We start from the raw sequence: 1,153,433 nt of genomic DNA, 5'->3' as shown, positions 1-1,153,433 counted from the left end.
TAAATCGAACTAATAAATAAATAAATAAATAAATAAATAAATAAATAAATAAATAAATAAATACAACAATTGTACATTTTTTAATGCCAGATTACATTTCAGTGTCTCTGCTTTTCATCAGTGAGCTCAATTCAGCTTTTGTTTTTCCAAAGAATTTTATTGCCTCCCACCGGCCAGTACGCTCTCATAGAGAGGGACTCCTCCGGGTGCCGTCAGCCAAACAGTGTCGACTGGCGGCCCCTAGGGGGAGAGCCTTCTCTGTTGGGGCACCTACCATCTGGAATGAGCTCCCCCCGGAGATACGGAGGATCCCGGATCTGCGCTCCTTCCGCCGTGCTGTGAAGACCTTTTTATTCCATCAAGCGGGCTTGGCCTGATCTCTTCCTTTTTTAAATATGTAAATTTTAATCTGTTTTTAAATTATTGGGGTATTTTAATTTGTCTGGGCCAAAAAGTTTAATTTGATTTTATCGGGTTTTTAAATTTTGTGTATTTATGTATTTTATTGTTGGCTGTTCACCGCCCTGAGTCCTTCGGGAGTAGGGCGGTATACAAATCAAATAAACTAAACTAAACTAAACTAAACTAAACTAAACTAAACTAAACTAAACTAAACTAAACTAAACTAAACTAAACTAAACTATTGTTATTTACTTTTATTCATTAAACATGAAGCTCAGTCAACTGAAAATTTAAAAATGTATCACAAATATTATTGACTGGCACTGATGGTTGATACGGATTGCTGATGTATGATGTTCTGAGTAGTGCAGTATTTTGCAGTTTCACTGGTGTTATCGCAGGAAGCTGTAATTTCTTGATGTATTTTGTAAAATTCTTGGACATGGTGCCAAGTGCCCCGATGACAATGGGTATCACTGTTGTGTAGTTTTGATGGCCAGGTCACAATATTTTGTGATTTTTTTCCCACTTCTTTTTCTTTGACTCTGGCGTTTCCTGGTACAGTGATATCAATAAATTGTACGTTTTGGTTTTCGATGACTATGATATCTGGCATGTAGTGTTCTAAATGATGATCCATCTGTTGTTATTATATCTATTTCTTTCTTTCTTTCTTTCTTTCTTTCTTTCTTTCTTTCTTTCTTTCTTTCTTTCTTTCTTTCTTTCTTTCGACTTGTTAAAGCCACCTACTCCCAAAGACTCTTGATGACTTACAACATACAATTAAAAACACAACCAGATATCATAACAGTCTGGACAAAAATAGCAATAACAACAACGTAACATTAACTCACGTCTAGGAATAGAAGCTTCCAGAACCCTAAGAAAATGGGTGCCATCTGACAGCACTAAATGAATGGTACTTATGACAGGTCCTCAATGTTCTGGCTATGTAGTGTCCCCACAGTTACCTGATCACAATCTGGGCACTTAGCAACCAGCTCATAATTATTATGTTTCAGTGTCCAATAATCACATGATCATCATTTGTGACTTTCACTGCCGACTTCTGACAAGCAAAGTCAATGGGGAAGCTGGCAGGAGGTTGCAAATGGTGATGGTGTGAAATTGTGCTTAATGACAGCACAGTTTCACTCCATGATGGCAACTGGAAGTGCCAGAACTGTCATAGCTAAGCAGCATAATCACATGATGTTGAACTTTATGAGCAAAGAAATGAGGAGATTCTGATCCCAATTGCTGCCATTAACATCTACAGGACTACCTGTAGATGTTAAAGAGGAGGGGTGAGAGCACTGAATCCTGAAGCAACAATGTAGGGAGGGGGGGCTTGTTTGATCTTTCTTCCCCTTGTCAAGCATGAAAAGACCATCCACAGAGAAAGGAGAACCACTGGAACATAGTGCCTCCACTCCCAATTGCTACAGCTGGTCCAGAAGGATATCATGGTCAACAGTATTGAAACCCTCCAAGAGATCAAGTAGATCTCAAGTCCATCAACAAGTACTACTAAGGCCATGTTAGTATTAGGATCCATCTTGAAACCAGGCTGAAAAGGTCTGGACAACGTTAATACTTCAGTACCTTCTGAAGCTGTCACTCAACAGTCTTCAACAAAAATGGAGGCTTCCATTTTGGCAGATTTCACCATTACATATGGAAAACATTTAAAGATGTATTATATCCTCAAATACCTGAAATATATTTCTACACCGTACAAGTGTCACATTCTATAGCCCAGTGGTGAAATCCAATTTTTTTTTACTACCAGTTCTGTGGGTGTGGCTTGGTGGGCGTGGCTTGGTGGGCGTGGCAGGGGAAGGATACTGCAAAATCTCCATTCCCACCCTATCCAGGGGAAGGATACTGCAAAATCCCCATTCCCACCCCACTCCAGGGGAAGGATACTGCAAAACCCCCATTCCCACCCTACTCCAGGGGAAGGATACTGCAAAATCTCCATTCCCACCCCACTCTGGAGCCAGCCAGAGGTGGTATTTGCCAGTTCTCCAAACTATTCAAAATTTCCACTACCGGTTCTCAGAACTGCTCAAAATTTCCACTACTGGTTCTCCAGAACCTGTCAGAACATTCTGGATTTCACCCCTGCTGTAATCCCAACAATAGTTTTTAACTGTTGCATAATAGCATTAAAGTTAGTTTGACATTTGAGAATTCTCCCTTCAGATTATTAGGATACATCAAGTTAATTTTTTAAAATTGCCACTATTTATTCATAAAACAGTATAAGTATCAAAAACCTGGACTTTTAGGGACTTGAAGCCCTGCTTCTGGTTTTTCCTTTAAGAAAAATCTGATTTCAGAAAAAAAATATGATTGGGTGCTCTTTATGGTAATACTGGATACTGCTAGAATATAATGACTTCCTTACTATTCAGTGCAAATGTGATGTAGGCAATCAGTGTGCATTTCCTCTCCACGTTCCCTGCAAAGTCTTCTCACATTCCTAAAAGCATCCATGAGCAGAGCAGTAAAGTCTTCCAAAAAGTCATTTATAGGAGTTTGATCTGTCTTGAGCAATTGGCCATTTCCTCCTAAACTTTGATACACATAGCTGACACTCTACTTAGTTGTAAGAGGTTGACTCAACCTTCCATCCTTTCTAAGGTAGGTGAAATGAGGACCCAGTTTGTGGGGGCAATAAGCTGACTTTGTATAAATATACAAAAGGATGAAGGCTATTGCTGAGCACATTGTAAGCCGCCCTGAGTCTTCGGAGAAGGGCGGCATATAAATCAAATTAAAAAAAAAAAAGATGAAATCCCTGCATTTTGATGGGCTTTATTGATTGATGGAATTGATACTGTCTACTCCAGCAAAGCAAAGTACCAGAAAAAGCATTCTGATCAATCAAAAGGAACCAATCAGCAATATAGTTCACCCTTGGTATGTTTTTTATAAAGAGCTGCCTATTTGGAGAATATATATAGGAAGGGAGGGAGGGAGGGAGGAAGAGGGGAAGGAAGGAAGGAAGGAAGGAAGGAAGGAAGGAAGGAAGGAAGGAAGGAAGGAAGGAAGGAAGGAAGGAAGGAAGGAAGTCCTGCATATTGCATAAGATGTTTTGATTTGTTTGTTTCATTGGTGACGTAAACTGGGCTGTTAACCTTGCTCTGGAAAGCTTCATACAGTTCAGGGTTTCCTAGAGTTTAATTTCAGAAATGCTAGCATGTAGTCTGTCTTATTTGGCTCAACCCTAATAGATTAAACTCGAAGAACTTAGTTAAAAAAGCCCTGGATGTAGGTATTTTTTCAATGTTTAACTTCAAAGGAGGTGCCAATTTCTATTCATTGACCTAATTCTATAGCATCTGTGCCAGAAGTGGGCTGTTGCCGGTTCAGACCGGTTCGAGTGAACCGGTAGTTCCAACCACCGTCTGGGTCCGCCCACCTGCCCTGGCATTATCGCATCCTATATATTTCACATTCTGGCTCGCTCGCCCGGCCCACACAGCCCAGCTGATTTCTGCGCCTCGCCTGCTGTATTCACCACGGCTGACCAAGAAGGTGCGCTGGAAGCTGCGCGCAGAAAATCACTGTATGTTTGAAGCTGCGCGCAAGCTCACATTTTCAGTTCTGCACTAGGCGAACTGGTTGTTAAATTATGTGAAGCCCACCTCTGATCTGTGCCATATCTGGCAAATACCAGTATGTTTCCGATATGGAAACCAGTATTGGAAACCAATACTGGCACATTAGAAATTCTGCTTGTGTGCTACTGATCAAGATGTCACAAGGTGCAACAGGTGTGTGCTATTCTCAGAGCAATTTAAAATTAGCACACAGGTGGTAGCTTCAAGTCAATCAAAAGCCTTCAATATTCTCTGCAGTTTGTCTTCCAGTTTTTTTCCCCAGTTTCCTTGTAATTCTCAGACAAAAGGTTCTTGCTCTCATCTTCTAACATCCACTCTGCTTTTCTAGGATTATTTGCTCATCTATATTCAAATTGAGAGTGAGACATCTAAGACAGTCACCAGTTATAGTCACTAAGGGCACCGGAGGTGGGGTCAAAAAACATGCAGCTAAGTCAATATAATGCCTGTGCCCATATAATTAAGATCCTGCTCTTTTGGTACATGTGGTGCATGCACAAGGAAAAATACACAGTCTATACCAGATTATTCAATCATAAGCACTAAATTAAAAATGTAAAAATGAACAGAGGAAAACAATCAGTTCAGATTCAACAATCCTTGCCTCAATGTTAAAGATATATTTATGTATATACATGACGGGGAATATACCTCCCACCAAAAAATCAATATCAATCAGAATATAGCTGGAAGGGGCCTTGGAGTTCTAGTCCAATTCCCTGCTCAAGCAGGAGATCCTATACCCAAAATGGAAAACCTATGGCATGCGTGCCACAGCTGGCACTCAGCCCTCTCTGCGGGCACGTGAGCCATCGTCCAGCTCAGCTCCATTGTGCCTCCCGCCGGCCAGCTGATTTTCAGGATGCGTGGGGGGCGAGGCGCATGTGGGAGACATGAACACATGTCCAGGGGGGTCGTGTGCACATGTGTGCGGGTGGGGGTCAGGTGTGCATGCGTGGGGGTGAGGGGGGGTACGTGGGGGTGCGGTGTGCTGCCCACAACCCTTTTTTGGGCCCAGGAGGCTGCAGGGAGGCCTGCTAGGCCCAAAACGGGGTGTGGGGGAGTCACATGTGCATGCACGGGGGAACAGGGGGACTGTGTGGGGGGGGTCACGTGCCCATGTGCAGGGGGGGCACATTGCATTATGGTTGCCGGCACGCATGCGCACTTTCGACACACAATGAGAAAAAGATTAGTCATCACTGCCCTGTACCATTTCAGATAGGTATAGTACAGTGATGGGTTCCTCCCGGTTCGGTCCGGTTCGGCCGAGCCGGTAGCGGTGACGATATGACATCACCGAACCGGTTCTCCCCCCCGCCCTCCCACCCCCCCACCCCCCCACGTTATTCTTACCTTTTATTTGGTCCCACCCCCAATCTATTGCTGCCTCCTGAGTCCCAGCTGATGACTAGAGGGAAAAAAACTGTTTAAACTCTTGCCGCGGGGCTTCAAAGGGCCGTCCTACAGCTGATCAGTGTTAAAAGGAAACAAATGAGTCAGGTCGTAAGTGCGAGGACTGGTCGTAAGTGCGAGGACCTTCCAGAAATGACTCTGACCAGCTAGCCACGCCCACCTAGTCACATGACCCCCCCCAAGCCACACCCACAAAATAAGCCACGCCCACAGAACCAGTAGTAAAAAAAATTAGAACCCACCCCTGGTATAGTACCTACAACTTCTGAAGGCAAGTTGTTCCATTGCTAAATTGTCATCACTGTTAGGAAGTTTCTCCTTAATTCCAGGTTGCTTCTCTCCTTGATTGGTTTCCATCTATTGTTTCTTGTCCTAACCTCTGGTGCTTTGGAAAATAAGTTGACCCCCTCTTCTTTGTGGTGGCCTCTCAAATAGTGGAATACTGCTATCATGTCACCCCTACTCCTTCTTTTCTCTAGACTGGTGACACCCAATTCCTGCAACAATTCTTCATATGTTTTTGTCCCCAGGCCCTTAATCATCTTAGATAATTGCACAGATCAGAAGACTTAATAAAGACACAATCTTTTCAGATACAGGTCATTTAGTACAGTTAAAAATCACCTAATCAGTTTTCAGATTAAGAATATTTTTCAAAGAATTGCACAAACAAACCAGAATCCTTATAGATTTGACCAAATTTGAAAAATGCAGAAGAAACAAAATTCAAAATATTTGTTGAAACTTATTTAATGCTGTTATTGAATTACAACTCAGAAGCCAAATAAATTAAAGGTTGCATTATTCAAATAAACAGATTTTAAACAGGTCAATTGATGTTCAACAGCGAGAATATAGATCAGGAGTGTCAAACTGGCAGCCCATAGACTGGATATGTCACGCACAGGCCATGCCCACCCCAGCTCCGCGAAGGGGAAAAACGTCACGATACATCATGTGACGGCAATGTGACACCAAGAGTTTGACACCCATGATATAGATGAAAGGCAAAAATTAAATATTCTGGGAATATTAACACTTAAACTATTCATTTTTTAAAAACTGTTGTAAATGCAATAAGGTCAGATCAATCCTATATATTTTGTTATAGAGCCCAACAATTCTGGAAGATGATTTATTACAGAATGAAACAAATTTTAAAGATCAATTTCTTTTTTTCCTGTCAGCTGTTTTTATTTCAAACATTACTGAACTTTATATCCCTACAAAGTATACTGAGGTAACAGCTGCAAGAACAGTTTATATCTTTTATTGACAAATCAGACAATTTGCTCCTCAGAAGAATGATAAACTAAGCTGGGAGAGTATTTATCAGTGACAAAAATAATTTCAGGTTTGAAAAACAAGCCTGATGCAAACTTTAATTCAACTTGCAAACCTTTCGTGGGTTATAACTCTACTTATCGACTAGTACTGCATCTAAAGTTTGAGCTTTTCTTAACACAAAGCTTTGCCACATCAACTTTTTCTTTACCAAGTTCTTGAAATAGGAATTTCAAAACCTCATACACAAAATATACTGCTCAAAAAAATAAAGGGAACACAAGCAGAAGACATCCGAGATCTGAATGAATGAAATAGCCTTATTAAATACTTTGTTCTTTACATACAGTAGTTTATACGCTGCTCAAACAACTAAAGGGAACACAAAACTACTGTATGTAACGAACAAAGTATTTAAAAAGGCTATTTCATTCATTCAGATCTCGGATGTCTTCTGCTTGTGTTCCCTTTATTTTTTTGAGCAGTGTATATCGTACTAATCCACTGTTATTTTGAAAATTCTTTTTATTTTTATATAGCCTGTCATTTTCTTATGATTTTATATTTTCTTATTCTTTTTTCAGAATTTTGGGCTATGGTTTTAACTACTAAAAGAAATAACTGTTTAACAATAGGTTACCTTTTGATGGTGGTGTGATGGCTTGCTTTTTAAACCCCCTTTGCAGAGCCTGACTAGGTTGCAGACACAGCTTGTTGATCAGAAAGGTCGGCAGTTCGGCGGTTCGAATCCCTGGTACAGGTCTCCTGTTGAGCAGGGGGTTGGACTAGATGACCTCCAAGGTCCCTTCCAACTCTGTTACTGTTAACTGTTGACCTCTATTTACATGTCCACTTGAGCTAGTTGCAGCTAGTAATGTTGTCGGAATCACCTCACATTCCCTTAGCTTAGAATGCTCTACTTATGTTGGGCTTCCTGGACTGAGCTCAATGTATGCAACAGTTCTGCAGTATCACGCCCATAACCAAGGCATTTTATGGAACAGAACAGAAAAGTGAAAGATGTAAAAGCCTAACTGTCTACAAGAAATGTTAGGGCATAGAATTCCTTCTTATCTGAGCACCGTCAACCCTTATTCTTCAACTTGCTTGTCAAAAACAGATCATGCCAGACTAATCTTATTGCATTCTTTGACAAAGTGACAAAATTAGTGGACCAAAGGAATACTGTCGATATAATTTACTTGGACTTCAGTAAGGCATTTGATAAAGTAGACCATAACTTACTACTAGATAAAATAGAAAAATGTGGGTTAGACAGCATCACCACCAGATGGATACGTAACTGGATGACCAACTGCACTCAATGTGTAGTCCTCAATGGAACTGCATCTACATGGAGGGAAATATGCAGGGGAATACCCCAAGGCTCTGTTTTAGGCCCAGTACTCTTCAACTTCTTCATCAATGGCTTGGACAGGGGGATAGATGGGGAACTCATCAAATTTGCAGATGACACCAAGCTGACAGGAATAGCCAACACTCCAGAAGATAGGCTTAAGATACAGAAGGATCTTGACAGACTTGAACATTCTTGAACCCTATCTAACAAAATGGAATTCAATGGTGAAAAAAGTAAGGTTCTACATTTAGGCAAGAAAAACAAAATGCACAGGTACAGTATATGTGGTACCTTGCTCAATAATAGTAACTGTGAGAGGGATCTTGGAGTCCTAGTGGACAATCATTTAAATATGAGCCAGCAGTGTGCAGCAGCTGCCAAAAAAGCCAACACAGTTCTAGGCTTCATAAACAGAGGGATAGAATCAAGATCACGTGAAGTGTTAATACCACTTTATAATGCCTTGGTAAGGCCACACTTGGAATACTGCATCCAGTTTTGATTGCCACGATGTAAAAAAGATGTGGAGACTCTAGAAAGAGTGCAGAGAAGAGCAACAAAGATGATTAAGGGACTGGAGGCTAAACCATATGAAGAACGGGTTGCAGGAACTGGGTATGTCTAGTTTAATGAAAAGAAGGGCTGGGGAGACATGATAGCAATGTTCCAATATCTCAGTGGTTGCCACAAAGAAGAGGGAATCAAACTTTCTCCAAAGAACTTGAGGGCAGGACAAGAAGCAATGGGTGGAAACTAATCAAGGAGAGAAGCAACTTAGAACTAAGGAGAAATCTCCTGATAGTTAGAACAATTAATCAATGGGAGAACTTGCCTCCAGAAGTTGCGAATGCTCCAACACTGGAAGTTTTTAAGAAGATGTTGGATAACCATTTGTCTGAAGTGGTGTACGGTTTCCTGTCTAAGCAGAGGGTTGGACTAGAAGACCTCCAAGGTCCCTTCCAACTCTGTTATTCTATTTGAAATATTAGGGCATAGAATTCCTTCTTATCTGAGCATTCCCACCCCTTATTCTTCAACTACTGTAAGTGTGATATTTCCAAGTGAAGGGGAATCGGAGTCATTTTGGCAGCTGAAAATAAAATCCATGCATAACTTCTGTCTTTTGTTTTGATGTGTAATATCAAACTATTACAAATATTTATAGTCTCTGAACTATTTGGCATAAGAGATTACAGTTAACGAGGCAGAATTACCAAAGGAGTGCTTAGCTGCACATTTTATATAATACTAAATTAGGCAACGCTTAAAAGAATAAACTGTAGCCCTTAAATGCCCATTAGGTATTTGACATAGTCTTTTCAAAAAGAGGTGTTCTTATACTTTGAAAGTATTTACATTTCTTATTTAAAAGGCTCCCTTACATTTCTTGTTGTATTTGGGGGTATTTGACATGTTAATTTAAAATTAAGGTACAAAGATGTATTTGGGGAGAAAAAAAAGGTATGAGTGAATTTGTATTAAAATACAGAAACATATCAGATGTGGCATTCAGGTAATCTTCCTCCACCTCCTATATTACAACAATCAAAAGACAAACAGGATTAGCCCCAAGAAAAACCTGTTTTCACATGATGTTGTTTTTGTCAGTGGAACTTGAGAACTCATAAAATCAGCACTATCTTTTGTAGAACTATATCAGGGGTGAAATCCAGCAGGTTCCGACAGGTTCTGGAGAACCGGTAGTGGAAATTTTGAGTAGTTCGGAGAACTGGCAAGTGCCACCTCTGGCTGGCCACAGAGTGGGGTGGGAATGGAGATTCTGCAATATACTTCCCCCAGGAGTGGGGAGGGAATGGGGATTTTGCAGTATCCTTCCCCTGCCACACCCACCAAGCCACACCCACCAAGTCACACCACACCCACCAAGCCACGCTCACAGAACCGGTAGTAAAAAAATTTGAATTTCACCACTGAACTATATATCTTTTTTTAAAGGATATAAACAAAACTGAATAACGAAAACAATTAACCTGATACAGAATAAAATATATACAGGTAGTCCTCAGCTAGTGATGATCTCAGACAGAGATTAGTTATGACAGTTATAAAAAAAGAAGTAACTTTGCAACCAAACCCCACATCTACAATCTTTGCAAGTCTGTCTCAGTCACCTGTTCACCATTATAATCAGTTGTCCTATGCGGACACATTTTTTTTCCTTCCCATCTCCAACAGAACACAGATATTGTGTAAACAAGTAGTTTCTTCCCAGGCTGCTTTTCTCCACAGCATAGCACAGCACACCCCTAAAATGTGCTAATTGCAAATTAATAAGCTCAGCTGTGATCTCAAATTAGTTTGGCCAGTTTCAAGCTGCTGCCTGAAATTGACAAGACCCTAACCAATTTCATACTAAAAGCTTTTGATTGCTTCCTAACTCTGCAAATAGCTGGCACTAGTGGATTCCTTTCAATGAGTGTTCCCCATTGTGTGCCTCCTTACTCTCTTGTAATCCCTACCTCTCCAAGGAATTTAAGATGAACATCAGTTCTCTTCTTAAGAAAGAGAGAGAGAGAGCCAAAGGGAAAAAGCAGGGATGAAATCTACTTACGTTCCTTCCTGGTTCAGAAGTGCATGTGCCACCCATGCGCATCACATGCATGCACAGACCCTCTGCGCATGTGCAAAATTTTAGCAAAACAGCTGAAATAAAATTGTAAGCACAGTTTCACTTATCCTTTTTTCACTTAGCAACCACTTCACTTAATAACAAGTCGTTTACCCCAATTATAATTGTTAAATGAGAACAACCTGTATGCAGTGTATATACAATAAACAATGGTGGATCCCCATCCACCCTTAAAATTGTTTCCATAGCTGTTTGTCCCAAAACATTTCCCTCATGATAAATCTATTTTACATGGACATTTCTTTATCATGCATTAAAAATGTCTTCGTTTTGTATTTATTGAATCTGTTGGTAATCAAAAATATAGAGATTTCCCTGAAAATGTTAATTTTCTATTCAAGCAGAGTGCTTTCCCTTGTCCTTCATGTGATATGGATGGAAAACAATATTATTTGATTGTTGAATTTTTGACGGTTGGATTTTTTTTCCCAAAATGTCCTGCAATTTTATATGTATGTATGCTTAGGTGAATGTATGTATTAGGTCAGGGGTCAGCAATCCACAGCTCTGGAGCTGCATGTGGCTCTTTCATCCCTCTGCTGCGGCTCCTTGTCGCCGATCAGCTCCACAATTGATAGGGATTTCGGTTAGGACAGGTAAAGGAAAAAGGACACAACGCTAGTAGGAGACTCTATGGTGGGGGAACTGGACTTCCGGTCGGCTCCAGAATTGAATGGGGGGGCTTCCAGTTAGGATCTTTGTGGCTCTTTGAGTGTTTAAGGGTGCCGACCCCTGTATTAGGTGATACAAATAATTTATCAAATTCCATTATATTGGAACAAAAGTTAAGGAAAATAGCGCACCTAATTCTGGGACCATCCTAATATCATCCTAAGGCCTGGGAAGCAGTAGTTCCAACAGGTATTAATTTCCATTCCATGATATAGTTCACTAGGGAAGTCACCTTGAGCTTCCTTGCCTTCCTCAGAAGGTTCCTTTGAAGATATAGCTTTCATAAATCTATGGACTGTGTAAAATTCCCTGTAGGAAATAAATACACGATATCAGCACCGTTGGTCTATTTAGCTCAGCTTGAGAACTGATAGGGATAGCAGCAATTCCTAGGAGTTAAAGCAATTTTCTAGAAGTACAGAAGGACAACCAGGGCCTTTTGCAGGGGTGGGCTGCTGGGGGTTCGCAGGGGTTCAGGAGAACCTCTAGCTAAGATTCTGTGCAGTTCAGAAAACCCCCAAATCCCACTCCTGGCTGGCCCCACCCACCTAGCCCAGTCCCTCCCAGGAGTCCCCACGCGGCCCATTTTGGATGCAGATAAGTGCAGCACATGTGCAGAGGCTCAGGGAAGATGAAAAATAGGCCTACTGGAAGTTCAGGAGGGCCTGGGGAGGCGGTTTTCACACTCCCAGATGCTCAAGGAAAGCTTCTGGAGCCCAGGCAGGGCAAAAACGCCCCCACCACCACCATGGTGCAGGAGGCCGACTAGGCCACCCCCACCATGGCCACCCCCATCCAGCAACTGGGTGGAGAACCCCTTGCTAAAATTTTTGAAGCCCACCCCTGGCCTTTTGTCTGCCAAACATGTGCTCCACATTGAGCTGCATCTTCTTGTAATCTTCTGGCCTGAGGATCAACTCAAGTGAAACAATTTCCCATTATTTCATTTTCCCATTAAATATGTGTGCCACCAAGTGTTGAGTACTCACCTGGTATGTAGGTTTCAGGAAAATTGCCCATTTGTTTATCCATTCATTACTTCACTTGTTTCTCAGAGGCAGATTGCAACTGACTTAATCATGATTCCATGAGGGCTGAAGGAAGGGCTGGTTTCTACTTACCTTTACTACTGGTTCGCATCGCACCTGCACGCACTCTTCCGCACATGCATAGATCTACTTTGATGACATCCGGGTCAGTGGGCAGAGCCTCCCACCAGTTTTACTACTGGTTCTTACAAACCGGTCCGAACTGGGGGTAACCCACCACTGGCTGCAGGTCTTTATTGGGGAATTCTTTCCATCTTGTCAAATCATCATAATCTAGACAGGGGTCTCCAACCTTGGCAACTTTAAGACTTGTGGACTTCAGCTCCCAGAATTCCCAGCTTTGCTGGCTGTGGAATTCTGGGAGTTGAAGTCCACAAGTCTTAAAGTTGCCAAGGTTGGAGACCCTTGTCTAGAGCACGAATGTCAAACTCGCCATGCCACTTTGCCATCCCATGATGTTTTGTGATGTTTTCCCCATTCATGGAGCTGGAGTGGGCATGGCCTGTGCATGATACATCCAGCCCACAGGCCACCAGTTTGACTCCCCCCTGGTCTAAAGAATGCATGACAGTTTTACTCATATATCATCAGTTTAAAATAGCACTAATTTGATTCTATTTTAGTGACCACTATTGGGACTGCCAACTTGGTCATTAAGTGAAGTTGTCACTAAGTGAAACTACAACTGTGTTTACCACCTTACTTCAGCTTTCATTTGCTTTACAAACCTACAAAAGTCATTAATGCAAGCATAAGGTTACTTTTTCATTACCATTGTAACTGTGGGTGGTCATTTAATGAGGCAGTTGCCAAAAGAGGATGTATGGCGAGGCAGAACTTTTTCAAATATCAGAGTGTGACATTTTTGACAATTATATTTTTTGAGTTTGTAGGACCTGCTCTATCAGCGTGAGTTGCTCAGCCATGACCATTGCTGACTCAGGTCTTCTGGGTGGCTGGCAAAGAAACGAAATGAAGATAAAGTTTAGGTTTAGAACTGAGCTAATACAGCTATTAAATTACCTTGAAAGTGATGACACTAAGCCATTCCCCAGGAGAAGAGGAAGAGGAAGGAGGAGAAGAAGGGGAAGAAGAGGAAGGTTACCAAGCACAGATTCCTTTAGGTATTCTTATATATTGTAGTAGCTGGACAGCTGTGCTTTGCTACGAAACTATGTGATCGGGCATGATAAATTGACACTTAAAGCCTGAAACTTAATGTAGAATGTGTAACTCCGTAGCATCAGTGTGTGTTAATATAAGGGAACTGACAGTTGGAACAGAGGGGGATGGGGAGTAGAATGTCCCAGTCCACAGGCTGGATGAATCATGCACTGGCTACGCCCATGCCCGGCTTAGTGAAGGGGTAGCATCAGAGCATGTTAATATAAGGCAACTGGCAGTTGGGACAGAGTTCTTTTCAGGTGGAGAGGGGGAGTAGAATGTCTAACTCCTTAGCATCAGAGCATGTGAATATAATAGTGTATATGAAATACTGATGATCTGATGGTCATTTTGAAAAATCCTTTTCTAACAAGCACCTAGAAGCCAAGAGGAACATACGTGCCAAATTTCCAGTTTGTAGGCTTTACCGTTCTGGAGATTTCGTGATGAGTGAGTGGTATTTGGCTTTTATATATATATAGATTTACCCAAGAGAAAAAAAGAGTGAATGGAGGGGAAACATTTGTTCTGAGTTTCCAGGGAAAGCAGATCCAGTAGAGGAAGTCTGAAAACATAACCATAAAATCCATAGAAACCTGCAGTAGGATTTTGTGCGCAGAGCAATCATCCATGTTATGGAGTAATTTTGAAAACAGTTTGTTGATTCTATAGGATTCCCTTGGTATTTGGTGAGGATTGTAAGTGAAATGCAATGTGGAACCATTCTTTGTCCCAAGAAAATGAGTGGGATGATACCATAGCTAGGCAGAAATACACATTTGTAACGCAGGAAAACAAACAAACAAAATGCTCCACCGAGAGCCGTTGAAGTTCTGCAATTTGGGGAAGCTTTATGGAAATTGAGTCTGAACCATTTGCCTTCCAGCCAAATTCAGGCTGACAGGCATTTGTCTCCCACGGTTTTGCCTGACTCTCATTTTTCCAAAATGGGAACGGTTTCAAATCGCTCTGAGAACCAAATGGCATCTTTGAGAACATTTGGGGAAAGGATGTGCCGTTCCCTACTGCTATTGGGATAAATGGTTCTTGGCGGATTTGCCCTCTTGCACAGGAAAGGAGTTTCTGGTTTCATCCTGAATTATTCCTTTTAATTATCCTTGAAAGTTGCTCACAGTCGTGGGTTTCAGATGATGCTCTTTCCTATCCCAGCTTTTTATGACCTACCCAGTCTCAGTTACATCAAAATGCTTCAGGAATAGCACTCAACTTCATAGCTGGGCCTTGGAATGCAATAAAATATAGCACAGGTAGTCTATGACCAGAGGTGGGCGTCACATACTGTAACAACTGGTTCACCCAGAACTGGAAATGTGAGCGCGCGCACGCTTGCTTCGCTCGCTCACAGCGCCATCTGTGCATGCATGCAGCGTCACAAAACATGGCAATTCGCTTGTGTGCGCCATCCAGACATGCATGCAGTGTCAAAAACACGGCGATATAGGATGGGATTGCACCCGCAGGTCACAACTACCGGTTCACCCGAACTGGTCCGAACCGGCAGCATCCCACCACTACTTATGACTTATGATGGAGCCTGCCAATTATAGTCATAAGACATGATGGTCAAAGTAGGTCATCACTTGATGGGACATGATTTTATGAGGGTTTTTTTTTTGTGACGGTTGTTAAACAAACACGGCTGTTCTTAAGTGACACCATGGTTGTTAAGAGAACCCATATTTCACTATGGGGGTGTTTTTCCTCTGGAAACTGGAAGTGAATGCCAGTTTCCAGGAAAAAAAATATATGATGTAAATCACAGTTAAGTGACCACAGTACATTGCAAATGGGCATAAAGGAAGACTGGTTGCCAAATGCCCAAAATTTGGGCACATGGCGGGGAGAGGGGGGGAAGATGTTGTAACTTCAGACCTAGGTCTTAAGTAGATTTTGGGGTGGCCATTTAAGATTCTTCTCCATTTCCCTCCTGTTCACCCCCATAATATCCTCCCAGTTGCAGCTCTGAAGAAAATCCCATAGAAAAGGGGTCCCCAAACCCCAGGCCGTGGACTGGTACCAGGGGTGCTATTAAGCAGGTTCTGACAGGTTCTGGAGAACTGGTAGCGGAAATTTTGAGTAGTTCAGAGAACCGGCAAATACCACCTCTGGCTGGCCCCAGAGTGGGGTGGGAATGGGGGTTTTGCAATATCCTTCCCCCAGAAGTGGGGTAGGAATGGAGATTTTGCAGTATCCTTCCCCTGCCATGCCCACCAAGCCACGCCCACAGAACCGGTAGTAAAAATAATTGAATTCCACCACTGACCGGTATTGATACCAATGTGTGCCCTGTTAAGAACTAAGCTGCGCAAGTGTTGGACAAGTGACTGAAGCTTCATCTGCACATGTGTGGGATCTAAGTTGCTCTCAAATCCATCCTTCCCCCAGTCCGTGGGAAAATTGTTTTCCACAAAACTGTTTCTTGGTGCCAGAGAGGTTGGGGCAGTGGTGAAATCTAAAATTTGTTACTACCGGTTCTGTGGGCATGGCTTGGTGGAGGGGGGGGGTAATGTGACTGGGTGGGCCTGGCCATTTTTTTTTTAACTTTTAAAACCATTTTTCTACAACTTCTTTGGCGAAGAGGTTGTAAAAAAATGCTTTCAAAAAGCTCTGACGATCCCAGCTGAGTTGCCTGATTGGCAGAAGCTTTTTTAAAAAGCCTCTGCCAATCAGGCAACTCAGCTGAGATCGTCAGAGGCATTTAAAAGAAAAAAACCCTCTAACTCTAACTCTAAAAGCCTTTGACGATCCCAGCTGAACCATGCAATCATCAGAGGCTTTTTTTTTTTTTTACTTTTAAAAGCATTTTTTGGCTGAAGAGGTTGTAGAAAAAATGCTTTTAAAAGTAAAAAAAAGCCTCTGATGACTGTGCAGCTCAGCTGGACATGGCGGGGGGGGGGACACAGGGATTTTTGCTATTGGTTCTCCGAACCACCCGCCTCCATCGCTACCGGATCGGGTGATCCGGTCCGAACCGGGAGCATTTCACCCCTGGGTTGGGGACTGCTGCCTTAGAGGAACTGGTGGTCCAATGCAACCTCATTTTTCATTGCAGGTTTTTAATGATTCTCATGCAGAATTCAATTCTTCCTACGCATTTCACGTAATTTATCAGTAGTATACAGCAGCATACTGCAAATTATTACAGTAATTTCTCTATGGTTTTAAATCAAAAACACGATATTATGTTTTATCTCCAGGTTTTACAATGTTCTCTGCTTTTAATTGACATTCAAGCCTGAGTCACCAGAAGCACCTTTTTTAATCGTTCCACTTGTCTAATTCGCCCTGCGCTCAGAGGAGTTTGAAAAAGTATAAAGACATTAGCATTTGATTCATTAAACTACTTGGCAGGTGTGAAGGGAATGATTAACACAAAGCATTGAAGCAGAGGGATTTTACAGGGGAAGGGTCAAAAAAAGGACCATTAGGTCAAAGTCCCCGTGACATGAATAAAAAAGGGGGTGAAGAGTCAATTGTGCAATTGGATTAGTTACCAACATAACCCCCCTCAAGACTTCAATCACACTGCACACACAACCCCCCAAAAAATCCTTGTTGTTATAGAACTCAACCAGTTGATAAGATATTCTGGACCTATCCTGTATAAAAGTTATGGCTTTTTTCCATATTCATCAAGACTTCAAAGATGGATTCCAATTATGGCAAGATATACCCACACACATGAACATCTATCAACAATCTGATCAGTGGTGGGATTCAACTGGTGTGACAACTGGTTTGCGGAGTGTGTTTCAATTAAGCTGTAAAATTTACTTTCTACTGCAGCCCTGTTGAGTAAAACAGCTGAGACGCAGCTGTTGTGACCCAGGCCCAAGTAGTTAGTATTAAATACAAACAGTTCGAAAACAAACAGACTTTATTAGAACAACTGAGAACTAACTCATTCTCAGTGTAGTCCAAACTAAATTAAAGCAAATTCTTCAAAACACCATTCCTCAGTTTATCACCGACCTTGGGATAATTAGGCAAACTGCCAAAGGCTTTTCTTGGAAAAAGTTCAGAAGCAGAAGACGCCAACAAGAAATGAATACAGTGAAACAAGAAGCAAATCTCTCAAGGTTGTTTTCCGGCAAAGAAGCCAAGAGCCGTTGCTGGTCTTTTAAGCCTTATGGGAGGGGCCAATCATCTCTTGGCCTTACTCCCGAGTCGTCCTCTCTGCTTTAGCTGCTCTTGCCTTCTGGCAGCTCTTCTCATACGTGCACTACGAACAGGCTCCTCCTGTTCCTCTGCCTCTCTACTGTCAGCCTCTGGAGGCTCCGAAGTCCGCACATCACTCCCTGATGGCCCTGGGCCCATCTCTGCCTCCGATGCAGAGCCCCCATCCGGGTCTTTCACAGCCTCCAGGACTGGCCCATGTTCTTCCTCAGCCTCATCACTGTCTGACTCCGCTGCCAGCTCCACAGGCTACGGGCGGACCACAACAGCGGCAATCCATTTGCCACACGGGTCAGTTGGGCTTCAAACAAAGGGAATAAAGGTAAGTAAAGTGCAGGGGCGGGCAGGCAGGCCCAGCTGAACATTGGATCAAACTGGTTCACTCCCAGATGATTGTTGGAGCTTCCGGTTTGCCCAAACTGGTCCCACCCCTAAATCTGACTAAAAATCTATGGATGAAGAGTACCAATTTGACAAGCTGTTGCAGTACCATATTAACATTAATACTTATTAGGTTTCCAACAGATCTGTTGAGGTAACTATGCCGACCATAGGCAAGGGCTGGGTGAGAATCTAGGGTAGGAAAGTCATTTCCAAATAAGATGGTCTAGCAGAGAACTTGAAGTAGATTTTTAATAATCATTTGTAATCACGATTACAAAGTGAGACAAAGGAGTTTCATTATTCTCTGCAAATATTAATATTCCCAATTTTGGACATTTACTGGACTGTACCTAAGTTCAATGGGGATGTGGTGGCTCAGTGGCTAAGACGCTGAGCTTGTTTATCAGAAGGTCAGCAGTTCAGAGGTTCGAATCCCTAATGCCGTGTAATGGAGTTAGCTCCTGTTATTTGTCTCAGCTTCTGCTAACCTAGCAGTTCAAAAGCAGGTAAAAAATGCAAGTAGAAAAATAGGGACCACTTTGGTGGGAAGGTAACAGTGTTCCGTGTGCCTTTGGCATCTAGTCATGCCTGCCACATGACCATGGAGGTGTCTTCGGACAGCGCTGGCTCTTCAGCTTAGAAATGGAGATGAGCACCGCCCCCTAGAGCTGGAAATGATTAGCATGCATATGCAGGGGAACCTTTACCTTTACCCAAGTTCATCTTTTCTTACTTTTTAGAAGGTGTTGGAGTTGTTATAGAAAGGCTTGTCCTTTTGGAAAAAAAAAATATTCTGCTTAAGACAGTGCCTTTCTTGGCCTGGTTTCCAAAATGTCTCATTAATCACTTTGGTAAGGGAGCTCACCCTTGTAACAAGCATGTAACTTGGAGGCACTTGCTAAATTGGAGTGATTTGCAGCAATTCCTCCTCCAATCCTTTTTCATATTAGTCGTCTTCTACTACTATTAACATACTTCATGTTTCAGTTCAATGTGCGGTTTTGCTCTGCGATTGAAAATTTCGTCGTTGCACTGCCGTTCTCATTTTAGCTTCACCCAAGGGTTTTAAAAGAAGAGCTCCATTTTTTTTTCATTGTGCGTGCGCATAAATTAGATCTCTTTCCCAGGACTGCTGTCTTGGCATGGTAGAGTTAGGAGGATAATTCTTACATATATTATAGACCGACTCCCTTTGAAACCTGAGCTCATTTGTGTTTGCATGATGAATGAGATCAGTTTGCCTGGACTAATCGGAGCCAGTTCTGGCTAGTGTCACATTGGAGGAATGTCTTCATTTGGAATAAAATACCATTCCTGAAAGTGTTATTTTTATGGCCATTTTCTTAAATTTTAGCATATTACAGCATTTCTTTCCCCTACAAAATATTGCTGAAATGGACATAGCCTTCTCATTTTATCTTCATAACAACTTTGAGAAGTAGAAGTAGGGGGAAAAAAACCCACACGTGACTGGCTTAATGCTATCCACTGCATGTCCTAGTCAGAGGTGGGTTTCACATATTTTTTACCATGGGTTCGCCGCATGTGAGCACGTGCCTTCCACACATGTGCCCTAACGTGGCTAAATAGGACAGCATAGCGCTGGGGTGGGTGGCACCAGGCAATCGCCGCTACCAGTTCGCTCAAACTGGTCCGAACCAGCTGAATACCACCACTGGTCCTAGTTTTATGAAAAGTTGAACTTTAGGGCTTCATAAACCTGGTTGGATGCTCTAACTAGGCCATATTAGGGCTACAGTTCCCAGAATTCCCAGCATTGTCATCTTTCAGGTACCAGATTAATGAATCTGTGTTACTATTCTGCTACCGGTACATAGTCCCCTTTTTAAACCTTTTCCCCCAATATCTTTCATTTCCTGTGTATATTCAATTGCAGTTCAGGATAGATGTGTAATCACTTATACTACTTGTAAAAGCAAGTGCCTTCAATATACCCCTTAGAGAACAATCCGATCCATATTTTTTTACTTTCAGCGTCTAACCATGGGCATTTTTAGGAAAAGTTGAAAACCCCAAGATGTTGGCCATGGCGAGCAGATCATATTGATGGATTTTTTTTAGATCCCCTGCAGAAACCGCTGAGGTTGATGTAGCAAATCCAAATGGCAAACTGAAAACACTACTTTATTATTTGCAGCTGCTAGAAAATAAGGTTGTAAGGAGCAACACTTCCATTTCTGAACTTTGGACATTACCATTTCAGATGTTTGCGCCTGATTCCACATCATGCATTGTGATCGCCAGTGATATAGTCTAGTGAATGTCCTTGAAAAGGAGTGGGATTATTATGAAAGATGAAAAGGCAACTATTTTTTTTAAAAAAAATATAACACCAATAAAAGGAAGTGTTTTATTTATTGAAGTAAGAAGCAGTCCAACTTTTAATAATTTGGTCTCGGACCTGATTACTTTTACATACACGTACCTGCGCTAGTCCAGTTTTAAAAGTCATCTTGTACCTCACAGTGGTCCCTGATGCTGAAATTGAACTAGAAATACAATGTCTGCTTGACAGGCCTTCACAAGTGAAACATTGGAGAGCTAATCTAATTTGACATTCACCCACAGACTCCTATATCATTAGTCTGAACTTTTAAAATGCTTTGCTCCAGATATGAGTGTTCCCTGAAGCCATTTAGGGATGAAGGCAGGGAAAATGAGTTTTGTTATGAGTAGCAGAAAGAAAGCTCGAGATCAGCCCTGGATTACTTTCTTTCTTTCTTTCTTTCTTTCTTTCTTTCTTTCTTTCTTTCTTTCTTTCTTTCTTTCTTTCTTTTTTAAAAAAACAGGCATAAGTAAGCAATAGAGAATGCTATTTGGAAAACTCAACCGTGGAGAACGTACCAAAATGGATGCGCCACTCAGGAGCCTGAGTGACGCAGCAGACTAATGCTACTGTTAAAGGTAGTATTTAGCTTCCAGCTGCCTGCAATTACTGCGAGTTCAATTCTCACCAGGCTCAAGGTTGACTCAGCCTTCCATCCTTTCTAAGGTAGGTAAAATGAGGACCCGGTTTGTGGGGGCAATAAGCTGACTTTGTATAAAATATACAAAAGTATGAAGGCTATTGCTTAACGCCTTGTAAGCTACCTTGAGTCTCCAGAGAAGGGTGGCATATAAATAAATAAATTAAAAAATCTAAATGGTGAGTCCCTGGAAAAAACAATGGAGAGCAGAAGTGAAGGGTCAGTAAAAACAAATTACAGTCCATAGACATGTAAAAATATAACTTTCTCTATTTTGTGATGGAAATTTAATAATGAGCAGGAAGGAGATGCTGGAGGTATGATGGATATCATGGAAATGAAATCCATTATGGATATCTTACAGGAACTGGTTATGGCTAGCCTAGTGAAGAGAAGGACCAGGGGAGACATGATAGCAGTCTTCCAATATCTGAGGGGCTGCCACAGAGAGGAAGAGGTCAAGCTGTTTTCTGGGACTTCCGGTTGACGTCACAGCGGGAACGGACTGGAAAATAGTGGGCTCTGATGAGCTGCGCGAAATCCAGCTGGACGAACTGCTGCCGAGAGGCTTTCAAGCCATAGCCAACTTGTAGGGACAGTGAAGAAAGGAGAGGCATTTCATGGACCGCGAGGAATTGGCAATTTCCTCGCTGGAACAGAAACAACTCTTCTGAAGTGGCAGTGTGGGCAGCGGCCATCTTATGGTGACCGTCTTGAAGCTGGGACAACCGGACCGAAGAATTGTGCAGAAGTGGCAATTGGATGGAGTGCTAGAACTGGGTGAGATAAATGCCAATTTATACTTAAAAAGGTCGAAATTGAAGTTTTAAAAGCTTTCCCGAGCGTGGATTAGCGGCTATCAGCCTTTTTTGGGGGGGAACACACACACACACAGAACAAAGAGAAGGCATGGATTGTGATATAAAGAAGCTAAGAGAAAGCTTTGGATTTGGAAAATTGGGAAAAGCAAAGATTGTTAAAAGGAAAGAATATGATTTTCAGAAGAAAATAAAAATTCATAAGAGAACTTTGGAAAAATCATTGGACTTTTTGACAAACAAATGGATAAAAGAGTCGGCTTTGTAATGGAGTAGAAACAGAGAGTGCCATCTGCTGGAGGAGCGAAAACGTTTGTAACATTCTATTCAAATAGACAAAACAGAAGAAAGAGCCTTGATAGTACAGTGGTCTAAGCACCCTGTTATTAACACAGCTGCCTGCAATTACTGCTGGTTCGAATCTCTCCAAGGCTCAAGGTTGACTCAGCCTTCCATCCTTTCTAAGGTAGGTGAAATGAGGACCCAGTTTGTGGGGGCAATAAGCTGACTTTGTATAAAAATATACAAAAGTATGAAGGCTATTGCTTAACGCATTGTAAGCCACCCTGAGTCTCCAGAGAAGGGCACCATATAAATCAAATTAAAAATAAAATAAAATAAATAACAGCTGGAAATTTTGACCTTGGCCATATAGAAGAAGAATTGGACACCATGTGAAAAATTAAGGAGTGACTGCATTATACATCTGGGTGGTTGTTTTACTTTCCCTCTCTTCTGGAAGATATTTTCTACTTGGATTTGACTGTTGCTGAACTGGGGTAATAATTAATAATTGAGAAGAGCATTCTGACTGTAAAGAATAAAAGAATAATTGGAGCAGAAAAGAAGAAAAGAAGAGGAGAAATAAAAAAAATAGACTTAAAATTTGGACTAAGTGTACAGAGATATAATTGTGGGAGGTATTAGTAATCTTTTAAATTGTTATAAAATGGAATTGCAGATGTATGAAGAGTTATTTTTGATGCTCAAAAATGTGCATGAATCTCTAATAGGCAAAAAAGAAATGGAAAATTCACCTAAATGTATAGAAAAAGAAAATGAAGGGAAGCTGGAAGAGGGAAATTTGAATGAGGATCAAGAAACTAATAATAGTGAAGAGAAAATATTAAAAAATAGAAATCAGTAGAAAGGAAAGGGGGAAAACTCCTCCTAAAAAGAAACAGGAAAAAGGAAAGAAAAGGAAAATTTGGAAAAGACAAGGGAAAGCTTTGGGGAGGGAGGTTCAACAAAAAAAAGATAAATGGAAGCCAGAAGATGAAATGTAACATATTTAAAAAAAAATAAAAAAGAGAATTGAGAAGTTAAAGTGAGATAAAGGGTCATGCAAAAAATTATTAGAAAAGACAATGCTAAAAAGATTTAGAGATGATGGTTAAAGATGAAGAATGATGGGGTAAAAATAGGCAAGTATAAATGAGGTAGATTAATAAATTGGAAGGGGAAAGTAGACAATATAATAATAATAATAGTATTTTTAATAGTTTTTAAAATTAGAATGGAATTTTAATTCTTATAGTAGGGTAAAAGAGAAGAATTTTACGATAAATTGTGATGTTGGTTAAAGGAAAGCATTGAAAATGAAATGATAAAAAAATGTAAGTTTTTAAAATTAGAATGGAATTTTAATTGTTATAGTAATGGTAAGAGAGAAGAATTTTAGGATATACTGTGATATTAACTAGATGAAAGCATTGAAAATGAAATGGCAAAGAAATATGTAAGAATAATATGGTAGAAGTGGAAAAAATAAGATATGGTGGAAAAGGACTATAAATGAATATATGAAGATGAATGAATAGAGTTTGTCTACACTAAATTTTAATAGAAATGTGAAAATAAGTAATTTGACAATATTATTAATTGTGATATCAATGTAAAAATGTTAATTGTAAAGAAAAAAAGGCTGAAATCATGAAGGTGACTATTTATGCAAAAAAGAAGGAATATAACATGTTTGTGACAATCCACAGCAGATGAAAAGGTGAAAATAAGTAATATAAGAATATTATTAATTCTGATAATAATGTAAATTAAGATGAAGATTTTATTGTTTATGATTGAGAAGGGAATTAGAGAGACATTTCCGGAAATGAAAGAAGAATGTAAACAACGGGAGTGATTGTAACAGAGAAGAAGGACAAAGTGTAAAGTGATGTTATTTAAAAATAAAATTGAACAGGATAAAAAATGATGGAAAGAAAATAATATGGCAGAAGTTGAAATAAGAAGAGATGGAGAAAAATGATAAATTTGTGACAAAGGATGTATGATTTTGATTATATATAAGATGTTACCTGGTCAGCACTCTGTTCATAAAAATATGTATGATGAAAAGAAAAATGTTTCAATAAAACTTGTATATATATATATAAAAAAGCTATTTTCCAAGGCAGCTGAAGGCCAGAGAAAGAATAATGGATGGAAACTGAAGAAGAAGAGATTCAACCTGGAAATGAGGAGGAATTTTCTGACAGTGAGAACAGTCAACCCATGGAACAGAAGTTGCCTTCAGAAGTTGTGGGAACTTCATCACTAGAAGCTTTCAAGAAGAGATTGGACTGCCATTTGTCAGAAATGGTGTAGGGCTGAGATGGCGACCCTATGGCACACGTGCCACAGATGGCACACAGCACCCTCTCTGTGGGCATGCAAGCAGTCGCCTCAGTTCAGCTCCACTGTGCATGCGCACGCACCTCCTGCCGGCCAGCTGGTTGTCGGGTCTCTGCTGCACATGTGCGGGGAGCGGGTCTCATGTGGGGGACCGCACGTGCATGCACGGGGACATGCAAGGAGCAGGTGGGGGTGCCCATGCGCGGGGTGGGGGGCATGCACAGGGCTGCATGCACATTGCATTTTGGGGGTTCGGGCACACGTGCATGCATTCACATGCACACGTGCACACTTTGGGCACTCGTTCTGGAAAAGGTTAGCCATCACTGGGGTAGGGTCTCCTGCTCGGGCAGGAGGTGGACTAGATGACATACAAGGTCCCTTCCAACTCTGTTAATCTAATCTAATATATGGAGAATTATGAGGGATATTTCGCTTTCTCTATTCACTGCACCCTTAAGGTGCTCCTATCAAAATTATAGGCTGTACTACCGATCAGGTAGTATACTGTATATGCTATCCACCACTGAAACACTGTGAAAAGAGATAAGAGAGCTGCAGGATGGAAAACTAGTGACCCAGCTAAAAAAACATCCCTGCCTTTGGGCAGTGCCCAGGTAAAATCCAGGCATTTGCCTAAAAGGAAGTAATGGGCAGTAGGTAAATCAGGCAGAAACATTTCTGCTGGCACAAGCTGAAAAAAAATCCACTGCTTTCAATTTGGAACAGAGCAAAATGATTGCATTTGCAAAATGGTGGGAAAAGATGAAATTTACGTTGTCCTTTTCTGTCTTCCAGGAATGGTTAGTGCCCATGATTGTGCTGGAGAAACCTGTGATGGGTTATTGACATGGAGAGGTTGTGTGCAAGTAACTTGCCACTTGGACCTATTCTGAACCCAGAAGTACCTACCTTCTGAAAGACTAGAGACCCTTCTCAGGAAAATAGCTCAGCTGGTAGGGAAATGGGCAGATAAAGGGGTGAGCTAAGAGTGAGGTGGGCAGAGCTCCCTCCCATTGAAGCTTGGGCCTGGCCTTTATCAAAATGAATGGCGGCCATGGAAAAGTCCTTCTGAAATCTGGTAGGAAAACAGCAAAAACTTGTCCAAGCAATTGCCAGGACTTAACATTGACTCAAAGGCATGCACAAATGTATGCGCCCACCCACCCACACAGAGTCTTCTATGTAAACACTATATCTACCTATATACAAACAAAGGTGGGATTCTACTGGTTCGGACTGGTTCGGGTGAACCGGTAGCTCCGATGATCAGCTGGGAGCGAACCAGTTTGCTCCGACAATCAGCTGGGCCTGCCCACCTGCCCCTGCACTTTACTTACCTTTATCTTCGCAGCTGATTAGCACGGCAGAGCGGATTGCTATGCCTCAGCTGTTTTAATTCCCTAGCACTAACGTGGAAGGTGATTTTTTGTTGAACTGCGAAGCGTGCGATCACCAAACCGGTTGTTAAACTGGAAGGATCCTACCACTGTATACAAAGCACATTTAATGCCAGAATTCACACATATGAATGCCCCTGCAGAAGCCATCAGCTGGTCACTCCCAAAACTCTAGTTTTGTAAGGACTGAAATGACATAAATGTCAAGTTTCGAGGTCATCTCAAATAAATTGCATTTCTAACAAGTCTTTGAAGAAAAACTCCTATTTATTAAGCACGACATTCTAACCTGACTCCAAACGAAGCCAACACTGACTTCCAGCCCCAAAACCCTCCCTTTCCGTTCCCCACTCCCCTGCACTCATTGGCCATCTTCCAAGTCATTCTACCCCTAATCTACTCCAGCTCAAAGGAATTCCCCCCTCCCATCTCATCTCCTAGGGGATATTATCTCCAGGGAAAATAAGTAGGTAAAAAGTCAAAGGTCCCTTTCCAGACACCTTCGCTTCTCCTTCTTATGTCAGCACTAGAGTAAAAGCAGGTTGAAGTGCTGACAATAAAAACATGCCAAATAAGTATATGCCAAACTAGAGGGAGGGGGACCACGCCTACCCTAGGGGAAAGTGGCCAAAGGAAGAAGAATCTCCCTCTGATTCAGGGGTGAAATCTACTTACCTTCCTTACCGGTTCGAAAGCACACACGCTGCACATCACATGTGCACGCAGACCTTCTGCGCATGAGCAAAACCTTCTGCACATGAGCAAAACCTTCTGCGCATGCACAGAAGGTAAAAAACACATTACTTCCTGTTTAAAACCAGGAAGTAATGATACCAGGGCGAGTGGGTGGAGCTTTGCTCCGCCATCGCTACCAGATCGCCGAACCACCAGCTAAGATCGCTACCAGATCGGGCGATCCGGTCCGATCCGGGAGCATTTTACCACTGCTCTGATTGCTTCATCACTAATATCGTCACTAAGGTGTCATAGACTGTACAAGAAGACTGCATTGCAAGAAAATGAGAAAGGACATTGTGAACTGGAAATAAAGATAAATGTGTCTGCATTGGGCGAGGTATAAGGCAGAGCTTACATCATGAAAACATGTCCTCTAAAAATGATTAGCAGATCATTTTTGTGCTGTAGCTGGCAAAACATGACAATGAATCTTTTGAGAAGAAGAGCTCCAATGATTGCAGTCATTTGGATGAATGAACTGGAAGGTTAGAAGACCAGAGAACTAAGCCGAGGAGTTGAGTCCCACTTGACCAAACAATAATACAGTCCCTCTGACTTGTGAATTCAATCTTTTCTGGATCATTCAATCCACTTCAGGTCAGTTTTTGTGTGATAAAATATGGGATGTAATTGCGGGTTGAAAGCCTGCCTGTTAAGATTTTATGCATGTGAATCTGATGATATAATTTGGATGTCGCAGGGCCATAATCCAGTTTGCAAGTGAGGTGGAGGGGTGGGGGAAGGGGAACAGATTAACTTCTGCAAAATTAATGGAACGTAATGGATCAGGGGAGACAGACAACTTTCTAAGAAGCTATGAATATCAGGTTTGCCGCTGGCAAAAATTGATTCTCAGTGTTCCTAAAGTGTATATTGAAGATATTACACCTTGTATTTTTAAAATCGAGAAAGATATCTGTGATTTTCTAATAAAGGGGGTAATTGTCACATGGTAATTTTACCCTGTCTTTAACTCTAAAAAAAACCTGTGGCTTTTATAGAAGTTAAAATAGAATAAATTTTCTTGTAAGTGATGTTTAAATAACAGGTAATAATCTTTACAGCGTAAGTATTTCATTGCAGAGGAGGTGACCTCAGAAAAATTCATTAGTCCCTAGTATTTTAGGGACAGAAACTTGTCACTCTCAATGCCTCTTTAATTTTTATGCCCCCTTCCTCACAAAAGTTTGCAGGTGCCTGTGCACAGAGGTGGGATTCACATAATTTACCTACCAGTCCGCCCAGCACTGAAAATGTGAGTGTGCACATGTGCCTACCTACGCGCATGCACCTGGCCTTCTGCACATGCACTTTGCTCACACACGCCTCAAGAACCCGCCTAAATAGAACAGTGTAGAGCCAGGGAGGGTAGGCAGGTTCACCCGCAATTCCGCTACCAGTTGGCCCGAACCGGTCCGAACCGCCCGAATACCACTTCTGCCTGTGCGCCTTTTAGGTGTTGTACTCAAAAATGACGTAACCTCTTTGGTCAAACTCACAAAAAGTACTTTGCCTTCATTCTCTGATACAGTGAAATATTCATTCCACACCCCCATAATATTTTTTTTTAACTATTCTGACAGAATGCGAAAGGCAATCTGTCACAGTACGTTATTCAGTTAAAGTATTCCTTCATCACTTGGTAACCACTTTTCACATCCTGTTCCCACTTGGGTCGGAGGCACCATTTAAGGCATTTCCGGGTTGAAAGGATTAGCCAGTAATTGTTCACATTATAGAGTTCTAGCATTATTTTTACATTCTATTTAAAACATTCCTATCAACTTCTTCTCCACCGCCTGTGGAGATGTTCCATAAAATAATAAAATGTCAATAAAAACTAAAATAATAATGGACTTAACACCATTGATCGTGCTGCCATCATTGCCATCTTCACTTTTTGCCCCCTTCTGTGCATGTTCTGTCTTTTGCTCTGTTCTTGTAGTGATTTATCCTTAAAAGAAGACTGACAAAACCAATCTGGCAGACTTTTCAGAAAGTGGACTGCCCTCCTTAAAATAAAATACAGTAGTATTTTTTTTTGTTTGTTTGTTTGTGTGTGCTTCATCTCTAAATTCCAAATCTTGGAAATTAAGTTTTCCCAAAGACAAATATAGAGCCAGACATTCATGGAATTTCTGCAGAAAGACCACATAAATTTTAAAAAAGAAACCAGCAAGGAATAAAATATATCAGAATTTGTATTAGTGTGTAAGTTTCTGATTTAAATCCTTTAAGTAATGACATAGAGTTATGTCATTACTATGTTTTTTAACTTTTACATGAACAACCTCAGCTTATTAAAAAGGAATCACAGATACCTCTATTTTTATCTTATTCTTAATCCCACCAGCCAAAATTGTACTATTTTTAATTTGCTGTTTTTTTAATGATTTAAAAAAAAATCTAAATTGGCTTATCTTGGCCCATTAAAGACAGAATTTACTTAAGCACCTTAATGAATGCAAACCGACTGCTTTAAAATCTCAGACGTAAGGAAAGATTATTATTTTTTTTAATTTCACATTATACTAAACCTCTTTTAATAAAATAGTCCTTTCAAAATTATTATGGGGTTTCGTAACTTGTTTTTACCTACTTCTGTAATGTGTTGTAATCTGCTAGGGTGACTTACGTAGAGATTCATGGTTGAATATAAAATGATTTTACACGCCGAGTGTTAAAGGATAATGACATCTAGCCATGTATTAAAAAGATGATGTTTGACATTTAAAATAAAATCCACAATAAATACAATCGTGAAAAGTGTTTTTAAAAAGCCATTGATAAAAATGTTATGTTGGGAGGGGAAAAGCAGCTCTAGCATGATTCCCTCTGAATGAAAAAGTAGGTTGCGTAGATTGAAGTTCCTGTAATCTGACCTCAGGCTATTATTTCATAGAACTGGAGAAAAGAATTGAGCCTGCAATGGGGAAGGCAGGCAAGCAAGTGCAATGAATCAAACTGAAAGTTTTAGCTTGGGAAATAGACACTCTTATGCTATTGAGAGCTGGAGGAAACAACTGGAAACTTCTTGTTGATTTGGGAAAGGGCTGGTGGGGGTCCTGGTTAAGGGTGGGCTTCAAAAATTTTAGCAAGCGGGTCTTTCCCTGGTTGCTGGGTGGGTGTGGCCATGGTGGGCGTGGCCTAGTTGGCCTCCTGCACCATGGTGGGAGGATGTTTTTGCCCTCCCCAGGCTCCGTAGGCTTTTCATGGGCCTCCAGCAGGGCGAAAATGGTCTCCCCAGGCTCCAGAGGCCCTCTGGAGGCCAGAAACAGGCCCATTTCCGGCCTTCTTGAACTTCCAGTAGGCCCGTTTTTCGCCTTCCTCGAGCCTCCACACACCTGCACATACCTGCATCCAAAACAGGCTGCGTGGGGACTCCTGGGAGGGGAGGGATGGGCAGGGCCAGCCAGGCGTGGGATTTGGGGGTTCTCCAAACTGCACAGAATCTTAGCTAGAGGTTCTCCCAAACCCCTGCAAACCCCCAGCAGCCCACCCCTGGCATGCTATATTAAATTAGGATCTGTGTTGGTACCACCACTGCACACAGTTTTTAAAAACCGCAAACAAGTAATAGCTTCCCATTTGTAAATGTCCAGAAGCAGAAATGCCATAGCAAGAAATCCATGCTGCATTTTTTTAATGTTTAATAAAAGCAAAAATAAGCCACCTGTCCTCCTAGATTAGAAAAGCAGCATTCGGAAGAATAGTTCCTTCCTAAAATTCAGAAAATTCAAATTTTCTTTGCGAAGTTGGGGGTTCAGAATGAATGATAAAGACATCCGGATGATGTAGTTTCCAAAGCCAGAATAAATCATTCTGCTTCACCCCTGTTACAGAAAGTTGTGTTCCATCTATTATCTAAACCCTCGCTTTATAGGCAAGATGGACAAATTTGAAATAATGAGGTAGGTATAACTCCTTTCCCCACTCACAGTGGGCAGATATGTCTCATTTCATGTTTGTAATATTCTTCTTTTTTCCAAATGCACATTCTTTCCATATCATTCCATGTAGTCTGCAATTTAATATAGTCTGCCTCCAGATACTGTTAATGCAATTTCCCACAAAATGCTTGTTTTTGCAAGCAATCCTCGTGTCTTCAGCCAATATTTGTCAGGCTGAATTAGGATTGTCAACAGTTTTTCCTGACAAACTGTTCAATTTTAAGACTGTGTGCAGGCAGTTATCACACATGCTTGGACTTGCTGAAAAACCACTTGCTTCTGGCTACATCACTAGAAGCATGTATCTCCCGAGGAGGTCAAAAAAGGCAAGATGGTAGTCATGCTGATGTGTCCAATGCCCTGAATCCTTTGTATCATGCATTATACATGCAGATAAAGGCACGAGGCATCTTGCATTTAAATCTTGACTTTTTTTTTTTTTTGACTCGTGGTTTCAAGTGTCACCATTTCTATGAATTTCCGTTGAGGTTGAACTCAATCTTTAGTTATTAGCTGAATCCAGTCCCATCTGAGTGAGGTTTTTTTTAAAAAAAATATTTTTCCCTTCTGTTTCATTAAAACTGAATGAAAGGCCTAGTATTAACTCCTTCCTTCAATTCTTCCTCCATGTAAATGTATTTCACGAGATTCCTACATTTGAGATTCCTCTTAATCTTTTACAATTATGACTTTCTTTTTACCTGGGCATCCCACGAATCTTGGTGTTTTCTTTTTAACTTCACCTAAAAGGTTGCCAGATTGTTCATTTGTAAGCACAGGTAGTCCTCAGCTTACAACTGTTCATTTAGTGACCATTCAAAGTTACAATGGCACTGGAAAAAGTGACTTATAACGGGGTCCTCACACAGCATCCCCATGGTCAACACAATCAAAATTCAGGGGCTTAGCAATTGACATGTGTTTACAATGGTTGCAGCATCCTGGGATCATGCAATCACCATTTGTGTCCTTCCCAGCCGGCTTCCAATGGGCGAAGCTAGATTTGTTTACTGACCATGTGATTCACTTAACAACTGCAATATTTTGCTTCAGAACTGTGGCAAAAAGGTCATAAAATTAGGCATGACTGACTTAACAACTTGCCCTAAGTCAAGGACTACCTGTACTATCACTGCTTTTGCAAAATCACAATATTCTCGATACTATAGCCACTTGTTACCTTTCTTACAGAAGCAGAACAGTTAAACCACATTTTCTTGTTGAATATCAAAATCTAGGATAACTAGCTCTGATGGTAAATAGCAATAGCAAATAGGATAGGATAGGATAGGATAGGATAGGATATGATAGGATAGGTTGGATAGGATAGGATAGGATAGGATAGGATAGGATAGGATAGGATAGCATAGCATAGCATAGCATAGCATAGCATAGCATAGCATAGCATAGCATAGCATAGCATAGCATAGCATAGCATAGAATAGAATAGAATTATTTATTGGCCAAGTGTGGTTGGACACACAAGGAATTTGTCTTTGGTACATATGCTCTCAGTGTACATAAAAGGAGAAGATACATTCATCAAGAGTCATAAAGTATATGATGATACCTTAATGATAGTCATAGGGTACAAATAAGCAATCAAGAAACAATCAATATCAATATAAATCGTAAAGATACAAGCAACAAAGTTACAGTCATGCAGTCATAGTGAGAGGAGATGGGTGATAGGAACGGTGAGAAGACTAATAATAATAGTAATGCAGCCTTAGTGAATAGTTTGACAGTGTTGAGGGGATTATTTGTTTAGCAAATTGCATTTGGGGGAAAAACTGTTCTTGTGTCTAGTTGTCTTGTGATCTATAGCGTCATTTTGAGGGTAGGAGTTGAAACAATTTATGTCCAAGATGCGAGGGGTCTGTAAACATTTCATAGCTTTATACGGCTTTATATATATATTTATAGTGCTTTATACCAGTTTACAGTGCTTTACAGCCCTCTCTAAGCAGTTTACAGAGTCAGCATATTGCCCCCAATAATCTGGGTCCTCATTTTACCCACCTCAGAAGGATGGAAGGCTGAGTCAACCTTGAGCCTGGTGGGATTTGAACTGCCAAATTGCAGGCAGCTGGCAGTCAGCAGAAATAACCTGCAGTACTACACTCTAACCACTGCGCCACCACAGCTCCAAGCAAGAACTTCTGAATTTGCAGGCGGCTTAAAAATGCAATTGTTTATCTAGCCATCAGATCTCCTAAATGAGTTGATGTTTCTTATTTCTCTCTTATAAGAAACTTGGACAAAGATGGACATTTTCTAGATCATTTTAGATCCTGTATTTATATTGTAATAATTACTTCAAGGTGGTGAACATATCTAGCAGTCCTTCTTCCTGCTGTTTTTCCCCACAACAACAACACTGTGAGGTGAGCTGGGCTGAGAGAGACTGGTCCAAAGTCAGTCAGTTGGCTTTCATGCCTAAAATGAGACTAGAACTCACCGTCTCCTGGTTTCTAGCAGGGTGCCCTAACCTACAATGGGTTTTTATTGTGCTTATAGAAGGCTTGAGGCAACCTGAGCGTAAAACCTTTCTGCATTCTCTTGCTTTGCTCTATAGCAGAGCTTCTCAACCTTGCAGCTTTAAGAGATCTGGATCTCCATTCTGGCTGGGGAATTCTGGGAATTGAAGTCCAGGCCTCTTAAAATTGCCAAGATTGAGAAACACTGCACTTTCAGGATTCTTCTTTCTTCTGTGAATCTACCAGTTTTACCAAAGCTCATCCAAGCTCATAAGGGTAAATAGCAGCTCAGTCCTGCTCAGCGATATCTGCAGGGAGGGGTTTACAAAAGTGAAGATCACAGTCCCACCCATGCAATTGAGGCCCATCCTTTTTAGCAAGCACCCTGACCAGAGGTGGTATTCAGACAGTTCTAGCGAACCGGTAGTGGAAATCACGGGTGGGCTTGCCCACCCACCCTGGCGCTATACCACCCTAGTTAGCCACATTTTTTAGTCCGGGCGCATGCGCGGAAGCCATGCGCTTGAGCAAAGCACTTGCACGGAAGGTGCTCGTGCGTGGCGAACAAGTGGTAAAAATAAGTAAAACCTGCCGCTAATCCTGACTAAAAAAAAAGGAGCAAGGTTTTAATCACACCGTTGTGGCCACCATCCGGACTTCTTTCAACCCCTCCCTGCGGACCTTCCTGTTTCTGCCTGCTTTGCATTCCCACTTTGACTGTTTGTCAATCTCAGTCTGGTTGATTAACTCACTAATCCCTGTGTGGCATTGGGCTGAGGAAATCATTTTTCTCTTCTGTCATCATATCATTGTCTGCGACTTTATGGGCTTATGTAAAATACACATTTTAAAACTAGAAATGTTTGCTTCAGTAATACTAATACTTGGAGTTTGTCTGCCTGATGCACTCAATTTTTGATATGGAATGCTGGGAGTGATCTTTTTCTTTTTCTTTTTTAAAATTTGATTTATATGCTGCCCTTCTCCGGAGACTCAGGGCGGCTTACAATGCGCTAAGCAATAGCCTTCATTCTTTTGTATATTTATACACAGTCAGCTTATTGCCCCCACAACTGGGTCCTCAATTTACCTACCTTATAAAGGATGGAAGGCTGAGTCAACCTTGAGCCTTGGCGAGATTCGAACCTGCAGTAATTGCAGGCAGCTGGTCTTAATAACCAGCTTAATAACAGGGTGCCTTAGACCACTGTACTACCAAGGCTCTTCACTAATACTTGGGTGTTACCAAGGATCATTTAAAAAAAAAAGTTATAAAAATTCTGAATATGCTTTTGTTACCTGCTCTGTCCATATACATGGTATATATTAACAATATATTAACAGCGCTTCCTTATATTGATTTGAGGTTGGGGTCTTTTGGAGGGGGTTTGAGTCATTCTTTGATTCCTGGCAACTGCCTGGATTAGCTCTTTCTTGGCAAGATTTCAGAAGTGGATTGCCATTGCCTGCTCCTCAGGGCTGAGGGAGCAGAGGTGGTATTCAACCAGTTTGGACCAGTTCGGGCGAACTGGTAGCGCTGATGATCAGTTGGCCCCACCCACCTGCCACCGCTCTACCCCGTCTTTTATTTCCTGCTTTGTGGCTAATCTCAATTATGCAGTACAGATGATTCTCCACCCCCCACTGTTCTACTTACCATTGCTATCTTGGAAGGGAAGCAGCTGAGCTTCTAAATGCTCCATTTTCAGTGTTGCCTGCAAGTGCGCACTCACCCGAACCGGTTGTTAAACTAGCAGCATTCCACCACTGTGAGGGAGGGTGACTGGTTTAGGGTTCGGGTTCGGGTTTGGGTTTGGGTTTGGGTTTGGGTTAGGGTTAGGGTTAGGGTTAGGGTTAGGGTTAGGGTTAGGGTTAGGTTTAGGGTTAGGGCAGAGGTGAAATTTAAACTTTGTTACTGTGGGCGTGGCTTGGTGAAGGGTTCTGTGGGTGTGGCTTGGTGGGGGGTTAATGTGACTGGGTGGGTGTGGCCAACTTTTTTTTTTTTTACTTTTAAAAGCATTTTTTCTACAACCTTAAGAGGTTGCAGAAAATAATGCTTTTAGAAGCCTCTGACGACCAGGCAAGTCAGCTGGGATCGCCAGAGGTTTTTAAAGGCATTTCTTTTCCTACAACCTCTTCAGCCGAAGAGGTTGTAAAAAAATGCTTTTAAAAGCCTCTGATGGTCCCAGCTGAGCCGCGCAATCATCAGAAGTTTTTTTTTTTACTTTTAAAAGGGTTTTTTCAGCCGAAGAGGTTGTAGAAAAAATGCTTTTAAAAGTAAAAAAGAAAAGCCTCTGATGATCATGCGGCTCAGCTCGGCATGTGGGGGGGGGCAGGGATTTTTGCTACCAGTTCTCCGAACCACCCGCCACTATCGCTACCGGATCAGGCAATCCGGTCCAAACCAGGAGCATTTCACCCCTGGGTTAGATTTAGGGTTAGGGTTAGGGTTAGGGTTAGGGTTAGGGTTAGGGTTAGGGTTAGGGTTAGGGTTAGGGTTAGGGTTTATTTATTTATTTATTTATTTATTTATTTATTTATTAGATTTTTATACTGCCCCCTCTCCCGAAGGACTCGGGGCAGTGAACAGCCAAAAGTAAAAACACACAATACAAACATTAAAATACTATAAAACGAAATTAAATTTATCTTTGGCTTCCCCAATTTAAAACCCCTTACCCATAAAATTCCCCAATTAAAAGATTTTTGACCCAGCCCGGCTTGCTGAAATAAAAAAGTCTTCAGGGTCCGGAGGTCCGGGATCAGTCGTATCCCTGGGGGTAGCTCATTCCAGAGGGCGGGTGCCCCCACAGAGAAAGCTCTTTCCCAGAGGGTCGCCAGCCAACATTGCCTGACCGACGGCACCCTGAGGAGGTGGGAGCGTATTGGCCGGTGGGAGGTTATCGGTGGCAGAAGGTGGTCCCGTAAATAACTGGTCCCTAAGCCATGGAGCGCTTTGAAGATGAGAACCAATACCTTGAAGCGCACCCAGAAGATTAGGGTTACCCAGCTGGCTTTGTGCCTAAGGTGGGAGTAGAACTCCCGGTCTCCCAGTTTTAAGCCAGCCTGCCTGCCTTTACTTCTAACCAAATTGCCAGCCTGCCTGCCTTTACTTCTATACCAAATTGGTTCTCTAGTGAAAGTACTTACTCAAGAATTGTTGTAACCAATGATAGGATAGAGTATAAATCTACGGTATTGCAGGGAAGGATTTGGCCTCTGCATGTCATCCAATTCTTGTCAAGAAAGGGATTTTTCAGGGAGAAATGACATGCAAGATCTGACCTGTTTAAAGGGTCAAGGCATGAGAAAATCCAGTTCTTGAAGTTCCTTGGCTAGCTCCAAAACTTTGTCGCTCCATTGGATATTATAAAGTTGGATGAGTTTTTGTTGATTTGGATGCTTCTTTTCCCCCAGATGATGCAAAAATAAACAAGTGCTCTATGCTGAGTAAAAGAAAGGAAAAAAAAAAGAAAAGTAGCTTTCAAGAGAGCTGATAGTTCTCCCTTTTACAATTTACTTATAACAATAAGAGACTGTAGCTTCTCTCGCTCTCTTTCCTTTTATTTCTTTTCAGCTCATGCACTCTAAGGGTTGAGGACCACAAAGCTGAAGAGCATTGAAACTCTCTTCATTTCCCTGAGGGGATCCCCCACCTCGTGACTCGACCAATTTTTTTCTACTCTCTGCTAAGAGCTGTTGCAGAGGGACTGGGAAATAGAACCTCCCTTTAGCCTTTTGATGACTGAACAGCTCTACTTTGAATAGCTCAGTGACAAGTTAGGAAAAGATAATAACTCTCTTGAGACTCCATATCTAGGACTTAAATAGTAAGGCAATTACTGGATTCCAAGGGGATTAGCAGAAGAAGCAAGTTCACATACACTCAAGTGGAAATTCAGTCTGAGAGAGGGCTGAGGCTTTACTGTAAATGAAGCAACTATCTACAACAATCAGCCCTTCCACAATTAAATCAAGCAAGCTTCTAGTGTCATTAGGAAGAGCAAATCCTTTGGTAATAAAACCTGCATTTTAAAACAGAGTCTCAACTGGTCTAGGCTGGCCCTGGCTAGGAACAAAGAGACCCAAGATGTGGGGCAAAATTGGGGAAAACTCAACTGTTCTGTCCCTGTCCCACACGCACACACACCAACAGACGTTCAAGAGTTAAAGACCAAACCAGCCGACCAAATCCTTTTCCTTATGATAACGGAACTTGGCAACAACCTAGTGGCTGCCTGCCAAGAGTTTATTACTTACGAAGAGGAGAGATAACTTCTCCCCTTCTGATACATCAAAAGAAAGCAGCTCAATAATTACAGAGTAAATCAAGTCCAAAGATAATCCAGCAAAGTCTATAGCAAAAGTCCGGCAATGCAGAATGGCGTGGAAGCTTTCAGCTTTGTTCGTCACAAGGTTTGACTGGCCACCACACTCCCTTTTATACCCTGTGGGGTGTGGTCCAGTGACTCAGCCTAATCTCGGGCACGCCTTTTCTTCTGTTGCGCGCGCTTATCTCTGCGACGCTGGTGTGGATCCAGCCAAGACTCATTACTCTCATCACTGTCCACCTGTGGCTGTGTGAACCTGCTTGACCCAGCCTTATCTCTTGCCCTTCGGTGGACACCGAAGGCATTGCCAAAGAGGAGGGTCCTGGAGAGGGAGGCCTTGCCAACTCCTCTCCTTCACTCTCGGAGTCCTCTCCTGCCGATGACACAGGCTCAGGTAACGGAGCCACAACATCAACTTTATTCCCCACAGACAGGCCGGAGCCTCAGAACATGATGAGTCCCGTGCAAAGTCAGTGCTGGGAGCATTCGCCTCCCAGTGCTCTTTAAGGTCTCCGGGCCCCACCCTTGTGCCATCCAGCTGGCCATGCCCACTGGAAACAACCATCCAGCAGCTGACAGTGCAGCCCCACATGTCCGGCCACCATGGTAGCTGCCCTGACTGATGCCTATCCAGCAGCAACAATCCTCTTCGCTGCCCAGAACAGCCTGCCAGGTAGTGTGTGGTTACTGTGAACAGCTGCTGGGCCTGACCAGCTGGGTATCAGGGAGCCGGTGGGGGGACATCGCAGCTCTCAGCTGTTTGACGCCATCTGGATCGGAACGCCACCAATGAGCTGCTGCCTCAGGAGTCACTCCCACTGCTTCTGCTGCATCCCCCCCCCCGCCAGGTATGGCGAGCCCCAAGCCGGGGCTCGACACAGAGTCTCAGTTAACAAGTAGAAACAGTGTTGGAATAAATATCTTTCTCTGATTGAGTACTGTTTTGAGATCTAGATCCTCAGTCTGCTTATCCGTTGATAAATGTTGTAATAGTGATAGTAATTCTTTATGTTGGTCATTGTCCAGCAAAATTTAGATCTGATGCTACAATTAAAGCCATCCGGTTATGCCAATAGTTTATAGTATATAGTTTGTCTAGAATAATTGGGATTTAAAGTGCTAACAGATAAATGTTGGGATGACACTGATGGCTTTCCAGAATGTTCTTCTTCAAGCTGAATCTGCCCAAACGTGTCCTTCACAATAGTTACTCCAAACTATGGTGTAGTCTCTCCTCATAGGTACGAGTGCAGGAAAGCATGGGTGTTTATTTGCATTGAGACATTTACTGATTCCTCTCTGATTCCCCTACAGGAAAATGGTATAAAAAGTGCTCTGGGAAAGGTAGGTTATTTTGAGCTTGGTTTGAATTACAGTAATGGCCAAAATTGTGGAAACCTTTTGGGAAAAGTTTAATTTTGAGGTTTGATGGCTAATAACACCACTTTTTTTTTTTTTTGAGTTTCAAGATAATTCTATTCCACTGCTGGAATGGCCTGGGAATAGCCCAGACCTTAACCCAATTGAAAATCTATGGAGCCGACTAAAGAAACTTGTTAGTCAGAAGTAACCCAGCAATAAAACCCAGTTAATAGAAGCAATAATTCAGTCTTGGTTTCACATTATAACAGCTGCAGAACTAAAAGACTTGGTTTACTCCATGGGAAGACGTTGTAAGGTTGTAATTGATGCTAAAGGTTACCCAACTAAGTATAAATTGACATTATAACTTTTGTATAACTTGTTTTTTTCTATGATGATATTTTTTGTATATCTCATTTTTTTTCTACGTGTTTCACTTTCCTACTTTATACTGTAACTGCTGTTCTAATTACAAATCCTTCATAAAAGTTATTGCATTACATTCTTGATTAAATTATCTTTCCATTAATATATAATTTTATGGTACTACTCCAAAAAAAGGTGGTGTTATTAGCTAGTTTTAGAAAATACACTTTTCCCAAAAGGTTTCCACAATTTTGGCCACTACTGTATCTGGTATGAAGAAGTACTAACAGAGAGATGCCTTTTTTAAAAAAATGAGGGAATCAGTTTTTATTGTTTTTAAGTGTGTTACTGAAAGACAATATTTGTGAGTTATTAAGATTAAGTTATATATTGCGAATCCCTTGATGCCATTCTGCAGTCTGGTGGTATTCATAAATTAATAAATTTCCAAAACAAAGGAATCATTTGGAAAAAAGTTAACATAATCCTCTAAATAATGTTAATGTAAATATGAATGTTGCTATTCTATATTCAACTATTCTTTTAGATTCCACTGAAAGATTTCTGGTGAAAATCAATCAATCAATCAAATGTGGAAATCTTAACATTTTACCTTATCGAGTGAATTTTCTTCAAGGAAAGGTTCTGCCAAGATACATAATATGTCATTGGGACCAGAAATCCATCATGCTTGCGGTTCCTCCGTGTCTTAGCTGGTAGCTGCAGCCTTTCCTTCATGGCTGGTTTATCATCATCTATTATTTGTATTTTTATACTAACTTTTACCTAAACACGTAAAATAAAACAATGAACAACGTTTAAACAAAAGACCAAGACAAGTCATTTAGACAACTAAATTGAAGAAATGCAGCTTTTTGATGATAGATGAAAGATGATAGATGGATGGATGGATGGATGGATGGATGGATGGATGATTGATAGATAGATAGATAGATAGATAGATAGATAGATAGATAGATAGATGATAGATGATAGATGATTGATTGATAGATAGATAGATAGATAGATAGATAGATAGAGATATAGATGATAGATAGATGATAGATGATAGATATAGATAGATGATAGATAGATAGATAGATAGATAGATAGATAGATAGATAGATAGATAGATAGGGTAGGTGGGTAGATGGGTAGATGGGTAGATAATAGATAGGTAGGTAAGTAGATGGGTAGATGGGTAGATAGGTAGATAATAGATAGATAGATAGATAGATAGATAGATAGATAGATAGATAGATCTATCTATCAATCAATCAATCAATCAATCAATCAATCATCTATCATCTATCATCAAAAAGCTGCATTTCTTCAATTTAGCTATCGAAATGACTTGTTCATCACAGTCTTGAAGAAATTGGATGCCACAGTTCCGAGGTGACACAAAAAGACCCTATCCTTTATTTCTAGCATCAGATTCTAAATAACAGCATCCTTGTGAGGGCCTGTCATGAGGCTTTAGGATATCAGATCAGACACAGTAACAAGGATGTTTTTGTCAATGATACACTTTTTATATTTGTTGCCTATCAAGAATAGAGCAACATTACGGATAGACAGACTATTTCAATCAGATAATGTTGCAAGCTGCAGGGCCTGCTGGCTTAGCAGAGTGATAGCATTATGATTAACACCAGCTGTCTGCAACTACTGTAAGTTCGAATCTCACCAGGCTCAAGGTTGACTCAGCCTTCCATCCTTTCTAAGGTAGGTAAATTGAGGACCCAGATTGTGGGGGCAATAAGCTGACTTTGTATAAATATACAAAAGTATGAAGGCTGTTGTTTAACACATTGTAAGCCGCACTGAGTCTCCGGAGAAGGGCGGCATATAAATCAAATTTAAAAAAAAAAAAAAAAGCTGCGTTCCATTAATACCTACAAACAGAGCTTCAACTTGCCATTCCTCCTGGCTTCTGGCTTCAAAGAATTGCAACAAATTGCTTTTATGACCTGATTGCTTTACTATTTTGAGATTAATTACTGCATTTCTCTGCCCTGAATAGCAGTGTTTCTATTAATAGGATCCTGTCCCTGTCCTGTTAAGTGCGTAGCTAGTAAGTGAATAAATTCCCCAGTTAATCAAAAACTTTTATTTAAAACTTTGCTGGCAATGCCTTGTGGCTGATAGAACTTTGATTTTTTTAAAAAATGTCTTTGGTTCCTCTTTTCCCAAAATAAATAAATCTGTACTCGGTAGACAGGCCTTTCACTGTATTATTATCCTCCTTGATGATTCAATCCACCTGGTCCTATATCCTTTCAGCATCCTCTACTTCGTTCCATCATTTCTTACTAACCAATTTTCTTCTTGCACTTTGAATTCAATTCTAAACATACCTGGTTTTCTCCCCACTCTTTCTCAACTTTAGGTTATTATTACAGGTATACTGGGTAGGTCTGTTGGGCAGATAGATCTCCATTCTGTCACAGGAACCCTTCTGTTTATATTAACACTTGGGCAGAGGGAAACTACCCTTAGAGCACCTCCACTGTTGGAGGTTACCAACAGGAGTAAGGTAAAGGTAAAGGTTCCCCTCGAACATATGTGCTAGTTGTTCCTGACTCTAGGGGGCAGTGTTCATCTCCATTTCAAGGCCAAAGAGCCAGCGCTGTCCGAAGACATCTCTGTGGTCATGTGGCCAGCATGACTAAATGCTAAAGGAACATGGAATGCTGTTACCTTCCCACCAAAGGTGGTCCCTATTTTTTTACTTGTATTTTTTACGTGCTTTCGAATTGCTATTTTGTCAGAAGCTGGGACAAATAATGGGACCTCACCCCGTTACATGGCAATAGGGATTCGAACCAACAGGAGTGGTTATACTTAATTGGCTGAGACTGAAGGGACCCTTCTGGCATCTCAGCTTCTCAAACTGAGGACTCTAGCTACTGCATTAAATCAGCGCTATACATGAGCTACAACATACATACATTAATGTTTTAGAATAGAATAGAAGAGAATTCTTTATTGGCCAAGTCTGATTGGACACACAAAGAATTTCTCTTGGTGCATACATTCTTGGTGTACATAAAAGAAAAGTTACATTCCTCAAGAATCATAAGGTACAACACTTAATGATAGTCATTGGGAACAAATAAGCTGTTAAAGAGAGGTCCAATTTGGAATATGGAAAAACTTCCTGATAGTGAGAACCATTAATCAATGGAATGCTTGCCTCCTGGAGTTGTAGATGTTCCATCACTGGAGGTTTTCAAAAAATGGACAACCATGTGACTGGAATAATGTAAGGCAGGAGTGTCAAACTTGATTTCATTGAGGGCCGCATCAGGGTTGTGTTTGACCTTGGGGACTGGGGTGGGCATGACCAGCTTGATGTCACTCGTGTTGGGGGCATCTGTGGTGGCCTGAGACCTCTTCCAGTTTCCAGTGAAAACAGGCTCCCTAGCTCCATTTTCAGCCACGACGGCCTCCTGCTGTCCTCTGCCAGTGAAAACAGAGCTCGAGGAACCACCACCCCCTGAGCTCTGTTTTCACTGGAAGAGGGTGGCAGGAGGCTATTGTGGCTGAAAATGGAGCCTGGAAGGGCCATGCGTGGCCCTTCTGAGCTCCATTTTTGCTGGCAGAGGCACTACGGGCCAATCCTTTGCAGGCCAGATTTAAGTACCCAATAGGCTGTATCCGGCCTCCAGGCCTTGAGTTTGACACCCCAATGTAAGTCTTCTGTTTTGAGTAGGAGGTTAGACTAGAAGATCTCAGAGGTCCCTTCCAGCCCTATGATTTTATGTTTTATGTAGTTCTATTATATAATTATTTTATTCTGTTCAGGCAGCTCCATAACTTCTTTCCTTATGTCCACTTTTATTCATTCCGTTGGGAGATTATATGGCTTAGGCCCAGGGTACCTGCAGGATCATCTCCTGCCATCATCTCCTGCCATCCTCCCATCGTCCAGTGCGCTCACACAGAGCGGGCCTCCTCAGGGTGCTGTCAGCCAGACAATGTTGGCTGGCAGCCCCCAGGGGGAGAGCGTTCTCTGTAGGAGCGCCGACCCTCTGGAATGGGCTGCCCACCAGCCTCAGGACAGCCCCTGACCTCCCCTCCTTCCGCCGCGAATTGAAGACGTGGGTTTTTCACCAAATGGGCTGAATCCATAGGGATGATTTTAAATAATTTTAATTAATTTTAATTAATTTTAAATTGATTTTAATGTTTATGTAATTTTTTGTTCGTTCTTGTAAGCCGCCCTGAGTCCTTCGGGAGAAGGGCGGCATATATATTACATAAATAAAATAAATAAATAAAATAAATTAATTAATCTTGTTCTGGCAGAAGAACGAAGCTCAAGGCTGAGTAGGAAGAAACTTTATTTATTGAACAAATGTTCACTGGCTTCCAAACATCAGGGAAAGTGGAACATTATCACAGAGGGAGAGTGAGTTAAGTAGAAAATGCGAGTTCACTGCAAACTAGTGCAATTGTCATGGACCAGCTATTTTTAGGATTTACAAGAAAAGTCTACTTTGATTCGATAAGGAACTGTAATGGTAGAAAGTCGTTGCTTTGATACAGTCAAATGTGGAAAAGTTTTAGTGGAAAATTCTTGCTTGAATCATTGTTCCTTCAGCAACTATTAGTAAATGCGTAGGATCTTGGAGGGGATAATTATTGCTATAGATCTTAAAACATAAGAGTTGGAAGTGTCTCTGGAAATCATCCAACCTCTTTCCGGGGAAGAATCCAATACTGAAGCATTCATGCCACCCTATTTTCAACTCACCAAGCATCACTGGCCTGCTCTTGAGCTGCCATAGGCAAGGGGGATGGGAAACTGACGAAGCAGCACAGCAGCCAAAAACAGAAGCATATTCCAGACATATCTCTCTCAAGGCTGTTTCCCATGGTTACCCACAGCGGCCAGAGGGGAGTGATCTCTACAACCCACAAAATTGCTCCATTGGTGAATGTGATTGATGACACACCCTGGGGGGAGGGGGAAAACAGAGTCATGATTGGGGCGTACATTTCGTGAAGTCAGAGTTGGCTTCACTTGGAATTTGTCATTCCATTTTCACTCCTTTTTTATTCATTTCTTTCCTTCTCTTCCATGACTCCTTTTCCCAAGATCAGTTCTTTACTGTACCAAAAAACTGTTGTTTCCCATGCTCATAGCCTCTGATCCCCCCCCATTCCCCACTAATTCATCATAATTACAATTTTATTATAAATGGTCAAATCCAACATGCTTTTTTTTTGCTTCATTCCTCTTCTTTGTGCATGTATGAATAGAACTTTCGGTTTAAGCATATATTCAAAACAAGCAGAATTTTCCCTAAGGTCACCAAACAGTTTGTACTCCAAACTGTTACCATTTTCATTCATTCTTGGATCCTCAAATAGTTCAGCAGTTCTTATTCTGCAATGTCTTAATTTTATTCCTATTTATCCATTCCTGTTGCCCTACAGGCAATATATATCATCTTCCCTCACCCCATGATCACATTCATTCAGAAAGTTATGTACTTTCCCCCCAGAGCTCATCTCTGATTTCTTGATTATTATCATTCAGTGGAGCATATCACACCATTAAGCTATCATTGATATATGAATTCCTAGCTTTTATATGCGTCTAAAACTATGTTGTTTTAACTACTATGTTTTAATTAGCGTAATCCAGTTGAAACACATTGTAGTAGAAGGTAAACAAATATCTCTGAAAAAAAATTAATAAAAATCCAGATGACACAAATATATACTTTCTGATCTGCCTTGTAACCATTTTGTTCATAATTAAACTTGCAATTATTATCTCCTGAATGTATTAATTAATCCCACTCTACAAGATCTGACCACCTTCATTCAGATCCTTTCCAATAATAATAATAATAATAATAATAATAATAATAATAATAATACAGATGGATAATAATTTGAATACAGATTGATCGTCATTTGGCACACAACACACTAGATATCACGTCAAAAACCGAAATGTACAATTTATTCATATTGTGGTACCAGGAGATGCCAGAGTCGAAGAAAAAGAACTGGGAAAAAAATCATGAAATATCGCAACCTGGCCATCAAAACTATGCGATTATGGATGAAACATGTAACAGTGATACCCATTGTCATTGGGGCACTTGGTACCATGTCCAAGAATTTTACAAAACACATCAAGAAATTGCAGCTTTCTGCAATAACACCAGCAGAACTGCAAAAAACGGCGCTATTTGGAACATCGTATATTTTAAGAAGGTACTTGGTTGATACCTAAGATGCTGGCAGCAACCCGTATCAACCATTAGCACCAGTCAATGATATTTGTGATACATTTTTAACTGTTCAGTTGACTGAGTGTTAGGATATGGTGTAAGCCTAACAAGTTGTCCAGGCAATATATGTGTGCTATAACTTTAAATGTATTCTGTAACTTTAAGATGTAATGCTGAGTAATTGTACTGATGAGTCATTGTAACTGACTGCTGACTGACTGCTGACTGCAATTATCCTAATTGTACTGTTGAGTCATTGCACTACTGACTTCACTTATCTTAAGTGGATAATTACTAGTGTAAACTGTATATAAGGAGAGAGCCGAACTATAGCCATTGCTTGCTTGACTTATTGCTTGACTTGCTGGTTGGAACTGTTACCGTCGTGTGTGAAGAAGTGGATGGATCTGCTACCATCATGATTTGTTACCAGAGTTGAATTGCTGTTTATTACCTACTGCTGTTTGTATGGTAAGAAGATATCTGTAATTTCGGACTGATTTGAATGGCTAAAGACTTGGATTGACTAAAAGACTATGCAATTGTTGTTCACTACAAACTAGTGTAGCTAGTTTGTTAAAGCTTTGTTAAACCAGCTTTGTAAAAGCTTTGTTAAACCAGTTTGTATGTATTGTATTCATTGCTCTCAGTACCGTTTCTCTGTGCACTTACTGCTGGTTGGTAACACAACAATATCCTTAACACTGAGTTTCATGTTTAATGAATAAAAGAGATGATGATGATGATGATAATAATAATAATATATATGTCTGTTTTTTCATACAGTAATTTGTTTATTATTTCCTCCTCTTACATTCCAAGGCACAATGTTCCATATGCTGTGGTCATCAGCAAATGGGTCTATAAATATTAACCTCTTTAGCCCACCATAGCTTTGATCAATTAAGGCATTAATGCACTCTTTTAGTAAAAGAACAGAAAAGCAAACCAGGTCCCAACCTTAGTCATCTCATGCCACATGCAGCATTTGTTGCTAATAATAATGATAACTCTCATCAGTCTGATACATTTTAGCTTGTACATTACAAGTGCAATAAAAGATCAGTTTTATTCCAAGCATACTCAGACTCCCTTAGGCAGGCTTGGATCTGTAATCTAGCAATTACTTTTCAAGCCAACATACCATCTGTGTGACCCACCAACTAGAAGATTACCGTATTTTTCAGAGTATAAGACTCACCTTTTTCCCCCAAAAAAAGAGAGTGAAAATCTGGGTGCGTCTTATACTCCGAATGTAGCCCCGCCAAGCTTCTCAAATGGAGGTTTCAGAGGCTGAAAAAAGAAGCTTCAGAAAAGAAGCCTTCAAACATGAGCCAAGGTGGCACAGTGGTTAGGGTGCAGTACTGCAGCTACTTCAGCTGACTGCTAGTTCAGCAGATCAGCGGATCAAATCTCACCGGCTCAAGGTTGACTCAGCCTTCCATCCTTCTGAGGTGGGTAAAATGAGGACCCAGATTGTTGGGGGCAATATGCTATTTAGTATACTGTCTTTGGTGTAAGCCGCCCAGAGTCCTCGGAGAGTGGGCGGCATAGAAATATGAATAATAAAATAAAATAAATAAATTAAAAAGAATTGTTTCAAAGCTTAAAGTAGGTAGAACCTGATTCAAATCCAGCTCCTAACCATGGAACTAACCAGCAATTTTGGGTCAGTCACAATTCCTCAGCATTGATTCATTGGAAGAGAAAAGACTAACATTGATATGTTAATCTAACAAATGGAGTAAATTGCTTTTAATGAGTGAATAATTTCATGCACAAGCTCTTTTATTTATTTATTACACATAAGTATCAACCAATCATTACCTCTGCTACTAACTAATTACTTCAGCTCCATCTTTTCATTAGAGAAAAGGGATGTTGAAAGATATATATGCAAACCCATTTATTTCTTTAGTAGGGATTATAGGCATAATCCATGGAGTCCTCAAGACAATTTATAAAACACTTTCCAATAAGAGGATTAAAAACAGTACATCAAAATGACAAAAGACAAAACAGCTAATTATGATTGCAACAAACTGGTGCCAGTGGAATATGCAAAAGTAGCCCATGTTGTAGCCATTCCCCTCAAAACAATCCCCCCACCTGCCCCAAGCTTTTGAAATAACCAGAGGCTTTACATCTTCTTGGAATACTGATATAGAAAAAAAAAATACTTTTAGAGTTGGAGGCTGCTACTACCTTCCTGGCAAATAGATGGGGAAGAAATGGAGGTAGTGACAGATTTTATTTTCCTGGGCTCCAGGATCACCGCACATGGGGACTGCAGCCAAGAAATTAAAAGACGCTTGCTCCTTGGGAGGAAAGCTATGGCAAATCTAGACAGCATACTAAAAAGCAGAGACATCACCCTGCCAACAAAAGTGTGTATAGTCAAGGCTATGGTTTTCCCAGTTGCAATGTATGGCTCTGAAAGTTGGACCATAAGAAAGGCTGAGCGCTAAAGAATTGAAGCCTTTGAACTCTGGTGCTAGAGAAGACTCCTGTGAGTCCCTTGGACTGCAAGGCGATCAAACCAATCAGTCCTAGAGGAGATCAACCCTGACTGCTCTTTAGAAGACCAGACCCTGAAGATGAAACTGAAATACTTTGGCCACCTAATGGGAAGGAAGGACTCACTGGAGAAGCGAGTGTGCACATGCACGCTCACATTTTCAGTGCGTGGCGAACTGGTGGTAAAATTATGTGAAACCCACCTCTGTACATTATCAAATAATGGCACATGAATTATCGAATTTAAAAACATGTCCAGTAATTTATTCATATAAATTCTAGTTGTATTATTTCTCTCTCTCTCTCCCTCTCTCCCTCTCTCTCTCTCTCTCTCTCTCTCTCTCTCTCTCTCTCTCTCTCTCTCTCTCCCTCCCTCTCTCTCTCTCTCTCTCTCTCCATGACAGCTTGTGTTACCTAAGAAAATAGGGGTTGGGGGTTTTTTTGGTCATTTTATCATTCTTGTATTTAGATATTACTAGCTTAGCTATGTCTTTGATAAAGTTTCTCATTAGTTCCAGTTATCTTTGATCTGTGGAACTCAGGAGGAAAAAAAGGGGGTTTTGTGTACCAAACACTTAATCGTGCAACCAGTAATGATACACGATATATAAAACCAAGTGTTGTATGTGCAGGTTGCTCTGATAACAGCCATCATGCCTGTGGTGGGATTCAAATAATTTAACAACCGGTTCTCTGCCCTAATGACCAGCTGGTGGTCATGTGACCGTATGGGTGTGGCCAACTCAACATCACTCATGTCCATGGGCGCTTCGCCTTAACTGTTACAATGTAATAAGGGTTAACCAGAGAGGCAGTTTCTGTAAGCAGGGCAATAAATATTAGGCTAGAAACAACACCAGAATGTTTCCTTCCTGCCTTCCTTACAGGATTAGCCCTGTAAAGTAGAAAAAACACAAAAGGAGATTTCTTCCAACAACTGGTTCTCCGAACTGCTTAGAAAGTTAACAATCGATTCTCCCGAATAGGTGCGAACTGGCTGAATCCCACCACTGCATCATGCTGGATCTAGCATCTGCTTAGAGGATAGGACTAAAGTCCGGAATAGTATAAGGTCTCTGCTTGAGCAGAGGGTTGGAGGAGAAGACTTCCAAAGTTCCTTCCAAGTCTTTTATTCTGTTAAATAACTTGTGAAAAAGTTCCCTTATGATTCAGACCTGCTGGGAGAGATAAAAGGGGTCTATAGATCTTCTATAGATTTACAGATTCGACAGATCTCATACAGAATGTCCCTGAGAAGTTGTCAAGCAGGATGGCAGGTTAATGATTAGCAGGTTAAGGATGGCAGTCTTCTCCATTCTGTTCCCCACTTATGGATCATGAGGACCAATCTAGGATTAAGTAAATTGCAGGAAAAAGAACTGGAAAATGGCTTCCTTCTTTCATTTTTGCCTCTCATGATGAAACATAGGGCAGGACTCTGGAGCTCCGCATGCATGATTTCTGCAATATATCACAAAGTACAGTAGTGGCCAAAATTGGGGAAACCTTTTGGGGAAAAGTGTATTTTCTAAACCTATCTAATAACACCACTTTTGGGGGGAGTAGTACCATAAAATTATATATCAATGGAAAGATAATTTAATCAAGAATGTAATGCAATAACTTTCATGAAGGATTTACTATTAGAATGGCAGTTACAGTATAAAGAAGAAACGTAAAACAAGTAAAAAAAATGAGATATACAAAAATTATCACCATGTCAGTTAATACTTAGTTGGGTAACCTTTAGCATGAATTACGGCCTTACAACATCTTCCCATGGAGTGAACCAAGTCTTTTAGTTCTGCAGCTGTTATAATGTGAAACCAAGATTGAATGATTGCTTCTATTAACTGGGTTTTATTGCTGGGTCGCTTCTGCCTAACAAATTTCTTTAGTCAACTCCATAGATTTTTAATTGGGTTAAAGTCTGGGCTATTCCCAGGCCATTCCAGCAGTGGAATAGGATTATCTTGAAACTCAAAAAGAAAAAAAGTTGTGTTATTAGCCACCAAACCTCAAAAACACACTTTTCCCAAAAGGTTTCCACAGTTTTGGCCATTACTGTATATGAGTAGCCATGTTAAGTTATTGTCAAAGTTATCTGCTTTGTAAAATATGTCTTTCGTATGGTAGTTACTTTCCAGATTTAAGTGTCCACCTCCTCAATCAGCATAGCCAATTAAGGATTTTTATTTAGATTATTTATCCCATCCATTTGTTGCTGGGAATTTAGGATTTCATTTTTGCAAAAAAAAAAAATGTAGCAAAATGTTGTAGCAGTGAGAATGAGACAAGGAAATGAGTTACAACAATGTAAGGAAAAAATGCTATTACAAAACTTTAAGAAAACTGCATTCCTTGAGAACTTTGACCCCTGGAAACACTGATATTTGTTATTATATTCAGGACAAAGGAATCACCCCTTAAGACTGAAATATATATTGTTTAAGGAAACACACTCTGCTAAACAAGCAATTTTCAGGCTGTGACAAATAGTGTTATTTTTATCCACTTACAAAAACTGTCTAAGTAAAGAATTGCTATTATGAAACCTTGCATCATTATAAACTGCATATTTAATGTATTGTGCTGCAGTTCCAACCATTTCATTTTTGAGGCTAATTTCTGCCTTCCATAGAGATGGAAAATATTTTTTTATCGGGTTGTATTTCAGGGAGAATTTACAAAATGCTTGCTTTTCAATGCCATTCAATATTCATATTTCCCAGTATGTTAGGATGAAGGTCCTCAAAAAAGACAGTCTGTTTTATAAAGGTCACAAAATAGTGTGAATATATATATATATATATATATATATATATATATATATATATATATAAATATATATATATATATGTGTGTGTGTGTGTGTGTGTGTGTGTGTGTGTGTGTGTGCAAGTTTTGGTGTATATATATATATGTGCAAGTTTTGGTGTATTAGCGTCTTTGCAACATTTCGACAAGGTCCCATTTGTCATCTTCAGGCTGGTGTCTTCAGCTCAGGACATTACATCAAAAAACTCAGGATATCACAACACTAGAACTCAGGATGTTAACAGACAGTCCATTACCCAGGTCGTTAAAACACGAAAGACTAATGGGCACACATCAAGGACCTCCGACACAGGATGTTACGAAACAGCTGACTAATCTGCAAACATCAACTCATCAAGATGTAACAACACAGCAACCAACCTGCTCACAGCAACAAAGCAGCACCCCACACTCCCCACCAGTATTTATAGAGAGACGGCAGCTCCAATCACGTTTTCCTCGCACAAGCACAAAGCCGAAGACACCAGCCTGAAGATGACGAGTGGGACCTCATCGAAACATCGCCAAGATACTCTCAATCTTACACGGGAAAAGACCCGAATACACCAAAACTTGCATACCTCTACCCATGAAAATCTATGAAAACATATATATATATGCCGTCTTGCCTGATTTCCAGCTCTGTCTTCCTAACCCTAACCAAAGGAAATGGCAGAGACCACCTGCGCATGCGTTTTTAAATATTTTTGGGAAGGGTTTTTTTTGAGGGGGGAGGGCTTATTTTCAGGGGAGGACTTATTTTGGGGGGAGGTCTTATTTAAACAGGCAAAAGTGCTGTGGAGCAGACTTAAGAAACTGCAAAAGGGAAGCTAAAATTGGTACATCTAATTAGACCTAAGCTTTGTGCCCAAACTTAATAGGGCAAATTGATTTTGTGTAGCAGATGAATACCAATATTATTCAAACAACTCCTGATGCCCACTGGTGAAATTCTTGCTTGAATTAAGGTTGTGAAATCACTCAAAACTAATTTGCCCCCCCTTTTCCCCCTGAAACTTCAGAATCAGGGGTGCCTCAAGATGCACATTTGAGCTATTGCTCTCTATGACAGCTAGCAGGACAACTTTTCAATATATTTCTCTACTTTCATTTTGTGTCACAGTTACTCTTTTGCTTAAGCGAAAGGAATAGAAAGCTGAATCCAAAACTTAATCCTAAAAAAATGAAATCCATGCATTTCTCCCAGGAAACAAACACCGCATATACTATATTAAAAATTATCCTGGTCTATGACTGTAATAAAAAGTGATTTGATTTATATTAAAAAGCTAATTTGAGAAGGTTTGTGCTAAGTGTTGTGGCTCCGTCCTCCGTGCCTATCTTATCGGAGGAAGAAGGCTCCGAACATGAAGGAGAGGAGACGGCCAGGCCTCCCTCTCCAGGACCCTTCTCTCTGGCAATGCCTCAGGTGTCTCTCAAAGGAGAAGAGATTGGCCAGGAGCCAGGTGTTTCCGAGCGGTCGGATAGTGATGAAGAAACATTGTGGTTGGACCCACGCCAGCGTCGGAGAGACAAGCGGACGCAGCAGAAAAGGAGGCGTGCCAGAGATTAAGCTGAGTCACTGGACCACACCCCACAGGCTATAAAAGGGAGTGTAGTGGCCATTTGGACTCTGTGACGGACAAAGCTAATCTCTGGCGAGGCACTTTGCACCTTCGGACACAACACCTATTTGCTGTGGATTTAATTACAAACTGGACTATTCAAACTGTGTATTTTTGTCTGTGTTATCGGAGTAAAAGTTCTTGGCAGGCAGCCACGGAGTTGCTGCCAAGTTCCTTATCACTGACGTTGAGTGTTTGAAGAGTTTATTTAACCCTCAGCTGGCTGGTTGGGTGTGTGTGTGCGTGTATGGGGACAGAACACTAGGCTTTTGATTTTTCTTTCTTTCTAGGTTTCATGGCTTAGCATAGATGGCTGTTTCCTAGAGTCATGGTCAGTGGGGTATCCGAGGCCTTCAGGATGTTGCTGATCAATCATCTCCAGCAACTCACTGGCCTGTGTGATAGACAGTGAAACCTGCAATCTTGCAAGCCACAGTTTCCACTTCCCTAGCTGGTGGAAGGGGAGAGATTGATAGTTTGTGACCTCTCTGAGTCCAGTTTTAGAGGTCTCATACAGTTTTAGAGTTTCCTCTAAAATGTTGCCACACGACAAAACAACGGACATAAATATCTGAAAAGAAGGGCAGTGTCAACTCTCTAAACGACTCTAGCTGAAGCCATATTTTTCTTGCTTCGTTTCTTAGTTGCCATGCTTAGGGAGGATGGGGGGCTTATGGAATGTAGTATGTTTCCCTCCAATCTGCCAGATATAACAACAATAAGGCTCCTGAGAACCAAGGCCAAATCAACGTGCCCTAACAACGGCAGGAGGGAGTGCTGAGAAGTTCATCACCTGCTTGGTTTTATCCCCTCCTTTCATAAATAAACCCCTAAATATAAAACCTGTTGCACTCTCGATCCATTTTCTTCTTGAGCTATGTTTATATGTTCCTAAATACTTAGCTAGAGTCTTAAGAACAGTGATGTTGACTATATCAGCTCAAGTAATATTCATCTCTTGGAAGCTTTATGAATAATGAATGCAATTCTTCTTTCCCCTTTAGGATTCATTTCTTTAGGGGAATGGAGCAAAAGTTTCCCCTTGTGTGGCAAAACCAACAAATACTTGCTTGAAATGTAGATACAGAACAATTGCTCCTTTTTATCCTGCAGAAACAAGGCTGGAAAACAAACAGATCTTATTCTGTTAAGGGGCAGCTTGCATCTCAGAAGCTGTGGTTTTGTAAATAAATTTAAAGCATGAAGATGCTGTGTGCCATCCTCTCCCAATAATTGACTGAGCAGGGACTCGAATAGCCAACCTCTACATTATTATTATTATTATTATTATTATTATTATTATTATTATTATTATTATTATTATTATTATTATTATTATTATTATTTCCCTTTTCCTCACATTTTAGGCAATGAACCAGGTTCTAGCTAAGCTTTTTGCCTAACCAGGACGGCTAACCAGGACGGCTAACCTTTTTGCCGTCGCGTGCCAAAAGCAGGGGGGGAGTGCAGGGGGGGACGGCCGCATGCCCACACCCGTAATTTAATGTGGCCCATCCCCCGCGCATGTGTACATGACTCCCCCATGCATGCATGCATGACCCCCCCAAAGTTCCCCCTGCTTTTGGCACGCGATGGCATGGTGGGCCCAGTAGGTCTGTTTTTTGCCCTCCCCAGGCTTCTTGGAGCCTGGGGAGGGCAAAAATGGCCTTCCACACCCCCCTGGAGGCCCTCTGGAGGCCGGAAATGGCCCATTTCCTGACTTCCGGTGGGCCCGGAAGGCCCAAAAAACAGCTGGCCGGTGCATGCATGCGCACTGGAGCTGAGCTAGGGCAACGCTCGCATGCCCACAGATATGGCTCCATGTGCAACCTGTGGCACACGTGACATAGGTTCGCCATCACAATTCTAGGTGCTTCTCAGTATGATTCTTTTGTAATTACAGTATTTTTCGCTCCATAAGATGCACTGGACCATCTTCTAAACATTATTTATTTTTATTTCGGTTATCAATCTACCTGTACCATTTATCCCACACCACATTGTATTCTGAATCCTATTTTCCTTTTAGTTCTAAAGTTAATTTGTTCATTTCGGCATATTTGAATATTTTTTGAATAATTAATCCCTCTGGTGGTACATTATTTCCTTTCCAATATTGCACATAGGCAATTCTCGTTGCGGTAAGTATGTGTAAAATCAAGTACCTTATTTTTTGTGTGTGTGTTTGGTTTTTAGTTAATCCAACCTGTCTTTTGGGAAAATGACACTGTCGGTTCGATTATGTACTGGAATTTTGAAAAAGAAAACTATAATAATAAAAATATATTTTAAAAAAAGAAGAAAAAAGAATATTTTTTCTAAAATATTCTAGTCTGCGCAGCAGACTAAAGCACTGTTATTAACATCAGCTGCCTGCAATTACTGCAAGTTCAAATCTCACCAGGCTCAAGATCGACTCAGCCTTCCATCCTTTCTAAGGTGATAAAATGAGGACCCAGTTTGTGGGGGCAATAAGCTGACTTTGTAAAAAATATACAAAAGTATGAAGGCTATTGCTTAACGCACTGTAAGCCGCCCTGAGTCTTCGGAGAAGGGCGGCATATAAATCAATTTTTTTAAAAAAATATATGAATCTGGAGCACCATCTCCAAAGATGGGATTCACTTCCCTTCCCTTCCGGTTTGCAAACGTGAGTGCACATGCGTGCCCTCACTTCGCTCGCCTGCACTGCCTCTGCACATGCACACAGCCTTCCTCACATGCGCAGTGCTCGCGCATTATGTCTGGGCAGGTAGTAAAAAATTTGAATTTCACCACTGATATACATAGAGATTAAAGAAAGCAGTATGCATTGATCCTCCTTTAGGTTGATTTACACTTAATTTATTATTATTATTTTTTATTTATTTGATTTAGATGCCGCCCTTCTCCGGAGACTCAGGGCGGCTTACAATGCGCTAAGCAATAGCCTTCATACTTTTATATATTTATATAAAGTCAGCTTATTGCCCTCACAAACTGGGTCCTCAATTTACCTACCTTAGAAAGGATGGAAGGCTGAGTCAACCTTGAGCCTGGCGGGATTCGATCTTACTTTAATTGCAGACACCTTAAATTACAGAGCTCAGTCTGTATCCAGGCTAATCTTAATCTTAATCTTAATCTCATCTCGGAATCAAGCCCATTATTATATTGATGCCAATTTCAGGCTGGGATATGTTAAAGATTCAGCCTGTCCAATGGTTTGGTGGGCATGGCAGGGGAAGGATACTGCAAAATCTCCATTCCCACCCCTCTCCAGGGGAAGGTTACTGCAAAATCCCCATTCCCTCTCCACTCCTTGGGGAAAGCTATTGCAAAATCTCCATTCCCACCCCACTCTGGGGCCAGCCAGAGGTGGTATTTGCCGGTTCACCGAACTACTCAAAATTTCCACTACCGGCTCTCCAGAACCTGTCAGAAGCTGCTGAATAGCACCCCTGATGTATATGCGACTTAAAGATGCTTTTCAAGACAAATTATAAATATAGGTTTACTGGATTAGCAACAATTGCCAAAGCAACTTTCTGAGATTTTTCAACCAAAAGCTTGTTCCATTTTTCTTTATTTTCTTTTTCATTTGTGAAAAGTCTGCTTTAAACTTCATCTGGGCCAGCTTTCGCTTTATATGCAGTGACATTTATGCCTGTGCCTGTTCTCTGTGCATTCTTCCTCGTACATTAATCTCTCCTTGCCTTTTTTGAGAGGCAAACTGCACTGAAAAATTGTGGAAAGCTCCTATTTCAGCATATCTATGCGTTTTGGCTCGGGAGGCATGAAATAGGTAGATTGCATTTTAAATATGAAGCTGTGGAATGTAGCTGCACTACACCAGCCAACAATAAAGCAGAGCAAACCATTGTGAAGAAATCCCTTCAATCAATAAAGTCTTATGAAGGAACAGGACTTGTAGAGGAAATGATGTTTTATTAAGTTTACTAATTCAAATAATTGCAGCTGGCAGTATAGTAGGAAAAATAGCTTTTTCCCAAATGCCATCACTCTGCTAAACAACTAATTCCCACAACACTGTCAAATTATTTACTAAGATTGTATTACTATTATTCTTCTCATCCTTCCTACTGAGATGGACTCAGGATAAATAAGAGAAAATAAAAGGTGAATAAAAGAAATAATCATTCCAAGTCAGATATATAAAGTCAGATCAAATCCTATGAACTCTAAGCAACCTTTGAATGAGCTCATCTATTCACTTAAAGATACGTGCTGGCTAAAAGCAGCTGGACTGCCTTATTAGTCAAATATATCTTCTGATAAGGCTCAGCTGTCATCCAGCAGAAAAGTTAAGAATGGAGTTTGGTGAATAGAACTGAGCAATTAGTTCATGGATGTTCCCCTAATCACTTGACCTATGGCCCTGTGTCCAACTCTCTGATTCTATACATCTTCTTAACAGAATCAACTGTGAACATCTGGACGGATACAGGGGATGCAAAAAGTTATTTATTGTTTAAAAGTATAGTCATAATTTCTGCATTTACACATTACAGCTTTTAAGGAACAGTAGTAAAACATGAAGTGATGGGTTAGTTAAGGTATAATGGTTAAATCATGAAGTAGTGAAAATGTATAGCCAAAATAATTGTATTAAGTAGCATGTAATAGTTTGATAATTAGTAAAGTGTAATGTAAGTGAAATGTATTTTTAATGTAACCATATATGGAAGCCGGAAAAGGCTCATGGGACTCTTTGTCTTGAAAACATATTTAAGTAATAGAAAAATGACCAATCTTCATTCAGGTTGCAACTTTCAAACAAAGCCCTGAATCTTTGCGCAAATAAACAGATCTGTCTGACCCAGGAATGTGCTTCAGTTCTTTATTTCTACAACACTACGATAGTAGTACCTATCTCTTTCCACTTATGACTATAACCATGTTGCTTGTATCTTTACAATTTATATTGTTTTATTTGTTTCCTAGTGTGATTTGATTGCTTATTAGTAACCTATGACTATCACTAAGTGTTGTATCTTATGATTCTTGATGAATCTATTTTATTTTTTCAATATGTATACTGAGAGCATATGCACCAAAGACAAATTCCTTGTGTGTCCAATCACACTTGGCCAATAAAGAATTCTATTCTATTCTATTCTATTCTATTCTATTCTATTCTATTCTATTCTATTCTATTCTATTCTATTCTATTCTATTCAAAAACAATTGTCTTTTAAAAGAGACACCCAGACTTCCAGTTTGGCTGTTTCAGGAATTCTGGGAGTTTATTTTTATTTTTTATTTATTTATTTATTTATTTATTTATTTTTATTTATTGTTATATGCCGCCCTTCTCCGGAGACTCAGGGCGGTTTACAATCCGTTAAGCAATAGCCTTCATACTTTTGTATATTTTATACAAAGTCAGCTTATTGCCCCCACAAACCGGGTCCTCATTTTACCCACCTTAGAAAGGATGGAAGGCTGAGTCGATCTTGAGTCTGGTGAGAATTGAACTCGCAGTAATTGTAGGCAGCTGGATGTTAAATGCTGCCTTAGTAGGAAGCATTAGCCTCCTATGCCACTCAGGCATCCACAGGTTGTAAAAGAGCCACAATTGCCCACTCCTGTCATAACCCATGTGACTTTATTAAAGTACGTGTAGAACTCCTGTGCCCTGGAACTGCATTATTGATAGAGAATCTGTATTGAATTAAATATAAATTAAACATTTAATTTACTAACTCCTGATAGAATTAAGTGTTTCAGTGAATGGATTTTTAGAACATGGGGAAAACTCTGTCACAAAGTTTACAAGAAAGGTAGCTTGAAATAAAGCTGTGTATGTGTGTGATATTCTCAGAGGGGCTTTTTTGTAAAATTTAGCATTACATTTTTGCACAGAGGTTTGTCTGCAGACACCCTGATGGACAAGTGTTAGCTTTGTGGGAACAAAGGAGGCTTTCGAGCCATACAGAGAAGAATGTAATTTATTTTAATTTATAATCAACTGACTTGTCATGCTCACAAGCATTCAACTCCCTTTGGCAGATCTTCAGATGGGATAAATCAACCAAGCTTTCATAGAAACAAGGTTGTGAGTTATTAACTGCATAGAGCTGGAGGAATCTACAGTGTTAAAATTCAGGCTTCTAGTCAGAGACAATGTCTAAAAATCTTATTATAGGTGGGAGGAGAAAATGGTCCTTTCTCTGTCTACATAAATGTGGGACTGAAGGGGAGTTATGTCATATAAAACTGGCTATACAGGAAGGGGATAATTAAGAAAAAAAGATGGCCATCATTTTTTAGAAGTAATTACTTTCTGAAAGCAGATGCTCCAAAAGCTATTCTCATCTGTACTATTTCCTCAGAATGTGGAGCTCCAAATTACCTGATATATAAAAGCATCCTCTATTATTCCGTATTTTGATTTTAATGCACTTTTTAGATGTTTTCCTCCTCTCTTGTATCAGTTCCAAAAGTTTTGAAGACACAGACGCACGAGGTAGGGGAGAACGGTATTGTGTTTTATCCTTGTAAAAGGAATATATCTGAGGAACTACAGCACTGCACTCAAAAGAATTATAATCACACTTGCACCAAGCTTACTTTTCCCCCCACATTGTTTTATTAATATGTGTGAATAACTTCAAGGGGATGGAAATGTGTTAATTGCACTAAGCAACTGAAAACCACAACAAACTCTGGAATTTCCAGTTCGGGTTTAATATCTTATAAAAACCAAAATGGGATCTATTTCCAATAAGATGTTTTCTAAGGATCTTTGATCCTTTCTAACATCAAAATCTTATTTAACATTTTGCTATTTATTTCCAATTCTTAAATTTGGGGTTATCTTTTTTCTTTCATTCAGGATTAGAGGCAGATTCATCAGGTATTGTTAGAATAGAATAGAATAGAATAGAATAGAATAGAATAGAATAGAATAGAATAGAATAGAATAGAATAGAATAGAATAGAATAACATAGCATAGCATAGCATAGCATAGCATAGCATAGCATAGCATAGCATAGCATAGCATAGCATAGCATAGAATAGAATAGAAATTTTTTATAGGCCAAGTGTGATTGGACACACAAGGAATTTTTCTCGGTGCATATGCTCTCAGTGTACATAAAAGAAAAGATACGTTCATCAAGAATCATAAGGTACAACACTTAATGATACTCATAGGGTACAAATAAGCAATCAAGAAACAATATCAATATAAATCATAAAGATACAAGCAATAAAATTACAGTCATAAGTGGAAGGAGATGGGTGGTGGGAACGATGAGAAGATTAATAGTAGTGCAGATTTAGTAAATAGTTTGACAGTGTTGAGGGAATTATTTGTTTAGCAGAATTATGGCATTCGGGGAAAAACTGTCCTTGTGTCTAGTTGTTCTGGTACTCTATAGCGTCATTTTGAGGGTAGGAGTTGAAACAGTTTATGTCCAGGATACGAGGAGTCTGTAAATATTTTCACAGCTCTCTTTTTGACTCGTGCAGTATACAGGTCCTCAATGAAAGGCAGGTTGGTAGCAATTGTTTTTTCTGCAGCTCTAATTATCCTCTGAAGTCTGTGTCCGTCTTGTTGGGTTGCAGAACCAAACCAGACAGTTATAGAGGTGCAGATGACAGACTCAATAATTCCTCTCTAAACTGTATTAGCAGCTCCTTGGGCAGTTCGAGCTTTCTGAGTTGGTGCAGAAAGAACATTCTTTGTTGTGCTTTTTTGATGACGTTTTTGATGTTAGGTGTCCATTTTAGATCTTGCGATATGGTAGAACCTAGAAATTTGAAGGTCTCTACTGTTGATACTGTGTTATATAATATTGTAAGAGGTGGAAGTATGAAAGAGTTTCTCCTAAATTCTACTACCATTTCTATGGTTTGGAGTGTGTTCAGTTCCAGATTGTTCCGGTGCAATTATGCAAAAATCAATATGCAATTTCCAAACGTAATTAGAAAGTGAGGTTTGTGAACTTAGTGTCCTTTAAAAGTCTCCACTGTGGTGGCAATCAAGATGATGGCTAATCCCATGGCTAATCCCATGGCTAATCCCATGGCTAATCCCATGGTCTCTTGGCACTCAAATCTGCAGAAAATTGCTGTCCTGTAGTATCCTTGTGGGGAACAACTGTCCAGAGCACATGTGTGCGATAAACCATCCTCTCTTTATCTGAAGAGGTTTCAAGGAACTGGCCTACACACCAGTTCCTTGGCCTTTGCCACAGTCATTGGCTCCGCTTTCACAGAGTCATCTTCAGTTCGCCATATCTCCCTCACAAGGTCCACAAGAGACACCTTATTAGGCCAGTTGCATTTGGTGCACTTTGCAAATCTTTCGTTCACCATGGCACACCAAGTATTATTTGCAAGGAGTGTACTTAGCATAGAGATATCACTTCCAACTTCAGCACATGTAAATTACTTGAAAATGTTATCCAGTTCCAATTATTTACAATCAGATATTATTGCACATATTGGCCGTTAAAAATGGGAGATGGACTTAGCATCTTAAAAAATAATATCATTGATCTCTGATTTAAATAATCCTAGAACTAAATCTTTCAGACTTGTGCCTGTTTAACGTGGAAGAGTGGAAGTTTAACCTCATCTATTAAATCTCATCTTGCTGTTGTTAGTTGCGAAGTCGTGTCTGACCCATCACGACCCCATGGACAACGTTTCTCCAGGCCTTCCTGTCCTCTACCATCCTCTGGAGTCCATTTAAGCTCACGCCTACTGCTTCAGTGACTCCATCCAGCCACCTCGTTCTCTGTCGTATCCTTCTTCCTTTGCCCTCAATCTTTCCCAGAATTAGGCTCTTCTGCAGTGAGTCCTTCCTTCTCATTAGGTGGCCAAAGTATTTGAGTTTCATCTTCAGGATCTGACCTTCTAAAGAGCAGTCAGGGTTGATCTCCTCTAGGACTCACTGGTTTGATCGCCTTGCAGTCCAAGCACCATAGTTCAAAGGCCTCAATTCTTTGGCGCTCATCTATTAAATCTTATCTATTAAACCTTATATATTAAACTGCAGCCATTTCTTGTGTTTACACATAGAAAATGACTGAACCTCACCTGAACTGTATTTGGAAGTCAATGCAACCATTAATCAGGGCAAAAAAAGTCAAGGTAATAGTCAGAACACCATGACTGTACTCATGCCATGTTTAAAATTTATCCTTTAATTATAACCTATCATAAGTATGTATAAGTATGAAGAGGTCTCAAAGAGACATGTTTCTTATGACTGATCTTCTTCTTTGAAATTTATAGCCTAATTTAAACTTAGCTAATCTTTTCCAAAACATTTTTGGGAAGATAACAATTATTTCAATTGGACCAGTTGGCCACTGAGTCTTATCAATCTGAGCCTTTCTGACCTGTTGGATTATGATTTCTAAAATTCCTGTTAAGGATGGTCAAAGTCTGGGAACAGTAAGAGATGCCCTATTATGGAGTCACTGGGTGGAAATAAATACAGCACTGCAAGAATTAGCTATGGCTGACTGTCCCCGTCCCCTAAACTTCCACTGTTCTAGTATAAATTTGTCATATCATATTGGCTTCTGTACAGGTGTATCCAGTTTCTGTAATTCACAGATTTTTCATTGGTTTCTATCTCTTTTCAACATATGTGTTCTAAATTAGTTAACAATTTTAACCTGTTTAGAAATATTCACTTTAGTACCATTCATGTATCCCACTGAAATGCAAGTCATAATTCATGTGAAGAGTAACAAAGCATTGAATGCTAACTCCTCACTTGATTCTCTCATCTGCATCAATTTCAAGAAAACCATTATGTAGGGGAAGGCTTAACCTTTCTCCTTGTGCAATGCAATCCCAAATGTGATGTTACATGGATCAGGAAAGGAATTTGCACTCCTGATGTTAAAAAGTGAATTCAAGAAATGTGCTCCTTATTGATTTTTTAAAAAAATGTTTTTATATTGTAAAGATGAAAAGATGATGAGGAATTACTATATGGCCTAGGTTCAAGAATATCTGACAGGACACAATTATTTCTCTGTTAATATTATGTGAATCCTTTTTTTCTTTTTTCAATGTTAATTCACTTTAAGCACAATTACCGTATTTTTCGGAGTATAAGATGGACCTTTTTCCCCCCAAAAAAGAGGGTGAAAATCTGGGTGCGTCTTATACTTCGAATATAGCCCCACCTAGCCTCTCATACAGAGGTTTCCGAGGCTGAAAAAAAGCCTCTGAAATGGAGCTTCAGAAAAAACCCTCAGAAACGAAGCTTCAGAAAAAAACCTTCAGAAACAGAGCTTCAGAAAAAAAACCTCTGACGCTCTGTTTTGGAGGCTTTCAGAAGCAGAAAAAACAGTTTTTTACTGAAACAGAGTTTCAGAAGTTTCAGAGGTAGAAAAACAAGCAAGGCACAGAGCTCACAACCTGTTGCTAAAATTCACCTCTCAGAACAGCTGATTGGGGGTATTCTGGGAAGCTGATCCACCTGCCAATCAGCTTTTTTCTTATTTTTCTCCCCAAAAACTAAGGTCCGTCTTATACTCCGGTGCATCTTATACTCCGAAAAATACGGGATGTATTTATATTTTAAAGTATGATTGTTGGTTTATTATTATGTTTATTTCTTTGGTATATTATATTTTCATTGTTATATTTCACAATGTTACTGTACATTTGTTATAGTTATTATTTGTTATTATTTTTGCAAAGGTTGCTACCCTTACAACATTGGCTGATTGTTGTGCGGTTCACTAAATCATCAGTTGGCAGAAAAATATACCAGTATAACATTTGCTATCCTCAATCCTCATCAGTGAGGCTGGCAAACAATGCTCAAATCTGGAAGCTCAGGATGTGTAGCAGGGTCTCCTTAGAAGATCAAACCAGTTGGGTGGGTCCTGGCTGTCTTTAATACACTCTAGATCAGGGGTGTCAAACTCACATTGTCATGGTGGCATCACGTGACATATCAGGACTCCCCCCTTCGCTAAACAGGGCATGGGCGTGGCCAGCGCATGACGCATCCAAACCACGGGCTGTGAGTTTGACAGCCCTGCTCTAGATCGTTTCTCAACCTTGACAACTTTAAGATATGTGGACTTCAGCTTCCAGAATTCCCCAGCTAGCCATATATGATAGAGGAATTTCTGAAGTCTGCACAAAGTTGCCCAGGTTGACAAACATTGTTCTAGATCTATCAAGGTATTTATAGGTCCTCCTGATCATGAAAAGGTAAACCCAAAACAAAGGGCTGGGATACAAGCTGGAGAAACAAGGTCTCACCTGCTATAGCCTGCCCCACCCATCCTCCCTCCCTTCCCTCTCTCCCTCCCTCCAGGGGTGGTATTAACTTACCTTTGTTACCAGTTCGCAAATGTGAGTGTGTGTGTGTGTGTGTGCACTTCACTCATGCGTGACACTCTGTATATGTGTAGGACCTTCTGCACATGCGCAGAGCATCAAAAATGGGATGTGATGACATCCCGGTGGGTGGGCGGAGCCTTCCACAGCCACCGCTATCAGTTCGCCCGAACCAGATAGAACCAGCTGAATATCACCACTGCCTCCCTCCCTCACTCACTCACTCACTCACTCACTCTGCAAAGTGCCACATGCATCAGCAGTACTCCCTGGATACCTAATGCGTGTGATACATTTGCATGTGGCATTTTCTTGGAGAACAATTGCTGAGAATAATTTTGAGAATTACAGAAGTTGATGTTCCTCTCTTTTTCCATGACAAGCCGTACTAACAATAGGCCTGTTGCTGACAAGCACGCCTGACAATGATTAAAGTTCAGAGCCCTGTTACAATACCTCACATCATCCTCAATGGTCCTGCCTGATTTCAGCAAGCATGTAATCAGAGTAATAGAGAGGAGGGGAAGGCGATGCTGTTCTTGTGTTAATAAATAAAGAAAGCCTAAAAGCGTGAGGGGGAAAATTATTTGGTTATGTTCTTTCTGAGTAAAATATGTTTTAATTTTTCCATCTGCATTGCCGCAGCAGTGATTTAAAAGCCGGATCACGTCCACCCAGTCGCGTTATTATAAAACTGGAATTAAGGCACCACCTACTCAATCCATCTGTATCGTAAAGCAGTCAAGAAAACTGCTGATGGTGGTTGCACACTTGATGGTTTGTCGGGGTTTATGAAATAATGGAGTGTAGATCATCAATTACTAGGTTAATAATGGATTTACAGAACCGTTTTTAAATAAAGGGATTGTATAAGGAAATGCCCGAGTGACTGATTCATAAGGACTATAACTCTTCCCCTAACATATGTGTGGGCACATTGGCACACTTGTGCCTACTGAAAATTCTGAAGAGTAGAATTCACTCGACTGTAGGAAATGGGATTTTGAACAATATACAATATTTCACTGAAGCACACCATGCCTAATTGTTATTCTTTGCTTGAAATTAAGCACTTCTCTCTCTCTGAATGACGTATTTGTTTTCTCTGTTAAAGAAGGTGGTATATATTGTGTATGCAGCAGTGAAATCCAGCTGCATCTATCAGGCTCGCGCGAACCTGTAGCGTCGGTGGTGGGAGACTCCGCCCACCCACCAGGACATGATTACATCCTGTTTTTGACCCTCTGCGCATGCGCAGAAGAGGCATGCACACTCCCATTCCCGAACTGGTAGCAAAGGTATGTGGATTTCACCACTGTGTGTATGCGAAAAAGAGACAAGGAAAGGCATATAGTCAGTGGTGGGATTCAAATAATTTAACAACCGGTTCTCTGCCCTAATGATTTCTTCAAACAACCAGTTCACCAAACTGCTCAGAAAGTTAACAACCGGTTCTCCCGAAGTGGTGCGAACTGGTTGAATCCCACCACTGCATATATTCTTAGCTTTCTCTCTTGGGTTGAGAAAGAACAAACTCTTACAAGAAAATTTGAGATGTTATGATATTTGGGAAAGAGGATAATCAGTGCATCTGCATTCTGACAGGTTAATATAAAGGAGGGATCTTTCAGGCCAGGGCATAGTACAGAGACAGCACCGATCATGCCTATGTGCCACCTGCGATGGAGTCAGAATGGGAAGGTACCACATTCCTGGTATTTCATAATCTTTCATTGTTTTTCAAGACCCTGATCGATATGGTTCCTCAGAGCTTGATTCTCTCACCTCTCTTATTTAATGTTTACATGAAGCCTCAGTCAGGTTGTCTATTGACTGGGGGTCAAGTAGTATCATCAATTACAATAAGGATACTCAATTGTACATCTCATCCCCAGCAGTGGCAACATTCAAATTTTTCCGTACTGGTTTTGTGGGTGTGGCTTGGTGGTGGTGGATCCTGTGACTGAGTGGACATGGCCAACTCAATGTTACTCATGGCCATGCCCACTTAGTCACATGACCCCCCCCCACCAAGCCACACCCACAGAACCCGGTAGGAAAAAATGCGTGTATGAGCACAAGAAGGGCTCATAGTGAATTCTGTGGCAGAGAGAATCCTAACTTTTCTCCTTCCATTCACAGTGGAACTGCTCCTCCCTTTATGGTCCCCCCTGGCCCCCTCCCTCCCGGGGGTCAAAGTACCTTAAAGGGACAGACTGCAGCAGCTCCACTGTGAATGGAGGGAGAAAAGTTTGGATTATCTCTGCTGCATTTAATGTTGAATTCTGTGGAATATTAAGCGTTTGGAAGAGGTGAGCGGGCGGGCGTGGGTGGGGCCAACCAGGGGTGATTTTTACCAGTTTGGCAAACTGATTCAAATCATCCCTACCGGTTCGTCTGAGCTGGTCTGATCCAGTCGAATTTCACCCCTAATCCCCAGGCCAGCCAAGTAATATTGCTGAAGTCATGATCCAGTGGCTGGAGGCTTTCAGGATTTGGAATGGGTGAAACAAGTTCAGAAAAGAACCCTAGCAATACTGATAACTCTTGGTGCTAGGGACCTTCTATTTCTGTTCCTGAATAAGGTTGAATTCAGATCTAGTGTGTAATCTGGGGATCCCTCTAAATTTGCAGCTTGAAAAGCAAGTGACAGCTGTGGCCAGTGGTTCTTTATTTAGGATAATCTTGGGCCCAACTATGCCCATTCCTGGACTGGGAGGCTACAGACACTCATTCCTTGGTTACCACACATACAAATGAACTATATATAAAGCTGACCTTGAATACCGTTCAGAGCGAGAACTGCCAAGTACAGAACCCAACAATATGTGCAGTGATGAGTGGACTACACTGTGGCCACAAAACAGCACTGCTCCATGGGCTGCACTGGTTACTAGTTGGCTTCTAGATAAAGTTCAAGGGACTAGTTGCCATTTTGAAAGACCTACATGACATACGACCCGTTATTTAAGAGAGAGAATGTCTCCCATGGTTTCTGTACATCTGGTAAAACCTTGGCTCTTACCTGGTCCCATTAATTAAACAACAGAAGGCTTTAGATCTGTGATGGCGAACCTATGGCAAGTGTGCCACAGGTGGCATGCACAGCCCTCTCTGTGGGCACACCAGCCGTCACCCCAGCCCAGATGTACCACGCATGCGTGCATGCCTTCCGCTGGCCAGCTGGTCTTCGGGTCTCTGCCGCACATGCATGGGAGGCAGGGTGCATGTGGGGAACACATGCACACATGCATGGGGGCAGTGGGGCACATGCAAGGTGGGGTGCAGGTTGGTGCAGGAGGCTTTCCAGGCCCAAAATGGGGCACAGGGGGGCCTCGCACTGCACCCCCGTGCCCCATTTTGGCTTCCAGGTAGGTGCAGGACGCTTTGCAGGCCCAAAATGAGGCATGGGGGGCCCTTGTGCAGCACCCCCATGCCCTGTTTTGGCTTCCAGGTTGGTGCAAGAGGATTTCCAGGCCCAAAATGGGGCACGGGGGGCCGCCCCCGTGAGCCATTTTGGGCCTGGAAAATCACCTGCACCAACCTGGAAGCCAAAATGGGGCACGGGGGATGGGGTGCATGCACGGGGGGGCAGGGCACATGCACAGGGGGTGCTCGCATTGCATTTTGGGGTTTCTGGCCTGCATGCAAATGCACGCGCACGTGTGCGATTTGGGCACTCAGCACCAAAAAGGTTAACTATCACTGCTTTAGATGATGGCTCTTCTATGTCACAACACCTGTCCCCCCGAAACAGCATCACATGCCCTGCCTCATCACTCTTTTAACGTTAAAGCATTAAAACCTTTTTCCAGGCCTTTGGTTACAAGGAGCTTTTGTCTGGTTTTTTTTTTTTCCCTCCTTCTATTCTTCCATCCAGGATGGAAGAGAGATTCACCCTTTTCTCCCTACAGATGAGTATGTCTTTTTTTGGGGGGTGGGGGGGGTGGGGAGGGGGGTATTCTGTTTATGTAAATAATTGGAGTTGAACGGCCTAGACCAGGGGTGAAATCCAGCAGGTTCTGACAGGTTCTGGAGAACCGGTAGCGGAAATTTTGAGTAGTTTGGAGAACCGGCAAATACCACCTCTGGCTGGCCCTAGAGTGGGGAGGGAATGGAGATTTTGCAATATCCTTCCCTTGGAGTGGGATGGGAATGGAGATTTTGCAGTATCCTTCAACTGGAGTGGGGTGGGAATGGATATTTTGCAGTATCTTCTCCTGCCATGCCCACCAAGCCACAGCACCAAGCCACGCCCACAGAACCAGTAGTAAAAAAAATTGGATTTCACCACTGGCCTAGACTTCAAATATAAATAAGTAATAATAAATGAACAAATAAGTCGAGTGTTGGCTGAGGAAAAACGACCCTGTTCACACACTACATCATTTCCCTTTGCTGGCTTGCTTTCTTCTGCCCAACTTCGCATTCCCAACGGTAAATGTTCTAATTCAGTGTTTGTCAACCGTGGGAGGCTGAAGATGTGGGGACCAACTCTCAGAATTTCCTAGCCAGCCAGAATTCTGGGAGTTGAGGTTCACACATCTTATAGTTGACAAGATTGAGAAACATGCTCTAATTCAGGGGTGTCACCAAATCTCGTTGTCACAGTGGCATCATGTGACATCAGAATTCTTTTTGCTAAACTGGGCGTGGGCGTGGCCAGTGCGTGACGCATCCGGCCTGCAGGCCGCAAGTTTGACAACCCTACTCTAATTCCTTCTGTCTCCTCACGGATGGGATGGAGGGCCAGGCAGAACTGATTGTCCTTTTCAGGCTACATTTCTGGGTCTTTCCTAGGTCTAGATGTAGATCCTAGGTAATTGTCCACCTGGGGGGGAAAATGTAGGGTCAATTTAAGCCTATACTACAAATATGATTGGAAATCAAATTCTTTTAGACATTCTTTAGACAGGGGTGGGTTTCAGCTGGTTCTGACCAATTCTGGAGAACCGGTAGCAGAAATTTTGACTAGTTTGGAGAACCAATAAATACCACCTCTGACTGGCCCCACCCCCATATTTTCTCTGCCTCCCGAGTCCCAGCTGATCGGGAGGAAATGGGGATTTTGCAGTAACCTTCCCCTGGAGTGGGGAGGGAATGGAGATTTTATAGTATCCTTCCCCTGCCATGCCCACCAAGCCGTGCCACGCCCACCAAGCCACACCCACAGAACTGGTAGTAAAAAAATTTGAAACCCACCACTGATCAGAGATCAGCAATAGATAAAACCTGATAAAATCAGACGGTTAGATGGAAAAAGAAAAGATGGTTGTGTTTGTTGCTGGTTGCTGCCTGGTTTTAACTGCTGCGACAGTAAACTTGCCTATTGGGTAGGTGGTTTCATGCTTTAAGTCAAACAGTAAAAAGTGGGTATTAAAATGTTCTGTTTTCCCAGGTGAACATAGTAAAAAAAAGGGGGGGGTTCTTCAAAGAGCCTTATAAAAGTTGCAATAAAAAAGGAGTCGTAAGAAGTGCGCTGAGCAAGGGGAATCTTGGTATACCTACCTGATAATAACATGGATAGAAGGACCTGATGTCTGGCCCTGGAATATCATTTCCTCCAGCTAAGGGGGTGGAGGAAGGGTCTACAAATATCTTTCAAGTCCCCAAAATCCTGTGTCTAGTATTCGCCTGGGGCTCTGAGAGAGTGAGCTGGCTTCAAACTGACATTTGATGTCATCCAGTCTTTGTAACACCAGCTTTCAGCCTGAATGAACTCCAGAGTTAATAAAGAAACTACAGACACTCTGCTGTTTTAATCCAGAGTGAGAAAGAATTGTCAGCTAAGGCTAGCAGTGGTATCCCTGTAGGAAAACATTTGTACTTTAACCCTTATGCCACCACTAGTCTCTATACCCGTGATGCCAAACCTATGGCATGTGTGCCGGAGGTGGCACGCAGCGCCCTCTCTGATGGCACATGAGCCGTCGCCCCAGTTCAGCTCGCTGCACATGCACGCATGCCTCCCGCTGGCCAGTTGGTCTTTGGGTCTCTGCCGTGCATGCGCAGGGGCAGGATGTGTGCGGGGGGGCATGCATGCATGCGCGGGGATGGGCTGCAGGGGGCCACATGCATAGGGGCATGTGTGTGGAGGCCGCGCGCATGCAGGGGGATGCACAGACATGCAGGGGGCTGCTTCCTTGACATGCACAGGGTGGGGCGGATACACGGGAGTTCACTCATTGTATTGGGTGGGTTTGGGCATGCATGCGTGCATTTCTGCACATGCACGCACTTTGGGCACTCAGTCTGGAAAAGGTTAGCCATCACTGCTCTTTACTGTGTGTTCATTTCTGGGCATCCCAGTGTTATAGTGAGTGCTATATTGAGGATGCACTGGGGTGTGGCAGTCAGAACCTTCCAATCTTGCTTTTTATTCTCTCTAGGATATTTTGCTTCATGGGTAGATTAATCTGAGCTGCATGTAGCATTGGGTTAGTGTTTCAATTTCACAAAGACATAAGTAAGCACCATTTCCATTTCATGGAATTGTGAAACCGAGGAGACATTTTCTTGAAATGCAATAAACCCTTAAACATGAAGCATGGTGTATAAAAATAACGTTTTCCCTTTAATTTCTCAGAAATGATTTTTTCCTTCTTGTTGAATTAAAATATTCTGAAACTTCATGTCACAGAACCCTTTGTGCATAAAGGAGCTGGTGTACAATCTGGGAGTCTTCATGGACTCACAGTGGCAGCTGTGGCTAGGAAGCCCTTTGCAAAGGCCTACCTTGTGTGCCAAGAGTGTCCTTGTGCACCAGTTGTAATCAACCTCTGGATCGAGAGGTTTTATTCATGGTGATTTATGCCTTAGTTACCTGCTAGGCAGGTGGTACAATAAAGATCCATGCACTTTACATCAGATGGCGTTGTTTTATTAACGGCACCAAGAACTGTGCCAACTGAGCTAGATTCTATGGAATGATCAGCAAATATGGAAGACAGGCACTTCTTCAACTAATCAAGAACTATGCCTTTTAGACAGCTGGCTAAAAACCAGCTGTCAATCCTAAAGTAAACCTGGCTGAAGCCATCTTGGAGGCTTCAGGGTTACTACATTACTACACAGCAGTGGGAGGGGGAAAATAGTTAGATGGGGTTTTGTAGCCAAAACAATCACGTTTTCCTGTGGGAACCAAGAACATTCTCACAGGTGCCTGGCCAGCATCTGGATTGGACAGCGTAGCCAGTGACTTGAGGGGGAAAGGAAAAACTTTTAATTAGGTGAAAGCCATGGGAAATCTCAGAGTCGGCTTTCACCAGTTTGTGCCAATATGATGTATCCAATAAACTGTTCCTTGAGGAACTCGAGTACCTCCGAGTTTGTTTTCTATGGGTGCATTACTTGGAACGCTGACACCAGCCCTATGATTTGCACCCTACTGGTAACCAGTGCAGTTCCCAGGGCAGCGATATTAGACAATCATACTGAGACATGATCATAAATGTCCATGCTGCCTTATTTTGGACCAGGTGTAGCTTGTGAGAAGTCTTCAGGAGTAGCTCCATATAAAGTGCATTACAACAGTCCATTTGTGAGGTTATCAGACCATGAATAACTGCGTAAAAGCCTCCAGGTCCAAATATTTTACATTATTAATTCTCTAGCATACATTATCTTCATATTTTACAATATAGACAGAATTATACATCACAAGAGAGAAAATGGGCTTTGCAGGATGGAAAATGTAGGAATGACACAGAAATGTAGGAAGAAAGGAAACAGAGATGGTTGAAATATGAAGCGGGGGGGCATCTCCAGGGGAGAGGGGTAGCATATAGGTTTGAAATAAATGAACAAACAAATAAATAATGGATAAATATATAAATAAACAAACACTCAATGCTTACAGAAAACAGAGTTGCTGCAAAATAAGGTTGTTGAAGAAATAAGCTAATACAAAGCCTGATTTTTGTATACCGTGTTTTTCCGAAAATAAGATCCTGTCTTATATTTTTTTGAACCTTGAAATAAGCGCTTGGCCTTATTGCCATGCGCTCAAAAGCCCGATTGGACTAATTATCAGGGGATGTCTTATTTTGGGGAAAACAGGGTATAAACTATACCCATCTTGCTTTCCAAACTTTCTATACTTTCATTAAATCAACATTTGCCTCTAGAATGATTTAAAATGGAGATTGAAATCATGGTATCATGGGGCGGTAACAGTGGTGGGCTTCTACCGGTTTGACCTGGTTCGGTAGCAGTGATGGTGAGCTGACAGTGAACTGGTTTGCTCTGACCATCAGCTGGGCCCTCCCGCCTGCCCCTGCATTATACCTACCTATATTCGTTCATTTTTAGCCCTGTTCTGAAATGCAAAGCGTGTGCGTGTTACACTGTTTGAAACCCACCACTGGGCTGTAGGGGACCTTGGAAGTCTTCTAATCCAACTCCCTATCCAAGGCAGGAGATCTTATTTCATCCCGGACAAATGGCTATTCAACCTCCAGCAATGGAGTACCCACAAATTTGGGAGACAAGATGTTTCACTGGTTAATTGTTCTTACTATCAGGACATTCCTCCTTATTTCCAGTTTGGGTCTGTCTTTAATGAGTTTCCATCCATTGCTTCTTATCTTAGGAACTTTGGAGAATAGGTTGACCACCTCTTCCTTGTGACAGCCATCATTGTGTCAACAATTACTATATCTACTGGATCCTAGCAAAGGTTTTCCTAAAGATTTTTCTGTCTCATTCAAGGGCATTGGCTTCAGTAGCCAGTTTTATCCATCTGTACTTACCTGTCATGGTAACAACCTACCACATACTGTGACAGCAGAGAAGTCTGGATCTTGCTGGAGGTTCTCCAGGGAGACTGCTCTGATATTGACCTTCTTCATGTGACCTGAATGTCATAAATTTCTGGGACATTTTTTTCCCCTTAGCTATACAAGTCTGAGATATAAAACAAGACTGTCACATTTTGGTCAAGGGACACGATTGGATTAACTAGCAAAGTTTTAGAAGCTGTGGAAAAAAGGAATTAATATGTAGAAAAAAGATATGCAAACAGGAGTTTTTGGTAGGTAAATTAAGCTTCAAACCTGCGGCAGGAAATCTAATATCTATACCTATTTATAGATATATAGATATATATATCTATAAATTGCAATTCCCATCATTCCTCTTTCATTGGCTAGTTTACTGGGTATGATAGCACTTAGCAATAGCACTTAGACTTATATACCGCTTCATAGTGCTTTACAGCCCTCTCTAAGCAGACTTACAGAGTCAGCATATTGCACCCAACAATCTGGGTCCTCATTTTACCCACCTCAGAAAGATGGAAGACTGTGTCAACCTTAAGGCTGGTGAAAATCGAACTTTCAAATTGCAATCAGCCGGCAGTCAGCAAAAGTAGCCTGCAGTACTGCATTCTAACCACTGTGCCACCACGGCTCTTTGATGGAAGTTGAAGCCCAAAATATCTGAAGAGCATCAGGCACATCACCTACTCCTATGATTACTGATCACCTCCAAGAGCATCACTTGCTCTTATGCTTACTGATGTGAAATAACTGGCGATTGTGATGTCACCACGATGAAGTCAAGCTGCATCCATGGCGATGGAACTGGTTTCTAGGGAGATCAACTGCCAATGTGGTTTTGATCCCTGATTAAGACTAACCTCAAAATGAATGATCCTGCTTCAAAACCTGCTCTGATTAAGACAATGAAGGCACTATAGATGAGGATATCTGGAATTAATACCTCTATCTGTTAGCAGAAAAATAGAAGCAACCTAAAAATAAGGAGAAATTTCCTGACAGTTAGAACAATTAATCAATGGAACAACTTGCCTCCAGAAGTTGTGAATGCTCCAACACTGGAAGTTTTTAAGGAGAGGTTGGATAACTATTTGTCTGAAGTAGTGTAGGGTTTCCTGCCTAAGCAGGGGGGTTGGACTAGAAGACCTCCAAGGTCCCTTCCAACTCTGTTTATATTATATTATATTATATTATATTATATTATATTATATTATATTATATTATATTATATTATATTATATTATATTATATTATATTATATTATATTAATTATATTATATTATATTATATTATATTATATTATATTATATTATATTATATTATATTATATTATATTATATTATATTATATTATATTATATTATAATAATCCATGAAAATATTCCAGTAATAGTGTGTGGGCAGATAATCTGATGATTCCTTCTTTCTTAGACTTGCCAATCCTCAAGAAGATGATTCCAGAAAAGTGATCACCATAAATTCAGAGGAACTGAGAGGTAACTACATAGAAAATATTTGCTTCTATTATTCCCATCGGTTTACCAAATGTAATAATTTCAATCTACAATTACTGGCCTAAGTGTGCATTATGGGAATTGAAACTCTACACATCTGGTGGATGTCAGATTGGGACCAGCTGCTTCACAGATGGCTGACTAAGAATACTTTACAAGCAGCATGATAATGATACAAGAACATTCAATTTTATTTGGAAATAGCTGTCTACCAGCATCTGGAAATTAATAACTTCTTCATTAAAATGTGGCATCTGTAGCTTTTTTTTTTAACAGTCAAAGGTAATCCTGGGCTTTTTGCAAGGGTTTGAAGACGGGTCTAGTCAGCCATCAAACTTTGAGGAATACATAAACAGCAGAGATGACAGCGATGATGGGGAAATCAAAGGTCTGTGTAGCTTAGTTCTATTTTTTTTTTATTTGCTGAACTGATAAATCCTTTGAAACATTTTGTTCTGGCCTACAACTGTGAATAATAGCCAGTGGGAAGCAGATGGGCTCAACAAAAAGAAAGCATTTAGTAATTACAATTTATCCCTTGGGGAAGAGGAAAAAAAGAGAGAGAGCTAGTGCTGGTTTAATTTATAATTATCAATATGGGAAATACAAACCCCACATTGACTATCTTAGAGGAATGGGCTTTGAGGTAAAGGCCATCCAAAACTGAGCCTGAATTGAGTTGCTTGCAATGATTGCTTTATGATTAGATTATGGTACTGATAAAAAGCCATAATTTAAAATTATTTCCTTTTAATACGTTGGGAACGGTGAAGAAAAGCAAATGTTAGATATTTCAAAGTCAACTCCAAACCCATTTTTCTAATCTACATTGTGGGTGATTATGAGTGGGTGGGTTGTTGCAGACAATCTGCTTGCAGAGTGATTAAATATCTGTGTAGGGCACCTCTTTTATCTACAATATACTTACCCTCAGCAGAGACATCATCCTGCCAACAAAAGTGCGTATAGTCAAGGCTATGGTTTTCCCAGTTGCAATGTATGGCTGTGAAAGTTGGACCATAAGGAAGGCTGAGCATCAAAGAATGGAGGCCGTTGAACTATGGTGCTGGAGAAGACTCCTGCGAGTTCCTTGGACTGCAAGGCGATCAAACCGGTCAGTTCTAGAGGAGATCAACCCTGACTGCTCTTTAGAAGGCCAGATCCTGAAGATGAAACTCAAATACTTTGGCCACCTAATGAGAAGGAAGGACTCACTGGAGAAGAGCCTAATGCTGGGAATGATTGAGGACAAAAGAAGAAGGGGATAGCAGAGAATGAGGTGGCTGGATGGAGTCACTGAAGCAGTCGGTGTGAGTTTAAATGGATTCCATAGGATGGTAGAGGACAGGAAGGCCTGGAGGGAAGTTGTCCATGGGGTCGCGATGGGTCAGACATGACTTCACAACTAACAACAACATACTAACCCTTATCAACTCCATGTGGAGGGGGATGCAGTAGCACAATAATCATTTATCCCCCTGCAGAGCCTAAGAGCCGAGGTGGTACAGTGGTTAGAGTGCAGTACTGCAGGCTACTTCAGCTGACTGCTAGCTGCAATTCAGCAGTTCAAATCTCACCGGCTCAAGGTTGACTCAGCCTTCCATTCACCAAGGTGAGTAAAATGAGGACCCCCATATTGGGGGCAATAGGCTGACTCTGTAAACCACTTAGAGAGGGCTGTAAAAGCACTATTTAAGTCTTAAGTGCTATTGCTATTCCTACAGGTAGATAGACTTATAAAGATGAGTAAAAGGCTCTGAATCAGTGGTGAAATGTAAAATTTGTTACTACCGGTTCTGTGGGCGTGGCTTGGTGGTGGTGGGGGTAATATGACTGAGTGGGCGTGGCCAACTTTTTTTTTCTTTTACTTTTAAAACCATTTTTTCTACAACCTCTTCAGCTGAAGAGGTTGTAAAAAAATGCTTTTAAAGCCTCTGACAATCCCAGCTGACTTGCCTGATCAGCAGAGACTTTTTTTTTTAAAGCCTCTGACGATCCCAGCTGACTTGCCTGATCGGCAGAGGCTTTTTTTCCTTTTAAAAACATTTTTTCTATAACCTCTTCGACTGAAGAGGTTGTAGAAAAAAACGCTTTTAAAAGCCTCTGATGATCCCAGCTGAGCCAAGCGATCATCAGAGGCTTTTTTTTTTTACTTTTAAAAGCAATTTTTTTTCCGGCCAAAGAGGTTGTAGAAAAATGCTTTTAAAAATAATAAAAAAAAGCCTCTGACAATTGCACGGCTCAGCTGGGCAATGGGGGTGGGAGGCGGGGATTTTTGCTACCGGTTCTCCGAACCACCTGCCTCCATTGCTACCGGATCGCGTGATCCGGTCCAAACCGGGAGCATTTCACCCCTGCTCTGAATGTTTAGGTCCTGAAAAAAAAAACAAAGCCTAATGTGGCTCTATAACAGAGAAATGGGTTGTGAAAATTGTGTTCGCTGCCTGGGCTATAAGATAAATCAGGGCATTGTTAGCATCACCAAGAAATAATGCTAGGCAATCCTAAGTGCATTCAGTAAGCCATCCAGATCCATCAGATACTTAGGCTGGATCATTTTAACTGGTCTTCCATCCCTTCAGAAACATCTGTGGCAGGGCTAAAATCTACTTACCTTCCCCACCAGTTTGGAAGTGCAGGCGCCATGCAGGCGTGCTCGCTATGCGTGTGTGGGCCCTCTGCTCATGCACAAGCCCTCCTGCACATGCGCAGAGGATAAAAAATGGTTACTTCCTGGTTAAAACCAGGAAGTAATGACGGCCGGGCGGGTGGGAGGACCCTGTCGCTCCTGTCGCTACCGGTTCTCTGAACCACCCACCGCCATCACTACAGGTTTGGCCAAACTGGTCTGAACTGGTAGCATTTCACCCCTGATCTGTGGCAGTCAGATGAATACTGATCTGGGAATGGTCTGTCTGTAACAAAGGAGTGGTGAAGATATCCAGTATCCTCAAATTATCAATGTCACCCACATAGAAACTCAGATCCAACCTATGTCTTTCTGCATGTGTAAGGCCAACTAGCAGAGGTTCATGGTTGTTATGGTGTACCTAAGTTGCCGGTACAATTTAGGATATTGAAATCCTCTAGAACAAGAAACCAAGATAAATACAATCCCGGAAGTAAGATAACCCCAGCTTGCTCAGGAAAAGGGCTGCTAGGCAGTGGGATAGCAACCAAGATGATGAGGGGACTGGAGGCTAAAACATACGATGAATGGTTGCAGGAACTGGGCACAGCTAGTCTAGTGAAGAGAAGGACCAGGGGATAGCAGTGTTCCAATATTTGAGGGGCTGCCACAGAGAGGAAGGGATCAACTTGTTTTCCAAAGCACCTGAAGGCCAGACAAGGAATAGTGGATGGAAACTGAACAAAGAGAGATTCAACCTGGAAATAAGGAGAAATTTTCTGACAGTGAGAACAATCAACCCATGGAACAGCTACCCTTCAGAAGTTGTGGAAGCTATGTTTAAACCCTTTCGCCCTCTCACTCTGCTCTGTGGGAGAGATTTTATTTTTATTTTTATTTTTTTTTAATTTGATTTATATGCCGCCCTTCTCCGAAGACTCAGGGCGGCTTACAATGTGCTCAGCAATAGCCTTCATCCTTTTGTATATATTTATACAAAGTCAGCTTATTGCCCCCACAACTGGGTCCTCATTTCACCTACCTTAGAAAGGATGGAAGGCTGAGTCAACCTTGAGCCTTGGCGAGATTCGAACCCTGCTGTAATTGCAGGCAGCTGGTCTTAATAAGCTTAATAACAGGGTGCCTTAAACCCCTGTACTACCAAGGCTCTTAAGTCTTCCCTGTCATGACACGTGCCAGGTTTTCCCTATTTGGAAAATAGATATTTTAACCAGGGGTGAAATCTACTTACCTTCCTTACCGGCTTGGAAGTGCGTCACATGTGCATGCAAGCCCTCTGCGCATGTGCAAAACCTTCTGCACATGCGCAGAGGGTTAAAAAACACATTACTTCCTGGTTAAAACCAGGAAGTAATGACACCCAGGCGGGTGGGCGGAGCCTTGCGCCACCATCGCTAGCGGTTCTCCGAACCACCCGCCACAATCGCTACTGGATTGCCCGATCCAGTCTGAATCGGGAGCATTTCACCCCTGATTTTAAACCATAACTGTTAAAGACATTAAGCAGCAGGATTTTGAGTTTGGAGGGGGGTCACCATTACTAGCACTCTGACCTCTTGGCTAGGCTGCAACCTGGAGGAAGAGAGCTCAGTTGTCTTTTTTTTTTTTCTGAACAACAATCAGATTGCAGCTTCCTATGTATTATCCTCTGAGGGTCACACAATATTATTGTTTGCTCCCAGGATGATGGATTTGAATTTCATGAAAAGACGGACTAAATTGAAAGTTTGTCCAAGATACAATATGAGCTTCTGCTATATAGAAATACATAATAATGCCCAGATCTTCTTTGTTGCTAATATTTCCACATCCCCTTCTGTAGGACCTCCACATGCATCTTATCAAGAAGGTTTTGTTTGTGGTGTACTCTTTTTTTTCTTCTTAACTTCATAAGCCTGGATGTCCCTCATTTCAAAGAGTCCTGCATTCCTTCATATCTCTTGCTACAGAACGAGATGTTCTGCCATTTATTCTTCTCATTATCTCACTCTGCAGCTCCGTGGCTGAACTAGAACAATTCATTTGGCAAGCTCTGTGCTGCACTATGTATTTCCCTTTTGCTCCCTGCCATGCTAAGGAGCCTTGTAGAAGCAAATTTCTTACAAAGGTAAGAAAAAGAAAAAACAGATTCATGCAACAGCTATCCTGATATGCAGAAAAGAGCGTTGGTCACTTTTAACTTTCTCCGAGTAATAAATAAATCTCTGCTCCTCAACTTAAAAGCAATCACAACTGGTGTAAAAAAAAAAAAGAAAAGAATTAGAAAGAAAAACTCTACTCGAGGTCAAGCACAGCAGTGTCTTTCATAAATATCAGAAATGACATTAAAACTTTTGAATAGCTAGCCATGCTGAAAAGTTTTAGTCTCTTGCTGGTTTATAATCTTATTCTGCAGTCTGTGCGCTTTGGGATGGTGTCAATGTTATTTGTCAGTTGCAGTGGTGACAAGAAAGGGTCACAGCAACTCAAGAAGTACAAAAAGCCATAAATTTTAAAAAAAGGAATTAGTCTTGTGTCTACGAAGAGCGATTGGGTAGGGATGGATGGATCAGTACAAATCCATTTTGGATTAGTGTCCAGACTAAGGGTATGTTTTATTCAATTTTTTTCCTATGCATTTCTTTTAATATCAGTCCATTGTTTGTGATTTTCCTCTGAAACATAAAGCATTTGCACAAAATAGTCTGTTTTAATGTACTTTTCCACATGATTAAAATATATATTTAACTAGCATTACATACACTAATTAATCTATATGGTAAAGGACGTTTCTCCCATGAATGTTTTTTTTTAAAAAAATAAAACTACCCTTGATTATACCCTTGGAAAGGTAATATATCCTCATCCCACACCTAAAATTGTTTCAGATATGTATTTCATAGGCCAGTTTTTGTCCAGAGAATGGCAGGTGACGGAAAAGTCCATTACTACCATTCATACCACAGCGAGTGCAGTCCAAGGGTTAAATCCAGCAGGTTCTGACAGGTTCTGGAGAACTGATAGCGGAAATTTTGAGTAGTTCAGAGAACTGGCAAATACCACCTCTGACTGGCCCCAGGAGTGGGGAGGGAATGGGGATTTTGCAGTATCCTTCCCCTGGAGTGAGGTGGGAATGGAGATTTTGCAGTATCCTTCTCCTGCCACGCCCACCAAGCCACACCACACCCACCATGCCACGCCCACAGAACCGGTAATAAAAAAAAATGGATTTCACCCTGTGCAGTCCATGTGGAGTTGGGCAACCTATTTGACATTGAACAGGCCATTATTGTTGGGGGCAATATGCTGACTCTGTAAATCATTTAGAGAGGGCTGTAAAAGCACTATACGTATATACCGTATGTTTTAGAGTATAAAACGCTCCAGACTATAAGACGCACCTACCTTTTTTGGTGAGGAAAACAAGAAAAAGAAATCTGCCTTTGCCTCTGCCTCTGCCTCTGCCTCCCAGCAATTTTGCCTCGTTGCAGCAAACAGCAAATAGCCTGCTTTACTTTCATTTTCCTTTTCAGCATAGCTTGATTAGCACAAGAAAAAAAAAATCTGCTCCCAGCAATTTACCTCCTTGCAGCAAGCAGCAGAGGCCCGCACAGCAATAGGCAATGGCAATCCCTGTAGCCTGAAACAGCTGAGAGTCGGGAGGCCAATCCACTGGACAATCAATTTGTGCTAATTAGGATGTGCTGAAGCTGAAATGGGCTGTTTTCTTCTTACTGCAAGGAGGTAAATTGCTGGGAGGCAGAGGCCAAAGGGTGGGGGCCAGTGGGTGGGCAGGACTACATTCGGTGTATAAGACGCAGCCAAATTTTCACCCCCTTTTAGCGGGGAAAAAGGTGCATCTTATACTCTGAAAAATATGGTAAGTCTAGGTGCTATTGCTATTATACAAGCTCAGAACTTTAAGGCTTCCATGATGCAAGATGCAGCACATTCAATTGATAGTTAAAAAAAAAAACCCCAAGTGTAACAAAATACCCTGTCCTGATCCAAACTGAGAGAACAGGAGTTAAATCCATAGTTAAATCCTCCATATAGAAATTTGAGTAGCTAGAATGAAATGGCAGATCTTCATGAATTGAGAAATAACAACAAGGAGACCCAGAAGGCTGCTTCTCACATCCAATACAGCCAGAGTAAGCTTAACTTTTCTTGGAAAATGCATCAATCAAAGCTGATACTGTTGATGCACTGGCAAAAGATCTCTAGGATTACAGCTAGTGCTGCTTCTTAAATTTTACATGGACATAGTTAAAGTTGGGATTTGTTGCTTGTTCTTCAGTTCTATGATGACCTTCCCCTGTTCATGTTGATGGAAGATAGAGCTGTAGGAATAGACTAAGCAGGGGCGGGCAACTATGGCTCCTTTATGACCTAAATTGGGAGGAAATGCTTCTTTAATTCAGGCAAGCTTGTGCTTTGAAGAACTGTGAAAACAATCAGGAGGTCTACTTCTATAGCAGGGGTGTCAAACTCAAGGCACGGGGGCCGTATCCAGCCTGCTGGGGGCTTAGATCTGGCCCACAGGGCTGCCCTGGAAACAGCAAAGGATTTGCCCACAGTGCCTCTGCCAGTGAAAATGAAGCTCAGGAGGGCTGCCCATGGCCCTCCCCAGCTCCATTTTCATTGGCAGAGGGTTGCAGGAAGCCGTCACAGCCGAAAACAGCACGGGAGTGTGTTTTCACTGGCAGAGCACTTGGGCCACCACAGGTGTCCCTGACATGAGTGACATCGATCTGGCCATGCCTACCCTGGCCACGCCCCGCGCCTCCCCCTCCGAGGTCAAATATAATCCTGATACGGCCCTTAATGAAATTGAGTTTGACACCCCTGTTCTGTAACAATGTTGGATGAGCTGTTTCTCTCTTCACTAAACTTTCTTGCAATCTGAGATGTTTGAGGAGTGAGAGCTATTGGATTACTACATCAACGCTTGAATGAAATCCACACTGTTCAAAGGCATGGAATTCTGGAAAATTGGAAGAGACGTGTTGTAGATTTGCTACTTGGACCATGACTACAACAAGGAGAATTGATTGATAAAGTTTAACTGAGACATTTCATGGAGAAAATAGTATAGGAGATGACCAGGATGAGCCCAAAGAAGGGGTCAAATATGTCATCAGTCATGAGTCCCTTCACACCCACAAGAGATCTAAATCCATCCCACCTTAAATTCCTTCTTATCTCCTACTAATTTATCTTGGCTGTTAGTAGTTCAGATTCTTGTAGAGAGCTTAAACTTCCAATAAATCATTATACCCATTTGAACTGTCTTATTTCCTGATTTTCCTGGCACTTGACAAATGGATTATCTGTACATAGAAAACTAGTATTCCACAGTCTGGCTTCAAATTTATTTTGTTATAAAAATGAAATATTTGATCACACAACACATCCTCAAATAAATGCACACTGATTGGGCAGAACCCAGAAAAATCTTCACTGTTTGTTGACTGAATAAACAAACTGAATTGACTGAATAAACAAAACTGAAAAAAAAATTCCGAGAGAGGGCTGCCCATTTTAAAAGAATCATATGTTTGAATGAAGAGCCATATGGAAATGAATTTATTTTCCTGAGAAAAGAGGACATTATTTGCTAATTTCAAAACACTGAACTACTGAAGAACTATTGAAATAGATATGGAAACCATCTAAGCAGAGGTGGGATTCACTTACCTTTCGGTTCGCAAATTTCAGCGCTTGCTGGCAGAGCGTGGACTGGCAGAGGCTCATTTGACTTGCATGCACCTCTTCTGTACATGCACATTTCTTTCTGCGCGTGCTCTTTGCTTGTGCATTACATCCGGGCAGGTGGGCAGAGCCTCTCACAGTTGCCGCTATCCATTCACCCGAACTGGACAGAACCGGCTGAATCCCACCACTGTGTCTAAGTTGAAATATTCTAAAACAACAGAGCATGGTTTTTTTTTTTTTTTCTGGATTAATGGCACACATTGTCCTTCAGAGTTTTGATAGTTAATTAGATAAGTCTAAGTAGCAGAACCAAATTCAAAGGTGCCTATCAGCCGGTTCTAAGTATCAAGTAAAGATTAACACGGGTCGGAAGGTTTCATCTCTTCTTCTTTAGCATGATTGATAAAAGTATCACCCTCTACTTCCCATTGAAAAAAATATGCCGTATTTTTCGGAGTGTAAGAGGCACCTTATTTTTTGGAGAGGAAAATAAGAAAAAAGCTGATTGGCAGGTGGATCGGCCTCCCAGAATAGCCCCTGTCAGCTGTTCCCAGAGGTGAATTTTAGCAAAAGGTTCTTTGGTTGTGAGCTCTGTACCTTGCTTTTTTTTTTGCTTTTTTTTTCTGCCTCTGAAACTTCTGAAACTCCATTTCAGAAAAAACTTTTTTTCCTGCCTCTGAAAGCCTCCGAAACAGAGCTTCAGAAAAAAAGCTCTGAAGCCTCTGAAGCCCCCTCTGTTTGGGGGCTTCTTTTCTGAAGCTCTGTTTGGGGGCTTCTTTTCTGAAGCTCTGTTTGGGGGCTTCTTTTCTGAAGCTTCTTTTCTGATGCTTTTTTCAGCCTCTGAAACCTCAGTTTGATTTTCACCCTCTTTTTGGGGAGGGAAAAGATGTGTCTTATACTCTGAAAAATACGGGATGTTTCTTTTGCTAAAGCTGTTGCAATCCAGAGTGTGTTTATGATGCTCTTTGAGTACCTGAGTCTGTACATTAAAAAGAAGAAACTCCATGAGGAGTCAGTAAAAATGACATATCTCTATATAAACAGGAGATTTTCCATGGCAGGCTGTTAGAGGTTGCAATGCATGAAAAGAGAAATGAAAGTAATCCATTTAGTATCTGTGACAACAACCTTATCTAAAAGGCCAATACACTACATTTTTAAGCTTAAAAGAAAATACAGTGAGGAGGACAGAAAGGACAGTTATAAAATCAAAGACTGGATTACTTCCTTTTTTACTACTACAAAGTCTTCCATTTTGAGCCGATTACATCTCAAGAATATAGATAGCAACAACAAACCCCGTGGAAAAACAGGGTCCAGTGGCAAGCATGTGCTTCAAGAATTCTGAAAATTAATCTGATCTCCTATCAATGATTTACTCCTATTGCAGATAAGAGGAGCGACTGGCAGAGAGGGTGAAAACTGAAAGAGAACAAACATGGTCAAGTGGAAGCAAAGTGGAAGCAGCATGAGGCAGATTTTAAGGATTAGAGGGTGTAAGTCAACACTTTTCAAACTTAGTAAACTTTCAATTGCGTAGATCTCAACCCCAGAATTCCAGTTTGAAAATTCTGGGAATTGAAGTCCATACATTTTAAACTTGCTGAGTCTGAAAAACCCTGGTTTAAGCTATAGAAAAGGGGTGTCAAACTCAAGGCTCACAGGCCAGATCCAGCCCACGGGGTGCTTAGATCTGGTCCACGGGGCTAATCTGGAAACAGCAAAGGACCAGCCCGCAGTGCCTCTGCCAGCAAAAATTGAGCTCTGTTTTTGCTGTCAGAGGGGTGCAGGAGGCTATTGTGGCTGAAAATGGGGCATGGGGGAATGCATGGGGGGCTGCACAGGGGCTGTACAGGGGGGGCACATGGGGGGCTGCACGGGCGGCCCCTCCGTGCTCTGTTTTCACTGGCAGAGGGCTATCAAAACAAACTAAAAGCAAAAGGAGAAATGTTTCCCTTTTTGCATTTGAGCATGCAAGAAGGGACAGGAAAGGAGAAAGGGAAAGAGGAAAGACAAAGAAAAAGAAGGGAAGATGGGAAGAGAGCAAGGAAGGAAAAATAAGGAAAGAGGGGAAGGAAGAAAAAGAATGAAGAGGAAAGGAAAAAGAAGAAGGAAGGAAGGGAGGGAGGGAGGGAGGGAGGGAGGAAGGAAGGAAGGAAGGAAGGAAGGAAGGAAGGAAGGAAGGAAGGAAGGAAGGAAGGAAGGAAGGAAGGAAGGAAGGAAGATTATAATGAGAGTGAGGGAGAGTCTCAGGGAAGTCCTGCCTTAGCAATTGGCCACCACATGTGCCCTGACACATGTGACATCGTGCTAGCCATGCCCACCATGGTCACACCCACCCCTGGCCACACACCCACCCCAGCCCTCCGAGGTCAAACACAACCCTGATGCGGCCCTCAATGAAATCGAGTTTGACACCCTTGCTATAAAACATGCTTGCAGACAGTACCACTGTTTCAGTACATTGGAGAGCTCCTAGGAAAAAAAAAGCAGAAATTTCTCCTATAAGACTAGCACCAACTGAACAACCTGTGAGCTTCCAGGATTGTTAGCAGAATAATCGAATACCAGTACTAACAGGTCACATGATCTTGATTCTATCCCTCTGTTAATGCAGTCTAGGATTGCATTGGGGTTTTTTGGCAGCTGCAGAATACTGCTGGCTTATATTTGTCTACTAGAACTCCAAGATCCCTCTTGCAGTTGAGACAAGCTTCACCTAATTTGCAACTGTATATTTGATTTTTCTTGCCTAACTGTAAAACCTTAGCTTTCTCTACATTGAATTTAATTTTGTTAGATAGTTCCCAGTGTTCAAGTCTGTCAAGATCCATCTGGATCTTGAGCCTATCTTCTAGGGTGTTGGCTATTCCTGCCAGCATGGTATTATCTGCAAATTTGATCAGTTCTCCTTCTATCCCCTCACCTAAATCATTTATGAAGATATTGAAGAGTACTTGGCCTAAAACAGAAACTTGGAGTACCTCACTGCATACTTCCCTCCGTATAGACGCAGTTCCATTAAGGACTACACATTGAGTCAGCCAGTTACAAATCCACCTGGTGATAATGCTGTCTATCCCACATTTTTCTAGCTTGGCAAGAAGTAGGTTGTGGTCTATTTTGTCAAATGCCTTAGTGAAATACTATATCCACAGCACTTTGCTGGTCCAATAATTTAGTCACTTTAGACTAAATTAGTGGACCAGCGAAATGCTGTGGACATAGTATACTTGGATGTTATAGGAGTAGAAGCTTGTTTATAGTCATGAATTCCAGCATTTCTCAGTGGCTATTCTCTTCTCTGTTTGTGAATCATGGTGCATGAGGATACTGGCAATTTCTGTCTACTAAGTTCCAGGTGAATCTATACTTTATAACTATAGTAAGTATGGCATGAAGATACAAAGAAGAAACTTGATCTATCAGTTTTCTCATGCTGCCTTTACTTGTAAGTATTTCATACAGTATATTCTAAATATTAATCCTTTTCTGTATGATTTTATTATAACAAATTTTACCACTGAGAAAGCTGGCAGTAGCTGGAGGGCTACAACTTCCCTACACCATAGAAAGAAAAGCAGCAGATAAGATAAGCTATCCCATGCCAATAAGTAAAAGACAAATGGAATGAGGCCAGAGGACAATAATGTTTTATATCAGATATAAATGGGTTATGGTTGTTGCCTACTTCCTATTCTTCTCTGGCATCAGCAAAAGGTACACTTCTGAGTAGAATCATATAGGGCTGCAAGGGATCTTGGACATCTTCTAGTCTCCTTCTCAGGAGACCTTATTGCATCCTGGACAAATGACTATCCAGTCTTTTCTTGAAGATCTCCAGCAATGGAGCACCCAGGATTCTGGGAGGCAGGCTGTTCCATTGATCAGTTGTTCATACTGTCAAGAAGTTTCTCCTTAGTTCCAGATTGGATCTCTCTTTAATGGGCTTCCATCCATTGTGTCTCATCCTGCCCTCCAGTACTTTGGAGAATAGGTCAGCCCTCTTCTCCCTGTGACAGCCCCTCAAGTGCCAGAAAACAGCGATCATGTCACACCTAATCTTTTTCTTCATTAGGCTAGACATACCTAGTTCCCTTAACCGTTCATCCTACATTTTAGCCTCCAGGCCCCTTATCATTTTTGTTGGTCTTTGCTGTATTCTTTTGAGGGCTTCAGCATCTTTTTTGTATCATGGTGACCAGAATTATATTCCAAGTGTGGCTTCAGTAGTGCAGCATAGAAGGACTATCACCTCCTATATCATATCATATAAACCCTATATCATTTCAGACAAATGGTTGTCCAATCTCTTCTTAAAAACTTCTCGTGTTAGAACATTCACAGCTTCTAGAGGCAAGTTGTTCCACTGATTAATTGTTCTCACTGTCAGGAAATTTCTCCTAGGTTGCTTTTCTTCTTATTTATTTATGTATTTATTGGTTCGATTTATATGCCGCCCTTCTCCGGAGACTCAGGGCGGCTCACAATGAGTTAAGCAATAGCCTTCATACTTTTGTATATACCTTCTTGATTAGTTTCCATCCATTGCTTCTTGTCCTGCCTTCATGTGCTTTGAAAAATAGGTTGACTCCCTCTTCTTTGTGGCAACCCCTTAGATAGATATTGGAAGACTGCTATCATGTCACTCCTAGTCCTTCTTTTCATAAAACTAGACATACCAATTCCAGCAACCATTCTTTATAAGTTTTAGCCTCTGGTCCCCTAATCATCTTTGTTGCTATTCTCTGCACTCTTTCTAGAACATCAACACCTTTTTTGCATTGTGGTGACCAAAGTTGGATGCAATATTCCAAGTGTGATCTTGCCAAGGCATTATAAAATGGTATTAACACTTTACATGATCTTGATTCTATCCCTCTGTTAATGCAGCCTAGGACTTTTGGCACGCGATGGCAAAAAGGTTACTGGTGGGCCCAGTAGGCCCATTTTTCACCATCCCCAGGCTCCAGAGGCTTCTTGGAGCCTGGGGAAGGTGAAAACGGCCTTCCCCAGCCGCCCGGAGGCCCTCCGGAGGCTGGAAACAGTCCGTTTCCCAATTTCTGGTGGGCCCAGAAGGTCCAAAAATTAGCTGGCCAGCACATGCATGTGTGCTGGAGCTGAGCTAGGTCAATGCTCGCATGCCCACAGATATGGCTCACATGCCACCTGTGGCACGCGTGCCATAGGTTCAGAATCACGGACCTATACTATACTATTATTATTACTATTACTATTACTATGATTACAATTACGATTACGTTTACGATTACGAATGCTATGCTATGCTATGCTATGCTATGTTACACTAGAACTTTATTCTTTTCACCATTGAATTTCATTCCAGTGTTCAAGTCTGTCATGATCCTTCTGTATCTTAAGCCTGCCTTCTGGAGAGTTGGCTATTCCTGCCAGCTTCCCTCCATGTAGATGCAGTTCCATTGAGGACTATACGTTGAGTGTGGTTGGTTAGCCAGTTACGAATTGATCTGGTGGTGATGCTGTCTAACCCACATTTTTCTATCTTATCAAATAGTAGGTTGTGTTGTATTTTATGAAATGCCTTACTGAAGTCCAAGTAAATTATATCCACAGTATTTCTCTGGTCCACTAATTTTGTCACTTTGTCAAAGAATGCTGTAAGATTTGTCTGGCATGATCTGTTTTCTGAGAGAGAGTGTGACTGGCCCAAGGTCACACTAGCTGGCTTTCGTGATTAAGGTGGGACTAAAACTCACAGTCTCCTGATTTCAAGCTTCGTGCCTTAATCACTAGTCCAAACTGCCTCTTAAAAATCTGATGACATAATAATAATCCCTCCTCCCAAATCCATATCTTATTTCTAAGAAACTCATTGCTCAGGCATTGAACTAAAGGTATTCATCTCTGTTTCAGCTGCACGTATCCACTTCTGAAAAATGATGACTGGATTCACACATCATATCAAGATATGGCTAGTTTCACCATTTCTTGAATAAGCAGAATGGCTGAGCTCTCATATAATTCTTAGTATAAACCACACTTTTCTTACTGCAATAGCCATGCTTATACACTAAAAACAAACTGCAATATACAAGCTCTTAGAAGCCACTGTGGATGTCTATCTATGGATATTGACTCTAGAGTAGTTCAGAACAGCATTAAAATGTGATGCAGGTAAAAACTCAACGTGGTATTAAATTTTAAGAAGTCTTTCCATGGTGCTCTGGCTCCAGAGAGATTGGCACTTCATTCTCATACCCACTTTTCTTTTTCTAAAGCTGTTATTCTGCTCAGAAAACACAGCTAGATCTTGATTACAGTCCTTATCATTTCGGTTTTTGTATTGCTTATGAAAAGAAATCTGTCCTCTTAACTGTAATTTATAAAGCATTATGCAATTTACTGCTACGGTGAACATGCAGAAAATTCTTTTTTTTTAAAAAAAAAAATGAAAGTATGGGACAACTGATTTTTAGATGATTAGTTTTATTCTTTTTTTTCCCCTTTTCCCCTTCCAGTCATTTTGTAGAACAAATTCTTACTCAGTTGCTTTTTTTTTAATTACAAAGTTATAAAAGCAATTTATTTATCAGCAAAAATCTGTTCATCGTAGTATATTTAGTCATTCATGAAATGGCATTTTACCATGGTGGGGTTGATCGCTCGTAAATATTTTAGATTCCATTTTAGGCTATAAATAAAATACACCAAATATTTTTTGATTAACAAAAATGAATCATTTAATAATTATGACAGTGATAGGTAGTATTCATTACTTGCACTGGTTAATACACCATAAGTTGCATTGATTTTTTTTGCGGCACCATATATTTTTTTCTTTTAATTAATTATCTCATAATTCAACTTTTTACGCAATGCAGCATAATACAAAAATGAGTTTCTGGATAGTGAATAGGCTGCTTTGAATGATATTCTGAAATTTCAGTTTCCTGATATTCAAGTATAAGAGCCTTGCTGGTACAGTGGTCTAAGCACCCTGTTATTAACACAGCTGCCTGCAATTTACTGCTGGTTCGAATCTCTCCAAGGCTCAAGGTTGACTCAGCCTTCCATCCTTTCTAAGGTAGGTGAAATGAGGACCCAGTTTGTGGGGGCAATAAGCTGACTTTGTATAAATATACAAAAGTATGAAGGCTATTGCTTAACGCATTGTAAACTGCCCTGAGTCTCCGGAGAAGGGCGGCATATAAATCAAATTAAAAAAAAAAAGTATCATAGAAGTATATATACTGTATATATATTTGTCTCCAGAGAAATGGTTTTATGAGTAACAAAGAATTTTTATCCAGCCCTTTACTTTCTTAAATATTATTTTTAATGTATTTGTGGCAACTATCTACATACAGCTGAACCCTAACTACTTATAATCCCTTTCTTTGTTGATCAGATCAAGTAAATCTTCACAAACATTGTAAGCACACAAAGAGAAAATATTAAAGTGCTCAAAAGTGGAAAACCCACAAAGACTAAAAGCTATGGGGCGTACATTCTTCCTAGCAACAAAAATGAAAATGTGCTACTAACATATTATCAGTACAGCAGAGTTGAAAGATTAATAATGGAGCACCAGCCAAAGGAGCTAATGCAGCCCTAGGGTACATCAATAGAGAGATAATCTCAAGATCATGTGAAGTGATAGTGCTGCTTCATAAAGCACAAAGGAGATCACCCTTGCAATACTGCATCCAGTTCTGGCCACCACAATTCAAAAATGATGTTGATGATATCTATAGCCAGTGGTGGGATTCAGCCGGTTTGCACCACTTCGGGAGAACCGGTTGTTAACTTTCTGAGCAGTTTGGTGAACTGATTGTTGGAAGAAATCATTAGGGCAAAGAACCAGTTGTTAAATTATTTGAATCCTACCACTGTCTATAGTTATCTATCTTCTGCCAGGAACTTTACACTGCCACAAGTCATAAGAACAGTCTTTCCCCAAGATTACTTCTTCAGTTAACATATTTGCAAAAATCAGTGCTGGAAAATAATAAATGATATCTATAGGTATAACTATACATGATATATAGTTACAGCTATAGATGGTATAGAATAGATGATACAGCTAGAGCTATAGATGATATAGATAGATATAGATGATATAGTTATAGCTATAGATGATATAGCTATAGATGATATAGCTATAACTATAGATGATATAGATATATACAGAAGTGGCCAAAATTGTGGGAACCTTTTGGGAAAAGTGTATTTTCTAAAACTAGCTAATAACACCACTTTTTTGGGGAGTAGTACCATAAAATTATATATCAATGGAAAGATAATTTAATCAAGAATGTAATGCAATTACTTTTATGAAGGATTTGCTATTAGAATAGCAGTTACAGTATAAAGAAGAAACGTAAAACAAGTAGAAAAAATGAGATATACAAAAATTATCACCATAGAAAAAACGAGATATACAAAAATGATCACCATGTCAGTTAATACTTAGCTGGGTAACCTTTAGCATGAATTACGGCCTTACAACATCTTCCCATGGAGTGAACCAAGTCTTTTAGTTCTGCAGCTGTTATAATGTGAAACCAAGATTGAACGATTGCTTCTATTAACTGGGTTTTATTGCTGGGTCGCTTCTGCCTAACAAATTTCTTTAGTCAACTCCATAGATTTTCAATTGGGTTAAGGTCTGGGCTATTCCCAGGCCATTCCAGCAGTGGAATAGGATTATCTTGAAACACCACACACACAAAAAAAATGGTGGTATTAGCCATCAAACCTCAAAAATACACTTTTTCCAAAAGGTTTCCACAATTTTGGCCACTACTGTAGGTAGATAAATATAGATGATATGGATATATATAGATACAGATGATATAGAATTTCAGGTATGCAGGACCTGGTGCTGGAGAGGATACCCTCTGGTTAGTGTTAAGTGGAGAAACAACTCAGTTGGCCAAGTCCAGAAATTCCAGCCCCAGTAGGAACACCAGAAGGAGAATCCTTGAGGTGCTTGTGAGAGCTTGGAAAGACCAGGAGGGCAGACTGTACTGCATATGGAGAGCCAGATGTTGGTCCGTGAGTTGCAGGTTTTGTTTGGCAGCAAGAAAACAGCTGGAAGAAAACTCACACACGCATCCAGGATCAGTAACTGAGATAAGGAGGGGTAGAAGAAGACATAATAAAGGATAGGCAGAAAGTGAGGTAAAAAGACTTGAGAAAAAAAAGAAAATTAAGCAGGTCAAAACAATGATTATAGTAAATATTATTATATTTTATATAGTATAAATAATATTAATTATATTTACTAGATAAAGTATATAACAATAGTAATATTTTATAGTAATAAAATATTTGTTCTACTATTCTGTACATAGAAACACCTACTGGCTTTGTAACTAGTGTCTTCACCTGTACATATTATTTGATCATACTACTTTACTAAGTGGGTATAGTGTCCAGACCAGGGGTAAAATCCAGCATGTTCTGACAGGTTCTGGAGAACCGGTAGCGGAAATTTTGAGTAGTTCGGAGAACCGGCAAATACCTCCTCTGGCTGGCCCCAGAGTGGGGTGGGAATGGAGATTTTGCAATATCCTTCCCCCAGGAATGGGGAGGGAATGGAGATTTTGCAATATCCTTCCCCCAGGAATGGGGAGGGAATGGAGATTTTGCAGTATCCTTCCCCTGCCACGCCCACCAAATCATGCCCACCAAGCCCCGCCCACCAAGTCATGCCCACAGAACCGGTAGGGAAAATTTTGGATTTCACCCCTGGTCCAGACTATAGAATGTGTTTAAGTTCTCTCTCTCTCTCTCTCTCTCTCTCTCTCTCTCTCTCTCTCTCTCTCTCTCTCTCTCTCTCTCTCTCTCTCTGTGCACCCATATGCCATATGTGTGTGTATCAATTCCTATCCAAATGTAAACATCTTTAACTGTTTTATCAAAGCAAATTTAATTATCTATACAGCATAATGACTTCTGCTCTGTGATTCCATCAACTCTATCGGACAAGGATCATTCAAGGAAGAAGGAAAAGAGATTAAATGGACAGGATCCAGCATATCCCACATAACCGTTCCAAACTTGATTGCAGAAAATGTGACTTCAGCAACAGAGTGGTCAATGCCTGGAATGCTCTACCTGACTCTGTTGTTACAGCCTCAAACCCTCACAGCTTCAACTTCAAACTGTTTACCATGGACCTCACTCCCTTCTTAAGAGGTCCGTAAAGGGGCATGCATAAGTGCACCAGCGTGCCTATCGTCCCTGTTGCACTGTACCCCATTTATTTGTATTTACTTCCTTTGTTCATTTTTATGTTCATACTTGTACTTGCTGCTTTGAACACATTTGATAAACAAATAAATAAAATAAATAAATATCCTAAGTAGACCTCTGTTTAAGGAATAGTCTCTCACAGGCCTTCTCCAAATTCTTCCAGGTCTGTTCTAGTGAGCCAGGGAATTCTTCCCAGAGAACAGCATCCAAAGGAGCAGCTGCATTAGAGGTTTGTACCCAAACAGCAGATGTTCCAATGGAAACCAAATTATTGCATAAGGTTTTGTGGGTGAGAATTTAATATTCTGCACAGGATTAAGTGGGCAGTGATTCGTAAACATTTCTGGAGAAATTAGGCTATAAATCAGCCAAAGATTTTCGGAAAGTTATTTTTTTTCTCCCAGAATTATTTTTTCTCTACAGAATAGTCTGGAGGGGAAAGGAAGAATTCTATTGTATTGTATTGTATTGTATTGTATTGTATTGTATTGTATTGTATTGTATTGTATTGTATTGTATTGTATTGTATTGTATTGTATTGTATTGTATTGTATTGTATTGTATTCTATTCTATTCTATTCTAATTCTAATTCTAATTCTAATTCTATTCCATTCCATTCCATTCTCAATAAAGATCCTATCTTATCCTATCCTATCCTATCCTATCCTATCCTATCCTATCCTATCCTATTCCATTCCATTCTGTTCTCAATAAAGATTCTATTCTATTCTATTCTATTCTATTCTATTCTATTCTATTCTATTCTATTCTATTCTATTCTACTCTACTCTACTCTACGCTACGCTACGCTACGCTACGCTACTCTATTCTATTCACTAGCCAAAAACGTATTTTCAAGAGCATCCCTATGTCTGTCCATGTGTATATATGATACACAGACCTTCTATATCTAACTTAAAAAGGGGTAAAATAAAGGAAGTTTTGCCCCATTTTGAGTTTGTGTAGGGAACATTCAGCCCCTCCTCTAGAAACATTTCTCAGAGCCTTTTGTCACCAGAAACCTTATACACATATATACGTGTTACAGAGATGGAAGGATAAATTAGCTTAAATTCAGAGATTAGCAGTAGCTCATTTTTGCTTCCAATGCTACACTAATATTAAATGCTGAATATATTTAGAAGCAGAATTTGGTGTCATTAAAATTAGGTGTGAGAGGCTCATTTCAGATTCTGTTGTCAATAGCCTGGATGGAGCAAGTGACCAACAATTTTTTTTTTGCCTGAGGTGGTTAATTACCAGGAAAAAAGCTTTTTCTCTTATCTGGAAAATAGTATTACATCATTATTAATGGCCTGTTATGAAATGGGTGCTAGCACTTAATTTGATTAATAGACAATGGAGTTTTTAGATTTGTTTATCAATTTTAGCATTGTACTTAATAAGCTGTGAAACCTTGTCTATTATGAATTTTTAAATTAATCTGATTTATTTATTTATTTTAAAGAGAAAAGGAGCTTCTCGTATTTTCTAATAACCTACCCTGTTTCCCTGAAAATAAGACCCAACTGGAAAAGAAACCCTAGCATTATTTTTCAGGATGCTCGTAATATAAGCCCTACCCCAAAATAAGCCCCAGTTAAGATCGTCAACCAGACGGAGGTATTTAGTACTGTATTTCCCCCAAAATAAGACCTAACCGGAAAATAAACCATAATGCGTCTTTTGGAGCAAAAATTAATATAAGACCTAGTCTTATTTTGGGGGAAACACGGTATCAAACCTGGCAATGTCCTGATTATATATGTGATGTGGAACAGTTTTATGTAATGCAATGTTTTTCAATTTTGGCAACTTTAAGATGTGTGGAAATGTGAAAACACCAACATAAACAATTCATATATGACATGTCTTATTGTCTTAGTAAAACCCTCTTGGAGTTTTTCAGAAATAATGAAACTTTCTTTAAGAAATATTTAGGCTGCAAACCTGCAGCATGCTTAGCCAGGCAAGGTGCCCACAATGATTGTTGGGAATTTTCAACTGTCAAGGATAGCAATAGCACTTAGACATATATACCGCTTTACAGTGCTTTACAGCCCTCTCTAAGCGGTTTACAGAGTCAGCATCTTGCCCCAACAATCTGGGTCCTCATTTTACCCACCTCGGAAGGATGGAAGGCTGAGTCAACCTTGAGCCTGGTGAGATTTGAACTGCCAAATTGTGTTCTGTCCCCGTCTCACACACGCACACCAGCAGTCGACCAAGAGTTAAAATAAACCAGCAGACAAGAATTTCCTTTGATAACAGAATTGGCAGCAACCCAGTGGCCGTTTGCCAAAAGTTTTTACTTACAAAGGGAGGTTTTTCTCCTCTGACCGAAACATCAAAGTAAGTCCACGAAAGCCAAAGAATCCAAGTCCAGTCCAAAAATCAATCCAAGCAGAGCATATAACAAAGTTCCAGAAATGCAGAATGACTTGCTAGCTTTCAGTTTTGTCCATCTCAAGGCTTGACTGGCCACCACACCCCCTTTTATCCCCTGTGGGGTGTGGTCCAGTGACTCAGCTTAATCTCTGGCATGCCTCTTCCTCTGCTGCGTGCGCTTATCTCTGTGACACTGTCAGGGGTCCAGCCAAGACTCATCTCCATCGCTGTCCAACTGCGGCTGCTCTGAAATGCCTGGCCCCTGGCCTATCTCTTGGCCTTCGGAGGACACCTGAGGCATTGCCAGAGAGGAGGGTCCTGGAGAGGGAGGCCTTGCCAACTCCTCTCCTTCACTTTCGGAGTCTTCTCCGTCTGATAAGACAGGCTCAGGGGTCGGAGTCACAACAAATTGCAGGCAGCCGGCAGGCAGCAGAAGTAGCCTGCAGTACTGCACTCTAACCACTGCACCACCGTGGCTCAATAACTGGGCAATCACCTCCTGGCCTTTTGTACATTCTCGTTATTTAACTGTCCATCAGTACCTGGAATTTGAAGCCAGTTCCCCTTTGCTGTGGACTTTATTAGAACCAGGTGAATTAAAGGCATCTACACAACATGCTAAACCCGGGATTGTTAACCTTGGTTTGTTTGTTTTTGTTGCTTAGCCTCTATGCAAAGTTGAGGATTTGGCAGTCACAGTAGTTTATTGTTTGGTTGGCAATGCATATTATGGCCTCTTCTGCTCAGTGGATTCCTGGTGATCTGCCCAAAATCTTCCTTTGCCAAATGGGATGGTGGAATTATTGCTGATTGTGGGAGGGGAAAAAAAATCTGAGGGTCTTTCGGATAAATGGGTTGATTCCTCAGAGGGGTTCTAGTCATCCATAGTAATAACACACGATTTATTCTATAAATGGAATCCACAGTTTTATATTTAGTCAAAGAGCAGCATGATCGCGAAAGGAGCCTCTGTTCTCTACATACATTTTTAAAGACTACAAATGTGCATATTTAAAAAGCATTTGAACAGAGTTTAAAATTACCATCATTTGGCTAGACAGCTCACCAAGTTTTTTTTTTTTTTTCTAAAATGTTACTGCAAACACAAATAAGGGCCTGAGTTTGATTTTTTTTTTTTAATGCAATATGCGGCTGATTTTAGAATCCATATTTGCCTAGAGCTCCCTTAATATAACCTCCCATTGCAGTAACTTCTTCAATGAGAATTATTCTTCACTGTAACTTTAGAAAATGACTTGAATGCCTGGAAACAGCAGAAGGGAGTGATGTCTTACAAACGACAGGCAGTGTAGTTAGAAAGTTAAATTGGCACTAAATCAGAGGTGGTATTCACCCGGTTTGGACCGGTTCTCCCAAACCGGTAGCAGAAATTGTGGGTGATGTGCCCACCCTCCCTCCCCGGCTCTATGCCATCCTATTTAAGCATGTTTTTGAGGCCGGGCGCATGTGCGGAAGGCACGCACCAGTGGTGGGTTGCCCCATGGTTTGGACCGGTTCACAAGAACCGGTAGTAAAACTGGTGGGAGGCTCTGCCCACTGATCCAGACGTCATCAAGGTTGATCTGTGCATGCGCGGAAGAGCGCATGCAAGCACGAGCAAAGGGAGTGAGCGCGCACATGTGGGCGCGATGCAAACCGGTAGTAAAGGTAAGTAGAACCCATCCCTGGTGCGTGTGCCAGCAAAGCACATGTACAGAAGGCCGGGTGCATGCGTGGACGGGGCATGTCCACGCACATTTGCAAACTGATAGGGAAAGTAAGTGAATACCACCCCTGCACTAAATGTATTAACATGTATCACTACTGGAAGGAAAGCTGGGGAAAATGTTTGCTGATCAGGGTCTAGCACAAGGGACTGTTCATCCCTTTAAAATAAGCCTTAGAAATATTCTGAGGCATGGAAGAGAAGGGTAAAAAAAAAAAATCAAAATGGCAGCCATGACTGTGCCAGGTTCATGAGCTATATGTGCCACAAAAGGGGCAGGGCTTCATTTGTAAGATTACATCCACCATCTTGATTTTTTTGAAGGACACTCCCTCCCCTCTGCAGCTGTCCTATAGATGGAAATAGAACAACAGCTTTAAATTGTTTCTTGCTGTTGTGGTCCGCCAGCAGCCTGCGGAGCTGGCAGCGCAGTCGGACAGTGTGGAGGCTGGGGAGGAATATGGGCCAGTCCTGGAGTCTGGGGAAGGCTTGGACGAGGGCTCTGTATTGGAGGCAGAGAGAGGGCTATCTGAGAGTTATGCACGGACTCCGGAGCCTCCAGAGTCAGACATCAGAGAGGCAGAGGAACAGGGAGAGCTTGTTCCTAATGTGTGCATGCACAGAGCTTCTAGAAAGCAAGAACAGCTAAAGCAAAAGGGATGACTCGGGAGTAAGGCCTGGAGATGATTGGCCCCTCCCATAAGGCTTAAAAGAGGAGCAAAGGCACATGGGCCCTTTGCAGGAAAGCAACGTTATTAATTCTGTTCCCAGTCGGCAACTCTGTTTGATTATGGACTCCGTGTGGCTTTGCCAAGTAGGTCTTTGGCAACGTGTCAAGGGAGCTAAAGGTTGGTTATTATCCCGAAGGACTTTTTGCAACTAATTGGGACTCAGCTGTGAATGAACGTAATTCACAACTGTTGCAATAAAAGAGGTTTTTGGGACTACTCCTGTGTTTTAATGACTCAGGAAGCCTAGATCACACCACTTGCCATTAAAAGGGCAAAAGGAATCAAACCTATACATCAAGTGAAACCTCCAACAAAATACAGCAACTGCGAGTTTTAAGTTTAAAGACTATTCTCTTCTGAAACTTTTCCCATCCTCCAGTTTATCTTTTATGCTATTTGATGTTATTTTGTTGATTCTTCTCTTTGAAAAGTGTGTTTGAACATTCTATGTTGGTTTTGTCTGACGAACTTTGCTCATTGGGGTTTTGAAGGAGATCCACAGGGTGCTTCCCCAGAGACAAAGTTAGCAGGTGTTGGAATGCTTATCCACGCCCCCAAAAAATCTACAGTTCTACATTGTCAGCCAGTGTTTCTTAACCTTTGCAACGTTAAGATGTGTAGACTTCAACTATCAGAATTCCCCAGCCAGCCATTGTTGAGAAACATGGCTCTAAGCAGTCAAGGACAAATGATTAACTGAGGCTATTTAGTCATTCTTGATCATAACATTATTACGCTATGTTACAAAGACCAATTTTATGCCTGTGCTAGGTTAGCCTTCCTGGATGGCCTGAAAATCTGTTGTAGAGCTTCCAATTGCAGGATCTGTCAAAAAGATGCATGAAAAAAATATCTGAACTGCAGGGATTAATAAAATGAAATTTATGAAAAGATAGTTATCATTCTACCCATTGGAAATTATGTCACCAGCTCACTCTACCTACAACTAAAAATGACCAAGAATTCTAATCAGACACAATAATATACACATAATGTGCAGATATCGCATCCCTATTGAGCTCAATAATTTTCAAAACATCGAGGAAAAACAAATCAGCCTAGATATCTAATTGAAGGAGATATAAGATAAAAAGGTAAAGGTTCCTCCTCACACATATGTGCTAGTCGTTACTGACTCTAGAGGGTGGTGTTTATCTCCGTTTCAAAGCCAAAGAGCCAGCACTGTCCAAAGACATCTCCGTGGTCATGTGGCCAGCATGACTAAACGCCAAAGGTGCACGGAACGCTACCTTCCCACCAAAGGTGGTCCCTATTTTTCTACTTGCATTTTTTATGTGCTTTCGAACTGCTAGGTTGGCAGAAGCTGGGACAAGTAACGGGAGCTCACCCCATTACACAGCACTAGGGATTCGAACTGCTGAACTGCCGACCTTTCGATTGACAAGCTCAGCGTCTTAGCCACTGCGTCCCTTGAAGGAGATACAAACATGTGTAATAAATGTATAATATACACAAGCTATATCTTTCTTGATAAAAAAACTAATTCCAATCAGAATAGAGCTGGAAGGGACCTTGGAGGTCTTCTAGTCCACCCCCTGCTTAAGCAGGAGACCCTATCCCAGAGATGTCAAACTACCAGCCCGTGGGCCGGATGTGTCACACACTGGCCATGCCCATGCCCGGTTTAGCAAAGGGGGGGGGAAGTTCCGATACATCACATGAAACTGCTGTGATGACATGAGTTTGACACCCCTGCCCTATTCTATTTCAGACAAGTGACTGTCCAGTCTCACCTCCAGCGATGAAGCACCTGCAACTTCTGACAGCAAATTTACACTGGTAAATTGTCCTCACTGTTAGGAAGTTTCTCCTTAGTTCCAGGTTGCTTCTCTCCTTGATTAGTTTCCATCCATTGTTTTTGTCCTGCCCTCTGGTGCTTTGGAAAATAAATTGATCCCCTCCTCTTTGTGGCAGCCTCTCAAATATTGAAATATTGCTATCATGTTCCTCCTAGTCCTTCTTTTCTCTAGACTAGCCAAACCCAAATCCTGCAATCGTTCTTCGTATGTTTTAGTCTCCAGCCCTTTAATCATCTTAGATGCTCTTCTTTGCACTTTTTTCCAAAGTCTCAACATCTTTTTTTTTGTAATGTGGTGACTAAAACTGGATGCCGTATTCCAGGTGTGGCTTTATAAAGTGGTACTAATACTTCATGTGATTCTCATTCTATGCCTCTGTTTATACAACCAATGATTGTATTAGTTTTTTTGGCTGCCGCCGCATACTACTAACTCATGTTTAAGTCCACTAGGACTCCCAAGTTACTGTTTTTGAGCCAGGTTTCACCTAATCTGTACTTATGCCTTTGGTTTTTCCTGCCCAGGTGTAAAACCTTGCTTTTCTCCACATTAAATTTCATGTTGTTGGATAGGGCCCATTGCTCAAGTCTATCAAGATCTTTTTGGATCCTGAGCTTGTCTTCTGGGGTGTTGGCTATTCCTGCCTGCTTAGTGTCATCTGCAAATTTGATGAGTTCCCCTTCTATTCCCTCATCTAAGTCATTTATGGAAATATTGAAGAGCACTGGGCCTAAGATGGAACCTTGTGATAATAACCCATTGCTTCCTTCCCTCCATGTAGATGTAGTACTCTTAACAACCACTCGTTGAATACGGTTTGTCAGCCAGTTCAAATCTATTTGGTGGTGATGCTGTCTATCTCACATTTTTCTAGTTTACCAAAAAGTAGGTTGTGGTCTATTTTGTCGAATGCCTTGCTGAAGTCTAAATATACTATGTCCACAGCATTTCACTGGTCTACTAATTTACTCACTTTGTCAAAGAATGAAATAAGATTGGTTTGGCATGATCTGTTTTTAACAAATCCATTCTGGCTTTTAATTATAACTTTATTGATTTCTAGATGTTGGCAGATCTGGTTTTTTGTTTTGTTTTTTAATGATCTTTTCCAATATCTTCACAGCAGTGGTGAAATCCAATTTTTTTACTACTGGTTCTGTGGGCGTGGCTTGGTGGGCATGGTGTGGCTTGGTGGGTGTGGCAGGAAAAAGATACTGCAAAATCTCCATTCTCACCCCACTCCAGGGGAAGGATACTGCAAAATCCCCTTTCCCATCCCACTCCAGGGGAAGGATACTGCAAAATCCACATTCCCTCCCCACTCCTGGGGGAAGGATATTGCAAAATCTCCATTCCTCCCCACTCTGGGGCCAGCCAGTGGCATTTGCCAGTTCTCTGCACTACTCAAAATTTCTGCTATCGGTTCTCCAAACTGCTCAAAATTTCTGCTACCAGTTCTCCAGAACCTGTCAGAAACTGCTGGATTTCACTGCTGCTTCCCAGGTATTGATGTTACGCTGATTGATCTGTACTTTCCTAGTCTGTTTTCCCCTCCTTTTTTTGAAGATTGGAACCACATCATCTCTTTTCCAATCCTCAGGTAATTCCCCGTTGTTCCAGAATTTTTGAAAGATTTGGTACAATGATTTTGAGATAATATCTGCCAATTCTTTCAGAACTCTAGGATGTAATCTATCAGGCCAAGTGATTTATATTCATCAAGATCAGGCAGGTGTTCTCTTTCCATTTTCTTGCTTATTTTAATTTTTATATGAAAACATGATTTGAACGGCTTTTGCAGACTGAGAGAATGAGTGTATTTCCGTTCATATTTTATTTCTTCAAACAACAACTTCTATCCCATTTCCATATTCTATTATTAAATACCTGTCTGAGTTTGTATTTTATTTCTATCTCTTTACATGAAAAAAAAAAACCCAAAGCATAATACATTTTGGAAGTGGTAGATAATTATGTTCTGCTCAGCCCATCAATCTAGAAAGAACAGATAAAGTCAATTTTTATAAAAATTCATGAAATTGACCTTTCTTGAGTATGCTTTGTAAGACATTTGAAAACTGTGTCTGTAAGTACCACTTTACACAATTTGATTCTGAATGCAGGGGGAATGTACAGTATATCACTGTTCCAAATAACTTATAATAAAAACACTATTTTTACACTAACGTAATTTCCAAAAGGAGGGACGTGGTGACTCAGTGGCTAAGATGCTGAGCTTGTCGATCGAAAGGTCAGCAGTTCAGCGGTTCGAATCCCTAGTGCCGCATTAACGGGTGAGCTCCCGTTATTTGTCCCAGCTTCTGCCAACCTAGCAGTTCGAAAGCACGTAAAAAAAATGCAAGTAGAAAAATAGGAACCACCTTTGGTGGGAAGGTAACTGCATTCCGTGCGCCTTTGGCGTTTAGTCATGCTGGCCACATGACAACGGAGACATCTGCAGACAGCACTGGCTCTTTGGCTTAGAAACAGAGATGAGCACCACCCTCTCAAGTCGGGAACAACTAGCACATATGTGCGAGGGGAACCTTTATCTTTACCTTTAAGTTCCAAATGCTATTCTTTTAATATATAATAATCCTAAAACTAATCAAAATACAGTTGGAACAGATATTATTTCCTTTAGAACTCTAATGTACTGTTCCTGTGGGTGAACACACTTCATGTTTCAGTTAATAATGACATACCTATGACAGCGAGATTCTCATTAATTTTTCTGTTCTTGTGAGATCTTTCACATCCTAATTGGCTATTGGTTTCCTAGAAAAATACAAAAAGGAAGACAATGTATACAACAGAACAGTTGTTTTAAAACTTGTCAGACCTGCCCAGTCTGATCCCTTAGGAAAGTAAAGCTCTTGACTCCATTTGGTTGAAGTGAAAAGGCTGTCATGCCTGGAAGTCATCTTTTGCATTGGGCCTTCAGGCCTGCCACATTTACTACTGTGGGAAACTGGGAGGGGGGATTGTATGGAGCCTATGTATGATACATAGTCATAATAACATTCCTTTCTCAGAGAGTCAAGGACATCTTGCCCTGTACCTGGAGGGCTGGAACTGGGAGGCATTCCTGTTGGGACAATGCTTGATTGGACCATGTGATGGACATGTGAGCAGGAACTTGGACTTTCCTTTGGGTGGCGAAAACCTGGAAGATTTCAGATTCAGGTTTTCCCAGATGTGCCAATATGACATCTTTAATAAAATGGAACTTTGAGGAACTTCAAGCCTTGGAGTCTTCTTTCGTTGGGGGTGTTACTTGGAACCCTGACATTAACCCGAATCTCCTTTAAAATTCAACCAGCTCCCCAGATCCTGGGTTGCTGTCCGGGGTCCTGAGCCCTGAATGTCAACCCAAAACCGGGTGGCGTGAAGACTCAGGGAAGATGGAGGAAAATAAAGCAGCCACGGAGGGAGCCACAGGACAAAGGTACTTTTACTAAGAGATGCTGATTGCAGTAAAGTCAAGTGGAATCTAAAATTCCCACGTGCCAATAAAGAACTTAACCCATGGTTTCCCCTATGCTTCTCCCAGTGGTCCATCCATGTGTAGCCAATCCAGCCAAGATGTTTTGGGAAATACTGAGGTATTTGGGTTGGTGAAATTCCACTCTCAGGGCAAACAGCCTTGAAGATGCCAGTGTGCCAGAATGAAGCAGATTCCCAAACACTCTGTTCTTTCTCAATTGTCAATTCCCCCCTCCCAATTTCCCATCATCAAGTGATACAGTAGTGGCCAAAATTGTGGAAACGTTTTGGGAAAAGTGTATTTTCTAAAACTAGGTAATAACACCACTTTTTTTGAAGTAGTACCATAAAATTATATATCAATGGAAAGATAATTTAATCAAGGATGTAGTGCAATAACTTTTATGAAGGATTTGCTATTAGAATAGCAGTTACAGCATAAAGAAGAAAAGTGAAACACATAGAAAAAATGAGATATACAAAAATTATCACCATGTCTGTTAATACTTAGTTGGGTAACCTTTAGCACAAATTATGGCCTTACAATGTCTTCCCATGGAGTGAACCAAGTCTTTTAGTTCTGCAGCTGTTCTAATGTGAAACCAAGATGGAATGATTGCTTCTATGAACTGGGTTTTATTGCCGGGTCGCTTCTGACTAACAAGTTTCTTTAGTCGGCTCCATAGATTTTCAACTGGGTTAAAGTCTGGGCTATTCCCAGGCCATTCCAGCAGTGGAATATGGTTATCTTGAAACTCCAAAAAAAAAAAAAAAAAGTGGTGTTATTAGCCATCAAATACACGTTTCCCAAAAAGTTTCCACAATTTTGGCCACTACTGTGCAGCTTTATTGCCCATAGGTTCCTCCCTTCCTTCCCCAATTGGAGGCAGAATGCCGGCAAGGTGCTAAGGTGAAGCTGTTGGATCTGACAAAACCAAATCTAAGACAAATGAAAACAAAGACTCACAAGCAGCTACTTTTATGGCTACCTGATCAAGTAGGAGAATGATTTAAATAATTACTGAAATCTGGTCCAAGTTTCAGTAATTTCAAAATATGTCACTCCTGAGTTTTGAACAACAGTCAAGGGAAATCATGTTCTGCCTCTTCCTTCTCCTGTTGTCATTATAGTTTAAACAGAGTCTTCAGGCTTCAAAACCTTCAGATAGCATCTGAACCATGACCAAGAGACCAAGACTTTCTGAAGACATGGTTTTGATTTATATCATTGTGAAACTTGTGAAGTTTCATTGGATTCAGAGAAGGTTGCTAAAGTACAATCCAATTGAAAGAGACACCAACATTTGAAAGCCCAGGCACAGAAAAATAAGAAAAAGGTCTGCTTACAAATAAAAAGATAGTTGAAATGAATCAGTCTGTTCAGAATGACAAATGATTTCCAGATGGGATAAAGCTGGGAAGCGGCTTTCATAAATTCCTTTAGATCCCAACAAGCCAGCATCTTAAGAGATTGCCCACTTCTCCAGAACCTGACCGCATAACTTCTTCATTCCTAGATCACTTCTATAGAAAATAACCAGGCTGAGCCCAAGGGCAGAGTCAAGTGCATCATCAGTTTGGAATCAATATCAGTTGAAGGCAATAATTCCTTTTTCATCTCAAGCTATTCTGGTTGGGTGAGGAGCCCCTGGTAGTAGAGAGATCTTTTACAATCTTTTATTACATGTTTGTCCCAGGGGTAAAATCCAGCAGGTTCTGACAAGTACTGGAGAACTGGTAGCGGAAATTTTGAGCAGTTCGGAGAACAGGTAGCGGAAATTTTGAGTAGTTCAGAGAAATGGCAAATACCACCTCTGGCTGGCCCCAGAATGGGGTGGGAATAGAGATTTTGCAACATCTTTCCCCTAGAGTGGGGTGGGAATGGAGATTTTGCAGTATCTTTCCCCCAGAGTCAGGTGGGAATAAATAAATAAATAATAAATAAATAAATAATTTTATTTCTATACCGCCCTTCTCCCGAAGGACTCAGGGCGGTGTACAGCCTATTTAAAAACACAAAAACACAACAACAATTTAAAATTTAAAATCATTAAATAATTAGGCTCCAATTAAAATCCCAGAAATTTAAAATACCCCAATTTAAAACGTTATGTTAATAGCCCTGCCTGGCGGAACAGCAGGGTCTTCAGAGCGCAGCGAAACACCCGGAGGTCGGAAATCTTTCGTATTTCGGGGGGCAGTTCATTCCACAGGGCTGGGGCTCCCACAGAGAAGGCCCTCCCCCTGGGTGTCGCCAGCCGACATAACTTGGCTGATGGCACCCGGAGGAGACCCTCTCTGTGGGAGCGGACTGGTCGGTGGGAGGCTATTGGTGGCAGAAGTCGGTCTCAAAGGTACCCGGGTCCTATGCCATGGAGCGCTTTAAAGGTGGTAACCAACACCTTGAATCGCACCCAGAAGACCACTGGGAGCCAGTGCAGCTCGCGCAGGAGGGGTGTCACGTGGGCGCAACGGGTTGCACCCATAACCACCCGCAAAAAATAGAGATTTTGCAACATCTTTCCCCTAGAGTGGGGTGGGAATGGAGATTTTGCAGTATCCTTCCCCTGCCATGCCCACCAAGCCACACCACACCCACCAAGCCATGCCCACAAAACCAGTAGAAAAAAAAGTTGGATTTCACCATCGGTTTGTCCTAAACCTTTGGAACTAAACTGATACCCTTCCTGTGTGAAGGACATTGTCTGATCAGCAATATTAAAATACTGTCCACCTACTATGTAGATCACCTTCTGATACAGAATTGGAGAGGCATTTTCTTGTCCTTTGAGACAAGGGCTGAGATCATGGGTGAGATCACTGTGGGTAAAGCAAAGCAATGGGAATGTCTCAGTAACAGGTATCTACACTAGGTATCAAGAAATGATTGGCAAGAAGATGCATTTGGAGATTGTAAAATGTAAAAATTGTAAAATATTGGCTCATAACCAAGGCTTGTTGAAGCTGCTGACTGTGGAATCATTGGTTATCTATTAATTGTTTGTTTGGCACCATGCTGCTGGTAAAAGGATTGATAGCACCATGCTGCTAAGTTTCCATTTTAAAAAAGATGGACAGGATAAATCTCTACAGCATCTTTAATATGGTTATACAGATGCCGTTTTTCATTCCATGGCCCCGAGCTCTAGGTTTTCAATTAATCTTCCTTTGTCTATTTTTGGGTTGACCATTTGAACTTCGTCTATCAGTTTGCAACAAAAGTGGTGTTCAGCCCTACTCTGCAGAAACAATAATTGAATGTGCAAAAATTCCATCTGAACAACTGGATTGGGTGTGCTATGCTCTAGATCTGTGATGGCGAACCTATGGCACGCATGCCACAGGTGCACATGGAGCCATATCTGTGGGCACACGAGCATTGCCCTAGCTCAGCTCCAGTGCTCATACGCACACCAGCCAGCTGATTTTCGGGCCTTCTGGGCCCATCAGAAGTTGAGAAACTGGCCATTTCCGGTCTCCAAAGGGCCTCCGGGGGGGGGGAAAGGCCGTTTTCGCCCTCCCCAGGCTCCAAGAAAGCCTCTGGAGTCTGGGGAGGGTGAAATACGAGCCTACTGGGCCCACCGGGCAATTGCGTGCCAAAAGCGGGGGGGGGAGCGCAGGGGGGTCGTGCATGCATGTGGGGGGGGCAGGGTGCATTAAATTATGGGTGCGGGCATGCACACGCATGACCCCCTTGTGTTCCCCCTGCTTTTGGCACATGATGGCAAAAAGATTAGCCATCAATGTTCTAGATATATTGCAAGTGTTGTTAAAACAAGGGGATAGGAAAGTCTTTTTCTTGGATCAAAGAGTGCACCTCACAGAGCCTCCGTCTCTCAGGTAAGCTCATTAAAATCTTATCAGTCTGTAACCGAGGCCTGCTTGAGAACTATCAGTCAGATCCCAATGGGCTAGACTTGGCATGGCTCCCGTGGATTTAGCATGAGCTGTTAAAGAAGGAAGGCACCAAGTTTTACGCAGCTTGATTTTTTGTGTCTTTTGTAGACTCTGAAAAATGAATGGCCTTCTTTAATGTATGCAAATGGAGAGAAAGTAGTAGAACTCTAAGCACTATATTTTATGAGGGCAAGGCTATATTTCACTCTGGTATAAAAAAAAAAACAGCAATATTGATAAGGGAGGAACATTAGCAGAATGGATGAACTGCACCTCTTAAATACCTGGCTATACACTTGAGGTATATAACTAAGGTTACTCAACATTTTTGGCTTATGGTTATTGGATACAACATCCAGCATTGGATACAACCAGAGATGGTATTCAGGCGGTTCACACCAGTTCGGGTGAACTGGTAGCAGAGATCGCGGGTGGGCGATCTCTGAACTTTAAACTCTGAATTTTCTAAACCAGGGGTCAGCAACCTGCTGCTCCGGAGCCACATGCGGCTCTTTGGGCCCTCTGTTGTGGCCCCTTGTCAGGTGATCCCATCACTGGCTGGCCCCGCCCTTCACCCTCCCCTCCCAGTCACTCCTCGCCTGGCCTGAGAAGGTAAGGGCGATGGTGGGGAATGGAGAAGCGGCCATGGCAAGGACAGAGAGATACAGAGAGAGGGGGAGAGAGAGAGACATAGAGAGATACAGAGAGGGGGGAGGGGGAGAGGGAGGGAGGGAGAGGAGAGAGAGAGAGAGATGTCAAAAGGAGTTTATGGTTCCTGGTGTTTTTTAGCAACTGGTTCTCTGCCCTAATAACAAGCTGGATAGGTGTGGCTAGGGGGTCATGTGACTGATGGAAGTGAGTGACGAGTTGGCCACACCCACCCAAGTTTTGAGGCTCCCGGTGTTTTCTTTTCTGAGGGAAACAGGTCCAAATGGCTTTTTGAGTATTTAAGGTTGCAGACCCCTGCTCTAAACTAACAAAACTGAATTCCTTTCAGTTTTGTTAGTTTACAATACCATAATTCCTTGCCAGAAATGGATAATCTTCTGGGAATTTGGGAAGGTGAATTCCACATATTGAGTAGGAACATGGTGGGAGAAGTAAGAAGACTATATTTCAATCAGCCATCGCCCAAGTAATGACTTACTTGACAACTTTTTGGCTTAAAAGAACAGATGGTCAACTTCATGACTACCCTTAAAACTAATTTGGAAAAACCAATAACACATTTTATTTTTTGATCTCATTTACAAAACACATGCTCATGGACAGCCCTGGAGGAATAATATCTATCCTTTTGCTTAAATTGGGCTGAAGCTTTCAGTAAAGAATGTGAAATCCAGTAAAGTTAGAATATGCAGTAAAAAGTAAGATACATATTATTATATAGTTCAACCATAACAGTATATTTTTTTTTACAAATAATTTTATTAGAGATCACAATAAAAAAAAATAAAAGCTATACAAGCTACAAAAATATAAAACATGCAATGTAAAAAAATAAAAGAGAAAAGGGTAATTTTCCTCCTCTATCCAGTGGTGGGATTCAGCCGGTTCTCTCCGGTTCGCGCGAACCAGTAGCAGCGACAGCAGGAGGCTCCGCCCACCTGACCTGACCTGACATAACGTGTTTCTAATGCGCATGCGCAGAAGGCCGTTCACATGCGCATGTGCAGACAAGGTGCATGCGAGTGGAGCAAGCGCGTGTGCGAGCACACTCACATTTGTGAACTGGTAGGGAAGGTAAGTGAATCTCACTGCTCCCTCTATCCCTATATACCGTTTAAGCAAATTGATCGCCACCCCTTAAATTAAAACACATAGTCTCCTCGTCCTGTATCTCATCTCTTAAGTAAAAAACAAAACCAAAATCCTCAACATTCATTCCTTATCAGCAAATGTCCAGTAAGGTTTGTCAGACACAATTAATTATCTATCTGAACCTTGATCAAATAAATCAACCTTTTATTCTTTCCCTATCCTTTTTAACAATCTTAATTCTTCACCCCTTCAAATAGCATCCCACAGCTTAATTTCTTATCGTCTTTTTGTACTGTTTCCCAAAGATGCTTCGGCAAGTCTGTTTTGTAAATCCAGTAAGACAAATTCATCTTTTTTTCACTTCTAAGAAAGTCCTTCAAAACTTTGACAGATCTCTTTTGTATATCCAGTAATATATAAATATCCATCTCTCTTTTACAGTTTAACAGTTGTACATCTTCTTTTGGCATTGAAGTATCATCCACTTTCATCTGAAAGTCCGTTTGATCATTTTTGGCATCTTTCTTATTTCTTGCCAGATAGATATCCACATTCAGATTAATTTCAAACTTACTCTGCGTATCTTGTTCTTCTCCCATTGCATCCGTAACTGTCCATTTATCAATCATTGCTGAGAGCTCAAAGACCATTTGTCATCAACTTTCACAAAATTTTCACAATTTTCTAAGAAACCAAATATTTCCTTACGTTCTTTTGTTATCCTCTAGCTCCCTCTGGTATCTAACATTTGAAGTCCCGTTATCTTGTTATGATTAAAGAAAGAATAAACAATGCCACTTTCTCACGAGAGGTTTCCCCCACCTTAAAAAAAAGTTAAAATTATAATTCCAAATCAATTCTAATCCCTTTTCTGTTTAATCTGGAAAATAATATTTTTCAAAAAAAAAATTAAACCATTTAAAATTCTTTCTCTAAGGAAAAGGTGGCTTACATAATGAATGCAATATGATTTGTTTTCCAAAGAACCTTGATTCTTCTAAACCAAAAGCAAAAAAAAAAAAAAAAAACCCACCTACAAATCCATACTGATTAAGAATTGAGGCTCGGTCAAGCATAATGTCTTTTAAAAAGACTGCATTAACAACTGTGAAATATGGTTGCTTCCTCAATTCATAGCCACTCAACCCATAGGCAAACCATGAAACAGTGATTCCTATGGTTTACTCACGAGAAGCATCAATAAGGAGTCAGGTGGCTATCAATAAGAAAGAGTGTAGAGAAAAGCAACAAAGATGATAAGACAGGGCTATCAAACTCCTGGCCCACAGGCCAGGTGCGTCATCCACTGGCCATGCCCACACCTGGTTTAGGGGGGAAGGGGGGGAAAGTCCCGATATGTCACATGACACCGCCATGACGCCGTGAGTTTGACACCCCTGTGATAAGAGGTTGGGAGGCAACCATATGATGAATGATTAAGAGAACTAGGTACATGCAACCTAATAAAGGAGGGTCACAGTGGCTCAGTGGCTAAGACGCTGAGCTTGTTGATCAAAAGATCAGCAGTTCAGCGGTTCGAATCCCTAGTGCCGTGTAACGGGGTGAGCTCCCATTATTTGTCCCAGCTTCTGCCAACCTAGCAGTTCGAAAGCACGTAAAAAATGCAAGTAGAAAAATAGGGACCACCTTTGGTGGGAAGGTAACAGTGTTCCGTGCGCCTTTGGTGTTTAGTCATACCGGCCACTTGACCACGGAGACGTCTTCAGTAGTGCTGGCTCTTTGGCTTTGAAATGGAGATGAGCACCGCCCCTTAGAGTCAGGAATGACTAGCACATATGTGTGAGGGGAACCTTTACCTTTACCTTTAGCCTAATAAAGAGAAGGTTTAAAGGTGTCAGGATAATTGTCTTCCAGTACTTGAGGGGTAGACAGTTTAAGGTTGCTAATGGTGTGACTCAATTTTTTTAAAAAAATAGTTTTTATTAAACAGTTTTCTTCATTTTATATCACAATTTCGATCTTAACAGCGCTCTGATATCAGTATATTTCCTAAGTACATACAAATTATTTTCGCTATTCTTCCTTTCCTTTTGTGTACGTATCTATTCTATACAATGCATTGATATTGCAATTACATACTTATATATATTAGCCTTTATTGTCACAACTTAATTTAGTTTTACATCCTTATTCTTTACTTCTATTCTCTAACCAGTTATACCATGTATCCCAAATCAGATAGTATTCCGTTTCACCTTTCTTTTATTTCCATTGTTAGCCTGTCCATCTCCACACATTCTAACACTTTTTTTTATCACCATTTCATCAGAGGGAGTACTATCATTTTTCCAGTATTGTGCGTAGATGATTCTAGCTGCTGTTATTATGTGTAATATGATACACTATAGTTTTTTTTACTATAATTTACTATACTATAATTTCCCCTTAATATACCTAATAAGAATAGTTCTGGTATTAGATCTATTTGTTGTTTAGTAATTTCCTCTAGCCAATTTCTTATCTTTGACCAGTATTTCCTTGCATCTGGGCATCTTGCATCACATGTGGTAATATGTTCCTTGCCTCCTTTTCCACTGCCAGCATTCCGCTGGTCTACTTGGGTACATTTTTGCCAATCTGGTTGGGGGCAAATGCCAACGATAAAACATTTTATATATATTTTCTTTGTATGCTGCTGACATTGTCAGATCAAATTAGACAGAATACAGTCTGCAGAAGACATGGCAGCACTGAGGATGCTCCAACACTGAAGGTTTTAAAGAAGAGATTGGACAATGTACAGTGATAGGGTATCCTGATTGAGCAGGGGATTGGACTTGAAGACTTCCAAGGTCCCTTCCAACTCTGTTATTCTGTTATCTTCTAAAGCAGTGCTTCTCAAACATGGCAACTGTAAGACATGTGAACTTCAACTCAAACTTGTCAGCTTGATATATGTGGACTTCAACTTTCGGAATTCCCCAACTTTGAAAAACATATTCTAAAGAATGTTCCTTCAGAGATGAGTTTCTTCTAACACATATCACCCTAATTCTACAATGAGTAGTATATAACCCTTTATAAGCCTTAATAAATTAAATCAATCAACTTTAGCATAAATCAGTTTTCATTGCAGCATGGAATCCAACTGCAATGACTGCAACTGTAGGTTGATTTATTCCTTAATTAGCATTTATTTTAGGCACGTGAGAGAACTACAAAGCAATTATTTATTATAACAATATGACATCTATCAGGCTACCAATGACATATCTCCAAAAGAATGTATGCAGCCATAAGCATATGGTGAAAGGCAAATTATGTAAATGATATCAGATGAAGGATGCAATACAGCATCATGGAAAACTACATGATTTGCATTGCCCATATGACTGACATGATGTCACTTGTCCTCTTGCCACCCTCTTCCCATAGGTGCCTATACCTGCAATCCCAATTGAAGTTTTCCTTTACTAAGTTTTCCTTTACTACTACTTTTTCCTTTACAATCTGCACCTCTGTAAATGTCTGGCTTGGTTCTGCAACCCAACAAGACAGACACAGACTTCAGAGGATAATTAGAACTGCAGAAAAGACAATGGCTACCAACCTGCCTTCCATTGAGGACCTGTATACTGCATGAGTCAAAAAGAGGACTGTGAAAATATTTACAGATCCCTCGCCTCCTGGACATAAACTGTTTCGATTCCTACCCTCAAAGTAATGCTATAGAGCACTGCACACCAGAACAACTAGACACAAGAACAGTTTTTTCCCGAACGCCATCACTCTGCTAAACAAATATTCCCCTCAACACTGTCAAACTATTCACTAAGTCTGTATTACTATTACTATTAATCTTCTCATCCTTCCTATCACCCATCTCTTCCCACTTATGGCTGTATGACTGTAACTTGTTGCTGTATCCTTACGATTTATATTGATTGTTTCCTAGTATGATTCGATTGCCTATTTGTACCCTATGACTATCATTAAGTGTCATACCTTATGATTCTTGATAAATGTATCTTCTCTTTTTATGTATACTGAGCATATGCACCGAAGACAAATTCCTTGTGTGTCCAATCACACTTGGCCAATAAAGAATTCCATCTATCTATCTATCTATCTATCTATCTATCTATCTATCTATCTATCATCTATCCTAATTGCATCTCCAAAACATGCAGTTTCAGCACTCTCACATAAGATTTAGCAAAAGTTTGAGTGGGACTGTCAAAAGCCTCAAGATTTAGTATTTTCTAAGAATGGGGATGAATTATGTAGACCCCGAGGCTTTTACACAAGAACATGTCATAGCTCCAGACCAGGAAGTCTGCAAGGAATGGTCAAGAAAATTAATTCAACCCTTCCTTTATTACATTATGGAATGTCCAAAGCGGTGAACTGGTTTAGCTTCATGTCATAACATCTCAGGTTTTCCAGCTCAAATCCTGAAGCACCCAGCTCCAGAACAATTTCTACCTTCTTTTCCACTCGTCCACATATTTTTCTTGTTTACTAAATGGAGTGGTTTAATCAGAGCCAAGATGGTTCATCTCCAAATTAAAGGCGAAAAAAGATGAGGAGAAGGAGCTACAGCACACACCCTGTTATATTTAGGGATATCTAGCTACAATTCTGTGCAAATGTATGAACAAATAACAGTGGCAAATAGAAGCAGTTGCAGCTGCTGAAGCATTTGGCATTTCTCTGCACTTCTATAAAGGTGAAAAGCCATCAAGCAAATCCACCCGCTTTAAAATAGGATTTGGACTGTTGATTAAAAGAACTCTCCAAGTTGGGTTGGTGAGATGACATCTAGGACAAGACATATCATGCATTGATTGACTACTCAGTGTTCTGGGTTTTTTTCCTCCCTTTTGATGGCTGATCAGATTTTTACAAAGCAAGATCATGCCCAGCATTTCAACAGTAGAATACTTACCAGTATACTTACCAGTATACTGATATAAAAAGTGGATAGGTTTAGCCTTTGTTATAGAAAATATATTTATGGTGACAAAAAAGCTTACATCAAGTGGGATTTAAATATAAATCAGAACAATAGGCGCAATACTGAAGAGTCCATTCTGCTATAAATTGGGGGCGGGGGGAAGTAACATTATAGTAGAATACCAAGTGCTCATCTTGACTGGATTCAAAATGTATTTTATGGGGCTCCACTAAACTGTATAGAAGTGTCATATGATATAGAGGGGGAACGTATTCTCATCTTTGCCATTCGTTGCTTCAGGGATATCATTTCATGCAGAGGTGGTATTCAGCCAGTTTGGAAAGGTTCGCCCGAACCGCTAGCGGAAATCACGGGTGGGCCCACCCATTCTGCCGCTATGCCATTCTATTTAGGCACATTTTGAAGCCATGCGCATGTGTGCAAGCCACATGCGTGAGCAAAGTGCATGCGTGGAAGGCCGCGCACATGCGTGGGAGGTGCGCGCTCACATTTGCCAACCGGTAGGGAAAGTAAGTGAATAGCACCTCTGGTTTCATGTGATTAAAAGGTTCCATAGGAGGTGTTTTAAAAAAAGTCAAGATGGCAGCCACAACAGGATGTTGAAGCTTTTTTTTAATGTGTGATCCTAAATAACAGGCGGAGCTTCAATCAACCGTTGCTGCTGCCATCTTGATTTTCTTGACCAGACCCTGAAGATCAAGGGTGAGTTCTACTTACCTTTACTGTCAGTTGGCAACAGGGCCGTGCACGTGCGCTTGCTTCGCTCATGCGTGCATGCTCTTCTGCGCATGTGCAGAAGCTTCTGGACCTGCGCAGAGGCATTCTGATGATGTTGGGGTCAGTAGGCGGAGCCTCCCGCCAGTTTTACTACCGTTCTATAGAACCAGTACGAACTGGGGGCAACCCACCACTGCTGCAGACACTTCTGATCTCTTCCTGATTGGACCTGGTATTTTTTTTAAAGAACTACCATTGCAGATCTGCAGGGAAGAAGCAATTACAATGGCAGTTTGCAGAAGGGGAAGGGGGCAGATTATTAATTTATTTTTCAAAATTCGGGCAGGCTTGGATTTTGTTTCGCTCTGTTTCCTTTCCTCAACTTATCCTGTTTCCTTCCCTCAACTTTTAACTAGGCAAAAATGAGTCTTACTGCTTCATTTCCTTTGGAGGATTTGGGGATATTAAGAAACATTTCATTGATACTGAAAGCATCTGGGACCACTTTGGGTATTTTAGAAATCTGTTTCTAATGTTTTTTCTCTTTATTTATCTATCTTTGCTTTTCTTGCTATGTTTATTATGACTCTTTGGAGGCCATTAACAACTCTCAGCTGCTGAAGCTCCATTTCTAAATGTATATATTCAGTTGCTGGATATTATAGATAAAAGGGGCTTAATAGTTATTCCTAAGTAAAAATCAGATGCATATTCAGTAATAGACTTTTAAAATACCTTTCCAGTTGGGATAATAACTAAATATGATCAATACAATTTTAGATCAGAGCTAATTTCTATTTAGCATTTTGTTGTTTATTTCAGACTCTTTAAATTTTCAAGATTACGATTACAAGCTTCTTTCATTCAGGATTGAAATCAGACTCACCTGACATTTTCAAACTTGCCATTCCAAAAGTTCCCAATAGTTTAAAAGCAGTTAATGGGCAATTTCTGAAAGTGATTAGAAAGTGAAATTTGTAAACTTAGTGTCCTTTATAAGCCTTCCCTGTGGTTCAGTAGTGAGTTTCAATTTTGTTTGCTACCAGTTTGCTTGTGGGAGCGCATGCGCAGAGACGTGCAGATGGGCAGAGCCTCCCGCCACCGCCGCTACCAGTTCGCCTGACCTGGGGCGAACTGGTAGCAACTCACCACTGTTGTGGTTCCAAGATGGCTAATCCTGCCATCTCCTGGCACTCAGATCAAGAGAAAACCACTGCCCTGTGGTCTTCTCATGTGGACCAAGTCTCCAGATCATATGTAGGAGATTTCCCATCTGCTCCTTATCTTATCCAAAGAAGTTTCAAGGAACCAGTCTACCTTCCTGTTCCTTAGTCTTTGCTGTGGTTATTGGATCCACTTCAGTTCACCACTTCACTTCCCCTGGAAGTCCAAAATAAATATGATACAGGACTGATCTCTATATTTGCATCAACATATAAGAAGTATGGCTTTTTAAAAAATATTATTTAATATTATTATTTAATGTCTATTGTTAGAAGCCAAACTCTGGAATAAAATACATTTATTCTTGCATTAATGGATTTTAAAGCATGATTTTTAAAAAAATGGGCAAATTAGTAACAGCAATGAGTAACAGCAATGTTGAAAAATAGCAATAGCACTTAAACTTATATACCGCTTCACAGTGCTTTACAGCTCTCTTTAAGTGGTTTTACAGAGTCAGCATATTGCCCCCAACAATCTGGGTCCTGATTTTACCCATCTCAGAAGGATAGAAGGCTGAGTCAGCTTTGAGCCTGGTGAGATTCGATCTGCCAAATTGCAGGCAGCCAGCAGAAGTAGCCTGCAGTACTGCACTCTAACCATTGTGCCACCTCAGCTCACCTCAACTCACCTCAAAAATTCTGGAATAAAAATCTTAATCAAATCTATATATTATTACATCTATTTTTCTGATAGGTTGTCCCTTAGTGACACAAATATAATTTCAGGTATATTAAAAGTTGATATTAATTTGTGTACTTTTTTCAATTGTATTTGTATTAACAATTCTTCACCCCAAGGCGTAAGCTTTATTTATTTTTTTCTGATTCTGCTTTTGGGTTGGTTTGTTTTAGTTCATTTCTTATTATTGTACTTGTTTAACTTAAAAAAATATATAACAACAAAATAAAGAATAAGATTTTATTAGATTTTTAGTCCCCATTTTTGGTCAAGGTGACAAACACACTAATTCTCCCATTTTTCTCCACAACAACAACAACCATGTGAAGTGAGTTGGCTGAGAGAGAAAGAACAGCCTAAAGTCATGCAGTTGGTTTTCATCCCTAATGAGACTAAAATTCATAGTTTCTAACTTTATACCTAATCCACAACGAACTGAGTCTCTAGATTATTTTAGGAGAAGAGAGGCTGTCCTGAACAGATAGACCTGTGTAATTGGTATAATCTGTGTAATTTCTAGCATATCATCATCAGTTAGGATGGCCAAATCCTAATTGTTTCCCTCTTCATTTTAGTAGATCAGAAATGAACCACTTGTAGCATCCGGGACACAGGGCCCCTTGTATCCCTTCTGTCAGAGATCCCTGGAAAGGAAAAGAATAGTGTTCTGTCTTTTTGAGGTTGGAAATAGTTTACAATGCTAGTGGAAGTTGTAAAAGAGAGTATCCCTGTTGAATAGAATAGAATAGAATAGAATAGAATAGAATAGAATAGAATAGAATAGAATAGAATAGAATAGAATAGAATAGAATAGAATAGAATAGAATAGAATAGAATAGAATAGAATAGCAGAGTTGGAAGGGACCTTGGAGGTCTTCTCGTCCAACCCCCTGCCTAGGCAGGAAACCCTACAGCACTTCAGACAAATGGTTATCCAACATCTTCTTAAAAACTTCCAGTGTTGGATCATTCACAACTTCTAGAGGCAAGTTGTTCCACTGATTAATTGTTCTAACTGTCAGGAAAATTCTCCTTAATTCTAAGTTGCTTCTCTCCTTGATTTGTTTCCACCCATTGCTTCTTGTCCCACCCTCTTGTCCTACCCTAATGAAAGACCCCAAATGCCTCACCCAAACTTTGAATGCCCCACCCATTTTTGAGCAGTGCCGTCTAATGTTGTGTGCCTATGGACACCGAATAATTGCCGTTCCTATTCTAACATGTACTAACGGATTTGAAGAGAAGCTAAAGGAATCAGGAATGCATTTTTCATTCTAACTAAGCTCTGTATCCTATGCATTAAAAAAAATCTCTTAATTACTAGGCTGCAGTTAGTGGTTCTTGTTCTACCAGAACCAGGCAAAGAACCAGATGTCCACATATTCCAATGCTTCTAGAATATCTGTGTTGGAAGAAATGTCCATCTGGGTTCAATTCCAAGTGGGGAGAAAGACACTGGAAACATGGAGATTACTTGGAAGGATTGTTTAATGGTGGACAGGACCAGATGGGTTTGAAGTCCTGGGTAGCTGACCACATGGAAGAGAGAGAGAGAGAGAGCTTTATACCTTCTCTTGGGCTTTGAAATTGAGCTTTTCCTATTGGTTGCAGTCAGACTCCCATGGGGCTATGCAGTCATAGTTGAGGCTGTCTGTGTCTCAGACTTGGTTGAATCTTGCTGGGTAATGCAATGAAGGGCAATTTCCTATTGTGGCTGAAATGGCTTTGCCCTGAAGGATAATCCTATCATCCTGGAGCTGAGGTCTTTTGTTTTGTAGCTAGACTGGCCCATTCTTTTGTCTTGTAAATAAACTGGCACCAAAACATCTGCCTGGGGCAGGAAGCTGGAGTCTTTTGTTTCTGTTTCCTTTAAGATTTTTTATTTCTCTTTTAGGGGAAATATTCTGCCTTTTTAATATTTCCTAGAATATTTCATTCTTCTAGGAGAGGGGCGGGTGCTAACTTTCTACACCTGGCAGGTTGGTTTGTTTGTTTTTTGGTAAGAAGATAAATAGCAACAATAACGCTCCAATATGTAGCTGAGAATCCAGGGAGCTGTGTTTCTTCTCCCTCATAATCTTCTACCTCACAAGGCTACCACTGCAGAACAAAAAGGTTGCTGCACACAGCCTCACAACATTAATATTTCAATCCATACCGCTCTAGCAGCATTTACACCTACAAGATTACATGAATGGGGAGCCGAAGGAGAATATATGCAGCAAGTTCATGTTAGATATAATGCAGGCCTGGTTACCTTCTATTTTTCCGGACTATTACAGCCATTATCAAAACCTTGACCGTTGTAATCATCAAGAGAAATGTTATGATTTCTCAAGCCTGGTAATGAGCATTTCAGCTACCTGTTCTCCACCGATGCACTCAATAAGCCTTTCCTTAATGTTGAATGTGCTTATATCTTTGTGGTGAATTATAAATTGGAATAACACATGTTGATGGGAGATATCAGGAGTAACACCAATCTGAAGTAATAATGAAGGTCTTTCTCCTTCCCTTAGAAGAATGGCCTTCTACACATTTTCAATAAACTCTCATTTTTACAAAAGAGATAAGGAACTCATCCTTCCATCAGGTTGGCCTCTGCTTCTGTTTGACATTGGCAAATGCTTATGACTGATGCAGTGGTGGGGTTCAAATAATTTAACAACCGGTTCTCTGCCCTAATGACCGGCTGGGTGGGAGTGCCCATGGTGGGCATGGCCAGGGGGTGACAGGCAGCACTCGGCCTCCCTGCAGCCTTCTGGGAGCAAAAACGGGCCATGGGGGAGGGGTGCCACACCTACCCACACCCAATTTTGGGCCTAGTAGGCCTCCCTGCATTTACCTGGGAGCCATTTTGGTCCTCAAAGGCCTCCCTGCAGCCTGCTGGGAGCAAAAATGGGCAACTGGGGGGGGCGCACCCTCCCATACCCAATTTTGGGCCTAGTAGGCCTCCCTGCACTTACCTGGGAGCCAAAATAGGGCGCTTGGGGACTCCTGGAAAGGGTGGGGTGGGGCAGTTCAGGGCCAGCCAGCTGTTGTATTCTGCTCTCCAAGGTGATTCGAACCGTTGAAAACATGACTTGCAGGCAAAGAATGAGGTTGCAAACGGGTTTACTTTTCATTTCTTGGAGCAGTCACACACGAACATTATTGACAAGATAAAGTCGGCGTTGGGAGCGGCCGCCTTCCAACGCTCTTTATACAAACTCAAAATAAACCGGGCGCCCTATTAGCCAATCGGCATTGCTTCCGGGTGCCGCTCTTTTCTGGGACGGCGGGCGATGACAGCTCCCTACGCTGCCCCGGCCGTGGGGTGACCGTCCGCCTCCGAGTAAGGTATTAACACCTGCCACCCGCCCTTCACCAAAAGTGCACAGCTAACAAACCCCCACCACCACCAGACATCGTCGTAGCAGCCCGCTTCTTGGATTTCTTCGTTAGGTAGGGTTTTCCCCTGTCAGCAACGGATCTGCAGCAACTCCCCTCCCCATGTTATGTCGAGACGGCTTGAATCTCGATACCAGCAATTTAACAACTAGTTCATCTGAACTGGCCCAAACCAGCTGAATCCCACCACTGGAGTAATGCCATCATAATAAACTATTAAGAGTTTCAAGGAAATGGCCTTTGTGTGGGTTACAAAGATTATCAGATTATTGTTTTGCAAGAAATATTAAACCTCTTGAAGCAAGATAAAGTAAAATATATTCAATATTTTTTCCATCTCACTGCTTCTCTAAAGATTTGTTTTTGAACTTCAGTGTCCTTCCCATGATCACCTGACCATGGATGGTGCAATTCGTTCCATTAGCAATGTCAGGTTTTATCATCTGTGCTCTTTTGTCATTCAGAAAATTTGTTACATAGCCAATGTCCTTTCTTTACATTTGCTGCACATTCTTCCTTCTTCTTCTTCTTTTTTTTTTTTGGCCAACTGCCTGCTGTATTTGCTTCCATCAGGAAATAACCAAGATGGGAAACAATACTTTTGATTGATTGGTGGAACAGTAAAAGAGTATATTTGGAGCTCAGATTGAAATAAGGGTCCTTGATGCTCTCTGAGCTTGGTGTTTTCTTGCAGACGTTTCATTACCAAACTACGTAATATCAGTGCACCAATGATGTTACCTAGTTTGGGTAATGAAACATCTGGAACCAAACAACTAAGCTCAGAGAGCACCAAGGACCCCTGACTGGTGGGACTGCAAACAAGCCATTCTCAGTAATTGTTCTATACCAGGGGTGTCAAACTTAATTTCATTGAAGGCTGCATCAGGGTTGTGTTTGACCTCTGGGGGCCGAGGTGGGTGTGGCCAGGGTGGGCAGGGCCAGCTCAATGTCATTCATGTCGGGAGCGCCTCTGGTGGCCTGAGCACTCTGCCAGTGAAAACAGACTCCTGAGCTCTGTTTTTGCCTGCGACGGACTCCTGCAACCCTCTGCCAATGAAAATGGAACTTGGGAGGGCCACACACGGCCCTCCTGAGCTCTGTTTTCACTGGCAGAGGCACCACAGGCCAGTCTTTTGCTGTTTCCAAGGCGGCCCTGCAGGCTGAATCTGGCTCCCTGGCCTTGAGTTTGACACCCCTGTTCTATACTGAGAGCCTTGCTTTTAAGAAATTCTGAATAGCATCTTATGGAGTTGATTTTCCTATTTTCTGCAGTTCTTCAAGTGTCAGGATATCAAATAGGGGTATTCAGGTTGGACAGGTTCTATTTTCAGTTTAAGACACAAGCCATGCAGCGTAGGTCTAGGTTGTCCTGGATTTTGCAAGTCTTCTCGTTGATGGTAGAAATGGCAAGGCTATTGACTATCTTTTGAAAGCTATAGGTTAAAGCCATATTGTCCATCTGGCACCATTTTTCTATTGACAGTGCCAGAGACATTATATATTAAGATAATTTCCATCTTGATTGTTCATGTGTTCCTTCCATCTCACTTAATTTGGAAAGGTCTTGCCTGATTTGAAAAGCAGGACTGAACTTTTCTTAGCTTCTTGGAGTACCTATTATTTTGCTTGCTTTGGTTTCTGGCTGTCAGCTTTGTATTTTGGTTTCTGGCTTGCCAGACATTATGAATGCAAGAAGAATTTTGTGCAGCTGTTTCTGAGATCAGTTTTCCTTGTAATGTGATTGCTTGTTCCTCTCCTGTTTCCAAATGCACAAGGGACCCTGAGATTTTTATTTCTTGAGATAGCATGACACATAAGGAAGCCTTGATTTCTTTCTCTCCTACCACATCCTAGATTTCTCTCTCTCTGTGTGTGTAGGAAAATAGAGATGTTACTGCACTTAGTATAAGCTACATACCCACAGAGGTGAGTTTCCAATATTGTTACCACTGGTTCACCCCATGTGTGTGCATTCCGTGCATGCACCCAGCCTTCTGCGCATGCACTTTGCTTGCTCGCGCGCCTTCCACGCATGCACCCAGCCTTGAAAACATGCCTAAATAGGACAGCATAGAGCCGGGGTGGGTGGGCTAGTTGGCAGGCCAACCCGCAATCTCCGCTACTGGTTGGCCGAATCAGTAAGAACCGGCTGAATACCACCTCTGCTACATAGCACAGTAGAGGTAAGTAAAGTACTTAGTACATACTGTTGTGGTCCGCCAGCAGTCTGCGGAGCTGGCAGTGGAGTCGGACAGTGAGGAGGCTGGGGAGGACCAGAGGCAGAGGCAGAGATGGGGCCACGGCCATCTGGGAGCGATGCATGGACTCCGGAGCCTCCAGGGGCAGACAGCAGAGAGGCAGAGGAACAGGAGGAACCTGTTCCTAGTGCACACATATGAAGAGCTGCCAGAAGGCAAGAGCAGCTGAAGCAAAAAGGACGACTCAGGAGTAAGGCCAGAAGATGATTGGTCACTCCCATAAGGCTTAAAAGAGCAGCAACGAGCAGTGGGGTTCTTTGTAGAAAAGCAACGCTGATTCCAGTGCTTCTTGTCAGCGTCTCTTGAACTTTGTGGGTTTTTTGCCAAGAAAAGCCTTTGGCAGGTTGCCAAAGACATCAAAGGTTGGTGATAAGGCCATAGGACTGATTATGAAGAATTTGTTTTGGACTAAGCTGAGAATGAATTAATTCTCAGCTGTTGTAATAAAATAAGTTTGTTCAGGACTGAATTGTGTTTGGTAATCACTACGTGGGTCTCGGTCACAACACATACTTTTCTAATATGATACATGCTTATCTTACTATGACTTCATTTTATCCTTGTACAGAGTTGCTTGACACCTAACTTGTAATCAATAATCTGTTTGTAAATTGAGGCTCTTTGTTCTTATACACCAGGGGTGTCAAACTCATGGGCAGGGGGTCGGAGGCCCCGCCCCCATCTGGTTTAGCAAAGGGGGGGAAAGTCCTGATATGTCACGCAACAACACTGTGATGATGCAAGTTTGACACCCTTGCTATACACTATAGTAGATATATCATGTCTATGGTGGTAAGTTTGATGTAGTGGTAAAGGCTACAAGGGATAATAACTTCTAGTCCCACCTTAGTCACAAAACCAGCTGGGTGATTTTGGCCAGTCACTCTCTCCCAAAGGACTTGAAAGCAGATAAGGGCACACCACTTCTGAAATCTTGCCAAGAATATTGCAGGGACTTGTTTAGGCATTGGGGGAGGAAGTGGTTTGGTAAAGTGTGTCTTTCACCTTGGGAATGTTGTTAATGTCCTTTGCGTGATAGATGAGGCTATGAAAATCTTTCAAATAAGCTCTTTGGAGACTGGTTCTTGGATTCATGATCTTGACTGAATGGACAAATAGACTGGGTTGGTTTCACCATAAAAGTTTGGGGGGGGAGTGAGAACGAGCTGAGGTTCTTATGATTTGCTCCAGCAAACTGAAGAGATCCTTATAGAAAGGACATAAATTTTCCTGTATATATCTTCAAGTTTAACTTATTATAGCGTTCGCTAATTCTTTCTTACTCTCCTTTCCAGTAATGGGCATAATTTTTACCCCATAAGCTTGGGCCCTGTAGGGAAATAAATGTGATCTTCACAGGACACATATGCTTTCGTTACTTAGCCATGGTTTTAGATTAGATTAACAGAGTTGGAATGGACTTTGTAGGTCATCTAGTCCAACCCTCCACCCAAGCAGGAGACCCTGCCTACACCATTTCTGACAAATGGCAGTCCAATCTCTTCTTGAAAGCCTCCAGTGATGAAGCTCCCACAACTTCCAAAGGCAAACTGTTCCATGGGTTGATTGTTCTCACTGTCAGAAAATTTCTCCTTATTTCCAGGTTGAATCTCTCCTTGGTCAGTTTCCATCCATTATTACTTGTCTGGCCTTCAGGTGCCTTAGAAAACAGCTTGACCCCCTCCTCTTTGTGGCAGCCCCTCAAATATTGGAAGACTGCTATCATGTCTCCCCTGGTCCTTCTCTTCACTAGACTAGCCATGCCCAGTTGTGGTAACAGTTCTTTATATGTTTTAGTCTCCAGTCTCCTAATCATCCTGGTTGCTCTTCTCTGCACTTTTTCTAGAGTCTCAACATCTTTTTTATAGTGTGGTAACCAAAACTGGATGCAGTACTCTAGGTGTGGTCTTACTAGGGCTTTATAGAGTGGTATTAATACCTTACGTGATCTTGATTGTATCCCTCTATTAATGCAATTTAGAATTGTGTTGGCTTTTTTGGCTGCCACCACACACTGATGGCTCATATTTAATTAGTTGTCCACTAAGACTTCAAGATTCCTCTCACAGTTACTGCTATTAAGCCTGGTTTCATCCAGTTTATATGTGTCCTTAAAATCTTCTAAAAATCCTTACAGAGCACTCTGCAAGGTCCTTTAAAACCTCAGCTAAAATCCTACCAGTATTTAAAAAAAAAATTCTTTCTAGCAATGTTTCGACAGGCTCACAACCCTGTCATCTTCAGGCTCTTGTTTCGTTTAGAAGCTATGGGTTCTCTGTTGCGAGGTCGGAGCTGTCGCTTATCTATATTTGCTGCTGCTGACGTATGCTGGCTAGCCTGCAACTCTGTGTCCCGATTGGAGGACAGCTGTTTTTCTTCCTGCTTCCTCATCCTAGCTGCTTGGCTGCGTGTTACAGACCCAGCTTTCTCAGATTCTCTATTATTATCTGTCTGCTGTAGAGGGGAAAGGATTCTGGTAGGCATCACAGCATCCTTGATTGTTAGTTGAGATCTCAGTCTGTCTTCTGGCTCGATCCTCTCTCTCTCCCTATTGCTAGCCACCCTCTGCAGAGCGGGAAGAATTCTGGCAGGCCTTGCAACATCACTGGTTGCTTGTTGGAATCTCTGCCTCTCTTCTGATGTTAACACTCGAGTTTCTCTCAGTGCAGGTCCCCAAATACTTGATAACCTAGAGGCGTCGTCTCGTCTGTTCATATTCTGCGGCCTCTTTTCAATTTCGATGGCCTCCCTGATTATTCTTTTGTTGAGATGTTCCTCTTTTGCCACTGTTCTGGTTTTATTAAAATCAATATTGTGTCCCGTGGCTTTCATGTGTTCTACCAAAGAAGAAGTTTGCTCTTCTTTCCTCACTGCATTTTTATGTTCTTCTAAACGCACACTTATTCGTCTATTTGTCTGTCCAATATAAGATGACTGACAGGAGGCACATGGCACTTCATATATCCCCTGGTTTTCCAACTCAATTTTATCCTTAGGGTTTCTCACCATCATCGATATTTTTCTATCTGTATGGAACACTGTTTTGTACAAACAGAGCTGTACAAACAGAGCTTAAGACCCTCACAGAAGTATTAATGGAAAATGGGTTCCACGAAAATAGAACTATAATCCAGCAAGGGACAGTAGGACAGAGCAAAACCCAAGAAGAACAGAATATGGGAACTGCCATCCTGCCCTATATAAAAGGGACCACCGATAAAATTAGTAAGATATTACGGAAACAAAAAATAAAAATAAAAAGGCGAAAGGCCTTATGATTTTATTGTACTTGTTTCTTAACTTGTGTTCGCCGCCCTGAGTCCTTTGGGAGAATGGCGGCATATAAATACATTTAATAACTAACTAACTAACTAACTAACTAACTAACTAACTAACTAACTAACTAAATATCTCACTCACTGATATCTATTGTCATCCGCACGCTACACCTTTGCATCCAAGTTATTAATTTTAAAAAATTGAATGCATGATCCCAGTCAGCATCTTTCTCCAGTTTGATGAGAAATTATTGACAAGCATTCTTAGGTATTATTTCTGAGCTCCTGACATTCCCCATAATTATGCCATTAATTAGCCCACACTTAATTAGCTTGCTAATCAGGATGTCACGGGGCATTTTGTCAACTCTTTTGCTGAAATCAAGATACATTACATGTGCAGCAGCCCCATATTTTTATTTGAAAGTTTCCCTGCCAATGCATGGGAAAAGATTAGTCTGGCAAAATATATGTTTATTGATCTGGTAATTATTATCATGTTTTGAAGGTATTATTGATAGGTCTTTTTTAAAGTTTTGCTCTTGAATCTTCTCATGTATCAACGCCAGCTTGGTCCATAGTTTCCTGGATCTTCCTTTTTCTTCTTTTAGGAGAAAGTATGTGCTGTTTGCCATTCTCCAGAATTTTTCAAGTTAATATATAAGTTTGTGGCCAGAATACCAAATAGATCCTTCAGTACACAAGAATGCTGTTCATCTGAGTCTGAAGATTTAAATTTGGAACATAGAATAACAGGGTCTGAAGGGACCTTAGAGGTCTTCTAATCCAACCCTTGCTCAAGTTGGAAACTCCATATCATTCCGGACAAATGGCTGTCCAAATTCTTCTTAAAAACCTCCCAGTGATGAAACACCCACCATCTCTGAAGGCAAGCGGTTCCACTAATTCAGGGGTCGGCAACCTTAAACATTCAAAGAGCCATTTTGACCCATTTCCCACAGAAAAGAAAACACCGGGAGCCACAAAACCCTTTTGACATCTAAAATGAAGATAACACTGCATACATACATACATACATACATACATACATACATACATACATATTTTCTCAGGTTTTCGCGGGTGTTTGTATGTAGGTCTTTGGTTATTCGGGTCTTCTCCCACGTAAAATTGGAAGTGTCTTGGCGACGTTTCGACAAAGTCTCATTCGTCATCTTCAGGCTGGTGTTCTCGGCTTCGTGCTTCCAGGAAGCACGAAGCCGAGAACACCAGCCTGAAGATGACGAATGAGACTTTGTCGAAACGTCGCCAAGACACTTCCAATTTTACGTGGGAGAAGACCCGAATAACCAAAGACCTACATATGTATGTATGTATGTATGTATGTATGTATGTATGTATGTATATATGTATTAAAAATCTGTATAATGTGTTGCATTTATGAAATCAATGAACTGCTACAGAGAACACAAATTTTTATTTCTGCATGCAACAAAAGCATTTTGAACTCCGGAAAAAAAAGATGGGTCAAAAAGCTCAATAAAGCTTGTGTGCTGGCAGATGTCGCACGTTGGCGGTTGTGATGCATATCTTGAGCCACAGGGAGCTGGAGCAGAGGGATGAAAGCACCACATGTGGCTCCAGAGCTGCAGGTTGCAGACCCCTGCACTAACTGATTGTTTTCACTGTCAAGAAATTTCTCCTTAATTCTGAATTGGATCTCTCTTAGCCTAGATCCCTCTCATAGTTGCTATTGTTGAGCCTGTTATCATTTATTCCATAAATGTGCATTTGATTCCTGAGCATGTTTTTCAAATATCAATCCTGTCCTTTCGTCAACTTTTTACCATTGCTTCGTGAAATGCATATCCTCTTCTTGGAGAAAATAGAATCCAAATAGAAATGGAATAATTCTACTTTATCTTTGTGTATGCCTATTAACATTTTAGCCCAGGGGTGAAATCCAGCAGGTTCTGACAGGTTATGGAGAACCGGTAGCGGAAATTTTGAGCAGTTTGGAGAACCGGCAAATATCACCTCTGGCTGGCCCCAGAGTGCGGTGGGAATGGAGATTTTGCAATATCCTTCCCCCAGGAGTGGGGAGGGAATGGAGATTTTGCAGTATCCTTCCCCTGCCATGCCCACCAAGCCACGCCCACTAAGCCACACCACACCACACCCACCAAGCCATGCCCACAGAACCGGTAGTAAAAAAAAAATTTGGATTTCACTACTGCTTTAGTCTCTTTACTGATACACCTCCCTTCTGTTTATTTTGGATTCTCCTACAAAAGGCCTTTTGGATTTTGTTAGCATTAATCAGCTACCTATCTCTCCTATTTCTGCTCTTCTCTTGATCTTCTATGGGTGCAGGGGTGGTATTCACTTACCTTCGCTACCAGTCTGCAAATGTGAGCGCATGTGTCACCTCCGCATATGCATAGAGCCTTCCGCGCATGCGCAGAGAGTCAAAAACAGGACGTGATGACGTCCGGGCAGGTGGGCGGAGCCTCCCATAGCAGCTGCTACTGGTTCACCCAAACTGAATAGAACCGGCTGAATACCACCACTCTATGAGTGGCTTTGTTTTTGTTTTTAAAGTTTTTTATTAATAATTCAAATTTAAGAACAATGGACATGGTTTGACATCTCCGATTTCTAACATTTCAGTCTAATTCAAATTAATAAGTAATATATTCTTTAATCTATATACAAATTGACATATATATTACTTCATTACATGTCAAGCATACTACGTAATTCCTGCTAAACAGCTATATCCATATCCAATAAACCTATATCTCACTCACAAGTTCAATATACATTGACATTACATTTCTAGACATTCACTACATCTTCTTCTTGGCATTCTTCCTCTTGTCTAAACATTCATAAAATTTAGTCCAGATTTCATAATACGTTGATTCACTTTTATTTTTGAGTTCCAAAGTGAGTCTGTCCATTTCTGCACAATTGAAGATTTTACATAACACTTCTTCCTCTAAAGATGTTTCTGTACTCTTCCATTTCTGAGCAAATGCTATTCTTGCAGCTGTTAATATATGTAATATTAGGTAGATTACATTTTTATTATATTTACCGTCTGTCATTCCCAGTAAGAAAAATTCTTGTTTGACTTCTATTTTAACCGTTAAAATCTCTTCTAGCCAGCTCTTTATTTGATGCCAAAAACGTTTTGCTTTTAGGCACTCCCACCACATATGGTAATAGGACCCTGGGACCACCTCACCTTTCCAACATATTGAAGAATATTTTTTGCTAATTTTTGCCAATCTTGTGGGTGGGAAGTATGGGTAACTTTGTTAAATGAATATGAACATGAAAAGTTGGTTATTTGCCAGCTTTCACATTGCCTAAATGTATTGTTAAGCATGTCTCAGCTAGAAAGAGAAAGAGATGTGAAAGAGGGAGATCTTAAAATGTAAATGATGATAGAAAAGAATATGCATTTATATCACAATAGGCCAGTGATGACTAACCTTTTTGCCGTCGCGTGCCAAAAGCGGGGGGAGCACAGGGGGGTTGCATGTGTGTGTGCCCACACCCATAATTGAATGCGCCCCACACCCCCATGCCTGCTCATGCTCACCCCCCACTCCCACCGCTTTTGGCATGTGATGACACGGTGGGTCTGGTAGGCCCGTTTTTCACTCTCCCCAGGCTCCAGAGGCTTTCTAGGAGCCTGGGGAGGGCGAAAACAGCCTTCCCCACCCCCCCGGAGGCCCTTTGGAGGCTGGAAACAGCGTGTTTCCTGACTTCTGGTGGGCCTGGAAGGCCTGAAAATCAGCTGGTTGGCACACGCATGCGCGCTGGAGCTAAGCTAGGGCAATGCTTGCATGCCCACAGATATGGCTCCATGTGCCACCTCTGGCATGCGTGCCATAGGTTCACCATCACAGCAATAGACTATACTTTTAGAAATCCGTATTCTGAAAAAAATGCAGCACAGGCTTCAAACCTATTGATAATAATTTAGGCATATTCCTGTTGCACACAAAATTTCCCTCAGTGACATAACCATATTATCCTTACAAAAGTGGAACTGCCATGCAAGACCATTTTAATAAAGACAGAAAAATCACAGAAGAAATACAGAATTTCTCACTCTTCCCACATTGACTGAAAAGTCATTTTTATGCACTAAAATGTTGAATTAATGAATTGGCTAAAAATGAACCAAACAAGTGACAGAACTCAATATAGTAATTTTAGATTAAGCAATTGGGACTGAAGTCCTATTTCCCACAGCAGATTTAGACTCTTTTGACCCTTCATTTTCTTTAAAAAGGGAAGGAAAAAAAAACCCTTCAGTAACAAAATACTAAATTACCAAGATACAGTGTAAATGATTACAAATAGTAATATTCTGGTCAGTTAATATAAACGTGTGGAAATATTAATTTATCCAAACAAGCAGATCAAAATATTAATTAAATAAGACCGAACTTATATTTTAACATGAATGCCAGTATGATTTTGGAAAATTAAGAAATGGTTGAGGGGAAAGTCCATATTGACGTACCTTGTGAAATCAGTTTTATTTACAGTTTTAAAAAATACAGTCTTAAATATCAGCTGGCTACATAGATGGTATTATTGAGAAGAATTTGGATTCCATGATAGTGGAATATTTCTGGGATGCTTTTTAAAGTCTTATGGTAAGAGAGAGACTACACTTTCTGAAGGATCAGAAGGAAATGTATGGCAGGCACCTCTCACCAGGAGAATACAAAACTAGAACAAAAAGCCTAAAACTGAATATGAGTTATCAACTGCGAACAAGAAAGAAGAATATAAATGGAGAAGAAGGAGGTCAGCGTGAGTACTCAGAATTTTGCAGGAAACTACAATGATAAAGTTGGTAAATGATGCCACTCAAATATTTGGATTTTTCTAAACCAATAAACAGAGTATGGGAAATAAACATGGAGTATTAAAAATTCTAACCAGGAATGAATGAATGAATGAATGAATGAATGAATGAATGAATGAATGAATGAATGATGGATATACTGTATATTTAGATATGGATATATATGTATATGTATATGTATATGTATATATATATATATATTTTCTGATAATAAGCACATAGAAATAGAAGGAGGTCTACCTAAAAGAAGTATTTAAAAAAAACCCAATATATGGGTTGCGAAATTACACTGTATATAGAGCTGAGATGGTGCAGTGTTTAGAGTGCAGTACTGCAGTCTGCTTCAGCTGACTGCTAGCTGCAGTTTGGCAGTTCAAATCCCACTGGCTTAAGGTTGACTTAGCCTTTCATCCATCCGAGATGGGTAAAATGAGGACCCAGATTGTTGGGGGCAAGAGGCTGACTGTAAACCGCTTAGAGAGGGCTGTAAAAGCACCATGAAGCGGTATATAAGTCTAAGTGCTATTGCTATTGCTATACAAATAAAATGTACTTGCACAGAAAATCAGGAATCACATTATAGAAATTCTATTCAAGGTATCTGGGTTAAAATAAACAGAGAGAAAAATAAATGTGAAATTATTAATTGTATTTTTTATAGACTGCCTGGCAAATGACCAGTTTTTGAAAGAGGCAGGCAATATAATTATAGGGGATTTCAATTATTTTGACATCAGCTAAGGAGCTAAGTCTGCCAGGGGTCAGAGTTCATGCAATCTCTTCTCTTGCTGACAAGTTCATTTGTCATAAGATGGAAGAAAGAACGGGGGGGGGGGGGGTCTTCTGTTCATGATCCTAACCCTCAACAATAGAGAAAAATTGATTAAAGAGGTGAAGGTGGCATCTTGAAGGAAAATGATCGTTTTATCTTTGAATTCATGATACCCAAAGAAAGAGTAACTTACAAATAAGAATCAAACACGCACGGCGAGCTTCAGAAAAGTAGATGTTGAAGAACTCAGTTAGGAAAATGTCAGATCCAATGGCTTGAAATCTCTATAGACCAGGGCTGTCAAACTCCTGGCCCGTGGACTGGATGTGTCACATGGTGGCCACACCCACGCCCAGTTTAGCGAAGGGGGGGAAAAGTCCTGATACGTCACGTGATGCCGCCGTGACGCCATGAGTTTGACACCCCTGCTATAGGTAAAATGATGGGGGAAATCCAGAAAGATGGGAAATCCTACAAAATGAGATTTCCAAGATAGGTATCTATCTTGAACCGAGGTGGTGCAATGGTTAGATTGCAGCATTGCAGGCTACTTTAGCTGACTTCTAGCTGCAGTTCGGCAGTTCAAATCTCACCGGCTCAAGGTTGACTCAGCCTTCCATCCTTCCGAGGTGGGTAAAATGAGGACCCAGATTGTTGGGGACAATATGCTGACTCAGTAAACTGCTTAGAGAGGGCTGTAAAAGTACTATGAAGCAGTATATAAATTAAATGCTATTGCTATTAATCCATCATCCAAGTAATTTATAAATACATTAAACATCACAGATCCTACAATGGAACCTTGTAAAATGCCTTTTAACCCTTCCACCCACCTTCCTTCCTTCCTTCCTTCCTTCCTTCCTTCCTTCCTTCCTTCCTTCCATCCATCCTTCCTTCCTTCCTTCCTTCCTTCCTTCCTTCCTTCCTTCCTTCCTTCTTTCCTTCCTTTATCCCTCCCTCCCTCCCTCCCTCCCTTCTTTCCTTCTTCCACTAAATAAGACAAAACTGCTCATGTTACAGAAACTGTGATTCTATGAATGCTGCTTTAAGTGACACTAATATTTTTCCACTGCAGCAAACATAGTGATTTGCACTGGCTTCTTCCAAGATATTCTGCAACATTTCAGTTGAATCCAGATCCCAGCTCACATTCACTGATGGTCTCCCATCCAAGTACTGAGCAATCTAGATTCTGTTTAGCTTCCAGTCCAGAGAGCTTTGACCTGATGTCACCATCTGCTGAGATCATCTAAATCACTTTGTCAGACTTCTTTGCTTAAAACAGTGTGGATTTCAGCTCCCAGAATTCCCCAGTCAGCATATGGAATTGAAGTTCACACAGCTTAAAGCAGCCAAAGTTGACCATGGTCTAAATGAACAGACTCTTCTCTTAATCTTATAGTATATATGTATTGTTTTTAATGCTTGTCAATCCATATGCATGTGCTCAAAACAGGGGAAGGAAAGAGAAAAAGTATCAGTATACTAGAGGTGGGCTTCACATATTGTAACAACCGGTTCACCCAGCACTGTAAATGTGAGTGTGCGCCATCCGCACATGTGTGCAGCATCACAAAACACGGCTATTGGCTCACTTGTGCTGTCCACGCATGTGTGTGACATCAAACAATATGGCAATTCACTCACATGCGCCATCCATGCATGCATGCGGCATCAAATCTATCCCTAACCCAGGGGTGAAATGCTCCTGGTTCGGACCGGCTCGGGCAAGTAGGTAGTGATGGCAGTGGGCAGTTTGGAGAACCGGTAGCAAAAATCCCTGCCCCCACCCCCCATGCCCAGCTGAGCCACGCGATCATCATGCTCTCTACATGGGGCTCTCCTTGGGGTGCACCTGGAGGCTGCAGTTAGTCCAGAATGCGGCCGCGCGGGGGATTATGGGAGCGATGGGGCGCTCACATATGGCACCTCTCCTGAGTGAGCTGCACTGGCTTCCTGTGGTCTTCTGGGTGAGCTTCAAGGTGTTGGTGACCACCTTTAAAGCGCTCCATGGCTTAGGGCCGGGGTATCTGCGAGACCGCCTTCTGCCGCCAATAGCCTCCCACCGACCGGTTCGCTCGCACAGAGAGGGCCTCCTCAGGGTGCTGTCAGCCAGACAGTGCCGGCTGGCGACCCCCAGGGGGAGAGCCTTCTCTGTGGCAGCGCCTGTCCTCTGGAATGACCTGCCCCCTGAGATACACACGATATCAGACTTCCGGACTTTTCGTCGGGCCCTGAAAACACACTTATTCCATCTAGCCGGGCTGGCTTGATCCCATCCTCTCAGTTTTAATTGAATTCGGTTTTAATTGGGTTGTTTTAAATCTTGGGCCGAAATTATTTAATTGTTTTTTAAACTGTTTTTAAATTTTATATGCAATGTTTTATCTCGGCTGTACACCGCCCTGAGTCCTGCAGGAAAAGGGCGGTATAGAAATAAATAAAATAAAATAAAATAAAATAAAATAAAATAAATAAATAAATAAATAAATAAATAAATAAATAAATAAATAAATAAATAAATAAATAAATAAATCAGAGGCTTTTTTTTCTTTTAAATGCCTCTGATGAGCCAAGCTCTGATGATCCCAGCTGAATTGCTTGCCAATCAGGCAACTCAGCTGGGATCTTCAGAGCCTTTTGAAAGCATTTTACATGGTTTTACATGTAAAAAATGGTTTTAAAAGTAAAAAAAAAATAGCCACACCCACACAGTCACATTACCCCCACCACCAAGCCACGCCCGCAGAACCGGTAATAATAAATTTTAGATTTCACCACTGCCCTAACCTAATCCTTCAGGTGATCCAAAGGTGCATCCCTTGTTACTGTAGCCAAGTCCATCCACCATGCTGCTGCTCATCCTCTTCTTCTCTTTCTTTCCACCTTTTCCAGCATCACAACCTTCTCTAGGGAATTAGGTCTTCATTTAATGGATTAAAAATATGGTAATTTGAGTCTCAAGGCTTGTGTGCCTTGAGTGATAATTCTGGGTTCTTGTTCTATGATTTATTTGTTTGTGGGTTTTGGGCTGTCTACGGTATTCTCAAGAGTCTTTCCAACTTCTTCAGAAACATCAGTTTTGCTTTTCTCTCGCTTCTTCAATGTTTGCTTCTGCAGAATGTGACAGGGAACATTCAAAACACTGCACAGTTCTGAACATTGTAAGTCTTGGTGCATCACAAAAGTTTTTTCCAAGGCCTCAGTAGCCAGCTATCCTACCAAGTGCTAATCTATAGGGTATTTCTTTTTTTTTCTTTTTTTCTTTTTTTTTATTGAAAAAGTTTTACAAACATCAATTTTCCCCCCATTTTTCCCCCTCCCCATCCCTCCCTTAACCCCCCAAGCCCTCCCCACCCCCCATGATATAGGGTATTTCTCGACTGCTAGTTTCTTTACTATTGGTGGCCAGTCCTAAAATATAGAAGTGACTCATCACTTAAATATATTCATTATAAAGTATGCACTTAGGCTCATGCAAACTGCGTCACGCATACATGAATTGACATATATTTAGAAAGTGTTTGGTTATCATGTAGAAAAACGAAGTGTGGTCTTCATCTATTTCTTTACTTATTTTCCACCAACCTATTCATATTATGTTACTTGGGAGGTCAAGATAGCAATAGCAATAGCGCTTAGACTTATATATCACTTTACAGTTCTTTACAGCCCTCTCTCTGAGCGGTTTACAGAGTCAGCCTATTGCCTCCAACAATCTGGGTCCTCATTTTACCCACCTCAGAAGGATCAAAGGCTAAGTCAACCTTGAGCCTGGTGAAAATTGAACTGCCAAATTGCAGGCAGGCAGCAGGCAGCAGAAGTAGCCTGAAGTACTGCACTCTAACCACTGTGCCACCGTGGCTCATGATGGGGGAATTGCAGTTCTCCAAATCAGCAGGAAGCTCCTTCTACATTCAACCATACCTATTCTTCAAACATAATTACCCAGGAATTAGTTTTTAGATTGGATCAGGAGTACAGCACGTTAAAAAAAAAAAAAAGTACACAAAGGACATTTTGAGTGAATTGACTCAAATAAACAAAAAGCTCCTCTATTGGGTAACCATTTCATAGCATAATAGTCACCCCGAGGAAGTACATGTGCCACAGCAAGCAGTGGAGAGTTTCAGCAAAAGAAAAGGAGGCAACATTAAACAGCTCTGCATTCACGGACACTGCAGTTGGCTTTGTTTTATATGCCTGGCCTGTAGTTTGGTGATTGCACAATCTCCAAATTTCTTTTTTTACATTCTGAACAGAGGAAGAGCTTAGGAGGGAGAGGGAAATGGCTGGGGATTCAGAAAACAGCCAAGAATCCTGATGTGATTACATTCACAAATGTCCGTGTTAGTTACTGATGCTGGGAAATCTCTGCTTATGCTGCTCAATGTGGCTTTTCCGGAACAACCACAGAGTTGGAATGTCTGTTAAACAAATTGATGTGGCCTATTTCCATAGCCCACCAAGTGACCTCTACCATGAAAGAACCATGCGAATACCAGTGGTGGGATTCCAAATCTTTTCCTACAGGTTCTATGAGACCATGCCTCATGCACACAGACCCCAATATAACTCCAAAGGTGGCAAAATTTTTTGCTGCAGTCGTGGCTGAAAAAAAATGGGGGAAGAGACGGGTAACCCCTATGGCAGAGGATCGCTAGTACTGACAGTACAGATTGTATCTGAAGCAGTAGATGGTGTACTGTCACATGATCTATTTATATTTGTAAAATATACTCCCCTTCTATGTGTATTTTAATTTGGTCTCTGACTGCAATAAAAGCTTACTTACTTCACGCGCATGCGCGCAGCACTCAAAGACTGTCCTCGGTGTCAGCGCTGGTGAGCTGAGCTGTTGTTTAGCTCAGCTGAGGCAATCAGCTCTGCCTGAATCAGCTGAGCTAAAAAACAAGGGAATATAGGACAGGGAACGGCAGGGGTGGGAGGGCGGGGACAGACAGAGGTGGTATTTGCCAGTTCTCCGAACTACTCAAAATTTCTGCAACCGGTTCGCCCGAACTTGTCCGAACCAGCTGAATACCACCTCTGGTGAATACAGTTCATAATATTCATGACTAATATTAAGGTACTAATGGAATAGCACCCTGTACTGCAGATGAAGGAGGTTTATCTTTCAAAGGTTAAACTGATTTCCCTGCGTATTTTAGGCTCTGGAAGAATCTGCTTACTCTATTGATAAAGAGAAGAGAAAAACAAATAGACAAAATCTTACCATGTGGATGAAAAGGCTGTGATTTGGAGAAATGTACAATGCCTCAAGGCTTTTTTATATGGCTCCTATCCATATTTACTATTGAGTTTTAATCAATAAATTGAGATGAATCTCAGTGATTAAGATGGTGTTCAATGGCAGGTGAGGTTCTGTCCTCTTTTTGAAAATATATATGCTTGGGAAATATATATGCTTGAGTCCAGCTTCCTGGACTCCTGCAGGCTAAAGCATATAAAGAACAGTTGCAGGAATTGGGATATCTAGTCTAATGAAAAGAACATTGATATAATAGGAGTCTTCCAATATCTAAGAGACTGCCAAAAAGAAGATGTATTCTCCAATACATCTGAAGGCAGAACAAGAAGCAGCGGGTGGAAATTAACCAAGGACCTTGGAGTACTCAACTGTAAAGATCTAAGTGCCGGAGCTCACTGTAACAACATTGCCAAAAAGGCATTAAGAGTTATTAACCTAATTTTGTGAAGCTTCTTCTCTGGTAATATTATAGTACTAACTAGAGCATACAAAACATTTGCTAGACCAATTCTCGAATATAGCTAATCTGTCTGGAAACCGCACTGCATATCAGATATTAATAAAATTAAGAGAGTCCAGAGATATTTCACAAGAAGAGTCCTCCACTCCTCTGCTCGCATTAGAATACCTTATGCCACCAGATTCCAAATTTTGGACTTAGACAACTTAGAACTATGCTGCCTTAGATCTGACCTAAGTGTAGTGCATAAAATTATCTGCTACAACATCCCACCTGTCAATGAGTACTTCAGCATCAACTACAACAATACAAGAGGTCACAACAGATACAAACTTAAGGTAAACCGCTCCAAACTCGATTGCAGAAAATACGACTTCAGTAACAGAGTGGTCAATGCCTGGAATGCACTACCTGACTCTGTGGTTTCTTCCCCAAACCCCCAAAATTTTAACCTTAGACTGTCTACTGTTGACCTCACCCCATTCCTAAGAGGTCTATAAGGGGCGTGCATAAGCACACCAATGTGCCTACCGTCCCTGTCCTATTGTCCCTTTTTATTTGTATCCATTTCATGTATTCATAATCATGTTTATACTTTTATCTGTTATCTTATATATGCTTGACAAATAAATAAATAAATAAATAAATAAATAAATAAATAAATAAATAAAATAATAAATAAATAAATAAATATAAAATAAATAAATAATCAAGGAAAGAACCAATCTAGACCTAAGGAGAAATTTCTTGTCAGTAAGAACAATTAATCAGTGGAATGGCCTACCTGCAGAAGTTTTGGGTACTTCATACCTGGAGATTTTTAAGAAGAGATTGGATAGCCATTATTCCAGAATGGTATAGGACCATGATGGCGAACCTATGGCAGGTGTGCCACAGGTGGCACATGCAGCCGTATCTGTGGGCATGCGTGCGTTGCCCTAGCTCAGCTCCAGCACGCATGTGTGTGCTGGCCACCTGGTTTTCGGCCCTTCAGGGCCCACCGGACATCAGGAAACGGGCTGTTTCCGGCCTCTGGAGGGCCTCTGGGGGGGTGGGGAAGGCAGTTTTTGTCCTCCCCAGGCTCCTAGAAAGCCTCTGGAGCCTGGGGAGGGCGAAAAACGAGCCTACCAGGCCCACTGGGCCATTGCGTGCCAAAAGGGTGGTAGCACGGGGGGGTCATGCGCACATATGTGGGGGGCATGGCGCATTGAATTATGGGTGTGTGCATGCACCCTCTATGCTCCCCCCGGTTTTGGCACACGACAGCAAAAAGGTCCATCACTGGTATAGGATCTCCTGCCTGAGCAGGGGCTTGGACTATAAGACTTACAAGGTCCCTTCCAACTCTGTTATTCTGTATTCACACAAGTTTTCTGTTTGATTTTGTTGCCCCCTTTTGAAGATGAATAACTATGAATCAGTCTAAAAAAACAGAGAACACAAGGGACTTCTAAACCAACAGAAGGTGGCTTCTTGTAGCAGCAAAGGCCCTTTTTGACCCAAGCAGGAGTCAGGAGAGTTCATACTCAGACAGATGTCACTTTCACCATGCCTCCATGTCTTGGTTGCATAATCAGAGACTCTTCAAATGCTAGGAACTTGCTGTTCACAGAAAGAAAGTTTGATGTGAAATAAATGTTTCAACGTTTAAAAAACTAATCCAGGAGCATAAAAGGATTCCTGGAGAAGTAATAATTGAACCAAAACAACTCATAATTCATTCACCCAAAGGGTGTCTAGTGACACATATAATGAAGGTCCTTTTCCCCTAACAAGCCTCTCTCTTGGAAGATGCTGGGAATGTTGCAAGATTATTGTTTTAAAAAGGATATGGTAATAGTGAAAATGCTTTGTGTTCATTCCAGAGGTGGTATTCAGCAGGTTCTGACCAGTTTTGGAGAAGTGGTAGCGGAAATTTTGAGTAGTTCAGAGAACCAGCAAAAACAACCTCTGACTGGCCCCGCCCCCATCTATTCTCTGCCTCCCGAGTCCCAGTTGATCGGGAGGAAATGGGGATTTTGCAGTAATCTTCCCCTGGAGTGGAGAGAGAATGGAGATTTTACAGTATCCTTCCCCTGCCACGCCCAGTAAGCCATGCCCACCAAGCCATGCCACGTCCACCAAGCCATGCCCACAGAACTGGTAGTAAAAAAAATTGAATCCCACCACTGGTTCATTCATTCTCGGGTTATACTCTCTGGTTAGACCAAGAGCAGTTTGGGGTGAAAGAAGCAAAGCATGAAAAGGAGCAATGAGAAACCATATTCAGATATTAAGCGTGAATTGGGAATTTCAACCCACTAGGATGGGGGAGGCTTATCATCAGCTGGCCAACTTAATTAATTGTTCTCACTGGCAGGAAATTTCTTGTTAGTTCCAAGTTTTAGTTTTAGTTTTAGTTTTTATTGAATTTGTATACTGCCCTACTCCCGAAGGACTCAGGGCGGTGAGCAGCCATAAAATAAAACAATATAAATACAAAATTTAAAATAGAATAAAACAAATTAAATAATTTGGCTGAACAAATTTAAAACCCCAGTGCTTTAAAACCCAATTTAAAATTCCATTTAAAAAGGGGAAAGACTTAGGTCAGGCCAGCCTGATGAAACAAGAAAGTCTTGAGCGCGCGATGGAAGGTACACAGATCCGGGATCCTCCGTATCTCCGGGGGGAGCTCGTTCCAGATAGTAGGTGCCCCCACAGAAAAGGCTCTCCCCCTGGGGGCTGCCAGTCAACATTGTTTGGCCGACGGCACCCGGAGGAGCCCCTCTCTATGGGAGCGTACTGGTCGGTGGGAGGCTATTGGTGGTAGCAGGCGGTCCCGTAAATAGCCAGGTCCTAAGCCATGGAGCGCTCTAAAGGTGATAACCAAAACCTTGAAGCGCACTTGGAAGACCACCCGGAGCCAGTGCAGTTGGATCTCTCTTTGACTAGCTTCAATCCATTGTTTGTTGTCCTGCCTTCTGGTGGTTTGCAAAATAACTGAATCGCTCTTCTTCTGACAGCCCCTCAAATACTGGAAGACTGCTATCATGTCACCCCTAAAATTTCTCTTTGTCAGGCTAGACCAGGTGTCAGCAACCCGCGGTTCTGGAGCCGCATGTGGCTCTTTCATCCCTCTGCTGCGGCTCCCTGTCGCCAGTTGGCTCCACAAGTGATAGGGCTTTCGGTTAGGACAGGTAGAGGAAAAAGGATGCCGCGCTAGGAGGAGACTCTATTATATGGGGAACCAGACTTCCGGTTGGCTCCAGAATTGAATGGGGGCTTCCGGTTAGGGCCTTTGTGGCTCTTTGAGTGTTTAAGGTTGCCGACCCCTGGACTAGTTCCTTTAACAACCCATTGTACAATTCAGCCTGCAGACTCTTTATCATCTTTATTGCCCTTCTCTGCAATTCTTCCTAGGGCCTCAGTATCCATCTATCCTACTCTCTTCTGCTGTTTTGAGAAACTTCCGAAGGGTTGACTGAAAGGGCACAGAATTTTGCCAAAGTTTGTTAACCTCGATAAAACCAAGTTCCCACCTGGGGAGGAAGTGTCAAAGCTGATATAGTTTACAGTAAAAGGATGTAAATGCCCCCTTAAAATGCTCTCATTTAATAAAGGAAAATCTTGGATGGAACAAGTATATTGAAAACAAAGCAGAGGTGGGCTTCACATAATAAATGTGAGTGTGCACGCAAGCTTAGTTCAAACGCAGACCTTCCACGCTTGCGAGTGGCTTCAAACACACAGCAATTTTATGCGCGCAGCTTCCAGCACCCCTTCTCGGGCAGCCGCAGTGAGTAGAGCAGGTGAGGCGCAGAAATCAGCAGGGCTGTGTGGGCGGGGCGAGCGAGCCAGAGAGTGAGATATATAGGACAGGATAGCACTAGGGTGGGTGGCGGGCCCAGCCAGTGGTTGGAACTACCAGTTTGCCGGAACCGGTCCAAACCAGCAGCAGCCCACCTCTGCAACACTGCATATAAAAATATACAAAACTTATTTACTTTACTGGCCGTGTTGATCGAACAGAATGCTACTTTAGAGGATTTCATATTTACATTGTTAGTATCCTCTAATACAGTGATGTCTAACCTTTTTGCCATCGCGTGCCAAAAGTGGGGGGAATGGGGGAGGTCGCACATGCACGTGCCCATACCCACAATTCAATGTGCCCTGCACATACATGCACAACCCCCCCTGTGCTCCCCCCCCTTTTGGCATTTGATGGCACAGTGGGCCCAGTAGGCCCGTTTTTCTCCCTCCCCAGGCTCCAGAGGCTTTCTAGGAGCCTGGGGATGAAGAAAACGGCCTTCCCCACCCCCTCCAGAGGCCCTCCACAGGCCAGAAACAGCCCATTTCCTGACTTCCAATGGGTCCAGAAGACACAAAAATCAGCTGGTCGGCATGCGCATGCACACTGGAGCTGAGCTAGGGCAATGCTCATGTGCCCACAGATATGGCTCCGCGTGCCACCTGTGGCACGTGTGCCATAGGTTCACCATCACGGCTCTAATATATGGACACATGCACTTCCAATTGCTAAACTGCTTAAGAAGCTTTTCTCTGCTTGTTTGCTTTTTAAAAACAAGTAAATCAAATGGGTTTCATCCTTTGATTTTCAGAGCATATCTTTGTTCAGACATTTTGCATTTATGAGTATGGGATTTTTAATTAGGCTCCGATAAATCCTACTGCATCTGAATATTGAGCTTCACCAGAAGGGATGCACGTTGGGACGGTGGCGGTGCCACGATATTTAGTATGATCACACAATCAAAGCCCTGCCTCCTTTTATATCCTTAATGCTCAGGCACACATGTCAAAAGTGGGTGGGGCTTTGTTCATGTGGACATTTTACCTGAAATGCTACCTTAGAAGACAATTTAATGACAAAGAGGTTTAAATCAGGTGTCCCATTTTTCCCTCAACACTTTCTTGTATGAAATGGCTTTTCTTTGCATGCTTGCATATAGTATGGCTAGTTAAAGCTTTGTTTTCCTTAAAGTAAATAATTATAACTCTTAACTGGTCATTTTCTCATGCAACACAGTCCTGAGCCACCAAAAAGAGAGCCTGAACATGTCTTTTCCTGTTCCACTTCTAGTGGTTTCTTCTGGCCAAAATCAGGCCATTCCCAGTGATAGGATTCAACCGGTATAACAACCAGTTTGCTGAGCATGCGCTTCACGGACGGTACATTTCAAAACAGCTCTAAAACTTACCTTCTACTACAACCCCAGTGAGTAAAACAGCTGAGTCATGGCAATCCACTCTGCCGTGCCTATCAGCTGGGCTTCAAACAAAGGAAATATAGGTCAGTATAGCACAGGGGCAGGTGGGCAGGCCCACCTGATCGTCAGAGCAAATCGGTTCGCTCTCAGCTGATTGTCAAAGCTACCGGTTTGCCCAAACCGGTCTGAGTAGGCTGAATCCCACCCTTGGCCGTTCCATATGGGCCAGTAGGTGTATTAGATCTCTCCTTCCTATCAGTTATCTCTCCAATTCTCACACCAACTCTGCCAGATCTGACAGCAGATTCATGGCTTGGGGCAATGACCTAAAGTGAAGGGAGAAGGAACTTCTTAGCTTCCAATTCTCCTACCCCATAGAGAAGTTGTGTGGGATCAGAGAATTTTTAGGGGTGGGGAATGGGGAGGAATCATAGTTGTCATGTGAGAGCCATAACAGAGAATTCCTGGTTTTTGTTCATTCCATTAAAATTCAATCACAAATTTATTCAGCCATTAAAGTGGAAACTATCTGGATATTGCTTTCCAAATGTATATCAGTTTTGGTGCAATATTGATTTTCATCACACTGATTAATTTATCCCTTGATATCCTCTTTCACACAGATAATATAAATTGAACATTAGATCAGATAGCTTCTTAAGCAAATTAGAGCTTAATGTTTTATTTATATCTTTAAGGATCTTTTTATCAATAAACACACTTGTTGCACTTGTTCCAGTTTATTGTATATCCAGTTTATTTGCCATGTAGCTGTAACATTTCTACATATTTAGATAAAGATATTTGGGAACCAAGGAAAACAAATAACAAAATAATGTGATTTGCATACAACGGCAAGTTATATTCAAATTCAGTTGAATGCATTCCCTGGATATCATCAATTTGTTTTGTTAGGCATGCCAAGAGTTCCCACAACAAATGGAAAATTCAGGGTGATAATGTGTATCCTTGACATGTTCTGTGTGACATTTTAATTACCAGTGAGCTAATCTCACTAGTATTACACAAACAGAGGGATTGGAAGAGTAAAAAGGTATCCAAAAAAGAGTCTATAAGCATCCTCACTTGAACTAAACATGTAATTTGCACCAAATTTAGGGTTTTCTCTGCAACCAACTGTTGGAAGGAAAATCCATCTGGTTCAGTTCCAAGCCAGGAGAAAGATGCTGGAAACAAAATGGAGGCTGGAGGCTGATTGGCGAACAGAACCACCAGGGTTTGTGGTTCTGAGCAGCTGACAAAATGGAGTTTAGAGTGGGTGGGTTTTTATACATTCTGGATTCCTATGGGGGGTGGTCATGTAGTGGTTATGTAGGGCTCATAGCTGGCTCTATAGGGAAAAGAGGAAATGCAAATCCTAGGTGCTTGTCTGAGCTAATTTTGTCAATCTTTTGTTTGTTGCTTATCTGGAGTTTCTATCTGACCCAGTCTTTCTGAATGGATTACTAAATCTGCATTTTTAAAAGCTAGCCTCCTCAGTTTCTGCTTGGGGCAGGGAAATTAGGGCTGGTTTCTGCCTCCTTTAAGATTTTTTTTTATTTCTCCTTTAGGTGAAATATTTTATCCTACCTTTTTAATATTTTCCAAAATATTTCATTCGTCTGGGGGAGTGGGGGGGCTTCCTACACAACAATGTCAAAATTTCTTTTCTTTTTTTTTAGTATTTTTATTTATACATTTTTCTTTAACTTATGTAGGTATTTAATAAACAGTATATTGTCTGGGTCATTTTACATATACATAATACTAGTGATAACAATATTCTTTGCTTATATACAATAGTATTCTCCCAACTTCTAATTTCTACTTTTATTATCTAACCATTGATAAAACAAATCCCAAGTTGAAAAATGTTCTGTATCTTCTTTATCCTTTATCTTTAATGTTAACCTATCCACAAGTAAAATAAACTATAATAATTTGGGCTAAGAATTTTGACTATACAATAAATTTTGAGAGGTGGCAGAAATTATGGAATAGAAATCATAAACTCACAATGTCAACAGCGTATAAAGAAAATCTCTATAAAATGTTTTATAGATGGCATTATTCACCTGCAAGATTAGCGAATATGTATAAAAATAAATTTGTTAAATGTTGGAAATGCAACCAAATACTAGGCTCATATTATCATATGTGGTGGACATGTCCCAAAGCAAAAAAAAAAAAAAAAAAAAAAACCTAGAAGAAAACACACATAGTGCTGGAAACTATTTATTTTATTTATTTATTTATTTTATTGAATTTCTATACCGCCCTACTCCCGAAGGACTCAGGGCGGTGAACAGCCATGAAATAAAACACACATATATATACAAAATTTAAAATCGAATAAAATGAATTAAATAAATTTGGCTGAATTGATACCCATAATTTAAAATACCCATATTTTAAAATACAGTAAAAATTTAAAATTTACACTTAAAAGGGAGAAGATTTAGGCGAGGCCAGCTTGATGAAATAAAAGAGTCTTCAGCTCGCGGCGGAAGGTGTGCAGATCCGGAATCCTCCGTATCTCTGGGGGGAACTCATTCCAGATCGTCGGTGCCCCCACAGAGAAGGCTCTCCCCCTAGGGGCCGACAGCCGACATTGTTTGGCCGACGGCACCTGGAGGAGCCCCTCTCTGTGGGAGCGTACTGGTCGGTGGGAGGCTATTGATGGTAGTAGGCGGTCCCGTAAGTAACCAGGTCCTAAGCCATGGAGCGCTTTAAAGGTGGTAACCAGAACCTTGAAGCGCACCCGGAAGACCACCGGGAGCCAGTGCAGCTCGCGCAGGAGAGGTGTTACATGGGAGCTCCACGCTGCTCCCATAACCACCCGCGCGGCCGCACTCTGCGCCAGTTGGAGCCTCCGGGTGCACCTCAATGGGAGCCCCATGTAGAGAGCATTACAATAGTCCAGACGAGAGGTGACTATGACAAAACAACACACAGATTTGAAACCTGAGACATTCTTGTTGGGCGTGCTTCCAGGAAACAATAATAAGGGTAGCACATATTTAATTTTACATGTCCTAACAGCATCCAGAATTGTATATGGAAAATACTGGAAAAATCCAGAAACCCCCACAGATGATATTATAATCAAAAAAATTCTGGAATGTGCAGAAATGGATAGGTTAACCCTAAAAATCAAAGGAAAAGAAGACTCGGAATATTTTATAACATAGGAACTATTCTACAAATGGTTAATTGACAGATACTGAGGTTAGAGGAGTGGATTTATGTGAAATATGGACTACATGAGAAAGAAAAAATGATGAGTAAATATGTTGATGGTTATATAATTGATACTATAATGGAAGATAGTAGACTTTTCAATAACGATTGATATTATCGCATATATGTTTATGTATATATGATTATAATGATTATGATGATGTTTATATGTTAACACTTTGGACACATAGAAAACACACTGTTCAACATGGAATATGTCATAAAAAACAATAAAAAATATTTAACAAACCTATCCATTTCCGCACAGTCTAATATTTTTTTGATTACATTTTCATCTGTAGGAGTTTCCTCATTTTCCCAATGTTCTGCAAATACAATTCTCGCAGCCATCAAAACATGCAATATTAAAAAGACATTCCTTTATTATTATTTTTTTCTGGCAAAATACCTAAGAAGAATATTTCTGGCTTTAAATCTATATGTTGCTTTATCATTTTCTCTAGCCATGTATGTATTTTCATCCAAAAATGTGCAAGTCTACCACATATGGTAATATGAACCCGGTATCTGGTTGCATTTCCAACATTTGGCGGACATGTTTTTAAACATCTTTGCTAGCCTTGCCAACAATGTCAAAATTTCTTATTCATACTTATCAGTATGTAAAGCAGTGGTGAAATCCAAATTTTTTTACTACCAGTTCTGTGGGCATGGCTCGGTGGACATGACATGGCTCGGTGGACATGACGTGGCTCGGTGGGTATGGCTCGGTGGGTGTGGCAGGGGAAGGATACTGCAAAATCCCCATTCCCTCCCCACTCTTTGGGAAAGGATATTGCAAAATCTCCATTCCCACCCCACTCTGGGACTAGCCAGAAGTGGTATTTGCCAGTTCTCCAAACTACTAAAAATTTCCGCTACCGGTTCTCCAGAACCTGCTGAATTTCACCCCTGATGTAAAGGTATTATGAAGACAATCAGTTTGATGTAGTGGTTAAGACATCAGTCTAGAAACTAGTAGACTGCCTCCTTCCTAGGGATAAAAGAAAATAACAAGCCAAAGGTCATCCATCTGGCTTTGTGCCTAAGGCAGGATTAGAACTCATGGTTCCCAGTGTTTAGCCTGCTGCCTTAATCACTACATCGAGCTGACTCTCTAATTAAAAATCAGTTGCATTTTAATCACTATGAATTATGCCCACAGAAATGCTCATCATGAGCAATATTTGTTTTAAATGTTTCAAATGAGAAACCAGTAATTTCCCAGTAGTTTTCCATCTGCTAAGCTTCATTTGTTTTAGAGAATGATTTTTATTCAGAGCATATAACTGATCAAGCTGTACAGATTAACAGAGTTGGAAGGAACCTTGTAGATCATCTAGTCCAACCCCCCACCCAAGCAGGGGACCCTACACCCGTGATGGTGAACCTGTGGCACATGGAGCCATATCGGTGAGCACATGACCTCAGCTCTGGCACGCATGTGTGTGCCGGCCAGCTGATTTTCGGGCCTTCTGGGCCCACCAGAAGTCAGGAAACATGCTGTTTCCATCCTCTGGAGGGCCTCTGGGGGTGGGGAGGCCGTTTTTGCCCTCCCCAGGCTCCTAGAAAGGCTCTGGGGCCTGGGGAGAGTGAAAAATGGGCCTACCAGGCCCACTGTGCCATCGTGTGCCAAAAGCGGGGGGAGGGTGGGGTGCATAGAATTATGGATGTGGACATGCATGCGTGTGACCAGATGCTTTTGGATCAATTAATGTGGAGCTTCAACCAATGGACCAATGGAATAGAAGTTGTCTTTGGGAGTTGTGGGAGCTTCATCACTTGATGAAGCGGGGGGAGGGTGGGGTGCATAGAATTATGGATGTGGGCATGCGTGCGTGTGACCCCCCCACATTCCCCCCGCTTTTGGCACGTGATGGCAAAAAGGTTAGCCATCACTGCCCTACACCATTTCTGGCAAATGGCAGTCCACTCTCTTCTTTGAAAGTCTCAAGTGATGAAGCTCCCACAACTTCCAAAGGCAACTTCTGTTCCATTGGTCCGTTGGTTGAAGCTCCACATTAATTGATCCAAAAGCATCCAAAATCTGGTTTCTAGCATATACATTGGCTTACTTCATTTTCTAATTTTCAATGCTTTAATTCATATATTTTTCTGGAGGAAGCATGCGTTATATCTTTGTCTATTTCTTACTTTATCTTCCTTATTCAATAAACTAAGAATTTTAAACTAAGAAAAGAACCAATTCTATTAGTTTTTATTAGTTTGTTTCTGCAAAAACAATATTAGTACTGAATGAACAGAAATTAAAGAGGTACCAATATTTCCTTCCGAATTAAATTGGTCGTTGATTGAGAGATTAGAAAATATTCCAGTCTTGAGCATATGTCACATGATAATTGCAAAATTATATGCTTGCATATATGGATTAAATTATCCCCATACATAAATGGAGAAATAATAAATTCCTGATGTACACATGGAGAACATTCCAATTTTTAGTTGTTTTATTTTTAAACTTGAAGTAAATCCAATAATGGATCCAAAATTAAATTAAAATCACTAGCAATTATCTGGTTAAATTATAATTCAAAAAATAATTACAAAACATTTAGGACAAACATAAGATTTATTTCTAGTTGGGCCATAAAATGTATCCATACAGCCCAGCAACTTCTCTTTTTAATACCAGAATTATGTAATATTTTCTAGAAACTAAAATCTCATCTTCATTTCTAATTTTAGACATTTTAAATAAAATCATAATTCCTCTGGCAAATTTTTATTTTCCACTGGTATTAGATCAATTTATATTGAAAAGATATTTTTTCTTCAGAAATAAAATGAATGAAAATAAAAGTAAAAATCAGTTGCATAGTCTTCATCTTATTAAAACAACTATGTTGCTCTCTGGTCTTTAACCAGGGGAAGGAAGGAAGGAAGGAAGGAAGGAAGGAAGGAAGGAAGGAAGGAAGGAAGGAAGGAAGGAAGGAAGGAAGGCCGATAATGGAGTGTGGGGGGGTGGCACATCCTCCCCCCGTGGCCCGTTTTTGCTCCCAGGGGGGTGCAGGTGGCCAAGTGCTGCCTGTCACACTCCCTGGCCACACCCACCAAGCCACACCCACAGAACGGTAGTAAAAAAAAATCGAATCCCACCACTGGGCACATCCTCTCTGTCTTTGCTAGCTGTTTGATAGGTAAGAGCTTAATCCAAATTTATAGACCAATTGGGAGGTTTGGCAGAGGATATCTAAGATTATTTTGTAGGAAACAAAGTGTTTTGATGCAAACCAAGATTCAGTCTTGCCGTTCTGCATGAGACATTTCAGCACTTTGCCATAAACAACTTTTATTTATTTTTCTGATAGCAATTCTGCCTCTTGGTGCTGTTCCTGAATAACAAAGTAAAGTATCTTAAATATTTGCTCCCTTGTTCAGTAACAGCTTCAAAATCAAAGGAGATGATAGTCAAAATACAGGTAATCTTCAAATTATGACCATTTGTTCCGATACTTTTTGAAATCAGAGTGGTGCTGAATAAAGGGACGTAGGGCCAGTCTCTGAAGTCATGACTGTTGTGATGCTCACACAGTCACATGTTCAAAATATGGGTGCTTGGAAGCCTGCCCACATGATTACGTAGACCAGGGGCGTCAAGCTGAAGGCCTGGGGGATGGATCCAGCCCATAGCGTGCTTAGATCTGGCCCACGAGGCTGGCCTGGAAACAACAAAGGACTGGCCCTCAGGGCCTCTGCCGGTGAAAATGGAGCATGAGGCCCTCCTGAGCTCTGTTTTCACTGGCAGAGGGTTGCAGGAGGCCGCCGCAGCCAAAAACGGAGCTCAGGAGCCCATTTTCTCTGGCAGAGTGCTCGGGCCGCCACAGGCACCCCTGACATGAGTGATGTTGAGCTGGCCACACCTACCCTGGCCATGGCCACTCTCCCCCCCCCGCGAGGTCAAATACAACCCATGGCCCTCAATGAAGTCGAGTTTGACACTCTTGGCATAGGCCCTTCAAACTCCCCCTACTTGCCTATCTCCTCCTCCATCCCATAGCTCAACCATCTCAGTTGACCTTTCCTGTCTTATTGCTCCTGCTGCTGACCAAGCTTACCCTTCATGAGGCAGCTGTTGGCAGCATAGGGCTTTCATCCACAGGTCATGCATAGTGGTTTCCTCATAAGACCTGAGGAAAATGGCCTCGCACAGCCAACAGATGTCTTGCAAAGGGCCAGGCTAGGCACGTCTTGTCAGCAGAGAAAGTAAGAAGACAGTGAAGGTCAGCTGGGACAGTAAAGCACAGGGTGGCAGGAAACTCAGAGTGTAGGGGCCTTGGAGGGGGATGGTGGCTGAGACTGAGCTGGTGTGGCTACAGCCATGTGGCATACTACTGGGCAAGGCTGGACTGGGCTTCTTGTAGTCCCAGATCCAGAGCATGCTAAAAACCCCTCATCTGAAGCATGGGAAGCTGCCAATGAGCTATGCGGTTATAGGGCTGTTTGCCACCCCACAAGGCAGGGTATTGGGCAGCCAAAAGGGCAGAGATGGGGAGAATAGGCAGTTGGGGTGAGTTGAAGGGGAGGCAGCCTTTTACCTTACCTTAGACTTGGGAGTGGAATAGACCATGTCAAGAATGGCTTGAATTGGGGTGGATCTTTGGCTGACAACCAGACCACTTTGGTTAACGATGGCAACTGGGAGTGCTGGGATTGCCATCACTAAGTGACTAAATGATGCTTTATGACTTTATCATTTAGCAGTGGAAATTCTGGTCCCAATTGTAGTTGTGAGTCAAAGACTACTTGTATTGACACTAGGAATGAAGTCCATTGTTTGCAGTAACATGCAAGCTTTTTATTTATTTATCGCAATAGATAAATTACTGTCTCCCCCAAATCTCAAATCAGCTTATGAATAGTAAAAGCATAATATAAAATTGTAACACAAACCAAATAACCAGTAATAATAACACCCTCCAATAAGAAAACTATTTCAATAACAACCATCACCTTCTTACAATTGAGCATCCATCAAATTACCAATCTGGGAAACCTTTCTAAAAAACAAAACAAAACAGGTTTTAGCAGTTCGGCTCTAAAGTATAACATTGCCATCCACCAAAATGCCTTTTTTTAATGCCATGATCCAGTGGGCTAATAACATCTAACCAGGGTTTACCCACTAGAGCAGTTTATGAGCTGGGACTCCTTTTTATTTTTATGTAACTTCTACCATCTCTAGCAAAGCAAAGCTGTTAAATGTGTCATACTTTATTAAAAGAAAGTATATTGCATTATTGTAGGAGCCAGTACAAGAAGTGCAAATACAATTCCCACTAAATGCTGTCTATAAGTCTGGGGTTTATTCAGTTCACTTTAATTCTGCACAAAAATTAAAGCTAAAAATATACTAGGGGTCAGCGGTGGGTTTCACATTTTGTTACCGCTGGTTTGCCGCGTGCAAGCACGCCTTCCGCGCATGCACCTGGCCTGTGCATGTGCTTTGCTTGCGCGCGCGCCTTGTGTGCATGCGCCTTGCCTCAAAAACGTGCCTAAATAGGATGGCTCTCGGCTTTCCCTAAATGCCTGTCCTGGCGCCGGGCAAGTCAATCAAACCAAGAACAACACAGATGATGCAAACCCGGTTTTAATGTCAGTTACTCGACAGCGTATGGTGAAAGCCGGACCGCTAGAATGAAATAAAGTCAGAGCTCAGGGCATCTGCCCCTCGGCCCGCTTTATACTTTCTTCCATGTTCCCGATTGGTCTCAGCTGTTGTTTGAATCCACCTCAGAGATGCTGTAAGAGATGCACCTTTGTCACATCATCTGTCCGCGCTGCTCAGTCGGCTCGCCACCGTGGCACGGGAATCGCACCGCTTGTCTGCCCGCAGTCTGCCTCACTGCCCCACTAGTCATCCATCACCAACACCTGAATGACCTAATGCATGTAGCCCAGCCATGTTGCCGCCACCAACACCCGTGCTCATTGTCGTTTCTTTCAGCGTTGCTGTCATCATCTTTGGCATTGCCCGGCATATTCCTCTGGCTCGCCTCACGTTCGACCACCTCTCCCACCCACCCCCCATCTGTATGGTGTTGAGGGATACTTTGACACTTGAAAATGGCATAGAGCCGGGACGGTTGGGCGGGTCACCCGTTATTTCTGCTACCGGTTCAGGTGAACTGGTCCAAACCGGCTGAATACCACCTCTGCTAGGGATATGTAAAGGATTTTGAGTGGCAGTTCGTAAACTATGTTGGCACAAATATCCCTCACTCAAGCACAGCAGCAGATGCATCTTCTGCAAGAAACTTTTCCAGATCATTTCTTCTTGTCTGTTTCTGCCCAACACTGCTTCCTGTTCATACCAAAGTAATTTGCAAAAGCTCTGAACAGCAATAAAACATATTGTGCTATTAAGCACTGCCTTACGATTCCAAAACTCTTCCCATCCTGCCAAGAGCCGGAGCATATAAAAAAAGTGAATATTATGGATGTTCGCATTTTACAAATAATGCAACATGTTGAGGATAGTTTTCGTCAATGTTGATTTTAATCCCAGAAATTCCTTCAGGGTGTTTTTATGTTACAAAATGCATTGGGGAAAATTACTTTATTAAAGTAAGGTAAGAAATTCACATTAAATGAAGGATGCCAATAATTTTTTCCAGTAAAAAAAAAAAAAAAAACATATCAAGGCAAATTGAGAATAAATAAATAATAATAATAATAAATAAATTTGTAATAAAATTGTTACCCACTAAAACTTTATGTTGATTTTCACTTTTCTGAAATGTTGGTATGAAGAATGTGTTTTATTTATTTATTTTCCAATTTATATAGTTACCTGTCTCGCTTATGTGATTCTAAGCAGCTCCCAGGTTAAAACAAATTAAAACAATTAACCTGGAACATTAAATGAAACATGACAGAGCATCAACTCACAAGCAATTGAGTCCTCTTGCAGCCTCTACATTTTCATGGACTGATGGCACAGTTTTGTCTTAAGAGACTGGACAAGGTTAAGTCCAGTCTAAACTCGGTGTGTGTGTGTGTGTGTGTGAGGGAGAGATTGCAGGTACCACAGCTGAAACGGCTCACCTCCCAAGTGCCAGCAGATGGAATTCCTATGAAGATGAGATTCATAAAATGACTTTTCTTCCAATCCTGATAGGATGGGTAGATGTGATTGGGGGGGGGGGGGTTTTCTCAAATTCCCAGGCCCCATGCCAAGTAAGATTTTGTAGGGGAGGGGTTGGCTGGCAGAGTGCTGCAGGAGGCCATCCAGGCCAAAAACGGGGCATGGAGGGCCCCACGCGGCCCCACACGCCCCATTTTGGCTGCCAGAGGGACCAGGCCAGCCCCGCAGGCCAGATTTAAGTACCTCGCACAACCCTAACCCTAATATTCACCCACCCAGCCAGCCCGCAGAGAAGAACTACAATGCTGATCTGCCCCCCCCCCTTTTTTTAAAAAAAAATTGATTTATATGCCGCCCTTCTCCGGAGACTCAGGGCGGCTTACAATGCGTTAAGCAATAGCCTTCATACTTTTGTATATTTATACAAAGTCAGCTTATTGCCCCCACAAACTGGGTCCTCAATTTACCTACCTTAGAAAGGATGGAAGGCTGAGTCAACCTTGAGCCTGGTGAGATTCGAACTTACAGTAATTGCAGACAGGTGGTGTTAAATTACAGTGCTTAGTCTGCAGAGCTATCCAGGCTCCTATCCAGGCCCTTGAAGAAATCCAGTTCGACACCTCTGATCTATAGTCCTATATATCCTAAACAACCTACAGATTGCAGCATTAAAGACCACAAAATTTATATAGGCTTTAACAGAAGTGGTATTCACTTACCTTTGCTCCTGGTTTGCAAATGTGAGTGCATGCACCACCTCCGCGCATGCACAGGACTTTCCGCGCATGCACAGAACATCAAAAACGGGACGTGATGACGTCTGGGTGGGTGGGCGGAGCCTCCCGCCCCCACCACTACCGTTCGCCCGAACCAGATACAACTGGCTGAATACTACCAATGGGCTTTAACTTCACTAATGAAAATCTGCAGACAGTATGATTCATGAGGGGAAAGCTTTTTGCAAATGAATTTTATCTCCTGCAAAGGCAACCTTGTTTCAGGCATTCTTCCTAGTATGAAGGGAATAAAATGGGAGACAGTCACCTTTTATGTAATTGAAAAGTGCTGAGTTCTGACAGCAGAAACTCAAGATCTAGAGTTTTGAAAAAGTAAAACTTTCCTGGGTTCTACTTTGAAGAGTAGTTGGGAAGGTGAGGGATGCATGTTTATTGTACCCTTCTACATCAATAGATACAGTCCTTTTCCCAAGAAAACATAACTGGGTTAACAGAAATGCACCTGGCAGAATTCCATTAATTCAATTAATTAACTCTCAAGAGGTTAAACTGAGGCCCAAATAATCCAGTTCACTCAAGCAACAATCCAGTGGTGGGTTTCAAATTTTTTTACTACCGGTTCTGTGGGCTTGGCTTGGTGGGCGTGGCTTGGTGGGTGTGGCAGGGGAAGGATACTATAAAATCTCCATTCCCTCCCCACTCCAGGGGAAGGTTACTGCAAAATCCCCATTTCCTCCCGATCAGCTGGGACTTGGAAGGCAGAGAATAGATGGGGGTCGGGGCAGTCAGAATTTTTACTACCGGTTCTCTGAACTACTCAAAATTTCTGCTACTGGTTCTCCAGAACTGGTCAGAACCTGCTGAAACCCACCTGTGCAACAGCCTTGAAAACACTAAGTGGTCATGCAGATGTTTGCATGTCAGATCTGACAGCTCTATCATATAGAATGTAGAATAATAGGGTTGGAAGGGACCTTGGAGGTCTTCTAATCCAACCTCAGGCTCAAGCAGGAGACTCTATCCCAGACCTGTGGTGGTGCAGTGGTTAGAATGCAGTACAGCAGTCTACTTCTGCTGACTGCCAGCTGCCGGCAGTTCGATTCCCACTGGCTCAAGGTTGACTCGGCCTTCCATCCTTCCAAGGTCAGTAAAATGAGGACACAGATTGTTGGGGACAATATGTTGATTCTGTAAACTGTTTAGAGAGGGGCTGTAAAGCACTGTGAAGTGGTATATAAGTCTAAGTACTATTGCTATTGCTATTCTGGACAAATGGTTGTCCATTCTCTTCTTGAAAATATCCAGTGATGGCGTACCCACAATTTCTGAAGTTGTTAATTGTTCTCACTGTCAGGAAATTTCTCCTTAGTTCTAAATTGGATTTATTTATTTATTTATTTATTTATTTATTTATTTATTTATTTATTAGTCCAATTTATATGCCGCCCTTCTCCGTAGACTCAGGGCTGCTTACAATGCATTATAGCAATAGCCTGCATACTTTTTTGTATATACCTGCTTATTAAGGCTTTCGGGGGCCCCTACACGGTGTTGTTCTATACAAAGTTGGCTTATTGCCCCCACAATCCGGCTCCTCAGTTTACCTACCTCGAAAGGATGGAAACTTGAGTCAACCTTGAGCCTGGTGAGATTCGAACTTGCACCAATTGCAGGCAGCTGGCAGCTAAGTGCTAGCACTTAACAGCACTTTAGTTCGCTGCACCACCAATTTCTCTTTAATGATCTTCTGCTCATTACTTCTTCTCCTGCTGTCGGGTGCTTTGGAGAATAAGTCTACCCCTTTTTTTTTCTGTGACAACCCTTCAAGTACTGGAAAACTGCTATCATATCACCCCATTAGACAAGACACACCTAGTTCCCTCAATCGTTCATCATATGGTTTTGCCTCCAAAGCCCTTATCTTCTTTGTTGCTCTTCTCTGCACACATTCTAGGGCAGTGATGGCGAACCTTTTTGGCACTGTGCCCAAACCGGAATGCGCACATGTATGCATGTGCATGCGCCAAAGTACTAGAAAGCTGGTCTTCAGGTTTCCAGAGCTCCGGTGTGTGCAAAGACCAGCTGGTGATGGTGCGTGTTTTCACAGAGAGGGCTCTGCGTGCCACCTTTGGCACGCGTGCCATAGGTTCTCCATCATGGTTCTAGGGTCTCAGCATCTTTTTTGTATCATGAACTGGACACAGTATTCCAAGTGATGGCCTCACCAATGCAGTATAAAGTGGTACTATCAGTACTGTAATATCGTATATATCCTGGATTGCCAGAAAAAGGGAAAAATACATAACTAATTTCTCCTCTGACATTTTCAGACCATGCTATGTGCTTCTGTCAGATTCCTCTACAAGAAAACTTGAGGGTACATTGAAGAAAAAAATGCTTGGCCATTGTGACACTATTGTTTCTGTATATATAAACTCCTTTTGAAAGCTGTGATATTCAGAGGTGGTATTCAACCGGTTTGTACCGGTTTGGGCAAACCGGTAGAGACAACGGTGGGTGGGCCTGCCCACCCACCCTCCCTGGCGTAAGATGTCCTATTTAGCCACATTTCTGAGGCTGGGTGCATGCACAGAAGGCGCGGGCACAAGCAAAGCACATGAATAGAAGGCCGGGCACATGCGTGGAAGGCACACACGCATGGTAAGAATTTGTGAAACCCACCGCTGGTGATATTGGTATGACAGTTGAATTTTCTGACCAAGGGCTTTTTCCCAACAGCTGCAACCATGATTGTAGGTTTCAATGTACAACCACTTGGGTGAGAAGAACAAAGGGGAAGAATGGCTCACTTGAGCCCAGAGGCTGGGAGGCAGGCTTGTTAGGCTCAAACCATGTCCTAAATCATCGTTTGATGGATTTGCTACCATCGTGGTTTATTATCAGAGTGAGTTTGTTATTCTAACCAGCTACTGTTTGTGTTGTAAGAAGATCTTTGTATTACTGGACTGATTTAACTGGCAAAGACTTGGAATTTGTTTAAAGACTATGAGACTGTTTTTCTACTATAAAGTAAACTTTTGATAAACCAGTTTGCACATCTCTTATTCATTGCTCTCAGCAATGTTTCTCTGTGCTCTACACTCTGCTGGTTGGTAACACAACAACAATATCCTTAACAAGGCTAAAGCAGGAGTTCATGCAAAGGTGCTGATAGTCCATGTGCTTCCCTGCACACGGAAATCAAACCCAGCATCTTTTGTACAGGAACTGTGACACTGATGAGAAAGATGAATCTCATTGGTAAGGAAATTAGAAGGGAGCATCAGGGTAAGGCAGCAGAAGGACAACAGCAAATCATATGTACAAATGAAAAACAGACAGCATTCGGTCCCTGTGGAACTCCAGCACTGCAATAATCTGCTAAAGTTTAGTGGTCCAAGAAGGAGGCCATTGTAAAATCAGCACACATACCATATGCCGAGGTGCAGTGAGATGGTGTCTCAGTCCATGAACATCTACATTTTATGTAGGTTTCGTGCCTAACAGTCAGTAAGACTTTCTCCTTGCATTTACATCCAGTTTTAAACATCTAATATGATGATCACCACCACTTTGGACAGCTAATTCCATAAGCTAATTACTCTTCCTGTCTCGGTTTTCACAGACAAGAAATACAGACTCTGCCTGGATTTGTAATTAAAACAAGAAGGGCTGGTGGGCAATTCCTATTCTGAAACTATTCCCTTGTCTTTCCAAAAGGGACAAACATTACTTGGCATTCTGCAGAAAAGAGGGAATAGAATAAAGGGCTTTGATGTTAGAAGAGAGCAGTCACTTTTAATCATTTTACATTCCAAGGATTTAGATTTTAGCCCTGTGAATTTTATCTGAAAGTTACAAGTTTGGCATTGTGTCATGGTTTCAGAAAGTCCCAGGGCAATGGCATTTAAGGCAGATCTTTTATCTCACATACTTGCCCAAATCCTGAAGGACTCAGTCACGTTTTTCAGCTTTAAAATGGAATTTTAGAGCCAATGTTACATATTGTGTGGCACATAGTGTTCCCTTTTATTTTATTTCATTTAGTTAGGCAAGGCAGTCAAGAGGAAGCATGCACAGAGAGAGGGGAGGGAGGGAGAGAGGGAGGGGGAGAGAGAGAGAGAGAGAGAGGGAGAGAGGGAGAGAGGGAGAGAGAGACTGACTGCTCTTACATGATATGAGTGACACAAAAGAGTTCCATTTACCAAGAATGGCTATTTCAATTGGAAGCAGGCATATCAGAGGTGGCATTCAGCAGGTTCTGACCAGTTCTGGAAAACCGGTAGCGGAAATTTGGAGTAGTTCGGAGAACCGGTAAATACCACCTCTGACTGGCTCCGTCCCCATTTATTCCCTGCCTCCCGAGTCCCAGCTGATGGGGAGGAAATGGGGATTTTGCAATAACCTTTCCCTGGAGTGGGGTGGGAATGGAGATTTTACAGTATCCTTCCCCTGCCACGCCCATCTATCCACGCCCACAGAACCGGTAGTAAAAAAAACCTGAATCCTATCACTGAATATGAATAGATATATTTGCAATCGATACTCCTGTCTCCCATGTGCTGTGATGCCCCTCCTTATATTTCCATAGTGATTATTATTTTGAACAACATTATGCAATAAATATAATAACAGCCCGTAATTCTTTAAACTGAAAGACCAGGATCAAAACAAACTTTCTCCAGATCTGAATAACCACCAAACTGAATTGAGATCAGTTGTGATTCTGATAGCTTTTTAAAATTTATTTTGCTGTCGGTGGTAATGGGGATGCTTTGAGTCCTGGCAACTACTTGGACAAGTCCCTAAAGTTTTCTTGGCAAGATTTCAGAAGTGGGTTGCCATTGCCTCCTTCCGAGGGCTGAGAGAGAGTGACTGGCCCAAGGTCACCCAGATAACCTTGTGCCTAAGACAGAATTAGAAAACATGTGTCCCATGATTTCTAGTGGTGAAAGCATTATGCTTTCATCAAATTGGCTTTCAAATTCTGAGGCCCTTTGAAATCCACAGTCTCACTAGTCATATCTCTGGCCTCTTTGCTGTTCCAACTGTGGCTTCGTCTCCTTCTTCACGCTGCTGAATATTAAATACATAATTCCTTTAGTATATTTTTCTGGTATGATACTCAACAGAAATATTTCTGGTTTTAAATCTATATGTTCCTTTATCATTTTTTCTATCCAAGTATGTATTTTTGTCCAATATGTTTTTGCTTTTGGGCATGTTCACCACATGTGGTAGTAAGAGCCCGGAGTCTGAGTACATACAACTTCTGAAGGCAAGTTGTTCCACTGGTTGATTGTTCTTAACTGTCAGGAAATTTCTCCTTAGTTCTAGATCACTTCTCTCCTTAGACCAGGAATATCAAACTCAGGTTGTCATGGTGACGTCACATGACATATCGGGACTTTCCCCCCCTTCGCTAAACTGGGTGTGGGCATGGCCAGCGCATGACACATCCAGCCCACGGGCCAGGAGTTTGACAGGCCTAGCTTAGACAATTTCCATCCATTGCTTCTTGTTTTGCCTTCTGGAACTTTGGAAAATAGGTTGACCCCCTCTTCTTTGTGGCTGCCCCTCAAATATTGAAACACTGTTATCATATCATCCCTAGTTCTTCTTTTGAATAGACTAGACACACTCAATTCTTGCAACCATTCTTCAAATGTTTTAGTCTCCAGCCCCCTAATCATCTTCAGTCTTCAGAATCAAGTGCACTTGGAAAAAAAATCTCTTGCTTGATGCTGGTGGGCACATTTTGATTTGAGGAGATTCCTCATCTACTCAATAGCCTAAAAAAATTGTGATAAAATTGCCATCTAATGTATACTGTATTTATACATCTATAAACTTTTATCAAAATTATATTAAAGATATAAAATGCTTTTTTTAAAGCTGTAGTTGTTTTAAACGATAAAAGTTACTATTTTTTTTACTTTTGTGAGTTGCTTAATAGATACACAACATTGCAGTCTGGCTAGTTCTTTTGGTCATTTTAGTTAGCCTTTGTAGACATTGCAGGGGTGAAATCCAGTAGGTTCTGAAAGGTTCTAGAGAACTGGTAGCAGAAATTTTGAGCAGTTCGGAGAACCGGCAAATATCATGTCTGGCTGGCCCCAGAGTGGGGTGGGAATGGAAATTTTGCAATATCCTTCCCCCAGGACTGGGGAGGAAATGGGGATTTTGAGGTATCCTCCCCTGGAGTGGGGTGGGAATGGAGATTTTGCGGTATCCTTCCCCTGCCACACCCACCAAGCCACGCCCACCAAGCCACACCACACCCACCAAGCCACGCTCACACAACCGGTAGTAAAAAAAAAATGGATTTCACCACTGAGCCATAGGTAGGTATGTAGGAAGATGATATTGAGAGATGATAGATAGACAGATGGACAGATGTTTGATAGATGATAGATGATAGATAGATGGATGACAGACAGACAGACAGCTAGAGATAGATAATGATAATACTGTAGGTGGAGTCAATAGATGATGTGTATGAGAGAGAGAAAGAGAGAGAGGGAGAAAGAGAGAGGCAGAAGGAGAGGGAGAGAGATAAAGAGATGATATAGACAGAAGTCCATAAAATTGAGGCATTTTATTTTAAAATGCAGACCAGTGAAATAGCAACCAAACACAGCCTAGAAAAATCCTAGTTTAATTTATTTCATCTAAAAATTGCTCCAAGGAAAATTATCCATGTCTATAAAATTTTTTAGTCCTACAGCAACGTTCTGCTCCTTCGTATATTTGTATCAAATTTAAATAAACGATTCTCAAGAAAGACTATATTCTTCTGAAGCATAGTCTCAAAACGTGTGGGTGCCTGTGCAGAAATGCCATTTCAAATAGGGCATTTCATAAATCCATTGAGGTTATAAAAATAGGGAAAAAGATGTCGCAGAAGAATACGTATCAGTAGGAAAGCTATTTTATATATATATATATATATATATATATATCCAAAAATCCAGGCCAATTCATATATTACAAATTTCATTATAGCCAATTCTATTATAAAATCCATTCGCTGGGTATAGCCAATAATTGGAAAATGAAAAGCCAACTGGATTTAATAATTCATTCAGTGGGGCCCTTAAGATACTTGTGTTTGCCTCAATGTAATATAGCAATTACGGAAGAGATACAATAAGCGACCATTTTAAATGTCTGTGCCTAAGGAGTTTTCTCAAAGATGTTATTTTTAGGCTCTGTGCATTCGATACACCCTCATATGAAAATAAAATAATTTGCTAATGACTCAGAGGTGAACCTCTCTTAAAGGGAACCTTTCATTTATCCAAGTCACTATGCTTATATAAAATATTTCAGCGTTCTGCTAAACTAAGAAACAGATGGCTCATAAAAAAGAGGTTAATAAACTCACTTTGGTCATTTTGCATCAGGGTAAAAGATTTAAAGGTAAATATGGGTTAAATAAGGGACGCGGTGGCTCAGTGGCTAAGATGCTGAGCTTGTCGATCAGAAGTTCAGCAGTTCAGCGGTTTGAATCCCTAGCGCTGCATAATGGAGTTAGCTCCCGTTACTTGTCCCAGCTTCTGCCAACCTAGCAGTTTGAAAGCACGTAAAAAATGCAAGTAGAAAAATAGGGACTACTTTGGTGGGAAGGTAACAGTGTTCCATGCGCCTTTGACGTTTAGTCATGCCGGCCACATGACCACAGAGATGTCTTCGGACTGTGCTGGCTCTTCGGCTTAGAAACGGAGATGAGCACCGCCCCCTAGAGTCAGGAACGACTAGAACGCATGTGCGAGGGGAACCTTTACCTTTATGGGTTAAGAAAGGTAACACCATTATAAACATTTTAAAAGTGAGCAATGGACTTACCTTAAATTCTGGATTATAAATTCTTCTTTTGCCAGAAATTTAGCAAGCCATTAATGGCAGATCTGGAGAATTCTGCAGAGATGTTCCATCAGTGCACTTGCTTCTCTGATCAGAGAGAGCCATTAAAAGTTCCCTTTTAAGAAATCTTTTTTTTTTCTGCAAACGCAGTCGAACAATTTTTTCTCACCCTTCCCTGCACCAAGAAGGGATGAGTTTCATTTCCACCACTGCCAACCTCCTTGCTTTGCGTATTATGTATTCTTTTTTAAAAAAAAACAAGAAAACTAAAAGCTATGCTATGGATTAGAAAGCCTTTGAAAGGAAGCATGCAGGCAGCAGAAAGTTATATATGTTTATATATGCTTTATTTAATATTTAACGTGGAACTGAAATTATTGGCACAAATGCTAATGCATAAAGGAATAATAATAATGAGAAGAAAATCATAAACAGTGGGAATATTGAAAACTGATAAGAATGGAGATATAGATAATAGTGAAGGGACGCGGTGGCTCAGGGGCTAAGACGCTGACCTTGTCGATTGAAAGGTTGGCAGTTCAGTAGTTCGAATCCCTAGTGCTGCGTAATGGGGTGAGCTCCCGTTACTTGTCCCAGCTTCTGCCAACCTAGCAGTTCGAAAGCCTGTAAAAAATGCTGGTAGAAAATATAGAGACCATCTTTGATGGGAAGGTAACAGCGTTCCGTGCACCTTTGGCATTTAGTCATGCCAGCCACATGATCTTGGAGATGTCTTCAAACAGTGCTGGCTCTTCGGCTTTGAAACGGAAATGAGCACCTCCCCCTAGAGTCAGGAATGACTAGCACATATGTGCGAGGGGAACTTTACCTTATAGATAATAGCATTTGTTCTTGAACAGTTTCTAAGAAGTTTCTGTATATGAGAAACTTTGTTATTATTTGCCTGTTTGGAAAAAAAAATCCACAGGATTAAAGTGAATAGGCTGGAATAGTTGAATGGGTTTTGCATGTACAGTATGTGAAATTGAGTCCTGCTTGTGGAATGAAATAAAAGTAGCTTTGCTTGTTTGCTTGCTTCTGTGCCAACAAGTTGTTTTTGACTCCTAGTGACCACATAGATTGATTTTCTTGATTGAATGACCTGGTCATTGAAGTCGTCCAACAATGCACTCATTGCCTCTGTAACTGAGTCCCTCCATCTTACTGCTTGTTCTCCTCCATTTCCTTTTTCCTTCTGTTTCCTATCATTAAAGCCTTCACATAATGTGTCTAAAGTAAGATATTTCAAGACTGGTCATTTGTACCTCTAGAAAGAACTCTGGATTGATTTATTCCATGATCCATTTGTTTGTTTTCCTGGCTGTCCATGTTAGTCTCAGGAGTTTTCTCCAATACCAAGAAAAGGTCAAAAGCATCAATACTCTTTCGATGCTGTTCCTTTAAAGTTTTCACCTCCACAGACTATCATAAAGGGATACCATGATTTGCAAATTCTGATGTTTGTAGGTATTAAAGCAGTGCATGATGGAAATAAATAATGCAGCAGAAGAGATGAAATGCTTAGCAAATGATTCAACACTGAACAGAGAGAAAAACAATAACGTGTGTTGCATTCTGTTGCTTAATTATGAATAAATATATAGGGAGCATTTGTAGTGACATTTGTAATCACTAGAATAGAGTAGAATAACAGAGTTGGAAGGGACCTTGGAGGTCTTCTAGTCCAACCCCCTTAGGCAGGAAACCATACACCACTTTAGACAAATGGCTATCCAACATCTTCAAAACTTCCAGTGTTGGAACATTCACAACTTCTGGAGGCAAGTTGTTCCACTGATTAATTGTTCTGTCAGGAAATTTCTCCTTAGTTCTAAGTTGCTTCTCTCCTTGATTAGTTTCCACCCATTGCCTCTTGTCCTGCCCTCAGGTGCTTTGGAGAATAGCTTGACTCCCTCTTCTTTGTGGCAGCCCCTGAGATATTAGAACAGTGTTATCATGTCTCCCCCTAGTCCGTCTTTTCATTAAACTAGACATACCCAGTTCCTGCAACCGTTCTTCATATGTTTTAGCCTCCAATTCCCTAATCATCCTGGTTGCTCTTCTCTGCACTCTTTCTACAGTCTCCACATCTTTTTTACATCGTGGTGACCAAAACTGGATGCAGTGTTCCAAGTGTGGCCTTACCAAGTGGTATTAAATATATGTATACTTTTATATGGAGATAATGACATGAACTCTAATGATTTATAAAAAATAAATGTACTGAAGCTCAAAGTAGTTGTGTTTGACAGGGAAAATTGAGTGAATAATTATGTCTGAGTTATGAAGAATTAAAACAAGTAAAGGAATTTTTGTACCTTGGTAGAATGCTTCCTAAAGGATAAGAGATGTAAATGCGAAAGAAAGATAGGCAATACGAGGTTTGCTGTAAGGAATGAATGTTTGTCAAAAGAAGTGGCTTTGTACAAGATGTATTTCTGCCCAGTTTGTAGAAATGAGGGTTGGTGAATCTAGAGATACATGTACATTGAAGGCCATGAGAATTTAGGAAGTGTGCAAAGTATAAACAAGTAAAAAAAAAAATGTATAGTCTGGACTGAATATGTTCTGAATATATAAGTTAAGGATGTTGAAGTGATTTAGTCATGCAAAGGATTGTAATTTGAAAAGATCAGATTACAAAGGGGAAAACCGACTCATGTCTGAATGGACTTGACGTGATTGTTAAGCTTGCATAAACTTGGCAATAATTAAGCCTAGCATGTCTGACACATAGATGTATGGATAGCCACTTGAGGGCAGCAATAACTTTCCTGTAATTCTTTGCTACCACCTAGTGGTCATGAGAATCTTTACAGGATACGTAGATTAGTAAAGTGTTGGACAAGGCTAAGGGAATGATCAGGTGATGTCCCCCAGAATGAGCTGAATCAAACCATATACGGTAGATAAGTTGACCACTTGGGCAAAAGTTTTCCTCTGCAAAAAACGTATGAACGGTTGCAGGAACTGGGTATGTCTAGTTTAATGAAAAGAAGGACTAGGGGGAGACATGATAGCAGTGTTCCAATATCTCAGGGGCTGCCACAAAGAAGTGGGAGTCAAGCTATTCTCCAAAGCACCTGGAGGCAGGAAAAGAAGCAATAGGTGGAAACTAATCAAGGAAAGAAGCAATTTAGAACTAAGGAGAAATTTCCTGAAAGTTAGAACAATTAATCAGTGGAATAACTTGCCTCCAGAAGTTGTGAATGCTCCAACACTGGAAGTTTTTAAGAAGATGTTGGATAACCATTTGTCTGAAGTGGTGTAGGGTTTCCTGCCTAAGCAGAGGTTGGACTAGAAGACCTCCAAGGTCCCTTCCTATTCTATTCTATTCTATTCTATTCTATTCTATTCTATTCTATTCTATTCTATTCTATTCTATTCTATTCTAAAACACATTCCCTTATCTAAATATGAACGGCTATACTCAAAAGCCCATCTCCCTGACTTATCTTCAGTAATGCCAAAAGAGAGATTTAATCAAATCCCAAAATCTCAAAGGCGATAACCATTTGTGACTGGATAATAGAATCTATACAGCATGGGGTATTTTAATATATTGTGAATTTTATTCTGGCTTGAGACCAAGGCTGCTTTGACCTTTAATAAAAAAAAAATCCTTGTTTTTATGATGGATTTTACATAACTTATCTTCTAACAGATAGAAGCCCTAAGGCTACCAGTAAAGTCACAAAAATTTTGCATGCTAGGAATAAAAGTATAATAAGCTCACTCTTCTGCCAGAGAAATAATTAATACATACAAACAGAGAGAATATATTTGAAATTGGGTGCATGTAAGTATGTGATCATAGTATTTGTTGACTGCGTGTAATGGTTGTTTATTTAAATTCTAATCTATAATAACATTTCAAAATAATAATTTTATTAAGTGTTATAAATGAAGACAATAAAAATTAATATAAATTGCAAAATATACAAACAGAAAAAATACAAAAGGAATAAAAAGGGATGCTAAATAGAAGAAGAAGGAAAAGAGGAATGAGAAAGGGAAAAAAAAACAGTAGCTTCCTGTTTCAACCCATCAGGTAAAAACATTTTAATAACTTACCACCATCACTAAAAAAAACATTATCTTTCTTCTCCCCAAAACTCAGAAGGAAAACAAAGCCCAAATGTATCAATCAATCAATCTTAGTCAGCAAAAGTCCATTAAGGGCAACTAGATGTAATTGTTTTCGTCTTTTAACCCCAGTTGAATAAGCCGATCTTATAAACCTTCTCTGATTTTATTAAAATTATTCTTTAACCTCGTCAAAAAAAAAAAAAAAAAGTCCCAGAACTAGTTTGCTACTCATCTTTGTTTCAAAGTGAAAATCCTTGGGAACTTTAGCAAATTTTCTTTTTTTTTTTCTCAATAAAAATTTATTCTTTTGTTTGTCACTTCTAAAAAAGTCTTTCCAAATTTTAGACGAGCTCTTTCAAATATCCAGAAGAAAAAAATAATAATATCCAAATCAGTTTTTTTGGTTTAATATCTATTTATATCCTTAAGGGAACCATCCATCAAATCCATTTATATAACATTTAAATCAGCGGTGAAATCCGGCCGGATTTTATCCAGCTCGTGCGAGCCAGTAGGGCCAGCAGCGGGAGGCTCCGCCCACCTGCCAGGATGTCGTCATGTCCCATTTTTGATCCTCTGCACATGCACAGAAGGTTCTGTGCATACGCAGAAGAGGTGTGTGCGCGCTCACATTTCCAATCTGGTAGCGAAGATAAGTGCATTTTACCACTGATTTAAATCCTTCTTATATTAATTTCATAGACATCTATTGCAACTTGTTCTTTTTTTATAATTTCATTAGATCCTGTTTTGTCAATTTTATCAAGCATTTGATTCATTCTGTCCACTTGACTGAAAGGTATTCAAAGGTTTGCATTAAGGATTTCTACTCAATTTTCAATATACCCTGGCCCTAATTTCCAGCCTCCTATTTCTCCTTATCAGAAAAAAAAATTCCACCAAAACACAAAAGCAATCTCCATTTTCCCAGGAGAAAATATCATCTAAATAATTCAAAACTACAATTTCAAATCCCTTTGGGGTTTAATCTGCTATTAACTTTCCAAAATCCATGTAAAGGTATAGGAAATGTGTTCCCTTTGCACATATGTGCTAGTCGTTCCCGACTCTAGGGGGCGGTGCTCATCTCCGTTTCAAAGCTGAAGAGCCAGCGCCATCTGAAGACGTTTCTGTGGTCATGTGGCCGGCATGACTAAACGCCAAAGGCACATGGAGCGCTGTTACCTTCCCACCAAAGTGGTCTCTATTTTGATACTTGCATTTTTTACGTGTTTTCAAACTGCTAGGTTGGCAGAAGCTGGGACAAATAACGGGAGCTCACCCCATTACGCGGCACTAGGGATTCAAACTGCTGAACTGCCGACCTTTTGATCGACAAGCTCAGTGTCTTAGGCACTGAGCAACTGCGTCCCAGTTAGAATCCATATACTAAGCACTATTTTGCTACATAATCCAAAAAAAAAAAAAAAAAAACCCTAAAAAACCCCATACATTTTGAAAAGTTTTAAAACAATTTTACACCATCATTTTTAAGGCGGTTGCAAATCAGCCAATGATTACAGAAAAAACCTTGCTGGTCTGAAATGCTTTAATCTCTCCAGTAAGCAAAATTAACAAAAGATGCAAAAAAGTGACATGAGATATGAGTTATAGGATGTGATGATAGAACAGTGATGAGTGATATGATATAAAATATAAGGCTTGGTGAAGCTTAATGTTTTATAAAAGCTGATTTGCGAATGTGAGCATGATGCAGTCCCAACACTCAGCCACTCATAAGCTGACCATAAAAATTTCAACGGTCCACTCATGAGTAGCAATTGTTCAGAGTCAGATGGATGATCTTTAGTTCTGGAGAGATTACATACACAGCTCAGATCTAGCATCTAGATCTAACAATTCCCTTGCAAAAGCAGTCTTGTTAGCCATCAAAAGCCATCAAAGCATCAGCTCACCATGGCGCTTATAGGAAGTGTGTCTGGCTACAATAAAATTTCACTGTTTTGATGCATTGCCATTTGTCCATTACATACAGTATATGAAATGCATATAAAAAATATTGGCTAAATTTATATTCCCCCTTTCTTTTAGATCGGGGTGTCAAACTCAAGACCTGGGGGCCAGATCCAGCCCGCAGGGTGCTTAGATCTGGCCCAGGGGTGAAATCCAGCAGATCTGACAGGTTCTGGAGAACCGGTAGCGGAAATTTTGAGTAGTTTGGAAACCGGTAAAGGAAATTTTGAGTAGTTTTTTTTTTTTTTTTAATTTGCTTTATATGCCGCCCTTCTCTGGAGACTCAGGGCGGCTTACAATGCGTTAAGCAATAGCCTTCATACTTTTGTATATATATATATATATATATATTTTAATTTGATTTATATGCCGCCCTTCTCCGAAGACTCAGGGCGGCTTACAATGTGCTCAGCAATAGCCTTCATCCTTTTGTATATTTATACAAAGTCAGCTTATTGCCCCCACAAACTGGGTCCTCATTTCACCTACCTTAGAAAGGATGGAAGGCTGAGTCAACCTTGAGCCTTAGCGAGATTCGAACCCTGCAGTAATTGCAGGCAGCTGGTCTTAAGCAGCTTAATAACAGGGTGCCTTAAACCCTTGTACTACCAAGGCTTATACAAAGTCAGCTTATTGCCCCCACAAACTGGGTCCTCAATTTACCTACCTTAGAAAGGATGGAAGGCTGAGTCAACCGTGAGACTGGTGAGATTCGAACTTACAGTAATTGCAGACAGCTGGTGTTAATCACAATGCTATCAGTCTGCTGAGCCACCAGGCCCTAGTTTGGAGAACTGGTAGTGGAAATTTTGAGTAGTTGGGAGAACCGGAGAATACCACTTCTGACTGGCCCCAGAGTAGTTGTGGGAATGGAGATTTTGCAATATCCTTCCCCAGGAATGAGGAGGGAATGGGGATTTTGCAGTATCTTTCCCCTGTAGTGGGATGGGAATGGAGATTTTGCAGTATCCTTCCCCTGCCACACCCACCAAGCCACGCCCAAAGAATCGGTAGTAAAAGAAAATGGATTTTACCACTGACCTAGCCCGTGGGGCCACCCTTGAAATAGCAAAAGACTGGCCCACAGTGCCTCTGCCAGCAAAGCAGGTGGCCCTCCTGAGCTCCATTTTCACTGGGAGAGTGCTCGGGAAACAACAGGGGCCCCCAATGCAAGTGACATCGAGCTGGCCATGCCCGCCCTGCCCCCTCCAAGGTCAAACACAATCCTGATGCAGCCCTCAAATGAAATTGAGTTTGACACCCCTGTTTTAGATGATAATTTGTATTACTCCTCCATTTTCTCTTCACAACAACTTACCAAGCAACCTGGCTGAATGAATAACTGATGTAAAGTCATTGAGTGTACTTCTGTGGCTGAGGATGATTTGATGTTGAGTGTCCTTGGTGCAAGTCCAACCTTACTACAAAACTAGGCTGGCTTTCTTTTTTTAAAAAAAAATGGTTCTAGAAGAACATGAAAACACATCAGCTCATTGTTAGATGCGTCTCCAGCTTGTCAAGTTAAACCAATGAAAATCCTATGTGAACATAAAAACCACTCGCAAATCTTTAGGGTTTTTCAATCAAATAAAAAGCAAATGTTAAGGAGTATAAAGTGCAACACAATTGCATTCTTCAAAGATCTGAAGGGCTGTCATGCAGAAAATTGAGCAAAGTTGTTTTGTGTCGCTCCAGAGCACACAACTGGAATCAGTAGGTGGAAATTGCAAGGAAGCAAGTTTCAGTTTATGAGAATTTCTCTATTACAAAAAGGGTTCAACATGGAGACTGGTCCAGCGGACATATTAAAATAGAGGCTGTTGGACAGCCACTTTTGAGTGATATTGCAGCACTGATCACCTCTGCACTCTCATTTTAAGGTCTCTTCCAATTCCATTTCTATATGAGGAAAAATGCCAATAATCTTGTTGTTGTTGTTTTAAATGAAACAAAACAAATCACAGTATTTCATTCTTAACCGCTAAAACATTTGCATTTTTTTTGGTTTGGTTTTCAGAAATGGTTGGAAAAATAGGTGTCTTTCCTGAGTGACCAAGAAGGAAATCATGAAGATTATCAAATATTGTCTCTCCTGAATTCCTGCTGATTTTCCCTTTCATGAAAATCTAAGTCCTTCTAGAAGACATCCAAGGTTTTTTCCAATTCTATTCTATGTGCTAGGTCTGAAAATTTTAGCTTTTGTCACACGATTATATTTATTTAATATTTAATGTTATTAAAATTATCATAATATAAAATACAACTGGAAATAAAGATAGGAAAAGGGGGACGAAAGGTGTGCATACAAGATGGAATGAGGTGGGGGGAAGCATTGACTTCTCTCAATTTTTTACACTACCAACTTAACAAGTACTAGCAATGCCTATAACAGCAGAATGTATTAATCTGCAAAACTCAATGTCAAGAGTTCATTTTTTTCTGTTTTGAGCACGTAGTCCAGAAGTGGTTTCCAAGGAGAAACAAAGCTGATATGTATTTTCTCTAATTAAAATAGGCAATGTTGCCATTTCTGCTAGCTCCATCACTTTTTCCATCCATTCTTTTCTGGGGATTGCTATATCTTTCCATTTCTGTACATACAGAATTCATGGTGCAATCAATATACTGTATACAATAACAAATTTTCACCTTGGACCTTTTTTTCCAGTCCATTGGCACTCTTGCCATAGAAGTTAAAATACTCTCACATTATCTAGGCCTGTGACAGTGAACCTATGGCACGCGTGCCAGAGGTGACATGCAGAGCCCTCTCTGTGGGCACACTTGCTGTCGCCAGCTGCTCTTCTGGTTTCGGGCACGCAAATGCATGCCAGCCAACTGGTGTTCACGTGTGCTGGAGCACCAGAAAACGGCCAAAAAATGTCCTCTATTAATAATTAATATATCAATTATTATTAAATTAATATTAATATTAATTAATATTAATAAATTAATATTTTTGTGACAAATGTTGATCTACTAATATATATATATGCTCTCACTCATGTAAGAAAGTTTGTGCCACAGTTCATCATCTTCAAGGCTGAAAATCTACAAGGCCATTCTAAATTATCAAAGGCTTTCCCTATATCTAGAAAAAAATATAACCCCTTGCTTTTCTGATTTATATTATGAATAGCATTCAAAATATATTTAGTGTTATCTCTTGGGATTAGTTTAGTCTGATCAGGATGTACTAATGCAGTAAAAAAGCTGATTAATCTCTGTGCAAATGATGCCATTAAAAAAGCTTGCCATCTACGGTATATTCAATTAAAAAAACTGGATCATAGCCCTGTTTATAAATCAAAGAAATAAAACTTGTCAAGACAGAGGGAGTACTTGATATTGTTGAATGTCACTCATTACTTTTTATTTATTTATTTATTTATTTATTTATTTTCAATTTATATACCGCCCTTCTCACTGAGGACTCAGGGCGGTGCACAGCCAGAATTAAAAACATGAAATACAAATATTAAAAACAATTAAAATCTATATAAATTTGGCCCAAAATTTAAAAAACCACAAACCAATTAAACATTTAAAATTTTTTTAAAATTTCTTCCTAAGCCAGCCCGGCTTGCTGGAAAAAGTGGGTTTTAAGGGCACGGCGGAAGGCACTGAAGTCTTACTTGAGATAATTGCTTAACAAGTACTTGAGATAATAGTTTAATTTATTTAATATCAAAATTATATTCCAGAAAAGGCAGCTGGCCTTCAATTTCCATTTTTGCACTGCTTCTTTTGGTTCATCTTTTGAAATTGATTTGTTAAGGGCTTCCTGTTGTTAATCTGTATATATCTGTAAGATATATTGTATGCAACTTCCTTTTGATCTTTAATGTCTGTTTACTGTATAATTGAGAGTAATCTTTAACAAATTGATCCCTTATGTCCTCTACTATTCAAAATATTCCTGTTTCTGTTCAAACATAATTATTTTCTCTTGTTCCTTTCAGGGTTGGTAAGCGAAAAGCATGTCTGGTTTAGTACCAATATTTATTGCAAGCAAAATTCTTGTTCTTCAAAGTTTCACATTTCCATTACTATAAATCCAGTTGATTATGAATCAGTTAAATCTTTTGTTCTACATCAAAGACTGGGTTCTTTTTAGGTTTTAATTCTAGTTGCTTCAATTTATCAGTATTCCTTTTGTCTTCATAAGGGCTTTCTTTCTCTTAAACAGACTTCTCATAAATGTTTTGCTTGAACCCCATACTTTGGCTAAGGAAGCATCAGGAGCTGAGATGATACTGATATGGGCCAGATTATCATTCTTTAAAACAATGGTGAAGACCATTGTTTTAAAGGGAATTCTGAAGTCTTCTAGGAATTCTTCTAGGAATTCTGAAGTCCTGTTAATTTCAATAGTAGACAAGCACGCACTAAAAACTTCCAATGAATTGGCATTTCAGCTGGGTTAGATTGACGGTGTGCAAAAATAGTGGTAAGGTAAACAGATTCATTTTTATTATGTTCTAGTATTTATTTTCTTGGTATTGTAAATTTTAATACACAGGTATATGTCACTTTTCAGGAGCGTGGTAGACATACATATGTGAATATAAGTATGAAGAAGTGAGGGGGAACAAAAAGAAATATGACCATCAAAGCATCTTTTCTTTGGGTTTTGATTGCCAGTACATCACTTTTATAGCTGCCTATAAATCCTAGTCTGAAAAGAAGCTGAATAATGTTTTATCTGCTCCATTCTATTGATGTACAGCTTAAAAAAATAGGCAGAGTTGATGTAAATACAAGATGATGAATACATGCCACTCACATTTGCACTGGCACTGTCCAAAATACTAAACAGGGTATCTATTCCTATTCAATGCTAGACTTGTTCCCACTCCATTTGCGTCTTCGTAAGAGCTTCAGGTATATAGGCTTCCTGGCCAAACCAAATGATGATGATCCCACTGGCTGAGAAGAGACGCTGCCTTAGTCGAGATGGTTTTGAAATGGACCATCGATGTATTTGAAATTTGGAATTTGCAAATGGTTGATGAGAACTAAGCTATCCCATTTCCTTGTGGAATCTCACATCCCCAGAAATTCTGTCTATCCAATATGTCTATCCAATATGTATTTGCGAGACCGCCTTCTGCCGCCAATAGCCTCCCACCGACCAGTACGCTCCCACAGAGAGGGACTCCTCAGGGTGCCATCAGCCAGGCAATGTCGGCTGGCGACCCCCAGGGGGAGGACCTTCTCTGTGGCAGCTCCTGCCCTCTGGAACGATTTGCCCCCAGAGATACGAAGGATATTGGATCTCCGGGTCTTTCGCCGTGCCCTAAAAACTTTTCTTTTCCATCAAGCAAGGCTGGCGTGAACCCCCCCCCCCTTTCTAGCTTTTTTAGTTTTTTAAATTGTCAATGGGTTTTAGTTTGAATGTTTTAAATTTTGGGGCCAAAGTTATGAAATTCTTTTAAAAAATTTTAAATTTTGTATTGGTATGTGTTTTAGTTTTGGCTGTGCACCGCCCTGAGTCCACCAGGAGAAGGGCGGTATACAAATTGAATAAAATAAAATAAAATAAAATAAATGTCAAAACTCTGTCTATCCACTGGCGATACCAGGTTTTCCACAGTTTTGGTGGCTTAATAGGCTACAAAATAGATATTGAATGTATATGAATTTCAGCAATTATATTTTTGATGAAGGCAATGGATGAGCTCTAGGAGAACTCTAAAATGATTGCTTTGGTTCCACTCACTAAAAAATAAAATAAAAAAATCAACTACTGTAAGCGAACCTCTTCACATGGCCTTGCTGGACATTAACTGCAGTACCAAATATTGGGACCTTGGTATTCTCTAGTATATTGATTGCAATATGATAGTTTATTCTTCTCAGCTGGGAGTGTCAAACTCAAGGGTTTGGTTGGATCCAGCCCATGGCGCATGTCCCAATGCGAAGAGGAAAGATCTGTCCAACATAGCTGTTCTGTCCCCGTCCCACACGCACACACACCAACAGACATCCAAGAGTTAAAAACCAAACCAGCCAACAAAATCCTTTTCTTTATGATAACGGAACTTGGCAGCAACCTAGTGGCTGCCTGCCAAGAGTTTATTACTCACGAAGGGAAGAGATAACTTCTCTCCGCTTCTGGTACATCAAAGTAAAATGTTCAATAATTACAGAGTAAATCAAGTCCAAATATAATCCAGCAAAGTCTATAGCAAAAGTCCGGCAATGCAGAATGGCATGGAAGCTTTCAGCTTTGTTCGTCTCAAGGCTTGACTGGCCACCACGCTCCCTTTTATACCCTGTGGGGTGTGGTCCAGTGACTCAGCCTAATCTCGGGCATGCCTTTTCTTCTGTTGCATGCGCTTATTTCTGCGACACTGGTGTGGATCCAGCCAAGACTCATTACTCTCATCACTGTCCACCTGTGGCTGCGTGGACGTGCTTGGCCCTGACCCTATCTCTTGCCCTTCGGCGGACACCGAAGGCATTGCCAAAGAGGAGGGTCCTGGAGAGGGAGGCCTTGCCAACTCCTCTCCTTCACTCTCGGAGTCCTCTCCTGCCGATGACACAGGCTCAGGTAATGGAGCCACAACAATAGCTTCGGCCCTGTCTACCCAGTGCGAAGAGGAAAAATGGCAGCAGTTTGGGGAGTGGTGTCAAGCTGGCCACGCCCACCCAGTTGGCTACATCTACCCAGTCAGCCAAACCTGGCCAGCCCCTCCAAGGTCAACCACAGCCCTGATACGGCCCTCAATGAAATTGAGTTTGACACCCCTGTTGTAGGCAAATATAAGAACACAGCAAATGATTGAAACTGCAGCCCATTCAGAGATGATTTCAACACTGTACAGAGAATTGCCTTAGGAAATAGTAACACAAACATCACTGGGCATGTGTTGATGGCTTGTTGCATATAAATAATGTTAAGCTTGGCATATGTAAAATACAATTTGAGTGATATCATCATGGATTCATCTTGTATCTTATTATAAGAACAACATTTTGTGATAACTGCAGCCAAAGAAAAAATAGTAAGTCAATGACTAAAGAAGAGCCTTGGCACAGAGATTACGTGAGAAGAAAATTGAAGCACTTACTCCCAAAGAATAAGAAAGAAGCTGAGGACATGACAAATGGACTTTATCAGACGTGCATTGAGGCAGAGAGACACAGTTTCTAGGACCTCATCTGGAAACATGGACCTTAGAAGAATTGGTAAAGTGATGGACATGACCAGAATTTTGGATGTCACCTGAGGAAGCCAATGGGGGTACCTGGAGAAACACTGATTTGAAAACGAAGATTTGGCCCTGTTCTCTTAGAGCTTTGTTTTGACTTCAAATTTCTACATATATTAATACAATTTTGGGGAGAAATACTTTAGTTATCAAAATATGCTGTTAAAACAACAATTTTGTCATCTCATAAAGACCTTTAGCTCCACTGGGTCAGGGGAAGTTAGGATAATTGTATATAATTGGAAAGAAAATTATTCTTTGATATTAAGGAATGGATCCAAGATACGTATTCAATATCCATTTTCAAAAAGTCTCTGTGTTTTAAGCTTGATGTTTAATTTATAGTTATTATATGAATTTTTCTGTTGATTAGGTTTTATTTTAATTCCTATAATATAGTTTCTGCTATTATTATTATTATTATTGGTTAATCTTTAGTGAGATTCAGAGCCTTTGAGGCTGGTTAATAGCTCAGCAGCTCGAGTCCTAACCAAGGACCTAGGAACTGTTAAGGTATCGTCGGAGGATGTAAGCTGTTCCGAGTAAGGTGGTTTTTTGTAGAGTCAAAATGTTCAAGTCTGGCAAATTTAGAATTTCTAAATAGTGGGGTAGCCCTTTGGGTATTGCTCCAAGGGCTCCAATTACAATCGGGACAACACACAATTTCTTTTTCCACAGTCGCTCAACTTCAATTGGCAAGTTCCAGTACTTTGTGATTTTTTCTTGCTGCTTATCTTCAATCCGTGCATCACCAGGTATTGCAATGTCAATGAACCATACTCTTTTCTTTTCAATTATTGTTATGTCAGATGTGTTGTGGACCAAGTGCCTGTCAGTCTGAATCCTAAAGTCCCACAAGATCTTCAATTTCTCATTCTCTAAAACTTTCTCAACCTGATGTTCCCAGTGGTTTTTGCTGTACTCAAATCCAAACTTCTGGCACAATTTCCAGTGAATGATCTTAGCAACACGGTCATGGCGTTGTAGGTAGTCAGTTTGTGAAATTTTGCTGCATCCACTGATCAAGTGGTCGACTGTCTCATCTTTCTCATTGCAGAGGCGGCATTTGCTGTTGGTGGTAACATGTTGAATTTTTGCCTTCATGCAGTTTGTGGCTAGGGCTTGTTCTTGAGCTGCCAAAATAAAGCTTTCTGTTTCTTTTTTCAGTACTCCTGATCTTAACCAGTTCCAAGTTAGTTTCTGGTCAGCTTTGCCTTCAATACTTTTCAAGTATTGGCCATGCAGAGCTTTGCTTTTCCAATTTTCAGCTCGCTGCTCAATTACTTCTTTCTTATATTCTGCTTTTGTTTTAGTTGTCTTTAAAAGGCCTCTTTTATTTACTTCTTTAATCATTGGTTCTTCACTTTTCTGGATATAATCATTCAAGCTGCGTTTTTCTTCTTCCACAGTCTGCTTTACTTGTAGGAGTCCTCGACCACCCTCTGCTCTTGGTAAATATAATCGGTCAACATCACTTTTAAGGTGCAAGGCATGAGTCATTGTCATAAGCTTCCTTGTTTTTCTGTCCAAATTGTCTAACTCCATCTGGGTCCAGTCAATTATTCCTGCAGAGTATCTAATCACAGGTATAGCCCAGGTATTTATGGCTTTTATTATGTTTCCTTCACTCAATTTGGACATTAATATCTTACGAATTCACCGAATGTACCTGGCTGAAGTTGATTCCTTGACTTTATTATGCATTAAGTCAGAGGCTTCTAAAATCCCCAATTATTATTATTATTATTATTATTATTATTATTATTATTATTATTATTATTATTGTTATTGTTATTATTAACTTTATTCATTAAACATGAAACTCAATCAACTGAACATTCAAAAATGCATCACTAATATCATTGACTGGTGCTAATGGTTGATATGGGTTGCTGCCAGCATCCTAGATATCAACCAAGTACCTTCTTAAGATGTACGATGTTGTTATCATCATCATCATCATTATCAATTCTAATTGTTATTATTGTTACGAATGTTCACTCCAGTAGATTCTGAGTAGCTCACAAAATTTAAAAAAGCATTAAAATATATATCTAAAAAATAAAAAAGAACATTAAAATATAAAACAACAAAGCCAGGCAGGCCTAAAACAGCCATAAGAATTGCAAATAAAACATGCCAGATATTCCACAGATACATTAATGCAAAACCTAGGACCAGAATCATGTCTTAAGGACTTTCTGGGACCCCAGGAGAGTGTCATCCTTATCTTTGTGGGGATGCTGTTCCAGAAAGCAGGGCCACCACACAGAAGGCAAGTTTTCTCAGTTTTGCAAACTGTTGTTATTGTTGCTGTTGTTGTTTCTTTACTGTATTGCCTACTCTTGAAACTGACAGATATACTGTAGATTTCCATAGGAACAAGAATCCAGCAATATTGGAACTCCTGCTTGCATAGACATCTCTGTATAGCAATAGCAATAGCACTTACTTATATATCGCTTCACAGTGCTTTTACAGCCTGCTCTAAGTGGTTTACAAAGTCAGCTTATTGCCCCCAACAATCTGTGTCATTTTTACCCACCTCGGAAGGATGGAAGGCTGAGTCGACCTTGAGCCTGGTGAGATTTGAACTGCCAAATTGCAGGCAGCTAGCAGTCAGCAGAAGCAGCTGCAATACTGCACTCTAACCACTGTTCATATATGGTTCATATATGGCTGCATACATGGATATCAAAAAGAAGATCTCTGTTACCTGTACAAAAGAGAGCACAGCGATTCATTGCCAGGCCTTGCACTTGGCACGAAGTCAGATCTGCCTGGTTCTTTTCTTGGATGGGAATTATGCAATACTTTCTGAAACTTTGTGTGATCATCATTGTTGGGGATTGTACCTTGCATTTCTATAGCTGAAGGGCAGCAGGTTATAGGACGTAAATCTAAGTAGATAGGGTAGGAATAACTGAACAATTTTATCTAAAAAATTTTACTTTCAAATTCTAGTGATTCCATTACCTTAAGTGTGGCCACAATTTGTCATGTAAGTGTCAAGCCCCAGTCTGGGGCATGCAATACCTGGGAGGGGATGCAGTGGGAGCAACGGGAGCAACGAGCGAGGTGGTGGCGCGGTGGCAGCAGCCAGACTTCTGGCAGCGCCAAACAGCTGAGGTGTTCCTTGCCGGACCCATGCCACCCAGCTGATCAGTCCCAGCAACTTTCCACAGCAACTATGCGCCACCCGGAGGGTCGTTCCGGGTGGTGAGGAGGACTGTTATAGTGGATGGGCATCAGCCCAGACAGCTACTGCAGAAGTCGAACATGTGCAGTCCCAACAACACTGGCTGCCGGATGATGGTTCCCATCGGGCATAGTTGGCTGGATGGCCAAGGGGTGGAGTCCAGGGACATTAAAGGGTGCTGGGAGGTGGACGCTCCCAGCACTGATTTTGCAAGGGACACATTTTCTACTCATCGCATTCTGAGTCTCCGGCCTGTTTGTGGGGAATAAAGCTGAGTTTTGCCATGTGTCTTGGCTCCCTTTGTTCCTAACCAGGTTTCGCCTAGATTGTCTGAGAGTAAGTTATAAGATGCACAGCAGTCTGACTGACCTGTTTATCTAATTGGATAATCAATATTACCTACACGTATGCAATACATTTTATGGGCTGGACATTGACTGAAGTATTTTTTTTTTTTTTTTGGGCCTTTGATCTAGGTAGAAATACCCACCAGGGTGGTATGAAATGATTTTTTTTGGTTTCTTTTCTCTTTTGCATTAGTTTGGAAGTCCACCTATGGTATAGCAACTGTCAAGAGGACTTTTTAATTCCATTAATCCAATCTTACAGTCCGTCAAACTTCTTACAACGGTATTTATCGGACTGAGGTGATTCCGAGAATAAAGCTATAATTACTCAAATTATTGTGGCCATTTTGCTCTTGTTCTCTTCATTTTTATAGACCATTGTTGTGTGGCTAAAGGCAATAATTGAAGGGAATTATATTAATCAGGATTCATTGTACCAGTTCTGCTCTCCCTCACCCTCTAGCATCTGCTTTTGCCATACTTGCCTTCAGTATGTGTGGCTGACAAGAAAAATATAATTGGAACATCACAGCCAAGTGGCGGGAGGTTAAACGTCTTAAGTTGTTGCCATGTGCAAAATAGGAAATGGGAGCATAGGTGTGTACATAGTCTTGAGCTGACAAAAAAAAAAAAAAAAGGAAGGAGAAATAGAAATAAATAAATAAAAACTTATAGATACTGAGATAACCAACTTATGAAACTAGACAAATCTAAATTTGATTTGAATTATTCTCTCATCTTTTTTTCTTCTTTTTGTAGTTGGTTGATTGGTATTGTTCGGTCTTGGCAGAAACTAATCTAGCAGCATTGCTGTAGAGCAGGGGTGGCAAACTCAAGGCCTGTGGGCCAGATTTGGGCTGTGGGTTGCTTACATCTGGCCCATGAGGTCTCTCTGGAAACAGCAATGAACCAGCCCATGATGCCTCTGTCAGTGAAAATGGAGCTCGGAATGGCCATGGGCAGCCCTCCAGAGCTCCTTTTTCGCTGGCAGAGGGTTGCAGGAAGCCATTGCAGCCCAAAACGGAGCTCAGGAGCCCATTTCTCTGGCAGAGGGTTGCCGGAAGCAATTCTAAAGCATATTAAAGTAAACATAAATTCAAAGTTTCCCTCCTGCCTAGCTATATAGATGGATAAATGAATAGCCTAAATGAATAACTTCAAGAAGATGAAATGCTGCTTCTGGAAACACTCAGAAAACGATTTCTTGCTACCTTGGTGGGATTTGTGAGTATACTGAAAAGCATCATTTCAACACACATGACCAAATATAAATCATGGCAACTCATGCTTTCTCTATAAACTCTGCTCTGCCTTGATTTCAGGTATTAGGATGGAATTACAGTAAATTATTTTTAAAATAATGCCTTTAACAGTTGTCAGGAAGAAGACATTCCAGATGAGCTATATGTGGTAATATCCTTCTTGAAGTGCAGATGGATATTAAAATACGGGAACAGAGGTGGTATTCAGCAGGTTCTGGCCAATTCTGGAGAACCGGTAGAGGAAATTTTGGGTAGTTCGGAGAACCAGTAAATACCACCTCTAACTGGCCCTGCCTCCATCTATTCTCTGCCTCCTGAGTCCCAGCTGATCGGGAAGAAATGGGGATGTTGCAGTAATCTTCCCCTGGAGTGGGGAGGGAATGGAGATTTTACAGTATCCTTCCCCTGTCACCAAGCCACGCCCACCAAGCCACACCACGCCCACCAAGCCACAGCCACAGAACCGGTAGTAAAAAAATTTGAATCCCACCACTGTATGGGCACCTAGCTGCAATTTAGCTTTGAAAGCTTAATTTTAGTCTAATCAGTAGCCAAAATTACCACACCGAGTTATTATTGTGGAAAAAGATGGAGATGAGAATGCTATGTTTGTTGAGCTTGAGCTCTTAGAGGAAAATCAGGTCATACATTTATTGAATAATATATGGAATATAATAATATGAAATTTATATTATATTATCATATTATAATTTTTATGTTATTTGTAAACATAAGCATCATAGGTAATAATTCATAAGTTCAGGAGTCTGGTTGCTAGTAGTTGTTTCCTCTCCCAGAGTGGTTCCAGCAAATTGATAACTCAAGAAATTTTAGAAGGGAAAATGCTGGCAGAGAGCTAAAATGGAAACCATTGAGTTTAAACACACTTCCCAGAAGCCCAAATAATAAAAAAAATCCAATTGCCAGTGTTTCTAGCTACTTAGGCTGAGAAAATTAGCCTCTGGGGAGCCCACCTTCAGCTCAACAGCTGGCAATCAGATGTTAAATTGCAGTAGATTAGTGCATTATTAAATGCCAGATCATCAAGTTTTGCAAAGTTCAGACTAGCTCCTGTGAATATGTGCAAACATCTATTACCTCCCAAGACCGACAGTCACATACTTGGTCTACTCACCCTTCCCTATATTTGACTGAAATATCAACTGCCACCATTTTAATGTTATGTTTTAACAATTATTCCAACATTTGAGATTCTTGTAGAGTCTTTGGCATATTTATCCTCATATTGCTAATTTGCTACCCTTTAGTTTGAATACCCCCTCCTCTTTGGGGATTTATTTTATTTTTGAGCACTAAATATTAGACCTATAGAATATTGATAGTGTTGTATTATTTATTTCTGCAGGTTTACATTCATGGTGCTCGTGGGGGATGCTTCTTGCTGTGTTTTGTTTGTCTGCATTATCTTTTTCTGGTCATAACTTCATTGGCACAAGAACAAAATTTCACCCATGCATCAAAACAAGAGTTGTAGGTTTTATAGGGCATGGAAACCAACATATTCAGCTGTGTGTCTTGTGTTTGTTTACAGCTTAGCCTCTAACCTTCTTATACTTGTTCTTCATCTCCCTGAGGACTGGGAAATGCTCATGGAAATCGGAGGTCAGGTTATCTCACTGTCCCAGAGTGCATCAGCAATTTCTAGAAAGTCTTTACAGTGAATGATGTATCTGTCCATATATTTGGGGTGCTCTGGAGCAGCGTTTCTCAACCTCAGATCTTTAAAATGTGTGGACTCTCAGAATTCCCCAGCCAGCATGCAATGTAAATCAGAGTCATGTGAATCTGTTCACCTCCTGAGATTATTGGTGAAATGTCAATTAAATCCAAATATACCATAAGAAGTCAATGATAATAAAGATCCCTATACTGCTTAAAGGTAAAATTCCCCTCGCACATATGTGCTAGTCGTTCCTGACTCTAGGGGACAGTGCTCATCTGTTTCAAAGCCGAAGAGCCAGCACTGTCCGAAGATGTCTCCGTGGTCATGTGGCCGGCATAACTAAAAGCCAAAGGCGCACCAAACACTGTTACCTTCCCACCAAAGGTGGTCCCTATTTTTCTACTTGCATTTTTTACATGCTTTCAAACTGCTAGGTTGGCAGAAGCTGGGACAAGTAACAGGAGCTCACCCCATTAGGTGGCAATAGGGATTTGAACCACTGAACTGCCAACCTTTCGATCGACAAGCTCAGCATCTTAGCCACTGAGCCACCACGTCCCTTCTATATTGCTTAGGTACAGATAATTGGGGATTTGATTTAAATTAAAATGGAAATAACTGAGGGAACATTTTAGAAAAATAGAATTTGTAGAAATTAAAAGGCATTGAGAAGAATCAAATCTTTGTTTCCAAGGATCAAAACTCCAACAATTTCTAATATTGTTCCCTGTGGGGAAATTATGGAAGCTTGAAACAAGTCCCTTATTCTTTTGTTTTTCACTCTGTGACCACAAGAGGTGTTGGGGTGAGAGATCATGCTGACTACTACAGGCCAACAAATCTGTAAAAAATAAATGGTCAAAGAGATGGCTATGCTGCCACTCAGGAGACAGAACCCTATAGAAATAACACAGTCCTATAGAATAACAGAGTTGGAAGGGACCTTGGAGGTCTTCTAGTCCAACCCCCTGCTTAGGCAAATGGTTATCCAACATCTTAAAAACTTCCAGTGTTGGAGCATTCACAACTTCTGGAGGCAAGTTGTTCCACTGATTAATTGTTCTAACTGTCAGGAAATTTCTCCTTAGTTCTAGGTTGCTTCTCTCCTTGATTAGTTTCCACCCATTGCTTCTTGTCCTGCCCTCAGGTGCTTTGGGGAATAGCTTGACTCCCTCTTCTTTGTGGCAGCCCTTGAGATATTGGAACACTTGCTTTCATGTTTCCCCTAATCCTTCTTTTCATTGAACTAGACATACCCAGTTCCTGCAACAGGTCTTCATATGTTTTAGCCTCCAGTTCCCTAATCATCTTGGTTGCTCTTCTCTGCACTCTCTCTAGAGTCTCCACATCTTTTTTACATCATGGTGACCAAAACTGAATGCAGTATTCCAAGTGTGGCCTTACCAAGGCATTAACCAACCCATTAATCAAAAACCCCTCACCCTTTCTTCTGTGACCCAAAGCATCTTGTAGGCTATAGATTTTGAATGACACCATAAATGAAGCAGTTAGCCAACAGCTAGAAGTATATTTGCCCAAAGCTACTTTCTGTTGTTGTTTTTGATTTCCCCAATTCAACTTGGAGGCAAATTTCACTTCACTTTATTATATAATGGACAAGCATCCTTCTCGCCTTGGGCTAAACCTGTTAACTGCCACCTTCCCCCTGCTCTCCGTTATCCAAGATTTCAAGAAGAGATCTTTCTTCATAGGCAGATCTCTCAGTTTTGCTTCCCATTGTTGTTCCAAACCCACAAACCTCAACAAATGCCTTTCTGTCAGGCAATGTTTAATTGTAAAATCATTTACATTTTACCTCACAAACCCCAAAAATGCCGTGCCTAAAAGAAACACAAGGGGCCGGTGCATATGTGCCAAATAATATTTATTATACCTGATTAGAGACTGTGTTTTATCACACGGAGTTATTCAATGACTCATAAATATCAAAGTGGGAGGAAATAAAGGTCTTCCCAAGAGAAATCCAAGACTTTAAATAAAAGGACCGAACAAGATACAGCAGATGCTTCCTTGTGAAATTCTAATGTTTGTATGATTGCTTGTACACATATTTGTTCCAGAAATCACCTTCACTCTCCAAAAAATGATGCTGAATTGTTTAAATCAGGGATCTCCAACCTTGGCAACTTTAAGACTTCTGGACTTCAACTCCCAGAGTTCCTCAACTCTGGGAGTTGAAGTCCACAAATCCTAAAGTTGCCAAGGTTGGAGATCCCTGGTTTAAATGATATCTCTGCATGATCCCAAGCAAGTCTGAAATCAGGAGAGAACAATCCCCATAAGACCCATTGATGTTCCCCTTGTGTCCCCCTTATTAAATAATTTTGACCATCTGATCAGGGAGCCATTCTGATCCAAGTATTCTCCAGCATCAGAATTTGCGGCTTGCTCATCTAACCAGGAGCCCACCTGAGGTATCCTGCCAACAATTTTCTCCTGACCTGGAAGCCAATCTCCAGCTCCACGAAGTCAAACACCTTTCAGCAGTAGTTCCATGGAAGATCAGAAGTTGGGGTGTCAACTTAACAAATAAGGTGGTGTGGCTATCTGGGGGGAACCCCTGCTCTTCTGCTGCTTTCTCCTATGTAATAAGAGTCATATTTCTGTAAACTGAAAAGTCAGCACCAACTTTTCATTTATCCTAACAGTCTCATGGGGTGGGAAAGAGGTATGGGAGGAAAAATGAAACGTGTTCCAATGACCTTGACACAATAGCTTCCCCTCCTCTCCCCCTTTCTCCCATGGCCAGAAGCAGCTGATTTAATATTTCTTCATTCCCAACCAACTTCTACTGGCTGCTAACTAATCACAGGAGCACTGAGGGCCAGCAAATCTATTACAATTTCTAGAATATTGTTATCAGTTTCCTAGCAACCACTGTAACAGATGTAAAGCTTTGTTGTGTCAGAGACTTAAAAACTCAAAGGTAAGTAAGTGTTCCTGTAATCTGCTTAAATTGGGGAAGGTAACTATTGTATTCTGCCATCCATACTATTTTAACCTTCACCCTGTGGTATGTAGTGTAATGAAGAATCTGCAAAGAGGCATCTGCCATAGGATAAAGACACAGAACAGATGAGATGAGAACAGTCATCATTAAATAGAAAAATCAGGTAACCCATTAGTCTTTCATGCTAAAATCAGTTATGCAGAAGTTATGGGTGTATTGCTGGTAGGGGAGTGAATTAGGTATAGTTAGTGCCAAACTCTGACATTCTCAGCAAACATTTCTCATGGAATATTTCTCTTCTCTCTTAGAAAAAGGAAGTCATCAAGTAATGTCTCTAGATACTTTTGCTCTGATTCTTTCCACAATTTTTTTTTTCTTATAGAAACAGGGGTGGGATGTGTGTATCAAAAAAGTGAAGAAAATGGTGGCCACAACCACATAAAGTAGTGGCCAAAATTGTGGAAACCTTTTGGGAAAAGTGTATTTTTGAGGTTTGATGGCTAATAACACCACTTTTTTTTGGAGTTTCAAGATAATCCTATTCCACTGCTGGAATGGCCTGGGAATAGCCCAGACCTTAACCCAATTGAAAATCTATGGAGCCGACTAAAGAAACTTGTTAGTCAGAAGCGACCCAGCAATAAAACCCAGTTAATAGAAGCAATCATTCAATCTTGGTTTCACATTATAACAATTGTTTCCACAATTTTGGCCACTACTGTAATTGAAGCCTTGTTCTTTTCTTACGTTTTCTGTGCTTGTCGTGTGGATTACAACAGGGTGGGAATCACAGAGTCATAGCTGCCATGTTCAGTGTTTTTTTTTTTTATGACTCCATCACTACCACCAACCCAGATTTTCCCCAAGCTGCAGAAAACCTCGCATTAACAGAAATCCTCTTGCCTCCATTGCAGAGAAAAGGGGGCTGGAGTCCCCTAGCTTGGCCCCATTGCGCTTAGGGTGTTGGCAAAAGGAAGGTGTGTGATATTGGCAAACTCTTTTCCAATGTACTCTCTGTTCCTTTCTTCTAGCTCTTGCAAGGATGACAAGGCCAGGCAGCTTTAGAACTTTGCAGCTCTCTCTAAAGCCCTAAAGCTCAAGAGGAGCCTGGTGGAGCAGCAGACTAATAGCCTGTTATTATCATTCAGCTGCCTGCAATTACTGCTAGTTCGAATCTCCCCAGGCTCAAGGTTGACTCAGCCTTCCATCCTTTCAAAGGTAGGTGAAATGAGGACCCAGATCGTGGGGGCAATAAGCTGACTTTGTATAAATATACAAAAGGATGAAGGCTATTGCTTAGCGCATTGTAAGCTGCCTTGAGTCTCTGGAGAAGGGCGGCATATAAATCAAATTAAAAAAAAAGAAAAGAAAAAGTGGAGCCGAGACTTCTCTTCAATGGAAAAACTGAATCACAATCTCCCATCCCCAAAGAACAATCACCTTTAAAAAAAAAAAGAACAAATTAATTTTACCTTAGATTGGAATAAATCAGCTCTCTTCTTCAACGTTACTGACATTCACAGTGATGAGCTACAGCATCTTCATAGCATCACTCAGTCATTGTTGAAGTAATATAAAGGCAGCCTCCATTACTATTGCTTTGGCACAATAATGGTTGCAAGACACTATAGGCTCTAGTGCAGAAATGATAATTATGGAACCCTGAAACCTGACTCTGCTTTCCAACTGGCTTAGGATCATCATGGGACAATACCTTTAGGTCGATCTTGGTGATGATCCAACAGGATGGTTGGTATTCACTAATGGCCCATCCAGGTGAGGCGGGGCAGGAGAATGATAAACCTCAGCTCAAGATCTATTTCTTTGTTTCTTTCCATACTAATGTCAACTCACAAAGCATCTCTGGCCTACTCTCAAGTTGCCATAGACAAGGAGGGTGGGAAAATGAACTTTGCAGCTGCAGCAAGGGAGCACTTCAGTCAAAACAAAAGCACATTCCAGCCATCTTTCTGTCAAGGCCATCTCCATGGTTACCCACAGTGGCCAGAGGGGAGTGATCTCTACAATCCGCAAAATTGCTTTGTTGGAGAATGTGACTGATGACACACTTGGGTGGAGGGTGGAAACAGGGTCAGAGCCGAGACGTAAATTAAGTGAGGTCAGAATTGGCTTCACTTGGAACATGCCAAAATGAGCTCCTAATAAATAACTGGATTTCTTTTGAAGCTTGGCTCGAGGCTTATGATTTAATTAGGGCATCAGTCGGAGCCCTGACAGCTATGTTCAGAAAGTCATCTTTCTGGTTTCAGAATGTTACAGCAGTTAGTAACATGGTGGAGGTATTGACAATGAAATCTCTGACTATTTCAACTACAGTATTGAATAAAGGATTTTAAACCGTTTCATCTTCAGTAAATGCTTTGAAAACACATTCATCTAAACAATTTCATTTTGCAAACTGTCAAATTTTGACAATTAGGACACCCACCTCTGGGATGTTATATTTTCAAAATGTTAAAGAGGTTATTTTCAAGTACTTAAATATATTTTAGAATCACAAATAATGATTCCCCCCCCCCTTAATGCTCTGTGTATGAAAATCAGTGCAAAATAATCATTTTTTTTTTTTTAATGGAAGGAATTTAGAATTGAGGAGGAAAAATTACAGTTCCAGAGATGGTGGTACTACATTTCAATCAATCAAAAATATGTTGATGCTGAAATGAATAATGTTTCTTTAGTAAATACTAATTTGTTATCATGACAGAATTGGAATAGGAATTTGGTATTTTGGAGATGAGAAAGAGAGCTATAGAATATCACATACTTAGCAACTGGATTGTGTAACCAATACCTACAACAATTCTTTAGCTGTTACGGTGTGTGACCTAATCACTGGGGATGGAGAAAATCTAGCAGGAAAACAGAAAAGAAACCTACTTTAAATTAAAACTGTATGTTCATGCTTTTAGCATCTATCATAGTAATATAGCATCGCATTCAGTTGTTGAGCTCAGGTTGGGAAGATGCAATCCCCATGCAGTCATGACAGCACAATAGAAGGTCTGGGGACTAGTCATGACAGCCAGCATTCAAACACGCTAGTTAAAAAGTTTGGTTGGCATCAGGAAGACCAAGGTTCAAATCCACTCTCGGCCATGGAAACACCTTGGGTAGTTTTGCACCCCATTTCTTCTTCCCTGCTTTAGTGTGCAGAAGATAAAAGAGGGGGAGCACTCTGTGCTATGCTTTGAGATTTCAAATGTAAAGTGTTATATAGGATATCTAATTGCATCTTTGAATGGGATGTATCAATGGTTAATCCTATATACCCGGGATGGTGAACGTATGGCACGTGTGCCAGAGGTGGCAAGCAGAGCCCTCTCTGTGGGCATGTGCACCATTGCCAGCTGCTCTTCTGGTTTCAGATACTCACATGTGTGCTGGCCAGTTGATCTTCACAAGCACTGGAAAACTGCCCGAAAAACGGCCAAAAACAGTCTGTTTTTCGGGCCGCGTTTCAGGCCATTTTTGGCTGTTTTTCAGACCAAAAACAGCCCAAAAAATGGCCTGAAAACAGCTTGAAAAACAGCCTGAAAGCAGCCTGAAAGTAGCCTCAAAACAGCCAAAAAAATGGTCAAAAAACAGGCATGCACACGCCAGCCAGCTGGTCTTCAGGTTTCAGGCGCTCCTGTGCATGCACATACATGTGCATGCACGCGTGGACCAGTTTGCGCAATAGGTGCCGAAAAGATTCACCATCACCGCTACAAATATAATCCTATATATAATTGTTTGTTTGACTTTGAGAAAGACAAAGCTATTTACATGAAATAATTCTAGAAACCTTCTAAAAACAAAGACGAACCAAAATTTCAGGAGGGGAATGCCTCTAAAGACCAGTTCTTCTTTCCGATCTTGAAGCCCTACAACTTCTGTGCCAGCATCCATTACCAACATTTGAACAGCTGGACTAATTACACAGGAAGCTGTTGAGTTTTTATCTTCTTCTTTTTTTTCTTGATGTGGGATTGCAGCAATTCAACTCAGCATTGAAATAAATTGCTGGTGAGGAGAACCAATTTGTCCCTAGGAAGAAGAACCGTGGAACGGGAGGATGTCCACAGCATCCTTTAGGAAGCAAACAAAAAGATTTTTGGAAGGAATGGAAGGAAGAGAATTTTTAATGTGAATATTGTGGGAGCAGAGCGAAATGGAAATAAAACCCAGACATGGACTGTCCTGGAAGGACATCATGATGGAATAATGACTGTCACAAAGAGATGGATCAAGGTCAGAGGTGGGATTCAGTCGGTTCGGACCAGTTCAGGTGAACCGGTAGTAGCGACTTGTAGATGGGACCTGCCACCCAACCCGATGCTATGCTATCCTACTTAGCCATGTTTAACCACGTGCAAGCCCCCCCCCCCCGAGCAAAGCACATGTGCAGAAGGCGTGCACACACTCATGTTTTCGGTGCTGGGCGAACCAGTTGCTAAATTATGTGAAGAGGCGTCTGATCAAGGTAGCTGTTTTAGAGAAGAGTCTGAGGTTTTACTGCTTTTTCCCTCCTGATTTTTATCCTTGAGGGAGGAAGAGTGAAGGTCCTTCTCCAAGATCTTGGCTCTAGATAAAGTCTCCCATGGGACCATAAAGTAGAATCGAAAGGGAGAGTCTCAAAGAGCTTGTTTGGCCAGGAGAGCTCCCAATCAACTAATGATGGGCACCCCAAGACCACTGAGGGTACAAGATAGAAGTGTTATATCCATAATCCCTTTAGACAGCTAGGTTTTTTTTTTAAGCACTCAGTAATGTTCCACTTAGTCAATATTCAATAAAATGAAACAAAATCAGTCGGGTGTGGTAATTGTCTGATTATGTGCCATCAAGTCAGTGTCAGTTTTTTAGAGGCTACATAGAAAGACCTTCTCCACAGGATAATCTTTTCCCCAATCTAGTGCTTAAAGTTTTTTTTTTTTTAATGGAGCATCCATTCCTACCGTAACTGAGTCCATGTATCTTGCTGTTGGATCATTTTCTTCTATTTCCTCTCACCATTCCCAGCATTATAGACTTTTCAAGGGAACAGGTTTTCACATAATGTGAAATGTGTCCAAAGTAGTTTAATGTTTGCCTAGTTTTTTCTGCTTCAAGTGAGAACACTGGATTTATTTTTCTACCATGCATTTATTTTCTTGCCTAATCATGGTAGCCCCAGGAGTCTTCATTAACACTAGTTCAAAACCATCAATGATCAAAATCATCAATCAAATGCAGGAACTGGGTATGTCTAGTTTAATGAAAAGAAGGACTGGGGGAGACATGATAGCAGTGTTCCAATATCTCAGGGGCTGCCTCAAAGAAGAGAGAGTCAAACTATTCTTCAAAGCACCTGAGGGAAGAACAAGAAGCAATAGGTGGAAACTAATCAAGGAGAGAAGCAACTTAGAACTAAGGAGAAATTTCCTGACAATTAGAACAATTAATAAGTGGAACAACTTGTCTCCAGAAGTTGTGAATGCTCCAACATTCCAATTTCCAAATGGAAATTTTTAAGAAGATGTTGGATAACCATTTGTCTGAAGTGCTGTAGGGTTTTCTACCTGGGCAGGGGGTTGGACTAGAAGACCTCCAAGGTCCCTTCCAACTCTGTTATTCTGTTTCTATTTCTATCTCTATCTTGTTATCCTGCTCCTTCAGAATCTAACCTTTGATTCCATACAGCAGTGTATCTCAATCTTAGTAACTTTTAAGATGTATGGACTTCAATTCTCTGAATTCCCCAGCCAGAGTATCCAGGAGTACACTAGAAAGATGACACCCAAAGATGACCTGCAGAGAGACTGGCTGAGGCAACAGCAGAAATGGGAAGAAGATCAAACAGAGGAAGTGACATGCAAGACAGTGTACGGGCCAGACCCTCTCAGATGCGAGATTCCACAGAAAGTCATAGAGAATAAGAAGGCAGTGGTAGGAATGGACCAGAATGTCAATGTATGAGAAATTATGAGCTGGGATAGCCATAACAACAAGTCAGCCAATGAGAACTCTTTGGTGACTAAGAAACAGGATCTATTGTGAGCCATGGGAAATGGCTCGGAGCCTGGGCATGGCTTATCTTAACTGTTCTGTGTATATAAGCTTGCTTCTAGTTCTGGTCCTCTTGTCCTTGTCCTTGCTACCATGTTGAAAGAGCTGCATGGGTATTGTATACATGCATCATGTTTTATATTATTGTATATAAAGAAGTTTCTTCTATAAATGAATCCTGCTGAATTATTTACTTGTGTGCTGGTTGGATCGCTGCAAACTCTAACAAAGAAGACAATGGGTATGATATATGTAGTAGTGCCAAGTGACAGGAACATGAGGAAGGAGTATGAGATGCTGGAAAAGTACCAAGGCCTGAAAGGGAGAAGTGGAGGATGTGGAAAGTAAAGGCCAAAGTAGTCCCAATGGCACTTAGGGCCATGATTCCTAAACACGGAGAATGGCTGAAACAGATCCCAGGAACAACTTCAAAGCTCTCTGCCCTGAAGAGGGCATGGCTAGAAATAACTAGGATACTGTGCCAAACTCTTAAACTCCCAGATCTCTGGTAGAGTAATGAGATTATAGAAGACAGATACCATCCATAGCGGTTAGACATGACCCTTTTATGTGTCTATTCCCGTGATGGCACGCGTGCCCAAAGTGGCGTACAAAGCCATGTTCCCCAGCATGCGGGGCCTTGCCTGTTTGTCTTCTGGGTTACTGGTGCACATGCGCGTGCAATGATCAGCTGTCCTTTGCTCACATGGCAGTGCCAAAAACCAGAGTGCACATGTGTGCTGGCCAGCTGATTGTCAGGTGCGCATGCGCACCAGAACCCGGAAGTTCAGCTTTTATGGAGCAAAATCCCTTCGCGCCCACGGCAGTGCCGAAAACTGGCCTGCACATGCACGCCGGCCAACTGATGGTTGTGTGCACATGCGTGCTAGAACCCGGAAGTTCAGCTTTTCCGGGGCATGGTCCTGACGAGCGCGAGCACGAGCGACGTTTCCGCATGACCTTTTCATCACTGATCTATTCCCTTCTACAAAATGTCAGACTCCCAACCAGACTTTTGCTGACAAATACTGAGATATGATACATGTGAGCAGCTTTAAATTTTGAGCAACATTTCACATGACTAAGCCTGGCATATTATGATCAATTAGTAGCGCAACATATGTCAATATTTTCATGGCGTATGCAAAATGGGGAGATGCCAAACACACCAGTGAGTGATCAATACAAAAACACAGTTAAACGTTTCAAATAATGTGCCGAAAGCTCCTCTTAAACTGGGTGGGAAAACTCGCAGATCCTTCATCACCTACAAATGAAGTGACTTCATGTAACACAATGTTAAACACACACCCATGTGAAATGTTAGTGCATTCGTGGCATTAAAGTAGTGGGAAAAGTAAGGTTTTGATCTCAGCAGCCTCCTCATCTAGGCAAGCTGTGCAATGAACAGAATAACGATTTCAGGGTATTTCTCTCCCTCTGAATTCACTCATGATTTGAATGGGGTGGATCTTCTTCTTAGCTGAACCTCTCCTGACGGCTGCATAGATTTCCTCTGGCTTCTCTTTCTTAATCAAAGGTTTCTTTTCGGGAGCCTTCATCCGCCACATCACCACAGGATGTCGCGGGCCAGCAGGACTCTGAATTCGGATAATCTTTGTGGAGGCAATGTAGGACATTTTCACCGTCTGCACCACAGCATTCATCAGGTTTTTGGCAGCTTGAATCAGCGAAGTCACACTGTCTAACTGTAAGCAGAAACACAACTATTATAATCTCAGAAATGCCTGTTGTTTCCTCTTGTAGTACACTTGAATGCGCAGAACATAAATTTGATCGTGTCAAAAATAGCATGCAGTGCTGGATAACAGAGATAAGGAGGGGGGGGGTCACTTTAATGAGGTCCAGTTTAGAGTTTCTGAAAGTCTTGTTAACAGGTCAACCTAAACACAATACCGTGTTTCCCCAAAAATAAGACCTTGTCTTATATTTTTTTGAACCCCGAAATAAGCACTTGGTCTTATTTTCGGGGAGGTAGACAGGGCTCCTCTTGCCATCTTACCTGATTTCCAGCTTTGCGTTTAAATATTTTCGGGGAGGGCTTATTTTCAAGGGGACGCTTATTTTAGCACATGCGCTCAAAAGCCCAATTGGGCTTATTATCAGGGGATGTCTTATTTTCGGAGAAACAGGGATAACATAATTGAGAGCTGCAAAAACAAGTCACCCAATTTTTGTAACAAACATGAACTGGATTATACTTTTGTTTAGAAGTAAAATTTCACATGTTGCAATCCCAGATTTTTGCAATTCCAAAAATCTGTAATTTTGGCAAGACATTTCATTTTCATTTTTTTCATTTTATTAGATTTCTATACCGCCCTACTCCCGAAGGACTCAGGGCGGTGCACAGCCAAACAATAAAAACACATACAATACAAAATTTAAAAAATAGAATAAAATCAAATTAAATAATTTTGGCCCCGACAAATTTAAAACCCCAAACTTTTAAAACCAATTTAAAATTGAATATATAAATACTAAAAGATATTTAAAATTTTAAAAATCTTTTATAAAAGAGGGGGAAAATTAGGCCAGGCCGGCCTGGTGAAATAGTAAGGTCTTTAAGGTGCGGCGGAAGGTGAGCAGATCCGGGATCCTCCGTATCTCTTGGGGGAGCTCGTTCCAGATAGTAGGTGCCCCCACAGAGAAGGCTCTCCCCCTGGGGGCCGCCAGTCGGAATTGTTTGGCTGATGGCACCCGGAGGAGCCCCTCTCTATGGGAGCGTACCGGCCAGTGGGAGGCTATTGGTGGTAGTAGGCGGTCCCGCAAGTACCCGGGTCCTAAGCCATGGAGCACTTTAAAGGTGGTAACCAAAACCTTGAAGCGCACCCGGACGACCACCGGGAGCCAGTGCAGCTCGCGCAGGAGGGGTGTTACATGGGAACGCCATGTCGCTCCCATTACCACCTGCGCGGCCGCACTCTGCACCAGTTGGAGCCTCCGGGTGCTCCTCAAGGGGAGCCCCATGTAGAGAGCGTTGCAATAGTCCAGGCGGGAGGTGACAAGGGCATGAGTGACCGTGCGTAACGAGTCCCGATCCAGAAAGGGACATCCCAACAAAATAGTGTTGCTCAGATAGCTGTCAGTCACCTACCTGAAGAAGACAGAAAACATGAAAGAATTGGAGATAATAATTGGATCCATGCTTTTTTTTTTTAAAAAAAAAAAAAATCTGAATGCTTGAGAAAATGTTTAAGTGTACTACTTTCAGTTTCTGCGGTGGCAAAAAATGCAACTATCCAAAAGACATTGGGAATATTGATATCTATTAGAACAATTCACAGGCTGGAAACAGTTCAGCTTCAAGACAGAGAACTTGGTGATGCAGTGAGTTATTACAGATAGTCCTTGGCTTACAAACCATTCATTTAGTGATTGTTCAAAGTTACAACAGCACTGAAAAAGTGACTTATAACCGGTCTTCACCTTTACGACCATCACCATTTTCCAATATTTTACTTAAAATACTAAAGGTAACTGTTGTGACCTAGGCTTACCGAGTCATTAAAACACATGAGTAGTCCCAAAAACCTCTTTTATTGCAACAGCTGTGAATTACTTTCATTCATAGCTGAGTCCCAATTAGTTGCAAAAAGTCCTTCGGGAGAAGTCCTTCGGGATAATCACCAACCTTTATCTCCCTTGCCAAAGACCTACTTGGCAAAGCCATACAGAGTCCAGAATCAAACAGAGATGCCGACTGGGAAAAGAATTAACAACGTTGCTTTCCTGCAAAGGGCCAACGTGCCTTTGCTCCTCTTTTAAGCCTTATGGGAGGGGCCAATCATCTCCAGGCCTTACTCCCGAGTCGTCCCTTTTGTTTTAACTATTCTTGCCTTCTGGCAGCTCTGCGCATGCACACACTAGGAACAGGGTCCTCCTGTTCCTCTGCCTCTCTGTTGTCCGACTCTGGAGGCTCCAGAGTCCACACATCTCCCAGATGGCCCTAGCCCTATCTCTGCCTCTGATGCAGAGCCCTCATCCAAGCCTTCCCCAGATTCCAGGACTGGCCCCATGTTCCTCCCCAGCCTCCTCACTGTCCAACTCCGCTGCCAGCTCTGCAGGCTGCTGGTGGACCACAACAGTAACATGCATTTCTTTTTGTATAAATGTTTTGCTTATTAGTGATGGTAAGATTTCCCCTCTGATTGTTCAATGTGAAACAGGATGCTTGAGTAGATGGGCTTATGATCTGATCCACTTTAATTCTTCTCACGTACTTGGGCTTAATACTTTTTATTATATGCAAGACAGATGGAATTCTGGAAGTGTTCTTAATATATAAGGTATCAGTGTAAAAGGAATCGTATGATGTGTAACGTAGACTGCATTGCATTTGAATTGTATCATATTTCATTTTGTGTATGGCCCTCTAGATGAATGTTAAATTCTTTAGCGTTCCTTTCCTTGTACATCTACAGCTTAAGCTTCCTGTGCTGTTATTTCACATTGAAAAAATTGAAAAAAGGATAAATATACTGAAATGTGGACCAGTGGCTTGAATGAATAATTTTCTCGCTTCTAAGAGTCTCTGTGCTCCTATTTAATTACAGGGCTGACCATTTCAATTTAGAAACGCATTTCCACTTCAAATTATTTTAAATAATGCCATATGCTTCGATTTATATATTCCCAATCTTCACACGGGAGCAAGCGCACGGACACACATCAAAAATAGACCTGATTATTCTGATCATCTTCTGAACTTTGATGGGGAAAAAAGAGATACCATGTGCAGCTCCTTGACGTATTATTTTTTTTTCCCAAAAAATCATTCAGTGTAGAATTAAGACTAAGAACACCTTGTGCTGAATTGAAAATAGATTATCGAGATCATTTTTGTCCTGCTTGAAAGGTTCAGAATAGAATAGAATAGAATAGAATAGAATAGAATAGAATAGAATAGAATAGAATAGAATAGAATAGAATAGAAATAGAAATAGAAATAGAATAACAGAGTTGGAAGGGACCTTGGAGGTCTTCTAGTCCAACCCCCTGCTCAGCCAGGAAACCCTACACCACCTCAGGCAAATGGTTATCCAACATCTTCTTAAAAACTTCCAGTGTTGGAGCATTCACAACCTCTGGAGACAAGTTGTTCCACTGATTAATTGTTCTAATTAATTAATTGTTCCATGTGGCTGGTTCTTTCCTGCTGTCTTATGATCCAAAGCAAAGTCAACAGGCCCAGGACTCACTGCAGGTAAAGTTGACTCCAAAGCAGCTAGAGCAGATGCTCCCAAATATATCTAGCCATAATATTATTATGGGGGTTTAGACTCCAGATTTGAAAGACACCTCATCTTCCCATGCCTACAAATACTTATTTCAGCACTCCAGAAGCCTTGCCAAGCCTTCTTCCTGGTTAGAGTTTAAACCGGACAGGAACAATGGAGGGCTGCAGCAAAACCATAGATTTGCCACAATACATTTATTAATATAGGTAGTCCCCAAATTAAATCCAGTTGTTTAGTAACTATTTAAAGTTACAATGGGCCCTCTCAAAAGTACTTAAAATCTAGTTCCAAAGTTCTGACAGCTAGCTCCTGCCCGTGATCATGAGACTGCAGGTTGGGCGCTTGGCAACTGGCCCATATTTGCAATCATTTGCTGTGTCCATGGTCATGTGATTATGGTTATAGTCAAAAACTGGGAAATAAACCAACATTTACTTCTGGGCAGTGGTGAAATCCAAATTTTTTTTTTACTACCGGTTCTGTGGGCGCGGCTTGGTGGGCGTGGTGTGGCTTTGTGGGCATGGCAGGGGAAGGATACTGCAAAATCTCCATTCCCTCCCCACTCCAGGGGAAGGATATTGCAAAATCTCCATTCCCATCCCCACTCTGGGGCCAGCCAGAGGTGGTATTTGCCGGTTCTCTGAACGACTCAAAATTTCCGCTACCAGTTCTCCAGAACCTGTAAGAACCTGCTGGATTTCACCCCTGCTTCTGGGTTTTGGCAAAAATGCCCCATAGCAAACAATATGTTCACTTTACAATTCCACACTTGCTTTGCAACCATCTGGTTTGCTTAATGACATTTGCTGAAAGAAAGGTTCTAAAATTGGGTCAGTCACTTTATGACTGTCATAACTTAACAACCAAAAAGGACAGGCTCCATTACGCTTGTAAGTCAGCGACTACCTGTAGTAAGGCAAATTTGCGTTGCATTATTTTTTTACGTTCTTATTGTGAAAAAAGAAAGGAAAATGCAAATCCCCAAAATAGTATTCTATATATATTTGACCTTTGAAATGAGTCCTGACTATATGAAATAATATTAATCAGTGTTTCCACGGTGTTGCTGCAGTGCCAATTTATAAAAAGAAATTATTACGTATCTCTAGCCATCACTGTAAGTAAATCTTATATTTCTAGCACTTGAAAAGTCTTCTTTCTCTGCGAATCCACATGCCATAACATAGCCATATTTTTTTTATCTCAAAGACAGTCCAACATTTCAGTACGTAATTTAATTACATTTGCAATCTTTAAACCACAATGATCTTTCGAATACCATTAAAACAATTTTGTGAAAGCAGCCCAGGATGGGATATTCATTTTAAAAAGACTGTATTTGTAAGGTAACTGTTCCCTCATCTATGCAGACAGTCCTTGTTTAGTGAGGCAACTTAGTCCCCCAGTCCCAAAACAGTCTCAACTCGTTGAGGTTGGCAAATCAGTCCCTAAGTGAAGAGGTCATTAAGTGAAAATACAATGGTGCTTACAACCTTACTTCAGCTCTCCTTTGCTTCACTGACCAGCAGAGGTCATGAATATGAGGATTGGTTCCAATGTTCCTTTTTCATCACCAACTGTGAGAGTCGTGAAATAAGAATGTTGCTAAATGAGTAGTGCAATGCACTTGCAATATCCTGACATTGGCAAGCAACAGCAGCAATAGCAATAGCACTTAGACTTATATACCGCTTCACAGTGCTTCACAGCCCTCTCTAAGCAGTTTACAGAGTCAGCCTATTGCCCCCAACAATTTGGGTCCTCATTTTACCCACCTGGGAAGGATGGAAGGCTGAGTCAACCTTGAGCCTGGTGGGGTTTGACCTGCCAAATTGCAGGCAGCTGGCAGTCAGCAGAAGTAGCCTGCAGTACTGCACTATAACCACTGCACCACCGAGGCCCTTAATTTAAAAAAAAAAAATTAAAAATTAAAAAAGCAATCCCTTTTAAACATTCTGTGAGGAATGTGACAGACAAGGTTAAGAATATTTTGTTGCATGAAATTGACCTTAGGGTCTTAGGAGAAACACACAGTATTTTTAAAACTTAACAGGTTTAATGTATAACCAAACCCTCACTCAGCTAATAGCATTCTTTAGCATCCATTTGCTCCACCACTGACTACAACACCAATGGCCACACCTTGAGATGCTTCCCGTCCCGTCCCCCGCTTTTGGCTCTAGTGCAGTGATGGCTAAACTTTTCAGCACCAAGTGCCAAAACTGGAGCACACATGGGTGCTGGAGCGCCGGAAGCCAGAAGAGAGCAGCTGGCTGATGCGTATGCGTGCGCGGCACCCAGCTGCTGTTCCGGGTTTTGTTGTGTGCATGCACACCAGCCAGCTGCTCTCTTCTGGGTTCCGTCATGCGCATGCACGCCAGACAGCTGGTCTTTGCACAAAGACCAACTGTCCGGCACGCATGTGCATGACGGAACCCAGGAGACAGGATGGTGACTGCGCACGTGCTCACAGAGAAAGCTCTGCATGCTACCTCTGGCACGCGTGCCATAAATTCGCCATCACGGTTCTAATGGATGAAAGCCAAAGGACAAACCTTCTCACCAATTGTTGAATGGACCCCCCTGGTCTAGTGGGTGGCAAGGAAGTTCACTTCCAGAACTAACACTAGAAATTCACATTCCAAAACGTTTAAATTCTCCTACAGCCATGAAATTTTCCTTCTAGGAATAATCCGTCATTATTGAAAATACCATTCAGAACTTTCGTGCCATAATCATAGCTTGTTGTAAGTGGAGATGGAAGAGAGATGAGATTTATTCAGTCCCCTCTCTCTTGTGGGGGAACTTTGCGTCAATTTATGTTCCAAAGCACCTGAGGGCAGGACAAGAAACAATGGGTGGAAACTAATCAAGGAGAGAAGCAACTTAGAACTAAGGAGAAATTTCCTGACAGTTAGAACAATTCATCAGTGGAACAGCTTGCCTCCAGAAGTTGTGAATGCTCCAACACTGGAAGTTTTTAAGAAGAGATTGGATAACCATTTGTCTGAAATGCTATAGGGCCGTGATGGCAAACCTATGGCACATGTGCCATAGGTGGCATGCAGAGCCATATCTGTGGGCACGCGAGCATTGCCCTAGCTCAGTTCCAGCGTGCATGCGTGCGCCGGCCAACTGATTTTCGGGCCTTCCAGGCCCACCGGAAGTCAGGAAACAGGATTGTTTCCGGCCTCCGGAGGACCTCCAGGGTAGGGAAGGCCATTTTCGCCCTCCCCAGGCTCCAAGAAAGGGTCTGGTATAGGGCTTCCTGTCTGAGCAGGGGGCTGGACTAGAAGATCTCCAGGGTCCTTTCCAATTCTGTTATTCTGAATTCTATATTTCCCAATTCTTCACTTTCAACACATATAAATATTATTTCTTTTTGATGAAAAATCTTTTGTGACGGCTTCTGCTTTGTAACCCCAATTACTGCAGATCAACACAGTTGCTATTTTAAGTTCCCTTTAATTACTCGTTGTTGGCCTCTATTTATGACTTTTTAAATATTAGTTATTATATTTAATACCAGTTTTAATATCCCCCTTTCCTTTTTACTTTGAAGTATTTTGTTTAGAATATATTGCATTTCTTTTCATTAAAAATAAATGCGTAGCTTGAAAAACATTCATTATAAATCTAATATAATAAAGAACAAAAGCAGTACAACAATGCAAAATCATAAAACCAACAATTTAAATATTAAAAGGACAGTCAGGAAGGCAACTAATAAAATCAGCCACAAGCTAATAAATATATGTTCAGTTTCAGATACTCCATTTTGTTTACAAGTTGAGCATCACTACATAAAGTACCCACATTTACCATAGCTTGATAAATTTTGCTTATAAACTACTAGAAATGTATTGTTACTTTTGACTTTATTCTTCCCCTTTAAAAAAATCTGAATACAAAATTAGATGGTGTTTTTGCCAGTTAGGTTTCCCATGGAAATTAAAATAGAATAGAATCATAGGGCTGGAAGGGATCTTGGAGAACTTCTAGTCCAACTTTCTGCCCATGGTGGAAAACCTTATTCCATTCTGGACAAATGGCACCCACAACTCCAGGAAGCGAACTATTCCATTGATTAATTATTCTCTCTGTCAGGAAATTTCTCCTCAGTTTCAGGTTGGATCTCTCTTTAATAAGCTTTTACTCTTTGCTTCTGGTCCTACCCTCAGGAGGTTTGGAGAATAAGTCAAGCCCCTCCTCTCTGTGGCAGCTCCTCATGCGGTTGTGGGATTCAAATAATTTAACAACTGGTTCTCTGCCCTAATGACCAGATGAGTGGGCGTGGCCATGGTGGGCGTGGCCAGGGTGTGTGACAGACAGCACTCGGCCTCCTGCACCCTCCTGGGAGCAAAAACAGGCCACGTGGGAGCGTGCTGTACTCCCCATGCCCCATTTTGGGCCTAGTAGACCTCCCTGCACTTAACAAAACAGGGCGTATGGGGACTCCTGGAAGGGGCGGGGTATGTGGGGCAGGGCCAGCCAGCAAATTAACAACCGGTTCTCCCAAACCGGCCTGAACCGGCTGAATCCCACCACTGCCTTGATGTACAGAAAGACAGCTATCATATCATCCCTAATTCTTTTCTTCGTTAGGCTAGTTCCCTTAATAATTCCTCACATCAGTTATCCTGCACATATTAGTTGAGTTCTAGTTGCTCTGTAGGACATTTCTTAATTCATTCTTTAGGCATTTCCATTGTTCAATGGGCCTTGTTCTACTATATTGAGCTTAATGTTTTGCTATGAAACCTTAATACTTAAGGCAATGTTCACTTAGACATTTTGTTTTGTTTGCACTACAAACAATATCTTTGTTTCAACTCTTTTCTATAGGTTCCTCAAGGCCTTTTACCTCCATAAGCATGGAAAACTCATGAAGTAAGAATCTATGCTGCAGCTGCCAAACAGCCAACACAGTTCTAGGCTGCATTTTTATTTATTTATTTATTTGTTTCAATTTCTATACTGCCCTTCTCCAAATAGGACTCAGGGCGGTGAACAGCCAAAGTAAAAAACAGAACATACAAAATTTAAAAACAGTTTAAAATAATTAAATATTTGGCCGTGAATTAAAACAATCCAATTTAAAACCAATTTAAAATTTAACTCAAGCCAGCCCAGCTAGTTGAAATAAATAGGTCTTCAGGGCCCGACAAAAAATCTGGAGGTCTGTTATTGTACGTATCTCTGGGGGGAGGTGGTTCCAGAGGGTGGGCGCCGCCACAGAGAAGGCTCTCCCCCTGGGGGTCGCCAGCCAACATTGTCTGGCGGATGGCACCCTGAGGAGACCCACTCTGTGCGAGCGTACTGGCCGGTGGGAGGCTATTGGTGGCAGAAGGCGGTCTCGTAAATATCCCGGCCCTAAGCCATGGAGCGCTTTAAAGGTGGTCACCAACACCTTGAAGTGCACCCGGAAGACCACCAGGAGCCAGTGCAGCTCGCGCAGGAGAGGTGTCACATGGGAGCGCCTCGTCGCCCCCATAATCCCCCGCGCGGCCGCGTTCTGGACCAGCTGGAGCCTCCAGGTGCACCCCAGGGGGAGCCCCATGTAGAGAGCGTTGCAGTAGTCAAGGCGGGAAGTGACGAGTGCCTGAGTGACTGTGCGTAGGGAGTCCCGATCTAGAAAGGGGCGCAACTGGCGTATCAGGCGAACCTGATAAAAAGCCCCCCTGGCCACGGCCGTCAAATGATCTTCTAAAGACAGCCGTGTGTCCAGGAGGATGCCCAAGTTACGAGCCCTCTCCGTGGGGGCGAGTGATTCACCCCCAATAGCCAGCGATGGCATCAGCTGGCTATATCGGGACGCCGGAAGCCACAGCCACTCGGTCTTGGAGGGGTTGAGTCGGAGCCTGTTTCTCCCCATCCAGGCCTGCACGGCCTCCAGGCACGGCACGGCCTCTGCATAAACAGAGGGATAGAATCAAGATCACGTGAAGTGTTAATACTACTTTATAATGCCTTGATAAGGCCACACTTGGAATATTGCACTCAGTTTTGGTTGCCACGATGTAAAAAAGATGTCGAGACTCTAGAAAGAGTGCAGAGAAAAGCAACAAAGATGATTAGGGGACTGGAGGCTAAAACATATGAAGAATGGTTGCAGGAACTGGGTATGTCTAGTTTGATGAAGAGAAGGACTAGGGGAGACATGATAGCAGTGTTCCAATATCTCAGGGGCTACCACAAAGAAGAGGGAGTGAAGCTATTCTCCAAAGCACCTGAGGGCAGGACAAGAAGCAATGGGTGGAAACTAATCAAGGAGAGAAGCAACTTAGAACTAAGGAGAAATTTCCTGACAGTTAGAACAATTAACCAGTGGAACAACTTGCCTCCAGAAGTTGTGAATGCTCCAACACTGGAAGTTTTTAAGAAGATGTTGGATAACCATTTGTCTGAAGTGGTGTAGGGTTTCCTGCCTAAGCAGGGGGTTGGACTAGAAGACCTCCAAGGTCCTTTCCAACTCTGTTATTCTATTCTTCTTATATGGGTTAAAATATTTGAAAGCCTAGACTTTTATCTTTCAAGAATGTTTCCTTAGATGATGTCAGCCCCCAGCAGAAGAAAATGCATACCTCTTACATCTCTACTTCCAATATGAAAGACGGGAAATTATCTCATGCATTCAAAAGGGAAGAAAACTCTGATTTGTACAAGTTTGACATTTCAAGACTAAGTCAGTTATTTAATACCTTCTAATATTGAAACATCATCAGGGCATTTCTGGAGTTATAATATATGTGGTACAATTGATGTCGATGTGGACAAACCCTATTTTTGGAAGCTTATATTTTTAAACATACAAAACAGAATCCAAAGAAGAAAACCGGGAAAGGATTGACAGTTCCACTTAAACCTGTTTAGGTGGAAAGAACTTCCAAGAGAAAACTCCTAATCTGAACATTCAAACGTCACTTCATAGGCCTTTTATCTTTCCGACTTTGAGATATGTTTCCCAGGTATGAAAAAGAAACAAATTGCACAGAATTTTAAATGGAAAACAGCATTACTTAGGCCCAATCAGTCCCAAGGGTGAAATCCAGCAGGTTCTGACAGGTTCTGGAGAACCGGTAGTGGAAATTTTGAGTAGTTCGGAGAACCAGCAAATACCACCTCTGGCTATCCCCAGAGTGGGATGGGAATGGAGTTTTTGCAATATCCTTCCCTCAAGAGTGGGGAAGGAATGGGGATTTTGCAGTATCCTTCCCCTGGAGTGGGATGGGAATGGAGATTTTGCAGTATCCTTCCCCTGCCATACCCACCAAGCCACACCCACCAAACCACACCATGCCCACCAAGCCACACCCACAGAACCACTAATAAAAAAAATGGATTTCACCACTGATCAGTCCCTAATATTTTTGTGAATGAGATAGGACAAGTGCCCAATAAAAGTTGTCCTGAGGTTCCCCTGGAGTTAATTTCAAACAAATTGGGGTTGGATCCTTATTGCAATATAATGAATTTAACAGGATAACAAAAGGAAAATTCTATTTTCTGGTTCTGCATTCTCGTCATTTCTACCTGGCTGTAGAAAGACATCCTGTGTCTTTAAGAAAATGGTCGCCTGGTTCATATTACCATATGTGGTGGACATGCCCAAAAGCTACAAAAATATTTGACAAAAATATATACTTGGTTGGAAAAAATGATAAAAGAACACACAGACTTGAAACCAGAGATATTTTTATTGGGCATGTTACCGAAAAAAATATGATAAAAGGACTATATATTTGATTTTACATGTACTGACTTCAGCCAGAATTATATTTGCAGAACTATGGAAGAATGACGAGATCCCGACAGATGAGTGTGTAATTAAGAAAATATTAGAATGTGCAGCAATGGATAGACTAACGCTTACTATTAAGGATAAAGAAGCAAATATTTTTTTGATATGGGACTTATTTTATCATCAAAAGACATCAAAAGAGGAAATGTTAAAATGGAGAGTTGTTAAAATAGATAATGTTGAATATTATTGTTATTATATTATCAATGTTATTGTGATGAATACTATTGTAAACATTTGGATTATGACTGTTCAAAACAACAACCACAATTGTACCCAGATCACACACTGTTTGATGGAAATTGAATTTTTATGTGTTATATAAATAATGTCAAGTTTCGAGGTCGTCTCAAATAAATTGCATTTCAAACAAAGTCTTTGAAGAAAACTCCCATTTATTAAGCACGACATTCAAAGCCTGACTCATCATAGCCAACACTGACTTTCAGACCCAAACCCCTCCCTTTCTGTTTCCCACTCCCCTGCACTCATTGGCCACCTTCCAAGTCACTTTACCCCTATCTACTGCTCCAACTCAAAGGAATTTCCCCCCTCCCATCCCATCTCCTAGGGGATATTATCTCCAGGGAAAATAAGTAGGTGAAAAGTCAAACGTCCCTTTCCAGACGCCTCTGTTCCTCCTTCTTATGTCAGCACTAGAGTAAATGCAGCTTGAAGTGCTGACAAATAAAATAAATTTATTTATTTATTTATTTATTAAATTTATATACCGCCCTATTCCTGAGGGACTCAGGGCGGTGAACAGCGAACGATAAAAAATACATGTAATACAAATGTTAATTAAACAAAAACCAATAAAAATAAAATAAAATAAAACAATAATAAAGAAGAAGAAGATGGGAGACCACGAAGAAATTTTAGAACTATATATTAGACTGAAAAGCACTTTTCAAGAATCCTGAGAGAAGACAGAGGCAGTATTTCCAAACTGTTGAAGAAAAATTCTTTAGGAATATGTCTACCAGGAGCTGAGGTCAACTCAAAGGAGGACTGACTGTCACTGTATGATTCACATGGTGGCAACCCAACCAAACGTCTCTCTTGCTTTAGCATCAAATTTTGAATATACAGAATGTATTGTGCAGTTCTTTATACTGGGATCCTGAGTGATATCAAACTTTGTTGAGTGTCAAAACATACTGAAATATGTTAGTAAACATACAACCCTGGGATCAACAAATATCTAAATAATGTCAGAGAGCAAGCAGTATTAATCTTGCTTTGGAAACAACTTTATAGTACGCATAAGTATTGCCATACTCTTTTATGCTTCATATACCCTGTGAACAGTCAGGAATCTTTTATATTTTACATGATTAAAAAACAAAACAAAATACCAAACATTTTCAATCATTTTAAGTACTGTACTTAAGTTCTACTGAGTATCAGTTCCAAGACAAGGAACATTTCAATCTAGTAAGGAACTCTATTATAGATCTCAAAGTAGCAATCATGGAAAAAAGGAGATAACCCCTAGCACAGTTGAGTGGGAGATTGCTGAATTCACATACATTAAAAGTTTTCAGGCTATCTCAGAAGGTCTCAACAATCCCATGGATTTTTAACGTATTATGATTGATAAGGTAATTTTTATCTGTGTCACCCCTAATCTCCAATCTCACAACCATCCTGTTTTCTCTTTTCTCCCGCCCACATCACCCACCGCATGGTTTAAATTTAACATCTGTCCAGCCATCTCTAGATTAGATACTTTAACAACATTTGTTAGTTGGGAAAAGTGCCACCTGATTTTCAACTCCAAAACTGAATATGGAATATGGCAAGGGAAATTGTTTATGCAAAACTATCAGAATTTTGCTGTTTGCATAGGATAATTATAATCCAACATTTTCACTTTTCTAAATGTTGCAATGGCATTGAGTTTAACAGTTTTATCCCTCCCATGTGACCAGGTTGACTCAATACTCTAAAAAAAAAATCCTCCATCATCTGAATCTGAAAGTTACAGCACAGTTTCCCTCAATTATTCAGAATATACAAGTCAGGAGGATTCATGTTTACATGGATGAGAAACTCTCTGAAATTGAACTGGTATGGTAGAGAGAATGGGTACCCAAAGGTAAATAAATGTTCAGTTTTGTTGTCTGCCATGTCTGTTTCAAAAAAAAATGAAGCTCGTTCTTCATCTTACGAAGAAAACGATCAGTTTTGTTAAATAGATAAAATTCCTAGGTGTGAATGACAAACACATTGAACAAAAGTGACCTTTGTAGAAGAAATTATGTTTGGTTTATATGGGTAGACCCAGAGGTGGGCTGCTGCCGGTTCGGACTGGTTCAGATGAACTGGTACTTCTGATCCATGGCTGGACCCCCACCCCACCCCAGTGCTATCCTGTCCTATATAATTGCCATGTGTTTGATGCACGCACGCTCACATTTTCGGTTCTGGGTGAACCAGTTGTTACATTATGTGACGCCCACCTCTGGGTAGCCCAGTTGGTGGTGGAATAGCTAATACTGTTAGTATTAGGGCCTGGTGGCTCAGCAGACTAAAAGCATTGTGATTAACACCAGCTGTCTGCAATTACTGTAAGTTTGAATCTCACCAGGCTCAAGGTTGACTCATTTCATTTTCATTTCATTTTATTAAATTTGTATACCGCCCTACTCCCGAAGGACTCAGGGCGGTGAACAGCCATAAAATAAAACATATAAATACAAAATTTAAAATAGAGATAAAACAAATTAAATAAATTTGGCTGACTCAGGCTTCCATCCTTTCTACGGTAGGTAAAATGAGGATCCAGTTTGTGGGGGCAATAAGCTGACTTTGTATAAATATACAAAAGTATGAAGGCTAATGCTTAACGCATTTTAAGCCGCCCTGAGTCTCTGGAGAAGGGTGGCATATAAATCAAATTTTAAAAAAAAAAATACTGGTTGATGAAAAAAACAAACCCACAGATTTGGACCTGATGATATTTGCATGAGAAACCACCAGATAATCCAAGGTTTGCAAGCTACCCAGAAAGATGAAATCCCATCACAGAAGGCAGAAACAACCACATCCATGTCGTAAACTTCATGGAACAGTTCATGGAACTAATCAAGGAGAGACGCAATTTAGAACTAAGGAGAAATTTTCTGACAGTTAGAACAATTAATCAGTGGAACAACTTGCCTCCAAAAGTTCTGAATGTTCCAACACTGGAAGTTTTTAAGAAGATGTTGGATAACCATTTGTCTGAAGTGGTGTAGGGTTTCTCTTTCCTGAGAGCTGAACTGGGGTGACAGCTCGCATGCCATCAGAGAGGGTGCTGCGTGCCACCTCTGGCACGTGTGCCATAGGTTCGCCATCACGGCACTAGAATCTCCAGCTCTCTCTCTAGAAATTGTTGATCACGCCATAATTGCTGGGTTAAAACAGAATAGCCTTCAGAAGAAGTTATCATATATTTTGTTGCAATATTTTCAGGATCAGACTCAATAATGATAATAAGAGTTAGAGGTTTAAATATATTTCTCTTTAATTATAACAGGCATTCTATATTCACTGAATATTCATAGATAGAAGCAAGGAAAATGGTGAAGGTGGCTCCTTATATATACAAGGGGTGGAGCCAAGAATGGGAGTGGTGAATTATGAATACATTAGGAACCAAAGAATGAGTTAACCCCCGATGTCCCATATATACATTATTTACACATTAGGGAATAAGGCATTTACATCTCACAAATCCCCCTCTAAATGCCGGTTCGCTATACAACACCAATTACATTCAGATTCAGGACAATATAAGACATATAATTTTGATGTTAAATATTTGTGCTGTTTAGAAGGTAAAGGCTTCGTCAATATGTCAGCTAATTGTTCAGAGGTATCACAATGCACTGCTTTGATAAATCCATCTTGAGACAATTGTCTCACATGCTTAAATTTTATATCTATATGCCTGGACCTTTGTCCAATGGCATCGGATCTGGATATTTCAATGGCTGCTTTATTATCTTCATGCATAACAAAAGGCAAAGCAGGTTTTTTCCAAACATCTGAAATCAAATCATTAAACCATACAAGGTTATTTGCAGCTTTGGACAAACAAACATATTCCGCTTCTGTGGTCGAAGTGGCTACCAGTTCTTGTTTACCAGTGTACCAGTAAACTGGACAGTCATTTAATAGAAAAATATAACCAGAAGTGCTCTTTCTGCATGATATATCTCCAGCCCAATCCGCATCTGCGTAACATGTAAGTTTTGGTTCTTTATCATTACTAGGTTCTAATACTAAGCAAAAGTCTAATGTACTTTTCAGATATCTTAGAATTCTTTTGACTGCTTCCCAATGATACATTGTTGGTTTGCTAACATATCTTGACAATAAGTTGAGTGGTAATGCAATATCTGGCCTGGTCCAATTAGATATATAAAGAAGTGAACCTATGACTGATCTATAAAATGTATTATCCTTGAATTCAGGGGAAGATTCATCAGTGTTTCTAAGGAAATCAGTTTGCATAGGAGTGTCACAGGGTTTGGCATTGTTTAAATTGCATTTGTTCAGAAGTTCAATGATTTTATCTTTCTGAGTAAGTTTGAATCCCCTTCTAGTTTTGTTAATTTGTACACCAAGGTATTTGTTTACTTTACCTAGAGATTTCAACGAGAAATGTTCGTTTAGCTTATTTACAAAGGTTTCTCTTCTCTCCTTGTGTTTTCCTATATATAAAATATCATCTACATAAATTAATACAAATTCAATATGATCATCACTCTTTTTTACAAAGAAACAGTTATCAGCAGTGGTAGCGTTGAAATCCATGGTCTTAAGTACTTTTACCAAGCAATCGTACCATCTTTTGCCAGATTGCTTTAATCCGTATAGACTCTTGTTCAATAGCCAAATTTCATTCTTATTAGTGTATTGACTGTGTGGTGCTCTTACATATATTTCCTTATCTAGTTTTGCGTGTAAATACGCAGTCTGTATGTCATATTGAAATACATCAAGATTGAGTGCAGATGCCACTACTAGAGCTGTTTTAACACTCTCTGTTCTCACTGTGGGGGAGTATGTGTCAGTGTAGTCCTCCGGATATTTTTGTGCATAACCTTGTGCAACCAATCTAGCTTTGTATAGAGTATTGCCTCCTTCTAGATTCTTAATTTTATAAATCCACCTGGTACCTATAATCGTTTTATCTTTAGGTGCAATCGCAGGTGTAAACACATTTAATCCTTGCAAACTTTCCATCTCTTTTTTCATAGCTAGTTCCCATTTTTCTTTTTCTTCACGAGGGAGTTTTAATACTTCCTCATATGTATTAGGTGTCATTTGTTCACCATCCATATGCATTATGTAATCTCTGTATTTATTTGGTACTTGATTTCTATTGTTTCTAATAGCTCTTTCGGGTTTGCTATGGTTATCATGCAAATATCTTGCTTCCTTTTTTGTTAATGTGTCTGTCTTTATTTTGTGCTGACTATTTGTCCAAGTTTTGTTTTTGTTTTTATTTTTGTTGATATTTTGATTTTCTATTGTCCCTTCCTCACAAGATTTTGTATCTTTGCATTTATTTGGAAATATTTCATTAAGATGTAATTTAGACCAATTGGCCTGTTCATGGAACACAGCTGTTCTGGAGACTATAAATTTGTTATTATTATCAATGAATCTGTACCCTTTGGTGCCAGTTTCATATCCCATAAATCTTAATCTTCTGGATACGTTTTCTCCCTTTCTTCTCAACTGCTTAGGTATGTGTACGTCTGCAGTGACTCCAAATATGTGCATGTGTGCTAATTTGGGTTTCCTATTATACATCACCTCATATGGTGTTTTATTCACAATACTGGACCAGGTTCTATTTTGAGTGTAATTTGAATAATGTAAGGCCTCTGACCAAAATTGTTTGCCTAAACCAGCATCCTCTAATGTGCACCTAATCATGGTTTGTAGTGTGGAATTCTTTCTCTCTGCAATCCCGTTTTGGAATGCAGAAAATGGACTAGACGTGAAATGTAGCATTCCTCTATCCTTTAACCATTGGGAGAATTCTTTAGACATGAATTCACATCCCCTATCTGTCATAATTTGTTTTATTCTGATATTATGTTGTGTTTCTATGCGTTTGTAGAATTCCTTAAATTTCTGAAAGGTTTCATCCTTGTGTTTTAATGTGTAAACAAAACCATAGCGACTGTAATCGTCTACTATTGTTAGGAAGTAACGTTTTCTATAAGTGATTGATGGAGTTAATGGACCAACTAGGTCCATATGTACTAAGTCAAAAATTTTGTTAGTTGATCTGTTGGATTTTTTTGGTCTGGGACTAGTTTTTAGTTTAGTGGATTTACATACTGAGCATTCCAAATAATTTTCACAATTTTTTATTTTGACACCTTCTGCGTGTTCAGTCATTTTTTGTACTACAGGAAAACTTGCATGTCCTAACTTCCTATGCAAGATGTGAGCACACTCATCATGAATTGGTTTACCTATTCTTGGTTTCTTCTCATTGTGTGTATTTGCGTGATCATGAGATATTTTACATTCATCATTGTCACTGTTACTAACATTTTCATCATCTGCCTCAATACAATCTTCCATATTTGAATCAATGTTATGTAACCATCTTTCTTTTGTTATTAGATAGGGTAGGCCTCCTTTAATCATCACAGTGCCTACATTTGTTTTGTCCTTCTCTAAAGTTGCTTTCCCCTTTGAGAAAACTATATTGATGTCAGAATCTCTGCTTAGTTTTATGGCACTTAGTATGTTATGAGGTATTTCTGGAATTAACAATACCCCCTCTATTTTTCCTAGGCCAGGCAAGGTCACATTTCCTCTGCCTAATACTTGAACCTTTTCTTGATTAGCTACCTTTATTACAAATTTATCTTCTGTAAATGAAGACAATATATTTTTGTTATTAGTGGTGTGGTTGGTTGCCCCAGAATCAATAAGCCAATTATTGTTCTCATTTTGTTGTGTTTTAGTGCTGTCTTGTTTATTTAGTCCATTCAGTGAACCAGATTTTCTCTCTTTTGAATTTTCTCTACCCCCTCTACTATCTCTGTAATTTGGTGGGCTTCTATATTTATGTCTATCTGTGGAAGACTGTCTATAATTGTATTTGCTCCTATACTCTGACCTATGTCTCTCCTTTGAGATTTTGGGACAGTCTCTTCTATTGTGTTCCCTGGACCCACAATTATGGCATTTAAAAGCTTCATTGTATTTTTCTTGGAAAGCTACCTTCCTAAAAGATTTGTGTTCTGTGTGATTGCTGGAACGATTTTTTCTTGAATTGTCTTCTGCTATCAATTTGTTAGATAGACTTTCTATGGATAAATATCCTAGATTGATGGTGTCTAAGTGTGACATAAAACTATCCCATGATGAATCAAGTGAATTGATAATAACACTTTTCATTGTTTGATCTGAAATCACTTCCCCCCTCAAATGCAGCTCAGCTCTTATTTTGTTTAGAGATATCAAATGCTCACTTATGGAAACCCCTGGTTTTACTCTGGAAGAAAAGAAATCCTTAGACATTCTTGTAGTGGTAGCTACACTATCGCTGTGAAACAGATTAAACATGCATTGAATTATTTCTGAAACAGTTAGGTTTGGTTTGATGCTATGATACATTGTAGGAGACACGCTAGATATTATTAAGAAAAATGCTCTATGATGTAAACAATCTATTTTTAAAGTCCAAGGTCTTCTTGAAGGACTAGTGATAAAGAATAGCAAATTTTCTTTCATAAAGACAACCTGGAGCTGTTGATACCATTCTTGCAAATTAATGCCATCAACTCTAAGTTTTGGGAAGTCACTGGGTAAGTTTCCCACATTATTTTGTTCATTACTTACAACCTGAGGTAGTCCGTGGTCTCGCAAGTGCAGGAAATTGCAAAACGGCATGGGGATGCTCGCAACGAGTCTGCGCGGTTCTCTGGCCAGTTCAAGTCTTTCCGGACCGTCTACGTAGTTTCGCACATGCGCGTTGCTCATTTCTTCTTTGGCGTCGTCGTGGAAGGTTCTCTCCATTGCAGCTCGCTCGCTCCGCTCCTCTTCAGACGAGTCGGTTTCTGGCTCGGTTTTAGGAGTTTTGATGGCGGCGACTGCTCTTTTCTTTCTTTTGTGTGCGTTGGTACTTGATCCGGTCTGCGGTGTAGGGCGGAATCGACATGGCTCTCTGGGCTCGGGCGTCGTCGCTCTCGAAGTCAGGATGGGAGCGTGCAGGTCTTGAGGTATCGGCTTGTTCTCTAGCTTCTTCGTTGTCGCTTTGGAAATTTTTAATTTTGGCCCAAATGCAGCAAAAAGCGTCTTCATTGCTGACTTTACTTGGGATTTCGTTAAGTCGTCTTCGCTTTCTGATTCTGGTTCTTCTGATGAGTTTGAATCTTCCTTTTCGCTTTCGTTGTCTGATAACGTTTTTCGCGCCAGAAATTTTGAACTGAGCATTTTGATTGGCTCTGCTTCGCTCACTTTGGAGGCTTGTTGGAACCAAGATGGCTGCCATTCAAAATTTCGCGCGGGATCACATCTTTTCTTTTTCATAACGACTTTCTCTGTAGTCATATCACTCACAGTTTTTTGGTCTTTGGGTTTCTCTTTAGCAATGTTTTTCTCTCTCGCTGCTCCGCTGTTTTTCAGCATTTCTTGGAGATTCGTGATGAGGCTTTCATCATTCTTCTGGCTTTTTAATAGTTTTAATATCTCTGACCTGAGTTCGTTATTTTCTATTTCGATTTCCTCCTGGTCATTATTTTCATTTATTAGTTCTTCTTCTTCAGTGGTGTATTCTTCGGATTCTCTCGAAATCGCGTTTGTGGATTCGTTGATTATTTCTTGTTCAGTTTCTATTTCTTTGCTGTAGGCCCTGGTGTTGGGCCTATCTTTCTTAGACATCTTTAAGTATTTATTGAGTCAATTAACCATCCTCTGCTACCAGCTTGTTGCAATATTTTCAGGATCAGACTCAATAATGATAATAAGAGTTAGAGGTTTAAATATATTTCTCTTTAATTATAACAGGCATTCTATATTCACTGAATATTCATAGATAGAAGCAAGGAAAATGGTGAAGGTGGCTCCTTATATATACAAGGGGTGGAGCCAAGAATGGGAGTGGTGAATTATGAATACATTAGGAACCAAAGAATGAGTTAACCCCCGATGTCCCATATATACATTATTTACACATTAGGGAATAAGGCATTTACATCTCACATATTTATGGAGTAGATAGTTAAGATTAGAGAATGGCTTCATTTTACAATTTGCTTTATTCCTCTCTTGGTCTCACTCATTCATTCACGAGGGGTTGGTTTTGTTTTGAATGTGTACGTGTTCTAGACAGCAAATTTTTGAGAGCCCTTTTATAGAACTGCGACAGAGGTGGTATTCAGCTGGTTCATACCAGTTCAATACTGGAGATCATGGGTGGGCTGGCCCACCTGCCCTGGCTCTATGCCATCCTATTTAGACACAGTTTTGAGACTGGACACATGCACAGAAGCCGCGCGTGTGAGCAAAGTGCATGCGAGGAAGAGCGGGCGCATGCATGGAAGGTGCACGCGTGTCAGGTTTCAGTGTCGTTTCAAATAAATTGCATTTCCAAACAAATAGTCTTTGATGAAATCTTTCATTTATTAAGCACGACCCTCTGGCCCCGACTTCATCATAGCAACACTAACTTCCTGACCCCAAACCTTCCCTTTCCGTTTCCCAATTCTCTGCGTCTCATTGGCCATCATCCAAATCACTCTCCCCATATCTACTACGTCAGCTCCCAGGAATGTCCCCCCTCCCATCTCCTAGGGGATATTATCTTCAGGGAAAATAAGTAGGTGAAAAGTCAAACATCCTCTTGCCAGCTGCCCCCTCTTCTCCTCCTTATGTCAGCACTGGAATGAATGTAGTTTGGAGTGCTGACATTGCACATGCAAAATGTGTGTGCATGCGAGGGGTAAACCTGTGGTAACAAAATGTGAAGCCCACTGCAACTACACAGCTTGGGAGTGGCAGGTCTTGAGAAAGAAAGAGCTTTCAAATGAAAGAACCTCTCTTATGATGCGGTTGATAATTCTAGTCTTAAAAAGATGATCAGAGCCTTTCCCTTCATTTATTTTTCCTTCCAGCAAAAGCTCACAAGTCTGAAGATCATGTCTTAAACTCTGGCATCTTAAACCTGCTCTCAAGAGCAGATATTAGCTATGCAACACTTCAAAGAGAAGGGAAATTTCAGTGTGTTAGTATGCAAAGGGAAAAAAAAACACTCCTGATCTCTGTGTGTGTTTGTGTGTCTGTGTGTGTCAGGGTATGTAATTGGGAAGAAGTGTAGAAGAAGATGGAAAACTCAGAATACCGACAGAGCTGCCTGAAGTAATTTCTCCCCTCTTCCCCCTTGCCTTTTGCTTGCCAAATTGATTTTCTGTCCAATATTCTCTTCTGTTTAGCAGTTCATTTGTCATTCTGCCAGCGGGGGGCATTTAGAATGATTATGAAAAGCTGCCGAGGTTATCAGTTTTCTATTTACTTTGCAGCCTTATAAGAACTTTATTAGAGGAACCTGGGAGGTGATTGGAAGGGGCAGGAGGAGGAAGACGGCTCTCAGCTTTGCGTGGTCAAGATGGCTTCCAAGTAAACTTGGCTCAGCCCCCTGCCCCATCCCCTTCCCCCTTAACCATGAAAACAAGCAAGATTAGTTTCTCCATGCAGAGGCCTAATCTGATTCAGCATTAGCATTCCTACACCAGCATTCTAGGCAGAGGTGAAATGCTACCGGTTCAGCCCGATTCGGCCGAACCGGTAGCGATGGCGGATGGTGGTTCAGAGAACTGATAGCAATGGCAGTGCGAGGCTCCACCCACCCACCTGGAAGTAACCTGCTTTTTACCCTCGGTGCATGCCCAGAAGAGTTTGCGTATGTGCAGAGGGTCCATGCATGCACATGAAGGGTTTGCGCATGTGTAAAGGGTCCGCGCGTGCACTTCCGAACTGGTGGGGAAGGTAAATAGATTTCACCCCTGATTCTAGGCCAACCTTGCAAATAAACTGATACAGAAAAACAGAGCTGGAAGGGACCTTGGAGGTTTCTAGTCCAGCCCCCTGCTCAAGAAGGAGACCCGATGCCATTTCAGACAAGTGGCTGTCTAGTGTCTTCTTAAAAACCTGCAGTGAGGAGCATCCACAATTTCTGAAGGTAGGCCATTTCATTGATTAATTGTTCTCACTGCCGGGAAATTTCTCCTTACTTCTAGGCTTGAGCATGTGGTGGGATCATGCCGGTTTAAGAACCAGTTCGGTGATTGCATGTTTTGCGCACATGCACAGTTTTAACAAAACTAACTTTCCACATTACTTCTGGGGAGTAACACAGCTGAGGCACGGCAATCTGCTCTGCCACATGAATCAGCTGAGAGGATAAAGGTAAGTAAAGCGCAGGGGTGGGCAGGCCCACCTGATCCTTGGAGAGAACCGGTTCACTCCCAGCTGATTATCAGAGTTACCGGTTCGCCCAAACTGGTCCGAACCAGCTGAATCCCACCCCTGGCTGGATCTCTCTCTTTGACAAGTTTCCATATGCTACTACTTGTCCTGCCCTCAGGTGCTTTGGAGAATAGCTTGACAGATTTTTCTCTGCGACAGCCCCTCAAATATTGGAATCCTGCTATCATGACCCTCCTAATCCTTCCTTTCATTAGATTAGACCAGGGGTGTCAAACTCAAGGCCCAAGGCGGCCCTCCCGAGCTCCATTTTCGCTGGCAGATGGTTGCAGGAGGCCATCACAGGCAAAAATGGAGCTCGGGAACTCGTTATCACTGGCAGAGTGCTCGGGCCACCACAGCCCCCCCCAACACAAGTGACGTCAAGCTGGCCACCCCTACCCTGGCCATGCCAACCCCGTCACCCTGAGGTCAAATACAACCCTGATGCCGCCCTCAATGAAATTTGAGTTTGACACCCCTGGATTAGACCTTCAAATCTATGCCATCCTCCACTCCCTTCTATAAAACTTGATCTATGTTCTGTCCCCATCCCACACACGCACACAAACAGACAGTCAGGGGTTAAATAAACTGGCAGACAACCAATTCTTCTGATAAGACGCTTGGCAGCAACCCAGTAGCTGCTTGCCAAGAACTTTTACTCAATAAACAAAATACACACAGTCAAGAATTGTCCATTTCGTAAAATAAATCCAAGGCTGATAATGTTGTTTCCAGAGATGCAATGTGACTCGATAGTAGTTAGTTTTGTCCATCACAGAGTCTGAATGGCCACCTCACTCCCTTTTATATCCTGTGGGGTGTGCTCCAGTGACTCAGCCTAATCTCTGGCACGCCTTTTCTTCTGTTGCGCGCACTTATCTCTGCGACGCTGCTGAGGATCCAGCCAAGACTCATTACCCTCATCACTGTCCACCTGTGGCTGCGTGGACGTGCTTGGCCCCGGCCCTATCTCTTGCCCTTCGGCGGACACTGAAGGCATTGCCAGAGAGGAGGGTCCTGGAGAGGGAGGACTTGCCAACTCCTCTCCTTCACTCTCGGAGTCCTCTCCTGCCGATAACACAGGCTCAGGTAACGGAGCCACAACAATCTAAGGCTTTCCCGTGTAAACAACACAAAGGAAACGTCTCACTTCCCTGCACACACACACAGCTGCTAATGTCAGGCAGCCGCTCATGAAGCTTGGATAGGTGAGATGCAGCCATGAGAGATAAGTAGCAAGCAGAAAAAGGTTGAAATTAATCATCAGGATTTTTTTTTATGGTGAGTAAATGCAAATAGATAACAAACCCCACTTGCTATTATGTGAAATGCTGCTTACTACATTCTCGAGGTCAGGTTTCCCCCCCCCTTCCTTATGCACAGTTCATTTCCCAATGTGGCAGAGCCAGAAGGAATGTGGCACGTCTTGCCATATTGCAGCTTAGCATTTTTTCTTGTTTTTTTTCAAGGACAGCAGATTCTGTCACTTTATTGGCAAGATTTGTTTTCTCTAATGAATTTTCACTGAACAGATTCGCCAAGTATTTATTACCATCACAAATGACAGGAGCCCTTAAAGCAAAATGTCTTTTTTTTTTTTTTTTACATTTTTGATTGCGGGGGCAATTTGTCTGTTTCAGTTCCTGGAGCACTTGAATATTTTTCCTGAGGAAGATGGTTTGCTTATTTAAAAGACATTGTTTCCGTGGACTGAGCTTGATTCCTCATTGTCCAAAAAGTGCTTTGCAAAGGCAAGTGGATCTCCTCTTCCTCCTCCTCCTTCTTTTCCTTCTTCCTCCTCCTCCTCTTCCTCTTCCTCCTCCTCTTCTTCCTCTTCCTCCTCCTCTTCTTCCTCTTCCTCCTCTTCCTTCTCTTCCTCCCCTTCCTCCTCCTCCTCCTCTTTCTCTTCCTCCTCCTCTTCCTCCTCCTCTTCTTCTTCTCCCCTTCCCCCTCCTCTTTTCCTTGAAAACCTTTTGCTTCTTATCCAAGAAGCTTCTTTAGTTCTGACTGCATGGTGCGGGATGGTTGATTCCTGGTGATTTCATGGACATAATCCATTCTCTTGTAAGTTTTGTATGTTTTGCTGATACATTTTAATGTGTGGTTAGGCATCCAGAGTCCCATTTGCAAGAAGGGTAGCCTATGCTAAAGTAAATTACTTTAATAAATACAACAAATACAACAACAAAGTTTTATTGAAATAATGCTGATTGGTATTGCCTTCTACTGCAAGGGTATGTGATTGATTGATTGATTGATTGATTGATTGATTGATTGATTGATTATATATTTATTTCCCAGTCTAGCTGCTCTGCTTTTTTCTCTCAAGAATTGAGAAAGTCAACAGTAACATAGTTGGAATGTCCTTGGAGGTCATCTAGTCCAACCCCACTGCTCATGCAAGAGACCTATACTAGGGATTCGAACCACCGAATTGCTGACCTTTCTGATCGACAAGCTCAGTGTCTTAGCCACTGAGCCATCTAGCCAGTCAGTTAGGTGCTGAGCAATTGCCAAATAGAAGCCACCAATTACACAACAACGTCACTTCAAATAAAAATCAAGATAGGATCATACGTCTAATAATTTTAATTAAATTTGAGTATCATGGTTTTGTTCTTCTATTCTGGTCCTATACTTTGCTGTGCCATAAATCAGCCACATCTGAGGCATAACTGTTCTGGCAGACAGTGCTAGCTTCCAAAGATCAAAGGAAACCAAGCAATATTTCTTTTAACAAAAAGAAGCCATGCATATTATTGTTTCTTTTTTCAAAAAAAGGAAACTAAAATTAATATTGAAATAAAGGCATATTCTTTGGTCTCTTTTAACATTTAATAGAAGGGGGAAAAAAATCCTCTTCAAGATATCTCGGCTCCCAGTGACTGTGATATGTCACACCCATGCACTGCTCCTGGCAGCAACAATGGAAGAAGTTTGACACCACTCTCTTTTGAAATTTTTTCTCAGCTTCTCACTTAACCTGAAGAGCCGAGGTGGCGTAGTGGTTAGAGTGCAGTACTGCAGCTACTTCAGCTGACTGCTAGTTCAGCAGATCAGCGGATCAAATCTCACCGTCTCAAGGTTGACTCAGCCTTCCATCCTTCCGAGGTGGGTAAAATGAGGACCCAGATTGTTGGGGGCAATATGCTATTTAGTATACTGTCTTTGGTGTAAGCCGCCCAGAGTCCTCGGAGGGTGGGCGGCATAGAAATATGACTAATAAAATAAATAAAAAATAAAACCTTCAGTTCTAAGATCTTCTGATGCACAGGATGTAATTTATTTATTTATTTATTTATTTATTTATTTATTTATTTATTTATTTATTTATTTTTTATTTATTTATTTATTTTTTATTTATTTATTTTTGCGATTTATATGCTGCCATTCTCCCGAAGGACTCAGGGTGGCTTACAACAACAATCAATAATACAAATCACAAAATAACAAAATAAGTTAAAAAACCCTTAAAAACCATATTTTAAATTATTACAGTTTGTGCAACCCCTAGCAGGTCAAGTTATTTGATGGAACAGCCATGTCTTCAGTTCGCGGCAAAAGGAGAGGAGGTCAGTTGATTTGGTCCAGGCTGTAAGACCAATTTTGCACATTGGCAGCGAAGACAAATACTGTTTTTTTCCCCTGCTTTCCAGGAAAATCTGCAGTGCATTTGACAAAGAGGAGGTTTTGTATGAACAAAGAGAGGATTGCATACTAGCCATTTCGCCCTCATATAGTAGGTAAATGTATTTCTTTTTCCTGGGTTTACAAAATATGTCGAATTAATCAAATGAGCTGGGTTTGCACCACATGATGAAGTATGATATCAAAAAAAAGCTAGCCAAAGCTAATTCAACTTTGAAATGTGCTAGAAATATATCTACTAGATCAGTGATGGCTAACCTTTTCTGGACAGAGTACCCAAAGGGCGCGCGCCCATACCCCCAAAATGCAATGTGCACCTGGCCCCTGCATGCGCCCCCTGCATGCATGCACCCCGTGCATGTGCACACCCCACACCTGCCCTGCACTCATGCATGAGCGCACCCCATGCGTGTGCCCCGTGCATGTGCCCTGCCCCCCATGCATACGCACACGGCCCCTACACACACGCCCTGCCCCTGCGCTTGCATGGCAGAGACCCAAAGACCAGCTGGCCAGTAAGAGACGTACGCGCATGCACAGCGGAGCTGAAATGTGGGTGAAGGCTCACATGCCATCAGAGAGGGCGCTGCGTGCCACCTCTGGCATGCGTGCCATAAGTTCCTTGATGGTACAGTGGTCTACGCACCCTGTTATTAACACAGCTGCCTGCAATTTCTGCTGGTTCGAATCTCTCCAAGGCTCAAGGTTGACTCAGCCTTCCATCCTTTCTAAGGTAGGTGAAATGAGGACCCAGCTTGTGGGGGCAATAAGCTGACTTTGTATAAATATACAAAAGTATGAAGGCTATTGCTTAACGCATTGTAAGCTGCCCTGAGTCTCCGGAGAAGGGCGGCATATAAATCAAAATTAAAAAAAAAAAAAAAGTTCGCCATCACAGTACTAGATCTTGAACTGACCTAACTAAAAATGTAATGTGGACACCGCTTTAGAGGTGATGTAATATTCAGCCTTTTCAGTCTGTTTTAGTATTTGATCCTTGATCTTAGCTGCGTGAGTGTTGAATATGTACTTTCACAAGGGTATGTCATGTATTTTTGTTCATCTGTCAATAAAAGCGCGTAAGAGAGAAAAGGCAATCTGAAGGAAAAGTCACTAGAACCTTCAGCACCATTTTTCTTAAAGCTCCCACTCAGTGTCTTTGTGTGTGTGTTTTAATTTTTGTGTTTGATCATAGAGCTGCCATCATCGTTCCTGCCCTCACAGATACATACCTCAACGGATCAACACAGAGACACAACTCTTGACTCTCAGAACTAGTCAGAGAACACTGTGGTTCCATAAAATGTACTTTAGGAGTCCCATTATCCCTTATACTCACCTGGGGCTCTTTTGGATCGACACAACTTTTGAGCTTGGCACAATAGCTGACTGGGGAATTATGGGAGCGGAAGTCCATACATCGTCAAGTTGCCAAGGTTGAGAAACACTGGTCTAGACCAGTGATGGCTAACCTTTTCCGAACCTAGTGCCCAAAGCCTGCACACCTGAACACCCAAAATGCAATGCATGTGCTGCCTCTGTCCATGCACCCCACCACGCATGTGTGCACGGCCCCCTGCATGCACCTCCACATGCATGTGTGCACCCCCGCACCCACCACACCTCCGTGCATGCATGTGCAACCCCTGTGCACACACCCTGCCCCCTGTGCATGCGCACATGGGGCCACCCGCATGCACCCCTCTCCCTGCATGTGCAGCAGAGACCCAAAGACCAGCTGGCTGGCAGGAGTTTGCGCACATGCACAGCAGAGCTGAAATGGGGTGATGGCTCGCGTGCCATCAGAGAGGGCGCTGCGTGCCACCTCTGGCACACATGTCATAGGTTTGCCATCATGGGTCTAGGCCATTACAACTCAAGCTAGTTTAGATGTACATTTTATAGTTAGGTTCTGTGGTGGGCTGCTGCCGGTTCGGACCGGTTCTAGCGAACCAGTAGTTCAGACAACCAGCTGGCCCTGCTCACCCGCCCCCGCCCTATCGTGTCCTATATTTCCTTCTTTCTGGCTCAGCTGATTCACACAGCACAGCTGATTTCTGCGCCTCCGCTGTTCTACGTATCAGGGCTGCCTTAGAAGGTAAGCAGCTGAGCTTCAAACTGCTGTATTTCGAACGCTGCGCACAAATACGTTAGGTACACGTGCAAAGCACACGCTCACCGAACCAGTTGTTAAACCGGTTACCGCCCACCACTGGTTAGGGTCCCTATATTATCAGAAACAGAACAGACAGTCCAACCAGATATTGCAAGGATGGACAGGAACCGAAATCCACAACATATGTAGAATATTAGAGTGTTTGTTCCTGTATACTACCCGTCCCTACTGGTACGAGTCTGAGCAGAATTTGCATGGCATTAAAGACTGTCAGTTGGAGGGGACCAGAAGGTGAGTTTTTTTCCACACTGGCCCCTCCTCTATGGAACATCCTACCTTTGGAGATTAGAATGGCCCTAACCCTGTTAGCCTTTCATCAGCTCCTAAAAACCAATGCCTGGGGTGCTGAATGTATCAAGGGCCTCATTTTCTGGCTGTATTAACTGGCCAAGTATCTTGTATATTTCATCTGGATGTTTTTAGTGTTTTAAAATGTTTTAGTATTTTTAACTGTAATATATTTTTTTGAATTGTAAGCCATTCTGAGTTATTGACTGAGATAGGCAGCTTACTGAAATTGAATGAATGAATGAATGAATGAATGAATGAATGAATGAATGAATGAATGCTAATACTTGTCTCTTTTTAAAAATGTAAATATTTAGTTCATCATTGTAGTTCATCATGTAGCTGAAAAGGAAGGTAGCTGTAAACTTATGGGAGATAAAAGGTTTGCAAAAGTGCAAAAATCTTTTATAACCCATAACCGCAGGTAATGATAGTAGCTATGAGGGGAAATAGAAATTGGGAGGGTAAACAGACCTGAATGAAATAGCCCAGAATAATTAAAAAAAACAAAAACAGATCTGAACAGGGATAATATATATATCAGCTTCTTGTTACAAGACCCACTTATTAGTATTATAATTTATGTAAAGAAGGCAAAATCAGAAAATAGGGACCTACATTTTTATATTATACAGAGCAGCCTTGCAAATCCCTTTATTTCCATAGTTAATCATATAATTCTTCAATCGTGCCAGGATGATAGAAATGTAACTTCAATTTTTTTTGTGAATGGAAATGCGAAAATGAATAATAAATATGTGACAATTTACAACTATATTAAAACCCTAGCATTCATACCCACGATGAACTTGTTCTGGCAGGATTTAAACTGGTTCACCCACAAGAGGCTTATATTTCATTTCAGAGACCCATTGACTCACTGGAGAAGAGCCTAATGCTGGGAATGATTGAGGGCAAAAGAAGAAGGGGACGACAGAGAATGAGGTGGCTGGATGCAGTCACTGAAGTAGTCGGCGTGAGCTTAAATGGACTTTGGGGGATGATAGAGGACAGGAAGGCCTGGAGGAATGTTGTCCATTGGATCACAATGGGTCGGACATGACTTCGCAACTAACAACAACAACCAGGGTCCAGGTTGTACCTGGAAGAGAACAGAATCATGTAATACATTGAGGACAGTTTTCACTTACTGCTGACATGATGAGCTCTCCGCCTAAGTTCTGGATTTCAGCTTTGACTTGGCTGCAGATTTTGAGTTGGTGGGAGTAGAGCTTGATTTGTTCCAGGTAAGCAAGTAAGTCTTGCTTACATGACCAGTCTGGACACTAAAAAATAAAAGCAAAAATGCATAAGTTGAGCTAATTACTTTTAACATCAGGGATCCCAAGAAAAGTGAGCTAAGAGGGTGCAATAACTCCCCCCATTTTCCTTTCTTTTCCCCATTTTCCTTTTTTCCCATTTCCCATTTTTCCTTTTCCCATTTTCCTTTCCTTTTCCCATTTTCCTTTTTTCCCATTTCCCATTTTTCCTTTTCCCATTTTTCCTTTCCTTTACCCATTTTTTTTTCCAATTTCCCATTTCCCATTTTTCCTTTTCCCCATTTTCCTTTCTTTCCTTGTGGTGTAACCTTGTGGTGCAACCGGAACAATCTTGAACTAAATACACTCAAAAATCGTAGAAATTGTGGTAAATTTTAGAAGAAACTCTCCTGTACTATCACCTCATACTAGACAACACAGTATCAACAGTAGAGACCTTCAAGTTTCTAGATTCTATCATATCTCAAGACTTAAAATGGACACCTGACATCAAAAATGTCATCAAAAAAGCACAACAGAGAATGTTCTTTCTGCACCACTCAGAAAGTTCAAACTGCCCAAGGAGCTGCTGATTCTACAGAGGAATTATTGAGTCTGTCAGCTGCCCCTCCATAACTGTCTGGTTTGGCTCTGCAACCCAAGACAGACACAGACTTCAATGGATAATTAGAACTGGAGAAAAAACAATTGCTACCAACCTGCCTTCCATTGAGGACCTGTATACTGCACGAGTCAAAAAGAGGGCTGTGAAAATATCTACAGACCCCTCACATCCTGGACATAAATTGTTTCAACTTCTACTCTCAAAATGACGCTATAGGACACTGCACAGCAGAACAACTAGACCAAAGAACAGTTTTTTCCTGAATGCCATCACTCTGCTAAACAACTAATTCCCACAACATTTGTCAAACTATTTACTAAGACTGTATTACAGTGGTGGGTTTCAAAATATTTTTACCGGTTCTGTGGGCGTGGCATGTCTTGGTGGGCGTGGCAGGGGAAAGATACTGTAAAATCTCCATTTCCTCCCCACTCCAGGGGAAGGTTACTGCAAAATCCCCATTTCCTCCCAATCAGCTGGGACTTGGGAGACAGAGAATATATGGGTGTGGGGGCCAGTCAGAGGTGGTATTTACCAGTTCTCCAAACTACTCAAAATTTCCACTACCGGTTCTTCAGAACTGGTCAGAACCTGCTGAAACCCACCTCTGCTGTATTACTATTATTCTTCTCATCCTTCCTATTATTACCTATCTCCTCCCACTTATGACTATAACCTTGTTTCTTATATCTCTATGATTTATATTGTTTGTTTAATTTGTTTCCTAGTATGATTTGATTGCTTATTTAGTAACCTGTGACTATCACTAAGTGTTGTATCTTATGATACTTGATGAATGTATTTTTTCCCTTTTCTTTTTATGTACACTGAGAGCACATGCACCAAAGACAAATTCCTTGTGTGTCCAATCACACTTGGCCAATAAAGAATTCTATTCTCTCTTTTTTTTTTAAACAGATATCCATACTATTTAAACTGATTTCAGAAGAAGCTCTTATGCATTTCAGAAATGGCTTCTAGGTGCCTGGAGGGAAAGGTCAGGGAAATTGAAATGAAAATGAAATATTCCTGGAGGGTGAGCAACTAATTGTGCAGTCCTCTGGGTTTTGGCCATCTCACAATCCTGTTTACGCCTTTCCGTCTTTCCTCCAGGCATCCCAAATCTCTTACGCTCCTTATCAAGATTTATGTAACAAAGCATTGCTTGCTCGAACTCAGATGCTGGGTGAGCCTCATAAATTTACAGTTGCTCTTTTGTACTGCTGCCAGTTTACTTATTTGATAGCGTGGCTGTTTTTGCAAGAGGTACATAATAATGAACTCCATGTTGTTTTATGCATCTAATACCTATGTGGGGGTAATGGTGTTGTTTCAACTTCTTGTTGTTGTTTTTTTATGTCTGGAACAGCAAATACAAATGTCCCCTTCAGGAATAAAATATTATGGAGCTGAATAATCACCCATACTTGTCATTCTGCAAAACATTATGAATAGTATCTTCAGTGTGTGCTCTCCTATTTCAATGAGTGAGTTTCTGTGACCTGAATATGAAAAAAAAAAAAGACAACTGACAGCGTTTTCACATGCAGCTGCTTCCACTACTTGATCTCTCCAAGACAGTTTGAAACTGACCCTCCATTGTCTTCAGTTCTGCTGAAGTCCCACAGAAAAAAAGGGAGATATCACCATGAGGTCCTCAGTACTTCCTCCAACTGATCCGTGAGAAGGTGAAAATTAATGAAAGAAGCAAGTCATTCCAGGAAAACATCAGAGTTGCCTTCCCCTCATTCCTTGTTAAAGATAAAAAAAAATCTCTCTGTGAGCTTCCAGGCCAGAATAGAATAGAATAGAATAGAATAGAATAGAATAGAATAGAATAGAATAGAATAGAATAGAATAGAATAGAATAGAATAGAATAGAATTTTTTATTGGCTAAGTGTGATTGGACACACAAGGAATTTGTCTTTGGTGCATATGCTCTCAGTGTACATAAAAAGAAAAGATACGTTCGTCAAGAATCATAAGGTACAACACTTAATGATAGTCATAGGGTACAAATAAGCAATCAGGAAACAATATCAATATGAATCGTAAGGATAAAATTACAGTCATACAGTCATAAGTGGAAGGAGATGGGTGGTGGGAGCAATGAGAAGATTAATAGTAATGCAGACTTAGTGAATAGTTTGACAGTGTTGAGGGAATTATTTGTTTAGCAGGGTGTTGGCATTCGGGGAAAAACGGTTCTTGTGTCTAATTGTTCTGGTGTGCAGTGCTCTATAGCGTCGTTTTGAGGGCAGGAGTTGAAACAGTTTATGTCCAGGATGCGAGGGGAAATGCGAGAATATTGACCGTTCTAGAAGCTCAGGAGCTGGTGGAGAAGAGAAGCCAGAGATTCCACTAGTCCTCTGCAGCCCTGAAAGGATGTAGGAAGTTAGCACCCACCCCTCTCCTAGGAAAATGAGATATTTTAGGAAATATTAAAAGGGCAGAATATTTCCCCTAAAAGGGAGGCAGAAACTCACCCCCCCTTTTTTTTTTGTCAATGTGCCATTAAAGCCTGGGCTAGTCTATTCTGCATAACAAAGATCTACCTCCTTCAGGCAGAACCATTGTTGTGGCCCCGCCCTCTGAGTCTGTCCCATCGGAGGAAGAAAGCTCCGAGCATGAGGAAGAGGAGTCAGCCAGGCCTCCCTCTCCAGGCCCCTCCCCTCTGGCATTGTCTCAGGTGCCGGCCGAGGGAGAGGAGATTAGCAGGGAGACAGGTGGCTCGGATCAGAGTGACGGAGAAACATCATTCCTGGACGCACGCCTCCGAAGACGTGATAAACGATTGCAGCAGCTTAGAAGGTGTGCTAGGGATTAGAACTGAGTCACTGGACCACACCCCAGAGACTATATAATAGAGGGTGGTGGTCAGTGATCCTTGTGACGAACAAAACTAACCTTGGATAGTCACTAAAGCCTCGTTCGGAACTGCTGAGAGAAATATTTATTGTTGTCGGACATTTGGAAGCTGAGTATTTATCTTTCTGTTTTTCTGTGAAAATAAAGGCACTTGGCAGACGGTGTGTCTATCGCTGCCAAGTTGGAGATAAAGAAACTGGGTGTGTTCCAAAGTGTTTCCTTAACCCTCGGCTGGCTGTGTTTGTGTGTGTGTGTGGACGGGGACAGATCAGCCATAGTAGGAATTGCTCAAAGCCCTTTCATTACATCATCACCCAGCAAGAGTCAACCAAGCTGGGATTCAAAAGACAACCTACAAAGTTACTCCTGCTTGTCCCCATGGGAGTCTGACAACCAATCAGAACACAAGCTCAAATTCAAAACCCAACAGAGGGCATAAAGCCCAGGCACTCTCAGCATCTCGGCCCTTTTTCTGCCCAGGATTTCAAGCCATGTGATCCTGCTCATCAATAAATCTTCTTTCCAAGCAACTTCCATGAATCCAGTGTTTTTCCCCCCACTTGGAACTGAACCCAGAAGGATATTTCTTCCAACAAGGAAGCATCAGCTTTGATTTCCTTTCTCATAAACTGCTTGCATGATTGGTCGGATCTGGAGCTGGTTTGGAATCAGCTCAAAGGGCTCAAGGACAAGCTCCTTGAATGCAACTTTCATTGGAAACAGGGGTGGGAGTGGGGCGGAGAAGCGCAGATTTAACATTGTCAGTACAGGCAGTCCTCAACTTACGACCACAATTAGGATCAGGATTTCCATCGCTAAGTAAGGTGGGTTGTGAGTTTCCCCCTGTTTTGTGATCATTTTTGTCATGGGAAACACTGCAGTTGTGAAGTGAATCATGCAGTCGTTAAGCGAGTCTGGCTTCCCCTCGATGATTTTGCTTGTCGGAAACCAGCTTGGAAGAGGCTAAATGGGGATCATAGGACCCTGGAAATGCTGCAACTGTTGTAAATACATACAGGTTGCCAAGCACCCAATTTTAAACACAACCGTGGGAATGCTGCAATGGTCAGAAGTTACTTTTTTCAGTGATGTTGTAACTTTGGTTGCTAAATGGATAGTTGTAAGTGGAGCACTACCTGTAAAAGGTTTTAAGACAGGGGTGTCAAACTCTTCTGTCAGGGTTCCGACAGATGCCCTAATTAAATCATGAGCCTTGAGCCAAGCTTCAAAAGAAATCCAGTTATTTATTAGGAGCTTCATGTCGGCACATTCCAAGTGAAGCCAACTCTGACCCCACGTAATTTATGCCCACAGTCATGACCCTGTTTCCCCATTCCCCCCATGGTATGTCATCAATCACATTTGCCAACAGAGCAATTTCACGGGTTGTAGATATCACTCCCCTCTGGCCGCTGTGGGTAACCCTGCGAGACAGCCTTGAGAGAGATATGTCTGGAATGTGCTTTTGTATTTGCCTGCCATGCTGCTTCATTGGTTTTTCCCATCCCCCTTGCCTATGGCAACTTGAAAGCAGGCCAGGGATGCTTTGTGAGTTGACACTCACATCGTCACATCATCATGTGACGTATCATGACTTTTTTCCTCTTTGTTAAACCAGGGGTGAGCGTGGCTAGCGCGTGACCCATCTGGCCCGCGGGCTGCCAGTTCGACACCCCTGATTTAAGAGATAGGAAAGATTACTTCATATTTGGATTGTGATTCTAAAATCATTATAATTTTGTATATTATATTTTCCTTTGGATTAATATATATTTTCCTTCTTTTTAATGGGTATCACAATTGAAACAGAAATAGCGATCTTATCTTTTTCACAATATTAGGTAATGAGCTGCCATATTTTCTAAAGGCTGTGGCAGAATAATTTGGGAACAGACCGAGATCCAAAATTCAGAGCTTTACATACACTTTTCCTACAGAGGAGGCATCTCAAAATATTATGATCCTCTATTGAGACTGAAAGATTCCTGATGAGAATAAAGACATGCACCATGCAGCTAGTTTGAGAAAAATCATATTTGTGCAATTGCTTCCTTCATTTTTCCCTCACTAGTAATTATGCAGAACTAAAAATTGTTTACATCGCTAAAACGTTGTACATGTTTTTATAGTAATACACTCCATTGAATCAATATGCTTTGTCCCAAGTAATTTAGTTGCACCCGAACAATGCAAGTTTCCTTCATTTTTCAGAAAAGAAATCTATATACAGCCTATTCCTCTGTGTGTGTGTGTGTGTGTGTGTGTGTGTGTGTGTGTGTGTTTATGTCTCTGTGTGGCTTTGAGTCTGTGTTGACTCCTGGCAACTGTCTGGACTGGTCCCTGCAGTTTTCTTGGTCAGGTTTTTCAGAAGTGATTTGCCATTGCCTGCTTCCTAGGGCTGAGATGGAATGACTGGCCAAGGTCACTTAGCTGGGTCTGTGCCTAAAGCAGGACTAGAACTCACAATCTCCTGGTTTCCAGTCAGGAACTTTAACTACTGCACTTAATTGGCTCTCAGACTTGAGGTGGCGCAGTGGTTAGAGTGCAGCACTGCAGGCTACTTCAGCTGACTGCTAGCTGCAGTTCGGCAGTTCAAATCTCACCAGCTCAAGGTTGACTCAGCCTTCCATCCTTCCGAGGTGGGTAAAATGAGGACCCAGATTGTTGGGGGCAATAGGCTGACTCTAAACCGCTTAGAGAGGGCTGTAAAAGCACTATAAGTGGTATATAAATCTAAGTGCTATTGCTATTGCTATAGCCTATTCCTAGATCACTACAGACATCCTATTCTGGGGAAAGGGTGAGATCCATCATCAATGACATAATATTCAACACAGAAGTAATGACAATAGCAGGAATTCGAAAAGAGATCTCGGTGCTCTTCTACAATAAACAACACAGGCAGGCACTAAAAACATTAAATGGATCGTAATTCCACGCTTATGGTGATTAGAATCTATAAACTACTAAAACCTGCTCGTCTATTTGTAACCTTCGATTAGCTGAAATGGTATGTCACAGGATAACAATTTTTGAATCAAGGTAGCTCAAATCTGCTAGCTTTACAGAATGTGTGGAAAATCCAGGCCCCATTAATCCTGCGTAATTTAAATTTTAAGGACCTTCAAATCCAGTTGTATTTGCAAATTTGTGACTGCTTCAGCCCCACTAGTCAGCTATGGTCATAGGATCATAATTTCCAACACTCCCTGCCAGTTTCCCACAAGCAAAGCCAATGGGAAGCTAGCAGGAAGTCAGATCCTGCTGATCCTCTCAGATTCACCTGGCTAGGTGGCTCAGTGGCTAAGACGCTGAGCTTGTCAATCAGAAAGGTTGGCAGTTTGGCGGTTTGAATCCCTAGTATAGGTCTCCTGCATGAGTAGGGGGTAGTGAGTAGTAGTGAGTAGGTAGTGAGTAGGGGGTAGTGAGTAGATGACCTACAAAGTCCCTTCCAACTCTGTTACTGTTAATTTGATGCAAAAGATGCAGAGGTTCTACTGTTAAAGATCCGGTCCCACTGCTTTTTTGTCCAGCTGGAGTCATCCTATTTATCTCTTTCAGTAAGGAAATATTGACGAAAGAAGATCCAGTAATAGATTATAGGTTGTCTGGTTGGAGCTAAGTGAGAAATGGTATTGTCATTTAACACTTTGCAATAAATAAGAGAAAATTTGCTACTTATTCATAATTCAAAACGTTAAACAGAAAACTGAAAAACAATAGAAAATCCCTCTAACTGTATTTATTTATTTAAGAAAAATTTTATGGCCACTCAATTCACTCTCAGTGACTCTGGGCAGTTTACAAGGATATACTGTTATTAAGTAAATCTTTCTTCAGTTTCACCTCAGCAATTTTCAAAGGAAATACATTTACTTCCCTTGTTCTACTGATTTCAGAATTTACAACACTAAAATCCATGTTCAATAGAGTGAAATATATATTTAAAAAAGCCATGGAAATCTACGGTAGATGGATTTGACTGCAGCACCGATTTCAGTGGGGTCTCACTAAAGAGCAGATAAAGCGGAACCAAATTTATAATATTCTAAACAGCCAGACGAGTATCTTAATTGGCCTGATTGTACTTATCATAATCATATTACTGTAATTTTTGTCTCAATCATCTTAACATATTTAAAATCTTTTTTATGGTAATTTACTGATATGCAATAAGACAGAATCCTAATAAAAATAATGTCTTAATTAGAATTTGCTTTGTAAGTTTCTGACTTCTTACAGTTTTGTAACATAAGCAAAAAATGGATTTTTATAACATTCTGTGATCAGCTTTTTTTTCTTCCCCAAACTGATTTCTAGTTAACATTAAGGAAGATGGTTTGATGTTTCTTCAACAGGCACTAATGTGTGAAAGTTTTCTTCCTAAGTATATAATTGAGTTGAGGGAATGGGGGATGGGAGGTGAGAAAGCATTTCATGGGAAAATAAGATAGCCAAAAATTCTGCATTTGGGATCCATTTAAATTACTCAATTGAATGGCATGCCACACCATAACCAATTGGATATGCAATTCATTGCAAGCTGTTCCCTATGGAGGAAAAACATCTATATGGATCTCAACAAATGTGGAGTATAAACTACTTTCCTGAACTTTCAGAAAGAAGAATAGGAAATCAACCTTCCTGGTCCTAAAGCCAAGAAACGTGCCTTAATTTAATTTAATTGATTTAATTTATTTATATGCCGCCCCTCTCCGAAGACTCAGGGCGGCATAAAGCTTCCTCCTGGTAAAAATGGTATATGATGAAAAGAACAAGAGATGAGAATTATATTTAAAGTAAAATAATAGTATCATGTACAATAAAACAGGTGCTATAGAATAGAAGAGAAGAGGAGGAGAGGAGAGGAGAGGAGAGGAGAGGAGAGGAGAGGAGAGGATAGAATTTTATTGGCCAAGTGTGATTGGACACACAAGGAATTTGTCTTTGGTGCATATGCTCTCAGTGTACATAAAAAGAAAAGATACATTTGTCAAGAATCATAAGGTACAACACTTAATGATAGTCATAGGGTACATATAAGCAATCAGGAAACAATATCAATATAAATTGTAAGGATCCAAGCAACAAAGTTACAGCCATACAGTCATAAGTGGAAGGAGATGGGTGGTGGGAACGATGAAAAGATTAATAGTAATGCAGATTTAGTGAATAGTTTGATAGTGTTGTTTTTTCTGCTGTTATAGGAAGATAGTCCCTAGTGCCGTGATGGCAAACCTATGGCACGCGTGCCGGAGGTGACATGCAGAGCCATCTTTTCTGGCACATGAGCTGTCGCCCAACTCACCTGCAGCTGTGCATGCGCACATGCCACAGCTGGTGTTTGGGCCTTCGGTGTGCATGCACGCAATTCAGGGGACCCAGCTGGTCTTCGGAGCTCTCCTGCATATGCGCACATGTTTGTGCATGCGCGCAAGAATACTTGTGCACAGCACACGCATGCGTAGATGGCTTTCGTGTGCGAGCATTGCACGTGTGAAAACCGCACACATGCACAAATGGTGCGATTGCACATGCAGTGCACAGGGGAGCCGCGTGAAATCTGCGTGCATGCGCAGATGGTGTGGTTGCACACACATGGGGGGCCATGCACGAAAGCCGTACGCATGCACAGATGGTACGGTTGTATGCGCAGCGCACAGGGAGGAGCCGCACATTAGCACAGATAGCAAGCGTGTGCAATGCACGCAAAGCGCGTACCTGTTCGACACTCGGTGAGTAAAAGGTTCACCATCACTGCCCTAGTGCAATCAATCTTGCTTTCCTCCACTAGAAAAGGACCCAGATTGTGGGGGCAATAAACTGACTTTGTATAAAATATACAAAAGTATGAAGGCTATTGCTTAATGCATTGTAAGCCGCCCTGAGTCTCCGGAGAAGGGCGGAATATAAATTAAAGCAAAAGAGAGAGAGAGAGAGAGAGAGAGAGAGAGAGAGAGAGAGAGAGAGAGAGAGAGAGAGAGAGAGAGAGAGAGAGAGAGACAGGAAAAGAAGCAGGAAAATATAAAAGAATTGTGAAAGTCAGACCAAGCTGTGTGAATTCCCCCAGAGCTGGCCAGTAAGAACTCCATGCTTCAGACATGGAAATTGCATAACAAAATACAGCTTTGAGGCAGGAAGGGAGGTTTGTGTATAGTTTTATTAACTACTGGAACATTAGTATCTTGCCTTTCAATCAAGGTAATCATGAGCCTTTATTAGCTTAAGGAAAAGGACAAAGAGTTTATTAGTGAAATTATTCTCGATTTTAATGTCTTTTGGCTATAATAACAACAATCCAGAGAGGAAGAAGTGAAACAGCAAAAGGCCCTGGTGTTTTCTCAATGAAAACAAGGCCTGTGGCTGTGCTGCCAAATGTCTTACTTCCTGGGGCGGTGAAAAGCATCTAAGAATATAATTAAAACAAGAAATTGGCAATATAATTTGAATGTAGAATAAACATTGGTTTCCAATGTATTTTAAGTGATTTGAGGGAGGCTGCATGATTCTGTAAAAATTATGGTGCGGTTTCTTCGTTCATGTAGAAGTTGGAAAAAATTAAAACCCCACAAGAAAACAATTCTACCGTGTTTGCCTGAAAATAAGACCCTGTCTTATATTTTTTTGAACACCGAAATATTTGGGGGGGTCTTATTATTTTGGGGCACATGGAGCAAGACGGGGCTCCTCTTGTCATCTTATCTGATTTCCAGCTCTGTCGCTCTAACCCAACCAGAGGAAATGGTGGGGACCGACTGCACATGCATTTAAATATTTTTGGGGAGGGATTATTTTCAAGGGGGGATTATTTTAGGGCATGCGTTTAAAAGCCCGATTGGGCTTATTATCAGGGAATGTTTTATTTTAGGGGAAACAGGGTACCTGCTTGCTTGCTTGCTTGCTTACATATTTTTGACTAAGAGATTTCAACTGTTGAAGTAGATTGGCAATCAAAATGAAAAATAAGTCTTTTCCCCAAAAACATTTAACATGCGCTCAAAAGCCCGATTGGGTTTATTTTCCAGGGAGGTCTTATTTTCAGAGAAACAGGATATGTTACAGAGAAATACAGCCAGAAGACATCGAATAGTAAAATCTGTACTTGTCGAATTACTATTGACAGTATACATGGAAGCAACCTCTTTCTAGGTATGGCTTCCCATGGATTTCTAATTAGATTTGCATAGTCCAACTTTGGGAAAAAACAAGTAACTCAAACTTTATTGTCACCAAGAGATGAGGATTATATTTAAAGTAGGAATAACAGTCCAGGCACAATTTTGCATGGAAAGTGATATAGGAGGACAGTTTCTAATGTGATCAATTTTGTTTCCCTCCACAAGAAGAAAAAAAGAAATAACCATAAGGAAAACGTAAGAGAATTGTGAATGTGAAACAAACCATATGGGCACTTTCTCACCACACCAATAGAATTCTGGATTTGAGACAGGAAAATTATATAATAAAAGCCTTATTTTGAAACACTTATGGGTTATAAGGTAGGATGAAAGATGGCTTTTGATATGTTGGAAGAAATATCCTTCTGGGTTCAGTTCCAATGTTATGGTCCACCAGCAGCCTGTGGAGCTGGCAGCGGAGTCGGACAGTGAGGAGGCTGGGGAGGACCCTGGGCCATTCCTGGAGTCTGAGGAAGGCCCGGATGAGGGCTCTACGTTGAGACAGAGATGGGGCCAGGGCCATCTGGGAGTGATGCGTGGACTCCGGAGCCCCCAGAGTTGGGCAGCAGAGAGGCAGAGGAACAGAAGGAGCCTGCACAAAGTTGTGAGAAGGAAAGAGCAGCTAAAGCAAAAGGGACGACTCAGGAGTAAGGCCAGGAGATGATTGGCCCCTCCCACAAGGCTTAAAAGAGCAGCAAAGGCTCTTGGGCTCTTTGTAGGAAAGCAACGTTGCTAAATCTGTTTCCAGTTGGCATCTCTTGTTTCTGAACTTCATGGGGCTTTGCCAAGAAAGGCCTTTGGCAGGGTGCCAAAGAAGATAAAAGTTTGTGATAAGCCTGAAGGACTTTTTCTGAAGGACTTGTTTTGGAATTAATTTGGACTAAGCTGGGAATGAAGTAATTCTCAGCTGTTGTAATAAAATAGTTTTGTTTGGGACTAATTGTGTCTTGTAATGATAAAGTGAGCCTAGGTCACAACATCCAAGTGGGGAGAAAGACACTGGAAACAATGGTGGCTGTTTGGAAAGATGGTTTTTAATGGTGGACAGAACCACATGGCTTGAGGTCCTGGGCAAAAAGGCACATGGAGTAGAGAGAGAGAGAAAGAGATTTATACCCTCTGTTGGGATTTGAATTTGAACTTGTATTCTGATTGGTTGTCACACTCCCATGGAGCCACACGGGTAACTTTGTAGGTTGTGTTTTTGAGTCCCAAGTTTGGCTGACTCTTGCTGGGTGATGATGTAATGAAAGGGCTTTGGGCAATTCCTATTATGGCTCTGCCTGAAGGAGATAGATCATTGTTATGTAGAATAGACTGGCCCAGGCCTTAATGGCCCATTGACAAAGGTAAGGGGGGGAGCTGAGTTTCTGCCTCCCCTTTTGGGGAAATATTCTGTCCTTTTAATATTTCCTAAAATATTTCATTTTTCTAGGAGAGAGGTGGGTGCTAACTTCCTATAGATACATCTGTATCTTGCCTTTTAATTCTAGTTTATTCTGCAAGCCCTTATTACTACAATTTTGTAGTGAAATTATTTCAATAATTATTTCACATGGAAAACAGTGGGAATATTAGAAGAAACCAAACTGAAAAATGCAAGGGAATTTTAATAGGAGACTTCAACCAAGCATTGACCAACAGACTCATAGGCTTACTTTCTTGATGGACCTATCAAAAGACATAAGCAAACGCCCAGTTTGAATTCATCAGTTCAGATCAACATACCACATTCTCCCCATTGTGCAAAAATCAACCAATTCAATGATCACAGGGAAAGAATACCATCCATCAGACATCAATGTTAGCCATCACAGAGAAAGCAACCGATACAAAGATAGAACAGCCATCTTAGCAGCTGAATAAATAATCTACCAATAATTAGGTAACAGTCACATTGCAAAGCAACATCTGCTCACAGAATTACTTAACAAGTATGTTCAAAGCAGGCAAGGCAGAAGAAGAACCATTGCAGGAACTGGGTATGTCTAGCTTAATGAAAAGAAGGACTAGGGGAGACATGATGGCAGTGTTCCAATATCTCAGGGGCTGCCACAAAGAAGAGGGAGTCAAGCTATTCTCCAAAGCACCTGAGGGCAGGACAAGAAGCAATGGGGGTAGAAACTAATCAAGGACAGAAGCAACTTAGAACTAAGGACAAATTTCCTGACAATTAGAACAATTAATAAGTGGAACAACTTGCCTGCAGAAGTTGTGAATGCTCCAATACTGGAAAATTTTTAAGAAGATGTTGGATAACCATTTGTCTGAAGTGCTGTAGGGTTTTCTGCCTGGGCAGGGGGTTGGACTAGAAGACCTCCAAGGTCCCTTCCAACTCTGTTATTCTATTTCTATTTCTATCTTGTTATCCTGCTCCTTCAGAATCTAACCTTTGATTCCATACAGCAGTGTATATCAATCTTAGTAACTTTTAAGATGTATGGATTTCAATTCTCTGAATTCCCCAGCCAGAGTATCCAGGAGTACACTAGAAAGATGACACCCAAAGATGACCTGCAGAGAGACTGGCTGAGTCAACAGCAGAAATGGGAAGAAGATCAAACAGAGGAAGTGACATGCAAGACAGTATATGGGCCAGACCCTCTCAGATGCGAGATTCCACAGTAAGTCATAGAGAATAAGAAGGCAGTGGTAGAAAAGGACCAGAATGTCAATGTATGAGAAATTATGAGCTGGGATAGCCATAACAACAAGTCAGCCAATGAGAACTCTTTGGTGACTAAGAAACAGGATCTGTTGTGAGCCATGGGAAATGGCTCGGAGCCTGGGCATGGGTGACATGGCTGACAGTTAGAACAATTAATCAGTGGAACAACTTGCCTCCAGAAGTTGTGAATGCTCCAACACTGGGAGTTTTTAAGAAGATGTTGGATAACCATTTGTCTGAAGTGGTGTAGGGTTTCCTGCCTGGGCACAGGGTTGGATTAGAAGACCTCCAAGGTCCCTTCCAACTTTGTTATTCTATATAAAATCCTCACATCTGCAAAACTCCTGCTGAAGGAAATGTCTTATATGATAGAGCTAATGTTAAATCACAACATATCCCCCCCCCAGGCAACAATCCATATTGCCTAATTCAATGGTTTCACATTTTGATGGTGTGAGATGGCATGAAACCTAAATAAAAGTCATTCATTAGAAACTGTTCTACTTTATGAACTGGAAAAGGTCAAAGATATGCAACACTGAATCTTCATTACAGACTGATTGCTTATTTCAGGCACACTTTCACATTAGAGCGGGGGGAAAATGTATTTTTTTTAAAAAAAACTTGTTTTATGATGGAGGTGTTGACTGGAAGGTGGTCTCAGGCTAACAGAGCTGTGCTTTGAAAGGTACTGTGAATGATGAACTGTGTTCCACTGAAATGACATTATTAGCTTTGGCAAGAAGCTAATTCAGCTATCTCCCAGTTTTGCCAACCATAAAGAAAATCTTTGAAAAAAGATGTGTCCAAACTGCAGAATAATAAAGCACCTAGCCCACAGTTCACTGGCAGGCAACAATCGTTGTTATGGAAAGGTGTGCATATAGTGGGAAGAGATAATCGGGAACGATGCCAAGCAGCTATTTCAGCAGACGTCTCTGTACCCTTGGCTGCTGATTTGGCGCTCTCAGTTTTCTGCCAGGCTACCACGTTCAACACGAGCAGCTGGATCAGGGTTGCGAAGACACAGGGTTGAAAGAGCCTTGGTGGCGCAGCAGACTAAAGTGCTGTTAAATAGCACCAGCTGCCTGCAATTACTGCAAGTTCAAATCTCACCAGGTTCAAGGTTGACTCAGCCTTCCATCCTTTCGAGGTAGGTAAAATGAGGACCCGGATTGTGGGGGCAATAAGCTGACTTTGTATAAAAAAGAACACCGCTTAGGGGGAGGGGGCAAAAGCCCTACTAAGCAGGTATATACAAAAGTATGGAGGCTATTGCTTAACGCATTGTAAGCCGCCCTGAGTCTCCGGAGAAGGGCGGCATATAAATCGAACCAATAAATAAATAAATACATAAATACATATGAAGGAAACTCTAGTCCAAGGCTGTCAAACTCATGGCCCGCGGGCCGGATGCCTCATGCACTGACCACGCCCATGCCCGGTGTAGCGAAGGGGAAAAAAAACTCCCGATACGTCACGTGACACTGCCGTGACAATGTCAATTTGACAACACTGCTCTAGGACATTATTAACATGTACACTTATAGCTTATTTTACTGACACACTTTACAAAGCAAAAAAACCATTGAAGTCCAGACAAGTGAGTTAAACGTACCCCATGAGTTAATTTATCTTTAGTAAGAATATACTCAAAATGATATTTAGTTATTTAATTATTTAACAATACCTATCGCCCAATCCACTCCAAATGGACTCCAGATGGAATCTACCCAAGTCCAAAGATGTGCACTAAAAGGCAGGGGTGAAATCCAGCAGGTTCTGACAAATTTTGAGTAGTTCAGAGAACCGGTAGTGGATATTTTGAGTAGTTCGGAGAACTGCTGGCGGAAATTTTGAGTAGTTCAGAGAAGTGGCAAATATTACCTCAGGCTGGTCCCAGAGTGGGGTGGGAATAGAGATTTTGCAATATCATTCCCCCAGGAGTGGGGAGGGAATGGGGATTTTGCAGTATCTTTCCCCCTGGAATGGGGTGGGAATGGAGATTTTGCAGTATCCTTCCCCTGCCACGCCCACTCAGGGGTGAAATCCAACAGGTTCTGACAGGTTCTCGAGAACCAGTAGCGGAAATTTTGAGTAGTTTGGAGAACCGGTAGCGAAAATTTTGAGTAGTTCAGAGAACTGGCAAATACGACCTCTGGCTGGTCCCAGATTGGGGTGGGAATGGAGATTTTGCAATATCCCCCCCCCAGGAGTGGGGAGGGAATGGGGATTTTGCAGTATCTTTCCCCCTGGAATGGGGTGGGAATGGAGATTTTGCAGTATCCTTCCCCTGCCACTCCCACCAAACCACGTCCACCAAACCACACCACACCCACCAAGCCACACCCACAGAACCGGTAGTAAAACAAATTGGATTTCACCACTGGTCTTACTTGAAAAAAAATAAGATAGCATTCCTGTTAAACAAGAGGTTTTATTATGAAGCCAATTACGGGGTTTAAAATGCAAGTTACCAAGATAATTTTAGAATGGTGACAAATGATGAACTGGTGCATCTGGTTTAATAATTCATTCTCCAAGAGCTGTAGTAAATTTTTAGCAATCTGCTTGACAAAGAAAATAGGCACCTGACAAAGAATATAAAATATATAATAGTATTTGGAGCATGGGGTCAGTTGTAACACAAGACGTGTTATGTTCTCCCTGTTTTCTTACCTGATTAGAAATGAGCCTTGCAAGAACATCCATCCTAGATCCTGACTCTGAGATCATTTTAGCTGCATTAATCACATCTGATGTATTCTTCAGTGGTCCTCTGCCCCTTTAATTAGAACAATATATATATGATGAATATTAAACATCTGGTACAATCTTAGAATAAATATGAGCATACAATTTCTTTTGGTCTTCTAAGAATGTCTCTGTTGCATTGGAAAAGAAGAGATGTCTCTGCAACCATGCGATCACATTTTATCTATTGCATGTGTGATGACTCTGATTCTCAAGGTGGGTTTCAGCAGGTTCTGACCAGTTCTGGAGAACTTTTGAGTAGTTCGGAGAACCGGTAGTAAAAATTCAGACTGGCCCAGCCCCCATCTATTCTCTGCCTCTCAAATCCCAGCTGATCAGGAGGAAATGGAGATTTTACAGTATCCTTCCCCTGCCATGCCCACCAAGCCACACCCACCAAGCCATGCCACGCCCACCAAGCCACACCCACAGAACCGGTAGTAAAAAAAATTTGAAACCCATCACTGCCTACAATCCACTATAAAAATATTTTAAATCAACTTCTAAAAGGTAAATTAGCAACAACACCCAAGAACTGTGCATGCTGTCTGGATGAACAGGAAATGAAGAGAATTATTATAGCTACACACACACACATATATAATGAAAACAAATAATCAAGATAGCTGCACAATCTTCTCGGAGCAATAGCAATTGAAAGAAATTTGGCAACCTTTCAACAAAGTTTGCTGAGCTGCTAGAAAAGGAGACAAGCAACGTCCTCATCCAATCTTGCATGACTCTTAAGACCAAATGAGATGTCATAAATTCAACACGCCTCATCATTTAAAGACCTTACCTTTAGGAGAAACCCTTCCATACTTCCACCTCTTTCAATACGAGACAACACAGTATCAACAGTAGAGACCTTCAAATTTCTAGGTTCTATCATATCGCAAGATCTAAAATGGACACCTAACATCAAAAACGTCATCAAAAAAGCACAACAAATAATGTTTTTCTGCACCAACTCAGAAAGCTCAAACTGCCCAAGGAGCTGCTGACACCGTTCTACAGAGGAATTATTGAGTCTGTCATCTGCACCTCTATAACTGTCTGGTTTGGCTCTGTAACCCAACAAGACAGACACAGACTTCAGAGGATAATTAGAACTGCAGAAAAAAACAGTTACTATCAATTTGCCTTCCATTGAGGACCTGTATACTGCACGAGTCAAAAAGAGGGCTGTGAAAATATTTACAGACCCCTCGCATCCTGGACATAAACTGTTTCAACTTCTACCCTCAAAACTATGCTATAGAGCACTGCACACCAGAACAACTAGACACAGGAACAGTTTTTTCCCAAATGCCATCACTCTGCTAAATAAATAATTCCCTCAACACTGTCAAACTATTCACTAAATCTGCACTATTATTAATCTTCTCATCGTTCCCACTACCCATCTCCTTCCACTTATGACTGTATGACTGTAACTTTGTTGCTCGTACCCTTACGATTTATATTGATATTGTTTCCTGATTGCTTATTTGTGCCCTATGACTATCATTAAGTGTTGTACCTTATGATTCTTGATGAACGTATCTTTTATGTACACTGAGAGCGTATGCACCAAGACAAATTCCTTGTGTGTCCAATCACACTTGGCCAATAAAAAATTCTATTCTATCTATTCTATTCTTTGAAAAGGGCATTGAAAGAACATGTGAACAGTTCTATTTTCTTTAAGGGGCAAAACCAAAGACATTCTTGAATGGGAATGGGAATCAAATATTGATGTTGAAAAGGAGGCAAAACATTAAATCTGCTTCGGATGTCAAGGGATGTTGGCTTAGTAACTTGCATGAGAGAATGGGCTTCCAAACAGATACCCAAATAAGGTGGTTATTTTTTGGAGGCAGGGAGGTGGGTTTACAAGTCCTGCTCAATATCTGCATTGAGGATTATTGTGAAAATGTTAAAACCACCCTGTCTTCTGATTTAAAATGGAAGTTTTACAAAATGATGTACCATTGATGTATGATGCTAGAGAAATTATCTAAGAAGAATAACTTCAAATCTCTGTTGGAAATGTGAAATAGAGAGATTTTAAAAATTTAAAAATGAATCAGATGCAACTGGACTTTTGTTACATGCATCAAGCATGCAATGTGGTGGTGGAAAAAATGCCCATCTGGGTTCAGTTCCAAGTGGGTAGAAAGACACTGGAGGCTGTTTGGAAAGATGGTGTAATGGTGGACAGGACCACATGAGTTTTTTGGGTCCTGGGCAAATGAGCACATGGGAGAGAGAGAGAAAGAGAGGTTTATAACCTCTCTTGGGATTTGAATTTGAACTTCCTGTTCCTGTGGCAAGGGCATGTATTCTGATTGGTTGTCAAACTCCCAGGGGGCTATGCAGGGGTAATTTTGTAGGCTGTCTTAAGCCCCAGGCTTGTTTGAACGTTGCTGAGTGATGCAATCTTCCCAGGTGCCATGTGGTGAGATGGGTATAGGGCTAATCCTATTATGTCCTGAGGGTGAAGGTCTTTTGTTTTGCAGATAAGCTGGCCCAGCCTTTTGTCTTGTAGATAGGTTGGCACCAAAATATCTGCTGGCGGGGAGGGTGGGGGGCAGGGAGCTGCAGCTTTGAGTTTATGTCTTAACATGTTTCTCCTCTAGGGAAAATATAATATTCCTCCTTTTTATTATTTCCTAGAATATTTCATTCTTCTAGGAGATGGGTGGGTGTTAACTTTCTACAGTGGGAAATAGGCTAGGACTTATGGACAGTCAACTAGAAAAAGCCTGTGGATTATTGGTTTTATATATGACAACTGCAGCAAGGTTATTATAAGCACAAAGATGGGAGAATACAGAAATACCTATCATGGAGGAAGGGATTGTGAAGATGGCAGACCTTGCAGAATTGGCTAAACTGACTTATTTGATGGACAGAACAACAAATACTTTTAAAACAGAGTGGAAACCCTTATGGACTTTTTGCTGAAAGTGGATAAAATGAACTTATGCTTTCAGGGTTTATTAGTTAAAAATATTTATGGGTAGAAGCAGGGTGAAATCCAGCAGGTTCTGGCAGATTCTGGAGAATAGGTAGCGGAAATTTTGAGTAGTTTGGAGAACCGGCAAATACCACTAATGGCTGGTCCCAGAGTGGGGTGGGAATGGAGATTTTGCAGTATCCTTCCCTTGGAGTGAGGTAGAAATGGAGATTTTGCAGTATTCTTCCCCTGCCACGTCCACCAAGCCACGTCCACCAAGCCACACCACACCCCCCAAGCCACGCCCACAGAACCGGTAGTAAAAAAATTCGAATTTCATCACTGGGTGGAAGAGAACTAAATATACCGTATTTTTCAGAGTATAAGACGCACCGGAGTATAAGACACACCTACTTTTTTTGGTTGTTTTTTTTTAAAGGGTTTTTTTAATTTTTTAGACAAACACACATACAAACATACAATGTATTTTCTTTGAATAGAGTATTTGGCTGGTTCACAAATTTAAACAGTGTTTAGTCATTTCAATTAAATTTACAATTTCTATATTTCCTTTTTGCCATATTTATTCCTCATCTATTTTTTTTAAAAAAAAAACAATATTACCCTTCATTCTCATCTCTAATTTTAATCAAATTCAATTTTTCCCTTCTATTCTATATTATACTCTTTTCCATTGTCATCTATTTTTATATCCATCTTCACATTGGTTAATTATTTAATATTACAATTGTTTAATACAAATTCAACATTTTAATATAAATCAATTAGTTATATAACTATCTTTTTTGTATATTAATCAATATGAACATGAATATTCCAATTATTTCCATGCAATCCAATTTCTTACAAATCAATTAATTATATTTACCAATAATAATAAACAAATAATTTCCCCCATATATTCCTCCAAACCACAACTTAACCATTTCTGCTTTCAACACAATATACAATTATTAGTATCTCAATTATTACAATTTCCTAGTTAAATAGAGCTTTTTTTCTTTTGTGTTTTAAAATCTTGAACTCTCCTCTTTTGCCCTAAATTTCCCATTGTTTGCCTACCCTTTTTGGTGAGCAAAAAGAAAAATAAATCTCTCCCTGCCTCATGTTGCAGCAAAGAGCCTGCTTTATTTTCAGTTTTGTTTTTTCAGCATAGCTAGGGAAAAAAAATTCTGCTCCAGCACTCTTTGCAGCAAGCAGGAGAGCCCCGCCCAAAACAGCTGAGAGCAAATTAGCTGAGAGTCGGGAGGCTGATCTAATCAACTTGTGCTAATTAACCTATACTGAAGCTGGAAGGGGCTGTTTTTTCTTGCTGTTTGCTTGCAAGAAGGTAACTGCTGCGAGGCACAGGCCAAAGGGTGAAGGCCAGTGGGTGGGCAGAGCTACATTCGGTGTATAAGATGCACCTAAATTTTCACCCCCTTTTGGGGGGTAAAAAGGTGTGTCTTATACTCTGAAAAATACGGTACATAATTTGGGAGGGAGGAAATGTTAATTTCTGTGTTTGCACTGCAGCAAAGAAGATAAGAAGTCACTTCTTTAAACATTTATTTTTGTTTCTCTTTTTGTTATCTTTCACTTTTTCTTTTGTTTTTTCGTATTTCTTTATTTTTTTTTCTACTGTTACTTTGGAAATAGAAAGTTATGTAAAGTTTTCTTTTAATAAAAAATATACCTTTAAAAAATTATATTGAGGGTGCATAGTCTTACATCCCGGCAAATTCCTTTTTGGGCCAAGGGAAAACAGAAAGAACAATGATTTCTAAAAGATACTCTGATTTGCCTGTTAAGATCATTTGTCTCCAACCTCTGTGCCAGTGATACCATTGATCCTTGCTTATGTCCAGAACTGATTAACTCCAAATTGAAAAGAAAAAAAAAAAAGAAAAAAAATGTGGGGTGTTGCCCCCTCACATGTCTTTTTTTCCCTAAAAAAATATTTTTAGTAAATGACTGGTCCCCAAAGCACACTGAATTAAGGTTTGGTTTTAGCCGTTCTTATCATTCCTTTGGAGGAAAGAATTAAAATTTTCTTTGCTATATTTAAAAGCAAACATTAGAGCTTGAATTTCCAGCAGCCAATTACTTTACTGAAAATAATCCTGTAAAATAAGTTTGGTTAGATCATTTCATTCTCAAACAAGCCCGTTTTTAAATTAGATAATTTACATGTCTTGAATTCAGTCTTTACAATTGGGAATAATACTTAAAATGATTCTCTTAGTAATACCCAACACATCTGGATTTCTCACAATTCTTCAACTCTCAAAATTTTTAGAATACAATTTTAACCCAACATTAAGATCTTTAACATAAATGTTTTGTATAGTTTTTGATACAAATATGTCAGAGTTCGTAAATCCAGAAAGCACACACAGATAAACTGATTCAGCAGGATACATTAACTTCTTTATATGCACAATGATACATGAAGTAAGTTTACAATATCAACATATAGAGCTGGCAGTGGAGTCGGACAGTGAGGAGGCTGGGGAGGAACATGGGCCAGTCCTGGAGTCTGGGGAAGGCTTGGACGAGGGCTCTGCATCAGAGGCAGAGATGGGGCCAGGGCCATCTGGGAGTTATGTGCAGACTCCGGAGCCTCCAGAGTCGGACATCAGAAAGGCAGAGGAACAGGAGGAGCCTGTTCCTAGTCCGCGCATGCGCAGAACTGCCAGAAGGCAAGAACAGCTAAAACAAAAGGGACAACTTGGGAGTAAGGCTTGAAGATGATTGGCCTCTCCCATAAGACTAAGGAGCAAAGGCATGTGGGCCCTTTGCAGGAAGCAACGTTGTTAATTTTGTTCCCAGTCAGAATCTCTGTTTGATTCTGGACTCCATGTGGCTTTGCCAATTAGGTCTTTGGCAGCATGTCAAGGGAGATAAAGGTTGGTGATTATCCCAAAGGACTTCTCCCAAAGGACTTTTTGCAACTAATTGGGACTAATCTGAATGAACGTAATTCACAGCTGCTGCAATAAAAGAGGTTTTTGGGTCTATTTGTGTGTTTTAATGACTCAGGAAGCTTGAGTCACAACACAACAGCAGATTCATAGTTTCATTTCAGCTGAGATCAGCAGACAAGTTCACACACACTGGTTTCAGTTTCTCTTTTCTGCACAGAATCAGAAGCTGCAGACTAAGACATGCCCTGGCTCCAATCTGTCTCAGTTCCCAATTGGCTGACTTAATTGCTATGCTTATTCATTGGCTGACCTTGTTACCATGTCTTCCCAGTCATGAATATTTTGAGAAAATATGATGTGGAATTTAGTTTTAGACATTAATTCCATCAGAATGAAAGCACCTCTGGTTTTTTAGAAGCAGCCAAAGCTCCTGCTTCATACTGAACTCCGGGACGTGCTTGAGTTGATTGTATTATCACTGTGGAGAATTAGGTTGGCAATATTCCATCTGAAGTCTAAGGAAAAAAAAATCCTTACAGCAATCGTTGCAAAGTAATTGATTTTAAATTGATTCCAGATTCCACCCGGTTTTCAATTGAACGTTTTTCGCTCTATTTTTAAACTAGAGTTCTTCCATAGTTAAATATTCATGGGGCAGTTGATATCCACAGGTCAGATAGATGTGCAACAACCTTACATTTGCAAGCCTGAGACCTCTTCCGTGTATGCCCTATTTCTCCAACACATGAGATGCCAGTGCAATCTTATAATAAGTCCCATCAGAAATGCCACGATCCTATTTCATACATAATATTTCATGAATCAAGAAAGAAAAGGTCTTTCAAAAAGAAAATCTGACATCACATCTTCTGCATTTCTGAAAGCAATTAGCACCCACACAGTTGCTTTGGTAGTTCCACCTTGCTGCTCAGAAGTTTGTGGAAGCAAATGATAACATAAGAAGAAGATTATGTTTTGCCACCCACCTCCAGTTGGAGAGAAAAGAGGGGGAAAAAATCAATCAAATGGACAGCTTAAAACTGTTAATGTTTTTAGCTGGGAAACCACAAAAGAGAGAATACTAATTTCCTTCAAATGTTGAATATAGGTATAAAATACTTGGCTTTGTGGAAATGGATATTTACTGAAAAACATAGCTTTGGAGGAATTCTAGGATTCTATCCAGGGGTGAAATGCTACCGGTTTGGACCGGTTTTCCTGAACCGCTAGTAAAAAATGCTACCAGTTCAGCCAAACCGGTATTTACGATGATCAACTGGGCGACGATCAGCTGTGACATGCGATTTATATTAGCTAGAATCATCGGATTTCCAGCTTTCTAGCTAATCTAAATCGCATGGTACAGCGGATCCCCCCCTCACTACCTACCTTGGAGACTGGAAAGCTTAAAAATATTCCTTTTTTAGCGTTGCGCAGGTGCGCCTCAGGCAGGCATGCACGCACAAAGTGTGTACTTGGTAGCAGACTCACAGTACCGGTAGCAAACTTCAGTGGATTTCACCGCTGGTTCTATCTAAAGTATGGCTCAGTCTTTGAAAGGAATGGCTTAGTGTTGAGATTTCAATTCAGTAAAAGTGGCCATTTAAAATGAGCCAGTTTGGTATATTGCAGTGATGGTGAAGTGATGTGTGGAAACATTGTGTGCATGTGCATGCGTTCATCGGGACCGCGCTCTGGAGAAGCCGAAATTCCGGGTTCTAGAGTGCATGCATGCCCAACAATCAGCTGGCAGGCACATATGCACAGGCCGGTTTTTGGCACAGCCGCACGCGCAAAGGGATCGCGCTCCAGTAAAGCTGAACTTCCGGGTTCTGGAGTACATGTGCACTTGACAATCAGCTGGCCGGCATGCATGCACACACCTGTTTTTGGCACTGCCACGTGCGCAAAGGACAGCTGATTGTTGCATGCGCATGCATGCCAGAAACCCGGAAGAGAAACAGGCAAGGCCGCGCGTGCCGGGCAACATGGCTTCGCGTGCCACTTTGGGCACGCGGGCCATAGGTTCGCCATTACGGGTATAGTGGTTAAGGCAACAGGCTAGAAACCAAGAGAGCATGAATTCTAATTCTGCTTTAGACATGAAACCCACTGGGTGACCTTGGGCCGGTCCCTTACCCTAGGAAGAAACAGACAATGGCGATGTCAGCGTTCCAATTTATGATCTCCTCCAGCGCTGACATGAATGAGAGAGGAAGAAGCCTTGCTTTAATGCTGAGATGAACTTTCACTTAGTTTCCTGCTCCTTGGTAGATAACGTTACTTAGGAGATAGAGGGAGGGGGGAATTCCTGTGAATAGAAAGTGCTTGGGACAGAGAGATGGATCTGCACAATGGCCAATGAGGGAGGGGTTTGGAAGGAGGTGCCAGTTTTGGCTGCATCCAGATTCATCAGAGACTTTGCGTTTGAGAATGAAGTTTATTTAAGATAACACCAAAACCTGACAGGCAAACCACTTCTGAAAAACGTTGAGAAGAAAACTGCAGTAAATTGTCCAAGGGAATTCTTAAAGTTGCCAAGATTGGACAACCCTTTCCTTAAGATACTTCAGTGCTTAGTGTCTCCACTCAAGACTAATTTTCTGAATAAAAAAGAATGGAGAAAGAATTACAATGATAGAGGAAACAATGAAAAGACAAGATCTGTAATGGGTGGAGAAGGGAAGCCACAGGAGCCTTCTGTCCTCCAGGCCATTTGGAGTTCCTCTGACAGCTCCAGTGGCAGAAGATGGAAAATAAGAGTCGGGGGAATGAAGCAGAAACTCCGTGTCAGATACCATCTCTTCTTCTATTTTTGCCAAATGTCAAGGGGAAAAAAATCTATTTCCAGCTTTGTCACTTGCGACTTTGAACAATTACTCTTCAGCTTTTCATTACAATTTTAATGCCTATTTCATTCTAGCCTCATCTTGTTTTTATTTATTTTTATTTTTCTTCTTGTACACATCACCGATCACACATCGCAACAGTCCATCTTGCTGGGTACTGAGAGCTGCACAGTTTTTTTCACCTCCCCCACATTTGGAAGATTTGCTTGATCAGCTATTTTGGCAAGAGAAGATCATTTGACTGCAAATTATCCATCCTGAACAGCATCCCTGGCATGAAGTAAAATAAAGCTTCTTTTCACCATCCCAGTGATAATTTTGAGTATATGTGTAGGAATCAATGTCTGCATGCACAATTCTTAATTCCCAACAAGGAAAAAGCTGAAGTATTTAGAGTTGAAAAGATTGATCACTTCCACAAGTAAATAAATAATTTCTCTTAAGAACCAGCTGATACCTTTGAATTTACTATAGTGATATATATTCATCCAAAACATATCTTCTTATTGCCTTAAGGGTATTGTACTGACTTTGAATGACTTAAACAAAAGAACTAAAGAGTGCATTTTCTGTTAAATAGCATGTTGACTGGGAGTATGGTGAGAACGTATTATATATAGATTTTCATTTTATTGGCTGTTTCTTTTTTAAATGTCATTTAAGCTGTCATATCGTGAAAGCAACTTCTAAATTAAAAATCTTATTCTGAGAAAAAGATATCACATAAAATATATCAGAAAAGATTTTGGAGAAAACGTGATGCTGAAAATACTGTTAATCATTTTCCTTTGAATCAAAGTCAAAGAAAGAGAGAAAGAAATTATAATATAAAAACATGATGAAATAGAATTCAAAAGTTTAAATGTTTTTGGGGAAAAGACTTATTTTTCATTTTGATTGCCAATCTACTTCAACAGTTGAAATCTCTTAGTCAAAAATATGTAAGCAAGCAAGCAAGTAGGTACCCTGTTTTCCCTAAAATAAGACAGTCCCTGATAATAAGCCCAATCAGGCTTTTGAAAGCATGCACTAAAATAATCCCCCCCTCTAAAATAATCTCTCCCCAAAAATATTTAAATGCATGTGCAGCTGGTCTCCGCCATTTCCCTCTGGTTAGGGTTAGGGAGATAGAGCTGGAAATCAGGTAAGATGGCAAGAGGAGTCCCATCTTGCTCCACCTGCCCCAAAATAATGAGACATCTCCGAAAATAAGGCTAAGCACTTATTTCGGGGTTCAAAAAAATATAAGACAGGGTCTTATTTTCGGGCAAACACAGTAATATGTAAGTAAGTAAAACATGCTTGTGTTGTAAGATAACTGTGAGAAGCTGGAAGAATTATCGGTCCAGGTATAACCTTAAAAACGTCTGCTACTAGTTTCTCTCTTTCCTAGGAAAGAGTGAAAGACCTACTTGATGAAAAACATCTTGAAAAAAGATGACAATGGTAAATCACTTCTTTGTTGTTGCCAACAAAACTATGCAGGTGTGTTCATGAAGACAGCAGGAATTGAGTTTTTTTTTTTAACACACCAGTGTCCTTACTTGGTGCCTTGCTGATGAGCTGAGGTGCACCACTGCTAACCCTAGTCTAGAAAGTCATTGCCACTAGCCTGTACAGCAAGGGTGTCCAGACTTGGCAACTTTGAAGAGCTGTAGATTTCAACTCCCAGAATTTTCCAGCCATCTCCCAATTCTGGGAGCTGACGTCCACAAGTCTTAAAGTTGCCGAGGTTGGACACTCCTGCCGTACAGAATCATTGCACAATTTAGAATCCTAAACAGTTCCAAATTGAAAGAACATCTTCATGGAGAGGGAAACTCTTCACTGTACAAAGTTATCTGCTATTTATGAAGGACAATGAGGGCAGAGGAAAATTTTGTTAACATGCTAATCTTAACATGCTAACATGTTAACATGCTAACTAGACACAAGAACAGTTTTTTCCCCGAATGCCATCACTCTGCTAAACAAATAATTCCTAACACTGTCAAACTAGTTACTAAGTCTGCATTGCTATTACTATTAATCTTCTCATCGTTCCAATTACCCATCTCCTCCCACTTATAACTGTATGACTGTAACCTTGTTGCTGGTATCCTTAAGATTTATATTGACTGTTTTCTAATAGGATTTGATTGCTTATTTGTTCCCTATAACTATCATTAAGTGTTGCATCTTATGATTCTTGATGAATGTATCTTTTCTTTTATGTACACTGAGAGTGTATGCACCAAGACAAATTCCTTGTGTGTCCAATCACACTTGGCTAATTACAAATTCTATTCTATTCTATTCTATTCTGTTCTGTTCTGTTCTGTTCTGTTCTGTTCTGTTCTGTTCCCTTTTTCTGCAGGTAGAGTTTTCCTAAATTTGAAAGGGTTAGGGTTAGGGAGGATTAATGAAGCAGACAATATTGACAATAAAACTATTGGTTAGTACTGTGCTATTACCACTTGCTCTGAGGTATAAGCATACTGCTAGCTAAAAACAAACCAATATATAAGCAATGCTTATTGAAGATAGTGTCTGCCAGTTCCAGAGTTTCAGCATTTAGAGAGGAACACATTGGAAAGTTTTTATTTGCAGGTGTTTTATTTATTTATTTGTTCAACTTGTATGCCACCTTTCTCCGAAGACTCATCGTTAAGAACAATGTAAGAGATTGTGGCTGGGTTTCAAAGTTATTTGGGGATGTTAGAAAATGGAAAAGATGTGGCAGGTTTCATGATAACTTTTATAACCGATAGAAGCTATTGGATTTCATAGAAATGGCTGCAACAGTCATTGGATTATGAACAGTACTTAAGCTACTAAAATAGTGATTATTTTCTATTCAGCTTGTAGCAAATAACATAAAATGTAATTTTAGACCTCTAGAGATAATAGTAGCTCTCTTTTTGCTTTCAATGAAGGAAAGACCTCTGAAGACAGTAGGAAAAATGATCTAGCCATTTCTGCATCTATGGAATTTGTACTTGTGACACAGAGTGACCTAAAGATAATACTATAGGTAATACCAAAAGTGATATTAAAAGGGTGAGGGGTGAAGGAAAGAGCAAAGCTAAAGTTAGATGCTATTGCAAGGCAAAAATAGGATGTACAAAAATTGGATACAGTGACAATTGGATGAAATAATTAGTGTGCAATTAGATAACTAATTAAATAACTGTATAAATTAGATAATTAGATCAGAGGAACGTGGTGGCTCAGTGGCTGAGCTTGTCAATCGAAAGGTCGGCAGTTCAGCGGTTCGAATCCCTACTCCCGCGTAACAGGGTGAGCTCCCGCTACTTGTCCCAGCTTCTGCCAACCTAGCAGTTCGAAAGCACGTAAAAAATGCAAGTAGAAAAATAGGGACCACCTTTGATGGGAAGGTAACAGCGTTCCGTGTGCCTTTGGTGTTGAGTCATGCCGGCTACATGACCACGGAGATGCCTTCGGACAGCGCTGGCCCTTCAGTCTTGAAACGGAGATGAGTACCGCCCCCTAGAGTTGGGAACGACTAACACATATGTGTGAGCGGAACCTTTACCTTTACCTAGATAACCAAGGAGCCAGCAACACCAAATCTCAAAACTTTTAAGTACAAATATCTTCATATTTTCTGACTGGAAAGCCAGAGTTCTTTTCTGAGTTCTTAAAGTAAAAAAAAAAGTCCATTATAAAAGAACACCCTGGATGAAAGCTAGATTTATAACTCTTCTTGCTAGCGTTTTCCACTTATGGACAGCTAGGGAAATGGACAAAAAAAAAAAGTCCAACACATTGAAAATAGAGAGGGCAGTAAAAACTTCTTTTCATAGCTCTGATCCCAATGTTGACCCTTGGAATCAGTTTCAGTTACCTTGGGCTGCTGCAAGTTCATTGAAACTAAAACTTGTCTGAATCTCCCAAGTTCATTTAATGTTGACTTAGATTTGTGTTTTGTCGGAGGTACGTAGACAGGTAAATGGTGGATGGTATATGTCCACAGCAGGAGAGAAAAAGAGTAAAAAAGAATAAAAACCTGGTGCTATCTATTAAACTGGACTGGAGGAACATATACTGTATAGTATAGACTCCATGGCTACTCAAAATAGCAGGATGAAAATATTTTGCCACACTGACAACCTTCGATTGTGACTTCAATCTAACTCTTCTTTTTTAATTTATTTATTTTGATTTATATGCCGCCCTTCTCTGGAGACTCAGGGCGGCTTACAAGGCGTTAAGCAATAGCCTTCATACTTTTGTATATTTTATACAAAGTCAGCTTATTGCCCCCACAAACCGGGTCCTCATTTTACCTACCTTAGAAAGGATGGAAGGCTGAGTCAACCTTGAGCCTGGTGAGAATTGAACTCGCAGTAATTGCAGGCAGCTGGAAGCTAAATACTACCTTTAACAGTAGCATTAGTCTGCTGCGCCACTCAGGCTCTTCTAACTCATGGAAGCCAGAACAGAATTTGTAGGTGAGATCAGCATTGCTGGAATTTTTCAGCTTAGTAAATTATCTATTTTAAGTTCTCTTTCATTAGATTGAATGGGGAAATTAGATACCTACTCCAAGCTTGCATGACCTAGGGCCCACTCCTCGTTTTTCTCATGACAAAGGATAGGCTTCTTCCATTTGATTCAAAATTACTCTTCCTCTTTAATCCTCAAAATGTCTCACTTTAGGATTCATTACCACAGACATAGCAAGAGGTAGAAGAAAATGGCTTATCTGACTTGTAATCCTTTTAAAACCTGGTAAATTACCTGCAGGGCTCAATATAGACAGAATATAAGATGGAAGATGAAATTCATTGATCTCATTGCTTATATTGCGGCTAAGCAATAAAAATATTTTATGACAGAAAAACAGGACAATTACTAGAGCATTCATTAAGAATGACAATTAAAGCTTAGTTTAACCTTACCATTAGTTATCCTCTCCCATGGAGTAGAAGTGTACATCAAGGATAAGAGGAGGGAAGAGAAAGAGCTAGAAAAATATTCTATTCTAGATGAGGACAGAGTTGAAGAGACAGCTAAAAACCAATTGAAAGCATGGGAAAAAAACATAGGACATAGTTTAAATTTTAATGAATGGGAAGAAGCTTTGAATAAAAACTACAAATTGACCAGAGCTGCGACGTATAAGGAGAATCAGTATAAAATGCTCCACAGGTGGTATCTAGCACCTGCCAGACTAGCTAAGATGTTCCCCAATATGCACCCAAATTGCTGGAAATGTGACTATGGTTAGGGCACCTTCTATCACATGTGGTGGACATGCCCCGAAGTGAAAAGATACTGGAACAGAATTTGGAGATGGCTACAAGAAATAATTGGAGAGGATATAGAATTGACACCGGAAATATTTCTCCTGGGAATAGTAAAGAAGGGGTATGGAAAAAAAAAGATTCACCTGATAATACATATAACCACAGCTGCTAGACTGGCTTATGCACAATTCTGGAAAGAGAAAACCCTGCCACCAGAAGAACTTATAATTAAGAAAATACTGGAGTGTGCAGAGATGAGTAAATTAACGTATGAAATAAACAATGATGAGAACTTTTATACCGTGTGGGAAAGGTGGCATGAATGGATGAATGATAGAATTAAAGAAGGAATATAAGATGTGTTAAATAAATAGCAACAAATAGCTTAAGTGACACCAGATATATTCTATGTATATATGTATAAACACTGCATATCCGATGTTAATAGAAATGAGATTTTTTTTGTATGTATATAAATAAAGTATATTTAAAAAAATATTCTTTTCCAGCATTTATGCAAAACTAGAAATAATTTGAATATTATTTCAAAATTGAAATAATATTTGAACACAAATATACATGTTTCTGAGATTTTATATAACTTAATCAACAGTATACAGTACTAACTTTGAGTGTATATGGGGAAAATAATTTTCAGAGATTGACTGGCAATTTTAGTTAATTTATTTACATAACCATTACCTTTTATTGTCAAGGGAGGCTGTTTAAGCTTTCAAAGAAAGAACATTTTAGTTAGGGTAAGTAGAAACACATAATTTAAAGTTTCTATTAACAGCTAAGAAAACTCTGTTTTTTTCCCTCAAGCTTACATAAGTGATCAGCATGAAACTGCTGTGACAAGCTAGTAGAAAGGAATATATTAATGAAAAGAGTGTCATTATACCTATTTCTTAGCTTGTAAAACAAGAATTAAAGGCCTTAGGAAGGTTGACCGTTTCCATTTAGGATTTCATAGCTCATTTTGTTGAACAATTAAGAAAAATCCTGCTGTTGGGATGATTAAAAGAAACCTTAATGCCTCTTCTTGAAAAGAGAAAGACCATCAGCTGAACTGAAAGCAGTGGGCCAGGGCAGTTACCATTTCACTAGACAATGGCAAACCAGGGATCTCTCTACTCTCCACATTATTCATCCTTAGAAATATTAAATGAAATGAAATAGTATGCAGCAGAGGTGGGTTTCAGCAGGTTTTGACCAGTTCTGGAGAACCGGTAGCGGAAATTTTGAGTAGTTCGAAGAACCGGTAGTAAAAATTCTGACTGGTTTCACCCCCATTTATTCTCTGTCTCCTGAGTCCCAGCTGATCGGGAGGCAATGGGGATTTTGCAGTATCCTTCCCCTGGAGTCGGGTGGGAATGGAGATTTTACAGTATCCTTCCCCTGCCACGCCCACCAAGCAATGCCACGCCCACCAAGCAATGCCACGCCCACCAAGCCACACCCACAGAACCAGTAGTAAAAAAAAAATTAAACCCACCACTAGTATGCAGGCAAACTTTAATTGTATTATTGCACCACAGCTGTCAGGCCTGAGGCTGGGATACAAAAGGCTTTATCTATTTTGGATTAGGATATTTATCACTTTGCTTATGAACTGACACTGCAAGCAGATAAGCATGACATAGTATTTGTTTTCTGTGAGGAAAAAAAACCTATCCTAGGACTTTGACATGGCACATGATTTGCCCGATCAGCTGAAAAACTGGGGAATGGGTGAGTGAGGTGAAAACATTTGTAAGGAACCTTGCTCTGAGCCCCAGCCAGCTGCTAACTCTAGACTGAGAATTTGCCAGAAATTATTTTGTTCTCAAAGTCATACTCCAAAGACTTTTCAGCAGTTTTACAGTATATCTTGTCTGTATTTCATTTCATCTTCAGTTTTTCCTAACCATACTTTTATTTGGACTGTGAAGCTAGGTTTCCCTTTTCACAGCCTTTGTCAGTTTGTTTATTCAGTATGTATCTTCCTTCCTTGAGCCTTAAATCTTCTCCATCAGGGAAGACTCCATCAGCTGGTGCATTTTCTATGGGGGTTTCCAAAACTGTCATGGAAGTGTTGAGTGTGTATATTCTACTAAGAACAGGGGGGAGCTTGGCTCTTTTTCCACCTTGTCCTGCTCAGTTATGAGTTGCTCCAATAGCAGGGGTTCTGGAGAACCTCTAGCTAAGATTCTGTGCAGTTCGAAGAACCCCCAAATTCCATTCCTGGCTGGCCCCGCCCACCCTGCCCCTCCCCTCCCAGGAGTCCCCACACAGCCTGTTTTGGATGCAGGTAAGTGCAGGGTGCGCATGGAGGGTTGGGGAGGGCAAAAAACGGGCCTACCAGAAGTTCAGGAACTTTCTGAGGGCCTCCAGAGCCTGGGGAGGCAGTTTATGCCCTCCCAGAGGCTCAAGAAAAGCCTCTGGAGTCAGAGGAGGGCAAAAACGTCCCCCCCCCATGGTACAGGAGGCCGACTAGGCCATGCCCAGCATGGCCCCGCCCACCCAGCAACAAGGCAGAGAACCCCTGGCTAAAGTTTTTGAAGCCCACCCCTGCCCAATAGATATTTTCTCATCTGTCCACCGTCTTCTGATCTCCCTACCTCTACGTGAGACACATACTCCAAGTTGAATTTGAGGGCAAACTGCCTTTCTTTCCTTGTCACTAGTGTCCCACTTGCCATCTCTGCAATCAAGTGACCTGCTTTCGGAGGTACCTGCCGAGAATTGAATTTTTTTCTAAGCTTGTATGGTAACAGTGCATATTATTTTTTCAGCTACTTGCCGTCCGTCAGATTATCTCTCAAAGTGAGCCCAGTTCTGGCAAGCCCTTCCTATTAACCTCTCTCTGTGCTGTATTTGGGACAATGCAATTATCTCTGTTACCTTTTCTGCTTGGTCAATTTGAGCTATGCTGCATTGCTGTACTACTTATTTTCCAATATTCTTCACCTTCTGGTTACTGTTTTGTTGCCCACATTCTATGGCTTGGTTCACTAAGCAGAGAGGCCACTATACCTGCCATGTGCTATAAATTGGGGCCTATTTATTTTTTCTTGTTTGAAACAGCCCAGAAAGAAAGAGGACTATGTCCTATAGAAACATTCATGCTACATCAGTGATGGCTAACCTTTTCCGGACTGAGTGCCCAAAGCGCACTCAGTATCCCCAAAAATGCAATGCCTGCGTTGCCCCTGTGCATGCACCCCCCCTGTGCATGTGCATGCCCCACTGCACCTGCCCCGCCTCTACGCATGTGCACCCCCCACACATGTGCCCTGCCCCCTCACATGCAGTGCACCCCCCTGCACCCCCCCTGCTCTTGTGCATGCACATACGTATGCGCAGCAGAGCTGAACTGGGGTGACAGCTCGTGTGCCATCAGAGAGGGTGCTGCGTGTCACCTCTGGCACGCGTGCCATAGGTTCGCCATCACAGTGCTACACCATAATTCATCATTCAAATAAAAAAAACAAAACATTACAATTAACATTTAAAAAATAAAAGCTTCTTTGATTTACACAGAAAGGAGGCAAAGGGGATATAACATAGATCTGACATAAACCTCAAAGGCAGTTGATCAACCTGCAGTGAAAATAAGACCGGTAAGATCCCACAGAGTCGGTCTCCTCCGGGTCCCGTCAGCTAAACAATGTCGGCTGGCAGGCCCGTGGGGGAGGGCCTTCTCTGTGGCTGCCCCGGCTCTCTGGAACCAATTACCTCCTGAGGTCCAGACCACCCCCACCCTATTGGCCTTCCGCAAAGCGGTGAAGACCTGGCTCTTCCGGCAGGCCTGGGGTTGTTGATCTCGTTATAATGATCTTGCGAGACCCGGCCACAAATTGGAGTGCATGTGTTTTAACGTTTTTAAAGTTTTAATGTTTTAATGTTTTTCTTTTAACATTTTTTATGGGATTGTTCGCATTGTTTTATTCTTTGTTGTAAGCCACCCAGCGTCCCTTGGGAGTTGGGCGGCATAGAAATGTGACAAAATAAATAAATAAATAAGACAGAAAATGAGAACATTGTTACTGTTATTATTTTTCTAATCTCCTCTTTTGTTCTCTTAATTTCTGATTGATCGTAAAACAACAACAGCAACAACAACAACACAAACCCTCTGCTCTGTGGTATTCTCTCACATGCTCTTTTGCCTTTCCAAAGACACATTAAAGCATGCCAAATTATTTACCTGCCACTTCACTAGACTTCAGGTATATGCATGATTTCAATATAAATAGCTAACTTAACATAATGGAAATAAAAATATCGGCCTTGCAATTAATTGCCTTGCAATTAAAGTGTACAAGTGAATTTTTTAAAAAAAGTTCTTAACTAAGATCTAAAATTATGCATAGTTTAAAGTAGTAGCCTTACCTGACTGAATCCTAAAGAGCAAACCACATTTTTAAATCTAAGGATCTATCCACAAATTCCTCTGATTGTAAGGTCCTTGGTACTCTCTGAGCTTGGTGGTTTTCTGGCAGACGTTTCATTACTAAACTAGGTAATATCATTAGTGCTAGAAGCTAGGATCCCACTTCCTTCTAGCACTGATGATTTTACCTAGTTTGGTAATGAAATGCCTGCAAGAAAACCACTAAGCTCAGAGAGCACCTAGAACCCCACAGTTCAACCCTGAGTTACAAATATTGTCTTCTGTTGGTAACCATACATGGGCATCGAACACTTCAGAAAGCATGAAAATAGGAGAAAGTTGCATGTAGGCACATTACCACCGAGGAACAGCTATTTTCCCTGTACATATGCCTACAACAGCATGCCCTGCCCACCAGTTTCAGATACAAACCTCCAATAAGCAAACCCATGGTCACAAGTGACTCATATTTATGATGGTTGCAATGTTCCAGGGTCGTGTGATCACCTTTTGCGACCTTCCCACAAGCAAAGTTCATGGGGAAGGCAGATTCACTTAACAGCCATGTTACTAACTTAACTGTGGTAATTCATTTAGCAATCGTGCCAAGGAAGATCATAAAATAAGGCAAAATTCACTTAACAACCGTCTCACTTTAGCAACATAAATTTTGGGCTCCGTTGTGATCATAAGTCGATGACTACCTACATTGTACCATTATTAAAGATTTAAACAAGAACACGTATACCAGGGGTGTCAAACTCGATTTCATTGAGGGCCGCATCAGGGTTGTGTTCGACCTTAGGGGGCTGGGGTGAGTGTGGACAGTTTGACATCACTTCTGCCGGGGGTGCCTGTGGTAGTGCGAGCGCTCTGCCAGTAAAAACGGGCTCGTGAGCTCCGTTTTCGGCTGCGACGGCCTCCTGCAATCCTTTGCCAGCAAAAATGGCACTCTGGAGGGCAGCACATGGCCCTGGTGAACTCCATTTTCGCTGGCACTGTGGGCCAGTCCTTGTTGTGGCCCATCAGCAGCCTGTGGAGCTAGTAGCTGATTCCAACAGCGAGGAGGCTGGTATGGTGCTGCACCAGCAGCCTGTGCAGCTGGCACTCAAGTCCGACAATGAGGAGGCTGGAGAAGATGTGGTGCCAGAGGCAGAGATTCAGCCAGGGCCTTCAGAACCTCCAGAAGCTTCCATAAGTGAAGAGGAAGAAGAGGAGAAGCCTCTTCTCGATGCACGGGCGCACAGAGCTGCCAAAAGGCAGGAGTGGCTTCTCAGGAGGAGGTCTCCTCGAGAGTAAGGCTTGGGGCTAATTGGCCACTCTCTTAGCCTATTTAAGGAAGGACGACAACTGAGGCAATTTGCAGGGAACAACTTCGTTCACTCTCCTTCGTGTCTTGTTTGTTTGTTTGTTTGTTTGTTTGTTTTATTAGATTTATATACCACCCTACTCCTGAAGGACTCAGGGCAGTGAACAGGCACAAAATAAAACACATAGATACAAAAGTTAAAAGACATAATTAAAACCAGATTAAATAATTTAGCCCGAGACAATTAAAAAATCCCAATAATTTAAAACAGATTAAAATTTTGATTTAAAAGAATTTTAAAACAGGGGAGAAAATTAGGCCAGGCCAGCTTGTTGGAATAGGAGAGTCTTAAGAGCACGGCGGAAAGTGCGCAAATCCGGGATCCTCCGTATCTCTGGGGGGAGCTCGTTCCAGATAGTGGGTGCCCCCACAGAGAAGGCCCTCCCCCTGGGGGCCACCAGTTAACATTGTTTAGCTGACGGCACCCAGAGGAGCCCCTCTCTATGAAAGCGTACTGGCCGGTGGGAGGCTGCTTGTGGTAGTAGGCGGTCCCGTAAATAACCAGGTCCTAAGCCATGGAGCGCTCTGAAGCTGGTGACCAAAACCTTGACGCGCACCCGGAAGACCACCGGGAGCCAGTGCAGCTCACACAGGAGAGGTGTCACATGGGAGCGCCATGTTGCTCCCATAACCACTCGCGCAGCCGCACTCTGCGCCAGTTGGAGCCTCTGGGTGCTCCTCAAGGGGAGCCCCATGTAGAGAGCGTTGCAGTAGTCCAGGCAGGAAGTGATGAGGGCATGAGTGACTGTGTGTAGATCGAGAAAGGGACACAACTGGCAAATCAGGCGAACCTGATGAAAAATCCTCCCGGTCACGTCCGTCAAGTGCTCTTCTAAAGACAGCCATGAATCCAGGAGGACACCCAAGTTGCGAGCCCTCTCCATGGGGGCCAGCGATTCGCCCCCAATAGTCAGCGATGGCGTCAACTGACTATATCGGGACGTCAGAAACCACAGCCACTCGGTCTTGGATGGGTTGAGCCTGAGCCTGTTCCTCCCCATCCAGATCCGCACGGCCTCCAGACACTGGGACATCACTTCAAGGGCATCGTTGGGGTGGTCCGGGGTGGAGATGTACAGCTGGGTGTCATCAGCGTACTGGTGGTACTTCACCCCGAAACCACGGATGATCTCGCCCAGCGGCTTTACATAAATGTTGAACAAAAGGGGCGAGAGGACCGACCCTTGTGGCACCCCACATATGAGGGGCCTCGGGGTCGACTGCTTCCCCCCTGCCAACACAGACTTCAACTGGTCGGAGAGAAAGGAGGAGAACCACCATAATACAGTGCCCCCCCACCCCTAACTCTTCCAACCGGTGCAGCATGATACCATGGTTGATGGTATCAAAAGTCTTGATCTTAGTTCTCTGCAAATTGCTTCTGGGCTTTCTGCCAACCATAGTAAGATTACAATTATTTATTCTTTGGATTTTTGTAGGCCATTAAGAAAGTTAATTAACAGTCTTTATTTGAAAAATACTGATTTAATTTAGTAAATTAAGGTTTATACAGACTTTGTGTGTGCTGTGTTCTTTGGGGTCCGTAGCTGGGGCAGAACAGTCCTTTGCTGTGTCCAGGGTGACCCTGGAGGCCAGATCTAAGCACCCCGTGGGCTGGATGTATACCATTTTTTAAAAAAAAGATATTAAGTGCATAATATCCATTCTTCATCCAAAGGGGATAGACTATTTTATATAAAGTGAGTTTACTGCATTTATCACCGGAAGATATTTCCAATTTTACTTCTCCTTTTCATGTCAACAATTGTCACAATTAAATTTATGCAGTTAGAGAAGACTGTTTTCCATAATACTTCCAGTGGATTGGTATAAAAAGTATATTAGGATTTTGTGTTTTATATTATCCATTTAGAAAACTTCTGAAGAATTTTTTTTTTAAAAAAAATGAATAAAATTGATTTATCTCAGAGTGCTCATTGGCAGTTTATTGAACTTAAGCATTTGTTATTTGATTTACATGCTCCAAGTGCTATCACTGCTTATGAAGTTCCATACCGATAGATGTTTTGGAGGAATTAACTGGCTCCCAAACCAATACATTCTTTTTGTAGGACTCTGATAAAGGAAGGTGATGGAGATACAATATTAACTCATTTATTTATTTTGGACTTATCGTGTGATTGCCACATTTGCGCCTGACATCAGTTAGATTGATAATACGACACTGAATCAATCACCATGGGTTAAAAATGTAACGTTCTTCTTGACTTTGTGTTCTGATTTGAAAACCCATGGACTTTTCAGACATGGGGATCGGCTAAAGGAGTATTCATATAACACTGGAAAGAAAAAGTAACACATGGTTTGCATTAATACCCTGTTTTCCCCAAAACAAGACATCCCCTGATAATAAGCCCAGTTGGGCTTTTGAGTGCATGGCAATAAGGCCAAGTGCTTATTTCAGGGTTCAAAAAAAATATAAGGCAGGGTCTTATTTTCGGGAAAACACGGTAGGTTGTTGATGGGTATCAACATGAATGTATCTACAAAGGCTACTAGAAAAATGGTGACATATGGCTGATAACATAATATCATACAAATACTGCAAGTAACATTATTGGGTGAAATGCAAGTAGCTAATGATGCAGTTATCACTTCTGTATGGCCATTTTTTGTCACTGGGATTTGCTGTGGTTGGTTGCTGCATTTTATCAACATTTAAATTGTGATGGCATTTTTGTTTTACAACAAGGTAAGAAAGAAGACTTTAAAAGTAATATGGTTGAGGCTTCTGTTTGTTTTTAATATTTTACAATTCCTTCCCTCGGGTTTTTTTTTTATTATTATTTTCTGACTTTTCCACTATCATGGTTGAGGCTTTGTTATTGTTTTGTTGAATTTCATTTCATTTACCGTGTTTCCCCGAAAATAAGACCCCGTCTTATATTTTTTGAACCCCAAAATAAGCACTTGGCCTTATTTTCAGGGAGGTCTTATTATTTTGGGGCACATGGAGCAAGATGGGGCTCCTCTTGCCATCTTACCTGATTTTTTTTAAAAAAAATTATTTATATGCCGCCCTTCTCCGGAGACTCAGGGTGGCTTACAATGCGTTAAGCAATAGCCTTCATACTTTTGTATATTTATACAAAGTCAGCTTATTGCCCCCACAAACTGGGTCCTCATTTCACCTACCTTAGAAAGGATGGAAGGCTGAGTCAACCTTGAGCCTTGGAGAGATTCGAACTCACAGTAATTGCAGACAGCTGGTGTTAATCACAATGCTATCAGTCTGCTGAGCCACCAGGCCCAGCTCTGCATTTAAATATTTTCAGGAAAGGCTTATTTTGTGGGGGGGGGGAGGCTTATTTTAGGTCATGCACTCAAAAGCCCGATTGGGCTTATTATTGGGATGTCTTATTTTCAGGGAAACAGGATAGTAAGATTTGTATGACCACCCATTTTAAACACCACTCGATGTCACTCCTGTCGGGGGGCGTCTGTGACGGCTCGAGCACTCTGCCAGCGGAAACAGGCTCCCGAGCTCCGTTTTCAGCTGCCACAGCCAGAGGCAGAGGGTTGCAGGAGGCCATGGCAGCTGAAAACGGAGCTCAGGAGGCCGTTTTCTCTGGCAGAAGCACTGCGGGCTGGTCCTTCGCTGTTTCCAGGGTGGCCTCATGGGCCAGATCTAAGTACCCTGTGGACTGGATTCAGCCCCCAGGCCTTGAGTTTGACACCCCTGTCTTAGTATATCAAATATGCCCAATGGCTCCAAAAGGAGAGGGACTTCTGGATATAATAATAATAATAATAATAATAATAATAATAATAATAATAATAATAATAATAATAATAATAATTATTATTATTATTTAATTGTCATTGTACGTGTATACACAGTATAATCATACAATGAAATTCACTTAACACCCAAAGACCAGGTTCAACACACATAACAATCCCCAAACACACTCCCTCCCACCACAAATTCCCCACCCCTAAACCACCCAAACATCCACGCAACAGACCAAGTAATGCTGTCCAACAGCTGGTGGCCCTTTAATTCATTGTTGAGTGCAATTATAGCTCTGGGATTAAAAACTATTCAGAAAACGTGTGGTCCGAGTTTTAATTTAAGGAAACATCCTTAACATAATAAGGGAATTTGTAGGTTTTCTAGTCCACCCGCCTGCTCAAACAAGAGACCCTGTACCATTCCAGACAAGTGGCTGTCCAGTCTCTTCTTAAATGCCTCCAGTGGTGGAGCACCCACAACTTCTGAAGGACATTTCTCCTTAGTTCTAGATTGCTTCTCTACTTGATTGGTTTCCATCCATTGTTTCTTGTCTTGCCTTCAGGTGCCTTGAAAAATAGGTTGACCCCCCTCTTCATTGTAGCAGCCCACTCCTCTACATCAGTGGTGGGTTTCAAATTTTTTTACTACCGGTTCTGTGGGTGTGGCTTGGTGGGCGTGGCATGGCTTGGTGGGTGTGGCTTGGTGGGCATGGCAGAGGTAGGATACTGTAAAATCTCCATTCCTTCCCCAATCCAAGGGAAGGTTACTGCAAAATCCCCATTTCCTCCCGATCAGCTGCGACTTGGGAGGCAGAGAATAGATGGGGGTGGGGCCAGTCAGAATTTTTACTACCGGTTCTCTGAACTACTCAAAATTTCCACTACCGGTTCTCCAGAACTGGTCAGAACCTGTTGAAACCCACCTCTGCTCTACATTCTTCTACAACCTTCTGTAGCTGCATCTCAGGAAATAGAACTACAAATAGGTTTTTTTTTTTTTTTTTTTTTGTAGTTGTTGTAACAATCCCATACCCTACTTTTGGTTAGCCATTTTCTAAACATTAGCAATTTTAATCTCCTGAAAAAAAAAAATAAACATCATGATTCATTTGTATGCTAATACTCTGAATCTATCTGTTTTGAGTGTTCCCTTACCTAAATCTGGATATATGTCTGTGAATATTTCCAATTTGTCCCTCATTTAAAAACACCATATGCTCTCTATTTGGAAGGGCTGCCAGAAGTCACATACCATACTCTCATGAGCCAACTATCCAGAGACCCGCATTTATGATCATGGTAAATTACATATATATTCCAACTCTCTTTCTGTTTTTCTTTGGGGAACTATTTTTATTTATAGTCCACGGAGCAGTGTTTTTAGAGGCTGCTGTTAAATTACCTAGTCCAGAAGGCCTTTGTTCATTTAAGAGATCATGAGAGAACAGAATGATGGATGTGATAAGCCAAGACACTGACTTTCTATTCTTTACCATTCGTTCTTTTAAATCACCTATCCATGAAAGTTTAAATAAACTGAAATATTTCCAAATTCTTAATTAGTATTGATTTGTCAGAAATTAGCATCCATCAGAGGTTGAGAGCAAACATTCAATAGGAGTTACACCAGGGGTGGGTTCTACTTACCTTTACTACCAATTCGCAACAGGGGACGCGCACGCTGATGACATCTGGGTCAGTGGGTGGAGTCTCCTGCTGGTTTTACTACCGGTTCTTGAGAACCGGTCCAAACCGGGGGGGGGGGTGGGCAACCTACCACTGAGCTACACCCTGTTTTGGAGTACACGGTTCATAAATTCTGATCATTATGATTGTGTGTTAAAAATTATGGAAATCGTGGAAGACATTAGCTCCCTTATCTTACAAAACTTGTGGCATGGCAGATTTTGCTGTTCTAAAAAACTAAGTATACCTCGATTATTTTTGCTATACTTGCAAGGATGCTGGGATATAGTTAGCAACTGGAGTGCCACTTGTTGCCAATTCTAGCATAAGGTATCACAAAAGCCCTATATTGGTAAATTCTGTGAATGTACGTGTGTGTGTGTGTGTGTGTGTGTGTGTGTGTGTGTGTGTTATTAGCTTACTGATCCATCTGTTAAACTTATGTTTCACAACTAATCAACCAATTAATGTTTTTCACTGCAATAACTAGGAAGTGTGAAAGCTGCCAGTCACTGGCTAATTTCCATGAACATTTCTGTACTGTATCATTTCCCACTGCCAAATCCTCAGAAGGCAGTATGAAACTGACCAGCTTTTATCTTCTCTTCTCCTAGCCTTGAAATGCTGAGATAAATCAGGGAGCACCACAAGTCAGTCAACATTCACCTACAGCTAGCCAACAGCATCAGCTACTGAGGATCCTGGAATGACAAAAATCACTTTGTTCCTTACTCACACGAGGAGGAAATACCGTAAGTGAATTGTTAGCACCTTCCATATCTTTGTATCTATTGGGTGCATCTGCAAAGTCTTGGGTGTGTGTGTGTGTGGGGGGGGAATTGGCTGCATGAGGAAAACTTTCCAGCTGCAAAGTTCTCTTCTCTAGGGCATTTAATGCCTCTTGCAAGTTTTGCCAAGTTTTGCCAGTTAACCCAGTTTTTCAAAGGCTGGGATTCAACTGGGATATCTGGTTTTTCTCTGAAGACGTTTCACTTCTCTTCCAAGACGCATTGTAAGCTGCCCTGAGTCTCCGGAGAAGGGCGGCATATAAATCAAATTAAAAAAAAAAAAAAGACATTTCTTCAGCTCTAAAGCTTCTTGGATGAGAAGCAAAAAGTCTTCAAAGAAAAACCAGACAGTCCAGTTGCCTCTTGAAAAAGCACCTTTGGGATAACTATGACCTGAATGACTGAGAATCTCCATAGATATTTTGCCAGTGAAATGATAACATCTTGGCGTATCTGTAACCAAGGCCCTTTTCCTGATCTCATGGCTGCATAATTGCTCCAACAGCTGGAGTGGAGGAGGCATATTTGAAACATCTCCTACAGCCACGCACAGGGAACAAATTCTGAAGCTCCTCGCCAGGTGACTTGAACTCCTGCTGAAGCTCTGCAGAACTGTGCCATTGCAGTAAATGAGACCAGCTTTGTTCTCCTCAACATTTGATTTCTGTGAATACATGGCAGAAATCAACATTCTTGCAGTCTCTTGCAATCAGCTGCGAATTGCAGGTCCCATTGTGTTCTGAGCTGTAAATGCAGTCTTTTATAGATTCAAGAATTGATCAAAACCTTATCTTTTTAATCACAATTTATATTTTGAGACCTCCCAGGTAAACTAGAAAGCAAACATAATAAGATGAACTGACTGTACTTTATTATAAGGGTATATTAATAATATTAATAAGGGCATATTAATGGAATCTTGAAAATCTAAAGACAAAAACTTCTCATGGCCAGTTTTAACTGTTTAATCCAGGGGTCACCAATTTTTCGGACCTCGGGGACCACTAAATTCATAATTTTAAATCCCGTGGGCCACTAATATCATCTGCCTAGTGACTGGCTGGCTGGGCATGGCTAGGTGGTCATGTGACTGGATGGGCCTGGCCAACTTGATGTCACTCACGTCGAGGGGCGCCTCACTGCCCTCTTTTCACCCCTTCCCTCGCAGCCACTCCTCGCCTGCCCACCCGGGCTCCTTAGGTCCCTAACAGGAAGCAGTTGTTGGAGCTAAGTATCCACCATGAGAAAGAGTTGGCAAAACAGCTGGCTCAGTCCAAATTGGATCTGACCAAGAAGAAGACTCAGCAGAAGCACCTCACTGAGGACTACGAGTATAGGCTTTCCAAGCAGAGGGAAGACCTGCGGGAGTGCAAGGCCAGGTACCAGCGCCTGGAGGCTCGCCGGGCTGAGATGGTCAGCCAGTTCCAGGCCATGATGCAGTCCCACTGGAACAAGGCCCTCTGGCTCTTCACCATCAGTGGCGCTTCCCTCCAGCCTTTGCCCAAAGCACCAGGAGGCTGAAGCAGACTCCAACTTGGAATTTCTGCCCATCCCCGACCCACACAAAAAGACCCCAAAGAGGAGACTCTCTGCAGTAACACAAGTGTTCATTGCACGTATCCAGCCCAAGGGCCGTAGTTTGAGGACCCCTGATTTAGTGCGATATAAAAAATGCAAATAATTTTTCTGCGGACCACCAAAATTTTCTCATTGACCACCAGTTGGTGGCCGCTGGTTGAATCTATTAAGGCAGGTGCTTCCTAAATTTCTTTCTCTGATTGTTAAGAAACCGCCTCTCTTGATGGTTTCCTATGCAGCATTTCTTCCCCTCATTTCCCAAGGTCATTTCCACATTCCATTGTGACTGCCTCTTTACCCCAAGTCTCCAAATAGCTGGGGGAGTTTTCTTTCAATCTGTTTAATAAAAAAAGAAAACTACCTCTTTTCAGTTTTGTAAGATTTTTATTTTCCTTTTGTAACTTCTTGCAACATGCAACAAAGCGGTGGCTCTAGAGTTGTTTTTCAAGCGTTTAAATACTTCGTGAATCTGATTTAAAGAAAGATTTTGAAACTAATTAGAAAGATCCTCTAGAGTGGGAAAAAATTGTTTTGCTTACATTTCAATGCAAAATAAGACTTTGAAGGGCGACTAGAGAGCACCCCATAGCTTTAAAGCTTAAAAGTTTTAAAGAAAACTTTTAAACTATGGGCATAAGAAGTGCTTGAGGAATTTAACTTTTCACTGGAACTAAAAGTTATTACTGAAGATGAACAAACTCCTTAGAAAGGGGTTTGAAAGGGACTTTAACATGGACTTACAAATTATAACTTATAAGAAAGAGATGGAAATACTGGATTTACAAGTGGAATTGCACAATTATTTAAAAATCAAAAACATAGGAGTAATGTACTCAAAGAGCAAAGGGGAGCATCCTTTTAAATTGAAATACAAGAGATTTATAGAGTGAACTTGGATAAAGATAATAACTTCAAGAGAAGAGGAAAAGAGACTAGAAGAAAATAGGAGTTAGAATTTTATCTCTGAGACGAAATAATGGGATGCTATTTTTGGTGATATTTAATGGTTATCTGGGTTAAATAGCTTCTCTTTTGTAAACGTTCAGTGGTATAATGAATTAGTTTGTAATATTTACATTATGGTTTTTGGATATTTAAATAAGGAGTTATTTCTGGTAATGTTCAATAGCTTTCAACTTTATATATTTTGGTAATGTTTAATTGTTAAGAGAGGATTAGGGGTTTTAGACTAAATGGAAATGGGGGATTATATACTTATGTTGTTAGGTATTTTTATTAATTTTCATTGGATCTTTGTTGATTACTAAGGAAAGCTGAAGATTCAGAAATGAGTTTATAGAAAATGGGATTGGGTATGGAATGAAAATGCATCTCAGGGGTGAAATTCAACAGGTTCTGACAGGTTCTGGAGAACCGGTAGTAGAAATTTGAGCAGTTTGGAGAACCAGTAGCGGAAATTTTGAGTAGTTTAAAGAACCGGCAAACACCGCCTCTGGCTGGCTCCAGAGTGGGGAGGGAATGGAGATTTTGCAATATCCTTCCCCTGGAGTGGGGTGGGAATGGAGATTTTGCAGCATCCTTCCCCTGCCACACCCACCCAGCCACACCCACCCAGCCACACCACGCCTACCAAGCCACGCCCACAGAACCGGTAGTAAAAAAATTTGGATTTCACCACTTATGCATCTGGTTTTATTTTAAGAGACAGGGATAAATTGTTAATATTTATATGCTTACTGAGGATGAAGAGAAAAAGTTTCTTTTTCTTATTATCTGCCTTGTCCTGTTTTTTCCTACTTCCTTCCCACCACATTTTTCCTTTTATATATGTCTATGTTCATCTATTAGGTTTCTTTGTTAGTTTTATCTTTTAATAGAATTCTTAATAAAATTATTTTTTAAAGACCTCTTGATGAACTTTTAAGGATCCTGGTGGATGTTTTAAATTTCCCCTGTAAGCCAGAGAGAAATATCTATCGGTTTAAGAATCCAAATTGTATAGAAATACATAGACGAGTTGGAGAGGAGCTTGGACAGTTTTTTTAAAAACATCTGTATCTTGCCTTATTACAATAAAGTATGTTCCAAGTATCTGTGCTGTCTGTTTCCTGAACTGGCCTACTTCAAAAAACCAATATCAATCTTGAAAGCCACTTTACTTTCTCATATCTTTCTCAAGGTCAGCTCTAAGTTCTTTTACAGCACCCAGCAGAATATTTAAAGGGGAACAGCGCTGGGCAAAATGTTTAAATCAATTTCAATTTACAAGTCAATACATTTATTAAAGAATTTAACAGACAGAATCAGAGATGGCCAGTTGTTATTTAAAATAATATAAAAACTAGCCTTATCTCTCGAAAGTTAATAGGATTCTGATTTCTGTAACTCAAAACAACTTCAAGGCAAATCAGATTAACCCAATGATTACTACTGGGTTGCCTGATTACAATTACTTTCTGAGAGAATGATATAAAAGCAGAATATAAATAAATGAATAATAAAATTATCCACAGGGTCTTATAATTAAAAGATTGAGTAGGGACTCTTTCTGTCATGCAACACTTTATCACCCATAATTAGTGGTGGGATCCAAATAATTTAACAACCAGTTCTTTGCCCTAATGACCGGCTGAGTTGGGGTGGCCATGGTGGGGGTGGCCAGAGGGTGTGACAGGCAGCACTCGGCCTCCTGTACCCCCCTGGGAGCAAAAACGGGCCATGAGAAGGCCACGCCACACCATCCATGCCCCGTTTTGGGCCTAGTAGGCCTCCCTGCAGCCTCCTGGGAGCAAAAATGGGCTACGGGCGGTCCGCGCCGCACCTTCTCATGCCCAATCTTGGGCCTAGTAGGCCTCCCTGCACTTACCTGGGAGCCAAAATGGGGTGCGTGAGGACTCCTGGAAGAGGCGGGGAGGGACGGGGCCAGCCAGCAATTTCACAACTGGTTCACCTGAATTGGCCCGAACCGGCTGAATCCCAGAACTGCCCATAATCCTCTCAATGATGCATGGCTAAGAATTCCACCCAACTAGCCTACAACAACCTAGGTGATGTTGGCATAATTTGAGAAAGCATGTTGAGATGATCAGAAAAGTTGAAGGTAACAGCAAACCACTTCTGTAAACCATGGCTGGGAAAAAAAACCTACAGCATCCGAACACAGCCATATTGTCAAGGATCACTGAATGCATTTGAAAATGTACTTTTAGCCAACTCTTCCATATGACTTCAAAGATAGAAGTCACATGAGAATAAGCAGAACGTACCCCTTTAAGTGTCAGCCATTTTGTTGAGAAAGGTCAGTTCAATCATAGTTTCAATGTTTGATGCTTATCATTTTCTTTTTGGTTGCTGACAGTAACTAGATAAAGGGGCTTAGGATTTCCAGTTGATTTTCATTGTTTAAAAGAATTTTAATTTCAAAAGGCAAAGGAACTCATAAAAGGGATAGAGGAATTGCCACTTTGGCACTGACTATCCATGCCCATGCTCACCAGCTTCCAGGGTTGAAGACCTTATGAGTAAGGAGACATAAGAAGAAAGACGTTCAATTTGAAGTCATTTGGAAGTCATGAGTTCAAGCCACAAATACTGTAAAAGCAGTTCGGATGTGCACTAGTTAAACTTTCAGAAATAAAGAATTTTTTTTCTCCCCCAAAAGCGAACTTTCTACCTTTCCCAAAATACTTGCATTTTTTCATAAAACCTTTGAAATAGAACAGAATAAAAAATAAATTGCATGATACATAATGTAATTAACAACACCATGAAATATCTTATAAATTTGCATTTGATACCTTCTTGGAACATCTGTTATAGAGTTGTGACAGGTGCTTATTAATATGGATGTCTAATTACATTTCAAAGTTCCTAATACCTTAGTAATCCACTGTTCAAATATATGTTTTCATTATATATTACAATCATTTACCCAAATATTTCAATCTGTCTTTTTTTCCCACATACTTATCTCTGACCCACCAGGAAAATATCCTCTTCAACAATATTTCAAAGGCTAATGTGTTCTTTTGATTATATTTATTTAAATCAATTTAAATGACTGCCTATCTTACTAATGTGACTCTGGGTGGCTAATGAAGATTTTTAAAAAAGTACAATATAAAACTGTGTATCGAAAATGACATATCAAAAACAAAAAGGAGCTACCATGCATCACCAAGAAGGGCCCAATTAGTCTCCCTATTGTAGCCAGTTCTTCAGGGCTTTCCAATAGGTGAACAGGATTGGAGCCAACCTACCCTCAGGTGATCCTGTGTTCTAGAAAGCAGGTACAGCTGCAGAAAAGGGATGATCCTGGGTCCCACTAGTGACAAACCCTGATAGAAGGGACTCATTATGACCTAGGCTTCCCCAGCAGCACGAAGCTGAGACCTTGTCCCGATAAACCCCTTTTATTTAATTTACAGTGAATTCCTCGCCAGCAATTCCTCTCCCACAGTCTTTCAAGATAGTTCACAATTACTGACCTTTATCAGGCTTGGAGAGTGGCCAGGCCGATATCTTTCAGATGCCGTAATACTTGGCAAGAATGCAAGAATGAACTAATTGTCGCCTGCAAACACCCCTCCCCTTTCGCTCTTCTTTTGTTCCCTATGGGAGGGACCCTTCACCTGTGGCCTTACTCCCAAGTCGACCCTTGTTACTTAGCTGTTCCCTTCATCTGGCAACTCTGCACATACACACACTGGGAACAGGTTCCAGCTGTTCGTCTGCCCCACTGATATCTGACTCCAAAGGCAACTGATAACTGTCAGACTGCCCTGGCCCCATTTCTGCCTCTGATGCAGAGCACTCATCAGAACCTTCCCCAGACTCCAGGACTGGCCCATGTTCCTCTCCAATCTCTTCACTATCCGAATCTGCTGCCAGCTCCGCTGGCCATTGGCGGGCCACAACAGGACCCAGAGCAGGGAAGAGGAGAAAGTATAATATTAGGCAGTCCTTCAAATACCTTGAGTCCATGCCATATAAATATTTACAGCATGGCTATCAAACTCCTGGTCCATGGGCCGGATGAGTCATGTGTTGGTCACGCCCATGCCTGCTTCAGTGAAGGGGGGAAAAGTTCCAATACGTCACGTGACGCCACCATGACGACATGAGTTTACCCACAGTTGCTCACACTGCTGGATTATGGACCAAGTGAAGCTTCTGGATGCTCTTCAAGGTAGCCCCAAGTAGAGTAGATTGCAATAAACCATTCAGGAGGTAACCAGAGAATGAATCACTATGCCCAGCGCCTCCTGATCCAGGAAAGGGCAGAATTGGTGCATAACATGAAACAATGCAAATCTCACATATACCCTTACTCGTCCATAACTGCCACCTTCTCTTCAAACAGGAGTTGAGCCCCACATTGTGTACTGGTTCTGTCTTGGGGTAGTCTTGTCTTTGATCCAAACCAGGACCGGAAAAAGAAAGAACCTGGATCCATCCTAGCCACACTAGTTTGCTGTGGTTAAGCTGATACTTTTTCTTCCCTATCTGGGCCTCCACAACAAACACTGTGTGATAGAAGGTGAACCTGGAGGTCAAATTGGGGAGAACTTTAACAACACAAAGCTTTTCTAAAGAGGCCCTGGTTAAGAGACTGCACAGTCCCAACTTGGATGGAGAAGGGGAGGGAAGAGGTTCAGGGAAGCCACACCCTAGAATCTCTCAGGATCTATCACGTAGGTAAGAAATGGCTTTAGTCTGGCAAAATTCTGTCCATTGGGTGTGTATAAAGGACTGGAGTTGACTGGATTTTGCAACATCGTCTCTGGGCTTAGGCCCGACTTGAACCTCCTAGAACCTCCACAGCATCACTTAGTTGGATTTATTGTTCCTATGGGAAAATATTTAATAATGTGGACCCATGGCTATTATTTCACAGAGATTTACATTGTAAATATACATCTCAGGAGATGTGAAACTTTGCATAATTATGACAATTATTCACTAAGAGTGTAGAAAATATGTGGAATCCAAATTGTTTTAAGTTTGAAATAGGCTGTTCCGATCTCAAGTAAAATATCCCAGCTATACTGGAAGTATTTCAAGCTTGAAACAGAGACGCTCTGAATTTGGAACATCTCTGACGTGCGTTTGTGTACCACTGCAATATTTCCCACAAGCCAGAAAAGAACTTCCAAGCTCAGAAGGGAAATTTTGTCTTTGAAAATTTCCTATCTAAAATGTTTTATCTATCATGATTACCATATTTATGTCCAAAGTGGGAAGATTCTGTCCTCCCAAATGGTCTCAATATTATGTTACCAAGATTTAGTGGCAAATTCCTGAACTATAAGGCTTCAAAGTTCTGTTGTTGTTGTTGTTGTTGTTGTTTTTAGAATAAGCAATAAATAAATGTCTTCAATAGCCACAATATGCCTGTTATATCCAACTATTGTGAAAAGGAGAGTCAAAAATTCTGCCTCTTGCAGATTCTGGTAGCCATAAATACCAGAATAAAATGGTATATTCTGGTATATAAATACATAAACAAAAAAACAAACAAGCAAGCAAGCAAACAAACAAAACAGCCACAAGCAGGGAATAAGCCGGAATGACCTATAAATTGGCTTGACAACGTAGATAGTTTCACACAGATTTTAAACAATGACTCTGCTTTATCCTATTCTCCAAACCTAAATGTAGTTTATAAGCAAATTCTTGCTTTATTAATTGGGTACATTATTTAATAATTGGGTACCTTAATGTGAATGTATTCATTCTTCATTAATCCCAGCAGTGTTTGCTGGGGGATTAAATTGTTAAAATGGTAGCCATGATCATGTTAATATAGTTGCTATTATGGGGAAAATGTGCACTTAAGTGCTCAATAGCACAAGAAACTTTATTTAAAGAAAACCTCTGGAGCCTGGGGAGAGTGAAAAACAGACCTTCCGGGCCCATCGGAAGTTGGGAAATGGGCCGTTTCTGGCCTCCGGAGAGCCTCTGTGGGGGGGAGGCTGTTTTTGCCCTCCCCAGGCTCCTAGAAAGCCTCTGGAGCCTGGGGAGAGTGAAAAACAGGCCTTCCGGGCCCATTTGCCATTGTGTGCCAAAAGTGGGGGGGACACACATGCATGAGTGTGGGGGGGTCACATTGAATTATGGGTGTGGGCATGTGCATGACCCCCCCAAGCTCCCCCCGCTTTTGGCACACGATGGCAAAAAGATTATCCATCACTGCTTTATCAACTTAGTCTCCTGTGCGAGCTGCACTGGCTCCCAGTGGTCTTCCAGGTGCGCTTCAAGATCTTGGTTACCACCTTTAGAGCGCTCCATGGCTTAGGACCAAGATACTTACGAGACCGCCTTCTGCCACCAGTAGCCTCTCACCGGCCAGTACGCTCCCATAGAGAGGGGCTCCTCAGGGTGCCATCGGCTAAACAGTGTCGACTGGTAGCCCCCAGGGGGAGAGCCTTCTCTGTGGGGGCACCTGCCATGCTCTTAAGACCTTTTTATTTCAACAGGCTGGCCTGGCCTAACCTCCTTTTTAATTGTTAATTTTAAATTTGTTTTAAAATAGGATTGTGTTTTAAATTGTTTGGGCCAAATTATTTAATGGGCTTTTATATTGTTTTTAAATTGTGTATTATGTGTGTTTTATCTTTTGGCTGTTCACCGCCCTGAGTCCTTCAGGAGTAGGGCGGTATATAAATTTTAATAATAATAATAATAATAATAATAATAATAATAATAATAATAATAATAATAATAATAATAATAATAATAATGAGAAGGAGAAGGAGAAGGAGAAGGAGAAGGAGAAGGAGAAGAAGAAGAAGAAGAAGAAGAAGAAGAAGAAGAAGAAGAAGAAGAAGAAGAAGAAGAAGAAGAAGAAGAAGAAGAAGAAGAAGAAGAAGAAGAAGAAGAAGAAGAAGAAGTCATCTGGACATATTAAAAAAAACCTATAAAACTAATACAGAGAAAACAGTAGGACATATTCATAGTAAATCTCATCCTTACAGTTAACCGCAGTCTGTTATATAGGTAGTCTGTCCTTTTTGAAATTGTCTTTGATAGAAAAACTGCAGTCTTTCTAGTAATGTACAGATTCATTCCCTTCAACTCAGGGAATGAATGCCCCAGGAGTTGTTGATAGTTTTACAGAGGAATCATTAAGTCTGTCATTTGTACTTCTATAACAGTCTGGTTTGATACAGTAACAAAACAAAACAGGACAGATACAGACACCAACAGATTGTTAAGAACAATTGCAACCATCCTGCCTTCCATAGAAAGACTATATTGCACAGGTCAGAAGGAGGGCCGAGAAAATATGTACATATGGCTCACACTCAACTCCTCCCCTACGGATGCCGCTATAGTAGGGCCTATCAAATTTTTCAACTTTCAATTTCCAAACATTAGGAGTGCTCAAAAGTTGTGACATGCCTAGGGGATTGTAAAGACATTTTGTTTAGTTTAATATAATGTACCAGTAGATGTGATTGGTAAATAACTACATACAATAAATATCATAACTTTTCAGACCAGCAATTCCCCAGCAAACAATTCAGACCAGCAATTCCCCAGTACCATCAAAGAAGAACGTTATTCTGTGTGCAGTGAGCCAGGTGGAAGATGTCATTTCACTCCTGAGAAAGGCTCAGAAACGAAAACCTGTCCAAGTAATTGCAGATAATCTGGTTCTCAATTGTCCAAATCCCCAGGCCTTGCGAACACGGAAACAAACATGCTCTGGAACCATTGGATACAGGTTTATTCAAGCCTGAAGCTTGGCACAAATGAGTACGTAGCAGTCCGTTGTAAAGTCAGTGCTGGGAGCTATATAGGTAGGACCATGCCCCTCAGTCCCACCCATGCAACCATCATCTGGCATTGGCATCTAGTTCCGTGTTAGCAGTCCACTATCCGGTGCTTAGGCCCCACTAGCACGCCATTACATCTGACGCCGATTAGCTGGGTCCCGGAAGGCCACCAGTCAGCTGTGTGGGCAAGAATGCCACCACTGCCTCCTTCGCTGCCGCATCTGCAGCAGTTGGAGCCGACGCTGCCCCAGCCGGGCACCTCATCAGCACCCAGGCCACGACACGATGTACTGCCACATGGCTGTTCCTGCCACCGTGCTCTCCAATTCCCCCCTCCCCCCAGGTATGGCAAGCCGGTTGGGGCTTGACAGTGGTGTATTTCATGAAGAAGAAAGGCATTGACAAAAGCTTGAAAGCCATTGGAGGAGATTCTACAAATATGATTACTGGCTGTGAAGGTGGTGCCGCACTGGGTAGAGGTCAAGCCAGAGCATCCACTCTGCTGGAGCTGATTGACTAAATGTATATGAGCCAGCTTTGACATGCAAACTGACTACAGCAGAAATAAAGAAGTTCATTGACGAACCAATGCAAGTACCACAATGGCCCAATCAAAAGAGAGATCTGTGAATCAGGTCACAGAGGCAGCAAGCAGAGCAGTGGTGGTTTGCCCCCGGTTCGGACCGGTTCACAAGAACCGGTAGTAAAACTGGCAGGAGGCCCTGCCCACCGCCCCGGATGTCGTTATCAGCGATCTGCGCATCTGTTGCGAACCAGTGGTAAAGATAAGTAGAACCCACCCCTGAAGCAGATTACATACACATGAGAAGTGTGAGGGTTATATCAGAGACCAAGAAGCAGGTTGGTGGCTGATGTCGAAGAACAAATCAAAACAGGACTTGATAAAACTCACTTAAACATTTTTGTAACTCAGATAATTGCTTTCTGATGTTAGTTTATGGTTGCATGGATCTTTGCTTAGCTAGATAACCTTCATGCAGAAAAAACCTTAATTTTTTTGTAGCACAAGGTGTAATTTTGAGAAGGTAAAGTTAACAGTGTTTGTGGGGCATATGATCAGATGTGGATTTTTACCATACCAAGCTAAATGTGCAATTGCAAAAATAACAGCAGATTTGAATTCTTGGTTTAAAGACACATATTTTAGAACCCCTTTGAAAAAACTTGCAAAAATTAATTCTCACCCCATTTAAATGACACGTCCTACTTCTATAGGGCATTGTTTGACAAAACAACTACAGTAAACACAGAGACAGTTTGTTCCTTTGTGCCATCCATCTGCTGAACACCTAATTCTCCTTGGGCTGTCTAATGTCTAATGCCGTGATGACAAACCTATGGCACACGTGCCACAGGTGGCACATGGAGCCATATTAGTGGGCATGCCAGCTCAGCTCTGGGGTGCATGCACGTGCTGGCCAGCTGATTTTTGGGCCTTCTGGGCCCACCAGAAGTAGGGAAACAGGCTGTTTCGTGCCTCTGCAGGGCCTGGGGGCGGGGTGGGGAAGGCCTGTTTTTCTTTCTTACCTGGCTCCAGATCCTCTCTATGCATCTGGGAAGGGCGAAAACAGCCTTTCCCACTCCCTTGGAGGCCCTACGGAGGCTGAAAGGGCCCATTTCCCGACTCCCGGTGGGACAGGAAGTGATGTTTTTTCCTGTCCCCAGCCTCCAGAGACTCCTAGAGAGGCTCCTAGAGTTGGGAAATGGGCCCTTTAAGCCTCCGTAGGGCCTCCAAAGGAGTGGGAAAGGCTGTTTTCGCCCTTCCCAGATGCATAGAGAGGATCTGGAGCCAGGTAAGAAAGAAAAACGGGCCTACCAGGCCATCATGTGCCAGGAGCGGGGGTGGGTGGGGTTGCATGCGCATGCGCGTGGGCACATGCATGCGCGACCCTCCCCCCCCTCTCCTGGCACATGATGGCAAAAAGGTTAGCCATCACTGGTCTAATGTCTAAGTATATTTACCCATATAGTGTGGCTGTTGTATTATCATCTATCCTTCTTATTATTTTCTTTAATCCCTCCTCTTATTGGTATGATGATGGTGGTGGTGGTGGTCGTGGAGGAGGAGGTGGTGGTGATGATTCCGTTGCTTTGCATGAATATTGAGAGCTTCTGCATTGGAGACAAATTCCTTGTGTATCTAATCACACTTGGCCAAATGAAGTCTTCTTCTCTTCTCTTCTCTTCTCTTCTCTTCTCTTCTCTTCTCTTCTCTTCTCTTCTCTTCTCTTCTCTTCTCTTCTCTTCTCTTCTCTTCTCTCCTCTCCTCTCCTCTCTATTCTATTCTATGTACTATGCCCCCCCCCAAATGCAAAAGAACCCTAAGCCTGAAAGGTTATAGATCATATGTGCTCTGAAATAATAGAATAGAATAACAGAGTTGGAAGGGACCTTGGAGGTCTTCTAGCCCAACCTCCTGCTTAGGCAGGATACCCTACACCAAACAAATGGTTATCCAATCTCTTCTTAAAAACTTCCAGTGTTGGAGCATTCACAACTTCTGGAGACGAGTTGTTCCATTGATTAACTGTTCTAACTGTCAGGAAATTTCTCCTTAGTTCTAAGTTGCTTCTCTCCTTGATTAGTTTCCACCCATTGCTTCTTGTCCTGCCCTCAGGTGCTTTGGAGAATAGCTTGACTCCCTCTTCTTTGTGGCAGCCCCTGAGATATTGGAACACTGCTATACCTAAGACAATGCAAATGATAACATGACCTTTATAAGGGGGATGTTGAAGTTGATAACAATATGGGCTGACCTTACCGTAACTGATCCGGTGCCTCTCGAGTCTTTTTTTCTAAGAAGGCTTCACACTTGCCATTTCTACTGATAACTAGCATCCTCAAACATAAACTGTGCCTTTTATTGTATTTCTCTGCACAACACCTTTTTTTTTTTTTTGTTATCTATCGTTTCCTCCTCTAGGGTCCTCAGGCAGCTTGCAAATTGCCTGCTCTGGCTAATACGCACTTCAGAATCATATATGCAAGGAGAGGATACATTTTTTCCCCCCACTAAAGGAAATTATGGCAGGATTTAGCCAGTGGGACTTCATGCAGATGGCCACTCTACCTTTAATGAGTGATACAGACATTCCAGAAAAAAAAAAATGACAGCATGATAATTATTTTGTATGTATTATCAGGTCCCAAAGAAAAAAAGAGGTTAACTGCTTTATTAATTAAGCAACTGCTTCTGTCTGCAGATGTTTGGCTGCTAAGTCTTCAGTAGGAAGCCTCTTTGCCTCATGCACTTTCGCTTACTCTTTAGTTTGTTCTGGAAGGTAGAACTTTCATGCAATTCTCCCAATGAAAATAATAAGTTCACCTCTGCTGTGTTTTTTAAGGAATCTGAAAGGAAAGTTGGATGTCATCTCTGCAGGAGGCAGCAATTTTCTTCCTAGTCTTGTGCCACAGTTCTAACAACTGTAACTTGCTGCATTGAAAATGGAAATTTCTCAGAGTCTCGTCCTGTACGGTTGATCCAAACACATTGGGAAGGGCGCTTTTGAAATCCAGATATAATTTCAATCATCGGTTACTTTGATGTGAACCCGGGAAGTGAATCTATGCGTCCATGTCATCAGCTTCTAGCAATACCTTTCCCCTTTTAGATTTAGATTTAGATTTATTAAATTTGTATACCGCCCTTCTCCCGAAGGACTTAGGGTGGTGAACAGCCGAGATTAAAATACATACAATATAAAAATTAAAATAAATTAAAACAGAATTAAATCAAATTGGCTTCCCAAAATTTAAAACCCTTTGCCCATAAAATAACCCATAAAAATTTTAAGCCAGCCCGGCTTGCTGAAATAGGAAGGTCTCCAAAGCTCGACGGAAAGTACGGAGGTCCGGGATCAGTCGTATTTTCCTTTTAAGTAGGCAATACCTGCACCGCTCTCGGAGTTTAGGGCTGAATTGATGCAGTGTTATTATTAGCTTGAAGGAAAAGCTATTGATATAGCTTTAAAATTAGAGACAACAGAAGAGAACCTCATCAGAACATTCATAAAAAAAAAACATGTTTATTTATACAACAGTTTGCATATTTTCCATCTCTTTTTTGTTATTTTTAAAGTGTCTGATCAAGTAAATATTGATCAGAACTCCAAGGTAATTACCGTATTTTTCGGACTATAAGACACACATTTTTGTCTCCCAAAAGGGGGTGAAAATGTCTGTGTGTCTTATAGACCGAATATTGCAAAAACCCCACTCACCTGCCAGCCATTTTTTTTGGCCTCTGCACGGTCTATTTTTGGACTTTTTTTTTTTACCTTTTTCAGGCTTTTTTCAGCCCATTTTCAAGGCTTTTTGGCCTGTTTTTTTTTAAAAAAAAACAGGCCAAAAAAGCCTCAAAAATGGGCAAAAAAAGCCTTGAAAACGGGCCAAAAAAGCCTCAAAATGGGGAGAAAAAAGCCCCAAAAATGGGCTGAAAAAAGGGCTGAAAATAGGGCATGCGGAGGCCAAAAACTTTTTTTTTTTTGTTATTTTCTTGTTCTAAATTTAGGTGCACCTTATAGTCAGGTGCGTCTTATAGTCCGAAAAATACGGTATTGTCTACTCCTGCTCTGTATAAGACAGATTGCTCTATCTGAGGAGAAAGTTTGAGATGATCTCCTCCCCATCAGCAATTCAGGAAAACATGAACTCATAGAGACATTGTCTGTATATCACACAGAAGGAAAAGCCATAACTGTCCCTGGAGACACATCGGAGCTCCACATAACTGTTTACTATTCATCATTGACCTATGAGAAATAGTACAACACATCTGGCTGCCTTACAAAGACTTGTTCCTTACAACTGGGTCCCTGCCTCAAGTTTGTTGACGCAAAGCCAGTTTTTGCTTTGCAGTTGGAGAACCTGAGCCTACTTCCAAGTTGTAGACCCTCTGAAATTCAGGCCGTGGCCTCTTAACATCCACTAGTGAAAGTGTCACAGAGGCAAACCAGGTTGGCTTAGTTTCCACTGGGAATCTTTTGTGAAACCATTATTTACACCAATATTTGGCATAAGGTCTCCTGCCTTGAACAAGGGGCGGATTAGAAGACCTCCAAGGTGCTTTCCAACTCTGTTGTAAATCATAAGGCTGTAGCAGGGGTGAAATCTACTTACTTTCCCTACTGGTTCGGAAGTGCACACGCCGTCACATGCGCACCAATGGTGAAATCTAAAATTTGTTACTACCGGTTCTGTGGGTGTGGCTTGGTGGTGGTGGGGGTAATGTGACTGGGTGGGCGTGGCCAATTTTTTTTTTTAAACTTTTAAAACCATTTTTTCTACAAACTCTTCGGTGAAGAGGTTGTAAAAAAATGCTTTCAAAAGGCTCTGACGATCACAGCTGAGTTGCCTGATCGTCAGGGTTTTTTTAAAAAAACCCTCTGCCAATCAGGCAACTCAGCTTGGATTGTCAGAGCTTGGATTGTCAGAGGCATTTAAAAGAAAAAAACTTTTTTTCTTTTAAATGGCTCTGACGATCCAAGCTGAGTTGCCTGATCGGCAGAGGGTTTTGCAGATCAGGCAACTCAGCTTGGATTGTCAGAGCCATTTAAAAGAAAAAAAGCCTCTGATGATCGCACGGCTCAGCTGGGCATGGAGGGGGAGGGATTTTTGCTACCGGTTCTCTGAACCACCAACCTCCATCGCTACCAGATCGGGCGATCCGGTCCAAACCGGGAGCATTTCACCCCTAATGCGCACGAAGACCCCCTGCACATGCGCAGAGGGTACAAAACAGGTTACTTCCTGGTAAAAACCAGGAAGTAACAACAACCGGGTGGGTAGGTGGAGCCTCATGTTGCCATCACTACTGGTTCTCCAAACCACCTGCCGCCAGCCGAGCCGGGCCAAACCGGTAGCATTTCACCCTGGGCTGTAGTGTGTCAATCAGTGGTGGGTTCCTCCCAGTTCGGTCCGGTTCGGCCGAGCCGATAGCGGTGACGATATGACGTCACCGAACCGGTTCTCCCCCCCGCCCTCCGACACCCCCCCCACCCAGCCACGTTATTCTTACCTTTTATTTGGTCCCACCCCCAATCTATTGCTGCCTCCTGAGTCCCAGCTGATGACTAGAGGGAAAAAAACTGTTTAAACTCTTGCTGCGGGGCTTCAAAGGGCCGTCCTACAGCTGATCAGTGTTAAAAGCAAACAAATGAGTCGGGTCGTAAGTGCGAGGACTGGTCGTAAGTGCGAGGACCTTCCAGAAATGACTCTGACCAGCTAGCCATGCCCACCTAGTCACATGACCTCCAAGCCACACCCACAAAATAAGCCACGCCCACAGAACCAGTAGTAAAAAAATTTTGAACCCACCCCTGGTGTCAATGCTTTTTGAGAAAGAAGGAAGGCATTGTCCCTATATGCTCAATTAGCAGCAATCAAACGTCTAACAATTGTTATCCTCAGTGCTGTGGGTTATATTCCTTTTAAAGTTCTGTTATGTTGCAGTGTGGTAGAGATAACTGCCTGAGGGTTATACACTTAAAGTGACAAGTTTCAATATTTACTTAAATCCTGAATCCATTCCTCATTTTGTAACAATTGTCTGTGTAATTTATTACTATCATTATATCCAATCTTCTGTCTTACTGAGTTCTTTGAACTGTATGTATTTTACTTAATCTTCCTTAATATGTTTATTTTACTTACGCATATCACTGAGAGCGTGCTGCGGCACTTTTGCTGTTAGTAATGAATCCAGCTGGTTTTTCTCTGAGGGTCCAGATGCTACTCAATTCGTCAGCTAGAACCAAACTCTAGATGATTCCATCACAAATGGGAAAATGTGCACCCTTCATCAAGAACATATCACAGATCTCTAGGGCCAGCTATTATATTACTTATAAGGTACAGAGTAGCCACTGTGATGTCAAATTTGTAAAAAGCAATCTAGGAAATATTGCAGAAATGACAATATAAATTATATATAAGAGCCAGAGAATTAAACGTTTTGAAAAGTCTGTGGAAGGAATTAATATGGCTTCAATAATATTGCTTAATGCATTGTAAGCCGCCCTGAGTCTACGGAGAAGGGCGGCATATAAATCAAATTAAAAATAAAAAAATAAAAAAAATAAAAATAAAGGTAAGTCCTGATTCACTAATCTTTTGGCATTCTCTGAAAGTGTCAGGAAGCATAGAGACTAGGCTGCTCAAAATGCTTTAAAATGTTCCAGGAAACAATGGGAATTGTCTCCTGGAATATTTTAAATGCTTTTTATAAATTTCTCACATACAATACTCAGCAAATTCAAGAAACTTGAGAGTGGTAGGTAGTTAAAAGAACAAATAATATAAATAATGATAGCAATATCACTTAGACTTATATACTGCTTCACGGTGCTTTACAGCCCTCTCTAAGCCGTTTACAGAGTCAGCATATGGCACCCAACAATTTGGGTCCTCATTTTACCAACCTTGGAAGGAGGGAAGGCTGAGTCAACCTTGAGCCGGTCAGGATTGAACACCTGGCAGTGAGCAGTGAGTTAACCTGCTATACTGCATTCTAACCACTCCACCACCACGGCTCTACCAAATGCCGGTAGTCAGTGGTGAGATTCAAATAATTTAACAACTGGTTCTCTGCCCTAATGACTGGCTGGGTGGGCGTGGCCATGGTGGGCGTGGCAGGGGAAGGATACTGTAAAATCTCCATTCCCTCCCCACTCCAGGGGAAGGTTACTGCAAAATCCCCATTTTCTCCTGATCAACTGGGACTTGGGAGGCAGAGAATAGATGAGGAGCTGGGCCAGTCAGAATTTTTACTGCCGGTTCTCCGAACTACTCAAAATTTCCACTACCGGTTCTCCAGAACTGGTCAGAACCTGCTGAAACCCATCTCTGGCGCACACCGTCCACATATGCATGCGGCATCAAACCACACAGCGATATGGGGTGGGATTGCGCCCAGTCCGAACCGGCAGCAGCCCACCACTGGTTAACCCTCATATTAGCAAGATCATCTTATGTGCTTGTATTATCTGCAGAACAGCCTGTCACCCCGGTGCTGTTTACCTGTTGCGGCTGCACCAATATATTTACCTATCTAAATTTAAGCACATTTACTTTCCAACCTTGTTCGACTTAAAGGCAAAGTGCATAATTCCTTGCAGTTTTTGTTTACTTTGCTTCATACAAATGGCTTATATCAATTACGCAGATTAAAATGTGATCCTAAATTAAAAAATGGAGTAGGAACAAGATGAGATTTTTGTTTCTCCCTAGCTTTGCTGAAGAAGCTATCAAAGGGGGGGAGGGGGAATGGCAGCTACATTATTTTTTAACATTTGTCCCTTCCAACACCTGCTGCTCTTCTAAGGAAAAGAAATGGCCATCGTGATTTGTGTCTTCATCTTCTCTTATTTAGTTTACAATGGACACACTTTACAAATGACTACCTTTGCTAAATGGAGGTACAGGTGGTCCTAGACTTAAGACCACGTTTGAGCCTGGAATTATAGTTATAAGTTGTCGTGGTCTTTAGGTGTGGCACCTATGCGATTGCCTCACTTAATGACCACGATCCTGGCTCTTCTCGTTGCAGAATGAAGGTGAGTTGGTGAGGCCAAGCTCTGTAGTGCGGCACTTCCCCAGTCACTCATGGCCTGCCCTCGGCCTCCCAGAGTCTCCCTCACCCTCGGAGGCAGCACTGGGATGGCTTCCTCCCCATTGGGTCCCACCCTCTTGGGCCTCCTCCCCCATCATGCCTTGCTCCACTTATCTTTCCCGAATGAGAAGCCTCGCATGGCCTTCCTAGTCAGCTTTGTGCTATTCCAAGTGGGCACCAGTTTAGGAGTGGCCACAATTCCCCCAAATGGAGAATTGTGGCCGCTTTCAAAATGGCAGCCACTTCGGGGCACCACACGGCCTCTATCTAGAAAGACTGTATGGCACATCGGCTGCTTCTCCTTGAGAAAGGCAATCTTTGAAACGCATTATGATTTCCACTATTAAGTTGATAAATAGTTTAGTTAAATTGCAACAGTTGATGGTGGAGATGAAACATTAATGCAAAACCAGAATGTTTCAAAATGTGAAGTCATTTGCTCTGCAACAAGATGTTATTAAAACATACCTTATTTCATGAGATAAAAAAAAACACTATTGCTATTTGAAATTTTAGACTTATCAACTATATTTTTATTTGTTCCCAAAGGGGCTAAATATTCACAAGATGAAAATGACAAATTTTCAGTTCTCCTTATATAGCTTTTAGATTTTAAAACATCTAAAATACATAAAATATGCATTACATTTATCTTTTTTTTTTCTTAACCTTGTATGATATGGATGGCATTTCTATGAAATATTTTCTTTTCTCCAGTATACTAGATTACAAAAAAAAAATCCTTTTATTAACCCAGAAGAAAGAGAGGGTGCTATTAGTGGGCAACTTCAACCTTTTACCTTAAAAAAAAAAATCTGGAATTTTGGAACTCTCGAATCAAGAGGAGATCACATTGCATTAGTGCCAGAAGCGCCAAGGCTCTTCTGGGTTGAAAGCAGTGGTGGGATTCAGCCGGTTCGGGCCGGTTCGAGCAAACCGGTTGTTAAAATTCTGACTGCCCCTTCCCCTCCCCCCCTGCCCCCTCCAGGAGTCCCCACACACCCTGTTTTGGTTCCCAGGTAAGTGCAGGGAGGCCTACTAGGCCCAAAGTGCGGGCTGTATGGTGCAGCCCCCCTGCGGCCTGTTTTTGCTTCCAGGAGGGAGGCCTATTAGGCCCAAAACGGGGCATGGGATGGCGCTCCCCCCCCGCAGTCCATTTTTGCTCCCAGGGGGATGCAGGAGGTTGAGTGTTGCCTGTCACATCCTCTCGCCATGCCACGCCCACCATGGCCACGCCCACCTAGCCAGTCATTAGGACAGAGAACTGGTTGTTAAATTATTTGAATCCCATCACTGGTTGAAAGGATTAGCCAGTGACATCATCGTTTCCTGGAGGATGCCCAGTTGGGGGCCCCTTTCAAATCCCTGGCAGGAGTTGGAGTGAAGGACGGGAGCTCAACCCTGCCCCACAGCAGCACTTGAGTCTCAAATGTGGGCTTGCTAACCTCCATCCCAGCATCCTAACCATGTGAGCTGCTGTGCTCCCCAGGAGGTCACATGAAACAAGGCTCCTGGATGGCTATCCTTGGATGCAATGATGGTGGAGAAATATTAAGATTTCCTCACCCTTACTGCCATGAGATAGGCCCTAAAAGCAGATCAAACTTGGATTCAGTCAGATTAATTCTTCATCATCCTCCAGGAGTGCTCCTGATGCCTCTTCACCTGCTTCATCTAAATCTTTTTTTTTTTGCTTTTGTTACGCAACCCAGGTATTTATGACATAAAAAGATGTAATCTTCTTGTGCCTTTTTCATGTACCCTCCCTTATTACCAGAATTATCTTTGATGTGATAGCACAGTCAAGATGGTGGCCACACCAGAGCAGGGGTGGGATTCAGCCGGTTCGTACCGGTTCAGGTGAACCAGTAGTTGTGACCTGCAGGTGGGCCCGCCCCCTCCACGGCGCTATGCCGTCCTATTTAGCTGCATTTTTTAAGCTGCACGCAGGTGTGCAAGTGCACGCACAAGCAAAGCACATGCGTAGAAGGCAGGGCACATATGCGGAAGGCATACAAGCGAGTAAAGCGAGCGTGCCCACACGCTCACATTTTCGGTGCTGGGGCGAACTGGTTGTTAAATTATGTGAAGCCCCCCTCTGCACCAAAGCCCCTATTTTACAACATACATATAACATAGCACAGTTATGGCTACCATCTTGACTTTTGAATATCCCATTTGCAACAATCAAAACTAAAAAGATCTGAGCAGATTCTGAACAGATCCAGCCTAAACTACAATTAGCTTGCGCTGAAATCAATGCACCAAATCAGAGTTAATTGTCCAGTAAAGTCCAAGGCCATTGAAGTTCATGGCCACTTAAATACAGTTTATTATGGATCAAAGTCTGCTTCAAATCACTCTGAATTGAACATATTGCCCTTTATGTAATTGAGTGATAAAAAGTGTTTGTGTATCCTAGTATTTATATATAACTGATTAGAGAAGACCAAGCAGGGAAAACGTTTACCTGGAAGCATTCTTTTACAAATCTCCTTCCTCCTTCGGTTAGAGTAGAGTAGAGTAGAGTAGAGTAGAGTAGAGTAGAGTAGAATAGAATAGAATAGAATAGAATAGAATAGAATAGAATAGAATAGAATAGAATAGAATAGAATAGAATAGATTGGACACACAAGGAATTTGTCTTTGGTGCATACGCTCTCAGTGTACATAAAAGATACATTCATCAAGAATCACAAAGTACAACACTTAATGATAGTCATAGGGAACAAATAAGCCATCAGGAAACAATATCAATATAAATCGTAAGGATACAAGCAACAAAATTACAGCCATACAGTCATAAGTGGAAGGAGATGGGTGGTGGGAACGATGAGAAAATTAATAGTAGTGCAGTAGTTCCCTTCATATTCCAAAAATCTGTTCTGGAGAGTTTGGGAAATTTGTAGATCAAGGTGGGAAATTGCCCTGCAGCTTGGATTGTGTAAGGCAGGGATGTCCAACCTTGGCAACTTTAAGCCTGGCGGACTCAAACTCCCAGAATTCCGCAGCCAGGTTGGACACTCCTGTTGTAAGGGGAATTCTTCCTGACAAGAAATGTCGTGGCTGCAGCATAAACCCACGTCCATTTCCCTACTTCCTTTTCTGTCAGCACCATTAAAAGTGATACAGGCAGTAGGAGAGAGGTTCCAAGATTCTGCTTGTGAAACTAACTATATTTTGTGGAAACTTTTTAATACAAGAATCCTTTCTGGATACCCTTTAGTGACTTTGAATATTAACAGATGGGAAAAAAATGTTTACTGTATATACAAACGTATTGATTCAGGCTATGTATTACACAGCCTGTAACAGGTTATTGTTTTTTTTTTTTAATTTGATTTATATGCCGCCCTTCTCTGGAGACTCAGGGCGGTTTACAATGCGCTAAGCAATAAACATTAGCTGTGATGTTTTTTTTTTTGTTTTTTTTTGCAATAGACCAAAAATTTAGTGTGAAAGTGTTTGGCTAGACAGCAGTGGTGGGATTCAAATAATTTAACAACTGGTTCTCTACCCTAATGATTGGCTGGGTGAGTGTGGCCATGGTGGGCGTGGCCAAGGGGTGTGACAGGCAGCACTTGGCCTCCTGCATCCCCCTGGGAGCAAAAACAGGCTATGGAGGAGGCGCACCGCACCCCCCATGCCACATTTTGGGCCTAGTAGGCCTCCCTGCACTTATCTGAGAGCCAAAACAGGGCGTGTGGGGACTCCTGGAAGAGGTGGGGTGGGGCCAGCCAACAATTTAACAACCGGTTTGCCTGAACCAGCCTGAACCAGCTGAATCCCACCACTGGTCTTAAGTATCCGTCCATGAGGCGTTCAGAAGAGACAGAAAAAGGGTGTTCTAAACCATTTTGTTTTTCTTAGGGAAAAAAAGAAGCTCTGTGTGCACCCATATTTAGGACTATGTAGTTAGATTTTTCTTTTACCAGAATTATTTTCAGAAAGCTGACAAATAGTTAGGGGTGTCCCCAGGGTAGGGTCAAAAAAGCCAAGGTGACAGGAGCTGTTTTGAGTTCCTTTTTTAAAAAGAGGACCAGAAATTCTGGGGGTGGGGAAATCTTCTAGCATAGTCATGGTAGGTAGTAAATCTATAAATCCTTGTAAATACAAATGTGCTGAAATGGAAGCTTCCAGAAAAGTACTATGATACATCATTGTGTGACAGAATAGGTTCAATTTCTAGAGAGAGAGAGAATGTTTCCTTGTCACCTTTAAATGATTATTTTATTTGATAGGTGGCTGAAGAGCACTGAATGCCTACAAAATAAGGACATCACATCTTTTTGAATCAATTATCAGCAACAGGGAAAGGGAAACAATTTTAGTAATTTCGCTATCATCATCATATTAGTCTCTTGAATCTCTTTCTGTATTTCTCCAATCTTCTAAATCAAATTAGGGATTGATGGAGATTTATAAAAACTTGCCATTCTCTATACTGCATCAAAATTGGTATTGTATCAAAGAATATGTCAACTCGCAAAGCATCCCTGGCCTGCTCTCAAGTTGCCATAAGCAAGGGGGATGGGAAACCGATGAAGCAGCACAACAGCCAACAACAGAAGCACATTCCAGACATATCTTTCTCAAGGCTGTCTCCCAGGGTTACCCACAGTGGCTGGAGGTGAGTTATCTCTACAACCCATGAAATTGCTCCATTGGCGAATGTGATTGATGACACACCCTGGGAGGAGGGGGGAAACAGGGTCATGATTGGGACATAAATTATGTGGGGTCAGAGTTGGCTTCACTTGGAACGTGCTAACATGAAGCTCTTAATAAATAACTGGATTTTTTTTTAAGCTTGGCTTAAGACTCATGATTTAATTAGGGCATCTGTCGGAACCCTGACAGAATATTTTATACAGATGGATACAAACCATTATTTGCAGAAGCTATTACTAGCCATGTGTTAGTTTCAATATGTTATCTTTTGATAGTCTAGTGTTTTATTTAGAACATTAGAGTTGTGAGAAGCTCTAAACAAAAACCATATCTACACAACCTATTAACATTGCTTGAATGTGCATTTCCTCCCCCTTTTGAACTGAAGTGTTATTTCGTCCTAGAGACCTCCATGCCTTCCATTTGCTTTCTTCATGGTTCATTGAGAAAATCCATGGCATTTCAATTAATGCAAAATTGATTTGGATTTCTAAGACAGACATGGTCAAAGATCACAATGAAAAGCACTAAGTGAGTAAGTTCCATGTTTTTCAGTTGTCATATAAATTATTTCTTAACCAAGGGTCTTCTTTGTCTTAGATCATTTTGTTGTATATCCATCATAAGAGGGTTACCCAGAGTAAATAATCATAAGCAAAATAGAAGGGAATCAACAAGGACAAACATCTCACTGTCTTTCTCCAAACCAGCATATACTTTTAAAGCAAGGGTATCCAACTTTGGCAACTTTAAGACTTGTGGTCTTCAATGACTCCCTGGGAAATTCTGGGAATTTAAAGTTCACAAGTCTTAAAGTTGTCAAGGTTGGACAACCCTGCTTTAAACAATCATTGTGACACTTCAATATTTTACAGTGAACATTTCAATTTGCAGTTCTATTAGTTTTGACACGCACTTGTCACCTATCGTCATAAAACCTTTTCTCTTTTCCATTTTGAATGTGACAATGATTTCCAATGCTCAGAAATATATATATTTCTTTTAAATTCCTGCTTTTACCTTCTTTTAAATTACCTTGTGAAGTCTGTCATCTCCATCATAATCACACACATCCTTTTAGCGAGAACGATGATGTCATTGCTGGTGTCATCCCATATTTCAATCTCCTTATCAAGCTCACTCTTGACTTTCTTAAAATCAGCTACTTGTTCGGCTATCTTTTCTTTCTCCGCCTCTGGCAACTGAGTCATCTTTGCCTGCAAAAATCAAGATAATTTGATCTGCAAAACATCTGCCGCTATCAGAGGACATCCTCCTTTTACAGATTGGAAGGGACTTTAACAAATTATTGCTGTATAGGAAGTTAGGACCCACCCCTCTCCTAGAAAAATGAAATATTCTAGGAAATATTAAAAATGCAGATTATTATATTTCCCTGGATGAGAAATGGGGAAACATGTTTTTTTAGGCATGAAGCAGATTCACTCTTAATAGCCCCCACCCTGCTCAATAGCCCACAGCAGATGTCAGCAGTTAAGAGAGAAAGAGATAGCTAGGTCTATTTATAAGCAAATGCCCTCACCCAAGAGCCAACAAAGATAGGATTAGCCCTCTACCCATCTAGCAACAGAACTCACCACATGGCACCTGGGGAGATTGCAACACCCAGCAAGGCTCAACTAAACCTGGGACTCAAAAGGCAACCTACAAAGTTACCCCTGCATGGCCCCATGGGAGCTCCCATTGTGAACCAGTAGTAAAGGTGAGTAGAACCCACCCCTGACAGGGACGGTAGACACGCTGGTGTGCTTATGCACACACCTTAAAGACCTCTTAGGAATTGGGTGAGGTCTACAGTAGACAGTCTAAGGTTAAAGTTTTGGGGGTTTGGGAGAGTCAGGTAATGCATTCCAAGCATTAACCACTCTGTTACTGAAGTCATATTTTCTGCAAACAAGTTTGGAGCGGTTTACCATAACTTTGTATCTATTGTGTGCACATGTATTGTTGTAGTTGAAGCTGAAGTAGTCATTGACAGGTAGGACATTGTAGCAGATAATTTTATGTACTACGCTTAGGTCAGACCAAAGACGGCAAAGTTCTAAATTGTCTAAGCCCAAAATTTGCTTTTATTTCTTCCTAATCTGGCTATTTAACTCATGTATTGAATTAATCAAAGGCAACTTCCTGGTGAAATTGTACAGCGTAGCAGTTAGACTGCTAAGTAAGGTGTGGTGGTAAGGTGTGGTAAGGCATTTCTCTTCACTGCCATCTAGTGGTCATTCAGGCTTTTCTTCCCCAAAGGGCTCCATTATCTGAAATATGCGTGTGCAAAGCCCGCAATCACCAAACCGGTTGTTAAATCGGCAGCATCCCACCTCTGGTCTCACCCATCATTTCATGTCACTGAACAGCATAACTTATTTCTCTGAAATGCATTCATCCAAAATGTTGTACAATTTACAACATTGTAAATGTTCTACAAGGGCTACTTCTGTTTTTTCCATTCACTGGAACCTAACATGCAACTATTACCAATCTATACATTTTTACTTTCAGATCATGTAAATGGTATGTGGTTGTATACCACTATACCAGGGGTGAAATCCAGCAGGTTCTGACAGGTTCTGGAGAACCGGTAGCGGAAATTTTGAGCAGTTCAGAGAACCTGCAAATACCACCTCTGGCTGGCCCCAGAGTGGGGTGGGAATGGCGATTTTGCAATATCCTTCCCCCAGGAATGGAAAGGGAATGGGGATTTTGCAGTATCCTTCCTCTGGAGTGGGGTGGGAATGAAGAGCTTGCAGTATCCTTCCATGCCACGCCCACCAAGCCATGCCCACAGAACCGGTAGTAAAAAAAATTGGATTTCACCACTGCACTATACATTCTAAAAACAACATAGATGCTACCAGTTCATACTTTCTGATACTTTAGCTTATTTGTTCATAACTCAACCAAAATGTTCAGTTGAAATATTTCAACTTCCCACTTTCTTTTAGTTTTACAGATACCAAACACAAGTAGTTTAGTTTAGTCATTTGTAAATTAATGCTCCATTCCATGTCTTCCTTTTACCATTACAGCAGCAATCTTCCATACACTGTATACTTTGGTGAATATCAATTGAGTCTTTAGATAATGACCTCTGCTGCCCATTTTAGTTTTGGAAAACAGAGACTTTCCCTAATTTTGCAGTCAGTGTACACATAGAGCTGCTGTAAAGTTGTTGACTATGGTATTGAACTAGGATGGGAAACTTCTCACTCATACAATCTCACTTAGTGATGCTGGACCAGGTATTCTTTCTATATTCTGAGCATGTCCAAGCCTAATTATCCTAGTTCAGACACATTATGCAAAGATCCAGCACTCTGGGAAAGCAACTAATGCTGAGGAAAGTGGAAGGAAAGAGAGGAAGATGATCAGAGGTGGATTTCACATATTGTTGCCACCGCTTTGCCACGCGCACATGCGCCCAGCCTTCTGTATGCTCACTGCACATGTGCCTTCCGTGCATGCAACTGGCCTTCCGCGCATGCACTTTGCTCATGCGCACACCTTCCACGCATGCATCAAAAACATGTCTAAATAGGACGGTATTATGTCCAGGCGGGCCCACCCGCAGTCGCCGCTACCAATTCACCCAAACCGGCTGAATACCACCTCTGAAGATGATGATTAGCAGTAAGGGGGATAGATTTAATTACAATGGTGATGAATGCACCATTGAAAGACTTGGAAAAAAAATCTACCTACAGTATGTGGTCTCTATAAATCAAAAACAACTTGATGGCACATAACCAAGCAATCCACCACCCTGGCTTGTCTATGCATGGCATGAGCTAGGCTTGGAGTACAACTGGGCTTTGGTTATCCTTTTAGTATAATGTGCTCTTAGTTTTTGTTCTGGGCTAATTATTTTCCATCTCCTGTGTTAAGGATATTGTTGTTGTGTTACCAACCAGCAGAGTGTCGAACACAGAGAAACGTTGCTGAGAGCAATGAATAAGAGATCTGCAAACCGGTTTATCAAAAGTTTACTTTATAGTGAAAAAACAATCTCATAGTCTTTAAACAAATCCAAGTCTTTGCCAGTTAAATCAGTCCAGTGATACAAAAACTCTTCTTACCACACAAACAGTAGTTGGTTAGAATAACAAACTCACTCTGGTTCACAAACCACGATGGCAGCAGATCCATCCAACGATGATAGCACAATGGTAGCAACTCCTCACACAATGGTAGCTTATCATCAACTGAATACTTTACAGTACCTTTCTTAAATATGTTTACAACCAGTGATTATCTAATTACAGCATAACTCAGCATTACAATGAATCAGCAGTAAACCTTTAGAGTCACACAATACATATTCATATTAAAGTCACAGAACACATATATTGCCTGGACAACTTGTTAGGCTCAAACCATATCCTAACATCCTGAATTCTAGCCCTGAAATGTGGAGTGCTGTAGACACATTCTTCTAAAACACCTTTTAGAAGAATGAAATATACTCCTCATTTATAGAAGGAAAGTACTCCAGATGGAGAGACAGAGACAGGAAGGGTGCAGTGGAAGCTGGATCCACAACTACTTCGTTCTATTGCCAAGCAGACTACCTGGAATTTGAATACCATCGAAGGAATAACTTATATGAAGACACATTGCGATTGTTCCCCAAGGCATGACATATGAATATACTAGTCAGTCATTTTTAAGGTCCATGTTCAATTCTCCCTTCTAGTTATGCTTTAATTTCCAGGAATTGCCTGGAAGCTCCTTTTTAATGATCATCCTCTTCTTTGCAGCTGTCAAGGATTATACCATCTGCCTTGCCAAAAGGCGATCAGAATGAATTGCTCTGAAATTGCAGTGGAACTGTTCAAAATTTTAAAATAGTAAAAATGCCAATGTCTGACATGTTCAGAAGGAAGATGGTAGCTTGAAGATACAAAAAAAATCAGTTGTTCAGTTTACTGCCCAAAAGCAAGCTCATCACCGTTTGGAACTAAAAAAGAAGAAAAAAACCCAAGAGAACATGACCTCATTCTCACTTCTAAGTTTACTAGAGATAGGGAGCAACTAACTCTTTTCCTAGTGGTTTCCTAAGGGCACTACAATAAATCCAATATCTGAGGGGCTGCCACAGAGAGGAAGGGGGTCAAGCTATTCTCCAAAGCACCTGTAGGCCAGACAAGGAATAATGGATGGAAACTGATCAAGAAGAGGTTCAACCTGGAAATAAGGAGAAATTTTCTGACAGTGAGAGCAATCAACCAATGGAACAGAAGTTGCCTTCAGAAATTGTGGGAGCTCCACACTGGAAGCTTTCAAAAAGAGACTGGACTGTCATATGTCAGAAATAGTGTAGGGTCTCCTGCTTGAGCAGGGGGTTCTACTAGATGACCTACAAGGTCCCTTCCAACTTTGTTAATCTGTTAAATCCTCTAATATAAGCAAAGAACTGTCCTATTAGGGATGTTATTTAAAGCAGACAACAACCTCAAGAGCCTACATTCTTGAGCAAGCAAGACCTAGAACAAGCCAAGTATCAGAAGGCAGAGCTTGTGGGTTCAACATGTTCATGGATGGTTTCCTACATTGGAAGAAGTCACCTCTGATAATTGGCTTTCTGCGCAATGGGAAACTGTGCCCATCTCATGCTTAGTTCGCCATGCTTCTGGGTGTTCACTGGTGATAAGGATTGCCATCACCTTTAACCATTCTAAGCACATTACAGTATTTTCCATGATAGGCCATTCAGAGCAGGGCCCCATTCCACAGTAGTGGCCAAAATTGTGGAAACCTTTTGGGAAAAGTGTATTTTCTAAAACTAGCTAATAACACCACCTTTTTTTTTTCTTTTTTTTTTGGAGTAGTACCATAAAATTATATATCAATGGAAAGATAACGTAAGCAAGAATGTAATGCAATAACTTTTATGAAGGATTTGCTGTTAGAATAGCACTTACGGTATAAAGAAGAAAAGTGAAACACGTAGAAAAAACGAGATATACAAAAATTATCACCATAGAAAAAACAAGATATACAAAAATTATCACCATGTCAATTAATACTTAGTTGGGTAACCTTTAGCATGAATTATGCCCTTACAACGTCTTCCCATGGAGTGAACCAAGTCTTTGAGTTCTGCAGCTATTATAATGTGAAACCAAGATGGAATGATTGCTTCTGTTAATTGGGTTTTATTGCTGGGTGGCTTCTGACTAACAGGTTTTTTTAGTGGGCTCCATAGATTTTCAATTGGGTTAAGGTCTGGGCTATTCCCAGGCCATTCCAGCAGTGGAATAGGATTATCTTGAAACTCCCCCAAAAAAGTGGTGTTATTAGCCATCAAATTTCAAAAATACCCTTTTCCAAAAAGGTTTCCACAATTTTGGCCACTACTCTAAAATAATAATAATAATAATAATAATAATAATAACAATAATAATAATAATAATAATAATAATAATAATAATAATAATAATAATAATAATAATAATAATAATAATTTTATTTCTATACCGTCCTTCTCCCGAAGGACTCAGGGCGGTGTACAGCCTATTAAAAGCACAAGACAAACATCAATTAGAATAATTTAAAATTATTAAATAATTCGGCTCAATTTAAAACCCCAGAAATTTAAAACACCCAATTTAAAATTATTATGTTCATAGCCTGGCCTGGCGGAACAACAGGGTCTTGAGTGCACAGCAAAATACTCGGAGGTCGGAGATCTTACGCATTTCCGGGGGCAGTTCATTCCACAGGGCTGGGGCTCCCACAGAGAAGGCCCTCCCCCTGGGTGTCGCCAGCCGACATAACTTGGCCGATAGCACCCTGAGGAGACCCTCTCTGTGGGAGCAAACTGGCCAGTGGGAGGCTATTGGTGGCAGAAGTCGGTCTCGAAGGTATCCGGGTCCTATGCCATGGAGCGCTTTAAAGGTGGTGACCAACACCTTGAATCGCACCCGGAAGACCACTGGGAGCCAGTGCAGCTCGCGCAGGAGGGGTGTCACGTGGGCACAACGAGTTGCACCCATAACCACCTGTGCGGCCGCATTCTGGACCAGTTGGAGCCTCCGAGTGCTCTTCAAGAGGCACCAATGTTAATAACATTAACATTGGAACAATGGCATGTCCATCCCTCTCTTCTGTTCTGGACTATTAAATTTTTCTCTTGAAGGATTGGGGACTTTCACAGGAAGACCTGGGTGTAGTTCAAAAGACAAAAGATAATAACTTGAGAAGGTTGAAACTCTTCCCCAAATCACATCTCATGCCCACTTTGAGGTTTTCTAGGAATCAAAAATATGTAGGTGAAGAAGACAGAATTTAACCTATTTGTAGATTTAGGTCCAATCCTGCTGTTCTAATTTTAATAGTACTGGTAAGTTTAAACATTATTTCCTTCATATATTTTGCAGTTTATTATTTGTTGTGTTTCTAATGTGTTATAATTTCTTCTTATATCCCTTGGACTATAATAAAATATCTATCCACCTATCTCTCTGGCACTGGATGTGAATTAATATTGCAACGGGAGGCAAAAATACTCACAGTTCACCAGAGCTAGTTAAAAATACATTAAAATATGCTTTCCTTGGTTAATTAGCTGATTAATTTGAACACAAATTTCATTTTTATTTTAAGGGATCATGTTTATAAAACTGTATATGATGCTTTCTTTTTTTCTTGCTACTATTTCCAGTATTTGCCCGTGTACGTACAATACTTTGTGGGCAGAACAAGTGGTGGAATTCAGCCAGTTCGCACCACTTCGGGAGAACCAGTTGTTAACTTTCTGAGTTGTTTGGCAAACTGGTTGTTGAAAGAAATCATTAGGGCAGAGAACCGGTTGTTAAATTACTTGAATCCCACCACTGGGCAGAACTGTCCCAGAATTATAAACCTGGTAAAAAACAGAAGGAGCCCACCCACCTTATGATGGAAAGCCTCACAAACTTTAGGAACACAGAGGGAACAGCAGTACAATTATAGACAGAAATGGGACCCTTGCAGGAGACATTTTTGAATCCAGGGGAGAGGAAAAGCAGGAGACAGAAATTCAAAATAAGTCAACCTTAATTACACTAATTTTTGTAAGAGAATCGCTTTGGAAGGATTTCAAAATGTTGTTATTTTATGCTACCAGCCAATGGTGGGATTCAGCCGGTTCTGTCCGGTTCGCACGAACCTATAGCAGCAACTGTGGGAGGCTCCACCCACCCGTTATTTATTTATTTATTTATTTATTTATTTATTTATTTATTTATTTATTTATTTATTTATTTATTGTCATACTTATATGCCGCCCTTCTCCTAAGGGACTCGGGGCAGCTCACAGAATAAAATAACCCAACAATAAATAGAATTAAAATATTAAAATCCGATTTAAAAACCCCAAATTCCCCAAATTAAAATGCACGGCAGATCAGGGAATTTGCTGAAAGAGCCATGTCTTTAGGTCGGCGTGGAAGGTGCAGAGGTTGGGGGCCATCCGGAGCCCAGTGGGTAAACCATTGCAGAGGGTCGGTGCGACCACAGAGAACACCCTCATCCTGGGGGCCGCCAGCCAACACCGTCTGGCTGATGGAACCCGGAGGAGGGCAGTCCTATGTGAGCACACTGGGCGGTGGGAGACCCTGCAAGTAATGCATGCGCAGAAGGCAATGCACATGTGCAGAAGTGGCTCATGCGAGTGAAGTAAGCACGTGAGTGCGCGCGCTCACATTTGCAAACTGGTAGGGAAGGTAAGTGAATCCCATCTCTGCTACCAGAAATAAAAATCTTTCCAGAAATCCAAGTGACTCTTGTTCCATGAGTTTGCCAGTCTCTTAGAACTTGACATTAATTTTGAAAAACCACTGGCATCAGAGAGACATCAGTTGCTGCATTCTGGATCGAGACATTGGCATCTTCTGATCCTCAGATTTCCTCACTGTTGGTAAGGCAAGTGGCAAATGGCAGCAGAGTTAGGGTTGTTTGTTTGTTTGTTTGTTTGTTTGTTTGTTTGTTTGTTTAATTTTTATACCGCCCTTCTCCTGAAGGACTCAGGGCGGTGAACAGTCAAAATAACATACTTATAAAAATGTGAAATAAAAACAATTTAAAATAATTAAACCAATTTGGCTCATCAGTTAAGATCTTCAGCATAAAATTTAGACAATTTGAAAAATTTATGCCAGCCCGGCTTGGTGAAACAGAAAGGTCTTAAGTGCACGACGGAAAGTACGGAGATCTGGGATCATTCGTATCCCTGGGGGTATCATGTTCCAAAGGGTAGGTGCCCCCACAGAGAAGGCTCTTCCCCTGGGAACCACCAGTTGACATTGCTTTAGTGACGGCACCCTGAGAAGGCCCACTCTGTGAGAGCATACTGGTTGGTGGGAGGTTATCGGTTGCAGAAGGTGGTCTCGTAGGTACCTAGGTTCTAAGCCATGGAGCACTTTAAAGGTAAGAACCAACACCTTGAAACGCACTTGGAAGACCACCGGGAGCCAGTGCAGCTCGCATAGGAGAGGTGTTATATGTGAGTGCCAAGTCGCTCCCAATATCACCCACGCGGCCACATTCTGGACCAGTTGGAGCCTCCTTGTGCACCTCAAGGGGAGCCCCATGTAGAGAGCATTACAGTAGTCCAGTCAGGAAATGACGAGGGCATGAGTGACTATGCATAAGAAGTCCCGATCCAGAAAGGGTCGCAACTGGTGAATCAGGCGAACCTGATAGAAAGCTCCCCTGGCCACGGCTGTCATATGTTCTTCTAAAGTCAGCCACGTGTCCAGGAGGACACCCAAGTTGTGAGCCTCTCTGTGGGAGCCAATGACTCGCCCCCAATAGTCAACGATGGTATCAGCTGGCTATATCGGGACGCCGGCAGCCACAGTCACTCGGTCTTGGAAGGGTTGAGTCGGAGCCTGTTTCTCCCCATCCAGATCCGCACAGCCTCGAGGCACCGGGACATCACTGCAAGGGCATCATTGGGGTGGTCTGGGGTGGAGATGTACAGCTGAGTATCATAAGCATAAAGATGGCACTGTACCCCAAAACCACGGATAATCTCACCCAACGGCTTCACATAAATGTTGAACAAAAGAGGTGAAAGGACCAACCCTTGTGGCACCCCACAAATAAGGTGTCTTGAAGTCGACCTCTGCCCTCCTGCCAACACAGACTGCGACCGGTCGGAGAGATAGGAGGAGAACCACCATAGAACAGTGCCTCCCACTCCCAGCCCCTCCAGTCGGCGCAGCAAGATACCATGGTCGATGGTGTCAAAAGCCACTGAGAGATCTAATAGAACCAGGATAGAGGAGCAGCCCCTATCCCGAGCTCTCCAGAGATCTGTTGGCTGTTCACTGCCCTGAGTCCTTCGAGAGAAGGGCGGTATACAAATTAAATAAAAGTAAAAAGTAAAGTAAAGATCACCAACCAATGCGACCAATGCCGTTTCAGTGCTGTAACAGGCCTGAAGCCAGACTGGAACGGATCTAGGTAGACAGTTTCATCCAGGTACTGCGGGAGTTGCTGTGCCACCACACTCTCAACAACCTTTGCCATAAAGCAAAGGTTGGAGACAGGACGGTAGTTTGCTAAAACAGCAAACAGTTAGAGGTCATGGGTTTGCACAATGCCATGATTTATGTCCTTCAAGATCGGCCAAGGTCAAGGAACAGGCAGGGCAGGAGTTCCAATGTTGTGAAATACCGTACAATAACAGAATCTTAAAACCTGTCCAAGTTTCTCTCTGCCCCACTTTATAACCAAACAAAATTAAGGGGAGGCGTTTCTCGTGTTTCCATCTATTTAGGGTGTGCGTAATCTTTTCTGCATTGCTTGCTCAATCCACCCCTTTAATGGCTTCCTCAATCCTTCTTATTCTCAGCCAGGCCTGAGGAGAGGGGGGTTCAGCCGGTACATTGTTCCAGGGCCCATGGAGCTCAAAGGGGACCCATGAAGGGGAATTTTTTTTAAAAAAAAATTACGAAACCAAATTTTTAAAAAGAAAAACAATATTGGAATATATTTTATATTTCATTTCAGTTTATGAATGGTTAATTTGTGTAGAAATGGTCTTTGAGTCTCTGTCATGCATGCGTGGGGGTGGGGCGCATGCATGGGGACTGTGCACGCATGCAGGGGGCATGCATGGGGGGTGCATACACATTCATGGGGGGTGGGGGGCCATATTAGTTTTGTTCCAGCACTTAAAAATCCTATTTGGCAGCCCTGTTCTCAACACCACAATCCTTCAGATCCTGACAAAGAAAGATTGTTGGATGTGGCAGCAGACATATACGTGCCACACTTTGTTTCCCACTTCCCAAGGAAACATGACAGAGTCACTCACCTTAATTACTCTCGTAATTACATAATTACTCTCTATATAAGCTGCGTTGGGCTATTATTTTGATAGGCTTTCAGCACTATAAGGTATGCAAAAGCTGGCACAATTAGAGGGATAAAGATGTATCAGCATCTTTGGGGCAATTTGGCAACTCACTCACTTGTGGTCCGAAAATTATCCCTTCAGTCTGGAAAAAAAACAACAACAGCTACTTATGTGTGGCTGTCTATCCTTCCTCCATGATGCATGTGCCAAGCAGATAGGTTAGGGATTTGCATCCTGTTCATGTATCACTGGAGCCAGAGGTGGTATTCAGCCGGTTCGGACCAGTTCAGGCGAATCAGTAGTGGCGATTTACGGGTGGGCCCGTATTTGGGATGTAATTATATTGCTGTCAGCAGTGATCATAAGATTGTCAGATGTCCAACTCAAAATGAGAGATTTTAATGGTGCTTTATTTAATCTAGATGTAAATGATGTCAAATATTTTTATCTTGGTCCCATCTGCTTCGTTCTCCTACTCTTTTCCACGTTTTAGAAGGCCAAGGATTGCATATCCTTGCCATGTGAGAAAAGTGGACAGAATGTGAAGACATACCATACTGTTGTGACCCCAACTCCCGAGCCTGTCCTAACAGAGGAAGAGGACTCAGAAGGTGATGGGGAGGAACTGATAAGGCCTCCCTCTCCAAGACCCTCCTCTCTGGCAATGCCTCAGGTTCCATCCGAAGGCCAAGAGGAACAGTCTGGGATATGCCAGGAGGAATATATATCAGAACAACAACAGATAGGGAGCGAGGATGATGAATCCTGGCTGGATCCCAGGCAGCGTCAGAGGGAGAAGCATGCGCAGCAATGAAAGAGGCGTGGGAGGGCCAGAGATTGAACTGAGTTACTGAGCCACACCCCACAAGGAATAAAAGTGGGTGTGATTGCTCTTCAGGCTTTGTGACGGTCAAAGTTAAAAACCTGAGAGTCACATCACGTTACCGGAAATCGGGCTTGTGCATATTTGGATTGGACCTTGGCTAACTCTTGCTTCATGGATTACTTTTTGCTAGTGAACCGGACTGAGGATAAACTCTCTCTTGCTGACTGTGAGTGAAAACTGACTTGGCAGGCATTTCGCAATTTACTGCCAAAACTCTTATCTGCAAGGGTTTCTAGTCTGATTGCTTAATAAAATCTTGGCAGGAGTGCCTGGTTGTGTGTTTGCCTGTGTGAGGAAGGGGTACAGAACACATACTTGTTTGCCCCCTCTGTTTATAGTATGCTCTAACCTATAAGGTTATGGGTCCAGCAGAAGCTATGATGGCATCATGTGTGTCATGATGTCATTTCAAAAATTATGAATGTTCTTGTCAAGCACAAACAACCAGAGTCATTCATAAATAACTGAAGCAAGCCACTTTAAAGGAGAATATTTGTAGCTCAGGGTTGAAATGAGGGGTCCTTGATGCTCTCTGAGCTTGCTTGTTTTCTTGTAGACGTTTCATTACCCAAACTAAGTAACATCATTAGTGCTAGTAAGGAATGCAATTTGCTGTCAGTTTATTTTCTAGTTGCTCGCCCTGTCAGTGTTGGTGTCGATGATCTTAGAGATTTCTCGGTTGGGCTGTTTACTGTTAGCTTCTTTGGCAGTTTCTTGATTGGGGCATTGTTTACTTGATTGGTGGTCTAATGTTAATCAGACATTAATACAATTGAGAGAGTCCAGAGATATTTCACGAGAAGTGTCCTCCACTCCACTGCTCTCAGTAGAATACCTTATGCCACCAGACTTGAAATTTTGGGCTTAGACAACTTAGAACTACACCGCCTTCGATCGACCTAAGCGTAGTACATCAAATTATCTGCTACAATGTCCTACCTGTCAATGACTACTTCAGCTTCAACCACAACAATACACAAGCACACAATAGATACAAACTTAAGGTAAACTGCTCCAAACTTGATTGCAGAAAATGCGACCTCAGCAACAGAGTGGTCAATGACTGGAATGCAATACCTGACACTGTGGTTTCATCCCCAAACCCCCAAAACTTTAACCTTAGACTGTCTACTGTTGACCTCACCCCATTCCTAAGAGGTCTGTAAGGGGCGTGCATAAGCGCACCAACGTGCCTACCGTCCCTGTCCTATTGTCCCTTTTTATTCGTATCCATTTCATGTATTCATAATCATGTTTTATACTTTTATCTGTTATCTTATATATGCTTGACAAATGAATAAAATAAATAAATAAAATGAAATAAATAATCTTGGAGTTAATCTATGCTGATCAGGGTGCTGATTGCTGGTGGAGAAGTGCTGGAGTCTTTTTATTTTCTTTTTGCTGGTTGATTGTCTCTTTTGCATAGTCTATATACGTTGTTAATGTCTAGCAATTTTATTGTTCTTTATTGTACAGAAATCTCCTCAGACTATTTGCCTTTCTCTGGGAACGACCAGATAAACCTTCATGATTCTTGGGACTGTGCAAGTTTATGCTTTTTGCACCACAATGACTCTAAGCTAAGCCCATGCTTGACCCCCACTTCCAATCTAGTTGGCAGTTTCCCAACAATTATATTCACATTAATTGCATGTTATGATGTGAGTGACTTCATTTGCTACCTCTGGCACCCCTCAGATGTTCGTATTTACAGAAGCCAATATCTATTTGTCAAACCTATGAACCTGTTATACCCTGTTAATGGAAACTGGCCTCATTTAATATCATTTACATTTTAAATAACTTTATTAATTCAATTCTTTATTAATAAGGGGAACTTTAAAAATCTGAAAAGAGTAAAGTGAAAAAAATAAGGCTGCCGAAAGCCACTGTCTTTTTTTATTGCACATTTAATTTCTCCACAAATGAGGGTAGTTTATGTGAATGAAAAGGTAAACGCGGGTAATTTTCCAATGAATTCTGAATATGTTCTATACATACGATAGATTAATTATTTCACCTGATTCGCCAGTTGCGTCCCTTTCTGGATCGGGACTCTTTACACACAGTCACTCATGCCCTCCTGGACTATTGCAACGCTCTCTACATGGGGCTCCCCTTGAGGAGCACCCGGAAGGTCCAACTGGCGCAAAGTGCGGTCACGCGGGTGGTTATGGGAGCGACATGGCGCTCCCACGTAACACCTCTCCTGCGCGAGCTGCACTGGCTCCCGGTGGTCTTCTGGGTGCGCTTCAAGGTTCTGGTTACCACCTTTAGAGCGCTCCATGGCTTAGGACCTGGCTATTTACGGGACCGCCTACTACCACAATCAACCTCCCACCAGCCGGTACGCTCTCATAGAGAGGGGCTCCTCTGGGTGCCGTCGGCCAAACAGTGTCGACTGGCGGCCCCCAGGGGGAGGGCCTTTTCTGTGGGGGCACCTACTATCTGGAATGAGCTCCCCCCGGAGATAGGTAGGATCCCGGACCTGTGCACTTTCCGCCGCACTCTAAAGACCTTTCTATTTCAGCAAGCCAGCCTGGCCTGACCTTTCCCCCCTTTCATTTTTTAATCTTTTAATTTTAAATTTAAATTTAAATTTAATTTTAAATATGTTCTAAATTTTTGGGATGTTTTAAATTGTCTTGGGCTCAAATATTTAATTTGGTTTTAATTCTGCTCTTAACTTTTGTATCTATGTGTTTTATTTTGTGCCTGTTCACCGCCCTGAGTCCTTCGGGAGTAGGGCAGTATACAAATTTGATCAAATAAAATAAATTTAAAATCATGCAAACTGTGGAGTAGAATATACTGGTAGTTTTAGAATTCCAATTAGCTTTAGGCAAGAATGATAAATACAGTATATTGCAAAACATGTGCTATACATTGGGGCAGAGGTGGTATTCAGCCAGTTCGTACCGGTTCGGGCGAACCAATAGCAGAGATCGCGGGTGGGCCTGCCTACCCACCCTGGCGCTATGCCATCCTATTTAGGCCCATTTTTGAGGCTGCAAAGCATATACGTGGAAGGCCAGGTGCACGCGCAGAAGGTGTGCATGCATGGCAAACCGGTGGTAAGAAAATGTGAAATCCATGTGAAATCTAGAAAAATAACAATATACCATTAGAAGACAATGTGATTAGAAAAATTATGGAGTGTGCGGAAATGGATAAGCTCACGAAGGAGATACAAGAAAAAGACGAAACAGAATACTATCTAGTCTGGGAGAGATGGTATAAATGGTTGGAGGAAAAGGGAGGGGGAAGGACAAGGGAAGAGTAAATAATGGTTAAATTAGGTGGAGAAATATAGGAAGAAATGGGAAGAAATAAAAATTGTGGAAAGGAAATTAGGTACATGTTTATGTCAAATGTAAATAAAATAATTAGAATAATATAGTATATTATAATGGTATATATATGATATATTAGAAATATATATATAAAAGATATATTAAGATAAGAAAGAGAAAATGTATAAATATGGATTACTGACGCAAAACTGTTGAAAAGAAAATGTAAATATCTGTTTTTGTTTGTTTTTTAAAAAACTGTTTAACAAAATATATTTTTTTTAAAAAATGTGAAATCCACTGCTACATTGGGGGCATTTGAAAGATTCATGACCTTTTTTTGTTCTACAATTACTGAGCTGTACATTTAAGAACCTAACAAGCAACACAGTTAGAAGCAACTTTCTTTAGGTCAAGTCATTCATTCTCACCTATTTAATAGCGCTGGGCCTTCCTGCTCATAAATCATACATGATAATCAGACTCAGGAACTGATCTCAGCGGTAATCTTCTCTGATGTCTAAGTCAGAGGTACAAGGACTTTTCAATATAAAGAGGATAATGTGAAGACTATTTTCCATAGAAAAAAAGAGCTGAGAACCTTTTCAGCGACATTTGACTGAAGTTTAAATTTCAGCTAAAAGTAATTTTCTAACCTCCTATTGTTCTTTTGGTCTTTTGTGTACTTTAGTAATGAAAATATGTTATAAAATTCTGTGGCTAAAATGGATTGACAAATCAGTTTATTGATCCCAAAATAAGGTTGGATTCATCACAAATCCATTCCATCCCATTACTGCAATTTCTTTAAAAGAGTTGCAACACATATAAAATATTTTTTTTTATCATTTCCAAAGTTTAACACAGAAACGTTCAATCTTTTCTAGCATGTTCCTATATGTACAGAATGGAAAATATGTACAAATTAGATCTCTTCAGATAAAAAGTAGACTAAATTAAACATTCTTTCATTTCAAGCTGCAAGTTATGATTTCCCCCTTTTTTAAATTTTTGACCACTGCTTCAGCAGCTTGGATGTAACATAGTACGTTATCCAACGTATCTTGTCTTTTATGTACACTAAGAGCATATGCACCAAGACAAATTCCTTGTGTGTCCAATCACACTTGGCCAATAAAAAATCCTATTCTATTCTATTCTATTCTATTCTATTCTATTCTATTCTATTCTATTCTATTCTATTCTATTCTATTCTATTCTTTTGCTCAGTTGTTTTCTGATCTGCAGTAATTTCTATTCAGATGGGTGACTTTCCTGTAATCGTGAAATTTAACCTGGATCCTTAGCATGCAATGAGAGCACATTTGGTGTCGTGATTTAATACACCAAACTAGAAAGTAGGAAAAGATAAGTTCTAGTCCCTTCTTAAGCACAAAGCTGGATGGATAGGTTTCCAAGTAAAATTCAAAATGTTGGTCATTATCCAGAAAACCCGCACAATAAAGTTTAATACAATGCACTTTAAATCCATATACAATGTGCATGTATCTATTTTTCAGGTACAAATCAGAGTCCAGATCAGTGGTGGGTTGCCCCCGGTTCGGACCGGTTCTCAAGAACTGGTAGTAAAACTGGTGGGAGGCTCCGCCCACTGACCTGGACGTCATCATAGCTGATCTACACATGCACAGAAGAGCGCGCGCATGATGCGAACTGGTAGTCAAGATAAGTAGAGCCCACCTCTGGTCCAGATGGAAATGGATGCTTACCTATTTCTTCCTGTTATATATTAATTGCAGTATTTCCTACACAGAAACCACATGGAGAATCCTGCGCAGAATCTATGGGCTAATCTATTGCTAGGGCTCTGCTCTCTGAGAGCCACAGAATCAGTACCGATGCACATTCCTGATCCATCCCATGACTTAGATCTTATGGTCCACAAGTCTTTGGCTATGCCAATGTTGCTTCAAATGCTGAAGTGCAGTGGTCAAGGGGAGCATCTAACACTTTATTTTTAAAATGAAGATGAAGAAAAATAGCCAAAGGTAAAAAAAAAAAAAAATCCCTATGGATTGGCTCCAAAGTTACTAGGCAAATTGTTTTTGAAAGAAATCAAGATCCTGGTGGAGTTGCCAGTGGCATTTAAACCAGCTGTTAAAATTCAAGGACAAATGGAGTATTTGAGGACTACAATTATTATGATGTTCATAAGGGAGGTAGAAGGGCAAGCAGAAATTACTATGAAATGATTCATACATCTTTTGCTAAATAAATAATTAATTGAATTAAAGAATTCACGGCAAAAACAGTCCACGTTTCATAAGAAGCCTGCCTGTGAATTTATCGGTATCTCCATGTATGGCAGATCAACTCTGAATGAAGGACAAGAAAAATCTTGAAATAATATTTTATTTAATTACTTATTAAATAAATTTATTTTAATAAGTAATGCAGTAATTATTTAATTACTGCAGTAATTTATGTAATTACTGCAAAAAAAAAAAAATGCTACCAACCTGCCTTCCATTGAGGACCTGTATACTGCACGAGTCAAAAAGAGGGCTGTGAAAATATTTACAGACCCCTCACATCCTGGACATAAACTTTTTCAACTCCTACCCTCAAAACAACGCTATAGAGCACTGCACACCAGAACAACTAGGCACAAGAACAGTTTTTTTCCTGAACGCCATCACTCTGCTAAACAAATAATTCCCTCAACACTGTCAAACTAGTTACTAAGTCTGCACTACTATTAATCTTCTCATCGTTCCCATCACCACCTCCTCCCACTTATGACTGTATGACTGTAACTTGCTTGAATCCTTAGGATTTACAGGTGAAACTCGAAAAATTAGAATATCGTGCAAAAGTTCATTTATTTCAGTAATGCAACTTAAAAGATGAAACTAATATATGAGATAGACTCATTACATGCAAAGTGAGATAGTTCAAGCCTTGATTTGTCATACTTTTGATGATTATGGTTTACAACTCATGAAAATCCCAAATTCACAATCTCAGAAAATTAAAATATTGTGAAAAGGTTCAATATTCTAGGCTCAAAGTGTCCCACTCTAATCAGCTAATTAAGCCATAACACCTGCAAAGGGTTCCTGAGCCTTTAAATGGTCTCTCAGTCTGGTTCAGTAGGAATCACAATCATGGGAAAGACTACTGACCTGACAGTTGTGCAGAAAACCATCATTGACACCCTCCATAAGGAGGGAAAGCCTCAAAAGGTAATTGCAAAAGAAGTTGGATGTTCCCAAAGTGCTGTATCAAAGCACATTAATAGAAAGTTATGTGGAAGGGAAAAGTGTGGAAGAAAAAGGTGCACAAGCAGCAGGGATGACCTCAGCCTGGAGAGGATTGTCAGGAAAAGGCCATTCAAAAGTGTTGGGGACTTTCACAAGGAGTGGACAGAGGCTGGAGTCAGTGCATCAAGAGCCACCACACACAGACGGATCCTGGACATGGGCTTCAAATGTTGTATTCCTCGTCAAGCCGCTCCTGAACAACAAACAACATCAGAAGCGTCTTACCTGGGCTAAAGAAAAAAAGAACTGGACTGTTGCTCAGTGGTCCAAAGTCCACTTTTCTGATGAGAGCAACTTTTGCATCTCATTTGGAAACCAAGGACCCAGAGTCTGGTGGAAGAATGGAGAGGCACACACTTCAAGATGCTTGAAGTCCAGTGTGAAGTTTCCACAGTCTGTGTTGATTTGGGGAGCCATGTCATCTGCTGGTGTTGGTCCACTGTGCTTCATTAAGTCCAGGGTCAATGCAGCCGTCTACCAGGAGATTTTGGAGCACTTCATGCTTCCTTCCGCAGATGGGGAAGGAAGTGGGGGGGAGCACGTGGGCGGGGCAGGGCGCATAGAATTATGGATGTGGGCATGCGTGAGTGTGACCCCACCGTGCTCCCCCCGCTTTTGGCACACGATGGCAAAAAGGTTAGCCATCACTGGTATAGAAGATTCTCCTGCTTGAGCAGAGGGCTGGACTAGAAGACCTCCAAGGTCCCTTCCAGTTCATTCTATTCTATTCACTTAGCCTGAACCCAGTTTACAAGGGGAAAACCTTGATGGCCTGTTAGGAAACAACTGCAGGACATGTTTTATTTATTTTTATTCTGAATATTATTGAAATTTAGACTTGCTTTTTCTTCATGAGGAAAATCATCTAGACTTTCAGGATAATACGATTTCAAGTAAAATAAATCTCTCAAAGAAAGTTATTGTGCAATGTATACACCATTCTTTCATCTATATTTGCGAAAATTTAAAGAAGCAGCTACTGTAGTGTATTTTGAGGAAATCCTGTTTGTCTTGCCCTTCAAGTACAGTAATGTTAAGGCATAATTTAGTCTCCAAAGGGGAGTGGCTCTACTTTAATTGCCAGCTATTTTGTTTACTCTTCCTTATAGGAAACAATAATTTCACACAGTATGTTCTCAGGTTGGATGAATTTCAAATGCAATTAAACTCTTTGGCTTTCAATACAGATTCTTTTTGATGTCTCCTGTTCAGCATATCTGGACATTGACCCCACACACTGTATGAATCATCTGTGCAGAGTTTGCATAAGATCCAGAGGTGGTATTCAGCCGGTTCGGAGTGTTTCACCTGAACCGGTAGCAGAAATCCCGGGTGGTCCTGCCCACCCGTCCCGGCTCTATGCCATCCTATTTAGGCACATTTTTGAGCCCGGGTGCATGCACAGAAGGTGCGTGTGCAAGCAAAGCGCATGCACAGAAGGGTGGGTGTATATGTGGAAGTCAGTCACATGTGTGAAGTGGGCACACACGGGGTGAACCGGTAGTAACGTAATGTGAAACCCATCGCTGATAAGATCTGCTAACATGCTTTGATTACCAGTTGGCAGCATGAAATGGGGAGAAGGCTACTTCACATGGACAGAAGAATTGTTGCTCCTTCGGAGTTGGTAAGAAACAGCTGCTGATCAAGGTACCCTTTTGCATCATTGTTTGGTGGCTCTCCAAAAGAGTGCCCAAAGTAATGGCCAACTGGCATCTCTTCAGCAGCCCTCTGGTTAGAGCCAATGTTTAGCCAACTCATGTCATTATCAGTGGAAGAAATGCCTGTGCGGCAGGTGAGTTCACCTTTCTTATTATAACCATCGTTGCAATCATCAGAATGAATTTACAAGAGTTGTCTACCACAATGAAAGATCAATCCACTTGCTTTGCTCACAACCTCTTCCTGATAGGTTAGGTCTAGAGAAGGATTGGGGTTTTTTTTTTTTAATTATGTGAAAAAAAAACATGTTTGTTTCTAATCCCCCTCTCCTTGCTGGAGAATGTTAATTTCCTCTTTCCTTGGTACAGTAGGGGCCAAAATTATGGAAACCTTTTGGGAAAAGTGCATTTTTGAGGTTTGATGGCTAATAATACCACTTTTTTTTTTTTTTTTGAGTTTCAAGATAATCGTATTCCTCTGCTGGAATGGCCTGGGAATAGCCCAGACCTGAACCCAATTGAAAATCTATGGAGCCGACTAAAGAAACCTGTTAGTCAGAAGCAACCCAGCAATAAAACCAAGTTAATAGAAGCAATCATTCAATCTTGGTTTCACATTAGAACACCTGCAGAACTAAAAGACTTGGTTCACTCCATGGGAAGACGTTGTAAGGCCATAATTCATGCTAAAGGTTACCCAACTAAGTATTAACTGACATGGTGAAAATTTTTGTATATCTCGTTTTTTCTATGGTGATAGTTTTTGTATATCTTGTTTTTTTCTACGTCTTTCACTTTTCTTTATACCGTAAATGCTATTCTAATAGCAAATCGTTCATCAAAGTTATTGCATTACATTCTTGATTAAATTATCTTTCCATTGATATATAATTTTATGGTACTACTCCAAAAAAAAAAAAAAGTGTTATTCGCTAGTTTTAGAAAATACACTTTTCCCAAAAGGTTTCCACAATTTTGGCCACTACTGTAATTATTCAGAGAAATATACCTCCCCTTTGGCCCTTCCCCAAAGAAGATAGCTTTGGGATTAATCTCTCCTCCTTCCATTCTTCCTCCCTTATCCCATCTTTCTCTTATGAGGGAAATGGCATTTCCTCCCTCCTCTTTCTAATCTGGTGAAATAGTTGGAAAATAGTTTGCATCGTTGTCCTCTGTGCTGCAATTTGCACTATTAGCCAAGACTAGGGGTCAGCAACCCGTGGCTCTGGAGCCGCATGTGGCTCTTTCGTCCATCTGCTGTGGCTCCCTGTCGCTCAAAATATGCGTCACAACTGCCAATGTGAGACACCCAGCTATGCACAATTTATTAAGCTTTTTGACTCCTGGAAGGCCACCCATGGATAAATCCAAGAAAAGAAAAGTTTCAGAAGAAAACAGAATCCTTAATTCAACTATATATGCTAGTCTTGTGGACGCTCAGGAAATAGTCAGGCACAGGAAGGGGTTTGTGGCTCCCTGTGTTTTCTTTTCTGTGGGAAACGGGTCCAAATGGCTGTGTTTAAGGTTGCAGAACCCTGGCCAAGACTCATTCAATAATAAGTTTATCCTCAGAATTCTGTCTTAATTCTCTTTGACAGAAGAGTGGACAAATTTGGCAGACATTCAAGGTTCTGTTATTATACTTTACAATAATAGACTTCCAGTAATTCTTACGGTGTATTTTCCTGACATGGCCTACCCCAATCTTGAAAGCTTCAATACAGTACTGTTTAATAAAAAGAGCCTGCCTTTGCTTGTGGAAATGGCATCAGTTCCTCAGGGCATCCTTCCACCAGCAGAATAACTTGTTTAGTTTAGTTTATTTGATTTATATACCGCCCTTCTCCCGAAGGACTCAGGTATAGTTACAACATTAACAGGAAAAGGGATATAGAAATAACCTGTAAAATGTCATGCTACAGCTAATCAGTGTTTGGAACTAGGGATAGTTCATCCAGCGGTTCAGCAGCCTGCAGCCCAGTCAATATGTCTTTCTTTTCATGGGAGTTCCAGTGGGGAGTTTCTACCGGTTCACACGAACCAATAGTGGTGGTGGTAGGAGGCCCTGCCCACCGGCCTGGACGTCATCATGGGCGCTCTGTGCATGCGCAGAAGCGCCACACGTGTACGGTCAAAATTCCAAACCGCAGGTGTGGATTCTACTTACCTTTACTACCGGTTCACAATGGGGCTGTGAGCACTCTCTCGTTTCACTCGTGCATGCTCTTCTATGCATGCACAGAAGCATTTTGGTGATGTCAGGGTCGGTGGGCGGAGCCTCACGCCGGTTTTACTACCGGTTCTATAGAACCGGTGCAAACCGGGGGCAACCGAACCAGTAGCGAAGGTTAGTGAAACCCACCACTGGGGAGTTCACCGGAAAAGTTTGTGGACTTTTGCAACTCACTGTGAACAGTTCATGGTGGATCAGACAGCAGGATTTCTACAGCCAAAGTGGCTTTTAGTCTGAGTCTGCTGAAAGAAGGAGCAGCCAAATAAGCCGTGCCCTTCATCGAGGGCAGTGATCCATTACTGAACAATTACCAGAACTTCATGCAAAGATTTAGAGGTACAGCTAATGATTTGGTTGGGGGAGCAGCAGCAGCAGGAGCAGTTGGAGAGGTTTGCAAGCTGAAACAAGAAACCACAGAGTTCATGAGTACTTATTGGATTTTCAATTAAGTGCCAGACTGGATGATCTTGCTCAGATTTTAGGAAGGACTGGCCGATGAACTTGAGAAGTGGGTCAGAGAGACAAGGCATGCCAGCGAATTCGAAAGAACCTTTCCAACTTTGTATGTGAATTGATGGAGAACTGGAAAAGTTTGAGGCACAGAAGAAATATTAAGGTTTTACAGCCTCTCTCCAGCACTGCCTCCCCCTGTGTCTTACTTGAACACTAGGTTGGAAAACCCATGCAAGCAGGATAAGTACAAAGACCCTAATCCTCAACAGAAACAGACTTCAGTTGATGTTCCTATTGTGGATCCCTGGAACAATAAATCAAGATTGGCACAACTAAAGTATAGATTTCTGAGTCAACTGCAGAGTGCAGCACAGTGCTGGGATTCAGCCGGTTCGGGCCGGTTTGAGTGAACCAGTAGTTAAATTGCTGACTGGCAATGCCCCTTCCCACCCTGCCCCTTTCAGGAGTCCACACATATCCCATTTTGGCTCCCAGGAAAGTGCAGGATGGCCTCCTAGGCCCAAAACGGGGGGTGGGGGGCAGTGTGCCCCCCCACGCCCCCTTTTTTGCTCCCAGGAGGCTTCAGGGTGGCCTGTTAGGCCCAAAATGCAGCCCATTTTTGCTCCCAGGTGCAGGGAGTGCTGTCTGTCACACTCCCTGGCCACACCCACCCAGCCATTCATTACGGCAGAGAACCGGTTGTTAAATTATTTGAATCCCAACACTGGTGCAGCACCTGTGGAACTGCAGACATGTGCCATGTGGCAAACAAGTGTCTGAACCCCTCCAAAGCCTTGTCATTAAGAAACTTCCCAGGCTTTCCTCTGCACAACTCAGCAGGAGAATCCTCAGACAGTTAAGAAGAGCTCAGACAGCAGACAACAAGCTTTAAAGCATAACTCTGTTCTGACCCAGCTCCCCAAACACAACAAACCCTCTGAAGTGAGTTCAAAGATTCATTTAATGAGGAGTGCTGGCAGGCCCAGCACAAAGTTTCTCTTTCACCGCAGGCTAACAAGTCCGTCCGGCTGGAAGATGAATAGTTGTCTGCCACATGTGCTACTCATCTCCGCCCCCCTGCCTTTTATCCCCAGAGCTAGGGTAGGGCTTCACGACAATGGTGGGTTGCTCCCCGTTTGCACCGGTTCGCAAGAACCGGTAGTAAAAATTTGTAGTAGTTCGGAGAACCGGTAATAACATTGGCTGGCCATGCCCCCAAGATGGTCCCCGGCCCGGTCGCCGCTCACTTACCCCACCCACCTCATCAGAGGCTTTTTTTTTTTTCACTTTTAAAAGCATTTTTTTTACAACCTCTTCGGCTGAAAAAATGCTTTTAAAAGTTTTTGAAAAAGCCTTTGATGATCGTGTAGCTCAGCTGGGATCGTCAGAGGCTTTTAAAGGCATTTTTTCAGCCGAAGAGGTTGTAGGAAAAAAATGCCTTTAAAAGCCTCTGACGATCCCAGCTGAGTTGCCTGATCGTCAGAGGCTTTTAAAAGCATTTTTTTCTGCAATCTATTAAGGTTGTAGAAAAAATGCTTTTAAAAGTAAAAAAAAAAAAAAAAAGTGGCCATTTATAAATTTAATAAATAAAATAAAAATAAATAAATAAATAAAAATAAATGCCCACCCAGTCACATTAACTCCCCACCAAGCCACACCCACAAAATTAGCCACGCCCATGGAACCAGTAGTTAAAATTTTTAGAACCCACCCCTGCTTCACTAGCAGTGGTGGCTCTTCCTTCCCAAGGATCGGCCCATGGATTTCCACTGCTCTCCTCTCCTCTGCCTTCTGCGCATCCGTACATCAGGCACTGGACCCAGCTGTTCCTCCCTTCCTCAACAGCCACCTCCAGCCCTGAAGGCTGTTGACTCTCCATCTGAGGGCTGATGGACAGCTCAGGCTCCGTCTCTGTCTCTCTCTCTGCCAGCTCCACTCCCTCTTCCCCCTCGGAGCTCTCAGGTTGCCTTGATGCTGATCCTGACTCCCACGCCTCCTCCTTTTCTGATTTGGCTGCTGGGGGCCAGTGGCTGATAGGCCACAACAAACTCTCTACTCTTTTAAATTCATAGATGAATGCAACAAATTAATTTCCTCATGCATATTTGTTAGAGAAACCTATGCTGATATAAACACTCAAGAGACAAGCGCTTTGAAGTGGTTCTGTTGTATGACACACAACTCTCTTGCTATTGACAATAAACAATCATACATTCTTGATATTTTATGTCACAGCTTGCTCACATGTCCTTATTGTGCTAAGCGTTGATTGTCTGCAAACTTGTGATTCAGATTTTCATCCGGAGCGAGGAAGGGACAAACTCAAACTGTCAACAGCCACATTTGCAAGCCTCCCACTCTTCTCTATCTCTGTCTCCACATGGATTCATCATGTGTTGAATCCAGAAAAGTATTTAGAGTTTGTGGATGTATTTGGAGAAGAGGAAGCAACTGCATTGCCTCATCAAACAGGAGATTGTACTGTCACTGGAAGCTGACAGCTTAGATCCCAGTTAAAAGACAAGGTCTCAGGTCTACCTGAGAGTTAGCGACTTTAAAAATATTTCTAGGTGACAATGTGAAAAAAAGATTTCATGCATCATCTCCTTCTGCAACCTTCATATATATATATATAGCATATATAAAACAATATATATATATTGTTTTCTCAGGTTTTTGCGGGTGTTTGTATGTAGGTCTTTGGTTATTCGGGTCTTCTCCCACGTAAAATTGGAAGTGTCTTGGCGACGTTTCGACGAAGTCTCATTCGTCATCTTCAGGCTGGTGTTCTCAGCTTCGTGCTTCCTGGAAAGAGCTGGAAATAGATCTATATAGGTCTCCCACCTAGCAGGAAGAGCTTGCTGGTTGCTAGAAAAGAAAAAAGCCCAGAATCGAGTGGATGTGATTCTACTGAGCTGGGGCTGCAGAAAAACCTTGGTTACGTAGGGAAAACCTGGCTAGAAGATAAACACACACACACACACACACACACACATATATATGTATGTATGTATGTATATATGTATATATAAAGATATATTCTTCTTCAATGATTATAGACTATAGAAAGATGGCCATGAATATTTAACTGCCTTTGATCTCAGGCTTCTTACTATAGCAGTTTTGAATAGCTGATGAGGTGATTGTGGAGCAGTCTTAACTCTGATTGTGATGCTTTCAACTGAAAGGAACTGTGGCATCTTCCATAAAGATTGCTTTTGTGATAAAAGCAGTATTCCAGCAGTTTGGAACACCTACAAAGGACATGATTCCCCATGCCTGGTCAGGTCTGACGAGCACATTTTTTTCACCATTTAAATTTTTATCACATATATTTCTGGTCTACAAAACAAGCAACCAGATGGACTAGAACTTGAAGGTGAGCTTGCATACTCTTACTCCATACAACTTGGCCACACAGGCAGGAAAATATTGCAGTAGGGCAGGGGTGTCAAACTCAATTTCATTGAGGGCCGCATCAAGGCTGTGGTTGAACTCGGGGGCTGGCCTGGCCTGGCCTACTGGGTGGGTGTGGCCAGCCTGACATCACTCACTGGGGGTGGCCAACTGGGTGGGTGTGACCATCTTGACACCATTCACTGGGTGTGGCCAACTGGGTGGGCATGACCAGTTTGACGCTACTCTCCAAACTGCTGGCATGTTTCCTTTTTGCACTGGATAGACTGGGCCTCTGTCGGAGTCTGACTCTGAGATGGAAGAGGAACAGCTGACAGAGAGCGAGAGAGTGGCTCCGTTGGTTGTGGAGGAAACTGGGAAAGGGCAAAGTCAAGCTGGGCAGAGCACGGGAGAGGTAGAACAAGGGAAAGGGGGTTCTGATGAAGACCAAGGCCCAACTCCTTTCACAAGATAAACCTGGAGCCGGAGTTTAAAAGGGAGGCAAATGGGGGAGACGGTTGTCGGGAACAAACGCTGAGTTAGTGTTCGCTTTATCTGAGTTCCTGGCATCCTGCCAACTGGTTTGATTTACTGCCGTGCTACTTCAAGTCTGGACTTCTTATCTTGCTTGCCCTGCCGGATTAATTACCTTATCTTGCCCTGTTGGATTTATAGTTAGAAGTTCTGTCTGCTTACAGGTTTGTGGAAGAGTTTTTCTCCAGACCGGAGAGTAAAGGGATGTTGGGGACCATGTTTGGAGCTAATAAAGGGACTTGTACTTATTCTCTGGCTGTGTTGCCTTTGTGCCATGCCCTGGGTCATCACACCATGTGGGCTGGGTCCTTACATTTTCCAGGATGTCCTTATGGGCTGGATCTGACCACATCTCTCCTGCATGAGCTGCACTGGCTCCCAGTGGTCTTTCAGGTGCGCTTCAAGGTGTTGGTCATCACCTTTAAAGCACTCCATGGCATAGGACCTGGATACCTTTGAGACCATCTGCTGCCACCAACGACCTCCCACCGACTCGTGCGCTCCCACAGAGAGGGCCTCCTCAGGGTGCCATCGGCCAAGCAATGTAGACTGATGGCCCCCAGGGGGAGGGCCTTCTCTGTGGGGGCACCTGCTCTCTGGAATCAACTGCCCCCAGAGATACGAAGAATTCAAGACCTCGGTGCCTTCCGCCGTGCCCTGAAGACCTTCCTTTTTCAGCAAGCCGGGCTGGCTTAATGCTTTTTAAATGTTTTTTAATATGTTTTGTTATTGTTTTTTAACTTTGGGGCCAAATTTATATATATCTTTTTAAATTGCTTTTAATGTTTGTATCTATGTTTTTTACTTTGGCTGTACACCGCCCTGAGTCCTTCGGGAGAAAGGCGGTCTATAAATTTGATAATAAATAAATAAATAAATAAATCTGGCCGCAATCTTTGTGTTTGACACCCCTGTAGTAGGGAATCTTTAAAAACATATTTCCATTAAGTTTTCACCTTCTGTCCATATCTGTCTAAAAAGATGGACTCGAAACTTATTGCCCTCCCCCTCCCCGGTTACCAAGAAAATGATCCCAATGACCTTTCATTTTAAATTGCCTGCTTCAATAAAGTCGCATCCAGTCTTCCATTTGGTGTTGCTTGTTTGTGAGGAGTTCCTTGCTGTTTATCTTCTAAAATCTATCCCTTCCTCTTCTACACTTGACCTACTTTGAAGGACTGACACTACCGTGTTTCCCTGAAAATAAGCCCTGCCCCGAAAATAAGATCTCCTCTGAAAATAAACCCTCCCCAAAAATAAGCTCTCCCCAAAAAATAAGCCCTTCCCGAAAATATTTAACTGCATGTGCAACTGTTCCCCTCCACTTCAAGGTGCTGGCTCTCGCCTATAAAGCCCTACATGGCACGGGCCCAGGGTACTTGCGGGACCACCTTCTACTGGCCTCCCACTGCCCAGTGTGGTCACATAGGGCTGCCCTCCTCCGGGAGCCATCGGCCAGACAATGTTGGCCGGTGGCCCCCAGATTGAGGGCATTCTTGGTGGCCGCGCCGACCCTCCGGAATGAATTACTCACCGAGCTCCAGACAGCCCCTGATCTCTGTTCCTTCTGCAAAGATCTTAAGACCTGGCTTTTTACTCAAATCACCTGATCTGGTTGGGTTTTTTAGTTAACTGGGGGATTTTAAATTGGATTTTTAATGCTACTTAGTGATATTGTTTTTATTGTCATTTTGTACTTGTGAGCCGCCCTGAGTCCTTCGGGAGAAGGACGGCAGATAAATTTTAATAAAATAAAATAAAATAAAAAATTTCCTCTGGTTAGGGTTATTGAGACAGAGCTGGAAATCAGGTAAGACGGCAAGAGGAGCCCCATCTTGCTCTACATGCCCCAAAATAATAAGACCTCCCCAAAAATAAGGCCAAGCCTTATTTTCGGGGAAACATGGTATGTGATGAATACTCTCCCTTTTTTTATGTGCATCATATGGATGACATATCACACGTATGACACAAAGGACTTTGTGTGATCATGACTGACATCTTCATATTTTTTTTTTTAATTTGATTTATATGCCGCCCTTCTCCGAAGACTCAGGGCAGCTTACAATGTGCTCAGCAATAGCCTTCATCCTTTTGTATATTTATACAAAGTCAGCTTATTGCCCCCACAAACTGGGTCCTCATTTCACCTACCTTAGAAAGGATGGAAGGCTGAGTCAACCTTGAGCCTTGGCGAGATTCGAACCCTGCAGTAATTGCAGGCAGCTGGTCTTAAGCAGCTTAATAACAGGGTGCCTTCAACCCTTGTACTACCAAGGCTCTTGGTAGTACATTCTCTTGCTTTTACATTCCTTCCACCTTGGGTATCACTTGAGGTTCTCCAGATGAAAACAGCCTTCCAACTCATATTCCCCATCCCAAATGAATGTTTGTGACTTGTGAGGTGCTTATTTAATGATCCCAACAGCAATAGCATTTAGACTTATGTACCACTTTATGGTGCTTTACAACCCTCTCTAAGCAAATTTACAGAGTCAGCCTCTTGCCCCCAACAATCTGGGTCTTCATTTTACCCACCTCGGAAGGATGGAAGGCTGAGTCAACCTTGAGCCTGGTGAGATTCGACCTGCCAAATTGCAGGCAGCTGAAAGTCAGCAGAAGTAGCCTGCAGTACTGCACTCTAACAACTGCGCCACCGTGGCTCATATCAATATAATGTGTTAGGATTTAATGTTTTTACAATAAACATTTCAGAGAGTGCCAATATATTTTCTGCTTGAAAGCCAAAGAGCTTAGCAGAGTCTTCTGATTTTTGCTATCTGATCATTTTTCTTATAAAAGGTCTCAGCTAGTGTTAATATATAAAAACAAAGTATGAGAGGTTAGATTTGGATTCAAAATGTCCCAAGATACAAATAAGCATGATTAAGTGCCTTTATTCCATAAATATAGCTACAGTTTTAGCCTGAAAGCATTTTACTATCCCATTAATATATGAACGTGATTTGGAGCAGTGAAAACTGCTTATAAATAATTATGATCCATCTTCAGTTTTATTCTATGTGGGGTTAAAATTGAAAGTATTATTAACTACTTGAGAGGATAGCAAGTCAGTTAGCTCTTGTATATTAACTAAGATAAATTCTATGATCCCAAGAGTTTATATAAATAACATGATTATCTCTGTAGATTTCTTAAAGAGTTGCGATAGTTGCGTTGTATTGGATACAAGATATATTCTATGATCATAAAAGGTTTATATAAATAACATAATGTCCCTGTAGGTTTCTTAAGGAGTTGTAGTTGCATTATATTGAACACAAGATTATTATACAGGGTTTTTTTAAAAATTTCTGTCATGAACTAATGCAAACACATTAAACCAATCAACCAATTGACTAGGGGCAATTGTTGAAGGAATGCTAATGTTGTGTTATTCTTTTTGATGCTGAGTTTTCTGGTAATTTTCTGCAGTAAGGAATGGATCTGAACTGCGTCACACACTATGTTCCACCAGAATTTTTTTTTCTTATATTCATTGTCATATATGTACTGAGGAACTATAGAAGCTAAATAAAGCCAATTCGGATGATACAGCCATAGGGTTGAATTACATTGTTTATCAAAGGACGTTAAGGTCAGATTAAAATGTTTTTATTTTAGTTCTGGTATTTCATTCTATCTGCAAGAGTGGTGACATGGCCTAGAGGTGAAACTTTCGCCTCACAATCAGGAGGCTGTGAGTTTGATCCTAGGTAGAGGCAGATATTTCTCTCTCTGGGCACAGTGAGAATGTATCTGCTGAACATAACTCCACATTGGCAACAGGGAGGGCATCCGGCCATTAAATACTCTGCTAGCTCCATTGCCCAGACTCTACCCCACAAGGGATTATGGGATCATTAAATGATGATGATGATTTCATTCTATCTGCAGCCTGAATAGCCCAATCCCAAGCACAGTCACAAGTCAATTAGGATAACTTTTAGGAAAAAGTTTCTTTAGAAACCATTTAAAAGATTCCCATTTATCTATAGCCAACTGAGGAATTCTACCTGCTAAGTTAGGGAAAGTCTGAGGTAAAATGATTCACTTTACAAAGGCTTGTGTTTGCAGAACAAAAAGCAGTTTCTACTTTTCCTCTTTCAGATATATATTTCTTTATTTGAACAGGCTCCCGCCTCCCTCAAAAAACAGGATCGGAATTCATTTTCTCCCTTTCAGCTTTGCATCTGGAGAAAGGATCTACGTATTTCTGGTTTTGCCCATGGATATTACATGAACAAAGACAGGAAGCTTTAAAACATCAAAAGGCGTTAGGAAGACTTTAAAGAATCATCTCACTTTCTGCCTGTTTTGAGCTATGAGATCAAATGGCCAAGAATGGTGCCGTTTTCCTGAAGGAGGGTCTCTATTTCACAAGGGGATTTTCAGCTATCGTGTAGCACCAAGACATCAGAAATTCCCCTTCAGGGAAATTATGCAGTCTTATTCTGCCCATTTCCTTTCTTTCAATGTACTTTGTGTTTTATTATAATACTGCAGGAGGCATGAATTTTTAGTGAAACAGACTTTTTTTCTGTTTTCCCCAGTATCAATTCCATGTCCTCTATTCTAGATTTTAAAGTCAAATGAATAAAGACGATATCCGATTTCTTCTTCTCCTGAAATTGCCAGCACTACGCACTGTGGGGAATTCCTCATACCAAATCAGATTGCTTTAATGATGCTAACAAGATGAAAATCACACAAGCAATGACCAAATACAAACACGACGCTGTAATGATCATATAAAAGCTAAAAAATTTAAGTCTTAATAAAGGGATAGCTTTTCAAGGACATCGTTGCAGATGGAAACTTAGTAGCTCAACCAGAAGCATTTGTCTGAATCTCATTTCTATAATCACAAGTATTCACTGATAATTATTACCATGCAATCTATATTATTTGAATATGCATAAATACATATAATAAATGCCATGCAAGTATTGTGGACTATGAATGGAGGAAGTGGGGGGGAATTATATATAAAACTCTGTTGAGAAATTAGTCGTTTGGAAAGCTGAAAAGCAGAAGCAATAGGTAGGCTCTGAGTTGTCAAAAAAGTAATAGCAGCAACACTGGTATCTCAAAAATAATGACTTCTCTTTTGTTGTTGTTGTTGTTGTTGTTGTTAGTTGCGAAGTTGTGTCCGACCCATTGTAACACCATGGACAATATTCCTCCAGGCCTTCCTGTCCTCTACCATTCTCTGGAGTCCATTTAAGCTCACACCGACTGCTTCAGTGACTCCATCCAGCCACCTCATTCTCTGCCGTCCCCTTCTTCTTTTGCCCTCAATCGTTTCCAGCATTAGGCTCTTCTCCAGTGAGTCCTTCCATCATATTAGGTGGCCAAAATATTTGAGTTTCATCTTCAGGATCTGGCCTTCTAAAGAGCAGTCAGGGTTGATCTCCTCTAGGACTGACCAGTTTGATCGCCTTGCGGTCCAAGGGACTTGCAGGAGTCTTCTCCAGCGCCATAGTTCAAAGGCCTCAATTCTTTGGTACTCAGCCTTCCTTATGGTCCAACTTTCACAGCCATACATTGCAACTGGGAAAACCATAGCCTTGACTATACACACTTTTGTTGGCAGGGTGATGTCTCTGCTTTTTAGTATGCTGTCTAGATTTACCATAGCTTTCCTCCCCAGGAGCAAGCGTCTTTTAATTTCTTCTGTGGTGATCTTGGAGCCCAGGAAAATAAAATCTGTCACTACCTCCATTTCTTCCCCATTTCTACAAACCAAATAATTTACTGAAGATTGGAAAGACTTATGATATGAAACAGCTCAACTGACCAACACTAGGCTTCTGGAGCTCCCTAAAGCATAGAACTTGAGGAGAAATCTGTACCTCCATCGATAGATATAATGCTGCCAAGATAAGTAAATTGTTCGACTTGTTCTATAACCTGGCCAGAGACTGTCTAGATGGACCATTTAAAAATGGAAAACCTAGCCTATTCAGGCTATTTGCAAGATACCCTTCGACTTCTCAGTAATCTGAGATTATGCACGACATTGTGTGTGTGCACATGCGCGCATCTGGTTGTCTGTCTATATCAGAGGTGTCAAACTCGATTTTATTGAGGGGTGCATCAGGGTTGTATTTGACCTCGGTGGGATGGGAGGGGCCATGACCAGGATGGGGGGGCGTGGCCAGCTTGACATCACTCATGTCAGGGGTGTTTGTGGTGGCTCGAGCTCTCTGCCAGCGAAAACTGGAGCCCAAGCTCCTTATTTGGCTGCAACAGCCTCCTGCACCCCTCTGTCAGTGAAAACCAAGCTCTGGGGCTGTGCACGGATCTGGCCCGCAGGCCTTGAGTTTGACACCCCTGGTCTATATGTATGTGTATGGGTGGGTTGCAACTTTAATATAATAATTTGTTGATTATTAATGCAACTTTTCCTAATGTACGTATTTTCTGCATTGCAGAAGAGTTAATTCAGAGACTGCAAGTTGATCAGTCGCCTTAAAAACCCACCCCAAACGGACTTCTTCCTTCCCACTGATATGCACTTCTAACATTAAAATCATTTCAAACTCGTTTAAATTGGTAGCAGGATATGAAGCTCCTTAATAGTAATAATATCCAATTTTTTTAGGCTGGCTAGTCGAAGTAAAACTCATGGAATAGAACAGTTCTGTATTTTGAGCAGACAAATTTAATTAAACGTTTAGTATTTAGACTTTCAATCTTTTTCCTGTTCATTATGCATCTATTTTGCTGTAACAATATGTTACGCTGTAACTGGTGGAAGAAGATAGCAATATATTGGCATTCTGTTCAGCTATTTTCCGTACTTACCCTATCAGTTTTTCCTTCTGTCTGAATACTGGTGCGACTGTGGGCATCATGGTCTTCTTCAAGGTCAGATACATCTTCTAACTCTTCTGGGCTCTGGAAAAGAAATATCACATTATCATTCAATTCTGCCATGGAAAGTATCTAGTTGGTGGATTATTTCTTTTGGGCATCTTTTATTATCACTTAACCACATTTAGTCCAGATCAGGGGTCTTTGGGAGTTGAAGTCCACAAGTCTTAAAGTTGCCCAGGTTGGAGACCCCTGGTCTAGATTTGCAAAAGGAATTGGAGAGGTTGTTCTAGGCTGCTTCTGCTATCTAAGAAGCATGAATATTCTTTATCCCGCAGCCAGTGGTGGGTTCCAACCCGTGTTACCACCGTAACATGCGCTTCGTGCACGCGCTTTGCGCGCGATCGCCACTCACATGCTGGCTTCGCTCGTACGCGCACCGAACTTGCACTCTGTGCAAGGGCATTAGGTTTCTGCCCAGCTGAGGTGCGGCAATCCACTCTGCTGCGCCTGTCAGCTGGGCTATAAAACGAGAAATAAAGGTAGGAATAACACGGGGGTGGGCGGGAGGGCCCAGCTCCCAGTCAAAGAGAACCAGTTCGGTGATGTCACATCATCACCACTACCGGCTTGCTTGAACCGGGCCGAACCGGGAGCAACCCATCACTGCCCGCAGCATTTTAGAGATTTAGAGTACAGTAATAATAACACGTGTTAGGTTTCTCATAATTGTACAAGGTTTGTACCTACTTACCTTCCCAACTGGTTCGGAAGTGCATGCGCCCCACATGTGGACCCTCTGCGCATGCGCAAATCCTTCTGCGCATGTGCAGAGGGTAAAAAAACAGGTTACTTCCTGGTTAAAACCAGGAAGTAGTGATGACCAGGCGGGTGGGAGGAGCCTCGCACCACCATCGCTAACAGTTCTTCGAACCACCAGCCACCATCGCTACCAGTTCAGCCGAACCGGTCTGAACTGGAAGCATTTCACCCCTGGTTTGTATGCTGATATTATCAAACATTTCATCATTATGGTATTATGGTAAAATTTCATTTTATTGACTAACGTATGAAATGTACTATTTCACCAGATTTTTCCAAAAAAAAAATAATAATCAAAAAAACCTTCTAATTCATTATTGTATGAGCTCTTGTTTTTCTTCCCCTACAAAATATACAAAATGACATTTCCTAAAATCAAAATGTGGCTTGAAATGTGCTGGTTTTTTTTTTATATATTTAGAGAATTATGTAAGACATTTTTCAAAGCAAAAAATACATATGAGAATAGTGCTATAAAGATGATTGTGTTTGTGGAAGAGGCCCATAAAAACAATGCTATGTTAATCTATTCAGAAATGAATAGATTAGAAAACTTCCAGAAAACGTGAAAGCCTATTTTAGATTTCTTTCCGACTTGGGTGTTTTTTAGGAAAGGAAACAAAACAAATGTAAAGGAGGAATAAGGACATGCACAAATGTATAGTTTTTGTTACTCCTACCACAGGGTTCCCCAACCCCTGGGCCACTACTAGACTGTGGCCTATTCAGAACCAGGATGGATAAGAAGTGGGTGACACGCCTGAAAGCCCTCTTTTTCATTGGATCTTCAGACCTGCCACATTTACTACTGTGGGAAATTGGGAGGGGGGAATTGTATGGAGCATGGGTGATATATAGTCATAATAACATTCCTTTCTTAGAAAGTCAAAGCCATCTTGCCTTGCACCTGGAGGGTTGGAACTGGGAGGCATCTCCAGTCGTCACGGTGTTTGGATTGGACCACATGTGGGTTAGTGGTGAAGCGGTGGCGGCGGCGGTGGGAAGCTCCGCCCACCCACTCGGACGCTTCTGCGCATGTGCAGAAGGGGCGCGCATGAGCGCGAGCAAATGCACACCCACGAGCGAACTGGTAGCGACGGTTTTTGAAACCTGCCCCTGATGTGGGTGTTCGGCAGAGTCTTGAACTTTCCTTTGGGTGGGGAAAACGTGGAAGCTTGGGGTTTTCCCAGATGTGCCAATATGACATCTCTAACTAAATGGAACTTTGAGGAAACTCAAGCCTCAGAGTGTCCTTTCGTTAGGGGTGTTACTTGGAACCCTGACAGTGGGCTGATGTGCACGCACCATTCGTGCGAGTGGCGCCCCAAAGACTTGACTTTTCTCTTGCATGAGTGGAGCTGCATGTGCGTGCCAGCCCATCTCTTGGGCAGCCTGGTTCCCCTCTCCCCTCCCCCAGCCAGGCCACCAAGCCACCTGCTCCCAATGCTCCCAATGTAAACCAGTGAGAGCAGAGACTGAGTGGGATATCCAAACTTTGCTCAGCTTTGCTGACTCAGCTTTGCTGACTTTGCCTGCACAGGACACCCAATCCGTTTTTGGAGCGTCGGGCAGCAGCAGTGAGTCTGAAGGACCATGAGACCATGCCCCCCAAGGCTTCTTTTCTCCACGCCAAAAGCTTCTGCAAACGGCCGAAAGACTTTGGGGTAGCAATCTCATGCTGCTTCAGGCCTTCCATCCTTTTGCAAAAGCTTTTGGCATGGAGAAGCCTGAAAGAGCGTGAAACTGTGCCCCAAAGGCTTCTCTTCTCACTTACATGAGTGGAGTTGCACTTGCATGTGTGCACCCACTAGCTTGAGGAGGATGAACAGAAAAATCTGTTTATCCTCCTCAAGACTCAATAAGAGTTTATTAATCTTCAAAGCACTGGTCATGTTCTGATGCCATTTTTATTGCTGTTTGATTTTTCAAAACAGAAATAGAAAAATCATTTTTTTTTTATTGTAGAGCAGTGGTGTCTTTGTGATGCTGTTTCTTTTTCTCTATTCTCCTGAGTCAGAAATCCCTCCCCTCCTCTTTGCTTCTCCTCCCCTGCAGAGGTGGTATTCAGCTGGTTTGGATCCGTTCGGGTGAACCGGTAGCGGAAATCGCGGGTGGGCCCGCCCATCCAGCCCGACTCTATGCTGTCCTATTTAGGCACCTATTTGAGGCCGGGTGCATACGCAGAAGCCGGGGTGAAATCCAGCAGGTTCTGACAGGTTCTGGAGAACCAGTAGCGGAAATTTTGAGTAGTTCAGAGAACCAGTAGCGGAAATTTTGAGTAGTTTGGAGAACTGGCAAATGCCACCTCTCGCTGGCCCCAGAGTGGGGTGGGAATGGAGATTTTGCAATATCCTTCCCCCAGGAGTGGGGAGGGAATGGAGATTTTGCAGTATCTTTCCCCTGCCACACCCACCAAGCCACGCCCACAGAACAGGTAGTAAAAAAAATTGGATTTCACCACTGCATGGAAAGCACGCGCGCTCACATTTTCGGTGCTGGGTAAATTATGTGAATCCCTTCTCTGCTCCCCTCCTCTCCTTTCCTCTTCTCTCTTTTCTTGGTCTAATTCCTTTCTCTTTTTTTTTTCTCCCAGGAAGTTACACATATACAGTATAAGAGATGCCATTACCTCACTACAATAAGTTTTAAACAGCAATTAAATGAGGCAGCAAGAGTTCATGCAGGGTCATGTTAATAGGCTGCCATCTTGCTTCTTACTCCACTTTATTACTGTTATAACTTATATACTATATACTAAATTATTACTATATTAATTTAATTTTATGTAGTGTTATTGCATTTTAAGTCTATTTTTTAGCTTTATTAATAATTACAAGTTTATAGATTTTTTTTAAATTATAGTTTTATTTTATTCTCTGCCCTAAAGGCCACAATAAAGTTTCATTGTGTAATTGTATAATTTTACTTCTATGGAATGATTACTCATGAGGAAGTGCTAAATTTTGAGCTAACAGGAAACTAATTTGATTACACTATTTTGTGCCTACTCAATTGTAAATTTCCTTTATAAGTGCTGAAGAACATAACAATGGATCTGTTTTCATAAGACCATTAAACAATGTTTGAATGCACCTCTCACACATTTTGCATATGCCACTTAGTGGAAATCCAAAAACACATTAGTACAAGATTACTTACCACATATAAAAAAGAACCTTTTTAAAAAAAGGTTGGTTTATGCAGTGATTATTATGTGTGGCATTTACCAAAAGTTGGCCACAATACCTTCCAATATCAATGAAATTCAAATGGCATCATTTTTTTGCTTTTTTTTTTTTAAAAAATTGCTTTTTAATTTGTTGAAATAGGGGGTATAAGCAGCAGCTTGTGTATATATATATATATATATATATATATATATATATATATATATATATATATATATATATATATATGTAGGTCTTTGGTTATTCGGGTTTTCTCCCGCGTAAAATTGGAGGTTTCTTGGCAACGTTTCGACGAAGTCTCATTCGTCATCTTCAGGCTGGTGTCTTTGGCTTCGTGCTTCTAGGAGCAGTGTGTGTGACTCCTAGAAGCACGAAGCTGAAGACACCAGCCTGAAGATGACGAATGAGACTTCATCGAAATGTTGCCAAGAAACTCCAATTTTACGCGGGAGAAAACCCGAATAACCAAAGACCTACATACAAACACCCGCGAAAACCTCAGAAAACAAATACATATATATATTTGCTCCTGGAAGCACGAAGCCGAGAACACCAGCCTGAAGATGACGAATGAGACTTCGTCGAAACGTCGCCAAGACACTTCCAATTTTACGTGGGAGAAGACCCGAATAACCAAAGACCTACATACAAACACCCGCGAAAACCTGAGAAAACAAATATATATATATATATATATATATATATTATATATATATATATATATATATATATATATATATATATATATATATATATATATATAATTTTTCATTATATTTGAAAGTACGTAGTACTTATATTTTTAAAGAATACTTGGCTACTCTCCACAATATGTATATATTTGAAGCGGATCTATTATGTATCATTCATAAAGAACATAATCTGAATCTTTAAAAAAAAAATGGAAATATTATTCTCACATGTTTGCTCTGTTTGCTTTTCAAAATATATTTGATGACTAAATCTGAAGCAGCTTTTTCATATGCTAGTATGATTGTAACTTTTACTGTTATCTGTCCCCTGGACAGATAGCTTTCTGCAGGAATCCTAGTCCACAATGAAAAGAGTTTAGCATTATTAGGGACTATGAATACGTTTGAAGCAGAGGTGTCCAGGATGAGGAAGGGGTCAAAAGTCAGAATAGCACCTGTGATCATGTGATTTGGCTCAAACTCAAGCTCAAAGTGCCCAAGGAGCTGCTGATCCAGTTCTACAGAGGAATTATTGAGTCTGTCATCTGCACCTCTATAACTGTCTGGTTTGGCTCTGCAACCCAACAAGACAGACACAGACTTCAGAGGATAAACTGGAGAAAAAAGAATTGCTACCAACCTGCCTTCCATTGAGGACCTGTATACTGCACGAGTCAAAAAGAGGGCTGTGAAAATATCTACAGATCCTTCACATCCTGGACATAAACTGTTTCAACTTCTACCCTCAAAATGATGCTATAGAGCACCAGAACAACTAGACACAAGGACAGTTTTTTCCCGAATGCCATCACTCTGCTAAACAACTAATTCCCACAAGACTATTAAAACTATTTACTAAAACTGTATTATTATTATTCTCATCCTTCCTATTACGTATCTCCTCCCACTTATGACTATAACCATGTTGCTTGTATTTTTACAATTTATATTGTTCTGCTTGTTTCCTATTATGATTTGATTGTTTATTAGTAACCTATGACTATCACTAAGTTGTATCTTATGATTCTTGATGAATATATTTTTTTTTCTTTCTTTCCCTTTTATGTACCCTGAGAGCATATACACCAAAGACAAATTCCTTGTGTGCCCAGTTGGCCACACTTGGCCAATAAAGAATTCTATTCACTGAGCTTGTCGATCAGAAAGGTCGGCAGTTCGGTGGTTCGAATCCCTAGTATAGGTCTCCTGCGCGAGCAGAGGGTTGGACTAGATAACCTCCAAGGTCCCTTCCAACTCTGTTGCTGTTAAACGGTTGTCAACATCAGCTTCCCACATCATATCATATGTGCAACATGTATAAAAAAGAAGTGGGAGCCCTGTCATGGAGTCAAGATAGCCAACATTGACTTTTTCGACCTACATCTCCACAACATCTCTTACTGACTGAGAAGAATCAGGAAAACCATAGTTCCCATCTTGTGTTCATGATGCATACCAAAGATCCCCTTGATCTGTTACAAAAGAACTGGATAGTTCTCAACGTATTAGCTGAGCTGCTTTTAAGTCACTTGAGTGGATCCCATTCCCCGGAACTAGAGGAACGCATCCATGTTGTTCCCTCTGCAATAATAGGAATGTGGTTTCCTCTTGCATTGTTTTGGGAAGATTTCAGGGGGTTTTGGCCCTAGTGTAGTGTTTCAGGGTACTACTAAGTGTGACATTTTTGACAATCAGCCATGTGATGCTTTATATCTGTGTTAATGGTGCCTTATGCAACAATCCTCAGTCTCTTCTGTTACAGAATTTAGGACAGTTTGCTTCCCATGGGATGGGATGGTCAATGTGATTTTTAAGTTATATTGGGATAACTGCTGAGTAAACAAACAGTTAAGCATGTGATTTTCCATAATAGGGAATAGAATAGAATAGAATAGAATAGAATAGAATAGAATAGAATAGAATAGAATAGAATAGAATAGAATAGAATAGAATAGAATAGAATAGAATTCTTTATTGGCCAAGTGTGATTGAACACACAAAGAATTTGTCTTGGTGTATATATCATGTATAATTATAATTTGGGGGGCATAAATGTTCCTGTTTTACGTTGCAGAATCCACTTTAAACTATCTTTTTTTATTTAAGTAAGAAAAAATTAAATTCACTATTCATAGTGAAAAGTAAGATGATCCTCAATGTATCCAAGAAATGAATAATCTTCATACCCAGAGCCACAGCTGCCATACATGTAGTGTAGAAATAACTTGAGTAATGTAAACCTAGAATTTGGCTGGACTGCAAGGATGTTTAAGTTTCATTGTGTTTTTCAAAGCTGACTTCAGTTCAGAGGGCACAGTCGAAGCCAGCAGACAGAGATATAAAACATAGATGGGGGAAAGTTGTTGGAGAACATTGTATTTCGCAGCTACCAGTTATCAGGTAGCTATGTGACATACAAAATATGCACATACAAAAATGACAACAATACATATAAAAAGCGACTCCTAAGATGCTTTCATCTCTTTGAAACCATCATTTCTAGAATGGAATAGATCAATTTTGCTAAGTATAGCAATGGTGGTCTTTTGGGGTATGGACAGAGAAAAATACAGATTGCACAAATATTTACCTTTTCCATTTTTGAAATTATAGGGTATGCTCAGAAATTGTAAAGCATGCATGGGTTTCTTCTTAACTGCAGAATATTTCTTTGCTTTAAACTTGCTAGGATGAAGATCCTCCAGAATACCTTAAATTTCTGGTTGTCTGGTGACTGGAGTAGGCTTTTCTATAAATGTGTGGGTGTGTGGAAGAAGACACTGACTGAGCCTCTCAGTCCAGATCCCATCATGGGGCTAGAAAGGACATAGGACCGTGATGGCGAACCTATGGCACGCGTGCCACAGGTGGCACGCAGAGCCCTCTCTGCTGGCACTCCAGCCGTCGGCCCAGCCCAGCTCCACCGCGCATGCACGCATGCCTCCCACTGGCCAGCTGGTCTTAGGATCTCTGCCGTGCCTGCGTGGGGGTCGGGGCACATGCAGGGGATGCACGTTCATGTGCAGGGGGTGGGGCACATGTGCGGGGTGCAGGTTGGTGCAGGAGGCTTTCCAGGCCCCAAATAGGGTGTGTGGGGGGGTCTTGCTCTGCTCCCTATTTTGGCTTCCAGGTTGGTGCAGGAGGCTTTCCAGGCCCAAAACGGGGCCTGCCCCCTCCCCGGTGCCTCATTTTGGGCCTGGAAAGCCTCCTGCACCAATCTGGAAGCCAAAACGGGGTGTGAGGGCCTGGGCTGCATGCGTGATTGACACGTGTACATACACGGGGGCAGGGGGCATGCACGTGGGGCACTCGCATTGCATTTTGGGGGTCCAGCCACACGCACGAGCATTTGTGTCAAGTTTCGAGGTCGTCTCAAATAAATTGCATTTCAAACAAAGTCTTTGAAGAAAACCTCCTATTTATTAAGCACGACATTCTAACCCGACTCCAAACGAAGCCAACACTGACGTCCAGCCCCAAAACCCTCCCTTTCCGTTCCCCACTCCTCTGCTCTCATTGGCCATCTTCCAAGTCATTCTACCCCTAATCTACTGCTCCAGCTCAAAGGAATTTCCCCCCTCCCATCCCATCTCCTAGGGGATATTATCTCCAGAGAAAATAAGTAGGTGAAAAGTCAAACGTCCCTTTCCAGACGCCTTCACTTCTCCTTCTTATGTCAGCATTAGAGTAAAAGCAGGTTGAAGTGCTGACAATTTGCTCACAAGTGTGCATTCTTTGGGCACTCGGCACTAAAAAGGTTAACTGTCACTGACATAGGGCATTTTCTGTCTGTAAATCTTGAATCTCCAGTCCTGTGATTCTGAAAAACACTCCAAAGCCTTTCAGCTTAAGGTAGTGCCGGCTGGGTGGGATTTTTTTGGAGGAGTTGAGGATTTGCTTTTTTAAAAAAACAGCATGAAGTATTTGTTAGAGAAGCATTACAATTTGTGTAGGTTCTTACTCAAAATGGTGGAAACTGTGCCATGAAACGGATTTTCAGCAACTGCAGTCAAAAGTACTCCATGGTGTAAAAAGGGAGGTCAGAATCCATATGACGCCCTGAAGCTTCATCTTGCTGACCCAATATTATTCTATGCGAAAACTTACACTCCCTGTTCCAGCCAAGAGTTTAAAATGTTTAATGTTATAGCCTCAGCAGAAGAAAGTTTTAGTAGTGGGCTCCAGTGGTGGGTTTCAAATTTTTTACTACTGGTTCTGTGGGTGTGGCTTGGTGGGCGTGGCTTGGTAGGTGTGGCAGGGGAAGGATTCTGCAAAGTCTCAATTCCCTCCCCACTCCAGGTGAAGGTTACTGCAAAATCCCCATTTCCTCCCGATCAGCTGGGACTTAGGAGGCAGAGAATAGATGAGGGTGGGGCCACTCAGAATTTTTACTACCGGTTCTCCGAACTACTCAAAATTTCCGCTACCGGTTCTCCAGAATTGGTCAGAACCTGCTGAAACCCACCTCTGGTGGGCTCCAAGATTTGCCTAAATACAAAACCAAAAGAGGAAACATGGGGAGAAAAAAAACCTGTAAAAGAAGGGAACTTAAGCAGGGCAATGAAAACTATATGTGCCTCACCAGCCACAAAACTCTTGGGAGTCCATTAAATAAGAAATGAAAAAGGGTGTCCCCATATAGGAGTGTTAGAAAGGAATAGTAAAGAAAGTTCAGTTGTGACTGTGCAAATGAAACATTGCCCTCCTTTTACATGCATCTTGGCCAGTGGTAAAATTCAATTTTTTTTACTACCGGTTCTGTGGGCGTGGCTTGGTGGACGTGGTGTGGTGTGGCTTGGTGGGTGTGGCTTGGTGAACATGGCAGGGGAAGGATACTGCAAAATCCCCATTCCCTCCCCACTCTGAGGTCAGCCAGATTTGCCAATTCTCCAAACTACTCAAAAATTCTCTGAAGTACTCAAAATTTCTGCTACCAGTTCGCCAGAACCTGTCAGACCCTGCTAGATTTCACCCCGGATCTTGGTAATTCCAATTGACAGTTTCACCCTCCCCGAGATGCCTGTGCCCCTACCATAACATTTTATTGTGACCCTTGTTCACTTCCACTATTGGAGGGACGTGAACATTTATTTTTTTTCAAATTCATTGCCATTCATTCTCAAAAGACTAGAGTAAGTAATTCTTATGCAGCATGTAAACGATTGGCCTCTTCCCCCCCCCCAAAAAAAAACCCACTTGATTTATATAAATACAATAGCACTCTCTACAAACAAGAGAGAAGAGTGCTTGGGATATGCTTAAAAGCTCATCCATTTTTCCCTATATAAACAAGGTACACACTTTGTGGTGATATGATATTTAATGGCTTGAATGTGGAACATCTTCACTATATACAACTGAAGTTTTTAGAGTATTGTCATCGTAATCATTTTAGCCATTCTCTATCTTAGTGATGGCTAACTTTTATGGCACTGAGTGCCGAAACTGGAGCAAGTGTGAGCGCCGGAACCCGGAAGAGAGCAGCTGGCTGGTGCACATGCGCGCTGCGGGCAGCTGCTCTTCCAGGTTCCGTCGTGTGCACGCGTGCTGGACAGCAAGTCCGGCATGCATGAACACCAGCTAGGTGCTCTATTTTGGGTTCTGGCACTGGCGCAAGAGCAGCTGGGTGGCGCGCATGCACGCAATGGAACACAGAAGAGCAGCTAGCGACGGCACGTGTGCCCACAGAGAGGGCTTTGTGTGCCACCTCCGGCACATGTGCCATAGGTTTGCCATCATGGGTCTATCCACTGCAGGATGAAAGCCTCTTCCGTTTGGTTCCAACCAATACGGTCATGAGCTTTTGCCAATTGGGCCCGCAATACTTGCTGATGTCATCGATCATCAATTGTTTTAGGTCTCTTTCATGGACGCTTTTGATCAAGTGGGGTCCATTCTATGACTGTCTTGGTTCACCTGTTCTTCTTACTATCTGACCAGTCCATTTTCATTTCAATTCTTTTACTCTCTTGAAGATACGGTACACTTTCTTTTGTTCTCTAATCCATGTGCAGATCTTTCTATCCTGTCTGGTAATGCTGAGCATGTATCTTTCCATGACTCTTTGCTCCACTTGTAGCTTTTGAATCAATTGTGAGGTTAGTGAATGAAGGAATTTCAATATATTTATAGTTTGTCATATCACATTTGATCAGTGGTGGGATGCTGTCGGTTTAACAACCGGTTCGGGGATCGTGCACTTTGCACGCACACACGCGCACAGTTTTACAAATACTAACTTTCTCTGTTACCATTTGGGAGTAACACAGCTGAGGTGTGGCAATCCGTTCTGCCGTGACAATCAGCTGAGAAGATAAAGGTAAGTAAAGCACAGGGGCGACTGGCGGGCCAACCTGATCGTTGGAGTGAACCGGTTCACTCCCAGCTGATCAACAGAGCTACCGGTTCGCCCGAACCGGTCCGAACTGGTAGAATACCACCCCTGCATTTGACGTATAAAATATTTCACTGGACTAGTATTTCAGAGGTGTTTTTACTGAGTCCCTTAACATTTCATTGGTAAGGTTTATCCCTGCCCTCTACCCTTTAAGCTATGATTTCTTGGCACCACTAGAACATGTCTACGAGCCTTGGGTGAAGAAGTAAAAATGTCATTATTCTGAGAAGTTCAAAATTACTTCTAAAGAAATGTGAATATATTTTATATAGATTCTCGAGCTTGAAATAAACACATCATGTTATAAAAATGTATTTTGCTAATTCATCACCTTTATATGTAAGAAAATCCTGGTGGATAAATAGAGGATGAATTAAAATACGATGAAGGAATTTTCTGTAACTATCAGCGTACTTGAGTGGAGATGTGTGTCTAATTTCTGTGCTCAATTCATGAGATTAATATTTGTTAAAAGTTGAGTTTGAATCAATTATGTGTGGAATTTTGGTGCCAATGTATTTTTCTGGCAGGTTTCTTACCTGTTGAAAGCTATTGTTAAAAAACTACATTTAGTGATGTACAAATGAGCAAGTCTATTAAAATCTGCTAATTCCTTTATAAAGAGGTAAGAAACAACTTGAATGAGGAGAAAGACTTTTCAGGCCATCCAAGAAATGGACTCCATGACAACTGTTGGCATTCTACTTTTAGTTTGCAGAGCATAATTACAGAATTTATGAAAAATGATGAGGGGGGAATTATGACAATTCCCCCCCTCTTCTTATAAAGGAGAAAATCAAGGTGGGTCAATTTTGAGTGTCTTTTTCTCCAGCTCATCTCTTTAATGCTTCAGCAGGTATTTATATAACTGCCCTTGCATTCTTTCTTCAAGGTTATGTTCAGACTCATCTGCAGGATGTTGTTGATTTCATCTCACTTCTCATTTCTTCTTCATTTGTTTTTTTTTTTTTAAAGAAGAGATTGCACAGCCATTTGTCTGGAAAGGTATAGAGTCTCCTGCTTGAGCGGGGGTTTGGTTGAGGAAGCCTCCAAGGTCCTTTCCAATTCTGTTATTTTCTATTCTGTTCCTTTAGCCCAGTGATGGCTAACCTTTTTGTCGTTGCATGCCAAAAGTGTGCACACACAACAGCATGCGCATTCCTGCACCCATAATGCAATGTGCGCGTGACCCCCCCACGCTCCCAGCACATGAGTTCATGACCCCCTGTGCTCCCCCGCCCCCTCACGCATGTGTATGCGACACCACCACCCCATGGCCCTGTTTAGGGCCTAGTAGGTCTCCCTGAAGCCTCCTGGGACCAAAAATGGGCCACGGAGGCCTGTTTTTGGTCCCAGGAGGCTGCAGGGAGGCCTGCTAGGCCCAAAATGGGCCACGGGGGTGAGTGCTGCACCCCCTGTGCTCCTCCTGCCCACTGCGCATGGGCATGTGACCCCTTCCTGCTGCCCGTGCCGCAGAGACCAAAAATCAGCTGGCCGGCTGAGCTGGGTGATGGCTCACATGCCCGCAGACAAGGCTCTGTGTGCCACTGCGGCACGCGTGCCATAGATTCACCATCATGGTTTTAGCCTTTCAGGCACTAAAGAATTGAGCATCTGCACTGGAAAACCTTTGTCTGAGCTGCATCCCTGCCTAATTCTGAAATCTCACACAAGATTCTAAACCAGACAGGAAGTCTAAATAAATAAAAGAAAAAAAAATAATAATCTTCCAACTGTGAAGACAGATGCCAAGGAGGAAACTGAGGCTATAGATCTGACAAGCTACTTTCCCTTTTCTCCCACAGGTCTCACTTTTTTTGTGTGGGATGATTCTTCCAAACAGACTCAGACAATCTGCCAATATGATCTCAGTGCAAATCATCAAAGTGACATAAGTAGAGTGGAATAAACTTTCAAACAAGCAATATCAGATTTTGGATGTAGAGGATGCTGTCAGACAACAGACTTAATCTGATGATTGAATAGTCCATTGCCTAGGATAGAACAATGCACTGAATCATACACAACCGGTAATCAAACAGCTGAGTTCACACTACACACTAAACTACAAATCAAAATGCAGACCAAAATAAAACAACCATCCCACCCCCTAACCCTAATCAAACTTAGCTCTCAAGTCTTTGCTCTTTCAAGCAAATTTACAAACACAACAATGTTAAGGAAAAAAGCGAGGAAGCCTAATTAATGAGACCACTGAGCTAAGTGATTTCTACTTCTTGTGCATTTCTTAACAATACGCCATACAAGACTTTAGTAGCAAAATATGGCAACCCCCCCCCCCCACCTCCCACAAAGTGCTGTAAGTATGGGTATTAAATTAGGGCCAGAGCAGTGTTTCTGTCAGGAACAAGAAGTCAGGAATCAGAACAGAGTTCAAAAATATTTTTTCATGCTACCTATACACAATAAACTAAATTCCTAGCAGCCAAGGTGAATTGGCATGAGAGAAGAGTCAACTGACTTGACTGGACTTAGGTTTCTTATGAGGGGAGCTGCCTAAGGAATTCTTGGAGTTGAAGTAGTCCATGCAATGGTGCAGGCATTGGTTTTCTCTGTGGTACTTTATAGAAGTGAAAGTGAATTTGGAAAAAGCAGGACTGAAAGAGTATTGACATTTTTTGAATTCTGCTGTTGGAGAAGACACCTGAGAATATACCATGGAACATCAAACAAACAAACCAAAAAAAAAAAATTCCAAGGCACCCGAAGACCAGATAAGAAATAATGGATGGAAGCTGATCAAAAAGAGATTCAACCTAGAAATAAGGAGAAATTTTCTGACAGTGAAAACAATCAACCCATGGAACAGAAATTGCCTTCAGAAGTTGTGGAAGCTTCATCACTAGAGGCTTTTAAGAAGAGATTGGACGGCTGTTTGTCGGAGATGGTGCAGGGTTTTCTGCTTGGGCGGGGGTGGGGGTTTGGACTAGATGACCTACAGTACAAGGTCCCTTCCAACTCTATTAATCTGTTAAATCTTCCAGTTATCAAGTGTTGAGATACAATGATCAAGAGCATCATATGAACAACCCCAGACGAGGTCACATTACTAGTCATCTATTATAATCGTAATGATGCCTCTAAAACAGTGGGTCTCAACCTTCCTAATGCCACAACCCTTTAATACAGTTCCTCATGTTGTGGTGACCCCCAACCATAAAATTATTCCTAAAACCATTGAAAATATGTGTTTTCCGATGGTCTTAGGCGACCCCTGTGAAAGGGTTGTTCGACCCCCAAAGGGGTCCCGTCCCACAGGTTGAGAACCACTGCTCTAAAACAAACACAAGGCCCCTGGGAATATCTTTAGTTTTGATTTTGCTTGACATCTTCACGTGATCATTGATTCCTATGGAAGTCCCTGCATTCTTATCATAATATGAGAATATTTATATTTAAATCTAATACTGATGCATTTCCATCTAGTTCACATATTATTTACCATTACCATACGTCCCTGATTATAAAGATCAGTTCTTTAGTTCAGAAAGATTTATTTAAATTTATTTATTTTTCAAAAACTCACTTTTGTCTTTCATTTTGGCTAATTAACTTTTCCCATACAAACAGTATCACTTAATGCAGTCTTTTTCATTCATGTGAAAGATCAGGAAATTGAATTGTATTTCAAAAATAAAATGACATACATTGATTTTATATACCGTATTTTTCAGAGTATAAGACGCACTTCCCCCCCCCCTAAAAGAGGGTGGAAATGTTGGTGCGTCTTATACACCAAATACAACCATTTTTGGCCTCCTGAAGCCCCGCCCCGCTCGTCCCATTTTTGCAAAATGGGCCCTTTTTTCACAAAAACAAGGTGTGCAGAGGGTTTGGGATGCCTGCAGAAAGCTCTTGGGGGATGAGGAGGGCAAAAACGCTCCTGTTTTTGCAAAGAAAAGGGCAAAAAACGGGCCCGTTTTTTGCAAAAATGGGGACATTTTTGCCCTCCCCCAGCTCCCAAGAGCACTCTGCAGGCCTCCCAAACCCTCTGCGTGCCCCGTTTTTCACCCATTTTTACGAAAAACTGGGTGAGCAGAGGGCTTGGGAGGCCTGTAGAATGCTCCTGGTGGGCGGGGAGGGCAAAAATGGCCTGTTTTTGCAAAAAGTGGGACACGCAGAGAGTTTGGGAGGCCTGCAAAGTGCTCCTGAGGGCCAGGGTGGGCAAAAAGCTTTTTTTTTTTTCCCTTATTTACCTCTTTGAAATCTTGGTGCGTCTTATATACCAGTGCATCTTACAGTCAGAAAAAATACTATATTTTTATTAGAATATTCATGCTTCTATTGCTTTCTAGATTTTGCTCATTAATTTTCCTGTGTAAAACCAAGTTCTAAATAATAATGATTATTAATACTTCTATTTTTATGACACAGATTTGCGCCTTTTTCAAGTTTGTCCTTTATTTTTTCCAAGAAAATATGGTCATTGTAATTATACTCTAAGCTGCTATAGGCAGTTCAGCCATGACACACATAATTCACATCTACCTATGAATCAGCCTTGGCTGAGTCCTTATTTCATATCCTCAGAATTTGATTTACTAGTAGCATTTGAATAGCACAACCATGAAAACTGCTTAAGGCTGGGCAGCTCTTTTTTTTTTTATTGCAAAAGTTTTACAATTACATTTTCACCCCCTTTTTCACCCCCCACCTCCCACCCCAAACCTCCCATCCTCCCTAACCCTCCCTAACCCTCCCCCCCCCAGACTTCCCTATTACTTACTCATAACTAATGACACTAATATATAAGCCTGAACCCGTCCCTCCCCCTATAAAATTTTTCCTCTTTATCCCTTTGCATTAAAATATTTCTAATACATTATTTTCAAATAAAAGCTATTTGATACTTTCTAGTTTGATATTTGTTCTGAACATATTCTATCCACCTTTTCCATTCCCATTCATAAGTCTCTTGTGAACAATCTTTTAAATACGCTGAAATCTTCGCCATCTCTGCAAAACTGGCCATCTTCACAGTCCATTCCTCGATAGTGGGCAAAGCTTCATTCTTCCAGTATTTACCTATCAACAGTCTTGCTGCTGTTATCATATACAATATCAATTTTGTTTCACCCAATGTAAAACCCTTAACTATACCCAATAAAAACAGTTGTGGAGAAAACTGAATTTTTTTCTTCAAAACATTCTGCATGACCCACCAAATTTTTATCCAAAAAGCCTTAACTTTCCTACAGGTCCACCAAACATGATAATACGTAGCATCCAAACATTCGCATCTCCAACATTTTGGCTGAACATTAGGGTACATACATGACAACTTTTTGGGATCTAAATGCCATCTATAAAACATTTTATAGAAATTTTCCCTCAGATTCTGCGACTGTGTAAATTTAACATTCTGAACCCAAATTTTTTCCCATGTTTCCAACATCACTGGTTCTTCAAAATTTTGTGCCCACTTAATCATACAATCTTTAACTAATTCGGTTTCTGAGTCCCTTTCTAGCAAAACATTATAAAGCCTTTTAATATGCATTGGACCTTTCTCTTTTATGTGTCTAACCAATTCTTCCTCATGCAACATAATACCAGTTTTTTGGTCCTCTTTCCATCTCAATTGTAATTGATTATATTGTAACCAAGTTAGATTAAGTCCTTCATCCAACAGTGTCTGTAATGTCTTCAGCTGCCATCTGCCCGCATCTGTAAAAAGAACCTCTTTATATAAAAACCCCCCGAGTGACATTATATTTGTATTCCACAAAGTATGACCAAGATCCAACCATAGCGGTATTTTGTAATCCCATTTGAGTCGGTGCTTCTTCCAAACTCTCATCAAGGAGTCTCTAAGTATATGGCTTTTAAATACTTTATCTACTTTGTCGTCATAAAATAAATAAGCATGCCATCCAAATTCGAGATCAAAACTTTCTGCGTTTAGTATTCCAGTCTTTTTACTTCCAAACCAATCACTTGTTAAAGTTAAAGCTGCAGCATCATAATATAACTGTAGGTTTGGGAGTTTAAGGCCTCCTCTTTCTGGAACATCTTGCATAATTTTCAGTTTCACTCTCGGCTTCTTCTCGTTCCAGACAAACTTATTCACACCAGACTGCCAAACTTTCAATTGTTTATCACTTTTAAGCACCGGAATCATTTGAAACAAAAACAGAAGTCTTGGCAAAATATTCATCTTAACTGCTGCTATTCTTCCAAGTAAAGACAGTTGCAGCTTTTTCCAGGTCTCCATATCTTTCTGAACCTCTCGCCACAACACCTCATAATTATTTTGAAACAATTTCAAATTTGATTCTGCAACCTGAACTCCAAGATATTTTACCTTAGGTACAATTTCAAAACCTGCCCTCCTTTCAAGCTCATATTTACGATCTTGTGTCATATTTTTAACTATCATTTTGGTCTTTTTTGAATTCAGTCTAAAACCTGAAACTCTACCATAATCTTGTATAATGTCATTCATCAAGATTATTGATTCCATTGGTTGTGATAGGGTAACCACCAGATCATCTGCAAATGCCTTTATTCTGTAATCCTCTTGCCTTATCATTATACCTTTCAAAATTTTTGAGTCCCGTATTGTGTTTAACAAGACTTCCAATGTTAAAATAAATAAAAGTGGGGACAACGGACATCCCTGTCTTGTTCCTTTTTCAATTTTAAACTCTGTCGTCAAACTTCCATTAATAATAATCTGTGCCTTTTGCTCTTGATAAATTGCTGAGATTGCCTGTATAAATTGGTCCCCAAAGTTCATCTTTTTTAAAGTCTTTAATAGAAAATTCCAATCCACTCTATCAAAGGCCTTCTCTGCATCCAAAAAAGCCAGCACTGCAGGAATCTGTTTATTCTTATCAAGATATTCCAATAAGTCTATTACTTGCCTTACATTGTCCTTCATATATCTGCCTTCAATAAATCCCGCTTGGTCCTCATGAATCACCTTTTGAATTACTGGCATCAATCTGTTGGCTAATACCTTCGCATAAATTTTATAGTCTGTATTCAAAAGAGATATTGGTCTATAATTCTCTGGTTTTTTAGGACCAACTTGTTCTTTTGGTATCAAAGATATATAAGCAGTTGTCCAAGATGGGGGTATTTTACCCCCTTGTTGAATGTTACAAAATAAGTCTCTAAGTTGTCCCACCATTTCAGCTTGCAAAGTTTTATAATACACTGCAGTCAGACCATCCGTGCCAGGAGCTTTGGCTGTTTTTAACTGTTTAATTGCTGCTGTTATCTCCTCCTCTGTTATGGGATAATTCATTCTTTCCTTTTGTTGATCGGTAATTTTTGTAATTCTCTTATCATTTAAATATTTTTCTATAAGTCCATTCTGCACCTCTTCTTTAGCATATAATTTAGTATAATAATCCACAAAAGCTTCTTTAATTAATTTTTGTTGAAAGATTTCTTTCCCGCCAATATCAATACTATCAATAGTCCGTATACTTTGTTTTTTCCTCAATGTGTAAGCCAACCATCTGCCCGGTTTGTTAGCGTTGCAAAATGTATTATGCTTCGCATATTGTAGGCTTGTTGCAACTTGTTCCGCCATAAGCATTTGAAATTGGTCCTTCAAAAGTTTTATAGCACCTCGAATTCTTTCATCTGTTGGATTTTTAATAAGTAGCTGTTCTTTATTCTTTATTTCCATTTCCAACTCGATTCTTTTCTTTTGTCGGAACTGTCTATGTTTAGAGTTCATATAGATAAGTACCCCTCTCATATAAGCTTTACTTGCATCCCAAACAATTTCGATTGGAGTACCTTTATTCAAATTTATTTCAAAAAATTCTTTCAAGTGCTTTTTAAGTTCTATTATATTTTTTTCGTATCTAAACAAGTTCTCATTTAATCTCCAGGAGCGTCTCTCAACCTTATCCATCTCAATTTCTATCCATACAGGGCTATGGTCAGTCAAAGTTCTTGGAAAAATCTTTGTTCTTTTGGTCTTAACAAGTAGATCATTTGACAACAGGATAAAGTCAATCCTAGAAAAAGATCTATGTCTATCAGAAAAAAAAGTGTAATCCAATACATTTGAATTATGTATTCTCCAAACATCTTTTAATTCCATATCTTCTTTCATATCAAAAAAAGTCTGTGGTAGTCTAATTCTAGACTTTGCCAAGCTCTTTTTATCTAATTTAGAATCAATTACTCCATTCCAGTCTCCCATAATTAAAATAGATCTATAGTCCCATTGCAATATTTTAGTATATAATATCTTATAAAAATAATCCTGTTGTTGGTTGGGAGCATAAATTCCAATCAAAAGAATTGGTCCATTTGCTGTAAGCAATTCAATTGCTACAAACCTACCTTCTTGATCTGCTTCTATAACTTTCGCTGTTAATTTTTTATTTACATAGATAACCACACCATTCTTTTTCTGCGATGTCGAAGATATAAAATGTAATCCTAATTTTGAGTTTATCAAATATTTTTGATCTTGAGTAGTTATATGCGTTTCTTGTAAACATATTATATCATTATTAAATTGTTTCAAATATGTAAATATTTTCTTCCTTTTCTGTGCTGAATTCAACCCATTGACATTCCAAGATAGACACTTAAAGGTCATCGGCCTCTTTCTGGAGCGCGGAGCAATATCTTTGAAGTTCCTCCGAAAGCTTCGATCTCGCTCCTCCCATAGCGCCACTCTCTTGTACGGTACTCTTAACTGCCTTCTTGTCTTGTCTTTCCTGTTGTTGTTGTTGCTGTTGTTTAAATAGCTTAGATTGAGCTCTAGTTATACGTTGATCTTTCACTTCAGCCAACTGAATCAAATCCAAAATTGGAGAAGAATCCAGCAAGGGCTCACTCAAAAAACCTCCTTCTGCACCTTGCACTGTTTCTAATTCCTGCTTAGACTGTTCTTCCAATTGCCTCTCTTCACTCTCCTTAATCTCCAAAACTGTAGATGTACGTGGAGATGGAGTTCTTTCCTTAAGTATAGTACTATAAAAATGTTGTGCCTTCTCCACGGTATTCAGCCGATATCCTTCTCCCTTGTATCTAAAAATTATCCCAGCTGGTGCATCCCACCGGAAAGGTATCTGTAAATTTTTCAATTCCTTAACAAGAAAACCAAATTCTTTTCTAGCTTTCAGCATTTTAGGAGGTAATTCTTTAAAAATTTCAAGTCGTGAGCCCCCCACTTATATAGAAGTATGAAAAGATTTTTGCAGGATATGATTTCTAATTTCTCTATCAGTGAAATATATCACCACATCTCTAGGCAGTTGTCTTTGTCTGGCCACCCAAGAGTTGACTCTGTAAATTTTATCTATTTTGTGAAATACCAAATCAGGACTAGCTTGTAAAATCTTAGCCAAGGCTTCAGAGCAAACTTGTCTCAAGTCCTGTCTCTCCTCCTCTCGAATTCCCCGAAGCCGTATAGCAAATTCCATCGCCCGGAATTGTATCATAACAATCTCATCTTCAATTCTCTGCATTTTATTGTCAACTTCATCAATTTTATAATCATTGTCTTTCATCTTGACATTAACTTCTGATTTAAATTCTTCAACTTTAAAATCAACTTTCCCAATAAATTCTACCAGGCCAGACGCCACTTCTGATATTTTTTTGGTCACCTTTTTTTGATTCTGATTCACCATGTCTTTAACTTCATTAATTTCCTGCATAAATTCCTGATGTGATTTTTGAAGTTTATCATCTATCTCCTGTTGGGATTTTTGAAATTTGTCATCCAAAGTTTTAGAAATAAATTCTTTTAAATCTCCCACATCAAATTCTTTTTTCTGAGTTTGTAACTGTTGAGCAGGGGGAGGTTGCTTTTCATGTTTGTGTGTGGGGGATCCCCCCCCTGACGCCTTCCCTTCCTGCTTCTTTGAAGCCATCCTGGCTCGTGATCTAGTTTTTCTGAAAAGGGAGGTTCCTTTTCCTTTCCCTCCTGCACAAAGACTTCTAAAAAAGTCCCCCAGATTTAATCAAATAAAGACTTGAATAAAGCAAAGTCCAGTATTAAAAAAGGAGAAATTATTGTTTCTCTTTTAACAAGCAGGGCAACTTTGTAACAACTTGGAAACTTTGTAACAAAACAAGATAACTTCACCAATCCACTTTCACTGGCTCGTTAACTCAGAGGCTAGGCGCCATATTTTTTTCTTTTCAAAGCACTTTCACTCACTCGCATTTCTCAAATTGAAAGTCAATAAAGTGCTGATACTTGCGTTTCCAAATTTCAGGCTTCAGATAGTTTCGCTGTTTATTAAAGCCGGTTCTTTCGCTTTAAGTTTCCTGCAGCCGGCTTGTTCTGCAGAGGCAGAATCGTCCCACGTCGCCCGGAGTTTCAGCAGGCTGGAAGGGAGCCACGCCTGTTCTCTCCCCAGAAACTTCCCTGGGGGGTCACAGGGGCTCAACCAGTGCCCTGCGATCTCTCTTCTTCAATCCTTTAGGATCTAGAAGTTTTCGAGCCGCTTCTTCGTTTCGAAGCGGCTCTACAGGCGGCGGGGCTGGCGGAGCTTCAAAGAGCGCCGCCGACGCCGGAGACAAGGAAACCGGAAGTTTCAAGGCTGGGCAGCTCTTGTTCCAGTTAAATTTCAGGAAACATGATTGCTTATTGATATTGTCTAAGGTTGTTATAAAAACGTAGAAAGCTGACATAAGCAAGGCCAAAGCTCAGGAACATTGTTCTGCATGGAAGATATCTCAGCTGCATTATCAGCAATTCTAAATAAACACAGGGAAAATATATATATATATATATTTCCTGCTTAAGAACGTGATCCAAGAAGGATGATCAACAGTTAATGCATCAGGAGAGATTTGAAAAAAAAAAATATAAGCGTGAAAAATTGTGATTTATGTTTCATGATTAAGATCAGGGGTGAAATCTACTTACCTTCCGGTTCAGAAGTGCGCATGCGCAGAGGGTCAAAAACAGGTTACTTCCTGGTTAAAACCAGAAAGTAATGACATCCAGGCAGGTGGGCAGAGCCTTGCGCTGCCGCCGCTACTGGTTCTCCGAACCATGCACCGGCGCCGCTAACAGTTCAGCTAAACCTGTCTTTAGAAGAGCATATGACGGCCGTTGCCAGGGCGGCTTTTCATCAGGTTCACCTGATTCGCCAGTTGCTTCCCTTTCTGGATCGGGACTCCTTACGCACAGTCACTCAGGCACTCGTCACTTCCCGCCTGGACTACTGCAATGCTCTCTACATGGGGCTCCTCTTGAGGAGCACCCGGAGGCTCCAACTGGTTCAGAATGCAGCCGCGCGGGGGATTATGGGAGCGATGGGGCGCTCCCATGTGACACCCCTCCTGCGCGAGCTGCATTGGCTTCCAGTGGTCTTCCAGGTGCGCTTCAAAGTGTTGGTTATCACCTTTAAAGCGCTCCATGGCATAGGGCCTGGGTACTTACGGGACCGCCTTCTGCCGCCGATAGCCTCCCACCGGCCAGTTCGCTCCCACAGAGAGGGACTCCTCAGGGTGCCGTCAGCCAGGCAATGTCGGCTGACGACCCCCAGGGGGAGGGCCTTCTCTGTGGCAGCATCTGCCCTCTCGAACGACCTGCCCCCAGAGATACGTACGATACCAGATCTCCGTGCTTTTCGCCGTGCCCTCAAAACTTTTCTCTTTCATCAAGCTGGGCTGGTGTAACATCCTCCCTCCCTTTTAGATATTTTTAATTGTAAATGGTTTTTAGTTGGGAGGTTTTAAATTTTGGGCCAAAATTTGTTTAATTCTTTTAAAATTTTAAATTTTGTATTGGGATGTTTTTTATTCTAGGCTGTGCACCCGCCCTGAGTCCAGCAGGAGAAGGGCGGTATAAAAATTTAATAAAATAAAATAAAAATAAAATAATAAACCAGTCCGAAACGGTAGCATTTCACCCCTGATTAAGATACCATTGTTAATATCTTCACAGGCAGTTCCAGGAAGCCTGCTCTCAAGCAAATATTCTTGACATTGTTATTAGAGTTACTCAGAAGCTAGGATTCACATTTTATACTTGTCCCAGAAGGTGAGAAATAACAGTGATCTGCCTTATGCGGTACCCTTTACAGAAAATATAATATGCCACAATGTGAAAAAAGCAGTTCTGTATTGCACAGTTCATTGCACACATATTGCAGTTCATTGCACACGTATTGGACCAACAGCCTTTGGATTTTGAGCTAGTTCTCTTCAGCTAGAATAGAAACATATATCCATAGTCCTTCCTTTTTAGATCTTTTTCATCTGTGTTTGTTAAATTTTGGATTATGCTTTAAAATTTGAAAATCAAAAGCATCGGTTAAGAGAGACATAAAAAAACTCCTATGCTGCAATTTTCAAAAGTCGTACATGTGTGTTGCACCACAAAAAACGAAATAAAGACACTTAGAAATAAGGCAAAGGAATTAAGTAGCAAGTAAGGGAGACTGTTCTGAGTCAAATGCAAAAGCTAATTGAAAGGTAAAAAGATCAAAGGGAGATTCCTAATATAATTTTTCTCAAGAGAAGGAGCAACTCTTTTAAATCCACTTAGTCACACTATAAGTATATTTTCAGTTCTGTAAGAGAGGAATGTAGGAAATTCAGTATCTCAATAACACTTTAGCAAAGATGTTCCATTCATCTGGGACAAATCAATAGCTACACCTCAGTAGTACCAATGAGTCAACCTCTAGGATGTATTAGGTACCACAAGCTCTGTTTAGACCACATATTAACACTTTGCTTCCTCTTAATCTAGATACAGTTCCATCTATCTATTCAGAGAGATGCAGATAAATTGTCAACTTGCAAAGCATCCCTGGCTTGCTCTTGAGTTTCCATAGGCAAGGGGGATGGGAAACCGGTGAAGCAATATGGCAGCCAAAGACAGGCACACATTCCAGACATGTCTTTCTCAAGGCTGTCTCTCAGGGTCACCCACAGCAGCCGAAGGGGAGTGATCACTACAACCTGCAAAATTGATTGATGTGATTGATGACATACCCCAGGGGAGGGGGGAAACAGGGTCATGATTGCGGACGTAAATTACGTGGGGTCAGAGTTGGCTTCATTTGGGTACATGCTGATATGAAGCTCCTAATAAATAACTGGATTTGTTTTAAAGCTCAAGGCTCATGATTTAATTAGGGCATCCGTTGGAACCCTGACATAAATATTCTAATGTGACTCAACCTGAGGCATGCATCTCTACCATCTTTATATAGAGATATCTGTTCCTACAGATGAAGCTCTTACTTGATCAGGGCAACTAAATCATGAGATTAAAGATAATAGCTTTAGAATTGTTACTCTTTCTTGGTAAGAAAGTCCAGTTGCCTTTTGGAAAAACACCTTTGGGACAACCATGACCTGGATGATTGGGAATCTCCATAGACATTTAGGTTTGGAATTGTTTTTTTTAAAAAATCAGTAACCTCACCATAGCAGTAGGATCGCTCTAGTTTTCCGTAATCTCTATTTAGCTCTCATCAGCTAGCCATACCCTTACTCAGATTCGAACTTGGGATGCCTGCATATTAGACAGTTGTATTAACCTCTGAGCCACAAGTTCTCCTCCCTTTAAATATATATATACATACATACATACATACATACATACATACATACATACATACATATATATATGGTAGCTCAGTGGCTAAGACGCCGAGCTTGTCGATCAAAAGGTCAGCAGTTCAGCGGTTCAAATCCCTAGTGCTGCGTAATGGGGTGAGTTCCTGTTACTTGTCCCAGCTTCTGCCAACCTAGCAGTTCGAAAACACGTACAAAATGCAAGTAGAAAAATAGGAAACACCTTTGGTGGGAAGGTAACAGCGTTCTGTGCGCCTTTGGCGTTTAGTTATGTTTAGCCGGCCACATGACCATGGAGATGTCTTTGGACAGCGCTGGCTCTTTGGCTTTGAAATGGAGATAAGCACCGCCCCCTAGAGTCTGGAACGAGTAGCACATATGTGTGAGGGGAGCCTTTACTTTTATATCTATATCTATATCTATATCATCTATATCTATATCTATATCTATATCTATATCTATATCTATATCTATATCTATATCTATATCTATATCTATATCTATATCTATAAAACTTTTAATTCATCTAAAATCTTAATCATTTTTTCTTTGCCTCCTCAAATTTGTATGTATGCGCTTCATCTTGTGGAAGAAGTACCGTAATTTAAAATATGACACTCCATTAAAATGTTCTTTGGAGGTCTGTAAACATTCCAATGATATTTCCATTAATTACATATAAGAAGATGTTAATTCTAGCACACTTTGATAAACAGGATTTTTGTCCTTCCACACAGTCAGAAGAATTTTTAAAATTTATTTTTATGTTCCATTTGCCTTATGTTTCAGATGATGGACATGTGGATCTCAAGAACTTTGGTTAAAAGGCTTTTTATTAGTAATGCTGAAGGCTCTCCCAAGATTGCAGTTCCATATCTCACTAAAGTATTGACATAATAATGAAATCATGTTTCTATCCTGCTAAACAACACCTGAATGACACTCCAATAGAAGGTAGCATTTGTACAATTAAAAATGGGAATAAGTCCAGATTTGACGCTTGCTTGCTTTTTCCAACAGGTACATTGTTATGAATGCTCATATTACTCTGATCCTTATGTAAATATTTTAATCAATTTGTGGGATGGAAATTGGGTTACACTAACTGGTATTATACCATTGAATGGCTCCTGATTATACACATCCACGTTTAAACCATTGAATTGGACGTGTTCTGTCAAAGCGCTGGCATTATGTTCCTAAATAGGAGTGCTACAATTTGGACCAACGATGATGTCTGAATCATCTTAAAAGGCAATGTCCTATACAGTCTGTTTTCATTTATATGTGTGGTGATCACTGTCACCAAATTTTTCAGTCTAGGAAAGGTCACAATTGGTATACCATCTGAATCTGGGTGAAGGCCTTCCTGGCCAAAATCTGTATCCGATGCTTGAACAAGTGCTATGAGTCCATAGCACTAGCTCTGAATGAAGCTGTTAGGGTGTGTGTAAAAAGTATTTGTTGCTTGTGCAACGAGCAGAGCAAAAACACACAGGGAAGGAAATAAACGTGCAGCTCGTGTGAGAAAAATACTTTATATACAAGACAATAAGCAGTCTCGGTGTAGGTAAAACAGTCCAAGGTCATAAACAGTAATATCAGTCCAGTAAGTATCTTCCCTTATCAAAGCAAACAGACTTTAGTAACTCTCGGTATACAGTACCATATAACAATCCAGTCTAACACCAATCAGCAGAAAGACGCAGGAAGCAACAGGAACAGGAACAATCAGGAACAAGGAACGCTTCTCTGCGCTGCTTATTTATGCACTGTAGCCTAATTACAGGGTTCAGCAAACCCTGATTACGTGGCTCAGTTGTTTCTTAAAGAAACAGATATATTGCCTGACCAACAAGTTAGGAGTAAGCTACAAGCTGAACCTAACAGAAGCCCCATTCAAAACTAACACCGGAACTAAGGGAAAACAAGATGTCGTCAAGTAAATAGTAAGTCTGTTTTGTTGGGATTCAGTTTAGGCCTAATCTATCCCATTCAGTTCCTCACTCTCTGTAGTTATAAAATAAAGACCATTTTGTGGTTCCCCACATCCCAAAATGCCTTTCCTAGCAGCCACAGACTTGACTACTCTCCACCCATAACAACTGACTGGAAGCTACCTTTGCAGCAAATAGCCCAGGAAGATACCAGAGATAGCAAGTTCAATCAGTGATGGGTTGCTCCCAGTTCTGTCCAGTTCTATAGAACCAGTAGTAAAATCGGTGGGAGGCTCCACCCACCGGCCCGGATGTCATAAATGGCAAACTGTGCATGTGCAGAAGTGAGCAAAGCAAGTGCACACAGCCCCGTTGCGAACTGTTAGTAAAGGTAAGTAGACCCCACCCCCTCAGTTGAATGCTACTGAATGCCTAACAAAACCAAGTGGAGTATATGGCATCCCTCAGATTCCAATGAAGTGTATCCATCATGAACAATGCTGTTTCCATTCTATGACCAGGCCTCATTTTTGACTGAACTCTCAACATACAAGAAATAAATTAATTAATCGCATTAGGAATGTAAATAAATCATTCTATTCTGTAGCTGGAGGCTAACAAAATATTTTTATTCCTTTCTAATGGTCTAAATCTTTTATTTCCTATATTAACTGTTTATTTATTTATTTATTTATTTATTTATTAATTAATTAATTAATTTATTTATTTATTTATTAGTTCAATTTATATGCCGCCTTTCTCCGAAGACTCAGAGCGGCTTACAATGCACCTATAGCAATAGCCTTCATTCTTTTGTTTATACCTGCTTATTAGGGCTTTTGGCCCCCTATAAGTGGTGTTTCTACAAAGTCAGTTTATTGCCCCCACAATCCGGGTCCTCAATTTATCTACCTCGGAAGGATGGAAAGCTGAGTCAACCTTGAGCCTGGTGAGATTTGAACTCACACTAATTGCAGGCAGCTAGCAGCTAAGTGCTACATAACAGCACTTAGTCCGCTGCACCACCAAGGCTCTTGTCTGCTCAGTGAACTATTTTTTTAAAACTTAAAATTAGAAATAGATAATTTGCATGCAAAGTCACACAGCCAACAAATCTCACTATAAATTTATTGAGGTACATTTATTTATTTATTGAATTTATTTGCTGTCCATCTCATAGCAAATGACTTACATATACCGCCAAACTTTGAATGTTTTGAACTTCTGAATTATGTGGTAAAATAAGGGATGTGTTGACAACGTTAAGCCTGATGCCACAAATAAAACCACTGCAAATAACTACTCAACTATGCAGAGGTCAAGAGCAGCCACCATTTTTTCAAATTCTTGTTTTTCAGAAGCTCTGAAGAACATTTTTCAAAATGTGCAATTTGCTTGACCTTACTCGAATTCTATAAAAAATTCATCTATGCTTCATGGACTTAACTTTCAAAATATATTTGGATTTCGGCTATGTCTCTTTGTTCCTGTGGAAAAAAATATATTCTAAAATTTGGTCCTCTGAAAGCACTTATATCAACAAAGCTTTGGAGATGTGATTGTTTAGATGCTACATATTATCATATATAGTGGATCTGCAAGAAAGCGAAGGCTTTTTGGATAAAAATTTGGTGGGTTGTGCAGAATGTTTTGAAGAAAAAACTTCAGTTTTCTCCACAACTGTTTTTATTGGGTATAGTTAAGGGTTTTACATTGGGTGAAACAAAGCTGATATTGCATATAGTGACAGCAGCGAGATTATTGATAGGTCAATATTAGAAAAATGAAGCTATGCCCACTATTGAAGAATGGACTTTGAAGATGGCCAGTTTTGCAGAGATGGCGAAGATTTCAGCATATTTAAAAGATCGAACTCAAGAGACTTATGTATGGGAGTGGAAAAAGTGGATAGATTATGTGCAGAATAAATATCAAACTAGGAAATATCAGATAGCTTTTAGCTGAATGTATTATGTAGGGATAAATTAACTGAGTTCTATGAAGATATAAATAGTTCACAGGGGGTGGAGGGGTTTAAGTTTCAAAAAATGTAATTTTGATTTGGATTTTATCCTGAGGAAGTCATGGGGGGAGGGGAGGGCTAGGGAGGGTTGGGGGGGGAATTTGGGGAGAAAATGTATTTGTAAAACTTTTTAAATAAAAAAAAAGCTTTGAGGGATGATTAATATTTTAGAGGACAGAGAATAGATTCAACAAATAGATGACTTTGAACCGAGAGCTGGAATGAGTAAAATGGAATTTAAATGTAATGTAAAGTAAAACACAAATATAGAATGGGAGAGACCTGGCTTATCCATAGTAGTTTAGCAGTAGTATGTGTGAAAAGAATCTGGATTAAGTTCTTGTTAAGCATGTCTTGAGAATCATAGAAAGTAATTATTTTCCTGTACTTTGTCCTAGTCCGATTGTGTTTGGAATACTTAATCCTGTTTTTGGCACTACAGTTAAGAAAGGACAGTAACAAACTGAAATGAGGTCAGAGGAAAGTTACCAAGACTATGATAAATCTGAAAACCAAGTTCTATCAGGATCAGTTAAATAAATGAGTATATAGTTTGCCTACAGAAGAGAAAACTAAGGGCAGTGATGGTATTCAGCCAGTTCTATCCGGTAGCGGCGGCTGAGGGAAGCTCCGCCCACCTGCCAAGACATCATCATGTCCTGTTTTTGATGTTCTGTGCATGCGCGCGCGCTCACATTTGCGAACTGGTAGCGTTGTTAAGTGAATACCCCCCCCGGCTACGGGGATAGGTAATAACACTCTTCCAATATCTCAAAGGGCTACAAAAGAGAGATCTGGGTTGCTCCAAGGATAGGACCAAACCAATTGGTTCAAACTACAACAAAGTTGGTTCAAGTTAGACATCAGGAGGAATGTCTATGCTGTTTATCACTGGAACAAGTTGTCACAGGTGAGAAGATTTCCTTCACTGGATCTGGATGGTCATCTAAGAGAGATGTTCTAGAACAGGGGTGTCAAATTGGCGGCCCAAAGGCCGGATGCAACACATGCAGGCCACGCCCACCCCGGCTCTGCAAAGGCAAAAAACCCCATCATGATCGAGTTTGACACCCGTGTTCTAGAAGATGTTGCATTGAACTGGGGATTGAAAAAGATGATTTCTAAAGTTCTTTCCTATTTTGCAAACATTTTGATCAAGTACTCGACTGAGAATGTTTTGCTTTGTGATTTCTCTGCTGCAAAAAAAATATACAAGGAGAGGTGCTTGAAGAATTCACATTGTTTTTGTTTCTTTATGAATTCTGATGCAAATTGATGTAAACTAGGGGTATCAAACTGGATTTCTTCAAGGGCAGGATCAGCATTGTAATTCTCCTACGTAGGCTGGCTGGGATGGGGAAATGGGATGGATGCCTCCTGTCAGCCAAAATGGGGTGTGGGGCTGTGTGTGCCCCCCCATGCCCCGTTTTAGCCGGCAGAGTGCTGCAGGAGGTCATCCAGGCTGAAAATGGGTCACTGGGATACCCCCACACAAACCCCATTTTGGCTGCCAGAGGCACTGTGGGCTGCTCCTTTGCTTTTTCCAGGCCAGTTCTGCAAGACAGATTTAAGCACCCCTGATGTAAACTAATATATGGATTGGAATATAATTGATTGATTGAAGCCCTACATGGCATGGGCCCGGGGTACTTGCAGGACCACTTCCTACCGGCCTCCCACCGCCCTGTGCGTTCACATAGGGCTGCCCTCCTCCGGGTGCCATCGGCCAGACAATGTCGGCTGGTGGCGCCTAGGATGAGGGCATTCTCTGTGGCTGCACCGACCCTCTGGAACGGGTGGGTTCTAAATTTTTGTACTACCGGTTCTGTGGGCGTGGCTTATTTTGTGGGTGTGGCTTGGAGGTCATGTGACTAGGTGGGCATGACTAGCTGGTCAGTCATTTCTGGAAGGTCCTCACACTTACGACCAGTCATCGCACTTACGACCCGACTCATTTGTTTGCTTTTAACACTGATGAGCTGTAGGACGGCCCTTTGAAGCCCCGCGGCAAGAGTTTAAACAGTTTTTTTCCCTCTAGTCATCAGCTGGGACTCAGGAGGCAGCAATAGATTGGGAGTGGGACCAAATAAAAGGTAAGAATAACGTGGGAGGGCAGGGGGGAGAACCGGTTTGGTGACGTCATATCGTCAACCGCTACCGGCTCGGCCAAACCAGACCGAACCGGGAGGAACCCACCACTGCTCTGGAATGAATTACCCGCTGGGCTCCAGACGGCCCCCGACCTCCGCTCTTTCCACACTGGCCTGAAGACATGGCTTTTTCAGCAAATCTCTTGATCTGCTGGGAGTTTTTAGTTTTAATTGTTGGGATTTTTAATTTTGTAATTGGACTGTTTTAGCATTAATTTATTGCCTTGTGTTTTATTGTTCTGAGCCGCCCTGAGTCCTTTGGGAGAAGGGCGGCATATAAATGTGAGTAAAATAAAATAAATAAAAATAAAGTAATTTTCAGCTTCTAGTAATCACATAGACAGATAGATATAATTATCCTTCCAATATTCTATCTCTCCAGGTTTGAAATTCAAAGTTGCCAAAAAGATACATATTGTATCTCAGGATAAAGTTTACAAATAGGTGCTTCTGAATTTTTAGAGTTGAGTTAATTTTTATCAAGCAGATTGTTCAAAGATTGTTCTTAGAAAATATCTTTTGGCCAGAAAAAGAAACTATTGTGCAGATTTTTTTTCCCCTGCAAATTTTGGGAGGGAACTGCCATTTTCCTCTGACAATGCACTAGAATGATTTTATATCTGGAACATTATGAAGATTGCTAAGTGATGAATAAATTGGTAATATAATTACTGTTGATATTGTTTGTGATAACTATTAGGGGCAAAAAAAAACAACAACACCAAATTGCAAATGCAATATATATGAGAAAAAATGATATGTTATCACAAATGCTTATGGGTCCCCACTCACAAAAACTATTGGGATAAATTCCCTTTGCCCTGGGAAAAAAAAAATGACTGAAATTCTTCCTCTCCCTTGTTTGTCAGTAATTTTTCCCATGCATAGAAAGGAGAATTTTTACGCCTTTAGAGATTTTAAATAAACTTTAAAAGAACTGTTCAGAACTATTTCTGTATGGTTGCTTTTTTAAGAAATGCAACTGGTAGTGCATAAAAAGATTAATACAACGGGTCCCGTAGGCAACTAGTACAGTTTGCACTTCTCCGTTTTTAATACAGTATTTTATTTTCAAGTTAAGCCTCTTACTGACCCCAATCCTATCTCTAAACCACTCTGTCTCTTTTTACCTTATTGCATATTCTCTTCTACTCGCTTATTCCACCATATACAAAACATATGAATGTTTTTACTCCCCAGGTTTACGTGCCGCTTTCAGATGTTGAAATTGTTTCACCGGTATTCTGTCACAGCAACCTTGAGAAAAGCTCTTAACTAGGCAGACAATCATTTGTTTCACAGTCCCCTCACAGCCTCCATTCACTCTTTGAAAGCACACCTGCAATTTATGCCTGTACATGTGAACAATGATTGCACACACAGAATATAATGCAGAATTCCAGAGGTTGGAAGGGACCTTGGAGGTCTTCTAGTCCAGCCCCTTGCTCAAACAGGAGACCCTATACGGTTTCAGACAAGTGGCTGTCCAATTTCTTCTTTAAAAGCTCCAGTGATGCAGCACCAGAAGTGAAATACTCCCGATTCAGACCGGATCGCCCAATCCGGTAGCGAGGGCAGCAGGTGGTTCGGAGAACCAATAGCAAAAATCCCTGCCCCCCCCCGACCCCCATGCCCAGCTGAGTCGCACAATCATTAGAGGCTTTTTAAAAAAAAATTAAAAGCATTTTTTCTACAACCTCTTCAGCCGAAAAAATGCTTTTAAAAGTAAAAAAAAAAAAAAAAAAGGCTCTGATGATCGCGTGGCTCAGCTGGGATCCTCAGAGGCTTTTCAAAGCATTTTTTCTACAACCTCTTTGGCCAAAGAGGTTGTAAAAAAAATGCTTTGAAAAGCCTCTGAAGATCCCAGCTGAGTTGCCTGATTGGCAGAGGCTTTTAAAAGAAAAAAAAAAGCCTCTACCAATCAGGCAACTCAGCTGGGATCGTCAGACCCTTTTAAAAGCTTTGCTGAAGAGATTGTAGAAAAAATGGTTTTAAAAGTAAAAAAAAAAATGGCCATGCCCACTCAGTCACATTACCCCCCCAAGCCACACCCACAGAACCGGTAGTAACAAATTTTACATTTTACCTCTGTGCAGCACCCACAATTTCTGAAGGCAAGCTGTTCCACCGGTTAATTGTTTTCACTGTTAGCAAAATTTCTCTTAGTTCTCTCTTTGATTAGTTTCCATGTATTGTTTCTTGTCTTGCCTTCTGGTGCTTTGGAAAATAGGTTGACACCCCTCGTCTTTGTGGCAGCCCCTCAAATATTGCAATACTGCTATCATGTCTCCCCTGTCCTTCTTTTCACTAGACTAGACATACCCAATTCCTGCTCCCTAATCATCTTTGTCGCTCATCTCTGCACTCTTTCCAGAGCCTCAACAACATTTTTATAGTGGGGTGACCCAAAGTGGATGCAGTATTCCAAGTGTGGTCTTACCCAGGGGGTGGGCTTCAAAAATTTTAGCAAGAGGTTCTCTGCCCGGTTGCTGGGTGGGCATGGCCATGGTGGGCATAGCCTAGTTGGGCTCCTGCACCACGGTGGTGGTGATGGGGCGATTTTGCCCTCCCCGGGCTCTGGGAGGGCGAAAACAGCATCCTCAGGCTCCTGAGGCCCTCTAGAGGCTGGAAACGGGCCCGTTTGTGCTAATTTCTCTGATGTTTGTCTGTGCTATACAGTCCAACATGGACTGCTTTCAAAGCAGATATATCTCTGAATATTTACCTGAATTTTTAAAGAAATTACCAAGTACATTGGAAGCTCTTCAATTGTTGAAGGCATTGAGGAATCTGTTAAGGAAATATTTCTGAAATAATGGATTATGGATTGTCTAGTATCTCATTAAAAACTTGCTTGGCTCTGCAGTCCAGTCGAACTGTGCTCCAACTAAAACAAGATAATAACAGGTCTCTCATGTTATACTTCTATATAATTAGAATGTTCTGGTAAACATCTAACAAACCAGCCTACAGAGTTATAGCAGCTCACAAGAAACTCATAAAATGCTCTAAAACGGGGGTATCAAACTCAAGATGGTGGACGAATCCGGCCCATGGGATGCTTAAATCTGGCTCGTGGGGCTGGCCTGGAAATAGCAATGGACCGGCCCATGGTGCCTCTGGTAGCCGAAATGGGCCACAGGTGGCCGTGGGGAGCTCCCCCCACCCACCCGTGGCCTGTTTTACCCAGCAAAGTGCTGCAGGAGGCCAGCTGTTCTGTCTCCCCCAATTTCCCCCCTGGCCGGCCCACGGAGAATTACAATGCTGATCTGGCCCTCGAAGAAATCCAGTTTGACACCCGTGCTATAAAGATCTCCTTGATCTCTGAATGCGTGTTTATTCGGTTGATTAAAATCCAGGGCTGTAACGATATAAACATAAGTCAATCTTTGTTATTCTCTAAAGCTTGGCTGTTATTTTCAGTTGTATGAAAGCTACTGAGCTACCATACAGCTGAAAATAATAGTCAAGTTTTAAAGAATAACAAAGATTGACTTCTGTTTTCATCATACAATTGTGTCTGCTAAAGTACAAAACTACTGATGACATTACAATATCAAATATGTTCTATTTGTACAAGGACTATAAATTTAAGTTCATTTCAGTATACATTAGAGCACTATATGAGTTGTAATGCTAATTAGATCCAGTAATTATTATTGCTGCATATTGTGACTTTCCTCTAGGACTTATTATTGGTTAAAATAGAAAAAGACATTTTAATTCACAACAATGCTGAAAATTCATTCTCCTATGATCAAAAATTTTACTGATAATGTTATATGGTTCACATCATAAATTTGTCCATCAGCATCAAGAGCCATGTTGGCACAGTGGTTAGAATTCAGTACTGCAAGCTACTTCTGCTGACTGCCGGCTGCCAGCAGTTCAGCAGTTTGAGTCTCACCAGCTCAAGGTTGACTCAGCCTTCCATCCTTCCAAGGTCCATAAAATGAGGACCTAGATTGTTGGTTGCTGACTCTGTAAACCGCTTAGAGAGGGCTGTAAAGCACTGTGAAGCGGTATATAAACCTAAGTGCTATTGCTATTGAGTATTTATTTTTATTTATTTTATTCAATTTGTATACCGCCCTTCTCCTAGTGGACTCAGGGCGGTGCACAGCCAGAACTAAAACACATACCAATACAAAATTTAATTTTTTTAAAAGAATTACATGACTTTGGCCCAAAATTTTAAACATTCAAACTAAAACCCATTGACAATTTAAAAAGCTAAAAAAAAGGGGGGGAGGGGGTTCACGCCAGCCCTGCTTGATTGAAAAGAAAAGTTTTTAGGGCACGGCGAAAAACCCGGAGATCTGATATCTTTCGTATCTCCGGGGGCAAATCGTTCCAGAGGGCAGGAGCTGCCACAGAGAAGGCCCTCCCCCTGGGGGTCGCCAGCTGACATTGCCTGGCCAACGGCACCCTGAGGAGTCACTCTCTGTGGGAGTGTACTGGTCGGTGGGAGACTATCAGCGACAGAAGGCGGTCCCGCAAATGATTAAGGATTGGTATTATAGTATTCACAATTAGTTTGTTGCATCTGATTGTAGGCCAGAGTATTTAGAGGAATACTGTATTTTTTTAAAAAAAAAAATATTGTTCACTTCCTTTGTGATATTTAGTTTAATGCTGAGTCTTTATTGACAAGTAATGAGACAATGTGCAAGGCAAGACTGTATACCTATTTATTACAGTTAGTGGATATTACTATTATAAATATATATGCCCCAACTATAGACATAACAGTGGAAGATATTTAGGTATTCTTCAATTAATGGATGCTGCTAAACACAACCTTAAAAAAGATAAATGGAACGCAAAATTTGGAATAAAGGAAGAAACTGGAATTACAGGAAGATTTGATTGGATAAAGGCAATACAGTAATGCAGAAAATAGATTAGTAACATTTTGTGAATATTGTTTTCTGTTCATTGATTACCTCGTAATTATTAAATGGTCAACTTAGCTTCCAGTGAAGCTTGTAAGAGAGACCATGAATTAATTATTGGCCTCAGATACATAGCAGGTAAGCTTAGAACTTTTAAGAGAGTAACAGCAAGATTGACCTCAAAGATGCCCAGTCAGAATATAAAATCAATGTAATTAACAGATTGGTATACTCATGAAGATGAATGAATGAATGAATGAATGAATGAATGAATGAATGAATGAACGAATGAATGAATATGATTTTGTAGCATGTTTAACTCCAGTTAATTTCTGAGCTGCATAGACTTCATTGGTATTCAGCAACTTAAGTGTAACTCTTTTTTTCAAATATCTGTTTTACTGGTCAATGGCCAAAATAAAATGACTGACTGAATAAATAAATAATTTTTAAAGACTCCAAAGAACCACATGAAGAAATAAGATCTTGTGAAAGCTGAAGCAGGAAAAAAAAATTCCTGTAATTTCAAAAATGCAAAAATCCAGAGTTTTCAGAACAAGTAACCCAATGGCATAGGGCTATATATCCTTCTAATTGGTAAGAGACAGTTAAATTGTTAAGGCATTTTTAATATTTAATCATTAAGATCATGTGCAGATAATAATAATAATAATAATAATAATAATAATAATAATAATAATAATAATAATAATAATAATAACAACTTTATTGTCATTGTATGTGTATACACAGTATACCCATACAACAAAATTCACTTAACACCCAAAGACCAGGTCCAACACACATAACAATCCCCAAACACCCACCCACCCACCACAAATTCCCCACCCCTAAACCACTCAAACATCCACACAACAGACCAAGTAATGCTGTCTAACAGCTCACTGATGGTGGCCCTTTAGTTCATTGTTGAGTGCAATTATAGCTCTGGGATAAAAACTATTCAGAAAACGTGTGGTCCGAGTTTTAATTGTTTTGTATCTTCTGCCAGAAGGCAACAGTCCAAAAAGATTGTAAGCAGGATGGGAAGAGTCTCTGAGAATGTTATGCAACTTCCTCAAACAGCTATGATACAACGGTGGGTATATTCTTACCACTGGTTTGCCCTGGGCGTGAGCCTTCCGCATATGCGCTTTGCTCACTCATGCACCTTCCACAGATGTGCCCAGCCTTGAAAACATGCTTAAACAGGAGGGTATAGAGCCAGGGCGGATGGGCAGGCCCACCCGCAATTTCCATTACCGGTTCGCCTGAACCTGTACGAACCGGCTGAATACCACCTCTGCTATGATATTAACCTTCTACTGCTAATTAAATATTCAAGGAGTTTTTTTCTTGAAGGAAGAAATGAGAGTGAAGTAGTTATTCCACACAGCACATACACAAGTTAATCTTCGGTATACAGTAAATAATGGTTGTATTATCCCCTATCCAAGTAATCTGCAGAATACACAGCTTTCAACTGCACACCATACGACATCAGCATTCTTTTCCTTCTCTTCTCTGTTTGAGCCAAGAAGCTGGACTGTAAGACACTTGGTGCCAAGCAGCCCAGCAATTTGCTGCTGCAAATCTTTTAATTCATATCCTTGACGTCTTAGGGTATACAGCTTTATCAAGGGAGAAAAATGAGTTGCCAGAATGGATAAATGTCCATTTACACTCTAAAAGACATAATGCAGCCACCTTCCCATCGACATTGCTCAAGTAATTTTCTGACCTTTTTCTTCGTATGAATTATTTTAGACATAAACATCTGACACAAGAGGATGCATATCCACAGTGTACGAGCTTCTTTCTGATGTTAAAAAAAAAAAAAGCCAGATAATTCTTTTACAGGTTCTCTTACACACACACACACACACACACACACACACACACACAAAGAGGGGGGAGGGAGGGAGAGACAGAGAGAGAAGTTTGCTATTTTTCCATGTTATTAAGAAAATGGAGCAAAATTCTCCTTCCTTAATTATGGAGGTACTAGCTCTATTTCTTGAAATCTCTCCAGTTAAATAGCATTGAAACTTCAGAGTGCCACTGCTAGTAGGAATATAACGACATTAAGATAAACAAAATAAAGATGTAGATATCAAAGATCTTGATATTTACTATCTTCTACTATTTAGACAAAGATATCTTGTAGGCCAGTATGCTATGGGAAGCCTTAAAAATATGTTTTGCTAGGATCATTATCATCATCAATCATCATCATCATCATCACCATTTCAAAATAGTGACTTTGTGTTGGCTGTTAAACTCCATTAACTCAAAAAATGGAGGAAGAGAAATCATGTATTTCCATCTAGGATAGGGTAGTGTAGTGTAGTGTAGTGTAGTGTAGTGTAGGGTAGTGTAGGGTAGGGTAGGGTAGGGTAGGGTAGTGTAGGGTAGGGTAGGGTAGGGTAGGGTAGGGTAGGGTAGCGTAGGGTAGGGTAGGGTAGAGAGTAGAATAGAATAGAATAGAATAGAATAGAATAGAATAGAATAGAATAGAATAGAATAGAATAGAATAGAATAGAATTTTTTATTGGCTAAGTGCGATTGGACACACAAGGAATTTGTCTTTGGTGCATATACTCTCAGTGTACATAAAAGAAAAAAATAAAATATATTCGCCAAGAATCATAAGATACAACACTTAGTGATAGTCATAGGATACTAATAAGCAATCAAATCATACTAGGAAACAATAAAAACAATATAAGTTGTAAAGATACAAGCAACATGGATATAGCCATAAGTGGGAAGAGATACAGTAGGTACTAGTAAGTATGAGAAGAAGAGTAGTAATACAGTCTTAGTAGTTAATTTGACAGAGTTGTTTAGCAGAGTGATGGGATTTGTGTCTTCTTGTTCTGGTGTGCAGAGCTGACTTCAGGATGATTTGCAAACGATGATGTCGTTTTGACGGTAGAAGTTACTGAATATTTGAATATTACTCAAAATTTCCGCTACCGGTTCTCCAGAACTGGTCAGAACCTGCTGAAATCCACCTCTGTCTAGCCCCCTCCTCCTAGCACAGAAAAGGGGTGCTAGCAGGGCAAATCCCAACCAACCCAGGCAGAAAGACAGGGAACTTGATAAGTGCCAAAGAACATTCTAGCAGGCAGGTGGTTCCCTGGAGGTCAGGCAACGCACAAAGTTTCTGATTATTTTACCCTTACTGTCCTAAAGCTAATGAGATAGACAAATGAATAATGAAATCATAAGTAGTCATGCCTAATTAATTTTCTTTTTGCTTAGCAGGCAAGCTTACTGCAACCCCAAATCATTTTAGAAAACGTGTCTGTGAAACAGCATAGTAAATGTGAATTCAAATTTTGTTTTAAGTAAATGTATACTTCAGTGATTCACCAAACTCTCGCAGTATTAATCTTATATTAATCTGCTTGTCTCATTAAATTATCAATCAAAGCATAATATGAGTGAAAGTTAAAAACAAGTTTCCCACTGAGTCCAGAGATAAGAAAAGAGATACTTCTGTCTTGCAAACCAGAAACAGATTAATCTTCATTAAAATATATTAGACTGTCATATCATGTCACACCATGTGTGATAGTCCTATAAAATTTAAGACCACAGTGTTCTAAACTTATGTCAGGTAAACAGGAGGCTTAGCAAAATAGTTTTTGGAGGATTGAAGGTATGCTGAGATTGTAATCAACATTGCAGCAAACACTTATTTAGGAATAAATCCCATAAAAACTGAATTCAAATTATTTTTTAATAAATCTGCAAAGGATTGAACTGAATATTATAGTAGATTAATACATATAAATTCTAGTACCTATGAGATCATTCAGGGGAAATGCCACAAGCATGTAAATAAATGAACACTACTTAGTAGACATAGAATCAGTGGTGGGATTCAGCCGATTTGTGCCAGTTCGGGCAAACTGGTAGTTAAATTGCTGGCTGGCCCCTCCCCTTCCTGCCCCGCCCCTACCAGGAGTCCCCACATGCCCCATTTTGGCTCCCGGGTAAGTGCAGGGAGGCCTCCAAGGCCCAAAACTGGGTGTGGAGATGGTGGCCCCCCCCACAGCCCGTTTTAGCTCCCACAGGGGTGTAGGAGGCCGAGTGCTGCCTGTAACACCACCTGGCCACGCCCACCATGGCCACGCCCATCCAGCTGGTCATTAGGGCAGAAAACCAGTTGTTATATTATTTGAATCCCACCACTGCATAGAATCATAGGGTTGAAAGGGATCCTGGATGCCTTCTACTCCAATGCTCTGCCCAAGGCAGGAGACCTTTTTGAATGAATACCCAATCTTTTCTTGAAAACCTCCAGTGATGGAGCATCCAAAACTCTGTGAAGTAAGCTATTCCACTAAGAGTAATTGTTGTTGCTGTTAGGTAATTTCTCCTTAGTTCTGGCTTGGATCTCTCTTCGATGAGCTTCCACCCATTGCTTCTTGTCCTGCTTTCAGGTGGTTTTAGGAGAATATGTCAACCCTCTCCTCCCTGTGATAGTTGCTCAAGTACTGGAAGATGGTTATCATAGCGCCCTAATCATTTTCTTTAGAAATACCTAGTTCCCTTAACTATTCATCACACTTTTTAGTCTCTTAGACCCTTTATCATCTTTGTTGCTCTTCTCTGCACACCTTCTAAAGCAGCGCTGTCAAACTCAAGGCCTGGGGGCCAGATCTGGCCTGCGGGGTGCTTAGATCTGGTCCACAGGATGCCCTAAAAACCACCAAAGTGCCTCTCCCAGAGAAAACGGAGCTTGGGGAGCTGTACACGCCCCCTGCAAGCACCGTTTTCACTGGCAGAGGGTGGCAGGAGGCTGTCATGACTGAAAATGGATCTTGGGAGCCCGTTTTCACTGGCAGTGCATTCGGGCCACCACAGATGCCCCTGACATGAGTGACATCAAGCTGGCCATGATCACCCTGGCCACACCCAGCCCACCCCTGAGGTCAAACACAACCCTGGTGCAGCCCTCAATTAAACTGAGTTTGACATCCCTGTTCTAGAGTCTCAGTATTCCAAGCATGGTCTTAAGTATAGTACAAAGCAGCACTATCATTTCTCGTGATCTTGATGCTGAGAAATCTTGATCTGTTGATGCAGCCTAGGAATGCAGGGGTGGGCTGCTGGGGGTTCGCAGGGGTTCAGGAAGACCTCTAGCTAAGATTCTGTGCACTTCGGAGAACCCCCAAATCCCACTTCTGGCTGGCCTCGCCACGCCCTGCCCACCCTTCCCAGGAGTCCCCATGTGGCCCATTTTGGATGCAGGTAAGTGCAGGGTGTACACGGCGGCTCGGGGAGGGTGAAAAACAGGCCTACCAGAAGTTCAGGAAGGCCGGAAACGGGGCCATTTCCAGCCTCCAGAGGGCCTCCGGAGCCTGATGGCGCAGCAGACTAAACAGCTGTTAAATAACACCAGCTGCCTGCAATTACTGCAAGTTCAAATCTCACCAGGCTCAAGGTTGACTCAGCCTTCCATCCTTTTGAGGTAGGTAAAATGAGGACCCGGATTGTGGGGGCGATAAGCTGACTTTGTATAAAAAAGAACACCGCTTAGGGGGGGGCCGAAAGCCCTACTAAGCAGGTATATACAAAAGTATGAAGGCTATTGCTTAATGCATTGTAAGCTGCCCTGAGTCTCCGGAGAAAGGCAGCATATAAATCGAACCAATAAATAAATAAATAATAAATTTCCACCCTCACAGAGGCTCGAGGAAAGCCTCTGGAGCCCGGGGAGGGCAAAAATCCCCCCCACCATGGTGCAGGAGGCCGACTAGGCCACGCCCACCATGGCCACGCCCACCCAGCAACCAGGCAGAGAACCCCTTGCTAAAATTTTTGATGCCCACCCCTGTAGGAATGCATTGGCTTTTTTGGCAGCTGCAGCACACTGCTGGCTCATACTTAAGTGGTTGTTGACTAGAACGCAAAGATCTCTCTCATAGTTACTACTGTTGAGCCAGGTACCACCTATAGCATATCTGTGCATTTGGGTTTTCTTGCCTAGGTGCCGGACCTTCCTTTTCTCACCACTAAACTGTATCTTGTTGGACACCGTTCATCAGGGATGAGTATACATCTTTTATTCTACCAAGGGAGTCACATAAGGCAGTTCCCATTCTTTTTCAGATGAGCGAAAATGCCTTAGCATTCCAGGTTATCTGCCTATGCCAGGCTCGAATGCTTTAATATTTTGGCAAAGTTTCAATATATTAATGAATTCGGTATACAAAAAAATAAAACTTCACTGAAGCCGATTGCAAAGAGATTTTCAGGATCATTTCATGTAACCACACTGGGTTTATACTGTAATTATTCAAAATGTCTTTGAATCCTTTTAGCTATTGTTAGAATAAAGACACGAATGCACACCATGAAAAAGATGAACTTTTCTGCATAATAGGATGAAATGAAAGAAAGTTTCTCATCATATTTTGAATTACACAAAAGAAAAAAAAATGACGGATGAACCAGAAATACATATAAAAGTATGGAGTCTAGATACAAAAGGCACCTAATACATGCATACATTTTCCTGCCTGCTTTTTGAACAGGCCAAATGGCAACTACTGGAATGTACGTTTACCTATTTTGAGTAATCGTAATTAAATTAATTAGTCTTTCAGAGTCTTAGGACGCAGTATATAATTTATAGACAATAGAAGATATAATTTAATTACCCACTTTACAAATAAAGGTGGATTGATGAAGTTTTCAGAAAATGTGTCTAGATGCAATATTTCCACCTTAGTTTTCTTCTTCTTCTGCTAATGTACAAAACGCCTATGGTATATGTGGTATAATAAATTCAACAATGATCCCCATTCAAAATGTATGAATATTTTGTGTTAATGAAACGGAAATGGCAACTATCATAATAGAAGCACGCATACATTGAAGTTGTTTTTCAACTAAATGCTTAACATGAAGAGGGAAAACATTTATTGCACTTCTCATATCCCTTTCATTTTAATGTAAATTATATTGAAGCAAATGAGCATCTAAAGTCATGCCACATGCAAGATATCCATAAATCAGTAAGAACGCCAGTAAACCTACTTTACAGTAATTTTCATTTAAGAACAGTAAGATGAGAACTGCTGCTTTTGCCATTCTCTTTTGCCTTTCTTTCTTTCTTTCTTTCTTTCTTTCTTTCTTTCTTTCTTTCTTTCTTTCTTTCTTTCTTTCTTTCTTTCTAACCTACTTAAAATTCACTGCTTTTGCCAGGACCCCCAAAACAACTGCAAATGTTTTATTTGCCCAAGAAGATTTTGGATCTTGGTTTAATAAACAACAACTGGAGGCTAAAACATATGAAGAACGGTTGCAGGAACTGGGTATGTCTAGTTTAAAGAAAAGAAGGACTAGGGGAGACATGATAGCAGTGTTCCAATATCTCAGGGGCTGCCACAAAGAAGAAGGAGTCAAGCTATTCTCCAAAGCCCCTGAGGGTAGAACAAGAAGCAATGGGTGGAAACTAATCAAGGAGAGAAGCAACTTAGAACTAAGGAGAAATTTCCTGACAATGAGAACAATTAATCAGTGGGACAACTTGCCTCCAGAAGTGGCAAATGCTCCAACAGTGGAAGTTTTTAAGAAGATGTTGGATAACCATTAGTCTGAAGTGGTGTAGGGTTTCCTGCCTAAACAGGGGGTTGGGCTAGAAGACCTCCAAGGTCCCTTCCAACTCTGTTATTCTGTTCTGTTCTGTTCTGTTCTGTTCTGTTCTGTTCTGTTCTGTTCTGTTCTATTCTATTCTATTCTATTCTATTCTATTCTATTCTATTCTATCTCTCACATGTTATGGCTTACACTTCGGCGACCCTCCTTGCTCTGTGAGATGCCCCCCTCTCGCAGACATGGCCTTCGAATTTATCGAAGGCCTACCTCAAGGACGGGTTTTGGAACCCCGAGTGGTGGCATGCTTCTAAGCGTGGTTTGAGGGGTTTTTTAATTAATGTTTTTAATCAAATTTTAAGGGGACCCGGGAGGCGGGTGGTAAGGGTTGAGCCGGGGGCGGCTCCTACGGTTCAGCAATTGGGCCCGTCGGATGGTTGTGGGGGGAGGGAGGGAGGAGGAGGGAACAAAGAGGCTCAGTGGAGAGAGGGTCTTCCAATCCTTGTGACAGTTGGGAGACGCAGAGGTCGGGAGAGGGGGGGCTAGGAGGGCGCCGCCGCTTCATTCAAGCGGTGGCGCCCTCCTGCCCCCTCAGCTCATCCTGCTCCCCCGACGGCAACAGAGTGCAGAGCCCTGGACTCCGTCTGGTGTACTTAAATGCCAGGTCCGTGGTGAACAAGACACTCCTCGTCCGAGATCTTATAGACGAGGAGGACGCGGACCTGGCTTGTATCACTGAGACCTGGCTGGGGCCGGAGGGCGGTGTCCCTCTCGTGGATTTGTGTCCCCCAGGTTTCCGGATACTACACCAGCCACGACTCCAGGGGAGGGGCGGAGGAGTGGCGGTAGTTATTAAGGAAAGTCTTAGGCCTGGGGAGGTCACTGTTCCTCAGGTTGGCGGGTGTGAATCCCTCCTTTTGAAATGGGACCCTGGAGTTCAGTCTGGGCTGTTGATCACGTACCTCTCCCCCAGCTGCGTGACCTCAGCCGTGCCCGCACTACTAGATGTCTTAGCCGAATTGACGGTGGAACTCCCCAACCTTTTGGTTGTGGGAGATTTCAATCTGCCATCAGCTGGTGAGTCATCTGAGTTGGTGCGGGAGTTCATGACCTCCATGACGGCCATGGACCTGACTCAGATTGTACAGGGCCCAACTCATATTGGAGGACACACACTCGACCTTATTTTTCTCTCTGGACAGTGGATAAATGATCGTGGGGAGGGGACTCTATCTATTGACCCTCTGTCATGGACCGATCATTCCCTCCTTAGACTCGACTTTTCCTCCGCCATCCCCCGTCGCAGGGGTGTGGAACCAGTAAGATGGTTCCGCCCCAGGCGCCTGATGGAACCCGAAAGTTTCCTGATGGAGCTTGGGTCATTTCCCGCCTCCTTAGCCCACGATTCATCTGAGACCCTTGTCGCGGCCTGGGAACAGGCTGTGGTGGGGGCCCTGGATCGAATCGCGCCTTTGCGGCCTCTGATCCGACGCAGATCCCGGGCGGCTCCTTGGTTTACTGCGGAGCTCAGGGAAATGAAGTGTCGGAAAAGACGCCTGGAGGGTGGTTGGAGATCCTCCCGATCCGAGTCCGACCGAACACAACTAAGAACCCATATTAGGTCTTATCTTGTGGCGATGGAAGTAGCGAAACGTAACTATTTCGCCACTCTCATTGCATCTGCAGAAAATCGCCCAGCAACCCTGTTTAGAGTGACCCGCTCCCTCCTTAATCAGGGAGCGAGGGAGGACCCCTTACAGGGCCATGCTGAGGACTTTGCACAGTTTCTGCAAGATAAAATCACTCAGATTCGGACCGGGTTGGACTCCGACTGGACAGAGTCCGTTGAGGTGACAGGGCCTAGTCTCGGTGGAGACATCTGGGTTGAGTTTGAGCCTGTTTCATTGGATGATGTGGACAGGATTATGGGTAGGCTGGGGTCTTCCACATGTTTACTGGACCCTTGTACCTCCTGGCTTGTTTCGGCAGCCAGGGAGGTGACTGGAGACTGGATCCAGGCTATTGTCAATGCTTCACTAAAGGAAGGGGTCTTTCCCGCTGCGCTTAAAGAGGCGGTGGTTCGACCCCTCCTTAAGAAGCCTAACCTGGATCCTGACGTACTTAACAACTACCGTCCAGTCTCCAACTTTCGCTTTTTAGCGAAGGTTGTTGAGTCCATGGTGGCACAGCAATCCCCTCAATTCCTGGAGGAAACTGACTAACTGGATCCTTACCAATCTGGTTTCAGGCATGGCCACAGCACAGAAACGGCATTGGTCGCCCTAGTAAATGATCTCTGGCGGGCCAGGGATGGGGGTTGCTCCTCCATCCTGGTCCTTCTTGACCTCTCAGCGGCATTCGATACCATCGACCATGGTATCCTGCTGCAGCGGCTCAGGGGGATAGGGTTAGGAGGCACTGTTTTACAGTGGTTCTCCTCCTATCTCTCGGGCCGTCTGCAATCTGTTTGGGCGGGGGGTCAGGGATCCTCCCAGAGGCCTCTCACTTGTGGGGTGCCTCAGGGCTCGTTTCTCTCTCCTCTGCTCTTTAATATCTATATGAAACCGCTGGGTGAGATCATCCGTGGTTTTGGGGTGAGGTATCATCAATATGCTGATGATACCCAGCTTTACATCTCCACCCCTGACCACCCTAGGGATGCCCTTTCCGTGATGTCCCACTGCCTGGAAGCGGTGCGGGTTTGGATGGGGAGGAACAGGCTTAGACTCAACCCTTCCAAGACTGAGTGGCTGTGGATGCCGGCATCCCGGGATCTGGAGGTTCCATCCTTAATGATCGGAGGTGAAACCCTTCCTCTCTCCGACAGGGTCCACAACTTGGGTGTCCTCCTGGATTCTCGGCTGTCTTTAGATGACCATCTGACGGCCGTAACCAGGGGGGCCTTCGCACAGGTCCGTCTTGTGCGCCAGTTGCGCCCGTTCCTAGACCAGGATGCCCTCGCCACGGTCACTCACGCCCTTGTTACCTCTAGGTTGGACTACTGTAACACCCTCTACATGGGGCTGCCCTTGGGATGTGTCCGGAGGCTTCAGCTAGTCCAAAATGCAGCCGCGCGGGTAGTTACGGGGGCGTCTAGATACTCCCGTGTAACACCTCTCCTGCGTGAGCTGCACTGGCTACCGGTGGCACTCTGGATACGTTTCAAGGTGCTGGTGCTCACCTATAAAGCCCTTCATGGCTTAGGCCCGGGGTACTTGCAGGACCATCTCCAGCCGTTCTCCCATCATCCTGTGCGCTCTCACAGAGTCGGCCTCCTCAGGGTGCCGTCGGCCAAACAATGTCAGCTGACGACACCCAGGGGGAGGGCGTTCTCTGTGGGAGCCCCGACCCTCTGGAATGGATTGCCCACTGAGCTCAGGACAGCCCCTGACCTTCTTTCCTTCCGTCGCGAGCTGAAGACGTGGCTCTTCCGCCAATTAAACTGATCCGTTTGGGGGTACACTGGTATAATTTTAAATCGTTTTTAATTGGGTTACTGATTTTAATTTGGTATTGTATTGTGATTTGTATTGAAGTTGTCATTTTGTAAGCCGCCTTGAGTCCCTAGGGAGAAAGGCGGCATATAAATCGCAATAAATAAATAAATAAATAAAATGTCAAAAGACTTATGAAAATGAAAATCAATTTATAATATGGCTCATCGCATGAATTTGATTTCCCCCAAAATGGGGGGGGGGGAGGATGAAGGAATGATGGGGGGGGAGGATTATACTTAACCTTCAATGTAGTTCGGTGGATTACCTTTTGATTTCCAGGGTAGTAAGCAGGGGTGAAATGTAAAATTTGTTGCTACCGGTTCTGTGGGCGTGGCTTGGTGGGGGTTTTTTAAATATGGCTGGGTGGGCGTGGCCAACTTCTTTTTAAAAATTTTAAAAGTATTTTTTCTAATACTTTGAAAAGCCTCTGAGGATCCCAGCTGAGCCGCGCGAACATCAGAGGCTTTTTTTAAAACTTTTAAAAAAAATTAAAAAGTTTTTTTTTTTTTAAATTTGATTTATATGCCGCCCTTCTCTGGAGACTCAGGGCGGCTTACAATGCGTTAAGCAATAGCCTTCATACTTTTGTATATTTATACAAAGTAAGCTAATTGCCCCCACAATCTGAGTCCTCATTTTACCTACCTTAGAAAGGATGGAAGGCTGATTCAACCTTGAGCCTGGTGAGATTTGAACTTGCAGTAATTGCAGGCAGATGATGTTAATAACAGTGCTTTAGTCTGCTGTGCCCCCAGGGCTCTTTTTTAACTTTTTCTTCGGAAGAGGTTGTAGAAAAAATGCTTTTAAAAGATTAAAAAAAAAGCCTCTGATGATCGTGCGGCTCAGCTGGGCCTGGTGGGAGGAAGGCAGGGATTTTTGCTACCAGTTCTCCGAACCACCACCCGCCATCGCTATCGGATTGGGCGATCTGGTCCAAACCAGGAGCATTTCACCCCTGGTAGTAAGCCAACATTAAAAATAGCACAGTAAGATCTGCAAGAAGCTTCCATTCCCTTCCACAAATTGTGTAAAGGAATGTGACTCTTTAAATTATCAAGTGCAAATCCAGAGAATCAGCAGGGTATAATGGTGTATGTCCTCTACACAGATTGAGGAAACTGAAAGAAAATACTACACAGGACTTGGGGAGGCAATCAAGAAAAGGAAGAAGAAAAAATAAACCCTTTGCAGACATATATCAAAAAGGCTAAATGTTCTCCCACCACTTTAGGATCTCTATTGCATCACTTCATCCTAACATGGTGAGACATGTTGGACTGAAGATGCTGTAAAGTGAAGAGTATTGTTTGTGTTACTGCTCTGTGATGTGAAAAGATCCCTAAATAATAACTTACAGCATAAGAGCACAATAAAAGTTTCTCTATGTTGTGCTATCTTGGTATCTGCAGGAACAAAATGAGATGTGTCATAAAACAAATAACCTGTCATCTACCATTTATAGTGGTCCAAGTCAGAATCCTGGTTACTTGTTCTGTGTGGTAATGTTAACATCTGAGACACCACCAAGTTCAAGGACAATAACCTTGAGTTATAGGTTCAAGAAAAGAATCTACACATTACTCAGATGTTGAAATAAATTATGTCACCAGCATTGCTTGCAAGTCTTCTAGAGACCTTTCAAAGGGTATAAACCATTTGTGGGAAAATGCTACATTAAATTCCTCCTGTGCCTCTATAATTTCACAGCTTGAGCTCCTGAGCTGTTGCTTCCAAGATAGCTTGGCGCTCCTCTGCCAACAGGCTCATCAATCATATCCTAATAGGGCTCATTAGTGCCCACAGACACAGTCAATACCTGTGCAAAGTTGAAGGGCTACTTGTTCATTGGTGAGCACCTGCTCCCATAATTGATGCATTACTCTACAGAATGGAAAGTGTATTTTTGGAGAATTATGAGGAGCAGTTACATTGAGCGAAAATGATTATTTCACAGAAACCAACTAGTAGCAGCCGTGGCCTTTTTCCTGATGCTTCTGGCTGGGACTGTCAACATTTCTTTGTACGGACAATTCATATTTTGAGAATGAAATTAATAAGAAGCCTCTGGGATTTTAGAGGGAAAGGATTCATTTAGTTCTAAATAAATTTTCAGAAATAAATACATTTTCATAAATTCTCATTATTTATTAATGTAATCTGCATACAAGGGACACAGTGGCTCAGTGGCTAAGACGCTGAGCTTGTCGATCGAAAGGTCAGCAGTTGAGTGGTTCGAATCCCTAGTGCCACGTAACGGGGTGAGCTCCTGTTACTTGTCCCAGCTTCTGCCAACCTAGCAGTTCGAAAGCACATAAAAAATGCAAGTAGAAAAATAGGGACCACCTTTGGTGGGAAGATAATAGCATTCCATGCATCTTTGGCATTTAGTCATGCCAGCCACATGACCACGGAGATGTCTTCAGACAGAGCTGGGTCTTCGGCTTTGAAATGGAGATGAGCACCGCCCCCTAGAGTCAGAACCTTTACCTTTACCTTTACTAATCTGCATACCCAATTTGCTGCTGTTTCATACTGTTAAAGTATGCTGGATAAGTTCAGCAAGATACTCAAAGATGTATATGCCTATACTTCCTTTGTTGAAGTATAGCACATAGTATAGCAGTATAGGAACTGACCCCAGTAAAGACTTATGACATTTTCTATTATGTCACAAAATATTTTTCTATTAAAAAATGTTTTATACAATTTAATTCCTTGGGAGTCATGAGTCCCAGATTTTGAAGGCAGTCTGTAAATTAGTCCATCTGAGGTACCTTGGCTGAAAAAGTTTTGCCCTGTGATGTACCTCTTCACCCAGTTAAAGGTTACACAGAAAGAGGAGAGTTTTAGTACATAATTATATAAATTGTAGGAGAGAGAGATAGAAATCAGAATTGATTTTCTGTGGCCTGGCATTAAGGAACATGTCAAAAATGGGGGAAACAGCATGAGGAAATTGGCCTGGTACAAATACACTGAAGTAATAATCATCATCAAGAAAACATATGGTGACAGGCCTATTTCATGGAAAGGAGGGCAGGACAATGACATGTCTCACTTCCTTTCAGGTTGCAGCCTAATTAAAGAAGTCAAGGTGACAGAGATGGTGGCCCCTGAACCTATTGATCTGATGTGATATCCTGGAGACCAAGCTGCCTCAAGTGAGGAAACTCACTCCTCTAGTTTAATTTTCCAGGCTACTCTGTGCTGCAAGGTGTCAATTGTCCCACTGGGTTAGATAGCAAAAGAAACTCCCGGGACATTTTTTTTTACTAAGAGTATACCTTTACTGAAAATGTATTTACTCTGTTACTGGTCACTTCCCTTGCTTCAGGGCACAGATACAGGCTTACGCATACTGGGCCACCATGGGGTCTTCAAACTGCTCTCACAGGGCTTGCATGAAGGTCTTGAGGTCATCCAGCTCTGGAGCATTTTCATCATGCAGCTGTTGTGGTCCGCCAGCAGCCTGTGGAACTGGCAGCAGAGTCGGACAATGAGGAGGCTGGGGAGGAGCATGGGCCAGTCCTGGAGTCTGGGGAAGGCCTGGATGAGGGCTCTGCGTCGGAGGCAGAGATGGGGCCAGGGCCATCTGGGAGTGATGTACGGACTCTGGAGCCTCCAGAGTTGGACATCAGAGAGGCAGAGGAACAGGAGCAGCTTTTCCTAGTGCGCGCATGCGCAGAGCTGCCAGAAGGCAAGAGCAGCTAAAGCAAAAGGGACGACTCGGGAGTAAGGCCAGGAGATGATTGGTCCCTCCCATAAGGCTTAAAAGAGAAACTTGGGCCTTTTTTCAGGAAGACTTGAGCCAGGAAATGGGTTGGGGGATTGAGCATCCATCAAAGGGTGGGTGGCTGGTTCTCCTCCCATACCAGGACAAACTCCTGGGGCAGAACACCGGCTGCTGCCACTAGTGCCAGTGCTGGGATTCTAGCTGTGGCTGCTTGTGCCGACTGTAGCCACGGCTACTGGTGCTACTGGCTGCAATGGAGGTGGAATAGAGAGGCTCACTATCACCACCATCTATGCTGGGGCCTTAACCACAGCCAGGGACATTGGTGCTGCTGGCTGAAGAATAGGAGGGGAAGGAGTAGCCAGGACCACTGGGGGTTTCATGACTCCTGGCCTGCCGATGAATCTCCATCCTCCCAAACTTCTCCCTCAACTGTTCCTAGTTCAGGTTTTAGATGGAGTTTGGGAGCTTCAACTCAGTGGGGTCATTCCATTGGGCTAGCCACCCCGTTTTCAACTTGCTACCTCCATATTTCCTTCTCAAACCTCCTTTAGATTCCAATGCATTCCCTCCAATGGTGGGTTGCCCTCGGTTCGGACTGGTTCGCAAGAACCAGTAGTAAAACAGGTAGGATGCTCCGCCCACTGACCCAGACGTCATCAAAATAGATCTCTGCATGCGCAGAAGAGCGTGCGACCCCAATGAGAACTAGTAGTAAAGATAAGTAGAACCCACCCCTGATTCCCTCCCCCCTCCCATTACTGTTGTCTGGTTGTGAGCGGGGCTGCATAGCAAATCAACCATGAGACAAGGTAAAATTGGGAGAGAAAACAGTAGAGTTGATATAATTTGTAGAAATTCTGTCTCACTGATCAGATACTACATTCTGCAAGCCACAAGTTTTGTGTGAATCGCGCTGTATATATGGATGGACAGGCCAAAACAAGGAGAGCATAAATATACCATCCACCCCACAAGCCAGATTGATTTTAGTATGGTGCAAAATTGCCCTGGAGGATGTTCAGTCATCAATGACTCAGGCTTTCTCATCCTCCATGACAACCATGGAGTTGTCCCAACAAATATTTGATCTTGATTTCATAAATGAAGTAGAGCAGTGGTTTTCTGCTCTATTTCATTTATGAAATGTTTTCTGACTCCATTGTCATGAAGAAATCGTCTCTAGTCAGCTTTAGATTGATGGCCAGTATATACTCCTACAAGACTGGTGGATAACTTGCTCTAGGGCAACAATCAGGAGGACTGGATACACCGAATGCAAAACCTGATAAACTTTCTTCAAGATTTTATTGAAAATATAAAAGATATGAGTAATATCAAAGGCAGATGGATAGAATGAATGACAAATAGAACTTAAATTCTTTCAGCCATTAGAAACAGCAGATGTACCTCAAAGCTGTCTTGGGGCCAGTCCTGTTTCAGGATCTCTGTTTAGACAGAGTTTATCTCTAGGGATAATTTTAAAAAAATATGCCTTTCCATCTGAATCATTTCTATTGTTCTGGGAAAATATAAGATAAAGCCATGAAAAAGAAACCTAAATATTTTCACTTCTCTAATTATGTAAGTGCTACTAGAAAATAAGAGACACTAAAATTTAGTTCAGTAAATGCGTCTTTCAGAATCTCTAGTGAATGTTAACTGTAGCTGAAAATCAAGTAGTTTAAATTCTTGGACTCAGTAAATAGCCCACATTTACAAGTAGCCTTCCAACAGTTTCTGTCATTAATGCTAAATCCCAGAGAGGGTGCCTCTTTTCTCTTGCTTTGATTTCCCTGATTAGATTTACAATTTTTGCATTGTTTTACTGTCTGTGGCCACACAAAACTGCTTATACAAACAAAAAATAAAATATTAAAACCAACACAATAATCATGGAAGCAGTTGTTTAGTGCAGAGGTAGAATTCAGCCGGTTCAGACCGGTTCAGGCAAACCGGTAGCTCCGATGATCAGCTGGCTCCACCCACCCACCTCCGCCCAATCCTGTCCTTTATTTCCTGCTTTCTAGCTCATCTCAATCGTGCAGCACAGCTGATTCCCCCCCCTCGCTGTTCTACTTACCATTGCTGACTTGGAAGGTAAGCAGCTGAGCTTCTAAATGCTCCATTTTCAACGCAAAGCGTGCGCTCACTGAACCGGTTGTTAAACCAGCAGCATTTCACCACTGGTTTAGTGGCTAAAAAACAAAAGGACTATTCTTTCTCTGAGTGATCTCTGGCGATGGTCAAGTTAACTCCTAATTGAAAACAAGAGTTTTAACAATGCAGGCTTTCTGATAAGAATCAAATTCTCTCCTCTATCCAATCATCCGGTATTTGATAGAAGAAAAGTGGCTTTAAGTCCATTCGAGTCATAGGATTACTCTGGCTCTATCAATATTTAGTGCCATTTAGTGCATGGCATTAGACAGCTATTATTTTTATTCATGGAAAAGGAGGCAATTAACACAATTTCTTTTTCCATATTTGCAGTTACGACAGTGAATTAAAATATGAACTTAAAGTTAATAATAAAAAAAAACAGGTGGGATCTTTGTACCATCATGGTTGCTACCTTGTCTTCTTTCTGATCATTTTCAGAAATGGCTCATTAACTACTCCTAAGCTATTAGAGACCTTCCGACCAACAAGTATGAAACCGCCAGGTGAGTCTGCTTTCAATCCTGGGTAAAGAAACATTGTGCAATATTTCTAAATTATGACAGATGCAATGACATCTCAAAGGAAAGTGCTCTCCCTCTGACATTGATTTATCCAATATGACAAAAAAAAAAAAAAACTTTCAAAAACCTGCTCCCCTGCCCACCCCACCAAGAAAAAGAACTTGTAACTTGAAGTACATGAGAAATTTCAGCTGCTGTAAAAAAAAAAAAAAAAAAAAAAAAAAACCAGAGGGAAGTTGTTAAGAAAAAGAAAATTGCATAGGTTAGGGTACAATGTTAGAAGTCACAGTGTGACATTCATTTTTTATCATTGCCCTACTGTGATATTTGACATTTTATATCCCAGCTGAAACAAGAATTGAGCAAACATCATTCAATTGGGAACAAAAAAAAAAAAAATCTAATTGCTTTCTGGAAAAAACTGGCGCTTTTAAGGAACACTCTCTGCCCTGCTGTTTGAAAAGCTGCAAATGAAACTAGATGAAATAGAAGCAAATTGCACAATGAACTGGCAATGTAAGGCAACTTGGTGTATCATCCTTAGTGCAGGGGGAGGGAAAAATACTACCAATTCTGGCTCTCATTTTCAAAATGTGTTATATATTCTGAGAAAAGTTTACTGTAAAAAAACTGGGAGTAAAAAAATCTGGTTTGGACACCCTGGAAAAAACCAGGTGGTGGTGGATGCTGTAATTGACTTTAATTGATCCCTCAGGCATTTTCTAAAAGTGATCCCATGGGCTTCAATTCAACAATCTTCTGTCCAGATCATTCAGTGGGCCAGCATGTTTTGATGCCTAGGACAGGGTAAAAGACAGCAAGGCTCTTGCTGATTTAGTCATTTCTAAATTGAAGTTTGCTGATGGACTTGTTATTAAAGCAGAATTGTGTTAACTGTTTTTATCATCTTGCCATTTTGTTTAACTGCTGCGAGGCTCCAGGAATAGGTATTATTTTTTAAAAAATCAGAAATAAATAACTAGCCTCACAATTTATAATACAAATTTAAACAATTTGTTATTTTTCGGAATTGGAGATGAGTGAGTGAGTGAATGAATGAATGAATGAATGAATGAATGATGAAATTTATATATACTGACATTCAGTATCCTTGCCCTGAGTAGTTGCTTTCAAGACATGGTAGAGGACAATTATATGAAATGAAACTATCCAATTAAAAATGGCTGATTGCCACCATGAAATTATAAAATTTTAATACTTCTTTGGCTATGCCCTGCAGACTGCCTGATCCCTATTCACAAGGGAAGAAAAATCATGTGGTAGCTACGATGTCAGCATATAACAACAGTTTTAAACAGACAGATTAACAGAGTTGGAAGGGACTTTATAGGTCATCTAGTCCAACCCCCCACCCACCCAAGCAGGAGACCCTACACCATTTCTGACAAATGGCAGTCCAATCTGTCCTTGAAAGTCTCAAATGATGAAGCTCCCACAACTTCCGAAGGCAAGCTGTTCCATTGATTGATTGTTCTCACTGTCAGAAAGTTCCTCCTCATTTCTAAGTTGAATCTCTCCTTGGTCAGTTTCCATCCATTATTCCTTGTCTGGCCTTCAGGTGCTTTGGAAAATAGCTTGACCCCTTCCTCTCTGTGGCAGCCCCTCAAGTATTGGAAGACTGCTATCATGTCTCCCCTGGTCCTTCTCTTCACTAGACTAGCCATGCCCAGTTCATGTAACCGTTCTTCATATGTTTTAGTCTCTAGTCCCCTAATCATCTTGGTTGCTCTTCTCTGCACTCTTTCTAGAGCAGTGTTTCTCAACCTTCGTTGCTTGAAGATGGGTGGACTTCAACTCCCAGAATCCCCCAGTCAGCAGTGCTGGCTGGGGGATTCTGGGAGTTGAAGTCCACCCATCTTCAAGCTTCCAAGGTTGAGAAACACTGTTCTAGAATCTCAACATCTTTTTTATAGTGTGGTGACCAAAACTGGATGCAGTATTCTAGGTGTGGTCTTACTAAGGCTTTATAGAGTGGTATTAGTACATCACTTGATCTTGATTGTATCCCTCTGTTAAGCAGTTTAGGATTGCATTGGCTCTTTTGACTGCCGCTGCACACTGCTGGCTCATATTTAACTGGTTGTCCACTAAGATTCCAAGATCCCTCCCACAGTCACTGTTATTAAGCCTGGTTTCGCCCAGTTTATATGTCTACTTTTGGTTTTTCTTGCCTAAGTGTAGGACTTTGCTACATTCACTATTCTTTTCCTACAAAGTGGAGATGGTATCAGAATTTTGGGATTGTAGGAGTTGGAGAATCCACAAAGGTGTGAGGAGGGATGAACTGCAGATACTGGTCCCTCCAGTGGTGGGATTCAAATAATTTAACAACCAGTTCTCTGACCTAATGACCAGCTGGGTAGGCGTGGCTCGGTGGTCATGTGACCATGTGGGCGTGACCAACTCAACGTAACTCACGTCGATGGGCACTTCGCCTTAGCTGTCACAATGTAATAAGGGTTAACCAGAGAGGCAGTTTATGTAAGCAGGGCAATAAAGATTAGGCTAGAAACAACACCAGAATGTTTCCTTCCTGCCTTCCTTACAGGATTAGCCCTGTAAAGTGGAAACAAACAAAAGATTTCTTCCAACAACCGGTTCTCAGAACTGCTTAGAAAGTTAACAACCGGTTCTCCTGAATAGGTGCGAACTGGCTGAATCCCACCACTGGGTCCCTCCCTCCTCCTCTCCTGGGAATGAGGAGCCCCTGAAAAGAGAGGCTTTGCTTTTCTGTCCTCTATGCAGGGCACACGGCCTCTGACCAGAGCTGTCGGTGCTGATGAAGTGTCTTTTTTTCAATGGATTCTAGAGACGGGGAAACCTTCTTAGATATAAAATAAAATCAAACTTTTTGCCTGTTTCATCTAAAGCAATCTCTCCGCTTTTCCAGAGGTCCTGCACTCATCCTCAAATATTAAATTAATCCCTGGTTCCTTTTCATCCCACACCTACCTCAAAGCTGCTGGCCTGAATACTTAAGCACATTCAATTTCATGTCTTTGAAAAGAGACTGTGATAGCCTGGAGGCATCTCTTATATTCTGGACTTTTTTTTTTTAATTTGATTTATATGCCGCCCTTCTCCGAAGACTCAGGGCGGCTTACAACGTGCTCAGCAATAGCCTTCATCCTTTTGTATATTTATACAAAGTCAGCTTACTGCCCCCACAAACTGGGTCCTCATTTCACCTACCTTAGAAAGGATGGAAGGCTGAGTCAACCTTGAGCCTTGGCGAGATTCGAACCCTGCAGTAATTGCAGGCAGCTGGTCTTAAGCAGCTTAATAACAGGGTGCCTTAAACCCTTGTACTACCAAGGACTTGATTTAGGTGAGAGGAAAAAAACAGAATAATTACTGTGGTGTTCAAGATGAACCTCACATCCAGCTTCTTGTCTAAGGGCTCCCTCACTGACCCCACTTCCTTTGGTGCGCTCGGCCAGGCTTTGACCGTGGCAACATGAGGGTTGTGTTCAGTACCAGCTTACCTTCAAACCACCATTTGAACTTCTGAGCTGCTGCCCAGGAGCCCGGTAACATGGCAGTGATTCTTTGGGGAGGCCTCTGACTGCTGGTGCCCTAAGCTGATTCCAACCCTGAGGCAGCTTTTTATTCCCCAAAACTGCACAACGCAAGAGCCAATATAGCAAGAATTACCCGTATTTTTGGGAGTATAAGACACACCTTTCCCCCCCCCCAAAAAAAAGAGGGTGAAAATCTGGGTGTCTTATACTCCGAATGTAGCCCTGCCCAGCTTCTCAAACGGAGGTTTCAGAGGCTGAAAAAAGCATCAGAAAAGAAGCTTCAGAAAAAAAGCCCCCAAACAGAGCTTCAGAGGCTTTTTTTTTCTGAAGCTCTGTTTTGGAGGCTTTCAGAGGCAGGAAAAAATGTTTTTTTCTGAAACAGAGTTTCAGATGTTTCAGAGGCAGAAAAGAAAAGCAAAAAAAAAAAAGCTAGGCACAGAGCTCACAACCAAGAAACTTGTTACTAAAATTCACCTCTGGGAACAGCTGATTGGGGGTATTCCGGGAGGCCGATCCACCTGCCAATCAGCTTTTTTCTTATTTCCCTCCCCAAAAACTAAGGTGCGTTTTATACTCCGGTGCATCTTATACTCCAAAAAATACAGCATAAAGCAAAACAAAGCTTTCATATCTCCCCCACTTGAGATGGAGCAGCCTTATAAATATGGACTCCAAATTTCTCCAGACTTTTTCCAGATAATTTATATTACACTCTCCCACTCTCTCCCTAACTCCTATATACGGGTGTGTTACGTGTATGTGTGCATATGTGTATGCATACACATCTTGATTTAAGATTGGTTCAGTTTTCTTTTATGTAATCGACACAATGATTTCTGCCCTCTGTCTCAATCTTAGCAATTACTGGAAAAATGCTGGCAGCAATTGATGCCTAAGCTGGAGTCATAAAAACAAACTCAATAGTTACAACGGCAATGTATGCACTTTAAGAAACTGCTATTATTTTCTAGACAGCATTCTTGGCAGCTTTATTGACAGTGTTTTATTAAGCAAATGATTTCTTTAAATTATGAACTAAGAAAAAGCTTTTACTTTCAGTTAAAAGATTGACTAAAGTCAAATTTGCTTAATGTGTTGAAATAACTAAATTTAAATGAAAACAAAAACATCGGGGCTAATGCAGACAAAAATTGTGATGATTGGCATTCACGTTGATGATTGGCAAGTTTTCAGGTAGCACTGCAGATCTGCAGTGCCCCACTATTATTTTACCCATAGGTCACCTGCAAGTTTCCTTCCCAACCACCCAACGCAGGTACACCTTGCATGTTGCCAAACTCTCTGGTTGCGTCCATTTTATCTACCTCTTTTGATAGCCTGATGTAGCCATTCCTAAAACTAACAGCATGTTGTGCCTTTCTACTAAATGCCCTCATGCTTTTTTTTTAAAGACTCCAATGGTCCAGTTTTTTCTTGCTTCAGTGAAAACAGCAACTGAGGCTATCCAACCTGACCTCACACTGAAGCTGCAGGTCTGAAAGAAAGAAAGAGATGGCCCATGTTGACATCATGCTGATGCCCCTCCCCACAAGAACTGGTTGAGTCAGATGCCAAATGGTCTGATGCTGCCAGTTGGAGGCAATGGAAAAACTTAGTTTCCTGATCATAAACTGTCAAGCGCCGCAGCCCCCCGTACCACATTTTGGGCCTAGGAGGCCTCCGTGCACTTAGCTGGGAGCCAAAATGAGGCACATGGGGACTCCTGGAACGGATGGAGTGGGAAGGGACGGGGCCACCCAGCAATTTAACTACCGGTTTGCCCAAACTGGCTGAATCCCACCACTGATACGTACGTACATAAGTACGTACGTACATACATACTTACATACATACATATTCGCAAAGTAAATATACATTAATTTTTATCTTAAGTTCTCTCCTACACATACAACTATTTAGGAGATACATTCATGCAGAGTTGATTATTGACTTGGCAATAATACCCTTATCTCTACTATTAACCTTCCCAATATTATAATTCAGAATAAGGGACATGGACCTACCATTATGCAGGAGGAGGACTTCATCACAGGAGAATTAGGTTGAGGGGTTGTGACAAAAAACGCACTAGGTTTTGCTTTTGTGTTTTTGCTCGAAGGGAAAAGGGAAGGGAGGTCCAGGGGCAAAATAATTTGGCTGTCCTTACACATTGAGAGAACAGTATGGCATTTATTTATAGCAAATATCTTGGAGATTTTCCCCTGTGATGTTTATATCTATTTTCTGCTTCAGTTGGAAATACTGGTTGACAATCATCACCATCACCACAGCCTTCTAGCCAAGGTTCTTTTTGTAAGCAATGTCACTTGTTTAAGAAGGATTGGTGAGGCTGTGTGTGTGTGTGTGTAAAAAGCACTGTTGTCAATAAAAATATTTGACAGTTTCTCATAGCTAATTAGCCACGGCCCTCAATGGGAAATGTCAAAAAATCAAGATGGCAGCCATGACAGCATGAGTAAAACCTAGGCCCGTTTTTTTACATGCCTAATCCTAAAAAAAATGGTCAGAACTTGAATTGTGTGGTCATAGCACACAAGAGCCCTGGTGGTGCAGCAAACTAAAGTGCTGTTAAGTAACACCAGCTGCCTGCAATTACTGCAAGTTCAAATCTCACCAGGCTCAAGGTTGACTCAGCCTTCCATCCTTCCGAGGTAGGTAAAATGAGGACCCGGATCATGGGGGCAATAAGCTGACTTTGTATAAAAAAAAGAACACCGCTTAGGGAGGGGCCAAAAGCAGGTATATACAAAAGTATGAAGGCTATTGCTTAACGTATTGTAAGCCGCCCTGAGTCTCCGGAGAAGGGTGGCATATAAATCGAATCAATAAATACAATAAATAAATAGCTGCCATCTTTATTTATTTATTTTTTGACCCCCACTGCCTGCCGTGGATGCCCTGGACTGAATTGAGATAGTTGTGGGAAAGTAATGATGCTGCTTATTTCCTTTTGAATTTCTTACTGAAATCTTATTATTAGGTATTGAGTTAGAAATCATTAAGTTCTTTCACTCAGGACTGTTTCATGCCATCAGACCCTAAAGCAGAAAGCAGAACTATTTTTCTCCCTTTTTGCGAGGAAACCAAAGACATGATTTTTCATTAGCTCGTTCTTTGCAATATAGTTTGTATCAGAAACTAAGATCACGGATTACATTTAAAGGGAGAATATTTGCCCAGTTCATGGTAAAACACAAATATCTCTCCCTTTCATTCTCTTTTGTAACTGCAGGGGCCAAGAAAAGGTAAGGGAATGCAAAATAGAGATGCTTGACAGAAATTGCCAACAGATTTGCCCCTTTTTCTCAACCTACTGTGCAAATAATTATTAAACTGATGGTCAGTGAGCCAAAAAATTTTGACATATTTTTGATCCTTTCTGTGCTTCTTGCATTGATATTATTTCTAGTTCCTCTTATGTGTAACATAGCTAGAAAATCTTTAAAAGAAACCACACACCTCTCTATCAATGGTCCTTACGCTGAAATCTGTTATCCATATGTTACTTTTCATCAAGTGCAAATAGTTTTTTTGGAAACCATCTGGCCCTCCAAGCTACATGCTGTGAATGGGTTTAAGAGATTATCAGGTCCCTGTGTTTATGCAGTACATCTCCTGTTTGTTTAAGAAGAGTACCTACGGGATCGCCTTCTGCCACCAACAGCCTCCCACCGACCAGTTCGCTCCCACAGAGAGGGACTCCTCAGGGTGCTGTCAGCCAAGTTATCTCGGCTGGCGACACCCCGGAGGAGAGCCTTCTCTGTGGGAGCTCCTGCCCTCTGGAATGAATTGGCCCTGGATATTCATAACATTTCTGACCTCCAGGTTTTTCGCTGTGCCCTCAAGACCCTACTGTTCCGACACGCGGGGCTGTCAAATTGAATGATTTTAAATTGGGTTTTAATTTTGGGTTTTAAAATTCGGCCAAAACTATTTAATGATTTTAATTAATTTTAACTAGATATTGTATATTTGTATATTTGTATTTTAATTCTGGCTGTACACCGCCCTGAGTCCTTTGGGAGAATGGGCGGTATATAAATAAAATTATTATTATTATATTGGTTAATCTTTAGTGAGATTCACAGCCTTTGAGGCTGGTTAATAGCTCAGCAGCTCGAGTCCTAACCAAGGACCTAGGAACTGTTAAGGTATCGTCGGACGATGTAAGCTGTTCTGAGTAAGGTGGTTTTTTGTAGAGTCAAAATGTTCAAGTCCGGCAAATTTAGAATTTCTAAATAGCGGGGTAGCCCTTTGGGTATTGCTCCAAGGGCTCCAATTACAATCGGGACAACACACGATTTCTTTTTCCACAGTCGCTCAACTTCAATTTGCAAGTCCCGATACTTTGTGAGTTTTTCTTGCTGCTTATCTTCAATCCGTGCATCACCAGGTATTGCAATGTCAATGAACCATACCTTTTTCTTTTCAACTATTGTTATGTCAGGTGTGTTGTGGACCAAGTGCCTGTCAGTCTGAATCCTAAAGTCCCACAAGATCTTGAGTTTCTCATTCTCTAAAACTTTCTCAACCTGATGTTCCCAGTGGTTTTTGCTGTACTCAAATCCAAACTTCTGGCACAATTTCCAGTGAATGATCTTGGTAACGCGGTCATGGCGTTGTAGGTAGTCAGTTTGTGAAATTTTGCTGCACCCACTGCTCAGGTGGTCGACTGTCTCATCTTTCTCATTGCAGAGGCGGCATTTGCTGTTGGTGGTAACATGTTGAATGTTTGCCTTCATGCAGTTTGTGGCTAGGGCTTGTTCTATTATTATTATTATTATTATTATTATTATTATTATTATTATTATTATTATTATTATTATTATTATTATTACCACCGTATGTGGACTATCCTGTTTCCAACTTCTATTCACTAACTACTGAACTAGTGGTAGCCAGTGGTGCGTTTCATATTATGCTGCTATTGGTTCGCCACGGGTGTACCTGGTTCACATGTGTGCCTGCCTTCCGCGCATGCACCTGGCCTTCCGCGCATGCACTTTGCTCGCATGTGTGCCTTCCACGCATGTGCCCGGCCTCAAAAACATGCCCAAATAGGATAGCATAGAGCCAGGGCAGGTGGGCAGGCCCACCCACAATTTCCGCTACCGAACCGGCTGAATACCATCTCTGGTGGTAGCTACTTCTATTTATAACTTAGGAATTCTTATCTTGGTTCCAAGAGTTCCAAGTTCTTTCTGGTTTCTGGGTTTCGCACAACAGTTCTGAACCTGTGAAGACTAAGAAAGTTTCTAGTACAGCTTTAGGACAGGAAAAGGGTTCATTCTCTACCCTGCTGTGCAATTTCCAAGAAGTATCTCCTGCCCTCGTCAGTTACTTTCAAACACTATAGTAGTAGCTTTGTGGTCAGCTCTTCTTTTTCCCGTGAGACTCTTTTGGTCTTTTCTGCTTGCAATTGTTATCTCATTTCATTTTATTCTTTTTCTTGACAAGGAACAATGGAGTTTGTTCTCTTTCAGTCTTCACCTGTAGGAAGTTGGCACCCACCCTTCTCCTAGGAAAATGAGATCATTTAGGAAATATTAAAAGGGCAGAATATTTCCCCTAAAAGGGAGGCAGAAACTCAGCCCCCTTCACACACCTTTGTCAATGGGCCATTAAGGCCTGGGCCAGTCTATTCTATATAACAAAGATCTACCTCCTTCAGGCAGAGCCTTAGTAGGAATTGCCGAAAGCCCTTTCATTACATCATCACCCAGCAAGAGTCAACCAAGCCTGGGACTCAAAAGACAACCTACAAAGTTACCGCTGCATGGCCCCATGGGAATCTGACAACCAATCAGAATACAAGCTCAAATTCAAAGCCCCACAGAGGGTATAAATGTCTATCTCTCTCTCTAACCTGTTTTGCTTTTTTGCCCAGGACCTCAAAACCATGTAGTCCTGTTCATCATTAAATCATCTTTTCAAGCAGTCTCCACATTTCCAGTGTCTTTCTCCCCACTTGGAACTGAACCCAGATGGACATTTCTTCCAACACACCCCATAGTCCTGAACACCCATTTTCAAAAGTAGAATAGGTATACAATAAATGATCTATCCTTAATGTACTGTAGTCTTACAGAATTTCTGATTGAAAGGCAGGATTTCAGTCATAATATAAATAAATGTCATGCAATTTAACAATAGAAAAGGTATTTATTGCCCAGTTCTGTAAAATATAAAGCTAAAATTATGAGCCTTCTATTCTGTGGGACACAGCGTACTTGTCAAGAGGCAAGATCTTTTGAAATTCTCAAATTTCAAAAATCCAAATTTTTGAGATTTAAACTCCAAATCCTGCATAGTGTGTTTAAATTATTATTTTAATCATTGGAATTTTGGATATGAAGGTATGGATTTGTGTCAAACTAATGGGCTTGCCTGACTTTAAATTATATTTTGCAGCCTGCCATTCAGTTTGGATGAAACAGTGGTTACTTTTGAGAAATAAATGGATATTAACACTAGAGGGTCATAATTTCAGATTTGGGTGGCATGGCTTTTTATGTTATGATAATAGTAATGTAGATTTTAAAAATCATTATGTTAGAAATGTCATACTGAGACTATGAAATGGTGCCAGAAGTTCCCTTTGTTAGTTTCAGCACAGGAAGCATATTATATAACAGAATCAGAGAGTAAGGAGAAATGGTTAACATACCAAGATACGTTAATTAGGGAACATGATGAACTAAAAACGAAATCAAGAGAACAATTAACTGTAAAGGGATTTAGTTTTCAATGGTTCTACAATTTTCAATGTATACAATTAAAAGAAAGGCTTAATTTAGACAAAAAAACAACTGGAAATGAGTTATATAAGATGGAATTTGAGACTGCTTTATGTACAAATGATGAGAATGTCATTGCCAAAATACATAAGCTTTTACTAAAATTTGCAATGGAGGAAGAACAAGTTAAAGAGTGTATGATAAAATTAGCTAAGAACGTCATTTATAATATACAGCTGGACCAATGGCATGGTTGAAAGGACTGAAATATGCTTTATAATTTAAAAGAGAACTTTTGTATCATGGTTATATGACATCAGAAAAAAATTATGTAGGATATATAAAACTCTAAATTTATGGTGGAAACATGGAAAATTGAAGGGTCTTCTTAACATGGTGGATTTATAAAAAAATCTAGAAAATTCTGGATCCAAAAAAATTCCTGCCCCCCCCCTCCCCCAATGCTCAGCGATACGAAGAATTTTAAAGATCAACATTCAGTCAAAATCACAATGGGTGTGTGTGTGAAATTATAGACTATCCATTAGAAAAAAACATGGAAGATTGTTTTTTATACGTGCAGCAGCAAGATAATTATATGCACAAAGCTAGAAAGATCTGGAAATACCAACAATGGTGGAATGGCTGATGAAGATGACAATATTTGCAGAAAAAATCAAAATTGTCTTGTTTGATTAAGGACAAGACAATTATATTTGTTAGTGAATGAAAACCTTTGTGGGATTTTTGTTGGAAATGGAAGAAAAAATGTGATTTATGGATTTGATTATTAGAAAGGGTAAAATATGTTTTTTTTTTTTTTTTTAATGAGAAGGAAGGAGTCACTGGAGAAGAGCCTAATGCTGGGAACGATTGAGGGCAAAAGAAGAAGGGGACGGCAGAGAATGAAGTGGCTGGATGGAGTCACTGAAGCAGTAGATGTGAGCTTAAATGAACTCCAGAGCAGCAGTGAAATGTAAAATTTGTTACTACCAGTTCTGTGGGCATGGCTTGGTGGTGGGGGACGGGTAATGTGACTAGGTGGGCGTGGCCAACTTTTTTTCTTTTTTTACTTTTAAAAGCATTTTTTTCTACAACCTCTTTGACTATAAGAGGTTTTCTATAAGAGGTTATAGAAAAAATGCTTTTAAAAGGCTCTGGCAATCCCAGCTGAGTCACGCGATCATCAGAGGCTTTTTTTTTTTACTTTTAAGAGCATATTTTCGTCTGAAGAAAAAATGCTTTTAAAAGTAAAAAAAAAAATCTCTGATGATCGTGCACCTCAGCTGAGCATGGGGGGGGAGGCAGGGATTTTTGCTACCGGTTCTCCCAACCACCCGCCACCATCACTACCGGATTGGGCGATCCGGTCCGAACCGGGAGCATTTCACCCCTGCTCCAGAGGATGGTAGAGGACAGGAAGGCCTAGAGGAACGTTGTCCATGGGGTCGCGATGGATCGGACATGACCTCGCAACTAACAACAACAAAAATATGAAAAGAAAGGAATCAAGATATAGTCTTAAAGAGGGAAGATAAAAATATAACTGCTATAAAGAAGATTGGAAGCTGTTTCTTTACATTTATTTCTGGTGCTTCAGAAGACATTAAATACTGAAGCTTTTCTATGAGCTTTTGGTGAGGATGGAATATATGGAAACTGTTATTTTTTTTATTCTTGACATTTACGGTTTTTTTTTTTAATTTCAGAAATAAATGTTACATTTAATTATCTTAATGTGGGTTGGAGTGGTTATTTTTATATATTGGCTTTCAATATTCACTTCCAAAGATGACATGATTGGGTAGCATGGAAATAATGTAAATAAATACATGAATGAATCTGAATTTCAATTTTGTCCTTGGCTCAACTCTGCTTTATAAAGGCAAATTACAGTAGTTTTTCCTTGTATTCTGAATATCAGAAATATGATCCCTATGTTCTCATATGTATCTGGGTACGAAAATAAGAGATAAAATCATTTAAATTCAAACATATGTCTATGTTTTATTTGATAATTCCTTACTTATGACCTGAACAGATCAAATTGCATTGGTTGTTTCAATCATCTCTCTTGTAATTGCCAATAATCTTTTAAATTACTTATGAGTCATCATTCGCAAACGTCTGAAAGGACCTAAACTTCCTGTGAAAAAGGTAAGGTATAAGATAACAGGGAATAGAAAATATGCTAAACAGTGAATAAAGAAATTATAAAAGTATCGGAGCACTCTGGCATTTTTACAGAAAGCTTAATTATTTTGAACCAATAATCTAGCAGGGGACTAATTGTCATTTTCAACAGATCATCTTTCAGAATAATAATGGAGTCTGAAGCAAGATGCTTGTCAATCATTTGACATTCTGCTGTTACCACAAGAATATAGTATGAATTCATGTTCAATTTCATTTTGCTCCTAAATATTTACTTTTTCTGAGGAATTGCTTGAATTTTGAACATCACAACCATGTTTCCCCCAAAATAAGACCGGGTCTTATATTAATTTTTGCTCCAAAAGACCCATTAGGGCTTATTTTTTGGTTAGGTCTTATTTTGGGGAAAATACGGTACTAAATGCATCCATATGGCTGACAATCTTAACTGGGACTTATTTTGGGGGTAGGGCTTATATTACGAGCATCCTGAAAAATCATGCTAGGACTTATTTTCTGCTTGGGTCTTATTTTCAGGGAAACAGAGTATTAGCAGTCTGAGTTAACAACATCAGCTGACAGAGTTCTGTGTAGCACACACGCAGCTCCTTGTAGTTACAGGGTTAAAACTTCCATTGAGAGTGTCTCTTTCATGTTGGAAGGAAGCCTCATGAATTGATGTTGTTCATCTGCCTCTCCCAGTTACATTTTGATCAAGAATCTCTGCTCACATTAGCACTGGATTCCTTGTATAATCAGAAGCCTGATGCATCTGGCAGAGAATCAATGTATCCCAGCCAGCAGCTGGCTATAATGCATGCTAATTTCCTCACCTTGGCTGCTGTGGAAGGTTTACATGCCTAAATAATGCACAGATATGCCGAAATGCCTAATACACAGCTTAAAATAAATCTAGGATTGATTGTCTAGTACCTAAGTAAACGCATCCCTCATTCCAAATACAGGCTTTCTCCTGGCATTGTCCTTTTTTGTTGATCAAAATACCCACCCTAGTTTTGTGGGAATGAGGTCAGTGCTAGTAGTTAGTGGGCCTTGTGATATTAAAACAAACCCTGCTATGTTGAAATTTAGGGAACAGAAATGTTTTGTTGGTTTTTCTCAGAATTCAGTTCTCTAATATACCCTGTTTCCCTGAAAATAAGACATCCCCTGATAATAAGCCCAATTGAGCTTTTGAGCGCATGCGCTAAAATAAGCCCCCCCCCTGAAAATAAGCCCTCCACGAAAATATTTAAATGCATGCACAGCTGGTCCTTGCCATTTTCTCTGGTTTCCTCCATGTGCCCCAAAATAATAAAACCTCCCCGAAAATAAGGCCAAGCGCTTATTTTGGGATTCAAAAAAATATAAGACAGGGTCTTATTTTGGGGAAAACACGGGTAGATAAATCATGTTTAACACTAAGGCCTTGGAGCTTCATGCCTAATCTGTCTTCCTACCAAGTAGTGTCACTTGCGTGCCCCCCCACCCCCCAGTAGATAGAGGAAGGAGAGAGATAATATAGTATTTTGGGGGAAGGAAAGAAAGTATGAGAGATTAGTTTAGGTTATTTATTACTTGAAGGTTTATGAATATTAGGAATTGTCCCCTGGGGCACGGATCAGTGGACTATCTACAGCCATCTTGGAAAGTACATTGAAAAATAAAAAAAATAATATTTAATGGCTTACAGTGACCTACACTAGAGGCCAAAATTGTGGAAACTTTTTGGGAAAAAAATGTATTTTCTAAAACTAACTAATAACACCACTTTTTTTTTTTTTTGGAGTACCATAAAATTATATATCAATGGAAAGATAATTTAATCAAGAATGTAATGCGATAACTTTTATGAAAGATTTGTTATTAGAATAGCAGTTACAGTATAAAGAAGAAAAGTGAAACACGTAGCAAAAACGAGATATACAAAAATGATCACCATAGAAAAAACGAGATATACAAAAAATATTACCGTGTCAGTTAATACTTAGTTGGGTAACCGTTAGCATGAATTACGGCCTTCCCATGGAGTGAACCAAGCCTTTTAGTTCTGCAGCTGTTATAATGTGAAACCAAGATTGAATGATTGCTTCTATTAACTGGGTTTTATTGCTGAATCACTTCTGACTAACAAGTTTCTTAGTCGGCTCCATAGATTTTCCACTGGGTTAAGGTCTGGGCTATTCCCAGGCCATTCCAGCAGTGGAATATGAAAACTAAAACTTAAAACTCAAAAAAAAAAAAGTTAAAAAAAAAGTAGTGTTATTAGCCATCAACCCCCCAAAATACACTTTCCCCAAAAGGTTTCCACAATTTTGGCCACTACTGTATAATTTCAGCAGATACTTCTACAAACTCGCTTGCTTCCAGATTAGTGTGGTGCATTTTCAAGAAACACCAATTATTTTAATCAGCTGGAAATACTGCAGCCATACATACTGCTTTCTCTCTTCTCAAGAGACAGTGATGCTACAATTGTCCTTGTTACTGAGCTTCACACTGACATGCATCGTCTAACACATAGCACAGCTCACTGGAAGAGATTTCTGTCCTGAAACAAATGCTCATGCCTTCAGCAACTGCTCTGATTTTTTTTTTCTAACTCAACTAACTGCATTGCAAAAATAATAATAATAATAATAAATAAAAAAGACAAATCTTCCCATTCTTATCAAAAAAGAGTTTGTCGACAGCCCAGGAACCCTGATCTCACTCTGCCTTGCATCTGGATAGCATTTTTTGCTCAGATACTTAAAGGGATAGTGATTTGACAGGTTCTCCTTCTAAGCAACTGCTCAGATTGTGTTTGCATGCAACCAGAAAAAACGCACATTGCGCTGTTATTTGCATTTTTAAATGAAGCTGGAATTGATCTGGGCTGATTTGACTCGGAGATTCTTGCCACTGTTATGAAGTTCTTGCAAGTGAGGAGAAGAATGGCAAATTTACAGTAGATCTATCAGCTTTCATTCTCACTCTAGAAGGGGACCTAGCTGGCTTTCTTGGAACAGAAAGATGGAGCTGGAACAGCGGGGATAAAACGTGATCATAGGTCTTGTATACAGGCTTTGTTTAGAAAATACATTGTCATTATCTACTACTGACACTTTAGCAAAAACCAATGTGGGGACAAAATTCCCACCATGTGATTTGTTTCACTATTGTAAATGCCGAATGAAGAACAGTACCTTAGTCACTTTAGAGCAGCGGTCTCCAACCTTGGCAACTTTTAAGACTTGTGGACTTCAACTTCCAGAATCCCTCACATAGCAAAGCTCAGGGATTACAGAAGACAATTCCTTAGCTCAGGGGTTTCCAACCTTGCCAACTTTAAGACTTGTAGACTTCAACTCCCAGAATTCCTCCTGGCTGAGGAATTCTGGGAGTTGAAGTCCACAAGTCTTAAAGTTGCCAAGGTTGGAGACCCCTGCTTTAGACTAGAATAGAATAGAATTCTTCATTGGCCAAGTGTGATTGGACACACAAGGAATTTGTCGTGGTGCATACACTCTCGGAGTACATAAAAGAGAAGATACATTCATCAAGAATCATAAGGTACATTAGAGCCACTGCTTAGATTATTTTGCAAATAGCCAGTCAATATCTTCTGGAAAGCTAAAGCGGGGGTGGGGGGCACAGAAGATAGACTTTCTACAAGGGTTTATGGGAAGCCCGCCCCCCTGAAGAATGAAATATTTTGGGAAATATTAAAAAAAGGCAGAATATTATATTTCCCGAAAGAAGAAATGGAGAAACATGTTTTTAGAGGCAGAAAGCAGCCCCCAAGTCTTTCTTAATAGCCCACAACAGATGCCAGCACTTAAGGAGATAAAGAGCTTATTAAAAGAGGAAGCAAACTATCTAAATGACTCCATTCATAAGCAAATCAAACATTGTAAGCAGAAATCCACTGAAGACAGGATATTTGGGAAACTCCTTGCAGCAAAGTTTGACAGCAAACAAAAGCAGAGCGTGGTAGGATTAGAACAAGCAGACTCTTGCCCAAGTTCCAACACAGGACGAAAGCCATTAGCTACAATAGGGAATTGCCCAACACCCTTTTAGAAACACAAAGCCTATATTGCACAATTCTCAAACTTCAAAGTTAAAGAAACTATAAAGATCCATCCACCTATTCAGTCATTTGGTCAGCTGCCCCAGAACCGCAAACCCTGGTTTATTGGTTCTGTTCACCAATAAACAGAGTCTTTCTTTCCAATCAGTCTCCATGTTGTTTCTGGCGTCTTTCTCCCAGCTTGGAAGTAAACTGGATGGATTTTCCTTTTGTGTAGCAGATTAGACTGAAAGTTGTAAATCCTAAGAACAACTTACTATGAAGAACGTTGGCAAATACTTTCAGATGACCAAATTACACATAGATAAATTAGGGAATAAGGGATTGTCTTTTTGGTGGAGGAAGGGCAGGTTGTACCTGCTAATTTTCTGGACAATGACAGCAAGAGTTCTTTTCAATCTGAGAAAACTCTTGCATCCTCTTTGCTTGGAGGTGGGGATATTTGAAGGGAGGGAAGGAGGGAGAGAGAAGGAGGTCTTCCATGTGTTTACTGAAGCTTCCGTGTTTACTGAAGCAGGCACATTTTCATACACCCTCTGTTCTAATTCATTTTAGACAATTTTCTTACATTTTTGGCTTCATCACATTTGTGTGAATAAATAGCTACATATTGATTCTTTTACTAAATACTACAACTATGCAAATTTTTAAAAAATGGCCAATACACCTAATCTATGGTTATAAAGTCAGTGATAATAACATTTAGAAAACTGTAAACAGCTTATTTGAAGTTTGTAAATTTAATATTTATAAGTTTGGTTCTGAAAACCCCAATGTCACTTAGTCCCTACAAAATCAGCCTAGTATTTTGCAACTTCTCTTGGAAGAATTGTGCAAAAAAAAAAATATTTACCATTGTATAGTAGGCTAATAAAATTAAAATGTGTTTCTTAGAAGGACAACTTGTTTTTCTTTCCAAAGATGAAAGTCAACATTCCTTAGAAATATGCATTGATGAATTTGCTCATCTAATAATAAAAGTGTTCATTCTGCATTGACGAGATTCATGTGGGTGCAGTACTTGAAAGGAATGCGTCAGTTAGCAAATAATTTGGGGTTTTTTTTGATGTAGAGGCAAGAATCTATTTTTCTATAAAACTTCTAAAAAGCTTTTATAACCATGAATGACATACTAAACTTGCCTATCATCTCTAACTAATTTGCATATAAAAATCAAAGGACTCACTTCTAGCACTGAATCTATTGGATTTGAAGAGTCTAATATGGCCTCCTCAGGTGTCCAACATCTCTGCCTCTGCCTCAGACAGATAAAGCCAGCTGGTGTCCTTGCTAATCCAGAAAGTGTTTCCCCATTGGGCAACTTGGAGATGTGTAGATTCCAACTCCCAGCATGCTGGCTGGGAAATTCTGGGAGTTAAAAGTCCACACATTTTCAAGTTGTCAAGGTTGAGGAACACTGTTGCAGAGGATGTTGACTATTGGTCAGTTGGGAGGAGCAAGACAATGGCCTTCTGTATTTGTAGTAGTTGTTGCAGTGGCATCTAGTAAAGAATGTGTTTGTGCAGGAAAAAGACATGAAAAACAGAGCACCTGAAAATAGGACCCAAAAGACAGAAGTATGAATAGAAAATGGAACACCCATGAGGAGAGATTATGGGTGACAAAAGGGAGCAGCAATGAAAAGCAATGAGAAGTGAAGTAGGATGAAAAGTCACTGTTACACTATAAAGTGCTTCACATTTTAAGGTTTAGCTCTTTCTTTACTACATACTGCCTTTGTTTTCTGTGAAATGGAACAGAAGGCTGGAAGAGGAGCCTGATTTCAAATAAATGACTGCATGGGAAGGACTCTGATTCCATTTACCTCAGTCTCATCTCAGGCTCAGATTCTGTTTACCTCAATGTAGCCCCACCAGTTTGTCTTTCAATGTAGATCAGAGAAGAGGGTCTATGGAGATTCTCAGTCATCCAGATCATGGTTGTCCCAAAGATGCTTTTTCAAGAGGCAACTGGACTTTCTGGTTTTTCTTTGAAGACGTTTCACTTCTCATTCAAGAAGCTTCTTCAGCTCTGAAGAACTGAAGAAGCTTCCAGAGCTGAAGAAACTTCTTGGATGAGAAGCAAAACATCTTCAAAAAAATATCAGACATTAATACAATTGAGCGGATCCAGAGGTATTTCATGAGAAGAGTACTCCATTCCTCTACTCACAATAGAATCCCTTATGCCACCAGGCTTGAAATTTTGGGCTTGGACAATCTGGAACTGCGCCGCCTGTGGTCCAATCTAAGCATAGTACACAAAATTGTCTGCTACAACGTCTTACCTGTCAATGACAGCTTCTTCAGCTTCAACCTCAATAATACACGGGCAAACAATAGATACAAACTGAAGGTAAACCACTCCAAACTCGATTGCAGAAAAAACGACTTCAGCAACAGAGTGGCCAACGCCTGGAATGCTCTACCCGACTCCATTGTTACATCCTCAAACCCTCACAGCTTCAACCTTAAACTGTCTACCGTGGACCTCACCCCATTCCTAAGAGGTCCGTAAAGGGGGCGTGCCTAAGAGCACCAGCACGCCTACCATCCCTGTCCTACTGTCCCCATTTATTTGTATCCATTTCATTCGCTCATGTCCATGTTCATATTCATACCTGCTATCTTGTACATGTTTGACAAACTAATCAATAAATAAAATAAATAAATAAATAAAAACCAGAAAATCCAGTTGCCTCTTGAAAAAGCATCTTTGGGACATCAGAGAAGAATATTCACTAATTTTCAGTTTCAAGCACCATGCTGCTGGGTGTCCTGCCCCAGCTACGGACCCCAAAGAACGCAGCACACACAAAATCCGTACAAACCTTAGTTTACTAATTAAGGACTACTAATGAGCTTTCTTAGTAGTTGTTCAAACACAAGTACAGTTTAAATCAGTCTTTTCTGAACAAGGGCTGTTAATTTAACTTCATTAACAGCCGACAAGAATCCGAAGAATAATAACTCAATTCTGAGGCACAGTATTTCAGATAACCGTAATCTTACTGTGGTTGGCAGAATGGCCAGAAGCAATTTGCAGGAAAACTGACAAGAGAGAAACAAGAGCCGAATCAAACGTTTCTGGAATCAAGACACGAAGGAATATGAACGAAGTTGTTTCCTGCAAATTGCATCAGTCGTCGTCCTTCCTTAAATAGGCTAGGGGAGTGGCCAATTAGCCCCAAGCCTTACTCTCGAGGAGACCTCCTCCTGAGGAGCCACTCCTGCCTTTTAACAACTCTGCGCGCTCGTGCATCGAGAAGAGGCTCCTCCTCTTCTTCCTCTTCACTTATGGGAGCTTCTGGAGGTTCTGAAGGCCCTAGCTGAATCCCCACCTCTGGCACCACATCTTCTCCAGCCTCCTCATTGTCTGACTTGAGCGCCAGCTGCACAGGCTGCTGGCTCAGCACCACACCAACCTCCTCGCTGTCGGAATGAGCTACTAACTGCACAGGCCGCTGACGGGCCACAACACTGGGAGTGAATCTGAATACGGCCCTAGCCCAGTGCATGGCCTGTGGGTATCTGAATCCCAGTGATTGATTTATACATTACTATAAGGGCAGGATAGCCTCTGCTGTACCCACATGCTGATTCCATGCGGGGAGTATTTAGAAATAAGATACATTTACAGTTTGAAGTGCTATTTCCCATCATTATTTATTTACAGTATATCTTTAAAGAAACAAGAAAAGTCCTGGGACATCGGAAAGAAATTTACAGTGCATTTCTCTTACCTGTAGTAGATATAGTACATCCATGATGCAATAATATGATTTTATTCAGCAGCATTCTAATACTTTTTATTATACTGAAAAAATACCCTTGAAACTGCTATTTCCACATTATTTTTGTTTAGTTTCTGCCCGTATTAATGTTGCATAGCAATATTAATGACACATCTGTTAATTAGAAATGAATGAAAGAATCAAACACTTACCCGAATCATCATAACTGAACATCTAATGTCATGAACTGTGTCGTAAATCTTCTTAGAGATGTCAACAAATTGATTATCATCAAACAGATGAATCGTATTCCTGCTTAAGTTTTCCAGTGCAGTGTTGACTTGAGTAATAAATTCAGGAATCACTGTCAAATAAATGTTTAAAAAGGTAGTTGTTGAATGACTTTTAAACTCTTCTCTCTTAATTTTGAACTGCATTGAGTTGAGACTGGCTTGCAACTAGCATGCTCAAGTTTATTTTGCCTTTTTAAAACCATTCTTCAATTTAATGAAAATGAAATTTAGTTGAAAAGCAATTGATGAAATGATCATCAGTGTTCTTGCACTTCCCTTATTTATAAGCTGTCCTAAATTGTGTAAAAACACACACACACACACACACACACACACACACACATATATATATATATATACAATTTAGGACACACACACACAGACACAGACACACACACACACACACACACACACACACACATAAAAATTTAGGATATATATTGTACAAAACTTTCTCTGGCACTTGGCAGGATCACTGGTGCAATTCAGTCCCCAGGGAAGACATTTTAAATGATCTCTTCCTGCAAGCTTTTTTCAGGTCAAAAAATTTGGTAATCAGGAAGGGTGCACAAACAGGTAGCATAAAAAAAACAGGAAGTACCTGGATCCTCTATACTTGACGGTAATAAAATAAGGTTATAAGCATTCTTTAAAAATCTGAAAGGCCTCCGAGAATGCTTCACACATTTGAGAGATTTTTTTTCTTCTTCTAATAATTACATTTCATTTTCAATTTTACTGACACATACTGACACATGACTTCTACTATCTTCTACTATCTACTATCTTCTACTATCTACTTCTACTATCACCCTTCAATTCTAAACCTTCTCATAGTTCTTCCATCCATTGTATCATCTTAATATCTGTTTTTACTATTTTTCCCCTCTTATTTCTACCTCTATTTTAGCCCTCTTTTTTTTCCCCCTTCACCTTTCACTCCAGTAATCAAAGACGTGGTGTTAATCATTTTTTACATATTTTAATATTTTTTCCAATCCTTCAATCCTTGTAATTCTACTATTAATACATTTGTTTTCATTAAAATATATCCTGTCTTTATCTATTCTCAAATTACTTAGTTCTAGCTTTTCACTATTTGAGAGAAATTGAGAGACAAGTATATGTACTAGATCAGTGGTGGGTTGCTACCAGTTCGGTCTGGATCTTGCAAATCAGTAGTAACGGTGGTGGGAGGCTCCACCCACCCGCCCTGACGTCATCACGGATGCTCTGCGCATGCGCAGAAGTGCCACACGCGAGTGAAGCGAGCATGCGCATGTGCGTGCTCCCGTTGCGAACCGGTAGCAAAGGTAAGTGGAACCCACCCCTATACTAGATTCATTATATAATGTAACATATTAATATTCAATTTATTCACAAATTTTGATGTAAATTGATAACAAATCACATGAGTCAATCAGCTTGTGATTTTCAGTGGGATCAGTCTGAAATGGCTGTTCTTGGGCTCCCTATTCATATCTTTATCAGTCTTAGATCAGAAACTTAAGAAAAAGGGGCAAAATAGTGTAGAAAAAGGAGGTAAATTAAAAGGGCATATGTAACACAAATAGTATATATACTATCTTGAAGCTTTTGAATTCTTCAAAAATGATTTAGAAGATGTATTTTGGCTCTCCTGCATATGTGAGCATAGCACTTTTCCAAGAGCCAATGTATATATAAATTTGATGGACTATCTTCCTGAGATTTAGCTAAAGGACATCAAAGAATAATAGCTTTAGGCAAGTCCTTGGGTTAATAAAATACTTTGTCAGCTCAGTTGAAGAGAGGGAGGATCAGGAATAGATCTATTTTTGTTCCTGAACCTGAATACTGCATATTAATCTGATTATTGTATCTGGGCAATTTGTCTTAGCTAAATTTAAAAGCATGCCACCCATACCTTTCCTATATACCTCCTCTTATTTATTTATTTATTTTGGGGGGAAGAGAAGGAAGTAATGCCAGAAACATGAAAATAGGTCATGGAATGAATATACAGGCATTAGTAGAGACTGTACTGAAATTAGATGAACAAATAAAGGTATAGAAGGAAAGGGCAGAAATGAAGAGGTTTCTCCTGCTGTCTCAAAAAGAAATATTCAGAATTCTGAATTACAATGTAGTTTTGTTAATATGAATTATTATGTTTTTTTCAATAGGCCCGTAAATATCATGGGCATAACAAAATTATTTGTTTTATTGATAGTAATAAACCATTAGTATTAAGAATTAAGGACTTTCCGAATATTAAATTTTTATTTCTATTTATTTCTTTGATCAGTTGACTATGATCTTAACTTGTCTTCAAGAATTCAGGCAGAATAAAATACAGTTACTATGACTACTACTTACCAATATTATAACCACTACCATTATAATAGAATCATTTAGGAAAAATAAAAACCGAATTTAATAATAACAACAAAATACCTGTAGAGTACATTCATATCTTTTGAATTTCTGAATTCTATATTGCTAACAGGAAAACAATTTTTAAGGCAATGATAAAGAAAAAAATATGAATAATACAAATAATAACAATAATAGTAAAATAATTATTCATTGATGAGATCTTTAAAACTGTTGCTGTTTTGCTATTTTTAAGATAATGCTATTTCCCACACTTTAAAATACCATTGAGACAAAGAAAATTTAGAAAGGTACATAAAATGGATTTTAAAAAATTGTTCAGAACTTGAAAAAAAATGCCTTCACTTGACAAATTTCTGAGAATTCCATGTTTCTGAACCACAAAGTTCAAAACATTTTGAGTAATTCACCATACCAAATAATGTTAACAACCCTTGTTCCTCTGTTGTTATTTGTTTAGTTCAGGGGTGTCAAACTCAATTTTATTGAGGGCCACATCAGGGTTGTGTTTGACCTCGGAGGGCCGGGGTGTGTGGCGTGGCCATGGCGGGCATTTGACAGGCTCAAGATGCATTTTTTTCCTTCTCTTATTTCTTTCCACAGTTCTTTATTATAACCATTTTCCTATCTCTTCTATCAGATATTGCTGGCAAATATTTATTACTTATTCTTGATACTCCACTAAACTTTTTATTTCTAAATTTATACCCCATTGTTTAATAGTAAATTGCTTTTCCAGGCCGAAAAGCTATTTATACTATTGTATTTTTATTGTTCAACTAAATAGTATAAATAATATGATAATACAAGACCTAACAGCAGAGGTAAATTTGCAGGATAGTAAATAGAAATGGCTGTCAATTATAGATTTGTGGATTATAGATTAAATGGACCTACAGTATGTAAAATCTGGCATTAAACTGTAGAATTAACATAGGATGTTGCTGGTTTTCAGATCAGGCACTTCCAGGAGGCCACATAATTGTAACGCAGTCCAATCCAGTCCTCCTGCAGCACTCTGCCAGCTGAAAGCAGGCCATGCAGAAGCTCCACGCAGCCCATTTTTGGCCTTCCTAGCCTCCAGCAGCACTCTGCCGGCCAAAAACGGAGGCCGTGCAGAGGCCGCATGTGCCCCCCCCACAGCCCATTTTGGCCTCCCTAGCCTCCAGCAGCACTCTGCCGGCCAAAAACGGAGGCTGTGCAGAGGCCGCATGTGCCCCCCCCAGCCCATTTTGGCCTCCCTAGCCTCCAGCAGCACTCTGCCGGCCAAAAACGGAGGCCGTGCAGAGGCCGCATGTGTCCCCCCCACAGCCCATTTTGGCCTCCCTAGCCTCCAGCAGCACTCTGCCGGCCAAAAACGGAGGCTGTGCAGAGGCCGCATGTGCCCCCCCCCAGCCCATTTTGGCCAGGAGAGGCACCATGGGCTGGTCCTTTGATATTTCCAGGCTGGCCCTGTGGGCCAGATTTAAGCATCCCGTGGGCTGGATCCAGCCTGCGGGCCTTCAGTTTGACACTCCTGCTTTAGTTCTAAACCAACTACAAGAAGCACAACGTAGAGTGTTATTATTTATACAAAGTGATTAAAGAAAGCCATAAACAGTTTTAAATTCCCCTAGCCACAATAAAACAACATTTAAGAACCCCTCTGCAACCTGATCTGCCTTGACAAATAGAACCGTGAACGGCCAACGAACAACATAAAGCAGCATCAAATGTCCCTCATTAATTGTATGCATAGTACACCTTTTGTCAGCCTGACCCAAAAGAAGCAACTCTCAACAAAGAGCCCAAGTAAACACAATTCAAGAAGGCTCAACAGATAGGGATGGTATTACATTAAAACCAGGGGTGGGTTCTACTTACCTTTACTACCGGTTCACAACGGGATCACGCGCGCCTTACTTCTGCTCATGCGCAGAAGCTTCATGCGCAGATCACTTCTGATGATGTCAGGGTCAGTGGGCAGAGCCTCCCGCCGGTTTTACTACCGGTTCTATAGAACCGGTCCGAACCAGGGGCAACCCATCACTGATTAAAACAAAATTGTAACTTCCTTGTAGCAAGGAATTTAAAGCAGCCCTAACCTTCCCTACCAGGCTGATAACAGCGTTTTTCTTAGAGCATAATAACTTTGTCCTTAACTGACTCTCCATCATCCTTGCTCATCTTCAGTGACATCGGTGATAAAATGATGCTTGCTATTTTATTAGGTAACATAACATCGTGGCGCTATGAATTTTATCAAAGCCTATAACAAACCAATTGAAAGATGCCTCAGTGTTAGAAGCAAGTTGATAGACCCTGACATTGAAGCAAGAAAGAAACAAAATGGGGGTGGTGGGGTTTTTTTATTTCATATTCAAGACTTAACTTTTGAATGTGGGATGTTTTGTCATATATACAACGTTTTAAGACTGAGAAAATATCAGGAGAAACTAATTGCCAAGCACAGTTGAGTTTTTTTTTTCAGTTTCTTCAAACTTTAAAGCAAAATAAAAAATGCAATGGCCATCGCTACTCAAGGTGATAAATCCAGGGGTGAAATCCAGCAGGTTCTGACAGGTTCTGGAGAACTGGTAGCGGAAATTTTGAGTAGTTCGGAGAACTGGCAAATACCACCTCTGGCTGGTCCCAGAATGGAGTGGGAATGGAGATTTTGCAATATCCTTCCCCCAGGAGTGGGGAGGGAATGGGCATTTTGCAGTATCCTTCCTCCAGGAGTGGGGAGGGAATGGATATTTTGTAGTATCCTTCCCCTGCCATGCCCACCAAGCCACACCCACGCCCACCAAGCCACATCCACAGAACCAGTAGTAAAACGATTTGGATTTTACCACTGGATAAATCTAGACCAATTTGATTACAATACCTCATCTCCCCCCCAAAAAAATGTGGCAATATGATTTTAAATGGAACATGGTTTATTGTTGTGGTCCACAATAAACTGCTTTCAAAGGGGAAAGGACATTTTATGACAAATAGTTCACTAGATTTAGATTTAAAGTTCTCTTCCCATGAGTTTTTGAGACTTTGAAGAGAACTGGCTATATATGCTATGTGTTTTTTTTATTATCATTATGTTACGTCTTATTGAAATGGCTCATTTGATTTTAAATGAACATACATTTCTTCCTGATCTTTTGATTGGTTTGAGTTTAAGTAGATACTTTTCTTATTCAAAACCAAAATGGCATTTGTACATTATTCTGCACTTTCCTTTTCTCTTAGTAAGTGCATGTATGTGGATCACAAAGATTTCTCACAAATAATCCAATCTCTATTGTACTAGAGTAATGTAAGACCTTAACATTATTGTTGCCTGTAGAACTTTTTGATCCGTATCTAAAAGGAACCCTCTAGCTTGAATGAATGACTTGCTTTGAATGAACAATTTTTATTCCTTCTTGATACTGTAGTAAAACAACAACAACAAAAGAAAGCTTTTATCTCCCTACACGAGTTAAAAGGGATGTGAAATCAAATATAAGATAGATTCTTTAGGAATTTTTTGCATAATAGAAACTTAGCATGTCAGGCACAAACGAAAGACCTACCCTTGAAGAATTCTACTAGCTGTTTGAGGACACTTCTGTTCTGCCCCAGCTCCGGATTCCCGAGGATACTGACACACACCAACAGTACTTATCAAATTTATTAAGTAGCAAGAATAAACCAAAGTCTGGCAAAGGTTGGCAACCAGCCCAGAAAACAAGATACGATAAGACTTTTCCAAAAATGCTCTGATGATAATTACAAGTTGTTTTCAGCAAGAAACTTACTAACGGCGTGTGACTTAAATAGGCCAAGGGAGTGGCCAATTATCCTTAAACCTTACTCTCGAGGAGACCTCCTCCTCCTGTGTAGCCACCCCTGCCTTTTGGCAGCCCTGTGTGCTCGAGCATTGAGGAGAGGCTCCTCCACTTCGCTCTCTCCACTTGAAGGAGCCTCTGGAGATTCTGAAGGCCCTGGCTGAGTCTCTGCCTCTGGCACCACATCCTCTTCAGCCTCCTCGCTGTCCGATGCGAGCGCCGGCTGCACAGGCTCTTCGTCATCGGGATCAGCCATGATCCGCGCAGGCCACTGGCAGGCCACAACAACTTCTCACGAAATATCTCTGAATTCGCTCAATTGTTTTAATAGTGCGGGATCCAGACAGATGCGCTGTATTCGAGAATTGGTCTAGTCAGATTTGCTTTGAAATAAACAGATCTTTAGATACATTGGATACTGACTGTGATGTCTCATAAAAGGAAACTCCTTTGTGTTCTTCTTTGTCTTCTTCTACACCTGAAGTTTGTACTTAAACTGAGTTCGGGAAAGCTCTAATTAAATCAAGTTTACGCAGAAGGTATTAGGAGGAAACAATAAATTAAGAAAGGGAAGTGAAATTGAATGATGTCCCAAACCATGAATATACATCCACACCCACACACAAATGTTGAAGACAGGGCTGTGTTCTATCTCAGTCAGTTACACATGCACAGAAGTCCTGAAACTGCTGCCAAAATTCTATGAGTTCTGACAAGATTTCCTGAAATCAGCTTAGTCAAGCCGGCAAGAGCCCAGGACAGGAGCAGTTTAAGCAGTAAACACAGATAATGCCTGCAACTAATACAATTTAAAACAGGAATACAGCTTTAATTTAGCCACATGTGCAATTAATAAAATTGTTCTCTCGGTTTGATTAAAGATTATCTCTTACTCATTGCAAATTAATCAGGATGAAAGCGGCTACCTGCTGCAGTCTCTTTCAGCCACAACCAATTTGAAGCATGCATTTTATCTGATGTAGTTTTCAGATTGTCTAGCGCTTGAATTTTTTATTTTTTTTTTTGAAGATAACAATGGATTAGAAGGTACAAGCAGAGCAAACAATATGACTGCAATGAAGTCATATCACTGCAATGAAGTATTGACCTTCAGCCTTGCCTTGAAGTTTCACTTTCTCCTGGTTTTCTCGTAAGGTTTTAGTAATAGAATAACAGAGTTGGAAGGGACTTTGGAGGTCTTCTCGTCCAAACCCCTGCTCAAGCAAGAAACACTATACCATTCAAGTGGCTATCCAGTCTCTTCTTAAAACCTCCAGTGATGGAGCACTTACTACTTCTGAAGGCAAGCATTGGCTTTTTGGACTGCCGCAGCACACCGCTGGTTCACATTAAAGTGACTGTCCACTAGGACTCCAAGATCCCTCTCACGGTTACTCTTATTGTGCTAGATTCAACTTATTCTATAGTAGCAGCCCTAAACGCTAATTAACACAGCATCACCTATTCCCAATAAGATTAGTTCAGGGCCTGGGCAGAAGAGGGTAGAGGTGGGAGAAATATTTAGACTGAACAGCCAAAAAGCAGAGGCAGTCAGAGATAAAGATCCAAGAGAGGAATTTGGGAGGCAAGTCAAAAAAAAAAAAAAAAGCATAGCAATTAAAGTAATGAAGCAGGCAAGAGACGATGGATAGATGATTTCTCTTTTTTGTTGTTGTTCTGATTTGCTTCTCCTTTTCTCTCTCCTTCTTTTCTTTTTTTTTTAGGAAGGTGACATGAATAGCAATTAGGTAGGATAGAAAGAAAAAGTCTTTTAATAAAGAGTGACATGATTAAAAGTTAGAATAAGTGATAGAAATAAGAGAAGGGGGAATATATATATATATATATATATATATATATATATATATATATATATATATATATATATATATATATATATATTAAAATAAAAGTAATAATAAGAGAAAACATGGAATAATCGAACAATGACAGATTGCAACTTAATATAAATGTATATATATAAATATAAATGTAGGTCTTTGGTTATTCGGGTCTTCTCCCACGTAAAATTGGAAGTGTCTTGGCGACGTTTCGACGAAGTCTCATTCGTCATCTTCAGGCTGGTGTTCTCGGCTTCGTGCTTCCAGGAGCAATGTGAGATCTCAGCTGTCTCTTCCTTTTAACTGCTAGTGGGGGTGTGAGCTGATTGGGTGGGGACTTGGCTGTGTTCTGATTGGGTGGAGGTGTGTTCTGATTGGTTAGGGGCTTGGCTGTGCTCTGATTGGATGGGGGGTTGGTTGTGCTCTGATTGGATGGGGTTGTGTTCTGTTTGGGTGGGGGCTTGGTTGTGCTCAGCTTAGTCTGAGTTGCAGGGGGATTTGAGCTGGTGAGCTGCGTTGTTGTTGTTTGGCTTCGTGTTTGTGGCCGTGTTTTTACGTGGGAGAAGACCCGAATAACCAAAGACCTACATACAAACACCCGCGAAAACCTGAGAAAACAAATAAATATAAATATATATATATATATATATCTAATTACATTGATTGAATGTAATAACTATGATTAATTCTAGTTTTAGTTTTAGTTTTATTTGTATTAGAATGTATGACACCCAGGGTGCCACACTGTTCACGCATTGATTTGATATATTTGAAATAAATAAATAGATAGATAGATAGATAGATAGATAGATAGATAGATAGATAAGTTCTTTCACCATATTTGCTCCACCACAATTCTTCAGAAAAATCAATATTTTATAGCATAATGTATTCCTGTTAACCTTTTATAATATATCAAAGACCTGGTTGTTGCTCCAGATATTAGGTGAGCTCTGTTTGTGATGTTTTTTTTTTTTTTGGGGGGGGGGGGTGTTATTTTAACTGTGGCATCCTGGCTTATATATTGTTATGATGGCTTTAATCTTTGTACACTGCAGAGAATCACAGCAGGGATCTGGGTGGCTCATACATCATTTCAACAACTACATGTGAGCATGACATGAGATTTCAGGAGAGAGAGGAGATTCAGAAAATATAGCCACCTTCAAACTTAATGCATTTTTTTTAACCTTTTTATAGGGGATGTTTTTTGTATCCTGGAAGCATTTAATTTTAACTTTTTTTTTTTTTTTGCTATATATTTTTGAAAATTGTGTAATTGATTTCGCTTAAACCATAAGAGGAACTAACAGTTAGAGCATGTCACTGAAACCTAAGAAATAAAGCAGTGATAAAAATATTCCTGTCTAAAAATAGCCTGGGTTTCTGATAGGAACATGGTTTTCATGAAGAAAGTTGCAGATTAAATTTTCACATAAAAGGAGACCAGGTAATAATGAAATGGAGGAACATGGCAAATCACAATAAACCCATCACTAGGCTTAAAATAAGAGTGGGTGCAAACATTACATACACATAATTCTTACCCCAAAGGAGAAACTGTATATTTTCCTGTGTTCCACTCTACTCTTGCATGGCAAATCCATCCTTACAGTACGATAGATGTGTGTGTGTGTCTGTGCCAATGGTGGGTTGCCCCCGGTTCAGACCAGTTCGCAAGATCCCGTTGCGAACCGGTGGTAAAGGTAAGTAGAACCCACCCCTGGTGTGTATGTGTCAAAGGTGGGTTTCAGCAGGTTCTGACCAGTTCTGGAGAACTGGTAGTGGAAATTTTGAGTAGTTCGGAGAATCGGTAGCAAAAATCCTGACTGGCCCTGCCCCCATCTATTCTCTGCCTCCCAAGTTCCAGCTGATTGGGAGGAAATGGCAATTTTGCAGTAACCTTCCCCTGGAGTGGGGTGGGAATGGAGATTTTACAGTGTCCTTCCCCTGGAGTGGGGTGGGAATGGAGATTTTACAGTATCCTTCCCCTGCCACACCCACCAAGCCACGCCCACCAAGCCATGCCATGCCCACCAAGCCACACCCACAGAACCAGTAGTAAAAAAAATTACTGATGTGTGTGTGTTTGTGTTCACTAATTACTAATCAAAATCTAGAATTTTAAAATCAGTTTTTAATGGCCATTGGTCCCTTCTTTCATTGGAAATCTAAATCTGAACCATCATCTAAGTCAGGGGCCTGATATTTTTTTTTGTTATTGTTGTTAGAGGCTCTTTTAACATCCCGTCTATAATTTTAGCTTTTCTGTGGGTTTTTTTTTTTAAATCTCCTCTATCCTTTAATGTTTTTATGTAAATACTTAAAAAGGAATCTTCTCTCTTCTCCCTTTTTTTAAAAATGAAAGTTGATTCAACATAAACCTTGTAAGAGTGATCTACAGTATCTCTCAAACAAAGGGAGCTATCAATTTCCTTAATCATATCCCTAAACAGGCAGGGCCAGGAGGTGGTGTGATAGCAGTAATTTCCTTTTCATTGTTTTTTTTTCCCCTCTTCTGCCTGCATAAGGAGTAGAAGTCCTATCTCTTTTGGACAAAGGCATCCCTCAGGAAGATAGATAGCAGCTGTGAAAAGTACCAATTTGCTACATCAAGGGAGAAAATAAAGTCAGGATGTGAGCATCCATAGGATTTCTGAGAGAGGAGGATTGAGATCTTAAACTATTTACCCTTTAGGTTTAGCCCTGCCACTACACAACACTTTCTCTCATGCACATATGTTATTTATTTTATTTTATTAAACATTGTCAAACATGTACAAGATAGCAGGTATGAATATGAACATGGACATGAATGAGGGAAATGCATACAAATAAATGGGGACAGTAGGACAGGGATGGTAGGCACACCCCCTTTATGGACCTCTTAGGAATGGGGTGAGGTCCATGGTAGACAGTTTGAGGTTGAAGCTGTGAGAGTTTGAGGATGTAAAACAGGTAGAGTATTCCAGGCATTGACCACTCTGTTGCTGAAGTCATATTTTCTGCAATCGAGTTTGGAGCGGTTTACCTTGAGTTTGTGTCGATTGTTTGCCCATGTATTATTGATGTTGAAGGTGAAGAAGTTGTTGACAGGTAGGACGTTGTAGCAGACAATTTTGTGTACTATGCTTAGATCAGACCACAGGCGGCGCAGTTCCACATTGTCCAAGCCCAAAATTTCAAGCCTGGTGGCATAAGGGATTCTATTGTGAGTAGAGGAATGGAGTACTCTTCTCGTGAAATACCTCTGGGCCCGCTCAATCATATTAATGTCTGATATACAGACATATATTTCTTTCTTCCTTCCTTCCTTTTTTTCTTTTTTCTTTTTCCTTCTTTCCTTCCTTCTTTTTTCTCTCTTTCTTTCTTCCTTCCTTTCCTTTCTTTCTTTTTTCTTTTTTCTTTTCCTTCCTTCCTTTTCTTTCTTTCTTTCTTTCTTTCTTTCTTTCTTTCTTTCTTTCTTTCTTTCTTTCTTTCTTTCTTTCTTTTGTTCCTTTCTTTTTCTTTCCTGCAACAGTATCCTAATTTGCAATTGAATTAAAGATTGATGGTTAATTGTTTCCCTTATACATGCTAGACTTTGGGGAATACGGGAGAGGCATGTTTTCAGTTTCTAATTAAGAAAACTTGTTTCCAAGGTGTTGTGAAACACAGGTCTATCCACTATAGAATATAAATGATGTATAAACTGCAGATATCATGCTTTCTAACCTAAGAACAATTTTTAGCATGATTTTTAATATATTTCTGTCTATATTCAAACTCTGGATTGCTAACAACAATGAAAAAGAAATTCAGCAGAGGAAAAAAATGTTACAAATATAGTCACCCAGCAACTGAAATAAGCAACAACAAACCATCAATACAAATACAATACAAATATTTCAGTGAAACTAATTCACAGGCTCCAATGGTCAACATCTAAGCCTGGGAATGCAACTATGTCTTCAGAGCCTTGAGAAAGCTGAGCCAGTAGGTCAAGATAATCTGATTTCTAAGGAGATTGTTCCACAAGGCAGGCACAGGGACAGAAGAGGCTTTCTTCTTGGTTCCTTCCACATGACATGGTTTAATTAGCAGGACCCACGATGCCTCCCTGTTCTGACCTAGGCATTCCCAAAACACAACACAAAGTCCTTGTGCCGACAAAAAAACCCTTTTTATTAAGTTACTGTGAATTTCTCACATTCACATCCAACGAAGTCTTTCAAGAGAGCATTTACAGACACAGACCTTGGAGAGGTGCCAGGCCGATATCTTCAAAACTTGGCAAGGAGTCTCGGAGAATCACGAACCAAATAGGTGAACTACTTGTCTCCTGCAAACTCCCTTCCCCGTTCGCTCCTCTTTTATTCCCTACGGGAGGGGCCATTCATCGTCCACCTGTGGCCTTACTCCCAAGTCAACCCTTGTTCCTCAGCTGTTCCCTTCATCTGGCAACTCTGCGCATGTGCACACTGAGAACAGGCTCCAGATGTTCGTCTGCCTCACTGATGTCTGACTCCAAAGGCAACTGATAACTGTCAGACTGCCCTGGCCCCATCTCTGCCTCTGACAAAGAGCCTTCCCCAGACTCCAGGACTGGCCCATGTTCCTCCCCAACCTCCTCACTGTCCGAATTTGCTGCTAGCTCCACTGGCTGCTAGCAGGCCACAACACTCTCCTGCAGATTTGATGGGACAGGTAGCCAAGATTGTGGGGGGGGGGAGGTGATCCCACAACCAACCAAACCCCATGCCATGGAAACCTAGAAGGATCTTGAGCACTGGGCTCTATCCAACAAGATGCAGTTCAGTGGTGAGAAAAGTAAGGTTCTGCATTTAGGCAGGGAAAACCAAATGCACAAGTACAGAATAGGCAGCACCTGGCTCAATAGGAGTACCTGTGTGATAGATCTAGGTGTCTTGTGTGGAATATGAGCCATTGTGATCCTAAGCTGCATCAATAGAGGGATAACAATATGAGAAGTGATAGTACCATTTTATAGTGAGGCCACACTTGGAATAATGGAATAACGATGCTGAGGCCCTAGAAAGAGTTCTGAGAAGAGCAATAAAAATAATAATGAATCTGGAGGCTAAATCATATGATGAACAGCTAAAGGAACTAGGTGTCAACTGGCGAAGCTTTCCCAACCTGCTTCTGAGTTGCCATAGACAGGGGTATGGGGGGATCGAGCCTCGCAGCTGCATTGAGGAATTTGAGTGACTTCTACGACCCACGAAATTGCTTCGTTGGGGAATGTGACTGATGATACATCTTGGGGGGAGGGGGAAACAGGGTCAGAGGCAAGACACGAACTGAGTGGGGTCAGAGCTGGCTTCACTAGGTCCGTGCCAACATGGCGCTCCTAATAAAAACTGGATTTTTCTTGAAAACTGGCTTGAGGCTCCTGCTTTTATTAGGGCATCGGTTGGAACCCTGACACAAAGTATGTTTAGCCTAATGAATAGAAGATTTAGGGGAGACATAGCAGTCTTCCAAGACTCTAAGGACTGTCACAGGAAAGAGGGTGTTGATTTATTCTCCAAATTATCTGAAGGCTGGACAAGAAGCAATAGGTGGAAGCTCATCAGAGGGAGATCCAACATAGAAATAAGCATGAATTTTTGACAGATCAATTAATCAATACAACAGCTTGCCTCCCAGAGTTATGGGTGCTCCATTGCTGGAGGTTTTTTTTACAAAAAAAAAGTTTGGACAACTATTTGTCTAGGGTAGTATAAGGACTCATCCAGAATTCTTTTGAGTTGCTTCAGTCACCAGCAGAGGACTCGTCTTAAGGTCAGAGTTCAAGTTGAAGTAAAATCTGAGCAACTTTATGCAACAGATGCTGAGCATATTCCTCACAGGTGCACTGCATGTAAATTTCTTAATCCGTTCTCCTCAGTTCTCCTCAGAAGGGCCCAGTTTATCTCTAACTATTTGTGAATGCAATAAGAGCAAAGTAATAATGGACTTTCACAGCCATTACCAGCATGAAGTAGGCCCTAATAGCAGTTCTACCTCAGGCTTAGTTGGATTCACTTCTTGTTCTTCTTCAGTGGTGCTCTAGCCAACTCTTCATGTGTTTCTTCTCCCTCAATTCCTTCATAAACCAAAGGGAATTTCAGGATCCACAAGAAGAAAAAAGAGTTTACATGAATGCCAACTGCCTTCAGTCAAACCATGCAGCAACATTCAGGGAGAACCCCAAGTTCCCTCTGCAACCCTAGACATTTCACATAGACTAATTGTACAGGACCGGCCTCCCTGCATATTAAGTTGCCATTTAGATGCAGTTACAAAATCAAGCTACAAACTGGGAGGTTGTGAGTTCTAGTCCCCCTGAGGCACAAGGTGACCTTGGGCCAATCCCTTTCTTTCAACCCTAGCAACGAGGCAATGACAAAGCACTTCTGAAAAATCTTGCCAAGAAAATTGTAGAGATTTAGTTAGGTAGTGTTCAAGAATTAGACATGATGGGAAGGTAGGAAAAAAAGTCATCATTCTTTATTAGCATAGAACATAGAATTCATTCCAGGGCAGATTACTATCAGTACTACATAAATTATAATTACAAAAGCAATAATCTGTTCAAAAATTATAATAAAGAAGGGGACAGTAGCATTAATTCAGTAGAAAAGTATTTCCCCAATGTTTTAGCTGCCTGAAGCAGGCAATCTTTCTATAGCCCAAAATACAAGGATCTTTATCATTAGTCTTTTCAACATGGTTCAGAATAGGAAAATATTAATTTGTTTCTGGGTTTTTGTCATCTGTAAACAAGTTTGGTATTGGATGATGAGATCCTCCCCTAATCAGAAAACATTATTCTTAATTATTGGGAAACCATGTTGAATTTTCACAAGTAGCTCTCATTATTTTTTTCCAAAAATAGATCATGTGAGACAAATCTCGCTTTCTTCTTTGAAAGAGTAACTAATCTAGTGGGCAAAGTGGTAGATGTAATTTTTCTGACTTCAGCACAGCTTTTGACCAGCTTCCATATAACATTCTCATTTTCCAAGAGACAATGAAAAGTTAAGAAAGAAATAAAAAGCCAGAACACATCCTCTCCAGAAACCAATATGCAGGTAAGCAGGAATTAAAACCAGACAAGCAACCAAGGAAAAAATAATATGCTCATCAAGGAACTACAATCAAGGAAAAAACTACATCCTGATTGTTCGATTCAATGATGGAAGAGACGGACACAGCTTCTTTAGTGACAACAGCTCTTTATTAGTAGACCAGTGCAACCCAACAACCTGCTTGTCTGGCAGTGTCCTCTTTTATAGAGAGCTGCCAGACAGCTTAACCAATGAGCTTCAAGTATTTTCCCGCCATTTTGGAAGGACTGAGTGAAGTCTATGGCTCACTCCTTATATGGTCATATCACTTCCTATGATACATAACACTGATAATAATAGCCGGGTCACTGTAAACCTCACACTTACTCCCACTCCCACTCCCATTGATGATGTTACCCAGTTGGGTAATGAAACATCTGCAAGCAAACAACCAAGCTCAAAGAACAGGAACCTACTACAGCTCAACCCAGAGCTACGTATATTCTCTACTATTGGATTCTCATTACCAACCTATCAAGCATTGTTTCATTGGAAATACAGTAAGGTAGTCTCCAAACTGGCAGGCGAACTGTACCTACCATTAATGGTTTTGTATGAAACTGAAGGGCAATAACCAATGGAGTCCTTTATAGGGATTCATCTCAGGGACAGCATTATTCAATATTTTTATTAGTCATCTGGATAACAGGAGTTGTTTATCAAATTTGGACCAGTGTTGGACCAGCGAAGGTCACACGGGAAAGAAAAACTGGACAACTTCCTCACACACCTCAACAGCCTAGACCCCAAAATACAGTTCACCATGGAAACAGAAGCTAACAACCAACTTCCCTCCCTGGATGTCTTAGTCCAATGGCTCCCTAGGGGACATCATCTACCAGAAGAAAACACACACAAACCGCTATCTGCACGCAGTCTCACACCACCACCCAGCACAGATCAACTCCGTAGCCAAGACACTCATCTCCAGAACAAAATGCTTAGCTGACGAACAACACCTAAAAACTGAACTACACACTCTCACTAACGTCTAGAAGGGAAGTTGTTCTAGTAATTAGAATACAAACATTGCAAGAATGAGGAACTAGGACAGTGATGGCTAACCTTTTCCGGACTGAGTGCCCAAAGCGCGCGCATGTGCGCAAATATGAGCATGCCTGAACCCCCAAAATGCAATGCATGTGTGGGCTTCATGCATGCGCCCTGCTCCCATGCATGTGCGTGTGATCCACAACAATGCCCCGCCCCCACGCATGCATGTGCGCCCCCCCACACCCCACACCCTGCACATGTGCACACGGGCCCCCCGCATGTGTGCCTCACCACCCCACACATGCACGGCAGAGACCCTCAGACCAGCTGACTGGTGGGAGGCATGCGCACATGCGCGGCAAAGCTGAAATTGAGGCGATGCTTTGCGTGCCCACAGAGAGGGCACTGCACGTCACCTGTAGCACGCATGCCATAGGTTCGCTATCATGGAACTAGGAATTACAGCAACAATTGAATTAAGTAAATACAGTAGAGCAGGAGATAGGGAGGAGACCTGTCTTAAATATCAAGATTTATTTTAAAGGACATTGAATCAGCTATATAAAATAGAAATAGAAAACAGAAAAGTAGCTGTTTTCAATCCAGTTAGATACAAATGCAAATTGTGAGATAGAAAATTATTTATGCAGAATATATTTGTTAAATATAAAAAATAGCAGACACTCAAGTGAAATTTAACATGGAGAACATATACAGTTAGACTATAAGATAAACATAAGGCATAGATTCAGTACACTTAAACAAATGAGAAACCAAGAAGTTATAGAAGGAGAGAAGAACCTGTGGAACAAGAAGCACAAAATAAATACATAAATAATCCCAAAATAGCAAAGAGGAAAAGCTTTCAGAACAAGTTGTCATGACAGCCAGGGAAAAATGGAGAAAAAAGCCTTGGGTAGTAATAAGAACGTAAGAGATCTGAACAAAATCTTTCAACATCAAGAAGGAAAGAATAAGGAAAGATACCCCAATTGAGAATGTCAACAAATAGAGGAAAGTCAGTAGGAAAAAAAGAGAGATGTTTTTAAGATCAGATAAATCACAGGACAATTTACAGCACTTTTCCAAAGAAAAAAAAAAACCCCAGTTACAAGAGGCAATTGAGGCTAAAGGAATATGGAGAGATTAGACAGTCATCTTGATAAATGGGATTACAAAATGATAGAACACTCATAGAAAGTGAATATATTCAGGATCTGACTTGATTAGAACGTGAGGTACAACGGTAATCAAATACAAAAGCAGAAGTTGCAGATGAAATTTCACGACATGAAATACTTTCTGAAGGGCAGAAGAAGAAGCAATCCAAGTGGTAATAGCTCCTTACAGGCAAATATAGAAGAAGACTGTGTGGCATGAAAACTGATGTATAAATGGCAGAATAGAAGAAAAAGAATTGGAAAATATAGCAAAATACAAAGACTTACAAATAGAAATAGAATGATTGTGGCAAATGTAAGCAAGGGTAGTACCAATAGTCATAGGTGCCTTGGGTGCAATCCCAAAACAACTGGAGTACCACTTGAACACCACTGGCATTGACAAATTTGCCATTAGTCAATTGCAATTTTGACATCTTTACTTGGAACAGCTTTCATCCTGCAACAATATCTGTAACACCATCAAACATCCAGATTTGCCTATCCCAGGTCCTTGGTAAGGACTCGATAAGGTAGACAAAAATGCCAAACCCAGTTTGAACATTTGGCAGACTGTGTGGTGATCAATAATAATAAGCCTATGTATTTGAATATATTTTTGTTTGTATAAATATGTATTTCTGCTACTTGCCAAAAATATTTTCATACGATGGTTCCAGAAAGGTATTGGGTATACTTTTAAGATTAATAGACAAACTTAATTAAGATTAATAGACAAGCTATTGCTTAACGCATTGTAAGCCGCCCTGAGTCTCCAGAGAAGGGCGGCATATAAATCAAATTAAAAAAAACAAAAAACTTAAAGGTAAAGGTAAAGGTTCCCCAGCACATATGTGCTAGTCGTTCCCGACTCTAGCAGTGCTCATCTCCGTTTCAAAGCCGAAGAGCCAGCACTGTCTGAAGACATTTCTGTGGTCATGTGGCCGGCATGACTAAATGCCAAAGGCGCATAGAATGCTGTTACCTTCCCACCAAAGGTGGTCCCTATTTTTCTACTTGCATTTTTTACATGCTTTTGAACTGCTAGGTTGGCAGAAGCTGGGACAAGTAACAGGAGCTCACCCCGTTACGCGACACTAGGGATTCGAACCGCTGAACTGCCAACCTTTCGATCGACAAGCTCAGCATCTTAGCCACTGAGCCTCCTTTATTATCTTTTAGAATATGAACACAGATAGTTTTCCTCTCTTACAGTATTATCTCTGGTACTCCATGTATCATCTCCAAATATTCTTATGTCATTGTTTGTACTTTTGGCAGAAGACCAGGGTGATCTTCTCTTGAGTCTATTCTAGAGTTTGGGTAAACAAAGCAAATGTTTTTAAATGGTTTAAGACGAGATGCTTTTGTTTTCATTTTTGAAATGCCTTGTTTTCAAGGCATCTCAGAATTTATTTTTTTCAAATTTAGGGGAAGTAGCACTTGTTAGCTTAAAGCCTTGCTGTGAAGGGCTTTTATATCTGCTTTCTTTGTAAAATGCACTCATTCCTTCATTTGTAACCCCTTCAACTCTTCACAGTTACTGAAATGAAAAACTCCCTGGGAGGAATTACCTCTTGACATTATTCCTGGATGGGTCTGAAATGAGAGTGACAACAGTCACAAGAGATGATTGAAGAAAGAGGATATTTATGTACAAACTACAGGCACCTGATTCTTGTGGCATGTGAGAAAAAAACATGACCTATTCAGTGAAACACCTCTCATTGAATTATTTAAAAAAAAAAACATATATAACGTGAAACCATAAATGATTATAACATAATAGATAAAGGTTTCCCCACACATGCGTCTTAGTCATTTTCTGACTCTAGGAATGGTGCTCCTCTCCGTTTCAAAGCCGAAGAGCCAGCACTGTCCGAAGACATCTCCATGGTCATGTGGCTGGCATGACTAAATGCCAAAGGAGCACGGTGATCTGTCCCCATCCACACACACACACACACAAACAGAGCCAGCCGAGGGTTAAGGAAGCACTTGGCACACACCCAGGTCTTTATCTCCAACTTGGCAGCGATATACACACCATCTGCCAAGTGCTTTTATTTCCACAGAAACAGAAAGATAATATACTCAGAGTACAAGAGTCCAACAGAAATAATATTCCTCTCAGCAGTTTCGGATGATGCTTTAGTGACTATCCAAGGTTTATTTTTGTTCGTCACAGGGATCACTGGCCACCACCCTCTATTATATAGTCTCTGGGGTGTGGTCCAGTGACTCAGTTCTAATCCCTAGCATGCCTCCTGAGCTGCTGCAATCGTTTATCACGCCTTCGGAGGCGTGCATCCAGGAATGACGTCTCTCCCTCACTCTCATCCGAGACACCTGTCTCCCGGCTAATCTTCTCTCCCTCGGCCGGCTCCTGAGACAGTGCCAGAGGGGAGGGGCCTGGAGAGGGAGGCCTGGCTGACTCCTCTTCCTCATGCTCGGAGCTTTCTTCCTCCGATGGGATAGGCTCAGAGGGCGGGGCCACAACACACGGAATGCTGTTACCTTCCCACCAAAGTGGTCCCTATTTTTCTACTTGTGTAACTGCTAGGTTGGCAGAAGCTGGGACAAGTAATGGGAGCTCACCCCATTACACAGCACTAGGGATTTAAACCGCTAAACTGCCGACCTTCTGATCGACAAGCTCAGTGTCTTACCCATGAGCCACCACGTCCCATATAACATAATAGCGATATGCCAAATCGATCTTTTATTTTATTTTGGCCTTTAAGAATAGATCATCTGTTCTTGAGATCCTTTAGATACTGTATGTTTTAAAAAGCTGCTTAAAACATATCCATACTAGCATACCTTTTGGATATAACTGGCTTAAATGAATAGAGACACCAGGCAGCAGGAAGTCTCAGAGTAAAAAAAAAAAAAAGTTTATATTTTACAGCCAGTTTACAAGCTGAAGGCTTGATGTGCTGCAAAACCCACAATTCACTTCACAGTTATGGAAGATTCGGTCTATATCTCTTTACCATCTTCCTTCTCCTCACTTTGTAATCTGGTAAATAAACTGTGAGATGTAAATGCCTTATTCCCTAATGTGTAAATAATGTATATATGGGACATCGGGGGTTAACTTATTCTTTGGTTACTAATGTATTCATAATTCACCACTCCCATTCTTGGCTCCACCCCTTGTATATATAAGGAGCCACCTTCACCATTTTCCTTGCTTCTATCTGTGAATATTCAGTGAATATAGAATGCCTGTTATAATTAAAGAGAAATATATTTAAACCTCTAACTCTTATTATCATTATTGAGTCTGATCCTGAAAATATTGCAACAAGCTGGTAGCAGAGGATGGTTAATTGACTCAATAAATACTTAAAGATGTCTAAGAAAGATAGGCCCAACACCAGGGCCTACAGCAAAGAAATAGAAACTGAACAAGAAATAATCAACGAATCCACAAACGCGATTTCGAGAGAATCCGAAGAATACACCACTGAAGAAGAAGAACTAATAAATGAAAATAATGACCAGGAGGAAATCGAAATAGAAAATAACGAACTCAGGTCAGAGATATTAAAACTATTAAAAAGCCAGAAGAATGATGAAAGCCTCATCGCGAATCTCCAAGAAATGCTGAAAAACAGCGGAGCAGCGAGAGAGAAAAACATTGCTAAAGAGAAACCCAAAGACCAAAAAACTGTGAGTGATATGACTACAGAGAAAGTCGTTATGAAAAAGAAAAGATGTGATCCAGCGCGAAATTTTGAATGGCAGCCATCTTGGTTCCAACAAGCCTCCAAAGTGAGCGAAGCAGAGCCAATCAAAATGCTCAGTTCAAAATTTCTGGCGCGAAAAACGTTATCAGACAACGAAAGCGAAAAGGAAGATTCAAACTCTTCAGAAGAACCAGAATCAGAAAGCGAAGACGACTTAACGAAATCCCAAGTAAAGTCAGCAATGAAGACGCTTTTTGCTGCATTTGGGCCAAAATTAAAAATTTCCAAAGCGACAACGAAGAAGCTAGAGAACAAGCCGATACCTCAAGACCTGCACGCTCCCATCCTGACTTCGAGAGCGACGACGCCCGAGCCCAGAGAGCCATGTCGATTCCGCCCTACACCGCAGACCGGATCAAGTACCAACGCACACAAAAGAAAGAAAAGAGCAGTCGCCGCCATCAAAACTCCTAAAACCGAGCCAGAAACCGACTCGTCTGAAGAGGAGCGGAGCGAGCGAGCTGCAATGGAGAGAACCTTCCACGACGACGCCAAAGAAGAAATGAGCAACGCGCATGTGCGAAACTACGTAGACGGTCCGGAAAGACTTGAACTGGCCAGAGAACCGCGCAGACTCGTTGCGAGCATCCCCATGCCGTTTTGCAATTTCCTGCACTTGCGAGACCACGGACTACCTCAGGTTGTAAGTAATGAACAAAATAATGTGGGAAACTTACCCAGTGACTTCCCAAAACTTAGAGTTGATGGCATTAATTTGCAAGAATGGTATCAACAGCTCCAGGTTGTCTTTATGAAAGAAAATTTACTATTCTTTATCACTAGTCCTCCAAGAAGACCTTGGACTTTAAAAATAGATTGTTTACATCATAGAGCATTTTTCTTAATAATATCTAGCGTGTCTCCTGCAATGTATCATAGCATCAAACCAAACCTAACTGTTTCAGAAATAATTCAATGCATGTTTAATCTGTTTCACAGCGATAGTGTAGCTACCACTACAAGAATGTCTAAGGATTTCTTTTCTTCCAGAGTAAAACCAGGGGTTTCCATAAGTGAGCATTTGATATCTCTAAACAAAATAAGAGCTGAGCTGCATTTGAGGGGGGAAGTGATTTCAGATCAAACAATGAAAAGTGTTATTATCAATTCACTTGATTCATCATGGGATAGTTTTATGTCACACTTAGACACCATCAATCTAGGATATTTATCCATAGAAAGTCTATCTAACAAATTGATAGCAGAAGACAATTCAAGAAAAAATCGTTCCAGCAATCACACAGAACACAAATCTTTTAGGAAGGTAGCTTTCCAGGAAAAATACAATGAAGCTTTTAAATGCCATAATTGTGGATCCAGGGAACACAATAGAAGAGACTGTCCCAAAATCTCAAAGGAGAGACATAGGTCAGAGTATAGGAGCAAATACAATTATAGACAGTCTTCCACAGATAGACATAAATATAGAAGCCCACCAAATTACAGAGATAGTAGAGGGGGTAGAGAAAATTCAAAAGAGAGAAAATCTGGTTCACTGAATGGACTAAATAAACAAGACAGCGCTAAAACACAACTAAATGAGAACAATAATTGGCTTATTGATTCTGGGGCAACCAACCACACCACTAATAACAAAAATATATTGTCTTCATTTACAGAAGATAAATTTGTAATAAAGGTAGCTAATCAAGAAAAGGTTCAAGTATTAGGCAGAGGAAATGTGACCTTGCCTGGCCTAGGAAAAATAGAGGGGGTATTGTTAATTCCAGAAATACCTCATAACATACTAAGTGTCATAAAACTAAGCAGAGATTCTGACATCAATATAGTTTTCTCAAAGGGGAAAGCAACTTTAGAGAAGGACAAAACAAATGTAGGCACTGTGATGATTAAAGGAGGCCTACCCTATCTAATAACAAAAGAAAGATGGTTACATAACATTGATTCAAATATGGAAGATTGTATTGAGGCAGATGATGAAAATGTTAGTAACAGTGACAATGATGAATGTAAAATATCTCATGATCACGCAAATACACACAATGAGAAGAAACCAAGAATAGGTAAACCAATTCATGATGAGTGTGCTCACATCTTGCATAGGAAGTTAGGACATGCAAGTTTTCCTGTAGTACAAAAAATGACTGAACACGCAGAAGGTGTCAAAATAAAAAAAATTGTGAAAATTATTTAGAATGCTCAGTATGTAAATCCACTAAACTAAAAACTAGTCCCAGACCAAAAAAATCCAACAGATCAACTAACAAAATTTTTGACTTAGTACATATGGACCTAGTTGGTCCATTAACTCCATCAATCACTTATAGAAAACGTTACTTCCTAACAATAGTAGACGATTACAGTCGCTATGGTTTTGTTTACACATTAAAACACAAGGATGAAACCTTTCAGAAATTTAAGGAATTCTACAAACGCATAGAAACACAACATAATATCAGAATAAAACAAATTATGACAGATAGGGGATGTGAATTCATGTCTAAAGAATTCTCCCAATGGCTAAAGGATAGAGGAATGCTACATTTCACGTCTAGTCCATTTTCTGCGTTCCAAAACGGGATTGTAGAGAGAAAGAATTCCACACTACAAACCATGATTAGGTGCACATTAGAGGATGCTGGTTTAGGCAAACAATTTTGGTCAGAGGCCTTACATTATTCAAATTACACTCAAAATAGAACCTGGTCCAGTATTGTGAATAAAACACCATATGAGGTGATGTATAATAGGAAACCCAAATTAGCACACATGCACATATTTGGAGTCACTGCAGACGTACACATACCTAAGCAGTTGAGAAGAAAGGGAGAAAACGTATCCAGAAGATTAAGATTTATGGGATATGAAACTGGCACCAAAGGGTACAGATTCATTGATAATAATAACAAATTTATAGTCTCCAGAACAGCTGTGTTCCATGAACAGGCCAATTGGTCTAAATTACATCTTAATGAAATATTTCCAAATAAATGCAAAGATACAAAATCTTGTGAAGAAGGGACAATAGAAAATCAAAATATCAACAAAAATAAAAACAAAACCAAAACTTGGACAAATAGTCAGCACAAAATAAAGACAGACACATTAACAAAAAAGGAAGCAAGATATTTGCATGATAACCATAGCAAACCCGAAAGAGCTATTAGAAACAATAGAAATCAAGTACCAAATAAATACAGAGATTACATAATGCATATGGATGGTGAACAAACGACACCTAATACATATGAGGAAGTATTAAAACTCCCTCGTGAAGAAAAGGAAAAATGGGAACTAGCTATGAAAAAAGAGATGGAAAGTTTGCAAGGATTAAATGTGTTTACACCTGCGATTGCACCTAAAGATAAAACGATTATAGGTACCAGGTGGATTTATAAAATTAAGAATCTAGAAGGAGGCAATACTCTATACAAAGCTAGATTGGTTGCACAAGGTTATGCACAAAAATATCCGGAGGACTACACTGACACATACTCCCCCACAGTGAGAACAGAGAGTGTTAAAACAGCTCTAGTAGTGGCATCTGCACTCAATCTTGATGTATTTCAATATGACATACAAACTGCGTATTTACACGCAAAACTAGATAAGGAAATATATGTAAGAGCACCACACAGTCAATACACTAATAAGAATGAAATTTGGCTATTAAACAAGAGTCTATACGGATTAAAGCAATCTGGCAAAAGATGGTACGATTGCTTGGTAAAAGTACTTAAGACCATGGATTTCAACGCTACCACTGCTGATAACTGTTTCTTTGTAAAAAAGAGTGATGATCATATTGAATTTGTATTAATTTATGTAGATGATATTTTATATATAGGAAAACACAAGGAGAGAAGAGAAACCTTTGTAAATAAGCTAAACGAACATTTCTCGTTGAAATCTCTAGGTAAAGTAAACAAATACCTTGGTGTACAAATTAACAAAACTAGAAGGGGATTCAAACTTACTCAGAAAGATAAAATCATTGAACTTCTGAACAAATGCAATTTAAACAATGCCAAACCCTGTGACACTCCTATGCAAACTGATTTCCTTAGAAACACTGATGAATCTTCCCCTGAATTCAAGGATAATACATTTTATAGATCAGTCATAGGTTCACTTCTTTATATATCTAATTGGACCAGGCCAGATATTGCATTACCACTCAACTTATTGTCAAGATATGTTAGCAAACCAACAATGTATCATTGGGAAGCAGTCAAAAGAATTCTAAGATATCTGAAAAGTACATTAGACTTTTGCTTAGTATTAGAACCTAGTAATGGTAAAGAACCAAAACTTACATGTTACGCAGATGCGGATTGGGCTGGAGATATATCATGCAGAAAGAGCACTTCTGGTTATATTTTTCTATTAAATGACTGTCCAGTTTACTGGTACACTGGTAAACAAGAACTGGTAGCCACTTCGACCACAGAAGCGGAATATGTTTGTTTGTCCAAAGCTGCAAATAACCTTGTATGGTTTAATGATTTGATTTCAGATGTTTGGAAAAAACCTGCTTTGCCTTTTGTTATGCATGAAGATAATAAAGCAGCCATTGAAATATCCAGATCCGATGCCATTGGACAAAGGTCCAGGCATATAGATATAAAATTTAAGCATGTGAGACAATTGTCTCAAGATGGATTTATCAAAGCAGTGCATTGTGATACCTCTGAACAATTAGCTGACATATTGACGAAGCCTTTACCTTCTAAACAGCACAAATATTTAACATCAAAATTATATGTCTTATATTGTCCTGATTCTGAATGTAATTGGTGTTGTATAGCGAACCGGCATTTAGAGGGGGATTTGTGAGATGTAAATGCCTTATTCCCTAATGTGTAAATAATGTATATATGGGACATCGGGGGTTAACTTATTCTTTGGTTACTAATGTATTCATAATTCACCACTCCCATTCTTGGCTCCACCCCTTGTATATATAAGGAGCCACCTTCACCATTTTCCTTGCTTCTATCTGTGAATATTCAGTGAATATAGAATGCCTGTTATAATTAAAGAGAAATATATTTAAACCTCTAACTCTTATTATCATTATTGAGTCTGATCCTGAAAATATTGCAACATAAACATTGCAAGTATTATTGTGTCTCCAATGCAGCAACATCTTCAAGGGTGACGTGGGGGATATCAGCAAGATGGCAGATGGCATCACACCCATATTCAGAAGGGGCATGGCTTATGTCATGCATCAGGGCATTACAGTATTTTTCGGAGTATAAGACGCACCAGAGTATAAGACGCAGCTTAGTTTTGGGGGAGGAAAATGGGGTGGGTGGGTGGGAAATCTGCCTGCCAGGTATTCATCTGGCTAGTGTCCTTAGTCTGGTCAGCTTCAGCACATTAGTTCACTGGTTTTTATCTCCTCCTTGGGGATAAAAAACAGCTTCTAAAGCACAACCGATCTTTGGAGAGAGAAACAATGAGAAAAGCAGGCAAACCACGGAGATCGCTTCACTCGCTAGCACCTCCTTAGGGCTGAAAAAAAGCTTCACAGCTGAGAGTCGGAGGGAGCAGGCAAAGCATGGAAAATCAGTTCCCTGAAAAAAAGCTTAGCACGGAGATCGCTAGCACCTCGTTAGGGCTGAAAGCTTCGAAAAATCTACATTCGGAGTATAGGACGCACCCAAATTTTCAGCCTCTTTTAGGAGGGAAAAAAGTATGTCTTATACTCTGAAAAATATGGTATTTTCAATTTTACAAATTTTGACACACTGCTGCACTAAGGACCGCCATATTGGTTCAAAGGGAAAGTCCGTCACTATGCAATCCTTTCATTAGAATCCCATACAGCATTGCTAAAGAGTATGAAAGCATGGTCCTTAGAGATAAGAAATTTAAAATAAACCCCGAATTATTCCCCGTGACCCTAATGAGCTTACAGTTTTACACTATGGGAATGGTAGATTGAGTGAATTTCTCACCAGGCATTGCAAAGTATTAAATTATAGACAGCACCGCAAAATGTTGCCGATTCTGCAATTTATAGTGCCACCACATGATTGCTGTGTGCTTAGCAAAAGCTTTTTTGCTTTATCCCTAGAGCTGAACAAAACCTTCTAATTTCCTGAAAAATGAAACTTGAAAATGTTGATGGGATGCGCTGTAGCATTTTGCAGTTATTTCACATATGGATGTAGTAACTGCATGGCTTTGTATATTTTAATTGGCATTGATCATCAGTCAACTGTTGTTACTTCTACCCAAAGGATATCTTCAAACCTTAGGAGCCTGGATAGCTCAACAGACAGAAGCACTGTAATTTAACACCAGCTGTCTGCAATTAAAGTAAAATCGAATCTCGCCAGGCTCAAGGTTGACTCAGCCTTCCATCCTTTCTAAGATAGGTAAATTGAGGACCCAGTTTGTGGGGGCAATAAGCTGACTTTGTATAAATATACAAAAGGATGAAGGCTATTGCTTAACGCACTGTAAGCCGCCCTGAGTCTCCGAAGAAGGGTGGCATATAAATCAAATTCAAATAAAAAAAAATAATAATAACTGCAAATCCATTAGTACGAAGACAAAAGTGTGTGAAGCTTGAAGACGCTTAATCCCTACATCTCTTTATTCATTGTTCAGTTTGTCTGGAACCAGTCAAAAGCAGAACTAAACATCATCCTTAATTAAACTAGGAAGTATAACTTTAAAACTTAAAAAAGAAAAAAAAATATGCTTCTTTTTGATGTTTTCACTCACAACTAATCCCAGAAATTCTTGGATACCAGCAAGAAGAGAGAAACAGTCGATATGGAGACAAAGGAACATAGATATTTTGTTTAAGTTAAACAAAACAAAACCAGAAAAAGGATCACCCACAAAGCTCTGCTTATTGAAGATATTTGGAGCTTGGGAGATAAATAGGAACAGATTGTCTGGATTTCAGGAGCCCATAGGAGAAATAATTATAATAGCAGTAGCAATAGCATTTAGACTTATATACTGCTTTACAGTGCTTTACAGCCCTCTCTAAGCAATTTACAGAGTCAGCATATTGCCCCCAACAATCTGGGTCCTCATTTCACTGACCTTGGAAAGATGGAAGGCTGAGTCAACCTTGAGCCGGTCAGGATCAAACTCCTGGTTGTGAGCAGCGTTAGCCTGCAAATACTGCATTCTAACCACTGCACCACCACGGCTCTGACTGAAAAAAAGGACCTGAATTATTTGCAAACAACATTTAGCAGTGTAAATCATCTGGCAGTCATCATTTCACAAGTTTGTTAACAAATCAGTAGCAGAAATAGCTGCATTACAATTGTATAATAAGTACAAATGGGAAAAAAAAAACCCACAACTATTTGTAAATTAAAAGATATGCAAAGTCTAAGAATCTAGAGTCCTAATGGGCAACCACTTAAATATGAGCCAGCAGTGTGCTGCAGCTGCCATAAAAGCCATGAGTAAGGTGACCAGACGTCCCGCTTTTGGCGGGACAGTCCCGCTTTTGAGCAATTTGTCCCGCGTCCTGCGGCGTTTTAAAAAAGTCCCGATTTTTCATTCTGCCTCCTGGTTCCCGGCTGCCTCCTGAATCCCCGCTGATGGCTAGAGGGAAAAAACCTGTTTAAACTCTTGCCGCGGGGCTTCAAAGGGCCGCCCTACATTAATTAGCTCGGCTTCCCCCTCTCAGCTGATTTGCACAGGGCTCTGCTCTTGCTAAATTGCTCAGTTTTTTTTTCCTCTTTGTGCAAACCAAGCTCAAAACGAAACTGAAAGTAAAACAGGCTGTTGGCTTTGCGGTTTGCTTGCAACGTTGGAAAATTAGGCAGCAGATTTATTTTCCTTTTCCTCACCAAAAAAGGTAAGTGCAAACAATGGAAAATTATTTAGGGCAAAAGAGGAGAGTTCAAGATTTTAAAACACAAAAGAAAAAAAAGCTCTTTTTAACTAGGGAATTGTAATAATTGAGATATTATTAATTGTATACTGTGTTGAAAGCAGAAATGGTTAAGTTGTGGTTTGGAGGAATATATGGGGGAAATTATTTGGTTTATTATTATTGGTAAGTATAATTAATTGATTTGTAAGAAATTGGATTGCATGGAAATAATTGGAATATTCATGTTCATATTGATTAATATACAAAAAAGATAGTTATATAACTAATTGATTTATATTAAAATGTTGAATTTGTATTAAACAACTGTATTACATAATTACATAATTAACCAATGTGAGGATGGATATAAAAATAGATGACAATGGGAAGGGGTATAAAATAGAATAGAAGGGAAAAATTGAATTTGATTAAGATTAGAGATGAGGATGAAGGGTAATATTGTTTTTTTAAAAAAATAGATGAGGAATAAATATGGCAAAAAGGAAATATAGAAATTGTAAATTTAATTGAAATGACTAAACACTGTTTAAATTTGTGAACCAGCCAAATATTCTGTTCAAAGAAAATACATTGTATGTATGTGTGTTTCTAATTATTGCTATTTATTCATATTTGTTCTCTTTTATTCTTTAAAGTTTAACAATTCATTCTTTATCTTAATATCTTTATATTTGTTTGGGGTTGGCTTTCTTCCCTTTCATCTTTTTTATTGTACAGCAATCTTTCTCCTCAAACCTACCACCTCTCTTTTCTTTCCTTCTTACTTTCTCTTCCCCCCCTCTTCTTCTCCTCCCTACTTCCTCTTCCTTTCTCCTTCTCCTCCTCTCTTCCTCCCTCTCTTAACCGTCACTCCTACTCTAATTTCCCTTCCCTTCCTTCATCCCTCTCAATTACTGTATCCTTTTATGCATCTGGACTACTCAGAGGGCTGAAAAAGTTATTTTTGACTGGTCCTCGCACTTTTGACCAGTCCTCGAACTTACGACTGTCCTCACGTTTTACATTTTTGCCCTATCTTGTCATCATGGTGAAGAGAAGCAGTTGTGAAATGAGTGACATGGTTGTTAAGAATGCTGCACGGGCATAAATGTGAGGATGGTCATAAGTGTGAGGACCAGTCAAAAGTGTGAGGACCTGTCAGAAATGACTTTTTTCAGCCCTCTGGTTAGTCCTTTTGTGCATCTGGACTACTCAGAGGGCTGAAAAAGTTATTTTTGACTGGTCCTCGCACTTTTGACCAGTCCTCGAACTTACGACTGTCCTCACATTTTACGTTTTTTTCCCTATCTTATCACCATGGTGAAGAGAAGCAGTTGTGAAATGAGTGACATGGTTGTTAAGAATGCTGCACGGGCATAAATGTGAGGATGGTCATAAGTGTGAGGACCAGTCAAAAGTGTGAGGACCTGTCAGAAATGACTTTCCAGCCCTCTGAGTAGTCCCTATACACATAGCCATGGCCACCCGGTCACATGACCAGCTAGCCACGCCCACCCAGTCACATGGCCTCCAAGCCACGCCCACACAATAAGCCACGCCCACAATGGTGTCCCTCTTACCAATGTTAAAATCTGTTCACCTTACCCTATACACATAGCCATGGCCACCCGGTCACATGACCAGCTAGCCACGCCCACCCACTCACATGACCAGCTAGCCACGCCCACAAAATAAGCCACGCCCACAATGTCCCTCTTTACCAATGTTAAAATCTGGTCACCTTAGCCATGAGTATAGGGGCCCCATACTAATCTGTGTATGTTAACCCTTCAATGCACCTTGTATCATATAAATACAAGAGCCTTGGTAGTACAGTGGTCTAAAGCACCCTGTTATTAAGACCAGCTGCCTGCAATTACTGCAGGTTCGAATCTCGCCAAGGCTCAAGGTTGACTCAGCCTTCCATCCTTTCTAAGGTAGGTGAAATGAGGACCCAGATTGTGGGGGCAATAAGCTGACTTTGTATAAATATACAAAAGGATGAAGGCTATTGCTTAGCGCATTGTAAGCCGCCCTGAGTCTCCGGAGAAGGGCGGCATATAAATCAAATAAAAAAAAAATACAGCAATATATTTATTACATTTTATTGCATTTTTTAATTAATACCAACATGCAAATATATGTTTAATTTTATCCACCATTTACATTTTTCTTCCTGTGAGTAGATGTCATAGGGGCCTCAGTACACTGCTTTGCCCGGGGCAAAGACGGCCCTAGGTGCTTCACCACTGCAGGCTTTATTTGTTCAGAATAGTATAAGGTCTCCTGCTTGAACAGGGGGTTGGACTAGAAGACCTCTAAGGTCCCTTCCAATTCTGTTATTCTATATTCTGTACAAATCATCACATTGATTTTATGCAGAGGAACATAGAAAAAAAAAAAAACTCTGAATGAGGTGGCGACTACAGTAAATGAAGTGAAATACAAAATTAATTCGTTTGTATTTTAATGTGAAATTATTTGAGTTTATCTTTTCAAACCAATTTATGGAACACCCCCCCCCCCCCATTTCTTCAACTTTGAGAGGAAAAAAGTTGCAACGGAGTTTCCTTATTTATTTATTTATTAATTTATATCCCGCCCTTCTCCCCGAAGGGACTCAGGGCGGTGAACAGCCGAGAATTAAAATAACATACAATATAAAAGTTAAAATAATTAAAAATAAATTAAATTAAACGGCTGCCCCAATTTAAAACCCCTAGCAATACAATTAAAAAACCCCTAAAACCTATTCAGGCTAGGCCAGCTTGCTGAAATAAAAATGTCTTCAGGGCCTTAAGGAAAGTGACAGTGAGCATTGGAAGTATTCCTTCCTTCCCTCCAGAGGTGGGCTTCAGCAGGTTCTGACCAGTTCTGGAGAACAAGTAGCGGACATTTTGAGTAGTTCGGAGAACCAGAGATTTGACATTATCCTTCCCCTGGAGTGGGGAGGGAATGGAGATTTTACAGTATCCTTCCCCTGTCATGACCACTAAGCCACACCCACAGAACCGGTAGTAAAAAATTTTGAAACCCACCCCACCACTGCTTCCCTCCTACCCTCTGTCATTTCCTCTCCTCTCCTCCCTCCTTTCTTCATTCCTCCCTCCTTCTACTCCCTCCGTCAGGGCTGACACTGCCTCTTCCGCCTTCCCTTTCCTTCCCAGCAGACAGGTAAATGGCTGTTGCCAGATAGGGGAGGGAACAAAGGAGTGTGTGCATGCACAGAGAGGTTGCACTCCTTCTCCTTTATTTATTTGATTTATATGCCGCCCTTCTCCGGAGACTCAGGGTGGCTTACAAGGCGTTAAGCAATAGCCTTCATACTTTTGTCTGTTTTATACAAAGTCAGCTTATTGCCCCCACAAACCGGGTCCTCATTTTACCTACCTTAGAAAGGATAGAAGGCTCAACCTTGAGCCTGGTGAGAATTGAACTTTCAGTAATTGCAGGCAGCTGGAAGCTAAATACTACCTTTAACAGTAGCATTAGTCTGCTGCGCCACACAGGCTCTTTAACAATAAGTTAAAGAGCCTGTGTGGCGCAGCAGACTAATGCTACTGTTACTGTTTAACAATAAGTTAAAGAGCCACTCAGGCTCTTTAACTTATCTCTTTGACTTATTGCCTGAAAGCTTTCCAGAAGCAAAGACTTTGTTATGGGGAAGGTGGCAAGCAGCATCAGAAATTGCACCAGTTCCTTCCTCATCCCCCATTGACTTATCCGGTAACTGTCAAGGAACGTTGAAAATGAGGATCATGGGACCGCAGTTCCCTACAATGGCAGCAGTGAACAGCAGCAGTGCAACAGAACTGAAGTGGCAAAAGCTTCCCAAATTTCATTGCTTTGGGAATAATGGCTCCCACCATTCTGCCCAATTGAGGTACCATTGCTGACAAAATTTTGCCCGATGATGCAGCATTTCGCCCAATTGAAGATAGTTGTTGTTGTTGTTAGTTGCGAAGTCGTGTCTGACCCATCGTGCCTCATGGACAACTTTCCTCCAGGCCTTCCTGTCCTCTACCATCCCCCAGAGACCATTTAAGCTCACGCCGACTGCTTCAGTGACTCCATCGAGCCACCTCCATTCTCTGCCATCCCTTTCTTCTTTTGCCCTCAATCGTTCCCAGCATTAGGCTCTTCTCCAGGGAGTCCTTCCTTCTCATTAGGTGGCCAAAGCATTTGAGTTTCATCTTCAGGATCTGGCCTTCTAAAGAGCAGTCAGGGTTGATCTCCTCTAGGACTGACCGGTTTGATCACCTTGCAGTCCAAGGGACTTGCAGGAGTCTTCTCCAGTGCCATAGTTCAAAGGCCTCAATTCAACTGAAGATTACAATTTATCAAACAGACACAAGAGTTTTAGTAGCATATAGATTTTTACTCACAGATATTATATATGTTTTTGTCATGCTAAGTGTAGCTAAATTCTGTTTTATTATATGTAAAATTTGTAATCAATTGACCGATACAGCCAATTAAATTTATGATTTGTACTTAAGCACATAAAAGCAATCGGTTTCACATTAGTGAGTTTTATTAGGTACTGGTCTTTGACCACAATAAAGGTGTTCAAGTTCAGAAATGCATTTAAATATACACAATATGTTTTATTTTCTTTCATTTTTATATTAATTCCCAGACTTCTCTTTATGCTACTACTATAGAGTAGACTTAAATTGCAATGCTGCTGTAGACAGATGCACTTGAGAAACGATCTGTCAGGCCTGGAAGCCATCTTTTGTATTGGGCCTTCAGGCATGCCACATTTACTACTGTGGGAAACTGGGAGGGGGGATTGTATGGAGCATGGGTGATACAGTATATAGTCATAATAACATTCCTTTCTCAGAGAGTCAAGGACATCTTGCCCTGCACCTGGACGGCTGGAACTGGGAGGCATCTCCAGTTGGGATGGTTCTTTGATTGGATCACGTGATGGACTTGTGGGTGTTGGACAGGGACTTGAACTTTCCTTTGGATGGGGAAACCTTGGTAGCTTTCAGATTCAGGTTTTCCAAGATGTGCCAATATGACATCTCTAATAAAATATAACTTTGAGGAAACTCAAGTCTCATAGTTTTCTTTTGTTGGGGGTGTTACTTGGAACCCTGACATGATCATTGAGTTACTGAGTCATCTGGCACATACCAGTCATAGCTCTGAGTCCATTTCCAAAACTGGAGTAGGTTCTGTAGTAACCGTTGAATGCTTTTATAATTGTGATACCCGGAAGATGGTCACTATCAGATCAATTGTCTAGATAACATTTTTGCACAAGAGTAATTAAATCACTCTTTAATTAAATTAAATTACATGAGATTAACATGGGATTTAATCAAGGGAAAGTTTTAATCCTACCCACTGGGAGAATTCACCAGGGAAATCATTTCTGGTAGAGTTAGTCAATAGATATAAATGTAGCTTGTTAATCATTTGTAATAAATTCAGCCATTTGTAATCCACTTTTGAATTTTTTATATTGCTGAGTTGACAGAATTGGGATTGTAACTATTTCTAGACCAGGGGTCTCCAGCCTTGGCAACTTTAAGACCTGTGAACTTCATCTCCCAATTTCTAGAGGAACTCTAGGAATTGAAGTCCACAAGTCATAAAGTTGCCACGGTTGGAGACCCCTGTTCTAGACGGTATTGGAGGAACTAAACAAAGAGTCACCTAACTGATATATTGGGCATCATATAATTTCAATCAATAAATAAAACTGAATAAAAATGCTTAATCCTTTGAAACCACCCTTGTGTGGTGGATGCCAGAAACGATTACATAAACAGTTAATAAATATTAGGGTACTTATGCATGCTTTGAACATGGTCCATAAGCTGTTCAATTGGGACCTATTTTGAAAAGGTGGAAGATAGATATTGACTAATAATAATAGAGTGTTGTTAAACTTTAGCATCACAGACATTGCATAGCGCTTCATTGAGTTTAACTGTATAATGTTTGAACATAGATTAACTGAAATTTGTATACTGAAGCCACCACCGAATCTATTTTGCTACACTGCCTGTAAAATTAGGCAGACTTTCATTACCCGTTGATGAACCCAACACCAATTGTAATATTTTATCATGTTTTGTTTTTACTTTATTTTTATTTGTTATGTGTTTTCCTTTGCAATTCTGATCAGTGACCATAATAAAAAATATTCATCTATGTGATGCTGAAGTTAATGAGCTCATTATCATGCGGAGATTTTTATTGTCCCACAGAGAGCAATGTGAATGCAATGAAAGGAAATGTAAAGCAAAAAAATCTATAATTTTAATTCAGTGTGAAGTTTAACTACATATATAATAGGATATTGCATCAGATAAAGGAAACTGTCTTAATCTCTGCTTTGAAAAGTCCAATAGATCTTAAACTGTGGCTTATTCAATACAATTTTATATCTTGGTCTTATTGGATCCCTTTGCATTTGCATAGAACATGTATTAGTTATTGTGATCCATGCCTGCGGAGCTGGCAGCAGAGTCGGACAGTGAGGAGGCTGGGGAGGAACATGGGCCAGTCCTGGAGTCTGGGGAAGGCTTGGACAAGGGCTCTGTCTTGGAGGCAGAGAAAGGGCCATCTGGGAGGTATGTGCTGCCTCCGGAGCCTGGCAGTTCCTCAGCGAGGCAGAGGAACAGGGGGAGCCTGTTCCCAGTGCGCGCATGCGCAGAGCTGCCAGAAGGCAAGAACAGTTAAAACAAAAGGGACAATTCGGGAGTAGGGCTTGGAGATGATTGGCCCCTCCCATAAGACTTAAAAGAGGAGCAAAGGCACATGGGCCTTTGCAGGAAGCAACGTTGTTAATTCTGCGCAGTTTAAAGTCTGAAGCTCTGTTTGATTCTGGACTCCATGTGGCTTTGCCAATTAGGCCTTTGGCAGCGTGTCAAGGGAAATAAAGGTGGGTGATTATCAGCCTTATCCCGAAGGACTCTTTACAACTATTTGGGACTCATCTGTGAATGAAAAGAATTCACAGCTGTTAAAATAAAACAGGTTTTTGGGACTATTACTGACTCAGGAGGCCTAGGTCAGAATATTAGTAAAGCACTGTGTTGTTAGCCATGTGGTGAGACCAAAATATACATTTTTGCATTGACCTAAAATTATTATATTGTGGGAAAACTAATATTCCACATATTAATTTGACTTTGAGACTGGTTTTAATATTTTTAAATGTCCACATTCTTCTGACTTACGTTCCTAAAACATGGAAATTGGAAGTTAGACATTATAATTGTATCTCCTGGTCCCTTCTTGATGCCACAAAGCTAATTCTTCAAAATAGAAACATGAATGTATGGGTCCATTTACTCAATGGATTGAGAAGTTGATGTCACCTGCAGTTTATGAACAAATTGCTTACAGATGGAAAATATGTTAAGATACTATGTAAGAACACACATATTAAAGAACATAAAGAATGAGAAAGATCTCATTCTGTAAAGAAAAGAAAAATAAATATTTCCTTATCAGTCGTGTCTGATTCTAGGGCACGGTGCTCATCTTCGTTTCTTACCCAAGGAAGCCAGTGTGGTCCAAAGACATTTTCTGTGGTCTTGTGGCCAGCATGACTATCGCCAAAGGTACACAAAATACATGGTACATATTAATGTATTCGCATTTGAATGCTTTTGAACTGCTAGGTGCGCAAGAACTGAGGCAGAAATGGGAGCTCACCCTGTCGCACAACACTCAGGTCTCGAACCCAGTCTGTTAGTTTTACAGCTGGCAAGCTCAGCATCTTTAACCACTGAGCCACCGTGCCCCCTCTCATTCTGTAATACAGTAGTGGCCAAGATTGTGGAGACCTTTTGGGAAAAGTGTATTTTTGAGGTTTGATGGTTAATAACACTACTTTTTTTTGGAGTTTCAAGATAATCCTATTCCACTGCTGGAATGGCCTGGGAATAGCCCAGACCTTAACCCAATTGAAAAACTATGGAGCAGACTAAAGAAACTTGTTAGTCAGAAGCGACCCAGCAATAAAACCTAGTTAATAGAAGCCATCATTCAATCTTGGTTTCACATTATAACAGCTGCAGAACTAAAAGACTTGGTTCACTCCATGGGAAGATGTTGTAAGGCCGTAATTCAAGCTAAAGGTTACCCAACTAAGTATTAACTGACATGGTGATAATTTTTGTATATCTCATTTTTTTCTATGGTGATCATTTTTGTATGTCTCATTTTTTTCTATGTGTTTCACTTTTCTTCTTGATACTATAGCCGCTATTCTAATAGCAAATCCTTCATCAAAGTTATTGCATTACATTCTTGATTAAATTATCTTTCCATTGATATATAATTTTATGGTACTACTCCAAAAAAAAGTGGTATTATTAGCTAGTTTTAGAAAATACACTTTTCCCAAAAGGTTCCCACAATTTTGGCCACTACTGTACAGTATAATTAATATCTCATATTAGACTTCATATTAGACAAATAAGAAACAGAAATCAGAATGTAAGGATTCGTTAGGAACATAAATACTTATGTATTTATGGCTTGGGCCCTGGTTACTTACGGGACCGCCTACTACCACCAATAGCCTCCCACCAGCCAGTACGGTCTCATAGAGAGGGGCTCCTCCGGGTGCCATCAGCCAAACAATGTCGACTGGTGGCCCTACTGTGGGGGCACCTACTATCTGGAATGAGCTCCCCCCGGAGATACAGAGGATCCTGGATCTACGCACCTTCCACCGCGCTCTCAAGACCTTTTTATTCCACCAGGCGGGCCTGGCCTGATCTTTTTCCCCTTTTTCTCTTTTAATACGTAAATTTTAATCTGTTTTTAAATGTCTGGGCCAAATTTGTTTAATTCGGTTTTATTCTGTTTTTTAAATTTTGTATTTATGTATTTTATTGTTTGGCTGTTCACCACCCTGAGTCCTTCGGGAGTAGGGCGGTATATAAATCAAATAAAGACTAAAGACTATGTGCAACAAGTTGCAACAACATTGTCAAGTCTATTTAAGGCAAGACTTAACAAGTGGAAAATAGTTAGGCGCTGTACTTTATGCTTTTATGGACAGGTGCATAAGAGAATTCCTGTTATGAACTCCTACCTGCCTCCCACCAAGTGATTGTGTTCTGTGAGAAATCGATACCTGCACAATATAATTTGGACAAGAATATTAGCAAATCAAATACTAAAAAAGAAAAAGCATTCGGTTGTATACATAAACAAAATGAAAAGTAGCCAACAGCTCCTTTGACAGAAAGTAATCTATATTCCTTATGCTAACTTTGACCCAAGTATCAATAAATATCAAACTCAGAAAGGGCTGTAAAATATAGGGTCGCAAATTTCTTACTTGATTCTTAAGAAAAAAAGTTAAATTATTACTTGACTTTTAGATAGTAGACCTGTTCCAGAATGTGGAGGCTGGTTGCAAAAGAAAATTCTACAGAGAGAATACAGATATTTGCAAATATGATTTTATCCATGTAAATCTAGTGCAAGAATGGGTTCCTCAGTAAAAATATTTGACCCAGCAATATTTTACAGCATGAGAGACATGTTATCTCTAGTTATCTGAAGAAATGGAACATTCACTATTGTAGGAAGTTAAAACCCATCCCTCTCCTAGAAAAATGAGATATTTTAGGAAATATTAAAAGGGCAGAATATTTCCCCTAAAAGGGAGGCAGAAACACACACCCCATCTTTGCTAATGGGCCATTAAGGCCTGAGCCAGTCTATTCTACATAACAAAGATCTACCTCCTTCAGGCAGAGCCATTTAATTGCCCATTCATTGCATCACCCAACAAGATCAACCAAACTTAGCACACAGACAACCTGTAAAGCTAGCCATGACCTCTGACAGCAACCAAACGGGATACTCTTCCTGTGCCCCAGGAAGTTCAAAGCCAGAGAGGGTCTAAAACCCAGGGACTCTCAGCATCTGTTCCAGTGGTGGGTTGCCCCTGGTTCGGATTGGTTCTATAGAACCGGTAGGAAAACCAGCAGGAGGCTCCACCCACCGACCCCGACGTCATCAGAATGCTTCTGTGCATGAACAGACTGGTGCGGCATGCAGAAGAGCATGCGTATAGCCCCATTGCGAACCGGTAGTAAAGGTAAGTAGAACCCACCCCTGATCTCTTCCCTTTTTTTGGCCCAAGATCTCCAAGGCATGTGATCCTGTTCATCAATAAACTTTCTTTCCAAGCAACTTCCATGAATCCAGTGTCTTTTTTCCCACTTGGAACTAAACCTAGATGGACATTTCTTCCAACACTGTTAAAGAATATTAGACTAAGTAGATTATAACACTAAAAGTAATCCTGAAGTCACTGCAGTGACTGGAAAGAGACAGCTTAATTATTGATCTGATTGTGCAAACGCAGTGCTGTGCCTCCCTTATTATCAACGCCATCGAAGAAGATCCAGGAAATGTACCTTCTCTGTTAAGTGCCTGCCCTCTGGAACCCATAAGCCCGATCATTCAGATGGCTATGACTTTGCTGGCTTTTCATAAACTCCTGAAATTCTGGACTTTCCCTGGGGATTTCGGCAGATTATGATGTAAATCCGGTGGTGGGGTTCATCTGGTGTGGAGAATTCATCTGTACCAGTGGTGGGATTCAAAATTTTTTACTACCGGTTCTGTGGGTGTGGCTTGGTGGGCGTGGCAGGGGAAGGATACTGTAAAATCTCCATTCCCTCCCCACACCAGGGAAAGGATACTGTAAAATCTCCATTCCCTTCCCACTCCAGGGGAAGGTTAATGCAAAATCCCCATTTCCTCCCGATCAGTTGGGACTCAGGAGGCAGAGAATGGATGGGGGCAGGGCCAGTCAGAGGTGGTATTTGCCGGTTCTCCGAACTACTCAAAATTTCCACTACCGGTTTCCAGAACTGGTCAGAACCTGCTGAAACCCACCTCTGATCATTACATATTGAGGTGCTTTAATTGCTTTAGTAGCTTACTTATTGGTTATTCCATTGTTTGTTAACTACCAGAGTTACTGGTCAACTGAACACCATAGAAATCTATACAAATAAATAAATGCTGGTCTAATTAATCTTTTGATGCTATTTTTTATTATTTTAATTAATATTTCTTGTCTTTGCTTCCATACAGGGAGAGATGCAGATCATCTGCATCTGAAATGACCAATATGTAAAATTGTTGTGGAGGAAATAAAATTGTCCATTTTAAAGAAAAAGAAATAAGATTGTGCATGAAATATTTGATACCACACCCACGTAAACAGATTAATTGAAAGTCTCTAAATTGTGGGAAATAAGGATATATTACTTTTTTTTAAAAGCCAATAAATTTCTGAATTCTGACAAAGAACAGATTTCAGAATAATGATTTATGAAATTAAAAATGTGTATAGTTAAGGAGTGAATATTTCCCCACTAATATTTCAGTAGTTTAAAAGTAATGGGCTCAGCCTGAACCTTGCTGAGGTTTATGATTACATGGTGGATGAATGCTTTTGTGAAAATATGAGGAGAAAAAAACACCTAATTGTGTTGATCTCCAAAATATTATTTTGGTATTATTCAAGAGAAAGCTCATCTCCCTCACTTAACTGTATTAATAAGATTCTTTAGAATACATCATCTGCCTTAGTTTATACTCTTTAGCATCAGAGGACAAGAGAAAGACTGTTGTTAATTTTAAAATCACTTTTATCTTTATGTAAAGGCAAACTTATGAAGCAATAGCTACAAATCTTGTATAAATAATAAATTACGTTGATAATAAAGGAAAGTGGCAATGTACCCACACCAGAAAAATCAATAGGATGAAATATTTCTTCAAATCCATAAATGGATTAGTACACCTTTAGTGATTCAGATAATAAACCTGAACAGTGTTTTGCAACCTCGGCAACTTTAAGATGGGAGGACTTCAGCTCTCAGAATTCCACATCCAACCTAATCCAAACCTTTAAAGCCCTTTATATAGCATGGGACCAGGCTATCAGAAGGACTGCCTCTCCGCAGTTACATCAGCCCACCCCATTTGATCTGGCAGAGAAGGCATATGGTGGGTTTCAATTTTTTTTTTACTACTGGTTCTGTGGGCGTGGCTTGGTGGGCGTGGGGTGGCTTGGTGGGCCTGGCAGGGGAAAGATACTGTAAAATCTCCATTCCCACCCCACTCTACGGGAAAGATACTATAAAATCTCCATTTCCTCCCCAATCCAGGGGAAGGTTACTGCAAAATCCCCATTTCCTCCCGATCAGCTGGGACTTGGGAGGCAGAGAATGGATGGGGGTGGGGCTAGTCAGAATTTTTACTACCGGTTCTCCGAACTACTCAAAATGTCTGCTACCAGTTCTCCAGAACTGGTCAGAACCTGTTGAAACCCACCTCTGGTTCCATAGGCTAGGGACCTTCATTTGGAGAGTCCCAGGAAATATATTTTATTCTAGATAGATAGATAGATAGATAGATAGATAGATAGATAGATAGATAGATAGATAGATAGAGGTATAGGTATAGGTATAGGTATAGGTATAGGTATAGGTATAGGTATAGGTATAGGTATAGAGATAGAGATAGAGATAGAGATAGAGATAGAGATAGAGATAGAGATAGAGATAGAGATAGAGATAGAGATAGAGATAGAGATAGAGATAGTTATAGATAGATATGTCGGAAAGAGATTCAGCCACAGTATTTTAACTTTCAGAGGTAACTTCTTGGCTGATTATAGATTCTAGTACCGGGGTATTAGATACCATTGGATAATCCAATGGTTTCGAAGTTAAAGAATTATTGTGGTCCACAATTAGACTCAAGTGTCATGCAGACATTGAAAAGCTTCAGGGCTGATTAAAATACTAAATTCAGGATCATTTGCCTTATAGCTGTAAACATCAAAAAAGAGCAGATTAGATCTTCAGGCTTGTCACATTTACTACTGTGGGAAACTGGGAGGGGGGATTGTATGGAGCCTGGGTGATATATAGTCATAATAACATTCCTTTCTCAGAAAGTCAAGGACATCTTGTCCTGTACCTGGATGGCTGGAACTGGGAGGCATCTCCAGTTGGGATGGTGCTTGGATTGGACCATGTGATGGACATGTGGGTGCTGGGCAAGGACTTGAACTTTCTTCTGGGTGGGGAAAACCTGGAAACTTTTAGATTTGGGTTTTCCCAGATGTGCCAATATGACATCTCTAAGAAAATGGAACTTTGAGGAAACTCAAGCCTTGGAGTTTTCCTTTGTTGGGGGTGTTACTTGGAACCCTGACATTAACCAGAATCTCCTTTAAAATCCAACCAGCTCTCCCGGAATCTGGGGTGCTGTCCGGGGTCCTGAGCCCTGAACATTGACCCGAAACCGGGCGGCATGAAGACTCAGGGAAGATGGAGTGACAGTTGTTGCCCTAATCAAGGCACCAAAGAATCTTAGACCATACACCAAATTCACAACTAATACTTTGCATTCCTTATAAATTAAAAAATACGAAAAATCAGACCAGGAACAAGCAAAAAAATATTGAAAACAGGTGAGAGGAATAGTTATTTCCCATCCAATTTTATGTGCAAATGCTACAATGTGCATCGTTCTACACATTACTGCGCACTATGGATAGCTGCAAAATTCTTTGCATAGTTATAGTGATCAGGATTAGGGTGGGAACAGCAATTTGCTACCTTGACATTTTAATGCAAAGTTATTTAATTTACATAGCCAGAACCAACACTGGATTAAAAGGCATGCAGATATAAATCCACAGCTGCACTTCTTCACATTTGGGGATTCAGATTTCCAATTAATACATACCAAAATCTACATATCACAGAGAAAATGTATATTAGACAAAACAAACTATAAAATGCATTATATTACAGAACATTGGTTGCAAAAATGTAGTTTGAAAAGAATGGCAAAATATAAAGTAGAAAAAAAATAGTGCATGCAAAGAACATCTAGAAACAAAATAGCGGAAACAAATCTAACATCATCATTGCCTTTATTAGATTTAAAGAATACAGATAGAATCATAGGGTTGGAAGGGATGTCAGAGGATTTTAGTCCAATCTCAAGGCAGGAGCGGAATGGGACTTTTAGTCTCTGACTTTTCATTCTCCTCGGGCATTTCTCCTCGGGCGATTCTCCCCCGACTTATCTCCTCAGTTGGCACGCCTCCAATCATTGGGGAATGGGCCACCGGCCTCTTCATCCCAGACCCTTTGACACCCCCCATTCACAGAAAGAGGGTTGTCCTGGGTGTTCCGCCCTCTGTAACAGTTAGCCCCCAACCAATTGGCTAGAGGGGATGTAATAGAAATCCAGCCAAAGGAGAGAGGTGTAAAAGAATTTGCCAAAATGCCTGACTTTCTTCCTTCCTCCCTCTCTCTCTCTTCCCCCCCACCACACACACAACCAGTACAGGGACACTGTTACTGAGCGGGCTAAAAGCCTTCCTCCCTCCCTTCAACCAGTTAGTTAACCAAGTCTAGAAGAGTCCAATAGAAGTCTCCTTCCTTCCTTCCTTCCTTCCTTCCTTCCTTCCTTCCTTCCTTCCTTCCTTCCTTCCTTCCTTCCTTCCTTCTTCCTTCCTTCCTTCCTTCCTTCCTTCCTTCTTCCATCCATCCATCCATCCATCCATCCATCCATCCATCCACCCACCCACACACCATAACAGCATAACATGGCAACTAGCCATGTTTGACGCTCCTCTAGAGGGGTGGAGTTCCTCAAAACAACATCCATCTTCCTTTATTTTATTTTATTTTCCCCCACCCCCCAATAGCCTGGTCTCCAGTTCGAAAGAGGAACCAACTGCTCTCTGGAGTGTGATCGAGTGAAATGGCCTTTTATCTCTGCACCTGCCTTCCTTTCCTTTTTCACAGACACACAGACACACACAGACACACAACCTTTGCTAAGCTCCACCCCTCTAGAGAAGCCTCAGACATGGCTAGTTGCAAAATCTCCATTCCCACCCCACTCTGGGGCCAGCCAGAGGTGGTACTGCTGGTTCTCTGAACTACTCAAAATTTCTGCTACCAATTCTCCAGAATCTGTCAGAACCTACTAAGTAGCACCCCTGATTTTTAACTCAGCCTTTTATGCATCTCTTATAAAAGTTCTTCACCTTTGCAACCAGAACTGGACTCAAATGAGACTGATATTCAAAGCTATATTCTTCACCTGGAGCCCACATTACCAAGGCTACAACCAGATTTAAAGTTGGGCAGTGGCATTCTAAGGAAAGAAGGTAAAATATTTAAAAAGAAAAACACTATTAAAAAAAAGTTGCCTAAATAACACTAGTATAAACATATATTTCTTTCATACAATGTTAATAAGTATAAAGATGGTAACTATTTTAATTCCAGAGGCTGATCATCTCATAAGCCTTTTTCTCTCCTCCGCCATCTCTTGGGCAGATATAATAAATTAAATTGAATTATTAACAATGTCATATCTTTTTATCGCTCTTCATATCAACTGCATAATAATATGCGTAATGGCACATCAGATCCTTTTAGTGAATTTCCCTATGGGAGACATTTATCTACCCACTTAGATGCTCTAGAGCCAGGAGGAGGAAGCTGAACAATTCTAACAAGTCATCCCACTCTTAAAAGGAGATATTGGGGTAAAATAGCAAATGGCATTTATTAGTAATAATGATTAGGAAATCAAGACTTGAGAAAGACATGTTGCATAGGCAAATTTGCCCAAGTTGCAGTATATTTGAAGAATTCTAGACATGTTGTCACAGCCCACCTCATAATTTTGATGATCCTTTGAAGAAGTCATGATATTTTGTTAATGCAGGTAGTCCAAAATGAATCTTAGGTTGGCATACTGTTTAAGCAGGAGACTAAACCTTCACTTGGCTTGCCTAGACATTTTTGGACATGCAAAACAGTACAATCGTTTTATGCCTTTGTGGATCGTGAACTTCTTGCACAACGTATCAGTAAAATCTAGGCCAGGTAAAAGAGGCCAGTAATAACATTTAGAAGCCCATGTGTTACTATATCATGCAATGAAGACTTTATAGTTGTATGGCTGAGGAGAAGCGTATTTAGTAGATTTCTAAAGGTTTATCTGGCCACACATTTGGCATAAATGACACCCTTGAAAGTGTTGAATTTTTAAAAATGACTATACGTTTAATAAAGTTTTATCTTTGATCATGGCAAGTAATTGAATTTTATTGCTATGGTAGTATCGCTGCTTTATTAATCTAAACACATTCTCAGTACAAAAACTAAAACTAAAGAGGCTTTTCGTAAAACATTACTCAGAAAGAAAAGAGGCCATGAAGTTAACAAGCAGGTCTTATCTACATTGATTTCCGAGTAAACATACAACAGATGATTCGGTATGAATTTCAAATCCAATAATTAAAAATACTGAAAATATTTTCTAAACTCAATAGCACTAAAGGGGGGGAGGGAGGGAGAGAAGGAAGATAGATAGATAGATAGATAGATAGATAGATAGATAGATAGATAGATAGATAGATATGTACGTATGTAGACAGAGGTGGGCTGTTGCTGGTTCGGACCGGTTCGCCTGTACTGGTAGTTCTGATCACTGGCTGGGCCCGTCCACCTGCCCCGGTGCTATCCCATCCTATATATTTCACTCTCTGGCTCACTTGCCCCGCCCACGCAGCCCAGCTGATTTCTGCGCCTTGCCCCCTCTATGCACTGCAGCTGCCTGAGAAGGTGTGCTGGAAGCTGCACATGAAATCGCTGTGCGTTTGAAGCCATGCACAAGCGCGGAAGGCGCACATGTGACCGAAGCGTGCGTGCATGCATGCTCACATTTTCGGTTCTGCACTAGATGAACCGGTTGTTAAATTATATGAAGCCCACCTCTGTACATACATACATACATACATACATACATACATACATACATACATCTATAAACTGCTAAACCATTTCTCTTTCTTATATGTGAAAGCTATTTTCTTCCTTAGAGAACACAACTCTTAAAACTTGTTTGACTGAGCCTTTCCCCAAGTTTAACATGGAACCATTTATTACAATAGATTTATGGCTCTCAGGTCAAGGATTGCGGATATTTGCAATTCTATTAAAGTGAGGTTTCTCATTAAAAGGAATAAGTCTAGCAAATAATTCTGCAAATATACTCCATGTGTAGTGGGCATTTATCCTACAAATATGTTTGTTTCTACTTAACTGGAGTATTTACACATCTGAAGATGATTCAGCAATGTGGTTCTTCTCTATATTGTAAATGCGCAACATACTTGAGTAATATTTATTTATTTATTAAATTTCTATACCGCCCATCTCTCCTAAGTGACTGAAAGTGAGATTGAAAGAGTTTTATCAGAAATGAAGTTATGAGTGGTAGCTCTGGTTCTACAGAAACCACTAAGTTCCAACCTAACATTGTTTAGGTCAGGCTTATTTAGCAGACTCTCCTCAGCAGCCTATTTTACAAACACCTGTGCAAATAGCAACTTTCCCTATAGCTAGGTTCAGTATGCTGTCTTCATAATTGTTAGAAAGAAGATTTCATGACAGTCCTCTTCAAGAAATATAGCTGTCCATTTTGGCAAGTTGAACCAATTGCCTGTTGTGATCTAGGCCCAAGTAGTTATTACCAGACACAATCAGTCCTAAACAAATATATTTTATTAGAACAGCTGAGAATTACTTCATTCTCAGTTTAATCCAAATTAATTGCAAAACAAATTCTTCATAAACAGTCCTTCAGCCTTATCACCAACCTTTGTCTTCTTTGATACGCTGCCAAAGGCTTTTCTTGGCAAAACCCCACAAAGTTCAGAAGTAAGAGATGCCGACAAGAAACAAATGTAGCAATGTTGCTTTCTTACAAAGATCCCAAAAGCCGCTGCTGCTTTTTTAAGCCTTCTGGGAGGGGCCAATCATCTCCTGGCCTTACTCCCAAGCCGTCCTTTTTGCTTTAGCTGCTCTTGCCTTCTGGCAGCTCTTTGCATGTGTGCCCTAGGAACAGGCTCCTCTTGTTCCTCTGCCTCTCTGCTGTCCAACTCTGGAGGCTCCGGAGTCTGCGTATCACTCCCAGATGGCCCTGGCCCCATCTCTGCCTCTGACGCAGAGCCCTCGTCCGGGCCTTCCCCTGACTCTAGGACTGGCCCATTGTCCTCCCCAGCCTCCTCACTGTCTGACTCCGCTGCCAGCTCCACAGGCTGCTGTTGTCCATATCCTTCTCTAAGGGTCAGATTAAAGGACTGAATTCGGCCCTTAAACTAACTTCCATGAGTATTCCGAAGAAGACTTTCTTGTTATCCTTTAGCAAATAAATCAAGCATGATATTCAGGACAGCAGCATTTGTTCAATCACCATTTCACTGTTTTAGAGCAGGGGTGTCAAACTAGTGGCATCATGTTATTGTCACATGATGTATCACGACTTTTTTACCCCTTCGCTAAACCAGGGTGGGCATGGCCAGCATGTGACGCATCCAGCCCACAGGCTGCGAGTTTGACACCCCTGTTTTAGAGCAATTCAGGTGCTCCCAAAACAATTTTAATCATATTGCTTTCAGGTTTGGTTTACAGGGCATTCAGGTGACATAACATATGTTATGTGATCATTGACGATCAATAAATATATAACATTATAACCTTTCTTATCAGAAGACTGCAATGTGCTCTAAGTAAATAAAAAACCCATTGTGGTTTTGCAATCTAGTGCTGTTATGTAAGACTCTGATTGTATTAATCTGAAAATTGGGCATTAATTTCCTAGGAACTGGTCCATGGATATTCAATGACTCAGGCTACAAGCTCAGATCAAACAACACAGAGTCCTTAACCTCCTAACAACAAGGAAAAAACTAAGTTGCTGAACAAGAAAGTCAATAATCAGATTAGTAATACTGAAAGTTCATGAACCAGATCTCAAAGAGTGACTCAGTTGCAGAGTAGGAGGATGCTCTGGAGATACCACTGACTAAAAGAGATGAAACTTTATAACTCTGGAAACTTCCAGTGCTACTCAGACTGCAGATGTCTATAATCATAACACAGCTGGGCAACTTTTGAGCCAACTTGTGTCTGATTCAGAGCTGGGAGATGATGGCTCTCCTCCAATTTCTCAGCAGCGGAGTTGAGGGTACACTGAAAAGAAGGCATGGAGCTTCCAGATTCAGAAAAGATTCAGAGAAATAAGCAAGCATCATGGGAGAACTAGAAAAAGACAAAGCAAAAAGAAGTACCCTATATAATTTCAAGCATTATTCTTTCTATTTCCTTTTCCGATATTATTATACTCTTTGAAACCTTTGCCGAGCAGATTATTAGTTTGCTTATTTTTTTTTCCACCCTGGCTTGATTGTTGATCTGAAAACCAATACATTAGCTGGCTTGATCAATCATGGTGAAACTTTCCCACTTGCAGCTTTGGACAAGGCAAAAAGCTGGTATTTCACAGGAGGATTAAAAGATAAACCAAAGTTTATACTTTGGTTTAAGGAGGTTTAAATGGCATATAAGGAACCAAACAAAACTAGAGTCCAGTCCTGTACCATTTCAACAATACAGGTGCAAAGTACACACATATAAGATCATAGCAAACTTATAAAGTAGTTGCAAAAGCCCAGAATTGAGGATTTTAAGCCTCAGCCGGCTGAGAATAACCAACGAGGGAACTCCAGAGTATTAAAACTCCACAGCAAAGTTTTTATTTAAGATTATTTTCCTCTCCTTTAACTGGCTCCCTGTCCAGGATAGCCATACCTAGTATTTTACTGGGATTTAGCTAATGAGAAAAGGGCCTGTTTGCATCCCTGCCTGCAGGAACAAATATTCCACAGGCCAACCCTAATCTTCCCAGAAACAAATTGTTACACAGGTTCTGCCCTCCAAATTACATATTCAGTATTCCATTTACCAAATCTAGAGAAATTCTTGATCAAATACTAGAGTTCATTTATACCAAACTTTTTCATATTTGATTTGTTTGTTTCAGTATATGTATGTATGTATGTATGTATGAGTGTGTGTGTGTGTGTGTGTGTGTGTGTGTGTGTGTGTGTGTGTGTGTGTGTATTTTGTTCCAGAGACTCTAGAAAAATGCAGAGAAGAGCAACAAAGATGATTAGGGGACTCAAAGATAAAACATAAAAAGAACGGTTGCTGGAACTGGATATGTTTAGTCTTATGAAAAGAAGGACTAGGGGTGACATGATAGCAGTGTTCCGATATCTCAGGGGCTGCCATAAAGAAGAGGGAGTCAAGATATTCTCCAAAGCACCTGAGGATAGGGCAAGAAGCAATGGGTGGAAACTAATCAAGGACAGAAGCAACCTAGAACTAAGGAGACATTTCCTGACAGTGAGAACAATTAATCAGTGGAACAACTTGCCTCCAGAAGTTGTGAATGATCCAACAATGGAAGTTTTTAAGAAGATGTTGGATAACCATTTGTCTGAAGTGGTGTAGGGTATCCTGCCTAAGCAGGGGGTTGGACTAGAAGACCTCCAAGGTCCCTTCCAACTCTGTTATTCTATATTCCAGGCATTATGGAAATTGGTCCAAACCTAAACAAAAATGACAGAATATGCTGCTGTGGTTGCATTTCAGGAGTACAAAGCAGAAGTTTTCTTGAATCCCATTAAACATATAGTGATATGGCTTATAGGATAGTTAATCTGTAGGATCAATTAATCTTGATCTGAACTAATGCAATTTTAATTTGCTTAAAGCAGGATTAGGCTGTGCCAAGAAATACAGTAGACTCCAATAGCTCCTTTGGGCATTGATACAAAAGGCCAAGAATCATTTGATGAGGAAAAAAAAGTACATATTCTTTAACACATCAAACAAACAAAGAGATAATAACATATGAGCAAAAACGAGATAAATTATCCTCCAGGCACTGCTCTAAAAGAAAACAAAACCCAACTGGATACTGAAGAAGGAAGATTGCCAAAGGAAGGACATTGCTACAAAACTTATTCATTTCCATATTTAATGTAGTTTTATATTCCTGGGATTTTGTTTACACATCAACATAAAATGCTGAATGGATCCATACGAGAATGTTTTAACAGACGTATCCTAGATTATGATGATCTAGTAATACAGTAGTGGCCAAAATTATGGAAACCTTTTGGGGAAAGTGTATTTTTGAGATTTGATGGCTAATAACACCACGTTTTTTGGGGGGGGGAGTTTCAATATAATCATATTCCACTGCTGGAATGGCCTGGGAATAGCCCAGACCTTAACCAAATTGAAAAACTGTGGAGCTGACTAAAGAAACTTGTTAGTCAGAAGCAACTCAGCAATAAAACCCAGTTAATAGAAGGAATCATCCAATCTTGGTTTCACATTATAACAGCTGCAGAACTAAAAGACTTGGTTCACTCCATGGGAAGACATTGTAAGACTGTAATTCATGCTAAAGGTTACCCAACTAAGTATTAACTGACATGGTGATAATTTTTGTATATCTCGTTTTTTTCTACGTGTTTCACTTTACTTCTTTCTACTGTAACTGCTATTCTAATAGCAAGTCCTTCATAAAAGTTATTGCATTACATTCTTGATTAAATTATCTTTCCATTGATATATAATTTTATGGTACGACTCCAAAAAAAAAAAAAAAAGTGGTGTTATTAGCTAGTTTTAGAAAATACACTTTTCCCAAAAGGTTTCCACAATTTTGGCCACTGCTGTATAATCTGAGATATTACAAGAAATATTTATAATAATTTATAGCCTATATTATTGCATAAACAAGAAAATTATCCCTACATAAACTGTTGCTTAACTCCTTCAAAACATCACCAGAGCGCTGGTATTATTTAATCAAATCATGAAACGCCTCCAAGCAAACAGCCAAATGCAGAGAGCACCAAGGATTTCACAATCTGACCCTGAGCTAGATATAGTCTTTTCTATTAGAATGCCCTTCAAGTCACAGATTATGTTAAAAGAACAATTATGGAATGTGCTTTTTTTGGTGTGCTTCTGATTTTCTCTTTAGAAATCTGTCATTTTATATGAAATAATTGGCACTGACAGACAAAACAAATGCCATATAGCTAACAGTCAAAATAGAGAATGATTTACATACACAGAAAACAATGTTTTCTGATTGTAGCATGAATGGGCCTTTCAGCATAAATTTGCCTAAAGTGGAATCAAAGATTTGGCACAAATGGACCTTAGCTTTCTTTACCAGTTAGAAATGGACTCTGAATAGGCTGCTACAAAAAAGCAGCATACAACAGTTAATCTTAGGCCTAATAGACATTATATTAATACACATTATATTAAACATGGACTACCGTTAAAAACACATGAAGAACTCTGCCGGAAAAGTGTAAAGTCGACCCTTTCTCAAAGTAGCAATGATAACTTTTGTGAGCTTGAGTAGGACAAGCTGATAAAAAATCTCTCCCAGTGTTTTTCTAGCGAATATTCTTTCGTTTTTATTCTATCACTCTGTGTCTATATAAATGAAACTCATGAACCTGAGCAGGGGTGGGCTTCAAAAATTTTAGCAAGGGGTTCTCTGCCCAGTTGCTGGGTGGGCGTGGCCATGGTGGGCGTGGCCTAGTCAGCCTCCTGCACCATGGTGGGGGGGGTGTTTTTGCCCTCCCTGGGCTCTGGAGGCTTTCCTTGAGCCTCTGGAAGGGCAAAAACAGCCTCCCCAGGCTCCGGAGGCCCTCTAGAGGCTGGAAACGGGCCCGTTTCCAGCCTTCCCGAACTTCCAGTAGGCCCGTTTTTCGCCCTCCCTGAGCCTGCACTTACCTGCATCCAAAACGGGCCGTGTGGGGACTCCTGGGAGGGGTGGAGTGGGCAGGGCCAGCCAGGAGTGGGATTTGGGGGTTCTCCGAACTGCACAGAATCTTAGCTAGAGGTTCTCCTGAACCCCTGCAAACCCCCAGAAGCCCTGGGGGTTGGAACCTGAGGTTCCATTGTTCACCGTACACGTGCGTGCGCCTCCTGCCATCCAGCTGATTTTTGGGTCTCTGCTGTGCATGCATGGGGAGGATTATGCATGTATGCACCGGAGCAGGGGGAGCGCAGGGGGGGCGGCACCCCCCATGGCCCATTTTTGGTCCCAGGAGGCTGCAGGGAGGCCTGCTAGGCCCAAAATGGGGCACGGGGGGGGGCACATGCGGCACGCACATTGCATTATGGATGCCAGCACTCATGCACACGCACACTTTTGGAACACGAAGACAAAAAGGTTAGTCATCACTGGCCTAGTCTATACCTGTGCATTTGGTTTTTCCCTACTAAGTGCAGGACCTTACTTTTTTCACCACTGAACTGCATTTTGTTGGCTAAGGTCCATTGCTCAAATCTTCAAGATACGTCTAAATCTTGAGCTTACTGTATCTTCTAATATGTTAACAATCCTCCCCACTTTAGTGTCATCTGCAAATCTGATGTAGCCTTACAATAAAGTAGTTATTAATAAAGTAGGGAAGGTTGACAAGGAAGACAATACATGGTCACAATGGAATCAATGAATAATATTGATTAGACTTTGTGGGCAACCCTTTAGTAAGCCGGTCCTTAAAATTTATGCTCCAACCGCCCATATAGAAGAAGAAGCAACTAAAGAGGTTTATGATCAAGTTCAGTTTAAAGTCAACATGCAAATAAGATGTGCTGCCTGTGATTGAAGACTTTGGCATTCTAAAGTTGGAAATATTAAAAAGGAAAATGTAATTGAATTATATATCTTAAGAAGCCAAAATGAAACAGGAGAATCACTTATCCATTGCTACCACTCCAATGTTTTCTTCATAGCTATCAATGTCTGTCAACAACCAAAATGATGCCCGTTTACATTGACATCAGTAGTTGGAGTACATAGAAATCAAACTGTGTGTATTATTGCTAAAAAGGTAAAGGAGCTTAGTTATAACAACAAAGACATGGCCAGGGGCTGAGGGTAAAACAGATCATGAACTTCTCATATGATGGCTCCAAGTTGAGCTACAGCAGTAGGAGGAAGACAACCAGTTTCAACAACATTCCCCACATTTTCAAGGAGAACATCAGGAATCACTTTGAAGTCCTGAATCTCACCAATCAAAAATCAGAACAACTCTGGGATGAACTTAAAATAAGTACTGTTAAGGAGGAACGTGAAAACAGATTGTCAAGGATTAAGAAACAGAAGAGAACAATCTGGATGTCAGAACAAATAGTGGAAATGCCAAGAAGTGCTGTGAAAGATAAGGCTCTCAGGAAGAAACTCAACAAAGAACTTCAGAGAAATGTTCAAAGAGACAAGACTACAAAAGTATCTGTAAGGACACTGGAAGAAATGCATACAGAAAAACAGTCACAGGAAAAACTAGATTGGAAGAGGATGAATATTGCTTTGAAACTGAAGGAAGAAACAAGAGGTGGGTTTCAGCAGGTTCTGACCAGTTCTGGAGAACTGGTAGCGGAAATTTTGAGTAGTTCGAAGAACCGGTAGTAAAAATTCTGGCTGGCCCCACCCCCATCTATTCTCTGCCTCCCAAGTCCCAGTTAATTGGGAAGAAATGAGGATTTTGCAGTAACCTTCCCCTGGATTGGGGAGGGAATGGATATTTTACAGTATCCTTCCCCTGCCATGACTACCAAGCCATGCCACGCCCACCAAGCCACACCCACAGAACCAGTAGTAAAAAAATTTGAAACCCACCACTGGAAGAAACATCAGTAACCGGAATTGTATTGATGAGACCATTCTGACAGCTGAAAATGCAAAGCATCTGCAAACTCTAGTAAGAAAAGTCAAGGAACACAGTGAAAAAATGGAAGTCAAATCAAATATAAAGACAACCAAACTAATGAGAACAGCGCAATACATTCTGGAGAAGGAAGATAGAAAGAAGGTAGATATTTTGAACATATTCTTAATCAATCCATCACTATGACCAGATGGACTAAAGACAGCTATTCCAAAGGATATTTGTTTGTGGAGATAGTGACAGTACGGATGGTTGCTCTTTAAAAAAAAAAAAAAGATTCCAAGTGCATCAAAATACGTACATTGCAAAATGATTTCACATAAATTTATGAAAACCCAAAAATATATCACCCTTGATCAAGTTACAATTAAAGTACTCCCCATTGAAAGCCATATCATTCAACTCCTAAGGCCAGTTAGAAGACATTGAAGTTTCATAGACTTTCTGAGTGTCAGAAGGAAAGGGGCCATTTCAATGTCCGGGGGGGGGGGGAGGTTGTTATTCCAAAGGAAAAGAGCAAAAGGCATCCTTCCGTTGCCCTTTGGTGTGGACATATTTCATTGAGATAAAATAAATATTTTAATGGGATATATAAACAACAAGGAAACAACACTTCCTGGGAGAAGTTAATTGTAAAATTATGCATTTTAGAAAAATGCGTATGAAAATAAGTACAAATTGTTATGCCAGCCTTTTAAAAATAATGAAGTGATGCCCCATAATGAGGTAAAAATGGAGAAAAGAAAAATGGGAGACATTGAAATTAACATGTTTGTATATCCCTCAGGACATAAAGGGAAATAAATTATTTGAACGAATATCTCTACGGCCCATTTGACTCTTATATTACATTTGTGGTGAGAAAGAGGAATGTGTTGCTCACAATTCCAGCAGCTACATTTTAACATAAATCAAGTAATAATCACAGTTTTTGACAGAGGAATTCTAGCTTAATAGTAGACTACAACAATTGACACAAAGAGCTATGTTTCTAATTTAATCCTATTTAAGCAGATTGGATACAGGTGGTAGTAGGAAATCATCTGCCTGAGAATCTGAAGGGATACCTCCCACCAAAACAGAAAAATACAGAGTTATAGTTTAAAAAATTGTATGACTGGTAGAAAGTTTGGTACGACGATGAAGTTGCTGCCCTAGAAACCAGGAGACGGTGAGTTCTAGTCCCAAGTTAGGCATGAAAAGTGGCCAGGTAACTTGGGGCCAATCACTCTTTCTCAGCCCACCTTACTTCACAGGGTTGCTGTTGTGGGAAAAATAGGAGGAAGAAAGAATATTATGTAAATTCTCCACCTTGAGTTATTTATACAAATAATAAGGTAAAGGTAAAGATTCCTCTCACACATATGTGCTAGTCGTTCCCGATTCTAGGGGGCTATGCTCATCTCCATTTCAAAGCCGAACAGCCAGCACTATCCAAGACGTCTCTCTGGTCATGTTGCCGGCATGACTAAACACCAAAGGCGCACGGAATGCTGTTACCTTCCCACCAAAGGTGGTCCCTATTTTTCTAGTTGCATTTTTTATGTGCTTTTGAACTGCTAGGTTGGCAGAAGCTGGGACAAGTAACAGGAGCTCACCCCGTTACACGGCACTAGGGATTCGAACCGCTGAACTGCCAACCTTTCGATCGCCAGGCTCAGCATTTTAGCCAATGAGCCACCGCGTCCCTTATATACAAATAATAAAGATGGATAAAAAAGCTGATGAATAAGTGAAAAGGCTTATTCTGTTTTCATTGATGTTAAATAGCTATTTCAGGTGTTCAAATTACTTCTTCATAGATACAATCTCATCCTGAGAATAAAGTGGATCTCTTATGGCCACCTACTAAATGAGCTTTTTAGCCAGTGGCTTCCCAGTTCCCACTCTTAATTTTCATGTACTCATACATAGAGTTTTCACGCATAGTGGAACTTTGATTCTATGTGCCACTATTTTGAAACAGCAACATTAGACCCCATTCTACCAATATACAGATTGAAGCAGAAATCCAATATTCTTGCTAAATCCAATGGCCAAATATTGCCCAACCATAGGCAAAGTATTTATATGAGAAAGTATTAATGTCCTAATAATTTTTATATATAGCGAGGAACATGTGAGAGACAGATATCAAACATAGAAAACATAGGTCTCCTACTGCACACAGAAATCTAGGCAAATATTCCTTAATGGACATCTTTAACTTTTGTAATAAAATACACGAGTCAACTATAATTTCAGTTTTAGTGAATTGGTTATATTCCTTGTGGAAACACAACAGAAATTAAGAACCTAGGAAAAAATGCATATCTACGTACCAGCATTTGAGAGATAGCGCACATTTCTCATCACTCCTTCAGTGTAGGCTCCAGTCTCATAATTGTCCATCTCACCAGAGACAATGTCCACCACTCTTGCTGCCCTCCCACGGAGGGCACCAGCCGCACGGTCCAGTTCGTCGGGATTCTGTTCTCTTAAGGCAATAATGCACTTGTTTACATCCTCCAGAATATGACTTTCTATGAGAAAATGAGATCACACAAGGTTACTTCGACCAAGTGCCTTGACTAGTTTCTTTTCTGCCAATAAGACAAATGAATGAAACCAATTGATTGAAGTTATAGCCCACAGGTGTCAAACTCAAGGCCCAGGGGAAAGATCCGGCCTTGGGGTGCTTAGATCTGGCCCACAGGGCCACCCTGGAAACGGGGTTGGACTGACCCAAGGTGCTTCTGTCAGTTAAATTGGAACTTGTGAGGGCTGCATGCGGCTCTCCTGAGCTCCTTTTCACGGGCATAGGGTTGCAAATTGCTATTGTAGCCAAAAATGGAGCTTGTGAGGGCCAAACACGGCCCTCACTAACTCTGTTTTTTCTGGCAGAGGGTTGCAGGAGGCCATCGCAGCTGAAAACGGAGCTCGGGAGACCGTTTCTCTGACAGTGCACTCGGACCCCCACAGGTGCCCCTGACACGAGTGATGTCAAGCTGGCCATGCCCACCCTGACCACACCCACTCCCCCCCACCGAAGTCAAACACAAACCTTTTGCGACCCTCAATGAAATCGTGTTTGACACCCCTGTTATAGCCAAAATTTCATATGCAAGTACAGGTCAATACATAAACAATATATTGTACTAATATAAAGGAATTCTTTAAAGATCTATACATAAATGTGCATGAACTCTTATGGACATTTTGCTAAGTTTTCCTTCTTTTTCTAGTTTTTGGAAGCATATGTTGGTATTTGATTTTTATAATAATATAAATGCAGTACTTAATATGGTATAAGCACATGTTTCAATTGTTTATTTGGTTTATTATATTTTCAACCTAATCTATCATTTTTAATTTCCAACTCCTGAGAAGGTCATTTGAAGGAAAATTACTGTTCCAATAGCACCCAATAGACTTTGCACCTAAGTAAATGTAAAATCCTCAAGTTAGTATTATATATTTTAAGATTGGCTACAACATGCTATAGTCAGAAGGAAAATCTATACCAAGCCTCCACAAAGGTAATTAAAATTAGAATAATTAATCAGCAGCTCATAATCTTTTTGTAGCGTTAATTTCCTGCATTGTTCGTGTTCAATCATCTCTATATAAGAGCCTCTCTTCAGACCAAATGTCGAACTTCATCCAACATATTAATCTGTAATACAGGGATTACAGACAACTTTTCAGTTGCTCTACGTAATTAAAAAGTGTTCAAATCAGAATGTTCACTTCAGTCTACAAAACAACTGATTGACAGAATTGTGAGAAAGCTTCAATTCAATTCTAACGGGTAGACACTTTCTGTGTTGGCAGACATAATCTGTGGCAAGCAGAGCAGATTCAACTAACAATATATATTTTTTTTAAAAAAATTGATTTATATGCCGCCCTTCTCCGGAGACTCAGGGCGGCTTACAATGCGTTAAGCAATAGCCTTCATACTTTTGTATATTTATACAAAGTCAGCTTATTGCCCCCACAAACTGGGTCCTCATTTTACCTACCTTAGAAAGGATGGAAGGCTGAGTCAACCTTGAGCCTGGTGAGATTCAAACTTACAGTAATTGCAGACAGCTGGTGTTAATCACAATGCTATTAGTCTGCTGAGCCACCAGGCCCTTAATTTGTGCTGATAGGGAGAAAAACCCATAGTAGAGAAAGCTAGGTTTCTGTAGATCACTAAAATTTCTGTCCTTATCTCTTCATTTACTTCCTAAACACCCTTCTTGTAACACTCCCCTGCAGCAGAACAATAATGGGTTAAAAATTAAACTATAATGTCAAGGGAGAAAACACACTCCCACAGCAGGGCAGTATGAAGCCAACAGTTCTGGCTTCACATCGTAAAACATAGATTAGTGCTGTGTTCTGAGATGTCTTTGATAACAAACAATGCGTCAAGCGCTGGGGAAACTAGGAGATTCAGGCCATTCAAATGAGTATAAAGATGTTTTGCAAGCTTAAACTGTCAACAAGAATCTGACCAACTAGCGGTCAAAGAAAATGAGGGGGAGATAAGAGAGGTATTCAAGGTGAGCTGGTGTTAGATCTCTTGCCGCACATGGACTTGTGACTTATGTAGAGGTGGTATTCAGCCGGTTTGTACCGGTTCTGGCGAACTGGTAGCGGCAACTGTGGGTGGGTCTATTTAGCCACGTTTTTGAGGCCGGGTGCATGCACGGAAGGTGCTCGCGCGCGAAGCACACATGCATGTGCGGGGCAAACTGGTGGTAAGCATATGTGGAACCCACTGCTGGACTTATGATATGTTTGACCCCTCCCTCGGGCTCAGCCTCCTACATAATGACTAATCCTACATCACTCTAGCTCAGTGTCTTTCAACCTTGGCAACTTTAAGACATATGTACTTCAACTCCAGAATTCTGAGAGTTGAAGTCCACATGTATTAATGTTGCTAAGACTGAGAAACACTGCGGTAGTTACTTAATGCCTCTGATGAAGGGAGATGTAGGTCACAAAAGCTTATGCTTTCTAATAAAGTGGGTTAGTCATAAAAGATGCTTTCAGATGTCTTCTGATTTTTAACAAAAAAATAATAATTTTAAAGTGAGTGATTATTAACAAAGAAATTCACAGAACCAAGGGACGTAGTTGGTTTACGCACATAAGTCCTGCTCTAATTAAGAAATGCATATCATAACCTCTGCTGGGTTTTAATATTACCTCGATAGAAGAAAATGAGCCAGGCATGTTGAATAAGATAATAAAACAATTGTTCAGTAATAGAACAATACAGAAAAGGGCAGAGCTCACAGCAGCACTTATCTGGGAGTTCTAAAGTACCTTCATTATATTTTTTAGAGAATTCCATAGAAAAGCCAGATTTGATAAAGAACTTCCCCACAGAAACACTACAGCAGCTTGCAAGATAGAACACAGAATGTAAGATAATAGAATCAGAAGGGATATTAGAGGTCTTCTAGTCCAGTGATGGCTAACCTTTTTGTTGTTGCGTGCCGAAAGTGTGCGCCCACACCCATAATGCAATGCATGTGTGATCACGCTGTGCACCCTGCCCCTGCACATGCACGCATGACCCACCCACACTCCCCCCGCACATGCGCACGTGACCACCTGAGCTCCCCTCGTGCCCCGTTTTGGGCCTAGTAAGCCCCCCTGCAGCCTCCTGGGAGCAAAAATGGGCTGCGGGGGGCTGCGCTTCACATCCCGTGCCCTATTTATTTATTTTATTTTATTTTATTTTATTTTATTTTATTTTATTTTATTTTATTTTATTTTATTTTATTTTATTTTATTTTATTTTATTATTTTATTTTATTTTATTTTATTTTATTTTATTTCTATACCGCCCTTCTCCCGAAGGACTCAGGGCAGTGTACAGCCTAATTAAAAGCACAAAGACAGACAAAATTTAAAAATAATTTAAAATTATTAAATAATTGGCTCAATTATAAACCCCCCAAATTTAAAATCCCATATTTAAAACCAATTAAAATCTTTACATTGATAGCCCGGCCTGGCAGAACAACAAGGTTTTGAGAGCACAGCGAAATACACGGAGATCGGAGATCTTACGAATTTCCGGGGGCAGTTCATTTTGGGCCTGGTAGGCCTCCCTGAACGTATAACCCATAATGCAATACATGTGCAACCCCCCCCACTCAGGTGTGCACATCTCGCACATGCGCCCCGCCCCCTGTACATGCGCAGCAGAGACCCAAAAATCAGCTGGCCGTCGGGAGGCACATGCGCATGCACACTGGAGCTGAGCTGGGGTGACGGCTTGCGTGCCCACAGAGAGGGCTCTGTGTGCCACCTGTGGCACGCGTGCCATAGATTCGCACTCACAGTTCTAGTCCATTCTATACCATTCCAGACAAATGGCTGTCCAGTCTCTTCTTGAAAATCTCCAGTGATGGAGTACCCATAACTTTGATTATGGCATGTCATTCCATTGATTAATTGTACTCACTGTCAGGGAATTTCTCCTTACTTCTAGGTTGAATCTCTCTTTAATGATCTTCCACCAATTACTTTTTGTCTTGCCCTCAGATGCTTTGGAGAATAAATTGACTCCCAATTCTCTATGATAGGCCCTCAAGTACTGAAAGACAGCTATCATATTATCCCTAGTCCTTCTCTTCGATAGGCTAGACATACCAAGGTCCCTCAATCATTCATGAGATGGTTTAGCCTCCAGATGTCTTATCTTTGTGCTGTTCTCTGCACCGTTTCTAGGATTTCAACATCTTTTTTGTGTCATGGAGACCAGTAATGGTCACGATGTCCTCACAAAGGGGATGCAAATGATGTAAAAAAAACCTTTTCACAACAGGCTCTGCCCAGGGCCCAACTTGATGGCAAATCTAGACAGCACACTAAAAAGTGGAGACATCAGCCTGCCAACAAAAGTGCGTATAGTCAAGGCTATGGTTTTCCCAGTTGCAATGTATGGCTGTGAAAGCTGGACCATAAGGAAGGCTGAGCGCCAAAGAATTGAGGCCTTTGAACTATGGTGCTGGAGAAGACTCCTGCGAGTCTCTTGGACTGCAAGGCGATCAAACTGGTCAGTCCTAGAGGAGATCAACCCTGACTGCTCTTTAGAAGGCCAGATCCTGAAGATGAAACTCAAATACTTTGGCCACCTAATGAGAAGGAAGGTCTCACTGGAGAAGAGCCTAATGCTGGGAAAGATTCAGGGCAAAAGAAGAAGGGGACGGCAGAGAATGAGGTGGCTGGATGAAGTCACTGAAGCAATTGGTGTGAGCTTAAATGGACTCCAGAGGCTGGTAGAGGACAGGAAGGCCTGAAGGAACGTTGTCCATGGGGTTGCGATGGGTTGAACATGACTTCGCAACTAAGACCAACAACAAGGGCCCAACTTGACATTCTAGCTCTTCATAGTAAGTTCACTAACAGGATAGAATGGAAAAAGTAGCGTGCCCTTCACGATGCAGCAGACTAAATGGTAAGAGATGGGAGGGAGGTGGAGTAGATATGTAAAGCTGAGTTGATGAGCACCTTGTAGTCATAAGTACGAGCAGGATGCCCAGCTCCCAGATTTTGATCACATGATTACAGAGGTGCAGCAATGGCCATAACTTCAAAGACCAGTCATAACTACCATTCGATCTGTCATACAGCTGCTCAATAATGGGACATTATTCTGGAATGTGGCTTTATCTCCCTCCAAGATTAGACTTGCCCAAATCCTATTAGTCTCCAGGAAGGTTTTGAAAAATCTGCCTGCTTCTTTCCATGTTAGGGTTATCTTGCCCCCACAAAATGGAGTGTATATTGGGGTGTCCTGACTATGTTATTGATTAATTTATCAAATTTACCTAGCTGCCCATTTCACCAGAAGCAATTCTGGATTGTTGTGTTTTCTGCTGTTGAAATTCACTCACCTTCCTTTGAGAATTAAGTCCTCAATTAATCCTTTATTGCACTATGATTTTTAATCATACAGTTTTGAAATCTTTTGAACATTTAAAGCGTTCCACTCTTTGCACACTACTCTTCCCACTGTTTTAATTATTCACTTATGTGTTTTCATTTCAAAACCACCTCAAAATGTACATTTTCTAAAGCAAGTAATTGTTTATTCAATCATGTCTGTTGACATAGAGGGAAAAGTGATATGTTGATACCCTTCACAGGAATATATCATCTGTGCAAGCAAACTTAATATGACACATGCTGAGTCAAGCTGCATTGTTTTAATTATTAGTATACTTATATCTGACCTTTAATTATTAGCTGAAGATTCAGGCCAGGTGAATTTTACATACAAAATAGGCGGATACCATGCTTCTCCTATCTAGAGAAAGAAAGAACATGAAGTGACATCAATTATCATATTTGCATTACAGGGTATGGATAAGGCTACCAAGTGTGTTACTAAAGACAGGGAGTGCTAAATTTTGTTTGTTTTTCTTTTTAAGTCATTAAATGTTCCAAATAATATCTCAAGTGAATGATTTGAATAAAAAAAAATATCTGTGTCTTATTGAGGTCTAATCAAGGGAGAAAGAGGCAGTAATAAAGAATTGTTTCAATTGGAGTCATTTCTAGAAGATGTTCAAATGGTGAGCTGCTAAATCAGACCTTTAATACTACATGAATCTGCCACTCAAAAAACATTATAATATAGATGCTATACTGCTTTTTCCCATGGTTGTTTTCAGTGGTGGGTTTCAAATACTTTCACCACCAGTTTGTCGAAAATGTGAACATGTGCACAAGGCTTCCGTGCATGCACGCAAAGCTTCCACACATGGCTTCCATGATGCACGCACAGCTTCCGCACATGCACGCACGGCTTCCACGCATGCGCACACGGCTTCTGCCACACAGCGAGGCTCAATCGAGCAGCTTTTCGGGGCCTGCTCCTCTCCACCTCTGCTCTCTGGGGCAGCGGCTGCTTCTCTCCACACTGCTGGGAGAGCATCTTGTGCAATGTAGCAGCTATGAGCTGCTGCTTTCCTCTAAGTCCCATCCGGACAGCGCTGTGGCAGAGAAGCAGCAGCCATGTTGAATGCTGTGGTGTAGCCAGTAGTGCGATTTGCCGGTTCTGTGAACTACTCAAAATTTCCACTACTGGTTCGCCCGATCCGGTCTGAAACAGCTGAATATCACCTGATTGTTTTCTTGAAACAAATCCTGAAAATTATGAAAGAAGTTTTCCACTCATCTCGATAGTGTTGATATAACTTTTCAATCAACAGTTGAATTTTTTTTAGTTAATTCTGTACTTTTTAAAGACTAGACGTGGGGGGGGGGAATAAAAAAGAAAGACAGAACACTAATATTTTATATGTATTCTCCTTGCTCTCTTAATATTATATGAGTGCAGACATGCCTGCAACGTCTGCAAAGTGAATATAGAGTGACTATTACATTAGATTATGCACAACTAAGTGCCATCCATTTCAGAGATGCCAATAAAATATTGTCAGAAGCTAATGGCCATCTGCTCTTCCTACATAATTGCTCAGGTGAAGACATTGTTTTGGGGAAATATTCTATTGTATCTGCTATATATCTGCTTTACCAAATCCTGCTTTACCAAATGGAATGGCACTGAAATATGTCCTCCACTGTATGTCTTTCTGAGATACCAGCTGGAAACTGATTATTTAAGTTGCAATTTGCAAATCACTTACACAGCAGACTTGCACTTAATCTGGATAGCCTTGTCTTTTCCTTGAAAATGTCTGTAAGGTGTGTATATGTGTGTGTGTGGGGAGGAGATAGAAGCAGAGAAGCAGTGGGCAAGGGCAGTGGTGGGATTCAAATAATTTAACAACTGGTTCTCTGCTCTAATGACCGGCTGGGTGGGCGTGGCCATGGTGGGCATGGCCAAGGGGTGTGACAGGCAGCACTCGGCCTCCTGCACCCCCCTGGGACCAAAAACTGGCCATGGGGGTGCTGCTCTGCCCCCCCGGTGCCCCAATTTGGGTCTAGTAGGCCTCCCTGCAGCCTCCTGGGAGCAAAAATGGGCCATGGGGGGCATGCTGTTCCCCCCTGCATCCATTTTTGGGTCTAGTAGGCCTCCCTGCACTTACCTGGAAGCCAAAATGGGGCACGTGTGGACTCCTGGAAGGGGAGGGGAGGGGCGGGGCCAGCCAGCAATTTAACAACCAGTTTGCCCAAACCAGCCTGAACCGGCTGAATCCCACCACTGGGCAAGGGGTACCTAATCATTTTGGTATTATAATGTAGATTTCATTATTATGCAATTTAAAAAACAGGAGCAAGTACAGCATACTACTAATTAGACCCAAAATGGGAGATTGGCACCTAGCTTAGAACTGAGATCTCAGAATGCAGAGAAGAGGAAAAAAGGAGCTGTACTGGTGCATAATTGAGAACCATATTAAGAAGAAGAGCTTCTGCATCGTTAAGATTATGAATGCTGTTGCATTGTGTTCCAGAGGGAGGGCATCACAAAAGGAAAGGCTCTGTCAATGTTCAACAATACCCCCATTGCAGACAGAACTCCAAGGCAGGTTGATTCCTCAAAGAACAGCTTTATTAGGAAGTATCATCTTGGCACAACTGGTGACTCTAAAGCCAACTCTAAAAATTCCCGCACTTTTCACCATATTAAAAAGCAAATGTTTCCTGTTTTCCCAAAACAATAAATCACATGGTCCAGTCTGGATACTAGTTGGTTGCCTGGTTACCTCTCTCCTCCTCCTCTGGCCAGCCAGCTGTTGGAATGTCCCTGACTCATCAGAAAGCTATGTTGTTTTGATTACAAACCCACATCTACCTCTATCCCCCTTCAATTCCAAGCTGTGTCAGCCTAAAGCCATGTGGAAAGAAACCCTGATAGGAAAGACCCTCCCCCCAGAAAAGAAAATGGGCCAGGTCAGCTTCAGGCTTGACAGGCTCTTTTTCTGGGTTGTGATGCAGGTGGACTCTGTCTCAGAGCATGCCTCTCCTGCTGGATCTAGCAAGATGGGCAAATATCACTGGGAAGAAGCTCCATGCCATGGAAAGGCTACATATGATAAATATGAAAGTAGGAACCCAGAGATGGCGAACAGTTCAAGTTTGGCCTCAGTGTACAGTGAAAATTGGCGGAATTTGCATTATGACATCCCAATGCACGCTTTATAACTTTTCTCTCACCAATCACTGCAGATATCAATGCATAATGAATATACATTTATGTACAAATACAGATATTTGGCATTGACTGCTGAAGAATAAAGCATTTACATGCCTGACAGATCAGTATTTGAAAAAAAAAATGCTGAAGACATTTCTGTGATCATGTGGCCAGCATGACTATCCACCGAGGCATACGGAACATTGTTACCTTCCCACCAAGGTGGTACCCATTAATCTACTTGCCTTTTCATACTTTCGAACTGCTAGGTGGCAGGAGCTGGGACAAGTAACGGGAGCTCATCCTATCACACAGCGCTCAGGTCTCAAACCTTGACTGTCAGCTTTCCAGCTGATAAACTCTGTGTCTTTAACTGCTGAATCATTGTGTCCCCTTCACCACTGAGCCATTGTGCCCCCAATAAGAAACATATTTACTGCTATATCTGAATTAGGTTCCCCACAAATATTTTTTTTAAAATGTAGAGAACAGCTGTCTCATCAGCCCCTACTTTTGCCTGACCTTGTTTTATCATACCATCTAATCAAACTTGATTGAGAAAAATCGGTATGATTTCCTGGGAAGACATTTCTTGCTTTTTCTATTCTAAGTTCCATACTTTGCTTGTTTTTGTTCTGCTACATCCCCCAGTTATCTTTACTAAGACTGAACGTAATGTTCCTGGTTTGCTATCTACAGTTCCTATTGCATTGCCTATTATTTAGATTATAAGTCAATTTGCTTTATCCGGGCAACCTGAAGATGGAAAACATCTATTAGTTGATTAATCTAGGGAAAGTCAATAGAATTAAATTGGATGCATTCAGTCTTACTCCTATAAATCAGATGTAATATAAACAGCAATCATTTTATCTACCTTATCATTCAGAATGTAAAAATACTGCATTATAGTTCAAAAAGAAAAAAAGGAAGATAGAGATTAAATTGCAGGACTTTTGGTGTCTTGTTCATAGTTTTGACTTCAAATTATTTTACTGCTAAGTATTTATACAGTGCTTTGAAAATTCAGAATGCTGAAGACATATTTGGCATAAATATTCCCTCACGTAGCTAACAAAATGGATGGGGTGGGGAATGGGATCACATCTGCTAAGCATGATCCAGGCAGCAGTGCCCTAGCTAGTGACACACTTGTGACAGCTGCTACGTGTTCTTTGTTTAAAAGGATGGATAGAGCACTCAGAAATTGTTGAAGGCTACTTATTGAATTCATCATAACGATTATGAAATTCAAACAAAGAATTTCCCTTGGCTAAAATACTGTAATTCATATATTAGCATATTTACAACACCTGCAGATATTATCTCTCACTATTCCTACATATTGCTCAATCCTTTAGAAAAACTCAAAAAGCCCATTTTAAAAGTGCATAACATGATTACAGGACAAACCTTCATTGCGAGTACACGTAGTATTAGGGCCAATCCTGGATGATTAATATACTTTTCATCCAAGATCCAGTTTATTGCCACTTTCATCATCCCAAAATGAGAATATGCCAACTAGCTTTCAGACTGGCATCTAGTTCAATATTTCTCTCTCACCTAAATCATTTATTTAAAATTGCGTGGAACAGTGTTCTTGGCATTCAGACTGACACGAAACTGATAAAAATGCTATGCGCATTTTTCCTTCATTAATCTCCTTCAAGTTCTCCATTGCATTAGTAAAATAGTAACATATGTCCAAATGTAAGGAAACGTCTATGGCCTGCAGCTTATCACTAAAGCAAAAAGCAAACAGTAACAATGACAACAACAAAACCCTATCTATAAAAACCATGCATCACAAGAATATTTATGAAGGTAAAAGATATCAAGACAACTTCTATTATGATCGTAATTCTATATATATCTACTTAGAAGCATTACAACAGTCAATTGCTTCAAAGTCTGTATCTGTAGACATATAGAAGCATGCTTTTAATTCTGTTTATCTTTAGAAGCAAAAATAACCGTTTATAATTTATATATAGTTTGTCTAGCTCTCTTGATTCTTTGCTTACTTTGAGAAAAGGACCAAATAGAGACACCAACAAGCAACACTTGAGACTCCCCACCTCCCCAGGGTGGGTTCTAAATTTTTTTACTACTGGTTCTGTGGGTGTGGCTTATTTTGTGGGCGTGGTTTGATGGTCATTCTTTAGGATTTAGCAGAGGTACTGGTCTACCAGGCTTTTAACTGCTTGCAGAGCCGTACTGGTCTACCCATTTGTTTTTGGAGCGTTCCGGTCTACCCATTTGTTTTTGGAGCACACTGGTCTACCACCACACCGCCTTTTACCACTGATCAGCTGTAGGGCGGCCCTTTGAGTTTAAACAGTTTTTTGCCGCTCTGCCACCACCGAGAGCATCGGAAACCGCTTTCAGGCAGCTTGGCCTCAATTGCCAATCTGCCACCACCGAGCAGTTTACAAGGAGCGGATCAGTTCTAGCCGATCAGTTCGGAGGCTTCTTGGCTTCTCAATTTAAAGCTACGGTGTCTTGTTTTTTTTCCCTCTTCTTTGTCAAGTGAGCCCTGATTTTTTCCTTCTAGCCGATCAGCTGGGACTCGGGAGGCAGCGAATAGATTGGGGGCGGGGCCAGGCAGAGTGGTATTTACCGGTTCTCCAAACTACTCAAAATTTCCACTACCAGTTTGCAAGAACCGGGGAGAACCGGTAGCAACCCACCACTGCCCCCCCTCCAATTTACTCTTTGCAGACTAAGACTTCCAACATACAGGATGAACACTCAGAATGGGTCAAGAACTCCTAAATCTATCATTATTTGCTCACAATCCATTGGAGATCTTAAATCACCCCAGAGCAATTATACACCAGCATTTTCTTGCTAGCTAGAATAAGAGAGGAACCTCATTAATATCCTCTATGTTTGCTATTATGCTCAGCTGCAGGGAGTTTAATAAAAGTATCTCTTAGTCAATGATTAGCTTGTAGTGTGTGTGTGTGTGTGTGTGTGTGTGTGTGTGTGTGTGTATGCACAGGCATACTACAGAGAGGCAAAATAAAACATATCCAGATGGTTCCTTTTAAATTTTTGAAGAAGAAAGCAGGACTGGAGAGGGAAATTGAACAACAGAGCAAAATCTATTTTGAGAATTTAAGATTAATTTTTGAGAATCTATTTTTAAGGAATTCAATTCTCGTTGAACTGAAATTCCCTTCCTCGAGAATAATGGAAACATGGCAAACTGGACTCAACTATTTTTGAGTCCGGATTGCCACGTTTTCACTATCCTTTCAATTCAACAAGAATTCAATTCCGTAAACATCAAAGAATTGTGTGAAACTGCTACACACAGTCATGCTTAAATGGCCTGAGGGGTGTCAGACTAAAACTTCAGATATCAGCATTCAGTGTTGCTTACTATAAGATTATACCTACTACTCGGTATAAATGAAGGCCTCCCTACGTCAAGCTGTGTTAATCCAATGGAAAAAGGACAGCTAGTTAAGAAAGAGTAACATGCAACTTTTGAAAAGCCAACCAGAAATATAAATGAGGAATTTACAGTCAAGTTGTCAAGAATCCCACCTGTGGCTCAGTTTGCCAGTTTCTTCATAAATATTTTAAAGTAGAAGAAGAAATGCTGCCCCAAGTACTTTCCACCTTGTTTGCTTCTCCTTTTCTTCCATCTTGCACATGGCCCCATTGCAAGGAAAATGAACATTTCAGGTGAACATCCCTTCCACATACATATTAAATGCTGTTTGTGTTACTTTTGAAAATCAATACATTTCAAAAGATTACATGCATTCTTAGCATCCAGTCAATTAGCCAATAAGCACCTTTCCACGTTCCTGTATGGGGATGATCTGACAGCTTTTTCAGGAACCCTAATGAGCCTGAAGGGACGTGGTGGCTCAGTGGCTAAGACGCTGAGCTTGTCGATCGAAAGGTCGACAGTTCAGCGGTTCGAATCCCTAGTGCCGTGTAACAGACTGAGCTTCCGTTACTTGTCCCAGCTTCTGCCAACCTAGCAGTTCGAAAGCACATAAAAAATGCAAGTAGAATAATAGGGACCACCTTTGGTGGGAAGGTAACAGCGTTCCTTGTGCCTTTGGCGTTTAGTCATGCGGGGCAGATGACCACGGAGACGTCTTCGGACAGCACTGGCTCTTTGGCTTTGAAACGGAGATGAGCACCACCCCCTAGAGTCGGGAACGACTAGCACATATGTGCGAGGGGAACCTTTACCTTTTTAATGAGCCTGAAGGTAATCCTTCCAGCCACCATTTCCTACAAGTCATTAATCATCCAAGGCAAAGCTGTTACTTTTCACCAACACTCTAAATTTACAAATGAAATTTGAACAGAAATCATGCACAACAGCTGAAACTTTTTAAATATTCGTGGTCTGTTTTCCAGGAACCTAGTTCATGGAAAGGATACTTGAAAAATATAACAGAGATTGCTTAGAAATCCCAGTATTGCTATTCTTAGATTTTATGAGACCACAGGGAGACAGCATTTATCAGCAGCCCTAAGGTTATTTAATGCTAAAGCCAGAGCTCAATGGTGCTAACTCTGTATTTGTAAGGATCACAATTCATTAGAGAAGATCTAATTTTTTTAAACAATTATGCCATCCATTGTATGTAGGCTATCCAATGGAGGTTTACATCTCCATCCCAGACCACCCCAATGATGCCCTTGATGTGATGTCTCGCTGCCTGGAGGCCGTGCCGGTCTGGATGGGGAGGAACAGGCTAAGACTCAACCCATCCAAGACCGAGTGGCTGTGGCTGCTGGCGTCCCGATATAGTCAGCAGGTGCCATCGCTGACTATTGGGGGTGAATCTTTGCCCCCCACAGAGAGGGCTCGCAATCTGGGTGTCCTCCTGGACGCATGGCTGTCTTTAGAAGAGCATATGACGGCCGTGGCCAGGGGGGCCTTTTATCAGGTTCGCCTGATCCACCAGTTGCAGCCCTTTCTGGACCGGGACTCCTTGCGCACGGTCACTCATGCCCTTGTCACCTCCCGGCTGGACTATTGTAATGCTCTCTACATGGGGCTCCCCTTGAAGAGCACTCGGAGGCTCCAGCTGGTCCAGAATGCGGCCGCGCGGGTGGTTATGGGCGCAACTCGTTGTGCCCGCGTGACGCCCCTCCTGCGCGAGCTGCACTGGCTCCCAGTGGTCTTCCGGGTGCAATTCAAGGTGTTGGTTACCACCTTTAAAGCGCTCCATGGCATAGGACCCGAGTATCTTCGAGACCGTCTTCTGCCACCAATAGCCTCCCACCGACCAGTCCGTTCCCACAGAGAGGGTCTCCTCAGAGTGCCATCAGCCAAGTTATGTCGGCTGGCGATGCCCAGGGGGAGGGCCTTCTCTGTGGGAGCCCCAGCCCTGTGGAATGAACTGCCCCCGGAAATACGTAAGATCTCCGACCTCCGGGTGTTCCGCTGCACACTGAATACCCTGTTGTTCCGCCAGGCAGGGCTGTCAATATAATAATTTTAAATTGGGGTATTTTAATTTTTAGGGTTTTAAATCAGCCAAATCTATTTAATTATTTTAATTTTTAATTATTGTTGTGTCTTGTGTTTTTAAATTGGCTGTACACCGCCCTGAGTCCTTCGGGAGAAGGGCGGTATAGAAATAAAATTATTATTATTATTATTATTATTATTATTATTATTATTATTATTATTATTATTATTATTATTATTATTATTATTATTATTACACCTGGAGTTAGGATTGCAAAACATCAAGGTTATAGTTTGGCAATGTGCCTTTAATGATTGGCTAAAATTATAAATCTCTGAAAGAAAGATTTGTAAGAAAAGGACCCTTCTAGAGGTAAAAAGCACATTATACTACCAAAAGGTTGAGAGTTGGAAATAGCTTCTCTTTAAAGGTCCAATCCATGGGTGCTATTCAACAAGTCCTGACAGGTTCTGGAGAAGCGGTAGCGGAAATTTTGAGTAGTTCGGAGAATCGGCAAATACCACCTCTGGCTGGTCCCAGAGTGGGATGGGAATGGAGATTTTGCAATATCCTTCCCCCATGAGTGGGGAGGGAATGAGGATTTTGCAGTATCCTTCCCCCAGGAGTGGGGTGGGAATGGGTATTTTGCAGTATCCTTCCCCTGGAGTGGAGTGGGAATGGAGATTTTGCAGTATCCTTCCCCTGGAATAGAGTGGGAATGGAGATTTTAATTTAATAATTTAATTTAATAATTTAATATTTAAATTTATATACCACCCTTCTCCCGAAGGACTTAGGGCAGTGAACAGCCAGAAGTAAAAAAAACATCAAATACAAAATATAAAAACAATTTAAAATGAATTAAACAATTTGGCCTGGCAGTTAAAATCCCCCATTAAAATCCAAATTAAAATACACAATTGGAGAAATTAGGCCAGCCCGATATTTTGCAGTATCCTTCCCCTGGAATGGGATGGGAATGGAGATTTTGCAGTATCCTTCCCCTGGAGTGAGGTGGGAATGGAGATTTTGCAGTATCCTTCCCCTGCCATGCTCACCAAGCTACACCATGCCCACCAAGCCATGCCCACAGAACCAGTAGTAAAAAAAAAAAGTGAATTCCACCACTGGCCCAATATGATCGTCTTTCAGCATCTCCTGTTGTAACTCATGATCTTATTGCTGGTTTTCATGTATATTGCATGGTTTTTTGAAGATATGCTATATTGCAGTGGGATCAGATTGAATTCTGCAAATTTTTATGGATAAACTACACCGGTATTACATTTTTATTCGTCCTACCAACAAGCTTTACAGGCTCTAATGTTTCAATAAAGGATTCTGAATGATTACTTCTGACAAGTTGCATGCAATTGCACTCAAAATATACCTAGAATTAGCAGCATGTGGTGCATTCATCTGAAAGGTGATATTATAATGGCAGCAATATAATATTAGTCAGATCTATGATAAGAGCTCAATCATCTTTCTACCATTTGCTTATTTACAATAAGCAATTTAATTTGAGTGACTTGAATTTATGAAATTATGATCTTAATATTGGCAACAGGTCAAGACTAATTCGAAACATGAATTTGAGCATAAGCTAAAATTTATTGTCACATAATCTTGTTGTCAAAGCTCCTTTACCAGCACAAATTCTATTCATGTATTGTAGATTTGCAATAGGAAAGTTAATGTTTTAATACAATGATCTGGCAGATAATACTTTAAGCAGCATTGTGCAAACTGAGCTCCCCCTCCTTCCCCCCCGCCTTTCTATTTATTTAATGTTTTAGAGGGAAATTTCCTAAGTGTAGCATTAGCATTTCGGTTTGGGATATTGGTGCCCGAAAGCCTCTTATGGACTTTTTTTGTGTAAAAATTAGAAAAATGAACTTGTGATTTATGGTTTTGATGATTTGATTGGATAGTTTATAGAAACAAGAGATGTAACCTTAGAAAGATTAATATATGTTTCTACTTATAACTGTTGTAAAGAACATTGGATTGGAAGCCACTTTTTTATATCGTTCTTTTTTTTTTCTATTTTTTTTGCAGTTTTTCCTTTTCCTTTGATTTCTTTTTTCTTCCTTACTTTCTTCCTTATTTTATATTAGTTTTTATCTTCTTGTTTAAAAGTTTTCATTAAAATATGCATTGTTGTTGTTGTTAGTCACGAAGTCACGTCCGACCCATTGTGACCCCATGGACAACTTTCCTCCAAGCCTTCCTGTCTTCTACCATCCTCTGGAATCCATTTAAGCTCACGCCGACCGCTTCAGTGACTCCATCCAGCCACCTCATTCTCTGCCGTTCCTTTCTTCTTTTGCCCTCAATTGTTCCCAGTATTAGGTTCTTCTCCAGTGAGTCCTTCCTTCTCATTAGGTAGCCAAAGTATTTGTAAAAAGTATAAAATATGCATACAGGTATATACATACATGTATACACACACACACACACACACACACACACACACACATTCAATATTGGCAGTCCCTCAATGACCTTCTCTGAGCATAGAAACTAAGCAAGGTGAGGCTGGTTGGAATTCAGATGGATGATACTTCCACGACAGCTGCAACAATGTGAATTTAGCCCCACCCGTTTTCTGGAAACATTCCTACCTTTCCATTCTGCTGCCAAGAGAACTTCATGGAATGGAACTCACTATTGAATAGCCAGAAGTGGTATTCAGCTGGTTCGTACCGGTTCGCCCGAACCAGTAGCGGAAATCGCAGGTGGGCCTGGCTCTGTGCCATCCTATTTAGGCACATTTTTGAGGCTGGGCGCATGTGCAGAAGGAAGGCGCATGTGCAAACCTGTTCTGCCCCAGCTTCGGATTCCCAGAGAATGTGACACACACCAAGCTTCGCAAACACTGTTTAATTCCGAACAAACCCCTTTCAAGAATGCAGGCTTCCCGTGCAAAGGGTCCTTATCAAAGTTATTAAGAACAAAGTCTGACCAAGGTTGGCAACCGCCCGGAAAACCAGATATGAGAAGTCGTTCGCTCTCCAAGATGCTCTGTAGTAATGAGACATTGTTTCTAGCAAGAAAGCACTAGCTGCATGTGACTTAAATAGGCTAAGGGAGTGGCCAATTATCCTCAAGCCCTACTCTCAAGTAGACCTCCTCCTCCTGAGTAGCCACTCCTGCCTTTTGGCAGCCCTGCGTGCCCAAGCATTGAGGAGAGGCTCCTCCACTTTGCTCTCTCCACTGGAAGGAGACTCTGGAGGTTCTGAAGGCCCTGGCTGAGTCTCTGCCTCTGGCACCACATCCTTTTCGGCCTCCTCGTCGTCGGGATCAGCCATGATCCGCGCAGGCCCCTGGCGGGCCACAATAAAACCGGGCGTGCACACAAAGCGAGGGTTTGCGCATGCAGCGAGCCGGTACTAACATAATGTGATACCCACCACTATGCATGGCCAGTACATTTAAAAACAACAACAGTCCAAGCAGATAACAAGACCTGGCAATGGCTCAGAGCAGAAAAGCGAAAGAAAGACTGAGTGGCTAATTCTGGCCTCATAAGACCAAGCCTTGGGAACAAATAAATACAAAGCCAGACTTGAGAAGATAGCAACAGATAGTAAATGCCACCACTGCAAAGAAGCTGAAGAAACAGAAGACTACATAGTTACTTTCTGCAAGAAGTTTGCACACACTGAGTACAATCAATGTCATGTCAAACAATGGCACAATGGAAAATCTTCAAGAAATACCATTTGCTTGTAAGCAAGAACCGGTGGGGCACAAAATAGACAAAGTAATTGAAAATTAAGAAGCTAAAGTGTTCTGGGATTTTAGAATTCAAACAGGCAAGACCGAAGACTTAACAACTGTCGATAAGAAAGACCAAAAAAATTCTACATAACTGATGTGGTAGTACCTGGAGACAGCAGATATTACACACAATGTACAAAATTTTGCTACTTTTGGAATAATACATTTAATCACGCTCCTGCGTGAACTGCACTGGCTCCCGGTGGTCTTCCGGGTGCGCTTCAAGGTGTTGGTTATCACCTTTAAAGCGCTCCATGGCATAGGGCCTAGCTATCTCCGAGACCGCCTACTGCCACCGACGACCTCCCACCGACCCGTGCGCTCCCACAGAGAGGGCCTCCTCGGGGTGCCATCAGCCAAACAATGCAGGCTGGTGACCCCCAGGGGGAGGGCCTTCTCTGTGGGGGCACCTACCCTCTGGAATCAGTTGCCCCCTGAGATAAGGAGAATCCATGACCTCAGTGCCTTCCGCCGTGCCCTTAAAACTTTCTTTTTTCAACAAGCCGGGCTGGCTTAATTTCTTTTTAAGGGTTTTTTAATTGTTCTGTTTTGCTTATCGTTTTAATTAATGGGGCCAAATTTATATATATTTTTTAAATGTGTTTTAATATTTGTATCTGATGTTTTTATCTGGCTGTTCACCGCCCTGAGTCCTCAGGGAGAAGGGCGGTATACAAATTCAAAATAAAATAAAAAAAAATAAATAAAAAATCTTGATTATTTAATAGATGGTGCAGATAAAATGCCCTGGAAGTTTAAATAAAAGAAACATAATCAGCTCATGGTGAATGTCCCTGTAGAACTGGCAATGCAGAAGACTGTGTTTTCTTTGGCATCCATATCAAAGGGGCAGTACTGGGTTTCATATGGGGTTTTCCTGTATTTTGCTTCCAGGACTGCTGTGGGAAGATCTGTGTTGGGAGAAATATCCATCTGGGTTCAGTTCCAAGTGGGGAGAAAGACACTAGAAACATGGAGGGTGCTTGAAAAAATGGTTTAATGGTGGACAGAACCACATGGTTTTGAGGTCCTGGGCAAAAAGGTACCTGGGTGTGTGTGGGAGAGAGATTTATATTCTCTGTTGGGCTTTGAATTTGATTTTGTGCTCTGATTGGCTGTCAGACTCCCAGGGGGTGGGGGTCTTAGCTAACTTTGTAGGTTGTCTGTGTCCCAGGCCTGGTTGAATCTTGCTGGGTGATGATGTAATGAAAGGGCTTTGGGCAATTCCTACTATGGCTCTGCCTGAAGGAGATAGATGTTTCTTATGTAGAATAGACTGGCCCAGGCCTTAATGGCCCATTGACAAAGGTGTGGGGGGGGGGGGGCTGAGTTTCTGCCTCCCTTTTAGGGGAAATATTCTGCCCTTTTAATATTTCCTAAAATATCTCAATTTCCTAGGAGAGGGGTGGGTTCTAACTTCCTACATTTGTTATGAAAAAAAAAAGGAAGGAAGGAAGGAAGTACCAATAATAATAGGCATGTTGGGTGCTATCCCAAAACAACTGGAACACCATCAGCATTGACAAAATCACCATCCATCAATTGCAAAAGGCAGCTTTACTTGGAGTTTCACTTATATCCTGTGACAATATCTTCAATGCCATCAAACAACAACATCTACCCATCCAAACTCCTTGGGAAGGGCTTGAAAAGTGAATAAAAAAAATGTCAAATCCAATCTGAACCTCCAACTGTGCCATGAATCATCATCATAATAAAAAACATTTACTCTTCAGACCCTCTTCAGCCAGCATTTGAAGCTTCTCCAGGTGTAGACCTGGCATGGGCCTGGGGTACTTGCAGGAGCACCTTCTCCCGGCCTCCCACCGTCCAGTGCGCTCACATAGGGCTGCCCTCCTCCAGGTGCCATCGGCCAGGCAATGTCGGCTGATGGCGCCCAGGATGAGGGCGTTCTCTGTGGGCGCACCGACCCTCTGGAATGGGTTACCCACCGGGCTCCGGATGGCCCCCAACCTCTGCTCCTTCCACAGGGACCTGAAGACATAGCTCTTCCAACAAATCGTCTGATCTCCTGGGAGTTTTTAGTTCTCTAAGGGTTTTAATTGGATTATTTTAATTAACTTAAATTAACTTATTAACTTATAGTTCTGTGGTTTTTATTTTTGTGAGCTGCCCTGAGTCCTTCGGGAGAAGGGCGGCATATAAATATGATTAAATAAATAAATAAATAAATAAATAAATAAATAAATAAATAGACAGTAAAGACGTCCTTGATGGATAATATGACACACAGAGAGGAAGTACCTAACAATAAGAGCAATTGAGTAAGAAAACTAGCATCATAACAGATTGGGGCAGCCTATAAAATTTATATAATTGTATAAATCTATATAAAATATACAGGGACGCAGTGGCTCAGTGGCTAAGATGCTGAGCTTGTCGATCAAAAGGTCGGCAGTTCAGCAGTTTGAATCCCTAGTGCCACGTAACAGGGTGAGCTCCCGTTACTTGTCCCAGCTTCTGCCAACCTAGCACTTCGAAAGCACGTAAATAATGCAAGTAGAAAAATAGGGACCACCTTTGGTGGGAAGGGAACAGCGTTCCATGTGCCTTTGGCATTGAGTCATGCTGGCCACATGACCACGGAGACGTCTTCGGACATTGCTGGTTCTTCGGCTTTGAAACGGAGATGAGCACCGCCCCCTAGAGTAGGGAACAACTAGCACATATGTGCGAGGGGAACCTTTACCTTTACTTTATAAAATCTCACAAATTATTAATTGTTGTGTACTTCCCTTCACAGGGTGTGCTGAAGTAGAGGCCAGCCATTTTCTGTTAAGGATCCTTTCATTTGGATTCCTGCACTGATAAAAAGGTGGGATTTGTTGGTTTAATTAGTACAGCTCTAAAGCGATATGGATTCTAAGGGGAAAAGAGGATTGAAAACACAGCAGCATTCTCCTTGAAGAAGTCATTTATTTTCCCTGGCTTCCTGCAGCTGAGTTTATGCAATCCCAGAAAGACGTGTACTTGGTATAAGGAGGTGCCAACAGGTGCTAAGTGAGCAACCAATGTGCTGAGAATAACTTATTCTCTCTCCAGTTCAGATTGGTGCACAGCTCTTCCAAATAGTTCCTTCCAGTTCTATGAAGCCGGTCATATAATGAGCATTTTAGTTCATTCAGATTCCCAGTGGCTTGCCTCAGACTTGCTCTAGTAATTAAAAAGTGCTATGATTTCTCAAGCATTACGTCCCAAAGTTTCACTATTGTTGGAAGAAATGTCCATCTGGGTTCAGTTCCAAGTGGGGAGAAGGACACTGGAAACATGGAGGCCGATTGGAAAGATGGTTTATTGATGGACAGGACCACATGGGTTTTTATTTTTTATTTATTTATTTATTTTAAATTTATATACCGCCCTTCTCCCTGAGGACTCAGGGCGGTGTACAGCCAGAATTAAAAAACATAAAACACAAATATTAAAAAACAATTAATATATATATAAATTTGGCCCAAAATTAAAAATACAAACCAATTAAAACATTTAAAATTTGAGGTCCTGGGCAGCTGACCAGATGGAGCTGAGAGTGGGGATTTTTCATACCCTCTCTTGGGCTTTGAACTTGAGCTTCCTGTTCCTGTAGCAAGGGCAGGGTATTTTATTGGTTGCTGTATGGGTGATAGCTAACATTTTAAGTAAATGTTCCTCTCGCACATATATGCTAGTCGTTCCCAACTCTAGGGGGCGGTGCTCATCTCCATTTCAAAGCCAAAGAGCCAGTGCTGTCCAAAGACAAAGTGGTCATGTGGCAGGCATGACTAAATGCCAAAGGGGCACGGAACACTGTTACCTTCCCACCAAAGGTGGTCCCTGTTTTTCTACTTGCGTTTTTTACATGTTTTCAAACTGCTAGGTTGGCAGAAGCTGAGACAAGTAACAGGAGCTCACCCCGTTACGTGGCACTAGGGATTCAAACTGCTGAACTGCCAACTTTTCGATTGATAAGGTCAGTGTCTTAGCCACTGAGCCACCACGTCCCTTAGCTAACTTCTTAGGTTGTCTGAATTAAGTTTGGTTGAAGCCTGAGATGAGAGACTCTCTGAGATGATGTAATAAGGAGGCTTGTGTCCTGAAAGGGTGTTGGGTCATTCCTGTTGTGTCTTAATGGCTTTCCCGATTTGGATCTTCAGTGAGGGCTGAGCCTACCATTCTACATAATTCTGCCTTTTGTATAAAATATACTGTCTCCAAGCTTAGTATCTGCTTGGAGGCAGGGAACTGTGGCTCTGAGTTTCTGTCTTTAAAAACATATTTCTCCTCTAGGGAAAATATAATATTCTGCCTTTTTAATATTTCCTAAAATATTTCATTTTTCTAATATTTCATTCTTCTACACTATGATGTAGGGAAAAAATTATCTTGTGTCATTGTCAATCACCTTTATTTACTAAATGTATGTTTGGTTCCCCTTTTCTTGAGGAAGGGGTTCCCCCATTTGAGCCCACAAATCTAAGGGAAATAATTGATTCAAAACCACTTGGTTATCTCCATGGTCAAACAGAGACATAAACTTTGCTCTCCCTGGTTAAAGTCCAGCCAGCTGGCTCTCTGTTGTTTGTCACAGTTATTCTTGGCTTCAAAAAGTAAGAAAAATGAAAGTTGCCTGAGGGGACTGGTTGAAAAAAAGTCTGGGGCATTATGAGGGATAAGAAAGCAGTTTCTGAGCTCTCAGATTGAAGGAGTCACAGATTGAACCAAATTCTTTCTTTAATTAAAATACGTCACATTTCCTAGTTAATTTAAAGCAAACTTGGAACATATCATACATTTCTAACAGAGGTGGGTTTCTGAACAGTTCTGGAGAACCAGTAGCGGAAATTTTGAGTAGTTCGGAGAACTGGCAAATACAACCTCTGATTGGCCCCACCCCCATCTCTTCTCTGCCTCCCGAGTCCCATCTGATCGGGAGGAAATGGGGATTTAGCAATAACCTTCCCCTGGAATCGGTGGGAATGGAAATTTTACTGTATCCTTCCCCTGGAGTGGGGTGGGAATGGAGATTTTACAGTATCCTTCCCCTGCCACGCCCACCAAGCCACATCCACCAAGCCATGCCATACCCACCAAGCCAGAACCGGTAGTAAAAAATTTTGAAACCCACTACTGATTTCTAACTTCAAAAGTGGCCATGCTGTCTCTAAGGGAAGGCTGTGTTAATATTACTGATCATTTCTCCAATCTTCTTGGTAGTACAGTAGAGCCTTGGTAGTACAGTGGTCTAAAGCACCCTGTTATTAAGACCAGCTGCCTGCAATTACTGCAGGTTCAAATCTCGCCAGGCTCAAGGTTGTCTCAGCCTTCCATCCTTTCTAAGGTAGGTAAATTGAAGACCCAATTGTGGGGGCAATAAGCTGACTTTGTATAAAAATATACAAAAGGATGAAGGCTATTCCTTAGCGCATTGTAAGCCGCCCTGAGTCTCTGGAGAACGGCGGCATATAAATCAAAATTAAAAAAAATAAAAATAAAAAAAATCTTCTGAGGAGCCATGACATTGGCAAGAATGTGATTTGAAAATTACTGGCTTACATATGTAACCCTTCCACCTTCTTCCTCTGCTACATAACTGTGAGGGAAGAAAGGCTACAGCGTTCAAACACCTTTTTTCTTTTTAAAGTGGCAGAGAATTGACTGTGGAAACCATCCATTTAAGTGCCCTGTCAATACTGCACCAAATCTCTCATCGCTATGCGGGCCGTAATCAAGAAAAGATAAATTGAAAATGATTTTTTTCTTGTTGTTTTAGTTTTCATGCATTATGTTAAGTTGAAGACTGCCAATGACATGCCTTTAGAGAACATTTTCGATTACAGGAAAAGCTATTCTTTTCAACCCATATCAGTTACAACCTTCAATACAATGCAGCAGGAGCTACATTATCAAAGAAAATCCATCCAGAAAGCCCCAGCTCCACTGAACACCACCTTCTGCAGAAGCAGAGTTGATGGCTCATACTGGTTAATAATGTTATCACTTTTAATTGTGCCGTTTGAAGCTACTATAAACCACCTAAAAACAGAAATGTAAATGGGGAAGGTTACAGTTCATAGTAAAGCTAAAGAAAAGCACACAACCCTACTTGTTTCCATCATGCTAGGATGAGGGAGCTCATCAAGGATTAACAATTATACCACTGTTCTATATAATCTTCTTTAAATTAGCAAAGGTGTGTGTGTCAGTGGTGGGATGCTGCCAGTTTAATAATCGGTTCGGTGAGCGTGTGTGCACGTGCTTAAGGCACTGGCACACAGTGTTGAAAATGGAGCTTTTAGAAGCTCAGCTGCTTACCTTCCAAGTCAGCAACGGTAAGTAGAACAGCGAGGGGGGAGGATCAGCTGTGTCGCGGGATTGAGATGAGCTACAAAGCAGGAAATAAAGGACAGGATAGAGCGGGGGTGGGTGGGCGGGGCCAACTGATCATCAGCGCTACCAGTTCGCCTGAATCGGTCCAAACCAGCTGAATACCACCTCTGTGGTGTGTGTGTGTGTGTGTGTGTGTGTGTGTGTGTGTGTGTGTGTGAGTGTGCGTGCGCGCACGCAGTAATCACTGGAATCCTACAGTACAAAGAAAAGGAATTTAAACCTTCATGCTGACTACGATTTCAGATAAAAGTTCCTTCCTTCACAAGGAAATCAGCATAAGGAATTACAATCTTCTGTGAGATGTGATTACTCCCTTCCCTTCTGACATGTAATATTTATTTTTAAAATCTGATATGATTGCTAAGTGTGCATGATTGTGCTTAAACCTCACCCTGAAGCTGCTCACGAGCGGTCATGTACTGTATGTTTGCCCTAGTCCGGGGCTTTGTGAAGGTTCTTGTCATTTGAACAAGACACGACTATTTTAGGCCACTTCTTCCTATTTGGGCATCTCCTGGCTTAAGCTTTCACAAGTAGGCTGCCTCTACTTTCTTTATCAGTGGGCAAAAGAAGCCCAGAAGGTGTGGTTGAGCTTCTCTGTGGACTGGAACCTGTTCTGCCCCAGCTCTGGATTCCCAAGGATTGTGACACACACCAATGGTCCTTATCAAAATTATAACGTACCAAGAATAAACAAAGTCCGGCAAAGGTTGGCAACCAGCCCAGAAAACAAGATACGATAAGACACTCACTCTTCAAAAATGCTCTGTAATAATTACACGTTGTTTCCAGCAAGAAATTACTAACTGCGTGCGACTTAAATAGGCTAAGGGAGTGGCCAATTATCCTCAAACCTTACTCTCGAGGAGACCACCTCCTCCTGAGTAGCCACTCCTGCCTTTTGACAGCCCTGCATGCTCGAGCATTGAGGAGAACTCTCCTCCACTTTGCTCTCTCCACTTGAAGGAGCCTCTGGAGGTTCTGAAGGCCCAGGCTGAGTCTCTGTCTCTGGCACCAGATCCTCTTCAGCCTCCTCAGTGTCCGACGCGAGCGCTGGCTGCGCAGGCTACTGGCATGACCCCACACCAGCCTCCTCCTCGTCGGGATCAGCCACGATCCGCGCAGGCCACTGGCGGGCCACAACAGAACCAAGCAAGGAAACTTCATCTGCTCTCCATTTATCAGAGCAGAAGCCAAGAGAAGAGAGCGTGGCCTGTACATGGGTTTATTCTTCTCCACTAACACTCGGCAGCTTCGTGTTAGTATAAAAGCCTCTTGATGCGGGTGAAGGAGGAGAGTGCAAAAGTTGGCTTGAAACTCAACATTAAGAAAACTAAGATCATGGCATCTGGCCCTCTCAATTCCTGACAAATAGATGGGAAAGAAATGGAAGTAGTGACAGATTTTATTTTCTTGGGCTCCAAGATCACTGCAGATGGGGACTGCAGCCAAGAAATGAAAAGACACTTGGTCCTGGGGAGGAAAGCTATAGCAAATCTAGACAGCACACTAAAAAGCAGAGACATCACCCTGCCAACAAAAGTGCGTATAGTCAAGGCTATGGTTTTCCCAGTTGCAATGTATGGCTGTGAAAGTTGGACCATAAGGAAAGCTGAGCACCAAAGAATTGAGGCCTTTGAACTCTGGTGCTGGAGAAAGAAGACTCCTGCGAGTCCCTTGGACTGAAAGGCGATCAAACCGGTCAGTCCTAGTGGAGATCAACCCTGACTGCTCTTTAGAAGGCCAGATCCTGAAGTTGAAACTCAAATACTTTGGCCACCTAATGAGAAGGAAGAACTCCCTGGAGAAGAGCCTAATGCTGGGAAAGATTGAGGGCAAAAGACAAATGGGACAACAGAGAACAAGGTGGCTGGATGAAGTCACTGAAGCAGTTGTGGCCTGAGCTTAAATAGACTCCAGAAGATGGTAGAGGACAGGAAGGCCTGGAGGAACTTTGTCCATGGGGTCGTGATGGGTTGGACATGACTTCGCAACTAACAACAACAACAAAAAGACCTCTTTGACCCTTTGCCTCTCAAGAGCAATGGGGAGGTGTGTGTCATCGAAGCAGCATTTGTACTTCTCTGGAGAATCCATGTTGAGGTAAAACAACAGAAAACAGGATGTATGAAAATGCATGGAAGGCTCTCAAGATACAAAGGATAAATGAGCAGACAGTTCCTGTGTGTGCAACACAGACCACCAAAATCTATGGGTAGATATTATTGAAGTTTATGCATCTTATAAATATAGGGCATGTACACACACTACACATACACACACACATGAAACTGGAATGATGGGTAGCATCTTTCTTACGCATTATTCTTTTCAAGGCAATTTCTGATCAAGCTGGTAATAATATTACACATGCCCTGTGAACTCCAACTTAATTCTACTAAATTGAGGTTAGTTATATTTCTCATCCCAGAAAAACTGATAGTAAGCTCATTAAGCAGCAGTAAGATTATGTATAGCTCAAAACTGAAAATTGCCAGAGGCTGTAAAAATGTCACACTGCATTCATAAATGTGAGATGTAGCAGCCAAGACTTAGTTGAATGAATTTAAGTAACAAAACAAGATTTTGGATATACCGTATGAGTAATGAAGCTAGAACAGATGTCAGCAACCTGTGGCTCTGGAGCCACATGCAGCTCTTTGGGCCCTCTGCTGTGGCTCTCTGGTCTGGTAATCCCACCACTGGTTGGCTTCGTCCCTCACCCTCCCCTCCCAGTCACTCCTCACCTGGCCTAAGAAGGTAAGGGTGATGGCGGGTGATGGAGAAGTGGCCACAGCAGAGACAGAGAGATACAGAGAGAGAGGTGGGGAGAGAGGGAGAGAGGGGGGAGGGGGGAGGGAGGGAGAGAGAGAGAGATGTCAAAAGGGTTTTGTGGTTCTTGGTGTTTTTTAACAACTGGTTCTCTGCCCTAATGACCAGCTGGGTAGGCGTGGCTAGGGGAATCATGTGACTGGTGGAAGTGAGTGACATCCAGTTGGCCACACCCACCCAGGTTTTGTGGTTCCCGGTGTTTTATTTTCTGTGGGAAACGGGTCCAAATGGCTCTTTGAGTGTTTAAGGTTGCAGACCCCTGAGCTAGACCATACGAGTAGTTGGACTAGATTCATAAAAACAGAAGGACATATGTCATACACAAAAGGACAAAAATGGTTGATAGTGGGGAAGTACATCTACAGTAGAATTTAAATCATAATTATTTTTTCATTTGAGTCTAGAAACTTTGAGTTTCTAACTTTGACACTAACTATTCATTTGATAAATTAAGCAAATCCTTTGTACAATATATTGTGTTGTCCTCCTTGCACTTTGTTTCCTTTCTTTTGATTTTTTTTAAAAAAACAAATCACATTCAGATGCTGAAAACTTGATCTGGTATGTTCTGTTAAATATATAAATGAACGGGTTTGACATTAACACAAGATCTTAAGTTCAAAACACAGAATATGTATAATATTTTTGATAACTTACTAGTGAGTGAAGATTATATATATATATATATATATATAATTTATATTTTGCTGATAAAGAAATAAAGAGAGACTAGTATAGATCTATTTCAAGCTATTTAGCTTTCATCAGCTAGCCATACCCTTACTCGGATTCGAACTTGGTCTTCTGAGTAAGGGTATGGCTAGCTGATGAAAGCTAAAAAGCTTGAAATAGATCTATACTAGTCTCCCTTTATTTCTTTATCAGCAAAATATAAATTTGGTATAAAATGGTTTGTCGTGAATGCGACTGCTTGAGGGCTCCTGGATTGGAGCTGAAAGGCGAAAGGGAGCAAAATGCCCACTCCCACATGTTTCTAGGCTTTTTTCAAGCAGCCAGCAAGCAGGAAGAACCTGGCTAAAGAGAAATACACATACAGTCAGGTCCAGAAATATTGGGACATCGACACAATTCTAACATCTTTGGCTCTATACATCACCACAATGCAGTTGGAATGAAACAAACACAATGTGCATTAACTGCAGACTGTCAGCTTTAATTTGAGGGTATGTACATCCAACTCAGGTGAACGGTGTAGGACTTACAGCAGTTTGTATATGTGCCTCCCACTTGTTAAGGGACCAAAAGTAATGGGACAATTGGCTACTCAGCTGTTCCATGGCCAGGTGTGTGATATTCCCTCATTACCCCAATTACAATGTGCAGATAAAAGGCCCAGAGTTCATTTCAAGTGTGCTATTTGCATTTGGAATCTGTTGCTGTCAACTCTCAAGATGAGATCCAAAGAGCTGTCACTATCAGTGAAGCAAGCCATCATTAGGCTGAAGAAACAAAACAAACCCATCAGAGAGATAGCAAGAACATTAGGCATGGCCAAAACAACTGTTTGAAACATTCTCAAAAAGAAGGAATGCACCAGTGAGCTCAGCAACACCAAAAGACCTGGGAGACCATGGAAAACAAGTGTGGTGGATGACCGAAGAATTCTTTCCCTGGTGAAGAAAACACCCTTCACAACAGTTGGCCAGATCAAGAACACTCTCCAGGAGGTAGGTATATGTGTGTCAAAGTCAACAATCAAGAGAAGACTTCACCAGAATGAATACAGAGGGTTCACCACAAGATGTAAACCATTGGTGAGCTTCAAAAACAGGAAGGCCAGATTAGAATTTGCCAAACAACATCTAACAAAGCCTTCACAGTTCTGGAACAAGATCCTATGGACAGATGAGACCAAGATCAACTTGTACCAGAGTGATGGGAAGAGAAGAGTATGGAGAAGGAAAGGAATTGCTCATGATCCTAAGCATACCACCTCATCAGGGAAGCATGGTGGTGGTAGTGTCATGGTGTGGGCATGTATGGCTGCCAATGGAACTGGTTCTCTTGTATTTATTGATGATGTGACTGCTGACAAAAGCAGCAGGATGAATTCTGAAGTGTTTTGGGCAATATTATCTGCTCACATTCAGCCAAATGCTGCAGAACTCATTGGGCGGCACTTCACAGTGCAGATGGACAATGACCCAAAGCATACTGCAAAAGCAACCAAAGAGTTTTTGAAGGGACAGAAATGGAATGTTATGCAATGGCTAAGTCAATCACCTGACCTGAATCCCATTGAGCATGCATTTCACTTGCTGAAGACAAAATTGAAGGGAAAATGCCCCAAGAACAAGCAGGAACTGAAGACAGTTGCAGTAGAGGCCTGGCAGAGCATCACCAGGGATGAAACCCAGTGTCTGGTGATGTCTATGCATTCCAGACTTCAGGCTGTGATTGATTGCAAAGGATTTGCAACCAAGTATTAAGAAGGGAAAGTTTGATTTATGATTATTATTCTGTCCCATTACTTTTGGTCCCTTAACAAGTGGGAGGCACATATGCAAACTGCTGTAAGTCCTACACCGTTCACCTGAGTTGGATGTACATACCCTTAAATTAAAGCTGACAGTCTGCAGTTAACACACATTGTATTTGTTTCATTCCAACTCCATTATGGTGGTGTATAGAGCCAAAGATGTTAGAATTGTGTCGATGTCCCAATATTTCTGGACTTGACTGTAAAGGCCTATGAAAAGAAAAGAAAAGAAAAGAAAAGAAAAGAAAAGAAAAGAAAAGAAAAGAAAAGAAAAGAAAAGAAAAGAAAAGAAAAGAAAAGAAAAGAAAAGAAAAGAAAAGAAAAGAAAAGAAAAGAAAAGAAAAGAAATACTGTACCTTTACAGGGAGGATACATGGGATGAGGGTGTGGCTAACTGATGAGGACTTATAAGTCCAAAATAGATCTATCTTAGTCTCCTTAGTCTCCCAATGGGCAGCAGAGTGTTTGCTGGCTTCCAGAAAAAAAGCCTAGAAACTAGTGGATTGTGATTTCACTGAACTAGGGCTGCATAAAAATCTTGACCACTGAGGCTCAGCTCAGTGTATGGACAGTTACATTCTTATTCAATGAGGCTTCAGCTAAAGTGAGAACACAAAGGTTTGTTAAAAGCATTGGAATGACATGGCACACATCAAATTGTTGCACAAGTAAGCTCTGTGATGACATCATAATGAGCATGATGTCATTGCACCTCCCTCACACAGCTATCAGGCATAATAGGGATGTTGATGTATTTTGATTCTACAGAGGTGTTTTGATGCATACAGGAGTGTCTGTGGAAGCAAGGCACTCTCGTTGGCAAACTCATAGACTTTGTGTAGTCAAGAGGTCTGGTAATCAAGGATCTCCCATCACATGAAAAGAGCATCTTTTTTAATTTCTTAATGAATGAAAAACTAAAGTTAGTAAGCCGTGGTGGTACAGTGGTTAGAGTGCAGTACTGCAGGCTATTTCTGCTGATCACCAGCTGCCAGCAGTTTGGCAGATCAAATCTCACCAGGCTCAAGGTTGCCTCAGCCTTCCATCCTTCTGAGGTGGGTAAAATGAGGACCCAGATTGTTGGGGGCAATAGGCTGACTCTGTAAACCGCTTAGAGAGGGCTGTAAAGCACTATAAAGCGGTATATAAGTCTAAGTGCTATTGTTATTGCTAGTGAGTATTAATAGGCCAACTTCATCTTTTATTTGTATTCAAACATATTGAGTAGAACTTTTAACTGATTTATTCTGATCCAGATGATTCCTGTTATCTAAAATATTTTTTTTTCCTATTTACCAAAGCTGGTGGCATTAAGAAATCTTTAAATATTCTAGCAGATATCTCAATAATGGAAAAAATATAGATAAGCATAATGGAAAAATACAGATAAGTAAAAAAGTAATGAATCAGGATATTAACACTACACACACACATACACATATACTGAGAAACAGCTTATTCATGGAAACGGGGAAAAAGTATTATCAAATAGAACTAAAATAAGACAGATTTTTAATGAAGCAAAAAATGATGCCAGAGAGGACTCAGATCTGATCCAGAGAGGATCAGATGACAGAAAAATGCAAAGTGAACAGATCTTTGCCATTGGCATAGGAGACAGGAAAAAAAGGCAGATGTGATTTTGAATTACATCTCCAACTATGTAAGAATAGAATAGAATAGAATAGAATAGAATAGAATAGAATAGAATAGAATAGAATAGAATAGAATAGAATAGAATAGAATAGAATAGAATAGAATACTTTATTGGCCAAGTGTGATTGGACACAAAAGGAATTTGTCTCCAGTGCATAAGCTCACAGTGCATAAGCTCACAGTGTAGATATATAAACAGCAAGAAATAGGTCATAGGTTATAAATCATAGTTACAATCGTTAATTATAAGTTAAAACAACAATCGATAAATCATAAGAAACCAATAGAAGAAGATAGTAAGAAAGATGAGAAAAGATGAGAAATGAGACAGTGCTGTAGGAATTAAATGTTCAGCAGACTTTATGTCTAGTTGTTTTGGCATGCAATGCTATACAGTGGTGTCCTTAGGGGAGAGGTTGAAATAGATTATGTCTAGGATGTGAGGGGTCTGTAGATATTTTCTTAGCCCTCTTTTTGGTTTGTGCAGTATACAGAGCTTCAATGGAAGGCAGGCTGGTTGCAACTGTTTTTTCTGAAGTCCTAACTATCCATTGAAATCTGTACCTGTCCTGTCTGGTTGCTGTGCCAAACCAGTTATTGAGATTCAAATGACAGACTCAATAATTCCGCTGTAGAATTGCATCAGCAGATCCTTGGGCAATCTGAGTTTCCTGAGTTGATGCAGGAAGAACATTCTTTGTTGTGCCTTTTTAATGCTGGTTCTAATGTTAGATGGCTCTTTCAAGTTCTTGGAGATAATAGAACTAGAAACTTGAATGTCTCCACTGTTGATACCATGTTGCCTAATATTGTAAAAGATGGTAGAATAGGAGAGATTCTTCTAAAATCTACTATCTTCTCTACAGTTTTAGTTCAGTTCCAGATTGTTCTGGATGCACCACAGCAGAGGTGGGTTTCAGCAGGTTCTGACCAGTTCTGGAGAACCGGTAGCAGAAATTTTGAGTAGTTCGGAGAACCGGTAGTAAAAATCCTGATTGGCCCCGCCCCCATCTATTCTCTGCCTCCCAAGTCCCAGCTGATTGGGAGGAAATGGGGATTTTGCAATAATCTTCCCCTGGATTGGGGAGGGAATGGAGATTTTACAGTATCGTTCCCCTAGAGTGGGGTGGGAATGGAGATTTTACAGTATCCTTCCCCTGCCATGCCCACCAAGCCATGCCACGCCCACCAAGCCACACCCACAGAACTGGTAGTAAAAAAATTTGAAACCCACCACTGCACCACAGGGCCAGTTGATCTTGTCTATATGCAGACTCATCATCATCTCAAATGAGACCAATGACTGTTGTGTCATCTGCAAACTTCCATATTTTAAGAAAGGGATCCTTCAAGATAGCAAGAGCACACAGCCCTGGAGGGCTCCTACACTAATTAAATGGGTGTTCATGTGATTTTCCCTAGCTTCACCTTCTGATTCTTTGTTAGAAATCTTATAATCCAGGGGAGTCAAACTCGTGGTGTCACATTGTCATCACGTGACACATTGCAACTTTTCCCCCCTTCGCTAAATCACATATGTATTCTGTATGTGTGTATTTTAAAACCACATATTTGGGTTGTTGTTTTTTAATGGAACATGTGCTATATTCCCCATAGAGTTGATCTCTGGTTGGGAAAAGACTATGTTTAATTATCTGTTCTTTGAGTATGAAGTGAGTTGCGCTTTTCCAGGTCCAATTATTTACATCCAAAACGCCACATGCAGATGGAAATTATTATCCTGGCTTTTATCTCTATAGGTAGCCTTGAATCACAGAATGATAAAATAGAAGCATAAGATCTGATTTTCTGTCCTTTTCGCTAGGAGTGAATTCCCTATATTTTGTAAAGATTATGTAAAGGATATATTCCCTCTCCTCTGGAATAATGAAAAGCCCTATTTGGCATGGAACTGGGTTACTTGAGGGACCCTTTCTTCAGGGGTGAAATCCAGCAGGTTCTGACAGGTTCTGGAGAACCAGTAGTGGAAATTTTGAGTAGTTTGGAGAACCGGCAAATACCACCCACCTCTGACTGGCCCCAGAGTGGGATGGGAATGGAGATTTTTTTTTTTAATTTGATTTATATGCTGCCCTTCTCCGGAGACTCAGGGCGGCTTACATGCGCTAAGCAATAGCCTTCATTCTTTTGTATATTTATACAAAGTCAGCTTATTGTCCCCACAACTGGGTCCTCAATTTACCTACCTTAGAAAGGATGGAAGGCTGAGTCAACCTTGAGCCTTGGCGAGATTTGAACCTGCAGTAATTGCAGGCATCTGGTCTTAATAACCAGCTTAATAACAGGATGCCTTAGACCACTGTACTACCAAGGATATTTTGCAGTATCCTTCCCCTGGAGTGGGGTGGGAATGGAGATTTTGCAGTATCCTTCCCCTGCCATGCCCACAAAGCCACGCCCATCAAACCACACCATGCCCACCAAGCCACGCCCACAGAACCAGTAGTTAAAAAATTTGGATTTCACCACTGCTTTTCTCTCCAGTTACACGTATTCATCCCAAAGGTGTGGCAAGAGGGGGGCGCTTCAGGTCCTATCAGCTGTGGAGTGTCATCTGGCAGGACACATGGCACCAAGAGTGGGATTCTACCAGTTCAGACCGGACCAGTAGCTTCGACAATCAGCTGGGAGTGAACCGGTTTTCTCCAATGATCTGGCTCACCCATCCGCCCCTGCGGTTTACTTACCTTTATCTTCTCAGCTGTTTGGTGTGGCAGATCGGATTGCAGCGCCTCAACTATGTTACTCTCAAGTGGTAACACAGAAGGTTAGTATTTGTAAAACTGTGCATGTGCAAAACGTGTGATCACCAAACCGGTTGTTAGACTGGCAGCATCCCACCACTGCATGGCACCCACTTGGAGATCACCTTGGCCCCAATTCTGCTGGCCCAAACCGTCATTGGGACCCCTGAAGGACCAATGCAGAGGCTGTAACTGATTGTTTTGATGAACGGGATAATCTTGGCCTGTGAGTTTTATGTATTTTATTAAGGTATTTTGTTTGTTTTTATAGTGGTTTTTTAAAATTTTAAATTGTATTGGTTGCAGATTTGTTTTAATTTTCTGTAACTGCAGAGTCATACATATGAGATGGAGGGTGATATATATGAGAATTATAAATAAATAAATAAATAAAAACATTAAAAAAAAACACACCTCAGGGCTGGATTTGTGCATTTAGAAAAAAAAAACCCCAGATCTACCAAAATTGCATATTTGGTAAGGAGCCATTTTTCTAAGGAAAAAAAAAATCGAACAATCTTTTATACAGAAGAAAAATATTAAAGGGAAGTTTCAGAGGCATTTGCAAAAATGTCAAAATAGTCATAGCTGTATTACCAAAACCCCAACTTGAATTTTTTTTGCCTCCTCTCCCCTGTAGAAATTACTGAGATTTAACAGCGCTTTTCAGTCTTAACTGTCTTTAGCAAACTGTGCTGTTAGTATTAACTTCTATAACATTTCAAGTAGTTTGAAATTTTCTGTGACTATTCACTTTTTTCCGACACTTATATTCTACCCAAAAATCCCTCATCACCTTTTGATGCTGCGATTTTGATCCCTTCACGACATTTAAAAATTCCAGCGCCAATGATCCCTTCAAGTTACCAGACCAAAAGCTCCGTTAGTTTAGTTTTGACAGTTCAACTGAAGCTTTACCATTTTTTTTCCCTCAGAAGAGATTCTGATTCATTTCCTTCATCATTGGAGTTTTGTCTTAACTCCCACGTTTTTCCAGTGGATGCACATGAATCTAGAGAATAGCTCTTCCATCTCTGAAATGTATCCTTTCATATTGACAGCAAATGCCTTCTGAGTTCATATTAACTGTGGTCTAATAATTATTTGATTCTCCTCACCATCCTTGGCTCCTATGATGACTGCTGTCTTTGCCACTTCATTGCTCAATTGCTTCCACTGTGATGGAGAAACCTTAATGATAAGTCATACAAGTTGCTATCATTCCTAAAAAAGGATTAACAGGCGTGCTTTCATTTTGACTTTTTGCTCTCCCTGCATGAGAAAATAATTCCACTTTGATATAAGTGGCCAGGCAAAAACATTCTTTTTCTTAATCTGGCTGTCAGTTTGAACTACCTGCGGTTAGGCAGTTGGCCATAATATTGAGGTGAAGGTGGATTTGCTTCTTCTCCTCTTCTCTACAATCACCGTATTTCTTCTTCAATGTTGGCAGGATAAATCTCTTCTTCCAGGCCTGTATCATTGCCTTCCCTGTATAACTCCTATTTGATGTCAACATTCTGGCTATGTTTGCAAATACTGGAATATTGGCATATTGGACCCACTATGTTATAAGAAGACGCAAAATGCTTTATGATTAATCACAGTGTACCTTGTGTGACTGAGTGGTTATCATTAGCTCTATTCAACTAAATCTCAAGAAATCATATTTTTAAAAAGCAGAATGATTTACACGTAAAATGGCTATGGTACATCTCATTTTATAGCACAAAATGGACATTCCTAATGCCCAGTGTAGGGCATAATGAATTAATGGTTAAGCATCTATAGCAGTGGTGAAATCCTCTGAAGTCTGCTACCGGTTCTGTGAGTCTGCTACCGAGTGCACGCTTTGTACACACATGTGTGCCTAAGGCGCACCCATGCAGCGCTAGAAAAGGAACATTTTGAAGGCTTCCAAAGGTAAGCAGAACAGCAAAGGGGGGGAATCTGCTGCACCACGCGATTTAGATTAAATCACGCGTCACAGCTGATTGTCACCCAGCTGATGGTCGGAAATACCGGTTCACCCACACCGGTAGCATTTTTCCTACCGGTTCTCCCGAACCGGTCCGAACCAGTAGCATTTCACCCCTGATCTGTAGTGATTGCCCTTCTAAACAGAGTGGCCTAGTGGTGAAGATGCTGGCCTCCCGCTCAGAAGATTGAGAGCTCAGTCCTAGATAGATGTTTTTTTCCTAGGGCGCAAAAAATAATAATATGTGAATTTCACATGGCGTCAGGAAGGGCGTCTGTCCAGTAAATGTTCCGCTCTGTCTAATCGCCTCGACTCTATCCCAAATAGGGGATACAGGGTTGTAAAAAAGGGAGTGATTGCCCTTCTAAGCATAATTCTATAAACTCAAATAAGATCCTAAATAGTTTAGATTCCGTTTTTGCTAGGGATCAAAACATTCCCTCTGCCTCATCCCAACCTCTCAAATTGAGTTGCTGGCATTTCCTTTCAAATAGCAAACCCTTCCTATCATGTCATATCAAATTACCATCTGCTTTCAGAACTTCCCAATCCACTTGTTGGCATTAGCCATTTCCATAGAGGATAAGGTTGAATTTGCACTTGTGCAGAGGATTGCGGCATGAGCACCCTGGCGATGTGCCATGTGTTCACACTTTGATTGCGCACTGCTACCCACACGGGCCTTCTAGTACAGCTACAGCGCTTATTCATCTATGTTTACCAAAGTGTTTTACTTAATGCCTCAGCTTTTCATCGGCAATTTACTTTCAACAAGTCGTCAGACACAAACAGCAAGAACACTAAAGAAGCAGTGAATGATGATTTTAATCAGTGCTCCAAGCCTTAGAAAGGTCAGCATGTACCAATGGCTATATCTTGTGTGCAACTTGAATAGGATTTAAACTGAAAAATGGCCATATTAATCTGTTATCTATTGGGGAGCTTTATCCAATCTGATGCCTTACAAACCATTTAGATTTTAACTCCAAATTTCCCAGAAAGCATCAACAGAAGCTGGGTTGGCTGAGGAAGATGGGATTTGAAATGGAGCAACTTGGGGGGGGGCATCAGGATGAGGAATTGTACAAGGCAATTGTTCCAGGGGTGGTATTCACTTACCTTTGCTCCCGGTTCGCAAATGTTCTGTGTTTGTGCGGAGCATCAAAAATGGGACATGATGACGCCTGGGAGGGTGGGCTGAGCCTCCTGTAGACGCCGCTACCAGTTTGTCCGAACCAGATAGAACCAGCTGAATACCATCACTGAATTGTTCATTGTCAGCATAGGTACCCGAGAGATCAAGTCTCTGAAACTGCTATAATTATGATAACCTACTCCACTGATTACGATTTAAACACAAAATATACAATCCCTAAACTTATATATATACATTATATAGATTGTTTATAATTTGTACTTTATCCTTTTGAGAATTTCTAAATATTTTCACTGATCAGCTATTATTAACCATCTCATTAGTTCTACCACATCTTCTAATAAAATAGGTTGCCACTTTTTTTAAAAAAAAATTCCATTATGGAGTAAAGCAATGCTTAAACATCAGTCTCGCTGTACCGTCAAGTGGAAAATTTTAATCGATTCTGCTTGATTTTGTTTTTAATTTTAATTTTTTACTTGTTTGATGGAATGTCACCTTCCAAAATGATTCCCAATGTGTCATCTTGAATACTGATATAAAATAGCTATCTCAGTTAACACAAATGACTTTAAAGAGCTCCTGCAGTATATAATAAAATTAAGGAATAAATCTGTCTCACTGAAAGATTTGAGAGTACATTTTTAGGCTAGAAAACAATACAGTTGCTCAATTGATCTCAACAGCAGCCATTTTGAAGACTTGTTTTAGCAACCCTATTAGCACTCACCTGCAGACTCTTTTTTTAGACAACAGTCATATAAATATCAGATTTATTCACTTATTTGGTGAAAGAAAGAAGCAATATGTAACCATTAATTTAGAACAGTTTTTGAACCATCTTATTCTGGATGGAAGGTTTTTCAACAAGTAAAGGATAACGAGAAAAAGAATAGCTTTGTTTCCATCCTGCCTTCAGCCTTGGTGATGAAAATATTCATAAATGACTCAGTTTTCATTCAAGGCTATTTAAAAACTTTTTTATACAAAGATTGCTGGAGATGGATCTTTGTAACGGTGGCTTCTACCTGGAAAATCACACACCAGCATTAAGACCAGAGGTGGGTTTCACATGTTTTTACCACCGGTTCACCCTGAGTGCGCCTGCTTTCTTCACGCATGCACATGTCTTCCGTGCACGTGCCCGGCCTCAAAATTGTGGCTAAATAGGACAGCAGAATGGAGGGGCAGGTGGGTGGGGGTGGGGATGGGGCCGGGGCCCACCCGCAGTTGCCGCTACCGGTTTGCCTATATCAGTCTGAACCGGCTGAATACCACCACTGATTAAGACAATACTTGAAGAATAAACGTTTCTCTATAATTTAGAATTCTTGCCACAGCATGTCAGATCAGAATCTTATATCAGCTGAAGAATGTCCTTTCTTGTGAAAGCACATTTCCATTCTGTGCCAAAAGTCCAACATTTTGATTCCTTTCCTATAGCCTAATTATAGCTCTTATTCACTGTCTGCATTTTCACAGAATTTTCACTCCCAACTTTGAGTGGAATCCCAGAATTTCAACAACAATCAAAGGAAATTAATTGTTCATATTGTAGAAAAATGAAATTATTGTAGGAAATATTTCCTAAAAGGGAGGCAGAAGCTCAGCCCCCCCCACCTTTGTCAATGGGCCATTAAAGCCTGAGCCAGCTTATCTGCAACACAAAAGGCCAAGACACAATAGGACCCATCTAGAAACAGAAACTCACCACATGGCACCTGGGAAGAGTACATCACCCAGCAAACCTACAAAGTTAGCTAAGACCCACCCCCACCCCCGCTTCCTGGGAGTCTGACAGTCAATAAGATACATTTTTGTACAGGAACAGGAAACTCTAAGGTGGGGTCCAACAGAGGGCATAAAACCAGCGCACTCTCAGCATCTCTGCCCTTTTTCTTCTTCACCCAACATCATCAAAGTATGTGATCCCGTCCACCATTAAAATCATCTTTCCAAATAGCCACCATGTTTCCACGGTCTTTCTGCCCACTTGGAACAGAACCCAGAAGGATATTTCGTCCAACAGTGCAATGGAGACATTTTCTTTTTGATTCTGCATGATGTTGTATTAAAATTATCATGCCACCCTTCCCCCCCCAATCTATTCTATACCATAAAATCCCCCCTGCAGAGAACAGGGGAGCCCTTGCATTTCCTTCCACCTTCAAGGAGCATCCTCTCAAAAGCTTCCTGTCTGACCGAGAACTTACCGTTTGCAAGTGCCATTGCACAGCAGCAAAAGCCTTTCAGAAAGCAATGCAGGGGGACTTCCGTGCATAATGAACCCTGCACCACTGCATTATATCGTTTATGGAATAAAATACATAATCTAGTGGGTTTTGTGGGAAGGGACAGTGCCTCAAATGGTTATGCTCATCTTACTTGCTTTGTGAATCTGTAACGTATACTCAAGAATCATTACTGCCACCTCCTCCCCTATTAAATGTCAGCAGCTTGGAGAGAGTTGGTTGCAAAAGACTTTACACCTTGTTAGATTGGCTACAAAGTTTATTTCCCTAGAAAGAGCACCAGAAAGAGACACACAGAAAATACTGTAGTAGCTGTCATTTGAAGAAGTTATTTACAATCTGCTCAGGCCCAGGCAAAGCTCTCTTTCCACAAGCCTAGAAAAATCTGCAGTAGTTTCATTGTGAAATGATATGACCCTGCTCGAAGTTATGGCTGCTACAACATGCCATGGACGTGTGAACAAAATTGGGGTGCTTGACAATGTGCCTGCCTTTACAATCAACTTCAGAGATACTTTAGTGCCCCCCACCATCTTCCCCCATCCCACCCTGCTCAGTCTCAACGGGTCTTTTGTATGCTTCCCACTCTTGCTGTGTCCCACACTCTTCTGTCCCCATCCCACACATGCACACAAACAGACAGCTGGGGGTTAAATAAACTAGCAGACAACCAATTCTTCCAATAAGATGCTTGGCAGCAACCCAGTAGCTTCTTGCCAAGAACTTTTACTCAATAAACAAAATACACACAGTCAAGAATTGTCCATTTCGTAAAATAAATCCAAGGCCGATAATGTTGTTTCCAAAGATGCAATGTGACTCGATAGTAGTTAGTTTTGTCCGTCACAGAGTCCGAATGGCCACCTCACCCCCTTTTATATCCTGTGGAGTGTGGTCCAGTGACTCAGCCTAATCTCTGGCACGCCTTTTCTTCTGTTGCGCGCGCTTATCTCTGCGACTCTGCCGAGGATCCAGCCAAGACTCATTACCCTCATCGCTGTCCACCTGTGGCTGCGTTGATGTGCTTGGGCCCAGCCCTATCTCTTGCCCTTCGGTGGACACCGAAGGCATTGCCAGAGAGGAGGGTCCTGGAGAGGGAGGCCTTGCCAACTCCTCTCCTTCACTCTCGGAGTCCTCTCCTGCCGATGACACAGGCTCAGGTAACGGAGCCACAACACACACCCTCCTCCCCATCTCTCCAACACAACTCATTCACTTACCTTTTCCATAGAGCTCGTTTGGATAATTGCTGCTCTGTCGTACAGCTTTCCTATACAGAGCCCATGTGGTGCCACCTGGGAAGCAGACACCAGTAGGGAGCAGGCACCATTTTGGGAGCAACTTCAATTAATTGTGGCCACTTTGAAATATTGCCTGCCTCTGGGATGCTACCATGCAGCTCCGTACTGTACAGGGAGGCTGAGGGGCAGATCAGCCAACTTTGCTTCCCAAACACATGGCAGAGCAACTGCTTCCCAAAGGAGATCTACAGTAGGGTTGTTAAACTCCCGGCCCGCAGCCCAGATGCGTCACTCGCTGGCCACACCCACACCCGGTTTAGCGAAGGGGGGAAAAGTCACGATATATCACGTGACAATGCTGTGACGATGAGAGTTTGACACACGTGATTTATAGGAAAATGTAGGTGTTCAAGACATGATGGAGGGTGTGGAGGATGGTGTGGGACCCAGTGAAGTCCAAGGTCTACAGGAACATAGGAGGGTAGCAGTGGAGCATGGGGTCTGGGGAAGCCCTGAGGGGCCCATGTGAGCTGAGGATTCAGTTTGGGTCTGGGTCTGTACTAGGCCTCATAGGGCCAATCCACCTAAGACACTTCATCGTCTGTTTAACAATTGCAATTGGAAGAGAAGGGATTAGGGTTATTAAGCAAGGCAACCACATGGACACCTCAAAAACCATCAAGACTTGCAGGGGCAATCTCCATTATGGTCATAAGTCAAGGCTACCTGTATAGTGTTCTCATTGTGTTACTAATCATTTGGGAGTAGGGTAGAAGTTTAGTAAATCAGTGAATTCAAGAAACGGCAACTTACCCTGATATATCAAAGGAAGCACATGAAAAGGAAAGCTAGGGTAGAGCATACTGTGATAATAATTGAGAGGATGTGTTTTGGCTTCATATGAGTGACAACACAGCCCTTTTTGGCTCTTCCTTAATGTAACCTTTTTTTCCCCCCTCAGGCCTTCATCCAAGCCTGAGAAACAAAGACGCCCCTGCTTTAAGGACGCCTTTAAAATATTGGGCAGTTTTAATGAAAAACAGAGGTTGTTCATATGCAAGTTCTAAAGTGGTTCTTAATCAATGTTCAAAGGTGTAGAATCTTGTTAACCTGTATTTCAAAAGCCTCTGATGGGCTGTCTACTAAAGTAAAGCAAAGTCATGGCACACACTTGAAAGTAAATCAGGAAGCCTGTAATTGTGGAGTCTGTCTGGCAAGAACAAAGACTGCTTATTCACAGGAAATATGTGCATGTAAAGCTTGTAACAATTCTGGATATTCTTAGAAAGCTGATAAAAGTAACAAAGAGTTAGGCAACTTGCAGACCTCAGCTAAAATTTAGGAATAGAGATGGCCTGCAGCAAATAAAATGTGTATTAGATAACTCCTGAGGCATTCATTAGCCAAGGTTTAGGAATAGGGACAGCTAGACCAATAGAACAAATTGTACGATTATTACTAAAATGTTCCTTAGATGATATTTCTTATTATCCCGCCTTGTCCCGCCTTCTTCTTTACTGAAAATGTAGAAAGCTTTCTTAATCCTTTGTTCTTGGCTCTTGGCATTTTGGCCAGGAGCCCTTTTCCTTAGTACTTCAATAAAAAGCAATCAAAACTTGCACCTCATGTCTGGCATCCTTCATTGACCTCAGCACCAGGCTCAGACCCGAATTGGGGACAACACCTCCTCCACAGCAATTCTCCCTTTGGACATAGATATCTTCATTAATCTGCAAATTCACTTGGTGTCCTGAAATCTTGACCTTAACATCTCCCATATCCTCAGTGTTGTATACCAATGATATTTAATTATATGCCATTGAAAGTATCGACTATTTTCAACTTTCCTTCATATTGTCTTTTTATTTGGTGTTTTCTGAACAATCATATACCGTATTTCCCTGAAAATAAGACCGGGTCTTATATTAATTTTTGCTCCAAAAGACACATTAGAGCTTATTTTTGGGGAAATACAGTACTAAATGTATCCATCTTAACTGGGGTTTATTTTGGGGGTAGGGCTTATATTACGAGCATCCTGAAAAATCATGGTAGGACTTATTTTCTGGTTGGGTCTTATTTTCAGGGAAACAGGGTATTTCAAGGACAGCTATTTTATAAACCCAATCCTGATGTAAGAAAAAAAAAACCTAGTAGAATTCACTACTCTGGTATCTGCTTATTTCCAAATGTATGCAATGACAAAGACCTGGAAAGCAGCTTTAGTGTTCAAAATTGATAATATGCCCCTTGAGTCATCATAAAGTTTATTCTTGCGAGAAAGCAGCAACAACAATAACATGGTCCCTTTCCCCTCATTTTCACTTGCAAAATTGTTTCGTACAACCCCTACCCAGCCAAAAAGATCTATAATAAATTCAAGCAACTGATTCCTACCTGCTTTCAAAGGCCATTAAACAAATACCTTCAGCTTGTAAATGAAGATCTGAAGATTAGTTTGTAAATATGTTGTTGGAAATGAAGCATGCAACGATATATTTGCATGATCTTTACTGGAAGAAGTCAAAGCAATTGTTTTAATAGAACATGACGACAGCATTTCAGTTAAATAATGTAAGGCGAATCCTTAACATTCTTGCAGTCCAAAGTATTGGAAAAGGAACTTCTTCAAAATTTGATCTCAGTGGAGAGTATTTAAAACTAAGCTAAAACTAGTTGCCAACGTAACAGTAATAGAGTTGGAAGGGACCTTGGAGGTCATCTAGTCCAACCCCCTGCTCACACAGGAGACTTATACTAGGGATTTGAACTTCTGAACTGCTGACCTTTCTGATAGACAAGCTCAGTGTTTTAGCCACTGAGCCACCTAGCCAGGCTGTTACCTACCTAGCCAGTTCTAGGTTTGCTGTTGTGCATTAAGACTCTGAAAATTACTGCTGGTTATAATCAATTTTTGTAAAAAAAACAAAACAAAAACAAAACCTCTGGACAAGGATAGGATTGAATAATTTTGAGAAAAATAGATAAGTAACACTCAATTGGAACAGTTAAAGGTCTCAAGTGACACAATTATTCATATTTCCAACACATATAACATTCTTCTATTTTTAAATGAAAATCAATCCAAAAATAGAATGACTCTTTAACTAGGATAGTTGTGCACTAGTCTTGGGACACGTTGCCGTAACAGTATGCAAGCACAACATGTTGCGGTGGGTAAAGGACGTGGGGCAAACTTTACTATTAGTGCTGTAGAAAATGTACTCTTTTTTCAAATCTCTGCAAGCAAAATAAATTCAGAGGAAGTTTTCCATACTGCCAATGAAAACAAGAGAATAAAGCATATTTTCCACTTTCAGTTGGCTTCTAAAGCACCCTACAGTCTCAAACGTATGGTTGAATTTTCACACCTAAAACACATGTCTTTCATCCTGACTTCTGGATAATTAGCAAGCAGACTCCTACAATGTATTCTATTTCATACAGTCTCATTCTTCCAACACAACATTCCAACATTCAGTACCATTGAAAGGTTGTATATGACTTGTGCAAGGATTAGCAGTTCATGTTCACCAGAAACCATAGAAACTAAGACCATCAACTATTGTTGGATCAGGAATTATTCAAGATTGCACATGCTCCTAAGTCTGTTGTTTTGTTAATAATAGAAGATAATCTATCTATCTATCTCTCTCTATATATAAAAGCCAAATACCACTCACTCATCACGAAATCTCCAGAATGGTAAAGCTACAAACTTGGAATTTGGCACATATGTTCCTCTTGGCTTCTAGGTGCTCGCTAAGAAAGGATTTTTCAAAATGACCATCAGATCATTAGTATTTCATATACAGTATTATACTCATACACTCTGATGCTGAGTTAGACTTCTACTCCCCCTCCCCACCTGAAAGGAACTCTGTCCCAACTGCCAGTTGCCTTATATTGATACGCTCTGATGCTAAGGAGCTATACATTCTACTCCCACCCCACCCAAAAAGAACTCTGTTCCAACTGCCAGTTCCCTTATATTAACACGCTCTGATGCTATCCCTTCGCTAAACCAGGTGTGGGTGTGGCCAGCGTGTGACTCATGCAGCCTGCGGGCTGAGACATTCTACACTCCTTCCCCTCTGTTCTAACTGCCAGTTGCCTTAAATTAACACACTCTGATGCTACGGAGTTGCACATTCTACATTAAGTATGGTAGATCAGGCTGTAAGTGTCAATTTATCATGCCCGATCACATAGTTTCGTAGCGAAGCACGTGTGTCCAGCTACTCTTCAATATTTTGAGGTTGAATTTTTCACTTATTTCAAGGATTAACTCAGAAAAGACACAATGACAAAACCAAAGGGTGAACAGCAGAGCAGCAGAGCTCCACCACCTTGAATTGCACCTAGAAGCACATTAGCACCCAACTCAGTTCACAGAGCAGAGATACAATATTGTGCCCTGCTCAAGGAATGCACGTAACCAACCAATCATGCCATCTCATTTTGTACTAGCTGCAGCTTCCAAAGGCTCTTCTGAATGCTTTATATACAGTGCATTACAGTAACCCATTCAGGAAGTAAGCAGGGCACGAGAAACAGACAGCAGAGCCTCCTGGTTCAAGACAGGGCAACAGTGGCACACATATTTTTTTTTAAAAAAAAAAAACATCAAAACAGAAGGAAACGGATTTTACATAAGAAACATGGAGCAAACTGGCATTCCCTGATTAAATGCAGAGCAAAAAATCTCACAGAAAACGTTCTATTGCAGTCAATGCCATGCATTTAAATGTTTTATCATCGTTCCTGAATACTGTTTCACTGTTCATTTTCCATGATTACATATTATCTCTCTGAGATTCAGTTAAAAATATGGGTTTGGTATTTTTATTTGATTTAGGGAGCACTTCAAAAATAAATAAATTAAGTCATCAAAGCACAATTATAGACATATCTATACCAATCCCTGGAACGTTATCTAAATATACACTTAATGAACACTTAATGTTCATCTGGATTCGGTTTAAGACTATGTAACCTTAGACAAACTGTTGAAAACAAGGTTTGATAAATAGGGCCTTGTTGCTTCTGAATTATATTTAATGAATGGGCGTTAAAGGTTCATTTTTGATCCATTTCGCTCTACAAATCTAATGCTACTTCCAGACTAATATTTTAAATACTGTTTCCCATATTTATCTCGAAGGTTTCGGAAGGAGGTTTTGTGATATCTGAAGCCAAGCAACTATATTCTGTAACAGCTTTGTTCCATATAGTATAAACCTTGTTAACTCTCGACTGTTTTTTTCCACTATGTGTTCAATGCGGATTATGATTCATACAGGTTTTGGGTTTTTTTTTTCTTTTTGTTTAACTTGACATTTTTGGTTGTTGGTGCTGTTATTATATTATTATTGTTATACTAGGGATGGTGACATTATTCGATGGGTGGCATTTCTTCTTTTGAGAGCCGGGCATTGGGATTTCATTTTAAGGTGTGCCATTGTGCATAAAGGTAAATGACAATAAAGATTATTTTATTTTACCTTACCTTGTCCTGACCTTACAGATTAACAGAATTAGAAGGGACCTCGTAGGTCATCTAGTCCAACCCCCTGCCCAAGCAGGACACCCTACACCATTTCTGACAAATGGCAGTCCAATCTCTTCTTGAAAGTCTCAAGTGTGGAAGCTTCCACAACTTCTGAAGGCAACTTCTTTTACACTGGTTGATTGTTCTCACTGTCAGAAAATGTCTCCTTATTTCCAGGTTAAATCTCTCCTTGTTCAGTTTCCATCCATTATTCCTTCTCTGGCCTTCTGGTGCTTTGGAAAATAGCTTGACCCCCTCCTCTCTGTGGCAGCCCCTCAAATATTGGAACACTATCATGTCTCCCCTGGTCCTTCTCTTCACTAGACTAGCCATGTCCAGTTCCTGTAACCGTTCTTCATGTTTTACTCTCCAGTCCCCTAATCATCCTGGTTGCTCTGCACATTCAACATCTTTTTTATAGTGTGGTGACCAAAACTGGATGCAGTACTCTAGGTGTGGTCTTACTACAGCTTTATAGAGAGGTATTACTACCTCACTTGATCTTGATTGTATCCCTCTGTTAATTCAGTTTAGGATTGCATTGGCTCTTTTGGCTGCCACTACACACTCTTGGCTCATATTTAGGCTTTTGGCTGCCACTACACACTCTTGGCTCATATTTAGCTGGTTGTCCACTAAGACTTGTGACACTAAGACCTGTGACACTAAGACCTGTCCTGTCTTATCTCAATAATCACAGAAGAGATGGTATGGTTAGCAGATATTGTGGCTGAAAGGTAGCTGGATGTGAGATCCATACTGCTGATAATTCTTCCTGGTGTAACGAGGGATCTTGAGATCACCCTTGTGTATTCTGGACAGCTGGGTATTTTTGTCAGTTGACCGCAGAGACTGAGGGTTTCGCAAATGTTTCTGTTCAGCTGGGAATTTCAGGTTCCATCCTGCCTTGACCTATTAATGTAGCTTTTTCTAAGAAATCAAAGTTTAACCTAGCCCAGGGATGTCAAACTTGATTTCATTGAGGGCCACATCAGGGTTGTGTTTGACCTCGGGGGGGCTTGGGGGTGTGTGGCCAGGATGGGCGTGGCCAGCTCAATGTCACTCACGTCACGGGTGCCGGTGGTGGCCCAAGCACTCTGCCAGTGAAAATGGACTCCCGTTTTCAGCTGCAACGGCCTCCTGCAACTTTCTGTCAGTGAAAACAAAGCTTAGGAGGGCTGCACGTGGCCCTCCCGAGCTCCATTTTTGCTGGCAGAGGCACCATGGGCCGGTCCTTTGCTGTTTTCGGTTATAGTATTCAATTAGACAAATGGGAAAAACTATGGAAAATAAATTATAAAATGACAATGTCTGTATCCTATAAAGAAAATCTCTATAAAATGTTTTATAGGTGGCACTTGCCACCAGCCAGATTGGCAAGAATGTTCCCCGGCATGCCATCAACATGTTGGAAATGCAACCACCACAAAGGCACCTATTACCATATGTGGTGGACCTGCCCAATGGCGAAACAATATTGGCAAAGGATCAAAATACAAATAGAGGAAATAACACACCAAAAGATAGAACTAAGACCAGAAAGCTTCTTATTAGGCATAGTGAATGGATACTATGAAAAAGAAACAACCTATTTAATTATACATATGATAATAGCAGCACAAATACTATACGCACAACACTGGAAGAGTAGTGATATACCAACACCAGATAAAGTAATCAATAAAATTATGGAATGTGCGGAATTAGATAGACTCACAAAGGAATTACAAAATAGGGAAGAACATGACTTTTACTTATGGGAAAAGTGGTATAGTTGGTTGAAAGATAGGAAAGAGATGAAGCAATAGGAAGTAAATAAAATGACCAAATATAATATGATGGAAACAAAGAACAAACATAGGTTAACAAAGATCAATATTAGATAGATAAAAGGGAATGACCAAATAAGGAAGAGTCAAAATATAAAGAGAAATGTATATTATAGTTGCGACAAACTGGACATGTATTGAAATGGATGTTTATATGTTTTTATGTTTTGTACGTTTCATTGTTCTGTTTAGTTTATACTTATAAATAAAAATTGGAGAAAAAAAAAGAAAAGAAAATCCTTCAATCTTGCAAACTTTTTAATTTGCTGGATGAGCCCTTTTTTAATCTATTTACGAAGAAAGAGAAAGTATGTGTTTCCAGTTTTGTAATATTTCTTTTATTTTTTGTAATATGCAGCAAAAGAATGATTATACGTTGTCTTTGGAAAGTTTTTAAATGTGAAGAATTTGGATGAAATTGATTTGAAGAAAGATGTGGAAGTTAACTAAAAATATTCTCTACTGTGGAAAAGAATTTCTGTGTTTATAAGTTGCTGATAAGAAGGCTTTGAAGCTAAACTACTAGAAAGCAACAGATGGCCAAGTTACAGAAAATTTACAATCTGTAGACTGAAGAATGGTGTGAAGTACTTAACTCTATATTGCAACCAAAAAGAACTGGATAGATCAAGCTTCTTTGAATAAAATTGAAAATGATATTATTGAGGATCCTAAACTTTTAAACTACAAGTAATAGATGGAAATATTGGATTTAAACATGGATCTGGAGGTCTCTTTTAAAAAACAACAACAGAGATATACTAATAAGATATCAAAAGAATGATGTGTATTATTTATTTAAATTGAAATATAAGAGATATACTGGGAAGGCTAGATTGACTCTATCAATGGATTTTGATAAAGATGACATGAATTTTGAGAGAAGAGATAAAGATATAAGAAAGCAGAACGCTACATATATGGGATTTAAATATTGCTGGAAGAATGGGGAAAAAACGTAAAATTGGTTTGTTTGATTATATTTATATTATAGGTTGTCACTTGTGGTATTGTTTAATGAATATTTTGACTGATTGTAAAGGTTTAGTTTTCAGTATCTATGCTGTTACTTTTGGCATATACAGTAATGGGCTATTATAATAATGGGTCAATGGCTTTGGTGATGTTTAATGCCTATTTTGACTGAATAATTTTTGCTTTGGAACTGTTTAATTGAGTGCAATGGATTGGTTTTTTAAAATTTATGTTAGTATCTTTAATATACAAATAAGAAATAATTATTATTTCTGGTAATGTTTAGCAATTTTTAATTTTGCAATGTTCAATTATAATTGAGATTGGATTTTTATTATTCTAGAAAGTCATTGGGAGATTAGGTTTTAAATAGAAGTGGGGATATATATTTGTTAATTAGTTTTGATAAGTTTTACTGAATCTTTCTTGACTAATAAACTGAGCAGAGGATTTAGAAATGAGTTTATAGAAAATGAGCTAAAATATGGAATGAAGGTATATCTGGTTGTACTTTAAGAGACAGTGCTAAATTGTTCATAATGAATATATTTACTGTGGAGTTTCTTTTTGTTATTGTTAGTCTACTAATATAATTATAATATGTATAGTATAGTATAGTATAGTATAGTATAGTATAGTATAGTATAGTATAGTATAGTATAGTAAATATAAATATAAATGTAAATGTAAAATAAAAAATAGACTAGATATCATGCACAACCAGATTCACATTTGAAGATTTCAATTACAGTAACTATTTATTGCTCATGCCTAAAAACAGGAATTTTCTCAGACTGACCGTGTGTGTGTGTGTGTGTGTGAGAGAGAGAGAGAGAGAGAGAAAGAGAGAGAGAGAGAGAGAGAGAGAGAGAGAGACTTTACCTTCTTGTGCTCAGTAGGAATTCCAGACTAATTCCACATTTGACTCCTCCCTCTGGCTTAGCCATTCTCTCTCCAACAGAGGAGCTATATAAGGTAAAGGTTCCCCAAGCACATGTGCTAGCCGTTCCTGACTCTAGGGGGTGGTATTCATCTCCATTTCAAAGCCAAAGAGCCAGCACTGTCTGAAGACATCTCCGGGGTCATGTGGCTAGCATGACTAAATGCCAAAGGCGCACGGAACACTGTTACCGTCCCACCAAAGGTGGTCCCTATTTTTCTACTTGCATTTTTTATGTGCTTTCGAACTGCTAGGTTGGAAGAAGTTGGGACAACTAACAGGAGCTCATCCCGTTACACGGCACTAGGGATTTGAACCGCTGAATTGCCGACCTTTCGATCGAAAAGCTCAGTGTCTTAGCCACTGAGCCACGGCGTCCCTGAGGAGCTATATAGCAGTCTTCAAAATTTAAAGAGTTGACAGACAGAAAATGGAATTATTGTGCCAGAAGCAGCACTATTACCAATGGGTTAAAACTGCACAAAGTAGAGTCAGCTATGCAACAGGAATGACTTCTTGACTGTATGAGCTATTACCCATGTAAGGCTATCAAAAGAACTCCAAACAAAGGCTGAATGGTCCTCTGTGATTAGATCTCACACTGAGCAGTAGATTGGACAAGATGACATCTAAGATACTTTCTAACTCTATTGTTCAACGATTCCATGACTCCAAAACAAACAGAATCCTACGACAGAATTAAAGAGGTAAAAGCAAATGGCAATTCCTTCATTTCATCACATTAAGACTTGCATTACAGATTTCTTGCATTAGGAATCTGCTTGAAATAACATAGAATCATATATCCCCTTTACAGTTCTGGGGTCTTTCAGGTTTTATTTAAATCTCTCAGTTTTGCAGAAAGAGATTTCAATGCAAGAACCTCTTTAGAAAATTTTGTATCAGGGACTGTTCTAAACACATACACTTTTTTTTTCAGTCTCTTGGGTTGCCAATCATATCTTTGTTTATATTCCTCTATAGCTGGCACCTTAGATAAACCTTTCCCTATTGTCACCAGTAAAATTATTTATTATTCTTTTAAAGCCTTTTACCCTGTTTTTCATTTGCCAAGTCTCTCAAAGTGGCTTGGCTCAACTAAATCAGAACAATTTCTGCACTCTAGCTTATAAACTAAGAAAATAACACAAAGGGGAAACCATTGGGGTACAGAGAGAAAGAAAAAAAAATGAAAAACAGATTCTTAAAACTTAAAGAGTTTACAACAACCAGGAAATATGAAAACAGTCAAGTAGAGTGGTAGCTGAATACTATATGTAGGAAGAGAGCCAAATTAGTCTGTGGGTAGCCCAAAATCAGGACGTGCTATAATACTGTTTCAGTCTAACAAATTTTATTAAAAACATAATAAAGCATGACACAGCATTTCCTCTGATATATGATCACTAAATGAGAATTGAATGTGTCTCATCTCTTAGAAGAGCCAATCAAATCACTTTGCTTCTCTCCCTCTCTCCACTGCAATATGGTTCTTGCCAAAACTTGCTAAGTTCCATGGGGTTTTACATTTCTATAATTTCTGGATTGATTTTGCAACATTACAGGTGATTCCATGAAAACCATTTTATCATGTTAGACTCACTGTCAACAGCAAAGTCTTTAGCTTATATGCATACAAAACCTTTGCCAGACCAATTCTTGAATACAGCTCATCCACGTGGAATCCACACTGTGTATCGGACATTAATGCAATTGAGCGGGTCCAGAGGTATTTCACGAGAAGAGTACTCCACTCCTCTACTCACAATAGAATCCCTTATGCCACCAGACTTGAAATTCTGGGCTTGGACAATCTGGAACTGCGGCCCCTGCGGTCCGATCTAAGCATAGTATACAAAATTGTCTGCTACAACATCTTACCTGTCAATGACTTATTCAGCTTCAACCACAATAATACACGGGCAAACAATAGATACCAATGCATTGGTCGCATTGGTGGATGATCTCTAGAGGGCCCGGGATAGGGGTTGCTCCTCTATCCTGGTCCTGTTAGACCTCTCAGCGGCTTTTGATACCATCGACCATGGTATCATGTTGCACCGGTTGGCGGGGCTGGGGGTGGGAGGCACCGTTTTGCGGTGGTTCTCCTCCTACCTCTCTGACCGGTCGCAATCTGTGTTGACAGGGGGGCAGCGGTCGACCCCGAGGCACCTTGCTTGTGGGGTGCCACAAGGGTCGGTCCTCTCGCCCCTTCTGTTCAACATTTATGTAAAGCCGCTGGGTGAGATCATCCGTGGCTTCGGGGTGGAGTTCCATCAGTACGCTGATGACCCCCAGCTGTACATCTCCACCCCAAGCCACCCCAATGATGCCCTTAAAGTGATGTCCCAGTGCCTGGAGGCCGTGCGGGCCTGGATGGGGAGAAACAGGCTCCAACTCAACCCCTCCAAGACCGAGTGGCTGTGGCTTCCGGCGTCCCGATATAGCCAGCTGACGCCATCGCTGGCTATTGGGGGCGAATCACTCGCCCCCACGGAGAGGGCTCGTAACTTGGGCGTCCTCCTGGACACACGGCTGTCGTTAGAAGATCATTTGGCGGCCGTGGCCAGGGGGGCTTTTTATCAGGTCCGCCTGATACGCCAGTTGCGCCCCTTTCTAGATCGGGACTCCCTACGCACAGTCACTCAGGCACTCGTCACTTCCCGCCTGGACTACTGCAACGCTCTCTACATGGGGCTCCCCCTGGGGTGCACCCGGAGGCTCCAGCTGGTCCAGAACGCGGCCGCGCGGGGGATTTTGGGGGCGACGAGGCGCTCCCACGTGACACCTCTCCTGCGCGAGCTGCACTGGCTCCCGGTGGTCTTCCGGGTGCGCTTCAAGGTGTTGGTGACCACCTTTAAAGCGCTCCATGGCTTAGGGCCGGGGTACTTACGAGACCGCCTTCTGCCACCAATAGCCTCCCACCAGCCAGTACGCTCCCACAGAGTGGGCCTCCTCAGGGTGCCGTCCGCCAGACAATGTCGGCTGGCGACCCCCAGGGGGAGAGCCTTCTCTGTGGCGGCGCCCGCCCTCTGGAACAACCTCCCCCCAGAGCTACGTACAATAACAGACCTCCGGATTTTTCGTCGGGCCCTGAAAACCCATTTATTTCAACTAGCTGGGCTGGCTTGAGTCAAATTTTAAACGGATTTTAAATTGGAATGTTTTAATTACGGCCAAAATTATTTAATTATTTTAAACAGTTTTTTTTTAGATTTTGTATGTCTTGTATGTATGTCTTGTTTTTACTTTGGCTGTTCACCGCCCTGAGTCCTACATTGGAGAAGGGCGGTATAGAAATTTAAACAAATAAATAAATAAATAAATAAGATACAAACTCAAGGTAAGAGCCATGGTGGCACAGCAGACTAAAGCACTGTTATTAACATCAGCTGCCTGCAATTACTGCAAGTTCAAATCTCACCAGGCTCAAGGTTGACTCAGCCTTCCATCCTTTCTAAGGTAGGTAAAATGAGGACCCAGATTGTGGGGGCAATAAGCTGACTTTGTATCAATATACAAAAGTATGAAGGCTATTGCTTAACGCATTGTAAGTCGCCCTGAATCTCCGGAGAAGGGCGGCATATAAAATCAAATTTTAAAAAAAAAAAAACCCGCTCCAAACTCGATTGCAGAAAATACGACTTCAGCAACAGTGTGGCCAACACTTGGAATACTCTACCCGACTCCATTGTTACAGCCTCAAACCCTCACAGCTTCAACCTCAAACTGTCTACCATGGACCTCACCCCATTCCTAAGAGGTCTGTAAAGGGGATGTGCATAAGCGCACCAGTGTGCCTACCATCCCTGTCCTAATGTCCCCACTTATCTGTACTTACTTCCTTTGTTTATGTCTATGTTTACACCTATTCCTGCTATCTTGTACATGTTTGATGAACAAAATAAAAATAAATAAATAAATAAAAAGAGTAATCTTGCTTCTGGGTCTGTGTGGAGTTGGGTAATACAATTTGATGACACTCACTCTTTAACCCAAGTGGCAAAGTATAATTCCAACCAGCAGTATATATTTCATTGAAAGAGGCAGCCAGTGATGCGTGGAAACTAATATCCAATTAGTTTTCATGCATCATATCAAGGTTCAGGCTAACACATGCCTGAAAGTTAAAGGAGTTTGCTTGATTAGATGTTTTCTAAATTGTTGACTGCAAAATAAATCTGTGAGTGAGGAAAATATGCCAAGAGAAATGAGCTGAACCATAAAAGTCAACCATGGGACAAATTAAAAGTATCTGCCAGATCCATTCTATAGTATGCTATTCGTTAAGCCTTTGAATTGTTAAACACATTGATGAAAACACAATACAGAGGAATATTATATTGTAGTAATAGCAGCAGTAAAAAAAAGGAGCAAAGAATGTAATCCAATTTGGGCAGTTTAAAAAGTAAAATATTGTTTTTCTGAGAAGTTCTAATTATTTCAGCACTTAGCAGACTGCTCCATCAATATCAGCCCAAACAAAGCAAAATGAAAATACTTTTAGAGAACAATCCTGCAGTCTTAAGCTCATTTTCTTCAAAAAGTCATGCTAAATTCAGTGGAATTTATTTCTGTCAATACACGATTGTACCATATCACGCATTACCCGAGTTCTCTCATGCAAATTTGCCAATGTTGCAGGTATTGCTCTCAATTAATCAGAAGGAAAGAGTCACAGATGGAGAAATAAAGTAGAGAAATATTTCCCCAAGAAAATGGGATGGATCCAATTTTAGTTGTTTGTAACAGTGGATTTACAGACGACTGTTACGTATAAGTTGGCTTAACAAAATCAGAAATGAGGAGGTGATAAACCACCTGGGAAAGCCAAGGGAAATCATCAAAACCATAAAAAAGCAAAAGTTAGAATATTTTGGACATGTGATGCGACACCCAGAAAAATACAGCATACTTCACTTAATCCTCCAAAGAAAGATTGAAGGCAAATGAGGTCCAGGCAGAAGAATTTCATGGCTTCAAAATCTAAGGGACTGGTTTGGACAAAACTCAGCAGCACTTTTTCATGCATCTGTTGATAAAAATAGGATCACCAACATGCTTGCCAACATCCAATGACGGATATGGCACAAGAAGAAGACGATTCAAATCGATTGACTAAAGTTAGCTATTTTAGTTTTGGTGAGCTTACTCTTAACAGAATGAAGTTTGCATCCTACCCAAAAAATTTCCTTCCTTCTTCTAGTCAACTTAGATAAAATAATGAGAAACTGAAGGCACAAATATTTATCTGTGGCAAATACATAACCTTGGCAGTTTTTTTTTCTACATTTGTTGAAAAAAAATGACAAAGATGACATATGAGCAAAATGCACACATTGGATTTACACAGATCCCTAAGTGTGGGCCAATAATTCCAAAGAGAAAGGGAAGAGCTTTTATTCCCAAATTCTTTATCTTGTTTCATCTGAATTCAATTTTCTAGATATTTATCCATGTTTTATTTCCTACTTTGCAATTCTGACACCTTATTAGAAAAGCAATCTGATCAAGGAGAGGAACTAAAATTGAAGGCATATTTGCACTGTCAGTTGCCTCATTAGAAATCCAGAGTACTAACCATTTTTTGAAGGCAAGATAATGATCTCTTCTGCTTACCGCTAGCCCACAAATGCAATTTCTACCTATGTTTTCCTGCTCTAATTTCAAAACAGTGTTTTCCAGTTTGAGTCGACTCAAAGATGGCTGTTTGATTTGCCTGCAGCACTTAACGTTGATCTAACACAGTGTTTTCCAACTTTGGCAACTTTTAAGATGTGTGGATTTCAATTCGCAGAATTTTGAGAGCTAAAGTCCATACAGTTGCCAAGAATGTAACACATGGCTTTAGAGAAACCCTGCGTTTTGGTTGGCTACTGCACACAGTGGCAGGGGAGCCCTTATCCTGGTCAGAGGGTCAACAATATCCTCTCTGTAATAATCACTGTAGCTGCATATCTACTGTATGTTAGTTATCAGTATGTCAAAGTAGGATTGTGGTTATAGCATTTGCCTGATATGCAGAAAGTTCAAAACTTTTTTTTTAAAAAAAAACTTTTTTAAAAAAAATCCACTTAAGGTATCCATTCCCTGCTGGCTTTTATTTTTTATTTTTTAAAAAAAGGCCACTACTGCAGGGGGCTGCAACCTTAAACACTCAAAGAGCCATTTGGATCAGTTTCCCACAGAAAAGAAAACACCGGGAGCCACAAAACCCTTCCTGCACCTGACTATTTCTTGAGCGGCCACAAAACTAGCATATGTAGTTGAATTAAATGTTCTGTTTTCTTCTGAAACTTTTCTTTTCTTGGATTTAACCATGGTTGGCCTACTGGGAGTTGAAAAGCTCAATAAGAGCCTTGATAGTACAGTGGTTTAGTGCACCCTGTTATTAACACAGCTGCCTGCAATTTCTGCTGGTTCGAATCTCTCCAAGGCTCAAGGTTGACTCAGCCTTCCATCTAAGGTAGGTGAAATGAGGACCCAGTTTGTGGGGGCAATAAGCTGACTTTGTATAAAATATACAAAAGAATGAAGGCTATTGCTTAACGCATTGTAAGCCGCCCTGAGTCTCCGGAGAAGGGCGGCATATAAATCAAATTAAAAAAAACAAAACAAAACTGAGTGCTGGCGGGTGTTGCACATTGGCGGTTGTGACGCATATTTTGAGTGACAGGGAGCCGTAGCAGAGGGGTGAAAGAGCCACATGCGGCTCCAGAGCCACAGGTTGCTGACCCCTGCACTAATGCATCATTGAAACACTGAACTTCCTTTATCTCCTCCCTCACTCCCTCCCTTCCCTCAGATAGCCAAATAAATAAGTTCCACAAAGTCATTTGCATCTCACAGAAACAATAAAATGATGCATTAATAAATCTGTCTATTGGGTTTTTTTGTTCACTTAAACGCATAATTTAGGGAAAGAAAAATAGCAACTAAAAAAAAATCTGCTGTGTTTTGGCCAATGACATTCTATATCCGGGCAAATGTTTTAACCACTATCCTACTGAGAGATACCCACAACCAGAGGTGGGTTTCACATATTTTTGCCATTGGTTCACTGCACGTGCACATGCTCACTTTGTGCACGTGCGCGCATTCCGCGCATGCGCCCAGCCTCAAAAACATGGCTAAATAGGACAGCATAATGCCGGGGTGGGTGGGCCCATGGGCCCACCCCAGGGGTGGTTCTACTTACCTTTACTACCAGTTCGCAACAGGATCATGCGCGTGCGTGCGCTTTGCTCGCACATGCGCCTTGCTTCTGCGCATGCATGGAAGCTTCTGCGCATGCACAGATTGTTCTGATGACATCAGGGTCAGTGGGCGGAGCCTCCCACCGGTTTTACTACCGGTTCTATAGAACCGGTCCGAACCGGGGGCAACTCACCACTGGCCCACCCGTGATCTCCGCTACCAGTTCACCCAAACCGGTCCGAACCGGCTGAATACCACCACAGCCCACAACAATGACAGAAACGGACATTTATCAGTCAAACCTGGAAAAATGCCAGAAAGAAAGAATTTTGTTATTTTTTTTTAAAAAAAAAAGATTGTTGTGCTGCCTCGAGAAGGAAAAACAATTTGCAGTTACTTTCTTGGCATGGAAAATTGAGAGGCCCAGCAGGAGGGGAGCTATCTGTGGGAGGCTTGTACCTGTAGTCATCAGCAAATTATTGTCTTATCAGCAAAAGTCTCCCAACCTTCAAACTATTTTGTTAAATCAGTTTAGAATTCAACCAATATCAGAATAGGACAGGCACGGGTTAAGAGAACAGTGAGGATATGCCCAAAGTGAGGAAAATACAAATGATGAATAGGGAAATCTAAATTGGATAGCATCCAAATATTGATCTATTCTGTTAATTAATTTATTTAAAAGATCACATACATGTTATATGAAACCCCTTCATCAAATTTCTTGAATGTACACACTTTGTGTATGCGAGACAGAGGTGGGTTTCAGCAGGTTCTGACCAGTTCTGGAGAACCGGTAGCGGAAATTTTGAGTAGTTCGGAGAACCGGTAAATACCACCTCTGACTGGCCCCGCCCCCATCTATTCTCTGCCTCCCAAGTCCCAGCTGATCGGGAGGGAATGGGGATTTTGCAGTACCCTTCCCCTGCCACGCCCACCAAGCCACGCCTGCTAAGCCATGCCACGCCCACCAAGCCACACTCACAGAACTGGTAGAAAAAAAATTTGAAACCCACCACTGATGCAGGACCAAATCACACAAGTATTTGCATGAACCCTGAACCAGCCTATCTGCTGTTTTCTCCCTGGTTGTACTATATCTGAAGAACACAATTCACAAGACACGAGTGGGACTTTCTCACACCCATATTAACTTTTAAGAAAACTTTACAAACAGTTTCAATTTGCCCACAGTATTTAACTGCTTGTCTTAATACATTTAAACCTCTTACCACTTTTTAAAAAGTTTTAACCAGGTAAGTTTGATTCTGTTCCTACATAAGATAATACAATTTGTATATGTCCTGTATGTTTTAATTGCGTTTAATTAGTGTTCCAGTGTCCCTCACATATGAGACCTTGGTTAAATTCAACATCAACGCCCAAGTTGCCTAAATTGCCATTTTTATTTTCTGAGATTAGATTAGATTAGATTAGATTAGATTAGATTAGATTAGATTAGATTAGATTAGATTAGATTAACAGAGTTGGAAGGGACCTTGTAGGACATCTAGTCCAAGCAGGAGACCCTACACCATGTCTGACAAATGACAGACCAATCTCTTCTTGAAAGTGTCCAATGATGAAGCTCCCACAACTTCCAAAGACAAGCGGTTCCATTGGTTGATTGTTCTCACTGTCAGAAAATTTCTCCTTATTTCTAGGTTGAATCTCTCCTTGATCAGTTTCCATCCATTATTCCTTGTCTGGCTTTCAGGTCCCTTGGAAAATAGTTTGACTCCTTCCTCTCTATGGCAGCCCCAGAAATATTGGAACACTATCATGTCTCCCCTGGTCCTTCTCTTCATTAGAGTAGCCATGCCCAGTTCCTGCAACTGTTCTTCATATGTTTTAATCTCCAATCCCCTCATCATCCTGCACTTCTTCTCTGCACTCTTTCTAAAGTCTCAACATCTTTTTTATAGAGGGGTGACCAAAACTGGACGCAGTATTCTAGGTGTGGTCTTACCAAGGCTTTATAGAGTGGTATTAGTACCTCACTTGATCTTGATTGTATCCCTCTGTTAATGTAATTTAGGATTGCATTGGCTTTTTTGGCTTCGGCTAATGGTTTCTTCTGAACTTTGCTGCTAATGGATATTATTTGAAGTGCACCAAAACATTTACTGTACCATATGGCTGAATAACTCTTTCAGAACATATTTACAATTATGTGCAATTAATAATTACTTTTACCTTAAAATTCAAGTGTGAATTGGATCCACTAATTAGCTCTCCCCCCCCCCTTAGGATACATAAAGTATCTCAAAATTGCTTGGGCTTGGTACTAATTTTTATTAAAAGACATCCCACAGTATGTTAGATGTTTCAAGGCATGCTGTGCTTCCTCTAGTAGAGGACAGGTGAAAGGAGCCAAGAGCTTCTGCTATTTTTTGTGAGCTCCTTTGGGTACCAGAAGCAATTCCATTCTTCTGTCTTCAGACTCACTTTCCTTCACACTAATTTCACACCTGGCTAGGTTCTAGAAGGTGGATGATACATCTCAGCTTCCTAAGGAATTATGCCATCTCTCAAATAATCATTAAGAGGGGTAAAAAAGGGTATTTCAAAGAGAAAAGAAGACACTGAAAGAGGCACACCTGATACTCCAAGAAAGTCATCAATGCTTGTAATGTCATCCACAGCTTCTGTGAGTACACGTATGTGATTCTCCCAGGTGGCTTTATACATTTCCATGTTGCTTTTTACCACTTGGCTTTTGGGCTTGGCCGCAAGAGCTATGGCAGCATTGATAACCTATGGAAAAATCAATAGACTAACATGTTGAAAAGATCCTAGGATCAGTCAGAAAAGCACTTGATTATAATAAAAGCACCATGTACACAATTATGAACATTAATTAAGGAAATATATATATATTGAAACAACTTTATAAACCCCCAAAACGGGGTGGGGGGGGAATGCATTTTAATTTTCATGCAGAGTAAAAGTACAATGTCATACCATGTTTCCCCGAAAATAAGATCCCCTCTAATTTTTTTTTGAACCCTAAAATAAGCGCTTTGCCTTATTGCCATGCGCTCAAAAGCCCAATTGGGCTTATTATCAGGGGATGTCTTATTTTTGGGGAAACAAGGTAAATAGATAGATAGAAGATAGATAGATAGATAGATAGATAGATAGATAGATAGATAGATGATAGATAGATAGATAGATAGATAGATAGATAGATAGATAGAAGATAGATAGATCGATAGATCGATAGATCGATAGATAGATAGATAGATAGATAGATAGATAGATAGATAGATAGATAGATAGATGATAGATGATACCATGTTTCCCCGAAATTAAAACCCTGTCTTATGTTTTTTTTGAACCCTGAAATAAGTGCTTGGCCTTATTGCCATGTGCTCAAAAGTCCGATTGGGCTTATTATCAGGGGATGTCTTATTTTGGGGAAAACAGGGTATATAATAATCTTCTCAGCAATTTAAACTTGAGTTATGGATAATGGCAGGACACAGTGAGTCAAGGATCCTGAACCAAACAAGCTGGACGCTGGATTGAAGCCCTTTGGCTTCTTTGGTATCTTTCTGGTAGAAAAAGAAGCTTTCCATCATATTTACAAGGATAGCCAGAACATGACACTCTAACTGCCAGCTCAGAAAGGAATCAAGTGACAGAAGGCCTCCAAACATAGTCTGGAATGAATTATAATCCTGGCCTGGATCTGCAGGTACCCGTCTGCCAGACAGCTTCCTGTTTCTCATTCACTTCCAGATATAGTCAAGTAGAACCATTCTTTAAATAATCAGCATTGTAAATAATCTGGTATTGTAAACACTACACTTGAGTATCAGATAGCTCCCTATACTTTTCCCCCCATAGATAGAGTTTGAAGTAATGTATATTACTTCAAAATCTCTTTTTTTTCTTTTCTTTTTTGAATATATGTTTTACTGGTACATTTTTTCTTTAAAAACATAAAAAAAATTCCATGTCTATCTGAACAGCGTGTTCTCTGGGCATAATTAATTTTGAGTAAAAGTACAACAATAACCATAATCATACTAGTAATCTTAATAAATATATCAATATTAATCATAAAATAATAAAACAATTAGTTTATGCCTCTCACAGTATTTTCAATACAATTTTTTGTTATCTTTTTAAATTCTTTTTAAATTCTTACCTCTGTTTGTGTTCGTTAACCATTGGTAAAATATATCCCATGTTAAAAAGCATTCTGTTTATTCCTTTTCTTTTATCTTAAGTGTCAATCTATTCATCTCAGCACATTCTAATATTTTTTTTTTTTATTAACACTTTCATCTGTTGGGATGTCTTCATTTTTCCATTGTTGTGCAAACACTATTCTTGCTGCTGTTACTAATTAAATTAAATGTGTTCCCTTTGTTATACTGTTCTGGTAGTATCTCTTGTCATGACCTTTAACTGGGCAAAATGGTGAACCATAGAGTGATAAATTTTGAACCAATGTACCTTATATGGGCTAACTTACAGAATGTGTCCAAAATCCCATTAGTCTTGAGGAAATGAAATGTGGGGAAATTCTAGCTGTTTCAATGCTACTAGCTGTTACTGCAATCAGGTTATCTTCATTTTCAGTGTTACCTGCCAATTTCCCATCTAGTTTCACAATCTCTTATTTCCTCCCCCACCCAGCAGCAGCCACCTTCCCTGCCTGCTGAAAAGGAGGGAGAGAGAGAAAAGAGGGAGGGAGGGAGGGAGGGAGGAAGGAAGGAGGGAAGGAAGGAAGGAAGGAAAGAAGGAAGGAAGGAAGGAAGGAAGGAAGGAAGGAAGGAAGGAAGGAAGGAAGGGTTTCTCATGCTCCCTACCAACTTTTCACAAGGAAACTCAATGAGGAAGCCAGCAGGAAGTCAAAAGTTGCTCCTGTCCCTAGTGGTTTATTTTTCCCATCTGTGATCATTCTGTTTCTCTGTTTATGCAAGGAAATATCTCCTTGATGACCTAACAGGGCACAGATTGTCTAGTTCAGGAGTGTCAAACTCAAGGCCCACTGTTCTGACCTAGGCTTCCTGAATCAGTAAAATACACGAGTAGTCCCAAAAACCTGTTTTATTTTAACAGATGTGAATTCTGTTCATTCACAGATGAGTCCCAAATAGTTGTAAAGAGTCCTTCGGGATAAGGCTGATAATCACCCACCTTTATCTCCCTTGACACACTGCCAAAGACCTAATTGGCAAAGCCACATGGAGTCCAGAATCAAACAGAGCTTCAGACTTTAAACTGCACAGAATTAACAACGTTGCTTCCTGCAAAGGCCCACATGCCTTTGCTCCTCTTTTAAGTCTTATGAGAGGGGCCAATCATCTCCAAGCCCTACTCCCAAATTGTCCCTTTTGTTTTAACTGTTCTTGCCTTCTGGCAGCTCTGTGCATGCGCGCACTGGGAACAGGCTCCCCCTGTTCCTCTGCCTCGCTGAGGTCCGACTCTGGAGGCTCCAGAGGCAGCACATATCTCCCAGATGGCCCTTTCTCTGCCTCTGATGCAGAGCCCTCGTCCGAGCCTTCCCCAGACTCTAGGACTGGCCCATATTCCTCCCCAGCTTCCTCACTGTCCAACTCTGCTGCCAGCTCTACAGGCTGCTGGCGGACTACAACACCCATGGGCCAGATCCAGTCCACAGGGTGCTTAGATCTGGCCAATGGGGCCACCCTGGAAACCGCAAAGGACCAGCCCATGTTGCCTCTGCACAGCCCTTTCTCAGTACCCATCAGTTTTACTGTTCGTTATATCTTCTGGAATGAAATACTGGCAAGTACCGAGGTATCACTGTACTTTTATAAGTTTGATTTGGGAAGTCCATTGTCCTTCGCACATTGCATTGCTAAATCAATGCATAAACGGTATGGAAGCAAAATTTAAATATATTTCATCCCAATGAAAAGTAAAATGAAAGGTTAAATAGCACAAAAGTATGCATTACACATAGCCAGTTTCTACTGTAAGACTCTATCATCTAAACTCTTTTTGTCTTTCAAGAAATTTAATTAACAAGACTGTGAGAATAAAGCCTTATTGGATGATAATAAAGCAACTGTAAGGGGATTGACAAGTACCCCAGGTTTAGCTGGAGGATAGTTGTATTAAAAATGCTACACAAAAGAAGATGTTGATTTACCAGAGTTAAATCAAGATTCCCCCTTTCATAAAATTCATTGATTGCAAAAGGTTCTCTTTGTAACTTTGAATTAAAAAAAAAATCAATTGATAAAATAATCTATTTCAAAATATGCTAGAAGGTCACACTTTCCATATCCATACAATAACTGGAAGAGAGCCTCTTCTGTCATTGCCCTTTGGAATATCACCATGCCCCCCCCCCGGAGGGGAGGCAGCCCCTCCCCCCACTACTCTCCTGTCCTTTTAGAAAACTTTGATGACTTGGTTCTGCAGATTTACTTGGTGCTCACAGAGGAGCACACAGCCATGTTATTGGGAAGTGCCTTGAAGGTCTTCCCAGCTTTTAAAACTTTGCCTTTGATATATAATATTTACCATGCACAATTTGTATGTTTTTATATTTTCATCGTACGATACTCAGAGTCACTCCGTGAGTGGGACGGGCAGTTTCTATTTGATTTGATTTATATAAACATGTGAAATCATAGCTTCAGCTAGTGATGACTTTCATATGCATTGAGTTCTTCCCAAGAACCTAGGACCATGATGGCAAACCTATGGCACGCATGCCACAGATGCCACGTGGAGCCCTATCTACTGGCACGCGAGCTGTCACCCAGCTCAGCTCTATCATGCATCCAAATGCACCTCCCGCCAGCCAGCTGATTTTTGGGTCTCTGGTGCGGGGGTGGGGGGCATACGGGAGATGCGTGTGCATGCGCGGAGGGTCATGTGTACATGCGCAGGGGCGGGTGGGGTCATGCACACATGGTTTAGGTCCCAGGAGGCTTCAGGGAGGCCTGCCAGGCCCAAAACAGGATGGGGGGTATAGCGCGCCCTCCCCGCAGCTTCTTTTTGGTCCCAGGAGGCTTCAGGAAGGCTTGCCAGGCCCAAAACAGGCTGGGGGGGGTCATGCGCACATGCGTGGGGGAACGGAAGCATGGGGGGGTCGCACACGCATGTGTGGGGGCAGGGGAGTGTGGGGTGCCACATGTGCATCCCTGAGGGTGTGAGGGATGGGGGGGCCCTCACAAATCAATCCACAGTGTTCACTTGAAGCACAAATGAGACGGCTGAGATTGTTACATTTTGCACACATTAAAGGAAAAACCCAGTTCCTTTGGAAAATCCATAATCTTAGAAAAGGTAGAAGGACAAGGAAGAAGAGGAGGAACAGTAACAGGGTAGATGCATAAACCTAGGATGAGTTTGGGGACAAATCATTGTGGGGTAAGTCTATTTCTGCTATGACAAGAGTCAACTCTTATTTGATGGCCCATAATCCATCCATGAAATCACGTTCTACAAATTTCTACAGATCATTTGGACCCTAGTTGCAATTAAAAGATACCATCAGATTTGCTAACAGAAAACAGTTGCACCCAGAGGTGGTATTCAGCTGGTTCGGACCAGTTTGCCCAAACCCATAGCGGAAATTGTGGGTGACCCCGCCCGCCTGTCCTGGTTCTATGCCATTCTATTTAGGCATGATTTTGAGGCCGGGCTCATGAACGGAAGGCACACGCGCCAGCAAAGCACATGTGTGGAAGGCCGGGCGCATGCGTGGATGGGGCACATGCGTGCCAAGCGAGTTCACATTTTTGAACCGGTAGGGAAAGTAAGTGAATACCATCCCTGGTTGCACCCATTATGTAGCTTCAACAATTCTTTATTGATTTAGCTGGTTTTGGACTGCCAAGCTTTTGAGTCAAGTCTATACATAAAGATTCATTGCTAAACATTTGACTTCTCCCTAAGTGAAGAATTCAGCACCTATTTGCCTAGAGCAAGCTTGGTTCATCACATTTAATATTCCATCAAGGGGCGCATGTGGATCAAAGATAAAGGCAGAGCTGTTACTTACGGGCTGACTAGGAGAGCCCAGGGATTTCTTATTATGCTCCTACAGATGTTGACCTTTAAGTCAAATTCCATCCTGCATCAGCTGTAACATCCACACCTGCACTGTTTTCTCTTGGTTAACAACTTGGTTCTAATATTTGAACAGAATTTCCCTGTGTTTTGTGAAATTTATTCTCTGATATATGGACAGAGACTTAAAATAGTCATAGAAACGTACAGTTAAGAGAACCTAAATGCCACCAGGCCAATTCCTTGCTCAAGTGAAAATCCATATTGCAGGTTTATAACTACAGGAGGTCCTCGGCTTACAACAATTTGCTTAGAGACCGTTTGAAATTACAACGGCACTGAAAAAAGTGACTTATGACCAGTGGTGGGATTCAGCCGGTTCTCTCCGGGTCGCACGAACCAGTAGCGGTGACTGTGGGAAGCTCCGCCCACCCGCCCGGATGTAATGTGTGACTACTGCGCATGCACAGAAGGCTGTGCACATGTGCAGAGGTGGCACCTACAAGTAAAGCGAGTGTGCATGTGCGTGCGCTCGTTTTTGCGAACCGGTAGGGAAGGTAAGTGAATTCCACCTCTGCTTATGACCATTTTTCACACTTTTGACTGTTGCAGCATCCCCAGGGTGACGTGGAGTTACATTAGGATGCTTGAAAACTGACTCACATTTATGACAGTGTCCTGGGGTCCTGTGATCCGCTTTTGCAACCTTCCGACAAGCAAAGTCAACGGGGGAACCAGTTTCACTTAACAACCGTGTTACTAATTTAACAACTGCAGTGATTCGCTTAACAAATGTGGCAAGAAAAGTCATAAAATGGGGCAAAACTCACTTAACAAACTTTTCACTTAGCAACGTAAATGTTGGGCTCAATTGTGGCCGTAAATTGAGGACTACCTGCACATGCAGGATATAATATATGAGTGTCCAGCCTATTCTTAACTACCTTCAGTGAAAGAGAACTGTCTATCCCCTTAAGGCAGGGCTGTCAAACTGGCGGTCTGTGGGCCGGATGCATCACGCGCAGGCCTTGCCCACCCCAACTCCATGAATGTGGAAAACATCGTGTAACGTCATGTGATGGCAAAATGACATGGTGAGTTTGACACTCGTGCCTTAAGGCATTTGGTTTCCCAGTCAAACAAATCTTAAAATTAGAAATCGACTTTTAATAGCCCGAATCTGCTTCCTGCAATTTCCAACCATACATTCTAGCCCTGATTTTTGGAATGGAAAATAATTTTATGTAACAATGCTATAATATTTCCCCTTAACTCATTTTTTTAAAGATAACTACCTTTTTCCCCGAAAATAAGACCCAACCGGAAAGTAAGCCCTAGCATGATTTTTCAGGTTGCTCGTAATATAAGCCCTACCCCAAAAATAAGCCCCAGCTAAGATCATCAACCAGACAGAGGCGTTTAGTACTGTATTTTCCCAAAAATAAGACCTAACCAGAAAATAAGCCATAATTAATAGCAAAAATTAATATAAGACCCGGTCTTATTTTGGGGAAAACACAGTAGTGCCTGATTTCCAAACCTACAATATTCTGGTCACTTTAATTTGGACAAGTTCTAGTTGCCCAATGTTTATTACAAAATGTGGCACAGAGAATTGAACATGTTTCTGGATGTCACATGGAGTTATTTTCAAACCAGCACAGAGAGCAAAACTATAACTTCTCATGAAGACACAGCCTCAATCTGCACTCCCTTTTAAGCAACCGCATTTTAATAAGAATTGCTATTTGTAATTCAATCCCTGCACCTCCTTTTTATTAATAATTAAGCAAAACAATTAGTTTTGGTTATTAATAAATAATTACACTAATCAATACAAGGGCTGAATGAAAAGTAATGACCCAATGTTGTAAGTCTCCAAAAGGTGTTGATCAGTGGTGGGTTTCAAAATTTTTTACTACTGGTTCTGTGGGTGTGGCTTGGTGGGCGTGGCATGGCTTGGTGGGCGTGGCATGGGAAGGATACTGTAAAATCTTCATTCCCACCCCACTCCAGGGGAAGGTTACTGAAAAATCCCCATTTCCACCTGATCAGCTGGAACTTGGGAGGCAGAGAATAGATGGGGGCGGGGCCAGTCAGAATTTTTACTACCGGTTCTGCAAACTACTCAAAATTTCCACTACTGCTGAACCTGCTGAAACCCACCTCTGGTGCTGATGTACTAGATGTTCTCCTGTGCACTTTAGCATTTGTTCTTTCACTTAGTGGGACATTGTTGGGAGAAAAAGGTTAGGTTGCCATTGTTCTTGAAATGAAAACCTGCAGTGAATACTTTGTCAGTGTGCTTTAAGCAATACACTGTGATTGAATTTTTTGATTGCCAGGAGTCACTTCCATTGAAATTCATTGCCAAATGCAAGTGGACTGTGTTGCTGTGAGTGTCAATCCTAGCGTGCAGGCCCAAAATGTGCAAAGATGGGAAGAGCTGATTTGCATGGTCAAGAAAAAGGAGATGACTTGTAACAACAGTTGATGAGTTTCAGATGACAGTGTTTGATGAATTAAGGACCATTAGTGGGTTACTCAAATGGAAGTTGCTGTCTGGCTGGTTTGATATGTGTTATTTTTAGGCCATTTCATCTGGCCTGCCTGTGTAGTTTGAGATTTTATCTGTTGTTGTTGGAGGGTTTTTTGTTGTTGTTGTACACATACACATACACATACACATACACATACACATACACATACACATACATACATACATACATACATACATACATACATATATATATATATTTTCTCAGGTTTTCGCGGGTGTTTGTATGTAGGTCTTTGGTTATTCGGGTCTTCTCCCACGTGCCAAGACACTTCCAATTTTACGTGGGAGAGGACCCGAATAACCAAAGACCTACATATATATATACATACATATATATACACATACATATACATATATGCATATTCTTTCTAGCCAGGTTTTATCTACGTAAACTTAGTTGTTCTACAGCCCTAGTTTACGTAGGTAAAACCTGGCTAGAAAGAATATGCACATAAAAGCCTACGAAAAAGGGAAAAAAAATATACATATATATACATATACATATACATATACATATACATATACATATACATATACATACATACATACATACATACATACATACATATATATATATATATATATATATATATATATATATATATATATATAATTTAAATGTACTGCCTAGTCAAATAGCAGAGAAATAATTGCAAGACAGAACGTGCAACAGCAACTATTGAAGGAGACTATGGTCAGTGATTCAGAATTTCACCAAAAGATCTAATAAGGACCTTTTTTAAAAATATAGGGACAGTTTTTTCCCGAACGACATCACTCTGCTAAACAAATAATGCCCTCAACACTGTCAAACTATTCACTAAGCCTGCATTACTATTACTATTAATCTTCTCATTGTTCCTATCGGCCATCTTCTCCCACTTATGGCTGCATGACTGTAACTTTGTTGCTTGTAACCTTACGATTTATATTTATTGTTTCCTAGTATGATTTGATTGCTTATTTGTACCCTATGACTTTCATTAAGTTTTGTACCTTATGATTCTTGACGAATGTATCATGTCTTTTTATGTACACTGAGAGCTTATGCACCAAAGACAAATTCCTTGTGTGTCCAATTACACTTGCCCAATAAAGAATTCTATTCTGTTCTGTTCTGTTCTGCTCTGCTCTGCTCTGCTCTGCTCTATTCTATTTTTAGGTTCCAGTGAACATCTACCCAAACAGCATTCCTCCTGACCCAATCTTGCCCTTCTTAGGAAAACCATGAAGAGTTGACTTTTTCAATAGATCCTATGGCTGGGTGATTTGTGATCTGGCCAATATAAGCTGTCTTGTTGTTGTTTCCCAACATGGATGATTTATATTTGGTTATTGTTATTAACATGCTTTAGATTATTAGTTTATCTTCAAATGCAATACAATGTCCTGCCTACAAATTAAGTAGGCAATAAAATGTCATCACTCATAGTAGTCTTAGACAAAGTAAGGTATCTGTGTGCAAGTTAATACAGGAGTTTGGGGTCAACTTCCATTAATCTATGATCTTTAAGGTAATGTAGTATTTAATAGTCGAAAAGAAATATTTGTGGAGACAAGATGCAAAGGTGAGATAGACAAAGATATTAAAAGTCAAAAGAACTAAAGCAGGCTTCTAGAAGTAATAAAATACGAGGAAGCTGCCTCATGATGGGGGGGGGATATATTAAAAATTGTGACTAAGTATATAAAGCCCTAATGGTGGCCAAACAGAGAGAGAGAAATTATTTTCTTGGAACTCAAGAATAGTGAAAACTGAAAGTAGCTTCTTGCCATGAATCTCCCTGATTCAAATGGATAGGATGAAAAGAAGAGTCACTGTTTCCAAGAGAAGATAATGATAGGAGAGAAATTTTCTCTTCTGGCTAGAATGTGATTGATTCAAAGGAGGAAACTCTAGAACTGTTATCTAAGCCAAGAACATGCCATGATTTGGAGTTGCAATGAGATGGAATTCAATCAAGTGGGCAAAAGTGCAGATGTATCTATGTTGACTGGACCAAGGGCTGGAGTGTATAAAACCAGACATATCGTTAGAAGGCAAAAATCACAAAATCCCGCTTCACTGATTTTTGGTCATGTTGCACAATCAAACTTACTAGAAAAAGCAGTCATGCTCAGATGGTTGGTGGTCTAAGGAAATGAGGCTGCCCAAAACACAGTAGTTAGGCAGCATCAAAGCTGACACCAATCAGAGCATAAAACAATTGAAAGAAACCATACAAGATCAGAAAATGTGGAGAAAGCTTATTCGTAGAATCACTGAGAGTCAGACACAATTGAATAGATAGAGTCATCATCATTCATGACAATCAGAGGCTGAGCTTAAGAATTCCACTTTGAGAAACAGATGAAGAATTATATCTTTTAAATTTCATGAAATAGAAGCTGGAATAGAGGAGGAGCAAAAAAAAAAAAAGGAAGCATCAGCTATATGAATATATCTCAAAATTCAGTTGCTGAAATTCAATTGTATTTGATGCTTGAATGTCACTGGCACTGGACTGTCTAAATAGTTTTATATCCATATCTTGATTCCTGTTTTCCTCTTGTTCTGTTCATGTAAACTTTGGATTTTAATTTTCATTTAACTAATAACCAGTAATTTTTACCACTTGTTTATAGAACTTTTTTTTAAACAATATAGAGTTTTGAGCAGGACATTACAATCATACCTGCATAAAATGTATAGTAATGAACTGAACAGTGAGTATAGTTAAGGCTATGTTTTCCCAGTTGCAATGTATGGCTGTGACGGTTGGACCATAAGAAAGGCTGGCCGCCAAAAAATTGAGGAAATATGGTGCTGGAGAAGACTCCTGCGAGTCCCTTGGACTGCAAGGCGATCAAATTGATCTAGAGGAGATCAACCCCGACTGCTCTTTAGAAGGCCAGATCCTGAAGATGAAACTGAAATACTTTGGCCACCTGATGAGAAGGAAGGACTCACTGGAGAAGAGCCTAATGCTGGGAACGATTGAGGGCAAAAGAAGAAGGGGACGGCAGAGAATGAGGTGGCTGGATGGAGTCACTGAAGCAGTCGGCGTGAACTTAAATGGATTCCAGAAGATGGTAGGAAGGCCTGGAGGAACGTTGTCCATGTGGTCGCAATGGATTGGACACGACTTTGCAACTAACAACAAATGAACTGAACAAACATTTAAACATTTGCTACTTAACTAGATAAAATCAGCATGTAAAAAAAAAAAAACTTCCTGGTTCTATATAGCAATGTCACATTTCTGTCCTTCAGCATTAGAACTACTAGGATGGCTCCAATAAAGTAAATAATTGTCATTGATATTCTGTCTGAAAGCAGAAAAATACAGTTTAACCAGCCACACAAGACAAATGCAGCTGTGGGATCTATGACAAAAATAGCCAGAACCTTTTCCAAGGCTGAAGTGGGTAAAATAACACCTAAAACATAGCTGGAGGACAGATTATATTTCCTGCAATCTGCCCAGGAACTGATATGGTTTGTTAAACTCCAGGCAGTTGTTACCAGTCTACTTCTGGGTCCAATTCAAGGTGCTGGTTTTAACCCTTAAGGCCAGTGGTGGGTTTCTACCGGTTCACCCCAGTTCAGGCGACCCGGTAGTGGCGGCGGTGGGAAGCTCCGCCCACCCACCCGAACGTCATCATGAATGCTCTGCACATGTGCAGAAAGTTCTGCACATGTGCAGAAGTGCCACATTGCGTTCACAGTTCCAAACCGGTAGCGAAGGTAAGTGAAACCCACTACGGCTTAAGGGCCTTCATAGAATGGGACCAGGTTACTTGAGGAGTGACCTCTTTCTGAGTATATCAGCCTGTCCCACCATATCTGGCAGAGAAGGCATGCTGCAGGTCCCAAGTGCTAGGAACGTGACAGGTGCCAGAACGAGGGGTTTCTCTGCCATAGCACTCACTTTATGGTGAGGTTAGCCTCAGAATCCCAGGGAATTCTCAGATGGCTCCACCATTGTGGTTAATATTCATTCTCTCTTGTGCTTTGTGGGTTTTTTTTTTTAATATTTTAAGAATGGCTATTTTATATTTTACTAGCTGATAACCTGGCGTTGCTCGGGTATTTAGTTATCCCAATCTTGTATTAGGATTTTCCCCCTTACCAGAGGGAGCCCCTTTGTGGAGTACTGTGAAGCCGTTACCATGGCAACTCCACTGTGCTGCACAGTAGACACCATTTTAAGGCACAACAGGCTGTATTTTAACAGCGAGGGCAGGGGGGAAATCCACTTACCTTCGCTACCGGTTTGCAAATGGGAACATGTGTGCGCTTCACTTCACTTCACTTCACTTGTGTGTGACACCTTTGCATATGCGCAGGACCTTCTATGCCAAAAACGGGATGTGATGACGTCCAGGCGGGTAGGCAGTTTTATTTTTTATTTAATTGTCACCGAGTCATTTCTCAAGAGATGGGTAGCCATATAAATTTGATACATCAATAAATATATAAATAATTTCCCAGAAACAGCTCAAGGTTTCCAAAAGATGGAAGGAGTGAGGCAGGTATACCCATATAAAAGCCTTTTATCAGCTTACATAAGAAGATGCCGATGAGCTGCTTCAGGTATACACTTTGGGAGTTGAGAAAAGACTAAAAAGTAAAAATTGGATCTGCTAGTTTCAGTGTCCAATGTCGAACTGCAGAAATAGTTAAAGGGAAAAGGCAAGGAGAGATCTGAAAATAAGCAAGGTAAAATCTCCTGAAGCGAAAGAATCCTTTTAATTCACAAGATGAAAGAAGATCATCAGAGTTAGTATGCAAAAATGGCTAGCAGCTACAAAGTTGGTGAGATTTCACAAACAGGTGAAAAATGTTTTATTGGAAAGTATAGGGAGAAGCCAGGATAATAACTTTAAATCTAGTATTACAAAATTATTATTTTAAAGATTTTTCTTAGCTTCAATCTGAATTTGGTCTCCCTAGTTCAAAAGAGAAGCAGTATTTTCAACGGATGTATCTTTTGATAAATCGATAGGGGCCACATGCTTTGCAATTTCAAAGGTACCTGAGTTACTTTCTCATTTAATGGATACCATGATGGCAATTAAACCCATGACATATCTTTATCAAAAGTTAAATAATATTTCTAACTCAATTACCAGTTGGATTTATCAATCATAGGCTAAAGCATTGGGGCCTCCGATAATGCCACATCAATCACATCAATAGTGCAAGTTCTAAAAAAAAAAACATTAAATGGCACCAACAGATTTGAAACTAAAATTGACTGATCAAAATTTGTATTTTAAGTTTGCTGGACTCCCCAAAATGCACTTAAATGGATAGACAGCATTTCAAAAAATGTTATTTCCATTTTAGTAATAATTAAATATTGCAATCCAAGTAAGTTAGTAGCTTCCTACTAATCAAATTTCTTAGCACTTTCCTCGTTATAGAAGTTTAACAATGAAATGAGAGCAAAACTTATGGACTAATTATTTTCCTATATTTGTTCCAGGCATCAAAGTATTCCCTATTATTGCATTATTTTTTTATAGGTTGTTTATTTCTGTTTGCATCAACCCAGAGATGTTTCTGCAGGACATCCATAGAACCACAGAACTAACCAGACCAGTGGTGCTATTCAGCTGGTTCTATCTGGTTTGGGGAAACTGGTAGAGGCTGCTGGAGGCTCCACCCACCAGCCAGGACATCATCACGTCCCGTTTTTAAAGCTATGTGCATGCACATACTCACATTTGTGAACCGGTAGCAAAGGTAAGTGAATACCACCCCTGAACCATTCCATAAGAAGGGAGCATGATAATATAGTTTAAGGTGCAGAACCACTATTCCCCCTGTTTCTTTTAAAATAATGTAAAATCTTGAATTTAATCCTTGGATATATATTTTTTTAATTGGTCCACGTGTAAGTTTATTACTTATTGATGCCACTCATTGCCTTGATTTCAATACATAGGAATCAATTGAAAAAGAAAATTAAATCAGTAGTACATAAAACAAGATATATAAACAAAACTATAATATATGATCAGAAAAAAACCCATAAAGAAATCACTTAACCTCAACAGTGTGTTAATGACATATAAACAATCAACACCTTGGTCTATATACCAGATGAATGACCCATTGGGATCCCCATATCAAAACAACTTACCTTCTGTGCGGCCAGAATCTGAAAATAACATTTAACTTAAGCAAAATGGTTCGGTTGAGATCGGCATATGTGGGACTGATTGGGGTAGATTGCAGGAGTGACACCGAAATATTTAATTGTTCTCATGGTCAGGAAATTTCTCCTTAGTTCCAGGTTGGATCTTTCTTTAACAAACTTCTACTCTTCTTGCCCTGCCCTCAAGTGCTTTGCAAAATAAATCAACGTCATCCTCTCTGGGACTGCCCATCAAGCAGTGGTAGACAGCTATCATATCACCCCTAATCACCCTTAACCAACCCCTAAGCATTAATATTGATTGATAGACACTGGTACGGACATTTTCAAAGAATCTGAGAAGGAACCTAGGGCTATCCATGGATAGCATCCTGCAATCTCAAGAGTCCCATTACTCAGCAAAATCATTGTATTGGAAGATTTGTACTTCAAAGAAGTGGTGAAATCCTCCTTGGATAGCCACCGGTTTGCTGCCCACATATGCGTGGTGCACGCCAAATGCGTGCTTCACACAGAAAAAGAAGACCTCACTAGGTATATAGAACAGCGAGCAGGGGGAACACCTGTGCCGTGCAATTTAGCTTTGCTAGAAAGCAAGATTTCCTGCTTTCTAGCTAAGCTAAACCGTGCGTCACAGCTGATTGTCGGAAATACCTGTTCGGATGAACCGGTTAGACCAAACCGGTAGCTTTTTTAACTACTGGTTTGTCAGAATCAGTAGCTTTTTTTAACCGGTAGCATTTCACCCCTGCTTCAAAGCCTCTGTCTCAGACTGTGAATTCGCAATACCAAAGGAACCGTTGTGCTCATTACCAAATGGTAGTACCTTGGTAGTACAAGGGTTTGAGGCACCCTGTTATTAAGCTGCTTAAGACCAGCTGCCTGCAATTACTGCAGGGTTCGAATCTCGCCAAGGCTCAAGGTTGACTCAGCCTTCCATCCTTTCTAAGGTAGGTGAAATGAGGACCCAGTTTGTGGGGGCAATAAGCTGACTTTGTATAAAATATACAAAAGGATGAAGGCTATTGCTGAGCACATTGTAAGCCGCCCTGAGTCTTCGGAGAAGGGCGGCATATAAATCAAATTAAAAAAAAAAAAAATGGTGCCCAAAGATAGATCAACTGATCATGTGACTCGCTTGGTAAAACTTAGCAATGAGTGCTCTTCTCAACAATATGATCTTCCACAAGCAAAAATCCTAAAGGAGGCTATCAGACAAGATTATCTTACTGATGTGCTTTGCATATTTTCAAAACAACATCTTCGATTTAATAGTCTGTGGCACAGGCAATGCAGAGCTTGCAAAAGTAGCGTCTTAGCTGTGAAAACACTTCAGAAGAAGAACAAACGGCACTAAAAGTGTAAACAGACTTACCAGTTAAGTTATATTTAAGAGTACATATTTAATGGATAAGGAAGACACTAATGCTGTAGCACTCAAAACCAAACTGTACATACAATGGAATGAAGAGGAGTTTTTCTTATCACACAAAGGCGAAAAAGCACAGCTCCTAGAGTTCTTCCAACCGCTTTATCAACAGTAGCCATGGGAACCATCTATGGTTGGTTTCTTCAGTGTAATAAATGAATGTGCTGGATTTGTGCATGTCTCCATGTATTGTTGGAAGAAATGTCCATCTGGGTTCAGTTCCAAGTGGGGAGAAAGACACTGGAAACATGGCAGCTGTTTGGAAAGATGGTTTAATGGTGAGCAGATGGACCTCGTGGTTTGAGATCCTGGGCAATTGAGCACATGGGTGAGAGACAGAGAGAGAGATTTATACCCTCTCTTGGGCCCCACTTTGGAGCTTCCTGTTCCTGTGTAAGAAATGTATTCTGATTGGTTATCAGACTCCCATGGGGCCATGCAGGGGTAACTTTGTAGGTTGTCTTGAGTCCCAGGCTTGGTTGAATCTTGCTGGGTGATGTAATGAAAGGGCTTTGGGCAATTCCTATTATGGCTTAATGGCTTTGTCCTGGTTTGGATCTTGAGTGAGGGCTAATCCTATGATCCTGGAGCTGAATGTCTTTTGTAGATAAAATGGCCCAATCTTTTGTCTTGTAGATAGGTTGGCACCAGTCTTTCTGGGGCTATTAACAAAGCTGGGGGGTGCTTTCCAAGAGCATGTTTCTCCTTTTCTCATCCAAGGAGGTATAATATTCTGCCTTTTTAATATTTCCTAGAATATTTCATTCTTCTAGGAGAGAGGTGGGTGCTAACTTCCTACAGTATCTTGTGTCTGTACACTTTCTCCCTAGGATCTAATCCCAATGTGTGCTTACATGTTGCCTCTCTGTGTGGGTATATACGAGGGTACTTATGTGTTTACTTGTGAGGATTTAATTGTGACAAATATGCATTGGATGTGTGTATGCTTCCATTCACCCCTTGCATTGCATCTCTGCTTTTCTGTACAGCAGTGATAAAAAATATACCCAATCCTTCCATTTATTATCTTTGTAGGCCCATAAAACAAAGGAAAGCTGAAATAAGTGGAGTCACAATTTGGTTTAGCAAATGCTCCGCTTAACAACCGAGTTGCAGGTCCCAATTGTGGTTGTTAAATGAGGACTATCTATTGGCAAATACAGGGTGAGCTGCATATACTCTACACTAAACTGAGGGTTTAGAAAGAAGGCATTAGTAGAATTAATGCCTCGCCATGCAGTGAGGATTTTCTTTTTCTTCCATATTTTACGTCACAGCCTTTGGCCTGCTCTAGCCCATTATTCAATCTCAGTCTTTTTCTTGCTGGTCTTTTTCATCTCACTGTGTTTAATTTTTTAGAGACTTATCTATGGACAGACAAATAGATGGAATCCCAAGCAGTGGTGGTATTCAGCCGGTTTGGGCGAACCTGTAGCGGCGATTGCGGGGGGGCCTGCCCACCCACCCCAGCGCTATGCCATCCTATTTAGCCACATTTTGGAGGCTGGGCACATGCGCGGAAGGCACTCACGCAAACAAAGCACATGCACTTAAGATCAGGCGCATGCCCGGGGCGAACCAGTGGTGAAACCCATCTCTGGTCCCAAGCCCCTTTTATGTTTCCTTCCAACCTTCCACTGGTCAGCCAGCATGCTTGACTTGCTACTCTACATTGTCCAGTTGTGCAAAACGTGTATTTGTGATCCTTAGAGAACCCAGAAAGGAACCTATATTTTGGCTCAGATTTCTGAGCTTTAAGAGTATGCAGGTATGTGAGAGACCGCTGAAATATTTGGGTGTCGATGCAGAACGGTGGAATCTTGCCTTCCAATGGAAAACAAGCCAGATTCAAAGCCGGTAAGCCGATGTCTGCTATCTATGGAATACAGGGGCCCATATCCGGCTTTCTATTGCAGCAACACGTATGATACAGATTCAGCACATCTTGCTTGTTAATTGTTTCCGCTGCAAATCTGTTTTCTATCAGCAGTTGGCAAATGAGACATTCCAAGGAGGAGTAATAAGTGTTCTTGCAAGAATGTGGCAATGTCAAATACATATTGCAATTTAATTTATATGCTAAATTTGCCCATCTGGAATTGTTTGATGGCTATTGTGGAAAGGATAACCATTACCACACGTCAGCTGGTTTATTGTCATGTATTCTTCTGCCGTTCAAAATAGACTCGGGAAATGCAAGCAAAACTATGGCAATTTATAACCTCTATCCTCTTGTCTTTGTTAATTATTGCTATAGCTTGCTTCAGTTATATACTTGATACTATTCAATGTTACCTTGTGAAACTGTGACATTGGGTCAGGTTTAAACTATTATTCAAATGGAATTTCAGTACATATTCCTGACCCTTTCCTTTGAATTAGGCTTTTATTTCTTTTTAATCTAAACAGATTTACTAAGGACAGCTATAGTTGGCCCAGGATCATTGAGTGTAATCCTACAATGGAGCACATATAATAGGAAGAAAATAATGGTATCAACTATGTGCACTCCCTGGAGTTGGTCAGTCAATAAATTTAAAGAAATAAACATACTTAACCATAACCAAAGTACTCAAACACAGGTGTTAGGTGCTCAAAAGCAAGACTCAGATATAAATCACCGTACCTTCTAATTTTATACAGTTTAGCACCTTAGGTTAAGTCTTGGCAGAAGTCTCGTAAACATAATTTAGCTAAATACAAAACTTTACTGTAAACAAAAAAGGCTTCCATTGTTGTAAACAAATAGTAGTAATGCACTTGATTGCCCACAGCCATGTCAGAGGTAGGTTCTACTTACCTTTACTACCGGTTCGCAATGGGGCCATGCACACACCTGATGATGTCGGGGTCGGCTGGCAGAGCCTCCCGCCGGTTTTACTACTGGTTCTTGTGAACCGGTCTGAACCGGGGGCAACCCACCACTGGCCAGTGTGACGGTTCAATCTCCCATAGCACTTTCAACCTGATAGTTTTTCTTTCTGCCTTTCAACAGGCTTTTTGCTAGGGATTTGCTGTCTTTGAAATCTCAAGGGTTTAGAAAGTTGGCCTTTGAACTGCTATTGAATTCTCTCAAAGACTCAGCCCAGCTATATGAGGACCTACTCAACAACTGTCCAAGGTTGCTCTTGAATGCACAGGGAACATGTTCCCTTGGATTGCTACAACAGTGCCCTCCAAATGATTACACAAATCATTCAGTAGAATGTATACCTTTGTCTACACTAACAACAGCATGGGTGTAGTAGCCAAATTCTTCCTGGATGTTAGATTTTCTCACATATAAAAAGAGAAAGGCACTTTGATCTCTTTCTGATCAACTGATTTTGCATTTCCAGGACTGTCATGGACACATGACTGATGTCTGAAATCATGTTGCCAGGGATTGGTTTTACCCTCTCATCCATATGATTAAATAATACTTAATCAGGAAACAGGAGATATAATTACTCTCCATGGTTACACTGAAGGCCGTATTGAATTTATAGAGGGATTCAATACAGTACCTTTGGATAAAATGCATCCATATGATGTCTACCGAAATTCCAACACCACATTAAAGAATTTAATGAAGAAGAGGAAAACAATAACAGAATAGGCTGAGTTCACCAAAGCAATGTAAAACAAACAAACAAATACCCTGTTTTCCCGAAAATAAGACCCAACTGGAAAATAAGTCCTAGCATGATTTTTCAGAATGCTACCCCCAAAATAATCCCCAGTTAAGATCGTCAGCCAGATGGATGCATTTAGTACCGTATTTTCCCCAAAGTAAGACCAAAAAATAGTCCCTAATGCATCTTTTGGAGCAAAAATTAATTTAAGACCCGGTCTTATTTTCGGGGAAACACGGTAACACCTCCCAAACCTCATGTCTTGTAGTATCAGCTGAAGAGTTTTGGTTTTACATTATTACGAGTGAGACTATTTACTTGACGTTCCATTTTCTACAAACCAGCCATAGCAGGAATAAGAAATCCATATTGGAAAACAACCAATTATCCAATTAATCTAACTTAGAAATATATTTGCTAATTAAAAACTTTTCTCAAATAAACTTACAGTTCTGGCCATCATTATTTTGCTTTAATTAAATATAGATTTACTAAATTCACTTATACCACTCAGATTAGAAGTTGAAATAGGCTTGTTAATAAGAGCAAAAGAACAACCCTTGCATTACCATTCACTATGATTAAATCTAAGCTCCTAATGCCACCAATTATACAAAGATTTCCATTTTAATATGACTGTTTAGAAGTGGAATAAAAACAGCCTATCGCAAGCTAATTTTTTAATTTAAAGAAAAGCACTATGATCCTAGAGGCATGAAGTTCCACGATAGATGGACTTTAAGAAAGAGGAAAATGAATACAGAAATCTTTCTTTCCCAAGGCTTCTGACAAACATGAAAGAAAATGTGACCTGATAAATGTGCAGAGGCTAATTAAATTTGAGTGCAATTACCCTTTAAATATACCGCTACACCTTAGAACTGCCAAGGGTCCCTCCTAATATCCCCCAAACTGTAGCACAAATATAGCCTGGTACAATAGCGGGTTTCAATTTAGTTTGCTACCGGTTTGCTCGTGCGGATGGGCGTAGCCTCCCGCCGCTGCCGCTACCGGTTCAGCCAATCCGGGGTGAACCGGTAGCAACCCACCACTGGCCTGGTAACTGTTATAATAATAATAATAATAATAATAATAATAATAATAATAATAATAATAATAATAATAATTTTATTTATATACCACCCATTCTCCTGAAGGACTCAGGGCAGTGTACAGCCAAAATTAAAATACAAATATACAAATATACAATATCTAGTTAAAATTAATTAAAATCATTAAATAGTTTTGGCCGAATTTTAAAACCCAAAAATTAAAACCCAATTTAAAATCAATCAATTTGATAGCCCCGCCTGTCGGAACAGTAGGGTCTTGAGGGCGCAGCGAAAAACCCGGAGGTCAGAAATGTTACGAATATCTGGGTGCAATTCATTCCAGAGTCCAGACGGGACGTGACGAGGGCGTGAGTGACCGTGCGCAAGGCGTCCCAGTCCAGAAAGGGACGCAACTGGCAGATCAGGCAAACCTGATAAAAAGCCCCCCTGGCTATGGCCGTCATATGCTCTTCTAAAGACAGCCGTGAGTCCAGGAGGACACCCAGATTGCAAGCCCTCTCTGTGGGGGGCAGAGATTCACCCCCAATAGTCAGTGATGGCACCAGCTGACTATACCGGGATGCCGGTATATGCAGTTCATACGGTAGTTGAGGCACTACGTTTAAGTAACAATTTAGTAGCAATTTTCCACTTACCCCAACGTGATTTCTACCACAAAGCCAACCTAATATGCTTGATGATCAGTTGGGGGCTGGGATCAGCCCAACTAATGGATGCTTTAGACAATTGTAGACATACAGATGGGATCCTGCCCTTTTCAAATCCAATCAAACCTTTATTGTCAATGCACAACATGCGTACAATGAAATTGAATTGGTGCAGCCCTCCTGTCTGCCTGTTTTCCCTTGAGTTTGCAGGGCAGAATGGACATCTGGGCTTCCAGCGAGGTGTCTATCTATACAATTGACTGATCTGCATTTTCTGAAGCACGTGTAAGCTTTTGTACTGTTTGATATTACTACTTACTACAATTTATCCTTATAAACATCAAGCCCTAAACTTGGGTATAGAAAACCAGATCTACAGTAGTGGCCAAAATTGTGGAAACTTTTTAGGAAATGTGTATTTTTGAGGTTTGACGGCTAATAACATCACTGTTTTTTGTTGGAGTTTCAAGATAATCCTATTCCACTGCTGAAATGGCCTGGGAATAGCCCAGACCTTCACCCAATTGAAAATCTATGAAGCCGACTAAAGAAACTTGTTAGTCAGAAGCGACCCAGTAATAAAACCCAGGTAATAGAAGCAATCCTTCAATCTTGGTTTCACATGATAACAGCTGCAGAACTCAAAGACTTGGTTCACACCATCGGAAGATGTTGTAAGGCCATAATTCAAGCTAAAGGTTACCCAACTAAGTATTAACTGACATGGTGATAATTTTTGTATATGTCATTTTTTTTCTACGTCTTTCACTTTTCTTCTTTATACTCTAACTGCTATTCTAATAGCAAATCCTTCATAAAAGTTATTGCATTACATTCTTGATTAAATTATCTTTCCATTGATATATAATTTTACGGTACTACTCCCCAAAAAAGTGGTGTAATTCGCTAGTTTTAGAAAATACACTTTTTCCAAAAGGTTTCCACAATTTTGGCCACTACTATAGCAGCCTCTTCATAGAACAGGAGTCCTGTGCTCCACACTCAGTTTAAACCAGGACCCATCAGAACCAGTTTTTTAACTGCATGAAGAGACAACTTCGCTCCCCTTATATCTGCCAGATCCCAAGAAAAGGGGACTTATTGGTGAAGGCTCTAGAAAAAAACAGAACAGGATGAGTTTTCCAGGGATTCAAGTGATCCTAGGAAAGCAACTGGAGCAAAGGGCAAAAAAACAAATATCAAGGGATATCAGGAGAGAAGGGGCTGATGAATTTTGACCTTGCCTGTGTGAGCACCAGAGGTGGACAATGGGGGGTGTAGCTAACAATTCTACCTCCAGTGTCTTTGCAGGTTGCTTACTGCTTCCAATGAGTTTACTTCCATCTCAGCGCATACCAGACTGCTGACCTTGGTGTAATTTCATTTCCAGATAAATGGACATTTGATTTGGCTGGATTCTTCCTATGCGTGTAAGATGTACAAAGGTCCTCTCAGGCAAAGCAGAGCTAGTAGGTCATGCTACATCAAGTGGGCCCTTAGATAATGGGTTGTCCCATAGACCAGAGCCAGTAAGTTACTGCCAGCAAGGTGCCCAGCACAGGGTTCTGCCTAGAGCTGTGATGGCAGACTTATGGCACGTGTGCCAGAGTGGCACGCAGAGCCCTCTCTGTGGGCATGCACGCCATTGCCAGCTGCTCTTCTGGTTTCCGGCACAGCCAGCTGATCTTTGTGGTGCTGGAACTCTGGAAAATGGCCAAAAATGGCCAAGAAACAGGCTATTTTCTGGGTCATTTTTGAGGCCGTTTTTCGGGGCGTTTTCAGGCCAAAAACAGCTTGAAAAACGGCCTGAAAACAGTCCAAAAACAGCCTGAAAATGGCCCGAAAAGTGGCCAAAACAGTCAAAAAACAGGCATGTGCACGCCGATCAGCTGGTCTTTGGGTTTTCGGTGCTCTGGCATGCACGCATGCACACACATGCACATGTGTTCCAGTTTGGACACTTGGTGCTGAAAAGATTCACTATCACTGGCCTTGAGTTTCCCTACTTCCAAGCAGATAAGAAGAAATGCAGAGGGGCAGCCCTTGGATTCCTAGCTTCCCTTGCCAGCCTTTCTGATCTCCCTCAACTCAGCATAAGCCACCCTTAGTAAAAAAGGCATATCTTGCTGCCAATGACATGAAAAGGTAACTCAGCAGAGAGACAGTCTTTGACAGTCTCCACCACTTCAACTCTTGATGACTTCTCCCACTTCTCCAACAGGTCCCTCCCCTATTCCTGCAACCATGTAAAGCAGGCTATTTTGGACATAAGTTTAGCAGGTATTCGAAAATGCATTCTCAAAAATAGTCCAGCCGAAGAAGTCATGTTTATATTCCACTTTATTGCATGAAATGAAGAGAGAACTTTTAACATGAGGCAATTCAAGTTCCATATCAATGGATGATGATGATGATGATGATGATGATGATGATGATGATGATAATAATAATAATAATAATAATAATAATAATAATATTGATAATGATAATGATAATAATAAATTGTGTTTTCAATTTATTAATTGAAAACACAAAAGAATTCAGCCAAGACATCGGTATGCAGTTTGGAATTGACAAATGTGCAACAATAGCAACCAAAGCAGGCAAGATCATAGAAGAGGATGGAATAGAACTAGAGAATGAAGAAATGATAAAGGCAGTAAAATCAGAAGAAGGCTACAAGTACTTGGGGATTTTAGAAGCCTCTGACTTAATGCATAATAAAGTCAAGGAATTAACTTCAGCCAAGTACATTCGGCGAATTCGTAAGATATTAATGTCCAAACTGAGTGGAGGAAACATCATAAAAGCCATAAATACCTGGGCTATACCTGTGATTAGATACTCTGCAGGAATAATTGACTGGACCCAGATGGAGTTAGACAATTTGGACAGAAAAACAAGGAAGCTTATGACAATGACTCATGTCTTGCACCCTAAAAGTGATGTTGACCGATTATATTTACCAAGAGCAGAGGGTGGTCGAGGACTCCTACAAGTAAAGCAGACTGTGGAAGAAGAAAAACGCAGCTTGAATGATTACATCCAGAAAAGTGAAGAACCAATGATTAAGGAAGTAAATAAAGGAGGCTTTTTAAAGACAACTAAAACAAAAACAGAATATAAGAAAGAAGTAATTGAGCAGCGAGGTGAAAATTGGAAACACAAAGCTCTGCATGGCCAATACTTGAAAAGTATTGAAGGCAAAGCTGACCAGAAACTAACTTGGAACTGGTTAAGATCAGGAGTACTGAAAAAAGAAACTGAAAGCTTTATTTTGGCAGCTCAAGAACAAGCCCTAGCCACAAACTGTATGAAGACAAAAATACCACCAACAGCAAATGCCGCCTCTGCAATGAGAAAGATGAGACAGACCACCTGATCAGTGGGTGCAGCAAAATTTCACAAACTGACTACCTACAATGCCATGACCGTGTTGCTAAAATCATTCACTGGAAATTGTGCCAGAAGTTTGGATTTGAGTACAGCAAAAACCACTGGGAACATCAGGTTGAGAAAGTTTTAGAGAATGAGAAACTCAAGATCTTATGGGACTTTAGGATTCAGACTGACAGGCACTTGGTCCACAACACACCAGACATAACAATAGTTGAAAAGAAAAAAGTATGGTTCATTGACATTGCAATACCTGGTGATGCACGAATTGAAGATAAGCAGCAAGAAAAAATCACAAAGTACCGGGACTTACAAATTGAAGTTGAGCGACTGTGGAAAAAGAAATCGTGTGTTGTCCCGATTGTAATTGGAGCCCTCGGAGCAATACCCAAAGGGCTACCCCGCTATTTAGAAATCCTAAATTTGCCGGACTTGAACATTTTGACTCTACAAAAAACCACCTTACTCGGAACAGCTTACATCCTCCGCAGTGCTGTGGAGTCGGAGTCGGAGTCGGAGTCGAGGAGTCGGAGTCGGAGGAAATTTTGGGTACCTGGAGTCGGAGTCGGAGTCGGCAAACAATGCACCGACTCCGACTCCGACTCCTACTAAATTTAGATTGGAATTTTAAAAAAAGCAAGTTTAAATGTCCCAATTCACAAAAAGTTATAATTAATGACTTCTCTACTGTAAGAATAAAGACCAATGCATGCAGTGCCTCACGTAACCGCAAAATGAACACGTTAAGTGACCGTGAAGAAGCATGCTTTTCATGTGCTTCACTATAAGGCATGCAACGCACAATTAGGAGTGGCAATATTTATACTTTCCATAGTGTTGTGTTCTGCTGTTACAGGGAACGCAGCGCCCATGGGTAACCTAGCCTCTCACTGATAAGGGATTAAGTAAATATGTTTTTTGCAGGACTAGAGACACTTGCATAAGTGAAGGGAATGGAGGGTCAATAGTTCAAGACTGAAGCTGTAAACCATTGGAAAAACTGCTGTCATTCAGCTAAGGCTATAAAAACTTGTAACTCTGATTGTTAGCTTAAACTTTAAACATGACTAAACACTGTTTAAATTTATGAACCGGCCAAATACTCTGTTCAAAGAAAATACATTGTATGTTTGTATGTGTGTTTCTAATTATTGTTATTTATTCATATTTGTTCTCTTTTATTCTTTAAAGTTTAACAATTCATTCTTTATCTTAATATCTTTATATTTGTTTGGGGTTGGCTTTCTTCCCTTTCATCTTTTTTATTGTACAGCAATCTTTCTCCTCAAACCTACCACCTCTCTCTTTTCTTTCCTTCTTACTTTCTCTTCCTCACCCTCTTCTTCTCCTCCCTACTTCCTCTTCCTTTCTCCTTCTCCTCCTCTCTTCCTCCCTCTCTTACCCTCACTCCTACTCTAATTTCCCTTCCCTTCCTTCATCCCTCTCTATTGCTGTATCCTTTTATGTATATGGACTACTCAGAGGGCTGAAAAAGTTATTTCTGACTGGTCCTCTCCCTTTTGACCAGTCCTCGAACTTACGACTGTCCTCACATTTTACGTTTTTGCCCTATCTTGTCACCATGGTGAAGAGAAGCAGTTGTGAAATGAGTGACATGGTTGTTAAAAATGCTGCACGGGCATAAATGTGAGGATGGTCATAAGTGTGAGGACCAGTCAAAAGTGCGAGGACCTGTCAGAAATGACTTTTTTCAGCCCTCTATACACATAGCCATGGCCACCCGGTCACATGACCAGCTAGCCACACCCACCCAGTCACATAACCTCCAAGCCATGCCCACAAAATAAGCCATGCCCACAGAACCGGTAGTAAAAAAATTTAGAACCCACCCCTGGTTGGGGGTCACCACAACATGAGGAACTGTATTAAAGGGTCGCGGCATTAGGAAGGTTGAGAACCACTGGCTTAGAAGAACTTGGTGGAACAGCTTCTTGGATTCAACTGTAAGTGTTTATATTGTATAGGACAAATCATGTCTAGGTTTAGTGCTGGGATATATAGCTTATTTGTTTGTATAAAGCCATGTACGTACAACTTACAAGACTGTGTATGTTGATATTAAAAATCTAATTATATGCCAGTTAGTATAACATATTTTATATTTTAGGGAAAGAGGCATCCTAAACAATGGCAAAAAGACTGCTAACAACAAACACAACAAAGTCTACTGTTTATGAGCACTTTGCATTATCAAGTGATGGAAAACATTACGTGTGCCAATGTATTAGAAAAGATGATGATGGTGAAAAACAATGTGATGCAAAAATTAGCAGTTTCAGTGGGCCTGATAAAAATGCACCTACAAGAGCATCAAATTTGAAAAGACACTTACAGCGTTTTCATCCCAAAGTGTTAGAAGCCGTGAATGAGAAAGATAGCAATGAAAACATTGCATCTACTTCTGTGACAAAAAACGTTCAGAAATCTACTGGAGAACAATCACAAATAAGAAAATTCTTTATATCTGACAAAGTTACCATAAGGATGACACCAGAAAAATTCAAACACCACATTATTGAAATGGTAGTAAAGAATAGTGTACCACTATCCTTCTTTTCACAGACAGCCTTTTTAGGCCTAAATGGAGAAATGGCAAAAAAACTTGGTGTTTCTCTGGAAAGAGAAAGTATAAGGAAACTTATAATTGAGGAGGCCAAATGTAAAAAGGAAGAACTACAGAAAGTTATGAAAGGACGTTTTGTCTTCCTTAAAATGGATGCATGCACACGTCACAGAGTCAATTATTTCGCTATTAATGTTAGATTTGTGGATGAAAATAACAAAACAATAACACGGACCCTCGGAGTAAAGGACACTCAGGCACATCACACCAGTGATTACCTTCAGAAGTTAGTGGAGGGTGTTTTAGAAGATTTTGAAATTAAAAAGGAACAGATTTTATGTGTTGTGACAGATAACGCTTCTAACATGTTGAGCACAATTGAGAAGATGAAGGCAGATGAAGAAGGTATCAAACAGATATTAGACTTAGAGGAAGACAGCTCTGCAAGTATTAGAGAAAGTTTAGAAACTGAAGAGAATGCTGACATTTTTTTAGACAACTTTGTTGAAGAAGCATTGAAGCTTGCTACTATTCATCATATGCGATGTGCTGTTCATACACTGCAACTTGCCATAAGAGATGGATTAAAAGATCGCCATGCAGCTACATTAATTGGCAAATTACGGCAAGTAACTGTTGCAGCCAGGGCCCCAAAAACAGATGCAATTTTGAAAAGACGTGCAGGAAAAGGAGCCATTTTGGATCAAACAACTCGCTGGGGAAGCACTTATTTAATGGTGAAGCGTTTGCTTGAACTTAAAGACTTCATAGAAGAAATGGACAATGAAAATCTTGCATTAACTGCAAGCCAGTGGACACAAACAAAAGAGCTGGAGAACCTTCTTTCTCACCCCTTCACTGTCACCAAGAGGTTGCAATGTGATGATCTAACCCCGGGTAAATTCCTCTTGGAATGGAAGAGCCTGTTATATCGCCTGAACAAAAATGGAGGGTTAATAGCTGAGGGCATTGCATCTTCAATGATGAAAAGAGAGAGTCTTTTGCTGGAAAATGAAATCTTGTTAGCGGCTATTTATGTCGACCCAATGAGCCGACTTTTATTGAACAGTAAACAGATTGCTACTGGGAAAAAGGCCCTCTATGATGTAGCAGTTCGCATGAAGGGATTACGACCTGAAATACCTCCACAGGAGGATGGAGTTCTTTTAAGCAATAGTGGTAACTCAGAATCATCTTCTTCAAACGAAGAATTAGACTTTGATTCCTTCTTAGACAAAATGGAAGTTGCTAAAGGAAAGCGACGTCGCATAAGCGTTACAGAACCAGTAAATGTCCAAATAAAAAAATTCCAACAGGAGTTTTATAAAGCACTAAAAGAAGTTGAAAAGTATGATCGCTCATCAAAACTTACTGTTGAAGAAGCCATCCTTGTTTATCCAGAGATCGTTAGTGATGTGGCCAGAATAGTTACTGCAATGCCACCCACCCAAGTCAGTGTCGAAAGATTATTTTCAGCCCTAAAAATAATAAAGTCTGACTTAAGAGCCTCTATGAAAGAGGATCTGGCAGAGGCAATTCTCTTCCTTAGAACTCTACATTGAATTGATTTGCATTTGCTAAGCCTATAACTACATTTCAAGATTAATATAAACCATTTCTAGGTTTTACAGATTTTGTTTTTGGTTCATATAGATAAGCTTTGTTTTTGTTCTAAAACAACCAAATAATGTGGTTTGTATTTTTGAACTGGTAAAGTTCCTGTTCCTGATGTTTATGCCTGCTGCTACTATCCAGCAACTTGATTAATTAAATTAATAAAAAAAAATTAATAAAACTTTGTTGTTTTCATTGTGTTTGTCTTTTGCTTAAACTGTTCAATACAGTAGACTGTTGGCTTCCCAGCCAGTAGTCCTGTGGTAATGACATGTATGTTGCCTTTCTTTCCTTCAAGGAATGTATAAAATACATTCGCATATTAATACAGAGGAGTCGGAGTCGGGGAGTCGGAGTCGGAGTCGGAGTCGGAAGTACAAAAAACTGAGGAGTCGGAGTCGGAGTCGGAGCCGGAACATTTATCTCCCGACTCCACAGCTCTGATCCTCCGACGATCCCTTAACAGTTCCTAGGTCCTTGGTTAGGACTCGAGCTGCTGAGCTATTAACCAGCCTCAAAGGCTGTGAATCTCACTAAAGATTAACCAATAAATAATAATAATAATAATAAACCATTTTCTCTGCTCAGGATATATACTACACTTTTTTTTTCTTTAACTGATGGATTGGTTCCCAGCCCTTCTACTCTGCCAATTAGTCAAGATGAATAATAAAAATTTAAAGGCAAAACCAATATAATGTCAAACATACAAGTAAAATAGCGCAGAAAAATAGTTACAAAACTATTTAATCTAGTGAAATCTAGTAAAAAAGAAAGCGTATCTTAACTCTTTCACTCCTAAAAGAAAAATAGAAGACTGGATCTTTTTTTCCTTCCAGATAAGTTTCTGACAAAATAACTGCCACAGGTTAGGTGGCACAGATTGGATGTGGCACAATACCACAGAACCACACGGATTTGTGTCAATCCTGGTTTAATCCTATGCCTATAGAAATATTCTATGCCCTGCTCTCTTATCACTTGCCATGTTTGAAATGATATTATTTTTCTATAGGTAAAGGTAAAGGTTCCCCATGCACATATGTGCTAGTCGTTCCCGACTCTAGGGACGGTACTCATCTCCGTTTCAAAGCCAAAGAGCCAGCACTGTCCTAAGATGTCTCTATGGTCATGTGGCCAGCATGACTAAATGCCGAAGGCACACAGGACACTGTTACCTTCCCCCCCAAAGGTGGTCCCTATTTTTCTACTTGCATTTTTTACATGGTTTTGAACTGCTAGGTTGGCAGAAGCTGGGACAAGTAACGGAAGCTCACCCCATTACGCAGCACTAGGGTTTCGAACCGCTGAACTGCCAACCTTTCAATCGACAAGCTCAGTGTCTTAGCCACTGAGCCACTGCATCTATAGAATCCAACAAATGATCAACTAATATCTCTATTTGTTCATTTATCAATATATCCATTGTAGTTGCTTTTACCATTTCTGGGGGTTTTTTCCCCCTTGCTAATTCTGCTAACACCTCTGAAAGCAGTCATATCATATAAATGTACACATACCTCAACTGCCTATCAAAGCAAAGTTTATGTATTATATATTGGCTATATACCAACACAGAGCTTAGACTTGGTCTGTAATTTGAAATTGAGTGAGAAGGAAAAAAATCTGAAGAGGAAGCACAGATTGTACTATCTCAGAATGCAGAAGGAAATCACATTTTTGAATGTTCCCTCAATAAAGCAAATATTTCTATCAATTGTAAATAAGCCCATAAAATTCCAGGCTTTGGGGTGGGCAGTTCCATAGGACTTCTAGAAGTAAAGAATGCAAAAGTCCTCCCAATATAAGGGAGGGCTCTAGAAGCTGCCCACAATGTGCACACTGCCATGTCATTTCCCTATGGAAAAAGTGTCTGGCTTACTTTTGATACCTTTTAAGGGATACAGGATAAGATCCAAAGTCAAATGAGTGGCCACATCTGTACGACTGAAGCACACACAACACACAAAACATGGATGGAGCTTTAATCACACCCTTGTGGCCACACTTTTGACTGTTTTGAAGGTATCTAAATCATAGGTGGTATTCAGCCGGTTCGGGAAAACCGGTGGTATTCAGCCTGTTCAAGCAAACCGGTGTGGGCGGGGGGCAATCCTATCCTATATCGCTGTGATTTTGACACCGCACGTATGCACAGATGGCACATGTGAGCGAATTGCCATGTTATTTGACATCAGACAGAAGTGTGGACGGCGCACCTGTGTGAGTTGCTGTGTTGTTTGACATTGCACGCATGTGCGGATGGCGTGTGTGAGAGTGAAGCAAGTGTGCGCATGAGCTCACATTTCCGGTTCCTGGCGAACTGATTGCTACAGTATGTGAAACCCACCTCTGATCTAAATCCAAGGTTAGAGAAGGGCTGGATGTGGGACTTTGTTTGCTTGAGTACTACAGGCCCTCACAACTTAGAGCCTACAAGGCACCATGATGCCTACATAGAGCAGCAGGGATTTCTTCATTATTTTTCACTCTGCCTGCTCTTTGTCAGAGCAATTGCTAATCTCAGAGGCTTTCCTCCTTGCATGCTTGCTCTGTAACTGATAGGATGATAGCTAGGAGCTAGGCTTTGCTTATCCACCCATACATTTCCTGTCATAAGTCTTTTGTCTATTAAAGATACAAAAAAGCTGCATCGGGAGTCTTTGCTCAGTTTTTTTGCTCTTCTGGAGCACAACGCAACAGCTTCCTCCAAGCAAGAAGATCCTAATGGAGAGATTTCTCTAGTAGCTGGAAACAATTTGGAGACTTTTTCCTCCTTTCAGAGGGACAGAACCAGGGCTGGGCTGCTGGGGGTTCGCAGGGGTTCAGGAGAACCTCTAGCTAAGATTGTGTGCAGTTCAGAGAACCCCCAAATCCCACTCCTGGCTGGCCCTATTCACCCCACCCCGCTCCTCCCAGGAGTCCCCATGTGACCCATTTTGGATGCAGGTAAGTGCAGGGCATGCACGGAGGCTCAGGGAGGGTGATAAACTGGCCTAATAGAGGGCCTCCAGAGCCTGGGGAGGCTGTTTTTGCCCTCCCAGAGGCTCGAGGAAAGCTTCCAGAGCCTGGGGAGGGCAGAAATGTTACCCCCCCCATCATGGTGCAGGAGGCTGACTAGGCCACACCCACCAAGGCCATGTCCACCCAGCAACCAGGCAGAGAACCCCTTGCCAAAATTTTTGAAGCCCACCCCTGGACAGAACTGAACCATCCATCCATCTTTCCAAATCATGAGGTTGTGGGATCAACAACACTGTTTCATTCTCTTTCTGTTCTGGCTGCTTCTCCTTTGTTTATGTTTCAATATTATATGATTGCCAAACAAATTAAAAAAAAATCATGACACAAAAGAGGTACCCTAATGATATGCATCGCTTTGAATAAGCAAGTGTCAAAGGCATAATTTGTTCATAACATAAGTGATATGATTGACTGTTTGGCTAAATATAGAAATTAGCTCCAGGTAAGACATCTGTCCCCAGTTATTAGCAGGAAAGGAAATGCAGAACTCCATGGCTACAAACAGGAACAAAGAACATTCAGATGCAGGCAGACACTCTAAACAAAGGATAAGAAATTTGTTTTGTTGAAAATATTCCAACTGTAAATGGATGTTCTGTAAGCCATGATCTCTCACAAATATTTCTGTACATTACAACATAGAGGGCAGTAAGTAGCTAGTAATTATGATTATGGAACATTTAATTCCAATCAATACAGATATCCATGAACATGACATATTTTGTATTGGATGCATCATCCCCATGCACCAAATTGTTCCTTTAATGATGCACAGTAGAGGAGGGATCATCTGATATCCTACTTTCCTTTTCTATTCCAGTACTGCTATGCCTAGAGTAGAGTAGAGTAGAGTAGAGTAGAGTAGAGTAGAGTAGAGTAGAATAGAATAGAATAGAATAGAATAGAATAGAATAGAATAGAATAGAATAGAATAGAATAGAATAGAACTTTTTATTGGCCAAGTGTGATTAGAAACACAAGGAATTTGTCTTTGGTGCATATGCTCTCAGTTTACATAAAAAGACAAGATACATTCGTCAAGAATCATAAGGTACAACACTTAATAATAGTCATAAGGTACAAATAAGTAATCAGGAAACAATATCAATATAAATCGTAAGGATACAAGCAACAAAGCTACAGTCATGCAGTCACAGTGGGAGGAGATGGGTGATAGGAACGACGAGAAGACTAATAGTAATAGTAATGCAAACTTAGTGAATAGTTCGACAGTGTTGAGGGAATTATTTGTTTAGCAGAGTGATGGTGTTTGGGAAAAAACTGTTCTTGTGTCTAGTTGTTCTGGGGTGCAGTGCTCTATAGTGTCGTTTTGAGAGTAGGAGTTGAAACAATTTATGTCCAGGATGCGAGGGGTCTGTAAATATTTTCACAACCCTCTTTTTGACTCATGCAGTATATAGGTCCTCTGTGGAAGGCAGGTTGGTAGCAATTGTTTTTTCTGCAGTTCTATTTATAAAATTGCATATAGAAGAATATATATATATATATATCATGTAGATTTCTGTCTCTTTGTGTTGTTCATTACTCTTTCTCCCTGCCTTTTGTCCTGTTTTGCCAGTTCTGTTCTTGGGGTTTGCTGATGTTCAATAAATAAACATCAAACTTTATTTTTGATAGCTAAAAGTAGATTGATGTACCTGCTTGCTTTGATCAGGATGTGAGAACTGACTCGGAGTCTGCTGGGTGCAAACTAGACTGGAAATTACACATAGCAACTTTCAAACATTTGGACCCAGAGGAGTAGGGAAGAATGGATTCTGGGTCTGCCTATGACAAAAGGAAATTGACGACTAGATGTAGCCTTGTTATTTCACAACCACTGGCTCTTTTGGATTCGCATTCAGTCCCTTAGGTCTTATGATCAGCTCTAAGAAGAAAGCTTTCATCTATACGTGACTTCTAATTTAATTGATCAACTAGGAGTAATCTTTATGCAATATGTATAGTGTTTGTCTATGTGTTTGTGAGATAGATACTGTAGATAGATAGATAGATAGATAGATAGATAGATAGATAGATGAATAGATAAATAGATAGATAATAGATGATAGATAGATGATTGATATAGATAGATGATAGATAGACAGACAGATAATAGATGATAGATGATAGATAGATATAGATAGAATGATAGATATAGATAGATAGATTGATAGATAGATAGATAGATAGATAGATAGATAGATAGATAGATAGATAGAATGGTGGGTTTCAAATAATTTCACCACCGGTTCACTGAAAATGTGAGTGCGCACACATGCACGCATGGCTTCCATGCATATGCACATGGCTTCCATGCATGCACACATTGCTTCCATGCATGCATGTGGGCATGGCTTTTGCGCATGTGCACATGACGAGCGGGAGGAGGCTCTGGGGCAAAGCCGGAGCCAAGGAATGGCGCATTCCCTGACCCAGCCAAGGCAAACAGAGATTCCGGGGCAAGGCCGGAGCCGTGGAATGGCACGTCTCCGGGCCCCAACCCGAGGTGAAGGGTGAGCAGGTGGCATGCTTACCTTTGGTGAGCAGAGTGGGTGAGGCCCAGAGGCGAGGCACAGAGATTAGCTGGGCCATGTGGTGAAGGCAAGATATATAGGGCGGGGCGGGGTGGGCGGGGCCAGCCGGTGGTGCAATTTGCCAGTTCTCCAAACTGTGCAGAATCATTACTACTGGTTCGGTAGAACCAGTCCAAACTGGCTGAATACCACCTCTGGATAGATAAATAGATGATAGATAGATAGATAGATAGATAGATAGATAGATAGATAGATAGATAGATAGATAGATAGATAGATGGATGGATGGATGGATGGATGGATGGATGGATGGATGGATGGATGGATGGATGGATGGTAGATGGATGGATGGATAGATAGATAGATAGATAGATAGATAGATAGATAGATAGATATAGATATTCAGTGATGCTTCTCATAAGAACGAGTCACTTTAGATGAGATTGTTCGCAGCCCTTGCAAGATCCTTCAAACAAATCTATGCCTGTAATCTCCACCAAGCCAGCTGTCCTAGAGGAAGCCTGTTCTCTGCAAACAGATGTGTGTGCATGCAAGTCCTCAGGAGGCCATCAAGCGGCAACAGTGACTCTTTGATCAACTGTGGTGCTTCACACTTTTGAAGAACAATCCCAGAGGGGCACTATTGTGTGATGTGCAGCAGTCTAATGTACAGCAAGAGTAGAAAGGGGATTTTGTAGATGATTATGTAAATTGCAATTACCAGTGGGATCCTAATTTGTTAATGGGATTTTCTGTGAATTGGGGCAAAATATTACAGTGGTCCAGTGTGTAGTGAATTATACCGTGTCACACACAATTATCATCCCTTTTTATAGACTATAATAGCCACCTTTTTATTCAGCTTCAGAAATTACTAAGTGTGAATTAACAGCTATTGAAATTATTATGGAATATTGGCTGAAAGCAGAATTCAGTAATGTGACCTAATGTCACTATAGGGAATTTAAGGGGACTCAGATAGTTACACAACACAATTATCGTAGCCATGCATTCCTTTTCAGCCATAATATTCAGAGGAAATGTGTTATTATTGCCAAAAGCCACATTGAAAGCAGTATCATCTCAATGAGTTCAAGGTGACAAAAATGTTTAGATTTGTGGGTTAAAAAAGCAAGAAGGATCCAGGAAATTTTCCAGTCTATGCAAATCCTTTTCCTTTCCATGGATTAAAGAATCCTTACATTTTATATAAATATATCCAAACTGGGCCTGGAGTTCTGCATAAGCAATGCAGAGTTTCATTTCTCCTTTCCCTCTGCACACTGACCCCACCCCCAAAGCCCTCCCCCAAAAAATATTGCTGAATATCAAAGCAAGTACAGGACCAGAATCCAATGATCCACATAGACCTCAATAAAAAAGAAAGCATGACAGTTGAAGAAAGTTAGCACCTACCCCTCTTAGAAGAATGAAATATTTTAGGAAATATTAAAAAGGCAGAATATTATATTTTCCTGGATGAGAAAAGGAGAAACATGTTTTTAAAGACAAAGCAGCCCCCTGCAGCTCCCTGTCCCCAGCAGATATTTGGTGCATATTAAGACTCGGCCAGCCTATCTACAAAACAAAAGACTCCAGCTCCAGGGTGATGGGATTAAGACATGACCCTCCAGGACATAATAGGATTATCTATTAGCAGAGCTCACCACATGGCTTAGGGCCAGGGTATTTGCGAGACCGCCTGCTGCTACCGATAACCTCCCACCGGCCAATACACTCTCACAGAGAGGGCCTCCTCAGGGTGCCGTCGGTCGGGCAATGTCGGCTGGCGGCCCCCAGGGGGAGAGCCTTCTCTGTGGGGGCACCTGCCCTGTGGAATGAGCTGCCTCCTGGAATACAATTGATCCCGGACCTCCGGACCTTCCGTAAAGCCCTGAAGACGTTTTTATTCCATCAAGCCGGCCTAGCCTAAATGGTTTTTAAATTGGGATTTTAAATTTTATGGATTTGGGGGTTTTAAATTGGGAAGCTAGTGATTTAATTCTTTTTAATTATCTTAATTTTTGTATTTGTATGTTTTTTTTTAATTTTGGCTGTTCACCGCCCTGAGTCCCTTCTGGGAGAAGGGCGGTATACAAATTAAATAAATAAATAAATAAATAAATAAATAAATAAATAAATAAATAAATAAATAAATGAATGAATGAATGAATGAATGAATGAATGAATGAATGAATAAATAAATAAATAAATAAATGGCACAACCAAGCCCCTTCATTACATTACCCAGCAAGGTTCCACCAAACTGATTCAGACAAATATGACTCCAGATGGGAGTCTGCAACCAATAGAATACATTTCTTGCACAGGAACAGGAAGCTCAAGGGCAAGGCCCAAGAGAGGGTATAAATACCACTTTCTCTCAACTCCATATGTTCAGCTGCCCAGGACCTAAAACGGATGTGGTCCTGTCCATTAATAAAGCCATCTTTCCAATCAGCCTCCATGTTTCCAGTGTCTTTCTCCCCACTTGGAACCGAACCCACATGGACATTTCTTCTAATACAGTCTTCCTGTCCCACCCCATCTCCCCTCTGCAGGCAAAAGCCCTTTTTTTTAAAATTTGATTTATATGCCGCCCTTATCCGGAGACTCAGGGCGGCTTACAATGCGTTAAGCAATAGCCTTCATCCTTTTGTATATTTATACAAAGTCAGCTTATTGCCCCCACAAACTGGGTCCTCATTTAACCTACCTTAGAAAGGATGGAAGGCTGAGTCAACCTTGAGCCTGGTAAGATTCGAACCTGCAGTAATTGCAGGCAGCTGTGTTAATAACAAGGTGCTCTAAACCACTGTACTACCAAGGCTCTTTCCCGACACTTTTGATGTTGCTTCAAATCCAATCACTATGCAGGGCTTTGAAAAGACAGAATGAAACATCATAGAAGCATTATTGACAACGGCCAAAGTAGTATTGGTTCCTTACAGTCATATTACCGCTACATTCAAAGAAGTGCATAATAAGATGTTTTAAATAAACCGATATGATATTTATTTTCTAGGGGGCCAAAGGAATTCATATACATTTAGTGTGGCAGCAACTGGTTAAGAAAAATCCAAATAACAAGTATATCCAAATGCTAAGCCTATCTGAATGGGGAGGTTGTTATAAATAAAATATCCATTATTACTACATTCCTAGATCATGTGAGAAGAAAAAGACTTTACAAAAAGATAAGCACGTGTTGTAGAAAACAAGATTTCATAAATCTTTTATGTTCTAGATAAATAGTATAGAAAACCTGAAAAATATTAATGAAACACTGTTTTTACTGCTAATTTAGATAACACTGTGATTTCTAACTGAGAAAGCCTTACCATATGACCTTTAATTAAATGTCACTTGGATATGCTCCTTTATCCTTTCAGATAAATTATCCCCTGTAACGTTGCTTAGTTTTGATTTCACTTGATTTGTCTGCTGTCTCACATTGTGGTAAGTCTTGGCTTATTTCTTTAAATTAGATATTCAGGTTCATAACTGAACTACTTCAATTTTGATATGACTGAATATTTGACTTACTGTATGCATGGTCCCCAGAGACTCTTATCCTGATGACTCCAACTAATAAGTAACATGTAATGGATAATGCATAAAGTAAAGATAAAGGTTCCCCTCGCACATATATGCTAGTTGTTCCCAACTCTAGGGGGCAGTGCTCATCTCTGTTTCAAAGCCGAAGAGCCAGCGCTGTCCGAAGACATCTCCGTGATTATGTGGCCGACATGACTAAACACCAAAGGGGCACGGAATGCTGTTACCTTCCCACCAAAGGTGGCCCCTATTTTTCTACTTGCATTTTTTATGTGCTTTCGAACTGCTAGGTTGGCAGAAGCTGGGACAACTTCTGCCAACCAATGGGAGCTCACCCCATTATGCGGTGCTAGGGATTCGAACCGCTGAACTGCCGACCTTTCAATCGACAAGCTCAACATCTTAGCCACTGAGCCATCGCGTCCCTATAATGCATATATGGATACAAATATAATAATGCATATAACACAGAGCATTATAAGAAGTCTTTCAGTGCTCCAGCCCACAGTGGATTGGTTATCCTTATCTGTAGTAAATTGAATAACTTTTCTTGAGATTAAGTACCAAGGAAGGCATTTGCTGGAGGCTTTTGTTCTCAGAGTCTTCCTGAGCAACTGGAAAGAAAGAAAAGAAAAAAAAAAAAACCCAGAGCCCAGTCCGGTTTATTACACAGTGAGAATTTTGCAAGACTCAGAAATGGGTCGATCATGTGCAGACTCCATTACTACAAGATGGTACTAAAATGGCAATCCTTTTAATGAACATTGGACAATTTGCAGAAAATCTAGGATGGTAGATTGCCAACCCTTATCTGACCTGAACATCATCCTAACATTTTAAGTACCATTGGAACTTAGAAAAGAAGAGATAATACGAGTCTGTCACCAGTTACTATTGAAATGAGAGGCCTGATGGATACACACAAGAAGAAATGACATTGCTTAACTCTTAGGGTTAAAACATATGAAGAACGGTTGCAGGAACTGGGTATGTCTAACATAATGAAAAGAAGGACTAGGGGAGACATGAGAGCAGTGTTCCAATATCTCAGGGGCTGCCACAAACAAGAGGGAGTCAAGCTATTCTCCAAAGCACCTGAGGGCAGGACAAGAAGCAACGGGTGGAAACTAATCAAGGAGAGAAGCAATTTAGAACTAAGGAGAAATTTCCTGACAGTTAGAACAATTAATCAGTGGAACAACTTACCTCCAGAAGTTGTGATTGCTCCAACACTGGAAGTTTTTAAGAAGATTTTGGATAACCTTTTGCCTGAAGTGGTGTAGGGTTTCCTGCCTGGGCAGGGGGTTGGTCTAGAAGACCTCCAAGGTCCCTTCCAATTCTGTTATTCTGTTTTTTTTTTTAAGGAAGTATTTGAAAAATGTGCTAAATATCAGAAAATCGACTAATTTACGGGTGCCATAAACCATTCACCCTCACCTTCACTGCTGTGTAACCAGAAAACCTTAAGCCATCATAGCCTGAAACTGTGTATTTCTCTCCTCTAGTAAAATTTAATCATTTTCTGAAGAAGGTACCAGCAATTTTATCACTGAAGAAATCAACCTGGAATTGTCCCTGGGATCCTATGCCATTATAAAACAGCGCTCAGCACTAGATGAGGTTCATATTCTTGCTTAAAGTAATAGCTAGTTTGAAAGACTCATAACCATAGAACAGTTTTATCAAGGTGTTTGCTCCAGACATTTAACAATGCTGATCATCACAACACAAACCACAAACCTTGGCAACTTTAAGATGTGTGGACTTCAACTCCCAGAGTTCCCCAGCCACTCATAACATAAAAGACATTCCTAGCTAAGGGGAGAAAATAAATCATGCTGATGAGCAAAAGAAGCTAAGGAAGCATCACTCTTTATCTACCAGACAAATCTGGTGACCAATAACTGGTATTGCTGCCTCCCCTCTCTCAGACTAGTGTGCTCCGATCTAATCAGGTCTGTTTGCAAACTGAATTTAATTTGCTCCATAAAGACTGGTGGTTTGGGCAGAAGAGGAATAATTAAGTCTCTAGGTAGCCTGTTAAGATGTAATCAACAAGCTATTGATTGGAGAACAATAGTTTAAAGTCCGAGCCTCCTACTTCAGAAAGGGATTCTCCTTACTTACAGGAAACAATTTAATTTAACAATGCTGCTGTATATAAAAGTTGTTTGGGGCCTACTTCTTTATTATCCCCAAAAGAGTTTTTAAAGATCAATTTTTATAGCTTCTCCTCCAAGACAGAGTAAATAAGGAGACACATGTGTTCCACTGGAGAGCAACAGGCCTCACTCAACCTTAGTGCTTCAAGCACTCAAGCATCTCCCCCATATGCTGTATGAGTTCAGCAGGAGGGCTGTAATGAATGGACCATATAGTTCACACTCTAAGATTACTGTAGTGGGAAGGTTTGTCAGAGTTAGCAGCAGCAATCACATCCAGAAAGCACACACAAGTAACTGATTCAGCAGGATTCAATAACTTCTCTTTATATGTAATAGAACACATGAAGTAAATATGCAATATCAAAAGCAGGTTTTTCCAACGTGGTAGCAAATACAAGCAAAACACAAGCAGAGGAGAGGAGTTTCAGTTGTTTGTTTCAGAGCTCAGCACAGCATGCATGCATATTTGTACAGAAAACCTCCTATATACAAGGCAGTTAAGCTAAGCCATGGCCAGGCTCCTAGCTGTCTCCAGCAAATACTGTTTCAGTTTCCAAACAGTCCCCACTGGCTGACCTGTTGCCATGTCTATGAACATACTCTGACAAGGTTTGTCTGCAAAGAGAGAGGCTGCCATCTGCCTTAAGTTAACCCTAACTATAGGAAGGTTTTGAGAGCAGGCAGAAGCTCTAAATGCTGATCAACTTGAAACATCAAAGAGTTAAGGATAAAGTGCTGCCACCCATTCCACTCATCACTTATAGAGCCGGCATAGACAATAGCTTGAGTAATTGCCCAAAGGTACAAGAAACAATCTCTCTTCTCACAAGAAGGACATCATCCATTTTAAAGGACTCCTCTAATTTCACTGAATTACCTGCTGACTCTTAAATCACACAGACTTGTGTCCATTTTATGGAATAATCCAGGTTTTCCTATATTAAATATTTTGAAGAATCTATCCAATTTTGATTTGCCTTTTCTGCAAAAGACTTGGGCCATGGGATAAGAAGGTTATCCTGGTGTCAACTGATGATTGGCATCTGAGAGCAAGGCAAGTAGATACTTTAAAGATAGGACAGCAATTTTAATTAGTGTGGGATTGGAAACAAACCATTTATCTCTTTCACCCTTGGAATTCTGGGTGGTAAATTCCTATTCTTCAAAGAGATGGAAACTGTTATATATAATAACATCCTCCTCCACTTAGAATACAAGCACAGATCGTCCTCTGTAGGAAATGAATCAATAATTATCTGACCTCTGTACTGAATCCCCTGAACCGCAGCCTCAGTTTTAAGAGACTCCCATTTGAGAAGTTATGACTTTATAGTAATACTAACAACAGCATTCAGTAAAGTGTTAGCCAGGCCAGTTGAATTGTTCCCTCCCCATTTATTTTATTTTATTTTTATTTTATTTTATTATATTTCTATACCGCCCTTCTCCTGTGGGACTCAGGGCGGTGTACAGCCAGGATAAAACATAGCATATAAAATTTAAAAACATTTTAAAAAACAATTAAATAATTTTGGCCCGAATTTAAAACAACCCAATTAAAACCGAAATTCGATTAAAAACTGAGAGGATGGGATCAAGCCAGCCCAGCTAGATGGAACAAGTGTGTCTTCAGGGTCCGACAAAAAGTCCGGAGGTCTGATATCATGCGTATCTCAGGGGGCAGGTCATTCCAGAGGGCAGGCGCTGCCACAGAGAAGGCTCTCCCCCTGGGGGTCGCCAGCCGGCACTGCCTGGCCGACGGCACCCTGAGGAGGCCCTCTCTGTGTGAACGAACCGGTCGGTGGGAGGCTATCGGCGGCAGAAGGTGGTCTCGCAAATACCCCGGCCCTAAGCCATGGAGCGCTTTAAAGGTGGTCACCAACACCTTGAAGCACACCCGGAAGACCACAGGAAGCCAGTGCAGCTCGCGCAGGAGAGGTGTTATATGTGAGTGCCCCGTCGCTCCCATAATCCCCCGCGCGGCCGTGTTCTGGACCAACTGCAGCCTCCGGGTGCACCCCAAGGGGAGCCCCATGTAGAGAGCATTGCAGTAGTCCAGGCGGGAAGTGACGAGTGCTTGAGTGACCGTGCGTAGGGAGTCCCGATCCAGAAAGGGACGCAACTGGCGTATCAGGCGAACCTGATAAAAAGCCCCCCTGGCCAGTTAGAGAATTATAATTATATACATTAGAACATGGGTGTCAAACTCGATTTGATTGAGGGCCGCATCAGGGTTGTGTTTGACCTTGGGGAGCCAGGGTGGGCACGGCCAGTTTGACATCACTTATGTCGGGAGCGCCTGTGGTGGCCAGAGGCCTCTATCAGCAAAAACGGGCTCCCAAGTTCTGTTTTCGGCTACGACAGCCTCCTGCAACCCTCTACCAGTGAAAAACGGAGCTCAGGAGGGCTGCCCACAGCCCTCCCAAGCTCTGTTTTCGCTGGCAGAGGCACTGCAGGCCAGTCCTTCGCTGTTTCCAGGGTGACACCACAGGCCAGATCTAAGCACCCCGTGGGCCGAATCCGGCTCCAGGCTTTGAGTTTGACACCCCTACATTAGAATAATAAGAACACAAAAAAATAAGTAAAGTGTCTACCCACTATGAAAATCTTCATTGGTTTACTGACTCTGTACTGGCCCCCATCTAAGATGTATAGAGATGTTTGAACAGCTTAATGAAGCTAATGAAATTTTATCTGGGACAGAGAAAAGACACAAATGGGTCAACGAAGACCATAAATTGGTTGTGTTGTTTGACCATGAATGTCTATAGATTTTTTTAAAAAATGTTTTTCTACTAGTTTATAAACAGCAGCCTGCTTGCTTCTTTTATTTTCTTTTTAAATTGTATTTTCTTCTTTTATTTTCTTTTTAAATTGTACTTTCTTCTTTTCTTTTTAAATTGTACTTTCTTTTATTTTCTTTTTAAATTGTACTTTCTTCTTTTATTTTTTTTTAAATTGTACTTTCTTCTTTTATTTTCTTTTTAAATTGTACTTTCTTCTTTTATTTTCTTTTTAAATTGTACTTTCGGGGGGAGGGGGTCTGTTATTCCTCTCTTTTTCATTTGCTCTTTCTTATTTAGTTTGTATTATGTGAACATTCCAAGTAATACCCCAAAGAAAGAAGAACTCGGAGGTAGGCAGATTCCTCAAAGAGCAGTTTTATTGGAGCTATCATATTGGCACAGCTGGTGAAAACTGACTATGAAAGTTCCTGCGGTTTTCACCTGATTAAAAAAGTGAAAGTTCCCTCTTTCCCCCAAACAATCAGTCACATTGTCCAATCAAGGTGCTGGCCAGTTGCCTGGTTACTTCACTCTTCCTTTCTCCAGCCACCTGTTGGAATGACCTTGGTTCTCACTATTTTGTTTTGGCTACAAAACCCCCATCTAACTTTGTCGTCCCCCTCTCCCTATCCCTTCTTCGCATTGTGGCGACCCTGAAGCCCTCAAAATGGCCCCAGCCAGGTTCACTTCAGAGTTGACGTATTAGTTCTTATTATATACACCGAGAACTTCGTATCAATTAATAGATGGGTTATTTTTTTGCTCTATTATTTGTATACGAATCAAACCTTCTTTCATGTCCTTCTCAGAATGGTTCCTATGGGTCACAATAGACATTCAGGGAGAGGTGCATCAGGGCTGAATCTTGCCGCCCTCCTTGTTCTATCTGTGTACGTATTGGATAGCATTCACTCTCAAAATCCTGAAGCAAACCAACCAAAAACAGATGCTTCTTGTTCCCCAAACCATAATTTAAAATATTACTTCATTTTCAGATTTAAATTAATCCTAGTTTATTTTGAATAACCACAAGGATGCAGCAAAAACTTTCAAAACTGACTGCAATAAGAGGGGAGCTGCTAGAGCACCTGGTTCATCTTAGATCATTTTGTTTTTGTTTTTCAGTCTTGTAAGCACTACATCACCATATACTTTCAATTTGATGGTCTACAAACAAATTCAAAGAGGTTCCAGTAGGATGCTCTATCTCAGGGGGGAAGTAGTAATGTAATGACTTGCAGCTATAGTCCTCCCATTTTATGTCAATACAGATGACATCTTTTTCATAAATCACAAAAGAACAGTTTGAAAGCACATATAACCACACCATTTGGGTAAAATAAAGTTCACACGGCCTTCTGCCGCAAATAGCCTCCCACCGGCCAGTACGCTCACACAGAGAGGGCCTCCTCAGGGTGCCGTCCGCCAGACAATGTCGGCTGGTGACCCCCAGGGGGAGAACCTTCTCTGTGGTGGTACCCGCCCTCTGGAACGACCTCCCCCTAGAGATATGCACGATACCAGACCTCCAGACTTTTCGTTGGGCCCTGAAAACTCATTTATTTCACCTAGCCGGCCTGGCTTTATCCCATCCGTTTCGGTTTTAATTTGAAATTGGTTTTAATTGGGTTGTTTTAAATTGTGGGCCAAAATTATTTAATTACCTTTTAAACTGTTTTTTAAATTTTGTATGCTCTGTTTTATCTCGGCTGTTCACCACCCTGAGTCCTGCTGGAGAAGGGCAGTATACAAATAAAAATAAATAAATAAATAAATAAATAAATAAATAAATAAATAAAGAGAGAGTTACCACAAACAACTGTATTTTTCAGAGTATAAGATGCACCCCCCCAAAAAAAAGAGGCTGAAAATTTTGGTGCATCTTATACTCCGAATGTAACTTTTTCAAAGCTTTTTTTCAGCCCTAACAAGGCGCTAGCAAGTGACGCGATCTTCCACGCTTTGCCTGCTTTTCTCATTGCTGCTCCCTCCGATGATCAGTTGTGCTTTAGAAGCTGTTTTTCAGCCCTAACGAAGCGCTAGCGAATGAAGCGATCTTCCGTGCTTCGCCTGCTTTTCTCACTGCTTCTCTCTCCAACAATCAGCTGTGCTTTAGAAGCTGTTTTTCAGCTCTAATGAGGCACTAGCGAGTGAAGCGATCTTCCGTGCTTTGCCTGCTTTTCTCATTGCTTCTCTCTCCGATGATCAGCTGTGCTTCAGAATTTGTTTTTTATCCCCAACCCGGCGTGTGCTGAAGCTGACCACATTAAGGATGCTAGCCAAATGAATACCTGGTAGGCAGAATTTTTTCCCCCTATTTTCCTCCCCAAAAACTAAGATGTGTCTTATACTCCAGTGCATCTTATACTCCAAAAAATACGGTACCTTTCTTAGACATCCTTAGCAGAGAAAATAATAGCAAATATACAACAAATCTAAGTTTTCAGGAAAGCAACCCACACAGCAAAACCCCTTAACTACAGCACCAACAGCATCACATCATAGAAAAAGAATTACATAAAAATCCTATTCAGAGAAACCACAATGCACTGAATCACACCAGCAATTTTACAAAGTGGAAATAAACTGTTAATAAGATAACCTTCAGTACATACAACTTCATCAAAACCTTATTGCTTAGCGCATTGTAAGTCGCCCTGAGTCTCCGGAGAAGGGCGGCATATAAATCAAATAAAAAAAAAACAAAAAACAAACCTGCATGTCCATCTCAGTGAATATAACATAAATAGTGCAATCTAACAAAAGAATAGCCCTCTTTTACATCAGAGGCATCTTTGAGTCCACCAACAGATTACTTTGACCATTTTAATCATTTTAACATACCAGCCAACCAAGTCCAGACTAAGAATTCTATGCAAACCTAAATATCTAGTGCTAAATATGATAAATCAGGAGTCAAAATAGTTTAGATGATCAACATTATAGGACTAACAGGCAAAATGATCAGCAGAATGTTATAGGAGCACCTAGCAATCAAATGATATGGAAATAAAATCACTAATCTCCCTCTATAAAGACAATCTAGAACCGTGATGGTGAATTTATGGCATGCGTGCCCGAAGTAGCACATGGAGCCATGTCGCCTGGCATGCACAGTGTTGCCTGTTCCTCTTCTAGTTTTCTGGCATGTATCTGCATGCGATGATCAGCTGGCCTTCATGCGTGCAGCAGTGCTGGAAACTGGAAGAGCTGGTCTTCCATTTTCCTGCGTGATCATGTGCGCCAGGCACCCAGAACATTAGCTAGAAGTTCATTTTTGGGCGCGTGCATGCACCCTGGGCAGCTCCTCTTCCGAGTTGTGGGCCAGACAAGTGCACGTGCGAAGCACGGGAGTGCTTACGTGCAAATGTGCTCCGTTTTTGGCACTCGGTGCCAAAAAGGTTCACCATCACTGATTTAGAACATAATTTTCAACTGGGAAACAGTAGAAATTTTAGATCAAACAAATAATACTAGCACTCTAGAACAGGGCTATCAAACTCTCAGCCCATAGGCCAGATGTGTCACACGCTGGCCATGCCCGCACCCAGTTTAGCGAAGAGGAAAAAAGTCCCGATACGTCACGTGACGCTGCAGTGATAACGTGAGTTTGACACCCCTGCTCTAGAAGACAGGCATTCCAACCAAGTCATGATCAAGGGAAATAGATTTACATCCCACTTGTGGTCTTATGAAAACATATAATTAAAAACTACATTCAAATGAAAGTTACTTATCACTCACTGTACTTTCCTAACCAAACCATGGTTCTGTCAGGGTTCCAAGTAACACCCCCAATGAAAGAAGACTCCGAGGCTAGAAGTTCCTCAAAGTTCCATTTTATTAGAGATGTCATATTGGCACATCTGCGAAAACCCGAATCTGAAAGCTTCCAGGTGATCCCCACCCAAAAGAAAGTCCAAGTCCCTTCCCCCTGCACCCACATGTCCATCACATGGTCCAATCAATGCACCGTCCCAACTGGAGATGCCTCCCAGTCATGCCATTCCAGGTGCAGGCTGGATGTCCTTGACTCTCAGAGAAAAGAATGTTATTATGGCTAGATATCCCTGCTACTCCATGCAATCCCCCCTCCCAGTTTCTCACAGCACTAAGTGTGGCAGCCCTGAAGATCCAAAGAAAAAGATGGTCTCCAGGGCTGACAGGTTCATAGTGAACATAACAGACATACAGACATATGAGAGAGAGAGAGAGAGGGGGGGGGGAGAGAACACACAACTGATGCCAATTAACAGACTTCACTTGCCCATCTCTTCCATATACATTGTGTTCACTAACGAAATATTTGCAATCCAAAAATTAGCTCAGAGAACTTGTTAGACATAGTCTTGTATCTGTCTTACAACTACAAGCCTTACATCATCTTAACTGAGCCAATGTTCTTAAACCCAATTATTTATCACGAATATTTATTTAATCATATATTTTGTATATTCTGTGATCACAAGGAATCTGAATTTATATTTCTGACTGTAATAACTTCTCCCTGAATGTGGTAAATGAATATTGTCATTTTACTGACACTTTTTTAGATGAACTTTAATAAGCTAATCTTGATGCACTTAAAGGTTGTCAAATATCTCGATAGGGAGCAATAAAAACTAGAGAGCTACTTTCATAATATGTTAACATATCTTTTAGAGAATTTTGGAAGTAATTTTATTCAGTAAGCCCAAACACACGGAAAGGAAAGTAGCAGTCACAAGTCTAAATTGTCATAAATTTTACTAGGAAATGGTGGGTGATATTTGTTGTTCATACCAAGGAATTTGCTTGCATATTTGTTCAAATGTGGATGCCTGTCTGCTTTAAGAGCAGTTTTCTTTAAGGGGTATGAAGTCCTTTGTTTAATATTAATTGGAAAGGGGGGAAATGGAAAAACTCTGAATAAATGAAGAAGTTCTTTCAGTGAGTAGCATAATGGCTATAAACATGTATACAGAGCAAATGAGTACTTGAAAAAAAATTGCCGGAGGCTTTGTGTTCTTATAATGAGAGAGTCATCTGTCCTATACATACAAGGATTTTTTGTTGTCTCCTAAAACATGTAGGAAAATGGTTTTCATATTGAAGGGAAAGATGATGAAAGAATATCAGCTAAAGAAACAGAAAAATATAAAATGACTTTAAAATCCCCAGCATGTAGACATTTCTGCACTGTGATTTATTTGCCTAATTTGCAGGAGCATAGAACATTCATTCTGAATGATGAAATTCCAGACATCAAAAATTAATGACAATTATTTCTTCAAACTCAGTAAAGCTTAACAGAGGCTACTGCCGCCCAGTTATTTTTTTAGCCACTCCTAAGCCTGGGAACCTGAATTATTCCTTTACGACAATGTTATCCACTGTTTATTGATCTCTTCTGAAAATACATCTGGAGCGTAGCTCACTTTCGGGAGCTGTGATTGACCATCATATAGCCTAGAAACTTAAAGTCAATAAAGGGCACCGCCAGAAATTGACCCCAATGACTGCAAAATAGTGCAAAGCAGGAAGGATGATTCATCTCTTACAGAATTACAGAATAAATCTTTTTTTATCCAGTTCTATTCATGTCTCCTTAAGTTCATGTCTTCTCCAATTTTATAATTGTCCAATTCAAATCGTTTCTAGTCCTTTGATTGGACATTGTCTCCCAAAAGTTTCCAATCACATTTAAATGGCTTCATTACCAGTCCCGTCTTTTGGTATGATGCTCCTCCTTTGACTATCTGATGAAGCCGATCCACAAATATGGCAGAGATAGTCTCAAGGCCCACCTGACATCTCTCTAATTTCCAACACATCCCATTTTTCAACCTTGGGATTTCAAATCAAAATCAAATCTTTTATTACAGTTCGTGAAGATTGCAAGAAAACCTTAACTGTTAAGTAAATACAAAGGCATGTTGCTGTATGTCTATCTATTTGAGAAGGGGTGTCCGACTCAATTTCATTGAGGGCCGGATCAGGGTTCTGTTTGACTTTGGAGGGCCAGGGTGGGCGTGGACAGGGTGGGCGTGGCCAGCTCAACTTCATTTGTGTCAGGGGTGTTTGTGGTGGCCCGAGGACTCTGCCAGCAAAAATAGGCTCCCAAGGTCCGTTTTCGGCTGTGACAGCCTCCTGCAACCCTCTGAAACCGAAAACGGCACTCGGGAGGGCCACATTTTCACTGGCAGAAGCACCAGAAGGCTGGTCTTTTGCTCTTTCCGGGGCAGCCCTGAGGTCCAGATCTAACCACCCTGCGGGCCAGATTTGGCCTGCGGGCTTTGAGTTTGACACCTCTGTATTAAAGCATTAGAATCCAGTATATTGAAATATCAAGATAATTAAAAATCAATAAAACACAGAAGTATGTACTATAATAATAAAGTTGTACCTGAGCATAATTGGTAATGTTTACTCAATATCTACTTAGTTGTTTATTATAATCATAATTTCGAGCTATATAAGAGGAGGGGAAAAAGAGAAAGAAAAAAAAAAGGATGTTATCAGATTGAGTCTTAATTAATTGTTTCCTAGTTTTTAATTGTTTATAAATTTTAATAATTACCCTGTAGGTGATGCCATAGTTTCAGTTCCAACTGCCTTTGACCAATGAGCATTTAGTACTTTGCACAGAATTCAGAATATTTAGGAATTTCTGGAAATGAGCCACAAAGAACAGGATATTGTGATGTTTTGTTTATTGGACTCTGAAGTCATTGAAATATGCTAAGTGCATAAGGTCTTTAGCTCAGGATAAGAGGGAAACTGCTGTTGCTACTTTTAGAGAAAACTATACAGATGCACACAGAGTATAATTCTGAGATAGTTTTTGCTGATTTGTCATACTTTTCAGTTTTTAGAACAATTTCAAATCACAGTCATCCTTCCTACTGCTGTGTTCAGGAACCTGGGAACAAAAAGCCAATCATGCCAGATTGGCATAGGACAGGATAGGGCACCCCTGCCCTATCGTGTCCTATATTTCCTTCTTTCTGGCTCAGCTGATTCGCACGGCACAGCTGATTTCCACACCTCCACTGTTCTACTTACCGGGGCTGCCTTAGAAGGTAAGCAGCTGAGCTTCAAATTGTTGTATTTTGAACGCTGCACGCAAAGTGCACGCTCCCCGAATGGGTTGTTAAACCTGTTGCAGCCCACCACTGCAGATAACCTTATCCTGCCCTTTATCCTATAGGTCATGGAGTAGAAAAATGAAAATGCAATACACCCCCCACTGCCACCATGCCCTTCTTTCATGTTGAGTGTACGTGTTTGCTTCCACAAAAATGTCTTAGCAGTTCAGCCACAAAGCTGTCAAGGTACCATTCCCCATTCAAGAAAAGCTCAGGGCTAAGGACTAGCAGATTAAGAGGTACCCACTTCAGCAGGGATGTAGCAGCCAATGGTGGGTTTCAACCGGTGTTACCACCGGTTCGCTTCATGCATATGCTTCGCTCCGCGCAAGCGTAGATTATTAGGGAACAGCTGAGATGCGGCAATCCGCTCAGCTGCGCCTTTCAGCTGGGCTAAAAATGACCAAATATAAGGTATGTATAACACAGGGGTAGGCGGGAGGGCCAACCTAACTGTCAGAAAGAACCAGTTTCCTCTCAGCTCACCATCGTCACTACCGGCTCTCCTGAACCAGGCCGAACCGGTAGAAACCCACCACTGGTAACAGCATTCCATGACGTCATGCTGACCACATGACCACAGAAATGTCTTCGGACAAGAAAAGGAGATGAGCACTTCCCCTATAGTTGGCAAAGATTAGAAGAGTAAAATCTGCAGGGACTCCTTAGGGGCTAGGAAGCTGGGTGAAACAGGGTACCCTTCATCTACAATCATAATATTGATCATAATCTCTCCATGGATCATAATATTTAAAAAATATTACTGCATTTTCAGCTGCACCACTGTTGAGGCAGATATAAATCAACTCTTCAGCACTATCACAGTATTAATAAGATCTGGATTATTATTACTTTTTACACAGCTGCAAAATGGACATTCCCAAATTGGTGGAAGTGTCCTAACAGTCTTCTCTCAATCTGGTAGTGTCTGACAAAAACAGATCATTTGAATCTAAAATCAAGGTTACAGGGATGGGAAATAGTTGGGAAATAGATAATCCTAAAAACAAACTGGGATTGCCACAAGAAGCAAATACATTGACTTGTTAAAGAAAACAAAGTAAATTTAATAAATATATAGGGAAGACTGTTGGTGGACAATGAGGAACCTGTGAGAAGAAAAGAACAGAGAACTCAAGAAAGGAAAGAGATGTTCTCCTAAAAATTACAGTGGGAAGTACTTAAACTCAGAGTTTGGGAAATACATAAAGAACTACAGATGCAAAGGACTTTACTTGACCTAGAGACAAATAGATACTCAGTGGGGAAAAAGATGCAGAAGCCTGAAGGCAATAGCTAAGAAAAGAAGAAAGAAAAGAAAATTGTTTGCCTAGAGGCAGCTTAAGGAGATAAAGAGAATAAGAGATAAAGCTTTAAAGCAAAGAAAAGACAGAAGGACTTCTTGTGAAAAAGAATTAAAAGGGGAAAAGCACAAGGTTTTTCTTCCATGCACTCAGACCAGACAGCATACCTTCCTTCAGCTACAAAGGAACTGCTGGGGGATGCAAAAGAACTTGAATTGCTTGGTACACTTGCCATCCTGGAAAAGAGGTTGGCATGTTTCATCAGTAGGATACGCTTGGTGTGTGTTGGCCAGGGAGGATTGCCAGCAAGATGTACTGTAGATGAGCATAGAGGATGCAAAGATGCCAGATTGAAAGAAGAAGAACAATCTGATCCAAGAAAAAAGTTGAGGAGGAAGTGAAATGAGTTACTATCAAATGTCAGCACTGGAGGCCATCTTTCTCTTTGGATCTTCAGAGCTGCCATATTTAGTGCATAAGCCTGCTGTGGGAAACTGGGACAGGGGTTGCATCGGTGGTGGGTTGCTACTGGTTCTCCCTGGTTCGGGCAATCTGGTAGCGGCGATGGTGAGGTGAGAGCGAACTAGTTTGCTCCGACTGTCCACTGGGCCCTCCTGCCCGCCCCTGCACTATACCTACCTATATTTGCTTGTTTTTAGCCCAGCTGATAGGCGCAGCAGAGCGGATTGCCAGAAACTAAGCTGTTCTGAAATGGAATGTGCTTGCAAAGCGAATTGGTGGTAACACCGGTTGAAACCCATCACTGAGTTGCATGGAGTGGGTAGAGATAGATACTGTGGCTGTGGTTTCCGGTGTCCCGTCATAGTCAGTTGGTTCCATCACTGACTATAGGGAGTGAGACCTTGGCCCCCTCAGAGAGGGTTCACAACTTGGGTGTCCTCCTGGATTCACAGCTGTCTTTAGAAGACCACCTGACGGTGTGGCCAGGGGGGCTTTTTATCAGGTTCGCCTAATCCACCAGTTGCGTCCCTTTCTGGACCGGGACGCCTTGCGCACAGTCACTCACATCCTCATCACTTCCCGTCTGGACTTCTGCAACACTCTCTACATGGGGCTCCTCTTGAAGAGCACCCGGAGGCTCCAGCTGGTCCAGAATGCGGCTGCGTGGGTGATTATGGGGGCAACTTGGTGCTCCCATATAACACAGTTCCTGCGCGAGCTGCACTGGCTCCCAGTGATCTTCCGAGTGTGATTCAAGGTATTGGTTGCTACCTTTAAAGCGCTCCATGGCATGGGACCTGGATATTTACGAGACCGCCTTCTGCGTCCGATAGCCTCCCACCGACCAGTACGCTCCCACAGAGAGGGTCTCCTCAGGGTGCCATCAGTTAGACAGTGTTGACTGGCGACCCCCAGGGGGAGAGCCTTCTCTGTGGGGGCACCTGCCCTCTGGAATGAGCTGCCCCCGGAGATTCGTCGGATTTCCAACCTCCGTACCTTCCGCTGTGCCCTTAAAACGCTATTATAACATCAAGCAGGGCTGGCCTAGAATATTATTTTAATGCGTTACTGTATTTTAGACGATCGGCCAAACTATTTAATAATTTTAAATTGTTTTTAACTTTTGCATTGTTGGTTTTATCTTGGCTGTACACCACCCTGAGTCCCTTTGGGAGAAGGGCAGTATAAAAATTTAATAAAACTGAAACTGAAACTGAAAACAGATAGCAAAAATAACATTCTTTTCCCTGGAAGTCAAGGACATTCAGCCTGCATCTGGAGAGACGTAACTGGGAAACATCTCCAATCGGGACGGTGGATTGACTGGACCATGTGATGGACTTGTGGGTGCAGGGGAAGGGACTTTGACTTTCCTTTGGGTGGGGAAAACCCAGGGTGCATTCAGATTCGGGTTGACATCTCTAATAAAATGGAACTTTGAGGAACTGCTGGCCTCAGAGTCTTATTCAGTTGGGGGTGTTACTTGGAACCCTGACACCAAAGACTTCTGCAAAAGCAGCTGTGGTGAGTGGTAAGGGTGAGATTTGCACTGTTTCAAAATGTACCATGCTTTGAAAAGTATGTCCCTTTAAGGGAGCTATTTAGATTGTTGAATGAGAGAAAGTTAGTTTGATTGATGTGTTTGACATCTCAGCACACTGAAATTCAGGCTCAGCGTGGTTTAAAATATCTTTGTTCCTGTGCATTATGTGTATTATGCCTGCATATTTTTACAGTTGTTGGTTTCCAAATACAAATAGTACACTAAAGCAATTTTGTCTGTTCACAACTAGAGGTGGGTTTTTTTCTTCAAGGGAAAAGAGAGGGAATGTCCCTTAGAAATCTCTCTTTTTGGAGAATTGGCAGAAGGCTTCCTTAAATTGCATTGGATAAAAGTTGATGGGATTCTACTGCCAAAGCTCTAAGGAATCAGCTACTTTGTTAAACAACTATTTATTTATTTTATTTATTTATTTTGTCACATTTCTATGCCGCCCAACTCCCGAGGGACTCTGGGCGACTTACAACAGAGAATAAAACAATGCAACAATATCCCATACAAAAGTTAAAAGAAGACATTAAAACGTTAAAACACATACACTCCAATTTGTGGCCGGGTCTCGCAAGATCACTATAACGAGATCAACGGTCCCAGGCCTGCCAGAAGAGCCAGGTCTTCACCGCTTTCCGGAAGGCCAATAGGGTGGGGGTGGTCCAGATCTCAGGAGGTAACTGGTTCCAGAGAGCCGGGGCAGCCACAGAGAAGGCCCTTCCCCGCGGGCCCGCCAGCCGACATTGTTTAGCTGACGGGACCCGGAGGAGACAATCTCTGTGGGATCTTACCAGTCGCTGGGAGCTATGTGGTAGAAGGCGATCTCGAAGATAGCCTGGTCCTGAGCCATGTAGGGCTTTAAAGGTAATAACCAACACCTTGAATTGTGCCCGGAGACCGATAGGGAGCCAGTGCAGCTCACGGAGAATTGGTGTAATGTGGGTGTATCTAGGTGCACCCACTATAACTCACACGGCTGCATTCTGGACCAACTGTAGTCTCCAAACACTTTTCAAGGGTAGCCCCATGTAGAGCATGTTGCAATAGTCCAACCATGAGGTGACAAGGGCATGAGTGACTGTGAGGAGACCCTCCTGATCCAAGTAGGGTTGCAATTGGTGCACCAGACGAACCTGTGCAAAGGTCCCCCTAGCTACAGCTGTCAGATGTTGTTCCAATCTCAGCTGTGAGTCTAGAAGGACACCCAAATTGTGAACCTGTTCTGAGGGGGGCACCTTCTCTCCCCCCAGAACCAAGGATGGACAATCGACATAGTCTTTAGGGGGCAATACCTAGAGCCATTCGGTCTTGTCTGGGTTAAGTCTGAGCCTATTGACTCCCATCCAGATGATCTATGACTATGGATGATCTACTTTACCAATAACGGTGCATTATCCCAATTCATTTTCTAGTTACGCTTTGTATGAGTGCACTATCTTTTGCCAATTATGTGAAAGAAATGTTAGAATGCAGCTGACCAGGTGAAAAAGAAAGATTAAAAAGGAAACGTCCGTGTGCACAAAAGGCATTCAAACTTTTTAATATGAATAGTCCAGAGCTTCCAAGGAAGAAATGATTAAATGGCTTGCCTCCAGAAATTGTGAGTGCTCCATCACTGGGGGTTTTTAAGAAGAGATTGGACAGCCATTTGTCTACAATGGTTTAGGTCTGGTACAGGCAAGGGTCTCCTGCTTGAGTAGGGGGTTGGATTAGAAGACACCCCCCCCTCAAGGTCCCTTCCAATCAGGGGTGAAATGCTACCAGTTCAGTCCAGTTCACCCGAACCGATAAGTAATAAAAGCTACCGGTTTGGGTGAAAGGGTAAGTTTAAGAAATGCTACCGGTTCAGAGGAACTGGTATTTCCGATGATCAGCTGTGCTGCGCAATTTACCGTATTTTTCAGAGTATAAGACGCACCGGACTATAAGACGCACCTACCTTTTTTTTGGTGAGGAAAGGAAGAAAAAGAAATCTACCTCTGCCTCTGCCTCTGAGCAATTTTGCCTCTTTGCAGCAAACAGCAAACAGTCTGCTTTACTTTCATTTTCGTTTTCAGCATAGCTTGATTAGCACAAGGGAAAAAATATCTGCTCCAGCAATTTTCTTCCTTGCAGCAAGCAACAGAGGCCTGCAAAACAGCAGAGAGCGAGACAGCTGAGAGTCAGGAGGCTGACCCAATCAACTTGTGCTAATTAGGCTGTGCTGAAGCTAAAGGAGCTGTTTTTTCTTGCTGTTTGCTGCAAGGAAGTAACTGCTGGGAGGCAGAGGCCAAAGGGTGGGGGCCAGTGGGTGGGCGGGGCTACATTCGGTGTATAAGATGCACCTAAATTTTCACCCCGTTTTAGGGGGGAAAAAGGTGCATCTTATATTCTGAAAAATATGGTATATTTGCTAGGAAGTAGGAAATCCTGCTTTCTAGCGAATCTAAATTGTGCGTCACAGCTGTCCCTCCCCCCTCGCTGTTCTACTTACCTTAGAAAAGGCTTCTTAATCCTCCTTTTTCAGCACTGCGCAGTAGCGCCTGTGGTGCACATGCCTGTGAAGCATGCATTTGGCATGCATCGCACATGCGTACCAGCAGCGAACCAGTAGCGAAGCAAACCAGTAGCAGATTTCGGAGCATTTCACCCCTCCTTCCAACTCTATTTTTCTATATTCTACAGGTCACATTGAGGATACCCATAGAATAGTTAGTTGCTGTAAACAAACAATGAGATTTCAAATTAAATATTGAAATTATAATAGGGTCAGAATGGACCCCTATGGGGATGCTGCAACAGTCTTAAGCATGAAAAACCATCTTAAGTCACTTTTTTTCAGTGCGGTTGCAGGGGTGAAATGCTCCCGGTTCGGACCGGATCACCCGATCCGGTAGTGATGGCAGCGGGTGGTTCGGAGAACCGGTAGCAAAAATCCCTGCACACCCCCCCCCAATGCCCAGCTGGGCCGCACGATCATCAGAGGCTATTTTTTTTTACTTTTAAACGCATTTTTTCTACCACCTCTTCCGACGAAAAAATGCTTTTAAAAGTAAAAAAAAAACCCTCTGATGATCGCGCGGCTCAGCTGGGATCATAAGAGACTTTTCAAAGCATTTTTTTTTTTGCAACCTCTTGGCCGAAGAGGTGGTTAAAAAAATGCTTTGAAAAGTCTGACGATCCCAGCTGAGTTGCCTGATCGGCAGAGGCTTTTCAAAGGATTACAAAAAATGCTTTAAAAAGTTTTTTTTTAAAAAAAAAAGTTGGCCACCCAGTCACATTACCCATCCACCCCCACCAAGCCATGCCCACAGAACCGGTAGTAACAAATTTTACATTTCACCCCTGTGCAGTTGTAACTTAAAATGAACCTAAATGAACTGTTGTAAATTGAGGACTACCTGTATTCAGTGGAACAACTTGTCTTCAGACGTTGTGGGTGCTCCATCACTGGAGGTTGTAAAGAAGAGATTGGACAGCCTTTTATTTGGAATAATATAGGACAGTGATGGCTAAACTTTTTCTTGTCGTGTGCCGAAAGCGCGCATGCGGGCACCCATAATGCAATGCGTCCCATGCGCATGTATGCATGAACCCCCACACCCTCCCTCCATCCCCACACATGCGCATGTGACCCCCCACCCTGTTTTTGGCCTAGCAGGCCTCCTTGCAACCTCCTGGGCCCAAAAACGGGCCGTGGGGGGAGGGACGGGCCACATACCCCCATGCCCTGTTTTGAGTCTAGGTCTCCCTATAGCCTCCTGGGCCCAAAAATGGGCTGTGGGGGGGGAGACACTGCACCCCCTGTGCTCCTCCCCCTGTGCATGAGCACCCAACTCCCTGCACATGCGCGCACATCTCCCACATACGCCCCGCCCCCCCACACATCCCAAAAAGCAGCTGGCCGGTGGAGGCACATGTGCGCATGTGCGGTGGAGCTGAGCTGGGCGACAGAGCTGGGCGACAGAGAGGGCTCTGCGTACCAGCTGTGGCATGCGTGCCATAGGCTCGCCGTCACGGATATAGGATCTCCTGCTCAAGCAGGAGATTGGACTAGAAGACCTCTAAGATCCCTTCTATTTCTGTAATGCTTTTACTGTCACTGTTACCTTCTGATTCCATGAACAAATCATGCTCCAGGAACTGTGCATTTTAATGCAACGTTAGAAAAGAAATTAAACATTGAGATTTAGAGAAGTGTATTAAATCTCTCTAGTATGAATGGCAATAATTCTAATCAAGATAGGCCTTACTATAATGAATATTTCACTCCTAAATATGCTTCCCTAGAAGAAATTTACACTGACTTCCATTCTACGGGTGTTAAGGCTGCAGCAACCGCAATAAATGCATTAGAGCATTTTCCCCTGCTTTTTCAAAATGTCATTATCATTTTAACAAGACCAATCTCAAGATAGTGATATGTACCTTTAATTAATACCCTTATTGGATGGCTGGAAATGGCACTTAAGAAAATGTTGACATTGTTAGAGAAACAACATCTGCTTCGCCAGGTTGAAGGCAGATGGCGAGCAGCTCATTGACTCCTTCTTTTACCCAATTTCTCTGCCCTTGTTCAATGCTCAGTGTGTGTAGAAAATACTGTTAAGCAGGAAAAGCAGTGGCTCTTTGTGTATAACACATAGTCTGTGTGCTAATAGATTCAAGATGGACAGAACTAGTAAACATTTCAATTACTTGCTGAATAAGATTTACGATTTTTAAGGGGATTATTTAGGGGAAAAATCCAAGCCTATCTCAGGCATCTGTGGAAAGAAAGGAAGTAATATATAGGGGAAAACTGAGGTGTTTTCAACTGCAATCCATAGTAGAACAAATTGTGGTTTGAAAAGACTCATTACTTCTCTAGTCTCAAAATTAGTCTTAGAAGCAGAGTTTCCTCTGTGGTTTTGCCTTAATTAGAGCAAACAGAACGAAACAATTATTATCGAGGCAAAACTTGTTACGGCTTAATCCTTTAAAAATGGACAATACCAATAGGCATTTTTTTTAACACAGGTTTTCCTGTATTATTCCAGTCCGTAATTCTATCATGTGAATAAGCTACAAGTTGGAAAGTTGCGTTTATATTATTCCCTTAACATAAATAGTTTGTGTACAGCTTTTCTTTACTGTATTTTTAGCAATTCATTATACATTTTATGCTTTTAAAAATATAACGCTAACACGAAGTTTCAATTTTTTTTTCCAGGTACAGCTATTGGTTGTCTTCAGTCATTTCCAAAGGTATGATTTTTTTCCCCCAGGATGCATCTTTCCAAATATATCCCCTTTTGAATATATTTTTATACAGAAAATTCTTTTTACTGTTGCCCACTTTCTACTCCAACTGAATCAGCTCATGTCGATATATGTAAGTATAGGGGGGTCTGCTGGATATGGGTAAAACAAAAAAGGTCAAAATGCTAGCTGTGATGGTGTGACTGAAGCTCTGCTTGATTTTTATGTGTATGAAAAATGAAGGCCACAGAGGAGGAGCTGGTGTGAAGGAGTAGAGTGAGGTGGCAGCTTCCCAGGAAGGAAGGAGCATATTCAGTGGTGGGATTTAGCCAGTTCTGTCCAGTTCTAGTGAACCGGTAGCACCAACTGCAATAGGCTCTGCCTACCCACCCAGAAGTAATGATGTCCTACTTAGACATGTTTGTTCTGTCCCCATCTCACACACGCACACAAACAGACAGCCAGGGGTTAAATAAACTGGCAGACAACCAATTCTTCCGATAAAATGCTTGGCAGCAACCCAGTAGCTGCTTGCCAAGAACTTTACTCATAAACAAAATACACACAGTTCAATAATTGTCCAGTTCGTAAAATAAATCCAAGGCTGATAATGTTGTTTCCAAAGATGCAATGTGACTCGATAGTAGTTAGTTTTGTCCGTCACAGAGTCTGAATGGCCACCTCACCCCCTTTTATACCCTGCGGGGTGTGGTCCAGTGACTCGGCTTAATCTCTGGCATGCCTTTTCTTCTGTTGTGCGCGCTTATCTCTGCGACACTGTCGAGGATCCAGCCAAGACTCATTTCCCTCATCACTGTCCACCTGTGGCTGCGTGGATGTGCTTGGCCCCGGCCCTATCTCTTGCCCTTCGGTGGACACCGAAGGCATTGCCAGAGAGGAGGGTCCTGGAGAGGGAGGTCTTGCCAACTCCTCTCCTTCACTCTCGGAGTCCTCTCCTGCCGATGACACAGGCTCAGGTAACGGAGCCACAACAATGTTTTGGAGGCTGTGTGCATGCGTGATAGGCGTGCACGAGAGCAAAGAGCATGTGTGAAGGCCAAGCATGCATGGTAGCGCGTGGTCACATTTGTGAACCAGTAGGGAAGGTAAGTGAATCCCACCTCTGAGCACATTTCAAAAAGGGGGGGATGGAGGGTGGACAATAGGCAGCCCAGCCCAGAGATGGATAGGAGGCAGAGAAAGAGAATTTGGATAGTCACTGCAGGACTATCTCTCAGAGTATATCCATTAGGAGGAGGGTAATAAGGGTTTAGTCTGGCAAGATTCTGTCTGTTACATGTTAGCAAATAAAGAACTGAACTTGGGTGGAACTGTTCCATATTGTTCTTGGGCTTAGTCTGATAATGTGTGTCACGTGCACCATTCTGGCAGCCATATTGACCTTTTTTTTAATCTAACCCTGCAAAGCGTATAGTCAAGGCTATGGTTTTCCCAGTTGCAATGTATGGCTGTGAAAGCTGGACCATAAGAAAGGCTGAGTGCCAAAGAATTGAGGCCTTTGAACTATGGTGCTGGAGAAGACTCCTGCGAGTCCCTTGGACTGCAAGGCGATCAAATCGGTCGGTCGTAGAGGAGATCAACCCTGACTGTTCTTTAAAAGACCAGATCCTGAAGATGAAATTCAAATACTTTGGCTACCTAATGAGAAGGAAAGACTCACTGGAGAAGAGCCTAATGCTGGGAAAGATTGAGGGCAAAAGAAGAAGGGGACGGCAGAGAATGAGGTGGCTGGATGGAGTCACTGAAGCAGTCGGCGTCAGCTTAAATGGTCTCTGGGGGATGTTAGAGGACAGGAAGGCCTGGAGGAACATTGACCATGGGGTCGCGATGGATCGGACACGACTTTGCAACTAATAACAATGACAATAATCCTGCAAACAGTATTAAAATGGAGGGTAGATATCTAGAGAAGATAGGAATTTCTATATATGAGTAAATTGGTCATCCTATTCACAACGTGATCTACAAGGACAATCATAAATAATCCCAGATAACTTTTTAGTTTTCAAAAACCAAACGGGAAGTGGATAGCATGCAAATTGGTAATAACTATGCATTAACTATGTGTAAAGTTACCTTTGAATTATGTAAATCTGCTCAATGAAAAAGTTCCAAATATCCCACACATACTTTCAGCATTTTTCACATTTATTGGCTACTGTACAACTTTTTAATGGGCTTTTTGGAACCATAAATATAGTTCTATTCATATAGAGGTTATCTTTGCCAAGTTGCTTTCACAACCTAAAAAGGCAAAGTATGCTTCTCAAAAGTATTGTGATTGATGTTTTTAATTGTCATATAATATTAGATTAGTGTTAAAATATAATTAAGAAAAATATTACTATGGAGGAATGTGTCTCTTATTTGTGTTTTTCAACTTTCAATTTCCAAACATGAGAGGTGATCAAAAGTTGTGACATGCCTTGGGGATTGTAAAGCTATTTTGGTTACTTTAATATAATTTAGATGTTCTTGGTAAGCAACTACATAAACATCGTAACTTTTTAACCTTTTGTTTGTTTCAGTCGTATTCCTGTGTTGCTTTTTCTCTTTTACCCCAAGCAAAATAACAAAAGCCCAGGCCAAAGCTAGTGGCCTATGAGCTAAAGATAAAAGAGCTAGAACTCATCAGAGTGGGAATCCCAAAAGTGCTTTTTCAAGAGGCAATTGGTCTTTCTTGTTTTTCTTTGAAGACATTTCATTTCTCATCCAAGAAGCTTCTTCAGCTCTGACTGGATGGTGGGGAATGGAAGGATTTATATTCCCTGCAGACAGCTGATCATTTGCATTCTTTTAGAGAGCCATTGAGGCCACTTCAGGGGTGGGTTCTACTTACCTTTACTACCGGTTTACATCGCGCCCGCGAAGATCAACTTTGATGACACCCGGGTCAGTGGACGGAGCCTCTTGCTGGTTTTACTATCGGTTCTTGAGAACTGGTCCGAACCAGGGGCAACTCACCACTGGGCCACTTGGAGGTTTGTCTGTGTCCTCGGGGTCACTTGAGTAGTACAAATGAGTGTGGAGCCTTCTTGGAACTGCTGAAAAGACTGTGCTGTGGAGCTGTGCCCCTACAGGATGTTCTGAGTTTGAGTCATCTCCATCTCTGTGGGGAGATCTCTGTGGGGGCACCCGCCCTCTGGAACGAGCTCCCCCCAGGAATACGACTAATCCCGGACCTCCGGACCTTCCGTCGAGCTTTGAAGACCTTCCTATTCCAGCAAGCTGGGCTGGCTTAAAATTTTAAAAGGGTTATTTTAAGGGTAATGGGTTTTAAATATTTCGGGAAGCCAATTGGATTTAATTCTGTTTTAAATTATTTTAAATTTTGTATTGTATGTATTTTAATTCTGGCTGTGCACCGCCCTGAGTCCTTCGGGAGAAGGGCGGTATACAAATTTAAATAATAATAATAATAATAATAATAATAATAATAATAATAATAATAATCTCAAACTAAAGTGCAAATGGTCCTGTAGTCTGCAGTTTGTAGTCAGTTTGAGATGGAGACAACACAGACTCATCCCCAACGGCCCACGCCTGCATTCAACAGTGAAGTGAGGGAAGTCACCCCTCCTAGAAGAATGAAATATTTTGAGAAATATTTAAAAAGGCAGAATATTATATTTCCCCTAAAAGAGAAATACAAATTTTAAGGGAGACAGAAACTCAGCCCCAGTTCCCTGCTCCCAGCAGATATTTAGTGCCCATTAAGAAAGAGTGGGCCATCCTATCTACAAGACAAAAGCTCCAGGCTGATGGGATTAAGACATTACCCTCCAGGACATAATAGGATTACTAGCAGCAGAGCTCACTGCATTGGAAAATCTCCTAAGAACACTACATCACCCAGCAAACTTCAAGCAAACTTATCTCAGACAAACATGACCCCACATGGCCACAACAGCCAATAGAATACATGTTCTTGCACAGGAACAGGAAGCTCAAGTGCAAAGCCAAAGAGGTGGTACAAAAATACCCCACTCTCAACTCCATGTGGTCAGCTGCACCAGGACCATGTGCTTGGTGGACCAGTTCACCATTAAACCCTCTTTCCAATCAGCCTCTATGTTTCCATTGTCTTTCTCGAGGCTTGGAACTGAACCAGATGGATATTTCTTCCAACAGAACGGACACAGGGCAGAAAACATCCTGCAGAAAATGGAGCTTTCCAACACAGTCCTTTCAGCAGTTCCAAGAAGGCTCCACACCCTGTTGCACTACCCATGTGACCCTGAGGACACAGACAAACCTCCAGGAGGTCTCAAAGACTCTCCAAAAGGATGCAAATGACCAGTTGTCTGCAAGGAATATAAACCTTTCCATTCCCCACCATCCAGTCAGAAGAAGAAGAAGCTTCTTGGATGAAAAGCGAAACGTCTTCAAAGAAAAACAAGAAAGACCAGTTGCTTCTTGAAAAAAGCACCTTTGGGACAACTATGACCTGGATGACTGAGAATCTCCATAGACATCAGAGTGGGAGATAATGTAGGGCAAAAATCAAGAACAAGAGACACACACTGAAATCAAAACAACAATGTGAGAGTCACAAACTAGGGATACTATGTCAGCATTCCAGAAAACCCCAATTCCAATTAAAAACTCCGAGGCAAGCATTTTCTCAAAGTTCCATTTATTAGAGTAGGTATACTGGCACATCTTGGGAAAACCTGAATCTGAGAGTTCCGGGTTTTCCCTCAGTAAATCAAAACCGTCTCCTCACTCATCAGTCCATCACATGCTCCAATCACCATCCATCCCATCTCGAGACATCACTCCAACCACTCCTCCTCCAGACGCAGGATTGTCCTGACCTTGACCGAAAGGAAGAGTGCTATTTTGTCTAAATACATTCCCTCTACTAAATCCATCCCCTCCTACATTCTCACACATGAGAAGGTGGCAGCGCGGAAGCTTCTGGGGCTAATATGGCTTCCAAAGCTGACACCCTGTTCCTTGCAGAAGTGAATGGGGACATAAACAGGCTATCAGAGGGCAGGCGTTCTCTGTGGGTGCCCCTGCCCTCTGGAACGAGTTACCCACCGAGCTCTGGACGGCACCTGATCTCCGTTCCTCCCGTTGGGGCCTGAAGACTTGGCTATTCCAACAAATGGGCTGATTTAGATTCTTGGGCGTTATTATTTATTATCATTCGATCTTAACTGGTTTTAATTGGATTTTTATTGTATGTTTTTATCTGTTTATTTGTTTTTACCTGTGTTCACCGCCCTGAGTCCTTTCGGGAGAAGGGCGGCATATAAATACTTGCAAATAAATAAAATAAATAAATATCAGAAGCAGGTTATAATAAACCTTTCCCCATTAGTTTGCAATAAAGCCAGGTATCCTTAAACAACATATATGGGACACTGATTTTTGAATTGATGTGAATCTCGATTCACATTCACATCACACTTGCCGCAATTGGAGTCTTTTCCAATGGAAATGTACCAACTTCCTGCCATATTTCTATCACCACCATGAAAGCCAGAGGGCTTTCACCCTGGCCAGGCTGGATGCATGAACTTCTGCCTTCCTATTAGGATGATTTATTATTTTATTTTATTTTATTTATTTATTTATTATTCATATTTCTATGCTGCCCACTCTCTGTGGACTCTGGGCAGCTTACACCAAAGACAGTATACTAAATAGCATATTGCCCCCAACAATCTGGGTCCTCATTTCCCTATTATCAACATATATATCCTTGTCAGTATAAATCAATGGGGACTTTGAGCCATATGTTTTCACACTGACATCTCTAAGGTGGTTTGTAACCAATTATATCCTCCACAACCACCATGTTTGAATGAGCAGCCCTCCCATCAACCATTTCATGAGATTATTCACAGCCCAAAGACACAAAAAAATGGAGTTCTCAGGTCTTAAAATATGGATATATTGACGCACTAACTTGTGTTTCAATGTTTTAGTCTTATAAACAACAGCAACCACTATCATGGTTAATCTAAGAAGAGAAGCATTATTTGACTCAATCTTCCAGGGCAAAGAGATGATACAGAAATCAGAAATTTTTCCATTGAATGACGACAATGCTTCCAAATTTATTTAGATGTTTGAACGTTCTTTTCAAATTGGCCCATCTCTGAATCATGCTCTGTATCAGGAGTCTTGGCAGCTCTGCATTATTATATTAATGCTAGCTGAGAAGATAGTTTGATAACAGATATTACATATACTCACTAATAAACCAAGAATTTTAAGTTCTAAAATACACACCAAAATTGGCTTTTCTGCAAACCCGAGCTGATTTTTAAAGCCTGTCACGATCTGAATATCAGATCGATTTTGTAAATGATGACGTAACCATTTGCAGTTTTATGTCTGCAATTCAATGACTGCTTATCCATGGGTGACACATTTTTCATTATATTTTGGTTGAAATTTCAAAGGTCAGCTTCTATCTGCAGATGGGCTTATCCATGATTATCCATGGTATCTTGCACACGTTTATCAATAGTGGAACTCAAGCCGCATTCCTATACCAGTGTTGTGGTCCGCTGGCGGCCTGCAGAGTCGGACAGTTGGGGAGGAACATGGGCCAGTCCTGGAGTCTGGGGAAGGCTCGGATGAGGGCTCTGCATCAGAGGCAGAGAGGGGCCAGGGCCATCTGGGAGTTATGTGTGGACTCCAGAGCCTCCAGATTCAGACATCAGTGAGGCAGAGGAACAGGGGGAGTCTATTCTAGTGCATGCATGCGCAGAGCTGCAAGAAGGCAAGAACAGTTAAAACAAAAGGGCCGACTCAGGAGTAGGGCTTGGAGATGATTGGCCCCTCCCACAAGACATAAAGGAGGAGCAAAGGCACGTGAACCTTTGCAGGAAGCAATGTTGTTCATTCTGGCTGGTTTAAATTCTGCAGCTCCGTTTTGACTCTGTGTTCCGTGTGGCCTTGCAAAGCTAATTGCCAATTAGGTCTTTGGCAGCGTGTCAAGGGAGATAAAGGTGGGTGCTTATCAGCCTTATCCCGAAAGGACTGGGGCAGACTTCTGTCGGACTCTTTACAACTATTTGTGACTCGTCTGTGAATGAACAGAATGAGAATGAACAGTCTGTGAATGAACAGAATACACAGCCCTTGAAATAAAAAGAGGATTTTGGGGACTAATTGTGTGCTTTTTACTGTCTCAGGAAGCCTGTGTCAGACCAATTTTACCTGGCAGTAACCTCTGTGTCGTTTATGTTCATATAAATATGCACAGGACTGCTGTGTTTAACAATTTCTAATATTAAAAGTTTCATACCTAGACAAAATTCCAGATGGCCTCTACATGTCAGTAAAGGTACATCCAATTCTAACTCTTGGGCGCCATCTAACAACCATTCAAATTCTGCAGCCCAGATATGCCTTTCTAGGCCATACAGTGGAAGTCAGCCTTGCTGTTTATATATTTTATTTATATATATAAAAAACATTTATAGAACTGCACATGTTTCAAAACAAACTCTGAATGGCAAATAACCAATAAAATGGTCTAAAACAATATAAAGTGGTAGAAAAATCACTAGCAAGAAAAAAATAATAAAATCAGAAAATCTGGTGCTGCAGCCAGCCTTCTTTAATGCACTCTCGTTCTCATCCCATCTCATCTCTTCTGGGGGAAGAGCCAGGTTTTAAGTGCTGTCTGGAAGGATGAAAGGACAGGGACCTATAGGATCCTAGGGGTGACGGGGTCCATAGGACAGGGGCTGCAACCAGAGGTGGGTTTCACATACTGTAGCTACGGGTTCGGCGAGCACCAGAAATGTGAGCGCACGTGCGTGCAGCATCAAACAACACGGCAATTCGCACATGCGCGTGCAGTCTGCACATGTTTCAAAAACACAGTGATATAGGACGGGATTGTGCCCGGGAGGGTGGGCGCCCACCGCCCACCCGCAGGTCGCCACTACCAGCTCACCCAAACCGGTCCAAACCAGTGGTGAAATCCAATTTTTTTTACTACTGGTTCTGTGGGCGTGGCTTGGTGGGCATGGCAGGGGAAGGTTACTGCAAAATCTCCATTCCCACCCCACTCCAGGGGATGGATACTGCAAAATCCCCATTCCCACCCCACTCCAGGGGAAGGATACTGCAAAATCCCCATTCCCACCCCACTCCAGGGGAAGGATATTGCAAAATCTCCATTCACTCTGGGGCCAGCCAGAGGTGGTATTTGCCGGTTCTCTGAACTGCTCAAAATTTCCACTACTGGTTCTCCAGAACTAGTCAGAACCTGCTGGATTTCACCCCTGGTCCAAACTGGCTGAATACCACCTCTGGCTGCAATGGGAAAGACATGCTTCCAAAAGCACACAAGACGACAGTATTTGAGGGAAGGGGCCTGCAGGTGTCCCCTACCCTGTGGGATGCACAGGTGAACTCAGGGAGATCATGCCTTGTAAAGCTTGAGAAGTTATAGTCAGAACCCTGATTGGCACCCAAAATAACACATCTTATAGAAAGAAGGCAAAGTGCCTCTGTATTATATGCACAATTGTATGCACGTAAGCTCCTGATTAGCTTGATGGAGCTCAAGGGTGGAGCCAGTGAAGAGATTCTCATCCTCTCCTACATTTTATCTACAAAAAGCAATTTCAGCCCTGAATAATGAAGCTACCGTGAGAGAAGCTCTGAGAGGTTTATTTAAGTGCTAATAAATTATACCATCAAGACTTTTGTTTAAAGGGAATATATATTCTGATCAATAGAGCCAAAGATTGCAGCTCAAATGAACAGGACTTGGAGGCTGAAAGGATGATCTAAAGCAGACTAAACCTTTCTTAGTTCAAGCAGCATAGTATCCTTCAAAAAAGATGAGAGAGATAATGGGGAAAAACATCACACATCACGCAAGGATGGATACGAATCCTATTCTCAAACTGCAAATAGCACAAGGACTGTTGTGTGAATGAAAAACCGTTCTATGTACTTACAGTACATGTATTTACATGTAGTAAAAAGAGAAGTCATACCTGAGGGTACAAGGTCTCCAAGTGATTGGCTGCTGTTTGGACAATGTTAATTCCTTCTTCATTTGTGGATACCGAGCAAGCAAGATTAGCCACCTGAACAAGGGCGAAGAAAAACACTGTGAGTAAATTTTAATACAATCACAGAAAACCTTAGATGATCTTTTGTCCTCCGATTGCTTGGGTTATAATCAAAGCCCTTGATATCAGACTGATTTGATGAGATGCATTTTATTAGGAATAGTCATCATTTAATGACTGCCTTGGTTAGTGGCCATTCAAAGTTACAACAGCATTGGAAAAAAAATAAAGTTATAATTGGTCCATGGTGTCCAGTGGTGGGTTCTATTTATCTTTACTACCGGTTCGTAATGGGATTGTGCACGCGCGCTTGCTCCGCTTCTGCGCATGCACAGATCGCCTATGATGACATCCGGGGCGGTGGGTGGAGCCTCCCATCGGTTTTACTACCGGTTCTTGCAAACCAGTCCAAACCGGGGGCAACCCACCACTAATGGTGTCCCCATTTAAGTGAATCTTAAATAAAGCCGGCTCCTGTAAGAAAAACCAACAGCCACTTTTTAATTAAGAATCCATTCAAGTTGTCGCAGAAGAACTTGTTATCATGAACAAAGCTCACTGCAGTCTAATAGTGAAATCACCTTATCACAGGATTTGTAATCTGTAAATCTGGATTGATGATTCAGTAGACCCCAGAAACCTTTTATGCACTTGTTTTGCCTTTCAATTCTTCTTTATGCTGGCAGGTGTAAACACTGTAGAATGTTGTACCTGAACAGGATATCTGTTGTACTGCCGGAGTGAGAAGTGTTGCATGCAAAGACTAGCGAAGAATTATGTTATATTCTGCCAGTATTGTATTGTACTTTCCTTAGGTTGAAAAACCTTTGTCTCAATAGAGACCGTCAACTTCTATTGAATAAAAATCCTTTCAGTTTATTAAAAACTGTTAAGATAATTTGCTGAAAAGGGTAAAGAAAGAAATGGCAACAGTGAAGAGAATGTGGCAAATGTAATTATAGCTTCAAAACATCTGCAATTTCACATTGGTAGCATCTTCTCTTATTGTTATAATCGGATTCAATATCGCATGCAAACCCATTCCCCTCTGTCACTAAAGATACTATTAGAGACACAATCAAAAAGTAAAATGCTCAATTACTTGCATATGCAACATTTAGAACATACAAATCTAAAATGTATTGTGAGATCATTGACTCATTTAAAAATGTATCCACTGAAAATATTCTAATTGGAAAGTATCTGAAATATTATCAGTCAAATGCAATTAGTTGAATACAACCAAGCAAATACAAGTGCCATCAAGATTATTTAAATGGCAAGCAAAGATACCTGAATGTATTTTAAAGATAAAAAGAAACAAGTAAGTAAGGACATATCATCAAACATGGGAATATGTAAAATATTTCAGATAGGGAATATTATAGAGAAATGCAAAATATTCTATTTTCGCCCTAAATATTCTTGGAATATCATAAACCACATCCTGTTCTGGAAGATTTCCTTTTAAAAACCTGCAAAAAATATACAAGAGTTTTATTTTAGCTTAGTTACAAACCTAAACTGATTCTCTGAAAGGAACATGCACACATCCAAATGATTCTTCTAGTCAATTATCTAAGAATATATAGCCATGATGGCAAACCTATGGCACGCGTGCCCAAAGTGGCATGCGAAGCCATGTCGCCCGGCACACACAGCCTTGCCTGTTTGTCTTCCAGGTTTCTGGCACGCGACAATCAGCTGTCCTTTGTGCGTGTGGCAGTGCTGAAAACCAATGTGCGCATGGGCACCAGCCAGCTGATTGTCAGATGCGCATGTGTGCCAGAACCTGGAAGTTCAGCTTTTCCAGAGCATGATCGCTTTGCGTGTGCGGCAGTGCCAAAAACCAGCTTGCGCATGCGCGCCAGCTGATTGATCGTTGGGCATGCATGCATGCTAGAACCTAGAAATTTGGCTTTTCCAGAGCGCGGCCCCGATAAGCATGCATACGACGTTTCCGCACGACCTTTTCGGCACTCGGTGCCAAAAAGGTTCTCCATCACTGAAATATAGCATGCATCTCATTCAATTGCTTTTCATAGAACCGGTACTTGGAATGTCGATATAGCAAAAGTGAGTAAACTTGAGTAAAAAATTGTTGGGAGTTAGATCTATCATTTGCTGTCCTGTGAAGGCAAAGAATAACAAAAGTTAAATAGAACCTTAAAGGCTGACCATTTTTATTATCACATACAATTTTCACTATTCCATTCACTTCTTCAAATGAAGGGAACAAATTTGTATAAAGAAGATTTTAGAAGTAAATATCAAGGCGGTGATAAGGATGTGAATAGGAGTCAGTGTAAATTGTTGGATCATCCTGAGGAGCAGCAAATAGTAACAATTAGACAGTAGATGTAAATAAAGTAGTAGTATGTACAGTACATTGTCTTGGTCAGATATTTTTCCCTCATAAAGAAAAATGGGGCCCCAAATGCGATGCCTCTCTGCAGATGATACAGGACTGATCTCTCTCTCACACGCACACACACAAAATGGAAGAAGAATGGACTCAACAAAATTCTACAAATCAATATGCTGACAAAGAACAAGCTATTATCTCCCCAAAATTTAAAGAATGTATCATATACTGGAAAATCTACTGGTCCAAATAGGAAAGGAGGGGTTACAGAGGGTGGTGAGGACAGCACAAAACATTGTGGGCTGTCCCGTGATAACCACTAGACAACATCGCTAGGGCTCGCTGCCTTAGAAGAGTGAGGAAAATCCTCAGGGATGACTCACACCCTGGTCAGCACGTCTTTATTCTCCTTCCTTCAGGAAGGAGATAGAGAAGCATAGGCGGCCGCACAAATAAGCTGAAGAACAGTTTTTAGCTGTGGGCTGTCAGACTCCTGAATGGAAAATAACTCTACAACAACATAGTACGATTGACTTGCGGGGTCGGCACGATGTGCAATAAGTTCACAAGGTGCCATAGGACTGAGTGTTTGTTAGTAGGATTCACTGAGCTAGGGATTTTCTTTTTTCTTTTTTGTCTTTCACTGTGAGTTGTATTGTGTCGGGGGGGTGCACAAAGGGAGGCTCAGCCAATCTCATTGTACACATGTTGTACTCTGACAATAAAGGTTTGAATTGAATTGAAAGTCTTTGAGAACAAAAAATATTGGGTGTTTTTTTTTTAAGGGATAGGAGATTTGATGCCTTCAATGATGACTTTGACAAGCCACTGCCAGTTAACAGTAAACAATGATGGACTGCATAAATACAGTGATTATGGCAGAGTAAGATGGCTTAATCTATTACACAAATTGGGAAGGTCAAAAATTTTGTCGCTTTTATAACTTAAAAATTAGAAATCTCATTTATATGGAAATATCCTCTTAACTTGCCACAGACATTCCAAAATGTCATTATTGTATTATTTTTATGCTGCTGTTTTAGATATGCTAGAATTGCATTTGCAATTTTTTAATCTCATTTCTTTATAAAAATAACCTTAGAATAGCTTAGAGAATGTTTTAAAATATGAGGCAAAGGAAAGAGCAATTCAAGCATCTGAAAACATGTTCTTATAATACAACAAAGATAAGTGATTAAGTGCCATATGCATAGTAAATCTTCTTCACCATTTTATGGTGTTACTTGAACAATTCCTAGATTCCTGGGTCAAAATCAAATTTCCAAAGAATACTAGTCAGCGAAGCAATTATTTATCCTGGTTTGTGTTGTGGGGGGGTGGGGAAAAGGAGGAGGAGGAGGAGGAGGAAGAGGAGGAGGAGGAGGAGGAAGCGGAGGAGATTTTGATGATGATCAATAGCTACCTCTAGCTCTGAAGCTACAAGCTATAGTTCATCATTACTCATGTAGGTTACATGCTATTAAGAGTTCCTCTTTCCCACAGGAGTTTTCCACTGAAGCATTCAGAAAATGTCTCTGTACAAAATATAAGGCATAAGTAGATAAAAACAGGAAGAGATGTTCAATCAGGTCCTGAGCTAAGTAGAGTTTTATAACTCCAAACCAGCACTTTGAATGGGCCCAGAAACCAACTGGAAGTTACAGAGGCAATAATGGGGGCCTCTGTAATACACTCTTATACGTCGTACCATTTTCTTCTCTCCAATTGTCTTCAACACTTCAAAATTCTTGCCACACTGAGAAGATTCTCAAATTAAATCCTGCTGAAAGCAAATGAAATTTTCTTGAGTTCCATGAGTGCTGAGATGGTTTTTATTCTTATATATTTCATTGAAATGACCAAAGCAAGATGTGGATGCAGTATTCCAGATGTGGTCTTACTAAGGATTTGTAAAATGGTACTAATACTTCACATGATTTTGATTCTATGCCTCTGTTTATACAACCAAAGATTGCATTAGGTGTTTTTGGCTGCTGCTGCACTGCTGGTTCATGTTTAAGTTATCATCCACTAGGACTCCAGGTATCTGTCTGTCTGTCTGTCTGTCTGTCTGTCTGTCTGTCTGTCTATCATGAATTCATAATGATCTATGGCAGCTGGCACAATCTCTCTCTATCTTTCATCTATCTATCTATCTATCTATCTATCTATCTATCTATCTATCTATCTATCTATCTATCTATCTATCTTGCACACATCCACACAAAGACAGACATGCACATAAACAAGGCTATAAATATGCATTAACCCAAGCACTTTATAAACTAAAATTGATTCCTCACCTCTGAATATCTTACAAACTAAAGTTTAGCACATTTATCTGGTACACAATTCTTGTCAGCCCATTCCAACACTTCTCTATTTCCTTCTTTCCCATCACTGGCAAATATATATATATATATATATATATATATATATATATATATATATATATATATATATATATATATATATATATGTGTGTGTTTATGTAAGTTTTATATATATATAAAGTCAGTGACCTTTCTTGTCACATCTTGGATGGCACATTATCTGAGCTGAAACAATAGTTTAAAAATAATTAGAAAAACAGCAATTAGTTTATTAGCAATGTTGGCTATAACATCAGGATATCAGGAAGAAAGAGAAATCGGAAGGGTCAAAGAGGTTATATGTGCAAAATAGTTTCTCCTCTAATTAATAACTGAGAAGTAAATGGAACCATTGCAACAAATTGTGGACGGGGAAAAAATAAATATAGATCTTGGAGTTTTCTACCTACAGCATTTGGCTTTTCTATACTTTTCTGTTATCTGTCCAGTCAGTCAACTAGAGGTAAACTTTAAATTATTGTAGTTGCCATGTCAAGGACAGACTCAGTAATTGAAAACTCATTCTTGAAAGCAATTGGATTTTTTGTTACAAGTTGCTAGGTAGATTTTCCTATACTGAAACTATAAAAAGGCCTCACTTATACTCCAAGAAGGTGCAAATGAGTTATAAAGCCTGAATATTGCCTACAAACTAGTTAATTACATGGGTGCCAGGTAGTTTTCCAGCTCTTCTTTAAGTCATAGATGTAAACCAGAGGTTTACATAATTTAACAACCCGTTCACCCCAGCACCAAAAATGTGAGCACGTGTGCGCCTTCCGCATATGAGCGCGGCCTTCTGGACATGCGTTTTGCTCGCGCGTTTGCATGAATGCACACGGCTTAAAAAACGCAGCTAAATAGGATGGCATAGCGCCGGGGCAGGGGGGCAGGCCCACCTACAGGTCACAACTACCGGTTCGCCCGAACCGATACGAACCAGCTGAATCCCACCACTGATGTAAATACTAAGATAAATACTAAAATAGGTTTTCAAAAATAGGGGGAAATGTAAAATTCTGTCCTGCATCCATGGCTAGTATGTTTTAGCTTTGTATTGAGTTCCTCCAGCAATGGTTCTAGCATGATTTTCTAGAGTGAGAGGGATATCAATTTTTGTCCAAATTTCTGCCACTGCTCATCAGGCAAAGGGTGCACTCAACCCTCCTTGAATTATGACCACAATTGAGCCCAACGTTTCTGTTGCTAAGCAAGACAGTTATTACGTGAGATTTGCTCCATTTTACAATCTTTCTTTCCACAGTTGTTAAGTGAATCATTGCAGCTGTCAAGTTAGCAACATGGTTGCGTTAATCTGGCTCCCCCATTGGCATTGCTTGTCAGAAGGTCACAAAAGGGGATCACATGACCTGGGGATATGGCAATCGTCATAAACGTGAGTTGGTCGCCAAGCATCTGAATTTTGATCACGTGACCATAGAGATGCTGCAATAGTCATAAGTGTAAAAAAACGTTCATAAATTCACTTTTTTCCAGTGCCATTGTAACTTTAAATGGTAACTAAATGAACTGTTGTAAGTGGAGGACTACCTGTACTGGAAAATGAAAGATGTGTCTGGAGGTCTGACACCAACCAACGTTAGGGCTTTGCATGCTCTCAAGTCAGTTACAGGGATCCAAAGCTTTTTTATTCAATTGGTATGGAACGTAATATTCCTGCTCAACTATCTCTACATGTGATTTGGAAAAAGACCTTCTTCTTAAATTTATAGAGAATGTCTTTTTAGAACATGGAACATAGATTCTAGGGCTGGAAGGGACCTCAGAGGTTATCATAAATTACATCGGGCAGAGTTGCCTTGCTGTCAGGGTTTCGACCTAATTAAAACATGAGTTTCAAGCCAAGCTTCAAAGGAAATCCAGTTATTTATTAGGAGCAACATGTCGGCACGTACCCAAGTGAAGCCAACTCTGCCCCACGTAATTTACGGCCCAATTATGACCCTGTTTTCCCCCTCCTCCCAGGGTGTGTCATAAATCACATTCTCCAATGGAGCACTTTCACGGGCTGTAGAGTAGGCTGTAGATCACGCCCCTCCAGCTGTTCCAAATAACCTGGGATACAGCCTTGAGAAAGATATGTGTGGATGTGCTTCTGGTTGTGGCTGCCATGCTGCTCCATCAGTTTTCTCCCTCCTGCCTATGGCAACTCGAGAGCAGGCCAGGGATGCTTTGCGAGATGATAATATTGAAGTCTGATTGTGATTTTCCTCCCCTCTCCTTTGTACCTCATTGAGTCAAAAATGAGCCACCCGATTCTCTTCCCAACACTATCCTTTTCCCAAGGCTTAAGGAACATTTCTGCACATTTTGTTTGTGTAACAGTTTCTGATATTTGCCTCAAGGCCATCTCCACAACTCTGGGACTAAGTTCCAGTTATATAGCCAGGAGCTTTGTGGACAATACACTGAATGTAGATCAGTGGTGGGTTTCAAAAATTTTCACTACCAGTTCGGTAGGTGTGGCTAGGTGGGGGAGGCATGTGATTGAGTGGGTGTAGCCAACTTGACATCACTCATCCCCACACCCACTCAATCACATGAGCCCCCCCAGCCATTCTCACAGGAAAAGGTAGGAAAATTTCCACCTATCTACCCCCACCCTCCCTTCGCCAGTCACCCCTGTTTCCCCTCCTTTAGCAGCCCCGGCCCTAGCCCTGCTTCCTCCCCCCTCACCACCTCTTTGTTCGGGCTGCTTACCTTCCACGGCAGCTGGTCGAGAGTCTGGAAGGCAAGCTGACCGGAGTTTTCGGTGGCCCCCAGCCAGCCGCTGCTGCTGGAAAGCAGCTGGCAAAGAAGCCGCAGGCCACCGAAAAGTACTAGAGGTCATGGAAAGAGCTGCTGCCATCGCCGCCATGTTCTTCGCGCATGCGCATCCCATTGGACTTGCAAGGCAATGGGATGCACGTACATAAAGAACATTGTGGTGATGAAGATGGTGGGCGTGGTGAGTGAGCAGCAACCGGGGGACCAGTTCAGGGGCGTGAGCAGACGGCCAATGCTACTGGTTCGGTGACCTTGGCCAAATTTCTGCCAACGGTTCGTGTGAACCGGTGCGAACCGGTTGAATACCACCTCTGATGTGGATCCAGATCCATGTGGCATCAAACATGATATCCACTTTTCTGAAGCCTGTCTGATGTTATCTGATTCATCTTTGATTCTATATGAAGGATTGCCAAGAAGAAGAAAAAAATCTTAAACAAAATCTTGCTCGTTCCTATTCAAAGTGTCTGCTGTCCTTTGTCATCACTCTGTGATCTAGGAAGCAAAAAAAAAAAAAAAAGCATCTATCCACACTGACTGAGTATATACTGTGTACTTTAAAAAAGGAATAATAGGTAACTTTAGGTTATATTTTATCTCATTTGGAGAGAAGGTAGCATCTAGGGAAAGGCTGAGTTAACAGTTAGGGGCATTCATTTGAAAACCTGGAGCTATTCCCAGGAAGAATTCCTCTGAGCATAGAAGGAACACTGCCAAGTTTGGTAAGTGTAAAATTTTGTCCTGTGCCAGATAAAACAAGAAGAATTTCACTAAATTGCAGTGGGATTATAACAATGCTGGTGACCCTGGTGTTTACATGATGCCAATGAAGCCTGTGTTTCACAAGTGGTGTTCTTTTCCTAGCTGATAAGGAGATCAGCCAGAAATATAGATGCTAAGATTAATGGTTGCTAATATACTGTATATAATAAAAGAGATCAAATCTCAACAATATAATAACTGACGTTCATGTATCTTCCTGGATTTGCTTAAGTGGTATATACAATTAACAGGAAAAAAAATAAATATCACTGTTTATGCCTTTTACAAAGCAAAGCAATAAACTGATAGAACTGTATAATATACTGATTACAGATTAACAGAGTTGGAAGGAACCTTGTAGGTCATCTAGTCCAACCCCCTGCCCAAGCCGGAGACCCTACACCATTTCTGACAAATGGCAGTCCAATCTCTTCTTGAAAGCCACCAGTGATGAGGCTCCCACAACTTCCGAAGGCAACTTCTGTTCCATGGGTTGATTGTTCTCACTGTCAGAAAATTTCTCCTTATTTCTAGGTTGAATCTCTCCTTGATCAGTTTCCATCCATTATTCTTTATCTGGCCTTCAGGTGCTTTGGAAAAAAGCTTGACCCATTCCTCTCTGTGGCAACCCTCAAGTATTGGAAGACTGCTATCATGTCTCCCCTGGTCCTTCTCTTCACTAGATTAACCATGCCCAGTTCCTCTAACTGTTCATTGTATGTTTTAGTCTCCAGTCCCCTAATCATCCTGGTTGCTCTTCTCTGCACTTTTTCTAAAGTCTCAACATCTTTTTATATATTTTTTAATATTTATATTTATTATTAAATTAATATATGTATTAATTTATACTATAAATTAATGTTTCTCAGCCTTGGTTATTTTAAGATGGGTGGACTTCAACTCCCAGAATTCTCCAAGCTGGCTTCACACATGTTCAAGTAGCCAAGGCTGAAAGAGTTCTATAAATGATTCGCAGTCACTCTCTTGACATTTGGATATCCACTGAACCCTCCCACTTCATAGACATCCTGGTTGAGGACATTTATATTTTTACATTGAAAATTTAGCAGGACATTGTTGATCACCAATCATCTAAATTAAATTTTAGTAATTATATGCTCTCTAACTTCATATGACATAAGTGCATGTTATTGCTGCAGTCCATGATGAGTATAATTGAGTTGGAATGTAGCTAGAGGTTTAGCATGCAAAGACCCCTTACTGTTTTTACTGTAACACACTTTTTTATTTTTTTATTTTCATTTTCCCCTTCTATAGTAAAGGTTTGTTGTTGTTGTTAGTTGCAAAGTTGTGTCCGACCCATCGCGACCCCATGGACAACGTTCCTCCAGGCCTTCCTGTCCTCTACCATCCTCTGGAGTCCATTTAAGCTCATGCCGACTGCTTCAGTGACTCCATCCAGCCACCTCATTCTCTGTCATCCCCTTCTTCTTTTCTTCTTCTTAGGCTCTTCTCCAGTGAGTCCTTCCTTCTCATTAGGTGGCCAAAGTATTTGAATTTCATCTTCAGGATCTGGCCTTCTAAAGAGCAATCAGGGTTGATATCCTCTAGGACTGACCGGTGTGATCGCCTTGCAGTCCAAGGGACTTGTAGGAGTCTTCTCCAGCACCATAGTTCAAAGGCCTCAATTCTTTGGTGCTTAGCCTTTCTTATGGCCCAACTTTCTAGTAAAGGTTGTGATCAGGTAATCAAAATTCTGGCTTTTTTATGCACATTGGGGTTTTTTGTTTTTTTTACTTTTCTCTGCAAAAGCTCTTGCAAACAGACCTTTTTGAATGTTTTAAAAATGTAAAATTAAAACTATCACTAAAGCAAAAAAAAAAAAAAAAGTGACCCAAACTGTCCAAATATTTCCAAAGACAATAGCATAGAAATCACTAATGATCTTATGGCAGCTAGCACAATCTCTTTCTCGTCTACCTGCCTGCCTGCCTGCCTGCCTGCCTCTCTATCTATCTATCTATCTATCTATCTATCTATCTATCTATCTATCTATCTATCTATCATCTATCTATCATCTATCTATCTATCTATCTATCTATCTATCTATCTATCATCTATCTATTATCTATCTATCTATCATCTATCTATCTATCATCTATCTATCTATCTTTTATCTATCTATCTATCTATCTATCTATCTATCATCTATCAATCATCTATCATCTATCTATCTGTCATCTATCATCTATCAATCATCTATCATCTATCTATCTGTCATCTATCATCTATCTATCTATCTATCTATCTATCTATCTATCTATCTATCTATCATCTATCTATCATCTATCATCTATAATCTATTCATACGGCTGCCCAATGCATAGTGCAACATCAGACAAAAATCGTATCAGGTCTGAGGCCATTCACTTATCTACCCAAAGAAATCCCCTATGGTAATAGCCTGATATAATGAGATGATTGTATGGTTCATTGATGTTCTGTTTGTAATAATTTTGATTATAAATATTGTTTATATGCAAGGTACTATTTCTCTTCAGCTGCAGTTCAGAATAAACAACAGCAATAAACTCTCATTTTCATTTTACGCCCCCTGATGTTGGATTCTTTGCAGTATTATCCACAGAGTGATTCATCACCTCCCCAACATTCCCTTTCATGTGATTAAAAAAAGAGATCAAAACATCTTTCAGAAGTTTAATGAAATAGTCACCCTATGGCTATCATCAGCACATTTCCACTTGGTTCACTATAGGCAGCTCTGGATTTCCTTTCTGATTCAGATCTCCAGCACTCTAGTTAAGCCAATCCTGAAAATTTACAGAACTTCACATTTGGAAGATGCTTGGGTTCAAAGTGAGAAAGCATCCTTCCAAATGAAATATGAGGAACGAACGAAGAAAAACACTTCAGATGCCTATGTCAACTTGCAAAGTATCCCTGGCCTGCTCTCGAGTGCCATAGGCCAGGAGGGATGGGGAACTGGCGAAACTGCACAGCAGCCAAAGTCAGATGCACATTCCATGCTTATCTCTCTTAAGGCTGTATCCCAGGATTACCTGCAGCAGCCGGAAGGGAGTGACTTCTACAACCCGCAAAATTGCTCCATAGGTGAATGTGATTGATGACACACCCTGGGGGGAGGGGGAAAACAGGATCATAATTGGAATGTAAATTACATAGGGTCAGAGCTGGCTTCACTTGGGAACGTGCCGATATGAAGCTCCTAATAAATAATTGGATTTCTTTTGAAGCTTGGCTCAAGACTTGTGATTTAATTAGGGCATGCATCGGAACCCTTGCAGCCTATGTCTAGACATGGATTATCAACTTTATTAAATTTGCTTCAATTGCATAGATTCTATAAGATCTTATTTTGTCATGTTAATATAAACAAGAATGTTTTATAGATAGCAAAACTGATGATGTTTCTAGAGGGGATAAAAATAAGAAAATGTGATGAAGTTTTAGAGACATAAACTGTGTGGCCATATAGCAATATATTCGCATATTATTGCTCCTGAGGTTAAAAAAAAAAAGATTTAAGGTATAATAGACACTTCCCCTTATAAATAGTAGTTCTATTTTTCTTCTGAAGTTAGTTACCTAGAAATGAACTTACAAACTGAAAGGAGGATGTATTTCATTTAGGGCTTTCAAATGCAACAGTGCTGAACTGAGAAAATGCTTTTACTATTTCTCAGAGGCAGAATACAATTGGCACAGTGGTGAAATCCAATTTTTTTTTACTACTAGTTCTGTAGGCATGGCTTGGGCGTGGTGTGGCTTGGTGGGCGTGGCTTGTGGGCGTGGCAGGGGAAGGATACTGCAAAATCTCCATTCCCACCCCACTCTGGAGCCAGCCAGAGGTAGTATTTGCCAGTTCTCTGAATTACTCAAAATTTCTGCTACCAATTCTCCGAACTGCTCAAAATTTCCGCTACTGGTTCTCTAGAACCTGTCAGAACCTGCTGGATTTCACCCCTGAATTGGCAGTATTAAGAAAATCATATTCTACAACTTTAAAAAAGAAAAGAAAAAGAAAATCTGTATTTCTATCACTTTACAATAGGACACATAAGTAAACAAATAGTTCTCTGTGTGTATTATTTAATAAAATATGTGAGTGAGAGTCACTTCAGAAAGTAGTATTTATTGTGAATTTATACTTTCTGATCATTTATTGCATTCAACTGATAAAACCGGATTCTACCATTCTGCAACCTGTCTATTTTACAGTCCTGCCCTAAGGCACCTTTTCAGTAGTTTGTGCATTATTTATACGAAGAGGCTAGAAATTATTACAATGCAATTGTACAAATTCAGCACTGGGATCAGGGAGCACAGTGAATTCAGGCAATAACTTACCTAACAAAATGTGGAGTGTGAAAACTTTGTTATAGACTGTATATAAAAGTTCAAGTCGTTCCTGAATGTATCTAGAAAGCCAATTTAGTACAATGAAGATGGACCTTATAACTGAAGTTTTGATAGGCATTAGCAAAAGTTATTTAGAATTTAAAAAAAAAAAAGCTAGAGAACAATGGTAAAAGCTTGGACTGTGACGGCTGTAGGAGACTGAAATTCTATTGCTGAAAGCTGCATAGATCAAGTGAAAGAAAAAGTGGCGCAAATTTCGGTCCATGGTTTTCAACTTGCATTTCCGATTCATAAACTAGAAAGTTTGATGGGGAGCAGCAGAGCCTGAGAAAAAACAGACTTAATTGCCTAATTATGATCACTTTCCTCCGCATGGGAAATAAATTGCATGTCATATAAAATTTGAGAAATACGTCCCGTGTATGAACTGTGCACAATTTGTAAAATGTGCTTTTGTTAAGATAACAATGAGAGGTTTAGAGATTTGAAAACTTGATTCATGTATATGCCAAGAAAATTTACAATCTCCTCAATGTCTCCTTTTAAATAGAAGACAAATGACTCCTATTGAAGGCCTGGGATAGCAATTAAAAATGATAGTCAGCTCAGTGCTTAAAGTGGCTGCTATCTCATTTTATCTAATATTAGGGCCAAGACTGAGTTATTTGGAGTTTAAATCAGCCTTAATGTATTGGATCATATACAGTCCATATTGTTTGGAGAAACATTGACTTTAATCTGGTCCAGGTAAGTGGTCTGAATTAAGAAATACATATCTGATTTCTTTTATCAGAGTTCAAACGTACTTTGAAAATGCAAATCATCTGCAAGTGTAGGAAGTTAAAACCCATCCCTCTCCTAGGAAAATGAAATATTTTAGGAAATAGTAAAAGGTGAGAATATTTTCCCTAAAAGGAAGGCAGAAACTCAGCCCCCCACCTTTGTTAATGGGCCATTAAGGCCTGAGCCAGTCCATTCTATGTAACAAAGATCTACTTCTTTCAGACAGAGACATTTAATTGCCCTTTATTGCATCACCCAACAAGATTCAACCAAACTTAGCACACAGACAACCTACAAAGCTAGCCATGACCTCTGTCAGCAACCAATCAGGTTACTCTTCCTGTGCCTCAGGAAGTTCAAAGCCAGAGAGGGTATAAAACCCAGGGACTCTCAGCATCTCTTCCCCTTTTTTCGCCCAAGACCTCCAAGGCATGTGATCCTCTTCATCAATAAACCTTCTTTCCAAGCAACCTCCATTATTCAGAGTCTTTCTCCCCACTTGGAACTGAACCCAGATGGACATTTCTTCCAACACAAGCTTCAGTAATAAAATTCAAGAAGCCCAGGGAAAAAAGATAGGTCGAAATAATAATAGATACAGCAATCAGCTTTAGAACTGACAATGAAGATATTAAAGTCACTGATAGAGTTTGCTTTTAGGATCAACTATCAATAGTAAAGGAACCAGCAGTCAAGAAATGCACCACAGACTAATATTTGACAGAGTAGACATGAAGACCTTGGAAAATATATGCAGATGTTAGGTTATGTGTCTATACCTACAAAGAATTGTGCAGGCAATGATTTTCTCCATGTCATTCTATGGAAGTGAAATTGGACTTTGAAGAAGCAAGCGTGAAAGTTTAAGTTTACTGTATTGTCATTGCACCTTGTACAACGAAATTAAATGCCATCTTCAGTGTACATAAGAAAACTATAAAAGAAATAAAACAAAAACACACATCCTTCACATTCTACACAATTGAATTGAAAACCCCTGATACTGCATTATTTATTTTATTTTTATTTATTTATTTATTTATTTATTTATTTATTTTATTAAATTTCTATACCGCCCTTCTCCCGAAGGACTCAGGGCGGTGAACAGCCAGAAGATAAAACACAGAAATACAAAATTTAAAATAAATTAAAACAAATTAAATAATTTAGGCTGAATTTTAAACTACCCCATAATTAAACAGATTAAAATTTATGTTTAAAATTTAAATTTAAAAGAGGAGATGATTTAGGCCAGGCATTAATATTGCACCATACAGTAGAATTTAACATAGTTACTGTTCTGGGATAGAAGCTGTTTTTCAGCCTATTTGTCCTTGTTTTTATTGTCCTGTACCATCTGCCAGATGGTAATAGTTCAAAAAAAAAAAGATGCCCAGGATGAGATGGATCTTTAAGAATGTTTTGAACTTTCTTAAGGCAGCAGGAGCTGTAAAGCTCTTCCAAGGAGGGGAGAGGGCAATCAATGATCCTCTGGGCAATGATGTTAACCCTCTGGAGCGAAACAGTATTGACACTTCTGAACGTTGGTGCTGGAGAAGACTCCTGAGGCTACCATGGATAACCAAGAAAACAAACAAATGGATCATTGGGGGGGAAAAAACAACAAACAAAACTTAAGGCACAAATGACTCAAATTAAAACTCAAATTATCTTACTTTAAACACATCACACAAATTCCTAGATTCTGAAGAAGTCTACAATCTAGAGAAAGGTGGAAGGAAAGGGAAAAAAGAATGACCAACAGCAAGATGGATGGATTCAATTATAGTGGTGATGGATGCACCCATTGGAAGACATGAAAGACCAGGTAGGATCAGATCATCCTGAAGGAAATTTATTTATGTGGCTGCTAAGAGAAGCACTGACTTGATAGCACATAATCAGCCAATCAATTAGACATTTTCCTGCAGAAAAGCTACAGCCATTATACATTAATACCATTTAAAATGTAGAAGACAACAATCAATTGCTTCCCCATCCCTCCCCAATGAGTGGGCATCAAGGGCAAATGACCGCAATACATGATAATATTATCACACAAAAGGCATGACTTATGCTCTTGTGTCAGACATCAGGACACAAGCACATCAGGACAGAATTTCTGTGATGACACCAATCATGAACTTGTCCCTTTGATGTCACTGCTGTGTCACCATCTCTCAGAAAAAAAGGGGGGGAAAAATTAACCAGCTTTACCGACGGCTAAGCATCAGATACATTTGTGTTTTTGCAGCTCTTCTAGGAAAAACACTGAAGGATTTCTGAATGTATTTTCCAAAGCTTACAAAAATAATAATGCTGCAAATAATATCATACATAGAGGCACAGCTCAACCAAGGTTGCACCATTTTTTTATGATGAATGTGCTAATTTAGATTGTTTATATTACAATGTAGCACAAGTAGAATATTTTTGGCTCCATACACTTCTGTATATGTTTGGAAAATAAAGCGTACATGGAACTTGCTCACCACAATACTGTATATTTAGCTGTTCCTTGTTTATCACTGCAGTATAAAACTAAAATAAAAGTTGCATTAAAATGTGAATGGCAGGCTTTTCACTTTCACTTTTATCCCAAGGCTTCTGCTTCTTCTCCTGTCAAATATTGGGTGCAGCATCATTCATTTTTTCTCAGAGAGACAATGTGCAAGCATATTTATTCTGTAAGGCTTATTTACTTATTTTATTTTTATTGTTTACTTAAGGTATATGTAGACATGTATTCTTGAAATAATCCATTTTAAGGAAGAAAAAAATGGAAACTGAAACATTATAAACAGTATAGGAGCCGCGGTGGTGCAGTGGTTAGAATGCAGTACTGCAGGCTACTTCTGCTGATCACCGGCTCCCAGCAGTTTGGCAGTTCGAATCTCATCAGGCTCAAGGTTGACTCAGCCTTCCATCCAGAGGTGGTATTCAGCCAGTTCGGACCAGTTTGCCCAAACCAGTAGCGGAAATCGCACACACTCACATTTGCGAACCGGTAGGGAAAGTAAATGAATACCACCCCTGCTTCCATCCTTCCAAGGTCGGTAAAGTGAGGACCCAGATTGTTGGGGGCAATATGCTGACTCTGTGAACTGCTTAGAGAGGGCTGTAAAAGCACTGTGAAGTGGTATATAAGTCTAAGGGCTATTGCTATTATTTATTTGATAAAGATTATCAAAGTATTTGGCTTCCATAATAAGGCTGATTTTTTTTAAAAAAAAATGTAATTGGGATATTCAGAATAAGCAAAAGAAAGTCATTTCTCATATAACGATTTTTCTAATTATTTAGGAACCGATGGCCACCAAATAGGCATCCTAAGTTAAGTGAGCAAATCAGTGGTTAATAAATTGATTAACATTGTGCTAGTTCACAACCAGAATTTCATGTCATTTATTTCCAGTTGTTGGAGAGATCTATTTTTTTTCAAGCCCTCTGAGGAACTTTCCAGAAACATCTTCCTCTCTTGGTTTGATCTAGTTAAATCTTTTCAAAGATTTCATAACTCTGAGGAAAATTCTGGTCCTATCACACATAGTATGTGTAAGTTCATTTTAAATTATTGATAACCTGAGATGAATTTTGTAAATGATGTTCTGCTGTCACCTTTATTTTAATAAATCCAGAATATTTTTTTCACTTATGGGGACATTCATACTTTTTGCTCAAAAAAATCCATTTCCCTCCCAAAAGTTTAATCAGAGCTGTTTCCATGTCCATTTATTTGAGGAATGCTATAAGATTGTTTTTTTGTTTTTTCCAAATCACAAAAAGGGCAGTTCTTGAGATGTGAACAGTCAGGAAATCAATAGACATTTCTCTCTTATCTCTGCGGGTAACAGTAAAGCTAGCAACCAGTCACAGCGATGAATTCAGTAAGGAATTGTACCTTCATAGCAAGGAATTACAACAAATGTGAGACAACTAAGAACCCATTCACTGGAAGAATAGTGTGTAATCCTTTTAGCTTCACTTACGTCAAGGAGTATTTTCTCTTCCCTCCAATGGTAAGATGAAACCAAACATAAGAAAACAGATGTAGAATAACAAATTGAGCTGCATTCCTGAAAAGGCAATATTGGTCTAAAAGAAACAAATCTATGATTTGTGATACCACCAGTCTTGGCAGTTCTTCAACACTGTCAAACTATTTACTAAGTCTACACTACTATTAATCTTCTCATTGTTCCCACCACCCATCTCCTTCCACTTATGACTGTTGCTTAGTTGCTTGTATCCTTACAATTTACATTGATATTGTTTCCGGATTGCTTATTTGTATCTTATTACTATCATTAAGTGTTGTACCTTATGATTCTTGATCATTATGTATCTTTTCTTTTATGTACATTGAGAGCGTATGCACCAAGACAAATCCCTTGTGTGTCCAATCACATTTGGCCAATAAAAAATTCTATTCTATTCTATTTTTTTTAGGTGGGGAAGGGTATAAGGCTGGCAAAATGTTCTCTGGTGTCCTTTCAACCAATTCACAGCAGCCATTGATGATTATTCTTGACAACTGCCAAGAGCTAATATCAGGTCTTTAAATTCTTAGAGAAACACTGCATTATCCGGACTCAGTTGTGGCCAGCAAAGCCTTCTTACCATCCACATGTCTTACCCACTATTTTCATTTTGCTTAATATCCTAATTGTATACTCAGAGGGCAGTCAAGGGTAGTTACTGTAAATTCCTTCCTGAAAAAGAAAGATCTGGCCGCTAGAACACAACTCCCAATCTCATCTAAACTGTATTCCTGCTCATTAGATTTCTTTATGCCTAGATAGGATAATTTGGAAAAGTGTTAGGTATCAGTTCATGTAAATATATAACTAAAATATAGTTCTAATGCTATTCAGCCAATACCGATGACCAGTCTGTGTCAGAACATAATCCAAATGCTGTTATATGCTATATGCTATATGCTATATGCTATATGCTATATGTATATGTATATGTATATGTATATGTATATGTATATGTATATGTATATGTATATGTATATGTATATGTATATGTATATGTATATGTATATGTATATGTATATGTATATGTATTGTGTGTGCTTTAATTGGGATTTGTATAACTGAAAGCACAGTTTGTTTGTTGCCAAGGACTATGGAGTTCCATCCATCCACATATAGATTTCCTTGGCCCAAGTATCCGTTTCACTAAGATTTTTTTCATTTTACCAAAGTTAGAATTAATTTAGTTTTTGGATAAATACAGCCCTTTTTCCACTTGCTAGGTTCGATTTCTATTATTTTTCTATGTGTACTGTAGCCTGCACTAAATTTTAATTTGGAATTACCTTGGGGATCCCTTTAAAGGTTGAAGAAGAAAGATGACTATTTCAATAAACAAATAAATAATGCAAAAGGACATATTGGCCATTCGTTAAATTAATTTTCTTTCCAGAGATTCCACATGATGTATATTATGTTATTTTTTTGCATATTTATGTGGTGCTAAAGGGCAGGAATACAATGGAGATTCTTTGGGGAATATTGGCCATTCTGATGATCACTGTCATGGCAAAGAATTCTGATTTGAGACGCTGAGCTTGTTGATCGAAACATCAGCAATTATGTTACCTTCCTACCAAAGATGGTCCCTATTTTTCTACTTGCATTTTTTATGTGCTTTCGAACTGCTAGGTCGGCAGAAGCTGGGACAAGTAATGGGAGTTGGGACAAAGTAATGTTATGCGGCACTAGGGATTCAAACTACTGAACTGCCGACCTTTCGATCGACAAGCTCAGCGCCTTAGCCACTGAGCCACTGTGTCCCTAGTACTATGGTGCAAAACCAGGTCACCTGATAATTAACTTGAAGGTCATAGTGTTCACAAGTTGCATCAATGCCATCTTATATAAAACATCTCTTTTTCATTGACCCCACTGATGATTGCTATAAATCATTATATGCTTCTCTGTTTTCATTACATTCATATGAAATCCTGAAAAGATACGTGGTCAGCATTACAAGAGAAGATAGAAAGATCTGCACATGGATTAGAGAACAAACAAAAGTATACAATACCATCAAGAGAGTAAAAGAATTGAAATGGAAGTGGGCTGGTAACCTAGCAAGAAGAACTGATGGCAAGTGCACCAAGACAGTCATAGAATGGATCACTGGTGGGATTCAAATAATTTAACAACTGTTTCTCTGCCCTAATGACCAGGTGGGTGGGCGTGGCCATGGTGGGTGTGACCAGGGGGTGTGACAGGCAGCACTCGGCCTTCTGCACCCCCCTGGGAGCAAAAACAGGCCACGAGGGGGTCCCACCCCCCACGCTCCATTTTGGGCCTAATACACCTCCCTGCAGCCTCCTGGGAGCAAAAATGGGCCATGGGAGGGCCACACCGCACCCCCCCCCCCGTGCTCTGTTTTGGGCCTAGTAGGCCTCCCTGCACTTACCAGGGAGCCAAAATGGGGTGTGTGGGGACTCCTGGAAGGGGCGGGGCCATCTAGCAATTTAACTACAGATTCATCCGAACCGGCTGAATCCTACCACTGGAATGGTTCCCACTTGATAAAAAGCATTCATGAAACAAGATAGATCAATGACATCCTTATAGCTGGGCCTTCCAAATCACATGTATTTCTCCAACTCAGTCTTTACTTGTGCTTTAGACTTCGTATAACATTCTAAACGCATGATCAAAAGGCCAATCGTAATCCTGTTGACATTTTCTGATTCCTGCTCAGAGAGCAACTTGCATAAGTAGATAGAATCACAAGATATAGGCAGGTGCCATTTAAAGATTAATGCTGAGTAGGTGACAGATTCCATGCTGCTGAAAAATAATTTTAGCCTGATTCACAGATTCTGATCAAAGAATTATGTTTAAACCCAGCCGTAGGTCTTGCTTTGTGGTTTATATTACACAATGTAAATGAACAGGCTGGCAAGTTCAGGGTGTAGACAAACTTTCCCACATTCTCAAATCTTAAATTTAAAAGAATGATTTGAAGAACCTGTTGCAAAATTCTTCACTTTAATATTTGCCCTTAATCCAATTACTGCAATAAAAGTAGGTACATTGCAAATTCTGAATACATTGAACGTATATTTCTACAAGGATGCGGTGGCTCAGTGGCTAAGACGTTGAGCTTGTCGAACGAAAGGTCGGCAGTTCAGCGGTTCAAATCTCTAGCGCCACATAATGGGGTGAGCTCCCGTTACTTATCCCAGCTTCTGCCAACCTAGCAATTCGAAAGCACGTAAAAATGCAAGTAGAAAAATAGGGACAACCTTTGATGAGAAGGTAACAGCGTTCCGTGCACCTTTGGCATTTAGACATGCTGGCCACAGGACCACAGAGATGTCTTCAGACAGCGCTGGCTCTTTGGCTTTGAAACGGAAATGGGCACTGCCCCCTAGAATCGGGAACAACTAGCACATATATGTGAGGGGAACCTTTACCTTTACTTTATATTGCTATGAAAGCTACAATGACTACCCCTTTCTGTTTCTGAACATATAAAGATGATAGAAACTATTACAGTTTAATTTTAAACAAATCCTGTTTTGTTAGAAGCTGTAACAAATTGGTCATGTTTAAACAATAAGCCACATATTTCTGAAGTAATCAAAGTTGTCTGGTATTCTATTTGGTGATTTAAAAATTGAACATTTGTGTGTGCTTGCATATGTATTCATACATGTATAATTTTTTAATACTGGATATACAAACACACACACACATATATTCAGTGTATCCTTTTTTATGTATCTATATTTAGACACATAAATATAGATAATATAAGTCTAAATAAATTTATTTACAATAATATGTGTATCAAATTAAACTTACTTACAATTAATATAGTAATCTTGATATGAAACCTAATAAATGCTACAAAGACAAGGAATTGAATTTTTAATGTAATATGCCTAAGACTTTTTAAGTACCACGACTGTACTTTACTTTCCATTTTCAGCTTCTCCATGAGAACTGCTCAAGAAAGAGATGTCATCAAATAAATACAGAGCTATTAAACTAAAATCTCATTTGGTTTGTCATTTTATTGCAAAGGATATTGACTGTAAATATTAATGTTCATATTACCAGATAAGGTAAAATATATCATTGGAAAAGCCAGGCAAAAATTGAAAGCTATACCGTCACTTTGTAGAAATGATTTCAAACATTTCCTCAATTAACATTAAGGAAAGTAAATTTTATGGTACAATCCTAGAAATGTTTTCCTAAAAGTTATGTTCCAGAAAATGCCCTGGGGCAAATTTCAAGTATCTTGTTGCAGAATTGTACAGAAGACTATTGAGAAAGGATTTCACAGATCACGAATGTTCCACCAACCGCCCCACACACATACACAACCAGTGGTGAGAGTCCACTGGTGTAACAACCAGTTCGCTGAACGCGCTCCAAAAACATGCTCCGTGCATGCGAGCTCTAAACAGCTCTTTTTTAAAAAAAAAAAAATATTTTATTAAGTTTGTAAAATACATTAAGTATCATTTCTATTTACATTGGAAGTGCAGTGTTTATACATATATACATATACACAAGATATGCACCTGGTATTTCTTAAGCTACTTATTCCTTTTATTAGGCACATCTTTTTCTCCGTTTTTTATTTTATCGTTCATCCATTCATACCACCTTCCCCAAACAGTATGGTATTCTGAGTTTTCATCCTCATTTATTTCATGTGTTAGTTTGCTCATCTCTGCGCACTCCAGTATTTTCCTAATTATATGTTCTTCTGTTGGCAGATCTTTCTCTTTCCAGTATTGTGCGTATGCCAGTCTCACAGCAGTGGTGATATGTATAATTAAATAAATCTTTTTCTTTCCATAATTCCTCTTTACTATTCCCAGGAGAAATATTTCAGGTGTCAATTCAATATCTTCTCCAATTATTTCTTGTAACCATCTCCAAATCTTGCTCCAATACCTTTTCGCATCAGGGCATGTCCACCACATGTGGAAGAAGGTGCCCTAAACAGCTGTAAAACTTACCATCTACTGCAGACTCAGTGAGTAAAACAGCTGAGGTGCAGCAATCCACTTTGCCACACCAATCAGCTGGGCTTCAAACAAAGGAAATATAGGTCAGTATAACGCAGGGGCGGGAGGGCCCAGCTGATTGTTGGAGTGAACCGGTTTGCTCTCAGCTGATCATTGGAGATACCGGTTTGTCCAAACCGGTCCGAATGGTTGAATCCCACCCTTGTACACAACACTAGTTCCATAGCTATTCTTAACACCTAGAAGCCATCTGTATGTATCATGTACATATGCATGATTTCCAATTGGCGACTGATGTGGATTATTTTATATAATTTATAGGGAATAACTCTCTTTCAGATAGAGTGAGGGCATGGGGACTGAGGAAGACAGAACATGCTGTCTACTGGAGCAACAAGACTTTTCAGGATGTCGAACCAAGCAGACGTAGAGTCATCTGGTTCCACTTTAGACAGGTCTTAAACTAGAATTTATACTGTAATTCAAAATATTCAGATGTTTGTGATCGGAGATCAGTAAGGCTAAGTGAAGGAATTTCTCCTTTGCCTTAGCATCAAGATCCTACTGAAAGATGTTAAAATGTCTTTACTATCAGAAAATAGATAGAAACAGAGGAGTAGTTTCCTCACTGATGGAGGTTCTCATCCTCTTTTGTTTCTTCCTTCAGGATTTAAGAGCTCTTAATTCTCCTAAACTTTTGCAGCAGAGAAATAGAAATTGAAACTGCTGGAAGATTTCATATCTCTCCCTCCCTCCCTCCCTCCCTCTCTCTCTCTCTCTCTCTCTCTCTCTCGCTCGCTCGCTCTCGCTCTCTAGTGTAGGTTGTTCAGTTTTGTCTAGTTGATGAACCCAACTGTTGGGATTTTTATACTGGATTATAATTTATTGCAAAAGAAAATTCCAACCAGTTGTGCCTTCGTCAATAATCCATGGTTAAACAAATGTTGTTTCCACCTTATTATTGAGAGACATAAACCTAGCATTTTTAGGACAGATAAAACAACAGCTAAAATAACCGAAGAATGATAAAATACAATAACTAAAAATATATATGCTCTAGGAGATAAAGTACATTTTTCTTTTCAAAGTAGTTGACCTACTTCTCCCAATCGCTCTGTATTAGACCATAAATATGAAGGAAATGTTAATATCATTATATTTTCCCACATGAAAATGAGGGATCAATTTCTTGACAAGCATCGTATGTGTGATGACAGAAAACACCAGTCTCTGTTCACACAACCCACAATAACAGCACGTGGTCACAAAGGCAGGTCTTTTTCTTTTAAATCTTCTGGAGGTGTCTCATTAGTCAATTGGGAAAATGTTGTATCATTGAAAAAGGTAGCAGCATGGGAAGTCTCTTTCTTTTACTACAACATTGTCCCCCACATATTTCTTTCTCACCGAGCGATGTTTGTGTTTCTGTGTTTATAGGATCACATAAGTATATAGACCCTCATTTTGTACAAGAAATAGCAGTGTGAAATCATGAAACAATAATTTTTTGAGACTCTTGAAGGGAACCATTGACAAGTCACAGAAGAATAGCAGGCACACGGCTGGTCTTCTGCCCACTGATGGTCAACCTGGGGTCTCAGCACTGCAAGGTGCCCTTATGGCCCATTTCTGTGTCCTTTAGAGCACTATCCGACCATAATCACTTAACACTGTACAGCTTGATTTTTGAAGTAGGAAATTAATTAAAACAGGATGTATATGTCAAGCTTATCTGCCTATTTTTAGGAGGGGGGGGGAATACGAGACAACCCTGTTTATCCTACGAATATGAAATATCTCAACTCACTGTAGATCTTGCTCCTCCAAAACTTGTCAAGTTGGCCTTCAGTACTCAAAGATACTTCTCCTTACCTCTGCCATAGTCACACTAAGACAGAGTGGACAATCATGCTGGCTCAGGATTTCTGGGAGTTGAAGTCCATGGGTCATAAAGGGGCCATAGTTGCCCACCCCTGCCCTGAGACATCATAGAATAGCCAGAGCAGACCATGAGAGCAGAAATCAGCAGACCATGATGGAAGAAGCACAGCAATAATGCTATAACAGCAGTTATTTCATTTTCCAAATTTTACAACATGAACCTTGAAAAGAACAAATTACAGTGAATGGGACAAGTCACTTGTTTGTGGTTACAGCAGAGGTGGGTTTCAGCAGGTTCTGAACTGTTCTGGAGAACCGATAGTGGAAATTTTGAGTAGTTTGGAGAACCAGTAGTAAAAATTCTAACTGGCCATTGATTCTCTGACTCCCGAGTCCCAGCTGATTGGGAGGAAATGGGGATTTTGCAGTAATCTTCCCCTGGAGTGGGGAGGGAATGGAGATTTTACAGTATCCTTCCCCTGGAGTGGGGTGGGAATGGACATTTTACAGTATCCTTCCCCTGCCACGCCCACCATGCCATGCCCACCAAGCCATGCCATGCCCACCAAGCCACACCCACAGAACTGGTAGTAAAAAAAATTGAATCCCACCACTGGTTACAGTAATTGTGGAATCACAGAAAAGAGGGATGGGATACCAAGCACGTAGACAGAACCTGAAAGCTGAATAGAGTTGTAAAATCCAGAACACACAGAACAATCTAGAACAATCTAAGTTTGGGATTATTTATTATAAAGTATTACACAATATCAACTTTAGAGAAGGTATTAGAAGAGCCAAGGGATATACCCAGAGGAAAATAAGTAGGGAAAACCTGTATTATGTATCAAAGTAAAATTAGAGAATTAAATTTGAGACTGAGCTATCTGAAATAATGTTGTCTACTGGGACCCAAGATCCTTCAAAGAGCAACACCTATATTTTTAGACTCACAAAGACTTTGATTTTGCTATTCATTTAAAATGTTTCTTGACCTTTTAGAACTTTCATATTTCATTTTGACTTTACCACAAAGTTCAGCTATATTTACTGGAGTTAGTTTTGCTGCCCCTGATTTTATCCTATCTCTTGTAATGCATTCTCTATTTAGAGTTTTATATTATACTAGCTGATAACCCAGCGTTGCCTGCGTATTTATTTATCCCAATCCTGTGACGTTTCCTTGGAGGCATCATTACAGCAATGAAATCTATTATTATGAAAAACAATGAAGTAAATGTAAGAAAAAGACACTTGAACCTGGCCCTGTTACCAGTTGTAAAAGAAAGCTGGCTCAACCACTGTGGTGAGAATTAGAGACCTAATTGCCCTGGCCAACAGCCTGGGAAAAAATCTACAGGGAACAGCCTTTGTGGTGATTATCTGCATTAGCAGGCACCTCCCCTGACAACTTGCCCTCTTCGCTGGAAGCTGAGGGCCTAGGGTGTTTGTTTGTTTTTTAAGAACCAATCCCCCTTACCAGAGGAAGCCCCTTGTGGAGTACTCTGAATCCATTACCATGGCAACTCCACTATGCTGTACAGTAGAAGCCATTTTAAGGCACAACAGGCAAAAGTACTGTGATTTGATACTATAGATATAATTCATTCCTTTTCAATTCAGCGGCCCAGGCGTTCCAGAGTTATGCTGGAACATACACACAGAGACACACACACACCTAGGGGTGTTAGGGGTGTCTTACCCTACCTCCACAGTATTTCTTTCCAGAAAGTAAGTCATCTGTGTACCATGTTTCGTTGAAATTGCTCAAGGTGTTCCAGAGTTATGCTGGAACATACACACATACACATACACACACACATACACAGATCCATTTAGATAGATAGATAGATAGATAGATAGATAGATAGATAGATAGATAGATAGACAGATGATAGATGATAGATGATAGATAGATAGATGCATTCATATTTTTTTCTCCTAAAATAGCCTATTTGAACCAACTGTTCTTCTCTTGGGCCAATCAGTACAATTCATAACATGTACAAATGAGTAGCTTTGGAATAATTACTCAGCAAGCAAGAGAGGGGGAACGTCTGCATCCAATATTTATAGAATCTATTGACCATCAGGGATGCCATCAATATCTTCCTTTCACCCTCCCATGCTGTTGGTATGTATCTCTGTCTGACACCAAGCAGCTGTGAAGCCAACCTCTAATGAAATCCAATTTGTTTCTGTTAATTTTGAGTCACCACAACAACTAAAATAAACTTGATTCATTTAGCTTTAATTATTGTATTAGCTAAAATTCATGTCTCCATTATTTCATCCCATTAGCTTACAACGGACATTCAGGCCTACAAATACAGTGTGTACTCTGAACACAAATTCTTTGCTAGAAATAATTTATGTAGATAACTAAGATTCATGTAGATGTTCTTCCTTGAACAAGCTAGAAGTACAAGCTAAAGTGGGCTACTGCCTGTCATTTGTAGAAGGGGTTTTGTTTTTTAACAATTTAAACTTCACTTTCTTTAATTTCACTGAGTATTTACAGGTCATTTTCCAAGCTGACAAGAGCATTCTAAAACTTAAATGATGATATTTATCCCATATTTTATTTTTAATAAACTTTCTGTAATAGGATTTATACCACTAAGTATACAAATATTGTATAGTATATGAACCTGGTATATGCTAATGAAGAATAAATGTATGCATAATGCAGTTTCTCCCAGGAAGTTGTGGTCCCTGTTCTCATCTCATTTTTATCCTCTGATTTGTGAAACAGAATGAAATATTATGAATGCCCCACGGTTATCACAATTAATCCCACCACTAAGCAAATTGGCATGCTAAAAATGTTAGGATCCAAGAATTATGTGTTAAAATTGAATTCAGGAATTATTTTCCATTCTATTTTTGTTTTTAAACATTTAGCCACAAATGAGATGCCTGCTCGTCTTTGACTGAGTATTCTGAATTGGTCTTTATCATTAAGGCTTTCTGATAGTTTCAACAATTCAGTGACTTATTTAGAAGGGGACAAGGGAGCTGGGAATTCTGGGAATATTCAGCAATATCTGGAGGACCAAGACTTTCTTCACTGCGGAGTTAAACTGACAATATGGGACTCCTGTACTAGTAGACATCAATTTATAAATAGTTGCTTAGTGACCACTCGAAGTTATAATGGAGCACCCAAAAGCTACTTACAATTCAGTTTCAAAGTTTCAAAGTCACCCAACCTCCGCCCCAAGGTCACATGACTGCATTTTAGGCCCTGGGCAATCAGCCTGCATGTATAGCCGTTTGGGGTCATGTGACTGAATTACTACAGTTTTGCTGAAAACCAGTACTTACTTCCAATTTCTGGCAAAAATAACTTCATGTTTGCTTAATGATCACCATGAAAAAGGTTGTAAAATCCAGACCTGTAGTGCAGTGGTGGGTTGCCCCCAGTTTGGACTGGTTCGCAAGAACCGGTAGTAAAACTGGTGGAAGGCTCTGCCCACTGACCCAAACGTCATCATAGTGTGATCTGCGCATGCGCAGAAGCTTCTGCATATGCGCAGAAGAGTGCGCGTGCACGATGCGAACCGGTAGTAAAGGTAAGTAGAACCCACCCCTGCTGTAGCGATCTCCTTTATGACCATCACAACTTCCAATTGTAATTGCCAAGCTCAATAGTTGTAACTCAGGGACTAGCTGTAGCGTTTTCAAAACAGATGGAGCAGAAAAAAAAATGAAGGTTATATTCTACTATTAAACAAATCTTTGTTGCTATTTTTTTTTAAAGACTGAGGTTGTTACTATTCCATGCCTGCAGTATGATAATTAATCATTTTCTTTTTGTAAAAGTACATACCCACAAACCCCATATACACACAAAAGAAGCTCCAAGCTACAGCTTTACCACTTGCATACATAAAAATCAACACAAGATCTTTATGTTCTCCTTCAGTATGCTTTATATCATCCGCATGCCAGCGTCATTTATCTGCTTGTGATGGAAGTGGAGGCATTCCATATGTTTGTGCGGGATTCATCTTGTAAGAACACAACCTCAGCAATTTAAGTGAAGTAGGTTTTATAACCACAATAAAAAGGCAATTTATTTAAAGGAAATACATTACAGGGATAGCACTTAGCTAGGTGTATCTTACTAGGAGGATAGTCTAAAAGCCAGAGAAGAAAGAATACAGAATTACAAAATAATAGAGTTGGAAATAATAGAATAGAATAGAATAGAATAGAATAGAATAGAATAGAATAGAATAGAATAGAATAGAATAGAATAGAATAGAATAGAATAGAATAGAATAGAATAACAGAGTTGGAAGGGACCTTGGAGGTCTTCTAGTCCAACCCCCTGCTTAGGCAGGAAACCCTGCACCACTTCAGACAAATGGTTATCCAACATCTTCTTAAAACTTCCAGTGTTGGAGCATTTACAACTTCTGGAGGCAAGTTGTTCCACTGATTAATTATTCTCACTGTCAAGAAATTTCTCCTTAGTTCTAAGTTGCTTCTCTCCTTGATTAGTTTCCACCCATTGCTTCTTGTCCTACCCTCAGGTGCTTTGGATAATAGCTTGACTCCCTCTTTTTTGTGGCAGCCCTTGAGATATTGGAACACTGCTATCATGTCTCCCCAGCCCTTCTTTTCATTAAACTAGACATACTCAGTTCCTGCAACCATTCTTCATATGGTTTAAACTCCAGTCCCTTAATCATCTTTGTTGCTCTTCTAGAGTCTCAACATCTTTTTTACATTGTGGCAACCAAAACTGAATGCAGTATTCCAAGTGTGGCCTTACCAAGGCCTTATAAAGTGGTACTAACACTTCACATGATCTTGATTTTATCTCTCTGTTTATGCAGCCTGGAACTGTGTTGGCTTTTTTGGCAGCTGCTGCACACTGCTGGCTCATATTTAAATGATTCTGTCTACTAGGACTCCAAGATCCCTCTCACAGTTACTACTATTGAACAAACTGCATCTACTGTACCAGTGCATTTTGTTTTTCTTGCCTAAATGTAGAACCTTACTTTTTTCACCATTGAATTTCATTTTGTTAGATAGCGCCCAATGTTCAAGTCTGTCAAGAACCTTCTGTATCTTAAGTCTATCTTCCAGAGTGTTGGCTATTCCTGCCAGCTTGGTGTCATCTGCAAATCTGATGAGTTCCCCATCTATCCCCTCATCCAGGTCATTAATGAAGAGTACCGGGCCTAAAACAGAGCCTTGGGGTAGTCCATTGAATACTTCCCTCCATGTAGATGAAGTTCCATTGAGGACTACATGTTGAATGTGGTTGGTCAGCCAGTTACAAATCCATCTGAGGAGCTTGTCTTCTAGTCAACCCCCTGTCCAAGCAGTAAATCCTATACCATTCTGGACAAATGTCTGTCCAATCTCTTCTTAAAATCCTCATGTTGGAGCACCCGCAACTTCTGAAGAAATGCTCAGATTAGCCCTGTTTTACAGAAGAAGCACGTAGAGAGATAAACAGAGAAGATATAGAGAACAAATCTTCCACCTTCTATCTGTACCTTACACCCTGCAGTAGGTGAACAGACAGTGAAAAATCCGTGCCACTAAATCCCTGTCTCCTACAGGCTGCAGTTCTATTTGAAAGACCCCTCTTTTTCAAACAATATACTATGGAGTCTTTGTGCTCAGTCACATTTGAGTTGTGTGCCTGTTCCTCAGTGCATGACTGTCTAACTTTGATAACTTTAAGACCTGTGGACTTCAACTCCCAGAATTCCCATGCATGATTGGCTAGGGAATTCTGGGAGTTGAAGTCCACAAGTCTTAAAATCGGATGCCCCTATGTTTTATTTTGTTATGTTTCATTATTGTATCATTTTCTGTTCTGTTTTTATCATTTTTAACCTTGGTTAGCCTCCCTGAGTGGACTGGTGAGTGAGTGGCCATACAAATGGACATTTATACATTTACATAATTATCTGGAAAATTTGAGTGGTGCAGTGGCCTAGAGGTGGAGCTCCTGCCTCACAATCAGAAGGCTGTGAGTTCGATCCTAGGTAGCAGCAGATATTTCTCTCTCTGGGCACAATAAGTAAATATCAGCTGCGAACTCTGCATTGGCGACCGGAAGGGCATCCAGCCAGTAAACACTCAGCTCCATTCAGTTGCCCTGACTCCACCCCGATTCAAAGGATTAAGGGGGCATATATAGACTTATATAGATCTATTTCTGGCTCGTTAACCATCATCAGTAAGTCAGAACTTGCTGGCTGCCAGAAAGAAAAAAGCCCAGAATCGAGTGGATATGATTCTACTGAGCTAGGGCTGCAGAAAAACGTTGGTTTACGTAGAAAAAACCTGGCTAGAGGGAATATATATATATATATATATATATATATATATATATATATATATATATGTTTTCTCAGGTTTTTGCGGGTGTTTGTATGTAGGTCTTTGGTTATTCGGGTCTTCTCCCACGTAAAATTGGAAGTGTCTTGGCGACGTTTCGACAAAGTCTCATTCGTCATCTTCAGGCTGGTGTTCTCGGCTTCTCGGACACACCTCCACCCAATCAGAACACAGCCAAGTTCCCACCCAATCAGCTCACACCCCCACTAGCAGTTAAAAGGAAGAGACAGCTGCGATCTCACATTGCTCCTGTAAGCACGAAGCCGAGAACACCAGCCTGAAGATGACAAATGAGACTTCGTCGAAACGTCGCCAAGACACTTCCAATTTTACATGGGAGAAGACCCGAATAACCAAAGACCTACATACAAACACCCGCGAAAACCTGAGAAAACATATATATATATATATATATATATATATATATATATATATATATATATATATGTGCAAAAAATTAAAATCTCGGGTGTTTTCCCGCATCATTGTAAATAAATTGGTTAAAATGTTTAAAATTCTGGTTAAAATCCCAGCTAAAATCTTCTTTTAACATTCTTCTTTTAAACATTTTAACCAACTTATTTATAATGATGCGGGAAAACACCCGAGATTTTAATTTTTTGCATATGCACACATGCGAAAACTTAAGAAGACATATATATATATTTATCCTGAAAATTTCAAAGAGCTTCCAGTGGGATTAGGATTTCATCCTAAATTATTTAATTACTCCTCAACAACCATGGAAGGCTTACACGTATAAAGAACTTAATTAAATATTATGCACCATATAATCACAAGTCTTTTGAAACAGGCAGTCAATAAATATCCTAAATCAGACATACGGTATTACAATTTTTCCTTTCATTTCAAAGCAATATGGAAATACCATGCTTGGAAATGCCTTTATTTATTTGAGCATATCAGATGCACACACCCCAACATTCGTAAAAGTAGGCTAAAACATACAGTATAGATTACAATAAAATAAAAGAGCCACAATTGCTGAAACTAACATTAGAGAGGAAAATATAGCACTGGGAAGCCATTTTAAAATAAGTATTAGAAAAATAACAATGCATTTTCTTTTTCCATAGGTTCCTTTCTCCAAGGCAGTGGCTACCAACCCCCCCCCATGTCACCTTCATAATAATCTCAAATGGCCTTTTTTTAAAACCAACCTTAAATGTAGACATTGTAGGATTTTTATAACATTCTATTTTTCATTGTTATAAAGCAGTGATGGTTAATCTTTTCCAGATGGAAAAGTAAATGTAGACATTGTAGGATTTTTATAACATTCTAGTTTGCATTGTTATAAAGCAGTGATGGTTAAACATTTCCAGATGGAGTGCCCAATGAGTGTGCACCCAAACACCCAAAACACAATGCGCGCATACCTCCTGTGCATGCATGCGCCCCCTACATGCACGCATGGCCCCCCCACATGCACGCATGGGCCCCTACGCACGCCCCACCCCCCGCACATGCGCGACAGTGATCCGATGACCAGCTGGCTAGCGGGAGGCGTGCACATGCATGGCGAAGCTGAACGCATGCCCACAGAGAGGACGCTGGGTGCCACGCATGCCATAGGTTTGCCATCACGGTTATAAAGCAATGCTAAAATCCATTCGGTTCGAGTCTGATGCATTACAACCATTCACTAGTGTTCACAAGAATGAGGTTTCAAGGAACAATTCCAAAGGGGACTGATTTATAGGAATTGTTTAGATTAATTTTATTTGTAAGGGTTTATTTTCATTTCATTTATTTTATTTCATTTATGATCATTTATTTTTCTATGTTTATATGGGTTTCAGGATAGGATGGGGAAGAATGTAGACTTCTGGTTCATTTTGGCCTGGTGTCAATGTTCCAATTCCCTTATTATTTCTCCAATTATAGGACAGTTACAGTCAGCTCTTGTTATTTGAGGCCTCCATTAAATATGAAGCAAAACGTTTTCTTGCATTAATCTCACTTTAAGATCACACAAAACTAATTTAAAATTGTTTAGTGAAAGCCTCCATCAATTTACCAAAATCAATCAACGTTCAAGCTCATTATACCAAGAGCGACATAAATATTACCGATTTCCTCAACTTTTTTCAACTTTAGATCAAAAGCATTGCTGGCTTAGAAGATAGAAGTAACTTCTCCAGAACCTTTAATCACTGGAGAACTTCATAAACAACTGTATCTCTGGACCACATAGCATGTATTTAGAATGAATATACTACCAAAAAGGTTATCAAACTCATTGTTTCTGAAACAAAGTGTTGGGAAAGAGTTCATAAAGGAGCTGAGGATCTTGTCGATCCAGCAGGATAATTCGCCCAAAACTAAAGCGAACAGAACCAAATTTGGTGTGAGGAAAGAGCTTGCAAAAGAAAAGATGAACTGTACATTTAAAAATGGGCTGGATCAGGCCAGGAGCTTTGTGAACTCTTAACTGTCTGTGCTCTGGGCAAGCAGATTTAGGAGGCTTTTGGCGCTAATGGGTTTGGAGGTATTTCCAAGACTAATATCTCTGAGGGGGCTGGACTGCCATCTTGGAGCAAGGTGTTTATTTAGAGCAGCGGTCACTAACTGGTGGTCCGTGGACCACTGGTGGTCCATGAGAAAATTTTGGTGGTCCGCAGAAAAAATATTTGCATTTTTTATATTACACTAAATCAGGGGTCCTCAAACTACGGCCCCTGGGCGAGATACATGCAAAGAATGTTTGTGTTGCTGTAGAGAGTCTCCCCCTTCGGGATCTTTTTGTGTGGGTTGGGGGGGGGAGAAATTCCGACTTGGGGTCTGCTTCAGCCTCCTGGTGTGGGGCTTTGTTCGAAGGCTGGAGGGAAGTGCCGCTGGTGGCAAAGAGCCGGAGGGGCTTGTTCCAGTGCATCATGGCCTGGAACTGGCTGACGATCTCAGACCATTGAGCCTTCAGGCACTAGTACCTGGTCTTGCACTCCCGCAGGTCTTCCCTCTGCTTGGAAAGGCTATGCTTGGAATCCTCCGTGAGATGCTTCTACTGAGCCTCCTTCTCAGCCAGATCCAATTTGAACTGAGCCAGCTGTTTTGCCAACTCTTTCTCATTGTGGCTGCTTAGCTTAGCTCCAACAATTGCTTCCTGTTGGGGCCCTAAGGAGCCCAGGCGGGCAGGCAATGAGTGGGTGGGAGGGGAGGAACGAGTAGAGGCTAGCAAGATGCCCCTTGATGTGAGTGACATCGAGTTGGCCACACCCATCCAGTCACATGACCACCTAGCCACACCCACCCAGCCGGTCATTAGGCAGATCATATTAGTGGTCGGTGGAATTTAAAATTATGAATTTAGTGGTCCCTGAGGTCCGAAAAGTTGGTGACTAGGGTGGATAAAAATCAATGATTTTTTAAAAAAAAAATCAAAAAAATCAGATTTTTTTGATTTAAATCGGATTTTTTTGATTTTTATCGAATTTATTTTAATAAAAAACTTTTGGGTAAAAATCTATCGTAAGATAGTTTTCTATTTAAGATACATAAATAATTTAGTTTATTCAGCATGAAATGGAGCTTAGTTATGTAGCATGAGGCTGTATATTCTGCAACACTGGGACTATCGGTGAGTCAACAGCGGGTCAAAGGAGTAGCAGAGATGACAGTTGCTCTTTAAAAATTATGATTTAAATCGAGTTGATTTAAATCAAGCCTTTTTACTAGTGATTTAAATCATGATTTAAATTAACTCGATTTAAATCAAATCCACCCTGTTGGTGACCCCTGATTTAGAGTAGATTTTCATGGTGCTGCATTGGATTCTTGTTTCTCAAGTCCATTCAGAGCTCTGCTGTGAAATATAAGCATTTCAAATATCACCTAGTAATAAATGCACTTACAAATGTGACATCTGTTTGTGAAGGGCCATGCCTATGGAAAAAGGACATTCACAAGTATTGTGTGTTTTTTTTTTATTCCACCTCAGATCCTTTTTTGAGAGCAAGTATAATCCTAATGTTAAATTGTTTAAAAACTTCATTTCAAACATCACATATATTTCAACAAGGTTTCATAAGGTCTAATGAATCCGTTACTCAGAAAAATAGAAAACTGCCAATAATTTTAAAAAAAAAAATCTGGGGTAGAGGTTTTAAAAAGACAGAGATTATACAACCATTGCACTTTAGTATTAATCATTTGCCAGAGGCAAATCTTTTATTTCTCTTCTTTGGAAATGTAAGAAGGCTGTTTCTGTCCATTAAAAGAGAATTCAGACAGATCTGGCCTCGTGGGAAAGTGGAGATCACCTATTATACAGCAGTGAGAGAATAGATTGCTTTTCATATACAATTATTCAAAGTGCCAATTATCCCTACTTAAATTAAAGAGCTGTAGAAGCAAGTCATATCTCTCCTTTATGCATTAGATAATCTTTAACAAATATGAAATCATTGCCAGGTATCTCGTGGTTTGATTGTAAAGCTGTTAAGCGAAAAAAAAATCTAGGGGAATTGTACTGTATTTATTTATAAAGTAGTTAATTACAGCCTGAATACATCTAGGTCTACCTTTTCTCCTCTTTTGATATGCAGATTGGCTTGTCCTTCATGGTACTATAACCTCCATTTTGATTGCCAGGATAATGCATACCATAACAGAAAAACTGAGTACGTAAGATAAAGGTTCTGTTAAATTCATATTTACCGACAAAGAAATAAAGGGAGACTAGTATAGATCTAGGATTCAAACCCACCCACCCACCCGCCCACCTGCCCACCTGCCCACCTGCCCCAGCTCTATGCCATCCTATTTAGGCACATATTTGAGGTCGGGTGCATGCATGGAAGACCGGGCACATATACGGAAGGCTACACGCATACGAAGCAAGTGTGTGCGCGCAAAACGAACTGGTGGCAACAAGAAGGGTATGGCTAGCTGATGAGAGCTAAAAAGCTTGAAATAGAACTATACTAGCCTCCCTTTATTTCTTTGTCGGTAAATACAAATTTAACACAAAAATAGTTAGTCACAAAAGCGACTGCCTGTGAAGGCTCCTGGATTGGGGCTGGAAGGCAAAAATGGAAGCAATGTGCTCCATCCCAACCTGGTTGGGTAGACCAGGTTGCCCTCATAAAAAAAATATAAAAGTTATTCTTTTTCATAACTCCAGCACTTTAATTTACATAAACTAAGTTTACACATGATTTAATTGTGGTTTATTAAACAAACCAACTTAGTTCCAATAGATACATCTTATGTGCCAATGTGCCCATTCTTGGGCCAGGAAGTCTTGCTCATGGTCACTGACACTTTGGTGACATCCCAGTTGGGCTACTGCAGTGTGATCTACATGGGATTGCTCTGGAAGACTACCCATAAATTACAACTAGTCCAAAATGCAGCAGCTCAACAGTACTTCGTGCCTCTAAGTTTGTCCATGGGGCAGTTTGGACAGTTTGTCCGAACTGCCATGGGAGCTGTACTGGCTCCCACTTTTTTTGGGGGGGGGAGATGTTCAGTGGAAAATGACACTAATGACCTTTAAAACCCTATGTAGCACAGGACTTATTTGCTTATGGGTAGCCTCTCCCAAAAGGTATCTGTCCATCCTGCTAGATCAGTTATAGCAGGCACACTCCAGGTCCCATCTCTCAAAGGCTGCCATCTAGTGCAGGGGTCAGCATCCTTTTGGACCTCAGGGACCACTAAATTCATAATTTTAAATTCCATGGACCACTAATATGATCTGCCTAATGACCAGCTGGGTGGGCGTGGATAGGTGGTCATGTGACTGGGTAGGTATGGCCAACTCGATGTCACTCACGTCAAGGGACACCTCCCTACCTCTACTTGCCCCTCCCCTCCCACCCACTTATCACCTGCCCGCCCAGGCTCCTTAGGGCCCCAACAGGAAGCAGTTGTTGGAGCTAAGCTAAGCAGCCACAATGAGAAAGAGTTGGCAAAACAGCTGGCTCAGTTCAAATTGGATCTGGCCGAGAAGAAGGCTCAGTAGAAGCACCTCACGGAGGATTCCGAGCATAGGCTTTCCAAGCAGAGGGAAGACCTGCAGGAGTGCAAGGCTAGGTACCAGTGACTGGAGGTTCAGCAGGCTGAGATAGTCAGCCAGTTCCAGGCCATGATACAGTCCTACTGTATATGGCCTCTGGCTCTTCGCCACCAGTAGCGCTTCCCTCCAGCCTTCGCCCAAAGCCCCACACCAGGAGGCTGAAGCAGACCTCAGTCGGAATTTTTCCCCCCTCTGACCCGCACAAAAAGACCCCAAAGGGGGAGACTCTGCAGCAACACAAACATTCATCGCATGTATCTGGCCCAGGGGCCATAGTTTGAGGACCCTGATTTAGTGTAATATAAAAAAATGTAAATATTTTTTTCTGCAGACCACCAAAATTTTCTCATGGACCACCAGTTGGTGACCGCTGATCTAGTGGATGCAGGAGGTGCCTTTTCCACTGTGGCTCCTGCCCTACCCTACCCTACCCTTCTCCTTCACACAGGGGTGGGCTGCTGGGGGTTTGCAGGGGTTTGGGAGAACCTCTAGCTAAGATTCTGTGCAGTTTGGAGAACCCCCAAATTGGCTGTCTCCACCCACCCACCCCATCCCTCCCCTCCCCTCCCAGGAGTCACCATGCAGCCTCTTTTGGATGCAGGTAAGTGCAGGGTGCACACAGAGGCTTGGGGAGAGTGAAAAATGGGTGTACCAGAAGTTCATTTCCAGCCTCCAGAGGGCCTCTGGAGCCTGAGGAAGCCATTTTCGCCCTTCCGTAGGCTCGAGGAAAGCCTCCGGAGCCAGGAGGGCAAATAGGCACCCCCACCTTGGTGCAGGAGGCCGACTAGGCCATGCCCACCATGGCCATGCCCACCCAGCAACCAGACAGAGAACCCCTTGCTAAAATTTTTGAAGCCCACCCCTGCTTTTGCATCCTAGAGACCCCCCCCATCCTCTCAGTCTTCCAGAAAGCCATTAAGCAGTGTCTTTTCCTCCTGCACCTGCATAGCAAATTTGGAGCTCGGGAGACTGTGTGGATGAAGTTATTGAATTGGATAGCTGATTTCTCCCTTGTTTTTGTTATATTGTGTTTTAATTACTGCTCTTAGCTGCCCCGTTATGTTTGACAAGACGGGCAGCCATATAAATGTTTAAAACAAATAAATAAACATGAAAAACCAAAGATGATTGTTTAGCAACCACAATGATGGGGTATACAAACAAGCCACACTTAAAACAAACCACAATATGGCTAAGCTCGAAATGTGAAACCAGCCGAAGACTCCTGCTATGCAGTGCTTCATATAATTAATGTCAACGAGCTCACGTGTAATCAGCTTTTGGTTTGCAAGTTAGGATTTTATTTCATTTCTTTTACTGATTGTCAAACATATTAGCACCAATCAATTGTTCCTATAAAAATTATTTTTTCCCCACAAAAGCATCTTGCCACAAAATGAAGAATCTACTCAATATAATAATAATAAGATAATTTTATTTTAATTTGTTTTACTGTGAGCACACTGGCCTACATTAAAAATGAAATCCTGTTGCCTGATCTCAAAAGAAAGTGTATAACTATCCAAACACATAGATAACACGCATATACACATGTTATACACATGCTATAGTGCAGGGGTGTCAAACTCAAGGCTTGGGGTCCAGATCTGGCCCACGGGGTGCTTAGATCTGGCCTGCAGGGCTGCCCTGGAAACAGTGAAGGACCAGGCCCATGGTGCCTCTGCACAGCTCTCCTGAGCTCTATTTTTGGCCACGACGGCCTCCTGCAGCCCTCTGATGGAGCTCGGGAGGGCCGTGGGCAGCCCTTGCAAGCTCTGTTTGCGCTGGCAGAGGGTTGCTGGAGGCCGTCACAGCCGAAAACAGAGTTCAGGAGCCTGTTTTTGCTGCCAGGGCACTCGGGCCACCATAGGTGCCCCTGAGATGAGTGACATCGAGCGGGCCACACCCACCCTGGCCATGCCCCCCATCTCCTCAGGTCAAACACAACCCTCATGCAGCCCTCAATGAAATCAAGTTTGAAACCCCTGCTATAGTGGTGTGTGTGTGTGTGTGTGTGTGTGTGTGTGTGTGTGTGTGTGTAAATCACTGTCCATTTTGAATACAGAGCGGAAAGAGGAAACCGGAGAGTTCACAAGGTTGATGCTATATGGAACAAAACTGTGACTGAATCTGGATGTTTGGCTTTGGATACCACGAAGCCTCCTCCCAGAAGGTAACAAGGAAAACAGGTCATGAAGAGGATGTGTAGCATCCCAGACAATCCTGTGGACTCTGCTCAAACATCGCTGATATGCCATGTCCTGGATAGAAGGAAGTGAACTACCAGTGATCTTTTCTGCCATCCTCACCACTCAAGGTAAGGCTAAAGCACCTGATGCTGATCTCCACTCAAAGCCAAGCTCATCAAGTTTCATGGTGGCTACTAAGATTTCTGCTGTTCCTTCACAATTAATTAAATTCCATATATATGTATATGTATGTGTGTATATGTATGTGTGTGTGTGTGTGTGTGTGTGTGTGTGTGTGTGTGTGTATCACTGATAAAGAAATAAAGGTAGACTAGTATAGATCTATTTCAAGCTATTTAGCTCTCATCAGCTAGCCATATCCTTACTTGGATTCGAACTTGGGCTGCCTGCATGTTAGGCAGTTGTATTAACCTCTGAGCCACAAGTTCTCCTCCCTTCTTCAGCTTGAGCCAAGGGAGAGATTAAGTGTTTTTCTGTCGAGCCACCTAGTTCAAGCTGTATTATGAAGGTGTCATACATACATATGTATGTATGTATGTATGTATGTATGTATGTATGTATGTATATGTGTATGTGTGTGTGTATACCCTGTTTCCCCGAAAATAAGACCCAACCGGAAAATAAGCCCTAGCATGATTCTTCGGGATGCTCATAATATAAACCCTACCCCAAAAATAAGCCCCAGTTAAGATCGTCAGTGGACGGAGGTGTTCATTCCTATATTTTCCCCAAAATAAGACCTAACCGGAAAATAAGCCATAATGCATCTTTTGGAGCAAAAATTAATATAAGTCTTATTTTGGGGAAAAAATAGTGTGTATATATATATATATATATATATATATATATATATATATATATATGCAAAGATATTCATAATTGATAGAAATATTTGAATCCAACATGAAGACCACACCGTACTTTCTTATACGACTATACGTCCCTATCATATACAAGCAGACTAGAAGAAACCTTTCATAATAAATAGAATTGTAATGATAAATATGTGGGTGCATAATATATACATACTAATATTCACATTCATACACAATAAAAATGGAAAACCTTTAAATATAATGCAACTGTGATTACAAAGCCATTTCAAAATTCATTACTAGCAATATTAGCTCTGTTATCACCAATGGACAAACATCCTTTCCTGGGTGAGCCAATCTTCAAATAAAACTGCCACGTTTACAAAATACTCAGACAAGCTTGGCTGCCGAGAGCAGATTCTTTGTTATAAAATATTTATCCTTATGATAAGTAATTCATCTATGGGTTATTCCATTAACATAAAATTATTTTCTGCATTTACATTCTATCCTTCACATAAAAGGTAGATGCAGCCTTCTTCTGGTGTTTGCAGCTTGTTATTCTCTTGCTACAGTCTTGCAACAATTCAACCTTGGTTGTTGAGGTTCTGGAATTACCGTAGAAATGCTGAATGGAACCTGGAAGTTCTAGTTCCTAACGTTTTATAAATACTTGCCCCACATAGAGGATTTTAAAACAGTAACCTCAAATTTATTTAAAACTTGTTTTTGAGCCCTCAGAACTCATTATTTGGCCTTAATTCAACTTAAAAATGTTTAAAATTCAGTTTAAAACCCTACTTTTTGAGTATTTTTTGTTATTTAGAGTAAAAATACTCTAAATGTTCTATAAAAGATATTAAAATGAAGTACCATAAGGAACATATTGAAATCATTAATACGCATTATAAACAAATTGATACCGAGCTCAAATTCCAACAGAATATAGTGTTTTATTAAGTGTAGTTTTGCAGGGTGTAAAAAACTACATGGAGTTAATTTGTTTGGCTTCAAGATGCAGAGAGAAATAGCTCACACAATCAATGGGTTGGATCCACCCTAAATTTAGTTTCACTGAAATCAATGGAATTGAAGATGTTCCTTGAAACAGCAGAAATTCAAAGGGCTTTTTCCTTTATTTGATGGTTGCAATTTCCTATGTGAAACTCTCCAATCCTTACTTGATGAATAACTATACAGATAGTTATGCTGCAGTGTCTTATATCCACTCGTAGATTGGTCTTTCCCATGTATTTATTTCATTTAATTTAGTTAAATATATTGGATTTATATGCTGCCTATCTCACTACCCAGAGTGATTACTAATAGCATAAATATAAAAGCATTAAAATTAATAACAATTAAATAAAGGTTAAAAACCAAGAGTATGGATGGTACCGGGGGCAGGGAGGTGTTTATCTCTCACTCAACCAACCACATCCAGCATGGTGTACCTCCATCAACACCCAACATCAACCGGCAGAGTCGGATTTTAAGGTGCTTCTAGAAGACTGGAAGGGTGGAAGCAGATCTCACCTCTGGTGGCAAGATGTTCCAGACATTTCATAATTACTTTTGTTTAATAAATGAAACACTAACTTTACTAACTTTCTTAATATTTCTTACCCAATAGATCGTTGTATCACAGTGTTTTAGATCAAATCACAGGTGATCACACTGAACCCATTGTTCACTGCAAGTATACTTATTACCAATGAGCCGAGGTGGTGCAGTGGTCAGAGTGCAGCACTGCAGGCTACTTCAACTGACTGCTAGCTGCAGTTCAGCAGTTCAAATCTCACCGGCTCAAGGTTGACTCAGCCTTCCATTCTTCCGAGGTGGGTAAAATGAGGACCCAGATTATTGGGGGCAATATGCTGATTCTGTAAACCACTTAGCGAGGGCTGTAAAAGCTCTATGAAGCGGTATGTAAGCTAAGTGCTAATGCTAATGGGTATCTAGCCAATAGTTATTTATTCAGTGAAATGATGCACAATTCTTTAAACTAATTGATGCTATAATCTTTTTTCCCTAATATTCAGATAGATTCTTTTTCTGTAACAAACATGCATATATACACAGAGACATGTGTGTAGGTCTGTGTGGTGAATAAAAAACCAGGTATTTGCCTTTCCTGTGGGGGACATCCATTCAGCTATTTTAATTTTGATTGATTAAACATTCTTGTTCCCTCAATTTCAGTCTTTCTCTTAATTCCTGATTACTGGAGACTTTTGTTGCCTTTCTCTAAACTTGGTCTAGATCAGGGGTGTCAAACTCAAAGCCCGGGGGCCAGATGCGGAGTGGCTCCACGGACCAGATCTAAATACCCCACGGGCCGGATCTGGCCCCCGGGCTCTGAGTTTGACACCCCTGATCTAGATGCCTTTGCCACCAAAAACAGGCTCTTGAGCTCCATTTCTGGCTGCAAATGCCTCTTGCAACCCTCTGCCAGCAAAAACGGAGCTCGGGAGGGTCACTGGCAGAGTGTTCAGACTGCCACAGGCGCCCCTGACATGAGTGACATTGAGCAGGCCATGCCCACTCTGGCCACACCTACCCCGGCCCCCCAAGGTCAAACACAACCCAGATGTGGCTCTCAATGAAACCGAGTTTGACACCCCTGGTCTAGATTGTATGACCCCTTTTTAATATGTGATGCACACAAAGGGACACAAAACTGAGTCTGGGGTCTAAGCAATGCAGATGTCTACTTTTAATACACAAAAAATCTTTATTTTCATCAACAAAAGCAAAACATGAGGGGACAGAATGATGGAAGATAGATATGGTTTTGTTGATAGTATATTTGGATTTCCAAAATGCCTCTGCCAAAATATCTCACCAAAGACTCTGGAGGGAAACTGTCAGAAGGAATAAATGAGCAAATGTCAGACCGGTGAGATGTGCAAGTGTGGTCTCTCAGGGTCTGAAGTTGAGATTTGCACTTTTTAACTTGTATAAATAATCTAGAGTTAGTATTTTAGTAGGGGAGCTTCTGTGACGCCAAGCTGATGAAAGCAGAAATGGGTTTTTAAAAAAAAAAAGACCAAAAAGAAAATCACAAAACTTGATAAACCAAAACCAAATCAAATGTATTAACAGAACCTAAGTCACTAAGTATATTCCAAAAAAAAAAGCCATTCAGTTGTATATTTAATTATGATAAATTTGTTAATATGATATGACATACTGATCCTCTGCTGTGTGCATGAATCATCTAGTTGTCCTAATATGTTTTTATTGGCTAAAGCATTCACAAATTTTTACTTTTACATGAGAATGTAAAAAATCTGTGTTTTTACATCCTCATTAAAGGCAGCCATATTATAATGTTAATACAGTATTTTATAGGTCAGTACAACTTTTTAAAGTTTCTTGTTTGCACAGTGCAACCATCTGCCATGCCTGTCCATCTGCTATGCCTGTTAACTGTAGGTTGATTGACATTTTTTTCATGTTATTGAAATATCTTTCTTAGACACCCTGAAACAGGAATAGTTCTCATCTTCTCATCTTATATAACTGTAATTAAACCAAGTAATCAGAATATAAGCATATGTAGCTTGAAGCTCAGTTTACTAAAGCCAAGATATGGCTGAATGAATTATGTGGAGAGCTGAAACTATAATCTAATTATTTTCATAATGTGAGATGGACCAGTGGAAAGTGCTATTCCAGAGGCATTCTTGGCTTCATAGCTATAATAAACTGAACACACATTAGACAGGGAGAGGAGGGCAAGCAAGCATGAATAAAGAGAGCCTTTACCAAGGGGCCAGGCAAAATTTGATTATCTTGTCCAAGCTTCAGGCTTTTGAAACAGGAGTTATTTCTTCTAATATGTGGATATTCTTGGCTACAGGGCTGCCTTAGGGCTGCTTTGACCTTGTGTTCTAGATACCTCTAAGAATGATCACATTAATTAGCATCCCAAGAGTGCCTGGATGGCCATGTTCTGAAGCACTTTCCCTGAGAAAATAATATTTAGCAACAGCCAATATTTAGACAAATCTTTCACCACCAATGGTTAAGAATAAGCTGCTAGCTAGGCAGATGGTTTTAGGCAGTGAGAAAAATTGCATGGAAAAATAAATACTCAAGATGGGAGTACAACTTTTTTTTTAAAAAATGTTCTTGATGCTGGTGCTGGCATAAAAGAAAATAAAGATGAGTTTTATTTAGGAAAGAATCTGGTTACAAGAAGTCTTACATCAGTTAACCCCTTTCTATAAATTAGAGAGGAGTGATAAAAGCCCTGAAAATATCATATTAGCCAATATGAAAGATGTTACACGGAGAGATGCAAAATAAATATTTAAGAGAAGGGAAGGAGATGTAATTGCAGAGTTCCTCTTTTAACTGTCTTTACAATGACTGTCTCTAGTGGCCGATAAATTTATAGAGGACAGAAAGCTGAAGCACGTGAAACTAAATTCCAGCTCTTTTACAGAATGACTAGTCGACTGGAGCTCATGGGGTCCTTATTTCAAAGATATTTTCTTACCTATACAGACAAACAGAATGACCAAGGATGGGCAAAAAAGCAGTGAGAGGGGGAGTAAATTCTGACTTTCTGCTGGCTTCCCCATTGAGTTTCCTTGTGAGAAGCTGGTAGGGAGCATCAGGAACCGTCCCTTCCTTGCAGTGGTGGGTTGACCCGGTTCACACTGGTTCTATAGAACTGGTAGTAAAACCGGCGGGAGGCCCCGCCCACCGACCCCGATGTCACCACTGAAGCATGCGTGCGCGTGTGGCCCCGCTGCAAACCAGTAGTAAAGGTAAATAGAACCCACCCCTGCCAGATAGGTTTGTTGTTATAGAAATGGCTAATATATATTACTATGCAAAAAGTAAAGATTGTACATTATTACCTTATTTTACTGCACCAAATGAGTCAATTCCTTGCTGCTAGCTAAGGGAGGGTACGAGGGATTGTGAGACTGGCTGGGAAAATTGTCATGTAACATTGAAAATGACCATCACAGGACCACAGCGGCAGCCTGAAGCAGCCACAACTTCCCCAAATTTCATTGCCTTAGAAGTCCTGGATTTTCACTGTAGTCTGTATATTAGCCTATTTGAGGTGTCTCAGTTCAAAACTGTTGCCCTATGATGCACCATTTCACCCAATGACAACAAGAGTTTTAGTAGTAGATCAGTGGTGGGATGCAACCGGTTTAACAACCGGTTTGGTGAGCGTGCACTTAACACACTTGTGCACAGCGTTCAAAATACAGCAATTTGAAGCTCAGCTGCTTACCTTTTAAGGCAGCCCCAGTAAGTAGAACAGCGGAGGCGTGGAAATCAGCTGTGCCGTGCAAATCAGCTGAGCCAGAAAGAAGGAAATAAAGGACAGGATAGGACAGGTAGGTGGGTGGGGCCAGCTGTTCATTGGTGCTACTGGTTCACCCGAACCAGATCGAACCGGCTGAATACCACCTCTGTAGTAGATATATTTCTATATTACTTTCTTCAAAAATTCTGCAATTATTCCCACTATACCCCCCCCCAAAAAAAACCCCACCTCTGCAACATATTCAGCATTTCCCTCCCTATTAGATGTTAAAAACATCTATGGTAAAGTCTTAACAGACATTATATCAAATGTCTCCACATATTTTAATAGCAAGCATGGAATTTGTCTACCCCATTTCTTAAAAGCATATTTACACTTACACAGTTTCCAATCTGGAAGCCAGTTAAGAGCCAATGACAACTTTATCTGCAAAGTTGAAGAAAAAAGGGTTACCACCAGGAGGTGGGCGTCACATAATGTAACAACCGGTTCACCCAGCACCGAAAATGTGGTCTTCCACGCATGCACACGGCTTCAAAAACACAGCAATATAGGACGGGATAATGCCGGGGCTGGTCGCAACTACCGGTTTGCCTGAACTGGTCCGAACTGGCAGCAGCCCACCACTGATTACCACGTCAAAGGCCCTAAAAGACCATTTGGGATATATTTCAGGGGTTCCAGATCATCTACAAAACTCTTGCTAGTTAGTACTGAATATACATATTAGTATACAGTATAGTAGTATTAGTAGTTATAGTATTAGTATATTAATTTATATATATATATATATATATATATATATATATATATATATATATATATATATATATATATATATATGTAGGTCTTTGGTTATTCGGGTCTTCTCCCACGTAAAATTGGAAGTGCCAAGACACTTCCAATTTTACGTGGGAGAAGACCCGAATAACCAAAGACCTACATACAAACACCCGCGAAAACCTGAGAAAACAAATATATATATATATATATACATATATATATTAGTACTGTATCAATGTTCTTAAGATACATAAGATATGGGTGTGGCCTACTGATGAAAGCAAACGAGCTAGAAATAGATCTATATAGGTCTCCCACCTAGCAGGAAGAGCTTGCTAGCTGTTAGAAAAGAAAAAAGCCCAGAATCGAGTGGATGTGATTCTACTGAGCTGGTGCTGCAGAAAAACCTTGGTTACGTAGGGAAAACCTGACTAGAAGAAAAACACATATTAGTACTGATATATATATATATTTATATAATATATATAATTTATATTTTGCTGATAAAGAAATAAAGAGAGACTAGTATAGATCTATTTCAAGCTATTTAGCTTTCATCAGCTAGCCATACCCTTACTTGGATTCGAACTTGGGCTGTCTGCATGTTAGGCAGTTGTATTAACCTCTGAGCCACAAGTTCTCCTCCCTTCATCAGCTTGAGCCAGGGGAGAGATTAAGTGTTTTTCTATCGAGACACCTGGTCTACCCCAGCATGTGATGTGGGAGGGAGCATATTGCAGCCCTTTTGCCTTTCATTATATATATATATATATATATATATAATGAATACAGATCTCTTTTACCAATTATTATCTTAAAACATCTGTTCACTGGAGTACTATATGAATTCATTCACAACAACTTTCCCCATCTGAGTTCAAGTCATCATCTCAATAGAAGATCTCCCTTTTCTTCAAAAGGAACAGCTTCTCTGGATCTGCGGCTGAAAGCCTCAAAGCAGTTGAGCTAATTGAAAGTTGGGATTCCTTTTCAAGAAGACACTCCAGCAGAATGCCAGTGCTGAGTGGCTAGGGTTGCTTTATAGTTTTCAGATGGAGATGCAGAAAATCCATCTCTGTATAGAATGGTTTGTATAGACTTATTGAAATGTCAGAAAGTCAGTCCAACTTGCCAGCAGCAGAAAACTTTTATCAGTGACTGTATGAATTTTCAGGTCATCTTTCATACCACAGAAATTCTCCAGAGCAAGTATCACTAGCTTGGGTTTTTGTTTTGTTTTTTCATTTGTCAAAGCTTTGTTAATTTGTTTCAGCATGCATTGCAATTATAATTGGATTTGTGTGGTGTTGATACAAAAGGTGAATCGTCCTGGACATGGGGACAGCCTTGTGTTTGGTTACATAATTCCTAGAAAAATCATGGGGTATCATTGTTTTCATTGGGTACAAGCTTTCATAGTGCCTGAATAGCAGGGGTGGGTTCTACATACCATTACTATCAGTTCACAGTGGGGCCGCGCACGCGGAAGCATTTTGGTGACATCGAGGTCAGTGGGCGGAGCCTCCCGCCAGTTTTACTACCGGTTCTATAGAACCGGTGCGAACCGGGGGCAACCCACCACTGCTGAACACCACCTAATATTGCAAGAGGCAAGAATGGAATGGAATGGAATGGAATGGAATGGAATGGAATGGAATGGAATGGAACGGAACTTTATTTCAGTCATAGACCAGCAATAGACCTCACTTACAATATATTAAAAAATACTACTGACATTAATAGGGATAATAACATCCGTGTTAAGAAAATACATGTTCTCAAACTGTTAGGGTCACTCCCTTATTTACGTGAGTGGAAAAAGCCGATACGTATGTGAGTAAATATAATTTTCCAAAAATTGTTAGAGATCTCTTCAAAAAATTGGCACAAGTTGACAGCTACCATTCTGTAACCAATTTTTTTTCTTGTGGACATTGCTGCAACACAGAATTTTGCCACTGCATGCGTGATAGCCAGGTTTAAGTCCTCGAGGAGAAAGCCTACATAAAAATTGTCTGTCCTCCCTGGCAAACTCTCTAATAAGGGCAGAATATACACTGACCTATAAACTCTGTAGAACTCACAGTACAATAAAACATGTGAGATATCTTCGACTTCTCCTGTACCACATATACATACCCATTCTGCTATTGGTACATTTTAAGAGGCAGAAAAAGCTACTTGTCTCTAAAAATGTTGTATGTTATTATTTATTAGGATTATTATGGCCACTCACTCCCCCCAAAAAATTTGGCGCCCCCATTTACGAACTTTTGAAAATGTCTCCACAGTTGCATCAAATCCATGAAGGTACTGATTACGGTATAGATTGAGAAGCATTTTTTTTTCTTTCCCAAATTTCTGCTCATTTACCTTAACCCAATAAAATTCAGGAGCTTTAGTCAGTATAGCCTTCGGAATCCTTCCCTGTCATGTCCATTTTTTAATATGAAAGTAGGTGGAGGCATTGTTTTTTACATATCTATAAAGTCTTCTAAATTCAAAACCTGAGGTTTAAAAATATTTCTTATAGCTAATAAAATGATGGAAACCCACATTATCCTTTCCATCCATTTTTTCCTCTACAGGGCTATAATCAGGGGTGGGTTTCACTTATTTTTACCACAGGTTTGCGCATGCACTGTCCGCACATGCACCCGGCCTTCCGCGCATGCACTTTGCTCACTCACGCGCCTTCTGCGCATGCGCCCAGCCTCAAAAATGTGCCTAAATAGCACGACTTGGAGCCTTGGGCAGGCCCATCCATGATTGCCGCTACTGGTTCGCCCGAACCAGTGCGAACCGGCTGAATACCACCTCTGGCTACAATTAAATCAAAGCACAATGGGAAATGATATATACCAGTGATGGCTAACCTTTTTGCCATCGCATGCCAAAAGTGAGGGGAGTGGGGGAGGTCGGGCATAGGCATGCCCACATCCATAATTCTATGCGCTCCGTCCCCACACATGTGTGCGTGATCCCCCTGCGTTTCCCCTGCTTTTGGCATGTGGTGGCCCAGTGGGCCTGGTAGGCCCGTTTTTCACCCTTCCCAGGCTCCAGAGTCTTTCTAGGTGCCTGTGGAAGGTGAAAACTGCCTTCCTCACCCCCTCCCAGAGGCCCTATGGAGGCCAGAAACGGCCTGTTTGCTGACTTCCAGTGGGCCCTGAAGGCCCAAAAATCAGCTGACCGGTGTGTACATGTGCAGCAGAGCTGAACTCGCGTGCCCACCGATATGGCTCTGTATGCCACCTGTGGCACGCATGCCATAGGTTCGCCATCACCGATATATACTGTTTACACTTACTCTGACAAGGCTTGGGATCAGGTTAGAGAAAGCCCAAATAAAAAAAAATTCTCTGTGGTTTACTCGCTGAGCTCTTTCTCCATAATCTCGAATACAGATTCAGACAAGATGGGTTCCTGTTAATATTTAAATAGGCTTCTGAAAACTATTTTCAGGTAATGAAATAGCATGGCTTTTGAACTTCAATCCACAAGCGTACTGCTCATGAGTGTTTCAATCTCTTAACTGAATTAGGAAATCACCAGCCTGTAAAACAGAGCATGTTCTTTACATCATCCTCCCATTTAGGTCAATTTGCAGAAGGCCGTTTAGCTTCAAACAATTAACATTTCACAGTCGAAGCAAACGCAGATGAATGCATCCTTTCTCTAAAGCGCTATTATTCGCATTTAAGTGGAACTTGCATGTTCAAAGGAAAATAAAAATGATGTGAGAAGAGCCGTCCTTGGATGCTGAAGTATTTCTTCTCATTTTTATTGCCCACTTCCTGCTGGACATATCGGTATAAAAAGAATACCTTTGCCTTGGTCAACTCCAATTCCAATTCCCTGAACTGTATATTGTATATTTGAGATATACAATCGTCACCGCTACCAGCTCGGGAGAACCGGGCCGAACCGGGAGGAACCCACCACTGTATCACATGTACTGATGAAAAATATGTAACTATCCTTCAAAAGCATAATATTTAGCAGTCAGCAGTTCTGTAATGGTAAGAACATCTGTGTGTGCGCGCGGAAATAAACTTGTCATTAGCAAAGCAGGAAAAGAAAGCCAAATATGCTATATTATCATTGTGACTGGTACAGAGGTGGGTTTCAGCAGGTTCTGACCAGTTCTGGAGAACCGGTAGCAGAAATTTTGAGTAATTTGGAGAATCAGTGAGTACTACCTCTGACTGACCCCGCCCCTATCTATTCTCTGCCTCCTGAGTCTCAGCTGATCAGGAGGAAATGGGGATTTTGCAGTAACCTTCCCCTGAAGTGGGGAGGGAATGGAGATTTTACAGTATTCTTCCCCTGCCATGCCCACCAAGCCACACCCACCAAGCCATGCCATGCCCACAAGCCACGCCCACAGAATTGGTAGTAAAAAAAATTGACTCCCATCACTGGACTGGTAGCCACTGATAGCATACCAATACTCCTTCCTCCTATTTCCCCCACAAAAACAACCCTACAAGGTAGCCTCGGCTGGGACTAGAAGTCCTGGTGCCCAGTTTCTAGACTGCTTGCCTTAATCACTACACAAAACTAACTCTTTCTCTCCCTCTAGTCTTCTCCTCCTTACATTTGTCTAAACTTATAGAATAGACCAGTGATGGCGAACCTTTTCGGCACCAAGTGCCCAAACTGGAACATACACATGTGCATGCATGTGCTAGAGCGCCGGAAACCTGAAGACCAGCTGGCCAGCGCGCATATGTGTGCCAGAAACCCGAAGACCAGCTGGTGATGGCACGCGTGCCACAGAGAGGGCTCTGCGTGCCACTTCAGGCACGCGAGCTATATATTCCCATCACGGGAATAGACCTCAATTACTGCCTTTATTGTGACTGTTCAAAGTGCTAAAAAGGAACATTATAATTATAATTATAATTATAATTAGTGGACACATTTACAATCATCACAACGTCTTTCATTCACACAATTTCCATTTTCATACCTCACAATCGGCTTCCAACAAGCAGAATGAATGGAAAATTTGGTACTGAAGTTGCAAGTCACATGAGGTGATGCGTGGCTTAACAACCCACAGAGGCTCACTTAATGACTGAATGGAAAGTGATATTATTAGTCCATCTTAGTCATGTAAGGATCACCAAGCAAGGACTGTCTGCGTTCAAGTTTGCTACATCCAGTAGCAGCAAGTGCGATATAGTATTTACCAGAATATAAGATTATCTGAATAAACCAGAATAATACTATCTCTTCCCCCCAAAGGATGATTATAAAGAAAAACAGTTCTCAATGTCTATTAATATATTCTCAGACTAAGACAACACACACATTTTAAAAATAAATAAGATGGAGAGGGGAAAAAAGTCTTTCTTTTAGTAAGCATAGTATGAGTTATGCAAAGAACTTCCTTTTATTGATTCTGAACCTGCCATCAAACACAAATTTGGAATTTTGTTGACAACGTTTTCATAAATGCGACATATTTTCGCTAATAGCAATGAAAACCCAATATTTCCCATCTGTCATGAATATGAAAATTGCATAACCTGCTTATGGGAGAGACAAAAATCTGTCAATTACTGTATACTTTCTAAAATACACATTGCATACACGAAAAACATTTATTATGAGAATCTTTTAGAAAGAGACAAACTGCCCCCTTCAGAATCTCACAGTTTTTAACTATTATTCAATATATACCAGTGGTGGGTTTCAAAAATTTTTACTAGCAGTTCTGTGGGCGTGGGTTGGTGGACATGGCTTGATGGGCATGGCAGGGGAAGGATACTGTAAAATCTCCATTCCCTCCCTACTCCAGGGGAAGATTACTGCAAAATCCCCATTTCTTCCCGATCATCTGGGACTTGGGAGGCAGAGAATAGATGGAGGCAGGGGCAGTCAGAGGTGGCATTTACCGGTTCTCCGAACTACTCAAAATTTCCACTACCGGTTCTTCAGAACTGGTCAGAACCTGCTGAAACTCACCTCTGATATATACCATTGAGAGGAAAGATCACCTCTGCTTTAATGCATTCAACTGAAGATGGCACATCATCACATAAGTCAAATGAGGAAATAAAGAATGAATTTTCTTTGGCTCTGGAACAGAAATAGAAGGGCTTGGGTTTTGAGAAAAAAAACCAAAAGGTAAGAAAATAATGGGGTGGGGGGTGGGGGTGGGGTGGAGAAATAAAGGAAAAAAAAGAGTGAAAAAGTGAGAAAATTCCAGATAAGAATACAAAGTGAAGAGAAAGAAAACTGTACCCGTGATAAAGAAGAAATATGTCAGGCCAAATATACGCAAGCACATCAAGAGGTGGTTGCAAAATTAACTGCTATGTTTTCTGAAGTAAATATAGGTAGTCCTCGAGTTATGGCCATAATGGAGCCCGCCCATCATGGTCATAATTTGTGATGGTTATAAATTGGGTCACTCATGTGACCAATCTGATTTTATGACTTTTTTTTTTTTTTTACAATGGTAGCTAATCAAATCACTGTGATCATTAAGTAAATCTGTGGTCATTAAGTGAATGCCACGGTTATTAAGCAAATGAATAGTACACCCTGGGCACAGTTTTGGGGAAAACTGGGAAAAAATGCCAGTTTTCTGCAAAAATGTCATAAACAGCAGACATTTTATATATATATACCGCCCTTCTCCGGAGACTCCGGGCAGCTTACAATGCGTTAAGCAATAGCCTTCATACTTTTGTATATTTTATACAAAGTCAGCTTATTGCCCCCACAACCAGGTCCTCATTTTACCCACCTTAGAAAGGACGGAAGGCTGGTTGACCTTGAGCCTGGTGAGAATTGAACTTGCAGTAATTGCAGGCAGCTGGATGTTAAATGCTGCCTTAGTAGGAGGCATTAGCCTCCTACGCCACTCAGGCTTCTACATGAATGCAGGCCACTACAAAGAGCCATAGATGTTGTCAAGTTGCCCCCCCCCTACAGTTATATGCAGGGGTGCTATTCTGCAGGTTCTGACAGGTTCTGGAGAACTGGTTGTGGGCATTTTGAGTAGTTTGGAGAACCGGCAAATACAACCTCTGACTGGCCCCAGAGTGGGGTGGGAATGGAGATTTTGCAATATTCTTTCCCCAGGAGTGGGGAGGGAATGGGGATTTTGCAGTATCCTTCCCCTGCCACGCCCGCCATGCCAAACCACTCCCGCCACGCCAAGCCCACAGAACCGATAGTAAAAAAAAACTTGAATTCCACCACTGGTTACATGACATGCAGTCACTTAAATGCAGGGTGGGGAGTAACTATTGGAATTTCAAATCTGGATTGTAAGTACCCCCAGGCAACTTCAAACCGGTTGTAAGTCAAGAGGTACCTGAAAGGCCTCCCCTTGTTCATCCTCTATTAATCTGACAGGAAAGCAACTTTAATCATTTCCAATCTTTTTCTCTTCCAATGCTGTCTGGTGCAGTTATTGTTGGCACAGAAAGGAAATCCTTAACAGACTAACTCAACAAATTCATTTTAATGCAGAACTGTGGCTCATTCCCAACCCAAGGACCTTTTGTAGAGAGAGATGAAAAAATAAAATACCCAACAGCACATGGAAAATGGATTTGTGGACTCCGTTAAGTCCTGGGAGACTGCAAAACAACCTGTACTATTATAATTCATTGTTTTCTGAGACCAGGAGTGAGTGGGAAATAGCTGAAAGTGCCATATTTTTCAAACATTTGCATTATTTGAAGCAAGCCCCCCAGATGTTTAGAAATCACTTAATTTGAAATATCCAATAACTCTGCTCCGCTTGCCCAGAACAAAGATGTCAAGGGAAACAAGTCTGTTATGTTAGTTATTTCTGTTTTCTCAGGAAACAGACTGCCAAAATCAATCACAACTTAGTAAACACCTTTTCCCAAATTCAAATGGATGAAATATGATCAAGTGAAGGTGTCTGGTGACAGGCAGCATCATAATTTTGAATACATATTGGTTAAGTAACTTGGGGCTGGTTCAGTTGCCTAGGTGTTTTAATTCACATAATTCAACCAGGAGGTCTCATTTTGTGGCATTTTTTCAAACTGTGGCATTTTTTCATGATGTTACACTCTTTACAATTCTAAAATTTAAAATAAGATTAGTGGAAAGGTAAGTCGGAGCACCCACAGGTGATCAGAAAAATCAAGTCAAGGTGGGGGCTGCAACTGCACAATCAAAGGCCCAGATGTAAATGTCAGGGGTCCAAGTAACACCTCCAATGAAAGAAGACTCTGAGGCTAGAAGTTCTTCAAAGTTCCACTTTATTAGAGATGTCATATTGGCACATCTGGGAAAACCTGAATCTGAAAGCTCCCAGGTTTTCAACATCCAAAAGAAAGTCAAAGTCTCTTCCCCTGCACCAGAGGTGAAATGCTCCCGGTTCGGACCGGATTGCCCAATCTGGTAGCGATGGCGGTGGGTGGTTTGGAGAACCAGTAGCAAAAATCCCTCCCCCCCCCATGCCCAGCTGAGCCGTACGATCACTAGAGGCTTTTTTTTTACTTTTAAAAGCATTTTTTCTACAACCTCTGGTTGTAGAAAAAAATGCTTTTAAAAGGCTCTGACGATCCCAGCTGAGTTGCCTGATCATCAGAGGCTTTTTTTTTCTTTTAAAAGCAAAAAAAAATGCTTTTAAAAGAAAAAAAAGCCTCTGACGATCAGGCAACTCAGCTGGGATCGTCAGAGCCTTTTAAAAGCTTTTAATAACCTCTTCGGCCAAAGAAGTTGTAGAAAAAATGCTTTTAAAAGTAAAAAAAAAAGTTGGCCACGCCCACCAGTCACATTAACCCCCCACCAAGCCACACCCACAGAACCAGGAGTAACAAATTTTACATTTCACCACTGCCCTGCACCCACATGTCCATCACATGGTTCAATCAATCCACCGTCCCAGCTGGAGATGCCTCCTAGACACGCACACTCCAGGTGCAGGTTGAACGTCCTTGACTCCCAGAGAAAAGAATGTTGGTATGTCTACATATCTCTACCACTCCGTGCAATTCCCCCTCCCAGTTTCCCACAGCACTAAGTGTGGCAGCCCTGAAGATCCAAAGAAAAAGATGGCCTCCAGGGCTGACAGGAAAAAAAGAGAAAGAACATTAATTGTGTTAGAATGTCCGTCACCTTGATTAAACTTCCCACCCTACCCCATGCCTTTGATGGCTGCATATCACAAATGGAGAGTAGGGGATAGTAGGGGATAGGGGGAGTGTTGGAAATGTGATCTTTTCAAATGTGGTGATAAAGATCAGTAACCAGTTACCACTGGTTCGCTTTGCGCATTGCATTTTGTAACAGCTCTGCCACGCATTTCAGCTGGGCTAAAAATGACCAAATATAGATAGGTATAACACAGGGGCAGGCGGGAGGGCCCAGCTGACAATCAGAGCGAACCGGTTTGCTCTCAGCTCACCATCGCCACTACCGGCTCACCTAAACCAGGACAAACTGGTAGAAACCCACCACTGAGCTGCAGGCCTCTCCTAGCTCAGAATATTGGCCCAAGTCTACAGTTTTATACAAACTGACTGTCAGGTTTCGTTGCTATCTTAAATAAACTTCATTCTCAAACGCAAGGTCTCTAATTAATCTTTTTTTTTATTTATTTAAGAATAGGAGAACGACATCCCTGAACTCTTTGTGCAGCCAAAAGTGGCCCCTCCTTCCAAACCCCTCCCTTTCCGTTCTTCAACCCCAATGTCACATTGGCCATCGTGCAGATCCATCTCTTCGTCCCAAGCACTTTCTTTTCACAGGAATTTCCCCTCTCCCTCTGTCACCCAGGTAACGCTATCTACTGAAGAGCAGGGAACTAGGTAAAAGTTCATCTCAGCATTAAAGCAAAGCTTCTCCCTCTTTCATTCATGTCAGCGCTGGAGAAGAATATAATTTGGAACGCTGACATCGACCTGATTTGCTGGACAAATACTCAAATTAGAGCCAGTGATAATTTCTCCATCGTTTTTCATATTTTCTGCTTCTAGTTTCACAAAATTACTAAAATACATATCTTGAGTAAAAAGTACTCAAAAATAAATACAAACTGTTTTGTTTTTAAATCACAGATTGAGGTGCGTTTTGAACATGGAAAATGACATAGGAATAAACAGCTCTCTCCTGTCTCCAATTTCGATGTCTTTTAAGTTTTTTATTTTTTACAAATATATCAAATCAATGCATGAGCAGTGTGGCACCCGGGTGTCATACATTCTAATACAAATAAAACTAGTAAAATTAATCATAATTATTAGATTCAATCAACTTATATATTATAATAAGTTACAATCTGTCATTATTCAATTATTCCACGTTTTCTCTTATTGTTACTTTTGTTTTATTATATGAAAGTGTCTACACTAACATTCCCCCTTCTCTTATTTCTATCACTTATTCTAGCTTTTAATCATATCGCCTTTTACTAAAAAACATTTTCTTTCTATCCTACCTAACTTCTAGTCATGTCACCTACCTTCAAAAAAAAGAAAGAAAGAAAATAAAATAAAGAGAGAGAAGAGGAAAAGCAAATCAAAACAAACATCCAATTTTGACGTCAAGACTGTGGTTATTTCTAGCAAACTACGCACCATTGAAAGGAAGAATCAATATTGATTGATTGATTGATTGATTGATTGATTGCCCTTACATGATTCAAAGCGGCAAACATACCTAATACTCCTTCCTCCTCCTATTTTCCCAACAACAACCCTGGAAGGTGAGTGGGGCTGAGAGAGAGTGACTGGTTCAAGGTCACCCAGCCATTTTTCATACCTAAAGTTCTACTTACCTTTACTACCAGTTTGCATCGTGCCCCCTTCTGCGCATTCTGCGCAGATCAACTTTTATGATGTCCGGGTCAGTAGGCGGAGCCTCCTGCCAGTTTTACTACCAGTTCTTGTGAACCGGTCTGAACCGGGGGCAACCCACCACTGCTAAGGTGCAGAGGTGGGTTCCAGCAGGTTCTGACCAGTTCTGGAGAACCGGTAGCAGAAATTTTGAGTAGTTTGGAGAACCAGTAGTAAAAATTCTGACTGGCCCCATCCCCATCTATTCTCTGCCTCCTGAGTCCCAGCTGATTGGAAGGAAATGGGGATTTTGCAGTAACCTTCCCCTGGAGTGGGAGGGAATGGAGATTTTACAGTATCCTTCCCCTGGAGTGGGGTGGGAATGGAGAGTTTACAGTATCCTTCCCCTGCCACTCCCACCAAGCCATGCCACACCCACCAAGCCATACCCACAGAACCGGTAGTAAAAAAAAATGAAACCCACCACTGCTAAGGTGAAACTAGAAGTCACAGTTTCCTGGCTTCTAGTTTGGTGCCTTAACTACTCAACTTTTTCCATAAGTGGATTATGTCAGCTGGGTGAAATCAATACACATCCTAATTTTGTACAACTGATGTTACAGCTTAAATTGCAAACACCTCTGCACACCTTGCAGCATTTTACATTTTTATCTTATTTCTGTGTTGCGAGATGTCTGGTGGCATATGTCTATGGAAGATGCTTATTCTTTCAGAAGTAGTCCATATTATGTCTATTTCTTTTTTGTTAGCTCTTGCTGAAACTGTTCTTTGACCTGGTGATAAGTAAGACTCACTTGTGTTTTTTTCTTCCTATACCCAGAGTATAAAGCTGCCTGGGAAAGCCAAGGGAAATAATCAAAGCCATTAAAAAGTGAAAGTTAGAATATTTTGGACATGTGATGCAACACCCAGAAAAATACAGCATCCTTCACTTAATTCTCCAGGGAAAGATTGAAGGCAAACAAGGTCCAGGCAGAAGAATATCATCATGGCTTCAAAACAGTAGTGAGTTCCTCCCGGTTCCGCCGAGCCAGTAGCGGTGACGATATGATGTCACCGAACCGGTTCTGCCCACCCCCCACCCCCGCGTTATTCTCACCTTTTATTTGGCCCCACCCCCAATCTATTGCTGCCTCCTGAGTCCCAGCTGATGGCTAGAGGGAAAAAACCTGTATAAACTCTTACCGCGGGGCTTCAAAGGGCCGCCCTACAGCTGATCAGTGTCAAATGAGTAGACCGGTGCCTGTAAAAATACATGAGTAGATCAGTGCCTGCAAACATACATGAGTAGATCAGTGCCTGCAAAAATAGATGGGTAGACTAGTGCCTGCAAAAATAAATGGGTAGACCAGTGCCTGCAAAAATAAATGGGTAGATCGGTACAGCTCTGCAAGCAATTAAAAGTCTGGTAGACCAGTACCTCTGCTAAATCCTAAATAATTGTCACATGACCATCAAGCCACGCCCACAGAACCGGTAGTAAAAAAATTTAGAACCCACCCCTGCTTCAAAACCTAAAGGACTGGTTTGGACAAAACTCAGCAGCACTTTTTCATACGGCTGTTGACAAAAATAGGATTGCCAACATGATGCCAACGTCCGATGACAGATATGGAAGAGGAAGAAGAAGAAGAAGGAGGAGGAGAAGGAGAAGGAGAAGGAGAAGAAGAAGAAGAAGAAGAAGAAGAAGAAGAAGAAGAAGAAGAAGAAGAAGAAGAAGAAGAAGAAGATATCCAGAGTGATATATACTGTATATTCAACTTGAGGGAATTTTTAATTTCCTTTTGCTGTTATTTGATCAACCTAAATGAGTGTGCGTAATGGCTCTTTGAAATTTTAATTCAGAGTCCAGTAATTACATCAGTTTATTATTATAAAACCCTGATATATAAGGCAGCCCCTAATGATGTTTTCATTCAGGATATTACTGCAGTATTTCTGCCAGTGCAAGGCAGTGAAAGCATCTCAAAAGTTCAGCTCACTAACCATTGGTTTTTTTTAAAAAAAAAAGCTCTATCAAAAGGTCAGTGAAGGGCTCCAAGTTTGGTTTTTCTTGTGTTTTATTTGGTGCTCTTCTTCAGCGAGGAATCCTTGATGTAAGGAATTCTTCTGCTTGATTTCCCCGAGAATCATTTTCAAACTTTTGCTTTATTATGTGGGCTAGATTTTCCTTGAATTAGTTGAAGCCGCTAATTGGACTGGGCCCTATTCCAGCTGAAGAAACTAGGCTGCGCTGATTATTCAATTCTGAATTATTCCATTTCTTGTTAGTCTAGAGTGGGTTGCAATGTAAATTTAGCACTCAGTGAAACCTGTTCAATTACTTCAGTATTCACCACTGCAGGCTTTTCTATTGTATATCACAGTCTGAACACACAGTTGCTTTATGTCTGTTGCATTGCCTACATTTCTTTTATTTATATATATTTGTTTTCTGAGGTTTTCGCGGGTGTTTGTATGTAGGTCTTTGGTTATTCGGGTTTTCTCCCGCGTAAAATTGGAGGTTTCTTGGCAACGTTTCGACAAAGTCTCATTCGTCATCTTCAGGCTGGTGTTCTCGGCTTCGTGCTTCTAGGAGCAATGTGTGTGATTGCAGCTGCGATCAGCTGCGATCACACACATTGCTCCTAGAAGCACGAAGCCGAGAACACCAGCCTGAAAATGAGACTTCGTCGAAACGTTGCCAAGAAACCTCCAATTTTACGCGGGGGAAAACCCGAATAACCAAAGACCTACATATACATACATACATACATACATACATACATACATACATATATATATTTTAAAACAAACAAACACATAATACATCAATCCTTCCGTGTGTCCTCTCGGTGTTTCTTCCGTGACTACTTCTTCTTTTTATTACTCCTCCCATCATTTCCCCTAGTTTCCATTTCTCTGTTGCGATATTTCCCCCAAATTACAATACATTTAATATAACATTCTCCTTTTTTAATTATCACAATCTTTATCTAAATCTCTTTTTAACCAATCATAAAATTTCCCCCATATCTTATAATAGTCCATATCCTCTCTCTCTTTAATCATCAATCTGTTCATTTCTGCACAATCTAAGATTTTTTTTAAGTACTTCCCCTTCCAAAGGGATTTTCTCTGCTTTCCATCTTTGTGCAAATACTATCCTCACTGCCGTTATTATATGTTTAATCAAGTTTATATTTTCTTTACTAATTTTCTCTGGTAGTATACCCAAACAGCTCAGGTTTTTGGTAGTATATTTCTTTGGTAGTATATAAAAACAGCTCAGGTTTTAAATCAATATGTTGTCGGATCATTTCTTCTAACCATGTCTTAATTCTGCTCCAATAATCTCTAGCTTCTGGGCACATTGCCTACATTTCTAAAGGTTGGAGGTGGCCAAAGGAAAGTTTATAATTTTCAAATCTCTAGTCTGGGTTCACACACTACACAAGTACTAAGCCATTATTTTGTCAACTCAGGTTTGTTGATTAATCACATTTGAGGAATCCCATACATCAACTAAGCCATACCAACAGTAGCGCACAAACCAAAATGTCAAGGTTTAAACAATAGACAAAATTAAAGCCAAACCAACTCTAATCCGTTTTAGCATGTTATGTGGATCCAGATTGTGTTGAGGGCAGGATTTTACCATACCTGGTAGAATAATAGCAACATGAGCTATTATTTTAATTCTGTTTAATTTTGTTTACCCCCAATAGAATTGGGTTTTTTGTATGTTTTATTTTTAATAATTAAAATAACGTCAGAAGGAGAAGTGTTGTATATATGTATATGTGTATATATATATATATGTGTGTGTGTGTGTATAGTTAATATTTCGGGTTTCTTCCCGTGTAATTGTGGATATATCCACAATTACATGGGAAGAAACCCGAAATATTAACTATACACACATACATACCCGTGAAAACTTACATAAACAAATATATATATATATATATATATATATGTGTGTGTGTGTGTGTCTGTGTGTCTGTGTGTCTGTGTGTCTGTGTGTCTGTGTGTCTGTGTATATATATATATATATATATATATATATATATATATATATATATATCTTTATTTCTGCAAGAAAAGCAGGATGCACGTCTGACAAACAAAGAAATATAGCCTATTGCTCAACATGTTAACATTTCCAAACTAGAAATGGCACTGCATGACTCAATACAGTGTCTGGGCTATAACCTATACAAAATCTTTAAACAAGACCGCGTCTTTTAGTTGCAGAGAATAATTCAACACTGAATAGTCAAATTAGAGGAGACCCATCTTGAAGCAAACACTACCCTTACCAAGACTCATTTCAGGATCCACAGGATGGTCCATAGATATCTTCAGCTATGGTTCAGGAATTTCTGTGGGGAATCACACAGCTTTTGAATCCTTTTTGAATCCTGCAGTTGGAAATCGTGCAGCAGTCAACTACAAGTCTATGACCAATATAGCTGCATTTAGGGCAGCTCCTAAATGCCTGAAAGAAGTTATGGTGATACTTTTCTAAAGTGCAAGCACATTTGTTGGCAACACTTCCTCAGCCACACACAGCTGATCATGGATGGCATGGATGGCACCTTGAAGTGCAACCCCAAATGCAAACTCCATTTTTCAAAGAAAGAATTATTGACTCAAATATATATAGACATCTCTCCTTTAGAAATGATGCAGAAGTTTCCATGTCCAGATCACTGGTAAACACACACACACACACACTGTTTTAATTTGTTTAGGACTAGACTAGACTAGACTAGACTAGACTAGACTAGACTAGACTAGACTAGACTAGAATAGAATAGAATAGAATAGAATAGAATAGAATAGAATAGAATAGAATAGAATAGAACAGAACAGAAAGGGACCTTGGAGGTCTTCTATTCCAACCCCGCTTAGGCAGGAAACCCTACAACACTTCAGACAAATGGTTATCCGACATCTTCTTAAAAACTTCCAGTGTTGGAGCATTCACAATTTCTGGAGGCAATTTGTTCCATTGGTTAATTGTTCTAACTGTCAGGAAATTTCTCCTTAGTTCTAAATTGCTTCTCTCCTTGATTAGTTTCCACCCATTGCTTCTTGTCCTGTCCTCAGGTGCTTTGGAGAATAGCTTGACTCCCTCTTCTTTGTGGCAGCCCCTGAGATATTGGAACACTGCTATCATGTCTCCCCTAGTCTTTCTTTTCATTAAACTATACATACCCAGTTCCTGCAACCGTTCTTCATATATTTTAGCCTCCAGTCCCATTGCATTAATATGTAATGTATTTGGAACAAAATATATTCTAGGTAACATTTTGATTGCATAATCACCAAATCCACATTCATCATTGTCTATTTTTGCCACCAAGGCCACTTTGGGTATAATACAAAAATAGCAAAATAGTACCACATTCATATTTATATGATAATTACATCAGAGGAATGTGGGCAAATGAAGTTTCTACATAAATTATTGGATTCCTAATCAAAGAATCCACAAAGCCCAACATGATAGCCGTTTTTAACATTCAAATTTTCTTTCTCTTTCTTTTCATTCCTAGTGTAATTATATTACTACATTACCTTTTTCAAATCCTAGTTAGTCAGTATTTCATTAAAAATGGCCTTTTAATCTTATGAAATAATCACATGGTTTAAACGCTGCAGAAGCTATTTCATCCTTTGCATAAATTATCAGTCACCGAAAAATAAAACCATTCAAGGAAAACATCCAACACTAATAAATGTATGAATAATGTACATCCTAATAAATGTACACAGAATATTTACAGGGAGTTTGTTTTAAAATAATAATAATGACATGGACCTGATCAAATATTTTTATGGAAGAAAGGAATATTAAAAAACCAAGCAGCACCAGACGAGGACAGAATTAAAAATTCCTTGCACAAAAGTACATATAAACATCTGCATAGTTTCCCAATATACATGATTCATTCATAGCTGCCTTTCTCATGGGCACCATTACAAGTTTTTGACTTTCAAAGAAAGCTCATTTCTTTCTCTGATCAAAATGAGAAAGCAACACAAGAGAGATATTATTGCATTTGCAGTAATTACTAAGACCAGTTTTTAGTTTCACAGATGTTTTCACTTTGCTCCCCTCATAGATTTCCTTGTAGCACAAAATACTATGAACGGTATTTTGAAGTTTTTTTTTTATCAACGATGAATTTAATATAAGCATTTGACCCCAGGAACACAGATCAGCACCCAGAGAGGGAACCCTTTCGGCTGGGAAGAATTCTCAAATCAGTTTTAATCTGATGCGTTGGATGCAAATATCTCTAAATTTTATTACAGACAACATTGCCTAATATTTTCATTTCCCTAGACAATTTTCTGTAGATTGGACCAGATGGAACTCGATAACTTGGATTGGTAGACAAGGAAATTAATGACAATGCACTATGCGTTGGACCCAAAAAGCGATATTGATTGGCTGTATTTGCCAGGAACTAAAAAGAGTAGAGGACTCCTACAGTTGAAACAAACTGTGGAGGAAGGAAAACATGGCCTGAATGACTACATTAGGAAAAGCCAAGAATCTCTGCTGAAGAAGTCAATCAAAGGATGGTTCCCCTCATAGATTTCCTTGTAGCACATTTGCCAGGAACTAAAAAGAGTAGAGGACTCCTACAGTTGAAACAAACTGTGGAGGAAGGAAAACATGGCCTGAATGACTACATTAGGAAAAGCCAAGAATCTCTGCTGAAGAAGTCAATCAAAGGATGGTTCCCCTCATAGATTTCCTTGTAGCACAAAATACTATGAACGGTATTTTGAAGTTTTTTTTTTTTAGAAAGAGAAAAGAACCAAGATGAAAGCTGAATATAGAAAAGAAACTATTGAAAGCCAAAAGATAGAGAAAGAAAAGCTGATAAAAAATCCCACACGGAGTTGGTTAAGATCAGAAATGTCAAAGAAAGAAATTGAAGGCTTTGTTTTAGTGGCTGAAGAACAAGCATTGCCAAATAATTGAGTAGGTGGAGGTGAAAATTCAACATGAAACAAATAATAGCAAATGGTGCCTTTCTAGGGAAAAGGATGAAATAATTGATCATTTGATCAGAGGCTGCAGCAAAATTTCACAAACTGACTACAAGCAGGATATGACTGAGTTGCCGGTATTATTTGTTGGAAACTTTACCAGAGGTCTGAATCGGAATGTAGTAAAAGCTACTGGGACCATCATGTAGAGAAAATTTTGGATTAAGATCTTATGTGGGTTAAGATCTTATGAAACTTTTAAGATCCAAACAGAGAGGCATCTTGTTCATAACATGCCTGATATAACAGCTATTGAAAAGGGAAAAAAAACCTGGTTCGGTGATGTTGCTATAACATGCAGGATTGAGGGAAAAGAATTGGAAAAAACTACAAAATATCAGAATTTGCAGATTGAAGTTAAATGCTTGTGGGGGGGAAATCTGTTTTATACCAATAATGATTGGAGCCTTCAGAGTGATAGCTAAAGGACTTTGTTGATATCTTGAAAAATTGAATTTATCAGACCTGAACACCCTAATTTTACAAAAACCATCCAGGGGTGAAATTCACTTACCTTCGCTACTGGTTCGCAAATGTGAGCATGCGCGCCTCCTCCATGCATCCACAGAGCCTTCTGCGCATGTTCAGAGGGTCAAAAACAGGATGTGATGATGTCCAGGTAGTTGGACAGAGCCTCCCACTGCTGGTGCTACCAGATTGCGTGATCCAGATAGATCTGGTTGAATTTCACCACTGAAATCATCCTGCTTGGCACTACCTATTTTCTTAGGCATTATCTTAAAAATTCTTAAATCTTTGGTTAGGACTTGAATTATTAAGTTTTCAGTAGCATTATATCGTGAATCTGAGGATTACCCGATGATGATGATGATGATGATGATGATGATGATGATGATGATGATGATGATGAACTGGAAAAAAATCACAAAATATCGCGACCTGGCCACCGAAACTAGGCGATTATGGATGAAACATGTAACAGTGATACCCATTGTCATCAGGGCACTTGGTACCATGTCCAAAAATTTTACAAAATACATCCATAAATTGCAGCTTCCTACAATAACACCAGCGGAACTGCAAAAAGCTGCACTACTCGGAACATTGTACATCTTAAGAAGGTACTTGATGATACCTAGGATGCTGGCAGCAACCTGTATCAACTATCAATAATATTTGTAATATACACTGGGTGTGGTTTTGTGTTTTGTGTTTTGTCTTTAATTAAAAATTTAATAAAAAAAATAATATTTGTGATACATTTTTAAATGTTCAGTTGACTGGGTTTCATGTTTAATGAATAAAAGTTTATAACAACAACAACAACAACGAGCTTTACCTTGTTGAGGTGTTTGTGTGCTCTGTAAAAAAGCGAGGCTAAACTTGCTCCAAATCCATTAAACTATGGTAAAAACATTTCAAGTGTATTCTATGCTGGATCGAGTGTCACCTGGCTCAACAAAACTTGTGTTGAATACTATGGCTCCTGGGTATTCAGCGAAAAATATGACACAGGGCTCAGCTCCCTCTACCAGGCAACCAGGGCATGGAGTTGACAACTGGCTGGAAGACACACAAAAAGAAGTAAAAAATCTGGACAAAGGAAGAAAATTACTCAGTTATGGAAGCTTATTTTAGATCTGAGACAAAAAAAAGTGGAATTTCAAAATTGCATGTTCAAGATTTGGAAAGAGAATTACCTGGATGTGGAAATCAATGAACAAAGACTTATGGACCAGAGGCATGTTATTTTGAAGCACAAGTTCTTCACTAATGCAGAATTACAAGAGATTGCAAGCAGAGCAGCGCAAGATCAAGGCTCAGGTGTAACTGATAATAGAGGTAATTTAGAAGTGGAGCAACAAGTAGTAAAGAAAAGGAAGGAAATCAGAGAAGAAGCAAGAACTGGATTAGATCTTGAAGAACCAACAGCCAGAGCTGAACTAGCTGAGAAAATTAAGATTCAGATGGAAAACATGGAAAGAATTCGATTGGTAACATTGAATCCAGTTAGGAAGAGAAGTTTGACTAAATTATTGAAGAATAAGTGAATGAAGCTGCCCAGACTATTCCATCAGAAACATTAGCTCAAACAAAGCAGCTAATGCATGCAGTAGTTTATGTTACTACTGAAGAATTAGGCTTGAAAACTGAAAAGAACAAAGCAATTAGGAAGGGAAAGCTAAAGTGGAAACTCTGTCTGGAATTAAAAATAAAGAGAATTCGATTGGATTTAAGTAATTGGAAGAATTTGAGGCAAGGAAACCTGAAGAATAATAATTTAAAAAAAAACAGAATTAGCCTGACAACAAAAATGGAAAATAAGGAAATTGCAGTTGTGGTTGAAGAGCTGAAACAAAGAGTTATGCCTATTGCAGAGAAAATAAAGCAATATGATAATGGAATAATACAATTTCAGGAAAATTCACAATTTTAAGTGAACCAGCATTATTTCTATTAGACCCTCGAAAGTGGACAAGGTGCTGCTGCAAGTGAAAAGCCTAACAAAAAAAATACCCTGAAATTTTGGAAGAACTTTTGGAAAACAACAAGAAGCACAATGGGAACGCAAAGTAGATCAAGCAGGTTGAAAGTTCTGTAAAAGTGACTAGAATGGAAGATGTTCACTTAGTCAAAAAAAAAATGGTGCAAAAACAAGCAAAGAAGCTCAACAACTGGAGTGCCCCCAGTTTAGATGAGCTGCATGGATTCTGGTTGAAATCACTAACAAGTCTGCATGCAAGATTAGCAAACCAGATGAATCGGGTTCTAGAAACACCGGAAAGTGAAAAATGGCTAACAAACTGGAAGAATCTTTTTGATTCAGAAGGATGCAGAAAAGGGAAATAAACCTGAAAATTACAGGCCAATCACTGGCCGGCTAACAGCATACAAATTACTTACAGGCATTATTGCAAATCAGATTTATGGACATCTAGAAAACAAAGATTTGCTACCTGCAGAACAGAAAGGTTGCTGCAAAAATTCAAGACGAACCAAAGATCAACTGATGTTTGAATAACTGGCTTTGAAGAATTCAAAGAAAAGTCAAACAAATTTGTTCATGGCCTGGATTGATTATAAGAAAGCATTTGATTCGGGGTGGTATTCACTTACCTTCCCTACTGGTTTGTAAATGTGCACATGTGCCATCTATGAGCATGCACAAGGCTTCCATGCATGCTCAGAGCCTCGAAAACATGGAAAAATGGGACATCATGACGTCCGTGTGGGTGGGCGGGGCATCCCACAGTCACCCCTACCGGTTCGCCCGAACCGGATAGAACCAGCTGAATACCACCACTGATTTGATTCTGTTCCACACAGCTGGATTGAGAAATGCTTAGACATTTTTGGAATTGGCAGCAACATCCAGAAATTCGTGCAGACTTCCATGAAGCTATGGCAAATTAAGTTGATGGCCTGTGGAGAAGAACTTGGCGAAGTTGAAATCAAATGAGGAATCTTCCAAGGAGACTCACTGTCACCTCTGTTATATATACTTTCGATAGTGCCTTGCTCTAGATGGATGAGTTAAAACTGTTCGGAAAAACAAAAGTTGAATTGAGCTCACTGCTGAAAAACACTGAGGAGTTTAGCAGACATTGAAATGCAATTTGGCATTGACAAATCTGCAACAATTGCTGTTAAGGCAGAAAAAATTGTTGAAGATGATGGATTCAAACTTCATAATGAACAAAAGCAGTAACAGCAGAAGAAGGGTATAAGTACTTAGGAGCTTTGTTAGCCTCTAACCTGTTGCACAACCAAGTCTAGGAAGCTACTTCAACAAAACACATAAAGCGAGTCTGGAAAATCTCGAGATCAAAGCAGTGGTGGGTTGTCCTCAGTTCACACCGGTTCTATAGAACCGGTAGTAAAACCCGCAGGAGGCTCCGCCCACCGACCCCAACATCATCAAAATGTTTCTGTGCATTTGCAGAAACTTCTGCGCATGTGCAGAAGAGCATGCGTGCATGCAAGCAAAGCGCGTGCATGCAAGCAAAGCGAGTGCACGCGCGCAGCTCCATTGCAAACCGGGTTAAAGGTAACTAGAACTCACCCCTGGATCAAAGCTAAGTGGAGGAAATATCATAAAGGCAATTAACACCTGGGCAGTGCCTGTAATACGATACTCAGTTGGGATAATTGATTGGACTCAGCTAGAACGTGATAACTTGGATTGAAAGACAAGAAAACTAATGACAATGCACAATGCTCCACACCCAAAAAGTGATATTGATCAGTTGTACTTGCCTAGATCTCAGAGTGGCAGAGGACTCTTACAAGTGAAACAAACTATGGGAGAGGAAAAACATGGCTTAAATGATTATATTAAAAAAGCAAAAGTGCTTTTGCTAAAGGAGGTGGACAAAGGAAACCTCTTGAACAACAACGAGTTTGAAAGCAGAATATTGAAAGAAAACAACTGAGCATTGAATTTCTACCCTGTTTCCCCCAAAATAAGACATCCCCTGATACTAAGCCCAATTGGGCTTTTGAGTGCATGGCAATTAAGCCAAGAGCTTATTTCAGGCTTCAAAAAATATAAGACAGGGTCTTATTTTCAGGGAAACATGGTAACTGGAAAAAGAAGGCTATGCATATTCAATACCTGAAGGATACTGAAGGAAAGGTAGATACAAAGCTAACATGGAGATGGTTGAGATTAGGGGTGCTGAAGAAAGAAACTGAAGGCTTCATTTTGGCTGCCCAAGAACAAGCCCTGCAGACCATGAAAGCAAAAATTCAACATGTTAATAACAGCAGCAAAGATCGCTTATGCAAAATATAGTGATTTGCAAATTGAAAGTGAGTGAAGATGGAAGAAGAAATCAACATTTGTACCAATAGTAATAGGACCCCTTGGATCAATACTGAAAGGGCTGCCTAGATACATGGAAATTTTGAACTTATTAGATCTGAATAGCCTGACTGCAAAAAAAATACCCACCCTACTTGGAACTGTCTATATACTCAGATGTTACCTTAACAGCTCTTAGGTCTTTGGTTAGGACTTAAACTGTTAAGTTTTTATCAGTCCCAGACTGTGAATCAAATTGAAGATTAAATTATTAATTCTATTATTAGTTGTTGTTGTTGCTGCTGCAGTTTTTTACATAATTATATCTCAGAAAAGTTACAGTAGAAAGATCTATTATTTCTAATTATTTTCCTTTCCATTAACGAGACAAGCTAACCAGAAACATTTGGGAGTCAGGCAGCCTTCTAACTCTAAATAAATAAATAAAATTGTAATGTTAGCTTTCAATGTGTTTATAGAAAGATGTCATCCAAACTAAAATTGCTTCTATGATGTGAATTATTTTCATTCATCTGTACTCTCCTCTTTCATTTTTCTTTTAATTATGCCAACAACCATTTGGATTCTTTCTTTATATCAATACATTTTATAATTCGTACGTCAAAGATCTTTTTGTGTGACTGCTTAGTTAGGAGTATTTTACAAGTGATGTACTCCTAACTGATTAGATGCCATGGAACTGCTATCTAATTAATTTCCCTGGCAAGCCAAGCACTCTTATTTACTGAAAATGCCCTCAATATCATTAATCACACAGTGGCTCAGAAATACATATAAATAGTGAGCCATATCAACAAACTTTTAAATAAAAGTTTCTTATAGCTATATAAGAAAATAGCAATAACACATATTGGTCAGCTAAATTAAATCACTCATATTGCTAAAAATAAAACAGTGGAATTCTTAGAGGAACATGAGAATTTCTCTGAACCCACGCTAGCAGGATTGAAATAGCCCTCAGCTACCTTTTTATTTGATTAAAATGAAGGCAGCAATTATCTTTAAGAGAAAGGCCATCTATCACATACATACACATTACTCAACACCAATGAGAGATTCCTAAATAAAATCCATATGACTTGGACAATCAGAATAATTCAGTTACAACTTTATACATTCAAGAGAATATGTATCTGTTGGCTGGTTTAATGGTTGGCTTAGGAACCCTTTCCATTCTCTTTGCAAAAATAAAATAGGGATGCCAAGTTTCTTACCTATATAGGCCAGAAAATCCCAGGCTACTGTGCATGAGTTGGGGACGGGTGGGGAGGCAACTATGGCCCCTTTATGACCCGTGGACATCAATTCAGATGGAGGTGAGGTCCATAGGCCATAAAGGGGGCATAGTGGCTGACCTCTGGCCTAAGAGATGATTTAATTGCTTTCCTCAGTGGCATTTTCCTCACTTGGGATATCTTTGCAGCCTTGCCTAGCAGAGTTGTTGTTGTTAGTTGTGAAGTTGTGTCCGACCCATCACGACCCCATGGACAACATTCCTCCAGGCCTTCCTGTCCTCTACCATGCTCTGGAGTCCACGCCTACTGCTTCAGTGACTCCATCCAGCCACCTCGTTCTTTGTCATCCTCTTCTTCTTTTGCCCTCAATCGTTCCCAGCATTAGTCTCTTCTCCAGTGAGTCCTTCCTTCTCATTAGGTGGCCAAAGTATTTCAGTTTCATCTTCAGGATCTGGCCTCCTAAAAAGCAGTCAGGGTTGATCTCCTCTAGGACTGACCGGTTTGATCGCCTTGCAGTCCAAGGGACTCGCAGGAGTCTTCTCCAGCACCAGAGTTCAAAGGCCTCAATTCTTTGGCACTCAGCCTTTCTTATGGTCCAACTTTTACAGCCATACATGTATATACATACATGTATGTATGGCTTAGCAGAATAGAAGGAAGCTAAAGGGATACCGGTGAAGGTGATACATGTTGTGCCTTAGGCATCCTTTGATCTGAACCCTTGTTCCCCAAACTTTTCCAACCAATAAAAAACGGGCCCCTGTTTCCATTATCTGTTGTTGTTGTTTTAATGGTCCCAGTCCCTCTTCCCCTGGATCACAATGATGCCATTTCACATGTATAACTTCTAAGAATTGGATTTAACAAAATAGGAAGCAAACTAACCTGCATTAAGAGGAAAACTCTGACCTCTTCTCCTTCAGAGTATCACAGTACCACTGACCTATTCTTCGCTTCTCTTCTTCTCCTTCTAATGATCATTATGAATTATTCTTTTATTATTGGTGAAAAAATAACCCCTTGCCCTCTGTGTGCCCTCTGCACACAGAGTTTCATTTCACAAAGTACAATAAAAATTGGTGTATAAAGTTTTGTTAGAACAAGCACCAGTTTCCAGGGACTCGATATTTTCAGCTGCTTGTCTGCAAATTCTACTAAATCCTCCTTCCCAAACTTTCACGGATATTTTCCCCTTGCTCTCTCTTGCTCTAGTGTACCCGCTTCTAATCTATCTCAATTTAATCTACCTATCTGGCAAGAGGTCTCCAAATGGCAAATTCCTGAATTAGCTACTTTCTTGTAGTAGACGCGCTTAAGGAAAGGCACTAACCAATTATGATGTTCCCAATGCCTTTATCATTAAGGATTTTTTTTCTTCCCATAGATCCTGAATAATATTTACTAACCATGAAAGAGGACAAATCAGAGGTGGTATTCAGCTCGTTCATATCAGTTCAGGGGAACTGGTAGCGGCTACTGCGGCGTAATTGTTGTGGTCCGCCAGCAGCCTGCAGAGCTGGCAGCAGAATCGGACAGTGAGGAGGCTGGGGAGGACAATGGGCCAGTCCTGGAGTCAGGGGAAGGCCCGGATGAGGGCTCTGCATCGGAGGCAGAGATGGGGCCAGGGCCATCTGGGAGTGATGTGTGGACTCCGTAGGCTCCAGAGGCTGACAGCAGAGAGGCAGAGGAATAGGAGGAGCCTGTTCCTAGTGCACGCATGAGAAGAGCTGCCAGAAGGCAAGAGCAGCTAAAGCAAAAAGGACGACTCGGGAGTAAGGCCAAGAGATGATTGGCCCCTCCCATAAGTCTTTAAAGACTAGCAACGGCTCTTGGGCTCTTTGTCAGAAAACAACGTTGATAGATTTGTTTCTTGTCTTGCTGCATTTATTTCTTGTCGGCATCTTCTGTTTCTGAACTTTTGCCAAGAAAAGCCTTTGGCAGGTTGCCTAAGTAGACCAAGGTTGGTGATAAGGCTGAAGAATTGTGTTAGGAAGAATTTGTTTTGAATTAGTTTGGACTACTCTGAGAATGAGTTAATTCTCAGCTGTTCTAATAAAGTCTGAACTTTATTAGTGTGAACCAGTAGTAAGAATTTGTGAAACTCACCACTGTGACAAATGTATTCACAGTGCATTTGCCAGTATTCTACCCATTATGGAAAGGTTGCATAAAGGTTAGGTTTTGCAAGAAAATTAACAGTAAGCATCTACGTCCAATAAATGCAAATGAGTATTATTTATAATTTTATAATGTATGCAACAGATAAGTCAGTAATTGCAGTAGCAGCAGTTATAGTATCTTCCTAATCATACTTGAAGCAGGAAAACAGAAATAAAAGATTAAGTGAACAAATAAATTGATAAAATGAACAAATAAACATGCGCTAAAACCGAAAGCAGAAAATGCAGATGTTCAAGAAGATACATGGGTGGCAACGTTTGCTAAAGTGCTAGTTTCCTATTTATAACCTACCATTAAAGAAAATGTAAATGCATTTTCATCAAAAAGAAGAAAAGAAGGACAAACTTCAAAATTTTCAAAGAAAATATGGGATACAGCTGTTTATGCTTGGTTGAAGTTTATAATGCTTCTAATGCTTCTTATAATGCTTCTTTTTATTCACGTGGTCTTGCAGTAAAGTTCATTTTTAGGGTGCATAATTTAAAACCAACTTTTCAGACATAGACAAAAGTTCATTGTTTATGAGCTCCAAGTCAATTAAAGACTTTTGTACAATGCATACAGTTGTACTTGAACTGAAAACACTAAAGTCAAATGTTTCAGGCCTTCTTATCATAAGCTGTCTTGGCTGTTTGAGGAACTCTATGGAAGAGAGTTTACAAAGGTCACCATCAGTACTGGATAACCTCATTTTTCATGATTTTTCCCTTTCATTTGTATTTCTCATGCGGAGTTATGAAATTAACAGAGTTGTTAATGCCTGGAATGCAGTACCAGACTCTGTGGTCTCATCCCAAAACCCCCCAAATTTTGACCTTAGACTGTCTACTGTTGACCTCACCCCATTCCTAAGAGGTCTGTAAGGGGCGTGCATAAGAGCACCAGCGTGCCTACCGTCCCTGTCCTAATGTTCCCTTTAATTGTATTCATTTTATGTATTCAATTCATGCTTATACATATATATATTCTCTAATATGTACTCGACAAAATAAAAAAAACCATTTAAAAAATCTCTTTTTCTTTACTCATAACACAATACTAGGATACAAATAGAGTTGCGCAGAGTTCCTAAATATAAATAAGATGAATCTCATTTCTCTATTCAGTCCAGATCAATGGTGGGTTGCCCCCAGTTCGGACCAGTAGTAAAACCGGTGGGAGGCCCCTGGATGTCATCATCAGCGATCTGCGCATGTGCAATCTCGTTGCGAACCGGTAGTAAAGGTAAGTAGAACCCACCCCTAGTCCAGATTTATGTAGCAACAAAAAATGTATCCTGTACTTGCCCTCTATCTTAGTTTCTTACACAACCTTTAATTTGTTAGGTCTGGTTGGTCCACTTTTATTTTCATCCATATTTACTCAGATTAGATCACTTTGCTTGCAACTTAGTAAAGCATTTCCATAGTTGGCTCTGATTTTTTTTTTTTTCTGGAAAAAATTAACAAGCTTAGGCTGAAGACCAGGACACACATTAACAAATACACAGTCTGAAGCAGTGCATCAATTTTGAACAATTTCCCAGACTTTAAAAACCTCATTTTGAAAATGATGTGGGCAAGGGTAACACATCTATGGTTTTTTTTTAAAAAAAAAAATAACTCATGCTATTTCAAGTGGCAGCTTGGCGGCATCTGCAGCCATATAATTCAACCAGACTGTTGCTGAGAATTTCATCATTAAAACACATACCATCAAAATTACGACTGCAGAAATCTAGGCAGTCAGGAGATGGCAACAAAGACATTTTTAAAATACCATTTCCTACCTTCTAGTGGCCATTCCAAATACTGCAACCCAAGAATGATAACCCTATTAAAATATAATTTAATAAGTCGGTGTTTTTCAAATTTGGCAATTTTAAGATGTATGAAGTTCAACTCCTAGAATTTCCCAGACTTTGGGAGCTGAAGTCCACACATCTTAAAAGTTGGAAAAACACTTATATTATTATCGCAAAGGTCATTTATGTAAAATATAAAGAGTATGGGTCCTAAAACGTTGCCTTGGGGGACACCACTGTTAACAGGTTCAGGGTTTGATAGGGCGCTCCCTATTTTGACTACTTGTTGTCTGTTTGATAGGAATGCAGCTATCCACTTATGCAAGGATCCGGAAATGCCATAAGATTTTAGTTTTAGAAGTAGTTTGTTCTGTACCACTGAATCAAAGGCTTTACAGAAGTCTATGTAAATTGGGTCTATTGCTTTGCCTTGGTCGAGTTGTGTAGTCCATATGGTTTTGCAATGTAGGAGTTGCAGATTATAGGACAAATTTTTCCTGAAATCAAATTGTTTGTTAGAGAGTAGGTTGTTTGTCTCTAAGTGTTGGTTTATGATTGATTCCATGACTTTGCAGGTGACGCAACATAAAGAGATCGGTCTGTAATTTTCAACTAGGGATGACCATGGCTAGTGAACATAGGTTGTTTATACTTATCTATGTCATGATATAAACTATTTTAGTATTCTCCTGATTGTTTGGACCAACCACCATAATTCAGTGCTACCAGGAAGTGATAAGAATTGCACTACGTATATTATTTTCTATTGGTAAGAATTCCTAACCTAATGTCCCTGAGGAACCAGTTTGAGGAGAAATAAAACCAAAAAAAAAAAGTTCTGTTTACAGAACACCCTGTTTGCAAATTTTCTCCTCACAAGCCAGAAAGTATTTAATGATTATGAACCATGTTTCAAAAGCAGAATTCTTCATTTACATGCATAGACATCACCTCTATAATAATGTCATTTATTTTAAGTCAACTGAATAATTCCTTTTCTTTTCCTGTTTAATGCAGTGTTACATATTCCAAAATCGCTCAGATATCCAGATATCGTACTATTGAAAAGATAATTAACATAAAGCAGCTTGTACAGTAAAAAAGACATGGATGCTAATAAAGAGCTGATGAATACCAGAAGAAAAGTATTTTCTTGAATTAAAATCAAGATTATTTGAATTACTTTTCTGCACACATACACATGAACATAAAAATATCATCATACTCTTCAACTCCTCAAACAAGTATTCTATACTGATTGTGCGAACAACAGAAAAACTATATACAATAATTAATATTAAAGTAAAATAGCATTGCAATGTTCTTTCCAATGTAATTTGACACTTGCATTCTCTAAGCAAAATCAGATGTATGCCTCACATGAAATTATATACTTTGGTATATTTTCCATCCAGCCATAAATAATTCTATAGATGCAAATCAGTTTTTGAAGTTCAGAATGGAATGGGGAAAGGAACAATCGGGTATCTTAATTGCTCAGAAGAAGTGCTTTTAGTACCAAAGAATTTTGTCAGAAATGCTTTGGCCACCATTGTAAAGAAAATGGTGAGGTGTATTGAAAAGCTCAACAGTTCTTTCTTTTGACCAGCGTTGAATGGAATAGACCACTGCGGATCAGGCAATAAATTAACTGGAATTAATTTGAATTAAGAAGTCTTGATAAAATGATTTTTCATGGGAGCAGGGGTGAAATGCTACTGGTTCAGACCGGTTCGCCCAAACTGGTAGTAATAAAAGCTACCAGTTCGCCTGAACCGGTAGTAAAAAAAATGCTACCTATTCAGACGAACCGGTATTTCCGGCGATCAGCTGTGCCCCGCGATTTATATTCACTAGAAAGCAGAAAATCCTACTTTCTAGCGAATCTAAATCACGTGGCACAGCTGTCCCCCCCCCTTCGCTGTTCTACTTACCTTGGAAAAGGCTTCTTAAGCCTGCTTTTTCAGCACTGCATAGTAGCGCCTGCGGTGCGCATGTGCGTGAAGCGTGCGTTTGGCACGCACCACACAAGCACACGCAGCAAACCAGTAGAAGACTTTGGAGCATTTCATCACTGCATGGGAGTCCTACTTTCAGTTTGGGCCTTTCTATATAGATAGATATCAGGATTCCATCAAGAAACAATATGAATGCTGAATTTTTGGAATCTGTCTAATTCTGGCCATTCCCCTTGAGGAAAAGGATTTAGGAATCAGCTACAGTAATTTGATAGCCTTTAGGTAGTAAATAACTCATAATGACAACTGAACTATAGTATATGGTTCAAATGAGACAAAACAACAAAAGTAGCAGAATGCTAAAACAAGAACTATAACAACTTCTGGGTGAAGTGAAATCAGTCAATACCAAAACATAGAAACCAATAAATCCTGCTAAGAAAAAACAAATATATTATATGTATAAACCCTAATTCATTGCATGGTGTATAATATAGAGTATTTCTACAAGCCTCACCTCAATAAGTCTCTGTGTATGCTCTGTAAATATTGCAGCGTATTCTTTGATTTCTTTTTCATGCCCACTTTTAGCAGCTTCAGTGAGCACTAGAAGTGGCACAGTGGTGTCCATGAAGGAGTCCGAGATATGATCAATTATTGCTTTGCGAAGCTGCAAAAAAAACCCAAACCATTATCAATAAAAACCATCTTTACATATTACCTTAGCATTTTCAGATAAGTGCAATCTAAAATCCACAAATGAGTACAACCTTTAACACTATGGAGCAAATTATTGTCCAACAGTTTTAGGTCAGGGGAGGAGCAATCTACATCCCAAGTCATACAGGTAAGTACATTGCTCCATTTTACAATCTTTTTTTTGCCACAGTTGTTAAGTGAAATCACTGCAGTTGTTAAGTTAGTAGCATAGTTGTTAAGTGAATCTAGCTTCCCCATTGACTTTGCTTCTCAGAAGGTTGCAAAAAGTGATCACATTATTTCAGGATATTGCAACTGTCATAAATATGAGTCAGTTGCCAAGTGGCTGAATTTTGATCATGTGAACATGGGGATGCCCGCAACGGTCATAAGTATGAAAACTGGTTATAAGTCACTTTTTCAGTGCCGTTGTAACTTCAAACAGTCACTAAACAAACTGTTGCAAGTTGAAGATTACCTGTATACAGTCCTTTTATATCTCACCCCCAGAGAGTTAATTCCATTATCAAATGGAAAATAGATTTCTTCTTCTTTTTTTGGGGGGGGGGGGGGGGAAATTTTATTTTTATTTTTAAACAAACATACATAAAAACATAAAAACATCTTCAATTATACACAGTGTGTCAGTTGGTTACAAATCTTTTGTGCGTCTTCACCATATTCATAATTTAGAATTTGCCTAAATTCTCGTATTATCGATCTAATATATATCTATGTATTATAGTCCTCATTGATTCTTTATTTGACTATAGCTATTCTTCCCTCATTTTGTACAAAATATTCTAAGATTTGAGTTAATTTATATTATAACATTCATTTCATCATCCTGAATCGATCCAATAATAATACATCTTCATATTATATTTTATATAGTTCTACAATTCTTGTATTATAAAAATCTCTATCATATTTCATTTCCATATTTTTTATCTAACCATTGTTAAAATAAATCCCATATCTTATAATATTGTTTATCTTCTTGTTCTCTAATTTCAAATAGATTTCTTCTTCAACAGTTATTATCCAGTTTGTAGCACACTCACCCAAAATGTTTATTGAAAAATGATCATCTTACTAGTGTATGCTACTTAACTGTTTTTCAATTGCTGCAGTCAATAACAGTTTAAAGTAATCAGAAATTTATTAGGTGGAAAAAAATAGACTGATATCCAAACTAGGACTACTGATTGTCTCCCTCTCAGATGCCAGGATTAGAATAGAATAGAATAACAGAGTTGGAAGGGACCTTGGAGGTCTTCTAGTCCAACCCCCTGTTTAGGCAGGAAACCCTACACCACTTCAGACAACATCTTCTTAAAAACTTCCAGTGTTGGAACATTCACAACTTCTGGAGGCAAGTTGTTCCACTGATTAATTCTTCTAACTGTCAGGAAATTTCTCCTTAGTTCTAAGTTGCTTCTCTTCTTGATTAGTTTCTACCCATTGCTTCTTGTCCTGCCCTCAGGTACTTTGGAAAAAAGCTTGACTCCCTCTTCTTTGTGCCAACCTCTGAGATAGTGGAATACTGCTATCATGTCACCCCTGGTCCTTCTTTTCATTAAACTAGACATATCCAGTTCCTGCAACTGTTCTTCATATGTTTTAGCCTCCAGTCCCCTAATCATCTTTGTTGCTCTTCTCTGGACCCTTTCTAGAGTCTCAACATCTTTTTTACATCGTGGTGACCAAAACTGAATGCAGTATTCCAAGTGTGGCCTTACCAAGGCCTTATAAAGTGGTATTAACACTTCATGTGATCTTGATTCTATCCCTCTGTTGGTTAACAGAGAAGTTGGTTAATAGATTCAGATTTCCTAGTGCAGGAGTCGGCAATCTTAAAAACTCAAAGAGCCACAACGGTCTTAACCAGAAGCCCTCCGTTCAATTCTGGAGCCGACCAGAAGTACGATTCCCCGCACCACAGAGTCACCTCCTAATGCAGCATCCTTTTTCCTCCACCAGTCCTAACAGAAAGCCCTATCAATTGTGACTGGAAAACCTGCCTCTTGCCATAAAGTCTCTTCCTGGTGCGCCTTGCTTTTCCTCCCCATAACCGGAAGTTCCTCTCAAAATTGTGGCAGCAACAGGGAGCCACAGCAGAGGGTTGAAAGAGCCACATGCGGCTCCAGAGCCGCAGGTTGCTGACCCCTGTCCTAGTGTAATAAGAAATCAGGGTCCGTATTTGTTCATATGTGAGCCTTTTCTTCCCAAAACATTTCTGGAGGAAAACTTTCCTAAAGGCGAAAAAAAATCATTTCTATTCGCTTCCCATCTTCGTTAAATAGCATCTCTCCAGGTAAGAAATCATCTATTAAGTAAGAAATTCGCCTTAATCTTGAGTAGAAAATCAGGGAAGCAAGAAGGAAATGGCCATCTGCAGAGATGCAGAGATAGATGAAGATCAGGAACAGACAGCCACACCTCTTTTTGTCTTTTTTGTATCATTAGTACTAATTTGTTCTATTTGAATTGTGCTTGTGTCAGTATGTATGTTTATGCCAGAGGAGATAAGCTAAAAAAATGACATTTCCTTTTTCTTTTTTGTCTTCTATTCTCAATGGGCTTGCCAAATCTTCATCGACACAATACAGCACTTAAATCTCCTTTGAAATCTGTAGTCGCATTTTGAAAATGGAACTTAGTTCGCCACTCATCGTGTCCTCTCTGTCACCTACCCAAGGATAAGACAGACCCATTAGCCTCCTATGAGATAAAGATGCCAAAAGAAATTTCTCTTTAAATAAAATGATAGTGGCAGTAATCAGACCGCCACCAATCTCCCTCCGGATTGTGGGAGGTTGCCCAGAAAAATGTCAGGATAGAATAGAATAGAATAGAATAGAATAGAATAGAATAGAATAGAATAGAATAGAATAGAATAGAATAGAATAGAATAGAATAACAGAGTTGGAAGGGACCTTGGAGGTCTTCTAGTCCAACCTCCTGCTTAGGCAGGACACCCTACACCACCACAGACAAATGGTTATCAACAACTTCCAGTGTTGGAGCATTCACAACTTCTGGAGGCAAGTTGTTCCATTGATTAATTGTTCTAACTGTCAGGAAATTTCTCCTTGGTTCTAGGTTGTTTCTCTCCTTGATTAGTTTCCACCCATTGCTTCTTGTCCTACCCTCAGGTGCTTTGGAGAATAGCTTGATTCCCTCTTCTTTGTGGCACCTCAGGTGCTTTGGAGAATAGCTTGACTCTCTCTGCTTTGTGGCAGCCCCTGAGACATTGGAACACTGCTATCATGTCTCCCCTAGTCCTTCTTTTCATCAAACTAGACATACCCAGTTCCTGCAACCGTTCTTCATATGTTTTAGCCTCCAGTCCCCTAATCATCTTTGTTGCTCTTCTAGAGTCTCAACATCTTTTTTATATTTTATATCACCGGGCCTGGTGGCTCAGCAGACTAAAAACATTGTGATTAACACCAGCTGTCTGCAATTACTGTAAGTTCGAATCTCACCAGGCTCAAGGTTGACTCAGCCTTCCATCCTTTCTAAGGCAGGTAAAATGAGAATGACCCAGTTTGTGGGGGCAATAAGCTGACTTTGTATAAATATACAAAAGTATGAAGGCTATTGCTTAACGCATTGTAAGCCGCCCTGAGTCTCCAGAGAAGGGTGGCATATAAATCAAATTAAAAAAAAATATATTATGGCAACCAAGACTGGATGCAATACTCCCAAGTGTGGCCTTACCAAGGCATTATAAAGTGGTGTGAACACTTCACATGATCTTGATTCTATCCCTCTCTTTATGCAGCCTAGAACTGTGTTGGCTTTTTTGGCAGCTGCTGCACACTGCTGGCTCATATTTAAATGGTTGTCCACTAGGACTCCAAGATCCCTCTCACAGTTACTACTATTGAGCAAAGTACCACATATGCTGTACCAGTGCATTTTGGGGTTTTTTTTTGCCTAAATGTAGAGCCTTACTTTTTTCACCATTGAATTTCATTTTGTTAGATAGTGTGATAGTGTGATAGATAGACTTATTCAGCAATTTTGGCAGGGAATTTTGTTCAAATCTAATAGTTGAGTTTCTCCATCCATATATATGAACATGTACTCACGGATGCTAAATATTGTGCAAATCACTATTTGATACCAGGCCAGCCCAAAACAATTTCTTAGCACAATCAAACAATTTCCCTGTTTACTTAGTTCCTGAGAATGAAAATCAACCCAACAGAAAGGTTTTGGTATTTGGACATTGCTTTGTATCAAAACTGCTGGAAAGTTAATCCAGCAAGTTACTCCGCCAGCGGGAGACCCATAAATCATTTTGTGGTATGTTTTTGCTACTGCTAGGTTGAAAGGCAGTGTGATCTGTTTGGTGAGTGACAAGGTAATAATTGACAACATCCAACCCATAGAAAAAAGTCCAAGTGTCAGTTTTGGAAGACAATTTTCTTTTTGCTTCTAAACTGCCACATATTTTAGCTGGGGAAGTTGGGAGGGGGTTGTTGTTGGAGTGATAGAAAGTTAGTCATAACAATATTCCGTATTCAAGGACTTTTGCCTGCGTCTGATGGAGACTGCCTGAAGATTGTATCCAGTGGAGTGTGAAGAGTTGATTGGACAATGTGATGAATTTGTGGGTGTGGGCAGGGGTGAAATGCTCCCGGTTCGAACCAGATCGCCCGATCCAGTAGTGATGGAGGCGGGTGGTTCGGAGAACCAGTAGCAAAAATCCCTGCCCACCCCCCCATGCCCAGGTGAACTGCAAATCATCAGAGGCTTTTTTTTTTTTTACTTTTAAAAGCATTTTTTCTACAACCTCTTCGGCCAAAAAAATGCTTTTAAAAGTAAAAAAAAAAGCCTCTGATGATCACGCGGCTCAGCTGGGATCATCAAATGCCTCAGACGATCCAAGCTGAGTTGCCTGATCGGCAGAGATTTTTTTTCTTTTAAATGCCTCTAACGATCAGGCAACTCAGCTTGGATCGTCAGAGGCATTTAAAGAAAAAAAAGGTTTTTTTTTTCTTTTAAATGCCTCTGACGATCCAAGTTGAGTTACCTGATCGCCAGAGGCATTTAAAAGAAAAAAAAACCCTTTTTCTTTTAAATGCCTCTGATGATCCAAGCTGAGTTGCCTGATCGTCAGAGGCATTTAAAAGAAAAAAAGTCTCTGCCGATCAAGCAACTCAGCTGGGATTGTCAGAGCCTTTTGAAAGCATTTTTTTACAACCTCTTCGCCGAAGACGTTGTAGAAAAAATGGTTTTAAAAGTAAAAAAAAAAATTGGCCATGCCCACCCAGTCACATTACCCCCCACCCCCACCAAGCCACGCCCGCAGAACCGGTAGTAACAAATTTTAGATTTCACCACTGGGGGTGAGGCAGAGCTGTGAACTCTTAGCTGGGTGGGGAAAACCTGGAAACTTTCAGATTCGGGTTTTCCCAGATGTGCCAACATGACATCTCTTATAAATTGGAACTTTGAGGAACCTCAGGCCTCAGAGCTTTATTTTGTTGAGGGTGTTCTTTGGAACCCTGAGAGCAAGCAATCTCCGTGGAGTGGTTGTATCAGGAAAAACAGCCTTTAAATAAAGCTAATCCTAATGCAATTGGGTTAAATTATTCACTGTGAAATATTTATTTCCTGCTTCTTAGCAGCAGATATGAAAATGCTAATACAATAAAAGCAAACAACAAAATGCTTTCAAAATGATGTTAAAGGGAAAAGATACCCTCAAAGGATATTCCATGAGTCAGAATGCCTCTTTAATTTCCTGCATGTAGGCAAAAGCCAAGCATTTGACTTTCTGAGGGTGCCTCTCATACATGATGTCGTGCTGTAGGGGTGCTCACCATGGGATGCTAATATATCATCTTATATTAGATGTAGAACACATCTAATATTTCAAATCTATTTCAGCTGACTAAAGAAAACTAATTGTTCAAGAACTTTAAGGGTTCTGATATGTAAGGAATGAAAAGCATTTTTTTAAAAAAAGTATAATAAATATTTTCCATTCTTTCAAAATGTATACATATATTGTTGTGCAGCATGTTGTAGTAACCTATTTTCCAATTTCATATTTAAGAGTGAAAAATCCAAGTTAATAATTAATACCTGGGGATTGCCCTTTGTTATTAATCCACCTGACAAAGCTGCAGAAATGATATCTAAATTTGTAGCTCTTTGGCTTAAATATCACTGTTCTTTTTTTCAATATTGTGAGTAATTGTTTAACACCCTCATCCATGGAGTTAATTCTACCTAATTGCAGATATGTAACACGCTTTGTCCCTGGGGAGATTACCTGTCTGCGGAGATCTCTTGTTTTCTTGCACATATTATCTATTGCTGCATTCAAGGCATTCCCTCTTTCCTTCTTGTCAGCCTGGAAGAAAAAAGTAAAGCTCATTGGGAACACTAATAAAATTGGGGTATTTAACACATTTCATGCTGTCACTGAACTCTTTTAAAGCTAAACTATTAATTACACTTTAGAATAGTTTGAGCAACCTGATTATATTTTTGATTTCAAAAGTGCCTGATTAAATCACCCTTACCCCACCCCCAAAAAAAGGTTTATTTGACCCTGTGAGCTATTCTCTACATTAAATGAGGCAGGGCAGGGGTGAAATCCAGCAAGTTCTGACAGGTTCTGGAGAACCGGTAGCGGAAATTTTGAGTAGTTCGGAGAACCAGCAAATACCACCTCTGGCTGGCCCCAGAGTTGGGTGGGAATGGAGATTTTGCAATAGCCTTTCCATAAGAGTGGGGAGGGAATGGGGATTTTGCAGTATCCTTCCCCTGGAGTGGGGTGGGAATGGAGATTTTGCAGTATCCTTCCCCTACCACACCCAAGCCACACCCACCAAGCCACACCATGCCCACCAAGCCACGCCCACAGAACCAGTAGTAAAAAAATTTGGATTTCACCACTGAGGCAGGGGATAATATAATACAAGTAGAGTAATAGATAAAGCATATTAATTTGTAGCTAGCTTTCATGTCATACACAATGTTCCATGTAGAAAAATTATGCAGCCATGGAACTAAATTTACACTATTTTCATATTTCTTTATTTCTCGATCTTCTTCCCATGCTTTACCGCATATTGAACATTTTCCACACGAACAATACATATTTAGATGGATGCTTATGTAACTTGGATCTCAGGAAGTAAAGAGATATCTTTTGACTCTCATACGTTTCAACTAGTTAAGTGCTAGGAATTTTGCTTCTACTATTTTAATGACAGATATGAAGACCACATTGCAATCTTTTTTGGATAGAGGAGAGGAGAGAAGAGAAGAGAAGAGGAGAGGAGAGGAGAGGAGAGGAGAGGAGAGGAGAGGAGAGGAAAGGAAAGGAAAGGAAAGGAAAGGAAAGGAAAGGAAAGGAAAGGAAAGGAAAGGAAAGGAAAAAAATCTAGGCTTCCGCAGAATCTAGATTTCAATGGGGACTTCAATATGAAGAAATGATTAATATGAATTAAATGCCTGAAGAATGAGAACACAAAATAAGGTTTCGTTGAAGTGCCATAAATAGAGTAGCTTAAATATAATCATAAGCAGATATTGTGTTGCTGAACTTTTACAAACTCATTGTTTGGAATGTTGTAGAACTGCAGAAATGTACATACACACACACACACACAATACTGTAGGATAGCCCAAGTATGCTACTAGATCTCTATGGTGGCCTTGATGAAAATAGTTTAAAAAGGAACAGCAAACTGGGCAACCCATCTACAGTAAATGAGGACCAACACAAAGTGCTTCAGTGATGCTGGGACAGTCAAGCAGTAAAAGGCTCCTCTGCTTAAATGTTATTGAACAAAAAGGAATTGGCCTCACCTTAATTTAACCAAAGGTATTACATTTAACACGGTTTGGTCTTAACGATTTGGATTTATAGAGGAAATTCATCCTTTACTATTTAATGAAATTAAATTTTATCTAGCTCTTTTATGGTTTACACTTCTGCACCCGATTACATGGTCTAGTAAATTCCCAAGATGTGTCAGCAGACGAAGTCAGCTTGAGCACATTAGCACTTAATAGTGTGAAAATATCCATAATGAAAGCAATATGGAAGCAACGGTACCTCGCCTTATCTGAGTTTCTAAAGGAATGCCTCGTGTGGAGAATCTTCTAAACCTGCTTTCCTCAATCCGGCCCTCTTCAGATATGTAAGATTTTAACTTTGCAAAAGGACATGTTAGGTGAAAATTATGGGTTCCGGAGGGCATCAATTTAGGGAAAGCAGCATTAAAGGATCGGTGTAATCATATGCTTCCCCTAAGGGAGGCACGCATAAGACTTTTTATTCCATCAGGCTGGCCTGGCCTAATCTTTTCCCTTTTTCCCTTTTTTGAAATGTAAATTTTAATCTGTTTTAAATTATTGGGGTGTTTTAAATCTGTCTTGGGCCAAAATTGTTTAATTCGGTTTTATTTTGCTTTTAAATTTTGTATCTATGTGTTTTATCTGTGGCTGTTCACTGCCCTGAGTTCTTCAGGAGTAGGGCGGTATATAAATCAAATAAAATCTAAATCTAAAATCTAAATAAGCACACACAAAAGATGAGGAGAAATGGTGCTGCATAAAGAGAACAGTACAGTCCAAGGAAGGAGCCATTTGTCATGTAAAAGCAAAAGCAACTGATAAAGAACAATGACATAAGCTGTCAAATCCTGTGACTAACCACTCTTGTTCATTCAGACTGTTCACTGGGGTCTGAAATCTTCATTTGCTGGCTTTAAAACTTAATTTTCCTCAGACAGTCAATAAGAATGGCCATTTCAAAAATTTAATGACTCCTGGAGTTTTACAAGGATTACTGCAATGTCTTTCAAATCCGCGTTCTTCATAAAATCACAACCAGCCTATGGTTTGTGAATGGGCATTAATATTGGCTTTTCAACCAATTCAAAACCATCACAAATGCTGTAAATCAATGGACAAAATACTCTTACGCTCTCTCTGCGTTTTTCATGCAACCTTATGCTGCAGTCACATCTGAGGCACCAATTCCTTCCATACTTTAACAATCGATATTCAATTCAATTCAATTTCCATACACCCTCCTCAAAAGGCCAGGGGGGCTTTCTATCAGGTTCGCCTGATTCATCAGTTGCGTCCCTTTCTGGATCGGGACTCCTTACGCACGGTCACTCATGCCCTCATCACTTCCCGCCTGGACTACTGTAATGCTCTCTACATGGGGTTCCCCTTGAAAAGCACCCGGAGGCTCCAACTGGTCCAGAATGCGGCCGCACGGGTGATTATGGAAGCGTCATGGTGCTCCCATGTAACACCTCTCCTGCGCGAGCTGCACTGGCTTCCAGTGGTCCTCTGGGTGCGATTCAAGGTGTTGGTGACCACCTTTAGAGCACTCCATGGCTTAGGACCTGGATATCTACGAGACCACCTTCTGCTACCGAGAGCCTCCCACCGGCCAGTACGCTCCCACAGAGAGGGGCTCCTCGGGGTGCCGTCGGTCAAACAATGTCAACTGGTAACCCCCAGGGGGACAGAAAGCTGTCCCCCTGCCCTCTGGAATGAGCTTCCCACGGAGATACGGACGATTCCAGATTTACGTCCTTTCCACCGGGCCCTCAAGACTTTTTTATTTCAAAAAGCCGGGCTGGCCTAACTTCTCTAATTGTTTAATTTGAATTTGAATTTTAAATGGGGTATTTTAATTGTTGGGCCAAATTGTTTAATATATTTTAAATTGCTTTTAAATTTTTGTATTCTATGTTTTTTACCTTTGGCTGTTCACCGCCCTGAGTCCTTCGGGAGAAGGACGGTATATAAATTTAAATATAAATAAATAAATAAATAAATAAATAAATAAATAAATAAATAAATAAATAAGCAGCTAAATCTGTAGCTCCATGCTCTTTTGATGCAGATAGTCCTCAACTTATGACCAGAATTGAACCTGGAATTATGGTCATAAACTGTGGTGCTTGTTGTCAAACAATTTTATTCCTGTGACCTTCGGTGTGCTACAGTGGCTGTAACTTTGGGTACAGATCGTATGTTCCATGGCTCAGACCAGTCATGATTTCAAACGGTTGCTGTATAAAAGGTCATAAGTTGAGGGCTATCTGTACTCTTTTCTCTTCCTGACAGACAGCATTTCTTTTTCTTAGTAACAACGTTAAAAATTAGTAACACTTAAGGGTAATAAAAAAGCAGATCGATGTCAATCAAGGTGAAGAGAGCGGTGACATTGAAGGAGACCATAATTTCTTCCTTGTTGATTTTGGTGTGTTTGATGCATTGGAGAAATTGTTCTGGGGAGTTTATTGAGTGGGTTGAGTTGTCAAGCAGGTGTCTGGGTTTCCTCTGCAGGATATTTGCTAGTTTGTATGTCAGTAGAGACACAATTGGGTGTAAGGCAATGGTGGTATTCAGCCAGTTCACACCTATTGGGGAGAACCGGTTGTTAACTTTCTAAACAGTTCGGAGAACCGGTTGTTGGAAGAAATCTTATTTTGTTTTTTTCCACTTTACAGGGCTAATCCTGTAAGGGAGGCAGGAAGGAAACATTCTGGTGTTGTTTCTAGCCTAATCTTTATTGTCCTGCTTACAGAAACTGCCTCTCTGGTTAACCCTTATTACAACTAAGGCGAAGTGCCTATTGACGTGAGTGATGTTGAGTTGGCCATGCCCACACGGTCACATGACCACCGAGCCATGCCTACCCAGCTGGTCATTAGGGCAGAGAACTGGGTGTTAAAGTGTTTGAATCCCATCACTGGTGTAAGGTAGAGTTTATTGTGTAGAGTATGTCATTTCCTCCAACTAATCCAAAATAGTTCCGGTTGGAAAATGGAAATCACTTCTAAACCTATTTTTAAGTCTGAAACTGTTGTTTAAAATATATAAAAAGCACATATTTTGTTGATTTTTAAGCATATCCAAGGAGCCGGTTTAACTTAAAATAATCTTTTGGGAAAGTTGTATGCCAAAAATAATAACATTTACTGCACAAAATTCAGTAAATCAGCACTTTGCACCATAAACTTAATCTCTCAGTGTTAATGACATCTCATGTAATAACCAAGTCACTGTTAAATAACAGAATAACAGAATTGGAAGGGACCTTGGGGGGGGGTCTTCTACTCTGACCCCCCTACTCAAGCAGGAGATTCTATACCATATTGGGCAAATGGCTGTCCAATCTCTTCTTAAAAACCTCCAGTGATGGAGCACCCAGAATTTCTAAGACAAGCTACTCTACTGATTAATTGTTCTGTCAAGAAATTTCTCTTAGTTCTAGACCTCTCCTTGATAAGTTTCCATCTGTTAACCTGTTTCCCTGAAAATAAGACATCCCCTGATAATAAGCCCAATCAGGCTTTTGAGTGCATGCACTAAAATAAGCCTCCCCCCGAAAATAAGCCTTCCCTGAAAATATTTAAACGCAGAGCTGGAAATCAGGTAAGACGGCAAGAGGAGCCCCATCTTGCTCCAAGCGCCCCAAAATAATAAGACCTCCCTGAAAATAAGGCCAAGCACTTATTTCGGGGTTCAAAAAAATATAAGACAGGGTCTTATTTTCGGGGAAACACGGTAGTTCTTGTTCTGCTCTCAGGTGCTTTGGAGAATAGGTTGACCCCTCTTCTCTGAGACAGTCCCTCAAATATTGGAAAATTACTATCATATCACCCCAAGTCCTTCTCTTCATTAGACTGGACATGCCACTATTCCAAATGTGGTCTTACCAAAGCAGTATAAAGTAATACTAACGCTTCACATGATTTTGATACTGTTCCTCTGTTAATGCAATTTAGGACTGGATTAGCTTTTTTGGTAGCTGCAACACACTGCTGGCTGATATTTAAGGACTCCTAGATTCCCATCACAGTTACTGCTGTTGAGCCAGGTAGCACCTATTCTATAACAATGCATTTGGTTTTTCTTGCCTAGGTGTAAAATCTTAATCTTTTCATCGCTGAATTGCATTTTGTTGGATAGGGCCCAATGTTCAAGTCGGTCAAAATCCTTCTGGATCTAGATCCTATCTTCTAAAGTGTTGGCTATTTACTTTCTGTTATCTGCAAATTTGATGAGTTCCTTTTCTATCCCCTCATCTAGATCAATTGTGAAGATGTTGAAGAGTACTAGACCTAAAACAGTACCCCACTGCACACTTCCCTCCATGTAGATGTAATTCCACTGAGCACTACACATTGAGTGTGGTTGGTCAGTCATTTACTAATTCATTAATTAATTTATTTACAGTAGGAGTTCTGGAGTTACCCAATAATAGTAATAGGTAACAGTAAAGGTTCCCCTCGCACATATGTGCTAGTCGTTCCCGACTCTAGGGGGCAGTGCTCATCTTCATTTCAAAGCCGAAGAGCCAGCGCTGTCTGAAGACGGTTCCGTGGTCATGTGGCCGGCATGACTCAATGCCAAAGGCACACGGAACGCTGTTACCTTCCCACCAAAGGTGGACCCTATTTTTCTACTTGCATTTTTTACGTGCTTTCAAACTTTTAGGTTGACAGAAGCTGGGACAAGTAATGGGAGCTCACCCTGTTACGCGGCCCTTGGGATTCGAACCGCTGAACTGCCAACCTTTCGATCGACAAGCTCAGCGTTTTGGCAACTGAGCCACCACGTCAAGAGTCTCCAAATCTATCATATATTCTTAATTTTTGTCCTTTAGTGGAGATAACTGTATGAAAATAAAGCCAGAAAACAAAAAAAAATTGTCTAGACAGCCTTGTGCTAATGCTTTGCACTTCCAAGCTGGCTTCTTCTGCTTCATCCCTTTACCACTTGCTCTTGGCAGCCAGAATGAGTTCCTAATGAGACAAGTAGCTTTGCTTAAACATTTCTAAAACACCGTGAAAGATAAATGCTTGTATTGAGAAATGGGACTTCATTTTTCTTTCTTTTCTACATTAAAGAAACATACACATTAAGTGGAGAGTCAAACCATTAAGAAAGCCAAAATAACACACAAAAGACCCTTCTAGTCTAAAGATATTCATTTAAATAATTATTTGTTTCACTGAGCTTTCGTAATAAACAGTACAGACATTGCAAAAATGGCAATCTTCTTTCCACAGAAACAACAATAATTATAATTAGCCACTCTCAACTGCTCAACTTTAATTGACACATACATTTATTTTTGTCCCAATGTTGACTCTGAGAATTTTGAAATGCTTCGGAACATTAAACATTGATTTATTGGCTTCAGAAAGAGACAGAAACTATTTCTTGCAGGGCATTCTGTCCTTCTCATACCATCACCAACATTTTGAAGACAGGGGTGGGTGAGAAGGTTACTTCAATCATTAAATGAATTTGCCATTTAATATAGAAAAGAATAGAATAACAGAGATCGAGGTCTTCTAGTCCAACCCCCTGCTTAGGCAGGACACCCTACACCACTTCAGACAAATGGTTATCCAACATCTTCTTAAAAACTTCCAGTGTTGGTGCATTTGCAACTTCTGAAGGCAAGTTGTTCCACTGATTAATTGTTCTAACTGTCAGGAAATTTCTCCTTAGTTCTAGGTTGCTTCTCTCCTTGATTAGTTTCCACCCATTGCTTCTTGTCCTGTCCTCAGGTGCTTTGGAGAATAGCTCAACTCCCTCTTCTTTGTGGCAACCCCTGAGATATTGGGACACTGCTATCATGTCACCCCTAGTCCTTCTATTCATAAGACTAGACATATCCAGTTCCAGCAACTATTCTTTATAGGTTTTAGCCACCAGTCCCCTAATCATCTTTGTTGCTCTTCTCTGCACTCTTTCTAGAGTCTCAACATCTTTTTTACATCGTGGTGACCAAAATTGGATTCAGTATTCCAAGTGTGGCCTTACCAAGGCATTATAAAGTGGTATTAACACTTCACATGATCTTGATTCTCTCCCTCTGTTTATGCAGCCTAGAACTGTGTTGGCTTTTTTGGCAGCTGTTGCACGCTGCTGGCTCATATTTAAGTGACTGTCCACTAGGACTCCAATATCTTTCAAAGATGATTCAAATTTTTCAAGCAACAAATAAATTCCTAAGAATCACGATACAAAGTGCAAAATGTGCAAAGAATACTCAGGGGACATACAGATGCTTTCCCCAGTTATTACTTAGAAGACAGAATAACAACAACAACACAACAACACCTGAATATTCTGACTTTGCAAAAAAACCACCTTACTCAGAACTGCCTATTATATACTCAGACGTTATTTTAACAGCTCTTAGGTCCTTGGTTAGGACTTGAACTGTTAAATTTTTATCAGTCCCAGATTGTGAGTCGAATTGAAGGTTAAATATATAACTATAACTATAACAATAATAATATGGTTGGAAGGGACATTGGAAGTCTTCTAGTCCAAACGCTTGCTCAAGCAGTCTGGGCAAAATAGTTATCTAGTCTATTTTTGAAAACCTCAAGTGATGGAGCAGCCATAACTTCCAGAGGTAAGCCAATCCATTGAATAGTTGACCTCACTACCAGGAAATTTCTCCTTAATTCTAGGTTGGATCTCTCTTTAATGAATTTCCACGTGTTACTTCTTGTCTTGTCCTCATGTACTTTGGAGAACAGATTGATACCCCCCCACACACACTCTTCTTTGTGACAGTCTCTCTAAGCGCTCCATGGCTTAGGACCTGGGTACCTATGAGACCGTCTTTTGTCACCAATAGCTTCCCACCGACCAGTTCGTTCTCACAGGGAGGGACTACTCAGGGTACCGTCAGTCAAATTATGCCAACTGGTGACTCCCAGGGGGAGGGCCTTCTCTGTGAGGGCTCCAACCCTTTGGAATGAACTGCCCCCGGAGATACGGAATATCCCTGATCTCCGTGCTTTCCGAAGTGCTCTCAAGATCCTGATGTTCCAACAGGCAGGGCTAAACATATGAATATGTGAATGATTTTTTAAAATGTTATCTAATTCTGGGTTTTATTTAATTGGCCAAACTAAGTAATAATTTTAATTAGCAATTTTATGATGTTTGTGTGTCTATATTTTTCTTGGCTGTACACCGCCTTGAGTCCTAGGGGAGAACGGCGGTATAGAAATATAATAAATAAATAAATAAATAAATAAATAAATAAATAAATAAATAAATAAATAAACAAACAAACAAACAAACAAACAAACAAACAAACAAACAAATAAATACTGGAAGACTGTTATCATTTATTTATTTACTTTATTTATTACTCATTTATTTATTTACATATCATGCCTTGGGATGTCTCTCCGCCATCACTGAGGCAATGTAAAAGATGTCTGTTGTGACCTCGACTCCCGAGCCTGTCCTAACAGAGAAAGAGGACTCAGAAGGTGATGGGGAGGAACTGATAAGGCCTCCCTCTCCAGGACCCTCCTCTCTGGCAATGCTTCAGGTTCCATCCGAAGGCCAAGAGGAACAGCCTGGGATATGTCAGGAGGAATGCATATCGGAACAACAACAGATAGGGAGCGAGGATGATGAATCCTGGCTTAATCCCAGGCAGCGTCGGAGGAAGACGCGTGCGCAGCAATGAAAGAGGTGTGGGAGGGCCAGAGATTGAGTTGAGTCACTGAGCCACACCCCACAAGGAATAAAAGTGGGTGTGATTGCTCTTCAGGCTTTGTGACGGTCAACGTTAAAATCCTGAGAGTCACATCGCATTACCTGAAATCTGGCTTGTGCATATTGGATTGGACCTTGGCTAACTCTTGCTTTGTGGATTACTTTTTGCTACTGAACCGGACTCAGGATAAACTCTCTCTTGCTGACTGTGAGTGAAAACTGACTTGGCAGGCATTTCGCAGTTTATTGCCAAAACTCTTATCTGCAAGAGTTTCTAGTCTAATTGCTTAATAAACTCTTGGCAGGCGTGCCTGGTTGTGTGTTTGCTTGTGTGGGGAAAAGGGACAGAACAATGTCCTTGTTTACAACATTGGGTAGATAATAGCATTGAGAATGCTATAAGTGGAAAATTCTGATTAAAACAGAAAGTATGCTGTTGCAGGCCATTTGTGCTTGATCTGCAATATTGGCATGACCTGCTGGAGATGTAGGCTGTATTAGTCCTCTAATCTGCAAATACCTAATAACACACAAGTAGTGCATGCAAATACAGAGAGAAATGAATATATAAAATTGTAAATGAACCAAAATCTATAAATTAAATGGTTAGGGTAAGGGTTAGGGTTAATCACTCTCAGATTGAAACCAAAGAATTGGAATCACATAGATAGCAATTTACTGTTCACTAGAGCAGTTTTTATTTAGGAGAAGTGGTCCCCAAATTGCAGTTGTGTTTGTTTCTATGATAAACTACCTCACAAATGTTTCAAAATTACATACTATGGAAATGCAAACAAGATGAACAGGTGGCATAAAGGAGGAAAGACTAATATAACTTGTACTACAAGAAGATTGAAAACTTCCAAAAATACAATAAATTAAATCACATCTATAATTCAGGTTGGTCTAGCATCAGGCTAGAAACTGGGAGACGGTGAGTTCCAGTCCTGCCTTAGGCACAAAGTCAGCTGGGTGACCTTGGGCCAGAGGTAGGTTTCAGCAGGTTCTGACCAGTTCTGGAGAACTGGTAGTGGAAATTTTGAGTAGTTTGGAGAACCAGTAGTAAAAATTCTGACTGGCCCCGTCCCATCTATTCTCTGTCTCCCAAGTCCCAGCTGATCAGGAGAAAATGGGGATTTTGCAGTAACCTTCCCCTGGAGTGGGGAGGGAATGGCGATTTTACAGTATCCTTCCCTTGCCATGCCCATCAAGCCATGTCCACCAAGCAATGTCACACCCACCAAGCCACATCCACAGAACCGGTAGTAAAAATTTTTGAAACCCACCACTGCCTTGGGCCAGTCTCTTCTTCTCAGTTCTAAGATGGAGACAATGACAAATCACTCCTGAAAAACCTTGTCAAGAAAGCTGCAGGGACTTATTCATGTAATCCCCAAGATCAGGTATGACTGAATGAAAGAAAATAATAATTTATGACTCCAAGTGTGAATTTATATATATATAAGCAAAATACCACTCACACATCATCACAAAATCTCCAGAACCATAAAGTCTACAAAGTTGAAATTTGGCAAGCATGTTCCGCTTGGCTTCTAGGTGCTCTCTAAGAAAGGATTTTTCAAAATGACCATCAGATCATTAGTATTTCTTATATTATTATTAACATGCTTTGATGCTAAGGAGTTAGATGTTTTACTCCCCTTCCCACCTGCAAAGAACTCTGTTCCAACTGCCACTTGGGCATGGGTGTGGCCTGTGCATGACTCATTTGGCCTGTGGGCTGAGAGTTTAGACATTCTATTCCCCCTCCCCATCTGAAAAATGCTCTGATGCTAAGGAGTTAGACTGAGGGAGAGAAGGGGATAAGATAGGAGAGGCCTCTGTGGGGCAAGCCTGAGGGAGAGAAGGGGCAAGCCTGAGGGAGAGAAATTGACAGGGATAAGATAGGAGAGGATCAATGCGGCCAGCCTGAGGGAGAGAAGGGGGAAAGGAGAGGAGAGGCTTCTGTGGGGCAAGCCTGAGGGAGAGAAGGGGAGAGAAGAGGTCGAACGTAACTACTCATTAATTTTCAAGCTGTAAGTGTTGATTTATCAAGCCTGATCACATAGTTTCATAGCAGAGCACGGGTATCCAGCTAGTTGTATAATATAGGATACAGACACAAATCCTGAGATGGCACTGGATCACTCTGTGTCTTTGCTAGGATTTTCCTGGGGCAAGTTTCTTCATTAACAAGTAAGTGAGCAGGTTCATCACTACCAGCATACTTCATTCACCATACATATGCAATACTTGTGAAGAAGACTCTGCTGAATTTAAGAATATCATGCAGGGTTCCCAGTCATAGAATAATGCAACAAGAAAAGGTTTTCTGGGTTTTGCTGCAACCACCGTTTTGTCCCCACCACCATCACCTTAACCAGTGATTTATAGTCAAGGTCAAAGAACTCAAATGTCCTCACCTTTCTGTTAATTAAAAAATAAAACAAAAACAATAGGGGCGTTTAAGAACAGCAATGAAGTTGCAAAGTTGTACTGCTTTATAAAGCCTTAGTAAAACCACACCTGGAATACTGCATCCAGTTTTGATCACCACATTATAAAAAGGATGTTGAGACTTTGGAAAGAGTGCAGAGAAGAGCAACAAAGATGATTAGTGACCTGAAGTCTAAAACATGTGAAGAACGATTGCAGGAATTGGGTATGGCTAGTCTAATGAAAAGAAGGACTAGAGTGACATGATAGCGGCATCCCAATATTTGAAGGGCTGCCACAAAGAAGAGGTCAACCTGTTTTCCAAAGCACCTGAAGGCAAGACAAGATAGCAGTGGATGGAAACTAATCAAAGAGAGAAGCAACCTAGAACTAAAGAGAAATTTTCTAACAGTGAGAACAAATAATCAGTGGAACAGCTTGCCTCCAGAAGTTGTGGGTGCTCCATCACTGGAGGTTTTTAAGAAGAGACTGGATAGCCACTTGTCTGACATGGTATAGGCCCATGATGGCGAACCTATGGTATGCGTGCCACAGGTGGCACACGGAGCCATATTAGTGGGCACGCCAGCTCAGTTCTGGGGCACATGCGCGTGCCGGCCAGCTGATTTTCGGGCCTTCTGGGCCCACCAGAAGTAAGGAAACCGGCTGTTTCCTGCCTCTGGAGGGCCTGGGAGGGGTGGGGAAGGCCCGTTTTTCTTTCTTACCTGGCTCCAGATCCTCTCTGTGTATCTGGGAACGGCGAAAACAGCCTTTCCCACTCCCTTGGAGGCCCTACGTAGGCTGAAAGGGCCCATTTCCCCACTCCCGGTGGGACAGGAAGTGACTTTTTTTCCTGTCCCCAGCCTCCAGAGACTCCTAGAGAGGCTCCTACAGACTCCTAGAGAAGCTCCTAGAGATTCCTAGAGAAGTTCTGGAGGCTGGGGACAGCAAAAAGTGTCACTTCCTGTCCCACTGGGAGTTGGGAAATGGGCCCTCTCAGCCTCTGTAGGGCCTCCAAGGGAGTGGGAAAGGCTGTTTTCGCCGTTCCCAGATACACAGAGAGGATCTGGAACCAGGTAAGAAAGAAAAACGGGCCTACCAGGCCATCCTGTGCCAGGAGCAGGGGGGAGGGGGTTGCGCACACATGCACGTGGGCACATGCGCGCACGACCCTCCCCCACCCCCCCTCTCCTGACACACGATGGCAAAAAGGTTAGCCATCACTGGTATAGGCAGTGGTGGGATTCACCCAGTTTGTACCTATTCGGGAGAACCAGTTGTTAACTTTCTAAGCAGTTCGGAGAACCGGCTGTTGAAAGAAATCTTATTTTGTTTTTTTCCACTTTACAGGGCTAATCCTGTAAGGAAGACAGGAAGGAAACATTCTGGTGTTGTTTCTAGCCTAATCTTTATTGCCCTGCTAACAGAAACTGCCTCTCTGGTTAACCCTAATTACATTGTAACAGCTAAGGCAAAGCACCCATTGATGTGAGTGACGTTGAGTTGGCCAAGCCCACCCAGTCATATGACTACACAGCCATGCCTACCCAGTCGGTCATTAGGGCAGAGAACCGGTTGTTAAATTATTTGAATCCCACCACTGGGTATACGGTCTCCTGCTTGAGCAGGGGGTTGGACTGGAATCCCTTCAAGATCCCTTCCAGCTCTATTCTGATTAATTGATTGATTCAGATTCTCAATTAATGTCTCTTTAACTAGTTTTTTGGAAAGTCAAGTTTATTGAAAATCAGTACAAGAATTGTGTTGGCATGATAGCTGTGAGTAAATAATAAATCTCCATTTCTTTAAACACTACAGAAGAGTACTAGTGTTGCAACAAGTTGTTATTTTCAAAATGTTGACTGAATTACAGGGAGTAGAAAAAAGGTGACAATTTTACTTTACAGAGAAGAGAGGCTGAAAACAATGATGTACCACACAAATAGTGAAAATTACTGAAACCTACAGACTCCATCCTATAAAGAGATTTAGATAAAAAATCTAAAAAAAAACCTTGGCATTTTTAGCATTGTCCTGTACAGTTCTCTATCACAATTCTTTGCATTTTTCAAAATAACTTACTTTTAACATCACACAAAATACTATGTTTGATTTAAAAAGCACACAAAGAAATATACTTTTAGAAAACAGAGTTCTTGGAAGACTAGGGGATAATTTCACCTCGTCTCGTCTTCTCCTTTTTATGGCAGCATCAGAATGCTGACAATAAGCTTATTATTTGCAAAGTTCTCTTAATTTGAGGTAACATATTTCTTTCCCTTCCAAAGGGAAAAAAATATTTCATTTATTATAAAGTATCCTCATATACTGAAATAAATACTATTGATAACCAGGATGTCTACACAGTATGATCAGAAAAATGAATATGGTAGCCATAATAAGGCCACCAAAGCACCCGTTTTTTGTTTTTTTTTAATGTGTGTCATTCAATCCTAATGGGTAAGTTTCTTTGTTTAGAAAAGTTACATAGCTGCCCACTCACTCTCATTGATTCTGGGTGGCTTACCAAAATAAATAAATTAAAAAATGTACAACCATTAAAACAATACCCCCACCCCTCAATACAGGTTCCATTACAGTTGTAACTCAAGGACTACCTGTATGTGTACCACTCATAGTCACACCAAAAACTCCACAGCCAGGTTCAGTGCTAATTTAAAACAGCTCATATAAAAGTTTCCCACTCATGGTATTCGTGTGGATGTGATGAAAAGTATGAAAACAGTATCTGACAATTTTGTTTTTCTTTTTGTATGGCATACCAAAAGAGGCATGCCAAACCAGCTTTGTCATATATTCTTTAAATATTATAATCAAAATATTATCCTATCGTCTTTGATTCAACCTGCTCCTTCATTACCTGAGAAGAACAACAAAGCTATAAATAAATCTACCTGAGCATGCATCCTAATATTAGCAAAACTAATCTGAAAAAAATATATTTTCCAAGGAGATATGCGTGTGCTAAAACCTAAGTCGCATTAAAATCAGGGGACCGAAAATGGCAACTACTGAAAGATTTTGACCATTAACTTCCAGCCTTCCCCTCCCTCTTCAGATTAGGGGAAGAAAACCTACCATGTTTCCCCAAAAATAAGACCGGGAGTTATATTAATTTTTGCTCCAAAAGATTATGGCTTATTTTCTGGTTAGGTCTTATGTTGGGGGAAATACAGTACTAAACGTCTCTGTCTGGTTGACGATCTTAACCGGGGCTTATTTTGGGGGTAGGGCTTATATTACAAGCATCCTGAAAAATCATGCTAGGGCTTATTTTCTGGTTGGGTCTTATTTTCGGGGAAATGGGATATGCATTTAAAAAGTCTTTTTGTCAACTTGCAAAGCTTTCAAGTTGCCATGAGCAGGAGGGAGGGAGAACTGATAGAGCTGATTGATTTCCCTAACTGAAGTGCATTCCATACATTCTTCCTGACCACAATCAGAAGGATGGTGTTGGATTTCACAGCCAGCCAAAGTGGTTAATTGGAGAATGTGATTTGTGACATGGCCAGAGAGGAGGGGAGAGACAGGGTCATAGGGGAACATAAATCTACGTGGGATTAGTTCTAACTGCATCCGAATATTGCTGAAATGGTGCTCCTAATAAATGACTGTATTTCTTTTGAAGTTTGGCTCATGGCTCATGAATTAATTAGGGCATCTTTCGGAAACTTCACACTTTTAACATAATTTCTTATGTGGAATTAAATTCCGTAAGAAACATACCCTGAAGAACTATATGCAAGATTGCATTCTCAGTTCATCATTCCTCGTCACTTTTCTGCTCCTAAAAAACAATGTGCAGAGCCAACTCAAAGGCAAAGGAGCATTGAAACAATTCCATCTCACAGACCTCTGCCTTCTGTTTCTGCAAGGGGACAAAGGTGAGGCTTCACTCCTTTGTAGATGGCAATAGGACAGACAATCAGAATGCATCATTGTTCGTCTTTTCTCAGGGATATTAAGGCAGCAAGACACTCCAAACGCTGACAAAGTCAAGGATTACAAAGCAGCAAACACAACAGGCAACTGGAAACAAAGCGTAGGCCAAGAGTTCAAACACGGAGATTTCAGGTGAACATCAGGATATGAAAATGTAAAGAAAGCCCCATGGGCAAAATTGTAGTGAATCAACAGGAATTCAAGCTACAAAACAAGGTCAAAAGCTGAACTCAGACACTGCCATTGTTCAAGAACTGCCTGTGAGGGACTTCTTTATAAGACTTTCTGGGCACCAGCTGTTAGCCATTACATAATCTGCCCTCGGTCCTACTGTTTCACTAGCTTTAAAGCCTCCCCTCCGTAGAGTAAAATTAGACCGTCTCAGAAATGTAAGGGAACAACCCACATACATCCTCCCGCATTATGTTTAGCCTCAGTTTCAAGCCTCAAGTGACATTTAATTATTAGTCTCCTGAGTCCAAGATTGCCTGAACTTTTGTGAACATTCATTCCATATTTTATTTTGTATCTATTAATTATATGCTTAACAATCAAAACTCCATCCTTTAACAAATAAGGAACTGGCTTTTTTTGAGGATGCCCCTAACTACAGGATATGTCCATCTCCTCTTCAGAAGAATCCCATGTTTGAATATTATGAGAAATCCCCCCAAAAATGGATTAAGATGGATCTTGTTCTAATAAAACAACATTATCATTATGTTCCTATGACTTTTTGTTGCAGTATAAAGCCAGATACATCAGTTATTATATTGGCTACAGAATCATAGGGAGAAATTAAATCTACCAAAAAAAAGTATTGTGGTTATTTTTTTTCCCCTTGTACATAACCAAGATGTGTTATAAAACAATGATTATGCTTCTGGAAGAGTTAGGAGACACAGCCTGCAATCTGGCTGAGGATATGAGCACAGATCTGTATTACTGCCTTGCATTTGCAACAGATGTTTTCGCTTGATTTTTTTAAAAAATAGCTGTCATTACTCAGAGCAATAACAGACAATGTGTACAAACTGCAAATCTAAACAGAATTGAGACAATCATTCTTCCTCCAGTACAAAAATACGCCTTTCTTGAAACTTGGAAGTTATGAATAGATGTGAATATGCTTCATACTATTTCGATTATCTCATTGAGGCGGAAAAAATCCTACCTTGTAGATGTCTGTACAATTGTATCTCCAGCATATTAGGGTTTAGCAGCTATGCATCCATCCATTTATGAACTCCAAGAGACTTCATATTATGTTTAAAAACTACATGGAAAATAACAAAAAAACTTTTCCAGACCCAAACATAAACTAATACATAGTTGAAGAGAAGCCACTCATATTATCTACCAGTTGTAAGAACTGGGCTGCAAACATCCAGACATGTTTGCAAGACTCGTTACTACTATCTCAATAAAATACAGTTCAAGACTTAGTTTCCTGAAGTAGTCTACCTTAGAGGGCTGGCATCTATTATCTCTTTGTGCCCCTGACACAGTGGTGGATTTCAAAATTTTTTACTACCAGTTCTGTGGGTGTGTCCTAGTGGGCGTGCCATGGCTTGGTGGGCGTGGCTTGGTGGGCGTGGCAGGGGAAGGATACTGTAAAATCTCCATTCCCATCCCACTCCAGGGGAAAGATACTGCAAAATCCCCATTTCCTCCCAATCAGCTGGGACTTGGGAGGCAGAGAATAGATGGGGGTGGGGCCAGTCAGAATGTTTACTACCGGTTCTCCGAACTATTCAAAATTTCCGCTACAGGTTCTCCAGAAGTGGTTAGAACCTGCTGAAACCCACCTCTGCCCTGACCACTCATCTGGTGCTGGCTCTGTGCTGCCCTTTATCTTCTAAAGGTCTATCCACTTGGCCCTGTTGCCTTTTTATTCATTTCCTCCCTGTTGCAATATTTTCAGGATCAGACTCAATAAAGATAATAGAAGTTAGAGATTTAAATATATTTCTCTTTAATCATAATAGGCATTCTATATTCGCTGAATATTCAAGATAGAAGCAAGGAAAATGGGGAGGATGGCTCCTTATATATACAAGGGGTGGAGCCAGAAATGGGAGTGGTAAATTATGAATACATTAAAGTCCAAAGAATAAGTTAACCCCTGATGTTCCATATATACATTATTTACATATTAGAGAATAAGGCATTTACATCTGACAAATCCCCCTCTAAATGCCGGTTCGTTATACAACACCAGTTACATTCAGATTCAGGACAATATAATACATATAATTTAGAAGTTAAATATTTGTGTTGTTTAGAAGGTAAGGGTTTTGTTAATATATCAGCTAATTGTTCAGAAGTATCACAATGTATTGCTTTGATGAATCCGTCTTGAGATAGTTGTCTCACGTGCTTAAATTTTATATCAATATGCCTGGACCTTTGTCCAATTGCATCGGATCTAGATATTTCAATGGCCGCTTTATTGTCTTCATGCATAATAAATGGTAAAGTAGGTTTCTTCCAAACATCTGTGATCAAATCATTGAACCATACAAGGTTATTTGCAGCTTTAGACAAGCAAACATATTCCGCTTCTGTGGTAGAAGTGGCTACCAGTTCTTGTTTACCAGTATACCAGTAAACTGGACAATCGTTCAATAGAAAAACATAACCAGAGGTACTCTTTCTGCATGATGTATCACCAGCCCAATCTGCATCAGCATAACAAGTAATTTTTGGTTCTTTGTCATTATTTGGTTCCAATATTAAACAAAAATCTAATGTACTTTTCAGATATCTTAAAATTCTTTTGACAGCTTCCCAATGATACAAGGTTGGTTTGCTAACATATCTTGACAATAAATTGAGAGGTAATGCAATATCTGGCCTAGTCCAATTAGATATATAAAGGAGTGAACCTATAACTGATCTGTAAAATGTGTTGTCTTTAAACTCAGGGGAAGATTCATCAGTGTTTCTAAGAAAATCAGTTTGCATAGGTGTGTCACATGTTTTGGCATTATTTAAGTTACATTTGTTTAGGAGTTCAATGATTTTATCTTTCTGAGTAAGTTTGAATCCCCTTTTAGTTTTGTTAATTTGTACACCAAGGTATTTATTCACTCTACCTAGTGATTTCAATGAGAAATGTTCGTTTAACTTATTTACAAAGATTTCCCTGCTCTCTTTATGCTTTCCAATATATAAAATATCATCCACATAAATTAATACAAATTCAATATGATCATTACTCTTTTTTACAAAGAAACAGTTATCAGCAGTGGTGGCGTTGAAATCCATGGTCTTAAGTACTTTTACCAAACAATCGTACCATCTTTTGCCAGATTGCTTCAATCCGTACAGACTCTTATTTAATAACCAAATTTCGTTCTTATTAGTGTATTGACTGTGTGGTGCTCTTACATATATTTCCTTATCTAATTTTGCGTGTAAGTATGCAGTCTGTATGTCATATTGAAACACGTCCAGATTGAGTGCAGATGCTACTACAAGAGCTGTTTTGACACTCTCTGTTCTCACTGTTGGTGAATAAGTGTCAGTATAGTCTTCTGGATATTTTTGTGCATAACCTTGTGCAACTAGTCTGGCCTTGTATAAGGTATTACCTCCTTCCAAATTCTTAATTTTATAAATCCACCTGGTACCTATAATTGTTTTATCCTTAGGTGCGATCGCAGGTGTGAATACATTTAATCCTTGTAAACTTTCCATCTCTTTTTCCATAGCTAGTTCCCATTTTTCTCTTTCTTCACGGGGAAGTTTCAATACTTCCTCATATGTATTAGGTGTTATTTGTTCTCCATCCATATGCATTATGTAATCTTTGTATTTATTTGGTATTTGGTTTCTATTGTTTCTAATATTTCTTTCAGGTTTGCTATGGTTGTCATGCAAATATCTGGCTTCCTTTTTTGTTAATGTGTCTGTCTTTATTTTATGCTGACTATTTGTCCAAGTTTTGGTTTTGTTCTTACTTTTGTTAATATTTTGATTTTCTGTTGTTCCTTCCTCGCAAGATATATTATCTTTGCTTTTATTAGGAAATATTTCATTAAGGTGCAATTTAGACCAATTGGCCTGCTCATGGAACACAGCTGTTCTGGATACTATAAATTTGTTATTATTATCAATGAATCTGTACCCTTTGGTTCCAGTTTCGTATCCCATGAATCTTAATCTCCTGGATACGTTTTCTCCCTTTCTCCTCAATTGTTTAGGTATGTGTACGTCTGCAGTAACTCCAAATATGTGCATGTGTGCTAATTTGGGTTTTCTATTGTACATCACCTCATATGGTGTCTTATTCACAATACTGGACCATGTTCTATTTTGAGTGTAATTTGAATAATGTAAGGCTTCTGACCAAAATTGTTTGCCTAAACCAGCATCCTCTAATGTGCATCTAATCATGGTTTGTAGTGTGGAATTCTTTCTCTCTGCAATCCCATTTTGAAATGCAGAAAATGGATTGGACGTGAAATGTAGCATCCCTCTATCCTTTAACCATTGGGAGAATTCTTTAGACATGAATTCACATCCCCTATCTGTCATAATTTGTTTTATTCTGATATTATGCTGTGTTTCTATGCGTTTGTAGAATTCCTTAAATTTCTGAAAGGTTTCATCCTTGTGCTTTAATGTGTAAACAAAACCATAGCGACTGTAATCATCCACTATTGTTAGGAAGTAACGTTTTCTATAGGTAATTGATGGAGTTAATGGACCAACTAAGTCCATATGTACCAAATCAAAAATATTGTTAGTTGATCTGTTAGATTTTTTTGGTCTGGGACTGGTTTTTAGTTTGGTGGATTTACATACTGAGCATTCCAAATAATTTTCACAATTTTTTATTTTGACACCTTCTGCGTGTTCAGTCATTTTTTGTACTACGGGAAAGCTTGCATGTCCTAACTTCCTATGTAAGATGTGAGCACACTCATCATGAATTGGTTTACCTATTTTTGGTTTCTTCTCATTGTGTGTATTTTTGTTATCATGAGTTATTTTACATTTATCATTGTCACTGTTACTGACATTTTCATCATCTGCTTCAATACAATCTTCCATATTTGAATCAATGTTATGTAACCATCTTTCTTTGGTTATCAGATAGGGTAGACCCCCTTTTATCATCACAGTACCTACATTTGTTTTGTTCTTTTCTATAGTTGCTTTCCCCTTTGAGAAAACTATATTGATGTCAGATTCTCTGCTTAGTTTTATAGCACTCAGTATGTTGTGAGGTATTTCTGGGATTAATAATACCCCCTCTATTTTCCCTAAACCAGGCAAGGTCACATTTCCTCTGCCTAATACTTGAACCTTTTCTTGATTAGCTACCTTTATCACAAACTTATCTTCTGTAAATGAAGATAATATACTTTTGTTGTTAGTGGTGTGATTTGTTGCACCAGAATCAATAAGCCAATTATTGTTCTCATCTTGTTGTGTTCTGGTGCTGTCTTGTTTATTTAGCCCATTTAGTGACCCAGATTTTCTCTCTTTTGAATTTTCTCTACCCCCTCTACTTTCTCTGTAATTTGGTAGACTTCTATATTTGTGACTATCTGTGGAAGATTGTCTGTAATTGTATTTGCTCCTATATTCTGGCCTATGTCTCTCCCTTGGGACTTTGGGACAGTCTCTTCTACTGTGTTCCCTGGATCCACAATTGTGGCATCTAAAGACCTCATTATATTTATCTTGAAAGACTACTTTCCTAAAAGATTTGTGTTCTGTTTGGTTACTGGAACGATTTTTTCTTGAATTGTCTTCTGCTATCAATTTGTTAGATAGACTTTCTATTGATAAATATCCCAAATTAATGGTATCTAAGTGTGACATAAAGCTATCCCATGATGGATCAAGTGAATTGATAATAACACTTTTCATTGTTTGATCTGAAATCACTTCCCCCCTCAATTGCAGCTCAGCTCTTATTTTGTTTAGATTTATCAAATGCTCACTTATAGAAACCCCTGGTTTCACTCTAGAAGAAAAGAAATCCTTAGACATTCTTGTGGTTGTGGCTACGCTATCGCTGTGAAATAGATTAAACATGCATTGAATTATTTCTGATACAGTTAGGTTTGGTTTGATGCTATGATACATTGCAGGAGACACGCTAGAAATTATTATGAAAAATGCTCTATGATGTAAACAATCTATTTTTAAAGTCCAAGGTCTTCTTGGAGGACTAGTTATAAAGAATAGTAAATTTTCTTTCATGAAAATAACCTGAAGCTGTTGGTACCACTCTTGTAAATTAATGCCATCAACTCTAAGTTTTGGGAAGTCACTGGGTAAGTTCCCCACATTATTTTGTCCATTACTTACAACCTGAGGCAGTCCGTGGTCTCTCAAGTGCAGGAAATTACAGAACGGCATTGGGATGCTTGTAACGAGTCTGCGCGGTTCTCTGGCCAGTTCAAGTCTTTCGGGGCTGTCTACGTAGTTTTGCACATGCGCGTTGCTCATTTCTTCTTTGGCGCCGTTGTGGAAGGTTCTCTCCATTTCAGCTCTCTCGATCCGCTCCTCTTCAGATGAGTCGGTCTCTGGCTCGGTTTTTGGGGCTTTGGTGATGGCGACGGTTCTTCTCTTTCTCTTGTGTGCGCTGGCACTCGATTCTGTCTGCGGTGTAGGACGGAATCGGCATGGCTCTCTGGGCTCGGGTGTCGTCGTTTTCGAAGTCAGGATGGGAGCGTGCAGGTCTTGAGTTGTCGGTTTGATTTCTTGCTTCTTCGTTGATGTCTTGGAAATTTTCAATCTTGGCCCAAAAGCAGCAAAAAGCGTTTTCATTGCTGACTTTACTTGAGACTTTGTTAAATCGTCTTCACTTTCTGATTTTGGTTCATCTGAAGAGTTTGAGACTTCTTTTTCACTTTCTTCGTCTGATAGCGTTTTTCGCGCCAGAAATTTTGAACTGAGCGTTTTGATTGGCTCTGCTTCACTCTCTTTTGAAGTTCGTTGAAACCAAGATGGCTGCCATTCAAAATTTCGCGCGAGGTCACATCTTTTCTTTTTTACAATTATTTTCTCAGTAGTCATTTCACTCACAGTTTTTTGATCTTTGGGTTTTTCTTTAATGACGTTTTTCTCTCTCGCTGCTCCGCTGTTCCTCAGCATCTCCTGGAGGTCCGCGATGAGGCTTTCATCATTCTTTTGGCTTTTTAGTATCTTTAATATCTCTGACCTGAGTTCGTTATTTTCTATCTCAATTTCTTCCTGGTCGTTATTTTCACTCATCAGTTCTTCTTCTTCAGTGGTGTATTCTTCGGATTCTCTCGAAATCGCATTAGTGGATTCGTTGATCATCTCTTGATCAGTTTCTATTTCTTTGCTGTAGGCCCTGGTGTTGGGCCTATCTTTCTTGGACATTTTTAATTACTTATTGAGTCAATTAACCATCCTCTGCTACCAGCTTGTTGCAATATTTTCAGGATCAGACTCAATAAAGATAATAGAAGTTAGAGATTTAAATATATTTCTCTTTAATCATAATAGGCATTCTATATTCGCTGAATATTCAAGATAGAAGCAAGGAAAATGGGGAGGATGGCTCCTTATATATACAAGGGGTGGAGCCAGAAATGGGAGTGGTAAATTATGAATACATTAAAGTCCAAAGAATAAGTTAACCCCTGATGTTCCATATATACATTATTTACATATTAGAGAATAAGGCATTTACATCTGACACTCCCAATGAAGAGCAGATAAAGATAGAGATACTGAACATCTTAAGGACCTCTCTACAAAGGCTATCATTTCCTAAATACAATTTCACTGAGAATGCCACTGTCCACACTGGAAAGAGTTTGCAGCAGAGGTGGGTTTCACATAAGTTTACCACCGGTTCGCCACACACTGAAAATGGGAGCATGCGCACCTGCCACGCATGCACACCAGTGGTGGGTTGCCCCCGGTTCGGACTGATTCTATAGAACCGGTAGTAAAACTGGCGGGAGGCTTCGCCCACCGACCCCGACCATCAGAACGCTTCTGCGCACGTCTGTTGCGAACCGGTAAGTAAAGGTAAGTAGAACCCACCCGATTCACACGGCCTTCCACACACGCTCTTTGCTTGTACATGTGACTTGCACGCATGCATATGGCTTAGAAAATGTGGCTAAATAGGATGGCATAGTGCGGGGCAGGTCGCCACTACCGGTTTGCCAAAACCGATCCGAACCGGCTGAATACCACTACTGGTTTGCAGTCTGCATTAATCAATATCAAGAATAAATAAAAACTCACCATAGGGAAAGGGAGGTAATTAAAAATCAAAATGAAAAAAGTTCTACTCTAGAGACACTGTTGCTTAATTAACCAAGGCAAATATATTTTACTGTTGGCGTAAATTTCCAATAGTGCCATTTAATTTAATTCTGAAGTCTTTAAAATATAAGCAGGAATAAAGATCCACAAGATCATTTTTTAAAAAAATTTGATTTATATGCTGCCCTTCTCCAGAGACTCAGGGCGGCTTACAATGCGTTAAGCAATAGCCTTCATACTTTTGTATGAAAGGATGGAAGGCTGAGTCAACCTTGAGCCTTGGAGAGATTCAAACCAGCAGTAATTGCAGGCAGCTGTGTTAATAACAGGGTGCTTAGACTACTGTACTATCAAGGCTCTGTATCATTGATACAGGGCAGTACTGAATAAATTCCACACACTGTTATTCATTTAAGAAGAAACAATAACTAAAAGCTATCCGTCATATCCTGTCATAGACAGAAAGAACCTTGAGGAGCTCAAATCTATTCCATTTATACAGAAAAGTTTTAGCCCACAGGTATACTTCTTTTGAAAAATACAAAGGCAAAACATTTTGACTCCAATTTGAAGAAGGTGTTTCTAAGAAGATTTTGTAACTTTTGTTAAGATAACCTTGCACATTACCCCAAAGCAATGGGCTACTGTTGAAAATAGGTACTCTAAAAGTGTAAGCTATTCACCACTCACTCATGAATAGCTGTCTGATACTTGTTTAAAAAAACATAATTGCCAAATTCATCCTTTATATTTTAACTGTATTTGTTAAACCTTTTATGTATTTCCCAAGGGTGTTTTTTCCAAAAGGCAACTGGACTTTTTTTTTTTTTTTTGAAAACATTTCACTTCTCATCCAAGTAACTTCTTCAGTAATTGAGAATCTCCATAGACTTCTATAAACCTGCAACAGCAATATCTGCAGTGTGTCAACTTGCAAAGTTTTCAAGTTGCCATGAGCAGGAGGGAGGGAGAACTGATAGAGCTGATTGATTTCCCTAACTGAAGTGCATTCCATACATTCTTCCTGACCGCAATCAGAAGGAGGGTGTTGGATTTCACAGCCAGCCAAAGTGGTTAATTGGAGAATGTGATTTGTGACGTGGCCAGAGAGGAGGGGAGAGACAGGGTCATAGGGGAACGTAAATCTACGTGGGATTAGTTCTAACTGCATCTGAATATTGCCGAAATGGTGCTCCTAATAAATGACTATTTCTTTTGAAGTTCGGCTCATGGCTCATGAATTAATTAGGGCATCTTTCGGAAACTTCACACAGTGGTTCTTACTGATAGTCTTATGTCAGGGGTGTCAAACTCAAGGGTGCTTAAATCTGGCCCACAGGGCCAGCCTAGAAATAGCAAAGGACCAGCCTGCGGTGTCTCTGGCAGTCAAAATGGGGCGCGGAGAGGCCACGCGCAAGCCTGCAGGCCAGGGGTGGGTTTTACTTACCTTTACTACTGGTTTGCAATGGGGCCACGTGCGCGTGCACGCCTCACTTGCGCATGCATGTTCTCTTCTGCGCAGAAGCATTTTGATGATGTCAGGGTCAGTGGGCGGAGCCTCCCACCAGTTTTACTACCGGTTCTATAGACCCACCACTGCTGCGGGGCCTGTTTTTGGCTTGGATGGCCTCCTGCAGCACTTTGCCGGCCAAAATGGGCCACGGGGGACTGCGCGTGGGCCCCCCCTGCACCCTGTTTTGGCCAGCAAAGTGCTTCAGGAGGCCATCTTGGCTCTCCCCCTCCCCCCGGCCAGCCCACAGAGAACTACAGTGCTGATCAAGCCCTCAAAGAAATCCAGTTTGACACCCCTGGTCTATATAGTAGGAGCAAACAATCTGATACCAATAAAAGTTTTGGACACTAGCTCCCATTGTCATTTGAATGCTGGCTTGATTGGTAGCTTGTGGGAATTGTAATCCAAAGTGCTTATCTTCAATATATTGAAGCTTATTTTCTTGCATTGCAATATCACACCATTCAGTACTAAAAGAATATATGAAAGAATAATCTTATATTTATCTTTCTAAAAATATTGGTGTCCATGTCAACTAAAATTATCCATGCCACATCCAGGTCTCTAATTGCTATTGGGATCTTACTATAATATTTAAAGACAAGTAAAAGACAAAAATATGAATGAATGCCCAAGGCCTGTTTTAAGGAAGACTTCAGAACTGTGTTAATTTATTGTTTTAAAAAATGTACAATTCTCATGGAATATGAATCAGTTATGAATGATTCTGAGCATGCTACCCAGCTTATGTAAACGGGGTTAAAATATAAAATGCAGAATAAAACATAACATGTACCAACATTAAATATATGTAACTGGGACTATCCAGTACTTGAAAAAAAAATCAGCAACCCAACTCCTCTATTGGATTTATTATTCCTAAAGATGACATTCCCCAAGAGGAGTTGTTCTATCATATCTTACTGGATGGATGGGTACCACTAGAAATAAGTCCCACAATTAACTAGGTCCTGAGCCAGGAAGGGCTTTAAAAGTGATGACCAGCACCCAGAAGCCAACAGGCAAGTAGTGCAACTCCTCTTCTGATGGTATTACATGGCTAAACTAAGGTGGGTCATAATTGCTTGAACCCTTGCCTGGTTCTATTTCTAAAATCTAAAACTCCAAGAAGAACTGAAACAATGTAAGCCAAGAAATGTGAAAAAAAAGTCATATATAATTATAAAATTATCTGGTTGGAACATAACTGTTGAGAAAGTAGACCTACTACTGAATTTCATGTCAATTCTGAATGCACAGGATTATGAATGTTTTGAACCAGGAAGTTAAGAAGATAATAGATAGATGATGGATGGATGGATGGATGGATGGATGGATGGATGGATGGATGGATGGATTGGTGGATAGATGGGGTGGGCGGGCAGGCAGACAGGCAGATAGATAGATAGATCTGGGGGAGGGTTCATAATAGAAGAGGCTACTCTATACATAAGCAGATCCTATGCTATTTCAGAAGGGACGTAGTGGCTCAGTGGCTAAGATGCTGAGCTAGTTGATTGAAAGGTCGGCAGTTCAGAGATTCAATTCCCTAGTGCCGCGAAACGGGGTGAGCTCCTGTTACTTGTCCCAGCTTCTGCCAACCTAAAAGTTCAAAAGCACATAAAAATGCAAGTAGAAAAATAGGGACCACCTTTGGTGGGAAGCTAACAGTGTTCCGTGTGCCTTTGGCATTTAGTCATGCCAACCACATGACCACGGAGACATTTTTGGACAGTGCTGGCTCTTTGGCTTTGAAACGGAGATGAGCACTGCCCCCTAGAGTTGGAAACGACTAGCTTGTATGTGCAAGGGGAAACTTTACCTTTACCTTATGCCATTTCTGTCATTGAAGGTCAACTCCAGTATCTTAAATTCTCTTGGACAATAACTGAGAGCCACACAGATTATTCAATATAGGCATCTCACAGTAGGAGAGTCAAGAACAAAGAGCATTTTCAAACAGCATTGTTGTTATTGTTGTTCAGCCCTGTTTAAATGTGATAGCAAGAATGGGAATTTGTAAATATCTATGAGTTCAAGCAAAAGGAGCTTGGCTGATGGTTAATTTCCAAGTAATTACATTGCTAGTTGCAAATGCTTTCAGGAGATATTATGGGGGAGGCTGGCTTAGACAGCTTCTCTTGACTCTCTCTCCCAAGGTCTTTCCTGCATACCATTACAAGCCCGTATCTTTGGTACTAATGGTAATAAGGACTAATTATTGCTCCCTACAACCAACATTTCCAAATCTCCCTAACCTTCTTAGTGTGCACAATTAGAACTTCAGACCAAACTGCTGAACAATACAGACATAAATATTATTGTCCTGAATTTTGAATTAATGGTCCTAATTAAAGTGACTCCTTCTTCAACATCAAAACAAGTAGCAGAAGTTGCTGCTACTTTGTGGAAGGATGACCTCATCCTTCCACAAAGCAGCTCTCCAACTATGGGTCATAGCCTTCAGGGTAGTCCTGACCAAATCAAAAGGGAAAGTTGCAGCTACCAAAGTCAATATTCAATTGCAGCGTGTCTGTCTGTAGATGGTGATGGGTTTACTCTACCTCTACTCTATTTTAGCCATTTCTGCACCCCTTCTCAATTAACCTGGACTAACAGTGGCTTCAAAAAAAAGTTGTCCAGAATAGTCTGTAGAGGGATCTAGGCAGTGGTGAAATGTAAAATTTGTTACTACCTGTTCTGTGGGCATGGCTTGGGGGGGGGGGTGTAATGTGACTGAGTGGGCATGGCCAACTTTTTTTTTTTTTTTTACTTTTAAAACCTTCTTCAACTGAAAGACCAGATAACATTCATACCCCGTGGCCCAGTTTTCCCTGTATGTGTCAATCACACGCTGCCTAGGTTGCTTGGATGGCTGGTTGTTCCAATTGGCTACAAGGGACCATGTACAAAAAAGTATATGACCAAGAAGATGTTTCTAAACATAGAAGTACCAAGCCTTAATGCCTGCTAGGTTTTTCTTTCTTACAGTAATTTCTCTGCCACTTATTCCAACACATTTCCAGGGGGAAAAAAAGAGAGAAGAGATTATAATAGGACCCAAAAGACTAATAAGACAGCAAGGTCTTAAGAGCTGACACAGGAGACTAATAAGACAGCAAGGTCTTAAAAGCTGACACAGAAAAGTTTTCCCTTCTTTCTCTTCAGCTTTTAATGGAGTCTACATAGGGACAATTTCAGAGGCACAAAGGAAGGGATAGTTGAGATGAGAAATTATATCTTTCTTGCCTGAGTCTGCCTAGATCAATGCAGCTTATTTTGGTCCAAGACCACAAATGTCAGAAGAAAACAATACAAAAGCAACACTCAAACAAAACGAATGGAGAAATAGTTAGGTTTAAAATTCAGAATCAGAACTGGACAAACTCACGAAACAACTTTTGTATTGCTAGTGGTGTTATTTTTTTTCTCTCTCTCTTATCAATCATGGTTCCAGAAATACACTTCACCGCTTTATTTACCATGTCTGGATTTGAATCAGAAAAGGAGAGTTATACAAATTGAATATAATCGATCCAGGTCAGGGGTGTCAAACTTGATTTCATTGAGGGCTGCATCAGGGTTGTGTTTGACCTTGGGAGAGCCAGGGGGTGGCCAGGTGGTACGTGGCCAGCTCAACGTCACTTGTGTCGGGGGGGGCCTGTGGTGGCCCGAGCGCTCTGTCAGCAAAAACGGGCTCCCAAGCTCCATTTTTGGCTGCAATGGCTTCCTGCAACCCTCTGCCAGTGAAAACGGAGCTTCCGAGGGCTGCCCGCAGCCCTTGCAAGCTCCATTTTCATTGGCAGAAGCACTGTAGGCCTGTCCTTCACTGTTTCCAGGGCAGCCCCTTGGGCCAGATCCAAGTACCCCGCAGAGCATTGAGTTTGACACCCTGATCTAGGAAGTTACTTTAAAAAAAATTTTTATAGACGATGGGACTTTTTATAAACAGAATAATACAAGAAAAAATATGTCTCCTTTTTGCCACCTTTGTTGATATTTAATCAGCTTTTGACGTAATTCCAAGGAAACGTCTGTGGGAGAGACTAAGACGATCTACCTTTAACAAAGGTTGCTGCTTCTTATCCAGGTTCTCTGTTCTAACATGTCTCTGAGGAGTAGATGTTTCCCATGGGGGCATCTTTTTGAAGCTGTTCCAGAGGAATAAGGTACGGTATACAAAGCCCCCTCACTTTTTGATCACTGTATAAATCAATAATTCACGCCTACTGTCGGTCCGAGCAGTTTGAGTGATCTCAGCAGTTTTATATGCAGGTGACATAGTTATAATGTCAATTTTCATTTCACAGGAGAGAATAAAAAGGGCACTAAGGGCATTGCCTTTTTCTTTTAGAAGAAAGACTATTAATAAATTATCAGAAAACCAAAGTTCTAGCATTTGCTTGACAGTATCGTAAAATAGCAAATTTATGGGATTCCAATTGAGCAAATACCACCTATAAATACCTTGGAGTGCTGTTCCATTCCATCTTTATCTTGGAGCACGCAACTTTCCTACCGAACTAAGATTACTCAATGTAGCTCTACAACTATTATGTGATTTTTGCAATGAAGGGGAGCTCGTTATATCCCGGCAGCCTGCAAGATTTTCTTAGCTAAGAGTGTCCCTCGGCTTCTTTATGGTACTCAAATCTGCTCTCTTCACAAAGTTCAATACTCTTGAAGTAGTTGAAAATAAGTGTATTAGAACCACTCCCAAACTGTATGAAGCATACCATCCTATTTTTGAAGATGAGTTTAGTTTTTGTGGATGCTAGATCTTGATTCTTACCCATTTAATTTTCGATAAAATTAAATTTCTGCCCTGTCCTTTTGATCCTAAAGAGCCACTTTTAATCAATGTACTGTATTTTTTGCACTATAAGATGCATTCCCCCCCCAAAAAAAAGTTGGTGGAAATGTCTGTGCGTCTTATATTGCGACGGGGGGGAGGGGTTGATGCAGCCTATCACTGCCACCACTGCCTATCACCGCCGCCACCGCCTGTCACCACTGCCGCCGTTCACCACCGGCGGGGAATGCTGGAAACTTCACTGCTGAGCAGCTGATGGGCGGTTGGATTTGCCTCCCGGAATACTGCCAATCAGCTGTTCTAGGCGGTGGGGTTTGCCGTTTGCTGCTGCCGCTGCCAATCACAGCAAACAGCGGTGTCAATCAGCAGTGTCAATCGGTGGCATCAATTGGGGGTGGCGTCGATCAGCGTCAATAGGCAGTGGTGATAGGTGGCCTAGAACAGCTGATTGGCAGCATTCCGAGAGGCCGATCCAACTGCTGATCAGCTGCTCGGCAGCGAAGGCTCCAGCATTCCCCGGCGGCAGCAGGAGCTCAGCTCACTTGACTGGTGGTGGGCACAACAGAGCGGAGCCCTGATGAGCCATGTGCTGGGACTGTGATAAAGTGCTGAAGCTGACCAGACTGTTTGCTGTTTGCTGCAAGGACACTAGCCAGATGAATACCGGATGGGTACTGGGAGGCAGAGGCAGATTTTTTTTATATATAGTTTTTCTCCTCTAAAGCTAATGTGTGTCTTATGGTCCAGTGCGTCTTATAGTGTGAAAAATATGGTAGCTTAAGAAAGCTATTTTCAAAATCTACCCATTGGGCTTCTCAGTGGAAAGCCTCTGCTCATTAGGCTTTGAAAAATCCAGAAGTGCCCTCAAGCATCAGGTGTGGAACATTGTCCAATCTACCCTTACACACCAACCTGACTCCCATGTGGAGATTGTTCAAAAGAGTCTCTGGGGCATGCTGCCAGCCTTCCCATGAAGAACATTTCTGCATCCTAAAGAGAATGAATAGATTAGTCTAAACTTGGTTGTTTCTTCCATCTTCACAGTGACACCAGAATCATTGGAATGAATCAACCTGTGAAGAGAACTGGAGGGTGACACTAAAGCAGGATGAAAGATCATCCTCTGACTAAGAGGAGGGGGAGTGGCATGTTTCCCCCCCCAAGACAAAAAGTGTTGGGGGTGGACCTGATCCTGATCAACTTCAGGTGAAAGCAGAGTCTGGGAGTGAGCAAAAGTGCTTAAAGGGCAATGTAAATAGGCACAGTAGATAGGATGAGGGTGATTAGTTTGGGGGTTGTAATAAAAAGGAGTTAGAATCAAAACAACCATATCAGTGGTGGGATTCAAATAATTCCACCACCAGTTTGCCGAAAATGTGCATGTGCCATGCTTTCCAGATGGGACTTCTTACAGGTAAGAAGAACTGTCCAGACTCCGGTCCATTCCCAAACCGCTTTGGCCCTCCTGCATTCGTGCCCCACCCCTCGTGGCCCTTTGGCTTAGCATGGCAGGCCACAGGCCGAATAAATTGCTTCATCCCGGGGGTCCATAGTTTGAGGCCAGAGTGGGGCGGCGGCATGTGGGCAGATGCCTGGGGCAAGGCCAGAGCAGGGAAATGGCACGTTGCCTGACCCGGCCAAGGCAAAGGGCAAGTGGGTGGCATGTTTACCTTTGGTAAGCAGAGTGGGTGAGACACGGAGGCAAGACACGGAGATTAGCTGAGCCTCATGGTGAAGGCAAGATATATAGAGTGGTGTGGAGCAGGGTGGGGCAGGGTTGAGCAAGTGGCAAGTGGGCGAGCAGGCAGAGGCGGGGCCAACCAGAGATGATATTTGCCAGTTCTCTGAACTATTCAAAATTTCCACTACCGGTTTGCCTGAACTGGTCCGAACCGGCTGAATACCACCTCTGAACCATATGGTGTGAGTTTAGAGCAGGGGGGAGTAGAAGATAAGTTACCTATTTCCAAGAGACTAGGGTAGAGACAAGGAGGAATGGAAAGGGTAAAGACAAGTCAACACTGAAGTGGTGATTGGGCAGAAGGAGATGAGTTGAAAAGGTGGGTCAAACTCCTTTGGAGATTGAAAAATTCAAGCCAATCTTATTTCTAGGCCCTTGATCTAATCTAGAGAATTAGGTAGAAGTGCTTTCAATTGGCCAGAGCTCCAATTGATGCTTCTGAACACCAGTCGTCTTTCCTCATCCATGTTTAGATTATGGGTAAGACAGCAGTCGTGGGAGATATGCTCAACTGGGTTTCAGACATTGCATCAACCACAACCTCAAGGAATGAGGGAAAAAAGAGGCAATTGTTAGCTGAGAACTCAGATAATCAGAGGCTCTGTTTTGCATATAAGGTAAACACTGGAACTTGTTTTCCAGCTGCATAAATGTGTCCCAAAATAACACGCATGAAGGAGAGTTGGGATCCCAATAATTTTGCTAGTCCAAAGAGAATATTCTGGACTTATAAAAGGGTCATGGGAAGTAAACTAGAAAAATCTGAATATAAACATGCTGGTGTATGATTTTCTAGTTATCTTAGACACCGCCTAGATAACCTTCCATTTTGTTTTTTAAAGACAGTCACTTGTTTTCAAACAGATTTGTCTATTGATTGGCAAAGCCTTGTAAACTTAATGACTAAGAAAGCTACTTATTCTAGCCCTATTCAAAGAAATCCCTAGAGTCTTTGTTGTCTTGTTGTCAAATTAGTGTGCAGAATGTAGCCCCTATTATTCTAGATTTATACAGAATATCAAACTTTAGCAACTGCTGCTGAGTATTAAAACTCGTATGCTGAACTTATTTCACATTTCTTTCTGACACAGAACTGGCTTTTAGTCTACATCAGGGGTGTCATGGCGGTGTCACATGACGTATCAGGACTTTTTTCCCCTTCGCTAAACTGGGCGGGGCCAGCACGTGATGCATCCAACCCGCAGGCCGCAAGTTTGACACCCCTAGTCTACATGTCACTGCATTTGATCTAAAGCCAGCAAGGCATTTATGAATTCTGCCACACAGTTTTAAAGTAACAACATCTGATGTACATGACAATGACAATCCTAATACAGTGGTGGGATTTAAAAATTTTTACTACTGGTTCTGTGTGTGTGGCTTGGTGGGCATGGCAGAGGAAGGATACTGTAAAAATCTCCATTCCCACCCTACTCCAGGGGAAGGTTACTGCAAAATTCCCATTCCCTCCCCACTCCAGGAGAAGGTTACTGCAAAATCCCCATTCCCTCCCCACTCCAGGGGAAAGTTACTGCAAAATCCTCAAATCCTCCCAATCAGCTGGGACTCAGGAGGGAGCGAATAGGTGGGAGCAGGGCCAGTCAGAGGTGGTATTTATTGGTTCTCCAAACTACTCAAAATTTCCGCTACCGGTTCTCCAGAACTGGTCAGAACCTGCTGAATATTACCTCTGTCCTAATATCAATATAACAGAAGGAATATGTAATAAATCTGAAAGTTGTCTGTGGCATTAGCTAGGGGGTAACAATTTCTCACTAAGGTCATCACTGACCATTGGCCCTTCCACACGAGGAATGATATGGAACTGCAGATTGTTATTTAGGAATAGCAAAATTGGAAAAGCTTGACTAGAATACAGATAATTCTTCTGGATGTATGCTTCGATGTAAATGTGTGTATGTGTGCATATTCACTTGTGTACTCATGCTTAAAGAGGTAACACAATCCACATGCTCCCAAAATTAAAGCAAATATTTGTAGAACCGTTCTCTCCAAATCTTGCAGTCCTCTGACATTAATTCAGAAGTAAGCTCCCTGAGATAAATCCATTACATAGTCACATATGACAGAAGTTCGCACTCTAGCGCTTTTCAACTTGATGGTGTCTTACCACTGTACTGTTTTGCCCTATGTCAGATGATGAGACAAAATCTGTAGGAAATGACCTGAAACTGTTTTGAAGGAATTACGAAGTGATTGAAAGACTGAAGAAATAATAGCACTAGAAGTTAAACAACTCCTGTTTAAATAAATGCCCACTTTAAAAAATCTAGTGATGCATGTTCTGTGCTGATTCTATCCACATCCGTCAACATTTTATGAATGGCTGAACTTGGTAAACTTCAGGCTTAATTAATCCCAGGAGTAGAAAGCCTGAGTGCTACTGTCTTAGAATAAATAAAACATGACAATAATTACGTTATTATGTGAACAAGAATAATAAGACTGCTATGAAATGTAATATAAACCCAACATTTCAGCTAAATGTGGAATACCTTTAATAATATTTACTGTTGGACTTAAACACCGCCGAAGTCCCTTTCAGCCCCATGATTCTCTGTTCTGTGTTCTAATATTATTCATAATGGGTAAGACTTTGATACCAGAGTTCAGAAAAGGATCAGTCTCTATTCAAAGATGAAAGTGAATGTTCACTGCTTTCCAAAGTTCCATTTGGAAACTTAAAGTGCTGTCGTGTTGCTCAGCTTTAGAGAATGGCTGAGCTAGTGATCAGAGCTACTGATGTGAGTTCTTTCTTTATCTTTATCTTTATTTGATTTATATACCGCCCTACTCCCGAAGGACTCAGGGCGGTGAACAGCCAAACAATAAAATACATAAATACAAAATTTTAAAAAACAGCATAAAACCGAATTAAACAATTTGGGCCAGACAGATTTAAAACACCCTAATCATTTAAAAAACAGATTAAAAATTTCATATTAAAAAAGAAAAAGGGAAGAGATTAGGCCAGGCCCACCTGGTTGAATAAAAAGGTCTTAAGAGCGCGGTGGAAGGTGCGCAGGTCCGGGATCCTCCGTATCTCCGGGGGAGCTCATTCCAGATAGTAGGTCCCCCCACAGAGAAGGCTCCCCCCCTAGGGGCCGTCAGTCGACATTGTTTGGCCGATGGCACCCGGAGGAGCCCCTCTCTATGAGAGCGTACTGGCCGGTGGGAAGCTATTGGTGGTAGTAGGCAGTCCCGTAGGTAACCTGGTCCTAAGCCATGCTCTGATCTCCCATAAGGTAGAAATATATAGATAAATGTTTTCAGACTTCTCTGCAAGTCTGAAAAGCCCACTTCTACACACCCAAAAGCCCTCCATTGACAGTGTGTGTGTCTAATCTAACTACCAATGAAGACATTTTAAAGGTTTTCAGGCTAAAAGACGTATTTGTTGATTAATTAAAAGTTTATTAATTATCAACTGCAAACCATACTATTCGCCTCGTGAATTTTCCTCATTTCTTCTAATTGCTGTTTATGTCTCCCCACAAGCCTGTGTAAACAAGGTATTATGAACTCTAGCTGACCAAATTATGGAGGCTGAAGCCAAATACCCTGGTTCACTGGCCATTATTTTGGGAGATCTAAACAAGGCAAACTTAAGGAAAGAGCTACCAAAATACTTTCAGCATATCAATTGTCCCACTAGAGGCAAGAATACTTTAGACCATTGCTACACAACAGATGCTTATCGGTCCTTACCACGAGCAGCTGTGGGACACTCTGATCATTGCATGATTCACCTTGTACCTGCTTACAGGCAAAGACTTAAAACCACAAAACCAACAATTAAATCAGTGAAGATCTGGACGGAGGAGGCAAAGTTAAAGCTACAGGCCTGCCTTGACTGCACTGATTGGAATGTTTTTGAAAGTACCTCTGCAGACTTAGATGAACTCACACAGACTGTAACATCATATGTCAGTTTCTGTGACGACCTATGTGTACCCACCAGGAACATGCAAATATACAGTAACAACAAACCTTGGTTCACAGATAAACTTAAGCAGCCACGTTGTTCCAAAGAAGAAGCCTACAGAAAAGGTGATAAAATGCTGTATTTTAGAAATGTATTCACAAGGGAGATCAGAGCAGCAAAAAGAAGCTACTCTGAAAAGCTAAGGAATCAGTTCTCAACAAATGAACCAGCAAACATGTGGAAAACTCTTAAAAATATCACCGGCTATTTCAAACCTCCTTCCCAGGCTGAAGGAAACCAGCAACTGGCAGATGACCTGAATGTGTTTTATTGCAGGTTTGAAAGGAAACTACAGCCACCTATCTCCACAACCCCCATCTCAGACACACCAAGAACAGCCAAGCCTCCTACAACTGATCACATCCCATTGAATTCACAACCCCTAGTGATCACAGAAAAGGAAGTGCAAGACCTATTTCACAAACAAAAGCCAGGAAAAGCTCCAGGCCCAGACAAGATAACTCCTTCTTGCTTAAAAATCTGTGCTAACCAATTGACCCCCATCTTCACTCATATCATCAATAAATCACTAGAGATGTGCTATGTTCCTTCTTGCTTCAAACGCTCTACTATCATCCCAGTGCCAAAGAAGCCTACCATCAAGGAAGTGAACGACTACAGACCAGTTGCTCTAACATCTGTAGTCATGAAAACCTTTGAAAGGCTAGTGCTGTCCCACTTGAAAACCATAACGGATCCACTGTTAGATCCCTTGCAATTTGCATACCGAGCAAATAGATTAACAGATGATGCTCTGCAGTACATCCTACAACATCTTGAATCTCCAAAGATCTACGCAAAGGTCCTCTTTGTAGACTTTAGTTCAGCATTCAATACCATCATTCCAGACACACTTCTAACTAAGCTAAACCAGCTACAGGTACCTGAACACACTTGCAAGTGGATCATAAGCTTCCTAATAAACAGGAAGCAGCAGGTGAAGCTAAGCAGAATCGCATCGGATATCTGTACAATTAGCACAGGGGTCCCCCAAGGCTGTGTGCTCTCCCCACTTCTCTCTGTATACCAATGACTGCATCTCTAATGATCCATCTGTTAAACTACTGAAGTTCACAGATGACACAACAGTGATCGGTCTCATTCGAGACAATGATGAATCCGCATACAGACAGGAGGTTGAACAACTAGCCTCGTGGTATGACTGGAACAATCTGGAACTGAACACACCATAGAAATGGTGGTAGACTTTAGGAAAAACCCTTCCATACTTCCACCTCTCACAATACTAGACAACACAGTATCAACAGTAGAGACCTTCCAATTTCTAGGTTCTGCCATATCGCAAGATCTAAAATGGACAGCTAACATCAAAAACGTCATCAAAAAAGCACAACAAAGAATGTTCTTTCTGCGCCAACTCAGGAAGCTCAAACTGCCCAAGGAGCTGCTGATTCAGTTCTACAGAGGAATTATTGAGTCTGTCATCTGCACCTCTATAACTGTCTGGTTTGGTTCTGCAACCCAACAAGACAGACACAGACTTCAGAGGATAATTAGAACTGCAGAAAAAACAATGGCTACCAACCTGCCTTTCATTGAGGACCCGTATACTGCACGAGTCAAAAAGAGGGCTGTGAAAATATTTACAGACCCCTCACATCCTGGACATAAACTGTTTCAACTCCTACCCTCAAAACAATGCTATAGCGCACTATAACGCAAAACAAGAACAGTTTTTTCCCGAATGCCATCACTCTGCTAAACAAATAATTCCCTCAACACTGTCAAACTATTTACTAAGTCTGCACTACTATTAATCTTCTCGTCGTTCCCACCACCCATCTCCTTCCACTTATGACTGTATGACTGTAATTTTGTTGCTTATATCCTTACGATTTATATTGATATTGTTTCCTGATTGCTTATTTGTACCCTATGACTATCATTAAGTGTTGTACCTTATGATTCTTGATGAACGTATCTTTTCTTTTATGTACACTGAGAGCAGATGCACCAACACAAATTCCTTGTGTGTCCAATCACACTTGGCCAATAAAAAAATTCTATTCTATTCTATTCTATTCTATTCTATTCTATCCTATTCTATTCTATTCTATTCTATTCTATTCTATTCTATTTTCAATTTTATTCTCATTATTCACAATAATTGTTTGGGGATTTAGAGTCCCAGGTTTCTATGGTATAAAAGGGTCCTTCTTGGACAAGAAAGGGATTTCCCCCCTTTCCCTGAGATCTGGATGACCCTCAGTCTGAAGGATTTTGGTAGAGAAGAGTGAGACCCCTCATTTCATTGTGCTTGCCATCTTTTATGTTTATTTTTTAATTTTATTATTGTGATTGTTTGATTGTTGAGACCTGTCCAGATTTATTGAGAGTCAACTGGCAAGCTTAATAAATTAATTCTAAATATCATATATAGATAGATGATAGATGATAGATGATAGATAGATAGATAGATAGATAGATAGATAGATAGATAGATAGATAGATAGCACTAGCTGGATGCCCGTGCTTCGCTACAAAACTATGTGACCAGGCGTGATAAATTGACACTTAAAGCCTGAAACTTAATGTGTAATATGTAACTCCGTAGCATCAGAGCATGTTAATATAATGTAACTGGCAGTTGGGAAAGAATTCCTTTCAGGTGGAGAGTGAGAGTAGAACATCTAACTCCTTAGCATAACAGCGTGTGAATATAATATTGTATATGAAATACTAATGTTCTGATGGTCATTTAGAAAAATCCTTTCTTAGTGAGCACCTAGAAGCCAAGAGGAATATACCTGCCAAATTTCAAGTTTGTAAGCTTTACGGTTCTGGAGATTTCGTGATGAGTGAGTGGTATTTGGCTTTTATATATATAGATATACCAATAGTATATAGCATCTTATATACAAGAAGTTGTTTGTCATCTCTTCCTAACAAAACAGTATCAAACTAATTTTAAATTTAATGCCCTAAAACTATTAATTTTTAATGTAATGTTTATGGTGTCGAGGTACCACAGAATATTTTTAATTTGCATTGTAAAGTGCAGAAAATAAATGTGTGAATTATTCAAGTCAATTGTAATAGTTGCCATCCATAACTATGTGAAGTATTAGAACCACTTTATAAAGCCTTAGTAAGGCCAGACCTGGAATATTGCATCCAGTTTTAGTCACCACATTACAAAAAAGATGTTGAGACTTTGGAAAAAGTGGAAAGAAGAACAACTAAGATGATTAAAGGCCTGAAGGTTAAAACATATGAAGAACAGTTGTAGGATTTGGGTATGGCCAGTCTAGAGAAAAGAAAGACTAGGGGGGTGGCATGATAGCAGTATTCCAGTATTTGAGGGGCTGCCACAAAGAAGAAGAGGTCAACTTATTTTCCAAAGCACCAAAAGGCAGGACAAGAAACAATGGATGGAAGCTAATCAAGGAGAGAAGCTGTCAGCACTTCAACCTGCATTTACTCTAGTGCTGACATAAGAAGGAGAAGAGGGGGCAGCTGGCAAGAGGATGCTTGACATTTCCCCTACTTATTTTCTTTGAAGATAATATCCCCTAGGAGATGAAAGGGAGGGGGACATTCCTGGGAACTTAAGTAGTAGATTTGGGGAGAGTGATTTGGAAGAAGGCCAATGAGACGCAGAGATTTGGGGAACGGAAAGGGAGGGTGTGGGGGCAGGAAGTCAGAGTTGGCTACGCCACGATCGGGGCCAGATTGTCGTGCTAAATAAAATGAAAGATTTCTTCAAAGACTATCTGTTTGGAAATGCAATTTATTTTATTTGAGACGATATCGAAACCTGACAGAAGCAGCCTAAAATTAAGGAGAAACTTCCTAACGGTGAGGACAATTAACCAGTGGAACAGTTTGCCATCAGAAGTTGTAGGTGCTTTATCACTTGAGGTTTTTAAGAAGAAACTGGACAGTCACTTGTCTAAAATGGTATAGGGCAGTGATGGCTAACCTTTTTGCCATCGTGTGCCAAAAGTGGGGGGAACGCGCGGTGGGGTCACATGCATGCGTGCCCACATCCATAATTCTATGTGCCCCGCCCCTCCCCCTGTGCTCCCCCCTCTTTTGGCACACGATGACACAGTGGGCCCGGTAGGCCCATTTTTTGCTCGACCCAGGCTCCAGAGCCTTTCTAAGAGCCTGGGGAGGGTGAAAACGGCCTTCCCCACCCCCACAGTGGCCCTCTGGAGGCCGGAAACAGTGTGTTTCCTGACTTCTGGTAGGCCCAGAAGGCCCGAAAATCAGCTGGCTGGCACATACATGGGTGCCGGAGCTGAGCTCGTGTGCCCACCGATATGGCTCCACATGCCACCTGTGGCACCCATGCCATAGGTTCACCATCATGGGTATAGGGTGTCCTGCTTGAGCATGGGGGTTGGGCTAGAAGACCTCCAAGGTCCCCTCCAGCTCTATTCTGATTGATTGAATTTACAGCTAATTATTATACAGTTTGGAAAATGAAATAACTTACATTTTGCACATATTTTTTTTTTAAAATCAAGGTGTTTCCCATTAAATATACCCCCTTTTGAAATATCTGGCAGGACTATTTGTATAGCTAGATCATTTTACATCAGATGAGGAACTCCATCTTTATCAATTCACAATAGTATGGAGAGGCATAATTTTGCCCTCACAATTCATAAACATTTTCTTTGAGATGTAGTCATCAAGTTTATATAAAGTAAAAAACCACACACACATTATGTTACATTTGTCTTCCTGAATGCCTGACAATACATCCCTGAACTATCAGCATATAATTCACAGGTAAAGCTGAGAGTAGTTTAGAAGCTACTTATGTATAATAATTCAATGAAACACACCAAATGCAGGTTCATATTTAGGCAAAAAGATTGAAAAGATAAAGAAAATCAAAAGGGAAAACGCAGATCTTTTGAATACGATGAAGTGAACAATTGCCTCTTTCTGATGGCTTTTCCATTTGTCACTTACTGAAAAATTCAGTGTCACAAGAGAATGCAAATGCTACCAGCTGATAATAACTCCTATTCCCTTTTGCTGTAGTGCATTATTTTCCCCAATCGAGGTGGATAATTATCAGCCGGAATCAGTCCACTGCAAAAAGAAAACGTCTTTATTGCAGGTTATGGACAGTTGAAATATATTCTTCAAAAAGAACCTCACCAAATACTGGCCATCTAATCTGTTAACAAGATTTCTGTTAACATGCATCACTACAAAGCCTTGTTAATACACTCATTATTCTTAAAACTCATTTGTGATATCATCCCCATTTATGACTTATTTTCATCCTTCAAAAAAACTGATGCCCTGCAGATATTTTGGACTACAAGTCTAATTATTTCTGCTCATGATTATAAGCAATCACACTGCAAAAAGTTTCCCTAATTATGTAGATTGCATCCAAATTTAACCACAGAGAAATATATCACCAAGTGTCAGTAGTGCATTATTATTAACAATGATAATATTTTTATGATGCTGACATGTTTATGAAGAAAACATTCACAACAAGATAAACATAAACAGGATTCTTCAGTGGCAAATAATCAATAGATCTTAGTTCTCAATCTAATTCATGATGGAACTGCCATTTTTTAGAAAGTTGTGTTCAGAAACCTTGGGCAGCTGCATGTAAACCACACAACTTGCAGCGAGTAGGGCCAAAATGTGTGACCTATTGGGAGGATGGTTGTGGAAAAATTGGGACTCTTAAAAAGGCAAAATAGGTAGCACCTGGTTGAATAGTAACAACTAAGAGGATCTAGGAGTCCTAGCAAGTAACTACTTAAGTATCAGCTAGCAGTATGCCAAAAAAGCCAAGGCAAGCTATTCGTCTATGCTTTAGATGAGCTGTACCATCAGCAGGATACCTTTACATGTTAACCTTTCAATGTGATGTAATGGAAAGCTGGATTTTCTTTGGTGAGCCCTGAGCTACAGTATCTACATAAATCAGCTGGCTTGCTTAAAGTAGATATTGTACATGAATTCTACAGGGGTGTATGCATATTTAAAATTTTAACTGAAAATTTAGGACCAGTATGTAAAAAGTCTATGCTGATTTGGCTGTTCCACCTACATTTATTTCCTCTAATTACCTTTCAAGTTTGCTTTTAACAATCCAGGATTATATTGTTGGAATCATATGAGTAACAGTGGAATTTTGGGTGACATTCCATTATTTAAACCCTTGTTGTTTCTACATCCATCAATGCAATCATGGTCAAACTGTAATGTATTCCATTTATTGAAAATGGTAAAGAGCCACGATGGCGCAGTGGTTAGAGTGCAGTACTGCAACTACTTCTGCTGACTGCCGGCTGCCTGCAATTTGGCAGATCGAATCTCACCAGGTTCAAGGTTGACTCAGCCTTCCATCCTTCTGAGGTGGGTAAAATGAGGACCCAGATTGTTGGGGCAATATGCTGACTCTGAAAACTGCTTAGAGAGGGCTGTAAAAGCACTGTGAAGCGGTATATAAGTCTAAGTGCTATTGCTATTGCTAAAGTTGGCTTAACTCTTCACACTCAATTTACATTTTGTTTTTGCATTTATATTTCCACTGATTAACATCTGAAAAAAATAGTAAAGCAAAAACAAATTCTCAAAAAAAGGGCGGGGAACAAGTAGAATGAAGCATGGGGATGAAGAGTAGATTAAACAGTGTGCTTCTTTAGTCTTGGCTAAAGAAATTCAATTTCTAGATTACCCAACTGTCTCAAAAAATGCATGAACTTCTCCACTTTTTCCTGGGTCGCTTAAGCCATCCACAATAGAAAGCACAGCAGTTGCTAGCAGATTAGAGAACCAATGAGATATATGTAGTGGTGGGACTTGAATAACTTAACAACCGGTTCTCTGGCTGGGTAGGTGTGGCCAGTTGATCATGTGATTGGGTGGGTGACGTCACTCATCACACATCACGCCAACCAGCCCTGCCTCCCGGCCATTCGCCTCAAAGGCAGAGGTAGGATTCAGCTGGTTGGGGCTAATCCCAACATTGGTTGGCCCCACCCCCACCTGTTTTTCGGTCTGGCTTTTTGCCGTTTTTGGGCTGGCTTTTTGCCATTTTTGGGGACATTTTCAGGCTGTTTTTGGGCCCTGTTCAGCTGTTTTTTGGGCTGTTTTCAGGGTGTTTTTCAGAGTGTTTTTGGGGCCATTTTCAGGCTGGTTTTGGGGCCGTCTTCAGGCCATTTTTGGGCCAAAACAGCCTGGGAAACGGCCAGAAAACGGCCTGGAAATGGCCTGGAAAACAGGCTGAAAATGAGTGGGGCGGGGCCAGCTAGTGGTGGAATTTGCTGGTTCGCCGAACTGTGCAGAATCTTAACTACCAGTTCACCCAAACTGGTGCAAACCAGCAGCATGCCACCTCTGGATATATGCCCTAAGACCAAAGCAATTGCTCCTATATCTCACCTCCTGGCTCTGATCTGGTCTTACCATATTGTTGCCAATAACACAATTGTGGTATAATTTCTGTTGGTCTGCTGACTGCAGAAGACTTTAGCATGTCAAAAGTCATACTTAAATGTGGAAACATCATTTAGTAATGGGAAGTTAAACTGGTAAAGTAGGTACTATAAGCAAAGTTTAATTCTTCCAATCACACCTTGACCCACATTTTTTGAACTTTTAGAGAGCAGGAGCCCAGGCTCTTATCAAGGAGTCTTACATTTTTTGGGTAGTCTTCATGGATAAGTTTACATACATATTGAACATCCATAAAATGTTTTATCATCATTATCATATCATCATCATCATTCACCTTTCTGGGTGAATGCCATCTGGGTGGGATTTCTTCCAGGGGTGAAATGCTCCCGGTTCGGACCGGATCACCTGATCCGGTAGCGATGGCTGCAGGTGGTTCGGAGAACTGGTAGCAAAAATCCCTGCCCCCCCCCGGCTCAGCTGAGCCGGGTGATCATCAGAGGCTTTTTTTTACTTTTTAAAAGCATTTTTTCTACAACCCCTTCGGCCGAAAAAATGCTTTTAAAAGTAAAAAAAAATAATAATTGGCACAGCCACTCAGTCACATTACCCCACCACCACCAAGCCACACCCACAGAACCAGTAGTAACAAATTTTACATTTCAGCACTGGTTTCTTCCCAATATCAAGCTGAATATGATAACTTAGGGTGAGACAATTATGACTCAATCAGTAGCTAAACCAAACTTTATTCATTGCCAGACAGCATTTGTGAATTACAAAGGAAAAACTATAATACAACTTTTCAGAAATGAATTATCTCATCTCCAGAAAACTAAAGCACTTCAATAAGCTTTCACCTACCTGCTTTGTCTACTTCAACTTATACAAACAGCAACTAGGTCAGCTTAAAAAAAACACTTTACTTTTTAAGACCTAATTTTGTTACACGTTTTGTTAATTTTGTTAAACATTTCTACTTCCTATAGGTACTTTTAAAAGTACTTTTCTTCTGTGAAAAAAAGTTCCTACGAACTGGGAATGAACCTCGACAAGAGGCATGGAAATGAGAAAATAAAAATTTACCAGTCATTTTTAAAATTCAGTGATCTTAGATTATTAACAACTAGACTGTATCTTAGAAGTAAATAGCAAAATGGAAAAGTAAATAATTGGATTGGATTGGATTGGATTGGATTGGATTGGATTGGATTGGATTGGATTGGATTGGATTGGATTGGAATAGAATAGAATAGAAAATAGAATAGAATAGAATAGAATAGAATAGAATAGAATAGAATAGAATAGAATAGAATAGAATAGAATAGAATAGAATTTTTTATTGGCCAATTGGACACATAAGGAATTTGTCTCCAGTGCATAAGCTCTCAGTGTACATAGAAGTAACATGTGATACATCATGATCATAATCATAAAATAATAATCATAAATCATAAGAGTCAACAGTCACTGATAGTCATAGGATACTAAATAAAAGCAATCAACATAAATCATAAAATACAAACAGTAATAAGATGCTAAAGAAATAAGTAATAGGGAAGAAGTATAATAGTAATGCAGCCCTGCCCAGGCCATAAAACAATGTTGTGGGAATTAGTTGTTTAGCAGAATTATGACATGGGGTGGGGGGGAACTGTCCTTCTGTCTAATTGTTTTGACATGCATTGCCCAATAGTGTCATCTTGAGGAAATAAGTTGAAACAGTTTATGTCCAGGATTTGAGAAGTCTGTAGATATTTTCACAGCCCTGTTTTTGGCTTGTGCAGTATATAGGTTCTCAATGGAAAGCAAGCTGGTTGCAACTGTTTTTTCTGAGCCCTAACTATCCGTTGAAGTCTTCGTCTGTCCAGTTTGGTCGCTGTGCCAAACCAGACAATTATAGAGGTACAAATGGCAGACTCAATAATTCTTCTGCGGAACTGTATCAGCAGTTCCTTGGGTAGTCTGAGCTTTTTGAGTTGGCACAGGAAGAACATTCTTTGTTGTGTTTTTTTGATGACATTTTTCATGTTAGGTGTCCATTTCAAAGTCCTGAGAGATTATAGAACCCAGAAACATGAAGGTTTTTATTGTTGATTCTGTGTTGTCTAGTAGTGTAAGAGTTGGTAGAACAGGAGGGCTTCTCCTAAAATCTACTATCATCTCTACAGTTTCGAGTGTGTTCTGGCCACTTCCCATCTGTATGCAGATTCATTGTCATCTCGAATGAGACCAATCACTGCTATATCATCTGCAAACTTCAGTACTTTAACTGAGGGATCCTTTGAGATGCAGTTCTTGGTATATAGAGAAAAGAGTAATGGAGGGAGCACACAGTCTTGGGCAATTTCTAAATTCTTGGTTATAAAAAAAAAATCAGATTCCAGTTGAGATTCTTTCCCCCAATGCTGGTGTATAATTTCTTAAACACCCCAAATGGGTTTCTCCTATAGTTGTAACCTGTGAGGGCTTATAGCAAGGTATCCAACCTTGGCAACTTTAAGACTTGTGGACCTCCTCCCACAATTCCACAGCCAGCAGGGGAAGTGCATAGATCTTAAAGTTGCCAAGGTTGGACACTTCTGGCCTATGGCCTATTAATACTAGAAGATGGATCAGATCCAATTAAGAAAACATTTCCTGTCCCTCTTCAGCCTGTTTTACAAACTGTAGAGCCAAGGATATACTTACAAATAGACCAAATATTGAACTGGGATTTTTTAAAGAAAGAGTAGAATGTGTATGTATATTGACTTCTCCTGATATTATTCAGAGGATGAATTTACATCTGTATCACTAATGTAAATGTGGTATCAGGTTCCTTAGGCAGGTTACAACTTAATTGAACCTTCCCAGCAATGGGAATAAGAGCCAATTTGATGTAGCAGTTATGGCATTCAACTAGATACAGGAGTTCTAGTCCCACTTTAGACACAAAGTCAACTTTTTTTACTTTTATTTTATATATTTTGTCAAGCATGTATAGGATAACAGATATAAGTATAAACATGATTATGAATACATGAAATGGATACGAATAAATGGAGACAGTAGGACAGGGATGGTAGGCACATTGGTGTGCTTATGCACACCCCTTACAGACCTCTTAGGAATGGGGTGAGGTCAAGAGTAGACAGTCTAGCTTCCGGTTTGGCTTCCGTTGCCGCCAGACGGTCTTTCGGGACCGCCAGCCTCGTTGCCTGTAAAGAGCCATCTCTACAGCTGAGAGATGGCTCAAAAAACTCCATCTCCTTGAGGAGACGTGAGATAGAGCCGGCGAGGACAGGTAGAGCCCTCTGCGAACTCCCCAGAGTTTTTTATTACTCTTGGGGAGGAAGCAGAATGTGGCTCCCCATACAGCTCACTGCTGCTCCGGGCTTCGAGGGAACTCTGCTTCTTGCAGAGCCAGGCGACGGGACCAATCCATTTAAAGAAAATCAACAGATTGTTTAAACAAATAGGATGAAATCCAGATTTTGGACCCTAAATCGCAAGTATTTCTAACAATTTTACAAGTGATTTTAAAAGCGAAGAAAAAAAGTTTAAAATGGCAACTGGCTGAGGCTTGAGAAGAAGAAAGCTGAAAGCGAAAGTCCTTCCGCCTGAATAGTTTAACACGTTACAAAGTAGCAGAAATAATAGCGCTGGCTAGAATTGAAAAGAAAAAATTCTACTTTATGTTTCTTCCTTCTTGGAGACTTGATATTGATACCGTTTGGAGAGAAGTCTTTTTCTTTAAAAAGAGTTTGTCTGTGTGGCAGGATGGCGTTAAAACTGACAAAGCCAGACAAACAAGTAGCAGGGGGGGGCTCCCCCATTTACAAACCATATGAACAAGTTTTGAACTTGCAGACTAAGAATGGCTTTAAAGACCTAAAGGAATTTGTCTTGGAGGAGATGGCAAGACATGATGAGATTGTGAACCAGAATCTTGAAAAATTCAGGCAGGAAATTAAAGAGTTAGTACAACAAAAATATGCCAATCTGAAACAACAGTTTGTAACAGCTTTGAAAACTTTTTCAGAAATAGTTATAAAGATGGATAAAGATATTAACTTAGAACTAGAGTCTAAAATGAAGGAAGTTGATCATAAGATTTATAATCTGGACAATAAAATACAAAGAATTGAAAATGATTTGATAAATATTCAAGACAATAGCTCAGAAGTAAAGTCTAAAAAGGAAGATGATCACGAGATTTACAATGCAGATAATATAAAACAAAGGATTGAAAAAGAAGTTACAATGATGCAATACAGGTCCATGGAATTTGCGGTCAGAATGAGGGGACTACAGGAAAATAATAGAGATGACTTGAGAAAGATGTCTGCTGAAGTTTTGGCTGTGATTTTAAAGGTTAGTCCTGAAGAGGTATCCTGTAAGATTGATAAGGCCTACAGAATAAACTCTTGGGTCGCAAAGCAAAAGCAGTTGCCTAGAGATGTGGTGATTTACTTTACTGATAAAGGAATAAGAAATGATATTGTACAAAAGTCTTTTAACTCCACTCTAGAAATGAACGGAAGGAAGATTTGGATATATAAAGAGCTGCCGTCCAAGATGTTAAAAGACAGAAAGGAATTTGGATTTTTGGTGACTGAGCTAAAGAAACAAAACATCCCATTTAGGTGGGATGCTCCAGTTGGTATAATATTGAGATACCAAGGAGAAAGATATCAATTAAATACTGTTGAAAAAGCGGAAGAATTTTACTACAAAGTTCTTAAAATGGATTTAACATCTCCATGTATGCCATCAGTGTTAGGAACACAGGAGGGGAATAAAGAAATGCAAAATGAACAAGAGATTGAAACCCAGGCTAAGCAGATGGAGATGGAGGTAATGGTAAAACAACAAGTCACAGAGGCCCTTTCGGATGAGTCACTTTTGGATTCTCTTCAGAGGTTATAGCTGGATTACCTATAAATACAAGAGAGGCGGCTTTGGATTTTAATGTGATGTCTTATCAAGTTACAGACCAGCATGGAAATCAATCAGCTGATATACAAGTCCTAGAAAGGCAACTAGGATGGAGATCTAAACCACAAAAAGTTAAGAAAAGAAGAAGCAGGTTGTTGTGGCCCCGCCCTCTGAGCCTGTCCCATCGGAGGAAGAAAGCTCCGAGCATGAGGAAGAGGAGTCAGCCAGGCCTCCCTCTCCAGGCCCCTCCCCTCTGGCATTGTCTCAAGTGCCGGCCGAGGGAGAGGAGACAGCTGATTCGAGTCAAAGTGATAATGACACATCATTCCTGGACGCACGCCTCCGAAGGCGTGATAAACGTTTGCAGCAGCTTGGGAGGCGTGCTAGGGATTAGAACTGAGTCACTGGACCACACCCCAGAGACCACACCCCAGAGACTATATAATAGAGAGTGGTGGTCAAGGATCTTTTGTGACGAACAAAGCAAAACCTTGGACAGTCACTAAAGCCTCGTCCGGAACTGCTGGGAGGAATATTATTTCTGTTTGGACTTTCTTGAATGTTCGTATCTTATCTGTCTGTTTGTGAAAATAAAGTAACTTGGCAGACGGTGTGTCTATCGCTGCCAAGTCGGAGATAAGAACTGGGTGCGTTCCAAAGTGTTTCCTTAACCCTCGACTGGCTGTGTGTGTGTGTGTGGGGACGGGGACAGATCACAGGTTCTACAAAACTAAAAAATTTTAGACTAAACAATAGTCTAATGCCAGTTATTTAAGAGACGATTAAATATAATAAGCGGGATTTATAGATGGCTGATATATGAAAATATAGCTGAGGCAAATTATTGACTTATACTATTTTGAGAAGAATAACAGATCTCTGCAGTGCTGTGCTTTTGGGATGTGGAAGATGGCCTCTAACTGAGTGGATTGGAACTTTCTATTTTGGACTCTTTGAAAAATGGATTACGTATATGCTGAGCTATAAGGCACGAGAACTATGGGATTGGGGCATGCAGAAGATCTGGTTGTTACCCTAACATGGTGGTTGGAATTAATAATCTAGATAGACACTACAGAAGATACTATATGGAATATAAATATAAAGTCACTCGGGTGGTTTTTTATATACGAAAACATTTATTATTGATGGGGGCAGATGGTAATTGAAGATACTGAATATACTGTTGGAATTAGAATTTGATGTTACCCTAACATAGACAATGGAATTAATAATCTAGTTGAAAGACATTACAGAAGATATCATATGGATTACAAACTTAAAGTCATTTGAGGATTTTGTCTATATATGGAAATATCTTTTAGTGGTGTGGTGAGGGCAGAAGAACAAAGATATTAAAATATTATGTATGGTAGACCTGTAGGAAAATGGGTGGAGATAGGTTAGGTTACTGATTGTTTAGTTTAGGAAAAGGGATGTTAGGTTCAGATATTAATATACGTAAAAGATTTGAATTAAGAGATATATGTATGGGGGTGGAGGAAATGGGTAGATTATGAGTTGAATAAATGCCAAATTAGGATTTATTATATAGTTTTATAGCTGAAGGTTGCTTTGAAATGTATAGTATAAGGGGGATATAATAACAATGTTAGAAAGAAATGGTTAGCATGTGAGGGGTGGTGTAAAAGGATGGTAAAGTATTATTTAATTGGATATCAATGATTTTATTCTGAAGAAGCCATGGGGGGAGGGGAGGGGGAGGGGGGGTTAGGGATGAGGGGCGGAAAGGGGGGGGAAAATCTGTATTTGAAAAACTTTTTCAATAAAAAAAAAAAGAGTAGACAGTCTAATGTTAAAGTTTTGGGGGTTTGAGGATGAAACCAGAGTCAGGTAGAGCATTCCAGGCATTGACCACTCTATTGCTGAAGTCATATTTTCTGCGATCGAGTTTGGAGCGGTTTACCTTAAGTTTGTGTCTATTGTGTGCTCGTGTATTATTGTGGTTGAAGCTGAAGTAGTAATTGACAGGTAGGACACTGTAGCAAATAATTTTATGTACTACACTTAGATCGGACCGAAGACGGCATAGTTCTAAGTTGTCTAAGCCCAAAGTTTCAAGGCTGGTGGCATAAGGTATTCTGTTGCAAGCAGAGGAGTGGAGGACTCTTCTCGTGAAATATCTCTGGACTCACTCAATTGTATTAATGTCCAATATGCAGTGCGGGTTCCAGACAGATGAGCTGTATTCGATACTCTCCCTCTCCCTCTCAGCCTTTGGAAGGATGCAATGGCAAACTACTTTTGAAAAACCTTGCCAAAAAAAAAAACTACAGGGAATTGTCCAGGGAGTCGCCGGGAGTTGAAGGCATCAAAAAATAATGCTAAAGCTACCCAAAGAAGCAGCTGCTTTGTTTACATTCCCTTCAATGTTGTCACTCTTGGTCTATATTTTTGTGGTTAAAAATTAATTGGTTTGTTTGTTTATTCATTTATTTAGTTAGTTATTGAGATGGAGACATTTTTATACAGAAGGAACCCCCCCACATTTGCTTTGGAATTTATTTTAGGCAACATTTATGTTTTAGGCAACATAGCAATTTATGCAGGAGTGGGATTCTACCGGTTCGGACCGGTTCAAGCGAACCGGTATCTCCGACGATCAGTTGGGAGCGAACTGGTTTGCTCCGACGATCAGCTGGGCCCGCCCACCCACCCCTGTGCTTTACTTACCTTTATCTTCACAGCTGATTAGCATGGCAAAGCGGATTACTGCGCCTCAGCTGTTTTAATTCCCTAGCACTAATGTGGAAGGTGATTTTTCATTGAACTGTGCATGCACACGCAGTGTGTGATCACCGAACCGGTTGTTAACCAGAAGGATACCACCACTGAATTTATGGGATTTTTTTTTTTTAAATGTACATGCTGTAGGGAATGAACAAGCTAGTGAAAAGCATCAAATGTTGTCTTGCTTTACTTCTGATTGCTTATTTATTTAGCACAATATTTTGTACTGCGGCAGCTCCTCTCTGGAGTATGAAATGAAAATAATTCCTTCAATTTGCCAAAATCAATGGAAAAACTCCAATGATATTCAGGGAACGTCTTCATGAAAAACATATAATGTCACCTTACCATTTGTAACAGTGCACATACTTGATGTTTTTATAGGGGGGGGAACCCTTCAAAGCCACTTTTCCCTGCATTATCTGGCTTGTAGCTGTCTAGATGATCAGTAATCTGATAAAGCTTCAATCTAATTTTAACTGCAGTATTGTTTAGGCTTCTTTTTTTGCTCATTAAAACTGTATGGATCCAACCGTATAAATTGTAATGAATGAATGAAAAAATCAAGAATGAAAGATGATCTAAAAACATTCCAATTCATACAGAACAATTCTACACTAAGCAAAGAACTATCAGCAAATATTTGACTGTTGTTTCCTCTCTTCGTTTTTGTTTTTCTCCTCCATGCAGGGTATTAATTTTTTTAAAAAAAAAGAAATCACAGACAATCCATTGCAATGACTCATGTTGTATCAATGTATCTTCCTAAATATGCATTAAGTTGTCTCTAATACCAATACATGTTTGCATTTTTAAAATTGAGGCATTGTGAATCACTTAGAACAAAGATGACCTGTTTTATGGCACCAAATATTTTAAGACAGAGAAGAGTTAGATGACCTTTTTTATAATATCCCCTTGATATGAATCAGTGTAAATCTAATTACTAACAATCATGCCCCCTACCAAGAACCAGTGCACATCTGTTCATTTTAGTAGATTTACTATCATTTACTTGCTATGTTCTAGATTTCCAAGAACAGGCTGATGAAGGGCATATGGTGGAAAAAAAAATACACACTTGCTAATGCTGTTTATGAATATTGGCAGCATGTAGTAGTAGCCTTCTGTGAGAGGAAGGCTAATGCATTCTCACGGCTAAAATAAAGCAAGTGAAGATAAAAGAAAATGAAAAATAAGGAAACGACCTTCTATGCATTATTCTGAGAATAAACCGTATTCAATGAAATAGCACTTTTATGCATAGGGTTTATGGGTAGTCCTCGACTTACAACAATTTGTCTAGTGAGACCACTCAAAGTTACGGACAACACTGAAAAATGTGACTTATAATTGTTTTTCACAGTTATGTGAGAGTCAGGGATGATTCTCACCCTGGTCAGCACTTCTATATCTTTCTACCATCGGGAAGGAGATAGAGAAGCATAGCCAGCCGCACAAACCGGCTGAAGAACAGTTTTTATCCGTGGGCTGTCAGACTCCTGAATGCAAAATAACATCATAACTACGTAGTACGATGGACTTGCAGGGCTGGCACAATGTGTAACTTGTTCACACTGGTGCAATAGGACTGGGTGTTTTGTTAATATGATTTATTGGGTTAGGGATTTTCTGTTTCCACTGTGAGTTGTATTGTGTTGGTGGGAGGGGTGCACTGAGGGAGCTCCACCAATCTCGTTGTACATATGTTGTGCAGTGACAATAAAAGTTATTATTATTAAGACCATGATTATGTGATGCTTGGCAACCGGTTCGTACTTATGACCGTTGCTGTGTCCCGAGGTCATGTGATCAGCTTTTGCAACATTGTTTGTTTGTCAGCATTGACAAACAAACTCAATGTGGAAGATTCACTTAACAACTGGTTACTAACGTATCAACTGCAGTGATTCACTTAACAACTGTGGAAAGGTCGTAAAATGGGATAAAATTCACTTAACAAATATCTCACAACGACAGAATTTTTGGGCTCAATTGTGGTCATAAGTGGAGGACTATTTGTATTCTTAATTAAGCATCTCTATAAGGTTCGTTCCTTTTGATCGAACCCATCTGGATAACTGAAGTGCTTTCTCCTTTTATTAAATTTGTTTCATAAATTTATTAAAATTTGTGTCTTGTACAAAAAGGTGGGCATTAATTTAAGCCAATGCTTTTTTCAATTCTTGAGAAGGAAAATATTCTACTCTTCATAGAGCCATAAATAGTCAAGCAAAACTAGTTTTGCATGGTGAAGGAGTGTAAAAAGGAGGGACGAATTTGTCAGTTTCAATTTCTCTCAGTTTCATATTTTTCCCATGTCCTTCATTCCAAGTGAATTGCGTATTAGCTTGTGACTTTCAATAAAAAAAAATCTCCACATAAAAATTTACATGCAATTTTCTGCTCATTTTTCTGAACATACATATTTATGACCCATGTTTCCCTAAATATACATTTTGCTATATACACATTATAAAAAATACTGCTGTTTTGTATGCATCTTCCCAGATGGACACAGTTTTCTGTATACTTCTTTCTAACTATACACACTGCAAACAGAGGTGGGTTTCAGCAGGTTCTGACCAGTTCTGGAGAACTGGTAGCGGAAATATTGAGTAGTTCGGAGAACCGCTAGCGGAAATTTTGAGTAGTTCGGAGAATCGGCAAATACCACCTCTGGTTGGTTCCAGAGTGGAGTGGAAATGGTGATTTTGCAATATCCTTCTCCTGGAGTGGGAAGGGAATGGAGATTTTACAGTATCCTTCCCCTGCTACACCCACCAAGCCACACCCACCAAGCTGTGCCATGCCCACCAAGCCACACCCACAGAACCGGTAGTAAAAAAATTTGAAACCCACCACTGCACTGCAATGAATCTTGGCTGTGAATATAGAAGAATAATTGCAACCTAGTTCTTGTATTGATTTGGAAAATACTAAATTGGTTAGTCCTTATCAAAATGAAATCTGTATTAATTCTTCTTTTCACTTATCAGAAGGCCTGATCAGGCGATATGGAAGAAACTAAAATGCCGTTGTTAATATCATATTTCTATCATTCATGCAGTAAAATAGTCAATGCTTATGTACAACTGCTACTATATAAACTATACTATTTAAAAAATAAATAAACATTGCAATGCATTTCTGGCAATGATTATAGAAATAAAAATAAATCATAATTAGTTATGATTTTAGCAAAACGTAGTTCCAAATAGTCAGAGTTTATGATGATTATCTTTCTAGATGCTCAACTTCTTTCTGGAACAGTTCTTACATACACAAGGAGGATTGACCCAGCGGTGGGTTTCACATATCCTTACTAGCGGTTCGCCACCCGCCCACACCTTCCATGCATGTGCCCAGCCTTCCACGCATGTGTTTTGCTCGTGCAGGCCCCTTCTGCGCAGGCGCCCGGCCTCAAAAACATAGCTAAATAGGACGGCATTATGCCAGAGCACCCACAGTCACTGCTACCGGTTCGCCTGAACTGGTACGAACCGGCTGAATACCACCTCTGGATTGACCCAAGGATACTGTGCTGGTTTTCTTTACCATCATAGTAATTCTATTTATCTGTCATAACCACACAAATGTTCTCAAGGGTCTTTTGACAATATCTATATGATTCAGAGAAAGGTGAAATAGTAAAGATGTGTTCTATGAAGACCTGCAGGTCTACTTATAAAAATAATTAAAAACCAGGATGGATTACAACTCCCATAACTGCCAATCATTAACTTTTTCTCTGGAGCTGACACAAATGTGAGAAAATCTGAAGAGATTTCTTATTACTGTAAAAGCTGTAATTGAGCAATGAGACCATGAGAAGGGCAACTGAGCTACATACTCTCAAAAACTGTAAAAATAACCATTGCTTCTGAATCCAACAGAGACATTTTCTGTCCTTAATTTGCAGTATCTTTTATATATATTACCTTTCTAGTTACAGACTTGTATAACATCATATGAAACATTTCCGGATGAGGTCCTTCTCTGACAATATAATTTAGTCTTACCTCAATGTGTTACATTTATCATTAGATCATGCAGGTGAGTACAGGACCCTGATGTGGCAAAGGATGGTTCATCTGCACTTTTTGTATTGTTGGTAGATTGGTGCTACATCTACAATTCTATGTAAATATATTATGCACATTAGGTGTAAATCCTAACAGCGAAACTTAATTTGAATTATAGCAATGACCTAACATATTCAATGTGGACACTGCAAATAATTTAGACCCAAAAGATATATGAATAAGTCCTCAGCCACTGAATAACTTGGGCCAGTTATTCTGTTTCAGCTTCAGTGCTCAGTCTATAAAATAAAAATTTGCCAACACCTGATGATAGGAGAAAAAAGAGTTAGTAACAAAAAGCATTCTACAAAGCCAGATTCCAAAGGAATTATTTTGTGTACTGGCAACAGGAAAAATTTCCAAGTTACAGTTTAAACAGTAGAGTTTCTGGGGATTTTTCAGGATTATCCAAAAGTTTTCAACAATACTACATTTGAAAGTGTGTGGTGTTACGTGGGTAAAAAAAAGTTTCTTGCAACCTGTTTTTAAAGGTACATAGTAATAATGAATGAAATACAATCAATTTCTTCATTTGAACCAAAACAATTCAGGAAATAAACATTTTAATATTTTATTTTTCTAACAAAATGGTAAAAAGCTAAAGTTAAAAAAAAAAGAATATGAGGTAATGCAAATCTTTAAAAAATATTTATGAAATGAGTTCTTCAAAGAATCTTCAGCATTTATTCTCAAATACTTTATACTGTTAAATTCTAATTAATTTCAATGAAATATATGCTAAAATATATGCTCACATGTTATACACTCATTTCATATGATGCTTCTGTTAGATCAGAATGCACAGTGCTGTGGGTAGGGTACTATATTCCAAAAGATATATTTTAATGAAAAGAAGGACTAGAGGTGACATGATAGCAGTGTTCCAATATCTCAGGGGCTGCCACAAAGAAGAGGGAGTCAAGCTATTCTCCAAAGCACCTGAGGGGAGGACAAGAAGCAATGGGTGGAAACTAATCAAGGAGAGAAGCAACCTAGAACTAAGGAGAAATTTCCTGACAGTTAGAACAATTAATCAGTGGAACAACTTTTTTTTTTTATTTGATTTATATGCCGCCCTTCTCCGGAGACTCAGGGCGGCTTACAGTGTGTTAAGCAATAGCCTTCATACTTTTGTATATTTTATACAAAGTCAGCTTATTGCCCCCACAAACTGGGTCCTCAATTTACCTACCTTAGAAAGGATGGAAAGCTGAGTCAACCTTGAGCCTGGCGAGATTCGATCTTACTTTAATTGCAGACAGCTGGTGTGAAATTACAATGCTTCTGTGTGTTGAGCTAAACTTGCCTCCAGAAGTTGTGAATTCTCCAACACTGGAGGTTTTTAAGAAGAGATTAGACAACCATTTGTATGAAATGTTATAGGGTTTCTTGCTTGAGCAGCAACAAATATTAAATGAGGTTTCATTTGACTGAATATTAAATACAGTTTCGTTGTCTGAGATTGGAAGCTAAGCAGAGTCAACCCTAGTTACAACCTGGCCAGGCAAATACCATGGAATTCCACCTGAACCACACTAAACGATTGAAAAAGCATCTTGGAAGGCAGCCCCACAGCACAGTAGTTTTCTATTGTCACCAAAAACAATTTTCATAGTATTTATGCTGCAATTATTTAGCAGGGACAGGTGAGTCCTTTCATTTTACTATCTTATAGATAAAATGTACAACAAGGTAGATTAGACAAGGTTGAGCATTCCCAGAGACTGGTCAGCAGCGGCACATGGATACAACCAATCTTGCAGTACACCCATTACTCCACAACTGCACTGCTTACCTACACCCAGCCATACTCATTCACCTCAAATCAGACCCCATTTACATCATGCCAAAAGCAATGAGATGCCAGGAAGAAATAAGAATATAAAGAGTGCTGCCTTCACCAGAGGAAAAAAAAAGGTAAAGGTTCCCCTTGCACATATATGCTAGTCGTTCCCGACTCTAAGGGGTGGTGCTCATCTCCGTTTCAAAGCCAAAGAGCCAGCACCGTCCGAAGATGTCTCCATGGTCATGTAGTCAGCATGACTGAATGCCAAAGGCGCACAGAACGCTGTTACCCAAAGGTGGTCCCTATTGTTCTACTTGCTGTCAGATCCATGTATCTGCCATTCTTTGTGGAAGAAGTGGGGAGGGATTTGGAGTTGTCACATTTAGTTCTTTTCCTATGTGTCCTAAGTATCCAATTTCTTGCCTGATCCCCCTTGTATAAACTTTACCCTGATTTATAACCGTTGCCTGGTGGCAGGAATGCCTGGAGAATTCTCACACCTCAGGAAATGAAAAAGAAGGTGGGGGAATGAGTGGATTGTAACATGACCCTGAGAAGCTCTTGGCATCTGTTTCTCAGAGAGGCTGGTGCAATTCGCATTCACGCCGGCGGATTGGTCGGAATCCACATCAGAAGGTGGGGAGGGGTTCCTAATTTCCTTTATCCTGAACTGCATGCCCTGAGGGACTCCAGAGACTGCTTTGAGTTTTGACTTGCTTTCATCCCTTTCAATAAACAGTTCCTTTTGAAATACAAAGTTCTCAAGAGTTCGTACTTTATTGGAAGGGGGGGGGAAGCTGGTCCTCACATTTGCATTTTTTACGTGCTTTCGAACTGCTAGGTTGGCAGAAACTGGGATAAGTAATAGAAGCTCACCCTGTTACGCGGCACTAGGGATTCGAACCGCTGAACTGCCGACTTTTCGATTGACAAGCTCAGCGTCTTAGCTGCTGAGCCACCATGTCCCCCTCACCAGAGGAAAGGGGATGGCTTATTAGGACATGCAGATATACCCATATAGTCCTGTATTTTCCACCATCAAAGCCTACAACTAAGTAAAAGACCACTCTCAAGAGTTAAATCTTACTGGCATTTAGCATTAGCAAGTGAAGCATTTTTATTTCAACCTACAATTCACCTGTTTCCCACAACAAATGAAAAAAAATGACCTGTCTTACTAGGAAGATTTAATGATTAATAGCAAATTGCCTTAGGCTCTCAGGCACTGATGGGCCAAGAAGGAAGGGACAAATACATCATATTATATAAATATAATAAATAAATAAAAAGTGGAGCAACATGGTCATATATGTCCAACAGTTTCTGAGTAAGTTTAATTTCAAAAGGTTGCCTCTGGAAAACAACAAAATTGCCTGTAGAGCCTAAACCTATGCTATTAATCATCTCACTGTTGTGAAATGATAGCATATCCACAGGGTAAGAGGATTCGTGCAATATATAAATTGCAGCATTAAAATGACTTGGAATTAAACAGAAACTATAACTAAGAGCTATAAACGTTTCAGAGATGGTATGTTAAAGCTTTTTCACATAACCGTGACATAATCGCATTCCATGTAACATTCTAGAATATATATTTGTCTGTCTTTCTGTGTCAAACCCATAACTGACATTCACTGCCATGAGGAGAGTTTTGACTTGCCATCAAGTGTTGTTGTTATTGTTGTTTTTAGTTGCAAAGTCATCTCCGTCCCATCTCAACCCCATGGAAAACATTCTTCCAGGCCTTCCTGTCCTCTACCATCCTTTGGAGTCCATTTAAGCTCACGCCTACTGCTTTGGTGACTCCATCCAGCCACCTCCATTCTCTGCCATCCCGTTCTTCTTTTGCCCTCAATCTTTCCCAGCATTAGGCTCTTCTTCAGTGAGTCCTTCCTTCTCATTAGGTGGCCAAAGTATTTGAGTTTCATCTTCAGGATCTGGCCTTCTAAAGAGCAGTCAGGATTGATTTCCTCTAGGACTGACTTGTTTGTTTGCCTTGCAGTCCAAGGGACTCGCAGGAGTCTTCTCCAGCACCATAGTTCAAAGGCCTCAATTCTTTGGCACTTAGCCTTTCTTATGGTCCAACTGTCACAGCCGTACATTGCAACTGGGAAAACCATAGCCTTGACTATATGCACTTTTGTTAGCAGGGTGATGTCAAGTTTATTGTTTTATAAAACAATACACTTGATGCCATCAAGTGTATTGTTTTATAATCCAGTCGGAGGGCTCCAGAACCATCTGGGCAGGTCCAGGGTTAGCTAAATCCTAGAGAAAGAAAATTGCTTGGGTAACTAAAGTGATTTGGATCTGACTAGCCTTACCTGTCCAATTGAACTCATTCCATTTTCGAAGTGATTCTATGATATGGAAGTCAACAATGGGATTATTCAACCATAATATTGATGTATTTATGTTATGTGGTCCAATAGAACTGTTTTGATTTTCAAATATCCTCCTTGGAAGTAATTCACCAGGAAGAATTACTAGCTTGTATTTCTTGGTAGAATGGAGATGATTGCTGATGTTAATGGTTCTCAAAGAGCTATTGGGTAATACAAAGTTTTGTATTAAGTAGTGGAAAGCAGTCTCCACTACTCTTTGAAAGGGGAAAATATGTCTTAAGTCCAGCTTTTTTCTGTATGAAATTAATTTCTACTTCAATATGAATCTAAAATGACCTTAGCCATTTTGATTGAGGAATTTCATTGAAAATTAAGTTCTGGTGTAATCAGTGAATAGGCGATTAGAGATCTAATGTTTTAAAGATCAAGGAAAAACTGAGAAAGACTAGAAGAACAATTGAATGCTGAGTGGGGGCATGTTCTAGGAAAAGCTGACTAAGAATGCTAAATAATTTAAGTGATTTTGTTAATTAAATACATCATTCATAAACAACAAATAAAATGGGAAGCACCCTGTTGACTTTGCTGAATTCTTAATATTCTTATTTCTCTGGACTGAGTTCTGAAGGGCTTCTGTTGCATGGTCAATCCTTTCTCTGGAGATTTTTTCAGAAGATGGCCCTGTGCTTTGTTTATTTCTTACCTTCTTCTGTGATATGGCAGTCATAAAATTCTATACTGTCCTCCAAGTTACCTGAAACCATTAGGAGAATCCCAATTCAATTCAATGTAGAGAAACACTTACAATTAGGCAAGGAAAACCAAAAGTATGAGCCTGAGTGGCGCAGCAGACTAATGCTACTGTTAAAAGTAGTATTTAGATTCCAGCTGCCTGCAATTACTGCAAGTTCAATTCTCACCAGGCTCAAGGTTGACTCAGCCTTCCATCCTTTCTAAGGTAGGTAAAATGAGGACCCGGTTTGTGGGGGCAATAAGCTGACTTTGTATAAAATATACAAAAGTATGAAGGCTATTGCTTAACGCCCTGTAAGCCACACATATAGACTGGGTGAAACCAGGCTTAATAGCAGTAACTGTGAGAGGGATGTTGGAGTCTTAGTGGACCAATTAAATATGAGCTGGCAGCCAAAAAAGCCAATGCAATCCTAAATTGCATTAACAGAGGGATACAATCAAGATCAAGGGAGGTACTAATACCACTCTATAAAGCCTTAGTAAGACCACACCTAGAATACTGCATCCAGTTTTGGTCACCACACTATAAAAAGATGTTGAGACCCTAGAAAGAGTGCAAGAGCAACAAAGATGATTAGGGCACTGGAAGCTACAACATGAAGAACGGTTGCAGGAACTGGGCATGGCTAGTCTAGTGAAGAGAAGAGAAGGACCAGGGAGACATGATAGCAGTGTTACAATATTGGAGGGGCTGCCACAGAGAGGAAGGGGTCAACCTATTTTCCAAAGTACCCGAAGGCCAGACAAGGAATAATGGATGGAAACTGAACAAGGAGAAATTCAACCTAGAAATAAGGAGAAATTTTCTGACAGTGAGAGCAATCAACCTGTGGAACAGTTTGCCTTCAGAAATTGTGGAAGCTTCATCATTGGAAGTTTTCAAGAAGACACTGGACTGGCATCTGTCAGAAATGGTGTAGTGTGTCCTGCTTTGGGGGGGGGGTTGGAATAGATAACCTACAAGGTCCCTTCCAACTCTGTTAATCTGTTAAAGCCCTATATCATTTTGGATTACAATATACTTGGCAGCAGACGCCCCTCAGCATTATCAGTTCCTGTTTAATAACTCCAAAGAAACTGGGACTTCCGTTGGCACCGCCGGCATCACAGACGGTCTTTTTAGACCGTCAGCCCCGCGATTCCATTGGAGCCGTTCTGACAGCACTAATCAGCTGTCAGATGGCTTGAAAACCTCTCCTTCGGGAGAAGAAGGAGAGGAGAGCCGGTGAGCGAGGGTAGAGCTCCCCGGGAGCCCCTGGAGCAATTCCAGGGGCTTGGAGGGTGAGAGCTCCCCGTTCAGCCCACTGAAGCTCCAGATCCATGGCGACTCCGTTTTAAACGGAGCTAGACACCGCCGACCAACTCTGCCATCAACAAAGAGACTAATTGATTCCAAAAGCAGGCAGAACGGAAGCAGGAGAACAAGCCTTTACAAGTATGTTGCTTAACTCCTGGGATACATTGTTTCTACTTGATCTTGCTGAGCTGAAGGAGGAAATGGCATTTTCATTATGGCTGGAGTGAAAGTGAAAGTTAAGTGCTTGTTAATAGATTTGTGCTTAGAGACTGGACTTAAGCTGCTGGGATTTGAGAGCTGGGTGTAGAAAAGACTATCTTGCTTGATAAACTACAAATAAATTTGAAAAAGTTGCTTAAGAGATGTTTTGGCTTTGAAAAGAAAAATTTTCTTAAAATAATATGGCTTCCAAGCAAGGAGTTTCTGAAAGTGGTGGAAGCTCTCTAATGGCATCAGAAATGACACAGAGTACTGACTCACAGAGCCAAGAGGATTTTTTCAGAGACCTTACAGAATTTATAAAGGAAGCCATGAATAACCAAATGGCAATTATTAATAACTTTACGGCAATCATGGAACAAAAATTTATAGAGCTGGTGGAGGATATAAAAGCAAATGAGGATGTTTTTGAAGGAAAGCACAATGACAATGAAGGAGACATTTTGATTAAAACAGAGAAGCTGGATTTGGCTGACTCTCAAGAATCTTCAAACTTTCTTCCTGCCCTTGTGGAATTAACTGACAGAACTTTTCAAAAATATAATTTGGAGCAGAAAGAAGAAGAAATTGATCAGCCCTACGAGGTTTCGGAAGATTTGGCAGAGGCTTTCACACAATTAATTGAAATGCAACAACTGGACTTTTTTCTGCAAACTCATCGAGTTAGCTCTTCGTTCTATGAACTGACTGATTATATAAGCAAGAAGAGTCGATATGGGGGCTCCAAATCAGGGGAAATGATTTCAAGAAAGGAGCAAGTTTCAAAGATACATCAACCTCTAGTTGAAAATCAAAACCTCCTTAAAATAAAAGTAAGAGGGAGGAAGAAAGATTGGAAAAAATATAGAAAGAAAGGAAGAAGGGAAGATTAATTTTCTTTGGTTTAATAATTGATGTATTAATGACTAATTACAATGATTAAGTAAATGAATTAAGAATTCAATTAATGATTAATTAAGGTTTAAGAAAAAATATTTGAATTTTGAGAATAAAAGTAGGAGGGAGAGTAAAATGATTAAGAAAATGAACTAAGAACTTCTTACAGATGTATTATGAGAATTCTAGGCTCTGAATGATCTATTAGTGTTTGTTAATGTTTTTAAAACTCTTAGGCCTAAAGGATTATATGTTATTTTGAGTTTAAAGAGAGGTTGATGAATAATTTGTAGAAGGGGAGTTAAGGAGTCTAGGGAGTTATAGTCCTGCATTAACTTAGCATATTTTAGCGTATGTTTGATAAAACTTATACCCTGTTTTTCTTCTGGGAAGTCGGGGGAGGGGGGTGGAAAGGGGGAGTGGAAGGGTGGGTTTATAAATGTTTAAATATACAAGTGAAAATGTTATTTGTTTGATTATAAAAAATAATAAAAACTTTTTTTCAAAAAACAAAAAAAAAATAACTCCAAAGAAGCTGTAAACATCTTCAGTCCAATCTTTGACGCCGCAAGCAGGCTGGAGTACATTTGGGCAATACAATATTTCTTCCAATCCTTTGTAAGGATTCCAGTTTGAATATTCAATTGGTTTTGAAAGAGAGCACCTTCCATCTTGACAAGTAAGATCCACAGATGGGGTCCGTGTTTTTGAGTCAAGCCTTACTGCTGCATTTTCAGGTTTTAATGGTAGGCCAAGAGCCATGGTTGTAAAGTTATATGTCTAGCAATTTTCTTGAATTTTCCAGATTGACATGGATACATACATTCTGCCACATCTCACAAGTCCTCTCACATCAACACCTCTGAAAAAAGGTCTAATGACCTTCAATTCATTCAGAATGCTGCCTTTAGGTTTCATAGAGAGGTAGAACATAAGGTTCACATCAGCTCATTTTCGGGACCAAATCTATTGGCAGCCTCTTTGCTTTCAAGCATAACTCAGTGTACTGAATATAATCTATAAATCCCTAAGCAAACCAGATTTGTTAAATGCCCATGCCTTGCAAAGCTCAGTGAGTTTCTTTTATGGTATCATTCCCTCCACTAAGGGATCTGTTTGAATGCTTGACTGCTGGCGTTCTGGGAGACAATTAAATATTTTGAGGTTATTCTTACATCCCTCCACCTTTTACACCTTTGCAAGTTACTGTTCACTAGTGCTGCCTGCACTGTACAGTACTATATTGCTATTTTAACACAAAACTCTGACTTCTTTAGGAAGGAAGAGCAAGTTAGAAATTATTTTACTCATTTTATTTTTTTTTAAAAAAGCAGTCAAATGCCCAAAGTCTCTGGGCAATTGATAGTAAAATACATTAATATTCCGATGATGACATCTGGGGCAGTGGGTGGGGACTCCCACCAGTTTTACAACCGGTTCTTGCGAACCGGTCCGAACTGGGGGCAACCCACCACTGAGTAAGTCTAAACTTCTTTGTGAATTTCTTTAATCCCTAAATACCTCCAGATATTTTATCTCAACTGATCTTCCAACTGGCGCAATTATTTTCACTCTAGATGATTTCAGTGGTAGCTACATTCATTAGTCACTCATTTAAATTAGTATTTTGCACTGAGAAATTTTCTTAGCTTAATTGTATTGTATATGTTGTTTGTAATATTATTTAAAAAAAATTAATAAAAAATTTAAAAAAAAAATTCTTAGCTCACTTGTTAACATTACTAGGTGAATTACTTTATATTTCAAAAAAAGAAACCATAAATTGACTTATCCATATACCTTTAATGGTGTTGACAGTGGACCAATCTACAACTCATACCAAGAGTGGTTTATAAAATCAATTCCACTTGCTTAGAACTTATCATATTTATACAATCAAAATATCTGGTCTCTATAAACAAGATTCTATGCAATGAAAACTGTGGGATTCCCAATAGATTATAAACAGCATAGATCTATCTACAGTTTACCATTTTAAAATGGCTATATTTTTCTCAGAGAATCAAGATAGTCAAGAAAATTCACTGATTTAGTCAACTAACCATTTAAATAAATTTTTAAAAAAACTATAGAGCCAATACAGAGAAAACAGTAGGACATATTCATCATCCATACAATTGACCCCAATTTGTTATAGATCGTCAGTCCTCTTTGAAGTGGCCCTTGATATAAAAATTGCAGTCTTACTGGTGACATGTAAGTTCATTCCCTGTAAGAGGTAAAACCACATTTTTACTTCAGCAAAGGTTCAGTCAGATGTTATGTAGTTCCTCTAGTTAAAGCAATTCCATTGGTGGTGTAGAAAGTTAGCACCCACCCCTCTCCTAGAAGAATGAAATATTTTGAGAAATATTAAAAAGGCAGAATATTATATTTTCCCTGGATGAGAAATGGAGAAACATGCGCTTGGAAAGCAGTCCTCACCTTCCTTAATACCCCACAGCAGATGTCAGCACTTAAGAGATAAAGAGATAGCTAGCTCTACTCATAAGCAAATTTTCTGCAGCAAGGTCTGAACAAATGTAGGATTAGCCCTCAGCCACAATAGGAATTGCCCAACAAGCCCCTTCATTGTATCAGCCAAACGTCAACCAAACCTGGAAGCTGAGACAACCTACAGAGCCAGCTGTTCTTGGCTACAACAGCCAATAGAATACATGTTGTTGCACAGGAACAGGAAGCTCAAGTTCAAAGCCCAAGAGAAGGTATAAAAACCCCTCATTCTCAATTCCATGTGGTCAGCTACCCAGAATTCTGTTCATCATTAAACCCTCTTTCCAATCAGCCTCCATGTTTCCAGTGTCTTTCTCCTGGCTTGGAACTGAACCAGATGGATATTTTTTTCCAACAGTGGCTACAAAAATGATATGCTATAAATAATTCTTAGTACTAGATTTGAATTAATTTAATTTAAAGCATGCTTTATATGTTCTGTGCAGTATGTAACGCTATGATGCACTTCTGCATGATATCAAAGCTATAGCTTTCCTTCTGTAATTATATCTACTTTAGGCGGATAGATAGCTATACTGTAGTTAGGAAGGAAGGAAGGAAGGAAGGAAGGAAGGAAGGAAGGAAGGAAGGAAGGAAGGAAGGAAGGAAGGAAGGAAGGAAGGAAGGAAGGAGAAAGAGAAGAGAAGAATGACCATAGGTCTGTCTCTGGAATTTAAATTTATTTCTCCAGGTTAGGAGATGTTGGGAGATGTTTTGGTCTTACATTTATATTCTTGTGACGGTTGCAGGATACAGGGTTTATACAGAATAGTCTCTGAAATCCCTAACCATATTTTCAAATGTTTTAAAATTTCAAGGTTGCCGAGTATTGGAAAAAAAGGCAAAATCAATAGTGTTGAAGAGCTCTACAATGTACGTAGACAGACTATGGCAAAGAAGTCTATGGCAGATAACATGGGTGGCAAGGATTATAAGAAAAAAAAAATAATAGGAAGAAAACACCTGGAAGATTTTAAAACAGATGCATAGCAAATAAAATGTTGTGTTAAAAGCAGGGGTGATATCCACTTACCTTCACTACCAGTTCGCAAATGTGAGCACGCACGCCTCCTCCACGCATGCGCAGTGCCTTCTGCGCATGCACAGAGGGTCAAAAACGGATGTGATGACGTCTGGGTGGGGAGGTGGAGCCTCCCGCCACCGGCGCTACCAGTTCGCCGGAGCCGGATAGAACCAGCTGCATTTCACCACTGGTTAAAAGACCTTAAGGAGAATGTGTATATGTCTGTACATTCATATGTGTGTCACATACATACATGCATGTGTGTGTATGTCTACACATAAACAGAATAAACAGTAAAAATGCAATCAAGCATTCAGCTATGCTGCTGCAATTGTAAATATTTCAGACTGAAGAACTGGATATTAGATTACAGTCTCAGTTTTTCAGGCAATTATTTATGTTAGACCAAAGATCAAGAGACATTCGTCAATAGGAAATGGGTTTTCTCTACAGTCAGTGAAAGGTGAATTACTATATAAGGTTTAAATCCATTTTAGGATGGGGGTAAGAATCTCAAAGTGGGGATTTGAACCAATAATAGATTTGGAAACTCTTAGTTTATATAGATGTTTATGTTCAATCTTTTAAAGCATAAATCCCTTGAGCCTGATGACCTATCACACTCCTAGCAAAACACAAGTCAAAAGGAAGATGTAGTACACACACAGGTGTGCACACACACCCACAGTCCCATGACAACTCTGGCAAACTGTGGATAGCGTGAATCATTTGATTCAAAACAATCATTTCCAAAAAATATAGTAAGTTTTCCATTTGGATGTACTATAAGTTAGGTGTTTCTGGAAGCACATTTATGAATGGGATGCACACATGTACACTCCATCTGCAGAGTAGTGGAAGGAGGGGAATTTGCAATCTAACATTTCCCTCCTTTTCCCTAAAGCTCTAGTGGAGGGGTCTCCAACCTTGGCAACTTTAAGACTTTGTGGACTTCAACTGGTCCACAAAGCTGGCTGAGGAATTCTGGGAGTTGAAGTCCATAAGTCTTAAAGTTGCCAAGGTTGGAGACCCCTGCTCTAGTGTGTTCGTTAGTCATCCAGCAGAGGTGAAACTCCATTCGAAGAAATCGGGGCCCCATTCAGAAGTTCAGAGGAAGACAGGATGGTGGTCAATTTATGATATGGTCCAGAGGTGGGTTCTAAAATATTTTACTACCGGTTCTGTGGGCGTGGCTTATTTTGTGGGCATAGTTTGATGGTCATGTGACAAACAATTCTTTAGGATTTAGCAGAGGTACTGGTCTACCAGGCTTTTAACTGCTTGCAGAACCGTTCCGGTCTACCCGTTTATTTTTGGAGCGCACTGGTCTACCACCACACTGCCTTTTACCGCTGATCAGCTGTAGGGCAGCCTTTGAAGCGTCGGGGCAAGAGTTTAAACAGTTTTTTGCCACTCTGCCACCACTGAGAGCATTGGAAACCGCTTTCAGGCAGCTTGACCTCAATTGCCAATCTACCACCACCGAGCGGTTTACAAGGAGCGGATAGGTATTAGCCGATCAGTTGGGAGGCTTCTTGGCTTCTCAATTTAAAGCTAAGGTGTCTTGTTTTATTTATTTTTTTCTCTTCTTTGTCAAGTGAGCCCTGATTTTTTCCTTCTAGCCGATCAGCTGGGACTCGGGAGGCAGCGAATAGATTGGGGCCAGGGCCAGGCAGAGGTGGTATTTACTGGTTCTCCGAACTATTCAAAATTTCCACTACCGGTTTGCAAGAAGCGGGGAGAACCAGTAGCAACCCACCACTGATACGGTCTAGTTTCCAGCAAAAAAAAAAAAAAGATCCATTAATAAAATGGATTTGTTTTGCATCTGCTTAACAACCAAAAAAGTTGTAAAATTTGGTCTGCTCACATAGTGACCCACTCAATAACCCCCACAATGTAGGAATGTAATTCCAGGCTCAATTTCAGTTGTAAGTTGAGGACTGCCTGTACTATAATTGATCTCTACTCTTGTAATAAAAGAGTTTTGAGCAAGATTCGCTCTGAAATTTTAGTGTTGGGGTCATATGACAGAGTGACCTCTGTCGCCGATTCCACAGAGAAGCTAATATGCATGTCAGTTGCACAGTATATTAGGTGAATCTGAATTTCAAATGTTGTCCCAGTTGGCCTACAAAAACAGTTGGATTTTTCGTATTTGAGGAGCTGAGTCATTAATCCACAACATAACATAAATAATGCTCCAAAGACTGAGTTGCTCTGTTATTTCTATAAAGAAATAAATGAGGAATTACATGATAGTGGCAACATCTATCACAAAATGGCAAACATCCCAACTTCCTCTTTTGTTCTCATCCAGATTCTGAAGTGACAATGAATACATTTGCTCTAATTAGCATGATGACATATCATTCAGAAATGCGCCCAAATACAGCAAATACTCAAACACATTTGTATTTGATATATATTCAGATCAATTGTTTGTGTTAATAAACAGTTAACTTGTCCTTCTGAAAGAAAGGGAAGAAGAAAAAAAAATGAAACGTAAGGACCATACTTCTATGAATTGCTTCAATTATTCTTCACTCTGTATTTATCTTTGGGAGGTGGCTAGGTAGCTCGGGGTAAATGTAGCTTCTCCTCGTTTAGTGCATGCTTTCAAAACACTCTCTTTTTCAAACATAATTTTAAAAATTGTTTCAAAGATTGCAGGACCTATTTCTGAGAAACCTTTATTTGAGTAGAATCCACAAGAATAAAAAAAATAGGTTTTTTTTTTTATTTTACTGTTCTTTTAAGCATATCTTTAAATTGTATGATGGTTAATGATAGAAATTTCAAGTGGTAAAAAATCTCTTGTATAAGAAAAGATCAAGCCCTGCCAATATCCACACGAGATTTTCTCCTACAGCCAACTGTACTCTCTAGTTTTTGTAGTCTTAACATTTAAAAAAAATGTTATGGTTCTGTAGCATTGATGCAACTTGAATAGCTCTGGTTTGGTAACTACAAACCTTTTGAAAACTGGGGGATGACATTTGAGTAAATAATATATTTTGCAGAGAGATATATAAAGAAGTGGTTGATATTGAGTCTTTGCAATGAAAAAGCTAGCATTAATGCTGAACTAATGCTGCTTTAAATATGGTAACTGTCAATGTAGGTTCTTCCATATTCTTCCATATTAGCAATAGCACTTAGACTTATATACCACTTTACAGTGCTTTTACAGCCCTCTCTAAGTGGTTTACAGAGTCAGCATATTGCCCCAACAATCTGGGTCCTCATTTTACCCACCTCGGAAGGATGGAAGGCTGAGTCAACCTTGAGCCAACCTGAGTCGACCTTGAGCAAGATTTAAACTGCCGAACTGCAGCTAACAGTCAGCTGAAGTAGCCTGCAGTACTGCACTCTAACCAGGGGTGGGCTTCAAAAATTTTAGCAAGGGGTTCTCTGCCCAGTTGCTGGGTGGGCGTGGCCATGATGGGCATGGCCTAGTTCAGGGGTGGGCAAATGTGGCTCTTTTACAACCTGTGGACTTCAACTCCCAGAATTCCTGAGCCAGTCTCAGGAATTTTGGGAGTTGAAGTCCACAGGTTGTAAAAGAGCCACATTTGCCCACCTCTGGACGAGTCGGCCTCCTGCTCCATGGTGGGTGGGGGCATTTTTGCCCTCCTCGGGCTTTAGAGGCTTTGTTTGAGCCTCCAGGAAGGTGAAGACGGCCTCCCCAGGCTCCGGAGGCCCTCTGGAGGCTAGAAACAGGCCCATTTCCAGCATTCCCAAACTTCCAGTAAGCCCGTTTTTCACCCTCCCCGAGCCTCCACACGCACCCTGCAATTACCTGCATCCAAAAGAGGGCCACATGGGGACTCCTGGGAGGGGAGGGGTGTAGTGGGTGGGGCCAGCCAGGAGTGGGATTTGGGGGTTCTCTGAACTGCACAGAATCTTAGCTAGAGGTTCTCCCAAACCCCTGCAAACTCCCAGCAGCCCACCCCTGACTCTAACCACTGCGCCACCTCGGCTCCTTTAGAATATTCACCTCGGAATATTCATTTTCTTACCTATAAATCATCAAGTAAAAACTTTTTTAAAAAAATCATAACACTCCTGTACTCTCTCATCCTACAAAAAGATATTCTGACTGCTATTACCCTGATGGATTCTACACTTTTGACCTCTGCTTCACCAGGTCTCTGCTTGCACAACATTTAGTGAAGTTTAGTGGAGAGAAAAGATTAAAAAGAAAATCACTGAATAGGTTCCTATTTTACAACTGTAATTTTACAGCAGAAAATCCATGAATGTAAGCATATGTAGAACCGAGTGTCTAGAATTAATCTTTTATTGATGTCAGTTTTAATAATTTTATCATTTTCTTTTTAATTTGCTACCTCCTGTACCAGCACAGAGCCATGAATAAATTCCAGAAATTTTTGAAATGGGACTTCTGTCTTTTTCACTAAGTATTCTTCAAGAAGCATGATTCCAGTGATGGGATTCAAATTTTTTTATTACTGGTTCTGTGAGTGTGGCTTGATGGGCATGGCATGGCTTGGTGGGTGTGGCTTGGTGCACATGGCAGGGGAAGAATACTGTAAAATCCCCATTCCCACCCCACTCCAGGGGAAAGTTACTGCAAAATTCCCATTTCCTCCCAATCAGCTGGGATTCGGGAGGCAAAGAATAGATGGGGGCGGGTTAGTCAGAGGTGATATTTTCTGGTTCTCCGAACTACTCAAAATTTCCGCTACCGGTTCTCCAGAACTGGTCAGAACCTCCTGAATACCTCCTCTGATAGTTCCCATTCTTTCCTGTACTTCAACAGTTTCCCAAACTGATACCGGAGAATATTTGTACTTCAGGGTTCAACTGTGGGATCCTTGGTGCTTTTTCAGCTTGGTTGTTTCCTTTTCAAACATTTCATTACTAAATTAGCAAACTGATGATGTTTGGAAATGAAATGTCTGAAAGGAAATAACAAGCTCAGAAAATAACAAAGACCCCACAGTTTTGCAAACATTTTTGGGAGAAGGAAAAGAATGCACAGATGACGTCTTGAAGAAATCAGAAGTTCTTTATTGAGGTCTTTTGGAAAATATATATGAATAAAGAGCAACCAAACTTTCTTGTGGTGGGTCAGAAAGTTATCAAAGTACAAAGAACAGAAGACTGAGAACTTGTAGTTGCTCTGTATAATTATGGGATTAGCATCTTTTACAAAACAAAAGAAGCCCTTGATCTAATGCAGGGGTCTGCAACCTTAAACACTGAAAGAGCCATTTGGACCCGTTTCCCACAGAAAAGAAAACACCGGGAGCCACAAAACCTTTCCTGTGCCTGACTATTTCTTGAGCATCCACAAAACTAGCATATGTAGTTAAATTAAATGTTCTGTTTTCTCCTGAAACTTTTCTTTTCTTGGATTTATCCATGGTTGGCCTGCCGGGGGTTGAAAAGCTCAATAAATCGTGTGCCAGTGGGTGTTGCACATTGGCGGTTGTGATGCATATTTTGATGACAGGGAGCCGCAGCAGAGGGATGAAAGAGCCACATGCGGCTCCAGAGCTGCAGGTTGCTGACCCCTGATCTAATGGAATATCTTTTAATTTGATCTGGTTCAATCTGCTTCATACCTCAAAACCCAAATAGTTCCTCAGCATTACCAATTTGGAAATGTATGAAGAGAAAACAGGAAGGAAGGAAGGAAGGAAGGAAGGAAGGAAGGAAGGAAGGAAGGGAGGGAGGGAGGGAGGGAGGGAGGGAGGGAGGAAGGAAGGAAAGAAGGAAAGAAGGAAAGAAGGAAAGAAGGAAAGAAGGAAGGAAAGTATGGAGAGGAGTTATAGATAAAATACTACTTTTTCTGAACATCGATCTATAAAGAAGATGGAAGGGATTAGGAATGATCTAATCTTCAGTTGGATAAAGTCTGTTACATAAATAGATAAACTGGAAAAAAATCCAAATGAAGTATTATGTAAAAAAAAAGTTTCAGTTACATAGATTTTGAGAAACAGTCATCAAGAGAAATTATTTTTCAAACTAAAGTGGTTAAAAAAAAAAGTGGGATCTTTAAATCATCCAACAATTCAGAGTTTCTCACTTAAAAGACAGGAATCTTGGACTCTTTCATGTATTAGAAAATTTCAGAATTTTGATTTGCATATTGGGGGATGCATAAAGAGAGAGGAATACCGGTAAGAGGAAATGCTACTCAGTCTGGCATTCTCATCTTTTACCAGAAAATTCTTTTCATGTTCTTACAAGATGTAAGCCAAAACCAGCCAAGGCTAAATAAAAATGCTGACAGATAATTAACTAAACAAGGCTGCCTGTGCAATTATGTTCCTGCATTTTCCCAAAATATCACCTATTTCAATTAGATAGCTACTTACAGTAGCTCAGCTGTTTGAACAAAGTTCCACGGATTTTATGCAAAAATATACAATGCAGGAAAGAATTATTTTTAGTGTGGAATTTTTTTCCTTCTGTCTTATTCCAACTATTCAGTCGCACAGAATCTAACTGTAGCACAAGAAAAGAGAGGAGGTAAGCAGGCAATCACAATCCTTATGAATAAACCAGCTTGATTCCAGACCCTGAATGAATATAATTACATGTGTCTTTATTCGTTTTCCTTTCTTTCAATCAAACTCAGTCAATGGTTATGATGTTGTTTTACTTAAGAAGTTCCTGAATCTCATTTAAAGAACTATTTTGCCTATCTGTGAGTCCCTGTACATCTCCTCACACTTTGTATCTAAACATCTCATATATGAATAAGCACTTTATTTACAGTATATGGCTCCGTAAGTGCTGTCTCAGTATATCTTATTGCTTAAAGAGAGATTCAAAAATGAAATTACAGTAAGTTTTAATGGATTTTGAAACAAACAAAAGAAGAGGGATTTCATTTTCACAACAGTCTTCATATTCACAAATATTAATACATTATTGTTGTTTTTGTCATTGTTAATCTTCAATTTGATTCACATTCTAGGACTGGTCAAAATTTAACAGTTTAAATTCTAACCAAGGATCTAAGACACTGGTGGGTTTCAAATTTTTTTACTACTGGCTCTGTGGGTGTGGCTTGATGGGCGTGGCATGGCTTGGTGGGCAAGGCTTGGTGGGCATGGCAGGGGAAGGATACTGTAAAATCTCCATTCCCACCTCACTCCAGGGGAAGGATACTGTAAAATCTCCATTCCCTTCCCAATCTAGGGGAAGGATATTGCAAAATCTCCATTCCCACCCTACTCCAGGGGAAGGTTACTGCAAAATCCCCATTTCCTCCCTTATCAGCTGGGAGTTGGGAGGCAGAGAATAGATGGGGGTGGGGCCAGTCAGAATTTTTACTACCGGTTCTCCGAACTACTCAACATTTCTGCTACCGGTTCTCCAGAACTGTTTCAGAACCTGCTGAAACCCACCTCTGATCTAAGAGCTGTTAAGGAAGAGTCTGAGTATATAGGCAGTTCTGAGTAAGGTGTTACTCAGGTCTAATAAGTTCAACATTTCCATTTATCTGGGCAACCCTTTGGGTTTTGCTCCAACCATTGGTTTCTTCCTCCGCAATCACTCAACTCCAATTTGCAAATCACAATATTTTGTTTTAGCTGTTTCTCTTCAATTCATGCATCACCTTACAATATTATTACAATATCAATGAACCAGACTTTTTTTATTTTCCACAATGGTGACATCAGATGTGTTGTAGGCCAGATGCCTAGCTGTTTGGATCCAAAGGTTTCACAGGATCTTGATCTGTTTTTGTTAAAATTCATTGGCTGCTCATCTAACTCTGGGCAGCTTACAATATTATATCCAGTGGTGGGATTCAAATAATTCAACAACCGGTTCTCTGCCCTAATGACCGGCTGGATGGGCGTGGCCATGGTGGGTGTGGCCAAGGGGTGTGACAGGACGCACTCCTGCACCCACCTGGGAGCAAAAAGAGGCTTCAGGGGGGTGAGTCACACCCTCCCATGCCCCATTTTGGGCCTAGGGGGCCTCCCTGAAGCCTCCTGGGAGTGAAAACAGGCCGTGAGGGGGCACGCCACACATCCCACATCCTATTTTGGGCCTAGGAGGCCTCCCTGCACTTACCTGGCAGCCAAAATTGGGCACATGGGGACTCCTGGAAAAGGGGTGGGGAGGGGAGGGGCTAGCCAGCAATTTAACTACCGGTTTGTCCGAACTGGCCCGAACTGGTTGAATCCCACCATTGATTATATCCCTATACAGCTTGAAAATATCTTCATTCACCCAGAGAATCATGGGACCATTTTCTTGAAATATTATCTCACTTAAGTGCAAAATAAGTGAATAGGGTTTAGGTAGGTTCTGTGCCCTCTCAAGAGTTGCTGTTTGCCTTTTTTTTTTTTTACTCCTCTCCTGCAGATATTCTTAAATGTAGCCTTTCCTCTCTGCATGACTCTCTGAGGTTATGATTAAAAAAAAGTCAAAATGGCAGCTATAAGTAAATTTATGGGAAAATCTTTAAATGTTAAAAATGTTGATGTGATGCTGAATTATATACCAAAGCTCTAGAATCTGGAATTGGCATTGAGCACTGGAGTGGGGAGAGGTGGCTAAAAGAATCATATTGAGAATTGGAAAAAATAATGTTATTCCAGCTGTTAAGGAATGGCTTCCAGAAATGTCTGATGCATCTGTTTCGGAAAAGATAATATTTTCTATTACTCAAAGGATGAAGCAATGCTATGCATTACCACGGTAGAGATTTTGTAATATTTTACAATATTTTCTATTAATCATGTTATAGTAGTATATGGTACTTCTGAAAGTTAGATGGATAGTGTATAAAGGCAGAAAACTTGGAGACTGTGAGTTCTAACCCAGCCTTAGGCACAAATCCAAATGGGAGGCTTTGAGCCAGTCATTTTTTCTCAGCCCTAGGAAGAAGGCAATGGCAAACTATTTCTGTAACTTTGCCAAGAAAACTGCAGGGACCGGCTCAGGCAATCAACAGGAGTCAAGATTGTCTTGAAAGTTCATAAACATGCACACACAAAGATACTTCTTAGAAAACCAATTACTACCAGTAAGTATTTTCCCCCTTTTCCTCTTAGTTTGTTTGGTGCCTCCTCCCCATTTTTCCTTTCCTTTCCTTTTTTTTTTGGGGGGGGGGAAGGGGGAGAGAGATTCTATTGATTTTTTTTCTTTATGTTTGAAGATTCATTTGTTGTGTGTGTATGTGATTAAGTTTAGTGTATTTAAGTGTTTCAATATGTTTTTTCTTTTAAATATAATTTATTAAATAAATAACAAGATGGTAGCCTGACAGTGTGTTTGAACTTCAAAGCGGGGTTGTATTGACCACATCCTAAAATCGCACCTGTCTCTGTCTTAGATGTCCACCTGATTCTTTAAAAAATGTCTGCAATCTGTTCCCCTCTCACAACATACATCAGAGCCACAAAGAAGGTGATAAAAGAAGGCATTACTTGAAGGTACCAAGTTCCTTCAAACAAGAAAGTACCAAGTTACCAAGGAGACGGCCCTGTGGCCTAGCAGCTAAGACATTGGGCTTGTTGACTGGAAGATTGGCCATTCAAGACCCAAGTACTGCATGATGGGGTGAGCTCCCATTCTTGCCCCAGCTCCTACCAACCTAGCAGTTTTAAACCTGGGCCAAAACTATTTAATTTGATTTTAATTCTACTTTTTAAATTTTGTATGTATGTATTTTATTGTTTGGCTGTGCACCGCCCTGAGTCCTTCGGGAGTAGGGCGGTATAGAAATCAAATCAAATCAAATCAATAAAATAAATAAACCGTGGAAATGCAATTCGATAAATAGGTATCACTTTGATGGGAAAGTAACAGTGTTCTATGTGCCTTGGCGTATAGTCATGCTGGCCATATGACCACGGAAGCAGCTTCTGACAATGCTGGCTCCCTTGGCTAGGAAACGGAGATGAGTACTAACCAGTGGTGGTATCAGCCGGTTCGGACTAGTTCAGGTAAACCGGTAGTGGCAACCTGCGGTTGGGCCTGCCCACCTGCCCCAGCACTATGCCGTCCTATTTAGCCACGTTTTCTAAGCCGCGTGACAGCCCCGCACACGAGGAAAGCACATGCGTGGAAGGCCATTTTACCGGTGGTAAAATTATGTGAAACCCACCTCTGGCACTAACCCCTAGAGTTAAACACAACTGGACCTTTACCTTTTTTACCTTGGCCAAGTTCTACATTTGGCATTTTAGGTTTTTTTTTTTAAAAAAAGGTGATAGGAGAAAATCACAAATCAAAATCCTGCTCCCAGTTGCAATAGAGGACTAAACAGGAAAAGCCATCCAATCTGGAATAATCTGGAATGTTCAGTTTTCTTATGGGTGGAATTTATAAATCGAAAAGGGACATACTGTTTTCTCCATATACTTTCTACAAGTATATGACAAACATTTTTTTCCCCCAGTTTTTAATGAAAATCAGAAAAGTCAATGGGCTGTCAGCTGCAAATTCAGCAAAAGAAAATCAGTTAACAGGCGGAGATATATCTTTCTCCTTAAACTTTTTATCATTGCAGTGGAAAAGGCAGCGCTTAAATCAAGACTAATCAATTTAAATATGAATAACTGTCTAATGAGTCTTTGTGATGAACTCTGTAAATAATGCTGCTAATAAGAGCGTGCTATCAAAAGAGGGGGAAAAAATGAAGTGATGATAATAGATTAATCAAAAACATCCCTAACCTTAATCTTCTTCTGACAGCTCTAAGAAATTAATAGATATAGAACTTTCAACCTTTCAAAGGAGCACTATTATTTATCCAAATCACAAAATATCAAATACTTCTTGGAAGTTTCTATATTATTATTATTATTATTATTATTATTATTATTATTATTATTATTATTATTATTATTTTTACAAAATTGTTAGTTTGGCATGATCTTTAATATAATATATACTCTGCATCAAGAAATGAAAATCATTGGCCTAGTGTTTACCAGTATAAAAAATAACAATATGAAGGATGGGAGGGAAATTAAACAGGGTGCATTATATTCGCCGTTTTCTCAGTTCAACTGGTGAATTTAGAACCAACCTTTAATCTGAATTTCTCCTCATTTGTGACATGACATCCCACAGTGCATTAGGAAATAATGCAGCTGAGAAGTTGTAGATAAGATCTCTTGAGTCTTGTCACTGAGAAAGGTCAGAGAAAATTTTATACAGAAGGAAGTCTACAATTTAAGAGATCTCACCGTTGGGCAGACAGCTACTTATTGCTGATTGGAGAAGTGAAATATGTAATAGCCTTTTAATTTTGCCCCAGGGCTCTTAAGTATTCCACCCAAATTTATTTTGATTTTTACTTACAGCGTTACACATTATAAAGATCTTTTTAAAAAACAGTTCAGGACATAAAACCCTACACCTAAGAATAAACTCAATTTAGCACTGTGCAATGTAACTACGGATCAGTGGTGGGTTGCCCCCGGTTCGAACCGGTTCTATAGAACTGGTAGTAAAATCGGAGGGAGGCTCCGCCCATCGACCCCGACATCATCAGAATGCTTCTGTGCATGCGCAGAAGAGAGAGCGCACGCACGGCCCCGTTGTGAACTGGTAGTAAAGATTAGTAGAACCCATCCCTGCTACGGATACATAGGACTGCACTGGTTAGGTCCAAGTCAATAGATGAAATAAATAGCCAGTAGTATTTCTTCCATTGTGATATTAATTGGTACACTTTGCATCTTAAAAGATAACTTCACTGACTGAAATTCAATTAAATAAAATGAGATGATCCATACATGTGTCAGGGTTCCAAGTAACACCCCCAATGAAAGAAAACTCCAAGGCGTGAGGTTCCTCAAAGTTCCTTTTTATTGAAGATATCATATTGGCACATCTGGGAAAACCCAAATATGAAAGTTTCCAGGTTTTCCCCACCCAAGTGAAAGTTCAAGTCCTTGCCCAGCACCCATATGTCCATCACATGGTCCAATTATCCACTGTCCAAACTGGAGACACCTCCCAGTCATCCAACTCCAGGTGCCAGGGCAATGCGTCCTTGACTCTCTGAGAAAGGAATGTTATTTTTACTACAGATATCACCCATACTCTATGCAATCCCCCCTCCCATTTTCCCACAGTAGAATATATGGCAGGCCTGAAGGCCCAAATGTAAAAGATGGCTTCCAGGTCTGACAACATGGTCATCCCAGAAGCTCGTGCTTCATTTATATAAATGCATATTATTCCTTGGCTGAGATTTTCTTATTTTATGCAAGTGCCCATTTCTTGCTCACTCTCTCTGTGTGTACAGTGTATAATATCCCACACCATATTCTACACATAGAATGTTGATAGTCTTTCATACAGAAGTATTTTCCATGGAAGAAACACATAATATGCAGAAAAATCTATCCTAGTAGAGTGAGTGAGCGTTTAGAAAAGCTCTGAAATATTTCTATACCCCAGTTATTATGCAGATGACAGAATACAAAAAAAAAAGAGAATTACAAATCATCTGATGCCTGACACTTGAATACAAGTAGGAAAGCTATTACAAATGCTAGCTTTAAAATCCAGTTTCCCAGAACACACAGGCAAAAAAAGAAGTCTTCCAATGAATGTTATACTTTTTTTTTTCATTCATCACAGGCTGCAGTTCATAGACATTTTAGATGCAAAACAGTTCCATTACCTCACGGATGGAAAGGTCTTCTGAACTAGTATTGGATCCTTAGAAGCAGCTACTAAACATTCTGATGATGGTTAAACAGAGCAACAAAAGAAGCTCACTTTCTATCATTCTCCTAGCCTAAGTCTCAACGGCAGCGAGGAAATTGTTCTTATCTGTCTTTCTGCATGTGCGCAGAACAGTATAAAAAGGGACTTGCTCAAAGCGTACAAATTTTGTGGGGAGAAGATGCAGTCTATTCAACCTAATGGTATAGGCAATACAATATTGATTGATTAGGCGCCATCAAATAAAATTGTTCATGCCATCCAAGATGGCATAGGTCCAAGTGATTATATCTGTAAGTTTGCTTGTTCAGAAATGAGATATACTTTTCCAGTGGTATAAAGAGAACCTTAGAGAAGTGAAACCTATCACAAGTGCTCTTGATCTTTTGCCCTTCCTAGCTGGTAAAAGTAGTTCTGGATGAAGCTAGGCAGGGGTGGGCTTCAGATCCTTTAGCAACGGGTTCTCTGCCCCATTTCTGGGTGGGTATGGCCATGGTGGGCATGGCCTAGTCAGCCGCCTGTACCACGGCAGGGGGGTGGCATTTTTCGCCCTCCCCAGGCTCTGGAGGCTTTTATCGAGCTTCTGGGATTGTGAAAACAGCTTCCCCCGGGCTCCGGAGGCCCTCCAGAGGCTGGAAACAGGCCCGTTTCCGGACTTCCGGAACCTCTGGTAGGCCCATTTTTGCCCTCCAAGACCCTCCGTGTGGCCCCTGCACTTACCTGGAATGATGAACGGGCCGCGTGGAGACTCCTGGGAGGGGAGGGGCAGGGTGGGCGTGGCCAGCCAGGGATGTCATTTGTGGATTCGCTGAACCCCGGTGATCCTTGGCTAGAGGATCGCCCAAACCCTGCCAAACCCCCAGGAGCCCACGACCCTGAAGCTAAGCATGATTTCCTCATGGCTCAAAAAGGCTGTAATGAAAGGTTTGCTTAAATTAATTCATCCTGGATCATGGTTGTCTGGGGTGGCTCAAAAAGGCTGTAATGAAAGGTTTGCTTAAATTAATTCATCCTGGATCATGGTTGTCTGGGGTGGAGGGGAAAAGGGGATGACAAAATGTATGCCATAACTTCGTGATACTAACCCCAACCACTTTGTATTTAACATTAGCTATCCTCTGCAGGTATGCAAGGATTGGATCTTGCATTGTAGCATCACAACATGTGTTTCATCACTTTGATGAAATCAAGGCCCTCTGCAGACACCCATCCTCTGACTTTACCATGTTGACTCACCAATCACCCCATCAATTTTCAATATTCCATACCTGGCCAGGTGCTGCAATGTATAGTAACATCATAGTTTCAGAGATTTCAATGGTGATGCCATCATGATGAAATGTACATCAGGACACTATGATGCTAGATGTCTTACTAATTGGAGGCTAAAACATGAAGAATGGTTGCAGGAACTGGTTATGTCTAGTTTAATGTAAAGAAGGACTAGGATATAGTTCCAATATCTCAGAGGCTGCCACAAAGAAGAGAGAGTCAAGCTATTCTCCAAAGCACCTGAGGGCAGGACAAGAAGCAATGGGTAGAATCTAATCAAGGAGAGAAGCAACTTAGAACTAAGGAGAAATTTCCTGACAGTTAGAACAATTAACCAGTGGAACAACTTGCCTCCAGAGGTTGTGAATGCCCCAACACCGGAAGTTTTTAAGAAGATGTTGGATAACCATTTGTCTGAAGTGGTGTAGGGTTTCCTGCCTAAGCAGGGGGTTGGACTAGAAGACCTCCAAGGCCCCTTCCAACTCTGTTATTCTATTCTAAGTCTGAGGACCAATCTTTCCTTTCTTCTATTCTATTCTATTCTATTCTATTCTATTCTATTCTATTCTATTCTATTCTATTCTATTCTATTCTATTCTATTAATTCCTATTGTTCCTACTGGTGTCTTAATATCTCCTACAAGATATAATGAGTGTGGTTTGCCCTGTAATGTTGCAATACAATTTTGTCCCCTCGTCCTCTCTTGCAGACATCTACAGCTATAGATGTCATCAACATGGCAATATTCCAGTCCACTTGGCCAGAATATGCCCTGGAGACCTATTGTCTCTTATAGATGAGATGTCAGAAAGCGATGTTGAAGGATTCTTATTGCTATAAACAAAGCCTGTAGTGTCCCCTGGGGCTCACCTTTCCTTCATCCTCTTCAACATAAATATTAGGGCTGTGCCGGGCTTCAATTTTGAAGGGGGAAATGTGTTTGGAAGTGTGCAGAAGCATTAATGTAACACTTGTTGGCAATATTTTAACAATATCTGTATTTCCCCCCCCAGAATTCCTACTGCCCTCTATAGCGGCAGTATGAACCCAGGGGAAAATGTCTATTTGGTCAGTTAGAAAAGGAACAAATAGATAGCCTGCAACTGTAGAGATAGTATCAGAAAAGCCAAAGCTCTAAATGAGCTAAAGTTGGCAAAGGTTGCTAAAGAACTAGAAAAAAAATTTACTCAGTGATAGTCATAATAAAGGCAAGAGAACCAGTAAATCAAATGTTCACTGAAGATATGAAAACATTTAAGGAGGAACAAAGAGAAGGGGGAGCTATTCTTTCAATGCAGTCTCCTTGCAAGACTGGATTAAATTCTGACAGTGACAGAAGAATTCTTCTTTGAATGCATATAAATTTGAATGCTATCCTGAGAAATAGCTGATGGTCTGGGAACAACCCTTTGTGCATAACCTGAGAAATGAGAAATTATGGGAGGAGAGGAAATAGAATTAACAAATTAACCGAGTTGGAAGGGACCTTGGAGGTCTTCTAGTCCAACCCCCACCCACCCACCCAAGCAGGAGACCCTACACCATTTCTGACAGATGGCAGTCCAGTCTCTTTTTCAAAGCTTCCAGTGATGAAGCTCCCACAACTTCTGAAGGCAACTTCATTGGTTCATTGTTCTCACTGTCAGAAAATTTCTCCTTAGTTCCAGGTTGAATCTCTCCTTGATCAGTTTCCATCCATTATTCCTTGTCTGACCTTCAGGTGCTTTGAACAATAGCTTGACCCCCTCCTCTCTGTGGCAACTCCTCAAATATTGAAACACTGCTCTCATCTCTCCCCTGGTCCTTCTCTTCACTAGACTAACCATGCCCAGATTTGATTAGACCTTCTTCTAAAAATGGTTCATGACCTCTGGGGCGCTGCTGCTAATACTCAGGTGTGCCCCTATGTTCAATGAGGAATTAAAAGAAGATCCAGGAAACTACTGAACTGTCTATCTGAAATTAGTATCTGTGAAAATTCTGTATTGTCACAAGATTGAGTATTTTGAAATCAATGTGGCTATTACCAGAGAGCAGCAGGAGTTTGTCAATCACAGATCTTAGCAGACTGTAAATTTATCTTATTTTTTTACTGAATATTTTGTTAATTAATTTGTGGAAATACCTTATACACAATGTCTTGATTTCAGCAGAGCACTTAACGGAGTATCTGATGACATTCTATTAAAGTCTTTACCAGCATTCTCAATCAACTTGCTATTTATTTGTCCCCAATCAGCATAAATCTCATAGTAATTAAGTAGCTGGATCAAAATTTCTACTCAAATAATGTTCATCCATGATTTCTTACCAAACTGATAAAAAAAAAAAAAAGGCAAGTGAGAACACCACCAGGTTAGTCCTGGCAGGTATTTTTCAATTTTTTTATTAATAGATTAAGAAGTATAATGAATTTGCAGGTGATACAAAATTAGGTGGGGCGGGTAATATCCAGGAAAAGGTTCATGTTTGCTAGGATAGACACATTGTTGAAGATAATAGAATGAAGCTAAACACAATGTTCATCATTTAGGAAATAAAATCATATATATGGGTATAAGCTGGAGGAAACATGTTTTGATAATACCACTTCAGGGCAAAATATTGGAAAGTAGTGATTAAATATTAATAATGGGATGTGACTGAAAAAAAAAGACAGTTCAATTTAGAGCTGCATCAATGTTAAAACAGTTTCTAAATAGCAATGGCATTTCAGGTTTATATACTGCCCCACAGTGCTTTACAGCAGCGGCCCACAACCTTTGTGGCTTGGCAGCCCAGCTGATGGGAGAGAGGGGAACCGGGCTGCAGGAGCAGTGGGCCGCCACTATCATGAGGGAGCTGTGCCAGTGGTGGGTTGCTCCCATTTTGCACTGGTTCTATAGAATCGGTAGTGAAACCGGCAGGAGGCCCCGCCCACTGACCCTGACAATGAAAACGCTTCTGCGCTTGTGCAGAAGAGTGCGAGCATTGCGAACTGGTAGTAAAGGTAAGTAGAACCCACCCCCTGAGCTGTGTGTGTGCGTGAATGCCGGCTCACGTCTCGTGCAGCCCAGTTCCAAATAGGCCATGGCCCTGTAGTGGGCTGCAGCTCGGGTGTTGGGGACCTCTGCTTTATAGCACTCTCTGGATGGTTTACAATGAAGAAGTATTATTTGTATATCACCCCAACAATCTGGGTCCTCATTTTACCCAGCTCAAAGGTATGGAAGACTGAGTCAACCTTAAGCCCTAAGAGGAGGGAGATCAGTCTCAAGATTCAAATCCAGAGCTCTTCATCTTGCTTTTGATGACCTGGGGCATGGCACGAAGGCAACACAGCCAGAAAACCGCTATGAATCCCTTTATTGGCACCAACTCTGCCCTCAATGTCCCTTTTACGGCCTGGAGAAAAGTTCTCCTACAAACCTGAAGATAATCCAGTCCCAATACTGTAAACAGAATGACTGCAATCAATCACTTCAGCAGGGCAAGATAAAAAGTTCCAGACGGGGAGAATAATCCCAGCAAGACAAGCTAGGCATACAGTAGCACGGTAGTAATTCACACAGTCAGGAGGGAATGCCAGGAATGCAGGCCACAACTCTCAGCACCAGATTAATTCAGTGTTTGTTCCTAACAAACACCGCTCCCAACTGCCTCTCCTTTAAACTCCATCCCCAGGTGTGCCTTGTGAAGGGAATCAGGGCCCTTTCCTTCCTCGTAAACCATGCAACCCACATTACTCTCTTCTCTGTTCTTCCCTGCTTGCCCTAGGATGAGGAGGGGGTGGGCCTTGGTCTTCATCAGAACCCCCTCTCCCTTGTTCTACCTCTCCCCTGCTCTGCCAAGCCTGACTTTGCCCTTCTCCAGTTTTCTAAACAACCAACGGAGCCACTCTCTTGCTCTCTGTCAGCTGTTCCTCTTCCATCTCAGAGTCAGACTCTGACAGGGGCATGACACTGCCTTTTCAAACTAAGAGATCTTTTAAGGCCTTTCCTCAGCCTTAAAATTTCCTGCCATCTATTCCTTTTTCATTCACCAAATGACTTTCTCTGGCATGAGAATCAGGGACCAGCCTCAGCCTCAACTCCCTTAAAACACCTTATACTGCTTTGATCAGACATCCAAATGCTTCACATTCAGCAAGATACAAATGTGATAAGTAAATAAATAAAACATTTCTCGCTCATACAAAATCTATTGAAATATCACTCAAAATAGATGTTCCAACTTTAGAATGTTTCAAGCTTGCGGTGTTATACACATCCTTGGATTTTTAACTGTTATATTTACATTTGTACTACTTTCTCTTATGACAAATCAGGCAAGAAGAATAAATATTTAATATGAAGAAGTTCAAAGACAATAAAACCAAGTAAAAATTGAAAACAACATGTTTTGTTATTACGCTTCTATGTTTTCTTTTCATCTTCTGTGGCATTGTTTCCATAGTTCGCTTGTAGCTGTTAAGGGGATTCCTTGTGTGTATGTTTACCACCCTGACTGGTGATACCATGATCAGATTGTGAGTTAATTTGAAAAACCAGATTTCCTTAGCTAAATTCCGCCATGCAATGACAGTACAAAGAGAGAAAAAAATAGGATCAGAAGATAAGAATTCCTCACACTTTTTCAATAAACATAGTAAAAACCTCTTTTAAGAATTTTACTTTATAAGAAGTTCCATAAAATCTCTTAAAAACAGAAATAATAAAATATTTGCTCAGTTGGTTCAGGAAAAAAAATTAACAGTAGTGGGCTGCTAAATTGGCAAAGTGGTAGCCTTTGCCAAACTCTTCTTACAACTGTTTTTATAGTAAATGTGCATATAGGGGCACGATGGCTCAGCAGTCAAAGGCACTGAGCTTGTAATTTGGAAAATTGATAGCCCGGGTTCAAGACCCAAGTGGGAAGGGTGACAGAGTGAGCTCCCATTACTCACCCTAGCTCCTGCCCATCTAGCAGTTCTGAAACATGCAAATGTGAGTGTCAACTCTGAAGCTGGCCTGACTGAGGCCATCTTGGAGGCTTCAGTGTAGGTGATAGAGATAGGGAGGGGTGGGATAGAGATAGTTGGAGTTTTGTAGCCAAAACAAAATAGTTTTCCCTGAGAATCAAGGACGTTCCCACAGGTGGCTGAAGAGAGGAGGAGTGAAGTTTCCAAGCAACTGGACCAGTGGTGGGTTGCCCCCGGTTCGGACCGGTTCACAAAAACTGGTAGTAAAACCGGCGGGACGCTCCACCCACCACCCCGGATGTCATCATAGGTAATCTGTGCATCTACAGAAGCTTCTGTGCATGCACAGAAGCTCGGCACGCGCACGAGCAAAGCGAGCACAAGCACGCGATCCCATTGCGAACCGGTAGTAAAGGTAAGTAGAACCCACCCCTGAACTGGACAATACCTCGACTGGACCATGTGACGGATTGTTTGGGAAAGAGGGAAAAACTTTTATGTTTAATTGGGTGAAAACCACAGGAACCTTCAGAGTCAGTTTTCACCAGTTTGTGCCAATATATGCCCAATATACTTGTTCTTTGAGGAATCTGCTTGTCTCGGAGTTCTGTTTGCTATGGGTGTATTACTTGGAATCCTGACAGCGAGTAGATAAATAGGTGACACTTTGGTGGGAAGTAACAGTGTTCCTTGAGCCATGGCATATAGTCATGCTGGCCACATGAACACGGAAATGTCTTTGGGCAACATCAGCTCTTTTGGTTAACAAATGGAGATGAGCAGGGCCCTCTAGAGTTGGACACAATTGGACAGGGAATTTACCTTTACCTTTATGCATATACTGTATTTGGATATGTGTGCATGTGTGCAAATATATGCATGTGAGTACATACATACTCAGATGTGTATATGTATGCAGAAGTGTATATACCAAATAATTCAAGAATCAGTTTTCCTAACTTTACATTTGATAAAGTATAAGATAAAACATCTCTTGGCAATTTCATTTATTTTATGGACTTCTTTTTAATTTCCTGAAAAATTCCTCAGATGTTTCACCAAGCAGAAACCTCAAATTATGCTTTAGGCAAAATGTTGAAACAGATGACCTGGGGTTATTGCAAAGCCTAGACAAAATCCATTTTTCCAATCTATAAGGCCTCATATAAAGGTAACGCTATTTTTAAAGTAAATCAGTACTTTTACGTTAAATTAGATGAAAACCACAGGAACCTTCAGAGTCGGTTTTGAACTGAACTGAACTCTGAATACTGAATTCATAAAACTTAAGTTTACAATACAGGTTGTCCTCAATTTATGACCACAGTTGAGCTCAACATTTCTGTTATTAAGCATGACAGTTAAGTTGAGGTTTGCCCCACTTTACAACCTTTCTGGCCACAGATGTTAATTACTGTTTAGTAACACAGTTGTTAAGTGGTTGGGAAGTATGACTGCTGCAGAGGTGGGTTTCAGCAGGTTCTGACCAGTTCTGGAGAACCGATAGCGGAAATTTTGAGGAGTTCAGAGAACCGGTAGCGGAAATTTTAAGTAGTTTGGAGAATCGGTAAATACCACCTCTGACTGGCCCCGCCCCCATCTATTCTCTGCCTCCCGAGTCCCAGCTGATTGGGAGGAAATGGGGATTTTGTAGTAACCTTCCCCTGGAGTAGGGTAGAAATGGAGATTTTACAGTATCCTTCCCCTGCCATGCCCACCAAGCCATGCCACACCCACCAAGCCGCACCCACAGAACCGGTAGTAAAAAATTTTGAAACCCACCACTGGACTGCTGACATTCAATATGGACAGAGGGTTCTGAGTTGAGGAAGTTTGGCTTATGTAACACACTATGCATATATAAATCAGCCAAAACTGTAAAGATAGCTTCATCAGCAGAAGTGATGGGACTTTGTCCAGAGAAACTTATGCACCTATAAATTAGGCACAACCTTTTAAAAATAATTTATTAAGGACCGATGCAAAAAAAAAAAAAGCAGGAAAATACAACATCACTGGTTTATATAACCAGTGCACATTAAGGATACTTCTGTATGTATTTAACATTTCTAGAATGAAATTTCCTGGCCCAATTTCCAGGTCAAGTCTGTTTGACTGTCATGCTTTCAAGACCTATAGCTCTCCTGCTTCCAATGAACTCATTTCAGGCTGAAGCAGCAAAACAAAGTTTTGCAGCACAACAACTCACTCTTTGTGCTTTAGAGTCAACGTATTGGTGTGAATGTGGGAAGTCCTAAGAAAGATCTTGGGACTTCCATTTTTCTTCCATCGAAGGTCTTAATACAGAAATCATTCAATGCTAGTAAAATTCACAGAGGATCATCTTGTTTTGTTTTTTCTAAAAAAATATTTTCCGAGGGAAGGGCAAGAGCCAGGCTTTGCCTCCTTCATCTTTAAATTGAAGATTTATTTAATTGAAGATCAGACAAGAGATACAAAAAAATATATCCTCTGCATCTTCACCACACTGTATGCAGTGGTGGGATTCAAAATTTTTAACTACCGATTCTGTGGGCGTGGCTTGGTGGGCATGGCTTGGTGGGCGTGGCAGGGGAAGGATGTTGCAAAATCTCCATTCCCACCCCACTCCAGGGGAAGGATACTGTAAAATCTCCATTTCCACCCCATCCCACTAACCTGCTTTCCAACTCCATTTTCCTGTGCAGGGCAACAAAACAAGAAGACCCAACCGATCAGCTGGGACTCAATCAGCTGGGACTCTGGAAGCAGAGAATGGATTGGGGGTGGGGCCAGCCAGATGTGGTATCTGCCAGTTCTCCGAACTACTCAAAATTTCCACTACCGGTTCACCAGAACCAGTCAGAACCGGCTGAATACTACCTCTGACTATATGACAGGGATGTCAAACTCAAGGCCCGCTTAGATCTGGCCTGCAGGGCCACCCTGGAAACAGTGAAGGACTGGCCTGTGGTGCCTCTGCCAGTGAAAATGAATCTTCGGAGGACCACAGGTGGCCCCCCAAAGCTCCATTTTTGCTGGCAGAGGGCTGCAGGAGGCCGTCACAGCCAAAATTGGACATCGAGCTGGACACACCCATCATGGCCACGCACCTCGGCCCCCTAAGGTAAAACATAACCCTGATGCGGCCTTCAATGAAATTGAGTTTAACACCTCTGTTATATGAGAAATATCATCTCAAACAGAAGAGTTTTCAGACACAACCTTATTACTGCAATTTATATTTAGTTCATACTGTAAGAATGGGACACCTGACATAATGAATTTTCAAATCTACATTAACCTTAGTTTTGTCATATCATAGATATCCTTGCCTTCCAAATCCTAGATCATGTCTGTCTTGTCTTCTATTGTTAACAACATCCACTCTTTTATCAATGTTAAACAGCAGGCAGTAAGGTATGATTTCAAGTCTGATAAACCCAATTCTCCTCTTTCTTTTGCATTTTGTAGTGCCTTATATTTAATTTAGGGTGTTTTCTTTTGCATACAAGTTTATATATAACCTTTGGCCATTGTTTAAATGGTAGATCAGTTATCAAAACAGTTATTGTCTGAAACAAAAACAACATTCTACATAAAATATTTATTTTAATTACAGAAATTCTATGCAGCAGTGCCAATTTACTTTGTCCCTTCTTGATTTTATTTATTTATTTATTTTATTTGATTTCTATACTGCCCTACCCCCGAAGGACTCAGGGCGGTGCACAGCCAAACAATAAAACACATACATACAAAATTTAAAAGTAGAATAAAATCAAATTAAATAATTTTGGCCCTGACAAATTTAAAACCCCAAACTTTTAAAACCAATTTAAAATTGAATGTATAAAATACTAAAAGATATTTAAAAATTAAAAATCTTTTATAAAAGAGAGAGAAAATTAGGCCAGGCCCGCCTGGTGAAATAGTAAGGTCTTTAAAGCGCGGCGGAAGGTGCGCAGATCCAGGATCCTCCGTATCTCTGGGGGGAGCTCGTTCCAGATAGTAGGTGCCCCCATAGAGAAGGCTCTCCCCCTGGGGGCCGCCAGTCGGCATTGTTTGGCTGACGGCACCCGGAGGAGCCCCTCTCTATGGGAGCGTACCGGCTGGTGGGAGGCTATTGGTGGTAGTAGGCGGTCCCGCAAATATCCAGGTCCTAAGCCATGGAGCGCTTTAAAGGGGGTAACCAAAACCTTGAAGCGCACCCGGAAGACCACCGGGAGCCAGTGCAGCTCGCACAGGAGGGGTGTTACATGGGAACGCCATGTCGCTCCCATTACCATTGATATATTTTTTTTGTCATTCCATGTCATAACATCGTTATTTCGGAATAACTTACAGTTCATATTTGTTATATGGATACCAAGTATTTTATCTTCTTAATCTTAAAACACATTTTATTTATTGATTCTGTTTGATCTTTAACTTCATGATTTTTGTTAACATCTTTGTCTTGTTTGTTAATCTAGTAAACTGCTAATGCTCCAAATTATTTTAATTTACTCATTAAAAGTTCAACTCCCTTTAAAGGGTTAGCCAAAACACAATCAAGTAATCTGTGAAAACTCTTAACTTGTATAACTCTTTTTAAATCTTTTTGTCCGCAGTCTTTTCATATTGTCTTATGTCTCTGTTCAATATTTCAAGAACTAAAATAAGCAAAAGAGGGGACAAAAGAAAACTTTGTCGTGTTCCTTTTTGTATCTCACATGCTTTGGTTAAACCAGCATTAATGATTATTTGTTCCATCTGTGAAGTATAAATCAATTTCACCCATTTTATAAAATTTTCTCCATAATTCCAAAACCAGTTCAAAAGAAAACTCAGTTCCAATTGTCAAAAACCTTCTCTGCATTTAAAAAAGATTGATGCAGCTTTTTTTTCGTTGTTCCAAATATTCCAAAAATATCTAACATAGTTTTAACATCATCTTTCAACTAACTTTTAGCTTAAAAGTTAGTTGAAAGATGTCATGATCCTCATGAATAAATTTTTGCAAAGTTATTTTCTGTCACCACACTATGGAGAATAGATAGAATTCTTTATTGGCCAAGTGTGATTGGACACACAAAGAATTTGTCTTTGGTGCATATGCTCTCAGTGTACATAAAAAGACAAGATACATTCGTCAAGAATCCTAAGGTACAAAACTTAATGATAGTCATAGGGTACAAATAAGCAATCGAATCATACTAGGAAACAATCAATATAAATCGTAAGGTATTTAGGTATTAATGTTATATTAGCCTCTTTCTGGATCTCTGGCATCTTTCCTCCCTATAGAATAAAATCCATCATGGTTTGTAACAGTTCTTTCCTCAAAACACATATAATACAAACTCGATAGTCCATCTGATCTAAGCATCTTTCTTGGTGTACTCTTTTCACTTGCTTCTGAAACTTCCCTTATTATAATAGGTCCCTTTATAATTTCTCTTTGTTCTTTGTGGGTGCTCCATCACTGGAGGTTTTCAAAAATAGATTGGACAACCAATTGACCAGGACAGCATAAGGTCTTCTGCCTTGAGCAAGAGGTTGGATTAGAAGACCTCTGAGATTCCTTCCAACCAAAATGATTCTATGTTCCATGCTCTTCTGTAATTGTTGGTAAATTTTGCTTTATAAGGTATTCATCTATTTAATAATTTTAAGGGATTTTTAATATTTGTATTGTCTGTATTTTATCTTGGCTGTTCACCGCCCTGAGTCCTTCGGGAGTAGGGCGGTATAGAAATTTGATTAATAAATAAATAATAAATAATATTTTCTCCAACGGAATATCATATCAATGTCAAAATTGTGACCATGTGACTGTAGGTGATTGTGTGATGGCTGTGAGTAGTGAGTAGTGGAAGTGTGAATACAGGTTGTAAGTCACTTACTCTGAGGCTGTCACAACTTTGAACTGTTCTTAAACAAATGGTTATAGGTCAAGGACTACATGTATTCCAACAAATCTATCATATTCATCATTAATAAAAGTCCTGGGTTTAATAGAGGATTAATATACAAAATGACTCCATTTCTTTTTTTTAAGCTGTGCTGAAATAAATTCTTCACTTAACTTTTTATAGCCAAATATTTTATATATTTTTTCCTGATATAAGTCTCTTGTAGGCAAATTATGTCTTACTTTACTTTTTTTTTTTTAATAATGAAATATTTCTTTCCTCTTTTGAGGAACATTTGCTCCATTTATATTCCATGTTAAACACTTGTATTCCATAATTCAGCCCAAAATTTAGGAAAGTCCACATCTGTAGCGCCTAATTTAGTAATATTTTTTTTCCAATTCCTGTAGCGTAGTGACTCTTACGTAGTTTCCTCTGAAACCTCCATTTCCATCTCCTCCAATTCTCATTTATATCTTTCTAAAAAAAAAAAAAAACCTCTTATCTTCTGAACTGAATTCAGTCTAAATCTCTATTGAAAGGTAAAAATGATGCCTTCCAATTTATTCCACTGAAATGGGATCTTTTTTCTCTTTTAGGTTTTTAGCCAAAAAAGGTACATTCTTTTCTCTTATACAGAATTCTAATAAGAATCTCTTTCAAAACAAATATTGAACTGGGCATGGCTAGTCTAGTGAAGAGAAGGACCAGGGGAGACATGAGAGCAATGTTCCAATATTTGAGGGGCTGCCACAGAGAGGAAGTGGGTCAAGCTATTCTCCAAGGCACTTGAAGGCCAGACAAGGAATAATGGATGGAAACTGAACAAGGAGAGGTTCAATCTGGAAACAAGGAGAAACTTTCTGACAGTGAGAGCAATCAACTAATGGAACAGCTTGCCTTCAGAAGTCATGGGAGCTTCATCACTGGAAGTTTTCAAGAAGAGACTGGACTGCCATCTGTCAAAAATGGTGTAGGGTCTGCTTGGGCAAGGGGTGGTTGGACTAGATGACTTACAAGATTCCTTCCAACTCTGTTAATCTGTTAAGAATCTGTTAAAATATGTCTTCAACTGTCATTTTCAAGCTTGTGTTAAAATCCTGCTCTAGGACTTGATCTCTTGTCTTCTTTCTAACAAAATCTATCAAAATTTCCCTAGGGAAGACTCCCACCTAAATTAATGGGCAGGATAAACAAACAGGGGCTTCACTTTTGCAAATCCTTTCTCTTGGACATGGTGGGCGATCAAGAAGGAGCAGGAAAGCTGCATTGCACGCCAGCACTTTTTGTATGCCAGAATAAAGTCCATTTTATCATTCTATAAACATACTCAAGTTAATAAAAATGGCACGGAGTTCACATTTGGCATTACAAAACTAAAGTAAACAGATCCCGAATTGTAGTAATAAAGTTATTTTTTAAAAAGGGTGCCAAACTAACAGCCTGAACAGAAACTGAGCAGCTACAAGTTCAGCTTTGCCTCATGCCCTCCAGCTACAGTCAGATAATGGTGGAACAGGTGCTCTGCAGCAAAATTTCAGGATGAGATGAGATGAGATGAGATGATATTATTTCTAGGTTGAATCTCTCCTTGGTCAGTTTCCATCCATTATTCCTTGTCTGGCCTTCAGGTGCCTTGATAAATAGCTTCCCTCTGTGGCAGCCCCACAAATATTGGAACACTGCTATCATGTCTCCCCTGGTCCTTCTCTTCACTAGACTAGCCATGCCCAATTCCTGTAACCATTCTTCATATGTTTTAGTCTCCAGTCCCCTAATCAACCTGGTTGCTCTTCTCTGCACTTTTTCTAGAGTCTCAACATCTTTTTTATAATGTGGTGACCAAAACTGGATGCAGTATTGTAGGTGAGGTCTTACTAAAGCTTTATAGAGTGGTATTAATGTCTCATGTGATCTTGATTGAATCCTTCTGGTAATGCAATTTAAGATTGCATTGGCTTTTTTGGCTGCCGCTGCACACTGCTGGCTCATATTTAGCTAATTGTCCAATAAGATCTAAGATCCCTCTCACAGTTACTGCTATTAAGCCTGGTTTCACCCAATCTATAGGTGTACTTTTGGTTTTTCTTGCCTAAATGTAAGACTTTACTTTTCTCTACATTGAATTTCATTTTGTTAGATAGGGCCCAGTCTTCACTCCTTGAGCCTGTCTTCTAAGGTGTTGGCTATTCCTGCCAGCTTAGTATCATCTGCAAATTTGGTAAGTTCCCCTTCTATTCCCTCCTCTAAGTAGCCCTCAGATATTAGGGCAGATTTGTATGGGAGTCCTGTAGCTTTCAATGATGTAGGTGAAACATTCAGAATGACCCCTTCAGCGCAGAGAGTGAGTCTACAGACAAGCAAAAGTTATTGTCCTGTTGCTCACCAAGCCTTTAGTTTCTCATGATACTCATCAAACATATCCAATAACAAAGGAATAACCTGGATTAGTTGTGTTTCAAAATCACTTTACAGAGAGAAGTGTTTGATTGCATTCCTGGTTGAGGCGCAAGATATGTATGCATTACTTGTGCGCTGCCTTCATGCCTAAATGAAAAGTGACAATTGTGCTTCATGCTCACAAAAAGTCCCAGCAGCAGATGTTGAACACAAAAGGCTCGGCTAAATTATCTAAGGGGAGGAGGGGAAGGAGGGCGCAGCCAAAACTACTGTTTCACTAGAGCACGGCGAGGTTGTCCAGTCTGCTGCTATTTAGTGACCCAGAACAATCACTCATTTCCCAGCCCAGAGCTAATTCATTTGCAAGATTGAAAAAAGAACGGGGGTGGGGGGGAGAGAGAGAGAGAGAGAGAGAGAAAGAAAGAAAGAAAAGGAAGGAGGCATTTCTGCACATGCCCATAATATTCTTCACCACTGGGGGCAGCTTTACATAAGACTGCATTGACTGAAACCAAAGCAACAGTCAGAGAAGCTTTTCGGAGTGACAGGATGCAGAAGTGAACAGTGCTTGTTCATTGTACCGGGTCATCCTGGCTTCTCTGCTTCAACGCAGCTTCCTTAGCCGGATTGAGGGTGCAGACTATGAGTACTGGGCTGCCCAGTGGAATACAGATGGGTGAATTCAGACAGCTGAGCGTCACTTGGAGGGACCTCTCAAGCTTTGCGACGGGAGATTTGAAAGAAGCCGAGTCTACGATGTAAAGATTCCAAACCGCATCACCCATGAAGACCCTATCACCTCGGAAGAACTTGACTTTCTGCTGCCAATGCTGGGTTGGGATTTATTTGCTCTTGGGATGTTCTGCTTGCCTGGCAAAGGATAATGATCCAAAATCGGTCCATTTCCCAGGAGGTCCAATTTTGCTTCCTGGGTATCAGCAAAGCTTGACTCACCAAAGAACAGCTGACAGGGGCTGTCATGTTTGTGGCCCCTAGGAAAAAGCAAAAGAGCTAAGGACGACCTTTGAAAACACAAAAGGATGGGTATGTTTCCATTTCATTCCTTTCTAGTAAGCCTAACAGCAATCTCTGCAATGCTTCTGTATTAATCACCCTGTAGATTGGCCTCTGTGCAAGCTTTCGACTGGAGATACATTTCGGTGTGTGATTCAGTTTGGCTCTGTCTGGCTTACACGGGTTCTTTCTCTCTCTTTATTAGATTTGTCGCCTTAAAATAGGGCAGGGGGGTGGGTTATGGGGGAGGGAGTAAAATAAAACTGCTTGCAAAGTACTTCTTCTGCGGGAGGGTTTTTTTTTCCTCTTTATTGTGGTAGCCTTTCTGGGCATGACTGACAAATATTTGGACTGTTTTTTTGGGGGGATAACTTTTCTAAGTTATTTCTATTTCCAGGTTTCAATGTATTTAGGCTACTGAGCGGATCAGCAGTAGCCCTGGTAATAGCTCCCACTGTGTTACTGACAATGCTTTCGTCTGCTGAACGAGGATGCCCGAAGGGCTGTAGGTGTGAAGGCAAAATGGTATATTGTGAGTCCCAGAAATTACAAGAGATACCCTCCAGTATATCAGCTGGTTGTTTAGGTTTGTCCTTGCGGTACAACAGCCTTCAAAAACTAAAATACAACCAATTTAAAGGTCTTAATCAACTTACCTGGCTCTACTTAGACCACAATCATATCGGCAGCATCGATGAAAACGCTTTCAATGGAATACGCAGACTGAAAGAGTTAATTCTGAGTTCCAACAGAATTGCCTTTTTTCTTAATAACACCTTCAGACCGGTAACAAACCTCCGAAATTTGGATCTCTCCTACAATCAGCTGCATTCCCTGGGAGCAGAGCAATTCAGAGGCTTAAGGAAGCTGCTGAGTTTACACCTGAGATCCAATTCCCTGAGAACGATCCCAGTCCGGATTTTCCAGGACTGTAGGAACCTGGAACTCTTAGACCTGGGTTACAACAGGATCCGAAGCCTTGCAAGGAATGTCTTTGCTGGCATGATCAGGCTGAAAGAGCTGCACCTGGAGCACAATCAGTTTTCTAAGCTTAACTTGGCACTTTTTCCAAGGCTGGTCAGCCTACAGAACCTTTATTTACAGTGGAATAAAATTAGTGTTATAGGACAAACCATGTCTTGGACTTGGAGCTCATTACAAAGGCTTGATTTATCAGGAAATGAAATAGAAGCTTTCAGTGGACCAAGTGTTTTCCAGTGTGTGCCCAATTTGCAGCGCCTCAACCTGGATTCCAACAAGCTCACATTTATTGGCCAAGAGATTTTGGATTCCTGGATATCTCTGAACGACATCAGCCTCGCTGGGAATATATGGGAATGCAGCAGAAACATTTGCTCCCTGGTAAACTGGCTTAAAAGTTTCAAAGGGCTGAGGGAAAATACAATTATTTGTGCCAGCCCCAAAGAACTGCAAGGGGTGAATGTTATAGATGCCGTGAAAAATTATAGCATCTGTGGTAAAAGTACTACAGAAAAGTTTGACATGCCACAGGCTCCCCCCAAGCCCACCTTTAAACCAAAAGTCATCCGGCCTAAGCATGACAGCCAGCCTCCCCTGCCCCCCACCACAGGGGCCCCCGAGGCCAGCTCCGGGCCCGAGCACAGCACTGAGCAGATCTCCTTCCATAAAATCATTGCTGGGAGTGTGGCCCTCTTCTTATCCGTGCTTGTGATTCTGCTGGTCATCTACGTGTCCTGGAAGCGCTACCCTGCCAGCATGAAGCAATTGCAGCAACGCTCTCTAATGCGACGGCACAGGAAAAAGAAACGACAGTCGCTAAAGCAGATGACTCCAACCACCCAGGAATTTTATGTTGACTATAAGCCCACCAACAGCGAGACCAGCGAGATGTTGCTGAACGGGACGGGACCTTGTACCTACAGCAAAGGAGGCTCCAGGGAATGCGAGGTAGGAACCGCTCTCTGTATTTTTAAACACTATTTGGGTTGAACTTCTTTCACTTTTCAGCTACAACCTGTCATATCAGGTGTCCTCCAGTCAGTGCAGGTTAGCCTTACCCTTATGCTTTTTTTAAAGAAAAAGCTTTCCTCCCTTCACAAGGAACCCTGTGAAGTCTGGGCTCAGGTTTACCCAGCCTCTGTTTTGCAGCCGCTTTACTCCTTTTATCTGTTTGACTGTTTTTACCCACGGACAGAAAACTTTTCTCGCACATCCAAAACAGCTGCAGTGCTGGGTCGTTCCCATCCAAACGTGGAAGGGTCCCCCTCCCTAAGCAACATGTTTGTGTGCAAAGATTAAGGATGGGGAAGAACGGTGCAAAAGTAGACCGAATGCTGAAATTCACAACATGCTTCAAGGGCGATCTATAATGCCAGGTGTGCTGTAGCTTGATAGACATTCCAGGACTTGTGTTGGCTTAGGATGGTGCAGGGACAACCCTGGGAGAATGCTTGATTTCTATCTAGTGCAAGGCATCTAAGAAGCCTGGTGTTAAAGCAGCCTCCAGAGCTATCCAGGTTGGGAGAAAGGGGAATCGGTTGGCTAAGCGAAGGGGTGAGTGGGAATCATACCTTTCAAAAGAAGGGGTGGAACAGGGTAAGATTCACTGTGCAGCTCTCAGCACAATACAGTTTGCAGAACTGATAACTTCCAATGGAAAACTGACTGTGGTGTTTTTAAATCAAAGATCCTAGTGTGTCTCCCTTCTCACATGCCTTTCAGAAAATAGTCAAAAGGCATTCATTGAACGAGGGGTCCGAATTCCTTACTGATGCAATTAGAGGAGCTAAAATGTACAGTTGCAAAGGCTAAAGCCACTTCCGGCATAGACTTGCTCATTAGATATTCCGTTTTCATCTGTGTCAAAGGCATTAATGTGATTGACGATGGAGTCCTTAAATCTGTCATTTTTTTTCTTCCTTCAAAAAAACGCAACATTGTCTTCAGTGGTTTCAATTATGCAATATGCCATTTTGGGTATTTAGAAAGCTGATGGGAGCTACATTTTAAATACAGCACAGCAAAAGGGAGAAGCTTGCAGGGAAACTGGGACCTTTGCCAATCCAAGGGAAAGCACATCCGAAGGATTCTCTTTAGGAAAAGTCAATGGATCAATAGGCAAAGCAGAGGAGGAAGGGATCAATCAGTGCTGAATTACATTTTATAGACATGTTTTATTTATCTAATGTATTTGTGATGGGAATCATGACGATGGACATGGATAATTCAGGGCATCCACCTCAAATTGTTCTGAGAATTTTAAAAATGCACCAATGTCTTCTCCTCTTGACATTTTCTTACAAATTACCGTCAATGAGTCCCTTGCAGAGATAGTTTTATTTGTTTATAATAGGTGGTAAAGAACTTCACCGCCTCTATTGCATAACTTGATTTAGCTTTATATGCTGCCCATTTCTGACCACTTGGGAGAGGGGGGTTCTATAAAGCAGATGCACTGCAGCAATTGAGAAAAAAAGGCATCCATATTCTCTGGCCATCCCTGATTTTCGGGGGGGGGGAGAGGGGAGGAATAAATAAAATCACCCGAAATGTTCCAGCAATGTGAGCACGTCTATCTTAAAGTGACTTTCGGGTAATAAAATGGCTTTTTTTTTTAAATGAGAAAGAACTGGAAAAGAAGTGAATCTGCTTCATAATATGGAACATACATTCGTTGAAAGCTGAGAATCAAATAATTCAGCCAAATTGGCCAAATATGCATAGATTGCTTTATACAACACATGTGATTTCCTAATATTTCATAGCCTTTCTGAAATACATACTACATGACCATCAAGATGTATATCTTGTGTACCATCAGAGGACTAAATGTAACTAAATGTATATATCCACCTTGGCTTGCTGTAAAAATCTTGAACACTAAAGATATCTATGTACCCTGTATGAATCAATGGTTATACCACTAGCTGTTTATATTCAAAATGTAAAATAATAATAATAATAATAATACTATCAGGAATGATGCACTAAAAATGTTCGGCTAGCTTTTGACTCTTAATTTGCATTAATTGCATACTTCAGCATGCTGGGCAGAGACCATTTTGACATGAAAACATGGCAATATTTTTTTCCAAGTCTTCGTGTTTTCCATTATGCTAAAAAGCAAAATGCGGGGAGTGTATTTGAATATAGTATATTTTTGAAGGAAACCCCTCATTGGAATAGGCCTGTAGCCTCCTATGCAGAAAACTCAAAGAATAGAATAATGTGCCATTTGAGAAGTTGTCAGAGGTGGGAGGGATTTTTTAAAAGAAAACTGATGAGAATATTGATGTTTGACAAATGTCAAAGAGTGGAATATTAACGTTAATAGCTCCTCATCCTAACAAGGTGGAATTAATATGGGGAAAAATAATATCCTGGCATGTAGAAAGTCAATTAACTGTATTTTCATTGGAAGGACTTCTTGCGTTTAGATATGCAGATGAGAGTGTTATTATGGCTACAGCTCTCTTAAAAAGAAACTGCTGGCTGATTGTGCAGCTTCCACCAGAACCTGCCAATAACCTCGATCTACAGAATTTTTTAAAACAAGCAACATTTAATAAAATTGGATCCAGGTGCTGAAAACTGAAAATAAGGCTTTAATTCATTATTTTGTGTAACAGGCAAAAAAAAGTAGCCAATGGTTTCCATCCTGTGTCTTGCCAAGATGAACACAGCTTCCTTTCACATAGCTTTCATAGTAGGCAGCAGAAAGGATTCTGGCAGGTAACTGCTTGACACAGGGAGATGGAGGACTGCACCTCCAATCCTCTTATGTCGAGCTAAGTAATATCTGGGAATCTTGAACTGTTTTGTGCAACATCACCCTATGTTTATTATAATGGAATTAAAGTTCTCCTGGCTTATTAATGGGGATGATGGACACACAGCTCTGCTATATCTTGGGGGATACAAGCATTACTACAAGGCCATTCTTTCCTCATGGGAAAAACTGGCCCAGTGAAAGATTGCAAAATCACAAATATGGCAGCAAAGGCTATGGCAAATGCATTTTTTCTTGACATGCTATGCAGTAGTTTCTGCACATGTATATATATTTATGGGGGAAGACCTACACAAGATATGTTATATATATATAGTTAATGGTAGGAGAAAAGATTAAGATACAGCAATGTTTCCCAATCTTGTTGACTTTAATACCAGAAAAAGAGCTCTGGTGGCTCAGCAGACTAAAGTACTGTTATTAACATCCACTTACATCTGCTGCCTACAATTACTGCAAGTTCAAATCTCACCAGGCTCAAGGTTGACTCAGCCTTCCATCCTTTCTAAGGTAGGTAAAATGAGGATCCAGATTATGGGGGCAATAAACTGACTTTGTATAAATATACAAAAGTATGAAGGCTATTGCTTAACACATTGTAAGCCGCCCTGAGTCTCCGGAGAAGGGCGGCATATAAATCAAATTTAAAAAGAAAGAAAGAAAGAAAGAAATAGACTTTCTGGCTGAGGAATTCTGGGATTGAAGTCCACACATTTTAAAGTCACCAAGATTGAGTAACACTGGAATAATTTTCATAACAAACTTTAGCTACTAAATTCACTAAGATCAGACTTCAGCAAACAAATGGATTTTTTTTTAAAGGGGAATAGAACTAATAAGATCAGAAGAAAAAGGAAATTATCAACAGATATAAATCTATTTCAAAGTCTTCAAGGTATCAGTTGCCAGGTAGGGGCAAACCTTACACACAACTCATTATCATTATCATGACCTGCCATTCAGCCATCACCTTTGAAAATTAAAGGGTAATTGACTAAAGCCAATACTAATTGGACTAATAAAGTCTATTATGGGCTATACCAGGGGTCAGCAACTTGCAGCTCCGAAGCCGCATGCGGCTCTTTGGGCCCTCTGCTGTGGCTCCCTGTCAGGTGATCCTACCATTGGCTGGCCCCACCCCTCGCCCTCCCCTCCCAGTCACTCCTCGCCTGGCCTGAGAAGGTAAGGGCGACGGCGGGGGATGGAGAAGCGGCCAGGGCAGAGACAGAGAGATACAGAGAAAGGGGGGGAGAAAGAGACATAGAGAGATACAGAGAGAGTGGGGAGAGAGGGAAGGAGGGAAGAGAGAGAGATGTCAAAAGGATTGTGTGGTTCCTGGTGTTTTTTAACAACTGGTTCTCTGCCCTAATGACCGGCTGGGTATGCATGGCTGGGGGGGGGTCATGTGACTGGCGGAAGTGAGTGACATCAAGTTGGCCACGCCCACCCAGGTTTTGTGGCTCCCAGTGTTTTCTTTTCTGTGGGAAACAGGTCCAAATGGCTCTTTGAATATTTAAGGTTGCAGATCCCTGGGCTATACCGAGGGGTTTTCCTCATCCCACTCACTGTATAAATTCAGAAATCCTCACACTTCATGAAGATAATTGGCCATTGCCACAATCTTTTATTTTCTCCTTTGCAATATAATAAAGCTAAAATGGGGAGGAAAATCACTTGCAAGTGGGCAAATCTGCAGGCTAAATTGGAGTAAATAGTATTAGCAAGGAGAATTCATGAAATATATGTTTGCAAAGAAGGAGAGAGCTGGGAATGTGCTTGAGGAAAGAGTATGAAAGCAGAGATTATGGCATGAAAGACAGAAGTAAGAGAAATGAGACAAAGACCAAGTACTTAATAGAAAGCAAGAAGATGACCTTGACAGAAATATGGAAGAATCATTATTGTCTAGGTAAAAGGGGCTTATTTTTTTAAGTCCTGACAAATAAGTTAAAATTCAGAAGTGACTTAGACAGACATTTCTTTCACTAAGGTATAAGAAGGAGGAGGAGATACGGTGCAACTAGATTTGCAAGATTTGCAAGAGAAGTAGCTATAACCTTCCTGTAGAGATTGTTTCCTAGTCCAATGTACTGTGTCTGATTCTTAATTAGTAAGGACAAATATTTGAACAATTTATTAGCCAAACCTCCCAACTCTCTCAAGACAAGTAAAATATCAAGGAAATTAAGTTCCAGAATATACCGAGAATATGAGGAGGAACAGAGGAATCACAGAATATGGTAAAAAAAAAAAAAAGTTAAGAAGAAGGCACTTGTGATAATGCAACTGGCACTATGTCCATTTTACACCTCTTTAGCAATTGGAACACTGCCATTGATACCAAAAGGAGAGCAACTAAGTGCTGAGTGAAATGAGCAGACAAAGTTAGTCTTTCCCCTTTTCCAACTTCTGATAGACCCATTTTCTTACACATCCCATTCTCTCTATCAACCAACAGGAGACTGTTATTAAAGAGGAGCTAAGTCATACAAAGGATCTAAATTGCCTGGAGAGGCCTCTTGAGCTAGGACAAAGCACATATGTTGCATGGATTCAGGTTGTCCATCTTTTACTTAAGGACCAAAACATCCTTCTTATTTGTAAATTAGGAAATTGACTTCATAGAATGGTATAGAAATACCTTCTTTTTAATGTGATTCTACATAGCTCTATTTTTAAGAGGAACAAATTGGCTCAAATCTTATTCAACTAGAAGCCAAAGCTACTCCAGTGCTACTACATAGCACTGAGTCCTGCTGGAGAAGGGCAGTATAAAAATCAAATCAAATAAAAATAAATAAATAAATAAAATATGAAACATGAAGAAAGCTTCAGTCTTAAATGCCTCAGGATGTAAACTAGCTAGAAATCCTTTTCCTTTAACTTTCATGAGCTCCCACGTGTCTTTCAGTATTTTGTTCCTACTTGGAAAGGTGTTCATTGGCCCACCAGACAGACTGAATCTACATCTCCACAAGTGGTCTGCTGACAGAGGAGAAAATCTGATCTTGGATAGCCCATCCCCAATTCTATAAAAATTATCTTAGAATCTTGAACTCCCCAATATTGTAATTTAACATTACTAGTGAATTAATAAAAGGGTTGAGAGCAGTGGTGGAATTCAATTTTTTTTACTATTGGTTCTGTGGGCGTGGCTTGGTGGGCATGGCAGGGGAAGGATACTGCAAAATCTCCATTCCCACCCCACTCCAGGGGAAGGATACTGCAAAATCCCCATTCTCTCCCCACTCCTGAGGAAAGGATATTGCAAAATCTCCATTCCCACCCCACTCTGGGGCCAGCCAGAGGTGGTATTTGCTGGTTCTCTGAACTACTCAAAATTTCCGCTACCGGTTCTCCAGAACCTGTCAGAACCTGCTGAATAGCACCCCTGGTTGGGAGAGATGTTACTGTCAGATTGTAACAGGTTTTTGATTCGCAAATTGCAAATTGCCCCAGGCCAGGAAACAAAAAGGAAGAATGAACAACATTGCTTTTTCATTCCCTGTTCTGCTGAAACTAGATTGCCACAACTTCTACAAGCTGTTTTATGCCAATAGTAGAAGTCAGTGGGATTTAACAACCACATCATTGAAATATTCACTTAACTCATATAGCACCAAAAGTACACATGTTTTTCTATTGCAAACATATTCTTACTTGAAGACATCAATTGTTTTCAGAAAAATCTTCCCTGGAAATTATTTCCATTTCTATGCAGGTTTAGAGAACCAGTGGACGAAGTAATTAAAGACACCAGGTTAGAAACTGAGAGGAAGTGAGTTCAAGTCCCATTTTAGGCATGAAGTCAACTGAGTGACCTTGGCCAGTCACTTTCTCTCAGTCCTAAGAAGGAAGCAATGGCAAAACCACTTGCCAAAATGTTGCCAAGAAAACTGTGTGGATTAATCCATGCCATCACCAGATCAGGCATCAACACTGATCCAAAGGAAGAGAAGAAAGAGTTTAAAAAGTGTTGAATTAGGTAGTACGCACTATGCTGCAAATTAAAATAATTTCAGATATACCCCAGTACACAGCAATCATATGAGTGAAATGATCAGTGTGAGCATTGCTATTCCCAAATAGTTATTAAGGACAGCTTTAATGAATTATTTTCAATTAGTAAACTAAACTTAGAACTAAAGGCAAATATATATACATACGGTCTCCAAAATGAGTGCTTGAGATAATTACTTTATACTAACTCTAATATAATTCACTAGTGATCTTTATGATAGGTACACATATTTAGATAAATATTCTAACAACCAAATTTTCACAGAAAAGTAGTGACATCCAGTGGCAATATTAAATAAAGCAGATGACAATGATAGCTTTTTATATTTTGGTGGCTGCTTTGCTCCCCTTCAGAAATTATAAATTTGAGTCACCTCATTTTCTCCAACCCCCTGCTTCAATCACACTAAAAGCATACACTCCCCTGTATTAGAGATGTAAACTAAGTTAGGGCACCAAAGAGGTAAAATATTCTTTAAAAATTGTAGACAAGGAAGTGTTATTAACCCGTTTTTATTAGAGGCTTGATATTTTGCAAAATCTTGAAAATTACAACCTTCATTTTTTCAGATTTTTTTTATCGTTATATTTTTATAAATAACTCAAAATGGTGAACCGACCTAATACTCCTGGCTCCTCCTATGTTCTCCCCATCAACCCTGTGATTGAGAGTTGGGCTGGGTCACCCAACCAGCTTTCATGTCCATTGTCTAAGGAAGGACTAGAAGTCACTGTCTCCCAGTTTCTAGCCTGGTGCCTTAACTACTACAACAAACCATAATCCACTTTCTTTCTAATATTCTCTCTCTCTCTCTCTCTCTCTCCCTCCCTCCCTCCCTCCCTCCCTCCCCCTCTCTCCCTCCCTCTCCCTCCCCCTCTCCTTCCCCCTCTCCTCCTCCCCCTCCCTCTGTGTGTATGTGTTTGTGCGTGTGTGTGTTATAATATATGAAGATTTGACCTGCAGTCCTATAAACAGATGGAAAAACATTGGTGTATCTGAAAAAAAGTTAGTTACAAATATATAGCAAATATAGTGCTCATATATACGTTAGGCCAAGACTTAACATGTCTTTAATTTTGTACTGGGCCAACAAAATAATAATCAGAAAAAGCATAGCATAGCATTCAGAAACAAATTTTGTCAGCAAAACGTACAATATCTGGAGTTCTCATTTTTGTCTTTCAGATATAGTAAACATATACTAAGCATCCATCCAACGTTTCTCGTATTTTCTGCAGTCGTGGACCACTCAACATACTATAGATATATTATGACTATAGGCCAGTGAGCTTAACATTGTAGTAGTGAAGTTAATGGAAAAAAGATTAACAAACATTTAAACAACCTGATGGACTCAAAACAGCATGGCTTTACTGAGGGCAGATCATGTCAAACTAATCTGATTGACTTTTTTTAACTATGTCACAAATGTTTTGGACAAAAGTAATGTTGTGGACAAAGCCTATCTTGATTTTAGCAAACCATATAATACAATTCCACGTAATATGCTCATTAAAAAGGTTGTACTGTACAGCCTAGGACTTAACCATTGGGTTTTTCAACAGATAGGAAGTTGGCTCAGGGATAGGTCCCAGTGTGTGATTACTAATGGGGCACTGTCTGCACCAGTGGTGGGTTTCCATTTTTTTTACTACCGGTTCTGTGGGCGTGGCTTGGTGGGTATGGCAAGGGAAGGTTACTGTAAAATCTCCATTCCCACCCCACTCCAGGGGAAGGTTTCTGCAAAATCCCCATTTCCTCCACATCAGCTGGGACTTGGGAGGCAGAGAATAGATGGGGGCGGGGCCAGTCAGAATTTTTACTACCGGTTCTCCGAACTACTCAAAATTTCCGCTACCGGTTCTCCAGAACTGGTCAGAACCTGCTGAAACCCATCTCTGGTCTGCACACAGACCAGTCGCAAACAGTGTACAATAAGGCTCAGTCCTAAATCTCAGCCGTCCTGTATGGCAAGTATATACGCGGCTCAGGAGAGGTGGAGACTGTGGGTCACATGCTCCTTAGATGTTCTTTTATACAGAGATTAGGAAAAAAATATATTCTGCCAATAGCTGCTAGGTATCCTGGCTGTTCTGACACTCCCTATCTTCAGTGGCTGCTTAAGGATGAACAGTCCATAACTACAGGGCATGTGGCTAGATTCTGCACAGCAGCACTGGGGATTTGTTGCAAACACATGTCTTCTCCACCATAGTTATGTCACGTAACAATTGTGGCAAACCCTTTGCACTGCTTAGTCATTTCCCTTTTAGTGTTGAACCTATAACGGGTCACACGGTTTAGGGATTGCAACTATCATATATTAATCATAATCATAAGTTTATTTGTCAAGCATATATAAGGTAACAGGTAAAAGTATAAACATAATTTGAATACATGAACAGAGTAAGTAAAAAGGAATATTAGGTCAGGGACATTCATATTATTATTCATATTATTCATATTATTCAGACCATGTATAATTGACACTGGATTTTATTATAGATTGTAGTTGTTATTTATTATTTTATACTAGAATTTTTAAGTGTATATATACTGAGTGCTTTTATTTGTTCTGGTTCTCTGGTTCTCTGTTCTGGTTAAGACTGTAATAATACATTGTTGTTGTTGTCAGTCCTAAATCCTATTCTGTTCAATATGTTTGTAAGTGGGTATTACAGAAGAATTGCTAGGTAAGGTTTATCTTTTTGCTGATGACACAAAGATGTGTAATAGAATTGATGTTCCTGGGGGTATACGTAGCATGGGACATGATTTGTCATGCCTGGAAAATTGGTAAAAAAAAAAAATGTGGAAACTGCAGTTCAATGTTTCTAAATGTAAGATCATGCACTTAGAGGAAAAAGTATTCTCTGGCAGGGTACAGTATTAAGGGTACAGTGTTAGACAGAATAACAGAAGAAAGGGATTTAGATGTGCCCACAGCAGATGACTACAAAATGAGCACACAGTGTGGCTGGAGAGCTGTGAAGACAAAACAAAATTCTGGGATACATCACTAGAGGCAGAAGTGGTATTCAGCCGGTTCAGACCGGATCAGGTGAACCGGTAGCGCTGACAATCAGCTGGCCCCGCCCACCCATCCCCTCCCTATCCTGTCCTTTATTTCCTTCTTTCTGGCTCAGCTGCGCGTGGCACAGCTGATTTCCGCGCCTCCGCTGTTCTACTTACCGGGGCTGCCTTAGAAGGTAAGCAGCTGAGCTTCAAATTGCTGTATTTTGAATGCTGTGCTCAAGCGTGTTAGGCTCGCAAAGTGCGCGCTCATCAAACCAGTTGTTAAACCGGTTGCATCCCACCACTGACTAGAGGGATAACCAGCAGGAAAAAGGAGTTCCTAATCCCACTATATAGAACTTTAGTCAGAACCCATTTGGAATACAGTTGAAAAAAGATATCGCTAAGATTGAGTGAGTCCAGAAATGGACACAAAAATGATGCAAGGTCTGAGGGACAAAACCAGGAGAAATTGAAAGAATTGAATATATACAGCCTGGAGGATAAAAGGGAAAGGAACATGACTGAAACCTTTAAAGATATTAAGGGTATGGATAAGGTTCGAGAAAGCAGTATTTTCAGTATTGAGCAAAAATCAAGAACACTGGGGCCTCAACAACCTCAATCTGACAGGAGGGAAGTTCTAAAGTAATGTTAGAAAGTATTATTTCATAGAAGGAGTAGTGAAAGCTTGGAACTAAGTCCAGTGGAGGTAGTGGGTCAATTATCAGTAACTGAGTTTAAGCTTGCTTGGGATAAACACATGTCCATCTTCCAATAAAACTTTAAAAAAGAACTCAAAATACAAATTCAATGGACTATTAGGTCTTTTTCTGCTGTCAGTTTTCTATATTTCTATACATTCAGCATAGCGGTGGGTTTCACATATTCTTACCACCAGTTTGCCATGTGCGTGCACCTTCTGCGCATGTGCCCGGCCTTCCACATATGCGCTTTGCTCTCGCACGCACCTTCCGTGCATGCGTTCAGCCTCAAAAACGTGGCTAAATAGGACATCTTTATGTCGGGGCGGGTGGGCAGGCCCACCCGTGGTCTCCGCTACCGGTCCACCCAAACTGGTATGAACCGGCTGAATACCACCACTGATTCAGCAAACAGAGGCACTACCCAATTAAAGATTCCCTCTATTCTTTCATGTTTTTTGGCAAACAGAATATTAGTTGTAACTCATTTATTATGCCTTCCGAACCCTTCCCTTTTAAAGGCCTTTTTAAATTAAACTTCCGTATTTATATTTTATCTTAATTTTACATCCTGTGATGAAGTTACACAGATCCTATTTTAGAACAATGGTTGGGATGATCAAACCGAATCCATCATAATGAGCAAAACATGAACTTCAGTTGTTATCTGGGATTGAAGCTAACTGAGATTGAGGAAATTATCATCTGTTGTAGAATGGACATGATCCATGTCCTTCCTGGACAATTTGGCCAGCTTGGTTGCTTGTAAGTGGCTGGATCAGGGAAACTATCCATGCCAATTTGAGGGAGAGGATCAGAGGTGATATTCAGCCGGTTTGGACCGGTTCACCTGAACCGGTAGTGGAAATTGCAGGTGGGCCCCAGGCAGGCACACACACAAAGTGAGTGTGCACATGCGGGGCAAACTGATAATAACATAATGTGAAACCCACTGCTGGAAGGGATAATGGGGACTAATAAAAAATGGTTGTCCAATCTCTCTTGAAGGAACCCTCCCTTACAACTTTCCTTTGGGGCTTTCTAGAATAAACTAGAATGGTCTTTCTCTCCCCCTACAGACACACAATCTCTCACCTATAAATTGGGATCATTCCACTTATCTCCAACAGCAGTTTCCAAACAGCACTACTACTAAGTTTGATCTGCCTCTCTCATAATAATGAGGACAACATCATTCTTTCCTTCACCTCCCTCACCCCTTCTTCTCCACAAAATGGCAACAATAGTGGAGGTCACCATTCTCACTTATTCTCTTTTCATACTCACTAATCCTCTCCATCATTTCTATTGACTTTCTCCTCCAGTCTCATTCACACACAATGACCTATTATTGTCACCGTTTACCTCTTTCTCACATCTGCTCACAGTCTCTCCACCCCAGCTACGTGCCACCATTTCTGGTTTCTAACGTTGTTTACACCACAGGTTCTGTATTCTATTATTTGAGAACCTCTTGAAACCATACAGAAGGATCCCTCAAGGTCAGTCAAGATTATTTTCTTTCAGGATTTAACTCTTTCTTAAATGAATAAATAAAGCTTTATTTAGTTATGTATAAATATGCCATGCAAAACAGAGTGGAAAATAGATTTGTAAAGCAAGTAACATAGAAAAATATTATTTGAATATATTAATTTTAATAAATGCGATTTAAAAGTTCTTGTTCTTTCTGATGTTACGCTAATGTAGCAACAACAAATGATCTACTATTGTAAGGATGTATGGCACTGAGTCTCAGCTAGTATGCTCCCCCCCACCCCCCACTTGATGATTTGCAACAAAATCTAGTTTTCTGTGTTCTCCAATAATGAAAGTCTAATTTACTGTACCTCGGCTATATCCCAGTTCATTAAATCAAGATGGCTAATGTTACTTTTGTTACATCAAAAAAAAAAAAAAGTAAATGTTTTCTAAATGATTCTAGCTCTAGATATGTGAACTTCAAATCCCAGAATTGGAATTCCTGGCTGGGAGATTCTGGGAGTTGAAATGCATACATTTTAACATTGCTAAAGTTGAGAATCACTGCTGTAAACAAAGCCATCCAAAAGTTGATGAGATCTGTTGCCGAATTAAGAATGTATTCAGACGTTGTTTTGTTTTGTTTTGTTTTGCTGTTCGTGTTTTGCTCATTTATTTGAATTGCCTTTTGTATTAATCAATTATGTTTAAGTTTCCTCAGTGTTTTGGGAGAGTACTTTTATTGTATATTGTATATGTGAATTTTCATATGACTTGTGAACCTGATTAGCGCAAGGATGAATAGGACAAAAAGGAGCCTATTCCTTCCTCTTTGAGACTTTTCATTTGTTGTAAACATTACAGGTGTTTAACATCTGCATAGGTTGCGACCTCCAAAGATGAAGCAAACTAATCAACAATGTTCTGTGGCCTACCAGATGCTTCACAGAGACAGTTTTGTAAGCTACAGATTGGCTTTTAAATAAATAATATATAAAGTTTGCCAATTCTCTCTGATCAATGGGGTAGATCTGGCTGGCTGTATTAAATTGAGGGATGAGGTGGTTCAGTAGCTAAGATGCTGAGTTTGTCAATCAAAAGGTCGGCAGTGCAGTGGTTCGAATCCCTAGAGTCACGTAACGGGGTGAGCTCCTGTTACTTGTCCCAGCTTCTGCCAACCTAGCAGTTCAAAAGTATGTAAAAATGCAAGTAGAAAAATGAGGACCACCTTTGGTGGGAAGGTAACAGCGTTCCGTGCGCCTTTGGCATTTAGTCATGCCGGCCACATGACCACGGAGACATCTTCGGACAGTGCTGGCTCTTTGGCTTTGAAACGGAGATGAGCACTGCCCCCTAGAGTCGGGAATGACTAGCACATATGCGCGAGGGGAACCTTTACCTTTACCTTTACCTTATTAAATTGGTTGGATACAAATGATCTAAGTTTGAGTTAAACATTAATGATAGGTTTAAAGAATAAATTGACTAGTATTCTTAATAATTCACTGAACTGAACATTTGAGAAGAGATAAAGTGACTTCTGTTCTCAACTCATCAATTGCCAAACATATAGCCTATATGTACATAACACAACTTACCTAGTAACCGGGAGCCCAGATTGGTCCTTATAATGAAAAAGGTCTTACAAAGGACAAGTTCATTTGATGTCCTTAGTTTTCTCTAAATATGCACTCTCACTCCTCAAAGTAAGTAAGTAGGTACTTTGAGCAGGTCTTACAATGTTCTTACTGAATGGGCAAGTTCAATTTTGGCAAGGCAATACCTAAATGTATCCTAGTGTTATATCATATAGGACTCTGTAGGTCATCACCAGCACTATAACAATAGCAATATCACTTAAGACTTATATACTGCCTCAAAGAGCTTTACAGCACTCTCTGGGCAGTTTACAATGTCAGCATATTGCCCCCAACCATCTGGGTCCTCATTTTACTGATCTTGGAAGGATGGAGCTGGTCAGGATTGAACTCCTGGCTACGAGCAGAGTTAGCCTGCAATACTAACCACTGCATCACCGTGGCACCTATGAATTGAGTCTAGAAGTCCTTTGCTAACCAATGGAGTAGTGATGTTATAAGATTGTCCACTCAACACTTTTGGGGCAACTACAGCTTGTAGGCTATGTCGAAGGCTGCCCCATGTAAAGCATAGAGTTTTATTTTTATTTTTTAAAAAATTTGCATAATTTTACAATTGTAACTGCTTTTTCATATATCTTTTTATGATCTATAAGCCACCTAGAGTTGCCTTATTGGGGAGATGGGCAGCATATAAATTTAATAAATAAATAAATAATAATGCAATTCAACCAAATGGTGATTAAAGCATGAGTTATTTGTCAAGGCATTATTTAATTTCACAGTGAGAGCAGGAAACAAAAAATGTTTTTATAGAAATGATTGCATGCATTTTTTCACTTTAAACTTTCAGTTAATGTTGATTTGTTTATTAATCTGTAGTCTAAGGAGGTTTACTCAAACACGAAATGAGACATAGCAGTCACTAGAAGTGGGCAGGATACAGATCTTATTAATAGATACGAATGAGTAAATATCTCTTGAGGGGGACGGCTATTTCCCCCAAGGAGGAGAATATAAATGGATAAATGATTCATATTTTCACCTCTTAAAATGAATGAAATGGCCATTACTAGGCATATCAATAGAGTTTTAAAAATAAATGTGACACATTCGACAGTGATTCGGAAGATATTTTGCCACATACATTATTTGTCCTTGCAAAAGAATTTATCTGTGGTAAGGTATAAAAAGGTGTTTCTATTCCTAGGTAAATTGATTTTGGTTAATACTTCTATGAACTGTATTTCAACAGTCATGGCTTTCTTATTACTTACTGTACAGGTTTGTATACTATTTCTGCTTTTTTTTTTTAACTAAACCACAAATAATTCTATTCAATTACAATATTATGGCCAACATTATGACAAATTTCAACTATGAATCCCAATGTAGCCTTATGGTACTGGTAGGTTAAATTTAATATTCAGCCAAACCTAGTTTTTTTTATTGTTGAAGCTGGAAAGAAAAAGGTACCTTGATTTTGTTTAGTTGAGATTTGGTTTCATCTATGGTTCACTCGAACTATGGTGCTGGAGAAGACTCCTGCGAGTCCCTTGGACTGCAAGGCGAGCAAACCGGTCAGTCCTAGTGGAGATCAGCCCTGACTGCTCTTCAGAAGGCCAGATCTTGAAGATGAAACTCAAATACTTTGGCCACCCAATGAGAAGGAAGGACTCACTGGAGAAGAGCCTAATGCTGGGAAAGATTGAGGGCAAAAGAAGAAGGGGACGGCAGAGAACGAGGTGGCTGGATGGAGTCACTGAAGCAGTAGGCGTGAGCTTAATTAGACTCCAGAGGATGGTAGAGGACAGGAAGGACTGGAGCAGGGATCAGCAACCTGTGGCTCTGGAGCCGCATGTGGCTCTTTCACCCCTCTACTGCGGCTCCCTGTCACTCAAAATATGCCTCACAACCGCCAATGTGCGACACCCGCTGGCATGTGATTTATTGAGCTTTTCAAACCCTGGTAGGCCAACCATGGATAAATCCAAGAAAAGAAAAGTTTCAGAAGAAAACAGAACATTTAATTCAACTACATATGCTAGTTTTGTGGCCACTCAAGAAATAGTCAGGCCCGGGAAGGGTTTTATGGCTCCCAGTGTTTTCTTTTCTATGGGAAACAGGTCCAAATGGCTCTTTGAGTGTTTAAGGTTGTAGACCCCTGGCCTGGAAGAACAGTGTCCATGGTGTTGCGATGGGTCGGACATGACTTTGCAAGTAACAACAACAATATGGTTCACTCATAATTTCATCTCCTTTTCTTTGAGGCATTAGCATTAAATATAGTTCACTATACAGAGCCATTGTAGTGTAGTGATTAAGGCTCCAGGCCAGAAACCAGGATATTGTGAGTTCTAGTCTCACCTTAGGAACAATGCCAGCAGGGAGACCTTGTACCAGTCACACTCTCTCAACCCTAAGGAGGAGGCAACGTCAAATCACTTTTGAAATCTTGCCAAGAAAACTGCAGGGCTTGTCCAGGCAGTTGCCACATTACCAACTTGCAAACACACATAACCTTAAAAAAATAAAGTCTTCTTCCAGTTGACTTCACTTTCTAACAGTATCATATATGTGGAAATACCTACACAGGGTAGTGGTCTTCCGGGTGCAATTCAAGGTGTTGGTTGCCACCTTTAAAGTGCTCCATGGCATGGGCCCTGGGTATCTACGAGACCGCCTTCTGCCACCGATAGCCTCCCATCAACCGGTATGCTCCCACAGAGAGGGGCTCCTCCGGGTGCCGTCAGCTAGACAATGTCGGCTGATGACCCCCAGGGGGAGAGCATTCTCTGTGGGGGCCCCCACCCTCTGGAATGAGCTGCCCCCAGAGATTCGTAGGATTCCCGACCTGCGTACCTTTCGCCGTGCCCTAAAAACACTATTCCAACAAGCAGGGCTGGCCTAAATAATAATAATATTTTTACTATTTTAATGGGTTGTTTTATTAGAATTTTCAGCCAATTGATTTAATTGTTTTAAATTGTTTTTAATTTTTCTACGTCATGGTTTTATTTCTGGCTGTACACCACCCTGAGTCCTTTGGGAGAAGGGCAGTATAGAAATTTAATAAAATAAATAAATAAATAAATAAATAAATAAATAAATAAATAAATAAATAATCTGTTCCGAGTAGGGTGATTTTTTGTCGAGTCAAAATGTTCAAGTCTGGTAAATTTAGAATTTCTAAATAATGAGGTAGCCCTTTGGGTATTACTCCAAGGGCTCCAGTTACAATCGGGACAACACATGATTTCTTCTTCCACAGTCGCTCAACTTCAATTTGCAAGTCCCGGTACTTTGTGATTTTTTCTTGCTGCTTATCTTCAATCCGTGCATCACCAGGTATTGCAATGTCAATGAACCATACTTTTTTCTTTTCAACTATTGTTATGTCAGGTGTGTTGTGGACCAAGTGCCTGTCAGTCTGAAGTCCCACAAGATCATCATCATCATCATCATCATCATCATCATCATCATCATCATCATCATCATTATTATTATTATTATTATTATTATTATTATTATTTTAATTTAAAAAATTCTGACTGCATAGGCAGCTTTTGCAGTTGGGCGACAACAGCAAAATTTTGATTGCTAATGCCATTCGCTTCTCTTCTGAGAAATACTTTAGAACCAAAGTGGAATTCTACAGCTGCTGTTATACTGGCAAATTTAAGGAGGGAGGAAGGGAAAGAGAGACAGGGAGAGAGAGAAGGAGAGAGAGACCACATCATTGACTTGATTACTGCTGTAATATCCATGGTTGTTGATTTGTTTTTCTGAGTTTGCTCTGTGTATCTAGCTCCATCTCTATACAAATTCTTTTAGGCAACAGCCATGGTGATAAAACAAGACGACATCCCATTCTGGCCCAATTTGCTGAGCTGAGCAAAATTGTTTTTTTTTTTTATAAATGTACAAGCAGTGGATTCTTTGAGGTCCATCTGGCCAGTCCCAATAGTTAAAACAAATAATGAAAATTTCAATGGTATTTAGCATCCTACGTGACACAATGAGAGGGAGGGAGGAAAACGATGGAATAAGGACTCCTGCCTTGAGCAGGGAGTTGGACTAACGCCAAGATCTCCTCCAGCCCTCTGATTCTACGATTTTAAAAGTGTTTAAAAATAAAGAATAAACTCAGTACCTACAATCAGATTTCCTTCTTCCATAAATGTTTTGATACCATTATTACTAGAATATTGGTAATACTTTCAGAAAAACATGGATAGAAAGCAGATTTTCAGGGGAAAATGCTATTTCAGAAGGCAGGACACTGCATAGTGGAAATGTATATTTTACTATATATTTCATATTACTTACCACCAATCTCCCTGGGAGAGGGGCTCTGGGTGGTATACAATATAATCAATAACATTAACATTAAAATCCAAATAATGTAAGATTAAAAAATTATGCATTACAATATTTCAAAAGGTGAAAAATTCCAAGATGGGGTGCTTAACAGTTGTTAAAACAGGTGGGGTTGGAGGGGGGTGTTCTCATTGAGCCAGCCAGTCCCATGGTTGTGTGGACCTCTGTGACTCCCATCCAAGGCTACACACCTACGTTGGGACATCTTTGTGGAAGGGGTCACCTCTGAGGGCAGGATATTCCACAATGCAAGGCAATGGCAGAGAATGTACAGTAGTGGCCAAAATTGTGGAAACCTTTTGGGGGAAAAGTGTATTTTCTAAAACTAGCTAATAATACCAGGTTTTTTTTTTTGAGTAGTACCATAAAATTATATATCAATGGAAAGATAATTTAATCAAGAATGTAATGCAATAACTTTTACGAAGGATTTGCTATTAGAATAGTAGTTACAGTATAAAGAAGAAAAGTGAAACATGTAGAAAAAATGAGATATACAAAAATTATCACCATAGAAAAAACGAGATATACAAAAATTATCACCATGTCAGTTAATACTTAGTTGGGTAACCTTTAGCATGAATGACGGCCTTACAATGTCTTCCCATGGAGACGTTCCCAAGTCTTTGAGTTCTGCAGCTGTTACAATGTGAAATCAAGATTGAATGATTGCTTCTATTAACTGGGTTTTATTTCTGGGTCACTTCTGACTAACAAGTTTCTTTAGTCGGCTCCATAGATTTTCAATTGGGTTAAGATCTGGGCTATTCCCAGGCCATTCCAGCAGTATGATTATCTTGAAACTCAAAAAAAAAAGTGGGGGGGGAGGTATTATTAGCCATCAAACCTCAAAAATACACTTTTCCCAAAAGGTTTCCACAAGTTTGGCCACTACTATAGTTAAATAAGTTGTTAATGTAATGCTATTTACCTATTTATTTGTATCCTACCTTGTAATACTTTTACAAATTACTCAATGCACAGAACATGTCCAACACATCTTCCTCCTCCTATTTTCCCCACAACAACCATGTGAGGTGGGCGGGCTGAGAGATAATGACTGGCCCAAGCTCGTCTGTATAATCTCTCATGTAATCTATCAAGATTCATTCTAGAAGAATCCATCAAGATTCATTCTATCATAAACAGCTTTGCCAGATGTTTTGCTGGTGGTAGGTGCCATCTATAAAACATTTTATATAAATTTTCCTTATATGCAGTTGACATTGTTAATTTATAGTTTGTATCCCACAATTTCTGCCATTTATTCAGCTCTATAGTATATCCAAAATGTTTGACCCATACTATTATTGTTTCTTTCACTTGTTCTTCTTCTATTTTAATGTTCAGTAAATAGCTATAGGATTTTTTAAATTAGTTTTTCATCTATCCCTGTTAGTATCTGATCTAGTTCTGTTGGTTCGTTACAGAAACCATACATTTTAACATCTTTCTCATACCTTGATTGTATTTGCACATGCAGCCACCGTGCTAAATCAATCCCTTGATTTTTCAGTTCTTGCTTAGTTTTAAGTTCCCCTTCTTCATTCAAAATATCTTTGTATCTTGTAATTTTTTCCATGTTAACAACGTTCAGGTGTATCAATGCCTCCATCGTGGAGAGCCAGACTGGTATTTTCATATAATGTTTTTCTTTGATTTTCCCCCATACAAGCAGCAAAACATTTCTAACACAATGTCTTTGAAAATGTATAAATAAAATATTTTTTTAAAAAAAATCATTCACTTACGAAGCTGGAAGAGGAGGACTTGGATGCATACAAACAGCCCCTCTTCCACCATCTCCCCACCCCCCAATAAAAGGATGCTCACCCCAAAGAACCCAAGAGATTTCCCGTAAAGAGAATGTCTTCAGCTTTCCAGCTATCAGAGCTGAGGTGGCGCAGTGGTTAAGAGTGCAGCACTGCAGGCTACTTCAGCTGCAGTTCGGCAGTTGAAATCTCACCGGTTCAAGGTTGACTCAGCCTTCCATCCTTCCGAGGTGGGTAAAATGAGGACCCAGATTGTTGGGGACAATATGCTGACACCCTAAACCGCTTAGAGAGGGGTGTAAAGCACTATGAAGCGGTATATAAGTGCTATTGCTGTTGCTATCAACAGGTGGCACAAATTAGCTGCTTTAAAACTCAGTGAAAGGTAACTTAGGGAGATTCCATTTCGTCCCTCATTGTCTTCATTCCCAACCCCCACATATACCCTGTTATCCCCAAAATAAGACATCCCCTGATAATAAGCCCAATCGGGCTTTTGAGCGTATGGCAATAAGGCCAAGTGCTTATTTCAGGGTTCAAAAAAATATAAGACAGGGTCTTATTTTTGGGAAAACACGGTAGTTCTCACCTAGAACTACCAGATCTGGGCTACAAATATATGGATGATGGCAGCAAAGAATTTGAGGCATCGATATGGCCAAATGAGTACAATTTATCAATGGTAACAGTCATTGCGGAAAGAGAAATAAACCCAGAATTTCCTACAGGCACTAGACAAGGAGCTATGTTTTGTACAAACAAAGTATTTCATTTTTTAAACCTAAAATTATATACTGCATGTCAGTAACTGCATACCTTAATTTTAAAAAATCCTTCTAATTTATTTCCACCAGTTCGTAAAGGTAATGATTTCCATGCATTGATTTTTTATATATATATAGAAACTGTGACCACTTAAATATTTAAGAAACCTAGTTTCTTTGGAAAACTTGCAACAATTATATCCGGGTGCAAAAAAAAAAAAATGTAAAAGAAAAGATGACTTTAGTTAAATGTTTATTCTATTTCAGCACTCTGAACTCCAAATTACTTCAACCTATTATTGAGCTAGTAAACAGAATGGTCCTAAATGAATACATTGTGAAAGAAAAGCATTGTAAACATTCGTTATTTTCCTGTATTCTAATGCATTTCATTTCATGCAATAACTCATTCCTCACCTATACATAGGGAAACAGAATCTTTCCAAAACAGTTTAAATTACAGGTAATGATAAACACAGACCTGACTAAGTACAGAAGCCTCTTGGAAGGGAAACAGTCAGTGGTCAAGATGGCGGCTGTGAGCAGAGAACCAATCATGTTGAGGCACATTAAAATAAAATGGTGGAATCTGATGCACAGTTGAGAATGTCATCTTCATTTTGTTGGCACCTCAAAGGACTATACCTAGCTTCTTTAAAATCCTGGATCTTTTTCTTCAAAATATAGAACAGGATTATGTTCCTTTTGAAGTTGATTAAAATGCTTAGGTGTTTGATGCATAAAAGCTCATTAAAGCATCCATCCAACATTATATATCCAGCAACTAATTCTTGAAATACAGCTCCCTTCTCAAGAAAGAAACAGAGAGACAATATAGGTAGTCCTTGTCTTATAACCACAACTGAACCCGGAATTTTGGTTGTAAGTCATTGCAGTTGTAAATCAAAACACCAGTATGACTGGCCTTGTTTTTACAACCATTTTTACAATGGTCATTAAGCAAGCCACGGCAGTTGTTAAGCAAATCATCTGGTCATAAGTCTAAATCCATCTTATCTAATGGGTATTTTTTTTTTTTTTGCCAGAAAAGGGCAAAGAACATCACAAAACATGCTTATGTAATAAGGGACACTGCAACCAGTTGTAAATGTGAGCTGGTTGCCAAGCACTTAACTACGGCAGGGGTGCAGTAGTCGTAATTTTGAGGATATAACATATCCTCAAGTATTTTTTTTTTTAGTCTATTATAACTTCAGTCATTAAGTCACCGGCCATAAGCCAAAATCTACCTGTAATAGAGTACCATTCTCAGCCCCCAATACATGATTTATAATTATAACACTAAATATGAGCTGACAGATAACTTAATCACATCACTGGGAAATGTCAGATTCTTTACATCTTTAACCTTCTTTCCTTTTTTTTTTTTTTTAATGTTCTGGATCTCAGGTAGAACAAATGATAACATCCACAAAATCTTATAGAAGGCTGAGAAAAATTATGTTCATTAACTCAGCTACATCGAGTGATATAGGATTACATGTCCATGTTAGACATGTAACACACTAGTGGGAATCCAATAAAATTATCCTATAAAAAACTAAAAAGAAACAAAACCATTGTTGCCATTATAGTCTGAATTTCAAACAGCACATACTTCTGGTTTTATTTGGGGGGAGGGGATTTGAAGAGAAGGGAGGGGGAATTATTAAATGCCACTTGCATTAATGCAGAAGAAGACAGGTACTAATCAGGGGTGGGTTCTACTTACCTTTGCTACTGGTTCGCAATGGGGTCACGCGCATGTGCAGAAGTTTCTGTGCATGCGCAGAAGCGTTCTGATGACATCGGGGTCAGTGGGCGGAGCCTCCCGCCTCCCGGTTTTACTACCGGTTCTATAGAACCGATGTGAACCGGGGGCAGCCCACCACTGGTACTAATCACTCTTGAAACTATCACAGGCAATCATATTTAGAGTGAAATAACAGGATAAAGTGGTGGAAAGGAGTGGAATTTTTTTAAAAAATTATTTGTCTCCCCAATGTTAACTATGCAAATAGTAAGCTATACACCTTCTCATTTAGTGATCACAATCCGTTGCAGTGGCTTTGTCACTAAACAAACTGGTCACTAGGTGAAAATGTGAGACCCAGAGAGGAACAGGTTCCTAGGATGCTGGCAGCAACCTGTATCAACCATTAGCACCAGTCAATGGTATTTGTGACACATTTTTAAATAATCAGTTGACTGAGTTTCATGTTTAATGAATAAAAGAGATGATGATCATGATGATCATGATGATCATGATGAAGATAATAATAATAATAATAATAATAATAATAATAATAATAATAATAATGGTACCATGTCCAAGAATTTTATAAGATACATCAGCAAATTGCAGCTTCCTGCAATAACATCAGCGGAACTGCAAAAAACTGTACTACTTGGAACATCGTACATCTTAAGAAGGTACTTGCTTGATACCTAGGACGCTGGCAGCAACCTGTATCAACCATTAGCACCATCAATGGTATTTGTGATGCATTCTTGAATGTTCAGTTGACTGAGTTTCATGTTTAATGAATAAAGTAAATCATCATCATCATCATCATCATCATCATCCTAAAATTCATTACATTTTGTGTTTTGCCCAGAGACGAATGTGGATGCTAGGTTTTCTGTTATTGGCGTGCAAAATTCCTTCTTCCCCCAATTCCCTTTTCTAATAAAAAAGTATTCCAAGCATTATAATAGGAGATGCCTGTATTCTACAGCACGTAGGTGCAAGTCCTTTTGTTCCTTTCCCCATTGCTATTCACATCCTTTCAGAACTGTACAAGCTTCTGCTAAAAGGTTATTTTCATTAAAGAAAATGGGTTTCTTTTCAGCTGAAATCTTTTGTTTCCAAGACTTAGCAAGTCCTCCATTGTCTGGGGGAGCAAAAGCTATATCTCTTAATCAAGCAACGCACTGTAAGCGAACTCTAATCAGCCCTACTAAAATCTACTGGAGCAGCAAGTTATGTGGATCGCCAGAATAAATTTGGTATATAACCTATGCGTATGATCTTTCAAATAAACAGAGAAGCTTGGTGATTAATGTCTGCGTTATTGAAGAGTCAAAAGACTCATGTAGTAGTGTGCTGATTAGCTCTGAAGGCAGGATTAGATTTCTTAAAACCACTTACATTTGGTCATAGTGCCAAGGCTATAGTATAACTTTCCATTAAATTGATTTGGGAAAAAAAAAAGTAAGGTAATAATTTATTGTGACATTTCAGTCACGGACTTGACATGCTTTCTTAAGTTGCTGCAGTCTTGCCTAGGGCTAATTTCACACTAGTTCAATTATTAAGAAACATCATCATTTCAAATGTGGTTTTCTATGTATATTCAAAAAGGGCAGAGTAAAATGGAAGCTTGGGGAAGAGAGGATATCTGTTAACCAACGGAGAAGTTTGTAGGCACACAATGTTACAGTGAAGCACGTAGACCATAGGTCTTTGCTGAGCTTGTTCATTAAAATGCAAGCTTACAGCAGGCTCCCTCTAAGCTGCAGCTGAATCATCGGGGCTCCCCCCCTCCTTGAAAACCACAGTGCACTTTGGGTAAATAGGACAATTCTAGAACCGTTTAATCAGAGAGTTACAATCTGTAGAATGACACTCTCATTCTCTCATTCACTCACTTGTTGGCAGGAGTTCAGGCACCACGCCAAGGCTTAATTTCTGAAATGACAGGCAAGATGCCAAGTTTCGAACTTCCCTGTAAAACCATCTTTATGGATAGTCTAGATTATTAATTCTAAAATAACTTTGCACTTAAACAATTGTAATAGTCCCAAAGAAAGTCAAAACTCATGAAGTTTATTAGTCAGAAAGGTACGCTTGGCATACAGTGACATCTTTAGTTTAAAGAAATCTTGTTGCTTCCACCTTTTGGAAAAGCAACAAAACTGAGGCACCAAAGTGAGTTCCACAGGCAAGAATGGAACTCCCTGAATTTAGCAACTCAAGATAAAACCATATGAAATAGTTTAAATAAGGCTCCCTCAAAAGCAAACTCCCAGGATGGCCTTCCAGAAGTTACAAAACGATTGATCGTCATGAACTGTTTTCTTTCTTATTCAATGTATATAGTAACTGAGTTTTTTTTTTAATGAGAATTCAGATCATTTTAGATTGTTACTGGTTCGTGAGTTATCTCTTGGTTCAATATTATAATATATTTTAAGTTGTTATAAGCCACCTTGACTCTAGATAACATAGGGCATACAAAAATTGATGACAGTAATCATCATCATGTGTTATTTTCCTTAATTTGGTGTTCCTTAGAGGAAGGAAGGAAGTTATATACTGAGTAGCACTGACATTTCTGATTTTCCTGATTTAAATCACTGAAGCAAAAATAGAGGTGAATATGGACTATGAGCCAGAAATGGTATAGAGTCTCCTGCTCGAAGGTCCCTTCCAACTTTATTATTTTATGTTCTATGTTCTAAGTTGCTCAAACTTAGTCTGATGCAGCCTGCAGTATCTCCCTTCTGATGTGCCAAAGGATTTCAGCCCAAATAGGAGGATGAAGTTGGATATGGATATGTTTGTTGCCTTGGATTATTTGTAAAAATAATAAAGGTGGGATTTTGTTGTTAGTTGCGAAGTCGTGTCCGACCCATCGTGATCCAATGGACAACTTTCCTCCAGGCCTTCCTGTCCTCTACCATCCCCCAAAGAGACCATTTAAGCTCATGCCTACTGCTTCAGTGACTCCATCCAGCCACCTCATTCTCTGTCGTCCCTTTCTTCTTTTGCCCTCAATCGTTCCCAGCATTAGGCTCTTCTCCAGTGAGTCCTTCCTTCTCATTAGGTGGCCAAAGTATTTGAGTTTCATTTTCAGGATCTAGCCTTCTAAAGAGCAGCCAAAAAGATGAGATACAAATACATAAATATAAACATCTCATGTATGCCATTTTCTTTGCCCGCTCTGAGGGAAAAATCAGCAAATAGCACAACTCCAATTCAGAGCTAGAACAATCAGGCACAGAGGGAAGTTTTGTAGGTGAGCCCAAATACTTCTCATCACTGCCACATTCTCTCCAACATTTATAGAAGCTTCACACACCTTTACATCTGGTACCAGAAGAACACTATTCATGCAGACATTGTGCTCCTGGCTGTTAATTAAAAGGAACATTTCTGTCAGGGGGGAAAACAGTGAAGAACCCAAACTACTGCAACCAGATTCGGTATCATCTTAATAGACAGGATATTAAGCTTTGTATTTTTCAGCTCTACTTTGCTATTGATGAGCACAGACGCATGTTCTTCATGAGGATAGCAATAGCACTTAGACTTATATACCGCTTTGCAGTGCTTTGCAGCCCTCTCTAAGCGGTTTACAGAGTCAGCATCTTGCCCCCAACAATCTGGGTCCTCATTTACTGACCTCGGAAGGATGGAAGGCTGAGTCAACCTTGAGCCGATTAGGATCGAACTCCTGGAGTCAGCAGTGAGTTAGCCTGCAGTACTGCATTCTGACCCCTGTGCCATCATGGCACCTGTATGTAGGATGCAGTAATAGGGCCAGTCCCTCTCTCTCAGCCCAACTCACATGGTGGTTGTTGTGGGGAAAATAGGAAGAGAAAGGTGTGTTGGATATGTTCACCACCTTGAGTTATTTGTAAGGCAAGATTCAAATAAATAAATAAAATATGGAAAGGAACAATAGTTCAGTTGCTACAATACAATAGTCCCATGATGGCAAACCTATGGCACAAGTGCCCAAAGTGGCACGTGAAGCCATGTTGCCCGGCACACACGTCCTTGCCTGTTTGTCTTCTGAGTTTCTGGCACTCATGCGCGTGCAATGATCAGCTGTCCTTTGCGCATGCGGCAGTGCCAAAAACCAGTGTGCTCATGCGCCAGCTGATCATCGACGATGCATGCGTACCAGAACCCAGAAGTTTGGCTTTTCCAGAGCACTGCCCCAACGAGTGCAAGAGCGCAACATTTCCGTGTGACTTTTTCAGCATTTGGTGCCAAAAAGATTCGCCATCACTGCAATAGGCTCTCCTGCCTGCTGACCATCCAAGGAATCAAATCTTATACAGCCTATAGGAATGGGGACAGTTAGACAGTCTTTTGTGATGTTTCTTTCTACTTCAGTTCTCATGGTCTGTATGGTTTTAATATCTGAACTGTGCAGCTATGGTTTGAAGAAAGTCAAAGGTGCCACGCGTGGATGATCATATTGAAATAACAGTACCCATTTTATAGGTCCAAGTAAAGAGTTGGATGCTATCACTTAATCAACTCTAACATGGTTGAGGCTATAGATTTTCTCTTACCCGTTAATGGAAGATTTCTAAACACATAATTGTAAAGCTTAAAGGATCGGACTACATCCCATAAAATAACACACTCCTACTGAGCAAACAATGAGAAGCTAGCTATAATCCTTTCTTTACCATTTCTACCCCCAAATGTAATTTAATAGAATTTAAACACATCACATGCTTTCTAAACAGCAATGCGTGGTTCATGAGTATGTTAGTTAGCATCACAATGAAAATATGTCCTTTTTATTAAATTGAAAGTACTTTTTCACCTACACTATGATTGCGCTGACAGAGTAACTCAGACTTAAATTGTTGGAATTAATTTATCCTGGGATGAAAGGGACGTAGGGTATCTTTCATATATTAAAAACAGTTGCAAACAGAGGATTATACTACAAGCTTCAGTCTGCTACAATCTTTTTAAGTGATTACCTTTACATACAGTTTTCTTTTAAATCAGTCCCGGATAAGCTAAAATCAGGAAGAAGCAAAGTAATATTGGCAAAATTAAAAACGGGCCATTAGGTTAAGGGAGGAATGTTAAAGATAATATCCTATTTTCATTTGGACAGCAAAAGAGTCCAATATTTAAGGGAGATTAAATAAAAGTTAAAGGAAAATATCCTTTTCTTGTACTTATAGAAGTCTAGGGCTGGAAATAGTATGATGATAAACAGAGAAACCGAGATTAAAACACAGGGCCGGGCTTCTCACAGAGTACCAAAAAATATTCTACAAACTTAATATTCTACAAACCAACCACTATAATTTGTAAAACATTGGCCTATGCTTTAGTATTTTGTGTGAGGCAAACAAGGAATATATTAACCATTGTTAAGCAAGGCCCTAATTTGCTAACCCAAACAGCATGAAGAAAGTATTTGTTACAATTTCTTTTGTGCGAACAAAAATCAAATTGTGAACTGGAATAATTTCAAACAACATGTGAATTACAGGATGTGGATAAATGCGCTCAAACAAGTGAGGACTCACATACTTAAAATAAACCTGGTGTAAACTGGATTGTGATTATGGCTTGCTTGAGTCATACTTAACCATAATTTCAGGATCATATATTGCAGCAGTCAAAATTATCACTTTCCTTGGTTTCTTATTTTCTTGTATGAAAAATAAGCAATAAGAATAATTTAAACATTAGTTACGCGCTACTTGTACCAGCAGTCAACTCATGATTCCTGGATTACTGGTACCCTGACCTGTATATTATTATGGATTGTTTCCTGTTTGTTTAAAGATAAAACATTTCAAACATTGAAAATGATATTTCAAACACTATTGAAGGATTTAGTGAAATGCATAAAATTGCTTGTAATTATAACTCATCACATACTAGAATTAAATACATTATTGGAATGGTTTAAAACAGAATGAAAAACATGTGGGATTCTCATTTTCCTAATAGTTTGTTAATTATGGTACAAACGATGGCAATTTGTAAGCCACTTAGATTCTAAACAACAAACAATTGTGCCCACTTTCAGTATGGATATGTTCTCTCTGCTAGTCAGCAAAGAAACCAGCGTCTCCCTCAAAGCAAAGTAACCGGATTAACACTCCCATGATCCCAAAAGAACCATTAAGGTCAGCAACATAAAACAGTAGTCAAAAGATCTAATTATAGGATTATCACCTTCCTGAACGTGCAGGCACACACATCCATTCTTCTGTGACAGGTGATCTCTTGTCTAAAGCCTCATTAGTAGGCTAAAGCCCTGACAAGAAAAAATAATATCTTAATTATATGATTAAGTTCAGCGTAGTCCAGAAAACACATCCAATGCCTTGCTTCAGTGAATAATATACTTTTGCCTTCAACATGCCTCTTTACAAAAATAAAAGTTAGAGTAGCCTCAGCTGAGCAGGTGGAAATGATTATTCAGGTAACTCAAAGTACAGTCGCGGCCAAAATTGTGGAAACCTTTTGGGAAAAGTATATTTTTGAGGTTTGATGGCTAATAACACCACTTTTTTTTTGGAGTTTCAAGATAATCATATTCCACTGCTGAAATGGCCTGGGAATAGCCCAGACCTTAACCCAATTGAAAATCTATGGAGCCGACTAAAGAAACTTCTTAGTCAGAAGCGACCCAGCAATAAAACCCAGTTAACAGAAGCCATCATTCAATCTTGGTTTCACATTATAACAGCTGCAGAACAAAAAGACTTGGTTCACTCCATGGGAAGGCTTTGTAAGGCCGTAAATCATGCTAAAGGTTACCCAACTAAGTATTAACTGACATGGTGATAATTTTTGTATATCTCATTTTTTCTACGTGTTTCACTTTTCTTCTTTATACTGTAACTGCTATTCTAATAGCAAATCATAAAAGTTATTGCATTACATTCTTGATTAAGTTATCTTTCCATTGATATATGATTTTATGGTACTACTCCCAAAAAAGTGGGGTTATTAGCTAGTTTTAGAAAATATACTTTTCCCAAAAGGTTTCCACTACTGTATCATTACTGTCTTGCATTCAAATTGAGTTGTGAGTTATTGTATTTTTGTTAATAAAACGAACTGAGTTGCATGACCAAAATTTACCCTAGTTGAACCTAAAGTTTCAAATGCCCATGTGAAATCTTGCCTGCCTACTTCTTAGAGATGTCACCGCTCCTTTCTGCAGTTCTCAACTCCCTTATCTTAATGACCGTACTATCTTGACTAATTTTTCTTATTTTGGTTATTAAACAAGAGGGGCAAGATGTAATTTTCAATGTACAGCAAGACTGTGCACACTTTGAACATGATGTGGAAGGAAGTCTTGTACAAGCACATCGGTAGCAGCTGTTGAAAGAAATATCCATCTGGGTTCATTTCCAAGTGGTGAGAAAGACTGGAAACATGGAGACTGCTTGAAAAGATGGTTTAATGGTGGACAGGACCACATGGTTTTGAGGTCCTGGGCAAAAAAGCCCATGGGTGAGAGATAGATAGATAGATTTATACTCTCTGTTGGACTTTGAATTTGAGCTTATATTCTGATTGGTTGTCAGGCTCCCATGGGGCCATGCAGGGGTAACTTTGTAGGTTGTCTTTTGAGTTCCAGGCTTGGTTGAGCCTTGCTGGATGTTCTACCCCAGCTACGGACCCCAAAGAACACAGCACACACAAAGTCTATACAAAACTTAAATTTACTAAAATAACTCAGTCTTTTCTAAACAAAGGCTTTCAAACTTTCTTAACAGCCTACAAGAAACCAAAGATAAAGTAATCACAATCTTACTAAGGCTGGCAGAAAGCCCAGAAGCAATTTGCAGAGAATCCAGACGCGCAGGAGAATGAACTAAAGTTGTTCCCTACTAATTGCTTCAGTCGGTGGTCCTCCTTAAATAGGCTAAGGGAGTGGCCAATTAGCCCCAAGCCTTACTCTCGAGAAGACCTTCTCCTGAGGAGTCACTCCTGCCTTTTGGCAGCTCTGCGTGCCCGTGTATCAAGAAGAGGCTCCTCCTCTTCGTCCTCTTCACTTTTTTTTTTTAAATTTGATTTATATGCCGCCCTTCTCTGGAGACTCAGGGCAACTTACAGTGCGTTAAGCAATAGCCTTCATACTTTTGTATATTTTATACAAAGTCAGCTTATTGCCCCCACAAACTGGGTCCTCAAGGAGCTTCTGGAGGTTCTGAAGGCCCTAGCTGAATCCCTGCCTCTGGCACCACATCTTCTCCAGCCTCCTCATTGTCTGACTCGAGTGCCAGTTGCACAGGCTACTGGCGCAGCACCACACCAGCCTCCTTGCTGTCAGAATCAGCTACAATCCGCAAAGGCCGGTGACGGGCCACAACACTGGGTGATGCAATCTCCCCAGGTGCCATGTGGTGAGTTCTGTTGCTAGATGGGTAGAGGGCTAATCCTATCTTTGTTGGATCTTAGGTGAGGGCATTTGCTTATGAATAGACCTAACTATCTCTTTCTCTCTTAAGTGCTGACATCTGCTGTGGGCTATTGAGAGGGTGGGGGCTATTAAGAGTGAGTCTGCTTCCTGCCTAAAAAACATGTTTCTCCATTTCTCATCCAGGGAGCTATAATATTCTGCCTTTTTTAATATTTCCTAGAATATTTCATTTTTCTAGGAGAGAGGTGGGTGCTAACTTCCTACACACCTTTCTGCAATTTGTTGATGCCCAATTTTTCAACGATCCAGGCTTTAACACAGATACCTGAAAAAGTTGGGCTACAAATAACAGAGAGATGCTATGGCCCTATAAAATTAACTATTTATTTATAGTTAAATTTATATCATGTTCATCTCACTGACAAACCACTCTGGCTAGCTTGCAACATAACAAAACCAGAATATAAAACTTTGAAACCCGCACAACTGTAATATACAATAGTGGTGAAACGTTTCATGTTTTAAACCTCCTTATTGCAGATACAAGAATGTTCTGAAAAGGGGATAAAAGTAACAAAGGAATTGGATCAGAATCAACAGCAGGTTTCCTTCCTGTTAAGCTAAAACTGTGAACCCCAAAAGATTAAATTCTGGGAGCCCTGAAGGATTCCATTTAATAGACTTCAAAGCAGTGGTGAAATCCATTTTTTTTTTTACTACCAGTTCTGTGGGCTTGGCTTGGTGGGCGTGACAGGGAAAGGATACTGCAAAATCCCCATTCCCACCCCACTCTAGGGGAAGGATACTGCAAAATCCCCATTTCCTCCCCACTCCAGGGGAAGGATATTGCAAAATCTCCATTCCACCCCACTCTGGGGCCAGCCAGAGGTGGTATTTGCGGTTCTCCGAACTACTCAAAATTTCCGCTACCAGTTCTCCAGAACTTGTCAGAACCTGCTGGATTTCACCCCTGCTTCAAAGGCACTGTCACTTGGCAACACACTATGGCATAATTATAATTTAATTCTACTGGATGAAAGCTAGCTAAAGATACATATTACTAAAATATAATTCTGAAGGCGGGGGGAGATGAAAATGTCAGTACATCTTTGGCTTCCGTTCTTCAGATCAATGAAATGGAGGCATTGAAGAGCTTTTCTTGTAAAAGAGCAAAGACTGAGATTATGATTCCATTCCAGTACTGAAAGATTCAAATTCTTTTAAACAACACAACACAGAGTAAACTTCTGAAAGAGACAAGATAGTGCCTGTGTTTATAAGGCATAGCCAATGCAGAAATCGAAGCACATTTCTTTCTAAAAATGCCTATTATTTCAGCAATTCATACATCAGTGAATCTATATTGAAGCTTTAAGATAAGAGAAGCAACCCTTTTCTTATCTTCAGACTGTAATATAGGACTACTATGCAGAGCGTAGATGAAAGATCCCATAGCTCCATCTTGTCTTTATTGGAAATATCTTCACAGAAAAAAAATTGCAATTTTCTACACTTTACTGCCTAGAGACAACAATGCAGGTAAAATGTACTTGGCAAAAGGATAAGTAATAACTAATAATAGTTTGAATAAGCAGAATGTATTTTTTTAAAAAAAAAAAAAGACACAGCACACCTTGATTGAATGGAATATGCCAGTCAATGGTTACCATATTTTTCGGACTATAAGACATACCGGAGTATAAGACACATCAAGATTTCGAAGAGGTAAACAAGAAAAAAAAGTTTTTGCCCTCCCCGGCCCCCAGGAGCACTCTGCAGGTCTCCCAAACCCTCTGCGCGTCCCGTTTTTGCAAAAAATGAGCCCGTTTTTTGTAAAAATGGGATGCGCATAGGGTTTGGGATGTCTGCAGAGTGCTCCTGGGGCCTGGGGAGGGCAAAAATGCCTCCGCAAAAAAGTGTGTCTTATACTCCGAAAAGTACGGTATATGCATGAATAACTAGTGAATATTTTAAAAGACAAAAATAGTTTCCTTAACACAACTACTTAATCATTTTTCCTATCCGTTATTATTTGGCAGGTAAGAATTAATGTCAAGAATCTCCAGCTCACAAATTTGAAGGCTAACTACAAAAGCTTAACTTGTCCAATTAATTTTATTTGCAGGAAGAAATAACAACCAGGGAGAGGAAAGTTATATATTTTTTTTTACTTGCAACCTGTATAACCCCTTACCATCATAGTAATTGTATTTAGCGGGGGAGGTAGAGAGAACAATAACAAATTATTAAAAACAGTGAAAAATTCAGATTAATTTGTATACTGTGATATAATGTTTTCTTGAAGAAGATGAGAAAATGGATGATAGTTTTAAGAGAAAGCCAGTTTGGTGTAGTTGAGACATTGAGCTAGAAATGAGGAGACCATGAGTTATAGTCCTCCTTAGGCACAAAGCCAGTTGTTTGACTTTGGGCCAATCACTGCCTCTCGGTCTTCGGAAGCAAGCAATGGCAAACCACTTCTGAAAACTTGCCCAAAAAAACTGCAGGGACTAGTCTAGGCAATTGCCAGGAGTTAACACTGCCTTGAAAGCACCAAACAACAACAACAAAGTTTTAAGACATTCAAACGTTGGGGAAAGGGTGGTGGCCCTACCTACTTTGATATATAGTGAGAGTTGTGTACCCATGAGAAGCCTAATGGTAAACTGAATGCAGTTGAACGTGGGGTAGTTAATTATCATAAAACAAGAATGAATATTTATTTATTTTATTTATTTAGTTTGTCAAGCAAGTATGAGAAAACAAGTATGTATGAACATAACATATAAACATATAAGTATAAACAGGTATAAAGGTAAAGGTAAAGGTTTCCCTCACACATATGTGCTAGTCATTCCCAACTCTATGGGAGGTGCTCATCTCCGTTTCAAAGCCAAAGAGCGGGAGCTCACCCCGTTTATTATGTATATACTTATAAACAGGTATAAGTATATACATAATAAATGAGTATGAATAAATGGGAACAGTAGGACAGAGACGGTAGGCACTCTGTGTTCTGTCCCCGTCTCACACACGCACACAAAAAGACAGCTGGGGGTTAAATAAACTGGCAGACAACCAATTCTTCCGATAAGAAGCTTGGCAGCAACCCAGTAGCTGCTTGCCAAGAACTTTACTCAATAAACAAAATACACGCAGTCAAGAATTGTCCAGTTCGTAAAATAAATTCAAGGCCGATAATGTTGTTTCTAAAGATGCAATGTAACTCGATAGTAGTTAGATTTGTCTGTCACAGAGTCTGAATGGCCACCTCACCCCGTTTTATTTATTTATTTATTTATTTATTTATTTATTTATTTATTTATTGCGATTTATATGCCGCCTTTCTCCCTAGGGACTCAAGGCGGCTTACAAAATGACAACTTCAATACAAATCACAATACAATACAAAATTAAAATCAGTAACCCAATTAAAAACAATTTAAAATTATACCAGTGTGGGGTTAAATTTATACCCTGTGGGGTGTGGTCCAGTGACTCAGCTTAATCTCTGGCACGCCTTTTCTTCTGTTGCGCGCACTTATCTCTGCGTCTCTGCTGAGGATCCAGCCAAGACTCATTTCCCTCATCACTGTCCACCTGTGGCTGTGTGGACGTGCTTGGCCCCGGCTCTATCTCTTGCCCTTCGGCAGACACTGAAGGCATTGCCAGAGAGGAGGGTCCTGGAGAGGGAGGCCTTGCCGACTGCTCTCCTTCACTCTCGGAGTCCTCTCCTGCCGATGACACAGGCTCAGGTAACACAGCCACAACACGCTGGTGCATTTATTCACACCCCCTTTATGGATCTCTTAGGATGGAGTGAGGTCCACGGTAGACAGTTTAAGGTTAAAGTTTTGGGGGTTTGAGGATGTAACAACAAAGTCAGGTAATGAGTTCCAGGCATTGACCACTGTTTCTGATGTTGTATTTTCTGCAATCGAGTTTGGAGCGGTTTACTTTGAGTTTGTATCTATTGTTTGCCCGTGTATTATTGCAGTTGAAGCTGAAGTAGTCATTGACAGGTAAGATGTTGTAGCAGATAATTTTGTGTACTAAACTTAGGTCAGACCATAGGCGGTGTAGTTCTAGGTTGTCCAGGTGCAAAATTTCAAGTCTGGTGGCTATTGCGAGCAGAGGAATGGAGTACTCTTCTTATGAAATACCACTGGATTCGCTCAATTGTATTATTGTCTGTTATACAATGTGGATTCCAGGCAGATGAGCTGTATTCGAGAATTGGTCTGGCGAAGGTTTTGTATGCCTTGATTTGCAGTAGAATGTTACCAGAGAAGAAGCATCACAAAATTAGGTTAACAACTCTTAATGCCTTTTTGGCAATGCTGTTATAGTGAGCTCTGGGCCTTAGAACTTTTGAAATGAGTACTCCTAGGTCCTTGAAAAAGTGAGGGTCGTCTACGAGGTCATATCCGTCCAGTTTGTATTTAGTGTTCTGATTTTTTTGTTGCCAATGTGTAAGACAGAGTGTTTGTTGGTGGAGATTTGAAGTTGCCAATTGTTTGACCATTCTGACAAATAGTCAAGGTCGGTGTTTATATGGTGTTATAATAAATATGGTGGTGGTAGCAGAAGGTGTATTGAATACAAAGTGAGCAACAAGTGAAAAAGAAGTACGTGAAGATATTTGTATCACATGCAAAAATCAGACAAGGCTTGGCTTCTTGTGAATGGTTTGCTTTACAGTGGATTAGGACCCTTAGCTCTCTAGTAAAGCTCATCCTGCATTCCTCTCTTTTCAGAAGGAAACAAGCAGCAAAGACATTCCAACACTTTGTCAAATTTATTCATTTTTATCATTATTCCCCCTGTTTGCCAAATCCACTGAAAATGTTGTCTTTCCCGATTGTAGACCACAAATGGAGTTTTCACAGCTATGCTAATTAAAACAATGCCAACTCACTGTGGACGTTTTTTTTCTTTGGCAGCAGTGTTTCATCTTCCTTCTGCACATAACAATCTTAATGATTTCTAACAGTTTGTGGCAGGACTTTACACTAGTGAAACAGCAGGCCAATCACACTGAGCACCACAAAACCCTTTTGATATGTTGAGCCTTGTGAGATTAGGACCAATGTTGCTGTCTTTTTGATGACTTTATGCAGATAATTTCAGATCCATCGCCCAAACAAAGGACGATCCTGGCTGAATTTGCTTTGTTGTTGCCCATCACTTATTATAATGAGATAAGCCAATTTTGACAGATGCCAAGCAAAATTCAAGTGGCGCTAGACACGTAGGTGGGAGATCCATTCCAGAACAGGATGGAAGCTTAATTAAATCTCATAGATGCGATTGGAAGGTCTTTACTTTTGCACCATTAGACAATGTTCATCTCTAACAACCTCCCAATTTTATGATTTGACGGAGTTAGCCAAGATGGCTAAATTGACAGATTTGATCAAAGAACAGAATATAAGCACTTCTGTTTCTACTCGGAAACCGCTTCTGGACTTTGTGCTTGAGGTGGGGAAAAAAATATGAAACTTTGACTTTGGGTTTTACTGACTAGATAGATTTGTCGTTATAAGTTTATACTATTATGGAAAAGTTAAGTTGAGGTTTGATGTTAATGCCTTATTCACCAGAGTAAATCGGAAGTCAACACCTTTCCCCCCGCTTCTTTTTTACACTATATAAGACACAGCCAAATTTTCAGCCTCTTTTAGGGGGAAAAAAGGTGTGTCTGATACTCCAAAAAATACGATAAGACAAGAAATTCAATGGCTATTCAAAACACAAGGAAACCTTTATAAAAGCAACCCCAAACCCATTTTTATTAACTGTAATAAGTAGAAGAAAAGGTGGAGAGAAACAGGAGGGGAAAATAAATTGGGTATGCAGATGCAGATTATATTTTGGGAAGATTACAAGTACCTTATTAATTAACAATTGTGTTAAAAACCCTTTTTTTTTTTAATTTGATTTATATGCTGCCCTTCTCCGAAGACTCAGGGCGGCTTACAATGTGCTCAGCAATAGTGTGTGTTGAGACTTTCTGATTGTCTGAAACCTTTGGATACATATGAATTCAACAGTTCCTCACTCAGTAGTGGCAGTGATGGGATCCTACCGTTTTAACAACTGGTTTGGCATTGGCGCGCTTTGCGCACGCACCAGACATGCACTACGCATGCATGCACAATTGAACGAACAATTACCTTCTGCATTAGTGCTGGGGAATTAAAACAGCTGAGGCGCAGCAATCCGCTCTGCCGCATGAATCAGCTGCAAAGATATAGATAAGTAAAGCACAGGGGCTGGTGGGCGGGCCCAGCTGATCGTCAGAGCGAACCAGTTCGCTCCCAGCTTATTGTCGGAGCTACCGGTTCGCCCAAACCAGTCCGAACCGGTAGAATCCCACCACTTTTCTTCAATTTGAGGCCTATTGGGGACATATTAGGGAGATTGAGCTGATCTGATGTGACTTTGTCCTTGTTTTGAGTCTGGATGTCAAACTTGTGTTCGTTAATTCCTTTGCACAAAGTTTGTTCCATTTAGCTTTTGTAGAATCCAGAGAGGCATTGGTGGCAGATAATAGCATATATCAGACTGGAGGAAGGCACCTCTAATCTTTTGTATGTACTTGTTGGGACCTTTACTGTGCTAGTAGTGTAAATTTGTAAATAGTGTAAATTCTGGATTTGGAAGCATCATTATTCTGTTGCTCCTTGTTATGCCTTTTAATAAAATTCATTAGTAGGAAAAGTTGCTTAAAGACTCAAGATTTTGTTGCCACTGTAGACTAATACAGATCTCCTCCTATAATGCAAATAGTGTCTTATCTTTATAGTGCTTGCTGGTTGATGTATGATAAAGATTTCATTTGAGAGATTCAGTACAGAGCCAGTAAAAATGACTCTTAAAATCAAAACAATTTTCTTAAACGGTCCGATCTTTTACTTGAATCAATTACCTGCAGATCAAATTTTTAAAAATGAACTGACCCAATTCGGCATTCCAACTCAAACCTTCCAATTAAATGGATTTTCCAAATAATTTCAAATTGTATATTCAGAATTAACTACTCATAGTGAATCAGAACCGATACACTAACTCCTTCTGAAATATGCTGAAGAAGTTTAAATTAATAATCACTCAGTGTCCCATTGGATTGCAATGGCTCATTCCATTAGACGACAGATGACTTTATAAGATTATGGAACTCTCCTAATGGCAATTATTATAAAAAAACTGAAAATAAAAGTAGCTTTGAAGTGGCAAACAGATGCAATAAATAAAATAAAATAAAAATGACAGACAACATAATACCATTTTAGAAATCTACAATACTACACCTTTTTATATACAATATACAATTTCAGTCACCACATCTCAGAGAGGATGTTGAAAAGCTTGAAACAAAGCTTCAAACAAAATTATGTAGAGATTAAATAACTCCTTTATGAGAAACATTTGCAAATTTACAAGCTCCTTAAAATAAAAAGAATGGAGAAGAATAAGGGGTGCATACATTTATGCAAATGGAAAGAAATATTTTATCTTCCCTTGTAATATTAAATTTCAGGATAATCCAATGAAATGTAATTATAAGAGACTCATAATTCATTACCAGATAAAATAATGGGCCCAATCTGATGTTACAAGGTATTAAATACATTTGTGAAAGATAAAAATTTCAATACCTTCATATTGTCTCCATTTTCAATAACATTGTTTCTTTAGATATCAATTCAAAAGGTATTGGACTCATGTCCGGCTTATGGACTTCCCATAGATAAATAGTTAACAGGGATGGGCTTCAGATCCTTTAGCAAAGGATTTGCCACCCCATTGCTGGGTGGGCGTGGCCATGGTGGACATGGCCTAGTTGGCCACTTGCACTATGGCGGGGGAGGGCATTTTTTGCCCTCCGCAGACTCTGTAGGCTTTCCTCGAGTCTCCGGGAGGGTGAAAACAGCTTCCCCCGGGGCTCGGAGGCCCTCCAGAGGCCAGAAACAAGCCCGTTTCCGGACTTCCAGAACTTCCAGCAGGCCCTTTTTTTGCCCTCCCAAACCCTCCACGTGGCCCCTGCACTTACCTGGAATGATGAATGGGCCATGTAGAGACTCCTGGGAGGGGCGGGGTAGGCGTGGCCAGCCAGGGGTGGCATTTGGGGGTTCGCCGAACCCTGGCAATCCTTGGCTAAAGGATCACCCGAACCCTGCCGAACCCCCAGGAACCTACCCCTGATAGTTTAACCACTATAGCAACTGGACATTGGAAGAGATAGATCAAATTCAGTGTGTTTTTCCTAAATTCTTGGCTTTGTTCCAAGAATTTTTATCTACTAAGTGTCTAAATATGGTCTCCATCTCTTTAGGTTTCTGGCCTCTAATTTTTTCACATGTTTTGTATTGAACAGATGGCTTTATCTTTTATTTTGGCATTCTGCTCTGTGATGCTGATGGATCTAAAGGAATGGGAACTAGATGTAGACATGCCAACATTTCATAATGGAAAATAAGTACATGTTTCTGTCACTCATGTTTTCTTTCTCTATCCTAATCCTTTTCTATTATCCATTGCTAAAAAGAAATAGCAGAAATAATTTTATTACACCTCGTATAATCTTACTGAGAAAATGCATGGTTGTTCACCAGAATGGAGTTTGAAAGTACTAATAGAAAATAGACAATTTAGGGTTTTTTTCTATTATATTAATGTAACCATTAGTGAAAATGTCAATATAGTTGTTAAAAATATTAGAGAAGATCACTGTTTTAAAGGTATTTCCTTACCAAATTCCTTAATTCTTTCAGCAGTGGCAGAGCTTCTAACGTACCAAAAAAAATATATTAAAAATTCAGGGAGATATTCAGGGATGTATCTCAGGGGTGGGTTCTACTTACCTTTATTACTGGTTCGCAATGGGACCGTGCGCTTCTGCACATGCGCAGATCACTCATGATGGCGTCATGGCGGGTGGGCCGAGCCTCCCGTCAGTTTTACTACCAGTTCTGTAGAACCAGACAGAACTGGGAGCAACCCACCACTGATGTATCTGCTTTCAAATAGCCCATGTTGAACCACATGGCACAAACATCAGCAGTTGACCACAGGAAATGTGAGACATTGTTTATTATGTCATAATATGCTTAATGATAATTTCCAGGATCCTGAAATCAGGTTGCTCAAAGGTTTTATAAGTCAAGACCAATTGCTTCAGCAATGGTAGAGCATGTGTACTGCCATATTGTACCACTAAACAGTCTGGCCAATGCATTTTGCACCAGAAATGGCTCCCTCACTAAGCACACTGGCAAACACAAGATAACATATTACAATATGCTAAACGTGCAGTAACCAGCATAAAAATCATTGAGGACCAGCTGTTACTAGGAAACAGCATAGGTGATATATCAGGTGACATAGGTACTCCTAAGCACAGACATCACTTTGTCAATACACTATGAATGTATGACTTGGAACCCTGACACATTTTGCCTCCGGTGACAATAGCACTGGACTCTAGCAGCACCATCCAACATAATCCCTTTTTTTTCTGATTATTTCTGATTATATCCCTGTACAAACTTGTCTATAAGTTCTCCAACTTGTCAAGGTTCTACCTGAACCTTTATTGTCTCTCAATCATCATATCACCATACCTATTCATTATTGAAAACACATAACCATTCCTGATTCAGAAAGTATATAGTTATTAAATAGCATTGGTTATGAAATAACAACACAACATTTGTGTTGTGACTTCGTTGTCATCAATGACTTGGACGAGGGGATAGATGGGGAACTCATCAAATTTGCAGATGACACCAAGCTGGCAGGAATAGCCAACACTCCAGAAGATAGGCTCAAGATACAGAAGGATCTTGACAGACTTGAACATTGGGCGCTATCTAACAAAATGAAATTCAACAGTGAAAAAAGCAAGGTTCTACATTTAGGGAAGAAAAACAAAATGCACAGGTACCGTATATGTGGTACCTTGCTCAATAGTAGTAACTGTAAAAGGAATCTTGGAGTTCTAGTGGACAACCATTTAGATATGAGCCAGCAGTGTGCAGTAGCTGCCAAAAAAGCCAACACAATTCTGGGCTGCATAAACTGAGGGATAGAATCAAGATCACGTGAAGTGTTAATACCACTTTATAATGCCTTGGTAAGGCCACACTTGGAATATTGCATTCAGTTTTGGTTGCCACGATGTAAAAAAGATGTTGAGACTCTAGAAAGAGTGCAGAGAACAGCAACAAAGAGCATTAGGGGACTGAAGGCTAAAACATATGAAGAACGGTTGCAGGAATTGGGTATGTCTAGTCCTTAATGAATTAAGGACTAGGGGAGACATGATAGCAGTGTTCTGATATCTCAGGGGCTGCCACAAAGAAGAGGGAGTCAAACTATTCTCCAAAGCACCTGAGGGCAGGACAAGAAGCAATGGGTGGAAACTAATCAAGGAGAGAAGCAACTTAGAACTAAGGAGAAATTTCCTGACAGTTAGAACAATTAATCAGTGGAACAACTTGCCTGCAGAAGTTGTGAATGCTCCAACACTGGAAATATTTAAGAAGATGTTGGATAACCATTTGTCTGAAATGGTGTAGGGTTTCCTGCCCGGGCAGGGGGTTGAACTAGAAGACCTCCAAGGTCCCTTCCAACTCTGTTATTCTATTCTATTCTATTTTCAGAATACAGAGGGACACCCACAATCGGATATTAACTTCACAAATACTAACCAAACTAATACTAGCCAAGCTAACATGGTGCCTCCAGCTCCTAGCTTATACAGGGAGTCCAGGAAGGTACTGTAGTCAACAGAATTAAAAGTTGTTGTGAGCTCTAGCAGAATGAACGGAGTGACACTCTCTCTCTTTCTGTTGGAGGTCACTCATCAAGATAAAAACAGTTTCCAAACCAGATCAGAATCCAGATTGAAAATGGTGATAAATTTGGCATCTTGCACAATATACCTTGCCCGTTCCTCTTCCCTGGTATTTATTACTGTGAGAGTTGGCAAAATAACTTTTGATCTGGGGGTGGGGGTGGGGGGGCTTCTTCAGGAGCGAATTGACTGCTGCCTCCTTTAAAGACAGCACTGCCATCCCATCATGTAAAGTTGCTTTCACTCTGGATTGACCCACTCAATCCTGCTCAATTATTTCCTAGATTCGAAGATGATGAATAGTCACAAGCCATTATGTCCCATCTTCGGGCCTCATAAACTGAAAGCAATTTGTCACACTTCAGGCCTCATAAACTTATCCCATACAATAGTATATACTGAATGAAAAGTCAATACGAAGTCAAGTAATTTTATTCTCAGTGTGCTTTGCAGGACTCCAGCATTGGGCTTTGCATAACAGATGGCGCTATGCTTGCAACTACTATAAAGAGTCTTGCCAGAGATATATTTCATGATGCAGTAGAGTATTTCTTTGTGGCGGGTGGTTTTCCCATTGCTCAAGTCCAAGAGGTGTTAAGCAATCTAATGTGCTTATAGATCACAGCAGCTTTTCCACCTGTGTTGTTGCTGAACTGAGAAGCCAAAGGAGCAGAATTGGTCAAATCCACGCCACCCAGTCCACCTTCTGAAATCCCAGCATTACGTGCCATGTCAGCTCATTCATCCCTGATCATGCCATGCAAACTGATTGGACATTTAATTGCCATATCACCCTAGGAAGAGCATCCAAAGACTTCTCACTAGGTGTCTGAGGTGGTTGGCGGTTCCAGAGAGTAATGGCTTCAAACTGGGAAATGAAGTTTGTAAATCAAAAAATAGCAGAGAGCAAAATTGGCCCATCCTCAAAATCACACACACACACACACACCAAAAAAAATTCCCTAAATTTCAAACAGACAACTCTTTCCTGTTGCCTTCCTGCAGGTCTCTACCAAAGATTGGAGAGACCCTTTCACAGAATAACACAGGAGACAATATATAAAAGGGGATATACGAAAGAAGATAAGAAACATACTGTAAACAAGAACACATTCACTTGTTAAAAGAAATGAGTAGAGAGGGATGGAAACCAGCACTGGGGGCTACCTCAAATAACTTTGCTGATTTTTATTTTGTATTCTGAATATAATAGAAAGAACGGTGCTGAATGAAAATTGGGTTATAAGAGGTGATTTATTAAATTGGACTGGACTGGACTGGACTGGACTGGACTGGACTGGACTGGATTGGATTGGATTGGACTGGACTGGACTGGACTGGACAACTAGACTAGACTAGACTAGACTAGACGACTAGAGTAGAGTAGAGTAGAACAGAACAGAACAGAACAGAACAGAACAGAACAGAACAGAACAGAACAGAAAATAGAAAGGATAGAATAGAATAGAATAGAATAGAATAGAATAGAATAGAATAGAATAGAATAGAATCTGGAAGGGACCTTGGAGGTCTTCTAGTCCAGCCCCTTGCTCAAGCAGGAAACCCTATACCATTTCAGACAAGTGACTGTCTAGTCTCTTCTTAAAAACCTCCAGTGATGGAGCACCCACAATATCTGGAGGCAAGCTGTTCCACTGGTTAATTGTCCTCACTGTTAGGAAGCTTCTCTTTAATTCCAGGTTGTTTCTCTCTTTGATTAGTTTCCAACCATTGTTTCTTGTCCTGCCCTCTGATGCTTTGGAGAATAATTTTTCTTTGTGGCAGCCCCTCGAGTACTGGAATACTGCTATCATGTCACTCCTAATTCTTCTTTCCTTTAGACTAGCCAACCTCTACCACTTTCATTTATTTGGAATTTATGAACTATAATATGCTAGGGGCGAGTCCACTTCGAAAACAATTTTGAAGAAATGCTTTGAGTCTTCTCCAAGCACAGCACATCTTTGTTACTCGTGAAAGCAGCCTCCTTTTTGGCTCCTACAAACAAGCAATTATATTATTGCTCCACTACCTCCAGGATATACCCAAATTACCCCTAGTTTAAGAAGTACAGCTCTAAGAAGTCTGATTCAGATATGATTATCACATTTTCTAAAAGATTTTCTTCAAAAACAAAAAAGGAAGAAAAGGGGGAGAATCTGAAATGTGACATTAACTATGATTACTCCCTAAACCAGGGGTCTGCAACCTTAAACACTCAAAGAGCCATTTGGACCCTTTTCCCACAGAAAAGAAAACACCGGGAGCCACAAAACCTTTCCCGTGCCCGACTATTTCTTGAGCGGCCACAAAACTAGTATATGTAGTTGAATTAAACGTTCTGTTTTCTTCTGAAACTTTTCTTTTCTTGGATTTATCCATGGTTGGCCTGCTGGGGGGGTTGAAAAGCTCAATAAATCACATGCCAGCGGGTGTCGCACATTGGCGGTTGTGACACATATTCTGAGTGACAGGGAGCCGCAGCAGAGAGATGAAAGAGCCACATGCAGCTCCAGAGCTGCAGGTTGCTGACCCCTGCCCTAAACATTAGCCCACCTGAACATATGAAATTATTTAAGAAGATTAGAAAGCAGATGCCCAACAAGCATTACCACAAACTGCATGGTACATATTTGCAGATTTCTAAGGAATTGCCAAGTATCCAAGTTCTTTGTCCTCAACCATTATTACAGGTGCTGAGTAAATGAAAGTCTACTTCATTTACAGAATGAAGGAACAACAAAAAAATCTCTTTTTTAAATCGACCTATTCAGACAGAGACAATTGAGTTTTGTAGGTAGATCAATGTCAGGAAGACATCACACTGGATTCATATAGGATGCTATTGTGGATTTGGGCTTAGTACAATAGAGTTGTGAACCATGTTGGGGAGCTTTCTGTGATCTGTGAATCCAGTCAAAGGTTGCTGATCTAAGACAGTAAGAAGAAATATATCAGACCCAATGCCAAGTGTCACCGTGAGATGTTCTCCCTGGACAGTTAAGCATGAATGAGTCCTGAGTAACTCAGGGTGTTTGGTTTCCAGACAAGAGAATTCCAATGCATTCAATTAACTTTCAAGTTGAGACACTAATTTCTCTTTCTTAACACTGTACACTGCAATCATAATTAGAAGACATCTGCTGCAACAGTCTAATTTACCCAAGTGTGTTCTGCAGCAGTTAAGGAGACCTTAATGGAACAACAGCAGAAAGAATACATTTTAAAATATCATTGAGTTAATAGAGATGTTCGCCCTGAACTATTCTATGAACAAGTTCATCTGCTGCCCCCTCAGGAAATAGACATTTTCCTGCTGTGAGCAATTAACCAGTTTCATTGTGGAATGCCTTCATGTGACAATAACCTTGGGAAGATGATAAAAGACACACTATTTCTCTTTCGCTATAGAGCAAAGCAATTATCATTTGTCACACAAAAAATGATGACTTACATCTGAAACCAAAGTTTATTATCATGATATTTCATGCCAATTTAGACCCTGAAAGGTCCTGATTTTTGTTTATGTAGTGTGGGTGATGATCCAATATTGTTTGCAATCACAATGCTAAGGAGCACCTTAAACATTTTCACCCTCCAGCCAGTGATGGGATTCAGCCAGTTCGAGCCGGTTCGGGCGAACTGGTTGTTAAATTGCTGGCTGGGCCCGCCCCACCTCGCCCCTTCTAGGAGTCCCCATGCATCCCATTTTGGCTCCCAGGTAAGTGCAGGGAAGCCTACTAGGACCAAAACAGAGCATGGGGGATGCAGCACGGCCCTCCTGCAGCCCGTTTTTGCTCCCAGGTAGCTGCAGGGAGGCCTACTAGGCCCAAAATGGGGCACGGGGGGTGGCGCATCCCCTCACGGCCCATTTTTGCTCCCAGGGGGGTACAGGAGGCCGAGTGCTGCCTGTCACACCCTCTGTCCACACCCACCATGGCCACGCCCACCCAGCCGGTCATTAGGGCAGAGAACCAGTTGTTAAATTATTTGAATCCCACCACTGCCTCCAGCTAAATGTCTCCTCTTCACTGGAAATTTTAGAAAGTCTAAGTGAGCATTTCGATTTTCAGAAGCTTGAAGAACTACTGAATTTTAAAGATCTTAACCTTAACAGATCCTCATCAGTCATCCAAGGAACACAATTTATTTTTTTCATCCAAGGAACACAATTTATACCTGTCACAGTTAAGTTGCCAGCAGCTAAGGCTCGAACACAATTACTATATAGGGCACAACCATATAACAACATCACTACATTAGAGAGAGTTCAAACTAAAATTGTAAGAAACATCTTCGACCTTAGCTGTTGTGTCTCAAATGCTGTACCTCTGCAGGAAGTAAAAGTCAGTCAACTTGAATCTAATTTTTGAATAAATTACTTTTCAGCAGGACCTAAGACAGGAATATTTGTGACCCTACATGGGTAATTCTTTTGTTCTTTATCAGGTTTTTTCCCTGATAAAGAACAATAAACCATTCTCTACTTGATTATTTTAACACCTTATATTAAATATATAGTTATTTCAATGACTGAGTGGGCTTTATTTATTTATACCCTGCCTTTATTATTTTTATAAATAACTCAAGGTGGCAAACATACTAATACTCCTCCTATTTTCTCCACAACAACAACAATCCTGAGAGGTAGGTTGGGCTGAGAGAGAGTTATTGGCCCACAGTCACCTCATTTGCCGTCATGCCTAAGTGGGGACTAGAACTCACAGTCTCCTGGTTTCTAGCCTGATGCCTTAATCACTAGACCAAAGTGATTAATAATATATAATAAATAAAAAATTTTCTGGGAGAGGTTGTCTGTGACAATTCCAGCCTTTTATGTAATAAGAATTCAATTGATCCACATGACAAATGCCTCCCAACCAACAACAGATGAAACTAAAAAGACTAACAGAAAAAAAAATCCATGTAATACATATGGAATAATTACTGAACATTTACAGTAATAGCTATTAATAACATATTAGCTGCTGAAAAATCAATAGCTGTCAGTTATAGCAGAGAATAAATATAACAAATCAAATTGTTGATGTTACTTAGTAGACTTGACCTGAATAGTTAATACTGAAATATTTAACCCAATGCCTATTAAAGTATTTATGAGAGTCAAAGAAAACTTCACTTGCTGTATTAAAAATATTTTACATTGTTGGAAGAAATGTCCATCTGGGTTCAGTTCCAAGTGGAGAGAAAGACACTGGAAACATGAAGAGTGCTTGAAAAGATGGTTTAATGGTGGACAGGACCACATGGTTTTGAGATCCTGGGCAAAAACACACATGGATTAGAGGGGGGGGGAGAGGGAGAGATTTATACCCTCTGTTGGGCTTTGAATTTGAGCTTGTATTCTGATTGGTTGTCAGACTCCCACGGGGCCATGCAGGGGTAACTTTGTAGGTTGTCTTTTGAGTCCTAGGCCTGGTTGAATCTTGCTGGGTGATCATGTAATGAAGCGGGGTTTGGGCAATTCCTATTATGGCTGAGGGCTAATCCTACCTTTGTTGGATCTTGGGTGAGGACATTTGCTTATGAATAGACCTAGCTATCTCTTTACCTCTTAAATGCTGACATCTGCTGTGGGCTATTGAGGAGGATGGGGGCTATTAAGAGTGAGTCTGCTTCCTTCCTAAAAAACATGTTTCTCCATTTCTCATCCTGGGAAATATAATATTCTGCCTTTTTAATATTTCCTAGAATATCTTATTCTTCTAGGAAAAGGGTAGGTGCTAACTTCCTACAGCATTATACTAAGATAACGCAGGCACAAACCAGTTATTTTCTCCCTCTGTTCAGACATCCTGTTGCATCTTATTTTCTGTACCTTAAGATCTCATTTTAGGAATTAAATAATACAGTCTGAATAATTTGCTATCAATAGCCAAGAGAAACAAGTTCTGGATCTGATTTGGACCCAAACTGGCCTAGCATTTTTCCCCCTCCTTTGTGTTTGTTGACTAGAATAGGTGATGGCCATGTCTGCTTTTAGTGGCACTTGGCCACATTTTCCATCAATCCAAAAACTCTCCCTGCAAAATAATGCAGCAGCTGTATTAATATTTTACTCAGAGGACAGCAACTGATACAGCATCTGCTGGGTCTGTAGGCAGTCATTCGTAGCCTTCAGGAGGAATATATTTAATGGATCCCTCAACAAAGAGTGGAGAATTAAATATCTAATAGCAATCTGTGTTCATCCAGCGTTGCTTTGCTTACTGAAGGAATGCCAATCCTATACTTTCCTAACAGCCAGAAATGAATCTTTATATATATAGGTTTTATATATCTGTGCCAACTCAGGAAGCTCAAACTGCACAAGGAGCTGCTGATACAGTTCTACAGAGGAATTACTGAGTCTGTCATCTGCACCTCTATAACTGTCTGGTTTGGCTCTGCAACCCAACAAGACAAACACAGACTTCAGAGGATAATTAGAACTGCAGAAAAAACAATGGCTACCAACCTGCCTTCCACTGAGGACCTGTATACTGCACGAGTCAAAAAGAGGGCTGTGAAAATATTTACAGACCCCTCACATCCTGGACATAAATTGATTCAACTCCTACCCTCAAAACGATGCTATAGAGCAGTGCACACCAAAACAAATAAACACAAGAACAGGTTTTTCCCAAACGCCATCACTCTGCTAAACAACTAATTCCCTCAACACTGTCAAACTATTCACTAAGGCTGCATTATTTATTACTATTAGTCTTCTTATCGTTCCTATCACTCATCTCCTCCTACCTATGACTGCATGACTGTAACTTTGTTGCTTGTATCCTTACGATTTATATTGATATTGTTTCCTAGTATGATTTGATTGTTTATTTGTACTCTATGACTATCATTAAGTGTTGTACCTTATGATTCTTGACAAAGAATCATTTATTTATAATGAGAGCATATGCACCAAAGACAATTCCTTGTGTGTCCAATCACACTTGGCCAATAAAGAATTCTATTCTATTCTATTCTATTCTATTCTATTCTATTCTATTCTATTCTATTCTATTCTATTCTATTCTATTCTTTTCCACTCCACACTCCACTCTGTATTCTATTCTATTCTATTCTATTCTATTCTATTCTATTCTATTCTATTCTATTCTATTCTATTCCATTCCATTCCATTCCATTCCACTCCACTCCACTCCACTCCACACTCCACTCTGCATTCTATTCTATTCTATTCTATTCTATTCTATTCTATTCTATTCTATTCTATTCTATTCTATTCCATTCCATTCCATTCCATTCCATTCCATTCTGCATTCTATTCTATTCTATTCTATTCTATTCTATTCTATTCTATTCCATTCCATTCCATTCCATTCTGCATTCTATTCTATTCTATTCTATTCTATTCTATTTTCTATTCTATTCTATTCTATTCTATTCTATTCTATATTCTATTCTATTCTATATATAGGGAGGGAGGGAGAGGGGGAGAGAGAGAGAGAGAGAGAGAGAGGACCCACCAAAAGGAAGAAAAGTGGCTGGCAACTGCTGTCCTAGAAAGGTGGAAGGGCACAGCAGCAGGCAAATTGTCCAATAGAAAGATGTGATAGTTTACTGTACAGATTGAATACCTTGCAAGCTGTTACAATTTGGACAAGATTGGACAATTGAAGAAGATTGGACAAAAGATTTGGACAAAAGTGGATTAGAAACAAGCCAGGCTGAGTGCAGAACAAGAACTTACAGCTGCAGTGCAGATACACCTGTAATAGCTTGAAAGGCTGTTAAATTCTTGATCCAACCAGAAGCAGTTGCATTCTAATGGCACTATAATGTAGCTTTATATTTAAAGCAACTGGTTCTCCACTCTTGTATAACTGCTCACAATGGAGCCCTCTTATTTTTTTTTTTTTTTTTTTTTTACATCTAATTACTAGTCACAAAAGTCAGCCTCATTTTCTTAACTTCATTTCCTCCTTGATACAGGAAGAATCAGAACATGCAAAACTTGGCAAAGTTGCACTCCTTATTTTTACATATCTTTCAAGGGTAACTTATTCTGAATATTAAACTATAGGCTTTTCTCCTCCCTTCATTAAAATGCTTCTTGGAGTGAATGTTCAGCAAAAATGAAAGCTATTTTTTTTTTTAATAGAAATGCTGAGCTTTTTTTAGATATGAAAACCTGCAATAACATGAATGGTTCCTTTTATTAATCTATTTGTATTGGATTCTGTCCATAAAACTAAAGCCACTTAAAAACGTTAAGTAACCATGGATATAAAATGCATGGTTTTTTGTAAAAAAAAAAAAAAAAAAAAAACCACACACATGCAAGTTACATGTCCCCACTGATGTATATTTGGCATCAAATCTGAAAAAGGCTGTCCTTCTTTGCTGTTACCAAACACACATGCTCTATGTGATCTTGAAAGTATGAAATTGGGCACAAGGGAGAAAAATGTATACAGACAAATATGTAATTCAATGGACTTGCCTGGAGGGGTTACTGGAGAGTTACACAGAAGTGGGAAAAAAGAGCTTTATATAAAGTGAAGAACCAATTTAATTCAGGTGGTCTGAAATCTTTTGGCTGGCTTATAAAACATGTGCCTCATATTTACCTACCTCCCTGTTAGGAGATGAAGGAGGGAATAATGCATCACGAAATCTCCAGAACAGTAAAGCCTACAAACTTGAAATTTGGCATGTATGTTCCTCTTGGCTTCTAGGTGCCCGCTAAGAAGGATTTTTCAAAATGACCATCAGATCATTAGTATTTCATATACAGTATTATATTCATACACTCTGATGCTAAGGAGTTTGACATTCTACTCCCCCTCCCCACCTGAAAGGAACTCTGTCCCAACTGCCAGTTGCCTTATATTAACACACTCTGATGCTACCCCTTCACTAAACCGGGCGTGGGCATGGCCAGTGCATGACTCATCCGGCCTGTGGGCTGGGACATTCTACTCCCCCTCCCCCTCTGTTCCAACTGCCAGTTGCCTTATATTACCATGCTTTGATGCTACTGAGTTACACATTTTACATTAAGTTTCAGGCTTTAAGTGTCAATTTATCAAGCCCGCTTACATAATTTCGTAGCAAAGCACGGGAGTCCAGCTAGTATATGTACAAAACAAAAAAACCTGATTCAGATTCAATGTTTACTTTAATGGTGCTGGAGGAGTTTTCTAAAAAAAAATACTTTTGTAACAATTGTTTTACTCATCATCGCTTGCTCAAGCATGTACAAACCCACCAAGTCATCTTTATTTTAAAGATTATGGTTCAATAAAAAGAGACTGTTTGATAAGTGTTAATTTCCTTCCTGGGCTCATTTAGTAAAATATTTCAGTCGCTAGTAATTTGGTTCCAAATAAATCACAAAGACTGTTATTAATTCTGCAGATGCATTAGAGAAATGCAATTAAGATGTGGCATCTTCTTGTCAAGAAGAGGTGATCATAGCCTTGAAAGTTTTACTCTTGGAAACCTGCCTAATGGCCCTTGAAAATATATCAGAGTGGTTCCTTGGCATTGCAAGTCATCCACTTTAAGCAAGCCGAAAAGTTTTCTTCTTAGCTCTTGTGTTAATTCTAAAGAATGAGATAGATTTCTGATAGTCTGACATCATTCATTAAGCAGAGAGAGCAATGTACATTTTTGCCACATTTGTTAGTAAATTATTGTCATTTTCTGATGCGGGCATTTTTGATCTTCAGCCAGAACAGAAACAGCCACCACCATTAGTTTCAGGCACCTGTGGAGTAATTGGCTTCATTTTTGCAAACTATTACAAGCATAGAACATCTGCACACATTCATCCTTCATCAGAAAACAGGTAGACACCTCCCCAGCGTAACAACTTGCCCAGTTGTTAGCAAGAGGATCAAAAAAAAAGGGGGGGGAACTCTGCTCTAACAAACTCAGAAATAAATTGGGTGCTAAACAAACATATCCAATTGCCAAGATTTCTATAAACCAATTCCTATGTTCTTTGAAAACTAATTAGATGAAGGAGACAAAGAATCTTGCTTTTGGGCTATAAGCAGATGCTCGGAGCTTGATAGAGCATATCCTGAATAGAAACACACCCACTGCCTCCGTTGATTGGATTTCTGTCAAAATCTTCCAAGCAACTAAATAAATAGGAAAACATTTTAAAATTTACTAAAGCCATCTGTGAAAGTTGGACCATAAGGAAGGCTGAGCGCCAAAGAATTGAGGCCTTTGAACTCTGGTGCTGGAGAAGATTCCTGCGAGTCCCTTGGACTGCAAGGCGATCACACCGGTCAGTCCTAGAGGAGATCAATCCTGACTGCTCTTTAGAAGGCCAGATCCTGAAGATGAAACTCAAATACTTTGGCCACCTAATGAGAAGGAAGGACTCACTGGAGAAGAGCCTAATGCTGGGAAAGATTGAGGGCAAAAGAAGAATGGGACAACGGAGAACAAGGTGGCTGGATGGAGTCACTGAAGCAGTAGGCGTGAGCTTAATGAGACTCCAGAGGATGGTAAAGGACAGGAAGGTCTGGAGGAACGTTGTCCATGTGGTCGCAATGGGTCAGACACAACTTCGCAACTAACAACAACAACAAAAGCCATCTGTGATTAGCATTTAGTTAGAAGGAGCCTGTTGAATGTTGAATATTTTAGGCAACTTGATCAAACCCTTAAAACAAACCCTTTCCTTGGTCTCTCCATGCCAAATATAAATTTAGGCTAATTCCAGAGGTAAAGTATATGTAGCTGAATCCTTTGGTATACTGTCCCGGAAGATTTACAAATTGATCTATTCTAGCAGCTCTCCACTCTGAATGTTTTGTTTTCAGTGTTGCCAACAGACTTCCTTTTTTTGACATGGTGATAATCACAACTTCCTACTATTGAGAGCAGAATTGCCCAATTACCTGGAAAAGCATTTCCCACATATGTATTAATCAAATTACAATCCTTCCTAAACTGTTTTAGGAATAAAATGGTTCATAAGGTCCATTTCTTAAAAATCACCCCATTCTAAGCATGCCTACTGTAACAATAGGTGGACAGAAGAAAATGCATTACATATATGATCCATGACTTTTCATCTGTTGGGCAAGTGAATGAATCAACTTCTGCAGGCTAGTGGGGGGGGAATTAAATAATATTAAGGTCAAACAGCAATTTGACTGGAGGTGGAAAGTAGAGATCAGATATTGCAGACATTTGTATCACAAAGGAATCTATATCTTTATGAGAAACAATACATTCTCATGGTATTAATTAATGCATTTCCCATTTTAATATGATATTTATATTATAGAGAATCAGTGTGGTGTAATGATTAAGTGTCAGGCCAGATGCCAGGAGATTGTGAATTCTAGTCCTGCCTTAGGCATGAATCCATCTGGGTGAACAGGCCAGTCACTCTCTCTCAGCCCTAGGAAAGAGGCAATGGCAAACCACTTTCAAAAAAATCTTGCCAAGAAAACTGCAGGAACTTGTCCAGGCAGTGGCTAGAATAAAAAATGACTGAAAAAAGATAGATTAGATACAGAGGTAGGTAGGTAGGTAGGTAGGTAGGTAGGTAGGTAGGTAGGTAAGGAGGGAGGGAGGGAGGGAGGGAGGGAGGGAGGGAGGGAGAGAGAGAGAGAGAGAGAGAGAGAGAGAGAGAGAGAGAGAGAGAGAGAGAGAGAGAGAGAGAGATCTTGAAAACTTAAAGAAAAAGCATTGTACAGATTCCATTGTACAGTCATGGAATCAACTATAGGGTTAGCTTATATCAAATATTATAAAATAATCAGGGAAGGTTTGAACTGGCTCAGTTCAAGGTTGTGACAATCACAGAATTCTGAATATATTACAGCCCGGAGCATATGCATTTCAGAAAGAATCCCCTTTGATTCCAAAATAAATCATGTGTGTGCCATGTGTAAACAGAATTCAGCTGTAAATGCCAGCACATAAAACAGCAATTGACCAATTCAACAAATTAAAGGGTGAGTGAAGGAGTTGAAACTGCCAAGTTTGTTTATCCTGTAACTACTGCTTTAGATCACCAATAAGTAGATTGCATAATTCTACAGCAATTACCCGAAACCTACTCAGAGTGCTCTTTCATCCCACAGGTGTAAATTATTCTGAAATGGCAATTTTGGAAAGGTTATACTCCCTCTATGATTTTGCACTTAGATTCAGGTTATATTTATAATGATTTAATGGAGTCGCATTGCTGTTCCTTCCAAGGAATTGGACGAAACATAACTAGAAATGGAAGAAACTGTAGCTGATGGAAGATCAGCACGATGATAAAGACTGCCTCCTCAGGGATAATCCAACAAGCTTCAGGACTGAATGTTAATTTAATATAAACCCAGGTTTATCCTGGTACAAGGGTTTAACCCCTGGGAACAAATCCAACAGTGACATGTACATACATACAGGCCAGTGGTGGGTTCAAATAATTTCACCACTGGTTTGCCAAAAACGCAGAGATTCCACGTATGCGTGCATACACAGCTTCTACCACGTGGCAAGGCTCGACCAAGCAGCCTTTCAGAGCCTGCTCCCCTCCATCTCTGCTCTCTAGGGCAGAGGCTGCTTCTCTCTGCACTGTTGGGAGAGCGTCTTATGCAATTTAGCAGCTTTCCTCTAAGTCAGTGGTTCTCAACCTGTGGGTCGGGACCCCTTTGGGGGTCGAACGACCCTTTCCCAGGGGTCACCTAAGACCATCGGGAAACATATATTTTCAATGGTTTTAGGAATAATTTTATGGTTGGGGGTCACCACAACATAAGGAACTGTATTAAAGGGTCGTGGAATTAGGAAGGTTGAGAACCACTGCTCTAAGTCCTATCCAGGCAGCGCTGTGGCACAGAGAAGCAGCAGCCATGTTGAATGCTGTGGTGCAGTCGATGGTGCGATTTGCCAGTTCTCCGAACTACACAAAATTTCCAGACATATTTGGACTGCAGACATATTTGGACTGCAGATAAACTGGAATTTGATTATAACAATTTATTCTCTAAATTATCAAGAAATTATTACAGTTACTGAGATCCTCTTAGTATCTCCCCTCACTTGCAGAGGAAGGGAGACACTAGCACTTCCTCATACTTCAGAAAAATACTGTAGATTAAGCAGTAATCTAAATTAATCAATACTACTGATAAATGTAGTCAAAAGCTCATGCAGTGCTGGACTATATCCTCATTGAAATTAACTAAATCAACTGTATGCCCAATTGTATTAGCTGTTGGAGGAAAAACAGATGCAATTTCAAACATGAGGATATTTTGTGAAAATTGCCTGGATATTTTCCAGTCACTGTTTTCCAGTCGCCGTTCTGTGGTTACATTACATCACCCATAAAGTCTCTTTTAAGCTTATTGTTGCCAAACCAAGTACTGAAATTGAATTTCTCCCCATTATTTCTATAGCTCTTTTAATTTGCTGTGCTGGCAATTCTGTTTTCAGCAAGGGGATTTTACGGCAGAAAGCTTTATGTCACCACTACTAAGCCGTACAGGCCTTGGTTCAGGGAAAAGACACATTTGCTCTTAGGCAGAAGTGAGGCGTCACCATCTCAGAGACACAGGCAAGGAGGAGGCTGAAAGACAAATAAATGTGGTTTTTGTGATTGTGACAGCTGATGTCTACATCCTGGGGAATTTATATCTTGTTTTTTTTACTTCAATTCTGTCAAGAGTTTTATTTGTTTGTTTGTTCAATTTCTATGGCTACCCACCTCAATAACTGTCTCTGGGTAGTTTAGCAAATAAACATTTCCTCCTAATTAAATGAAAACAGAAGTGTCTCAGTTTTGTTGTCCTCATAACATGATTTTTAAAAACCTCTACTGGAGGAAACAGGGGTGGCAAAGCCTCCAGTTTTACATTAAGAATCAGGCTTCAACTTAAACAGGCATTTTCTAACAAGAAACAATTTAATAAACAATATTAATAAACTGTATTTATTCTCTCAGGATCCTATATTTTCTCTCTAGGTAGGATATGTCAAGCAATTTCCAATCTATTCCTATATTCCTTGTCATCTATTCCTTGTCAGGCAAGTTATCGTCGCTGTAGCACACATCTTAACATAAAGGGGAAGAAAAACCGAACCAAAATTTTAATCGCACCACTTGATTGATTGATTGATTGATTGATTGATTGATTGATTTGATTTGATTTTTATACCGCCCTTCTCCAACAGGACTCAGGGCGGTGAACAGCCAAGATAAAACATAACATATAAAATTTAAAAACAGCTTAAAAGACATTAAATAATTTTGACCCGCAATTTAAAACAACCCAGTTAAAACCAATTTCAAATTAAAACCGAAAGGATGGGATCAAGCCAGCCCGGCTAGATGAAATAAATGAGTTTTCAGGGCCCAACGAAAAGTCCGGAGGTCTGGTATCGTGCGTATCTCTGTGGGTAGGTCGTTCCAGAGGGCAGGAGCCGCCACAGAGAAGGCTCTCCCCCTGGGGGTCGCCAGCTGACATTGTCTGGCCGACGGCACCCTGAGGAGGCCTTCTCTGTGCGAGCGTACTGGCCGGTGGGAGGCTATTGGCAGCAGAAGGCGTTCTCATAGATACCCCGGCCCTCAGCCATGGAGCACTTTAAAGGTGGTCACCAACACCTTGAAGTGCACCCGGAAGACCACCAAAAGCCAGTGCAGCTCGCGCAGGAGAGGTGTCACATGGGAGCGCCCCGTCGCTCCCATAATCCCCTGCACGGCTGCATTCTGGACCAACTGGAGCCTCCGGGTGCACCCCAAGGGGAGCCCCATGTAGAGAGCATTGCAGTAGTCCAGGCGGGAAGTGATGAGTGCCTGAGTGACCGTGCGTAGGGAGTCCCGATCCAGAAAGGGACGCAACTGGTGTATCAGGCAAACCTGATAAAAAGCCCCCCTGGCCACGGCCGTCATATGCTCTTCTAAAGACAGCCCAAGGAGGACGCCCAAGTTGCGAGCCATCTCTGTGGGGGCCAGTGATTTGCCCCCAATAACCAGCGATGGCACCAGCTGGCTATATCGGGACGCCGGAAGCCACAGCCACTCGGTCTTAGAAGGGTTGAGTTGGAGCCTGTTTCTCCCCATCCAGGCCCGCACGGCCTCCAGGCACCGGGACATCACTTCAAGGGCATCTTTAGTTTTGACAAAGGTAATGTATAGCTCTGCCAACTTTGAGGGGAGTTATGACTGGCGTTCTTCTCACTACTAAACTGACCTGCAGCAATCAATCCATTCCCCCCCCTACTGTTCCAATGGTCTGATACTTTCTTTGCCCCCATGCTCCACCTGTCATTTTGCCCCCCCCTGCACCCTAAGCAGGAAGTACTGTGCTTCCTTTTAATATTTAGGAGGTCCTACTAGGCTTGGGACTCATGGGACGTGGTGGCTCAGTGGCTAAGATGCTGTGCTTGTCGATCAAAAGGTGGGCAGTTCAGCGGTTCGAATCCCTAATGTCGTGTAGCGGGGTGAGCTTCCGTTACTTGTCCCAGCTTCTGCCAACCTAGCAGTCCGAAAGCACGTAAAAAATGCAAGTAGAAAAATAGGAACCACCTTTGGTGGAAAGGTAACAGCGTTCCATGCACCTTTGGCATTTAGTCATGCCGGCCACATGACCACGGAGACGTCTTCGAACAGCACTGGCTCTTCAGCTTTGAAACGGCTGAAGAGATGAATACCGCCCCCTAGGGTTAGGAACGACTAGCACATATGTGTGAGGGGAACCTTTACCTTTACTAGGCTTCACCTATGTCCACTATCTTCATTTCTGTAAAGAGTCATTAGAATATAGAGGTCTCTTGGAGAATTGAAGTTGAAGGTTGTGGTTAGTAACTTTGTGACAGGCATTGTGCTATGCCTCCTTGGACTACATTTGAAAAAAGGAGGGGGGTGTTTGCACAGTGATAGAAGCAGCCTAGAATCCAGGGAGGTAAAGTAGAGTCTTGTAGTCTTTTTATGGTTTGTTAATAAATAATAATGATAATCTTTTTAGGTATTTATTGACTATTTAACATTATTGTATACCACTAGAGTTGCTTGTTTGCTGAGATGGGCAGCTATATAAATTGGATAAACAAATAAACTGAATAGTATAGAGAACAATAGAGAATCCATATACCCTGGAGCAGACACTAATGTAAACTCTTCCACTCTCGATGTCCAACTGTACAAATTTCATACATTAAGATTAGGCCAGTTCAATTCATCCTTAATTCAGAATCCATTACAATTTCATGGTACTCATGTGTGTAGTTCATTCAGATGCAAATTGTAATCAAGCAGCTGATCATAAAGAACTTTGATAATCTGGTCATTGTGATCAACAGAGAGACTTATCCCACCAACATCTAAAGCAGATGTGGCAGTAACATGAGAGAAGACATGATAGCAACTCTATATTTAGTTTAGGCCTGTCTTATTCCTCTAAAATACTGTATTTTTGGGAGTATAAGACGCTCCAGAGTATAAGACACAGAGTATTAGTTTTGGGGGAGGAAAATAAGAAAAAAAAATTCTGCCTCTGCTTACCAGCCTCCATCAGTATTCATCTGGCTAGTATCCTGTCAGTGTGTGAGAGAGTTGAGGGCTGTTTGGAAACTGAAACAGTATTTGCTGTGTGAGCAACAAGGAAGGAGACAGCAAGGAGCCTGGGCATGGCTTAGCTCTACAGCTCTGAGTCTGTGCTGAGCTGTAAACTAGTCTGCTGCTCAAAACCAAAACTGAAACTCCTCTCCTCTGCTTGTGTTTTGCTTGTATTTACTACCATATTGGAAAACCTGCTTTTGATATTGTATATTTAATTCATGTGTTTACTATACACTTGCAACTTCTGAGGGGACATTTTAAGGTGAAGAGGGCTTTTTACCCTGTCAAAAAGTTAAGTTGTTATTTTTTATTTAACTTCCTATTTTGTTGAGTGTTGATTTTGTTGATTGCCTTCCTATTTTGTTGATTAATGTGGCATTTTCAATTTTTAAATTTTGTTATAGTTATGATTATTTTTACTGGAAAAGTATGATATACGGTAGATATTTTAGCAAAGTAACAAACAGATTAATATGTGGGCCAAACAAATCTAAAACATGGTTTAATGTGCCTCATGAGGTGACATCTCTGTGAAGTCAGAGTGCCTCTGCTTCATCTTGTAGAACTAATTTAGTTTTGAATTACTTAAGGGGAAGACCTTTTCTTATCATTTTACATCTGAGTGGGCAACCTGTGCAGCATGCAGATGCCCAGGACCTGTAGGGAATGACTTTGGGAAAAGAGGGGAAGAAAGGCTGTCTAAGAAGCCATCAGATGAGAGAGACAGGAGCCCCCAGTGGTTTAACAGTCAGAGGAAAAAACGTAGGAAGGTTCTGCCCTAATGGATTAAACAGTTGAAGGTGGTGGAGGACATTTTGTGCCTTCAGACTGGCAACATTTTATTAATGTAGCCTTACAATAAAGTGGAATTGGTTCATCTTATCTGTCTAGTTACCTGGGAGGATTGACAGAATCTCACTGGAAGCCCATTAACCACTTGGAGATTGTGCTGCAAAAATCTGGCAAAAAGGAGCAATTTTCCACAGACATTACTTTGCGCCATTCTAAAGACAACTATGAGAATACCGGACATAACATATGTCTGCAGCTAGCTAAATGGGACTTAACCTGGTCAGTATTTGGAAAAGAGGGCATCAAGGTATGTCAGGATTATAAGCAAGATAGAGAAGGGGTGGGGGCAGGGTGGATTCTAAATTTTTTTACTACCGATTCTGTTAAAGTTGGGTAATTGAGGACGCAGCAAGCCAGAGTAGTGAGTGACAACAGCTCTTTATTGTATAGTGAGAATCCAGCAACTAACCCAGGGAGCCAGCTCCCTTTATATACCTTGCAGCTGTAGTGGTCAGCCAATCAGCTGAAGGTCAGTTAATTCGAACTTCCCGCCAAACAAACCTATTTACATAACACTCCTCCCCTCCCAGAAGTCACTTGGGGTATTATTTACATACAAAGTCTCTCAGGTGACTAGGGCGTGTGCGAGTCCTAGTTGACCTGCGAAGTTCAGTCGGAGGGGCGGCGTCGAGCAGGTCGGAGGGACTTTCTGTTTCTCCCTGCTCCGCCAATGAGGCCTCCGGGACTTCCTTGTGGGCGGCGACTTCTCCGGTGGCTTGGACTACCTCGATGGGGCGGCGCTGGATACCAGAATCCTCAGCTAAGTCCTCCGCTCTACCCGGGCTTGTAGTTTGTGTTTCTGGTTGGTAGTCATGGTCAGGGATTGGTTCGTCGAATCTGTCATCGGTGTCTGCGGTTACTCGTTTTCTCAGTTGGTCAATGTATCTGCGCCAAACTCTCCTGTCCCCCATGTCTACCCTGTATGATTTGGGCCCCGTGATTTCTGTAATGGTCCCTGCCTCCCAGAGTGGGCCCTGTCCGTAGTTTCTGGTGTGTACTGGCGTTCCTATGGTGAACTCTCTAAGCTTCCTCTCCCCCCCCCTTGAAAGTTTCTGGGGAGTAATTGGGATTAAGCCTGTCTAGTACTCCTTGGAGTTTCCTCCCCATTAATAACTCTGCCGGGCTTCGGCCTGTGGCTGTACAGGGTGTGGAGTGCTGTGCTATTAGGAATTTGTCTACCCTTTCCTGCCAGTCTCCGGGGCTTAAGCGTGAAAGGGCCTCCTTTGCTGACCTCACAAATCTCTCAGCCTGACCGTTACTAGCCGGATGAAACGGAGCCGAAAGGATATGTCTGATCCCTAGTCCCGCTAAGTAACCCTCGAATTGTGTCACGGTGAATTGTGGCCCGTTATCTGACACTAGGATGTCCGGTAACCCATGGGTGGCAAATAACTGTCTTAGCTCCCTGATGGTTGCGTCGGTGGTAGTGGCCTTCATTAGCTTAATTTCCAACCATTTGGAAAACGCATCTACAACGACCATGAAGGTCTGTCCGTGAAATGGGCCAGCAAAGTCAATGTGTATTCTAGACCAGGGTCCCTGGGGTCTTTCCCACTCCCTTACGGGTGCCGTTGGTGGATCTGATCTGGACTCTTGGCAGGGCTGGCATCTCCCCACCCACTCGGTAATGTCTGTATCCATGCTGGGCCACCAGACGTAGCTCCTGGCTATCCCCTTCATTCTTACAATCCCAGGGTGCCCCTCATGCAACAACATTAGAACTTTTTCCCATAGGCATAAAGGAATAACAACCCGATCGCCCCATAGCAAACAACCCCCTTGCATTGTTAACTCGGCCCGCTTTCCCGCGAACTATTTAAATTCCCCGCTCCCAATCTTTTCCAGCCACCCCCTCATGACCCAACTTGCGACTGTCCGGATCACGTGGTCTTTGGTTGAGGTTCTCGTAACCTCGGCTGATGTTATGGGCCCGGAGTCCAAAATGTCTATCAGCAAGATGGGGATGCCGGGTGTGGGGTCTTCTAGGCTGTCAGGTAGTGGGCATCGGCTGAGAGCATCCGCGTTGCCCATGTCCGCCCCTGGTCGGTACACCAGGCGATAGGAGTATGCTGCGAGGAAGATGGCCCAGCGTGTCATCCTGGGTGATAGTGCTGCCGGTGTTGGCCGATCTCCCGCGAGGAGGCCCAGGAGCGGGCGATGGTCGGTGATTAGGTCAAAGTCTCTCCCGAACAAGTACTCGTGGAATTTCTTTACTCCCGAAACGGCGGCGAGGGCTTCCTTGTCGAGCTGACTATAATTTCTCTCAGCGCTTGACAGAGTTCGGGAGTAGTAGGCGAAGGGTGCCTCTAGTCCATTCGGGAGTCTATGGCTCAGGACGGCTCCCACCCCGAACGGGGACGCGTCACATGCTAGAACAAGGGGAAGCGTTGCGTTGTACTGGATTAGAAAACTCTCAGCTGATAGCAGTTTTTTAATGCCAGCGAATGCCCTGTCTTCAGCCTTCCCCCATTTCCAAATGGCTTTCTTAGTTAATAGTCTATGTAAGGGTTCTGCCACTGTTGCCTTGTCCTTAAGGAAAATGGCATAAAAGTTTAATAGTCCCAGGAAGGCCTGTAATTCTGCCTTGTCTTTGGGGGTGGGCGCTTCTTTGATTGCTCTGATCTTGCTCTCTGTGGGGTGTATGCTGGTGCCATCTACCCTGTACCCTAGGAATTCGACTGAGGGGACTGCGATCATGCATTTGTTTCTTTTTACTCTGAGTCCCGCGTCCCTGAATTTCCTTAGGACCTCCCTCAGCCTTTCCCCTAGCTGTTGCTCATTGTCGGCGGTAATGAGCACGTCGTCGAAATAGGGCACCACCCCGGGGATTCCCTGTAGTAGCCGCTCCATGGTGCTTTGGAACAGTCCAGGGGCTACGCTTACTCTGAATTGCAGGCGGGTGCACTTGAAGGCCCCTCTGTGGGTTACGATAGTCTGTGCCTCTGCAGTAGCGCCATCTACCAGCAGTTGCTGGTACGCCTGCGCAAGATCGAGTTTTGTGAAGATCTTGCCGGGACCCAGGGAATGCAATAAGTGATGGACGATGGGCATTGGATAGGCGCTCTGCTGCAGGGCCTTATTAATTGTGCATTTATAATCAGCGCATATGCGCACTGATCCGTCCGGCTTTACCGGTGTAACAATTGGGGTCTCCCATTTGGCGTGGTCGACTGGAACGAGCACCCCTTGTTTGATTAATTTGTCCAGTTCAATGTCAATTTTGGGCTTCAGGGCGAACGATAGCCACCTAGGCTTTAAACAGATAGGTGCAATATTGGGGTTGAGGTTAAATGAAATCGGGGTCCCCACATACTTGCCGAGGCGTTCGTCGAACACGTCCTGGAACTCCTGCATCAGATCGTCTTTCAGGGTGCTTCGAACGTTCCTTACTCCGGTGAATCCCATGCCCAGGGCTCTAAACCAGTCCATGCCCAGGAGGCTTGGGAGGCTGTCGCTGATGATGGTGAGGGGTAGTTTCTCGGTAAACTCCCCGTACTGTACTTGGAACTCGCCGCTTCCTTCGACGGGTATGCGGTTCCCTTGGTAGTCCTTCAGTCTGCGTCGCTGTGGCTGGAGCTGTCGCTTGTGTACGCTGGGGATGGTTTTCTTCAGGTTGTCCCATGACATGATGGATATTGGCGATCCCGTGTCGATCTCCATCTGGCACTCCCGTCCCTCGATTTCGACCATGGTGTAGGTCTTTTCTCTAGGCGAGGTGCAGGTCTGTGCGATGTGTATGGTGTAGGCCCCAGCGTCTTCAAATTTCGCACCCTTCCGGCTGCCGCCATCTTTGTTGGGCCTCCGGTGTGGCGCTGGCTCGGATTGGAAGGTTTGGCCACGTGGTTTGTAGCTCTGGTGTGTCTTGGACCTGCAGACCCGAGCGATGTGGCCCCTTTTCTCGCAGGAACGGCAAATGGCGTCCCTGAACTTACAGTTTTGTCGTGAGTGGGGCCCTCCGTAGCTGGCGCATCCGTCTCTGGGCTCCCTCCGGGCTGTGCGGGACTGCTCGGTGCGTTAGACCTCCTCTTCAGACTCCCCCTCACTTGCGGTGCTTACGGCCTCTCAGTGCACAGGCGCCGTCTTCTGCGTTGTTCTGGTTAGGTGGGAGCTCTTTAGTTTCTCTGCAGCCTTTACTGACGATTCCTGCGCTCTTGCCTCATCCAGGGCGATGTGTAGGGTCAGGTTTGACCTTGCGAGCCGTCTTCTCTGGAGCTGGCTGTCTCTCACTCCGCAAATTAGTTGCTCTAGGAGCATTTCATCCAGGTATTGGTACTCACACTGGGTTGTGGCCTTATGCAGGGCAGTGACGTACTCGCTGATCAATTCGCCCTCCTGCTGGAGCCGTTGCCGGAAATCATACCGCTGGACGTATTTCGATGGCGTTGGTGCATAGTGGTCTTTCAGCAGGGTCTGTAGCGTCGACCAGGAAATGTTGTGGACCGAATTCGGCTCCGACAATGCTTCGGCTGTGTCGAAGACCCGTGGCCCGCAGTGGCTCAGGAACAGGGCTTTCTTTCGAACGTCCGGTAGCCCTTGCATGTCGTTTGCCACCATGAAGTACTCGAACCGGGACATGTAGGATACCCACTTCTCCTCCTTGGGGTCGAAAGGCGCTGGCGGGGTGTAGGCAGACATCGTTCGGGATTCTCCTGTGCTCCGCTCGCTCGCCTGGCTGGATTCAGGATGCGGTCTCCAGTCCCCTCTCTGAATGTGGCTTCAGCTCTTTTCTCTTGAGTGTGGCTTCAGCTCTTTTCTGCTTCTGGCCTCAAAATCCCACCTTCGTCGCCAATGTTAAAGTTGGGTAATTGAGGACGCAGCAAGCCAGAGTAGTGAGTGACAACAGCTCTTTATTGTATAGTGAGAATCCAGCAACTAACCTAGGGAGCCAGCTCCCTTTATATACCTTGCAGCTGTAGTGGTCAGCCAATCAGCTGAAGGTCAGTTAATTCAAACTTCTCGCCAAACAAACCTATTTACATAACAGATTCTGTGGGCATGACTTATTTGGTGGGTGTGGCTTGGTGGTCACGTGACTGTGTGGGCATGGCTTGGTGGTCATGTGATGGGCATGGCTTGGTGGTCACATGTCTGGGCATGGCTTGGTGGTCATGTGACTGGGTGGGTGTAGCTGGATGGTCATGTGACTGGGTGGGCGTGGCCAGCTTGACGTCACTCATGTCAAGGGTTATGGTTAGGGTGCCTGGCCTCTCCTCACCTCAAAGGCTTCAACGAGATACAATTTCCCTGTCTTTTTATTTACTACTACTGAACATCCAAAATATACTATTTAATCCTAGGTACATATGCCATATGTGTACATACGTATTACATAGTATAGTGTATAGGCACACAAAAAGATACATTATTTACTATATATACTGTATGTGTGTGTACACACACACACACACACACACACCTCTTCTAAAACTATACGTATTCAACCTCACTTACTACATTTGGAAAAACACACCAAGAGTCCACCCATTTAACTATAACTTCTGTACATTAGAACATCACACACGCCTTCAGATTTACTTCCCTGTTAGAGCCAGGAGAGATCATGGATTGAGTAAAATGTGGTGAAACTCACTTAACAACGCTCTTGCTTAGCAACCAAAATTTTGAGCTCAATTTTGGTCATAAATCAAGGACTATCTCTGCCTTTCTCGGCATGGTAGCCTTGTCCTAGTAAACTCCTTCTCCTTTTTGACAATGAAGGGCAGCTAGGTAGGCCGCGACTCGCAGGCTTACCTGGTAGGCGCAGTACTTCAGGCAGGCAAGCTGCAAGCGAGGACCCACACAGTATAAGTGAGGAATGACTGGGTGGAGGGGGACAGGGCGAACAAGCGTCAGGCGGCTGGGGCGAGCGAGCGTACTGGTTTGGGGGCGTGGCCAGCCAGCAATTACTAACGGTTCTCCGAACCAGCCCAAATTACCGCTACCGGTCCTTGCGAACCGGGAAGAACCGGTAGCAACCCACCACTGCTGCAAGGCCAATAAATTACAAAAAAACACCGAACCATTTGTTAAATTACTGGCTTGCCCACTCCTCGCCCCGCCCCACCCCCACTATTTATTGGCAAGGGGCGGGGCGAGCCAGCAATTTAACAAACGGTTCGGCCGAACTGCCTAGAACCAGTAGAATCCCACTACTGGGTGGGTGACTGGAACAAAGCAACTGCAAATTAGCTCCATACACTTGCCCAGAAAGTGACATGGCCTGTAATAATTAGGAATGACTCAGAAAAGTTTTTACTTTTTCCTTATAGGCATGCAAAGCCTTCTTGAAGTGCTTGAAATGCTGCCATTTACTCTCTCATTCCTTCTCCAAAACACTTAATGAATTATTGAATTATTATTTTTTAAAGTTTTTTTATGTTTTTACTTTTTACAAACATATCAAATCAATGCATGATTTGCGTGCAATGCGTGTACAATGTGGCACCTGGGTGTCCAACATTCTAATACAAATAAAACTCGTAAAATTAATCATAACTATTAGATTCAATCAACTTATATATTTCTAATAATGATACACAATTATAATAAGTTGCAATCTGTCATTATTCAATTGTTTCATGATTTCTCTTATTGTTACTTTTGTTTTATTATATAAAAGAGTATATACTAACATTCCCCCTTCTCTTATTTCTATCACTTTTTCTTTTAATCATATCACCTTTTACTAAAAAAACATTGTCTTTCTATTCTACCTAACTTCTAATCGTGTCACCTACCTTTAAAAAAATAAATAAATAAAGAGAGAGAAAAGGGAAAGCAAATCAAAACAACAAAGAAAAATCATCTATCCATCGTCCCTTGCCCGCTTCAAGAATGGGTTGAATTATTTTAACCCACCTCTTCTCTTAGTACTATTGCAATGTCAGAAGGACTTTTGCATTCCGCTGCTAAGTTGGGAGGCTAAGATGTGGCCCTCAAATCAAAAGAATTGGACTTTTTCTGCTCATTTATATTTCATAGGGGAGAATCCCTGTAAGGAGCATGCACAAAAACTGTGTTGTCTCTGAATATACTCCAAGGTCTTCAGCTAAAAGTATGTTGACTCATATTATAAAATTCATCTGCTAGAGACCAATTCAACAGAGTGCCCTGGGACCTATTTTATATTGGATAATGCCAAATCTTTGATAAGATGAAAAAACAAGATGGAACCTTATATAGATCTCACTCCAGAATCAATAATGGCATAACAAGGTGCTAATGAACAAGATTATGCCAATATTTCCACCAAGAAAAGGGTTAGTGTGACTAATATGGAATATCTCTAAGTCGGTTGATCTTTGAGTTTAAAAAACCGTTTATGCATCAATAGCCCCATTAGCTTATCTCTAAGAGCTTCCTCCCACCAGTAAAATTACATTATTTTCTTCCATCTGATGTGCTTCCCAATTTTTGTGGGATTTCAGGTCTGCTGCACAAATGGAAGTCCACTCACATACAGTAGTATTATATCTATTGTATTTATTTGATTTGTATAGCTGCCCATCTAAACAAGTTACTCAGGACTGCATACATCATAAAAGCAATTAAGACAATACCAAACATATGTGGCGCCAAGTAAATTTAGCCCATTGTTCTATTGAACTTCCATCCAAATAAGCAAGAATATGATCTTATTCTCTATTTCTCATGAAGGACGTTGGTTGGTTTGGATATTTGTGATGTGTGCTTTTATAGGAAAAGATACAGCATCCTACTCTTTCTCTCGTTCCAGCTCAACTCATGTTTTCTAGCTATAAGCTGATAGGCTTATGTGCGGCGGATAGCCTTGTGAATTCTAGATGTTATGGACTTCAACTTATATCAATTCCAGCCAATTTTCAATGGAATGTGGCAGCTTTTGTCCAAATCACCTGCAAGACACTCATTTTTTTCTATCCTTGATTTAAGTGACTGCCAGCTTCTGTTCCTTCAGGGTCAGTTTAATACTTCAGAGAGACACTTGGAAGAGGAGATGTTTATTTTAATATTGATTCCCTTTGTTCTATAATAAAATCACTGACAGCTGATAGGAAGCACTTCACAAAATAGAGGACATGCTTTTGCAGATGGCATTACATGCAGAACCAAAAAATAGGTAATATTGAAGCGTGAACTACATCTCTCACACAACTTTTGAACTTGGTTTTTTTCAATAAATGGTAGCATATATAATAGCATATACATACATAATGGTGACCTTGACAGATGTTTCTAGCCATAAAAAAATGCACTAGCCCAGGATCCAGTCTCCTTTATTCTCATGCCTTGGGTACCCAGGAGCTAAAATCAGGCAACAGATTTTATCCTCAGATTTTAACCCATTGAATTGCAGTTTTGCTTGAACACAGTGGGGTAGCTAATCGAGAAGCTCCAGGTGCTGCACTTCAAATCCCTAGAAGAGCCATCATATACTTTGCACATTCATGAGTCACACATCCTGTGCTTCACATGCTGTTTCCTTGGCATGACATCCTCAGCAGCAACGTTTGATTAAGGAGTACACTTGCAGTTCCATCCTCACTGCATTTTAATCAAAATTTAAAACTATTATGCCCTCCTGCAAACCCTGGCTCCAAAGATTAATTTACACCTATTCAAATGATACCCATTTCAAGGCAACTCAATAACCTCCAGCCTCAGGTCAATGACCTTGAATTAATGGAGATTTGCACTTGTGTCAGAAGCACCAAATTGCTTCCAGGTTGAAAAGATTAGCCAGTGACATCACTGTTACTCGGGGGGAGGGAACAGTTGGGGGCTCCTTTCATGTCCCCATAAGGAGCTGGAGTGAAGGGCGGGAGCTCAACCCCACCCCATGGCAGCACTGGGATCTCAAACGTGGGTTTGCTAACCTCCATCCCAGCATCCTAACTACTCGAGCCACTGTGCTCCTATGACTGGAGATAAGGTAGCATTTTGTGTGTACCCATTAATCAAGTATTTTGGTTTAGCATATTATGAAATCATAGACACTGCCCATTTTATAGGCCATTTTGTCTTTCTAGGACTAACATGAAATATAGAATAATAGGATTGGAAAGGACCTTGGAGATCTTGTAGTCCAATCTTCTGCCCATGGCAGGAGATATAGAACATTAAATCAGCAGGAAAGATTTACAGCTTCTTTGCTGCCATCCAGCAATTGTCCAAATTTTTGAAACCCAGATGTGGTGGCCTTATATACATCAGGCTAACCACTGGTTAGCTTCTTTTAAAGCACTTGAGCCATTCTCTTTATGTGAAGGTGCAGAACCAAAATAAATGATATTTTTAATGCCAAAATAATTGCTAGATTGCCAAATCACAATCAGATGTAAGTATCTCACTTAAATCCATAAGGATTTGTACTCAACCAGTGAAATCCTGTCTGGTAGCATTATGATAACTGAAAATTTGGAGTTTCAGAGATGGATGCTATGATGTCTGCAGAGATTGTGTTATTAATTTCTGCAATAAACTACAAACCACAATATCTGGAGGCATACATACTAAAACCAAAAACAAAACATATTTTGTGAAATGTGAACTCAGCTATGGTATTAAAATGATTGCTGAAACTCCAGACTGAAATAAGATACTCTAACTGAGCTGTCGATGAAGAACTATTTAGGTTTTCATAGATGTCTCCGGCTTCAATTTTCTGAGCTATATCTCTCAGAATATCTAATAAAGGTAAAAGACCAAAAAGAAGAAGCTTATTAGTGCAATATTTTTCAGCACCCCTCTCTTTTGCTGCACAATACAAAATGGTTAAGAGCAAAAAGTAGATAATTTATTACATGGTAAATGAAAGTAGCAGTTTTTATGTCAGACAATTGAGCACTTTTCCTTCACAGGGGTGTAACGTTATTATTTTTGAGACAGCCAAAGAAAGGAGTAAACATAAAGGAACTCAAATAGCAGCCCATGACTGAAGGTATTGCAGTTGAGGTAAGAAAGTTAGCTCTGTGAATAAAAATTTCCAACATATCTGTAGAAAAAAAAATGAGCAACTCATTCTAATTGCCATTCTCTTTGATGTGCATCAGTTTTCTGTTTAATGGGAACATGGCACTCTTGTTCATTTTAAAAAAATTCCGCAAGGAAAATATTTCATTGTGAATAAAACACAACTGTGCAAGAACATTTTTGTTGGAACAGAACATTTTACAAAACTGAAGCCTATCTTCCTGTAACCATAATGAGCTTTGTAGGAATTTCTCTCTTTGGGGGTTTTTCCTTCACATGGGTTTTCATTCCAATGCTACTATGACTATTACCTACCGTATTTTTCGGACTATAAGACACACTTTTTTGTCTCCCAAAAGGGGGTGAAAATGTCTGTGAGTCTTATAGACTGAATATTGCCAAAGTCCTGCCCACCCGCCGGGCGTTTTTTTGCCTCCGCACACCCCATTTTCAGGCCTTTTTCAGCCTTTTTCAGGCCTTTTTTTTGGCCCATTTCCAGGGCTTTTTTCAGCTTGTTTTTGAGGCTTTTTTGGCCCATTTTTGAGGCACTTTTTCAGGCCATTTTTTCAGCTTTTTTGGGCCAGAAAAGCCTCAAAAATGGCCTGAAAAAAGCCTCAAAAATGGCCTGAAAAAAGCCTTGAAAATGGGCCAAAAAAGCCTAGAAAACAGGCCAAAAAAGCCTAGAAAACAGGCAGAAAAAAGCCTTGAAAATGGGCCAAAAAAAGGCTGGAAAAGGCCTGAAAAAAGGCCGAAAAATGGGGTGTGCAGAGGCCAAACACTTTTTTTGTTGATTTTTTTTTTAATTTGATTTATATGCCGCCCTTCTCCGGAGACTCAGGGCAGCTTACAGTGCGTTAAGCAATAGCCTTCATACTTTTGTATATTTTATACAAAGTCAGCTTATTGCCCCCACAAATTTACCTACCTTAGAAAGGATGGAAGGCTGAGTCAACCTTGAGCCTGGCAAGATTCGAACTTATTTTAATTGCAGACAGCTGGTGTTAAATTACAGTGCCTTTGTCTGCAGAGCTATCCAGGCTCTTTCCAGGATAGCTGGAGAAATCCAGGAGATTTCCTCTTTTAAATTTAGGTGCGTCTTATAGTGAGGTGCATCTTATAGTCCGAAAAATACGGTATATTCCAGGGAGTGAAAGGTGCTCTCCTTTGTATTATAGCAATACCACTTATATATCACTTCACAGTAATGTGAATGATGTAGGAATAGTACAGGTCAGCTATATGAACACTGAAGGACCCTCTTTACTCACATTATTATAAGAAAGAAATGTGCTTGTTTAGAGATTACACTAAATCAGCTAAATTCCATTCTTGGTAATATATATCTTCTGAGGGGCCTAGCTGTCAAGGATGCAAGGACATCCATCTGAAACAAAAAGTTACTTATTATCCAAAGCAGCCATGAATCTATGCATCAGCAATCACAGAACTGAGGAAGGTTGTTTAGCTAAGATAATCTTATGAACTAGAAAATAATGAAAGAATTTAGTAATTAGAAAGTGTCAATTATAATGTAACAAATGTATATTAACCATATATGGAAAACTGCTGTGCTCGCAAAATCCTTTGTCTTGGAGATGTATAAAAGGAGTTGTATCAGAGCTCTTCTTGGTTCAGAATTGCAGATACAAATCTGGTTCTGAAACTGCGCAATAAACTATCTCTGGCTGACCAAGGAATGTTGTTTGGTCCCATCATTCCATAACAATAGTGTTCTACAGCCCTCTCTGGGTCCAATCTGGGTCCTCATTTTACCAATCTCAGAAGGATAAAAGGCTGAGTCAACTTTGAGCTGGTCAGGATCGAAGAAATTGAATTCCTGGCAGTGTGAGCAGAGTTGACCCGCAGCACTGCATTCTCACCACTGCACCACCATGACTCCTGTCAAGTTTCTTTTGTGTTGCAAAAGAAACTGTTGCTGAGTTTAGTGGAGCACTCTACAGGTAAATAAACAAAAGATTGCCGCTTTAAATCTCACACTTACGTGCAGACTTTCATTTTATGGAGATTCAAAAATCTGGCCTTGAGAAATATAAATAACTACTGTGTTGCTTTTCAAGTATTCAGATGCCTCCAATTCTTTGTAACCATAGGCAAGGATTTTCTTTCAGCATCTTCTTGTAAGTTCTTGCAAGCTCCTGCTTGTGTCACCAGTGATAACATAAGCCCCTTTATCTTCTGTTGGCCTCCTTTTTAATTCATTTTCTCCAGAGACAGGATCTTCTCCGATACCTCTTCCTTTTCCATGATGCGTCCAAAGTTTTGGCTTCATTTTAAGTACATCCAGTGAGCAGTATGCTTTTACGTCATCCAGTATTGAATTATCGTTCTTCCTACAGTCCAAGTATTCTCAAGGATGTTCTCTAACATAAATTTTTCTTTATTCAGCCTTTCTGACGAATTCAACTTTAGCAAACATCTATTACAACTGGGAAAATCAGGACTTTAGCAATATGTCAATGTGAAGCATCTGCAATATTTTGTTTGCATTTGTCACAGTCTTTCTTCCAAATAGCAGATGTTTCTCTATCTCACAGCTATAATCATTTTGAAATATTGTCCCTAAGAAGTCTGTTCAATCTTACTACTTGGTCTTCTTTTCTGATTATTTATTTGGATTGGATTGGATTGGTTTTGGCTGTTGATGTAAGCTTAGGTACGTTGCTTGATTTGGTTTGGTGTTAATATTGAACAGCTTTTGCACTTTCTTCCTTCACTTTTAAGCAGCAAATTCCACAATACTTCCTTGCTCCCAGCTATTAAAGTAGTATCATCAGCATCAGTGGTGAAATACAAATTTTTTTTACTACTGGTTCTGTGGACATGGCTTGGTTGGTTTGGTGTGGCTTGGTGGGCATGGGAGGGGAAGGATACTGCAAAGTCTCCATTCCCTCCCCACTCCTTGGGCCAGCCAGAGGTGGTATTTGCCGGTTTTCTGAACTACTCAAAATTTCCGCCACCGGTTCTCCAGAACCTGCTGAATTTCACCCCTGATCAGCATGTAAAATTTACTGTTATTTCTCTCAGCAATTTTAATTCCAATTTTTTCTTGTCTGGCATTTCTCATATTCAGTATATATAGTGCATAGATAAAATTAAAGAGTAATGCTAGAATATTAATAAATGTTAACACTTTAGTACTATACTGGTCACTCATATTTTGCAACCTCGAGGTGATAGGAGAATATCAGAATAATCTGAAACATCTGGAGAGATGCTTTGGAACTCTGTAGCCAACTATGATGAACCTATGAAGTATAAAGTTTTCTGTCATGGAACATGACTTATCATGGATCCTGCATTCTAATATGCAGTAAAGTGATCTTGACAAGTAATATATTTTTCCACACTAACAATTTTGTTGCTATTGTTTTATTAAATTTAGAAGCCTCCTGATTCCATATGATTCTGAATAGCTTACAGGTTAAGTATAAGTTACCTGAAATTTTAATAAACATTTAAGGTAAAGGTAAAGGTTCCCCTCGCACATAAGTGCTAATCGTTCCCAACTTTAGGGAGCGGGTGCTCATCTCCTTTTCAAAGCCGAAGAGCCAGTGCTGTCTGAAGACGTCTCCATGGTCATGTGGCCGGCATGACTAAACGCCAAAGGCCCACGGAATGCTGTTATCTTCCCATCAAATGTGGTCCCTATTTTTCTACTTGTATTTTTTACGTGCTTCTGAACTGCTAGGTTGGCAGAAGCTGGGACAAGTAGCGGGAGCTCACCCTGTTACGCGGCACTAGGGATTCGAACCGCTGAACTGTCAACCTTTCGATCAACAAGCTCAGTGTCTTAGCCACTGAGCCACCGCGTCCCTTTTATTAAACATTTATTAAACATTTAGCATTGACTTAAAATGAGGCCTCTCAGAAATTTTAAGTTGCTTGATCATTTCTAGCAGAGAGATGGCTGGGATCATAATAGTAGTAGTTTAGTTTGGCTTAACTTATTGTGTTGTCCAAACCCAGCCATTCTGATTAATAAAAAATAGGGTATGCCTTAGAATACAATGTGGACATGGCTCGTTGCATTCAACAAATCATTGTTTGCTGTATTATGTGAACACTAGCATTGATGATTGGGTAATGAAATGCCTGCAAGAAAAGAAGCAAGCTCAGAGAGCACCAAGGACGCCGTATGAGAACCCAGTTCAAAAGGAAGGCATTCTCCATAAAACCAGGTCTCTATAACACAATTCCTGAAGCTTCCAACTGACTGGTTCTTATTCTTATTTCAATCAAGATATTGATGCTATTCTCTCCATGTTTTAGTATTGATTGCTGCATGATCCAAGTTCTTAGAATTACATAATTCAAGGTCTTATGTGCACCCAGAAAATTAAATACATTGTATTACCATAACAAAAGGGATGCGGTGGCTCAGTGGCTAAGATGCTGAGCTTGCCGATCGAAAGGTCGGCAGTTCAGCAGTTCAAATCCCTAGTGCTGCGTAACGGGATGAGCTCCCGCTACTTGTCCCAGCTTCTGCCAATCTAGCAGTTCAGAAGCACGTAAAAAATGCAAGTAGAAAAATAGGGACCACCTTTGGTGGGAAGGTAACAGCGTTCCGTGCGCCTTTGGTGTTTAGTCATGCCGGCCACATTGTTGTTACCCAGGCCCAAGTAGTTAGTATTAAATACAAACAGTTCGAAAACAAACAGACTTTATTAGAACAGCTGAGAATTAACTCATTCTCAGCATAGTCCAAACTAAATTGAAGCAAATTCTTCAAAACACCATTCCTCAGTTTATCACCGACCTTGGGATAATTAGGCAAACTCCCAAAGGCTTTTCTTGGCAAAAGTTCAGAAGCAGAAGACGCCAACAAGAAATGAATATAGTGAAATAAGAAGCAAATCTCTCAACGTTGTTTTCCGGCAAAGAGGCCAAGAGCTGTTGCTGGTCTTTTAAGCCTTATGGGAGGGACCAATCATCTCTTGGCCCTACTCCCGAGTCGTCCTCTCTGCTTTATCTGCTCCTGCCTTCTGGCAGCTCTTCTCATCATGCACTAGGAACAGGCTCCTCCTGTTCCTCTGCCTCTCTACTGTCAGCTTCTGGAGGCTCCAAAGTCCGCACATCACTCCCCAATGGCCCTGGCCCCATCTCTGCCTCCGACGCAGAGCCCTCATCCGGGCCTTCCGCATCTCCAGGATTGGCCCATGTTCTTCCTCAGCCTCATTGCTGTCCAACTCCACTGCCAGCTCCACAGGCTGCGGGCAGACCACAACACACATGACCATGGAGACATCTTCGGACAGTGCTGGCTCTTCGGCTTTGAAACAGAGATGAGCACCGCTCCCTAGAGTCGGGAAACAACTAGCACATATGTGTGAGGGGAACCATTACCTTTACTTTTTATTATCATAGCTGTGTGAATACAGACCTGAACTAGTTTTAGGAAAAGAACTTGTCCGCTGCATTCATTGTGGTGGTTTCTCAGTACTCTTTTTAAAAAATGGACAATTTCTGTGGAATAAAAGCAACAGCTTCTGTTATTTTCCAAAACATGCCAGTTAGGGAGGGAGAGAAGAACCACAGGACAGCAGTAACTCAGTTTAATCTGCACTACTGCAATAGACTGAGGCTAAGGTTCCCTACAGTCTATCAACAGTCTATTCAAGGTTCTTTTGAAATCAGGCCAGATGGAAGAGGATTTATGGGCTCAGTGTCTGATAAACAATAAACATGGGACAGTGGGTAACTGAGCAGTTATTATTTCAACTAGGGGATTTGTGTCAGATTTAATAAATTCTCAGGCTGCTTTGAACAACCCAGCTGGATAACACTGTATCTGACAAAACAGTGGTAGACAAATATAAGAACATTTCACCGAGAAGCCATCTGTGCAAATCATACCCATCATCAGTGACTTATTGTTAACCTATGACATGTTATACAAGAAAGCAAAGAGACAAGAACTAGAGAATCATATTGCTTCCTCAACACTATGTGTGACATATTACCTAGCAGCTGTTTCTTTAAAGCTTTTGCTATTGCTATTCTTTCTGGGTGTTTTTAAAAGGGTTGTTTTGTTAGCCACTCCAACTGCCAAAATACCTAAAATAAGACTGATTGAAATTTATTTATTGATTATTTAAACTTGTATGCTGCCCTATCTCTGAAAGGACTCAGGGAGGCTCACAACAATAAAACAAGCAAAAACAATATTAAAAATACCCAATAGGATTATAAAAGACCATTAAAATCCCCTTTAAAACCCCTTCAGTCCAAACCAGCCTGGCGAAATAACCATGTTTTAAGGTCACGGCGGAAAGAGCAAAGGTTAGGGGCCACCCGGAGCTCCAGGGGGAGCTGATTCCACAAGGTAGGTGTGCCCACAGAGAAGGCCCGCTCCCTAGGGGTTGCCAGCCGACATTGTCTGGCCGACGGCACCCCAAGGAGGCCCTCCCTGTGGGAACGCATCGGGTGATTGGGAGCTGTCGCTGGCCGCAGATGGTCCGCCAGGGGCCTAAGCCATGTAGGGCTTTATAGGTAATTACCAGCACCTTGAATCTCACCCGGAGGGCAACTGGTAGCCAATGCAGGTCCCACAGGAGAAACATAAGAGTGTCAGGATACTCCCATTACTACCCGCACGGCCGCATTCTGCACACAATGTGTTTGGGGCTTCCCCCCCCCCCCCCCGCAAACAACCCATACACATAATCTTTCATAAAACGGATCCTTCTACATTTTAGTTCAGATCATCCATGAACTCCAAATCCGGTTATTAAAGTACGGTATGGGGAGGATTTTTCAAAAGGATTTCACTTTGAGTCGAGCATTTTCACACCAGCTATAAAGTTTGTTTCGCGTGGACTCAGAGAAGCTGATGGGAAATATTAGTTTTTAGCTCCTCCAAGCAATAGCTGCATTGCTAATCATGCAGTCAATTCTGGCTCAAATATAACCTTTTCTCTGTTTCATGTGCCATATTTGTGGCAGTTCTGCAACAAGGTTTAAAAAGGATCCAATGAGCCTCAGAACTACCAGACAGTACATTCGTGCGTTTTGCACACCATATCTAAAGGTTCCATTTTTGGCTTACACCAGGGGTCAGAAACCTGCAGCTCTGGAGCCACATGTGGCTCTTTCACCCCTCTGCTGCGGCTCCCTGACACTTAAAATATGCATCACGACTGCCAATGTGTGATACCTGCCGGCACACGATTTATTGAGCTTTTCAACCTCTGGTAGGCCAACCAGGAATAAATCCAAGAAAAGAAAAGTTTCAGAAGAAAACAGAACGTTTAATTCAACTACATAGGCTACTTTTGTGGCAGCTTAAGAAATAGTCAGGCATGGAAGGGTTTTGTGGCTCCCGGTGTTTTCTTTTCTGTGGGAAACGGGTCCAAATGGCTCTTTGAGTGTTTAAGGTTGCAGACCCCTGGCTTACACTAAGATACACTTCATCAATGTGCTGAGTAAAATGGGAACAAATTTAGAAAGTGGAGGAACTAATACCAATGTATTGTTATGATCGGTAACATAGTCAGCCAGACTGTTTAGACTGGATGTGGCATTTTAATCCACCAGTCGAGTCCTTTTCAAGGACCTGGGATAGGCATGTGCTGCTGTTTTAATAGAGGTATTGTTAGAGGATGGTGTTAGAGAATGTAAATTTTTTCCAAGAAAAGCTGTCTTTTGCAATTGGCTGGTGATAATTTTGTCCATGCTAGTGGTGTTCAAATGATGCTCCAGATGTTTTAGGATTTCACCCAAGGCACTATCTTTGCTTTCTTTGGGCACAATCATTCTACTTCTATTTGCAGGTCTTTGCATTTCGTGATGCTTGTGCAATCGTTTAGATGGCTGCTTTGCAGAGTGAGTTGATCGTCCAGAAAGTTCAGTGCAGTTCCTTTCAAAGCTGTTGCTGTAGACATGTCCATACCCAGCTCTTTTGCTTTGGTGAGCTCTCATCAGAAATATTGTTTGTATATGCAGACAATCTCTCAGAATAGTATTAGCTATACTGGGCCTCTGAAATTGGCCTAACAAATTTTGTTGTATATATGATGTACAATGACTAGAAAGGCTATACCAGGGTTCTGCAACCTTAAACACTCAAAGAGCCATTTGGACCCGTTTCCCACAGAAAAGAAAACACCGGGAGCCACAAAGCACTTCCCGTGCCTGACTATTTCTTGAGCAGCCATAAAACTAGCATATGTTGTTGAATTAAATGTTCTGTTTTCTTCTGAAACTTTTCTTTTCTTGGATTTATCCATGGTTGGGCTACTGGGGGTTGAAAAGCTCAATAAATAGCATACTGGCAGGTGTCGCACATTGGCGGTTGTGATGCATATTTTGAGTGACAGGAAGCCACAGCAGAGGGGTGAAAGAGCCACATGCGGCTCCAGAGCCGCAGGTTGCTGACCCCTGGGCTATACTATAGAGGAAATCTGACTCAATATTTGGAGCAAGAGAGGTTCACTCACACCTTTTGAACACTGTGGACTAATTCCCAGTCCTTTGATCATCCCCTGTTGCTCTTTTCAGAACGTGTAGTTGGAATCCTTCTTGAATTGTGATGCTCAGAACCCAGGCATCAGCAGCTGACTGCAATGAATTAAAAAAAATGCTGTATGATGGCATCAAGATGGTAATTGCAGTCTTGCATTAGAGGTGCAACTATGCATTGCACAGAATTTTCAATATGACCTGGTCAGGGGTGGGTTGTAAATTTTTTTACTACCGATTCTATGGGCGTGGCTTATTTTGTGGGTGTGGCTTGGAGGTCATGTGACTAGGTAGGCGTGGCTAGTTGGTCAGAGTCATTTCTGGAAGGTCCTCGCACTTACGACCAGTCCTCGCACTTACGACCCAACTCATTTGTTTGCTTTTAACACTGATCAGCTGTAGGGCGGCCCTTTGAAGCCCCGCAGCAAGAGTTTAAACAGTTTTTTTCCCTCTAGTCATCAGCTGGGACTCAGGAGGCAGCAATAGATTGGGGGTGGGACCAAATAAAAGGTAAGAATAACGTGGGGGGTGGGAGGGCGGGGAGGGAGGGAGAACCAGTTCGGTGACGTCATATCGTCACCGCTACCGGCTCAGCTGAACTGGACCGAACCGGGAGGAACTCACCACTGGACCTAGTACATGTTTAGTTGGTTGTTTTCCCTCTGAACAGTTACTCTTATGAACTGGAAACTAATTAAGGTGAGACTTGACCTGTGCCAGATGGAAAGTTACTCCTTCATAGTCATGAGACTGTAAATCTGAGCAACAGCAACACTGGACCTGCTGAATTTTCCTCCTTCATTTTTATTTTGCTTTATTTTATTGTATTTTTGTTTTGATTACTGCTGACCATCAAAATGTCAGCAGTTTGTAATAAAAGTTTATACTATGTACTTTCCCCACTGAGTGAAAAAATAGATACCATTTCCTAACTTGGGAATGATGCTGACTCTACAGAGAAAGGAAAACAGCTGTAATAGGTTATTTCTTATGTACAAATGTACAAAACACCTCTTCCCTTGTTGTGTCTTTTAAAACACAGTAGCCTAAATATACTACAACTATGCAGCATTAAGCAAGATAAAAGAGAAAGTATTAGTTATTTAGCTGTAGCAATGAGCGATGATCTGCACCAACTCACTATGCCTTTTGGAACGATCTAGACCTTAGGTTTTGGCGGGAATCTCACTGCCCATGGTAGTGTCAGAGTTCCAAGTAACACACCCATAGCAGACAGAACTCTGAGGCAAGCAGTTTCCTCAAAGAACCCATTTATTGGATCTATCATATTGGCACAAGCTAGTGAAAACCAACTCTAGAGGTTCCTGCAGTTTTCACCTAATTAAAAGTAAAAGTTTTTCCTCCTTTCCCAAACAGTCAGTCACATGGTCCAGTCAAGGTGCTGTCTGGTTGCTTGGAAACTTCACTTCTCCTCTCTCCGACCACCTGTGAGAATGTCCTTGGTTCAGAGGGGAAACTATTTTGTTTTGGCTACAAAACCCCAGCTATCGTTATTCCCCCATTCCCCTATCCCTCAGCACCTTTGTGGCCACACTGAAGCCTCCAAGATGTCTTCGGTCAGGCTAGCTTCAGAGTTGACAGGTAGGTTTACAGCATGGTAGTCTCTCTGCTCTCTTTCAAATTCTCAAACCAAGTAGGAATCTCACCAGTTGATTAGTTCCTCTGGTGGAGAAGGACCAGCCACTCATAAATAGATCAAGAATTTGCCAAATGCAGAGATTAAGTCTATAAAATTTAATCTTACATGATTCTTGCAAACTGCTGAAATCTTTTCTAGTTCCAGTCCTTGATCTCTCTTGAATGGCTTATAGCAAAAAAAAAAAAAAGGAGCCTTCTTTAACTGACTCAGAAACTTTATTTCTATCACTGAGCAATAAAAGTACAATCAATAAAATGAACGACACAAAACTAATCCCTAGTCTCAAGTCTGAGTCTTCTTTAACTGTGATTTGGCAGCAGTCAATGTGACATACATTGGTTGACAGTTGACTAGTCTTAGTGTCACATGAATCCCTGCATAGCCCGAGCAGATTTCATACAAAAAGTATGAAATCAGAGAAAATCAGGGTAATCAGAGAGAGTCCTACAAGTTAAATAAATAAAATGTAATGCCATCACTGTGGGGGTAAACATAACGTGATTGGCAGTTGTCTTCGCAACAGCCTCAGTCGATAATGAAATTGGAGGGAAGATATAACTGCCATTACTTCTATTGAACTGTTCTCCCAAGGGATTCAGCAAGAACACCAGCCCTTCTGCAAAAAAAAGCCTGCACTATTGATTCCCTTTGAAAGTAAAAAAATGTTCACAACAGAGATACCCTAATGAGCAGAACCACCTTACTTCCCACTCATTGTTTGCCTGTGGAAAAGCAATGCATCAAGTGACTAACTTGTTCAAACAGATTCTTACCAAATGATATTTCATCGTACGAGCCCGTCCATATCTCAAATGCAAATTGCAGCAGGGAGATCAACTTCATATCCTTTTGTTTATTCTGGTTTCACGTCACACACTGCTGTTGATTATTGTGAATAACCAACTGTGTAGAATATGATATGAGCCTGGGTTTATTGTATGATGATACTGAAGCAGACAGGATTCACCCTTCTACCAGGAAAGCATTCATAATCAAGGTTGTTAATGAAGAGAGAGAAACGAAAAGCCATCTGAATTTGTTTATCACAAAAGACAGTCAACGGGCTCAGGAGTAGTGAGACAAAGTTACGTGAAATAGTTTGGAATGAAACCTGCACCAAGGAACCATGTTTGCAGCAGATGTAAAAACAGCTTAACAAAGAAAAAAGATATCTTTAACTTTAGGTGACATAAAGCACAAAAGAGAGAGGAACAATTGGGCTGAGAAGGTTTGGCAGACAAATTAGTTGATCGATGGACTGTACTTGTACAGAAGGAATACCGCTCCACTGTTGCATCTAGGCAATAAAATCCAATATTTGGGAAGGAGAAAATCGAGTTCCATAAAGACTGAGCCACAGAACTAAAAAAGAAAGAGTGCAATTCCTGTCATCTTTAGAGTTAGTTTCTCAATGATGCAATCAGGGTCCAATCATTTCAATAAGAATACGCATCTATGTCCTGAGACTGCAAGGATGATGCTACTAATACACATGGATGTGCCATGGAGAAACTTAACTAATACACGCTAAGAAATATATGTATTTTCAAACCAGGGTGAAATAGAAACAGGGAAGGCAGTTCAGATAAGATGAACAGTGGTAAACCCTTGCAATGTATCTATAATAAGAGGAGGAGAAAAATCAATGAGAATTATACCACCCAGAATTTACAGACTGGTATAAGCCGAATTAATCACATATCCCTAAATTCCTTAGGACCATAAAATATGTTGAAGAGAATCACTGGTAAATCTGTTTTGATCATCCCTATCTTAATCAAAATATGCTTTAACTAAATTAAAAAAAATACTTGCCTTTTCTTATATTAGCTAATACATTCCTAAATGTAACAAGTACCGTGTTTCCCTGAAAATAAGACCCTGTCTTATATTTTTTTGAACCCTGAAATAAGTGCTTGGCCTTATTGCCATGCGCTCAAAAGCCCAATTGGGCTTAATATCAGGGGATGTCTTATTTCGGGGGAAACAGGGTAGTTCTCAGCAATGGATCCAGATATCTTCTGGAATAAAAGGAACCCATATTAAAAACCTCAGTACAATTCTACTTCCTGTAGTACAATTCCACTTCCTACTTAGAATTGTAGTATATATTTAGTTGTAGGAGGGGAGAAAGTCTACAACTATTTTTAAACCCAACCCTGGTGCTCAGTGGTCCAAAAAATGTTGATGTGTCATCAAAATTACAACTGTTGCAGCACTCCTGCAGTCTTTCACCCTGACGACTAATCACAGAGATGCTGCAGCATGCCCCACGCCCTATTTCTTCCGCATCCTGCCCCATTGGGTCATCATAGATACTGGACCACTGGCAGTCCCCAATAACCTTTCAAGGATTCAAAGTCAAGGAGATTAATATTTTACAATTTCTCAGTTTGAATTTCTAATACAGAAATGTCAATGCAGGGGTGAAATGCTCCCGGTTCGGACTGGATCGGGCAATCCAGTAGCGATTGTGGCAGGTGGTTCAGAGAACCGGTAGCGATGGTGGCGCGAGGCTCCGCCCACCCACCCGAGTGTCGTTACTTCCGGGTTTTAACCAGGAAGTAATGTGTTTTTTACCCTCTGAGCATGTGCAGAAGGTTTTGCATGCAGCGCGTGCACTTCCAAACCGGTAAGGAAAGTAAGTAGATTTATTTATTTATTTATTTATTTATTTATTTATTTATTTATTTATTTATTTATTTATTTAAACTTATAAACCGCCCTTCTCCCCAGGGGGACTCAGGGTGGTGGACAGCCAGAAATTAAAACACATATAGTACAAAAGTTAAGAAAAAACTAAAATAGATTAAATCAGTGGCATTGCCAATTTAAAATCTCAATCTACAAAATCAAAAAATTCCCAATTTAAAACCCAAAAACCAATAAAATTAAAAGATTAAAAATCCCCATTAAAACCATTTAAGCTAGTCCGGCTTGTTGGAATAAATAAGTCTTCAGGCCCTTGCGGAAAGTGCGGAGGTCGGGGATCAGTCGTATTTCAGGAGGTAGCTCATTCCACAGGGCAGGTGCCCCCACAGAGAAGGCTCTTCCCCTGGGGGCCGCCAGCCGACATTGCTTGGTTGACGGCACCCTGAGGAGGCCCTCTCTGTGCGAGCGTATTGGCCAGTGGGAGGTTATTGGTAGCAGCAGGCGGTCTCGCAAGTATCCTGGCCCTATGCCATGGAGCGCTTTAAATGTGTCAATGTATACATCCGACATAAAACAAAGCTGCTTGGGGGCTTCAGTCATTTTTTAACAATATAAAAGGGTCCTTTTAAGAGCCTCAATTACAGACTAATACTTTCTCCACCTAAGTCTAGAGGAACCAGGTATCCTCAGGTATCACCTTGAGGGATGCTGAGAGGACAGGGATCAAAATTCAAGATGCTATCATAACTAAGTGGAAAAAATCAGATAATATGAAGACATTCATTGCTGAAAATCCTAAATAATGCACCATTTATATTGCACGTTTACTCTGAACAAGGCTGTGAGCGTGTGATAAAGTGGTTGCAGTCAGATCCTTCACTTCAATATCTGGGGAATTAGCCTACAGAGAAGGAGTTTAGTCAAAGTCAGAAGATGTCATGCTGTAATACAGAGCAAGATCAAAGTTGCCTCCCACTGGCGGTCCAGAGGGACCAACGTAGAAGGCAGCAGCATCCTGAATTACAATCAGTACCATCCTCAGTGGGATTGCTGGTTGTCAAGGCAAGTCGATATGTAGGCAGTGAGACACTTATGCCCTTGAAACACAAGCAGGCACAGGTGGAAAAGGGAGCTGGCAAAAGAGTGTTGCAATTACTTTTTTTTAAAGAGGACATTATACTTCTCAATCTCTTATCATTTTCAACTGCAGTACTAACCGTTTCTAAAGTGGGGCTGAATGTTTTGAAGTCCTCTTCTAAAGATACTAACCCAGTGAGAACATGCTGATAATCTGGTTTCTGGTTTTCTTAAAAGAAGTGCACATTTTCTATAGTTTACCCACGCCAATAAGCCTTTGGCAAATATGTAAAGAGACCTTCCTTTCTTTGAGTGTCTTTCAGGAAGCAATGACTTTCCATCTTTTCTGCCTTTGTTGAAGTCCCAGCTTTTTGTTCATCTGGGCAAAAGTTGACCAGGATAGATGGGGATTCTTGCCAAAACAGATTTGGGGAGCGAAAAGTTACTTTAAAACAAAGGATGTCCAAATTTGGCAACTTTAAGATCTGTGGACTTTAACTCCAAGAATTCCCCAATCAGCCATTCTGGGAGTTGGTCCACAGGTCTTAGAGTTGCCAAGGTTGGATACTCTCACTTTAAAACATGTCCTATAATGATGGGTTTCTCACCAGTTTTAAGATCAGAGGTGGTATTCAGCAGGTTCTGACCAGTTCTGGAGAACTGGTAGCGGAGATTTTGAGTAGTTCAGAGAACTGGTAAATACCACCTCTGACTGACCCACCCCCATCTATTCTCTGCCTCCCGAGTCCCAGCTGATCAGGAGGAAATGGGGATTTTGCAATAATCTTCCCCTGGAGTGGGGTGGCAATGGAGATTTTACATTTTCCTTTCTCCTGCCACGCCCACTAAGCCATGCCACGTCCACCAAGCCATGCCCACAGAACCGGTAGTAAAAAAATTTGAATCCCACCACTGTTTAAGATGCTTTCAATGAAGTATAAAATCATTCTTCAACTGAAGAGATTGTTTTTTAGGGGGAAAAACTTATGTGCTTCTGTGGCCAATACAAGGTCCCACCATAGAAGATTTAAGTAAAAATTATTGATATCATGTGTACAAAGCAATTTGACCATTCCAGATTACATACTGTGACAATTCCCATGCTGACTATTTCTATGGCTTATTATACTTATTAAATCAGGAAGTTAGCTGGTTCTAGCACTTTGATCTCACTACTTCAAATGACTCCAGGCAATTTTTTTTCTTGATGATTATTGTTCCCCTATTTATGGCAGTCCTCAAAGTGACTTGCCGTGCTTTGTCTTCTTCCTCTCTTTAAAATTTTAGCAAGGGGTTCCCTGCCCGGTTGCTGGGTGGGTGTGGTCATGGTGGGCGTGGCCTAGTCACCCTTCTGCACCATAGCAGGGGTCTGTGTTTTTGCCCTCCCCAGGCTCCGGAGGCTTTTTTTGAGCCTCTGGGAGGGCGAAAATGGCCTCTCCAGGCTCTGGAGGCCCTCTCAAGGCCAGAAATGGGCCTTCCCGAACTTCTGGTAGGCCCGTTTTTCACCCTCCCGAGCCTCCACATGCACCCTGCACCCAAAACAGGCCACGTGGGGACTCCTGGGAGGGGAGGGTGGGGTGGGCAGGGCCAGCCAGAAGTGAGATTTGGCGGTTCTCCAAATTGCACAGAATCTTAGCTAGAGGTTCTCCCGAACCCCTGTGAACCCTCAGCAGCCCACCCCTGGTTATTTCCCATACTATTCCACATAACAGCCAGCTTTTTCCCAGACTTCTGCTAGCAATCTTCAGAAAATATGCATTTTGAGCCCTTTGAGTCTGGGGCAAGGCCCATTCACCCATCCCATCTGGTTTATTCATTCTGCAATGAATTTCAGGACCTTTTTTAAAAAGGAAACTTGGCTGCAACATAATTTAATCTCATTGTTCTAATTAACTAAAAGATTAATTTAAAAAAACCTTTTTGGCCTTCCTCACTACTGTCAGTACTTCATTTTGGTAACAGTGGCATAATACATTCCTATTTCTCATTAACCGGAGTTTTAAATAGTGTCAGGCTTCTCTTGACTTTTCAAATTCCCATTTTAAAATGTGACATTATTTTAAATCAGTACAGTGGGTGTACATATACCCTCCACATTCATATTATTTTGAGAAATACTATAATTCTGAATTATTTATTATGAATAAGAATTAGCTATAAAATGCCATTGGGCATACTAATATAAGAAGAAATTTATTGTTCAATTAGCATTCACTATTTTTTTTATGTATTTGTATATCAGTTAAAAAAATTAAAATCTGAGATGGATGAATGGATGGAGAGAGAGAGAGAGAGAGAATTAAATTCTAACACTGCATAATAAATATGAATATTTACATATAAGTTCAAAATTTTAGCTTGTTCATCAAAATATACACATAACTGAGAAAAGAAAAGAAAAGAAAATGGAAGCAGATGGCAATTTTGAGAAATAGAACAGATTCATTTTGATACTTGAAATCTAGACCATTTTTTACAAGTGATTTATAACACATGTTAAGGCATCACCGAGACAATATGAAGCATATCAATTACAGTTGGATGTTTCTAGATGACACTTTGAATCAATTGTGGGAAAAGGACTTTAGCACACTACACTGAAGTTGGTTTGCTAGACCATTAATGGTGAAAGTGTGAGAACTATGGAGAGAAGTGTCATCAGTATCCAGATAATATTCAGCACTATTGCTCCTTGCCAGCTTAATTCCAACAAAGAAGATGATTCTAGTGAACACTGATCAAGTTTGATAAAGAGCTACCAGAGGCTTCATAAAGCGAATTTAAATCCAGGCAAAATAAAAATACAAGGCTGAGCAGGAAGTGGGATTAGGCCAGAGGTGAAATCCAGCAGGTTCTGACAGGTTCTGGAGAACTGGTAGTGGAAATTTTGAGCAATTTGGAGAACCGGCAAATACCACCTATGGCTGGCCCCAAGTGGGGTGGGAATGGAGATTTTGCAATATCCTTCCCCTGGAGTGGGGTAGGAATGGAAATTTTGCAGTATCCTTCCCCTGGAGTGGGGTGGGAATGGAGATTTTACAGTATCCTTCCCCTGGAGTGGGGTGGGAATGGAGATTTTATAGCATCCTTCCCCTGGAGTGGGGAGGGAATGGAGATTTTACAGTATCCTTCTCCTGTCACGCCCACCAAGCCATGCCATGCCCACCAAGCCACACCCACAGAACCGGTAGTTAAAAATTTTGAATCCCACTACTGGTACTTTGGTAAATACTGTAAGTTGGCCCCCTTTTCCTTGTGGCAGCCCTTAACCTATTGGAAGACTGCTATCATGTCACCTCTGGTCTTTCTTTTCACCAGACTAGGTATACCCAATTCCTGCAATCATTTTTCATATGTTTTAGCTTCTAGGCTCCTAATCGTTTTTCTTGCTGTTCTCTGAACTCTTTCCAAAGCCTCAAGATCTTCTTTTTTTTTTTTTTTTTTTTTTGTATTGGGGTGACCAAAACTGGATACAGTATTCTAAGTGTGGTTTTACCAAGGCTTTGTAGAGCAGTACTAGTGTTCTGTCCCCGTCCCCCCACACACACACAAACAGCCAGCCGGGGGTTAAAGAAGTACTCGGCACACACGAGGTTCGTTATCAGGAACTTGGCAGCAATACGATAACCGTCTGCCAAGTGCTTTACTACAAGAAGAGGGAGTGTTCCTCCACCAGATAACACCAACGAATACACACAGTTTTCAAAACAGACCAGCTCAAACATGAAACCTTCAGCAGATTCGGCGTTGTACAAAGTGACTAGCCAGAAGTTAGCTTTGTCCGTCACAGAGTCTAAATGGCCACCACACTCTCTTATATAGCCTGTGGGATGTGGTCCAGTGACTCAGCTTAATCCCTGGCACGCCTCCTCATCTGCTGCAAACATTTATCTCGCCTTCGTTGGCGTGGATCCAGGAATGACTTATCACCCTCATCGCTGTCATCGGAGACACCTGGCTCCTGGTCAATCTCCTCTCCCTCGGCAGACACCTGAGGCATTGCCAGAGAGGAGGGGCCTGGAGAGGGAAGCCTGGCCGGCTCCTCTCCTTCATGTTCAGAGCCTTCTTCCTCCGATAAGATGGACTCAGGGGTCGGAGCCACAACAACTAGTACTTTACGTGATCTTGATTCTATCCTTCTGTTAATGCAACCTAGGATTGCATTGGCTTTTTTTGTCTGCTGTTGGCTCATGTTTGAATGGTTGTCTACTAGGACCTAAAGGTCCCTTTCACAGTTATTAGTGTTGAGGCAGGTTACACCTAATCTGTAGCTACACTTTTGATTTTTCTTGCCTAAGTGAAAAACCTTGCTTTTCTCTATGTTAAATTTCATTTTGTTGGATAGGGCCCAGCGAACTAGCCTATCGAGATCAGTGGTGGGTTGTACCAGTTCGCCCTGGATTGGATGAACTGGTAGCAGCAGCTGCAGGCTCCGCCCAGCCGCCCAGACATCTCTGTGCACACACAAAAGCTTCTGTATATGCACAGAAGCATTGCACGCGTGAAGGTATGCACGCCCACGAGCGAACCGGTAGCAATGGGATTTGAATCCCCCTACTGATTGAGATCCATCTGGATCTTGAGTTTGTCTTCTGGATTTTATACCTGCTAGCTGTGACATTTGATCTATATACAATGAATGTACCTCGTGTACAAGCTGTCTGTACATAGCCTCTGTTGAAGTAATAGGCTTGTTTTACACTTGAGGTAACTTTCAAACATGTTTTCTCCAAATTCTATAAAAGTGTTTCCTCTTTCTAATAGCAAAGAATATGGGTTGTTGGGGTTGAATTACTTTTATGTGTCCTGTACAATAGAATAGATGTATTACAATTCCAGCCAAAGGCAGAAGACAGCTGTTCTCTTCAAAACCATCATTCATAAAATCAACCCAATACGAATGGATTCAAAACACACATTCAAAAATAACCATTTTTCTTGAAATCACTGACCCCTATCTTTTAAAGATCCTGGAGCACCAGGGAACTACCAGAGGACTGGAAAAGAGCTGATGTAGTTTCCATCTTCAAAAAAGAGGGAAAAAAATAGATACAGAAAAATAGAAACCAGTCAGCCTGATATCAATACCTAGGAAGATCCTGGAAAAGATAATCAAGGAGCAGATCTGCAAACACCTAGCAACAGGCGAAGCTATTACTGGAAGCCAACATGGCTTTGTCACTCCAAACAAACCGTACTGCATTCCTTTGTGAAGTTACTAAATTAGTGGACCAGTGAGTAAGCGGACCTTACTTCTTAATAAGGTAGGAAAATGTGGGATAGTCAGCATCACCACCAGATGGATTTGTAACTGGCTAGAAAACAGTAGAAAAATAGGGACCACCTTTGGTGGGAAGGTAACAGTGTTCCATGCGCTTTTGGCGTTTAGTCATGCTGGCCACATGACCATGGAGACGTCTTCAGACAGTGCTGGCTCTTCAGCTTTGAAACGGAGATGAGCACCGCCCCCTAGAGTTGGGAACGACTAGCACATATGTGTGAGGAGAACCTTTACCTTTACCTTATGAATATATTATTGTTAATCCTATGTAACGTTTTGAGTGGATTACTGCAAAGCCAATTCCACTGATGTTCTGCGTGAAAATCTTTCAAACTATGTCAAAGACGAGAAAGGCAAAATCATTCTGCAAACCTCTCATCAAAGGCACAGTTAGGATTCCCAGACCATATCCTCTGGTGTTTTGCTTTTCCCTGTCCACCTTCTCAAAAGGTTGAGTTGACTATTGGAGGGCAAAAGGCAGGGGAACACTGCCTTAACCAAAAATAGCACAATGAGATCCTGCTGAGACCCAGGGGGACCAATTTTACATTTCTTCTCTGCTATTTTGCCTGCTGAAAATTGACTTCTTTCTGCAGAGCTGAACCGAACCGTTCCAAAATTGCTGAAGCTACCAGTTTGGCAGCCGAATCCCTTCCCTCTCCCTAAATAAGCAAGCGTGATTTCGATCAGGCAGACAACATGATTGCAGGGTGGTTCAGGGGGAAGAGGGTTATCAGAGCAATGTTGCTGCTGCTGATTCCTTTGCTACTATAAAAGGAATTTTAGTTGCTGCTCTGCTTTAACCAAACAAAATAAAGAAAGAATACAAAGGCATAATGAATGGCTAGCGTATTTCTAAAGTCATCCCAGATAGAATTATTTTAGCTGATGCTGCAAGACTCTTCTGCACAACAAAACTTAACGTATCCCTTGAGTGAGGTTTCACTTTTAGTGACTTTTTATTAAGATGATGTATTGTTTTGTTGACAACCATACTTCTCACTGTTCTTTTCTGGTTTTCTAATTTACTTCTTAATCCCCAAATCCCACTTCTGGCTGGTTCCGCCTACCCTGCCCCTCCCCTCCGAGGAGTCTCCACAGGGCCCATTTTGGATGCAGGTAAATGCAGGGCACGTGCGGAGGCTCAGGGAGGGTGAAAAACAGGCCAGGCCATGCCCACCATGGCCACGCCCACCCATCAACCTGGCAGAGAACCCCTTGCTAAAATTTTTTGTATAGTATTCAGTCAATGTAAGAAGAACCCTAAAATATCAAATATAGAATGTCCTTGGAGGAACATCTGACAGCTGTAACCAGGGGGACCTTTTGTCAGGTTCGCCTGATTCGCCTGGCCTTTTCTTGATCGGGATTCCCTGTGCACAGTCACTCATGCCCTCGTCACCTCTCGCCTTGACTACTGCAACGCTCTCTACATGGGGCTCCCCTTGAAGAGCACCCGGAGGCTCCAACTGGTCCAGAATGCAGCAGCGCGGGTAGTGACGGGAGCAGCATGGCACTCCCATGTAACACCGTTCCTGCGCGAGCTGCACTGGCTCCCAGTGGTCTTCCGGGTGCGCTTCAAGGTGCTGGTTATCACCTTTAAAGCGCTCCATGGCATCGGGCCTAGCTATCTTCGAGACCGCCTGCTGCTACCAACGACCTCCCATCATCCCGTGCACTCCCACAGAGAGGGCCTCCTCAGGGTGCCATCAGCCAATCAATGTAGGCTGGTGACCCCCAGGGGGAGGGCCTTCTCTGTGGGGGCACCTACCCTCTGGAATCAGTTGCCCCCAGAGATAAGGAGAATCCAAGACCTTAGTGCCTTCCGCCGTGCCCTTAAAACCCACTTTTTCCAGCAAGCCGGGCTGGCTTAAGAAGAAATTTTAAATGTTTTAATTGGTTTGTATTTTTAATTTTGGGCCAAATTTATATATATTTTAATTGTTTTTTAATATTTGTATTTTATGTTTTTTAATTCTGGCTGTACACCGCCCTGAGTCCTCAGGGAGAAGGGCGGTATATAACTTTAAAATAAATAAATAAAATAAATAAATGTGCATGCAGGCTCTTCTACACTTTGCTCTGACCTATTATTTCCAATTTATGCCACAAGAAGACTGAAATCATAAACAAGGTTAATTTAGGAATTATGAAATCATAGCTTCTAGAAGATAGCAGACACTTTGCTATTGTTGTGATATTTTTGTTTTCATGCAGTATAACTGTGTTCAGAATAGCAAATCCATAGCTGTTAAATAGTATTTCCAGTAGAAAACATTCAAAGGCTGAGAGAAAAAGATAATTTCCCTAAAGCTTTGCATTTGTTGTGTAGCACATTGCCTGCAGCATGTACCTGCAAGGACAGTTGTTGGATTTAACCAGGTAACATCAGCATCCTGGTGACAAGCTAAGCATGCAGCAAGCTCTCTGGATCGGAATTCTAATTCCATCCATTCCTTTTCCAGAAAACCATCAAAGGCAAATGTGTTCGATAAAATAGTAGTTGTATACTAATTATCACCTGAACATATTGGCAGTACCTTCAGTCTTTCTGGAAAACTGTGGACTGTTTGTTCTGAAATAAATCTCAGCATGATCATCCCATATTAGGTAAAGGTAAAAGTTCCCCCGCACATGCATGGTAGTTGTTTCCAATTCTAGGGGCGATGCTCATCTCCATTTCTAAGCCGAAGAGCCAATGCTCTCTTAAGAGGTCTCCATCAGTGGTGGGTTCCTCCCGGTTCTGCCCGGTCCTGCCAAGCTGGTAGTGGTGACGATATGATGTCACCAAACCAGTTCTGACCTCCCCTCGCCAGGCCCCGCGTTATTCTTACCTTTTATTTGGCCCCACCCCCAATCTATTGCTGCCTCCTGAGTCCCAGCTGATCGGCTAGAAGGAAAAAAAATTCTTTAAACTTTTGCCGCAGGGCTTCAAAGGGCCTCCCTACAGCTGATCACTGTTAAAAGGCAGTGTGGTGGTAGAACGGTGCCTTCAAAAACAAATGAGTAGACCGGTGCCTGCAAAAATAAATGGGTAGACCAATGCCTCCAAAAACAAATGAGTAGACTGGTACAGTTCTGCAAACAGTTAAAAGCCTGGTAGACCAGTACCTCTGCTAAATCCTAAAGAATTGTCACATGACCATCAAGCCACGCCCACAAAATAAGCCACACCCACAGAACCGGTAGTAAAAAATTTTAGAACCCACCCCTGGTCTCCGTGGTCATGTGGCCGGCATGACTCAACACCAAAGGCACACGGAGCTCTGTTACTACCCACTAAAAGTGGTCCCTATTGTTCTACTTGCATTTTTTACGTGCTTTCGAACTGCTAGGTTGGCAGAAGCTGGGACAAGTAACAGGAGCTCACCCCGTTATGCGGCGCTAGGGATTTGAACTGCTGAACTGCCGACCTTCTGTTCGACAAGCTCAGCGTCTTAGCCACTGAGCCACCGTGTCCCATCCCATATTACTGTTAGTATTAATAGGCTTTCATAAAGGATGTAAATACTAATGCTACATTTAAAAAAAACAGATCTTGCCTACCATCTTACAATGTAAAAAGATAGGCAAGGCTCATTTGTGAGAAAAAGATAGTAAAAACTGTTCAACCCTCCCTCTTCTTGACCCAACTCTAAGGTTTTCTTGGATCGGAAGGGAATGTGAAGCGGCAAGAGCCTTGGTAGTACAATGGTCTAAGGCACCCTGTTATTAAGCTGGTTATTAAGACCAGCTGCCTGCAATTACTGCAGGTTCGAATCTCACCAGGCTCAAGGTTGACTCAGCCTTCCATCCTTTCTAAGGTAGGTAAATTGAGGACCCAGTTGTGGGGGCAATAAGCTGACTTTGTATAAATATACAAAAGGATGAAGGCTATTGCTGAGCACATTGTAAGCCGCCCTGAGTCTCCGGAGAAGGGCGGCATATAAATCAAATTAAAAAAAAAAATTGAAAGTAAAGAAAGAGAGGGAGGGAGGGAGAAGCATTAGAGGGAAATCAAAGGTGATATAAGAAACAAGGACCAAACCAGAGGTGAAATCCAGCAGGTTCTGACAGGTTCTGGAGAACCGGTAGCAGAAATTTTGAGTAGTTTGGAGAACTGGTAAATGCCACCTCTGGCTGGCCCCAGAGTGGGGTGGGAATGGAGATTTTGCAATATCCTTCCCTCAGGAGTGGGGAGGGAATGGGGATTTTGCAGTATCCTTTCCCTGGAGTGGGGAGGGAATGGAGATTTTGCAGTATCCTTCAGAGGGTAGGTGCGCCCACAGAGAATGCCCTACCCCTGGGTGCCGCCAGCCGACATTGTCCGGTCAACAGCACTCTGAGGAGGCCAGCTCTATGTGAGCGGACAGGACGGTGGGAGGCAGGCTGGAGGTGGTCCTGCAAGTACCCCGGACCTAAGCCATGTAGGGCTTTATAGGTAAGTACCAGCACCTTGAAGTGGATCCGGAGGACCACCGGTAACCAGTGAAGCTCGTGCAGGAGGGATGTAACACTATAATTAATGAATGCAATGTTCCACACAGGCCAGATGTAATAAAATATTTTTTTAAAAAAAAATCATTTTTCCAAATCAGTATCATTTCTTCTGGTCTGGTTCCTTGAAATGTTATATTATACACACTAAAAGGAAGTTCCCCTAAAAGTTGAAATAGTTTTTCAATATTAACACTTTTCTTCAGTGTTATTTTGGCAAACTAATATTCATGAAAACTTAACGGTGAAAAAATAGAAAGAAAAGAAAGTGGGGGGGGACTCATAGTCAATAAGGTCAATGAATGTCAGCGATGATGACATGGAAACAAATCAGCAGGAGAAAAATTTCTGGACAGGACACCGTGACTCCAGGTTTATATAACTGCCATGAAGTTATAAGGGATGTGCAGAGGAAATGTAATTGAACTGTTTGGTACCCAACTCAGTTACACATCTATAGTTGTTTAGCCACTGATCAAATGTTGACTCAGTGTCATACTTCACTGACCGCTACCAGAAACACAAGAGCAATCTTTTCAACACAGATGAAAATGCAATAGAAGCTACCAAAAAAAAAAAAAAAACCTTCAGGATGTGTGAATGTTTTCCAAAATGCCCATGGTCATCTTCTGTAAAATAGGAAAAATATAAAGCCTAAAATGTATTCTCTCTGGCACAGTGCAAAATATAATGGGCAACAACATATGCCAAAATAATTCAATAACTCAGAACTCCACCAACAGATCTCTGAACAGACCATTTCCCAACTATCATCATCTAAACATAGTGCAGATACTATAAAGCAGGGGTGCTATTCAGCAGGTTCTGACAGGTTCTGGAGAACCGGTAACAGAAATTTTGAGTAGTTCGGAGAACCGGCAAATACCACCTCTGGCTGGCCCCAGAGTGGGGTGGGAATGGAGATTTTGCAATATCCTTCCCCCAGGAGTGGGGGGGGAATGGAGATTTTGCTGTATCCTTCCCCTGCTACATCCACCAAGCAACGCAACGCCTACTAAGCCACGTCCACCGAACCGGTAGTAAAAATATTTGAATTCCATTACTGCTATAAAGCCTTACTCTTCCTCAGCACAATTATGGTCCAGGAATTTAGATGGCTACAGAAAATGCTATAGAGCACGGGTGTCAAACTCAAGGCCCTTGGGCCAGATCTGGCCCACGTAGTGCTCAAATCTGGCCTGTGGGGCCGCCCTGTAAACAGTGAAGGACCGGCCCACAATGCCTCTGCCAGTGAAAACTGGAGCCAAAAATGGAGCTTGGGAGCCCATTTTCACTGGCAGAACACTCGGGTCTCCATAGGTGCCCCTGACATGAGTGACGTCGAACTGTCCATGCCCACCCCGGCCACACCCACCCGACCCCTCAAGGTCAAACACAATCCTGATGAAGCCCTCAATGCTTAGGACCTGGTTATCTACGGGACCGCCTGCTACCACCAATAGCCTCCCACCGGCCAGTACGTTCCCATAGAGAGGGGCTCCTCCGGGTGCCGTCGGCCAAACAATGTCGACTGGTGGCCTCTAGGGGGAGAGCCTTCTCTGTGGGGGCACCTACGATCTGGAACGAGCTCCCCCCGGAGATACGGAGGATCCCGGATCTTCGCACCTTCCGTCGCGCGCTTAAAACGTTTTTATTTCATCAAGCTGGCCTGGCCTAAATCTTCTCCTTTTTTAATTTAAATTTTAAACACAAATTTTAATCTGTTCAATTATGGGGTATTTTAAAATTCAGCCTAAATTATTTAATTTGTTTTAATCTATTTTAAATTTTGTATCTCTGTGTTTTATCCTCTGGCTGTTCACCGCCCTGAGTCCTTCGGGAGAAGGGCGGTATAGAAATTTAATAAAATAAATAAATAAATAAATAAATAATGAAATTGAGTTTGACACCCCTGCTATAGAGTAAGTCTCAAATGGGAATTCTACCTCAGACCTTTGCATTTTTAAGTAAACCAGCCAACAACATAGTGTGTTATAGCTGCTTCTGCGTAAAACACTTGTTCGGTCTACATATACACGGTAGGCCTGTACAAGTATATGACTAGCTAACTATCACACCAAGACTAATGTTCTGTAGAGTTGTGAAGAAAGAAAAGAGGGGGAGGTATAGATGATTGAGATTAGAGTTTGATGCACATTATTTTATATTGCTGATCCCTTAACTTAAAAAGTAAATTACATTCACTATGAACCAATTATCATAAGCAGATTTTCTCAGCTCTGATACAGTCGAGTAGGATTTGTTACTGTCTAAAGTGTTTAGTGATGAGAAAGTAAAGCATTGGATATTATTTACCAGTCTAAGAAAAGGCACACAGTTCACTATAGACTCTCAATAATTACTTGCTAATGATTTCCAATGGTCCTTCATTCCGATGACTGCACTGCCTGTAGCAAAATCACGATTTGCCAACTTAAAAAAAAGAAGAAGAAAGAAAGAAACAGACAAAACAGGCCTTGCTTCAGTGCTTTAGGACAGCAATCTGGTTTTCTTGCAGACATCAGAAAATGATAATGCTGATCTCAGTGCTAAACCAAGTTTCCCTTATTATTTTTGACAGATCAAGCTGGTACGAAAGCCACAGGGGAAAGGCACAATGATATAAAAGGCACATCCTGCTGTAAACAAGTTAAAGCTCTTGAATTCCAACGCGCTTTCACTCCTGGCTGGGCTATCTATGTGGGCAAATAACCTGGGTTTTATTTGGGATTTTATCCTTGCTTTTCTTTGTAGTTTTATTCCTGATATTTATTTGCATTTAAAATCGTTTGTGCTTTTTTTTTTTTTCTTTCTTACTGTGAAGTTGTATGCCACCCTGAATGTCCTGGGGCTGGGACAAGTAATATATATTGTCAAATAAATAAATAAATACATCTATTTCCAAGATTGGACGTGGTGGCTCAGTGGCTAAGATGCTGAGCTTGTCGATCAAAAAGGTCGGCAGTTCAGCGGTTCGAATCCCTAGTGCCGCGTAACGGGGTGAGCTCCCGTTACTTGTCCCAGCTTCTGCCAACCTAGCAGTTCGAAAGCACGTAAAAAATGCAAGTAGAAAAACAGGGACCACCTTTGGTGGGAAGGGAACAGCGTTCCGTGCACCTTTGGCGTTTAGTCATGCTGGCCACATGACCATGGAGACGTCTTTGGACAGAGCTGGCTCTTCAGCTTTGAAACAGAGATGAGCACCACCCCCTGGAGTCGGGAATGAATATCTATGAGGGGAACCTTTACCTTTACCTTTATTTACAAAATTGGCAGGATCCCTGGTAATGCAGGGGAGCAATGTAATCTGTGGTTTATTGTATGTCCCCGTAAAGAAAGCTTAGCCAAATATGGGAGAAAGATCCTGATGAAGAGGTTCCTTTTCCATCCCAAGAATAGCTGCCCTTTTTTTAGCTGTTGCCTGAAATGATTTCTATCAAAACAGTTAAGAGTCAAGCCTTTTTTTAAAGAGAAAGCTCTCCAAGAGCACTTGCTATATCTATTGTAAATGTTTGGATTAGTAATATGGATTGTGTTACTAACTTGCTGATTTTTATGTTTTGTCTGTAATATTTTATATTTGAATGCTGTATGGTGTACCTTTATAAACTTTTGGCTAGATTTTTATCCATGATAAAAGTGGTGATCCACTTGGGATAAACGATAGGACTGGATAATGGATACTTAAAGCAGAATACAACCACAATGATTCTTTTATGATTGTCTGTCAGCTTAGCCTACTTCACAATATTTTGGGGAGGAGAGATAAAACATAACATAAATAGAATGCAGGGGTTAGCAAAGGCTAGGGAAACTACTTATGAAAACAGATTCTCAAACATACCCACCAGAGATCTTTGACACAAGTCTGATGTATCTACTCTTGATCGTTATTTATTCCTTAATACATATTACATTTATACCAACCTTTCTGATCATCTAAACACTCAAAGCCTCTTAAAATAAGTTTAAAAATACAGAATATAAAACATAACAGATCAGTAACTTTTAACAACAACATCAAGAGTGTGGTGGCTCAGTGGCTTAATAATACTGGAGATGGTCTCAGCTCCAGTGGTTTGAACCCCAGTTTTGCGTGGCAGGTGTCTCCTGTCACTCATCTCAGTTTCTGTCCACCTAACAGTTCGAAAGCATGTTCTATGCAAGTAGATAGATAGGTACCACTTCGGTGGGGAGACAAGCTGGTGCTCTGTGCAGGCAGTCAAATTCCTGATGGCTCTAAACCTTTCCAGTTGCAGCATTCACTCGCGAAACAGCTCGGGGAAAGGAGGGGGCTTAGGATGCTGCTGCAGGAAAAGTGTCTTGTCTTTCTGGTGCGAAGCTAGCTCAGCCTTCAATCTTGGGAAGTGCACAAGCATGTCCTATAACAGGGCTGGTGGCTTAGCAAACCAAACTACTACTCTGCAATAGCATTGTGGTCCCCTGGCTATTGTAATAGTGCCATACGTTAACAACAACAACATCAGAGTCATTAAAGTCAAAACACCCCAGAATTTCTAGTCAGCAAGTGAAGAATCAGATAAATCAGAAGCCAGCACTGGTCACTCACATGTTCAAAGCCTATCTTCCCAAAATAGAGAAACTGCCCAGATCAGATTCAGCAATTCAATCTATATGCATTTGTAAGCATAGGTACATCTTGCAAATGTGCATCAAAATCAAATCATGGATTAATTTACTTAATTATTGTCAGCATTTAATTTTTATTTCTTTGGAGATGAGTTCTGAAATTTCTAACTGCTTCACGTAAATTTCTCACTTGGCATTTAAGCAATGTTTCTAATCAATGAGATTTACAGGTCTTTTAGATATTAAAGAAGACTGAAAAGTATGAATAATTTTATTCATAGAACTTCAGATGGAGTTTGTTCATCAGTAACACTGGAGCTATACATTTTCTCCTCCCCATCTTCAAAACTGGTTTTAGAAGGTTGAAGAATCTCCCAGAACAGATTCTGATGAATATGGGTTCCCAGACCTCTGGCAGAAGAACATGTCCTTTTTGTCTTCATGTCCTCTATCTGACAGTCATAGAATCAAATATCTGGCTTTTTAGTATCTTTTCCTGAGCAGTTTGTCTCCAGCTTTCCTCATAAATGCTAACCACAAGTTAACAAGCTCAGCTCTGTGACCTTAATTAGTTGATTAGGACTTTCCAGCCCCTTGCCCTGCTGCTTGAAGTTGACAAAACCTTAATCAACTACAGTTGAAGGTTTTTGCCTCCTAACCTTCTCTACAGGGGTGGGCTTCAAAAATTTTAGCAAGGGTTTCTCTGCCCAGTTGCTGGGTGGGCATGGCCATGGTGGGCGTGGCCTAGTCAGACTCCTGCACCATAGTCAGGGGGACATTTTTGCCCTCCCCGGGCTCCGGAGGCTTTCCTTGAGCATCCAGGAGGGCGAAAATGGCCTCCCCAGGCTCCAGAGGCCCTCTAGAGGCCAGAAATGGGGCCGTTTCCAGCCTTTCCGAACTTCCCGTAGGCCCATTTTTTGCCCTCCCTATGGCTCCGTGTGTGTCCTGCACTTAACTGCATCCAAAACGGGCCATGTGGGGACTCCTGGGAGGGGTGGAGTGGGGTGGGTGGGGCCAGCTAGAAGTGGGATTTAGGGGTTCTCCCAATTGCACAGAATCTTAGCTAGAGGTTCTCCTTAACCACTGCGAACCCCCAGCAGCCCACCTCTGCTCCTCTAGCATATTTCTGTTTTAAAAAACCATCTTTCTTATGCTGGGAAAAGTAATTTCATACATATATGGACCTAAGTACTTTTTTTGCAGTTTTTCATTGCAATTTTTTTGTCATAGACAAAAAATTGCTGAGAAACGTAAACAGCCTCCCAATTTTCCCCTTGTCTTCCTTTCCGTTTGTGTCCTCCTTTGACTCTTCAGATATCTTGCATGGACTTCAACTCCCAGAATTCCCCAATCAGCAGCTGGATGGAGAATTCTGGGAATTGAAGTCTACATATCTTTAAATTGCTAGGATTGGAAAACATCTCTCTAGATCAGGGGTGTCAAACTCGCGACGACACGTTGTCATCACATGACATATCGCAACTTTTTCCCCCTTTGCTAAAATGGGGGTGGGCATGGCCAGCGCATGATGCATCCAGCCCACAGGCCACGAGTTTGACACCCTTGCTCAAGATGAAGATACAGGAGGTTGCAGAGGGGAAGACAGTATCAGAAGGCCCCACTTTAAGAGCAAGACTCTAATGATATACACTAACACCATAAAGTAAATATCAATTGAGATATTGAGAAAGAGGCCAAAAGAATTTTACTGATTTTCAGAAGCTAAACAAAATATCAACATCAAATAACAAAAATTAGAACCAGGTCACAAGAAGTTTGAATAGCAGATTATTTTGAACACATTTCCCTCATTTCCACAAAGTTCAGGACTGAACACTTCAAAGCCAGATTTCACATGTCAGATAAGTGCTAAATAACTACTGTTATTTCCCATTCTCACACTGACTTGCTTTTTTATGCAGCCTCTATTGGCAAAGAACTAAGCCCTTGAAAGATGAAGCTGGCATGATATACACTTCTGAATGTTTCTGCATGTTTATCACATATTTAAAGTAGGCAGGAATTGCCCTCCTTAACTGCATCCTAGGGGACCTCATGCTTTGCAGACATCACACAGTCTCTTTCAGTTCAGAATTTCCCACAGGCACCTGATCAGTCTTTTGTGTTCTTCGACCATTATGCAAGAGCTATGCTGTTTACTATTCCATTCATTTTCACACTCCAAATTTAACTTTCCGTATGATAAAGTTTGGAAATCAGCCAAATGTTTGCAGTTAATGTTCACATTGCCCTGTTGTTGTTTTTTTTTTACTTTTTTATAGAGCTTGTATGCATTTACCATGTTTCACTAGGATCAAGACTGTAAGCTTTGCGCCACCAGCTCTCAGTATCCATCAGGATTGTGAACGAAGGCGTTTTTATTGTCATGCTGTAACAGAACTGACATTGTTTTTTATTTCTTCTCCATGATAATTTACTCCTAGGAGTTCACCGGCATCCGTCCCACACATTTCTGCCAAGAAACAATGAACCATTTTCTATATAACATAATGCAATCTCTTTAAAAGGTTTCCTTGGCATATCATGTTGACAAGCCTTAGTGAGGGGAAGGTAAGGCATAATTTCCACTTACTTGAAGTAAATATAAATAATGTCTCTGTCTGGATATTTCATAAAACTTCTGTGGTGAATCAAATGGTTAAGCATAATATTGATATTAGAATTTTCTAAAATAACTTGACATACCATGAGTTCTTTCAAATACAGAAAGAAACAAGGCATTCACGTAAATTATGTTAGTAGAAAGGGGGAATATGTAAAGGGGGAAAAATCCATTTCTGCCTTAAAAAATTGAGGCACAAAAAAACCTTCCTGCAAGCATTCTCAATAAATAAATTAATTCTAAGTAATGAATATTTAAGCGAGGTAATCTTAAACTGCTTTTGTTTTACCATGGAAGATTTCTCCATTAGATAGTAGGCATCTTTAGGCCCATGTTTGTCCACTGATTATTGACACTTAGAAACATTCATCTATCGAATTTCAGCTACAGCAAATGGGTTAAAATGACTCAAGCACCATAAAAAATATTTAAAGGGAAAGAAAATGAGTCCCCTTAGCCTTTCAATAATTCAAAAGGCAATAGACTGAATTATCCTGACCGCATTTAACTGAGAAGAGTCCAGGTTATCTAAGATCATTATTCCAATCACTGCTAAACAGTAACTTCTAATTCAACTTATTGGGTGGAGGGGTATCTCATTTGGCCTGAGGACTTGGCTCCCTAGCTCAGCTTGTTATATAGCAGGATACAGCATAGTGGAATGGAATGGAACGGAATGGAACGGAATGGAACAGAATTCCTTATTGGCCAAGTGTGATTGGACACACAAGGAATTTGTCTTTGGTGCATATGCTCTCAATGTACATAAAGAAAAAATAAAATATATGAATCAAAAATCATAAGATACAACACTTAGTGGTAGTCATAGGATACTAATAAGCAATCAAATCATACTAGGAAACAAATAAACATTAAAAATTGTAAAGATACAAGTAACATGGATATAGCCATAAGTGAGAAGAGATAGGTACTAGGAAAATGAGAAGAATAAAGTAATTCAATCTTAGTAGTTAATTTTTCATCAGGTTAGCCTGATTCGCTAGTTGCGTCCCTTTCTGGATCGGGACTCCTTACGCACGGTCACTCATGCCCTCGTCACCTCCCGCCTGGACTATTGTAACGCTCTCTACATGGGGCTCCCCTTGAGGAGCATCCGAAGGCTCCAACTGGCACAGAGTACAGCCGCGCGGGTGGTAATGGGAGCGACTTGGCGTTCCCATGTAACACCCCTCCTGCGCGAGCTGCACTGGCTCCCAGTGGTCTTCTGGGTGCGCTTCAAGGTTTTGGTTACCACCTTTAAAGCGCTCCATGGCTCAGGACCTGGGTACTTGCGGGACCGCCTACTACCACCAATAGCCTCCCACTGGCCGGTAGGCTCTCATAGAGAGGGGCTCCTCCGGGTGCCGTCGGCCAAACAATGCCGACTGGCAGCCCCCAGGGGGAGAGCCTTCTCTGTGGGGGCACCTACTATCTGGAACGAGCTCCCCCCGGAGATACGGAGGATCCCGGATCTGTGCACCTTCCGTCGCGCTCTAAAGACCTTTTTATTTCACCAGGCGGGCCTGGCCTAATTTTCTCTTCTTTTATAAAGAATTTTTAATATTTAATATTTTTTAGTATTTAATATATTCAAATTTTAAAATTGGTTTTAAATTGATTGGGGTTTTAATTTGTCTGGGCCAAAACTATTTAATTTGATTTTAATTCTGCTTTTTAAATTTTGTATGTATGGATTTTATTGTTGGCTGTTCACCGCCCTGAGTCCTTCGGGAGTAGGGCGGTATATAAATCAAATAAAAGTAAAAGTAAAAGTAAAGTAATTTGACAGTGTTGTGGGAATAAATTGTTTAGCAGAGTGATGGCATTCGGGGGAAAAACTGTCCTTGTTTCTTGTTCTTCTGGTGTGCAGAGCCCTATAGCGTTGTTTTGAGGGTAGAAATTGAAACACCCTAGTAGATACCCTATCTTGCTTTCAAGAGTGCCAAAGACATTTTCAACAAGATCGCTGCATCCTCTAGATTCTATGGAGGTCCAATAAATAGTCCATGGGACCTGTGTTCCCTGGTTTTAATGACTGGCTCCCAGGACTGCGCTCATTTGCATTGTAGCTGCACCTTTCTTTCAACAAGGCATATGCAATTTTTTCCACACCAAGAACGGCTGGTAAAAGATACAACCAGCATCCCAGATCATGGAAATCTATAACCTAAGCACCAGTGAACATCCTTGTATTGTACTTTGAAGTTTGGGGCAACATTTTTGCCAGGCTTCCTCGTGGGCTTTAGGGATTGGGAGTATTGGGACCATCTAAAAATCAGTGTAACATATCCGCAAGAAAAAGATTGGGAATTTAGCATTGGCTGATAGACACCAGCAGAGTGTTTTGTTTCAATGGGCCAACTTGCTATGACCTTTTCTGGTAGAGCAGCTCTCTTACACAATTCTTATTTATTGTGATTTCATGCAACAGTGGGACTCCCACCCTCTGAAACAGCATCTCCCATGAGACAACGATGGTGCCCTCTCTCCTAGCATTCTAGAGAACCCTTAAGATCTGGCTGTGTTCCCAGGAAATGGGCTGTTTGTATTGGTGGGGCCCCTGTCATATACAGTAGAACCTCTGGTCAAGAACGCTTCTGACCACAACCAAATCGGGTTCCGGCCAAAAAACTCACATTCATTCATTCATTCATTCATTCATTCATTCATTCATTCATTTATTTATTTATTGCGGCCGATTTCCCCTTCTGCACCATTATTTTGTAAGCACCAAATTTCCAAAATTAGGTTAGGGTCATGACCAAATCAGGTTGCGACCAAAGTTATGGAACAAATTGTGGTCGTGACCAGAGGTTCTACTGTTGTTGTTTTAGTCCAGGCTGCCTTTTTATGTGGGTTTAAACTGTTTTTTTAAAAAAATTACCGGCTTCTTTTTTCTGGATTTTGTAAACTGCCCAGAGTCTTTTGGAATGGATGGCCATAACAAATCTAATTGTTTTAAATTTAAGTTAATACATGCAGCATAAAATCTGCAACAGTACGGCTACGTTGACTGTATTAGCATCAGCACAGTATTACCAAATTCATGTTCATCTATTTGCATATTACAAAAGATTTTCCTAGTTCTTAGTTTTCTAATGAATTCTAAACCATTAGACTTAAATCGTTCTCAAGAACAACTGAGATGAGATTTCATAGAATGATGTCTGTCTGTCTATTTGTCTAGCGTTTTGATTTACTATCTATTGAAGGGAGGGATGCTTTTCAGGTACCCAGTAGGAAATAGTCATTTTAGACAAATTTGTGATTTAGAAGACAAAAAGTGTAAATCAATTTCCTTCCCCCCCCCTCCCGCTTCCAAATAAGACATTGAAAGAAAAAAGTACTAGTTTGGCCAATGACATTTTGTCAAGATTCTGGTCACAGAATTCTACAGTGGTACTATTAATTTGATTTTTAAAAATGTAATTTTTTTAGTGTATAGAATCTTTAATATATTTACTTGGATATAAATTTAATTTATCTTAATAAATTTAAGATTTGGCTTGATTGAAAATAGGTTGAAATTAAGATTTATGGAAGTTCAAAGCATTTAGAAAGCAAAAGTGATAGTCCTTCTTTAATTATTTAAGGAAGGAAGGAAGGAAGGAAGGAAGGAAGGAAGGAAGGAAGGAAGGAAGGAAGGAAGACATGATATGACTGCAATTTATTTAGCTTGAGTGAAACACACGCACACATTCATATTGTTAAAGGGAGCTTCATCACTTGAGACTTTCAAGAAGATATTGGACTGCCATTTGTCAGAAATGGTGTAGGGTCTCCTGCTTGGGCGGCGGGGGGTTGGACTAGATGACCTACAAAGTCCCTTCCAACTCCATTAATCTGTAAAGTAATCATGTCCTTTGGAAGGTTCAGAGACTTGCCCTTCCTTCTATCTCCCAAATCTGTCTCTTCCTCCTCCTGAAATATAAGCTAAAAGGCTTACCTAATCGGGATCTAACCTGGATCTTGAAAATTGTTCAATTCAAAGTTGAAAGAGAATCTTTGGGACACTGTTACATATTAAACTTTTCTCTGCATATTGAATTAGAAAAGTCATCTGTTGAGCTACCAGTCAACCCTATTATTTAACTTACTTTCTTAAATATTTTTCAGTGGATCTCTGGCATTTCTATTCTGCAGGATAGTTTGAATTAACCCTAGGAAAACTAACTGAAGCAATTGAAGAGGAAAGTGTTCGTTTTCTGATCAGAATAGAATAGAATAGAATAGAATAGAATAGAATAGAATAGAATAGAATAGAATAGAATAGAATAGAATAGAATAGAATTCTTTATTGGCCAAGTGTGATTGGACACACAAGGAATTTGTCTTGGTGCATACACTCTCGGTGTACATAAAAGAAAAGATACATTCGTCCAGAATCATAAGGTACAACACTTAATGATAATCATAGGGTACAAATAAGCTATCAAATCATACTAGGAAACAATCAATATAAATCATAAGGATACAGCAACAGGTTACAGTCATACAGTCATAAGTGGGAGAAGATGGGTGATAGGAACGAGAAGATTAATAGTAATGCAGACTTAGTAACTAGTTTGACAGTGTTGAGGGAAATATTTGTTTAGCAGAGCGATGGCATTCAGGAAAAAAAATAGGGTTGGAGAGGCTTCAAAATTCAAAATATGGCTCCTTCTCTTCTTAGTGGGAATGAAGACAGGAAAGGTGTATTGCCAGCCAAGTGTTTATTTAACCTTAATGTATAAAATTAAAATTAGTTTATTCTTAGGAATATTCAGTGACATACCTTTACCTTTACTACTTGGGAAATGAAAGAATATTTTTATTGAGCAATATGGTTGCCTAAATATGGTTAGTCCAAGACCTTAGTACTCCTCTAGTTATACTTACAATAAAAACTTAAATGGTTGATTTATATTGTGAAGCTGAAGCAATGAAAGGTGGAAAACTATTAGGAGAATTAATAAAATTAGTCCATAGCAAATGCATTTAAACCCTCTAGTTGAAAACTTGGAAGGTATTAATGTTGGTAATCCCACACTTAAATTCTTCCAGTGTCAAAGATTATATAAAATCTAACAGAGTCTGCTCTGGGAACACCAAATGAAAGAATCATATTAAGGCAATTAATAATAAGTGAGTCAGCATGAAGGACATTTCCACAATAGTTTGTACTGCATGATAATCCATTTTCTTTAATGAGTTTTAATCTACAATGCTTTGCTTGGAAAGGGGTGACTAGTATCTCCAAATACTGAGGATGTAATAAATGCCTTCCATTCTTTTCAGATTACTTGCAAACAAGTTTTGCCATAAATTTAAATTAACTGACAAAGAAATAAAGGGAGACTAGTATAGCTATTTCAAGCTTTTTTGCTCTCATCAGCTAGCCATACCCTTCTGGGATTCGAATCCCAGAAGGGTATGGCTAACTGATGAGAGCTAAAAAGCTTGAAATATCTGTACTAGTCTCCCTTTATTTCTTTGTCGGTAAATTTAAATTTAACACAAAATAGTTTGTCATGGAAGTGATTGCCGGCAAAGGCTCCTAGATTGGGGCTGACAGGCAAAAGAGGAAGCAGTATGCTCCGTTCCATATTTGGGTAGACCAGGTTGCACTGATAGACTGGTCTCGCCGGAAAAACACTTACAGTAAGTTTTGCCATAGTTATACAGAATAACAGAGTTGGAAGCAGGAGTGAAATGCTCCCGGATCAGGCTGGATCGCCTGGTCCGGTAGCGATCTTGGCTGGTGGTTCAGCGATCTGGTACCAATGGCGGAATAAAGCTCCGCCCACCCGCCCAGATGTCATTACTTCCTGGTTTTAACCAGGAATTAATGTGTTTTTTACCTTCTGTGCATGTGCAGAAGGTTTTGCACATGCACAGAAGGTCTGCGCACACATGATGTGCACACATGAGTGAAGTGAGTGTGCGTGCGGTGCATGGACTTCTGAACCGGTAAGGAAGGTAAGTAGATTTCACCCCTGGTTGGAAGGGACCTTGGAGGTCTTCTAGTCCAACCACCTGCTCAAGCAGGAAACCCTATACCATTCCAGACAAACAGCTGTCCAATCCACCAGAAAAAGGATACTTGCTGTATTCAACTCCCACTTCACTTAACAGCTGACATCTCTGAACTAGATCTCTACTGAGGATCAAAAAAATAGAACCTGTCCCATTCCCTATTTATGTATTTATGTATTTATGTATGTATGTATGTATTTATGTATGTATGTATGTATGTATGTATGTATGTATGTATGTATGTATGTATTTATTTATTTATTTATTAGTTTGATTTATATGCTGCCCTTCTCTGGATACTCAGGGCGGCTTACAATGCGTTAAGCAATAGCCTTCATACTTTTGTATATACCTGCTTAGTAGGGCTTTCGCCCCCCCCCCCCCCAAGCGGGCAATAAGCTGACTTTATACAAAGTCAGCTTATTGCCCCCACAATCCGGGTCCTCATTTTACCTACCTCGAAAGGATGGAAGGCTGAGTCAACCTTGAGCCTGGTGAGATTTGAACTTGCAGTAATTGCAGGCAGCTGGTGCTAGTTAACAGCACTTTAGTCTGCTGCGCCACCAAGGCTCTTGGCAATTTCTACTGTATATTTTACCAGAGACCTTTGGGTAGTCGTATAATTGCAAACAAAATGCAGGAAAATGAGTCTGTGCAGAGGGACCTCTGATGACAATAGAAGATACTGTCTATGGGGTTTGTCATTCATCCAGGTCATGGTTGTCCCAAGGGTGTTTTTATTTTAAGGGCAACTGGACTTTCTGATTTTTTTTAAAAGACATTTTGCTTCTCATCCAAGAAGCTTTTTTGGTTCAACAAGTCCCTAGTTTATAAAATGAGAGCGAACCTCACTCGCTATTAGCACTGATGATGTTATCTACTTTGGTAATGAAACATCAGCAAGAAAACACCCAGTCTAAGAGAGCACCAAAGACCCCACAGACTTCTGATGCAACAGCTGGAGAGAGAGAGTCTCAGTACAGTATCCCCCTTCAGCCATCTCCAAAATAAATAGAGTTGATCCTAAATCCCACAAATATACCAACATATAGTTGGTTGCAGCCCTTTCTGGACCGGGACGCCTTGCGCATGGTCACTGATGCCCTTGTCACCTCCTGGCTGGACTATTGTAGTGCTCTCTACATGGGGCTCCCCTTGAAGAGCACTCGGAGGCTCCAGCTGGTCCAGAATGCGGCCGCGCGGGTGGTTATGGGCGCAACTCGTTATGCCCACGTAACATCCCGCCTACACGAGCTGCACTGGCTCCCAGTGGTCTTCCGGGTGCGATTCAAGGTGTTGGTTACCACCTTTAAAGTGCTCCATGGCATAGGACCCGGGTATCTTCGAGACTGACTTCTGCCACCAACAGCCTCCCACCGGCCAGTTCGCTCCCACAGAGAGGATCTCCTCAGGGTGCCATCAGCCAAGTTATGTCGGCTGGCAACACCCAGGGAGAGGGCCTTCTCTGTGGGAGCCCCTGCCCTGTGGAATGAACTGCCCCCAGAAATGCGTAAGATCTCTGACCTCCATGTATTTTGCTGTGCCCTCAAGACCCTGCTGTTCCGCCAAGCTGGGCTATCAATGTAATGATTTTTAAATTGGGTGTTTAAATTTTTGGGGTTTTAAATCTGAGCTGAAATTATGTTATAATTTTAATTATTTTTAACTGATGTTTGTCTTTGTGTTTTCAATAGGCTGTACACTGCCCTGAGTCCTTCGGGAGAAGGGCGGTATAGAAATAAAATTATTTATTTGTTTGTTTGTTTGTTTGTTTGTTTGTTTGTTTATTTATTTATTTATTTATTTATTTATTTATTTATTTATTTATTTATTTATTTATTTATTTATTTATGTAGTCTTCTATTTACCAAATGGATAGAAGTAAATAGTATCATTTGGACAACTGATCGGACTAAAAATGTCATGGATGGAATATGTATTATCTTCAAGGGATATAAAGTAGACTGATACTACATATGATGGGGTATTTTTGTAACATAAAGTAAATTAAAACAAGGCCCTTGTTTTTTTATATACTTTAATCTCATGAAGTATCTCTCAGTACAACAAACCACTGATCAATTAAAGCAAACTTAACATTAAATGAATGTCCAATGAATGAATGAATCTATCCTATAAGGTACTATTGATACTGATCCACAGATCATCTAATAGCATCCAAGCGTAATCATCTGATGTACTTAAATAGTCTTAATCAGTCAATGATACTTCATTAAAATAAGTCCCTTGATTTCAAGAGATTTACTAAGTCTGCATCCAGAGGCTTGCTGGATTGGACAAGGAATTCCTAATACCTGAACTACAAGCATCCGTTTTCTTACCAACAGTGGCAAATGAAAACCTGTGAAAACCCTACAAGCATGGAATAGAAGAAAATATTCCTTTGCTAATTGTCCACAGAAATGGTGTGATGATTACAATGTTAGACTAGGCCTGGAAAGATCCAGATTGAAGTCCATCCTCAAATATTTTTAATGTTGTAAACCAGTGTTTTTCAACCTTGGCAGCTTTAAGATCTATGGACTTCAACTCCCAGAATTCCCCAGCCAGCAGAGTCACCAAGGTTGAAAAACACTGCTGTGAGCCACTCAGAGTTGCTTCGAAACAAAATGGGATGCTTAATTAATTAATCAATCAATCATTCGTTCGTTCGTTCAGTCATTCATTCATTCATTGGGCAGTCTCTATTAGCCCTACCTACCTAAGAGGGTTGGCCTTGATAAAGTGAAGGGCATAAAGGGATAAAGTAAAGGAAGATGCCCATGTAATTTGCCTTGAATTCCTGGAGTGATATAAATTAAAATAAATAAAATACTGCCTCATACATGGAGATTTTATCATGATCCATATCTGCTTTCTTCAAGATAAGCACATCAGCCAATTCTCAATTTCATTCTAATTTAAGCCAAAAGTTTAGCTGGGGCAAATTTTATGTATTTCATCAGAACAAGCAACTAATTTTCCTGGCAATATTTATAATATTCAGTGTAAGCCAGAGGGTGAGGGAGGGTAGAAAGAGAGAGAGAGAGAACTTTTCCCCCAATCCTGTGAATTATTTACTTATTTGGTTTATATCCCTTCTTTATTATTTCTATAAACAACTCAAGATGGAGAACGTATTCAATACTCCTCCTATTTTGCCCATAACAATAACAATAACTCTGTGAGGTGGGTTGGGCTGAGACAGAGTGACTGGTCCAAAGTCACCCTCAATATACAGTATATATTATATGATTTTTTTTTGGTATCTTTCATGCATTAAATAATTATATACAATACATTATATGTTACACAAACCATCACAGTCTAATATTGTTCTTGAGGTGCTGAAGCTGCTACTCCCAAGTGGAAGAAAATGCTATTGGCATTCATGAGTGAAGGAGCACAATACATAAAAGGCAGAAGCATTCAAAAAGTTTTTCAGCTGGTAGAATTTGTTTTGAATGCAAGCTCTACCTATTCTGCTGCTTCAGCAGTCGCTGCATTTTGTTCCTTGTAGTTTTCCTTCGTAAAGGAAAATATTTAAAGAAAATCACCTGCAAAGCATTAACAGTAATGGTCCAAGAAAACAATTATGCCCAATGACAAGAGGGAGATGCTTAGACAGATAATTAGGCAGATGCTTATAAACTTAATGAAATATCGGACAAGGCAATTGCTCTGCTGAAGGCAGAGCGTGGGAGTTGGCTTCTGCCTGCATTGCTCTGCCTGGACGAAGAGTCGTGCATGAATGTGATTTCCCAGCTTAAGTCAACAGCTGGTGATGTGAAATCACCTTAGAAAAAGAAATTAAATCCTGCAGATTAGCTATCTATGTCCCAGTCAAAAGACACCAGCAGATTTCGATATGTTGAAAAGCTGATTTACACACATCCCTTACATTGGGGCAGAAATATAAGAATTGTACTGTAATAAATAAATAAAGCCTTTTGCAATTAGCAACGCAGGAGGAGGTCTGGTGGGATGGTAGTTACTGAAAAGAATGAGGAAAGACAACCATCTATTGCCCTGTAATTAAAAAAAGATTAGCTCTCTGTAAGAGCCGGTTTGTGTAGTTAGTTAAGGCATCCGTCTAGACGCTGGGAGACTGCGAGTTCTAGTCCTGCTTTAGGCATGAAGCCAGCTGGGTGACCTTGAGACGGTCCCTTTCTCTCTGCCGCAGGAACAATGCAATGGCAAACCATTTCCTTAAAAACCTTGCCAAGAAAACAGCCTTGTCCAAGCAATTGCCAGGAGTCTGACTCAAAAGTACACAGACAAAAAAAAAAAAAAAACACCCTCTGTACACAAAGGAAACTGCTAAACAAAACTCTTCATTCAATCAATCTGAGTGCTGATGATGTACTACCCTGTAGGTGTCGGTATTAGGTACGAGATAATTAGGATATTATCTTCTCATATTAAAAACAATCCCTCGTACGAAGAATACCATGTTGATAAAAAAAGGGGGGGGATGTCTGAAGAGCATATTGACTCTATCCAGCCAGACGCACATAATCATCAGAGCCTTTTCAAGATTGGTACTACAGCACACTGTAATATTCTTGATGAGCAGTGCTCGACGTGACCTTTTTGAAAAAAGCAACATTTCTGTTCGAAAATCAATATAGCGCCAAGGGTTCAGCTCGAGTAAACTACATGACTGGATCCTCCTGATTCTCTGGTCTGCTAAGGATTGGGTTCTTTTTAATCATCACAGGTTAAACCACTATGGTAAGGGAGGAAATAAAAATGATGCTTGCCAATTCTCCCTTCCCCTCAACCTCCTACTCTGTCTCACAATGCTGCTTTGGACTTTGCTTTCTCAAGAATGGAGAAAAGATGTGGCAACAGTTTTGAAACTAATTTATCCAGTTCGCCCTCGCTGCAAACTGGATAGATGTTAGAAAAAAAAACATTGCATTTTATCCAAAAATACATATTTTTTTTCAGAATGACATGATGCCATTTATTTTAGAAAAGTGCACATCAGGGAAAAAGAGAAATATCGCTCATTAGGAAAAAAAAATCTATAAATTAAAGCAATGCACATCTTCAAATTAGGTATTATAGAATGAAACTTGTTAAATATTAAATAGCTACATTTAGGTTTCTACACATTTTTACAAAACAAATGTTCAAGGTGCAGATATAGATTTGTTTCACTGGCAGCACTCCTATAGAAGCTGTTCCACTTACCTCACTTTTCCAGGCCTGTATGGATTTATCCTAACAATTTGTAGGAATTAATGATTTCACTTTTTTTTAGATATATTTTTATTGTTTACATATGAATATATTGAATACAGCGTAATTGTCCTGGCGTTCCACTTACCATTAGACAAAAGTAAAAAACAGAATAACTTATATACTATTTTAAACAGTTGTAGTGTTGTACAATAGTTTCTGACCATCATATTCTAGCATGTCAACTTATCCATCATTCTAATATTTACATTCCTATATCGATTTTAAAAATAATATCTCTTTCCATGTCCACTTAACCTGCTTCTTTCACATTCCAACTTCTACCTCGTGTTTCTAAATATTGATAGAATCTATTCCATGTTGAATAGTATTCTATATCTCCTTTATCTTTTATTTTTAGCATTTGTCCATTTCCTCACAGTCTAATATCTTCCTTATCATCTCATCCTCTGAAGGGGTGTTTTCATTCTTCCACTGCTGCACATATATATGATTTTACTTTTATAAGCCTCCCAATGGACCCAACTAGCTTTATTTTTAACCATTAGATCCAATGTCCTTTAAATCTTGGGCATCCCAATAAGAAACATTTATGAATGAAGTAGAATTATTCAGCCCAAGCCATATTCTGTTTCTTCTTCATGCACCTAAATAATAGTAACTGCTTTAGGAAGGAAACCTATAATAATCTATAATTTATATCAGGGGTAAAATCCAGCAGGTTCTGACAGGTTCTGGAGAACCGGTAGTGGAAATTTTGAGTAGTTTGGAGAACTGGCAAACACCACCTCTGGCTGGTCCCAGAGTGGGGTGGGAATGGAGATTTTACAATATCCTTCCCCCAGGAGTGGGGAGGGAATGGGGATTTTGCAGTATCCTTCCCCTGAAGTGGAGTGGGAATGGAGATTTTGCAGTATCCTTCCTCTGCCATGCCCACCAAGCCATGCCCACAGAACCAGTAGTAAAAAAAAATTGGATTTCACCCCTGGTTTATATGTAGAAATTGAGAACCAGTTTGGTGTAGTGGTTAGTGCCGATCTATCAAGCCCAATCACATAGTTTCATAGCGGAGCATGGGTATTCAGCCAGTACTTGAATATATGTTTTAATAGTGTGGGTTCCCTTGTATACAATAAAATGTTTTTTCTTAATTATGTGAAAACCTTGGTTGATCAATGTCAATGACTGTGAGCCCGTCTGGTGGCAGCTATGGTGCATGGAAGAGTCTGACAGGAAAAGGAAAGTTGTGTATTTGTGAAATTGAATGTTTAGCTGTGCGACCCAGTTGCCAGAACAGACTAGCAATCATTTTGGGAGGGCAGGAATCGATCATGGTTACCAAAAGGTCTCAGCCTGGATGGGATTTTCCCAAGCCAGCTATAGACAAACTAGTTTGAGCGCAGCTCAAGAGCAGCTTAAGAGCATAATGCAGATATGCCCTAAAAAAAAATGAAGAAGAATGGAATAGATTTAAATAAAGGTAGTCTGATTTTGTGGATTGAAACTATCAGTACATATAGAGAAGGGTATATATAGCAGCCTTTTCATAAAGACTCTCAATTTCTCTTCCTGAAGTTATTCTACTTTTATTCTTGTTTCTTTGTTTTTCTCCCACACCTATTTCCTCCCAAAATCTACCCTTGACATTATCAACAATAGTCTCTTCATTATTCTGAACCTCTCATCCTCCTTGTATCCGTCACTGATTCAAACTTTTATCATAAACAATCAAATCAAGAATGCTTTTAGATCTATATTCATTCATTTGCAGCGTATGCACAGTACAGGAATAGACTTATATTTAAACTCCTATTCAAACAGGTATTTTTTCGTAAACAGAGGCTTATTGACCTGTCATTTTGCTTATTCATACTTACATTTTAAATGCTCGGTTGCTTTTTTTCTGTATTCGCTTGTCTTGCAGTGCCTCTACCCAATGATTCATGTCTCCTAGCAAAGTATTTTTCTTCACAATCACATTCATTTTGAATACTATACCATTTCCCCATAAACTCCTTAGCTCTTCCTTTGACATCATTTGTTGGACCACAACACGCAGAAGAACCAGGTATAATTATTTTCAACCTAGTAGATGTTGTTGTTGTTGTTGTTGTTGTTAGTTGCGAAGTCGTGTCCGACCCATCATGACCCCATGGACAATGTTCCTCCAGGTCTTCCTGTCTTCTACTATCCTCTGGAGTCCATTTAAGCTCAGGCCTACTGCTTCAGTGACTCCATCCAGCCACCTCATTCTCTGCCGTCCCCTTCTTCTTTTGCCCTCAATCTTTCCTAGCATTAGGCTCTTCTCCAGTGAGTCCTTCCTTCTCATTAGATGGCCAAAGTATTTGAGTACCCAGTAGATACAGCATTGGAAATCCAAAACTGTGTTCTACAGAACACCAACATCAGGTGAATTAATAAGAAAAGCCAAGAAGGCCCTGGTGAAAAGAAGGGGATATCATACCATTTGTAGGTTTTAGAGTAAAAGAACTCACAGGACTGGCAACATTCACTGAATTACCTGCCTTGTGCTTACAAAGTCTTTAGCCATCCTCCAAGGCTAAAATATTAAATCATTTCATATGCAACAGAAGTTTCTCAATAGGCCCTTGATAGAAACCTCATAGCTATCCAAGATATAAATTAAAAGCTTTCACTCTGTTGAACTGTGTAGTTTTTTTAAAAAAAGGAAAAAAAAAAACCTTCAAAGGTCACAGTTAACTAAAACTGTATTTCTGTAATTTGTTTTTCTATGGTGCCACATAAAATGTCAGGATTTTGGAAATAAATTACTAGTATTTCAAAAATTATGTTTAAGAGTGTCAGGAACTCCAGTCTGGTTATAGCAATTAATTTCTGTCTAGGAATGCAGGCACACACTCAGAAATTTAGCACAAGAATCAAGGGGCAAGTCTTGGCTAATATAAGTAACAAAGAAATGTAGTGATGATGAAAACCAGCTTCTATAGATTATAAGAATTCAGTTTTCTGTCTAGGTGTTGCTCGAGGTTCAATCCTGAGTTTCTTTCTCCCGCCTTTTCGTTATAATGGGCCAGTTGACATAAGCCACACTGACTTGTTGAAGGCACTGGGCAAAGAACTGCTGATTCAGTTCTACAGAAGAATTGTTGAGTCTGTCATCTGCACCTCCATAACTGTCTGGTTTGGCTCTGCAACCCAACAAGACAGACACAGACTTCAGAGGATACTTAGAACTGCAGAAAAAAACAATTGCTACCAACCTGCCTTCCATTGAGGACCTGTATACTGCACGAGTCAAAAAAAGGGCTGTGAAAATATCTACAGACCCCTCGCATCTTGGACATAAATTGTTTCAACTTCTACCCTCAAAAAGACACTATAGGGCACTGGACACCAGAACAACTAGACACAATGATAGTTTTTTTCCCAAATGCCATCACTCTGCTTAACAACTAATTCCTACAACGCTGTCAAATAATTTACTAAGACTGTATTACTATTATTCTTCTCTTCCTTACTAGTATCCATCTCTTCCCACTTATTACCATAACCATGTTGCTTGTATCTTTCAATTTATATTGTTTTTTATTTGTTTCCTAGTGCGATTTGATAGCTTATTAGTAACCTTGACTATCACGAAGTGTTGTATCTTTTTATTCTCGATGAATGTATTTTATTCTCCTTATGTACACTGAGAGAATATGCACCAAAGACAAATTCCTTGTGTGTCCAATCACACTTGGCCAATAAACCTATTCTATTCTATGCTATGCTATGCTATGCTATGCTATGCTATGCTATGCTATGCTATGCTATGCTATGCTACGCTACGCTACGCTACGCTACGCTACTCTACTCTACTCTACTCTACTCTACTCTACTCTACTCTATTCTATTCTATTCTATTCACAAATAGTCCCATTGGTCCAAACTCCTTTGTGTTCTTCCTAGTTAGCACTTCTAGGAAGGATTTTTCATAACTGTTTAAACTCCTAATATTTCAGTAAAAAAAAATTCTAGTTATATAAAGAAGAAATTCACCAAAGCAAACCCTAATGCATTAATAAAGACATCAAAATCAAGAGTGCCTCAGATATTACTGGAAGCCATGAAACCTCATATCCTAAAAATGAAAGAGACCTTTCAAATCTTTAGATCCATCACCTTTAACCTGCTTCTATTCGCTCCAGCTTGGAACAGGGAAATGCAGTGACTGAAAATGATGGGCAGATATTATTTCCTTTGGAATACCCATTCCATATTGTCTCAGGCTCTTCCATCATTTGAAGAGAATAGCTAATTGATTTCTCAGTTAAAAGTGTAATAACAACATGAGTTAGAAAAACATTCACTAACCAGTCTGTTGTGCAATTATCTTATATCTTGAAAACTAGCAGCTTAATTTTCCCCACTGTTGATCTATTCACTCTATAGACTGGAACCCATAATTCTCACAAAATCTAGATGATTTAGGAAATTTGTTTGAAATATTTAGTTTTCAATTTCTTATTACTTTCCTTTGTTCTTTAATTCAAACTTTGTTCTGTTTTAAATTCTGTTGAAAAACTTCAATAAAAAATATTTTTAAAAAAGAAGAAATTTGTTTGAAACCAGTAGTATTTTTATCATGCCAATATAAATATGGCCAGAATTTATCCCAAAAATACACACGTCCTAATTAACACTTCCTCTAATAACTAATGCAGGAGGCTTTCAGCCAACAAGCTGTGCCTCTAGTTTTGCATTCATTGTTTGGCATAAGGACAATTTCTTGGTGCTTTATAACACCAAGAAATGTATTATTGGAGTTACTTGCATTCCATGAATATCTGTGTTATTAGAATGTGGAAAATACTTTATTTAAAATGGGATTCAGTTTGAATTTTTTTCTACATCGCACTTTCATACAAATAACTCTGTGGTTTCACTATTTTTGGAACAGAAGAAGTTTAGAGAATGACTCAGAATGTTTTTATTCCATCCATCTTTCCTGTTTTTCTGTTATGTATTTATAGTACATAGGCAGAACTATAATTGATCTTTTTATCTTGGAGTTTTAGTACTGGCTTGGCTTATTGAATGGTAAGAACCAAACTACTCTGTTGCAAATGAAAGTTATGTAATAATTAGGTAGGTAGGTAGGTAGGTAGGTAGGTAGGTAGGTAGGTAGGGAAGGAAGGAAGGAAGGAAGGAAGGAAGGAAGGAAGGAAGGAAGGAAGGAAGGAAGGAAGGAAGGAAGGAAGGAAGGAAGGACAAATAATCAACGGAAGCGGTATATGGACATTAATGCTATGTATAAGACTCTTCCATTCAATGTAGGTTTGTTTACATGATAGCATTCTGAGCATCTGAAGGGACTCTTAACTATTCATTCCCCAAAGTACTCAATGCTGCCATTTTGGAACAAGGATTCCAACCTTAGAGAAATTGACAATGCTTCGATTTTCAAGGAAAGTCAAGAACAAAATTGGTGAGGTTGGAAAATTTGTAACAGCTGCAGCAAACTTTCAGACAAGCTAGTAATTATGAAAACAGTTCTGTTTCAAAAGGCCATGCATTTCAGGGCAGAATTTTGACTCAAACATAAAAATAACTAAAATGGTTTTCATTCCCCCCAGGCTAGAAGAGTGTCAGGCTAGGTCTTCATTTTCTCATCACAAGCCGATTGATCAAGATATTGTCCAAAATCTTGGCTTCCAAATAATGCCAGTTCCCCAGTAATTCATGCAAATAAAGACCTAATGCTATTTTATAACAAGGAGTATGTTAGGCTAATCCTCTATTATAAGCAAATGTCAGGTTTTTTTTTTTACGTTTTACATACAACTCACCAACTGGAGAATTCTCATCTGCAAAGTAATATATCCTATTCATTCAACTTAGCACCATCTGGTGCCCTGAGAGCTTTCTCTAGGTATAAAATTATTTTAATTCAAACACTTTGTAACAAGTGTGAAACAATATCTTAGATTACAGAAAACCAGAAGGTGGAAAAGAGAGAATACATCACAAAATGGAATCATAGAAAAAAAATTCAGTCCAGCTCAGGTATTTAGTGTGAAAAAAAAAACCCAACTCGGCACATCTATGCAGGCATAGGTCACCATCTGCAGGGTACAAGTAAGCTGCTAGCAAGGATCTCTAATCACTCTTTGTTTTTTCCAGCATCCACTGACTTATTTTAATGAGATAAAATATCATCATCCTGTAAAATTCTTAAATGTCTTGAGAGATGCAACATTAAAAGCCTGCTAACTGACTGGTACAACTTTAAGAGGGGGCAAAAAGCATGTCTAGCATTTGCAGGCAAATTGCATTGCATTCTGTTTAGCTACTAAAAGGAGGCGTAACCAGTGGTGGGTTGCCCCCGGTTTGGACCAGTTCACAAGAACCGGTAGTAAAACCGGCAGGATGCTCTGCCCACTGACCTGGACGTCATCATAGGTGATCTGCCCATGCGCAGAAGAGTGCGTGGGCATGCAAGCACGATGCGAACCAGTAGTAAAGGTAAGTAGAACTCACCCCAGGGCATAACCATAAGTAGACCTGTAAAGATTTTAATCCACAACTTATCTTTCGCTTCTGTATAAAAAAGGCAGCAAAAATCTGGTTAAGGGCTTTTCTGCACTGCCCCTATAATCTGCTCCTATGCTCATGCTAGTTTAAATCTAAAGCAGTTTAAAGAAAATCCAATCCAGAACAAGATACGTGCAAGGTATTCAGTCAGGTTCCCGGGCTATCTCACTGAACAATTGTCCTGCTGCCATGGATCTTACTGGCCATATATATATTTGTATATGCAAAATGTGTCTCTCTCTGTGTGTGTGTGTGTGTATATACTAGCTGAATACTCATGTTCCGCTACAAAACTATATGATCGGGCTTGATAAATCAACACAGCTTGAAAATTTATTTATTTATTTATTTATTTATTTATTTATTTATTTATTTATTTATTTATTTATTTATTTATAATTTATATACCGCACCTTCTCCCGAGGGACTCAGGGTGGTGTACAGCCAGATAAAAAACATACAATACAAACATTAAAAACAATTAAAAAGATATATATTAATTTGGCCCCAATTTAAAATAACAAACCAATTAAAAATATTTAAAAAATATATTAAGCCAGCCCGGCTTGCTGAAAAAAGAAAGTTTTAAGGGCAAAATTTTAAAAAAGGGAAAATTAATGAGTAGTTACAATCGGCTTCTCCTCTCCCCTTCTCTCCCTCAGCCTTGCCCCACAGAAGCCTCCCCTATACCCATGATGGCGAACCTACGGCATGCATACCACAGGTGGTACGCATAGCCATATCAGTGGGCATGCTAGCTCAGCTCTGGCGTGCATGTGCACGCCGGCCAGCTGATTTTCAGGCCTTCTGGGCCCACCAGAAGTAGGGAAACAGGCTGTTTCCTGCCTCTAGAGGGCCCGGGTTTGGGGGTGGGAAAGGCCCGTTTTTCTTTCTTACCTGGCTCCAAATCCTATCTATGCATCTGCGGGGGGCGAAAAGTTTTTAAAATAGAAAGTTAAGGTTGACAACTCGGCAGAAACCTTTTAGAATTATTATTATTATTCTTTCCCTGACGTCTTTTCTCTTTTAGCAAACCCTGCAGTACGCCACTTCATTGTTCGTTGTTTTTCAAGTCACTTGTAGTATCTACCTTTCAAAACTGGTCACAGGCCTATTCTGGCCAGGAGACAATGAGCCTCTCAAGAGGACTGCAAAATATGAGAATAGCTAGCACTCCCACTTCAGTCAGATGGTGAATTTACTAATAACAAGGAACTTGCCACAGATAAGGCTTAAGCTAAGTTCACTTTTGATATAACAGAAGCTAATTGGTGTAGTGATTAAGACACCAGGCTAGAAACGAGGAGACCTGAGTTCTAGTCTTACCTTGGTCACCTTGGACCAATCTCTCTACCTCAGCCCTGGGAAAAAGAAGCCAATAACAAACCACTTCTGAAAACACTGCCAAGAAAACTGCAGGGACTTGTCCATGGAGTCACACTGACTTGAAGGCTCAAAACACCCTGGTTTACTTCATTGTAAGGTTGTTTTTTTGGGCCTCACATGACTGTATACTGCCTGATTTATTATTTTGTCCAATCTTAAAGCACTGATTGTTTTGCTTTAACAAAGGAGAAGAACAATGTGGACCTATCAATTGTCCCAACTAAATAAATATGACTCTGGTGGTATTGAGGGATCTTGGGATGCTGTTTTATTTATGTATTTACTCTCACCAATAGCACAGAGAGAATGAGAAATATAGTGACAGACCAGATGAAGGGAAAGAAGTTGTGTAAAATAAACAGGCAAATAAGGTGTTGGGAATAATGTAAAGCAGTGATGTCAAACTCAAGGCCCAGGGACCAGATCCGGCCCACAGGGTCACTTAGGCCCACAGGGTGCTTAGATCTGGCCCACGAGGCCGCCCTGGAAACAGCGAAGGACCAGCCCGTGGTGCCTCTGCCAGCTGAGCTCCATTTTCACTAACAAAGGGTTGCAGGAAGCCATCACAGCCAAAAAGGGAGTTTGTGAGGCCTGCGGGCGGCACTCCCAACGTCCATTTTTGCTGGCAGAGGGTTGCAGGAGGCCATTGCAGCTGAAAATGGAGCTCGGGAGCACGTTTTTGCTGGCAGAGCCCTTGGGCCACCACAGATGCCCCCAACCTGAACGATGTTGAACTGGCCACGCCCTCTGGCCAGACCCAGAGATGGTATTCAGCTGGTTCAAACCAGATCGGGTGAACGGGTAGCGGAAAGTTTAACTGTTTCACCGAACTGGCAAATACCATCTCTGGCTGGCCCCGGCCCCGCCTACCCAGTTGCCAGTCACCCGCCCTGCTCTCCCGCTCGCCCCGCTCTGTCTAATACATTGTTTCACCACTGAATTGCATTTTGTTAGATAGGATTCAGTGCTGAGGACTCTATTGAGGACTACATGCTGAGTGTGCTTGGTCAGCCAGCTGCAAATCCATCTGGTGGTGATGCTGTCTCTCCCACATTGTTCCATCCTACCAAGAAAATAGATTGAGGTCTACTTTGTCAAATGCTTTACTGAAGGCCAAGTATACTATGTCCACAGCATTCTTGACTTTCACTCTCTATTTTTCATGGGCTGCAGTGCAGCGAAAGAGCAGGAAAGCCCCACTATGTGAGCAGAGTCTAATATATTTCTGCATTCATGTCCAGTAGTTCTACCACGAACAACACTTCACTCTGTAGACACATAATACTGCTGCTGATGCAGTATGAAGCATGAGATATTAGTGAATCATTTTCCAGCTCTGCATTTTGTAATTAAAATGAGAATAGTGATTATACTGCAGTCATTTGATGTCCTAGTTGGATATCTCATTTTGCTTTCCAAAGATAGTGAATGGCTGGGCTTGCCATTTTTTTCTGCTACACTGACAGCATCTCTGGCAACACTAAGAAAAGATAGAAATGACATTCTTACAAGAAATACATTTAAAAAACTGGTGGATATCTTGAAATTTTTTTTACTTAAAATCTTATATCAATAATATCTCACTCCCTGTTTTTAAAAAGATGTATCAACCAGAAAAAAAAAATAGTATGGGCATTTTGAAATTATGGAAAACTAGTAGCAGGATACCCGTGCTTCGCTAAGAAACTAATGAGTAGTTATGATCAGGCTTGATACATTGACACTTAAAGCTTGAAAATCAGTTAGCATCAGAGCATGTCAATATAAGGCAACTGGCAGTTGGAACAGAGTTCTTTTCAGGTGGGAAGGGGGAGTAGAATGTCTATGGCCAGATGAGTCACGTGCTGGCCACACCCACACCCGGTTTAGCGAAGGGGTAGCATCAGAGCGTGTTATAATACTGTATAACAAACACTAATTATCTGATGGTCATTTTGAAAAATCCTTTCTTAGCGAGCACCTAGAAGCCATGAAGAACATACGTGCCAAGTTTCAAGTTTGTAGGCTTTACTGTGCTGGAGATTTTGTGATGAGTGAGTGGTATTTGGCTTTTGTATACATATAGATTAAGATGTATGTGTAGCATTTTACAACAAAGAAAAAATGGAATTTGAAATCATTCTTGCTGATGAATTACTTAATGTTAAAGTGGGGGTGCATTTACTATAGCAAAACTTTAAAAAGCTGTTTTCAGAGGGGAAAAATATTTTCTTTATTAAACTATTCTTCCAGGATAGGAGATATATTAATGCAAAAGCACATTATAGGGATATATTTATTAAAATATGCACACTATTTTGGAATGAGAAATCTCAAGGATGGGGTCACTATGATTCTGTTATTAATTTGAAATAAATATTAGCTTCTTTACCCTAAATGTCTCAGAGCTGCTCAGTTTGGGTTCAATAACCCATTACTGATGAGAGTTTGATACATGTACAAAAGAAGATATATAGATAGGAAAGGCTATTTAAAAATCACAGAAGGTCACTGTTTTGCAGAATTATTTTTCTTCATTAGAAATGACTCACATATTTTGAAATCTTTTTTTAATAAAAAAAAATATCTGTGTCATTCTTGACCCCTGGGGCCAAGTCCATGCAGTTTTCTTGGCAATAATTAAAGTTCTAAACCTCCCTTAGACACAGAGCTGGGTACCTTTGATTCAGCCTTTCTGTTTCAGCCCCAAGAAGAATGCAAGGACAAAACACATCATTTTGTCCTTGCATTCTACTTGGGGCTGAAACAGAATGGCTGAATCAAAGGTACCCAGCTCTGTGTCTAAGGGACGTTTAGAACTCATAGCCTCCTGGTTTCTACCTCAGTGCCTTTAAACATTACACCAAACTGGCTCTTTTCATACTCTAGGACTGTAATAAAAAGATATTACATTAAGGACAGGCTATCAAAAGCCAATAATACAACACTGAATGCATTCAACATTGTATGCCAAATTCCTCAGAATATGAAGATTCTGTTCAATTGATAAAGCTCTTATCACAGCATTCCAGCAACTGCTGAGTTTCAAACGCTCTTTATGCTACAGTTGTCCATGTTCAGATTTCTTTAACATCTAACACCTGTACATTTTACCTAAAAGGCTAGAAGCCTGGCTTTTTTTTTTCTTTCTTCAGCTGGGAGGCCTGATTTCCTTCTATTTCTTGTTTGGGTAACAGCAGTGGTAGAATTCAGCTGGTTCAGGCTGGTTTGTATGAACCGATAGTTAAATTGCTGGCTGGCTCCGTCCCTCCCCATCCTGCCCCTTCCAGGAGTCCCCATGTGCCCCATTTTGGTTCCCAGATAAGTGCAGGGAGGCCTCCTAGGCCCAAAACGAGTCATGGGGGTGGTGCATCCCCCCAGCCCATTTTTGCTCCCAGGGGGGTGCAGGTGGCCAAGTGCTGCCTGTCACACCCCCTGGCCACATCCACCATGACCACGCCCACACAGCCAGTCATTAGTGCAGAGAACCGGTTGTTAAATTATTTGAATCCCACCGCTGAGTAACATCCTAATCTGGTAGCAGGCTGTTGATTTTTCACTGGGTTAAAAAAAAAGTACAAGCACTTGTTCTTTCTACAACTTACTTTTTTTTTCATTCTGTCAAAAATCATTCTCTCTCAGTGACTATAATCTATGTTCCTGGAATCTGAAACTTTACCAGACTTGGGATCAGACAACAGACTGTTGTCTCTTTGTCAGATGCTGGTGACATAACACTTAACTGTATTGAAACACAGAATGAACTCTAAGCAAATATGTATCATGGATATTATCTTGCTTCTTCCAGTTTATGGGAGGCACAAGAGACAGCTCAAGCAGTGTTATTTCTTAGGAAGAGGTAGGTTTTATATTTTATAGAACAGAGAAGTGAGCATGTTCCCATTACTGCTTCCAACTGAACACTATTCAGTTACCAAAGCAGAGGGAGATGAGTAAAAATCTTCATTCTCCTATCTTTACAGCTAGAACAATCACACTAAAGTTATCAATGCTTAATTTAAAGCTACTGCATTAAATACATGTTTTGGGACACAATGCACAAAATGTATTTTAAAAAGAGGGAACTGGGGAAAAAGATACTAAACAATATGTGTAAGGCAAAAAAAACAACAACAACAACAACCCAACCATTTTCAAGTAACAAATTTTATTAAAAGGCATTGAAGTTCTTTTTTAAAAACAATAAATAAAATTTGTTAGTCAGAAAAGATACTATCAAACTTGTACTGTTCTTTTGCATCCTAGATCAAACTCATGGCATCACGTTGTCATGATATATTGTGATTTTTTTCCCACTTCACTAAACAGGGGGTGGGGGTGGCCAGTGTGTGACGCATCCGGGCCGTGGGCCACGAGTTTGACACCCCTGTCTTAAACTAACATGGCTCTCCTCCTAAAATATGTGCAAGGGTATCATATTTTCCTATAAAGCCCTACATTACGCCCGGGGTACCTGGCGGACCATCTGCGGCCAGCGACAGCTCCCCATCGCCCGGTGCGCTCTCACAGGGAGGGCCTCCTTGGGGTCCCGTTAGCCAGACAGTGTTGGCTGGCGACTCCCAGGGAGCGGGCCTTCTCTGTGGGCGCACCTACTCTGTGGAATCAGCTCCCCCTGGAGCTCCAGATGGCCCCTGACCTTCACTCTTTCCGCCGTGACCTCAAAACATGGCTATTTGGTCTGGCCGGATTGGACTGAAGGGGTTTTTAAAGGGGATTGTATTGGTTTTTATATTTGAATACTGAATTTTATGTGTTTTTTATCGTTGTGAGCCACCCTGAGTCCTTTGGGAGAGAGGGCAGCATACAAGTTTAATAAAATAAATAAATAAATAAATAATATTTTCACAGGGCCACTAGAAGAAGTCAGCACACAGTAATTAGCTGAGAACACCCAAGTATATATAACAAATTAAAAAGATCATTAGGTATTTTTATATATACACACTGAGACACACATACAAATATATTGTGTGATGGGTGATATAGAAATGTAATGACTAAAATAAATAAATACATGTCTACATACGTACATACTTTGTCTAGTATGCAGTTATGGGGAGTAAAGAAACTATTTGGTTTCAAAAACAGATAAATGAATGAATTTGTGCATAATTTAATACTATTTATAGTGGGGGGGGGGCAAATAATCACCAGAATTCAAAACAGCATTACAAGCTACCCACATGCAAAATTAAGGCATGTAATGTGTACTGAGCAAATATGTATAGGGGATGCAAAGAAATAACTGCAAGTTATATTAAAGTACTAAAAATTCAGAATCAAGACAATCTTCTAACTGTCTTGGTAATATGGAAATCCAGAATTTGTTGTTGTTGCTACTGTTGCTGATTTTTGCTTTAGTTCTTATATTTGTTTGGAAAAAACGCACTCCCAAACCTATTACTATCATCTTAAATGTACTGATCTGAATTGGAGAAAAGAAGCAAAGGTGAGCCTCTTTTGGTATAGTTTATTGGTGCAGGAGAGAGGGAAATGGAGTACTACTGTGAACACTTCTGGTTAATTTCACTTATGTGTGAACAGCATATTTCTTGGTAAAAATGAACAGGTTTGTGTCAGGCACGAGAAATCACAAGGCTCTGAGGCAGGGCAGTTCAAATAAAATACAGGTTTATTATATGCTAACTCTTTCTACAAGAATCTGAATTGCTAACGGTCAAAGCAAATTGGCGGTAAATAAGAGTAAATGGAATTCAAGGAGAGCTGGATCTAGATCTCTTGTGGGCGTGAAGGGACTCAGATCTGATGACTCACTTGACCCTTCCCTCAGGCTCAGCCTGGTTGTCTCCTACAGTTTATCTGGTATATAGAAAACAAGATAAGGGATTACAACAGGCCCCAGAAAATCCAGCTGAGGTCTTCTTGTCTACTTGCCTGTGGACTTCCTCCCTGCAGTCTCAAGGTATAACTAATCACTGCCCTGAAACTTCCCCAAATGGACTTGGGGGAGAGGAGTCAACAGCAGTTCCAGCCTCAGTACTGGAACCAGTAAAAGACAGGCTGTGGAGGCAGCACTTTCTTCCCAGCGGAGCTTGAGAAGAAAATGTGTTAACCTGGCTGTGTGCTTTGCCTAGAAATTTCCTGGCTGAAATGGGATTTACTCAAGTGCACAACTTGGAAAGATTTACTCTTTAAAATTTTACACTATAAAGCCATCTCAACGGTTACGCTGCATTATTCTTTGAGAGAAATTTCCGCATGACAATTCTCGTAGCCAAATTAAAAAATGATTTTTCAGAATTTGATGCATCTCACAGGGTTATTTGCAATCACTGCTCCAAAGCCACTGCGCCTCCCCTTCCCCCCCCCCATTTCTAGGTCTGGTTCCATTTTTTGAAAGTTGCTATAAACTAAACGTAATTTTTCTTAGAGATTTAAAGCAGGTACATAGATATGGGAAGAGAATCTGCTCAGGACTGTGGAACTGTAGTGAAGGGGGTTGCCACTATGGCTTACCTAATTTGTTCTCATGAAAAATGTTATGCTCTAAGGGACAAATAAAAAAATTGGAAATAAAATAACTACAATTTTACAATTTACCACCAATCAGAGGTGGTATTCAGCCGGTTCGGACTGATTCAGGCAAACTGGTAGTGGCGACCTGCGGGTGGCCACCCACCTGCCCGAGCACAATCCCATTCTATATCACTGTGTTTTTGACACCACACCCCTGTACAGACGGTGCGTGCAAGCGAATTGCCATGTTTTGTGATGACATTTCCAGTGCTGGGTGAACCACTTGCTACAGTATGTGAAGCCCACCTCTGTGCATAATGAATACACCCCTCATTCAAGCATTGCAGAGCAATCCAATTTCCTATTTTCCATGCTTTTGCAAATACCCTAAAGTAGGGGGTGGGTGACTATGACAAACTTTATGAACTGTAGACTTCAATTCCCAGAATTCCTGAGCCAGCCATGAGCCATGCTGTCTCAGGAATTCTGGGAATTGAAGTCCACAGGTTGTGAACTTGCCATAATTGCCCACCCCTGCAGAAAGGTAGCAGACTTAATCATGGTCTCCTGACATTAAATCTAGTTTCATCTTCAAATGCTTCTCTACTAATTATTTTTCATATCTATTTCCTTTCCAGATACCTTTATCTATGAATATGTCTACATTTCTTGCATACGATCAGCCTACAATAAGTTACTGTGGTGTACATCATGAACTTCTTGGTCATAAGTCCTATGACTCAAATGCACAGGAAGAAACAATGGAGACACCATTAGAGACTGACCTGGATCTGAGCACAATCACAAGAGCAGCACGAAATCAGTGATCACACTCAGCTGACTTATGTGGTCAGAAAGATAACCCAGAATCATTACCATTATTTTATTTTATTTTGTTTTAGTTTGTCATGAAGAATTAAATCAGTATTTCTCCAGGGATGGATTGAAAACTCCCCATTCTGTTTAAAAAGTTACCATTCAAATACAGATTGTTTCAAGTCTACGATTTGTAATTAGCTAAGTTGTGCAGTCTTTTTTTGACTTAAAAATGAAGTATGATCCTTAAAATAAATCTTTTTTTTTCAAAACTCATCCTACCTATCTGTAAAAAAAAAAGGGGGGGGGAAACTGTACAGAGCTGATGTATTTTTTCATATTGTAAAGTTTCAATATACTGAAATGTACTGGAATGTACAGGACCATGCTTTATTTTATTTTACAATTTTCAGTCTTTAAAATTTTAAATTAACAAAGCTTGTGTTATATTCAGAGTTTCTCAGATTTGTAGAAACTGGTTCGTTCTGCATTTATGCCCTCAAAACAAACGCACCCTAAAATCTGCACTGTGCAAATTAGGCGCAGACTCTACTATCATACAACACAATTCTTTCAACATGTTTTGGAAATAATCTATTAACCAAATTAGAGTTGGATTTTTCAAACACTTGTAGACATGGTCTTTGGGAGGGGAAGGCAAGGGGAAGAGAGCTACTAAAATTAAAGTATTTTTTAACAGTTCTCCAAATTAACTCTTGCCTTGGATTGCAAATTGCTTTTTCAAGCAATGAAATGTAATGATAAAGAGGGATATTTTAACAACACTTTTCTGAATGAATGGCTCATTCTTTTATTCTTTCATAACATCAATACAATAATAGAATGGACTAAAGGAGTGGGGGGGGGGGAACCACCGCTGAAGACAAAGACAGTAACCATAGCAACAAAGTTTCATTAACTGGAAAAAACAAAAACATTTGGAAGGGTTGACCCAGGGGTGAAATGCTCCCGGTTCGGACTGGATCAGGTGATCCGGTAGCGATTGTGTCCGGTGGCTCGGTAGCGATGGTGGCACGAGGCTCCACCCACCTGCCCGGGTGTTGTTACTTCCTGGTTTTAACCAGGAAGTAATGTTTTTTTAGCAAAGTGAGCGAGCGTGCGCAGGGCATGTGCACTTCTGAACCAGTAAGGAAGGTAAGTAGATTTCACCCCTGGGTTGACCTGGATATAGTTTTCTTTAGTTACATTATAAAGCAAAGTGATAGACACAGCAGGTAAAAATAACATGACAATCAGACATTACGATTAAACATGTTGTAGTAACATATATTGTCTGCAGGTATGTTTTAGGGTTATTTCAGCATTGCCTAAAATAGGCATTGGCCAATATGCACATGTCCAAGGTTTTCCAAAAGAAGGAAGGAAGATGAACTCCAAAGAGATTAACCCACGTGCCTTGCACAAGAGGGATAAAGTGTAGAACTAATCACACATTTCAGGTTTGTTTTGCATTTACACTGACATGCTCATTATCTGAAAGGTAAGGGAGCCATTTTCTAAGTGTTCCGTGGTGGGAATAGATTGTAATTTATTTTTACACAAATACCCCCAAAACATCATGTCCAGGGTCATTCCAAAGCTCACTTAGCCAGGGCGCCTGTGCCATAAAACAGCCACACATTCCTTTAGATCTGCAAAGTGTGAACATAAACGTTTTCCCCTTTAAATGAGAAGGATCGTTTTAATTGAAGACTTCAGGTTTATGCATTAGTTGTCCCTGAATCATTTCATTAATTTTAAATCATTTTATCATCTATTGTTTCACATAATGAGTATAGTAGATCATATCCAGAGGTGGGTTTCAGCAGGTTCTGATCAGTTCTGGAGAACCGGTAGCGGAAATTTTGAGTAGTTTGGAGAACCGGTAGTAAAAATTCTGACTGGCCCCACCCCCATCTATTCTCTGCCTCCCAAATCCCAGCTGATTGGGAGGAAATGGGGATTTTGCAGTAACCTTCCCCTAGATTGGGGAGGGAATGGAGATTTTACAGTAGCCTTCCCCTGCCACGCCCACCAAGCCACGCCCTCCAAGCCATGCCATGCCCACAGGACTGGTAGTAAAAAATTTTAAAACCCACCACTGACCATAAACACCCCCCCCCCAAATTAGGGTCTTTTTTTATTATTATTATTGTTATTACATCTCCATTTTTGGTCAAAGCTGACAGAGAGTAAAGTCAAAGAATATCCTTTCTCTGTGTATCTATCTGTTACTACTTTAAGAGGAAAGTAGTATAGGAAGTCTTCAATTTATCACCATTCGTTCAAAGTTATGTCAGCACTGGAAAATGTGACTTACAACTGGTCCTGACACTTACAACGAGTGGTGAAATGTAAAATTTGTTACTACCAGTTCTGTGGGTGTGGTGGGGTAATATGACTGAGTGGGCATGGCCAACTTTTTTTTTTTTTTACTTTTAAAACCATTTTTTCTACAACCTCTTCGGCTGAAGAGGTTGTAAAAAAAGTGTTTTTAAAGCCTCTGACGATCCCAGCTGACTTGCCTGATCAGCAGAGGCTTTTTTTTTTTAAAGCCTCTGATGATCCCAGCTGAGTCCCGCAATCATCAGAGGCTTTTTTTTTTTACTTTTAAAAGCATTTTTTCAGCCAAAGAGGTTGTAGAAAAAAATGCTTTTAAAAATTAAAAAAAAGTCTCTGATGATTGTGCAGCTCAGCTGGGCAATGGGGGAGGGCAGGGATTTTTGCTACCGGTTCTCCAAACCACCCGCCTCCATCGCTACCGGATCAGGCGATCCGGTCCGAACCGGGAGCATTTCACCCCTGCTTACAACCCTTGCGGCATCTCTGCAGTCACAAGATCAAAATTTGGTCATGTGACAACTGGCATGTTTTTTATAATGGTTGCAGTGCCCTGAGGTCACATGATCATCATTTACAATCTTGCCAGGGGCCTTCTGACAAGTCAGGGAGGGAAGCCAGACTCACTTTACAATCTGTGTTACAAAACAATTGTGATTAACAATCACAATTCACTTAATGGTCGCAGCGATTTGATGGCTCCAGCGAAAAGGGTCATTAAAAATGGGCAAACTTTCTGGTCCCAATTGTGGTCATAAATTATCTATACTGAATTGCAATCTTATATTCATGAATTTATGTGCAGAATTAAAATATTCTCCCATGTGGGAATAATGAAAACGTTAAAAATTAGTAGCTGTAAACACCAATGAAGGATTTTTTTAAAAAATCATTTTTGCATAGCAGATCAAATGGCAGAGGTATAAAGTGTCTACCCAAAATTTTTTTTCATGAATTCCAGTGGATCCCACACACAATTTGATTAGTTGCAAGTGATTAAAAAGCTTTAAATCTATTAATAATACTGTTTATTGAACCACTCATTACAGCACTATCACTTTACATCATAAAACAGAAGATGCATCTTATGGTGATCTTATGAAGGAAAAAAGATTCAAGGATTCTTGGGTTTTCCAAACTAGAGGGACAAAATTTCATATAATAGTAACAATCCTTTTTTTATAAATAAAGATAAATTTAACCACAAATCTATTTTTCTCAATATTTCTTCCAAGTATTTTACAATGGCTTCATCAATAAAATTAAGAAACATGCATTCAATCCTTTGTATAAAGCAACTCTTATTGGGGGGGAAATCTTCAGAATATTGTTAAAAGAAATGCAAGCCTACAAAAATGTCAAAAGAGAATACATTGTATTATTTATTTAACATCCTAGATTTTTGTAACATATTTTGCATAAATTATTTGCTATTCAAAATACTTTTAATTTGTCATTTTTAAGACTCATCCTAACGTCATTTCTTCAGTTTCCAATTTCTCCAGACATTGCCACATACAATCCTTGGAATTCTTTCTGGCCACTACTAGAAATTGGGGCACATTTCCTATCAACTACAGTAGTGGCCAAAATTGTGGAAACCCTTTGGGAAAAGTGTATTTTCTAAAACGAGCTAATAACACCACTTTTTTTTTTTTTTTGAGTAGTACCGTAAAATTATATATCAATGGAAAGGTAATTTAATCAAGAATGTAATGCAATAACTTTTAGGAAGGATTTGCTATTAGAATAGCAGTTACAGTATAAAGAAGAAAAGTGAAACACGTAGAAAAAACGAGATATACAAAAATTATCACCATGTCAGTTAATACTTAGTTGGGTAACCTTTAGCATGAATTACAGCCTTACAACGTCTTCCCATGGAGTGAACCAAGTCTTTGAGATCTGCAGCTGTTTTAATGTGAAACCAAGATTGAATGATGGCTTCTATGAACTGGGTTTGATTGCTGGGTTGCTTCTGACTAACAAGTTTCTTTAATCGGCTCCATAGTTTTTCAATTGGGTTAAGGTCTGGGCTATTCCCAGGCCATTCCAGCAGTGGAATAGGATTATCTTGAAACTAAAAAAAAAAAAAAAAAAGTGGTGTAATTAGCCATCAAACCTCAAAAATACACTCCCAAAGGTTTCCACAATTTTGGCCACTACTGTAATGTCAGGAAGTTTAGGAAAACAGGGAGATATTTCCTAGGATAAGTGTTGGAAGATTGTTAAAAACAAAGAACCAGCTGCTACGAAACAGAAACTCTCCTCTTCGTTGAGAACTCCAGGAGGAAATCTGTGTGAGCAGTAAGAATCAACAACTTGATGGCCCATAATCAATCACAAGGAGAATATTGTTCCACATAAAATCATGGCTATGTGGAGAAGGGTGGTTTTCAACATCCATCCATCCATCCATCCATCCATCCATCCCATCACTGGAAGGTTTTAAAAAGAAACTGGACGGCCATTTGTCTGGAATGATATGCTGTAGAGCAAGGGTCTCGAACCTTGTCAACTTTAAGCTTTGGCGGACTTCAACTCCCAGAATTCCCCAGCCAGCTTTGCTGGCTGGGGAATTCTGGGAGTTGAAGTCCCCCAAGGCTTAAAGTTGACAAGGTTGGAGACCCCTGCTGTTGAGTCTCCTGCTTGAGCAAGGGCTGAATAGAAGACCTCCAAGTCCCTTCCAACTTCGTTATTCTGTTATTTCGGTCTATAAGTATATAGTATTTTAACATTTATCAACTTTTTTGGCCGCAGGGTGTAGATATCACTACTTATATTGAACACAACCAACACTGAAGATGTAACCACATGGGTTTCTGTGCACACATAGTATGGCAAGATAAACCAAGGCAAGAACACAGTCAGGGGAAAAAACCCCAATGCATCACAATTGTACTTAGAAAAAAATAAGACTCCTAAATCTATCTGGTCTTCGATCAAATAAATGTGTGGCTTGCATGTAAGGAGCAGCAGTGAAGAGCAGGTGGTTATTGCCCTTTCAGCTCAGATTTGTTTTTCGTTTTTTTGTTTTTTATTTTCAACCTAACATGCAAAAAGGGAGCCTGAGCATCTACTGTATAGTTACGGTGCTTTTCATTTGCAATGTAACATCTGCTTTCATTGAATGCTGCGCCACAGGCACAGAAATAGAAGCACAGATCACTGCACTCCATTCTACTATTTTATTTTATTTAGAATATAGAATAGACTTTATCACAGAAATTAAAATGAGGACATTTTGGCGAGAGAAAATGCATAAACAACATATCAGCAAACCTTTAATAACTTTTTGATGCATGGGAAGCAGCTGGCCCTTTCCAGGAAAGGAAAAATGCAGGAATAGGAAGAAAGGAGATAAAATATTTAAGAATGCTTAATGCTTCCTTCATCAAACATATGCCTTTAATTACATTTGTTTTTCCCAAGTCATTATAAGTTGGCTACATAAAATTCTCAAAAATTGTCGAGCAGTGTTTTTCAAACTGGGCAACTTTTGGGTTGCTTAAGGCTTTTAAAATTTCAATTCCCAGAATTTTCCATCCAGCAAACTTGTCTAAAACATTGATATAAAGAAAATATGATTTTATTGCTCAAAAGCAAGGAGGAAAAATGTGTCCTCTTTTTCAAGCTGTATTTATATGGAATATAAATTAAGAAAGAGTGTAAAGTAAAAATAAAAATATAATTGAATTTATTTACATATAAAACATACTTATTTTTTATTATACAACTTTCCATATAGGATGAGATAGCTAATACCCTAAGGCAGTGTTTGATAACTTTAGCAACTTTAAGGTGTGCGGACTCCAACAAGTTGAAGTCCCCAAATCTTAAATTTGCCAAGGTCGACAAACACTGCTGTAGAAACAGTGGTGGGATTCAAATAATTTAACAACTGGTTCTCTTCCCTAGTGACCAGCTGGGTAGGCGTAGCTCGGTGGTCATGGGACCGTGTGGGCATGGCCAACTCAACGTCACTCACGTCAATGGGCACTTTGCCTTAGCTGTTACATTGTAATAAGGGTTAACCAGAGAGGCAGTTTCTGTAAGCAGAGCAATAAAGATTAGGCTAGAAACAACACCAGAATGTTTCCTTCCTGCCTTCCGTACAGGATTAGCCCTGTAAAGTGAAAAAAAACAAAATAAGATTTCTTCCAACAACCAGTTCTCTGAACTGTTTAGAAAGTTAACAACCGGTTCTCCCGAATAGGTGCAAACTGGCTGACTCCCACCAATGTGTAGAAGTCAGAATTAAAATTCAAAACTATCTGGATAAATTGGATAAACGGGCAGAAAGTAATAGATTGAAATTTAACAACCAAGAGCACAGTTCTTCACTTAGAACAAAATAATACACAAGAATAGGATGGGTGTACTTGAGCTGTATTTTTTTTTTAAAGATCTGGAAGTAGTGATAAATGGCAAACTGAATAGGAACCATAAACAGGACATCATTGTAAAGAAAGAAATGGCAAATTTAGGCGGTGTCACCATAAATACATATTCTAAATCAGAGGAAGTACAGGTAGTCCTCAACTTACAATTGAGCTCAAAATTTCTGTTGCTAAGTGAGACATTTGTTAAGTGAATTTTGCCCCACTTTAAGACATTTCTAGCTAAGATTGTTAAGTGAATCACTGCAGTTGTTAAGTTAGTAACCCGGTTGTTAAGTGAATCTGGCTTCCCCATTGACTTTGCTTGTCAGAAGGTCGCATTCCTATTTTTATTTTTCTTCGTGTTTTATACATTGATAAAACAATAAAAGTCATGAGGGGGAAAAAAAGAAGTTCGCAAAACGTGATCACATGACCACAGGACACTGCAACAGTCATAAACATAAGTCAGTTGCCAAGTGGCTAAAGTGTGGAAAATAGCCATAAGTCGCCTTTTTCAGTGCCCTTGTAACTTTCAATGGTCATTAAAGGAATGGTTGTAAGTTGAGGACTACCTGTAATTATATTTTTAATACTATTCTGCTTTAGTCAAGAACTTACCTCAAGCAAATAATGGGCCTAGTTCTGGGGATCATATTTTAACAAGGATTCAGAGAAACTGAAACTGTCAGAAGACAAGCATTATGAAGAAAGACGGAAGGATTCGATATATTTAGCCTTAAAACTGTGAACTGAGCAGAAATACAGCTGCCCATTATATGAAAAGTTTCACAGCTTGTTCTCTTTCATTTTAGAATGCAGGATGCATAAAAATGAAGTTAGGTTACAGGAGAAGAGATTCTGACTAAATGACAGGAAAGGCTTCCAGTGTGCTTTTTGAAAATACTACAACAGCAAGAAATAAAGCAATACAACAACAACAAAATGTATATTTGTTATATTTATGTATGAGCTTCTCAGACACCCTCTTCATTCAGCCCTAAAACCTCTTGAAAAGTATCACAGGTACACATATACATTAGCTCAATGTATCCCTCTTAAGTTCCTTGTGAAAGAAGTGATTAAAAACATACAATTGAGAAAATGAGTATGCATGGGATTACAGGAAGCAATAAAAATCTCATTGAGGAGGTTCTCGACTACAATACTTCCATCCTTTCTTCATTGATCAAAGGAAGGTTGCTAGGTAACCTTTCCTCTGTGCTCCAAATTCAGGGAATAAAAAACTCATGCAATAACACATATTCCTTTTCTTTTTTGCTCATCCAAAATTCCTTTCCTTCATTTCAAAAGCGGAACATGGATGAATAGTCTACCTGATCTGAAGGAAGTATCAGAAGTACAGAGCGGTGCTGTTCTTCTGAAAAGTATGGAAGTCGTCCAGCCAGGGGTAGGCTGCTGGAGGTTCGCAGGGGTTCGGGAGAACCTCTAGCTAAGATTCTGTGCAGTTCGGAGAACCCCCAAATGCCACTCCTGGCTGGCCCCGCCCCACCCACCCTGCCCCACCCCTCCTAGGACTCCCCACACGGCCTGTTTTGGATGCATTATGCAGGTCACGTGCAGGTCACACGTGGAGGCTCAGGCATGGTGAAAAGCGGACCTACCAGAAGTTTCTCCAGAGGGCCTCCGGAGCCTGGGAAGGCCGTTTTCGCCCTCTCAGAGGCTCGAGGAAAGCTTCCGGAGCCTGGGAAGGGAAAAAATGCCCCCCCGTGGTGCAGGAGGCCAACTAGGCCACACCGACCATGGCCATGCCCACCCAGCAACCAAGCAGAGAACCCCTTGCTAAAATTTTTGAAGCCCACCCCGAGTCCAGCATTTTATAATGTCTCCTATTAGAAATAAATCCATGTGGGAATGAGTGCATTTGGGTCATTTGACTACAGGTCAGTGTTTCTTAAACTCAGCAACTGTGAGCATGTGGCTGAGAGTTGAGCCTCCTAAAGCTGCTGCAGCTGAGAAAGTAACTTGCAAATGAATGCCATACCTGAAAAATGTTTTGTAGCTATGAAATGAATACCATAATAATCATCCTTGTGGGTGAAGACTTTTAGGCCACAGTGAAATTTAAGGCTCAAGACATAACAAATCAGGGGGTTGAAACAAGCGGTTTCAGTATCGAGTGAAAGGTCAGATCATTGTTAGTAAGCTTATTCCAACATGAGAACACTTCCGGGCAGGTCAGAGAAGAAAAGGACATTTTGGGGTCAGGATTTTTCAAGTACAAAAATAATTGGCACATTCCCACTTACGAAACCACTAACGTTGGGCTTGGTAAATTGCTCCCTTGAACCTCTTCGCAATCCAAATCAAGGACTTAATCACACAGAGGAATTTTATGGACTATGCAGACTGCTTACATATATATGTATATATATCAAGACACACATATATATGAAATTCAAATGCTTTGGCCACCTAATGAGAACCAAGGATTTACTGGAGAAGAGCCATAGGTAGGTAGGTAGGTAGGTAGGTAGGTAGGTAGGTAGATAGATAGATAGATAGATAGATAGATAGATAGATAGATAGATAGATAGATAGATAGATAGAGAATGATTGAGGGCAAAAGAAGAATGGGATGACAGAGAATGAGATGGCTGGATGGAGTCACTAAAGCAGTCGGTGTGAGCTTAAATGGACTCCGGAGGATGGTAGAGGATAGGAAGGCCTGTATATTTCCCATATGTGAATTCTTTGGCCCCAGTAACCAATTTGATGCAAATCACTGCCACATCTTAATATTTCTAAATAGAATTCATTAGCAATAGAAAACACAAGAACAAAGAAAACGTCCTTTCTTTTATAGATCAAAGCATCTGATATAGTCTTAAAGTTGCCTATTTTTGTTTCGTTCTGGTTCTTTTGTTATTAAATTCCTCCCACACACTATTTCCAAACTTAAATGCTGCATAATATAGAAAAATTAGGTCAGTACATATATACTTTTTCTTCTGGCTAATTACAGGCATTTATTTTAATTAGATTTCATAACAAATAGTTAATCTTGATGGATTCTACTGTCTTAATGTTGTTTTAATGAATATCAAAACAATTAGTATATTTTAGTGTTTGCCACTAGAACATTAGAGGATTTTGAATAATCTGAAAATACAATGAACTAAATGATGAAAATTTTCATGACAGGAAACTTGCAGTCTGCTCTATCACCCTCTATCTTGCAATAAGAATTTCATTATAACTACTGTTTATTTCAAAGCTCTAATGTAGGCACAGTGGTGACTATTTCCAAGTGTCATCTAATTTTATGCTACCTCTGTGAGAGTGATAATCTACAAATAAGTATTAATTAAAAAGCATTACTACTTAATTACTTTGGAGATGTATTGCATCTTTATTACTGCCAAACGGTCTCTGAATGAAATAAAGTAAGATTCCAGGGAGACGTGCAAAGCAGCTTTTCAGAACTTCCTAGAACTAAACAGTTGCTCCTAACAATAATGGAAATAGGATTACTGTGAAGCATTTGCCCTGATAGCAAGTTGATGGCTCAAAAACATGAATCAACATCTCCTCCCAGGTAGTAGAAGTACCTCACCATTTCTTGAGTAGTCTTCCCTTCCACTCCCAGCACATTGTAAATGCATTCTCCATCCATATCATCCAGCTTCAGTTCAGAATATTTGTAGCTCAGGGTTGAAATGAGGGGCCCTTGGTACTCTCCGAGCTTGGTTGTTTTCTTGGCTGTTTTCTTGTTTTCACTGTTAGCACTGATGATGCTATTTAGTTTGGGCAATGAAATATCTGCAAGAAAACAATCAAGCTCAGAGAGTACCAAGGACCCCTCAGCTTCAATTCAAAATTGCTGTTTTCTGCAGGCCTGGAGACCAAAGCACTGTTGGTCTCCAGGACTTCACTGCATTCCAGGAGCAGCCCTAGTTCTGACTGAGCTGCAATGCCAGCATCTCCCCTTCCCTCAGTGACAGCTCGCTATCCTGAGCAACCATTTAATCCTGGGCTGCTGGTCTACTAAGTTCTCCACTGGTCAGCAGTTGAACTGTTTTCCTTTGGTGCTGGTTATTTCTGTTTTTTACAATCTCGTTCGATCCCGTTGCGAACAGGTAGTAAAGGTAAGGAGAACCCACCCCTGGTTCCAATTATACAGGTAGTCCTTGACTTACACCATTTACTTAGTGACCATTCAAAGTTACAACAGCACTGGAAAAAGTGAATTATGACTGTTTTTCACACTACCATTATCCCCATAGTCGCATTGATCAAAATTCAGATGCTTGGCAACTGGCTTATATTTATGATGGTTGCAGTATTCTGGGGTCATGAGATCACCTTTCATCACCTTCTATCAAGCAAAATCAACGGGGAAGCCAGATTCACTTAAGGCCCATGTTATTGTGGGGAAACCACAAAGATTCACTTAACAACTGTGGCAAGAAAGGTTGTAAAATGGGGCAAAACTCATTGAACAACTATCTCACTCAACAACAGAAATTTTGGGCTCAGTTGTGGTCGTAAATCAAGGACTACCTGTATCTCAAGAAAGTATAGATGTGATCTTGAAATCTAGATAAACACTTGGTGCTAAATTAATTTTCCCTAATGAAGTCATGAGAATGTAAGTTGGCTGCCCGACTTGACTCCTATTTTTATTAAACTATTCTTGAGACTGATTTTTGATCAGGGACATTAACAGTTCCAGTCCATAAAAGGGTGTAAAATTTATTTGTTCCAGCTACAGACCAATAAATCTGTTTTTATTATTACTAAATGTGTGCATTGGGTTAAGATTAGAAAAAATGTATTTTGAATAGACAGGAGAAGCTACTACGCTGTAGATCACTGTCTTGTGTTTACCACAGCTAGCAAGAAGAAAAATCTGTACCTGCCAACAAGAAGCTATTTGTAGTCTCTGTAGCCCTTAAATCACCCTTGGATCTGATACCTACAATGTGGCTCTGCAATAAACTAAGACAACCAATAAAAGCTTGCTTTATCTAACAAAGTAGTTATATTCAGAGACCATCATGTAATTAAATTCATTAAGAAATTATATTACGGCAGAGCTAGTCTATAAAGTTTTGGCATCTAAGGCAAGACATTCAAATGATATCCCCAATTCTCCTTCAGTTTGGACCAAAACATTGAAAGATCTGTCCTCTTTCTGTTTCACTTTTCCCATAGTATTGATCTGCTACTTACCTCAATTAATAAAAAAAAACTGCTTAAAATGCCTTCTTTGAAATCTTAAATTATTTTCTAAACCTTAAACAGCCAATGTAACTTTTCTTGCATGCAAAAAAAAATTGTTGTCACTTTTATCTATTTGAATAATCAAAGTGCTTTCTTGGTTACAAAGAGCTGAACTGCTACCTGAAAGTCCACAATCTGGGCCAGCTTGGGTTCTACTAAAATAAGTGAAAGGCTAACCAGTTACTCCCATGTCCTTATGGAGATGTTTTTTCATAACTTGGAGAAGGTATATCCTCCAGTGGCTATTGTTACAAGAAGAATTAGAACTATGATCAGAGCAACAAAATTATTAAGGAAAAGAAGATAGTCATCTTATTTCTACATATAATATCATTATAACATCTTATTTCTACATATAATATCATTAAAACTGTCCAGAATATCATCGGGCTCCAGCTACCAGCCCTGGATGGCATCTTCGAATCTCGCTGTTTGAGGAAGTTGCATAACATTCTCAGAGACTCTTCCCATCCTGCTTACAATCTTTTTGGACTGTTGCCTTCCGGCAGAAGATACAGAACAATTAAAACTCGGACCACATGTTTTCTGAATAGTTTTTATCCCAGAGCTATAATTGCACTCAACAATGAACTAAAGGGCCACAATCAGTGAGCTGTTGGACAGCATTACTTGGTCTGTTGTGTGGATGTTTGGGTGGTTTAGGGGTGAGGAATTTGTGGTGGGTGGGGGTGTGTTTGGAGATTGTTATATGTGTTGGACCTGGTCTTTGGGTGTTAAGTGAATTTCATTGTATGTGATTACACATACAATGACAATGTTGTTGTTGTTGTTGTTGTTGTTATTATTATTATTACCCTGTTTCCCCAAAATTAAGACATCCCCTGATAATAAACCCAATCGGGCTTTTGAATGCATGGCAATAAGGCCAAGCGCTTATTTCAGGGTTCAAAAAAATATAAGACAGGGTCTTATTTTCAGGGAAACACGGTATTATTATTATTATTATATATTCCAAAACAGCATTTAGAAAACCTTGCAAAAATGTATCTAGAGACAATTTTCAGTTTATCACCCAAATTGTTTGCATCAATGTTGCCTATCTCAACATCGTCTATAAGGTTTTACATTACTGATGTAGAACTTCAGGGGGAAAGTTCTGGAACAGTGAATATGTATGCAGATTAGATAGAGATTCAGTCTCACTGAAGATTGAAGAAAGATTGCAAGAGTAGATGGTCTGTTTTAGCCAAAAATTAGGAAGTCTGGTAACACATTTTATTAAAGGCATAACTTTTAATGCACTACATCTCATGAGCTAAGCTATAAGCTCACGAGCTAAGTTATAGCTCATGAACATTTATGCCTTTTTATTTCATTTGAAAACATGCTACTGGGGTGAGGATAAAGAACATTTCTTTGAAGGGAAGCCTTTAATATCTGTATGAAGCCACTAGGACAGGTCATCTGCCAGCACAGGGTGAGGTATTTCTAATAAGCCAATTATACCTAGATATATATCTTTGCCATGGGCAAAAGGGAAATGCAACGAAAATCCTAAATGAATGCCTTGGGGGCTATCAGGACCTGGGTGGAGAGAAAGAGGCTCAGACTCAACCCAAGCAAATTGAATTGTTTATTGCTTTAGAAGCCAGCTGATTCTCGGATGATAGCAGATTTGGCTCTTGATGGGACTGAACTTCTCCTGAATGTGCAGACTTGCACTCAGGGAATCCTACTGGACTCATGGCTCCTACAGGAGGGTCTAGGACAGTGATGGTGAACCTTTTAGGCACAGAGTGCCCAAACCGGAAGGCATGATGCACGCACACATGCCCACACACGCATGCGCGCACCAGAGCACTGGAAACCTGATAACCAGCTGGCCAGCGCACATCTGTGCCTCGGAAACCCGACAATCAGCTTGCTGGCATGCATGCGCGCCTCGGAAACCCGATGACCAGCTGGCTGAGCTGGCGTGACGGCACACATGCCCCTGTGTGCAACCTCTGGCAAGCATGCCATAGGTTCGCCATCACAGGTCTAGGACAACCCACCACAGGACAGTTCAACATTATATTAATCACCTTATTCTGTTACTTTTATTACTGGTGACCACATTTTCATTGAAATTATTGTAACTCTTGTATTTCTGGATTGACTTTATTATTATTGGACCCAATTCCATTGAAATTAATTTAACTTTTGTATTGTTGAATTATCCTGCAGCAAGTTGACAATGCTGAGTTGACCATGGCAAGTTGGCTGTGGCGAGTTGGCCATGGTGATTTGTCCCATTCTGCCTGCAGGAAGAGCAGATGGAGATTGCATTTTGCTCATGAACCATTTGTGGCCTTATCTGTATGCTCTAAATATGGCTTCTCAGGCATTTGCAATTGGATTAATTCAATTTGCTCTACGTGGGGCTACCCCAAAGACCATCTAAAAACCTCAACTGATACAGAAAGTAGCTGTCCATGTGTTTATTGGACAATGGCAGACCTGTCACTTAAAACTACTGTTGCCGAAACTGCACTGACCACTAGTCCTGCTTTAGAGAGCAATTCAACATTTTGGTTATTACCTATAAAGCCCAATGTGACTTGTGGCCTGATTATGGTATAAATTGCCTATCATAAATAAACTCTTCCCATCTGACTTGTGTGAACAGGCAGTGCCTGCTGAAGGTTCCGTTCTATCAAAAGGCATGAGAGGAGGGGGCAGAAACGCTGGGTGACTATTTCCGTCTTTGGAGTAGCTTACTCCAAAGTTGGTTATCACCTTTAGAGCGCTCCATGGCTTAGGACCTGGTTATCTATGGGACCGCCTGCTACTACCAATAGCCTCCCACTGGCCAGTACGCTCCCATAGAGAGGGGCTCCTCCGGGTACCGTCGGCCAAACAATGTCGACTGGCAGCCCCTAGGGGGAGAGCCTTCTCTGTGGGGGCACCTACGATCTGGAACGAGCTCCCCCCGGAGATACAGAGGATCCTGGATCTGCGCACCTTCTGTCACATGCTCAACACTTTCTTATTTCATCAAGCTGGCCTGGCCTAAATCTTTTCCTCTTTTAAATGTAAATTTTAATTTGTTTTTAAATTATTGGGTATTTTAAATTTGTCTCAGCCAAATTATTTAATTCGTTTTTTTATTCTATTTTAAATTTTTGTATTTATGTGTTTTATTCTGTGGCTGTTCACCGCCCTGAGTCCTTCAGGAGTAGGGCGGTATATAAATCCAATAAAACAAACAAAACAAACAAACTTCCTGAGACCAGGCTAGCCACTGAATTTATGATCTTCTGAAAATTTATTTATTTATTTATTAATTAAATTTCTATACCGCCCTTCTCCAAATAGGACTCAGGGCGGTGCACAGCCAAGATAAAAACAAAGCATACAAAATTTAAGAACAGTATTAAAATAATTAAATATTTTGGCCGAAATTAAGATAACCCAATTTAAAATCAATTTAAAATTTAACTCAGGCCAGCCCAGCTTGTTGAAATAAATAGGTTTTCAGGGCCCGACGAAAAATCCGGAGGTCTGTTATTATACGTAACTCTGGGGGAAGGTTGTTCCAGAGGGTGGGCGCCGTCACAGAGAAGGCTCTCCCCCTGGGGGTCGCCAGCCGACATTGTCTGGCGGACGGCACCCTGAGGAGGCCCACTCTGTGCGAGCGTACTGGCCGGTGGGAGGCTATTGGTGGCAGAAGGTGGTCTCGTAAATACCCCAGCCCTAAGCCATGGAGCGCTTTAAAGGTGGTCACCAACACCTTGAAGCGCACCCGGAAGACCACTGGGAGCCAGTGCAGCTCGCGCAGGAGAGGTGTCACATGGGAGCGCCTCGTCGCCCCCATAATCCCCCACGCGGCCGCGTTCTGGACCAGCTGGAGCCTCCGGGTGCACCCCAGGGGGAGCCCCATGTAGAGAGCGTTGCAGTAGTCCAGGCGGGAAATGACTAGTGCCTGAGTGACTGTGCGTAGAGAGTCCCGATCTAGAAAGGGGCGCAGCTGGCGTATCAGGCGAACCTGATAAAAAGCCCCCCTGGCCACGGCCGTCAAATGATCTTCTAAAGACAGCCGTATTTAGAGTTAAATAGAGTTAATAGAGTTAAAGCCTGTTTTTTACCAGCTGGCCATAAGTGCAAATAGCTATTCTTCTGATTAGCTGCTAGAGCCATGATGGTGAACCTATGGCACTTGTGTCAGAGGTGGCACGCAGCACCCTCTCTGATGGCACGCAAGCCGTTGCCCCAGTTCAGCTCCATTGTGCATGCACTGGGGGTGGGGCAGGTGTACGGGGGGGCATGCATGCATGCGCAGGGGATGGGCCGTGTGCAGGTAGCACATGCAGGGGGCGCAAGTGCAAGTGTGGGGGCAAGGCGCATGCACAGGGGCCGCACGCGCATTGCATTTGGGGGGTTTGGGCACACACGCTTTGGACACTCAATGTGGAAAAGGTTAGCCATCACTGTGCTAGAGGAAGAACCACAACATGAAATATTCTTTAGCTCAAAGTGTCATGTCATTTAGTACATAGTTAAATATTCATCTCTGAATTGTTCTTGTTTAGGTCTTATAATCAAAAACTATCTTCTACTTTGATGGCTCTTGTACTCTTGAATAAGTGGAAAATAGGTTTAGTATGAAGTTCCTCTGCCAACTTGTTTGAACTCCTTCGAATATTTTGAAATCCTTCATTTACATAGTAAGCCTGCAGATATGTATCTTGTCTAGTCTTCATTTTTCCAGATATATCAAGATCAATACATTGAGTCTCTCTTATTAATGACATTCATTTCATGCTACCAGAGCTGCCCACACAGAGTTTTGAAATTATGTATGCTTCCTTACCCCCTTTGCCATTATTCATTCATGAACAGTTCTTGTCAAAGTGTTATTCTCCATAATGACAACTATGGCATCATCTATCTTCCCAATTTATCACTTCCACCAAGTTTTCCCATTATGTGCACTCAGTCGTTTAGTATCGGTAAGAATATTCCCAAATCTTCTTTCAAAATTTTCCATCGATGCAAGAAAAACCCACATGATTTCAGTTACATATTCAAACCACTTGACTACCAAATTCAGTGAACAAAGATTGCATGTGGGAAAGAAAGTCTGATGACTTAAGCTTTGTCTCTGCACTTCCCTTCCTTCATGTTGACACTCATCTCTCATGACAATTGTTACAATTTTAAAAAGCAAATTTCCTACAGCAGTCCCTGGAAGTACATTATGACAGTCATCACTGCAAGGACGTTTTCACCAGGTTCTGAAAACGATGAGAAACACACTATTAAAATGATTTGTTCTGTATGGCTAATGCCAGGTGTGAGGTTCTGACCCTTGCTGACAATTTTGTGTTTGATTTTTATTACCAGTAATGATAGATGCGGCTTGTTTTTCCAAGGTAGTGGTACAGATCAGTTTCCTCAGTCATGACATTTCTCAGAATGCAACATCAAACTCAGACATTAGTTCCACAACACAGAAGAAGTTTCTGTTATTGGAACATACAGCCGATCGGAAAAGCCATCCAGTGCTAGAGTTTTGGTAGCAGCCATTCCCATAATAGCAGTGAAAATTCTTCAGAATATTTACCGGTAAAGGAACAGATGCAATTTGTCCATCCATATTCCTTCCATGTACAGAATATTTTCGGGTGATTTGCTGTCTTCTGATGGCTTCCTACATTTCTAGCTGATTTTTTTTCCAGTTCTATAAATAGGTATAATATGATTGCAACTCAACTTGGAAGACATTGCAATAAAATTGGTATGGAAATTTCTGAGTTTTTAAGTACAAAAACTTACAAAAACTTTCCACTTTTAAACTTGAATTTACATTATCTTCCTCCTGAAACATGGAGATTTTCATTTGCAGTACTCTATACAGTAGAAGTTAGTGGTGGGTTAGAGTTAGGGTGATATAAAAGTGAAATGTGAAACTTACAAATCTATACATGAGAGCTTTCTATTGTCTCTAATCTATGTTCTATTATATTGCTACTAGTACTAGTTTACCATGCTAATTACTGTTACTAGAACAATTACTGTATTCTATTACAATATTCGATTACTATCAGAATAGTAATAGAGAGTACCAGTACCAGTTTGGACAAGTGAGTAAGGCACCAGGTGGAAATCAGGAGACAAGTGAGTTATAGTTCTGCGGTTAGGCATGAAAATTCTGCTAGGTGACTTTGGGCCTGTCAGGGTGGCAATTAATCCCATTCTGCTTTTGGGTAATTGCACCTTGATTAGAGAATGGATTGTGACCATTTCCTTGAAGTATACTTTAAGAAAATAAACTTTCTGTTCCCCAATTCTCATCTTCTCATTGGCCATCTTCCAAGTCAGTCTCCCCAGCTTCTGATCTCACCCCACAGGAATGTTCCCCCCTCCCATCCCATCTCCTAGGGGATATTATCTACAGAGAAAATAAGTAGATGAAAAGTCAAGCCTCGTCTTTTTATGGCAGCATCAGAATGCTGACAACGTCATCACGGTGATGTCACATAACGTATCGGGACTTTTTTCCCCTTCACTAAACCGAGCCTGGGCGTGGCCAGCATGTGACGCATCTGGCCCGCGGGCCAGGAGTTTGACAGCCCTACTCTACAGAATTACAGCACTGGCAAGTTTTCCATCTTATAAATCCTGTTCTGCCTTAATTCCTCTCTCTGAAATTTCCTCTCTGTTAATGGCCAGCATGTAAGGGGCCTGCATTTTTCCACCCCTTGTTTTGCTTTATCTTCATACTGTGTTTCTCTTTGAAGGAAAAACACCTTCTTTTATTCGCCTGTTTTTCACTCTGCTGGTGGCCGCAGAGCATCCAAGCACACCTCTCCTCTCACAGCACACCTGTTTCAAAGTTGCCACTTGACAGGCAAGTGTGTGTGGTAACACTAGAGGGAAAGGCTCAGATGGAAAGAGATGGTGCTTGCAATTTTTCTAAGCAGACTGGTCTCTTCTATACTTGGTTTGTACATACAGTAGTGGGCAAAATTGTGGAAACCCTTTGGGAAAAGTGTATTTTCTAAAACTAGCTAATAACACCACTGTTTTTTGGAGTAGTGTTAGGATATGGTTTGAGCCTAACAAGTTGTCCAGGCAATATATGTGTACTGTAACTTTAATGTGAATATGTATTGTGTGACTTTAAAGTTGTACTGCTGATTCATTGTAATGCTGAGTCATGCTGTAATTAGTTGTGAACGTATTTAAGAAAGGTACTGTAACGTATTCAGTTGATGATAAGCTACCATAGTGTGTGGAGTTGCTATTCATTGAGCTATCATCAGTTTGATGGATCTGCTACCATCGTAGTTTGTGAACCAGAGTGAGTTTGTTATTCTAACCAACTACTGTTTGTGTGGTAAGAAGATTTTTGTATCACTGGACTGAATTAACTGGCAAAGACTTGGAATTTGTTTAAAGACTATGAGATTGTTTTTTCACTATAAAGTAAACTTTTGATAAACCAGTTTGCACATCTCTTATTCATTGCTCTCAGCAACGTTTCCTTGTGCATTTACTCTGCTGGTTGGTAACACAACAACAATATCCTTAACAAGTAGTACTATAAAATTATATAGCAATGGAAGGATAATTTAATCAAGAATGTAATGCAATAACTCTTATGAAGGATTTGCTATTAGAATAGCAGTTACACTATAAAGAAGAAAAGTGGAACGTAGAAAAAATGAGATATACAAAAATTATCACCATAGAAAAAACAAGATATACAAAAATTATCACCATGTCAGCTAATACTTAGTTGGGTAACCTTTAGCATGAATTACAGCCTTACAACGTCTTCCCATGGAGTGAACCAAGTCTTTTAGTTCTGCAGCTGTTATCATGTGAAACCAAGATTGAATGATTGTCTCTATGATCTGGGTTTGATTGCTGGGTCACTTCTGACTAACAAGTTTCTTTAGTCGGCTCCATAGTTTTTCAATTGGGTTAAGGTCTGGGCTATTCCCAGGCCATTCCAGCAGTGGAATAGGATTATCTTGAAACTCCAAAAAAAAGTGGTGTTATTAGCCATCGAACCTCAAAAATACACTTTTCCCAAAAGGTTTCCACAATTTTGGCCCCTACTGTAGTGGCAAGAAACAATAGTGGTAAGAAACTGACATGGCCAGTTGGAGAGTTCTGGGTGTTGAAGTCCACAGTTCTTAAAGTTGCCAAGGTTGAACACCCCTGTTTTATAATATTTTAGTTTCAAATAGCTTACATGAGAGGAAGTCATTCAGTGGTGGGATTCAAATTTTACTACCGGTTCTGTGGGCGTGGCATGGCTTGGTGGGCGTGGCTTGGTGGGCATGGCAGGGGAAGGATACTGTAAAATCTCTATTCCCTCCCCACTCCAGGGGAAGGTTACTGCAAAATCCCCATTTCCTCTCGATTAGCTGAGACTCGGGAGGCAGAGAATATATGGGGGTGGAGCCAGTCAGAGGTGGTATTTACCGGTTCTCCGAACTACTCAAAATTTCCGCTGCCGGTTCTCCAGAACTGGACAGAACCCGCTGAATCCCACCTCTGAAGTCATTCCATGGCTTTCAGTGTAATTAATATTAAAAACATCCTTGAAACCAAGTTTGCATAATAAGGGAATATGAGAAGAAAGCTCTTAATGATGACATGGATAGGGAGGTAAATATGAACTATTTTAATACATCACATATTAAAAATAATGAAAAATACAATTATCGTTAACAGCTTTGCCGATTAGACTCCCCACAGAAATGATTACAGTGCAGTTGCTATCTCTTGAAATGAATAAATCACCAAAGATTCTTTTCTTTCTTACATAGAGAGTATGAAAAAAAAATATATTGAAAAGATTCTGATACTCTTTCAATAGTCGCAGCTATATTGACTTTTCATAAACTATTTTTACCACCTAATTGGAGAAAACATTCAGACACATTAGACAGGGTTCATAAAACTGATTTTTAATCCTGAAAACAGAGAACTCATCACCATGTAGGCTTAAAACAAAAAGGTTGATTTATGAACCATACAATGAGGATTGATTTCAAAGATAAATTCTTACTTTGTATGCAAATCTCTAGTTTAATCAACTCTTTTAACACTCCTTGGAGAAGCAAAAGGATGTGGAAAACCTGCCTAAATAAATGACATACATGTGCCTTGAATATGCAATGGAGCAGAATCATCCAACCTCCAGAAATGCCTTCTCGGCTTCAACTGCACTGTTCCAACTCCCTGTAATATTACCAAAAAAGAAAAGAAAAGAAAAGAAACTGAAACTGTACCATGAATGAAAGTACAATCCCTTCATCTGTAGCCACTTTATTAAAATGCAATAATTTAATTTTAAAAAGTGTTCATTTTAAAGAATTGAACCTTTGTGTCAGTGGTGAAATCTAAAATTTGCTACTACCGGTTCTGTGGGCATGGCTTGGTGGGGGGGGGGGGTAATGTGACTGGGTGGGCATGGCCAATTTTTTTTTTTTTTTTACTTTTAAAACCATTTTTTCTACAACCTCTTCGGTGAAGAGGTTGTAAAAAAATGCTTTCAAAAGGCTCTGACAATCCCAGCTGAATTGCCTGATCGGCAGAGGCTTTTTTTCTTTTAAATGCCTCTGACGATCAGGCAACTCAGCTGGGATCATCAGAAGCTTTTAAAGCATTTTTTCTACAACCTCTGAAGAGATTGTAGAAAAAAACGGTTTTAAAAGCCTTTGAGGATCTTGAGCTGAGCCACGCGATCATCAGAGGCTTTTTTTTTTTTTTTTACTTTTAAAAGCACTTTTTCGGCCAGAGGTTGTAGAAAAAAATGTTTTTAAAAGTAAAAAAAAAAAAAAAAAGCCTCTGATGATTGTGCAGCTCAGTTGGGTATGGGGCAAAAAAAGGGATTTTTGCTACCAGTTCTCTAAATCACCCGCCTCCATCGCTACCAGATTGGGCGATCTGGTCTGAAGTGGGAGCATTTCACCCCTGCTTTGTGTCCCCCATAAACATTTGTTTATGTTTTATATTTGTATATTTGTATATTTGTTAATTTGTTTCCCCATAAAGGAATGAGATGGCTCAGTGGCTAAGATGTTGAGCTTGTCAATCCAAAGGCCAGCAGTTCAGCAGTTTGAATCCTTAGTGCCGCGCAATGGGGTGAGCTCCCATTACTTGTCCCAGCTTCTGCCAACCTAGCAGTTTGAAAGCACGTAAACATGCAAGTAAAAAAATAGGGACCACCTTTGGTGGGAAGGTAACAGCGCTCCGTGCGCCTTTGGTGTTTAGTCATGCCGGCCACATGACCACAGAGATGTCTTCGGACAGCCCTGGCTCTTCGGCTTTGAAACGGAGATGAGCACTGCCCCCTAGAGTCAGGAATGACTAGCACATATGTGCGAGGGGAACCTTTACCCTTACCTTTACCTTTTTTCCCCCCATAATAGATTGATAGGATTGTCTCTCTAGACCAAGGGTGTCAAAATCACATCATCACGGTGACATTATATGATGTATTATGACTTTTTTCCCCCTTAAACCAGGCGTCGGCATGGCCAGCACATGATGCATCCGGCCTGCGGGCCACATGTTTTGACAGCCCTGCTCTAAAAGAATCTTAACACTGAAGGGAATGGGTAGTCCCCTCTCAAAGCCAGACAATCATGATGGATTTGTGCCTGGATTATTATTATTATTCATAGTTGATTGGATACCTTACTGGCCTATAATTTTCTAACCCTTTTCTTCAGTAAAGAAAAATATTATTTCTAGCATGTCCTCATTTCCATGGAGTCTAGCACAATGCTACTTTCCAGAACAAGTTAAAAGACTTAAGGATGATTCCATAAATGGGCTGTATTTTCCAGTTAAATAAGAAAGAATTTTAGCCACCTTGTTGTGGTCCACCAGCAGCCTGCGGAGCTGGCAGTGGAGTCAGACAGTGAGGAGGCTGGGGGGAACATGCGCCAGTCCTGGAGTCTGGGGAAGGCCCGGACGAGGGCTCTGTGTCAGAGGCAGAGATGGGGCCAGGGCCATCTGGGAGTGATGCACAGACTCCGGAGCCCCCAGGGTCGGACAGCAGAGAGGCAGAGGAACAGGAGGAGCCTGTTCCTAGTGCACACATGTGCAGAGCTGCCAGAAGGCAAGAGCAGCTAAAGCAAAAGGGACATCTCAGGAGTAAGGCCAGGAGATGACTGGCCACTCCCATAAAGCTTAAACAAGAAACAAAGGCACTTGGGGCCTTTTAAAGGAAAGCAACATTGCTAACTCTGTTTCCAGTCGGCATCTCTTGTTTGTTTCTGAACTCCATGGGGCTTTGCCAAGTAAGGCCTTTGGCAGGGTGTCAAAGAAGATAAAGCTTGGTGATTATCCTGAAGGACTTCTTCCGAAGGACTTGTTTTGCAACAAATTGGAACTCAGCTGGAAATAAACGTAATTCTTAGCTGTTGCAATAAAATAGGTTTATTTGGGACTAATTATGTCTTGTAATGACTCAGTAAGCCTAGGTCACAGCACAACTTGAAAAAAAATGCATTGTGGTTAGAGCCATGTTGTAGGAAACACATCAAGTATCTACTAATCACAACAATTTTTAAAAAATAATGGCTACACTGTATCTCCAGGAAAAATATTTATATTTAAAAAAACACAACCTTTTTGAGAGCTGTACAAAAAGGTATGGTACTATATTTTTGTTGCAAGGATTTACAAGGGCTTGCTTGGTAAATTCAGTCTGAACATTTGATAGGATGACAGAAGAAGACACTCTCTTTGATAATTTGAAACTTTCCAATCTACAAGAGACTATTTTTATTGCCAGGGTTGCGTGGAAAGAGATTTTGCCAGGGGTGATTAATAGTAGTATTGTTAATTGTCCGTCCTTCAAATCATGTATTGGATTACTCAGATTCTGTATCCATGGAATCTGTCCCTATATCCACTGCCACAGCAGCTTTGATGAGGCAGACTGCTATCTCAATCAATCTCGGTTAACTTTTGACATAAGATGATTGTGTGTCATCAAATTGGGGTTGATTTTTAACAACCACACAGACTGATTTTCTCCAGGTCAACCTGTCCTTAATTTATTCCTTCTAACAGCACATTGTCACTTTTCCCAGAATGAGAACCTTCTCCAAAGAGCTACGACTATATATGTGTCCTAAGTTCTCACTAGAGAGACAAATGCCTCAAATGATCCTGCTTTAGACATGATGTTTCACAGGGAATACCACTAAGGGCCTGGAGACAAAAACATATGAAGAACGGTTGCAGGAATTGAGTATGGCCAGTTTAGAGAAAAAAAGGACTAGGGGGTACATGATAGCAGTATTCCAGTATTTGAGAAGCTGCCACAAAGAAGAGGGGGTCAACTTATTTTCCAAAGCACCAGAAGGCAAGGCAAGAAATAATGGATGGAAACTAATCAAGGAGAGAAGCAATCTGGAATTAAGGAGAAAGTTCCTAACAGTGAGGACAATTAACCAGTAGAACAGCTTGCCTTCAGAAGTTGTAAGTGCTTCATTATTGGAGGTTTTTAAGAAAAGACTGAAATATCTGAAATAGTATAGTGTCTCCTGCTTGAGAAGGGTTGAACTAGAAGACCTCCAAATCCCTTCCAGCTCTATTCTGATTGATTGATTGATTGATTGATTGATTTTATTTGATTTGATTGATTGATTGATTGATTGCTCACACTATTCTGATTTTTGTAGGTATAGACACATCATGGCTTTTGAATGACTCTTCCAAGGCCTTCATGGTTGCTCTACAAAGTGCAAGTCTCAGGCATATTTCCTGACTGCTTGTTCCTTTACTGTTGATGATTGATCCCAAAAGACAGATGGTATCTACCACTTGAGTATCTTCATTGTCATTTCTAAACCTGGTTTGGCATGAGCTTGACCTTTTATTTATTTATTTATTTATTTATTTATTTATTTATTTATTTATTTATTTATTTATTATATTTCTATACCGCCTTTCTCCTGTACAAGGCGGTGTACAGTCAAGAAAAAATATAGATACACAAACATCATAAAATTGCTAATTAAAATTATTATTATAACATAGTTTATAGTTTAACTTTAGTCCCATTTTTCATCATTTTCCATACCAAAAACAAATGCCAGAAACTTAGACTAAAAGTAGATTCTTTAAATTATTTACTGGACTCTTACCAATAGCAATAGCACTTAGATTTATATATCGCTTCATAGTGCTTTACAGCCCTCTCTAAGTGGTTTACAGATTTATTTATTTATTTATTTATTTATTTATTTATTTATTTATGTATTTTGTCAATTACGTATTTGATAACAGATACAAATGTAATCATAATTATTAATACATGAAATGGATACAAATAAAAGGAAACATTAGGACAGGAACGGCTGGTGCGTTTAAGCACACCCCTTAAAGATCTCTTAGGAATGGGGTGAGTGCGACAGCAGACAGCCTAAGGTTAAATTTTTGTGGGTTTGAGAAAGAAACCACAAAGTCAGGAATTGACAACTCTGTTACTGAAGTCGTATTTTCTGCAATCTAGTTTGGAGCGGTTTACTTTGAGTTTGTATTTATTGTGTGCTCTTCTATTGTTTTGGTTGAAGCTGAAATATTCATTGGCTGGTAGGACATTGTAGCAGATGATTTTATGTACTACGCTTAAGTCAGACCGAAGACGGCGAAGTTCTAAGTTGTCTAAGCCCAAAATTTCAAGTCTGGTGGCCTAAGGTATTTTGTTGCAAGTAGAGGAGTGGAGGACTCTTCTTGTGAAATATCTCTGGACTCATTTGATTGTATTAATGTCCGATATGCAGTGCAAGTTCCAGGCAGATGAGCTGTATTCAAGAATTGGTCTGGCAAAAAAAATTTATGCCCTTGTTTGCAGTTCAATATTACTGGAGGAGAAGCTATCCAAGATTAGGTTAACAACTCTTAATGCTTTTTTAGCAATGCTGTTACAGTGAGCTCTGGCACTTAGATCATTTGAGATGAGTACTCCAAGGTCTTTGACAGAGTGAGGGTCATCTGTTAGGTTGTATATTTCCCCCAACAATCTGGGTCCTCATTTTACCGAACTCAGAAGGATGGAAGGCTGAGTCAACCTTGACTCTGGTGAGATTCGATCTGCCAAACTGCTGGCAGCCTGCAGTACTGCATTCTAACCACTGTGCCACCGCGGCTCATAGTACATAACCTATTATCTTATGTAGATGACATAGATTATGCATTAAACATCCAGCACATTAAATAAGCAAAATGCTAAGTATTTTATAAGAAATGTCCTAATTCACAACAGATACATAAGAGAACAAGGAAGTATGTTTATAATTTTTTTGCCATAATAGATTGATATGGTTCTCCCTTTAGAGAGAGGAGAGGGTAAGACACTCGGTAAGGCATGGAAAACACGTTTTCCTATTTAATTTATGCACAAACTATTGATATAATCTGTAGCAAACAACCTAAGGTGCATGTACTTAATGATAAGGAGTAGGGACAGTTTTGTGTCTGTGTAAGTAACACCCTCTCTTCTTTGGACAGATAGCTTATCAAGAATCATTAATCATGCAGAGCCATCCAATCAATGTCTGCTACAGCTTCAGGGAGTCAAGTTACCTTTTAGGAGCCTTGAATTACAAAGTACAGAGACAGACATCGATTTTGACTTCTGCTTATTTATTTCCTAGAGCTATACAGTGACAAACTACCATTAATTTTATTCCATAAATCTTTAATATTTCTATTTACAGTGTGCTTGCTAAACTATAATTTTAAAGCTTAATGGTGCTTCACTTACAGCATTTCAGCTAAGCATGGTTTTGTTGTTGTTGTTTTTTTCCAGTATTGTGAATTTTGTGTTTTGTTTGGGGTAAATAAGAGCCACTGCTGAAAGCTCAGTCAAACGTACAGGTCAATAGAAGTAAAATGGGAAATCCGCCTATGAAGATTCTTTTCTTTTTCTTTTTTCATATACTGCCAAAATGCATTTTAGTGTAATCAGCATCTGACCTGAAACGGTACATTATATTTTGCATGTGATTTTCTTTTCCTAGTACAGCATCTCTGAGGAACTACATGGTTTATTGGCCCAATACTGATAATATGACTGGGGTTATTAAATACGTTTTCTGCCCACCCAAAGCCATATTCCTAAAGGTATTCTGTTGGAAGTAAATTATTTTAAACCAGTGGGATTTATTACTGAACACATATGCCAAAACCAAGCTGTAAATATGTTTAATAATAATCATGTATATTATATTTCTACAGATAATGAGCGCAGTGGCTTTAAACCAAAATTGCCTACTAATCAGAAACTTTACCCAAAGGACTGCATCTTCCCCAAGTGAACATGATCTTCTGGAAGATCTGCAATTGGACACGGTGGCTCAGTGACTAAGACGCTGAATTTGTCGATCAGAAGTCGACAGTTCAGCGGTTCGAATCCCTAGTGCTGTGTAACAGAGTGAGCTCCCGTTACTTGTCCCAGCTTCTGCCAACCTAGCAGTTTGAAAGCACGTAAAAAATGCAAGTAGAAAAATAGAGACCACCTTTGGTGGGAAGGTAACAGCGTTCCAAGCGCCTTTGGTGTTGAGTCATGCTGGCCACATGACCACGGAGACGTCTTCGGACAGCGCTGGCTCTTTGGCTTTAAAATGGAGATGAGCACCGCCCCCTAGAGCCAGAAGCGACTAGCACGCATGTGTGGGGGAACCTTTATCTTTACTCTTACCTTACTCTGTGGCCATTTCCAAAAATTCTCACATCCATGCCCTTAACTCCTCTACAGTCCAGTCCAGACAGTTAAACCCAATACATATCCTTATTGTAATAGAGAATAAAGGTAAAGGTGGAAAAAGAAGAGACTTCACTCTCTGGAGAAGTATGTAATAATGGGAAAGAAGGAAGGGAAGGGAAGAAGATGACAATCGGCAGCAAGGTGCTTGGACTCAATTACAGCCGCAATGAATGCACTATTGGAAAATATAAAGGACCTGATTTCGGACAGATCATCATGGATACAATCTATCAATGCTCACCCAGGCGGAACAAATTTTGTGAAGTGATCATTAAAAAAAAAAACAAAACCCTGGGAACTCACGTTTGCACCATTTTTATTATTTTTATTGTGGAGCCCTTACTGTTCTCTGAGCTTCGTTTGTTTTCTTAAAGTCGTCTCATTATCTGACTAGGAAATATCTTCAGTGTTGTAAAATAGAATAGAATAGAATAGAATAGAATAGAATAGAATAGAATAGAATAGAATAGAATAGAATAGAATGGAATGGAATGGAATGGAATGGAATGGAATGGAATGGAATGGAATGGAATGGAATGGAATGGAATGGAATGTCAGGTTTCGAGGTCGTCTCAAATAAATTGCATTTCAAACAAAGTCTTTGAAGTAAAATTCCCATTTATTAAGCACGACATTCTGGATCTGACTCCAATTGCAGCCAACACTGACATCCTGACCCAAAAACCCTCCTTTTCCTTTCCCCACTCCTCTGCACTCATTGGCCAACTTCGAAGTCACTCTACCCCTAATCTACTACTCAGCTCAAAGGAATTTCCCCTCTCCCATCCCATCTTCTAGGGGATATTATCTCCAGAGAAAATAAGTAGGTGAAAAGTCAAACGTCCCTTTCCAGACGCCTCCGCTTCTCCTTCTTATGTCAGCACTAGAGTAAATGCAGCTTGAAGTGCTGACACAGAATAGAATAGAATAGAATAGAATAGAATAGAATAGAATAGAATAGAATAGAATAGAATAGAATAGAATAGAATAGAATAGAATAGAATAGAATAGAATAACAGAGTTGGAAGGGACTTTGGAGGTCTCCTAGTCCAACCCCCTGCCCAGGCAGGAAACCCTACACCACTTCAGACAAATGTTTATCCAACATCTTCTTAAAAACGTGCAGTGTTGGAGCATTCACAACTTCTGGAGGCAAGTTGTTCCACTTATTAATTGTTCTCACTGTCGGGAAATTTCTCCTTAGTTCTAAATTGCTTCTCTCCTTGATTAGTTTCCACCCATTGCTTCTTGTTCTACCCTCAGGTGCTTTGAAGAATAGTTTGACTCCTTCTTCTTTGTGGCAGCCCCTGAGATATTGGAAGACTGCTATCATGTCTCCCTTAGTCCTTCTTTTCATTAAACTAGTCATACCCAGTTCCTGCAACCGTTCTTCATATGTTTTAGCCTCTCTGAACCACCCGCTGCCATTGCTATCGGATCGGGCGATCCGGTCCGAACCGGGGGCATTTCATCCCTGGTTCAACTCTCACCTCATGACTGGATAATCAAATGCCTAAAAATAGCAGGAATTAGTAGTAAAATCAGAAGCTTTGTGCAAAGATCGATGGCACAGTGGAACACACAGTTGCTAGTCAATGATGATAGACTGAGAGAGTTAATATCAAAAGAGAAATATTTCTGAGAGACTCACTATCCTCACTACTATTTATCACTGCACGGATTACTGTCAACAATACAAGCCATTGGGATCATCCTCAAAAGGCAGCTTTACCTGGAAGGGTTTACATCCTGTGATAATACCTTTAACACCATCAAGCAACAATATCTCCTTATCCCAGGTCCTTGGGAAGGACTCAATAGGTAGACAAAAATGTCAAATTCAGTCTAAACATTCAACTGATTGTGTGACCATACATAATAAAAAATATCTGGAGCACCATTTGAACACCATTGGCATTGACAAAATCACTATCAGTCAATTGCAAAAGGACAAAAATGCTAAATCCCATCTAAACATCTGGCTCACTGTGTGCACCCAACCATAACAACAACAACAACAATAATAATAATAATGTGATACATTTTTAAATGTTGACTGAGTTTCATGCTTTTAAAAGTTGACTGAGTTTCATGCTTAATGAATAAAAGAGATGATAATAATAATGATAATAATAATAATTGGATTAAATGTACTTTTGTACGCCCCAGCTGGGAGAAAGGGAGGGGAAGAGAGATAGGAAGGAATTGATAAGAAAGGTGGATGGGTGGAAAGCAACAGTGAAGCAGACATTTAAAACTAATAATTTAAAGAATCAGCAATCAGCAATCTGCATAACTAAACAAGATCAGAAGAAATAATCACAGCCCTGTTGAACTTCATTAAATCCAAGCTGGCTGTTTGAAGAGAAAGGCAGAGGTTCCATTCATTTCATCTGTTTGAATGAGGGTGGTTAGAAATAGTAGGGCTAATTCGTGATGCTCCTTGACAACCAGACAAGAGTTAGGAAGTCCAGCCTCCACAACAAAACAAAACAAAACAAACAAAACAGACTGTTATTTAAAATAGGAAAGGAAAAAAAAAAAACCCTGCAAACCAAAAAAGAAAAGGCTACAGAAAATAAAAGAGAAGCTTGTTAAAAGTGGGGTTTTTTTTAACATTCACTGGTACCCATGTATTCATCAGCTTTTCTGTGGAAAGCTTAGAGAAACAAGCTGTGCAAGGTCTGACATTAAGAAAAAGTGCAAGGTGTAGATCACGGGGGAGGGAAATTACAGGTATATTTCTGCATATGTCTCCAAACACATGCACCTATGCTTGCAATTTTACCTAATTAATATACACACTTTTATTTGGCACAGTATAATTCTTTTTGTGCACTATTTTATGGTTACTGAACTCCATGGGACAAAAAGCAGTACTGTACTTCAAAATACAGCAACCAAGATTTTTATTGGATGACTGACTTACACTGGTTACTAATTCACTTCCAAGCCAGATTCAAAATGTCAATTTTTATTTGTAATGCTTTACCTTTAGGACTGCTTCTCTCATATTAATCCAGCTGAACATTAAGATCTGAATGAATATTAAGATTAAGTTTTCCCAGGTAGGCCTTTTCAATGCTCCATTATTGGCAAGATTAAAAAAAATAACTTCATTTCTGGTGATGTCCTGCTTATAAAGCTAATCTAATACCCTTTGTGTATCTTTCAACTTTTAAGTTAAATACTTTCATTTTGTCAGGCATATAATAGACTTCATGTATTATATTGGAAGGATGTTGTAAATCATTTTTTAAAGATCATTGTAAACCCTGGAAATTTACTCATTTAATATTGAATAGCTTATTGATTTAAGCAGTTTTATTGAATTTTACATTGTACTGTTGCCATATGGACTGTATATCATCTCAGAATAAACATTACAAAGGACACATATGGATAAATCTTTTTTAATAAAAGGGATTCATAAACAGTTGTTTAATATGTGTTTCCAACAATAACCTATGTTTTAATTAGCATCAGACCTCAAACAGATAGCGACTCAACTCAAAGTCTAACCAGCAAAGACTCAAGGATATGAACTAGTTTTATTACAAAACCTAGAGCCGGGATGGCGAACCTATGGCACGCGTGCCACAGGTGGCACATGGAGTCATATTGGTGGGCGCGTGAGCTCAGCTCTGTTGCGCATGCAGGCGCCAGCCAGCTGATTTTCAGGCCTTCTGGGGCCACTGAAAGTCGGTCAGGCTGTTTCTGGCCTCCAGAGGGCCTCCGGGGGGGTGGGGAAGGCCTGTTTTTCACTCTCTCCAGGCTCCTAGAAAGGCTCTGGAGCCTGGGGAGGGTGAAAAACGAACCTACTGGGCCCACTGTGCCATTGTGTGCCAAAAGTAGGGGAGTGCAGGGGGGTCGTGCACACATGTGCGGGGGTGGGAGGCATAGAATTATGGGTGTGAACACGCACGCGTGTGACCCACCCATGCTCCTCACACTTTTGGCACACAATGGCAAAAAGGTTAGCCATCACTGACCTAGAATAATCCAGAGGTGGGTTTCAGCAGGTTCTGACCTGTTCTGGAGAACTGGTAGCAGAAATTTTGAGTAGTTTGGAGAACCAGTAAATACCACCTCTGACTGGCCCTGTCCCCATCTATTCTCTGCCTCCCAAGTCCCAGCTGATTGGGAAGGAATGGAGATTTTACCGTATCCTTCCCCTGCCACGCCCAGCAAACCATGCCACGCCCACCAAGTCACATCCACAGAACCAGTAGTAAAAAATTTTGAACCAAAAGAGAAAAATAATTGCTAACTGGGTTCAAGTGGACAGATAGATGTGTTCCCCAGTTTCAAATCTTAATGGATTGAGAACGGAATCTCACAGGAAGGATTGGTACCTGCACATTGGTCTCAGGCCTTGTAATGCTCACATTTAGTCTATTAATATATGCACCTAAAGCATTTTTTTGCATGAGCAAAAAAATAAAACTGCCTACCTTTGGATTAGAGACTTCAATCTGTAGAAAAGAAAATCAGATGCTCAACAAGGGGAGAGTAAAAATAACTATCACTATATTTTTACTCAATGTGGAAGTTTGGTTATCTGTATAATTGTCAAATTTTCTGCTTCCTATGTCCATTTAGAAATAACACTTAATCATGTTAATGAGCATGTTTGTCAATAGACAGAAATTAATTCAAACTGTAATAAGTTGACCTTGGCTATCAGAGACAGATCAAATTCTTCTGAATCCAATTATTGCTATTTAACTGCAAATTTTATAAACAGATATTAGTGGCTTAAAGAGCTGAAAGCATTATCTAATCAATTTAGATAATTAGCTAATTGTTAATTTACTATTTCATTAACTGATTTTCGGTATAGATTGCAGATTAATTAAACCATGCAGCATAGAAGACAAGCTACATTAAGCATCAACACTTAATGTTGTCAGCTCTATTGTTAACAAGTTGCAAATTTCTTTTGACTAATGTTTTACAGAGTTATACAGAAGTTAAGTGGCTAAAGGAGCTTACATCTCATAATCAGGTATTATACTGTAAATAGTAATTCTGATATTAGTTTTATCTCTGTCTTCAAATCAGATTATTAGTTTTGGATGCTAATACTGTCTTTTTTTGAAAAAAAATACATTTGTATGTGTATGAATCAATCAATCATTTATTTATTTATACTCTCAGACCATAAAACACACAAGTAGAACATTTAAAAAACAAAAACACCAATATAAAAATTTAAAATGCAGAAGAAACAAATTAAGAAAATTAAGTTTATTTCATAAGAAATGATTATTTAATGTTTGCTTCAAAAGAATAATTAGTTATCAATTTCTAAAGAAAATTTAGAGAGTTGTTGACAGGTATAGTATTAGAAAACTGAATTGTTTGTATGTTTCAAAGCAGCATACCCAGAGGTTCACAGGGGTTCAGGAGAACCTCTAGCTAAGATTCTGTGCAGATCGGAGAACCCCCAAATCCCACTCCTAGCTGGCCCTGCCCTGCCCACCCTGCCCTGCCCCTCTCAGGAGTCCCCACACGGCCTGTTTTGGATGCAGGTAAATGCAGGGCATGTGCTGAGGCTTTGGGAGGCGAAAAACGGGCCTACCAGAAGTTCAGGAAGGCCGGAAACGGGCCCATTTCCGGCCTCCAGAGAGCCTCCAGAGCCATGTTCGCCCTCCCAGAGGCTCGAAGAAAGCCTCTGGAGCCTGGGGAGGGCAAAAACACTCCCCCCGCTGTGGTGCAGGAGGCTAACTAGGCCACACCCACCATGGCCATGCCCACCCAGCAACCGGGTAGAGAACCCCTTGCTAAAATTTTTGAAGCCCACCCCTAAGCATACCGACGCTAAAAACCAAATAAGATGTGTGATTGATTATGTAGCATGCAAGGTTTTTCCTACCCCAAGGAATATTGGTTCAAGAAATGCACACCAAAAGAAGTGAGCACTTAACTCTTCTTTTTTATTGCTATTGGAATCAAAATTAGATAGATAAACCTAGGTAGAAAGTCTCATTTGTACATGTGAGTAGCATCTCAGCAATCCAGGGCAGCCCACAATTGGCAGTCATATTGTAAGAGATTGTTGAAAGGCTGGGAAAATAACAGGATAATGTCAACTCACAAAGCATCCCTGGCCTGCTCTCGAGTTGCCATAAGCAAGGGGGAATGGGAAACTGATGAAAAGGCACAGCAGCCAAAGACAGATGCACATTCCAGACTTATCTCTCTCAAGGCTGTATCCCAGAGTTACCCACAGCAGCCAGAGGGGAGCGGTCTCTATAACCCACAGAATTGCTCTGTTGGTGAATGTGATTGATGACAGATCCTGGGGGGAAGGGGGGAAACAAGGTCATGATTAGGGTGTAAATTATGTAGGGTCAGAGCTGGCTTCACTTGGGAACCTGCCTATATGAAGCTCCTAATAAATAACTGGATTTCTTTTGAAGCTTGGCTCGAGGTTCATGATTTAATTAGGGCATCCATCGGAACCCTGACAGATGAATGTTGAACAAAATTGTTCAGTTGATAAGAGAGGAACTTACTGGTATTTAATCTCATAAAGAGCTACTCAGTCCAAGCAGGAAAAAAAACATTAGATTATAATCTTTCCTGCAAATACAATTGCTGGTTTAACAGATTTAAAATACAGTGGCTCATTTAATCGATATTGGTTGATTTTTTGATAGCCTTCGAGGGAGCTAAGATACATATACAGGTAGTCTTCAACCTACAACTACAACTGAGCCCAAAATTTATGTTGCTAAGTCAAGAGTGCCCCATTTTACAACTTTTCTTGCCACATTTCTTAAATGAATCACTGCAGTTGTTAAATCAATAACACCGTCGTTAAGTGAATCTGACATTCTCATTGATTTTGCTTGTCAGAAAGTTAGAAAAGGTCGTCACATGACCTGGGGACATTGCAATCGTCATAAATATGAACCAGTTGTCAAGCATCCGAATGCAAATCACATGACCATGAGGAGGCTGAAATGATCATAAAGTGTGAAAAATGGTCATAAGTCCCCTTTTTCAGTCCATTGTAACTTTGAATGGTTACTAAATGAATTGTTGTAAGTCGAGGACTACCTGTACTGAACAGTTCTCTCTGACTTGGAAACTCTTTGTTCCCACCTACAACAAGATAACAGGAGGGACGTGGTGGCTCAGTGGCTAAGACGCTGAGCATGTCGATTGAAAAGTCGGCAGTTCAGCGGTTCGAATCCCTAGTGCCACGTAACAGGGTGAGCTCCCATTACTTGTCCCAACTTCTGCTAAACTAGCAATTCGAAAGCACATAAAAAATGCAAGTAGAAAAATAGGGACCACCTTTGGTGGGAAGGTAACAGCGTTCCGTGCGCCTTTGGCGTTTAGTCATGCCGGCCACATGACCACGGAGACATCTTAAGAGAGCGCTGGCCCTTCGGCTTTGTGTCTCAGATTTGACCCTTTCAAGTTCTCTCACAAGCATAAAAAGAGGCATTGGGGGGGAGTGTATTCAGGCTGGCCAGATTCTGTTACTGTGACTTTATAATTAAAGAATTAGCATTCAAAACTTTGTTTTCTAGTCTGGTCTACCTCGAAGAGCTGATACCATCTCATCAGGCTCAATTGTTGTAGGACTGAGCGGTTACCTCATAGCACTATTGCACTATTAGCACCCTAATTTGCTGTCCTATATATTTATTATTCTATAAGAAAAAGTTGCACACTACAGACCAAGGTTTATTTTAAAAAATGCTTAAAATTAAAAATATTACAGATTTACACAGGGAGAAAAAGGGCTGTTATATCTTTCATATTCAACAGGAATTTGATTCACTCAGAACAAATTAGATATGATATGAAATGTATGCATGTACTAATGCCCAACAGGAGCTGCCCTTGAAATAATAGTTTTAAAGAACTGGGTTTCTTATTGTTTTAATCTAGTTCATGGAAAAAAGGAAAAAAATCAAGCTGTGGGTTTGGTTTTTTCTTTCTTTCTGCATAGTCCTAGTTTGTTCAAAGATCAAGGACAGGCTTTTACATGCTTTTAGTAAATTGATCTTTAGTTTTGAAGACATCCTCAATATTAAACATCAGAAAGCTTTGTGAAATAGTTTTACAACATGAAATGATTAACTTTAGAATGATAATTCATGAACTCTGGTTTGTTGTGCATTTTCAAAGCAATAATGTTGTGTTTTAAGAGGGTTTTTAACATCTGATTTCCCTCATTCTACTCACACAGGTACCCAGAGAAATCAAAAAGTTGATCATTCATTCAATGAAACTAGTCTGACTATGGATGGATTCTAGAACAATTCTTATTATTATTATTATTATTATTATTATTATTATTATTATTATTTAATCTTTAGTGAGATTCACAGCCTTTGAGGCTGGTTAATAGCTCAGCAGCTCGAGTCCTAACCAAGGACCTAGGAACTGTTAAGGTATCATTGGAGGATGTAAGCTGTTCTGAGTAAGGTGGTTTTTTGTAGAGTCAAAATGTTCAAGTCCGGTAAATTTAGAATTTCTAAATAGGGGGTAGCCCTTTGGGTATTGCCCCCAGGACTCCAATTACAATCGGGACAACACACTATTTCTTTTTCCACAGTCGCTCAACTTTAATTTGCAAGTCCCAGTACTTTGTGATTTTTTCTTGCTGCTTATCTTCAATCCATGCATCACCAGGTATTGCAATGTCAATGAACCATACTTTTTTCTTTTCAACTATTGTTATGTCAGGTGTGTTGTGGACCAAGTGCCTGTCAGTCTGAATCCTAAAGTCCCACAAGATCTTGAGTTTCTCATTCTCTAAAACTTTCTCAACCTGATGTTCCCAGTGGTTTTTGCTATACTCAAATCCAAACTTCTGGCACAATTTCCAGTGAATGATCTTAGCAACACGGTCATAGCGTTGTAGGTAGTCAGTTTGTGAAATTTTGCTGCACCCACTGATCAAGTGGTCGACTATCTCATCTTTCTCATTACAGAGATGGCATTTGCTGTTGGTGGTAACATGTTGAATTTTTGCCTTCATGCAGTTTGTGGCTGGAGCTTGTTCTTGAGCTGCCAAAATAAAGCTTTCTGTTTCTTTTTTCAGTACTCCTGATCTTAACCAGTTCCAAGTTAGTTTCTGGTCAGCTTTGCCTTCAATACTTTTCAAGTATTGGCCACGCAGAGCTTTGCTTTTCCAAGTTTCAGCTCGCTGTTCAATTACTTCTTTCTTATATTCTGCTTTTGTTTTAGTTGTCTCCTTTATTTACTTCCTTAATCATTGGTTCTTCACTTTTCTGGATGTAATCATTCAAGCTGCGTTTTTCTTCTTCCACAGTCTGCTTTACTTGTAGGAGTCCTCGACCACCCTCTGCTCTTGGTAAATATAATCAGTCAACATCATTTTTAGGGTGCAAGGCATGATTCATTGTCATAAGCTTCCTTGTTTTTCTGTCCAAGCTGTCTAACTCCATCTGGGTCCAGTCAATTATTCCTGCAGAGTATCGAATCACAGGTATAGCCCAGGTATTTATGGCTTTTATGATGTTTCCTCCACTCAGCTTGGACATTAATATCTTACAAATTCGCCAAATATACTTGGCTGAGGTTAATTCCTTGACTTTATTATGCATTAAGTCAGAGGCCTCTAAAATTCCCAAATGGCTGCTTCGTAATATCCTGTGTGGCCGAGGTCCTAGCTGTGTGCCCATTAGCCAGGATGTTATGAAACAGCCGACTAATCTGCAAACATCAACTCCATCTACAAATCAAGATGTAACAACACAGCCAACCAACCCGCTTGCAACAACAAAGCCAGCACTCCACACCTCCCCACCAGTATTTATAGAAAGACAGCATCTCTGATCACGCTTTGCTCACACAAGCACGAAGCCGAAGACATCAGCCTGAAGATGACGAGTGGGACCTCATTGAAACGTCGCCAAGATACTCTCAATCTTACATGGGAAAAGACCCGAATATATATATATATATATATATATATATATATATATATATATATATATATATATATATATGTAGGTCTTTGGTTATTCGGGTCTTCTCCCACGTAAAATTGGAAGTGTCTTGGCGACATTTCGACGAAGTCTCATTCGTCATCTTCAGGCTGGTGTTCTCGGCTTCGTGCTTCCAGGAGCAATCCAGGAGCACGAAGCCGAGAACACCAGCCTGAAGATGACGAATGAGACTTCGTCGAAACGTCGCCAAGACACTTCCAATTTTACGTGGGAGAAGACCCGAATAACCAAAGACCTACATACAAACACCCGCGAAAACCTGAGAAAACAAATATATATATATGTGTGTGTGTGTGTGTGTGTGTGTGTGTGTGTGTGTTTTTCTTCTAGCCAGGTTTTCCCTACGTAGCCAAGGTTTTTTTGTAGCTCCAGCTCAGTAGAATCACATCTACTCGGTTCTGGGCTTTTTTCCTTTCTAACACCTAGCAAGCTCTAACTGCTAGGTGGGAGACCTAAATAGATCCATTTCTAGCTCGTTAGCTGTCATCAGTAGGCCACACCCATATCCTCCCTGTAAAGGTACAATATCAATTTTCTTAAAAAAAGCCCAGAACCGAGTAGATGTGATTCTACTGAGCTGGAGCTACAAAAAAACCTTGGCTATGTAGGGAAAACCTGGCTAGAAGAAAAACACACACAAACCCTACGAAGAAGTAAGAAAATTGATATTGTACTTTTACAGGGAGGATATGGGTGTGGCCTACTGATGACAGCTAACGAGCTAGAAATGGATCTATTTAGGTCTCCCACCTAGCAGTTAGAGCTTGCTAGGTGTTAGAAAGGAAAAAAGCCCAGAACCGAGTAGATGTGATTCTACTGAGCTGGAGCTACAAAAAAACCTTGCTACGTAGGGAAAACCTGGCTAGAAGAAAAACACACATAAACCCTACGAAGAAGTAAGAAATATATATATATATATATATATATATATATATATATATATATATATATATATATATGTAAAATCTGTATCTGTATCTATTTCTATTTTGTTGATCTTCTTTTGTTATTAAGTTAATAATCACTGCACCTGTTATCTAACCATTTATACAATAAGTCCCATGTTGAGTAATACTCAGATACCTCTTTATCTTTAAGTTCCATTGTTAACCATGTCCAATTCGGCACATTCTAATATTTTCTTTATTACCTTTTTGTCTATAGGTATACTTTCATTTTTCCAATTTTGTGCATATGTGAGTCTAGCTGCTGTTATTATATGTAACATTAAGTATGTGATTCTTTTATTGTATTTCCCAGGTAGTATACCTAATAAGAATAGTTCTGCTTTTAGATCTATTTGTTTTAGCAAATTCCTATGAGGTTGGCTCAATATGAACAGAAAGTGATTGGGGGATCAACTGATTCATCTTTTTAAAAAAATCATCTTCAGATGAGGCAAATGCAATTGCCAGATTATTCCCATGAAACAATTCACCCCCCCACTACTATCATAAAACCCTAAATTGTTAAAATGATATCATTTAAAAGCTGTTTATTGCCAATTAAAAGACGATAACCTCCATCCCAATAAGCTGTACTTCCTATTTAATCTAAAAATCTTTCCACTGTAACAGATATTTCTCATTGCAGATATATTAATTGCTGCTTGTTGTTTGGTTTACCTTGGGAACTTCTAATGTTTGGATAGATGGATGGCTAGAATATAAATGGAGAATTATATTATTTGCCTCAATTTTTGAACAAATTAGTATCAAGCATTGGGTAAAATTATCTCTAAAACTTCACTGCTTCACTTCACTTCGTGTTAGCGAACAGTAAACATCAAAGTGCATTAATTTGCTCCACAACAGGATGTACGCGTGTCTTCACACACACATATAAACAACTTTAAAAACCAATCTATATAAATACACTCTTTTAATTTGTAATAGTCTTGCAGAAACTTAAGATAAAATGTATGGGAAAGTCTTTCTTGTGAATCTAAAAAACTATGTATCCCAATTTCATTTGCAATGTTGGATTACTGCCATCATCAAGGATTTATTCCACCTTGGAAGGAAAGAAAATATCAGTTGGTTGAATGCTTCCTGAGGAAAACTCTATTATTAGACTAATAATTCTGGGTGCATTCAAGTATATTAAATATGAATTACTGACTATTGTACTAAATCATCTTCTCTGGATCCAGTATCCTATATTATTCTTGCGCAGCCCTCAAATAAGTAACCAATTAATGCGGAAATTGTTGGCTGAGAGAACTATTTAGTGAGGAACAGAAGGGAAAACCTTTAATTTCCTTTCTCCATTTTTTTTTTCAACCCCTTATATAAGTTTTTAAATATCACTTCATTTATGAGCAGGAGGCAGCTTAAATTCTCATTCTATAACTTTCACATGTTTGAATATTAAGATGACTTGAATGAAATAAATGTCAGGCTGAATTTTCACAAGCAATTACGTCTAAAAATAAAACGAGGAGCGATTTCTCCTTGAATCACTCTGAAGCAGCCACAGCCTGCCTCCCCCAGTTGCCCAACATTTCTGCTGCTTGCACCCTCCCACATCCTATTCCCCATCAAAGAGGAGGTGGGAACCCTTTCTTGGGGGAAGAAAGAGAAGAGAATAAGGGACTCAGTCAGGAGCAGGAGGGGATGGTAAGAAATAAAGCTAGCTATTATTTCTCACTTGGCTGATGAGGCTGGTAACCAACAATTTTTTCTGTGGAAGGGGAAAAAAAAAAAACAAGACTCATAGTGTACTCATATGACTTCAGTATATAGTCGGAGAGAGTAAAAAAGTCAGCTTAAAAATTAAATGTGAACCATTGGTAAATGATAACGATAATAACTTAATACTCAATAATTTAATAAGCCCAATCGGGCTTTTGAGCACATGGCAATAAGATCAAGTGTTTATTTCAGGGTTAAAAAAAAATAAAATAAGACAGGGTCTTATTTTCGGGGAAACATGGTACAGCGGTGACAAGAGGTAGTCCTCGACTTACAACCACAGTTGAGCCTTAAGTTTCTGTTGCTAAGCAAGACAGTTGTTGCAGTAAGTGAAGTTGGCCCCGTTTAACCACCTTTCTTGCCACCGCTGTTAAGTGAATCACCACAGTTGCTAAGTTAATAACATGGTTGTTAAATGAATCTGGCTTCCGCATTGACTTTGCTTGTCAGAAAGTCGCAAAAAAGGATCACAAGACTCCAGGACACTGCAACGGTCATAAATATGAATCAGTTGCCAAGTGTCTGGGTTTTGATCATGGGACCATAGGGATGCAGCAATGCAGTGGTGGAGTCCTCCCGGTTTGGCCCGGTTCTCCCGAGCCAATAGCGGTGACGATATGATGTCACCGAACTGGTTCTGCCCCCCCGCCCCCCGCATCCCCCCGCCCTCCACCTCCGCATTATTCTTACCTTTTATCTGGCCCCACCCCCAATCTATTGCTGCCTCCTGAGTCCCAGCTGATGGCTAGAGGGAAAAAAACTGTTTAAACTCTTGCCGGGGCTTCAAAGGGCCGCCCTACAGCTGATCAGTGTTAAAAGAAAATAAATGGGTAGACCAGTGCCTGCAAAAATACATGAGTAGATCAGTGCCTAAATCCTAAATAATTGTCACATGACCATCAAGCCACACCCACAAAATAAGCCATGCCTACAGAACCGGTAGTAAAAAAATTTAGAACCCACCCCTGCTGCAATGGTTTGTAAGTGCGAAAAACGGTCATAAATCACTTTGTTCAGTGCCATTGTAATTTCGGTCACTAAATGAACTGCTGTAAATTGAGGACCACCTATGTTAATTAATGCTGTTACTGTGACGTTTAGTATCACTTTTGAAGAGATTTTATTTACGAGCTGGCACTGCCTCAAGCAGTTGCTTTTCTGCAAACTTCATGAACTTGCAAAGCATTCAGACATAATCCCAATCTTTGCAAAAAAAAAAAAAATAAAATTCCTGCAATGATAACAGCAGAATCATGAAAGGGAAATCTCCTTCATTGAGGAGTCAAGGATACCTAGAAATCATTTAAACATTCTCGGTCTTAGTTACAACTATAAAGAGAGAGGCGGTGCAACAAAAAAAATCAAAAAACTACCCTCAACACAGCTGATAATAGCAATCCGTACAAGCGATCCCACCAAGTGTTTGCATTTAGCTGCAAGAGGATTAAAAGCTCCCCACGGCTCCCCGGGAACGTTATATATCCCAGCAACAATCTGGCAAGGTTAGTTTCAAGCTTTATTTGGAGAGGGAAACTTACAAAATTGCAATAATGATTTAGGGGCAAGGATAGGCAACTCTGGCAACTTTCCCACCTGTGGATTTCAGCTTCCAAACTTCCTGTGCCAACCATGCATGGCTGGCCCAGGAATTCTGGGAGCTGAAGTCCACAGGTGGGAAAGTTGCCAGAGTTGCCTAGCCTGATTTAGGGGAACAACCTCTGCTGAAGTGACCGCCAGTTTCAGTTGCTGAAGTATATTAACTAATTAGGCAATTAAAAAAACCCAGAAAAATCCTCCACTGCGGCTCAGCCATAATTATCTGGAAGAAGGGAAAGATAGTCCGCCAGCCAATAACCACCCAATGAGCCTGCTTAGCATAATTAATTGGCATAATTAGTGAGATCTATGCTAGGTACAAGGGGACGCGGTGGCTCAGTGGTTAAGACACTGAGCTTGTCGATCGAAAGGCCGGCAGTTCAGCGGTTCGAATCCCTAGTGCCGCATAACAGGGTGAGCTCCTGTTACTTGTCCCAGCTTCTGCCAACCTAGCAGTTCGAAAGCATGTAAAAATTCAAGTAGAAAAATAGGGACCACCTTTCGTGGGAATGTAACAGCGTTCCATGCACCTTCGGCGTTTGATCATGCTGGCCACATGACCACAGAGACGTCTTCGGACAGCACTGGCTCTTCAGCTTTGAAACGGAGATGAGCACCGCCCCCTAGAGTCAGGAACAACTAGCACGCATGTGCGGGGGAACCTTTACCTTTATGCTAGGTACCTTTACTGGAAACTTTTGGACTGGCTAAGTGAAGATTTTTGGGCAGGCTGCTCCATGTCAGATCCAGGACTGAGATCTGATCAAAAAATATATTCAGCCACCTCAATCAGCCCTTTCCGCTCCATTTGCAGAGCTCAAGCAGGCTTTTGACTCCATCTGTAGAGAAATCCCTTGGAATACACTCAAGGCATCTATAATTGATACTTTCTCTTTGGTACTTGCACTTCATAGGAATGCCAGTTTGAGAATGGGAAGCACTAGAGCCAGGCACCTCTCACCCACTGTGCCAACCCCACAAAAGGAATCGTATTTTGGCCCCATGATTTTTTTATTACTATATTACGGCAAACCCCTTAAGCAAGGAAGACTTTCATCTGCCAAAAGTGGCTAACAGATCTGTCCTGTTTTATGCAAATGATGCTGTCAGACTATCACAGGCATCAGTATGCCTTAGGAGAGCCGCGAGACCTCGCCTTCCTATCTATAGGGAACACTCATCACAGATTAACTACAAGAACAAAAGGTCCTGCATTTTGCAAAGGGTTTAAAAAAAAAAAATCTGCTGAATCCTCAAAGGACACATAACCGAGCAGGTCTTCGTCTTTTTTTTTTTTTTTTTTTGTCTTTTTACAGGGCTCGCGTTTCGTGCTATGTAATTCAGAGAAATGATACACTCTTAACTCCCAGGCTGTTTTGAATGCTCAGCATTGCAGCAGCAAAATGTGTAACTGTAACACTGCTGTTACGTTTGGAGCAGGAGTGGTGCTGTGACCAAGGCCCACGTAGTGATTACCAAACACAATTCAGTCCTGAACAAACTTATTTTATTAAAACAGTCCAAAATAAATTCTTCGGCCTTATCACCAACTTTTGATGTCTTTGGCAACCTGCCAAAGGCTTTTCTAGGCAAAACCCCCACAAAGTTCAAGAGATGCAGACAAGAAACACTGGAATCAATGTTGCTTTTCTACAAAGAACCCAACGGCTCGTTGCTGCTCTTTTAAGCCTTATGGGAGTGGCCAATCATCTTCTGGCCTTACTCCCGAGTTGTCCTTTTTGCTTCAGCTGCTCTTGCCTTCAGACAGCTCTTTGCATGCGTGCACTAGGAACAGGCTCCTCCTGTTCCTCTGCCTCTCTGCTGCCCGCCTCTGGAGGCTCCGGAGGCCGTGAATCACTACCAGATGGCCCTGGCCCCATCTCTGCCTCCAATGCAGAGCCCTCGTCCAGGCCTTCCCCTGACTCCAGGACTGGCCCATTGTCCTCCCCAGCCTCCTCACTGTCTGACTCCACTGTCAGGTCTGCAGGCTGCTGGTGGACCACAACAGGTGGTATTCAGTAGGTTCTGACCAGTTCTGGAGAACCGGAAATTTTGAGTAGTTCGGAGAACTGGTTAATACCACGTCTGACTGGCCCCGCCCCCATCTATTCTCTGCCTCCCGAGTCCCAGCTGATCGGGAGGAAATGGGGATTTTGCAGGAACCTTCCCCTGGAGTGGGAAGGGAATGGAGATTTTACAGTATCCTTCCCCTGCTATGCCCACCAAGCCACGCCCACCAAGCCATGCCACGCCCACCAAGCCACGGCCAGAGAACTGGTAGTAAAAAAAATTGAATCGCACCACTGGTTTGGAGGCAGGGTTTATTAAAAAAAAGTGAAGCACAGTTATGGCTATGTGCATTCCGATATTTCCATATCCCTCCAAGGTATGGTATATCTTACCTTGTGTGCTACACTTTACTCCTTTTAGAAATGCCAAATAAGTGGCAAACTACAAGTAGTCCTTGTTTAGGGACTGCCTTATTTAGCAACCACCTGCAGTTACTATGGTTATTAAAAGTAACTTTGCAACCAGTTCTCACATTTAAAACCTTCAAAGGTCTGTAAAGCAAATGAGAGCTGAAATAAGATCATAAGCACAGTCAAGATTTCATTTAGTATCGACAGCGCCAACCCCAATTGTGGTTGCTAAACAAGAACTACCTGTGCATAAATTGGAGTTATCATTGGAGATGCTTATGTTCCTGGGACAAGATCATCCAATGGTAGCTCTTAAACAAAGAATCCCTAAACCAGAATTACAAACAGACTATACCAAAGTTATTAGTAACCCTCTTCTTAGCTCCTTTCCAGGTTGGGGCAACAGAATTCTATGTGCAGCTTCTTTGGGCAAATAAAGACCCCAAGATAATTCTTGGTGTTGCAGGGTTTGCATTTGTAATCTGTTTTTTTGTAATCTGTTGACCCAGGGGGAGGGCCTTCTCTGTGGGAGCCCCAGCCCTGTGGAATGAATTGCCCCCGGAAATACGTAAGATCTCCGACCTCCGGGTATTTCGCTGTGCACTGAAGACCCTGTTGTTCTGCCAGGCCGGGCTATCGACATGATAGTTTTAAATTGGGGTATTTTAAATTTCTGGGGTTTTAAATGGAGCCAAATTTATTTAATAATTTTAAATTTTAAATTGATGTTTGTCTTGTGTTTTTAAATAGGCTGTACACCGCCCTGAGTCCTTCGGGAGAAGGGCGGTATAGAAATAAAATTATTATTATTATTATTATTATTATTATTATTATTATTATTATTATTATTATTGTTGTTGTTGTTGTTGTTGTTGTTGTTGTTGTTGTTGTTGACAGCAAAGTAGATTATGCACAACTTGTTCTTGTTGTTAGTTGCAAAGTCGTGTCCAACCCATCGCAACCCCATGGACAACTTTCCTCCAGGTCTTCCTGTCCTCTACCATCCCCCGGAGATCATTTAAGCTCACGCCGACTGCTTCAGTGACTCCATCAGCCACCTAATTCTCTGCCGTCCCCTTCTTCTTTTGCCCTCAATCATTCCCAGCATTAGGCTCTTCTCCAGTGAGTCCTTCCTTCGCATTAGGTGGCCAAAGTATTTGAGTTTCATCTTCAAGATCTGGCCTTCTACAGAGCAGTTTGTGTTGATCTCCTCTAGAACTGTCTGGTTTGATTGCCTTGCAGTCCAAGGGACTTGCAGGAGTCTTCTCCAGCACCATGGTCAGTGTGGGTTGCTACCAGTTTGCCCCGTATCGGGTGAACTGGTAGCAGCAGCGGGAGGCTCCGCCCACCCACCAGGACATCTCTGTGCATGCGCAGAAGCATCACACACAGACGCAAGTGCCCACCAGCGAACCAGTAGCGACGGGATTTGAATCCCACTACTGACCATAATTCAAAGGCCTCACAACTACAGGCCTTCTTTATAGTGAATGTCACATTGCCTATTGCACAGTTTGGTTTGCTCTTTAAAAAATGTGGGTCAGCGACCGAAAATAAACATGGACTAACATTTTTATTCTTCACCTATATTTGAAAAGCTTAATGTTTTAAAATATTTCTAAAAATTACTGTGACTATTTTATACTTGCCTCCACTGTCTATAATCTATTAATTATTTATCTGTTAATAAATAAGAGTACTTTTATGCCAGTAAATAAACATCATTAAAACTGAATTCAAAATCAGAACACACATTTCCCACTGGATATTGCACAGAAATATACAATGCTTTTAGGATGCATAGAGGTATTCGTTGAATACAAAAAAAAATATTGAACTAATACCATAAAATGTATTACCTCATTTCAAATTCAGTTTTATCCATTAACAGCCATGTTACATGTTTCATATATTCAATGTATGCTTATCTATTATAAAAATAATTGTTTACATTCCTCAGTTTGTGGAATTATTTATTTATTTATTTATTTATTTATTTATTTATTTATTTATTTATTTATTTATTTATTTATTTATCATATTTGTATACCACCCTACTCCCGAAGGACTCAGGGCGGTGAACAGCCAAGATAAAATACAAAGACATACAAAAGTTAAAAAACTATTAAAAACAGATTAAATAATTTAGGCTCAAAAAACAAATTTAAGACATCCAATTTATCTAAAAAACTTTTAAAACCCAATTTAAAAGGGAGAGTTAGGCCAGACCAGCCTGTTGGAATAAAAACATTTTTAGGGCGTGGCGGAAGATGCGTAGGTCTTGGATCCTCCGTATCTCCGGGGGGAGCTCGTTCCAGATGGCAGGTGCCCCCACAGAGAAGGCTCTCCCCCTGGGGGCCGCCAGTCAACATTGTTTGGCCGACGGCACCCTGAGGAGCCCCTCTCTATGGGAGCGAACTGGTCGGTGAGAGGCTACTGGTGGCAGAAGGCGGTCTCGTAAGTACCCTGGTCCTGAGCCATGGAGCGCTCTAAAGGTGGTAACCAAAACCTTGAAGCACACCCGGAAGACCATTGGGAGCCAGTGCAGCTCGCGCAGGAGGGGGGTCACATGGGAGCACCACATCGCTTCCGTCACCACCCGGGCAGCCGCATTCTGGACCAGTTGGAACCTCCGGGTGCTCCTCAAGGGGAGCCCCATGTAGAGAGCATTGCAATAGTCCAGGCGTGAGGTGACAAGGGCGTGAGTGACCGTGCGTAACGAGTCCCGATCCAGAAATTTAATTGCATAATTTTTAAAAATGTGTACCATTCCATATTTTTTACTGTTTTCTAAAATAAATGTTTCTTTGTAGAAGAATGCAAAATACAAGGTGAATACTAAGATATGTGGAAAGAACAAAATTAAATGAAACAATCCTTAACAACAATCCGTGAACTAAGAAAGATAGAAGCCAAAAAAAAACAAAAAAGAAAGAAAAACAGACCAAAAAAATCCACCCAAGGGTTTATACTACATGATGTTAAAAGTTGGATCACTAGAGGATAGCCTACCATCCATTTTCCCTCCTTTTCCAAGGTTTGTTTTTTTAAGAACACTGTTGTTTTGTGGTTAGCACACACCAACAGACAGACAATATTGCTTTCTTTTTAGTCCCTTCAGCATTGTTTAAGCTTAATAATGGGTTGGGTGAAGCTGAAACGAAATCTTAACAAGATGGAGTGCTTTTCAGCAAGCGGAAACTGGACCTGAGGGTCTGCGGTGGATGAGATGGCTCTTGTGCAATTTGAGACGGCACCTTGATTTCCAGCTGTCAGAATGAAGGTTGCAGTTATGGCAAAGAGTACAATCACACAATTACTTTAAATGCGCCAGCTGCAATTGTTCCTGAACCGGTCAGATTTAGAAAAGAGTTACCACATCTTGATTAAATCTCAAACTGACTAATGCAACATGCTCTAAAGGGACCTACAGGAGCAGTTACAAAATGAAGCCGCCAAACCTTTGTTGCCCAATATTTTCCAGGCTCTATTTAAGTTCTTAGTTTTTATATCGGTAAATTAAAGGCTGATTATCTCGGGGAGTTCCTCTGTTGCTACAAATCTATCTGGCCTTTAAGATCTGCAGGAGATCTCATTGGTACCGCTCCCAAATTATAACATCCGGTCCCAAAGAAATCATGTTTAATCATTGCTCTCTCTGCCTTTACAACAACATAAAAATGTATCTTTCATCAGACCTTCAATTTTAATTGTTATTAACATTATTTTTTTAGTTTTTGTTGTTATATTTTAGCTGCTGAGAGGCACTTTTGGTGCTCAAGAGGATAGAAGGAAGGATATAAATCAAATTAAAAAATGAAATGGGTTTATCATTGCAAGGCATTTTATTTAGAGTTTAGCTTCAGCTATGATATTATCTGCAGTGCAGTAACTCAAACTATTTTGTTGGAACAAATTCTGCTAAGCAAGCTCTAGTTAACCAAGGGGAACAGAAGAAATATTCCTAAATGAATCATTAAGGTAAACCTTGTGATTATGTAGCTAAATGTTCTCCTTTGTAATGTTCAGAATGGTATCTTAGGAATTTCTAACGGGCTATTTCTTCAGCTTCTATATAACCACAGAAATGGATTCACATGATTTTCTCTATTTAGATATTAAATTCCCATATCTCTAGAGAGCTTCTCAGGAGGAATGATGATACTCTTGGATATTACAGGAGATACAATTCCATATTTATTTATAATATATGGTGCCTTTTTTAATTTGCTTGTTGTATAGGGAGTGCTAAGAAGGGCAAAAGGAGCAGATTTTCTTGCTTTAAATAAAAATAGATAACAGAAACAAAAAAAATGGAACATAGGTGAGGTATTAAATCATGCAAAGCTCCGTCTCAGTCCTAGTGACATCCAATGTAATTGTTATCATTTTGTATGAGGATGTCTAATATTATTTCTTAAAAATGCAAAAGTAGACTGAATATTCTCAACACTATTTATTTATTCAATTTATACAGCTGCCCATCTCACAAATAAGTGACTCTAGGTGGCATAAAACACAACTAAAACAGTTAATAAGTAGATTAAAAAGTATAAAAACCAAACTAAAACAAAGACAATAGACAAATGTTTATTAAAAATAATAGTGTCAACTTACTAGTTCACCCATCCCCCGGGTCCCCAGACTTGCCAGCATAACCAGGTCTAAAGAGACCTCTGGAAGCTCAACCTCAATTCAGGGGAGAGAAGCTGGGGTACTTACCTTTTCTACCGGTTTGCAACAGGATCACGCAGATCGCCAATGATGACATCTGGGGCAGTGGGCGGGGCCTCTGGCCGGTTTTACTACCAGTTCTTGCAAACTGGTCCGAACCAGGGGCAACTCACCACTGGAGAGAAGATAGAGCAAGGCCCACAGCAGAAAAGGCCCACAGCTATATTGTCCTTTGTTAGGAAATGTGTTCTGTGAGCACACATGAAAATGGAAATTAGATCAACCCTGAAATGTTGCAGAGAGATAACCCTAAAATAACTCCATGATGTCTTCTTTGTATTTACTCAACTATGCCCATTTATGATTCCATCACTTTTTTTTGTACAAATAGCATCTAAATATACATTTATTGTTGTTTTTAACCAATTAGTCATGTCCAATTCTTGCCAACTTTATAGGCAAGTGCTCTCTGTGCTACCCTGTCAAGCACACTTCTTACAATTGTTGTATGTTCAACTTTGCATCAGATTTGATGTTATCAAGCCAGCGTGTTCTTTGCTTGTCTCTTCTTCTTTGTCCACTAACCATCTCTAGCATCATTGCCTTTTCCAATGAACTGTACATTAGATATCACTTAAAGCAGATCACTTGTATGCGGTCAAATAATTCATAAAAATGTTGGTATCAAGTATCAAGAAATCAGGGAACGAGGTGTTCAAATGAATATAGATTTATGGCATCTAACACTCTCTACAAGAATCTGAACAAATTGGTGGTAGAAAAGAGTCAACAGAATTCAAGGTGGTCTGGATTTAGAAGGGACTTGAGTCTGATGACATACTTGACCCCTCCCTCAGGCTCAGAACCAACAATAAAATTTTAGTCCAACATAACTGGAGGCCAACAGATAGACGGAAGTACAGTTGCAATACTTCTATAGCAATGTATATAATTTCAAAATGTATCTAGTTTCTACACGGAACATCATATGTGAATAATGTTGGTATTTGGAACCATTATGCTAATTCAGAAGAACATTTTAGGGCTAGTGCACTTGAATTTTGGGTGTACAGCAGTATAATCCAAAGTACAATGCAATTTTTCACCTGGGTTGCATAAAACGAAATCCTTTCCTTGATTTGTGTAGTTTTTACTCTGTGATGAGCTCATTGCTATAACTAAATAAATATCAATGACTAAATAAATAACTCATTTAACACTTTAAATAAAGTAAATGGCATTAGACTAGGTTGCATTAAGTAACATGGGAATATGAGAGATGAATTTTGTAGCATCTGAAAACAACATTACAACAATTTCTACATCAGGTACAATAAACCCACAAGGCCTTATTTTTAACCTACCAAATCTCTGTTTTGATAAGAATTTGCCTATGTGAAGAAACAAACCAAATAGATTGCCTAGAAGATTGTTAATTCTTACTTAATTCTCCATCTGCCATTTCTCATAAGTAAACATTAAAGTAAAATTTTAGAAAATACACAGCATTGTACACTATTAAAGTAAATAATCAGTGCCTATGAAATTCACTTGTGTTAATAAATCCCAGTCATCTCTGAATACAAAGAGCAACATATGGGAGTACATAGCAAATATGATTTTTAACAAGAAATATGTTTCATTAATATGGACAAACATAGTGGTTTAAATAGAGCACTATACCCTGAAACTGACAAACAAGTCCTATGATGAGATAATCCTACTACAGACACCAGTAAAACCAAGAAGAGTCATATCCCACTTTTGCAAAGGTTGCTTACTGAAAATCAATTACAAAAGATCCTCTTCAACTCCCAGAATTCCTAGTCAGCATGCTCGAAGTACCGAATATATCTCCGTTTTCTTCAATGTTTTAAGGGCAAATTGTTGGCCCAGCTTCCAAATGTACAAATTAATTTCTTACAAACGAAATTCTTCCAAGCAGCAAACTACACGCCTAACATAGCCCTATGCTCGATACATGGCTATTGAGTGTTGAGAAAAAGGCCTGGCTAAATATTTTCAAAGACTGGCTAAAAATTTATCTTCAGCACCATGGCTGGTCCTTGCTTACATCTTGCTAGACATATTCCATTCCACCCAGAAACAGCAAATTGGAGACCAAGTTCAGCATGATAGTTTTGCCTCGGAAGCTTTTCTGACACTGGGACAAGTTCAAGTTATGACAGCTCTTAGACAAAGGATCCTTAATATAGGACTGCAAATCAAACATACCAAACTACCAGCTAGCTAGAATACAACAGGGACCTAGTTAAAATCTGTTTCAAACCAGCCCAGGATCTCAATCAGCTCGCAATAAATAAATTCCACGGAGCCTTGACATTGTTCTACCATTAGTGTTTTGGAGAACAAGTTTCAGCATCCACTGTATATGCAGAGAGAACTTGCCCCTATCAATTTGACAACAGTGAATCACTGGACACTGTGTTGCCATATTGTCACTTCTAAGAAGACAGCAAACTTCTGATCTAAAGTTTTGGTCGCCACGATGTAAAAAAGATGTTGAGACTCTAGAAAGAGTGCAGAGAAGAGCAACAAAGATGATTAGGGGCCTGGAGGCTAAAACATATGAAGAACGGTTGCAGGAACTCGGTATGTCTAGTTTAATGAAAAGAAGGACTAGGGGTGACATGATAGCAGTGTTCCAATATCTCAGGGGTTGCCACAAAGAAGAGGGAGTCAAGCTATTCTCCAAAGCACCTGAGGGTAGAACAAGAAGCAATGGGGGTGGAAACTAATCAAGGAGAGAAGCAATTTAGAACTAAGGAGAAATTTCCTGACAGTTAGAACAATTCATCAGTGGAACAACTTGCCTCCAGAAGTTGTGAATGCTCCAACACTGGAAATTTTGAAGAAGATGTTGGATAACCATTTGTCTGAAGTGGTGTAGGTTTTCCTGTCTGGGCAGGGGGTTGGACTAGAAGACCTCCAAGGTCCCTTCCAACTCTGTTATTCTATTCTATTCTATTCTAATCAATTCTTAGACCATTTTCTGAGTAACCAGATTTTTTTTTTTATAGAAAACTCCTGGCAAATAACAACCCGAAATCAAAACATGCTTTTGCTAAGTTGGCATTTGAAGCCTGCAGAATTCATGCTTTTCAAGTGGAAAATCAATTTTGGATTCTGGTTGTATTGTGTAGACTAGAGTATTGCATGAAGCATTAGAGTGCTGCATTATTCTTACCTTGTTTTACTCTAAATGAAAAATGTTGCCTAGAACACTACAGGGATATATCTATATACTCGCCAGGAGTCAAGACTGACTCGAAGGAAAAAAATAAAAAATAACATCAGAGACTTTCATTATATCTTTTAATAAAACTGGAAGGCTAAAATAAAAATGATTTGTGTTCTGTTCTGCTGGCTTATTGTCGTAATGTGATTGTCAAGGGATTATAGAAATTATTTCAATCTAAAGAGACTTCAGGCATTTTCAGATCTGAAGGACTACACAGTGAATAAGCAACCAGGAAGGATAGCATTACAGGGACTAATCCTGCTCCAATGGTCATCGGTCCTTTGGATTGTCAGAACAGAGCCCCAAATTTATAGCTCTACATGTAGGGCACCTATGGATAATGGATGAATTCTGCCACTGTCCTCTTATACAAGTTCTCTAAGCACAAATTCCTATCTAACTAATACACTCCTCCATTAGATGGTGGGAATAGAAACGTTTCCTGTTCTGCATCAGCTTCCTTGAAATGTATTTGGATCAGAGGTGGGTTTCACATAATTTTACCACCGGTTCGCCGTGCACCAAAAATGTGAGCGAGCGCCTTCCACCAATGCGTGCGGCCTTCCGCGCATGTCCTTTGCTTGCGTACGTGGCTTGCACGCATGGGCATGGCTTAGAAATATGTAGCACCGGGGCAGGTGGGCAGGCGCAGGTCGCCACTACCGGTTCACATGAACCGGTCCGAACTGGCTGATACCACCATTGATTTGGATCCATATTCCAATAATGATCTGGATGAAAGGGAAAAATGGAAAAATGATCCCTATCATAGTTCTGTGAGCCTAAATATGTCACTGTACTTTCTATTGTACCAGATTCAAAAAAAAAAAATCTTCTCCCATTTATATTTATTTATTTATTATTTGGATTTATATGCCGCTCTATTTCCAAAAGGACTCAGGACGGCTCACAACAATAAAACACATATAGTCCAATCCTTCCTTTAAAAGTACCCAATAAAACTATAAAACTATAAAAACCATTAAAATCCCCTCTAAAACCCCTTCAGTTCAAGCCGGCCAGGCGAAATAGCCATGTTTTAAGGCCACGGCGGAAAGCGCTGACATAACAAGTTGAAGCAGAAAGAGCGGAAGCTTGATTTATTGCTGAGATGAACTTGTTATGTCAGCGCTGGAAGAAAGCCTAATTTGGAACGCTGACAGAGTGAAGGTGAGGGCCACCTGGAGCCCCAGGGGGTGCTGATTCCACAGGGCAGGTGCACCCACAGAGAAGGCCCGCTCCCTAGGGGTTGCCAGCCGACATTGTCTGGCCGACGGTACCCCAAGGAGGCCCTCCCTGTTGGAATGCACCGGGCGATGGGGAGCTGTTGCTGGCTGCAGATGGTCCGCCAAATACCCCGGGCCTAAGCCATGTAGGGCTTTATAGGTGATTACCAGCACCTTGAATCTCACCCGGAGGGCAACTGGTAGCCAATGCAGGTCCCGCAGGAGGGGTGGTTATAAAAGTTGCATAATTGAAATAAAAGAAAGATAGCATAACAGGACCCTTTCAAATCATTGGCCAACTTTCCATATGTACAAAATGACAAGAACTGTTTGGAAACCAGTACTAAATAAAAGATGCCACTAACTATTGGGTTAACTTTACTTTGGAGACAAAGTAGAAAATATACAGATTGGGGAAAAAAAGCAATGGAACAGTCACAGACTTACGTTATTCATGTACTCTGAAAGAAGGTCTTGAAGAGCTTGGCGGATGGCATTACACTCGGTGATGATGCGCTCACGGTGAAGGTCACGAGTACAGGACGAATCGGCTAATAAAGCAGCTCCACTGATAATTCCCTCCAAACGTTTTTCAAGTGATGGCCTTATTTGGTCTTCACTTACAGTGATAGAATCCAAGGCAACCAAACTCTAGGAAAAGAGTTAAAAAGAATATCAAGGAAGCTTAGATTAAACTCTAGGAAGACATTGAAAATGCTCATCCATAGACATCTGGGCTATCTAGAAACATCAACTCTAATGATAGCTTCATATAACATTGAGCTCCTTCAACAGAAGCAGGTCAGTTACTTGAGGATTCTTTTGGGTTGGTGTTTCTTGCTGGAGCAGCAGGTGGAACCTTTGCTCAGCTTAGATTAGTGTCCAAGTTCAGCTGAACCTGGACTTGTGGAGTCCTGATTATGGTGACTCATGTCCTTATCGCTATGCAGATTGACTACTACTCACCCCTAGTACAAAGTATAGTAGCCAGGGTGCTCCTAGCACAGTATAGCATTGATTTAGTTGTTTCACTAGCTAATCATTGGCTTCCAAATCCAATTTAAAGTGCTGTTATTACATTCAAATCCATTTCTATTGTTGTTTGCGGGTGTTTTAGGTATTGTCTTCTCCAGAATTATTCTGAACATTCTGTTAGGCCCTCTTTTTGTGGTTGTTTCCTCAACAACATTTTTAGATGTAAGTTATCAGGACTTTATTCCTAGGACTCAGAATAGAATAGAATAGAATAGAATAGAATAGAATAGAATAGAATAGAATAGAATAGAATAGAATAGAATAGAATAGAATAGAACAGAATAACAGAGTTGGAAGGGACCTTGGAGGTCTTCTAGTCCAACCCCCTGCCCAGGCAGGAAAACCTACACCACTTCAGACATATGGTTATCCAACATCTTCTTCAAAACTTCTAGTGTTGGAGTATTCACAACTTCTGGAGGCAAGTTGTTCCACTGATTAATTGTTCTAACTGTCAGGAAATTTCTCCTTAGTTCTAAGTTGCTTCTCTCCTTGATTAGTTTCCACCCGTTGCTTCTTGTTCTGCCCTCAGGTGCTTTGGAGAATAGTTTGACTCCCTCTTCTTTGTGGCAGCCCCTGAGATATTGGAACACTGCTATCATGTCTCCCCTAGTCCTTCTTTTCATTAAACTAGACATACCCAGTTCCTTCAACTGTTCTTCATATGTTTTAGCCTCCAGTCCCCTAATTATCTTGGTTGCTCTTCTCTGCACTCTTTCTAGAGTCTCCACATCTTTTTTACATTGTGGCGACTAAAACTGAATGCAGTATTCCAAGTGTGGCCTTACCAAGGCATTATAAAGTGGTATTAACACTTCACGTGATCTTGATTCTATCCCTCTGGACTGAGAGAGAGTAACAAATCAAAGGCTAGCTAATATGCCTAAAGCAGGACTAGTACTCGCATAATCTCCCAGTTTTTAATCCAATGCTTTTAACCACTACACCAAATTGATTCTCTTAGATCATATAAAAAAAGCCTTCCCAGGGCTCTGCCTTTAAAGGAGACGAGGTGATTATAAACCATAAGGCAGGCCTTCTCTAATGTAGCCTTAACTTTTTGGAACAACATAACCTCTTCCTCTCGCTTTTAAGATGCAGCTGGCATCCTTTTTACGGACATTTCATAATGCTTTGAAAAAAAATTCAGCTTTCAAAAATTGGCTATGGCTGGGCAGCTACTGCTCCTTGCTTGAGGAGCAAGCTATGTTTGAGATTTATCTGTGTTTGAGATTTATCTTCTATATGGTGGAATATTATATTTTGCTTGGCGGACAGCTTTTATTATTTTTAGTAGTTTTCTATTAAAAAAAATACAACTTTTTTCTATTTCTGTACATTGTTTAGGATATGGTTGTATGGGCAGTGTAAAAATACTATTAATGGGGAGTAAAACCATAGTTTGATCTTTTCATACAAAGTGGTGAGCCTTTTCTATAACTGCAACCTAACGATGGAAATACTTTCTTATGTAGATCATTCTAGCTGCCTATTTATTATAACTGAGATCATATATTATAATTTATATGGAGTTCACATTTTTAAACTTTGCCTAATCATTTATTGTGGTGAATGAGCCCGTTTTTTGTTCCTATCTTTGCTATTTATTCATAATGTTAGTATGCTTTCTTGCTATTTTTATTTTAATATTTAATTTCACTTCAAATCATAAAAGGAGATAGGACAAAATTCACATAAAGATATTCATGCCAACAAATTCATGCCAGCCTTACTCATGTTTGAATGTTTCCCCGCTTTTGGGTCTCTTTAACCTTCATTTAAAAAAAAAATCAGTAACAACAAAAATCAAGTAAAATTGAACATTCTTATTCAGATGACATTAAATTAGTCATTTCAGAGCAACAGGAAAAACATAATTTTGCATAAAATAAAAAAGATCAATCCATTTCAGGAATATCTACTTCATGTAGACATGCAGCGGCAACTACTGTGTTTCCCCAAAAATAAGACCAGGTCTTGTATTAATTTTTGCTCCAAAAAACGCACTAGGGCTTATTTTCTGTTTAGGTCTTATTTTTGGAGAAATTTGGCACTAAATGCATCCATCGGGATGACAATCTTAACTGGGGCTTATTTTGGGGGTAGGGCTTATATTACAAGCATCCTGAAAAATCATGCTAGGACTTATTTTTCGGTTGGGTCTTATTTTCGGGGAAACAGGGTAGAATAGAATTTTGGATTTCATCTGAAGTCTTTCACATCTACATCAGAAGTGCACATACAAATCCCTGAGCCTCATGCATCCCCCTTTCAGACCAAACTGGATATTTTACATCCAACTGAAACTTAATTTTACCTCTTAAATCTACACAAATCAAGACCTACTTTATTTCTATTCCTGAATTGTAGCCCTCAATATTCTTGGCAAGACTTCAGGTCTACCAAGTTGAATACAGTACTTTGCTCTAAATTATCTTAGGCTACAATACTCTTTATTCTTGATCCTTGGCCATTCTAACTCAAGCTATTGGGCATTGAAGTTCAAAACTGTAAAGGTTGGGGGGATGGTAGCCTAAGTGGAAATAATAGAACATAATAGGTTTTCCTCAGCTATTTTCATAATCTTATTTCACTACGTGATTTACTGGTGTAGTAAGTTAGCACCCATCCCTCTCCTAGAAAAATGAAATATTCTAGGAAATATTAAAAAGGCAGAATATTATACCTCCCTGGATGAGAAATGGAGAAATATGTTTTTAGGCATGAAGCAGACTCACTCTTAATAGCCCCCACCCTCCTCAATAGCCCACAGCAGATGTCAGCACTTAAGAGATAAAGAGATAGCTAGGTCTATTCATAAGCAAATGCCCTCACCCAAGATCCAACAAAGATAGGATTAGCCCTCTACTCATTTAGCAACAGAATTCACCACATGGCACCTGGGGAGATTGCATCACCCAGCAAGGCTCAACCAAGCCTGGAACTCAAAAGACAACCTACAAAGTTACCCCTGCATGGTCCCATGGGAGCCTGACAACCAATCAGAATACAAGCTCAAATTCAAAGCCCAACAGAGAGTATAAATCTATCTATCTATCTCTCACCGATGTGCTTTTTTGCCTAGGACCTCAAAACCACGTGGTTCTGTCCACCATTAAACCATCTTTTCCAGCAGTCTCCATGTTTTCAGTGTCTTTCTCCCCACTTGGAACTGAACCCAGATGGACATTTCTTCCAACACTGGTTATCACTATCATCTGCCAATGTCAACCTAGCTGGAGGCAGGGGTAGGGGATTGCAAGTATTAAGAGTTGTTATTCCAGAACCAAGCTAGGGAAGGTTAATTTATTCTAATATTCAAGGTAAGAAATTTTCAACATACTGATAGGAAACAGAAACAATGTTAAGCAAGGCTCTTTCGTTCTCTTTGTATGTTAAAAGGAAGTCTGAAAATCATTTTGAACAATGTATGTGGGTAAATAACTTCACATTGAAGTTCTCCTCTGCTGTCAATAATTTTGTGCTGTAGACTCATAGGAACAAAGTTACACCGGTGCTGTGTTGCATGCTTTCAATGTCAAGTGATAATTCTCTATTCAGGCTTTTAAAATATTCAAATACTATTTAAATTTATTGGCTTGCAATTATATTGGATGAGCTACTTTTCCTAGACACAATTCCTGTTTTCAGGCTGAACCTGATAGGCTAGATAGAAAACAGAAAAAAATAGATGGTAGCGTACTACTACCATTCCTCTCTTCAGAAACAGCCAGTGCTTATAAATTATCCCGCGGATGTTATTTTTGAAAGTAACATCACATATATCCCAAAAATAATAAAAACAAGACTCATTGCTGAATCAATGGATTTTTAATGGGAAATTATTTCATAAGTTTAAGAATCATGCTGCATCAAACAAACTGATCTTAGATGTACTTTTTTCAGAGGAATAGTTCATTTCAACTTCTACAAATGTCAGTTCTTTTCTAATTTTTTTCATGTGATTGAGTCCTTGTTATTAAAAATGCAGCCTCTTATCTTTCAAACTATGATTTAAGGTAAATTATAGACATCATTGTCCATATATTCTCCCCATTTATCTAGCATTATATTATGCCCAACTTTTTATGGCCCATTTTACCATACACTCTTTAACGTATTCCTTCACACGGTGACGGTTGAGAGGATTGTGACTTGCCAAACACTGGAAAGAGAAAGAGATGCTGACTGTTGAAGAGTGGATTTTGAAATTGACTGAATTAAGTAGAGAGGGCAAAATTAAATGTTTTGATTAGAGATAATGGGCTAAACATAAGAGACTGGACACTGTGGACTTTCTATGTGCTAAATATAATAAATACAATGCATGTATGCATGTATGTAAAAGGAGAGGAGAATTTATTGCTTTTTCGTTTCTTTCAGCACCCAGCCAGGGTAGATCCTACATGTTACATGTTAAATTTAATTGACCACTTTTTCCTCATTTTTAGTACACTGGTTGCTTTTTTTTTCTTTTTTGTTGTTGTTAGGGTTGAATGTAAGTTTTTGTTCTCTTTCATTTGGTTTGTTTGTTTTACTGTTTCGTATTTTATTTTCTGTGTACTCTATACTGTCACCCTGCCTATTTAACTTATATGCAGAGCACATCATGAGAAAGGCTGGGCTAGATGAATCAAAAGTTGGAATTAAGATTGCTGGGAGAAATATTAACAACCTCAGATATGCAGATGATACCACTCTAATGGCAGAAAGTGAAGAGAAGCTAAAGAGCCTCTTGATGCGGGTGAAGAAGGAGAGTGCAAAAGTTGGCTTGAAACTCAAAATTAAGAAAACTAAGATCATGGCATCCAGCCCTCTCAATTCCTAGCAAATAGATGGGGAAGAAATGGAGGTAGTGACAGATTTTATTTTACTGGGCTCCAAGATCACCGCAGATGGGGACTGCAGCCAAGAAATTAAAAGATGCTTGCTCCTGGGGAGGAAAGCTATGGCAAATCTAGACAGCATATTAAAAAGCAGAGATATCACCCTGCCAACAAAAGTGTGTATAGTCAAGGCTATGGTTTTCCCAGTTGCAATGTATGGCTGTGAAAGTTGGACCATAAGGAAGGCTGAGTGCCAAAGAATTGAGGCCTTTGAACTGCTGGAGAAGACTCCTGTGAGTCCCTTGGACTGCAAGGTGACCAAACCAGTCAATCCTAGAGATCAACCCTGACTGCTCTTTAGAAGGCCAGATCCTGAAGATGAAACTCAAATCCTTTGGCCACCCAATGAGAAGGAAGGACTCACTGGAGAAGAGCTGGGAACAATTGAGGGCAAAAGAAAAAGGGGACGGCAGAGAACGAGGTGGCTGGATGGAGCCACTGAAGCAGTAGGCGTGAGCTTAAATGGACTCCAGAGAATGGTAGAGGACAGGAAGGCCTGGAGGAACATTGGCCATGGGATCGCAATGGGTCGGACATGACCGCAACTAACAACAACAACAATTTTATTTTCTATGATAAAACAATAAATATAAAGAAAAAAATGCAGCCTCTTACAATAGGAATTCACAAATTCAGGACTATGGCTTCCTGTGTTGCATAATTATTAGAATAAATATATGAATACACAGATAAATAGCAGGACTGTACAGTTCAGTTGCTTCCAAATGCCCAGGGCCACTAATCAAATACCTATCTAAACTCTTTAAAGCAGCTTCATCTTTTCCAAGGATCACACAGCTGAGAAAGGCAACCAGGGAAAAGACACAGCTGCTTTAAACAGATGCAGACAGATGCTATATTTGCACTGCTACAACCCTTTTGGAAACTAAACCCAAAGCATCACACAGTTCTAACAGATATCCTTTTATGAGTTTCATTAATTCAGCAAGTATTTTGGCTACTGGAATATTTTGTTCAACAAACATGTTTTATTATTTCAATATTTCTCTTTGTCGCTCACTCTTGTATATCTGTATGTATGTATGTATGTATGTATGTATGTATGTATGTATGTGTATGTTAAATCTGTTAAACTCTGTTTCTTCCAAAATGATACAAGATCGCTTTTTTAACAAAATAAAACAAAAAACAATACGAACCATATAATGTGCAAATTAAAGAGAGTAGCTCCTAATTCATGAAAATTGCAACAGGCATTATAAATTCATAAAGTTATTAACATTCGTTCATCTTGGGTTTTTTTTTTTTTTTCCTCTTGGAACTTCTCACAGCAGGGCAGGTACGGTTGATTGCAAAGGGGAACTTTAGCGTTAGAAAGCCAGACTCAAGGAGTCTTTTCCAATTACTATGGAAATGCTTGAGAATTAGTAATATTTAATCAAAGAAGAAATATCTTTTGCTGCTGCTTCTTTCACAAAAGATAATCAAACCATACTACAACCGTTTACACTTAATGTAGGGGAAGGAAATAATTTTGAAAATTAAGCCAGTACTTGTCAAGCTTGACCATTTAAGGTATGTGGACTTCAATAATCAGAATTCTGGAAGTGGAAGTCCACATGTCTTAAAAGTTGCTTGACAACTTGAGAAACACTGAATTAGACTGCACATTTGTGCTGTAATATCAGAACAAATAAATTAAATTCGAAATGTCTCACTGCTGGGGGATTTACTCTGGCCCAAGCATGGGATTGTCACACACATTTTCAACCTAGATGATCTGAGCAGAGAGGGTTTCTAGGGAGGAAAAGCCTCATCCTGATGCAAAGTCATCCAGTGGTGGGCTGCTGCATGGTCGCAAGGGTTCGGACGAACCTTTAGCTCTGATTGCTGGCTGGGCCCGCCCACTGCCCCTGTGCTATGCTTTCCATTTATAACTAACTTTCTGGCTCGTTGGCTGACCCATCTGTGATCTGCACCACCCCTGCTGTACTCACCGGAGCTGCCTGAGTTGATTAGGAGTATGTTTGAGGCTCCGTTTCTCTCCCAAAGGGGCGCGTGCAAGCGAAGCGAACATGCGCGTGCACGCTCACAACCAGTGAACTCTTTGTTAAAGTAAGTGCAGCCCACCTCTGAAGCAATCCATCAGACATCCAGCCCTTGATTATCAATGGAGACAAAGTGGAGCAAGTGGCCAGTTTTAAGTTTTTGGGAGTTGTCATAAAAGAGGACCTGACCTGGGCCGCTCACATTGCAGCACTGGTCAAAAGGGCCCAGCAGAGATTATACTACCTGAGACTTCTCAGTAAAACAACAACTGAATGAAAAACTGCTGCACTATAGAGAGTATTTTAACTTACTCCACCTGTGTATGGTTTGTTAATTGCACAGTGGCAGATAGGACAGCGCTCCAGAGGGTTAAGGTCATTGCCCAGAGGATCATTAGTTGCCCTCTCCCCTCCATGGAAGAGCTTCATAACTCCCGTTGCCTTACGAAAATTCAAAACATTCTTAAGGATCCATCTCATCCTGGACACCCTTTTTTTTTTTTTTTGAACTATTACCATCTGGCAGACGGTACAGGACAATAAAAACAAAGACAAATAGGCTGAAAAACAGCTTCTATCCCAGAGCAATAACTATATTGAACTCTACTGTATAGTGTAATATTAATGCAGTATCAGGGGTTTTCAATTCAATTGTATAGAATGTGAAGGATGTGCGCTTTTGTTTTATTTTTATCGCTTTGTTATGTATGATGTACACTGAAGATGGCATTTAATTTCCTTGTACGAGGTGCAATGACAGTAAAGTAAACTAAAGTCTCACTCTCGTTTCATCTCTAAATTGAAACTCAGGCAGTGGTGGGGTGCTCCCGGTTCTGTCTGGTTCTTTAGAACTGGTAGTAAAAGCGGCGGGAGGCTCCGCCCACCTGCCCAGATGTCATAATTGATTATCTGCACAAGCGCAGAAGCACACGTGCTCCGACAAGCAAAGCGAGCATGCACGCACACTCCTGTTGCGAACCAGTAGTAAAGGTAAGTAGAACCCACCCCTGAACTCAGGGCTGCTTCAACAGTATAGGGCAGGACAGAAAGACACTGCAAAGGTCTATTCTAAACCTGAGCTCTGTCATCCATTTTATTTTAGCATGTCTAGAAGCCAATGGGTACTTCAAGGTAAGTGGCTCACAGAGGGAGAGCCAGTTACTAGGTTGATAAATATTCAGGTGACATGTACTATTATGTTAATATTTCTAAAACCTCTTAACCAGTCCATAACATTTCAAAGCTTGTCATGTTTAGGAACTGACTCTGCAGTTTAATTTAAGGCAAGTACCACTTTACAGTTAAAAACTCTTGGTGACATTTGTTAAGCTTACTCAGGCAGTGCTATCACGGATGTCCCAAGTCTCCTTAATTTTCTTTATAGTTTATTTGTGCGCTGCAGAAGAAAAGATAAATCCTATGGAGAAAGGCAATGAAAACTTCAGACAAGATCACAGAGATAAGGACATTTCAATGCCTGAAATCCAAAATGTTAAAAGCAATCGTTTTTCTCTTGGTAAAAGCACAGACGTGAAAGCTGAACACTGAGAAAAAGCAAGAGTAAGCAAATAGATTTATTTCATTTTTTTTATTAAAAAGTATCACAGACTGCAAGAAAAAATTATCAAGGACGAAATATAGGTGATAAACAGAATCTCACAAAGAGGTAGTCCTTGACTTATAACAGTTCATATAGTGACCATTCAAAGTTACATTGGCACTGAAAAATGTGACTTTTGAATGTTTTTCAAAGTTACGACCTTTGCGGCATCCCCTTGATCATGTGATCAAAATCCAGATCAGTGGTGGGTTCCTCCCGGTTCGACCCGGTTCGGCCGAGCTGGTAGCAGTGACGATATGACGTCACCGAACCGGTTCTCTTTGTTCGGGAGCTGGGGCCCCCTCTCTGCCCCCCCCCGTGTTATTCTTACCTTTTATTTGGCCCCACCCCCAATCTATTGCTGCCTCCCGAGTCCCAGCTGATTGGCTAGAAGGAAAAAACTGTTTAAACTCTTGCCGCGGGGCTTCAAAGGACCACCCTACAGCTGATCAGTGTTAAAAGGCAGTGTGGTGGTAGACAGGTGCCTCCAAAAACAAATGAGTAGACTGGTGGCTCCAAAAACAAATGAGTAGACTGGTGCCTCCAAAAACAAATGAGTAGACTGGTGCCTCCAAAAACAAATGAGTAGTCTGGTGCCTCCAAAAATAAATGAGTAGACCGGTGCCTCCAAAAACAAATGGGTAGACCAGTACAGCTCTGCAAGCAGTTAAAAGCCTGGTAGACCAGTATCTCTGCTAAATCCTAAAGAACTGTCATATGACCATCAAGCCACACCCACAAAATAAGCCATGCCCACAGAACCAGTAGTAAAAAAATTTAGAACCCACCCCTGATCCAGATGCTTGGCAACTGGTTCATACTTATAACCACTGCTGTGTCCCAAAGTCATGTGACCCCCTTTTGCCACCTTCTGTCAAGCGAAGTCAATGGGGAAGCCAGATTCCAACCATGGTTAGTAACCATGTACTAACTTATCAGCTGCAGTGATTCACTTAACAACCTATGGCCAGAAAGTTTGTAAAACGGAGCAAAAATCACTTAACACATCTCACTTTTGGCCTCAATTGGGGTCGTATAAGTGGAAGACTACCCATACTTTGGGCAAGTTGATGTAAAAGGGTGAAGGACTAGAAAACAATGATAATGCTTGGCAAGCAAAATTGGAAGATAATGCATAAAATAGATGAAAAGAATGTGAGATATTTCAGTAATGTCCTTGGAAGAGCTATACATTTTTATTAGGATAAATCAAAATGCAAAAATGATCCCTGCAATAGCCTGACTTGATAGTATCTACCTATTATGCCAAAGGCAGCGCAATAAATAATAGCAAGAAAGGCCATGATAATTTACCTGCTTAAAACTATTTTGGTATTGGAACTGGTTAATTAAAGCATTATAGCACTGGATAATACACAGAGTGAAAAAAAAAAACCAAACAAAAGGATTTTTTAATGAGAAATGAAAACGTATTCAAATATATTTTCATGTCCTTTAGGGAGCTTATTTGCTGTATTATAAATAGTTTCTTCTAACTATAGATTGCATTTCAAGGAGAATCTTCCAGAGATGCTCAAGACTGCTAAGGGTGATCCAGATTCCAGTTTCCTCAATAAGTAGCTAAGGCATATAAATATGTTCATGCCAACAATTAACTTATAAGGGTCTCTAAAGACCACTGTCTTGCAATCCCTCCGATAATTACGATCTCTCTATTTCTTTGCCACCTTAAAAAGAATGGTGGTGAGGAACTTGCTTAAGAAGCTATTTTTGCAGCTGATTGATTTTAACAACTATTGGCAGATGTCCAGTATTCCATATTAAGCAAGCTGGATAGAGACACTGGCACTGCAGCTCTAGAAACTCTTAGATGAAAAAGATGATTTTTTCCCCCCAGGATTTGCAAGAATAAACTGAAGCTGAACTCGGACACAATGGAGTTATTATTCATCCAGCCCTTGATAAGCAAGAGCCATGGTGGCACAGTGGTTAGAGTGCAGTACTGCACATTACTTCTGCTGACTGCTGATTGCCAGCAGTTTGGCAGTTCAAGTCCCACTGGGTCAAGGTTGACTCAGCCTTCCATTCTTCCGAGGTGGGTAAAATGAGGGAGCAAGATGCTGACCTTGTAAGCTGGAAAGCACTGTGAAGCGGTATATAAGTCTAAGTGCTATTGCTATTACTGTATGGATTCTGGGGGCTCCTCATCCGGATTTAGTGGATATATCTGATCTGGATGAGAATTGCGCTCCATTAACGAAAGGGTTAGAATCCAGCAATCTTCTGGAACAGCTGCTACTAGAAGAGCCTTTTATCAAGTCTGAATTAATGCAACATGTCCTTCATGGAACAACTCGTGAAAATGGCCCATGGACTCCTCCATAGGCTTCCCATTATTTTAATGTTCAAAATAGCTTCACTTTGTTACCAGTAGTATTCTGAACTGTAATCTTTTTTAAATCAATTATGGGACTTAAATGACTGCCCATCTTATGTGCCATAGCTCTGAGTGGCGTATGCCAACAGTGATAAAACATAAAAGAAACCATAGACAAGAGTATCCAAAAAAATGACTCCCAAGCTCTAAAATTATCAGATTGCTAACTATCAGATTGGGAGATCAAAACTGGAAAAGATGCAGTAATGGCACAATTGACAGTACAATATATGTCCATAACACACATTTAATCAAATTTAAGCAAGAATGGCTCTCAGAGGTATTACACATTACACAGCAGGGCAAATGTAGACGCATTTGGTATGTGGTTTTGAGGAAGAAAGTTATGGACTATTGAAAAATAATACCTGAAAGGATTCAAATAGATACTAGCAATAATCTTCAGTGTTTAAGGTAAAGCGCACAGTATATATCTATGTGGTGGCTGGCAATTGGAGAAATAAACAAAAGGGAAAGAAAAATATGTAACTAGAAAGTTTTCACATTACATTTTTATGTTTTATTCATGCTTAGAAGTTTTCTTGATTTGTTATTCAGCTGTTACTATGCAATGTAGACGGTTTCCCTTTGAATTATTTTTATTATATTATCTGTATATTGCTTTTTACTATTTTTATTATTAAAATAAATACCGTATTTTTCGGAGTATAAAACGCACCTTTTCCCCCCAAAAAAGAGGGTGAAAATCTGGGTGTGTCTTATACTCCGAATGTAGCCCCACCCAGCTTCTCAAACGGAGGTTTCAGAGGCTGAAAAAAGCATCAGAAATGAAGCTTCAGAAAACAAGCCCCCAAACAGAGCTTCAGAGGCTTTTTTTTTTTCTGAAGCTCTGTTTCGGAGGCTTTCAGAGGCAGGAAAAAAAGTTTTTTTTTCTGAAACAGAGTTTCAGAAGTTTCAGAGGCAGGAAAAAAAGCAAAAAAAAAAAAAGCAAGGCACAGAGCTCACAACCAAGGAACCTGTTGCTAAAATTCACCTCTGGGAACAGCTGATTGGGGGTATTCCGGCCGGTCCACCTGCCAATCAGCTTTTTTCTTATTTTCCTCCCCAAAAACTAAGGTGTGTCTTATACTCCAGTGCGTCTTATACTCTGAAAAATACGGTATATATATTTTAAAAACCCAAACACAACCCTGCTCTTTTCCAGCCATGTATTTATGTTGTGCACACTCCTCGTGCTATTGCTGACTATTCATTTTTCCTGCTGGAAGCCAACCACCCTGGCTGAGACCACATCCAACATCTACACACCATCTCTCAGAGCCTTAATGGGACACCTGTATGTTTGACAAGGGCAATCAATTCTACTTCCCCATAGCAGACACTTAATATAGAATAAAGTGCCACTGGAATTAAAATCTGCTCACTCTTTGCTAGAGGCTCAGCACACAGACATTATTTACCTAGGCCTTTAAATGCTGCTGCTTTATTCATGCCTTTATTCATCATGTTTTAAATACTATTCTCATGTCTATTTTTACTGCATCTTTATAAGTAGCCAAAAGCTGTTAGAGAAGAAATAGGCAGCAAGTAGATTTCTATAGGAATTCTAAACACACCCCGTTTCTGATCTTCCTTACTGACAGGAAATCTGAAGAGAGCCAGAATCCCACATAGTGATTTATGAATCGGTGTGCACCTTCCAAGTGTTACATTTTGGAGTGACAATCTTGAGCTATTTCTCCCATAACACTAACACTGAATTAGAAACGCAGCCCATGCATAGATGCTCCCGACATAGTGAGAGTTGTATTATGTGTCGAGGTTCAAAGCATTCACTTTCCAAAGTGATAGATCCTGTGAGGTGAGATGTCTCCAGAGGTGGGATTCTACCAGTTTGGGCAAACCGGTAGCTCTGACGATCAGCTGGGAGCGAACTGGTTCACTCTGACAATCAGGTGGGCCCGCCCGTCCACCCCCGTGCTTTACTGACCTCAGCTGATTTACGCAGTAGAGCGGATTGCCGTGCCTCAGCTGTGTTACTCCGCAGCAGTAAAGCGGAAGGTAAATTTTCATAAAACTGCTCACGCATGCAAAGCGCGCGATCACTGAACTGGTTAAACCAGTGGGATCCCGCCATTGGATGTCTCCTAACATCCTATTCTTCAGATGTGTTGAAATACAACTCTCAGAATCTCCAATGAGCAAAACAATGCTGACTGGGAATTATGGGTGTTATAGTTCATCACGTCTAAAAAGCATTAAACATGGCAAAATCCTGGGAAGATTTCAAAGGGTTTTTTTTTAATACACAATAGCACCAAATGCCAATATTGTGTAAATTTAATTTCAATTAAACATTCAATTCAGACAGGGAACTTAATAGCAATTTCTGTGAAAAGTTCATTCTTCCTAAATGAATTAATAGCATGAGAGAGATAGAAAATAAAGATCCATCTTAACTTATCAATAGGAATCTGCGTTGTGTTGGGCACCTCTGCACTGATCAGCTCCAAGGAGCCACAAAGAAATCAATACCAATGAGTGAGCATTTCCCACAGACAGATCTGATTAAACAGATTTTCTAATGTCCCTGCCTGAGTAATTCGTGCTTCTCACTCCAACAGAATTAATGTCTGCTAAGAAGCTTAGAACATTTAAGCTGAATGTTTAGGTAAAACAAAAATTACACTAATTTTCCAGTTTTATACAACAAGGTAAATAAATACAACTACATTCTAATCTTTAATTCAGGATAAAGGAATGTCAATTAAGTTTTGCTGAACCAAAATCCCAACAATATTCTGGGACAGATTTTTAAAGTATATGTCGGGCTTGGAAGCCATCTTTTGCATTGGATCTTCAGGCCTGCCACATTTACTACTGTGGGAAACTGCGAGAGGGGATGGTATGGAGCAAGGGTGATATATAGTCATAATAACATTCCGTTCTCAGAGCGACAAGGACATTTTGCCCTGCACCTGGAGGGGTGTGACTGGGAGGCATCTCCAGATGGGACGGTGCATTGATTGGACCATGTGATGGACATATGGGTGCTGGGCAGGGACTTGGACTTTCCTTTGGGTGGGGAAAACCTGGAAGCTTTCAGATTCGGGTTTTCTCAGATGTGCCAATATAACATCCCTAATAAAATGGAACTTTGGGGAACTTCAAACCTCGGAGTCTTCTTTTGTTGGAAGTGTTACTTGGAACCCTGACAGCATATTTCAAATATTTTAATCTGAAATCCAAAATGGAAGAGAAATACTGTTTCCACAAATAATACATACAGTAGTGGCCAAAATTGTGGAAACCTTTTGGGAAAGTGTATTTTTGAGGTTAGATGGCTAATAACGCCACTTTTTTTTTTTTTTTTTGGAGTTTCAAGATAATCCTATTCCACTGCTGGAATGGCCTGGGAATAGCCCAGACCTTAACCCAATTGAAAATCTATGGAGCCGACTAAAGAAACTTGTTAGTCAGAAGCCACCCAGCAATAAAACCCAGTTAATAGAAGCAATCATTCCATCTTGGTTTCACATTAACAGCTGCAGAACTAAAAGACTTGGTTCACTCCATGGGAAGACGTTGTAAGGCCGTAATTCATGCTAAAGGTTACCCAACTAAGTATTAACTGACTTGGTGATAATTTTTGTATCTCATTTTTTCTACGTGTTTCACTTTTCTTCTTTATACTGTAACTGCTATTCTAATAGCAAATCCTTCATAAAAGTTATTGCATTACATTCTTGATTCAATTATCCACTTAGGAAACGTTTCCCACAGTAATTACAGTATATAATCATACGTACTGTATGGACCATAATTTTCCTGCACAGACCAAGACTTCCTCATAGACATATTTCTTACTAGTTTCAAGATACTAGAGTTAAGATTTGGCATCAAAGCTACTTCACTTTACTTTAAAGGAAAAATGAATATATATGATGCTGAATACAATAACATGCTGTGATCTCCATACTATAGAAAGCAAATTTCAGAATACATTTCAATGATGCTTTTAACAACTCAGTCCTGTCCACTGGTCTGTCTCATTCCTAATAAAACGATGATGACAATTTACTGTCGTTAAACTATTCATTATACACCTGCAAAAGTATAGGAGCCAACACCTGCAAATACCTGATACCATTCCATTGAAGAGCCATCTGGGCCAAGAGCTGTTCCATTTTGCAACAAATGAATAGTAGAATCCTAACCTGGGCTCTAAACCAAGCACCCCTATAATCTGAATAAAACTGCAGACTGAGTCTGAAACAACATTTTTTTTTTTAATTTGATTTATATGCCGCCCTTCTCCGGAGACTCAGGGCGTCTTACAATGCGTTAAGCAATAGCCTTCATACTTTTGTATATTTATACAAAGTCATCTTATTGCCCCCACAAACTGAGTCCTCAATTTACCTACCTTAGAAAGGATGGAAGGCTGAGTCAACCTTGAGCCTGGTGAGATTCAAACTTACAGTAATTGCAGACAGCTGGTGTTAATCACAATGCTATCAGTCTGCTGAGCCACCAGGCTCTTATTTACTTGAATTTTAAAAATTAGAAATATACGCAATGTCCAAACCATCAACTAAGATTTGTGATTAATTGAAGAGGCTGATTAAAATATATTGCAAGAATTTTAAAAGAATGCTCAAGGGCCTACTTGACATAATCCACACTACAATAACTTTAACAAAGCTTTATAAATCGTTACTTCCACTTGCAACATGATGGTTTTTATTACTGACACAATGAAATGATTAAAATGTGCTGGGTTACATTTTTGGCAGTTTTCAGATTTACTTCTGATTTTGCCCAGCTATAAATTCTAGCTTAGTAGTATGAAAGATATTAAGGGAGCTTTTAGATGGTGCACTTTATTTGCATTGCACAAACAACATAGAGCAAAGGTTACTTCAGGCTCTTACCTAATGCCATTTTTTCCATAAATAAAGAAAAATGAAACACTTTTAAAGGAGTAAATAGTCAATCAATTTTGCTTTATCTATTCAGCCTGCTTTAGCTATGATTTACATTATAGGAGTAAACCAAGATAGAAAAGGCTATGAATAAAGGTGATTTAAGGAGGAACACATGGATGCTCTTTGCACATATAAAAACATGTTATTCCTCGGTCTGAAGTAGCAGCCCATCGGGGATATGCTGCTGGAACCAAATTGCCACATGTTAGCATCATGAGAGTTTTCACAAACTTTAGAATACACTCGCATACATCGATACAAACAAATATACAAGGGATGAACCTATAGACCTGCAGCTTCTATCATACCCAATGAGCCCATCCTATCATAAGGAATTTTTGGAACCACAGTCCAAGAAATAGTAAAATGGAAATCTAAGCAACATCTGTACCACTACTGCTTAGAGCGTGATGGCGAATAGAGGTGGCACACAGAGGAGGCACACTCTGTGGTACGTGCGCCATCGCCAGCTGCTCTTCTGGTTTCCAGCGCACGCATGCGTGTCAGCCAGCTGGTCTTTGTGCACACTGAGAAGATAAAGGTAAGTAAAGTGCAGGGGTGGGCAGGCAGGCCGACCTGATCCTCGGAGTGAACCGGTTCGCTACCAGTTCGCCCGAACCAGTCCAAACCGTTAGAATCCCACCAGAGATGGGTTTCAGCAGGTTTTGACAAGTTCTGGAGAACTGGTAGTGGAAATTTTGAGTAGTTTGGAGAACCGGTAGTAAAAATTCTGACTGGCCCCACCCCCATCTATTCTCTGCCTCCCAAGTCCCAGCTGATTGGGAGGAAATGGGCATTTTGCAGTAACTGTTCTGTGGATTGGGATCAGAATGGAGATTTTACAGTATCCTTCCCCTGCCACCAAGCCACACCCACCAAGTCATGCCACGCCCACCAAGCCACACCCACATAACCGGTAGTAAAAAAAATTGAAACCCACCACTGAATCCCACCCCTGCTCATGGATCATCCCTAATTTTTAGGGGGCAAAGAAAACAGACCTTCCCACAAAAAAAAAAAAAAAAAAAAAAAAAAGAGGAAGGCATGGATGCTATTCACCAAAAATAATAATCTAGAGGAGAAGAGAGTTTTAAAAAAATACTAGAGGGCAAAAAAAAAATCAACAAAATGGGATTTCTATAATAACAACCCCAAGTAAAATAAATTATGTTACTGAAAGATAATGTGATTGTCCTACCGCAAGTTCATCGAGAGCGCTTCCAAGAGAGGCTGACTGTGGGACTTGTTGAACTTTGGGATGTCCAATTCCTTGGGAGGCATTGGAGATGACATCAAGGGCATTTTGTATCTCCTTACAAACAGAGTCCTTGCTGGCAGTGAGAGAGTCGACATCGGAGTGCTCCAAGCAAGCGGAGCAAACTGAATGCAGCAGAGGCGAAGTCTCCTTCAGAGAAGCCCGTGCCGCTGCAATCTCATCTCGGTGACTGTTAGATTTTAAATCCTATCAGGAAAGACAAGATGGTTATTTTTAATATTATCCACATAAACCTTTCAAAAATTATTCAGGATAAAATATTCCAGAACAAGCATGAAAACTCTGCTGTCTTTTAAGCTGTCTGCTCAAGCATGGAAGGAAATATGGTCGCTTCGAGAGGTTAACTTTTACAAGTTCATCAGGCAATAAAACAGACTCTGTGATCATTTTTTTCAAACATTTCAAAGCAGACAAGTAATTTGTAACAAATTATTTCAATTTGTTCAACTTTTTTTCCACTGATAAATTGATTAACAAGTGTTCGTTAACTAATTTGTTCCTTTAGAATTTAGAATAACAGCTTTGGAAGGGACCTTGGAGGTCTTCTAGTCCAACCCCCTGCCCAGGCAGGAAACCCTACACCACTTCAGACAAATGCTTATCCAACATCTTCTTAAAAATTTCCAGTGTTGGAGCATTCGCAACGTTTGGAGGCAAGTTGTTCCACTGGTTAATTGTTCTCACTGTCAGGAAATTTCTCCTTAGTTCTAAATTGCTTCTCTCCTTGATTAGTTTCCACCCATTGCTTCTTGTTCTACCCTCAGGTGCTTTGGAGAATAGTTTGACACCCTCTTCTTTGTGGCAACCCCTAAGATATTGGAACACTGCTATCACGTCTCCCCTAGTCTTTCTTTTCATCAGACTAGACATATCTAGTTCCTGCAACTGTTCTTCATGTGTTTTAGCCTCCAGTCCCCTAATCATCTTTGTTGCTCTTCTCTCCACTCTTTCTAGAGTCTCAACATCTTTTTTACATCATGGCGACCAAAACTGAATGCAGTATTCCAAGTGTGGCCTTACCAAGGCATTATAAAGTGGTATTAACGCTTCACGTGATCTTGATTCTATCCCTCTGTTTATTCTATCCCTCTGCTTTCTAGCACATGGTATTGTAACAAGCCTTGGATGAAAGGAAAGACTTGTGCAAAAGGTGTAGGAAGAGATTTTGTCTTTTGTTTTTTTGAAATGCCCATTGAAAGTGTCCATTACTCAAGAGAACACCTTCCTGGATCAGTCAAATCAAGGCTTTCTTTACCTAAATTCATCTGAAATCTCATAAACAGATTATGATAGAAATAGGAAAAAATAGGGAAGTGGCTATTAAAAATGTGTAATAATCCTCCTATTCTTTTCATAGGAATAAATCCTCAACCTTAAATCACATAGAAATGTATCTTTTCCATTAAAGGGAAGGAAGAATCGGAGTATTATAACATATGGGGCAATTTTATCATTGGATAGAAAATGAATATGGACAAAAAGTGGTATAAAATTAAATAATTTTGGAAGAAAAAGTGTTTTAATAGGAGATATATTAAATTGAAATGTAAAAGCAAAGATATATATATATATATATATATATATATATATATATATATATATATATATTTAAAATGATGGTAAGCATTAAATATGATGACACAAAACTTGTAACCCAGATGACACACTGATTGATTAACTATGTAATGTTTGTTTTAAAAGAAAAAAAAGAAAAAACTTTTTATTTAAAAAAAAAAGAAATGTATATTTTCCTTACCCACTGAATTCTAACAATCCAGGGGCTGAAATACCACTCTCTCAGAGTCAGACACACCCAATAAGAATTTAATTCATGAAACAAAGATTAAAAAACAAAATTTCCACACACATATAGATATTTGCACACAAATACTTGTATAATCTTGCCTTTGCCAGATGAGATGTGGATAATGCATTTGGATTGTTTTCTCTGTGTTGAATTTTCTTATAGAAATGAAATTTAATTCTGTATAAACATCTAAAGCATTAGCGATGAGAAAAAAAAACCCAGAAATAAATTACATATCTCTCCTCAATATTGAGCTGATGTACAATATAGAAGGAACAAGTTATAGTTTCAAAGTCACTAATAATATGACTTTGTGAATATGACACTAATTTACCCAGTGGAGCACCAGAAACTGTTTTCAAGAAATGCAGAAACTGGAATCACTAAAGCCAATAAATATAACTCAGGAGAACCAGGATATTGGATTGCCAGGAGGAGGAGAAGAAGAAAGAGAATTTCTCCCAAATTGTTTGACATATTGCTCTGCTAACCAGCCAATTCACATTAAGGAACATAAAACCTCTAAACTGCCCTGCTTGTTCATAAACGAGATTCTGTGGCCATGTATCTCAGTGTCTTAAAGTAAGTCAATATATTTACTCTGTATTGCAGAGAGGTGCATTTGTCTAATCCCCTTAACAAGTGCATGACTGACGTGATGTTAGAACATGAGGTAAAATAATAGCATTATGGTATCCAGGCAGTACTGGGATTGAAATCCCACTGCTACCGGTTCACTCGTGGGCGTGCGCACGCTTGAACGTGACACTTCTGCGCATGTGCAGAGACGTCTGGGTGGGTGGGCGGAGCCTCCCGCTGCTACTCTACCTGTTTGCCCGATCCGGGGCGAACCTGTAGCAACCCACCACTATATCCAGGTGTCAAATATGTATGAGGGTTAAGCCAAAGAAGCAAGGGAAAAAAATGTTGGTTATCTACAGATCACATCTTGTTAGAGCAGAAACAAACTCAATATCATTTTTTAAAGATTTCCAGAGTTGTTAGAGCAGAAACACAATTCAATATCATTTTTAAAAGATTTCCAGAGAAACAAAGATCTCAAGGCAAGTATTTATGGTTCCATAACATATCCTGGGATATATTATATTAACTACAGCATATGCTTCATAGATAAAAAGCTGTAAAAATGCAGCATCTAATTTTTCCTAATCACACATGCATAAATGAATTCCCTTGGCTTATTTCTGCTTCATACCTCCATATATTTCAGTCACTACGCAATATAACAAAATTAAGAATTGTCTTTCCCCTGTAAAAATATAATTTTCAAAATTACTATCTGGATTCTTAAATGTACCTTTCTGTCTTCAGCTATGAAATCTTTGCAGTTTAATTACTGTCTAAAAATACTATTAAGTTTAATGATACTTGCACATGCCTAAAGATTTCTTTCTCTCTTTCCCCTCCCTCCTCCTCTCATTTTTATTTTATTTTTCTTTTCATAAAACTGCTTAACTCACACTTGAATGCAATTTCTTTTAGGCAGTATATAAATATAAACTAAGGCAATTAGCACCTCCGTCAAGTTTCTTGTGCTGGTTTTCCTCTGGGAAACTCATAATATCCTAATTGTTCTGAGTTTCTGCTTCTTGGCAAACTCTCTTTTCAGACCACTTTCTTTATTTGATTCCCCATTAGGAATCATTTTTCCTCCATCCTAGTTCACTGCCTGTCTCCCACTTTTCCTGTTTTATCCATATCTAATCCAAAAACATTTACTACACCTTCAACATATGTGTCAGCGTTCCAAATAATGCACCCATTGAAAGCAGAACTCCGAGACAGGTCGATTCCTCAAAGAACAGGTTTATTGGATACATCATATTGGCACAACTGGTAAAAACCGACTCTGAAAGTTCCCGCAGTTTTCACCAAATTAAAAAATGAAAGTTCCCCCTTCCCCCTTCCCCCTGGGTGATCAGACACATTGTTTAATAGAGGTGCTGGCAGATTGCTTGGTTACTCCACTCCTCCTCACTCAGCCACCTGTTGGAGTGACCTTGGTTCCCACCTTGGTTCCTTTTTGTTTTGGCGGCAAAGCCAAGCTATCTATTCCCCTCCCCCTCCTCTGCCTTGTGGCAACCATGAAGCCGCAAAGATGGCCTCAGCCAGGTTCGCCTCAGGGTTGACAATATGACTGAAAAAATCTTCCATACTTGAAAATAAGATAAGGAAAAAGACAGCTGGAGGAAAAAGGAGGGTAGAGAGCAGCTCCAGTAGTTGATACCAGATCAAATCATGAGAAGTAGTCTCAAGGAGGGCTTGAGTGGAGGGCATTTGGCAAAGGAGTTTCACAGACTATTTATGCATTTGCAAAGTTTGAAATCTTTTGTCCCATAAATTCTTCACCGAAATGGGGGCGGGGGGAAAATGACCCAAACTTTTAGCCCCATCTATTTTGAGTGACTCTGAAGGTCACAAAGTTGATGTTTTAGGACTGCATGCAAATCCAGTACATACTTTCTGCACCTTTCAGAAAGTACTAGTAATTTGATTTATAACATTCCATAGGATTGATAATCTTCCTGAAACTGGTTGGGGGAGGGGGGACAAAAAATCTTTACAGAGCATCATCAGGTTGCTACTGGCATGACTCTGTCTCAAGGGTGAAATCCAGAAGGTTCTGACAGGTTCTGGAGAACCAGTAGCAGAAATTTTGAGCAGTTCGGAGAACCGGTAGTGGAAATTTTGAGTAGTTTGGAGAACTGGCAAATACCACCTCTGGTTAGCCCCAGAGTGGGATGGGAATGGAGATTTTGCAATATCCTTCCCCTGGATTGGAGAGAGAATGGACATTTTGCAGTATCCTTTCCCTGGAGTGGGGTGGGAATGGAGATTTTGCAATGTCCTTCCACCAGGAGTGGGGTGGGAATGGGGATTTTGCAGCATCCTTCCCTTGAGTGGGGTGGGAATGGGGATTTTATTTATTTATTTATTTATTTATTTATTAAATTTTTATACCGCCCCCTCTCCCGAAGGACTCGGGGCGGTGAACAGCCAAAATTAAAAACACACAATACAAATATTAAAATACATTAAAACAGAATTAAATTATCTTAGGCTTCTCCAATTTAAAACCCCGTTACCCATAAAATTCACCAATTAAAAATTTTTAACCCAGCCCGGCTTGCTGAAATAAAAACGTCTTCAGGGCCCGGCGGAAGGTCCGGAGATCCGGGATTAGTCGTATCCCTGGGGGCAGCTCATTCCAGAGGGCGGGTGCCCCCACAGAGAAGGCTCTTCCCCGGGGGGTCGCCAGCCGACATTGCCTGACAGACGGCACCCTGAGGAGACCCTCTCTGTGGGAGTGTGTTGGCCGGTGGGAGGTTATCGGAGGCAGAAGGTGGTCTCGTAAATAACTGGATCCTAAGCCATGGAGCGCTTTGAAGATGAGAACCAACACCTTGAAGCGCACTTGGAAGACCACTGGAAGCCAATGCAGCTCGCGCAGGAGAGGTGTCACGTGGGAGCGCCATGCCGCCCCCATAAGTACCCGCGCGGCCGCATTCTGCACCAGTTGGAGCCTCCGAGTGCTCCTCAAGGGGAGCCCCATGTAGAGAGCATTACAGTAGTCAAGGCGGGAAGTAACGAGGGCATGAGTGACCGTGCATAGGGAGTCCCGATCCAGAAAGGGGCGCAACTGGCGTATCAGGCGGACCTGATAGAAAGCCCCCCTGGCCACGGCCGTCAAATGCTCTTCTAAGGACAGCCGTGCGTCCAGGAGGACACCCAAGTTACGCACCCTCTCCGTGGGGGCCAATGTCTCGCCCCCAATAGTCAGCGATGGCACCAGCTGACTATATCGGGACGCCGGCAGCCACAGCCACTCAGTCTTGGAGGGATTGAGTCGGAGCCTGTTCCACCCCATCCAGACCCGCACCGCCTCCAGGCACCGGGACATCACTTCAAGGGCATCGTTGGGGTGGTCTGGGGTGGAGATGTACAGCTGGGTGTCATCAGCGTACAGATGGCACTGCACCCCAAAACCACGGATGATCTCGCCCAGCGGCTTCACATAAATGTTGCAGCATCCTTCCCTTGAGTGGGGTGGGAATGGGGATTTTGCAGTATCATTCCCCTGCCATGCCCACCAAGCCACACCACGCCCACCAAGCCATGCTCACAAAACCGATAGTAAAAAAAATTGGATTTCACCACTGCTCTGTCTCCTTTCCATTCCATAGAGATGGCAGAGGTCCTAAAGTTATAAAAAGATTGCATGAGCTAACAAAATAAAATCAGGGCAAAATGAAAGCTAGAGTCGATAAAGAGATCTATTCCAGGATTAAGCATATAACCTGCAGGTGCCTTTCCTTAAGGGAGAGAGTTCACTCTGAATTTTTGAGTCAGCAGTATTTGCCCTATATTGATACATTGGGTACAGTGTTCCCAATGAAGTTAATATTCTTCACATAGGTCAGCTTTGAAGAAATTTTGGAGGCTACAACAGTACCAAAGAGAGATGTCAGAGTGTGATTAATCTTCAGAATATATCTCTCTTCTATGATAAACTGCCTATCTACCTCCAGTCCCAGGATGAGAAGGCCAGGATTAATATTTTAAAAGCTTGCAAGACTTAAGGACCAAACTCCTGATTTATTTACTTACTGAGGTAAGGCACTTATGTGCCAGCCTTCAGCTTGAAAGATTCACAGAACATCTTACAGAATCATAAAACAAGATCATACCTGCTCTCTGGTTAACAAATGTAAAAGTCATGAGACAAGAAGTGAGGGGAAGGTCAGGAAGGAAAGCAAAACAAAGCAAAAAAAAACAGAAACAAAAAAACTCCAGCATTGTAGCTAAGTTGATGGAAATCTATTTCTGACGACCCAGAGGTTCCCAAGGCAGATGGTTCTGTTGCTTGTCCTTGGGGAGGATATTCAGCCCAATGACTTTTTAAGGAGTGAGAACAGACCAAGTCAGTTCAATCTTGATATCAGAAGTAAAACTATCTGAAATTGCTACAGAGGCACATATTGGCTAGCTTGGTCGCTCAGCAGTGAGACATTGATGAAGCGGGCTCAGCAGCACCTACATTTTCTGCGTCCCATGAGAAAAGTTCATCTTCCTTCCCCAGTCCTTCCCACTTTCTATAGAGGGACGATCGAGAGCATCCTGTCATATTGCGTTACTGCCTGGTTTGGAAGCATTACTGCCTCAGACAGGAAGAAGGTGCAGAGAGTGATGAGGACAGCAGAAAAGTTCATTGCAGGGGTGAAATGCTCCCGGTTTGGACCGGCTCGGGCGAGTAGGTAGCGATGGCGGCATGCAGTTCGGAGAACCGGTAGCAAAAATCCCTGCCCCCGCCCCCCATGCCCAGCTGAGCCCCGCGATCACCAGAGCCTTTTTTTTCCTTTGAAATGGCTCTGACCAGCCAAGCTCTGACAATCCCAGCTGAGTTGCCTGCTAATCAGGCAACTCAGCTTGGATCGCCAGAGCCATGTAAAAGAAAAAAAGTTTCTTTTTTTCTCCCCCCCCCAGCCTCCAGCTTGCTTACCTTAGCTGCTGATCACATGACGATCACAATCCATGCATCAGCAAGCAACTGAATCTCCCTGCCTGCAATCAAGTTCATCGGTGAGCAGTTCATACATCGGACAAACCAACAGAAGAATACGTGTACACATTGAAGAACACAAGGACTCAGTCAGAAAAGAGGAACCAACCTCTTCCCTGGTCCAACACCTTAAAGCCACAGGACATGAAATTGACTTTAAAAAGACCAGAACTATCGCCAAAACTGAACACTTTAACAACAGAATAATCAGAGAAGCCATTGAGATAGAAAAACGCCCACACAGCATGAATAAACGAGATGATACCTCCCGCCTACCAGCCATTTGGAAACCCACCCTTATTGACAAACAAGTCCCTAACACAAAGAATGACACCAGACCCACACTCACGAAAACCACACAGGATCACCACCACATGTCCATGCAAAAAGCAAACCCAAACCCACACCGATGAGGCACGACCACAAACCAGAAGCCAGACCACAGCTGCATCATTAGCCACTTTAAACCCCTCCAATCCATACGTGAAACCCTATGATCCAGCATGTAACACCCAGACAGAAGAGAAATCAACAAGAGGAACAAAACAATGGGAAAGCCATCTTGCCCTATATAAAAGGAACAACGGATAAAATTAGCAAAATACTACATAGACACAACATCAAAACCATGTTTTGCACAGATAGAAAGATATCGTCTATTCTGAGAAACCCTAAAGACAAAATAGAATTAGAAGATCAAGGCATATACGAAATCCCGTGTGCTTCCTGCCCCTCAACATATATTGGACAGACCAACAGAAGAATGAGTGTGCGCATCGAGGAACATAAAAATTCAGTACAAAAGAAAGAACACACATCATCATTAGTACAACACATAAATGCCACAGGACATAATATTAATTTTAATAACACAAAAACAGTTGCAAAAATAGAACATCTCAATGGCAGAATAATCAGAGAGGCCATTGAAATAGAGAAAAGACCATATTGTATGAATAAACGTGATGACACTTCCCGTCTGCCTACTATTTGGAAACCTGCTCTCATAGACAGACGAATCTTAACACAAAATCTAAACCATAGATCAAAGATTCATCATAATGCCTGTGTTGCCATCATTTCCAACATAACTTATCCATTAACCCACAACCAAGCATCAGCACTTCCACCCAATCAAAATACAGCTACGTCATCAGCCAATCAGAATACAACAGCACTGTTGACCAATCAGAATGCACCTTTGCCTCTTTTCATAGAAAAACGTCAGTTACATTCACACAGTTTGCCCATAAGCACCAAACCGAGAACTTTAGCCAGAAGATGACGAATGTGATTTCGTCGAAACGTCGCTACTACCCTTTTAGGGATATGTTTACAATTACACGGGAAGAAACCCGAGATATTAACTGTACACACACACACACACACATGTGTGTGTGTGTGTGTATGTTTTCGTAGATTTTCACGGGTGGAGGTATGCAAGTTTTGATGTATTCGGGTCTTTTCCCGTGTAAGATTGAGAGTATCTTGGCGAAGTCAAAACGTCGTACCTCATCAAAACATCGCCAAGATACTCTCAATCTTACACGGGAAAAGACCCGAATACACCAAAACTTGCATATATATATATATATATATAAATATGCATGCATGCATGTATGGTGCAGATATATATTTATGCATGTATACAGCATGTGTACATGTGTGTTATGTATGTGTTTGGGTAGATATACACTTTCTCTTGAGAACAGGCAACAAAATTGCATTTTTAATGTGGGCCACTGTGCTCACAGTAAAAAAAAAATGACAATAAAGTTATTTTATTTTATATTCAGATCTGAAGAGGCAATGTTTTCAGATTATTTGAATTATTTATTTATGTTCATAGAATTCCAGGATGATTCAAACAATTTATTCCTGTCCTGGGACTTTTTTCATATTGTCCTTTCCTATTTGTCAAAAATTCCTAGTGAGGTTCTATGGGTCAGCCCTCAATCTATGTTGATGGGTGTCCACAAGGAAGCCAATGATTAAATTAACACTGAAACACAACTATAATCTTTCTGTATATGTATTATGGCATCACGTGCACATGTATAAGAGGGCAGCTTGCATCATAACATTGCAACATCAATTTAACCCTTCTAATGAAATCACAAGGGATGCGGTGGCTTAGCGGTGGTAAGATGCTGAACTTATTGATCGAAAGGTCAGCAGTTCAGCAGTTTGAATCCCTAGTACTGTGTAACGGGGTGAGCTCCCGTTACTTGTCCCAGCTTCTGCCAACCTAGCAGTTCAAAAGCACGTAAAAAAAAACGCAAGTAGAAAAATAGGGACCATCTCTGATGGGAAGGTAACAGCGTTCCATGCGCCTTTGGCATTTAGTCATGACAGCTACGAGACCATGGAGATGTTTTTGGACATTCTCTTCGGCTTTGAAACGGAGATGAGCACCGCCCCCTAGAGTCAGGAACAACTAGCACATATGTGTGAGGGGAACCTTTACCTTTAATGAAACCACAAGATGCTCTGCTTATAACAAAGGCACTTCCTCCTCCAATGTAAGTAATTAATGATTGCTTTTGCCCTGTGATGACTCCCCAGATACATCTTTGGATGTCAGCTTGGGGGAGGATGAACCAGTTCCTGGCATGTCTGGAGGGGCGTTGGTCAATGGCTCCAAGCAACCATCTGAGAGTGATTTGGCTGAAGCGCAGCTGCAGCAGGACAGCCCCGAGGCTTCAGATGGGGAAAGAATGGGATGAGGAAGAGGAACTGCCTTCTGCACTTGATCCAAGTACACATAGGGCAGAGAAAAGGCAAGAGCAGCAAAGATCAGCCAGATTACTTGCGAGGAGGCAGCCTTGCCCTTCTTAACTGGCTGCACCAGAAGCTGGCTATTTAACACAGCAGACAGATGGAGGCAATGCTGGGAACATGTTCATTTCCTAGCTGTGTGTTTTCTGGTCATTGTGATTCCTGCCTTGCTTTAAATTGACACCGTGCCCCGACTTGCATCATGCCTTGTGAACTCTGGACTTTTCTTGCCTTGTGGATTTAATCTTGCCTGGTGGGTTTATTATGATTGGGAAACTTTTAAGTGCCTTGTGGACTCACTGGCCATTGCTCTGTGGACCAGTCTTGGTCTGCTTGTGGCTGGTCTTAATTGGGATAGTTCTGGATTTTTGGTGAAGGGAATTGCTGGGGAATATTAATAAACCCACTAAACCACAGTTATGTGTGTATGTGTGTGAGTGGGACAGCACATACCCTTCCATTTTTTATAGACCTATAACATATGATTCTTTAGTTTTCTTTTATATGAGCAAAATAGCCATTACTATAGCTAGAAAAGCATGTTTGGGATGGAAGAATATAGGTAATCATTGCTTAATGATCCTAATTGGGATCAGCAACTCTATTGCAAAGTGAAACATCATACGACCATATCAATGTACAACGGCAGTTCCAGCAGTCCTGGTTGCGCTTAGACCTCACACCAGAGGTGGGTTTCAGCAGGTTCTGACCAGTTCTGGAGAACCGGTAGCGGAAATTTTGAATAGTTTGGAAAACCGGTAGTAAAAATTCTGACTGGCCCCGCCCCCATCTATTCTCTGCCTCCCAGGTCCCAGCTGATCGGAAGGAAGTGGAGATTTTGCAGTAACCTTCCCCTGGATTGGAGACGGAATGAAGATTTTACAGTATCCTTCCCCTGGAGTGGGGTGGGAATGGAGATTTTACAGTATCTTTCCCCTGCCACGCTCATCAAGCCATGCCATGCCCACCAAGCTACACCCACAGAACCGGTAGTAAAAAATTTTGAAACCTACCACTGCCTCACACACTCACAACTTGCAACTTCCTGCTTGCTTCCCCATTGACCTTGCTTGTTAAAAGCCAGCTATGAAGGTTGCAAATAGCGATTACGTGACTGCAGAATGCTGCAACTATTGTAAAAGTGTGTGATAGCTGCCAAACACCAGATCACGTGACTCTAGGGAAACCGCAATGGTCATAAGTGCGAGTCACTTTTTAAAGTCCCATTGTTACTTTGAACAGTCGCTAAACAAATGGTCATAAAGCAAGGACTACCTGTACTGCAAGGAGAGAAATAGGATTTTTTAAAATAATAAATCATAGCAATGCAGAAAACACAAAAGGAAGAGCCCCGTTAAATATGTCCTTGCTAAATTATAGTAAAGATACGCTTTGTGTAGGCAGCAAGTATTTACAGGCTGTGAGACCATGAAATAAAAAAAAAATGAGCCCTGTACAGTACTGAATGTTAATACATTTGTACGTGATGGATTTAATACAGAAACAAAGAAGAAATGACTTTCAGCAGCTGCACTCTCTACCTATAAATTGCTCTTGTTACTGCAAAATCCATACTAAGAACAGCTGTATAATTTACAACATCAGCATTTGTCAAGAAAAGCAACAAATGGGTTCTTTTTCAGCTAAGAAGGGGCCCTGCTATAGAAAATTAGAAACCATCTTTGCAAAAGGCTTTCAGATGGAAAACATTCCGTTTTCAGACGTGCATTTCAAAATGCAGCTTCTTCGTTAAATCTCAGATGACTTACGTAAAATTCAAAACACCAGTTTTAAGGTACAATTAAAGAATGCATCGAATGAATTACTATTGGCAAGAGTATGCACTAATAAAATAAGAAAGCTTTGCAAATTCAGAAGCCTTAAAATAAGGACATAACAGGTAAGCATGCAACCTATTGTTGCAACCTGTTCCCTGTGCATTACTTCAGAGTAAACCTGCACTGCATATCGGACATTAATACAATTGAGCGAGTCCAGAGATATTTCACGAGAAGAGTCCTCCACACCTCTGCTCACAACAGAATACCTTATGCCACCACGCTTGAAATTTTGGGCTTAGACAACTTAGAACTACACCGCCTTCGGTCTGACCTAAGCGTAGTATATAAAATTATCTGCTACAACGTCCTACTGTCCAGCCCGACATCAGCTCGACATGTTTGTCAGCGGGAGAGTCATCTAAGGCTGGCTGGCGAATCCACAGAAAGGCAGTGGGGATTGTTGTTAGACATTCGGGTTAGGAGTGGTGACGGGTTCGATGGGTTCTGGTGGTGGTGGTTGCTAATACTTGCGCATAGGCTGCGGGTCAGGGTTGCCTGTACAAAAACCGTCATCTGCAACGCCGTCTGCAACTCTCAAAATGCGGAAGTACTATCGGCTCGGAAAGGAGGAAATGAGGAGCAGCTGTGAAAGATAAATGTATGTGGGTGGGGCGTGGGCGCGGTCAGCGCACTGCTTTAAAAAGCGCTAATGAAACCTAACATTCAGCGCTGACTTTTTTTCTTTTTTATAATTTGATTTATATGCCGCCCTTCTCTGGAGACTCAGGGCGGCTTACAATGCTTTAAGCAATAGCCTTCATACTTTTGTATATTTTATACAAAGTCAGCTTATTGCCCCCACAAACTGGGTCCTCATTTCACCTACCTTAGAAAGGATGGAAGGCTGAGTCAACCTTGAGCCTTGGAGAGATTCGAACTAGCAGTAATTGCAGGCAGCTGTGTTAATAACAGGGTGCTTAGACCACTGTATTATCCAGGCTTTGTTACATCCGTACTTGACTTTTCCTTGATACCTGACCGTTGCAGATTAAAGATTGTTTGGCTAAACTCTCTTTTTCCGTTTGGTGATTCATCTGAAGAGATGCCCAGCCATGGATCAGAAGAGCCGAGACCTACCTATTAATGAGTACGTCAGCTTCAACCACAACAATACACGAGCACACAATAGATACAAACTCAAGGTAAACCACTCCAAACTTGATTGCAGAAAATATGACTTCAGCAAGAGAGTGGTCAATGCCTGGAATGCTCTACCTGACTCTGTGGTTTCATCCCTAAACCCCCAACACTTTAACCTTAGACTGTCTACTGTTGACCTCACCCCATTCCTAAGAGGTCTGTAAGGGGCATGCATAAAAGCACCAGTTTCCTACCATCCCTATCCTACTATCCCCATTTATTCGTATCCATTTCATGTATTCAAATGTTTATACTTATATATATTATCTAATACATGCTTGACAAAATAGATAGATAGATAGATAGATAGATAGATAGATAGATAGATGGATGGATGGATGGATGGATGGATGGATGGATGGATGGATGGATGGATGGATAGATAGATAGATAGATAGATAGATAGATAGATAGATAGATAGATAGATAGAGACAGACAGACAGACAGACAGACAGACAGACAGACAGACAGACAGACAGACAGACAGACAATTTATGGTCTGGGACCTTTAAGCTCAAAATTGTGCTTAATTGTGAAAGTCTAATTGGTCTCCAGTTTTCATACATGTCTGGCCAGTGAAAATTAGTATTAATTTATTCATATCCATTTCATGTATTCAAATCATGTTTATATTTTTATCTGTAATCTTATATATGCTTGACAAAAATAAATAAATAAAAAATAAAATAAATAAAGAGTGAAAGCCAAATCTGGCCCTAGGTTCTGCCTCAGTTTACCTTCCCAATAAGCAACTGAATCGGAAGATCATTTAAAAGCAGTTTATTAGGGTTCCCTGATAAAGTGGAATCTGTCTATGAAAAAGGAGAGCGAGCTCTGAGCCCCATGTTGCACTCTTTTTTTTTTATAGTTAACACAACAAAGAAAATGCAAGAGGAAAGTTAACTGGACAGAATAAAAGTAACTGCTCCTTTACATAGGAAATCAGTTACATGGTACATATTTGCATCCCATAATATCCCACATGTTCATTAAAATGAGATCTGATGTGAGAAGGGGTGTAATTGTAATGGAAAAGGTTGTTTGGAGTTCACGAAAGAGATAAACCAGACCCCGATTTGTACTGACAAACTTCAGGGGCGGTATTCACTTACCTTCGCTACAGGTTCGCAAATGGAAACGCACGCGCCACCTACATGCATGCGCAGGCCCTTCTGCGCATGCTCAGAGCATCAAAATGGGACGTGATGACCTTCGGGCGGGTGGGCAGAGCCTCCCGCAGCCACCGCTACCGGTTTGCATGAACCGGATAAAACCGGCTGAATACCACCACTCAGGGGTGGGTTCTACTTATCTTTACTACCAGTTCGCAATGGGGCCGCGCGTGCGCACGCCCTTCTGCGCATGCGCAGAAGCATTTTGATGATGTCAGGGTCAGTGGGCGGAGCTTCCCGCCAGTTTTACTACCGGTTCTATAGAACCAGTGCGAACCGGGGGCAACCCACCACTGCCACCACTGACAAACTTTCTCTTATCTGGAGCTAGCCTCCACCTTATCAGATGAGGAATGTTAAAAGCTAATATACCTGAACATCATTTTAAAAGAGAGAAAATAAATCAAATTAAAATACAAAGTAGCTACATTAGATAACAAATTACAAAACTCATGTCACTTGCCCCTCAAGAGTCAGGACTATATCAAGCTCCTCAACATTAAACAATCCCAAATAGCAATGCTTTACTATATATAAGCTATACAACAGTTGGTCCAGACACTTAAAATGCCTCCATTTACAGCATTTTCTGCCCTGCTGTTTCTTTGTATTATCTGCCATGCCTGTCCCTTTTTTTCTACTAAGCATTTTGGATGCAGAAATTCAATAGAGGGATGGTTCATACACACAGGTGTGAATTTATTGTTTGATCTATCATTGTTATGCATTACTATTATCTATGCAATCTCATACCACCATTTATAAAAAGATCATCAAGAACTATTTGCATTTAAAATATGTAGAAAATATTAAAATCACAGGGATTTGCATGCAAACACACACCCAGGAGCAGTTTATGAGGCAACCCCATCAATCTGGAAAAAAAAATAAGGCTGCTTTAACCAAATAACGCTGCCTCTGTGTTACCTTGGAGTCTGAAGCATTTCTTTTGAAGGATTTGTATGATTCTAAAACAATAAGAAACAAAAAACCAGCAATAATATCGGAGCAAGGCAAGCAAACAGACTTGCAATTTACAGCAAAAATAATTCCTGCTAGTTGGAATTACTTGGAGCTTTATGCATCAATTATGGAGTAAAATATAGAAAGAAAGGAATAAGAAGAAATGGCCACTTCTTGCACCAGAAGAATTTAACCAGCAAAGACCTTGATAGATCTAACCTGGAACAGGCTTCTTAGATTTATAAATGATTTGGACTTTAGGATGTACAGAGAGGTGGTTATTTTTGCTGATAATGTTCAATTCTTCTGCTTATTTTAGGAAAGAAAGAACAGAGGAAAATTCTAAGAAAACATCTTTGAACCAAGAAAGTGCATTACACAGATTTAAAAAAAAAAAAGATTCAACACAAACAAGAGTAAAAGGATTCAAGTTTCATAAAACAAAAATATTGAACTTCACAGGGCTAATCAGGCGATGACTAATGAAGAAAAGGACCTTGCTGTCAATAACTGCATAGAATCAATAATAAAGTATCTGTCTATTTCCAAAAAAGAAAAAAAAAGGCAAACTCTACATTAGGAGTCATTACAAAAGAAAGGAAAATAAATCTGTCAAGACTGTAAAATATTTGCAACTATCTAATATGCAATCATACTTGAAATACATGTCTGGTCAATGAATTTTTTTGCAAAAATAGATGCGAGAGAGCTTGAAAATATGAACCAAGCTGATCACATTACCACGCCTTTGGGCCAAGAAGGCTTTGATGTTTGAGGCTCTAAAGTTTAACAGTAACAATGTTGGAAGGGACTTTGGAGGTCATCTAGTCCAACCCCCTGCTCACACAGGAGACCTGTACTAGGGATTCGAACCACCAAACTGCCAACCTTTCTGATCGACAAGCTCAGTGTCTTAGCCACTGAGCCACCTAGTCAGGTTGCTTCCACTTCAAATGGGCACTGCTCTATGCAGTGCTTTCTGGTCTTCAAAATTCTTGCTTCTTTTCCACAGCCTCACCAAATCAATTTCTCAAGTTTTTCAGTCTTCCCCTTCTTCCAGTCCCTTTAATTCATCCTTCATATCTTGCTTTGGCAATTTGATGTTCATTCATTTTCTCCTCCTGAGCAAACCATCAACAAAATGGTTTTGTGCCAGTTTTATTTTTGTGTTTAGTTTACATACATTCTTCCCCTATTCATTACTGTCCCTGTCTCTTCTTGCATTAGACAAACTTCTTAAGCAGTAGTGCCTGCAGCAAACCATAATATTTTCAAAATTATGATGTGTCTACTGTGATGAAATCAAGAAAATACTTATTTTTCTTAATTGAGCTCCAATCTCTGAAGCAAGTACATAGATCATGACATTTCCTTGATTGGCAGCATCCTTGTCGTTTGTCCCCTCCCCATATTCTTAACTAACCCATTGCTTCCTACTTATTGTTCATGTTCCTTGTGGCATATTCATTTCTCATTTCAATAAAAAGAAGTGAGAATTATAGCTTTGGACTTTTTTCCTGCTTCTTTTCATAATCAGGGAACCACAATGATTGGAATACTTACTCTTAAAGGCAATTTCTTTTATCTTAAATGTTATCTTAAAGCAATTTCTTGTTTCATAAATTGTTGACTGCATTTAAGTACTTAATCAAAGCTGATATTGAAATGTTTATTGATTGACACTTCGTTCATTCTTAATGACAAGAGATAGACTTTCCCCAGACAGAATTTCCAAAATGATACCAGCCTTCCGAAGAAAAATTATGGTACGTCTGTGTTCAGATAATAGTAGTGGTAGTAGCAATAGTAGTAGAGCATAGGACAATATAGCACATTAAACATCACTGGGTTTTGTTTTTTTCAAAAGGAAAAGGCTAAAAGCAATATTGACCCTTAATTTTAACAGTGTCTGCCCAACATAAAAGAAAAGTTACTTACTTTCTTTCTTTTGAGAACTTTTAACACATGTAAGCAAGCAGTATTAATCTGCTTTATCTGCTTGTCCCACCCAGTGCTATAAATGAAGTCAAAAGCATACTGACTGTTACTGCATTCGTACTTCTCTCATATTGTAAATCAATTCGCTGCAAACCTTCCTTCTTACTCCTGTCCAGAATTCCAATTGTACATTGATCCTCCCTTTCACAGCCCTCTGTTTATGCACAAAGAACTCTGTCATAAATACTTATTTCTTTATTCACTCACACACAAATATAAGCACCTCCAAGTACTGAGAATATGACTCATTCTGCTCTGGCAGTAATGATAATTAAAGCAGACCTCTCAGAGTCTGGACAATAATTACAGGCAGTGGTGGGATTCAAATAATTTAACAACCGGTTCTCTGCCCTAATGACTGGCTGGGTGGGCATGGCCATGGTGGCCATGGCCAGGGGTATGACAGGCAGCACACTGGCCCTCCCGTGCCCCATTTTGGGCCTAGTAGGCTTCCCTGCAGCCTCCTGGGAACAAAAACGGGCCGTGGGGGGGGGGGCGCCCACCCCGTACCCCATTTTGGGCCTAGTAAGCCTCCCTGCACTTTACCCGGGAGCCAAAATGGGGCGCGTGGGAACTCCTGGAAGGGGCTGGAAGGGGAGGGGCGGAGCCAGCCAGCAATTTGACAACCGGTTTGCCCAAACCGGCTGAATCCCACCACTGATTACAGGGCTACAGAAGCATTCTTCTGCAGTTTAGTTCTATTTATTTTCCTTGATACAGAACCTTACCCCACCCTAGACCCTGGAGCTTGAAAAGAAGTCACTATTGTGGGAAGCGATTCTGTGGTGGTCTGTTGGCTGAGCTGTCGTGTTCACTGGGATTGTGCAGTGGAGCATATTGAAGAAGGCAAGTTGATTGAAGAAAAGGCTTAGTGTTGGGGGGGTAAGGGGGCTTGATGGCTTGGTATAAATAGTAGATCTGCTGATAATAGAAGGCGCTCTAGGGTAATGTTTAGTCTGTATAGTTTAATGGCTTTTGATATAGTAAGTGTTGTTGCTACTTATAGATAGAGTGTCTGCTTATTGTACCTAAGAAAATTGATCTGAGAGCTAGGCACAGAATAGGTTTGGTGAGGGTTTTTGTTACTTGATGAGGGTTTTTTGTTTTGTGCATGGGAAGTTAGTCATTGTGAAGTGAATAATTCATAGAATAAACATGGTGGGAAGCATTGTTGTGATTAGTGTCATTATTAGGGTCTATGAACCGATATGGGAGCTGATGATGGTATCTCTGGAAGTAAAATCCAAAGAAGCAAAGCATACCTTGCTTTTTCAAGTCTTGTTCCTTTCCTATGTTGGGAATAAATAAACTTGTGTGTAGGAATAAAAAGTGTTTTGGAAAAAAAAGAATGGGCGGCTGTACCGAGGAAGACTAATGTTGATTCATTTTGTCCTACTATTGTTATTATCAGTCTGAGTTGACCTATTGATAGTGCAATGATTTTTTTTAAATATGTTGTTGGGTAATGGCTGAAGTGGGTACAAATATAGTTGTGGCCCCCAGGAAGAATAGAAACAGAATAGAACAGAACAGAATAGAATGTTTTATTGGCCAAGTGTGATTGGACACACAAGGAAATGGTCTTTGGTGCATATGCTTTCAGTGTACATAAAAGATACGTTCATCAAGAATTATAAGGTACAACCCTTAATGATAGTCATAGGGTACAAGTAAGCAATCAAATCATATTAGGAAACAGTCAATATAAACCGTAAAGATACCAGCAACAAGGTTACAAGTGACAAGGTAGTCATAAGTGGGAGGAGATGGGTGATAGGAATGATAGGAATGATGGGAAGATTAATAGTAATCTTAGTAATGCAGACTTTGACAGTTTGACAGTGTTGAGGGAATTATTTGTTTAGAGTGATGGCGTTCGGGAAAAACTGTTCTTGTGTCTATTGTTCTGGTGTGCAGTGCTCTATAGCATTGTTTTGAGGGTAGGAGTTGAAACAATTTATGTCCAGGATGTGAGGGGTCTGTAAATATTTTCACAGCCCTCTTTTTGACTTGTGCAGTATACAGGTCCTCAATGGAAGACAGGTTGGTAGCAATTGTTTTTTCTGCAGTTCTAATTATCCTCTGAAGTCTGTGTCTTTTGTTGGGTTGCAGAGCCAAACCAGACAGTTATAGAGGTGCAGATGACAGACTCAATAATTCCTTTTTAGAACTGGAACAACAGCTCCTTGGGCAGTTTGAGCTTCCTAAATTGGCACAGAAAGAACATTCTTTGTTGTGTTTTTTTGATGATGTTTTTGATGTTAGCTGTCCATTTTAGAACTTGCGATATGGTAGAACCTAGAAATGTGAAGGTCTCTACTGTTGATACTGTGTTGTCTAGTATTGTGAGAGGTGGAAGTATGGAAGGGTTTCTCCTAAAGTCTACCACCATTTCTACGGTTTTGAGTGTGTTCAGTTCCAGATTGTTCCGGTTGCACCACAAGGCTAGTTGTTCAACCTCCCGTCCGTATGCGGATTCATCATTGAAGAGACACACTGCCATTATGGCTTTATTATTTTGAATAACGGGGTGTGGTTGAATTAGTAGGAAGATGCCTGTACTATTATTGTACTTGATTGTAGTAGAGCTGGTATTGGTGTGGGACCCTCTATGGCTGCCGGTAATAATACATGTAGTCCAATTGGGCAGACAGTTCCTGTGGCTGCAGCTAATAAGCCAATTAGTAGATTGTGTGTTTGTGTGTAAAAAGTTATTATGTATATGTGGATGATGAATTTATTACTCTGTGATGGTTATAATGAGGCTGATATCTCTGATTCAGTTGTAGATAATGGTTGGTAAGGCTGCAATGTTGTCATCTTCCAGTTAATATGAAAGATATAATACCCCATAAATAGTTGAAGTATGTTGTTTGCTGTGATAATAATGAGTATGGCGATGAAAGTGAAGAGGTGTTTGATAATATTTCTTAATATTGGGGTCAGTTTATATGTATAATATGAGAACTTTATGATTATTTTTCTATTTTAATCATAATTTACCATTTTTTTCTGTTTTTGTAAACCTTTTAATCGATATTGTGGAACTCTTAATCTACAGTACATTGATTTTGTATTAGCATTCTTCCATTATACATTCAGCTATATAAAAACTTGCTAAATATTACCCTTTTATAATCTCTCTAACCTAATATTTACTAAATAATTCATGTCTCCTATTTGACAAGACGGTTATGAGCAAATAATCTGTATCAACACTATTTTCTCTCGTGGCATAAAATATGATTGTGTCAAACATCTTTATCAATGTACACATTCCTGAGCAAAATTTATAAAGGTTAATCACAATCTGGAGCCCCTGTGTTGCCTCTTCTTCTAAAGCTTTCTGTTACTTTCTGGAGGTCTGATAACTAAGTAATTTATGACTTAAAGACCCTACATTTCTGTTCTGGCTAGCTCTGAGTTCCACAGATACACTATCACTACATGGCAGCCCAGTCTTACAACTCTTATGTAGAGCTCTAAGCACCTGATGTAATTCATGGACAAAAGGATTTGTCTGAAAATTCACCAACTATTATCAATCTTTATCTGTATTCTAATCTCCAAGCTTCACATTTTTTTTCTAGTCTGCTGATTTCAGGCAAAGGTTTTTGCTTCTGTGCAGGAATAGAACAATTCAGAAAAGGCCATAACAACTGGCCCAAGAAAGATTCTAAAACCATTTTCAATTTATTTTCTGCCAAATAAATGGATGGCTACACAATATATTATGCTGTTGCACTGTCGTCCACACTGGTGATTCTTGTACAATACAAAATGACAGGATTTCAAAGATAAACCAGCAAAAGGTTTTACGTGAGCTACAGTAGACACAGCTGGGTCTAGGAACTTGTAGGACTTGTTCTCTCTATTTTACCCCTTGAAATTATGCATGCAGCTTTACAAAACTGTCTCCAAAAAAACCTAGCATGAGACAGTGTTTCATTATTTTAAAGTGACAACTATTATCCATATTCTTGATTTCATTCCCTGATAATGGAATTTCATTTAGTGAGTTTGCTTATGAATGGATGTACTTTATGTCCTCAGATGCCCTTGTAGCCTATTCATCCATGGGCAGACAAACACATTACAGTTACAGTCTGTGGAAAAATATAGAACCTTACTGGTGTGAGAATAATACATTTATAGATGTAAAACTCAGTTTCTGGCTAGCAAATGCAAGACACCAATAGATAGAAAATATTTTCATGACTTGTGAAACTAATTGAATTATTGCAAGTACTGCTTGTTTGTTTGTTTGTTTAGAATAGAATAGAAGAATAGAATAGAATAGAATAGAATAGAATAGAATAGAATAGAATAGAATAGAATAGAATAGAATAGAATAGAATAGAATAACAGAGTTGGAAGGGACCTTGGAGGTCTTCTAGTCCAACCCCCTGCCCAAGCAGGAAACCCTACACCACTTCAGACAAATGGTTATCCAATATCTTCTTCAAAATTTCCAGTGTTGGAGCATTCGCAACTTCTGGAGGCAAGTTGTTCCACTGATTAATTGTTCTAACTGTCAGGAAATGTCTCCTTAGTTCTAAGTTGCTTCTCTCCTTGATTAGTTTCCATCCATTGCCTCTTGTCCTGCCCTCAGGTGCTTTGGAGAATAGCTTGACTCCCTCTTCTTTGTGGCAGCCCCTGAGATATTGGAACACTGCTATCATGTCTCCCTTAGTCCTTCTTTTCATCAAACTAGACATACCCAGTTCCAGCAACCGTTCTTCATATGTTTTAGCCTCCAGTCCCCTAATCATCTTTGTTGCTCTTCTCTGCACTCTTTCTAGAGTCTCCACATCTTGTTTATATCATGGCAACCAAAACTGAATGTTGTTTGTTTGTTTGTTTGCTTGCTTGCTTGCTTGCTTGCTTGTTTGTTTGAACATTTATATAGCTGCCCATCTTCAGACCCACTCTGGACTGCCCTCAATCAAAAGTTAAAACAACATATAAAATCATATTCAAGCTATCAAACTAAACAGATTAAGCATTAAAAACAAGGAAGAACAGACAACAAATCAACCTTTTAATGTGCAATTATCTAATCTTATCCTAGCACTTGGGAGGGAAAAACCAGGTCTTCAAAGCTTTATGGAAGGCTAAGGGAGCCGAGACATACTGAACTTTAGGGGGCAGAGGGTTATATAGGGCAGGGGCTGGCATGGAAAAAGCACACTCCTTACCACCCATCATATTTGACAATATTTAGGGGAAGGGACTGGGAGAGTGCCAACCTGGTAGGATGGGTAGATGTCCTTAGGGAAAAGTGGTCATGGAAATAATTTGGCCCTGTGCCATATGGGCCTTTAAAGGTGACGACCAGCACCATGAATTGCATCTAGAAAGAAACTGGAAAGAGGTGCAAGTTGCACTACAAAGGTGTTACAATGGGCAAACCTGGAGGGCTCCCTCCATTACTTTGTGTGCTGCTGCACTCTGGTCCAGTTTAAGTTTCTGGGTGGTCTTCAAGGACAGCTTCAAATATTCTACCTAAAATGTATTTAAATTGTACATGAGCCTTGGTGGCGCAGCAGACTAAAGTGCTGTTAAGTAACACCAGCTGCCTGCAATTACTGCAAGTTCAAATCTCACCAGGCTCAAGGTTGACTCAGCCTTCCATCCTTTCGAGGTAGGTAAAATGAGGACCCGGATTATGGGGGCAGTAAACTGACTTTGTATAAAAAAGAACACCGCTTATGGGGGGGCCGAAAGCACTACTAAGCAGGTATATACAAAAGTATGAAGGCTATTGCTTAACGCATTGTAAGCCGCCCTGAGTCTCCGGAGAAGGGCGGCATATAAATCAAATAAATAAATAAATAAATAAATAAATAAATAAATAAATAAATAAACTTCCACTGTAAGGATTGCCAATTCTCTCATCAACAAACCCAATTTATTTGAATTTGAATATATAATATTAAGACTCTATATATAATCTCACAGATCTCCATTAAAGTTATAAAAATATGTTATGTTCACTCAAAGATGGTATGCATTTGATTACCTCCTGCTAGCAAATATTGTCCACAAATGACTAAAATTGACAGAAATCAAATGAATTAATTATTTAGGGCAGGTCTGTTTGGCAAACAATAACATCATGGTTTATTCTGATAGCAAATTCATTACTGTTAAAACTGCAGTAAAAATATACCATTACTGACATCAACTGCTAGATATTTTGCTTTTAAAAAATACACAGAGATACATATTTCAATTGGTATGAATCAAGATAAAATTTCAAGTTAATAAAGAAGGAACAGGTCCTGGTTACTATTCAACATTCTTTTTGAAATATTACTGGAAATGATAATCAGCAACATGCCTGAAAAATCACTGGCATTACATATGACACTAATATAATTCTTGGAATTTATTTAACAGATATGGATTAGCATTTTTAAAAATTCAATTTTCCTTCATAGCTCCAAAATCAGTAAATAGTGAAAATTGCAATTATCTTGAGTTCCAAATCCAATGAAGATTGTATCATTTAATTTCCTTTCTTTCTAACGCTAATGTACAATTGATATTAATGAAACTTCACTGATTCAACAGAAGTTCTTCATAAATACTTAAGGCAATGTGTCTCTGAAATTCATTAACAAACAAAATATCATTCTTTTGTATTTTATATTGGCTAAAGGAGTTTCAGTAGACATTTTTCCAAGTAACAAAATATTGGCACTTCTGATTTTTTTTTGTCAATATAGTCAAATTAAGGGAGAAAGAGATTTGTCTCCAGCTTTTTGCTTTTTGTGGAAAAGCAATTAAATGTTGCTAGAGAGGAGCAGCACCTAACACACTTTCACCAAGTTTTAGAAGCTAAGCAGCATTAGGAATGGTGAACAACTGGATTGAGAAATGGTGGGGGGGGGGGAATAATCCAAAAGACAGCAAATAGCAAATCATTGATGAAATTCCCAAGAGTGGTGCTCGACTCAAGGAAAATATTTGATTGCTTCAACTTAAATGTTGGGGAAAACATTTTATAGCCCATAGAATCGCAGATACCTTTTTTAATATACATAAAAAGCAACCTGGCAATTTTTCTATAATATCATTGAGGCGCAATGGCTCAGTGGCTTAATGATGCTGGAGAAGGTCGGTACTCTGACGATTCAAGTCACTCATCGCTTGCCTCAGTTTCTGCCAGCCTAGCAGTTCGAAAACGTATTACATGCCAGTAGATAAATAGGTATCACTTCAGTGGGGGGAAACGGTGTTTCGAGCAGCAGTATGAATTCAACTGGTGCTGGATCTGCCCAAATGCAATGCCCAAATACAAGGTGACATTGGTGGTGGGAAACGCTCCGGATGACGCTGCAAAATGCCACTGGCCATTCTGAGTGCAGAGCTAATTCGCCCCCCCCCCCCGTAGTGTATTCTGGGTAGCACACAAGCAGCTATACAACTATTTTGTGTTAATACTGTAGTCTCCTGACTAATGTGACATCGCCATATGCTAAATAATAATAATAATAATCCTATGGTACTTTCTTAATTCCATTCTACAGTACTTTACCTCAGAAAACATAACCCTGAATCATTTAGCAATTTTGAAAAAGAATGATAGGAAGAATTTTCCTCAAGGGCGGGAAGGAATAAATGGTAGAGAGTTACTCTGCCTTTCCTCCGTCTGACCACTGCGAAGTGCCTGTTCCTTTATAATGAATTGCATACTGTCAATCTAGGATTATTGCTGCAAGATAACTGAAAAAGTGTCTCAAGATGGACATGATAATTACTTTATAAATATTTACCACAAAATCTGCCCCAAATGCCTCACCCATCAACAATGGCAAGTGAGGAAGTAAAGCATATTAAAATAATAGAAAGCCCCAACATGGTAGTTAAATTAAGCAAGAGTGGTACTTCTGCTTGATTGAAGAGAGCCATTTTCTTTGCCATCACCTTTCTATCCCTCTGTTTAATTTAACGATAGAAGAATTCTGTGCCTGCATGCTTGATTCTCCATATGAGACCAGCAGGCAAATTACAAACATCACACTAATGCGTCCTAAGGGCTGTGGCAAGATTTCATGGCTCTGTTATTTGCTTCCTTGTAAGCCAATGACAAACGCTGTTTACCTACGGCTTTTATTGGCCCTGTACCTCTGCGGTGCACTGGAGTAGTCCAAGGGATGTAATTGCCTGGAAATATCCTCCTATTCATGATACTTAAGGAATATTAATGGCAAATGTTTATTTATTCAATCATCTTCACCACAACGAGCTCACATTTCTCTGGGGTTTCTTTCTCTTCTAAAGCAGGTCTGTAGAAGGAGAGAATAAATAAGGGGCAATGCACTAGTCATCTTTCTTCAAATAACAGCCCACTCCTGTGCTTATGTGCTGAAAAGTGGCTTATTCTTTGCAGTTTTCAAAATACTCCTCCCCAAAAAAAGCTACCATAAATCCCTGGCAGAGCTGAGGGGTCTCCTTGCTGAACTGATAACTGTTGGATTGTCTTATAACATCATTAAGCACAGAGAGAGTAACAGGAAAACATGATAAGCCTCCCTGGCCAAACACAACAAAGGTTTTTTAAAAATTCTATATCGAAGATTGATAACCTGTGAACAGTGTGTTGACTTTGACATCTCTTCTGGCCACAATTACACAGAACTGAGGGCAGCGTTTCTCATTATTTATATGTGGAAAACCCATGAAAATGCTAGCTTTTTCATAGACTCCCAAATCCACATGTAATAGGTCATCACATACTTTACTTCCTTCAATCTTCAGAAGTCTTACATACTACAATGGATGGAGGGATGTGAGGTTTTTTAGATCCAAATATCTGTGAACTGAAGGAGTTACCTTACCTTTGCTGATAAAACTAAAAGCAGCTATTGAAAGAAGAAGGTCCTGAGGGGGCAGTGAATGTGGGCACCTTTGCAGCAAAGCCTGGGGAATTTAGTCTGAGGGGAATCTGCTTCCCTAATAAGTTTAACCCTTTCTTTGAGATGCAAAGTGGATTTTTTTTTCCTTCTCTGTCCAGTTACTTGGTACACTCAACACACTTGCCCATTCCTCCTATCTATCTTTCTTATATAATTTCCCTGGGGCAGTAGCTTCTGCACAGTTATTTATTTAGTTAGTTAGTTAGTTCAATTTATATGCCGCCTTTCTCCGGAGACTCAGGGCGGCTTACAATGCATTTAAAAAACCATTATAAAAACATTTAAAATTAAAATATTAAAACCCATTCACACCATTCATGGCCGGATCTCACAAGATCGCAACAGCGAGATCAACGGCCCCAGGCCTGCCGGAAAAGCCAGGTCTTCACTGCTTTTCGGAAGGCCAATGGGGGGGGTGGTCCAGACCTCAGGAAGTAACTGGTTCCAGAGAGCTGGGGCAGCCACAGAGAAGGCCCTCCCCCACGGGCCCGCCAGCGGGCATTGTTTAGCTGACGGGACCCAGAGGAGACCAACTCTGTGGGATCTTACCGGTCGCTGGGAGCTATGTGGTAGAAGGCGGTCTCGAAGATAACCTGGCCCTGAGCCATGTAGGGCTTTAAAGGTAATAACCAACACCTTGAATTGTGCCCGGAGACCAATAGGGAGCCAGTGCAGCTCGCAGAAAATTGGTGTAATGTGGGTGTATCTAGGTGCACCTACGATAGCTCGCACGGCTGCATTCTGGACCAACTGTAGTCTCCGAACACTTTTCAAGGGTAGCCCCATGTAGAGCGCGTTGCAATAATCTAACCGTGAGGTGACAAGGGCATGAGTGACTGTGAGGAGAGCCTCCCAATCCAAGCAGGGTCGCAATTGGTGCACCAGATGAACTTGTGCAAAGGTCCCCCTAGCCACAGCTGTCAGATGTTGCTCTAATCTTAGCTGTGAGTCTAGGAGGACACCCAAATTGCGAGCCCGTTCTGAGGGGGACAATTTCTCCCCCCCCCAGAACCAAGCTAGCCACAAGTTCTGGGGGGAAATGTGACTATTTTTAATGAGTCACACAAAGGCTGTATTTATCTTCTTATGAATTTCAAAGCATCTCTTCGCAATCAAGGCTGTGCATTGCACAGCCCTAATATATAAATCCATACCTATATATCAGTGGTGGGTTGCTCCCAGTTCTGTCCGGTTCTATAGAACCGGTAGTAAAACCAGCGGAAGGCTCCACCCACCCATCCCAACATCACCAAGGGTATTCTGCGCATGCACAGAAGTGCGTGCGCTCCCATTACGAACCAGTAGTAAAGGTAAGTAGAACCCACCCCTGCTATATACACACAACAAAGGGCCATGCACACCTGTGTTGTGGACAGCAACTCCCCAGAATGGGTTTCAGCTGGAATTGCCCAATGTCAGGATTCCAAGTAACACCCCCCCAATGAAAGAAAACTCTGAGGCTTGAGTTTCCTTAAAGTTACTTTTTAGTAGAGATGTCATATTGGCACATCTGGGAAAACCCAAATCTGAAAGTTTCCAGGTTTTCCCCGCCCAAAGGAAAGTTCAAGTCCCTGCCCCAGCACCCACAAGTCCTTGGAACTGAGATGCCTCCCAGTTCCAGCCTTCCAGGTGCAGGACAAGATGTCCTTGACTCTCTGAGAAAGGAATGTTATTATGACTATATATCACCCATGCTCCGTACAATCCCCATCCCAATTTCCCGCAGTAGTAAATGTGGCAGGTCTGAAGGCCCAATGCAAAAGATGGCTTCCAGGCCTGACACCCACTTCGGTTGACATGGTGGGAAGGCAACTATGCAGTTTGGTTTAATGATGAAAGCATCAGGCTAAAAACCGGGGGATGGTAAGTTTTCATCCTGCATTAGATGTGAAAGCCAGATGGATGACTTTGGGCCAGTCCCTCTCTCTACCCAATCTATCTCGTGGGATGTTTGTTGTGGGGAAAACAGGAGAAGGAAGGAACATTTGGTATGTTTGCCACCTTGAGTGATTTATAAAAATAATAAAGGTGGGATATAAATAAATAAACAAACAAACAAACAGATAAACAAACAGATAAACAACACAGGATTCCTTCACTATTTCTACCTGCCTAATCTTCCTTTGGAGGGGAAGGAGTTTCCTTCCATTTGGGGCCTTCCCCTCCATGGAAATCAGATTGACTCCATCTTTGATAGCCTTTCCAAAGCTCTTGAAGACCAAATTGTTTCAGTAGCTATTCTCCTCATGTGACTACTGTCCTCTCAATTGTTGTTGATCTTCTCTGGAGCATATATCATATGTGTTTGTTTTTGCATTCTTTTAGTAGTTCTTTTATTCTTGCTGCAGATGAATTACCTTGTATTTCTTTTACGTAAACCACTGAATCTTCATTAATTGTGGTGGCATAGAAACAGGTGTACTAAATAAATACCTTTGAGTCAAATGCAATTTCTACATACCAGCATCCCTATTCTTTTTCTTACCATCTGTAAAGTCTCACAAACTATTTAAACATTTAAGTAGCTACATGTGTTCATGCCAAAAAGATTGCACCATGAACTAAGATTTGTCACTTGCAATCAGTGTTGAGTGAGGAGACAGACTGGGGAGGATGGTGGATGCTGTTATGTTCTCACTCTTACTTACAAATTTAATCCTTGTAAGCGACTGTATAGTAACGTAACGTGGGAATGACTTTGGGAAACAAGGGAAGACATGCTGATTAGCGAACTATGAGATAAAAGGGGAAGGAGCCCCAGCTGAATAATGGACAGAGAAAGAAACTTAGAAAATTTAATTTAAAAGAGTAGCAATAGCACTTAGACTTATATACTGCTTCACAGTGCTTTCCAGCCCTCTCTAAGCAGTTTACAGAGTCAGCATATTACCCCCAACAATCTGGGTCCTCATTTTACCCACCTCAGAAGGATGGAAGGCTGAGTCAACCTTGATCCTGGTGAGATTTGAACTGCCAAATTGCAGGCAGCAGAAGGAGCCTGCAGTACTGCACTCTAACCACTCTGCCACCGTGGCTCATAAAAAGTAAAAAAAGTAAACAAGAGAAGGCGGGAGATTTGTGTCTTCAGACTTGAAAGATTTTGTTAATGTAGTCTTACAATAAAGTAGAATTAGTTCATCTTGTCATGCTTCAGCGGTGAAATCCCCCGGTTCTATCCAGCTTGCCGAACTGGTAGCACTGGTGACGGGAGGATCTGCCCACCTGCCAGGACATCATTACGTCCCGTTTTTTTACCATCTGTGCATGCACAGAAGGTTCTGCGCAAGCACAGAAGAGACGTGTGCTCCCACGTGCTCCCATTCCCAAACCGGTAGCGAAGGTAAGTGGATTTCACCACTATCATGCTTCCTTTCTGGTCTTCTTGGGAGGCTGACAACTGCTTAGAGTCACTTGCACAAGATGGACAGTTATATAAATCGTACAATTAAATAAATTAAACAAATACATTTCTTTCTGGAACCTAATCTCATAAAGTGGAATGTCACCATTATTTTACCCAAGTAGCAAATGGGTTTTAAATTTTTTGTGAGTACAGGAAATGGCCATCAGCATCTCTTCTGCTCCATATCATACACTTCAGTCAGAAAACCTTCTTTCTCGAAGGGTGACCCTTGTGATTCCCCCCTTTCACAGAATATCATCACTATCACTTTGTCACAACAAAAGCAAATAAAGTTTCAGTTGTTAAACTGCAGGGAGAAGGGGGAGTTGGGGTTTTCAATTGTGATTTCTTACTGCTGTATGCTGCCCAGAGTCACTATGTCTGTGTTGGGCAGCTATGTGAATTTGTTTAATAAAAATAAATAAAATAAAATAAATTGTCAAGAGTTTGTTGCAACACCCATAATCAGACACAATTAAATAATTCTACAGGATTCAACTACATAAGCAACTTCTTTATATACAATACCATACAACAGAATTCAGCATACGATATCAGGAGCACAGAAGGCAATATTCATAGAAGCAAGTCATTACAGAGTAGAGAGATACAGAGGCAAATATATTGTACAGAGGCAGCCATTACAGAGGCCAAACCAACTCTTATATACAGTTCAGCAAGTCTAAGCCACACCCAGACTCCAAACTGTCTCTTATGGCCCCATATAAACAAATACTATGTTTCAGTTTCCAAACAGTCCCCAGTGGCTGATCTGTTGCCATGTCTATTCCAGGTATGAATATTCATACTCTGACATAAATATTAGCAACTATTATGCCAAAATATTAGTGGTGTAGTACCATTCCCTTGATCCCTTTGTTTCACTCTGGTAACAAGGAGCCCTTACTCAAAACAGGCCTAAAAATACAAGAATTATCCTAATTTATACTACTGTCCACTTTCCCTAGATTAAAAAATAAAGTAGAAAATTGGCTAAACTGGCAGAGTTTATTAGCTGTTTAACTTCATATCAAGAGGTCCATGCATAAAATATTATTGTCAATGTTCTGGAAAAAATGGCAACAGCATAAAATGACCCCCACTCCCAAGGGCTATTTCTGAATGATCTTGCCTTGTATTGCATATTTTATGCACTCTTCTCAAATTATTGCTTTGCATTTATTTATTTATGTTACCGCAATTGTATACACTATACACAAGGACTTAAAAAAACTGTAGAACTCTCTCCCCTCCCTTTTATCACCATAAGTAAGACATGTTGGATTAATGGGGGGAGGGATGAAAATCTCCTTTTGTTAGAGATAAAATGAAATCAGCAGCTGTTAATTATTTAGTACATTATATGTATGTTAATGTGTTTGAATCCTGCGGTTCCTATATTTCTCCCTTCATTTTTATCCCCACAACTGCAACAACAATGGAAAGTGAGTGGACTAAGAGTCATATAAATGAGCTTTCTACAGGGAACTTAGTACTGAGAAAGCGAGAGAGAAATAAAATACATCTAAACTTAATCCCCCTTGTAATCAATACTGACATGTTATGTAAAAAAACTAAAAGTCCCAGCCACACATGGAAATTAAAAACATGTATTTTACAAAACTGCTTGTGTTAACCTAGTGAAGACCATGCTTTTCAATGGCTACTTGCTCATCATATATCACTGCCTCTGAGAGAAATATGTTTATAAATAATTGCGGCAATAACAAAACCTTTGTATGTAGACCTTTGTATGTAGGTCTTTGGTTATTCGGGTTTTCTCCCGCGTAAAATTGGAGGTGTCTTGGCAACGTTTCGACGAAGTCTCATTCGTCATCTTCAGGCTGGTGTCTTCGGCTTCGTGCTTCTAATTGCTCCTAGAAGCACGAAGCCGAAGACACCAGCCTGAAGATGATGAATGAGACTTCGTCAAAATGTTGCCAAGACACCTTCAATTTTACGCGGGAGAAAACCCGAATAACCAAAGACCTTCATACAAACACCCGCGAAAACCTCAGAAAACATACACACACACACACACACACACACACACACACACACACACAATGTGAGCCATCTCTATGTGCTAGTTGTTCCCGACTCTAGGGGGCGATGCTCAACTCCGTTTCAAAGCCGAAGAGCCAGCGCTGTCTGAAGACGTCTCCGTGGTCATATGGCCGGCATGACTAAATGCCAAAGGCGCACGGAAAGCTCTTACCTTCCATATCAAAGGTGGCCCCTAACGCGGCACTAGGGATTTGATCCGCTGAACTGCCGACTTTTCGATCAACAAGCTCAGCGTCTTAGCTACTGAGCCACCACCTCCCTTTGGATTACAAGCACCATTAAAGCATTATTTTTAAAAATGTTGAAAGGTGTACTGATGTACTGGGTGTATTCGGGAACAGTGCCTGTGTATGTAGCCTCATCTCCAACATTTTCCTTGTTCTGGCACATGCAAGCTATTATTATCCAGGCAAGTTGTTGCATAGACACTGAAAAAAAGTGTGCCAGGCCAGGCTTCAAGCAGCCATTTTACTATGTGTTGTGTAAATTGGGAAGTATCAGATGCTCCCCAGCAACCATTCAATGGCAGAAGAGTAATTTATTTTCACAGAGTTTCCAAGGCATCCCATAGGGTCTCCTGGCTATTGCAATAAAGGGCTGTGACACAGTTTGCTGCTCTGAAAGGAGTGCCAGGAAGGAAAGCATGAATTTTCATGCTGTTCTTCATAATGGGAAAGAAAGGAGCTATTTACCACCCACGCCTGAAAGAGGAATAACTGGCAGTGGACTCCACTCCGTCAGTAGCAGACATCAAAGATGGAGAAAAACTGACTTTTATTTCAAAGTATTTGCATAACTCCTTTTTGTTCTTTCTTTGAAGGGCCACAAACTATCAAAGTCAGGTGTGTGACAAGTGCTTGCTCATGGCTTCTCTAGATATCGAGGCTAGGTGGATAGTTTGCTTGCTTTTTTGTTGCTTTATTTTTTCATATAATCTTTGACTCAAAAGGACCAACCCATCTAAATTCCTCAACAGAGATTAAGATGCTTAATTATTTATATATCACCCTCACATTTTACAGAATGTTGTGGCTCATGGCGGTTTACATTGCCAAGCATAAAAGCCAAACTGCAATTAGAATGATAAATAAAATGCTGGAGCAAAAATAATTAAGATTAAAAACACTGAGCCAGACTACAATTGGAATGATAAATGAAGTAGCCTAGCAAAAATAATTACGATATCTAAATAACCGCATAGAAACACAGTATTTGATGACATCGATGTTCAAATGTTTGTGGAACAACAAATTTACAAAAGACGCCTACATTGCTGCCAATCTAGCCTCTTGGGGACAATGTGCCACGGGGTCAAAGAGAAATGCCCCTGCAGGCCCCCATGAACCTCATACAGGGAAGGAGGGGATTAGCCAGGACAAGCATAAGTTGGTTTCGCCTAGAAGAGGCAGAATTGCAAGTACCTATCAGTCTGGTTTTGGGGTGGGGGCAGGGGTGGAATTCTTCCGGTTCGGACTGATTCGGGCGAACCGGTAGCTCCGACGATCAGCTGGGAGCGAACTGATTCGCTCCGATGATCAACTGGGCCCACCCGCCCCTGCGTTTTACTTACCATTATTTCCTTTGTTTGCAGTCCAGCTGATTGGTGCGGCAGAACGGATTGCTGCACCTCAGCTGTTTTACTCACCAGGGCTGCAGTAGATGGTAAGTTTTAAATAAATAAATAAATAAATAACTTTATTGTCATTGTACGTGTATACACAGTATACCCATACAACGAAATTCACTTAACACCCAAAGACCAGGCCCAACACACATAACAATCTCCAAACACACCCCCACCCACCATAAATTCCCCACCCCAAACCATCCAAACATCCACACAACAAACCAAGTAATGCTGTCCAACAGCTCACTGATGGTAGCCCTTTAAAAATTCATTGTTGAGTGCAATTATAGCTCTGGGATAAAAACTATTCAAAAAACGTGTGGTCCAAGTTTTAATTGTTCTGTATCTTCTGCCAGAAGGCAACAGTCCAAAAAGATTGTAAGCAGGATGAGAAGAGTCTCTGAGAATGTTATGCAACTTTCTCAAACAGCGAGATTCGAAGATGTCATCCAGGGCTGGTAGCTGGAGTCCGATGATATTCTGGGCAGTTTTAATAATTCTCTGTAGAGCATTTTTGTCCGCTACAGAGCTGTTCCCATACCATGCAAGAATGCCGTATGGTAGGACACTCTCAATGGTGCTGTGATAGTAGGACAGAAGTAGATGCTGAGCATAGATTTACAGCTGAATTCAAACGCGAAGTGCGCACACAACAAACCGGTTGTTACACTGGTTGAATCCCACCACTAGGCGGGGAGCTTTAATGTTTAAAACCCATGCTCATACCCAGAAACCTCATAGAAGCCAATGCGGTTCTGTTTATAACAAAGCTTTCTCCAAGTAGCAACTGCAATTTCCAAACAGTTTTCAAAAATAGACCCATATAAAGCACACCAATAGTGTTAATGGTACGAGTTACTGTTGCCAGGTTCCCCTATTCTTGTCGGTATGGAACAACAACTGAACACCAGCCAAAGTCTGGCATAGACCCAGCCTTCTTCCTCACGTCTAGAGTTTGCTGTAAAATAAGGCATCCATGCAGTGGTGAAATCCAATTTTTTTTTACTACCGGTTCTGTGGGCATGGCTTGGTGGGTGTGGCAGGGGAAGGATACTGCAAAATCTCCATTCCCACTCCACTCCAGGGGAAGGATACTACAAAATCTCCATTCCCACCCCACTCCAGGGGAAGGATACAGCAAAATCCCCATTCCCTCCCCACTCCTGGGGGAAGGATATTGCAAAATCTCCATTCCCACCCCACTCTGGGGCCGGCCAGAGGTGGCATTTGCTGATTCTCCAAACTACTCAAAATTTCTGCTTCCTCGTTCTCTGAACTACTCAAAATTTCCACTACCGGTTCTCCAGAACCTGTCAGAACCTGCTAGATTTCACCCCTGCATCCATGTCATGGATCTGCTCACCAGGTGTACAACTGGGACAGACAAAAAAATGATGGTTTTGGACAGATAGTTACTTCATTTTATCAGGTTCAATTTCAGCTTATTTCATCCCATCTATGCCCCCATGGCTTCCGAGAATTGGGCAGGCTATCTTTGGCATCTCCAGCCTAACCACAGAAGTCTCACGAAATTATTGAATATAACAAGGGAGCAAATCATTCCATACGGTATTCCATAAGAGAGTTCCAACTGGCTAACCTCTTGTCCCTGCCAACCATTACTGGAATAATGCAATGCCATAGAGAGGGAGGGAAGGAAAGAAGGAAGGGAGGGGGGAGGGAAAGAAGGAAGAAAGGAGGGAGGAAGGAAGGAAGGAAGGAAGGAAGGAAGGAAGGAAGGAAGGAAGGAAGGAAGGAAGGAAGGAAGGAAGGAAGGAAGGTAGGAAGGAAGGAAGGAAGGAAGTTATGATTAAGGACAGAAAAGAAGGAAGCTACTGGTCTCAAAAAGAACAATAATTGTGGTTGGAAATAAGAGAGTGGGATTATTACAATTATTATTGCTGAGCACATTGTAAGCCGCCCTGAGTCTTCGGAGAAGGGCGGCATATAAATCAAATTAAAAAAAAAAAATTACTGTATATCACAACCAATAAATCCACTGCACTGTGGGGAAGAAATTAGCAGGTTTAGAAAACTACCAACTGTCTATGAATGTTTGAGAGAATCTCTGCCTCAAACAATCACAGAAACTTGGCATGTTCATACCGGAATACTAACATGGCTGAAGCAAATTCTATTTGTCATTGTTTGGAGGAATCAAAGCAAATTCTCTTTGGGAGATGAATTATAGTGCCAATGGATTACATTTAATTAACAGGATTAAAGCGTAGAAATAAGACTGCTTTGCAGTCCAACATATGAGAAAACATTAAACTGTTACAAATATTACTGACTTTCAACTGAAAAGCTCTGGATGAAAGCATTCTTTTTTTTTCTTCTTTTATCTCTCATCTCCTGCTCTAACTCATCCAAACATTTTCAAGAGTATCTCCATTATCTGCTGAGAGTTCCTTCTTGAGAATGGTGCTTCATACATGACACTTCCAATCTACAAATCTTTATAAAGCCACTTCAGCTATGTCAGCCAAGAAGCTCATGAAAGCAATTCTTCCTACAATGGCTTAACTCCACACCCAAAAACACAACTGAGCAGGGAAATGTACTCCGTAATTAGGTGATTTAAATGCATTTTTATAATTGTGCCTTTTTTTTTTAGTCACAATTCTATGTTGCGTTTTTGTTAATGAAGCTTATAAATAACAAGTACAATAAGTAGAGTAAAATATAGAATAAAATGGTAAAATAATAAAAACACTGAAACCAACCATTTAAATAATAAACGAACAATAATTAGCATAACTGATAGAATCAGTGGAAGGCCTAGATAACTAAAGAAGGTTTCAATTTCTAGCAAAACTCTACACTGGGGCTAATTTAATCTAAACTTTTCCTACAAAATAGACCCATTATAGAGAATAGAATTAGAATTACTATTAGCAAGGCAACAGAAGACATCCTTTCCCTAAGGCCTCCATGGAAGATTATTTCTTTCAAGACATCTATATTACTCATTGATTAACAAGAAGTGAAATATTTATAATTAAAAGGCTTTACTCACTTATGATTAATACAAAGTAAAGCCACAATACAGTGTTTTCACATACATCAGACCAAGCTTCCATAACAATTTATATCATATAAGTAGTGCCATATTTACACAAATATACTAATATTTTAAATTGTATTATTTTCTGTCAATGTACACCTGTTAAGACAAATATTTGTGTAATTTGTGTCCTGATATGACGCGAAAGATGTAAATCACTGCAAAGATATATTTTTGCAGTCAAGAATAACAAAATTGCTTCAATTAGTTCATTAAAATTAGGTTTCTCTTTGTTTATTGCTAAGAAATAGGTGGTGGCAATGATATAATAGAATTCTTTATTGGCCAAGCGTGATTGGACACACATGGAATTCGTCTTCAGTGCATAAGCTTCCATTGTACAGAAAAGCTATAACTGATAAATTATAAATGATAATAAGAAGACATCTTACAATTTGCTCTTTGTTTCCATTTTATATTTCTGGGATAAATTAGTAAATAGTTTACTGGCAACAGTTTCAGCTGAAGTCTGCCCAAAACATCCTTTGTTTTGTATCATTTTACTCTGTATCTTTATTTTAAAAAATAGTGGAGTTTATTATAGATCTCAGAGAGATATCAGCTTGGAATTCACATATATATTGATTTATACCAAAACCATCGTTAGGCTGCCATGGGATACAAATTCAGCACATGCATCAAGTTTAACACACCATGTGAGACTACCAATGTCAAGATTTTCCCTCACTCTTGAAGCATTTCCTAAAACATCTAAAAGGCTTCATTTCTTATATGTCTTTACCTAATAACATCTGGGGCTGGGCACACTCGTGAATAGGAGTCTGCATATGTAAGAACATATAGATATCACAGCTGATATATGATTCCAATCCTGTTGGCAGCTGTTGTGGTCCGCCAGCAGCCTGCAGACCTGGCAGCGGAGTCGGACAGTGATGAGGCTGGGGTGGACAATGGGCCAGTCCTGGAGTAGGGGAAGGCCCAGACGAGGACTCTGCGTCGGAGGCAGAGATGGAGCCAGGGCCATCTGGGAGCGATGCACGGACTCCGGAGCCTCCAGAGGCGGACAGCAGAGAGGCAGAGGAACAGGAGGAGCCTATTCCTAGTGCATGCATGTGAAGAGCTGCCAGAAGCCAAGAGCAGCTAAAGCAAAAAGGACGACTCAGGAGTAAGGCCAGAAGATGATTGGCCACTCCCATAAGGCTTAAAAGAGCAGCAATGAGCCATTGGGTTCTTTGCAGAAAAGCAACGTTGATTCCAGTGCTTCTTGTCAGCGTCTCTTGAACTTTGTGGGGTTTTTGCCAAGAAAAGCCTTTGGCAGGTTGCCAAAGACATCAAAGGTTGGTGATACGGCCAAGGGACTGATTATTAAGAATTTTGTTTTGGACTAAGCTGAGAATGAATTAATTCTCAGCTGTTTTAATAAAATAAGTTTGTTGAGGACTGAATTGTGTTTGGTAGTCACTACTTGGGCCTTGGTCACAACAGCAGCATTGATTTTACATTCTGACTAATGTTCCTCCTAAAAGAAGATATGTAAATTTCTTCCACTTTTATAAGTTTTGCAGTCTATAATGAAATGAAGAAGAGACAACCAGTAATTTCCTTCTTTTCCCATCATTCAATTGCAGTCTTCTGAACAAGTCTCGATTTTTCTTTTTCCCCTACTGAATAATTCACTCTTATATGTCATCGTTCTACGTACAATACATTTCTAAAGTTCACCTCCGCTTTCTTCTTCTTTCAAACTGATATTTTTCCCCTTTTCAGCTCACTTGTTTGAAACATAATTGTAATATCCAAGTGACGAACTGGCGTTGTTTGAGTTCTTATTTCCAAGTGCAATAAACTGCGAACGAAATCATTGTACAGTAAATCTGCTGTACATGGTTCCTGTCAACCGGGAAGAAAACATAGTGTTTCTAATCAGTCACCAACAAAATTACATTCTAGTTTAAGATCAACTACAGATACAGACACAAGGACAAAATGCTAAGAACTGATGAATGCTATTACAGATAGTCCTCAACTTACAAGCACAACTAAGCCCAAAATTTCTATTGCTAAGCAAGACTTAAGTGAATCACTGCAGTTGTTAAGTTGGTAACACAATTGTTAAATAAATCTGCTTTTCTATTGACTTTGCTTGTCAAAAGATCACAAAAGGTGATCCCATGACCACAAGACCCTGCAACCATAAAAGTCATAAATATGAATCAATTGCCAAGCATCTGAATTTTGATCACACGACCACGAAGATGCTGTAACAGCCACAAACAGTCACAAGTCACTTTTTTTTCAGTGCTTTTCTAACTTTGAATGGTTCATAAACAAATGGTTGTTAAGTCGAGAACTACCTGAATTTCCTGTAGCAATGGGATTCTTTTCATTCAGAAATCCCATCATTCAGTATTGTGTTCAATATAATGAGCACGGAGGTTTTTTGCAGCATATTAGACAGCACTATAATGAATTATAATGATTTCAAATGCCTACATTTGCCTTCTATGAATACATATACCTACAATATATATTCACCTTTTCCCTATTCAGATCACATCTGTAGGCTTAGGAACAAAACAGAACATGGAAATGAAGCAATGTAATCATCAGTTTCTTTCCAATAGGTCGCTCAAATAAGAAAAAAAAAATAGTGGTATGTCTTTACACATAAAGAGAGGAACAAAAGAACATATGCACCAATTAATATTTGACAATATTAGGTTTGATGCAGGAGAGGGCTGCTGGGGGTCCGCAGGGGTTCGGGAGAACCTCTAGATAAGATTCTGTGCAGTTTGGAGAACTCCCAAATCCCACTCCTGGCTGGCCCCGCCCCCCCCTGCCCCGCCCCTCACAGGAGTCCCCACGCGGTCCGTTTTGGATGCAGGTAAGCACAGGGTGCATGTGGAGGCTTGGGAAGGGTGAAAAACTGGCCTACTGGAAGTTCGGGAAGGCCAGAAATGGGCTGTTTCTGGCCTCCAGAGGGCGTCTGGAGCCTGAGGAAGCCGTTTTCACCCTCCCAGAGGCTCAAGAAAAGCCTCCAGAGCCTGGGGAGAGCAAAAACACCCCCACCACCACCATGATGCAGGAGGCCGACTAATCCTATTCATACCTATCCAAAAGGAAGCTCCATTGATTAAAATAAGGTTTCCAAAACCCTGCAGAAACTCCATTTGGCAGACACGTCCTATGAGAAGCTCCACTGACATGGGACAAGGGAAGCAAAAGACACACCTATTGTTCCTCAGTCACTGCCAAGCCTTATGGAATATCTTTCTCTTGGAATTCAGACTCACAACTTCCCTCTTAATGCCCTCAATTTTTTTAAGATGAAATTTTGCAAAGCTTGTGGGGTTTCGTTAATTGTCATTTTTTAAAAAAATTCAATTGAACTATGTCATTCCATTTTTCTTTTGTACACAGTTGTATTGTTTATTTTCCCCTTATTATTGTTCTATATTGCTTACACTCCTGAATTTAATTAAAACTTACATGGAGATTGTCATAGGTTTACCGGATTGCTGTAAACTATGTGATATATTTTCTTAAATGAGTGAATTAAAGTATATAGTAATCTATAATAGATTACTTCCTGGGGAGGAAAGCTATGGCATATCTAGACAGCATACTAAAAAACAGAGACAGCACTCTACCAACAAAAGTGCGTATAGTCAAGGCTATGGTTTTCCCAATTGCAATGTATGGCTGTGAAATTTGGACCATAAGAAAGGTTGAACGGTAAAGAATTGAGGCCTTTGAACTATGGTGCTGGAGAAGACTCCTGCGAGTCCTTTGGACTGCAAGGCGATCAAACCGGTCAGTCCTAGAGGAGATCAGCCCTGACTGCTCTTTAGAAGACCAGATCCTGAAGATGAAACTCAAATACTTTGGCCACCTAATAAGAAGAAAGGACTCAATGGAGAAGAGCCTAATGCTTGGCACGATTGAGGGCAAAAGAAGAACGGGGTGACAGAGAATGAGGTGACGGGATGGAGTCACTGAGGCAATTGGTGTGAGCTTAAATGGACTCCAGAGGATAGTAGAGGACAGGAAGGCCTGGAGGAACGTTACCCATGGGGTCGCAACGGGTAGGACACAACTTCGCGACTAATAACAACAATCTATAATAACTTAGACAGTAAGCAATAATTTAATTGTGTACTTAAAATATGTCAACCTTTATTCTCAATCCTTAGAGAAAACACGTCATTAAGGTGGAAAATAGAATTGCTTCACAATATGTTCATGATATGTTATTATGGCATATAATTTGTTACATATAGGATCAAAATTCTCTCTCTTCATTTAATATTAATTTAAAGTTCTAACGCAGGGGTGTCAAACTCGATTTCATTGAGGGCTGCATCAGGGGTGTGTTTGACCTCAGGTGGCCGGAGTGGGCGTGGCCAGGGTAGGCGTGGCCAGCTCAACATCACTTGTGTCAGGGGCGCCTGTGGTGGCCCAAGTGCTCTGCCAGAGAAAATGGGCTCCCGAGCTCCGTTTTCAGCTGTGACAGTCTCCTGCAACCCTCTTCTGGTGAAAATGGAGCTCCACTTGAAAGCATCCTTAGTTCATAAAAGATGGGAGTATTTTAAATGCTGTACACTTCTTTCTCTGTTCTTAGTTTCAGTCAGTGAAAATACCTATTTTAACATGAATAACTGAAAAAACAAACAAAAGCAAAACTCCAAAAACCCACAACTTCAAAAACTATTTGGTGTCCAGTCTGTGCAGAACTGCTGGCCCTATATATCCTATTGTAATATAAGATTAAATTGTGATTATTTTTTTTTACTGCATCTTATTTCCTTTATAGATTCCTAGCCAGATTCTATGGAGTGTTAAATATTCTGACATAGCCCCAAACTTTTTGGCTCATTAAATCCAGACAAACACACTTCAAAAATTCGGGAGAGAGAGAGAAGTTCCCCAAGGATGGGCTTCAGCATGAGTCCAAAAGCTTGGAAGACTCCAGGTCCAGGTGACAAACTCAGATTGGATTCTGTAAACTTCAAAAATTATTCAAATGTACAACAGATGTCAATCAAACCTTGAAAATTAAAAAAATTCTAAGAACAAAAAAGACAACTTAGAATAAAAGCATGTTTAAAGAATTCTTGTTTGCTGCTATATAAACTGTTTAGCCAAATTTGCATTTTATAGTTCTAAGCAGTGGTGGGATTCAGATAATTTAACAACTGGTTCTCTGCCCTAATGACCAGCTGGGTAGGTGTAGCTCGGTAGTCATGTGATCATGTGGGCATGGCCAACTCAACGTCACTCACGTCGATGGGCGCTTCACCTTAGCTGTTACAATGTAATAAGGGTTAACCAGAGAGGCAGTTTCTGTAAGCAGGGCAATAAAGATTAGGCTAGAAACACCACCAGAATGTTTCCTTCCTGCCTTCCTTACAGGATTAGCCCTGTAAAGTGGGGAAAAAACAAAATAAGATTTCTTCCAAGAACCGGTTCTCTGAACTGTTTAGAAAGTTAACAACTGGTTCTCCCGAATAGGTGTGAACTGGCTGAATCCCACCACTGCTTCTAAGGACCATAAACCCAGAATGAGCCAAAATGTTGGTCTGCACTATCCAAAGGCTTTAGGGTAGTGTCCATCTACAAATCTTGAACAATATAAAAATTACTTAATAAAGACTGTTTATCTATCATACATGGGGGGGGCAGGAATCACACATCTTGTTTTATTTGTTCTTTGGTTACCTAATTAAATTGGGCATATTTCTCTAAATTGCCATTCTGCTCACTTTTGAACTCTGCAGTAAACTTCAATGTTTTTTTCTATTCTATTCTTGTTCTATTCTCCATGTTCCAAAGTTAATTAAGATGTGAAACATAGATGAAGCAGGTGAGATTTTAGCATTTTACCTGCAACAAAAACCTGTAACTGCATGGGACTCCAAGAAGTAGTTTATTCTATTTTTACAAGTTATCTTTATACTGCACATAAAGCATCTTTATTTTTTTCTTCTGACAGCAGCATATGGAACCAAAGGATTATAAAAGGAATTCCAATCTGTTGAAAATGAAGTATAGACTCATATTTGTTCTTGTTCTTTTTCCAGAATTATTAGCAGTGCCACTTAAGGGAAAAGTACTGGTTGTACCAAAAGAGCTAAGAAAATATAATTATTATTCCTCATTTGTTGTGCTCCATTTGCTTCACTGTTTATAGCCAGAACTATTCTACTTGGCACAATCACTTCCATTAAGTTTGACTCACAATGTACAGATAATCACAAGGCTCATTATATTGCATCTTGCCATCATCATAGATTTTAAAATATGTATGAATCAATATCTAAGATTTGATTTTTCTGCTAAATGCCATTAAATTTTGTTCCTATCATACCAAATACTCTTCAAGTCATTCTAGAAGTATCTTTTTTTTAAAATGTAAGCATAAGGCTCTAATTGTCAGTAACATATGTCAAATAGAAACTACTTTAGCTAGACCAGAAGAACATTACAGAGTTGAAAAGGACTTTGGAGATCTTCTAGTCCAACCTCCTTCTCAAGCAGGAAACCCTATGCCATTCCACATGTGGCTGTCCAGTCTCTTCTTAAAAGCCTCCAGTGATTGAGCACCCACAACTTCTGAAGGCATGCCATTTCACTGATTACCGTATTTTTTAGACTATAAGGCGCTCCAGACGATAAGACACATTTAGCTTTTGGGGAGGAAAACAAGAAAAAAAATCTGCCTCTGCCTCCCAGCAATTTGCCTCCTTGCAGCAAACAGCCTGGTCAGCTTCAGCACAGCCTGATTTAGCATGAACAGCTGATTGGCAGTTGGATCTGCCTCCCGGAATACCGTCTATCAGCTGTTCCAGGCTGCGGGGATCGCTGCCACCCATTGCCGCTGCCACCACCCATCACCATCGCCGCCTCCATGTGCCCCATTTTTGGCCTCTGCATGTCCCATTTTCGGCCTCTGCATGTCCCATTTTTGGCCTCTGTGTGCCCCATTTTCGGCCCATTCCAGGAGGCGGGGATCTCCGCCACCGCCTATCCCCTACTAAATTAGGCTGTGCTGAAGCTGGCCAGGCTGTTTGCTGTTTGCTGCAAGGAGGCAAATTGCTGGGAAGCAGAGGCCAAATGGTGGGGGCCAGCGGGTGGGCAGGGCTTCGGCAACATTTGCTGTATAAGACGCACAACATTACCACCCATTTTTGGGGGGAGAGTGCGTCTTATACACCGAAAAATACGGTAATTTTTCTTACTGTTAGAAAGTTTCTCATTCATTCTATGTTGGTTCTCTCCTTGATTAGTTTCCATACATTGTTTCTTGCCTTGCCTTCTGATGCTTTGAAAAATAGGTTGACACATACCCGTTCTTTGTCCCAGCCCTCAGATATTTGAGCACTGCTATCATGTCACTCCTGGTCCTTCTTTCCACTAGAATAGACAAGCCAAATTCCTGCAACCATTCTTCATACATTTTAGCCTCCAGCCCCCTAATCATCTTAGTTGTTCTTTTCTGCATTCTTTCCAGAGTCTCTACACTGTTTTTATAACATGATGACCAAAACTGGATGCAGTATTCTAAGTGTAATCTTATTAAGGCTTTATAATCCTAATATTTCGTGTGATCTTGATTCTATCCCTCTGTTAATGCAACCTAGGAGTCTGTTGACCTTTTTGCTCTTGCCGCACACTGCTGGCTCATATTTAAGTGATTGTCCACTAGGACTCCAAGATTCCTCTCCCAATTACTGCTATTGAGCCAGGTTTTACCTAATTTGTACCTGAGCACTTGATTTTTCTTGCCTAAAGCCTCACTTTTCTCTGCATTGAATTTTATTTGTTAAATGAAACAGCATTGAAAGGCTTCTTAGAGATCCAGAAACCTAAACAAGACTACCTTCGGAATTTGCCCATTAATCAGAATAAAAAAGCATTATATCAGAATGAGAGTAAAACATTCTCTTCTAGAAGTGGAAGAAATTGAGGGAGGGAGAGAAAGTGGAAAAGGGTTAGAATAGGGATGTCCAACTCTGACAAAATTAAGATTTGAAGATTTCATTTGTAAACTTCAGTTCCCAGGATTCCCCAGCAAACTCCCAATTCTGGGAGTTGAAATCCACAAAGTTGTCCAAATTGGACACCTCTGAATTAGAACCTGTCCATAACTTGGAAGTATGGCACCGGGTGCCCAAAGGAAAGAGGTTTTTAAAAATGCAGATCTAGAAAAATTAAGACACAGATTTAAAATTTACACCAGTCTTCTCAGCTATTGCTCTCCAGGTGTGTTGTTAAGTACAATATTTTGACTGGGAAATTTTAGCCAACATACCAGGAGGAGATCATCACTTTTATTTCTGCACAGAAACCAAAGATAAATCAAACAAAAATATTGCTGTTCGGATAAAGACACCAAATTATCTTAGTAAGCATTCAGTTCATCGTCCTTTAAAGGTAAAGGTTCCCTCACACATATGTGCTAGTCGTTCCCGACTCTAGGGGTCGGTGCTCATCTCCGTTTCAAAGCTGAAGAGCCAGCGCTGTCCGAAGACGTGGTCATGTGGCTGGCATGACTAAACGCCAAAGGCAAATGGAATGCTGTTACCTTCCCACCAAAGGTGATCCCTATTTTTCTACTTGCATTTTTTACATGCTTTCGAACTGCAAGGTTGGCAGAAGCTGGGACAAGTAACGGGAGCTCACCCCGTTACGCGGCACTTTCGATCGACAAGCTCAGTGTCTTAGCCACTGAGCCACCACATCCCTTTCATCGTCCTTTAAGCTGCTGTTTTTTCTAAAAGCAGGCATACCAATTGCAAAAGCATTTGTTTTCCCAGATTTAGGATCTTCAGAGACCAAATCTGCCTTTTATAACTTTTATACTTATAATTTATGTAACATAAGAGAGATGAGATTCACAACTGTAAATACTGTGTCCTAGCAAAACATGGGCCAGGCATTACTGTCCTTGATTTCAACAGCTATAAAAGATTTTTGAAATAAAGATGCCTTCAAGTGTCTGTAGAAATTTTTAAGCCTATAACTTACCAAAACCAATCAGTGTTTTTGACTGATGATGGCCAAAATTGTATTTCTTTACAGATTTTGTTATTTCATTTTCTGTGGTTAGGTTCTAAAAACGCTTTTTATGTCCATGTGTGAATGTGTATTTCTGTGTCTGTATGTGTATATGTGCTCTGTGTGTATCAACAGCTTCCACCAATCTCACAAATTCAATTGTAAAGACATATCAGTTTGATAGATATTAGACATTTTTGCTATAGAAAACAATTGAGGAATTACCTAATGCTCTCAGTTGAGAAAGCAATTCAATGAACATTGTGCATATCTAAATCCTACTGAAATCAACTGAATTAAAACACAGAGTTATATTAATCTAGGGTGCATTTTTTGTAAGATTAAAACACATTGGTAGAAAACGCATACATTTCTCCATTAATGGTTCTAAGAGATTCATGAACAGTGTCCTGAATATTACAGGGCGTATACAGTCATCGTTTTGGTTAATCTTTCTTTGCCATTATTAAGTTCAATTATTTGTCAGCACTTCAAGCTGCATTTACTCTAGTGCTGACATAAGAAGGAGAAGCGGAGGCGTCTGGAAAGGGATGTTTGACTTTTCACCTACTTATTTTCCCTGGAGATAATATCCCCTAGGAGATGGGATGGGAGGGGGGAAATTCCTTTGAGTAGATTAGGGGTAGAGTGACTTGGAAGATGGCCAATGAGTGGAGGGGAGTGGGGAACGGAAAGGGAGGGTTTTGGGTCTGGAAGTCAGTGTTGGCTACGATGGAGTCGGGTTAGAATGTCGTGCTTAATAAATGGGAGTTTTTTTCATCAAAGACTTTGTTTGAAATGCAATTTATTTGAGACGATCTCGAAACCTGACATTATTGTTCTTTACAATTTGTATCTTCAAACCTCAGGGTATGCAAGAAAAAAATAGCAAATAATATTGTTTTCTCATCCATGACTGTTGTATTCTGGGGGGGGGAAATGTCCATCCACTGACTTTCCCTCAACTTGAAGAAAAGTGGGTAAATCTTCTGTTTCTAAATGAAATCCTTCTAGCCCTCTTAAGAGACTCTAAACTAATCAGGTTGCTGTCAGTATATTTTGTGGATGTAATATTCTAATTTTTATTTCCTTTCAGATGTGAACAACCTGAAGGCACATCTTATTTACATAGCAGCAACAACCATATGAATGAGATTGTCAGGTTTAAAAAGAGTCTTTAGGGTTGATTTCATACTTCCAATTCCAGAAATTCACAGTATTAAAAATGTTGAGCAACAGCAGAATGTAGTAAACGAACATACATACACAGAGTCCATAAGAAAGATTTTATTGTATACCAATTAAAAAGGTAAAGGTTCCCCTCGCACATACAGTATGTGCTAGTCATTACTGACTCTAGGGGGCGGTGCTCATCTCCGTTTCAAAGCCGAAGAGCCAGCACTATCCGAAGACATCTCTGTGGTCATGTGGCTGGCATGACTAAACATCGAAGGCGCACGGAATGCTGTTACCTCCCCACCAAAGGTGGTCTCTTTTTCTACTTGCAATTTTTACGTGCTTTCAAACTGCTAGGTTGACAGAAGACTAATTACACAATTGTATATGGGGGATACTATTCCATAAAGCAATCCCATAACAGAAGAGGAACATATCTGAAGTCCCGCAGACAACTTGGCTTCATTGAGAAGACCTGGAATATGGCCATTCAACTGGGTTTGGTGGGATGGGCAGTTACCACTGGGGGAAAATGATCTCTGTTTGAAACAAACCATACTTAACAGTTACCAGCATCCTTTTTCTGCATCGTTGTTAGAACTCTTCCGCTTAAAGAATGCTGTGGAAGAAATTTGTTGGTGGGATTCCATATCTCACTTAAGTACAGAACTTTCATGTACGTCTTACATGTACCCAGAAAAGGGGTTTCTCTCTTGAAGTCCTTTCAACGGGATCTAGTGGAAGAAAACCTTTATTCAAGCAGAGTTTGAAGTGCACAATTGGGATATCGTCTGTGATTAGGCTTGCAGCCAACCTGAACCAAATTCCCTAGGTCGATTTTTGTACATGTTTTTAAGCCGCACAGCTTGAGCGAAGAGCTATTTTTCTCCACTCATCCAGTAGAAATGGCTGTACCAGCTCCAGCTCCACCTTGGGAACCACAAGGTTCTGTCAAGCATTGACAGTGCCATTAAATTACCATGTGATTAATGTTATATTTCAAGAACTGAGTAGGCTATTCAGAGCTGGGAAATCTTCATTCTTCCTCTCCTCGCATATTTTGGTATGATTTGATACAAAAAAATATATTATAGTAAATCAATGAATGTTAAGCTTTCGTTTCATAATTGTATTCAAAGTTTTAATTACAACGATAAAAGATAATATAAACTAAAAAGGGAAAGAAAAAATAGAGAGAATAAAAGTAGCAAGAAAACAAAACAGGGGGAAAAAAACAGAAAGGGAGGGAGGGAAACCCTAAGAAAGCAACTTCTCACTCTCATCATGACAAGTACAAGCAGTCTTCAATTTATGATTGTGGGCGGTATACCCAAAAAGGACAGTGCCAGAAACCTCATAGCACCAGAAATCTCAGAAAACAGTGCCAAGAGACTCAAGCCAGCCCTTTCCCCTTTAAGAAAATAAAGAATCACCAGTTTAAGTATAAAAAAAACCTCAGAGCAGCCCTGCTAACAGAGCTGACAATAGAAACACTTAAGTAGAGCCATTAAGATAAGGAGAATCAGGCTAAAAATAACTCACCACAGCAAAACCAGAACTCCCTTTCTCCTGCCCCCTGACAAGATTAACCCCCAGGATAGGAAAGACAAAGGTTCTGTGATAGGATTAGCTCTCATCCAAACCAGGACAAAGCCATTAAGCCATAATAGGAATTGCCCAAAGCCCCTTCATTACATCACCCAGCAAGATTTAACCAAGCCTGGGACACAGACAGCCTACAAAGTTAGCTAAAACCCCAGCCCCCTGGGAGTCTGACAGCCAATGGGATACATTTCTTGTACAGGAACAGGAAACTCTAAGGCAGGGCCCAAGTGAGTGTATAAATATATACATCTCTCCACTCCATGTGTTCTTTTTTTGCCCAGGACCCAAAAAACCCATGTGGTCCTGTCCACCATTAAACCATCCTTCCAAGCAGTCTCCATGTTTCCAGTGTCTTTCTTCCCACTTGGAACTGAACCCAGATGGACATTTCTTCCAACATGATCACAGCTGGGACCAGAATTTCTATGGCAAAGCAAGGCAGCTGTCGAATCAGTCACATCCAATTTTACAACCTTTTTTGTCACTGTTGTTAGCTGAATCACTGTAGTTGTTAAGTGAATCACATGGCCGTTAAGCAAATTTGCCTTCCCCGCTGACTTTCCTTGTTCACATCTGGCTGGGAAGGTAGCAACTGGTAATCACCTGACCCCAGGACTCTGCAACCATCATAAATACATGCCTGTTTGCCAAGCGCTCAAATTTGGATCATGTGACCCTGGGGATGCTACAACAGTCATAAATGCAAAGACCAGTCATAAGTCACTTTATTCAGTGCCGTTGTAACTTCAAACAATCACTAAACAAATGGTTGTAAATTGAGGACTACCTGTACAAACAATTTCACTATCTTTTCATCTCCCCTTAATGAACAAATATAAAACTCTTCATTCCATAACTCAACACTTTAACTGCAGATGTTAGCAAAAAGTCTCAACAGAGCCCTAAAACAATAATATTAACAAATATAAAACTCAGCATTCCATATCTCAACTCTTAACTGTAAAAGAAATCCACAATCCCATAAAGTGGTCCCAGTACTATAATGTGAAGAAAGACTTAACTTTAACATGATAAAGAGGGACAATTTCTCCTTTAAAGAGAACAAGCTCACAAAAATGCCTTACTTTAAGTGAAAGAACAGTTAGATACCAAGCCAGAATAGTTAGATATCAGATTAGGATACAGAAAAAAACTCTAGGGGGGAAAAAAACTTAAATGTAAATGTTAACATGTTGACTATAAGCAAATCCAATGCACAATATTTTTCTAGTCTAGATGTCAGCAAATCCACAGAACACAATCCAAAATTTTAACCCTTATCTCACAAATCAAGTTTGTTTTCTGCCTTTTGGGTTAAACAATCACACACTTTAATCCCTTCAGATGATTATTGTTTCAAATTTCTTCAAAGCTTTAAAAAGTCTTTTTTGTAAATCCAGCAAAAAGAAATTATTCCAATTGCTCTCTGGAATTGACGTTTTTATTTCCTTCCTAATTTTTAAAGCCTCATCCAATATTGTTTTTTTTTTATGTCTAATCACAAATTCTTGTTCACGTTCTCAGTTAGACTTTGTTGTATATCTTTTTCTGTAACAGCTTCTTCTGGGAACAGGCTGTTCTTAAGAAGACACAACATGGTTGACATTACTGATCCAAAGTCCCAGTGCAATTCCTCGAAAATCTTTCTGGACACCATTATAAGTTGGTTGTCTTGTTATGTCTCCAATATCAAAAATATGTTTTTTTCCCCATAAAATTGTACTTATTCTTCAAAATTAATTTCAGTCTTGGTATTCAAAATCAACCATTCCAATATTTTCTGAGCCCTTAATCAATTAAAAAATTTATGTAGACCACACTTTTGTTTTTCGCTGTTTACTTTAAATCCTTAAAGGTTATAAGATATAGCTTTATATTAAGGATTGATGGCACTCAACTGGTGTTTCCAGCCTTGTCATTTTGAAGGTGTCTTGAAAGCAATTTTTAGCAATTTCCAAAAGCAAAGGCAGTGTGAACTGAATGTCCTTTGGAAGGTTCCAATTGCAGCTGGAGCAAAATGGCAAATTCCCTTAGCTCCTGGTTCTTCCATCTTCCAGAGGCTTTGCAGCAGGGGTGAAATCCAGCAGGTTCTGACAGGTTCTGGAGAACCGGGAGTGGAAATTTTGAGTAGTTCGGAGAACCGGCAAATACCATTTTTGTCTGGCCCCAGAGTGGAGTGGGAATGGAGATTTTGCAATATCGTCCCCCCAGAATTGGGGAGAGAATGGGGATTTTGCAGTATCCTTCCCCTGGAGTGGGGTGGGAATGGAGATTTTGCAGTATCCTTCCCCTAGAGTGGGGTAGGAACGGGGATTTTGCAGTATCCTTCCCCTGCCGTGCCCACCAAGCCACACCACGCCCACAGAACCGGTACTAAAAAAAAATTGGATTTAAAGACTGCTTTGCAGTGTCTTCATGAAAAGCAGATAGAACACAGCTTGGGTGATCTCTATGTCCTCACTTGATCCAGAGAGAGGAAAAAAGGGCCTTCCAGTTGTTAGACACAATCATTGGTCTCCCACAATAACAATTCTGGTTACCCTGCCCAGAAGAAATGAATAGTGTTGGCAAGGCCACGAAATATTATTCCAAGATATTGAGAGATATTTATTACTGGAGGAACATGAAGTACCATATTAATCAAGAAATTAATAGTATACATTCATAAGTTATTGAAAGATTTACCAATTCACCATATACAGATGTTACTATGCTGTTCTTTGTTTATTCATGATTTTGCTTCTATTATGTAACACACGTGCAAGAGCTAATTAGATGTAAACAATCTTTTAAGTAACAGAGATTTTTATTTTATTTTCCTCCCTCTTCTCTTGTCATGAATTCAGCTGACTTGCCTCTTTATAGAAATAATCATATATAATTTGCATCAATTTTAATGAGCACTTACGTCACAGAAGAGCTTTTCTTACAGAGTAATTCATACCTTTAAAAAATTCTGCATAACAAAAATGAACAAATTCAGGAGGATGCATTGCAGCAAATTAGAACGACTCCAGTGTATATTTTAAGGCTTGATTTGCCCCATTATGAGTCAACCCTGATTTAAAAACCCAACAAAAAAACTCGAAGGCAAATCTGTATCCTTGATTTCAGCATTCCATACTGTAGGTAGTTTTATTATTAAAATCCATATTTCCAAAAATGTTCCAATTAAAAAGATATTCCATAGGAGAATGAAAGACTCACCAAAATCTAAAGAAAATTTTAGCAAAGTTCCTGCTTTTATAAACACCTGTGTTCGGGCACTGAGGGTTTTGTTTTTTTTTTCAAAATGATCTCAAAAATCTAAAATCAATCTAAAAATTCCAACATGTATAATATTTCCCTTAAATATGTATTGGTTGGGAACGACGAGATGGCTGGATGGAGTCACTGAAGCAGTCGGCATGAGCTTAAATGGGCTCCAGAGGATGGTAGAGGACAGGAAGGCCTGGAGGAATGTTGTCCATGGGGTCGCGATGGGTCGGACACGACTTCGCAACTAATAACAGCAACAAATGTATTGGTTGTACCCAGGGGTGGGTTCTAAATATTTTTACTACCGGTTCTGTGGGCGTGGCTTATTTTGTGGGTGTGGCTTGGAGGTCATGTGACTAGGTGGGCGTGGCTAGCTGGTCAGAGTCATTTCTGGAAGGTCCTGGCACTTACGACCAGTCCTCGCACTTACAACCCGACTCATTTGTTTGCTTTTAACACTGATCAGCTGTAGGACGGCCCTTTGAAGCCCCGCGGTAAGAGTTTAAACAGTTTTTTTCCCTCTAGTCATCAGCTGGGACTCAGGAGGCAGCAATAGATTGGGGGTGGGACCAAATGAAAGGTAAGAATAATGTGGGGGGGTGGGAGGGCGGGGGGAGAACCGGTTCGGTGATGTCATATCATCACCACTACCGGCTCGGCCGAACCGGACCGAACCGGGAGGAACCCACCACTGATTGTACCCAACTAGTAATGAATTTGGCAATATCCATAAGTTTGTGGGGTCTAACTTTTATTGAACGTTCTGACTGAGTAGACCATTGTAAAATTCAGTTTTCCTTATCTAATTGAAATAGACAAGCGGAATCATCTCAAAACTTGACAGTCTGCACTGCCCTGTTCAGGGTCTCAGCCAATCCCATTCATTTGTCATCTCTCTCTTTCCCATTGTTTGTTTCTCCCTCAGTTTATCTGCCAGAATTCTTTGCCTGCCATTATTCAAGCCACACGGCACTCCCAGGGAAAAAAATTCTGTGATTAGTTCTTTGCCTAAAGTTGCTTGATTTTTTTGTTCTTTTTCTCTCTCTCTCTCTCTTTTTTTTTTTACTGACAGATACTGTCATTTTGATGAATGACAACGAGCATTGAGAGAATTGAACTTGTTATATTTAGTACTCAAAACATACTCCTTTTGAGCACCTAGCAACCATATTTAAATTATATTCAAACCGCCAATTCTAGGAGATGCCATTATTTACCCACCCACCCCCCCAAAAAAATCATATTCCATTAATTCAGACTAGCAAACATGGTTCCTGGGCATGCAGCAAAGCTAATGAAAGAGCTGAAGGCTTCACCCCCCCATTTAGCAAGAGCAACCTATTTTCTGAGGTTGTTTGTTTCCTCTGAGAGATTGCAAAGAACAGTCTTCCATTTGTTATTTACAACTCTGTTGGAAAAACTGTCCAGTTTAAACCATGATGCAAAAGGAGAATAAAGCTCTCAAACTTCCCTCATGGCTGGGAGTGTCTGCAGAGGATGTCCCGAAAAAACGTGAGCTCTATGCAAATTTTTTTCTCCTTTTGTCCTCATGATGATGTGCCAATCTAGACTGCATTTTAAGAAAACCAATGCTGCTTATTATCTTCTGCTTGAGCTCTGCAGAGTTAGCCCCAGAATCTTGCTGGATAGGAACCAGGAGCAGCGAGTAGAGAGACGGTGGGCTCTAGTCCTCCCTGAGGCATTCTGAGTGATTCTGAGCCAATAATTCTCTCTCAACCCAACCTACCTTGTGGGATTGTTTCGGAGGAAACTGGCAGTGAGAATATTATGAATACAGCCTTGAATCATAGAAAATAAAGGCTGGGGATAGATAGATAGATAGATAGATAGATAGATAGATAGATAGATAGATAGATAGATAGATAGATAGATAGATAGATGATTGATGATATTTATTTATTTATTTATTTATTTATTTATTTATTTATTTATTTATTTATTTATTTATTTATTTTATTAAATTTGTATACTGCCCTTCTCCTGCTGGACTCAGGGCGGTACACAGCCAAAATAAAAAATCATCCCACTACAAAATTTAAAATTTATTTAAAAGAATTACACATTTTGGCCCAAAATTTAAAACATCCCAACTAAAACCCATAGACAATTAAAATCTAACATCTCAAAAAGATGGGGGGGGGGGGTTACGCCAGCCCTGCTTGGTGGAAAAGAAAAGTTTTTAGGGCACGGTGAAAAGCCCGGAGATCTGGTATCCTGCGTATCTCTGGGGCAGGTCGTTCCAGAGGGCAGGTGCTGCCACAGAGAAGGCCCTCCCCCTGGGGGTCGCCAGCCAACACTGCCTGGCTGACGGCACCCTGAGGAGTCCCTCTCTGTGGGAGCGTACTGGCTGGTGGGAGGCTATCGGCGGCAGAAGGCGGTCCCGCAAATACCCAGGCTCTCTGCCATGGAGCGCTTTAAAGGTGGAAACCAACACCTTGAAGCACACCCGGAAGACCACTGGAAGCCAATGCAGCTCATGCAGGAGAGGCGTCACATGGGAGCGCCTCCTCGCTCCCATAATCCCCCACGCGGCCGCATTCTGCACCAGTTGGAGCCTCCGAGTGCTCCTCAAGGGGAGCCCCATGTAGAGAGCATTGCAGTAGTCCAGGCGGGAAATGACGAGTGCCTGAGTGACTGTGCGTAAGGAGTCCCAATCCAGAAAGGGATGCAACTGGTGAATCAGGCGAACCTGATGAAAGGCCCCCCTGGCCATGGCCGTCACATGCTCTTCTAAAGACAGCCGTGCATCCAGGAGGACGCCCAAGTTGCGAGCCCTCTCTGTGGGGGCCAATAACTCGCCCCCAATAGCCAGCAATGGCACCAGCTGGCTATATCGGGACGCCGGAAGCCACAGCCACTCCTCAGTCTTGGAAGGGTTGAGTCGAAGCCTGTTACTCCCCATCCAGATCCGCACGGCCTCCAGGCACCGGGACATTACTTCAAGGGCATCGTTGGGATGGCCTGGGGTGGAGATGTACAGCTGAGTATCGTCAGCATACTGATGGAACTCCACCCCAAAGCCACAGATGATCTCACCCAGCAGCTTCACATAAATGTTGAACAGAAGAGGCGAGAGGACCCACCCCTGCGGCACCCCACAAACAAGGCGCCTCGGGGTCAACCTCTGCCCCCCTGCCAACACCGACTGCATCCAGTCAGAGAGATAGGAGGAGAACCACCGCAGAACACTGGCCCCCACTCCCAACCCCTCCAACTGGCGCAGCATGATACCACGGTCGATGGTATCAAAAGCCGCTGAGAGATCTAACAGGACCAGGATAGAGGAACAACCCCTATCCCGAGCCCTCCAGAGATCATCCACCAACGCGACCAATGCTGTTTCCGTACTGTGCCCAGGCCTGAAGCCGGACTGGAGCGGATCCAGATAGACATCTTCATCCAGGTACCCAGGAAGCTGTCGCGCCACCACACTCTCAACAACCTTTGCCACGAAGGGAAGGTTGGAGACCGGACGGTAGTTAGCCAAAACAGCCAGATCCAGAGTGGGCTTCTTGAGGAGAGGCCTCACCACCGCCTCTTTCAAGGCAGTTGGCAAGACACCCTCACTCAAGGAAGCATTGATAATCCCCTGGAGCCAGCCTCGCGTAACGTCCCGGGAGGCCAGCACCAACCAGGAGGGACACGGGTCCAATAAACATGTGGTCGCGTTCAGCCGCCCCAGTATCCTGTCCACGTCCTCGGGAGCAACAGGGTCGAACTCCTCCCAAATGACATTCTCAAGACCGGCCTCCATCATCCCGTCTGTACCTACCCAGTCAGAGACCAAGCCTTCCCAAATCTGAGTGATTTTATCGTGCAGATACTGAACAAAATCCTCAGCATGACCCTGCAAGGGATCCTCCCGCACTCCCAGATGGAGGAGGGAGCAGGTCACCCTAAACAGGGCGGCCAGGCAGTTATCTGCTGATGCGATAAGAGCGGAAAAATAGTTAGATTTTGCCACTTTTATCGCCACAAGGTAGGTCTTAATATGAGACCTCACCCGTGTTCGGTCGGATTCGGAGTGACTAGACCTCCAACTGCTCTCTAGGCATCTTTTCTGGTGCTTCATCTCCCTCAGCTCCTCGGAGAACCAGGGAGCCAGGTAGATTCGGCGACAGGTCAGAGGCCACAAAGGCACGACTCGGTCCAAAGCATCAGCGGCCGCCCTACCCCAGGCGGCCACCAGCTCTTCAGTCGAGTCATGAGTCAAAGCCTCAGGAAATGGCCCAAGCTCCATCTGGAACCTATCAGGATCCATCAGGTGCCTGGGGCGGAACCATCTGTTCTGTTCCACCTCCCTGCGGCGGGGTATGGTGGTTAGAAAGTCAAGCCTAAGGAGGGAATGATCCGACCATGACAAGGGTTCAATCACTACTGCCCCTATCTCAAGATCATTCATCCACTGCCCAGAGACAAAAATCAAGTCCAGAGTGTGTCCTCCAGTGTGAGTGGGTCCATGAATTAATTGGGTCAGGTCCATGGCCATCATGGAAGCCATGAACTCCCGAGCCGCCTCAGATGCTTCGCTGACAGATGGCAGGTTGAAGTCCCCCATGATCATAAGCCTGGGGGTCTCCACCGCCACCTCGGCAATCACGTTGAGTAGCTCGGGCAGGGCAGCCGACATGTGGCAGAGAGCCAGGTACGTAATCAGCAAGCCCATCTGCCTCCCTTGTCCCCACTTCACCAGGAGGGACTCACATCCAGCTATCTGAGGTACAGTGGCCTCACTTGGAGAGAGACCTTCCTTTACAAGAACCGCCACCCCCCCCACCCCTCCCCTGGGACCTATCTCTCCGCTCTTCTGATCTGCGGCTGGGCGGCTCTTCAGATGAATCACCAAACCACTAGATAGATAGATAGATAGATAGATAGATAGATAGATAGATAGATAGATAGATAGATAGATAGATAGATAGATTATAGCTAGATAGATGATAGATATAGAAAGATGATAGATAGATGATTGATAGATAGATGATAGATATAGGTGATAGATAGATAGATAGATAGATAGATAGATAGATAGATAGATGATTGATGATAGATAGATAGATAGATAGATAGATAGATAGATAGATAGATAGATTGATTATAGGTAGATAGATAGATGATAGATATAGAAAGATGATAGATAGATGATTGATAGATAGATGATAGATATAGGTGATAGACAGATAGATAGATATAGATAGATAGATAGATAGATAATTGATGATAGATAGATAGATAGATAGATAGATAGATAGATAGATAGATTATAGCTAGATAGATAGATGATAGATATAGAAAGATGATAGATAGATAGATGATTGATAGATAGATGATAGATAGATAGATAGATAGATTAGATAGATAGATAGATAGATAGATAGATAGATAGATAGATAGATAGATAGATAGATTATAGCTAGATAGATGATAGATATAGAAAGATGATAGATAGATGATTGATAGATAGATGATAGATATAGGTGATAGATAGATAGATAGATAGATAGATAGATAGATAGATAGATGATTGATGATAGATAGATAGATAGATAGATAGATAGATAGATAGATTGATTATAGGTAGATAGATAGATGATAGATATAGAAAGATGATAGATAGATGATTGATAGATATATGATAGATATAGGTGATAGACAGATAGATAGATAGATAGATAGATATAGATAGATAGATAGATAATTGATGATAGATAGATAGATAGATAGATAGATAGATAGATAGATAGATAGATAGATTATAGATAGATAGATAGATGATAGATATAGAAAGATGATAGATAGATAGATGATTGATAGATAGATGATAGATAGATAGATAGATAGATAGATAGATAGATAGATAGATAGATGATAGATAAATAGATGATAGTTATAGGTGATAGATAGACAGACAGAGAGGCAGACAGACAGACAGACAGACAGACAGACTTTCCATCATTTTTACTTCTGTTGTAACACAGCAGCTACGTTCAATCATAATGATCAACTAGTGGTGAAAGATGATGAAAACTGCAGCCTAAAAAATGTGGAGAGCTACAGACATGCACCCAAAAGGAGTGGAACATGCATTGCAAGACACAATGCTCTGCATTGCTGCAGAGACCACTAACAGTAACCTGGGCCAGGAAAGCCTTCCTGCAGAGTTTTCAACAGGATCTGGAATGTCAATCATACAGAACACAGATAGAAGAGAGAGAGAGAGAGAGAGAGAGAGAGAGAGAGAGGGAGGGAGGGAGGGAGGGAGGGAGGGAGGGACAGTGTGTGTGTATGTCTTAACTTCAGTAAATTTAAGTCTCCCTGGCTGGAGACTTGGGGAAGTTGAAGTGCACATATCTTAAAGTTGCCAAGATTAAGAAGCTCTGCTTTGGATCAATGGCTAATTATCAGACGCACGGCCCCTTATGATGCTAGAAGTGCAGCGGTTTTGCCCTTTTTCTTTCTTTCTGCATTTAGCACATTAAAGAAGCATTAAAGGAGCTTTTAAGTCATCTGTACAGACAGAATGAGGTGACATAATTTTGATCAAGTGATCAAGAGGGCCAGAAGAACTTTCTGCAAATGGAGGCGGCGACTACTTTTAATTAGATTTCCTTCCAGAATGGAGAAAAAAAAAAAAAACCTAATGCATCATGTTAGGTATTAGCTGGGATAAAATGCTATTCTCCCAAATCATTCACAGTTATGCTTGTTTTCTGTTCACAGGCAAGCATTGTTACAGGAGAACACACCAAAAAAAAAAAATCTATTCAACAGCTCACAATAGGGACTAATGCTCTCTAATTATTCACTCTCTTTGACCCCAGCTAATCTTACAATATTTAGCCACACAGACACATCCCTCTGCGTACACAGAAATACGTTTGATGCCACCATCAAATACAATGTGTACTGTAAAATGTGTTCATTTGTTTTTCTTCATGGTGAAGGCCTTGCCAAGAGACTATGCTAATCTTCTCTATATCACTCTCGTCTTAGCATATTTGCTGCCACCCAACCATGTAATGGATGTGACGCTTGACTGAACTAAATCTGCCTTCATTACCGGAGTACAAGCCTCTGCTCTGCCCCTCCAAGTGGGCTCACCTCGGCATTGATCTTCAACAGGATCCATGACTAAGCAATGTTTTGACTGCAGGGCCCTGGACCACACTGGAAAGCATCCATCATTTTTGAAGTTTTATTTAAATCCGGTTTACAGCAATCTGTAGGGTCACAACAGACCACAGCTGCAATATAAGGATATCTGCAAGAGGGACCTAAAGGCCCTGGGAATGGACATTAACAATTGGGAAAACTTGACCTCCGATCGTTCAGCTTGGAGGCTAAAGACGCATCATGGCCTTCTCCAATTCGAAGAGACACTTGTTCAACAGGCTGAGGCAAAGAGGCAGTCCCGGAACCAGCAAAATCTGGGGGCTGGGCAGGGGACAGAATGTATCTGCCCTCAGTGTGGAAGGGATTGCCACTCTCAAATTGGCCTTTTTAGACACACTAGATGCTGTTTTAGGACCTCTTTCCAGAGCACGATACTATAGTCACTTGAGACTGAAGGATGCCAATGATGAGGATCACAACAACAACGACAGTCTATAGTACCATTCCTCCCCATTCAGTATGACAAATGCTGGTGATATAAGCTGTCATTTGCCCCCGTCAAATTAGATTTCCAGACATCTTACAGATTTTACTGACAACATACTGCATTTCAAAGACAGGTGCACAGACAACATTTTCAATATGCAAACATTTATCAAAGGAAAGGTAATTCCCTTTGCTACTAGTACTGGAAACCTATGAAAAAAGCAAAGCACTGTGTAATAGAATTAATATTCATGAAGAAATTTCTGAAGTAGCGCGCCAGGATATTTAAGAGAATTCTAAGAGATACTGTACGAGGTGAGATGTTAAAGAAATTACAGTGGAAACGAATGACAAAAATGCATTCTTTAGACAACTGCTTTAAAGCAGCAGGCTGAAAGTTAAGGCTAAATGAGTAAACTTTCAACTTTGTTTATGGTTTACGTTGTTGGGAAGGCACACGTTTGCTGTGCATTTTATAGAAAAAGTGGTATTATACTTCAAATATTGAACGAAAGATAGAAACCAGCAGCACACTTATTTTTTCATTAAAGTCTTTTGATATGCAGAAATCACTGAGCACCATTGGTAATTTCCAAAGTAACATGGCAGCTGAGAATAGCAAGTTTCTAACATCTGATCATTTGTTCAATTATGAGAATATACTGGGAATTTTCTCAAAATGTTGGTACACAATTATACCAAGAGCCTAGTCAATAGACTGGAGGGCGAGATGAGATGAGATGAGATGAGATGAGATGAGATGAGATGAGATGAGATGAGATGAGATGAGATGAGATGAGAGGAACAGAGTTGGAAGGGACCTTGTAGGTCATTTAGTCCAACCCTCCACCCAAGCAGGACATCCTACACCATTTCTGACAAATGGCAGTCCAATCTCTGCTTGAAAGCCTCCAGTGATGAAGCTCCCACAACTTCCAAAGGCAAGCTGTTTCGTTGGTTGATTTTTCGCACTGTCAGAAAATCTCTCCAAACTTCTCGGTTGAATCTCTCCTTGGTCAGTTTCCATCCATTATTCCTTGTCTGGCCTTCAGGCAGTGGTGGGATTCAAGTAATTTAACAACTGGTTCTCTGCCCTAATGATTTCTTCCAACGACCAGTTTGCCAAACTGCTCAGAAAGTTAACAACTGGTTCTCCCGAAATGGTGTGAACTGGCTGAATCCCACCACTGCCTTCAGGTGCCTTGGAAAATAGCTTGACCCCTTCCTCTCTGTGGCAGCCCCTCAAATATTGGAAGACTGCTATCATGTCTCCCCTGGTCCTTCTCTTCACTAGACTAGCCAGGCCCAGTTTGTGTAACCATTCTTCCTATGTTTTAGTCTCCAGTTTCCTCATCATCCTGTTTCTCTGCACTTTTTCCTAAGTCTCAACATCTTTTTTTATAGTGTGGTGGCCAAAACTGGATGCAGTATTCTAGGTGTGGTCTTACTAAGGCTTTATAGAGTGGTATATATAGATAGAGTAGCCTCTCCCTGAGAGTCCCCCAAAAGCGAGGACATCTAGAGATGAAGTAGAAGCAGTGAAGAACAACAGTAAAAGAAGACCAGAGGTGAATGTAATGGTATGTGAGAAAGAACATGAGAAACAGAGTGAAGAGATGCTGCGTAGGGAAAAATCAGATAAGAAGCTCATAGCTGCATAAGAGGCAGAGAAAGAGAAGGGGGCCTGCTCTAACTTCTCAGGCTGTAAAGGACACAATGGGAGATTGGTATTTTCAGACTATTTAAAAGTAGCCTTACAATTTAGAAGTATAAATGCGTCTGATTGTGTTTCCTGTATGGCCTTCCATGTATGTATGCATTCCACAAGGCAAAACCAGAGTTGTTGAGTGGAATAACGTTTTGTGATGGGAGAGATCAGAAATCTGAGGCAAGATTTTAGATTTACCATATTTGTTTGAAAAGACTACAATTTTCCCAAATATTTTACCTTTCAAATGGGAAGGTTTTCTTTACTTTGCTGTGAAGGCAGACCATATTTCCAAAAGGGACGAGAAATCTTTTATTTCCTTTCTGTTCAATCACGTCTGATTCTCATAGACTAGGGGTGTCAAACTCGATTTCATTGAGGGCCGCATCAGGGTTGTGTTTGACCTCAGGGGGCCATGGTGGGCGTGGCCATCTCGACGTCACTCCTGTCGGGGGCACCTGTGGTGGCCTGAGTGCTCTGCCAGAGAAAACAGGCTCCCGAGCTCCGTTTTTGGCTGCCACAGCCTCCTGCAACCCTCTGCCAGTGAAAACGGAGCTCGGGAGCCTATTTCCCCTGCAGAAGCATCGCGGGCCGGTCCTTCGCTGTTTCCAGGTCAGCCCTGCGGGCAGGGGTGAAATCCAGCAGGTTCTGACAGGTTCTGGAGAACCGGTAGCGGAAATTTTGAGCAGTTTGGAGAACCGGCAAATGCCACCTCTGGCGGGCCCCAGAGTGGGGTGGGAATGGAGATTTTGTAGTATCCTTCCCCTGCCACATTCACCAAGCCACGCCCACAGAACTGGTAGTAAAAAAAATTGGATTTCACCACTGCCTGCGGGCCAGATCTAAGTACCCCATGGGCCGGATCCGTCCCCCGAGCCTTGAGTTTGATACCCCTGTCATAAACTGTCTGGGCAAATCCCTGCAGTTTTCTTGGCAAGGTTTTTTCGAAGTGATTTGTCATTCCCTCCTTCCTAGGGCTGAGAGAAATCATCCACTTGGCTTCATGCCTATGGCAGGACTAGAACTCACGATGGTCTCCTGTTTCTAGCCTGATACCTTAACTACTACACCAAAATGGCTCTCGTGGGAAATTTTACTGCCATGTAAATAACAGCATCAGATATTGTGGGGCATTTCAAATAGATACGAGCAGCGGTGGGATGCAGAGGTGGGTTTCAGCAGGTTCTGACCAGTTCTGGAGAACCGGTAGCGGAAATTTTGAGTAGTTCAGAGAACCGGTAAATATCACCTCTGACTGGCCCCGCCCCCATCTACTCTCTGCCTCTGGAGTCCCAGCTGATCGGGAGGAAATGGGGATTTTGCAGTAACCTTCTCCTGGAGTGGGGTGGGAATGGAGATTTTACAGTATCCTTCCCCTGCCACACTCACCAAGCCACACCCACAGAACCGGAAGTAAAATTTTGAAACCCACCACTAGTGGGATGCTGTCAATTTAACAACCAGTTCGATGAGCACACGCTTTGCGCATGCATACGCGCACACACCTAAGGCACTTGTGCGCAGCGCTGAAAATGGAGCATTTAGAAGCTCAACTGCTTACCTTCCAAGTCAGCAATGGTAAGTAGAACAGCGAAGGGGGGAGGAAATCAGCTGTGCCACATGATTGAGATGAGCTACAAAGCAGGAAATAAAGGACAGGATAGAGCAGGGGCGGGTGGGCGGAGCCAACTGATCGTCGGCGCTACTGGTTCACCTGAACTGGTCTGAACCGGCCAAATACCACCTCTGGATATGAGCATGTGAAAATATAGGAGGGTGGATTTCTTTATTTGACTTGTCTCCACATTTATTTAGTGGGGTACGTGACTAGAAAAGTTTCAGAAACAATGAGAGTGAAAGCTTATTAGATTTCTCCAATTTCCCCAGCAAACTCCTGTTAGCTCTCTTTGTTCAGCCAGTGAGCTCTGACTTCAAAGCCTACCTTGCCTTTTATTCCTCCTATAGTCTCTGCTTCCCTCAGCAGGATGTGACTAATCAATCACCTGCAATGAGCAATCACCAGCTCTCAAGACACACCAGCTGCAATCAAGAATTCGGGAGGAAAGAGCCTTTCCACCCTGCCAAGCCCACCCCACATTCCCTCGGATCAAGTCAGCCTCCTTGGTCATCTCCCGTTCTTCTTGGGGGAATTCCAATGGGGACCTGCCCCTTTTCCTGTTTGATGAGCCAGTGTTTAGGGCAGTGGTGGAATTCAAATGTTTTTACTACCGGTTCTGTGGGCGTGGCTTGGTGGGTGTGGCAGGGGCAGGATACTGCAAAATCCCCATTCCCTCCCCACCCCTGGGGGAAGGATACCGCAAAATCTCCATTCCCACCCCACTCCAGGGGCAGGATACTGCAAAATCCCCATTCCCTCCCCACCCCTGGGGGAAGGATACTGCAAAATCTCCATTCCCACCCCACTCCAGGGGAAGGATAATGCAAAATCTCCCATACCCTCCCCACTCCTGGGGGAAGGATACTGCAAAATCTCCCATTCTCTCCCCACTCCTGGGGGAAGGATATTGCAAAATCTCCATTCCCACCCCACTCTGGGGCCAGCCAGAGGTGGTATTTGCCGGTTCTCTGGACTACTCAAAATTTCCGGTACCAGTTCTCCAGAACCTGTCAGAACCTGCTGAATAGCACCCCTGGTTTGGGGCACCTTTCAGCCATTTTAATACTTCGTGTGATTTTGCCTACCCTTTGAGAAAAGCTCGCGCAGTAACAAGCACAATTCTCATGGCATATACTGTAACTGCAAACCGTCTACCCACCTAAAGTGATAAATTTAGAAGTAAAAAACCACTATGTTGCTCTGGCGTCTACTGTAACCCTGCCTTGACTGTCTGTGGTACAGGAAAGCTGGTACAGAAGATGATAACAAGTGTTCTGTCCCCATCTCACACACGCACACAAACAGATAGCCAGGGGTTAAATAAAACTGGCAGACAACAATTTTTTTCGATAAGAGGATTGGCAGCAACCCAGTAGCTGCTTGCCAAGAACTTTACTCATAGAGGGAGGGATTGTTCCTCCGTCAGATAAACCCAAACAAGATACACACAGTTCAAGAATTGTCAAGTCCAGTCCATATTAAATCCAAGGCATATAACGTTGTTTCAAAGATACAATGTGACTCGCTAGTAGTTAGCTTTGTCCGTCACAGAGTCTGAATGGCCACCTCACCCCCTTTTATCCCCTGTGGGGTGTGGTCCAGTGACTCAGCTTAATCTCTGGCACGCCTCCTTTTCTGCTGCGTGCGCCTGTCTCTCCGACACTGGCGTGGATCCAGCCAAGACTTATCTCCATCACTGTCCGACTGCGAGGAGATACCTGGCTCCTGGCCAATCTCTTCTCTTTCGGGAGACACCTGAGGCATTGCCAGAGAGGAGGGTCCTGGAGAGGGAGGCCTGGCCAACTCCTCTCCTTCATGTTCAGAGCTTTCTCCCTCCCATAAGTCAGCCTCGGGGGTCGGAGTCACAACAACAAGCAAGGGTGAAAAACAACAGACGCCTGATTTTTTAAAGCTTGCTTTTTTCTGGCCAGGTGGTACTTATCAGATCTGAGAAATGCTTGTTTTACTGATAAGAAATGCTTATTAGGGAGACATCTGCTTGTTTAGTTAACCTCTAAGAGGGCATGATGCTTGCTTGAGACCATGAATATAAAGCTGTTGGGGCTTGATTGGGGTGGGAGGGGCACACCTGCTTTGAAGAAAAATTCCCAGGTGCCCTATCCTGCACAGAATAAGGTTGTTGCTATCTCCGCCCTTCATGTGCGATTCGTTGGGCGATAGCATACCAGGCATGATCCAGTGGTTCCTGGGATAACATGAGATAATACACTGAACTAAAACTCCCCTTGCCACTTATCCTCTTGAGTTTGACTTGTAATTATATCTGCTCTTCTAATAACTCCATGATAGTCTGCTGTTGCTAGACAAAAATTTATCTTGCCACTTGATTTTAGGCACTATCTGCAAATAGGCATTTACTGAAGTACTGTTGGGAAATTTTTGAGGGTTTTTTTTTTCGTATAGAAGCGTCTAAGAGTGCTGTGAGTGATCACACAGAGGATGTTTCTAACAGGGGTGAAATTCTCCCGGTTCGGACCAGATCGCTCCATCTGTTAGCGATGGCGACGGGTGGTTCGGAGAACCGGTAGCAAAAATCCCTGCCCAGCTGAGCCGTGCAATCATCAGAGGCTTTTTTTTATTATTTTTAAAAGCATTTTTTCTACAACCTCTTCGGCCAAAGAGGTTGTAGAAAAAATGCTTTTAAAAGCCTCTGATGATCCCAGCTGAGTTGCCTGATCGTCAGAGGCTTTTAAAAATATTTTTTTACAACCTCTTCGGCCGAAGAGGTTTTAGGAAAAATGTTTTTAAAAGAAAAAAAAGCCTCTGATGATCAGGCAACTCAGCTGGGATCATCAGAGGCTTTTAAAAGAAAAAAAAAGCCTCTGACAATCAGGCAACTCAGCTGGGATCATCAGAGGCTTTTAAAAGCATTTTTAAAAAGCATTTTCGGCTGAAGAGGTTGTAGAAAAAAATGGTTTTAAAAGTTAATAAAAAAAGTTGGCCATGCCCACCCAGTCACATTACCCCCCAAGCCACGCCCACAGAACCAGTAGTAACAAATTTTACATTTCACCACTGGTTTCTAATACATCTTTCCCACCGGAACAGCTTTTCATTATCATTAAGCCCTGTTACATCTACCTCAAGGGTTGCTGCAGGAAAAAAATATTAAAGTGGGATGGATATTCCTCAATACGTTTGATGTTTTTAAGGTACTGGGTTGCTTGGGGATTTCCAACTACCAGATGTTTGCCTGAGGCTTCAAGGATGCTCATGTAAAAGCTACCCTGAGTCGTGGATAAGCAGATAGCTAGAGAAATTGAACTTATACATTCATATCTGCAAATCTGTTTCAGCATTATTTATTTATTTATTAAATTTATTTGCCGCTCATCTCATATGTAATAACTTTGGGCAGCTTACAGCATAAAAATGTTAAAACCATTACATAGCATTGTCGCAGGCAAAAGACTCCAACTTACAGGTCCTATACTCAGTATGGAGAACAATCGAATTCCCAAGATGACAATGAGATGGACCCCACCCCAGTGGTGGAATTCAATTTTTTTTGACTACCGGTTCTGTGGGCATGGCTTGGTGGGCGTGGCAGGGGAAGGATACTGCAAAATCTCCATTCCCACCCCACTCCTGGGGGAAGGATACTGCAAAATCTCCCATTCTCTCCCCACTCCTGGGGGAAGGATATTGCAAAATCTCCATTCTCACCTCATTCTGGGGCCAGCCAGAGGTGGCATTTGCCGGTTCTCCGAACTACTCAAAATTTCCGCTACCAGTTCTCGTGACCCTGTCAGAACCTGCTGAATAGCACCCCTGCCCCACCCCCAATGCCAAACGACTAAGAGAATGCCCTCTTACATGGCAAAGAACGTTCATAGACGACTTTAAGCATCACATGAGAAGACACTGAAGGACTCACCTGAAACCAAAAATACTGCAGATCGCTTGCTGCCCAATATGCCACATGACACAGGAGGATCTAATGCTATGCTAAAGTTAAAAACATTAAAATAAACAGCATATCTATTGTTCAGTCATCCTTTATGTGTAGAAGTATATGAGGAGACAGCCCACATGGCAGGTGTTAAGGATATTGTTGTTGTGTTACCAACCAGCAGAGTGTAGAACACAGAGAAACGTTGCTGAGAGCAATGAATAAGAGATGTGCAAACTGGTTTATCAAAAGTTTACTTTATAATGAAAAAACAATCTCATAGTCTTTAAATCAATCCAAGTCTTTGCCAGTTAAATCAGTCCGAAGTTACAGATATCTTCTTACCACACAAACAGTAGTTGGTTAGAATAACAAACTCACTCTGGTTCACAAACCACGATGGTAGCAGATCCATCCAAACGATGATAGCACAATGATAGCAACTCCACACACTATGGTAGCTTATCATCAACTGAATACATTACAGTACCTTTCTGCTCTGCCCTCTATTTTCACGTACCTGTGTGGAACAGGTATTAGGATCAGCTCACCTAGCAGCCAGGCTACTATTTAAGAAAGTAGAGTACTTCCAGGAATTTTGCCTCTTCCAAAAGCATGGAAAATCCTTGCTAATGATTGAAGAGCATTCACAGAACACACTTGTTGGAAGAGCTGGGGGTTTCACTCTAGAGCGGAGTGGAGCGGAGCGGAACGGAACGGAATGGAATGGAACGAAACGAAACATAACAGTGACCAAGTGTGATTAGATACCTAAGGAATTTATCTCCGGTGCATTAGCTTTCAGTGTGCATGCAAAACAACAAAATCATTATTATCATTATCATCAACATATCATCATTTAATAATCATTTAAGAGATGAACAGAAATGTGCTCCAGCGACAAACTTATCAAATGAAATGTCATTTTAGCAGGAAGAAAACTTGGGTCAGCAGAGGAGTTCCTCTGAAATCTGGTGTCCCTTGGCTTATCAGTTGTATACATTTTCCCAGACTCTGGTGGTAGTCTTCTGATTGGTCAGAGCCCAAGGTATGATATACTCCCCAAAATGCTGGTTCTGAATGCTGTTTGGCTGTTCCATCCTGAAAAATTCCATCTTAATTATTACTGAAGAAAGTCCCAAAGTCTACCTGGCCTCTGTCAGGTCTTCCATCACTTCTACTCATCTTAATAACACATTAAGGAAGCTCTTCTTGCTTACTCCCTAAATAAACAAGTTATATAACTAAGGTTTATAAGCATGTGTGCATTTATTGAAGCTAGTGTTCGAGTATCCATCTATGTTCCAAGGTGTCTATTACTAATCCTATCTCTAAAGTAATACCAAGCAGTAATCAATATATAAGGCTCAACAGTACCTCTAAACAGTGGAGTAAGGTAAAGGTAAATGTTCCCCTCGCACATATGTGCTAGTCGTTCCCAACTCTAGGGGGCGGTGCTCATCTTTGTTTCACAGCCAAAGAGCCAACGCTGTCCGAAGACGTCTCCGTGGTCATGTGGCTGGCATGACTCAACGCCAAAGGCACACAGAATGCTGTTACCTTCCCACCAAAGGTGGTCCCTATTTTTCTACTTGCATTTTTTACGTGCTTTCGAACTGCTAGGTTGGCAGAAGCTGGGACAAGTAACGGGAGCTCACCCCGTTATGCGGCACTAGGGATTTGAACCGCTGAACTGCCAACCTTTCGATCGACAAGCTCAGCATCTTAGCCACTGAGCCATCGTGTCCCTCAAACAGTGGAGTACAAAGGCATAAATATTCTGTCTATTACAATAGGCCTATCTCAAAGGTGAGTTCTGCATTTGGGAAGGCAACAGGCCACTTAGGACATAGAATAATAGACTTGGAAGGGACCTTGGAGGTCTTTAGGTCCAACCCCTTGCCCATGGCAAGAGATCCTATATCATTCTGGACAAAACTCAGATGGTATGATGACAAATATGTCTGTCTGGTTTCTCTACTTCTACTCAAGTTGGGCTATGGATTTGACCACAATAAACATGAAGCCAGTTAAAACATTGAATTATTTGTAATATTCTCTTGTGTCTTCTGGGTTGCATAAAGAAGCAAGCTTTACAATTCCCGATGAACGTAAACGAAATGAAAATCATCCAAAGATAGAAAAAACAGATCATCTGCTCAAACATCTGCCCTATAATAATCCAATTCAGACTTTCAGATATTTTTGAAAACACCATAATATTTGTTTTATTTCAGTTTAATTGCTGTACCTTGTGGAGGAAGACCAAGGAGCCTTTAAACCTACTAATGTCTATGAAAGAATCATTCCGATAGATAGAGAATCAGTAGTGGGTTTCAATTTTGGCTGCTACCGGTTCGCTCGTGGGTGCGCACGCTCACACACATGCACAACACTTTTGCGCATGCACAGAGACGTCCGGGCGGGTAGGCAGAGCCTCCCGCCACCACCACTACCAGTTTGCCTGATTCAGGACGAACTGGTAGCAACACACCACTGTAGAGAATGAATATGCTACCAACCTGCCTAGAATATTCAGTGGGTGAAATTCTCTTTGTCAGATAATTGACCATGCCATTTAGAAAGAAATTGATTAATAGTGGGGCAATAATGTAACCTTGTTTAATTCCTCTTACAGGAAAGACCAAATCAGAGAACTGCCTGGCAGTTTCCGTCTTACAATATGATTAGTGCTTTCGTACATCTTGGAGATAAGATTAAGCAGCTATTAATCAAGTATCTCTCTGAACTTCTCTCATAATATATTTCTAGAGATATTATCAAAGGGCTCCTTAAAACGAATGCACTGAATGAATAACAGAATAAGAAGGAACCACGGAGGTCTTCTAGTCCTAAACCTATATCATTTTAGACAAACGGTTGTCCAATTTCTTCTTATAAACTCCGGTGTTGGAGCATCCACAATTTCTGGAGGCAAGTTCTCCCATTTACTAACTGTCAGGATGTTTCTCTTTAGTTCTAGGTTGGTTCTCTCCTTGATTAGTTTCCATCCATTGCTTCTTGTCCTACCTTCAGGTGTTTTGGAGAATAGGGGGTCAACCTATTTTCACCACTGAATTTCATTGTGTTAGATAGGGCCCAGTGTTTAAGTCTGTCAAGATCTTTCTATATCTTGAGCGTATCTTCTGGAGTATTGGCTATTCCTGCCAACTTGGTGTTGTCTGCAAGTCCCCCTTCTATCCCCTAATCTAAATCATTGATATTGAAGAGTACTGGGCCTAAGACACAACCTTGGAATACCCCATTGCATACTTACCCCTCATGTAGATGCAATTCCATGGCCACATTTTTCTATCTTATCAAGAAGTTGTGGTCTACTTTTTCAAATGTCTTACTGAAGACCAAGTAAATTATATCCACAGCATTTCTCTAGTCCACTAATTTTGTCACTTTGTCAAAGAATGCAGTAAGATTTGTCTGGCATGATCTGTTTTTGACAAACCCACGTTGGCTTCTGGTTATGACTCCATTAGCCTCTAGGCTAATGTTCTCATTGCTTGATTATCTTTTCAGAATCTACTCAGGTATTGAAGTTAGGCTGATAGGTCTGCAGTTTCCTAGATCCGTTTTTTTTTTTCCTTTTTGAATATGGGGACTATGTCAGCCTTCTTCCAATCATTTGGTAGTTGCCTGGTGCTCCACAATCTTTGAAAAATATAGTTCAGTGGTTTTGAGATCATGTCTGACAGTTCCTTCAGAACCTTGGAGTGTAATCCATCTGGTCCTGGTGATTTGAACTCATCTAGAGTAGATAGATGTTCGCTTATTATTTTCTATTCTTGTATTTTTGTATTGCATTTCTTGTATTCCTAATCTGCATTTTAAAAGGGTGTTTGTTGTTTGTTTTTGTTTGTTTATGTAAATTGGACTATTTTTTCCTTTTGTGTAAAGATAGATGTAAAAAATAAGTTAAGCATTTCTACATTCTCTTTGCAGCCATTTTCTCCCATTAATGAACCAATCATTTCCTTGACTTTTTCCTTTTTTACATGTTGAAAGAAGCTTTTTTTTATTATTATTTTACTTTTTGTTGACCCTGAAGCTGACATATATGTAGCCATGTTTTATTGTAGTCACTTCCTATTCTTTTTTCTAAACTTTCTCTAGGTATTCTTTTGTTGCAAGTCTTAATTTATTTTGAGCCTTAACTTTCCTGACTTCATCTGTGCAGGTTTCGGCTATTTGCTGATATTTTGCCTTACTTATGTGCCCTCTTTCCACTTTTTATATTTATCTTTTTTAGCTCTCAGTTTATCAGACAGTTCTTTGTGGGGCCATGCCGGTTTCTTTTGCGATCTTTTCTTTTTCTTTTTCATTGGAATTGTGCTAGACTGGGCTTTTATAATCTCACTTTTCAAAGTTTCCCAAGTTTCTTGTTTTCCCCTTGATGATTCTCATCCATGGAATCCTTCTCAAGCTCTCTCTATCTTTATTGAAATCAACTCTCTTAAAATCCAAAACTCTAGTTTAACTTTGTTCTATTGCTTGTGCTTGCATAATGTTGAATTCCAATATTGCATGACCATCCCACTTCACCCCCAAGGTTTCTGTAACTTCAACGCCTTCTATTATTTCACCTTTGTTGACAAGAATTAAATCCAGTATGGCTGACTGTCCTGCTCCAGATCACATGGACACACACCATGGAAAACTCGTGGGATTTATTGAAGCTGTCCAGGCAAGGTACAAAGTCCAAGGTCTACCATCCAGGGCCTGGAGAACAGGGTTCAAGGCAAAGGCAAGTCCAAGAGCCAAGTCCAAGAGTCAAGGCAGGATCCAGGGTTTAAAATCTACAGTCGGGGTCAGGAAGCTCAACTATGAGACTGACAAATGCTAGGCACCAAAATGGACTCAGCATCATTTCTCTCCACCCACTGCACTAAATAGCCATCACCAGTGGTGGGATTCAGCCAGTTCGCACCACTTCAGGAGAACCAGTTGTTAATTTTCAGAGCAGTTTGGTGAACTGGTTGTTGGAAGAAATCTTTAGGGTAGAGAACTGGTTGTTAAATTATTTGAATCCCACCACTGGCCAGCACCCAGTGCAGCCCATCAAGAGGAGCGAAGCTGTGAAACATGTCTTCTGCTAAACCACATTTTATGCTTCTTACGGACTATGTAAGTTAGAACATTGATATTTACAATTTCAATCACTTGAACTTCCAAAAGATCTCCACCTCCATGACAAGTATTTTCCAGACCCAAGACACATTCACTCATGGATTCTCCATCTCAGCAACATTCATACTCAGTTTCATAATCCCCAACCAGCCAATCGTTGTATTTCAATATGAATGAAAAACTTGCCTCATTTCTCATTTCATATATCATAGAAAAACAGAGCTAGGTCTTTCTCATTCTGACAACCTATAGCAGTATTATAACAATAGAGAACAATATTGGGCAACAGATGCTACTACAGACCCTTGTGATACTCTAGACACAACTGTCCTGATGTTCAAAGGTACTTGCCCAGTGCCACCTGTTGTGATTGACAGCTGGCCTAAATTAAACTATTTCAGAGCATAGATGGATGACTGTTGATCACCAAATACATTAAGTGCATGTCCTAAAGGGAATATATTGCAGTCTAGAAAACACCCTTGAGTAGTATTAACAGCTGCCTGAAGTACAATTTGATCACATAAGTGGTTTGATGGGAATTCACAGCAGGCAAATAAGCTGTGTATGAAGGAAAGTCAGAGTCGCAAGCTTGTCATCAGAATAAGGGAGAGGAAATAGTAGCACAAGCATTTAAAGAAGCATCACAGATTAAAATAAGTTTGGCAAATAATGGTGATTATCACAGGAACTAGTACAGATGTAATGCAGCTGCGGAATGCAGCACACACTAAAGATAAATAATCCTGCAGGTATCTCAATCCAGATATAGAAAATGGAAAACTATATTTAAAAGGGGGGGGGATAAATTTAATTCAACATGTGCACCTTTTATCTCATTAAACTCTTATTTTATAAAGAGCCCTGTTTAGTGCACCATCTAACACAATAAATGAGTGAATAGAGGTAGTCTTCCCGTCTATTCAAAATACATTTTATCCTAATATTAACCTCTTGCACAAATTTAGTAATAAGAAAAACAGATTTATTGGTGTATAGCTGGAACAAATAAATTATATACCCTGTTATAGAATGAAACTCTTAGTGTCCCTGACCAGAAAGCTGTCTCAAAAATAGTTTAATAAAAATAGGAGGCAAATTGGGCAACCAACCAATAGTTTCATGACTTAATTCAGGAAAATTAGTTTAGCACCAGGTGTTGATCTAGATTTCAGGATCTGATCTGATCTGTACTTTCATGAGATACAGATAGTCCTTGATTTATGACCACAATTGAGCCCAAAATTTCTGTTGCTAAGCGAGACAGTTGTTAAGTGAGTTTTACCCCATTTTACGACCTTTCTTCCCAGAGTTGTTAAGGGAATCGTTTCAGTTGTTAAACTGGTAACATGGTTGTTAAGTGAATCTGGCTTCCCCATTGGCTTTGCTTGTCAGGTGGTCACAAAAGGTGATCACATGACCCCAGGACGCTGCAAACCGTGAGTCAGTTGCCAAGTGTCGGAATTTAGATCATGTGACCATGGGGATGCTGCAATGGTCGTAAGTGTGAAAAATGGTCATAAGTCACTTTTTTTCAGTGCTGTAGTAACTTTGAACAGTTACTAAACCAATAGCTGTAAGTCAAGGACTATCTGTATAATGTAGTATTTATTTATTTATTTATTTATTTATTTATTTATTTATTTATTTATTTATTTTGATTTATATGCCGCCCTTCTCCGGAGACTCAGGGCGGCTTACAATGCGTTAAGCAATAGCCTTCATAGTTTTGTATATTTTTATACAAAGTCAGCTTATTGCTCCCACAAACGGGGTCCTCATTTTACCTACCTTAGAAAGGATGGAAGGCTGAGTCAACCTTGAGCCTGGTGAGAATTGAACTCGCAGTAATTGCAGGTAGCTGGAAGCTAAATACTACCTTTAACAGTAGCATTAGTCTGCTGCGCCACTCAGGCTTCTCAGTATAAAAATATACAAATTGAATAAAATACCAATTATAGTTGGAATTCTTGGAAGTAGTCACCAATTCTTTAGAAATGTTAAACTTAGATTTGATACACTTATGTCCTTGGCCAGAAACCAAATATCTGGAGTAAACCCCCAATTGTTTACATTGTGCCAGGGGTGAAATTTACTTACCTTCCTTACCGGTTCAGAAGTGCACATGCCGCGCGCGAGCACTTGCTTCACTCGCGCGTACATGCGTGTGTCACATGCGCGTGCACACCCTCTGCGCATGCACAAAACCTTCTGCGCATGTGCAGAGGGTAAAAATACATTACTTTCTGGTTAAAACCAGGAAGTAACAATACCCGTACGGGTGGGCGGAGCCTCACACCGCCATCGCTACCGGTTCTCCGAACCACCTGCCACAATCGCTACCGGATCACCCGATCCGGTCCAAACCAGGAGCATTTCACCCCTGCATTGTGCTCTTTCTTTCAACTTATATCTGGTACACCATACCCAAAACAGGTCTGCTCCATGCATGGCTTAGGAAAACCACAGACCACTAACTAACTTACTGTACTGCTCAGTGAAGATTTATTTCAAGAGTCAAAAGATCTGCACACCATGAAATGTTAATCCAATTCAAAACATCATTGTGCTCATTCTCAGTCTCCACAGGAATGCTGAGATAAGAACGTACAACTTCACACGTTAGCAGTTACATAAACATGAATGAGGGTGCATATATCAACCATGTCCAAAGGAGCTTTAGCCAGATGAGAAAAATGAGACAGGAAGAGGGGAAAAAAAGAACATCAATGAGTACAGAAAATCATTCACCACTTGTTGATAGAGCCCTGACTCACAAGCAGAGCAGGAATCTATCTTTTAAAGTAGTATCACTACTTTTTTTTTTTAAATGAACCCATTTCTTTCAGATGCTATTGGATGTGCTATATGGGAGTGTTGCTGTTGGCATTGGGAGATTTTGTGAGAATGCATTTATATAATGCTATTTACTGTGGAAGTCACTGGTTCTCAATAATTACGTTTTGAACTGCAGAGAACATTTCCTTCAAACCGACCCTATAGGATTAGCCATCTGTTGTCAGTAAATAGTCCTTCTTGAAAGCTGGAGGGCAGTGAGCAGAACCTGTTTTATAACTGAATCAATTCTGAAACAAAGAAGAAAGCTATAGATCAGACATTTTAACATCGGCCTCAGGAGAAACTGAGGAATTATCAATAGGGAGCACATGGAGATCAGTTTGATTGAAGACAGAAAACATGATTGAAGACAGGCAGATCATTGTTAACTGACCTAAGAGTTATCTAATAACAGTAATGCTATAATACAGTGTTTCTCAATCTTTATAACGTGAAGATGTAGTCTTTAACTCCCAGAATTCCTATTGCTGGTTGCATTGCTGGCTGGAGAATTCTGGGAATTGAAGCCTCCACATCTTAAAATTGCCAACGTTGAGAAAGACTGCTGTAATATATCTGAAACCAATTGGTGATTATCAGATTACTAATCATCAGTGAAGCTTTCACATACCTTTGATATAAATTCAACACTTAGAAGAAAACAAGTATGGCAGTGCTAGATCAGGCAAATTCCTATCAATGTCAGAGTTCTTTTCTGACAGCAGCCATCCATGGAATCCATAAGAAACCCATGAGACACTATTCTCTCACTGGAGCACAGTTTTAGCCTCCCCCAAGGATTCCAGAACTGGACCTCTCACCACATCAAATGATGTCACTCAAACAAATGACACATATTCACTGCAACTGTTGACTAACAGATAGCTTTGAACACTTATAGGATTATATTGTGGGGATGTCCATACTAAGCATGAAAGTATCTGCAGAAGCTGACCCTATTATAGCAACTTCAAGTAGGTATCTGAACCAGGGGTGGGTTCTACTTACCTTTACTACCGGTTCACAACGGGATCACGCATGCGCGCTTCTGCGCATGCTCAGATCGATCATAATGACATCCGGGTGGGTGGGCGGAGCCTCCCGCCAGTTTTACTACCGGTTTGCAAGAACCGGACCGAACCAGGGGCAACCCACCACTAATCTGAATGCTCTGGATAATATACTGAGCTGGGCGACCAAAGGAGAGGATCTTAAAATCTTGAGCAAGCAGAATTAAAGGGTTCCTCACAGAAATGACATTACATGCCATCACTGTCCAAGATGGGCAATGCTTTTCAATGTGAGCATTGCTCAGCTTTTTTTATTTATTTATTTATTTATTTATTTATTTATATGCCGCCCTTCTCCGGAGACTCAGGGCGGCTTACAATGCGTTAAGCAATAGCCTTCATACTTTTGTATATTTATACAAAGTCAGCTTATTGGCCCCACAAACTGGGTCCTCAATTTACCTACCTTAGAAAGGATGGAAGGCTGAGTCAACCTTGAGCCTGGCGAGATTCGATCTTACTTTAATTGCAGACAGCTGGTGTTAAATTACAGTGCTTCTGTCTGTTGAGCTAAACCAGGCTCCTAGCTCATTTCTGTCTTGCCCAAGGACACCAAGGAGGGCCTAGCATTTTAGATATTTTGCTAATATTTATTTATTTATATTTGTTTGTTCAGTTTAAGGAATCAAATCAGATTTTTAAGAACCCAATTTTACCTTTTTATGTTTCCCATCCATGGATGAAAAATGCCCTTAAGATTAACTGAGTTTAAGAGATAGGCTGAGTGCCTTAAGCTCCTGCAGGCTCATTGGATGTAAAACTCATCTCCAATTAAAAAAAAAAAAATCAAAATGGGTCAACGGTGTGGGTAGCCATACAAATCTTATAAATAAATAAAAAGGTCCACTTGTTACCCACACAGTCTTTTAGAGAGCTTTATGGCTCATGAGGGAATTCAGAAAAAGCAGACTACATACTGTGAGGTGCTATAAGTCTACATTGCTTTAAAGAGATTGCTGATGTTGATACTAGTCAAAGGGATCTGGAGGATGTGTGTGTTTATTAAATGCTTTCACATTCATAATGGCTTCAATTTATTTTAGATCTTTCATAGCTATTATTATTAGCATCAGTCTGCACGCAGTTATATAAGCATAATTTGACTTCCATTAATTGACTTCTACAGAATGAAACGGTTCCACCTGTTCCTCTTCTGGGGGAGAAACTGCCCTACGTTGACATTGTGTTTGTGTGTCTCTGTGGCTATAGACAGGGGTGGGACCGGTTCGGGTGAACCAGGTGCTAATTTTACAGATGCTAATTTTACAGATGTTAATTTTACATTTCACCGAACTGGTAGTTGCAAGGACTGGCTGGCCCCAGCTATCCTGCCCCGCCCCTCCACACGGCCCATTTTGGATGCCAGGTAAGTGAAGCGGCCGCACGGAGGCTCTGAGATGGTGAAAAATGGGCATCCCAGAAGTTCCAGCAGTCTGGAAACAGGCCCGTTTCCTGCCTCTGGTGGGCCTCTGGAGCCCAGGGGAAGCCGTTTTCGCCCTCCTGTAGGCTCGAAAATGCCCCCCCCACCAAACCGTGGTGCAGGAGGCCAACTAGGCCACGCCCACAATGGCCACACCCACCCAGCAACCAGGCAGAGAACCGGTTGCTAAAATTTTTGAATTCCACCCCTGGCTCTAGATGTGTATAGATTTAGACCTGTAATAATATCGATATTATCATGACACACATCTCCAGTATAGCACATTTATTTCCAGTTGAACTATTGCTTGGGGGCTTGCAAGAGAGTCTCCAGTTCAAAGCTCCTAGCTTGTCTAGAGCAGCATGGACATACTTGGGGTAAAATTTGTTTTGTTGTGCCTAGCCAAAATGCACCCTAACTGGCCAATAGTCTCTTTACCATTAGTAGGAATCTTCCTGTGGCACATGAGAATTAAGAATGGTAACCTGAGTTATATTTTCCCTATTTTACTAAAAAGCATTATGTAAAAACTTTTTATTATACTAATTGATCAAAGAAATGATGGAGCAAAGATCAATATATGATCTGGCCCACTGGTTTATCATTATTTTTATTCATTTATTTATTGGTTAGGATTTATTTACCAGAATGATTAGGGGACTGGAGACTAAAACATACGAAGAACGGTTACAGGAACTGGGCATGGCTAGTCTAGTGAAGAGAAGAGAAGGACCAGGGGAGAAATGATAGCAGTCTTTCAATTCTTGAGGGGCTGCCACAGAGAGGAGGGTGTCAAGCTATTTTTCAACGCACCTGAAGGCCAGACAAGGAATAATGGATGGAAACTGATCAAGGAGAGGTTCAACCTGGAAATAAGGAGAAATTTCCTGACCGTGAGAACAATCAACCAATGGAACAGCTTGCCTTCGGACGTTGTGGGAGCTTCATCACTGGAGGCTTTCAAGAAGAGATTGGCCTGCCATTTCTCAGAAATGGTGTAGGGTCTCCTGCTTGGGTAGGGGGTTGGACTAGATGACCCCATTGCAAACCGGTAGTAAAGGTAAGTAGAACCCCCCCCCCGGACTGTGCCTCTTAGTGATGACATTTAGGCACTTTTAATCACCTTTATTAAGCAAATCCTGCTATGTCAATAAGCACAATGTCACATGGTTGCCACACGAGACCTCCTGCTGGCTTCCCCATTGATTTTGCTTATCAGAAGCAGGCAGTGAAGTTCACAAATGGCAATCACGTGACTGTGGGATGTATGAGTGGTTTGGTCATAAGAACCCCTTGCTCAGTGCTATTGTTAGTCTGAACCATCCTTTAACGAATGGTCCTTAAGCAAGAACCACCTGTGTAATGTTGTGAATCTGTGAACAAAGAAAGGGGGAGGGTGTAATAGATCCATGAAAGAAAGTGAAGATGTTAAGTTTAAATTTGAATAAAAGAGCTAAAATGCATGTCAGAAAGGATAACTAGATATGAACTAGAGCAGTGGTCACCAAGAACCACTGATGGTCCACAAGAAAATTTTGGTGGTCCACAGAAAAATTATTTGCATTCTTTATATTGCACTAAATCAGGGGTCCTCAAACTACAGCCCCTGGGATGGATAGGTGCAATGAACATTTGTGTTGCTGCAGAACATCTCCCCTTTCGGGGTCTTTTTGTGTGGGGTCAGAGGGGGGGAGAAATTCTGACATGTGGTCTGTTTCAGCCTCCTGGTGCGGGGTTTTGGGCGAAGGCTGGAGGGAAGTGCCATTGGTGGCAAAGAGAAGCCACCAGTGGGACTGTGTTCCAGTGGGACTGCATCATGGCCTGGAACTGGCTGACTATCTCAGCCAGCTGAGCCTCCAGGCGCCGGTACCTGGCCTTGCACTCCCGCAGGTCTTTCCTCTGCTTGGAAAGCCTATGCTCATAGTCCTCAGTGAGGTGCTTCTGCTGAGCCTTCTTCTCGGCCAGATCCAATTTGAACTGAGCCAGCTGCTTTGCCAACTCTTTTTCATGGTGGCTGCTTAGCTCCAACAACTGCTTCCTGTTGGGTCCCTAAGGAGCCTGGGTGGGCAGGTGAGGAATGGCTGGTGAGGTGCCTCTTGATATGAGTGATATCAAGTTGGCCATGCCCACCCAGCCGGTCATTAGGCAGATCATATTAGTGATCCGGGGGATTTAAAATTATGAATTTAGTGGTTCCTGAGGTCCGAAAGATTGGTGACCCCTGAACTAGAGTACTAGACTGTTATGGGTGACGTATCACACCAGGAACTGGTGTGACAGCTAGAAGAACCAGGAATGACCCTTTGGGAACAATTGCACACATTTGGAATTAATATAATTGAAGGGTAAAATGGTGACAAGGTAAAAGGTACAGAAAAAGTGATTGGACTATTGAGAAACTCACGAATGAATGAGTATGGGGATTCATATGTAGAGGTGTGCGCTATCTGGAACTGAGGCAAGCAATGATGCTTGAGGGGCCGAGGACCACTTGGAGAGTTTGACGCCTGCTCTGTAGCTCCTTTTAAGAGCTTTTCCAAAACTTGTGTAGAGACAAAAAAAAAATTGCAATTTAAGTTAAAGCGGATATAAAGAGGCGATTGACAAGTGCTGTTCTTTGATAATAGGAGAGGCCCATATCATATCAGAAGCATTATTTGCCCATTTACAATGTGAACACACCACACCTCATTTTAAAGGTGAAAAGGACTGAATTAATGCCAGGTAAGTGTGCAAGTACTGCGGTCAAGGTGTATCACAATCTATTAGTCAGTTATGTAACATTATTTCAAATCAAGACATAGCACAACTTTGTGTACATTGAGTTTTTGCTCTTAATGCATCTACCGTATAAATACTTCTCTATGTTTCCATTGTACTAGAATGCATTAAGAAGGAGAGACAAATTATAAGTCATTCTGCAAGGTAAATGTAGACATCTTACACTGCATTCACTTCTCAGAATAGAGGATAGGAACAGGAAATATCTTAAACGGAAAAGGGAAATGTACTGCAAATGAAAACTAGATTCTTTATTGTGTTTCTATTATTATACCTACAGTGCATTGCTTGACATAATAGTCAATTATGCAGGACGTCTACTCAAACAAATGCAGCACAGATCAAATAATACAATGGAATCTCAGGGAACATTATAGTACCTTCTAGAGAATTGCTGTTCCACCTGTACAACTTTCAAGAAAAGAAAATACTTTGAATCAAGCCTTCCAAGACGGTTTCATTCTGTAATCTTAATTATTTTTCCTCTGTCTCAGCACCTTACCCGCCTACTTAGGCTGCAGCTCTAAGCACACTGACTCAGATAGTGAAACCCTACAAAGAAGCTGCAATAGATTCCTGTAGGTGTCTACACAGAAATAAGCTTCCATGATTTATTTCAAGAGAGCATGCTCCCAGGAAGGAGAGAGTGGACCTGAGATAGAGGTGACCCCTTAGAACAAGGGTGTCAAACTCAATTTCATTGAGGACCGCATCAGGGTTGTGTTTGACCTTGGGGGCCAGGTGGGCATGGCCAGGGTGGGCATGGCCAGCTCGACGTCACTCATGTTGGGGGTGCCTGTGATGGCCCACGGTACCTCTGCCAGTGAAAATGGAGCTCAGGAGGCTGCGACAGCCTTCTGCACTCCTCTGCCAGCACGAGCTACGTTTTTGCTGGTAGAAGCACCACGGGCCGCTCCTTCGGTGTTTCCAGGGTGGCCCTGTGGGCCAGATTTAGGAACCCTACCGCGCCCCACATATGGCCCACGGCCCTTGAGTTTGACACCCCTGCCTTAGAATGTTTACTTAGGAATAAACTTCCCTGAACTTAATCAGGTATCCTTCGGAGGGTTACCGATTGCACTGTCTGTTGTTTTTAATTCTCCCGCTCACGTTTTCTGCTATTATTATGAATAACAATCGGATGGACTAGAGGGAAGAAAGTAGAAGAAGAAGAAATGTAATTTATTTAGTATTCATCTTACATTTGGGGCTGCTTTCAAAGGGTTAGCCTTGTGGATTTGTAATTTAAAATCCCAGTAAATGACTTCTTATGAAGATAAGCAAGCCACCTCAGCTATCTCAGCATGCCAACAGCCAAAAAGCAGCAGCTTGACTTAAATGATTGGTTTTTGGCTGGCAAAGCTAGAATCAGCATCATTGTTGCCTGAATTTTCACAAATGATATCCAAATGACCCTTAAACAAAAATCAATCTGTGTGGCACATGAAAAAATAAAAAATAAATACCAGCAGAAGTAAACAAACAGAAGTTTGATACTGGAAATAAAATGGCTGAGCATACTGTTCAACCAAATCAAAATTAATATTTATGTGGTAGCATTGAAGTTGAGCAGAAATCCACGAGTGACATTTCTCTCAACAATATAATGCTCTAGTTAAAACAGCAGCAGCAGTAGTGCAATTTTATTCCGTTTTATGAAACCCTCACAGGATCCTTTCAAAATACAGGTTTTGTTTGCTTATTTAAAATATTTATACCTCACATTTCAAAACAGAACTCCTCTGAAAGTCACCGAAGCCCTCTTAATGGCTGTGAATATAATAATGTGTTGGGGGGGGTCTATCCATTAAACAATACCATCAATTGGGATCTCAGATATATGAGTTGTCTGTTGTGGCACCTGCCCCTAGAATAATATCCGCTCAAAGATCTATATGTGCTTCTCACCCGGATGATGGCATCGGGTTTTGGAAACCTGGCTATTTGCCCAGGCCTTTTCATTGTTTTTATTTTATTTTATTTTTTATTTTATTAAATTTCTATACCGCCCTTCTCCCGAAGGACTCAGGGCGGTGAACAGCCAGAAGATAAAACACAGGAAATACAAAATTTAAAATAAATTAAAACGAATTAAATAATTTAGGCTGAATTGTAAAATACCCCATAATTAAACAGATTAAAATTTATGTTTAAAATTTAAATTTAAAAGAGGAGATGATTTAGGCCAGGCCAGCTTGATGAAATAAAAACGTTTTAAGCGTGCGACGGAAGGTGCGAAGATCCGGGATCCTCCGTATCTCCGGGGGGAGCTCGTTCCAGATCGTAGGTGCCCCCACAGAGAAGGCTCTCCCCCTAGGGGCCGACAGCCGACATTGTTTGGCCGATGGCACCCGGAGGAGCCCCTCTCTATGGGAGCGTACTGGCCGGTGGGAGGCTATTGGTGGTAGCAGGCGGTCCCGTAGATAACTAGGCCCTAAGCCATGGAGCGCTTTTTTATTTTATTTATTTTATTTATTTATTTATGGTTTTTATTATGTACAGTACCCAAAGTCATCTGGAGGCAGGTGTTTTTAAATCTATGCAAATAATTAATTGACATAAGAAGCCCTGGGATTGTTTTCACATGACAATTGATTAAAATGGATGGTTAATGGGAAGAAGGGTCAGAGCAGCTTTCTGTAAAAACTTTTAAGCTGCCTTCTTCCTTCCTTCTCTTTTCAGGAATAACCAATGCATTCTGTGCCATATGTGCAAAAACCATCACTAAATAAGTCTTCCGCAGCAAGATATTCACTGATCTTATAGCATATGGTGGAGCACCATTACAGTAATGTGCTCTACACTTTTTTCTTCAATAATAATGCCAGTATACAGAATTAAAACAGGAATCTTTATTTGACCTGTCATGTTTTTGAAAGCCTTGAGGCACGAAGAACAAAATCAGAGCACCAAATATTGTGGGAGGGGAAGGGAAACCATTTATGTAGGACAATAATTGTTAAATGAGATTAAAGCTTGCTTTACAGTAATGCATAACAACGACAGTCTAATCACTGCTTCACTAACTGATTGAATTCTGTCAATTTTTTTCCTGCAAATTGTAATGAATATAAGGATTGTTCCCGGCCGCTAGAAAAATGCATCCATATATAAAAGAAGTACTGAATGCATTTTCTTCCTGTTCTATCACACCTACACTGATGCGAAAATAAGCTTCGTTTTATCCAAAGATTTATTGGCAAGGTAACCAAAATGTTTAGCTATAGAAGCAATCATATATTTTGTTTGAATGCTTGATTTCTCTTGAAGTACTGAAATGGTACTATAAGATTTTCCTACACTGTACAAATGTTGTATCTGAAAGATTCTTCACATAATAGACATGAAAAAGTAACAGTGCTTTCTGTGCTGTAACAATATGAATTGAGTCCGATTAGGACACTGAAAATATATTACATATTGACTAAATGTAAACATTTTCAGAAAGGCAGGCTTATTTGCAGCAAATGCAGAAGTCATAGGACATGTGAAAAGTTTAACATATTTATTATGTGCAATATAGAATACATTCAGATGCTTGGAATTTTGCCCTCAACCTGACAAGTGTATATGCACATAGAGAGGAAAGAATTATAAGCAGGAAGATCTTTAAAAAGTAAAATATATTCCTGGGATAATTCAATTACAGCTCTAGGGCATGTAAAATAAGTGCAATCATCCTGACCCTGATTTGCAACACTGATTTTCTCTATTTTGAGATAACCCACATCTTCAGAGATAAGAGATTTGAAATCAAGTTAGTCTATCTGAGCAACAATTCCCCATATCTCAAAATAAATAAATTCATCAAACAAAACTGCATCCTTAATGGCCAAAAAAGTCCTTTTTTCCCCATATAGGAATCAAAAACTTTCCTTTTCAGCCAGGTATTTTCAGTCCCAACTATTTTAAAATGATTTTAACTACCGTATTTTTCAGAGTATAAGACACACCTTTTCCCCCCTAAAAAGGGGGTGAAAATTTAGGTGCGTTTTATAGACCAAATGTAGCCGCGCCCACCCACTGTCCCCCACTCTTTGGCCTCTGCCTCCCAGCAATTTACCTCCTTGCAGCAAGCAGCAAGAAAAAACAGCTCTTTTCAGCTTCAGCACAACCTAATTAGCACAAGTTGATTGGATCGGCCTCCCAACTCTCAGCTGTTTTGCTCTCAGCTGTTTTGCATAGGGCTCTGCTGCTTGCTGCAAGGAGGTAAATTGCTGGAGTAGATTTTTTTTTCCCTTGTGCTAATCAAGCTATGCTGAAAACGAAAATGAAAGTAAAGCAGGCTGTTTGCTGTTTGCTGCAACGAGGCAAAATTGCTCAGAGGCAGAGGGAGATTTCTTTTTCTTCTTTTCCTCACCAAAAAAGGTAGGTGCGTCTTATAGTCCTGTGCATTTTATACTCCGAAAAATATGGTATTTGATGAGACTTCTTTTTTTATTGTTAGCTCCTTTAATTGCCTTATGGGCCAAAGGTCAAGTTATTAACTGACTAAACTACTACTACGATAAGGATATACGGTTATTCAATGTTCTAATTAAATTTCTTCAGGCATAAATGTATAATACGTACACTTCTGACTCCATTTACACATAGTTATCCTGGTCAACAAGCAGCGTGTTCTATCAGTTACTTTTTGATATTTTTGAACCAGATGTTCAGATTGAGATAGGATGTGAACAAAAATCTCCAATATCAATAGAAGAGAATATTTGTAGCTCAGGAATTAAATGAGCTTGGTTATTTGCTTGCAAATGTTTCATTACCTGACTGGTAATATTATCAGTGCTGCTCAGTATGAGGTTTGCTCCCTGCTTATATATAGTAGCTTGCCCTCCCAGTGTTGTGGCGGGGGGTTGGGGGGTCTGATTTTCTCTGTGGTAGGTCCTTAATAAGGATATTGTTTTCTGCTCAGGGTTGTTTGTCTGGTGATAATCCTTGCTTATCCAGGTGTTACTTGCTGGAGAGAAAGTTATTCTGATCTTTTTGTTTCCTGCTTTAAAAAAAAAAGTCTTGTTTGAATCATATGTAAATGTCTAGTGATTTGTCTGAATGCCAGGAATTTCCTACCGTTTTTGGATTTAACTTGATATTATGTCTTTCTTCTTTAACATATCAATATTTTCTTCTTTAATTTTTAAAGCAAAGCAATAGCAGTACCATACAAAAAAAAATAAATAATGTTCATTCTGGTCACATCAGACTGCACTACCATCAGGGCTGGGCTGCTGGGGGTTCACAGGGGTTCGGGAGAACCTCTAGCTAAGATTCTGTGCTGTTTGGAGAACCCCCAAATCCCACTCCTGGCTGGCCCGCACACCCTGCACCGCCCCTCCCAAAAGTCCCCAGGCGTCCTGTTTTGGATGCAGGTAAGTACAGAGCATGCATGGAGGCTTGAGGAGGGTGAAAAATGGGCCTACTGGAAGTTTGGAAAGGCCTCCAGAGGGCCTCCGGAGCCTGGGGAGGCAGTTTTCGACTTCCCGGAGGCTCGAGGAAAGCCTCTGGAGCCCGGGGACGGCAAAAATGCACACACCCCCAACCGTGGTCCAGGAGGCTGACTAGGCCACGTCCACCATGGCCACGCCTACCCAGCAACTGGGCAGAGAACCCCTGGCTACAATTTTTGAAGCCCACCCCTGAGTTCCATTCTCTCAAAGGATGACCTAACAGGTCACAGAGTTATCTAGTTAAAGCGTTAAAAAGCCAATAAGCAATGAAGTAATAATACTGCAATAGCTGTCCTTCTGAGAGGCTTTTTGTCTTCAGTGTATCAGACAATTAAGCTTGCAAAGAAGGTGTCCTTCTACCCGTTATTTCATGAAAAAAAAAACCTATATTAGGGCAACACTGGTTCAGCCTAGTATTCAATAATTAATATCTGCTATCGCAAGCTTTTGAAAATTGTTGATATTTTCTTGATGTATTGTTTAAAAATAATTCTAAAATTAACAGCATGCTGTGAAACAGTCCAAGATAGCATTGCTAGCTGTTTGGTTCATGTCTAGAACATTTGAAAAGGCTTCTGCAGTAAGGGAGCTCATAACAAAGGAATGTAACTCTGAAATGTGTCACTAAAACAAAGTAAGAGCATTAGCATGTATTTGCATCCAGGAAATTTGGAAACGTGGGAGTATACAGAGAATTTTAGAAGTTAAAGAGAAGAAACATGGAAGGCAACCTGAGCATTTCCTCTACTTAATTAAGTGTTAATACCACTTTATAATGCCTTGGAATACTGCATTCAGTTTTGGTTGCCGCAATGTAAAAAAGATGTGGAGACTCTAGAAAGAGTGCAGAGAAGAGCAACAAAGATGATTAGGGGACTGGAGGCTAAAACATATGAAGAACGGTTGCAGGAACTGGGTAGGTCTAGTTTAATGAAAAGAAGGACTAGGGGAGACATGATAGCAGTGTTCCAATATCTCAGGGGCTGCCACAAAGAAGAGGGAGTCAAGCTATTCTCCAAAGCACCTGAGGGTAGAAGAAGACGCAATGGGTGGAAACTAATCAAGGAGAGAAGCAACTTAGAACTAAGGAGAAATTTCCTAACAGTTAGAACAATTAATCAATGGGACAACTTGCCTCCAGAAGTTGCGAATGCTCCAACACTGGAAGTTTTTAAGAAGATGTTGGATAACCGTTTGTCTGAAGTGGTGTAAGGTTTCCTACCTAAACAGAGGGTTGGACTAGAAGACCTCCAAGGTCCCTTCTGACTCTGTTATTCTATTCTAAGTCTGAGGGCCAATCTTTCCCATCACCCTCATAGATGTTTTGCAGTCAAGATGAATCAAACCTAGATTTCATTTGTGCAATTGGTCATCTCACCAAAGGTGCTGTTGTAACTTCTCACAGCATTGTGTCAAAGGTGCTTTTTTCAAAAGGCAAGTGGATTGTTTCTTTTTCCCTTGAGGAAGAAGAAGAAAAAGACATTTTGCTTCTCATCCAAGAAGCTTCATCATTTCTGGCAGGAGGCTATGGAGGGATTAGTTCTGACAGAGTTCGGGGTGGGTGGAAGGATTATGTTTCTTTGCAGTGATCTGGTCAGAAGGTTAGAGTTGTCTCAAGGCACCTTTGAGACAACTATGACCTGGATGACTGAGAATCTCACCGTCTTCTATGTTACCACAGACAAGCCAGAGCCACAGGAAGGAGCTGAAAGCCAATTGAACTATTCTGGTAGCTCTCTGGTTTCCCACCATGGTTTCGAGATCACTTCGCCCATCAAACTGATTTCTTATTAGCTGCTTTCAAAACACACATTGGGGTAGAAAGGTGAGATATCAATCACAGTGACTGCAGTCAGATCAGGTCCAAATTAATTAAAACTTAAGCAAAATCCAAACAAACCATTTTTTTAAAAAAAATTGATTTATATGCCGCCCTTCTCCGGAGACTCAGGGCGGCTTACAATGCGTTAAGCAATAGCCTTCATACTTTTGTATATTTATGCAAAGTCAGCTTATTGCCGACTGGGTCCTCAATTTACCTACCGTAGAAAGGATGGAAGGCTGAGTCAACCTTGAGCCTGGTGAGATTCGAACTTACAGTAATTGCAGACAGCTGGATGTTAATTACAATGCATTAGTCTACTGAGCTATTCAGGCTCCAGCTTTGGGGTTTAACACACAACCATTGAGTAACGTAGAAACACTCTAAAGAGCCTACTACAATTTAAATTGCCCTCAAGACCCTGATGTTCCAACAGGCGGGGCTAAACATACGAACATGTGAATGATTTTTTAAATGTTATCTAATTCTGGGTTTTATTTGATTGACCAAACTAAGTAATAATTTTAATTAGCAATTTTATGATGTTTGTGTGTCTATATTTTTCTTGACTGTACACTGCCTTGAGTCCTACAGGAGAAAGGTGGTATAGAAATATAATAAATAAATAAATAAATAAATAAATAAATAAATAAATAAATAAATAAATAAATAAATAAATAAATAAATAAATAATTTTTAAAAAATGCTATAAATCACTGGCATTCACCTGAAAAACAACTCCATATTACCAGTTAGGCTTTCATTCTGTCATTACTGATATATTGGTAGTCTTCAACTTACAACCATTTCTTTAGTGACCGTACCAAGTTACAATGTAACCGAAAAGTGACTTACAACTGGTCCTTGCACTTACAACTGTGGCAGCCTCCTGAAAGTCACATCATCAAAATCTGAACGCTTAATTAATTAATTAACTAATTTATACACCACGCATCTTGCAGTTCACGATGACTGAGCAGTCGGCAACCAGCATGTACAACTAGTTACAGCATAGCAACCTTCCCATTTGCAACCTTCCTGGGAGCAAAGTCAATGGGGAAAATAGGATTCATTTAACAACTACATGGTTCACTTAACATACTACAGTGATTTACTTAACGCCCATAAGCAAAAAAAAGGGGGGGGGTGTAAAATTGGCCATGACTCACTTAATAACTTTCTTGCTTAGCAATGAAAATTCTGATCCCAGTTGTGGCGGTAAGTTGAGGACTATTTGTACAGGTATCTCAAACAAGGAAGCAATTCTTTTACCTGAGGTCAAGGTGAGAAGACTTTTTTTATAAGTCCGCTTGATCCTCCTGGCAAAAATCCTGTCAACAGCCGCTCTAGTTATATTGTTGTGCCTCCAGCATCCTGACTAGATGCTCAGCAGTTTACAGCTCTCCTGCTATGTTAATTGATAGAGTAACAAGAGTAATCTGTCAGCAGATACAAAGGCTTCTGAACACCCACTGGGCCTGAAGTAGGTACCAGGTAAAGAAGGTTTGAAGGTAGCTACAGAGAAAGGATAGCTCATCCTTTGGTGCCCTGAATGTTTGCTATAGCATATTACAACATGTCCAATAATAATAAATATGATAACTGGCATTCAAGCAGTCTGCAAGGAGTTGGTTTATTAACATCCAGATTACATTTGAGAATTTTGTACTTAACTCCAGGAAATAAATATACTTGCAGTTGCAGGAGTTTAAAAAAAAAAGAAAGAAAAATAACGTTTGGTTTTAATTAGATTATATCTAGCAATCTCAATTAAGTAGTATTGTTTAGCAATATTAGAAGAAATTAGTGATAAGAAATAGTGAAATGAGAGACACACTGTTAAGGAACTTATATTTTTGTTTCTGGCAGCTAAATTAATAATTGCTCAAGAGCGGAGGTTTCTTGGTAATTGAAAAATGGCAGCCCACTAGGAGGATTCATAGTTTTGGGGATTTTTGTTTTTTTACTTGAATTATTATTGGAATATTTATTTCCATCTGAAAGACTTTGTGCCAACCCTAAAACTGTATATTAAAGAATAAAATCTTCTCAAATACCAGCAGATGCCATCGTCACCACTTTGTTTACATCTAATGTAAACAAAGGAAGCCCAAAGGTCATTTATTAAATTTGGAATCAAAGAAGTATATACAATATTCCAGGACATTTTCTCATAGATCTCTTAGCTTTAGAATATGGTTGTTTCAGTTATATATGCAGAAAAAGCGCATCTTAACAAGTTCCAATTTTGTTTCTTCTGAGTAAACATTTAAGCAGACAACTTAGAAGATAATTATTTCGTGGTTTAGGACCATAAATAAAATGAATGAAAGAAAATTATCATAATTACTTAATTCAGCAGACCAGTATTTCTCTGTTCTGTGTCTATTGCCATGATCTGTCTTTGCTTTTCCACGTGCAGCTAACATTGTTACCTATCACTTTCACCACTACCTCCAGAAATGCTGTGCTGGGCAGCCTACTAAGATAGAGCCACAAATCATGCAATTTTTAGCAATGATTTAAAAGCAACAAACCATTTTTTTACAACCTATTCGGGCGAATAGGTTGTAAAAATAATGATTTTAAAAGGTAAAAAAAGGCTATGACGATCGCGCGCCACAGCTGTGATCTTCGAAGCCTTTTTTTTTTTACCTTTTAAAAGTATTTTTTTACAATCTATACACCCGAATAGGTTGTAAAAAAATGCTTTAAAAAAGTTTTTAAAAAAAGTTCGGCACGCCCACACAGTCACATTAACCCCCCCTCCCCTCCCCCCTCCTCCCAAGCCATGCCCACAGAACTGGTAGTAACAAATTTTACATTTCACCACTGGGCCAAACATTAATCAGTTGAAAATGTAGAAGCTACATTTAGTTAAAACTGTTCCAATCTCACTGAAGTCAACAGCAGCTAACTGGCTCATCCTTCCATCCTTCTGAGATCAATAAAATGAGGACCCAGATTGTTGGGGGCAATGGGCTGACTCTGTAAACTGCTTAGAGAGGGCTGTAAAACACTGTAAAGTGGTATATAAGTCTAAGTGCTATTGCTATTGCTAATAGTAGATAGGTTTTCCGCCTACAATAGTAATAAAGATAAAGTAAAATAAAGTTCATCTATCGGTATGACCTGACCTGCACTAATGCAATTAACATGCAAATATTTTTAAAATAACAAGCTGGAAAATATACAAAGCAAATTTACTTCCTTATTTCCCTATCACTGTGTTAAGGGGCAGAAAACATCCTATTCTTTTTACCTTGTAATGGAAGCTCGTTGACTGCAGAAAATGTTCAATGGCTGTTTTCGCCAATAGTCAAACATGACTGAATGGTTAAAATTAACTAACTAACTAACTAACTAACTAACTAATATATATATATATATATATATGTGTGTGTGTATAGTTAATATTTCGGGTTTCTTCCCGTGTAATTGTGGATATATCCCTAAAAGGGTAGAAGCGACGTTTCGGCAGAATCCCATCTGCCATCATCAGGCTTGTGCCAGTAGTCATTTTGCACTAACTGACGTTGGAATTTCAAATCTGGTGTTGGTATTCTGGGATGGCTCCACCTTTTCATTCTGATTGGTTGGGAGTCCCAGTATGTGTTTATTGGTTTGGCTTCGGGTGTATGGTCGGTTTTTCTCCACTAGGTGGCAGGGCTTCATCTTTGTGGCTGGTTTGAATATGATTTGGTTGGGATTTTTTTGTGCAATGTTTGGTCCATCTTCCACATATGGTGTCAAGATTCGTCTATCTATGAGAGCAGGTTTCCAAATAGTAGGCAGACGTGAAGTGTCATCCCGTTTATTCATGCAATATGGTCTTTTTTCCATTTCTATTGCTTCTCTGATTATCCTGCCATTGAGATGTTCTATTTTTGCAACTGTTTTTGTTTTATTAAAATTAATGTTGTGTCCTGTTGTATTTATATGTTGGACTAATGATGATGTGTGTTCTTGCTTTTGTATTGAGTTTTTGTGTTCCTCGATGCGCACACTCATTCTTCTGTTGGTCTGTCCAATGTATGTTGATGGGCAGGAAGCACATGGGATTTCATATATGCCTTCATATATGCCTTATATTTCATATAAGCCTGATGATGGCAGATGGGATTCTGCCGAAACGTCGCTTCTACCCTTTTAGGGATATATCCACAATTACACGGGAAGAAACCCGAAATATTAACTATACACACATACATACCCGTGAAAACCTTGGCTACGTAGGGAAAACCTGGCTAGAAGAAAAACACACATAGACCCTACGAAGAAGTAAGAAAATTGATACTATGCCTTTACAGGGAGGAGATGGGTGTGGCCTACTGATGAAAGCTAACGAGCTAGAAATGGATCTATTTAGGTCTCCCACCTAGCAGTGAGAGCTTGCTAGGTGTTAGAAAAGAAAAAAGCCCAGAACCGAGTAGATGAGATTCTACTGAGCTGGAGCTACAAAAAAACCTTGGCTACGTAGGGAAAACCTGGCTAGAAGAAAAACACACATAGACCCTACGAAGAAGTAAGAAAATTGATACTATGCCTTTACAGGGAGGAGATGGGTGTGGCCTACTGATGAAAGCTAACGAGCTAGAAATGGATCTATTTAGGTCTCCCACCTAGCAGTGAGAGCTTGCTAGGTGTTAGAAAAGAAAAAAGCCCAGAACCGAGTAGATGAGATTCTACTGAGCTGGAGCTACAAAAAAACCTTGGCTACGTAGGGAAAACCTGGCTAGAAGAAAAACACACATAGACCCTACGAAGAAGTAAGAAAATTGATACTATGCCTTTACAGGGAGGAGATGGGTGTGGCCTACTGATGAAAGCTAACGAGCTAGAAATGGATCTATTTAGGTCTCCCACCTAGCAGTGAGAGCTTGCTAGGTGTTAGAAAAGAAAAAAGCCCAGAACCGAGTAGATGAGATTCTACTGAGCTGGAGCTACAAAAAAAACCTTGGCTACGTAGGGAAAACCTGGCTAGAAGAAAAACATATATATATATATATAGTCAATTCTCAGAGACCCTAACCCTGGATTAACCTTGCTTTTTGGCAAGGTTTTTCAGAAGGAGTTTGCCATTGCCTCCTTCCTAGGGCTGAGAGAAAGTGACTGGCCCAAATCACCTAGCTGGCTTTGGACCTAAAGTGAGACTAGAACTCTCCCTGGTTTCGTGTCTGATACCTTAAGCGCTACACCAGACTGGCTCTCTATTATATGATTATACTTAACAAAAGCAGTTGAAGATGATAACAGGAATAAAATGAAGATGAAAGAACTGCCTTGCCAGCTCAATCCATCAAAACCACCCAGATTCTCCAACAAAGGCCAACCAGATACTTCTGGACGAACCACAAGCAGTGCACAAAGCTAAAAAGCCAGTGCTTCAGAATATGGTTTCATTCAGCTATCTTTGAGATCCATTCTCCATTGTTTGTCTGTTATATGCACATTGATAGCAATTTTATTTGTATGTTACTCCATGTATTGTAGCCCTAAAAGCCAGCTAGGTGACTGTGGGCTAGTCAATCTCTCTTAGCCCAACCCACCTCATAAAGTTGTTATTATGGGGAAGTAGGAAAAGGAAGATGTTTTGGATATGTTTGCTGCCGTGAGTTATTTGTAAAAAATAATAAAGGCGGGATACAAATAAACAAATAAAATAAACAAACTATTGTACTGAAGGAAAGATTCTGCTGTCATCACTTAAAAAACTCCAGCAAGGAGTAGGACCTTTAAACTAAATGTAAGAAGGGAGCCCTGGTAGCGCAACAGACTAAAGCACTGTTATTAACATCAGCTGCCTGCAATTACTGCAAGTTCAAATCTCACCAGGCTCAAGGTTGACTCAGCCTTCCATCCTTTCTAAGGTAGGTAAAATGAGGACCCAGATTGTGTGGGCAATAAGCTGACTTTGTATAAATATACAAAAGTATGAAGGCTATTGCTTAACGCATTGTAAGCCACCCTGAGTCTTCGGAGAAGGGCGGCATATAAATCAAATTAAAAAAAAAGAATAAAAATATGCATTTAAGCTTTTTTTTAAAAAAAATAGTTCTGATTTCCACATGATAAAAGATTATATGCATCTAACCCAGGCTGGAGAATTCCACTAATGCAGCAGATTAATATGTATGTTAGAAATTGGATGTGACACGCATAAAGAATTACAATGTGAATGAAAGCAAAAGCAGGTTAGGAGTTGATAAAAACGTAAGAAATATGAGAGATTTTCTGCTATTACATATTTACAGTGGGGAGAAATCTTGTCTTCTCATTAGATACATAAGTGTTTTATATTGATAGTTACAGAGTTTTTTTCTGCCAGATCCTTTGGAAAGGCTACCCTAACATATCTAACTTCAAAAAATAACATTTTAAAAGCCGTGTGTGGTATAGGCACTGCAGTCTTCAAATCAACCTAGTATGAAAACTGCACGTCGGTTCCAGAATCACATTATGCAACCTATTTTCTACATTGGCAGTCACAAGTAAATGGTAGTGTGCACATTCGGGGAAAATTAATTGAACAATGACTAAGAAATAATCTAACTGGAACTTAAATGCTTTTTTTTTTATGCCTCTAAATGTTAAGGTTATTTTTAAGATACCTGGCCATCCCTCCCTTTCCCATATAAAGGGTACAAATGAGTCATCATCGTATTAAATTGGTGATGAAATGATACAAGTGAATCACTGCTATATTGTAGATGACATTTTAAAGCCAAGATTGAGATGTCCGTTGCAGGCCAAAAGCAGCGTCTCAAAAAGCCTCATGCTTAATGGTGGGTGGAAATGACCTTGGGAAACGGAAGGAAGAGCCAAGGCACATTGGTCAGATTAGGGGCAATTTAGCCCACAGAAGAAATTGATGTGGCAAATGTTTCACAAGAGATCTTCCTTAGTTTCTTGGACTACAAAGACAATCGGAAGACTTGTAAGATTCTGTTAATGTAACCTTGCAATGAAATAGGGGCAGGATTTCTGGAATGTTCTCCTTGTCTGAACTACCTTGTAAGCAGTGGTGGGATTCAGCCAGTTCGCACCACTTTGGGAGAACCGGTTGTTAACTTTATGAGCAGTTTGGTAAACTGGTTGTTGGAAGAAATCATTAGGGCAGAAAACCGGTTGTTAAATTACTTGAATCCCACCACTGCTTGTAAGGCTAATACATCAGAGGTGGGTTTCAGCAGGTTCTGACCAGTTCTGGAGAACCGGTAGTGGAAATTTTGAGTAGTTCGGAGAACCGGTAGTAAAAATTCTGACTGGCCCATCTCCCATCTATTCTCTGCCTCCCAAGTCCCAGCTGATTGAGAGGAAATGGGGATTTTGCAGTATCCTTCCCCTGGAGTGGGGAGGGAATGGAGATTTTGCAGTATCCTTCCCCTGGAGTAGGGTGGGAATGGAGACTTTTCAGTATCCTTCCCCTGCCATGCCCACCATGCCACGCCCACCAAGCCATGCCACGCCCACCAAGCCACACCCACAGAACCGGTAGTAAAAAATTTTGAAACCCACCACTGCAGCAGCTACTCCTCTGGATGCTTCTTGCAGAAACAAGAATAGGGAAAGAGCATTTGCTCAGGCCTTAAACCAGAAGTAAACAAACCATGGACTACCAGTTACCTGTAGTTTACAGAAATCCCATTTGAGAACTCCAAGCCCTGCTACCAAATTTCAGCGCCATTGAGGAATTGCTGCTGATTCCACTGCGTGTTTCCCTCTCTCATATTGTCCTGCTACAGTCATCCTTGTCCAACCCCAAGACTTGCTGCTGCTTTTGTCTTCCTTCTTCTAATTCAAACCCCATTCTCCCTATTTGATCCAAATCACATCTTCTCCTCATCTAGCTCTACTTCCTCCAACCCTTCTTGCCTTTCCCTTATTTCTCATAGCTTGACTTGTGTGCTTTATCCTCCCTCCCTCCTTTCCCCCTCCTCCTCTGTTTTCAAATGTACTGTGCGCACGCGGATTGCTTTTTGGCGCGTGTGCAAAGTGACCCAGTTGTTACACCGTGTTAGGATGTGGTTTGAGCCTAACAAGTTGTCCAGGCAATATATGTGTACTGTAACTTTAATCTGTAAATGTATTATGTGACTTTAAAGTTTTCTTGCTGATTCATTGTAATGCTGAGTCATGCTGTAATTAGGTAATCACTGGTTGTGAGAGTATTTAAGCAAGGTATTGTAACGTGTTGAGGTTTTTTTGTTTTTTTTTAAATTTGATTTATATGCTACCTTTCTCCGGAGACTCAGGGCGGCTTACAATGTGCTCAGCAATAGCCTTCATACTTTTGTATATTTATACAAAGTCAGCTTATTGCCCCCACAACTGCGTCCTCAATTTACCTACCTTAGAAAGGATGGAAGGCTGAGTCAATCTTGAGCCTTGGCGAGATTCGAACCTGCAGTAATTGCAGGCAGCTGGTCTTAATAACCAGCTTAATAACAGGGTGCCTTAGACCACTGTACTACCAAGGCTCAGTTGCTGCTATGATATGCTGCCATTGTGTATGAAGATGATGTGATATGCTACCAGAGTATGATAAGCTACCATAGTGTGTGGAGTTGCAACCATTGTGTTATCGTTGGATGGATCTGCTACCATCGGGGTTTGTGAACCAGAGTGAGTTTGTTATTCTAACCAACTACTGTTTGTGTGGTAAGAAGCTTTTTGTATCACTGGACTGATTTAACTGGCAAAGACTTGGATTGATTTAAAGACTATGAGACTGTTTTTCTACTATAAAGTAAACTTTTGATAAACCAGTTTGCACATCTCTTATTCATTGCTCTCAGCAATGTTTCTCTGTGCTCTACACTCTGCTGGTTGGTAACACAACAACAATATCCTTAACACACCTGTTGAATCCCACCAGTATCCACAGATCAGACTAGCAAGGATATCATTGAGAATATCCTGGAGCTAGTAGAGAAAGCCAAACAAAAACAGGGCAACCCAGGATTAGATCTTCTAGAGTTTTGAGGGCAAAGTTTGATAGAAACTCCTTGGACTTCCTCTGATAGTTCTGATAGAGAAGTACATGGAAGTTAAAAGCTAAACGTGTAGAGAGGGATCCCAGAGAGGGATTTCAACATCAATAGATATATTCCAGCATGGGACCCACAAAGAATTATTTGAGTAGTAAATCTATGCCTGCACACCTAAAACACAAATGGCCACAACAAAGCTGGGTTTGTGAAATGTTGGGAGAATTTAGAGCCATTATAGAAAACATATATAGAGAATACAGAATAACAGAGTTGGAAGAGATTTGAGAGATAGGGTTCCCCTGCTGAAGCTGGGGACCCTATACGATTCCGGACAAATGGCTGTCCAATCTCTTCTGGAGGCCAGCCATTCCAATGAGTATTGGGAAAATGAAAACTGTGAGAAAGGAACTGAAAACAACTTGCCTTGATTGTCCTTTAATCTGATTGGATACATATGTCAGGAACATCTATGAAGGATATAAATTTCATTGTGGGAGGGAGGGAGGGAGGAAGGAAGGAAGGAAGGAAGGAAGGAAGGAAGGAAGGAAGGAAGGAAGGAAGGAAGGAAGGAAGGAAGTTGATAGCTGATACAGCAACCAGTATATATGCACCTAGAATGTACACACACACACACACACACACACACACACACACAAAACAAAATGAAATAAAAAGCAAGATTTCTTTATGTGACTAGTTATTTAATAGTTAAACTTTAGCAAAATTAAGCATGAAATATGATAAATTAATAATAAAAGTAGCTTCCATCTGTATATACTAAACTAAAATATACTAGAAACAGCAAGATCGCATTCAAAAAAAAGTACAGATTTTAACATTTCTGAAAAATACCCTCTGGCATGCTAAATATTATTTTAATTTTAAAATAAAGTTATTAATAGCTGTAATAATTCATATTCTTGTATCTTCCTACTACAGAGTAACAACAAGGAAGCCAGATCATACACAAGAAATTAGAAATCTTAGATTGCCTTTTCTTTCAGAGCAATTCATCTTATAGATTGATTTCTGCATATCCCTCTGCCTGTATCAATCAAAAGCCTTCATTATGTAAGTAAAGCAACAGATACATTGACAAGCAAGCAGATTTTTGCTAAGGGCTCTTTAGTTTGATCAGAACGCAGTCCCCCTGGTTTTGTCTCTCAGATTGAAAACTCCAATCTCAGCAACAACAAAAATCCTCCAATCCTAATCCACTTTCAATTTCCTACCATTTATACCCTCTCACTTTTCAAATGTTTTTAATTGTTTTGTTTATCGTTTTTAATTAATGGGGCCAAATTTATATATATTTTTAATTGTATTTTAATATTTGTACTTGATGTTTTTACTTGGCTGTTCACCGCCCTGAGTCCTCAGGGAGAAGGGCGGTATACAAATTCAAAATAAAATAAAATAAAATAAAATAAAATAAAATAATAAAATAAAATAAAATAAAATAAAATAAAATAAAATAAAATAAAATAAAATAAAATAAAATAAAATAATAAAATAAAATAAAATAAAATAAAATAAAATAAAATAAAATAAAATAAAATAAAATAAAATAAAATAAAATAAAATAAAATAAAATAAAATAAAATAAAATAAAAAAATAAAATAAATAAGTGTTTTCTCTCTTCAGCCATCTCCTAACTGTATTAGAAATTGCCCACCTGACTTCCATGCCCTCAGTGAATGGTACCAAAGGTTCAGAGCAGAAGTGGAAAACTTGCATGCCCACCTCCCACTTCAATCGGATCAATCAGAATATAGCTGGAAGGGACCTTGGAGATCTTCTAGCCCAACCCTCCTGCTGAAGCAGGAGATCCTATACCATTCCAGACAAACCTCCAGTGATGAAGCACCCACAACTTCTAAAGGCAAGCTATTCCACTGGTTATTTGTTCTCTGTTAGGAACTTTCTCCTTAATTCCAGGTTGCTTCTCTCCTTGATTAGTTTCCATCCATTGTTTCTTGTTTTGCCTCCTGGTGCTTTGGAAAATAAGTTGACCCCTTCTTCTTTGTGGCAGCCTCACAAATACTGGGATACTGCTATCATGTCACCCCTAGTCCTTCTTTTCTCTAGACTGGCCATACCCAATTCCTGCAACCGTTCTTTATTTATTTGTTTGTTTGTTTGTTTGTTTGTTTGTTTGTCATATTTCTATGCCGCCCACTCTCCGAGAACTCTGGGCGGCTTACACCAAAGACAGTATACTAAATAGCATATTGCCCCCAACAATCTGGGTCCTCATTTTACCCACCTCGGAAAGATGGAAGGCTGAGTCAACCTTGAGCCGGTGAGATTTGATCCGCTGATCTGCTGAACTAGCAGTCGGCTGAAGTAGCTGCAGTACTGGACTCTAACCCCTGCGCCACCTCGGCTCATGTTTTTTTGTCTCCAGGCCTTTAATCATCTTAATTGCTCTCCTTTTCCAAAGTCTCAACATCTTTTTCAAAATGTGGTGACCAAAACTGGATGCAGTATTCCAGGTGTGGTCTTACTAAAGATTTATAAAGCGGTACTAATACTTCATGTGATTTTGATTCTATGCCACTGTTTATAAAACCAAGGATTGTATTAACTTTTTTTGCTGCTGCCTCACACTGATGGGTCACGTTTAAGTGACTGTCCACTAAGACTTCAAGGTGTCTCTCACAGTTGCTGTTTTTGGGAGATTTTCTCCACATTAAATTTCATTTTGTTGGCTAGAGCCCATTATTCAAGTCTGTCAAGATCTTTTTGGATCATGGGCTTGTCTGCTGAGGTGTTAGCTATTCCTGCCAGCTTAGTGTCATCTGCAAATTTGATGTGTTCCCCTTCTATTCCCTCATCTTAATCATTTATGAAGATATTGAAGAGTACTGCGCCTAAGACAAAACCTTGCGGTACCTCACTGCTTACTTCCCTCCGTGTAGATGTAGTGCCATTAAGGACTACTCATTGAGTACAGTTTGTCAGCTAGTTACAAATCCATCTTGTGGTGATGCTGTCTATCCCACATTTTTTCTAGCTTACCAAGAGGTAGGTTGTGGTCTACTTTGTTGAATGCCTTACTGAAGTATATTATGTCCACAGCATTTTGCTGGTCTACTAATTTAATCACTTTGTCAAAGAATGAAATAAGATTGGTTTGGCATGATCTCTTTTTAACAAACAAAAATAAAGTTATAACTTTATTTGTTTCTAAATGTTTACAGGTCTGTTTTTTATTATCTTTTCCAGTATCTTCCCACGTATTGATGTTAGGCTGATTGGTCTGGTTTCCTAGGTCTGTTTTTTTCCTACATTTCCTCTTTTCCAATCCTTTGGTGCTTCCCCAGTACTCCAAGTTTTTTTTTTAAGATATGATACAATGATTCTGAGATAACATCTGCCAGCTCTTTCAGAACTCTGGTCCCGGTGATTTATATTCATCAAGATCAGACAGGTGTTCTCTTATCATTTTCTTGCTTATTTTAATTTTCAGTGTTTCCCATGCTTCTTAAGTTGTTTTCCCCTTTAGGATTTTCATCCATGGAATTTTTCTTAGGCTGTCTCTGGGTTTGTAAAAATCAGCTCTTTTAAAGTTGAAGACATTGGTTGGATTATACTCTATTGCTTGTGTTTGCATTATATTGAATCCCAATATGACATGGTCACTCTTGCCCAAGGTTCCGTCAACTTCAACTCACTCTATCACTTCTTCTCTATTAGTAAGGATTAGGTCCAGCACAGTTTTTCCTCTAGTTCCCTCTTCTACCTTTTGGATGATAAAATTGTCAGCTAAGTTAGGAGCCTGGATAACTCTGCAGACTAAGCACTGTAATTTAACACCAGCTGTCTGCAATTAAAATAAGTTCGAATCTTGCCAGGCTCAAGGTTGACTCAGCCTTCCATCCTTTCTAAGGTAGGTAAATTGAGGACCCAGTTTGTGGGGGCAATAAGCTGACTTTGTATAAAATATACAAAAGTATGAAGGCTATTGCTTAACGCACTGTAAGCCGCCCTGAGTCTCCGGAGAAGGGCGGCATATAAATCAAATTAAAAAAAAAAAAGTTGGTTAGGAATCTATTCGATCTCCCACTTGCTGCAGAGTTTATCTCCCAGTTGATATCAGGGTAGTTAAAGTCTCCCATTACTACTGTGGTATGTTACCTACATACATTTGTTAACTGATTACGTTGTGTAGTGGGCTTCAGTAAGCAAGAACCAGACCAGCATAGCTACAATAGAATTTATTGACTCAAAAATGGAACTGAGGAACTGCAGGCAAATGCCTGTTATTTATACTCTAGGCCCACAGGGCCTTAACCAATCATAAAACTAGAAAAAGCCTGCCCAAATAGAAATGTTCTAAGTTTCCCTCCAAAACTTAGGGGTCATCTAAAGGTTAGTTTCACTTTAACACAACTATATACATTCAATACATAACAGATTAGCAAAGAGTTCATCTATTTCTTCTGCTTAGTTGTGTGGCCTATAGTATACGCCTATAGCAATGTCATCCTTTTTTGCTTCTATATTGAACCATATGCATTCTAGGAGGTTTTCATCCTTCGTTTTATGCATTTCTGTAGAGATGTAGTGATATTTTATATATAATGCAACTCCACTTCCTCTTTTGTTAGGTCTGTTTCTTTTAAATAGTTTGCATCCTTCCATCAGTAAATTCCAGTCATAAATTTCATCCCACTAAGTTTCAGTAATGGCAGTTATATCATATCTACCTTCATGTACTAATACTTCAAGTTCATCCTATTTGTTCCCTAAACTTTGAGCATTAGTGCATAGATATTTGAGTTCTTTATGGTCTTGGGTATGTTTCTTATAGCTCCTATTTTGTAACTGGGATTTCCATCCTTCCCACTCTCTACTTCATTACGTTTTTCTTTTTTTATTTCTCCCTACCTCCTTATATGATTGATTATCTATTGGTTTTTGCATGGAATTAGGTTCTAAAGGTCGTGAAAATTGGGGGGCCCTCAATTTTAGTTTAAAGCCCTTTGGATAAGATGTGCCAGTCATTTTATGAATATATTATTTCCAGTTCTTGTGAGGTGCACTTCATCCCTTACCAGTAGACCTTCATGTAGGTAATGCAGACCATGGTCTAGGAAGCCAAAGTTCTGTTGACAACACCAGTTTTTAACCCAGTGGTTTATTTCTAAAATCCTTTCCTCCCTCATTGGATGTTGGCCTTTTGTTGGAAGTATAGATGAAAACACCACTTATGCTCCTAATTCTTTAACTTTCTTCCCTAGCTGTTCGTAATCTCTTGTTGTTGTTTTCAGATTCATTGTTTATGTCATTGGTCCCCACATGTAAGAGAAGAAAGGGGTAGTAATCCATGGGGTTGATTATTTTAATAAGGTACTCAATTACATCTTTGATTTTTGCTCCAGGGAGACAATATACCATATTTCTCGGAGTATAAGACACACCAGAGTATAAGATGCACCTACCTTTTTTGGTGAGGAAAAGAAGAAAAAGAAATCTCCCTCTGCCTCTGAGCAATTTTGCCTCGTTGCAGCAAACAGCAAATAGCCTGCTTTACTTTCATTTTCATTTTCAGCATAGCTTGATTAGCACAACGGGGGAAAAAAATCTGCTCCATCAATTTACCTCCTTGCAGCAAGCAGCAGAGCCTGTGCAAAACAGCTGAGAGCAAAACAGCTGAGAATTGGGAGGCCGATCCAATCAACTTGTGCTAATTAGGCTGTGCTGAAGCTGAAAGGAGCTGTTTCTTCTTGCTGTTTGCTTGCAAGGAGGTAACTGCTGCGAGGCAGAGGCCAAAGGATGGTGGCCAGTGGGTGGGCAGGGCTACATTCGGTGTATAAGATGCACCTAAATTTTCACCCCCTTTTGGGGGGGAAAGGTGCGTCTTATACTCCGAAAAATACGGTACCTCCCTAGATTGACTGGGATACTTTTCTTCCTGTCACAGGTATGCTGGGTTGTGCCTCTTTTTTAGAAACTATTGATGAATACTCTTTTATAGGTGTCTGAATATTTTCCTCCAAGGAGAGGTTATGAAAGCAATTGTTCAGTTCCAGAGGGGCTTCATTAGAGTGGGCTAGGGTGGTTAGTAGGGGCTTTGCTCTTGGTTGTTGTTTTCTTCTAAAACTTGGAGGAAGGGCTCTTCATACCATGTCAGCTTTATTGTATTCCCTGGCTTCGTGCCCTGAAGGGAACCAGCAGAAGCAATCTGTCTCTACAAGCATTCCTACACAAAGTCCTGTTACCATCACTTTAACTTCCTTAAGCTCCCTGTGACTGCTGTGTGTGTATATTACTTACTATTTCTTATAGTTATTTAGTATTGACCCAAAAATGATTAAAAGAAACTAGGGGTGTATAACAGAAAGTTGGACGGAGGAGACCACAATATATTTTCTCTCGACAATATATCCAATCCTAAATTCAGCTAAGAAAATTGCCAAGAAGGAATCGGAAGCAGTAATGATATGGTGCTCTTGATGAGTAAGAAATATCTAACTGGGATGTAGTTCTCCAAGACATTCCCTCCAACAACGGCAACTCCTAATAAAGAAGGGAAGAATCCTCCAATTTGGGGATTTCCTGAATAGGAAGGGAAACAACTAGCTGAGAGCATCTCCCCCCACCTGAGAAGGAAGAGATAGCAGGTCCTCCATGCTTATGCTTGTCAGCCCTCCAAGCAAGGGTGGGTTGCTACAGATTTGCCCGGGTTCAGGAGAACCCAAAGTTAATGTTATAGCCGGTTTGGAGAACCTCCAAATCCCACCCCTGGCTGGCCTCTGACCCGTCCCAGGAGTCTCCATGTGGCCCGTTTTGGATGCGAGATAAGTGCAGGGCCTGTGTGGAGGCTAGGAGAGGGGGGAAAATGGGCCTCCCGGAACCTCCGAAGGGCTTCCGGTGCCCACGGAAGACAGTTTTCGCCCTCCCAGAGGCTCAAGGAAAGCCTCCAGAGCCTGGGGAAGGCAAAAACACCACCCCCATCATGGTGCAGGAGGCCAACTAGGCCATGGCCACCATGGCCATGGCAACCCAGCAACCGGGCAGAGAACCCGTTGCTGAAATTTTTGAAGCCCACCCCTGCCTCCAAGGTAGACCAAACCTAGAAATCAAAAACTTGCAAGATAATTACTTTTATTAAAAATTTTGGTAATAGAACCTTGCAAGTCTGAATGCACTTTCTCTCTTTCCTGTCTTTATGAGATGCTTTCTGAAATTACATTCTGCCCCAAACTCAGATTTCTTTTACCTGACCATTGTTTTAGTTGCCGATCATCCCCTTATTCCTCCTTATTGCTTCTGCCCATTACAGTTCCGGAAATGTTGAAAAGACGGTACTGTTATTAAATGACTTGTTGAGCTATACTAAGATACATAATAAGCAGCTGCTACAATTCAGAAAATGGTACATAAAAGAGACTCCCAACAAACATTCAGCTACACCAGGGGTCAGCAGGTGGCTCTTTCACCCCTCTGCTGCAGCTCCCTGTCACTCAAAATATGCCAATGTGCAACACCCGCCAGCACGCAATTTATTGAGCTTTTCAACCTCTGGTAGGTTAACCATGGATAAATCCAAGGAAAGAAAAGTTTCAGAAGAAAACAGAACATTTAATTCAACTACATATGTTGGTTTTGTGGCCACTCAAGAAATAGTTAGGCACAGGAAGGGCTTTGTGGCTCCCGGTGTTTTCTTTTCTGTGGGAAACGGGTCCAAATGGCTCTTTGAGTGTTTAAGGTTGCAGACCCCTGAGCTACACATTTGGAGAGAGTTCTAAACACAATGCTCTGATCTTTGAGCTCTAGGGGCTACACACACACAAACAGGAAACCTGATAATCTCAAAAGAAAATACAGTAAAAGCATTGTTTAAAATCAGTAGCTGGTTTACCAGGTCTTCTCAGAGAAACAGTGTACATTTTCTCTAGCCGTACAATACCATCACCACAGCAATGTTCTCCGAGATAAATTGCTAGCCATGATAGCACCGATCTCTGCTTTCTTCTAATCAATTTTTCCTGAGTATTTGCCAATAGCAAATAACATTAAGAAATAATAAGTAGCATATTCACAGTTAGCTCCTGAGCCTTTTATGGCCCCAATCGTTCTAAACAAAAGAAATATTTTATTCTGCTTTTAAAGCTGGAACCAATTTCATCGAGACTACAGGCCACACTTCACAAAGTCCCCTATTTATCTGCCAAGCAGCTGGGTGCCGGGGACCCAGGGTGTGGGCGGCATTTTGCTCAAGGGAGCTTGTAGCTGATCTATTCTCCCTCACTGCATTTAATGGAAATTGCTACAGAAGGTTTGAGGTGATATAGTGTGTTTCTTAGAAGGAAAACAACAACAACAAATATAAAAGAATAGCTTGGTATTTCATTGAATGTTTTCGTGTCTAGGGTAGGTGAATGTTTTAAAAGTTTTTTTTTATTATTGATCCTGGGGGTTTCATAAGAAGTGGAATTGCTCAAAACTGTAAAGACAAATAAAAGACTGGTGATTATTATTATTATTATTATTTATTGGTTAATCTTTAGTGAGATTCACAGCCTTTGAGGCTGGTTAATAGCTCAGCAGCTCGAGTCCTAACCAAGGACCTAGGAACTGTTAAGGTATCGTCGGAGGATGTAAGCTGTTCCGAGTAAGGTGATTTTTTGTAGAGTCAAAATGTTCAAGTCCGGCAAATTTAGAATTTCTAAATAGCGGGGTAGCCCTTTGGGTATTGCTCCGATTACAATCAGGACAACACACGATTTCTTTTTCCACAGTCACTCAACTTCAATTTGTAAGTCCCGGTACTTTGTGATTTTTTTCTTGCTGCTTATTTTCAATTCGTGCATCACCAGGTATTGCAATGTCAATGAACCATACTTTTTTCTTTTCAACTATTGTTATGTCAGGTGTGTTGTGGACCAAGTGCCTGTCAGTCTGAATCCTAAAGTCCCACAAGATCTTGAGTTTCTCATTCTCTAAAACTTTCTCAACCTGATGTTATTATTATTATTATCTTTAAGGGGGCAGGTCACGTACAAAGATACCAAGATAATAAATCAGCAAGCTAGTCTAGGATGGGGAAATGACCAATTGGCCTATAAATAGACTGTGTAGAGAAGAAACTGCTTTTGTATGTGCAAAAAATATGAAATTTAACCATATAAGGCAAAACCATATAGTAAACACATGAGAAATATTGTGCTAAGCAGGCTTTTAAGTTCCCAATTTGCTTCCCAGTGTTGGTATGTAAAGCAAGAAACCCAAAGCAAAAGTTGGACTGGACAAGAAATAGCACTGATGTTTCTTAGATCTTGAATCAGGCTACACTGGATGGGATCCTCCTTCTTTTGGTACGGCTTTTTAATAGTAAGAATAAGATTGTTACGAGGGCTGGAAGTTGGCAACAACATACACCAGTTTTAGTTCAGTAAGTTGAAGTCCTTCAACAGCATCTTTACCTAGGGAGTGCTGAGAAATTCAAGGACAAAGTGCAACAGTGAAACAATCCATCACAATGATCTAACCAAACCAATTCAGTCCTTGAAGTAGCCCGTAGGGCTGAAGCAACACAAGCAAGAGAAAGATATGATAAAACACAGGGGGAGGGGAGGGGAAAACAGAGTAGAGGTCATAGCAAAGTCTTATTTATGGTGCTCTTCTGGGACCTGTAAACATGTGCAATTTCTGGTGCAGAAAACAGTATGCCCAAGCTTACAAGGGAATGCATAGCCAAGCCAGAACTCAAGAGGATGGATACTTGCTCCTCAGACAAAGGGTCAATGGCCTGATCAGTGGGGTAGTATGCCAGATGGGTTGATGGCCACAGCAGTTACCGTGTCTCCATAAAGAGGAACAGCTGAGAAGGAGGAAGAAACAGACAAGGGGGGCATTGAAGCTTCTTTGATCATTAAAAAGGAAAGAGAGAAAAGCATCAGAATCAAGCAGCAAAAATTCCTGATTATTGAAGCTGGAAAGAAACACAATTCTGAGAACAACAGACAAATTTCTGGGGGCCCTGGGCTTCCAGCGGTCCATTACAAGCAAGCTTGTTAATCTGTAGGTTATAGGTGCCAGCCTCCATGATTGACTGAAAACACTGTGTCCCCATGTCCTGGTACAAAGGAAAAAGTCTGGACAAGACAGGGGGAAGTTGGGCTTCCCATTTGTTGTAGGGATATGCTTTGGAGTGCCATGATTCTTGATAATTTTTTTTGTTTTTGAGTTTCCAAGCACAATGAGTAGCAACACTTAGCATTTCATCAGGAATTTGGGTTTCCCAATTAACTTTAATGGTTTTATTGAATAGGAACTTGAAATAAGAGGCCATTTACGAGAGCAGCCATAAGAAGTTGTGGCATCATTTTTAAGGGTGCTGGAATATCAGAATGTTGTTTGAATATTTTAAAAAGCCATTCGGAATACTCTTGCATAATTCCTTCATTTACTTTCCTATACTTTAAAACAGGGGTCTCCTACCTTGGCAACTTGAAGACTTGTGGACTTCAACTCCCAGAATTCCACAGCCAGCTGCCAAGTTGCCAAGGTTGGAGACCCCTGCTCTAAAAGTCCTTCTTTCCTATATTCTAAAAATCCTTTAAGACATGGAATTCTGGCCACATCAAAAAAAAAATTTCACGAGGAAGTTGTCTAGATGGATTTTCATGTACCCATATATTCCCATGTATCTCAATCTCAGCTACTTTATGTATGGACTTCAACTTTAATGCTGGCTGGGGGAATTTTTGAAGTTGAAATACACGCATTTTATTAGAAGTATTTTTCACATTGTGAGATTTATAATTATTTGGTATATGTTAGGAGAGGGTGCCCTTGGAAAATCTGGAGCCGCACTAGACTCCAATTGCCCGGAAGGGGTACGAATTGAGCTGAATGGTATAGATTGGTTCCTATACATTTCTTTCATGAACGCCCGTACTTTGGGGAAGGGATGGGGTCTCAGCTAACACACCTTCTTTGTGCAATTCTCTTTACCAAACCAGGGTTGGAGAAAGGGTCAAGAGGAGTAATAGAAAGAGGATGAAAACAAAAGCATTCATAGCCCCGATTCTATTTCCACATTTGCTTAGCTTTTAATCCTATAGCTAACACCAAGTTGTTGCAGAAAGACAATTAGTTACCCAGTAAACCTAGGAGGCCAACAGGAAGTTTACTGATAGAGGAGAATATCTGTAGCTCAGGGTTGAAATGAGAAGAAAACAACCAAGCTCAGAGAGCACTAAGGATTCCTCAGGAAGTGTATTCAACAACAATCATTGCTTCTGCCTGTTGCGCTTTATTAATTAAGATTGTCTGTGTTGTGCTGATGCAGTGGTGGTATTCAGACAGTTCTATCCGGTTCGGGCGAAGCGGTAGCAGCAGATATGTGTGTGGCTCCACCCACCTGCCCGGACATAATCACGTCCCATTTATCCACGTTTTTGATGTTCTGTGCATGCGCGGAAGGCCCTGTACGCTCACATTTGCAAACCAGTACCGAAGGTAAGGTATTACCATCCCCGTGCTGATGGTATTCAAATGTATACATATCTCTATTAATTGTGACAGTATCCATTGATTTATCTATTGCAGTTGAGTATTTAAGAAATTCAAAATCATCTGTTATACAGCCACCTTTATCTCCCCCCCCCTCCGCAGGACCAAATGTGCAACATAAGAAATTTATTCCGTTTTTGTTGTTGTTAACTGCCAGATATAGCACAGCAAACTACTAGAAAACTGAAGTACACTTCTCGAAGCAGAAATGGGATTTTCAAGTGTGGGTAATAGCATTGTGTGAAATCTTAGGAGCAAACACTCTTGAAGAATCCTTTGATTAAGCATATCTTAATCCACATATTAAAAAATTATATCAACACAGTAATTCTTAACAGATTAATTCCATCAGTAATTTAATTTAATTTATCAAATTTATCTAAAAATGTCTTTTTAGAAATAGAAATATAGAATTATAAAAACAGAATGCATTATTAAAATGTGCCGGTTACTTGAAACTTTGAATAAAATACCCAATGAACCCAGTACAACTATTTTAATATAATTTATTATTGCTGCAACATTTATCTATTTTTTTAAATATCTGAGTTCTAATAGATAAAAGAAAATATAGATAATGTTTATGTGATCTGCCTAATACTTTCATTGAAACTGTGCAATGGAAATCATTTTAGAAGGGACAGCTCAAATGTAAGTATCCCACTAACTCCACTTTTTCATTCCATATGAAAAGAGTTGAAGTCAATATCCATCATCCTGTCTTTTTTTAACCCTAATTGGGGGGGCATTAGACCCTCCTGTTGTACAGTATAGGTAATCTTCACCTGATTGGGTCCTGATTGGAAACTCCATTGTTAAGCAACATGATTGTAAGTGAAAAAAAACAGCTTTGGACGTCCTCACATGACTACAATTTGCGACTTCCTGTTGGCTTCCTCGCTGCCTTTGTTTGATGAGCTGGCAGGGAAGGTGGCAAGCCATAATCACATGATCACAGAGATACCATGATGGTTGTAAATGTGAGGATTAGTCCAGGGGTGAAATCCAGCAGGTTCTAGCAGGTTCTGGAGAACCGCCCTGAGTCTTCGGAGAGGGGCGGCATATAAATTTAATTAATTAAATTAAATTAAATTAAATTAAACCGGTAGCGGAAATTTTGAGTAGTTCGGAGAACCGGCAAATACCACCTCTGGCTGGCCCCAGAGTGGGGTGGGAATGGAGATTTTGCAATATTCTTCCCCTGCCATGCCCAGCAGGCCACACCCACAGAACCGGTAGGGGAAAATTTTGAATTTCACCCCTGGATTAGTCATAACTGCTGCTTGTTCAGTGCTGTCAAAAGTCTGAAGGGTCATTAAGAAGGACCACATGTCTGTAAACTTCATCCTCTTTTTTCTGTACACAGTTAAATGTTCTTAAAGATACATGTTAGGGGTAAAACCTATCCTGAACCACTTCCCTTAAAGTAAATGGACATCAACTTCACATGCCTTGGAAATCCAACAAAACAAACCCAAAGCTAAAATTAATTTAAGATCAGTCAGTGTCTAAGTCAAATCATTTATTTGAGCCATGGTGGTGCAGTGGTTAGAATGCAGTACTGCAGCCTACTTCTGCTGACTGCCGCAGTGGTGAAATACAAATTTTTTTACTACTGGTTCTGTGGGTGTGGCTTGGTGGGCGTGGCTTGGTGGGCGTGGCAAGGGAAGGATACTGCAAAATCTCCATTCCCACCCCATTCCTGGGGGAAGGATATTGTAAAATCTTCATTCCCGCCCCACTCTGGGGCCAGCCAGAGGTGGTATTTGCCGATTCTCCGAACTGCTCACAATTTCCACTACCGGTTCTCCAGAACCTGTCAGAACCTGCTGGATTTCACCCCTGGACTGCCAGTGACCTATAATTCAGCAGTTCAAATCTCACCAGACTCAAGGGTGACTCAGCCTTCCATCCTTCCAAGGTAGGTAAAATGAGGACCCAGATTGTTGGAGGCAATATGCTGCCTCTGTAAACCACTTAGAGAGGGCTATAAAGCACTGTAAAGGGATATATAAATCTAAGTGATATTGCTATTGCTATTTATTTATTTAAAATAGAAATTTACTATGTACCTCCAGCAGTTTCTGTTTTTGAACTTTTTAGCATTTTTTTTTGCTTTCATTTTTTTTTCATTTTCAGTGTGTTGTTCACTGTATACTTAAATATTTTTCAAACTAGAATTCCCACAGAAGTGACAAATTTTGTCTGACAAAAGCTTTTTCATCTGCACAAAGAAGTGACCCTATCAATATAGACATAAAATAGCATTAATTAAATAGTTCATTATCAATTAAAGATCTTCCTCTGTACACAAATTATAAGCTCTTTTATTCCATATTGTAAGCCTGGGGCTATGAAGTCAAAATCAAAGCTTTTCTCAACAGTCAAATGAAGGGGAGCAATGCTTTACATGTTCTGATGTCAGCTTTCAGGCCAAAATGCTACCATTTTGCAAAAGCAAATTTATCTTTTCAATGTGTACCGAAAGTACCATGATTGTCCCAAAGGGTGCTTGTATTTCAAAGGCAACTGGACTTTTTGATTTATTTTTTTTAAAGATAATTTGCTTCTCATCTGAAGAAGCGATCTGAAGAAATAAACTAAAGTTCATTGGATGAGAAGTGAAAAAGTCTTAAAAACCAGAAAGTCCAATTGCCTTTAAAATATAAGCATCTTTGGGACAATCATGACCTGGATGAATGAGAACCTCCATAGACATGGCCTGATCCAAGAAGTCCTTGAATTATAACCACAAACTAAATGGTAACACTGAAATAGCAAGTATTAAGAATGATATTGCTTCCCACCGATTACCAGGTAGATTCAATTCACACATGAGATATGTTTGCCAGTCACCCTGGTTGTGTTCATACAACAAATTGGAAGAAAACCAAACAAATCATAGTATCTTCATCAACCTGAATGTGGCTTGTGACTCAATTCCACCCTGAAAAACAAGGGGGAGCCAGTTTGGTATAATGGTTAAGACCACCAGGCTAGAAACCAGGAAATTGGGAGCTCTAATTCCACCTTAACCATGAAAATCAGCTGGGTGACTTTGGGCCGGTCACTCTCTCTCAGTCCAACCCACCTCACAGAATGGTTGTTGTGGAGAAGATAGGAAGAAGGAGCATTAGGTATGTCCCCACTGGTATGAGTACAGAAAATCAGCTATTTATTTCTTAATATTTTGTATTTCTTAACCATCCGTTTCCCTCATGGATGGGTACAATATAACCAATAAAATTAACATTAAATTCAGAATTAATTTAAAATTAAAAAGTTTTACAACTATAAAACCAACAGTAAATAATTTCAAAAGGTGGAAAAATCCAAGGTGAGGGGAGGAGTGTTAGCAGTTATTAATACAGACGGAGGAGTCCTCATGAGGCTGGCCAGCCAACCCCATGGTTATGTGGGCTTCTGTGGCCCGCATGCAAAACTGCACAGCCAGGTTTTGAGCCCTTAACAAGCTATAGATTGTCACCTCCTTTAATTGATAGCGGTGTCCCCTCTGCACATTAAATATAGCTATAATGGGAATCTAAAAGGGTCAAGGAGGGGGTTAGAGCTTGTGTTATGGATGGTCATTACATCAGTACTGTGGGTGGGAGGGGCAGATATGGCGGGAGCAGGGGGCCACATCAGGTTGTGGGAGCGCGCGCCCGCTGGCTCCAAGCGGTGGCGTGCTCTGGCCTCCAATGTTCCCTCGTTCCCCAGGTTGCACAGACCCTCAGGCCCTGGGCCTTCGGCTGATGCTGTGCAACGCCCGGTCCGTGGTAAATAAAGCCCCCCTCATTTGTGATCTTGTTCAGGAGGGGGGAGCGGACCTGGCGGGTATTACGGAGACCTGGTTGGGCCAGGAGGGGGGGGGTCCCCCTCGTTGAGATGTGCCCATCCGGTTTCCGCGCATTCCATCAGCCGAGGACACGGGGAGGGGCGGGGGGTGGCGGTTGTCATTAGAGAAGGTCTTGGTCCGAGGGAGGTCACTGTTCCTCAGACGGCTGGTTGTGAGTCCCTCCTTGTGAAGTGGGGTCATGGGGTGCAGATGGGTGTGCTGGTTACGTACCTGGCTCCCTGCCACGTGACGGCAGCCCTGCCCGACCTGCTCAACGTTATAGCCGCGGTGGCGGTTGACACCCCCAGGCTTATGGTCATGGGGGATTTTAACCTGCCATCCGTCGGTGAGGCGTCTGAGGTGGCTCGGGAGTTCATGGCTTCCATGACGGCCATGGACCTGACCCAGTTAGTTCATGGCCCTACTCACACGGGGGGAAACACGCTAGACCTGGTTTTTATCTCTGGTCAGTGGTTGAGTGATCTTGAGATAGGGGATATAGTGATCAAGCCCTTGTCATGGTCAGATCACTCCCTCCTTCGCTGTGACCTTCAAACCGCCGCACCCCGCCGCAGGGAGGCAGAACCATTGAGGTGGTACTGCCCCAGGCGCCTGATGGACCCTGATAGGTTCCAGACGAAGCTTGGGCCATTTCCTGAGGCTCTGGCACACGGCTCGACTGAGGAGCTGGTGGCCGCCTGGGATAGGGCGGCCGCTGGAGCTTTGGATCAGGTTGTGCCTTTGCGGCCTCTGACCCGGCGTCGATCTCGCCTGGCTCCTTGGTTCACCGAGGAGCTGAGGGAGATGAAGCGCCGGAAAAGACGCCTGGAGAGTGGTTGGAGGGCCAGCCATTCTGAATCTGACTGAACACTGGTAAGGTCTCATATTAAGACCTACCTGGTGGCAATAAAAGTGGCGAAGTATAACTATTTTGCCACTCTTATTGCGTCATCAGATAATCGCCCGGCCGCCCTGTTTAGGGTGACCCGCTCCCTGCTCCACCAGGAAGCGCGGGAGGACCCCTTGGAGGGTAGAGCCGAGGATTTTGTACAGTATCTGTATGACAAAATCGCTCAGATTCGGGAACATCTGGACTCTGACTGGGTAGATTCAGCGGGGAGGACAGAGGCAGGTCTTGTGAGTATTATCTGGGAAGAGTTTGATTCTGTGATGCCCGAAGACGTGGACAGGATACTGGGCAGAGTGAGCGCAGCCACATGTTTACTGGATCCGTGTCCCTCCTGGTTGGTGCTGGCCTCTCGGGAGGTTACACGAGGCTGGCTCCAGGGGATTATAAATGCTTCCTTGAGTGAGGGTGTCTTCCCTGCCGCCTTGAAAGAGGCGGTGGTGAGGCCTCTCCTCAAGAAACCTTCCCTGGACCCGGCAGTGTTGGCAAATTATCGTCCAGTCTCCAATCTTCACTTCGTTGCGAAGGTTGTTGAGAGTGTGGTAGCGCGACAGCTCCCCCAGTACCTGGATGAATCGTCGTATCTGGATCCGTTCCAGTCGGGCTTCAGGCCTGGGTACAGCACGGAAACGGCATTGGTCGCGTTGGTTGATGATCTCTGGAGGGCTTGGGACAGGGGCTGTTCCTCTGACCTGGTCCTATTAGACCTCTCAGCGGCTTTTGATACCATCGACCATGGTATCATGCTGCACCGGCTAGAGGAGTTACGGGTGGGGGGCACCGTTCTACGGTGGTTCTCCTCCTTTCTCTCTGACCAGTCACAGTCTGTGTTGACAGGGGGGCAGAGGTCGACCCCGAGGCCCCTTGTATGTGGGGTGCCACAAGGGTCGGTCCTCTCGCCCCTTCTGTTCAACATTTATGTGAAGCCACTGGGTGAGATCATCCATGGTTTCGGGGTGAAGTACCACCAGTACGCTGATGATACTCAGCTGTACATCTCCACCCCGGACCACCCCAATGATGCCCTTGAAGTGATGTCCCGGTGCCTGGAGGCCGTGCGGATCTGGATGGGAAGAAACAGACTCAGGCTCAACCCATCCAAGACCGAGTGGCTGTGGTTTCCGACATCCCAATATAGTCAGTTGGTGCCATCACTGACTATTGGGGGCGAGTCACTGGCCCCCACGCAGAGGATTCGCAACTTGGGTGTCCTCCTGGACTCACGGCTGTCTTTAGAAGAGCACATGACGGCCGTGGCCAGGGGGACTTTTTATCAGGTCCGCCTGATTCGCCAGTTGCGTCCCTTTCTGGATCGGGACTCGTTAAATACGGTCACTCATGCTCTCGTTACTTCCCGCTTGGACTACTGCAATGCTCTCTACATGGGGCTCCCCTTGAGGAGCACCCGGAGGCTCCAGCTGGTCCAGAATGCGGCCGCGCGGGTGGTTATGGGAGCGACGTGGCGCTCCCATGTGACCCCCCTCCTGCGCGAGCTGCACTGGCTCCCGGTGGTCTTCCGGGTGCGCTTCAAGGTTTTGGTTACCACCTTTAGAGCGCTCCATGGCATCGGACCAGGGTATCTACGAGACCGCCTTCTGCTACCAATAGCCTCTCACCGACCAGTACGCTCCCATAGAGAGGGGCTCCTCAGGGTGCCGTCGGCCAAACAGTGTCAACTGGCGGCCCCCAGGGGGAGAGCCTTCTCTGTGGGGGCACCTGCCATCTGGAACGAGCTCCCCCCAGAGATACGGAAGATCCTGGACCTGTGCACGTTTCGCCGTGCTCTCAAAACTTTTCTATTTCAGCAAGCTGGCCTGGCCTAACTCCCATCTTTTAAATTTTTTAAATTTTTAAATTTGTGATTTTATAAATTGGGTGTTTTAATCTGTGTTTCGGCTGAAATATTTAATAATTTTAAGGGATTTTTTTAATATTTGTATTATCTGTATTTTATCTTGGCTGTTCACCGCCCTGAGTCCTTCGGGAGTAGGGCGGTATAGAAATTTGATTAATAAATAATAAATAATAATAATAAATAAATTTACTGCCACCACAAAGCAAGGCTGCATTCTGCTCCCTTACTATTTAATTCATGCATCATTGATCTGTCTTTGCCAAACAGAAGTTCTACCTTGGACACGAGGCAATGCTTATTCTTTTACATTCAGAGGACATGGTCATCTTCCCCTGATCCCAATTTGTCTTGCCGTGATGCCTTCATGCCTTAGCATCATATTGTCATGATGAAATGCCAGAAATAAATTATTCCAAGTGCTGTAATAGCCATCAACATAATTGGAAAATTAACTAGGCATCTTCTTCTACTCTTCCACTTCATACAACTACATCAAATCAGCAACTTCTCAATCTGGGCACAATACTCCACTAATGTAATAATTAAATGTGCAAGCAAAGCTATAAAATTATATCCTGGTAGTATTCAAACCATTCAAAACAAAAATGCTAAATGCTCCCTTTTTAATGTTGCTCAGTTTTGGAAGATGTTGGCTAAATTCTTGAGAACCAGGAAGAAAGAAAAAGTTGTTGGTTTGGTATATGGTGGGCACTCCCTCGTTGATCTCTTTATGATCGGGTTAAAAGGTAAAGGTAAAGGTAAAAGTTCCCCTCGCACATATGTGCTAGTCATTCCTGACTCTAGGGGGCAGTGCTCATCTCCGTTTCTAAGCTGAAGAGCCAGCGCTGTCTGAAGACGTCTCCATGGTCATGTGGCCGGTATGACTAAATGCCAATGGCGCATGGAACGCTATTACCTTCCCACCAAAGGTGGCCTCTATTTTTCTACTTGCATTTTTTAAGTGCTTTCAAACTGCTAGGTTGGCAGAAGCTGGGACAAGTAACGGGAGCTCACCCAGTTATGCAGCACTAGGGATTCAAACCACTGAACTGCCAACCTTTCGATCGACAAGCTCAGCATCTTAGCCACTGAGCCACCGCTCATACATACATACATAAATAAGTACATAAAGCCATACCTGAAGCGAAGCAAAATATTTGACACAAATCTAGAAAATGACAAAGACAAATCCTCTCTTTGCTTTTTCATGCCATCTTAACCATCACGCCCTCTCTACCTCGCACAGAGGATGGGTTCAGTGTGCCATTATGAGATAACTTACCTTCAAAGGTGTTGGAGAGGAGATTGAACAATATCCTGTTTCAGGAACATCTCAAGACACAGACATTGAGACTATTGTACATATTAATGTTTCCCAACTTTGGCAACTTTAAAATGGATGGACTTCAACTTCCAGAATTCCCCAGCCTAACTGTCTGGGGAATTCTGGGAGTTGAAGTCTACCCATCTTAATGTTGCCAAGGTTGAGAAACACTGTTATATGTTTTTCTGGGCTACCCTATTCCCTAACCCAAACAATATACTGTATGTATGGTTGTAAACATGCTAGGGGACCAAGTCACATGGTTCTGGCCACTATTATTTTGACCAAACCTCATGCAAATATCCCTAATTCAATACACAACCACATACGTTCAAAATCACATATTTTCCCTTTTGAAGCTGGACTGATGCATCAATTGTACAATACAAATTTTAATTGTCTTGAAATAGCTTTCAACCTGTGCAAAATGTTTAACCAACTTTAAATGATTGCAGAAATGAGCTTCTTAGATTAATCCAAGAGTTTGTTAGCTTGGTTGGTTTTCAGTCCAAATTCCAAATGCTGCCAATTGGATAATGGCTGCTCCTAGTTACTAAAACTGTTTGGCAGGCACCAAACATTTGTTATCCGCAGTTTTAATGAATAAAAATGAAAACTCTTTCAAGCCACATTCAACTTTTGGTGGAAACGTGGTGAGATGTGTAAAGGTGTGCATGTACCAGTGGTGGGTTCTAACCGGCTTTACTACTGGTTCTCTTTGTGTACACGCTTCGCGCGCGATCGTTCTGTGGAAGCGCGTTAGGAACCTGCCCAGCTGAGATGCGGCAATCTGCCACACCTATTGGCTGGGCTAAAAAAAGAAAAAAGAAGAGATAGGAATAACGCGGGGGCGGGCGGGAGGGCCCACCTCCCGGACAAAGAGAACTGGTTCGGTGACGTCATATCGTCACCGCTACCAGCTCGGCCAAACCGGGCCAAACCAGGAGGAACCCACCACTGGCATGTACATATAATGAGAGGGGGGAGGGAGGGAGGGAGAGAGAGAGAGAGACAGAGACAGAGACAGAGACAGAGACAGAGACAGAGACAGAGACAGAGACAGAGACAGAGAGACAGAGAGAGAGCACCTGGAGCTCAGTGAAATATTTTCTTGCAATTTGCTCGATAGTTTTAATATTTACAGTGATCTCCACCATTTTAGCACAGATGAAAGCCGAAAGAATCCTTCCACACCCTTTATTTTCTTGTAGGGACTTTTAGCAATTACTTTTTTTTTTAGATGCCAGCAGCTGAAGGGTATTTCCATGCAATGTCTTCAACTAAATTAGCATTCTTGTTCTATACGGTGTTTTCTGCTTCATGCTGAAATAAATGCAGGTTATCACACCAGAGTTCAAAGAGATGTCTGCAAGTTTGTTATTAGCTACAAGAGAATTTCGCCACAGCTCTGCATCTGGGTACCCCAGAAATACTAAGCCTAATTTCAGGTTTTTATATTGATTTCAGCAGTTCCTTATCAACAAATCCTTTTAGTCGAGCAAGGTAAGCAACAATATGCATTTAATTCAACCCAATTATTTTTTTTAAAAAAATAGTATAATAGTTCAATTTTCCATTAAACAGTGTGCCATCTGGGTACATGTATCTTTGTGCAATAATAATCAAGATTTACAACAGTATTCATTACATTAATATTACTTCTCTAATTTTACAATACTAATATTGAACATTATAAACAATATTCACTTCAACCTCTTGACATATCTTCTAATAGGAAAATAATAGTAGTAGTAGTAGTAGTAGTAGTAGTAGTAGTAGTAGTAGTAGTAGTAATAGTAGTAGTAGTAGTCCAGTGGTGGGTTGCCCCCGGTTCGCACCGGTTCTATAGAACTGGTAGTAAAACCGGCGGGAGGCTCCACCCACTGACCCTAATGTCATGAAAATGCTTCTGCGCTTGCATAGAAGAGCACGCGGCCCCATTGCAAACCGGTAGTAAAGGTAAGTAGAGCCCACCCCTGTAATAGTCATAATCATCATCATCATCATCATCATCATCATCATCATCATCATAGTGTTTATATCTCTCTCTTATCATATTTTCTATATTTCACTGATCTCTTTCTTTTGTTTCTCTATTTTTAACTTCCATTTTTATTCTCTAACCATCGATAAAATAGTTCCCATGTCATATAATATTCAGTTTGTTCTTTCTCATTAATTGCAAGTGTTAATCTATTCATTTCTGCACATTCTAATATTTTTCTGATCACATTCTCATCAGTAGGGATCTCTTCACTTTTCCAGTTTTGTGCAAATACAATTCTAGCTGCAGTTAATACATGAATAATTAGATAGACATTCCCCTTACTAGCCCAATTATGAATGCATCTAACCTGATTTCTAGTATCGTCTAAGCCCAACAGAAAGTTTGCAGAAGCCCAGAATCACTTTGCAGAGTGAGGTGGGCAGCATAACTATTTAAGAAATAAATAAATAAATGTCATCATCCCAGAGACTATATAGTCACATCACTTTGGGATAACCCTGGTGAACAGAGCTACCAAACTATTTTTTCATCATTAGTGAATCTTGTAATGTTGAAAGCAGTGGTGGGATTCAAAAAATTTTACTACCGGTTCTGTGTGTGTGGCTTGGTGGGCGTGGCTTGGTGGGCATAGCAGGGGAAGGATACTGTAAAATCTCCATTCCCACCCCACTCCAGGGGAAGGATACTGTAAAATCTCCATTCCCTATCCACTCCAGGGGAAGGATACTGTAAAATCTCCATTCCCTATCCACTCCAGGGGAAGGTTACTGCAAAATCCCCATTTCCTCCCGATCAGCTGACTCAGGAGGCAGAGAATAGATGGGGGCGGGGCCAGTCAGAGGTGGTATTTACTGGTTCTCTGAACTACTCAAAATTTCCGCTACCGGTTCTCAAGAACCTGTCAGAACCTGCTGAAACCCACCTCTAGTTGAAAGGAGAAGTTGTTCAGGAAACTCATTTGAGTTGTAGGGGTACAATTACACAAACAAATTTCCAGTGCTAAATTGACTGTATGTTACACTAATGGTAGTTCAGAGTAATGGCCAAGGACATTTTCTGTCGTGCACAATATCAGACATTGGAAATGTATGAAAGACTTGGGGTGTTTGTCAAGCAACACAATATTATAAGAAATTAATTTGCTGGTGAAATGTTCTCTGTCCTCAAGAATTATTATGTTTAGTAACTAGCTGTTGATCAAAATATCACAATGTAGTTAGTATGGCTAACAATCCATTTCTGCAAAATGAACACACAAATTTTGGCCTGGCAGACACACCAAATACCTATTTTTTTAAAAAAACAAAATGCAGTATTGTCTTTTTTTCAGAAACTATCCACTCGTCATCCAAAACATAAACCATTGAATTAGAGATGCCAGGTCATTCAATATATTCGCCCATTTAATAACCTGCTTTACTATTGATTCATTATTGGATTAAATAAAATTTCATATTAGGGATGCTCCATATGGATGCTTTTTTGAATGATGAAGGTAATCGGTAGCCCTTGCCATTATAAGTAGATATAAACTTTTTTTCCTTTTTCATTCTCTGTTATACTGTTAAACGTGAGGAATCACATTTTTTACAATAAAATATGCCCTTAATATTGGACTTCACAGTTATACTTTAGCTTTGCGGTAGAAAGGAGAGATAACTTTGAAAACATTGCCACCTACTGGCCATTGTTAAATTAATGAAAAGAAAAATATACGCTCTATCAGGTCGTATACACTCAAATTAAATGCAATTTAAAATAAACCTGCAACCTGTTCTGACACTCTGATCAGCAAAATAATGAACATGTTCTAATTGACAACCACACTTGTTACATATTGTGCTACATAAATCCAATGGATTTATATAATTGAGGGCACGGGTGTGAGAACCTGGATTGCTCAACCATATTTACAGCAGAGAATCAAACATCTTAGAAATGCCTCTTTCCAATCAAATTAGTTGGGAAATATAATTCTTGTTATATTTCTTGGTGGGAGTAACACAGAATCTTGTTTAATTCTTGAAGATGCAAATAATAGCCTTGCAAAGCTTATTTTTAAAGCACTGATTTTAACAGTCCTTGCCTTATTATCTCTTACGGTATGAATAAATGGCCATTTTTCTTCAATGTTGCCTGCAAAGGATATCAAATCATATTTCCAAACTCCAATTATAGATTGTGAGCAAACAGCAGTTTCACAAAATGCTTCTTTGTTCTAGTAGTAAGCACAATTTAAAATCTATCCCAGCAACCATATGCCATTAATTTATTATGCACTTGTAAAATCCCCTTTTTTCTTTGTACTGTTATTAATCACCTTCTGGGTTTTCACATAAACACTAACATTTTCATAAACTGTGATGAAAAACCATGCAGCATTCAAAACATGCACTTTATATAAACTGTGAAATGGATTAGATGAGAACAGCAAAATGAATTTCTGTAGCAATATCATATTATAAAGACATATTTGTAACTATTCTTCTAAAATAGCCTTCCCAAATTGCTATCTTTCAGAGATATTAAACAGTAGCGTTCATCATTTCCTTTGATTACATTGTTTGAGTTGGTGACCTTATAATTCTAGCTAATAAATACTTTTTTTTTTTAATGGTCTGAACAATTGATCTGGTGCCCTTTGTAATACTTATAGCATTATTCTTCTCATATTCTTTTTATAAGAGGCACGTTGTGCCTCCTATACAATACCAGTAGGACATATCTTATTTACTCCATATTCTAGAACTGCAGTAATTTTCTAGAATATGAATTCAGTTTAGGCAACACTAGAGTATAATTCATTTATTGCAAAACTGAATTGGTTCCCACATTCTTTTTCCATTTCTCTTCTCATCAGCCTTTTCAGCCATGGAACCAACTGTCTGTCACGATATGCAAGGTGAAGCATTCAAAATAGATATGTCCATATTTCTGTTCATCTCATTTTTAACTTGCTCTCTCTCCAGCTTTTGGGGAAGGCAGAGGTGGGTTTCAGCAGGTTCTGGAGAACCAGTAGCGGACATTTTGAGTAGTTTGGAGAACCGGTAGTAATTATTCTGACTGACCCCGCCCCCATCTATTCTCTGCCTCCCGAGTCCAAGCTGATCGGGAGGAAATGGGGATTTTGTAGTAACCTTCCCCTGGAGTGGGGTGGGAATTGAGATTTTATAGTATCCTTTCCCTGGAGAGGGGTGGGAATGGAGATTTTACAGTATCCTTTCCCTGCCACATCCACCAAGCCACACCCACCAAGCCACGCCACGCCCATCAAGCCACACCTACAGGACAGGTAGTAAAAAAATTTGAAACCCACCACTGGTGCACACACACCTTCAAGTCAATGTTGACTCCTCGTGAGTGCCTGGACAAATCCCTGCAGTTTTCTGGTCAATATTTCAGAAATAGCCATTGCCTGCTTCCTAGAGCTAAGAGACCTTGACCTACTTCATATCCCTGGCTGGGCCTAAGGCAGGAGTAGACCTCACAGTCTCCTGATTTGTAGCCTGGGACCTTAATCACTAGACAAACTGGCTCCCACTTGACCTTAAGATCTCCATGTGGGACTGGAAATCCAGTTTGAAAAACACTGAACAAAATGGGTTCACTAAAATGACATTCCATAGAATTAAAACAATCCCCCAGAAAAAGCACCCTAACCGAATGGAGAGTTAATAAAAAGCAAATACTTTATTGATAATTTATTTAAAAATATCATATTTAAATCAGAAATAATGCTGAACATTTAATTAGGAAACTCTTTTTTGCAATTAAGGACATCCTTTAAAATAAAAAGTCCATGGGGAATAGCCACTAAATGGAAATATTTTTTTAAGTAAAATTAGTTAAAATTACTGAATGTTTCTTTTGTTTCTTATTATCAAAAAGGTTACCGATCAAAACAATGTAGAAATTAGTTGCCTACTCATATCAAAATAAGATTTATCCATTTATTTTGCATAGCCTTACCTTAAAAGCCATATAGTCAAGGCTATGGTTTTCCCAGTTGCAATATATGGCTGTGAAAGTTGGACCATAAGAAAGGCTGAGCACCAAAGAATTGAGGCCTTTGAACTATGGTGCTGGAGAAAGAAGACTCCTGCGAGTCCCTTGGACTGCAAGGCGAGCAAACCGGTCAGTCCTAGAGGAGATCAACCCTGACTGCTCTTTAGAAGGCCAGATCCGGAAGAGGAAACTCAAATACTTTGGTCACCTAATGAGAAGGAAGGACTCACTGCAGAAAAGCCTAATGCTGGGAACGATTGAGGGCAAAAGAAGAAGGGGACGGCAGAGAATGAGGTGGCTGGATGGAGTCACTGAAGCAGTCGGTGTGAGCTTAGACTCCAGAGGATGGTAGAGGACAGGAAGGCCTGGAGGAACGTTGTCCATGGGGTCACGATGGGTCGGACACAACTTTGCAACTAACAACAACAAAACCTTAAAAGCTCATCGTACCTAAGATATTTAGATATAATTTGGCAGCACGCAAAGATTCATTGAAAAACAGTTGTGTACAGTAGCTGTTTCCAAACTGAGCCTTAAATCATGACCTTCCACTCATTTCTTTTTTGACTGCTGCCTTTTGCACATTATTTCAAAGAAGACCCACTTGAAAAAAAAACCTAGATGGGCGATCTTACTAATATGCTTTCATTTCTTACCTGTTGTCGCTTAAATGCCAAATGGTCCAGCTTCTTCAGTTCTTTCTGAAGATGTTGATATGTTTTCTGCAGTTCTGATTTACTGGATACATTTCGAAGAGACATAAGCATTCGCTGTACCTGCAGCCATATAAGAGATAAGGAAAAAGAACATCTGAATTTGTCTAGGAACAAACTCCCTAAAATCAGTTCTTTGCACAGCCTTTGAATTAGCATCTTGTTATCCCTGAGTTACACTACTGGGAGGAAAATACATTTCCCAAAGCCTTCCTCTTTTGTCATCATCATTAGATGGCTAGATGGCATTACAAGACTCAAAACCTGTCTTTCTCCAGATTTGCATATCAAGAGCCACATGTGCATGTCACAGACAGCTGAAATTCTGCCCTAACATGAAGGACCATATAGACATCACCAAACCATTCCACTTTGGCTCCTTCTATCAGCAAAAGCAGTTGAAGAAACAATGGAAACTCCTTCCACATTTGTCTTGCATGACATTGTAGGAAATTAGCACCCCCTCCCCCCCAGGAAAATGAGATATTTTAGGAAATATTAAAAGGGCAGAATATTTCTCCTAAAAGGGAGGCTGAAACTTACCGCACTCCACACACACACCTTTGTCAATGGGCCATTAAAGCCTAGGCCAGTCTCCATAACAAAGATCTACCTCCTTCAGGCAGAGCCATAATAGGAATCTCAAAGCCCTTTCATTACATCATCACCCAGCAAGGCTCAACCAAGCCTGGGATTCAAAAGACAACCTACAAAGTTACCCCTGCATGGTCCCATGGGAGTCTGACAACCAATCAAAATACAAGCTCAAATTCAAAAGCCCAGAGTGGGTATAAAACTCAGGCAACATCTCCTCCCTTTTTTTCTTCAGCCAAGATCTTCAAGGCATGTGATCCTGTCCACCATTAAAACTATCTTTCCAAGCAGCTACCATGTTTCCAGTGTCTTTCTCCCCACTTGGACCTGAACCCAGAAGGACATTTCTTCCAAAAACATGAAGCTGGTAGTTCCAAATTCACCGTCCTCCCAGCATGTCAGAGTCCAAAGCCAGGAGCTGGTTGTCAAGTGGAAAACCATGGAGAATATGTGAATGCAGTCAGGGAGGACGAGAATGATTGCTTTCCCTTCAGTTATACTTTTCTGGAATTCAAAATCATGGAGAAGTGAAATTTGGGGGGAGGGGAGGATTTCTAAATTCTCATTATTTCAAAAAAGAAAAGCAGCTACTGCAAGGGAGAGACACTGGAGCCATATCAAAGTTCATGCTATGCTTTACAGGACCTTCAGCTGGGCTCTCAGATATCCACAAGGATTTTAAAAAGTCAATATGGTGGCAGTGACCAGGCAAATGAAGCCATGTCCCTTTTTTCTTATATAAACTATGTATTTCATCCATGTGGTTGCAGCCACCATCTTGACTTTTTTGACCTGCCTGTGAGTGTTCCTGGTTGGGCTCATACTCAGTTGAAAAGGTTGACACTAATTTTCCATTCAAGCACCAGCAGCAATGCAATGCACTTGGATCATCATCTCATAGCTTACCTATGAGAGCAAAACTGTACATGCAGTCAATTTTATTGATACTGAGGTAAATAATGTCATGGAAATCTTCAGTCACATGAGAGGTAATGCCATGAATATGACCAAACCAACATTAGCAATGAACACCTATTTTAAGGGGGGACCTATTTTTATGGAAATGTTTTCACTTGGATCTCTCCTCTCTGAATAACTCCATAATCCCTTTTATTAAAGCACAAGATTATGCCAGAACTGACTATCAATAACAATGAAAGGTTGTTTTTCAGGTTAGTCTTAGTTCGGTGCTTTTCTTTGCTATAGCGTTCTTTTTATTTTCATCCACCTGTTCGATTGGCGACATTCAAAACACAAATTCCAGAATTTCTCCGCATGATATAATACCTGCTGGCAGAGCATAAACCATTACTTCTCTGATGTTCCAAATGCAGCAGATGGTTATAGGCAGCAAAGGGTTGTTTTTTTTAATAATAATTTTATTAAATTTTAAGGTAGAAAGATTAAAAACTAACAAGAACTACCAATCGAAAAAGAGAACAGAAAAGAGAGAAATAACAGACAGAAATGCAGCAAAATAAAAAATATATAGAAGTAGCACTACATAAAAAGGAATAACTTCCAATTTATAGCACATATAAATAAATTTTACTTTCAACTCTTGCTCCATGGTTACAACATAACATCCATTTTCAAAATATAATCTATTAATATAGATTAGAACCCACATATCATAATTTCACTTTTTTTTCTGGTTCGCAAAGAAGTCCAGAAGGGGCTTCCAACTTGCAGTAGAGTTAGTCAATATCTTTTCTTTAATCAAAGTCATCAATTTTGCCATCTCAGTCATCTCCATCAGCTTTACCAACCATTCTTCCTTTGTAGATGATACTGAGTCTTTCCACCATTGGTCATATAAAAGTTCTCATGCCATTGTCATAGGTAGGAACAGAATACAATGCACATTTTCCAAAGTTTTATCCATCAGCCGTAGTAGAAATGTCTCTGGTCTTGATAATCCCTTGAGGTTCAACATTTTCTGAATTAATATAAGCATTTGAGTCCTGAATGGCCTTTTTAGCTTTTCAAGGCAAGACAGTTTTATCATAATATGTACACCAGGGTAAATCCTTAGAGCATGGGTGTCAAACTCAAGATCCGTGGGCCCCGCAGGGTGCTTAAATCTGGCCCACGGGGCCAGGCTAGAAATAGCAAAGGACCGGCCTGCGGTGCCTCTGGCAGCCAAAACAGAGTGTGGGGAGGTGCACATGGGGCCTCCCGCACCCCATTTGGTATGGATGGCCTCCTGCAGCACTCTGCTGGCCAAATTGGGGAATGGGGGTTTAGGCTGGCAAAGTGCTACAGGAAGCCATCCAGGCCAAAAATGGTGCGGGGGGCCATGCTCACCCACACACACACACACCCTGTGTTGGCTGGCCAGGTGCTGTAGGAGTCCCCCCCACCCCGCCCCGGCTGGCCCATGGAGGAGAACTACAATATTGATCCAGCCATCGAAGAAATCCAGTTTGACACTCCTGCGTTAGAGAAAAGGCACTGGAATTTGTGTGTAGTCCAACATTTCAGGTTAAGGGGGAAGTAAAGTGTTCATATTGTATTTGGGTCCAGCCTATTATGAGAACGCAAACATGATGTAATTCAGGGGTCTTTAAACTTCTGGACTTCAATTCCCAGAATTCCCCAGTCAGCCATGCTGGCTGGAAAATTCTGGGAGTTGAAGTCCACAAGCCTTAAAGTTACCAAGTATAGAGATGCCAGATGTAGTTCAAGCCCTAAACCAAGGTTCTGGAGATGCATAATTTCAAAATGCACATGAATGAATTTGGGCCATTTAGTAGCTCTTATCCCAATCAACTTCACAAGACTCCTTTGTAAATCCAAAAATGACCAAACACCTCCATATAAACCAGCTGAGAAACAGTAGGCTTAAAATCAGGGGTGAAATTCAGCAGGTTCTGCCATGTTCTTGAGAACCGGTAGCGGAAATTTTGAGTAGTTCGGACAACCGGCAAATACCACCTCTGGCTGGCCCCAGAGTGGAGTGGGAATGGAGATTTTGCAATATCCTTCCCCTGCCATGCCCACCAAGCCACACCCACAGAACCAGTAGTAAAGAAAATTGAATCCCACCACTGCTTAAAATGCTGGGATGGGACTACAGAGCCCCAAGTTAATTGTATCCTCAGCATTTGGACTGTTATCAGGGGAAAATGAAGGAGGGCCTTGAACTCTAGGAGAAATAGTAAAGAATGAGTGTAATGCATGCCTCTTCAGCCAAGATACTCAATATGTGTCCTCAATAGTCAGGCTGAGTGGAGAATTATGGGGGTTGAGGTCCAAAGATCTAGCAACCCTCCACAGTGGGAAGGCTACTGAAAAGATAACTTATATAAGCTGAAAAACAGGATTCATCTTTAATCATTGTTATCTTCATCGAATAAAAAAATAAGCTTCAAAATATATGTTTGATTTTATGGCATAGTGCTTCTAAAATTTATTTCTCCCTCGCTACTTTTAAAAATTAAGAAGGACCCCCAAAAGAGTTTTTGTTTATATGGATTATATTTATTGATATCTGCTGCATTAAAAATTAAAATGGATGCATTCGCTGCTACTACCCCTTCTCACAATTGTTTGATGGGATTTTAATATTGCATTATTTTTCAGCATAGGCTGGCAAATCAATTTGATTTTGTAAGCAGCTGAGAGGGTCTTGGGGAATCCCCAGAACTCCTCAAATCATACCTTCAGAAATATTGGTCTAGCAAAATATTTTTCCACTTTTAGTACATACTGTTCTAGCCATATCTGCATAAGGACAATATAGTGTCCTCATTCAAGAGACAGCCAGGTCTCAAGTAATCTGCTCTTCTTTCTGCTCTGATGAACTGACAATACCTGCATATTAATTCATGCAATTTTATTACTTATTATATTTTTATCCTCCCTTTATTACTTTATAAGTAACTGGAAGTGGCAAATATACCTAATACTCCTTCCTCCTATTTTCCCTACAACAACAGCCCTGTGAGGTAGGTTGGACCGAGAGAGAATGACTGGCCCTAAGTCACCCAATCAGCTTTCATGCCTAAAATGAGACTAGAACTCAGTCTTTGCTATCCTACAATCCTTGGCTTACAATTGCTATACAAGGTTTAACATGTCCATGAGGGTACCGTCGGCCGAGTTACGTCGGCTGGCGATACCCAGGAGGAGAGCCTTCTCTGTCGGAGCTCCTGCCCTTTGGAATGAATTGCCCCCGGATATTCATAACATCTCTGACCTCTGGGTCTTTTGCTGTGCCCTCAAGACTCTACTGTTCCGACAGGCGGGGCTGTCTAACTGAATGATTTTAAATTGGGTTTTAATATTGGGTTTTAAAATTTGGCCAAAACTATTTAATGATTTTAATTAATTTTAACTATGATATTGTATATTTATGTTTTTAATCTTGGCTGTACACCGCCCCGAGTCCTTCGGGAGAAGGGCGGTATATAAATAAAACTATTATTATTTTTATTATTATTATTATTATTATTATTATTATTATTATTATTATTATTATTATTATTATTATTATTTAGTTTTTTAAAAAAGCTCTCTCCCTCGTATAAATAGCAGCCTAGCAGAATCTGGGGAGGGATGTGTGAGGTGAGGTAAAGCAGTGGGCAGCTTGAGAGGAGCTCTTTTCACATTCACCATCAAAGGATGATCTGGAACCCTACCTATTCTCTGGGGCAGCATTTCTCAATTTTGGCAACTGTAAGATATGTGGGCTTCAATTCCCAGAAGTCCATACAACTTAAAGTTGCCAAGGTTGAGGAACACCGCCCTGAGGGAGGATGGATTTCCTTGAGAATTTTATGGGTAGAACCACTTGGGTATAACGCTGTGAACTTGTCCTCTGATCCTATAGCCAGTCTTTGTCAGCCCTTCAAGGTAGTCTAGACCAGAAACCAAATCCACAAGTACTAATCCTACCTCTTTATAATTTACAGGTTGTAATAAAAAAAGATCTGAAAGGCTTTCTCCCCACCTTTACTTTTATTTAGCGGAAAACTAGGGAGGGTCCCTTCTGAGACACTGAGACTGAGATATATCAGCTCATTCATTCTATGGACTAATGTATCTCTTCTCTAACCATTATCTAGGACAGGGGTCTCCAGGCCTGGCAGGAGGCTCCGCCCACCGACCCCGACATCATCAGAATGCTTCTGCGCATGCGCATAAGGGCATGCGCGTGGCCGGTAGTAAAGGTAAGTAGTACCCACCCCTGGGGCGGATGTATAGGTATTTGGGAGGGGGAAGTGAGCTGGTGGAGATGTCTCGTGAAAGGGAGTGAAAGGCAGGAATATTCTCATCGTCTTCAGTGCAGCTGAATGGAGTTGCTGATAGTCCGTCAAAGTCAACCATTGTGGCATACCAGAGGGATGGGACCATCTGAAGATGTACCTCACATGACGCCTTGGGGGGCTGGGGATTGGACATTCAGCCAGGGTCCTTTGGGGGGAGGGATTACATTCAATATGTAATTTTCGCGCCTATTTATTTATTTATTTATTTATTTATTTATTTATTTATTTATTTATTTATTTTTGAATTTATATACCGCCCTTCTCCCTGAGGACTCAGGGCGGTGAACAGCCAAATAAAAACATCAAATACAAATATTAAAATACAGTTAAATATATATGTATAGATTTGGCCCCATTAATTAAAACAATAAACAAAACAAAACAATTAAAAAACCCTTAAAAAGAATTAGGCCAGCCCGGCTTGTTGGAAAAAGAAAGTTTTAAGGGCACGGCGGAAGGCACTGAGGTCATGGATTCTCCTTATCTCAGGGGGCAACTGATTCCAGAGGGTGGGTGCCCCCACAGAGAAGGCCCTCCCCCTGGGGGTCACCAGCCTGCATTGTTTGGCTGATGGCACCCCGAGGAGGCCCTCTCTGTGGGAGCGCACGGGTCGGTGGGAGGTCGTCGGTGGCAGTAGGCGGTCTCGAAGATAGCTAGGCCCTATGCCATGGAGCGCTTTAAAGGTGATAACCAACACCTTGAAGCGAACCCGGAAGACCACCGGGAGACAGTGCAGTTCACGCAGGAGCGGTGTTACATGGGAGCGCCACGCTGCTCCCATCACTACCCGCGCTGCTGCGTTCTGGACCAGTTGGAGCCTCCGGGTGCTCTTCAAGGGGAGCCCCATGTAGAGAGCGTTGCAGTAATCAAGGCGAGAGGTTACGAGGGCATGAGTGACTGTGCACAGGGAATCCCGATCAAGAAAGGGCCGCAACTGGCGGATCAGGCGAACCTGATAAAAGGTCCCCCTGGTTACAGCCGTCAGATGTTCCTCCAAGGACAGCTGCGTATCCAGGAGGACTCCCAGATTGCGAGCCCTCTCTGTGGGGGCCAAAGACTCACCCCCAATAGTCAGTGATGGAGTCAACTGACCATATCGGGATGCCGGGAACCACAGCCACTCAGTCTTGGAAGGGTTGAGCTTGAGCCTGTTCCTCCCCATCCAGATCCGTACAGCCTCCAGGCACTGGGACATCACTTCAAGGGCATCGTTGGGGTGGCCTGGGGTGGAGATGTACAGCTGAGTGTCATCAGCGTACTGATGGTATCTCACCCCAAAGCCACAGATGATCTCGCCCAGCGGCTTCACATAAATGTTGAACAGGAGGGGCGAGAGGACCGACCTGAAGCACTCCACATATAAGAGGCCTCGAGGTCGACCTCTGCCCCCCTGCCAACACGAACTGCGACCGGTCGGAGAGAAAGGAGGAGAACCACCGTAACACGGTGCCCCCCATCCCCAACTCTTCCAACCGGTGCAGCATGATACCATGGTCGATGGTATCAAAAGCCGCTGAGAGGTCTAACAGGACCAGAACAGAGGTATTAATAAATATTTATTTATTTATTTATTTATTGGTTCGATTTATATGCTGCCCTTCTCCGGAGACTCAGGGCGGCTTACAATTCATTAAGCAATAGCTTTCATACTTTTGTATATACCTGCTTTTGCTATTGCCTCAGATCTTGCTTTCCTTTCGTTGCGTTCAGTTCATGCTCAGTAAAAGTACCTTTCTCTACAAACATGGAGCTGGGGTTTTTCTTTCTTGAGTTTTGAACGGAGGCACGCCTGACAGTTTGCTATTACTCCCATCCCCCAAGATTATTCCCACAGCCCCTTAGAGTATGTAGCACACAAATCTCAGAAAACCATTACCACCCTTGGCTAAATTATTCTCTTCCACCAAATACTTTTTTAATAGCACAGAACAGATGAGGAGTCACCTGGTCTCCTACTTTCCATCTCTATTCTACTGCCATTATGTACTGTACCTAACGCTGATCTTCCTCATCTATCAATTGGCAATCTTAAATCCAGGAAGCCCTCTCTGGCACTCACTCAACAGCTATCTAACAACTTTGACATCAACACACAGTGGAAAGCCAAATGGGCTGGTGAACGCCCAGATACAGGCAGTTACGTAGATGACCCTACACAAAAGATGCCCGGTGACCTTCCTCACCAGCATTGAACAACTCTGAATACCCAATATGGTGTCTGCCAGGACTCATTGTTTAAGTGGGGTCTTGTCTCTACCCCTCAGTGTGACTGTGGTGCTCCTCAACAAAACATCCACCACATTGTATCTGAGTGTCCATCAAGAGCTTACATCGGCCCAAGGTCTGATTTTTTTCAACCTAGACCACCCTGTCCTTGAATGGCTGGGTGGACTGGACATTAACATTTGAACTACTATAAGTCCATGCATTTGGCATACGCTCAGTAGCTAGCTAGCTAGCTAAATAATAGATAGATAGATAGATACCTGTAGATAGATAGATAGATAGATAGATATAGATATAGATATAGATATAGATATAGATATAGATATAGATATAGATATAGATATAGATATAGATATAGATATAGATATAAAAATAAAAATAAAAATAAGTAAGTAAGTAAGTAAGTAAGTAAGTAAGTACCTAAGAGGGTTGGGAGTGAAGTACCATATTTTTCCATGTATAAGATACCCCCATGTTTCATGTAGTTTCTTGTAGTAAGCACACTATAAGCCATCACTGCCCAGAAGCATCTTGTTAGCGTGAGCAATACAACAAGAACAGGAAATGCATCACAGGAACAATAGAGATGAAACCTAGAATGGCAATGTGATACAGGAAACAACTAACAATAGAGAGGAATGATAAGAGCTGCATATAAGATAGAGGCTCACCCGGCATGTGCCGCCTTCTCCTTGGCCTCCTGTGTATAAGACGCAGCTCAATTTTCAAGTAAATATTTTAAAGAAAAAGTAGCGTCTTGTACACGGAAAAATACGGTAACTAAAGACATCTCAAGTCTTCATGGCGTGAATTTATCTTCAAAAGAAAAATTGATTATAAGATTAAGAACCTCAAAGAAAATTGAAACAAACAGCAAAAAGCTAAATAAAATTTTGATCTAAGAAAGTTATAGATGGATTAAGAGCCCAAATAAATTGCTAACATTAACTTTTAGTATAAGCTATTGGAATTAATTATAAAAATAGCTTCTTGTGGGAAACAGACTTATTTTGGCTATCTTGGTTGCAAGCTGCACTGGCTCCTGGTGGTCTTCCGAGTGCGATTCAAGGTATTAGTTACCACCTTTAAAGCGCTCCATGGCTTAGGACCAGGGTATATACGAGACCGCCTTCTGCCACCAACAGCCTCCCACCGGCCAATACCCTCCCCCAGAGAGGGGCTCCTCAGGGTGCCGTCAGCCAAACAATGTCGACTGGCGACACCCAGGGGGAGAGCCTTCTCTGTGGGGGCACCAGCTCTCTGGAATGAGCTCCCCCTAGAGCTTCATCTTAGCCCCGACCTGTGTACCTTTCGCCGCGCCCTGAAGACCTTTCTGTTCCAGCAAGCCGGACTGGCCTAATAGGAATTTTATAAGGGGTGTAGGTGTGTTTTAATTTTTGAGCCAAATTTTATATATTTGATTTTAATTGGTTTTAAATTTTGTAAATCTATGTGTTTTAATATGGCTGTACACCGCCCTGAGTCCTTCGGGAGAAGGGCGGTATAGAAGTCTAATTATAAATATAAATTATAAATAAATAAATAAATAAACACATCATCAACCTCGAGTCCCTTCACACCCACAAGAGACCTAAGTCCAGCCCACCTTGAATTCCACTGACTCTTATCCACCGCCAATTTGCTTTGCTTTAACCATTAGTAGTTCAGATTCTTGTAGAGAGCTTAAACTTGCAATAAACTCTTACGTACACTTGAACTGCCTGAATTTCCCGAATTCCCCGCTTGACACATAATGCTTGATCAAAACTTTATCTTTAATAAAAATGTGGAGTTCGAAAGACTTGAGAGTATTGACTTTTGGGGAAAAAAATGAAAGCTTGTTATTTGTATACTCTGTTGAGAATATCACGACAGAAAAATAAACGCCCTATAAAAAAACAAGAATATTCCGAATTCTAGCAGGCTGAAGTTGATAGAGAAGAACATTACTGTGAATGGCAATAAACTGATGTTTCAGCAGAAAATGGAGCTTGCAATGAGAAGGAAAGTATCAGTTATACCACTACTGAAACAAAAATTAAATTCCCAGCATCAAGCTAGTCTGGCCATCCAGAAATAAACTGTGGGCAATCCTTGATATTGTCCTTCAAGAGACAGGCACCACTGTATCCTAACATCCCTTCTATCTGAGGCTGTCATTGGTCATTCTCTGATGTTTTGCTTTTTCTGTCTAATCAAACAAGTGTTGTATAAAAGCCAAAAGGAAAAGGCTGTTTCTCAGTCTTGGCAGTTTTAAGAGGGGTGGGGCATTCTGGCTGGGGAATTCTGGGAGTTGAAGTCCGCCCCTCTTAAAGCTGCTAAAATTGAGAAATACTGCCAGAATCTAATAGGATGCTAGAAACAATGGGATGTAATAGAGATTCATGAAGCTTTTTAACAATTCTAATTCTTTCAATATTACGTTTTTTATTAAACCTCCAGGGTTAGCAAAACAGCCTGGAAGAGGAACTTCCAAATGAATAAAGCCAACCAAATCAATCAACTGCAGGCACATAACTAGGAGGCCTTGATGCAATAAGATAGCAATATTTCATGGGAACCGTATTCTGCCAACAATTCCAAATCCTTATTTCAGAAAATTGCCTGGAATGCCAGTTACAAAATGAAAGAAAACAGTCAAGTACGCCACTCACAAAAAATTCAAAAGTCAACCACCCCATCTAACAAAAAAATTAGTTTGTAAAGCTTACAAAGTAATTTCTTTGATCAGGATAGGGGGAACCATAGGAATCTTCTATCAAGAAGCCTCCCTATTGTACTATTTTTTTTTAGAACTAATGCTTCTATTTGGAATAATAAATCTGTATTGCTACCATGCCTTTTACAGTAATAATCACCAATCTTAAGTAATTCTGCGGGCTCTCAGTGTTTCTAAAATGCTTTCAGTTCCCTTATTATTTAGATCGTTAGAAACTGTGAAAATTATTGAAAACATTCAGCAAATCTTTCAGAAATACGTATGTACGTATCTTCTCCTTTTTTCCATTTTCTAAAAATATACCATTGGCAGGGAGGGGGGGGCTCAATTTTATGTGTGTTATTGTGTGGGTATCCTTCTAGAGAATGTTAGACAGCTATGTAATCTTCTCCTACAGAGCCCAGCAGATTTCTGAGCTTTGTGTAAAGAACTGTGTGTATATATTTATGTATTATATTTTTGTCTCTGGGTGGATGTTTCCTACTACTCAAGCCTTCTTATTTTATCTTCCAAAAGCACTTTTTAAATTATTGTACTTAATAGAAAATAGCTAAGGCTTCCAGAGTAACTCTAGCATGTAGTGTTGAATCACCACCAAGCTCTAATGGCATCTTAGTTACTGCCATCCAAGGCCAAACTGTAATATAATTGAAATCTCTAATGAGTTCCATCTTAGCATTTTTTCTGGGTCTCCCTCCAGGGTCTTTAACTTTCATGATTATATTTTAGAGTTCCCCGCAGCAACTGAAATATTCTTAACTGCTGTCCTGATTCCTCCCACCCACCCACCCACCCACCCACCCAAAAAAGCAAAGCATTTGATTTTTCAGCAGTGTTTCAGAAACCCTCAACACCGACAGCCATTTTTGTAGCATCTCTCTCAGAATGTTTGCTGGTGCTCATCAATTAAAAAGACAATATATCTCGTATGTGCCTGTAAACCTTTCCCCGAAGTGTGTTCTAATACAATAGTGGCGCCAATATATTATAGCAATAGCACTTCTTCACAAAGATCTTAGCTGGAAGACCTATCATTAATCATCGGAGAAGAAATGAGGAGCTTCTGCAGTTCCCAGCTCCACGGCTCAGGGGTTTTGCAATTTTCATAGGATAAAATGGAAAGTTTGATCACTGAGCCAAAATTAATTTTAAAGGTTATGTTGTTATGTTGTTCACTACAAAATGAAACTGCTGATCAAGGAAGAGATTTGGTAAATGACTAAAATGTGCGGACGAAAGAACCAAACCCTTAAATGGGTTTTAGCAAACTATTTGTCTTCTTTGATATCCAACACATATCCAATCTGGACTGAAAGATGTAGTCCATGAAATTATAGTCTATGTGGGGTATCTATATGATTTGAAAGATTATTAAAAATTACACCACACGATTTTGGCAAATAAATTAATTTGTCGGGAAATTTAGGGGGGAAAAATGGTAGTCAAACATTCGGATAATTTAGCCTCCCTACAAAAATTGAGATTTTCATACCCAAGCAGTGTTTTTCTCCAATTGATTGTCTAAAAAGTGACATGAGTGGCTAACTTTTATTTGTTTCCAACTTTGTATAGTATAAAATTAAATTTTAACAAAACCAAACTACGGTAAATAGTAATCATTCTGTCAACCAAGCCTGGTATTAAACTGGAGTAAGGAAAACTGTAGGTACTTTACACATGGATCTTTTAACTATGGTTTATTGAAGAAACCACAATTAGTTGGATTTATCCAACGCATTAAGCCATAAAGAACAATTTTTATATCATCTATGTGTGCCTGAGTTTACACAATACCCCAAATTACCTTATAATCTAATGCAATGTATAAATTTCAAACTGTCTTGAGGTCAATGGGAGGAATTATGTCATATACAATATTGAATGATTGATGATTATGTGTCATTAAGTTGCTATCAACTCCTAGTAACCATAAAGATAGATTTTCTCCCTGATGAACCATATCTAATCTGGTCTTCAAATTGCCATTATAACTGAGTTCATCCATCTCTTTTCTTCCATCTTTCCTAACATTAAACGTTCTCCAGTGAGTTAGGCAGTTGCATACTATGTTCAAAAAAGGATCGTTTGGTCATTTGATCCAATGATTTGTTTTCTTGGCTGTCCATGGTATTCTCAGGAGTCTTCAACACCAACGTTCAAAATCATCAATACTGTTTCTATCCTGCTTCTTCAAAGTCCAACTTTTGCTTCCATAGAGTGTCATAAGGAATACTACTTCTTGCACTATTTTGACTTTATAGGTAACATATAGTATTACCTATTCATGGGCATTACTGGGAAAGGAGTAGAAATTATTAGAGAGGTTGCCTTATTTATTTACTTTTGCAATTTATATTACTACAATTGCAGGCTCCAACTGCAGCCATGTTAAGTTTAGTAAATGCCTGCTCAAAAATGAGGTTTGTCTATTAAAAACATGTTTCTAATATGTTTCCACATGCATAACACACATTCATCTGCAGCCTGCAAATTTTCTTTCCCCCAATCTCAGAGCTCATTGCTTTTTGCTTTTTCAGAAATTAACTTTTGTGGTGCCACAAGATTTCTTTGTTGGTTTTTCATTTTCTTGAGCTAACAAAAAACTGTGACATTCTTGGCATTCTTTGGATGACATAGGTGAACTCTGGCCACCTATCAGAGGTGGTATTCAGCCGGTTTGGACCGGTTTGCCCAAACTGGTAGCAGAAATTGCAGGTGCCCACCCACCTGCCCACCCACCCCGGCTCTATGCCATCCTATTTAGGCAAGTTTTTGAGGCTGGGTGCATGCATGGAAGGCACATGCACAAGCAAAGCACATGCATGGAAGGCAGGGTTAGGGTTAGGGTTAGGGTTAGGGTTAGGTGTGCGAACCAGGAATGTGTGTGCACGAAGTGAGCACGCATGCACATGTGGTGAACCAGTAGTAACATAACATGAAACCCACCATTGCCACCAATGTGTGGGTCTAGAACTCTCACCAGTTAGAAGTAGAACATATTGAGACTAGGGTTACCAGCTTTCTGACCAGGGAAAGGAGGACATAAAAAATTGAAAAGGAGAACAAATGGGGTGGAAAAGAAGACACACTAACAGTATAACTTTCTTGGCATCTGTGAAAAAAAGATATAGTAAAAAAAACCTGCCAAAAATGTATATTTATGCCTACATTTATATGAAATTACTTTTTTACAGCATCAGAAAGACTGCTGTTTCGGTTGAAACATTGTTATTTTCAAGAACATTTGCTAGTGATAATACAGAATTGATGAGGTGCTTTTCAGATTTCACCATAGAAACGTATTGATGGATCATGTGATCCACAGACTCCAGTGATCAAAGATTTGAAGAGTCTGGATTGAAGCTGATTGATGGACTCAGGAAATAAATTAAATAACATAAATCTAGACGATCAAGTCTATCAGCAGAGAAGGGAAAGAAAGAAGCAGGTAATTTACAAGTTCACAAGTTGGAATGACTACTGTTGTGAAGGCAGACCAATTTTTTAAAAAGATACTCAAAAAGCCAAGCAACATTTGATTTTAAAACTATGCCTATAAGATGGAGAATGTGAGGATAAAAAAGAAGATATGACCTCATTTTGCCTAACAATTGTAGGTGACACTTAAGTAGATTTTATCCGGTAGGTGCACAGAAATGCTAATCTTCTAAAAGAACCACCTAAAAAGGAATCTGGAGGGGAAAATATACAATACTTAGGGGAAACATATCAGGAAGATGTGTTGGTGAGTACCTCACATTCTTTCTGAATGAATATAATGCCACAGAAATCAGATAAAATGTTCATGTTGGTTAGCCTTTTGGGACTATTACAAAAACAGCAGCTGGATAGGTGATTATGCTGTGCTGAGGGTCCACATGAGCTGCATCTCCAGGTACAACAGCTGGTTGACTCAGATGGCTGCCAAAAGTAGGGAAAATAAAGTTCTATTCTTGAAAAGGCTGTCTGCGCCAACTCAGAAAGCTCAAACTGCCCAAGGAGCTGCTGATACAGTTCTACAGAGGAATTATTGAGTCTGTCATCTGCACCTCTATAACTGTCTGTCAGGTTCCAAACAGAAGGAAATAAAAGGAGACAAACCTGGATGGCTGCTACCTTAGTTTAATCACTTCTTGGCACTCACTGACAATCACAGATGAAATTCTTGTTAGGGCTACTGCCCTGTGCTCCCCACCACCATTTATCCATTAGTTAATCACCACCCACCCAACCACACGCGCTGCTCCCTCCCATGTGACTCGGAAGTTGGCTTAGGTTTAAGTCTTGAGTATTTACAACCAGCATCTAAATAGTTAATTCACTTGAGTATTACAACCAGCAGCTCAACAGTTAATCCACTTGTTATTTCCGGCTGGCCATGATGATGTCATCCCCCAGCTATTCTCTCCCGTCAATCTTATCAGTTCCTGGGAGGCTCGATGACTATATTGGGGTCCATCTCTACTCCTTGTGGTGATATCCTAAATCCCAGATAGTCAAGAGTCATCCGGTGAAAGTCTCACTTTTTTTTTTTTAATTTTGATTTATATGCTGCCCTTCTCCGGAGACTCAGGGCGGCTTACAATGCATCAAGCAATAGCCTTCATACTTTTGTATATTTATACAAAGTCAGCTTATTGCCCCCACAAACTGGGTCCTCAATTTACCTACCTTAGAAAGGATGGAAGGCTGAGTCAACCTTGAGCCTGGTGAGATTCGAACTTACAGTAATTGCAGACAGCTGGTGTTAATCACAATGCTATCAGTCTGCTGAGCCACCAGACACTTGAAGAGCTTGACATATAAATAGGCATTAAACAATTTCCTAAGCACTTGGCGAACTAACTTGAGTGTTCTTCCATCGTCTGAATATATATAAGGATGTCGTCCAAATAGACAAGCACACCCTTATACAAGTGTTCATGCAGCACTCCGTTTATGAGCTGCATGAACACTGCCGGTGCCTCTTGTAGCCCAAATGGCATTACACAGAACTGACAACTGCCCAGGGGACAGTTGAATGCCATTTCCCATTCGTTCCCTGCTGCAATCCTGACCCTATAATAAGCCTCACGGACGTCTAATTTCATGAAATAATGACCCTCCAAAAGCCTGGCCATCATGTCTTTGTAGTACAAGCGATACTCCCGGTATGAGCACTCCAGCTGACCACCACATCTGTGCTGAATTGTGCCGGAGGGGACATACCGCAAACCATACAGGAGGCACTAGACACGGATACTACTGCTTCCTTGTTGCTCTCGTACTGTGGCTTCCTAGATAACACATCTGCCAAAAAATTCTTTCCACCTGGAATGTACTTCAAAGTGAAATTAAACCTATGGAAATACAAAGCCCATCAAACTTGTTTGGGGGATAGTCTTCGTGGGGACTGTAGGGCCTCTAGATTTTTATGGTCCGTCCAGACCTCGAAAGGGGTACTACCCCCATCCAACACGTGCCTCCACATTAAGAGAGCCCACCGAACCGCGAAGCCTCCTTTTCCCAAATGGGCCAATTGCATTCAGTGTTGTTCAACTTTCGAGATGTATATGCACATGGTTGGAGTGCCCCTTCCTCCTCCATTGGCCTGGAGGAGCACTGCTCCAACCACCACGTCGCTAGCATCCACCTGGACCACGAAAGGTTTGGAATGCTGGCTGGAACTGACACTGCCTGGTTTGGTTCTGCAACCCAACAAGACAGACACAGACTTCAGAGGATAATTAGAACTGCAGAAAAAACAATTGCTACCAACCTGCCTTCCACTGAGGACTTGTATACTGCACCAGTCAAAAAGAGTGCTGTGAAAATATTTACAGACCCCTTGCATCCTGGACATAAACTGTTTCAACATCCCTCAAAACGATGCTATAGAGCACTGCACACCAGAACAACTAGAACAGTTTTTTCTCGAATGCCATCACTCTGCTAAACAAATAATTCCCTCAACACTGTCAAACTAGTTACTAAGTCTGCATTACTATTAATCTTCTCATTGTTCCTATTACCCACCTCCTCCCACTTATGACTGTATGACTATAACCTTGTTGCTGGTATCCTTAAGATTTATATTGACTGTTTCCCTATGACTATCATTAAGTGTTGTACCTTAAAAGAGGCTGAAAATTTGGGTGCATTTTATACTCCGAATGTAGGTTTTTCAAAGCATTTTTTCAGCCCTAACGAGGTGCTAATGAGGCACTAGCGAGTGATCTTCCCAGCTTTGCCTGCTCCCTAAACTCTCCGCTGTGCTTTAACATTTAACGAGGCACTAGCAAGTGAAGCACTCTCCATGCTTTGCCTGCTCCCTCAACTCTCCGCTGTGCTTTAACATTTAACGAGGCACTAGCAAGTGAAGCAATCTCCATGCTTTGCTCCGACTCTCAGCTATTCTTTAGAAGCTTTTTTTCAGCCCTAACTAAGCGCTAGCCGAGTGAAGCAATCTCCCCCCCCCCATCCTTGCTTTTCTCATTGCTGCTTCCTCTCAGCTGTGCCATAGAAGCTGTTTTTTATCCCCAAGCAGGGAATAAAAAAACCAGCAAAGTAATGTGCTGAAGCTGACCAGACTAAGGATGCTAGCCAGAAGAATAGGTAGGCAGATTTTTTTTTCCCCTATTTTCCTCCCCAAAAGCTAAGCTGCATCTTATACTCCAGTGTGCCTTATACTCTGAAAAATACAGTAAATGTCAAAGCAGGATCATCTGCAGGAGAGGGCAAAAACAGCAAGATGGAGTTTCAGGATGCAAGGTCTGGTCCTTTTGAACATGAAGAAGAATAAGAATATAACTTTATTATGGTCATAGACCAGCAATAGACATCACTGTTTACAATACATAAAAAAATACTACTGACTTTAATAGTGGATAATAACATCCCTGTTAAGATAATACATGTTCTCAAACAGTTAGGGTTACTCCCTAATTTATGTGAGTGGAGAGCTGACACGTATGTGAGTAAATATAATTTTCCAAAAATTGTTAGAGATATCTCCACGAAATTGGCACAAGCTGACAGCTATCATTCTGTAATCAATTTTTTTCTTGTGGACATTGCAGCAACACAGAATTTTGCCATGGCACACGTCATAGCTGGTTTGAGTCCTGGAGGAGAAACCCTACATAAAAATTGTCTGCCCTCTCTGACAATCTCTCTAATAAGGGGAGAATATATATACTGACCTACAAACTCTGTAGAACTCACAGTACAATAAAACATGTGAGATATCTTCGACTTCTCCTTTAGCTTTTGAACATGAATACATGTATTCAAAAGGAGTAAGGATTGCACTGCACCATCTTTTGATTTTGACAGGCACACACCGCACAAATACCACTGCTGTAAAATCAGATGATAACATCAAAATCAAATACATCCAACGTAAGTATCTTGGAACAGTTTGACCTTAAGCCTTAAAGACTAGAAGGATGTCTCCCATGGATTTGAGGTCTTAGATGCAGTTCTTCATCCTGATAAAGGCCACCAAAGCACTATAACCCAACGTATGGTCCAGGTGTTTCATGTTTTACCAACTGATTTCAATTATCCAGGGCAAAAAGGGAATGAGTAGTAGAAAGACAGGGGGATTCTAAATTATTATCTGGATCCCCCACACCATCTTGAAAATGGGATGAGATGATGATACAATAAGTGACTCGCCTGGATACCCATTGTTATCCTGGCCTTGCCTTTGTGGGAGTCTGAACAATATATTGTATAGGCAAGCATGAAGAAGACATCTGGGGGAGGGAGATATTTATAAACAGCATTCAGATCTTATCTTCTGTACTGAGCATCTCAACTTTTATTTCCACCATAGATATTACCAAGGACACATATTAACAAGTTACAATATCTACACAAATATTAAAGAAAGGAAAACCTCATATGTTTTATAGAAACAAATTTGATCTACGAGCTATAGGTTACTAAATCTGCCTTTAGATTACCCCACTTACCCCACAAATCAGATATTGGTAAATTCAAGAAAACCCTCTTCAACTTTTTTCCAGTCTTTAAAATCAAAAGTAGCAGGATAATTACAAGAATAAGGGCAAAAACAAGGCTATACACAGGGATGGGATTCAGCCGGTTCGGACCAGTTCAGGCGAACAGGTAGTTGTGACCTGCAGTCGTTCTGTGCATGCTTCTGCGCATGCACAGAAGCATCTGGCATGGGTGGGCCAAGCCTCCCGCCGCCACCACTACCGGTTCGCCAATCTGGGTAGAACCAGGAACAACCCACCACTGGTGTGCATGCGTGCAAGCACGTGCACCAGCAAAGCGCATGCGCAGAAAGCCGCACGCATGCACAGAAGGCACACACACGCTCACATTTTCAGTGCTGGGGCGAACCGGTTGTTCAATTATGTGAAGCTCACCTCTGGCTATACAGGAAGCAGTTTCCTATGCTGAATTCTGTTGGGATGTAAGCATTAGACCAAGAATGACCTATCTTCTTTGTCAGCCATAAAGGGGTAAGGCAGCATGTACATTATTTCTAAATAACTTAAATCAACAAAAAGAGTACAGGTGAGTGACAGACTGTTTGTTTGGCATCTGATTGATGGGCTATCTAGTCCATCTCTAGATAGAGGACTTTCATCCAACAGTTATTTATAGATCACCCATCTAGAAAGTAAGAAACTTGTGGAATATATTATCCATCTGCTGATCATGGTGGCTACTCACTGTGGTCAGATGTTGCAGCAGGTATGAAACATCAATCATATCTGCCAGAATAAGAAGTCTGGTAACAGCAGTCAAAAGAGCACGTGCTATTTGCACAACAGCCTCTCTTTTAGATAAACTACAAGGATCGTCGGTGAATTTTTTTGCTGTTATCTTCAAAGCTTCACCTGCAAAATAAAAATATAAGTGAGGTCATTCAAATGCCCATAATAAATTGTCAGAGGCAGACCATCCCATTCAGAATTATACCAGTTGATTTACAACCTACCATTACAGATAAATCCCTGTAATTTAGGGCCAATTTGGTCATCGCTTTAGTTATTCATTCCATGGTAAAATAGATAAACGGGGCCAAAACTAATTGAAATCATCCTGTTTCACAACTACAATGTGTGTGCTCTATCTTCTTGCATTTCACTCTTAACAGTGCTTCCAGCTAATAAAATAACATTTGAAAACTCTATTCAATATTTGGCTGTTTCCATATTGTCACCTTTTATGTGTCTTGGCTTTTGGGAAAACCCTCATGGGTTTCTCTCACAATCCTGCAAAAAAAAATGGTATCTTAGCTTGCAAGGTAGTCCTTAGATCCCGGTTCCTAGCTTGCTTAAAATAACATGTTCTCAACATGCTGGGTGCATTTCGAGCATGTTGACCAAAATGTGCCAACACTGACCACTATTATACTTGTCTTTAGTAGGGAACAATGCATGTGACATGGGTTATATGGAAGACGTTTTTGACCAGAGCAATGGAAGTACCAAAAGTCAACATCTATGACCCCATATAATGATGACCATGGCTTTTGGAAAATTGGGTCATAGATTGGAAGAAGGGTTTAATGGTAAAGTGCATGTAGGAACAAATGAAACCAAAGAGAGAGAAAGTGATACATATGGAGAAGCTCTGCCTGGTCCACCTTATCTGACGGACCTTGACTCAGATGGTCTTCTGGGTGTGTAAGTCTGAAAACTGATATTTTATAAGCAATTCTAACAATAAAATGGCAATGATTCTTATCCAAGGAAGAACTGACCTTAGCATTTAAAATTCTGCATACTAAATTGGAATATTGCATTCAGTTTTGGTCGCCACAATGTAAAAAAGATGTTGAGACTCTAGAAAGAGTGCAGAGAAGAGCAACAAAGATGATTAGGGGACTGGAGGCTAAAACATATGAAGAATGGTTGCAGGAACTGGATATGTCTAGTTTGATGAAGAGAAGGACTAGGGGAGACATGATAGCAGTGTTCCAATATCTCAGGGGTTGCCACAAAGAAGAAGGAATCAAACTATTCTTCAACACCTGAGGGTAGAATAAGAAGGAATGGGTGGAAACTAATCAAGGAGATAAGCAATTTAGAACTAAGGAGAAATTTCCTGACAGTTAGAACAATTAATAAGTGGAACAACTTGTTGGATAACCATTTGTGTGAAGTGGTGTAGGGTTTCCTGCCTGGCCAGGGGGTTGGACTAGAAGACCTCCAAGGTCCCTTCCAACTCTTATTATTCTATTCTATTCTATATTCATATATAACCAGTAATATTGTCCCTTCTGCCATCCCGTATTAATTTCCAATCGGTAATCAGAGCAACCATTCCAAGAAATCAAATTTCATAGTCAGGTAGATCAATCTTCACTTTCCATACTTAATTACCTTTTTTATTTGAATGATGCAGCCTTATCTACCATGGTTTGTAGATTAAGAAGTGCAAATTATATCATAATGGGATTACAGAGTTTCATCAGTGGGGGTATGTCTGGCATTAAAATGATCAGCTATGATCAATTTTGAATTCGGCTTGGCCACCAGTTCCAGAAGGTCATCCTCAAACATATCCCAGCTGCCCAGTTGGTTTAAGTGATCTCCCAACGTAAAGACCCTCTTCAAAATATAGAGAGCGTATAGGAAATGCTATCAACCTTCAAAAAATGACTAGTTCTGCTGATAAGGCACACAAGGAAACACTTTGGACCTCACTGATTCAACCACAAATATGTTGTTGCAAAATCGAAAAAGCTCATTCAAACTTGAGATAGGCCAGGTAACACAATAAGCCACAAATATGACTGGAACTCTTTAAATAGTCCTCAAGTTACAACCATTCATTCAGCGACTGTTCAAATTCACAACAGCACTGAATGAGTGGCACTTACGATTAATTCTCACAGTTACAGCTGTGGCAGCACCCCTGCAGTCCCATTTGGGCACTTGGCAACCGGCTCACACATATAAGGGTTGAAGTATCCCACCGACGTCATTTGCAACCTTCCCTGCCTGCATCCCACAAGCAAAGCCTCCCACGAGAAACTGCCAGGGAACTTTTCAAGTCACTCCTATAAGTCATTCCTGCCATTTTTCTTCTGAGGAGTCCTGCTATGGCTGTGATGGCGAACCTATGGCACATGTGCCACAGGTGGCACACGGAGCCATATTGGTGGGCACGTGAGTGTTGCCCTAGCTCAGCTCCAGCAAGCATGTGCACGCTGGCCAGCTGATTTTCGGGCCTTCTGGGCCCACCGGAAGTCAGCAAATGGGCTGTTTCCGGCCTCTGGAGGGCCTCTGGGGGGATGGGGAAGGCTGTTTTTGCCCTCCCCAGGCTCCTAGAAAGCCTCTGGAGCCTGGGGAGGGTGAAAAACAGACCTACCGGGCCCATCGTGCCATCACATGTCAAAAGTGGGGGGACCATGGGGGGATCATGCATGCTTGCGCGGGGGGGCAGGGTGCATAGAATTATGGGTGTGGGCATGCACTTGCGCGACCACCCCACACTCCCACCGCTTTTGGCACGCGATGGCAAAAAGGTTAGCCATCACTGTGCTATGGAGTACAAGATCCCTTCAACTCTGTAGCATACACCTGTCCACAGCACCCCCTCCACCCCCACTGGCTCACCCATACTCCCTAGCACCTACCTGTGCACACACCCCCAACAGTTCCCAGCCTGGAACTCCTGCCTCTTCTTGGTTAATAACCTGTGTGGTCCTGAGATTACAACAGCAGGGGACTCTCAAGTTTGCTCTCACTAAGTACCTTAGTCACATGACATCAGGTTTTATGATGGCATCGCTTAGCAACAGCAATCCCAGCCCCAATTTCCATCCTAACCCAAGAGCTACCTGTACTGAATTTATTTAGATATATATTTATCTGTAAAGTTTTATTGCTTCTAACCTTGTAAACCACCCAGAGTCACCTTGTGATGAGGTGAGCGGCAAAGAAATCAAGAGAGAGAAGCAAGCAAGCAATCTTGAAGGCCTGATTGCATTTTCTCTTCTCTCTCTCGTATATTCTACAGAATGAAGATGGAATCACTCTGAGCTGTTTTCTTATGCTTTCTCTTTTCTTATGCTTTCTCTCCGTTTCCTGGGCTTGAAGTTTGTTTTTATAGCTGTTGGCTCTGCCTAGTTTCTCAATGACTCTCTACGTCTGTGACGGCGAACCTGTGGCACCCGGAGCCATCTCAGTGGGCATGCAAGCCGACGCCCAGGTCAGCTCCACCGCGCACCTCCCACCAGCCAGCTATTTTCAGGTCTCTGCTGAGAGATGCACGCGCATGCACAGGGGGGGTCGTGCACGCATGCACAGGGGGTGCAGCGCCCCTCCACCCCCCACCCCCCATTTTTGGTTCTAGGAGGCTTCAGGGAGGCCTGCTAGCACCAAAATGGGGGTCACGCACACATACGCGCTTTCGGCGCCTGAGGAAAAAAAGGTTCGCCATCACTGCTCTATGCTAATAGGACCTTCAGAGACACTAACAGTTTAGCGTATTGCATTAGATGTGAAAAAATACTACAAGACTCTTCTGGGAAAAGAGTGAAAAAATAGGAACTTTGTATGACCAACTGAGGAAGATAGCTCAAGCAGTGGAAAACACACAGGTAAGCCTTGTTTTGCAACTGCCTTAAATGTTTAGCAATTGTTTGCAGTTACAACAGTGATGGGAAAAGTAACTTAGTCATCAATGGTATTGGTGACCACCTTTAAAGCGCTCCATGGCTTAGGGCCGGGTTATCTGCGAGACCGCCTTCTGCCGCCAATAGCCTCCCACCGACCGGTTCGCTCACACAGAGAGGGCCTCCTCAGGGTGCTGTCCGCCAAACAGTGTCGGCTGGCGACCCCCAGGGGGGGAGAGCCTTCTCTGTGGCAGCACCTGCCCTCTGGAATGACCTACCCCCTGAGATACGCACGATATCAGACCTCCGGACTTTTCGTCGGGCCCTGAAAACACACCTATTCCATCTAGCTGGGCTGGCTTGATCCCATCCTCTCAGTTTTAATTGAATTTGGTTTTAATTGGGTTATTTTAATATCTTGGGCCGAAATTATTTAATTGTTTTTAAATTGTTTTTAAATTTTGTACGCAAATGTTTTATCCTGGCTGTACACCACCCTGAGTCCCGCAGGAGAAGGGCGGTATATAAATAAAATTATAATAATAATAATAATATAATCATCATCATCATCATCATCATCATCATCATCATCATCATCATCTTCGAATTTATGACCTTTGCAAAAGGAAACTGACCCCTTAAGTCCTATAGGGTGGTATATAAATCAAATAAAAGTAAAGTAAAGTAAAGTAAATAACATAAACACAGTTGCAATTTCTCTTGGCTTCACTTAACAAAGCTGACCATCCCCAATTGAAGTTGCTAAACAAGGCCCACCTCTCAATTATTTGGAATTGGAGGCTTACGATCCTCTTCAGACAGGATATTCTTCAGAAATAAAGATGGAATAAGCATTCCCGCCAAGGACCCAGCCCTCCTGCCCTTTTGCAAAGCTGCAAAATCTGCCAGAGGCAGAATGAGGTAATTGTGCATTTAAGTCTTTGATTATGACTGTGTTTCTTCCCCCTGATGCACCTGACTGATTATTGCTGTTTGGTTACCATGGTTTTTATTAGCATGGTACTATTACTTTAATCCTAATATGTAAACATCTTGCCCCAAGATAAGAGTCCAATTTCAATCAGAGGCACGGATTGAACACTGTAGGACAGTGGTGTCCAACCTTGGCAACTTTGAGCATGGCTGGCTGTGGAATTCTGGAAATTGAAGTCCACAAGCCTAAAGTTGCCTGTTGTGACTCCGACCCCCGAGCCCGTCTTATCGGAGGGAGAAGGCTCCGAAAGTGAAGGAGAGGAGTTGGCCAGGAGCCAGGTATCGCCGAGCAGTCGCAGTCGGACAGTGACGAAGATAAGTCTTGGCTGGATCCATGCCAGCGTCGGAGAGACAAGCGCACGCAGCAGAAAAGGAGGCGTGCCAGGGATTAAGCTGAGTCACTGGACCACACCCCACAGGGGATAAAAGGGGGTGTGGTGGCCATTCAGGCTCTGTGATGGACAAAACTAAACAACTAGTGAGTCGCATTGTATCTCTGAAACTACGTTATCTGCCTGCCTTGGATTTAATACGGATTGGACTTGACAATTCTGTGGCTTTGTGTATTTGTTTTGATTCTCTGTGAGTAAAGTTCGTGGCAAGCAGCTACTGGGTTGCTGCCAATCCTGTTATCGAAGGAATTTATTGTCTGCAAGTTTTATTTAACCCCTGGCTGACTGTTTGTGTGCGTGTGTGAGATGGGGACAGAACATTGCCAAGGTTGAATACCCCGGCTATAGGGCCTTATTTGTGTGTCTGTCTATGATCTGAGGCACAGAATCTACTGTAAATTGCTTTGATCATTATTAATTATTATTAATAATTTTATTATTTTTTAATAATTTAATAAGATCATGTTCTGACCCAGCCTTCACGAGCCCAACTCAACAGCCTACTCGTGAAGAAGAACCAGGGGTGAAATCCAGCAGGTTCTGACAGGTTCTGGAGAATCGGTAGCGGAAATTTTGAGCAGTTCAGAGAACCGGCAGCGGAGAACCAGCAAATACCACCTCTGGCTGGCCCCAGAGTGGGGTGGGAATGGAGATTTTGCAGTATCCTTCCCCTGGAGTGGGGTGGGAATGGAGATTTTGCAGTATCCTTCCCCTGGAGTGGGGTGGGTATGGAGATTTTACAATACCCTTCCCCCAGGAGTGGGGAGGGAATGGGGATTTTGCTGTATCCTTCCCCCGGAGTGGGGTGGGAATGGAGATTTTGCAATCTCCTTCCCCCAGGAGTGGGGAGGGAATGGGGATTTTGCAATACCCTTCCCCAGGAGTGGGGAGGGAATGGGGATTTTGCAGTATCCTTCCCCTGGAGTGGGGTGGGAATGGAGATTTTGCAGTATCCTTCCCTTGCCATGCCCACCAAGCCACGCCCACCAAGCCACACCATGCCCACCAAGCCATGCCCACAGAACCGGTAGTAAAAAAAAAATGGATTTCACCACTGAGAAAAACCCCTTTTTATTTAGAAAGGCAGGAATACAGAGCATTCACTGACAAAGGTCCAGGTCACACACATCCTTAGGTGATTTGCGTAGCAGTCTCTGAGTTCCCCACAGGGAGCCTCAATTAGCACTTCAATCCCAACACAAAAAGTCCTGACCAACCTGGATAATGGCAAGGAAATCCTGGAGAGATTGTCTCCGACAACTGCACCTCCCACACCCCTCCTCCTTATATCCCAGCCAGGGAGGGGCTTGTTACCGTCTCCTTTTCCTGGATAACTGGCCCTCAGTCCTGCGGTGCTCTCCTCTCCACATTTCTCTGTGCATACGCGCATCTGGGACAGGGCCCAGCTGTTCCTCCCCCTTCCTCAGTTCAGGCCCCAAAAACAGCTGTCTCTCTACCTAAGCGTGACTAGGCCCTGCTCTGCATCTGGCTCTGAGACCTCCTGCTCCTCAGAGCCTTCCGCTGGCCCCGATGGCAACCTAGCCCCCCCCCTCCATCTCCTCTGACTCCTCTGACTTGACTGCCAGTTCTGCTGGCAGTCAACAAACCACAACAGATCAGTATATCTACTGTATATACTGATATACAGTATATTAGTATAGAGCCGAGGTGGCACAGTGGTTAGAGTGCAGTACTGCAGGCTACTTCAGCTGACTGCTAGCTGCAGTTCAGCAGTTCAAATCTCACCAGCTCAAGGTTGACTCAGCCTTCCATCCTTCCGAGGTGGGTAAAATGAGAACCCAGATTGTTGGGGGCAAGAGGCTGACTCTGTAAACTGCTTAGAGAAGGCTGTAAAAGCACTATGAAGGGGTATATAAGTCTAAGTGCTATTGCTATATCTTTATATATGAAAAGATCTCCATTTCAGACCAAGTGTGCCACTCTTGGAGGCTTTCCAATCCACAAGATGCTAGCTATGGATGTATATTTACTTCCTTGTTATCACATTAAGTCTTATTAATTATCTTAGTACTTTATTAAGTCCATATTCATTTCATCACACAAACTCTGTAGAAAAATGAGCTGCAACATCCTTGTCAAGTAAAACCACATTTTTCATTTTATGTTCTGACCATACATGTATTTTATCCCCTACTTGCTAGGCCTAAGGTAAATTTTCCAAGTGCTAGTAGCTTATTGCAGCTAAGAATCTAAAATCTTTAATTTTGTCAGAGCCAAAATCATTGCCTTTACTGAGAATTGTGGTAAATGCAGGCATAATTGAAAATTGGATATTATGAGTACAGAACAAATAAAGGATTTGGAAGTGTCTTCCTTTTTTTTTTTTCCTTACTAGAGAACCAACAAAAGCTTTAATTGGTTGCACCCCAAAGACATCCAACACAACCATTCAATTTGCTAGCTTGAAGCGGCAATAATTTTGTCCCTGAAGCAGTAAGCTTCTTAAGGATAAGATATTGAGCCTTTTGCTTTACGGTGAAAATTATTGTGTGTACAACTTATTGGCCCTTGAAGGAATCCAGGCTAAATTTATAACAACCATATTTCATGTTCCCTGCTGTGTATTTCATCTTCTTGTGTCTTTTCTCATTTTGGAATTTTTCACTTAAGTTGCAAGTTAAAATTAAACTGTATTAGGGGCTCTCTTGTCTCCCCTAATTCTTGCTAGCCAGTTTCTTCATGGAAGAATAACATTGACTATTGCTGGAAGAAATATCCTTCTGGGTTCAGTTCCAAATGGGGAAAAAGACACTGGATTCATGGAAGTTGCTTGGAAAGAAGGTTTATTGATGAACGGGATCACATGGCTTGAATTCCTGGGCAGAAAAGGGCAGAGATGCTGAGAGTGCCTTGGTTTTATGCCCTCTGTTGGGCTTTGAATTTGAGCTTGTGTTCTGATTGGTTGTCAGACTCCCAGGGGGTGGGACTCTTAGCTAACTTTGTAGGCTGTCTGTGTCCCAAGCTTGGTTGAGCTTTGCTGGGTGATATAATCTTCCCAGGTGCCATGTGGTGAGATGGGTAGAGGGCTAATCCTATCATGTCCTGAGGGCCATGTCTTAATCCCATCACCTTGAAGCTGAAGGTGGGGGGCAGGGAGCTGCAGGAAGCTGCTTTGTCTTTAAAAACATGTTTCTCCTTTTCTCATCCAGAGAAATATAATATTTTGTCTTTTAAATATTTCGCAGAATATTTCATTCTTCTAGGACAGTGATGGCTAACCTTTTTGCCATCGTGTGCCAAAAGCGTGGGGAGGAAAGGGGGGGAATGCATGCGCGTGCCCACACCCATTTTTCTATGTGCCCCGCCCCCCCCAGGCATATGCTTGTGACCCCTCCGTGACCCCTGCTTTTGGCTCGTGATGGCACAGTGGGCCCAGCAGGCCCATTTTTTGCCCTCCCCAGGCTCCAGAAGCACTCTAGCCTCCACCCCCCTTGGGAGGCCCTCCGGAGTCCGAAACGGCCCATTTGCCGACTTCCAGGGGGACCAGAAGGCCCATTTTTTGCTCTGCCCAGCCTCCAGAGCCTATCTAGGATCCTGGGGAGAGTGAAAAACGGGCCTTCCCCACCTCCACAGGCCCTCCAGAGGCCAGAAACAGCCTGTTTCCTTACTTCCGGTGGGCCCAGAAGGCCCAAAAATGGCGCTGAGCTCATGTGCCCACCAATATGGCTCCATGTGCACGCGTGCCATAGGTTCACCATCATGGTTCTAGGAGGTGGGTGGGTGCTAACTTCCTACACTATCAATAAAGGAGACTATTTTTAGCTCAGGGTTGAAATAAGGGGTCCTTGGTGCTCTCTGAGCTTGGTTGTCTTCTTGCAGAACTTCCATTATCCAAACTAGGTAACATCATCAGTGCTAATATTGCTATAGAGCAGTGATGGCTAACCTTTTTGCCATCGCATGCCAAAAGCGGGGGGAGTGTGGGGTGGTCGCGCACGTGCGTGCCCACACCCATAATTCTATGCACCTTGCCCCCCCATGCAAGCACGTGTGATCCCCCCATGGTCCCCCCACTTTTGGCATGTGATGGCACGATGGGCCCGGTAGGCCTGTTTTTCACCCTCCCCAGGCTCCAGAGGCTTTCTAGGAGCCTGGGAAGGGCAAAAACAGCCTTCCCCATCCCCCCGGAGGCCCTCCAGAGGCCGGAAACAGCCCATTTGCTGACTTCCGGTGGGCCCAGAAGGCCCGAAAATCAGCTGGCCAGTGTGCACATGCGTGCTGGAACTGAGCTAGGGCAACACTCGCGTGCCCACCAATATGGCTCCACGTGCCACCTGTGGCACGTGTGCCATAGGTTCGCCATCACAGCTATAGAGCTTGCATCTCTAGAAGTGCTAGACTAACACTGATGATGATGTTATCTAGTTTCAGTAATAAAACATCTGCAAGAAAACAACCAAGCTCAGAGATGATCCCTCAGACACTGACTATGCTCAATTGTTTTATGAGAACAGGCTTTGCTTAGTTCCTCCTCCCGCAAGCATGCAAGTATTTACTTACATTTTAAAATCACTCAACAGCTGGAGGTCCCTGGGTGATTTATAATAAACAAAACACTAAAAATACAATTTCAGTAAAAACATGCACAATAAAACTGAATAAAATGCAAAATAAAATCATCATATACACTGGCAGCTATAAAATGGTGGCTCAAAATTAAAACCATATGAATTAAAGTATAATTCAATTCAGTTTAAAAGACCGATAAAATAAAAACCTGGTGTCAGAATGATGCTGATGTGGATGCTAGTCAAGTTTCTTTGAGGAAGGAATCCCATCAATGAAGTCCACTATAGAAATCAGTACTCTTCCTTTTAGAGTCCAACTGACCTTCTTTGCTGGATCTGGAGGAGGACTCACTAAGAGATCTTAAGGTCTGAGTGAGAGCCAATCTGGTGTTGTGGTTAAGCCACCGGGATAGCATTCAGAAGGCTGTGAGTTCTAATCTCACCTTAGGCACAAAGCCAACTTGAGCCAGCCATTTTCTCTGTCCTAAGAAAGAGGCAATGGAAAACCATTTCCGAAATCTTGCCAACAAGGATTTATCCAAACAATCAACCAGGAGTCAACGTTGACTTGAAGGCATGCACACACACACACACAGAGGTCTGAATAGGTACATACAGAAAATCCATACCTTCAGGTAAGTTGGTCCCAAGTCATTTTGGGCTTTAATTCTAAAGTTCTAAACCATACTTAGAATTGGGTCTGGAAATCGAATTTGGTATCCAGTGGCAAGCTCCCATGAGTTGCATTACAGGTTGCTGTGTTGCTCTGGGTTGAGAATTGGCATATGTTCATCAGCCGGCTGTCTCGATGAGCTGTCCAGCCACTCTATTTTGAACTACCGTATTTTTCGGAGTATAAGGCGCACCTTTTTCCCTCAAAAAAGAGGGTGAAAATCTGGGTGCGTCTTATACTCCAAATGTAGCCCTGCCAGCTTCTCAAGTGGAGGTTTCAGAGGCTGAAAAAGCATCAGAAAAGAAGCTTCAGAAAAGAAGCCCCCAAACAGAGCTTCAGAAAAGAAGCCCCCAAACAGAGCTTCAGAGGCTTTTTTTTCAGAAGCTCTGTTTCAGAGGCTTTCAGAGGCAGAAAAAAAAGCAAGGCACAGAGCTCACAACCAAGGAACCTGTTGCTAAAATTCACCTCTGGGAACAGCTGATTGGGGGTATTCCGGGAGGCCGATCCACCTGCCAATCAGTTTTTTTCTTATTTTCCTCCCCAAAAACTAAGGTGTGTTTTATACTCCGGTGCGTCTTATACTCCGAAAAATATGGTAAGCTCCCAGACTGTTTTCAAAGAGAGCCCACTTAGAAAACATTTCAGCAATTGAAGCAGGAACTTCTTAGTGTGCAGATAACTGTTCCGAGGCTCTCTCTGTCCAGGTAAGGTCACAGTTGGTAAACCAGCTGAAAAGGCACCAGGGCCTCTAGTGATAGTGATGCATCTAGGAGCATCCCTAAACTGTGAAATGTACTCTTTTAGTGAGAGTGTGGGCTTCTCCAGAACAGGCCAAGCATCACTCCGCTGAACAGATGCATAATCCACAAACTGTTACTTTATCTTTCCTGGATTAAGTCTCAGTTTATTAGATTTCATTCACCCCTATTTGATCGAATCAAGTTAAGTCAGCTTCTCATATTTTGCTAAATTGCCCCACATCTTAGTCTTAGCATCATTAACCGTGAGGTTCAACAGGAGGAAGAAAACAAATGCTTTCTTATTCAGCAGACATTTCTCCTGAAACAACCAAAATAACAGAATAATAGAATTGGAAGGGACCTTGGAGGTCCCTAGTCTAGTCTAACCCCTTGCTCAAGCAGGAGACCCTATACCATTCTGGACAAATGCTTGTCCAATCTCTTCTTAAAAACCTCCAGTGATGGAGCATCCACAACTTCTGAAGGCAAGCGATTCCATAGGTTAATTGTTCTCACTGTCGGGAAATTTCTCCTTAGGTGTAGGTTGTTTCTTTTGAATTAGTTTCCATCAATTGCTGCTTGTCGTGCCTTCTGATGCTTTGAAAAATAGATTGAGCCCCTCTTTTTTGTGGCAGCCCCTTATATATCATGTCACCCCCTAGTCCATCTTTTCACTACACTAGACTAAACATACCCAATTCCTTCTTCATATGTTTTAGCCTCCATTCCAGGGGTGAAATGCTCCCAGTTCAGACCGGATCACCCGATCCGGTAGCAATGGTGGCGGGTGGTTTGGAGAACCGGTAGCAAAAATCCCTGCCCCTCCCCATGCCCAGCTGAGCTGCACAATCATCAGAGGCTTTTTTTTTTTTTTACTTTTAAAAGCATTTTTTTCTACAACCTCTTTGGCCAAAGAAATGCTTTTAAAAGTAAAAAAAAAAAAAAAAAGCCTCTGATGATTGCGCGGCTCAGCTGGGATCGTCAAAGGCTTTTAAAAGAAAAAAAAACCTTTTTTCTTTTTAAAAAAGCCTCTGCCGATCAGGCAACTCAGCTGGGATCGTCAGAGCCTTTTGAAAGCATTTTTTTTACAACCTCTTCGCCGAAGAGGTTGTAGAAAAAATGGTTTTAAAAGTAAAAAAAAAAAATTGGCCACGCCCACCCAGTCACATTACCCCCACCACCACCAAGCCACGCCCACAGAACCGGTAGTAACAAATTTTAGATTTCACCACTCCTCCATTCCCTCATCATCTTTGTTGCTCTCCTCTGCACTCTTTCCAGAGTCTCAACATCTTCTTTATATTGTGGTGACCAAAACTGGATACAATATTCCAAGCATCGTCTTACTAAAGCATTATAAAGCAGTACTAAGACTTTTTTAGTACTTAGCAGTACTAAGATCTTGATTCTGCCCCTCTTCTTAACGCAGTCTAGAATTGCATTGGCTTTTTTGGCAGTTGCCGCACACTGCTGGCTTATATTTAAGTGATTGTCTACTAGCACTCCTAGATCCCTCTTACAGTTGCTGCTACTGAGCCAGCTTCTACCTATTCTATACTTACACATTTGGTTTTTCTTGCCTAAGTGTAAAACTTTACTTTTCTCACCATTGAATTTCATGGGCCCAGTGTTCAAGACTGTCAAGATCTTCTGGATCTTGAGCCTATCTTCCTGGGTGTTGGCAAGTCCTACCAGCCTGGTGTCATCTGCAAATGTGATGAGTTCCCCTTCTATTCCTTCACTAAATCATTTATGAAGATATTGAAGAGCACCGGGCTTAAGACAGAACCTTGAGGTACCCCACTGCATACTTCCCTCCATGTAGATGTAGTTCCAGTAAGGACTACATGTTGATTGCTGTTGGTCAGCCAATTACAAATCCATCTGGTGATGATGCTGTCTATCTCACATTTTTCTAACTTACAAAGAAGTAGGTTGTGGTCTATTTTGTCAAATGCCTTGCTGAAATCCAAGTATAGTATACTTGGATTTCAGCAAGGCATTTGACAAAATAGACTTCTACTTTGAAGTAGAAAATAGATTTCTACTTTGTCCAAGAATGAAATAAGATTTGTTTGGCATGATCTGTTTTTGACCATTTTTTTTTTAATTTGATTTATATGCCGCCCTTCTCCGGAGACTCAGGGCGGCTTACAATGCGCTAAGCAATAGCCTTCATTCTTTTGTATATTTATACAAAGTCAGCTTATTGCCCCCACAGACTGAGTCCTCAATTTACCTACCTTAGAAAGGATGGAAGGCTGAGTCAACCTTGAGCCTGGTGAGATTCGAACTTACAGTAATTGCAGACAGCTGGTGTTAATCACAATGCTATCAGTCTGCTGAGCCACCAGGCTCATGTTGGCTTTTGGTTATAACTTTACTTGCTTCTGGATGTTTGCAGATCTGTTGCTTGATTATCTTTTACATGATCTTCCCAGGTATTGATGTCAGGCTGATTGGTCTGTATTTTCTGGAAACAATGTCAGCTCTTTTCCAGTTCTCTGGTAGTTCCCCTGTGCTCCAAGATCTTTGAAAAATATAGTTCAATGGTTCCGAGATCAGATCTGCCAGCTCCTTCAAAACTCTGTGATGTAATCCATCTTGTCCTGGTGATTTGAACTTGTCTAGGGTGGACACATATTCTCTTACCTTTTTTTTTTTTTTTTTTGCCTATTTTAATTATTTTTTTAAAAAAATTGATTTATATGCCGCCCTTCTCCAGAGACTCAGGGCGGCTTACAATGAGTTAAGCAATACTTTTGTATATTTATACAAAGTCAGTTTATTGCCCCCACAACCTGGGTCCTCATTTCACCTACCTTAGAAAGGATGGAAGGCTGAGTCAACCTTGAGCCTGGTGAGATTTGAACTTACAGTAATTGCAGACAGCTGGTGTTAATCACAATGCTTTTAGTCTGCTGAGCCATCAGGCCCTGTAGAATTTGTATTCTAATCTGTTTTTTCCTATTCTGTTCTGGTAGATTAGGCTACATTTTCCTTTTGCATGAAGACAGATTCAAGGAATGAATTAAGCAGCTCTGCTTTCTCCCTGCTGCCCATCACTTCCTTGCCATCTTCTCCCATTAGTAGACTGGTTGTTTCCTTAACTTTTTTTTTTTTTTTTCACATCTTGGAAGAAACTTTTTTATTATTATTTTTGACATTTATTGTAAGTCTTAGTTCATTCTGAGCTTTAGCTTTCCTGATTTCATCTTTACAGATTCAGGCTATATGTTGGTATTCTGCTTATGTGTCCCTCTTTCTATTTTTTATACATCCTTTTTGTCTTCAGTTTACCAAAGTTCTTTGAGCAACTTACTGGTTTCTTCTTGAATTTCTTATTTTTCTTTTTCAGTCCAGTGGTGGGCTGGGCTTTTATAATCACATTTTTCAGAATTTCCCAAGTTTCTTGAGTTGTTTTTCCCCTTACAAGATTTTCATCTTTCCCAAGCTCTCTCTAAGTTTGTTGAGAACAGCTCTTTTAAAGTCTAACACACTAGTTTGATTTTGTTCTATTGCTTGTTTCTGCATTATATAGAATTCAAATATGACATAGTCACTCTCCCCAAAGTTCTGCAACATTAGTAAGAATTAAGTCCAGTATAGCTGACCTTCTAGTTCCCTCCTCTACCTTTTAAATGATAGAGTTGTCAGCTAGATTCACAAGGAACCTGTTCGATTTCCCAGTTGGTGTGGATTTGTCTCCCAGTTGATGTGAGGGTGTTGTGGCTCCATTACCTGAGCCTGTGTCATCGGCAGGAGAGGACTCCGAGAGTGAAGGAGAGGAGTTGGCAAGGCCTCCCTCTCCAGGACCCTCCTCTCTGGCAATGCCTTCGGTGTCTGCCGAAGGGCAAGAGATAGGGCCGGGGCCAAGCACGTCCACGCAGCCACAGGTGGACAGTGATGAGGGTAATGAGTCTTGGATGGCTCCTCAGCAGCATCGCAGAGATAAGCGCGCGTAATAGAAGAAAAGGCGTGCCCGAGATTAGGCTGAGTCACTGGACCACACCCCACAGGATATAAAAGGGAGCATGGTGGCCAGTCAAACCTTGTGACAAACAAAGCTGAAAGCTTCCACGCCATTCTGCATTGCCGGACTTTTTGCTATAGACTTTGCTGGATTATCTCTGGACTTGATTGACTCCGTAATTATTGAGCTGTTTCTTTTGATGTACCAGGAGTGGGGAGAAGTTATCTCTCCTCTTTGTAAATAATAAACTCTTGGCAGGCAGCCGCTAGATTGTTGCCAAGTTCCGTTATCATAAGGAAAAGGATTTTGCCGGCTCGTTTGGACTTTAACTCTTGAACGTCTGTTGGTGTGTGTGCGTGTGGTTGGGGACAGAACAGAGGATAGTTAAAGTCCCCCATTACTACTGTAGTGTGTTTCCTACTGTAGTTACATTAGTTAACCAAGAAAGTTGCTAAATTCTGTTCAGAACCAATTGTACTAAGAGGGACTTAGTTTAAAGCTGCAATATCTACGCAAATATATTACTGTCTAGTGAAGTATTGCTGTAGATTTTATTAATCTCTTGAGCATAGAGCCCAATGGTTTTATATCACATGTACTTCAAGCTACTCCTTCGCAAACAAAGGCAGATCTAGTGGGATGGAAACATCTGTCTTCACAAAATTATCGACCTCGCTTATTAGTCTTGATCCTTGGATTCAACCAGACGTTACCACTGATTAAGTTTAAAAACTGAAATTATTTGATTGTTAATATGGATTTTCCCCTGCAGTGATTGCAGGAAAGAATCAAAGAGAGCAAAATAGATGTATTACTAATTATGTGATCTCTTACACTGATGTTTCTCTCAGCCTATCTGGGAATTTTAATGTTGGTAGCAGTGCAAACAATCCAATTTTATAATAGTGTTTTTTCTGATAATTGCCCCACTGAAAAAGATAGATTTGGTAAATTTATTCAAAGGCATCAACCGGTGTATTAATCTTGCACAGCTGTGCTGGTCCAAATAACTAATACTGTATAGAGGCTCTTTTTATTTTGAACAGTGCTAAGAATGAAGCTAATAAAGGGCTGAACCTTTTGGTCCACAAGGAAGTCAATGCACTAGATTGTTCTGAATTGGGGGTTATTATTTCAGTTGTTCAATTGACAGTGACCATCCAGATAATAACTATTTCCCCTTTTTTTCCCCTAAAATTGAGTGAACAAAAAAGCAATTATCTCTGCCCACTTATTTAGGCTAATTTCAGCTGTAACCAAATTAGATAGCTCATGAAAAATATCATTGTAAAGCCTCTTAGCTCAGAGAATCTACCTTAAAGCTGTTCTTCTCCCATTTTTGCAGATGCGTCAGAGTTGGTCCTGGAGCTATTTCAAAATTTAATTCAGGAATTGCAAGTAACTTTAAATTTATTTGCATAATAAAACTTTATTGTTAAATAATTGGGGCATAGACCACATTTTTTTTTAAAGATGACACAAAGGATGTAGTAAAGTTGTAGGAGAGAGTAGTAGAAGTTAGCAGAATTAGAGCGAGCAAGAGGAAAGTTAACGCAAGTGGTGGGAAGATACAAATAGGAAAAACCATAGTGAATGAAAGGAAAGTACAATCTGTCTTCTGAAGACAGAGACAGCAAGAATCCTCTACCTCTAGTAAAGCCTGGGCCTGGTGTGCTGGTAGAAACCATAAGAGAAGAGGTAGAGCAGGCAGGAGAATACAAAGGCTGGAGAAGGTTGACCAGCTTCATCCTGTGCACCAGTTACAACATTTCCTAGAGCAGAAAACCATGACATCATCCATGCTTCAGTTCCCCTTCATTTGGACTATTACAACACACACTAAATGGAATTGCCTTTGAAGACTTCTCAGAAGTTACTGTCATGCCCCCATCCGAGTCTGAATCTGCGGGGGAAGATGAGCTGGAACAAGAGCCAACAGAGATCAAGAGGGTGGCTCTGTTGGCCTTGGAGGAAACTAGGGAGAGTCAATCTAGGCAAGGCTTTTCCAGACAGGCAGCAGCAGGAGAGACAGAGCTAAGGTGAAAAGCAAGGACCACTTCCTCCTGATTCTAGAACATGGAGAGAAGAGAGAAGGTGAGACCAACACAGACTGAGCTAACTGCGAAGGAGGAGAGTGCCTGTCTCCTTTCACAAGGCACACCTGGGGACCGAGATGTGTTCTGTACTCTTAGATGAGAACAAGAAATATATGTTCCTTGGAACTCCTTTTCTTAGGGAAGACCATAATGAGGGAGACCATTTGCCATGACTGGAGACCGATCGCCACGATGTAAAAAAGATGTTGAGGCTCTAGAAAGAGTGCAGAGAAGAGCAACAAAGATGATTAGGGGACTGGAGGCTAAAACATATCAAGAACGGTTGCAGAAACTGGGTATGTCTAGTTTAATGAAGAGAAGGACTAGGGGAGACATGATAGCAGTCTTCCAATATCTCAGGGGCTGCCACAAAGAAGAGGGAGTCAAGCTATTCTCCAAAGCAACTGAGGGTAGGACAAGAAGCAATGGGTGGAAACTAATCAAGGAGAGAAGCAACTTAGAACTAAGGAGAAATTTCCTGACAGTGAGAACAATTAATCAGTGGAATAACTTGCCTCAAGAAGTTGTGAATACTCCAACACTGGAAGTTTTAAAGAAGATGTTGGATAACCATTTGTCTGAACTGGTGTACAGTTTCCTGCCTAAGCAGGGGGTTGAATTAGAAGACCTCCAAAGTCCCTTACAACTCTGTTATTCTATTCTATTCTATTCTATTCTATTCTATTCTATTCTATTCTATTCTATTCTATTCTATTCTATTCTATTCTATTCAATCTCTGTTTCTCCAGCATTACAATTCAAATAGTTGTTCATATGTTTTAAAACTGATCTGGGGCATCAAAGCTGAACACAATAATAAAATTATTCCCATTTTATTCTTCAGTATATTTCTTCTTTCTCAAAAGAATTAACCCCATTTTCAAGTTATGTCTCATGGCTGAGAAATAAGTAGGGAGGGTGATGCTGCAACTTTGAAAAATGTTGCAGGAGAACTAATAGATTTGTTGGGCACAGAGGGAAAAAGTCACTGAATTCAGAGAAGAGGGAGGAAAAAATGAGACAATGAATAACTGATTAACTTGGCAAAGCAAACTTATTACTACAGGGCAGTCAGAAAAAAGAAGTGAGGAAGTTGCAAAAGAAAGTGGAGGAAATGATGGATTAGTTCTGCATGCAAAATAGCAAAGCTTTGACGATCTCAAAATGAATGAAAAGCACCAACTGAGAGACATTTGAGATTAAAATAGGATTGAGTTTGTCTTGTAAAAATGGAAGATGTGGAAGATGAAATGAAACTCTGCATGGAAGCTGCAATGTCCAAGTTATGCAAAAGGAGAAAAACAACTGTCAACAAACATTAACAGATACCCATTTCACTAAAAGTCAAAGAGCCAGGTTCTTCCAGAAAGCCACTGCATAAAAGATTAGCAGTGCTTTTAAAATGGAATCATAGGGCTGAAAGAACCCTCAGAGGTCTTTAGTCCAACCTCCTGCTCAAGGCAGGAAACTTACATCATCCCAGTCAAATGGTTGTCCGGTCTATTTTTGAAAACTTCCAGTGATGCAGCACCTGCAACATATCCCATTGTTCCCACTGTCAGAACATTTCTCCTTCTAGGTTGAATCTCTCTTTAACAAGCTTCCACCCATTGCTTCTTGTTATGCCCGCAGATTAAGGCACCTAATAAATCAATCTGTGACAGCTCCTCAATTACTGGAACTAGACACAAGAACAGGTTTTTCCCCGAATGCCATCACTCTGCTAAACAAATAATTCCCTCAACACTGTCAAACTATTCACTAAATCTGCATTACTATTACTATTAATCTTCTCATCGTTCCTATCACCCATCTCCTCCCACTTATGACTGCATGACTGTAACTTTGTTGCTTGAATCCTTACGATTTATATTGATCGTTCCCTGATATGATTTGATTGCTTATTTGTACCCTATGGCTATCATTAAGTGTTGTACCTTATGATTCTTGACAAATGTATCTTGTCTTTTTATGTACACTGAGAGCATATGCACCAAAGACAAATTCCTTCTGTGTCCAATCATACTTGGCCAATAAAGAATTCTATTCTATTCTATTCTATTCTATTCTATTCTATTCTATTCTATTCTATTCTATTCTATTCTATTCTATTCTATTCTATTCCTGGAAGATTGTTATCATGTCGCCCCTAGTCCTCTTCTTTGATATACTAGACATACCTACGGTAGTTCTCTCAATTGTTCATCATACGGTTTAGCCACCAGATTCCTTATCATCTTTGTTGCTCTTTTCTGCATTCTTTCTAGGTTTTCAACATCTTTTTTGTATCATGGTGACCAGAACTGGATATAGCATTCCAAGTGTGCTCTCACTATTGCGGTATAAAGTGATATTATCACTTCTTCTGATCTTGATTCTGTCCTTCTGTTGATGCAACCCACGACTGCATCAGGTTTTGGGCACCTGCAGTACACTGCTAGCTCTTATTTAAATGGAGGTCCACTAGGACAGGGGTCTCCAACTTTGGCAACTTTAAGACTTGTGGACTTCAACTCCCAGAGTCTCTCTCACAGTGACTATTGCTGAACCAGGTATTGTTGTGACTCCGACCCCCGAGCCCATCTTATCAGAGGGAGAAGGCTCCGAAAGTGAAGGAGAGGAGTTGGCCAGGCCTCCCTCTCCAGGACCCTCCTCTCTGGCAATGCCTCAGGTGTCTTCCGAAGGAGAAGAGATTGGCCAGGAGACAGGTATCGCCGAGCAGTCGCAGTCGGACAGTGACGAAGATAAGTCTTGGCTGGATCCACGCCAGCGTCGGAGAGACAAGCGCACGCAGCAGAAAAGGAGGCGTGCCAGAGATTAAGCTGAGTCACTGGACCACACCCCACAGGGGATAAAAGGGGGTGTGGTGGCCATTCAGGCTCTGTGACGGACAAAACTAAACAACTAGTGAGTCGCATTGTATCTCTGAAACTACGTTATCTGCTTGCTTTGGATTTAAAACGGACTGGACTTGGCAATTCTGTGGCTTTGTGTATTTGTTTTGATTCTCTGTGAGTAAAGTTCGTGACAAGCAGCTACTGGGTTGCTGCCAATCCTATTATCGAAGGAATTTATTGTCTGCAAGTTTTATTTAACCCCTGGCTGACTGTTTGTGTGCATGTGTGAGATGGGGACAGAACAGGTATTACCTGTTCTATACCTATGCATTTGGTTTTTCCTCCCTAAGTATAGGATGTTTCTTTTCTCAGCACTGAACTGCATCTTGTTAGATAGGGCCAACAATTTGTCATTGTTAATTTTTTTTTTTTACTCTTTCATATTCCTTGGCCATCTCATATTACACTAAAACCATCTTTTTCTAGCCAGAGGGAGCTCCTTAGAACTTCAGCTATCATTGAAGATTAATTTTCATGGTCAGAAATCAATGAAAACATCTTCAATTTATAACCAGGTTGGACAGTTTAGATAAACAATAAAAGTAACTTGCCGTAATATTCTGACTTTGCTATCAAAAAGAAAACCTTCTTGAGAAGTTCCTACTGAAATCTACCTCTGATAATATTTTGTTTTACACACACACACACACACACACACACACACACACACACACAAAATCAGTATGAAAAGAGGACGATAGTTCATGCTTTGAAATAAGAAGGGGATTTTAAAAAAACTCTGAATAAGGCTGAAAGAGCACCATCCAGTGGTGGGTTCCTCCCGGTTCGGCCCAGTTCCGCCGAGCCGGTAGCGGTGACGATATGACATCACCAAACTGGTTCTGACCCACCCCGCCCACCCCACCCACCCCCCGCGTTATTCTTATCTTTAATTTGGCCCCACCCCCAATCTATTGCTGCCTCCTGAGTCCCAGCTGATTGCTAGAGGGAAAAAAACTGTTTAAACTCTTGCCGCGGGGCTTCAAAGGGCCGCCCTACAGCTGATCAGTGTTAAAAGAAAACAAATGAGTAGACCGGTGCCTGCAAAAATAAATGGGTAGACCAGTGCCTGCAAAAATACATGAGTAGACCGGTGCCTGCAAAAATAAATGGGTAGACCAGTGCCTGCAAAAATACATGAGTAAATCAGTGCCTGCAAAAATACATGAGTAGATCAGTGCCTGCAAAAATAAATGGGTAGACCAGTGCCTGCAAAAATAAATGGGTAGATCGGTACAGCTCTGCAAGCAGTTAAAAGCCTGGTAGACCAGTACCTCTGCTAAATCCTAAATAATTGTCACATGACCATCAAGCCACGCCCACAAAATAAGCCACGCCCACAGAACCGGTAGTAAAAAAAATTTGAACCCACCCCTGGCACCATCCATTGCATCATGGAAATATTTTAGTATAAAACCCACTCTCATAAGTACAGTAATTAAAATTTGGATGCTTCTTGCTACAAGAAACATAAAAGTTAGGTCAAATATAATTGAAAAGAAGCTATTTTCTAGTAAATTCAATTGGTAGGAACTGCACATCAATACTCGGGCAGCTGCTCCAAAGATAAATCAAACATTGATATTAAAATTCAACCACCAAACTGCTAAGCAGGACCACACAGTGCTTGCCTGTTGCTGGGTGGTTCAAAGCACAGATGTTTTCCTCATTTTGGACTACTGTGTCCAAAGAGTTGCCTACTTTGGGGGGGCACAAAAAAAAATTTTCCAGCTGGGGACTGCATTATTTATTTATAAAACGCATGTTTTGCTTGATGTTTTGCTCACACAAATTAAAGAAACCACATCACTCCCTGTTGGAGCTTTGCTGCCAAATTTCAGTATTGCTATGAGGAGGGGCTGATGGGAGCCAGTAGTAGTGTCCCTCTCAGTATGGTATGCTACCTACAGGAAACCTACTCATATCTTTGAGTACCCAAATAAATTCTATTTACCCAGACCCTTTGAACCATTGCTTAATGTTTTTAGTGCTGCTTTTTAATTGCGGCTGTTCCAGTTTCGAATTTTTATGGGAATTAAATACCGCTCCTTTGATATGTAAACTGCCTTCAAATATTAAGATTGAGATTGCCGCACATATATGGGGCTGGGTGGGTTTGCAGCATATTTTAACAGCAGCTTTTTACTCCATCCTCATAAAAATATTGTAAAAATCTTCAATGCCAACCTTAAATACACTAGTCAATAGCGAAAATATGCCTCTGCTCCACTGGTGGGATTCAGCCGGTTCTGTCCAGTTCAGGCAAACCGGTAGTGCTGACTGCAGTAGACACCGCTCACCCGCCCGGAAGTAATACCCTCCTATTTAGACACGTTTTGAAGGCTGTGCGTACGTGCGGAAGGCACGCGCGAGCAAAGAGCATGTACGGAAGGCCGAGCATGCATGTAAGGTGCGTGTGCTCACATTTGCGAACCGGTAGGGAAGGTAAGTGAATCCCACCTCTGCTCTGCCCTAGAAATGAAGTGGGTGCAATGGCTCAGCAGTTAAAGATGCTGAGCTTGTCAGCTGGAAAGCTGACAGCCCGGGTTGGAGACCCACACTAAGATCCCTTCACTTGCCCTAGCTCCTGCCCACCTAGCAGTTCAAAAGCTTGTAAACGTGAGTAGATAAATAGGTACCACTTCGGTGAGATGCTAACAGCATTTCGTGTGCCTCAGCATATGGTTATACTGGCCACATGAACACAGAGTGTCTTCAGGCAAAACTGGCTCCCTCAAATAAGAAACAGAGATGTGCATGCACACACCCAGAGTTGGATATGACTGGACAGGGGAAACCTTTCTCTTTACTTTGGAAATGTTCAAATTAAGTTCTTAAAGCAATACTTCATATCCCTCACTCATACTCAGAATTTAGCTGCATTTCTTTTGGGCCCCACCGAAGACTTTGCCAATTCAGGTTTTGCCTGCAATGGGTTTCAAGTCCCTGGTCCACCTCACCCTACTGGACAGGTTTTCCACATCCCCAGAGAAGCAAATTGCCTCTGATTTAACCAACTGTGACTTCTTACTCTTGGCAATATTGTTACTCAGCCTAGATAAAGTCTTAATGGAACAGAGCAGGGGTGGTATTCAGCAGGTTCTGACCAGTTCTGGAGAACCGGTAGTGGAAATTTTGAGTAGTTCGGAGAACCGGTAAATATCACCTCTGACTGGCCCCGCCCCCATCTATTCTCTGCCTCCTGAGTCCCAGCTGATCGGGAGGGAATGGAGATTTTACAGTATCCTTCCCCTGCCATGCCCGCCAAGCCACGCCCACTAAGCCATGCCACGCCCACCAAGCCACACCCACAGAACCGGTAGTAAAAAAATTTGAATCCCACCACTGGAACAGAGGATTTAGAATTTTATTTTTATCTTATTTATTTACCCGATTTAGAGACTGCCCATCTCACTCTCAGAGCAACACTGAGAACGTTTTTCAAATGTGGTAACTTTAAGATGTGTAGACTTAAAACTCTCAGAATTCCCTAGCCAGCATGCTGATTTAGACCTACAAAATATTTTAGACCTATAAAATTCATCCATCCTTATTATGTTATAAGTTCTCTACAAATAACTCTATAAAACCTTACACATACACATCTGAGATTTTTTTTAAACCTTGGCTTGAATTGGCACACATATTATGGAGACTAATGGATAAATATACCAGCCTCCTGTTCAAGAGCCATAAGATTATATGCTCAAATACAGAACCTAATGTATTATTACACTATCCAATGTACCACCCAAGCAAGTGACACTTGTAACCTGATTGTAAGAAATTGTTATTGTCTTTCTGATCAAGAGATTACAAGGGAAGTAAGCAGAGGGTACCCCAAGGTTTTGTCTTAGGCCCAGTACTCTTCAATATCATCATAAGTGATATAGATGAGGGAACAGAAGGGAAACCCGTTAAATTTGTAGATGACACCAAGTTGGCAGGAATAGCCAACACTCCAGAAGATAAGCTAAAGATCCAAAACGACTTGAGAGATTTGAACACTGGGCCCCTATCTAACAAAATGAAATTCAATGTAGATGTAGAAAAAAGTAAGGTTTTACACCTAGGCAAGAAAAACCACAGGTATAGAATAAGTGGAACCTGGCTAAATAGCAGTAACTATGAGAGGAATCTTGGAATCCTAGTGGACAATCACTTAAATATGAGCCAGCAGTATGCTGCAGCTGCCAATGCAATTCTAGGCTGCATTAACAGAGGGATAAAATCAAGATCGCATGAAGTGTTAGTTCCGCTCTATAAAGCCTTAATAAGACCACACTTGGAATATTGCATCCAGTTTTGGTCTCCATAATATAAAAAAGATGTTGAGACTCTGGAAAGAGTACAGAGACCAGCAACAAAGACAATTTGGGGGCTGGAGGCTAAAACAGATGAAAAACAGTTGCAGGAATTGGGTAGGTCTAGTCTAGTGAAAAGAAGGACTAGGGATGACATGATAGCAGTGTTCCAATATTTGAGGGGCTGCCACAAAGAAGAGGGGGGTCAATCTATTTTCCAAAGCACCAGAAGGCAAGACAAGAAGCAATGATGGAAACTAATCAAAGAGAGAAGCAACCTACAACTAAGGAGAAATTTCCTGCTAGTGAGAACAATTAACCAGTGGAACAGGTTGCCTTCAGAAGTTGTGGATACTCCATCACTGGAGATTTTTAAGAAGAGATTGGACAACCATTTGTCCAGAATAATATAGAGTCTCCTGCTTGTGCAGGGAATTGGTCTAGAAGACTTCCAAAGTCCCTTCCAACTCTGTTATTCTGTTAACTTCTTTCTTCAGGACTTAACTTTGGTTGTCACAGAGAAGATTGGATCGACTTATTCTCCAAAGCACCGGAGGACAAGACAAGAAGTAATGGGTGAAAGCCTTTTAAAGAGAGATTCAACCTAGAGAAAGAGAGTTTTTCTTACAATGAGTACAATGAATCAGTGGAATAGCTTGCCTCCAGGAGTTGTGGGTGCTTCCTTACAGGAGGTTTTCAAAAATAGACTGAACAACCATTTGACTGGGATGGTATAAGGTCTCCTGCCCCTCCAGTCCTATAAGTCTATGTTCTTGGCAACCATCATAAAGCTTGTCAAGGTCCTAGCAAAATAGATAGTACTATAATATGGCTTGCAGAAGTTAGTTGATACCCCATTTTCATGATTGTTCAGATCTGGTTTTTCTGTATTTCAAATGTGGAGCCTACATTTTGTTGATTTGAGACAGACAGAAGACAGACTTTAAAATAAAGACTAAGAAGCTGGGGGGCGGGGGGAATACTAATTTCTACCTTGCATTCCACTGTGAGGTTTTTGTTTCTGCAGTAATATATTTGTTGACCCATTTCAAAAAGCTAAGCAGGAATGGAGCTGGTTGGAATTTTGGAAGAGAGACCTCTACAACCTCCTAGAGCTGTAATGTAGGCTTAGCAGTCAGGGAATCCTAGAGCAGTGTTTCTCAATCTTGACGGCATGAAGATGTAAGGACTTCAACTCTCAGAATTAGCGGGCTGGGGAATTCTGGGAGTCCACACACCTTCAAGCTGCCAAGATTGAGAAACACTGTCTTAGAGGAAATGCATAAGGTTACCCGGGTGTCAGACTTGACCTGAAGGAGATTTTTATGTCACTTTTTCTCATCTTCCTTACATACCTGTTTTGAGCTGTCCCTATGAGTGAGGAAGATGAACCCAAAGCCACAATTAGGATTGTCTCCAGAGGTGGTATTCTGCCGGTTCGTACCGGTTCGCCCGAACCGATAGCGGCAATCACAAGTGGGCCCACCCACCACCCCTGTTCCAAGTCGTGCTACTTAGGCATGTTTTTTGAGGCCGGGCGCATGCACGGAAGGCATGCGAGCGAGCAAAGCACATGCGTGGAAGGCTGGGTGCATGCGCGGACAACGCACACACGGCAAACCGGTGGTAAAGGTAAGTGAAACCCATCCCTGGTTGTCTACCCCTAGGAGTTATAAAACTTTTGTTCTTTCTGTCAGGAAAACTGCAGCCCACTCTGAGCTTAGCCTCTGTAACCTTTCTGAATAATATTAGCAACAACTCAAACACCCCCGTTTTCTAGCGAAAGAATTTCATGGGAAGATTTTCGGCATGAATATACCAAGACTTCATATGCCGTTGTGCCCCTCATTAAAAGTGCCCTCGGGCTGATTTAATTTTTCACATTGGTTCCCTGGCACACTGTCTGCTACTATTATGTTTTATCTGGCACTGCCATTTTATTTTATGTTTGCCCTCTCATCATAAAGGAGGAAGGGGCAAGGGAGTCTGTTCTTTTTTGATGAAGAATATGTCTGCCCATCTGTTGACCATCATCTCCTTGCAAAATTATTGATGTCCTCCTGATCTAGCAAGCTCTCTTCTTTCTAAGGGCCCAATTAGATACCCGGTTTATAAAAATAACATAATCTTGGGATTTAGAGCGTGTGGAGGAAAACTGAACTCTCGTCCTCCCGGGGTGCAGAAATATACTTTCTAAATGTGGTTATTGCATTTCAAGAGAAACCTTTATTGGTACTAATATGCAATCTTTTTTTCTAACACAAAGTTGGAGAAGCTATTTACAACAGGAACATAAGGAAAGGGCAGAATTAAAATTGAAGGTGGACAAAACCATCCCTTGTCTATTTTTTTCCCCAGCTCATAATTACACAACACACACACACACACTCTGATCACTTATATAAAAGCTATAAATGGTATTGTCAGTATGATTTGGTTTGAACTTTAAAGTTACAAACACATTAAAGTCTTCGCAAATTAGATGTAGAAGAATTAAAAGGACAAAAACACCAATTTATCTTAGGAGGAAACAAATGGGTATTGGGTGAAAACAAATGTATTTGCCCAAAGATTAAAATCACTGTACCTCGGTTCCAGTTATCATGAAGTGTATCTAGCAGTTCTGTGAGATGCATGCGTATAAATCTATTTTTATAGATTTCCACTGCAGTGTTCCCATTTTTTAAAAAATCTGAGATACAACTTCTCGGTATTAATTCTTTAGTTTTAGACATATGAAAGCCTTGTTATTTTGTAGGTCTGGCACCATGTGCAAAAGCAAGCCGAGAAGACACATGGTAACATCATGGCCCTTATATCCTAGTCTACTCATATTATTGCTAATTAGTAATTTACAGCATCCTTTAGCCTTACAATGATTGTTAAAGGAGCACAAAATCCATTTCATTTCTATTAGCCAGCAATACAGTAGTTGGATGACTTCTAAAAGATATTACATGCTATGAATTAGGTGTCTTGGCCTACTCTTGCCATCAAAAGACATTTGCAACTATACTTCAAATTATTTCATTAATAATAGCTGCCCCCCGCCCCCCGCCCCCACCCTGGGCCCTCGGCTGCACGGAAACCTGGTAGACACATTTCCATGAGGGGCACCCCCCCTCCGGACCCAACCAGGTCTCCGTAATACCCGCCAGGTCCACTCCCCCCTCCTGAATAAGATCGTAAATGAGGGAGCTTTATTTACCACGGACCTGGCGTTGCACAGCATCAGCCGAAGATCTAGTTAAGATCTTAACTAGATCTTAAAAATAGTTTGGAAAGTTAAATGGTTACATGTAACATATAACATTTCCTTAAAATGTTTGTGAAAAAGACACAACAATAAACCCATAATCTTTTCTGGAAACACTCCAACAGTTTTCATTTTGGCCAACTTTTGGTACACATTTTACAAACCCACTACACCCTAATAGAGTATAAAAGGTGCAGAAAAAGAACACAAAGAAAGAAGGAAATGAAACTGGAGCTGGGTTATCCATAGGAAAAATGAAAATCAATATGGTGGCCACAACCCTGTGATCAAAGCTTCACACCTTTTTTATGTCCATTAGAGAGGAGTAGGGCTTTGATTGCATTGTTGCAGTTGCAATCTTGATTTGTTTGACATCTCCTGAAAAAGCCCCTGAATTGGAGATGGTGGATAACGTAAAAGGACAGGGGATGTGTGTCAGTGGTGGGTTTCAAAATTTTTTACTACCAGTTCTGTGGGTGTGGCTTGGTGGGTGTGGCATGGCTTTGTGGGCATGGCTTGGTGGAGGAAGGATACTGTAAAATCTCCATTCCCTCCCCAATCCAGGGGAAGGTTATTGCAAAATCCCCATTTCCTCCCAATCAGCTGGGACTCGGGAAGCAGAGAATAGATGGGGGCAGAGCCAGTCAGAGGTGGTATTTACTGGTTCTCCGAACTACTCAAAATTTCCTCTACCGGTTCTCCAGAACTGGTCAGAACCTTCTGGAACCCACTTCTGATGTGTATGTTATGGGCATCCCAGATGGACCCCAGATGTTGATCTTCACTGCCCATCATGGATCTAGCCAACCAAAGCATTGTACAAAACTATAAAGCAAGTGATCAACCTCAGGTCTCCTTGTGCTACACATAGCGTTCCATACTACTGTTAAGGACAGTCCTGGTCATTTGGAGACATTTGGGCAAATAAGTCACAACTGGAATCAAAGCCCAGTTTTACCTCAAGTATGTTCTTCATTCTATGCAAGCCAGAATCTCTATGTCATGGTTCAGACGGATGCCCTAATTAAATCATGGGCCTCGAGCCAGGCTTCAAAAGAAATCCAGTTATTTATTAGGAGCTTCATGTTGGCATGTTCCCAAGTGAAGCCAGCTCTGACCCTATGTAAATTACACCCCAGTTATGACCCTGTTTCTCCCCTCCCCCCAGGGTGTGTCATCAATCACATTCGCCAACGGAGCAATTTCACGGGTTGTAGAGGTCACTCCCCTCCAGCTGCTGTAGGTAACCCTGGGATACAGCCTTGAGAGAGATAAGCGTGGAATGTGCATCTGTCTTTGGCTGCTGTGCCGTTTCGCCGGTTTCCCATCCCCCCCTGGCCTATGGCAACTTGAGAGCAGGCCAAGGATGCTTTGCGAGTTGACACTCTGAGCTAGAGACTCAAATTGAAATACTGAAATACTGTGCCCTCAACCCACCATTTAGGAGCTATATGTTGTACAATGACAATGCTCAAGAAATGCACGAAATTGAAAAACGCATCTCACTTTAAAATAAAACCAAAGAACCTCTTTTATCTCTTAGGCTGCTCTTTTAATTTTACCCTCTTCTGCAATGTGGCTTCATTGACTGAAGAACTGATTTAAATGCCATTCAGTTACAGATAATAAGGGATGAAGTAGAACTCTGCATCACACAATTGCCTGTTTAACTCCAACAGGTATAGTAGGTGTGTCTTTCATCTTCGTTTTATTCGCATTTTCGATTTTTTATACTCAGTTCTTACAGCTGGCTGTGCCTTCAGGAGCCTGGCTGGTCGTCTCCTTTCCTAATATTAGTGCTAGGTTTAGATGACTTGTGTTGTTTTGGGGAAAGAAACAAATTGAACCAATCCCGTGTTCCATTTTTGAATCAGATATAAAAGGAGATTGCAGGAAGAAAATGACACCTCCACTAAAATCTTCTGTCCACGGAGTAGCTATTTCACTTGCTTCATGTTAAAGCTAGTCCTGTCTCATGTAACTCTCCTGTACATTTCTTTCATATAAGTATTGTCACTAATCCACAGTTCTTTGCAACAGGGAAGGTCATTGTAAAATATGGCACATTTCACAGAATGTCCAACTAGTATTATTAACAATACGACTCCAGGATGCCTGCGGGAAGATCAAATAAATCAAGATGTGGCCACAACAATCCAGTTCAATCTCTATTTTATTTCTGTCACAATGTAGGTCAAAAATAAGCATGGCAACATGGGATATTTAGCTGGTCAGATTGAAAGAAAACTATCAAAAGTCCTTCAGTATTAGCTGCACTGCATCTGATCTTGGACCCCCAATCCTGAGTGCCCCCAAATAAGCAGAGATGAGAAAAGAGCAAACAAATCTATGCTCTGCAGACATGATGAGGTCATTGCTGAGACTGCAGTATCTTTTCTTTGATCATACCCAGGGGTGGGCTGCTGGGGTTCGGGAGAACCTCTAGCTAAGATTCTGTGCAGTTCGGAGAACCCCCAAATCCCACTCCTGGCTGGCCCCGCCCACCCCGCCCCTCCCAGGAGTCCCCAATTGGCCCGTTTTGGATGCAGGTAAGTGCAGGCTACATGCGGAGGCTCAGGGAGGGTAAAAACAGGCCTACCAGAAGTTTGGGAAGGCCCGAAACTGGCCCATTTCCGGCCTCCAGAGGGGCTCCAGATCCTGCGGAGGCCGTATTTGCCCTCCCAGATGCTCAAGGAAAGCCTCTGGAGCCCATGGAGGGCAAAAATGCCCCCCCCCCCGCCGTGGTGCAGGAAGCCAACTAGGCCACACCCACCACGGCCATGCAGAGAATCCAGGCAGAGAATCTCTTACTAAAATTTCTGAAGCCCACCCCGATCATACCCAATTGCTGCTGGATAGGCACATACATATACATCAGAGGTGGGTTTCAGCAGGTTCTGACCAGTTCTGGAGAACCAATAGCAGAAATTTTGAGTAGTTTAGAGAACCGGTAGTAAAAATTCTGACTGGCCCCGCCCACATCTATTCTCTGCCTCCCAAGTCCCAGCTGATCGGGAGGAAATGGGGATTTTGCAGTAACCTTCCCCTGGATTGGGGAGGGAATGGAGATTTTATAGTATCCTTCCCCTGCCACACCCACCAAGCCACGCCCACCAAGCCATACCCACAGAACCGGTAGTAAAAATTTTTGAAACCCACCACTGATATACATGTGGTTTTTTTCCCAATCAATAAAGATATTGGAAACAATGCTCCAAACTTAAAAAGACCAAGGACCAAGTGTTGTAGGTGAGAAGCTCTGAAAAGGAAGACCCAGCTTCAAAGTAGACTGGATTGAACTGTAACAGGAAAAAGAATCCAGAAAACAGTTCCCCCAACCCAACTCCATGGGAGAATCATTCAGGCAGTAGCTCACAATGTTGCTGGCTGCTCCATTCTAATCCCTCCCCACCTGGACCTAAGATCCAAAGCAGAGTATATGAAATTTGCCCCATACCTCCCAGTGAACATACAGAAAAACAAAGGGCAAATGATATCTATTCAGAGGTGATGTTCAGCTGGTTCAGACCGGTTCTGGGGAACCGATAGCGGAAATTTTGAGTAGTTCGGAGAACCGGCAAATACCACCTCTGGCTGGCCCCACCCCCAATCTATTCGCTGCCTCCCAGCCTCCCAGCTGATTGGCTGGGTCTTCTTTTGCTGCCCTCCACAGGAGAACGGAGCTGGAAAGCAGGTGGGGTGGGGAGGGAATGGGTATTTTGCAGTATCCTTCCCCCAGGACTGGGGAGGGAATGGGGATTTTGCAGTATCCTTCCCCTGCCATGCTCACCAAGCCACACCACGCCTATCAAGCCACACCCACAGAACTGGTAGTAAAAAAAATTTGAATCCCACTACTGTATATTACCCTGATTAAAGGTGTAGTTAGAGGCATACAGATACACACAGAGTCACAAATTATTACTCCCTTACCCAAACGAAAATACAGACTCCTCCTTTGACCACTACTGATAAAGGATTGAAAAGAATTCCCTAAACCCTTTATTCTTTTTTTTTACTTTTAAGAAATAATTATTTCCTATAACAAAACAACCATTTACTTACAGTACCTATGCCCAAGATCATATGCTATGTGTCTAAGAAGAAGTAGAAAAACGTAATGTTATTCCTAAATTCAAAAGAAGGTCACAGCATTTCCTTCTTATATTAAATTTGGTTTCTCTTCCTTTTTCCTTTTTTTCTGCTTTAATATAACAGAATGAAAACATAGAACAGTGGTAAACTGGAGAGGCGTAAAATTTTAGCACTGTGTTTTACACTTGAAATAATACACATAGCTGGGTGAAGGAGTCATGTATCTAAAATTAACCTTGCTGCACCATCACTGTCTTTGAATATATTCTAGGGAATGATCTGGAGAGCTGTTTGAACCAGGCCACTCTCTTGCTTGCCCTAGCCTGCTCCTTCTATTCATAATTTACAATGCATTCCCCCTTTAGCTCATTCAACTACAGGCATCCTTGTAAAAACACACAAATCATTTGTACAGAATGCCAATAAGCCATGCATCATGGCTGTAAACACAGCCGAGCCTAATATCAGCCACAGATCCCAATCATTGGGTGGAGGATGGGTTGTTAGCCAAGTCTTGAGAGCCACGACTGGACTGCCTTGAAGAAGAAAAGGTAGAGTTACAGTTTGTGCTTCAAGAAAATGATTTTCTCATATCTATCTATAATTGCCAAGTCTTGTAAGCAGTTTTGAAATGTACAAGGCACACGGAGTACTGTTAGCAGAGCGGCATCTTAAAAATTTAACTTCCAGCCAGGGGTGAAATCCGAATTTTTTTACTACCGGTTCTGTGGGCGTTGCTTGGTGGGCGTGGTGTGGCTTGGTGGGCGTGGCTTGGTGGGCATGGCAGGGGAAGGATACTGAAAAAACTCCATTCCCACACCACTCCAGGGGAAGGATACTGCAAAATCTTCATTCCCTCCCCACTCCTGGGGGAAGGATACTACAAAATCCCCATTCTCTCCCCACTCCGGGGGGGAGGGGATATTGCAAAATTTCCATTCCCACCCCACTCTGGAGACAGCCAGAGGTGGTATTTGCCGGTTCTCCGAACTGCTCAAAATTTCCACTACCGGTTCTCCGAACTGTTCAAAATTTCCGCTGCCAGTTCTCCAGAACCTGTCAGAACCTGCTGGATTTCACCCCTGCTTCCAGCTCAAGCCTTCCTCAAGAATAGAGAGAATATAAAGAAGCCCACAGAGTTGTCTACAAAGATTGGTCAAAAACATCAAGATGGTGGGTGCACCTGTTTTTTATGTATATGACTGGCATCTGACTTTATGGATAATATACCATACCCTGCAGACATCTCTGGGCAACTCAGATGCTCATTTTTGGGTTGATTTCCCAGCCTCATTTCCTCCCAATCCATGGGCTGGCTAATCTATTTAAAATTGAAAATGAAAAAAAGGACTTCAAGCTTTCTCTTCCCTGTGCCATGGATTGTCTGAATGGGAGATCTTCCATTTTCCCACCAAAACTATTTTCATGCCAAAATACCTTGGGCCAGAATCAGTCTGCCAGAAAAGTGGACTGCTTTTGACATGCCCAAATGGGAAGCAGGACATCTTCAAGCTGTAGTAAGAAGCTGGGAGCGAGCCCATAAGAAACTCAGGCTTTGCTATCACTAGGTTATTTCCTAAATAAAACATTTCTTTCTTCAGGCAAGCATGAGCTTTCAGGATTTTCCATTTGTGGAGAAAAAATATATATTTTTGGTACACAGATCCTTTCCACTGAACAAACTACACACTAACCACCATTTTGTCTTTTCATCAGCCATGTTGCACAGTTTTATTTTATTCTGCTTGTGATCAAGTACAATTCCAGCGTAACATTCTAAGTATGTTATTTGGTAGACTGAGATTAGCAGAATTCCCATGTTCTTTAAACAGAATCATTCTTTCATTCCTGTTGTGGTTTCCGTTATGTGTGGGTGAAACGAGCACTGCGGAGCAGGAAAGCTATGTACAGTATTAGCAGCTTGAGAGCCCTGAATGAATGGAAGCCAATCACGCTGTTAAGATCTACTGCTCCTCAGACATAGGAGAATAAAGAAGTGAAGCTTCAGTTTCTTCAATACCTAGAAGAATCCATATACAGCAGTGGTGGGTTTTACTTACCTTTGCTACCCATTCGCTTGCGCACGCATGCTCGCTTTGCTTGTGCACGCACCACTTATGTGCATGCGCAGAGCGTATTTGATTATTTCCAGGCGGGTGGGTGGAGCCTCGCGCCGTGGCTACTACCGGTTCTCCCGAACCGGTGCGAACCGGGAGCAACCCACCACTGATACACAGAATATATACATATGGATGAGCCCCCCATAATATCAGGATGCTAGAAAAATAAGATTGGAGAAGAGGGAATCAGCTATACTGAAACACAGCACTCCCACTCCCCATTCTTTCAAATCAATACAGGAGATCCTCAACTTATGACCACAATTAAGCCCAAACTTACCATTGCTAGGCAAGACAGTTATTAAGTGAGTTTAGCCCTATTTTACGACTTTTCTTGCCGCATTGAATGAGTCACTGCAGGTTTTGCAGTGACCCATTTAGTTAGCAACATGGTTGTTATGAGACTCTGGCTTCCCCATCGACTTGGCTTGTCAGAAAGTCGCAAAAGCTGATCGCATGACCCTGGGTTATAAGCACATGCCAGTTGTCAAGCATTCAAATTTTGATCATGTGACCGGGAGGGGGGTGTCACATGCAATAGTCACAAGAGTGAAAAATGGTCATAATTACTTTTTTCAATGCCGTTGTAACTTTGAATACTCAGTAAAGGAATGGTTGTAGATTGAGGACTACCTGTCATGCCAATGTTAGGGAGAAACTCATGTGATGTTTCTACCAAGTTAGAGAGATTGTTTGGTAGGAGCCCCATATATGCATGTTACAAGTACAGACACACCACAGTTTATCCAGGGACGGTTGTTTTACCTGCATTTTCCATTAAAGCATCCAATCCCAATGCTCTGATTTCTCTGTGGATCAGGAACAAAACAGCAGCCAAAGTATCCTAAATTTGTTCCTAAGCCATGATGGCATTTGGGAGTTAAAGTTTATCTAAGGGTTCTCTTGAGATATGATAGCAAAGAACTACATGCAAACTTGGCAAGGCAAGAGGTGGAACCCAAGCCACAGCTGCCATCTCCAAGCCCATATATAGGCATTTATTTATGGAAATAAATGCCAAGTATCCCAGCTATGCTTGAACAGTCCTAGCTCAGAAATGCACTAGTGATTATCCTGGGAATCTGTTCCAATCCTCTTCTGCCTGTACAGTAATTAAACATCTAGTTCAACAACAATGAAACACTAGTATGAGAATCCAAATGGAAAATTTACATCTAGCAATATTGTCATCTCTACATCGGAGTCATTTACCTTTGGATCACACCAGGCACAAGATGTTGTGAGTCCCTCAATCTGTTAAAGATGGTTTTTTTTTCAATGGCTGTTGCCATAAAGAAGCATTTCACTAGTAAAAAGGTAAAAGTTCCCCTCACACATATGTGCTAGTCGTTCCCGACTCTAGGGGGCGGTGCTCATCTCCGTTTCAAAGCCGAAGAGCCAGCGCTGTCCGAAGACGTCTCCGTGGTCATGTGGCCGGCATGACTAAACGCCAAAGGCGCACGGAACGCTGTTACCTTCCCACCAAAGGTGGTCCCTATTTTTCTACTTGCATTTTTTATGTGCTTTCGAACTGCTAGGTTGGCAGAAGCTGGGACAAGTAACGGGAATCCCTAGTGCCGCTGTTATGCGGCACTAGGGATTCGAACCGCTGAACTGCTGACCTTTCGATCAACAAGCTCAGCATCTTAGCCACTGAGCCACTGCATCCCTTGCATTTCACTAGTAGAGGATAAATATTCCACTTTCAAATTTTGCAGCTTTAAGTACTGCAACAAGATGACTCCAGAGATTCTGTAAACAGGCCTCATAATTATAGTGACCATATTTTCTTTGGGGGGGGGGAATAAAAGGCAAACCCGAAAAAGGGGCTAATCTCAAGACATACATACAGTAGAATCAAAGGGCTAGAAGAGACCTCGGAGGTCAAACCTGAGAAAATATTATGAAGAACTTACTTCTCTAGACTGGAGTATAACCAAGAATTTATGCTATGAAATAAGATTAGCAAATAGTAAGGGTAGTAAATCGTAAAGCATTTTTAAAACAACATGAAAAAGATTGTATGATATATTATAAAAGGAGGATGATCTTTGATTGCACAACTGCTGCTGCCATCTTGACTTTTCACACACACAATCACACACAAACACACACACACACACACACACAAGGATGCCCTGACATTGGGCAAATACTAGAATGAACACCCGTATTATTTTTTCCCATTTCCTGTTCTTCATCTGCTTTGTACCAGAGCCCATAAATTAAGCACACTGGTGTATACAGGCAATATTTGATTGATGACCATAATTGAGCGCTGCCTATCACAGTTGTAAAATCATGATGGTTGGAAAAGGAGCCGGTCATGTGACCGACTCGATTTTACAAACTTTTTTTGCAGCAATTGATACAACAATTGCTTTGCCTGTTAAACAAATGCCGTTGAGTGGCTGAAGTTTGGTTATGTGACTGCAGGGGAGGGGGCAACCATTGGAATGTTGAATCCAGCCAGGCAGGGGTGGGCTTCAAAAATTTTAGCAAGGGGTTCTCTGTACGGTTGCTGGGTGGGTGTGGCCATGGTGGGTGTAGCCTAGTCAGCCTCCTGCAATATGGTGGCAAGGGGGGGTGTTTTTGCCCTCACCAGGCTCCGGAGGCTTCCTTCGAGCCTCCGGGAAGGCGAAAATGGTCTCCCCAGGCTCCAGAGGCCCTCTGGAGCCTCAGGAATGGGCCTACCGGAAGTTCGGGAAGGCTGGAAACTTCCCGAACTTCCAGTAGGCCCATTTTTCACTCTCCCCAAGCCTCCACACCCGCCCTGCACTTACCTGCATCCAAAACAGGCCATGTGGGGACTCTTGGGAAGGGCGGGGTGGGCAGGGCCAGCCAGGAGTGGGATTTGGGGGTTCTCCAAACTGCACAGAATCTTAGCTAGAGGTTCTCGTGAACCTCTGTGAACCCCCAGCAGCCCACCCCTGCAGCGAGGTCATAACTAGTCTCAGGGTAGGTCCACTTTGAATGGTCACTAAGAGGCCGGTCTTAAGTTGAGGACTACCTATACAGAGGTGGGTTCTACTTACCTTTACTACCGGTTCGTAATGGGATCGTGCGCACAGAAGCTTCTGCGCATGCACAGATCACCGATGACGACATCCGGAGCGGTGGGCGGGGCCTCCCGCCGGTTTTACTACTGATTCTTGCAAACCGGTGCGAACCGGGGGCAACCGTCCACTGTACCTATATTGTAAAATTAAGTACTGAATCCTTATGTAGTAAAAGTAAATTAGGAAATGATTTTGATTTTTTTAAAAAAGGGGGTGGGGAGCCTAAATAAATACATGCTGTTAGATTGATGTACAGCACGTCCCTTTATTTCATAACATCGGTCCAAAAATTCCCTGCAACTGATCTGATCTTTGCACTCAGGATCTAGAAACAGGGATCCAGATGCGTTTCCTGGGTTAGCTGGTGATCTTCCCCTTTATAGGGCAAATCTGATCTGCTAGCAAGTTTGGCTAAACAGAGAAGAGCAAATATCAAACAGACAGGCAGAGGTCTCTATTATTTTGGGACCTGAAAATTTTTTGTAAAAAAATCATCCTGGGGAACAAAACAGAGGTCATAAAACACACATTATTGGAAGGGGTAAAAAAAATAAAAAAGATGCAGCTGTTGAAGCAGTGATATCATTGTCTGAGTAACCGCAGGCTTACTTTCTTTGCGAACCTCGTGGAGAGCAGCATTCAGTTCTTCCATAAGGACAGGAGCCTCTTTGGCAATTTTCTCCCCTTTATCCAGCAAGTTCCAAGTAGCTTCTTCCACAGAAGCAAGAATTACACGAGCTCTTTTAGAACATCCTTTTCTCTTGCCAGAAGGATTCTGGGGGCAATTCATTAATGTGGTCACCTAAAACATAAAGGGAAGACCCACATCTTCATTTCTGCAGTTAAACATGTCACCCTGGGTCTGTATCAAATAAAGAAGTGCTGAGATACCAGCAGTGAGTAAGCTCCAACTTAAGGACCACGGCATGCAATGTCAGCATATAACAGTGACATATCCACATAGAATCAGGCAGGGGTGGGTTCTACTTACCTTTACTACTGGTTCGCAACGGGATCGCACATGCGCACTCGCTTCACTCGTGCACGCACCTTATTTCTGCGCATGCGCAGATCACCGATGATGACATCCGGGGCAGTGGGCGGAGCCTCCCGCCAGTTTTACTATCGGTTCTTGCGAACCGGTCCGAACTGGGGGCAACCCACCACTGCATAGAATGAACAGGGGGTTATTTCAGAAATCAACATATCTTGTGTTAAGCCATGCTTTGCTTAACCGTGTTCCTGGATATTTCAAAATAAATCTTAACAGAATAATAACAGAATTGGAAGGGACTTTAGAGATCTTCTTATCCAACACCCTGCTCAAGCAAGAGACTTTATTCCATTCCAGACAAGTGGCTGTCCAGTCTCTTCTTAAAAACCTCCAGTGATGAAGCACCCACAACTTCTAAAGGCAAGTGGTTAGTTCCAGTGGTTAGTTGTTCCCGCTGTTATTGTTACCACTGAAGTAAGGAAGTTTCTCCTTAGTTCTAAGCTGCTTCTCTCTTTGATTATTTTCCATTCATTGTTTCTTGTCCTGCTTTCTGGTGTTTTGGAAAATAGGTTGACCCCCTCTTCTTTCTGGCAGCCCCTCACATAGTGCAACACTACTATCATGTCATCTTTAATCCTTCTTTTCACTAGACTAGACATACCCAGTTCCTGCAATGGGTATGTATTCTTCATATATTTTAGCCTACAGCCCCCTAATCACCTCTATTGCTCTCTTTCCAGAGTCTCTATATCTTTTTTATAATATGGTGACCAAAATTGGATGCAATATTCTAAGTATGGTCTTACTAAAGCTTTGAATCGGAATAGAGCTGGAAGAGACCTTGGAGAACTTCTAGTCCAGCACCCTGCTCAAGCAAGAGATCCTATACTATTTCAGACAAGTGACTGTCCAGTCTCTTCTTAAAAGCCTCCAGTGATGGAGCGCTCGCAACGTCTGAAGGCAAAGCTGTTCCACTGGTTAATTGTCCTCACTGTTAAGAAGTTTCTCCTCAATTGTAGGTTGCTTCTCTCCTTGATTAGTTTCCATCCGTTGTTTTATAAAGTGCTTTATAAAGTGGTACTACTACTTCACGTGATCTTGATTCTGTCCCACTGTTAATGCAACCTAGGATTCTGTTGGCTTTTTTGGCTCTGCCACACACTGCTGGCTCATATTTTATTGTCCATTAGGACTCCAAGATCCCACTCACAGTTGCTGCTATTGAGCCAGGTTTCACCTAATCTGTGCCTGTACATTTGATTTTTCTTTCCTAAGTGTAAAATCTTACTTTTCTCTACACTGAATTTCATTTTGTTAGATAGGGCCCAGGGTTCAAGCCTATCAAGATCCATCTGGATCTTGAGCCTATCTTCTGGAGTGTTGGCTATTCCTCTCAGTTTAGTGTCACCTGCAAAATTTGATGAAATCCTCCTCTATTCTCTCATCTAAATCATTTATGAAGATGTTGATCCACATGGAATTCTAAGCCTTAAACCAGGGTTTCCCAAACATTTTACATCCTTTGCCCAGTGGTGGGTTTCGAATATTCGTACCACCGGTTTGCTTTCCGCGCATGCCTCTGGCCTTCCGCGCATGCGCTTTGCTCGCTCGTGCGCCTTCCGTGCATGTGCCCAGCCTCGAAAATGTGCTTAAATAGGACAAAATAGAGTGGCGGCGGTGGCAGCGGCGGCGGCGGCGGCGGTGGGTGGGCCCGCCCACGATCTCCGCTACCGGTTCGCCCGAACTGATACGAACCGGCTGAATACCACCTCTGCCTTTCCCCCAAATTACTTATCAGAAAGTCCTTTTTACCCAATGCAATAGAACACTTTTAGTCACTTTAGCTGTTCCTGTTGTAATTGGGTAAAGAGTACTTGTGATTACCCAAAGAAAAAATAATTTTACCTGATTTAGGTAATTTACACAGTGTGGGGAAGCACTGTCTCAAACCATGGTTTCCAAACTCCAAAAAGTCCAGCCAAATATTAAGGAGCCGCTTTATAGCTTTGTGTGATGTGTGAATGCAGCCAGGGTACAGGAACAGGGAATTGCCCATAAATTATTCCACTGAATTAATGATGCAAGAGGTGGTGGCACCTGTGATCTATTTAAAGTTTAATTTTGATTCCCAAGACAACTTTAAAGTTATTCACTGATTATTAAAACCTTTTCCTCTGCTATGCTAAGTGAAAGGGAAATACGGTTTTTCATTTTAAGAGTCTCTTTTAATGAAACTACATTTTTTTAATATCCGAGGTGTGAGAACTGTTGGAGAGAAGTGAAATATTATTTTAATAAAATAGCACATTCACAACTGTCCTGAAATACAGCACAGGGAGTTATGGACATTTTCCTCCATAACCCTCATTATATCTCACTTTTTAAAAACTCTGCTGCTTTGTTTCAATAATGTAATTGCTGTTTAAAATTATGGGAGTTATCAAACATCAACATGTAATTTATCATTGCATCGTTACAAGTTAGGATTCCCCTTTTACCTTGGAACCAGTGGTGGTATTCAGCCAGTTCGTACCGGTTCTAGCGAACCGGTAGCAGAGATCGCAGCTGGGCCCGCCCACCCACCCCAGCGTAAAGAAGGCCTATTTAGCCACGTTTTTGAGACCAGGCGCATGTGTGAAAGGCGCGAGAGAGAGCAAAGTGCATGCGCTGAAGGCCAGGCGCATGCACAGAAGGCGCACATGCAAAGCACGCATGGCATGCGCAGTGAACTGGTGGTAAGATTATGTGAAACCCACCACTGCTTGTAACATGTGAAATTATATAATGAAAATATGTCAAGAGGATAAACATCCATGCAAACTAGTTTTCTAATTCATCAGCATGTCTGAATAAAACAAAATTGAGGCTGAAAATAAATCAAGCTTTTTAAGTGTACGCTGAGAACTGCATGAGAAGATTGAAATGCTTTGGAAAGAAACGCATTTATAACAGCCAGAGGCATAATAAACATAGCAGTTCCTGCAAGGATTAAACTATATTTTAAAAATTATCCTATGGGAAAGGCATGCGGAATGCTCTATATTGGGAAGTTGCTGGCAAACAGATTAAAACAGCAGTTTTTGTAGTGGGTCAGGTGGTCTGCCTCTGCAGATATAATGACTTTTAAAATGGCCTCATCTAAAGAAGAAAGAAGCCAATTTCTTGGCAATATGGACGGAAGACAGAAGGTTTTAAACACAATAAAAGTAACTATCCAGGGTAAATCTATTAAATTTCAGTGACACATGAAATTATTCATGATTATTCATATTTTTGTGGGAAGTAATTTTAATAGAAATAATACAACATATAACAGGATTATATGACGACCTCCCACCGACCTGTGCGCTCCCACAGAGAGGGCCTCCTTGGGGTGCCATCAGCCAAACAATGTAGGCTGGTGACCCCCACGGGGAGGGCCTTCTCTGTGGGGGCACCTACCCTCTGGAATCAGCTGCCCCCAGAGATAAGGAGGAGCCAAGACCTCGGTGTCTTCCGCCGTGCCCTTAAAACTTTCTTTTTTCAGCAAGCTGGGCTGGCTTAACATATTTTTAATATTTTTTTTATTTTTAATTGGTTTGTTATCTTAAATTGGAGCCAAATTAATATATATCCTTTTAACTGTTTTTAATGTTTATATTGTATGTTTTTATCTGGCTGTACACCGCCCTGAGTCCCTCGGGAGAAGGTGCGGTATATAAATTCGAGATAAAATGAAAAAAATAAATAAAATAAATGAAAAATGTTCCATGTTTCATTTCGCATCCCACAACCCACTTTCCTCTTGACGTGGTCTACCTGAATTATGAGAGGTTCCAGCAACTTCTCCACGGTATGCGTCTGAATCTGTAGATTCTGAGGATCAATTTTAATGTTCAGGCAAGGATCTGCTGCTGCCATTTTACCTGTAAGCGAAAGATAGTTTATTTTATAGTAGTGCTAGACAACTCGTTGTTTCAGACATATTTCCTTACCAAATTCCTCATACGCTTTCAACAAAGACAGAGCTTCTAATGAACTTCACTGAAAAAGTTCTTAAAACTTCAGGGAAATATTTGAGAGATGTTATCTGCCTTGAATTGTACAGCACAGTCAAGCATCAGCAGTTGACCACGGGATATGCTTTATGACATTTTATATTAGGTCAGAAAATGCTTTATGATAATTTTAGGGGGATAAGTGCAAATGTTTTCATATTGCCAAATTTATTAGCATCCTCTGAAACTTGAAGAAGGCAAGAACCATAAAAAATTAACAATCGCTGATGTTTGTGGGCCATCAATGCATACGTCTCTGAACAGGAAGATGAAAGACCAATTCCATCCTCATTCAATGGGAACTTAAAAGAATAATAATAATTAGGACTGCTGTATTAATTCAAGCAATACAAAATAATAAATTTGAAGCCACTCTGTACAGATCAGGGTTTTTCAAGCTTGGTAACTTTAAGAGATGTGGACTCCCAGAATTCCCCTGCCAGCATTCCCCAGAATATAGATCACTATTTGTTCTAAGATTGTTCCCAGGTTGTTGATGTTGTTTTTCCTTAAATAGCTGTCAAAATATAACATTCGTGCAAAAGTAGAATCAAAACTGGGACTAAAGCATGTCTGATTTCTTCACTGCAGTTTTTAAAATCTGCAATAACGCATAAGGTAGCATGACTCAATTTCCACTACCCATACTTACCCAGTCTGCCTACTCAGGTCAAGGATCATTTCAATCGCAGTCTTTGCTTTGCAGAAGTTCCCCTCCCTTCTCTTTATTATATTATTGGAACAAATGCGAATTATTTTATACAGCAATTCAAGTCTCCACCCCCCTCCCTTTTCATGGTTAACTTTTCATGGTTAACCATGGTTTAGTATCAGTCAATGACTGCGAAGAACAAAGGTGCCTAAAATTTATTGAAAAGAGAAGGAAACCACAGACAATTCTTTAGAATAGAACTGACTGCTCACAGCTCCAACAATTCCTAGAAGCTGTTAACAGCGGTTGGGACTCCAGGGGCTTGTAAGCAGGGGTGAAATCCAGCAGGTTCTGACAGGTTCTGGAGAACCGGTAGCGGAAATTTTGAGTAGTTCAGAGAACCGGTAAATACCACCCCTGACTGGCCCCGCCCCCATCTATTCTCTGCCTCCTGAGTCCCAGCTGATTGGGAGGAAATGGAGATTTTGCAGTAACTTTCCCATGGAGTGGAGTGGGAATGGGGATTTTGCAATATTTTTCCCCTGCCATGCCTACCAAGCCACGTCCACCAAACCACACCCACAGAACCTGTAGTAAAAAAATTTGGATTTCACCACTGCTTGTAAGTCATCAGTATTTAGAAGGCACCAGATTGGAGAGAGTTTACATAGACTAAACGGCAAGAGGATTCATAATTAATGTGAATGATAAATTCACACGTCTCTAGCAATGATGTACTGTATGTGCAATGTTAGTTTTGGACATCAAAATATAAAACACTCTGCAAGACTTCAAATATGTTTTTTTCCTATGGCCAGTGTAAGTATGAGGTGGATGTGCACAAAAAGCCAAATCAGAATTGATTTGCTTCTTCCAAAAGAGTAAACATCTATTGGACGATGAGCTGGTAAGAGATTGGCCTCCTACAAGTTAGTTTCAGTACTTATTTAAATTACCAGAAACTCATGCAGCCCACTGGTGAAATTCAATTTTTTGAATTTACGAAGTTCTGTGGGCGTGGCTTGGTGGGCGTGGCAGGGGAAGGATATTGCAAAATCTCCATTCTCTCCCCACTCCAGGGGAAGGATACTGCAAAATCCCCACTCCCTCCCCACTCCTGTGGGAAGGATATTGCAAAATCTCCATTCCCACACCGCTCTGGGGCCAGCCAGAGGTGGTATTTGCCGGTTCTCCGAACTACTCAAAATTTCCACTACTAGTTCTCCAGAACCTGTCAGAACCTGCTGGATTTCAGCCTGATGCAACCTTTATGAAAACTCAACTAAGTTGCCAGCCTTCCAAGAGATAGAAGAAATAAAACCATTAACCTGCTCAATTTAACTATCATTTATTTACCATTATGGGAAGCACTGAATTGGCCTTGAAACATATAACCACTTTTTATAAAGACTTGTTCTGAAAGCCATTTGGTCCAATAATTTATGATCTGTTTCACACTTTGCATCTTGAAGTGTCCTAGCTGGCCAAGTTGATTACATTTCTCCATCCTCGGCTTCCTGTTAGGTTGATCCCAAAATTTTCCATCCGATGCTATCCAGATAAGCACTGTGTTTGTGTTGCTTCGAGCGGGTCTCTCCATAAAATTATTTTAACCAATCTCTTTACATTACTGCATTTACTAAATCCATATCTTGTCGTTCTGGATTCCAACATTTCTACAACTTTTGCATTTTAATAATTCATTACTAATGTCTTGTTAGTTGCCTTTAGCAGTTTTTGCAATTTCCATAGAATTCTTGTGCCTTTCACCATTGCATCTGTAATGAATGCACATACTCGTATAACACTGATGCTATTAGTTGGTGTGCACAGATATATATTATTCTGTCATTTATAAGGTTATATCTGAGTTTTATGGGGTTGTAGTTCTTCAGATCTGAAGCTGGAAATATGCTTTGAAGCAGGGATACGCCAGTACCTATGTCATTATCTATTGTAATCTCCTAAAAGAAGCTTTGTCTCTTCTTGGGATATCACAAAAGCCACATGATCTAAGGAAAGTACGCCTTGGAGCTGTGGTGGCACCAGCAGTGTACCCACGCTCCTTCCAAAGCACATTCTCACACCCTGCAACACTATTTACTAAATACTTCCTTCAGACTGCCTAGCTACAGTACAGTCCGAAAGAAAGACACAGTTTCTGTATAGAGCCATTGACAGGTATAATATGTGCTCCCATGTCCTTTTTCAGCTTCTCATCTGAAGGGTTGCCCATTACAAACTTAAAGATAACCCTCCTTAATATTATTTTTTTAATTGATTTGTTTATTCAATTTCTATAAATGCCCATCTCAGCCAAGTGACTCAGGATGGGTTACAATTCTAAAATTCTAAAATTGTTTAAACAATTTAAAATAATAACAGCAAAAAATAAATACATACAGCAGCCGAAATAGTTAAGCAACTCACAGCAAAGCCAAAAAAATAACCCAGGACCCTTAACATATTCTGAGCCCAATGCCCGGGTACACAGTCAAGTTTTTAAAATCTTACAAAAAGCCAACAGAGTTGGGGCCATTCTAATCTCCAATGCAGGGGTGAAATGCTCCCGGTTCGGACCGGATCACCCGATCCGGTAGCGATGGAGGCGGATGGTTCGGGGAACTGATAGCAAAAATCCCTGAACCCCTCCCCCCATGCCCAGCTGAGCTGCGCGATCATCAGAGGCTTTTTTTCTTTTAAATAGCTCTGACAATCCAAGCTCTGACGATCCCAGCTAAATTGCCTGATCAGCAATCAGGCAACTCAGCTTGGATCGTCAGAGCCATTTAAAAGAAAAAAATTTTTTTCTTTTAAATGCCTCTGACGATCCAAGCTCTGACGATCCAAGCTGAGTTGCCTGACGATCAGGCAACTCAGCTGAGATTGTCAGAGCCTTTTGAAAGCATTTTTTTACAACCTCTTCGCCGAAGAGGTTGTAGAAAAAATGGTTTTAAAAGTAAAAAAAAAAAAATTGGTCACGCCCACCCAGTCACATTAACCCTCCCCACCAAGCCACGCCCACAGAACCGGTAGTAACAAATTTTAGATTTCACCACTGCTCCAATGGGAAGATTTCCCACAGCTACTGCAGAAAAGGCCCATCTTCTATTTCCCATCCTCTGTTTCCTGTTAGATTGATCCCAATATTTTTCATCTGATGCTATCCAGATAAGCACTGTGTTTGTGTTGCTTCAAGTGGGCCTCTCCATAAAAAAATTATTTTAACCAAGCTCCTACATTACTACATTTACTAAATCCATACCTTGCTGTTCCGGATTCCAACATTTCTACAACTTTTTCCTTTTAATAATTCACCCTATTTCCCACCATTCAACACTTTTTGGTTGACAGATCTGCAGCTTGTCCAATCTGTTGGATCAAATTGGATGGGTAGGGACTGTTGGGAAAAGAAGATCGCTCAGGTAACATGTTTGCAGTCATGTAGGGTTTTAAAGGAACAACCAGCACCCAAATTGCACTCAGAAACCCTTAACCAATGCAACTCACATAGTAGTAGTGTTGCATGTGCATATATTTGACACCATTTATTACTTGTGCTGCAGGGGTGGGTTCTAAATTTTTTTACTACTGGTTCTGTGGGCATGGCTTATTTTGTGAGCATGGCTTGGTGGGGGGGGGGGTAATGTGACTGGGTGGGTGTGGCCAACTTTTTTTTTTTTTACTTTTAAAAGCATTTTTTCTACAACCTTAAGAGGTTGCAGAAAAAAATGCTTTTAAAAGCCTCTGGCGATCAGGCAACTCAGCTGGGATCGCCAACCTCTTCGGCCGAAGAGGTTGCAGAAAAAATGCTTTCAGAAGCCTCTGACGATCCCAGCTGAGTCGCACAATCATCAGAGGCTTTTTTTTTTTACTTTTAAAAGCATTTTTTCAGCCAAAGAGGTTGCAGAAAAAATGCTTTCAGAAGCCTCTGACGATCCCAGCTGAGCCGCACAATCATCAGAGGCTTTTTTTTTTTACTTTTAAAAGCATTTTTTCAGCCAAAGAGGTTGTAGAAAAAATGCTTTTAAAAGTTTTTTTTTAAAAAAAGCCTCTGATGAGGTGGGTGGGGTAAGCGAGCGGCGACCGGGCCGGGGACCGGTTCGGGGGCATGGCCAGCCAATGTTATTACCGGTTCTCCGAACTACTACAAATTTTTACTACCGGTTCTTGCGAACCGGTGTGAACCGGGAGCAACCCATCACTGTTGTGCTGCCACATTCTGCACTAGTTGATTTTTCCAGATGCTCTTCAGGAGCAACCCCACGTAGAGCAGATTGCAGTAATCGAAACATGGGGATACAAAGTCCCAGTTGACAATGAACAAAGCCTCCTAGTGCAAGTATGGGCACAACTGGCACACCACCCGAAGATATGCAAAGGCTTTTCTAACCATGGCTGCCACCTGCTCTTTGAGCTGGAGCCATGAGCCCAAGAGGGGCCACAGATTGTGCACCAGATCTGGCTCGGGCAGTGCCATCCCATCCAGAACAAGAGATGGAAGAACCTTGTCTCCAAAGTGTCCAAATACCCACAGCCACTCAGTCTTTCATGGGCTGAGTTGGAGCCCATTTCATCCCATCCAGACAGAACAACCTCCAGACTCTGGGACATCCATGGCATCACTCAAAGGCCTGAAGTATATAAATTGGGTGACAACAGCATATTGGTGACATCTCACCCCACCTCACCCAGTGGTCTTATGTAAATGTTAAATAGGAGAGAAGAAAGGACTGTGAATTTCAGTATTATGCTCTCCAAGGAGGAACTGAGTCACTTAAAACAAGGTCACTGGGTGACTATCAGTGGACGCCATAATTATATTTCGCCACCTTTACCACTACAAAGTAGACCCCAATAGCAGCTCTCGCTTATGTCCAACCATCTTCACTTTTGTTTTTCCACCAGTAATACTCTAAGATCCACCATCTTGACTTTTTGACCATATCTGATGGGCACCACTCGTCATTGGCGTACCATCTAACGCTTTAAAATGATTGATACATCTTTTTATATCAAATAAAGAAGTGAAGTTTTCATTATGACTTTGCATCAGATTTAATACAGGCTAATAAAACCCTAAGAGCCGCGGTGGCACAGTGGTTAGAATGCAGTACTGCAGGCTACTTCTGCTGACTGCTGGCTGACTGCAATTTGGCAGTCAGCCAAATCAGATCTCACCAGGCTCAAGGTTGACTCAACCTTCCAGCCTTCTGAGGTGGGTAAAATGAGGACCCAGATTGCTTGGGGCAATATGCTGACTTTATAAACCGCTTAGAGAGGGCTGTAAAAGCACTATGAAGCGGTATTTAAGTCTAAGTGCTATTGCTATTGCTAACGCCTTAATAAAAAGATCAACGTTAATCAACTTGATATCAGGCCCAAGGAGATGGATCTATCAGGCTACCCATGGAGTCTGAGATGATGGCTTTCATTTCACACCTTTCCATGTTTCCATATCCTACAGAAATGTGGTATGATTTGTCAGCCTGAACATAGTCCAGTTCTATATATTTACAAGCAATTACATATAGAATTGCAACTTTTGGCCAGCAATTTCACATTATTGTCAGCATTATCCCCTGCTTCTTACAAACAAGTTATTTAGAAAGGTCTCAGACTGAAGCAACACAAGTGGCACAAAACAAAGACATTTGCAAGTGCCCTATTTAGTTCTTTCGATTACAGAAACTTGTCCTAGCGCAGAAATACAAATATACATGAATCTAAGAACACATTTCTGTACTCAGTTTTTTTTTAAAAAAAGACAATTATTATTTGGGTTCATTGCTAATAAGTCTCTCAACAGAATTAGAACTATTTTTCACCTAGTTTAATACAAAACAGTGTACAAAACTACTTCGTTTTCCGCTCTGAATAATGAATAAGCCAATAAAAAAGAGCATTTCCTGAGTTAAAACTTTTTTAAAAAAAACAAAACCTTAAACAGGTGTATCTTTCACAAAGCTATTACAATGCCCGTTGCCTAAATACCAATTAAAACAACAAAAAGTAACTTGTTTCAACCACAAAATTCAATACATTGTAATTTGGGCTGCTTCGGGTTTTTGTTTTTTTTGTTGTTGTTGTTTATTCATTTATTTTGCTCAAAGATGCTAACTGCCGATTACTCACCTGTCTCAGGGCGCAAACCGATTCAATATTCAAATACCCAGCCAAGATAGTTCTTCCACGGCTTGGAAGTAGTGCAAACTTATTATAGCTGACTTCTTGGCTTATCATATATCTGCAGACAGAAAGCGGGAGCGAAGACTCCAGAGTATTTCAGGACATAGTGGCTGCTGGAGAGGGGGGGAGGTTTGAGGGGGAGGATGGGCAATCCTTAAAGTTACACAAGCTAATATAAACTTAGGCAGGAATAACTCTGCAGTAATCATGCAAAACTTTCTTCTTGTTTACATGGAAGAGAGGAAACCTATCGAGATGAAAGAGGCTTTGCCAGGCCAGAAAAAGATCTCTGTTTTCTCCTTTCTTCCCTCCTACAATATGGCACTGGGCCAGTCTCGGAAGGACAGTGCATGGACTCATAGAGTTTCCACCCACTGCCTTGGGAATAAAATGTTCACCCATCCCACTGCAGGCTCATAAGGGATATTTTGTTGTTCTCCCCAATTATAAACAAAAGCATGAATGTATCAAACAATATCCAATTGCAAGAGAGAGAGAGAGAGAGAGAGAGAGAGAGAGAGAGAGAGAGAGAGAGAGAGAGAGAGAGAGAGAGAGAGAGAGAGTTATTGAAGAAGTTTTTCATTACCCCACTCTGTGAGATGCCTAGAACATTTCCACTCCCTTGTTGGTAGAAGGCCTGCAGAAATATAGTCATTGTCACTGGAATAGCCATAGACCCATGATGGCAAAACTATGGCACGCGAATGGCATTCCTAAGAGGTCTGTAAGAGGCATACATAAGCGCGCCAGCGTGCCTACCATCCCTGTCCTAATGTTTTCTTTTATTCGTATCCTTTTCATGTATTCATAATTATGTTTACACTTGCATCTGTCATAAAAGACATGCTTGATAAAATAAAATAAAATAAAATAAAATAAAATAAGATAAGATAAGATAAGATAAGATAAGATAAGATAAGATAAGATAAGATGCAAAGCCTGGTGGCGCAGCAGACTAATAGCCTGTTATTAACATTCAGCTGCCTGCAATTACTGCAAGTTCGAATCTCCCCAGGCTCAAGGTTGACTCAGCCTTCCATCCTTTCTAAGGTAGGTAAATTGAGGACCCAGTTGTAGGGGCAATAAGCTGACTTTGTATAAATATACAAAAGAATGAAGGCTATTGCTTAGCGCATTGTAAGCCGCCCTGAGTCTCCGGAGAAGGGCAGCATATAAAAATAAAATAAAATAAAATAAAAATAAAAATAAAATAAAAGACATGCTTGATAAAATAAAATAAAATAAAATAAAAAAATAAAATAAAATAAAATAAAATAAAATAAAATAAAATAATAAAATAAAATAAATAAAATAAAATAATAAAATAAATAAAATAAATAAAATAAAAAAATAAAATAAAATAAAATAAAATAAAATAAAATAAAATAAAATAATGGCACACACACATATGGTATATGGCCCGCGAGCCGTCATCCCAGTTCAGCTCTGCCGAGCATGCACGCATGCCTCCCTCCGGCCACCTGATCATTGGGTCTCTACCGTGCATGCACGGGGGGCATGGTGCATGCAAGGGGTGCACCCATGCATGGGGGTGGGGCGCATCGGGGGGGTACACACATTGCATTTTGGGGGTTCGGGCACACACGCATTTGCATGCACACGCTCCGCTTTTGCCACTCGGTCCGGAAAAGGTTAGCCAACACTGCCATAGACAGAGGGAAAAAAGGGCTTGGGGGTGGGGTTGTTGACCTCCTGCCCCTAGAATTCTTCTCACATGTGCATTAAATCTATTTTATTACACCTCTGAATTAATCCGTGGAATGGCTTGCCTCCTGAAGCTGTGGGAGCTCCATCATTGGAGGTTCTTAAGAAAAGGTTGGACAGCAATTTGTCCGGAATGGTATATCTCCTGCTTGAGCAGAGGGTTGGACGAGAAGACCTTTAAGGTCTCTCCCAACTCTGTTATTCTATTCTATTCCTCAGGGTAGAGATGGAAAACGACTTCAGCTCTAAGCAAGACAAAGGGACACCAGGGCATTCCTGGCAGGTAAGTGAGGTATTATTGTTGTTAGCAGGGCCAGATTTTCCTATAGGCTAACTAGGCTTCAGCCTAGGGCCTCAAGATCAAGAGGGGGCCTCAAGATCAAGAGGGGCCTACATTCAAATTGTTAGCAAAATTAAAATTACACTTTCACTATAGGTGAAAGGGCCTCATAAGTGGAATAGCCTAGGGCCTCTTTTCATCTAAATCCGGCCCTGGTTGTTAGCGTTTACTCAGCTAAGCTGGCAGTACCCAGCCAACAATGGCTGGTCTCCAATGCTAAACCTGGTCAGATTTGGTTAGCACTTGAACAGGACACCACCCAGAAATCCCAAGGCTGAAGGCTACTCTGTAAAGTTAAAAAGAAAAGAAAATCTGGAAGACAGTAATTACAAACCACTTCCACTGTCTCACACACACACACACACACACACACACCCAAAAAAAAATCCTAGCTCAAGAAAAACTATATTTACTCATGTATTCCTATATATCAATTAATTTCAATACATCTCTGGAAATAATATTTGTTATTCTCTTTACCTGCTACTGAGATATTCTATAAGCCATACAAGTAATCCTCAGTTAATGACAGCAATGGGGATTGGAATTGCTGTTGCTAAGTGACAGTCATAAAGTATGATGCCAGGTAACTGCACCATTTGGTAAGAGCAATTCTGCCATTTCTGGTTGCTGTCCTTAAGTGAAATCTGTGTTGTCATTAAGCGAGGGCCTCACACAGTCACCAACCTCCCCATTGACTTGCTTGAGGGAAGCTTGCATGGAAAGTTGCAAATGGGGATTGCACGACTGCGAAGAGGTTGCAATGGCCACAACTTTGAGGACTGTTTATAAATACCACTTGTTCAATATTGTTGCAGGTTTAAACAGTCACTGAATGTGTGGTTCTTAACCGCATAAATGACCCTGTATTTTTAATCTAATACTCCATCATATGTGTACAAATAGTCCTGTACTTATAACTGGTTTAATTTATTTCTGGTTTTCAGTAAAAAAAAAAAAAAGCCCATTGCAGACAATGGATTTGCTTAATGATTGCTGTATTCACTTAACATCCACAACATTTGCTTAACGCAATGACCACCGCCAAATAGATCACAAATTGGGCCAGTCATGCTAAACACCTGGCACAACCTTTGACCATAATTGTGGGCTCAATTGCATTTATAAGTCAAGGACTACCTATAGAGCTGTTTAGATTGCAGAAGCCTGGTTCAGTCTTAGAATGTTTACTGAACTAGATCTTCAATGGTTAGTATAAGCATCACCATTCTACTGAACCTGAAATCCAATTATTTTAAAGCAACTGCGGATTTGTTCAATTAGAGCTACAGGCTCAGTGTAAACTTGATCTCTGACCTTTTAAGAAAAGTTTCTTAAAATATTTATTTATTTTATTTATTTATTTTATTCAATTTGTATACCGCCCTTCTCCTAGTGGACTCAGGGCGGTGCACAGCCAGAACTAAAACACATGCCAATATAAAATTTAAAATTATTAAAAGAATTACATACTTTGGCCCATTTTAAAACAATTCAAATTAAAACCCATTGACAAATTAAAAGCTAAAAAACTAAAAAACTAAAAAAGACTAAAAAAGGGGGGGGGAGTTTTCACGCCAGCCCTGCTTGATGGAAAAGAAAAGTTTTTAGGGCACGGTGAAAAACCCGGAGATCCGATATCCGTCGTATCTCCGGGGGCAAATCGTTCCAGAGGGCAAGAGCTGCCACAGAGAAGGCCCTCCCCCTGGGGGTCGCCAGCCGACATTGCCTGGCTGACGGCACCCTGAGGAGTCCCTCTCTGTGGGAGCGTACTGGTCGGTGGGAGGCTATCGGCGGCAGAAGGCGGTCCTGCAAATACCCAGGTCCTATGCCATGGAGCACTTTAAAGGTGGTAACCAACACCTTGAAGCGCACCCGGAAGATCACTGGAAGCCAATGCAGCTCACACAGGAGAGGTGTCACATGGGAGCGCCCCCTCACTCCCATAATCCCCCACGCGGCCACATTCTGCACCAGTTGGAGCCTCCGGGTGCTCCTCAAAGGGAGCCCCATATAGAGGCTCCCCTTGAGGAGAGCCCCATATGCTCTTTCTTTTGACGTCCCCCTACAAGGTTCATCAAAAAGTACTCCATTAACATTTTTTTTTTAAAGTTCTTTGAATCTTAGCTTTTTTTCCTGTGCCTTTAAAGCATACGCATCCATAATCCATTTTCAGCAACATGAACACACTGAATTATGGGTTTTGCCTGGAGGGTAAGAAAATATAACTGGACTTTCCTTGTTTTGCTTGAAGATGTTTCACTTCTCATCAAGCAAAATGTCTTCAAGGAAAACAAGGAAAGTCCAGTTGCCTTTTGAAAAAGCACCTTTGGGACAACCATGATCTGGATGACTGAGACTCACCGTAGACAAGTAGGAAAATAAAATCTGTAGAAAATGCAGTGTGACTTTATTCCTTCTTTTCTAAAACCGGCTTCTGAGGAAAATTGTCCTCCGTTTTACCAGCTGCACCGATTTGAAAACTACTGTCGTGCTGTCCCTTAATCTCCTTAATTTAGGAAAGATATTCCACTTCCATCCATTCTCTTTTCTTCATTTGCTCTATGTTTTTAACATTTGAGTCATTTCACTTCCTTATAAATTGTTAACATATTTAGCCGGATGTTCCAAAAAAATGGAATATATGCAACAACTGAAGTATAAGGGCATTTATCATGTACCAATACCCCAAATAACACATTCTTCTATTTATTGTAGGAAGTTAGCACCCACCCCTTTCCTAGAGGAATGAAATATTTTTTAGGAAATATTAAAAAAGGCAGAATATTATATTTCCCTGGATGAGAAATGGATAAGCATGTTTTGAAGCAGCTCCCATCTTCCTGCCCCCACTCTTTGTCAATGGGCCATTAAGGCCTGGGCCAGTCTATTCTACATAACAAAGATCTACCTCCTTCAGGCAGAGCCATAGTAGGAATTGCCAAAGATCCAACAAAGATAGGATTAGCCCTCTACACAATAGCAGCAGAATTCACCACATGTGACCTGGGAAGCACATGTGACCATCAGCCAGCAAGGCTAGCTAAGACCCCCACCCCCTGGGAGTCTGACAACCAATCAGGATACTCTTTCGGGGCCCCAAGAAATGCAAAGCCAGAAAGAGCATAAAAACCCATGGACTCACTGTATTCCTCCCTTTTCTGTTCAGAAATTCAAGCCATGTGATGCTGTCCACCATTAAACCATCTTTCCAAACAGTCTCCATGTTTCCAGTGTCTGTTTCCCCACTTGGAGCAGAACCCAGAAGGATGTTTCTTCCAACAATATCTTGGCCAAAAAAGTGAAACACAAAACATTAATCAAGAAATATGATGCGGTAAAAAAGGATGGCTCAGTTTTAATCACATAAAAACAGTTCTCAAACAGAAGACCTCCAAGGTCCCTTCCAACTCTATTATTGTATGTTCTATGTTCATTGGTAACTTCGAGTGGTCACTAAATGAACTGTCATAAGTCGAGTATTTATTATATAGATAGTGACCTGGTCATGAACCACCCAAAAGCAAAATTTATGTTCTTGTCAAGACATAAATATGGATGGCAATTTAATGGAAATGTTATTGAACAGATTAGGGCCTTCAAATCAGTGGTGGGTTGCTCCTGGTTCTCTCCGGTTCTTGCAAACCAGTAGTAAAAGTAGCGGGAGGTTCCACCCACTCGCCCTGATGTCATATTTTGCAATCTGTGCATGCTCAGAAGCTTCTGCACATGCACAGAAGAGTGCACACTCCCGTTGCGAACCATTATTAAAGGTAAGTAGAACCCACCCCTGCTTCAAATATCAGATCTATTTCCTATGCTACAGTAACATTGGTTAATTATTGGCGGTGTTCACCCTTAATTACCACATAGATCAGGGGTATCAAACTCGCATCGTCACGGTGTCGTCACATGATATACCGGGACCTTTTCCCCCTTCGCCAAACTGGGCGTGGGCGTGGCCAGTGCGTGACACATCTGACCTGCGGGCTGCAAGTTTGACAGCTTTGACATAAATAGACCTTTTCTTTTGATAAGGTGACCAATTTTTAGTTTATTTCAATCTACCCAATAAGGAAAGAACAGTGGTACCTTTAAAATCCAGGCTGTAGTAGGACTCTGTGTACATTTATCAGAGAAGGGGGCAGTGGTGGGATTCAGCCAACTCGCATCACTTCGGGAGAACCGGTTGTTAACTTTCTGGGCAGTTTGGCAAACTGGTTGTTGGAAGAAATCATTAGGACAGAGAACCGGGTGTTAAATTACTTGAATCTCATCACTGGGCGTGGAGGTGGTGGTGTGTCCCGTGTCATGTCACACACACCCCCGTGGCAGTTTTTGCTCCCAGGGGGGTGCAGGAGGCCGAGTGCTGCCTGTCACATCCCCTGGCCACGCCCACCATGGCCACACCCACCCAGCCAGTCATTAGGGCAGAGAACCAGTTGTTAAATTATTTGAAAGCCACCACTGGAAGGGGGCTATCCTGTTTGGTTGCACAGATGTGGATGCCATCAAGAGTCAAAGTTCATGAGAATGTGACTACTTGCGATGGTCTCATTGGCTGTTGGTAGCATTCCAATTCAACGTCTCTTCCTGTTGTAACTGCCACTTTGAACAGTTACTGGCCAATGTGTAAAGAATATCTTTCTGGACTTTGGAGCTAGGCCAAAGCAATGCTGGGACAGTTGGAACAGGATTAGCTTGGGATCGAGGAACATGAACAGGACTGAAGCCAAAATGCAGGTTAGAACTGTACAAGTCACGTTAAAGTGTACTATTTTCACTCCATTAAGCCAAAATGTTTTTGCAACGCAGACTAACCCTCAATGGTTTTTATTACTCATACATGTGGAATTAATTTCTGTACTGTGAAGACGTTAAATGCCCTCCATCACTTTCTGCCTCTGTTTTACAGGGCCTATTTTTCCTTTCCAACCAAGATTGTTTAACATATTTAACATTTCTTCATTTCCAGCCTCTAGCTAAATTTATTTCAATATCTGGCCTCCCCTTTTCAAAATGCCAAGAGTTTGACAAGAAAAGGATTGCAAGAATTGGGAGGATTGTGGCTTAAAAGGAACACCGACCTAAATATCCCAACCTTTATCTGACAGTGTGAGCATATCTTTGTAAGAATGTTATTGATATGAAGATGAAATTAAGAAAAACACTTTATATGCTAAATTTATACCTGACAACTAGCTGTTAAAAACACTGAAACCTTCCAGCCAAAAAGTGTGTGTGTGTGCAACTTGTGAGGCATGGAACTGAAGGAACTGTCTTGTTCCCTGAATGTGAGTGAGAAAACACTTTTACCCTTAAATGTTTTATCTGCCCAAAAATATGAATCGCCACATAATTCAGGCAAAGCAAAAAACATTTATTAAGGGGAGGTCAAATCTTTATACAGGGTACATAAACAAAAGAATACATACATTTGATATATGTGATGCATCCAAAGGTAACAAATCAAATGATACACAATATCAATTAGATGTGAGAATTAAACAATAGAAAATATTGATCCTATATATAACATTCCACAAGTGGCAAATTTATGTGTGGTGTCACCTTTCCCAGTCAAGTCTGCATTTTTCTTAATATATTTGCAAGTGTGTTCAAGGACTTCCAGATTATATTCTCTATTGTTTAGTTACTGTTTTTGCACATAAAAAAAAAACAAAAGAAAAAGAAATGGTTTAGAACTAAAAGGAAAACATGATCTCCCGACCTTCAGAAGGAGACATGGATAACATGCTAAAATATTAGTATCATCTTTATTTAAAAGCTAATAACGAAGCCTAAAATTCCAGGTAACAGTAACAATGTTTTTTTTTTCACTTTAAAGTAGATTGCTCTTTTTTAAAAAGAGGTCTCTGAATCTCTAACAGTCACATGCCACTCAGGTGTATATAAGTGAGAATGATTATTTCCAGGTCAAAACATTTCAGTTCTTAATTCCTACAGGTCATATTGCTATAAAGCCACGTAAGTGTGCAAACACACCCTTTCTTGCTTTCTAGTTTAAACACTTGCTTTTTTTAAGGATTAACCAAGGATCACTGGCTATTTTTTCCCCTTTACTGCAGACCATAATTAGACAGACATTGGAGGGATTCTTTGGCTGTGTATTTCAGCTCCTTGAATTTTAAAGATAATACTAAATGTGTGTATTATTTTCTCAACACTCATGGTTGTTAAGATATGTAGGTTTGCATTAGCAGAAATTGAGTCACTTTTCTATAGAAAAAAATGTAGGAAATGATGTTTAAAATGTGAATATAAATGAAAATGTTTTGGTACCGGTATATAATTTGAGATTGGTTTTTCATGTAAACGTTTTGAGATGTAGGATAGCCAATTTTTTTTAAATCCATACATTTCTCCCTCACCAGTAAAAATTCAGTAATAGAACATAAATATTTGTTGCCCTTTCACAATAATCAAATTCTATCACTTTGCTATACTTTTAACCAAATAAGGATGGTTTTCATATGCTGAGCAATTTCTAACTGCTAGGAAGTGTAATTTGGCAACCTTAGAGGACAAACAGGTTCTGCATTTTAGAGATGAATTTTGGAGAAGGCAACATCTAGTGACTCTCTGGACTGTAGGCCTACAATAGTCTGATTCATAAACTAACTAAATAT

General features: G+C 40.8%; 2 protein-coding genes across 4 annotated transcripts; one reads left to right on the top strand and one right to left on the bottom strand.

The window, feature by feature from the left end:
* Positions 1-190,374: 190,374 nt before the first annotated feature.
* CTNNA3 (catenin alpha 3) lies at positions 190,375-1,144,752 on the bottom strand. 3 transcript variants are annotated; one of them, XM_070945838.1, is made up of 18 exons: positions 1,144,665-1,144,752; positions 1,137,639-1,137,745; positions 1,133,456-1,133,648; positions 1,095,822-1,095,988; positions 1,076,262-1,076,381; positions 954,263-954,526; positions 936,635-936,838; positions 660,241-660,321; positions 653,764-653,916; positions 577,524-577,616; positions 510,317-510,473; positions 450,436-450,636; positions 394,478-394,629; positions 320,815-320,907; positions 287,932-288,113; positions 237,257-237,362; positions 221,130-221,264; positions 190,375-191,020 (listed from the first exon to the last, which is right to left on the bottom strand). In XM_070945838.1, exons 2-18 carry the CDS (start codon positions 1,137,738-1,137,740, stop codon positions 190,733-190,735), a joined length of 2,691 nt encoding a protein of 896 aa, XP_070801939.1. In that variant the 5' UTR covers positions 1,137,741-1,137,745; positions 1,144,665-1,144,752; the 3' UTR covers positions 190,375-190,732. The 3 variants fall into 3 exon arrangements, with proteins under 3 accessions (XP_070801939.1, XP_070801940.1, XP_070801941.1); XM_070945839.1 differs by lacking the exons at positions 1,133,456-1,133,648; positions 1,137,639-1,137,745; positions 1,144,665-1,144,752 and adding an exon at positions 1,132,823-1,132,924; XM_070945840.1 differs by lacking the exons at positions 190,375-191,020; positions 221,130-221,264 and having other exon boundaries at positions 237,347-237,362; positions 287,917-288,113.
* On the top strand, positions 754,744-882,609 carry LRRTM3 (leucine rich repeat transmembrane neuronal 3). The gene is given in 3 exon segments (XM_070945842.1): positions 754,744-754,762; positions 754,765-756,341; positions 882,421-882,609. Coding segments are annotated over 3 exon segments (1,785 nt in total).
* Positions 1,144,753-1,153,433: the final 8,681 nt, after the last annotated feature.

The sequence above is a fragment of the Pituophis catenifer genome, unplaced genomic scaffold (genome assembly GCF_029215685.1).
Source record: "Pituophis catenifer annectens isolate HBS135680 unplaced genomic scaffold, rPitCat1.0.hap2 SCAF_6, whole genome shotgun sequence".
NCBI classification, from domain to species: Eukaryota; Metazoa; Chordata; class Lepidosauria; order Squamata; family Colubridae; genus Pituophis; species Pituophis catenifer.
Note: the sequence above shows the minus strand (reverse complement) of the source record. Positions and strands in the feature narration are given on the sequence as shown.

Excerpts from the sequence above, each read along its gene's own strand:
- CTNNA3 (XM_070945838.1), bottom strand. The coding sequence starts at position 1,137,740 with ATGGCAGCAGCAGATCCTTGCCTGAACATTAAAATTGATCCTCAGAAT. Across the intron at positions 577,617-653,763 it reads ATACACAGAGACTTATTGAG|GTGGCTAATCTTGCTTGCTC; the intron begins GTGAGGCTTGTA and ends GCCCTTGTTCAG. Across the intron at positions 237,363-287,931 it reads GAGATGACAGACTTCACAAG|GGGCAGAGGACCACTGAAGA; the intron begins GTAATTTAAAAG and ends TTCTAATTAAAG.